The following is a 1153433-nucleotide window of genomic DNA, read 5'->3' on the forward strand; positions in this document are numbered from 1 at the left end:
ATTCCTCCAAGCCAGTGAGTAATTTATCACAAACATGTGTGTGCTCCAGTGTTACATTTAGATGGCAGAGTCAGCTCAATCTTTTAGCTTCTTTTTGAATTATTTTTCCTTCCTTCCTTCCTCCCTTCCTTTCTTTCTTTCTCTTTCTCCTTGTAAGCCTCTCGTCATCTCTCTAACTTTACTTTTGTTTGCATTTTTAACCAAACTATCAGCTGAACATATAATTGGTGGGCAAGCGATTATTGTGCATTGACGGTATAGATTCACTTGAAACCCAAGGCAGAGAAAAGCAGAAATAATATTAGGCAGAGCATGAAGTCGTTTACTTCTTGGATATTCTTCCCTACAACTGACTTTTTTTAAACCTTTTTGGTGTGGAGTGGGGCTTAATGGCCAGGCTTACACTCTACCTAACAATCACATCAATAGCAATTTCTTTTCTGTTAACACCTATTGAAATGAATAGCAGTATGGGATAGAGCGTGCGAAGAACCCCAGTCGATTAGAAATTACAGGAGCAATAAAGCAGTAAAAGCATAATTTATTCATATGCGTTGTGCCTTCTGTATTTTGGGCAGCTACCTAGACTGGGGGATACAAGGATGTGTGACACAGCATCCTGTGTACTCCAGGAGCTCACAGACCTCTGGTTTGTGTTCACCTCACAGACGAGAGGTGAGCACAAACACACCATTACAAAAGACATAAGTGGGAATGTGACCTCACCTAAGGAAATTAGAGAAGATTTCTAGGAAGAGGAGACCTTGGAGCTCAGATTGGAAGGAAGTATGATGAAGACTGAGAGGCACCAAGGGGTGAGTAAGAGAAAGTGTTCTTGGTAGAAGTGTAAAACACAATGAGAAGCTTTAAGTAGCTCAGTGTGGCAGGAGCATAGACTTTAAGAGGGACAAGGGAGAGACATAGCTAGAGATGTCTGCAAGGCCAGATGATACAGACCACAAGAGGGGCCTCTCTACGCTTACTTATGGAGAGCCACAACACCTTCAGAGGCTCATGGCAGTCAATACGGACTTTCCCACAGAGAGAATTATCAGCATATATATTATAAACAGCAATACCCATTGTCCACTTTTCTCAGCCAGCAAGTATGCAGAAAAGGAGGTGAGGGTTGCAAAGGTCAAGGCTGAAGCAAGGGTGTCTTTTAGCCAAAGCTGTGCAGTTTCAGAGCATGTAAATAAACAAAAACTAAGTAGAGAGTGGATCAAGTCTGGCAAGAGAGGAGAGTCTGTATGAGTCATCAAAGTCAGATGGAAGTTAGAAGTACATATCATAAAATGAAATTCCTAAGCAGGGAATCATATAGAAAGAAGTAGTAGACAGAATCAATAGTTTAGAGGACACATCTGGGCAATTCCTGACTCATGGGTTAATGCCTGTGGTTGATAGCCATGTGCCTTCTGCTTTGGAATGCTTGCTAATGTCAAAAGTTCAAGAGTGGAGGTGACAATTGAACCCCTTGATATTACTTAGTTACATTCTAGGCCAGATTCTTCAATACTGTTTCACTTTGGATCCAGCCTGCTTTATGACTTGCAGAATTCCAGGAGCTCCAGGATTGTAGCATATCACATATCAGCTGCAGAGGCTGGCAGGAGAGGCCATGTGGTCTATGCCTTGAGCTACCAGGGGGACAGAATTATATTCTTTAAAGGTTCTGGAAGCTGTAGACCCAGTGCACAATATTGTCCTTGTGGGGAGAAGAGGTGTTTAGGCACTCAGGCACCTTCCTAGGTAGCAAAGAGCGAAATGAAAGACCTGTTGTGGCAGAATTTGTTCAAGGGCCTGTGAGGTCCCTGCTGGGAATTTCAAGATACAAATGAATGAAACTTGGAGAGGAGCTGACATTTTTGTCTATGTCAATGAGTGGGGACGAGAGCCAATGAAATCCTACTGATTGCTGTGTTTATCTTATTTTTAACCCCATCCTGGTATGATCTGGAGAAACACAGTTTGGATCAAAACTACTGAATCCCTAAAATAATCACAGACATTAAAAAAAAAGAAAGAATCTCATACAAGATCTTCAGATAGAATTTAAATTAGAAAAATTGTTCTGTTTCTCTATATCTATTTTGAAAGGATAAACTTGCTTCTCCAAGTCACATTTTTCTAAGGCCCATATGTAAACATATTCATTCATAAAAACACAAAAAGTGAGTTATATATGAAAAGTTTTCTTAGGTGTGGGGTATGGTTTTGGTGTTAGTACCCCACTAACCCCTTGGCTTGGGGATCCCTTAATTTGTGAAAGAATCAAATGTTCCTCCCTAAATATCTAGTACCTCAAGCTGTGGTAAACTGTTCATTCAAAATCACAAATAATATCAAAGCCATCTTCAAATTCTAGAAAGACAAATATATTCTTAATGATTGAGAAGTATCTGCTATGACACAATCAGGCTTAAAAATGCTTCTCCTTTTGTTCTTCTTCCTCAAATTCCTCCTATATCATACATTTGATGGTGCCCCCAGAACTACTGTCTCTCAAAGGTTTCTTTATGGCTCCCTCTTGAATGTCAAGAGATCTCTATCATGTATTGCATTTTATGATGCATTCAGAATTGATTTATGGGTTTAAATTTCTGATAAGTCTGTCTGTGTCTAGAGACATGAAAGTGGGTAATACTATGAAATTATGAAGTTTGTTTATTCCTTTATTAAGAAAGTACTATTGAGGGCTAAGTAGGGCCCACGTACTATGGTAGATACAAGGGATACGTAGGAGAATAAGCATGGTTTACATTCTTAGTATCCTAAAATATAGGAGGATAAAGAGAGTTGTTACAATGGTGGTGGGGCATTGACCAAACTGTTATAATGTAGATTTAGTGACTTGATGGATTATAAATACAGCCAATTGTTTAGTGAACATAGTAATGCACTAAGTAGGGGAAATATCACAGTTTAGTGTAAAGAAAACCATTTGGGATACTGGATTTTTCCTATGCTTGGAGAATCTCATAGTATGTTAGGATTCAAAGGCATATAAAATGTTATCCAGCTTTACTCTAGCTTGTAATTTGTTCTGGGACACATTTAACAGTATTTTTAAATTTTTTTAGCTGTTATAGTTTCTGCTTGGGGAAGATTTCCATTTTTTTTGTTTCTTTAGATTAAGATTAATTTTTATCTGAGAAATAGAGTCCTATGATATTATTTAAATAGATTCAGGCATGCCTGACAAATCTACTTTCTGTCTAAGCATTGTAGATGAAAATTTGATCTGAAACAGAATGTCCGCATAGAATCAAAAATATCTTCCCACAAATTGTTTATTTTAAATAAAATGCAGGAAAATAAGACCTTTCAAATGGGAGAAAAAGTTGTGAAAACCATCTGAACCAATGTAATATCACCAAAAATCGTATCAGATACCTCCTGATATGGTGCACTGAAAAGGACAATCATTACCAACATGTTTTTTTTGTCAAAAATGCGTAATAGGGATCTATTTGAGTGGAACATCAAACTCAAGTTAACAGATATTCTACAAAATAACTACACTATTCTCTTCAAATAAAAGTCAAGTTTGGGACTTCCCTGGTGGCACAGTGGTTAAGAATCCGCCTGCCAATACAGGGACACGGGTTTGAGCCCGGTCCAGAAAGATTCCACATGCCACGGAGCAACTAAGCCCACGTGTGCCACACTACTGAGCCTGCACTCCAGAGCCCACGAGCAACAACTACTGAGACTGCATGCCACAACTACTGAAGCCCCCGCGCCTAGAGGCTATGCTCCGCAACCAAGAGTAGCCCCTGCTGCCGCAACTAGAGAAAGCCTGCGCGCAGCAACAAAGACCCAACACAGCCCCCCAAAAATAAGTCAAGTTTATGAAAGACAAGAGTAGAGTGAAGAATTTTGCAGAATGATGGAGACTGAAGAGCCATGTCAACTAAATGCTATTTGTGATCATGGCTTATATGCTGGACCAGGAAACAAGCATATAGACAAAGTTATAAAGAAAATATTGTAAAAGTTGAAGATATTTGAATATGGACTGAATTTGCATAATATAATATTATATAATAATACATTTCATTATTGTGCTAATTATGCTTTGGTTATGTGATAGAATGTCCCTCTTTTAAGAAATTGATATATTCTGATGCATTTAAAGGTAAAAGGAAATATCTCTGAATTCCTGTAAAGTACTTCAGAAAAAAAATTGTGCCTGTATGTGCATATGTGAGAGAGGGAAAGGGAGATTGAGAAAGACTGACAGACATTGCTCTCCTCTGATTTCTATGCCTTTGTTATGTTTATGATCCAAAAATAAGACTTGATAGTATGAAGAAACCCATATTTTGATGAGGATATGAAATTATAACTAAGCCACTGAGGGTCACGCCACTAGCAAGTATCAAAGTCAGGCTACAAATCCAGGTTATGTTATTCCCAAATCCACTCTCTTAATCACTAAACTATTTGATATTAAGATGTAGACCTTGATATTTTAACCTTAAAGACAGCTCCCAGCTTCTTTGGCCTGACAACGATGCCACATGGCAAACAGGGAAAAAGCACCAGTCTTTTGCATTGATTTTGGATATGAAATGATCCCACTGCCCTGCTCTTCCATGTTGGTAGTATCAAGGGCTTTGAACCTCACAAGATGTTGGCCATAGACTCACACCATTTTACCATACACAGAGATGACTGGCCGTCTTGAATGCCCAAGTCCTCAGGTCCCTCAGAGTTGTAAGAACTGGGATGTAACTTGATGCATCTCCCCTCCCAGGTCACCTGCCATGCACTTGAGTTAACAGGGAGGACACCTGCAATGTTATGGTCAGCTTTATTCTATGTCTTTTCCTAGGGATATGGTCTTTGTGTAGGTGGTTTCCTTTTCTAAACTCAAGAAATCTATTCTCATCTCTCTACCTTCTTGGTCTCACTTTTCATCAACTATTTAACTGACTATGTAGATCAGCTTCCTTCTTATGGTTGTTTGTGTTTGTGTTTTGTGACTAGAAGTGTTAGCTGCTGGCAAAATATGGTAAAGGGAAGCCAGGACACAGTAGAAGTGAGGTGAAACCCTGGTGAGGTGAGGACCTCCAGAACCTGATTGGTCCTGACTCTGGCACCGATAATCCAGGCATCCCCAGGCCTCAGACTGCACATTAGTAATAAAGCAGGAGACCATACTCCTTGTTGGCTCAGGACAGTCCTTTTTATGCCTGTTTTCCCAGAATAGTTATTCATAGTGCTCAGTTTCACTCTCAAAAACTGTCCCCATTTGACTGGCAAATTACACACTCAACCAAATATTAGAGAGAAAAAATGTGTTGATATGAGGCTCAAATGGAATAATGCAACATGGGGTGGAGATTACCAGCACAGACCCTGAACCCAGATTGTTGAGGTTTGAATACAGACTTGGCCACTTATTAGCTATGTGACCATGGACAAGTAACATGGTAAGTTTGGCCTCCCCATCCAGGAACTTCATGTGTATCATGAAGTGATACACATATATAAAGCAATGTACTTTCTGAGATGGTCCTTTTAATGAACATTCCTCTTGAACCTGTAGGAGTCAGGTATTAGGTTATCTTGACACTCATTAATACATAAACTCTTGGGATTAATATAGCTAAACCAATTCCTGGTATTGACTGAAAAAAAAAAAGTACAACGTGAGAGTTGCAAGTTAAGTTTTATTTAGCGCAAAATGAGGACTATAGCCAGGGAGACAGAACTTCGGATACCTCTGTGTAACTGCTCTGAAGAGGTAGGGGGAAAGGTCAGTATATATGTGATTTTGGTGAAGGGAGGTATGTGCAATTAAACACACATTTTGCAAAAGGTTACTGCTGGTCATGAGAAGAAGATGACTCCTTCTTCTAAGAATTGATTGTAGTGCTTTTCTAGATATGAGGAGATGCAAGAATCGGGCACATAAAATCCTCTCCTGAAAATATCTAGCTATCTGAAGACTTGTTCTGCCAGTTTTTCCCAGAGTACAGAGCACCTCATTCTTGATATCCACCCTGAATTCCTTTCAGGGTGTGTTGAAGGTCAGTAGCTGCAGTGGCTTAATCCTTGTAGAAGCAGATACAAGTGTCAATTTTTAGTTGGCATTGGAAAAGTTCATGTAACCACCATTTCTACTTTCAGGGCAGTACATATCAATACATACATAGTCTTGACGAGCTCTGGGGAAAATGCCTACCGACGTTTTGTTTATTAAAAAGAGGATGCTGGGCTTCCCTGGTGGCGCAGTGGTTGAGAGTCCACCTGCCGATGCAGGGGACACGGGTTCGTGCCCCTGTCCGGGAGGTTCCCACATGCCACGGAGCGGCCGGGCCCGTGAGCCATAGCCGCTGAGCCTGCGCATCTGGAACCTGTGCTCCGCAATGGGAGAGGCCACAACAGTGAGAGGCCTGCGTACCGTAAAAAAAAAAAAAAAAAAAAAAGAGGATGACAAGGTCCCACTGGCAGTAGAACTTTCCTTTGAAGATTTCTCCTAATAGTATGGATGGGATTTCTCTGAATAATCTGTACTGTCTAGACTATGTTTCTCTCTGTCGGAGAGCTGAGTAGGACACTAACTGTACAGACTGTGTTTATTCCCAAAACTGATTCCATTGCCCCAAGACTGACCCTGTTGATACCTCTTGTGGTCCTGAGAGATGTGGCATGTCCCCCTCTCTTGGAAACTGTGTGCAACAAACTTGCTTTCTTTTTTTTTTTTTTTGCGGTATGTGGGCCTCTCACTGTTGTGGCCCCTCCCATTGTGGAGCACAGGCTCCGGACCCGCAGGCTCAGTGGCCATGGCTCACGGGCCTAGCTGCTCCGCGGCATGTGGGATCTTCCCAGACCGGGGCACGAACCCGTGTCCCCTGCATTGGCAGGCGGACTCTCAACCACTGTGCCACCAGGGAAGCCCTAGGTTACTTTCTTAATCATTCATTTCCATTTGTGTTTTCTCTTTAAATCCTTGAGTATATTATAATAGATAGGGCAAATCCTTCTTTACATGTCCCATTCATATATCTTATTCTCAGTTGATTTCTAATGATTGGTTTTTCTCCTTGTTATGAGTAACATTTTTTATTTCTTCTCATGTCTAGTCATTTTTAAATTAATTTTCTTATTGAAGTATTGTTGATTTACAATATCGTGTTAGTTTCAGGTATACAGCACTGCCCAACAATTCAATTATATATCTATAACTTCTTCAGATTCTTCTTCAGATTCTTTTCCCCTATATGTTATTACAAAATAATGAGTATAGTTCCCTGTGCTATACAGTTGGTCCTTGTTGGTTATCTATTTTGTATATAGTAGTATATAAATGTTAATAGAACATTGGGATGTCTAGTCATTTTTGATTAGTTGTTGTGTAGCATGAGTTTTCTGAAATTTTGTGTTTGATTTTATTTTCTATCAATGTTTACATGTTTTTGGACTTTGACCTAGAAGCCAATTAAACTACTTGTGGTACAACAATATATTCAAGATTAATTTTTAAGTTTTATTAAGATAAGTTTAGGGTAACCTGTATTTTCGTGCTAGTTTGACACAATACACTTCTTGGGTTTCTATTATAATGTGCTAGATATTTAATAATGACTTCTCTCTCTGGCTGATTGGAACTGGAAAGCATCCAGCCCTGTGTGCAAGCTAGGAATTGTTCAGGTCGTGGCTGTTTAATAGTTCTTTGCCCAGTATTATGGAGTTTCACATATGTTTCTTAGCATTTAATCCAAAGCTCAAAGGGACTTGAATGTAGATTTCTGATATTATTTGTCTAGAACGAAATCTCTCAAGCATTCAGCTCCTCAAATTCTACTTGCCTCAACTACCCTGAATTCTAAACTCTATCTCACAGTTTAACACTGCAACGCTGCCATGTATCATGCTCAAACTGTGATCCACAGAATATTTCTGGCCAGGACAATTGTAGAACTGACATTGTTATTTTCCCTTCTATCAGAGATCATAGTTTTGCACTGCCTGTTGGTCAATATCTGAAAACAGCTATTTCACAGGTTTTGTTCTGCTTTTTCATTAGTAAAAGTAAGAGTGTAAGTGCAGTTCCAGCTACAGAATCAAGGTTGGAATCAGAAGGTCCCATCCCTTCTAGCTGATTTTTAATTCCTTGGTATTTTTTTCCAAAAATACTTCATGTAATTAGCAATTTTAAAATGCACTGAAAGATTTATTAACAGCAATAATAGCAAAAGCATCAGTATCTTGCTTAATCCTCCCCCCTCTCCTATCAAGCCTACCAAAAACAATTACTTTTCTCTCTTTTATCTGTTTCTTAAAACAGATTAGCTATCAGTTCCCTGGACTTTCCTTCCAGTGTAGACACTGATTTGTGACTTTCGGTTAAGAAAATTTCTTCTGTGCATTAATAAGCAAATCTTACTGTCTATACATTAATGCTATTATATTCAAGGAAAAAACATGAAACTAATTAATCACTTTAGCATGTATGACAGAAGCCCTCTGCATCAAAGATTTCAGAAATTCTTTCAGATAAGCAGTGGCATAGAATAATGGTTAAAGATCCAGGCTCTAGATTTAGAAAGACAGCTCCATCTCTGGCATTTGCCAACATTTTAGCCTTCTGCAAGTTGCAGAGCTCTGTAATTTTCATTTGTATAATGGCTATAGTAGGCTGTAGTAATGCTTACTTCATAGTAATTTTTCTGAGAAGTAAATGAGATAATATCAGTAAAGTGCTTAGCCTAGTATATGCTGTATCTAGTATATGATGCACGCTTACATTTTATCACTGTTAGAGAAGTAGAAGGAGGAGATGGGGGAAAGAGGAGTAGGAAGAGGAAGAGAAAGAATAACAAGGAAAAGAAGGGGAAAGGAAGAAGACATGAAGTACTAAAAACTATCAAGAAGTATTATATGAAGCCTTAAGTGGGATCTTGAAAACTTAATTTTTAAAAAATATTTATTTATTTATTTTTGGCTGCGTTGGGTCTTCACCGCTGCCCACGGGCTTTCTCTAGTTACAGCGAGTGGGAGCTACTCTTCGCTGCGGTGCATGGGCTTCTCATTGCGGTGGCTTCTCCCATTGCGGAGCACGGGATCTAGGCGCACGGGCTTCAGTAGTTGTGGCTCACGGGCTCTAGATTGCAGACTCAGTAGCTGTGGCACACAGGCCCAGCCACACCGTGGCATGTGGGATCTTCCCAGACCAGGGCTCAAACTCATGTCCCCTGAATTGGCAGCCAGATTCCTAACCACTGCACCACCAAGAAAATACCCTTAATTTTTAATAAGAGAGTTACCCTCTGCCATTGCAATGGACATTTATTCAGCCCAATACTATTGAGCTGTATAACTTCACTTCTCCACCAGAGGAAAAATTTAATCTGTTAATTACATTAGTTAAATACCTTGAAAGGTGGTACGAGTAACTCACTGGGGGTAGTATCAACCACACTATTCTGTCATATTTGTGTGGATAGAGTTAATAATAGCTTCCTTAAAACTTTAGTCACATGTAAATATATACTGTGGCCTCTGGGACTCCAACCAAAATTAAACCACAGGAAAATGACAGTACAAAAAATAAAGGAGATGAATGCTTTCAGTAGCTCCTTTAAAAGTAATCTTCCGGGAGTACAATCAGAAAGTTTTCCAAACCAGACTGATTATGAGGGTAGATACATATCATTAATTTTAGATGCACTAGTGATTTTCTTCCTCTATCTTCAGGCCCCTCTTCTTTCCTTAAGGGTGTTGTTACAGCCATAATGTATGACACAGAGTCACCTGCTCCCAGAGCTCAGATATTCTGTGGCCATGGTATGTGTACCGCACAACCCAGCTCACAGGTAAATTATAGCCAAAGATAGTTACACAGCTACACTATTTCTGGGGCTCCCAGAAAATTTCCAGATAATTCTTCAAACTTCTCCTGACAAAGAGTCAGATACAGAACCTCTCCTGTTCCCAAAGACACCTTGGCCCCTGAGTATATGCTGTATTTAGTATACAATATACATACCGAGTAATAGAATCAAGGCATCAAACTGGAGGACAACTATAAAATAACTATAAGCATAGCAATTGCTGGCAACTCAGAGAAGCGTTTCAGCTCTTAACACACAGTAGATATTCAACATATGAATGTTGAACTGAACTAAATAATCTGTAAAAAAATATAATGACCAGGCTTATTCCACCAACACCCAACATAGTCCTGGTCAAACACCATAGCACAATTTGATGTCCTAGAAATAGTGGTTCCTTTCACAATAGCTGGGATAAAATTTACTTAGGAAAACAACCTGCTATAAATAAAAATATAAAGCCATGTAGCGATGATATTAAAATTTACCTATTTCTTTGTATTTCCTTCTGAGCAAAATTGGGCTGCTGCATTACACCCGTCCAATTTAGAGTTAATTACTTACACAAAATCAGCATGATACCTTTGGGGCCATTATCATAACCAAATAATTTACTTTGGTTTTGAAATCACACACATATATATGCATATATGTGTGCATGTGTATATACGACTATGTGTATGTGTGTTTATATATGTATATATTGTATATATGTGTATATAAATATATAATATTTAAACACACATATATATATGTATACACACTTAGGCAAAGTAAAATACAGCATAAACAAAACACTAGACAGAAGCCCAATTTTATTTGGAACAAGTGTGTTATTAACCACATGTGTATAACTTCTACATGATATTCAGATAATAAGGCAATGCTTACTCCAGACAGTACATCTTTTTTTAAAAAAATAGATCCTTATTGGAGTATAATTGCTTCACAATACTGTGATAGTTTCTGTTGTACACCAAAGTGAATCAGCCATATGCATACATATGTCCCCATATCCCCTCCCTCTTAAGCCTCCCTCCCATCCTTCCTATCCCACCCCTCTAAGTGGTCACAAAGCACCGAGCTGATCTCCCCGTGTGATGCAGCTGCTTCCCACTAGCTAGCTATTTTACATTCAGTGGTGTATATATGTCGATGCTACTCTCACTTCGCCCCAGCCTCCCCCTCCTACCTCGTGTCCTCAAATCCATTCTCTAGGGCTACATCTTTATTCTGGCCCTACAACTAGGTTCATTAGTACCGTTTTTTTTTTGTTTTTTTGTTTGTTTTTAGATTCCATATATATGCATTAGCATACGGTATTTGTTTTTCTCTTTCTGACTTACTTCATTCTGTTTGACAGACTATAGGTCCATCCACCTCACTACAAGTAACTCAATTTCGTTTCCTTTTATGACTGAGTAATAGTCCATTGTATATATGTGCCACATCTTTATCCATTCATATGTCGATGGACATTTAGTTTGGTTCCATGTCCTGGCTATTGTAAATAGTGCTGCAGTGAACATTGGGGTGCATGTGTCTTTTGGAATTACGGTTTTCTCTAGGTATATGCCCAGTAGTGGGATTGCTGGGTCATATGGTAGCTCTATTTTTAGATTTTTAAGGAACCTCTATACTCTTCTCCATAATGCTGTATCAATTTACATTCCCACCAACAGTGCAGGAGGGTTCCCTTTTCACCACGCTCTTTCCAGCATTTATAGTTTCTAGATATTTTGATAATGGCCATTCTGACTGGCGTGAGGTGATACCTCATTGTAGTTTTGATTTGCATTTCTCTAATAATTAGTAATGTTGAGTATCTTTTCATGTGCCTCTTGGCCATCTCTATGTCTTTCTTGGTAAAATGCCTATTTGGGTCTTCTACCCATTTTTTAATTGGATTGTTTGTTTTTTTGATATTGAGCACCATGAGCTGTTTGTATATTTTGGAGATTAATTCTTTGTCTGTTGTTTCATTTGAAAATATTTTCTCGCATTCTGAGGGCTGTCTTTTTGTCTTGTTTATGGTTTCCTTTGCTGTGCAAAACCTTTTAAGTTTAATTAAGTCCCATTTGTTTATTTTTGTTTTTATTTCTGTTACTCTAGGAGGTGAGTCAAAAAAGATCTTGCTGTGGTTTATGTCAAAGAGTGTTTTTCCTATGTTCTCCTCTAAGAATTTTATAGTGTCTGGTCTTACATTTAGGTCTTTATTCCATTTTGAGTTTATTATTGTGTATGGTGTTAGGGAGTGTTCTAATTGCATTCTTTTACATGTAGCTGTCCAGTTTTCCCAGCACCACTTATTAAAGAGGCTGTCTTTTCTCCATTGCATGTTCTTGCCTCCTTTGTCATATATTAGGTGACCATGTGTGCGTGGGTTTATCTCTGGGCATTCTATCCTGTACCATTGATCTATATTTCTGTTTTTGTGCCAGTACCATACTGTCTTGATTACTGTAGCTTTGTGGTATAGTTTGAAGTCAGGGAGCCTCATTCCTCCAACTCCGTTTTTCTTAAGGTTGCTTTGGCTATTTGAGGTCTTTTGGGTTTCCATAAGGATTGTAATTTTTTTTGTTCTAATTCTGTGAAGAAAGCCACTGGTAGTTTGATAAGGATTGCATTGAATCTGTAGATTGCTTTGGGTAGTATAGTCATTTTCACAATGTTGGTTCTTCCAATCCAGGAACATGGTATATTTCTCCATCTCTTTATGTCATCTTTGATTTCTTTCATCAGTATCTTATAGTTTTCTGCATACAGGTCTTTTGCCTCCTTAGGTAGGTTTATTTCTTGGTATTTTATTCTTTTTTGTTGCAATGGTAAATGGAATTGTTTCCTTAATTTCTCTTTCTGATTTTTCATAGTTGGTGCATAGGACTGCCAGAGATTTCTATGCATTAATTTTGAATCCTGCAACCTTAACAAATTCATTGATTAGTTCTAGTAGTTTTCTGGTGGCATCTTTAGGATTTTTTTTTTTTTGTGGTACACGGGCCTCTCACTCTTTTGGCCTCTCCTGTTGAGGAGCAACAGGCTCTGGATGCGCAGGCTCAGCAGCCATAGCTCACGGGCCCAGCCGCTCCGCGGCATGTGGGATCCTCCCGGACCAGGGCACGAACCCGTGTCCCCTGCATTGGCAGGCGGACTCCCAACCACTGCGCCACCAGGGAAGCCCTAGGATTTTTTATGTATAGTATCATGTCATCTGCAAACAGTGACAGCTTTACTTCTTCTTTTCCAGTTTGTATTCCTTTTATTTCTTTTTCTTCTCTGATTGCTGTGGCTAGGACTTCCAAAACTATGTTGAATAAGAGTGGCAGGAGTGGACATCCTTGTCTTGTTCCTTGTCTAGTGGAAATGCTTTCAGTTTTTCACCATTGAGTATGATGCTTGCTGTGGGTTTGTTATATATGGCCTTTATTATGTTGAGGTATGTTCCCTCTATGCTCATTTTCTTGAGAGTTTTTATCATAAATGGGTGTTGAATTTTGTCAAAAGCTTTTTCTACATCTATTGAGATGATCATACTGTTTTTATTCCTTAACTTGTTAATGTGGTGTATCACATTGATTGATTTACATATATTGAAGAATTCTTGAATCCCTGGGATAAATCCCAGTTGATTATGGTGTATGATCCTTTTAACGTGTTGTTGGATTCTGTTTGCTAGTATTTTGTTCAGGATTTTTGCATCTATGTTCATCAGTGTTATAATTTTCTTTTTTTGTAGTATCTTTGTCTGGTTTTGGTATCAGGGTGATGGTGGCTTCACAGTATGAGTTTGGGAGTGTTTCTCCCTCTGCAACTGTTTTGAAGAGTTTGAGAAGGATCAGTGTTAACTCTTCTCTAAATGTTTGATAGAATTTGCTTGTGAAGACATCTGGTCCTGGACTTTTGTTTGTTGGAAGATTTTTAATTACAGTTTCAATTTCATTACTTGTGATAGGTCTGTTTATATTTTCTAATTCTTCCTTGTTCAATATTGGAAAATTGTACCTTTCCAAGAATTTGTCCATTTCTTCATGGTTGTCCATTTCATTGGCATATAGTTGTTTGTAGTAGACTCTTATAATATTTTGTATTTCTGTGGTGTCTGTTGTGAGTTCTCCTTTTTCATTTCTATTTTTATTGATTTGCATCCTCTCCCTTTTTTTCTTGATGGGTCTGGTTAAGGATTTATCAATTTTGTTTTTTTTCCTAAAGAACCATCTTTTAGTTTTATTGATCTTCGCTATTGTTTTCTTCATTTCTATTTCATTTATTTCTGTTCTGATGTTTATGATTTCTTTCTTTCTACTGACTTTGGGTTTTCTTTGTTCTTCTTTCTCTAGTTGTTTTAAGTGTAGGGTTAGATTGTTTATTTGCTATTTTTCTTGTTTCTTGAGGTGAGATTGAATTGCTATAAAATTCTGCTTAGAACTGCTTTTGCTGCGTCCCGTAGGTTTTGGGTCATCATGTTTTCATTGTCATTTGTTTCTATGTATTTTTTTTATTTCTTCTTTGATTTCTTTGGTGATCTCTTGGTTATTTAGTAGTGCACTGTTTAGCCTCCGTGTATTTGTGCTTTTTACTGTTGTTTTCCTGTAATTTATTTCCAGTCTCATAACATTGTGGTCAGAAAAGATGCTTGATACGATATCAATTTTAAAAAATTTTCCAAGGTTTGATTTGTGACTGAAGATGTGATCTCTCCTGGAGAATGTTCTGTGTGCACTTGAGAAGAAAGTGTATTCTGCCACTTTTGGGTGGAATGTTCTATAAATATCGATTAAATCTGTCTGGTCTATTGTGTCATTTAAAGCTTGTTTCCATATTTATTTTCTGTTTGGATTATCTGTCCATTGGTGTATGTGCAGTGTTAAAGTCCCCTACTATTATTGTGTTACTGTTGATTTTTCCTTTCATGGTTGTTAGGACTTGCCTTATGTATTGAGGTGCTCCTATGTTGGGTGCATAAACATTTATAGTTGTTATATCTTCTTCATGGATTGATCCTTTGATCATTATATAGTCTCCCTCCTTATCTCTTGTAACATTCTTTATCTTAAAGTCTATTTTATTTGATCTGAGTATTGCTACTCCAGCTTTCTTTTTATTTCCATTTGCATGGAATATCTTTTTCCATCCCCTCACTTTCAGTCTGTATGTGTCCCTGGGTCTGAAGTGGGTCTCATTTAGACAGCATATATATGGGTCTTGTTATTGTATCCATTCAGCCAGTCTTTGTCTTTTGGTTGGGGCATTTAATCCATTTAAATTCAAGGTTATTATTGATATATATATTCCTATTGCCATTTTATTAATTGTTTTGGGTTTGCTTTTTGTGGGTGTTTTTCTTCTCTTGTTTCCTGCCTAGAGAAGTTTCTTTAGCATCTGTGGTAAAGCTGGTTTGGTTGTGCTGAATTCTCTTAGTTTTTGCTTGTCTGAAAAGCTTTTGATTTCTCCATCAAATCTGTATGAGGGCTTCCCTGGTGGCGCAGTGGTTGAGAGTACGCCTGCCGATACAGGGGACACGGGTTCGTGCCCCGGTCCGGGAGATCCCACATGCCGCGGAGCGGCTAGGCCCGTGAGCCATGGCCGCTGAGCCTGCGCGTCCGGAGCCTGTGCTCTGCAACGGGAGAGGCCACAACAGTGAGAGGCCTGCGTACCACAAAAAAAATAAATAAATAAAAATAAACCGTATGAGATGCTTGCTGGGTAGAGTAATCTTGGTTGTAGGTTTTTCCTCTTTCATCACTTTAAGTATATCCTGACACTCCCTTCTGGCCTGCAGAGTTTCTGCTGAAAAATCATCTGATAACATTATGGGGATTCCTTTGTATATTATTTTTTGTTTTTCCCCTGCTGCTTTTAATATTTTTTCTTTGAATTTAATTTTTGTTAGCTTGATTAATATGTGTCATGGTGTGCTTTTCCTAGGGCTTATCCTGTATGGGACTGTCTGTGCTTCCTGGACTTGGGTGGCTATTTCCTTTCCCATGTTAGGGCAGTTTTCAACTATAATCTCTTCAAATATTTTCTCAGACCTTTCTTTTTCTCTTCTTCTTCTGGGACGCCTGTAATTTGAATGTTGGTATGTTTAGTGTTGTCCTATAAGTCTCTGAGTTTGTCTTCAATTCTTTTCATTCTTTTTTCTTTATTCTGCTCTTTGGCAGTTATTTCCACCATTTTGTCTTTGAGCTCATTTGTTCTTCTGCCTCAGTTATTGTTATTGATTCCTTCTGGTGCATTTTTAATTTCAGTCATTGTGTTGTTCATCTCTGTTTGTTCTTTAGTTCTTCTAGATATTTGTTAAACATTTCTTTTATTTTTCAATCCATGCCTCCAATCTATTTCCGAGATTCTGGATAACCTTTACTATCATTACTCTGAATTGTTTTTAAGGTAGATTGCCTATTTTCTCTTCATTTATTTGGTTTTGTAGGTTTTTACCTTGCTTCTTCATTTGTGACATAATTTTTGCCATCTCATTTTTTTTTTTTTTTTTTTTTTTATGAGTGGGGATTGTGTTCCTGTCTTGCTGGTTGTTTGGCCTGAGGCTTCCAACACTGGAGTTTGTAGGCCGTTGTGTAGATCTGGGTCTTTCTGCTGAGGTGAGGACCTCCATGAGACCTCACTCTGATGAACATTCCCTGGGGTCTGAGGTTCTCTGTTAGTCCAGTGGTTCAGACTTGGAGCTCCCACCGCAGGAGCTTTGGCCTGACCCCTGGCTCGTGAACCATGATCCTGCAAGCTGTGTGGGGTGGCAAAAAAAAAAAAAGAGAGAGAGAAAACAATAAAAAAGTAAAAAATAAAATTAGACTAGGATATTAACAGATATGTTAGAAAGAATATAAAAATAAAAATATAGATGAATCAACAACCAGAAGGTACAACAGTACCACAATAGTAAAAAGAGGAGGAGGGAAAAGAAAAAAAAAGGGGTGGGGGAAGGCCTTGCCTGAGGAGGGCGGGGCCTAAGCAAGGGCAAGGTTTGAATGGTGGGCGGGGCCTATGCTCAGGACTCACAGGGCTGGAAGAGGGGGTGGAACTTAGGCTTAACACAACAGAAGGGGCCTGCACGTGCCCCCACCCCTGGCCTCAGAGGGTGGGGTACCTCACCCGGGAGCCCAGCAGGCATCCTGGCCTCAGGTGGGTGGGGCAAATGCCTCCCTCTTATGCCCCCAGGACTCATGTGGCCTGGAGGGGGCTTCGGAGGGGGGGGTACTGGCCTGGGAGCTCAGCAGGCTCCCTGTGCCCAAGTGGGTTTGACAAACGCCCTTTGCTCCTCTCCTGCTCCTTCCAGAGGGCCCCCCCAACCTGCCTCTCCTGATCTCCCCAACCTCATGGGCGCCGATCCTGTCTAGCTTCCACTTATCCTCCCCCTTCAGTCCCCCTATTTCCTAACGGTTCACTTGGGGGTTTCTCCTGTCTCCTTGGGCATCAGGGTTCCCCACCAGCAGCCAGCAGGCACCCTAATTGTGGGGAGATGCTAACTCAGCATCTTCCCACACCACCATCTTTGTAGCTTGCTTCAGACAGTACATCTTAAAACTGCATCTATTCTATAATTTTCTTTTTTTGTAGTATCTTTGTCTGGTTTTGGTATCAGGGTGATGGTGGCCTCATAAATGAGTTTGGGAGTGTTCCTTCCTCTTTAATTTTTTGGAAGAGTTTGAGAAGGATGGGTGTTAGCTCTTCTCTAAATGTTTGATGGAATTCACCTGTGAAGCCATCTGGTCCTGGACTTTTGTTTGTTGGAAGATTTTTAATCACAGTTTCAATTTCATTACTTGTGATTGGGCTGTTTATATTTTTTATTTCTTCCTGGTTCAGTCTTGGAAGGTTATACCTTTCTAAAAATTTGTCCATTTCTTCCAGGTTATCCATTTTATTGGCATAGAGTTGCTTGTAGTAGTCTCTTACAATGCTTTGTATTTCTGCAGTGTCTGTTGTAACTTCTCATTTTCAATTTTATTGATTTGAGGCTTCTCCCTCTTTTTCTTGATGAGTCTTGCTAAAGGTTTATCAATTTTGTTTTTCTCAAAGAACCAGCTTTTAGTATTATTAATGTTTGCTATCATTTCCTTCATTTCTTTTTCATTTACTTATGATATGATCTTTATGATTTCTTTCCTTCTGCTAACTTTGGGTATTTTTTGTTCTTTTCTAGTTTCTTTAGGTATAAGGTTAGATTGTTTATTGAGATTTTTCTTGTTTCTTGAGGTAGGCTTGTATAGCTATAAACTTCCCTCTTACAACTGCTTTTGCTGCATCCCATAGGTTTTGGATCGTCTTGTTTTCATTGTCATTTGTCTGTAGGTATTTTTTGATTTCCTCTTTGATTTCTTCAGTGATCTCTTGGTTATTTAGTAACGTACTGTTTAGCCTCCATGTGTTTGTGTTTTTTAGGTTTTTTCCCTGTAATTCATTTCTAGTCTCATAGCGTTGTGTTCAGAAAAGATGCTTGATATGGTTTCAGTTTTCTTAAATTTACTGAGGCTTGATTTGTGATCCAAGATGTGATCTATCCTGGAGAATGTTCTGTGCACAATTGAGAAGAAAGTTTAATCTACTGTTTTTGGATGGAATGTCCTATAAATATCAAATAAATCTATCTGGTCTATTGTGTCATTTAAAGCTTCTGTTTCCTTATTTATTTTCATTTTGGATGATCTGTCTATTGGTGGGAGGTGTTAAAGTCCCCCACTATTATTGTGTTACTGTCGATTTCCTCTTTTATAGCTGTTAGCAGTTGCCCTATTGAGGTGCTCCTATGTTGGGTGCATATATATTTATGATTGTTATATCTTCTTCTTGGATTGATCCCTTGATCAGTATGTAGTGTCCTTCCTTGTCTCTTGTAACATTCTTTATTTTAAAGTCTATTTTACCTGATATGAGTATTGCTACTCCAGCTTTCTTTTGATTTCCATTTGTATGGAATTCTTTATCCATCCCCTCACTTTCAGTCTGTATGTGTCCCTAGGTCTGAAGTGGGTCTCTTGTAGACAGCATGTATATGGGTCTTGTTTTTGTATCCATTCAGCAAGCCTGTGTGTTTTGGTTGGAGCATTTAATCCATTCATGTTTAAGGTAATTATCAATATGTATGTTCCTCTGACCATTTTCTTAATTGTTATGGGTTTGTTTTTGTAGGTCCTTTACTTCTCTTGTGTTTCCCACTTGGAGAAGTTCCTTTAGCATTTGTTGTAGAGCTGGTTTGGTGGTGCTGAATTCTCTTAGCTTTTGCTTGTCTGTAAAGCTTTTGATTTCTCCATCGAATATAAATGAGATCCTTGCCAGGTAGAATAATCTTGGTTGTAGGTTCTTCCCTTTCATCACTTTAAGTATATCATGCCACTCCCTTCTGTCTTTAGAGTTTCTGCTGAGAAATCAGCTGTTAACCTTATGGGACTTCCCTTGTGTGTTATTTGTCATTTTTCCCTTGCTGCTTTCAATAATTTTTCTTTGTCTTTAATGTTTGCAATTTTATTACTATGTGTCTTATTACTATGTGTTTCTCCTTGGGTTTATCCTGCCTGGGACTCTCTGTGCTTCCTGGACTTGGATGGCTATTTCCTTTCCCATGTTAGGGAAGTTTTCAACTATAATCTCTTCAAATATTTTCTCTGGTCCTTTCTCTCTCTCTTCTTCTTCTGGGACCCCTATAATGTGAATGTTGTTGCATATAATGTTATCCCAGAGGTCTCTTAGGCTGTCTTCATTTCTTTTCATTCTTTTTTCTTTATTCTGTTCCACAGCAGTGAATTCCACCATTCTGTGTTCCAGGTCACTTATCCATTCTTCTGCCTCAGTTATTCTGCTATTGATTCCTTCTAGTGTAGTTTTCATTTCAATTATTGTATTGTTCATCTCTGTTTGTTTGTCCTTTAATTCTTCTAGATCTTTGTTAAACATTTCTTGCATTTTCTCGGTCTTTGCCTCCATTCTTTTTCCAAGGTCCTGGATCATCTTCACTCTCATTATTCTGAATTCTTTTTCTTGAAAGTTGCCTACTTCCACTACATTTAGGTTTTTTTCTGGGGTTTTATCTTGTTCCTTCATCTGCTACATAGCCCTCTGCCTTTTCATCTTGTCTCCTGCATATATTCTAATACCATAAAAGACAACATCCCTTGAGGAATGTATATATTTTCTTTCAGTAAATCTCTGTTGTCAGCATATGCCTCACTGACATCACCAACACTAAAAGATACTTATGAAGAATTACATTTAAAACATGTGCTTAGGCAGACTTCCCTGGTGGTCCAGTGGTATAAAGAATGTGCCTTCCAGTGCAGGGGATGTCAGTTCAATCTCTGGGCAGGGAACAAATATCCCACATGCCACAGGGCAACTAAGCCCGTGTACCACAACTACTGAGCTCGTGTGCCTCAACTAGAGAGCCCACGTGCTGCAAACTAAAGAGCCCATTTGCCCTGGAGCCCTCGAACCACAACACAGAGAGAAAACCCGCATGCCACAACTAGAGAGAAGCCCGAGTACCACAGCGAAGAGACCGTGCTCTGTAATGAAAGATCCCATGCCTCAACAAAGATCCTGTGTGCCGCAACTAAGACCTGACACAGCGAAAAAAATAAGGAAAATTTAAAAATAAATAAAAAGCTATGTGTATAAAAAAATATATGTGCTTGGAGCACAGTTGCTGAATTGAAAGAGAGCTGGGATCTGTTTATTGATTGTTTGTGCCTGGAATTTTACATTTATTCATTTTTTTTTTTTTTTTTTTTTTTTTTTTTTTTTGCCGTACGCGGGCCTCTCACTGTTGTGGCCTCTCCCATTGCAGAGCACAGGCTCCGGATGCGCAGGCTCAGCAGCCATGGCTCATGGGTCCAGCTGCTCCACGGCACGTGGGATCTTCCTGGACCAGGGCACGAACCCGTGTCCCCTGCATCGTCAGGCGGACTCTCAACCACTGCGCCACCAGGGAAGCCCTACATTTATTCTTATAAAAACACTGAAAGGTAGTTCATTTTATGAGTTAAGCGAGGAAATCTCAGACATCAGTCTAAGAATACACAGCTTATGTATTACACAACAGAGATTCCCAGCAGTTCAATATTCAATGTTCTTCCATTTTCTGTTGCATCAAGCTACAAATAGAAAGAAGAGAGGTATGCAGGCATATCTTTATTGTATAAATCAAAGCAAAACATGCACTTGACAATATTAAACAAGCAAGAAAGATTTTATTCAAGGCTATTGCAATAGAGAAAATGGCCAAAACTGAGTCAGAATTCAACTCCACTGAAACACAAAAACAGTGGGGCTTTAAGAGCTGAGCAGAGGAGGAGATCTCAGGTATCTGTGTTTGCTAGCTGCCTTTTACAAAGGAAAAGTAAGCTTTCTTATATTTTCATGACAAGAGGTGTTTACTACTTAGGGCAAGGAGCCCCCAGGGGAAGTTAGGCTCCTACTTTCCCACAGAAACTGGGAGATAGGGACACTCCCTTCCTTGATGATGACATTTCAAAGGGATGGCTCCCAGGTCCTTGAGAAAGACATTCATAGATTGTAAAATTGGCAAAATCATTTCTAAAATATTTACATCTCAAAGGGCCATAGAATGGATTTGTACTTACAGGTCTTCAGTAGGAAATGCTCTAAGGAAAGGGAAATTAACCTATAGGCAGGAAAAAAATCCTGTGCACAATACAGTCAGGCTGAGGGAAACTCTAAGGTACTCTTGGCCAATGTGAATATTTCTACACCTAGTTTCTTGCCTCTTCTACTTTGCCTATTGTACCTTTGACTTTCTCCTTAGTTTCTGTCTTTGCATACCTCTCTATCATCTCACCATTGGTAAAGGATACTATAAAAGATAAATATGACTCTCATGCACATATGAACACTTGTAAGAGCTCACTGTTTTTGCCTACCAATGATGGCACTAGTGCCCATGAAGGCTTTCTCTCCAGGCATCTCCTCCTGTCTTACACCTCCTATAACTGTTCCTTTCAGTGGCTTCTCATGTCCTCCAAGGCATGAGTTGTCTAAATAATATGTTGTTGTTGTCTTTGTTACTCTTCCTTTATCTTTAGATTTGCTGTTGGTACATTTCATTGTCTTTTATTCCAGTGTTCACAGAGTTAGATTTTAAAGCATGTATGCTGGGCCTGGATTTATTTTTAGGTATGCATCTTGTTTCCTTAACTGGACAGTTGTGGTAAAAATGAAACAGCAGCTTGGTAAAATGAAGGTCTTAAGAGTGTTCTACAGGCATTCGTTTTCACCAGGGGAGCTTCTCTCGTTTTCCTCATCTCTCGCTCTTTTTCTTTATAGCTCCAAACTCTGGTACAGCTTGTCTGAGTTCTTTGTCAGGTCATAGTGAACTCACAGAGAGATCTTACATGAAAGAAGGTAAAATAGAAGCTGACTAAGGTGAGCCGGCTGTAGCATTTGAAACACCACACTGTTTCCACTAATCACATAATTCCTCTGGGTAAATGCTATTCTCCTGGAAACATAATCTTAGAAGATGGATATTTGAAAAATGAGCATAGTCTAAGGATGTGATCAATGAAATGAACTTTAGATATAACAGAAAATTAGAAGGAAGAATAGACATGTCAGTAGCAGAGGACCCTAGGTTGCTATCTATCAAGGGATAGTGTTTCTATCCTAGTACATTAATCAGGAATGTAAATACTGAAATATTCATGAAAAGGATGGAAACAGGGAAGCTGACTTACAACCTAGAGCTCCAGTTTGATGAATGCTATGCTGCCAAGATAAAGCAAGAGGAAGAAATGGTCATGAACAAAGGCAGAGGTCCATCTTCATTTTTTTCCCTTTTACTTTGTATAGCACTAACAAAATGAGAATATCAGAAAATATAAATAAAAAACACATGCCGTGTATTGTTAAAAACAAAAATTCAACCATGGAAATTTTAAACATCTAATTGGCTTTATTGAACTATTCATGAATCAGGCAGCATCCCAGAAAGTAGAGAGGAGCTCCAAAGGGCTACAGAAAGGGTGTCTGATGACATTGATTCTTCGTGCATACCTGGCAGCCAGGGTTCAATGATCAAACTGCACTTAGACAGTATTTCCCCTGTGGAATGAAGGCAGATGAGACACTTAACTCACACAAGATTAGCCAACAAGACCAGGGCCAAAGACTGGTGCAGATTAGTTTATAGGGTCCACAGGAATGAGGCCTTTGCTTATCAATATCTCAGTGACCCTCTGCATTTTTACTACTGCTAACACTCAACTAAAAAGATTAACTCTTCTCCTTTCCCTTAAAATGCATTTCTAGAAAGCAAGCTGAGGAAATAGTGACTATATAGGAAATAATGAATACCCTGATTAAATTTCTGAGAAAACCAGCCAACAGTACTGTTGAATGCTTTATTATAAAGATATATGTAAAAGGCAACAAGTTCTGCTTGAGAATATAAATTGCCTGGAGTGCTAAAAATGCTAGTTGAGCACTTATTTAATAAATGTATAGAAAACAGGCAAGCTGTTTTCCATTAGATATATTTTGTTTTTGTATTCTAATACAGGAAAATTTGAATAACCTTCAACAACTTTTATTCAATAATAGATAATCCAGTTCATATATATTTTGATGATACAAAGTATTGAAGCTAAGATAAAACTCTGTCCAGTACTTATGGTCAAAAACAGTCAGTAAATAGATGAATTAGGGTAAAAAGGAACATTCAGCCAATTAATGAAGTAGGGGTCTGCTTATACTTCTAGTGTAAAAGGTAATTCATTTTTCATTTTCTCAGAGTTAATCATAAAAACAGAACTTAAGGGAAGTCCTAGAGTAAACTAGTAAAATATATGAAGTTAAAACAGAAGTGAGAAAAGAAAAACATCTTAATGTCCACTAATGACTTAATCAGGATAGACCATCACTCTGTTAACAAATTATTACCCTTGATGGATAGAAGTGTGCCTAATGGATTTGGCCATTATTTTTCTCAGTTCCATACTTGAGATAGTTATTGATCTCTGCCTATGACACATATTTATGATGCATTTGTCACCAGTCTTTATGTAGCTTAAGAGGCTGGTGGGTCTTGACTTACTCTTTCTATGCTATTCTTATGTAACTATCCTTCAGAAGTGCTATTTGGGAGTTTGTGGTTTTAGCTGACTTGATGTATGGGTTCCTGTTTGGCTGAAAGCACTTGCTCAGGATCAACTGCCCTTTATCTCTTAATTTCATATTAAACTTGTCTGCCTATTGCTACATTTTCTCACTTGTCTCTTGCTCTGTTTCTACTTTGTCATGCAGACATCAGGATGTATGTAAAGTGTTCCACTCTTTTTGCCCACACTGCAGCTCTTTGTCTCTAGATGGACTGAGACTTCAAAACATAGTACCTTATACTACTGGGAATTACGGAGATCACCAATTTTTCTCACTATACTTACTACAAGGAATATCAGAGAATAACTTGTATGCCACCACTTACAAGCATGCAGAACTTCAGTCCCTTCTGGGATAATATTTTTATTTAAGGAAAGCAAGAAAAGAAAAGAGATGAAGGATGAATGGAGGAAAGAGGAAGGAAAGGAGGAAGGAAGGAAAGAAGAGGTTTATGTTCTTCTATTCCTTATGCCTCCTAGCACAATTAATAAGCAATATGCCCTCCCCACATCACTCCCAACTCACCAACCAATCCAAAAAGGATAAAAAGGGTAAATATAACTCTTGTGATTTATTTACTCTGGAGAAAGTCCTTATTTTAAGGTTGAAATTAGAAAACAGATCATTTTAATGGTTGAGTACAGGTGTAATTGCTGCTTTTCAAGATTTCTGGGAAAGCTACTGATGTCCCAGCTGTGGCTGAGAAGCAAGAAATCTGCCCCTTCACTCTTTACCCACAATTCATAATAGCTGTGACTTCCCTTGATCATTTTCCTTGATTTTATGAGCTGTTGGTTTTCCGTGAGGACATGCATGATTCCCCTCAAGAGCTCTGTGTTCTGGCATTGTTTGCTGGCCTTGCTCCTAATAGTGTAGCCAAAAAAAGATTCAGCGTGAGAGGGTAGCATAGATAGAGTGACATATACAAAGGTAGCCGATATGATTTTTTATGGGGATTTAATGCTAATCACTATGGTATATCTGATTGCTGAACAAACTTTATAAAAGAGGTTCTCATCTATATTCTGTGCTTCTCATTGGTAGCCATAAGGAGCTATTATAAGCAAGGAAGTTACCTTCCCTTTGGAACAATAAAACAGTTGCCTCTGTTGATTAAAAACAAATAGAGTGCTAGATATTTCTCCAGAAAAATTGGGTTTACCTGGGATCAATAGAGAATTGCAATTCAGGGTCTGCAACCATGGTGAGCCATGTGCAAGTGTCCACACAGCAAGAGAAGGAGAATGCTTTTACAGAGGGGGAAAGAAAGTCAGGAGGGCTATAGTCAACAAAAAGTCCATGGCTTTTCACTGTCTGAGTCCTTGCCAGGAAAGAAGAGGTGTCTTTTTTCTCCCTGTTGGACTCTTCTATTGTCACAGGGTGTGAGAACTCCCCCTTCTTCTCTCTCAACTTTATTTTATTAGGATCCTTGTTATTAATTTGTTAATTTTCCCCCTTTTGATCAAGATCTTTCTCTGAAAACATCACTGATCAAGAGTCAGGTTTTCTAGTTTCAGGGGCTTTTTGTCCCTCAGTGCCAGAAAGGACCTTTCCCTGGTGTATGTCTCACTTCAAAGAGAAAGTGTACAGTTTAGAAATCTATTGAGGTCACATGCAAGGAAAAAGGAGAGGTAAGAGGGAGAACTCTCAGGCACCTTTTAATCTAAAGTCCATATGTTATCAAGATCACAGATATTGGATATCATCTGAAGCATTGTCATCATTAATGGTTTGGTAAAAATTTTCCAACAGGCCTGGTCCAGATACCTTGGGAAAGTTTTCTCATCTGGTATTAACTGCTTCAATGCAAGGAAATTTTTACTTTCAGGTCACCAGATAATGTGCGGGTCAAGTCAGGGTTCTGCACTTTATTTAGATGTGTCACATGAATCCAAGAGTCTCTTCCTTGGAGTTTAGTAGCACAAGAATTGGTTAGCAGTACCTGATAGGCACCTTTCCAGTGAGGTTGAAGAGAGCTCTTCTGGAGTAATCTTCCCCAATAGATGAAATCGCCATCTGATGTAAGTGAGAGAAACCAGGTTGATAAGTTTGAATGACTATATTAAATTCCTCAGCTAATCTGTGAGGATCTTCAGTTATTTTGGAAAAATCTTTGACTGTGGCTCACAGTTCAGCTTTAGTCCAGGGAGTATAAGATATTAAGGATTAAATCTTTGGATCCTAAGAAGGTTTAATTTTAAAGGGATAGATTCTGATAAGTTCAGTGGAAAAGGGAGTGGAGAGAGTTTCAGAGAAAAAAGGAAGTACCAAGAGAGAATTAGCATGGGGGAACTGTGGGTAAGTAGGAAGTGTAAGTATACAAAAGGGAAGGAGGAAGATGACACCAGAGGTAGAGTCTGACCACGAGGATCTGAAGGAGAAAAACAAGCTGATTCTAGAGGCAGTCTGAGACAGAGAAGCCAAGGAAGAAGAGCCTGAGACTCCCGGAGCCATTTTATCTATCTTTAATTTTTTATTTCTCTAGGTTAATCTTAAAATCTTACTTTGCAGAGAGGCGATTTTAGACTACTGGTAATGAAGAGAAGCCTCAAAATATCAATCAAAATAGGCATTCCATTCAGTTCTAGAATTTTTTGAGCTATTGTAATCCAATTTGGTTTTAAGAAAATTAAATTTGGGTATTTCAGGTTCCTCATAATGACCATTGATAATCTAAATTGCCTTTGGTCAGGTCAGTCCATTTAGTTAAAACTATAGGTGAGGAAGGACCACAGTTTTTAAACATAAAATAGGCTGGAGTCTCTATGCACAGGAAGGGGGCACCTTCAAAATATCTAGATAACTGGGATCTATTTCTCAAAGATTGTTTTTCTAGAGTAAAGGAACAATTTTTAAACAGCTTACAGCTCAAACAGCTCAATTCAAACAACTTGCTACAGAAACAGTCTGAAGGTCTAACACCAGCCAGTTCTAAGGAAGCAGCTTGGTCCCAGAGGGGCCAAGCCAAAGGCTTCTCACCTGGTTTCCATAGAACATCCCCTATTCCAAAGTAATGGGCTGACAGATGAATTGGCACAGTTTCAGTGAAGCAGCCCCTGCTCCTGAAGGAATAGGCTGAAAGCATCTCAGCCAGTTTTGTTTGAAACAATCTGTTCTCAAAATCAGACCAAAGTGCCAAATGAGTACTTGCACAGAGAACAAGGCCTTGACCAGAAAGAACAAAACCTTAAAATAGATCCCAAATAAAGCCTGGAGAGTTTCAAATGCAAAGGGGTGTGAGTGCAAATGCAGGAGAAACACTCAAATTCCAAAGTCAGTGAGAAAAGCAGTGAGTTCAGTGGGCTCAATTGTGGGCACCACATCTGTTTGCTCACCAGCCCTGGAGGCTTTGGGCAGTCTTCTCTGGTCCCTGTACAAGCCATCAAAATGTCGATCTAAAACAAATAGACTATAATATATTTCTCTGGCAAAGATGGGTTTATTCAGCAGAGAATTGCAATTCAGGCTCGGAAACCATGGCAAACTACGTGGAAGTCCATGTACAGTGAGAGAAAGAGAACACTTTTATAGAGAAGAAAAGGAAATTGGGAAGGTTACAGTAAACAAAGAATCCACGGTTTTTCACTGGCTGAGTTCTTGAAGGAAAGAAGAGGGAGGGGGTGTCTTTCTTCTTCCTTTTGGGCTCTGCTATCAATTCAGCTTCCCCTTCTGGTCTCCTGACTTTATGTAATTAAGGTTTCCGCTTATTAATTTTCTATAACCCAAACTCATTGTTCTCTTCTATAAATCATCATTAATCCAAAATCCAAGATTCTAAAGAAAGTGAGATTCCAATTAGAGGAGATTTCCTGATGTGAACAGGGCACTTATTAAAAATTGTTTTACAGCCTTCAAAACCTGATAGTTCAGAAAAATATAATTTCTTCATTTGTCTGTCATTTCTCCCATCTCTTCTCTGCACTGTGTCCCTCTTCTTCTTATTCTAAATCTCCTGTGATCTTTCCTAATTTCCTGTAATCAGCACCACCCCTCTCCATGCTTTATCTCTGCTGTGAAGTATATACCACTGCTATTAGGAGAAGTTGACTGCTTTGGGTCTTAAAAGAGCATCTCTACTTGGTATTTCTAACAATCTCCTTTTCCTCTTCAGCAGACAGTTCATTCACTTCTGGAATCAACATGCCCTATCCAGAACTCCTCTTCTTCAAACAGTCTCCTCCTTCAATATTCATCATCCCAGTAACTGGTATAACTATCTGATTTGCCATCCAAGCATAGATGTTTTTCCCATTTTTTTCCTTTCTCAAATCTCGCATCTAATTGTCACCAATAGTTGTTGACTTTGCATTCAGTGTTATTTCCCAAGCCTTCCAATGCCTTGCCAACAGAAGTTCCCCATATATTTTTTCCAACTGAATTACTGCAAGGTTCACAAAGCTGTTAACTCTAGTCTTGTCCCTTATCATCCATATCCGCACTGTCGCTAGTACAATTTTACTAATATGCAAATGAGATGTTTCTTCCTTGTTTAAAATCCCATGGTGCCTTCCTACATCTCAGAGTACAAAGCTCAAACTCCTTAGAATTACATACCAGGCTCTTCATGACCTGTCAGCTTTCTCTTATTATATGCTAGTCTTTCCCCCTCATACCCTTTTGTTCTATGTACATTTAAAGTGTCATGCTTCCAAATGACTCTGCATTAGTACACACACTCTGTCTTCTTAAAATACTTCACTCACCCTTCTTTCCCTAGAAAATCAATGCTGAGACCTCAAAACAAGGTTCAAATATCACCTTGTTCCCTTCCCAAGTTATGAACTAATATTTTAATTTTTACTCTTTAGTCTTACATTATTTTCTAATCCAGTATTTTCTGATATTTCTACAGAACTGTGACCTTAGAATGGCAGGGACTATATAGAATTGATGAAGTCAATTCAAAAATAAAAAGGCATACTTTCACTTCTAGCCAAGAAGATGTCACCAGGGCCAGATTTACCTTACTGCACAAAATAACTAAAAAACTGGAAAATAAAATATATGAAACAACTGTTTTCAAGACATTGGACACCAGAGGAGAGTGATCCCTGAAAATAAGAAAATGAACAAGGTTAACTATGATTGACAGCTTACTGCCTGGAGAGCACACCTGAGTCATGGCACGGTGAAGGGGACCCTCAGGGAGAGGCTGGTGGTCTCCTTGAGTTGAGGAGATAAGGGGGATTCAGGGGAGACTAAGGTAACTAGAGTTCATAGGGCAGAGCACAGAGAGGAGAAACTGGCACAGAGGAGAATGATCCATTAGGTTTGTTTTGTCTTTTAATGAGTTGTTATAAAATTGTTCTCTCTATCCCTGATAATATTATTTGTTCTGAAATTTAGTTTTATAATATTTATATAGCCTGTTCAGCTTCAGATTTTTTTAAAAAAATTGGTGTTAGGGTGATATATTGTTTTCCATCTTTCTGCTTTTAACCCATGTCCGGGTTAAACACTTTATATTTCAAGTGTTTTGTTTTTTTTTTCCAGCATTACTGAGATAACATTGACATATTACCTTGTGTAAGTTGAGTACAGAATAGGTTTTCAAGTTCCCATTCTTTTCTTTTCTTCTTCCCATGTTATTAATCATTATCAGCTCTTGGGAATTGCTATTGCTTCTAAATCCTAGAACATATAGGATGATTTTCTGACATGTTTCCTACTGCAATTAGGGACCCTCTAGAGGAAGTTTTGTCCCAAACTCTTGATGGAGTTACATTGATTGACATAAAGAGAAATGTGCTGAATGGCACCTAACAATTACTGAGCACTTACAGTGTGCAAGAACTGGTGTTTAGCGCTTCACGTATCATGTCACTCTGGATTCTCACAACAACTTTTGAAATTGTGATAGATAGATATACACACACACATATATATATACATATACATATATTTATATGCACACATATACACACATATATGCATATACATTTATGTGTACATATATACATATGCATACATATAAACCAATTATATAAAGATACATTCCTAAAATTCTAGGACTTTCATTAGGTATTTTGCTCTTTATTTCCCATATGTACCCCTTAAATTTTACCCCCTTCAAGAGAATTTATCATTCTGGCAGCCTTACACACTGGAGACATATAATACAAATTCATTAAATTCACAGTACCCCCAATGTCTAAGTCAAAAGCGAAAAACAGGCATCTTCAGGACTCACACCTTATCTTATATCTCACACCTTATATAATAGATTCTTAAGTCTATTTGCATCATGCTTACTAAAGCGTTTCTCAAAATGGGAGAGTGTATGTGTGGAGAGAGAGAGAGAGGAAGACTAATAATAAATAGATTACGGACTTTCATTACAAAATGAAAGGAGAGGGCCCATAAACTAAGTATTCAAGATATCCTCTAAAGTATGGACACATAGGCAGATACACATCATGTCATCGATTATACCTTCAATGTTAACAATTAATAATTATCATATTATTATCTATGTTTCCAGACTAAATGTATAACCGAAATGCTGGTGGGGAACTCAGCTTGCTCCCTTAATGAATTCCTATTATTTCTGCTTCTAAAGGTCACGTACAAGAGAATAATTTTTACAAGAATGTTTCATTGAGATTTTTTCTGGACACGCTTGACAACACTATATGTGCAACAATCAGTCAACAAAATGCAATCATTAGATCCAGAGTTTATGACTTTAAAAAACATCAACTAAGAGCCCTGGCCACTATGATTCATAAAATATGCAATAACATGTTTTGAGAAAAAATGAAAAACAGGAAAGAAACAATGTGTGCTCCCAGCAGGCAAAATATTGCTGGCATTGTAAAAAATAACAAAACCTGATAACTCAATCCATTTCACATGTCAAAGAATAGACAATTTGTTTAGGTTACTTGGTTAAGTTTTCTGTTTCTTATGGAGTAAGTTCAAGAGTATTAAGTAAAGTAAATGTCTAGTGATTGTGGAGAGGCAAGTGACTGATAGTTGACTTTTACAATCAGACTGAAAAGATATTTTTGCAACAAGTGACTTTTCCTTTGCTTCACCAATATAGTTTTGTTTTACTTTCAGAAGAAATAAAAGAAAATCAACTATTAGCCAACTTACATTAATACGATCTATGTCCCTATGGCTGGGGGAAAAAATATGATGATCCATAGCATCTGGTGGCAACAAAAAGTAAATTGGTGCTTTGGTTAAAAGAAAGGGTGGGTCTGTGTCAGAATGACAAAACTGCATCAATATGAATAAAATAAATTAAAGCAGTATTGGGATACAACACATGGATTAAATAAATACAAGTCCATGTTGATATAAATAAATGATTGAATATATAAATAATGGCAGAGAAGAGATAAATCTTCCTTATATAATAATTCCAAATAATAAATGTAGAAAAATGAGGGAAATAAAAAATCACCATTAGAGCACCTCAGTAATAACAGCTGCAGCTAAGATTCTCTGAAGAATGCTAAAATTAGTGGGCAAAAGTTTAAAAGAAATAGGACATTTGCATAGTCTGAAAGTGTCTCTGATTAAACATTTATTAATTAATGTGGTGGCTTTAACTTATGTCCATAAATTATTTGATATTCCTCTCTCAAGAAAGTGGAGCTTAATTCCTTTCCCCTTGAGTGTGGGCCAGACTTAGTGACTGACTTCTGTCAAATATAATATGGAAATGGGAAATATTATAAGGAAGTCTCTGAAGAAACTATGAAGAAATTGGGGGAATTCCCTGGTGGTTCAGTGGTTAGGACTTGGCGCTTTCACTGCCAAGGGCCCAGGGGTTCAATCCTGGTCAGGGAACTAAGCGGCCAAAAATAATAAAATAAAATAAAAAGAAATTGGCAGACATCACCTTAACCAAGCAATCAAATTTAATGGCACCAGTAATAAATCAGGCTCATATAATGTCAGGACACAGAAGCCAACCAGAAATAACTTTCAATGGCCATAGTTAGAACAATATAAACAACAAAATTAATTATCTATCTATCTATCTGTATGATGCAATATGAAGAGCACTTCATTTCTGTGGTATTTTTTCCAAATATCTATAACTCCAATCTAATTATGAGATCTATTCAGCCAAACCTACATTGAGACACTCCACAAAATACCTGACCATCACTCTTACAAAGTGTGAAGGTCATGAAAGACAAGGAAAGCCTTAGAAATCATCACAGATTGTAGGAGATTATGTAGACATGATAACTAAATGCAATGAGGAATCTTGGATTGGATTTTAAAATAAAGAAAGGACATTAGTAAAGAAACTCTAGAAATCCAAATAGTCTGAAGTTAAATTAATAGTGTTGCATCAATGTTAATTTCTTCATTTTGGTACGTGTACTGTGGTTACAGAGGATGTCAACGGTAAGGGAAGCTGGGTGAAAGATACGTAGAAATTTTGTGTGCTGTCTGTGAAATATTCTGTAAATCTAAAATGATTGAAATAAAGTTTAAAAATGAAAGCTAACCCCCCAAAAAACTCTTTCGTAAATGTTTAATCTTTCATGTGGGTCCTGGACTCTAAACACTCACTCTAAAGGAGTTTTATTTAACAAAAATGATCGACGTATATTTTTGAAAGTGTAGCACTACTTCTTATGAAGTTAATTGAGGGTTTCTTCTGAAGTCTAAAACTCTGAATAAGGGGTATATTGTGGCTCAAATAAACTTGCCTGTACTTCCCCTCTACTAACAACATATATATATGTGTGTGCATTCATGCAGTTGTGTTGTGGCTGTGTGTTCACACAAATGTTAAGAATTCTACAGAAACGCAGGCACCCAAACTCCAGATTGTCATATTTAAAACAGAATGTGTTTAGTAATTAAGAGGTTAAATCTATTAATTAATTAATTGAAAGTAATTGAGTTCATGTCTCCATAGTTGTCAGAAATAAATCAGAGCCTGAGACAAGACTATATAAGGTACAAGTGAATTCTGAGAGTGAGCAACTTACCTAGGTTGATTGATACTTCTTTCTGAGATAAGTAAATTTTAAAGCAAATATATGTCAACCTTAAGCATATCTTCAACTGATGTTGACTATCTGATGATTGGTGTCAGCTGGGAATGCCTTGGTAAACAAAACCACCAGAGCCTGGCCTGCCCTTATAGAGCATATATTCTAGCTGGGTGTAGGGTTGAATGGAAATGAAATAATAAATTAAACAGTATACATGTATAAATTCATGTACTTGCTGGTTTCTGTTGTGAAAGAGGTGCATTTAATGCCAGGTCTTATCCCACATAAGCCTGAGGATATCCCTAGAAGAACATGCTAGAATCATTCCCACTGTGCAGGTGGGGAGACAGACAGGCCTTGAGAGATACAATGTCTTACCCAGGATGGAGAACGAGAAACCCTAGAGTAAGAGGCTTCTCACATGCTGTAGACATTGGTTCAACCCTTAACTCAACACAACTGGTCATTTACCAGGAGGTTACTTAAGTAAAAACTGGTGTGAGGAAAATAAGACAAAATTATGTAAGAAAGAATTACCATGTATATCTTTTGAGATTAAGTGTCCAAAGAAGACCTCTCTGAGGAGGCTGCTGCTTTAAACTAGTGTCTTGCCGCTTTGAACCCACCCTTCCATACCCTTTTCATGATATTGAAGCTGGAACCCTGCCAAACATGTATTTACTTCGTCCACTGCTTCTTATCAAAATTTGCCAGTAAGGGGGACAAAAAGAAGTCTGAATATCTCCAGAATTGAAGAGACATACTTCTTTCTGTTGCTGTCAGCATAATCCCAGCCAAAGTTTTTGTTACCGCAGTAGTGGGAGTTCATCCTACCAGCAGCAGTTCATTCTAGAATACAACAATTTACCTTATTCCCAACTCTCCCTGATCACATCCCAATAAGAAGCCAGCACCAGCTGTCCAGAGCCCATTCTCCAGAGGATCATATTCTAGCTCCTCTGAACCCCACTTTTAAACCCTGAGACACTAGTACCAGCTAAGCAGCAAGCTCATCCCATATTTATAAATGCAAAATCTTCTAAGATCTTGCATTTTAATTATTCGAATTGATTTTCATTTCCCCCCAGCACCCCGAGTCGCTAGCTGCTTACTTCACTTAATGATATGAACTCTGCCCATTTGGCACCTTCAGTTCTCTGAGACCAGTTGACCAATTTTCTGTTAGACTACCCTGTGTGGTTTCATTGTCAACCAGAAGATTCCTAATCTCACACTCATCTAACTCCAACCCTGGTTTAAGAAACGGCAATGCGGAAACATTCAGGAAAGGAATAATGATGTACTTTAAAAAAATTATTACATGTTTTTTTAAAAAAAAAAAACAAACAGTAGCTGGACTACGATACTACAATACCCACTTGGAAATAATGAGACACCCCTCTTATCCAAGCTAAGATGGGGTCAAGGAGACATAGTGGAGAGTCAGGACTTTGACCACCGGCCAGTAGGAAGGCAGATGAGATGTAAGAGGAGGCCACGTGTGGAGCAGTAACAAGGCACTCTTACCCATCCCAGGGAAGGTAGTATCAGCAGATACTACTGGCGGAAGTCAAACCTCCCACCCCCACCAGGCAGTAATGGGGACTCCACCACACTCAGGAATCCATGGACGCAGAGTAGAGAATGTGGACTTCTACCCCCACCTGGCAGTAATAAAGCTGTACACTCCTGTTCCCTTGCTGAAACATTGTCAGAGGAAGCCAGCTCATATAGAGGATGTAAATAAGATCTAGGTTCTTATAAAATAGTAACAAAAGGCTAAGTTTCAATTGAAAATCACTGATCATGCCAGAACCAGGAAGATCTTAAACCGAATGGAAAAAGTCAGTCAATTAGTCGATTGATGCCAATATCAGAATGACAGAGAGAGAAAGAAGAGAACTAAGGCAGAATATTCCCCCTGCCCTCTGGGTGTATTTTCAAAGGTTTTTACAGTGTATGATACTCCGGGTAGAGAAGAGGCAGCAAAAATGCATTATGATTTTGGTTTCCTAACAGTTAGAGATGGAGACCTCTAAATCTAGGCTTGAATAACAAACCTGAGGTTCGGCCAGCATCAGAGAGGTGGGTAGGTAGCTTGATGAGGTCATTGTTGAGAGGGTTTTCCTCGTGCTTGCAAGCTTAATGTCTGCAATAGCATCTCAGGAAAATGAAGAGGTCTCGTACAGAATAAATTGCACCTTAACGCTTTATCTTCAAAAGAAGTAGGATAAAGAATAAAGTTCCAGGCTTCCCTGGTGGTGCAGTTGTTGAGAATCTGCCTGCTAATGCAGGGGATACGGGTTCGATCCCTGGTCTGGGAAGATCCCACATGCCGCGGAGCAACTAGGCCCGTGAGCCACAACTACTGAGCCTGCGTGTCTGGAACCTGTTCTCCGCAACAAGAGAGGCCGCGATAGTGAGAGGCCTGCGCACCGCAATGAAGAGTGGCTCCCGCATGCCACAACTAGAGAAAGCCCTCGCACAGAAACTAAGACCCAACACAGCCAAAAATAAATAAATAAATAAATTAATTAAGGAGCCAGATTAAAAAAAATAATAATAAAGTTCCATCAGTTTTTAGTAAAGTGGATAGGCTATATAAAGTGAGTGTTTGAAGGAAACATCCTTTTGACAGAGGCTACAGTAAATATTCATTATTGGACAAATGTGTTGCACCGTATTTTATCAATTAAACCTCATCACAAAGATGTTTTTCCGTATTTTCAGGTATTATATGTAGTTCTGGTAAAGGAAGATATATAAACCTGGTGTATTTTATATAACTCATTATCTTAGTAGGTTAATGACAAGTGGAATAGATAGACATATGATTCCATACCCAGAATATAAATTCCTCAAAGAAGAGCTTATGCTACATACCTTTTAATGTGAATCAGGGTTTCTTAACTTTAGCACTATTGACATCTTAGGACTGATAAGATGATAACTAATTCTTGGTTGTGGGATGCTGTCCTATGCATTATAGTATGTTTAGCAGCATTCTTGGTTTCCTAACAGTAGATGCTAGTAGCATCTCTCCTCCACCGCTATGACAACCAAAAATTGTCTCCAGACATTGCCAAATACCCTGCGGGGGGGCAAAATTGTCCCTAGGCTAAGAAACACTAATGTAAATAAACTTTTAATATAGTGCTGTGGTCAGTATTTCAAACAGAAAATGGAGAGATATTTGGATGAGTGTTCTTCCACCTAGAGCAATGGTATATGCAAGAATGGTTGGCAGGACAGCTTGAAGGAGGAAATTGTGTCTATGTTCTGATGGAGTTCAGGATATGACATCTTGCCGTATTGAATATTTTAAACTGTAGTAGTTAGAGAAAATGGCAGAAGCAAGGAGGTCTTTCTGACCTTTCTCTCTGCCATTCTCCCCTGAAGCAGGTCATAAGACCCTCATGTGACAGGTGCCCTCCCCATACTAGGAGGAAAAAAACATCCTTATCTCCAAGACTGATGGACACTGAGAAGAACCCACAGAACAGACCTTGTTAAGTTCCTCCCACTGTACAATACTTAGTTCATACTCTTTGTCCTATCATATTTCTCCACAACTGTCCACTCTTCATCAAACTGAGCATAAAACCACTCCACTTTAACCATTTCTTCAGGTCTTTATTTCCTTATGAAGGCTCCTTTGTCACAGAAAATTTATATTACATAAATGTATATGCTTTTTTCCTATTAGTCTGTCTTCTTCAGTTTAATTTTCAGACACAGCCAGAAACCTTAAGAGGGTCAAGGAATATTTTTCACTCCCCTACATTTCTTATCTGTTGTATCCCCAGGGTCCAAAATGCCCACACACTAAAGATCAGAAATTGACTTACGGATTAATGAATAAAGAAGTGAATGTCAATGAAAAATTTTAACTTACAAGTGGGACTTACTAGTTGTCTTCAATTCCTTACTTATATGCTCAATGGGGGAAAAATTGTGTTTATTGTGTTTGATGTTAAGAGTGTCATCCCAGAGCAGTGAGTGTAATTTGAGTCAGGAGAGTACAGTTCCAAATAAGGAAACATGCTGTGTTATCTCTCAATATATTCCTGCTTCTCTAGGGTAGGAATTACATATCCCTTGATCACTATTATGTTTCCCTTGCTAGCTGAGTGACTGCTAAATAGTAGACATTTGTTTTTAAAATTACACACACTCATAAGTGGAAGAGTTTAGCACTTTTAAAATATAAAATCAGAGAGTTCCCCAATCATTGGAGTTATTTGGCACTCCCCAAATGATTACACAATGTGGATCTTATAACAAGAAGGCAGGCATCAGGTAGGGGTGGAACTACATGATAGATAAGACTATTTGCCTATTCTGACCATGATATTGTAGAGTTCCATTAAATTTATGCACATAATTTGACTACTTTTTACATGACTATTAGGAAAATCTGTCCCACCATCTGTAAAGCATTCCTCAAAAGATGAAACTCCTTGTTCGTGTGAGATGAGAGAGCTGGACCTCTTAACATGGGGTCATGAGATGGTTTAAAAACACTTAAAAAGCCCTTCTTTTTCTTATTCTTCCAGATCATCTCACCCTGTTACATAAATTTCAGAATTTTTAGGTTTCCCAGAACTGTGGTAGGAGGCCCCCTTGCTAGAGGCTAACTAAATAAAATTTTCTTCCTAAACAGTGGCTGATTATGGGATTTCTGTCAGGGAATACACCATGGAAGCCAAGCTATAGTCAACAAAACTTATGTTGTTAAATGTTCTTGAAGTGCTGCTCCAAAGTGTCATACAAATATTACATATTGTGATGTGTATGCATTCCCTTCCTTGTGGATGCATTAACAGAGTTAAACAGAGAGCAGTAACTGCAGGGTCCTTACGGCCCCCTAGCTCCTGGAGTACCTTTTCTCTGGGGACAAAGTCACATTGGTTGAAATTCCTTTTCTGCTGGAAATATTCTTTATTGGAAGATATCCCCAGAGCAACACTGTCTGGTGCCACAGAAGAGCATCTTAGTTTTAAAAATAGCACCTGCTGAGGTTTTCTTAATCTGCCTGGAAATGACTGTGTGCCATTTGGGCATTTGCCTGCTTATTTCATCTCTTGTGCACATATTGCCCAACAAAAACATAATTTAATGTTTTCATTTTTCCTTAATTTAAAAATAGCTTCAGCATTTGAGAGCCAATAGAAATAATAATTAGTAATAAATAGTGGTTTCAAAATGCTGAAAAATCTGCAAAAGAGACTGTAGTAGATTATAAAATGGTCACAATACTTTGCAATACCTCTGAGTTAAAGATAGGGTTTGAATCCCCAACCCGGTCTGCTGTGCTGTGGTATTTTGACTTGCCTATGGCAAAGGTTACCTTGTGCAGGTTTCTGGCCAAGGCTTCAGGATGCCTTGCAGCTCCAGCTGTTGCTGCTTTTGGATTCCTGCACTCTTGTGTGAAGAAGCTGAATTCAACCCTACCTCCCAATTCAACCCTACCCCCCTTTTCCCTTTTGGTAGCCATAACTTTGTTTTCTATGTCCATGAATCTATTTCTGTATTGTAAATAGTTCATTAGTATCATTTTTCAAGATTCCACGTGTAAGTGATATCATATAATATTTGTCTTTCTCTGTCTGATTTACTTTACTTAGTATGATAACCTCTAGGTCTATCCATGTTGCTGCAAATGGCATTATTTCATTTTTTTTATGGTTGAGTAGTGTGCCATAGTGTGATATATATCACATCTTCTTTATCCATTCATCTGTCAATGGACATTTAGGTTGCTTCCATGTCTTGACTATTGTAAATAATGCTGCTGTGAACATTGGGGTGCCTGTATCTTTTTGAATTAGAGTTTTATCCAGATATATGCCCAAGAGTGGGATTGCTGGATCATATGGTAGCTCTGTTTTTAGTTTGTTAAGGACCCTCTATACTGTTATCCATAGTGGCTGTACCAATTTACATTCCCGCCAACAGTGTTGCAGGGTTCCCTTTTCTCCACACTCTCTCCAGCATTTGTTATTTGTAGACTTTTTGATGATGGCCATTCTAACCAGTATGAGGTGATACTTCATTGTAGTTTTGATTTGCATTTCTCTAATAATTAGTGATGTTGAGCATTTTTTCATGTGCCTGTTGGCCATTCGTATGTCATCTTTGAAGAAATGTCTATTTAGGTCTTCTGCCTATTTTTTGATTGAGTTTATGCTGAGTTGTATGGGCTGTTTGTATATTTTGTAAATTAATCCATTGTCAGTAGCATTGTTGCAAATATTTTCTCCCATTCCACAGGTTGTCTTCTCATTTTGTTTATGGGTTCCTTTGCTATGCAAAAGTTTTTAAGTTTAATTAGGTCAAATTTGTTTGTTTTTATTTACATTACTCTAGGAGACAGGTCCAAAAAGATCTTGCTGCAATTTATGTCAGAGTGTTCTGCCTATGTCTTCCTCTAGGAGTTTTATAGTATCCAGTCTTACATTTAGGTGTTTAATCCATTTTTAGTTTATTTTTGTATATAGTGTTAGAGAATGTCCTAATTTCATTTTTTTGCATATAGCTGCCCAGTTTTCCCAGCACTTATTGAGAAGACTGTCTTTTCTTCATTGTATATTCTTGCCTCCTTTGTAGTACTTTAATTAACCATAAGTGCATAGGTTTATTTCTGGGCTTTCTATCCTGTTCCATTGATCTTTGTGTCTGTTTTTGTGTCAGTACCATACTGCTTTGATTACTGTAGCTTTTTAGTATAATCTGAAGTCAGGGAGCCTCATTCCTCCAGCTCTGTTCTTCTTTCTCAATATTGTTTTGGCTATTTAGGGACTTTTGTGTTTCCACACAAATTTAAAAATTTTTTGTTCCACTTCTGTGAAAAATGCCATTGGTAGTTTGATGGGGATTTCATTGAATCTGTAGATTGCCTTGGGTAGTATGGCCATTTTAACAATATTGATTCTTCTAATCCAAGAACATGGTATATCTTTCCATCTGTTTGTGTCATCTTCGACTTCTTTCATCAGTGTCTTATAGTTTTCAGAGTACAGCTCTTTTGCCTCCTTGCATGGGTTTATTCCTAGGTATTTTATTCGTTTTGATGAAATGGTAAATGTGATTGTTTTCTTAGACTACAGACTTATAGTAAGTCCAGCTGAAATCAACCAGAGAACTCCCAACTGACTCCCATTATTGTGAGCTAAAAAAAGGTCGTTGTTTTAAGCTAGCAAATTTTAGTATAGTTGGTTACATAGCAAAAAATAACTGATTCAGAAATTGCTTCATAAAAATGAGGTAATGTGGTAACAAATTTAGATCATGTGCCTGTTTTTAATTCTTCTTCTAGAATGCAAACTTATCAAAGCAGTAAGCTCATCTTTCTTGCTTGTGTCTGTATGGTCAGTAACTAGAACAATACATGAGGAAGAGTTAATGAATTCAATTTAGTGGCAAATACTTTCAGTGTGACACTGTCTTAATTTTATAAGATTCTGTCCTCCCTTTAAATTCTAAGAAAACTTCTATCAAGGGGTAACCTCGGTCAAGATCAAACCAGAAGATCTCACTCATGGGTGTAGTTTGAATTTTCCTCTCATCCTGAAATACAACATCACACAAAGAATGGTAGCAAGCAGTCAGTCAGTCTCTCTCTCTCTCTCTCTCTCTCTCTCGCTCGCTCTCTCTCTCTTCCCATCCCTCCTCTTTGTCTATAAAGTAGAATTTAACATACAACATGCCTTGCCCCAGTAGTCCAATAGTTAATCAGCCACAGGCCACTGGTTACAGCTGGTTTTAGAGTTAGGTTGATGTCAACCATAATATCTAAAGATGCTTGTCTTTGGAGAAAATAGCTTTCCCTAAGACGAGACTGTGATAGTGATATAAGAGACACAGCTCTCAGGTGTGGTTTAAAATAACTCTGTTTGCAGACAAGAATAATATCATGCCCACTTCAGGGGATAAACTTCTCTTGACTGGACTGCGGTTTGGGAGAAGAGAAGAGCTAGGGATTATATTTCCCTAATTAGGTATGGAAGACAGCAAAATATTGTCCTGACACATTCACAGAAGGCAACAGCAATCTTATAAATTCTATAAACACAGACAAACCTGAAAAGTTGCAAGCTAACATCAGATGGCTAATGTCAATGTGTACTCAGGGCAAACAAATGAACAAACAAAATCGAAAACTACGTCTCAATCAGTAGGGGAAAGAGTCAAACGTTATAACTTAGATTGTAATAAAATGCTGAATTTCATATTTGATTGTTATTAATTGCAGGGCACAGTTCATTGCTTCATATTATAAATATGTTTATGTAAAAGAAATGAATACATATTTACATAAAAGAAAGGAACTATCATGTTTATGTTTTATTTAGTTAATAAATAAATTGATGTGGGGAAATAACTTGACGGGATTGATCAGTTAACTTCTATCAGTTTCCTACAAAACAATTTGAATTTCAAAATGTTACTAGTAATTGGTTAATATACTGATTAGTAAGTGCTACCCCTACACGCCACCCCCTGTAAAAGTGGATCCTTAGATCAGCAGCCACTAGGGAAGAAGGATTTAAAATCAAAACTTATTATTTTACTACTGCAGCAAAGGCATATATAGACAGGTTTAGAAACAGATAATCACTTTTTTAGCCTGTTCCTTTAGCACTCATTTAATGAGTGATGCCATTTAATCATGGTGAGGATGGCAGGAGTGAGGTAGAACAGCTAAGGAAGCAGAATAAGGAAGCTTAACTTAATTCTTCCTTCCCTTTTCTGTGTGTTGTTCAACCCTAGAAACACTAGCTGGCATTTAAGTATAGGTTTATATATATACACACACATATATATATAAATTCAGTTCTGTAGTTGCACTAGCCACATTTCAAGGGCTTGGTACCCACATGTGACTACTGCTTGCCATTTTAGACAAGAGAAGTGTAGAACATTTTCATCATCTCACAAAATTCTATTGACCAGCACTGTTCTAGAGTATGGTTTCATCCTTCTAAAATCCCACTCAAAAACTATATACCATAGCCAAGTATGGGTGCAATTTTGTTTTAGATGAAAAGTTTTATTCATATTATTTTTTAAGTTGAAGTATAGTTGATTTACAATATTGTGTTAGTTTCAGGTGTACAGCAAAGTGATTCAGTTTTATATACATTTTTTTCAGATTCTTCTCCATTATAGATTATTATAAGATACTGAATATAGTTCCCCGTGCTAGACAGAAAATCCTTTTTGTTTATCTATTTTATATATAATGGTGTGTATCTGCTAAGCCCATACTCCTAATTTATCCCCGCCACCACCCCCCCACCTTGGGGAATCATGAATTTGTTTTTCATGTCTGTGAGTCTGCTTCTGTTTTGTAAATAAGTTCATTTGTGTTATTAATAGTTTCCAGGTTCCCTCTAAGTTAAAAATGCATGTAGCAAGACTTCTCATTGAATTTAAAGTGTTTGTGCTCATGATGGCTCTTCAAGAAAAAAGTGTAATATATGCATTGATTCCTAAAGTTATTTAGCCTAAGAAACCTATTTTTAAAGTTTTTCACTGGGCTGTTCTTAATAAGAACTCATAGTTCTGTTGGCAACATTCAGTTTGCTTTATCAAAAAGTACCAGCTAGCAATACATAAATTCCAGCAACCCTCCTCAAAAGGCCACAGATTTTCTCTGCACCAAGGAAAGTTGCCCATCCAAGGAAAATTGTGTTTATATTAATGGCAGAGCCTGCATATTCTCTCAATTCTCTCTTATCCTATAGATTTAGTAGGTTATTAAAACTAAACTTCATAGCAATAGGCTAGATTTCTTCAGTCATTCTAAAATAAGTAAGGGTAAGGTGAGTCACTAAGATTCACTATTGTGATTTATCAATCACCAAAGCATTTACATTGGTCCTTAAGTCTCATGAGGTAGAGAAAAAGTGATGGAAATTCAAATAACAAGATAAGACTCATCATTCCCCTTTCAGTAAGCAACTAATGCTCAAGTATTTTAAATGTTTCTCTAACTTATAGAACTGGTAAGTGGTGGAGTTGAGATAGAAGAACAGGGCTTCTGATTCCAAAAAACCTTTTTCCCCTTCTTCAGCCACAGCTCTGACCAATGCAACTGGCCCTTCTTGATGGGAGGAAAAAGAATTTTAGACTCATTCAAATAATAAGAGCTGAAATAGAGCATCCTGTTAAAAAAGAGTGCAATAAGAGGCAAAGAGCAGTCATTGGACCATAGTCCCTGCCTGAGCTGAGAACATGATGTTTGTTCCTTGATTAGGGTTCACTTCTGCCACCTGAGAATCATTCTCTGCAACTCTTGGGTCTACCTTCACACCCCCAGTTCCATTCTCTGAATCATTTTTTTTCTTAATTGCAATTCTCTTAAAATCTTCATGGGGTTCTTCTTAATGTTTTGGTGTTCAGTTTATTAGAAGAAGTCACACCTGCAAATCTTTTCAAGACAGGTTCCTTTCTGCTTGGGCTGAGAGCCAGAATGTGGAAGACAACACTCTTAAGATGCTTACAAGCCTCTTTATCTTGTTAAGAGGTCTATGAAGCATGGTTTTAAGTTCTTTTGAAATTTTAACAAAAGGCTTTGGTTTTAAACCTTTTAAATGTTATTTATCCTTATGACATTTTTTACTTTGAGAGAGGAATTTGGCTTTTGGATAGGCTGGTAATGAAAAATAGTTTTATTTGTGAATCCAGAAAATCCTGGCTCATTTATATTTCATATAAATGTTGCCTGCAATCAGAATAGTTCTTTGTCTATATTCAAGATCAAAAGATAGATAGATAGATAGATAGATAGATAGATATACATATCTTATCATCGGTCACTGAAAGAGACCAGATGGCACTGTCAGTGATTTGCCTAGAGATCTTCTTAGCCAAACCACCAGTTCATTATGTACATTTTATATTTTCCATTTTACCCAGGTGACAATGTTTTTGCCAAACTTTCTGCCACCCCACCACATTACAGGGATGATTTTTATCCACACTCCAGTACTAATTTCTTCCCTGTCCTTCCAGCCTCCATCATCAGTCTGCCTGAGCTTTTTTCAACTTGTCTACCACCCAGTCCAGTATCATTGCCACATTACATAAAATTTTGTTACAGCAGCACCCCGATTCTAGGTACCAAATTCTATTCCAATAAGCTATTGCTGTGTAACAAACTACTCCAACACATAATTGCTTAAATTGTAAATATTGTAGTTCAGGGCTTTTGGCAAGGCTTGGGCTATGTAATACTTCTATTCTCATAGAATTAATGTAGTCAATGGATTGTATTCATCTGCAGAATGAGTTGTTCTGGAGGGTCGAAAATGGCTTCATTCACATCCTTTGTACCTGGATGTGGATGGCTGGAATTCTGGGCTCACATGGGAATCTCAAGCTAAGCATTTGTATGTTGCTTCCTCATTATGGAGGTTTCAGGTTTGAATTTCTTACTTGCTGGCTCAACACTCTTAGGAGTTTTTTAAGAGACATACATGGAAGGTACAAGGCTTCTAATGACCTAGCATCAGATACCTTAGACTATTACTTCTCCATATACATTTGGTCAAGCAAGTCACTAATACCAGATTCAACAGGATGGCATTAGATTATACCTTCTAGGTAGTAGGAAAAGTAGCAAATTCTTTTTCATCTATCTCTAATCATCAAAGAGTTTTCTTCTAGATGGTTTTTCATAGGAATGTGAAGTGTGGGCTCACACTAGATAAAAATATAAATTGCAGATACCTTTTTGTTCTCCAGAGATTTTTTTCTTCTCTAACCAGTTTTCACTGAAACCTCAGTGTTTTCCCAGCTTTATACATTTGTTCAATAATCAATTAGATCCTTTGTTATAAATGACTTAAAATCTGACTAAAACCAGATTTTCAGATACAAAAATTTTAAAAAAATCTTGGTCCAAAGAACAATTTTTCTGACCCAAGTAATGGAAGAGACTATTGTGGCTAGCTTCAGATGATGTTTAAACTAGGGGATCAAAGGATGCCATCAGGTCTCAATTTCTCCATTTTATGACTCTAGATTGAGTCAAGTCTCAGGTTTATGCATGGCAGAAATTCTGTAAGATTTTTTAGGCCTCTGTATTTCCATGTTCAAATCCAGTGGCAAAGAAGCATACATTTTCAGGATTAGTTCTGATTGGACCTGAGCCAACCATTATGGAGAGGATAATATAAACTATGGGCCTAGATCACATGCCTGGGTTTGCATACACTCCTGGAGCAAGGCTGTGTGTGAAGTCATATGGATTTAAAAAGCATGAAAGTAGGACAGGTGCTTCCACAGAAAAAATTGGGTTATTTTTACTAAGGAAATAAAGACCTAGATTGGTTCCAGATGGCAGAGTACAAGGACCTGCACTCACTCCCTCTTGCAAGAGGACTGGAATCACAACTAACTGCTGAAGAATCATTGACAGGAAGACACTGGAACTCACCAAAAAAGATACCCCACATCCAAAGAAAAAGGAGAAGCCTCAGTGAGACAGTAGGAGGGGCTCAATCACAATAAAATCAAATCCCATAACCACTGGGTGGGTGACTCACAAACTGGAGAAAAACTATACCACAGAAGTCCACCCTCTGGAGTACAGGTTCTGAGCCCCACGTCAGGCTTCCCAACCTGGGGGTCTGGCAATGGGAGGAGGAATTCCCAGAGAATCAGACTTGGAAGGCTAGAGGGATTTGATTGCAGAACTTCGACAGGACTGGGGGAAACAGAGACTCCACTCTTGGAGGGCATACACATAGTACTGTGTGCATTAGGACCCAGAGGGAAGGAGCAGTGACCCCATAGGAGACTGAACCAGACCTACCGGCTAGTGTTGCAGGGTCTCTTGCAGAGGCAGGGAGTGGCTGTGGCTCACCACAGGGACAAGGATACTGGCAGCAGAAGTTCTGGAAAGTACTCCTTGGCGTGAGCCCTCCCAGAGACTGTCATTAGCCCCACCAAGGAGCCTCTGGGCTCTGGTGCTGGGCTGCTTCAGGCCAAACAACCAAGAGGGAGGGAACTCAGCCCCACCCATCAGCAGACAAATGAATTAAAGTTTTACTGAGCTCTGCTCAACAGAGAAACACCCAACTCTACCCACAACCAGTCCCTCCCATCAGGAAGCTTGAAGAAGCCCCTTAGATAGCCTTATCCACCAGAGGACAGACAGCAGAAGCAAGAAGAACTACAATCCTGCAGACTCTGGAACGAAAACCACATTCAAAGAAAGATAGACAAAATGAAAAGGCAGAGGACTATGTGCCAGATGAAGGAACAAGATAAAACCCCAGAAAAAACAAGTAAATGAAGTGGACATAGGCAACCTTCCAGAAAAAGAATTCAGAATAATGATAGTGAAGATAACCCAGGACCTCGGAAAAAGAATGGAGGCAAAGATCAAGGAGATGCAAGAAGTGTTTAACAAAGACCTAAGAGAATTAAAGAACACCTAGAAGACTTACAGAACAAACAAACAGAGATGAACAATACAATAACTGAAATGAAAAATACACTAGAAGGATGCAGTAGCAGAATAACTGAGGCAGAAGAACGGATAAGTGACCTGGAAGACAGAATGGTGGAATTCACTACCTCAGAACACAATAAAGAAAAAAGAATGAAAAGAAATGAAGACAGACTAAGAGACTTCTGAGACAACATTAAACACAACAATATTCTCATTATAGGGGTCCCAGAAGAAGAGAGAGAGAAAGGACCAGAGAAAATATTTGAAAAGATTATAGTCAAAAAGTTCCCTAACATGTGAAAGGAAATAGCCACCCAAGTCCAGGAAGTGCAGAGAGTCCAGGCAGGATAAACCCAAGGAGAAAGACGCTGAGACACATAGTAATCAAATTGACAAAAATTAAACACAAAGAAAAATTATTAAAAGCAACAAGGGAGAAACGACAAATAACATACAAGGGAACTCCCATAAGGTTAACAGCTGATTTCTCAGCAGAAACTCTACAAGCCAGAAGGGAGTGGCACGATATATTTGAAGTGATGAAAGGGAAGAAACTACAACCAAGAGTACTCTACCCAGCAAGGATCTCATTCAGATTTGACAGAGACATCAAAAGCTTTACAGACAAGCAAAAGTTAACAGAACTTCTCTAAGTGGGAAACACAAGAGAAGAAAAGGACCTACAAAAACAAACCCAAAACAATTAAGAAAATGGTAATAGGAACATACATATTGATAATTACCTGAAATGTGAATGCATTAAATGCTCCAAACAAAAGACACGGGCTTGCTGAATGGATACAAAAACAAGACCCATATATATGCTGTCTGAACGAGACCCACTTCAGACCTAGGGACACATACAGACTGAAAGAGAGGGGATGGAAAAAGATATTCCATGCAAATGGAAATCAAAAGAAAGCTGGAGTAGCAATACTCATATCAGATAAAATGGACTTTAAAATAAAGAATGTTACAAGAGACAAGGAGGATACCACATAATGATCAAGGGATCAGTCCAAGAAGAAAATATAACAATTATAAATATATACACACCCAACATAGGAGCACCTCAATACATAAGGCAAATGATAACAGCCATAAAGAGGAAATCAACAGTAACACAATAATAGTTGGGGATTTTAACACCCCACTTTCACCAATGGACAGATCACTCAGACAGAAAATAAATAAGGAAAGAGAAGCTTTAAATGACACAATAGACCAGATAGATTTAATTGATATTTATAGGACATTCCATCCGAAAACAGCAGAATACACTTTCTTCTCAAGTGCACATGGATCATTCTACAGGACAGATCACATCTTGGGTCACAAATCAAGCCTCAGTAAATTTAAGAAAATTGAAATCATATCAAGCATCTTTTCCAACAACAACACTATGAAATTAGAAATAAATTACATGGAAAAAAACCATAAAATACACAAACACATGGAGGGTAAACAATACCTTACTAAATAACCAAGAGATCACTGAAGAAATCAAAGAGGAAATCAAAAAATACCTAGAGACAAATTACAACGAAAACACGATGATACAAAACCTATGGGATGCAGCAAAAGCAATTCTAAGAGGGAGGTTTATAACAACACAATCCAACCTCAAGAAACAAGAAAAATCTCAAATAAACAATCTAACCTTATACCTAAAGGAACTAGAGAAAGAAGAACAAACAAAACCCAAATTTAGTAGAAGGAGAGAAATCATAAATATCAGAGCATAAATAAATGAAATAGAAACAAAGAAAACAATAGCAAAGGTCAATAAGACTAAAATCTGGTTCTTTGAGAAGATAAACAAAATTGATAAGCCTTTAGGCAGACTCATCAAGAAGAAGAGGGAGAGGACTCAAATCAATAAAATTAGAATTGAAAAAGGAGAAGTAACAATGGACACCACAGAAATACAAAGCATCATAAGAGACTACTACAAGCAACTCTATGCCAATAAAATGGACAATCTGGAAGAAGTGGACAAATTCTTAGAAAGGTATAACTTTCCAAGACCAAACCAGGAAGAAATAGAAAATATGTACAGACCAATCACAAACACTGAATTTGAAACTGTGATTAAAAATCTTCCAACAAACAAAAATTCCAGGACCAGATGACTTCACAGGTGAATTCTATCAAACATTTAGAGAAGAGCTAACACCCATCCTTCTCAAACTCTTCCAAAAAATTGCAGAGGAAGGAACACCCCCAAACTCATTCTATGAGGCCCCCATCACCCTGATACCAAAAACAGACAAAGATGTCAAAAATAAGAAAACTACAGACTAACATAACTGATGAAACTAGGTGCAAAAATCCTCAACAAAATACTAGCAAACAGAATCCAACAACACATTAAAAGGATCATACAGCATTATCAAGTGGGGTTTATCCCAGGAATACAAGGATTCTTCAATATATGCAAATCAATCAATGTGATACACCATATTAACAAATTGAAGAAGAAAAACCACGTGATCCTCTCAATAGATGCAGATAAAGCTTTTGACAAAATTCAACACACATTTATGGTAAAAACTGTCCAAAAAGTAGGCATAGAGGGAACTTACCTCAACATAATAAAGGCCATATATGACAAACCCACAGTCAACATCGTTCTCAATGGTGAAAATCTGAAACCATTTCCTCTAAGATCAGAAACAAGACAAGGATGCCCACTCTCACCACTGTTATTCAATGTAGTTTGGGAGGTGTTAGCCACAGCAATCAGAGAAGAAAAAGAAATAAAAGGAACCCAAATTGGAAAAGAAGAAGTAAAGCTGTCACTGTTTGCAGATGACATGGTACTATACACAGAGAATCCTAAAGATGCTACCAGAAAACTACTAGAGCTAATCAATGAATTTGGTAAAGTAGCAGGATACAAAATTAATGCACAGAAATCTCTGGCATTCCTATACACTAATGATGAAAAATCTGAAAGAGAAATTAAGGAAACACTCCCATTTACCATTGCAAGAAAAAGAATAAAATACCTAAGAATAAACCTACCTAAGGAGATAAAAGACCTGTATGCAGAAAACTATAAGACACTGATGAAAGAAATTAAAGATGATACAAACAGATGGGGAGATATACCATGTTCTTGGATTGGAAGTATCAACATTGTGAAAATGACTATACTACCCAAGCAATCTACAGATTCAGTGGAATCCCTATGAAACTACTAGTGACATTATTCACAGACCTAGAACAAAAAATTTCACAATTTGTATGGAAACACAGAAGACCCCAAATAGCCAAAGCAATCTTAAGAAAGAAAAACAGAGCTGGAGGAATCTGGCTTCCTGACTTCAGGCTATACTACAGAGCTACAGTAATCAAGACAGTATGGTACTGGCACAAAAACAGAAATATAGATCAATGGAACAGGGTAGAAAGCCCAGAGATAAATCCACACATATATGGTCACCTTATCTTTGATAAAGGAGGCAAGAATATACAATGGAGAAAAGACAGCCTCTTCCTTAAGTGATGCTGGGAGAACTGCAGGTACATGTAAAAGAACGAAATTAGAACACCTCCTAACACCATACACAAAAATAAACTCAAAATGGATTAAAGACATAAATGTAAGGCCAGACATTATCAAACTCTTAGAGGAAAACATAGGCAGAACACTATGACATAAATCACAGCAAGATCCTTTTTGACCCACCTCCTAGTGAAATGGAAATAAAAACAAATGGGACCTAATGAAACTTAAAAGGTTTTCACAGCAAAGGACATCATAAACAAGACAAAAAGACAACCCTCAAAATGGGAGAAAATATTTGCAAACGAAGCAACTGACAATGGATTAATCTCCAAAATATATAAGCAGCCCATGCAGCTCAATATCAAAAAAAAAAAACAACCCAATCCAAAAATGGGCAGATCTAAATAGACATTTCTTCAAAGAAGATATACAGATTGTCAACTAACATATGGAAGGATGCTCAACATCACTAATCATTAGAGAAATGCAAATCAAAACTGCCATGTGGTATCACCTCACACCAGTCATAATGGCTACCATCAAAAAATCTACAAACAATAAATTCTGAAGAGGGTGTGGAGAAAAGGAAATCCTCTTGCACTGTTGGTGGGAATGTGAATTGATGCAACCACTATGAAGAACAGTATGGAGGTTCCTTAAAAAGTTAAAAATAGAACTTCCATATGACCCAGGAATCCCACTACTGGCCATATACCCTGAGAAAACCATAATTCAAAAAGAGTCATGTACCCCAATGTTCATTGCAGCACTATTTACAATAGCCAGGACATGGAAGCAACTAAGTGTCCAATCGACAGATGAATGGATAAAGAAGATGTGGCACATATATGTAATGGAATATTACTCAGCCATAAAAAGAAATGAAATTGAGTTATTTGTAGTGAGGTGGATGGACCTAGAATCTGTCATACACAGTGAAGTAAGTCACAAAGAGAAAAACAAATACCATATGCTAACACATATATAGAATCAAAAAAAAAAAGTTCAGGTGAACCTAGGGAAAGGACAGGAATAAAGACACAGACGTAGAGAATGGACTTTAGGATATGGGGAAGGGGAAGGTTAAACTGGGACGAAGTGAGAGAGTAGCATTTACATGTGTACACTACCAAATGTAAAATTTATAGCTAGTGGGAAGCAGCTACATCACACAGAGTGATCAGCTCAGTACTTTATGACCACCTAGAGGGGTGGGATAGGGAGGGTGGAAGGGAGACGCAAGAGGGAGGGGATACACGGATATATGTATACATATAGCTGATTCACTTTGTTATACAGCAGAAATTAACACAACATTGTAAAGCAATTATACTGCAATAAAGATGTTAAAAAAATTGTATATTACTGCATATATGTCGAATCTATAAAAATGGTACAGCTGAACCGGTTTGCAGTGCAGAAATACATACACAGATGTAGAGAACAAACGTGTGGGCACCAAGCAGGGAAAGCGGAGAGGGGGTGATGGAGGCGGGATGAATTGGGAGGTTGGGATTGACATATGTAAATTAATATGTATAAAACAGATAAGTAATAAGAACCTGATGTATAAAAAATAGATAAATAAAATTAAAAAGAAAATAAAGACCTGATGCCATGAGGCAGATGCAGTAACTTTATATCACACTTACGCTCTTCATTCACATGAAGAACTGGCCCTCATCATCTCCAGCTATTGAATCCTACCCAAGCTTGCAGGTCTGTCTACAATGCCAGTTCTTCTATGAAATCTGCCTTGACTCATTCAGACATTCTCTTACCTGCACTGGATATTCTCCACGATTTAGGTCAAATTAAATGTTAACTTTCTCATCTGGATTTATATAATGAACCTATCTTATAGCTGTTCTTGCACTTGTCTTAGATTCTCCACAATTGTGTACAATTCTTAGGATTAGAAACTGCATTTTAGTCATCTTTGATACTTTTGAAAATCTAGATCAATAACCTATACTTAGCAGATATATTGTACAGATTTGTTGAATTAGATGAGCTCAGTGACCCCATGATTGTAAGATAGAATTATGGTTTCATTATATATTTTTAAATTTTATAAAATACTTTTAATTTCTTTTTTCTCTTTTTTCTTTTATTTTCTCCTGTGATTAGTTTAAGGGTATCCTATTTTTATTTTGAAATATGATCAGGTCTAGTCTTAGAAATTGACATGACTTGAACTTAAGAGTTCAGAGTTTCCATGTGGATGAATGAGGAACATCTCATAAATTATAAAGCAGAAGCTGTTCCTTGTAACTCTTTCCAACTTGCCATCTTAGCATGGCGATTGTTTTGTGTGGGTATGCCCTGAACAGATATTTAAATCAGGAAACAGAGAAGAGAGTGGGGAGAGACACATCATTGGACAACAATAACGTTTCTTTGTGCAAATTTTGGCTCCTTAGAGCTGAGGTGTGTTTCATAAACATGGCACAGAAGCTATTGTCACATTTTCCTAGAGAGTTGTGGTACCATTAGAAGAAAACAAAATGAAAAACTAGTCAGTGTCTTCTCATCTGTCATGATTTATTTTTCCTGTTTTATAAATTAAGCACCACAGTAAAATCCACCCTGAACTCTAATTGATGGGCAGATGAAACTGAATTATAATTTAACTTCCACAGTTTTAAAATGTATTTTATTTCCTAGGGAGAAAATATAGCTCTGAAATTGGTATTTTCTTTTTTTCTTATGAACTGATTGATTAAGACCTTTTCAAATGACATGATTTAATAGATATCCTTTTATTGTTTGTGTTGTGTTTACAGTGAATTTATTCATTAAATATTTATTGAACACATATGATGTGCTAGTCATCCTACTGGATAGTGCATTAGTTTCCTATCACTACCGTAACAAATTGCCACAAACTTAAAACAGCACATTTTTTTTCTTACACTTCTGGAGGTCAAAAGTCTGAAATGAGTTTTACAGGACTAAAATCAAGGTGTCAACAGAGCTGGCTCTTCTGGAGGCTCCAAGAGAAAATCTGTGTCTTGCCTCTTCCCCTTCTAGAGGCTGCTGGCATTCCTTCATTCATTACTACATTACTCCAGTCTGTCATTTCTGTCATCAGTCTCCTATTACTCACTCTGACCTCCTGCATCCGATTTGTAAGGATTCTTGTGGTTAAATCAGACCCATATGGATAATCCAGTATAATCTCTGCATCTCAAGATCTTTAACTTAATTACATCTGCAAAATCCATTTTTCCATATAAGGTAACACCCATAGCTTTAGGAAGTCAAACTCTTTTTGGGGGGGGGGGGCGTGAGGGTACTTTTCAATAAGCCACAGATGGAAAAACGGAGATAGCTTGCTTCTTAAGAATGGTATAATCTAGCAAGGGAAAGTAATAATTTAATTACAATGCTCTATACAAATAAACACTAAGAGAAATCCTTGGGAAGTGTGAGGTCAGAAGAGAGAATATTTATATCCAGCTGAGGGCACAGGAAAGGTTTTCTAAAGGAGATGGGTAAGCTGGAATTTGAAGTATGGGGATATTTGGGGCTGGAATGATGATAACTGACATGTTTTGAATACTTTCTAAGAGAGAGGGCACTTTGGTAAGTGCTTTATGAATCCCTTCATTTGTTATAAGTGTCTCATAAGGTAGGGGCTACTATTATTCCATTATAACAAATGGCTAACAGGAGATAGGGAAAGGTTAAGCTATTTGCCCCAAGTCATACAGTTCATGAGTGGGAAAACTCTGCTGCAGGAGATCCAGGCTGAGGTTAAAGGAACTGTAAGGGCAAGGACATAGGGGCAAATGGAAAGTGGCTTTACTTCCTGCATCACCTACACCCACCACAATGGCCCCATGTCATAGACACACGTCTCAAGACCCTAGTTGGGCAGGGAAGTTGCCTTGTGCAACAACAAGAAATCTAGAGACTGGAGACATGGGAAAACTAATGTATCTCAAACTCTTAGAAAGAGCTCTGCTTTTAGGGTTTTTTTTTTTCAGTTTAAAAAAATAGTATCTTCTAGAAGATATTCATCTTGCATAACAGAATCTTTGTACTGCAGTGTGACTTTAGTTGACAATATTGTATTACATATTTGAAATTTGATTAAGAGGGTAATGTGTTCTCATAAGAAAGGAAAGAAGGAAGGAAGGAAGGAAGAGAAAAAGAAAGAAAGAAAGGGAGGAAGGGAGGGAGGAAGGAAGGAAAGAAAGAAAGAAAGAAGAAAGAAAGAGAAAAGAAAGAAAGAGAAAGGAAGAAAGAAGGAAAGAAAAAGAAAAAGGAAAATGGTGACTATGATGTGATGGATATCTTAATTAGCTTGATTATGGTGATTATTTCACAATGTATATATATATATCAAAATCTAATTATATACCTCAAACATATATAATTTTTATTTGTCAATTATAACTCAGTAAAGCTGGGAAAAAGTGTCTTCTAACATTGGGTAGGAGAATTCCTGTCTCTGAGCCATGAAGCCTCTAACACGTGGGTCAGAATTGTCCTCATTTTAGAGGGAAATCCCATACCAGTGCTCCCACTAGATGATGGGAGAACAATCAGAAGAAAACTGACCCAAACACACTGGCTATACCCACAGAGCTATACAGCAATGGAAAGATGGCAACATAACTTGTATCTATGCAACGATTAAAATTATGATGTGAATCTATAGACCTGGAAAGATGCACTATCTTGTTAATTGGAAAAAAATAGGTTATAGTCTCACAGAACTTCAATTCTGTTTTAAAATATCGGTACAATGCATTGGATAAATTCTGAGAGAACAAACAAGGTATTAGCTGTGATTGTATTTGCTTGTTGAGAGTGTAGATGATTTCTATTTTGTTTTCTTTTGGTTTCCTTTGGTTCTATCCTTACCACACTCTTTTATAACACTGAACACGAATTTTATTCGTAGTAAAAAAAGAAAATGTTGTCAATAAAGAACTTTTGAAAGAGAACTTCATATTCCTATTCCCCTCTGTGTCACCCCACATGTTGCAAAAATTTTATAGGATTATCTCTGGGATGTCCCTGAGGCCTCAAGAAAACAAAGGTTCCAGAGCAGAGAAACATGAATATGAAAATGCTTGAGAAAAAAAGTAGGTTTTGCTGCTTTTCCCCCAATGACTTTTTTCTCAGTGGGATGACTACAACAACAGTAGGAAGAAAAATAATACAATTATACTTAATTATTTCCAGTGGCTGTTGGTTATTTTAGCCCTCAGTTATGAATATTATTAGCAGGCATATCGAATCTTGTGTTGTAACCTATATAAAACAGGTTTTTTGTTCACTTGCTTATTTTGTTTTTATTCCTTGTTTGTTTACTTTCCTTTTCCTTGGCAAGTACTACCAGAGTAATAGATTAAATTACTGTTAAACCTATTATATGAGATACTATTTTAGCAGTGCCTATAAGACAATAATAAAGAGAAAATTCAATAGTATTGGCATGATAAAGTGAAAACTATTAATAAGGAGAAAGAGTTCATCATAGTCATTAGATTCGAGTGTTGGAAAGAAGCTCGGTATGTTAGAGGTTGGCAAAATTGCATTACAAAGTCATTTAATTTCTATATGGATTTTTTTTAGTGAGTAATTAGTATAAATAGTTCTGACTGGTTTTAAAAACCATGGATACTGACAAAAATAAAGGAGTAGATAATGGGAAGCAGATGGATCATTTAATTTATTTCTCAATTACAGTTGACACATCAGGCATAGAAATCTGCAAGTCATCTATTTCTTTATGGTCCATTTTGCAGCTGTGTTTACTGTCATAACAAATAAATACATTATCTCATTAATGGAACACTGAATATTTTTTATTCCAAAAAACACATTCACATACAATGCTTCTTCTCCAAAGACAGCACAAAATAGGGAGAATATTTGTGTGACTGAATGCAGCAGAAGAGTATGGCCCGTGTGGAGTGAAGGCTTTAGAAAATAAGATGTGGTCACAGCAGAGTGTAACCTGTTATCTTTCAGACATGATCTACTAGTCATTGGGACAGTTTCCTTCTCAGAGAGCCATACTATCAAGTAGAGTCACACTTGTAAATCTTTATGCTTTTCCTAGTTAATGTGTATTGCATCTGAGATGCAGATGGCTAATAAACTTTATTGCAGTCCATTTTAGGATCTCTTTTCAACTAGAAGTGCCAGAAAGACCAGAGGAAATATCAGAGCCTACCTCTGGTGCTGTATTTAAAGCTGTAAAAGCAACACACATTGGATTAGGAACAAATAGATGCTTTATTCTCAAGTGAACAGATGGATTGTTACATTCTAACAGCTTCTGCATTAGAGGAGTGCAGCTGGTGGTGGGGTTGTGTTTGGGGTGGTTGCTAAAGATTGGGTCTAAGGATCAAAAAGTATATAAATTTTGATTACTTACTATTTTTTCACTTTGGATTAGGAACTCTGGTCTATCTGGTCTATGAGTATTCAGTGTTGGTAAGGATTATAGAAATGGAAGTGCTATTATTGAAAACATACTCCTTGGCTTTATTTGAACCTATAATCCATTTATTGACCCCGTTCATTAATTCTCTTGATTATTATATCCTTTGTTATCTGACCAAATGGGCCACCTTTATTCAATAGTTGTATGCATTAAAAATCCATGCAAACCAAATCTTAGGAATATTACGTTTAGTGTACATATTCATAGAGATATGTATACAAATCTCAGTTTTTCACATTTTACCTTTTTAACCTTAGATTATTGATCTAATATCTCTGGACCTCAGTTTCTTAATCTGAAACATAGGGGTGATAAGAGTACCTATTTCGGGCTTCCCTGGTGGCGCAGTGGTTGACAGTCCACCTGCCGATGCAGGGGACACGGGTTCATGCCCTGGTCCGGGAAGATCCCACGTGCCCCAGAGCAGCTGGGCCGGTGAGCCGTGGCCACTGAGCCTGCGTGTCCGGAGCCTGTGCTCCGCAACGGGAAAGGCCACAACAGTGAGAGGCCCACGTACCAAAAAAAAAAAAAAGAGTACCTATTTCATTGGATTGTGACATTATATAATTCCTGTGAAAGATAAGAAAAATGCCTAGAACAGAGTAGGTGCTAAAATTACTGTTTTAATATAAGATTTATGACTACATTATTACATGTTCATATCACATATTGTTATAATCTTTAATATATAATGAAAAACATAAAATACTCCACTAAAGAGGAGAAATTTATTACATGTGTTATGTATCAGCTTCCTCAGGATGTAAGTTTGGAGACTTGAGTTGGATATATTCTTAAAGCAGTATAGCAGTTTAGGATATAGAAAAATGACTCATGTTCTAATAACGCATGCTAACCCAGTAAGACATAACTTCAAATACTTTGTATCTCCATATAATGCTAAGGTACAAGCATAATGTACAAACCCTTAAGCTTCAGAAGGATTGCTAGTGATTAGACTAGTGTTAAGACTTTGGTCTGATGATAGATTTGATGCCATTCAAGAGGTAAAAGTCAATCTAGGAAAAGTGGTTTGGATGACAGCATAATAGAATAGCTGGTGCCTTTTTTTACTGTATTTTCTAAGACTCACAGATTACCATGAATGGAAAGATCCTCACTAATACACCTATCATACACACACACACACACACACACACACACACACACACACACATATACACACATCCAGGATTTTGGGGTCTGTGCATTTCTGGAGATGCTTGGCTATAGTGTTCTCATCCCAAAATACTTCCTGGTGGCATATGTATCTCATGGTGAGTCTATAACAGAGAGAAAGGTTGATGAGAGAAGAGAAGGAGAAATTAGCAGAAGAGAGAGGGTTGGGTCTGACTCTGAGTTGCAGGGTGCTAAAAAGGACTTCAGGAGGAAAAATATCTCATGAACACTAACAGATTGGTTACTATATGGCTTGCAATGTGATTGATACCTTCTTCATGACCTCTAAGTCTTTTTTTTTCCTTAATAACCTCTAAGTCTTCAGTGAAGTAAAAGTTAGTGAATTAAGTGTGTGGTTATGGCACTGATGGGGAAAGCATTGAAAGATTAAGTGTTAAATCTGGATTAGGCTATACAAGAAGCAAATAAGTATACCAGCTCCAAGAAGCAGAAAAGGTCAAGGAAACTGAGGCCCAAATGAAATTCACAGAAATATTTTGGGGGGGTGTGGACTCCCACAAGCCATGGAATTGTGTGTATCCTATACTTCAAGCAATTTTGTCAAGATCTTTAGGGTCAGAAACTCCAGCAACCATCTGAATTACAGTTATAATCTACAAGGCATTTACCACTGAGAGCTTGTCCCCTAGATATGCCACGTGAGTAAAAGCATAGGCTCTCTAGACAGTGATGGGGAGGAAGGATGGCCACTGCAGCTACTGCCTTTAAGGAGTCATCTTCACAGAGGATGTTTTTATCTTTCACCAAATGATGAGCAAAGAGAATGCAGTTCATTCCAATTTTTCTCAGAAGTACAGTCTGTAAAACTCTGGGCTGTCTCTCTTTGTGAAGCTCAATTTTCCTGAGTTTACAGCTCAACTTACTCATGAGCAAGCTCAGATAATCACTTTCTTGATCCCTGCCTAGTGGGGGTGTTGCGCGAATAATGGTGACAGCTAAAGACAAGCAGTCCTGGGGAACAATTGTGAGAAAGCAGGGGTGGTTGGCAGTGGTTTTCCGGAGTGTGAAAGGATGTGTGGGTTCCTTTAAGATGCCAATTCCATGAGTCTCAGTAGGCAGAAGTTGGAAGGATAAATGGGGAAACAGAGTGGTTTTAATTTCAGACTTAGGTCACAATTGCAGTAGAAAATAAGTGACAGGTGGTGGCTGCTTCCATACAGTGATTTTAAACTCATTTAAAAATTATATAACTTGGCCATCAAGTGGCAAAAAATTAAGGCTGGAACAGACTACTTCCAGTTTTTAGTCCAGTGTTGCTTCTTCCACACATCACCTCTGTCTCAAGTTAGAGCAAGGATTAGACATGAATGTGTGCATATTTAAAAGCAAAAATCTTGGAGAGAGTATTAGAAGTATCTGGCAGAGTAGTGCATAGGCGTGCCTGCATTTTAGAACTTCACACAAATGATCGTTTCATCCCAGCAAAGTGCACACAAAATTTATAATTTCTTCCTAGAAATGGATCCTGAGTCCTGTGGTAATTAAGCTTTGGAACCAAAATAGAAAACTTCTGTTCAAAATAGAACTTTCGGGCTTCCCTGGTGGCTCAGTGGTTGAGAGTCCACCTGCCGATGCAGGGGACACGGCTTTGTGCCCCGGTCCGGGAAGATCCCACATGCCGCGGAGCGGCTGGGCCTGTGAGCTATGGCCGCTGAGCCTGCGCGTCCGGAGCCTGTGCTCCGCAATGGGAGAGGCCACAACAGTGAGAGGCCCGCGTACCGCAAAAATAAATAAATAAATAAATTAAAAATATAACTTTCTGTTCACTACCATGGTTATACACCTATTCATTTGTTCTGTCTAAATCAATTAGTTCAAGTAATCTTTTGGATACTGTTAGTTATGGATTTTATTAGACTGTACATAACAGAAATCCTATTATAATGGCTTAGCCAAATGGAGATTATTGATTCTCATCATGTAACAGGAATTCAGGGTTGGGCAATCCTGGGCTTCTGCAGCTGCTCTAGAAACCAGGGTCCTTCTATTTTCCTGTACTTTCGCCTGTCGCTTTCTCTCTCAACTTGCAAAAAGCCTTCTCCTCCTCTTGCCTCAGTCAGTGTTCCAGGTAGAAGAAAAGAAAGAAGTAACAAGAAATGGTAATGCTTGCATTAGAAAAACAAAATCTTTCCAGAAATTACCAGTAGATGTTTGCTTACACTTTCTTGGAAACTACTATATCATTTGCCCTCTCTTACATTCAAGAAAAACTGGGAAATTTAATATTTTAGTTAGGCACATCACTAACCAAAAAAGTTTATATAAAAGAATAAAAGTAGAAGGGATATCAGGAAGACAATGAGCCATGTCTGTTCCTATGATGGTCACATTCAGATGAGCTTCGGCTGTGGAGGAATCTAAGCCATGAAGCAAATGTTATTAATTCATTTATATACTCATTTAGTTGTTAAGCAAATGTTGAGTGTGTTATTATAATAATGGAGCTGATGGTACAAAGATTAGATACAATTCATCCTTTGAAGCATATAATGGTCCAGTGAGGGAAACAGACCCCTGAATGATCGCACTGCAATGCGGTCCCTGCTGTGAGAGGAGAACCACAGTGCAGCCAAGGAAGCACAAGGCAAGGGTAGCTGAGCCCCCAGGAAGACAGTGAGTGAACACTTTCCAGATGAGGTGCTCTCTAAAGAAACACTTAACTTTACATTTCAAAGGGACGGTGTTGAACATCATGTCAATTAAGAGGTAGAAAATTTCAGAGCAGATATGCTACATATTAACTATGTGATCTCGGTCAAATTGCTTAATCTTTCTGATCATCAGTTTTATGAAGATCATAGGGCTAATAGAAAGATTAGATGAGCTAATAGGAAATAAAATTAACTTGCACTGGTAACTACTAAATCAATGTTGATTGAACACAAGAGTGAGTGCAGATTCTACCACAATCTCCAATTCATAGCTAAGGACAATATGGTTCCGAAAAGTTGTGTACCTTTTTAACAGTCTCACAACAAACAGGCAAAAGAGCTGAGGCCCCTAACCCAAAAAATTTGACTCTAAAACTCACCTGCTCCACACCTTCCTCACCTTCACCTTGGCATTAAAAAACATCCAAAAGCATAATACAGATTATACTATGGATTGCATTTATGCAACGACCATGAAGAAAATGTGTTGGTTCTGTGAAGTCATCAAGTTAAGGCATTCTGGCCTTTCTCTCCCATCACTTCACATCTAAGCGGCCTGATTCAAACAACAGTAATAGAATATAGTTCCTTTGTTGAAAGCACTGTAAAAGACACAAAGAATGCATTACGTATGATAGCATATGTAACAGAACTCTTTAATGGAACTTTGATTTATATGTGAAAGTATTCTTGCTTTCTGTGAATGTCTAGTGTATTTATACATATTAGCTCTTCTTTCCTCAAGAGCTTTCAAAAAATGCTTGAAGTAGTGTTTAATGAAATGTACAGACCGGGGCACGAACCCGTGTCCCCTGCATCGGCAGGCAGACCCTCAACCACTGCGCCGCCAGGGAAACCCAGACAGGGAGCTTTTTGAGGAGCACATGTGTTCTGTTGCTCTGGACAAGTAGGGATCTGTGTAACTGGGTTAATTCTGTAACATCAACTAGGCTCTAACACTAGTTGAAACTTTGCAGACAGCTGTCTGCAGAGAATAAACCAATTACATCTCGGAGAAAGGGTCTGGACCCTTCAGCCTTGCTTTTAATTGGCATAATATTGTTTCCAAACATCTTTTCCCAATGTCCTCTAAGTATTTGAGAAATAAATCTTGTTTTATGCTAATTTCAGTGACATAAAGCAAGAAGAGAAATACAGATACCTCTGATATATAATCAGTTCAGAATTGTTTTCAAATGGTACTTAATTTTACTCTTTTCATCTGCACATTCCTATCATTTTAAAGTTCATTTTATTAATTTTATTCTAATCTGTACGTGAGTGACTGCCAAGTGCAATGTCTCCAAGGGAGAATTATTTTATAGGAAGAAAACCAGAGAATGCTGAGATGTGTTTGTAAGTATACAGCTTCTGTGTTTTCTTAATGAAGCATTGGAATATTATACCAATAAAACAGAAATGGAAATGGAATCCTTTTTTGTGTGCGTAATTGGAGAACTGGATATTGGAGAGACCTGGAAGGGATCACATTTGTCAATCAATGGCTGGGAGGAGTAGTTAAAGTCCATGCATTTGTTAAAATCACTGAACAAAAATCTCAGCTTCATATGAATAGACATAGTATTTTTCCTATTTCATTTTTAATATATTTATGAAGGAAAAATTTCACTTCATCACTGACAGTTCCATCAGAGCACTTTGACTTAAAATTGGCATGCAAGTGCCTGGTAAATTGTTCTGCAGATTCATCACTATTCAGAGCAGAGGGACATTCTCAAGGGAAACAGAGCAGAATCACTGACCTGTACCTTATTAAACCCACATAATCCAGAGCTAGAAACTGCCTTGAAATGAAAGATCAGGTGAGGAGGATGGGGAGAGGGTATATTCTTTGCCGTTGATGTGGAAGTTATGACCCAGGGGCAAACCTTGGCTCTGTTTTTGGTTTCTACTTGTCCAGATCTGCCCCTCAGCCTCTTGTCAGCTCTACATCTTACCCAAAAGTTTCTCTAACTCTATTTCAATTTTATAATAATGAATTATAGTCTCCTGAAGAATAAATTCTTGTTGTTTCATACCCATACCATTCCTTCTTTCACCACTGTACACATAGATCGGACAAGCAGATAGCTAGTCATACCAGTTACAGTGAATTCAGATTATACTACTCATATAAACTCAACTCATATAAACTCAGGCAATCTCCACTACATTTATTTGAATGTGGCTATACCATATTGCATCTCCATCAGTTTTTAACATCCTGAGTGGAACCAGAACTCTATATAATGCTCATAAGCTTATTCTATGAGATATTTAAGGTTTATACATGTAACAACCATTCAAATGTCGATCAAGAAATACTAATGGTCTCTTCTAAGAGAAAGACATAGTGTTAATCTCCAAAAGACTTAAAAATAGCATCTCTGTCATCATGGAGCTTGCAGAATACAAGGGGTAACAGGACAGTCATAACAAACTAGTTCAACTAGATGGGGCATTAGGAAGTAAGAGCTCACAGTACCTATTCAAATACTGATTCAATCAACATGAATGATTACCCTGACCTGGCCACTGTGCTAGGTTCTGCAACTACACTAATAAATAAAACCCACAAGTCTTTGCCGTCCTTAAACTGCCAGTGTAATGAAGGGACAAACATTAAATAAGCAATCAAAAATCATGCAGTATCAAATTATTTTGAAGGAATAGTCCAGACTACTATAAAAGAGAAAAACACGGAGACTTAATTTATACTGGACTCTCAAGACATCCTCTCTGAGAATGTGGATTTTATTCTGAACAGTGGAAATAAATGAAGCGAGGTGGAGAGAATGGAATTCAAGATACAGTTTGAACACAAGGAAGACGTGATCTTGTTCCATTTAAAAAACAGAAAGAAGACAGCTGTGGCTAGAGTATCCTCCAAAAGATGGTAAATATGGTTAGAATTAAGGAGGTAAGCAGGGGTGTTATGGAAGAGATGGAGCTTCAGTCTTGATGGACTACGATGGAAAATATTCTTCCTGTGATGGGGTGAACAAGCTTGAGCTGCTTTATCCAACAGTGCTCTGTGGTCCCAACAAATTTCAGCAGTTATCATCCACACTGAAGAAATTTCCAAAGCCCCTTGGAAAAGCACAATGTGAAATAGATTAAATCAAAATATGTCTTGGAGAAGATCAGCTATTTGCTTCCAAATCTTCCTTTGCTTCCCACAGGAAAGGATGTGGTTTCCGAGGATCCTTTAATGCACAGTTTTCCAGATGATGCACCAAATGACACATTTTGGCATTTGGCCCCTGGCTAATTCATGGATGTTCATTGATAAACTTGGGTTATGGGAAAAGCCTTTTTACAAAAATCCCTCCATGTCTTCCCCATACTGCATTTCTATCTCTCCCCCAACCCATGTTTCATCCACTTCAGTATATGTATACCATCTTCTAGAGAGACTGCAGGAATTTGAGTGGTTAAAGCTCAGAGATGGTACCATTTGAACTGAACTGAGTCATGGCTTTTGATTCCCTCTGTGTTCCCTTTATTGCTTATAAAGGCTGAAAATTCAGATAATATACTTGATTTCCTAGCTTACTTTGAGATTAACTGGTACCTAAAGTAGGTCAGTGGGACATAGAAGAGGTAAGGGAGTATACACCAAGAGAGATCAAGTGTGGCAAAGGTAAGATGGGAGAGGTAGGCGATGAATTTATGGAAGAGGTGCATGAGAATGTATTTCCCTTGCTCCCACCAATCATGGACATGTGGGAGCATGCCTGTAGCAGAGACAACCAGCTTAGGTTCTAGAGGGCACAGACCTGAGGGCTGAAACCAACAAGCTGAAGATGGCTAAGGAGAAAGATGGAAGCACTTGGGTTATTGATGATGCCAGTGTAACGCTTAATAAATAAACCCTAGGAGGACCCTCTATATCTTCTTAGTGACAAAATAAATATACATATTCTAAGCCGAGTTTAATTGGATTGTTCCGTTAATTACAGCCGAAATCTTTGAGTCAAGTCCGTTATATACTTTGTGGGTTTCTTCACCCCACTGCCTTTTGTACCATGCTTTAATTCCCTGCCATGCCAGAAGGAAGGCGATACATTCTCCTTAATTTCTAAGGGATAGAGGAAATTTTAGATGTAATAAATGAAGTTGAACTGTGAAAAGTACATGGAATGACTAAATTTTGAAGTGTGTAAGAATTATTTATTCTGAAATTGTATAAAACATGTAATTTTGATTAAGGTAGATATCAATGAAAATGTGAGCACTAGAAAGGGTTGGACAGGAAACTGCGTGCCCTCCAGGTTATAAGCATACTCTGTTACACAATAATAGTCTAGAACCAACCCAAGGCTCATTCAACTCTTGACATTTGAGAAAGGCAGGCTATAACACCTATAAAGTTGGTTCTCTGGGTGGGCTGAGGATAATATAAACATGGCTGAATCAGGAAGCACTATTCATTGTCTCCTGACTCTTGTCAGCCGCATTCAAAGGTCTAGGGAACATCATTAAAGCAATAATAACCACATATCTAAATTGTGGCTTTCGTCTTGGTTTAGTTACCTGTTTACCTCCAAGTCATCCCTTGCAAATAGTATTGAGATTCACTAAAAATGATAGTTGCTTTCCCCAGTATCCTGTAATAAACAGATGTCTTCCTCAGGGTGAATTCATGCGCAGCTCCAGTAATACTTGAGAATCTGGGGAATTTAAAGATGGCACATCTGCTATCACTTGTTGATGCTTTGTTTACTAGAGAACATTTTTAACTTGTTTAATTATTTTTAAAGCTGGCTTTTGCCTCACACTTACTGACCTCTGGGAATCTTACTGTGATCTATCTATTGGCTGTGGCTGACCATGTTGAATACTGCTTTAGATTATTAGTTTGATACTTTTAAAAGTAGAGACAGTTTCATTATTGAAATAAAATTTAAAAGTGCATTTTATTTCTGAAGACACAGGCTGGTTAAATGGAAATTAGGGGAGTATAGTTAGTGAGTTGGTCTCCGCAAGTGCCCTTTGTCCCCAGGGCTGGGCTGCTGTTCTTGGTGTCTGGCCTCATTGCTTAATTGCTTTCATCAGCATGTCAGGCTGAGGTGGAAAAACAAACAACATGTTTCACAGTGTCTTCTCTTTTAATTAATTATGACAGAGTAATTTGCTTCAATCTTAAACCAGCTCAGGGCTTGACAGTATTTTTTTCTTAAAATGTTAAGAACAAGTTAATAAAGGCATGGAATAAAAGTATGTGTCCCTGCAAATTTTTTTTAAATGAGATGGCCAAATGATTTTTGCAATTTTGCTGAACTCACTGTTATAAATACTAACTTTTTAAACTGACATAATCTTATACTCTCATTAGTGAACTAAAGAAAATGAGGTCTAGATGCTGAAATCATTTGGCAATTATTCAAATAGTTGGAGTGTCTTCTCCCAGGAAGAATTATGAAAAGTGAAGTGTCAGTGTTGGATGGGAACATATTTTATACTTTCATCAGTAATTGGGTAATCAGTGGAGTTACTTCTGATATTGGGACTGCTGAGAAATCTTTACATAGAATATCGACTAAGACTTCAACTCAACAAATGTTTATTAGAACTTTACTGTGTTTTGGGGAATCATCCCTCCTACCTCACACACACCCAGCCAATCAGTTACAAAACTGAGATTACAGATAGTTTCCTACTCAAGAATAAAAACACCTGCAATTTACAGAGGAGAAATAGGTTCAGTGCTTAACATCTGTGATACTCAATGCACACGCCTCTCCGCATGTGTGGGCACCCACACGCACACACACACGTGCATATATGTAGGGCTGATGCTAACTGCAGTGAAGGAATGGAGAAAGAATTTACTAATTGGGTAAATTAATAATAGTCAAAGCCAATGGATCCATTAACCTTCTCCTACAGTACTGTGAAAGGATTTGGTGACTGTCACAAAGAACAATTGTAGGACATGACTGTAGGCTCCAACTTGAAAGCATGAAAACAAAGTTTTGAAGGACTTCCTGTGCCCAGATCAAGATGCACTAGAAACTAACTGAAGAAATCCAGTACAGACAGGACCAGAGCATAATCCTATTAATATTTGTGTTGAAATACTTGCTTTGTAAATGTAGAAAATTATTTTAGATACAAACTTTATAGTATGCACTTATATACTTATATCCCAATGAATTTTTAGAATGAATATGGTTAGCAGGAAATACATCGTGCTTAACTTAAGAATTTTTAAAACTCAAACATCTAGAACAATACAATCATATTTTCATTTTTAAAATATTATTAAAAGATTCTATAAAACCAGTTTGGGAGAGGAGTAAATTGAAAAGGACAATTGTGAAAGTAAACATGACAGTAAAAATAAACATCACCTAGCACATAGTAGGTGCTAACTAAATATTTGACAGCTAAATAAACGGCAATAGCAATGTAATAAACTATTGCTTTTGTAGTATGTAAATAATTACTATGATGCAAAATTTCACTGAGCATTGGCAAAATGTCAATATCTTGAAATTTTATTAAATAATATCTGAAAAGATGTTTCTTTCAGGTTAAATCAGAAAGAAAAACATCCTGAATTTGGATCATATACAAAAATAATAATTATTGTAAATAAGATAAAAATATTCCCAGTGGCTTGTATCGTTTTAGATTAAGACTTTGAACAAATAATCAACATGAAATTCTTAAAAAATAGTGAGCATTGCCTGTACCTCAAGGAGGATATACATGAGTACAGAGAAATGCTTCCCTTTTTTTTCCAAAATGATTTTTAATTTTATAAAATTATTTTAGAAAAAATTCCTTTCTTTTACTTCTATATTCCAAACATTAAGGTATTTTTTTAGGAGTCTAACGCTCTCCTGGTGAAAAGTAATATTAAATTAAATTTGCAAGACTGTGGGGTTTTTTTTGTTTTTTTTTTCCGGTACACGGGCCTCTCACTGTTGTGGCCTCTCCCGTTGCGGAGCACAGGCTCCGGACGCGCAGGCTCAGCGGCCATGGCTCACGGGCCCAGCCGCTCCGCGGCATGTGGGATCCTCCCGGATCGGGGCACGAACCCGTGTCCCCTGCATCGGCAGGCGGACTCTCAACCACTGCGCCACCAGGGAAGACGCCTGTGTTTTTTTTTAACACTGATTTTCAAAATATAAAAACAAGGAGAGGTAGCTTGAGACAGATTCAGAATCAATCTTATTTTAGTGATGACTGATCAGTGACTTGCCTAAAATAATTAGTCTTGTTTAGAACAACAGGAAGCACATAACAGAAAGTACAGTTAAGATTGATTTTAAAGTAAGACAACATGATTGCCTATCTGGCAGAATAACAGAAGAAAATATTCAGCTCATCTTTGTTAAATTATTAATCTGGTGCCTTTTTGCAACACCATCAAAGTTTGAGGCAGAAAATGGAAATGGACATCCAAGTCTAACTTCTCTAGCCAGCAGCCTAGTCAAAGAATGAAATTACTTTGGTTTAAATGTATTATATATGCATTGGGCTTATTGTAGTCCAAATAAAAGATTTATTTCTCGCTGTTAAGAATAAAGTTTGGTATGAAATACATGACAAAAATTTACTTAACTTTTGCTTGATTTTGTACTATTCTCAAATCTGCAGGGTTTTGCTTTTTTTTTTTTGGATGATTCATAATAAGCTAATGAATCTAATCCATTCCATTTGCATCAATGTTAACAACAGATGTTTGATGGAGCACTGATTATATGCAAGGCACCATGTGTGTTAGGAATTGGAGCTAGGGGCTGCTGACCTACTGAACAAGAGTAATTTGAAAAGTACAGTTATTTTCCAAGTCAAGCAAAAACAAAACTCTTTGGCTTCTGCTCCAGGAAACTGGGGCTTGTTCACGGTGACAGAATTGGCACTCTTCTTAGACCCCCTTAGAAGCCTTTCACCCAAATTATTGTATTAGGGAAATTATTACACCCCTTGCCCTTGAGTGTTTATTTTTCAAATTATTCTCTGAAGGTCATTTTGGTATCATAGACTATTTTTCTGTAATAGAACCTTGATATTTTTTCCTGGCTTTTTCCCTCAGGAGCACATAAGGCAGGTTTAGTGCACACCCCATATAGTGCATGTCTGTGTTAGTGTATGCCCCATGTCAGCACACATCTGATAAGAGTCCATGTTCTCATATATCAGCCCACCTCAGGGTAAGTCATGTTCCATTTTAGTGCATGTCCCATGATAGCCCATGTTAATGCATACCTCAGATTTGCACATGTACCATGTTACTGCATATCCATGTCAGTGCATGCCCCATGTTAGCTTACATATCAAGTTAGCACACACCCCACATAAACACACATCCTATGTTAGCACACTTCCCATATTAGTGCATGCCCAATGTTAGCACATGTCCCATATCAGTGTACATTCTTGTTAGTACACAGCTACATTAGTGCAAATCTCATATTAGCACACATCCTGTATTTCCACACATTTAAGAGTTGAGGTACAGAGAATCCAGAACTGGTGTAACTTCTAAGTGATGACATTTGAGGTATAGATTTCTTCTTTCTTTTCTCCTGCTCTCCTTGGTGAATTTTTCTTTGTGACTCTCGCCTCATGATCTGTCAAAGGCTTCTGTGCTCCAGACCTCAGATCAGCATTCTGGCAGAAAGGGAGATGATGGCGAAGGTGTGGAAACAATAACCTTCTTTGTGTCTTTTTGACTAGCATTGTGTTTTATGGCCTATCTCTAACTACAGGAGAGCCAAGGAATCTAACATTTTACAGACTCTACAATAGGAAGAGATAAGGGAAAAAGTGGATGAAAATGGAAATAGTGTCACCAATGTAGTGTCTGGTAGCGATGAGAATGTGTAAATAGAGTTGACCCTTGAGCACCAGGCATGCGGCGGATGGTTAGGGGTGCCAGCACTCTGCAGAGTCTAAAATCCACGTTAAACAGGCAATCTGTATATGTACCCATTCCTCCCCATCCTCAGATCTGCATCTGGTTCAACCAGTCATGGATCATGTAGTCTGCATTATTTACTATTGAAAAAAATCCACATATAAATGGACCCATGTAGTTCTAACCCATGTTGTTCAAGAACCATCTGCACTCCCACATTTTATATGAACATTAGTAAGAGTTATCGCTAAAAGGTCTGTGAAAGTTCTTTACAAGTTGAGGATTTTTTTTTTTTTTTTTTTTTTGCGGTACGCGGGCCTCTCACTGTTGTGGCCTCTCCCGTTGCGGAGCACAGGCTCCGGACGCGCAGGCTCAGCGGCCATGGCTCACGGGCCCAGCCGCTCCGCGGCATGTGGGATCTTCCCGGACTGGGGCACGAACCCATGTCCCCTGTATCGGCAGGCGGACTCTAAACCACTGCGCCACCAGGGAAGCCCTCTCTCTCTCTTTTAATTTCTCTCTTTTAATTTCTCTCTTTACTTTGTTGTCGGAAAACTTCAGGTATATAAATTGCATAGTAACTAATGATGATAATGTTGATAATAATCATAATAGGTTAGAACTTTAGTTTTATAAAGAATCTAATATTGTTTCAATCACTTTCTCTTGATAGCTTCTTCTACCACTTCATCTCCCATTTCATCTCCCAAATAAACTATACAAGTTCTTTTCAATTTTCCCAAGGAAAAATGTTACACCATTGCAAATTACTAGGAGATTTCTTGGAGGAGAAGGCAAAAGTTTTTTGAATGCTTTAAAAAAATTAAATTTAGGGTGCTTCCCAGGTGCCGCAGTGGTTGAGAGTCCGCCTGCTGATGCAGGGGACACGGGTTCGTGCCCCGGTCCGGGAGGATCCCACATGCCACGGAGAGGCTGGGCCTGTGAGCCATGGCCGCTGAGCCTGCACGTCCGGAGCCTGTGCTCCACGACAGGAGAGGCCACAGCAGTGAGAGGCCCATGTACCGCAAAAAAAAAAAAAAAATTAAATTTAGAAAATTAAGCCTTTACTTTCTCATGGTGTCTGAAGTAAAAGCAGGATCCAATGAAAAGGAGCATAAATCAATTTCAGTGTTCTCACTGAGCTGCACACTTTGTTTTTGTCCCTCTAGCACAATATAGATGCTACAAACCATATCTAAGTAGGCAGAAGTAAAGCTACTTCCATTAGATATTTTCACTTGGATGAGACTTTTTACGTTTCTCTGTTCTACCTTATAGGTGCATTTTAATTTAAATGTATTCTTAATCTAGCTTAAGAAAACTCATCTCACAAAATAACCAAAGTGCATTAATTTATATGTAATGACATATTTTAAAAATTCATCCAAATTATTCTTAGTCTAGGTCTTAAATATTCTACTTGTATTATTTTTAAATGTATTCAGTTGCACTGTAATTATTTAGAGCATTTTAGTAGTGGAACACATGATGTGATTGCAAAATTTTCAGCTTCCATTTCCAAGCACATTATCAGAAGAATCCATGAAATAACAGAGACTTTGCAAAAACAGAGACTTTCAGGAAGCCACCAGATAAAGATCTAGGCGGTAAGGCAATCAAAGGCAAATTTAATCAGATACAAGGAAGTGGGGTTGTGAGATTGGGAATAAAAGAAATTCTAATTTACATACAGTGCTTTGGAGGATATATGATCTGCTAAGATAAAATGCCAACTTCTTTATTTTCAAATTCATGGAAAATGTTCACTTTCAATGCTTTCATTTCAAAGGAGTCTGCCAGGGATGAGGAAGGGGGTTAATTTTGGTATACGAGTGATAAAAATGAAATGTCAGATTTCTGGACATATCCTACTAAAGGCAAACTGATTGATTCCCCCAAGACAGTGTGCTCACACCGTTTCACTGAGATGCCCACTCTCCTTTGAATCTAAGTGAACAGATGACTTGTGTGTAATCAATAAAGTACAGCAGAAGGGACACTGTATGACTCTTAGGTCAAGTACAGCTTCTACCTGATTCACTGGAACACCTGTTTTGGTACCTTGAGCTACCATGTAAAAAGTTTACCTACCCTGAAGCATCCATGCTTTGAAGAAGCCAAGCCAAATAAAATTATCACATGTAAACTTTAAGGTTGGCAGTACTAGCCTTTGAGTCATTTCAGCCATGTGGATGCATGTGAATTATCCCTTTGATGATTCTAGCCTCCAGCTATAGGGTAACCTCCAGTCTCTGAGACTACCCACCTGAGGCCCCAGATATCAAGAAAAAGAGATAAGGTAGCCCACTGAACAGTAACCAAATTCCCAACTTGCAGAATCCACAAGAATAATAAAATGGGTATTTTAAGCAAATGAGTTGAGGGGGTGTTAATTTGCTGCACCACAATTTGAACCAGAAAAGAAATTTGTGATTTGCAATTTGGGACATATAAAAATATATATATGTACCACCAGTGGACAAAGAATACAATAATTTGAGTGAAACAGGTGTGGTTTCTTATTTGCTTTTTAACTAATGGGGGGGTTGGTTGGAGATAGAGAATATAAGTAATAAACCTGGAAATATTTGTTCAAACCAATATGTACTTTGAGCAGAATTTCACTTTATGTACTATTTCAAAAGAGGTTATGCAAATACTTTCCTTGATACCATTTCTCTTTATATTCATTCCTCTTAGCAGATTTTGCCATATTGAGCCTTAATTAAAAATCCAGTACTCAAGATTTTGTTCCACTTTCCAGAGTGTCACAAAGAATGCTAGGGTACAGAACTACTGTTAGACATTTTGAGCATCACAGGCTTACTACTAACAATGAATGCCACCCTTTGGAGATGTACTCAGAAGAATTAAGTTTCCAAATTGTGGTGTTTATGAGTTTTATATTGTCTTTTGTCAGGAGACAGGGGCTGTAATTAAACCTTGAACATTTACAGTAATGTGTTCTGTACAGCCTGAACCTTGATCTGCCACTGATCTGCTCTATTCCATTTTACTCCGTGTCAGTGAACAGGTTGCAGAGTTCTTTTCTACTTTTTTAGAAGCATGTTCCTTTTGAATTTGGAATGGATGCTTCAAAGTAAGTGTGACACTGGCATTTTTCTTATTTTTCTGAAGCATTTAGCCTTGGAAATATAGCTGCTTTTCCAAGGTTTAACAGCTAGTTAGTAACTCATTCAGGACTAGAACCCACACAGAAGAATTTAAGAGTTAATTTAACAAACTTATTATTTATTGAGAACCTCTCCAGCACCAAGTTTTGGGTTAATAAGACAAAACTCATAAGTCATTTTCCTTGTTCATGAGGACTGAAAGCTTGCTCCAGAAAAGAGACCTTGCAGTCAGCATGGTAAAAACTGAGGTCTGAACCAAGTACAATGAGATTACAGAGGAAGAAAATAATTTTGAGCCAAAAGGAAAAGCTGGTGTGTTTCAAGCTAAGTCATTGAGGAGGAAAATAATAGTATTGGCTATGAGCCAGAGGGGAGCAGAGGGGCATTTAAATGTGTTCCAGTCTCAGGGAAGAGAATAGGCAAGTCGAAGTGCTGGCCTGTTGACGGGGCAGGAGGACACTCAGTGTAACTGGAAAGGGGTCCAAAAAATGCAGGTAGGGATACGAGCAAGCCAATATCTAGCTGTCCCTTTAGACCATTATAAATAAATAGGTATCAGTATAAATACACACATACACACACACATACACTAGCAAATATTCATTTATTTTTAAAAGTGTGGCTTGCCTCCTTTGTCATATGACAAAGACCTAAATAGACATTTCACCAAAGAAGACATACAGATGGCCAACAAACACATGAAAAGATGCTCAACATCACTAATTATTAGAGAAATGCAAATCAAAACTACAATAAGGTATCACCTCACACAAGTCAGAATGGCCATCATCAAAAAATCTACAAACAATAAATGCTGGAGAGGGTGTAGAGAAAAGGGAATCTCCATGCACTGTTGGTGGGAATATAAATTACTCCCATAAATACAGCCACTATGGAAAATACAGTCACTATGGAAAACAGTATGGAGGTTCCTTAAAAAACTAAAAATAGAACTACCACATGACCCAGCAATCCCACAACTGGGCATATACGCTGAGAAAACCATAATTCAAAAAGATACATGCATCCCCAATGTTCATAGCGGCACTATTTATAATAGCCAGGACATGGAAACAACCTAAATGTCCATCAACAGAGGAATGGATAAAGAAGATGTGGTACATATATTCAATGGAATATTACTCAGCCATAAAAAGGAACGAAATTGGGTCATTTGGAAAGACGTGGATAAACCTAGAAACTGTCATACAGAGTGAAGTAAATCAGAAAGAGAAAAAAATATATCATATATTAACACATATATGTGGAAACTAGAAAAATGGTATAGATGATCCTATTTGCAAAGCAGAAATAGAGACACAGATGGAGAGAACAAATGTACGATACCACGGGGGAAAGGGGGGTGGTAGGAGGAATTGGGAGATTGGGATTGACACATATACACTATTGATACTATGTATAAAATAGATAACTAATGAGAACCTACTGTATAGCACAGGGAACTCTACTTACTGCACTGTGATGACCTGAATGGGAAGGAAGTCCATAAGGGAGGGGATATATGTATATGTATGGCTGATTCATTTTGCTGTACAGTCAAAACTAACACAACATTCCGAAGCAATACTCCGATAAAAATTAATTTTTAAAAAAAAGTGTGGCTTACTGTCAGCTGGGATAAAGACTAAGGAAAAGGACTATTGAGAAACTGTCTGGTTTCTAGTATAGTGAGAAGCTCACCTCTACCCTAACTTCACCTCTAGCCAAACTTTCCTTCACTAAATTATACTTGTCTTAGATGGAATTGTAGTGACCAGATGATGAAATTCAGGCTTGCATTTCGGATGTCTCACTATGAGCCCAAAATAACCCAGCAAAATATTACTTATAACCATTGTAAAGTTATCCCCAAATGAAATGTAGTCAGTGAAATGTTTTCCTTATTGTAACAATTTGAGCCCTATCTTAGTGCTGTTGATAGATTAGTGTTCTGGGCAACTGGTTTCCCAGCAGGTAGGTCCCTTTGTGCTGAAGCATAGGGGGAAAAACAGAAGTGACAGAGGACGAGGCTGATGGTGAATGATCTTGCATGTCTGGTTACAACATTGGGATTAAATTCTTCAGCCCATTGAAAGGGAGAGGGGAGCTCTGAGTGAGTGTGTGAGTGTGTGTGTGTGTGTACGTGTGTACGCGTGCGCACGCAGAGCTGGACCTCCTCTGGATCTGGAATTAGTTCTTAATGCCAGGTGAACGATCTCACTGGTTTTAGTTAGTCTTAACTTAAGAGATAGTTTTAGCCAGGAAATGGCTTTACAGCCTATTTAAAACGTTTATGCCATAAGTTAATTGGTTTCCATTTTCTTTCAGCTTCATTCTTAATTTTAGTTACACCTTAGTTCTTCCTTCCTAATTCTACCTCAAAAATCCTAGTCTCCCTATTCTAAACCCAGGACTCTTTTTATAATACTCCACAGATTCTAACTTTATTTTGTAATATGAAGACAAAAGAGTCTTTCCCTCATTAAGTGAATAAGCAAGCCAAATATTGTACCGTCTCAAAACACTTCTTGTGGCAGGAATGACCTGAGCGACCTCAAGTCATCATATCACAAGTTGTTGATGATCTCAGGAGATAAAATACACAGAGAACCTAGCAGAGTACACATGCAACGGATGTTCCATGATAGATGCTAATGATTAAGTCTCAGAGGATGAGGCCAGGCAAAGGTGCGTCTCAGTATAGTTCTGTTCCCATTGTGACTAAGGGGGCTTAAGTTCTTCATCAGCGGGAGACTTCAATGAACAATGTAGCCCTATTAGATTTATTGATTTGTTTTCTTCTGAAATTGTTTTCTCCTGTAAGAAAAATACGTAGTGTCATTTCATTCTAAAAAAAACAAAACAAAACAAAAATTGGGGCACACAATTTCAGGAGTCATCTGTAAATCTGAGGACAGAGAATAACTCATGGATTTTGACCTCAGTTACTTCCTGAGCCTAGACCCCAACATGGTGCCCACCAATGGCATGGTGCATTTGAGCGATATAACGTGCATATGTGAAGGCCATGATTAAGTGGAACTTGTTCCATGATTTTAACAAGGCCAGGTATTACCTTGGTGCCGAATATCATGTGTAGCCATTCCATTTAAGTCAGCTAAGAGAGTAATAAAGTTTCAGTGAACAAAACTATTGCTTTGGAGGATCAGAAAGTATTTTCTTCTCCCATGGTGCATTATTATGTAATTTTCTGAGATATTGTTCAGTCTGGGGACAAGATTGCAACATTACACAAGGCTGCTTTCAAATCCAAATAGGTCACACCTAAGACTTCAGGAAACCTGGGAAGTGTCTCTTTAGTCTCTCTAGTCGCTGTCTGGAAAAGAACTTTGAAATTACTTATTTTCGTGACTGCCAACCTTATTTTAGCTGCTGACATTTTTTTCTCTCTAAATCAATCTTGGACAATTAATTCAACACAAATAGGACATAAAAGCCAAGTGCTCTGAGTAGAGGTACAAACTTTCAGCTTAGCATCTCCAGTTCCTAAATATGTGAAATTTTTTAAATGTGAAAAATCACTTAACTTTTCTGTGCCTCACTTATTTTTAATCTCTGAATGGAAATAATAGTACCTGTGTTAGTTCACAGAGTGGTTGTAAAAATCAAAGAGGTAATTTGTGTGAAATACCTTTAAAATGTTATATGTATGTAAGATATTATTAGGGCATGAAAATGCAAACACACAAGTTAGCACACCTTAAAATTAATAAATTGTGTTATAAACCAGGAGTATTCTAAAAATGGAAAGAATGAAATATTCTAAGTAATTTATGTAATGACCCTTTTCTGGATGTTCCTTGCTAAATCCAGGAATTAGGATTTGTGTCTCTGGGGCTTGGAGACAAGAGTACGTACTTTTTGCCACGTGTGGGAGAGGGGAGTGCTGTGCATTTGCCACCTCTGTCTTAGATTTTATTCTTTCCTCTCACTTCTTTTTACTAAGTTCTCCATTCTTGTTTCTTGGTGTTAGGACCCATACTGTTTCTCAGAACACATAGGGCACATTGCTCACAATTGCCTGGTGCGGCTGAGAATCACACACTCAGGATTTCATTAGAACAATCTGTATCTCAGGAGTCATAGCCTTGCTCTTGTGAATTCTGACCCCTCTGGCTGCTGTTCAGTGTCTTTTCTCCATAGTACATTCTCTTTAAACTACACCACTGTAAATGATCACCTAAAGTGATGAAATTCCATTGGGATCCGTATCCCAGGAGACTGAAAATTTTACTAACATTGTACATACCTCTTCTCTCTTTCTTGCACGTTTTAAATGGAAACCGAGAGCTCTGTGTAGGGAGAGGGAGAGGATCCTGACTTTGTTCAGTGGACTGTGAAATAAGAACATAGGTGGGGCCTACCTGTGAACGGTGGCTGTAAATTCCTATGCTAAGACGTGTTTATCTTCTTGGCCATTGAGAGATGGAACAGGAGGATGAGATGCAAAACCCCACAGGCTTCTCGTAGATGTGATGAGAAAGCACATTCCTTGTGCTCCAGAAGCAGACCCGATGCCTCCTGATGCCTCATATCTATGTACTGCCTCAAAACTCCAGGGTCTCTTATATGTGTGCAAACATCCTGCTGCTCACAGCAATAATCCACATTATATGCCAAGAAAGAGGTGGTGACAACAGCATTTCTATATCTCGGTCTTGCCCCTCTAATTGTGATGGCTCATGAAGATACTGGCCTTCAGTCTACCTTTGGAATCAGCAGAAAACAACCGTTTTTCCATTCTGAAGCAGGCATGATGACTGACTGGAGTAGGTATAAAAATCACTTTCTACTTTATGTTGTGTAGATTAATGAAAGTATTAAACCATTATAATGATAGATAAGGAACTTATTTCCACTCTAGCTGAAAGAAATAAAACTGTTCCAACTTAAATTAAGGAGGTCTAAAACTTTGCAATCTCATCAAAAGTGCATGGGCAACAAAGAGGTACAAGTTTATAACCCATTCTGGAGTACCTTAATTTCTTAACATCCATCATTTTTCTGCTTCATTACTGTTGGTGTGCTTCTCAAAAGCTTCTGGGAAAACTAACGTTTGCAGAAAAAATAAATACATATGGGTCAAGGTAATATCTTTTTTTAATAGGGAATACAGGGATTCTTCCCCCTCCCATTTTATTAGCATGATGCACTGTTAATTTTATTTCATTGACACTGTTGCCTTTGTAACAACTGGTTCCTAAGCTTGAATGGCATAATCTACTTACTACTCAAAGAATAAATCTGAACTTGGACAAAATCCAAGCAGTTTCATTCTTGAGAATGTCACAGTTTGCCTGCATACCCCTTCACATTGGTGAGATTTGGTCAAGTTTTGTTTGTAGAGTCAGCATAGGCTTGTAGAAAATAGGGATATAAAAAGTAATGTCAGATATATGTATCAGGCATCTCCTGTGCAACACTTTTTCCTCCCAGTCCTTCATCAGATTTCAGGAAGAGTTTTGGTTCCCAGTTTACTACAGACTTTGACCTGCTTTGCTCAAATTCAGCTTCAGATCCTGGGCCACCTACACTTTGCTTAATGAGGTTGTGGCTTGGGAAACTGATAGGAAGTTATTTGACATTCATGCATGCACAGTGGGAAAATTCAGTCAATTAAGGACGATGGAGGTGGCTTAACCACTGGGCGAGGGGTTAGACATACATGCTTTCACCTTCTATTCCCTGGGCAAGAAATTTAGAGAGCCACTTCAGATCTTCTCAGAAGGCATCCTGGGATCAATCACCCTTAACTGTGGCCAAGTCAATAACTTGTCCTTGTACTGGCTTCACTTCATTCCCCCTGTACCTCATACCTGCTCTTTGAGTTTACATGAAAAAATAAACTACCTTCTCAGAAGCTTTTATCTCATGCTCAGCTTTAAGGGGAACCCATACTAAGGCAACATTTCTCTGACTTTTCTTCAAAGACGTTAATTATAGGTCACACGTGCTGTTCTCTGTCTCTTCCCTTTGCACCACTAGTGAATCATGGAATTCTTCTGCACTCAGCCAAGGAAGGGCCTTACAAACCCTTTCAGCCTAAAGTCCAGATTTACCACTTGTTTTAACATGGCACATAGTAACCTTCCTTACCTTATGTCCCCTTCCTTTATATCCCCTTCCGCCTATGTTCCCAGAGGCGATCCAGGGTCAACGTTGCCTCTGCCTCTCTTTCTGCAATCAGTTGTCTTCTGTAAGTTCATGAGAAACTAAGTCCTCCATCTCTCTCTCTCGTGGTTGCTGGGCAGCAATCTAGGCTACTCTTTAGCTCAGTTCCCTTTCTTACATGTCACTTAGTGGAACTTAGGATTCAATTTTCTGTCTCACAAAGTATCAATCACTGTTGGAATTCCAGAGCCATTGATCATAGTCAAAACTTCAAATGTCAACTCTGAAAATAACATGTTTCTACCATTTAAAACCATTGCCCAAGACCATTTGTTCCCTGACCTAGAATAAGGTCGACCTCTGCACTTACATTCTCCCAAAGAAACTGAATATTTTAGTTCAAGACTCTTTTTATCTTCGAGACTTATAATTTTTCGCCAACTTACTAACTTAATATCCCAAAGTTTTCCATCCCTGTTTTACCAAATTAGACCGCTGAGATGCTAAACCATGTCTTGATTTCTTGACTCCAATTTTTTTTCTTATTTCATCTCTGAAACCCTGAAATAGTATCCTTTGAACTAAAGGATGTAAAACTTGCTTCCAGAACTAAGAATGAGAAAACATTATGGAGGTTCTGATACCTATTTTTTCCCAATTATTTCAAAGCAATATGAAGGTGAAGTGTATCTCTGGATAATTACTATGTCCTCCTCAACATCATTACACATTGAAGGTTTACCATATGTAATTGTTGAAAGAAATTATTAATGGATAAATTGATATTGGCTGGAGAACAGCCAATAATCTTGAAGAATATCTCGACAAAGTGAAATGAAGAATTTCAGGCAATGGAAAAGAGAGTTGTTCCTTGATCTCGCATCCTGTAGGCAATTGTAAGTTTCTGAAACAGGCCCTGAAAGTTTCATTTAAAAAGAACTGAAAGGGAAAAGCCTTTGTCCCAATGCTCTACACATGATACGTGCATGGGTGGGAATGCTTTATGGCAGCGGTCCTTTGGCACCAGAGACCGGTTTCGTGGAAGACAGTTTTTCCACAGACGGAGTTGGGGGGATGGTTCACGCGGTAACGTGAGCGGTGGGGAGCGGCAGATGAAGCTTCACTCAGTCGTCTGCCGCTCACCTCTTGCTGTGCAGCCTAGGGGTTGGGGATCCCTGCATCGGATATTACTTTTATCCAAACTCACCACTTCTCAGTCCATATCTTATTCTAGTTATTGCTGCATCCACAGGTGCAGACAGGTGTAAGCTGAGCTGCTTGTTGCTATCCCAAACATTTCCACTGACTCTGAGTTGGATACCTGTAGAAACCCACTCAGCCATTTTGATGCATGTACGAACCCAGACATGGAAGATATTTAACACCCCAGTGAAAATCCTGCCATCAATGGGGAAGGAAACTAGTAGGTAATACATAGTTCCTCTCTGTCCCTTTGATGGAAAATCCTTATCTTTATTCTACATGGTACCTAAGGAGATGCACAGTGAGGTTCAGTCAGAGTTATGATAAAATCAGTAAGTTGTCCTCGAATTAGTGTTCTTTCCTTCCATTGTTAACTCTTGGAAGACCCAATCTACCATTCCTTAGGGTCACTTCCAAAGACAACTAGACAGCATGCAAGTCTTTATCTCAGGCTTTAAGTGGGATATAATTTAAGATGGTTTGAATGAGAAGTGGCCTGGAAAGCAGACCTTCAAGACAGGATTCTGAAACTGGACCACTTACAGTTCAGTGACAAAAAGTTCCCAGTGCTGACGATAAGTGGATTGGTGACAACACCTTGGCATTTGAAAACATCATGTCATTAGTGGTGGATTAGAATTAGATGACATAAGAAGGTAAAGTATTATCATATTGAAAGGTGATATTTAAACGATGTGTGAACCATTAAATTATAAATGTTTTAGAGTCCATTGGCAGCTTTAGAAACCTTGAAAAATGAATACAACACGCTCAGAGTTAACCAGCTGTCAACTCAAGACATACTATGAGAGTTAGAGTGACTCTGTGGTACTGTTTAAATAGATCCCTAACTATAGCAGTAGCTGGATGAGGGTGCTGGATATTAAGCTCAGGATTTAACTGTAAAACTAGAAGAGCTACAAAGTAGAGTGAGTGCAAAGCCTCAGTAAGTTTGATATGATACAAACAAGATTATGGGAGGAAACTGAGATCTGTGAAAAGGACATTTAGTAGATCAGCATAAGTAACGTGAATGCCTATATTCCCCTAAATACGTATGGACAGAAGAAGCAGCAATATTCTCTAGTTAAGAAGTGGACTTGAGATATGGCCAGTAGTTCCCCTGAGTCAACTGCATAAAAAAAAAATTGATGTCTGCTTTTCTTAATATAGGCCTCACTGTCCCCTACTGCATTCACACTAATAACTGTGATTACATTTCAACACAGTCCAAATAGAGAAATACAGTGCATATGGTAGGAAAACAATAGTTTATATCCCCCCCCCAATAATGCAATATCTGGCCATTGTTTACTGGAAGAAAACAAGAGGACCGTGTGTTAGGATGAACCTTGAGGATGTTGGACCAGTGAGGCTGAAGAAAATGCTGGGCAGAAGACCTGGTGAAAAGAAGGCTAACTGCAGGCACCGCAATGAAAACTTACACTGTCACTGAGCTTTCGAAAGAAAGACAGTTCCCACTGACTGAAAGGAATGCCGTGGCCCCTTTAGGAAGGACTGCAATGCCATTGCTTGTACATATGATATATAATAGTCTGTTATTTTCTCATAGGGACTTGTAGTCATCTACAGGAAACCTGTACTCTAAAGAAAGAGTCATGCCCATCATTACCAATGGCTGTTGGTAAAAGGTCTAAATTAATACTGAAATTAGTGCTCTGGTAAAACCACAGTAGAATCCAAGATAGAGTGTGGACTTGCAGAAGTCAGATCACAAATGTTACGATAGGTTTAGCGGATTTAACAACATGCCCTAGAACCTGCGCACATAACTGGGAAGTAGCCCTTGTCACGACCCTGCCATTGGTTTGTTAGTAGAATAAGTCCCAGTCCCCCACACCTACTCCATGGGATGACTTCCCAAAGTAAACTACCCACACGAAAGCTCTCCTTTTAGGCTATGCTTTTCGAGGGGAATCTAGTCTATGACCAATGCCTCAAGGCATAAGTCAGAACTCCTTTCTAGATCTTCTGTTGGAAACTGTGGGGACAGAGAACATCACTTACTGCTAAACTTGGCACTATTTGCTCTACCCCTGTAGCTGGAAAGGACCACCATGCAGGAGAACCTGCTCCAAAATGAAGCCATCACAGCATAAAAGCAGAGCAGAAATATGGAAATAAACCAATTACTGATACAACTACTTGACCATGGGTCCAGACTTGTTTAGATTTAACAGTTATTTTGGCCCATGTGTTATCTTGTGGTCTTAAGCCAATTTGAGTTATATTTCAGTCACTTACAAGCAACCCAGACATTTATTCCTGAGTGGTCTGGGCCCATGTTGACATGTACTTATCAAGCCATGGTTGCTGAAATTGCCTATTTACAGTTAAACCTGGGCATGGAAGTAACAGTAGATGTCCCAGGATATTAATGAGAGTGTCAAACACAGTCTTCCTGTCCGCTAATGAAGTAGCACTCTATCTTTTGATGATCAGGGTAAATTAATAATGCCTATAAGAAAATTTTTTCTCTTTTCCTGCTGAGGAGGCAGAAGTGACCAAGTGCAGCTTCAGCTTTTAACGTTAGTGGAACTCATATTATGTTACTTGGTTAGGGTGACCTACCACCCCACTCTGATGAGGATTTTGGGAGGTGGGACTTTCAGCTTGAAACCTGGATAGTCCCAGGCAAGCAAGAACAAGTTGGTCACCCTACCCTAGGTCAAGGTATTCCCTGATTAGGAAATAAGAGCCTCTATATCCATGGGGACATTATGCAAAAATGCCCCAAGTGGTTCACTAGGAGGGTTGGAAGCAGGCCACTCTTATCTTTACCCCATAAATCCCAGACCTGTATATTCTACTTATATGGGTAACACCATATAATGACTGTTGGTTTAAGTATAAAAGATATTGCCTAATGCAGAATGTCAGTGCAATCTGGTGCCTCAGCTGTGCCTTCAAGGGGCAACTATTAGTTTGTTCCACTAACCCTGGTGTATTAGGTCTTTTGAAGAGATTAATGATTTGTCATAGCTTAAGAGCCTTTTTATGAATTGGACCTAATGTAAATGCTAGCTGATCTGAGCAACCCAAGGGATGGACTATATCAGGAACTTTCTGTGCCCTGCTTCATGAAACACCTGCAGGACCGACTTAGCCATTTCTAATACTTGTGCAAGTCTGGAAATAGAAAGAAGTTAAAACCCCACGAGGCAATCTGCGATCCAGGAGGATAGAAGCCAAGGGTAAATATTCTCCTTTCTTATCCTTTCACATAAAATACTGAGGCTCAATCTACATGGAGTCTCACAAAATCCCCTGTGGGATCCAGCCCCATTTGTTCCTAGTGGTGACACGCTTGACCACACTCTGTTGGATTTGCCTCTCCTCCTTCGCTGTTTCACCTCTGTTCCTTGGGTATAATTAGCAGAATAAACTAGCTGCACACAGCCTTGTTTCAGACTGATCTATAGGGTTTAGGGATGAGGTTCAGGGATTATTAGCCTAAAACAAATACCTTAATATTTTGTGTAAGGCAGAATTCTTGCTTGCAAGTGACAGAACTCTAACCCAAACTGGTTTAAACACACAACGTGACTCATTAGCCAAATGATTTGTTAACTCTAGCAAGTCTGGATCCAGGGGCTCAGATCATTTAATTAGTAGTTGACCCTTTTGCATTTTTCTGCTCTGCTTGTTTTCTCTGGTAGCTTCATTTTGAACCAGGTTCCCATGCATAGTGGCCCTATGTAGCTACAGACATAGAGCAAAATAGATTCAAGGTCGGCAGAAAGAGATGTTTTCTTTCCCATCAGTTCCAACAAAAGCCTTGAAATTGAATCTCATATCATTGCCTTTGATAGGCTTGGGATTTATCATAACCTGAAATGATGTGATGCTCTGATTGACTGCTCTTGAGTTATATTTCAATCCTTGGGGCTTCAGGGAGTGAAGACACCGCATCTCTAGCTCAACAACATGGTTTGAGGATAGGAAAGGGGAGGTTTGCCAGAGACAATGAGGCAGCAATGACCACTAAAGGGGAAGTGGATGTTGGGCAGGCAAAGTCCACAAGGGTCCACTACACACTGCAACCCTCTCGTTCTGACTCCCCAGCTCCTTTTCACACGGGAAACTTGGGAGCTTGTGTTTTCCCCCCAACCGTAACCTCTATCCCTAGACAAAACACGCAGCCCCCCTGCTAGGACCCCCACTTCTCTTCCACTGCTCTTCCTGGTAAACATGCATCCCCTTATAAACCCTCCATTAGTTTTTATATTGGCCTCTGTGCTTGGGTGTGCTGAGCAGCTCCTCTAAGGTCTGCTGACACATCTCCAGTGCCCTCTGTGAGATTCTGCATTTCTTTACAGGACCATCACTCAGGGAAAGTCACTCACTCATCAATATCCTTTAACACTGTTTGCTTTTGTGAGTGTGAGAGCATTCAAGCAGCAAGGGAGGCCTACCGCAGTCATCAGAACTTCACTGATGCATTTTGTCAAGTACCAGGGAGTCTCCATAATAAACAGAGAAAGAATCTGAGACATTTTGACTGCTCAATCCATCATGGAACTAACAGGACATATGAGGTGGGCTGATGGAGAAAATACCGAGGGGATAAGAGAGAGACATATTGCTAAAAAATGTCTAGCAGAGCCTCTTATTTTTTTATGTTTACTGCACAAGGTTAGCACTTGAAAATGGGTCAGTTTTTCAAGAACTCATGCAACAGTTCTATCTTGAATCTCAAGGAAACGTGCTGCCTCTCCTCTCCCTGATACTTGTCAGCTGTATGGTGGGGAAAACAGATCTATCCTTGATTGGATCAGGTACTTCTCCACCTACTCATGTCAAAGGGACTAAAAATTATTGCCTATTGCAACTATTAAGTTATCCATGGTTGGTGTCCAGTGCAGTCTATAGTGAAGGATTCAGTTCCTGGATGTCCTAGTTAACTTTAATGCCGGTCCTTCAGTTGCAACTAAATCTTACTAGTCATTTCATAAAGTGGCATTATTTTGTCACAATATGAATGAAAGGAGAGAGTATGTTTAGATCAGGGCATGAAGCTTAACCCTACTGAAAAGGGGAATCAATGTGTATGACTTATTCATGATGAGTTCAGGAATGTCATCTTCAAGATAAAGAATACCTATAGCAATTAGAGCATGACTTGGGCTGGTGGATGAGGTGGTCTAGAGCCTTTGCCAGAACCCCCACCCCTTCTTAAAGCTACAGAAAGAAAATGGATTCCTAAAAGTCTTAAAATAGTATATCTTAGTTTTCTCTCTAGTTCGATTTAGGATCTTCATTAAGTGGCTCTATCAGAAGCATTATGCCACTATTTTTCAGAGTTCCAAAGAATTTCTGTATATCTGGGAACACTTACTCTTCCTAAACAAGATTATGTGCTCCCTGACATCACATTTAAATATCACACACGGTATCTCCACCATGATTCAACATTTAATCTTGGCTTTGCATTCCATATAAATTACATTCCAAATTCTTGGCACGTCATGTTAAAATTTTCAGCATTTTGTCCCAACCTGACATTCCAACCATAGCTACAATCACACTTTGGCCATTTCCTAAATATACCATGTTCATTGATGCCACACTGATGTTACAAATGTTTTTAGTTCAGTATGAAATAACTTTCTCTGACTGGTGATATCCTATATCCAACCAAGATGTTACCTTTCTGAGAAACCTTTCCTAATCCTTCAGCAGATGTTAGCCCCTCCATCCTTTGTGCCTCTCAAGAAATGGGGCCTCTTTTTGATTCATTATTATTTTTTTTTTTTGCTACCAGACCTAGCTTTTGTCACTGTGCTTCATATAAATGATTTTCAATAAATTTGTCCTTCCTTCCTGTTTGTTTTTTTCCCGTCCTTTCTTCCTCCCTTCTTAAGCAATTATTTTTGATCTCTAATTTAATAGAAGTACACTCTTACTCTATGTAAAACTAACTATATGTGCAATACTGAAAAAAATAATGAAATCCCTGACCTCAAAGTATTTTCCTTTTAGTGGCATGAGACCCTGTGCCTCATGGTGTACGCTGATATAGACCATGGTATTTATGACAGGAGGTAGTTTCACAACTTGGAGGAAGGCCCTCATGGCCGTTAGGCTCCTACCCCCAGAGACTGTGAGATGGAGGACTCTCTCTTCCTTAGTGATTACATTTCAAAGAAATGGCTCCCAGATCCTTGAGAAAGACATATAAAACTAGCAAGAGGCTTTTAAGAGGCTTTTAAAAAACCTTTGTGTCTCAAACAGACAGACTAGGAATTTGCAATTACAAATTTTCTAAAGAATATACTCTAAGAAAAGGGAGGTCAGGGGCCTTGAGTCAGGAAGAAGCCTGTCTAACGTTTAGGCTAGCTGAGGGTAATATTAAGGTCCTCTTGGTGTGGGACAGCTGGCTAGGATAGTCTTGGATGAGACAGCTTTGCTCTGCCCTAAGTAGTGCCTCATCCTCCAGCAAAGTAGCTCAGGCTTGTTCCCATGCCAGATTCAGAGGTCAGACAGTCAGAATAGAATCAAAAACGCCCACTTGGGGCTTAGGCTCAGACCTGACACACTGTCACATACTGCATTCTTTGACCAAATTACAAAGGGATTTTATAATAAGGCCTAAAACTGTGGCGATAAATTCCACCTTTAAAGGTGTGGAAATATGCAAGTCACTTTGCAAAATGCTATAGGTTGGAAAATTGGGGCATTTGGGCACTGAATTAATCAATCAAGTGATTCTCCTTGCAGGACTCTTATCATTACCAGCAAAAATACATATATTATTTTCAATCTTGTCTGAAAACCAAGACTTACTTCTCTATAATCAGGAAGATGGATTCTTTTAAAGGCACATTCTGAAATTTTCTCATAACTGCTAGTGTAGAAAACACTTAGTAATCCATGAAATATATTTCAGCAGTCACATACTTATTAACTTAGCTTAAATTTCCAAGAATGAATGTATTCCTTATGCTCAGAGCCAGCATGTGCAGCTGAGTATTCAACTCGGTTTGCACAGTGCAGAGAGACTTTCTCCCTGCGGTTTCTGTCTGTACTGTCTCCACCTGTGTTGTCACAGGTTCAACACTATTGAATAGATCTCTTAGAGGGTTTGGGCTGAAGGTGGAAACTTGTGGAGATTTGTAATGTGATGCAATTCACAGGACTGATTGTCTAGGGTCATGCATGCTGTTAACTAAGTTATTGATAATCAATTTGAAAACCTGCAAAGACGTTGGATTTGGCTTTTTCCAGTTTTAGCATTGTTTTACCCCCTTGGGATTTAGTACCTATATGCAATTTGTCATGAAACTTTTTTGATGGAAAGTTTCAGAGAATTTTTTAAGTTCTTTAAAAAAATCTTTGTGGTGTGTGATATTGTAAGTGCAATATCTGGAATTATCATTGTCATTATTGCTGTCTTTAACTGAATGCTTTTGATGTGTCAGGCATACATTGCCTTATTTACTCCTCTCTTCAGATAATCCAGTAAGAGATATACTATTATTCTCATTTTACAACTGACATTAAAACAAAACAAAATAAAGAAAAAGCTCTGAAACTTGAAGGGAGCTTGCCCAAGTTCCCATAACTAGGAAATTACAAAATCTTTGTTAGGTTTGGGTCTGTGTGATTCAAAGATCATGTTCTCTTCCAGTCAGCTCTCTGTTCCTCCTCACGTGCCAAGTAACAGCAAGCAATGATTGGACCTTTTCAGGTTTCTTTACAAGGTCCAGAAATATTAGAAGGACAGGTTTTCCCATTCTTGATCACTCCTACCCCAACCAATATACACCCACTGTGTTCTCTTTAAAACCAATCTTCTATATCTTACCCCATCCAATGAAAATAGTCTCAGGGACCTGATAATATTAAGTTTTCAATATTTATAGTTTTAAAATATTACCTTTACATGTTTTTCAGTTTTAAATCTTTTTCTCTAAGAAGCTATTGGCTGTGACCTTAATTTCTGTGCTAGAAATTTCCGTATATATGTATTCTGAATTCTGAACATACCATATATTTATTCCGATTCTGGATTTTCTAAATATGAATACATTTAGTCACAGTAATCCATAAATTAAAAGCCAAAATTCAGAGTGACCAGTGTACTGATATTCTCAACCTCCAAACAGACAGTGGAATAAGACCCACAAACATTTTTTCCCTTGCACTGAACCATTGAAAGTGGACATTAGTCATACTTACTTCTTAGTTGCATTTCTTTACAAAAAATTGGAGCTGGTCATTTCCTTAGAGGCACCACTAAAAGATGAGGAAAGCAAATAGTTCCACAGACAACTGCATAGTAATCTTAAATTACTCTCCAAAGACTGGAACCAGAGGGAGAACTGCTGGAAAGAATTTGCATATATTGCTTGCCTATGTTTATTTAATGTACACCAAAATGTTTTCCTATGACCTTGACTTCTATATTCAACAATCAAATAAAATTTGGATACTTCTGCTTGTTTTGAGGAATGAAATTCAGAAAAGCTATCATTATAGTGGCAATCATTCTGTATGTTATCACCGTGAGGGATATGGTAAAAGCAGCAGAACCTATGTGTCAGAATCAAGCAGTCATATACATATACTGAGTGCCCGATGGATGCCACCTCTTAAAAGCTGTTCTCGAGTAATTTGTCAAACAATTATGGATGCATATGTGTATGATTTATTAGTTGTATACATACTAAATAGTAAGTGTTTAGAGACATCATCACACCAGCCCTATCAGGTTAGTATTATTATCTCCATCTGGTGGGTAACTAAATGATTGATTCAAAATGTACAGCCTTTAAACATCTATGTATGCAGCGTGTTAGGTGCAGTGGATGATAAAGACAAAATTTTTGAGCTCTTTGGGAAACTAACTGTGACATGAAATGTCGGTAAATAACACAAAATATCCTGTTTTAAGCACAAAGTTGGGTATTCACAGCTATAAAAGAGTTTCTAAACAAAGGGAGTTCTTTTAGGGGAGGTCTAGTGGAAACAGGGTAAGGGAAGAGCTTTTCCAGCAGAAGCAACAGCAAAAGCAAAGACATTCAGGTGGAGAAATTAATAACGGCATTGTGAGTTCAATGTTTTACATTATCTATCACATACTAATATTAGGAAGGAGGGACTAGACTTAAGGGAAGGATGGTTAATCTGGAAGAATTCTCCAGAAAACAATGTGTCATGGACTGCTAGTCTTTTGTGACCTTTCCCCTCCCCTCCCTGTGATTCTTCTCTGGCTGCTAATCAAGGGGTGCTCCATATTTCTTCCCTAGGAAATGTTTGCCCCAGCTCAGCCAATCACATCCCTTTTGAAGAGTGAAGTGAATGGACCATCTCTGTGCTCATGAGCATTAAGGGCCACTTAGGAGTGCAGCTGCTGGACATCAGGGTGCTGCCACCATGGGACAGAATCTGCCTACGTGAGAACCCAAGCAGCGGCCTCAGCGCCAAGAGCCAGAGACAGAATTCTGATGATGTAATGGAACCACCAAACACAGTCCTCCCCACAGGTATAATTTCAATTCCTTTTTTTGTTTTTTGTGGGTTTTTTTTTAACCATGAAGGAGAATCTGATAGCTTTAAACACAAGGAGCAAAAAGACTTCGGGATCTGTAAACGAAAGGTAAGTCAGGAGAATGCTAATGTTTATTGCAAAACATCCACAATGAGTGTTGTTCCACTTTGTCTTATTTAGAAATATTCAAGTATGTTAGAAACTGGAAAGAGATGCATTTTTCAATCACCAAACATCATTTATTTAACTTGTGTGCTGGCTTCTCATTTCTCTTATGGGAGTAACTTCACATACTGCTGCTTCGAGAGAGCGCTACCTCCCCTTTCTCCACTCCTCCCATACTTCTGTTCCTTCAACCGTCCATCAGTCTGTATATATGACTGTTGTTCTTTATTACTTCACTTCCTCATCACTTTGTATCTCAGAAAGAGGATCTTCTAACTCCAAACAGGGTAAGTGATAAGAAACCTAGAAAATTATCTTCTTAATGGGATTGAATTATTTTTATTTATCCACTGAAGGACATTTTCTATTCCTTGTCCCACACCAAAACAAAAAGTGGTGACTTGCCTGCCTTCACATCTTAAATGGAAGTAAGCTTTATTCATTATCTCTGGTTTCTTATGGTCATAACTTATACTAATGAAAGTTGATGTAATGGGTAGGAAAGATGTAAATTTGAGTTTATAATGAGGATATACCTTTATTGTTCCCAACAGATCTTGTGCTCTGGGTAGGCAGTAATTAAGTAAGCATCTCAGGGTTCATAAAAACATAAATAAGTTATCTAGTAACAGATTGAAGTTAGGTTTGGATTGAGCTTAGAATAACTATGTAGGCTTTCTTGACAAGGAGCTGTCTCATAAATCATCCAGGTGGGGAAGAGATTGTGTCAAGTATGTTGAGGTTCCAGTTGATGGCCAGCTCTGTCTCAAGTGTCCTCAGAAATGTAGCTTATGGGGGCTATCACAGCTATTAAAAAGGGCAAAATAGATCTCTGAGAAAAGCTTCAGATTCAATGTGAATGGCTCTTATGTAGGATAAAATGTTCAGTCCCTAAACTTAAAAAATACTGATCTCTAAGCAAGAGGGGATGAGCTGGCCTTGCACTTAGAAGCAGTTAGGCTAGACAGTATTAAAATCTTCTGACCAGGGAGATGGAGAGAGCTTAGAATGGAGGCCAAAAGGTAGTGATTCAAGCTACATCTCTCCAGGTCTGGACAGGACATATTCTCACTTGTAGTAAAAAGCCCCACAATGTTCTCACAAGATTACTTCTTGTTACAGAAATAAATGTTTAGGCATGTGTTTGAGAAGAAGGCATAAGAAGAAATAAATTAGTTCCTCCTCTTCCTGTCTCTAATTCGTAGCACAGAGGAGAAAGAGAGAGCAGAGAAGAGAATGAGGGGGGTGGTGGAGAAAATGAGTGAAAATGAATGAACATGGAGGAGACATGACAAGAAGCAAAGAATAGGGAAGGCAGGAAGCAAGCTTGCACTACATGCATCAGTCATTCAGCAACTTGCAGGACAGGTGTAATCAGGTTGAAATGAATATCAACGGTATCCAAGGAATAAGAATAGGAAACTGTGCTACAAGTGGAAAGTTTCAGCTTGGGAGCTGGAGTGTATGACAGCCAGGAGAGGGATGTTACTGCAAAGTCAGCCACCCTAGTTCTTTCTTGGTATCAGGGCATGACTTAGACCTAGGAGTTTCTTGTTAACTGCATGAGTCCTTGATTCCTTTTGTAATCTGTTGATAGTAGCACCTTTCTCTTCCTCCCTCTCCCTCCATTCTCCTTTTTGTTTCTCTAAATTACTGCATTAAATCATCTGATCTTGAGACAAGCATGAGGTTGGTTCAAATGTCCCAGTTTGACACATGCTAATTATGGCTGAAAATAAAGAAAGGAGGAAAGATCTGAAGTAAATGATATAAATTTGGAGAGCAGGCAGACAGACCTGGATGGGATGTCTTATATTATACTCTATAAATGCTACAGCTTTACCAAGTTTTTTAATCTTTCTGAGACTCAGTTTCTTCATCTTTAAAATACGAATAAATGCAGTCATCTTGTGATTGTAATGAAGAATGAAATACAGAAGTGCTTAGCATAGTTCTTGGTGTTGAACACTACAAAATCCCATAGGAATGAGGTAGACAGTCCAAGATTAAATTCTTGATACTGAGGAAGAGCAAGAGGCTCCTAAGGTCCTAGAGGGTCCTAGAAAAAGCTTTGGCTTAGGACATAGCTCTTTGATGTACCAGCGCTTTTCATTAGATAGGCCATTTTAGTTTTCTGAGCTTCAGTTTGCACATCTGCAAATGGAAATGATCTACCTTGTGGCTTTCGTAAGGATTATTCATAATGCTCGGGAAATAACAACTCAATCATAAAAAGGGATAATTTAGGGGAAGAGGATATGGAAAGTGTATGTGTCCTTCTTAGGCTACCTCTTGAATTAGGCTACAAGGATTGGAGTGATAATGAGTAGTTCAGGTAAAGATTATCAATTCCTGAATAGAAGATGCAGAAATTGCTTTGCCATGTTTTTTGAAGCTTGAGGAACATCTCTCACTGGCAATGGAATTAGTGTCTAATGATTGGAAATGGTGAAAAAAAGCAGGGTCAACTGGTGAGCATCCAAAGCTGACAACTACTGACATGATTGTCCTGTAAAAAAAAAAAAGGCAAAGCAAACATAATAAATAAAGCTATCAAATAATCACCTTAAGAAGCAGTGTTTGCCTCTGTCAGATTCATTCTGACCTGTCTTCCTGACTAAACATGTAGCCAGATTTCCAGGAGTTTACAAATCCCAGAAAATTAACTTCTAGGAACCCAGGACATGGCTACTAACCTTCTCTATATTCCTCATAACCACTTCTCTCTGTTTCTTTCTCTCTCCTTCTCTCTCTCCTCTTTACAGAGCCCTTTTCTCTGCTCTGTAGAAGCCATATGCTGATAGAACATACCTTCCCTCAATTCTAAAATGTGCATATTGTAATTCCACACATGAGCAACAATTTGCTCTGTCCAAATCATCTCCAAGTCTGCATTTAAAACACCTATTAGAGAGAAGGTAATATTTACTCAACTTGTATCAAAGATCAATGGGGTTGTTCAGTCAACTGCTCCAGAGGGTCAAGGTCATTCTGTGGTCAAGGAAAACAGTATGAGTTGGTGCAAAATGTAAATAAGTAAGAGTTGCCTAAAGGGATAGGGCCACAGTTTCCCACTTTACAAAGAGCACTTAGTGAGGGGTTGCTTTTCTCACTCACTGGCTTTGTTCAAGTGAAATGATGGGAGGCAGACATCAGGAAGAGAGGAAACACTCAACTGGACCAAGTCAGAAGGGAGAAATTTGGTGTTGTTTTCCTCTGCCAGTCAGAAGAATAGAACAAGCCAGACTTCTCCACTACTCTTTCCATATTTCAGTTTCCCATTAGAAAACATTTATTGCTTACTTCAGGCTAAGGATTTTCTTGGGGAGTCAGAGTGAGGGAAGTTTCTCATCACATCCTGTTCAAATAACGGAACCTAGCTAGAGAAAATGCAGCAAATCCCATTCACTTAAAGTGAGGTGGATGGACCTAGAGTCTATCATACAGAGTGAAGTAAGTCAGAAAGAGAAAAACAAATACCGTATGCTGACACACACACACACACACACACACACACACACACATGGAATCTAAAATAAAAAATGGTTCTGATGAACCTAGGGGCAGGACAGGAATAAAGAGGCAGATGTAGAGAATGGACTTGAGGACATGGGGAGGGGGAAGGGTAAGCTGGGAAGAAGTGAGAGAGTGGCATTGACATATATACACCACCAGATGTAAAATAGGTAGCTAGTGGGAAGCAGCCACATAGCACAGGGAGATCAGCTCGGTGCTTTGTGACCGCCTTAGAGGGGTGGGATATGGAGGGTGGGAGGGAGACATAAGAGGGAGGGGACATGGGGATATACATATGCATATAGCTGATTCACTTTGTTATACAGCAGAAACTAACACAACATTGTAAAGCAGTTATACGCCAATAAAGATGTTAAAAAAAAAAGAATAAAAAAAGTAAACCCAGCATTTATCCAGTAATTATCTGCCTTGACGGTTAATCAACCTTCCAGTAAGTGAAAGAATAAATTTCATGGTATTTCCCCACTCATTAAGGATAACTGCCAGATGACATTATCTGCATTTTCCCTCCTCCACACCCCAACTTGCACAGATAAATTCTACTGTCATTTTTATGGAAGTCTCTGTATGAATCTGAAACTTTTATTATGTTAGTTTTTGCATTGATAAATTTCCCAAACTAGCTAATTTTAAGGTCTTGTAAATCACCATAGTGGGTTATTGAAGAATGACAAGGGAAGGAGTTGCGCAGAAGCTACAGGGGATATCAATCTTTGTCCTCTTTCTGACCACCTTAGCCAGTCCCCACTCCTTCCTCCAGCTCAACTCTCTATCTGAGCTGCAATTCAGAATGATTTCGGCATAAGATTGGAAAATTGGTTATATCTCAGGTACTGGGATGGATTGATAATGCTTTCTAGAATATATGTTGTAAAGGATTCTGTGGTTTTGTCTAGATATAATTTGGAGGGAAAGCAGGGATTGATGCTGTTGACTCTCTTAGAGTAGAAGAGACTACCTACAGGTGTGCATTCAATACACACTGCCGCGTTTATCAAGAGGAGCCTGGAGTCTGGGAAAGTGCTGTTGTTGCCGTACTGACATTAAATCATTTAGAATATAATTGACACTTAACATATGTAACTATGCTCAACACAATCTCTCTCTCTCTCTCTCTCTCTCTCTCACTCTTTCTCTCTCTCTCTCTTTACTAACTACCATTTCAAGTAGGTACTATTATCCTTACAGACCAGGAATCTGAGGGAGTGGTGGAATTGAGAGTCTACGCCACACAGTCTGAGCCCAGTTCTCTTAAGCCCTGTGCTTATATGGGCTCCAGAGTGTAGAGAATTAACACTGACTGAGTGTGGGACAGTCAGGTAGAGATTGTGAGCGCTCCCTAATGTGCTCCTTCACACCCCCCAGCCTCATGGCTCACTTGATTCAGATCCCTCCTTGTCTCTTTGACTTCCACAATATCCCTAGGGGATAGCTGTAATTACTCTTAAATATGCACCTTTAGAACGGTTTGCAAACACTCAAGACAGTGACCATTATAACCCTAAATAAGAAGGAGAGCTCCAAGTATATTTTGCTCACTAGTTAAGACATTGGGATTTGGAGAAGTGTTCAGTAGAACCATAAACGCAAACACATTTGCACGGCCCTATTAAGTCTCAACAATGATATATTTCAGTGAAAAAAAATTAAAGGGACAAGTTAAAAAAAGAATTCTAGTTGCAGTGGAGAGCTGTGTTTGTGTGTATTTATTGTCAAATGGTATCAGATCCACTTCACTGAAGGTAAATATTTTGTGAACTCATTTGTGTTCATAATTCATTGTGGATCTCATTTCTCATCTGTCAATTATTTATGCTTTATTTTAAAAGACAACAATTTCATGAAAATTACAGTATTAGCAAAACCTTCCATCAGCCACTTATCCTTCCTCTAAATAATTTGTGTCTAGAGAATGTGTTTCAGGTTGATTTATTTTTATCAAACCTTTGCTTGGAAAAGTCTCTTTTCTGCTTATGACCAGTGCCGATAAACCTTATTCTCCTCTTTCCCAGTCCATCGTCTAGGTAACACACAGAGATGGTCAATAGTTCACAAAACTAGGCAACAGACCACGTAAATGGTCTTCAGATTATTACCAGCACATCTTGGTAATAAAGCCAAAATTCTGCATAAGAGCTGATTGCATGTGCACACCTGCATATCAATCCCCTTGGGAAAGGCAACAGCTAGGCTTTCTAATACTATGTGATTTCAACCTATTATTAGCATGGCTGCTTCTCCACATAGTGAACATCAGAGAAAGAGCCTCAGTTGGTGAAAAGGCATTCATTTTCTGTACCATTGTTTTAGAGTCAGGAAGAAATAAGAAATGAAAGAAAAGGGGATCTGTCAGTGTGCCAAATGGAAAGCTGGAACTGTGCTCACCAACCACACAGAAGAAAGGGAACACGTCCCCCATGACACAGTGGAATAAGCAAGGGCTATTACACATACAGAGCCAGGATCAATCCTCTTTCGATCATTTACCCTCTGTGAGACCCTCAATCAGGTTACTTAGCATTGTGAAGACTATTTCTTCATTTGTGCAGCAGAGATAATGATAGCCCAGATTGTCGTGCTGATTAAATGAGGTAGTGTCCACAGCTCTCTGGCTAAATGTCTTCATCAATGTAGTTGTTCAGCAAAAGCTGGTTCCCTGACTAGTACTGTCCAGTGCCTCCCAACAGAAACTGAGATTTAATTTGAATCCCAAATCCATCATCTCAGCAAAGACCTTTGGTTAATTGCCAAATGAACACCTCTACAGGAGAAAGATGGCTTCTCTTTCGTTGAATTCTAATGATATCACGGCTGGTATTTCTCCTCCTTTTCGTGTGTGTGTGTGTGGTTGTGTGTGTGTGTGTTATGTTGTGTGTTTTGAGTAGGATTGTCCGATAATTTCAAGGTCATTCTGCCTTCAATCCATTTAGCTCCCTCTAATTGTTTAACTTGCCCTTTCCTCTGGGTAATGGTACCCTGCACTCCCCTCCGACATACATTTGAGAAATCATCTCTTTCTCATTCTCTGTTCATTCAGGTTGGGTAAATAATACATCCTGGTTCTAGGGGTAAGCACATAACTCAGGCCCTGGCCAGTTAATGCTTTCATTGATCTTTTTGTTATAGCAAGTTCAAAGGAGGCCATCTTTTCCTTCAGAGATTGTGGGCCAAGATCAAATGTACAAAGAACGTTTCTCCAGAATGTGTCTGGAGACATTCTGGAAAATGGGGGAAAAAAAAGATTTTGTTGGCATGATTTGAGACCTTAGATCCAGTTATGTATGAAGAATGAGGCTTCTGATATAAGCTCAAGGTGCTAAAGGGTGAGAGACTTCTTTTCCAGACTGAGTTCAGAAAGCCAGAGATGTCTTCCCTGAGAGGAGTGTTTGGTCAGGGTTAGCCAGGAAAAGAATATAGGTAACGTGAGCCTTGGAAAAGAACCACAAGTACACTGCTGTGTTAATATGGAAGAAGATAGAGGTCCTGGCAATGGGAAGAAATTAAGAAAGGCTAGAGGTGTGGTTTGATGGGGCAGGTATGTGGTGAAACATTTTTGTTGTTGGCTCTTTCACGTTTTTCTTCTTTTTTTTTTTAACATCTTTATTGGAGTATAATTGCTTTACAATGGTGTGTTAGTTTCTGCTTTATATCAAAGTGAATCAGCTATACATATACATACATCCCCATATCTCTTCCCTCTTGAGTCTCCCTCCATCCCACCCTCCCTATCCCACCCCTCTAGGTGGTCACAAAGCACCGAGCTGATCTCCCTGTGCTATGCGGCTGCTTCCCACTAGCTATCGGTTTTACACTTAACAGTGTAGAGAGTGGCATGTATATGTTTTTCTTTTTACCTCATCTCCCCTTAACTACAAAAGTGAATGATGGAAAAACTCCCAATAATTAGTGCAAATAATCAAAACTACATGTTTCTGAGGAAGGAACACTGAATTACCTGGATGATAAGGCAGTTCAAAGAAATAGGCAGAACCAAATATCAATGGGGAAACAAATGAGAATAGTATTTACTACCAGCAGAGTGGTTTGAAATTCCCAGTAGAGACAGAGAGGCATATTTTCCTTCATATAATCTGTGCTTAAACTGGATTTTCATGCGTTATGTAAAATATTTCCTCCTTCTATGCCATATCTGTTCTCCTTTTTTTTTTTTTTTTTTTTTTTTGTGGTACGTGGGCCTCTCACTGCTGTGGCCTCTCCTGCTGCGGAGCACAGGCTCTGGACGCGCAGGCTCAGCGGCCATGGCTCACAGACCCAGCCGCTCCGCGGCATGTGGGATCTTCCCAGACCGGGGCACGAACCCGTGTGCCCTGCATCAGCAGGCAGACTCTCAACCTCTGCGCCACCAGGGAAGCCCCTGTTCTCCTTTTAATCTGTTCCTTTCTACCTCTTCTGGAAAACCCCAGCAAATTCTTCCCATATAAGCCCAGACTGCAGCATAATCCTTGTCTTCAACAGTTATGATTTTGCCTTTATTTTTACCAAAGTTCAATAAATATTTGTTGAATGAATGAATAAATGAATATTAAATGAATGTGCTTTGAATGTTTTGATCATTTATTCAGTAAGCAATTATTGATCCTAGATTATTGGAAACTGAGGATATGGAAATAAAAGATTCATTCCTTGTCCTCAAAGAGCTCACATGATTGTTTACTGATGGAGAGTTTTCTGAGAGCAGGATTTGTTTCTTCTTTCTTCTTCTTTCTGCTTTCTGTGTGTGTGTTTAGAGCCACAAGATGAAATATTTAGAACATGAATAAATTTTAATTGACTTATTCTATTTCATGCCTTGTGGAAAAGGGGCCAAGTCATTTTCATTGCAGGAGAGGTAGAGTTTCCCAGGAGGTAGGGTGAAGCTATGTATTTAGTGGATTCCTCATATTTTCTATGAAAATGAGTCAAGAGCATCGTACGGACCCCAATACTCTGATTTGTTCAAAGCTGAACACTCTGTCTCTTTGCACCGTGGAGCTAGGGAAACTCTCAGACCTAAACTCCTGGGGTTTAGTGCCAACATGCGAAGGGGTGCCGAGGATTGAGTAATATCATCCATAGTGTGAGCAAATATTGATATTCTCATAAAAGAATTAATTGTCCCTTCTGATTGTAATGTGGGGTAATGTAAAACCTGGAAGGAGGGAAGGAGTTTTGCTTTCAGTGAAATAAGTCTTTAATGCTAAAGTTTTATCCCAGCATTAATAGATTTGCCTGAGTCATAAGTCACACTTGATCAACTTTGAATATTTTAACCAGATATGAGCTACCATTATATACTTATTGTTACATTATAAGATATTTGAACATTAGAATTTTTCTGTTTACGGTAGAATTTCTTGTTTCTATATTTTCTATTTTTTGAGAAAGAATATGTAGCAATAAACTGGAAGGCAGATGATGGATTTTTACTCCTTCTTTACCAGCTTTTGATTGGGAAAACGTTCTTAGTTGCTCTGTGACTCTATAACCTCATCTAGAAAATGGGGATACTATTCCTGGATGATTGAGCTGAAAGTTTATTCAGAATTTTGTGATGATACCATCTTGATCACTCCCTGCTCTTAACCTCCTTCTGAATCATTCTTTTCTTTATATGTTGTGTCCTGAGACAGTCCTTCACATTGTCTTTTCTCACTAGATTGTACAATCATTGAAGCCAAGGATAAGGTCTTATTTGTTATAGTCACAGCACAGCATAGGTACTAAGTTAACGTGCTTGAAAAGGGAGGGAGAGAAGGAGAGAAAATAATATTATTCATTTACTCATTCACTCATTCAACAAATATATATAGGATAAAGTGCCATAAGAATCCAGGTATCAGTAGGATTTACACCAGTAAGACAGTGTGGTTTCAACCTCAGCTCTCCTCATGCTTCTCTTCTGGGACAGCTGCTTATGGGTATTATATCCACTTTGTCATCTTACAAAACTCTTAGAGACCTAAAGCAGTGGAGCACAGCTAAACATCTACTGAATAGATTGGGGAAAGGGAGGACCAAACTGGGGAAAAAGTGACTGGTATAAACTTTTCCTAGCTCATTTCTCTGAATACTAGTTTTCTCGAGCAAATGTGAGCAGAATTCCTTGATGTCTGGGAAAGAACTTTCCCTCAGGCTCCAGTCTGTCTTTTGTTCTGTAGAACAAGTGTTTTATATAACACATGTATTTTATATATTAACAAGTAAATATTTATAAACATAGAGCTCAGTGGAAAGAACATATGTTTTGGAAACAGTAGATCCTAAGTTCAAATCAGATCTCTACCACTGATAATCTATGACTTTTACTTCTCTAAACCTCACAATTCTCCTCTTAAATATGGGATAACAATACGTACCTCATGGTGGGTATTGAAATAATGAATGCTGATAGCCTGTCTGTGTGTAAGTTAGGGGATAAGGAATAAAGACCTTAAAATGTTTAAGATTCTAAGACTCCAAGATTCAGAAATCAAATTTGAATAAAATTCACTGTTTAACAAAGATTAATCTGTTCTGTCATAATCCTAACTATGACTGTATCTGTCTTTATTTGGTTCTTTGTTAGTGAGAGAAGACTGTACTCATTTCAGAATCAAGACCAAGACCTGACAACCTCCCCACCACCTACAATCCAGTCCTTGGTCCAGGACCACCTGCTGCTTTGCACTGGATCACACAGTCATGATGGAACTGTTCTCTATGGATGGATGACAGGATGTCTTAGGTATGCCCCAAATCAGAGAGCTGTTTCTGGAGTTAGGATGTTTTGTCCTGAGATTCTTTAATCACTCAGCATCCTCTCTTCACAGATTTAACTTTCTTCCAAGTGACCTAATGTTGCACATATATGCTTCCTGTAGTCTGGGAATTCATAATGGGCAGTAATTCATTACAGATAAAGAAAAGAAAATAGGAAATAAGGTAGCAGTTTTAAAGTTCTGAACAACGAGAGTCAACGGTTGGACCTAAACTAATTGGCTTCCTGATGAAGTTTTCTTCCAGGGGCCCTGGAAGACCTTCTATTTTAATGAGTATTTGCCACGATTAGAGGCTTTTCTAAGCTACTGCCACCCAGTTATCATGAAAAAAAAAATGCTGAAGAGTCTAAACTCTGTAACAGAGTCCAAGATTTGCTGGATTCAAAAGGATATTATACCAAAAATTACACTGCAGTTTGGGATATTTAATTTGCCTTTCTCCAAGTTGCCACCCAGGGGATCTTATTTGAATGTTATGATTGTGTAGAGTTGTGACTTGGAGTGGATGGGATTTGCTCTGTCAAAAATTTCTAAATTAGGGGCTTCTCTGGTGGCGCAGTGGTTGAGAGTCCGCCTGCCGATGCAAGGGACACGGGTTCGTGCCCCGGTCTGGGAAGATCCCACATGCCGCGGAGCGGCTGGGCCCGTGAGCCATGGCCGCTGAGCCTGCACGTCCGGAGCCTGTGCTCCGCAACGGGAGAGGCCACACAGTGAGAGGCCCGCGTACCGCAAAAAAAAAAAAGTTTCTAAATTAAAGCTGAGGCTTCTGGATCCTCAAATCTGTTCCTCTACTACAGCCTGACTCAGCAAGGGAATTAAGAAATTTCTGTGTTTTTATCATTATGGAGAGACTTCTGTTTCTATTATTGGTATCATAAGTGACGCTTAGATATTCTGAATCACTGAATTAGCCATTCAAAGATGGTCTTCTCTGTTAAGGCCTCACTATATCTTTCTAGTTAAAGAGGAAAGACATGCATATGCAAGATGATACCTTGTACTGCATGCTGTATAAAGAATTGAAGAAAGTAGCTCTGATATCACCAGTGGCTACTGTGATAAGTGAAGATTTCCCAGAAGAAGTGGCAGTTAACCAATATTAAAATAAATAGAACTTAGATGGGTGGGAAAAAATTAGGTAGTCCTGGGAAATAATATCTCTATTAATACAGAATAAAACATTAATAGAATATTAATGTCCTAATATTCTATTAAATATTTTGAAAGCACAAAATATTTGTTTGGTGGTATAACACTTTTACATGTCTACAATTAGGAGTTAGTGTCTAATTCTATACCCCTGGAGTATATCCTGGCCTTGGTGACTTGCTTATAATAAATAGAATGTGGCAAAACAATGCCTCATGACTTCCTCCAAGGCTAGATCATAAAAGGTGTTAAAGCCTCAGCCTGGCTTTCTCTTTTGTAACCCCAAATTGCCATGTAAGAAATCTGGTTGCGCTGAAGCTGCCATGCTGGGGAGCCTGCATGGATAAACTACTAGAGAAAGATGGAGATGCCTGAGGAGATCCAGCTGATTCATCCCCCGGGTCTTTGAGTCTTCCCAGTTCACGTACCAGACTTGTGGAGAAAGAAGCCTTCGAGACAGCTTCAACCCCAGCTGCTGTCTGTCTTCAACTGCATGAGAAACCCAAGCAAAGAATGCCTAGCTTAGTTCAGACAACCCCAAGAGCCATGAGAGACAACAATAGTAAAGTCTTGTCGCTCTTATCTCTAAGTTTGGGGTTGATTATTACATAACAATAAATAACTGAAACAGGAAAATAGTGACAGGAGCAGTATGGCTGGAGAAAAACATATCACGCTGGGGATAAGAGTAAAATAAAACTGGAAAGCATGGTTAAACCAGACTAAGGGAACCTTGAATGTTGGACTGAAAAGTTCAACTTTTTCTCTTTAACAAAAGTAAAATATTTGGCATCTTCAGAAGATAATTTTGGCAGAAGGGTACAGACCATCACTTGGAAAGAGGTGATCGAGTCTGGGCAAGATAATTATTGGAAAGCTCTAAGTAGCACCATGAAAGCCCTAAAAGAGGGAGGTGGTGGAAATGGAGATAAAGAGACTTATTCTAAATTTATTTTCTAAAAACTCCTATTTTAACTGGTGGCAGATCAAATGTTCCTGCCTTATTCTTGTTTTATTGTCACTCTAGTGCCCTAAACATGCTGAGCACATAGGCCCACAACACATATTCATGGGCAAGAAAGCAATCAAAGCTTAATAAAAATACTTTTGGATTAATAGAGGAAGAATGGGCTTCCCTGGTGGTGCAGTGGTTGAGAATCCGCCTGCCAACGCAGGAAACATGGGTTCAATCCCTGATCCAGGAAGATCCCACATGCCGCGGAGCAACTAAGCCCATGTGCCACACTACTGAGCCCACGTACTACAACTCCTGAAACCCACGTGCCTAGAGCCCGTGCTCCACAGCAAGAGAAGCCACTGCAATGAGAAGCCTGCACACTGCAACGAAGAGTAGCCCCTGCTTGCCGCAACTAGAGAAAGCCCGCGTGCAGCAACGAAGACCCAACACAGCCAAAAATAAATAAATAAAATAAATAAATTTATTTTAAAAAATAGAGGAAGAACTTGGTTTGATTATTGGCTTCACAACTTACCTATCATGTAAAAATTAAGTAAACTCCATGGGCCTAGTTTTCTTCTATTGAAAATGCAATAATATTATCTGCCTCATAGGCTTACTGCAAGCAACTACTCTCCCTTTTAAACCTCCCCTTGCCAATTATATTAATAGCTATAGCTTCTTCTATCTTGTATATACAGACCCTTCCAAACATAAATGTCTAACCCCATTCTATCCCCCTAATCCAGGCCAATATATCCACCTGACATCTTCATCTAGGGGCCTACAGATAATTCAGAATAAACATCAAAAATAAAATTGATCATCTCCTTATTTCAAATCCCGCACTACCACCACGGTCTAAAATATGTTCTTTCAAAGAAGCCATGACTTAATCAAAAAGTAAATTTCAATGACAAAATCTGACCCGAGTAAGAGACTATTAGGAGAAAAATGTTTGATTTGGGAAACTCTCTGGCACTACTTACATTTCTTACCTCATAACCAGCTATCTCTTCTAATCAAATTTAGGTATACACAAGTTACTCTTGTGCTTGCACTTATTGTTTATTAAATATGAATGAATTAATGAATGGGAAGTGTGATGTACAGTGTATACACAGGTAACTGATAGATTTAAAAGTCATATGCCCACATTCACATACTTCAGTTCACATACAACTAACTCAGCTATGGCCCAAAACAAACAACAAAAAGTTAAATTAAATAAATAACCAGGAAGCCTAATGATGCCATAGACTGTGTAGGTATCTGTGATTATACACTCATTTCCTATTGTCTCCAGAATATCTCAGTTTCCTTTACTTAGAAAACTCAAAGCATCTACAGTGACTCTGAGGGTTCTCTGGAATCATAGGATGAAAACTCAAGTCATAGCTGACACATGGGATTCTGAACGATATTAATTTGGACTTCCAAATTTGAAAGGAATCAGGTGACACGGTTTAGTCCATATTTTGGAACCAAAGTGTATATGGATTCTAAGCAAAAATAAGGAAATAAAGCTATGATTATTTCCCCCTGCTGATGAAATTTGGAAAGGGATTCTGGACCCCACCAAGTCCTTGTACCTCTGGACCTTACTCTGTGATATCTCTTGTCAAGGAAAACTCTTAGCTAGATTTCAAGTCAACCTTAATTAAGATTACAGCTGAGATAAGAACTTTCTTTCTAGTCTGAATAATTGACCTTTTACTCAGTGCAGGCTTGATGCATTCTTTTATGTAATAAGGGAGGTGGAAGAAATTATAGTTCTTCATCCTAGAAGCTGCTTATAAGTCAGTGGGATGGAGAGTTTTGAAGAGTTTCTTCTGCTCATTTTCATAGTGGCTGTTATTTCTTTCTTTTCTTCCTTTTCTTTCTTTCTTTCTTCCTTTTCTTTCTTTCTTTCTTTCTTTCTTTCTTTCTCTGTCTCTTTCTTTCTTTCTCTCTCTCTCTTTCTTTCTCTTTCTCTCTCTCTCTCTTTCTTTCTCTCTTTCTCTCTTCCTCTCTTCCTCTCTCTCTCTGTTTTCTTTCTTTCTTTCTCTCCCTCTCTCTCTTTCTTTCTTTCTTTCTTTCTTTCTCTCTCTCTCTCTCTCTTTCTTTCTTTCTTTCTTTCCTTTCTTTCTTCAGCCTGAACCGACTTACATTTGGCAGGTTTGGAGGCAGCTGGGGCAGAGCCCAGGTTTACTGAGGGTGACTGAAGAAGCACAAGATGAACTCTAATCTGCATAAAAGGAGGCCAGGTTGACACTACCAAAGATGCCACCTGTTTTCTGGGCACCCAAGCTGGTTTCTGTCGTGCTTTTCAGATTATCATCTACATGCAGATTCAGCTGTCACTGATTCCGAGGAATAAGTCATGAATACAGGATAATGTCAGCTACTTCTGCACCCAGGATATACTACAAGTGAAGTCATTACTCCCCTCAAAATCCTTGAAGTCATTCTTCAGGAAATGGTTAAAAGGACCCTAGATCATAATAAAATATATGAATTTCTTTTTCTAGTGGTAGGTAGGAAAAACTGATACTTATATAAACTAAACTCATTATCACAAAAATATTTTAGTGCAATTAGAGGCAATGCTTACCAAAGAGCCATTTAATAACTATATTTGGAAAGTTTTATGCATCCAAAATACTAAGCATAAGCTATGGTCTCACGTACTCTAAATCACCAGAAATGCAAAAGATAATTTTTGGGTTTTTTTTCTGGTACGCGGGCCTCTCACTGTTGTGGCCTCTCCCGTTGTGGAGCACAGGCGCCGGACACACAGGCTCAGTGGCCATGGCTCACGGGCCCAGCCGCTCCGCGGCATGTGGGATCTTCCCGGACCGGGGCACAAACCTGTGTCCCCTGCATCAGCAGGCGAACTCTCAACCACTGCACCACCAGGGAAGCCCAAAAGATAATATTTTTAAAAGCATAATATTTCTTGAGTACAATAAAGAGAAAGCTCAGTAGATGAGAAACTTCCTAATAATGTTAGAAATTGAAAGGGAATGGGTTGATTCCAGTTTCAGTAACTCCAGAGTGTCTTGTATTATATTAACCCCCCTTAAATAAAAATTTAAAACTTTGGAAAAATATCGTAAAAATACTGTTTGCAAGTACTATAAAATGGCAAAAAAGCAGGCAAAGCCACGAGGCTAATTGAGCTTTGAATGAAGGAAAAGACTGACGTATTTGTTTTACAGATTTTATCCTTGGAGGGCACTCGACATTATTATGGTATACAACTGTTTTAGAAAACCGCAAGCTTGTAGGTGTGATGTGATAGAGGACAGAGACTGCAGCTGCCATAGGGGCTGGAAATTGAGACAAAAACTCAGAAAAAGAAAGAGCAGCCCCAGCATTTACATATGAACTACCCTCAAATCCATAGCTGCCCCCTGAATTTCACATTACAGGAGAACCTCCAGAAACCCAACAGAAAACAATCACTGCAAAACTGAAAGTGCTGAGTAGAAATTTTAGCTACTCACCACAACAGGGGAAAATGAATAAAGAGTTTGGAGTTTGAATCCTACAAAATTAAATAGGTGTGGTAAAAACCGTCAGGATTTCCATTGAAACACCAGAGGGGCTAAGCCTTAGAAATAAAGACTTGGTCCCAGGACTCAGAATTCACCAAAAGATTAAGGGCAAATCTAAAAAAAAAAAAAAAAAAAAAAAACTTACAAAGTATAAGCAATGTACAATTTCAGTGTGATTAACTAATAGTTTAATTGTTTACAAGAGTAAAAATGAACACTTTAGAGGAAGACAGCAGAAGCAAGAGTCTACAATGTACCATTTAAAATGTCCAATATACAGTCAAAACTTTCTAGAAATGTGAAGAAACAGAACAATTTTAGCTAGGACTGAGAGAAAAACCAGTCAATAGAAAAAGGTGTCACTATGACACAGATGTTAAGTTAGCAGAAAAGAAGAGATATCAAGGTGAAAATCAACACAGAAATTAATTACTTGAAAAAGAAGAAAATGGAAATTCTAGGATCTCAAAGTGAAATATATGAATTTGCAAATGCACTGATGGTCTTAATAGCCAATTGCAGCAGCAAAAGAAAATAGGGTCAGGGATAATGAAAACAGATCAATAGAAATTACTCAATCTGAAAAGAGTAAAAAATAGATGAACGAAGCCTCAGTAACCTATGAGACAATTACCAGTGACTTATATATAATAGGACCGCTAGAAGAAGAGGAGAGAAAAAGTAGTGGATTGCTTATTAAGAGTTATGATAATTATCATTTATTAAGCACTTACCATGTTCTAGGCATTATGCTAAGCCCTTTCATATAGAACATCACATTTAGTTCTCTTATCAACTCCATTATTAGGTATTAGTACATCCCAATTTTATAGATGTGTAAAATGAGACTCAGAGAAGTTAAGCGGCTTTCCCAAGTTCCTACAGTGACAGAGAAGCCTAAATGCTTAAGAGCTTAAGTCTCTCTGACCCCCATGCTTGTGCATCTAACATGTACTACCTTCCATTAATACAAGTTTTATGAAATATTTCAAGTATTCTAAATCTACTCCTACTACAGTTTTAGTGGGTATATTATTTTTCATCCTCTACTGACAAACGAAGGGGGAAGTGTTCCAGGAATCATCTTGTCATAGCAACATTTTACAGATTGAAAAAAGAGTGTAATATTTGAGAGCTGGTTCTTATGAGCTTGCAAGAGCCAATTATACATATCTCTTTCCAGGTCTATGTTCAGTCACATCAGGCTGGTAGCTTGAAATTGGCACGGTAGAACATTTACACTACAGAGATTGGCAAACATTATAAACTGGAGATTTATTTCCACCCCAACTCCACTTCCTCTCCCTCCCTGCAGAGCCAGCTATAAACATTTGCCAGCATACCACTGACACTTAGCAATATACCTTTGAGTCCTATCTTAATGGCTTGAAATAAAATCTGTTTTTTTCATAAACATACACATGCACACACACACAAAATCAAAGATAACATTTATCTTCATGTGTTGTATACATCGAGGCATATATTAGCAATTTATTTTCTCCCTATATGTGGGCCCCACTTTCTTCTTTGCATTGACCCCATTCTCAGACAGACTCTTACTTTGTGATGGGAGATGGCTAGAGAAATTCTAGGAGAAACAAACAAATATGTCCCTCTCTTGCTCATCCCAAATACATCCTAAGATTAGTTTTATCGGTTCTAAGTTGGTTCCCTAACTACCTGTGCATCAAATTTTGTGGCTAAGGGAGAGGTTTAATCCTAACTCACATGCCTCTCTCTGGAGCTGGAAGTGGGGTCAACTTCTCCCAAGCACAGCACTTGAGATAATAGGAGCTACAGTTCCTCAGAGGGGAGTGAGGGCATTTTTACAAAAGAAGGGGTATTTTAAGTTGCATGGCTAAAATAATAACAGACATCCACTACAGAACACAGCAAGTGCGTGAATATTCTATTTTAAACTGCAGTGTAGAATAGGAATCACCCTGTCATTCCTAGGCCAAGGCATGAAATAAGGCTGATAGTACCTTTCTAAGATTATGGAGACTTTTGGCCTTTCTATAACACGTGGGTCTTTTATGCCCACTGGAGTCTTCTCTAACACAGCATCTTCCTTGCCACTGAAGTATTTGAATCTCAACCAAATTTCTTAGCTGCTGAATTTTGTCCACGTCGTGCCTTATATGCTGTCTGGCCACCTAGCACAGTCGCAGAGCAGTGTGGATGAACGACACTGACCTGGGTAAAGGATGGGAAAAAAAAAAAAGGAAAGGCAAAAACTTTATTTTTCTAATGTTACAAGAGTATAAAAAAAGAACATGTGTTTAATCTTCTGTGGGTTTTTCAAGCGATCTGGGATTTAGCATAAGAAATATTAAATGCAATCTGAAACCTTGAAAAAGAATGTGAATCTATGTTTTAGTCTTATTTAAAATGAATGAGGCTGCCAGTTCCCATTTCAGCAACAATATTTTATAAATCTATTCTTTGTAGATTGATCCAGCTGTACACATGGATTACTAGAGAGGTACTGCTTGGGTTTGCAAAGCAAGGAGTGGTCCTTTGAGACACAGCTAAAGAGACAAGAAGAGGCAGGTAAATCTCTGGCTTTCAACTTATTTTTCCCTTTTTCACATCCCCTTGCTCTTTGAATAGGTCACGTTGCTGTCACAAATGCTTCCTTCTGCCTTGGATATGTTTACCAACTCCTTTTGCCCAAAATGAAGCTGGTCCACCTATTTCCAGACCAGAGTCTTGGGTGGGGACAAGGGACTCTACTGGTCAAATGTGTGGTCAGATTTCACTATTACAGAAAGGTGTATACATTCTCTATACTGGATCAAGAGACCACCTTTTCTCGAAAATACAGCAATGCCGTTTGAAATTGCTGGATCTCAGACCTTGTCATTATGACTTTTGGAAGCACTCACACAAATGTGTATAATTTTTATTGTCAATACATCCTCTCAACTTTCCATTAATCTAAACCTTATATTGATTACAACTTCACATTTATCCTTACCATTCCTTCCCTTGCTACAGTATCTATTTTCTCTGTCATCCATCCAATCAAAATCCTGATCACATTTTAAGACCTGCCTCACATTAAATCCCCTCCTTCCCAAACCATGAGCATCTATGATGACGATGACTGATACCCTATAGGACTTGTCATCAGTATAATTCATTTTAATACTTAACCATGAAATTTTTTCTTATGTATTTCTTATGCTTTTTTGTTTTGTTTTTTACAATTTTAGAGCCAAGGCCACCTCCACACACCTGAATAGCTTGACCCCCAACTTTGTATTCCTTATTATAATAACATTTGTTGCTGTAGCAAACCCAATTATTTCCTCATACATTATCACATTTCTCTAACTACCAGTTTCTTAATTCTCAAATTTGGTGTATATCAGTATTATCCAGGGGAATTGGAAAAAAAAGATAAAGACACATTCCTGAGATTTATTCCCGAGGTTTCAGTTCAGAAGATCTTGGATAGATTCAGGAACTGTGCTTTCCTTTTCATAAAATTAACTCAAATTATTCTGAGGCACATGAGGCAACACTGAACTCTGAAAAAATGTGTATGTGAAACTTTTAACTGATTCTTTCCAGAGCATCCCTGAGTCATTAGTAAATGTTGTCTTTAAAAAAAGAAAAGAAAAGAAAAAGGGAATATCCTGCTCTCTGCACAGCCACACAGCCGCCAGAATTCTAAGGCTTAAAAAAAAATCTAAGCCTGAAAGTAGAAAATCGCTGTTGTAAATGTGAAACTTATCTGGGCCTGGAGATGCTGAGTGGCCCAGGTTCCTCTCATGTGTGAATTTTCGTGATGGATGATTCCATAAACAAGAGCCATATACTTGGATGGCCAATCAGTTGCACAACACTATCAGAATTTACAAAGATTATCAGCTGGAATACCAGGCTATCATTTGCCTAAGTAATCATGTAATTTGATTCTCTCATTTTTGATTCCCTATGAGTTGTTACTAAATAGTCATAAGAGAACCCAACCCTATTCACAATCAATTTGTTTTATATGATGAGGGGAGTGTCATCTCACAGGTAGAGGTTTCTTTATATTTACCTTATAAGAAGTGTTGGGGGTCAAGTAGGAAGTTGAGATGTTTCAGTGGCTCATCTAGTGCCCACTAACAGCTCCAGTGAGGTTTTCACTTGTGAAGCTCCAGAGGGTGTGGACCAGGAAGGCACAGCAGAAAAGTAGCAGAATGGTACAATAGCAATAGCCCCATGCTCATTCCAGGAGACGTGGGTCCTAGTTCCCAGTCTGTATAAAATAACGATAGCTAACCGTATTAGACCCTTTGCTAAAAGTTTTCATTCATTTTCTCATTTGAGCTTCTCAACAAAATTACATGGTCCATTTTGCAGCTGAAGAAGCCATGTTACAGAAGATTAAATGATTTGCCTAATAGTGCAGAGCTTGTAAGTGGTAAAGTGGAGATTTGAAGCAGGCAGGCTGATTTGGAAACTACTCCAAACTACAAAAATACTGTATCACTACTTCACATGTTAGGTACCTCAGATAACTTAATCTATATATGTCTATTATATATATGTACCTATGTGCCAGGTCTAGGTATTGCATAGGATTAACCTACTGTTCAAGTCAAAATAAGTGCATGCAAGAGAGGCATGATAAAATTGAATGTCAGGGAGATCAGTTTGGTGCTTTGTGATCTTCTAGAGGGATGGGATAGGGAGGGTGGGAGGAAGATGCAAGAGGGAGGAGATATGGGGATATATGTATATGTATAGCTGATTCACTTTGTTATAAAGCAGAAACTAACTCACCATTGTAAAGCAATTATACTCCAATAAAGATATTAAAAAAAAAAAGTCTACAATGTCCTGACAGGTAAAGTGGAGGATATAATTCCAATTCAAATGGGTAAGAAGCACTTACCTCCAACACACTATGACTGTGTGGAAATGCTGATCTAAAATTGCAAGACGGCTCAACGTTTTTTTCTAGAGAAGTATGTGAAACATTTGACTTCAAAAAATTAGCTAAAAAGACTATGATAAGTTTTTTAAAAATTCCTCTAGAATGCTAGCCTGAGTTCTATGCATTATACAAATGCAGTCTTATTCATAGAAGTAGCTTTTTTACTAGAAGACAGGAGGAAATCTCTTAGCCTACCAGGATCTCTGCTGTCTTATCCCTGCAATGGATCTGAGTGTGGGAATTTGCACCATATATTTTCTTAATGCCTTCAACTATAACCCATTCTAAATCTTCAGATTCTGTTTGATAAATCATATTCTTGATCTTGAGCAACTTATATTATGATTGAGGTATGGAAATCACATAGATAAAAGCTGATCTGAAATTTCTTTTGCAAAAGGTTACAGAAAAACATACTCTCCATCTGTTAGAAGAAGTAACTGGAAATAAGATATTAAAAAATAAAACCTTCAAAGGGGTAAATTATAAGAGAACTTTAAGAATAAGGCCCCTGAAACTCTAGCAGTGGGAATATATTTGGCAAAATTTGGTAAAAAAGAAGCTAGGATTCTGGGAAACGGGTTTTGTCAGGATGCATAGCCATCTGGGAGAGAAGACTCAGGAAGTTAAATATTTTCAAATAACTATAGAGTATTTAAATGGGAGGGAAAGTGTTAAATTTTCCCTTCATAGATCTAAGGGTTAGAGTTAGTATCAATTCAAAAGCACCTTTTGTTTTGGTCAAGGATAGCACTTCTCAAAACAATCACAAGTAGACAAGTCTACGCCAAGAAATAGTGAGTTTCTTGTCACTGAAAACATCTAAAGCAAAGCAAGAGAAACAAATAGTGGGGCTTCTGAAAGAGGGATTTGAGCATTGAAAGGTGGAGTGAGGGCTTCCCTGGTGGCGCAGTGGTTGAGAGTCCGCCTGCCGATGCAGGGGACACGGGTTCGTGCCCTGGTCCGGGAAGATCACACATGCCGCGGAGCGGCTGGGCTCGTGAGCCATGGCCGCTGAGCCTGTGCGTCCGGAGCCTGTGCTCTGCAACGGGAGAGGCCACAACAGTGAGAGGCCGGCGTACCACAAAAAAAAAAAAAAGGTGGGGTGAATGTAGTACTGACTACTCAAACCTGACTGCTCATCAAAATCATCATGATTTTGAAACATGCAAACATAAGGGAATCTGATTTAACAGGTCTAGGGGGACCCGAGAACTTGTGTTTAGGGCAGGCAATGCTCAGTTAATCTGTTGTAACCACCTGCCATGGGAACCAATGGACTAAGTTCACCAAAAGACCTCCTTTAGGTTTAGAATTCTCTAAATAGCTTTAAAAATATTTACCTTTTGTGAGCCATGACTCCTGTAAAGTCTTCTACATCATACAGAGTAATTGTGATTGCCAGTCCCCCGACCCACCCTGGAGCACTAAGAGCCTTCTATACATTTCATTCTATGAATGAAAGTAATTCAAGGGACAAGAATCATGAAGAAGGAAGGTGCAAAAGGAGAATCTAGGGGGAAAAAAAGGATTTTCGAAATGCAATGATATTTATGTGACTAATGCCTTGGCTGCCTGCCCATATCTGCACTGAGAGGCACACAGAATTTTCTCAAAAGGAGCTGATTGAGCAGGAATGTGGTGAACAGGTAAAGCACACTCAATAACACAAAGACAGTCAGGGTGACCAGTTTCAGAGGAGGGGAAATGCCCATGGTATTACAAATTTCCATTTCTGATGCTCCTTAGCTGCAGAAAGGCAACAAGGAAGGGCACCTTATGTTGATCAGATGGCTCTGTGTACCTCTATTGTTTATTTTTCCCTCCATGATAGGACAATAGAAATAAAGTCAATTTTTTCAATCCAAAGCGAACAAATTTTGCTAAATTAAAATGATTCTGGATAAGTAGAGGTCAATCAGGTCTTGGGGATCTTTCTTCATTAGCAAAAATCAACATCCAGTGTTGTTGCTTTGAGCTCTTGTTTTATCAAATGGAGATGCTGGCAGATGGCATCAGCAGGGCCCAGTGAGGCATGCGTTATATTCCTGGAATCATAAGTGGCCAAGGCAAGAGCCAATTATATATATATATATATATATATATATATATATATATATATATATATGTTCATATAATAGCATTATAACTATATATTTCAATGTTTTAAATAATACTGTTTACACTAGAGATAATGACCTTTCTGGAAACAACAGTGTGGCAATTGTACTGTATAATTCTTCTTACTTAGGTTCTATGTTCTTCAGAAATAAGACTGCAACAACAAAGGAAGTCAGATGGCCTCTGAGACATGGTGACAGTTCTCTTTAGCCATGAATTGGACTATGTTGGCATAATCTTTGTAGCACAGAGTATCTGTGAGATATTAAGAGAAACTATCTTCAAATCTTGTCAATGAATACAATCTGGATGGTGTAGAAAAAGATTAGACAGAAGACCAAGTAGGAGGGTTTTTATAATGAGACAGTAACAGTATTGTTGAAAAACAAACTGAGGCATATTAAAATTTTTAAGAGTTTATTTGAGCAAAAATCAGTCTTGATTGGGCAGTCCCAAACCAGAAGTGGTTAGAGGTGCCCCATTGGCAGGAGCTAGGGGAAAGACCCTATACGTCCTAGAGAAGAGGCAGAAGCAAATCAAGGAAATTATTTGATTGGCTGTAGCTTAAGCAATTGCCTTATTTGGGAAAGCCTAGTTGGCTGTTTGTGATTGGTTGTCCTTAGATTTTCATTTCTTCACCTTGAGGCATTACAGACAGGTTTTGGTTTGCTTATGTAGGCTGCCTAAGGCATCAAACAACCTCAGTCTGATGGTCTCCTTGTTTAATTAATTTAACAGTATATAGTGGTAGGTACCTATGAAACTTGCTTCAGAGATAAGATTTGTGCCTTTTACCATGGCAGGTAAATAGCATGTATTCAATAAATGTTTGTTGGACTGATTTGAATTTGGAATTCGATTGGTCATAGACGTTAAAAATGATTATCAGATATAGTGCCTATATCAGGGGTAGGAAAACTACTTCCCAGGGGCCAGCTGCCTGTTTTTGTAAATTAAATTTTATTGGAACATAACCATGCCCCTTTGTTTAGACATTGTCCATAGCTGCTTTTGTGCTACAATGGCAGTTTGAGGAGTTGTAACAGAGACCACGTGGCCTTCAGGTCTACAAGTCTATTGAGTTTAATTTGATTAGTTGGCTTTGCAAGTAACTGCCATTGCTGCAAGAAAAAATATAGAAAGGAGAGCATAAAAGAATATCATTAGCTGTCAGTATTATATCAAAAGATTGTCTTTATATTTAAGAAATATGACATTTTTATATTGTTTAACATACTAGACTCTTTAGTAAAGTGTGATCTGTAATGTGGTCTGGAAATAAGGAATAAATAATATCCAGACATTAGGAAGGAAATGAATAATTATTATTATCACTTTTTCTCACATCTTGATACTGTTTTATGAAGAATAAAAAAGGGATCTATCAGAATTGTGTATTAGTCAGCATGCTATCAGGAAATTAAAACTCCACTACCTATTTCAACAGTGTGAATTTATTACAGTATGTTCAGACAGAGAAAGAGCAGGTTAGCCTCCTTTGATATTGGAAGGCAGGATGTTTATGAAGAGACTCAGAGACTAAGAAAGACTCAAAGTTTCAAAATTCTTAGCCTCACCCAAATCCATCCACTATTCCCACCAATTTTCAGAACCCCATTTCATCTGGATCAATGCCTTGATTATCACATAACGGACTCATCAAATCTGTGAATTCAACTCACATTGTAATTCTGCAACTCAAATAAATGTATTTTCAGTGTAATTATCAGTAGGGTCATCCTTGTGTATATAAGGAATTAGAAAATCTTTCAGGAGCAACAAAGATGCACCCTAATCCCTTGAGAATAATTTAAGCTAGAGGTTTAAAAGTCAGAACTTGTTATTTTCTGTTTGTGATCTCTCCAGTACAGTCACAAATAGCCACACTGCTCCTACAGTCCTTATAGCTACTATTACAACCATAGCAGTGAAGTATTTTGCTGACTAGGTCCTTCAAAGCACCTACTTGGTAAGCACATCATTGCATTCAAGCTTACCCTGAACCTCAGTAGACCCAACTACATTCTGCCACAATTATTTTACTGTATATACTTTACCATTTATCATGCCAAAAATCCATAACTTTATCCATCTTATTGTTAATTCCCTGTTAATTGCATACATTATTACACTTCACCTTAAATATTTACTAACCACAGTGTTAAGTGGAGATGTACTGAATTTTTACTCAAACCTGTGTAAATATTTTGTTTGTTTCATTGTTTACATGCATGCTATAAAATACTATTGATTTTTACATATTAGTATTACCTTGTGGTCTTGCTAAATGAATTGTCTTGTTCTAGGAGTTGTTTTGCAGGTTTCATAAAACTGTTCATGAAAATTATTTTTATTCATTTTATTTCCTTTATTTCGATGATTTTCTTTGTGTCAATGATTTTTATTTTTATTTCTTTGTGCCAATGATTAGGACTTCTAGTATAATGCTGAAAAGAAGAAGAGAGCAGGATCATATATGCTTGGTTCTCAATCTTAAAGAGAAAGTATTCAGTATTTCATAATTCAGTATATGATGTTACCTGTGGGTTTTTCATAGATGCTTTTTATTATGTTGAGGAAATTCCCTTCTATTCTCTAATAGTTTTTTATAATGGGTAAAAGTTGAGCCTTTCAAATGTACTTGTGCAAATATTGAAATGATCATATGGTTGAATAAATTCCTGCAGTATGTCTTATTGTTAAGCTATTCTGGCATTTAATTCTCTTATGTCTGTTTGTTTGAAAAAGTCTTCACTTGACTTATTTTTGAAAGATATTTTTTATAATTATAGAACTCCGACCGGGTAGTTTTTTGTTCTTTGCTTTATCCCCCCTTTCAGTATTTTAAAACTTTAAAGATGTTTGTTTTTTTACTAGTTTGCCCAGGCTCTGAAAAGAGATCTATGGCAATGCATATATTTTTTTCTTCTGTATTTTATGTTTCTTTTCTCTGGCTACATTCAACGTTATTCCTTTATCTTTATATTTCAGAAGTTTGACTATGATACGCCTATGTGTGTGTGTCTGTTTCTTTTAGTTTGGTCTGGTTTGTTTATTTCTTTTTCAAATTCTGAATAAGGATTTCTGAGCTTCATGGATCTATGGTTTGTTTTCATTTATTAATTTTGGAAAATTATTGACCATTAGCACATCAAATAGTTCTTGAGCAAACGTTTTTCCTTCCCCTCCATTTGGGACTCCAATTACATATATATTTGATGTAAAATATTGTCCCATGACTGTTTGCTACTTTCTTCACATTTTTTCTCCTTTTGTTTTATTTTAATAATTTATATTGACCTATTTTCAAATTTGCTGATTCTTCCTGTGTTATGATCATGTCATTGAAAAGATTTTTGAAAACACTATATGTGTATATAATAACTATATTCATACAAGCACCCCTTAATTTACAAAGCTTCAATCATTCATACACATATTAGTGGAATCCACAGTGTTCAAGTACCTTAAATATAATGTATCATACTGACCAAAGTAAAGCAAGTACAAAAAATATGCATATGAAGTTGTTCACATGTAGGTCCTAGATAACCAGCTTCTGTGCTAAAAAAGAAAATAAAGAAAATAGGTTTATTAACTAGCATTTGAAACTAATCTTGTGCTTGGGTTAAAACCCCCCTCACACCTAAATTTAGTGTGTATATATATCATATTATAATATATACCATATTTTATATATATGGGGTGTTTTTGTGTGTATGTGTATGTGTGTATGATTTCTAGCATTTTTATTTCAGTCTTCTTATGATTCCTTTTGTGGTAGGCGGAATAATAGCCCCCCCCCCCAAGTATGTAAACAATCAAGCTGTCAGAACTGGTGAAAATGTTATATTTCATGGTGAAAGGGACCCTTGAAGATGTGATTGAAGTTAGGGCCTCAAGATAGAAGTATTCTAGATTACCTAGATAGGCCTAATCTAATCACACTAGGCCTTAAAAATCAGATAACTGTCTGGAGGCAGAAGAGGTGCAGCAGAGGTGAAGTCAAACAGGCTGGAAGCAAGAGAAAAGGGCTCGACATATCAAGGTTTGTTTGAAAGTAAGAGCAGGTAATGTGATGATGAATTCTGCCAACAAAAATTGTGTAGCCCTCTATTTATTTAAGCCTTCCTCATTTATTTTATTAGTGTTTTGTTTTTCAGTATTCAGATTGCAGATATTTTACAAGATAATAATGAATCCTTTTTTAAACTATTTTAAATGGTATTTTTTAAATAATGAAGGTTCTTAAAAATGTATTTAGAGGTTGCTGTACAGTTTAATGCATTGAACACATTTAATTTATAAGATTTTCAAGTACTCTTATACCACTTCACTTGTAGAGGACTGCCAAAAATGAATTTTCTCAGTGGTTGTATGTGTATGTTTCATTTTTGAAACATACTTTCTTTAGGCATAGACTTCTGGATTGATATACTGTTGTTTGTGTTGTTTTTCAATTCATCACTTTAAAGATGACGTTTTCTTTCCTTCTACTTTGCATTGTTTCATACAAGAAGTCTTCTGTCATTCTTACATTTGTTACTCTGTATGCTATGTGTCTTTTTTTCCCTTGGCTGCTTTCAAGCTTTCCTATTTGACTTTTGTTTCTAGCAGTTTGAACATCATATGCCTAGATGTACTGTTCTTGGTATTTATTCTGCTTGGAGTTCTCTGAGGTTCTCAGATCTATAGTTTGAGGTCTGTCATTAGTTTGGGAATGTTTTCAGCTATCATTTCTTCAAATATTCCTTCACTCCTATTTTTTTTCACTTTTCTTTCTGTGATTCTAATTACACATATGTTAGACCATTTGATATTGTTCAATACATGTCATGATGTTTTGTTTTGTTCCCCTTTCTCTCTGCTTTTTTATTTCAGTTTGATCATTTCTATTGACAAATCTTCAAGTTTGTTGAATCTTTCCTCCTCTGTGTCCAGTCTACTGATGAGACAGCGAAAGGTACTGCTCATTTCTGTTTCTAGCACTGCCTTTTGATCACTTCTTATTAGTCCCCATCTCTCTGTTGAAACCTCCTATCTGATCTTATGTGTTTACAACATTTTCATCAGAATCTTTATAATATTAAGCATAGTTCTTATAAATTCTGTCAAATAATCATAACTTTTGTGCTATTCATGAGCCTGGTCCTGACGATTAGTTTGTTTCTTGATAGTGTTTCGTTTCTTCTTGCATTTTACATTCCTTAATATGTTGAGTTCTTAAAAGCTAGACATTTTGTGTAGGATAGTAAAGACTGAGATAAACAGCTTTTATAACTGGAAATGGGCACACCTTTCTTTTTTTCTATGTGGTCTTTAGTGATGAGTTTTGATTTAATGTAGTTAGAAATTCCACTGATATTGAGGGGGTTTTTTGTTGCTATGGTTACTGTCAGTGCATTACATTCTTCAGATCTCAATAGCTATACCTCTTATTTAAAGAGGTAGCTGATTTCCAGAGGTTTTGTTTTGTTTTGCCTTTTGCCTTCAGTTCTGTTCCACCTTTAGCTGCACTGGCACTGTGTCTTTGGGGCATATCCTGCACTATGGTCCTGCTTGTATCCTGGCTGTAGTTCTGAGCCTGGCACACATTTCTCCCTCCCTCCCCTCTAGGATAGGAACTCTTTTTTTCTGTTCTCTTTCCTCAGTTGCAATGGGTTTTCACAAATGCCCTAAGCACAACAGTGTTTTTTTCCCTTTCCCACAGATATTAAGACTTTTGTTCCCTAGAGGATAAAGAGGAAAGTGTTACTGAGTCCAAGCTCATACTGCTCACTGCACAACAGGCCAATAAATCAAGAGGAGGTGTTGGGGCAAGGAACAATGACTTTATTTGGAAAGCCAGCAGAACAAGATGGTGGACAAGTGTTCCAAAGAACCATCTTGCCCAGGTTTGGATGCTAGTTTCTTTTAGAGAGCAAAGTGTGGGAGGTAAGGAGGTAAAGTAAAAAAAGGCAAGAAGTTGTTGCAGATTTTTCCTGGTTCTGGCCAGACCCGAGGAGATGTGTTAATTTCTTCTTTCCTGCTGCCATTTACAGGTGGGCCTGGTCAGGGTGTTTCCTGTGAGATTAAACAAAGGTATTTTAGCTTAACACTCAGGCATGCGAGGCAGGGTTCCTGGAGATGGGCCATTATGTATACTTTAAGCTATAAGCAACACCCTTTTAGTGATTAACTTATAGCAAAATCAATAGAATGCAAAAATTAAAGTAAAAGAAACGGATCCAACATGGAGTCAGATTTGTTCTTCCCTATTACAAAAGGAGTCTCTCCACTGCTTGGAATCCTATTCTCCACACACAGTTCTGTATCATAAAGAACACTTTCTCCAACTTTTTTCCAGTCTTTTATATAAGCACCCTGTGGAGTTCAAGGAGAAAAAACAATTCAAGAAAACCCATAAAATTTCATTTTTTCTGGGTTATATTTTGTTGTAAGAATAAGGATTCTGCTCTTTCTCTCCCTAAGGATCTCAATTAATTTTGGAGTATCAAACCCACATCAAATTCCTGGGATACACTATTAATAAATTGTAACAAAAATGCCTGCGAAGAATTACTAGTATCCAGTTTAACATTTGTAAGGAATTCAATTCTTTGTTCAAGGGCAAGGTTATGACCAAAATCATCCAGGATCCCTAACTTTGAGTATCTGTTCTCTAGGACCACTACTGATTTTATATATATATATATATATATATATATATATATATATATATATATATATATATAAACTAATAAGAAAAGTGAGAGTCACACTAGATAACTCAACAGTGAGCATTTAACTTAGAGTATTGTCAAACAGGTATGGAATGATGAAAAAGCAGAAATGGGATTATGGTTACATAGAAGTAATAACTTCAAAAAGTAACTCTTACCCATAAGACTTGAAGGGAACAAATGGAAGAAGATAAAGTTATGAAAATCTAGAATTTCAGAGGAAGGGGTTTGCAGGGATGAAATCATACCAATGAGGAGGGTTGACCCTTGGTTGCTCCTGGTATTACAAGAGCTTAGAGAAGAGACCCCTTGAAAAGGGGGATGAGATTTCTGTGGAGTGAGTATTGCTCAGCTACTGCTCAAACACAAGCAATCATAAGAGGGGTCCTGTGGATCAGGGCTCAGATTCCCAGGAGAGAGGACTGCTGAGCGTAGCTAGTGCTAGTGCCCGTGAGGGGAGGTGAACTAGTTCTAAGACTGCTTAAAGAAGTTGGAAGCTAGAGTCATTTGCTGCTACTGGATTCAATTCCTTTGTCAGAGGGATACTGATAGGCGTAGCAAATAAAAGAGTAACCATGTACTTTCTTTCCTCTCCCTTTGGAGTCTCACTTCTATTGGTGGCACCTAAAAGGAAGCCATCTAACAGTGGTGAAATATGTTTTTCTTAATTTATTTCTAACATAACACAGAGTAAATAAAAGTATTTAAAAAAAATTAACAATAATAGCATGATAATTTCCAATATACATGGGCTTTAAAAAAAGACTTAATGTCACATTTGACCATATTTTGTATAAAATTTGGGGGAAATATATAAATTCAAAGAAAAGGAAAGAGTCAATGGGGTGTAGTTTGTGGGAGAGGAGAGAGAATAAATATACTCATATATTATGTTTATATACAGTATGGAGGTAAAATATGTGTCAGTGTGGTTTCAGTATTCTGTGATCTTAGTTAAGAAAAACTCGATACATATGTGTGAGGGGAAGAGTCCAGGTATATACATGTATATGTGTTTCCGTGTTTTCATCCATTTCATAGTATTTGAGCTTAAACAGCAAGTTTAATTTGTACAGATATTTACTCCAAATAAAGTCAGTTCTTATTCATTTTGTAATAAAATTATTATGTATAACAAAGCAATACAATAAATAATTACATAAGAAGATCAAATAAGCATAAAACATAAAACTATTAGGTAACAAGAGCTTTTTTAAATTACCTTATAAGACATCTTCTTTTTCTAAATGGTTTGTCTTTCATGAAGAAACAGTATATGGGAACACAAATGCAATACAATTTGTCTGTTCAGTCATGAAAGAGTAGAACCATTCAAAATTTCTCACTCTAGTTCGCATTATTCTTCCTGTATAGCCCTCAGAAATATACTTAAGATGGTGAAATATTACTCCCTCTAAAAGTGTTTTCACAGTAGTTAAGTATTAAATATAAATCATGTTCTTTGGAATAAAGACAAATAGAGGAAATGGGTTGGACTGGAAAGTTTTTAAGAGAGATAAATAAGAAGGAAAGCAAAGGGCTAGATTTAGAAAATCAAACTACAAATTGGCAGACAGAAATTCTGGACTTCTCTCAAGTTCCTTTGTCTACAAATAATTATATCATTAATTGCCAGATAACCCAGAGCAAACAGGAGGAAGAGTCACAGAAATAATTTGGACTCAAAAGCAAGGATTTATTTATGAAAATGAGACTTCTCAGGCTGAAAAATCCTGCTAGGAAATTTGGAGGTTGAACGTATTGTTAAAATTATGCCCCTCTAGTGCATTTCCTGATCGATGAGCAAGTTCAGGGGATTTGAATAAGAAATAAAAGATAGGGGGAAACAATCTCCTCTACAAATTGTAGATACTGTCTCAAGGTTAAAGAGCATATTGTTAACACCAAAAATAGTGATATTTCTAGAAAGAGCAAAGTAATCAAACTAATAAAGAGCTGCTTTGAAAGCCTGCATGATTAAAATGGGAAATGGACCTCATTCTCATGCTTATTTCTCTTGGAAATTTAGAAAAACTGGCAGATGCAACAAAATGTGTACATCACATTTCCATCAGATGTTGATGATGATTACTTCCCCAAATTTCAATTTCTCAATTTTGATATTTTTCATAATAAATCAACCTATACAGGATTCCTTGACTGACCCTGGGTTTGGAATCAACTGAATGGTTTAGAATCAAAGTCAGCTGTCTTTGTCTTGAGCCAAGGTTTTGCTGGTTCACAGTTGTTGTGATACAAAGTTCTTGAGGCATGCCTGAGTTACGAGCTGTTACGCTGGTCAGTACTCAGCTGCCAGAATATGACCTAGAAGCTGACTGAGTAAATAACTCCACTGAACTAAAAAAAATTCTGTCCCTTAACAATCTCTTCATCTATGACTACACATACTTATTGCCACTAAAGCTGGACCCTGATGTTCTTTAACTTCACAAGGAAAGTTCATATTCATTGCAGTGAACCAGTCATTGGTATGAGGGACTCAAAGCTAAATGAGGCACCGTCCCTTCCCTCAGGATGTTTACAGTTTTCTGAGGGGTTAGAAAGTTCTATGCTGTGTAATAAATATTGTAATAAAGGTATGCCCAGGGTTTGATGGAAACCCACTGGAGGAATGAGAATGGGTTATGATAGTGTAATTCCAGTCCAAAATGGGTCCACAAAGATGTATGGATTGAGTCTGAAAACATGAATAAAGCCTTCAGAGATAGAAAAATGAGGAGATAGAAATATTAGTATCAACACTTAACATTGTGGAATGCTTGTGCCTGTAACTATGTTAACCTATTCGCATGAATTATTACATTTAATACCCTAAACAACCCTATGAAGTATATGCCATTACTGTTTTCACTTCATAAATAAGAAAAGGGTAGTTCAATGAGATTAAATGGGAACTCAACGTCCAGAATCAGGGTATCTAACTCGAAATACTTGCTCTTAAGTACCATAAGCTCTGCCTTCCATATTACAATAGAGGGAAGAGCACTGCGGGCAGATAGAAGCACCCATGATAATAGGGAGCTGGGCAAGAACACAGAAAAGAGGGAAAATGACAATATACTGGAGGGACAGGAAAGCATAAAATCAGAAAAGACATTGATGCCATAGTAAGGAGCCTGAGTTTTCAAGTGGAAAGCAATTGAAGTCCATTGGTATCTAGCTAGAGGGATGCCATGGTCAGATTCGCATTTTAGTAAATGTATTCCAGGAGAATTGTGAATAATTGAATTAGAGACAGGTGAGACCAGGGCCAGGGAGACAAGTCCAAAAGTTGACATATAATTTAGATTAAAAATACATAGAACCTTAAATAAAGCAGGGACAATGGAAAGTAGAGGTTAAACAAGAATTAAAGTCATTTTAAGGTAGAGCTATAGGACTTGTGGAACAATTGTGTACAGAAGGTAAATGAGAGTATGAATCTTAGATGCTTTCATGGTATTAGGATTAGGCAACTGGTTAACTGTGTCATTCACTGAAATATGGAGCATAGGAAGAAGAGGGACAGCTTTAGGAGGAAATAATGTTTACATTTTATCCAGGTCAATTGGAATTACTAGGTCATCTATGTAGAGATATTTATACGAATATATGGGTCTAGGATTCAGTTGAAAAAGGATTCAGGATATATTGAGATTCTTACCTTTGGAGAGATTGCCTTAGTGGAGATGTAGAGAAGGCATTTAATCATCAGGTGGGTGTTTAGGTTTATTGCCACACATATTGACTGATTACATTCTAGAAGCTAAGTTGCAGTACTGGAATATTTAGTAATATATCTGCTTACATGTATACCTAATAATGATGATAATATGCACTTACCTAATAATGGTGATAACATACACAGGCTTTTAAAATATGGCTCCAACTGTCCCACTCCTCTCAGCATTCACATCTTTGATAGGTGTGAGTCCCTTTATATCTCCTCCCATCATCACAAACAGTAGGAGTATATTTCCCCAATCCTTAAGTCTGGGCTAACCTTTGACTTACTTTGGATAATAGAAGACATTAGAAGTTCTGAGCCAAAGTTTCAAGAGGTCTTGCATACTTCCACTCTCTGTCTCTTGGAACATGACCACTCTCTCTCATGATAAGAAGTCACAGTGAATCTGTTGGAGCATGAAAAGTGACATGAATTAAAGTCTCAATTGATCCAGCCAAGCCCATTCCAGAGCAACTAGCCAGCAGCTGACACACCAACTGCAGCACAACTGAGCCCTGTGGAACTTCCCACTGACCTGTAGACTCATCAGCAATAGCATATGTTTGTTGTTTCAATCCACTGATTTTTTAAATATTTTGCTGACTGCTAAAACGTCTTTGAATGTTTAAATCATCTATGGAGTTTTCTATAGGAATTCAGAAAAAAAATAATGAGAAAATAAACTCTAAAAAGATTTCAGTGATATTAGACATTCAATTATATGAAAAATCGGCTTTTGTGTTCTGTGATGCATATAGATATGTACGCATGACATAGTCCTTTATTTATGTGGTTTGACCCATGTAGAACACAAATACCACTAACCTAAAGGGAACTTTTTCCTGGTATCTGAATCACCTGTCATTCAGAAAGAGATAATCATTCAGACCTTTGAAAGAAGTAGGTCCAAGGCTAAATTCCATTCTACACACTCATTATTATCATGGCCCAGAGCAGGACCCCTTTGCTCTGTATTTCTTGTGTATTTTTTTTCCTATTTTTTGTAAGCTCATGTGATGATTTCTTCTTATATTAGTGGGCAACTTACTCCTTAAATAAAAACAAATATATTCAGATGAATTTATATCCAAATAGTCATAAAAGGATACTGCTCTGCCACCTCTATCTCCAATACCTTCAACATTTCTTTTTAAAAAAATGATTTTTAATTAAAAAGGGATTCTGATACAACTTGTTACATTGACCACATGTTAGTGACCAGGAGCCCATGAGAGTAGGACTATGGATTGTCCTTGTACAGCTTCCACATGCTCTGTTGTAGATCCATTTGAGCACATCTTGTTGACTGGATAGAAGATATTTTTCAGTAAAAGATTTTCAGGCCCAAATCAATCTACCAGCCCATTCTCTCTTGGCCCAGCCTTCTACTATGTGTTTGAACTGGACTGGGCCGTAAATATCACAACCCTCCTGCAAAACCTGCACTATTCTAAGGCACCAGGCAGCCGGAGGTTCAGAGAGTAGACCAGGTTCCTATAGCCACATAAGGCCTTCTCGCCTGAGGCCGGCTCTGATGGGCCCAGCTTGTAGTGTTGGTCAAGCCTCTTTACTGAGGACATAGAAATTTGCTTTGCTCTGACATGACTGTGTTTCTCTTGGGTTCCCAGATTCCACTGCCTCTTTTTGATTGTTTTGCTCTTTTTCCAAATCTTCCTTAACAGTCCCAGTTCTGTTCAACAGATGAATCCACAAAGATGAATGAAAATAGGCAGGGTCCCTAAAATGCATGGATCTTGTTCTTGTTTTTAAAGTGGGGTCAATTTTCAGTTGTGACTTCCTGTGTCCTGAAGGGGAGTGGAAGCCTTCCACAGATGCCAACCTAAAGGAGGGCATTTCTTCAAGCAAACGTGACCGCAAATTGAAACTATTACTTATTCCACCCCACCCTGTACATGAGCACGGCTGACCTGATAGAAAGTTCAGGAGGCACTCTGACTTCAATGTGAAAATCTAAACTTGCAGAAGCAAATCCACATATTTTTGATGTCATTCCTCATCAGAATACAAAAATATTAAAAAGACAGGTAGCAAGTGTTAGCAAGAATGTGGAGAAATTGGAAACCTCATACACTGCTGGTGGGAATGTAAAGTGGTGTAGCTGCTTTGGAAAATAGTCCATAACTTCCTCAAATAGTTAAACATAGAGTTATCATATAAATCAGCAATTTCTCTACAAGGTATATACCCAAGAGAATTAAGATCATATGTCCACCCAAAAACTTGTACATAAATGTTCATAGCATAATTTATAATAGCCAAAATCTTTTATACAGTTCAAATGTCCATCAGTTGATGAATGGATAAATAAAATGTGGTATAACCACTGATGGAATATTATTTGGTAATAAAAAATGTATGAAGTACTAATACATGCTACAACAAGGATGAACCTTGAAAACATGCTAAGTGAAAGAGGCCAGACACAGAAAAGCACATATTTTACAATCGCATTTATTTAAAATGTCCAGAACAGACAGATCTATAGGCACAGAAATAATGAGTAAGAAGGGCTGAGGAGATTTGATTGAAGGCTGAGCAGTGTAGCATTTCTTCTGGGGACAATGAAAATGTTCTAAAATTAATTGTGGTGATGGATGCTCATTTGTGTGAATATACTGAAAGCCATTGGATTATATACTTTAAAAGGGGAAGTATGGTATATGAAAAATATCTCAGTAAACTGTTTAAAAATAAACAAAACAAGGCTTTAAATGTTCAGAATATTCACTGCAGTTTTCCCTCAAATATTGAATTGTGCTAGTGAATTACCATGTTGGATAAAATGCGATTCAGTTTTTAAAGCCTATTACTGTGGTATAAAGTAAGGCCCTGAGGTGTGAGAATTGAGAGGATATTGCCGCCTGTGGCCAAGTAAAGTCTCTTTTCTAAGCGGAGGAGCCTCATAAATCTGTCAGCCTGATTTTTCCCCTACAGGACTTACTGGTGTGAATCAAATGTACAGCCCCAGAAATGTTTCTTACAATTACCTCCCTGAGAGTCAGCTTTTTAGCTGTGGATCCAACTTTAATTGCGCGTGACATAGGTGAAATTAGGGAACCCAACGAAAATAATCAAGGATGATTCCCCACTCTAGGAAGGCCCCACCATCAGCAAGATTTTACTGTCTGAGGATTTTACTGCTTTTTAAAAATATATGTATATTTGGTTGCTGTACCCTAAAGGATGGTGGCCCTCCCTTATCAAAAATTGTGCAACCTTAAAATCAAGCTATTACCCTCAGGAAAGACACTGTGTGATCCTCCTGGGGGAGCCAGAGTGAGACAAGAGGTTGGGGATAAGGGAGGTGTTATTACAATCCAGTCCACTCTGCTTATGGAGGGTTAAACCTGTACAACTGACAATCAATCATTTTTATCCCTATTACAGTGAATAGATCTTTTATTTTGTGTTTCCAAGGAAAGTTTGACTTCACTTAATATTGGGTTTAAAATAGCAAATCTTGGCTTTGGTGCTTTGTTGGAAATCTCTCCGATTTCTTTAATACCACCTTTATTTGGGGCTGCCATGTGCTGAGGATATAGAACCCTTGGTGTTCAGGAAACTGTCTTCATCCCAGCTACAGTTAAGTCTGTGGACCCAGATCTACCCGACCAGCTCTAAGTAGACCGTCTCTGCCCTAGAGTCGGAGCTAGGTAGAGGTTCTGTCTGTCCATGTCTCTTCTCTGATATTAGGCACTTGTCCCAGTTTTAAACCTGTCATTTACACTAGGCTAAGACCACCAGCCTTGTCCTAGAATCTGACCTGTTATGGAATCATTGGATACTATTCCTGTACCTTAGGAGGGTATATAGTCTGTGGAGAGAGAGAGGATATATTAGGGAGTTAGGAAAAACAAAGTTGTTTTAAAATGTAGTAATAAAACTCACTGGGTTTAGAATCAGAAACCTGACCTTATAATCGTCTTAGTCAGGGATGATACAGAATAAGCCACTGGCTTCTCTAAATCTCATTTTCCTAATCTGAAAAATGGGCAGAAACAGGGAACCAATTACAGCCTTGTCCTGAAGATAAAATGTGATAAGATACATGAAATCACTGTTAATATAGGGCAGTCTTTGACAACAATAATTTATGTGATCCCCTGGTTCACATGGTAAGTACTATTAAAGGTTCAGAAGAGGGAGATAGTAGTGTTTAATATTGTGTGGGTCCTAACCAGAGGTTTGCTTCCTTGCTCGTGAGTGTGGTGTCCTATCTTCTGATTATTTTCCTATGCGGAACTAAAGTCTCCCTTCCAGCTGTTTCAAATCATGGAGCAACCAGGGTAGGCTCTGAGCATCCCACAGTGTGAATTGGCCAAGCACTTTCTCTTCTTTCTGCATTCTCAATAGGATGCAGGCAGCTGACCCTCTCAGAACAGGCACCAGCTATAAAGCTCAGTTATGTAAAATATGCACCCTGGGGCACTTGTAGCTGCCAATTGAGGGAATTTGGGAAATTAGATTGAAGTAGTAAGGGCTGCCAATTTGCATTTTCCAAAGCTTCTAGAGACTAAGACTACCACTTAAAGGATTAATCGGTAAATGTGTTGGTTCCCTTGCAAGACTTGTGCTACTATTAAATAAATTACTTAACTAGGGACCAGTCCCTTTCATGAAAGTAGTATTGCACTGGCCTGAATGCATGTAAACAACCCATAGCCTTGCCCAAATATGACCCTAAATGAAGCAGAAGCAGAAACCCGTTACACATTGCTTTAAGGTTTTGCTACTTGAACAAAGTATCTACCTTTTGCCTGAGGCGAGAATATGCTACAAAGATGTGCCTTAGTCCAGGATCGTTATTGCTAAAGTGGATCTTAAGATGTGAATGGAGATTTCTACTATGGACACCCTGATATATTTTAAAACCAGCAGATGATTTGTTTGAGATCTTGAGGCACATTTTTCAGATTTCTTCTTCCTGACCATCAGTGATGGTCTTTCCATCAATCAAAAAACAATATCCTTCAACTGTTTTTCTTTTCTCACTTTAACTCTCCCATTCCCATCATCCTTACCCCTCCTCCTAATTGAAATAACACCACATATACATACAAGCCTACACACATATACATGTATACGAATATGCATACACAATCAAAACATCTATAACTATTTTTATCTATTTATATTAAAATTGTAAGTTCATACTGATAACACCAATTCCAATCAAATACTGAAGAGTTCATAAAGTCCTTCTACCTTTCAATGTTTATAACTTCCTTTTATGACAATGAGAAACCTGGCTCCCATGTGCTACAATATTGTTGCTTATTTGCTTAGACTCAGAATACACAGTTGTTTTCAGAATTCTTAATCCATCATTTGGTGAAGAAGAAATTTAACCAGAGTCCAACATATTTTAAGATTAATTTTGTCTTTAGCCTGAGGCATATAATCTAAATACTGAAAAGTTACCTGATTTAGTTTTTTTTTTCACTGTCCAGTGTGGTTGCATTATTTCTCCAGTATAGCTTATAAAATGTGCTTCTAGTTGTACTGTGTTTTAGTAATCCCCTCATACACTTTTATTTTTTTGTTGTTTTTGAGAATTTGAAACATTAACATTGCTGTAAAATTCAGTGTTCAAAATGGTATGCTCAGAGAAGCATCATTCCCCATCCTATACTTCTGTACTTTCCATCTTTCTCACCCCTGCCATATAAGTGACCGATTTCATTAATCTATTGTTTATATGTCCTGTGTTTTTGATATGCATAATTAAAAGATACAGGCACATTTTCTCACTTCCCCATCTTTTTTACACAAAAAACAGCATACTTTATACAACTGTCTGTATTTTAGCTTTTTCACTTAATTATACATCCTGAAAATTACTCCATATCATAGAGATCTTTCTCATCCCCATTCTTTTACTCTGGCTATATTTTACTCCATTATGTGAATATACCACCATTTACTGAACTTATTTTCTCTGTATTAGCATACAGGTTGTTGCCAATATTTTGCATTTTTAATCAACGTTGCAATGAATATCCCCTTACATATGAATCTTCCTATTTTGGGAGATATATCTTCAGGGTAAGTTCCTGGAAATTGGATTGTTAGGCTACAATGTGAACATACATGTATTTTTGTTGAAACTGAAAAATTCTCCTCCATAAGTTTATAATCAAAGTTTATTTCAAATAGCATCCCATGAGTAGTAGAGTGACTGTTTCTCTACATCTCCACCAACAAGGTATGGCACCATATTTTTTATTCTTGCCAATCTGATATATGAGAAAAAGTAACCCAGTATAGTTTTATTTTCTGTTTTGCCTTTATGAGAGATTAAATATATTTTCATATCTTTATCCATTTCCTGTGAATTATCTGTGACTGTCTTTTGCCCCTTTTCTGTCATACTTTCGGCAATTTTTCACTCATATTCAGAGTTCTTTGCATTTCAGAATATTAATTCTTCATTTATGATATATATTGCAAATATTGTGACTTTTCAGTTGAGTCTTGAATTTGGATATAGGAAAATTTTTGCCATGCAATTATTATCTTTCTGTCACATTTATTACTATTCTATGTACATCTAGACATGAAAAGACTTTAGATATTATGGCTAACCCTATTAAACAGATGAGAAAATTGAGCTTCAAATAGACTGAATTGTCCAAAGTCAATATATATATGTATATATACACATATTATATATTGAGTATATATTAGGTAAACTCAGCCATATATATAGCCATATATATATATATATTTTAGCCATATAGTTTTAAAGTTGCTTTTATTTTTAACCCGCGGCCCACGCCCAGGCTCTGCCTGCACCCTGCGATACAGTGACGGGGTCTGGGGAGCCGGACCCCCTTTCCCCCCGCTCCTCCAGGCCACGGCCCCCCAGCGACTTCTGCTTCCACTTGCTGAGGAGCTGCTGGCAGCGCGAGACACATCGTGGGTCACGTGGCCGGTCACGTGGTGGCGGCGGGGTCGCCCAGCGAGGGCCTGCCGACGCCCGGGCAGCGTGCGGCTGAACGTCGCCATATTCTCCTCCCTGGGGAGCTGCCAGGGGCCGGTAGGCCCACCTCCACACTGGTCTGCTTCAGGCTGCCCAGTGAGGTCTTGCCTTGGGCCACGGACCAGGGCACACCCTGCAGCCGCCTGGGCGGCCCAGCTCGTCCCTGGTCACGGGCTTGTTCTGCTGCTCCACAGGTCGTGGCCCCGCCGGTCGGTGCACGCAGCGTGTCCTTGGCAGGGCGGGGCCGCAGCTGTGTCTGCAGGCAGGGCCTGGAAGTCACCCACCCAGTGGCAGGCCAGGTTGGCAGCGATTAGATTATATATTAGATAATTGGAGCCATATATGTTCTTATTTAAACTTATGAAGCTGGTTGCTTCTGAGGCTACAGTGCTGAGAATAATCAGATATTTTAACTCTAATGAACTTGTGCTCTGGGAAATGCATTTTAAAGAGGATTACAAATACTAATAAAATATAGATAAATATAGTTAATTATAAATTCATTTGGGTAATATTACAGCATATAATAGAAATGATTGACCTTGTCAGGAAAGTTACTGTGACTATTTCTAATGGAGTAAGAAATGAGCAGTGACTTAAAGTATGTGTTAATTAGGAGGTGATTGAAGGGGAGTAGAATTGTGGACCAAAAAGAAGACACTGTCTGCAGGGAGGATGGTGATTGTGAGGAGCATAAAGCAAACTGGCGGTTGTCCCAGTGAGAAGAAGGGCAGAGTGGGGGTGTGTGATGGGCCTGCAGAGAGACAGAGTGGCTAACTGATGTGGTTCCTAAAGCAAAAACGTTTAAATCATTTCAAGTAAGGAAAGGGAGATGACATGATCTCATTTTGCTCTGTAAGCATCCAGATTATTGGTAAAATAAAGAATTGTTAGAGTGGGGCTGATTTTTTAAAACTTTATTGAAGTATAGTTGATTTACAGTGTTGTTTTAATTTCTGCTGTACAGCAAAGTGATTCAGTTATACATGTGTTTATATTCTTTTTCATATTCTTTTCAATCATGGTTTATCATAGAATATTGAATATAATTCCCTGTGCTCTACAGTAGGACCTTGTTGTTTATCCATTCTATATAAAATAGTTTGTATCTGCTAATCCCAAACTCCCAATCCATCCCTTTCCCATCCCTCCTCCCCCTTGGCAACCACAGGTCTGTTCTCCATGACTGTGAGCCTATTTTTGTTTCGTAGATAAGTTCATTTGTGTCATATTTTAGATTCTACATATAAGTGATATCATATGGAATTTGTCTTTCTCTTTCTGACCTACTTCACTTAGTATGATAATCTCTAGGTCCATCCATGTTACTGCAAATGGCATTACTTCATTCTTCTTTATGGCTGAGTAGTATTCCATTGTATATATGTACCACACCTTCTTTATCCATTCGTATTTCAATGGACATTTAGGTTGTTTCCATGTCTTGGCTATTGTCAGTAGTGCTGCTATGAGCATAGGGGTACATGTATCTTTTTGAATTACAGTTTTGTCCGATATATGTCCACGAGTGGAATTGCTGGATCACGTGGCAACTCTGTTTTTAGTATTTTGAGGAAACTCCATATTGTTTTCCACAGTGGCTGCACCACTTTACATTCATAGTGGGGCAGATTTGAATTGAGGCGACCAATTCAGAAGCTCTTGCCCAAGGCCAGGCTTTTACTGGTGTAAAAGGCCTGGAAGTATAGAAAGACGTAGATAGCTATGAACAATATTTAAGAGCTGTAATATACAGTACATCTTCATAGATTGAATATGAAGTGTAAGGAGGCTATTTTTAGGATGACACTCAAGTTTCTGGCTTGTGAAAAACAAAACATATAGTGGTTTTGAAGGAAACCTATATTTGGGGAGGAAATTCAGGCATTTGGACTAGGCATTTTGAGAATTTGCAAAGATATTGAGACAGCTTTTGGGAGATGTCAAACATTCACCTGGTCAAATGAATCCAGAGTACAGGGAGATATATGCGTCAGAGATGCAGGCCAGTTTGTGAGTTGCCTACAAATAGATAGCACTGAAAGGTGTCGGCGGAGATGAGATCCTCTAGGAAGAGTGAATAGAAGGAGGAAAAGAGCTGAGCTTGTACTGAGCCTTGAGAGGCAGCATCATGTAATGACTGGGTGGAGGGGAATTAACTTGGCAAGAGATACAAGAGGAAAGCTAGAATAGCATGGTGCCATGGAAACTAATTGGCTGTAGTTTTGAAAGAAGCAGGAATGTATTGATAGTGTCAAATACTTCTCATAAATCAAGTAAAAGAAAACCAAAACTATTCATTTGATTTAGTGACACAGATCCCATTCTTGACCTCAGTGAAAGCTGGGGAGTGAGGGAGAGGTGAGGGAGTGGAAGAGAATGGGGACGTTTTTGGCTGAAAAGAGAAAAAAGGGAGATTAAAAGCTGGATAACTTTTTCAATGAAACCATACAAGTTTTCTCTGGGTCTGAGATTCTAAATTTTTCTCTCCCTTTAGTTCCATACTTTATCAAACCAGCCAGATGCGGATCTTCGGTTTTCATAGGTGGTAACCCCAGAGATCATTTAAGAGAACCCATCCAGGTTCTGAAATACACATGAAGATACCACACTAAGCAAATCATCTCAGAGAATAAATGCCTAGGTTGCTGTTGGAAGGGTTCCCAGGATGGGAAGATAACATTTAACAACCAACGTAAGGGTTTTATCTTCATTAACCAAAGTGCAGCTCTGGGGAACATCTCAATTTGAATAAATGATGTGTTTGCTAATGCACCCAGCATTCAAAAGTAACAAATTTATAGCTTTGTATGGCAAGCAATAGTGACAGTTCTGTTTTCCTAAATAATCTATCTCGTTAACTGAAGTTGTGTATTTTCTTAGCATTAACTCACTCAGTGCTGCCACTTGTATAAACACAAACTGCTTGAAACTGATAGATATTCTTTATGATCCCCCAAACTCTGCATCTCTGTGACTCCTTTTGTTTTTATTGAGTGAGTTTTATTGTGGCAAAGATGTTGCTAACTAAGACTTGTCACTTTCTGGTGGCAGTAATTTAGCATCTAATGAGCAAAACTCATAAGCCCTAGAGAAGCGCAGTAGCTCAGGAGCTGATGCTGGGGACACCAATGGGTTTGACTTTAAAAGGCAGTGAATGTGACTCAGAAATGGAAATCAAACTGACAAAGCATTCTCCAGTGTGTATGTGAGAAGGAACAAAAAGGAAATGCTGAATTCTGATGATTGGGAGATGTTAAACCAGCTAAGGAAGGGCAGCTGATATCCTGGTAGTAATGTTAATAAAATAATAATCATAATATTTACAATAGCCCTCATTTATCAAGTGCTATAAACTAAGGTGTCGTACACTGCACCACAGGCTTTGCAAGCTCAACTTGTTTCATCATTCCCTTATGAATTGTGCAAATGTCTTAACTTCTTGAAAGTCCAGTTATAAATCTGAAAGACAAATAAACATAAGGACTGAAGTCACGAAGCAAGCTTCAGGTCATGGAGATAGATTTTAAATTTGGGTTCATTGTTCAAACTCTTAACCATCACGTCCATCATTAAACTTGTAATAAGGATCCTTCCACACACGGCTACAAATCAACTATGTGATTCAGTAAGGGAGAGGCTAAGTGAAAAGTTTACATATGAGTTTTGCCTGATATGTAAAATAAGGAGATTGAACTAGTAAATTATCTGATCTTATTCAGAGTGAACTATCATTCCTATTGCTAGAAATTTCTGCAGAAAGGCTGTGTCTTAAATCCCTACTATCACCACTAGAGAAAACAAAAAGAGTCCTTCACAGCCAAGGACCTGGATGCATAAATAAAAGCTTAAATAGGTGAATGAATGAATGATCAAAGATCTATGTTCATGGCACTATTTTAAGTGCTGTGGATATATAAAGCTATGTGAGGCTCAGAGTCAGCTCCAGCTCTCTCTAACATCCCTGGCATGAGATGTTTTCTTATGTAAGAACTCTTAGGCTGGGTGGAATACTCAGATGTCATCAACAGGATCTGTCCCTCATTCTTGGTGCAATGAATCTCTTTATTTTTTTTTTCCGTTTTGGTTTTCCAATATGCAGTGTCCGTGGAGTGTACAATGTACTTTCCTATAGATATGGCAATTACTAGTAAAATACTACTAAGTGACTATCCATAAATACAAGTGTGTTCATATGTCTACACTTATATTAATATCAGGCTCTCTGGGACCAAAGAGTGTGTTTGAGCATAAAACCCAACGTCATAATGCATTTCATATATTGGAAAACTTTATATTCAAATCAGTTTTCTCTGATGTCAATATTAATATACTGGATTATTCTTAATAGTCATTTGTCTTATTTTTTCTCCTATTTTTGTTAGGTATATCTCTTATGATTAGTATATGAAATAATTATTTTAAAATCTGGAACACATTTTTTAAACTTGAAAATGTACTCAATTTAAATTTATTAATTTACCATTGCATTTATATATCTATTTTATTATTATTAAATGATAACATTTATCTCACTTTTCCTCTCCTTCCCTTCTTCCTACATTGTTGTCTTTACTTTCTTCTTTTCTTCCTGAATTATACTGTTAAAGATTTCTTTACAATTCTTTCAAATACATTATTTTTTCTATAGATATTTGCCATTTTTTTCTTATTCATCTGACAACTTTAATAGTTATTTTGTTGTCTCTTTAATGTTGTTTTATTTACTTTTGATTTATTAAAAAGGATGATTGATTAATCCTATAAATTCTATTTAATACTTATATTTTAATCTTATTTCATTTTTTATCATATCTTTATTTAAAAAAAAAACAATAGGGTTGTGGAAGCAACCCAAGTGTCCATCGATGAATGAATGGATAAACAAAATTTGGTATATACACACAATGGAATATTATGCAGTGTTTAAAAAGAAGGAAATTCTGGGTGTGTGGACTCAAGATGGCGTACTAGGAGGATGCGGAATTCGCATCTCCTCACAACTAGGGCAACTACAAGGCACTGGCGGAGGACCACGGACACCTAAGGGGACGGGAGGAACCCCCAGCGACTGGTTGTTTCAATTATAGTTTTATTTTTCCTAATATATTTTTTATCTTTCTAATTTTATTTTGTTTTTATTCTTTGATATTTTACTTCTCCTTTTTTTCTTTCTTTCTTTCTTTTTTTTTTTCCTTTACCGCGCCACAAAGCTTGCGGGATTTGGTTCCCAGGCCAGATGTCGGGTCTGAGCTCCTGTGGTGCGAGCTCTGAGTCCAAACCGCTGGACTAACAGAGAACCTCTGACCCCAGGGAATATCAATCGGAGTGAGGCCCCCCGGAGGTCCTCATCTCAGCACCAACACCCAGCTCTATCCAACTGTCTGTAAGCTCCAGTGCTGGACATCTCAGGCCAAACAACCAGTAAGACAGGAAAACAGCATCACCCATCAAAAAAAAAAAAAAAAAAAAGAAACGACAAAAAAGTTTGTTACAGACGAAGGAGCAAAGTAAAAACTGACAAGAACAAATAAATGAAGACGAAATAGGCAACCTACCTGAAAAAGAATTCAGAGTAATGATAGTAAGGATGATCCAAAATCTCGGAAGCAGAATGGAGAAAATACAAGGAGCATTTAACAAAGATCTAGAAGAACTAAAGAGCAAACAAACAGTGATGAACAACACAATTATGGAAATTAAAAATACTCTAGAAGGAATCAATAACAGAATAACTGAAGCAGAAGAACAGGTAAGTGAGCTGGAAGATAAACTGGTGGAAATAACTGCCAGGGAGCAGAATAAAGAAAAAAGAATGAAAAGAATTGAGGACAGTCTCAGAAACCTGTGGGACAACATTAAAAGCACCAACATTCGAATTATAGGGGTTCCAGAAGAAGAAGAAAAAAAGAAAGGGTCTGAGAAAATATTTGAGGAGATTATAGTCAAAAACTTCCCTAATGTGGGAAAGGATATAGTCAATCAAGTCCAGGAAGCACAGAGACTACCATACAGGATAAACCCAAAGAGAAACACGTCAAGACACATATTAATCAAACAATCAAAAATTAAATACAAAGAAAATATATTAAAAGCATCAAGGGAAAAGCAACAAATAACATACAAGGGAATCCCCATAAGGTTAACAGCTGATTTTTCAGCAGAAACTCTGAAAGCCAGAAGGGAGTGGCATGACATATTTAAAGTGATGAAAGGGAAAAACCTACAACCAAGATTACACTACCCAGCAAGGATCTCATTCAGATTCAATGGAGAAATTAAAACCTTTACAGATAGGCAAAAGTTAAGAGAATTCAGCACCACCAAACCAGCTTTCCAACAAATGCTAAAGGAACTTCCTGCTAAAGGCAGGAAACACAAGAGAAGGAAAAGGCCTACAATAACAAGCCCAAAACAGTTAAGAAAATGGTAATAGGAACATGCATATCAATAATTACCTTAAATGTAACTGGGTTAAATGCTCCAACCAAAAGACATAGACTGGCCAAATGGATAAAAAACAAGACCCATATATATGCTGTCTACAAGAGACCCACTTCAGACCTAGGGACACATACACACTGAAAGTGAGGGGATGGAAAAACTATTCAATGCAAATGGAAATCAAAAGAAAGCTGGAGTAGCAATTTTCATATCAGACAAAATAGACTTTAAAATAAAGACTATTACAAGAGACAAAGAAGGACACTACATAATGATCAAGGGATCAATCTAAGAAGAAGATATAACAATTGTCAATATTTATGCACCCAACAAAGGAACACCTCAATACATAACACCGGTGCTAATAGCCATAAAAGGGGAAATCAACAGTAACACAATCATACTAGGGGACTTTAACATCCCACTTTCACCAATGGACAGATCATCCAAAATGAAAATAAATAAGGAAACACAAGCTTTGAATGAACATTAAACAAGATGGACTTAATTGGTATTGATAGGACACTCCATCCAAAAACAACAGAATACACATTCTTCTCAAGTACTCATGGAACATTCTCCAGGATAGATCATACCTTGGGTCACAAATCAAGCGTTTGTAAATTTAAGAAAATTTATATCGTATCTTTTCCGACCAAAACGCTATGAGACTAGATATCAGTTACAGGAAAAAAACTGTAAAAAATACAAACACATGGAGGCAAAACATTACGCTATTAAATAACCAAGAGATAACTGAAGAAATCAAAGAGGAAATCAAAAAATACCTAGAAATGAATGACAATGAAAACATGACGACCGAAAACCTATGGGATGCAGCAAAAGCCATTCTAAGAGGGAAGTTTATAGCAATACAATCCTACCTCAATAGACAAGAAACATCTCAAATAACAACTTAACCTTACACCTAAAGCAATTAGAGAAAGAAGAACAAAAAAACCCCCAAAGTTAGCAGAAGGAAAGAAATCATAAAGATCAGATCAGAAATAAATAAAAAAGAAATGAAGGAATGATAGCAAAAATCAATAAAATTAAAATGTGGTTCTTTGAGAAGATAAACAAAATTTATAAACCATTAGCCAGACTCATCAAGAAAAAAAGGGAGAAGACTCAAACAGCAGAATTAGAAATAGAAAAGGAGGAGTAACAACTGACACTGCAGAAATACAAAGGGTCATGAGATCAACCATATGCCAATAAAATGGACAACCTGGAAGAAATGGACAAATTCTTAGAAAAGCACAACCTGCCAAGACTGAACCAGGAAGAAATAGAAAATATAAACAGACGAGTCACAAGCACTGAAATGGAAACTGTGATTAAAAATCTTCCAACAAACAAAAGCCCAGGAACAGATGGCTTCACAGGTGAATTCTATCAAACATTTAGAGAAGAGCTAACACCTATCCTTCTCAAACTCTTCCAAAATATAGCAGAGGGAGGAACACTCCCAAACTCATTCTCTGAGGCCACCATCACCCTGATACCAAAACCAGACAAAGATGTCACACAAAAAAAGAAAACCGTAGGCCAATATCTCTTATGAACATAGATGCAAAAATACTCAACAAAATACTAGCAAACAGAATCCAACAACACATGAAAATGATCATACACCATGATCAAGTGGGGTTTATCCCAGGAATGCAAGGATTCTTCAGTATACACATATCAATCAATGTGATACACCATATTAACCAACTAAAAGATAAAAACATATGATAAACTCAATAGATGCAGAAAAAGCTTTTGACAAAATTCAACACCCATTTATAATAAAAACTCTCCAGAAAATAGGCATAGAGGGAACCTACCTCAACATAGTAAAGGCCATGTATGACAAACCCACAGCCAACATCATTCTCAATGGTGAAAAACTGGAACTGTTTCCTCTAAGATCAGGAACAAGAAAAGATTGCCCACTCTCACCACTATTATTCAACATAGTTTTGGAAGTTTTAGCCATGGCAATCAGAGAAGAAAAAGAAACAAAAGGAATCAAAATCAGAAAAGAAGAAGTAAAACTATCATTGTTTGAAGATGACATGATACTATATATAGAGAATCCTAAAGATGCTACCAGAAAACTACTAGAGCAAATCAATGAATTTGGTAGAGTAGCAGGGTAAAAAATTAATGCACAGAAATCTCTTGCATTCCTATACACTAATGATGGAAAATCTGAAAGAGAAATTAAGGAAACAATCCCATGTACTATTGCAACAAAAAGAATAAAATACCTAGGAATAAACCTACCTAAGGAGACAAAAGACCTGTATACAGAAAACTATAAGACACTGATGAAAGAAATTAAAGATAATACAAATAGATGGAGAGATATACCATGTTCTTGGATTGGAAGAATCAACATTGTGAAAATGAGTATACTACCCAAGCAATCTACAGGTTCAGTGCAATCCCTATCAAACTACCAATGACATTATTCACAGAACTAGAAGAAAAAAAATCACAATTTGTATGGAAACACAAAAGCCAAAACAATCTTGAGAAAGAAAAACGGAGCTGGTGGAATCAAGCTCCCTGACTTCAGACTATACTACAAAGCTACCGTAATCAGGACAGTATGGTACTGGCACAAAAACAGAAACATAGATCAATGCAACAGAATAGGAAGCCCAGAGATAAGCCCACACAGGTATGGTCACCTTATCTTTGATAACAGATGCAAAAATATACAATGGAGAAAAGACAGCCTCTTCTATAAGTGGTTCTGGAAAAACTGGACAGCTACATGTAAAAGAATGAAATTAGAACACTTCCTAACACCATACACAAAAATAAACTCAACATGGATTAAAGACATAAATGTAAGGCCAGACACTATCAAACTCTTAGAGGAAAACATAGGCAGAACACTCTATGACATAAATCACAGCAAGATCCTTTTTTACCCACCTCCTGGAGAAATGGAAATAAAACCAAAAATAAACAAATGGGACGTAATGAAACATAAAAGCTTTTGCAGAGCAAAGGAAACCATAAACAAGATGAAAAGACAACCCTCAGAATGGGAGAAAATATTTGCAAATGAAGCAACTGACAGAGGATTAATCTCCAAATTTTACAAGCAGCTTATGCAGCTCAATATCATAAAACAAACAACCCAATCCAAAAATGGGCAGAAGACCTAAATAGACATTTCTCCAAAGAAGATATACAGATTGCCAACAAACACATGAAAGGATGCTCAACATCACTAATCATTAGAGAAATGCAAATCGAAACTACAATGGGGTTTAATCTCACACGGATCAGAATGGCCATCATCAAAACATCTACAAACACTAAATGCTCTAGAGGGTGTGGAGAAAAGGGAACCCTCTTGCAGTGTTGGTGGGAATGTAAGTTGATACAGCCACTATGGAGAAAAGTATGGAGGTTCCTTAAAAAACTAAAAATAGAACTACCATATGACCCAGCAATCCCACTACTGGGCATATACCCTGAGAAAACCATAATTCCAAAAGAGTCATGTACCACAATGTCCATTGCAGCACTATTTACAATAACCAGGACATGGAAGCAACCTCAGTGTCCATCGACTAATGAATGGATAAAGAAGATGTGGTACATATATGCAATGGAATATTACTCAGCTGTAAAAAGAAATGAAATTGAGTTATTGTAGTGAAGTGGATGGACCTAGAGTCTGTCATACAGAGTGAAGTAAGTCAGAAAGAGAAAAACAAATACCGTGTGCTAACACATATATATGGAATCTAAAAAAAAAAAAAAATGGTTCTGATGAACCTAAGGGCAGGACAGGAATAAAGACCCAGATGTAGAGAATGGACTTGAGGACATGGCGAGGGGGAAGGGCAAACTGGGCCGAAGTAAGAGAGTAGCATTGACGTATATACAATATGTGATGTAAAATAGACAGCTAGTGGGAAGCAGCTGCATGGCACAGTGTGATTATCTCGGTGCTTTTCGACCACCTAGATGGGTGGGATAAGGATGGTTGGAAGAAGCCGCAAGAGTGAAGGTATATGGAGATATATGTATGCATATAGCTGATTCACTTCGTTACACAGCAGAAACTAACACTATACTGCAGAAACTAACACAGCATTGTAAAGCAATTATACTCCAATAAAGATGTTAAAAAAAAAGGAACTAAATTCTGACATATGATCCAACATGGATGAACCTTGAAGATATTATGCTAAGTGAAATAAGCCAGTCACAAAAAGTTAAGTATTGTATGATTCCACTTACCTGAGGTACTTAGAGTAGTCAAAATCATAGAGACAGGAAGCAGAATCGTGGTTGTCAGGGGCTGAGAGAAAGGGAAGACTGGGGTATTATTCTTTAATTAGTATAAAGTTGAAGTTTCACAAGGTGAAGTGAGTTGTGGAGATGGACCATGGTAATGTTAGCACATTTTGTATGTATTTAATATCACTGAACTATACACTTAAAGATGGTTAATGTGATAAATTTTATGTTTGTGCATTTTACCACAATAGAAAATTTGGGAAAAAATAACCCTGTGGTGGTGTGTTTTGTTTTGTTTTCCTGTGGCTAGTCCATGCACTTGTGAATTTCTATTGAGTTTGAAAATTTCTTTTGCTGGGAAGCTAGGTTTTTCATTGGTCCTAGATGAGTTTTGTCTTAATACCTCAAACAGAAATTTCAAACTCATGCAGCTCTTTAAAATGTGAGTCACAAGCCATCTGTGGTTCAGGCCTAGGTAGTGATTTCTCAAAGTTTTTTTTTTTAATTTTTTTTTTTTTTATTTTAAATCTCCTTATGTCTAAATACTATCCCAAGTACCGGTTGTTTCAGCAGCTAGTAGGGCAGGGATTATCTCATCAATTTAGCAAAGAGAGAGGAATGTCAGAAGTAATAACCAAGACTATTCATAATTTGAAAACAGAAATTAAAAGCTTAGTCTTATATTTATGGTTTTCAGTTACTTCATGTTTTTACGTATCTATGTATGAACTCATGCCATAAGTTAAAGCTCTAAAATTAGCATATGGTTAAAAAAGGAAATAAAAAAGTATTAATTAGCTGAAATTTTAATTAAAATGTATGTTTTGTACTTTCTGATCCAATAATTCTACCTAGGAATTTATCCTAAGAGTATAATTGGAGAAGTGTGTAAAGAAATATATGAATATGAATATATATGTATATGAATGTTCATCACAGCGTTGTTGTTTGTATTGGAAAATCTGCAGCAATGTACAGTCTAATTATAAGTAATTGGTTAAATTATGACATCAATACAATGGACTATGATCAAGCTATTAAAATGATGCAATTGAGGTAGAAATATGTTATTGAGGTAGAAATATGTTCATATTTGTTTGCTTTTAAAAGTTACAAGATATTAGAAGTCCATTTTTAAAAGAAAAATTAGAGAGAAAAATATGTAGAGACTTACATACCAAAATTTACAGGGATTAATTTTAGATGGTAGGTTTAAGAATAATTTTTGTTTTCTTCTTTATGCTTCAGTATTTTAAAATTTTCATTCAATGCATACATAATTTTTATGCAAAGTACATATCGATGAAGATTTTGATCACTTAAATTATTTTTCTTTAGTTAGGTTTTGCTGGAATTATTGCTTGCAATTGGCTAATAAACATGAAACCTAGGATCTTGCAGTTCTTTTTTTTCCAGCTGAGAGCCAATTAGTCAAGCTAATTTTAGAATTAAAATGTGATCATCTGAATAATTCGTGAATTGGTTTTTCATGCCTCCTGCTGGAGTCATGGTACCCACCCATGGGCTGTCCAAAATTAGAGAGAAAACAATGCATTCTCTTGAATGGAAGCTGCAATAGAGATGCCACGTTCATTTTCATCATGAGTCATTCTGCACCCTCTCACACCTCTTTCCTGATACAGTGCAAACACTTAAGGATTCCTTCTGTGACATTCTGACTTCAAAAATTATTCTCCTTTAAGTCTGTTCTTCTATCAAATAAGACCTGGTTACATGGAAGAAATATGACTCTCTAAGCATCTTATCTCCCAGAGAAAATTTCCTTGCCAGAATGGAGGCAGTGTGGCCTCAGGGCCCTGTGGATAGCTCTGCTTCACTTTTGTCACTATGAATAAAGACCTAAGTGGGAGTCATAGCTCAGCTTATACTAACTGACCTGAGAATGCTAACTGTGAAATGCTGAATAGGTGATATAAATTATGCATCATGACAGCATTAATAGAAAATTATTTCATTTGATCAAATTGTACTAAATTGTTTGTATTGGATTGTGTGGAATTGAACTGATCTGAAAATGCTCAATGCCATGAATGCCAGTAGATTAACTGTAAAGTGAATTATTCTATAATGATGAGAAGACTGGAACCTTAATATTCTTTCTCCTTACTCCCAGTCTCCCTTTATTACTTTTTGTTTTATAATTTTCCCACATTCAAATTAAACAATATGTGTGTTAGGGCATTTATTTTTCCCTGTGTCTGCACTTTTACTTATGCCATTTATTCTACTTTGAATGCCTTCTCTTTCCATATTGCTTATGTAGATCATATCCTATCAAATATTGCCTCCTAGAAAATTGATTACCTTGCCTTCAATATGTAAGCAAGAGTCTTTTTTATTTCAGATGAGTAGTATGTCTTAGTGCATATCATATATATCCAATGTAAGGTGGGACCTAATTGTTGCTAGTTGCATTAATGAGTCAATGGTCAGAGTCGGATATATAACGCATAAGATACATCATATATCTACACATAGATATATAGATACAGCACATTTTTTATGTCTGTGTTTATTGGGGGCACACATTTTCTTCCTTTTTGGATGCTAAGTCATTTTAGACCAGGGATTATATCATTGGTATTTCTGTACTTTGCTTCCTTTGTTGAAACCGTGACAGTCACATAGATTAGGAATTCAATACAAATTGATTAAATGCACGATTTTATATATAAATGAATAAACTTATTGCCATCATGCATGTTTTATACCATTCATAGTGCAATATTCTCATGTTACCGTGTATTATTTGTAAGTCTTTTCCTTTTTATTGAATGAATCAATTGAAGAAAGAACTTACATCTCATGAACATTTATATGTACTTTACCTTTTTCCACTTTCTGTGTCTGAAGCTGAAGAACTCACATCATCCACTCATTGTGTGTTTGTTGAATAAATGAATGTTTGCACAAAGGCACCTTCACATCCTTCCAGTCATTCCTTTATTCACTCCTTTATTCTTGTTATTTGAGGCACCTCATCTGTGCCAGACATTACCTTACACACTGCATGTTCCAAGTACTCAGCACAGCCTTGCTCACAATCAACTGTGTGTGTGTGTCTGTCTGTCTGTCCACTCATAGAAGAGCTCATTGTTTGGAGATGGGGTGGAAAAGGTAGGTGTCATGCTTAGATTTAAGAGGAAAGAGCACTAATAGTCTGCCTTCCTACAGTGATGACAATAATGATTGAATGTGTACAGAGGGCATGACTAGAAGTTGAGTTTATAGCAGGAAGGGCTAGGGTGCTCTGAACATAGACCTATATTTTGGATTCTGAGGACACACCCAGATGAAGGGATTGAGAGATCAGCCTTAAGGTCTCAAAAAAGCTAGAGAACTTGAAGACTATGGTCCAGGCAAGATGTCTATTTGGGAAGTTTTGTCAGCAGAATGGAATCAAGGATTGGCGCTACTCAGAAGTGAAAGGAGTCAGGCATTTGGCAAATGGAAAACTTTCTGGAACATGATTAATGCTTTCATTTTAAGGAGGTAGAGTAAAAGAATAGGAAATCACACTCAAAGAATATAAGAAGGAAATCATGGACCTATCATGTTATAAAACATTAACAATCAGTTGATAAAATAAATAATAAGAAGTAGATTCTTTGATAACAAGAATAATATAACAATCCACATCAACATCTAGACAAAAAAAATAGAAAAAAGCTATTAATATCAAGAATAAAAAATAGCAGATCATTTATATTTATCCAGATATTAAAAATAAGAGTAGATAATATGAGCAAAAATCATTATCAGTGGTGAAATATTAAATAATTTCCCACAGAGAAATGAAAAAATAAAAAATATGCCCTCAGGAATCATTTTGATTTAACATCGTACATAGTGAAGATTTTAACTATTTCAATAGGTAAGCAAAAATAAATAAGAGGCATAAGTTTGGAAAAGTTTTTTTGAAAAGTACCCTGTCAATTTTATCAAATGGTGAATATGCCTTTGGAATAGCTAAAAGAAATCTACAGAAAAAGATTCAATTAATAAATAAATTTAGCAAGACAGGTCTAGATGTAGAAGTCAATTTTATTCCCATATGTCAGCAATAGAGAAATATAAGAAGAAGTTTTCAAAATAAATCCCATTTTAACTAGCAACAAATAACATCAAGATACTTGGGAATAAGTCTTTTTAAAATGTCCAAAGCTCTACACAGAAAACCACAAATATTATTGATATAATATGTTTAAAGTTATATAAATGTACATATTTATCTTTTACATGAATTGGAAAAATTAATAATGTGAAGAAACCAGTTTTTCTCAAAATTTTCTGTAAATTCAATACAATCACATGATTAGTCCCATCAGGGTATTTTGAAATTATAACCTGATTCTATAATATATTTGGAAATTCAAAATGAAAGGAAAAAATAACAGCCAAGACAAACTTGAAGAAGAAACCTGAATAACTTACACTACCAGATCAAAATACTTGTCAATAAGCTACAATAATAGAGACAGTCTGGTTCTGGCACAAAGACTGACAAATCATCCATCGGAACACAGTAGAAAACTTAACAGACCCACAATTAAATGGGCTTTTTATTATGTAAAAGATAATGCTGTAGTGTAAATGTAAAAGGATAAATATTTCAATAAATGATACTAATGAATGGAATATTCATATTGAAAAAAATACATATATATAGTACTCTACCTTCCAGAATTAAAAAAATCATTTCCAGATAGATTGCAAATTTAAGTTTCAAATAAAAAATAATTTGTTTATATCATAGGAGAATATCTTTGTGACCTTGAGGTTGGCAAATACTTTTTCAAAAATAAAGAAACTATTGCTAAACTGAACTACATTAAAATTAATAATATTTTAACTTAAAGACATTTAACGAGTGAGTGAGAGTCTTTAATCAGTGTCACTGGGTCAATTTTCCATATCTATATCTACATAACTATATTGACAGATGTATAGATATGGATAGATATAGACATAACCTTGGCCACTCTTTTTACCATACATTAAAAAATTTATTTGAAATGGATCATAAATTAAATATTTAGAAAACATATCTTCTAAAATATAGAGAAATATGATCTTGGGGAAGGCAAAGATTCCCTAAATATAAAACAAGAAGGACAAACCACAAAATAAAATACTAATAATATAGGCATTGTAATTAAGAATTTTTATTCATTCAACAACATTATTAAGAGAATGTAAATGAAAACCACAGAGAGAAAAAAATTTTCAGTATATTTATTAAGAGACTCACTACCAGAATACACAAATAACTCCTTCAAAATAATGATTGAGAGGCTAATACCCAATAGAAAATGGATAAAATAATTGAAGCACCTCTTCACAGAATGAGATAAGGCAAATTACCACATAAAAGGGTGTTCAGATTCATAAGTCATTGTGACATGTAAATTAAAACTGTCATGAAATATCTGTACACGTACTAAACAAAATTACTAAAATGATAAGGACAGATGATAGTAAGCCTAGGTGATGATGAATCTTGAAATTCACTGCTGGTGTGAGTATAAATCAGTTAAAACACCATTTAAAACACTTTGTCTGCATCAAGCAAAGCTGGATATATGAATATTTTATAATGCAATGATCCTATTCCTAGGTATCTACCCATTAGAAATTCAGAATCTTCAAAAGGTCTGCTCAAGAATTTCCAATAATAGTTAAATAAATAGTGGTATATTTTTACCTTGAGATGCTAAACATCAATGAGAATGAGTGAACTATAACTGCACACAGCAATATGGGTGAATCTCACAGTCAATACTGAGCAAAAGAACCCAAAGTACATACTATGTGATTACAGACAACAGTAATCTATAATGCTAGAAGTTAATGTAATAATTACTCTTCTTGGCTGTAGGGATGGGGCAGGCAGTGGATATATAGACAAAGAACATAAGACTTTTGTTATTATGAAAATTTTATAAATTTGATTTTGGTACTGGATTCTTAGGTTTACTTTACAAAAATTCATTTTGCTCTATGTTATGATTTCCCTTTTTTTGTGTGAATATAAAAATTAACATCTGAAGCATCTAAAAGCTGATTTGTCATTTTCTTCATCCATGTCTTTTTCTTTTATTCTTTTTCCCCTCAATCTCTCTGTATTATTTTCTTATTCTCCTCTTCTATTTTTCTTTACTTTCATCTGTTCTCTCTGTTTTCTTGATCTGCTCCATCAAATACCTTTGTCAGTTGAAGCTCGTGGACTACACGGTTCCTGATTGAGCCCAGCCTTTAGGTGTCTCTATGCTTCTCTCCTTGCTGAGAGTGCCCTCTGCCCTTGTCTCTGTTTCTCTGGTGATACTCAGACTTCATGGATCAGCTGATCCCCATTTCCACCATGAATCCTTTCCTCAGATCTCCAGTTGACATAGACCCCTCCCTCTTCTGATAATCTGTCTTTACCCACTTGCCACTTACCCACCATTGCACAAATGGCATATGTACCTCAATTTGTGGAGACATATATGCCCAGCAAAGAGTAGGTGCTCGTACAATGCTTGCTGATCAACTCAATGATGGCTGGTGAGAAAGAGAAAATGGGAAAACAGAGACATGTACTTACACAGGCTTCTTATTTGATCCATCTCTTATTTCCTTCAATAATCTTTTCTCTGCACATTTTCTGTTATGACTTGTCCTTTATTGTTTCTTGGCTCTCTATTTTATTTTTTTACCTGTTTTATTCTCTCACTTCCCTTATCCTTTGACAGGAGGTCACATACTTTTTCTCCTATTCCTTCTTTGAAAGATTTCCAAGGCTGTGCAACTTCCCTTCCCCCATCCCCACTTCTTTCTCACCCTCGTCTTCTGTTCACCCATCCACAAACTCTAAGTAATTCAGGTTTTATTTAGAATGAGTAAAAATAAAATTGCTTCAGGGCTCAAACCATGTAGGCCAATATTTGTCTGGAGACAATATTTACAACTGAGTGATAAATTGGGATTGTTATCAAGGGGTTGACAGCCTGCTAACTAAAGCAAGGCTGGAAATATTGTCATAAGAATTGCTGAATATGAGAGAGTAAATACTTGGTGGCTCCTGCAATAAAAATAATTTCATAAACATCACCCAAGGCAATAAGAATTACCATAGTCATAGTCAGTTTGGGGATAGAGTTGTGATAAGGGTAGACCTGTCAGAACAGACTCATGTAGCCTGAAGACATGACCTCCAGGATAAGACAAGGGTTGGTTGGGAATCTAGGCTGACAGTTTGCAGTATGGGGGTCTAAGAGCTAGTCCCTGGACAAGTAGGAGCTGAGGGAATCTTTCTAAAACTACAGAGTTTTCTGTCTCAAAGTACTGGAACTATAATAAAGACTGTGACTCAGAAACAGAGAACAAGGCAAGAAGCTCTTTTTTCAGACTGGATCACAGTTGTTTTTTTTTTTCTGGGAACCCAGAAGAAATAACTTGTTAGATTCAGTGAATGAAATCCAAGTTCCTTCTGTGCTCAGGAAGAACTATGTTTATCAGTTCCCCTTGCAGTTAGATTTAGCTATGTTCCTAAGTTGTGACCAGTAAACTGTGGGGGGAAGTCATATATGACCCTCCAGGCTTGCCCCCTGATACTGTCCCATGCACACTCACATCCTTCCTACCTTGCTCTAGCTGTGGCTGGTTGGAGAAAACTGAAATGGTGAGTCTCAAGATAGAAGAAGCCTGGAACCTTGAGTTACTCCTGAAGGAGAGTCATTCAGAAAAAAAAGAAGAAGGTTAAGCACAAACAGACACATGTCCAGTCACAAGCACCAAGAAAACCTTGGTAAGCCTGTAGATTGCATAAGAAATCAGCATTCATTTCATGAAGAAATTAAAAACGGACAGAAATTAGTGTACCATGACAAATACAGGATCATAGAAAAGTTGGTAATAAGGCTGAACAGGATGAACATGGGTTGATTGTGATCTTCCAGTTTTTGCCATTCCCCATTGTTTTTTGTTTGTTTTTGTTTTGTTGTTTTGTTTGTTGATTGGTTTCAAGCAATTCCTAATCTCAGTCCATGTGGTTTGGATTGATTGACCCTCCACCCCACATCCTCCATATTCAGAGGTGGTATATGACTCAGGCCTGAATAGGCAGCGTATTCAATCTCTCAGCCTCCTAGTTATACACGGATTCATAAAAAAAACAAAAGGTCCAGTCAAAATGATTCTTGAGACTTGCAAGAGTCAACAGGAAAGAAGTCTCCCTTTCCGATGACTATGTAGTTACAAGAATGTCAGTCTGGATCTTCAGGGGGTCTCCATGAGGGAAAAGCCTCTTGAGAATGAAGCTAACATAGTAGAAAGAAAAACTGAGATATAGAGATGCTTCCTAATAACATTGTTTGAACACACGAAGCCAACTATTCCTGAAGTGAGGTGGCTTTGAACTTTTTATTTATGTAGGCAATAAATCCACTTTTCCTGCAGGAAAGTCTAAATGGACTTTCTGAGAATCAGAATAAAAATAATTGATTTGAACCCTTTTACCTGACTTCCTATCCAGGTTGGGTAAAGTAGTCCCAGATAAAGTTAAAAATGGGAAGAGAAAGTGTGTAGAGCAGGACATTTTCCTGTCGTTCAAAGGGACATATAATACTGAGCTTATTACATAGAGAACACTCCATAGATGTTTTTGATGAATCAGGTACATATCTCACACCATGTAAATAATATCTGACTGTAGTTATTTGATTTCTTCTACAATCTTAATGATAAACCTTCCTTGACTAGTATGACAATATGATTTATCATCAGAACTGAAATCCTTTTGAGAGTGAAAGAAAGTTATTAATAATCACACCGAGTAACATGCATAAACTGGGACTTTGCTGGACAAAGTTGGGCATATATTTTCCCTACATGTAAGTAAAGGTTTTTGATATAAACTTAGGCAGAAACCTATTTATTCAAATCCCAGTGATAATACCCAATTCTGATTTTGTCTCTTTAGAATATAGACAACAATAAAGCGAAGTATGAGTACGAAAATAATAACATATGTATTATCCAGTGTAAATACATGAGTATTTATCCTCCTATGATAAAAAAAATTTGTGAATATATATGTATATATAAAATGGTGAATTTTTATGAGGACAGCGACCATAAGAAGCTCTGCAGTCGCCGTGATCTTCTTCTAGGAAATAACTCTTGCTCAATTCACAAATTCTTAACAGGCTATTCTAAAACTCTTTCTTTCTTTTTTCTTTCTGTCTTTCTTTTTTTAATTCATCTATTGATTAAGGATATATTTATTAAATCTTAATGTTTCATTCACTGTGCTGAGACATAGACCAGTAATAGGCATTTAAAGAGAAAGGGGGGGAAACTGAGAAAACCAAGAAGGGGTTCATGTAAAGGAAACAAAAGGATGTGTCACATTTGAAGAAGAATTAAATGTTGCATGAAGGTAGAGAGGATTTAACAAAAAGAAGAATGAGTCCAGACATTGAAAGGCCAAAACTTTGGAATTTTGCCTTCATGTTTGTAGTCAAGTCAGCAGGAAGGCTTTTAAGTATGTGAGTGATGTGGTTCTGAAGATTGTATGTGGCTGGGATACCATAAGGCTGTAGTGCATGATGAAAATAATAATGATCTTGAACATTTACTGGGCTTCTACTATTGTCTGGGTACTGTTACAGGTGCTTCACATGTTTTAAGTCATATAATCATCATACAATCCTGTAAGTTAGTTATTCTTACTCCATTTTATATCAGAGGAAAACAAGACATTAAAATATCAAGACACTGTTCAAGGTCACAAAGATGGCAAGTGTTGCTGAGATTCAAATCCATACTCTTTTTCTTCAAACCCCACATGGAATCACTAAATTAGAAGACCTTCTGAAATGAATAGGCCTCAGCTGAGGAGAATAACCTTAGGAAAAATGTGAAGAAGCAAGATATAGGATATAACTTCGGAGTGGCAAGTTTTGATTTTTCTAATCATATGGCAAGATCCAGGAAGAGGAAAGAATTGGGGATCATTTTAAGTTTATAACTTGGACTATTGAATGGATTGTATCAGAGAAGAACCCCAACCTCATAAAGCAAGAAGGAGTAAGAACATGGATAAGCCAGCAAACAGGCTGGCCTGCAATAACTCCATGGGTACAAAAAAGTAGACAATGGGACTCAACGGATCAGAATATGACAGGTCTTTACTCACTGCACAGCACAGTAAATAGCTGGACTATGAGCATGGTAGCACCAGTCCCCTACCCTTAAGGCCCACAGAGTGATGTGATGGACCCAGATGACAGTTACATACTCAATGGGTTGCACTGCAGCTGGAGAACCCAGGGCCAAGGGCAAGCTGTAAATAGGACAGTCCCCAGTCTCCAGGGAGTAAGTGGTAGAACTGTAGTCATGCTGCCTCAGTCTTGGCCAACTTAATTGCCTACACGACTAGCAGGAGAAATGGCTCAGGGTCAGAGGACAATTAGGCCTTGAGGTTTGTCATACCCAGCAAGAATGGGCAAGGACATCAGGGACATGACAGGCAGCCTCTCCAAACAGGTAGTGATGAACTTAGTCAAGATAAGAACTATACATAGTGCCCATTTTTAAGAAAAGATAATAATCTCAGTATATATGAGAATGTGTTGAATTTGAGATACTGTTAGGATATCCAGAAAGAACTACTTTCCTAGAGCCAGTGAGAGGATTTCGGGGTGAAGGCAAACGTACAAGAATTATCAGTAAGTAGTTAAAGCCACAGCTAAGGAAAAATTAAATGAAATTATTTTTTTTCTCTTTACTTACTTAAAAACATGGAGAAATGAATCCCAATTTCTCTTCCTTCTCTGTATTTCCTATTTCTCCTTCAAAGTCCAACTCAAACATGACCTCTAGCACAGTTTTTAGGACAATATTGCCATTCACTAATATTAGGGATTGGCAGACTAACTGGCAGATTGATAGACTAAATAAAACAAAACATGATTTTTTGTGAAATGTTTTCCAAGATCATTCCTTTCCCTCATCCCTCATATGTAAGTTCCTATAGCACTTGCTATCTTGACCATTTATTAGGCCCCATGTGTATAAAACCTTTTGCAACTCATTTTTTCCTACTTTTGTTTCACTGGCTTGGAAGATATTTAAGGACAAGGGCTACTAAGTAAACATCTTTGTATTCCCCACAGCTTCCAGCAAACTGCCTTGTCCAAGATTAGCACTAAATAAAGGCCTTCATTTTGACCCAAGCAAGCAGAAGCACAACACATATTTTGTGTTTGTATCTGTGTTCCCCAAAGAGGAAAATGTCAAAGAAATAGCTTTCATACTTGAACATTAAGTATGTGTCCATCACAATACTCCTCTCGTTACCTACATTTTCTCATTTAATAACATTTAATCACAGCAGACCAGGAAGGCTAGCATTATTATCCCCTTTAAACAGATGATAAAATTGGGACTCAGAGACAATAAGTCATTTGTCTAGAAATATAAAGACAATGAATAAGAACTGGGTTTTATGCCCCATATATCCAATTCTAGACCCCATGTTAAACACAAGTGTAACCTGTTTACCTTTTATGCTGCTCTTCCTTTTAGAAAGGCATAGCTCTTACCATCATTATTTCTAGAATCTGGATTTTAGGAATAAGCCTATCCCTTTGTAGACCAGCAGGTTTCCAGACCACAACCAATGAGTAAGCCTGGGGTGCAGCCAAAAATCAAGGAACTAGGCACTGCAGGTGTTGGAGAAGTTCCACATTCTTGGTCTGCCCAGCTCACCCTACACAGCAAGACACTGCTTCCTCTGCTCTCCCAAGGGTGAAGGGGCTGAGGCTGATGAAGGCAGATCCACTGTGCTCCCTCCTCTGGACAGTAGGAACAGCAGGGACCTGCCCAACTCATACTCCTATCAAGACGACATTATTTGTAGTAGTCAGTGGTCTACTGTGCACCAAGTCTTCTTAAACCCCCATCATTCAATGGGAAGTTTTCATCTCAGGCAACTGACCTTTTTTTGTAGCCTGCTCAGACTGTGGAGCATAACCATTTAGGCCGGGTCACTCCATGTTTATACAGGCTTGTTTGGCAGCTTCCAAAAGGCGCCCAGTGGCCTGAAGTCCATTCAACAAATCTCACTCATCTCTAACCTTTGTGTATACTTACTTGCATTTTATACTTTATTTCCTACCAATAAGCAATTATGGTAAATATTAGAATGATTTATAAATAAGTTCTAAGGCAACACCCTAATTAACCTTCACAGAAATCCTGCGGGAAGCCCTTTGCCCCCATTTTTCAGATCAGAAAACTGAAGCTCAGGGACTTGAAATGACATGTGCAAACTCACTCTGACAGTAAGTGGCATCACTTAGGATGCGAATTCAGTTCCTGTTAATCTGATTGCTTCTCTGCAGCAAAGCTGCCTGTCAAATAACAGCACTTTCCATTTGCTTAGTGCTGTACAATTTAAAATTTCTCTCCATATAAATGATCTGACCTCATCTTCACAGTAGCCCTGATGAATAAGGAAGGCAGGCAATGTTCTCTTCTTTTATAGATGAAGAAACCGAGGCCCAAAGAGTTTAAGATATCTGTCTGAGGGAACTTAGCAAGTGAGTGCCTGACTCAAAATTGAAAGCTGCTCTCAAGAGAGTCCCATCATTGCTCCTTCCCGTGCCACACTACATGGCCATTTATTACAGAACGTTCCATTTTATAACGGTGTCTTTCCTGTCAATGGAAAGAGGACATGGTTAAGTTTTCAAAGGAACACGCAGTTGACTGAGAAGAGAGAGAAAAGAATATTTGGGTGGCACAAAGATAAAGTAGGTGGAAGGAAGATAGCCACGGTAGAGAGCCCTGGGCACCCTGAAGCCAGGTCTCAAGGAGCAGCATGTGGGCAGCAGGCCGCTGGCTGCAAGGTCTCTTGGTGCAGCCATAGCAGTCGTGTAGCAAAACTGTGTAGCCAGACTGGCATTCAACAGAGCTGGACTAGTTTCAAGGCCATCTCATCAAGGACTGAGACCTTGGGCTGTTTACATGCCTTACCTCAGTACCACTTTATTCATCTGGGAAATGAGGTAAAAATAATGCCTACTTCATCGAGAATTTGGGGGGCGGAGGAGGTAAATATACATGTCCTTTACTTACATAGCATTTTGCCACTAAAGAGAAGGAGAATGAAGTGAGGGCTCACATACAAATGGAGGTGACGATGTGTGTGAGCTGGAATGGAAAGGAAGTATCAGTATATGGGAGGTTGAAGTCTGGCTTTGTCTACTGCCTTGTTCCCAGAACTTACTGTGAGTTTAAAATATCAAATTTATTCTCCTTCTCTCAATCTTACACTGACACTCTCCATGACAATTTGGAAGGCAATGTCATAGAAATTAATTTCTAGAAGTTAATCTTCACAGCCATCGAAGTGCGAGAGATACTAGAGGGGGAAAACTTCCCCTACACTGCCCATGTTGTATGCTCTGTGTATGCCCCACTAGACACGGAGGGGAACATACCCATGCAACGAATGAGAGGGAGAGCTCAGAAATTAATTTCTTTTAGACCTATATACCCATTTTGGTGAGACTTACACAGCAAAGCCACAGAATCTGAGCCTGAGAAAAGTGTTGGAAGTCATCCATCCATCTTCCATGCAACTCAGGACTTCCCTGTTATGACTTTGGTGTTGTTGATCCCCCCATAATCTTAAGCAGCTCTTTCCTTTGATGAAATTCTTCTTTGCCTGTGCTCAAACATGCCTCCAGGCCCAAATTCCAGCATTTACCATAAGGCTGACTTATTCTCTCTTCTCTTCATCTAAGCAAGAGCAATCTCTACCCAATAGCATTTACTCGCTGACAGTTAAACAAACCTGCATTTCCAAATGCCATATCCTGCTTAATTCATTCCTGGGTGTGGAATGTCCTTTCCCTCCCTTTCATCCAGGCCAAATGTAGTCATCCTGTAAGGAGTAATTTACATTTTCCCCATATGTGATCCCTCCCTAGCTCACACCAATCTCTCCTTTGAATGTTAAGCCCAAATTTTTATGCAGTTTGTTTGGCGGTTGATCATAAATAGAGTTGCTTGTGATTCATTAACATATTCATGCCTTACTGTCCTAACCATATTGCCTCCTCCTTAAAATGAAGGTCATTTTTATTTTTTGTCACCCACATTGTATAGACTGCCACCTAGCACATATTAAGATTTTGATAAATATATGTTGAATAATATCTTTAAATTAAAAAGGAGAATAACCTTTCTTGGCACTGTGATTGACTTAGCACAGAATTAGTGTCTCATGTGCTTAATAATGATAGTGCCCATTTATTGGGCCTTCATTATGTGGCAATCACTGTTCTACATGTTCTGCAAGGATTATCTGGTCTTATAATTGCAATAACTCAACCTATGACAAAACAGAGGAAGAGAGAAGTTAAGGTGCCTGAAGTACTCATCTAGGAAGATGGCGGAATTGAGCGTTTCCCAGGCGGTCTGACTTCACAGCCCACATTTTTAACTACTTCTGTATATTTCTGCTTAGTCCTTGGTTGACCCTGGGATTCTTCTACATGCAGTAGGTACTTGTAAATGAATTTTGTTGCCGGTCATAGTGTTGACTGGCAAGATGCCATGGAGGAAAGCTATTCTTACCTCAGATCTCTGGAAAATAATTGTATCTGAATAGAGGATTTCTAATCCAGTTTGCTTCTGTCATACCTACAGTGAAAGGAAAAGTGAATCAGACACATCTACTTTTACATCTGCTCCCACCATTTCGCCCCAAATCCCCTTTCCATAATTATCCATATGTGTTCCTTGCAAAACGTGCAGTACCCAAATATCCTGAGTGGAATTTCATTTTCTATCATAGTTCCCTTCTAGCCATAATAGACCAACTGGCACATGTCTCCAGAACATGGTTAAAACATATATTGCTATCTGTACAGTTATAGAAATGTCACTTGTCCTATTATCCCCTTAAGCAGCAGGAGAGAAAAAGAGAAAGTGCACATGAGAGAGAGAAAGAGAGAGAGAGAGATCTGTTCAGTATGATTCTGCTTTTAAAATGCATGGTACTTCTCTCTCTTCAAATAAATGTTTCAATCTCTAAAAAGTTTTTGGGTTCTGTGCCCAAGATTTTTTTGTAATCACTTGCAAGTTTCTCTGTAGTCTTGGCTTATTTGGAATTCAGAGTCCTATTTTTAAAAATAAAGGAAAATAAAGAAATACACTTTTTTTAAAAAATGTTTTTCTCTGAAAGGTCAAAAGCCATTCCTCCCATTAATTAGCATAGGTCTGCAGGACCCCAGCGGAGCAGTCTCGTAATCCACCTCCTCAGTGGATGCAGCCCTGGAAAGGAGAGGTCCACACACTTACTCAGGGCCCCCACAGCCAGACTCTAGGAAGAGCTGTCTCATGTCCATGTCCTCTGTGTCAGCCCAGTGTGACAGCTCACAGCCTTGGAATCGAGAACTGAGGAAATCTTTTTGACTCTAACAGAGTGAGGGAAAAGGAAGGAGCAAAGAGAGCTGGACTTCTGTGCAGTCACTCTAGTACATGTCACTGCCTTGGCTGCTTTGTCCCCTGGTCTCTGAAACAGTCAATTTCCTGTGTCCTTCTCTTGGTCCTGATTCTCACTGAAAGTTGGTTTCAGAAAGGCTGCCTGTTACCATCCTTATTTCCTGGGAGACATCTCCTCACCCTCCATATCTCAGCCCATTCGTTCACTCATCCTAGCTTTTGCTACTTCTGAGTCAGTTACTATCCTAGACACGGTGGATAGAGCAGGGAACAGAACCAAGTGTCATCTCATGGAGCTTACATTGTATTCTAGGAGAAGGAAGTCAATATTCAAATATGCAAATGCATAGGTACTATTTCCAGGATTCAGAAGTGCCGCAGAAAAGAAGCAAGCACAAAAAGGCAACAGATAAGGACAGGAGAGGAGGGGTGCTCCTTTACTGAGGTTGCTCAGGAAACGTTTTTTTAATAAGGTGACATTAGAGCTGAGACCTGCAGAAAGTGAGGCATGAGACAGGCCAGTGTTTGAGAGAAAAGTGTTCTGGGCAGAGGGACAACAGCCTGTATGGTGGTCTTGAGACTACAGGGGGGAGAATGGAGCTGGTGGGGAGGGTGTGGTGAAGAGATGTGTGAAATCAGTCGTCGGGCCAGATTATAAAGAGACCTGTAGGTCGTGATAAGGATTTTGGATTTTATTCTGAGAAGGGATGCCATTGATAGTTTATGAGGAGAGATGTGCTATAATGTGACCAATGGTTGAATGGGATACTGTGTGGCAAATAGGCTGACCATGGAGTGGGTAGGCAGAAGGAAATCAGTGTGACAGTAGTGCAATACTGTAAGGTGAGAGAGGATAATTTAATCATGAGTAGTAGATGTTATGAAATAATTGCAATTTGTGATATATATTTTGAGACTGGTGTCTGTGATAATCATGATTTACACACGATGTGAGAAAAGGGGGAGCACTAAGAGTGACTTTAAAGTTTTGAGCCTGAGAAAATTAAAAATGGAAAACTGAAATTGCCATTCAGTGTATGAAAGAATATCAGCAGAGATGATTTGGGATAAAAAAATAAAATTTTTCCTTTTGAAAACTATTAAGTTTGAGATGCCTATAAAATACCAACTTGAGAATATCCCCTTGATTTCTCTACTATTAAGTATTTTCATGTAAAAACAAGTTTGGGGCAAATGATACCTCCTTGTGACTTTCAAACCCCATAGTCTTTTCTAGAGGTTTCCAAACCTGACTGCTCATAAGACACAGAAGGCATTTTTATATTTCTTTGTCAACAATTGTGTCACTCCTTGTGGAACCACTTCTGACACTTTCAGCAGCCTCATAACCAAAAATACTGTGCTTCTCTATAAGGACTCAAAGGACTCAGCATATAGTTTACTCATGGCCAAGATTTATTGCATGACAGAATACACAACCAGATCAATAAGGGAAAAAAGACATATCAGTGTCTAGTGTCTAAATCCATGTGTAGACTTCTTTTGCTCTCCCTAAAGAGGCCACATAAGCACCTCTCCCTCCAGCCCTGAAATGCAGTAACAAGTATGCACCAGCTCTTCTGCCCAGGGAAGCTCATTTGAAACTCAGAGCCCAGGATTTTTACTAGGGACTGGTCACGTAGACACAATAGCCAGCCGTAACTGTCAGACTCCAGACTCCTAGAAGAAAATTGGGTGATGGTGACTGGGGCACCTGGTAGGCAAAATAGTCTTATCACGTAGAGAACATTACAAAATCCAAGTAACCAGACAACTGTCAAAGGCCAGTCGTGCAAGCAGATCCTTCTAAAGATTAGGCTTGCTGTATTAACTCTTTCCTGCCTAATCACAGATTTCAGGACATGGACGCTAGCATAGATTGAGGTATCACAATGTATGGAATGGGATTTGGCAATCTGCAGGTTTGGTTTTTTTGAGCGTGTTTACATGCTGAGGGGAGATAGCCGGTATAGACGTAGAGTTTGTGAACACATGAGATAGTGACATAAGTGATAGTGGGGACCCATGAAAAAGCAGGAGAAGATGGGATCCAGAGCACAGGCAAGATTAGCCTTGGGCAGGAGGGTCTCCAGTTCCAACACTAGAGGGAAAGAGAATGGTAGCCAGAGTATGAGGAACAATTCTTTTCTCTGGGCAGGATGAGATGAACATTCAAGGCAAACAGATAAAGTTTAAAATCACCACCACGGAGAGAGGAGTGTGTTGAGAAAAGAAAACTTTAAATAGGAGGGGAGTGATGTTGAGAGCCCAGTTGTGTTTTATAACCCTGAAATTTATGAAAGTGCCACATTTTATGGTTTTGAGTAATTTCGTATTCCCAGAAGCATTCCAGGCACATGAGGAAGGCAGAGTCACATCAACTCTTCTGCCATATTTTCAACTTCCCTTTGTTTTTTAAAGGTTTATAACGAAGTCTGATGATCACCCAGGTTTGGGAACCATTAATTTATGCCACTTGAATTTCATCACAGCCCAGTCACCTGAAGCAATATTTCCAATGAATAAACAGCAAGGTATTGGGGAAAGGGTTGGGACCTTCTCTGTCAACAACTAGCTGAGGTTCTAGGCAAATCACCTCACCACTCTGTTTCTTCATCGGTAAAAGAATGGAGGGTGGATTAGATGATCCCCAAAGTCCTTTCCCCTCTAATATTCTTCGATCGAGCTCAGAGAAAGCAGTATGAGATGAAAAGATAGCAGTATCTTGGCCAATACCCTTCCTCACTCCCTCCCCCACTCTCTTTGAAATCCAGAAAACAAAGCCCATACTCTCCCCCTTTATCTCTGTTTGCACTTGAGGGATGCCTGAGCAGAGGCATGCTGCAAGATCAAGAGAAGCAAAGACTGCCTTTAACAGATTTCCTCTCTACATTAATGTCACAAGTGACAAGACAATTTTACAGGGGAAAGAGGAAATGTACTTGTTTTGTGAGAATGCAAGTAAGAGATTAAAACTTGAAGAGCCACAAGGGCCTTTTGGGGAATTTTAAAGACAATTCTACCCTAAGAAAACTCCACTGATAAATCTTAGATTTCCAGGAGAGCTCTTTAGCCTGTTTTCTGTCTGTAATCTTTTATGATCTTTATGAGAAAACTGGCTGTGTGTTACTCATAGTAACCAAGATGAAGAAAGAAACTAAAGTTGGTAGCTCTGTCATAGATTTAAGAGATCTTGATGCCAAGCCTCTTCCTTAATAGTTAGGAGTTATTGAGGGGTTGACTGGGTCTAAGTCCCCCAGCCACTAAGGTATACATCGAGACTAATAAAAATGATAACATGTATCAATATTACATGTATTAAAGCCCTGTTAATAGAACAGATAGCCAATACTAATATAATATAAAGGCAAGTTTCTCTTAAAATTCTAAAATTAAGAAAAACACCTCTCCATTTATCTTCCCTCTCTTTTGCTATCTCAAATTCTTGTCTCCTAAACCTTATCAGTATACAAGCATATGTTAGTATCCCCAATCTTTAAATACTCTCTCTTGGATTAAGTTTCATTACTAATTCATTTCTCTGTTATTCTTTTTTTTTTTTTTTTTTTTTTTTTGCGGTGTGCGGGCCTCTCACTGCTGTGGCCTCTCCCGTTGCAGAGCACAGGCTCCGGACGCGCAGGCTCAGCGGCCATGGCTCACGGGCCCAGCCGCTCCGCGGCATGTGGGATCTTCCCAGACCGGGGCACGAACCCGTGTCCCCTGCATCGGCAGGCGGACTCTCAACCACTGCACCACCAGGGAAGCCCTTCTCTGTTATTCTTAATAGACAAAGTTTTCCAAAGAGCCTTTTAAACATGATAGCATCTCAAATTTCTCACCTCTTATTCACCATTACATGTATTAGAAAATGGGAATTCTTGCTACTATTTCCAAAAAAACTTCAGGCTCTCATGAAGTATATCAATGACCTCCATATTGCTAGATCCAATATAAACTACAGTTTGCATGTTACTCAATCTTTTTACCACATTCAACACACATAGTAGACCATTATTACCTCTAGATTCTGTGCTACTGTACTTACCCAATTTTTTTATAACTCATGGACCATTCCCTCTTAGTGCACACGTGCACACAGACGTGTATAAGGAGTGAGAAAAACATGCATATGAGTAAATACTTAGGATTTCCACTCAGTGAATTTTTGCATATGCACACAGTTGTGTAATGACCATCCAAACAAAGATATAGAATACTTTCAGAAGTCTCTCTCATGCCACTTCCAAGTCAATACACTTCTACTCAAAGAAGTAAATACTATTCTGACTTCTGTAAACATATACTGCAGGGCTCCCAGTAGCAGCAAGAGATGGCAAGGCCCATTGGGAAGTAGTCTGCATGCCTCTGTGTGAGACACATTTTTCTGATATTTCACTGGCCAAATCAAGTAACATAGGCAAGCCTAGATTAACAGTGGAGTAAGAGACGCCACTTCTTATTGAGAGGAACTGCAAAGGTACATTACAAAGGGATGTTTCCACTTGTGCTAAATAGAGAGAGAAAGGAAGATAGATGCGTCTGTATATTGTCTCCTTGTTTACCAACACTTCTATTGTAACATTATACCATGACAGGGACCAAGCCTACTGTGTTTTCCAGTTGGTCTTTAGTGCCTAGTCCACTGACTCTAACATAGATAGTAATAAATATCTTGTTGAAGGAATAGATGATTAATGGTTGATATGTATTTAGGTTCAAATTTCATAACTGTCATTTATTTGATGCTTAGAGAATGGCCTTCGGACAGGGCTTTGTATATTTGCAGAAGAAAAAACCTAGGGTAGTGTGCAGGTTACAAATAAGGGTGAATATTACAAACAGATTAAGCTAAGGTGACAATCTTCTCCCAAATCTCTACATTCCAAACCAAGAAAAGATCTGTATTCCTTCTGTTCTATGTTCCAAGCCAAGAAAAGATCTGTATTCCTTTGTTTTCTTAAAGCACGTTGCTTCTGTTTTGTCTGCTTGGGTTTTTTTTTTTGTTTTGTTTTGTTTTCTTTTTGCTGGAGAAATTGTTTAGAGTTCCTTCTGCTTTTAATTACATTCAATAAAAATGGCAATGATAATAACAGCTGATATCTATTGAGTGCTTTCAGTGTGGTAGACACTGGGCTACGTACCTTTAATTATTACATTTAATACTCAAAACCTTTCTATGTAGTAATATTGTTGTCATTCCCATTTCATAGGCTAGGATACTGAGACTCAGAGAAATTAAGTAACTTTTTTAAGGTATTGAAGAAAATATGTGGTGGAACTGGGACCCAAACACAAGACTATCTGATTCAAAGCTTATTATCTTCAGTACTGTGCTATCCTGGGATCTCATGATTATATTTATTTGGAACTTTTCGAGTTAAAAATTTAGTGGAATTTAACTGCAAAAATAGGTTCTTGGGATTGTACACAACTTTAAATGTCCTCTAGTTCAACATCCAAAGTTTGAAACTTTTCTCCAGTGTACTTGACAAGCACTTACCTGGTTATTTTTGTAATTTCTTCAGTAATAAGGGAGCTAACAACTTTGCTAGAAATCCCATAACATTTCTAGTGTAGAAAATATATCTTATAATCATAATGAGGTTGAAACCCAACAGATCCTCTTGAGTTTTAGGTGTGCTAATCTTACAATCACCCATCTCAGTGACTGATTGGTAGCAAACAATCAAAAACAAGCATCTAATGGAGATTGAGATGCACTTATTTTATTACTGGAAAACCATTTATGGCTTCCCACTTCAGAACTTAATTTATATTTACCTGTCAGATCATAAGTGAATGAAGAGACTGGGGATGGGAGATTTACTACATTGTGGGGAGGAGGACAAAAGTTCAAAAGTATCTGGTCATAATGCTTTGTAATTTGGGGCAGGTGCTCAACACTCAAGACAGAGAAAGAAAAGAGTCAAGTAGGTGGACCCCTACTCCCAAGATTCCAGTTCAGTACACATTCCTTCCTGTTTGAAATAACCCTGTTGATTTTAGATTCTCCCTAATATCTCTTCTTAAATTAGGAAATTCTTTTTTTCAGGAGGATCAGAAAGTGAGAGAATTGGCAAATGAAATAAAAGTATTCTCTCAGAAATGCAAAATTTGGAGTGTATTGTGTTTTTGAGTGTGTACATGTGTGCACATGAGTGTGGATTGGGGAAGCTGAAACAAAAACCTCCTCAGGGAATCATGAAGCATGAGAAGTGCCCCACCCCTACCTTAACAGGAACTCACACATCATCATTTGCGAAGGAGTGAGACTCCTCTCGCAGCAAAATTGAAGTAAAGGATAGTAAATATAGGGGGAGAGGAGGCTGTTATTCCTTTAGATAAATGCTGTTCCAGATCCATTTCATAGAACATTTTACCTGGAATTGGTCCCTGAAGAAAATATTGTATCCTCCCCCTGCCACCTCATCCTTTGGACCTAGAAATCTGGGGAATGCAGTTATCCTCCTGTTTGGAAATCTATAAAACCCATTAGTTTATTAAAGGAGGATGGCAAGTATAACAACTGAAACAAAGCACACTAGTTAAACATAGCTATCTGTCACCCATTTCCCCATATAAAAGTTTTTAGTAGGCTATGGAAATAGTGTCTGAGAAAACACAAGCTACCACTTACTGTTGTTCAAGTTGTACACTGCACAAGGTCAGAGGATGACTTTCGCCTTTCTGTTCTTCTAGATTTGTGTAGCTATTATTCCAATTTTCTGGCAGATGACAATAAGGTTTCTTAAGGAAGGGATGCCTTTTTTTCCCTAATTCACCTAAATTCACCCTTTACAGATGCTATGAAAATGTTACCACTCATCTCAGAACCATGCTCTTCACTGGCACTGGAAGAAATTCTGCAAGCCAAGACATGGTTCTTTTAAGGTTAAGCTGAGTTGTATTCCTTGAGGGTTTTTTAAAGACATAAAATTGGTGTTCCCGGAAACATGAAATTCAGTTGCCTTCACATACACCAATACCTTCAACTGGAGACACATTTTTTTTTCTTTCTCTCCTTTAGAATCTTCATAAAGCCAGTTAGCAAACAAATGGGTTTCATCTCTGATCTGGGACAATGAGCCATGCCAAACATCAGAGTTCTTTGTCCCAAGGCAGTGGGATTCATAGACTTCGTTAATTTTAGGAGTCCATTTACCTGTAGATTTATAGAAGTCACCTGGTGCAGGGATTGGACAATGAGCTAGTAGATGAGCTAGTATCTTGGTTCTAATTCTGTCTTTGTGATGCATATGATTTTGGCATATCAATGACCTTCTATTTACCCCAATTTTCTCATGTGGAAAATTGAGATGATCATAGCTACCATTCCTGTCTTTCATAATTGTGGAGTTGAAATGCACTACATTGACAAAAAAAAAAACTGTGGAAGGACATTATAGACCATAATATACTACATAAAATATAAAGGTTTTGAAAATACCATTTCAATTTCATCTTTAAGGCAAAGGTCACAAGGTCTAGTCTTTGAAGGACCAGTTGTACCAGCTATTAAGCTATTGATTCTCAACTTCCAGCCCACCTTTCTTTATACTATTTTGTAACGGTAGGGTCTGAAAACCACATTTTGGCTTAGCAAACCACTGTAAATTCTGCCTACAGAAGCACTAGAGGAGGCTAGAGGAGGGTGAAAGACTTTACTCTCTTCAGTTTGCTTCCTTTTCCTCTTTTATTTAAATTCCTGTTTTCCTTCTGTTCCTACCTCTGCATTTCTGTTTTTATCACTGTCAGCATAACATTTCTCCACCTCAGTAACCTCAGCACATTCCAGAAGTAGCAGTTAATTCCGTTTTCAGATTGTCAAACCTTTGCAGATTGTCTCATCATACCTCCTCAAGACACCCACACAAGCCAGTGCCCTTTTCTGCAGAAGTCCAGGTTGCAGCCTCAGAGGGCTCCTTCGCAGAGGTTGATGTCATCTCTGCAGGGGCCCTCCCACAGACCTTCGAATTTAACAATACAATCTCTTCCCTGTTTTTCTCCCAGCCCCAGGGGTGGCAACTGCTTCCTATAGTTGTATAATTTCCAGTTCCTCACTGGCTCCTGATTAATACAGAAATATAAATTAGTGAAGTAGGCTTGGTATAATTGTTAATCTCACATATTTACACTTGATTTGCATAGTAAGCATGCAGTGGTCTTTATTTCCATAGATTTACTTGACCTTCCTCTTTTTATTGCCCACTCTTGCTTTCCGTTTTTAATTGAAGCATGTAACTCTCTCACACTAGCTCAATTTACCCACATCTGCTAAGCACGTGTCCAATGAATATATCACTTTTCTGTTAACATTAGTGGAAAAATTAAGCACAGCTGCAACAAAAAAAGACAACGATCACTGGAACTCAGTACTGAGGGGAAATAGGGAGAGACAGAGAGAGTGACAAACTGGAGAGTACACGCTAAAGGTAATGACTGACTCAGTTCCTGCTGATTGTTACCAGGGAGATGTGAGCTCAATGTCCCTGTATCCCCACATGTTTCATGAGAAGCCAGAAGTCCAGAGTTTTCTATCCCAATTTACAATGCGTATAAGTTACTGGAAAACAATTTAAAATATTGTGCTGGCTAACATTATGTAGATCAAACAATAGCCATCTGTGGTCAGATCTTGCCCAGTACTTGTCAGATTAGCTTTGTAACAGCATCCGATCCTGTTTCTATAAACCAAACTGTCATGCACATATCATACTTTCAGATAATCACATTACAGCAGAAGAACAAATACCCCGTAGCCAAGAAGAAAAGCCCAGTAATTAAGGGAAATCATTGATCACATAGCCATGGTTTCAGAAAGACCTATTAAGAAGTAAGTTATCCTTATCTTTATAACTGAACCAATTTAGGGAAAAGTTGCTGTTGAAAGATTCTGAGGAATAGAAGCTAGATTGGAAAGAAACTCCTCTAAATCACCTTTTTAAAATCACTTGACTATAATTGGCATTTCCTTCTAAAATATAAACCTCAGAATAGTAATAGCAAGTTCCAGACCCATGAATAGTATAGCAATTACTTGTACAGAGAAACTGCTGTTCACTAGGGGACTTCTGGTAAGTTTTGGAAGATGCTGATGGTGGGTTACCACTTTTCAGTAGTGTATGATTTTAGAACTTCTTAATGGTAGGGAATTGAAACAAATTTGGAGTAAGAGACATTCCTGCATATGATGGTGGGTTGTGAGCATAGTATTTACAATTGGAAGATTCCTGTTTTAGTTTAGAGTCAATTAATTTGTCAACAAATCACTCATCTAATAGGACTACCTGCTAGTTGGCTTAGAAACTGTGAGGAATGCTTTTCTCTTTCCTCTTCATTCTGCTCAACCTGTTTCAGTTACCTAGATTCTCTCCCTATCTTATTCCATTTCCGCCTTTCAGGACAATACTGAATTTTCACTGCTCACCTAGGTAGATAACCTTTTTTAAAAAGACTTTATTTTTTAAAGCAGTTTTAGGTTCACAGCAACATTGAAAAGGAGGTATAGAGATTTACCAGAAATTGATGAACTAACAGTAACACATCATAATCACCTGAAGTTCGGAATTTACATTATGGCTCACTCTTGGTGTTGTATATTTTGTGGGTTTATACTAATGTGAATGATATGTGTCCATCATTGTAGTATCATACAGAGTGTTTTCACAGCCTTAAAAGTCCTCTGGGCTCTCCCTATTAATATTTCCCCCCACCTCCAACCTGTACTTACCTTTCTTGCCTTTTCCAGAGTTCCATTTAGTTGGAATAGTACAGTAAATAGCCTTTTTAGATTGGCCTCTTTTAATTATTAATATGCATTTAAGTTTTCTCCATGTCTTTCATGGCTTGATAGTTTGTTTCTTTTTAGCACTGAGTAATATTTCATTGTTAGGATGTTTCACAGTTTATTTAGCCATTCATCTACTGAAGGACATGTTGGTTGCTTCCAAGTTTGCGCAATTATGAATAAAGCTGCTATAAACATCTATTTGTTGGTTTTTAAGTGGATATAAGTTTTCAGCTCCTTTAAGTAAATACCAAAGAGTGTAATTGCTGGATAATATGGTAAGAATATATTCCTGTTTCTTCATGTCCTTGTCAGCATTTGGTGTTGTCAGGGTTCTGGATTTGGGTCATTCTAATAGATATGTAGTGGTATCCCATTATTGTTTTAACTTGCATTTCCCTGATGACATATGATATGGAGCATCTTTAAATATGCTTATTTGCCATTTTCATATCTTCTTGGATAAAGTGTCTGTTGAGATTTTTAGTCCATATTTTATTCGATTGTTTTCTTCTTGTTGACTTAGGATTTTTTGTATAATTTGGATAACAGTCTTCATCACATGTGTCTTTTGCAAATATTTTCTCTTAGTGTGTGACTTGTCATCTCTTGATATTGTCTTCCACAGGGCAGACGTCCAGCTTATCAGTTATATCTTTCATAAATTTTGCCTTTGGCATTGTATTGAAAAGTCATCCTTAAACCCAAGATCACCTAGGTTTTCTTCAATGTATCTTCTAAAAGGTTTATAGTTTTATGTTTTACATTCATGTCTATGATTCATTTAGAGTTCATTTTTGTGAAGCCTATAAGATCTGTGTCTAAGTGTTTTTTTGTTTTTTTTGTTTGTTTGTTTTTGCATGGGGATATCCAGTTTTTCCAGCACCATTTGTTGTAAAGACTATATTTGCTGTGCTTTGCTTTGGCTTGTTTGTCAAAGGTCAGTTGACTATATTTTTGTGGGTTTGTTTCTGACCTCTGTTCCATTGATCTGTGTATTCTTTCACCAATACCACATAGTCTTGAATACCGTAGCTTTATAGTAATTCTTGATGTCAGGTAGTTTCAGTCCTCCAACGTGTTGTCCTTCAATATTGTGTTGGCTATTTTGCATTTTTATCTCTCTGTATAATATATAGCTTTTTAAATTACCTTCATTGATTTCTCTAACTTTTTTTGTTTTTCTTCTCCTCTCTTGGTAGGCTCTTTCTATAATTGGCTTCCATGATTCCATATTTTATCTTCCAATAATCCTAGAAGTGAGACTTTTCCATTGTATCTCCTTAAATATTTTATTTTTGAGGTTCAGTCTTCAGTTCATTTCCTTCTTTCTCAATACCCATATGCTGAGCAATTTTATTACATTTTTCACTTCAATTAAAGTCTATGTTCTGAGAGATCCTAAAGTTAGAGATTGAGTTCCATCCTCTTTCCTTGATTTCAGACAGATCACTCTGCCTGAGTGTTGGGCATCTCCAAATGGCTGTCAATTAGGCATCTCCACCTTGTAATCATCACAACAGCCCTTGCCTTTTTACAACAAACTTACCCTTTGTCCACTGATTTCTACCATCTCTCTTGGAGTTGAAGCCATTAAACCTGAGCACTTACCTTGACTTTTCCCTCTCTTTTATCTCTCACAGCTAATCAGTCACCAGACTCACTCTTTTCCTCCCTTTCAGTATTTATCAAGTCTCTCTGACCTATCCCCCTTCCCACAACTGCTATCATCTCAGTTGAGGCCTTAATTCCTCTCTTACCTATATTCCTGCTACAAACTGTGAACAAGTCTTGCAGGCTCGAATCCTGCCAATCCATTCTCCACATCATGGCCACAGAAATTTTACCAAAGCTCAATTACAAGCCACTTTCCAGCTTACAAAATATGCATTGACTTGTTTTATAAATATTTTGTCATCTAGCCTGTGATTAACTTTACAGCTTTCTGTATATTTCCCTTTGCACCCTTTACTCCTGTGTTCATGTAGGATCATTTCCATTTCACTGAACTTGCCTTGATCTTGAATTTCATATTGCAGCTGCTTGGAAAGCCATTTTCAACCTCTTCCTTCCTTCTACTATGTATTAAGTATTCTCTTCCATCCTTCCTTCCTTTTATTGTGTTGAATTTACATATTTGCTTGCTGGTTTCTCCAGTAAGACAAGGAACAATATAAAGATTATAACCTGCATATCAAATCCAATTAGTTGGTGGATATTGCATGAAGCTCTGTGCTGAAAAAATTTCTGAAGATTGACTGGACCCACTAAAGAAAAGAATAACATGATTGATTTTTTTTAACTTTTTGTTTTATTTTGGAGTATTGTTGATTAACAATGTTGTGTTAGTTTCAGGTGTACAGCAAAGTGATTCAGTTATACACATACATGTATTTATTATTTTTCAAATTCTTTTCCCATTTAGGTTGTTATATAATATTGAGCAGAGTTCCCTGTGCTATACAGTAGGTCCTTGTTGGTTATCCATCTTAAATACAGCAGTGTGTACATGTCAATCCCAAACTCCCTAACTATCCCTTCTCCCCACACTTCCCCCTGGTAACCGTTAGTTCATTCTCTAGGTCTGTGAGTCTGTTTCTGTTTTGAAAATAAGTTCATTTGTATCATTTTTTTAGATTCTGCATATAAGCAATATCATACGATATTTCACTTTCTCTGTCTGATTTACTTCACTCACCTAGAGATTATGACAATCTCTAGGTCCATCCATGTTGCTGCAAATGGCATTATTTCATTTTTTTTAATGGCTGAGTAATACTCCATTGTATATATGTACCACATCTTCTTTATCCACTCCTCTGTTGATGGACATTTAGGTTGCTTCCATGTCTTGGCTATTGTAAACAGTGCTGCAGTGAAAGTTGGGGTGCATGTATCCTTTCAGACCATGTTTTTCTCCAGAGGATATATGCCCAGGAGTGGGATTGCAGGATCATATGGTAGCTCTATTGTTAGTTTTTTAAGGAACCTCCATACTGTTCTCCATAGTGGCTGTACCAATTTACATTCCCACCAACAGTGTAGGAGGGTTCCCTTCTTTCCACATCCTCTCCAGTATTTATTGTTTGTGGATTTTTTTGATGATAGCCATCCTGACTGGTGTGAGGTGATATCTCAATGTAGTTTTGATTTGCATTTCTCTAATAATTAGCAATGTTGAACATCTTTTTCATGTGCCTCTTGGCCATCTGTATGTCTTCTTTGGAGAAATGTCTATTTAGGTCTTCTGCTCAATTTTTGATTGGTTTGTTTTTATGATATTAAGCTGCATGAACTGTTTGTAAATTTTGGAGACTAATCCCTTGTTGGTTACATCATTTGAAAATATCTCTCACATTCTGTGGGTTGTCTTTTCGTTTAACATGATTGATTATTAATGTCTGCTCCATACAAGAGAGTAACAGACACATTTTTGCATTCCTTGTACTAGAAGGCATGGCTGAATCATATATATCTGAGCACCTGCCATCTGTAAGGCGCTGTGTTAGAACCATTGTACCTATTATTTTACTCTTGCAGTCATTGTCTGTGAAGCATAATGCCATTTTTTCAAATGAGATTACTAAATTAGCTTCTTATATAAGAACACACAATAAATGGCAAAGGCAAGATTAACCTCATACTATACCCAATGTTTTTAGAATTAAATAGATTGATAGGAGTATATGATACCCATCCAGCCCTGCGCCAGGTACTGTAAGAAGGATATAAAAGAAGGCATCATCCTTGCCCTCAAGGAGCTCATGTGAATGTGACAGAAAATATGAAGTAATTGGCAAAAAAAAAAAAAACAAGAAGGGCTAGACCCTACCTACATCTTTGATTGTTTGAGAAAAGCAAATGAGAGAAATGAAGAGGAGGTGTTTTATAGTTGGGAGACTATAATGATGGTGGTATAAATTCAGATGCTGTGAAATCTTTCTTGGAGAGTTAATTTCCCCTTATTAAGACAGATCACATTCTCTTTTAGAAAAACAGACTACCTTATGTTCTAATTAGGCCTTGCTATTTTTGGCATGAGTTCGCCTTCTTGAGAAAAGTTAGAATGGACAATAACCTTGTTATTGAAGCTGCAGTTCGGCAGTGAGAATTATCTTTCCCATGCACAAAAGGCCATGTAAGATAATGGAAAGAACCTTGATTCAAAGTCATCCGAGGACAGATAGAAATTCTTATTCTACACTTAGTAACTTTATAATTTTGTGTAAGAGCATATTCTCTGCATCATCCATAAAATGAAGATGATGATACCTACTTCCCAGAATTTTTATGAAGATTAAGTGAAATAATGCATGCGGAGGTGCTTATGAAATGGAAAGGACCTTGATGGTGGAAGCAATGATAATGATGGTGCCGATGGCAACAATGACAAGAGAATAATGATGATGTTATCATTGACTTTGGTCAGGATGCAGACTTGGGACCTTCTAGTTCTATATTCCAAATATAGCACTGAAACCTGGCCAGTCTCTCCAGGCTTCTTTGGCCTCCACTCTCCCTAACCTCCTCAAGCAGGTAACATCTGCATCACAAAATTCATTTCAGAAACACATTCATCTTGAAGAGTTAACTTCTGCTTCATGTATTTTCATACTCAGAGGTAATAATCATGCTTTGAATTTTGCTATAATATTTGGTAGTTCACAGATATTTTTCTTATTGAGTCAATTAATATACACGCAACACACTTGAAATAAATCCTGCTACATAGTAAGTCCTATATAAATCTTAGCTGCTATTTGTATTAATGCTATTATCAATATTACATGTTAGTTCATTTAATTCTTAAAACAACACACTGTGAAATAAGTAGAGTGGATTTTTAAATTCCCAATGAACAGATTGAGATGGCAGACCTCACAAAAGTCTAGTGATTGTTAGCATTTAGCTCTTTGCTCAAGGACAGGGAACTTTTATGTTTAAGATGACTTCTCTCAGTACCTGGTGCTTGGCTGGCTGCTCACAGAGCAGGTGCTTGGTCAATATTGTTAAATGTTTATGTAACTGATTTATGAAGGCCGTAGGAAAACCTTGGTTTAGATACCCAGTTAGGTAGAAGGCAAGGATAACATCCATATTAAAGTAAAAAATAAGAATGAATAACTTGATTCAAACATTTATATACAGATAAAACAAGGACAAACCAAAAATAGATGCTGTATAAGCTGCATGAAAGCTTTGCTTGAAATCACAAGGTCATGAATGATTTTAATTTACTTGCTTTTGTTCCTTTTAAGGAAAGTCTGAAAAGGGCTAGTGATCAATACAGTACTTAGAGAGTTGGACAAAAGAAGTAAATGTCCAGGCTCTTGACTGGGGCAAGAATGATTGAGGTGATCTCAGTGATTATCTGTTGAGATAAGGTTCGCTTATGAGCAGACCTTGGTATTCCCCTTTGTAGGATGTGGTAAAAGAGGCAGAGACCTGGAAACTAGCAACTGCCATACTCACAACAACAACTTGTTATAGAAATATATTTAACTGAGGTCAAGAAAAACAAGTGCTCTAAAGTAACTTGATTCCAATGGCGAGGGAGCATTTGCATTTGCAAAAGTCCACCAACCTTAGACAGGCTTTGCACCAGTGTAGGTGGGGGAGAGGGTGTCTGTGCTACACAAGTAATTCAGAGAACTATTTTTTTACAACAACAATTGTTCATCACTCAATGTCTGGTATTATTCGGACAGATGTACCGTGATAAGTTAAGATGATAACTGGCAAAGGAGTATACAGGTTTCTCTTTGTATTATTTTGACAACTCTTATGTAAATCTAAAATTATTCAAAAATAAAATGTTTATTTTAAAGTGTCTGTTAAGCTTCCTGTTAGTGGAGCAAGGGTACAAAGATTGACTGGGATAGTCAGGGAATGTTTCAAGAGAAGGTGGTTGTTAAAGTTCTTTCCTTTAAATGAGTAGTGGTAAATAAGTTGGATCAGGGGTAGGGAAGTACTTTTTAATAACCTAATCTTTTTCTCAAATAATATTTCACAACATCTTGCTATGACAGTTACTGAACTACATCATTTTTATTGGATTCATAGTAGTTTCTGGAATAGATGTACACTAAATTAATTATTTCATTATGAATATTTAGGATATTAACATTTTTCTTTCTTTTATAACCAAATCTGTAGGAAACTTATTATTTCCACTTATATTTTAAGTACCTGCTTAATTTTCTCCCAGTAAACTGTAATCTTTCTGAGGACAGCAGCTGTGTTTATCTTGTTCACTCATTCATCCCCAAAATATGGTGTGATACTCAATAAAACTTTATTGAATAAATGAAGATGTAGTGTATGCAAAGCTATGAAGAGGAAAAAAACCCAGCAAGGCATGTAAGAAACTTGCAAGTAGTTTTGTATAGTTGGAGTGAAGGATGCTCATTGTGGAATTTGGGGAGGCAGGGTTGACATTCACTCTTTAATAAAGCCAACAAAATGTGTATTTTGGACTCAGACTGTGTCATGCATTGTAACTACAAAGATAAGGAAGACATATTTGCTCACCCATGGAGCTTATAGGATTGCAGGAACTACAATATGAAGGGCTTTTCTTTCTCTTTGTCATAAAAATTATAAGAAGCTTTTGAAGTATTTTAAATAGGAATCTTAGATCTTTGCATCAGCTGTAGTTCTGCAGAAGGAAACAGAGAGATTCAATATTAGGAAACAGAAGCTCAGTTAGAAGTTTGTTGCAATAGTCTGAGTAGAAATGATGAGTGCTTCCACTAAATTAGTTGTATAGAGACTGCAAAGGAGGGGCTGGAGGGGTAGCTGAGATTAGGAGGAAGTGACGTGGTGGCAACTCTGAGAGATTTAAGAGGAAGAAGCTGGATTAAGATCAACCAGGAGGCAGCATCAGCTGTCATCTATGACTTGATTTGTTGTGGAGAAAGAAGAGCAAACAAATGGAATATGAATCTCAATTTGATGGCTTGCATCACTGGATGGGTGGAAATAGCACATACTAAGGAAGGTAAGATCGAAGACAGTGCAGTCTGTTATGGGTATGGGATGGGCTTTTGCAACATGTTGAGTTAGATTTAACTGTGAAACTCCTAGGTGAAGATGCCCAGTAGGTAATTGAGTAACGTGGTTTCTAGGAAGAAAGCTCTGGGCTGAAGATATGGATGTGTGTACATATTGATTTGAAAGGCCATATCTCTAGTCCTTCCTTTATATAATCATTATAAATGAGTTTACTCATTTGTAAACTTATGAGTTTACTTGAGACTAAGTAGACAAGAAGGAAAAATAATCTAGAATGGACTCTGGAGAACACCAGTGTTTAAGATGAAAAAAGAGGAGCTTAAGAAAGAAACATATTTGGAAGTCATGGTCAGAGTGGTGGGAGGGGTAATAGGTGAGAATGATGTAGGAGAGTGCATTAAAATGTGGTTCAGGAAGTAGGGACAATTCCACACTACCAGGTGTGAATGAGGGGGTCAAATGATGATGCTCCTGTAAGTGATAGGACGTACAGTTAGGAAGCCATCCATAGTCTTAATTAGAGCAATGCCAGGCACCGTGCTGATTTCTTTACAGGGAAAATTGCATTTAATTTATACAACAGTTTATGAGGCAGGTAATATAATCCTAATTTTACAGATGGAGAAACGTTAGCTTAACTGCCTTACAGCCACACAGCTAGTTAGAGGTAAAACTCATAATCAGACCTAAGAAAGCTGATTCTGAAAACTGCACTTTTAAGCTCTACTGTGCCACCCACTGACACATCTAATTAATTTCAATTTAGCACTGGACAGTTTAGAGTTTTATCTTGTCCTTCACTTTTTCATAAACACATACTAATTCTCCAGTGCTATTCTGAAAGCATTCTTCCGAATGAGACATACCATATGCCTCCATGTGTTGCCCCAAGTTTTTAGCCCCAAGCAAGTTACCCATAGGTGTCCCGTAAATTCCATTCAACAAATTAGATTGAAAAGAAATGAGCATTTAAGGTGTCAGAGTAAAGACAGAGAAGCCAAAGTGTCCTCCAATGAAGCAAGTGGCAGATTGAAAGGGCAATGCAACTACTATTGACTATGATCCCTAGTTCTAAGCATTAAATCATTATACTTCTCTAATGATTTATGTGTGGAATTTCCAAGGTTATAAGACGAGGCTACACACAGACCTTTAATACAACTGTAATGGGTTAATAATGCATATTCTATACTTAATGCATGAGAAAGTAAACTGCAGGAATTGCACAAAAGAGGTCAAACTTCGCTGGTAGGCAGGTCCTTTGAGCTTAGAGTCTGGAACAAAGTATTGTAGAAGGAGAATACCTTTCCTCTTCCAGCTAATAAATAAATCACCAGTTGTTTTATATTTTAAAACAACTGAACAGCACCCCAGGGCTCTGTAACAGTTTTATTCTCTAGATCCGTTGGCACACAAGCCATTGTCTTAATTGTGTGCATAATCATCTGCTTAAGAGACACCATGTATTTTGCATCCTTCTGAAAAAGTGGGAACCATGTATATCTTTTGCATAAAACTGGCTGCCATGATGCAATAGGGGAGAAATATATCTTACCATCTTGATGACAGCCTGTGAAACCGAAACTGGGCAATACAGATGACTTTGAGCAAATGGAATCTTGTATTCTTTGACAGTGTAATTATTACTCTCTGTCAGCTTATTCTACTTTTTCATAAAAATCACTTAATAATTCACAAAGATATTACTTTTGCCATCAAATATCACTTTTGGAAACATTATTGATTTAGGAACTCCTATATTAAAAATGGCTGATTACTAAATGCACGAGGTGCCATAACCTGAGAGTCTTCCAATCTTGAAAGTTTTGTTTGAATAGTTCAGTCCCAATGTAGGACATTGGGGAGACCTAGAGGGCTGCATTAAGTATCTACTGTTGGGTATTGGGAACCCAGAGAGTCAACAACTCAATTGCAAAGAATTTAGGAAAGTAATGCTACTATTTTCACAAGAGAGAGTTTTTCTAATAACAGACATAGGTTATTATAAGCTCATTTTTTAAACTTATATTTAAAGCCTTGTCTTTAAAGACTTCTGTTTGAGCTAAAGTACACTGGAAATGGGTGATTTTTGCTTTTTTTTTTTTAGATTATTTTTAGAATTTATTTACATGAAGTAAAATTCACTGTTTTGGGTATAGACTAACATGAATTTTTACCAACATATTCATTCCTGTATCCACCACCACAATCAAAATACAGAGCAATTCTGTCACCCCTTCCAGATTCCTTTTTTTTGCCCTTTTATATTCAATCTGCTCCACCCTCCCTCAGTCCCTGGCAACCACTGAGCTGTTTTTTGTCCCTATAGTTTTGCTTTCCACTGTTGTATGAATAAAATTATACAGTAAGCAACATTTTGAGTCTGGATTCTTTCACTTAGAATAATGCATTTGAGATTCATTCATATTGTGTGTATCAATATTTTTTATTGATGAATCCTATTCCATTGTATAGAATACCATAAGTTGTTTAGCCTGAAAAAATGCATTTGTAATGCTATGATGGCAATGATAATGACACATGGCATTGTGCAAATGCATATTGTGTGTCAGACATTGTTTTAGCTCTGTCCACATACTACCTGTTGGGGAAGGTCATCGAGAAGACATGACCAATGGTTTGACCTGCCAGTTGGATCTGGAGAACTGGGGGCTCCTCACCCTCTTTCCTGTCCTTAGAATATGTCTTCCATTTGCCTTCCCCACTCCCAGAAGCTGCCCCAAGGATACAGCCTTGAGATAATAATGTGGTAATGAGACTCTCTGGACTACTCTGAAGCCAGTTAAGGCCTTTATATAAACTTTTAAAATTCTGGGGTAAGGGAGGTGCAGAAATCTACTCACCTTGAGGCCACCCAAGATAAGCCTTGTAGGTCAGTCCCCTTGCTTATTAAGCCGGCCACCTATCGACCTGAAGTGGTCTGCCCCTTTCTTTGGTCTCTCCCTGCCCTGTGCCTAACGGAGAGAGTCTGTTTCAGATTATACCCCGTAATTTCCTAAGGAGGTTCATGAATCAATAATGCCTCATTTAATTTCGTCATCATATGAGCCAAGCAAATCACTATTCAACTTCATAGAAAAGAACACGGAGGCAAGAATGTTAAGTAACCTCCCTAGGATCACACCATTTATAAATGCCATAGCCTGCATTTGAACCTGGGCAAGCTAACTTCAGAACCTATCATTGGAACCACCATCATAAACTGCTTCCCAGTAATAGCTAACAAGTATTGAGCTTTTGCCCTTGGACCATTGTAAGCATCTCCTCAATTCATTTCCACATGAATAAAGGTAGTTTGAGAAAAATGAGGCTTACAGAGATTATGCAACTTGCCCCAAATCACACTGATAATATGACCTAATTTTCAACCAAATTGTGAAAACTAGGTCTCAGTACCTTTAGAGGTATTTAGTTTTGATCACTTTCTGGGTTTCAATTTTTTTATTGTTTCCTCTTATGACATTGCATTTCCAATTCATCTCAGCATGCACAGAGCCTTTTGCAGTTGGAATAACTTGTTGGGCATTGATATAAATCATCTTCCAGCCTTTAAGATTAGATAATAAAATATATATGACACAAAAGAGACCTAGTCTCTGTCTTGATTTATCTCTGTCTGTGGGGAATTGAACAATTTTTTTTAAAATCTACTATCCTGATTCAAACTACATGGAGTTGACACATGAAAAAAAATGTTATATTCATTTTAACTTAGGTTGTTCCTAAAGAGGTTAAATCTTTATTCCAGAGTAAAGATAATAATAAAATTTGTTCCTAGAATGCATATGTTATCACCTTAGCATGAGCACTGCAGAATTGAAAGCAACCATCTTCAGTAGAAATGACTAAAGGGAGGATGTGATTTTATTTTTCAACTGTATTTACAGTAATTATAATGTAATTGGCTCACATCTTTAAGAAAAAAGGTCTTGAAGTACTTTACATATTTTAATTAATACTCACTGTACTAAGGACATAGATATTATGTCAATTTTATTGAGGCATAGGACATAGAAAGCAAATTTGAAGTCTTAGGGTTGAAGTCATGGCCTGCTGGTAATAATGTTTCCTGGTGGAAACAGATCTGTTAAATGAAAGACTAGGAAACAACAACCAGCAAACTCTGTGGTCTAACATTTCAGCAAAAAGGCACCCTGCACATCCCAGCAGTCCTTCAGATTATTAATTTCTCACTAACTTGCTATGTAAGAAACATATCCTGAATACTCTTTCCCACCCTTCTTTCTGGATTCATTTATAATATATTATTGTGGAAAAGGGAGGAATGTGGTAAGTACGGGCGGGGGTGTGTATCTCTTTTCTGAACAACCTTAAACATTCTGGTCAACTATCTCACCTATGATTTTGATTTCCACATACATTTGGGTTATTACAGGATCTTTGTCATGGAACAGAAGATGTGTTCTGATGTGAGATTAGGACAGGACCAACCTTGATATGGGGCAGGGATTATGGTACTGTTTCTCATTCTTCATATGAGTGGTAGTTATCAGCTTCTTGCAAATTTCAGCTCAATATAAGGTGATTATTTTTTTAGATAATTGGAGTTGTCCAGAATGGACTAGTTTGTCTTTGAAGGCAATGAATTAGAGAAAAGATTACTGCATTTAGTGGGTAGTTTGACTAGATGCAGAGCAAGGCTTCATCCAGTTCTAAGAAACTGACTGGAAAATTAGTTTAAGCTTTTAATAATAAATTTATTGAAGTATAATTTACATATAATATAAACTGTACCTGCTTAAATATATAATTTGATAAGTTTATTTTGCCATCTTAAATATTTTTAAGCATACAGTTCAGTAGTGTTGTCAATTCACACTGTTGTGCAACAGATCTACAGAACATTTTCATCCTGCAAAACTGAAACTCTATATCCAATAAGTAACAACTTTCCACCCCCTTCTTCTGCCCAGGTCCTGTAATCACCATTCTGTTTTTTGTTTCTATAAATTTGACAACTTTAAATGCCTCATGTAAGTGGAATCCTACATATTTGTCTTTCTGTAATTGGTTAATTTTACTTAGTGTAGTGTCTTCAAGGTTCTTCCATGTTGTAGCATGTGACAGGATTTCCTTGTTGAGACTGAGTAGTATTCCATTGTTTATATATACATTGTGTCTATCCATTCATTCATTGATGGGCATTTGGGTTGCTTCTAACTCTTGGCTATTGTCAATATGCTGCTGTGAACATGGGCATGCAAATATCTCTTTGAAATCCTGCTTTCAGTTATTTTGCATATATACTCAAGTGGGATTTCTGGATCATTTGGTAATTCTATTTTAATTTTTTTTGAGGAACTGCTACACTGTTTTCCATAGTGGCTGCACCATTTTACATTTCCACTAACAGAGCACATGGTTCCAGATCCTCCACATCCTCACCAACACTTGTTTTGTTTTTTATTAAAGTAGCCGTCCTAATGGGTGTGAGGTTTAGTTCAAACTTTTACAACTATAACATTCATGAATCAGGGCTTCCCTGGTGGCGCAGTGGTTGGGAGTCCGCCTGCCGATGCAGGGGACACGGGTTCATGCCCCGGTCCGGGAAGATCCCACATGCTGCAGAGCGGCTGGGCCCGTGAGCCATGGCCGCTGGGCCTGTGCGTCCAGAGCCTGTGCTCCACAGTGGGAGAGGCCACAGCGGTAAGAGGCCAGCGTACCGCAAAAAAAAAAAAAAAAAAAAAAAAAAAAAAATTCATGAATCAAAAACCACAAAATTTTCCTGGTTCAGATAATTTTAATTGTTATTAATTATAAATGACTTTGTATATGCCCCTTCACCTTTCCTTGCAATTTTTCTAAGACATTAGATGAGAATAAGAATAATAATAATACACATCCTAAAAATAGAGTTTTGGATATTATATGTGATATATACATACAGATATATAGATATATATCTATAAGCATAGTATGTAGAAAAATATAGATATAAATATAGTTGATTATATGTGATGGATCGTTATACATGATTGAATCCTTGTATACAATAAGATACAGTAAACAGAGATATGGTAAACTTCCTTGGCAAATTTCCTTATATAGCTGCCTTCCATTCTCTGTCTCACGCCCCACTTCCCTGGGATCACCTCCCAAATTAACTCCTTGCCTAGAGTCCTTGTTTCAGGGTTTGCTCCTAGGGAAACCAGACTAATACAAATACCTAATCCTTCTTAATCATGAAAATATAATATTTATTTAAAGTTTGAATTAGGAGGAGTATATTTAATGGACCTAGCACAGTTCCTGGCAATTATCTTTATTTCTGGTGTTCTGTTTTGATTGCTATACTCATCATATAGTGTGAAGAATGATTCATAATCCTTTAACACCCCCCCCCATCTCTTCCCCTAGAGGGAGAATGATAGCTCTGTATAGAGCACTACACAATCAGAGGTTGAGAATCTCAGACCTGAGCAAGACCAACAGCAGCACAAGGGCCATTTTCTCCATGTCTGTTAACAAATATAAGGGTTGTGTTTGACAGTGTCATTTGTCCCTCTGCATTTTCTCTTCTGATCATCGGAAGATAAGCAGTGATGAAAAATAAGAGGAGTAGAAGTAGGAGTTAATTCTGTGCAGATTTAAAGACTGTTTGACCAACTGAGGCTGATTCCTGGAAAGAAGTGTGTAGAGGGTGGATTTTTCTGTTCTGGTGAGGCCCACATGAAACGCTCCGCTCTTCTGAAATGGGTAGGTATGTAAATGAGTAGCAGTCAAAATGCACTATGGGCATGAGGATGCAGCCTCCAATTTTCTTATGAAATCCTTCCTCTTACTGATTTCTGCCTGCTCTAATCTATCTCAATAATCATCTGGATCCTCTGGAGGTAGGATCAAAAATGAAAAAAAAAAGTGTGTTCCATATTTGTCTGACAGCAACATCTGCACAACTCAAATTCTAAATCAAAGCATCTTCACTAAGCCCTTGCTACAATTCACGCATTCCCAGGTCAATATTTTTTCTTCTCTTCCCTGGTTTCCATTGTGTTCTATACTGTCTTCGTGACTGTCGTTTTGTATTAAACTCGGTTTACTCTCACCCTGGATTGAATGTGAGCTCCTAGGGGATAGGAACCAAACTTCTTTCTTCTCTCCTTCTCTGGGATCCAGCATAATGCTTGGCATATATTTATAGATAAAAATTTCAGTATCTAGCATTAAATCTATAAACTTTTATTTCAGTGACTCGGGAGCAGCGGGCATTACTGACCACCTACTCTGTGCTAGGCACTGTGCTAACTGCTTTATAAATTCATTTAATCTCACAAACACACTATCCTTTATATGTGGCTGCAAAACAAACCATCTTAAATTTAGTTGCTTGAAACAAAAGCCACTAAGCCTCTGAAGTTGATCTTCAGAGGGCACTGCCTTGGGCATGTGCAAGGTCACCCTGGGATGACAGTGGTTGTAGCAGATCTCTCTCTGTCTCTCTCCCTATTTTCTTTGTTAAATTCTCTCTCTTTTAGTATGACACCTACCTGTTAGTCTCTACTCTTTGCTGGATGCTTGCTCAATTGATATTGACAGTGCCACAATTGAAATTGCTCAACTGACATTGCCACACAGCCTGAGCTAATTAAATTTGCCGTCTTGTACTGAGATAGTTTTTGATGCCAATCTCTGAGGTTTGTTCTGACCTGGGGGCGAGCTTTTCTTAGTTGTCTCCTTCCTTGGTTCTCTCTGGTAAACTAGCTGGCCTGTGGTTTAGCTTATTGTTCTCATGAAGCTACATGCCTCCTCTTATTTGCCATCAAAATATCCATTTTGAGGAGGGAAGTAGAGTTCCCTTAGGTTTGAACTGCTTTATTTGAGGACAGCTTCAGGGCTCTCTGCTCTTATGGACTACCTGCACCCCTGCAGAAATTCTTAAAGTCACTGATCTGGAGCTGGAGGCTCAGGAACAGTGGTCTGCTTTTCTTGTAGACACACACGCTTTATGAGAAGGAAGCTGTGTGGGAGCAGTAGATTCTGGTCTTCTCTACTTGCCTCTCTCAGTATGGAACCCCTGTCCTATGGGTGAGCTGCAGGAGGGCAATTGGGGCCCTATTATTCTCAACCTCTATGCCTAGTGTAGAGCCTCTGCTCTGTTTGTGGGAGGAGAAAGGGACACACCCTTGGCCACATGCCAGGAATTTAGCTTCTGCAATTCATAGGTGGAGGAGGGGGTGGATGTGAAATATTTACCCCTCTTCCAGAGAAAAAATGGCCAAAGTCATGCCACATGTCCCGTGGTGATACCACGGTGCTCAGGAACTTCACAGTGAGCTGAACTGTCATCACTGCTGCCACTCCTGCTTCTGAACCCTGAATGTAGCGCTTCCTGCTGCTGTCCTCACCAAAATTGACTCTAAAATGTTCTTGTGTTCTTGATATTTTGCCTCACTAACATTAGAGTCAAAGTTGAGTGTGTAGGTACAATTGATTTGCAGAACCGATGGCACAACCCTGCATCCTAGCCGTAAGAGAAGTTGGGAGAGAGCATCTAGCATTTTCATTCTGATAGTGAGAAGTGAAACTTGTCTTCTATCAATAATTATGAAGTTGGAAATTCCTCATAGATAGAAAGGGAGTGCAGATGCTTGTTATACATGTCTTTAGAAAGCATATTGAATTAATGAATAACAGAACTGGGAATAATTACTCAAAGAGGTTATACTTAACTGTTAAAAGTGGATTTCCCTCAGGTCTCTTTTAAAGACCAAGAGGAGGATGACAATGAGCCAATCCTCATAAGAAGCCAGTGAGGGGACTAGCCTGAGTTTCGTTCTTTCCATAATTCTTTATTGAATGCCTTCTCTGTGCCTGTCATTGTGTTAGGTAAATGGGATTCAGTGGTGAGGACAAAAAGACATGTGCCTGCATTGATGGAGATTATAGTCTTTAAGAGGAGAAGCATGTTAATTTTTAAAAATGTACCCGCGTGAGTATAAGTATAAAGAGAGTGTGTAATCGGGATATGACCTAGGCAGAGGATTCAGCAAAAGCTTTACCTGGGAAAAGAATGAACAAAGATCTGAAGGATAAAAGAAAATGACTATAAAAAGGGAAAATGGAGATGGTAAATGAAGAGTATTCCTCATGACAGGAAAAACACTTGCAAAGGTCATGTGGAGGCTGGAGCAATGTCCCTCTGAGACACTGAAAAAGAGCAGTTTTTGGATGCAGAGGATTTTGTGCAATTTCAGGATGCAAATGGACACAGGGATAAAACAATATTGAGTTTTGGAGAGTTTATTAAGGATAAGGACATTTTTTTCATTTTTATTGGAGTATAGTTGCTTTACAATATTGTGTTAATTTATACTGTACAGCAAAGTGAATCAGCTATATGTGTATATATATCCCCTCTTTTTTGGATTTCCTTCTCATTTAGGTCACCACAGAGCACTGAGTAGAGTTCCCTGTGCTATACAGTAGGTTCGCATTAGTTATCTATTTTATACATAGTATCAATAGCATATATATGTCAATCCCAACCTCCCAATTCATCCCATCCCCCCACCCCCTTTGTATCCATACGTTTGTTCTCTACCTCTGTGTCGATATTTCTGCTTTGTAAATAAGATCGTCTGTACCAATTTTTTCAGATTCCACATATATCCGTTAATACATGATATTTGTTTTTCTCTTTTTGACTTACTTCGTTCTGTCTCTAGGTCTATCCATGTCTCTACAAATGACCCAGTTTTGTTCCTTTTTATGCCTGACTAATATTCCATTGCATATATTTACCACATCTTCTTTATCCATTCCTCTGTTGATGGACATTAAGGTTGCTTCCATGTCCTGACTATTGTAAATAGTGCTGCAATGAACACTGGTTTGCAGGTGTCTTTTTCTTTTCTTTCTTTTGTTATACAGCAGGTTCTTATTAGTCATCAATTTTATACACATCAGTGTATACATGTCAATCCCAATTGCCAAGTTCATCACAGCACCTCCACCACCACCCCGCCGCTTTCTGCCCTTGGTGTCCATACATTTGCTCTCTGCATCTGGCTCTCAATTTCTGCCCTGCAAACCAGTTCACCTGTACCATTTTTCTAGGTTCCACATATATGTGTTAATATACGATATTTATTTTTCTCTTTCTGACTTACTTCACTCTGTATGACAGTCTCTAGATCCATCCACGTCTCAATGAATGACCCAATTTCGTTCCTTTTTATGGCTGAGTAATATTCCATTGTATGTATGTACCACACCTTCTTTATCCATTCATAGGTTGATGGGCATTTAAGTTGCTTCCATGACCTGGCTATTGTAAATAGTGCTGCAATGAACATTGGGGTGCATGTGTCTTTTTGAATTATGGTTTTCTCTAGGTATATGCCTGGTAGTGGGATTGCTGGGTCATAAGGTAATTTTATTTTTAGTTTTTTAAGGAACTTCCATACTGTTCTCCATAGTGGCTGTACCAATTTACATTCCCACCAACAGTGCAAGAGGGTTCCCTTTACTCCACACCCTCTCTAGCATTTGTTGTTTGTAGATTTTCTGATGACACTCATTCTAACTGGTTTGAGATGGTTCCTCATTGTAGTTTTGATTTGCATTTCTCTAATAATTAGTGGTGTTGAGCAGCTTTTCACATGCTTCTTGGCCATCTGTATGTCTTCTTTGGAGAAATGTCTATTTAGATCTTCTGCCCATTTTTGGATTGGGTAGTTTTTTTTTTAATATTGAGCTGCATGGACTGTTTATATATTTTGGAGATTAATCCTTTGTCTTTTGATTCATTTGCAAATATTTTCTCCCATTCTGAGGGTTGTCTTTTTGTCTTGTTTATGGTTTCCTTTGCTGTGCAAAAGCTTTGAAGTTTCATTAGGTCCAATTTGCTTATTTTTGTTTTTATTTCCATTACTCTAGGAGGTGGATCAAAAAAGATCTTGCTGTGATTTATGTCATAGAGTGTTCTGCCTAGGTTTTCCTCTAAGAGTTTTATGGTATCTGGTCTTACATTTAGGTCTCTAATCCATTTTTAGTTTATTTTTGTGTATGGTGTTAGGGAGTGTTCTAATTTCATTCTTTTACATGTAGCTGTCCCAGTTTTCCCAGCACCACTTATTGAAGAGACTGCCTTTTCTCCATTATATATCCTTGCCTCCTTTGTTATAGATTAGTTGATCATAGGTGTGTGGGTTTACCTCTGGGCTTTCTATCTTGTTCCATTGATCTGTGTTTCTGTTTTTGTGCCACTACCATATTGTCTTGATTACTGTAGCTTTGTAGTATAGTCTGAAGACAGGGAGTCTGATTCCTCCAGCTCCGTATTTTTCCCTCAAGACTGCTTTGGATATTCAGGGTCTTTTGTGTCTCCATACAAATTTTAAGGTTTTTTGTTCTAGTTCTGTAAAAAATGCCATTGGTAATTTGATAGGGATTGCATTGAATCTGTAGATTGCTTTGGATAGTATAGTCATTTTCTCAATGTTGATTCTTCCAATCCAAGAACATGGTATATCTCTCCATCTCTTGGTATCATCTTTAATTTCTTTCATCAATGTCTTCTACTTTTCTGCATGCAGGTCTTTTGTCTCGCTAGGTAAGTTTAATCCTAGGTATTTTATTCTTTTTGTTGCAATGGTAAATGGGGGTGTTTCCTTAATTTCTCTTTCAGATTTTTCGTCATTAGTGTATAGGAATGCAAGAGATTTCTGTGCATTAATTTTGTATTCTGCAACTTTACCAAATTCATGATTAGCTCTAGTAGTTTTCTGGTGTCATCTTTAGGATTCTCTATGTATTGTATCATGTGATCTGCAAACAGTGACAGTTTTACTTCTTCTTTTCCAATTTGTATTCCTTGTTTTTCTTTTGCTTCTCTGATTGCCGTTGCTAGGACTTCCAAAACAATGTTGAATAATAGTGGTGAGAGTGGACATCCTTGTCTTGTTCCTGATCTTAGAGGAAATGCTTTCAGTTTTTCCCGATTGAGAATGATGTTTGCTGTGGGTTTGTCATATATGGCCTTTATTATGTTGAGGTAGGTTCCCTCTATGCCCACTTTCTGGAGAGATTTTTCATAAATGGGTGTTGAATTTTGTCAAAAGCTTTTTCTGCATCTATTGAAATGATCATATGGTTTTTATTCTTCAATTTGTTAATATGGTGTATCACATTGATTGATTTGTGTATATTGAAGAATCCTTGCATCCCTGACATAAACCCAATTGATCATGGTGTATGATCCTTTTAATGTGTTATTGGATTCTGTTTGCTAGTATTTTGTTGAGGATTTTCGCATCTATATTCATCACCGTTATTGGTCTGTAATTTTCTTTTTTTGTGGTATCTTTGTCTGGTTTTGGTATTAGGGTGATGGTAGCCTCATAGAATGAGTTTGGGAGTGTTCCTTCCTCTGCAATTTTTTGGAAGAGTTTGAGAAGGATGGGTGTTAGCTCTTCTCTAAATGTTTGATAGGATTCACCTGTGAAGCCGTCTGGTCCCGGACTTTTGTTTGTTGGAAGATTTTTAATCACAGTTTCAATTTCATTACTTGTGATTGGTCTGTTCATATTTTCTGTTTCTTCCTGGTTCAGTCTTGGAAGGTTATACCTTTCTAAGAATTTTTCCATTTCTTCCAGTCTGTCCATTTTATTGGCATAGAGTTGCTTGTAGTAGTCTCTTAGGATGCTTTTATTTCTGCAGTGTCTCTTGTAACTTCTCCTTTTTAATTTCTAATTTTATTGATTTGAGTCCTCTCCCTCTTTTTCTTGATGAGTCTGGCTAATGGTTTATCAATTTTATTTATCTTCTCAAAGAACCAGCTTTTAGTTTTATTGATGTTTGCTATTGTTTTCTTTGCTCCTATTTCATTTATTTCTGCTCTGATCTTTTTGATTTCTTTCCTTCTACGAACTTTGGGTTTTCTTTGTTCTTCTTTCTCTAGTTCATTTAGGTGTAAGGTTAGATTGTTTATTTGAGATGTTTCTTGTTTCTTGAGGTAGGCTTGTATTGCTATAAACTTCCCTCTTAGAACTGCTTTTGCTGCATCCCATAGGTTTTGGATCATTGTGTTTTCATTGTCATTTGTCTGTAGGTATTTTTTGATTTCCTCTTTGATTTCTTCAGTGATCTCTTGGCTATTTAGTAACGTATAGTTTAGCCTCCATGTGTTTGTGTTTTTTACGTTTTTTTCTCTGTAATTCATTTCTAATCTCATAGCGCTGTGGTCAGAAAAGATGCTTGATATGATTTCAATTTTCTTAAAGTTACTGAGGCTTGATTTGTGACCCAAGAAGTGATCTATCCTGGAGAATGTTTCGTGTGCACTTGAGAAGAAATTGTAATCTGCTGTTTTTGGATGGAATGTCCTATAAATATCAATTAAATCTATCTGGTCTATTGTGTCATTTAAAGCTTCTCTTTCCTTATTTATTTTCATTTTAGATGATCTGTCCATTGGTGTAAGTGAGGTGTTAAAGTTCCCCTCCATTATTGTGTTATTGTCGATTTCCTCTTTTATAGCTGTTAGCAGTTACCCTATGTATTGAGGTGCTCCTATGTTGGGTGCATATATATTTATAAATTATTATATCTTCTTGGATTGATCCATTGATCATTATGTAGTGTTCTTCCTTGCCTCTTGTAACCTTCTTTATTTTAAAGTCTATTTTATCTGATAAGAGTATTGCTACTCCAGCTTTCTTTTGATTTCCATTTGCATGGAATATCTTTTTCCATCCCCTCACTTTCAGTCTGTATGTGTCCCTAGGTCTGAAGTGGGTCTCCTGTAGACAGCATATAGATGGGTCTTGTTTTTGTATCCATTCAGCAGACCTGTGTCTTTTGGTTGGAGCATTTAATCCATTCATGTTTAAGGTAATAATCGATATGCATGTTCCTATGACCATTTTCTTAATTATTTTGGGTTTGTTTTTGTAGGTCCTTTTCTTCTCTTGTATTTCCCAGTTAGAGAAGTTCCTTTAGCATTTGTTGTAGAGCTGGTTTGGTGGTGCTGAATTCTCTTACCTTTTGCTTGTCTGTAAAGCTTTTGATTTCTCCATCGAATATGAATGAGATCCTTGCTGGGTAGAGTAATCTTGGTTGTAGGTTCTTACCTTTCATCACTGTAAGTATATCATGCCACTCCTTTCTGGCTTGTAGAGTTTCTGCTGAGAAATCCACTGTTAACCTCATGGGAGTTCCCTTGTATGTTATTTGTCATTTTTCCCTTGCTGCTTTCAATAATTTTTCTTTGTCTTTAATTTTTGCCAATTTGATTACTGTGTGTCTCGTCATGTTTCTCCTTGGCTTTACCCTGTATGGGACTCTCTGTGCTTCCTGGACTTGGGTGGCTATTTTCTTTCCCATGTTAGGGAAGTTTTTGACTATAATCTCTTCAAATATTTTGTCTGGTCCTTTCTCTCTCTCTTCTTCTTCTGGGACCCATATAATGTGAATGTTGTTGCCTTTAATGTTGTCCCAGAGGTCTCTTAGGCTGTCTTCATTTCATTTCTTTTTTCTTTGTTCTGTTCCACAGCAGTGAATTCCACCATTCTGTGTTCCAGGTCACTTATCCGTTCTTCTGCCTCAGTTATTCTGCTATTGATTCCTTCTAGTGTAGTTTTCATTTCAGTTATTGTATTTTTCATCTCTGCTTGTTTGTTCTTTAATTCTTCTAGGTCTTTGTTAAACATTTCTTGCATCTTCTCGATCTTTGCCTCCATTCTTTTTCTGAGGTCCAGGATCATCTTCACTATCATTTTTCTGAATTCTTTTTCTGGAAGGTTGCCTATCTCTACTTCATTCAGTTGTTCTTCTGGCGTTTTATCTTGTTCCCTCATCTGGTACATAAAGCTCTGCCTTTTCTTCTTGTCTATCTTTCTGTGAATGTGGTTTTTGTTCCACAGGCTGCAGGATTGTAGTTCTTCTTGCTTCTGCTGTCTGCCCTCTGGTGGATGTGGCTATCTAAGAGGCTTGTGCAAGTCTCCTGATGGTTGCATGTGTCTTTTTGAATTATGGTTTTCTCGGGGTATATGCCCAGTAGTGGGATTTTTAGGTTATATGCTAGTTCTATTTTTAGTTCGTTAAGGAGTCTCCACACTGTTCTTGATAGTGCCTCTATCAATTTGCATCCCCACCAACAATGCATGAGGATTCCTTTTTCTCCACACCCTCTCCAGTATTTATTGTTTGTAGGTTTTTTGATGATGGCCATTCTGACCAGTGTGAGGTGATACCTCATTGTAGTTTTGATTTGCATTTCTCTAATAATTAGTGTTGTTTAGTATCGTTTCATGTGTTTGTTGGCCATCTGTATGGGTTCTTTGAAGAAATGTCTGTTTAGGTCCTCTCCCCATTTTTTGATTGTGTTGTTTGTTTTTTTTAATATTGAGCTGCTTTAGCTGTTTGTATATTTTGGAGATTAATGCTTTGTCAGTTGCTTCATTTGCAAATATTTTTTTTCCCATTCGGAGGGTTCTTTTTGTCTTGTTTATGTTTTCCTTTGCTGTGCAAAAGCTTTTAAGTTTCATTAGGTCCCATTTGCTTATTTTTGTTTTTATTTCCATTTCTCTAGGAGGTGGGTCAAAAAGTGTCTTGCTGTGATTTATGTCATAGAGTGTTCTGCCTGTGTTTTCCTCTAAGAGTTTTATAGTGTCTAGCCTTACATTTAGGTCCTTACTCCATTTTGAGTTTATTTTTGTGCATGGTGTTAGGGAGTGTTCTAATATCATTCTTTTACATGTACCTGCCCAGTTTTCCCAGCACCACTTATTGAAGAGGCTGTCTTTTCTCCATTGTATATTCTTGCCTCCTTTATCAAAGATAAGGTGACCATATGTGTGTGGGTTTATCTCTGGGCTTTCTATCCTGTTCCGTTGATCTGTATTTCTGTTTTTGTGCCAGTACCATACTGTCTTGATTACTGTAGCTTTGTAGTATAGTCTGAAGTCAGGGAGCCTGATTCCTCCAGCTCTGTTTTTCTTTCTCAAGATTGCTTTGGCTGTTCAGGGTCTTTTTTGTTTCCATACAAATTGTGAATTTTTTTCTTCTAGTTCTGTGAAGAATGTCATTGGGAATTTGATAGGGATTGCACTGAATCTGTAGACTGCTTTGAGTAGTATAGTCATTTTCTCAATGTTGATTCTTCCAATCCAAGAACATGGTATATCTCTAAACCTTTAGCCAGACTCATTGAGGAAAAAAGGGAGAGGACTCAAATCAGTAAAATTAGAAATGTAAAAGGAGAAGTTACAACTGACACTGAAGAAATATGAAGAATCATAAAAGACTACCACAAGCAATTATATGCCAAGAGACAACCTGGAAGAAATGGACAATTTCTTAGAAAGGTACAACCTTCCAAGACTGAACCAGGAAGAAGTAGAAGATATGAACAGACCAATTGCAAGTAATGATATTGACACTGTTCTTAAAAATCTCCCAACAAACAAAAGTCGAGGACCAGATGGCTTCACAGGCAAATTCTATGAAATATTTAGAGAAGATCTAACACTTATCCTTCTCAAACTCTTCCAAAAAATTGCAGAGGTAGGATCACTCTCATACTCATTCTACATGGCCACCCCTGATACCAAAACCAGTGAAAGATACTACCAAAAAAAAAAAAGAAAGAAAGAAAGAAAACTATAGCCCAATATCACTGATGAACATAGACGCAAAAATCCTCAACAAAATACTAGCAAACAGAATCCAACAACACATTAAAAGGATCATACACCATGGAACTTCCATGGTGGCACAGTCATTAGGGACCTGCCTGCCGGTGCAGCAGACACGGGTTTGATCCCTTGTGCAGGAGGATCCCACATGCCACAGAGCAACTAAGTCTGTGTGCCACAGCTACTGAGCCTGCACTCTAGAGCCTGCAAGCCACAACTACTGAAGCCTGTGCACCTAGAACCCGTGCTCTGCAACAAGAGAATCCACCACAATGAGATGCCTGTGCACCGCAATGAAGAGTAGCCTCCACTTACCGCAACTAGAGAAAGCCCGCGTGCAGCAACAAAGACCCAATGCAGCCAAAAATAAATAAATTTATTTAAAATAAAGGGCTGTAAACCATGATCAACTGGGATTTATCCCAGGGATGCAAGGATTCTTCAATATACACAAATCAATCAATGTGATACACAATATTAACAAACTGGAGAGTAAAAACCATATGATCATCTCAATAGAGGCAGAAAAAGCTTTTGACAAAATTCAACACCCATTTATGATAAAAAAAAAAAAACTCTTCAGAAACTGGGCATAGAGGAAACCTACCACAACATAATAAAGGCCATATATGACAAACTCACAGCAAACATTATTCTCCATGGTGAAAAACTGACAGCATTTCCTCTAAGATCAGGAACAAGACAAGGGTGCCCACTCTTGCCAGTGTTATTCAACATAGTTTTGGAAGTCTTAGTGACATCAACCAGAGAAGAAAAATAAAAGGAATACAGATTTGAAAAGAAGTAAAACTGTCACTGTTTGCAGATGCCATTGTACTATACATAGAGAATCCTAAAGATGCCACCAGAAAACCACTAGAGCCAATCAATGAATTTAGCAAAGTTGCAGGATACAAAATTAATACACAGAAATCTCTTGCATTCCTATACCCTAACAATGAAAGACCAGAAAGAGAAATCAAGGAAACAATCCCATTTACCATTGCAACAAAAGAGTAAAATACCTAGAAATAAACCTTCCTAAGGAGGCAAAAGACCTGTATGCAGAAAACTATAAGATACTGATGAAAGAAATCAAAGATGACACAAACAGATGGAGAGGTATACCATGTTCTTGGATTGGAAAAATCAATATAGTGAAAATGACTGTACTTCCCAAAGCAATCTACAGATTCAATGCAATCCCTATCAAATTACCAATGACATTTTTACAGAACTAGAACAAAAAAATCTTAAAATTTTTATGGGCACACAAAAGACCCCGAATAGCCAAAGCAGTCTTGAGGGAAAAGAACGGAGTTGGAGGAATCATACTCCCTGACTTTAGACTATACTACAAAGCTACGTTAATCAAGACAGTATGGTACTGGCACAAAGACAGAAATATAGATCAATGAAACAGGATAGAAAGTCCAGAGATAAACCCACACACATATGGTCACCTTATCTTTGATAAAGGAGGCAAGAATATACAATGGAGAAAAGACAGCCTCTTCAATAAGTGGTGCTGGGAAAACTGGACAGCTACATGCAAAAGAATGAAATAAGAAAAGGGACTTTTATCCTAAGAACTGTGGGAAGTCATGGAGGAATTTTATAGAGAACTCTTCCTCTTATAATGATATTTGTGTTTGGAAAAGGTAACTCTAGTGCCAATGAGGAGAATGGATTGGAGAGTGCATGAGTGGTTACAGGACACCAGCTAGGAGGCTTCTGGACTAGCCTAGTTAAGAGGGGATGGTGGCTTTGCCTGGGAGGGCAGCAATTAAGATAGAAATAAAAATAACCATTCTGGGTTGAAGCTGAGAGGGATACTGAAGAAGCAGGGGGCAAAGGAAGACAGACATCAGCTTTGCATTCACTGAAACCCAAGTTAAAGCTGTACAAGGGATGGTGGTCAGAGTCCAGCCAGATCAGATTTTTCCCCAAATTCATTATTTGCTGCTATTTAAAATAAACTTTTGTCATATGAAACAAAATATACTTAGGTTTTCTTTATTCGTCTCTAGTAAAATTTGAAATATCAAGTTGATCCTGTAAAATTCCTAATAACTTATTTTATCTCTCTATTAAAAAGCCATCTTTTAAATATTTTAGGAAAAATATTTATTTACTAGAGATAGTATTTTCCTAATCCACAACTATTTCATTAAATACAATGGTTTTAAAATGCTCAAAAATCTAAGATCTGACAAATAATATACTTTATTTAATAAGTGTACTAATTTCCTTTCAAATTATTAAGGTTGGGGGAGAAATTTTAGTTAGGCTGAGAAGCTCTGGGTTTATTTTTCGATGTGATCTCCTCTGGCTCAAGTCAGACAGAATTGATCTGTCATCAAGATATGAGGCAGGATGGATTATGTGCCTCGTTTCCTGTGTAGTGTGAATGTGTGTGAACATTTCTGTATGTTTTAATTTGTGTGCGTGTGTGTGTTGTATATGTGAGCATATAGAGTGTGGCTTGTCATAAAAGAAAATTGTGTTTCACCAACAGGTAGCCTAATGTTGAGTACGCATGTAAGTCTCAGTGACCAGGAGTTGTAATAAGTGATTGTCTTTGTGGCATGAGTATTTTCCCACCCTGACCCCATGCCACCTAATATCCCTCTTCAGTCTCTATCTCAGTACCAGAAATGTCTTTGTGTTAAATAGAAATACAGCTGAGTCTTGAACAACATGGGTTTGAACTGTACTTTAACATGGTCCACTTATATGCAGATTTTTTTAAACACGTATTACCATGTTTACAGTCTGCAGTTGGTTGAATCCACGGACACAGAACAGCGGATAAGGAGAGCCTACTAGGAAGGTATAGGCAGATTTTTAATTGTGCGGGGTTGGTTCCCCTAACCCCTGCGTTGTTCAAGGGTCAACAGTACTCCTTAGAGTGGTGTCCCAGGAATTTTGGGAAAGCTCTTAAATGCTCAATGGGATCGTATTACAAGATCTTCTGTACTTGCCATTGGTGGGGACTAAATCACAGGAACCATGAAAGTTTTGAGGTTTTATGTCAAAATCATAAATTTGGGACCCATGGTACTTCTGAGAACTACATTGAATAAATACAAGGAAGTGGACGTTCCTGAGTGGATAATGATTGTGGGAATAGATAACCCAGAATAAACTTAGGTAATTTCACAAAATTGCTGGGGCCACCTTGCCACCTATCTTGATAGTCTTCCCACAACTTATCATGACTCACCCTTTTAGAAACAGATCTGTGATCCTTCAGAGGGTAGTGCTTCTCACAGTATGGTCTCCAGCAGCATAAGCATCACAAGGGAACAATATTCACCCCCCACATTTATAAGTAAAATATACTTTACTGGATATTTTAAGGAAATTAGAGGAAGAGGTCTGAGTGCACACTCAGTCTACCGTCTCTGGAAGTTCTATGCTACTATTGCTTTCCTTGTCTCCTCCCTCTAGGGCTGTCCTGGGAGTTTCAAGTCCTCTTCCTTTATGAGTTAAATGTTACCCTCACTTGGCATCAGGCACTCAGAGTTTCACTATCTACACTTAACCCCTAACAAAAATGATCCAGTAAATCAGTCTCCCACCAAGAGAGAAGCTGTGATTGTAGATGCCTGTGTCAGAAAATAGAAGGCAAAGGAATTTGGGTCCATACCTAGAAGTAATATGGAGCCACTATAGGCCCTTGAGCAGAAGAGTGACACGACATTAACTCTGGGTAATTCTTATGAATTACATCCTATATAGCAGACATTTTCATGTACACAGTTTGTACCCCCTGTGGGTGAGAGCTTAACTGTGTTTTGAAGATACGAGAACTGAGGCTCAGAGGGGCTGAGTCATGACTTTCCCAGGGTCATAAAGTAGTGAATGATAGAACTAAGATCCATGCCAGATCCCCACATCCAAGGCCAGTGTCCTTTAAGGAAAAATAAATTAGGCAGTCGTGTGTGAAGAGGCATCATTTTCAGAAAAGAAAGTTATTGGTCTTGAGGTGGCCCTCTCTTTCATGGAAGGTGGGAGAAAATTGTGAGGGGTTGGGGTAAAACTCTCAGTAGATGAAGACTCCACACAGCAAACACTCAGAAATACTCCAGGCTCCCATCTACTCTGAATCAACGGAGCACTGAGAGGTACCCAAAGCAGAGAGCAGTCTGTGAGTCTTTCTAAACTTTCACAGCATCACCCTTCTCTGGGCTGTGAATTGTGTCCCAGAGAAATCACAGCAGGGGAAGGCATAGTGGGAAATGGATATTTCCTGCCTGAATGTGAGCCAATGCTGCCTTGTCACTCCAGTCAGTTCCTATTGACTTTCTCGGCTGAGTTTGTGTCCACTTTGAGGTTTCTTGATTTCCTGCTGGGCCTCTAATGGACATGTGAACCCAGAGTGCAATTGTGAAGCCAGGGAAGGGTGAGACAAGGGAAACAAACTGAAAAAGAAAGACAAAAGGAAAGGAGTCCATACACAAACTCTGTAACTGTTCAGTAACCTGATCCAGGAGTTTATAGGGTCACACAGCAGGGAGCCATCTCTGGCAGGCAGACATTTCTGTGGGACTCTGCAGGCCCCACATCAATATGATTACAAGAAAGTGTTGGCAGCCCCATCAGGTCAGGCTGCCATTTTGATTCTATGAAGGTAGGAACTACTCAAAGAGGATGTTGGGCACCGTCTTTGTATGCTCTCTAGTCAAGCATTGGTTTTGTTGACAGTTCCATGAGGGTTCTTTTCTTCAGTGTTCGCAGAGGCACGGCACACTCATCATTCCTTGTTTACATGGAATAGATTACTTTTTCTGTCAGCTGAGTCTCTCTGCTGGAGATGAGAAATGGCCCTTGACGCTTATACTGTCTTATATGAGACAGGTGCTAAGAATGGAGAATATTAGATCCTATTTGAGTTTCAAGAATAGAATTAGGATATTCATAGAAGCAATACAAATAACTGTATTCACATGATTAGTTTTAGACATATTTCTCATTTACCAATGCATTTTTATGAGCCGGGCACTGGAATAAATTATTTTTATGTATTATCATTAATCCTAACCGTGTACTTTTAAGTAAATGTTATGTTCTCCAGTAAAAGAATTTGAGAATTAGAGAGCTGAGGTTACTTGTCTAAGATCATACAGTTCACACATTGTAAAATTGGGATTAGGATTCTAGTTTATCTGTCTCTGAAATGTTAACACTATCTACTGCACCACTGTACACTGAAATCTCAATCAACAAAATATTCAGAGGTTGGTGTCACAGTGAGGGCTTCACTTGGAGCCAGAAAAACTGAATGTATGCTATATGCTCCCAATAATAAATCGAAGGTTTGCTTTTGTTTTTGTTTTTCCATAATTGACATGTCTGATTCTTTGTCCTCAGAAAAGGCATACGTAACAAAACACTATATAGTATTCTTATAATATGAATTAATAAAAATTACAATCAGGTTTTATTTTTCCATATTTTACTCCTTATCCATAAAGTACAAAAAGCTCTATCAGTCCTTCTCAGAAGGATAGTTTCTTTCTAAGAGAGGTGCCAGGCAAGGAAGTAATACAACATGAGTGGAAATGGGATGGTCTTGACCTCCATAGTATAGAAGCAAAATGGCGTCATTTCAAGGATTAGAGCATTTCTTGTTACATTTCAGTGGAAGAGAAGGTCATAAGAGTGATATGGGACACAACAAATTGGAAACACACAGGGCATCAAGAGGCCAGCGATCTAGCCCTAAATCTTCTACTATCTCATGGAGGGACCCCGTGAGGAAGGTTTCTTCCCTTTGGGTCTCAGTGGAGTCACATGTAGAAGGAATAGTTTATTTTATTCACATTTACATCTACTTAAATTTCAGACAAATTACTAGCAAACTTAAAACCTTATTGGAAAAAGGATAAGTATAATTACATAGGAAAATAAATGTAAAACAAAAATTATTCAAACCCTCTATGAATTCTCATTTTGTTTGTAGGGATTACCAGTTGGTATAGGAATTCTGGGAACAAAATTAATAGTAAAGAAAGAAATAACATTAATACCATCAGCTCTGAAACGGAATGGGCTACTTCAGGCAGTAAATTCTTAAATGATCAGTTAACATATGTTTCCCTTTGAAATATAGCCTGATTACTACAGAGTTCAAATTGTTTTAATAAACTTTATTCTGAACACCAGAAGAGGCACTAAGTTGAAACCCAGTTAATTACAATGACCACAGAATTTTAACAGAAGTGTTATTGCTTGGGATGCTATGATCCCACAACATAATAAAACCAGATATTAAGGGTGTCAGACATCAGGAAAACCAGGAGAATATGAACTGGATCCCACAAAGTTCTGTTAAGACAGATAATATTTAGATAAATGCGACTATTTTTATCTTAAAGGCAAAAATCAATTATATTATAAGCTGTGTATAAAACAAAAACTCTTTGAATAGTTGAAGATTAAGAGAAACAAATTCTTACACCCCAGACACTCAGTAACCATGGTAGTCTCAGATCATGCAGCTCTAGTGGAAGAATAGGAATCGTTTTGGATTAAGTTAGGACAAAGCCTCTATTCTTGAACAGACACCAAAGTTTTATTAAGGGCATTGAGGCACAGCACTTGGGCAAGATTAGCAGCAAAATATATCCACTCATAGAAGTCAGTGCCCAAAGTTACAAGACGTGGTGTTAGAAAACTAAAATTTGTAATACGAGGATTGATAGATAGCAAATTGTGCAACACTTTTCAAGTGTTACCTCATAGTCCTTTGAAAAGTCGAGGATAAGAAAACCTGTGATGGGACTTCCATGGTGGCGCAGTGGTTAAGAATCTGCCTGCCAATGTAGGGGACACGGGTTGGAGCCCTGGTCCCACATGCCGCAGAGCAACTATGCCCATGCGTCGCAACTACTGACGCCTGCGCTCTAGGACCCGCATGCCACAACTACTGAGCCTGCGTGCTGCATCTACTGAAGCCCGCATGCCTAGAGACCGTGCTCTGCAACAAAAGAAGCCACCACAATGAGAAGCCCACGCACTGCAACAAAAAGTAGCCCCCACTCACTGCAACTAGAGAAAGCCTGTGTGCAGCAACAAAGACCCAACGCAGCCAAAAATAAATTTAAAAAAAAAAAAACTTGTGAACTGGCAGTTACATTTTGGGGGTATCCCTAGAGAAACTTCCTCACATTTGCACACAAAGACATCTATAAGAACGTTCAATATTTTTTTTAAAAAATGCAGCAATCTAGATTCTAATCAATGGTAGAATGGATAAATCAATTGTATTATGGTCGGACACTGGAACACTATTCAGAAGCAAAAACAAGTAAAGAAGTAGAGCACTGTCTAAGGTTGAATTCCCTAGAAAATAGACTCCAAGTCACACATTTCACACCGGAAGTTTAGTGGGGATTGCTCTCGGGAACAACATCCGTTAGAGAATAAATGAAGCAGAACTGAGCAGAAAATGTTTCTGCTGTGTTACAGTCATAACAAAGACTTCAGTTAATGACATGTGGAGCTCTGACATGGGGACAATTTTCAAAGTCATCCAAAATCCAGGTAAGGGGGCCAGACCTCTTTGTACCTTAATTGATTAATTATTGGGTAGTTGCTCCTGGGGAACTGTAACCCGGGGCAAGGCAGATATGTTTGGCTAAGGTCAATTCCTGGAGAAGGCAATCCCTGGAGAAGGTCTCTCAACTGAGAGCAACTGAAGGAATGAATGGCTCAATTCTGAGACTTCTGAAAGAAAATCTAAGAAGCATACCAGAGCATCCAGAATAGACATGCATCAACACGATTTTATCTCCTAACATAATGTTGAAGCAAAAAGCAAGTTGCATAAGAATACAGAAAAACACGATAACTGTATAACATTTTAAAGCATGAAAAAACAATGATGTATGTTATTAGACATCCATAAATGAGAAATAAACATATAAAAATATGAATAGTAATGAGAACATCAAGTTCAATATAATAGTTACTTCTGAGTACAAACGGAGTTGTATGTAGATTTTCACTATCTAGGTGTCAAGATGTATTTAGTAACATACTATTCTTTACAAATATTTATACCTTTGCCATATTGGGAAATATTAAAAGCTTAATCTGAAAAACTAAAATTATGATTTCTCATAAACTCATTTTTTCATCCACTCATTGTGTGTGTGTGTGTGTGTGTGTGTGTGTGTGTGTATAAAACACTTTTTTTAAACAGGGCTTAAAGTCTAAAATCAGCCTCTGAAATGCTAAGAGAAACAAGAGAAGTACAGGTATGGCCCTTGCTCTCAAAGGTCTTTCTCTAGTTGGGAATACAAGACCCACAGGAAAATTAAGATAATAATGTAAGATTTATGTAGGGGAACCTGTATATAAAGTGAAGATGTAGTTTTAAACAGTAGCACATAATATAGGCTGTCTCTCAAGTACCCGGATAAAGATAAAAGAAAGCATGAGTGAGAAGCTAGAACATAGGAAGAATAAAACCCTCACTGAGTCCTTCACTTTCCTTTCCAGGATGCAGAGGAATCTATTAACTTGACAAGTGCTGCTATTTGAGACTGTTATTTCAAATGTTTCTTACAAGAGCATAAAATCCTACCCCAAGAGTGATTTCTATTATAGTGTGTCCTTTGTGTAAGTATCACAACTCTTTTAGAGGCGTATCAGTGTTAGGAGCTGTATTAATCAGTCAGTATGATATCTTGTGTTAGGTAATACTCGTAGCTGTCTTTCTACCTTGAGAACTTTTTCTTTAAGAGCATATGGAGTATACCAGAAAACATCTTCCTTGCTAGAGGAGAACCAAGTGATTTACTATGGGAGGGTTCTGAGTCCTTGACAACCATTTCTGAATGATTGTATAGACAGGATTTACTTCCCACTTAAGGGAATGGCTAGAACACCAGGGAGGACCTATCAGTACTGATATCCCTTAGCATCAACTCTCAGAAGTGAGGGCTGCATTATAATGTCTCTGGCCGCCTTTAAAAATTGTTGTGTCATTGTCCTCCATGAGTCTTCCTAAGCCCTGTGATTCGTTGTAGTTATTGTTTCATTGTTTATGTAGGATATGCATTGGATAATTTTAGAGGTAACAGTCTCCAAAATGACTTCCATTCATGTGAAGGTAATGGGAGGGCTTATTTTTTCCTCTGTCTGCAAATAATGTAGTTTGAAATTCAAAGGAGAATTCAATGTTATGATATTTCAGCGTTCTAGTAATTCTCTGAAAAATGATGCCACTGAACACATCTGAAGTTATCTCATTAAGCCTTCCATATTTGTGATAGCTTCAAACCCAGCTATTCACTCTGTTTTCATTTTTACTTCATGAGAAGCTATTTAATTTTGAGTTATATTTCACATGTTTTTACATTTTTATTTTATGACATCCTCATAAATTAGTGATGTTTCTTAAGGAAACTGAGGTCTAGAGAGATTGCCTCAGGTCACATGGTGGCCATCGAAAACTAAATTCAGAACCAGAAAGCCTCATTTGAAACCCTCTTTACCAGCTTTTTAATCTACCTAGTGACCAATCATTCAGTATTACATTGAAATATGAACCAAGAGGTGATGTCAGCAAGATGGAGGAATGTGAGCTACCATCGTCTCCCCACAGAAGCCTCAATTTTGACAACAACCCGTGAACAAGAAGAGTACTTTTGTGGGAGTCTGGTAGTCCAGCAGGGAAGTTCCAGCACACCATTGGAGCAAAAAAAAAAAAAAAAAAAAAATTGAGAATACATGCATCAAAGAGGGTAAGAAGAACAGTTTTACTTTACCTGTCACTCCTTCTCCAAGGTGGCACAAAGAAGTGCCTAGAGAGGCCTTCTCAGCCTGTAACTTCTCCCACAAGGGAAAGAGAGAGCATAGGGTGAGTGAGTACCTGGCTGCCCCAGCCGTTCCAGACACTGTTCAAGATGCCACTTGTTTCTTACCTCACCCAGATTACTGAGGAGATCAGCACAGCTGAGTCATTGGGAGAGTCTGAGACCATGGAAGAGAAGATGCACAGCCTCCCAATCACACTATGGACTCCAGTGGGAAGCCTGCCCATGAGCTGCTTGGGATATCTCGATTGTGGACCCCTCCCAAATGATGCATGGGCATGTCAAATGCCTTGTTTGCCTCACCTTCTCTCTTCCCAAGGCTGGATCCCAAGCACACCCCTGCAGAGAGTGAGAACAGGTGTCTTAGACAGCTTGCCTCTGTGGGACTGGGAAAAGGTACACAAACTTAAGCATATCACAGCACCACCCTAGAAAAAGAAATAAGATATTCTAAGCACATATCCTTCTTGCTTTGCAGGATAGAGAGAAGGTATACAATCTTAAGAAAAAAATCCCTCGCGAGATGTGGAATGAGCACATTGATAGAAAGATTTATGAGAGCCTCAGATCCCTATCCAGTCTGCTGGTGAAGGTGTTTCTTTCCCAAAACTAATTCGTAGAGGCTGAAGGAGATGACTGCTTCTTCAACTGCAAAGGCAGCAATTCAAGACTTCAAGGAACATGAAAAGTCAAAGAACCATGACACAAAAGGAACAAAATGTTCCTGTAACCAATCTGAAAAAATGGAGATCTGCAATTTGCCTAACAAAGAATTCAAAATAATTGTTTTAAGGAAGCTCAGAGAGCTACAAGAGAACACAGATAGAAACTCAACAAAATCAAAGAAGCAATACATGAACAAAATGAGAAGTTCAATAAAAAGATAGAAATCATAAAAAAATCAGAAATTCTGGAGCTTAGAATACAATGAATAAAATTAAAAATGCAATAGAGAGAACATTAACAGTAGATTGGATCAAGAGAAAGAATCTGTGAACTCAAAGGTGAGTCATTTGAAATTATACACATGTAGGAGAAAAAAAAAGGAATGAAGAGATCCTAGGGGATTTATGAGACCCCTTCAACAGAGCTAACATTCTTTTTATGGTAGTCGCCAGAAGACGAGTGAGAGAAAGAGGCAGAAAGCCTGTTTAAAGAAATAATGGCTTACCCTTCCCGCTCCCTGTGCCCTCAAGTCCATTCTCTAGTAGCTAAGCTGGGACAAAGTGAGAGAGTGGCATGGACATATATACACCACCAAATGTAAAATAGATAGCTAGTGGGAAGCAGCCGCATAGCACAGGGAGATCAGCTCAGTGCTTTGTGACCACCTAGAGGGGTGGGATAGGGAGAGTGGGAGGGAGACACAAGAGGGAGGAGGTATGGGGATATATGTATACATATAGCTGATTCACTTTGTTATACAGCAGAAACTAACACACCATTATAAAGCAATTATACTCCAATAAAGATGTTAAAAAAAAAAAAAGAGAAATAACTGCTGGGAATTCCCTGGCAGTCCAGTGGTTAGGACTCCGACCTTTCACTGCTGAGGGCCTGGGTTCAATCTCTGGTTGGGAAACTAAGATCCCACAAGCCATGCGGTACAGCAAAAAAAAAAAAAAGGATAATTTCCCAAATCTGGTGAGATACATGTACAACCTGGTCCATGAAGATCAAAAGTCTACAAAGAGGTTCAACCCAAAAAAGACTTCACCTAGACGTATTAAAATCAAACTGTCGAAAATGGAAGACCAAAAAAAAAGATTTTTGAAAACAGCAAGAGAAACATTTCCAAACTGAGTTTATGAGGCAACCATTACCCAGATACTAAAGCTGGACAAGGGCACTACAAGAAAACTGCAGACAAATATCTCTGATGAACATAAATGCAAAAGAAATCAAACAAAGCACAGGCAACAAAGGCAAAAATAAACCATTAGGACTTCATCAAACTAAAAGAAATTACGGTAAGGGAAACAATAAAATGAAAAGGCAACCTACAAAATGGGAAAAATATGTGCAAACCATGTATTTGATAAAGTGTTAATATCCCAAATATATAAAGAACTCATACTACTCAATAGCAAAAACACACAAATAATTAAATGATCAGAAAAAGTTTAGCGTAAGAGATCCCTAAGGTCCCATTCTCCTTTCACAGCCTATGAACATGGGAAGCATAATTTATCAGCAACACACATATTGTTAAATAATGTATATGGGAGAGGGTAATCATGTTAGCAGTGCTAAGCTGTTCCTATGTATCCCAGATGTCTAACAGGTATTTAACAAAAAACTAGTGTTATTGTTGCCATAATCTCTTTTGATTTTCCTGTCTGCTGTTTAGTGAAGATGGACATCTTTAAAAATATGAAAAAAAGTCATATGTATTGCACATTACTCTCTATTTGGTTTTAATGCATGAGTATATTTTATCATTACCATTACACAGACTTAAAAAATGGCTGCATGCTTTTCAGATATATTTGGGTAAATGTTGTTCAATAAGTGCTCTCCTTCTTTCCCTGCTCTCTGGCGTCATTCACTAATCAACTGAATGACCTTGGATAAATCACTCCATTTCTCTATGCTTAAATTTCCCATTTTACATATTAATAGGGTTGGCTTAGGCAAGTGTTTTCCAATATATGTTTGTCAAGATACGCATCTATTAAAGAGTCTATGAGATCAGTTTATCTGAGGGCCGTTATTAATGGTTGTCAGCCAAAGATAAAGGATTCCCTAAACAAGCCTGGGATAAGCTCAGTGAAATAATGTGAAATACATGTCTGTTGAGCCAGAAAATAAGGACTGTGGCTTTCCTTACTGGGGGTAAGCTCCTTACTGCATGCAGGATTCATCAGCTACAAATTTCTGTTAAGAAATATTTCCATATAGATCTTGCTTACCCCCTTTCTAGGGAAATAATAGCCCTTTTTTCTCATCTCTAAATGTCATCTGTGCTGCATTTAGTCATTCTGATTTTTGACTAGAGGAGAAAGAGTGTTCCTCCTCAAGCACTTGAGCATTTATTTTGGGGCAGGTTTGTGTCATAATGAAAGCTCATACTGTAAGAGGAAGAACTACACTAACTACATTAGCTTCACGATAACAGATTGCAGCTGCTTTATGACTGTGCATTTTACACTTAGGGAAAACCAGGTAATACAGTCCAGCATGTATTGGATTTACCTTACAAAAGATTAACTCTTTCTCCTAGAGCTTAGAAAGTTAAATTTTATATATGTGTATATACTCTTATGACATATATCAATAATCAGACATGTAATGAAGATCCAGACACCTGCATGCACATGTAAGTGCAGAGCTCATGGATTTTTCCCAAACTGAACACACCCATGCAAGCAGCACCCAGGTTAAGAAACAGACCTTCACCAGCACCAGCATCCTTTCCCTTGTGTTATTTTCCACAGTGGTCCCTATTGGATAAATACTAACCTCATTGCTGACAACATGGATTAATTTTGACTGCTTTTGAAATTTACATGAGTACAGTTATGCAGTATGTGCTCTTTTGTGCGATTTCTTTTGTTCAACTGTTTGTTCGTGCAGTTCATCAATATTGTTGTGTGTATGTCTCTACTTACACATTCAACCATGGATTAGCAATTGGGGAGTTTCCATTTTGGGGCTATTACAAGTAATGCTGCTATGTACATTCTAGCATTCCATATATTACCTTAAATTGTAATTGGTCACATTTGTCATTTTCTCTTTCCAGTGTTTCAGTGGTGCTCAGCTGTAATCACCCAATTCTAAGACCCTTATAATTACTATTTTCCCCATACCTGTCAAATCCTGGAGGTACTGCACAACTCCTCCCATCAGTATCCTGCCCTAGTTCGGCAGAGATAAATTTTAATGCTACTGCATGCCAATGGTTACGAACATTCCACTTTCCACTAGTAAGGGGTTCCTTGTTTCCAGCTAGCCAATAAGTGCTCCAAATCCAGAATCCTTTTCTTAGAAGTACCAGCTGTCTTAGGTCAGACTTTCTAAAAGGAGCTTCCAAATTTAGAGTACATATTGAAGTGGTTTATTAAGTAAACATTCCCAGTCGAAACTAGTGAGTGGGGAAAGTACATTAATGAAAGAGAAGCCAGGCTAGAACTCAGTTTCAGTTGAAGCCCCATCCTCCATCTGATTTCATGAGAAGCATTAGAATCTAAACAACTCAGAATTTGTCCTACACTGGTAAAAGAAGGTTGAGCTTTTGTATTATTTACCAAGTATTTACTGGCTGTGAGCTGCTGTGGAACAGGGTGAGTGGTATGACTCACAGAAATCTCTAGAACTTCAGAAAAGCTAAGTGCCCCTGGTAGCCTAGAGGCATACTCTAGAGAAAGTTGTTGGTGGAAGCCCTTAACAGGAAAGCTAATAGAAGCTGGAATATGGTTGCAGAGGAGCAGTAAAGGGGATCGAAGTGAACCTGGGAAGAGAACCAACAGCATCTGCTATACTTCTGTAGTTTTTCTGGCGCCCAGAGAGCACTATAGTACCATAGTATCATGTTAATACTAATGCCTGGGAATTTGCCTGGCATTAAATATATTTTACATCCATTGTCTTCTACATTTACAATATCTAAGTAGGATAGGCAGAAGAGAGATTATCTCTTCTGATTGATGAAGAAACAGTTACAAGGTCATTAAATTAGTTAAATGCCACAGGTAGGGCAAAGCCAAATTGTCTGACTCCTTGCCCAAGTCTCTGGTTCTCCCATTAACAGATGCACCTTATTATATTGTTGAGCATCCCCCAAACTTATTGTTCACCTGTCCAAAGCAGCTTTCTTATGTGTGTCATTTTTGCCACCATAAGTCAAATTTTCAACAGAACCAATATTCTGTAGTGCATAAAATATCAAATATTAGTGCAATCAAAAATATAAGAAGACACAGGTGACACAGAAGAGGACGAGAGCAACTTCTTTGTCTATAATGGGATTATGATCTGTTATGTGTTAAATTGTGTCCCTAAAAATGATATGTTAAGATCTAACCCCCATTACCTGTGAATGTGACCTTATTTGGAAATAGGGTCTTTGTAGATTTAATCAAGTTAAGATAAGGTCATTAGGGAGGGTCTTCATCCAATATGACTGGTGTCCCTATAAGAAGACAGCTATGAAGAGACACAGACACAGGGAGAATTCCATGTGATGACACAGGCAGAGAGATTGAAGAGTCGCAGCTGTAAGTCAAGGAGCAACAAGACGGGTGTCCTCCACTAGAAGGCAGGAAGAAACAAGGAAGTATGCTCCCTCTACAGGACTGAGGGAGCATGGCCCTGCTGTCACCTTGATTTCAGACTCGTAGCCACCAGAAATTTGAGATGATAAATCCTATTGTTCTAAACCTCTCACATTGTGGCTTTTTGTTTTGGCAGCCGTAGGAAACTAACACATGATCTATGTGGAAAGACAAGAATACCAGGCATGATAAGACTCAGCATATGGCTGATAAATGTAAAGAGACAACATTGAAAGATTTACTTTAGAATCTTGAATCTGGGAGGTCTAGGTTTTAACTTTGTATAAAATCATTTGACCTCCCTGAATCTTAAGCTGTCTTGTTTCTTCCTCAGACCTAGCACCAAATCAAGTAAAGGAGCAGTGAGGCAATGAACAGTGAACAGTACTACCTGTCTAATTTCTGTTTTAACTTGAGGGGAGAGGTTTACATTATTACTTTTTAATGCTGGTGTAAGAGCAAGGGTCTCCCGCAACGGGAGAGGCCACAACAGTGAGAGGCCCACGTTCTGCAAAAAAAAAAAAAAAAAAAAAAAAAAAAAAATTTCAAAAGCAGTCAAAGATACAAAAAGCTCTCTGGAGTTGGGCTGTATTTAACTTCTCTTTGCAAATTTCCGGGGACTTACAGGCATTTGGTTTGTTTGGGTTCCTTGTTTAACTGACAAACATTCATATACCTGTGCCATATCGAAGAGAACACAGAGATAAAATGACAGGGGGATATTGTTATGTTGTTTGGACGATGGCAACTCCTCAGCAAAAAGCCACACCACGTAAGGAGATTAAAACCTCTGCAGAATTGTTGGAAATCACTTAACCTCACTGAAATACTGCCCCAAGTTACTGTGCATAAAAGAGAGATGTTTGGAACACAAGCCCTCCCAGAGAGTGAAAAGTTCTAAATATTTCACAGCTGTCTCCCCTGAGGGTTAGGTTTTGCTCTAGGGCCAGTTTGAGAGTCCTATTTCAAATAAAAGCTTTTACTCAGTCTGTAATTAATTGAGATTCCAGCAGGTAGAACTAATTGAGTGAAATTGCTTCCTGCGATAATATATGATTCATTCATTTATATCTCTGAGATATTTAGAGAAAATTATCCATGGGCTTGTATCATTAGTTTAAAAGCTGCTGCAGTTGTTTTTTGTTTGTTTTCATCAGTGTAACTTTAAATCATGTTAGAGTATTCGTGGGAAAATATTTTTTCAATGCATCTCTTTCCGTATTGCTGAAATTGGGACATCAGAGATTTGTTTTTCATTTGTAGCCAATTGCATGGATAAGCTTGAGAAGAGAGCATTCTCCTACAAATATAATAAGCTGTAATTCCCCCTTGTTAAGCCCTTTATTAGAAAGACTTCGTGTGATCTGTGTATAGTGAGAGTGAAAAAGGTACCAAGTTCCATTCTTGAAAGCTGATCTATAATTGGTCACTTGGTTTTATAAACTAAGGTTTGAGTTTCCTGTGGAATTTGATCTACCATTCTAAATTCCAGATGGAACTCAAATTATCCTCTGAGTTGCATATGAAATTGTTTTTGCTAATAGAACAAAAATAGAAAACCATATTCATGAAGGAAACATTAAAACACTGGGGAAATAAGAGATGGGGACTTTATGCCTTCATAGTACGTCATATGGATTTCCCTGTTGAGAGAATTTTAAATGTCTAAAAGAAGCAAGTAAATAAATGTCTAAATAAATAAATACCTCAAAGAAGTGAGTGGATGAACTTTGAAAGAAAACTTAGTTGGAGCTTATTAGGTAAGCTTTTGCTTCAGATAAACAAAAGCATTTTTAGTTTATATTGTTTGTTTGCTTTGTTTTGTTTTGCTTTTCCTTTAAGAGATGAATGATTGTTGGTCTGCATGGGGGAACGTGGAGTTTTTCTTCCATAGGTTATTGCTATAACATTAAACATACAACGTTTGTCTATGGTAAGCAGTATATAGTTGATTTTTGCTTTTAAGTAGTGTGAAAATCTAAAAACTTTCACCTGGAATAATTCACCCAATTACAATTAATGTTATTAATGATATAGTAGGTTTGTAGCTCTCATCTTTATTTTCCATTTGTCTTATGTTTTCTGGTCCTCTTTTTGTTACTTTCTTTTCTTCATTTGAGTTAATCTATTTGAATTAATCTGCTTTATTAATGTGTTAATTAAACTTTTATAAATTTTATTGGCTATATTAGAAATGACAGAATACATCCTAGCATCCTAGACTGATTACAACCTAATGAAAATCATTACTTTCACCATTTGTTCTTCCCATTAAACTTTAAAATTTTAAAACAGTATGTACCTCCTCCTCCTTTTTAAATTGTTTTTCACTCTGTTTCTAAGTTAGAAATTATTTTCTTTCACTACTATTTTTTTACTATTTTCTTATCCTGACTATATGTATTTGGAAATTAACTCAGTTGTATTTTTGTTCCTTTAAAGATAATGTCTGTTATTGATCTTGCATTGCTTTTAATATTATTTCTTTCTCTTTGGTTATCAGCATTGTTTGCATGATATGCCAAAGTGCGCACTGTGTGTGTGTGTGTGTGTGTGTGTGTGTCCTGCTTAATGCTTAGTGTTTGATGAGCTCCTTTTGTTTGTAGTTTATAGCTTTTAGCAGTTTTAATAATTTCTCTAACATTCTGTCTTCAAATATCATGTCCTATTCTCTCTTCTCCATCTGTGACTCCACTTACAAATTTTTGTTATAGCCCAAATCTGATCGACTTTCATTTCATATATTTTATTATTCACTATATTACTCTTTATGGGAACTTTTGTTGGAATTGGCTGATTTTGTGTCCATGAGTTCTTTATTCAGTTAGCTAATAATCTAGTGACTGAAGATTGTCCCTTCTTTTTTCCCACTTCACTTGAAGTATAACTTATGTACAATAATATTCAACAATCTAAAGTGTGTAATTCAGTGGTTTTTAATAAATATATACAGTTTTGTAACCACCACCTTAATTATTACATGTAACTTCCGTCACCCCAAAATATTTCCTGTGCATCTTTCAGTAATTGCCTTCCTCCCTCCAGTCTCTGACTACCACCAGTATGAATTCATTCATTATAGTTTTGCCTTTTCTAGAATTGTGGATTAACAGAATCTTCTATTTGTATTTTGTTTCTGGCTTCTTTCACTTAGTATTTTTAAATTTTATCAGTGATTTTTCTGAAAGTATCAGTCATTTCTTCTTTTTTATTGATGGATGGTAAGCCCTGTGTGGATATATAACAATTCGTTTATTCACATACAGATGGATATTTATGTTGCTTTCAAATTTGCCTATTATGAATAAAGATATTATGAACATTTATGCATGAGACCTTGCATGGACATATATTTTTATCCTGCTTAAGACAATAACTCGGTAGAATGTCTGGGTCATTTGGTAGAATATGTAACTCTTTTTTCAACTTTACTAAAGTGTGATTGACAAATAAAATTGTAATATATTTAAAGCGTGATGATTTGATACAGGTATACGTTGTGAAAGGATTCCCACGGTCAAGTTAATTGACATATTCATCACCTCACCTCACATATTTACTCAGTGTTTTTGGTGAGAATATTTAAGTTTTACTCTCTTAGCAAACTTCGGTTATATAATACAGTATTATGAATTATATCACCTTGTTATACATTAGATCCTCAGACCTTATTCATCTTAAAACTGAGAGTTTTTACCCTTTTACCATCCTCTCTCACTTACCCAACCCCCCCCCCCAGCCCCTGGCAACTACCATTCTACTCTTTGTTTCTATAAATTTGACTTTTTTTTTAGATTCCACATATATGCAATATCATGCAATAATTGTCTTTCTTTGTGTGACTTATTTTATTAGCATAATGCCCCATAGTTTCACCCCTGTTGTCACAAGTGGCAGAATTTCCTTCTTTTTAAGGCTGAATAATATTTAATTGTGTGTCTGTGTATGTATAATTTTTTAAAGAAATTGTCAAATGTTTCCAACATGGTTGTACTATTTGACATTTCATTTTCAATGTATGAGAGTTTCAGTTGTTCCACATTCTCATCAACACTTGGTATGGTGAGTCTTCTTAATTTAATGCATTCTTATGTTGTGTTATTCCATTATTATTTTGATTTATAATGAATAATTATGCTAACATATTTTCATATACTTATTCACCACCCATATATCTTCTATAGTCTTAAAACATTTGTAACTATTGTTAACTGAATTGTTTTATTATTATTGTATTTTTAGAGTTCTTTTTATATTCCGGATACAAGCCATTTACCAGATTTGCAAATATTTTATCCCAGTTTGTGGCTTATATTTTCATTTCCCTAATAGTATCTTTTGAGGTACAATTAATCAATATTTCCTTTTAATGGATCTTGCTTATTGGTACCATATCCAGGAAAACTTTGCCTGAAACAAATATTTGTTCATATGTTTTCCTCTAGAATTGTTATAGTTTTAGGTTTTACACTTAGGTCTTTCATCCATTTAGAGATAATTTTTATATAATATTAGTTATAGGTATAGTTTCTGTTTTTTGTTTTTTGCACATACATATGCAGTTGTTCTAGGACCATTTATTAAAGTGACTATTCTTTCCCTTCTGAATTGCTTTTGTCCATGTATCGAAAATCAGTTGAATCTGTGAGTGTGAATCAATTCCTAAGCTCTACTTTGTTTCTACTTTGTTTTATTTATCAATTTGTCTACATTTAGGCTAATATTTGGAGGGGGGAATCATGTTACAAATGGAAGAAGTGACATCAACATACTGAGGATGGAAAAGTAGACAGAACCTAGGTTCTTTATGATATTGTTGTGATACCATATCATGCCTATAAGTGTCTAACTTTAAAATTCCAAACTTAACTGTAAATGCCATTGTTATTTTTGTTAGTGTGTTTGTATTGTTGTTGCAGTCTAAAGTCCCCTAGATTTTTTAGGCACTGTATCTGTGGAGAACATATTATTTTATGGGATAGTAATGTGTTCAACTTTTCTGAAGCAGTGATATGTGATATTGAATGTCCCTGGGAAGGAAGTCCAATTGATCATAGATGCAAGAATCTTTAATTTGAAAATGCTATGAGTCATATAGGAAAAAATAAACTAGATGTTGAAACTCAAATTACTCTCAGAAAAGACATCTGAGCCTTTCCTATCCTTGAAACCTCTTGTAGCAATCTACAATGATAGTTCATACACTGAAAGACATCTAGAAAGTTTGGAGACATTTCTAGTAGTTCAGAATACTACTTAAGAGTGATTTCTGTAAGATATTTAAAGTAACAATGATTATAAAATATGACTATGTTATCAAACTTAGCAAAACTCCCAGAAGCCATTCTGAAGCTTCATTATTCTGTTTGTTGCTGACAGTGAGGAAATTTAGTTTTCTAAGTGTGGTGGCATTCTTAGAAATTTATGTCTGGCTTCTTATAGCTTCTTTGGTCATTAATCAGAAAACATCATCACTGTTTCTGCCTTTGCCCAAATTGATAATGCTGCCATTATAATTTAGGTTCAAGTCACCTGCCCATCTTTCTACATATGAGAATAGAGTTGAAAAGACAGTGTAATTCAGCATCTGTTTCTCTTCATACAAGATAAGTTTTTAGACTTCATTTTGATGGAAAACTAGGATGGCAAGGGATAGATACAAGTGCTCATTTTAAGACTCTAAAGTGAGAAGTAAATTCTAATAGAGAGTCAGAGAGTGGGATAAAGTGCAATGAGGGCCAGAAATCACTAAACAGCTGCATTTTTCAGAACAATGGTATAGGGATTGGGTAGGTCAAATTGGGGGCTTATAAAATCTGGTGAGAAGCATTAGGTTCTATTTCAACTCAACATTTGTTGATTAAATTTAAAATTAACCTTAATGGAAGGGAGAATTACACACTCTTTTGAATCAATGCATATTTTATTTTCTTTCCTAAAACAGTTTTTGTAAAGTTACACAAAGGAAAGAAAACAGGAGAGAAAGGCACATGTATACAGTGCAATGAGGAGCAGGCTCCTATTTCTACACGTCCCAGAGGAGGTGACCTCATGGGCTCTTCTGATCATTATAGGCCAGCCAGCGCGGCGTGATAAACCTGGACATATCGCTTCTGTTTTTTCTCACTTTACCATTGTGTGAGATACCATCAGAAGGGGTGTTTGATTTCATAGCTTATACACACAAATACAGAGCAAAGGGCCCTAATGATTTGAATATTAGGGACAGGAACTGGCACTCATTCCACAGAATTCCCCTGATTCACCTGTGAAAACAGACTTTCAAATCAACCATACAGACAACCAAATCTCAGTTTGGTGCCTACACCAGTAATTCTGTACAAATAAACTGATTTCTCACAGACATATAGTCACCATCTATAAATCTGAGTTAATACTAAAGTTTTGTGAACTAAGTATGATATGTATAAAATGACATGTGAAATATTTACACAGTATCGGGGCTGTATGATTAAATGTATGGGAAAAAATCTTTATAAGGAGGAGAAAAAGAAAGAGAGCATCCCATACTAGTTAGGTTTTTAATTCGCTTTTATTTACGTTTTTCAATTTAAGAGAAAAATGACTCCCAAGATTCTAATACAAATTGTTACATAATTAAACAACATATTTCCAGACTAAATTTTAAAAGGACAATTTAATGGGTTTACTTTTATAAATATGTGAGAATACAATGTAATTGTATGGTATCTGTTAGATCTGTTCAGGGATAATTACTGGCAAATATTTAAGACTGAAGGGCCAAGTATTATAGCAGTTTATATGACACAGCAGAGTGGCAGATTCTACCATTTTCTTGATGTTAGGAAAGAACATGACTGTGGCAGGAAGAAGGCAAATCAAACAGAAACAAAATGTTTGAAAGGAACTGGAAAGTCATTTTTCCACACCTGCTCAAAAGCATGCATGCGCGCCCGTGCGCGCGCGCGCGCACACACACACACACACACACACACTCTCACACACATACACAAAGCAGTTCTCTACAGCTTTTTTCTCTGGGCTCTGGACTTTTCTTCCGCCTCTAAGTCATCTTTCCTTTTCCATGAGGGATGGCCAGTGTTGCAGCTGGATAGCCTGTTCCTCCTTGCAGAAGATTGGGAATTCAGAAGACCCTTTTCTTTTTGAACTGTCTCTGTACCTTTAAGAGTTTCAGTAAAATATTGTGGGTTTTATAAGCATCAAATTTTAATCTCTTATATAAAAGTTACATTCAGTAATATCCTGGAGACTGGCCCCTCTCTAATTTGGGTTGTCAATGTGCGCGTTGTATTACTGGTAGCGCTCTAATTGTCTACCTGAGAGTGTGCACACAAGCAGCCGTATAAACCTTTCTGAAGTCTTAACAAGGGTTGTTACAACCACGCACTTGATATACCTCTACCCTAAGACTTGAGTTTTACATGCAATAATCAATATTTTATCTTCCCTCTAGGGCCATTTGTTACCTTGAGACCCTTTTCTGAGCTGGAAGTGTTAAAACTTCTAGTTCGATTCATCCCCACACAATTCTTCCTTGCTCTCCTCCATTCCATATTTGTATCCATTTTTATCCATAGTGCGAACTCGGGGTCTCACCAGTATCAGCACTTTTGCTCATTTGTACAATCTTACAGTACACTAAAATAATTTCAGAATTCCTTCATCCATACCACTTAAAGAAACAAACTCAAGACAAAGAGTTCAGTTAACTTTCTCCCATCCCAAATGAGCATGTATCGTTAAATTACTCAAATTCTGTACATAAAAATTCGCTTGAATTAGTTATTTTGTTTTATTTTGTTCATTTTTCCTTGAATGTGGCTATAATGTCTATTTGAGATTGAATTGGGTACACTTGTTTTGATATGATTTGTTTTAGTTCTTTCCCCTTAATGGATTTAGTGGGATTTGTTTATTTTGTTTTGTTCTAGAACATCAACATGTTTCCATAAATTAAAAAAGATACCATGGCATCTCTTTATATAAGTGTATCCCTTTTGGATTGTATAATGTCACTCATTTCTTTATTTCTCCCACACATCCCCTGAACTCCTTACAAGTATTAGCTTCAACATTTTCTGCTTTATCCTCCCTCTTTTTTTGTAAATAAAAAATTATAAATATATAATTATAAAATTATATATATATTACATTATATATAATTATATGTATATAATTATTTCCATTAATTTCTTACATACTATGTATAATCTTCTGTATTTTGCTTTCTTCATACCAAAAATCACACCTTTTTAGTTCATAATTTTCTTTATTCTCAATTACAACTGCATAGTACTTCATTAGGTAAATATACCGTAGTTTATTCAACTGGACTTCTCCGTCTAAATATTTAGGCCTGCAATATTTGGCAGTTACAAATAATGCTGAAATCTTCCCACATGATTTTTTTTATTGGTAAGGATCTTTCTTCAGAGTGCATTCCTAGAAGAGTCATTTCTGAGAGAAAATGTAAATGCATATATAGCTTTGTTAGATATTGCTGAATTTTCTTCCCCAAGCTGCACTAACATTCAGATGTTTTGCCAGGATGATAGATAGTTGAGAAATGGTATCTCAATTTAGCTTTAATTTGCATTTGTACATCTCATAAATTTAAACTCCACTTTATATATTTCTGGTAAATTAGCTGTTCACATCTGTTGCCAACTTTTTGAGTCTACTGTCCTTTTTCTACAAGATTTTTGGTATTTTTCCTCAATTTATAAAACTTCTTTTTATGTTAGGGATATTAACATTTATTTTTGACATATGTTGCAAATATTTTATTCTAATCTTTAATGTCTCTTTTATCTTTGGTTATAAAGATTTTCTCACGAAAAAGTTATTTTTATTTTCTATAGTCAAATTTATCCATGTTTACTTTTATTTAGTATAGATTTAGAGTTGTAGAGAGCTCTTCCTTACATTTAAATTGTAAAGAATTTGATTTTCTTATAGTATCGTATAGATTGATATTTTTATTTCTCTATAATGAAAGAACTGTAACTAATTTTGTGCATTTTAAAATAGTTATGCCATTTTTTATTTATAAGTCTATCCTTGATTCATTAATTTTAGATACAATCTTTATCACATACTAGATTTCCAAAGGCAATTGGGTCTACTTCTCAAATTTCTACTCTATTCCATTTTATACATTTCCCTGCCAGTTCATTTGCCAGTATCATAGTGTTTACACAGAGAGGCTTTGTACCATGCTTTAATAGCTCTTAGAGTAATTCTCTTTCCTGGTTCTTTTCCAGTATTTTCTTAACTATTCTTGTATGTTTATTTTTCTTTGCATCATTTAAAGTCAACTTTCTAGCTCCATAAAATCTTTGTTGATATTCCCTTTGGGATCACACAGAATTTATAAGTTGATCAGGGAAAACTAAACTTTTGATGGTTTTGAGTGCAGAACAAAACAAAATCAGTGCCTTTACACTTTTTTAATTTACCATTTTGTCTATAAGGGGCATATGCATAGTTTTCCAAACAGACATTTTCAACAGGATAGTGTTATCATAACAGCTGATACTTGAGATTCTCTTGAAGCAAAAATTGCCTTTTATTTGGAAAAGAGTATCTTGATAATTGTGTTGGATAGAAGGGAATAGTGGGTGACAAAGTGTTAAGGTATCAGATAGAGAAGAAATTGCACTAGAGACAGAGAATTCTGAATTTGGGGAATTATCCAGAACAAAGTGGAAAGAAAGATAAAAGTGGCAGAAGAGAGAAGAACCAAAAAAGTGGTGGAAAGTTGTACAATACAAAATGTCAACTGTGTCCCTTTCAAGTCCTCTCTGGAAATCAAAAAATCTTGCAAAAGTCACAAGAAGGCACTGAGTTTCCTGTCAAGTTTATAGTTCTTAGGGAGAGGGAGTTTACACAGAGAAGCAGAAATGTAACGATTCACAATGCACAACCAGCAGTAACTCAGAAACGAAGTCACATGGTGCTTGGTTGAAATCTTAGAAAAGAACACATATACCCAATTGGTTGGGGTTTAAATTAACTTAAATTACTTCTAAATTATCATTGCCTTGGATACTTAGTGACAGTGAGGCCCTCATTGACCATCTGAATTACAACAATAAATAAGAAATTAAGAACATCCTATATAAGTACTTTGACATACTAACTTAAAAAGGGGCTAAAGAATAGTATCATCCCATCATCCAGCAAGTATGAGGCCCTTAGGGATGTGTATGTCAAAATATGTAGGATAAAAGGGAGCTCTCTAAATTGAAGACAGCCAACTATGCAATACCATAATTGGCAATGGTATAATAATAGCTAATAATTTTTGAGTCATATGTGTATATATATATATATATATATAAACACACATATATGTATGTATATATGTGTGTGTGTATATATATATATTCACAATAATCATTTGAAATAACTACAATGGATCTGCCAATCTTACATATCAGGAAATTAAAGTTCAGAAGGACAAAGTTACTTCCCTGAGGTCACACACCTAGTAAACAGCAGTGTCAGTGTTTAAAATAATGAAGTTTGATTCCAGAGTGCAAGTGACTAACGACTATGATAGTGCATCTCAATCTGTTACTACATCTGGTTAGATGGAAGCTCACAAACTTCAGGAGAGAAAGCATGATAAATAGAGGGGATATTTGGAGAAGGACTATGCAGATCAAAAAGAAAGGTCAAGGGTGACCTGAAAAAGCCATTCAGTGCTTCTCTTGTTCTGCCAAAAAATATATATATATATATCAGCCAAGAAATAAATCACATGTGCAAGTGACATTTGGTGTAATAGCCCTTTGAACAACTTCTGTGTCCTAGAAGGCCATCGGTTCCTGACTTTTCTCTTGTCCAGGATGAGAGTTGCTCTCTTTAGAAGAACTGAAAGAAATGCATGAAAAAAAAAAAGAAAAAGAAAATTTGGAAAATATTTATAATATCTGTATCTGTTTTGGAGGAGGAAAAAGGCAGGTAATTTTTAATTTTTTTTTCAAATTTTGCCCCTGTTGGTCACTGTTAGCTCTAAAGGCACAGCCGCAGCCACAGGATCTTTTAATATTGTGGTAATTAATCCATGCTGTATAATGTCTCATTACTTCGATGTATGCTTATTGTGTATTGCCAAGATGCAATAAAAGAAAATTAAAATAACCAAGGAGGCATAATTTATGGCATTTTTTTCCTAAAGCATGATTTTAAATAGCATTCAGTCTGAGCAGCGTCATCCAAGGCATTTGGGGATTGCACATTGTACTATTAATAAATAGTTTGGGGAGGATGAATTGTGTTAGTAGTGACAATGCAAGTTAGATGTATATTTCATAGTGTGAAGAAATGGCTTCCTAGGGGAGGGTGTGAAACATCCTTCATTTGTCACTGCATGAACCCAAGTAGATTATGGGAAAGAGGTATTAGGAAAGAGGTATTGGGAAGGTGTCAGAAGATCTGGGAAGATAAGGATCAGGGGCCACCCTGCCCTCAAATTCAAGCATTTTTTTTAACATCTTTATTGGACTATAATTGCTTTACGATGGTCTGTTAGCTTCTGCTTTATAACAAAGTGAATCATCTATACATATACATATATCCCCATATCTCTTCCCTCTTTCGTCTCCCTCCCTCCCAGTCTCCCTCCCTCCCAGTTTCCCTCCCTCCCACCCTCCCTATCCCACCCCTCTAGGTGGCCACAAAGCACTGAGCTGAGCTGATCTCCCTGTGCTATGCGGCTGCTTCCCACTACCTATCTATTTTACATTTGGTAGTGTATATATGTCCATGCCACTCTCTCACTTTGTCCCAGCTTACCCTTCCCCCTCCCCGTGTCCTCAAGTCCATTCTCTAGTAGGTCTGTGTCTTTATTCCTGTCCTGCCCCTAGGTTCTTCATCACCATTTTTTTTTTTTTTTAGATTCCATATATATGTATTAGCATACGGTATTTGTTTTTCTCTTTCTGACTTACTTCACTCTGAAGACCTAAATAGACATTTCTGCAAAGAAGATATACAGATTGCCAACAAACACATGAAAGGATGCTCAACATCACTAATCATTAGAGAAATGCAAATCAAAGCTACAATGAGGTATCACCTCACACCAGTCAGAATGGCCATCATCAAAAAATCTACAAACAATAAATGCTGGAGAGGGTGTGGAGAAAAGGGAACCCTCTTGCACTGTTGGTGGGAATGTAAATTGATACAGCCACTATGGAGAACAGTATGGAGGTTCCTTAAAAAACTAAAAAAAAAAAAAAAAAATTCGAACGTTTTTTGACTGAAGAGGGAAGGATGACTGTACCAGACTGTGTGGGAGGGGGTGGTAAAGCCAACTTCCACTTCCCTCCTGCTCTCTGCAGAGTCATGGTCATGAAGTTCCTGTGGTGGATAAATTCATTTTCTGTCTCCAGCATGATTCTTATGGCTGGGGGGTCCCTTATAAACATAATGGCTTCATTTAAAGTCATGTCTGGATATCTGTTATGTGCAAACCGTATTTCCCCACATAGAGGGGAACAGTGCGGAGAACAGGAGAGTGGTGTGATATGTGGGTAAGAAAAAAATAACAGGAACCAGAGAGAATACATTTTCTTTCCAGAATTGCAAAGCTAAGAAAGATAAGGCACCTGAGACACAGGAAAGAAAACTCAGAAGACCAGTACTATGGAAAAGAAGGCACAAGCCCCTCAGAGGACAGACAGTAGTGCGGAATAGTGGCTGGCGGTGGGAGGGGAGCAGTCAATAGACTTAATGTAGCAGGAGCTGAGAGTAGCTGTAAACAGGGAGTGCACAACTGTGAGAAATATGCTCAGCTTGAGTAGATATTGCCAGTTTTCAAAGTAGTTATACTGATACCCTCCAAGTATAAGTATATGAGAATTTTGATCAAATATTCTAATAATAACTTGGTATTTTCCATCTTTAACATTTTGACATTTCTAATGATTCTTTAGTGCTAGTTTATTATTGTTTTAATTTGCATTTCTCTGGTGATAAATACAGCTGAGCACTTTTCATAGTTTCACTGGCCATTTGGATATCTTACTTTCTGATGTGTCTAATCATCTCTTCTATTTTTTCTACTGAACTATCTCTGTATTTTTCTTATTGAATTTTAGGAGTTAATAATAAACATGATTACTCTGTCCAAAATACCTCCCAAATCTTCTTACTCCATGCAGGGTGCATTTTCTCTCTTTTAATCTGAGTCTTTTAGTTAACCAACATTCTGAATTTTAGGATAGAAGAATTTATTATTTCCTTATTATTCTTTGTTTATCCTGTTTAAGAAAATCTAGTCAACCACAAAATAGTAAAGTTTCTCTCTGGTGCTTTCCTTTAAAGCTTCTATTTTTCCTTCTTAATGTAAGTTTGCAACTAACCTAGCAATTACTTTTTTATATGGTATGAGGTAGGAATCCAGATTCATTTTAGTCCAATATGAATATCTAATATTCATAGATTCATGCAGAGTTAGCATCAGTATGCAAAATACCATCCTTTCTCGCTTTTGTTATAAGTTAGGTTACAAGTAACTGTGGGTGAGTTTCCAGAAACTTTACTTCATTCCACTGTTTATTTTATCTATCCTGTACCAAGACCATGATGTATTACTATAGATTTTTAAAAGTCTTGATATCTGCAGTGTAAGTCCATCAGCTTTGTTCTTCTTCAGGACTATCTTGACAATACTTGGACTTTTACACTTCCATATAAATTTTTTAAAGAGCTTATTAATTTCTGGGAAAAGTACTAGAATTTTTATTGTAATTATATTGTATTTATAGGCTAATTTTGGAAGAACTGACATCTTTCCAATACGTAGTCTGCCTATCTATGAACAGGAACTATTTCTCGTTTTATTTTGGTCTTCTTTAATTTGTCTCATTTATGTTTCATAGTTTTCAGGGTAAATATCTTGCACAAGTATTAGGAGAGTTGTTCCTAAGTGACTGATTTTTAATACTAAAATAAAGTTGAAACTGGAATCAAACAAAATGACTGTCAATAGGAGAATAGATAAGCTTTGGTACATTCATACATAAAACCTAAACAGAAAAGTCTACATACTGTATGATAACAATTATATGACATCCTGAGAAAGGCAAAATTACAGCTATGCAAAAAGATCAGTGAGCTTTAGGGGCCTGTGCAACGGGGAGCAGGAGGAAAGGTTAAATAGATGAGTCACAGGGGCATTTTTAGGGTGGTGAAACTATTCTTTATAATTCTGTAATAGCAGATATATGACACCAGCAGATATATATTTGTCAATACCCATAGAATATTATAGCACAAAGATTAAACCTTAATGTATGCGAATATTAAATAGTCATTTCAGAAGTTGGGGATCCCATGACATAATAAAGAATGTGATATAAACTTCCCTCTTAAAATTGCTTTTGCTGCATCCCATAGGTTTTGGATCATCATGTTTTCATTTTCATTTGTCTCTAGGTGTGATAAAACAATGTAACTTTACTACACGTGTGAACACCTTCACTGAAGAGTTTGGGGGGAAAGATGCTGATCTAAGTAACTTTTGAAATTAGTGGTATCTGTAACACTAAAAGCAAAAGAAACAGTATATAAGCAACATACTCTGGTTGAAAAAGCTGTTTCCCATGGGAGTATGATTCACAATTTGATACCACTATATATGTTTACTGGAATTAAAAAATTAATGAAATGGGTCGTGCATTTCTCACCAACAGTGAGAACCAAATTTCTAACTGTTGGAGTGGAAGTTGAAAGATAAGCAAGGTGGAGAAGCTAGAATGATCCATGTGGTAATGGATTTGTGTTGGAGAGCTCAGTATAAAGTCATGTTTAGATTAACATCAATACAAATGGTTGCATACAGAAATATCTATAGATGTGGGGTATATGAATGGGTTAGGATATACATATATTTCCTTGCTCTGTCAGCTGGGCTTAGAAACAACAACAAGCCCACAAAGCACCCCTTATTTGATTTCTGCTGCCATTCTCCAGTAAAAATAACCAGAACTCTTAAGAGAAAAGGCTTATTCTGGGACTGGGTAGGAAATATAAAGATCGCCTGGAGCATCTTTATAGTATCAGAAAGTGTAAAACCTATCAAAAACACACAATGATAGTAGTATGTCAAAAGGACATAGAAGCCAACTGAAAAAACTGTTCAATGGCCAAAGCTGAAACAATTGGGCAACAAGATAAAGTAGTTCTGGATTATAAGATTATAACCCCAAGTATAAAATAAATATCATGAGTCCATCCTGACATAAATGATTGAATAAATAAATAAATAGAAGAGAAGCAAATCTCCCAAGCAGAAGAATTCCAAATAATTTATATACATACTCTGTCCTCTCAAGAGGTGAGATACCTTTCTACTCTTTAAGTGTGGGCTGCACATAGTGACCTTCTTCCAAAATGTCCAGTATGGAAAGGAGGGAGGAGGAGGGGAGAACAACTTTACAGTGGAGAAACTGAAAAGACCTCAGCTAGGTGATCAAGGTCAACATCAACCATGATAGTCACGTTAATCATTGATGTAATTTGATGAAAATGACCCGTTATTTCCGTGTTCTTCTTTCTGCCCCCAACCCATAATCCCAGTCTAATCATGAGAAAAATATCATGCAATTTCCATTTGAGAGACATTCTACCTGACCAGAACTCCTCAAAATTGCTCAGGTCATAAAAACAAGGAAAGTGCAAGAAGTCTCACAGTTCAGAGAAACCTAAGAAGAAATGATAATTAAATGTAATGCAATGTCGTGTCCTGGATGGGATTCTAAAACAGAAAAAACACATTAGGTTAAAAAGGAAAAAAAAAAAAAAGGAAACCTGAATAAGGTGTAGACTTTAGATAGCCATATCACTTAAGAATTGGCTCATTAATTGTAACAAATGTACTATACTAATGTAAGGTGTTAAAAATAATAAGGGAAACTGGGTGTGGGATTTAGGAGAACTCTCTGTGCTATCTTCATAGTTGTTCGTTTTTTTGTTTGTTTTTGGTCTATCCAAAACTATTCTAAATTAAAAGTTTTCTTAAGGGAAATTGAGGATTTTTTATTTTTCTCATTATTCTTTGTTTTTAGACTGTTGAATAAAATACATATTTTCTATAATGACCTTGAATCCATTGACCTCATTAATTCACTTATTAAACTTAATCTTTTTTTAGATTTGGATTTTCTTGGTACAAAAATCAAGTCATTTGAGAATAATGACAGTTTTATTTTCTCCATTTTTAAACCATGTGCTCTCCTTTCATTTGTTTGTCCTGTGACATTGGTTAGGACTTTCATTATAGTCTGCAATTTCCTGTCTTGTAATGTCCTTGTCAGATTTTGGAATCAAAGTTATCCTGGCCTCAGAAAAGGACAGTTAAGAATTTTCCCTGCATTTTTTTTCTTTTTGGAAATGTCTGTTCAAGATTGATGATATCCTTTTCTTAAGTATTTTTTTTTAATTACCAATGAATTCATATGAATTTATAGTGTCTTTTTCAGTGGAGGTGTATTTTTTAAATAACACTCTCAAATTCAGTAGATTTAAGAATCTTCAGTTCTATTCATTTTACTATAAGGTTTGGTCAATTTCATTTTTTGAGTATTTTTTGTATCAATTTATTAATATATTGCATAAATTTTTCATAATATAAAGGTTTTTATTTTCTTTTTAATGCCTGTAGGATTAGAAGTGATGTTCCCTTTGGGGGGGGCTGGAAAGATGAAAAGTTAGTAAAGAATGAACATTGGCAATATAATGATAAATATAAAATTTGATTGAATATCTAAAACAACAAAAATGGCAAAATCTTGAGGGGACTATAACAGCATAAGCATGAGTAGCATATACTCTGACCATTGTAAACAGCAGCTTCTGCTACATGAGCAAAAAACCGGAAGACTTTGGATACATCCACATATAATGCTAGGTGTTATGACCAAACGCAATGTAGAATAAATCTCAAGTATTTAATAATATTTATAATCGTAACATGTAATGGCAGCTAGGTGCTAGTCATAAAATTTTAGTAATAGTAGGAGCCTTAGTAATCAGTCTTATGCCTCTTATAGTTGTAGTCAAAACTAAAATCAGGAAAGGAAATAGAAAAACCTAAAGTCACATTTCAACACTTCATAATGTTGCTCTTGAATAGCCCAGCTAGTTTGACTTTATTCAGTTCCCAAGAGAAAATCTTGAACTACTGTTGTCTAGTAGCTAATTACTCCCTTTGGGAGCACATACATCTTCCTTATTTTGCCTGACTCCCAGCACTGATAGTGTATGCCCAGTGGGGGAGATTAAGAATGAAAGAACAGTCCAATTGTGATTTTCTTTTTCCTATAGATTCTTGCTTCTTTTCCATTTAGAGAAGACCTTTCAGATACACACTACTATATAAAAAATAGATAACAAGGTCCTACTGTATAGCACAGGGAACTATATTCAATATTCGGTAATAAACCATAATGGAAAAGAAAAAAAGAAAGATTGAAGAAACAAAGGGAAGGAGGAAGAAAGGATGGAAATAATGTTATTAGACAAATATAGAAAAATGTGAATAGTAAAATCTGAACGTGAGTGAGGTGATATTCACTGCAAAAATGTTTGATCATCACTGTGTGTTTCCAAATAATTAAAGTGTTGTAAATGTTATTAGAGTGACTGGAAGAGATGTTTATAGTCAAAATTCAAATTTTATAAAAGAAAAAAATTTGAATATCAAAGATCTCAGCTTCCAGTTGTGGAAGAGAGCTAAAAATTAGCAATTGAAATCAAAGAAAGTATAAAAATTGAAATGGAAATAAATAAAGTAGATACAACAGATATAATGAAATAGGGTATTTAAAAAAAAAAAACTCAGTAGATAAATCAACAAAGCCAAAAGTTGGTTATTAATAGATATTAAAGCAATAATAAAGCCCTAGAAACTCTGAGAAAGAGAGAGAAATGGAGAGAGTAACAGACAGAGACAGAGAAACAGAGACAGAGAAAATTAACAATAAATAGCAGATAACACAGAAGATTCTGCAGAAATTGCAAATAAAATGAAAAACTATGTGCAAATAACTTTTAAAACGCAGATTAAATGTACAGATTTATTTTGAAAAACACAAAAAGTGACAAGAAGAAATGGGAAATCTGAATAGTACTTTACTTGTTTAAAAATGTAAACCCATTGTATATTGTTGCCCCCTTTATCAAAGATAAGGTGACCATATGTGTGTGGGTTTATCTCTGGGCTTTTTATCCTGTTCCATTGATCTATACTTCTGTTTTTGTGCCAGTACCATACAGTCTTGATTACTGTAGCTTTGTAGTATAGTCTGAAGTCAGGGAACCTGATTCCTCCAGCTCCATTTTTCTTTCTCAAGATTGCTTTGGCTATTCGGGGTATTTTGTGTTTCCATACAAATTGTGGAATTTTTTGTTCTAGTTCTGTGAAAAATGCCATTGGTAGTTTGATAGGGATGGCACTGAATCTGTAAATTGCTTTAGGTAGTATAGTCATTTTCACAATGTTGATTCTTGCAATCCAAGAACATGGTATATCTCTCCATCTGTTTGTATCATCTTTAATTTCTTTCATCAGTGTCTTATAGTTTTCTGCATACAGGTCTTTTGTCTCCTTAGGTAAGTTTATTCCTAGGAATAAAATAGGAAAATTCCTATTTTATTCTTTTTGTTGAGTGGTAAATGGGAGTGTTTCCTTACTTTCTCTTTCAGATATTCCTCGTTAGTGTATAGGAATGCAACAGATTTCTGTGCATTAATTTTGTATCCTGCTACTTTACCAAATTCATTGATTAGCTCTAGTATTTTTGTAGTAGCATCTTTAGGATTTTGTATATACAGTTTCATGTCATCTGCAAACAGTGACAGTTTTACTTCTTCTTTACCGATATGGATTCCTTTTATAGATTTTTCTTCTCTAATTGCCATAGCTAAAACTTCAAAAACTATGTTGAATAATAATGGTGAGAGTGGGCAACCTTATCTTGTTCCTGATCTTAGAGAAAATGGTTTCAATTTTTCACCATTGAGAGCGATGCTGGCCATGGGTTTGTCACATACAGCCTTTATTATGTTGAGGTAGGCTCCCTCTATGCCTACTTTCTGGAGAGCTTTTATAAATGAATGTTGAATTTTGTTGAAAGCTTTTTCTGCATCTACTGAGATTATCATATGGTTTCTATCCTTCAGTTTGTTAGTATGGTGCATCACATGTACAATGGAGAAAAGACAGCCTCTTCAATAAGTGGTGCTGGGAAAACTGGACAGCTACATGTAGAAGGGTGAAATTGGAACACTTCCTAACACCGTACACAAAAATAAACTCAAAATGGATTAAAGACCTAAATGTAAGGCCAGACACTATAAAACTCTTAGAGGAAAACATAGGCAGAACACTCTATGACATAAATCACAGCAAGATCCTTTTTGACCCACCTCCTAGAGAAATGGAAATAAAAACAAAAATAACAAATGGGACCTAATGAAACTTAAAAGCTTTTGCACAGCAAAGGAAACCGTAATCAAGATTTAAAGGCAACCCTCAGAATGGGAGAAAATATTTGCAAATGAAGCAACTGACAAAGGATTAATCTCTAAAATATAAAAGCAGCTCATGCAGCTCAATATCAAAAAAACAAGCAACCCAATCCAAAAATGGGCAGAAGACCTAAATAGACATTTCTCCAAAGAAGATACACAAATGGCCAACAAACACATGAAAGGATGCTCAACATCACTAATCATTAGAGAAATACAAATCAAAACTACAGTGAGGAATCACCTCACACTGGTTAGAATGGCCATCATCAAAAAATCTAGAAACAGTAAATGCTAGAGAGGATGTGGAGAAAAGCAAGCCCTCTTGCACTGTTGGTGGGAATGTAAATTGATACAGCCACTATGGAGAACAGTATGGAGGAAATTTATTCATGAGTAACTGAGTAAATATGAACTATGTACATAAGATACTTTACTGTGCATCTTCACTTAAATGAATGAAAGAAGGAAGTAGGAATGTATAAACAAATGAATGAGTGAATGAAGCATGTGCTATGCTACCTCATCTTGTATATACTAAGCATTTGACCAGAACCTGTCAAGAATGCATGATAGGAGCTCTCCATAATGTGCTGAGTATCATGATGTCCATTTTACTGTGAAGGAGGTGAACAAAACGCAAATGACCACGGGATCCACTCATTCTACCATATACTACCTCTCAGACATCCCCTGCTAATGGAGTATTGAAATAACCTTATTAAAGTTTATCTAAGGCACCAGATGAGGATGACCCTCTGAGGGGTTGAGGTGTTGTTCTTTAAAATTTGTTTTATACTTTGAAACAACAGTCATTTTGTGGGGTAGTTCCCCAAATAGGTAAAAAATGTGAGTGAGAAAATCAGAAGGTGGATTTAGTAATGGATCCACCTACCATCACTCTCAAAGATACATCTGGGGACCCTGTTCTCCATTGTATTAGTTCGGCTTTCCAAGATGAGGATGCTTCTGCTAAGAAACAAAACAAAAGTTCTATTAAACCTGAGAATATAGATGCTCTTGGTCATTTGGTCTCTTACTGTGTTATATAAGCAGGAGAAGAAAGAAGTTGCTATTCTGGTAGTGGTAATCTTCTCAATTATGAGATCTGGTTGCTGCTAGATAATGGATAGGAAGAGATGTCTGTAATTTAGGGTAGTTACTGGGATATATTTTGGTACTTCTATCCCCAGTAATAGCCCAGAATGGGCAATTACAACCAGAGCTTAACAAGGGCATGATAAATAGATCAGACCTTGCAGGGATACACATCTGGTTTATGCCACAGGATACTAAATCTAGAGCAGCCAAAGTGCAGGACAAGTTTGAAGGGGATTTTAGAATGTTCGGTAGAGGAGGGAGTGTTGAATAGCAGTGGGTTCCCTAGCAACAAGTGCAGCAGCAGAAACTATATTCTCTGTCTCTGTTTCCATCTCTGTCTCTCTCTCTCAAATGTAATAGGCCATACATCATTAAAGTATCAATGACAAGATGAGCCAAATTGAATATGCTGCTGAGCGGATGCATGGTGCAGAAGAGCAGACACTGTGCTGCCCAGCATCTATGCTGCTTGAACCATGCTCTCCTCCAGCTACCCTCATACACAACTCTGTGCTTGAAAGTATTCTCTCGTCACTTCTGCCAGCTCTGCCTACATGTCAAGTATGCCGAACATTCCAGAGAGTCAGTACCACCTGGGAGCAACCTTCAACAAATGAGGAATGGATAGTAAGATACAAATGCTCTCTCATTCGTTGGGTGTGATAACTCTGAGACACATGTATTACACTGGCTTCAGGAGTTGTCCAGAAGTATTAAGACTTGTACACCCAATGGTACCTTGCTTGACATGGCCTCTTCTATTAACTGCCTCCACTTACCTATAGCTTATCCCCACTTACCTACCACTGTGTCTTAGGATCACCTCTCAAATAAAATCCCTACGTCAAAGTTGGCTTCTGGAAGGACACTAAACAGAGTTCTACATACAATATTGCCTGACATTTTTAAACACAAGAAAAGAGTATATGTCATTAAACATGTTTATCTTGCCTTTTGGGGCAACTGTTGATTAAAAAAAAAAAAAGGCGCAAAGCACTGAATTTAGAAGATAGGGAATATAGGGAATAAAGCCCCAGCTTTAGTTACAGAGTGATCTTGAAAAATTCATATAACATCTCTGGATATCATTTCCTTCCACTATGAAATGAACTCTTGATGCAAAACTGGTATTCTATAATTCAGTTCTTTTCATCATTCTACTGAAATCTTACGGTTTTTTGTTGTTGTTTCCGCACTCTTTCCTCTGTTTCTCTCAGGCATGGCCTCTGCACCACATCATTTTCAAATACATTATACAAATTGTATTTTTGTCTGGTTACTATGGTGATCAGTGCAACTCAAATCCTCAGATAGAAGTGCTGAATTTTGTTCTCATCAAAAATAATACTTATTGTTCCTGTTGTATCTTGTAGGGAGTGGAGAAACCTATGAACTGGCGGCTGCTGGTACTTGAGCATCTGAACATATGCTGAAACCCCCTGCAGTAAGAGGAGAGGCAGAGAAGAAAGAGTACAGGTTAGTAGTACCCTTAATAATTGGAAAATAAGGTTGTACAAAAGATCAGTGATTTTCTGTAACTCTGGGGGAATCTACCTCTTTACTTAATTTTAGCAATGGACCAATTAACTAGATGGTGAGTTTGGACTACTGGAAGATAAAAGGTCGTTTGAAAGCTGCAATTAAATTTCAGACTAGTCAATTTTTCATAGGCATAATACTTTAAGTGGCAAATGATAGGCACACATGAATTTTCCTCTATCAGTATCTCTGACTCCAACCTGAAATGCTTTCCCCTAATTTTTCACAATGTAAATGGAACCGCTATACTTCCTAAAAAAGAGAGGTGTTAGTCTTCTGAGGTTACAAAGTGGCTGCCCTCAGGCTGGATATAGGCCATATATGGGTTTTTTAATTAGGGTGACCAAGAGTTCCAGTTTTCCCTGGATGCAGGACTTTCAGTTTTAAAACTGGGACTGTCCCAGGCAAATCAGGATGAGTTGGTCACTCTATTTGTTTTTCTTTGAACTACACAGTATTTTAAAAAATATATCTTGAATCAATATCCCACATATAAAAACTGAGAAATTCTACATAGTTATTTAGAATTTGAATTTCTCTTGTAAAACCATACCTGGCAACATTGGGTCTTCAAAGCCTCGTATCAACGAGTATTTGAATAGCAGCTGTTGTTTTCATAGGTGAGGCTTAAGCTCTCCAGTTTGTCACTATCCCCACCTCTCCCTATTATCTCCCACCAATGTGGCCAGGACATTATCTTTTCTCTGCTGTTATTTTTCTTATCCTTGCCTAACTTTACCTATTTATATTACCTGCCTTGCCCCTAGGTGTTTTTAAGATCACAACCCATGTTTTTCAAAGTCTTTTTTCTTTTTTCTTTTTTTTTTTTTTGCCATAAAGGCCCATCCTCCAGCTGCATTCAAAGAACACATTCTTATCTTTAAAGACAATTCAACCATGCTTTGACGTACTCTAAAATTTGAATCAATTATTTCCTTTTCTACCTTTCCTCTCTGCACATCAATAGAGCATTCATCGCATGATTGTTCATTTATTTATAAGTGTTTCTATTCCTTAGGAGACCGTGACACAGAGAAAGAGACAGAGACAGAAAGACAAAGAGAGACAGAGATAGAGTGAGAAATAAACATTTACTGTATCATCAGTTTAAGTACAAAATTTGCAAACTGTGAGTTGAAGTAGGGAGGTTATGTGGAGTAAGCATTGAAGAATGAAAAGAACTCATTTAGAAAGGTTCTGCTGATGAGAATTTAAATTTGTAACAACACTTGGGAAAGCAGAGTAAGGAAGAAAAGTCTATGCTCCTAATGACCCATCAATTTCACTTCTCAACATCTACCTTAGAGAAACGCAACTGCGACTCAAAAGGCATGCACGGTGATGTTCCTTTTAGCATTTATTCAAATTGTGAAGATTTGGAATAGTTAAATAAATTGTGGTGTTTCTATTATGAAATATTATACAGAATTCAAAGAATAAGATAGATATTTACCTTCTTTTTAAAATCTTCAAAACTCAGCAATTTAAAAAAGCAGAACAAAATATGCAGCACCAAAATATTACATATACACAAATAAACCTGAAACCATATGTGTAAGTACGTTAGGACTTGTATTCAAAAAGAGTCTGGAAGGAAACACACCAAGCTGGTAACAATGAGTATGTCTGGGACGGGACAAAGGTTTTAATGTCATGAGGGGGCTTAGGCTATTATCTTTTTTTTAAGAGGGAGAATTCAAAATGTAGAAAATATAGAAAAAAAGGAAATAGCAAGCATTCATATTACTATCACTGATAATCACCCACAGTTAACTGTTGCTTTTTACTTCCACTTTATCGTTCGTAAAAATAATGCATGTTTATTATAAAGATCTCAAACAGTGTGGAACACCACAAATAAGTGAAAATAGCATCCCATAGCACACAACTCAGAAAATAAGTATATTTTATATTAGGTGGACATCATTCCAAAAAGTTTTCTTAAGAGGATAGAGACACCTAGATATATATACAGAATTATTTTCTAAGTATGTCCCCATAATGTAAATTGATGCTCTTTTTAATAAAAAGTGCTAATATCAATTTAATTTAAATTAACAGGGGAGAGTAAACTAAAACAGGTCTTGAATTTATAGCATGTGATGCATTACCACAGAGATATCATTTCCTAAATTGTAGCTTAAAGTCTAAGGAATAAAAGATTAAGAAAAAAATGAGGATAAAAACAAAATGTGTTTCTTTAACTTTGTGTTTGTTTAATGTAATATCCATTCACTCCTACTGTGAGAGATGAGGATAATAGACTACTCATCTTCCCTTTTTACCTTCCGATGTTTTAAGTTGCACTATTACTTTACACTGTCAATTTTGTCTGTTCTGTAAGTATAATTTGATATAGTTTTACATATAAATTTATTAACTACCCACCATCAGTCTTTTTGCACAGTTTATCCATTCCTGAGAGATTTTTAAAACATCTTAAATCATAAGATTTGATCATTAGAAATTTTTTAATTCAGGAAGGATTTATGGGTGTTTTATTCCCTGAGATATTTCATGTTTGAGAATACCTGCCTATTGACTTTGTATTTGAATGTCCTTGGATTACACTTTCTTATCTTCAGAACATTGTTGCTGTAGAGAAATCTGAAGCCCATCTGAATATATTTTTTTTTAACCTGTGAATGTTGTTGTTTTTTTTCTTCTTTTGATGCCTGAAGTGTCTTTCTTTATTCTTGATGCTCAATAGCTTACTGGTAGCTTGAATGTTTTGTATCAAATTTTCATGGACTGTTTCACAGTCTTTCAATATTTGGATACACCATATGCAATATTTGGATACAGTTTTCATTCAGCAGTGATATGTTTTATTAAATAGTTAAATGAATTTTCTGTTTTATATTTACTCAAATACTCCAGTTATTCTTGCACTGGAATGTGTTTATCAATTATCAGTTTATCAGTGATCAGTTCTTGTTTTAATGAGTTAAAATCATTTTTATGTAGTAACATAAAATGAAAAAAATATTAATAATTTTCCTTTGTTCCTTGAAATACATTTTTCTGTTTAGATCTGCATGTCCTTTTCTTCTTTCTTTTTCTTTCAGTTAGGTTGCTTGATATAGGGAATCCTTGGAAATTATATCAGTTCCGCATTTCACTGTATCACCCTGAAGTCTCACCATTTGTCAGAGACAGCCTATTTGTTCCCTTTTTCACCAGTTAGCAATTCTCTTAAGTCAAAAAAAGGTGAAACTTATAAATATTTAATTGTGCTTCTTTCCCAATTGGGTGTACTAGTAAGAATTCTCAGAATTTTGTTGACACACTAAGAATGTTTGTGATGGTGGGGATCCAAGTAAGAATCAAAGTCTTGCTGTAGTGCTCTGCTTTTTTTTTTTTTTTTCCCACATCTTTATTGGAGTATAATTGCTTTACAATGGTGTGTTAGTTTCTGCTTTATAACAAAGTGAATCAGTTATACATACACATATGTTCCCATATCTCTTCCCTCTTGCGTCTCCCTCCCTCCCACCCTCCCTATCCCACCCCTCAAGGCCGTCACAAAGCACCGAGCTGATCTCCCTGTGCTATGCAGCTGCTTCCCACTAGCTATCTACCTTACGTTTGGTAGTGTATGAAGACTGTCAATTTCAGTTCTAAAACCTAGATTCATGAGACTCATTTGGGACTTTATTTTTTTAATGCAAATACCTAGGTCTGAGCTCTCAGAAATTGGATCTGGGGTGAGATGTGAGCATCCTCATTTTTTTACTTAAGAAATTCTAATAAGCAGACAAGTTTTAGAACTACTACATCATTCTCTGCTTCTCTCTTTGTTTGACTGCTATTAATAATTACTTTTTAGGGAGTGGAGTTCATTTTTTCTCAGTTAATTAAGGGTAAGAATCTGAGAGACAGTATCAGTTCACTCTCTCAACATTGAAACAGACTGCATTTTGCAGAATAGGCTATCTCTGTATCAGTCGATCCCCAATCTCGGAGTCCTATGACCAATAGTTTTTTTTTGTTTTTTTTTTAACATCCTACATGAAACATCCAACACAGATGTTCCTGACTGTGTAACTCTCCTGAGCAGTCAGAGACCACAGCTAGCCAGGTTATGGTTCTCCCATGTTCACCACACGGTTTGGAAATTATGCCGTCATCATCCAGCTGGCAGATGGGGGAGCAAAGAGGTGACAGAGAAAGCAAACCGCTCCTCACTGCCACTGCCTGGAAGAGATCTTATGTGAAGTGAATAAGATGCACAGCAATGGCCCATGAAGACAACCAGCCGGTCCCGACCACATAGGCTCACTAATATTTGTGTAGTTTTCTGTAGCAAATATGCATGTATTATTTGCTACAACTATATTCAGTTTCCAAAATAAGGAGGAAATTAAATAACTTTGACAAAGAGATCTGGCAACGAAGAGATCAGGCTGCTTAGAGAAGAGAGAGTTTTCTGAATGGTGGATTCTTTCCAAAAGAATGGTGGATTGGGGAGAATAAACAAACCCCCCAAAAAGAGAATGCAGACTTCCAGGCAGAGGAGCTTAGACTGGGAAGGACTGGCAGCAACGGCCGCAGTTTCCTGGCCGGGGGCAGAGGCACTACACATGGAACCGACGCGAGTCAACGTGCAGGTGGTTAGACAAGATCCTTGCCAAATTCCCCAAAGATACCCGAAACTCGTATATAGTTAGATGCCGTAGCTCTTCTTGTCCCAGTTTGTTCATGACTTCCCATCAGAACAGATAAGTTGAAACTGTTTTCTGTGCTCCCAAATCATTTCTTTGACCTTCAGGTACAAAATTAGGGAGACAAGAATGTTTACAGGAAAATAAAAAAGCATCAAGAAAGCAAACCCCATATCCTGACAACAGTCTCCATTTTTTTTTTTTTTTTTTTGGTGGAAAAAGTGATAATAAAACTAGATAAATGGGGTCTACAGAATCTGGGAGGGAAGAATGGCTTTGCTTCCTGCAGATGTTTAGAATAAAACTGTCTGCTAAAACAGAGCGCCACTGACTTCTCTCCCCCACAAATTCCCAGAGCCCCCATCTAATAGGAAACTGGTGAGGTTGCAGTCTGCAGCTGAATAACCTCGCAATCCCTGTTCTCATTCCTCCCTGCCCTGTACTAATCTTTCAGAAACACTAGGTGGGATGGTTCCCTGAAGTGTGGTACTGTGTCTGTAGGCTGGGCTCCAGCTCTGAGCACAAATTCTAGCACCGTTCTTGGTACATAGTAGGGGTTAGTGATATGAATAAATGCATGTTCACCTACTTTGCCTTCTGGTAAATATTCTAAAAAGACTGTATAATAGAAATGCCTTGGAGTCCAGAGAACTGAGTCCTAATTTCTATTCTGCCTCTAACTTATAATGTGACCTGGAATTACTCTGAGAGTTTTGCAACGTGAAGAAACAGCTGGTCTCCAAGTTTCCTAAAAACCTAACATTTTGTTGTTGTTTGTTTGCCAGTCTTCTAATTAGTCTGTGTCGGGGTTTACAGATGAAAAAAAGAAGAAAATTAGAAAAAAAATAGTCAAATTTTACTAATGGAACTGATAAAAATAAAATGGTTTCAACCAGTGCCTTTATATTACATGAACTTCCAGTAGTCATGTAATGAAAAAACGAAAAATGTCCCATCCCACCTTCTCTATGAAATTGAGCATACAGAGCACACATTCCCATTAACTGGGATGCCAAGTGTGAAATTAATTCATGTTGCCCACATAAGTCAAGGAAAAGAGAAAGAAAAGCTAATGCCTCAATATTTGTTAGCTTGTAAACACCAGAAGACACTATTATAATTTCATGGAGTGGCCACATTAATTCGTCCATACATTGTCCTCCAAAATTATTATTCCTGCCAAAAGGTTCATCAAGATAGGAATACTGGGGCTTCCCTGGTGGCACAGTGGCTAAGAATCCTCCTGCCAAGGCAGGGGACACGGGTTCGAGCCCTGGTCTGGGAAGATCCCACATGCCGCGGAGCAACTAAGCCCGTGAGCCACAACTACTGAGCCTGCGCTCCAGAGCCCACGAGCCACAACTCCTGAAGCCCGGACGCCTAGAGCGTGTGCTCTGCAACAAGAGAAGCCACCGCAATGAGAAGCCTGCGCACTGCAATGAAGAGTAGCCCCCGCTCACTGCAACTAGAGAAAGCCCATGAGCATCAATGAAGACCCAACACAGCCAAAAATAAATAAATAAAATAATTTTTTTTAAAAAATAGGAATACTAATATTTTTCAGGAAATATGTGACAGTGTTAATCTGGAAAATAAAGTGCCAATTGGCCTTAATTGCATGTATAATCTCAAAATGATCAGTGCATATAAATTCCTAAAACAAAATGTCTGAGCAACACCTGATAGTCAAAAATATTTAGTGAAATGATTCACCACTTGAGATTACAAAATCTTCTCTGAAAAGGACAGCTCAATATGTTTCAATGAGGTAAATTGACCTTCCTACATTCATGGTAGTTTTCTTTTCCTATTTGAGTAATGTTTAATGTCTGCAATACTGACTTTAACTTATTTCCATTATCACTATTATAAACAACCTTGAAATATTCATGTTTTGTACTCAGTTGCAGTTAAATATCACAAATGGAATACTAGGGGGTGATGTGCTATCTCCTGGGTACCCTGCCACCAAAAGTAGCCAATATAGTAACAATATTATGATGAATACCTTGAGGATTATTAATAATCAGATTAGCTACTTGTTTGATTGTTATGACAGATGTGTTTAGTATCCATGTACAGAAGTAACTAAATGTGGGTTGCTGCTTAGAAAAATACAAAAATCATAGCAGCTGAAGTTGTTATTCTTAATATCATGTGATCCTTTCGGTCTACTTTTTATCCTAGAGTCAGATGCCAGTGAAATTAGGAAGGAGATAAGGTTATCAGCATTTCCCAAATTCTCCTTTCAAAGCTGCTCCATGTGCTATCACGTTCAGACATGTCACAGCCAAATCTTACCTTCATGTTGTGTTTTGGACAGCCAGAGAGGACCCACATACAGTCCAGGCCTCTGCAGTTGGTATCCACGTACAGGACATCACACATTCCTCCACATCTGCTCTTTCTGCCTTTGGTTCTGTGTACACTCATTGCCGTCTTCTCTTCGATGGAGGTCAATGGAAAAGAGCTGGTGGATTTCATGAAGAGTGTTAGTTATCCTGCTCTTTCATTTCCAGTGATGAGAAAAAAGGTAGTGAAAATGTCTTTCACTTCCTCCATGACTCCACACTTCACTCTGTTTTTCTACAAGAGAGTGACTTATCTGCCTGGGAAAATTCAATCACCTGACCTTTAATTCCCTGCCTGAAGGGAACAACACGCTTCTCTACAGCACCAAGGAAAACCGTCCTTTCCTGACTCTACACAGACTTTTGTCTTCTAAACTCCACATTGACACTACTTGGACCACAGACTGCTGGGGCTCCCATTAAAATAGCTTCCTCACCGTCTCTCTTAACCAGTCTCTCCTCAGGGACCAAAACTGACTGACTGGACAGGGTATGCATCCTCCTCTTTTTCTCCATCCCTCCTGTATCAGCTAACAATCAAGTATCTTCCTGCCCAAATCAAAACTTAATGAAACAAAATCTATGCATTTCCGTTTATGCAGTTGGGTACCCTCAGGAGTCATTTCTCCACAGTTCGTTTTTTTTCAAACAGCACAACTCTGGATCCCATTCCAGGTCACTCAGGAGTCCCTGCTAAATGAGAACTAACGGAGATAAAGCTGATGGAGTTTGCTGGCCCTGTCCAAAGTCCTCCCTGCTGTGACTTTAGCAAATAAACTTTTGCTTTTTAGGAAGTCATCACCTTGGCAGAGGGCAGCCCTGTATTTCTCTGTGACTTAAGCAATGCCATTACTGCCTAGAGAATGGAGGGAGAGGGGATTTACTGCTCAGAAGATTTCTTAATGAGTCATTGGCCTCAGCAGAGGTGCTTTTCCTTAATTTATAAGGGAAGTGATCAATCACAGGGAAATACATCCTGCTCATTCCAGTGAGCCATTGGCCTCCTGCCAGCTCATCCCACTGAACTACAGGGTCTGGGACAAGGGTGTGAGGGACAGTCTTTCTCTGCCAGTGGTTTTCAGGGCACAGTTAGGAGGTTTTTTTTGTTTGTTTTGTTTTGTTTTTGCGGTATGTGGGCCTCTCACTGTTGTGGCCTCTCCCGTTGTGGAGCACAGGCTCCGGACGCGCAGGCTCAGCGGCCATGGCTCACGGGCCCAGCCGCTCAGCGGCATGTGGGATCTTCCCGAACCTGGGCATGAACCCGTGTCCCCTGCATCGGCAGGCGGACTCTCAACCACTGCGCCACCAGGGAAGCCCAGTTAGGAGTTTTGTCATTGCATCAGAGGCCCCAAAGCGTGTAACGAAACTGAGACTTGGAAAACAGTTGTGTGGGATGATATATGAGGGGAGAAGAGGTTTATATTACGTGTGGTTACTGAAAGAAAGAAGCTTCTAGCTCTTCCTGGAAGCATAAATGACCTTTATGACAGGGATCATCTGTAAGACTTGGAAACCTGAGGCTGATGGTCAAACTAAGAGATGTACAACGATGTACAATGAGCATTGAGTTATCAAACACCTGAGCCTTTCCTTTTCAGAATAAGGGGAAAGGGCAGGAGGAAGGTTGGAGGAAACAGGAAAGCAAAAGGAAAGACAGGAGGAATGAAAGAAAAAAGAAATTGAACACTTCAAATCAGGGAACCCAAAGGGACAGAGGAAGTTGAAATCAAGAGTCATAATGTGTCTAAATTGCTCAGCAGTCTGGCAAACTTGGCTCAAATCTAATGTCATTCTTTTTTTTTTTTAATATTTATTTATTTTTTGGCTGCGTTGGGTCTTAGTTGTGGCACACGGGCTCCTCTCTAGCTGTGGCCGCATGGGTTTTCTCTCTGTAGTTGTGGTGCGCGGGCTCCAGGGCACGTGAACTCTGTAGTTTGCTGCACGCGCGATCTCTCGTTGAGATGCACAAGCTCAGTTGTTGTGGCACGTGGGCTTAGTTGCCCCGTAGCATGTGGGATCTTAGTTTCCCGACCAGGGATCGAACCCATGTCCGCTGCATTGGAAGGCGGATTCTTTACCACTGGACCACCAGGGAAGTCCCTCTAATGTCATTCTTATTTTCAAATGAGCAGTATCGTTAAGAGATAGCCGTTCCTCTCTCTGTCATTTGTAGAAATGAAAAAAATCCCAGACATCAGGGCAGCTCAGCAGACATTCCATATCACACTGGCCTGAGCTCCATCTGGTTCTTTGGACCACACAGAGGCAGCTTTTGGGTCGCTGCTTCCTGACCCACAGGTCCTATCAGTGAGCTCCTTGCCCTCTGGAGAGAAGGAAGGCTTTGGCCAGTAGGAGCAAATGAGAGCGATTTTGCTCTACTGCTTTTTACCAAGGCATTGGTATAAGGGCCTCTGTAGCTCAACTTATGAAATAACCCACCCTCCCCATGTAGTTTTGTTTCTTTCACTCAAGGCTCACATAGGTGAATCCATCTATCTCTCTCCCAATGCAGTCTGCACTCAGTGACATCATTTACACTGAGATGTCAGTGGATTATCCCTTCATCTGTGTTTAAACCCTAAGTCTGAAAGCATTAATTGCTAAAAGTGGAATTTAGTTTCAATCTAGCCTTTTGAGGAGTCTGTAGTCATCTGGAATCCAGGGAAATCACCCTTGGTGTGGTCTCTAAGATCCTAATTGATCTTGCCTCTTCCCAGGTCTCTGACCTATATTCTACTACTATGATGTTTCTTTCTCCTCTCTAAACATCATTCCATCAGCACAGGGTCTTTTTACATGTTCTTCTTTCATCTGGAACTCTCTTCTGCTGCTCTTCACATAGTAAAATCCAGCGTAGCCTTTACGTCTCAGCTCAAATGTCACTCCTTCATGGAAGACTTCCTTGCCTCCCCAGACTGGGTCATGCCTCCCTACTATTGGTGCTCAAATCACCGTGCACCACTCCCCTATAGCATTTATCATTTGTTTCTTATTGGTATCGTTCCATCAATGGACATCTTTTCCCCTGCACTGTAAATAAAAAGTCTGGAAGTTTGTATGCATTTTTTAGTATTGTTTTCTCAGTACTAAATGAAAATCTAAGGGGATGATATTCAAGACAGAAAGGAAAGCTAGTCTGAAGGCCCTAAGGTATGAACAAGGTTGGCATGTCCCCAGCTAACAGAAGATGGAGAAATAGCAGAAGATGAGATCAAGGAGGAAGACAGGGACAGATCATGTAGAAACTTCAAAATCTAGTTCCAGTTTTCCTGCTAAACAGATGAGAAAACAGTGGAGAAGAATTTTTATATATATATATATATATATATATATATATATATATATATTTGTTTTGTTTTACTTTTAATTTGCAAAAATACTATCGATTTCCTGTATACCTTTAAAGCAGCTTTCCATAATGAAAACAGCTTTACAAGTACATTATTAAAATCAAGAAATCAACATTGATATAGTACCACTAACTAAACTACTGACTGGATTTCATCAGTTTTTACATGCAGTGTGTGTGCATGTCTGTCTGTCTGTATAGTACTATGAAATCACATCACATGTATAGATTTATATAACTAGCACCACAGTTAGGATATAGAACAATTCCATCACCACAAAGAAACTACCTCATGTTACCCTTTTATAGTCCCAATTACTGATCTTATATCTATCACTATAATTTTGTCATGTCTGGAGTGTTATATAAATGGAGTCATATACCATGTCACTTGTGCAATTGGCTATTTTTGTTCAGCATAATGCCTTTGTTTATAGTCGTCTGGCAGAGATGAAACAGGCACCCAATGCAACATTTGGTTTGAATGTCAAACTTTGATTTGGATGCTACACATTCACCAAGAGTGTATGGAAGTGTTTATTACTTGCATAATGAGGCTTTCTGGTGAGAGCAGAATATTCTCCCAATCAGGTACCAAAATGTCTACAGAAAAAAGGGGAGGGGCAACTATCTTTGTCTTTTGTTGTGATCAGGGAGTGGCACTGTGGTGAGGGTTTTACATGCCTAACTGTGTTCTGTCTGGATGCAGAATTGTATCGATATGATAGTCCCAAAAAACACAGATATCTGGACATCTACTGTGTGCCAAGGACTGTCCTTGATGTTGGAGACTAGAGATGATGGAGATGCTAAACTTGCTCTTAGTGAGCAGACAGATTTGTATGCTCAAATTTGGGCATTATAAGCAGCTTAAATGAAATAACTAACTAGACATATGTTATAAAATAGTTTTCTCTGTGCTGTGAGGATATTTGACTGAGTCCCAATCAACTCTGCACCCCCCAAAGTGCCTGAAACTTAATCTGTTTTTTGTTAAAATAAACATTTTGTTGGGAGGACAAAGCAAAAATACTTGAAAAACTTGAACAATATTATGAAGATACAATAAAAATGCAGTCCTTAATTCAGAACTGATAACAAATATTCATTTACCTGAATTCCATTTTTGAAGGCAATATAAGAAATAGAATTCCTATTTCCCTTTTTTTCTTTTTACAGACCTTGCAACTTTATGGGAAGGCACCAAAAACAAGTACTGAAAACATTCTAGAACATTTAGAAAGAACATACGAATACACAGGAAGACAAAGTGCATGTGGTGGGAAGGTTAGGGGATGTAGAATGCTCTTTCTTCAGTATTTTGCAGTAGTTTAACTTATTCTTTGGGAAGCAAGCAACCCTGGATTATGGCTGGTGAGGGGAAACGGTGTGGTTGTGGTTAGGCTACAGACAGTGAGATCCAAAAAGCAACAGGTGTTTGCTTTGAATGTATTTATGTTATTAAACAGCCATGATTTTTGGCCTACTGGAACGTTTTGAAAAGATTCTGCTCCGGCCATTAATAATCATAACATCTCACTGGCCATCAGAAAGCCATTCCTCTCTTGCTTCAACCCTTCAGTTAAAATGGATAGTTTTTGCCTTCAGATTTCTATCTTGGAATACTTAATGGTTTTAAACATTTCGTTAGCTATCCTCTATAAAATATATTTTTCTTTTAAATCTTAAAAAAATGTTTTCTATTTTATTTCATGACAACTGCTAGGAGGGACAATTGGAGTCATTTGGATAGTGTGTTCTGCTCTACTGTCCACTTTAAAATGTCCCTAGTGTCCCTAGATAGTGTTCCTAGATAGTAAATTATCAGTTTTCTCTTCTATGGATTTTAGCGTTTCTCCATCAAGTAATTTATTACTAATTCCAACCACATGTTTAGGGTCTAATGGCCCTATTTTGTTTCCTGCTAGTTCCCAAATAATCCCCTTGGCTTACAATTCTATCTTCTGTGCCTCTAACCATCTCTCATATCCAACAAGCAAAGCTATAGTCCAACCTGTGAGACTCTGGGATGCAGACGATAGTCATCTAGCTTTCTTTTTCTGTGAAACTGCCCACCTTACCTTGGGGAAAGTTTGGGCAGCCTGGCAGTAGAGAAAGGAAAGCAGGGGTACATCCTCGCTGCATTTTCAGATTCCTGTCAGTCATTATAGGACGGAATATATATAAATAGAAGGAGGGAAGGGTTGAATTCAGGTTTTAGGGAGCCTGAGCCAACAAACTTTCATAAACTCTTTTAAGAAAAGATATCCAAAATTACCGATAACAATTAGATACAAAAGTAATTGTTTATTAGAATGAGAACATAGAGAGCTTTGTCTTATTGCCGGTTTGGCAAGGTCTTCAGTTCTGGGTGTTTTACAGACATACAATGTATGGGGATGGGGAATGTAATGTAGTGGATTGAGAGAAATGTTATTCACCAAAAATTTTCTTACGGGTGTGACGTCTGGCTCAAGTACATACATATAGTTGCTTGACTTTTTATCAAGGAAGAACATGTGTGGCTCCTGACAGAGATGGTAGATGAGAATGAACAGAAAAACAAGAAATGAAGGGGCACACTAGAATATTCTAGTGTTCCCCTGGTGGTGCAGTGGTCAAAAATATCTTCAGGAGAATATTTCTAATAGGTGGGTTTTAGCTTGGCTTGCTGGAAATGTACAATATGAAATACCCTCACTGCTCTCAGCCCATCCTTATAACCCCCACGAGGTCTTCAGTATAGGCTTTTTTGTTCACCCATATACTAGAGAAGAACTAGAGGCAGTACCTTGTTTGGCATCCAGAAAGTTAACATCAATAGACACAGACCAAACATAGCTACATCTGATGCTTTACAACCAGAGTAAATGTGAGGGTCCTGGTGGAAATGAAGCAGTCAAAGGGAAAAAATCTTTTTTTTTTATGTTTGCTAAATGCAAAGGCATTTTTGTTTCACCTCTCATTATTCCCCACTTTACAGCTGAAGAAGCAAAATGAAAACCTAAGATACTGTGTGCTTCTTATGGGTTAGATTATGTTTATCCAAGAGTACAAGTTCTTTGACTCCAAGTCTAGCTTTCTACATGAGGACCAAACCACTCTACTTTGACTGACTTAGATAATCCTTTTTCTTTCCTCTTGGAGATAAAAGCTGTATCCATAACCTGCACTAAGATCTGAGCATTAACATCTGCTAGGTGTCATAGAGAGAGCCAGCAAAAGCTCCTATTGACCTAAAATAAATAGACGGCCAGTTATTTCTACAGCAAAAAAAAAAAAAAAAGTTTATTCAGGATCAGCAGATAATTGCAATTTGGGGTCTGCAACCACAGCGAGCCACTTGAAAGTCCCTGCACAGCAAGGAAAGGAGAACTCTTTTATAGAGAGGAAAAGGAAGTTGGGACGGCTATACTAAACAAAGAGTATGTGTCTTTGCATTGGCTGAGCTGCCAGGAAAGAAGAGGAATGCTTCTTTTCCTGGTGGCTCTGCTAATCACTGGGTGTGAGAGCTCCCCCTCCTGGTTTTCCGACTCTACGTAATTGAAGTTTCTGTTTAAGTTTTTACTTCCCAGATCATTGTACTTCAAAGTTTGCATGTCACATCAGTGGAGCCTTGGTATGAAGACACAGAAGCATCCTGTTTGCCTGTTATTTGTACTCAAATTTTTGTGTTCTCCAAGGCAGGCTTTTATCAAGTGGGGAATTGACTTGGAAGCATTACTCATTGATGAGACCCTTCTCAATAATGCTTTGTTTTGCATTTTGTTGGCCAGAACTCATTATTATTTAAACATCTCTCTAGATATTCTGATGATTTTTATGAACACAATAAAATGCTGAGATTTTGTCTCCTCTGTCTTAGAGCCATCTCCTTCTTAGAAGCTTGTGGGTAGCTCGCCCCAGCTGTTCTCTTTCTCAGTCTTCTAATATATTTAGGCGTAAGAGAAAGACACTTCAGGAAAGATGTGGATTCTGACTGGATATTGTGGCCCAGGACAAGAACTTCAGCTGTGCCTGTCAGTTTCCCGGGTCAGAAAAACTCAAGTCAAACTTGGAGATGGAAGCAGGGCTGGGAAAAATTGGTGGGCAAATACTCAATAGATCTCACATGAAATGCTTTGGCCAATTGCAATTTTGAGATGCCAGGTTTTTTTATCTGTATATAAAGAATTTAAAGTCTACAATTACTCTAAATGTGTACTGTTGAGTTCCAGGGTACATGAAATGCCAAAAAGCCACATTCACAATTCACTTCTGACATGTCTCACTCTGTCTTTAGAATCTAGACTTAAGGAAACTTTGAGTTTATCAGGCTTCCATGAGGTCATGCCCTTAAGACTTCTGAGAATCCATTTGCCCTGCTGAAAAAATAGAGTTGTATCACCTTAATCCTTTCAGAGGTTCTTAACAAAGAAGGTGACAACCACATTCTACATTTCTTTGCACTTAGGTGTGTCTTAATGGCAGTGTCCAGAATTTGGGCTTTGTCCTAAAGTTTTATTTGAATGGACAACATTTGAAATGATTGAAAAAGTTTACTGTTTTCCTGCAAATCTTGGAATGTGTGGGCTGTATATATTCCCTCTCAATTATATTTGCAAATCTTTTTTCTGAACTCATCAAAATCACCTAGTAGCCACCAGCTCACAGTTTCAGTATTATGACTCAAAACCATTTAGCTGAAGGTTCAAGTTTATTAATAACATCCTGTCTTCCAAGTTACCACAGGTGATAGCTATGCCAAATATGTTGCCACTACATAACATGGGTTGCCACTTTTCCAGCATCCTCTGGTTTCTCACTGCTCATTACCAGTCCCAAAGACAATATTTTAAACTTCTGTTATGGTAATGTACCACTTTCAATACCAATTTCTGTATCAGTCAGCTAATGCACAATAATATTGCATAATAAATCTTCCCAAGTATCCACAGCTTACAACAACCAGTACTTGTTCTTACTTTATGAGTCTGTGCATTGCCTAGAGTTTGACTTATCTAGACTGGCTTAGCTCCACGCTGTAGGTTCGGTTTATGTCTGCTCCATATATGTTTATTCTGAGGTCCAAACTGAAGGAACCTAACAGAACCAAACTGAAGCTATTCAGAGCACGCTCTTCTAATAGATCACTGAAGCATAGAAGGACAAGCTTCTGAGAACAAAGCTTCTGCTTCTATCATATCAATTTAAATCCCATCGGCCAAAGCATATTACATGCCAAAGCCCAAGGAATAGCCTCTGCTCACCATGAAGCCATCACAAGGGTGTGAACGTTATTATTCTTCTCTAGACAAATAACAAATTAGGAACAACAGTCTAATCTACCATAGAATCCAACACATGCTAGGCCAATCAGATAACTTTTATTGACATTGAACAGTTACTTTTGATCTAAAGAACCAAAGGACAGTCCTTTCTACCATGTAATTGAATTTGGGGGTAGAGGAAAGCTAGTCTAAGGAGAAAGAGCAGAAGGAAGCAGAATGACCGCTGCATAAAGCAAAATGTGAACGGCACAGAGGACTCCCGTGGTTCCTGACACCTTTCCCTTTCCTGCTTTTAGTTCCTTCCTGAGACTCAGAAGTTTTCTTCTGCTTCTTTAAGACCCTTTCCTTAACCTTAAAATATATTTCAATTTTATTCTTAAACTACATATGTGCATTTGGTCTTCATCCCCATTTCTGGCAGAGTTCCTAAAACATTTGGAATTTCCTAAGTGAGGAGAGCAAGAAAGGTATCTTATTCTGTTAATGAGGTGACTTTTGGAAAGTCCTAGGCAACCACAGAGGGCTGATAGAGGGCTGATTGCCAGAGAAGTTAACCATTTGATTAAGAGTCGGAACTTTCAGTCCCACCCCCAACCTCCAAGGAGGGAAGAAGAGCTGGAAATTGAGTTCAGTCGCCAATGGCCAATGATTTATCAAGCATGCCTTGTAATGAAGCCTCCATAAAACCCCAAAAGGCCAGGGTTTTGCAAGCTTCAAATGGGTGAACAGCATGGAAGTTCAGAGAGAGCAGCATGCAAGGAGAGGGCATGGAAGCTCTGAAGCCTTTCCCACGCACCTTGCCCTGTGCATCTCTTCCGTAGGGCTGTTCCTGAGCTATTTCCTTTTATCATAAACTGGTGATCTAGTAAGTAAAATGTTTCTCTGAGTTCTTGAGCCACTCTAACAAATTAAACAAACCCAAGGAGGGGGTCATTGAAACCTCCAGTCTGTAGCTAGTCGGTCAGAAGCACTGGTGATGACCTGGGTTTGCAACTGGCCTCTGAAGTGGGGGTTGGGGGGAGTCTTGTAGGACTGAGCCCTTAACTTGTGAGATCTGATGCAGGTAGCAGTGTCAAAATTCAGCTGAATTACAGGACACGCAGCTGATGTCAGAGACTTGCTTGGTGGTATGGGAAAACTCTCCTTCTGTGTTGAAAATTGGTCCCAGAACTTTTACTATACCAAGATATTTTCCTGTATTTTGAAATTAAGCATTACCAAAGAATACAGAAGGATGCTAATGAGGGCAAAGTTCTGTATTAGGTCCCCACTGGGTTCAACATCCTAGCCCTGACCAGTATGAAATTAGACTAGATGGCTGGTCCCTCGGGTCACTTCTTGCTTAGAAGCTCTAGAGGAGGTTCTTTTGAGCGACATGGCTGTCCTGAAGAATCCATGCTTTTGTCACACTAGCAAGAGTTGCCAGTATCAGTGAAGACCACCCAAAAGTGAGAGGAGAACTCAGCATACGTCCATGCCACACAAACAAGTCAAAGTGTGTGTACCCTTCTGGCAGAGCATAATGATTAGCTAGGCATCATTACCTTCTTTTAGGGTCCAGAATAAGCACATTAACTCCAGATTTATTGTCTTTTTTTTTTTAATGTGAGAAAAACAAAAGGAATGATAAGCCAAAGAATGAACAGGAAGCAAAATGAGTTTATTTTATACATGTTATCTGCGAAGACTGAACTATGTGTACAAGCTGCTTGAGGGTAAAATTACTTTTTTTCTGGACATAGGCCTATTTATCCTATCACTTTAACCTGCTCTCCACTTCCTCAGAAAACTGGATGGCACGTTGAAGAATCGTGTCCTTGGGGGTAGTGTTGGCAGAGATGCTGTCTCGGGAAGGGACGAGCAGAGCAGTTCTCCATCTTGCATATACTTGACATGAATCAGATTTCTTTTCTTATTTAGTTGAAGCTGCACTGTTGACAGGAACATGTGAATTCCGGATTTCTTCACTCACTGAAGAACAAAACCTCCTACAGTCTTTCCTGAGATGGTTGGCCTGTGTAGTTCCCCAGTGTATATCCGCGTATTAAACCCAGCAACTTGGTAAAGAATATGGTTTGGTACCAGGATTCTTCCCTTTTGGGTTGGCAGTGTTATTTACTTCAAGAAGATTTGGATCGTAATACAATATACATAATTTGTTAGTGATCCGACATTAAACAAATTGCCTAACTTCTCTAAGGCTCATCTGTAAGGTAGAGATAATAGTGCCTACTTCATAGAGCCATTGTATTATAAGAAGACAGTATGTACAAAGGGGTCAGTATAGTGTCTGGCAAACAGTCAGATTTGTTTTTATCTCCCTGCTATTTTCTCTTACCTTATCTTGCCTTATTGCACTCACATTATATACGGATGGATACACTATGGATGATACACCTTTTTTAGGGGAAAATGAAGGCATTACCTCCTGACATTTTAGTATCTATTGATCTTGTCTTATCCAGGTATTCACTGGACTAAAACAGTTCTGTGCCTCTCCAGGACTTTCTGGTTTCTGTGCTATGTCTTCATAGAATATTAGAACCAGAAAAAACCTTAGAGTTATTCGTTTTCCAGATGAAGAAACAGACAACTGGGAAGATGAGGCGGCTTGCTCAAGGTCATTCAGCTAGTAGCAGCAGGGCCGAGGTTACACTCTATTCTACCCCACGTTTCATGTTGCCATCCAAACTAGCGTCTGAAAATGAAGAACTGACAAGTTTCTCTGGTTAGTTTCCTGATAATTTCTTAGTGAAAACCACAACAAAGATAATAACAAAATGGAAAATGGTCTATTTTTCCAGCTTCTCTTATCTCCAGATGATGTGCTTATATATTAAATCTAAAGTTTCATAATCAGGAGACAGAAATACAAATGACTGTGGGCAGATTTTAGAAATCAGTATGAACTAAACAAGTTCACAGAGCCCAAATATCTCTAAAATCCAGTAATCTTTGAAGGGTCCACCACAGGATCCAATAAGAGAGTAGAAGGGCCCTCCCAGAACCCCTGCAAAGCTTAGGACCCAGGAATACTCAGCAGGACACCAACAGTATGATCCAGAAACAAGCTTAATTAAAGCACACAGCAGTGTACAATGGTAGACCCCTTGCATTGCTGAGACCTGGCATTTGTTCAAAGCAGATAGAATAGAAGAGAAAAACTTCAGTGCTTTGGTTAGCTCCAAGAGAGATATGTTGTGTTTGCTTTAATATCACATGAGAGGGTGTATGCATGAAGTAGCCAGGCCTGAAAATGTACAGAGTTCAGATTTAAGAACAAAACATGTAGTGAGTTGGAGGATGTGCCTGGTGATTGCTAGCACTGTAGGTGGGAATGATGCTTGTGACTTAGACACAGAGAATGGCTGTTTTCAAACCTGAGACATCTGTAGGCACCATGTTTTGTGTCATGCACAGAGGTAGCAAAGAGAATGGCTGGAGATGCTGCATTTGAAGGTTCTTATTACCAGAAGCATCAAAACCTCAATGGTTTGTGAGAAAAATAAGCAGTGAGTGCATCAGAGTTTCAGCCCAAAGAGACCACTAGGACCGAGGAGTTGAAGGAGGGCTTCCCAGGCCCTACAAATCTGGGCTGAGCTCTGCACTCCCTTTCTGGTCATCTTTTATTGGGTCTTTGTGTCCTGACCTTGGAAGTTCACCAAGGTTGTTCTGGTATCATCCTTGCTAAACTCTTAATTCCAATTCAGAAGTTTTCTAAAAATTGTGACTCTAAGACCCTATTTCTGAGATTGCCTCATTATATTTTCAACTGTCAGCATTAGTCTATGTGGAATACTCTTTACCAACTCAGACTTAGCGCATTGGTTGTTTTTATGCTTCTACTGACATAATTTTCAAGCTCCTGTGTCTTCCTAACAAAGACCATCAAACATTATTATTTATTCCTATTTTTACAAATATCCATGTTTTTTTTACCCCAGCAATAACTCTGAAATAGATTTCTTTCTCCCAGATTATAGCATCACTCCTTTTTTACACTGACACCTGCAAATGCTGGATTTTAAACCTACCCGTTATTCATATCATTGAGTGATTCAGCTTCTGAATGAGTGAGGAATTGTTCCTACCTATAATAGGAAATCTCTTCATTCTTCTAAGCCAGTCGTTATATCTACATGAATCTGAATATCACAGTTAGCCATATCACAGTTAGTGATCCACTAACTGGAAACTGCTCTGAGAGCCTCTTAATTTTTTCAAAATATAGTCAATTGTTGTTATATTTAACTAGTAAATAGTATTATAACCAGTTTTTTGCTGGTAAATATTTAACAATCAACTCTCCAGGGAAAACAGTGGTGATTTCTACTACTTACTGATTTCCGTGGTGTAAATACTCCTACCATGTCTGACTTAAAGCTACATATTTTACATGACTGAACACAGAATTGGGAAGAGAAGCTCACAATCAGCTCTTTCGAGCCAATATGAGCTGGCTTCAACAACACCAGTGGAAAAGTGTTATTTAACAACGTGCTTCTTGCTGTAACAGAATAAAGATGTCATTACTTTTCAGTGGGTTTACAGTTTGAATGAGGAAAAAAGAGCATGCATACGCAAACGTGCATATACTCATATATAATGTAATAAGTTGCAAAGCATAAGGGGAATTTTTTCAGAGTCCACAGTGGAAAGGTAATTATTAGTATGGATATTTTAGTATATGGAAAGTAGTGTTTATAAAAAAAACAGAAATCTATTACAAGCTATTTGCACATTCTTAGAATATTGCTTTGATGAGTTAAAAAGGCAGCAATTAAATTTCCATGTTGAAAATACTTCTTTTATTCAGTTCAACTATTTTGAACAGCCATCCACAGGTCTCTGAATTTGGATGGTTACTCTCTGTTCATCCTCAGGGTTGTAATGTACAAAGTCATTTATCCAACAAAAATCTGTATACTATGTACCAGGTACTGCACAAAAAACCAGTGGTAAAATAGAGAATGAAATAGGCTAGGTCCCTGTCCTTGAGGAGCTTGCTGTCAGTGGGGAAAAAAGATATATCTGCATATTTACCTATTCACTTGTGTGATTATATCTGCTATGAAAGGAATGTGCAGGATATTATGAGAGCTCATAACAGGGAAATTTGATGTAGTATGGAAGTAGGAGTGGTCAGAAAACTTTTCTCTGAAGATGTGATAATTAAACAATAATACAAAAAGTGAACAGAGTTTAATTAGAGAAAGAGGAAAGTATTGGAAGGTGTAATAAAAGCCAAGGTAACTGTAGCATGCAGAAACCTCCAAGGCATTGAGGGGTGACGCATTTTAGAAAGTTGATCGTTGTGGACAGGTTGCAGGGAAGATGGCCAGAGATGAAGCTGGAGAGACAAGGAAAAGCCAGATCAGGCAGCATCTGGGGGATGGTGTTCAGGAATTTGAATTTTATGCCAAGAAGTAGGATAGTCATTGGGATGGGGATTGGAAGGGAGGTGAACAGGAGACTGTTATGATTAGAGGTCTCCTGAGGACCTAGAAAATATGGCATTAAATGTATATAACATGAAGCAGGTCTTGATTCCATTTAGAGCATTTCTGCTTTGGGGTGATATAAAGAAATACTTCTTTGAGCATCACTCCTATTTCTGGGCATCTTTTTACCAAAAAAAAAAAACAAACCCCAAGAATATCATCAGATGCATTTATCTTTATGGTACCCATCTGGAAACAACTCTAGACTACCCTGACAGATGGGTGGGGGGAAATCTGATGCTTTTTGTCTCTGGGGACAGTGGAGACTTTCTGAGTGCTACCTGCCAGCCTCTTGTTGTTAGTTGCAGAAATTCAGTACTTTGGGAATGCAGAGTTCCAAAATTGATGGACGGGAAGATGTTTTGGGAGTGGGGAATGGGAAGGGAGTTGTCGGTGGACAAAACAGCAGATATGTTCCAGTTTTAGAATTTGAGGAGAGTTAAGCTAGCTCCTCACCGGGATTTCCTAAACCCTCCAGCACAGATGTTCAGACTTTTGTTGTGTGGGTTAACCTGGATAGGAATGGATTTTTAAGTGGTTAAATATCAATTTTAAGTTAACAACCTGAGACTTGACCAAGTCCATAGAAATGATCTAAATCAGTAACTTGAGGTTCATTTCACACAGAGAGTGAGAGGAATTAGAAGATTTGCTATTGATTCGTGGCTGCTGCTGCCTCCTCAGATCCATTATGAGGGACATGTTTTATTTTTGTCTCCTCTCAACTCCTTTCTTACAATGTGTCCTGGTACTACCTGCCTCCTCTCTGCCCCCTCCCATCAAAACACAAAGCAAGCAAAGACACTTCCTCACCTCACTAGAAGCCACTACTGCTTTTTCTCTTGCTTTTTTATCTTTAGTCTTATTGATTTCTTTATGGTGGTAAAATTGAGTAAAGGGAAATTTCTCCAGAATTAAACACAAGAATATCATATCATGAACTCCTTAACAGTCCGCTCCATTATATCGTAGAATAAGATCCCAGGAGGTAGAGTAAGAGGGCAGTCATCTGCGTTACTTAACACTCAACTGGACAAAGTCATGGAAAATGTGCTGCCAGGAATGTCAGAGCTTCAGCCAAATGAGAATGAAGAAAATGAACATAAAAGATTTAGCTTCTATCCTCAGTTCAGTTTTTCTCTAGGCTGAATTCTGGAGCTCCTGCTAAAATCGGCTATATCTGCAGACAGAAAATTCCTTGTTTCTCTGCTACCACATTCCTTACAGTATGGGAAAAGAAAAACAAAAGATTCCTCCTTCAATGATCAAGAAGGAGCATGCAGACATAGAGAATGAACTTGAGGACATGGGGAGGGGGAAGGGTAAGCTGGGAAGAAGTGAGAGAGTGGCATGGACATATATACACTACCAAACGTAAAATAGATAGCTAGTGGGAAGCAGCCGCATAGCACAGGGAGATCAGCTCTGTGCTTTGTGATCACCTAGGGGGGTGGGATAGGGAGGGTGGGAGGGAGATGCAAGAGGGAGGAGATATGGGGATATATGTATATGTATAGCTGATTCACTTTGTTATACAGCAGAAATTAACACACCATTCTAAAGCAATTATACTCCAATAAAGATGTTTAAAAAAGAAGCAGCACAGACGCTCAGGTAAAAATTTTCAGATCCAAGTTGTAATTCCATGCCTGTTCCCAATTCTATAGCAATTCTATCGAAATTATATGGGAAAAGCTCAGTAGGTAACGCTTCTACAAATGTGCCTACTTATATTACACATCACTTCCTGCAATTTCTAAGTGTCATTTTTATCCACAAATGAGTAATGCTTTCATCCCACAAGAAAGCACCTATTTTCTGATCGCCAGGTATTACAGCAATTATTCTGAGTCTATTTATATAGTTCTTTCTTTGTTTTTTAATATATCCCAGCTGAGGAGTCTGGCTCCAGACCAAAATCTTATGTGATCTTTCAGCCTGGCCGTTGGCAATTCCAGGGCTTTGCTTGGCAGGTCCTGCGGGGGACAGCTGTCCTCCCCACCCCACACTCAGTGCTCTGTCAGGGCATTGCCATCAAGGACTGGAGCAGGCTGCGGTCAAGGACTCGGGCTCAGGCACCTGCATTCAGAGGACTCCTTGTTGGAAGTCTCTGCTGAGGCACCTCCCAGGAGCTTTTGCCGACACCTCCTCATCGGGGGCATTAGCTTAAGTACTTTTCCTCACTCTGACTCAGTTTTTCTTCACTCCTAGCTCTTCCCTTCCTCTGATCCCAGGGCTCATAAAAAGGCAGGAACCTCTTCTGCAGAGCTCCTCAGCAGTAAGATGACTCCCTCCTCTGTGCTACATATCATCTGACCCAAACCGAAGCCTGTTTTGTGGGGTAAATGGAGCCCTGTGGAGCTGGTACCTTTTACTTTTGCCTCTTACCTCTACTGTCTTAGAAGGGAAGAAAGGCTTGATTGTTGATTTCCGGTTTGACTTACTGTCTCCTCACCTGGCAGTTCCACACCAGTATAACATGATGGTACAGAAAACTTTTTGACCCCAATTATGTTAACTACACGCATCAACGTGTGGAGGTAAATCAATGTCCCTATTGCCTAGCGCTCTAGGTCCAAGGAAAGGTGAAGTGGTTTTCTGTGACAACAATGAAAGCCAGGTAAATATAGCCCTCATCCCTCCCAAAAATTTCAATAAAAAATCACCATGTTCTGATAAGCGAACGGTACCGTATGCATAGCTCTCATAGTTTATGGAGCTCTGTGGAAGACAGAATAATGTTTCCTCCAGAGATGTCCACATCTTAATCCTGAATCCTGTGGCTATGTTATTATACTACATGGCAAAAAGGACTCTGCAGGTGTGATTAAACTAAGGACACTGGGATAGGAAGATTATTCTGGATTATCCAGGTGGGCCCAATGTAATCACAAGAGTTCTTAAACATGGAAGAGAGAGACAGAAGAGGAAGTCAAAACTATGCAACAAAGGCTTTGACCCACCATTCCTGGCTCTGAAGGTGGAGGAAGGGGCCATGAACTAAGGAATGCCGAGGGCCTCTAGGAGCTGAAAAGGGCAAGGAAATGCATTTTTCCCTAGAACATTTAGAAAGTAATGCAGCCTTGCTAACACCTTGATTTTAGTCCATTGAGACCTGTGTTGGACATCTGCTCTACAGAATTGTGAGATAATAAATATGTGCTGTTTTAACTCACCAAGTATACAGTAATTTTTTTTTTACAGCAGCAATGGTAAACTAATACAGGCTCTTTCACAGGCATCCTTTCACTTGGATAACAAAACAGCTTCATGATGTAGATAGTATTATTATTATTATTATTATCTCTACCTGAAAAATTATTTCCTATTTATAAGCTTTAGGTTGTCCATTTGGGGAAAATAATTTGCTTAATCTTGCACATCTGGTAAGAGGCAGAGCTAGAACTCAAATATAGACATATGAATCAAATCCATGCTCTTCCCAAGTTTCTTTGGGACCTCAGGCTCCAGAAATATTCAGATGAGATTTATTGCTAATACTCACTGCCTCGTACCCTAATCCTCTATCTATGCCTGGCCAAATAACCACACACATAAATACAATGTTTTAACCAGTACCCCAGAAGTCATTACTGCTTGTCTACTTGCAATCAATTTTAATGCACAGGAAAACTCTCTTGCAAATTCTTTTGAGTTTTATGCCACTGGGATGAAGAAATTAAGTCTGTACTTGATCATCATCATGATCACTTTGCAGGACTCTCTGTCCCTGTCTCCTTGATCAAATCAAGCTCCACTACCACCATATCACAGCACTTGAAGGCTTTCCCATGTGCTCTGAGAAAGCAACATGTGTGGGTAGGAACAACTTACCGCTGATTAGAGTTAACAGAAAGTCCAAGCAATGTCTGCCATCCCACTGTCATAAGCAAGAGCATGCTGTCTCCTCAGCTGATTGGTTCCTTCTGCCAAGTATAGATAACCATCAAAAACCGCATAGCCCTGGCCTAGAGGATGACAAGTGTAAAAGTAGCAAACTGGTGGACATGGAATTAATACTCTGAATACCGTGAATACTGCTTAGGAAGAGTGTGCCTCAATAAAGAAGTTAATCAGACCTCCACTCAGTCATCCTTCAAGGTTGACCTGCTCTACATTCACTCTTCAGGACTCCCCAACAGGAGGGTTCTGCCATGGTCACCTGCCCACATAGCTTTGTGTCTTTAACCTACTGTATGTCTCTTTTTTCCATTCAGCAATTTCTGTATTATTGGCCCAGCCTTTTGATTTTTAACAAAGATTCATCTCAGAAAAAAAAATAATAATTACTTCTCTCAATTTCTCTCTGTGGTTCCATGCTCTCATGGTTCCCTGAGAAAAGCCTTGCCTTGCTAGGAATAATAAGAATATTAATTCACATTCTCACTTAATCATCACATCAACCCCAGCAGACATGTATGAATATTCACAACTTTTTCAGATGAAAAAAACTGAGCTTAAAGAAGTTAAGTATATTTCTGAGATTATATGCACACAGACCTGGGTCTAATTCATAAGCAAGTACTTTCTACTGCTGCTGGGCAGGGTGAGAAGTCAAAACTGGCTTTCACAGTTGGTGACTTCTTTGAGCCATATATGTCCGATTCCTCCCATCTCATAACCACTTTATGATGAGTGGGGACTGGGCTCAGGGAAAATGGATGGAGATCCATGGTCAAAATGAGAAGGAGCCCAGTGAAAAGGCCAGGCAGACTGCTAAACTGAAAGCAGTCTAAATGGTTTAGACAGAAGGAATCTGGATTCAAAGCTAATGATATAAAAATTAGCCTACAGAGGTAAAAGCCAAGGTTGGGGCAGAAGTTTAGGGGTAAAGCCTGGATTAATTCCCCAAGCTGACTGGCACCAGGATGGTATCTATTATAGTGAAACCATGTCTCTAGCACTTAAGAAGACAGATTAAAATCGATAAATAAAATAAAATAAAAAATTAACTAACACTGGCTTATGCTCCGTATGGACAGTGTAGGTTGGTGACTTGCAGGAGAATTCAGGTAATACAGAGAAAGATTTTTTTAAATAATTTTTTCATGAATACCAGGAAAAAGTCAAGCTTAAATAGTGTGTTTAACTCATAATTTCATATTTTCAATGAGGCTAAGTTTGGGGATAGAGAGAGAGAGAAAGAAAGAATTTAAAGCCAGTATCAGGAAGTACCACTAAGTAAATAAAGTGTAGGATAAAGTTATAACAAATTGGATAAAGCAAAAATTATTAAGCTCTTATGAGATTATTATTTTAAAAAAGGAAAATCCTTTATTAATCAATATAATTACAGCATTTCCAACTAAAAGAGACTGATGACTCAATACTGCTATAATTGAGCAGTATTTCTTGTGATTCTCTTATAAGCTCACCAATGTGCTGGTTCCTTTAGTGTTTGACAACACAGGGGAAAGATAAAGTACCTACTACCTGTCCTCATGAAACAGATAGTCTATTGTGAAGGCAAGATAAAACCTATAGAAAATTTGGCCAAAACAAATTGAGTGTGAATCTGAGAAGACCAGGTGGTAAATCAGAGACAGGAGGAAAAAGGCAGCATGGAGTGGCCAGAGAGGTTTCATGGAATGGAGGAAGTATAGTCTGGCCCTTGAAGGATATGTTGAATTTGCCTAAGAGTGGAGGAAAGGAACAATATATGAGGCTAAACAGTGTTATTCAAGGTAGAATGAGTAGGTTGCATTTTTTAGAGATGTACTGGTGAGGTGGGTAAAAAGTAGGTGTTAAAGAGGTACACTGATATTGGGAAAAGTAATCTAACCAAAATTAGTGTGTCCAAGTAATTCAACCAACATAAAGGCTTGGGATTAGTGTCAGCTGGGAGATTCTCTAGATTGATAGTGACAGAGATTTCCCCTCTCACCAGCTTATCCCTTCATGAATAATATGGCTCAAAAACTCACCTCTTTCGAACAGTCTCTCTGAATATGAAGTCTATAGTGATGGAGGCAAAAATATTTATTCATAAAACCACTGAGACATAGTATAGCATATGCTATATGTCAGGCACTATACTAGCAGAGCCTGAGGATATTGAAATGTACAAAATTCCCTCTGAACCAAAAACTCATAATCTAGGAAGGAAAACAGACAAATAAATGTCTGATTATAATGTATGATGAAAATGGTATGGGGACAGTTAAGGACAACATTTCAAGGTATCATATGCAAGAATTAACCAATTCACCATGGTGGGGAAAAAAGAGACAGTTAAAGATGTGTGAGTAGTAACTGGAAAGACAAGTGAACATTGACAAAGTCAATTAAGTAGAGAAAGGCATCAAGGAAAAAGGGAATACCATATGTAAAAACAGGGAAATAAGAAAGAGCAATGTTCAGAGACTAGTAAATATTTAAGTATACTGATGTATAGGCTGCATTAAAGTAGAAATTAAAAAATGAAGTTATCAAGAGAGGCAGAGATACAGCTAAACAAAGTGTGATTGGATTAACCTTCCCATAGATACACATAAACACACACACAAATATATACAGATATAATATGTATGGTTAGACATTTGTATTGAAGAGCAACCAACTTAAGTAGTACCTGAGGGGCCATGGTACTTGAGATAAGAGTAATACACAAGGTGAAGGACACTTTAACCTTGAGTTTTTTCCGAGTACATTTTCTGGTTGGCAGTGCAGGGAATAGAGCTCCAAGCAGTAAGTGTCAGTTTTAGTGAACTAAACAGTCTGAAGAGTCAGAGACCAAACCTCAGGCCAACAACAGCATAAATGTGAGGGTCAAGGATTTGGAGCAGAGGGAATCACAGAGAAACAAGTCTCAAAATCTGCATACAAATATCCTCAAGTCATTGAATAACCCCCAGATTCTTCACGCAACAGGAAAACTTCATGAAACCCAGCAGAAAACTTTAGTAAGTGAAAGACCAGAGCACAGATTTATGCTGTCACTCAGAGCCGGGAGGTGAGGGGTGGAGTTCAAACACTGAGGCCTTGGCAAGCTCCCAGGGATTTCTGCTGCGACCCCAGAAGGACTTGGCCTTAGAAATAAGGACCATTCCCTAGGATTGAAGATAAAACTAAAATAAATCAATAAAGCCTAAAACCATCCTTGAAAGGATAAAGCTTATTTACTGTAATACTACCTGCCTGACAAGAAAATGTAAGCATCTTCACAGAAAGAAAGTATCATCAAGCTTCCCTGGGCTTCCCTGGTGACGCAGTGGTTGAGAGTCCGCCTGCCAATGCAGGGGACACGGGTTTGTGCCCCAGTCTGGGAAGATACCACATGCCGCAGAGTGACTGGGCCTGTGAGCCATGGCTGCTGAACCTGTGTGTCCGGAGCCTGTGCTCTGCAACGGGAGAGCCCACAACAGTGAGAGGCCCGCCGCGTACCGAAAAAAAAAAAAAAAAAGATTCCCTATTTTTTTCACTCATAAGTCCAGGATCCAATCAATAAATTATGATACATGGCAAAAATAAAGATGAAGTGACATCAAATCAATAGGAAAAAAAAAGATAAAAAAACAAAAGAAATCAGAATTTTCAGAAAAGAACTTTAAAATAATTTTAATTAATACATTAAAAATGAAGAAAGGAGAGAGTTGTGAGCAAAGACTTAAAGCATGAAAATTTATCAAACTAAAAATTATAGAAATGAAAAATTCAATCACTAAAATTAAGTATTGAGTATAATATCAGATTAGAAACATCAGAAAACATGTAGAAAATATCCAAATTAAAGGCAGAGACCAAACATAATAGAAAATACAAAAAGAAGACTGTGAAAAAACACAGGATATATGTTAAAAAGATATATAAAACATGGAATCAGAGCATCAGGTGAAGAAAAATGTGGAGAAATACTAGCCATTTTTTTACCTGACAAAATTCAGGAAACTCCAAGAATTCTAAGGAGAAAAAAATACAAAAAAAGCTCCATCTAAAAAAATGATACACAAACAATTAAAAACCAAAGGCAAGGAGCAAGTTAAAAGCATTCAGACGGGAGGGAAAAAGATGGATTACCTTCAAGAAAACAATAATAAACTGATGGCTGCTTTGATCATGACTGATTAAAAACAGAAGCCAATTAAATGATGTATCTAGTATTGAAAGGAAAGAAAAATAGAATGTGCCACCTTAGAATTCTATCCCAGGGAGAACATGTCCCATAATAGCGGCAATATAGAGACACTTTCAGATTAACGAATCTGGAAGACTCTTGTTGCCCATATACTTGCCTGTAAAATATACCAAAAGCTGAAAAATAATTATCACAGATATTATAAATATGGAACTACAGAAAAAAAGAGAAAATGAAGCGCATAGGAAAGGTAAAAATGAGGATGTTACAGGTTAGTTCTTTTAGAAAGTTTGCTGTTTTGTGCTCTCCCCAACACTTCTGGGGAGTAAAAGAAGCAAGACTGGGTAGAGGGATTTGGCTGCCATACGTAAGTAACAGCAAAGTTCTCAGCTAATCCTCCAGTCCCTTCTACTCTCTTATCTTCCATTCATGGGATGAAGTCTGTCCCAGGAAGTGGGGGGTGATCTTGGACAAGATGGCCCTGTTCAACCAAGGGCAAAGGGTGTTGAAATGGAGCAGGACCCTATGGTCCTTCCCTGCCATGTTCTCTGCCTGCCTTTTGTCTGTAGAAAAACTTCAGCCAAACAATAAGTTAATCAGAGAAGTGAGAAAATGCAGAAGCAAAGGAAAGCAGTTAAACAGGACAAAATAATAATAGTTTATTCATTAAGCAAAGTCAAGGACCTTAGGTTCCTCCTCAAGGGGTATAGATAATATTCTGAGCCGTATCCTTTGAGCTGTATTGTAGATACTAAAAAGCCCACCAGGTGGAAGAAGTTCACTACACGATGACCAGGCTATAGCCATGACATAAGCTGCCAAAATTCTGAGAATTGGCCTCAAGGAAATGGGAACAAACTGACCCTGGAACTGAAGATTAACTGTACTTAGGACAGTCAAGGTGACGCTGATCAGACCACCTCATGACCAATTTCAAGATGACTGTTAGAGCTGACTGTGCTGTTTCTGCATGTAGCCCCTTCCCTCCGCCTATACACCCCTGAAACTACCCTTTAAAAGCTCTTACCCACTAGTTGTCAGCCAAGAGGGAGTCTGCCTTTGGACATGAGTCTGCCGTCCTTCCTGGTTGCCGGTCTTCGAAATAAAGCAAACTTTCCTTTCCACCGACCTTGCTGATTATTGGCTTTTGAGTGGTGAGCAGCCGGACCCCACTTTCGGAAACAGTATGAAGAGAAACTGAGTTTTGTGCTGTTGGCTATTAATACTACCAGCAGTTTGAGTGGATGAGTGTTTCAGTCCTAAAGAGGTTAGATCTAGTCAGTGCAACACCACGTCTATTACAGTCCGCCTCTTGGGCACTTGGATCTATAGGCATACCCTGGAGGTATGTGGGTTCAGTACCAGACCACCTCAATAAAGCGAATACTGCAATAAAGCAACTCACATGAACTCTTTGGTTTCCCAGTGCATAGAAGGTTATGTTTACACTGTACTGTAGTCTGTTAAGTGTGAAATAGCATTATGTCTAAAAAACCAATGTAAATATCTTAATTAAAAAATACTCTATTGCTAAAAAGTGCTAATCTTCATCTGAACCTTCAGGGAGTCATAATCTTCTTAGAATAGTAACATCAAAGGTCACTGATCACAAATCACCAGAACAATTATAATAATAATGAAAAAGCTCAAAATATTGCTAGAATTACCAAAATGTGACACAGAGATACAAAGTGAGCAAATGCTATTGGAAAAATGGCACCAATAGACTAGCTCTATGCAGGGTTGCCACAAACCTTCAATTTGTAAAAACACAGTATCTTTGAAGTGCAGTAAAGCAATGCACCATAAAATGAGGTATGCCTGTACTTGCATTTTATAAGTTCTGGGACCAGCTTCTGAAGGATTCTGGTAGGCATTTTTTTTTTTCCTGGATGAATTGTATAAGGAGAGTATTTATGGTATTAATTAGAGTTTAACTATTCAGCTGCTTTCTAGGCCAAAATTTATCATCTTCTTTATCTACCATTGATTCCAGATTCCCCTCATCCTAGGGTCTCTCCGGGTATAGGTGAATTGCCTGGTGGGGTGACAGCCCCTCATTCCTGGCTGAGTCACCAAGGCTTTCGTCTCTGGATCAGGTTGCTATGTTTGTTCATTTGCCATCAAAGCCAGCCAACAAATTCCCATGTGGATTATTTAAATGTCAAACATGTTTCCCTGCCCCATTTTATAACAGTAGTCTGAGCTCCTCCTGAAGGTCAGAGCCAGGACACATGTCATGACAGTGACTCCTTTCCTTGCCTGATAGTCTGAGAAGCTCAGAAAGAATGGGTGACTGTTGCTGAGTGCAATTCAGTAGTACTGTTTCTGTCTGGAAGTCAGGACCTCTGAACTTACAGATTCCAGGATTGGTTGTTCTTGGCAGGCACTGGGCTTCTGGGGCTGAGATCATGACAAAGGGGTACCTGAGGATTCATACTCTCCAGAATCATCCTCCATCTGCCACATAGTAATGAAAGTACCTGCTCCAGGCTCCTGACAGGAAGAGGATGAACAAGCTTCCTTACTCCTCTCATCTAACTGTGACTATTAGAACTATAGAACTACAGGTAGGAAGCTGTGGTACCTAGCAGTACTTGAAAGAATGCCAGAATACGTTACCTTCTCTGACCTAAAGAGCTGCCATGAGGGAACTATGGATGTAAGATGTTTGCCACACTAACAGCCTCCTCTTCAGGGCTTTAGTTTTCCTCAGTGTTGCCAGGTTCCAGCTTGGCTCTCAGGACATGATTTGCTATTTACTGATGTGCATCATGACTGAAGTGAAAAGAAAAATCAATAAGCTGTCCATCCAACATCTGATGCTAATGATACTTGCCTTTGGGTTCACCCACCTTCTCCATTCTGCAGGCTCCTGCTGCCTTGCTGCCAACTCCTATTACATCCTTGATGCTCTTCTCGGTATGCGGTGAGGAAAGTCAGGGATGCCACCGGGATTGCTTGTTTTCTCTGATTCACTGTGCATTCTCATCCTCCCTAGATTTTGTATCTAGCATAATCCTGGAATTATGGAATTATGGAATGTGAATTGCCTTTCTCCCCTTTGAAGTCCCAAAGCACTATCCCCAACATCCTATTTTGTCTTTAGCTAAAGATGGTATTTAAGGTGGGGGTTTCAGTCATTTTGGAGAGCTACTCAATTTTCCTGGGTCTTTCCCCTGTATACATGCTATTAAACTTTTGTTTGATTTTATCCTGTTAATCTGTCTCATACCAACTTATTTCTTAGACCAGCCAGAAGAACCTAAAAGCGTAGGAAAAATTTCTTCCTCCCTGACAATATATTTAAGTATGTATGTATGTATATATACATACATTTACATGTATTATATATATGTGTGTATATATATAGCTATAGTTATTTTTAATATGATCCCAGCTTGTAATTGGAAGCAAATAACTCCAATTTTGGTTATACTCTTCACATGTTTATCATAAAAGAATTAATTTCTGATTCAAATTCATAAATAAAGTTTAAATTTCTAGTTTTAAATATAACCAAGAAGTTGTCATCACCCTCCTTCAGTTCAATTTTAGACATAGTGCTCTAGATTTATAGAAGTCCAGGAATAATTGGTGCCCGTCTCATGATTTTACTTACTTTCAGTCAGCTCAAGCAAAAAATGTTGATTCTAAGAAGTCATTTCATTCAGCAAAGGAGAGTCTATTCATGTAGCTGGAAATACTGGCTCAGTAATGATTCATAAATATGGATTACTGCTTGCTATAGACTGAATGTTTGTGTCCCTCCCAAAATTCATATGTTGAAAACTAAACCTTGAAGATGGGGGCCTTGGGAGGTGATTTGGTCATGACGAGAGAGACATCATGGTGGGAGTAGTGCTCTTACAAAAGAGATCACAAAAAACTCTCTTGCCCTTCCTACCATGTGAGGACACAGCACAAAGATAGCTATCTGTGAACCAGGAAGCAGATCTTCACCAGACACCAAATCTGCCAGCACCTGGACTAAATTTCCCGGCCTCCAGAACTATGAGAAATAAATTTCTGTTGTTTATAAGCCACCCAATCTATGGTATTTTGATATAGCCGTGGTTATTATTGCAGTAAGATACTATTACTTGAGAAATAAGTAGGCTTTGGGGGATTGTTTCCATATGGGTAATTATGGCATGTAAATGTGAATGCAAAGGATAGCACTACGTTTTCCCCTTGAGATTAATTCCCATTTCTCATGTGGAAATGTTTCTCGCAGCAGACAACATACTGATGATTTGTTTTTCTAGAGCTGAAAAATTATTTTCTGTGGCATACATTTGTCACCTGTGATAACTAAGAGATGTGTCCTTGAGATGGTCCTTCAAACAGAATTGTGTTCTTGCTTTTAACAATTTTTAAGCAAATTCACACAGGTGCCTGGGAGTAGCACTCCTCCCTTCTTGTCCCAAGTGGTAGATTTAGCTTTCTGATTTAAGATAGCATTTAAGACAGCACTCTGATTTAAGGCTTCTGGAGTATCTTTGTCCTCGTTTTGGAAGTGTTCTTCCAAGAAGTGCAACCTAGGGAGAATTTCTTTTTGGTCGCTAGTAGGTTTTTGCTGAGTGTGAGAGGACAGAAGGAGGGAAGTTGGCAAAGTGTTCCCAGCAACTTTAGAAGTAGAAGGCATTATTTTGCTACACAATCCTGGCACTCGTTATCATTTATTAATCTCAGGCATTCTTCTTAAGTGGAAAACACAGTCGTTTGCCAGTGTTGGAGCAAGTCTTGCAATTATGAATCTAATTACTAAGATTAAAAAAACACGAAATAATTAAGAAGTTGTCATCACCCTCCTTCAGTTCAATTTTAGACATAGTGCTCTAGATATATAGAAGTCCAGGAATAATTGGTACCCATCTCATGATTTTACTTACTTTCAGTCAGCTCAAGCAAAAAATGTTGATTCTAAGAGGTCATTCCATTGAAATAATAAATAAAAGTTTTAAATGAGATTTTTAACAGCTCATTGTCAGCAAGCAAGCGACCTAATTGTCATGAACACAAAGGAATGATCATAGCATCATTTTTTTTTTTTTTAACTGGAGAAGCGTCTTACTGAATGATGTCTACCTAATTTAATCACAGATTTTGAGATGCAGGATGACCAGAAAGGTATGATATCATTAATCAGTAAAGAAACTTATTAAGTATTGACTGAAGAAACATATGTTAAGTTTGCTGGTCCATAAGTTACTAATCAAAGAACAATTTCCAGGCCAAAAAGTCATGGGACAGAAGAGAACTAATCGCTGGTCTGTGTTTTGTGTGGGGGGGAAGGGGGGTGGGGACAATGGAAAGAGTCATCTACTCCAGCTTGAGACCTTGGAGATGTTCGGACTCTGAGCTCACCAACATCCAGTTTATGTGGTGACAATGCAGGGGACGTGACAAGGTTAAACATAGCTCAGCTTCCAGGGTGCTTTCTATGCCCATAGAAGCCTTTGTAAATAAACATTTTATATTAAAACATAAAGAAGTGCTATAAATTCAAATGAGCAATTTGCATGAGTTTGAAAAATATGTCAAAATTGCAAGAAATTTTACTGATTGTTGTTAAGTTGCTTGGGTTGTGCCCCATGCTTCACTTCCTTCTGCCATCAGGAAATGGAAGGAAAGCAGAGTTAAGCTGCCTTTTTACCAATTTTGAGATTATGAAAAAGGGGATTAAGAAAACTAAAGTGAGTTATCCAGACCACACAGTGTCTGTGGTCAGAGCTGGAGCTAGGTCCCCCTTTCTCCTCCTCCAGGACCCTTTCCCTGACCCATGCAGGAATAGAGAGGCAGCACAAATGTCTGCTGGGCAGATCCAGGCTGGCTGACTCCACTTGATCCCTCTTGCTCCAGTCTGGATCTCTGGATAAAGGCAGATTCAGTGGATGTTCTTTCAGAGGAGAAATCAGTCCCTAGGCTATTGGTACCCTGTCCTCTGTAGGAGCAACATCTCATTCCTTCCATACCGTCTCCACTCTCCTGCAATACCTTCCTGCTAAACAGAGCTAAGTTCCCTTCTCTCTACATGAATTGTTTGAAAGATAATTTATCCATTCATTTCCTCACTTATTCATTTTTATATAACAGTTATAAACTATTGTATGCCACATGCCACTCCACCCCTAAATAAATAACCACGAAAGATTGGTACATATGACCACATTTTTTAAAAGACATGTGAATAATGTTTATAACAGCTCTATTAATAATAGCACAGGGCTTCCGTGGTGGCGCAGTGGTTGAGAGTCCGCCTGCCGATGCAGGGGACGCGGGTTCGTGCCCCGGTCCGGGAAGATCCCACGTGCCGCGGAGCGGCTGGGCCCGTGAGCCATGGCCGCTGAGCCTGTGTGTCCGGAGCCTGTGCTCCGTTACGGGAGAGGCCACGACAGTGAGAGGCCCGCGTACCGCAAAAATAATAATAATAATAATAGCACAAATTGAAAACAGGCAAAAATGGCTCCCATGAAAAGAACGTGCATGTTAATAGCGACACAGAGCGAAGTGAGCCAGCCATCATCTCTTCTCTCTGTGGGCACACAGTCTACCAGAGCAGGAAAGTAGAATGAATCTGTCTACTTCACACACACATCCTTTATGAGCCCCATCCCCCAACAGGAGTTTTACTTTCCTTGGCTTTGTTACACTTTTCATTGAGGAATTACATACATGGCAGAAGGTGCCCAAATCTTAAATGGGCAGCTGAATAATTTTTCATATCTGTGTAGAACATTTCCAGTATCCTTAAGGCTTTCCCATGCCCTTTCCCAACTCAAAACACACCATGAATTAACCACTATTTTGACTTCCAACACCACATATTACTTTTGCCTATTCTTTTTTAAAAATTTTATTATAGTTGATTTACAATGTTGCATTAGTTTCTGTGGTACAGCAAAGTGTATCAGTTATACATATACATATATCCACTCTTTTTTGGATTCTTTTCCCATATAGGTTATTACAGAGTATTGAGAAGAGTTCCCTGTGCTATATGGATGGACCTAGAGATTGTCTTACCGAGTGAAGTAAGTCAGACAGAGACAGACAATGTCATATGATATCGGTTATATGAGGAATCTATAAAAGTACAAATGAACTTATTTATAAAACAGAAATAGAGTCACAGAAGTAGAAAACAAACTTATGGTTACCAGGGGGAAAAGTGGGGGTAGGGGTGGGGAAGGATAAACTGGGAGACTGGGATTGGCAAATACACACAACTATATATAAAATAAGTAACTAATAAGGACCTGTTTTATAGTACTTTGCCTATTCTTTAACTTCATTTAGGTAGAATCATAAAGTGTATTTTCTTTTAAGGCAGTGGCTGCTTTGCTTAATATCACATCCGTGTGAGTCACTCAAGTTATCATGTTAGTTTATTTTGTTGTGTAGCATGTCATTGCATATAGAGATCGTAATTTACTTTCTCATTCATTTCGGGTAGACATTGAGGCTGATGCACATTCTCAGACATCATGGTGAAGGAGCAAGTCCTTGTAGTCATTCTCTCTTCTATTGAGTCCTTCAGAGTCAGGAAAAGACCCTGAATTTCAGAGTCAAACCTGTTCGGCAAAGTGCAAGTTGCAGAAAAAACATATGTAAATAAATATGTAATGAAAAATTTTATTCAGAATATCTCATCATCTTGCCACATCCCACATCTCTCCACACTCTGCATCTTCCTTATAAAAACCGTATATGGACACATTTTCCACCTTTTAACTCAGGATACGTTAGATTTTTATATACTTGTTGAGCAGTTGAAGTAATGGGCATGGCTTCCCATCATACCTAGATCCCAGTTGTATTAATGAGCATCTTTGCAATTTCTCATATGGATTATATTGGCCTAGTTGGGAGATCATCGTAACTTCTGATATGTGTAGAGTATATTTTAACTGACACTGAATTTTTATACAGATCATTTCATTTGATTCTTGCAACAACTCTCTAAGATGGAAAGCAGAGACACCATTATCCTCATTTTACAGAGATAGAAGCTTTTCAATTAATATTTATTAAATGTCTACTCTATGGCATCACTGTTCTGAATGCTGCAAATATAAAGTCGAGCAAAGCACATTTCCCCCCTTAAGAAATTAATATTCTGTTGCGGAAGATAGATAAACTAAATTAAAATACAAAATGGCATAGGAACGCTAAAACACCATAGCATTTTATATGCATGAAAATAATAAATGTTATATTGTTATTATTATTCAAGAATTTTTTTGTTTGTTTGTTTTGTTTTGTTTTTGTTTTTGTTTTTTTTGCGGTATGCAGGCCTCTCACTGTTATGGCCTCTCCCATTGAGGAGCACAGGCTCCAGACGCGCAGGCTCAGCGGCCATGGCTCACGGGCCCAACCGCTCCGCGGCATGTGGGATCTTCCCAGGCCGGGGCACGAACCCGTGTCCTCTGCATCGGCAGGCAGACTCTCAACTGCTGCGCCACCAGGGAAGCCCCAAGAATTTTTGATAATCAACTCCACATGGGGAAATCAGATGTAATGCATATTAGATATGAAACGTGAAGAAAGAGAAAGAATTCATCAAGAAGACCTTGGGGAAAAGGAAGGGAGGCATTCTGAATAGAGATAACACCTGTGCAAAGGCCTGGTGGCATTATATAGTTGGCAGCATCAGCCCAAGGTCATGCAAATATTTAAAGACAAAGCTTAGGTTCAAATTCAGTGCTATTTCTACAGGATCTTTCCCCCCAGTTATAAGTGTTTAAACTCTGACCAACACTGCCTTGAGCTTTCTGAATGAAATACTGTTTGACCAATGGCCTCTAAAATGAGTGCACACAGCAAATCATCAGCATTTTTTATTTCGAGTCATATTACATCTGGGAAGAAATTGCTCTGTACTGACAAATCGCAACAGTTATGAACATAGTAATAACATAACAAGAATAATCAAATGCAATTGAAATGAAAATGCATCAGTTCAAGCTGGGTTTCAGCTCTTGTAATGTTCATTCAAGTTTAATGTTCTTTATGATTTTCTGGAAGCTATGGTAAACTGCTTCTGCAATTTGATTTTGTTTGGGAATTTGTGTTCCCAACCACAGCCTCAAATTTTTATGAGGAAAACTAACCCACATTCTGTCATCTGGTCATAGGAATATACAAACTAAGCTAGGGCTAGGGTAATTAAGGTTGGGTAATATATATTCATGCTCAATCTATTATCATCATCAGGCTCAAATTGAACTAGTGTAAGAAGATGTATAAATAACCTTTGAGAATCAATTTGCTCAAAATTTGGTTATTTTATTACTTCTTTTATTACTTCTCTGAGGCTGATCAGAGATGGTAGAGTCTTGTCCAGTGTTGATGGTCGCATTCTGGCTGCCCTGGCCGTTATTCTTGGTTGGTTACAGTTTTTGTCATTGATTTTCTATTTTTTAAAAAGGTAGGTGGTATCTGCTAGGAAGTGAGTGGGTGCTACCGGACTTGTTTTGAAGCTGCATTTTTTAACTGAGATTAAAAGGCTGGAGGAAAAGATGAGGGTGTTTGGTGGCACAGCTAGAGATCTCGACCCATATCGCTCCTCAGTGCCACTAATTTTAGAGTTCAGGTTTCCCTTTTCTCCCTTGTAAATGGGCTGAGCCTCTCCCACTGGTTGATTGTATGTTGTAGTTAAATCTGCTGTGGACACATTCTGTAAATAACAATGAAAGAAGACATTTTGGATATGTGACAACTCATATCAGCAAAGATTTTAGCATTATCCTCCCTGGCTTCTCTTTCATTATTTTTCTGTGCAGAGAAAACAGCAAAACCTTTCTACTCTCTCTGATAGACTAAAATTGTAAGCCCACTGCAGTAACTGATTTTCTAACCAACCATCTTCTCAACAAAGAAACACAACGTGAAAGCACTAGGTTGATAAGCTGCTAAAAGTTTGTTATCAAATCCATTTAGTTTGACTACATGTCCTAGGAATGTACTTCTCGTTAGCCTCTGTGCCAAGCATGTAGTCCAGATATAACTAGGTGATTCTGTGAGGAGATAGGATGGTCTCTAGAGCCTCCCTCCCCCCGCCCCACCCCCGCCCCCGCCCCCCCCCATCTGGTTCTTAGTGGAAATAATGATGAATCCACTCTGATTCACTTATACTACTGTGACATCAGATACTCTTCGCAAACTATAGCCTGGGACCAAATCCAGCCAAGTGGCTCTTCTATTTTGTGTGTGTGTGTGTGTGTGTGTGTGTGTGTGTGTGTGTATTGTTTATTTTTTTAAGTGCACATATAGCATTTATTACAAAGATACAGTGGTGTCTCATGAATGCTGGATAGAAGACAAGCCTTTAAAAGGCACTCAAATTATCACTCAATGGTAAACTTCACTAACTCAATGTTTTCCTCCGGTTTTGCTTCCTTCAGGTCACTGCCTGTTTTTGGAAATAAAGTTTTATTGGAACACAGTCACACCCATTCATTTTTATGGCCCAATGGCAGAGTTGAATGAATAGTTATGACAGAGCCCATAGTTTGCCTGCAAAACCTAAAATATTTACCATTAGCCCTTTACAGGAAAAATTTGCCAACTCCTCTATTCTAAGGAGCTTCAGGCATAATGATCTTACTCCCTTACATTATTTACAGAAATAAAATATTCATTTCTGGGAGTTTAAATATTATATTTTTTTTCTTGCAGTTCAAACCTACCAAAGAATAGGTGAAAGTTAGCCCACTAAATTAACCAGAAGTCCACAGTCATAAGAAATAGAAACGGATTATTTGTTTTACTCTTACTATTACTGTTATTATTATTAGCATGCATTAGCTATGTGAATGTCACTATGCAGAACACCTTTAAAACATCTCCTGTAGTCCCCCCATCAACCTTATGAGACAGGTAATGCTATCAGGCCCATTTTATAGATGAGGAAATTGAAACTCAGCAATGCCACATAATTTGCCCACAAAACACACTTCCCCAAGTACATGATAGCCAAAAACCAGAGTCTAAGCCTTTTTGACCCCAAAGCTTATGATTTTAACTACAAAGCTAAGCAGCCAAATGAAGTGTGTTCCATAGAGTTTCATTCAGTAACTTTAAGTTCATTTGATCGCAGTGAATCCAACATTTATTTGAACTCTCCACTTACTCAAGGCACTATGGTAAATACCAAACGATACAGAACCATTAATATGACACAGGTATGTTTTTAGGGAGCTCAGTTTTGGTTAACATGTGTTCCCCTTTAAACAGTAAATACTCCATAAATAATAAAACTTCATTCTTACCTCCAGCTGAGTCTGTTTTATTAGTTTGCTCTCTTCTAACCCTTAGCTAAATAAACTGGTTTCAGTGGAGTTGTTCCTGATGTATAGCTGTAGCACTTTTTGAACATCCTTTCTTACAGAATGTAAATTTGGCTATTAGGAGAGTAAAGGGTTATATTTTTGAATTATAAGGCATCACAATATTAGAGTGCTAGGTAGGAAGAAATTTTACTCTACCCTTCCAGGTTCTTCTGGCTGGTCTAAGAATTAAATTGATGAGACAGATTAACAGGAGAAAATTTTTTTTTAAAGTTTGATAACATGTATGTATGGGAGAAACTCAGGAAAACTAAGTAACTCACCAAAATGACCTGAACCCTCACCTTAAATACCACCTTCAGCTAAAGATAAAAGAGGATGTTGGGGGTAGTGGTTTGGGACTTCAAAGGGGAGAAAGGCAATTCACATGGAGATGGAAAAGGAGATGTTTGGTCAGATGTTTGCTGGGCTTTGCAGAGACAATGGGACAAAGTCAATTCTGATATCTCTGTGTTTCCCTCACCACACCTAAGCCATATTCTTTGCAGATATCTCTGGTGATAACTCTTCTCCAGGAAGAGGCCTTTTATCTAAATTATTTGAGGCAATTAAGGGGGAGGTGGCAAGAAACACCTCCTGAGGCTTCTGTTTCTTAAAAATAATCAGCCTAAATTAATCTTCATGTCAATTTTGAGATAGTGGAATTTTGCTCTCCTACAAGAGGGAAAACTGAATATGGGTCGGGGTGGCCTTATAGAAAGTGGCATGAGTGCCCTGAGTGTCTGGATAACTAAAAAGATGAGAGGTAAGAGAAAAACCAAGAAATGGAACCAGGTGGCCCTCAAGAGCAAACTTGCTTATTGAGTGATTTAATCAAAATCAAGCTGAATGGGATATTTGGTGAGAAGTTGAGTGAGTGCAGTGGCAGTTTCAAATATTTCTAGTCTGTGTTGCTGTTTGTGGAAGGTCCAGTTGATTAGAAGGCTACGTCAGGTCCTGAATCCATGAAGCACACTGTGTGATGTAACTCAGGAAGCTGAAACAATAAGAAGGGTGACACAATGTCACCTCCAGGGTTGCCCCTGGTAGAACACTTCAGGGAGGTGACCACGTGGGTGATTGGTCTTATTTTGCCAGCCCCTCTGCCACTCTGGTATGATGATCCGTCATCTCTAGTCTATTCGATATTATCTTGGGGCCCAGTCACCCCTATTCCACATCCCATCTCAGCAACAACGAGGCCATTTTTGGGCCTGGGACTCTCTCAAATTTCTTAATGAGAGAATGTCAAGTCAGTAAAGGGGAAAAATGCTTTCTTCTGCTTTTATGCTACCAACCTTCATTTGTCCTGATGTCATTGTCTTCAGTATTCTGGATCTCATCTGAAGATGCCAAACTGAAAATAAGGGCTTTGAATCCACCAAGACTCTCTTTAAAGTTAATGTTTAAAAAAATATATAGCCTCTTAGTCAGAAATGGGTACAGTACTAAAGCCATCAGGAGAAATGAAGACTGACAGTTTAATTTCACTAAATACTGTAAGAGAAAGGATGTCAGCCACAGTGACTGGTGGGCCTGCCCTGGGTGATAGTGATGGACTGTGCAGGAGAAAATTGATGGTTACTTTTTAAAAATCTTTTCAAGACTTTCCATGGAAAAACCTGGAGTGACTCCTCTGGGTGAGGACTTCAGGCTATATTTTGCTTCTTTCCCCCTGATTTCATTTTACCTCGTAGGCTAAATTGGACTTATTTATTTATAAATGCACAAAACAAAATTCCAAAATGCCTTTTTGTGTTCATCTTGCCTGGGCAGCATGCCCTCTGTGCATGCTCAGCTCATACCATCTTTGAGGATGATGCCTCGGCAGTGACAAGTTCATTTACAAGGCTCAGGTCTTCTCCATTCAGATGCTTCTCAATTTAGAATCCATCAAACACATCAGGTGCAAGAGGTTTGACATTACTGAAATAGGCAAATAACACATACCGTGTTCTGACTTTTGCATGGAGACAGGGACTGCAACCTTGGAATTAATCGCGCAGGGCAAGTTTACTCAACTGAAAAAGCATGACCAGTACCACATATGGAAAACAAAGACTCCACACTGTGGGAAGGCAATAATAAAAATAGGAATTTCAGACAATTTAGCCGGCATGTAAGTAAATTAGAGCATAATTAGAAGAGTGAGTTTTAAGGTGGGGATTGTATGTGGAGAGAATCTGTCAAAGGACAGGGCGTCCAGGAAGCAGACTCTACAGGAAATGTATAAAGGAACACTATTAGTCAACAGCTGTGGAATAAGTGAAGGAAGCCGAATTTTCAAGGAAATATGGGGTTGCGATGCAACCATAATAGAGGACTCAGCTGATCTTATGGGAAACCCTGGACTGAGATGACCCTGCAGAGTTCTTCCAGTTTGGGATAAGAACGTGCTGGGCTTTTATACCCCCATCTCTACTCTCAGGGTAAAGGATGTGACATTAGGAATGGTGTTTCTATCCAGCCTATGGTGTGATCTTGTGGATACTCAGCTGTAAAATCTTAGTCTCCAAAACTGCTGGCAGCTGGAGCAATGAGGGCTTCGGTCCTGAAGTGGGGGAATTAGAAGGTGCAATGCAGCATCTGTGGCAGCTTTCCCCATGAGTCACCCAGATTCACTTTCTTCATTTAAGTACTAGAAGCTACTCCTTCAAGACTCTGGTGGCTGCTTTCCCCAAGGTAAGCTCACAAGAAGGATAGTAGGACCAATGACCCCTACCACTGCAGCTTTTCTTCAGGTCACAAATACACTTGTCACCTCCCTCTTCTGTTATCCATTCTAGATTTCCCTTTGCTTGTCCAGGTGACTTACTTAGTAGGGTAACCCAGATCCTTATTCCTTAGAGCTTGAGACACTTCTCTCAGGCTGTGGCTATGGTGCTTGTCTATTAATTACCAACATTGGTATCAAAAGACAACTATGTGGATCAGTAGGGTGAATACATCATACCTCTGCCTGCCTCCAAGATAGAAAACTACCTCTACTTCCTCCCAGTGAACAGGGTCATTACCACTGTCATGGCGGTGACTCTTTCCCTTGCTTGCTGGCCTCTCAAGGGGCCCAGAGTGACTGGGTATCAGCCAAGGGCTATTGTTTTTAAAGATTAATACATTACTGCAAATTATAAAGTCTAGCTCCAGAACCCAAGGGTGATACATTGTGAATCTTCTATTTATGCTTACCAGAATATCCTGAGCATCTTCCCTTACCACAATCACTTCTAAGACATAGGGTCTGGCATGTCCTATAGACCAGGCAGCAGGGCTGCCTGCACCAAAGCCTGGTCCTGCTACAGGGCCCTTTCCTGATGCCTTTGATGTGATCTGATGTGACTGTGGGTCAGTGCAGTATTCCCAGAGGCAGAAGATGCTGCCTCCAAAACCCAAAGAAGTCTATCAGACATTGCGCTTCCTTCTTCGTGATTAGCACTGTGAGATGCGATAGCTTCTCCTTTACTTTGGAGGCGATGTCCTGGCATGCCTCACTGGATCCCAAAATAATTCACTGATATGGCAAGTTCCAGAATATTCATGGCCTTTATCTCTTGCTCTTTGAAGTGTATGTCTTTTACCAAGTCCCCAAGTGAACTTGTCACTTCTTCCTTATCTGGTCTGATTAGCCTGATGTCATGAATAAACTCATCCTTGTGATGCTCTGTGGGGTGTCCAGATGGCCTGGGTCTCCTCAGACTATGTAATAACATGGGGTAGGAGAGAGTAATGACCTTTGAGCTTCTCAGTGGGGCTAGCTCCCAGCTCAACAGTACATTCTTTATTGCTTTGGTAAATGAATTGTCTTTCAAGTCTTTCCAAGCAATAATATTCATCTGGTGGATTTTCAGGACTTATATGGCATAGAACTCTAACAAATCTACTTCTCTGAGTCTTTTGAGTCCTTCATCTACCTTCTCCCACAAAAATTCTGGCATTCTACACACAGACAGGGATCATTGCTAACTCCACCTTCTCAGAGAGTACTCCCATATCAATAAACTCTCCAAAATCCAACCCCGTATTCTGCCACCCGTGATCCAGCACCTCAGAATTTTGTTCCATTATGTACTGTCCCAATTTCTGCCTATATATGTTTAGTAGATCATGCAGCTCTTTTTAAAATAGTTTCTTTCCTCCCTTAATAATCTCAGCATTCCCTGGCTGGTTTATGTCATGCACTAACCCTAGTTATTGATCTAGTAGCCAAGTGTGGAGATTCTGTTTAGCACAGCAAAGTCTTCTACATAATCTTCAAGTAAGAGTTGGGGCGGGGATAACAGTGAGAAGTGATACACTTCTTGTAGGCACAGATAATTTGAATGAATCTAAGGAATCAACATTTTTTTTTTTTTTAGTTCATTAATCCAATCCCATTTCTCAGGATCCTATTCCTTTCCAAATAAGATCCTGACCTTGGCTTAGCCAAACTGTCAGGTCTGAGACCCCACCCTTTATGAAGCTACTGGTCTTATGAGTAAGTCCTGGGAATTGTCCTCATCTTTTTCAGCCCTCCAGCAGCAGGAGATATGAATCTGTTTAAATGCTATCTAGAAGGTCCTCTGGCTTTCATTCTTAGCTTTTAATTGCTGGTCACTTGGCCCTTAGCCTTTCATTATCTTTCTTCAAAGCATCTATTGCATTGAGGAACAGTGTCCTTCTAGCTCCCATTTCCCAGTATTTCTCAAATGATTTATATATTGTACCTGCTAGCGCATTTATTTTTACAGTAGCATCTCAGTTCATCACAAGTAAAGTTTTAAAGTTGTGCTGCTACCTTGCTCCAGGGCCTGTCGATGCTCCATATCACACCAGGGATGTGGTCCTCATTGTCACCCTGCTAATGGGCACTTCAGCTCCAAAAACTCTCGTTGGAGGACCTGCTCTCTCAGACCACTCCTAGACACAACTGCCACAGGTTTTGTTCCTGGGAGTCAGATTCTGAGATGGAGATTGAGGTGCAGGAAATGTATAGGGGAGTACTCTTGGAACCATCTTCCGTGGGGGACGTGAAGGAAGTAAGACTGGAGAGAGGGAGAATTTGGGCTGTGAGGCAGTCACAGAAAAAGGCCTGAGAAAATCCTCCAGGAAACTCTGATGGTCATTTAGAGTTTTCCCAAATTGGGGGAAGGGGACTGGGCCTTTATATCACACATCTACCAGTCATTATATGTGGATGCCCCTGGTAAGGCCAATGTGATCTACCATTAGTGAAGGATAGTCTCTGGAGAGGTCCCAGCGATAAGCTGCTAGTAGCTCTCAGCCTCTGAGAAAATGGTTGCTCCAGCCCTTATGAGGAGAATATACACACAGCACAACATCCAACATCAGAACAGAAACAACTATATGCTAATGAGAATGTGTTCAGCACCGGGACCAGGGTGAGGCCAGTGAGGACTCATGAGCGAAACTTAAGGGGGCACCAAAAAAGTGAATAACCAAAAGAAATAATTTTCTAATCCAATAATGTTTTAATCCAAATTAATGAAAAAACATTAATGAACAAGTTATCAAATTTTTGTTTGTTTGTTTTTTTGTTTTGTTTTTTTAGTTTTTTTGGTGATACGCGGGCCTCTCACTGTTGTGGGCTCTCCCGTTGCGGAGCACAGGCTCCGGACGCACAGGCTCACCGGCCACGGCTCATGGGCCCAGCCGCTCCGCGGCATGTGGGATCTTCCTGGACTGGGGCACGAACCCGTGTCCCCTGCATCGGCAGGCAGACTCTCAACCACTGCGCCACCAGGGAAGCCCGAGATATCAAATTTTTATCAAAAGACAGGACGAGTATCACTGGTTTGTCTTTTGTCTCAGTTCTCATATGGCTCGGCACTGCACTGATGTGCATGATTGGCTTGTTTTATTTGTTGATAATAACTCCTTCAAATATAATTAACTGTTCATTAACTCTGGAAATGGTGAACATAATAATGAAATCACAGCAAAAATTTGCTGAGGATCATTTATACAAGGGATTGATCTAGAGACTTCAGTAAAGCACAAGCTCCAGTATTTGCAAGACAGGTCTTATATTCCCTGTTTTACAGAGAAAGCAGAGATGATCCAAGAGATTAACAATTTTTATGAACAGGAAATATCCATTTTTACACAATCATGGTTGATGTTTTAAAATAAATCAATGTCATTATTTTACAGTCAGACTGCAAATTCAGGAAATGACTCAGAAACTTTGATAAAACTTCACACCAGCTACTACAAAATATCAGATGTAAATGAGAAAACGTTTTTACTTGACCTGTGATGTGTGACAACCAGAGCTCTGGAGGCCCTTACCAGCCCTGCTCTTGGGAAAAAAAATACTTTGGGATTCCAGGTCCATATTAAATTCCATATTCTTAAGAATTCCCTAGGCAGCCCACACTGACTACCATTTCTCCATCGTTACAGTCACCATGAAACTTTTCACGTTCTTCAGAACACTTTTCACAGAGTGCTGGGAGTTAGAATTACCTCAGATTATGTATCTTTTCTCCACTACATCATGAACTCTCAGAAGGTAGCCTGATTCATTTATCTTTGTGTCACGTACAAGGTAAAGGGTCAATGAATATATGTTGAAAATCATTGAAATAATAGATGTACTATGTTTGCCCCTCTCTGACTGTCTCTCTCCAGTCTTCCTCTCCTTCTATGTCTCTCTCTATCTCTGTATGTATGTAGACACACATCCACACTTTTGGTCTGTGTTCTCTTTAGAGAAAATTAAATTAATTCTGAACGTTCTATCTGTATTAACTTTCTAGTTGTGATCTATTCAAAAAGAATACTAGAAAGAGACAGAAAAAGAGGAACTGTCTTTAAGTCTTTTTTTAACTAAATTGGATTTTTAAAACACATAATAGACACACTGTACACATCTCACTGACAACATTAATTAAAGAGGTGTGAAAAATGAAAATAGATTGTGTGTGTGTGTTTCTTAGATTGGATTCCCCAGAAACAGTTCCTGAGAGGAAGAGTTGTGTGCAAGTGATTTATTAAGGACATGATCCCTGGAGAAATTAGGCAGAGAGTGGAGGGTAATAGCAAGACAGAGTAGGAGAGAAAGCCAGAAAAATCATGATTATCGGCCATGACGTGGCATCAGCCTGATTGCATAGGGCCCTCTGGAACACAGATTTACAACTCAGTTTGCCCCATTTCCAGGTAAGGAAGTTATGATTCCTAGTCCTGTCAGTCAACAAGGGCTACTAGTGAGCTATCAGCTTCCAAGCGTTTCTGGTTTTCTGCACCTACAGATGAAGAGACTCCGGTAGCCCAAAGTCTGTAGAAAATCACAGGGTAAGCCATTAGAAGCAAAGCACATAGAAGCTGGGGGAGGGCACACAAAACAGTAAAATAAATACAAGAGAACAGAAACAAGACACCACCAGCACCCAGTTTAGTCTACCACCTAACACCATTAAAATCCACCCCTTTCTTACATTACATTAACTCTGTCCTGTGATACATCTTCAAGATTGTGGTTGGTCACCATTTTTGAAGGAAAATTTCAAAAGGAAGTTTAGCAAGATGAAATTCAGCCCCCGACGCTGCAGTTAATCTCCAGGATGTAACTGGAATTCATACTCTCTGGCCCCCCAAGTTAGCTGACCTATTCCACATTCCATTTACCCTTTGCTTGTACTTCTGTTGGTCTAGGTAACTGATCACATGGCACCATACAGACCTTAACTACTGAGGCATCTAAACCCCAGGTTACTGTTTGCTTTTAGACTATGTCCACTGTAATTACCCATTCAGGAAGAAACCTGGTTAAGAAATCATCAGGAGACCCTAGATGGATCATCTGAATAACTTATTCCTCCTACCACCTTCTTGTAGCAGCAACTTTATCTCCTCATGAGAATGAGGGTCCATTACTCCCATTAGGATGGTACCTCCCTTCTGTGCCTTCTCTGGTCTGTGGTCATGAGGAGACCAAACTGATCAGGTAGCCGTGATTGCTTTAAATTTAGTGAGACGCATGATGTGTCTCCTGCTGTTAAGTTCCCTACTCATGGAATCAGGACCTCTCCTACACTGTCCAATATGGTAACCCCTAGCCACACGTGGCTACTGAGCCTTTGAAATGTGGTTAGTGCAACTGAGAAATACAATTTAAACTTTACTTAATTTCATTAAGTTTAAAATTAAATTTAAAAACAGTGTAAATTTTTTTGGGTGTGAAACACAAATGGGGTGGTAGCATTTCACTTTAGGAGTGAAACACGTAAGATATTATTGCTTTGTTATAGTGCTCATTTAAGCTTTGTGTGTAATTTCCAGCATTATACATAAACGCATTAACAATCTAGGTGGTATCAACAGATTAATTTAATTAGAAGTATTTTTTCCTACACATTGATGGAACATTTTGATGTGCTTATTTGAATATGTCATGCAGAAGGCATGAATTAAGAGATACCTATGTGAATTATAACTGGTAATTAAATTCAAGTACCTATTATTTTATTGCAATATAGTTAAATTATCTGTTATGTTTAAAAATAAATATGAAGGAAATTTTGCATTTAAAATGTAGGTATATGAGAATACAGTGGGGGGCAGAACTACAATGGCAGTTGGTTGATTCTGCAGATGCAGAACTTGCAGATAACAAGGGCCACTGTATATTTATTGGGGGAAAAAAAAATCCATGTATAAGTGGACCCATGCAGTTTAAATACATGTGGTTCAAGGGTCAACTGTACTTCTTCAACTTTAAATTTTATAAAATTTAAATCCAGATCAGATATCTCTGATGAAAATTTAGTATCCAAATTGAGATGTGCTTTAGAAATAAAATACATACCAGATTTTGAAGGTTTAGTGTGGAAAAAAGGAGTGTAAAATATGTTGTTAGGAACTCAATATATAATTATAAAATGTTTAAGTAATATTTTGAATATGTTTGTTTAAGTAAAATTTACTACTAAGCTTAATTTCACAGATTTCTTTTTATTTTTAAAATATGGTTACTGGATAATTTTAAATTCTTTATAAATACTGCATTATATTTCTGTTGGAAAGTACTACTCAGATATGGGAAGCACAAATGCATTGAATAGTGCACTAGAAGTGATGGTGAATAGGTCCATTTCTACTTTCACCCTTGGTTCCCATTCCCATGTATTCTAATTATTGAGGAGACACTGTTTAAAATATATAGTTCATCCTAAAAGACACAACCCTACCTTATAAGACATCATCTACAAGTTGTTGCTTTAGCTGCTACTTTAAAAGTTCATTCCAAACCTCTGTTAAGCCAAGAGTATATTATAGGACCATGGATTTCATGGTTGGTGCCTACGTCTATTTGTTCTTGCCTACTTCTGTTCTTTCCTTGATTTGAGGTGGTACTATCCACTGTCTGATATTGTTGATTCAAACAATGCATTGTGGTCAGGGAACATACTTTGAGTGCTCTCAGTCTCGTTAAGTTCATTGAGGCTTATTTTATGGCCCAGAATATAGTCTATCTTGGTGAATGTTCTGTGAGCACATGAAAGTAGTATGTCTTTTGTTGTTTGTGGCTTGAATGTTCTCTTAATCACGCAGGTTGACTTTCCTATTGAAGATATCTATAAACTTGCTGATTTTCTTTCTACTTGTTCTACCATTAACTGAGATAAAAGTATTTAAATCTCCAGCAATAATTTTGTATTTGTCTATTGCAATTTTTAGTTTGTTAGCACTGGTTTTGTGTTTTATGAAGCTCTGTTATTGCATATATGCACATTTAGACTTGTTATATCTTTTTGTTGAATTGACTCATTTATTATTATACCATATTTATTCCCAATAATATCTCTTGTCCCGAAGTATACTTATCTGATAATAATATAACTACAGTACATAAGAAAGGTACTGTGTTTTCAAATTATATTATTTTAGAGCCTTTTTTTATTTAAGCCTCCTATCAGTGTCTTCATATATAAAAAGAGTACTGTGCATAGTTGGTTCTTGTTTTTGTTATCAGGATAATACTATCTATCTTGTAATTAATGTGTTTAGAACATTTATATTTAATGTAATTATCAATATAGCTGGATTTCAATCTACTCTCTTGCTATTTGTTTAACTACATCTAGATTTTTTTCTTTCCCTAGTTTCTTTTGGATTGATTATATTGTTCAGTATTTCACTTTAACTTCAATATTGGTTTATCAGCTGTACAGCTTTTGTCTTTTTAATTTTAATAGCTGTTGCACTGTGTTTTCTAATACGCACAATTAACAATCTTCACACGATATTATACTATTTCATGTATATTTTGAGAACCGTCAAATGTTCGATTCCATGACTTCATTTTGGGGTTATTGATATAAATTTTACTTTTACATATTTTGTAAATCATAAATAGTAATCGTTTTTGCTCTCAGTAGTCAATATTTTTAAAATTTTTTAAAAGGGAATACAGTGTTTTTTTTACACTTACCCACATATTAATCATTTTTATTGCCCTCCCATTCATTTGTGTAAATCCACTTTTCCATCTGGTATCATTTTCCTTCCTCTAGAAAAATTCTTTTAATTATTTATTTTAATTTAAGTCTACTGGTGACAAATTATATCATTTATTTTCAAATTCAAAATAATTACTACTTTGCCTTCGTTACTGAGGAATACTTTTGCTGCATAAAATTCTGTATTATATAGAATTTTTTTCTTTCAGGGTTTCTGGCTTGCTGTGTATCTGACAAGTAGTTGGCAGTAATTCTTATCTATTTTCTTCTACACCTAATATACCTTTTAAAAAAATTTTTTCCTTGAAATGTTCTGTTTATCACTGCCTTTCAGAAGTGTGATTATAATTTAGCCTGCAGTGGGTTTCTTTGTGTTCATCTTACTTAGAATTTGTTGAGTTTCTTAAATTTGTGCCTTTATGATTTTCATCAAATTTAAATTTTTTTCTGACATTTCCTCACATTTTTTTCTGTACCATATCCAACTTCTGGGATGCTCCAAAATCACATGCAAGGGCATGCTCATTGGGTTACATCAGGAGTGGACACCTGAGTCAACAGGGTCCAATAAGCATTTCTCTCCTCAAAACTGTAATTCCTATGAGTTTCCTTTAAGCACTTGAACTGGAGAGACATAAGAAATGAGAGGGTCCTGACTGGGATATGTGCATGGAATAGCTCAGAAAACCTGTCTGTATATAGCATAAGGACAGTATGCATAGGAAAATAAGACAGGAAAAGCAAGAGGAAAAAGGAGAGCGACAGAGTAGCAGCTTTGGTTCCTAAGGCTTCCAGATCTGATTGAAGACCTTCACTAAGCCCAGGTACAACATCAACTTTTGGGTTCAAAAAGATATCCTTGAGACCTTCCAATACGTTCCCCTCATTTGCTAAGCTAGAGGAGCTATAGAGTTGGAAAGTCATTGTTTTGCAACCATCATAGTAAAGATTGGATCAGGCAAGAATCATCAATGAATGCTAAACCTATGCGAAAATTTTGATGAGAACCAAGATATTTGCATCAACTTACAGAGGCTCCCCACCGAATGTTTATTACTTGCAATGAGGAAAAGAAATAGACACACATAGTGCAAATATCAGACAATACTATGACTGAGTAATCAAAACTTATATTATCAGCGAGGGAGATATGGACATGATGTGCCTCAGGAGGTGATACCCTGAGAAAAACACCTCACCTATATAGTTTTCCAGTATCCTAATCAAATCATGAGCAAACCTCAGGCAAAGACAAAAGGAGCAATAGTTTATTTAATAAAGGGAGATGATGACTGCATTTTTTCCAAAATGTTAATGTTATTTAAGAAAACAGGCTGTGGAAATGTTCCAGATTAAAAGAGGCTAAAAAAATATATAACAGCTTGATGCGATACTTGACTATAGACTGGATTCTAGTTTGCAGGGGAAATAATGCTCTAAAGCACATATTGGGTCAACTGATGATCTTGGAATACAAACAGTATTTGATGAAAATATGGTACTAATGTTAAATTTACTGATGCTGATAATTGTATTACAGTTATGTTAAAAATTATAATAATCATTAGTAGCAGAATAGTTATTCTTATTGTGATCATTACTATTTATTGAACATACACTGTACTAAAAGCTTTATGTACATTGTCCTTTTCAATCTTCACAAAACCCAGAGAGGAAGACAATTGAGTAAAGGTTTGTCCTTGTAAAGATTTTCCAATGTGGGTATCTCTGGGATTACAGCCAGCTGATTATTGAATCTGGACAAGTGAAAACATCTCTGTTATGAAATGTAGTTTAATTCTGCTGGAAAACAAATTCTGTCCCTCAAACCTAAGCACATCAGGATGGAATTAATGTAACCAGGATGAGAGGTTTAGGAGGGTGTACTTGCTGTCATGTGAAGTGGGGATTTGGGAGGGGGTTCAGAAAGCATTAACTTGTTACTTGGTAAAAAGAGGAAAAAGGCAGTACAAGTTGGTCATGTTCAGAAGGGCAATATAAACCCTGAGATGTGCCTGCTTCCAGAGCCAACTCTGGCACTAATCAGATTTGTTGTATGTCCCCTTGAGTAGGTTGCTTGACTCTCAAGGACTGACTTTCTTTACTTGTAATTGATAGTGTGAGAAGGTTTCATCAGATGTGTGGTTCTTAACACTGGCTGCAGAGTCAAATCACCAGGGAAGCTTGACAAAGTAAAACAGCACTAGGCCCAATGCAAGGCAGCCCAATTAAATCATTCTCTGGAGGGTGGAGTCTGGAGATATTTATATCCCCAAGTGATTTTTGTTCCTGTTGTTGAGGTATTACTTACATGCAATAAAGTGAACAAATCTTAAGTGTACAGTTCAATGAAGTTTTACCATGTATACGCCTGCGTAATTACCTCCTGGATCAAAAATAGAGTAGAACAATTCCACCACTCTGAAAGACTCAAGTTCTCTCCTAGTCAATACTCCCCACCAAGGTAACCACCATGCTGATTTCCAACTCCATAGATCAGTTTTACTAGTTTTTAAACTTAATATAACTGGAGTTAAACAGTATGTCTTTTTTTTCCTTCTGGTTTCTTTCACTCAGTATTAAGCATGTACAGTGTATCCATAATGTTCTGTGTAATTTGTTCATTTATTATTGCTCCACAGCATTCCACTATATAAATATCCCACAAGGTTTTAATCCATATTATGGTTGATAGATATTTGAGTTGTTTCCAAAATCTTACATATTATAAATAGTACTGCTGTGAACCTTCTTGTGCAAGTCATTTGGAAGATAATGGGTATGTACCTAGTAGGGGAACTGTTGGAGCACAGGTAGCTCTATATCTACCTTTAGTAGGTGCCGCCAAAACATTTTTCCAAGTAGCTGAGCCAGTGCACTCCCATCAGCAATGTATGACTTAACCAGTTTTCCCATCTCTTTATAAATATTTGGTATTGTCTGTCTTTGTCATCTTAGGCCTTCAGGTGAGTGTGTCGTTGTATTACATTGTTTTGTTATTTGGGGTTTTTGGTTTGTTTGTAATCTCACTAGTGACTGGAGAATTGAGCACCTTTAAGCTTATTACACTATATGTATATCCTATTTGTAAAGGACTTTGTCGAGTTCTTTCTCCATTTTTAATATAATTGTCATCTTCTTATGGATTTGTAGTTCTTCATCTATTCTGGATGAAAGACAGTTTTCAGATATGTGTTGCAAATATCTTCACCAGGCAGTGGCTTGCCATTTTACCCTCTTAACAGCATCTTTTGATAAATGGAAGTTCTTAATTTGAATGACTGCTAACACTGTTTGGGCTCTCCAGACAGCAGGCTCTGAGAAAGTCTAGTTGTTTATATACTATCTTTAGACCAACACCATGGGAAGGAGGGGAGAATGAGAGATGTCGATTGATAATGCATACCCTATGGTCTCCACCAACCACGGGGAGCTCTGGAGCATATATTACCTCTTAGAGTTGTCCGGTGTTGGGCCAAAATGGCAGAAGTTTTATACCTCTGTTTGGATCAGTCATTGATTGTTAGTGCACCCTGGAAGAGCATGACCTTGGGCAAGGTGGCTCTCTATACTTGAGGCTGTCCCTAAAGTGAATTGCAGCTGAACAGTGTCCATTGACAACCCTCCCAGTAACTGGTGCAACAAGTCCTTCCATGAAGGGGAATCTGGATGTCACATCCCTATGTCCACTTCAATGTCCACATCATAACTCTTTTATTTTATAGTTAGTACCTTTTGGGTTATATTTAAGAAATTTTTGCCTATTTCAATATTATGAAGGTTTTCTGCTATGTTTTCTTCTTGAAGCTTTTAAATTGATTTTGCATATTTAGGCCTCATGATATGTCTGATTTTTGTATATGGTATGGGTTGAGTCAAAGTTGCTTTCTTTTGACGTAGATATCTAATTGGACCAGCACATATAAAAGACCGTTGTTTTACCACTGCATTTCAGTAGTGTCTTTTTTATTTTAACCTGCATCCAGAGTTGTGAATTGATTCTAGAGATGAATTTTAAGCTCTTTTTCAGGTCTAAAGTTCTAGGTACTTGATAATGGGTATTAGGGTATGAATGAAAGGAAGTTATACCTTTAGTTAACCTGAAAATGGTTAATAACAAGGTATGTAACAAATAGAAGTTGTGGCAACTAATAAATTTAGAGAAATGTTTTTGAGGCCAAACCAAACCTGATGAAATCATATGTGAGTTTGGAGAAAGAAAATTGAATTGGTAATGGAAGATTTGTTGGTTATGCGCAAGTTATGAAATAACAGCTGAAACACATATAAAATAGGTTAATACTGGCAAAGTCCTTCGAGATTTATTTAGAGACAATTAGATGCACAATAGGGACATTAATAAATTTTTCCTGTGGGCATCAGAAAATGCTTCTTAGAATGAGTAGCATTTTAATTAGGTATTTTAATAAAGAGTGAAAAATGGAGAATATGTACAAGAGGAACTCAGGATTGAAGTTTCAAGACTGTTTGAGACAGGAGGAATTCTGTAAGCAAAGCTTTTAATTCCACCCAGCAGCACTGAAGTCTGAGTGGTGCTCCGTCTCCTCCTGGTTATTTCAACTCTATCATTAATCTTTTAAGAGTCATCTGAACGTAAGGTCTTCTAGGAAGTCATCTCTTATTAGTCGGCCTTCCTAACCCATCACTGCTTGCCCCCATTATTTTACCGTATCAAACCCTCACCTAGGCTGTGAGCTTTACAAAGGAAAAGGCCATGAGTTATACATTCCTTTATTGTCTTGTTCCCAGTGCCTGTCACATGGCCTGGATCAAAATAGGCTAACACTACATTTTGTTATTTTGGACTATAATTTAATAAAGATACATCAAATGGAGTCATTTCCCAGCTCAAAAGCCTAAAATAGGGCTTGTCACACAGTAGGCTCACAATATTTCTCTAGTTAAGAAAAGTGAATCCTGCTCACGACATTTTTGTTTTAACACCATGGCGGTAATCGTTTTGCATTATATAAGTGTATAAAGTCATACATTGTATACCTTAAACTTACACAGTGGTATATGTCAATTACATGTCATTAAAGTTGGAAAAACTAAAATAAGTATTTTTTTTAAGTTTTAGAACAATTTAAAAAGAAAAGTGAAAGTGTGTAGGAATGATAATTTAATTCATCATGTTTGTGAATCAGAGAAGTGAGAGAAAAAGTCAAGTTTGAGTGGTACCAAATCATAGGGGTGCAGGGGGGTTACCTTAAAATATCAGATCCCTACATTTGCTATTTGTCTCTGTGAGCAAAAATAATGGCCCAACAGATGAAGTGAGATAGAGTCCTATATAGTTGTGTAACTGACTTACTTTCCAAAAGCCCATATTTCACAAAAATTATGTCTTTCTGACAAAATCCCTCCTGATTTTGAGGAATGGGTTATCTGTGGCTATGCATTTTAGCTTTCCAAGTCTCCAGTGCATAAACAAGCTAGGTGATTTTAAAACAACACCTTGACATTTAAGCCACATACTCAGAAGCTTTCATTCTCTTTAAAAAAGAGAAAATATACTTGTAACCTAGAGAAAGTAGTAAGTGTATCCTTCCTTGTCACATAATCAATAAAGAAATTAAGACCATAACAAAAATGGTTGCTCTTGGGAGATATTTTCAATTGTTATTTTTATTTTTGCCCTCATAATTACTAATTATTGAATATAACATTTTTCAGTAGTCACCAAGTAAAATTTCCTAGAATTGAAGGTAACAAGATATAGAAAAGATATTGCCTTTGCCTGAGTCTTATGAAGCTGATATCAATCTTTTGTTTCATAAACTTCAGGCTGGTTACTACCCTGAATGCAGACCTTGGTGCATTAAAAGTGACATTGACAGGAATACAAATGAGAGCATTCCCAATGACACTAACCAGTGGGACTGCAGAATGATAGACTTCCCTCCCATGCCTGGAGAATGGAATTCAGGAAAGGTCACAGAGTAGCCAGACTTTGGAGATAAAGTTGACTTCAACTGACTCAATGAATGACTCAGAGGGACAGTTTTCACTGTTGTTTGTTTTCCAGTAAGAGGAGAAAGGACAAAGATTTCATTGAGCCTCAGGACATAAACTGAGGGCAGTGCAGTTGAAAGTGCCCAGGCCCAAAGTCGGAAGATCTGGAGGGTTTTGGACTCAGACCTTATCTAAGAGTCATGTGACCTTGAACAAATCAATCATTCAGCTCCTCAGGCCTCAGAGATTTTTTGGTTTGGTTGTGTTCCATTCAGTTGTGTGGTTTTTTTCCCCTAATATGTGAAATGACAGCTCTGAATAAACAGTTTATAAAAGCCATTAAAAATGTTCTTATATCTGTAATTCTTAATACTTGTGAAATACCTAACCACACCACTTGACCACTCACAACCTTGAGAAGAATTAAAAGTAGATATCATTATCCTAAGTTTACAGTTGAGTAAACTGAAGCTAGCCCAGGAAAAAGACCCAACTGGTTGAAAGTTGATGGATCTGGTTCTATACTTCATAACTTCTCATCATGTGCCTTTTCTACTCTCCCAAACTTGTTTTAATTGAACATTCAAATAAAACTGAGAAATAGTTCACTTAGTCTCCTGGCAATACCCAAGTACAAGGGAGACAGGGAAACAAAGTCTTTAGTGAAATGGCCCTGTGTTGGACTAAAACTATTTTTATCCAAGAGGGGGAGGATGGATAATTAGGGGTCAACAAAAAAAAAGTCAGTGGAAAATGGATAATTAGGGGTCAACAACAAATCAGCCACAGGGTACTATCAAAGACTTCTAAGCAAAGATTAAATTATGGGAGGAAGGAATGTATATTATGTATATTTATATAATCATCTAAGACATTTCAAAATACATTATATTAACTACTTAAACTTTACCTTCTTCAAAATGAGTTGAAGCTAGAAATAGTATATATAAAAAGTAAATGTTACTAAGTAAAATATATAATTCAAGCAATAAATGCTTTGGGCAGTCAGGAAGCAGGGAAATCTGTAAGAAGACGATCACCTAAGGCTTCTTGGAGCAGGTGGGACTGGAGCATGATGGGAAGGATTGGGCGGGTAGATCAGAATGGTGAGAGCTTCTTCACTAACAAGTGGCTTGATTGCTTCCTTTAAAAAAAGAGGGCAAGCTTAGAAGTATCCAGGTAGCAGATTTCAAATATAATGTAGTCTGAGTTAGTCTTAAAAAAGAGTAATTGGTTGCATTGTGACGGGCGATGAAAAGTGGATACTGCACAATAATGTGGAACAGAAGAGATCGTGGGGCAAGCAAAATGAGCCACCACCAACCACACCAAAGGCCAGGTGATGTTGTGCATATGGTGGGATTGGAAGGGAGTCCTCTATTTTGAGCTCCTTCTGAAACAGGCAGGGCACAACCTTTGAAAGAATGACATAGCCCGAGGACATGACATAACCGGATTAGAACCAAATGGGTCCAAGATGGTGGACAAGTCAACTTCCACTACACCTTGAGCCTCAGTATACGCTCCCTGTAACACATCAGCAAGCTAAATGACACACCTGCAGCCGCCATGACAGTTCCAAGACTGACCATAAGGATCAAAAAGTGGGCGGTGGCCCAATTCCTAGAAATCCCCGCCCCTTCCTGAAATAGCTGGAATACTCCTCCCACTCATTAGCCTATAAAATTACCCACCCGTATAAAAACTGACAACCCCATACCCTGGTGCCTTTCTCACTTTCTGAGATGACCCACACTCTGTCTGTGGAGTGTGTTTATCCCAAGGCCCTTTCTCACCTTCTGAGACGGCCCACACTCTGTCTGTGGAGTGTGTTTCTCTCTAAATAAATCCACTTCTTACCTATCACTTTGTCTTTCACTGAATTCTTTCTGCAATGAGACATCAAGAACCTGAGCTTCATTAAGTCCTGAAACCAGGTGTGTGACCTCAGTTGGAAGACTGTGGGTTTTGGCTGGGTTTGAGTCCCAGCCACGTGGGTTCAGTCCAGTCAGGGTTTTGGCCAGGCTTGAGTCCTGGCACATGAGTTCAAGTCCCAATCTGAGGTGCATGGTTTCACTTCCGTGAAATTAAATTCCAATAAGTAGTGTTCCCAGTTAGACCAACTGAAAGCAGCACTCGACGAAAAGCATCCAGAATTAGTCAACAGAAAACACATAATCCTCCATCAGGATAACACAAGACCACATGTTTCTTGGATGACCAGGCAAAAACTGTTACAGATTGGCTGGGAAGATCTGATTCATCTGCTGTATTCACCAGACATTGAATCTTCGGATTTCCATTTATTTAGGTCTTTACAAAATTCTCTTAATGGAAAAAATTTCAATTCCCTGGAAGACTGTAAAAGGCACCTGGAATAGTTCTTTGCTCAAAGAGATGAAAAGTTTTGGGAAGATGGAATTGTGAAGTTGCCTGAAAAACAGCAGAAGGTAGTGGAACAAAATGGTGAATATGTTGTTCAATAAAGTTCTTGGTGAAAATGAAAAATGTGTCATTTATTTTTACTTAAAAACTGAAGGCACTTTTTGGCTAACTCAATACTATGTATGAGACATCATGCTAGATGCTTCAATTCCACAATTTTGTTCTGTTGGCATAATGTCAGTCCTATATTATAGATGAAGACATACTAGTTGATAAAAGTGAAATTAATTGTCTTAGGGTACCCACTAGTAAGTGATTTAACCCCAGACCTCTGAGACCTCAAATGCCTTGTTCAGCAGAAGATACAAGGAAGTTCTAGTTTGAAATGACAACCATTACCTTATTCTCTGTATCATAGACGCCCAGGTGATTACCAAATACAAGTCCACATCTCCTTCTTGGGAAGCTCTGCCATATTCAGCATGTAGCTTTCCAGGTTGTTGTGGTTTTGTGGGTCTCATCCAGCCAGAGGGAAAATAAAGCTGATGTAGGAATAGGCATGTGAATTTCTTCTTTGGGCTCTTTCTGGAAATAGTTTGATCACTTTGTTTACATTCCATGACTAAAACTCAGTCTCTTGGCTACATCTAATGGCAAACTGTGTGTCACACTCACACCAGCCCACACTCTTCTTCACCATGGTCTTCTACTTTCTGTCAAGGGTGGAGTAAGACATGAAGCACTGAAGAATTATCTTTATCTCTTTAGGTCTTCATTTTTACAAGGAAGTCAATTCATTTCTCACAACCCCAAGCATGCATGTAACTTCTCAGTTACAGAGCTGACAATTCTCTGCTGCCATAGGTTCTTCCAAATTGTGAGATGTTGGGAAGATCACTTGGAAACAGGTTTGTTTTCTCTCCTTTACAGCTTCCTCAAGGAAACAGAAGTGCTTATTTGAGCATTAGTGTAAGAGGACAAGGAAAAGATTTGTATGTGACATGACTTTGGGGAATTTCTCCATTGCCCACAGAATAAAAAGTAAAATCCTGAACTTGTCTTTTCAGGGTCTTCAATTTTTTTTCCCCAGTCTTGTGCTCAAAACTACAATTTTTCTCTGTTTTTGCTCCATGATTTCCTAATGTCACATTTTTACTCAAACTATTTCCTTTGTCTCTAGTTGTCTTCAACTTTACAACTGCTATCTTTCCAAGAATCAGTTCCTGGTTTTCCTAATTGGGCACTAGTGCTCTCTCTCTGTCTTTCTCTCTCTCTCTGAATCACCTACATATTTGTATCCATATTACTTCTTTCCTGCATTATAATCTTTTCTGAACCTGCCTTATCACCCCTATTAAATACTATATTTGTTCATCCCAGAGGGTATTGGACTTCTATAGCACATGGAATTAGGTGTACAAGGCAAATTTACCTATATTTACACAGTCCCAGAAGGCCAAGTGACTACTGATTAAACATGTATGTTTGACTACTAAGAAGACTGTAAGCTAATCTGTTCAAAAATATTTATTGAGTTTTTTTTTGTTTGAATGATTGATTTTGAAGCTACTTTAACATTAAAATTATTTCACTCATTATTAATGGACTAATAAAAACACTGATTACCAAATATATACCATTTATTACTGTATCAGTGTCCTATTACTGTTGTCACTAATTACTACAAACAGTAGCTTAACACAAAACAAACTTAATATCCTATGATTCTGGTGGTCAAGTGTCTCAAATAATTCTCCATGGACTAAAATCAAGGTGCTGGCAGGACTGGATTCCTTCTACAGGCTCTCAAGGAGAATCCCTTTCATGACTTCTCTGGTTTCTGGAGGCTGCCTGCATTTGTTATCTTGTGTCTTCTCCCTCCATTTTCAGGCCAGCATCATATCATCTTCCAACTTCTCTCTCTGATTATGACCCCTGTTTCCATCATCAAATGCCATCTCGAGATTCCTTTTTTTTTTTTGAAGAATAATTATTTAGTGCTAAAATATACAGAACATAAAATTCACCCTCTTAACCAATTTTAAGTGTCCAGTTCAGTGGCATTAAGTACATTCACATTATTATTCAGCCATCCCCACCTTCCAATGCCAGAACATTTTCGTCTTCCAAAACTGCATCTCTATACCCACTGCATCTCGAGATTCTTAATTTAATCACATCTGCGAAGACTTTTTGGCATGTCAGGTAATATAACCACAGGTCCAGGGATTGGGATGTGGACCTCTCTGGGGGACCTTATTCTGTCTACCATAGGTATCAAAACAAATGTGTGACCTCGTTGAGAATTTGTAATCAGAATTTTTACAGCATTGCCTCCTAAAATAGGGGAGAACTGTGGATCATGACTCCAGGACTATTTCCCTTTCTGGTATCATCAGGAGAACTTTAGGTTTGGTCCTAATACATAAAAAATAAAATAAATTTTGTGTAATATATTTTCAAAGCTCCAGATAAAGACAAAACAATAAACTTTTTTATTTTGATTCTGTAAAACATTTTCAGTTGACCACTAAAACACACTTAATCATCATACATTTATAAAACCACGAAATATTTACAATCCCATGCCTAAGGCAGACGTCCTGTAGTATAGTTGTTCCACAGTTCAGCAAATTATGAATACAAACACTCAAATTGATGCTTTCAAGCATGTAAGTGAAAACAAACCTTTCCTTAAAAGGTTTTACTTGGAATTTTAAAATTTTTTGTTCTAAATCATACTGTTTTCTAGACACTTCCAAAATGACATATTGATAAATAAGCCTAGCTTGTAAGGTTCTTTTTAAGCTAACATTCAGTCTTTTGGCTCTATTATTTCTCTATAGATAAGATGATATAGCTGTTCTTTACCAGCTATGGTATGGCTATAACATGGCACATAATTTAAGTAGACACCTTTCAAATATGTATATCTATTGCTCTATAGTTCTATATAGAGAGATACAGATATAATTATTTTCCCTAAGCTGATTTTCCTAGAATGCTAAACAACTCCCCACTACTGTTTTGGTGTCTCAATAGTAGTTCTGGCTACATAACTGGGTTTGTAGTCCCTGGGAAACTAGAATTTTATAACAATAGGCCAAAAAGTGAGTCATACAGGGAAACTTTCCTTTGTAGAAGACTGAAACTTTTATTAACTTTTATCTTGCATACACTTACCTTTTCCTATTATACTGATTATTATTATTTCTTTTCTCTTTTTCATTTAAGCAGTTGTCACAAATTTAGTTACATGGTGCTCAATAAATATTTATGTAATGGATAGAACGTTATTTATGAAACCTACCACATACCAAGTACTGTACCAGGTTCTGGGGTATAATATTGAGAAAAATGGCAGTGCCCTTGCCCTCATGGAGCTTATAACCTAGTAGGGAAGACAGGTATCAGTCAAATTATCACAGAAGTAGAGACTTACAATTTTGATGAGTTCTAAGGAGAGGCAGGTGATGATATGAGGGTTTATGATAGCTGGTAAGGAAGGTCAGGCAGAGCTTCCCTGAGAAAATGTACTTTAGCTGAGACCTGAAGGCTAAATGGGGGTAGCCAGTTGGGGAAGAGAGGAGCTAAGTGGTCCAAGGGTAGAGAAGGCCACACTCTCAGGCCTGTGTGGAAAGCTGCCAGTGGCTGAGAGAACGGCTGTGGAACTGGTTCAATATGACGACCATATATAGAGGAAGGGTGACATCAGATTATAGAGGCCCTAACTCCATGTTACAGGATCTTTATTTTAAGAGCTATGGGAAGCCACTAAAGGATACTAAGGAGAGGGATATATGATCAGTTCAGATTTCAAAATCAATGTGGAAAGTTTTGAAGACCATGGTATACAAGAAGATAGAAGGAACTTCATGGTCGTAAGAGGGAAATATTAAGTAAAGGAGGATAATAATATTCATACAGTCTCATTTATTTCTCTTTTACTGTGTGCCAGCCATTTCATTAAATTGTCATATCTGATCCTAAAAGAAAAATCCAGTTCAGATCAAGTCCAAGTTATCCTTGGCAGCCTAACCTTGTACTGGCCTTTTGGCCTTCAGAGGCATTATCTTTTCAGTGAAAATAACAAAGAAAAACATAATGGAGGAAAGGCCATCATTATTTGACCAGATATTTAAAAGTATGAGGCTTATGTCAGCAGCCATTAATTATTCCATTCAGCATGAGCTGGATACTAGAGGTCAGAGGCCAGCTGGTGGGCAATCCCATGGCCTCACGGGTTAACCAGTTTCTGTTAAGTTCCAGACTCCCTCCTATGATGACCATGATGTGAATGTGGGTCTTTGTTATAAGAGGACCAGCTGGCAAAGTGCCACAAGTCCTGAAGACTCTCAGACCATATGACTTATTGAGCATAGGTCAATGGAATTATTTTTATAAAGAATGAATTGTTCATTTGCTTACCATCTAGGACATTACTGCCAATGACACCCAATGGAATTCTGAGCTTCTAGTTCATACCACAGAACTATCTATTACGTTATACAACTTAATAAGTAAAAAGCTTACCTCCTCGTGATTTTAATCACTTTTTCATGCTTTATGAGGTGTATGTTTGGATTATAATTAGTTATGAGTACTCTCTGTGTACCAAAGGCATTCTAATTAAGTATTTGAGTCTATTACTCTTAATCTCTGTCTTTCTAATTAAACTGAACAGACTGTCTCCTGAGGATGGAGTCTCATTATTTGCCAGCTCTACCATATTCGTGAATCCAAACACAACTCATTATCTTTTCTTTGTCCGTTTTTTTCTTAATTAATTTATTTATTTTTGGCCATTTTGGGTCTTGGTTGCTGCGCGAGGGCTTTCTCTAGTTGTGGCGAGCAGGGGCTACTCTTTGTTGCAGTGTGTGGGCCTCTCACCGCGGTTGCTTCTCTTGTTGCAGAGCATGGGCTCTAGGTGTACGGGCTCAGCAGTTGTGGCATGTGGGCTCAGTAGTTGCGGCTTGCAGGCTCAGTAGTGGTGGTGCACGGGCTTAGTTGCTCCGAGGCATGTGGGATCTTCCCAGACCAGGGCTTGAACCCATGTCCCCTGCATTGGCAGGTTGATTCTTAACCACTGTGCCACCTGGGGAGTCCTGTCCTTTTTTTCAGTTGAAATTCGACCCAAACTTCAAGGTCATGCCAGTAACAATACCATATCCATTGAGTGTTTGTTGAATATTGGTCTTAAGGTGGCTCTGATGGCTGTCTCCTCTGAATTCTCAAATCTTTCTCTGTCTCATTTGAATTATGTCACATGTTACCTTCTATATTACCTTCTGTAAAACCATTCATACATTTTCATTGTTAAGTTAGTTAAAAGCAGAGATTTTCCCCCCAAATTACTTAGTGCAGCACATTGTAGATGCTCAGTATATTGAGTTTAACAGATTTCAGGAGAGTCCCTGACATCCCTAACTTGAGGCAATGTCCTCCCACATTGCCTTGACTCTGCGTGAAAATATGCTTCTCATGTTAAAGCTGGGCCAGGTCTCATTGCTGCCAAGCTAATAATAAACATGAATCTAGGCTTCTCAACTGAAAGAAGCTTTTTAGCTGAAATGATTCCAATCCCAAGTGTTAAAATGTGTGAAATTAGCCCAAAATAACAAGGAATGTAAATCACTGTGTATAAGGGATTTTTTTTTTTCATTTCTACTTTTTAAGAGGTTAGTTTTTTGTTCTTCTTATAGAAACACACTATGAGAAGAGCAAGGCTCGCTTTTGTTGGTTGATTGGTTGGTTGTTGGTTGGTTGTTGGTTGGTTTGTTTCATTACCTACATAAGAAAATCTTTTTCTGTAGTAGTTGATATAAAGAGCTTTTCATATGATGTGATATGTGTTAGTTTTGATCAGTAGAAGTGTGAGTTTTATCAGGAGACACAAAATGCCAGGAGATTACAGGAGAGGTTTAACACAAAGAATTATTAACTGTGGTAAAGGAGTAACTATAAGATGTAAGGAAAATCTGTCTGGTACTCTAGAGCTGAGGGAGAGTACTTATGAAAGTATAAACTTAGAAGGAGTTCAGATTTCATTGAAGATGTGTTTCAACCCAATGGATAGCAGAGAAGGTTCCTGGTTTGGCTAGGCTGAGATGGTTTAGATTTGCAGGGTAAATAGACCAGAGAGCTGTCAGAGATAGGAGGTCATCAAAGCATTCAGGCTGAATGGGTGCTTGCAGATCTGTGGGGTCACGTAGGTCACAGGTAGGCAGCTTGAAGATGGCACCATGGATGGTTTGGCTTCCATTTCTAGAAGTCTGTAGAATAGTTGTCACAAAGCTTAGGCTGCAGTGTTTCAGAGGGATTACATTCTGGCTAATGCTGGGGCAGATTCTACTAGATATCTGTGTGTGTGTGTGTGTGTGCATGCACAGACACACATATGTGTATATCTATGTGTATATACATATATTTATACAAACATATCTATTATATTAATATGTATATATATATATATTCATATTGATGTTTCAAATTCCAATCCAAAATAATATAGTACATTGACGTATTTTCTTCCATGTTTGTAACTCCCTTCTCCAACAGTGAGAACCATGGCTCCCCATTACATTCTATATATTTACTTGTGAAATCCTAGAATACATGAAGGAGTCTCATAATAGCAAACACATCATCGATAAAAATAAACCTACTAGAGTTCTCTACTTGTGATTCTTTTTTCCCCCTTTTTGGTAAAACATAGTTATACAATGAAATTCACACATATTAAGTGTGAAATTCAATAAGTTTTTAAAATGCTTACATTTTTATCATGCCAGAAAATTCGCTTGTGCCCCTTATCACCCAATCATGCCCCCACCCACACAAAATATTTCTTTATATATTTTTTGCCTGTTTTAGGATGCCATGTAAATAAAATAATATTGCATGTACTTTCTTGTGTCTGGATTCTTTTGCTTAATATGATGTTTTAAGATTTATCATGTTGTTGTGCAGACAGTATGAATACTTTTTTATTGCTGAGTATCATTCCATTATTTGAATGCACCAGAATTTGTTTATATATTCTTTTGTTGATGTGCACCTGGGTTGTTCCCAAGTCCCTAGTTGAATAAGACCACTATAAATATCCTTGCACAACCTTTTTGTGTATATTAATTTTCATTTATCTTGGCCAAGTACGTTTACCTTTATAAAAAAACTTTCAAATATGTCTCCATTTTCACTACTACAACCAATGAGCAAGGATGCCAGTTGCACCACCTCAAAGCTAATACCTAGTGTTGTCAGACACTTTTTGTTTGTTTTTGCCATCCCAGTCAGTATGACATGCTATATCTTTGAGGGTTCTGTTTGCATTTACCTACAAATGTGATATTCAGTATTGTTTCATGAGTTTACTGTTCACTGGGATACTGTCATGGACTGAATGTGTCACCCCAAAATTCATATTCATAACCCTCATATGACTGTATTTGGAGAGGGGCCTCTAAGGAAGTAATTAAGGTTAAATGAGGGCATAAAAGTGAAGCCCTGATAAGGTAAGATTAGTGTCCTTATAAGAAAAGACACCAAAGAGCTGTCCTGTGATCTCTCTCACTCTCTCTCTCCCTCACTCACTGCATAGGCAGGTACTGAGGAAAGATCATGTGAGCACACAGCGAGATGATGTCTAACTGCAACCCAAGGGGAGAGCCCTCATCAGACACCAACCCTGCTGGCACCTTGGTCTCAAACTTCCTGGCTCTTCAGCAGTGTGAGAAACATTTCTGTTGTTTCAGCCATCTAATCTGTGGGGGTTTTTTGTTTGTTTTTGTTTGTTTGTTTGTGTTTGCTTTTGTTTTGTTTGACAGATAACTTTTTGTGTAAAATATCTGTTCAGTTTGTTTCTTCGTTGTGTTTTGTTTGGGTTGTTTGCCTTCTTATTATTGATTTATAGAAATGTCATCATATTTATATCTCAGGTAAGTGATATGGGATCAGTAATGGCTGCTGTACTTGAGTATTTAACACAGGCTGGATACTGAACTATGTGCTTTCTGTACTTTACCTCATTTAAGCATCAGAACAATCCTATGAGGGAAAGTGATGTTATAATGTCATAAGATCTTACACAATGTTCTACGGTACCCAGCTGGATTAATCCCTTCCCTGAATTTTGCTAACCAAAGTTATACTGATTAGTAAAGAGACCATTTTATCTTTCTATATTTTTAAAAATTTTTGGAACTTTTCATAATTTGCCTCTTATTACATATTAACTGGTCAGTATGTAGAAATGCGTGTGTGCATTTGTGTGGATGTGTGTTCAAGGCATTTAATAACACATATAATTTCCATCACGTTTCTTTTGTGTTTCACTTCTCTATGGCTGTATAACAAACCACCCCATAACTTAGTTAATTAAAACAACAATGATTTCTTTTTATTCCCTATTCTGTTGACCTCACTTGTAGATCACTGAGCTCACTGCGGCAGTTGAAGTCAGACATGGCCTGAAAGGCTGGATAGTCTAAACTGACCTCCCTCACTCACTCATCTGTCACAGTGTTGCCTCTCGGCTGGGATGCCTCAGTTCTTCTCTACCAAGTGTCTCATTGTTCTAGGATAGATCAGCTTCCATTTAGCATCTCAGGGCAGCCTAACAACGGGGAAAGAGCCAACAAGGCCAAGCCTGAGTACTTATCTAAAAGGACTTGAGTGCACCTATTAATGAAACATGTGGGTGTCTCAAAGTGGACCTGTGAGATTTTAATTGATAGAGGTGACTGAATGATGAGTTGGAGAGGCCAGTGCCATTGAAAGACAAATGTAATGTGACTCACAGTTCCGCTAGAAATCAGAGGCAAGGCACACTACAAAGGGTACAGAAGGAAAAACCAGTCAGTCAGGGGGCACAAAGTTTCAAGAAAAAGGTATAGGCCACAACCTTATTGAGGTTTCTGTGAGTAAGGCAAGGCAGGCAGGGTAAACGCTTTAGGACTGGCTAGTTTGAATAATTCAGGTGGGCTTTGGGGTGTAGGGCCAGTCCCTAATTCCTTGTATCTGTCCCTGTGTTGATTTAGGGCAGGGAAAAATATTGGCTTTGAGTGTGAATGTGAGATAAAAGAGGTGGTTGGGGGTGTGGACTCAGGAATGCTTGGTTTGTATATGAAAAATAGGCTGATCTGTAAGCTGTTTACCATCTCTAAGAATTAGCTAGAGGGGCAATCTCTCCCCAGCCAGCAAGGGAACCCCCCACTAAAGGTCAAAAGATATAGTAATCATAAGATATAGAAAAATTAAAAATATGATTAATCCAGTGGTTAAGATTTTGTGCCCACTATTAGTCTGGGGACCCCAAGCATCAGTGCTCTCTGTGGCCCATGTCAGACAAGGGTTAGGCAAATCTCTTTCTCTACAAATAATAATAGTGATAGTTGATGTTTATTGACCTCTTACTATGTGCCAGGCATGACACTATTAGTACATCATGAATTAAAAAATGATCACCATAATTCTCACATAAATCTTGTAACATCAGCACTAGTACAATCTCCACTTTCCAGATAAGTAAACCAGAGTTATAACAATAGGATTTGTTTCTTTTTGGATCTCAGGAGCAGAAAGTTGACTTAACCATTCTCACATCATCAGAGTTGACCTGTTCAATAAAAATAAGTTTGTATGTAAGGGGAATCCCCTAATCTTGGGGCAGGACAGGGTTTCCTCTAACATCTTCTTATCAGCATCTTAACAGTCATCATAACAAAATATAACATTGATGAAAGTATTGAATAGGCACCATGCTTGGAGCATTTGTACTGAAATTCTGGCCTTTGTCTGTCTGAATCTAAAGCTTAAATATTTAACCACTGAATTCCATTTTCCTCAATAATAAGCTGTGGAGAACATTCCCCATCATTGCCCACTCTTGTGTATTATCTCCTGTATTAGAGAAGGTGCATATTTCCATAGTTTAAGTAACTCCAATTTAACTTCAAACTTAACTCCCTTTGCTTTTCTTTATTGTGCTAAATCAGCCAAAGCATCTCAGTCACAGACACTTCCAACAAATTGAATGAAAAAATAAGTGTGCGTGAAAAGTACATAAAATGATTCTACTAGACCATTTAGTTATCTGTCTCCCTGTCTCCATCTGGATTCCTCTGTAACTCTTTCCTTTTTTTTTTTTTTTTTGGAAAGTAACATTTCCACACTTTACAAAATCATTTTCCTTATTCTTTTAAGTGCAAATAATCTGGGGGGTATTTCTGAGTATTTGAGACTTATTTTTAAGGAAACTATGTGTCTCATTTCACACTTTTCCCTTTAAAATGTTAATTCCATGAAGCAGGTGATCCCCAGTGTCATAATTATAGTTCCTGGATTTTCTGGGTGCACTTCTAGGAATTACTGCCAGCAATTTTATTTTAGTGAAGGGAAAGAGAAATGAACAGAATTGTGTCCTCATCATAGAGGCCCGGGTCTGCAAGAAAAATTTGGGAAATGCTACATCTCTGCTGATTTCATACCTTTCAATAGGCAGTATCATCTTTCCATGAGAACAAGGCAAGAGAATCTTGGTGGAAAAAAAAGAAAGTTGAAAGCTAGGAAATTAGGTGTATCCTCATATTTTTTTGATCGTAGTATTGAGAGCACTAAACAAACAATAATTCTAAAATATTATACTACACAGATATGCCAAATCCAATCTGGAATGAATTACGTTTTTGTTGTTTTTACCAATGAAAAATCACCATCATTAACTCCCAAAATCTGAAACATCTTGAGATTAGATCAAGCCTAAGACCTTCTGAGAGATGGTCTAATCCATAAAAGAAAATGCATTCACTATTATACTTTATTTTTGTAGCCTGGAAGCTACAAGGGGACAATTAAAATGATGAAAGTATTATTGTTTATTGGCTCAAAGAATTTAAATCACAGATACAAGGGAGAAAGGACCCAGTTGTGCCAAAATTCTGGAGAAGAAGTATTTAGATTTTTAAACTTAGGGATGGTTTAAAGGGACTTTATAGCGAAAGATAGGCTCAAGAAAAATGTAAATGAATTAGCTGAGCCATTGTGGGGTTATGAAATTTTACATATACATCATTGAAGATGTTAGGTGAGAACATTTTATACATACAATATCATTATTAGTTGGTCTGGGTTTTTTAACACTTCTCCCACTTTGCTCTTTGCAAACATTTTCCTACTTTGGTTTCTGAGTAGGAAAAGGTCAAGAAACCATTTAGCAAAGTTAAGTTGACAAACATATCTATTTAAAAATCAGTCAAGTTCTAGTAAGAAGGAGTAAGAAGGCAGGAACATGACCTATTTTACCAGAACAAATTTAATTTAATATAATTTTAGAGAACTGAATAAAGCAAAGAGAAATCTGAGGTATGAAAGGCTGTGACTGAGGAAACAACTACCACCCCTAGTATTGGGTGAACAAACGGAAGAAGCTGGGATTATTAAATGTGCGGGTTTGGAGAAGTGGCTGCCGGAAGCTGGATCTCAGGTCTTTGAAGAGGACCTACTGTTTGGCTACTACTTGTACCTTAAAGCTCAAATCAGGTCCCTGTAGAGGTGGAACTGAGACCATTGATGAGTGGTTGTGTTACCCAGAAAACTGGTCACTTCTTGGTGTGTGTCTAGTCAAGAGAGGGAAGTATTTATTACTTGGAGCAAGTAATGGGAACACTGGGCATCTTTCCCAAAGCAGTATCTCCCAGAACAGCAAAATGGGACAAGTTTTAAGCTAAGGGTACGTGCATACTCATGAAGGGACTTGGGCAGTCGACAGAGTCCAGGCTGTATTTGATTGAAACCACAAGAGTCAGAAAAGGTCATCATCATCCATTAGGTTCCAGTTGATCTGGTGGTTGAGCCCTTTCGGCTAATCTTTACCATTGAAATAGAACCAGGAGTGTTTACAACTGATATCTTTGCTATTGTTAACTTCTTTTGCCTGATAACAGTTGTTTGTTTCTGCATTATTTTGTCCCCTTAAGATCATTAATTACTGAGACTTGTTCAAGGGCAAGAATTATGGCCAGGCTTAGATCACAAAATGGCTTTAGGCCAAAATGACTTCTCTTATGTCAAGAAAGCCATGCCTGGTTTTCTTTCTCTGGAGACTCTCTACCTTATCTGCTTACAGTTGCTTCTAGACTAGTCATAGCAAAAGAACTTGGAAGTCAACTCCCCTGGAGCTGAAACTCAAACCACCAAGGAGTAGGCGCTGGACAGCTGATGTCTCTCTGCCTCACTGTATTACAGAGAACAAACCTGACTCCATATTGGATCTATTCCTTTAGCGCTAACCTTTGTTTTCAGTTGCCTGTGCTTAGTCATGCTGGCTCTGCACCTTTGTAAAGAAATGTTGCCTATAGCCTGAAATATATACAATAGCCCTTTCTCAAGACACTGCCTCCCAGGCTTGACCTTTAAAGGTATAACAACTTTTCATTCATGCAGAGATAAAAAGTTGCAGAAGAGAAAATAGCATTTGTCTTATTGAAGGTTTACAGGAACATTGTGACTAGACCAGACAGCTGCAAGAACAAAGGACTGTCACATCCCCTCCCAGGTCTGGCCAGTACCAAGAGGTCTGCAACAACCAGCCACATCCCCTAATCTTTTTTTTTTTTTTTTTTTTTTTGTGGTACGCGGGCCTCTCACTGTTGTGGCCTCTCCCGTTGTGGAGCACAGGCTCTGGACATGCAGGCTCAGCGGCCATGGCTCACGGGCCCAGCTGCTCCACGGCATGTGGGATCCTCCCGGACCGGGACACGAACCCGTGTCCCCTGCATGGGCAGGCGGACTCTCAACCACTGTGCCACCAGGGAAGTGCCCTCCCCCCAGTCTTTTAGTATAAAAGGAGCCTGAATTCTAACTCAGGTAAGATGGTTCTCTGGGACACTAGTCTGCCATCTTCTCAGTCGGCTGGCTTTCCAAATAAAGTCACTATTACTTGCCCCAGCACCTCCTCTCTTGATTTATTGGCCTGTCCTGCAGTGAGCAGTATGAGCTTAGACTTGGTAGCAGTAGGCTTCTCAGTGAAAGACTCAGAGTGGCACACTAAAATATGTGTACGTTGCCTGCAAGACACAAAGGCTCTCACTGTGCCTCCTATTTAATATCAATTCATGATGAAGCAACATGCCTCTTACCTTGGATATCTCAACATGCTTCAGACCATCGGAAATTAAGATATTCCACAAAGATGTCCCTGAACATTCATAAAGTTAATCTCCCAACATCTGGCTTACATGTGTCCTATCAAAGCAAATGAAGTAATTGCTATTTCCTGTTCCTCTGGTCTGATTGACACAATGTCATCAGTGTAGTGGACATTGTTAAGACATTCAGGAGACCTGCAGAATATGAGTGACAGTAAGAGAACTGACGTTGCAATGAGGCAAGTTTATGAAATAAATTGTGGGGTAAAATCAAGCTGCCTTTGATGGAAGAATTTTGCAAACTGGTATAGAGGGGGGAAAAAGCATTTGCTAGGTACATGGCTGCATTCTAGGTACCAGAAGATGTGTTGATTTGCTCCTAAATTTATCTTTTCACATCTGAAATAACAGCACCATTTGGAGTTCTCACCTAATTAAGTTTATGATAATCACAGTTGTTCTTGGAGTTCCTTCTCCCTTAGCATACATAGGCTAATTAGAAAAACAATGGGATATGATAGGTATCAGCACTCATGAACATTTCGAGTTCGGGATGGTGCTATTGAACTATGCAGTTTTCCTGGGGATGTGGTATGGTTTTTCTTTTATTAATCTAGTAAAGGAAAAGAAATTCCTGGTACTTCCATTTAGTTCTTACTTTCACAATAGCCTTCAGTCAATAGGTCAGAGGGATAGTATGTGGATTCTGACATTTGCTATATCTGTCTATTACAATTATACATTCAAAAAGTGAGGAAAGGGACTTCCCTGGAGGTGCAGTGGTTGGGAAGCTGCCTGCCAATGCAGGGGACACAGGTTCAAGCCATGGTCCAGGAAGATCCCACATGCCGCGGAGCAACTAAGCCCATGCACCATAAGTACTGAGCCTGCGCTCTAGAGCCTGCAAGCCACAACTACTGAGCCCACGTACCACAACCACTGAAGCCCAAGCACCTAGAGCCAGTGCTCCGCAACAAGAGAAGCCACCGCAATGAGAAGCCCGCACACGACAACGAGGAGTAGTCCCCACTCGCCACAACTAGAGAAAGCCCACGCGCAGCAAGACCCAACGCAGCCAAAAATAAATTAATTAATTTTTTTAAAGTCTGCATTTTTAAAAGAAGTGAGGAAATATTCATTGAATTTATTGATAAAACGATTGAGCCTGCTTTGATTCAAACATGGGCCAAGACTCCATTTATTGCCTAAATTCCACTGGCCCCTAATTAACTGATAGACCACTGTCACATTCAGGATTCCCAGAAATTATTGTCAGATCAAATACAATGTCTACTGATTTTGGTAAGTGCTAAGTATTTCCATTTCCCTTTATTAAAGTGTCTCCTGTCCATCTGGAGAAGGTGTGCAGTCATATTTACACATATACTTGTGGCAGTATGGCAGGACCCATTCTTGAGGAGAAGAGATTTCCCCATTCATCAGTGAAGGTTTGTGAACTGGCTGTGATCTGAAAACTAGGTGAATGGCTGTGATTCTCCATGATGGTGCATTGAAAAATCACCAGAACTGGAGTTTAAACTTTTTAAAAAATGTGGCTCAATTAATAATTAGGCCAACCACCTATTTTATTACTAGAAGCATAATAATTTGTTAGAAACCTCAAAAGATCACTACAGGTCCAAATAGTCCAATTTCTACTGCATCCTTGCTGTTTGTTATGGTAAATATCCTCATGTTGTCCATGGTGATAATATGCTGTCCATTATCCTTTGTTCTTCTTGGATCTTGTCATCTCCTTTGAAATCAGGGAGTTATTTCCCATCCTTATATACAACCTAGATAATGAAGCTACTACAGAGCCTACCGAGGATACTGACACTCTCATCATTAATGTATTTCTCAGTGCCTTAGTGAAACTCTTGTCTTCTGAGCACTCTTGACGATGTAGTGGGGAAATGATGAAATGCAAGCCTTGAATGTTAACTCCATTTCACAGTTCTATCTCCCTGAACCTTTGTATTCCTTCCTTTACATTATTCCATGGAAGTTCTGGCATCTCAATCACATTAACTGAGGGAGAACATTAAGTTCAAGTTTTAGTCAACCATTAGAACTGTTATAAACTCTTTTAGATTGGTATACGTTTAATCCGGAATTTCTGGTAAATGCATGCATATCAACATATTTAGCCTAATCAGGATATATATATATATAGATAGATATAGATATAGATATAGATACAGATATAGAGATAGATATATGCTGCTTTATCTTTAAGAGACTACCATAGGGCTTCCCTGGTGGCGCAGTGGTTGAGAGTCCGCCTGCCGATGCAGGGGACGTGGGTTCGTGCCCCGGTTCGGGAGGATCCCACATGCCACGGAGTGGCTGGGCCCGTGAGCCATGGCCGCTGAGCCTGCGCGTCTGGAGCCTGTGCTCCGCAACGGGAGAGGCCACAACAGTGAGAGGCCCACGTACCTCAAAAAAAAAAAGAGACTACCATAGAAGCTATTAGAATCCATTCTCATATATATTCCCTGGGTTTCTACTTGTAGAAAAATCTTTTTAAAAATTTAAAGCATTAACTATTTTCTGCTGGGTCTGATGTTGAGCTTGTTCTAGAAGATTCTAAGATATGACCCTAGGATTCTAATTCGTGACTACAGTGTCAATAATAGGTAAGTATATGGTAGAACTTCAAGATAATAGGCATCCCCCAATATGGCAACTCTCCAGATGAAATTATAGGGTCTTCACGTAAGAGGCAGCTTGACTCCTCAGACACAAGAGGGTAGGCTGTTTCCGTTGGAAAAAGAGACTCAAAATAACTTGAGAATCAAGTTACTTAACCTCACCTGAGTTCACTCAAATATTCCCATTCCAGATGTTAGGGCTTCAAAGCAGATAGTCTCTGACTTAGGAGGCTTCAACTTTACCATGGTGTGATAGCAACACACATTCAATAAAAACCACACTTTGAACTTTAAATGTTGATCTTTTCCCAGGCTAGCCACATGCAGTACAAAACTTTCTCATGATTCTGTATGGCAGCAGCAGTGAGCCATAGCTCCTTGTCAGCCTCTCGATCACGAAGGTAACAACCACGACACTTACAATCACTCTGTACCCATACAAACCTTCTGTTTTTCACTTTCAGTATAGTATTCAATAAATTCCATGAACTATTCAACATTATAAAATAGGCTTTGTGTTAGATGATTTTGCCCAACTGGAGGCTAATGTAAGTATTCTGAGTATGTTTAAAGTAGGCTAGGTTAAGCTATGATTTTGTTAGGTTAGGTGTATTAAATGCATTTTTGACTTACAATATTTTCAAATTACAATGGGTTTATCAAGGCATAAGTTCCATCATAAGTGGAGGAAGATCTATACTTATCAATAAATATCCTAACTTTCGCATATCTCGTTTGGCAACCAAATGAATCCAACTTAAGTTGTGAATCCAACCTAAGTTGTAATTCTGCAACTTGCACAATTAATGTTTGTGTCTGGATTTATGGAGCTTAATCCTGTGACTACAAGAATAAGACATTCTTCCATCAATGGATCAATGGATAAAGAGGATGTGAGACATATATAATGGAATACTACTCAGCCACTTTTTTCATCAAAAAAGATGAAATCTTGCCATTTGTGACAACATGGATGGACCTCCAGGGTATTATGCTAAGTGAAATAAGTCAGATGGAGAAAGACAAGTACTGTATAATTTCACTCACATGTGGAATATAAAAAAACATATAAATAAAAAAAGTAAACAACCAAACCAAACCAAACAAAAATAAACATGCAGATACAGAGAACAGAGCAGTGATTACCAGAGGGGAAGGAGTAAGGGAAGGGCAAAATGGGTAAAAGGGGATCGACTGCATAGTGATGGATGGAAACTACATTTTTAGTGGTGAGCACACTCTAGTGTGTACAGAAGTTGGAATATAAGGTTGTACACATGAAACTTATATAATGTTATAAACCAATGTTATCCCAATTTTAAAAAAATATTTTAAAAAGAATAAGGGACAACAAGAGATGTCCTTTGGTTCTTCAATTGTGTTCTCAACTTGTCCTTTCTTTTTTTAAATGCTCTACAAAACTCAGAAGCAGTTATACCACACCAAAACCCATGTTATCATCACCATCACAATCAAGTGAAACAGCATTTCATCTCTCAGAGCCCTTACTTCAGAGGTCATTTTATCACAAACAACCATCGGTGATGATTCAATGAATTACCATGTCACTAAGTGCCACGGATTACTGACATCCCATTCCCATCTTAAGGAGTACAACGGTACATTCAAGCCCAAAGAGATAGACAAACCAATCCCAAATTACCATCTTCCAGGATTTGTTTCCTGAGGCCACTCATGACCAATTTCTGTATCATTCAGGTTCCAGTCAGGATATAGAACAACTCAGATAACTGAAAAGGCAAAAGGAGATCTCTGAAGTATCACTGAAGTAGTAGCTTCAGTAAGCAGATACCGCCCCTAGGACCTGGGAAAGCAAAACTAAGAAGATGGCGGAAAAGGGACCCCACAGAGCTGAGACTCAGCCCTCTGAGGAGGGGGTAGACCAGACCAGAATTGGTGTCAGAATCTCACCGAAGCACTCCCTTCAAGGTGAAACTCAAACCTCCAAGGGAGGTGTCCTGTGATATTTTTGAAGGGGCTCTTGGGGCATAATTTTGTAGTGTGGGGAAAGAAGCAGCAAACTGGAAGTAACTAACCACTGATATCAAAACCAGCTACCACAGTGAGGATGAACAATTTCTGTGGTGACACAAATAGCAAGTAGCAAGTTCATCTGTCATTCTCCTCTCACAGACTCCATTAGCTCCCCATGTTGGTCGAGCCTAACAGCCAGCAGGCAAAAGAGAAATGTAATTTGCACAGCCCCAGATTCAGCATCACAGAATATAAAAGGGAAGGTTTTAAAGGGAGAAGTACTACCTTGATAATCACGAATTATTTTTATAATGATGTCATATATCATAACTGTCAACATTTAAAATTACCAAGCCCAGTCCTCTATAACACAGATGAGGAAATGGAAGCCTAAAGAATTAGTGCCTTATTCTATATCACATGGTAAGGAGTGATAGACCAAGTACTTCAGGAAAGTACCAGAAACAAAAGCAAAAGTTCTATATTTATTACACCACTTTGCCTCTACAAAATTGCTTCATATCTTTATAAACTATTTTAAACATAAAATTCACAGTCAACATTCATTTGGGCATCTCGGCATGCGTCCACATGTGGACTTGCTGTAGAATAGGCTTCACATGCACAGAACTGGCTCAGTCCTGGTTTTTTAGAATTTTTGGACTTGAACCAAATTGCTTAAGGCTCAATCTGTGTGTAACCAGTATGTTGAGCAAGCACGACTCCTGACATAATCAAAACACAACTTTATTTTTGTCTCTCACCATCCTTCTAAAATGTGTTCAGTTGTGATAATGTTTTTCTGCCTTTGGGTGAAAACTTCAAGTCCATGATATTTTTGCTTGTTTCTTTCAGTTAAAATATCCTGGAGCCACTTTAAGAAACAAACTGACCCTATTTCAGAAATCAGAATGTCCAGTTCAAGATATTAATGCAAACTTTGGATCTGACTTATCATTAAAATGCTCTCACCTTCCCAGCCTGCAGAAGCTGGCATCTCCTGGAAGCCTGCAGTGGAAAAGAAGGGCAAGGTTGATTTCTCTTGCATTTCCTTACCCTGTGCTTTCGCTGCCCTCACCCCACCTTGCTAGATAGTTTCTGACTCCTACACAGTTGGAGCAGAGTGAGGGTGGAGTGAAAAAGAAAAGTGAAATCTTTTGTTTAAATGGTAGTTTCATAAGCTGGTTTTCTGCTCTCTGGGCTTGACAGCTGTTTAGAGCTGATCCTTTCTCTTTGGATGCTGTTAGAGACTTGTTAGAGTTTCTTTACTGGGTCCCTCTGTCTATAGATCTCTTACCCTGGGCATCATATTGTGGGTGGGGGCTTGCCCTAATTTCAGCAACCCCTAGATATCCAGGGTTACCCCTTAGTTTTTTGCTACTGGGATTTCAAACTCTTATTTCTGAACTGTCTTGGTGGCACTACTAAACTGGACCCAAGATGACTCCAGGCTGGATAATATTCTCCCATATGACCCACCTCTGGCCCAAAAGAAAGACCTTTGTACTGACCTATTCTTGGGGTGCAGGTTAACTGAAAGAAAACCACAAAACAGTTCTTCCAGGACCATCTAGATTTCACTGATGAGAGTTATACTGTAATCTTTGATCACAGAAGTCATGTATTAGGCTTCCTATATTCTCAAGAATACATACACACACATATGTATATATTATCTAGTTGAAAGTTTCAAGAGTTGCAGAACTAGTTTAAAGACTTTCTTTTAAACATTTGCATATATCAATTTGGAAAGGCACTTTGGAATTTTCCATCTGTTTACCTTGGTGCTTAGTTGAAATATCACCTTTAATTAGCTCTTCCGTGTGATTCATTGCCAACTTATTAAAATCCATATCCTAGAGCAGTGGTTCTCAAAGTTTTGTGTGCATTGGAATCCTCTGTAAATTTTGTAAACTTTCTGTTTCTGTTTCAGTGAGTCTCAGGTGGGAACAAATAATTTACACTTATAAAAGTTCCCAGGTGATGCTGATGCTGCTGTTTCTGGGGACCACACACTGAGAACCACTCTCTGCTGTAGGACAACAGGATGCCAAGGTATCTCTGCTCTGGTACTGTTTTGGAGTTAACATTTGAGAGATATAGAAAATTCACAAGCGTGAAATTTCTGTATAAGATTTAATAAGCGTAACCCTTCCTACCATCCTTTCTGATCCTAGTGTTATATTTGAAGTTGGGAAATTTGTTTCCAAATTGCAAGTGAATCTATACAGCAGCAAGATTGATTTTGTTCATCAATCTGCTATTTATTCAACTATGCAGTAAGTATCTATTGATCATCTATATGTGCCAGGTATTATGTCTCTGGAACAGTGTTTATCAAAGTGTGGCCTTTGGGCCACCAGCATGAGCAATGGTTCTTTTGCATGAATCAGAATCACCTGGAGAGTTTGTTAAAGGCAGATGGCTAAGCACCACCCCCAGAGTTTCTAATCTAGTAGGTCAAGGGTGAGGCCTGAAAATTTACATCTCCAACAAATTCCCAGTTGTTGCTGAACAAATGTCAGTAGACATTTCTAAATTGTCTTGAAATGTTAGGCATTTCTGTTTGCTCTTTTCCAGTTTTTAAAAATAAGGAAAAACAATATCCCTTTTAAAAAGTGAAAGTCTCCATGTAAATCATTTTGAAATTATTTGCCAACTAAAGAAAAAAGCTTATTTTAGCAGCACAGAACATACCATCTTTAATGATGAAAAGCTACAAATATAGTTCCCAGGTCATTATACTTGCAGTGTTTGCTTTTTTCTCATTATTCTCTTTCTTCCAATTAGCTCTTTGAAAATCAAGTTAAGGGCTATAGCTGACAGTGATGGGCAAGAATTTCTCTTATCTGGTCAATAAAAATAAATCCCCCACATAAAAATGTCATACTCATGTTGGCAATGACTAAAATCCAGTGGTGTATTTAAAAGGGTCCAGTGGACACACAGAAACACACAGATCACTATGGTATCTTAGACTTCTGACTGTAGCCAAGGTATAAGCGCTTGAATCAGAATAATCCCCCTGTTGAAAACAACTGTAAAACTTAGGCAATAACATAAAATTACTATTTTAAAAAGCCTTAGAAATAAACTATGGCTAGAAGACCAAGAGGCTGTAACTCACACAATGAGTTGAGCTCCATATTCCCAAGATTTTATTCTGGAGTCCATTTGCCAATTCATGCTTGGGGAATACTTTCCTAAAACAAGTCACATTGAACCAAGGAGACAGATGCTTGAGTTTAGGGTGGACAAAGAAACTGGGACATTAAAGGAAGATACTACACATAAAGGATACACATAAAGTGAGTAAAAAATATGCATGTAATCTCCTCTTGAGCAATTCATGATTTGCACATTGCAGGGTAAAACTTCAGGAAAATCAGCAGAAGGATGCAGCAGCTTAGAGATTAAAAAGCTGAGCTGCACAGTGATTTCAGCCATCATAGAGTTCTGGGGAAACAAAAGTTAAAGTTCAAGGGCCATCAAGGTGGAGTGGTCCTTTCCACAGCTTTGTTTGAGATCCCAGGACTACCTCTCCTAGTAAGTAAAAATTAAGTAGAAAAAAAAAATCAAAGATCATGGAATATTTGAAAAACATGGTTAATAAATTTGACGTAATGAACATATATAAAACACCAAATGTAAATATTGTAGAACACATCCCTTCAAGTGTGCTTGGAACATTTATCATTGTTGATCATAGGATAGGCCAGTAAGCAATTTGTGACAAATTTTAAATAATTGAAATTACATACAATATTTTTTCTGATCACAATGGAAGCAAACTAAGAATAAAGACAAAATAGTAATTAGAAAAACATGAATACTTTAAAATTAAAAATAATAATTGTTAAAAGCTCATTAATCAAAAAAGAAAATGAAAATCAGAACATATTAAACTGAATAATAATGAATGGGTCATATTAAAACTTGTGGGAACCAGTTTGCCGAGCAGAAATTGAGACACAGAAGTAGAGAAAAAATGTATGGGCACCAAGGGGGGAAAGTGGCAGGGAGTGGTGGTGGTGATGTGATGAATTGGGAGATTGGGATTGACGTGTATTCACTGATGTGTATAAAATGGATGACTAATAAGAAAAAAAAAAAAAAACTTGTGGGATGCAGCTAAAGCAGTGATTAGAGGGGAAATATTTTTAAGTGTGTGTGTGTGTGTATGTGCACATGAACACACGTGTATGAAAAAGTTTGGAAAAATAATATAAACTTCTCCATCAAAAGAAGAGAAAAATAATAGGAAATTAAGCCCAAGGTGAGAAAAGGAGGAAAATAATTAGATAAAAGTAGCAATAAAGTAAAATATACAAAATTGGTGTAGCAAAAAGCTGTTTTTAACAATTCATAAAATTGATAAACGTAAGATGGATCAATAAAAATGAAAGAATACAAAAATCACCAATATCAGGAATCAAAAGGAGGATATTAATATAAATCTAATATATAAAACAATAAGAGTAGTGTAGTTGGTAATAGAAACAAATTTATGCAGATAGACTGAAAATTCAGATTCACTGTATAAATTATTTGAAAAACACAATGTACCAAAATGAATGCAAAAATAAATTATATATATACACATATATGTGTATATGTGGTGTGTGTATATATATATATATATATATATACACATACATACATACATACAAGAAATTGTGTATGTAAATAAAATTTTCCCATGAAGTAAACTCCAGGCCCAGATTACTTCAAAGGTTATTTCACCTAAATACATAAGGAAAAAATAAAACCAATCTTGTTCAAATTCCCCCAGAATATAGAGAAAGTGGGAACACTTACCAATTTATTTTCTGAAACCAACATATTTTTGATTCCAAAATCTGGCACAGACATTACACAAAATGAAAATTAAAGAACAAGAAATCTCATGAATATAATTGTAAAAATCCTAAACAAAATATAAACTGATGAGAATCACCAATAAAATACAATAATAGATTATGTTAAAGTGGAGTTTGTTCCAGGCATGCCAGATTAGTTAAACATTCTATAATCAACTTACATCATCAGAACAAAGGAGGAAAATATGTAACCATTTCATACAGATACAAATGTTTTGATATATGTAGATGTTAAGTCTCTTGACTTTATTCAAGGTACTGAATAGCATTAAATTCACTATTTTACTTTCCTGTTTTACTTGTGAAAAGAATATTGCACTAAGGGGCTTCCCCGGTGGCACAGTGGTTGAGAGTCCGCCTGCCGTTGCAGGGGACACGAGTTCGTGCCCTGGTCCGGGAAGATCCCACATGCCGCGGAGCGGCTGGGGCCGTGAGCCATGGCCGCTGAGCCTGCGCGTCCGGAGCCTGTGCTCCGCAGCGGAGAGGCCACGGCAGTAACAGGCCCGCGTACCGCAAAAAAATTAATTAATTAATTAATTTAAAAAAAGAATAATGCACTAAGGATAGATGGAAGGTCTATTTGCATTTGCCAATTGTGATAGAAGGCTTTTGTAAGTATGTATTGTAAAATCGATGCATATTTATTTTTAGCATTGTGTTATTGCCTCTGCTGCTAATAAACAAACAAATGACTACCTGGAGGAGCAGCTAAAACACTTGCTTATTTTCAGAATACTAGAGCTATATTTTTATTTATAATTGCATAGACTATATTAATTAACTTTACAGACCAGTGTGATTGTATAACTTATAGCCTTTGTATTTTTATAATTTACATCATTTGCAAATGTTAAGTGTAGTTAAGAGGTATTTTATTGATTGCACTCCATAATTCTTTACTTTCTAAAAAATACATGAAAAATTTTGAATTGACTAAGCAATAATATACCAAGTGCATTATAACTGGAAAATGTAAATATATGCATTATTCACCATGTTAAAGAAAAGATGCATAAAAAGCATGTAATAAAATTCAAAACCCATTCATGATTTTTAAAAACTCAGCCAATTGAGAATAAAAAACATTTATTTAATGTGATAATGTCATCTGCAAAACAATCCCCAGTAAATAATGTACTTCATAGTGATTTCTGAGCCCACTTATTTTCTGACCCACTGCCACCATTTCTAGTCATCATCATAATTCTCTTCCTACCAAAGCAATAAGCAATACATAAATTGATAAGCATATGGTAGAAATATTTGAAGGAAAGGAATGAAGTTTAATTTACACATGATATCATTAGGCACACAGAAATTCTAAAAGAATCAAAAAATTATTAGAATTAATAAGAAAAATTAACAAGGCCACTAGATAGAAAATTAATGTAAGAATTAATTCTGTTTCAATATACTAGAAATAATTAGTTGAAAATTAAGACAAAGAATTAATATTCACAATGCCACCAAATACCTCCAATACCTGGGAATAAATTTATTGAAAGATGTTCAGGATTCTACCCTGAAAACTAATAAATATTGCTGAGAGGACTCAAAGAATATCTAAATAAATGAAGAGAAATAATATATTCATGGATTGGAAGACTTAATATTTTTAAGATGTTAATTTTTCCCGAATTGATCTATAGACACAATGCAGTCCCATTAAAAAGTCCAGCATTTTTTTTAATTGACAAGGCCATTCTAATACAATATGGAAGAACTAAGTAGGGGACTTCATACCCAATATCAAAATTTATTATAAAAAGTTATAGTAATTAAGAAATGTTTTTATTAGCACAGAGTTTGATGAACTGATCAATTAAGCAGAATAGAAAATTCAGAAACACAAATACAGTCACCTGATGTACAATAAATGTCACAACAGTGAAGTGGGAAAAGGATGGTCTTTTAAATTAATGTCAGTGGGTTAATTGGTATCCATATAAAACAATATGAACTTTCAGCCTTACCTCATAGCATACACACAAAATTAATCACACGTGGATTATAGAAATAAATGTGATAAAGAAAACAATACCGCTTATAGAAAAAAATAGGAGAACACATTCATGAACATGGGGTAAGAAAAGATTTATTAAACAGAAAATAAAAAGCATTAGCCATAAAGAAAAGTTTTGAAATAATTGATAAATTGTATTACATAAATATTAAGCACTTCTATTTATCAAAAATTATCATATTAAAACCCCAAAATTTGGAACGTTAATGTAAAGTTATTACTATTGTCTATAAAAATATATGTGGAAAAGGATTTGTATTTAGTCTGCATAAAAACTCCTACAAATCAATAGGAAAAAGACTGACCACCCAGTATTTTTAAAACTGACCAAAAGCCTGGGACAAGTGCTTCAGAAAATAGAATATTCAAAGGCCAGTAAATATTTTAAAAAGTACTCAGCATCCTTATTCTTCAGGAAAATACAAATTAAATGACTATGAGATACCTCTATACTCTCACCAGAATGGATAAAATTTTTTAAAAAAAAGGGTTGGTGAAGATGTGAAATAACTGAAAGTCTCATACATTGCTGTTTGGAACAAACACTGAAAAACTAGCATCGTATAGCAAAAGTAAACATGTCCCTTCCTTAGAACTCATTGATTCCAGGCCCCAGAATATATCCTAGAGCAAGTCTAGCTTACGTCTACCAAATGACATTCACAATGATGCAGCTGTATTCCTAATAGCCAAAAATAGACACTACCTATATGTCTATCAACAGTATAATGAAGAAGTAAATGGTTGTATGTTCACGTTGTGGAATACTACGTGGGAATAAAATGGACCGATTGCTAGTACCCTCTACATGGTTAATGAATCTCACAAATATAATACTGAATGATAACAGCTAGACAGGGTACATACTGATTGATTTTGCTAAATATATTCAAAAAGAGCAAAATTAATCTATGGTTATAGATGTCAGAATAGGCATTCTTTGTCAGAGTGTACCTGCCTTGGTGCTACTGACTGACAGGGTACAGGGAGCCTTTGGGAGGCTGGAGAAGATTTCTCTCTTCATCAGTGTGGTTGTGTGTGTGTGTATAAAAATAAAATCACTAAGCAATTTAGTTACGACTTGGACACTCTCATGGATATAGGTTAAATTTCAAAATAATTTTAAAAAAGTATTTTAAATGCTAAAAAGCATTGTTATTGAGCAGTGTTCTCTTCAAACAAGCTGCAACTAATAGCAATAGGTTGAAAAACATGAACTTTTTCAGTTCATGTTTTGTTTTAAATTGCTTTATTCATTGATTCAGCTTTTGTTGTTGGTGTCAGTGTGGCTTTATGTGACACTGCTGGTGGGTGTCTATGATTCATGCTAGTGATGATTATCTGATGATATTAAGAAATGCTATCAAACAAATGAGAACACCAGCTTTGTCATTCATTCATTCAACAAACATTTACCGACTGTCTATTCTGTGCCTGCATTGGTTTAGATACTAAGGCAAAGAGATAAATATATAAGACACACAGGACCTGTAACCTACAGGAGTTTGCAGTCTAATGGGGGAGATAAAAGGGTAAGACAGATGATCATAATAATGAAAGTACAATGTCAGAATAGATCCCAGTGGCCAAGAGAATATAGAAAAGAGGTAGTGGTTACCTACTTAGCACTAAAACAACAGCGCTGAAAATTTTATTATAGGATAATTTCCATAATAAGAACGCTTAAAAGGCTATGGATACATTTCAAATGTTCTCTAATGAAATGACAAGATCTAGGATGCGATGACATAGGATATGCATGCAGGGATCAAGAATTAGGCTACAAAGGATGGCTGGTAGGCACCATGAGGTCATCAATTCAGGGAACCAAAATCTAGAAACAGCAAGGAGCTGGACTAGGAGATGGAGGAATGGAATAACCGATTTTGGCGTAGGGCCTCTGCAGAAATCCAGCATTTGGAGAGCAGGCATAAAGCAGCTTAACAATGTACCCAATGCCTTCTTAGATAGGGGCTCATTAGACTGCCACTGCTGGGACCACAGCTGGCTTTAGAAAATGGACAGACCTCATCCCACAATGTGACTCACATAATCATACCTGGTGATACTGAGCAGGTAAAGGTAGCTGAGCTTCCTAATAACAGTTTTTCATGGCAAACACTCATGAATCTTCATTTGGGCATTTATCTAAGCTTGTTCATGAGTTCAGACTTTGTAGTATCTCTTCATGATAAATGGCATGCATTTACTCGATGACGTACTCAATAAGGGATTCCTTTGACCTTTTCTTTTTTTTTTTTTACATCTTTATTGGAGTATAATTGCTTTACAATGTTGTGTTAGTTTCTTCTTTATAACAAAGTGAATCAGTCATACATATACATATGTCCCCATATCTCTTCCCTCTTGAGTCTCCCTCCCTCCCACCCTCCCTATCCCACCCCTCTAGCTGGTCACAAACCACCGAGCTGATCTCCCTGTGCCATGCGGCTGCTTCCCACTCTAAAGTTAAATTTTCACGTTGCAAAGAATAATTCAAGTACACGGCCAAAAGTTCAGTCTACCACCCAATTTACTGCTGACCTCCTAGAAGCTTGTGAAACTCAGGTGCAGATTCCTTATACCACGATTCACATGGAAGATAGGTTTGGCAAGAACCAACAAGGCAGTAGTTTATTCCATCCATTCAATTTGCCTCCAAAGCAACACTTCTGAGTTTCAATCTCTGTTGTCTACCCCTCTTATTATATCTTATAGGGTATGGTGGTCTTTAATTTTTGTTTTATATTCAGCAGGAAATAGATTTATTTTTTTCAGTAGACTGGATTTTAACTTTCTTCCACCTAGGGAGCAGTGTCAAGTGGAAGTTGGTATTTGAAATGTGAAATAACTTTAAAAACAGCTAACAGGTATTGAGCATCTGCTCTGTGCCATATAGAACAGCCTCGCATGAGGGAAGTGGTATAACTTCCATTTTACAGATTAGGCAACAGAGATTCAGAAATTCAAATGATAGTACACAGCTACGGCGTGGCATACATGGGATTTACGACTAGGATCTTGACTTCAAAGTATAGGATTTTAAGCCTCACACTGTCCTGTCTCCAAGCACCAGAGGCAGATAGACACAATAACTTCTGCTTTGATCACTGCTCTTGCCTTCCTCTTCAGTGTACTTCCGTGCTGCTACCAGAGAGTAGCATACTGTCAGGATGTCTGGACTCCTGAGGGCTGGAGTATGTCTATACTTTGTCCAGATCAAACAAAGAAATGGGAAGCAGCACAAAGTAGTTAGTGTCTGCCCAATTGTGCTTATTCTTTGATTTGTTCCCTCCTTTTCTTTGCAAGCTATGCTTGTTCTCTGAGAGAAAAGTCCCAAAGATCTTATTTTTCAACGGCTACTGTACATTTTATAGAGTTGTATTCTGCTGGAATATTTTGCCCTAGAAATCTACTGAATTTGGCTTCAGTGATAACCTCATTCATCTTTGGATCAGTTCTTTGGAAAAGAGACAAAAATAACTGAAGACTTCTTCTTGTGATATAGGAAGCTTTTGGTTATCATCTCAGTGGCGCTTAAAGAATTTGAGGGACAGCTTTCCATTTCTCTCGTCTTCTCTTCTCTAGTTAGTACTCCCAAAGAAACAGAAGTGAAATGTAGCTCCAACTGAGTTCATATCTGTACTTTCTTTTTTTTAAAATTTAATTTAATTTGTTGTTTATAAAGCAGGCTCTTATTACATATTTCTACTTTCAAGGCGACTGGAATAGAAAAAGTATTATGAAGTTGGTTTTGTGATTTACTATGTCAAAGCCTTTTTATGTTGCACTAACAGGCTAGAGGACAGAAGAGAGAGAGAAATGATAGAAGTTACAATTTCTAGATCATTTTAAGACTATAATGAATTTTTAAAATACATTCTAAGACTTTTTGGTAAAGGTATATTTTTATCTTATTATTTTTTTAATTAATTTATTTCATTTTTGGCTGTGTTGGGTCTTCGTTGCTGCGCATGGGCTTTCTCTAGTTGCAGCGAGCGGGGGCTACTCTTTGTTGTGGTGCACGGGCTTCTCATTGTGATGGCTTCTCCTGTTGCAGAGCACAGACTCTAGGCGTGTGGGCTTCAGTAGCTGTGGTGTGCGGGCTCAGTAGTTGTGGCACATGGGCTTAGTTGCTCCGCGGCATGTGGGATCTTCCTGGACCAGGGCTCAAACCCGTGTCCCCTGCATTGGCAGGTGGATTCTTAACCACTGCACTACCAGGGAAGCCCCAAAGGTATACTTTTAAAAGTCTAATAATACCTCTCTAAATAAACTTACTTAGTCATAGTGCACATTTTCTCTATTTCACATTAAGTTTGACTATTTAAATGGGAAAAATATATATGCATATGAGTTTACACAATGACAGTGATATTATTTCATGCTTCTCTCTTCCTGTTTAACTATACAAGCTATCTTTTGAAACCTGAAATGATTGTGTAAGAAATGCACATAACCTCTAAACAAAAACAGTATGGAATTTTAATTCATGTATATACAAACTGGGGGAGGATTTGGACTAAAGGGAGAGAAAAAGGATAACAAAATTTAGTTCTAAATTTTTTCTCTAACTCTGTGACCTTGGATAAATTTCTTTATATTCTGTGAGATGCAGGCAAAACCTGCCCCCTACCTAACTTTTGGAGCTGCTGCAAGATTTATTAAACTAGGAGAAAAAAACCCAAAAACTGTTTAGAGGTCTGATGAGATAAGAGTTATATAAATACAAGGCAGTATTGTTATCTCTAAGAGGTGTATGAAGTTGAATTAAATTTTACAACACCTTATGAGTCAAGTAGATAATCTCAGACCCATTTTTACAGATAAGAGGGCTTAAGTTCTCCTGTTCAGGCCACTTAGACTGGGTGTATGTGAAGAGATACCATTACTGAATTCAGAGCTAGGCCAGTATTTGTTGATACCTGAATATATTTTAAAGGGCAGTTTAAAACATCCCATCATCCCCTTGGCAAGCAATGAGGAGAGTCTGCATATTATTCTCCCCAGTTTTCTTTCTGTGGTTCTTCGTGAAATTGATCTGAAATGCAAGACACCTTGTGTCAATGGTATCCAAGGGGAGCCAAGTATTTTGAGAGCTATTAAAAGACATTGTTCTAATGATGAGACATAAAATGTGATTTAGCGCAGCTGAAGCCAAGATATCCATCAGACACAGAGACCTAGGAAAAGGGGAAGAAGAAAAACCAATGTGACAGTTAATGCAGTCGGTGCAGTAAGGTTCTGTTAGTAGTGAACACACCACTATATTCATATAAGGTGTATGTGGCTATAACCACATATAACATTATCCCCAATGCTTAAATGAATAAAAGCCAATATAAATTGGAGAATACACATCTTCCCTTCAGCCTAAATAAACTCGCTCACTTGTTTCCAAAAGTAATTGTTCCACATTACTAAAAAATGATTCAAAGAGCTAATTAGAGTGCCTGGCACATAGCAAATTGTCAATAAAGTTACCTGCAATTATTTGGATTTGGAGTAGCAACAGTATTGCAAAAAGTCAAGAACATATTAGGAATAAGATGCCTGGGTTCAAGCCTTGCCTCTTGCACAAAATTGCCATGTGACTCTGCATAGCTGTTTAACGTAATCTTTAAAATGGGGACAATGATAGTACTCAGCTGAGATAAATTTTGTAAAAAACCAAATGATCGGGCACATGTATAATCCTTAGCGTGGTTTCCAGCACACGGACACATCTGACCTACAGAATGTTAACTTCTAGCAGCTGTGCAGCTAGGGCTGGTACACTAGTGTTGCTCTGCTAGCCAGTTACTTACTGAGCACTTCCATGAGCCAGGCACTGAAGGAGATGCTGGGGAAAGGAAAGATGAACAGGGGAGACATGGTCCTTATCCACATGTTGCTTGGGGGCGGGTATTAAAAAAATTCAAATAAAATAATTGAAGCCTGTAACATGCTAAGAAGGAACTAAGAAAGGACTGATGCAAAAAATGTGGAAGATATTTCTTCTTAGTTAGGGAGTCAGGGAAAGTCTGTCTAAGGAAGTACATTTAAAGTGAAGGTTTCAAAGGAAAGGAGTCCACCATGTGAATGGGGATGATGGTGGGCGTTCCACGTAGGTGGAACAGCATATGCAAAGGTCACGAGTTGGACAAAACTTGGCACATGGGAGGAAGGGATCGTCCAGAGTGACTGAAGCATATGGGTGAGGAGGGTGAGTGCTGCCAAATGTGACTGAGGAATGGACAGGACCCAGCGCACACAGGCCTGGTGGGTCGTGGTAAGGAGTGTAGGTATTCTGTTTTGTTTTTGTTTTTGTTTTTGCGGTACGCGGGCCTCTCACTGTTGTGGCCTCTCCCGTTGCGGAGCACAGACTCCGGTCGCGCAGGCTCAGCGGCCATGGCTCACGGGCCCAGCCGCTCCGTGGCATGTGGGATCTTCCTGGACTGGGGCACGAACCCCTGTCCCCTGCATCGGCAGGCGGACTCTCAACCACTGCGCCACCAGGGAAGCCCTAGGTATTCTGTTTGCAAAGGTAAGTTACTTAAGTTTTAAACAGTGGCAAGGAATCGTATTTTTTATACTTTTGAAAGACCACTTTTGCTGCCTTGTAGGGCAAGGCATCTAAACCGTTTTGATCATATACACCCATCAGCATGTGACTCCAAAATGTTTATATGTTCATATTCTCTCTCTCTCTCCCTCGATAGATACATAGATATGTATAGATAGATATAGATATATAAATAGCATATATATGTTCATCAGTAATTGAATATTAGCTAGTCTATTTCCTGCACACAAATGTATCACCTTGTGATACCATTTTGGCACTTGTACCCCACTTTGGAGATGACTATTGTAGAGAAAGGATGGAGCAAAGCAATCTTGGAGTAGGGAGAGTAGTATGGAGACTGTTGAGCTAGTCCAGGTAAGAAATGATGGTGACTTACATTAGGTGGTGGCATATTTTTCATGTGCATAATGAAAAAGACTCCTAATTGGAATTATAGATCTACGCTCTCTAGTGGCCTTTTATGTCAACTATTTTGCTAACAAATGACCCGTTCCTAATGGATCATATTAATAAAACCCATTGGGTTGCTTATTGGATCGTTGGGTTGCAAACACCATGAAATAGACTAGCCCACTTTCCCCCATGATTAGCCTATTTCTTGAAGTCCTCTGGAAAAAGATGATGGTTTAGGGAATTACTGGTACTTTCTGCTTGTTGACAAAAGTTCATGGGGACCAGAGCCATAAGAAATAAAATGAATTTATTTTAAAAAAATAGTTGGAGTCAATTTCTTCTACATCTGTGTAAACTTTTTCACAAATGGATAATTAAAATCAGGCATTAAAAAAGTGCCTGCCTCTACGAATTCTCAGCAAATGGACTGAAAATGCTTTCCCTAAACTCCTTGAGGAGGAAATGTCAGCTCTACTTTCCCAAATCTTCAGGAAGAACTTCCTTTTGAAACCAAAGCAATCTAAATTTTGGTAGGGTAATGATAGACTAAGACCAGAAAATGTGAATTTACTAATTTCTTTTCCATTTTGCTTTTTCCAGTCCTATATTTGGATGGGAGTTCATTTGGGTTCTGAGTCTTTAATCTAATCTGGTTTTCCTCTCTTGGAGGAAATCTTACAGAGTGGAAAGGAGGTTAGCAGGGCATAGAAAGAAGGCATTAAGCAAAGGATCCTGCAAAGCTTTGAAAACTTTTCTGAGGAGAGGAAAACAGCTCTCCTGGGCTTTGACAAAGAGCACTTGCAATTTGGGAGGAAGGAGGTGATAACCTCTGGCTCACCTCTCCTCCATCTAGAAGCAGGAGGATTCAGGCTTGGGTAGTAATGGTACTTTTGGAAGAACAGTCTGTGTCTCCTTTAATGACGAACAGGACACACTTTTGTCCTTTTAAGTATCCAAGTTTTATGGCTGAGAAGCCTGTGCTCTTTGCATTGGCACATTTCTTGGATCGATCATGAGAACAATCATTTTAAATTTTTTTGTAACACACCTCTGGCTTGGAATAAGAGAAACTCCTCTTGCACAGCAGTAAAAAGAGTATTATTCATTAAAGAATAATGATCACGCTGTTACTTGCAAGTTGGTCCCATCACAAACTCAGGATTCAGATTTTTCAGTGAGGTTACCTTTGCAAGTGTGAGAATGAACAAACGTGTAATTAGAAACTGGGAATTGTACTATTCTGTGGTGGGATTCATTTATTCGATCAATAAAAATTCACAGAATAATTTAACAGCTACCATGTGATAAGAAAGTGTTATCTGGCTCATGAAGACTACAAAGACATGTGAAGGTATTTCAGCCCTTAGAAGCAACTTTCTATTTGAAAAAGGCTTGGATTTTGAGAAATGCTTTGTACTTTTCAAAGCCCATTCACCTACTATAAATCTTAATCTGAACTTTTGAATAGTAGCAGGGGAGCTAGGCTGGGCAGACATTATAATCATACAATTATAGAATTTTAGGAGTGAAAGGGATTTTAAAGGTCATCTAATGCAACAACTTAGTTTTAAACCTAGGAAGCTGATAGATTGCTACTTGTCATAGATTCCACAGCAAACTAATGGCAGAGCGTCCAGCACCCACATGAAGTTTCCTATTGAGTCTTAAGGCATGTGTTAGTAGCTCTGGGCTAGGCACGAATGCCACAGGATAGATGGAGCACCATGCCTCCTTTCCTGTATGTATTTGCACACAGAAATATAATAATAGGCTTACAATAAATATTTATGAATTAATGACTGACAGATTTCCTACCATGTAGGGCACTGTGTCCAAGTACTAAGGATAAAATGACAAACAGAATGAACTGGTTACTTCTTCCAAGTTGCTCACAACGTAGCCTTCCCGTCCTCAATGAGTGTGCAGTCCCTTAGGGAAGCCAAGACACGCCCACAAAATGCAGTAAGATTGGGTTCAAACACAGTGAGTGCTTTATTTAGGAGGTCAAGGAAGAAATCTAAGCGTCATAATTGATGGGAAAATCCCCCAGAACACACACACACACACACACACACACACACACCTGCGATCTTTTAATTACATCATTCTCTGCTGATGTTGGGACACACAGACTCTTCCCAAGGTAAGGTCAAGGTGCCAACTCACTGAGACTAAGAATGGAAAGAGCAGAAGCCCATTCATCCCTATTTTCTAAACTGAAAATGACCAGGGAGGAAGAAAAAGAAAAGAAAAAAGAAACAGCTACAGAGACTGATAGAAACAAACAGGAATAGGAAGTCCCCAGCACAGTAACCACTCCGCCAGGTCCGGGCTGGCCGCCCCCACGGGAGGGGCACTCGGGCTCTGCGCGGAGGCCGGCGGCCGCGGGGGCGCACAGCGCGGCGGCGAGGAGCGGGCGGCGGCGGCGCAGGCGAGCCCAGGGGGAGGGTCGGCGGCGCCTCCAGTCCCCGCAGCCAACCGCGCGCAGCGCAGCTCGGGAGCGGGACGCAGCGCTCGAAGCCCCGGCAGCGCCCGCCCTCTCTTCCGTGTTGCCTGCCCGCGCGCCAGCGCCCGCTCCGCCCGTGACTTCACTTCGGCTCCACCCCCGCGTGGCGGCGGCTCGCTCCGTCCGAACCCGCGCTCGGCACCAGCCCAGCCCGGGCAAGCGGCCGCCACCTGCCCCGAACCGCCTCTGCCCGCCCCCACCGCGGCCCAACTTGGATGGAGTTGGAGTCCTGAGCTCCTGCTCCTCGTAGCCGGCCAGCGGAGAGCCCCGCGCCGCCACCTCCGGTCCGGGACCCCCTCTCAGCTCCTCTCCGCTCCCGCAATGGGAAAAGTTGGCGCCGGCGGCGGCTCCCCAGCCGGGCTGAGCGCGCTCCTCGCCGGCGCGGGGCTCTTAGTCCTCTGCGCCCCGGGCGCCTGCGGCGGCGGCTCCTGCGGTCCCCCGCTGCACCCCAGCTCGGCCCCACGCTGGGCTCCGACCCGAGGGGGGCTTAGTCACCTGCGGCCGCGAGGCAGGGCTTTTGCCACGCCCCTGCTCGGACGCCCCCTGTTTGCAGTGGCCGCCGGAGACCGAGCGCTGTCCCTGGAGCGGGCCCCGGGCACTGGGGCGTCGGTGGCGATTGCTCCACGCTCTGACCGGAGGAGACGGAGTGGAGAGGATCAAGAGAAGGCAGAACGGGGAGAGGGCACGAGAAGACGCCCCCGGGGAGTGCTAAGGGACAGAGGGCAGCAGGAGCCTGGGACTCTGGAGCGGGACCCGGACAAAGCCACTCGCTTCCGGCTGGAGGAGCTGAAACTGACCAGCACTACGTTCGCGCTGACAGGAGACTCAGCACACAACCAAGCCATGGTCCACTGGTCTGGCCACAACAGCAGCGTGAGTATAATGGGACTGAGGGCAAAGGGGTGGAAAATGGAAAGGGTTAAAGTCGGCTGTGTGATTTGATTGAGAATTTGGGGAAATAGGGTTTCTGGACTTGAAACATTGTGCAAACTAAAGTCTTCCCTGCCCGCCTCCCCAAGGATTTAATGTCACCAACTAGGAGACCACCCCTTTCCCACCAACACCGGAGTCCTCTCCAAACCTCTAACAAAGCTTTATACAGGGCAGGCAGATCCCTCTTTCCCGTTTCTTTGGTCTCCTTTGTGTAGGATGGATCCGAAGACCAGGCAAACAGAGCGGGTTAAAGTATTCTGAATGCAGAGGTGAAAGGGTTAAAATTCCAGGCAGTCTGGTGTTCCCTCAAGTGACTTTCTCTTTAACTTGCTAGACTTATGGATGAGAGCACGTAAGATCAAAAAGTCTTTATTCGTAGCCTTTTAATTTTATTTTTATACGAAGCTCCTAACCCCCTCTTCCCGGCACGGAAGAGAAATTCAGTGGATGGTAAGGAGCCCTTAATGTATTCTGTTTCTGGGGACCAAGTGGATGCAAGTTTCAGGACGGGAACTCTCCAGCATCTTCTAACAGCACCAGCCAGTGTGTTTTGAGAGCTGGGGCTTTCCAGCCTGTGAATGAGTGGTTGTTCTCTGGCTTGATCTGTCCCAGGAAGATCAGATATGTCCCTGTGACAACAACTCCGTGTTCTCCCCCATTGCCTGACCTCCTCTAGTGAAGAGTACAGATAAAGACGTAGCTCTCCCTTTATTAAGGGGGGAGAGGGATTGCTGGATTTCCAGGAGGCTGTCACTGGGGAGCGTGGGTGCAAGTCCATGAGCTGTGTCCAAGATCAGGGAAGGTTTTAGATGTTTGGAAAAGCCTGCATGTCTGGAATTTGAGGGAGCTATTCCAGTTTAAACTGCACCTGGAAACTTCAAAGAGCTGAAATAGTAAAGAAAGAGCTTTGGTGGTGATAACTGCAGGTGATTTAGAAGTATGGAAACTTCACCAGGCTGCATTGAAGCAGACAAGAAAATGAAAACCAACGATGGGTAAACTGAAAAAAAAAAATCAAAGTTTCAGCTTCTATCAGGTTACTGAGATTGTAGTATTTGTATGCACAGTCTGTGCATCCTGGTACATTTCAAAATGTTTTCAATTGTGATGTTATTGCCAGAAACCTTCCCAGGGAAGTGCCACTTTAGTGAATTGTGCTCACTGTCAGCTTTTTTAATGAAAGTTGTGAACATTTTAAAATAAGAGGCTGTCATTATGGATTCCTTGGGTACATAGATATAAAGTGCATTAAGGCAAATTGTGATAAGTAGTATTTTGTATCGTGTCTCTGTCCTGAGAGCCTCAGCACGGTTTTCCCTACAATTCAGCCTTCATGACCAAGGCTATGGTTTTATATGGTTCTCCGGACTGGTTTAATCAAATAATTGAAGCTGAAATTCTTTTCATTCAAGTTCCGGAGACCCTTGCCCTCATTCCTTACCTTAACTGTCCTATCTTTCATATCATAACCACTGAAATTAATCCCCCAATTTGAACCTGAATCTTCTTAAACTGATCAGATAACTTTCGCACTGCTTTAGATGATTAACTCAAAGCTTCTAGCTTTAAGGGGCAATTTTAAACACATCAAACATATTAAATCTTGTATCAAGAAGTAAAGGACTTTGGACTCAAAATATTTCTGGCTTTTAATGTAATTCAAGCCGTAAAATATCACTCACCCATTAGACCTCTAGTTCACCTATTGAAAGATCTTGGAAAGAGCAAGAAAGGGAGAGTACATCTTTGGCAAGTTTTAAACTTCATTTAAGAAATGGTGCCAAGCACTGCCAGCCTTTTTTTTTTTTTAAATGGTGCTTATAAACCCAGTCAGGCTTCTTAGGGTCAGGGCTTGAAGGGGTGACATGTAAGGAAGTCTGAGATAATGTAGGAAATAATCAAGGTGTTAAAAGTTGGAGCACTCAAATCGTGTAAACGAATGAGATTTCTATCCTATTAAGTCTCTCATTCTATAAGGACATACCCTCCATCCGCGCCCACTTACATACAAATTGTTGTTGTTTTTCTTCAGTGTATATAAGTAGTAGATGAAGAGAAATAGTCTTGTATCAGTATCCTCCACAAAGTAGTCCCAGATTCCTAGAAGAGATAAAGTTTAAAATATATTTTGAAGGTAAGGGAGGCAGAAAGAAACTTTTCTAGACAACTTTGTGATGTGAAAAGCAGAGCGGAGACCTGAGTTCTGGTTCTGCCTATTTGTGATTTGATCTTGGCAAGCTGATTGCCTGAGTGTGAATTTCCTCATCTCTAAAACAGGAGGGGAGGATGCCTGTCAGATTCATCACTGAGAATTACAGGCCAGGATATAGTTAAGAGAGTGTTGTGACTGGAAAGTACTGTATACCTCTTTGTAACTCTCATCTCATTGCACTTCACATTCCCCCCAGAGCAAGAAATCCACTATCCTAACACTGAGGACAGCAGTGGGTGGGAGCTCTCATTTTCTTCTCATTTAGCTGCTGTCCCCCATAAATCCACCCCCAGCCCATTCAGGGCCACTGGCAGTACACCTCCTCTGGACCTATCTCACCTTTAGCTAAAAGCCTTTGCTAAGTAGGGCTTCTGATGACAATAACACCTGCATTAAAGGTGTAAATGTATGGTAATTATAGGCTGCCTATCAAACTTGTGAAGAACTCTGGATCCTTCTCTCACCTCCTTCCCTTCTCCTTCCTGCCCCCTCCGCTGTTGGACTTGTGCAGTTGTGTAAGGATATGACTGTTTTGCCTTGTCCGTGGGTGTGATGTGATTCCTCTGTACTGCAGTCTAGCTTGATGGAAAGTGTTGATGGAGTTGGTGGAACACCTGGGGGGATCTTTTGGCATGAAAAGCGCTGGGTATGAATCATTTGTCATGAGCTTGGTATCGTAAGCAAGAACATATTGTTCCTACCCTACTCATCCACGGCATGCTGTGCCCTGATCTAAATTTATAGAGTAATTCTTAGTTTGTTAAAATATATATTTGTCTATACCTATGTATGATGGGGATGCGTTTATTCCTTATTTCCAAGGAATTTCAAAGTGCTACACTCGTTAATCCTTACAATATCCCTGTTAGGTAATAGACAGGTGTCAAGTGTTAATATCTCTTTTTCATATTTTTATGCTGGAGTCAATTTGAATATTTCAGTTCACTGTCTTGTCCCTTTCTCACTAGAAATAGTGTTACAAATTGTTAACAGAGGCTTTTACTTGACATATTTTGCTGTTATGACATCTTTAATACTGCATTTATTGTAGTGAATGACGATCTGGTTGGTTTTCATGTAATTCTTTGCCTTTTGTTATTCTGGGACTTGACATTTACCATCCACCCTTAGTGAGTAAACTGAGTCCCAGTGAGTCAGGTTTTTGAGTAGATGTCTTACATTCATCGTTTCACTTAATTTTCACAAAAATGTTATGAGTAGTTATTATTATCCCCATTATATTAATGAGGAAACTGAGGCTCCAGAAGGCTAAATGACTTGCCAAGAAGATATAACGGTTCAGTGGCAAAGCAGAGGCTGGCACCCAGGGTGATCTGACTTCAAAACCCCACAGAAGGGCTTGTCTTAGAGACTTTAAGGTAGGACAGAAAAACTCAGACCTTTGGGGATCTGTATTTTAAATAATCCTGTTTCGGGTAGATTTTAGATGGTGGTGAAGGAAGACATAGTCTTAGCTGGAAGCTCTATCTCTTTGTAGAAAAGCAAGGACTATATAACATGTGCCTGTCACATTGCACCCTTTACCTTAAAGTAGTGATTTGGCTGTTCTCTTATCCACCCACATCTTCATCTTTACTGAGACATGGAATCTGTACCTGATGATTCATTGAGCACGAGGTAATGTGCCATCATTCAGCTTTCAGATCTGGCGTTCTTCAGGAATAGACTCCTCTTCTAAGTTAATTACAAATATGATTTTATAAAGAGTTGCCTATGAACACTTGATTTGGCTATACATTTTGACATAAGTTTTTTTACCTTTTTTTCCAAAGTAAACTGATGAAGGATTTTAGATTTCTCTAGCAAGCCACATAATAACCTTCTCTGATCAGTGTTTTATGCTGTTAATGGGTGTTAACATGGTATGACATGGAAGGCAGTGGGTTTGGAAGCAGATTTGAGTTTGAATGTTAGCTCTCCTGCTTCCCAGCATTTTGCTTTGAGCAAGACACTTAAATTCTTTGAGTTTCTGTTTTCTCAACTAAAATATGGGGAGGGCACGTCTTTTTCTGTTTGTTTGTTTTTTTTTTTTTCCCCAGAAGATTTGACATCACATATACAAACTGGCTGGTACATAGTAAGTGCTCAATAAATGCTACTTCTTATTTTTGTAGAAGAAGTACTTCTCTACTGGGTTTTTAAGACTCCTGGGTTATAGTCCTGGCTGTACACAAAAATTAGATATGTAGTGACAGCCTGTAAAAATTTTGTGGCCTCAATTTTATCCTCTGTAAAATGACACAAATAGGCCAGAGCATCACTGAAATCCCTTACAGGTTGAAATTCATTAAAAATTTTTGTCAACCTGTAGGTATTGTGCACCTACTACATCTAAATAAAGTCCACTGGGAGTGTTCAGGATGCAGAAATGACACAATGACCTATACCCTTGACCTGTAAGTGAGCAAGCCTTTCATTTCACAAGATTCTTCCTCTTTCCATGGTTTATATGCACATCTATTAATAGGAAATTAAGGCATTTGAGACCCAAGCAGGCATTCATTTCAATGTAGATTTGCAGCAAAATATAGTTTATTAGGTTTATTGTATCATATCTTCAGGTTAAGGCACTTGGTATCTTTGAACAAAAAAAGTGCTTAATGTGAAATTGGAAAGTAAAGATCTCTTCAGATATTTTAATGGGATTTTCTAGACTCATCAGTGTTGACTCTGGGAACTATGTCCACATCCTTCTTTTTTTTTTTGCGGTACGCGGGCCTCTCAGTGTTGTGGCCTCCCCCGTTGCGGAGCACAGGTTCCGGACGCTCAGACTCAGCGGCCATGGCTCACGGGCCCAGCCACTCTGCGGCATGTGGGATCTTCCCAGACCGGTGCACGAACCCGCGTCCCCTGCATCGGCAGGCGGACTCTCAATCACTGTGCCACCAGGGAAGCCCCTGTCCACATCCTTTTAAAGAAGGACCCCAGAAACTCATAAACTAGGGTAGAGAAGCTGGTGCAATTGTCTAATTTATTTAAGAGAATAATAATTGCTCACATTTAAGGTGAGATTGTCATATGGCAGCATTATGCTAAGAAGCTTACACAAATTATCATATTTACTTTTAATTCTATGAATGGGTATTGAGTCCTAATATTTGTCAGGCATTGATAGTAGGGACATATGTGGAGTGATGCGCAAAGATGAAAAGAAATGATACGTGCCCTCAGAGAGCTTTCAGTTTGCTGCCCAAACAATGCTCTGAAGAGGTAGCAGAAGGTAAGTGTCCTCTGAGGGTGTCACATGCTATAGGAGTTCAGAGGAGGGATGGGCAGGCATCTTCTGGCTGGGGTGGTCTCCAAACTTCATTGCAAAGCAGGTGTTTCAACTGAAACTTGAAATGTAGAGAAATTTTTAATTAAAAGATGGAGATTATTACAAGGATATTTTGAGCTGAGTGGATGGTGTGAGTAAAGGTCGAGCGTAGAGATGTAAAGGTTCCTATCTATATCAAGGAAGTTAACCTACATTAAATGTAAACTATGTTTAACTAAGGTCTTAACCTTAGAAATAGTTTTTAAAATATGATTTAAGCAAAAACATATACACACCCATCTCCTAGTGAGCTTGGCTGTATTCCAGGCCCCCAAAGAAAATAAAAACCTCTATGGTCACTTGAAGGCATAACTGCCCTTATTTGCACATTAAATTTCAGCTGGAGTCATCATTGTTTCATTTTTACCTTGACATTTTTCACACGCAGTTTTCACAGACGGACTTTCTTTTGTTTAAGTTCTTGATTAGAAATATCAGTAGCTGGGCTGCCCGGAGGGTAGATTAATTTGGCTCCCTGACAACTTCTGTTAACTAAACGTATGTAATCTGTTTGTCCTGTCTTTATGTATGTCTCAGTTACTGTCCTTTATCTCTGGCCGGAAAGGGTGGAGAATACATCTGTGTGTCGTAGAGGGGAAACTAGCCAGTGTCCCTACAGTGGCCAACAGGATGGCAGAGAAGAGGCATGGTCAACGTGATGTGGAGCCAGGCTCCAGGAAAGGGCAGTGGTTACTCCTGAGGGGTGCGCCTCCTTCTCCCTTGCGATGGATGGAACAATCAAATGGTTGGCAAGAAACAAAGCTGGACTCTTACTGTGCACAGTTTATAAGGAAGAAGAGAGCCTATTCTAAAATGTAGGTAGGGGGATAAAAAGGACGTGAATGCTCTGCAGGAAATCCTACAGGAAATTTTACACGTGTATAAAAGATATTGTGTCTATTTCTAGAGCACTCCTGAATGTCCTTATACCACTTTAGATCGGTTATAGCCCTTTTCTTTTGCAAAATGCTTCAGTTTTCAAAGATGGGAACATTACTTCCATGACTTCAGTTTTATTTTCACCACAGTCCTAGGAGATAGGAAAGACAGATATCATCCACGTTTCTCAAAGAGGGAAAGCAGGGCGTTGGTATTAAGCAAGTCCGTTAGTGGAAGGACAGGGTCAAACACGTTTTTTCACACTGTACGACTGATTCTCGGTTTGGAACACCGCTGGCTTTCCACAGCCAGGAGATGGGACGCAGCTGCATCCTAGCCTCACAGTTTGCCTCAAGCCTATGCACCTGTGTGTCCATAATGGTTGCCATTGAGGGATGAAGTATGGAGGTTGGCCATGGACCTCCTGAGTTCCAGGCTCAGCTATTCAAGTTATTTATCCTGGGCTTCAGCGCAAGGGCAAAAGTCATGTACTTGGCATTGTTTAAATCTTTAAAAAGGGACCCTGAGGAGAGGAGATGGGACTTTTTACAGGTGAGGGGTCTCCGGCAGTAAATAACCCATCTGTCATGTATGTTCCACTGCTAATGGTCTTTGGAGATGAGATTGCTTATCACTGGGCTTATTGCAGCAGGGGGTTGGGGAGAAGAGGGGGAGAGTCACGTCCTCCCCTCTTCAATTGTCTTATGCCTATGAAATCTAGTTGAAAATAATATTAAGTATGGTCTTCGTCAAAGGAAACTAGAGCTTCAACTTTGGGGAGCAGCATTAGTCAAACTGAAGGAGTGCCTTGTTGACGCTAATGGATTTTATTTGCTCAAGGATTATAATAGAGATCCCAGCTGTTGCCTTCTCTACTTCCTCTAACTTTTGGGTGCGGGGTGGGGTAGGTGGGGGAAGGGAGCAAAGGAGAGTTTGCTGCACACTAGGGATAGCTCTCTGCAGCCAGATGAGCTACATTGATTATGAGAGAAATCGCTCTTAATGATAATATAAATAGCCATCAATTTAGTGACCAGATTCCCTGGAAGTACATTCTAGGGCATCACCACGTTATTCACTTCATCCTCACACCACCTTTACAAACTAGATGTCATTATCCTCATTCGAAAGCCGAGGAAGTCAAGGCTTAAAGATCTTGCAAAGGAAACCATAAACAAGACCAAAAGACAACCCTCACAATGGGAGAAAATACTTGCAAATGAAGCAACTGACAAAGGATTAATCTCCAAAATTTATAAGCAGCTCATGCAGCTCAATAACAAAAAAACAAACAACCCAATCCAAAAATGGGCAGAAGACCTAAATAGACATTTCTCCAAAGAAGATATACAGATTGCCAACAAACACATGGAAGGATGCTCAACATCACTAATCATTAGAGAAATGCAAATCAAAACTGCAATGAGATATCATCTCACACCAGTCAGAATGGCCATCATCAAAAAATCTAGAAACAATAAATGCTGGAGAGGGTGTGGAGAAAAGGGAACACTCTTGCACTGCTGGTGGGAATGTGAATTGGTACAGCCACTATGGAGAACAGCATAGAGGTTCCTTAAAAAACTACAAATAGAACTACTATATGACCCAGCAATTCCACTACTGGGCATATACCCTGAGAAAACCATAATTCAAAAAGAGTCATGTACCAAAATGTTCATTGCAGCTCTATTTACAATAGCCTGGAGATGGAAACAACCTAAGTGTCCATCATCGGATGAATGGATAAAGAAGATGTGGCACATATATACAATGGAATATTACTCAGCCATAAAAAGAAACAAAATGGAGCTATTTGTAATGAGGTGGATGGACCTAGAGTCTGTCATACAGAGTGAAGTAAGTCAGAAAGAGAAAGACAAATACCGTATGCTAACACATATATATGGAATTGAAGAAAAAAAAAAGTCATGAAGAACCTAGGGGTGAAGGAATAAAGACACAGACCTACTAGATAATGGACTTGAGGTTATGGAGAGGAAGAAGGGTAAGCTGTGACAAAGTGAGAGAGTGGCATGGACATATATACACTACCAAACGTAAAATAGATAGCTAGTGGGAAGCAGCCGCATCGCACGGGGAGATCAGCTCAGCTCAGTGCTTTGTGGCCACCTAGAGGGGTGGGATAGGGAAGGTGGGAGGGAGGGAGACACAAGAGGGAAGAGACATGGGAACATATTTATATGTATAACTGATTCACTTTGTTTTAAAGCAGAAACTAACACACCATTGTAAAGCAATTATACTCCAATAAAGATGTAAAAAAAAAAAAAAAAAAAGCAAAGATCTTGCCTGAGGTCACCGAGCTCGAAGGTGGTGGGGGCAGACATAGAATTTGATTTTTCCCCTTTCTGGGTCCAGAGCTTTTTCTATTTGATCATGCTCTCCCTTCGTCGGCGTTTATCTCTGAATTTCTTTAGAGAGAACTTGACAAGTCAGTGCGCAGGGGTGGTGGGAGAACTCTTGGCAAGAGCACCCCATCTCGGGGCGCTCCCTTTCACAACACCCCCATCTCAGGTCCCTGACCTGATACACTTTACGAGGTAATAAGCTGCTATGTGATGGAGCTTGATCAAAGTCCTCACCTCCCCCGTCCTCTCCCCAAGAGTGGATCATCTAGGGTTATGAGTGTGTGTCATCTTGTTATCCTGGGAGGATGTGTAGGATGTGCCGATTGGTTTCTCCCTGCTGGCTAATGACCCTAGAATGACAGTGTGGACAACTTGTTCACTCTGTAAAGGAGGTACTAATAAGAATCATGTTATCAGGCAACTTATCATGTTGTGCCCCGAAGCCAAAGGATTGATGCCTCTAGTGGTCTTCCTCTAATCAGAGTTGCAGGGGCTATTGAGACACAAAACTGTGGGCCGTGGATCCAGGGCCTATGGAGGGAGGTTAAAAGTAAAAGGTCTTTCCCTATCTCAATACTTCCCAAAGTGCACTCTTGATTAGAATCATTAAAGGGGAAAAAAAGCTCTTTTAGGCATGGTTGTGACCCTGCTTAGAAACCTGTCTGCAGCACGCTTTACCCTGCCTTGCATTTTTCTGAGTTGGTGGAGGAATTCTTACCTGAGCAGGCGTGGGCTCTCTCCTTGGGCACTTAGGGCAGCGTTTCCCAGAGTTTGTCATCATGGAACCTGCTTTTGAATCTGCTGATGGGGAGTGGGAATCTTTATGTTTTTCAAACTCCCTTAGGAACACTAAAGGTTGAAAATAATTTTCCTAAAATCTATGTGTGAGTTTTGGGGTCCCTGAACCCCTTCCATTGTCTGTACAATCTTATGTCAATATGCTTTACTTTTCCCCAAGGAGAGCTGAAGCCCAAAGCTTTTATCAGCTTCTCAATGAAAATTATGACCCCAATGGTGACGACCCGGTAGAAGGTTCTCTAAGAGAAGGAGAGATGATTACATGGCACAGCACTGGTGCCCCAGGCAGAGGAAGATGGTACCTTTCTGCAAGATGGTGCTGTTTCTACACTGAATATATTTTATGCAGTTATCTTTCCTGGATGTCCATATGACCATGGGCAGAACAAGTGGCTAAAAGAGTACATTATTTTAAATATAACATAATGTTTAGTGATTGGTTTGAATTCCCACTCCTAGGTATGCTAACTTGAGCAATAAGCTTTGTAATTCTGTACCTTAGTTGCCTCATCTGTTTAATGGAAATAATAGTGGTATACTTTCTATATGGTTTCTTGATGGTTGAAAGAGACAATAGATATAAAAACGCTGAAAGTGGCATCTGCCATAGAGTAAGCAATCAGTAAACATTAGCTATTATAATTACTGTGTTAGTACTAGTACTAATAGTACTAGTGTTAGTACTAGTACTAATAATGCTCGAGTGTGATGTACTAAAAGATGTTTGTAGTATGTTGCTCATTGCTTCTGTTTCTGTATTTATGTTTTTTCATTCCAGTTCCATTTTCTTATAAGGAGGCCAGGACTCTCTTCTGCTCTTTTTTTGGGCATGCCTTTCAGCATCTCCAGCTATTTGCACATGATGGTTGTAATAGGGTTCTGGACCCAATTTCCAGTGTGTGGGTTGGGGGCTGATAGGTTCCACAGCGACAATCAATTCTCTGACACCAGCTGGGTGTCCAACAATTTAACTCAATTCTGACACTGTCTACACAGAGGTCACATCAGATTTCACAGGTTAAGGACTCAGTCCCACAAGACTGTCCCCCCCACCTCCCATTTCCAAGGCCAGCCCCAAGTCCAGGTTATCACCTGTGCTTCTGAGCGACAGGCTATAGATTGGAAGGTTCAACGACTCCCTTCTTGGGTTTGATTAATTGGCTAGAGTTGCTGGCTCACAGAACTCAGAGAAACGTTTCACCTACTAGATTACCAGTTTATTTTTAAGGATGTAACTCAGAGACAGCAGATGGAAGAGATGCCTAGGGCAAGGTATGGAGAAAGAGCGTGGAGCCTCCCTTTGCTCTCTGAGTGCACCATTCTTCCTGAATCTCCACCTGTTCACCAACCTGGAAGCTCTTGGAACCCTGTCTTTTTGGGTTTTTATGGAGGTTTCATTACATCAGCACAGTTGAATAAATCATTGGCCGTTGGCCTTTGATTCAAACTCCAGCACCTATCGCCTCCCCAGAGGTCAAGGGGGCTGGACTCAAAGTTTCAACCCTCTGATCACATGGTTGTTTTTTTGGCAACTGGCCCACATCCATAACTGTGGTCCGAAGTCAGGTAATTAAACTCTCATCACAGGAAAACCCAGGGGTTTGAGGGGCTCTGTGCCAGAAATGGGCACTAAGACAAAACGTATATTTCTTATTATAAATCACAATATCACAACTAGCTTACTAAATATTTTGCCGTTTTATTTGCTGTATCCTTGGGGAAAACTGGCTTTCATGTAAAATAAATGACCCATGACCTTCCATATGAGTGTTGTAGAATATTCAGCCATTAAAAGATTGCTTATATGTTTATATATATATATAAATTATATTATATTTATAAATTATTTACATTTATAAATATATCTATATATATTTATTTTGGGAAAGCTTCCACAAAATACCAGAAAGAGGAAATAAAATAATACATAAATAATAAAATATAAAATAGTACAGATGTAAGCCCCACAAAGTAAGGGTTTCTTTTTTTTTTTTTTTAACTGGGTTGTTGCCTTGTATATCCCAAGTCCCTAGACTTAGAAGTGGCTCAATATATGTATATATATTTTGGGAATTTTTGAATTTTATTTTTTTATACAGCAGGTTCTTATTAGTTATCCATTTTATACATATTAGTGTCTACATGTCAATCCCAATCTCCCAGTTCAGTGCCCCCCCGCACCCCCCCAAACTTTACCCCCTTGGTGTCCATACGTTTGTTCTCTACATCTGTGTCTCAATTTCTGCCCTGCAAACTGGTTCATCTCTACCATTTTTCTAGGTTCCACATATGCGTTAATATACGATATTTGTTTTTCTCTTTCTGACTTACTTCACTCTGTATGACAGTGTCTAGATCCATCCGCATCTCTACAAGTGACCCAATTTTGTTCCTTTTTATGGCTGAGTAATATTCCATTGTATATATTTACCACATCTTCTTTATCCATTCGTCTGTAGATGGGCATTTAGGTTGCTTCCATGACCTGGCTATTGTAAATAGTGCTGCAATGAACATTGGGGTACATGTGTCTTTTAGAATTATGGTTTTCTCTGGGTATATGCCCAGTAGTGGGATTGCTGGGTCATTTGGTAATTCTACTTTTAGTTTTTTAAGGAACCTCCGAACTCTTCTCCATAGTGGCTGTATCAATTTACATTCCCACCAACAGTGCAAGAGGGTTCCCTTTCTTCCACACCCTCTCCAGCATTTGTTGTTTGTAGATTTTCTGATGACGCCCATTCTAACTGGTGTGAGGTGATACCTCATTGTAGTTTTGATTTGCATTTCTCTAATAATTAGTGATGTTGAGTAGCTTTTCATGTGCTTCTTGGCCCCGTATGTCTTCTTTGGAGAAATGTCTATTTAGGTCTTCTGCCCATTTTTGGATTGGGTTGTTTGCTTTTTTAATATTGAGCTGCATGGACTGTTTATATATTTTGGAGATTAATCCTTTGCCTGTTGATTCGTTTGCAAATATCTTCTCCCATTCTGAGGGTTGTCTTTTCATCTTGTTTGTAGTTTCCTTTGCTTTGCAAAAGCTTTTAAGTTTCATTAGGTCCCATTTGTTTATTTCTGTTTTTATTTCCATTACTCTAGCAGTCCCTCAAGACTGCTTTGGCTATTAGGGGTCTTTTGTGTCTCCATACAAATTGTAAGATTTTTTGTTCTAGTTCTGTAAAAAATGTAACTGGTAATTTGATAGGGATTGCATTGAATCTGTAGATTGCTTTGGGTAGTATAGTCATTTTCACAATATTGATTCTTCCAATCCAAGAACACAGTATATACCTCTCCATCTGTTTGTGTCATCTTTAATTTCTTTCATCAGCGTCTTATAGTTTTCTGAGTACAGGTCTTTTACCTCCTTAGGTAGGTTTATTCCTGGTATTTTATTCTTTTTGTTGCAATGGTGAATGGGATTGTTTCCTTAATTTCTCTTTCTGATCTTTCATTGTTAGTGTATAGGAATGCAAGAGATTTCTGTGCATTAATTTTGTATCCTGCAACTTTACCAGATTCATTGAGTAGCTCTAGTAGTTTTCTGGTAGCATCTTTAGGATTCTCTATGTATAGTATCATGTCATCTGCAGTGACAACTTTACTTCTTCTTTTCTGATTTGGATTCCTTTTATTTCTTATTCTTCTTTGATTGCCCTGGCTAGGACTTCCAAAACTCTGTGGAATAATAGTGTTGAGAGTGGATATCCTTGTCTTATTCCTGATCTTAGAGGAAATGCTTTCAGTTTTTCAACATTGAGAATGATGTTTGCTGTGGGTTTGTTGTATATGGACTTTATTATGTTGAGGTAGGTTCCTTCTATGTCCACTTTCGGTGTTGAATTTTGTTGAAAGCTTTTGCTGCATCTATTGAGATGATCACATAGATTTTATTCTTCAATTTGTTAATATGGTGTATCACATTGATTGATTTGCATATATTGAAGAATCCTTGCATCCCTGAGATAAATCCCACTTGATCATGGTGTATGATCCTTATACTGTGTTGTTGGATTCTGTTTGCTAGTATTTTGTTGAGGATTTTTGCATCTATATTCATCAGTGTTATTGGTCTGTAGTTTTCTTTTTTTGTAGTATCTTTGTCTGGTTTTGGTATCAGGGTGATGGTGGCCTCATAGAATGAGTTTGGGAGTGTTCTTTCCACTGCAATTTTTTGGAAGAGTTTGAGGAAGATGGGTGTTAGCTCTTCTCTAAATGTTTGATAGAATTCACCTGTGAAGCCATCTGGTCCTGAACTTTTGTTTGTAGGAAGATTTTTAATCACAGTTTCAATTTCATTAGCTGTGATTGGCATGTTCATATTTTCTATTTCTTCTTGGTTCAGTCTTGGAAGTTTGTACCTTTCTAAGAATTTGTCCATTTATTCCAGGCTGTCCATTTTATTGGCATAGAGTTGCTTGTAGTATTCTCTTATGACGCTTTATATTTCTGTTGTGTCCGTTGTAAGTTCTCCTTTTTCATTTCTAATTTTATTGATTTGAGTCTTCTCCCTCTTTTTCTTGATGAGTCTGGCTAAAATTTTATCAATTTTGTTTATCTTCTCAAAGAACCAGCTTTTAGTTTTATAGACCTTTACTATTGTTTTCTTTGTTTCTATTTCATTTATTTCTGCTCTGATCTTTATGATTTCTTTCCTTCTACTAACTATGGGTTTTGTTTGTTATTCTTTCTAAATTCCTTTAGGTGTATGGTTAGATTGTTTATTTGAGATTTTTCTTGTTTCTTGAGGTAGGATTGTATTGCTATAAAATTCCCTCTTAGAACTGCTTTTGCTGCACCCCATAGATTTTGGATCGTTGTGTTTTCATTGTCATTTTTCTCTAGTATTTTTTGATTTCCCCTTTGATTTCTTCAGTGATCTCTTGGTTATTTAGTAGCGTATTGTTTAGCCTCCATGTGTTTGTGTTTTTGCTTTTTTTTCCCTGTAATTGATTTCTAATCTCATAGCGTCGTGGTTGGAAAAGATGCTTGATATGATTTCAATTTTCTTAAATTTACCAAGGCTTGATTTGTGACCCAAGATGTGATCTATCCTGGAGAATGTTCTGTGCGCACTTGAGAAGAAAGTGTAATCTGTTTTTGGATGGAATGTCCTATAAATATCAATTAAATCTATCTGGTCTGTTGTGTCATTTAAAGCTTCTGTTTCTGTATTAATTTTCTGTCTGGATGATCTGTCCATTGGTGTAAGTGAGGTGTTAAAGTCCCCCATTATTATTGTTTTACTGTCGATTTCTTCTCTTATAGTTATTAGCAGTTGCCTTATGTATTGAGGTGCTCCTCAGATAGATGCATATCTATTTAGAATTGTTATATCTTCTTCTTGGATTGATCCCTTGATCATTATGTAGTGTCCTTCCTTGTCTCTTGTAACATTCTTTATCTTAAAGTCTATTTTATCTGATATGAGTATTGCTACTCCAGCTTTCTTTTGATTTCCATTTGTATGGAATATCTTTTTCCATCCCCTCACTTTCAGTCTGTATGTGTCCCTAGGTCTGAAGTGTGTTTCTTGTAGACAGCATATATATGGGTCTTGTTTTCATATCCATTCAGTGAACCTGTGTCTTTTGGTTGGAGCATTTAATCCATTCACACTTAAGGTAATTATTGGTATGTTTGTTCCTATTACCACTTTCTTAATTATTATGGGTTTGTTTTTGTAGGTCCTTTTCTTCTCTTGTGTTTCCCACTTAGAGAAGTTTCTGTAGCATTTGTTGTAGAGCTGGTTTGGTGGTGCTGAATTCTCTTAGCTTTTGCTTGTCTGTAAAGCTTTTGATTTCTCTGTCAAATTTGAATGAGATCCTTGCCGGATAGAATAACCTTGGTTGTAGGTTCTTCCCTTTCATCACTTTAAATATATCGTGCCACTTCCTCTGGCTTGTAGAGTTTCTGCTGAGAAATCAGCTGTTAACCTTATGGGAGTTCCCTTGTACGTTATTTGTCGTTTTTCCCTTGTTGCTTTTAATAATTTTTCTTTGTCTTTAATTTTTGTCAGTTTGATTACTACATGCCTCGGCGTGTTTCTCTTTGGGTTTATCCTCCCTGTGCTTGGGTTTATCCTGCCTTTGCTTCCTGGACTTGGGTGGCTATTTCCTTTCCCATATTAGGGAAGTTTTTGACTACAATCTCTTCAAATATTTTCTCAGGTCCTTTCTCTCTTTCTTCTCCTTTTGGGACCCCTATAATGCGAATGTTGTTGAATTTAATATTGTCCCGGAAGTCTCTTAGGCTGTCTTCATTTCTTTTCATTCTTTTTTCTTTATTCTCTTCTGTGGCAGTGAATTCCACCATTCTGTCTTCCAGGTCACTTATCTGTTCTTCTGCCTCAGTAATTCTGCTATTGATTCCTTCTAGTGTATTTTTCATTTCAGTTATTGTATTGTTCAACTCTGTTTGTTTGTTCTTCTAGGTCTTTGTTAAACATTTCTTGCATCTTCTTGATATTTGCCTCCATTCTTTTTCCTAGGTGCTGGATCATCTTCACTATCATTATTTTGAATTATTTTTCAGATCTCTACTCATGTAGTTGTTTTTCTACTCTCTACTTCATGTAGTTGTTTTTCTGGGGTTTAATCTTGTTCCTTCATCTGATAGAATGTCCTCTGCCTTTTCATTTTGTCTGTCTTTCTGTGAATGTGGTTTTCCACAGGCTGCAGAATTGTAGTCCTTCTTGCTTCTGCTGTCTGCCCTCTAGTGGATGAAGCTATATAAGAGGCTTGCGCAAGCTTCTTGATGGGAGGGACTGGTGGTGGGTAGAGCTGGGTGTTGCTCTGCTGGGCAGAGCTCAGTAAAACTTTAATCTGCTTGACTGCTGATGGGTGGGGTTGGGTTCCCTCCCTGTTGGTTGTTTGGCCTGAGGTGACCCAACACTGGAGCCTACCCGGCTCTTTGGTGGGGCTAATGGCAGACTCTGGGAGGGCTCACACCACGGAGTACTTCCCAGAACTTTTGCTGCCAGTGACCTTGTCCCCCCGGTGAGCCACAGCCACCCCCCACCTCTGCAGGAGACCCTCCAACACTAGCAGGTAGGTCTGGTTCAGTCTCCTATGGCATCACTGCTCCTTCCCCGGGTCCTGATGCGCACACTACTTTGTGTGTGCCCTCCAAGTGTAGAGTCTCTGTTTCCCCTAGTCCTGTCAAAATCTTGCAGTCAAATCCCTCTAGCTTCAAAGTCTGATTCTCTAGGAATTCCTCCTCCCATTGCCAGACCCCCAGGCTGGGAAGCCTGATGTGGGGCTCAGAACCTTCACTCCAGTGGGTGGACTTCTGTGTTATAAGTGTTCTCCAGTTTGTGAGTCACCCACCCAGCAGTTATGGGATTTGATTTTATTGTGATTGCGCCCCTCCCAATGTCTCACTGTGGCTTCTCCTTTGTCTTTGGATGTGGGCTGTCTTTTTTGGTGAGTTCCAGTGTCTTCCTGTTGACGATTGTTCAGCAGTTAGTTGTGATTCCAGTGCTCTCCCAAGAGGGAGTCTAAATGGCTTCTTAAGTTTACTTCCACCTTTGAAATTCTCTCAGTTTGTCCATAGTTTTGGTGGTGTTGTTCTTCCATAAGTGTGCATTGCTTGATTTATTTTTTAAAGTTATTTGAAAAGTGGGGGGGGGGAAGAAACAAACAAAACGGGAGAGAGTAAGCAAGTTTGTGAACTTGGACACATTAGAATTACATTCCAGACAACTGAACTTGACAAAGAGCCCAAGTTTAAGTTTCCTGACTTGCTTTCAGTCCCTATTATTGGGAAGGAGCCGGTGCCCAGGGTTTTTGTGAAGCGGCAAGATCACTCTGTATCTCTCTTCCTTCTTTTTGTGGTGTGCAGCAGCAGGGGCTTCCAGGCCTTTTGTTTATTGTCCTCTTTGTTGATTACAGAGAGAGAGATCTGGAGGTAAATTCACCCACCTGACTACACCTGCTGAAAACTCTAGTAGCTTCCAGTCCCCGATAAAGAAGCATGCATTTTAATTTAAATCTCAGTCTCTTTCTTGATCTTGGACTCCATCTCTCCATCATATATGTGTATTTAAGTGAATACATCATAGATGTGGGCATCCCAGGCATCTCTGTACATTCAGAGCAACTTAACGCACTGATGTCTTTAAGTATCTGCTCTTAAAAGTGAAATACTAAATTTTGTTATATGTCCACAGTGAGGATGTTTACTGACTGTGAGAGCTGAATGGAAGATGATCTCCAGAATGAGGAGAGAGATAAAGAAACCAAGAGGAAGAGACTGAGAGACAATGGAAGCCAAGAGATGGAAAAAGAGAATGAATAAGGGGAGAAGAAGAGAGAGAGTATAGGATCATGACAGAGGCAGAGAGAGACAGAGCAATTCAGAGACAGGAGAAGTGGACTAAGAAAGAGGAGGATAAAGAGAAGGCGAGGGGCAATGAGCCAGTGATACTGTGGACTGGGAAGGGCAGATGGAGAGACAAAGGCAGCCTTGTAACAAACACGTGGAGACAGAGTAAGTCACAGAAAGAGAGTTTGAGAGGAAAACAAGAAAGGAAAAGTGTCAGTGAGTAGAGAGAACTTGTTATCAATTCATAAAATGTGCAGAGTAGAGCAAATTTCAACTTAGTCTGACCGTATTCTTTCCACTGTAGCAACAGCACATCTCTGGCCTTTGGCCCTGGGGGGTTTCACATCCAGCCAGTCTTGTTGCTGGCATCAGCCAGTCTTGCATGTGGGACAGCTCTGAGAGCCATATATGTTGGTGAGCTGGGTGTAGGGTGGAAGGGGTGCATGCAGTATTTATGCATTTTAAAGAATCCCTTAAATCCCTTCGGGAAGTAGGATTGATGGTCTGGAAGGTGGAAGGGCAACTTTTAACATTTCCTTTTATACTAGTCCATGCTATTTTGAATTTTTAATGGGAATGCATTTCTTTAATAATAAAAATCCTAAGATGTTTTAAGTGGCTGTTGAGTCAGCACAGTGCTGAGTGCTGGGAATACAAAGATAAATAACACCTGATCTTTACCCTTGACGGTGCATATTCTGGTGGAAATAGACACATAAACAGATAAATAGCAATTTAGTGTGATAAACACATAATAGCTGTAACAGAGTTTTGTGCAAAGTGCTATGGGAGCAAAGATGAGTGGGGGACAACTAATTTTTTTTTTTTTTTTTCCTGAGAGTAGGAGGCAAGGCTTTAAAGGGAAGTGACATTTAAGACAGGTCTTTATACAAGGTTAGGAGTTTTGCAGACAGGATAGGGTTGGGCAGGAGGAAAGGCCACTCCTGCCCATTTTAAACTCCCCAGATCTTGGGTCAACAAGTGGTGACTGAAATGGTACTTTCTTTCTTCATCATCTCAGTGTCCAAGATATTTGGAATCAAGGCTCATAGTGTGTTTAAATATCAGATTAGACTCCCCAGTTTAAAATGTCCTGTTAAGTACTTGGCCTCAAACTGGCCAAAAAATCTGATTTTTCCAAAGGGAAAAGTTGTTCCCTTGAATCTTTACACACCCATGTGTGCTTGCACATGCATGCACCCAGATGCACAAACAATTTTAAAGTATTTCTATCTTCTCTATCCACAGTAGAATTTGATTAACTAAGCAATCATGGGATTTTTGTTGGCCATTCTGTATGTTTTAAAGAGTTAAAAGTGGGTGTTTATATCATTTTCTTGATCATGCTTCCCTAGTCAATATGGGAAACTGGGTGCATTAGGATGAGTTGGATTGTCACCACTTAGGATTGGAGTATGATTATTCAAGGCAGTAAGAGAATGCACTAGAGTCCACATCAGTGTTACCCAGACTTAAGTGGTTATGCCTTACAAGTAGAAGACAAAGCATACATAAAGTAAATACATAGGAAATTACCAAAGAATAAATTTGGCTTTTAACTGGTTGTCCCCTTTACCTCCTTCTTGTCTACAAAGAAGAAAAAAGATAAAGAAAAAAGAACAGAAGGGGGTAGCTGGTGAGGAAAGGCATGGCCAGAGTTAGGGGGAGCATGTGCTCTTAGAACCCACTCACCAGCTCATGAGTGGGTGAAAAGATACTTCCCTGGCCTTTGAGTTCTTCCCTTTCCATCCTTATAACTTTCAAACAGACTGTGGCTTGAGATGATGTTACAATGTCCAGATCTACCTTTGAGGTATCCTGATTTAGGAATTTTTGCCTAGCATTTTGTGCTACTGTAGTAGATTAAATGACTCAGGAATGTTATCATTTTGAGACAGAAATGACTTGGGAATGACTTTTTCAGCTGTTAACAAATATGTCCTTAGATATATAAATGACTATCCCCAAAGAGTAGGATGAGGTCTACTATGATCTGAATGTTTGTGTCCTTCCCACAAGCCATATGTTGAAATCTAACCCCCAACCTGATGGTATTAGGAGGTAAGGCTTTCAGGAGGTAATTAGGTCATGAGGATGGAGCCCTTATGAATGAGATTAGTGCCCTTGTAAAAGTGACCTATGGAACTCCCTTGTCCTTTTTACCATGTAAGAACACGGCAAGAAGACACCATCTATGAACCAGGAAGTGGGCCCTCACCAGATACTGGATCTTATGACATTTTGACCTTAGGCTTCCTAGGCTAAAGAACTGTGAGAAATAAATGTCTGTTGTTTATAAACCACCTAGTCTATGGTATCTTCTTATAGCAGCCCAAACTGACTAAGACAAGCTCTCTTTCAGTCACCTAATTTGGTTTAATTTCCTATACAAGACTCTCCTTGATATTCATTTAACTTAAAGTCTTAGAGAAAGGAGAAGGAAAAAATTATATTTGCCTTAAAGCTTACCAACTTTAGAAGTACCTGAGTACCTCATATCAACCTAAATGTAGGTCTTGAAAATATTTGTGAAGAAGTAACAATGACATTTCCCATTAAAGGCATAGAAATTAACTTATCTTTCTTTTGCAGGTGGGATTTGAGGTAGTTTAAGGCAAGGGCTGGCAAACTACAGCCCATGGGCCAAATCTGTCCTACCACTGTTTTTGTATGACCCACAAGCTACGAATGTTTTATATATATATATATATATATATATATATATATATATATATATATATATATATATATATACACACACATACACACACATATATATGTGTATATATATATGTGTATATATATATACACACATATATATATATGTATATATATATTAACATCTTTACTGGAGTGTAATTGTTTTACATTGTTGTGTTAGTTTCTGCTATATAACAAAATGAATCAGCTATACGTATACTTATATCCCCATATCCCCTCCCTCTTGCATCTCTCTCCCACCCTCCCTATCCCACTCCTCTAGGTGATCACAAAGCACTGAGCTGATCTCCCTGTGCTATGTGGCTGCTTCCCACTAGGTATCTGTTTTACATTTCGTAGTGTATATATGTCAGTGCCACTCTCTCACTTCATCCCAGCTTACCCTTCCCCCTCCCCATGTCCTCAAATGCATTCTCTACGTCTGTGTCTTTATTCTTGTCCTGCCCCTCAGTTCTTCTTGACCATTTTTTTTTTTTAGATTCCATATATATGTGTTAGCATATGGAATTTGCTTCTCTGTTTCTGACTTACTTCACTCTGTATGACAGATTCTAGGTCCATCCACCTCATTAAAAATAACTCAATTTCATTTCTTTTTATGGCTAATATTCCATTGTATATATGTGCCACATCTTCTTTATCCATTCATCTGATGATGGACACTTAGGTTGCTTCCATGTCCTGGCTATTGTAAATAGTGCTGCAATGAACATTGGGGTACATGTGTCTTTTAGAATTATGGTTTTCTCAGGGTATATGCCCAGTAGTGGGATTGCTGGGTCATATGGTAGTTCTATTTTTAGTTTTTTAAGGAACCTCCGTACTCTTCTCCATAGTGGCTGTATCAATTTACATTCCCACCAACAGTGCAAGAGGGTTCCCTTTCTTCCACACCCTCTCCAGCATTTGTTGTTTGTATATTTTCTGATGACGCCCATTCTAACTGGTGTGAGGTGATTCCTCATTGTAGTTTTGATTTGCATTTCTCTAATGACTAGTGATGTTGAGCATCTATTCATGTGTTTGTTGGCAACCTGTATATCTTCTTTGGAGAAATGTCTATTTAGGTCTTCTGCCCATTTTTGGATTGGGTTGTTTGTTTTTTGATATTGAGCTGCATTAACTGCTTGTATATTTTGGAGATCAATCCTGTGTTGTTGCTTCATTTGCACATATTTTCTCTCATTCTGTCTTTACTCTCACTGTTGTCTTTTTGTCTTGTTAATGATTTCCTTTGCTGTGAAAAAGCTTTTAAGTTTCATTAGGTCCCATTTGTTTATTTTTGTCTTTATTTCCATTTCTCTAGGAGGTGGGTCAAAAAGGATCTTGCTGTGATTTATGTCATAGAGTGTTCTGCTTATGTTTTCCTCTATGAGTTCGATAGTGTCTGGCCTTACATTTAAGTCTTTAATCCATTTTGAGTTTATTTTTGTGTTTGGTGTTAGGGAGTGTTCTAATTTCACTCTTTTACATGTAGCTGTCCAGTTTTCCCAGCAGCACTTATTGAAGAGGCTGTCTTTTCTCCATTGTATATTCTTGCCTCCTTTATCAAAGATAAGGTGAGCATATGTGCGTGTGTTTATCTCTGGGCTTTCTATCCTGTTCCATTGATCTATATTTCTGTTTTTGTGCCAGTACCATACTGTCTTGATTACTGTAGCTTTGTAGTATAGTCTGAAGTCAGGGAGCCTGATTCCTTCAGCTCTGTGTTTCTTTCTCAAAATTTCTTTGGCTATTTGGGATCTTTTGTGCTTTCATACAAATTGTGAAATTTTTTGTTCTAGTTCTGTGAAAACTGCCATTGGTAGTTTGATAGGGATTTCACTGAATCTGTAGATCGCTTTGGGTAGTATAGTCATTTTCACAGTGTTGATTCTTCCAATCCAAGAACATGGTATATCTCTCCATCTGTTTTTATCATCTTTAATTTCTTTCATCAGTGTCTTATAGTTCTCTGCATACAGGTCTTTAATGACTTAGAAAAATAAAAAGAAGAAAGATATGTTGTGATATCCTCAAATTTTTTGATGTAATTTTTTTTTGGAACACGGTCATTTTTTGTCTACGGCGACTTTTACTCAAAACTGATAAAATTGAGTAGTTGTGACAGAGACTGTGTAGCTCATAAAATCGCAAATATCTATCCTCTGATCCTTTAGGGGAAAAGTTTGCGGACTCCTGATTTGGGGGGTTGGAGAGAATGCAAGCAGCGAGGCACAATGAAGATACTGCAGTTGTCATCTGCATGCTAACTTGAGGGTGGTCTTTTGACCTTGGTTTTCTTACTTCAAAGGTATACATATTCATATCCATTGCAAATTCCCATCGTGACGTGGACCTTTCATTCTCTCTTCCTGTCCCGTTGCTCATACTACTTCTTGCCCAGTTAACTCTATTTCATGTTTTAAGTCCTCGCTTAGACGTTACCTCCTTTCTGAGAATTTATCCATTAATTCCAAAAAGAAGAGATACCTGATTCTTATGAACAGAGATCTTATGTGCCAGGACACTGTCTTTATGCCCTGTTCAAGCAGTAAGCATCATCTGGTTTGTATTCCAACTAATGGTGAGCTCCTTGAGGGCAAGACTCCATTTCATTCATTTTTATATACCAATATTTGACACATAGGAGGTACTTAATAAGAATACTTTAAAAGATCAGAGCACTAAAGCAATTTAGGATTGTTTTATTGGCCTTTTCTTGGTCTGGAAGATACATGGTCAGCATATAGACGCCATGATGATGGTCTACCTGGATATTTCTCACTGTCCTGATTCATGAAGTATAAACTATATGGATTACTTCATTCAAATAGTTCTAGTAAAAAGGCCCCAAAGTAGAGAGAGAGACTGAGATTGAGATAGAGATAGATAGAGATAGAGAGAGAGAGAGAGAGAGAGAGAGGTGCAGAGTCACAGCTTTCTCGTAGCAGAAGGGGTAGGGATACTTCGTAATGAAGTCTGATGATCCAGCTTTAAAAATGAGCTGGTGACAATAGCCAGGACATGGAAACAACCTAAGTGTCCATCATCGGATGAATGGATAAAGAAGATGTGGCACATATATACAATGGGATATTACTCAGCCATAAAAAGAAACGAAACTGAGATATTTGTAGTGAGGTGGATGGACCTAGAGTCTGTCATACAGAGTGAAGTAAGTCAGAAAGAGAAAAACAAATACCGTATGCTAACACATATATATGGAATTTAAGAAAAAAAAAAAAAAGGTCATGAAGAACCTAGGGGTAAGATGGGAATAAAGACACAGACCTACTAGAGAATGGACTTGAGGATATGGGGAGGGGGAAGGGTAAGCTGTGACAAAGCGAGAGAGAGGCATGGACATACATACACTACCAAACGTAAAATAGATAGCTAGTGGGAAGCAGCCTCATAGCACAGGGAGATCAGCTCGGTGCTTTGTGACCGCCTAGAGGGGTGGGATAGGGAGGGTGGGAGGGAGGGAGACGCAAGAGGGAAGAGATATGGGAACATATGTATATGTATAACTGATTCACTTGGTTGTAAAGCAGAAACTAACACACCATTGTAAAGCAATTATACACCAATAAAGATGTTTTAAAAAATGAGCTGGTGGCTGGTAGGGGCTTGCATTGCCTCAGGCCTGAGGGAGAAAACACCTTCATGTTCCTCATTTAAGGAGCTGCATTGAGAACCAGCCCCCACTATACAAAAGTCTCAGCAGGGCCAGAACATTTAAGAAAAGATGAGGGACTATTGCATGTGAGAAATAAAATTGCATTTGTGGTAATGGACTGAACGAGAGCACAGTGACAATGAGAAAATAATTATGGGTTTAATCTGCATGTTCTTTTAGGCACATTTACCTGAAAGGGCAGCTTGAGAGTTGCTTTCTTTTCCAAGTGAGTTTGGACGTAGTAGGATTTACATTAAAGGTGGGTAAGGACTGCTGTTTATCGAAGGCTCAGGCGATAGTCAATATGATTATAACCAACACTTACGGGTGTTTGCAATGTGCCAGGCACTGTTCCTGGTAATACATGTATTAGCAACAGTAGGAAGTAGGTATTGCCATTATCCCCATTTTAGAAATAAAGGAACTGAAAAATGAGAGGTTAAGTAACTCACCCAACCTCACAGGGATAGCAGGATATAGAATTGGGATTTAAATCCAGACAGTTGTGATCTAAAAAAAATCTCAGCTCTTGGACATTATATTCTACTGCATTTAGAACACTGTGGCATTTCATCTTCAAGTAGCTTCCAGTTTTTCATGTATACAACCATTAGTTATTGAATGCCTAATACCTGTCAAGCATGCCAGGCCCTAGGAGTTTATTGATGATCAAACCCAGTAATAGTCCATGAGCTTAGAGCTTGGTGGTCCATCCACTGACTCTCTGTAGGGTTTGAAAGGTTATGATCCAGGAGTCCTTTTGAGAAGTAGACTTTTCAGAACTCCCAAAGCTTACTCATTCCTTAGGGGTTAATTGAAAAAATGTGAAGGAAACATTTTTCTAAATAAGATGAACATTGTTAGGCAACAGGTAGCCTGCTGGTTGTCATGGTTAAAATAATGCAAAAATGTATTCACATAAATCTATATCTAAAGACATATAAACACGTAGGCCTCTCTTTATCATGGACATTGGCAAATTAGTATTTGTGCGTGTGTGTGTGTGTGTGTGTGTGTGTGTGTGTGAAGGGTGTTTAAATATGCACACACATCTCTGCTTCTGCCTCTATATCTATATCATCAGGCTTATGATACTTACACCTATAGCTGGATAATCTCTTTCAATGCCTCTGCTGTGTTTTCAAATTTTGAGACAGGTTCTATTCAATAAGTATATAATAAAACTACGGGACTGCTTTTCTATGAAAACCAAAAGTTTGCCCTAATCATATGATTAAGCAAACATTTTATGGGTAGATTAAAAAAATAGAGCTCGAGTGAAGTTATTTAGCAAATAATTTGGGGTCCTTTCTTCTTGCTATAGTTTCTTCTCTCACTTGGAAAATACCCCTTTCTATTTAAGAAGGAGCCCTTGGTTTATTTCTTCAAATCAACGATTGTTTAAGCTAGATTGTGTTGTGTGCAACCTGCTGTTTCAGCCTAATAGCTAAGTTGCCTTAATTCAATCAGAATAAATTTGAATGGTCTGACCTTGATTTATTATTTTATTATTAACTATAGCCAAGTTGTTCATGTTTTTAATGGACTTTCTTAGTTTTAGGTCCGCTTGCATTTTATTTATGCTAAATTGCTTGCAAAAGCATGGGCTTCTATTTAAGACCTATTATCTTTCTTTGTTAAAACATTTGCTGCATACTGGTTAATTTTCCTGCACAGTAATCTAGTGTTGGACAGAGTTTCTTAAAATGCAATATCGGTACTTCAATAGAGACAGAAATCCAGAATAGTAAATGGGTTTTTGCATCCTTTTGACAAGACCATTTCTGCAATCAGGGATGACTGACAAAATGTTTCCTTCCCAGAAGTTCTTGGTCTCCAGCCTTCCTCCCGTCTACTGATTTTTTTCTTTAGGTGATTATTCAGTTCAGTCACTTTCTGGTAATTCAAATAACTTGTACCATCAGGAAATGCCTGATGTGTTTGCCCAAGATTTTCCTACCAAACAATCTGCTTTATTCATTGCTTGCCCATGTTTTAACACCACCTACCACCCACATCAGTATTTATCACATTGTTTGCTGATGGATATGAGCAGAGAATTTGGAATGCTTTTCACACCTCCCCCTTCATCCACAGGGAGACAGAGATTATCGCCACTTTGCAGAAGAGGGAGATAGATTAAATAATAGCACCATGTACCCCGATGGCTTAATTCTTTAAAAAAAAGCACTGCAGAAAGCCTTGGCATGTTGACAGAGCCATTCCTTTCTTTCCTTTTCAAGAGGTGGTGTGGATATTTGTCACAATACATTCTTATAATCCTGCACAAAATGCAGGCAAGTAACCGAACGCGAAATTCCTCTCTGTCTCCTCTGTGATACTATTATTTCTCAAAAATTGTGACCACTGCTACACAGGTCAGAAGAAAACTGTGCTAAAGGGGGAGAGGGATGTCGAGGAATTCGGCAGGTGGAGCTGTTCCCTGTGAGTCGGTGCTGAACCTGGCTGCTGCTTTGGGCTTCAGCCACTCACTGCTGAGAGCAAACTGGGCCAAGGCCATGGGCTCTTGCTTGTTTGGCAGAGACAAACTAGCTGCAGGAGTTCGCTCTGTCTTTAAACTGAGGCAGTGTTCCACTGCCTGAGTATGTCCTCTTATGCGATGAGATGGGGACGTTTGCCTAGCTCTGTGGGTGACCATTCTGGTACTCATCTAAAGTCAGTGAAGTCTTATTTGGAAGAAGGAGAGGGTAGTAGTTAAAGGTATGGATTGCAGGGCCCCATATTTGTTTTCTAGTTACTAACTCTGTGCCTTTTGTTGTCGCATGTAAATCTTACCATGTGCTTAACTTTCTGGTAGGGTTGAGAATACAGAACTAGGCCTCCTCTCAAGTGGCTTTCAGTCTAAGGGGAGAATACATAGTTAAAGTACAACTTGGTCAGGTGTTTACAGAGGAGAAGAATTTAGCCAGATGGGAGTGGGGTGAGGTGATGGATGATATTAGTAAAGACTTCCGAGAAGAGGTAACATATTATGTCCTTGGTAAATAAAAAGGATAAATAAGAATTTTCAGGTGAAAAGATGTAGAAAACATGCTCCCTATGGAAGGATTGATACATGTGACAACTTACAAGCATGAGAAGGAACAGCCCATGAAAGGCATAGGATGGAAGTCTGGGGAGGGAGATGAGGCCAGATAGCATAACATCATGAAAGGCTTTGCAAACCAGACTGAAAGGACGAGGGAGTGACATCAGCATTTCAGTTTGGAAGAATTGGATGAATTGGATGGACAAAATATTAGAGAAAGAGAGACTGGTTAGAAAGCCATTTGGAGCGTTCATTCCTTCACTGGTCCCATTTGTGAGGCATTGTGTGAGCAGCTGAGTGCCTCACCGTGGACGCTGGTGGTGCTTTGTGATTTTCACATATACTTTTTCAAGATAACACTACAGAATGTGGGACCAACACACACAGTGTGTCACAAGATGTGTGTCATCAATAGTGATGTCTTTCGTCTGTTATACATTTCATCCTTTGCCTTTGGAATGCCAGAAGCTAGCTAGAGGGAGGCCTGTGCTGGAAGTCAGGATGCCTGGGTGTGGGCCCTGTCCCACCACAAGTTTCCTGTGTGCCTAACGAGAGTCATTTTAGTTCTCTGGGGTCATTTCCTCCATGATCCAGAGAATGAAAATGCCAGACTGGACAATAGCATAGGTCTCATCCATGTTATAAAACTTTAAATGTGATCCTACCTATGATCTGGTGATGAGAAGGATTTGAGCTGGCATTTAAGAAGAGCTTGGAGAAGAACCACAGGTGCAACTGGAATTTAGACTCAAGTACTAATGATTGAGAGGACTTTGTAGGGATAGAGTATGGATTTGAACCACACAAAGACATTTTCCTATAGATCACTATGCAAATAGCATATAAATATAGGCTATGGGTAAATCTACTGAGTATACAATCAGTGTTTAATAAATATTCAAATTTTAAGCAGCTTTAAGGAACAGATGACATATATTTTTCCCTGGTCTCCATGCTTAACGCAGTGCCCTTCTCACACTAGCACTTGAGAAATGTCAGGTAACGAAGGTGCTTTAAAATGTCTTCTTCTGAGCATAGCTGAACATTTATGCAAGACCAGCACTTGTGGTTTCAGCTGCTTCTTGCAGTGCAGCTCTCTTTGCCACAAAATCTAAGTTCTCATCACAGTCTCCAGCGGGATTCATAAAGCCAGTCCACAATAGGAACTCTCCTAGAATTCTTGTCTCCCGGGCTCACATTTTAATATCTTTCCTCTTCCCAAACCTCTGCTGCATTTGGACACAAGAAAATGGAGAATGGCTCCTGGGAGGCAGCCAATGAGAGGGCTCACCCTGGTTGAATTGAGAGGGAAAGCTTTGGAAGACTAAAACAACTGAATGGGTTGGAAGCATACTACATGGTGCCCAATTCCTGGACCACCATTCTTTCCCACTCTTTACAATGAAGGAGCTTTAAATGTTCCGAGTCTTCAAGAACTGTTTTCCCCATGGTGTTCCAAGTCAGGGGGAAAGAATGGGGCTATTTTATAGGAAGGTGTGAACACTGGTGATTTTTGATTGTGTGGTATTCAGGGAAGGCAAGGGCTGGTGATGAAGACGGAAAAAGACACTGCTGCCTCAGCAGAGTTTCCTGAGTGCAGGACACACCACTGGGACTGTGCTGGGGGAAGTGTCTGTGTTCAGCAGGAAGCCTGGTATCTAGGGAGTCATGATCAAAGGCGACAAATCCTCTTTGCTACAGCCAGCCTTTAAAATAGACCCAATTAGGCCCTTAACTCGGAACCCAAGGGATTCCTCTGCCCCGTGCCGGCTTCCATTCCCACTCTGCCATGGGACCTGTGCATGCACACAGGCAAGACACAGTGATAATAACTTTTATTGTATTACGTGATGAAGGGCCAGGAACAATTTTGAGTCAATGATCTGAGCACTACCCCAAAGCAAGTTGTCATTACATAACTACCACCTTCTTGAAAACTAGTCTAATAATCCCCGTTGGGCACACTGCATACTTTCTCAGCTTCTTCTGGCTTGGAGAATTGTAACAGTGCTAACAATTGGCCTGGGGAGGAAATGGTGAAGTTTGTGTTTTTACCTAGAAGAGAGAGTCATAATTTTCATTTGTTCTAATGTTAAATAATATGTGTGCCCCTCCCCTGCATGATGTCCATCTCTGCAAAAGTGACCAAGATAAAAAGGCATCCCTCTTGCCCATGGGCTGCTCAGTGCAGATTCTTATGGACTCAATTTGAGTTCACATGGGGATTTTGCTGGACACTTTCATTGCTTCTTTTCCCACCAGTCTGATCTTGGTAATTGAGTGTCGTTAACTGTTGGGTCCCTTACAAAGCAGAAAGATCTCTGAGGTCAATCCCTCCAGTGCTCTCATTTTACAGAGGAGGAATCTGAGGATTATGGAGACTGAACTAAATATGCTGTAAAAGACTTCAGAGTATAGATGCCCTTGACTTTTATAAAGGGTTCAAAACACTGGTGGTGTGTTGTGGTGGTGAAAGACTGGGTTTGGATTCTCGGTTCTTTCATGTACTAGTTGGGCAATATTGGACAGGTCATTTAATTTCTCCAAGATGGTTCATTCACATATAAAATGAAACTAATGTTGCATCCACCTAACAGGGTTACACTGAGTATTACTAGAGATCATATATGTCAAGCATTTTGCACAATGCCAAGTGCAAATTAAGTACTATGCATGATAGATGTTGAGATAATGAAAGCCCTTCGGAGAAGATGTAATTATATATAACTTGAAAACAGTGAAATATGTATATACATATATATTTTTTTCCTTATCACAAAGGTTGATTAGTCAGCAAGCCTTCATAATACAAGAATTTTCTGCTAAAAGCAGACCATAGAATTCATTTCACTTAAAAAGCAATGTTATAGGCACTCACTGAGAACATTCAGAGTTTTCACTCAGTCTGTGACAACATGGTCCAGTAAGAAGAAGTATGTGTTCATTTATTTGAAAACTCAACACTTAAAAGTCAACCACAGGGCTTCCCTGGTGGCACAGTGGATGGGAACCCGCCTGCCAGTGCAGGGGACAAGGGTTCGAGTCCTGGTCTGGAAAGATCCCACATGCCACGGGGCAACTAAGCCCGTTCACCACAGCTGCTGAGCCTGCGCTCTACAGTCTGCAAGCCACAGCTGCTGGGCCCGCGTGCCACAGCTACTGAGGCCCACGCACTTAGAGCCAATGCTCCACAACGAGAGAGGCCACTGCAGTGAGAAGAAGCCCACGCACCGCAGCGAAGTGTAGCCCCCACTCGCCGCAACTAGAGAAGGCCTGCGCACAGCAACAAAGACCCAATGCAACCAAAAGTGAATTTAAAAAAAAAAAAAGTGAACCACAAAGAAACAAACCATAAAAATGATAGCGTGAAATTATTGCTGAGAGTAAAACTGCATGTGTCATGAAATTAGAAGCTTGAATTTTAACAGTTTCTAACAAAGCACACTTTTTCAAGGCTTCTTTGAAACCTGTGTTGCTGGAATCTATATGCCTGAAGGAATTGTGGTGGTAGTGATAGACTTAACTTCACAGATTTTGCAAGGAAATTTCGGTTGCCAAAGCTTGAGATACTTAGTGTGTGTTCAGATAAACACAGTTTTGCACTTATTTTCTTTTTCAGTGGTAGGCAAATGCAACTTATGAATGACTGTGGGATCAAGATTGGGATGGTTTTCTTACGGGATTTAATTTGAATGCTGCTTCAGCATTACCTTTGTTCAAATGGCGGAGGGGAATGGAATGGTTAAGAGGATCACTAGAGGCCCGCAAACCTGGGTGTGCATCTTGTCTCCACTTTTCGCCAGCCAGGTGTCTTTGCACGAATCCCTTAAATGCTCCAAATGTTTCTTCATTCTCCATTTCTTCCAATTCAAGGTGGTATTGATAGTGGCAGCTCCACAGGAGTGTTGTGAGAGACAAATGAGAGAAGTTTTATGAAGCACTTGGTGTTTGGTTAGGTGCATGGAGGTTCTGAATACCTGCTGGTTAGCAGCTTTATGTCTGGGCTGTTATTATTATGTCTTGGTGACTCCAGGTTTCTCAGAAAGAGCTGTGTGATCACTAGAAATAGTTCAAGGAAGAGCCTGACAAAGACTAATTTACATGGGCTGGTCGTCTTTTGTCTTCAGGAATATGGATTATGTCAAAGCAGTCAGTTAGTGATGGAGCTGCCTAGAGGGTACATGCTTCACTAAGCTCTACATCTTGGTGTATGTGTAAGGACCTGACTGTACCGTTAAGGATCCACTTTCTCAGGACTTCCCTGGTGGCGCAGTGGTTAAGAATCCGCCTGCCAATGCGGGGGACACGGGTTCAAGCCATGGTCCAGGAAGATCCCACATGCCTCAGAGCAGCTAAGCCTGTGCGCCATAACTACTGAGCCTGCGCTCTAGAGCCCACGAGCCACAACTACTGAGCCCTCATGCCACAACTACTGAAGCCTGCACACCTAGAGCCCAAGGTCTGAGACAAGAGAGGCCACCACAATGAGAAGCCCGCGCACCGCAACAAAGAGTAGCCCCCGCTCGCCGCAACTAGAGAAAGCCTGCGTGCAGCAACGAAGACCCAATGCAGCCAAAAATAAATAAATTAAATTTAAAAATAAATAAATTAAAAAGAAAGGATCCACTTTCCCCTTTTTCCTCTGTCTTTCCATTTCTCTTTCCCTCTCTCTCTTTCTTGTCCCCCTCCTTTGGGTTCCCTAGGATTTGCTAGGAGTTCACTGCTACGTCACCAATTGATTGCAGGGCCAGACCAAAGGGTCTAGGTGGCAGTGTCTTTATTTCATTTGGAAAGATCTTAGAAGGATAAACAAATAATGGAAATTGTGTTTTGTTTTGGCTTTTTTCCTCCCAGACTTTCCAAATTAGCTAGTCTTCCATCAGTAAGGCTAAGTGTACACCTCTGCCTGTTACCAGCTTAGTTTCTCATTTAAAAAAATTTTTTTCATATATATCTTTTCAAAGCCAGTGATTTCAATGCCCTCTTTTATACCTGGAATTTCTTTCTAAAGAAAGAAAGAAAATATCCAGATGATTTAAGCAAATGAGGATTTAATTCATCAGATATAATCTTATTTCTGCGCTTAGATTCATAGCTTTAATCTGTAAACAAGCACATCATTAGGGAGATAGGTAATTACACAAATTAGATTGGAGAAACTTTGCCAGAGGAGATGGATATTGTTTACCCTCATTTGTTTGGCACCAGAGGAATTTCTCCCACAAAGAGAACATCTTGCGTGCCTCGAGAAGGGGAAAATAGTGGAAAGTCTAGGAAAGGAATGCTTTTGTCCCTGGGACTGAATCTTGTAGCAATGGGCTCTTGTCCGGCCACTTCATGGGGGTCAGTCTGAGGTGAAGGACAGCAGAGAGCGTGGAGCAAATAGAGGCATTGAGGTGTCCATTTCCCAGGAGCCTGACACATTTGTTGCTCAAAATATGTTCTTTGGCTTAAATGGAAAGTCTTTTAAATTTTAAGATGTGCTCTGCACATGTTGAAGTACACCCATGAAAAAATCAATCAAATTGCCTTGGGGATCTTTATTCTGACCAAGAATTTCTACGATTTCAAGGGGAGATGTCGATCTCAAAGCGAGAATAGTCTACATGAGAAGTAAAATATAAATATGAATTGATGTCTCTGTCTATCCGCTCATCTTAAAAGGAGGGACTGGTAAGACTTGATGAGTGGTGTAGACCATCACCTTTGGAAGGACTTTACAGGCAGATATGATTGCTGAGTGTTGAGAAGGCAGGGAAGGAGAGGAGGGAGGAAACACATTCTCTTTGGAAAGATGGATCCTTATAGAGAATAATAATAAATTTGCAAAGACAGTTTGGCTCCTGGAATCCAAGTGTTGTCTTTCTCTTATTGGCATTAGGAAGCCAGTAAATACTGAAAGTAAAAAGTGACTTAAAGAAAATCACACTAAAATAAGAATGGTCTGGCATGAAGTTCAGAAAGGATTGGAGGGGTGGAGAGATCATTTAAAAAGTAAAGTGAAACAAAAAAAAGTAAAGTGTTCATTCATTCATTTATTTTTTTTTAAATTTTAAATTGAGTACCTACTACATGCTAGGCACCATACCAGGAACAGGAGATTCATCAGTAACAAATCGAATATGAATTTTGCTCTGAAAAATTTTAGAAATTGAGACCTGAGAGAGATTATTATATCTTTGATTATTTTGGTAATAATGAGATTAGAAAGGCAAAAAAATTAATGTTGCCTATTTTTGAACTTTATATAAATGGAACCATACTGTATATACTGTCTTGTCACTGACTTCTTTTGTGACATTTATATCAATCACTCTGAATAGTGGTCATAGTTTGTTCATTCTTGTTGCTGTATGATATCCCATCCTATGAGTGTACCACAGTTTATCTATCCATTCTCCCGAAGATGTGTACCTGAGTACTTTCCAGTTTTTGGCCAAATACTACTGCTTTGAACATTCTTGTAAATAACAGTATTTACATTTGTAAATAACAGCAGTTGTGATACATTCTGTGAAAGTACTATCAGAGGGGTTTAACCTAACTGGGCAAGGCAGAAGAAACTTTTTGAGGAAGTGAAATTTGAATTAGGGGCAATGGAGTCCAGCCAGAAGGAATGGTGTTTGCTGACATCCAGGATAGGAAGGAGATTCAATCAAATAACTCTTCTAGAGCAAGAACGTCTAGAAATACGTGGCATCAATGCGGTGGGCCTCATTCAGAGTGTCCCCAGCACCTGTTGTCCATACAACTCCATCCTCTCTGCCATTCCCGCCTTCCAGCCTCCTCCTCCTGTGCCTGGCTGCCAGCTGGAGGATGGATGCCTGAGGCTCCAGGATGGTAACTACAGAATGCAGGGATTCCCTGTGGGAGACCACAGAGGAGGGGGACTCCGGAGAGCCCTGTGACCGGAAAGCCACAGATTCTTCCGTTGGTGAAATAATTATTTTCCAAAATGGACCCCTGGGCATGTTTGGTTTTGTTTTTAATTAGGAAAGGTGGCTAGACTATGGTCTTAGACCTGTCTGGTGGAGTGATCCGAAGGGAATTTGTTCCCAAATAGAGTCGGATAGAACTGATTTATTCTCCCAAATTTGTTTGGCAAATGGAAAAGGGAAGTAGGGGAGCCTCGGTGGTGTGTAGGGAAGCAGTTGGTGTGCACTGGGCCAAGGGAAGTGTGCAAAGGCCAAGAGAATAACAGTATTTTATTAGAAACTTCACCTGGCATCTTCTTCTACTTGGGCATGGGATGAGGACAAATGGCTGAATGGCTTACAAGGCAGATTTCTGTTCCTGGGGAGAGGCAGTATTTCAAAGAGGCCAAGAAAATGAACCCTGAGATCAGATGGCCTGGACTTGAACCCTGACACCCCTGTTTACTAGCTGGGTAATCTCAAGTATGCTGTTCAACCTACCCATATCTCTATTACTTCATATTTAACATGGACATAATAATAAAGGTGGTTCTAAGGATTAAATGATTACATACGAGGCATTTAGAACAGCGCCTGTTGCATTTTGGCATCCTTGTAATTGTTAGATATTACTATTAATTGGGCCCCATCACTTTCCAGCTGTGACTTCAGATAAGACACAGTCCCTCTTTGAACCTCGATTTCTTCGCCTTCACCCACAATCTGAGGTCTCCAGGGCTCCTCCTGACATTTTACATTTGTGTACGTGTCCCATTTATGATTCTCCAAAGCTAAGGTGGTATAATCACATGGCCTGGTGCTGCAGGATGTTTTGTACGCCCCCGATGTTGACAATTACAGCCCCAAGTTTGTCTGGCAAAACCCCCTACTGTCAAGATGTGATGGAATGCAATCTGAACTTGATGCATTCTGTTTTCTTTGCAGGCTGTGTGGAACCCTAGTTTGGATCAGGAAATGAAGATTTATTGTTTGTGTTCTATTCTCTCATTCCCTTTGGTTGTTAAGATTTCAGTAGGTCCCTTGCATGAAGAGAAGCCACAATTCTTTGCCCTCCCCCTTGCATATGGGTTCACAAGCCACTCCTTGAAAAGTCTTAGCTGATGTCCCCATAAGTTTTGCATAAACATATTTCCAGCTTCCACCTTCTTGATTTCAAGTTATCTTTTCCTTTCAGCCCTTTTTTGTGTTCTTTTAAAATTTCCCCCTAGGACTTCAGGGTCTTCACTATTAAACAGTGACTACAGTTTACTATCATCTTGATGAACAACTTAAAAGAAAAACCAGAGGTTATTTGTATGAAAACAGGATCATGGTGAAGGGTGGGAAAAAATGAGAGAGAGCTCAGGAGACACCTTCAGTTGCTATAACAACCATATGTAATATCTGTATTTTCTTCCCTCTTTGCTTTCAGTAGCTATCTAATCTATCTTCTGATTTCTGATTCTAAAAATCACCTGGTATCATTTTACAAAAGGACATGTGAGTTTTTAACAATGCTTGAAAAAGAAGCACAAATGCAACAATGATTATCAAGTATTGTGGGTCTCCTACCTGCCAGGCACTTTATTGAATGTTTAATACATGTCATTTCATTGTAATTTTCTCTTTCTTCTAGAACACTGTGGAGAATATATTGTTTTCTGGAAATACAGTGGGGTTTTTTTGGTTTGTTTTTAACATCTTTACTGGAGTATAATTGCTTTGCAATGGTGTGTTAGTTTCTGCTTTATAACAAAGAGAATCATCTATACATATACATACATCTCCATATCTCTTCCCTTTTGCATCTCCCTCCCTCCCATCCTCCCTGTCCCAAAGTGAGAGAGTGGCATGGACATATATACACTACCAAATGTAAAACCGATAGCTAGTGGGAAGCAGCCACATAGCACAGGGAGATCAGCTCGGTGCTTTGTGACCGCCTAGAGGTGTGGAAATACAGTGTTAATCTGATACATTTATAGCTGGAGCCATTAGGAAACTCCCAGTGCATGTTCTGGGTCTGAGCTTTAGAAGGAACAGCCTTATAGGACGGCAGGTTGTAGGTGGGAAGGGTAGTTTGATCAGTGCCCTTTCATGATTCATCCAGTGACTTCTGTTCATCATACAGTTAAAGTTGTGCTTGGTCATATAATTGTCTGGTTATCTTTCTTTGTTGAAGGGAATCCTTCTGCGTGTATGGGTCTGTGTGTATGACGCTGTTACCTCTTGCATACTTAATTGGAAGAGAATATTGACCAATGTTACAGTTCAGTGCATCCATTTTGCACCTACTGTGTGCAAAGCACTGTGCTCAGTGCCAAGGGGGGTGAGTAGATACAGTCTTCAGCATTCTGGAATTTGTATTCCAATTGGAGAGAGAGTCACAAATACAAATAATGCAAAGAATCGTACAATTGTGATAAATCCTAGAACAGATATGCAATGATTAAAGGAAGCCAAAGACCTTACTTTCTTCAGAATAACTTTACCGTCACGAAGACTTACCTGTCATTGTATAATAGTTCTTTCTGACAGCACCCTTTTACTCAATTTGAATTCAGTTTACAAATATTCAGGGAGCACCTGTATGTGTGAGGCTCTCTGTTCCGCACAGAGGTTACAGGTAAATAGGATAGGGCCTTTCATCAAAGATACGTTGTACATATGTGCATGTGAATTAGCATGAGCATGACTTCCAAAGCAACTTCTCCTTTCTAAATTTCCATGGTGTTTTGTGTTCCTTATGTTAGGCAAAGCCATAGACATTCAACTAGTGGCCCAAGACATACAGCTGATCAGCCAGAGTTAGGTTTTTAAATATAAGTTGGATTTTGTTACTCCCCTTAAAACCTTACAGGCCTCCTTTTTTGTATATCTGGGCACCATAACAATCAGTCCTGTGCTGAGCTTTCCGTGGGCCACTGCACCCCACCCTTCACATTGTGGTCTAGCTACATCAATCTGCTGTGGAGTGATGGGATGTAAAGCCTAAATAAGCCATTCTAGAAAGAGGCGGAGGGAAGGAAGGCTGGTTAGTAGGAATTAATAGTATAAAGTTTAAAAGTTATAAGGAATTTTTAGCTAAATGATAGTTATTTCTCTATGCAGTGAACTGTACCTCCGTAATTTCCTTTCTTCCTTCCTTTCATCTATATCCCACCCCCACCCCCCAGCCCTCATTCCCTTAGAGTGAAAGTATGCCAGTTACTTTGCCCACGGCCAGTAAGACCCTCTGACCCCTTTATTATTTTTAGTAGTAGTAGTTGAAGCAGCAGTATGTAGGGAGAAGAATCTCAATGACTCACACAGAAATTTCAGCAATTGGTGGCAAAGGTATTGGAATCTATAGCTCTGAATACATTTCCTTCTTTCAGCGGCCCTTTCTCATTTAGTGTGAAAAAGCACTGGAGTAAGCCGGTTGTGTTTGTTAGCGAGATGGAAACAGACAGGAGAAGAACATGATTTAACTGGAATTGAAACCTGGGCATCCGTTTAGGATTTCTATTCCTTTTGAGATGTGGCTAGACCCTATTTTGGTTTGCAGATTCCTGGGGTTCTGATTATTAAAGATTTTCAAAAGTTGTGGTTGTATTCAAGTGCCAGTAGTTGTGAAAGAGACACAAAGGGAAGGATGTAAGAAAAGCATCAGAGCTGAGCTGAAGGGCTCTTCCCACAAAGTCCTTCCTGCCGCCTAGATTTCTAACTCCTTCAAAGACATCTTCTATTCCCAACAAGGGAAAATGAAAACAAACTGCTCTAAGACTCTTCCACAAGTGTGGCTGTTTTTTCAAAGCCAAGAAAAAGCCTTTGTGTCTGCTGAGGTAAGCTGTTCACGGGCTCATTTTCCTAGATTCTATTCTTAAGATATAGGGGACAGAGGAAATAATAGGAAACATGGTTATACACATGGAGTGCCAGCAGGGCTGGGGAAGATGGTAATCTTTGTGAATCTTGTTAATGCTTTAACAGACAGACAATACTCACAATCAGCACATTGATTCTTTGAATGGAAGCAGGCACGGAAGTGCTGCTTAAAATAGTGTGTTGATTTTCACATTAAAGTAGGCCAAACTCTCTCTGTTTACAGTATTAATTTGCTTAGCAAGCCCTTTATTTCATTGACAGTAAGGAGATAAGCTTCAGCCCAGCTGTGACTGAATTATCCATCAAGCAACAAGTGTTTGTTGTCTGCTGTCTGTGTGCTAGCGATTGCTGGGCACCGTGGTGTATGCATAAGATAAATGATATATCTCTCTAGGTTTTCAGGAGATTTAGTCTTGAACTAAGGAGACTAGGGTAGCTCATTTTAAAATGAAATGCTACCTCGTAGAAATAAACACATAGTCTAGGAAACAAAAAGGGGAGAGATTGGCACAGTGCTTTGTAGAACAAGGCGGGGTTCTCACTGGATGTTTAAGGCTAGGTAGGTTTGGGTAGGAAACATGTGAAGTTTTCCATAAAAAGGGAAAGGCTTGGATATAGGGATAAAAAAATGGGATTTCCTGGAGTTTACAGAAACTTGACTTTGTGGTGAGGAGGTGTGGATGGAGGGTGGGGATGGCGAAAGGGAGGAGGTGGGTAGAGGGACAAAGGGAGAGGAAAAGGGGGCGGGGCGGTGTGTGTGAAGAGGTGGCGATGGAGCCTGAGGAGTGTGGAAGTCTTTAAATGCTAGGCAAAAGAGGATTCTCATCAATTCCAACTCATCTGAGTCTGAGAGGATTAATTGTCGAGGTTTTATTTTACTACTTCTTCTCATAGGAGAGAAAGAAACACTGAGGGAAGACAGATTTCCTGTTTTTTGGTCAACAGCTGTCGTTCATGCTGGAAGGAGGCCGGGGAGGGAGCAGACAAGGAAGATGAGGGATGTTCTCATCTTTGGTTGTGCCTCAGCTGCCCAGTCAGTAAAATGGATGGGAAATAACTCGGTCACAAATAATTGTCCTGGGAGTGTCCTTTGTGTAGTATAGCCTCTGACTAGAAATAGTCTGAATGGTGAAAGGGTGAAGTACCTTTTCCAAGGTACCACATCAGCCACGAGAAGGGCTGAAGCACAGCCTTGTGGGTCAGTTTGAAGGAGTCTCTGCAGTTGGTAGATTAATTTTAGGAGAGGGAGGTGAGACTTGGAGGGGCTGGAATTGGTCAGAGCGTAAAGCAGAAATGTGATTTGAAAGATCTTGGTAAGAGACCCAGGGGAGGAGGACATGCCAGTAATAATGACCTTGCCAGCTGGTAGCCAGGCATTAAAAAAAAGCGCCCAAATGCAAGATATCTCAGAATTAGGAGGGGTAGTGTAAGGGGCAGGGGAGGGCACAGAGGACCTGGCGACCCATGTGTGGTGTCGGCAACAAGGAAGCGTTGGGAAGTGAGTTCAGCTTCTAGCCCTTTCCACTTATATGAGGTTCCTAGAATAGGCAGATGCATGGAGACAAAAGAAAATCAGGGGTTACCAGTGTTTGGGAGAGGGGGCATCGGGGGTTATTGTTTTAGGGGCCAGAGTTTCTGTCCGGGATGACATTACCATTCTGGACATAATAGTGGTGACGGATAGACAACATTATGAATGTACGTAATGCCACCGAATTGCACACTTAAAAATGGTTCAGGGGCTTCCCTGGTGGCGCAGTGGTTGAGAGTCCGCCTGCCGATGCAGGGGACACGGGTTTGTGCCCCGGTCCGGGAAGATCCCACATGCCGCGGAGCGGCTGGGCCCGTGAGCCATGGCCGCTGAGCCTGCGCGTCCAGAGCCTGTGCTCTGTGGCGGGAGAGGCCACAACAGTGAGAGGACCACGCACTGTTAAAAAAAAAAAAAAAAAAAAGGTTCAAATGGTAAATTTTATGTTATGTATATTTTGCCATAATAAAAAAAATATTTCTTTCAAGATTAACAAAATAGCTACCTGTTTGGGAGGAACTCTGGTGTTCAAAGTCCACGAGGAAAACTGCTCAACTTTAACTTGTGTTAAGAACCAAAAGTAGGAGCAGCAGTTGATATCAGACAGGTCCTGAGTCTTCAGATCTTTGTACTTTAGTTCTCCTGTTGTTGCCTGTGTGCTGCACAAAAGCTCCTCTCTGCCATGAGAGGCCACCATTATGATGTTGAATTATTCTTGCAACTATAAGTAAATTGTTCCCAGCCTCTGCTCCTCTGGGTAGATTTTGGAAGGTTTTTGGTTAATTATTTAAAATACGATTTGCCTCTTAAAACTGTTTATCTTCTGTCACTGCTTGGAGAATATTTCCCATTTTCCATTTTAAAGATATTTGAGATACTGAGCTTCATCATAAGGAATGCTGCTTATTTGTTGCTAGGCAGTCTGTAACTCTATAGCAGAGTCAACTTCTTCCTTCTGCAAATAAAAGCGGCCGGAAGACAAAGAATCCCACTTCTTTGGAAAATTTTACTTTGCCCCTAAATGCCCTTGAGTGGCTAGGTTTTCCAGATTTTCTCCCCATTGATGGTTCTGTTGAGAGGGTTTGGGTTCTCTTAACTCACAGTGAAGTCTCCCCTGCAGGACTGGAAAACAGTGATTCCTTCCTGTCGGACAGTCCTTTATTGCATGTGAAACTCATCCCTTCTTCTCTGATAGTTTGGTCTTTTTTCTCTAAAATATATAGAAAACTTGGCTATATCTGAAGACATTATTACGTCTGTTGTAGTTATAGGGGATGGAATCTCCTCTGTAATGCAGAACAACATAATTGCATCTCCACTAAATACACTGACACTGAGACCCCCAGGAACTCCCGCTTCAGCAGAGTAGCGCTTTTGTGAACTTCAGAGCGTGATCAATGGTCTCTCGTGTAGAACCCAACAATAGCAATAGTGCCAGTGACAGGGAAACTAAAATCAATAAAGAAAAGAGATTTCAGCCAAGGCATCAAAGAGGTTATTAGGGGACAGTGAGAAAGGAGAATTAAAAGAGCAGTTGGAAAAGGTCTTAAAAAATCTTCCTTTGAAGGGGTTTGTTCAGAGAAGTCTCTTGAATGTAAGATGACAAGTCCACACTCCCATATTCAAATTAAATGGCAAGTTGGGAAAAGAGGATAAAATATAAAAACTTAAATCGTGCTCACGTGAAACATTTTCCTAATTAACGAGTTAATCCATCTCTACCTGGTTTCTCCCTAATGAACAAAGGCAATTGCGTTATTGTTCAGGCTCCTGTGGAGCCATTGATAACAACAGAGTTATTTGTATATCCCTCTTCCTCCCTCCTTTTTATGCCAGCGTGCAATCGAACCCAATCATTGTATTTCTCCAAAAGTTGAAGGAACGGCAGCTCTTGCCTGAGCCTGACTGATTTATTCCATGTTCTTTCGTCCCACGGCAACTAAATTCTAGGTACATTTATTTTTGAACAAAGGTAGTCAGCCTCCGAGAGAGATTCTCTTTTAAATGAATGACAGCAGACAGTTCCAAGACCATTCATTTGCTTATATCTATTTGCTGTATGTAGACGGCTATTATAATGCATGTGGTGCTTCAGAACAATTCTCCCCAGTCTGCTGTCAGTAGCAACCAGCTGAAGGAGCCTGCTTCAGCCAGACTTGTGCTTGGCATCTTGAATCTGAACCGCGACTTTCCATATCGCTTTGATATTTGGATTAGTTCGTGCTCAGAAACCGGTGCTGGGAAAGAGCCTCCTTACTAAAAATAATTGATTGGCTTAAAGGGACTATAAATGTATACTTGGTATGTTTCGCTAACCATCTTATAAACAAGTTTGCAGAAATGAAATGTGTTCCTCCCCAGAGCCTTGTCACTAGACCTAGTGACATCACCTAGGAGTAAAACCCAGGAAACCTTCTCAGGTACTGGGATAATAATAACTAAAGGGCAGGGAGGAGAAATGCCAGAGAACTAATGTTAACCAACATCATGGATCAGCATAATGAAGCAGGGAGAAGACTAGGGGAAATACTCCATCTCCCAGGTAAAGGGGTATTAGAATTCAGGAAGTCCCAGGTAGGAACAGGTGTCCTGGAAAAATAATGTTGGCAGTGATTCAGTAATCCCCCGTGTGATGGTGAGGGTTTCTGTATGTTTCCTTGTTTGTCTTTGTAAGCACATCACATAGATTTCTTCCTCACAAGGTTCTCTTCTTACTTCCATTTTACAGAAGAGAAAACTGAGGTTCCATGAGGCTCGGCAGCTTCTCCAAAGCCAAAGGGCTGGTAGATGGCAGAGATGGTGTCAAACGCTCACAGGCCTGATGATTCCAAAATCTTAATTACAAAGCCCATTTTGCCTTTCCCCCTTGCCCCTGCCAGCAAAAGTTCACGCTTGCATTTTTCAGGCTTCCCTAACTGTGAAAGGAGAATGGTACATACTGTCAGCCCTGTATCCTTTTCTCCCAAAGGACACTTTGGTCCTCTGGTTGCTTTTGTGTAAATTCTTTCTCATACAGGGCATGATCTAGGTTAATTTTATATTTATCTGGAAGAAGGGCTTAATACTCCAGAGCAGAAAAGTAAGTGCTGTGGAATTTGTTTCACGCCTACAGAGCTTTGTAAGGCCTTACGTTTACCTTGAAGAGCTTACAATCTAGTAGAAACTTTGGAAGGAAAGGAAAGTAACGTGTTGAGAATCTCCCGAGTTCCAGTCACTTTGACTGTTTTTGAGAACTACTTGTATTCAGTCCTTGAAACAGCTGAAGACACTATTAGTGTCTCCATTTCACATGAGACAAAGTTCCAAGATGATACGTTATGGCCCAAGATTACACAGCTGGTAGATGAGGCAAGGTTTAAACCCAGGTATGCCTGACTCCAAGCCATAGTCACCCAACTCCCTATTGTATAAGACAGGGTGCCGGGCTTCCCTGGTGGCGCAGTGGTTGAGAGTCCGCCTGCCAATGCAGGGGACACGGGTTCGAGCCCTGGTCTGGGAAGATCCCACATGCCGCGGAGCAACTAGGCCCGTGAGCCACAACTACTGAGCCTGCGCGTCTGGAGCCTGTGCTCCGCAACAAGAGAGGCCGCGACAGTGAGAGGCCCGCGCACCACGATGAAGAGTGGCCCCCGCTCGCCCCAACTAGAGAAAGCCCTCGCACAGAAACGAAGAACCAATACAGCCAAAAATAAATAAATTTATTAAAAAAAAAAAGACAGGGTGCCATCAGATTCAGAGATGAGGGTGAGCATGAGGGGAAGGGGGTGTGTGCTCCATGCAGGAAGGAAGCGTGAGTGAGGTGACACAGAATCAGAAGGGCATGGGGTGCGTACAGAAGACGTGATTAGAGCTTGTTCTATTGTTTAAGATCCTTTCTGGAAAATGATTCCATCTTCCTACTATCTTGGAACTTAATCAGACAGTAGGAAAGATTATGCCATGTGGGAAAGATACACAAAAAGGACATAGGAACACTTAAGAAAATGAACTAAAAGAAATGTCAGTTACATAGGAAGCCCGACAAACAGCATGTCTGCTAAGAAAATCAGAGTAATGGTGGAGTCAAAGCTCTGTGGATCAAGCAGATATATCCCGGAGAATTAGAATTAGAAGCACAGCACGAAAAGCAAAGAGAGCTGTGTGTAAGTGAAAATGCATCATTGGTCCAAGCAACATAAAAAGAAATGTCCTAAATGACAGCCTAAAATCCTGGACTAGTTAATTTCTCTTACCTGGCAAGATCGGGCTCATTATGCACAAGCTTCCTTGAAGAGCCAGTGTACCATGGGCATTTTTTGCAATTACTCGTCTCCTCTGAATAATCAGCCTGTCATTAACAGGATTTAGGTTGGCATCTCATTTGCTGCCGAAGTCACCAAAGATCTGTAAATCATGTTAACCACTGCTGGGCTCAAACGAGCGGGTTGGGGGGGTGGGGGGAAGAAAGGCTACTTGCCCATGGCGCTAAGTTGTACAGTCTTCCCTTGCTGTTGCTATTTATGGTAACTAGACTGCTTACAAGTATTCTCCCAATTTGCTCATTAGTTCCTAACTCATCTTTTAGAGTCTTCTTTCTGTCATGGACAGACTGTGTCCCTTGTGCTTGGAACTGATTCATTAATACAATTATGTTGAGGTCACAGATCCTCCTTCGTAACTGGGATACAGGGAAATGCCCACAATTAAAGGAGGTAAGATCCACATCCATCAGAAGTGCAGAACTATTGTGTCCCCTCTCCTTGGCGTTTCATAATGAACCTAGAGATGTGGAGACAGTCTCTCTGCAGACACGCAGGGAGAGGGTCCTAAGGAAGATTTCTGAGTTCATCCCAGATGCTGAAGATGGTTTACGTCATATTACTGGAATGCAGAAGATACTGGGGCTTCTTCTCTTCAAGGTCAATAGGAAGTCACATTATGTTTGTTTCTCATTAAAATTTGATTCCAGTCTAGATTCTAAGAATTTTAAGGAAGTAGATACCTGTCTAAGATTTTTCTTGTGAACCATGGTATTCTGAGTGGTACAGGGAAATCTTCAAAGATGCTGACGATATGTCCTAGAAGTCCTCAGAATTTAGCTGTGTCTGGGCTGATAATCTAAGTGTTTAATTGCAGTTTTGAAACTTAGGAGCATACATTAGAGGGAGTTTTTGTTGTTCATTCGTTTGTTTTAGAAGGGATGAAGTAATTGTTGGCTTCCTTGGAAGAGGTCGGGCTGAGAGCAAAGCTAAAAGTGCAAAGGAATATTGTGACTCAAGGGACTCTTCTAAAGCAAAGACATATACCGGAAGGAAAGAAAAGGGACAAGTAGGTCGAAGAGGAGGTAATAAAGTCAAGCAGAGATAAATGTGACCTTAAATAGGTATTTAATCACATCAAATCATGTTTAATCATGTATTATAGACAGTTACTGACATGTTAGTTTATTGGCAAGTCACCTTAGGGACGAAGGAAGGAAGAGCATTCCAATTTAGAAGCATTTGTAGCATTTCTTCTGGGACCCGAAGCATTCCCATAATGATGGTTTAATACAGTCTTGGTCAATTACCTTTCTGTGAGAGCTGGGGATGTGTGCCACCTTGCTGGTAATGTTAAAATCTCATTAAACTTCAGTTATTAGTAGCAGAGGAAAAAAAACAAACAAAAACCTGAATGATTCAATTAAGACACAAGCAACCAGATATCTGTGGCACTGAATGAGTTTTCCTGTTATGACCAAGAAATACTGATTTTCAAGTTGGCTAAAAGCCTATTTCCCCCCATATTCATCATTAATATTGGCTTCCCAGCCTTCTAATGCTGCCCCAATTGCCAGATTTTCAGAGATTTAACCCATATCCGAACACATTAAGCAACTTATTCTGTGTACAAGGACGATATAGCCACTACCAGGAGGACAGGTGAGCAGTGACTAAGTATTCACAGCCCCTCCTTTGCTTTGTGTCTAGAGTATAGATGAGGAGATGTTGCTGGGGTTTGAGATATTGCTTCTTGGGACCAGGAAACTGGATGGAATTACCAGACTTATGTGTAGTAGCTACACTTTGTGTGTAGCTCACTAGCAATTTCTAAGAAACAAACAAATCATGTGTATCTTTAATCCTCTTGCAAAAGAAGCCACACAATGCAGGTTTATTGGGGAAGGGAGTAAATCACCTCCAAAGGATGCCGTTAGGTCCAGCGTTGCTGATATTCACTGGTGGGTAAAGTGCTTAATTCTTGAGAACACCTGTTGTTGTTTTCTTCCATAAATTAAGGAGAGGGTTCTACGTGATTTCTAAGGATCCTTCTAGCAACCATGCTGCATAATTTTGTGAAATGGTTCTACAAACACCAGGAAAGGCCGACACAAACCAATAAACAAACAAAAAATACACAAAACCCCTAGAATCTGCATATTAGATTCCACTGGATTTTCCCATAATGTTAATTTTTACATTGACTCTTGTGTCCTTGTGTGTGTGTGTGGGGGGGGTGGTCCCTTAACTATTGATTCTGGAGGAAATCTAGCTTGATTTTAATCACGTTGTGATTCTCAGGGGCGTTGTGTGAATGGCTTTATTTTGGTTAGCTGCTAGTTTATAACTGATTAATATTGCATTGGTAACATAAAATCCGGCTGATCTAGCAAGCTTGAATGAAGCTCAATATCCATTGTCTGTGTTATTAATAAGAAGGATCCGGAGAGGCCCTTCTGAACTGACATTGCTAAGAAAGCCCTTCTAGTGAGAACAGCCGCAGACAGGTGGGATGCTTTAAGTTGGTCCTGACTTCCAATGGCACGGCCAAAGCAATTTTCCTGTTGAACTTGCCAAATATCACTATCATCCTTGTAAATTTTGGGTTGAACAAATGGGCAAAGCTTCCAGGCCTTTCTGGAAAAAAAGAAAATGGGCGTTTTTGTTTTGAGAAAGCTGGGAGGAGTGAGCATTGAGGGACAATTCAGCTCTCAACAGTTGCATTCTGCTGACCAAAAGACTGACAGTTCCCTTGATCAGGTGGGAGAAATGCTGTATGCTTTGTGAGTTTTGTAAAGAGAAAATTACACATTTCCTACACAGCCTGGCTGGTTATTTACCAGGTTTGGATGTTTTTGTTCTTTCTTTCTTTTTTTTTTTTTTGGGTATATTGCCCACCACTAGTAACTACACCACTGCTCAGGTCAAACTGGCTACCAATTCCCAGGAAAAGATAGAAAGGAAGGAGGTGACGCTATTCACGATATATTTACCTTCATTTTCAACTTTCTGTGCTCAGTTATGAACACTTTGGAGCTAGTTTCAAGTCACTGGTTTGGGAGACCTAAATTTCAAAACTGACCAGTGTTGATTCTGTTTTACATCAGTTCTCTGACAGGTTTCCCATGACATACCTGGTCCAAACATTGGAATCAGACCTGCGGAGTGAGTAAGACTTAAATACGTTTAATGGAGGCTTGTCTCCACCGCTGTGGTCAAAATTGGGAACTCTAGTGCCGCATCATGCCATGCTGTTGAGGCCAGATGCTGCATCTCTCTTTCTGAGGCTCCTGCGCTCGAGAACAATAACAACGCGTTCTATAAGCACACAAACACTAAAGCATGATGCAAAGGAGTTTTCATGCATTTTATTATTTAATCCTCCTTCTAATCTCCACAGGTAGGTTTTAGTTTTGTTTCCATTTTGCAGACGAGGAAACTGAGTCTTAGAAAATGTAATGTGTTCAAGTCATCTCACTAATAAATGGTAGAGCACAGATTTAAACCCTTACTTGCTGTCTCCAGGACCTCCATATTTAAACACTAAGCTATATCCTGTAGGTAAAAGATGTTCACACTTTGAGTTAAATTAAACATTAAAAAATTAACCAGTGAAAATATGATCTTCAACACTGGATCAAAGTCAGAGTCTTTTTATAATCTTGACATTAATTTGTGGTACATTATATTTATTGAGTCTATCTCATGTGCTAGATTCTGGGCTAATTGTTGGAGCACAGAAATGAGTTCAGACTAACTTCATATTCCCTGCTTCGAAAGTGTTCTGCCTTTTCACTTTCCATCTATTCACGTCAAGGTTCTGTAGTTGAACTGCTTTCAAGAATTAACATTCACATAGAGCTAGTCCATTTTAGTTTCTGTTTTCCTGTTTATTGAATGGTATAGTTATCTGGCATATTGCTTCATTACCGTATGCACCTTATTTCATCCATTTTAAGCATTCAACATCATGTGTGGGCAAAACTGTGAATGCAAGGACCAATTATTTCATTTTTTTAGTGGGGAGATGCAACTTCATTTAGAATCTTTTCTCATGTACCCACTTCCAAGTTGGGAATTGCCGTGTCTCTTTAAACACTTCGACTTCCTTCAGTTTGCTTATTGCAGGGTTTTTGGGGTTTTTTTCTTTGTTTTGTTTTTGCCAGTTTGTCTCTGCTGCATAATATTTAGAAGTTAGAAAAAAACTGAAAAAGAGGGAGGGGAAATCGTGGATGTAAAGGAATATATTTTTGCATCTTGAATGTGAGTGAAATCATCACTGGGAAAGCAGTGACAATGAACAGAAGGGCCTTGTCAAAGTGACTGAGATTGTCTCTGCATCTCTAACAATGTCTAGAATGACACCAGCAACACTGAGGATTCTCTTATCATCATGCCAACTTGAGCATTCTTTCCCATTCCTGTTTGTGCCCAATCCATAGCTGATCTCCAGCTGCAAACTCAGGCTGTTAAGACAAGTACTAAATTGGTGCCTCACTTTGGACCATGAAACAAGATTTCTCCCATTTTTGTTTTTAGCTCGTAAAGCGATGATAGCCATTTTATAATGACACTGAGGTTTCCCTGAAGCTGCCATCGTGCTATTGTGCCGCCAATATCAAAGCTAAAGACAATGAACTTGAAAGCTTTTTTATTCAATTAAAAATGACTAAATATCACACCTCTTCATTTATGAATCATTTAAATTGGGTGTCTTGTGTTCTTTCCTTCTTCAGATTCACACACACGTGCACACACAAAACACACAGTTCTATTTTTATGTGTAATTAATTTGAGTAGCTTCTTCCCCACCTTTCCTGGTTTAAGCGATCAGAGAGGCAGAACCCTGACATTAGAGCAGAACTCCTGCTACTTTCTGCTCAGCAGTTCTCTTTCTGAATGGAAAAAAAAGGAAGGAAATGAAAAACAGACTTCTGATGGTTTTACTTGAGGAAAACAAATGGAAGAAATAGCAAGGTTGACAAGGTCAGGAAAGGCAGGCACTCGGTTGTATTTGGCTTAGGGGTGAGAAGAGAGATGGAAATAAGGATGTAATTTGAAAGAATATCTCTTCTTATGAGGTGACCTCTTTGTGCCCCCTGGAATCGAGACCAGAACCAGGTTCCCTAGCATTTCTCAAGCCTGGCACTAAGTGCAGACCAGCCCATCTACATACATGGAGGCATCTAGTTGCTAATCTCCTCCCCCAGGACCGGCCCTATCCACCAGCCAATTTCTGCATGGAGATATGCTTGCCTTTGTTTCTTTTTCTCCTTTTTGTTTTTTGTTTGTTATACAATTAATGCATGAGAAGATGATTGCTGTAGAAGATAAAAACAATTGATAAAATAGTGGTTTCCTTGGGTCCCTTCTCCCTGTGCCCAAGCCACGTTTCTCTGGCCAGAGTGAACTACTGTGCATCTTTTTCAGATAGTTTATATTTGTTATGCATGGAGATACATATACAAGGAAATAAAAAAAATGCTTGTTTTTTTGTTTTTAAAAGTAACTAGTTTCATACTGTCTATGCTATTATGCAAATTTTGTCTTTTCTCTAAATGATATTTCTTGGGCACTTGCCATGATATTACTTAAAGAATACCATGTGATTTTTACCATAGAATAGTGTTTTCTAATGTGGTTAAATCACACTGAGCCACTTTACTATTAATGTGTTTAACAATAAGGTGATAATAGGCACCATCTAAGCCTTCTCTGTTGGGTTTTCTTGAAACAACTAAAAAGCTAGGTGGGATCTTCCCAAACCCACCATTGTATGAATTTTGCACTGGGAAAGCCTAATTCATGGAGAGCAGGGAGAATGCTTAGGTGCTATGGTCAGCTCAGCTCTGAACTCCTGCTCTACTTACATCTGTTCATGTTATGGTTCTTCTCAACATTCCACACAGTTTTGTCTAATCAAAAATGTCTCTGAGGAGAGCCAGCAAGGAATTATATTTTTCTGAGCTCCTATGATATGCCAGGCACACTTGTGAATGACCTCATGTCATCCTATGGCAATTGAGAAACAGGTGATACTGTCCTTAGTTTATAAGGGAAAATGAAGCTCAGGGAAATGAAGTAACCTGCCTGAGATTACACACACTCAGTCAGTGGTGCGTTGTAAATTTAAATACTCTGGCTCCAAAGACATTTGTGATTTCCACTATGCCTTGTTACTGTCCAACTTGAACTTCATTTTCAAAGTGCTGGCTCTTTTGCTGTTTATCCTCTTCATTTCTCCCTGCAGACCCTAAGCAAAGCTATCGCATCCCCATCTTTCTCTGCTCCTCTGCATAGATCAGTACCTGCTGCCGTTTGCACCTGAGACTTGAAATACAGAACCTAGGGATTTTCTCACTGTGGTCTCCCCTACAAGGAGTATGTAAAAAGAAGGGATGTTCAGTGGAAATTAAATGGGTTTTCTTGAATGTGGTTAGCCTGCTTACCACATTCTCAGTTGTAGCAATTTGGTGCCACTGATGCATGGCTGGTTTAAGCAAGCGTGCTTTGCCTCTCAAGTTAGTCATCTCTGGTTTCATGGAAAGAATCCTCCCTTAGAGAAATAACAGGTGGGAAAGATCTATTAGGTTATCCTGTGCCTTATGAGATTGCTTACTGCTGTGAATTTGCCAGGTCTTCGCTTTATTCCTATTTCAAGTGACCCATGTGATAAGGCTTATGTCTCTTTCTATAAGCTAATACCGATTACTGTTGGGATTTGCTTGGTCTGAGTGTCCTCTTACTTATTTTGAATCTGCCAGTCTAAATCAAACTTGTACCATCAGAGAAAACAATAATATAGCACTATACAGTCATCTCTCCCAGGCACTTGGCTATAGGCAGGTAATTTTTTTATTAGTTTATTTCCTTATTCACGAATTTATTTATTCATTCAGCAAATACAAATTAAATGCCTGATCTGTGTATCTCTGTAAGAGATACCTTATGACCCGTCAATGGATTTTTTGATGTATGATGGATTCGATGATGTAGGATGTTGCAAGGTAGTTAACATCCAATACCTACCCTCCAAGAGTTTGGCTTCTCATTTTTTCCTGACACTAAATGTACTCACTTGCGAAGGTAATGCCAATGTGAAGTAGAATTAATAACAGTGATAATAGCATTGGAGATGTGTTCCAAAGCAGTCCATGATTAAAAGCCCAGTATTCATCCTTGATGGCATGTGCTTTGTGCTCTGAACAGGTGGATATCAGAATGAATTGGAAAAGGCCATGAAAGCCTCTACTAAGTGGGTGACAGGTTTTGGAGGGCTGTGATCAGTTTGGCTCTAAATGAACAGTTCCATGCACAAAGACTCTCCAGCCTCCTTCATTTTCTACCATTGCATTGTCTTGATCAATACACATATTATTATATCTATCTGAAGATTATTTTGAGTTAATTTGTTATAGATCTGCTTGTTTGGTCTTCAGGAAATGTGAAAAATGCCCAGCACCTATGGGAATCATAAGACTTTTTTCTTAGCTTTACTGACCAGCTCTGGGATGTGTTAACCTCTCTGGGGATTAAAGTTTCTCTTGCAAAAGAAAAAGTTTAAAGAGGATTCTAACAATTATTGAGCTTTTTTCCTTGGCCAAGGATTAGGGGATTATTTAATTTGATTGTCTCAACAATAACATAAGACAGTCATGATACTCTCCATTTTACTAATAAAACAAAAATCAAGGCCAAGCAAGGCAATATAAAATTTTCAAGTCCTCAGACATAGTAAGGTATTTCTGATTCCAAATCCCATGCTTTATAATTCCTTTGAGGGGTTAAATTGTATTACGCTAGGGACCTGTGAAATGCAAACCTTATATAAACCATATCCCTTCTTTAAAATCAAATGTATACCTCAGCTAAGTGCATGAAATATACAAAGCAGCAAAATTCTGTAGATAAGCAATAACAGCACCTCGAATATTTCTTTACTGTATCTGAGTCCATCCTACTAACTTCTGTCATTCATCTCTGAACCCTTCCTAATTCTTTTGCACAATTGGGAAAGTATACTTCAAAATCCACAATGAAATTTTGATATTTTGCCTTCTTCTCTTGCTTCCTGTACTAGTGGATTTGGTTACTTTAGAGGTCTGTGTACTACCTTCATTCTACTGGCTCTATGCTGCATTTAATTAGGGTATATAGCAGTCAGGGTAGGTTACTTGATGCTGCAGTAGCAAACAACCCTAAGTTATCTTAGGATTGAAACAGGAAAAGTTTGTTTCTTATTTGTATGACCAGTGGGAGTCATTTATGGGGACTCTGATCTGCATAGTTTCACTCAGGGACCCAGGCATTAGAGTCCACTCTCTGTAACTTTGCTAATTGTTGGCACTGGAGGAGAGAGCCATGAAGGATCTCACATTATAATTAAATGTTCTGATCTGGAAGTTACACATGTCACTTCTTATAACTGCCCATTGCCCATGTCTAGTCACATGTCCCGATGGTGCCTAGAAATAGATAGAACAATCAAGATGATGGTGTACTCAGTATATGGTTATTTTCACAAGAGAAAAATGTGGTTAATGTTGCAAGTATTCTCAAAAGCTAAAAGGAAGTAGAAGTAGACAAGAGCATAAAACCAGAATAGGTATTATTTACCTAGATATCAATTCATCTGTGTAGTCACCCATTGATCTGTTTATCCTTTTGTGTCATATAAATTTGTATAAAGTTTCTAACAACCTTATGGAATAGGAGAGGAATACTTTTTATTATTTTTAATTATTATTTTTTTTGTGTGGTAAGAGGGCCTCTCACTGTTGTGCCTTCTCCCATTGAGGAGCACAGACTCCGGACACGCAGGCTCAGCGGCCATGGCTCACGGGCCCGGCCGCAGAGCGGCATGTGGGATCTTCCCGGACCGGGGGATGAACCCGTGTCCCCTGCATCGGCAGGCGGACTCTCAACCACTGCGCCACCTGGGAAGCCCAGGAATACTTTTTAAATCAAAGGACCTTGGATGTTAAGTAAGTCACTGGTGGAACGTAATAAAGTGCCAGGATAAATCTGTCATGGCCATATGCATATGCTATGATCCTATTCAGTTCATGGATTAGTCCCTAAATTCACTATCGACTTTCTTAGCTTAATCAAAAAATATATACACGTGCTTTATAAGATTAATAGTGTTTTTGATTAAAAAAAAATTGTGGTTAAGGAGAAGAATCTTTATTCCTGGTACTGAGAGCTGACTGCATTTTTTTTCTTCAGAACTCTGCAGAAGCCATACCCTCAAGAGGTACAATAGCTTTTTCTTATCATGCCAATATTTAGACGGATGGCTTGTGGAAGAGTGCACTTCTTTGGGAGCTAAATAAATGCATAATAAATAGGTAGTTCTCAGGCATGTCTGGTATTTTCTCCCTGAGCGTCTTTGCAGCAAACATCTTTGCCACAAGCATTTTTGCTGCATTTTCTGCCACATAACTAATTGGCCGTAGGGCAATTTTGCCATGAAAGGTGAAATAACTCGTTGGCAGTTTGGTTAGACAGTTTGGGTTCAACTGGTTGGCAGTTTGGTTTAATTTCTCCATTGATGCAGTATTCCCATTTTTATATTACACAAATCTGAAAGAGGCCTAGGGCCTGGAAGGCTCCTAATTGAACCCACATTTCCCGTAGAACTTTGGAATGTTTATCAACAGGCATGTGACAATATGCCAAGAAGAAACAACAGTGCAGAAGGCTTTCACAATGTGATACAAAACTCAATTACAAATATGCATTCTAGTGTTTGGAAACTAATACCTCTCTTAATGAAGGAAGAAATTTTAGCAGGAAAAAAAAAGTTCCTAACAAGGAAATGAATCAACAGGCAAAAAAAAAAAAAAAAATATATATATATATATATATAATACTTCAATTAAAAAATACTATGAATGAAAAACTTCGAAGATAAATGCTTAGATACCACCCATAAAATAGAATCAGTCATTTGCACAGTATTGCCGTGAATCTACACACATTTTAAATGTATTCAAATATTTGGTGTTTGCAATAGTCTTTTTAATTTTGTTACAAAAAGTGAATTTCATTGAATGTCCCTCTTTTGTTTTTGGTTATTGTATCTTTTATGGCAAAATTGCCCTATGGGCAATTAATTATGTGGTGAAAATATTTGCGGTGAAAATGCTTGTGGTAGAGATGTTTATGGCAAAGAAACTTCAGGCAAAAAAAAACCTAGAACCCTTCTCAGGTCTGGTTTCAGTTCAATAAAATACATTTAATACTTATCTGTCCATAACATCCTTTCAACTAACATTTTTTTGAGCTTGTGGTATGCTGGGCATTGTGCTGGATTTGGGGAATACCAAGATTAGGTGCTCAGTGTGTAGCTGGATTAACTGACCTATTGCATGATTATTATGGGCAGGGGAGCACCTTGTTCCTGTCAAATGGGGAGTGATGGTCCAGTATAAAATTATCTTAAGAGTGAGTCTCGGGCTTCCCTGGTGGCGCAGTGGTTGAGAGTCCACCTGCCGATGCAGGGGACACGGGTTCGTGCCCCGGTCCGGGAAGATCCCACATGCCGCGGAGCAGCTGGGCCCGTGAGCCATGGCCGCTGAGCCTGCGCGTAAGAGTGAGTCTCGTTTATGTCAACTGATTGTACACAGTAATAGGAGAGAAGATTTAGTGAGGAGATCCTAATCCTAATTTCCCATCATCTGCACCCAACAGCTGAGGCATAACCATCTCTTGCTTTCTTAGCCCTGGGGGTCTAAGGATGTCCAAATGTAGCACGGCTTGCTAATATTGTTTTTTTCTGCCCTTCTAACCCCTGGACCTTTTTTACTTTTCCCTCCTTTCTTTCTGTCCTTCTCATGTTGGTGCTTCAGCCATCAAGAAGTACTCTTTCCTTCCTGATCTCTACATCCTGAGCTACCACAAAGCCTTTGTCTACACTGTGTTTGCTTTCTAGACCAACTTCCCTCTACATTTTGCCTTTCCCATGTCCTGCAAATCTTAACTGAGGTGTCACCTCCTGTCCTAGAGCTTCCTTGACTCTCCAAATAGTTAATTCGAGCCCCTCCTGTGTTCAGCCCCAGAACTCAATTCCTCACTTAAGCGAGATATGCTAATCACAGCGATTGAGCCATAGTATTCACTCAGTACACGTTAACTGCTATTATTAGTATTATGATTATACTTCCAAAATATATGTTGATAATTGAGAAATAAAATTGGGCTTTCTGTCCAGCGTTTCTTTTCCTTATTGCTTCCTCTGGATACACCACTGGCATTCGGTTGTTTGCCGCTCTTATAGTGACTCTTTAAAAGGTAAGTCATATCTGTGTATACAAATGGAACTTTCCTGCACCCCTTAGAGAATTTGGTGAAGGAGGGCTGAGCAAAGGAAAGGACTCTCTCATACTAGGATCAGATAAGGTTAAGTACTTTTCCAAAATGCTGAATCCTGGAAAGTCTTCCGGGTTTCCCTTTTTGGAGTGGACGTCTTTGGTTTCGGTCTATTAAAAACGCTTTTCTTCTGGGAACATATGCTGATGTAAAACCCTTCCCCACTCTCAGTCCACGTGGTTACAGCAGAGTGGATCCCGCGCTCCAGGTCCTGAGAGACACATGACTCTGGGCTGTCAGTGAAGAGATAGCATCCCCCTTGGCCAGAAACCTTGGCTCAAGAGAAGGAAGGTGACTAAAGCCAGTCTGTCCAAGCCACGGAGACTCAATTTCTAGACTGTTGTTGGAACTAATGGATAATAGGGACTTTTTTCAAATTAGGGTGGCTAAGCAGATGAGACATAAACCAAGTACAAGGTGATGACAACCGGGTGCTTAAGTATAATCCAGCAGCAAGGAAAGCCGAGCCAGGAGGTGAGGAGGGGCTGATTCCTGCCAACATCCGAGCACCTGGAGGCAGTCATTCCTGAGGAGTTTACTCCTTGAACTTCTCAGATGCATGGACAGTGTATCTTCTGTTATTTAAGCTTGATAGAGTTAGGTTTCTGTTATCTGTGCCTAAAAGTGTTCTGACTAACCCACCATCCATTAAAGCAGAGGAAAAACTACGTCTGCCATACTTTTTCCAAATAGAGGAGTGGATGGTGACTCAACTCACAATGAAATGATGGCCTGTTTAGAACTTGAGTTTGCTGTGCCCATGGTGGTGGCCACAGGTGGTCCGGAGGATTTGGTCTCTGAGTCATGCGGGAAGGAGCACAAAGGGGGGGCATTATAGGGCTAATGGATGCCTCTTTGGGATTCCCTCCTCTGCTTCCTCCTGGAATGTAAAAGCCCACACAATGCAGATGGCATGTTTCATTAATACAAACAGAGGTCCAGGCAACAGATGCTTCGGGGACTGAGGGGAAAGAAGATCTCTGTATTTCTCCAACAGCAACAACTTGGATGACAAATTTCTCCCACTGAGCATATTGAACCATGAGCAAAGAAACATGTTCAAGCCTTAGGCACTCTATGATACTTAAAGGTAGGAAGATCAAATTTAGTATTTTTGGACAAAGAGTGCTTATGTGGAGGAAGCTGTGGTGAAAAGGAATGAGCAGGAAAAGTGAGGCATCTTTGTTAATTTCTCAGGGCTTCAGGTTGGGCAGGACTTCTAGTGTTCTGTGTCTGTCTAGAGAGCATATATTAATAAACCTTCACCACTTCCCTCCACAATGGCAAAAGTCAAGCCAGGCCAATTATTTGCACATCAAGGGCTGGGTTAGGATGGCTCCTGTTCCTTTGTTTCTTATGTTGTTTTGTGAAAAATGTAATGCAGAAATGATTAATTGCAGAGAAGATCCAGTCCTCTTTCTGATTGTGATCAGGTTAAATCAAAATGCCCAAGTTTAAATTATGGAATTATGTCTAGGTATAGTGATTAAAGAATTATAACAATTACACAGTACTTTCTGCCCATACTCTCCTGAGTTCACTGTGACTTTGGACAACTGCCCAGGAAGGAGCGTGGAAAAGAGAGAGGTATGGGGATAGAAAGAATAAAATAGGCAGCAAATGCTTCTGCACCATTTCCACTGAAGGGGGAAGATTGATACCAAGCATTTGACGGCACTATTATTTCAATTTTTACGGCTTCTCCGTAGGGTAGGCTTAATGCTAATAAAACATTGTGAATAGTGATCATAAGACATTTTCTGCTCACAAAATGTAAAGATTTCACATTTCACATTATATGTATGTGTGTGTGTGTGTGTGTGTGTGTGTACATTTCTTTAAAATCTTGCCTCTCCAATTGTGTGTGCATTTTTAGCCTATTCAGTTGTCAGAGTAGAAAGGGCTGAGTTAGGCTGAAGAATTATAATTCATAGCTTTGCATCTAATAGTTATGTTCTGACTCCTCTGGTTTTGCAAGGCTTTTTCTTTCTTTCTTTTTTTTTGTTAGTGCTGAAGTAAAACCTTGGTGAAATAACCACTGCGATATAGGAAGCAAAATAAACACCTTTAACAAATCCCAGTTGGATTCTCTTTTCAGGTGTAACTCAAAAGAGGTGACACCATTAAAAGTATGAGCCACTTAACGATTCAATACTACCCTGCTGCTGGAAACCAGTCTTCACTTGGTAGGACTTGTTTGTTCCTACTGTCCTGGCTTAGATCCCTAACACCTTACCTTTTTGACTGTTTTCCCTGAATTCTGAGGTCTCCTCAAATCTAGTTCAGGAAGGTGAGACATGCAGCTTGCTTTACATGAGAAGAGCCACAAGCTTTTCTTTCTGTACTTTAAACATCATATACACAGTGCTTGAATGAATAGTAAAATAAAATAATGAGAAGTGCCTAAAATGCAATGATTATTATTAACCATTCATTCGTTCATGCTTTACTTATTGAGGCAACAAATACAAATTATGTGATGCATTATACTAGTCATTAGGAGAAAATGGTGAACAAGATAAATATAGTCTCTTAAGATATAGAAAGGAAAGCTCTCTTTCTGTTTTGTCTAATCCATGCTGAAAACGTACATTGAATATTCTATAGCAAGGAAAAAAAGGTAGCAAGTAGAGTCACTGTAAATCAAGAGTTTCATACTCAAAAGACTAAAGGGACAAGGTAGACTACATATATGTACAAACTGGGTCAGCTGAGAATTGATAGGGCATAATGGAACTTGTAGATAACTGAAGACTGTCATGCTTAAAGGCATTCAAGTTATTTTTATTTTAAAGATTATTGAGTCAACTTTCTCCAAACATACACACATATTTAGTCCCTGGAAAACTTGTTTCTGGAAACATGTTATATAACATTCTCAAATTTGAGGTTATTGCTTTTCATTCAAGAACATATGTCCATTTTTTTCTCAGCAGAAAGAATTAGTATTTTCTTAAGGAGGGAGAATTTTGAAGTAACATTAAGAAAGTTGGCAGATAAACATTTACTGTTAAATGAGCATTTTCTTGTTCTTTTTCCTGACTCCTCTGTAGGAGTGAGATTTTAAAACAATGTCCGGAGAGAATAATCAAGATCCAGCCCACTAACTACCAAAGCTGTGGGTTAGAACTGGTGCTGGCTCCTGTAGGTAATGTTCAGCTTGAATAACTAAAGAGAACTGTTACCCCACCAACAAGGATGACTTAAACCAACCCAATCAGAGGCTGATTTTCAAGCTTTTTATGAGATTCTCACTAAATGCTGTTTTTAGTGTTCCTAGACAACAGGATAGCTTTGACTCTACTGTAAAGCCTCCCTAAGAGACTATTGACTTAACTATTACAGTGTACAGAATGCACCCATGCTTGAAAAACTCTCATTTGAATCATATGAGGCAAAACCACTGAAATGCTTATTAATAAACTCACACCTCAAAAGCTTACAGAAGTTTCTCAAAGAAATTTTTCTTCAATTAGCAGAAATGGTTATGTGACTCTGAAAGAGTAAAATGTATCAGGGGACAAAAATGTCTGCTTCTTTTTGCATGTGCAAATGTAAGAGAGCTGTCATTGGTTGTTATGATTGCAACAAAATTAGAGGTAGGAGTAAATAATTACATTCTATTGCAATTACATATTTTATTGTATTTCATCTAGGTTTTAAGATGAATGAGGTCAGGAATCATGTCTGTTTTACTCATTATATCTCCTACTACAAGTACAATGCCTGGCACATAGTATACAGTTAATATATATTTACTAGATCCATACAGAACAAATAAATGAATGAATCTGAGTTACTTTCAGCTGTAATGGCATTTTGAAATTCTATTTTATGGTTTTATTGTATTAACCCATGCTTCTTTGGTTCAACAATTTCAAGGAAAATGTATATTAAATATAAACGAACACTGTTCAATAGAACATTCTGTAATGATGGAAATCTTTTATACCTGCTCTGTTCAATATGGTAGCCACCAGCCACATGAGGCTATTAGCAGTTTAAATGCGACTGGCATCATTGAGAAACTGAATTTTTAATTTAATTTTAGTTTTATTTAATTTAAATTTAATTAGACACGTGGCTAGTGGCTGCCATATTGCATAGTGCATAGACCATTCATTGATTTTAGGGAATAATTTTTTTCTATTGAATAGGGGCTCAGTGTTTAGATATGCTTATAGAAAGGATCACATTTTAGGAGATGGGCACGTAAAAATCTTGTGTTTTTCAAAAACTTTCTTAATCAGATAGACATATAGATCAATGGAATGGAATTGAGTTTCTAGAAATAAACTCATGCATTTTTGGCCAACTGAAAAAAAAAAACTTTCTTAATCAAGAGTAGATAGGTCTTTATTCCTGCCCTGCCATATAGATTCATCAGTACCATTTTATTTTTCTAGATTCCACGGGGTGGGGAGAAGGGGGAAGCTGGGGTGAAGTGAGAGTAGCATCGACATATATTCACTACCGAATGTAAAATAGTTAGCTAGTGGGAAGCAGCAGCATAGAACAAGGAGATCAGCTCTGGTGCTTTGCAATGACCTAGAGACGTGGGATAGAGAGGGTGGGAGGGAGGCTCAAGAGGGAGGGGATATGGGGATATATGTGTGCATATGGCTGATTTCACTTCGTTGTACAACAGAAACTAACACAGTCTTGTGAAGCAATTATACTCCAATAAAGATCTATTAAAAAAAAAAGAGTAGATAGGATTTGAGTCTGAGTTAAAATACAGAGAGACATCTTATGTAGCATGCAGTTAGTAGAGGAAGAAAACATCTTGTGCCAAGTTGCCTCTGAAGAACTGATATCTGCCAATCAAGACTGAACCCAACGGTTGCTCCTCTATGAGGTCTTCCTTCTCTGCTTCCTTTGGAGCTCCATGGAACTTCGTCAAGACCTCTAACCCTGTAGATGGCTCTACTATAGATCATTCTCAAGGCAACTAAAACTTCCTTAATGAAATGGGCACTATATCTTTTTAAAAAATTTTTGTATAGAAGTGCATACCAGGCCTGATTCAGTACGTCACACATGGTTGGTCTTTCATGAATAGTTACTGAGTGAAAAAGAATGAAATTTGGGGTCAGGAAATTTGAGTTCTTGTCCAGTTCTGAGTCTCTGCCATTTATCAATACTTAGTGACCTGGGGTCTAACACTTAATACCTCTAAGTTTCAGTTTTCTTATTTTTAAAACAGGAATACTAATACATGTTTCCCAAGGGTAACGCATAAGGCTCACATGGAAGAAAGCATACCCTCGTAAAGATCATTAAAAGTAAATCCAACTGTTGTCAGTATGGCCTCAGATTGATATCTCCAAGGAACTGATTTCAATTCCAGGAAGAAGTGATACCAAAAGTGTTAGGAGTTATGACACAAGGCATTAGTTAAATTCCCTCATTCCTGGGCTTCCCTGGTGGCGCAGTGGTTGAGAGTCCACCTGCCGATGCAGGGGACACAGGTTCGTGCCCCGGTCCGGGAAGATCCCACATGCCGCCGAGTGGCTAGGCCCATGAGCCATGGCCACTGAGCCTGCGCATCTGGAGCCTGTGCCCCTCAACGGGAGAGGCCACAACAGTGAAAGGCCCATGTACCGCCAAAAAAAAAAAAAAAAAAAAATTCCCTCATTCCTTATAAAATGGTGTCATCTCCAAGAGCAAGGTATTAGGTGAGCCCAAGCAGAGAACATTAAATTTTCTAATTTGACATAACTTCCTGCCATATGATACACACTCATATGCCAGGTCCTTTAATTTTACAGTCGGTGAAGATAGCCTAAATCTTTCTCCCCATGGGGGAGCAAACCGAAACGTACAGTTATTGCTCTAGACCATAGCATCAGCTTACCAGACTGCCTTAGGAAAACTGACTAGCTCTTTTTTTTTTTTTAACATCTTTATTGGAGTATAATTCCTTTACAATGATGTGTTACTTTCTTCTGTATAACAAAGTGAATCAGCTATATGTATACATATATCCCTTCCCTCTTATGTCTCCCTGCCACTCTTCCCATCCCACCCCTCTAGGTGGTCACAGAGCAAGGAGCTGATCTCCCTGTGCTATGCGGCTGTGACTAGTTCTTTAGTATGGCAAGCAGCTCCTGGAAAAGAGTGATTGCTTCCGGGTCCCTTATTTTCTGCTGAGTAACACTCTAGGTGTTCAGAGAAGAGCCCCAGGGTTAAGGGGCTGGGATGGATTGACTTGGGAGGAAAGATGAAAGAACTAAATATAGATGAGTTGGCAAAGAAAGGTCTAATGATAACTATCATAGCTGCCTGCCAATAGTTGTCTAACATAAGAACAACCTGGATGGTACGCCAGAAAAAGAAAGGCACGTTACAAAACTCGGCCACTTTGCAGCTTACTTAAGGATTGTTTGCATTCAACCAAGAGATGACTGCACAGGAAAGAATCCTATCACAGTGGTGCTTTGCAGAAAATGCTTGTTCATATGGAGGACGTAACAGATATTCATTGATCATCTTACTGTGTAACAGGGACAGAATGGGGCATTTTCACGTATTTTGTCTCATAGCATTTTTACACTGTCTCAGTGATGGAGACTTTTGTATGAGTCTGTCCTGGCAGCAAAGAGACGGCACCCCCAAGTGGAAATAAAGGAGAGTTTAATGAAGGGCCTCTTCAAGGGCTCTTGTTGGAGTTAAAGGAAACCAGTGAGTGATGAGGAAGCACATAGACACTAGCAACAGTGTGTAGCCATCACCTCTAGTCCTGAAGAGACAAAGAGAGAACAGCATGGTGGGAGGGAGGGAGTAGGCGTGTTGCAGGCACAGACAGAGGAAGGTGGCCACTGCTAATCAGTAGAGAGGCAGATGGTAAAGGGTGATGGAGAACAGCTCTGGTCTCTCCCTCCAGTCTCGGAACTCTTGCCAGGTCCTCCTATTGACCCAACCAGAAGCCACAGGGCAAGGGGGCCCTGTTAATACAGCCCCAAATGTCAGCACCCTGTGGCCCATAGCGTGAGGAAGGAGGACAGGAAAGGATCTGGAAGGGCAAATGGGCAGTATCTAACCATTTATTTGCCTTTATTTTACGAAAAGGGAAAATGTGACCCAGAATAATAAATGATTTACTTAATGGCATGCAGCAGAGGACTCAAGCACAGATTTCTGATTCCAGAGTGTTTGTTTCTTAAGTTCTCCATTTCTGATTCACTTGTTTAAATAAAGTGCAAATTGGACTAAGTTCCTAGGTTCCATCACCTGAGTACAGTTCCTTGACTGAAGACTGTGTCCTAACACTGACCATCATTTTCCAGAACTTTACATTCATCACAAGTGGGTATGGTGAGAGTGAACGTGAGTTTCTCTGTGTTGCAGTGAAGATCTCAATACTGAGGGAGGTTATTCTCTTTAAAGTACATTAATTTTTTTGATACAGAATGAGGGTTTGAGGAAAATTAGTGTTGGGATAGCATAGAAAAGTGAATGGGGAAAGTGAGATGGGAGATTTAACTAGGAATTGGGATTGGGGGTGTGTGAGTTTCTGATTGGTTATGTTAGGAATTTGCCCTTTAAAAATATTGATAATGTTAGCAAACCTTTACTAAGTCTACATAATATGGTAAGCTGTGTGCTAAAGCTCCGTCTTTATGTACATAATCTGTGTTCCCAATAGTTAGCTATTTAACTACTTACAGGTGAGAAAATGGAGGCATTAAAGTTGAAAGTCATACCAACACTATGTAATGAGGATTTGACCCTCGTCATCCAGCTTACCTCATAGCCAGTCTTTTCAATCTTTTAATACCTATTAAAGCAAAGCACAAAGCCTTCAAGATCTTATTCCTCATTAATGTGGGTGAAAAATAACTTCATCTGTCTCTTCCGCAGTACAACAATAACTGAGCCATATATTATCTGCCTTTAGGTTACTGCAACTACTGGATAAGATATAATTTGTCTATCAGCAAATATGAGTGATTGTGTCATTTTAGTATATTTTATAATGGAGACATAATTGTTTCTAGTTGAATGAAAATGGGGAATAGGCAGTGAGGGTTTCATAAATACAAAAGGAAAATTCTTGGGCAAGTTGTGAAGTGTATCTTTAATCTTGGGCTTTAATGCAAATTGAATCCGACACACCATTTGTAAATACTTGTGTTGGGGTTATATAGTTTATTGCCAGCAGGGCACATACTATTTTCATATTTGGCTTTATAATATTTTTATCTGAATCACTTTTACCATGCTCCTTGGAAGAGAGGTAACTTTTTTTTTTTTATTCCTCATGATTTCTGCCCTATACTTAGCCATTTGGTAACTTTCTAAAATTTTATTTTATTGTAAAACTCAGCACTGATAAATCACTGAGCTTCCACATAGAGTGGATTTAAAATTTATATGCTCTGACTCAGGTAGGTAGAAATATAGCTTTATTTCTCCATAACTGAATATTGCTTGCTCACCTGCAATATTCCTTCTGCTTAAGGAAGGAATACTTATATGCCACTTGAATTTATCTCACTTCCCATTTAAGTCTATCACTTTTAGGTGAAATCCAACTCTCTAGAGAAGATACTTACTCTTTCAGAGTTTTCTCCTCACCCCTTCTCTTTCTCTTTCACCTGGGCCCAGTGGAACTATGAGTTCAGGGTTACATGTAACATGATGAAGTGGAGGAGAGGCAGGAGGTCACTCTGGTTCTTGCAGACTCCACTGAAGAATGTCACTCCTTGGTCTTTCATGTTGACTCTGATGCAGTTGTAGATGAGATCGGTTACCTTCTGTTTCCTTTTGTGTGTTATGCATTGAGATCACTCCCCTGGTGACTAGGCTCCCATCTTAATGCTTACATGTGCAATTTTTTTTTTCCCCCAAGTCCAGCTTTGGCTGCCATTTAATCTCTAACTTGGACCATCTACCCTAACTCCTTCTCTGTAGTTACCACCTCTTGCCTAATGACCAGCCGGTGCCTTTAGGAAAGATCTGTGTCTTATACTAGGCCAGGTGGAATTTCCACATCTTTACACCTTGGGTCTGCCCTATGTTGATGTGAGACACTCTGAAAGTCTTCTCCCATGTTCCAGAAAGAACGCACGTGAGCCTTTCCTTCCCACAGATCACCAAACCTATCTATGAGACTTCTGTTGTCCCCTCAACTGAAGATTTTCTCTCTAAACACTGTAGGGATGGCTGTGTCAGGGACCATGCTGAGATCTAACCGCGTTGTTCCCTGAATTCTCAGGGTTCCTCCCTCCAGGTCAGATGCTTCTCTCTCTCTCTCTCTCTCTCTCTCTCTCTCTCTCTCTCTCTCTCTTTGGTCTGGCAAACTGCTCCTGTATCCTTCCCTGAGTCAATGCTTATCCTACTGTCCAGTTCTACCAACCACTGATATATGGAAAGAGCGACGACAGAAAAATCAAAACAAAAGCCCCTTCTCTATTTCTTGTATCTAATTGCTGCCAATCAAAAGGTCTTGGGCTCTAAATCTCTTATTTGGGCTATGGCTTTGAAAAAAACCACTACTTTTGGAAGTTGCAGTTGAATGATGAATTTATTTCTCTAGGCTACATCTCCTGTTCCCTCCTTTGAACTCATATTGCCTCACCGTCCTGGTGTATTCTTAATGAAAAAGGACTGCTTAAGGGAAAAAATTACCAAGAAGGAGTAGAACTTGGGTAATATTTATAAATATTAACCAACTTTAGTAATAGATTAGAGCTGCTTTCATGTCATTTTGGAAGAATACTTAACAGATAGGATTTCCCAGTGAGTTAAGATTCTCTACATGATTGAGAGATGTCCCAACAGCAGTCCCCAACCGTTTTGGTACCAGGAACCGGTTTTGTGGAAGACAATTTTTCCACGGGGGTGGCGGGGGCGGGATGGGTCAGCGGCAGATGAAGCTTTGCTCACTAGCCTGCCTGTCACCTCCTGCTGTGCAGCCGGGGGGGTTGGAGACCCCTGCCTTCGAATGCTGAGATTATGTATCAAGCATTCTGCAACAAATATTTATCACGCACCCCTGTTTGAGGGCTGGGGACATAGCAGAGAATAAAAGAAACAAAATATCTGCCCTCATAGAGTTGCTATTCTAGAAAAGAAATAGAAAATATACAGGTAAGCAAAATACAAAGGACATTATATAGTCATCAGTGTTGTGAAGAAAATATAGTGAGGAAGAATGGTAGGAAGTCTGGAAGAAGCAAGGCTTTTTGCAGTTTTAAACAGTGTGATGAAAGTTGAAAAATCTCGAGGAGGTGAGGGAGTGAGCCATGTGGACGGATGGTGGTCCAGGCAGCGGGAACAGCAAGTGGAAAGTTTTTGAGGCAGGAATGACTTTGCTGTGTTCAAGAAAGAACAAGGAGACACAGTAGCTGAAGCAGAGTGAGGGAGGGAGAGAATAGACAGGGGTGAAGTCACAGGGGTCATGGAGGAAGAGATAGTGACAGGCAGGTCATGTAAGACCTTGCAGGCCATCATAGGGAATGTGGCTTTGATTCTGAGGGAGATGGGGATCCAATGGAAGGGATGCAATGATCCGACCAATGGGTCAGATCAGGGCTGTAGCACTGTTGGTTATGGAAAGTGTGCACATGTTGTATATATATGTGGAAATCACCCAGACATTTTGGGAGCCAGTCGTGCATTGTGGTTAAAACACATGGGCTGTCTGTGGTCAGGCTGCTTGGGTACAAGTTGTAGTTCAAGAACTTACTAGGAAATCTTAGAGAATTCCACTAAAGCCTAAAGTACATGGGGCTTTTATAAGGATTAAATGAGAAAATACATGAAAAGCAACAAAAACAGTGCCTAGCTCATAAAATTCAAACCGTTATCTGGCATTATTACTGTTAGGGTTTCTTTTATTGTTGAACTTGAAAAAAGCAAAGTTGGGATCATGAAGAACTTTGGGTTTTTTTGGTTTGTTCGTTTGGTTGGTTTTTTTTGCGGTACGCGGGCCTCTCACTGTTGTGGCCTCTCCCATTGCGGAGCACAGGCTCCGGACGTGCAGGCTTAGCGGCCATGGCTCATGGGCCCAGCCGCTCCACGGCATGTGGGATCTTCCCGGACCGGGGCACGAACCCGTGTCCCCTGCATCGGCAGGCGGACTCTCAACCACTGCGCCACCAGGGAAGCCCCGAACTTAGGGTTTTTTTGTTATGTTTTGCTTTTCTCCCCATGGTTTGCTTTTGGCCTGTGAATTTGGGAATTTTTTCCAAAAAAAACAAACAAAAAACTTTCATTGCTTTCAGGATTTGTCTGGCATAGGTGCTTAGACGTAAAATACAGAACCACCTGTTTCTTGAGTACTGAACTTGGTTCTCAAGTTGAAAGCCACACAAAGATACAGTTGGCACTTTATGGCTACCAAGAAAAGAGAGTATAAAAATAAAATGGTGATAGATCTCTCATATCAAGTTACTAAGTTGCCAAATCAGCTCTTTGCCGATAGGTACTACACGTGTGGCTCCTGAGCGGGAACTCAGTAGGAAGAGGAAAGGCTCCTAAGAGCTGTTTGACTGGCAGGTGTATTGGACTGCATCCTTATCATGCCTGAGGCAGGGAGAGTGGTAACATTGAGAGTCAACACTAATAGCTGCCGTGCATTTAGCACTTAGTACGTGCCAAGCCCTGTGCTACGTCCATTAACTCTCATGCTGCGATACAGATGATAGTATTCCTGCTATCTAGGTAAGTGAGGCTCCACACGACACAGTTTCCATAGACCTAAGTAGCAGTCTGCAGAAGAATTCTTGTCGCACATCCTTGTTTTTCATTGCAGAAGTAGCTCACCTCAATCTTGGGCAAAATTCACTCCTGGAGTGTCCTCGGCATCTTACAGTCTAACAGAGGATGCATCTAACAGTCAGTGAGGCTCTCTCTTTTCTGAGCTCACATTTTTCAGTTGCACTTAGCATGGCTTCCAATCCTCCTACCTAGGAGAGTGTCCGAAGCTCAGGTGTACGCATGTGCTCTCTTTACCACATTTCCATAGTTGGCTTAAGTGAGACATCTTCTTGTCTTGCTTTGTAAATCAACTTTCAATACTGTTAAATCACGTTTGCAGCTCTTCTTGGAATTCTCTTGGAGTTTCTGGCATCTTCTGGTCCTGTAGGTAGCCACATGTGCTCTGAGGTGCAGTGTTGTGCACTCCGATGGCGTTCCTGGGGGACTCATTTGTGCACAAAGACGGGATCATCAGAAAGTGAGTGATGGGTCATGAACACATGTGGCAGCTACTTGGCTGTTGGGAGATACTAAGATGTTTCCATTTTACCACTCCATCTTCACCATGGAGCGAGTTGAAGAAAATGTATTGAAGCCGTGTGGACCATTTAGGCTTTGAGGGAGCAGGTTCCAGCTGTTAGAGGCAGGTGGGGGTCTCCAGTGGTTAGATATCCTCAGCATTCAAAAGCTTTTAGGCCAGGAGCTCAGAGGTAAGCATTACTGTAGAAGGTGATTGAGTCTCAGTGACTTAATTTCCACCTGGTACCTTAATGTAGCAGCAGATGAACTCAGTCTCTGGAATTTCAAACCCATGCTTAAACTGTTAAAGATGACTTTAAATGAGACACTCCATTCATCTTCCTGAGTTTGGAGGACTGCCCGAAGACCGGAGGCACAGGTGAGAAACGTCAGAAGAATTGTCCTCCCAGAAATGGAAATGAATACCCCATTCTAACTTGACGCCCGCCTCCTGTCTATATGAACCCATTAAGTGATGAAACGGTGGCTTGTCATCAGAAGACTGATTCCATTTAAAGGGAGAGGAGCAGAGTTGACTTCAGATCTTAAGCCATCAGTCATCATTGATGTTGGGGACCCATAAACAAGTGGTGAGGATTAAGGGATTTATCAGAGAAGGCTCAAAAGGGGCCACTGGCCAGCTCCACTGCACAGACAAGAAGGGATTAGTAGAGGAGTTATGTCAGCAGCAGCTGCGGGACGAGGTTTGTGAAAAATGTGGTAAAGGACTGCTGTATTAACTACTTTCGTTGATGTTTTCCCCGAGTTGCACCATAACAGAGGGCTTGAGTCTCTCTTGCTTTTTCCTCCAGAAACCCCATGGAAGGGGTAGTTATTTTCCATATGATGGCTCTCCTTTAGGTCACTGACTATCTCTCCTTTCATCATTTTACTCAACAAATTGTGCACGCACGCATGTGTGTGTGTGTGTGTGTGTCTGTACATTAGAATAGATTTCTGGCCGTGATGTTTTGGCCCATCAGTCCTAGATCCAGAATGTCTCTCCATATCATTTCAGCTGTGAGATATTGGTGTGGTGAAGGGCAAGAGAGTACAGAGTGGAAAGCCTGGCTTGTATGCCAGGCAGACTTGGGTTTTGTATCCCAGTTTTGCATCTTACTGGCCAACTTGCTGGAACCCTGCTCCATAAAAATAAAGGCTTTGGTCCAAATTAAGTGTGCAGTCGATGAGGCTATTATTATTTATCAATTTAGCATCTCTCCCAGGCCCAGCATCTCCCAGCTCCAACTAAGCACCCAGGTTTAGTGTTGCTCCAACACAGTTGGAAAAGAATAATAGCTACCTACGGTTTTGAATTTTGTAATTTCATGTTCTCATTTAATATCTAAAAATACTGGAAGATATAAATTATTATAATTGTTATCAGTCATCATCATCATTACTACTAAACATCATTTTACATATGAAAAAGGGAAGGTCAGCAAAGCAGTGATCCAGCCCAAATTACAAATTCAGACCACTCTGTGCTCTTGTCCTCTGGGGATGATGCTAAAAAAAGAGACTAGTCACACCAGGAAACACTTAATTTGTCCCCCGCTGACGTGTTAACCGGAGGTTGCTGCCTTCCATTCCACTGTCTTCCCCTACTTTACTCCCTACCTTATGAACCCATTAGGCTCACGCTTCTGTAGGGTTCTCTCTAGGGATGGGTAGATTGTGACAGGTCACTGGTGGGAAGAGTACTCTTGGTGCTACTTATCTCCTTCCAAGGAATTGTGAACTAGAGGAAAGGAGATCAAGGAGCCTTACTCATCCCAGAGAGAGGACTGAGCCCCTCTGTGTGGAAGCCACCCAGCCTCCCCTCCTCTTTTCACTCTGTAATGCCAGTCTGTCATTGTTGCCTGAGTTATGAAGTGAAATAAACACAGACTTAAGGGATTTGGTGGGTCAATGGATAATTCTTTTTTCCTAGTGTTCTGTTCAGGATTTTATGTCTGAAAAGAGCTTCAGCGATTTTAGAGTCCTTTTAAACATTGTAAAGATGGATGGAATAAGTACTGCTAGACTTTGGGGGGTTTGTTCTAAGACTATAAGAACTAACAGTGACTTGAATCTAGCTTCATGCCATTTTTCTGAGTTCAGTGCTTTGGGGGATAGAGATGGGGTTTGGGAAGGTATAGAGGTGACAGAGAGCACTGTATCCATTTTACACTTGGGAGAACTGATTTGCCTTTGCTCTACAGCATTAAACTTGAATCTTGTCTTTTTGTTGCATTATTTTACCTTGTTACTTCATTCATTTGCTCTTTCATTAATCATTTATAAATAACCAGTTTGGGGCTTCCCTCGTGGTGCAGTGTTTGAGAGTCCGCCTGCCGATGCAGAGGACGCGGGTTCGTGCCGCATGCCGCGGAGCGGCTGGGCCTGTGAGCCATGGCCACTGGGCCTGCACGTCCAGAGCCTGTGCTCCGTAAGGGGAGAGGCCACAACGGTAAGAGGCCCGCGTACCGCAAAAAAAAAAAAACAGTTTGAGTGCCTGCTCGAGGTTTGATTCTGTGCTTAGTGATGGGGACACAGCAGTGAGAATGACTACATTTTCCTACTCCTCAGAGACAGAGAGGCAGTACCTGTTAGATGATACTAAAGCACATGAGGAAGTTTTCGTTTCTCCAGATTTTTCAAGATTTTCAAAAATCTGCAGGTTTTTTTTTCCAGATTTTAGATTTTCATCTGCCTGGTTTAATTTAGACTGGTCTTTCCTGAAGCTCAGAGGAGTAGACTATGGACAGTACTAGTAGTAATTGGATGAAAATCACGTAAAGACTAGAAAATCTATGCCATTTTTTGTTTACTCCAAAAGCATTCTTAGTTCATGTCAAGTAACATCAGCTTTACTATTTACTAGTTTATTCTGTGAAAACATTGGTTTTAGCTTTTATTTTATTTCAACAAAGATGCCAACAAAATAAAATTAACAATTAAAATGCTCAAAAAAGTTTTGTATGCTTTCATGAAAAATATAGGAATTTGATTTGGGGTGATTACTTATGTTTTAGAGGTTGGTCGTTGGTTAGTACATACTGTTTTTCAGGAGTGACTCATGTATCATGAGATTCTGAGTCAGATTCTTATTGCAGTTGAGTTCGGAGGATAGCAGCAATTAAAATTAGTAATAGTGATAAATTATAGTCACATTAATAGTAATTTTTCAAAAAGCTTAGGTAAAGGGGACACTGATTGGAAAGGATGCGGGTCTCTCTCCTATAATCCAAGGAAAAGCTGAACGTGAAGGTTCCAGGAAACCAGGGGTTATTGTACAAGTTGTTTATGAACTTCTATTCTAAGGCCCTGACATGGGTATAACTGAAACTCTGCGTCTAAGTTACAAGTGACCAGAAGAGAAACTCTTAATTGTTCTGGTTTGGTTCAACTGCCTATGAGCTGTGTCCAAAGAGATAGAGGCAAAAAGCTGCTGGTCACCAAGTAGTGACTGTGTGAGCTGACTTTCTGATAAAAGTTGAGTCAGACAGTTGACCAATATATCTGCTTCATTACACCTTCGAGCCTGCCCTGCTTATTTACACTGCTTCTCTCATATGTCAAAGACACGCTAGCTTACCAGTTCAGCTGTCACACAGGCAGCAAAGTGCCAGTCATCCCCTACCCAACCGGGAAAGAAAACCAAGTCCCAGCCAGAGGCTATATCCAGAGGTAGTGCAACAAGCTGCTGTAAGAGCTGCTTGTCAGCCATTGGGTTTCCTAGGTGATGTGCTTGCCTCCCTAATGTTTAACTTGTCTCACGTTTCTGAGATCTACAGATAAAATGGTAACTTTAACTATCACCAGTGCAATGTGTATACAGTCTTTGGGAAAAAGGGTGGGAACAAAAAAATTCAAACCATTTAAAAAATTTTAAAACAAAAGCTTCAGTGAGATAATTTCTCAACCCACAGCAACTAAGAGACTCGAGGAACCAAAAGAAAAACAAGCAGAGGCTATAAGGAAGGTTTCTGGAGACAGGAGTCCTTTGCAAATATTTATCTTTTGCCTCTTCTACTCTTTATTCTAGCTTTTTTATGTCTCTGTGATGAATGCAATGTTTACTCCTCAAATGTTTGACCCTTGGTGGCCCTGCCTATATAAGGCTCTTATAATCTTCCAGTTAATCCTTGTTACTTGTCATCACCTTCATCATCACTACTACATAGTACTGAGCACATATCAGGTGCTAGGAGTTAGGCTTGGTGAGACCTACATATATGTTTATGTGTGTGTATGTATGTGTGTGTGTATATATATATATATATATATATAATTTATTCAGTCTTTCACACAATTCAAGAGATTATTACTGTAGAGAGAGGAGTTCTTGGCTATTCAGCTACATTAAAATTTTGCCTAATATTACAGCTAGGAAGTCATAGAAGCTATCTACATCAGTCTTTCAGGATCTTTCCATTGTACTATGTTGCCTTTTCATTTATGAAATGAAAACCTTTTTCTCCAGGAAAACTGAACATATGGACCAAGGATAAAGCTGCTTAATAAAAACAGATTGGCTAGTGCCACTATGGAATGCCATGTTTTCCAGAAAAAAAATGAATTACCCTAAGCTGCTGATAATGCTTTAAATTTTAGGGGCCAGCCAGTCACATGGTGGCGGGTTAAATGCAGTGGGTTTCTTGAGTTTTATAGAGGACAATTATTTATCCTTAGCAATACCAAGACTGACTAAAGTAAAAGACAGCAATCACAGAGGAGAAAAATTAAATCCAGATTTTGTAACTCTCAGTCTAGTGCTCTTTCTATCACTGGTAATATTTCTAGGTGGAATTAAATCATGTGACTTAACAGAGCTTTCTGTTCCCAAACCATTCTGTTAAGTCACTTAATCCACCAAAGAACAATAATATATTGATACACGTTATTTCTGTAGCTTTTTTTTTTTTTAACAGTGAGAAAGGAAAAAACCCAAGAGATTGGTTAGTTTACCTAAAGTCACACAGCTATAAGTGACAAAGTCAAAATGTTGAATCTAGACCTACCTGACTCCTAATTCATGGTCTTTTCACTCTGACATATTATTTATAGTTGGATAAATTTATTATTTGAAGAGATAAAAAATCTAGGATAAAAACTTCAGACTATCTTAACATTTTAAGCTGTTATATATTAACTTCTCTTATTTATTAAAAACTCTGGTCTCTTAATGAGTTTAGACATCCCCACTCACTCCCCCCAAAATAATCCATCAGTGTCATTAAATGCATCATTTACTCACATTGGAGGTTTGAGAGTGGATTAATTTTGCATCTGTATATTCACATCTTGGACTTTTTGTGGTCTTGGCTGGGTTTTACTATAATATACAGTGGATTAGGACTTCCATGTGAATTGTGAAACTATTAAATGATTATATGTCTCTAGAAAGCAATGAGCCCTCTAGGTATTGAGATTCCTCAGATGCTTCTCCAGTGCCTGAATTCTCTACACTGTGAAAGCAAGGTTTGAAAATCCCTATTTTGACAGCATCTGTGGAAGTGCTTTAAACTCCAAGTCACTTCCAGGCTTTGGAGCTCTTTATTCAGTCACATTCTCCTTTTGAACAATACAGCTTAGAAATTTGTTTGGTAATGGGGGAAAGGCCTCGGTTTGTTTTATTGTCAGATTCCAATTGCTTTGTGAGCGATTGTAAAATGTCGAGCTAGTGTCTGTAATGCAATTGCCTCCGCATAATACAAAATGCTCATTGTCGACTTCTTCTGAGAAAAACAGTGTATAGCTGTTGAAAAGGATTCTGCTTCTACTCCAGTGTTCAGCTGAGTAGGATCCATCTTCAAAATGTGACATACGTTTGGGTGTCACCAAACTTCTGTATTTTCTGAGCCGGGAAATGGAGCAGATGCTCTTGGGAACTTGATTTACTTGCCCTATTTCTCTTCAAAAGAGCCCCTGGCATTTTTTTCTCCCACATTTCCCCATGGTTACAGTGTGCTTCTCTTATTGTGGTCTCTAATTAGGATACTACTTGGTAGTAAATACATTATTTAAGAGTTTAATAAAACAGTGTGTGAGTTGTCCATAAAGGACAAACTATAAAGTGAGCTTTGATCATGTTTCTGTGTTTTGGAAGTATATTTCACATTTATTTGCAGAAGACCAACCATTAACCTCTACATAATACTTATTATTAAGTTGAGTCAGTTCAGTTATATGTTGATGTTCCAGCCAGCTTTTGTTTGTTGTTGTGTTTAAATGCGATTACCCAAGGACGAATCGGTATTTCCTAAAAATCACACAATGTAGTTTTCAGAGTTTTTGAGATATGATGATTTAGAAAAGCCTAGTCAGAAGCCATGTGGAATGACATCTCTGTCTCTGTCTCTATCTCTCTCTGTCTCCCTATCTCTCTCCCTCTCTTCAAATGTGAATGGCTAAAGGACTTGCCTTTTGTGTCCCTAAGATTTTATGTACCTGGAACTTGAGTTCTCTTCAATAAAACAGGCTTTGGGGGTTTCATGCTGCTCTAACCTCTCATCAAGACTCAATATTGTTATTGAGGTATGAGCACACAGTTTTAGAAGCTGAGTTTTAGAAATTTTGCATGCCCTTGAGTTTATGTCAGGTGGAGCATTAATGTTTTAATAAATTTGTAATCAGGGTCTCATGAACCATGATCCCAATCTTTTTCAGGAAATGGAATAGATTATAGCCCCAAATAATTTGGAAGGTGTATTCTTTTTAGATAAATTCATAATATCTTTTGAATAGTTTGTATTTGCGGTTTTGTAGCATTTACTTTTAGTCTCATTATGGGGCAGGAAGTTAGTTGAGAAATACATCAAAGAATACATGACTGCACTACTATTTATCTTTCAAATGAAGAGGCCAAAGAGTGTATTTGATCAGCTTGCATTTGTAATTCTGTTGTGGACTATTTTTGACCATTAATAGAGGAAATTACATTTCCATTTTCCAAGTTCTATTTTTTATACCAGAAAGTTTCATTCAGTATTTTCATTCTCCCCACTCCTGTTTTTCTCTCTTCTCTCTCTGTCTCTCCCCGCTCTCTCTCACTAACACACACACGCACACTAACGTCTGTAGTCATTATGCAAACTGTGGCTTAAATAAACATTTGACTTCTAACAATAAGAAATAGTATAGTTCTTGTTCATTTGCAACCTTTTTTTCCCCTACTGTAGACATTCACATTAGCTTTAAGTATTATTCTTTACAGTGTTAGATGTGTACATTTTAAAAAGTTCTCTTAGCTACAGCGTGAGAGGGTATATCATATTCATCCAATCCTGGATGACTGTCTAACACCTTTCCTTGTATTATGCACTTAAGAGCAGGGCAAAAGACCGCAAACTGGAGCTCTAGTATTGTGTCAAACCTAACATGATCCTTCACAGTCAGAATCTAAATAGAATGCCATGGGTTGCCCCATCCCCCACAAACGATTCATGTTTGAGTGCCCATATGCAACTCTGTTCAACCTCTTTCTTTTAAAGATGTGGATTCCTTGTGAAAAAGACAAGCTTCTACTGAGGATCATTCTGACTCATTTTGAAGCCTAGGGGAAGGCTAGGAATCTTCTGAAGATATGTCCCACTTCCTAGAATTGGGGAGGTAATTGATTTGGAGGATTACTTGAATTCACAAAATGGTTATAAACACTGCTAAGCGTTCTGAAGGTAAGGACACAAAAAGGATGACCTGTGACACTTATGCTTTAAATGGTGTGTCTTAGGCATGAAGGGTATTAACTAAGAAGCATATGAAGTGGGGTTGGAAGAATAGTATGAGAAAAAATACAAACTGGCAATTGAAATAAAATCATTTAAAAGATGAATGACAAAACAAAACCAGAGTTCGTTTTGAAGTATATGAGTTATAAGGTTACCTGTCCTCCAGGATCTTACATCATAGGATGTTGCTTTAGACTTAAATATTCTCCTCTTCAAATGTGCTCACCAAAATTTCAAGTTCCCCTCAGTGATGGTGGGGATGAGCCTTTCCTGTAATAATACTAGACCCTTTCAAATATGCAAGCATCTGACTCTCACGGATCCCTTCTCATATCAGGAAACTCAGCTCTTGGATTTTGAAGATCTTATTTAATAAAAAGTAACAAACAAAAACTCTGTGTAGTAAAAAAATATAAAATAAATTATTCACCTTTGAATAAAACTGTATCTAAAATTTAAAAAAATTAAAGGAATATCTAAAAAATGTTTAAAAAGTAAAATAAATTTAAAAATTAAAATAAGCTCCTCTTAAAGAGAAGTGTGAAAGTAAAGTTCCAAAAATTTGAGGCTATTTCATTTCCACCTCAGAGCCCTTGAGGGCAGACAAGGCCCTGTTCTGACAGCTGGGAAACGATACTTTGATGACAGGCAAATCTTTGCACTGAGAGTCTGTGGAAGTGCAGGTGTAATTAAAAAACAAACAAACCCTGAAATTAAAATGAGGGAAAACTGTGCAATTCCACAACAAATTGTACAATTTAGAAGTGGCACTGTTGCTTCAAACATGCCAAATGGGAAAGTGCTGCTGTGTCTTTGGGGGAATCTCTTTTTATCAGTTTTAAACAGATTATTTCCTTCACAAGCATAAAGACACAACCAGGCATGTTATATTTGTGTGAGTTGAAAGATGACAAGAGGATTTTTCTAGCACTTCCCCATTGGCTCAGGTAGCTCACAGCAATGGTTTGTTTTGTGAATTCTTCTCTATGGTAGCCACAGATGGGACCATTGATCACAGAGTAGCTCTTGCTTTTTTGTTTGTTGTTGTTATTCATGTTACTCCTTTTTATTGTTTCTCTCCATCATACATTGTAGTTTTTTCTCTTTGTGCCTTTGTATATTTACCAGCTCTAAAAATCTGCTACATTACGAAAAAGACTGTGATAACCATAAACAGGCAATATATAAAATATAATTAGCTTTTCTGAATATGACAGGATGCAGCTGTTATAGAACGCACCGAGGAGAAAGCAGTGCTGAAAGGAACTAGGTTCTCAAGTCTTTCACCCACAGGAGGCCGACTTGGGGTGCGATAGTTGAGAATAGTTCTCAAAACGGCAGATCTCGTGGGTCGGTGACAGAATGGTTCAGTACAGTGGTCGGCATGTCCGGAATTCACACTTTGTTCACGTCGTATATAAAAGGCAATCAACTCAAATCTCTGTATTTCAATGAATTATAGAAAATTCCCTGTGAAGAAATGCATGATGATTTCCTCTTAGACAGTCTTATTTGGTGTCGGCCTGTGACTTGGTGACCTGAGACTTGTTTCAGGAGATGTTTTCTTACTTTAGCGTGATCCACTGAGTGGTCAAGTTATGATGAGTTTGGCCTCCTGGAACAAAACTATGATTCAAAAAGATACCTGCACCCCTGTGTTCATAGCAGCGCTATTCATAATAGCCAAGACATGGAAACAAGCTAAATCTAAATGCTCATCCACAGATGAATGGATAAAGAAGATGTGGTACATATGTACAATGGAATTGTACTCAGCCATAAAAAAGAACGAAATGATGCCGTTTGCAGCAACATGGGTGGACCTAGAGATTATCATACTGAGTGAAGTAAGTCAGACAGAGAAAGACAAGTATCATATGGTATCACTTATATGTGGAATCTAAAACATGACACAAATGAACTTATCTACGAAATGGAAACAGACTTACAGACATAGAGAACAGACTTGTGGTTGCCAAGGGGGAGGGGAGGTGGGGGTGGGATGGACTGAGAGTTTGGGATTAGCAGAGGCAAACTATTATACTGTATATAGAATGGATAAACAACAAGGTTCTACTGTATAGCACAGGGAACTATATTCAATATCCTGTGACAAACCATAATGGGAAAAAACATAAAAAAAGAATATATATATATATGTATGTATAACTGAATCACTTTGTTGTACAGCAGAAATTAACACAACATTGTAAATCAGCTACATTTCAATTATATATATATAAAAAAAGATTGATCTCCTGTAGAACAGAGAGGAAAAGATAAAAGAGGTAGTTTAGGGGTGGTTAGGGCTGCAGGTTCTGGAATCAGGCAGACTTGAGCTTGAACTGTGTCTACAGTACTGACTAGCTTTGTGACCAAGTTGACCAACCTCTCTGAATCTCTGTGGATTCACTTATAAAATGAGAATATCAATAATACTTCTTAATATTGTTGTGATACTTAAGTGAGGTGATAGGTGTAATGCACTTGACACCCTATCTCTTAAGGAGTGTATTAGCTATAATCATGAAAGACAGATGGGGGAATAAAGAGAAGATTCTAGTGTGGAATAGCACCCTGGGGATCAATAGTGCCTTTTGAAGTTTCTATAACATTTTATTTGAAATATGATTTTTGAAGCCATTCAAATAGGTTACAATTAATTTAGGAGATTGCGTATTACTTTTATTGTTTTAACAATTGAGTTTTAAAGGTGAACAAAGGGCAAAACTCGTTAAAATTTTCTTTTCTAATTATCAGTAGCAGTGGGGCAACTTTTAGCTCTTGCGTGCAAAGCGCTTCTGTTGGAAGTACAATACTCTTAAATGTTTTGATTTCAGAAGGTCCTTCACATGCAAAGCTCTTTATAACATGATGCACTGCTTGACTACCAAGGAGTAGATCTTATCAACAAGTATGTTTTTACCAGACCACACAGGGACTTGGAGATGGGATTGCAATTGTCAAAGAGTACATGATTTTTTTTTTTTTTTTTAATTTAAGGAAGTAAGTTGCCTTTAAATTGGAGGCATGAGTGACACAGGTTCAATGGAGGTCATCTCATTTCGCTGGTTGCCTGCAGATTGCAGAAGGTATCTCAGGGAGAGATTTAGTGCCGAGGAACTTAGCAGAAAGCTCTCGTTTGGCAGTGGGATGACTACGCACTGAAAACAACATTATTGTTTCGTGTCAGCCACTCAGAAAAGGCACTGGGGGTTTTGTCATTCGTTGGAAGACATGGAGGGTGCTAATAAAATACATTAGAGGCAGGTTGTTCAAAACGTTCTGAAAATGGAAAAGAATCCAAATGTTTATTGCAGCAATTTTATTGCCGGGAAACACAGGCTTTACGGTGACCAGAGTGTTTGTAGTATATTCAGTGGGGTCTCTGAGGAATTTCAGGCTGGTGAGAATTATTTGGATTGCATGAGCATAATTATGTTACAATTTGAGAGCTAAATCTCTCTTTGTTTTTATCATACATATTATTTTATTAATCTTTTAGATGGGAGCAGCTCATGAGGAAAACTGTACACCAGCCAGAGGCAGGATCTGGGGTCCATCCAAGACCCTCATTATTAGCCAGTAAATCCAGGTTTTGTGTCAGCTCAGAGTTCTCCCTTTGGCGATGTTTGAGTGGCATCTGTGCTGACTCCCACTGAGATGTCACTCTACCAAGGATGCTAGTCAGAGGCAATGAGTTTCTCACACAAGACCTTCCTGGTTTGCTTCTGGAGAATCTCTTGCCTCAAATTTTTGTTATCCACTTTACAGAATTTGGGGGAAAAGTTTTTTTAGAGGGTTAATTAGTTGACATCCCAGCATCCAGCACACTTTCTCTTTCCTCGTTCTTGCCTTACACTGAAAGATGTAGCAACAAATCTTTGGTAATGGTGGTTACTGGAGCACGTGGGGATTGTTCACGCTCTTGGTATCCTCTGCAGGAGCAAGTCTAAGATCAGGTGAAGCATCAAACAAAGCCAACCCCCCACTCTAGCCAACAATATAGAATATGGCCATTTAACAGAAATATAGTTCTTAGTTGCTTAACGTCAGTGACCCAGTTCCTAACAGGATCTGTGCTGGCACACCTGTGGAACGCTTCCAAAGAATGGTGACAATTCTATATTTAGCCAGAGGTGTTATCACCTTCAGAGCATTCCCTTATGATCTCACCACCATTTTTAATCAATTAAATTCTTCAGTGCCGTTTATGTATTTCCTGAGAGATAACAGTATCGTAAAATGTGGCAACTGGATTCAGTGAATTTAAGACTAGTTTCAGAGAGGACCTTACATAAAAAAAAACAATAAATGACTTTACAATTGCTCAGTGCTAGATTATGAGATATGGGATATCGTTGCTTTGGAAGTTCAGAAGAGAGGGATGCTGGTTAGACCGCGGTGGTCCTAGAATGATCAGGTACAAAGGTTTCGGAAATTCAAAATGTGAAGTTTCTTAAACACAGATGGTGGAGAAAACTGCAAAGAGCAGCTTGTGCGAGAAAATTGGGTGCTGAGGGAGTGCTAGGGAACTGCGTTGAATGGGAGACGTGTGTCCAGACCAGGGGCATTCATTATTGTCAGAATTGTTTTCATCGCCAGAGAACACTTCAGGCTGGGACCTGGGCGAGACTGTTATGCAGGAAGAATTGACATGCAAAGTCCCTACTCCATAATTCAGTGTCAGAGACAGGCTCCTCTCCCGTGGGTGATAAATTACCTTCTCCTTTCTAATCTTGGTTTTGTTTTGTTTTGTTTTGTTGCTGTACGCGGGCCTCTCACTGTTGGGGCCTCTCCCGCTGCGGAGCACAGGCTCTGGACGCGCAGGCTCAGCGGCCATGGCTCACGGGCCCAGCCGCTCCGCGGCATGTGGGATCGTCCCGGACCAGGGCACGAACCCGTGTCCCCTGCATCGGCAGGCGGACTCAACCACTGCGCCACCAGGGAAGCTCTCCTTTCTAATCTTGTTTTGAATTCTCTGCAAGCTGAGCTAGAACTCAGGTGAATTGAATTAGTATTTTTATCCCAAACACTTCTGCTATTCCAGGGTGGAACCCCCATTTTTCTGGTTCTAAGTTATTTAACACTGTGACCTTCTTCTCAGAAAAGGTAACATTCTACAGTGGAAGGTTTTGTTGCTGAATTAATGAAAATAGAACCACCTTCCAAAAGCATTTTATGGTAGTATTTAATGTACATCACATAGGAAAGACTAATATATTGGGCTTCCTCTAAAATTTTTGAATCCCTTTTAACTCACATAACACTTTATATTGATTGTAAGTGATCAAAAAATATCAGTTCCATTTAACAGAAGGGAACCATGAGTTTCCCAGGCATTAAATGCTGATTTGGAATTGCAAAAATTAGTGAAAAGGGCTTATATGTTTTCCCAAATTCTCACCCCAATTCTCTTCCTAAATTCTCACCTAACTCTCTTCCTAAATATTCCCTTCTCCCCTAATTGCCATATTCTCATATAAGTCTCTTCTTTTCCCCTTGATACATGTAGTATGTGTAGAATAGATTGTCATTTTCTGGAATCAGCAAAGGGAAGCATAGTGTTTAAGAAGTGGGAAAGCTCTGGAGTCAGATCAGTTTGAGACCTGGCGCTGTGTTTCACATCTATGTGGCCTTGTTCCAGTTATTCAGCTCTTCTGTGTTTCATTTCTCTTAACTATAAAACAGATATAATGATGTTGCCTGCATAATACATTGCTGTGAGGATTTAATGAGATATGGTATGTGAAATGCTTAATACAAGGCTTGTTTTATAACAGTGAGCATCAGCAGTGACTAATGATGGTACGTTATGCTGGGTACAGCTAGTCTGTTCTTTATTGTATGATGATCTTTGCTTTATGTTTTCCTAACTTCATCTTGCACTTCTTTTCGTGTAAGCATCTAGAAAATACCACAGTAGAATCATGCCTGTTAATTTATGCTTGACAGTAACTAGTGGTGGGCTAAGTAATAAGTTTATAAGAATGGTATAATTTTATAGTATGTATTTTTTAAACATTTTGAGATTGAGTTTAGAATTCATACAGCAGGTAACATTCATTATGTCACCTAATTGGAACTAAAAATGGTATTCAAAACAAGACGAAAAGACAACCCTCAGAATGGGAGAAAATATTTGCAAATGGAGCAACTGACAAAGGATTAATCTCCAAAATATACAAGCAGCTCATGCAGCTCAATATCAAAAAAACAAACAACCCAATCCAAAAATGGGCAGAAGACCTAAATAGACATTTCTCCAAAGAAGATATACAGATTGCCAACAAACACATGGAAGGATGCTCAACATCACTAATCATTAGAGAAATGCAAATGAAAACTACGATGAGGTATCACCTTACACCAGTCAGAATGGCCATCATCAAAAAATCTACAAACAATAAATGCTGGAGAGAATGTGGAGAAAAGGGAACCCTCTTGCAGTGTTGGTGAGAATGTAAATTGATACAGCCACTATGGAGAACAGTATAGAGGTTCCTTAAAAAACTAAAAATAGAATTACCATATGACCCAGCAATCCCACTACTGGGCATATACCCTGAGAAAACCATAATTCAAAAAGAGTCATGTACCACAATGTTCATTGCAGCTCTATTTACAGTAGCCAGGACATGGAAGCAACTTAAGTGTCCATCAACAGATGAATGGATAAAGAAGATGTGGCACATATATACGATGGAATATTACTCAGCCATAGAAAGAAATGAAATTGAGTTATTTATAGTGAGGTGGATGGACCTAGAATCTGTCATACAGAGTGAAAAATGTCAGAAAGAGAAATACAAATACCGTATGCTAACACATATATATGGAATCTAAAAAAAAAAAATTGTTCTGAAAATCCTAGGGGCAGGACACAACTAAAGATGCAGACGTAGAGAATGGACTTGAGGACATGGGGAGGGGGAAGGGTAAGATGGCACAAAGTGAGAGACTGGCATGGACATATATACACCACCAAATGTAAAATAGATAGCTAGTGGGAAGCAGCCGCATAGCACAGGGAGATCAGCTCAGTGCTTTGTGACCACCTAGAGGGGTGGGATAGGGAGGGTGGGAGGGAGACGCAAGAGGGAGGAGATATGGGGATATATGTATATGTATAGCTGATTCATTTTGTTATAAAGCAGAAACTAACACACCATTGTAAAGCAATTATAGTCCAATAAAGATGTTTAAAAAAAAGGCAAAAAAAACGGTATTCAATTTTGGGAATTTGATTACCTAATTAAATGTTTAAGTATGTTCAAGACAGGAAACATGGCTGTACTACATACAAGACCTCAGAGACACATCACAGGACAAAAACTAACAAAACATCAGAAGGGAAAAATGAAAAAAAAAATCATGAAACTCTATGTCAGTGGAGACAAAATATGAAGGAAGAGAAGAATGATTGGGAATGAAAAATAGGGCAGATCCCTCTGAGGTAGTCATTAGAAGTAACAGATGCACATAATGAACAAGCCGCTTTCATCTTGAAAAAGCATAACAGATAAAGGATGCATGTCAGATTTGAGTGGCGCAACAGAAGATTTTTCACAAAGGAGTTAAATATATTGAACAAACACAACTATTCTCATGATGAAAATGTTTCATTCTTTCCGAAGTCCCAGACCCCTCCAGTATTGTGAGAAATGGCTTTGGGGATATGAATGGAATAACAGCTACCACTAGAACAGTCAGAAAAATAGACTCCAGGGAACACCTAGAAGGGTCCACCTCACCATGATGTTTACCTAACTGGGAGCCAGAAAAAAATATGTACCTCTGTTTCCTCACAGAAAGTTGTATGTTGCTTTCTCAAAAGCTCCATCACTGGACTCATTAAGTGTTGACTCTGAGAACAGGAGAGTGAATTATGCTTAGACTGAACCACGTGAATAAACAGCATTTCTTTATATATTATTAATTGTCAGTAACTATTGGTTGGAAGAAGGAATTAAACTTTTTTCAAACGTTGCATGTTATGCTGGGCAGACAGTTTTGTGATCGTTGGGGTGAAGGCGATATGTTTATTGTTTAGATGAGATGCTACAAGAAACATAATATCCTATGCTACAGGATATTAATATGTGTTAAGAAGAATATTTAAAAAGCCTTCCATAGTCAAATATGTTTGAGATATTCTGGCTAATGCAATATTAAATAAATTTCTTGACTGGGGGATTTCAGAGAGTTTAATATGCCAGTGTGCCCTGTGAATCGTCAAGAATGCTGTATTGCTAAGCTTATTTCACGACAGGCAAGTTTTTCAGAGTATCTCACAGTCCTGATGTTTTGCTAAACAAGGTCAAAAAACCTAGCAAGAGACTTTGATATTCACAACATCATTAACTGGTGGGCGGCCCTCAGAAGCTGAGGATCTGAGATAATGTGTGGTTTTGTCTAGCTTAGCATTTGGATTCCAGCTCCTGTACAGAAAGTCACTTCGTTCTTCGTTAGTGAGCCCAGCTGTTTCCCACCCCCTCAGTTTTCCTTCCTGGTGGTGTCACCTGTTTAAAGTTATAAAGCTTTGTTTCTTTATGAAAAAAGGACATCAGAAGAAGGTCAGCTGATATGACTGGTGACAATAATAAAGTGAATGTGAAGCCCTCTAAGAAAGTTTTAACCAGAAAATGGAAATTATAGAGATGTTAAGAAAGGAGCAATTGAATTCAGCTGTGGCTTTTTAAGTGGAAACACGCCCACCATGTGATTTGTATAAAAACAAGAGTGGTTCCAGAACAGACTTTACTAGTGCTCCACTTGTGTAAAAGTTGTTCAACGTGTAACAAATAGAACTTTACTGAAGGGTGGAGAGAGAGACCATTTGTGTGTGAAACTATGCCTGAGAAGTGCTTAGCTTTAGAGACATGAATAGAGAAATTCCAGACTCTGAAGAAGTGTTCTGTATTTGTGAATTTGGGGATTTCTGACCATCATCATGATTTATCCCGTGAGGGTATTAATCTAGCTTCTGCTGGCTGGGAGTTTATCCAGTTCTCTGTGCCATCTTCAGTGCCAAGAACATTTACTCTAAAGAAGGCATTGAGTCCACTTTGCAGATGAGGAAACTGAGGTCCAGAGAGATGAAGGCACTTACATCCCATCATACAGGACTGGGGATTCAAAGCAAAGCCTGCCTACTTCCAAACTCTCTCCACTGCACCATGCCCCTTTCTAATAAAAAAGTGACTTTCTTAAATTAAAATTAATTGAGGAGTCACCATTTCTGGCTGGTGATATCAGAACCTCAAACCCTCTATTCTAATGTATAAAATTCAGTACTGTATGATTAGTTATAAAATTTAACTGCCCAGTTTATAAAGTCCCCAGTAATTATTTTGAAGATTTCTTACCAGGGAATGTACTTAATAAGGCTGACTTCTGTAGATATATACCACCCCATTTTTAGATAGTTATGCCTTGAATAGCTACTGCCTAACAAACAGTAAACATTTAATAAATGTGACCTACCATTATCAATGGTAACAGATAGTGACAGCAATTCTGTCATAGAACGCATCTTATTTAAAAGATATCCAAGCCCACGTTGTGTTATCTTCTCCATGTAACCGTCTCTGGTCTCCCAAGTTAGAACATCTCTCTAGTCCTTAAGTGTACATAGTGCGATGTGATATTTAGCATTTCTTTATTGTTATAACAAGAGTCAGCAAGGCCTAGGTAAGCACAGAGGATTTGGAGTCAGAATGCCTGGAATTAAATGCTGCCTCCACCATTTATTAGCTGTGTGACTTGGGCAGCGTAGCTTAAATGTTCTGTGCTTCAGTTTCCTTATCTGTAAGCTGGAGATGCGTACTAAGAATATCTGCCGTATAAACTGTTGTGAGTATTTAGTGAGTTAGTATATGTTAGGCACACTGAAGAGCGACTGGCAGGTGTTAATACTCAACAAATGGTTGTTGTTATTGAATTCAAGGCCCTACCCTCAATTGGATTGTAAGCTCTTTAAGGAGAGTAGCCAAACCTGATTCATCTCTGCCTGGCAAATTATAGTCTCTGGATAAGTATGTTCATTTGGTATATGCATTGAATGAATGCCCATGGAGATTTTCCCCACAATTTTGCTGTATTTTTCATTGCATTTTTAAGGAACTGTAAACGTCAGGTGAATGCTCCTTAGAAAATTAGTTGCTCCTCTTTACCCTTTTATTCATGGCCTTTCCACCTTGGCTGATCTCATCTCTCCAAATCTTCCTCTCTGTTTAAAGTGGTATCCTTAGGGAAGAATTATATAAGAATATCTGTGCTACATGTAATTGAAGCAGTAGCTCATTGTAATTAAAAGTAATTGAGACCTTCCAGTGAATGGGTTTTAGCAGGAGCACAGCAGGCATCAACTAGAAAGAATGTCCTGGTGCCCTGGTGCTTTCCCAGCCCGCTGAACCCCAGTAACCCTGCAGCGCTGGGGGACAATGAGCCTTTGTGTCAGTGTCACTGAACATCACTGAGCACCCTACTGGGGAAGTGGGCTTTTAGACAGAGACCTGGCGTGTCCCTTGCTGGCTTTGGATAGTAGTGTAGATAGAATGCTTAAGAGACCCGGGTTGAGGGTCAGATCTTCATGTGGCTTCTGCAGCAATTATTTAAACTTCCCCAGGCTTGCTACTTCCCTTTTTTATTGTTATTTTGTTTTGTGTTATTTTGTTTAGAAGTATTATACTCATCTCTAGAGTTGATCCAAATAATGCATGCACTTTCATTTCTTTCTTTATGCAATATTGTGCTCACTTTTTTCTCTCTTTCTCTCTCTATACATTTATCTATATATGTATCCATATGTATATGTGTGTCTCTCTCTACACGCACACACACACACACACACACGCACACACAGAGGGAGACAGCAAGGGAGAGAAAGGGAGGGAAATCGTGTTACGGAGCTTAAATGAAGTAGTACAGATTAACTAAATCACCACACTCTCTAGCACGCAGCAAGTGTTCCACGCGTGTTCTTGGTTCGTTAGGTGTTCTAAGGCATCTGTGTGGGTTAGGTAGACAGAAACTTGTTTAATTGCTGACTTGGCTTTTTTTTTTTTTTAATCTGGGGTCTCTTATTGAGAGTATTTGGCTTGCCGGTTATTAGAGCTCCAAACTCACTCCTCTGTACTTGGCTTTGCGAAGCTGAAGCTGGGCCTCCCTTAACTTGGGGCCTCCATGGTAGGCTCTGCCCATAGAGGACGCTAGAGAAAACCAGCAAGGTTGGAGGGGGAAGTAAGGACTCCTTCTTTGCTTGCTTTGGGCCCCCTGTCTTCCTGTTACTGTGAGCGTTACCCGAGCAAAGCTTCTTCACCTGGGCAGCAGGAGTGCTTTCCTGCAGCAGCCAGTTGAATCCAGTTTGCAGTCTTTCCAACTCAAGAAACCAATCTCATCGTGCACTTCAGAGACGCCACAGAGGCCAAGGGCACCGCCTCAACACAGGTCTGCTTCTAAGCTTTGATAATTCCAACCTCTTCTCATTTTTTCCCCTCAGCTTTCTGCAGTTATTACTTCCGTGATACCTTTAAGTTCTTTTTATACGCTCTCAGTTACCTAGTTAACAGGTTTCTACTTAGCTAACAATTCTTCATTTTAAACTCTGTCTGTCATAAGTGATGTGGTTTCTGTCTGGTGACTGGCCTGAGTGATACGTGTGTTGGGATCCGTCTCTGTTAATAGTGCCAAAGTGAGTTACCAGTTGGCAAAATGCTAATTGGGTGATGGCTTGCTAAGTACAGTTCTTAGAGCCAAGGAAGTGGATTAATCTGGAGGGACAATTTTCCCAGGGATATGGTGCCCTTAATGCTACTTTAAAAAATTATCACATTTATCATGTGAACCTTAACAACTGTAGAGGACGTTCTCTTCCAGGTAGCAAGTTTCATAGAGGTGAAATGACTCTCCCTAAGGCAGATGTCCCTGAGCAAGTTCATTGGCTGCTTCCAGGTGGTTCACATAATCTCTCACACTTGTGTGCAAAAGTTGAGTGCCGGGAAATTTTTTGAAGGAGAGGCTTTTCAGTAGTTTTTTTTTTTTTTCTCCCATGGAACCTTGACCCATAAAGACTTAAGAAACGCTGTTGCAGTGGGGTTATTTGGGAAGAAAATATAGACGGATTTTAAAAAAAAAAAGCTCGAGAATTATTTTGGGAGTGAGCATAAATAAAAATAACTACATGAAAATCTACCAGGATATTTCCTGCCCTTGAGGCTGCTGTTAGGGAGAGCAACGCGTTTTCCCTGCCAAGGTCCGTGCTCCCTCTCTTGACAGCGTGGGTCTGAGCCAGATGGGCTGTGAATCTACTCCTGCTGGTCATTCCAGTGCGCCCGACCTCAGACTGGATAGAGCCAAAGCAAATGTTTACATTTTGCTTCTTTGCGTTTTTAGTGTTAATGCTTAGTAAGTGCCAGATGAAAACTTCCTGGTCACTTGACTCAGGTCAGTAGCAAGCCTCATTTATGGAACATTTATTTTTTTTTTGAGATCTCTTGCCTTCTCTTGAAATGATCATTGGGAGATGTATATCACTCTCCTTATATAGCACATATATTCACAGTATAAATATATGTTTTAATAAAATATATATTTAACTATAAACATATATGAATTAGATTCTCTAATATTCAGTAATATAATCATGAAATAAGAATGATCATTTTTGTTTTGAGAATTTTCTGGCAATCCATACAGTCATACAAATCATGTATGATTTTTCTGTATTACTTATGCCCTATTAGAGTTGGTAGATTGAAAGAAAAAGACATTTTAAAAAAATGATGAGAGGAAAGTAAAGTATTTGTCTTTCTGGAACTTTGATTTTGCAGCTGCTGAATCTGAACACAGTAGGAAGCCTAGTAAAAGATGCTTTAAATGGAGGATAAGAGTTCGAAACGGAGGTTTTAAATTCTGCAATTCTGCTCTGTTATTTTTCATTAACTCTTACTCTCTCAGTGTGAGGAAGGAGGCAGTTATGTGGGGATGTAAAATGGTGCCGCCGCTGTGGAAAAGTTCAGCAGTTCCTCAAAAGGTTAAGCATAGAGTTGCCATATGACCCAGCAATTCTATTCCTAGGCATAGACTCAAAAGAATTGAAAACATATATCCACACACAAATAATTCTCCATGAATGTTCATAACAACATTATCCCTATTAGCCAAAATATGGAAACAACCAGCAAGTGTCAACCAACTGGTAAATGAATCAATAAAATGTAGTCTCTCCGTATTATGGAATTTTATTCAGCCATGAAAAAGAATGAAGTACTGATACATGCTGCAGCATGGATACATTTTAAAACATTATGCTAAGTGAAAGAAACCAGACAAAAAAGGTTACATACTATGCAAATTAATTCACATGAAATCTCCAGAACAGGCAATTCCATAGCGAATAGAGACAGAAAATAAGTTAGTGGCTTGAGGATGGGGAGAATGGAGAGTGACTGATAAGTAGTATGGGATTCCTTTTGCAGAGAAGAAAACAGATAGCGATCATGGCTGCACAAGTCTGTGACTATATGTGAATTACATGCTTTAAAATGGTGAATTTTCGAGTGTGTGAACTATATCCCATTTTTTAAAAATTTGAAGAGTCAGTTGATAAAAATTAGTCCTTTGCATTGAAGGAGAGAATCATTGCCTAAGACATGGTTTGAATTCTGTATTCCTCTTTCAAACAAAGACTATCCAATTCAAAAGAGATTTTCAGGGATAGACATGTGATTTTAAAAATTGAATCTGCAACAGAATGCTGGAAAATGAAAATGTTAGAGATGCAGGTGGGGTCAGCATGGGGTCTTACAGTTTTGTGAACACATCCCCTTCCCCAGGTCAGATCCCTCCATGCTCACACTGGAGGATCCCCTCAGCTGGGGAAAGCTGAGCTCATCCTGAGGTGCTTATACATTCAGTAGCTGTACTTAACAACGTCAAACCAAATTCAAGACTCTCTTTAGATTGAGAACTTAGTTTCTAGTCAGAAAGGCATGACATGGACAATAACAAAATAGCAGGTATGTGCCTTAGGGACTACTGGGATCTGCTAGCGTTGTGTTTTCTCGCCAGCTAGGTTTCATCTATAATTAATTGTTGTTATACTTGGATGATACACCACCCCCCAAAGCTCATAGTGAGCTTTCTAAGGGGAAGAAAAAGAGCCAAGCTTTAGAATCAGACTGACTTATGCCTAAAGTAATGTTTGTTCAAATACATACTTGTTACATAACCTTTAGAAAAATACTAACCCCTTTTGTACCCAAATCTTGGTGATTTGTCATCAAATTGAACAGGTATAACTCTTGAGAGGTTAATCTGTTGTTCCTCTTCATTACCTTCTACTGCTTCACCTTCTGCTGCCTTGTTACCTTCAAGCAGGTGGTGTGCTTCTTTGCTCAGTTGTCTCAGTGAGGAAATCGGTAGGAACAGTGTTAGATGTGGTTTACAAATCTTCCAGGCCTTTCTTTCTAAAAGCCCAATCCCAGAGTAGACCCAGGATTTGTGGTAATAAGCTTCCCTAGAACATATTAGAAAGAGATTCCTCCAAGCTAGGGAGGGGAGGATGACAGCAAAACCTAGGCAGCTCTTGCCTTGTTTCCCAGCAAAGTAGTGAAAGTAGTAAGACTTTGAAGAGGGAAAGAGAGGGGGGGTCTTAAGAGGGCTAGCAAAGTTATTCTGTTCCAAGCTTGCCGTGGAGGCAGCAGAGAGCTAGCTTTTCTCCTTTATTCTTCCTTCTTCCCTCTCTTGATGGCTTTGTGGGATAGGGGCTTAGAACTACAACCATCATGATCCTTCTCATCGTCCTTGTCATCATAGCCAATGCTTAAGATAGTGCTCTTAATGCACTGGGCATTTTCTAAGCACTTTACACATGTTGCTTATTTAATTCTCACACCTATATGAAGTAGGTACTCTTTATTATCTCCATTTTACGAAGGAGGAAAATGAGTGAGGATCACAGAAGTGGAATGAGTTGTCCAGGGTAACACAGTGAATAATGGAGGCATTTGAACCCAGGCGGTCTGATTCCAGTTCCTTTTAGGCATCATGTTACAATGCCTTTCTTAATGATAAATTAAATCTTGTATAAAATAAGGAAACGGATAGTTCCTAAAAAACTGTATTTATGAACCAAATTTCACACCTGCTCTGCCTGAAATACCCACATTTCAAAAATCTTCTTAATATAGGTATATGCATACAAAAATTATACTAAGATGTTTTGGAGTGCTAGACTAATTGATACCCCATTCCAAAGGAAATGTTCGGGACCAGTGCCTTGCAGAAGGGACAAGTCTAGGAGGCCAATATGACCTTCTCCCAGACTACTGGGCAAGGATCAGAAGATGGTCATCCAAATGGGCATCCAGAGACTAGCCAACAACTTGTTGCCTGGGAAAAAAGTTGAACCAAGTAGCCACTTTTCTTCCTAGGTCTTGGATTTGGACCCAGTTAGTAGTAGGAGAGAAGACAGGCTACATTTAGAGAACAGATGAGTCCATGAATGGCAGAACCCAGGGAGAATGACCTCAGAATTCCACAGCTGAAATCCCTACAACGGTCTCATCTCCAGAATGATTTTAAGTACGAGTCCAGCCCCGAAGAAACCTTGCTACCCTATTATCTCTAGTTTTACCATAATACCACCTATATTACCCATCTTAAAATTCTTGGATTGTTTGAAATTCTCAGCCTAGCAAAGAGGTGTGTATAATGCAGTAAGTGTTAGAACTTTTCTGTATTAACCCCACATTTTCAGTATTAAGGTTGGCTAATTAAGCAAGATTATGTCATAGAGGGCCCACCTATGGCAAGTAACAGTGTTTTTCATATCCCAACGGTGACAAATCAACATCTGTCATTTCTCCATTCCCTCCACTTATATGGTTGGGAGCACACTATTCTCCCTCCTTTTCTCTCTCTTAATGTTTAATAGAAGACCCAGTCTTGTTTTGGGCTTCTTACCTAGAAACATTTCAGCAGTATTGAGAAAATAATAATCAAAATGATTAAATTATGATAACAAAGTAGGTATTTTGCATCATATGAGGTAGGAGTCAAGGCTTAATCAGCATTAACTAAATGACTTTTGATCCTTGAACTTCATTTTTCCCTAGCCTTGGGTCTCCAGGCATCTAGGGCAGTAGATTCATTTGTGGAGCCTTGCAGCAGATGGCTGGCTTTTCACTTTCAGGTAGCTATTATCTTTGAAAAGGAAGACTGAAGATACTAAGTAATATTTACAGGTTTCCTTATGGTTTGCATAACATATTCTCATTTCAATCAAAAACGTTTTTGTTTGGTAAAGTGATTAAAGGATAATGAACATGGTAGGAACTCACAGAGTAGTTTTCTACCTGAAGGAATTTGAGGCTCTTTGGAACACAGGGTCCAGAGAGAACTCCAGAGTGAAATGTAGGAGCTATTTCATGGCTAAATGGCAATAGCAAATGCTTATGATGCTTGGAACCCCAGGGGTGGACAAATGCCCTCTCAGTTTCAGACAGAATGAGAAAAGGAATCATCTAGGTTGATTTGATGCAGTCTTAAGACTTGGGGAAAAAATCATTAAAATATTAATAACCGTTAACATTTCTACTTCTCTTCAAAGAAGCAGTTTCCGTAGGGGCTGATAACATCCTTTTTAAAGGTTGAGAAATATATTTTTATTATAATGAGAAAGTGGTGGCTAAGTTGTCCTAGAATCAAACAGGTTAGATTTGGATCCTGTCTCTGCAACTTATCAGGCTTGGGAGCTTTAAAAATGAGGGAAATTTATAAAATGAGGGAAATAATAGTACCCACACTTAGAATTTCTGTCAAAAATAAGATTAGGTATGAGAATATTCGGTGTGGTATTAAAAGCCTGAAGCACTCACAAAATGTTAACACTGATCTTTTTGTTACTGTCTTTTGCCACATTCTCATGGCTGAATCAAAACATACTAGTGAGGGATGCTGAATGTATGTAGAGCCCGTTAGGATTTGTGTATTGGTAGGGGGAGAGAATGCTCATTCAAATTAGAGGTATTTCTGGGATTTCAAAAGAAAGTGATGTTGCCTTTTTTTGGGTTCTATAGTCTGCTCCGACACTGTTTAGATGGTGTCCTTATGCAAGAAACCTGAGACTCACTTTCTTCTGTTAGTTGGGAATCATAGTAAATGACACTTACTGGTTGTTCTGAAGATGGATGGAGATCATTGGAATGGAAGCTATTTGCAAAAATAGCACTATAGAAATGCTATTTCCTTTAATCTGTACCCACACCACTGGGGCTTTATAATAGAGTCTGTGGCACGAATTTCCAGAGATGATGTAATTACACAAAAATATAACAGTGCATCGACAACCAAACATACTGCTGCTGACAAGAGGAAAGAATTCATGTCTGCTGAGGGATGGGTAGGATCCGATCAGGAAGGTCCACTTCTGGAGAGATTGTTGATAAATACACACCTTCAAAGGGAGTAAGCCTGAATGAAATTCCAGCATATGAAGTGCAGATCAGTGTGCAGCAAGCTGTTTACATAAAGTGCGCTTAATGGGAGGCAGGCTGGAGGGAAAGTTTCAGCGGGGAGTCACTTTACTGGCTATGGCTTCTTGTCCAAAGTACTGTTTCCTTGGGAGCAGCTGGTGACTGAGCCCGAGTGGATCTGCTGCTCCTTGCCCGTTCTCTCCCTCCGGTAGAAAATGGGTAACTTTGAGTGACAGGCTGTTGAAGACCTAGAATTAATCAAGCCAAATGTATTGACGGGGGGCTGGGGAGACAGGGGTAGGACAGATAAGTCTATATAATGTCTCACGTCCCTTTCAGTTCAGAGTTTAGGATTCTAAGATGGTGGGCCCAGCTGCTGGTACCTTATTTAATCTTTTCTATTCTTAGCCAAGGTAATTGCATAAATGTTAAAATAGAAATGAGTTGAACTCCTGGGGAAAGCCACAGGTAGCTGCCTAAAAGAATTTTAAACATTGTGAACAAAAACTCCTAATTAGTGGAAGGAGTGGGGCAATGGAGTGGGGGGGGCAGTGAAGAGAGTTCTTACTGTTTTTCAATTCAGTGAAGTTTAGCAAGTATTGAATTTCCACTGAATATTTTAAGCCTATTCTTCAGTTATTTAAAGTCTTTTAAAATTCACCCTGATTTCATTGTGACTAAAGAGTTACTGCTATGAACTTGTATGAGACCCCAGTGAGTTTCCATTTTTAATTGGGAATGTCGGAACTGAGGGAGCAGCTGCAAATTTATTCAGGTCCTTAACTGTGGTGTGAGAAAGCTAAGGATTTATCAGAATCTAACCGTCCATATTCATATGTTTATAATATGTGACTTGATAAACATACAGAGCTAAGTTCCTGTCATTAAGAATGCAAACATGGGGCTTCCCTGGTGGCGCAGTGGTTGAGAGTCCGCCTGCCGATGCAGGGGACACGGGCTTGTGCCCGGATCCGGGAGGATCCCACATGCCGCGGAGCGGCTGGGCCCCGTGAGCCATGGCTGCTGAGCCTGCGCGTCCGGAGCCTGTGCTCCGCAACGGGAGAGGCACAACAGTGAGAGGCCCGCGTACCTAAAAAAAAAAAAAGAATGCAAACATGAAAACTCAAATAACCAGGCTTACTTAAGACACATGGTCAATGAGAATTTGTTATTATGACCACGAGGGACCATGAGATTTTGGATTGCCTTTCAAATCACCAAAAGGATATTACATCATGTTAAACATCTTTGAGGGTCACACATCCTAGTGTCTGAGAATTGATTTTCTGTATATGATACACATGGCTACTTTTTATTAACCAGAATTGAATAAGCCACAGCTTTTAAATGGTCTTAAATAGTTTGTTCTTGCAAAACTTTGTTGGCTGATCATAATGTTGGAGTGTTCCCCTCTCATAGAATTGCTAATATAAAAATGTTTAATATCCGGACTTCCTCCCGAAGTTTTTTATACAGTTTTATTATAAAACTACTACCTCCTTATTTTAGAAAACATGAAATAGAGAATCATATAAAGAACACAGAAGCTTCCATTTTTCCACTAATAAGAAATACGTCCAGATATGTTGGTGCATTTCTTTATATAACCATACGCATCTACATACATACATATGTACATAAGCATATGTGAGAATAAACACACACATTCTATCCAAGTTTCTAGTGTCTAGCAGTCATTTCTTTGGTTCAAGGAAACATCATCTGCTTCCACTATCTGATTTTCTGGTTTTATGGAAGCATATTTATTCATGTACAGTTTGAAATAAGCAGTGTGGAATTTTTCCCTTCACAGAGAGAATTATTTGGGAAAAAAAAAATAGAGATCAAAAATGAAACACTACACTGAACCACAGTAAAACTCTTATGTCATCACCCATACTTATCACTGACTTCACATTTCAAGATGCAGTATCTCTGACCTTGTTGAATTTATGAGGACTGGAGGGAGAAGAGGTATTAACATAGGAGAAAGGAAGTGATAAAAGCATGACATAAATCCAGATGATTTGCAAATCAGTTCCCATGTACCTATGGAGTGGTTGCAATTCCTTTGGTGGCAGTCTCTCTGGGGTGTTTGAACATCTAACTTCCATTTTCTTGACCCTGAAATTCAGACCTTATGTCTCAGGCAAGGCTGTATTAGTTATTCTGAGTTAGGACAGGTAGGTTAGCAATAGTTTTAGCTCCCTAAGGTGTTCTAATCTTCCATCTCCTTATGTTTTCATGAGTATTTCAATTAAAAAAAAGTGCCTTTTGTTCATTGTAATTATAACCTAAACGTGCCCCACCCTGAATTAATTTCAACTGCCTCACTCATCTGTAATATTGTGACTGAAATAATAGAGAACAATACTATTGAGGTAGTAATAAATTTAAACATGTTAATATTAATAAAAAATGATGAAGGTGAGAGGAATGACATGATTTTCCTTCAACTTTGGAAATTAAATTCAATTTTCATTCATTTTATGAATATTATTATGAATATGAGCTCTTTTAAGTAAATAAAACTGCATTTAAATTTATATAGATGGAGCCTGCAAACTGTGTGGTTTTGGACAGATTACTTAGCATCTCTGGGCCTCAGTTCCTCATTGATAGATTAGGAAATGGAGACTGCTGATACTTATTTTAGAGAGTTGTTGTGGTCATTCATTGATATAATAAAATGTGAAGTACATTTAACAATGTCTGATACAGAGTAAAAACTGAATAAAGGTTAGCTACTAATATTATTACCCATTCAGATTAGCTTCTAATATTTGTTTCACATTTATTATTCACTTAACTTTATTCTGTTAATGTTTCTATATTGTAATGTAATCAACATATATGCAATTTTTAATTCATTCATACATTTATTATGTCCTACTTATTGCCAAAATAACTGTAAGATATTTTACATTATATGATACAGATAAAATGAAACCATAAGTTATATGAGTGAAATAAAACAATCAAGTTATTAAAGGAATGAAAGAATAATTATATCAGAACGTAGATTTGGACAGCTATTATATTGGAGCCCTGAATTTGGTACTAAACTGCCCACAAAAAGGCAAAAAGGAGAAGAGCAAATTATGGAGCTTTTACTGTCTTATACAGGGAAACATGTTGCTTCTCTAAGCATAGTTTTTTCTCTTGTACTGCTGTCTAAATGGAATGTATTGCATTGGCCTTTATGTAAGGGATGTTGAAAAACCTAATGGATGGTGTCTTTGTTAGCAGTTTTACTACAGAAAAAGATCACGAATGGCCTTAAAGACATGTTCTTTTCTTTGATTTTTATAAGCTGGAAATAAGGATTTTAATTAGATATGTAGAATTTTGTTATGATGTCAGAGTGATACTTGCTCGGGAATTTATTTACTCCCTTTGTTTTTCATGTGCTAAGCGTCCATTATGGATGTTTGTGAAAACATTATTATTTTTCTTTTATCCTTTGATTATTTGTATCCATTCTTCTCTAACATAGATTATAATAGCTAAGAATTGGAATTCGTAAGAACTCTTGTTGAGTACCATTAGATTACTTGGTAGAGAGTCTGAACTGGTTCATTTTTATGTCTAATTTTCCTTCAAGTTGTCTTTTGTTGATGAAATGCATCACTAGCGTAGCTCTGATATTTGCCAGGCAAGATTATTGTTAGTTTTTACTCATAGATGTATCTGGGTGGAATAGAGACAGATGGTAAATTTTCTTGAGTCAATCTGAAAAGAGAAAGAGAAGATATATTTGAAAATGTGAGTACTTGAGCATTTTTTAAAATAAATTTATTTATCTATTTATTTTGGCTGCTTTGGGTTTTTTTTTTAACATTTTTACTGGAGTATAATTGCTTTACAATGGTGTGTTAGTTTCTGCTTTATAACGAAGTGAATCAGTTATACATATACATATATCCCAATATCTCTTCCCTATTGTGTCTCCCTCCCTCCCACCCTCCCTATCCCACCCTTCTAGCTGGTCACAAAGCACTGAGCTGATCTCCCTGTGCCATGCAACTGCTTCCCACTAGCTATCTGTTTTACATTTGGTAGTGTATATATGTCCATATATACACTACCACTCTCTCACTTTGTCCCAGCTTACCCTTCCCCCTCCCCGTGTCCTCAAGTCCATTCTCTAGTAGGTCTATGTTGTTATTCCCGTCTTGCCACTAGGTTCTTCATGACCATTTTTTTGTTTGTTGTTTTTTAAGATTCCATATATATGTGTTAGCATACGGTATTTGTCTTTCTCTTTCTGACTTACTTCACTCTGTATGACAGACTCTAGGTAGGTCCATCCACCTCAGTACAAATAACTCAATTTCGTTTCTTTTTATGGCTGAGTAATATTCCATTGTATATATGTGCCACATCTTCTTTATCCATTCATCTGTCGATGGACACTTAGGTTGCTTCCAAGTCCTGGCTATTGTAAATAGAGCTGCAATGAACATTGTGGTACGTGACTCTTATTGAATTATGGTTTTCTCAGGGTATATGCCCAGTAGTGGGATTTCTGGGTTATATGGTAGTTCTATTTTTAGTTTTTTAAGGAACCTCCGTACGGTTCTCCATAGTGGCTGTATCAATTTACATTTACACCAACAGTGTATGAGGGTTCCCTCTTCTCCACACCCTCTCCAGCATTTATTGTTTGTAGACTTTTTGATGATGGCCATTCTGACTGGTGTGAGGTGATACCTCATTGTAGTTTTGATTTGCATTTCTCTAATGATTAATGATGTTGAGCATCCTTTCATGTGTTTGTTGGCAATCTGTATATCTTCTTTGGAGAAATGTCTATTTAGGTCTTCTGCCAATTTTTTGATTGGGTTGTTTGTTTTTTGATATTGAACTGCATGAGCTGCTTGTAACTTTTTCTACAGTATCAATGCAATCCCTATCAAACTACCACTGGCATTTTTTATAGAACTAGAACAAAAAATTTCACAATTTGTATGGAAACACAAAAGACCCCAAATAGCCAAAGCAATCTTGAGAAAGAAAACTGGAGCTGGAGGAATCAGGCTCCCTGATTTCAGACTATACTACAAAGCTACAGTAATCAAGACAGTATGGTACTGGCACAAAAACAGAAAGATAGATCAATGGAACAGGATAGAAAGCCCAGAGGTAAACCCATGCACATATGGTCCCTTATCTTTGATAAAGGAGGCAAGAATATACAATGGAGAAAAGACAGACTCTTCCATAAGTGCTGCTGGGAAAACTGGCCAGCTACATCTAAAAGAATGAAATTAGAATACTCCTTAACACCATACACAAAAATAAACTCAGAATGGATTAAAGATCTAAATATAAGGCCAGACACTATCAAACTCCTAGAGGAAAACATAGGCAGAACACTCTATGACATAAATCACAGCAAGATCCCTTTTGACCCACCTCCTAGAGAAATGGAAATAAAAACAAAAATAAATAAATGGGACCTAATGAAACTTCAAAGCTTTTGCACAACAAAGGAAACCATAAACAAGATGAAAAGACAACCCTCAGAATGGGAGAAAATATTTATTTGAGCATTTTTAGGTCATTGGTTTACGTGCTGGTAATGAAATAAAATTAACTGAAATATGATTATTTAAAAGCTCCTTAAAAATCTGGAGGAAAGGAAGGTAACCAAAACATGATAAGAGGCAATAAAGAGAATGAAAAAATGAGTTGGGTTCAATTTTTTTTTTTTTCTCATGTAAAAAGATATTGCCTAGGAAAAAACAACCAAGAAAAGGACCTGGACATGTTTCTTGCAAGATTCCTACAGCCCAAGATGTGGAATTCTTTCAAATGTACTAAATGCTCTTTAAAAATATTGTTTATAGAATTTATTTTACAGATTTGTTCCCCTGGTGTACAAAATGTCCCCTAAGTTATCTCTGAAAACTTAAATACATCTAATATTTTTTATGGTCCGTAGTTGAACTTGTGAGATTTTTTTTTTTTAAGTGTGACTGCAAAGTAAGGGGATGGATTTTCCTCCTGAGACTGTAAACTGGCTCTGTAGACAATTTCAAAAGGATAATTTATCAAAAGATTCTATCAGTGTCATCAGAATCAGAGAAAAGTTTTTTAAGGTCATTTCATTAAGGGCTAACAATCATTTGCATGTATTAAGAGAAAAAGATATTGCCTAATATAGAGTGAACTTTGTGACCTGGGGGCATGTAGTCACAATCACCACAAAGTAGAGGAAAAGGGTTGTTGGCAAGGATATTGAATAGGGTGGCTCCCTTTCATGATCACAGGGGGTGCCCTTGATCAAAAGGAGGTGCTCAAGGGCTGAGGGCATGTTGGGGAAAATAATGACAGAACAATCCTGTGTGAGCAGAGAGCAGAGTAGGTCTGGCAGGGTCCATTTGCAGGTTTGGGACACTTACTAAGTACAGGACAATAAAAATTGTAGCCAAGAAAGTCACTTGGGTGTATACTTTGTTATCTTCATGTCTGTTAATTAATTTTAACCTCGTAAGAACTCTCCTCAATCCCTTTATCCCAGTTTTGCAGATGAAAAAAAAAGAGCTTGGATAGATGATAAATTATTGAGAATCAGGTAGATAAAAAACCCTGAAGATAGCAGTAGAATCCAGATTTTCTGAATCCCTATTGCCATTTCCATCTTCCTCTCTGCATTTTAACACTGGGTGTACATATATGATTGGGTGTCTGTGTATGTGTGTGTACGACATGATCTGGCAGGGGATTTGTTAGCTAAGGTAGAACTGTGTGCTGTCACCGATAAGGATTCTGTGTATGAGGACAAATGATAAATTAAGATCACTTTGTCTGTCAGAAGCATTCTTTGACCCTCATGATAATCAAATTTGATGTACTTTGGCATTCTGATGTACTTTGTAATTGAATGAGTAGAGTACTGAGGTTTTTTTCAATTTACTCTTTTTCGACGTCCCCAAAACATGAAGTAAAGTAGGATCTCCTCTGTCTGGGCTTGCAGAGCATAAGCCCGCTTGATGGCGGGAGGATGGGCCAGATCGACTTCTGAGGTCCCTTTCATTTTACAGAATTCGTTATTGTCTCATCTCCTATTGCTCCAAATGTCCTTTCATCATAAAGCTCATAGGCAAAGCACTAAACAGGCGCATCCTTTGTACAGCATCCCCTGGATTCTTTACAGCAGCAGGACTGCAGGTCCTTGAATCTGACATCCACAGTGTTTCTGCGACGTTTTCTTTCGTTGTCAGTTATGACCTCACGTGAAATCCAGGCTTCTTGTTTTACTGGGATTTTGAACATCTCTTCTGCCATCTGAGCAGTTCCCAGAGCACCTTTGTCTCAACCAGAGATAATATGCCTTTAAACAGTGTGAAACGTAGCAAAGTAATTACTTTTGTTTTAAGGTCCTTATCTTGGCATAGAAAACATTGAAAAATAAGATTGGGTGGGAAACTATAGCCACTTCATGTCACAGTTTCAGCAAAACTAGACTGTTTGCATTTGTCACTTTTACTGAAAGAGTGTCTTTATAATGTGTGCGTGGGATTTGCTTTCGGCCTCATGGTAGGAGCCAACTCCATGGAGTGAAGTCCCTTGTTCTGAGCTGCTTGGCTGGCCTTCCTGTAACCCTAGGCTCCGATAAGAAAACAACAAAGACAGGTTTTATGTTCTGTGTTAGAGATGATTTAGATTATTCAAAGGAATTTTTATACAGACAGTAGTCATAGGAAACATATTCAGATCAATGAAAACATAAAGATGGCTTATTGGTTTCCTGTCACAAGATGCATTACAGGGAAGAGTTTCAGCACATGAAAAAAACCCAGGGCAGTACTATTAGCAATGTGCTTTTATAGTTAGTGATTTCCCTAGTTTTCTCTGAAAAGTTGAAAAATTCATATCGGACAGATTCAGATTGGCAATGCTTTCAGTCATAGTACTTGAAAATAAAATCTTAAACAATTGGAATCATAAATCATAATTCTCTGTTGCTCAGTACTTTAGTGATAGTTAATAGTTGCAATATTTGTGAATGTTAACTTTTATTTTCTAGTTCCTACGTGCCAGACACGGTTCTACATATACTGATTCATCACCCTGTGTGGTCGTAGTATTATCATCCCCCATGTATTATCATTTCCATTTTAACCCATAAGGATCCTGAAGCATGGAGATGGTGAGCAGCTTACTTATTAGACCAAACAGATGAGGAAGAGGGCTGGGATTCAAACTCAGACATTCTGAGTTGGGAGTCTCTGCTCCCTGAGACAGTACAGCATATACCCTGGAACACTTTGTGAATCACTGAAGAAAATTATAGTCAAGGTAATTTTATTGTTAATAATGTAACACAGTCTATATTTTTGAATGACAATCTTTGTTGACTATTTAAATACATATATACACTGGAATATTACTCAGCCATAAAAAGGAACAAATTGGGTCATTTGTAGAGACGTGGATGGATCTAGAGACTGTCATACAGAGTGAAGTAAGTCAGAAAGAGAAAAACAAATATCATATATTAATGCATATATGTGGAACCCAGAAAAATGGTACAGATGAACAGCTTTGCAAGGCAGAAATAGAGACACAGATGTAGAGAACAAACGTATGGACACCAAGGGGGGAAAGTGGTGGGGTGGTGGTGGTGGGATGAATTGGGGGATTGGGAATGACATATATACACTAATATGTATAAAATAGATAACTAATAAGAACCTGCTGTATAAAAAATAAATAAAATTCAAAAAAAAAACCTGTTAGCCATCATATTTATTAACGAGAAATGCCTGTTTATCTGTCATATTGGATAGAAGTTGATTTTAAGTGTCTCAAATATCTTCAAAATAGGACTGATGGACACATTTCTGTTATAGGAAGGTTGTTAGTCTTGTTCTATAAGAGCTACATTGTAGGACTTCCCTGGTGGCGCAGTGGTTGAGAGTCCACCTGCCGATGCAGGGGACACGGGTTCGTGCCCTGGTCTGGGAAGATCCCACATGCTGCAGAGCGGCTGGGCCTGTGAGCCACGGCCGCTGAGCCTGAGCGTCCAGAGCCTGTGCTTCACAATGGGAGAGGCCACAACAGTGAGAGGCCCGTGTACCGCAAAAAAAAAAAAAAAAAAAAAAAAAAGCTACATTGTAAAGTTCTATGTACTCTTTCTCTTATCAACAGCAAAAATATTCTGCCAGTCAAATGTGTTTCCTTTCATTTGAGGTGCTATAAACTGAATGTTTGTGTTTCCCCAAAAATCATACATTGAAACCTAATCCCCAAGGTGATGGTATTTGGAGGTGAGGCTTTTGAGAGGTGATTAGGTCATGAGGGTAGTAGATCCCTCATGGATAGGATTAATGAAAGCAGCTCCAGAGAGTTCCTTGCCCCTTCTGACATGGCTAGAAGATGGCTCTCTATGAACAAGGAAGTGGGCAGAAGAATTAGTACCAATGTGTTGATTGCAATATGCTTCTATTTCCATGTATCATTTAAGAATGTAATTTTAAAGTGAACTGACTATATAGAATTTGGAATTTCCAAGTTGAAAACAAGTCTTGTCTAAACTTTAATAGTTTTTCTATTATTGCCCTTTGTTAAATGGTGGAATCTTTGGGTAAAATAAGATAGTGAGGCTCAGTTCTATTAGACATTTTGAGAACCTGGATTCAGAGAGGGAAGGAAGAAGAGAGGGAGGAAAGACTAGGAGAGACAGCCACAGGTAATGGGTAGAAACTCTATACCTGAGTCTAGTTTAACATGAGAAAGAATTACTTTGTTCAGGTTCAGGAGTTGAATGCACTTGGGTCCTCGGAGGATGCAAATTGGGAAAGGTGAGCCCATGACTTGGGGCTATGACTCCTAAGAGAGAGACTGATAATGTTTTAAAATGCCTGTTACATAAAGTACAGGCCATTACCCTAATTGATTCCTTTTTCTAACAAACTTATTTATTGGGTTGTGTTTGTGTGTGTAGAAGAAAGAATACATTTACTGGCTTTATAATAATGATCACTGGAAACTGGTATTTGTGTTCAAGATACTCATTTTATGGGCAATTTTTTTTTTCTGGGGGAAGCCTCTATTCCATAAAGTGGTTATGCACTGATTATTTGAGAATAAACAATGCTGATTTTATCCTTTCCTTGTCTTTTGAGCTCTGACGGTGTATTTTTCACTTCTCTGTGTGACCCAGTCACATTCTTTGGCGTTTTAATGATGACATTTAGAACAGAGAGAGCTCAGTGATAAAGCTGAGGATTTGGGACAGGGGAGGTTGGATGCTAGAGCTGATAAGGAAAGTTTCTGGGTATATGATGACAAGAAAACCACCCAGGGCATGGTGAAAGAGGGATAGACAGAAAAGACAAACAGGAAATAAAAATTAACTCAACTAAAAATGTTTCATTTGTGAGCATATCAGTTAACTGTGGCCTTAGTGACGTGAGCCTCCCATATATGACTGGGCTGTAGATATTCACTATAAAACTATAGTAAGAGCTGAGACAGAACCCCAGCTTTCTCTCTCGCCCTAGAAGAAGTTAGGGTGAACAGAGAGTAAATTTCATCATTGCATCAGCCAATTGGATCAACTTATTTCCCTTTTTGCTCTTTGCCACTAATAAATGAGTTGAATGAAACAGACAAACATTATTTTGCTTCCTATAAAACTTTGAATTAGCTACAAGTGGGTGTGTGCTGATGACATGATGAGAGATGGTTTTCTCCCGTCCTCACGAGCAATCGCATTCTGCAAACGACAGCTTCTGTGCCACCAGAATACAGGGCACATTGTTCTATTTCCCAGTAATTGGCAGAGAACAATTAAAATTCAAAGAAAAGCTCAGTGGTAGAGGAAGGACATTGTGTCTCGCAGACTGATGGCCCATAGCTCTCCCATTCTTCCCTGCACGATGGGGCGGTGGCCGTGCCCCCTGCTCTCCCTATGTGGCGAGAGGGTGAGCAGGGGGTGGTAAGTGACTTGTTCTTCCAGTACATGGCTCTTGAGAATCCTAATAAGAATAAGTGACAATTATTAGGCATGTCCCAGTGACGGCTCAAGAATCGTGATCTCAATTAATCTTTACCTAGTATGCCTTAGAAGTAGACTCCACTATTCATTGCATTTTATAGATAAAAGAAAGAGATGCTAAATAATTTGCTCAAGTCAGAGAAGAAATTAGTGTCAGGACTGAGTTGGACAACACAGAACCCAGTGTGGTCCGTGCATAGCCCCTGCCCTGTGGTTGCTGCTTGGCTACTGATTAATGAATGTCCAAAGGAGTAGAGTTCTCTGCACTTAGCCCGGCCATTTCACTCCCTGCCCCAGGCTGTCATGTTAGTCTTTCAGCAAGGCTCTAAATGTGACATTTCCCTGGTTACCCGTGACTCCCAGTTAAAATCTCCCCTTCTGCGCTCAGTTCCAGCCAGACTTTCCTTCTTTCTGCCATGGAACATACCAAGCTGTCTTCTGTCGCACGGGTAACTTACATGCGCTGATCTCTGCCTGCAGTCCTGCCCTCTTCACCTGGTTCATTTCTTCTCCACCTTCCGATCTCAGCTGAAACTTCCTCATGAGATTTGCCTACAAAAACCCCTAATTGCATGCTCTCAGAGTACCATACAACTTTTCTTTTACAAAAGTTATTACAGTAAGAATTCTACGTTGTCTCAGGCTGGTTTTGTTCATCACTGGGTCCCCAAGATTTATCACAGTGAAAATATTGAAGTTAAAAATATTTAAGATGCTGTTATCTTTCTACTTGCATCTTACCTGTTGTGAAGGTTTCTACTTCCTGTTTCCCCTTTCTGCACCACAGCCCTTATCTTTATCCAACCATTTGTTGTGGAGGCATTTCAAAATAAGTATCACCCAAATCAGAGGTCCTCAACACTTGATGAATATCAAAGTCATCTAGGGATCTCTTAAAAATTTGATAGCTGTTGAGCATTCTTTCATGTGTTTGTTGGCAGTCTGTATATCTTCTTTGGTGAAATGTCTATTTAGGTCTTCTGCCCATTTTTGGATTGGGTTGTTTGTTTTTTTGTTATTGAGCTGCATGAGCTGCTTGTAAATTTTGGAGATTAATCTTTGTCAGTTGCTTCATTTGCAAATATTTTCTCCCATTCTGAGGGTTGTCTTTTGGTCTTGTTTATGGTTTCCTTTGCTGTGCAAAAGCTTTGAAGTTTCATTAGGTCCCATTTGTTTTTTTTTTGTTTGTTTTTATTTCCATTTCTCTAGGAGGTGGGTCAAAAAGGATCTTGCTGTGATTTATGTCATAGAGTGTTCTGCCTATGTTTTCCTCTAAGAGTTTGATAGTTTCTGGCATTACATTTAGGTCTTTAATCCATTTTGAACTTATTTTTGTGTATGGTGTTAGAGAGTGATCTAATCTCATACTTTTACATGTAGCTGTCCAGTTTTCCCAGCACCACTTATTGAAGTGGCTGTCCTTTCTCCACTGTACATTCCTGCCTCCTTTATCAAAGATAAGGTGACCATATGTGTGTGGGTTTATCTCTGGGCTTTCTATCCTGTTCCATTGATCTATCTTTCCGTTTTTGTGCCAGTACCATACTGTCTTGATTACTGTAGCTTTGTAGTATAGTCTGAAGTCAGGGAGCCTGATTCCTCCAGCTCCGTTTTTCGTTCTTAAGATTGCTTTGGCTGTTCAGGGTCTTTTGTGTTTCCATACAAATTGTGAAATTTTTTTGTTCTAGTTCTGTGAAAAATGCCAGTGGTAGTTTGATAGGGATTGCATTGAATCTGTAGATTGCTTTGGGTAGTAGAGTCATTTTCACAATATTGATTCTTCCAATCTAAGAACATGGTATATCTCTCCATCTATTTGTATCATCTTTAATTTCTTTCCTCAGTGTCTTATAATTTTCTGCATACAGGTCTTTTGTCTCCTTAGGTAGGTTTATTCCTATATATTTTATTCTTTTTGTTGCATTGTTAAATGGGAGTGTTTTCTTGATTTCACTTTCAGATTTTTCATCATTAGTGTATAGGAATGCCAGAGATTTCTGTGCATTAATTTTGTATGCTGCTACTTTACCAAATTCATTGATTAGCTCTAGTAGTTTTCTGGTAGCATCTTTAGGATTCTCTATGTATAGTATCATGTCATCTGCAAACAGTGACAGCTTTACTTCTTCTTTTATGCAAATCAAAACTACAATGAGATATCATCTCACACCAGTCAGAATGGCCATCATCAAAAAATCTAGAAACAATAAATGCTGGAGAGCATGTGGAGAAAAGGGAACACTCTTGCACTGCTGGTGGGAATGTGAATTGGTACAGCCACTATGGAGAACAGTATGGAGATTCCTTAAAAATTACAAATAGAACTACCATATGACCCAGCCATCCCCCTACTGGGCATATACCCTGAGAAAACCATAATTCAAAAAGAGTCATGTACCACAATGTTCATTGCAGCTCTATTTACAATAACCAGGCGACGGAAACAACCTAAGTGTCCATCATCATATGAATGGATAAAGAAGATTTGGCCCATATATACAATGGAATATTACTCAGCCATAAAAAGAAACGAAATTGAGCTATTTGTAATGAGGTGGATGGACCTAGAGTCTGTTATACAGAGTGAAGTAAGTCAGAAAGAGAAGGACAAATACCGTATGCTAACACACATATATGGAATTTAAGAAAAAAAAAATGTCGTGAAGAACCTAGGGGTAAGACAGGAATAAAGACACAGACCTACTAGAGAATGGACTTGAGGATATGGGGAGGGGGAAGGGTAAGCTGTGACGAAGCGAGAGAGAGGCATGGACATATATACACTACCAAACATAAAATAGATAGGTAGTGGGAAGCAGCCGCATAGCACAGGGAGATCAGCTCGGTGCTTTGTGACCACCTAGAGAGGGTTGGGATAGGGAGGGTGGGAGGGAGGGAGACGCAAGAGGGAAGAGATATGGGAACATATGTATATGTATACCTGATTCACTTTGTTATAAAGCAGAAACTAACACACCATTGTAAAGCAATTATACTCCAATAAAGATGTAAAAAAAAAAATTTGATAGCTGTGCCCACTCCTGGTCAGTTACATCGGAATGCCAAACAGGTATGTGCATTTCATAAATGTAGACAAGTTAACTGCAGCAGGAGGTGAACTTGTGTGATTGAAGGGACTCTTGCAAATTCCCAGCAGTGATGGGAAGAAACCAAAATCTTTATGAGAGACGAGGGTTTTTGCTTACTTGTGTTTTTAATGAAACCTTTTTGACTTTTGAATCATTTGATTTGCCTCTTCTTTTGCCCTAGGAAGATTTTTGCAAGCATTTTCAGTGAACTTGGCAGGAGGACTGTACTGTTGTTGATATGTATGTTTCAAATAATATATATATAATTCTTCAGAGTTGCAAACCAGCCTTCTTTTCCAGTTGGAGTCACTTTTTCAGTTGACTAAATAAGTTTTTCTGATTCAAGAAAAAAAATACACAAATGCTAAAGAAAACATTTTCATATTTTTTCAAATTTTCATATCTGCAGTTCATATTCAACTATCTACTTAACCTTGGCCTGTCTGATTTCATTTACTGGTGGCAAAATATGACTTGTAATTTTTTTTTTTTGAAATAAAGATTTTAAGTACTTCGAGTAATGTCAGAAAGTCTTCTAAAAGCTGTTCTTATTTCAGTATAATAAATCATAAATGTATAAATTGGATTTCCCTGGAAGTATGCATTTTAAAGCTTAAGGGAGGGGTGCATGTTTGGAGAGACTAATGCATTAGAACTCTACTAGTGGAAATCACAATTAAAGATTTTAAATAGAATTTGGCTTCAGACAGGGTTTCTTAAGCATTTGAGTGAATGATTGAGTGGCTTTTAAGTGAGGGAAAAGCAATGGGTTTTGCCTGTAGACTTTTAATTTACCCATAAAAAATGTATTCCCAAGTGAGATATGTTACTGCCTCATGATTTTGCCACACCTAGAAAGTAGTTGATTCCTGCTTTGTCCTGTCCTTGAAGTAATAGTGAGCCACCTGGCTTTCAGTAAAAATGCTGAGATCAGAGAGAGGAGAGGCGCTTCCCTGGTGGTGCAGTGGTTGAGAGTCCGCCTGCCGATGCAGGGGACACGGGTTCGTGCCCCGGTCCAGGAAGATCCCACATGCCGCGGAGCGGCTGGGCCCGTGAGCCATGGCCGCTGGGCCTGCGTGTCTGGAGCCTGTGCTCCGCAACGGGAGAGGCCACAACAGTGAGAGGCCCGCGTACCGCAAAAAAAAAAAAAAACAGAGAGAGGAGAGTTCCTTTGCTACGAGTTTTCTGTAGAATTCAATGGGGAAAAAAAGCATTTTCCGCAACTATTGATTTCAAGCCTTTTCCTATCACTAATGTTCTAAAAAGGGCCTATTCTGCTAGGATATAATCCATAAAATTTGATGAAAAAAATTCCCATTGTAGAATAAAAGTTGACAAGTAGCAGAAAAAGAATTCATGGGGACATGTGAAAAGAAGACAAACATTCATGGGAGACTCGGAACGGATATGGGATTTCTGTGATACTGTTGTTCTGAAAAGTGCTTCTGTGACTTTGGAGGCTGGAATTCAATTTATGTCTTTGCATTATCTTTTAAGGAGGTGGTATATAAAGATATATATACACATATATTTATGTGTGTATATATATATGTGTGTGTATATATGTATATATTTATTTATATACATTTATATCTGCCACATACTTGGTGCTCAGTAAATCTTACTTGAATCTGAAGATGCAGAAATCTAAGGTGACCATACATCCTGCCTTGCCCTGGATGGATTTCAGTGTATATCTGTTATCATGGGTAATTATTCATAGTGCCCATCTCACAAACATCTTGGTAAACTGATAATATATATGGTCGCTTTCCTTAGAAGCAATGTGTCCAACCTCTTGGGCTTGGTTAACTGAGGTGCAATCTTGGACAAATCTTGAAATTTGAAAATGATCTTTGATTTGGGCTGAAATGTCATCCTCATGTCTGAGGTTGTCCTTCGATTCCCAGTGGCTGAGAAGTGATAAATGAGTCTCTCTGTAAGCAGCAGGCCTCCTCAGAGGTGGGTGAGGACCCGAGATATTTAACAGCTCCATTAACGACCCGGAAGAGCTTGATAAGCAGCTTGCTAATGAAACCTGCAGATGACACTAAATTGTTGTAGGTGTTGGAAGTAACCGCCGAAGCATGAATAAAAAAGGCTCCAAGTCCAGGCAGGGGCTAGAACACAAATGTCCATTTAAGCTAACTTTGTAAAGCAGTTCTGCGTCTCTGGGATTCTCAGTTCCTCTGTAAATATTAAATTAGTGACGTCTCTGAAAATGCTTGGCGCACACGTGCAACTCAGTATGAATCGGTTAAATCAGATTTTAAGAGCAGCATCGTAACACCCATTCTTTCTTCTACTATATCAAGAGTCCATCAGTGTCCAGTAAATATGCTGATGGGTGTCAAGGGATCCATGACCCCCTTGAGGCAGCTTACCCAGCATTTGGTGTGTGCCTGTGATCACTGTGAGTGCATGGCTGTGGGTTTTTCTGGGGAGAGTGTCTATAGCTTTCATCATGCATTCAATGCTGTTGACAATGAGAAGTACATTAAGAATCTCTGTAGTGGTCTGTGAGTTTCCTTTAAGGTTTTTTGTTTGTTTGTTTGTTTGTTTCCCACTGCTCTGCCCAAACACTGAACTTTCTGTACCTTCAGCATGCCAAAACGGCTGTCTCAGCTCAGGGCCTAGGCGGTTGCTGTTACTTTGCCATCCCCCGGATATTTTCACAGCTATTAAAATTTCAGCTCTTTGGAAAGGTCTAAACTATTACCCCAACTTCAGGCACTCCCTATCACTATGCCTTCTTTTGTTATCCTCATAAGACAAGAGTAGCTAAAGTATGACGTTTTCTTGTTTATTATTTCTATTCACTTGTGTGCTGCCATCCAGTGAACTGCCAGCTCCTTGAGAAGAGAGTCCTTGACTTTCTTGCTCACGGATCCATGATAGGTCCTCAGTGGTTATTTGTGGCAGGGAGGGAGGGAGGGAGGGAGGAAGGAAGGAAGGAAGTTTTATGCCACATACAATCTGTCACATAGTGTATATTAAGTAGTTTAATGAATGAAGAACTGAAAGGATGTATGAATGAATAAGCACGTCTTCCTGAGCTTGTTGTAAGGATGTGGAGGGAAGGATGAGGCCTGAGCAGTGGAAAAATTCACCCTGCTCTTCTTTGGCACAATAGAGATTTTTTTACTCTCCAACCCGCAAAACCTTTTACATTAGCTGGTCCTTAAGTAGTTCTGGGTGGTGCTTTTGGTTCTGAAACGAAACTCCCCCGTCATATTTCCTGTGTCGTAAGGATGGACTGATCTATTTCTTGGATATACACAGGAGCTTTGGTTCAACTGCTGACAAGATGAAGCGCTGGCATATTGAATTCTATCCAGAATTCAGTTTTGAGGAGAGGTCCACTAAAAGTGTTTTGCGTCTACTTTCATTCAGTGGGACTAGAATTTTCCAGGAATAAAGGCTAAATGGGGTGGCATTTTTATCACTGGGGCTTCTGCTCTACAATCAAAATACATCCTTCAAAATCAGAAAGCAATGTCATAAATTCTCCTCCTCACAGGAATGAACCTCTTCTGATTGTGGAAAAGGAATTTGTTTCCTTTTGGCTGAAGCCTATCGTCCTGTTCTTATTTGATTGATTCATATCTCACATCTGATTTTCCCTGTCAGGTGTTTAAAAGTGACCGTTTTCTCTGAAAGCCTGTCAGCCCTGGATACTAAGTTGCAGAATAAAATAAAATATCTGATCTTTATATGTAAGCATCAGCTATTAAGTCATATCTAGCAACATCTACGATTCAGAATGATTAACTAACAAATGTATTTGTTTTGGCTAAATCTCTCCCTTAGGCTAGTTTTTAAAAGTTAAGAATTTTGGTTGATGAGACCTCTTCCCACAGGAGCCTGTGCTAGTGGGCTCGGTTCCTTGGAACTCTTGGGAGAAGATGGTGAACTTGTGGAACAACAAACCCAATTTCATACACTATTATCCTTTATTAAATGGGCTTGAAGCCAGAATTTGAAACTGAGGCACATTGCATTTGTTTACTGTTAATTCTCTCTTCATACAAGCCGTTAGCCAGAGCTAGCATTCTAACAGCATCATGTATATGCCAAAAGTACTGGAAAAATTTTTCCCCCTAAAATTCCAGATTCATTTCTAGACTCTTGTAATTTTTACTGCATAATTAACAGTAATGTTTGACACTGTCATCCTCTTGACAGACTCTAACATGGAACATCTGGTGTTATTTAGCCAAGGGCCTGGTTCTATTCTCCCAGTACAAAAAGGTTCTGATTAATTAATCATTGCCCAACCTGAATAATACATTAAAGATAAACTTCAATGCTTAGGAAGAAACAAAGGGGAAAGTTTTCTTATGTTATAGAAGATGGAGTTTCCTATGAATAGAAATGTAAAAATGAGTAAGTTTCAGCACTTACCCCAGGTCCTTAGCTAGAAGTGAAAGAGACAGAGTGTCTTCTTAGATGGACATGGTTTGGGGTTCAACCAACAGAACTTACTGCCTGCCCTGGGGTGTTTATCTCCTGCTCCTGTCTAGGCAGCCCCTCTTGACTTTAATGCCTTTGTCTCACACCTAATGCATTCTGTTGTCTGTGTGCCAAGAAGGACTCAAAGAGAAGACAGTTCACTGAGCGCCTATGTGGTGAATTTTGCATGGACTTTATCGGTTTCTTTCTTTATTGTGTACCCAGTGCCTGTCGGAGCTGCTGACACCAGCAGACACTCAGTAGGTGTTTGTTCAGTTTACAAATGGGAATCCTTTTGCTGTGCCAACTAGGTTCCCAAGTTATCATTGCTCTCTTCTTACCAAAGGCTAGAAGTTGGTGTAGTTGATCTTTCCATCTGTTTTTCTCTGTATGAATGTCGCTCTGTGACTCACAGACTTTATATCCAGAAACTTATAAAATGCCTAAAGTGTGTGATCTTCATTGCGTTAAATAAGATAATAACCTGTTTATGATTTTTGCTGCTTTTTCTCTCTTTTTAAGAGTCCTTTACAAGGGTTTTTCAAACACAAAATCTCTGTTACTGGCTTTAAACATGGCCCTGCTGTGTGGCTTTGTCAAAGTACCTCCTCCATAAAAGCCATCCTTTGGTTTGCTAGTTGTGTGCCTTCCGTGGCCTTTCCTTTAGGCCTAATACAGATTATTTTCTATTCCATCCCCAAAGTTATCTCACCTACAATCTGAATGGGTGTGAAAAGTTGCACGTAACTAAACATATTTAGCTGTAAGACATCAGTTGAGTTAGCTCAACTCTAAAGGTCAAGGGATGTTTTCCATCTTCACATGCCCCATAATGTATTTATTTATAAGTAGTTATCAGTTCAAATATATTTACTTTGCAAATACTATATCCAAGGCAAGGTCCTAGGCACTGGAGATACAGCAGTGAATAAAAGGGCAGGTTCCTGCTTTCATGGAGTTTACATCCTAATTGGAAGACGAACTCACAAATTAATGTAGGGTATGCTATTTCAAGTGGTGTTAAGTGCTATGAAGAAAAGTAAGGCAGAGTAAGTAGAAAGACAGTGAGGTGCTATTCTAAGCTTCTTTGTGTTCTTTCCAAGGAGCTCACTGGGCATTACTGAGCACCAATTACGTGCAACGCTTTGTGCTGAAAGCCCATTCCCTGTAATGTACTTTCAGTCTAATGATGGAGATAGGAAATGCATAAAAATAGCTAAAACATAGTGTTGAAAATAATCGAGCCAGTAAGAGAGGTACATAATAGTATCAAGGAGCTTGAAAAACTGAAAGAGCCCCCCTGAGTAGCCATAAGTGTAAAGGCTTCTCAGAAGAGGGGTGTGGGAGATGGGCCCAGGTGAGGACGGGACTCCATTCACAGGAACAACTTGAGCAAGGACATGACATTAGGAAAATACTGGCAATACCCTGAGGTAACACATGGTCCATTTTGGCTAGAGTGCAGGGAGAGAGCCGGATCCTATGGAGAGAGCAGTGTCAAGTTCCCTTGTCGCCAAATTTTGAAGGGCTTCAAATGCCAAAGTGAGAAATTTGAATATAAGAGCCACTTCAAAAAATACGTATTTACATGTTTCCTGATTATCAGAGTAATTCACTTTCATCATGTAAAACTTAGGCAATTCCTAATAATAACATTTCAGGCAGAAAGGTGAGGTAAACAGAGCTATGGTAACAAAATAATAACCCATCAGTGGTGTATAGACAGTTTCTGAGTGGAAAGAGTTGCAGAATAATCATCTACGTTTATTGACGTCACCAACAGTAGTTTTGTTTTTAACTACTTGTTCTGCTGACATCTGGGTTCTGTCTAAAATAAAATTGAATGCCAGATGGGCCTTTTCCAGAAACCTTATGAAATTCAAATACACAGCCACCGTCATGGTTAAGGGGCCGTTTGAGAGGCATCAAGTTTTCTTTGCTCACTGCTCTTGCTTGCCCCCCTTTACGCTGAACGGTTGTTCGGAGTGTTGTGCCTCAAAGGATATTGATCCTAATTAAAGATTGAATTTTCAGGGCTTCCCTGGTGGCACAGTGGTTGAGAGTCCGCCTGCCAATGCAGGGGACACGGGTTCGTGCCCTGGTCCGGGAAGATCCCACATGCCGCGGAGTGGCTAGGCCCGTGAGACATGGCCGCTGAGCCTGTGTGTCCAGAGCCTGTGCTCCGCAACGGGAGAGGCCACAGCAGTGAGAGGCCCGTGTACCGCAAAAAAAAAAAAAAAAAAAATGAATTCTCTGGAAGGATTTTTAAATCCCAGCAATTAATACATGGATGTAGAAAGCCAAATGATCTCTTCCCTGGAATCAAAGTCCTTTCTCTTTTTCAGATTCTTTGCTAGAAAAATAAATTTCTTCTTTCACACACTCTGATATGCAAGAGACTCATGTCAGTGCCCAATGTAAAGAGTTTTGAATCCTTTTGCATTTTCTCACCCTCTGTTTCTTGGCTGCATGTTGACTTTTATGAGCTCTAGTTACTTTGCTTTTGGGGCCTCTTTCTCTATAAAAATATATTATGATTATATTTCATGACTGCATTGGTATAAAAACAAATATTGACATCTAATGTTATTTACTTAAACATTGTCTTTGAGCTAAAAATTATATTTTTTTCTTTTGATTTTAAAATAAATTAAAACATTGCTCTGGTCCCCTAACACTGGTGTGAGCCTTAGGAGCTCTGCATGATACGCCTAAAGGGGACGTTGGTCCTTCTTCCTAACTGTGGAGAACTGATGATAAGCTGAATAAAGAACCAGTATGCATGGTGGGGCCCAAAGGTGTCCCCATAAGACTCTGCAGATACGGACTTTAGGGCAGATACTGGATACTTTGAAAATACCTCCCACTTGTACATGAGGAACATGGGGAAAGGTCAGATTCATTTTACTGACCTTTTCTTTCCCATCAGCAGTGGCAGCTGCAATCTTTTATTTGCAGTGAATTTAGGAAAAATAGGGGCCTCAGTACTTACATGAGAGCCACCGGAGTCCGTTAGCAAGGTCCCTTTGAATGAATTTCAGTTTTCTAGGCCCCATTTAATGGAATCAGAATCTCAACTGTTTGAGGCATATACATCTCATGCACGCTTAAGCTCGTAGCCACTGTTCACTAAACATCTCTGTGGGTTTCTCTCCTCCAGTCGTTCTCCATTGCGGAATAAAGCCTGGCTCCTTAACCTGGCATTGACTGTCCTTCATAGTATATTCCAACACCTCTCAGAGCCCGGTATCTCCTTCTCCGGCCCTGCTAAAGTACCAGAAGTTACTCAAATGTACAGTCTTCTCTTTGGGCCTAAAATCCACTTCTTTCACAGGCTCTCAGTTTCGTATTCATTCCTAAGGACTCATAGTAAATGCTCTCCCCTCTCCAAAGCTCCTGCGGATCCTTTAGTATTTTTAAAATTGACCCCTCCTTTCTTTGTGCCATGCCCACATAGCTGATATACCACCTGGGGCACATTATTGCATTTCTTTAGTTGTGACTGTCAACTTGAAAAAAAACACACGATGTGAGAGCTGTGAGTTTCAGTTTCATCTGGGGACTTACTGAGGACTGCAGCCCAGGAGACAGCCTCTCAGGTACTGTGAGGTTCCTCTGAGGAACTGTGTCAAAAGAGGTAGAGGGAGAAGCAGGTATATATATATATAATTTTGGCAAAGGGGTACGTGCAAATCAAGCATACATCTCAGTAGAAGGTTGCTGCTAGTCACGAGGAACAGATACCTAATTGAATGGTTTTAGTGCTTTTCTAAGTCTGGGAAGATGCAAGAATCCGGGTTCGTAAAAATTTCTCCTTAAAATATCTGACTGTCTGAAGGCCTTTTCTGCCAGTTTTCCCAGAGCACGGAGTTCCTTATTCTCAGTCTTCACCCTGAATTCTTTTCAGGGTACGCTGTAGGTCAGCAGTTGCAGTGACTAATGACTCAATTCTTGTAGAACTGGGTGGCAAGTGGCACTCCTTACTTGGCATGACTTTTCCCCTACAAGTTAGAATGCTCATTTCTTAAAAGCAGGGCTAATTTCTCATTTGTTTGTTCATTTTACGAATTACAATGCTTGTTTCTTACAGGCAGAGTACTTTTCTTAACTATATTTCCCTTTTGTGTATATGTGTATGTATATTTGCTTGTTTATATATTTATTAATTCTTAAGGCTAAACACAGGCAAGGGAGAAGGTGAACCTTTCAAATGGCAGTGTCTTTCAATATAAAACCCTCAGGATGAATAAAAACTTGTGACAGAAAAGACCTATTAAACTACCCATTACTAATACTAAGTCTTCCTCCCTGAGGACATGAATAAAGGCTTATTCCTTCTCCTTAGATATTTTCTAGCTCTTTGCCTGGATTAGATTTTAATGACCGAGGATCCGGAGGTCTCAGTAGTTCCCTGGAAGTATTTTGTGGCTATCAAATTGACTTGTAGAATTTTTATTTTTTTCTCCTGGGAAAGATTGCTATGCTTAATTGAATTGTCTGTTTGAAGGGTGACAGAAGATGAAGAGGAATTCATTAGATGCCTGGGGTTTTTGGAATAATATAATTTGGAATATCTAGCTCAAGTACTTGAACAAATAAATTTTATGTTGGAATAGCCTCAGAATCTCCAACATGGAGTTCATGCCCATCAGGGCAGCACCAGTGTTCGTGGTCAGTCATCACTTCCCCACTGGCAAAGTGGAAGTTGGAGCTAAACTGGGGACTTCCTATACACAGCATGAGAGCTCCAACCCTACGTTCTCATGCCAAGGGCAGATATCGCTGTTCTTTCGAAACACATTCACACTGTGCTAGGATGGCCTCGGAAAAACATTCACTAAAACAAATTTGAGTTAGCATGAGAGAGAAAACGTATCCGCCAGCCTGGTTCTAGATGATCTCTATGGCTCTTTATAACTCTAGATGAGACTCTATTTGCTTAAGAGTTTGCTGTACTTCGGGGTTGATATCATGGTAAGTTTTGAAGACTATCATCTCTTCGCTTGAGATGCTCCATTTTAAGGTTAATGAATCTTTATTATGGACTCAGATTTGATACTGGAACAAGGATTTAAATTTTATAAAGTTTTACATTTTCCCAAAGTGCCCTAAGAGCTGTTCTTTTCTTCTTTGAAAACCTAAAGTAGATAGGAAACATATTATTCCCATTTGTGGTGAAGAAATCGAGGTGGTAAATGTTTAATTGGTTTATCTAAGGGAACACAGATATATCCTCTGAAATTCCTGTTTGAAACGTAGTGAGTGCCCCAGCCAAGCTGGCTCAGTCTTCTGAGGGCTGTGATCTCACTCTTCACTGCATAGTTGGATTTACATGCCAGCCTTTTACGTAAAGTTCTATCTGAATATAGGGCTAAAAATATTTTAAAAAAACATTGGTGGAGGGGAAGGAGAAATGAGCTGGAAGTTTGAGTGTATTTCATTTGCAAATAAAAAACACAAATGGGACGCAAACTGACTCCACGACAGAGGGAAATGACGGCTCCTGGAACTGTAATGTCAAGGGGTAGCCCTACCTTCAAGCCCCCTCAGATCCCAGGGCTTTGGTCATCAGAGATCTCCCTTCCCAGCTTTCATCTCCACACTTCTCTAAATGCATTTCATCCTTGGCCAGAATCTTTCAGAAGGTGTCAGAGATAGCCAACAGTTGTGAAATGCTTAACGGCAGAAGGAGAGAGCCTCTTTCCCAATGGCATTAACCAGAGTCCTGGGTCTGCCTCTCATTGCTTTCAGTAGGGCCATGTGCTTTCCTGGATAAATAACCACGTAGGAATATATGAGTAAAACATATTGTATTTTCATGGGTTCCCCCCCAAATACAAATTATATCATACTACACATCTGTTCTGAACTTGCATTTTTCCTCCCACCTAACAGCACATCTTAGAGATATTTTTGTGGGTATCGATACATGTAGATCAGTCTTTTCAACTGTTGCATGACATTACAATGAACAAATATAATATTGATTATTTAATAATTTTACCAATAATGAGCATTTAAATAATTTGAGTTATCTTTGTTACAGCAAATTTGGCATTATATTAACAGCATTTTACATACCCCTTGGGCTGCATATGAGATTATTTCTCTAGCATAGATGCCAGGAGGTAGATCTGCTGGGTTAAAAGCTATAAGCTTTGTGGATGAGTGCCAATTGACTTGCAAAAAGTTTCACCAGCCTCATGAGTTTTTCAGGTTGTTGCTGCTACTGCTGCTGCTGCTGCTAGCAACTCCTTACTGAATACTCACTCTTGGCCGGGTACTGTGCTAAGTGTTTTCTCTTACTACAGCCCTAATAGGGTTACCCTGTGAGATACCTGCTAATATCATCATTAGTTATCGTTTTACAGAAGAGTGTGTCAAGGCTTAGAGAATTCTAGTCACTAGTCTAAATTTAGAAAGGTGTTTGTCTTGTTTTAATAAACTAAAGATGAACTTTATATTCTAAAGTTAGAGGGTATATTACTTGGACTATCCCATGTGCTCAGGGAGGAAATTTATCCCTGAGTCTTGGGCCAAATACATTAAGGAGAAAATCCACAGACGTTCCATCCCTGTGTCCAGTGTATGTGATTTGGATTCCATACAGTATTTCTGCAGTTATTATCTGGCATTATTAAATGTGGAGTGAAACAAAGTCAATAAAACAAAATTGCTGCTGACTTTCTTACTGATCTGAGCATTAGCCAGCCAGAGAAAATTAACATGGCAAGGAGAAAACTGGAAAAAAAAAGCAAAAAACCCAAAACGGACCATTAGATAAAAGCAACACACACATTGCATAGAGTAGGGCACGTTTCTCCGTGGAGTCATTGGCTGTTGTGTAACGTGGTTCATGTGGTGATGACAGTGGCTTAGAATCCTTGCAAGATGTGTTATCACTGTGCCTGGCTTCCTGGACTCAGGTGGTATTAAGAAGCGTTACTTTACTTAATCCTGTGAGGAAATGTGTTTATTTAACCTTCAGTTGTGGTGATCAGATGTTTAGCTCTATTTAACGCAGATTGCACTGGTGGAAGGTTGTCTGGTCTCTTTAAAAAAATAGATCAGCTGCTGAGCTCTTAGAAGGTGGTTAATTGGTAGCTGCTGAGTGGAAAAGGCACCCCCCCCACCCCCCCACCCCCCGCCGCCCATGCCTCCCAGCTAAACCCAGAGGAGAGCCGGAGAGGAAAAAAGGCCACTTCCAATGACTCTGGAAAGAATGGGCTGAGCTCAGTTATTCTGAGAACCAGGAAATAATCAGACCAGATAAATTTAAGATACTTTGGCTCATGCTAGAGAACGTTAAATATTCTCGGCACATTTCAATTTTAGAAATTTCTAGAGAACAAATGAGAAAGCAGCATTATATAGGGCCAGAATTTGCAGTCAGTTTATAAAGAGGTTTGATATACGTTTTATTCCATACTTTTTGGATTACATCCATCCATATTGCTTAGCTTAATCGAGTTTGATAGTTTATGTTTTGCTCTTGTAAACGAGTCCTCTTTATTTTGCCATAAACTCTTGTGGCAGCTTCTTTACCATATGTTAACATTCTGGACCTAAAGTCTATCATGTTTTTGACTTTGGTATTTTTTTCCTGCTGTGTTCAAAAGATGAACCAATCGCCGCTGACCTGTTGGCAGGATTAGAAGGTAGAGTGCATAATATTGAATATTAAAGATGTTAACTGATTCAGCCAGTGGGAGGCCATCTCCCCTTCTGTAGATGGTGAATATTTAGAGTATATTAGTATCCACGTCATGCAAGTTTCTGTCCTGTTTCTGACGGAAGTATTAACGTTTACAGCCTTTGTTGCACTTGGAATGTGTAGCATGCACTGGGCCATATTAAATGTGTGTTATTTCATTTAATTCATGCCACCCCACCGGGAGGGTCTACATTCACCCTCATCCCCATGTTACCAGTTAAAAGCAAATAGGATTTAATCTGCTCACCTAGAACCATAGTTATCAAGCAGCTGATTCAGAGCTACACCTCCCACCTGTCTGATTTCAGGCTTCATTATACTACCTTGCTGAGTGCTTGCTTTCCCCTCCCTGCCGTTTTCTTTCCCCCCCACACACATGTCCTACAACTTTAGGAGAAGTTTCTTTTGCTTTTTTCTGCTTTATTTTTCCATTGAGAAAAGCTTACAAAGTCTCAATTTAGTACCTTTAACGAATCTTTTTTCCCTCTATAGCTGTGTTTGGCGACCCCTGGCCATAAATAAGTGGAGAAATGAACAAATAAAGTGTCCTTCAAACAAAGCACATAGAAAGTTCCTTCTTTTAAAATTTTGTTTGGGACTCGGTTTCTCCTATTAGCCTCTCCAGCAGAAGCAGCTGGGACTAATGATCCTTTTCCGGTGTTCACCTCAAAGTGATGTCAAAAGAATTGGATGAGTTGTTTTGCAGGAATAACAACATAATATTCAGTATTTTGAGGATTGCACCAAGTCTCCCCATGATTTTTGCCTGGAAATGATTTCATCTGAGAAAAACACTGGGTTTCCCTACTCCCACAGCTCATTTATAAAATATGCCAATAGTTATTCAAGCTTCTTTGGATCCAGAAGCCAGATAGAAATGCAAACAGATGATGGTTGTTTAATTCTTATAGAGCTGCCACCAGGGCTGGCTGCCTGTAGACCTCTCCCCTCTCTCTAGGAGCTTGGATACAGTGTATGCCCCGAAGTTAGTTCTGTAACTTGTGTCTCCATGGGAGCACATTTCCATCACTGAATCTATTGGAAGGCGAGGTTCATTTCTTTAGTTCTAACTGAAAACGTAAATGAACAGATAGAATACTAGCAAAAATAGAACCTTCTTTAGAAATGGAACCCTGAGCAATAAGACAGGATGATGACAGTACTACTTAAATATTTTAGAACTTGAGATTTTTTTTCACCATAATGAGAGTTGGGTGGTCTGAGTCTAGATATCTTACCAGGGGATATTCAGGAGATGCAGAAAAGGAGGAGGCATTACGTAAGGAGGTCCCTAAAGTCTTAGAGCTAAAGCTCTAATTCTAACCAATTCTTACATCTGTAGTTCTCACTTGTGTTGAAATCACCACTGTGAACATTTCCTGTGGAACCAGCTCAGAGAGAAACAATGACTGTCTGGGCCAAGCTACCTAAATAGCTTGATGAGGTCACCTACAGCCTTGCGGGACCAGAGAATTAAAGTTCACTTATGTAACCATCTGTAACTCCCTCCTCAACATATTATGTGCGTGTGTGTCTGTATGTATGAATGTTAAGTATACTTCAATGTGAGATATGCTTCAATGAGGCAATGGTTCCTCATTTCTACCTCTTAAATACTCCCTGTAATTGGTATCTAGAATGAAAGGACTTAAAATTTAGCTTTTTTTTTTTTTTTTTTACTAAAATATCAAACACGTTCTCCTTCATACTGGCTAAACTAAACAAAAAAGATTGGCGTCCAGGACAGGCTATTAATGTCACTCTATCACTAGCAGGTATAACATCATGGCACAGTACAAACATGGAGGCTTAGGAATCACACTGTCTGGGTTCTAAGCCTGATTCTGCCATTTACAATAAATATGACTCTGAGATATAAAATGGGATAGTAACGATAATGTCAATTTCATAGGAAGTTTGTGAGGATTAAGTGAAGCCATCCAGGTATAGCACTTAAGAGTGTCAGAATTTTAGAACTGTTAGCCCTTTAACTACTAGTCAATTCTAAAACACATTGGAGTTTTAATGATCTTCAGATGTGAAATAACTTAATTGAGATGAGATTTACCATTGACAGGCAAAAACAATTTAGAGAAAAAGCCTAAATTATAGGTGACATTTGCAGTCAATCAATGAACCCTGAACCTCATCTCTGGAAACCCTCATTGGCAGTGGAGCTCCAGATGATTAAATACTACATGTAGCTTCATGATTAACTTTTAATGTGCAACTAATGATAAGTATGGTTTTCACTCCATTCTTCTACCAAAGCATGGTTCTGCTGGTATGGGGTTGGCTGAAGGGTGGGACTCTAGGTCACTGCATTAAGTTGAAGAGTTGAAGATTTTTTTTTTTTTTAACTCATTGGGAAGAGACATTCTTAGCGGGAAGCAAAGCACCTGATACACTGTGCTCCTCCCCCACCCCCACCCCCAAGAAAGTAATCCTGCATAACGTTATGTGTGAAGGTTTTTTTCTGGAAGAAGTCACTGAAGCAAGATGCCCTAAGACACCTTACAGTAACACTGGAGCAAAATCTACGTCTCCACATCTACAAAGATGTAGGGAGCCTGGAGATGAGCTGCAGCAGTGTCTTCCATCCCTTGTGGAGATTGGTAATCAATATCCAAAGCTCTTTTCTAAAATATTACAAATGTCCAATTGTAACTGTACATACATTTGTGTTCTTCATTATACAGAAGAGCTAAATCATTTAGCTTTTAGCTGATACTCCTCTTTTAACGTGATGAGTATTACATCGGTTATCTCAAAGGGTCAGGTTAGCATTTTTGTGTATTTCATTAATAAAAACAGGTAAAAGGATAACTCACCATATATTTATTAAAAAGAAAAGCGAATAAAACATGGTGTTTATCGGGAAACATTGTGAAAGGATTTCTGGTAGAAAAAAGGATAGGAGTCAATGTCCTAGTAACCCATCCCCATCAGAGAGACAGGTATTTCTTCTATTCTTCAGGTTCTAGATGAAAACTGAGAGAGGCTGTTTTCTCTGTTGGAATTGTTAGTGTTGTTTGAAGTTGAAGTATGAAGGAAGGACAACTAGCAAGCTCCCACTTTCACCCACACTTCTTCAAGGAGCCCCTGGCCTCCTCCCTTCTGGCTCTTTTCTGATACTGGGAGCGTGGCCAACCGTATTGACTCAACATCCTTGAGCTCCCTCCCAACCCCACCTCACCATTTCTGTTTATGAGATCTTCTTTACTACACAATCTAATTAAGACTTAACCAGGGTGCTTCCAGATGTGACAAATAAGGGATTTTCCTGTTGAATTGGTCTGCCTGTCTCTGTCCTTCCCAAGCTGTCCTGTGCAAATCTCTTTCCAAATGTGTTCATGATGCTGATTAGTTTCCCCAACCAACTACCAATGAACTAGGGGATTAACTGGCTTATAATTGTATCTCACGTCCCCCAAAGCATCAGGAGTGATTAATGGACCACATGCAGCTGCCTTCCCTAACTCTGTATTTCATTATCCGGGAGGCCCACCAGCTCCAGGCTCCTTCACTCCACATGACGGAAAAGTTTTCCTGGAAGCAGAAAACCCACTTGTACTGTAAACAACAGAACTTGGAAAATAAGGGAATGGGGGCGAGGATTTAAGAAAAGCAGCAAAAACTTAATAAACTTCAAGGAAGTTAAAACAAACAACCAGCTAAAACTCTAGAAGCTTTCTTTGTACTGTTAATGGGAGTATTTAATCTTTCTCATCTGTAATTTCTTTTTCTGTATGTAAAATGGATTTCCTACCTTATTGAATTGTTATGTGATCCTTTACTGATTAATTGAAGAGCTTAGCGTAGTTCTTGGCACATAGAACTTAGTGTTTACTGTTAGATGTCAGTGCCTTTATACAAGGTCTTCATTATTGCCTGTTGGCTGTAGAGACCACACTTTGCACAGCCTGTGCTATGCTCCAGTCGGGAATCAAACCATTGCCATTTTGTAGCTGTGAGACTGAAGCCCAATAGGAAATAAGAATCAGGAAGGGTATAGTGCATGCTATTGGTTCTTGGAATTGTGCCTCCCTTTCAAAATGAAGATGAGTTTTTTCTACTGGCAGGTTGTGGGGTGGACAGGTGTGGTAGTGACTGGCAAAAAATCCTTCCAGTGGTCAAGTTTTGCTTCTAGATTGCTGGCTGCAGCAGTGAGTTTGAGGGTGCGATGCCATCTGAAGTGTGCTGAGTGAGGAGGCGACGGGAGGGAGCTTAAGTGTGTTGTTCCAGCCTCGTCTGATTGCCTCTGTCAGTGAACAGCTTCAGGTGACATCAGCTCCGTTGTCATTTTTCTTTGACATTAGACACTGTGGAGAGGCACCCAATTCACAAGACCCCTCTCTTCTGGATACATCTCTGCATATCTGGGGCAATGAGGGGAGGTTCCCAGTAGGTTTGTTTATAGTGACTTACTTCAAACTTACAGCTGATTGGAATAAATTAGGTTTCCCATCCCAGGGATGGAATTCAGACTGAGGGAAAGTAATCGTTCATGTAGCTGCTGGAAACCCTATTTGTTTCGAGGAGGACATGTTCCACCCAGCATTTGGACTCAGAAGCAGGAGAGGGGAAAAGAAATGCAGATGAGCAAAGAGAAATCAAGAAAAGATACGGCTCAGGAGTACCCTTGGCATCTTCATGGTTTTCATACCTGATTTCAGCCCGAGGCTCTCAATCCATGCCAGGCCCCTTGTGCGTGTAGTAACTCTTTCTTGCTTAATCTAGTTCCAGCTGGTGTCTGTTAATTGTTGCAACCACAAGAGTCCTTACTGTCAGACGTATATCTGTGTGTCTTGTGTATATTTATGTATCTGCAGTGGAGCCCTGGGGAACAGATCCACAGAGAGCAGTGAGGCTGTGCTCTTGGGTCTGTCAAAAGGTCACAGATGCTGCTGCCGCGTCCGATGTGCTCTCCTTTCTGCCGTTGGCACCACCAGATTGTGCATATGTCTGAGATTCTGAACATGATAGAATAACATATGGGGAACAGCAACATAGCAGAGTCGGTCCAGATTTCTGACATGGGAAAACAGAAACACAGGGTCCTCGTGCAGAAAAGTTGGGAAAGGGAACCAAGGGGAAGCAGAGAGGTACCGAGTTTAGTGTGGAGCACAAATAGGCTTTCAAGTGTCAGAGGGAAGCCCAGAGAGGATGGCCTGTGAGCAGTTCAAACTAATGGCCAGAAAGCCAGGACTCAGTGAAGCTTGGGTATCATTCGCATTTTGAGGCTGTTCATGCAAAGTTCTTCTTTTCTACCAATGTCGTGGAAACCTTCCCAAAAAGTCAGTCATTTTTCAAAAGAATGGAACTCAAGTCTTTCAGGGCAGTTTGCCAAATGATGTTACTCTGTGTCTCCAAGCCCTAGACATTGATTCCTTAAAGGACTGTGGACATGATCAATTGCTTTCAGATCGCTAATTTGATGAGTATTATGGGCGCTGGCTAGGAAAAAACAAAAAACCCTTTAGAAATGGAAAACAAATCTGGCAGCGGTTGGAAAGGATCACTGCAAAGTTACTTTTTAATGGAACCCAATGAGGTAACTTAGCCATAAATGAAAGAAGAAACTATTGACATGCCTAATAGTTCTCATGATCTCCAGTTATTTCAAGGGTTAGGAGAGAAGAGGTTGTTGTATCAATATTTTCACATAGAGGTGGGAAACGTCTGACTTTTGGTATGATTTCATCTTTCTAGACATCTGCTTCAGGCTAGATGATAATGCCTTCCAGGTGGGCTAAGCTAGCCCATTCAGACACTTGCCAGTTTCTGGGAAAAGAACAGTTTGAGAACTGTGAGCCCTAGTTTTCCCTCCCGTTGTTTCTCTAAGGGCAGCGATGAGAGTGCCAAGGTTCTGAGATTCAGGTGAATTGCACACATGTTCTTAGAAGACTCAGGACCCCCTGTGTATCCATGCTGTATCACTTCTCACTCCTTGATGTCTCTCCTGTTCCCTTTGTGTGTTTGTGGTTTTGTGTCTTATTCCCTTAGTTCTTATTTTTATTATTTAATTTATTTATTTTTGGCTGCGTTGGGTGTTCCTTGCTGCACGCGGGCTTTCTCTGGTTGCGTAGAGCGGGGACTACTCTTTGTTGCGGTGCACCGGCTTTCCATTGCGGTGGCTTCTCTTTGCAGAGCACGGGTTCTAGGCACGGTGGCTTCAGTAGTTGTGGCTTGTGGGCTCTAGAGCACAGGCTCAGTCGTTGTGGTGCACGGGCTTAGTTGCTTCACGGCACGTTGGATCTTCCCAGACCAGGGCTCGAACCCGTGTCGCCTGCATTGGCAGGTGGATTCTTAACCACTGTGCCGCCAGGGAAGCCCTATTCCCTTCGTTCTTTACCAGCTGATCTACTTTCTACTCTCTTGTATCATCTTTCCCCCCGTCCATTTCCCTTTCCCCATATTTTTGAAATCTTTTCAGTTTTAAACTCAGTATAATGCAAAAATGAGTTTTGCTCTTAAAAATATTGTATTCATTGAGCAAAGGCTTGTTGCTTTTCAAAATCAAGTGAGTTTGGCCACGAATAAGCTTTTTTTTTTTTTTTTTTGTGGTATGCGGGCCTCTCACTGTTGTGGCCTCTCCCGTTGCAGAGCACAGGCTCCGGACGCGCAGGCTCAGCGGCCATGGCTAACGGGCCCAGCCGCTCCACGGCATGTGGGATCTTCCCGGACCGGGGCACGAACCCGTGTCCCCTGCATCGGCAGGCAGACTCTCAACCACTGCGCCACCAGGGAAGCCCACGAATAAGCTTTTACTCCAGCCTTTCACTCCCTCCAAACAAACCAACAAAAACCCACCAGTGAAATTTGCTCTTTCACTTTTGTGAAATTAGATTTAAATGTGTCTTATTAATATATGTCTACACCTGTTATATTTGTGATTTTCCTTTGCATAGCAGAGCTGTGGGTGTGGAAAACTTAGACATGTAAAGTAGGGCATAGGTAACTTTTGAATTGTACAGATTTTGGATTTAGATATGGTTCAGTTACTTAGTAACAGCTGTATGACCTCAAGCAAGATATTTAACCCCATTTTCTTACCTGTCACTTAGGGATCAATATAATGCCTACCTCATGGTGTAGATAGGAGGATGAAGTACGATGTGATATTGGTAGAGTACTTAGCCCAGGTCTTTAAGCAGTCTCAATAAATGATTGCCATTATTATTAATGCCAGTATTAGAGTTGTCTGAAATCACCTGGTACTAAGTATTGAATGTGGGAACTGGCACTGGACCAACAAAAGAGGTGTTCTTATTACTAAAAGAAGTAGCATAGAGTAAACCACTTTTGATGTCTTTCATTTTCTCAGGTGGAAAATGGTTAAAATAATTTCAGAATCTGTGAGTTCTTGTATGACATGGCAATCTTCTCTGGACCTGCATAGCCCTCCAAAGCTCATCTTTGGCACCTCTACTTTCCTCTAACCTCACTCCAAATGCAAATCTATCAGCTCTTTATTGCCTATGATGTTCCTTTTTGCCTCAGAGATGTTCTCTCTGCCTTGAAGGCAGTTGACGTTTTTACACAGTTTCTGATACAAGAATAAAGAGCCTACCTACCAACCTAGAGTTTGGATAAGAGTGGGATGGAGACAAAATGAATTTGTATGTATGTGTATACATACAACTGTGTGTGCTTATATTTGATTAACGTCTATTCCACACCCTTAATTGTAGTGTCTGTGAAATCAGGAACCGAATTTCTTTACTTCCTCCCATATCTGGAATACCTAGTTCTGGCCTGAACAAAATAAGAGTTCACCGCATATTCATTGGGTTAACTGAATGCTCTGTTGAGAATTTAGGCAACATGCTTACAATGGAGGGGGTCTCCTTTCAACCTTGGGGTTGTGTTGGGAATGAGCAAGCTAACATTTACTGCGTATTGACTACATACTGTGGTTTGCGGGAATTGCAGGAAGAGGGACGTGAAGACTGATTTTTGCAGTAGAATGTTTGAATAAGTAGCTTATGGTCAGGCTGTGAGTAAGTAGATTTAGTGGGACTTTTCCTGACTCATGTGTTCCCAAACAAGTGAACCCATGCTCTTGACTAGTGGAAGGGAAGATTAACCAGAATACAAATGCTTTATAGTATTCACCCAGTGTTACAGAAAGATGCCAGTTTGCCAGTGAATGACCCAAACATCCCCTTAAGAAAACTAACATGAACTCAGCTTTGCCTTAGGGAACTGGCTTTTTGTTGAGGTTTAGCTATTGATTGAAATCCTGTAGGAGAGCATCTAGCAGAGTGTCTGTACAACCTGTGGGCTTCATGTATATTAGTCTTCCCATAAGAGCCAAGACCTCTTGATTTGTTATCTAGGAACTACGTGTGTTCATTTCCTAGAATCACAGATCGTTGAGCCAGAAGGACTTTAGAGATTATGTCGTCCAACTGATTCATTTAAATAATGAGCAAAGAGAAGCCATGAGAGGTTAAGTGACTTGACACAGGTCACACAGCTGCTTCTTTGATTTAGAAGCAAATATTTGTCATCTGTTATGCCCTTGCAGTGAAAAGAAGGAGAGAGAGAAAATGAGAGTTCCTTGGCGATGAGAACCTTGGGGGTATACATAACTAGAGTTCACAGTCCTGTTTCCCATAGTTGATTGGTTGGTTGGTTGTTTTCTATAATGGTGCTTAGTTGAGTTGTAAAGGGTTTCCTGAGGATTTAGTTAACATAGCCAACCACTCACACAAATGGGGTATTGCTAATCTCTCTCAAGAAAATGAATGAACAGTGTTACCTTCCACTGAGTGAGCACCTGCCAAGTCCCAGGCAATATGTTAGAACCTTTACCCTCAGTATTTCAGTTGCATGTGGTCTCGAACAGTTTTACAGATAAGGAAACCGAGACTCCAAGGAAATGAACACGTTGTCAAAATTACCGAAATAGGAAGCGGTGCAGATGGGAGTCTAACACGGATCTGTCTGAATAGGAACCTTTTCCTGTTCCCTGTCTGCCAATTCGCGTGAAGAAAGGATGGGGAGTTCAACGTTTAAGGGTAGTCAGATGAGAAGTGTTTAGTGCTGCCTTCCGAGGTAAAGTTGGCCCTCTGTGTCTGTGGATGTGGAGCCCATGGATACAGAGGGCCGACTGTAAGGGACTTGAGCATCCGAGGATTTTGTTACCCTCAGGACGCCCTGGAACCAGTCCCCTGCAGGTACCGAGGTGTAGCTGAATGTTAGCCTAAACCCTGAAAGTTCTTTGGAACTAGGTGAGTAGTTTTACCAGGTGAAAATACAGTGACCCTCGCTCTACCTGGCAGGAGTCAGTTGCTTTAGAAAGCACCCTCCTCCCCATCAATAACTGGTGAATTAGTTCAACTTGGGAGGGATAAAATTTTAAAGAGAAACAAATTCAACCCCAGTGTCTTGTTTTCTTTGGAAAAGTAACCATTATTTCAGTCACCAAAACTCATTTATTTATTCTTTTGTTCACTTACCAAGCATAGTTTGAGAACTTCTTTTGTATTAGACACCAGGTGGAGAACTGAGGTTTCAAATGAATAGATCTCTGTTCTTTCCATCAAAGCGTTCACATTCTCACTGGGGCATGACAGGCGGGCCAACAAATAATTGTGATGCAGTGAGCTGGATACCTTGACAGAAATCCTTTTGCCACCGAGCCAGCAGGTTGTGTTTGGGTCTCAGGTAATTCTGTATATGAGGACCTGCCAGGGGAGTTGAGGATGGGTACCTTTCCCTGCAGCAGTGGGTGATTGAAACTTCTGTGGTGCCCTTGCTGATCCTGCTGATAAATCAGGCTGGGTCCACCTTGTGGCTTTCCATGGCTGTCCTTGAGGAGAGGGGTCATACAGCTGCTCAGGGATGAGTGTAATGGTTTATGACTTCAGCACCTGAAGTCCTGTCACACAGCAAGTGCCCTGGAGATGGTGATCATACAGAACGAATATTGCGTAGCTGGTGATAATGTCACGCTGCCACGCTGAGTTACACAGATTGCCTGATCCCTGCGGCTAAAAAACTCCTGGCTGATTAATCCTGATGCCATGTAAATAGAGTCGGTGTCAAGGAGATCGTCAATGAGAAAATGCATGCTCAGATGGGGACACTAGTGAGGGATAGAGAGCCGCCACCACCCCTCTCATCCCGCAGGCAACCCCTGACAACATCATTATCCAGGTGAGAGGAGGCGCATCACTCAGTCAGGTCCTGGAAGGCTTCCAAGTCTTCCTGCCCCAACCCCACCCCCAGCCCTATTTTAAACAGTTAATATTTTACAAATCATGTAACCAGGCTTTCTCTTGCTTGCCATGCCTCCAGGGAGGAGTAATGGGACCGCCCCTGTATAAGAAAACCTGATCGTCAGGCATCTTAATTACTAACCAGATAAATTGGAGCATAAGTTATTCATACTGTTAAAGGACTCATTAGAGAGTTCCTCTACCAAATGTAAAATAGAGAGCTAGTGGGAAGCCTCCGCATAGCACAGGGAGATCAGCTCCCTGCTTTGCGACCACCTAGAGGGGTGGGATAGGAAGGGTTGGAGGGAGGGAGACACAGGAGGGAGGAGATATGGGGATATATGTATATGTATAGCTGATTCACTTCGTTATAAAGCAGGAACTAACACACCATTGTAAAGCAATTATACACCAATAAAGATGTTAAAAAAAAAAAAAGATGCTCTCACATTTGACTTACAGAAATTTAATTGCTCATATAAGCTAGGTTTCAGGTCTGCTGACACTTTAATTGGTTTATACCTGAGACATGCATGTCCACCCACATCAATTATCTTGTGCTTGGTAACTTAACTGCCAATGTGAAGGGTCATGGGGAGGTGTCACATCACACTGGGCACTGTCTCCAGCTGTCATGCTTGTGCTTGTCTTTCTTCCTTTTTCCTGGTCCTTCCCTTCCCTTCCCTTCCCTTCCTTTCCCTTCTCTTCCCCCTTCCCCCTTCCCCCTTCCCCCTTCCAAATAAATCCATCACTCTGTTCACCTGAAGAAATTCATATTGGTAAAGAAATTCAGATGAATAACATTTTTCTCCATCTCATTAAACTTTTCAGAAACATTCCAGTATGTAAATGAAGATAAACTCACTGTAGAGATTTGGAGTCATGTATCCCTTACCACAAACGATGCTTAAGATTTCCTTCTAAGGTGGGAGGTCACATTCCTGTGGATGGTGGATTTTTAGGTTGGCTCCCATGGGGTCCTGGATGGGAGAGTGGAGAGCTTTTATGTTGTATGGAGAGAGGCTGATAGCACTCTCAAGGTTGACATTCAGTTGACCTACATCAGCCATTCCAGGGCTTATCTCTTCATGCCAGGATTATTTCCACAATCCCTTCACTGGTCCTCCCACTTCCAGGCTCTTGCTCTTGCTGCTGCTGTTGTCAGATGCACCTTCCTGAGGGGCTGTTTTTATCCCATCAAAGACTTTCCTGGCTTCCTGCTGCCTGGAATTAAGTTCCATCTCCTCATTCTGACACCTAGGGTCCTCCAGAAATTAACCTGCCCCTGACTGAATTTATCTTCCTGAAATGGGTCATGGTTTTCAGATTCCCCTTGGAGTACCCTTGAGACACAGAAATTAGCTATTTTGTTATACTCTATAATTGGTTTTGTTTGGGGTCTAGTTTCCAGTGTATCTGATTTTCTTTACCTTCTCTACATGCAAATATACTAAGCATTATGAAACTTAATACCATCACACCTCTCTCTCTCACCTTAACCCCCCAAATAGCTTCTGATAGTTTATTTCATCTTTAAGCGTCCACTGTAACTTCAGTAATCAATAGAGGGGCGTTATCCTTGAAAGCTTCCGAAGGTTACGAGTCTCCCAGGTCTTAGCCACGTATCTGGGGTCTGCTTGAGCCTCAAGAACTATTCATATCCATGCTGACATTTTAAGGGTTTGATCCCTTCTTTTTAGACAGACTTTGCCATGATGGTACTTTTAAATCTCTGTGTTTTAACTAGAATTTTCAAGTAGTGTGTTATACATTTAGTTTTCTTTATAGCCTAACTATTCACAGAGGTTTTTTTTTTTTTTTAAAGTTTTAACGTTTTCAGTCTCTTTTTCTCCCTTGGCAAGCCATTTGTAGCAATGCACCTCTCACTTTTTCGGTTTCAGTTTTGTGACCCCTTATACAGTATCTGACAAAAGTCATTTGACATAATTAATATTATTAGTAACATACTGTGCTTTACATCAGGTAATTTTGTGGGCATTGTTCAGCTTCAAAACTCTTCAATACTGAGAAGACTAACCCTCAGCTCCAAGCAGGCTAGTTAAATCTCCACAGATTCTTCTAAAATAGAATATCCTTCTTCTTCCTATTCAAATCCTTCCAGAATATTTAATGATACTCAGGATTTATTATATTTTAAATGTGGTAAGTATCTTGCAGTTATTATTCTTTCTAAGAGACCATGTCTTTTAAAGATACACCCTGTGAAACAATTAGCAATGAAATGCTATGACGTAGTGGATTTCCTTCAAAATCATCCAAAATTCAGGTGAGAAAGTGGGCAGAGGTACAGATAAAACAAGATGGACCATGCATTTGTCAACCTAAATAAACAGGTAAATGGAGGCAAGCCCACTTACCAGAAATTTAGTTTACTTAGGAAAAGCAGAGGAGTTACAATTCAGGAATCGCATGCTATAGCAAGCTACAGGTGAGTCCATGGAGGGTTTGGGGAGGCTGCACTCATAGGCCAGTGGTGCAAAGAGGAGGGAGTCCAGCTAGAGTCCAAGCAGTGAACTCATTGGCTTGAGGATGGCAAGGGATTCCTGGTGGATATTCATTGGTCAGGAGATAAGTCTTGGTCTTCTGTAAGGCAGGCATTTATGGAAATCAGTTTTAGAGTGAAATCCTTTCACAGTTGGTAATTGCTGAGACTGGGTGATAGTACTATGTGCTAATAAGCACTAGTATAATACTACTACTACCTCTCAAACCTTCATGCACATCAGTCACTTGAAGATCTTTTTAAAATGCAGATTCTGATTAGAGAAATCTGGGGCTGGGCATGGACTCCTGTACAGTTGGCCCTTCTCCATATCTGTGGATTTTATATCCTCAGGATTCAACTAACTAAAGATCAAAAATATTCGGAAAAAAAATTCTAGGAACTTCCAAATTGCAGAGCTTGAACTTGGCATGTGCTGGTCATTACTTCCATAGCACTTACATTCTATTAGGTGTTACAAGTAACCTAGAGATGATTTAAAATATATGGAAGGCACTGCATAGGCTGTGTGCAAATACTACTCCATTTTATAAGGGACTTGAGAATCTGCAGATTTTGGTATCTGTAGGGGGAGGGGGGTCCTGGAACCAACCCCTACCCATCCCCCCTAGATACCAAGGGACAACTGTATTTCTAAGAAACCTCCAGGTGACAGTGATGTGACTGATCCTCTGACCATACTTCTGAAAGCTTTGAGAAGCAAGGTATTATAATATTCTCTTTTCACTAGTAACTATTCAGTACTTTCCAAAACAACAACAAATTCCGTCTGTCCTTCTTTGCCTCACTCAGGTTCCATGACTTCCTTCAGGTATTTTCCCCTAATTTCAAGACAAATTGATTTCTCCCTGTTTTAAGCTTCACTAGACCTTCTGGTCTCTACAGTATATTAATATATAACCAAATACTATCTTGAATTGTTAGTTTAAATTTGTGTGTGATTATTTTTCTGAGACTACAAAAATTCTCATGTCACAAGCTCTGCCTTATGTCTTTTGTACCCCCAGCACATTTTTATGTAGGGTTTGATTTGACTCAAGGGAAGAAAAAAAAAAGAAGTACATATTGCCTAACTTCTGAAATGCTAAAATGAATCCAACCAATTAAAAACTCTAGAAAGATAGTTTGGGGACAGAGAGTGGCAAAAAATGAAAGAAAAGTTCTTGTTAGCCTGAGAGGGAGAGCCCTTGATCATTGCAGTTTGAAGTAAGAATGTCAGCGTTTCCTGGAAACTGTGGCATGGGGGTGAAAGAGCCTTGTACTGGCAATCAGGAGACCTGGGGGTCATCCTGACTGCAGTAATGAGCTGTGAGGCTTCAGCTAATGGTAAAGCTCAGTAGATGGTGGCTAGAATTATATGCATACAACTCTCCGTAACACTCTAGGCAGTTATTATTACCTTTGTTTTCCCAAATGCATATTTCCCTATGAACCGGACAGCCCGCTTAACCTCTCTGCCACATCAGGGTTCAAAATCAGACCTCTGACTCTGGAACCCAAGCCCTTCATTACTAGGGTCTCACTCTAGGGAAAAGTATCTCAAGTGTGGTCTGCTGAACTCAAGAGGGGACCACCTGGAGTGTTTCTGTTCTTCTCTCCCCACCCCCTAAGTCAAAACATTAGGGGCAGGACCTAGAAATGGGCATTTTATGAAGTTATTCAGGTGGGTTTGGGCACCCTTAAGTCTGAACCCCTGCTGTGTTGTTCTGACTGGTTGTTACAGGCGCACCTCGTATTAATCTAGACTGAAATTCTCTTGACTTTAGGCATGCCCTCTGGGTCTGTTTTCTATCTCTACGCTTCAATCACTATGAGTTTTATGAGATTTTGTATACAAAATATCAGGTATACAATAGGTAGTCAATAAATATCAGGACTTTCTTTTAAAAATTGTTTCACTTTCCTTTTTAAATGGAGAAAGAAGAACGCTTAGTTACCCAAGTGAAATGTCTGCATCTTGTATGTACGTAGTATGTGTGTAGAGGGAGTTGAGTGGAGAGAGGTAAGGCGGATTTGGTTGAGAATTTAATTCCCCAGAAAAAAATTATCTTTTGCACAGGAAGTTTAGTCATTACTGCCCTGTGTTATTCAAAATTTCATAAACTCTTCGCTAAATCAACCACCTAATCAAAAGTGTGAGATTTTTCATAGCTTCCAAAATCCATTAGAAAGGGCTCTTTCTAAATGTGTGGGGAGGAGAACCATGACACACAAATTGAGAACGTTTGTTTCCACACGGTCTGATGGTTTAGCTACAAACATAAGTCCTGGAACTTATTTTAGTAAGAGTTCCCTTAAAGTGCCTTTTGAGGAACATCGATTCCATCAGAGTTAATAGATGACATTAATCACAAAAACATTTAGGAATGCCAGGTTTAAACAGGTTTCCTCACTGAAGAATTATTTTGGGTCTTTAATATGCTAACATCTATAGAGCAAAAGTTAAATTTCTCAAACGTATGGATATCAGATATTTTCCCTCTCTCATCCCTTTTCTCTCCCCCAGGCACTGTAGAGAATAGATAATCCAGGGAAGATATCCAGGCATCAGTTTTGAACAAAATCGTCCAGGCCAAGTCATTTTGGGATTGTTTTCATTTCATACTACAGTTCAGTTACTGCGTGTAATTCTAACTAAAGGAGCTTTTTTTTTTTTTTTTTTTAAGCCCATTAGTGAAATCCTGAGATTAGAGGCTGTGTATTAGTTAGAGTAAAACGTAATGTCATTTGTCCTATTCGTATCTCCTTTTAGTCATTCTTATCTGGGCAGAGTGACTTGGATAATTTGAGGTAAAAGCACTCATCCCAAATTGACTTCAACTCCGTGGTCATCACTGTAGGGGACATCTCCCTAGGAAGAGGAAGCAGAATGGGCTTGGCTCATTGAATTTTAGGTCCATATTCTCAATGACTTCATTGCTTCTAAAAGGCCTTCTCGGATTTTCTGTAGTTTTCAGTGATTGCTTCTTCTTGGAACCCCAGAGTACTCACTGTTTGCAGCTCTTGTTCTGCATTCACTTTACTTGTCAGACCAACAGATTCCTGTGTTGGAGCTGCCTCCCCGAGTAGATCATAAGTTACAAAAGGGCAGAGTCATGCCCCAGTGGGCTCAGCACAGAGAACCACACGCAGTGCAAGTCTGACAGATACCTGCTGCTGGAATGGAATGCATAGCCCATCTGTACTTGCCCTTGGCATTTGAGAAATTCCAGGGTTATATTTTGATTGAATGGTACTCTCCCCCCTTGAATTGTTAGTACTTTAAAAAGGGATGGCTTCTAGAAGGAGCTTGCAGAGACTGAAGTACGTAGCACAGGGAAAGTAGAGTGAATGGGCTCCCTTTCCAGCAGACCCTGACCCCTTTGGTTCAGTCTAGAACTTTTCAATGTAATTGCCTTTTCTGATTTAGGCAACTGTGAAAAAGTCTCAATAATAACATTTTTTTTTGTGGATCCCAAATTTATATTCCTATAGTAACCAGTCTAGCAGTAAAAATGGATGGGGAGACGGTGGTGAGCCTGAGAATATATGGTCCATTGACAGAGGAGCAGTTACTTCTAAACTTAGTTGTTGCCATCAGGAACTTAAGCCAAGGATTGTAAGATCTTCAAATGTTAAAAAAAATAATAATAATACAATTTTTTAAAAATAATCTGAAATCATTGTTCATCATGACAGATCTCCTGATTTTTAAAAAGTTTGTTTATTGAAAGAAAGTTTACAATCTAAATCTACATTCCAAATGTACAATTTACCCACTAGTCAGCATCATATATATATATATGTATTTTTTTTTTTTTTTTTTGCGGTATGCGGGCCTCTCACTGTTGTGGCCTCTCCCGTTGCGGAGCACAGGCTCCGGACGCGCAGGCTCAGCAGCCATGGCTCACGGGCCCAGCCGCTCCGCGGCATGTGGGATCTTCCTGGACCGGGGCACGAACCCGTGTCCCCTGCATCGGCAGACGGACTCTCAACACTGAGCCACCAGGGAAGCCCAGCATCATATATTTTTACGTTGCCTAAGAGTTTACAAAACAGTTTATAATTATCTCATTAAGTATTTACAATACCTTATGAGGTGGGCAGGAATCCCCTTCACATATGTAAAACCTGAGCTTCAGATTAGTGAAGCCTATATTTATTTTTTCTTTCAGTTTTTAAAATATATTTTCTTATAAAGTATAGCATATGCCCATAAAAATGCACAAATCATGAATTCCCTGCTCAATGAACAAAGGGAATGTGCTTATAAAATCATCACCCCTTGAAGAGGCAGCACATTCCCAGCCTCCTCGGAACCCCTGTCACATCCCTGCCTTTCTCTTCAAGGCTAAACACTCTTCTGAATTCTAACTCAATAAACTTGAGTGTGTTAGATTTTGCCTGTTTTTGTCCTTTGTGTAAATAGAATTATACATTCTGTATTATTTCACATCTGGTTTCTTTTGCCCAGAATTGTAATTCTGCAATTTATTTATGTTTGCTCTTTCATGCAGCAGTAGTTTGCTCATTTCACTGCTTTGTAATATTTCATTGTATAAATATTCCACCGTTTATCAGTTTCACTGTTTATGGACATACTCATCGTTCCTAGTTTTTGATTGCTACAAATAATGCTGAAATGAATATTCTTGCACTTTTAGCGCCCAAACATATATATTTTTGTTGGATATATATATAGAAGTGGAATTTCTGGGTTCTAGAGTAAGCACTATTTATTTTTAATAAACACTGCCGAAGAGTTTTTCAAAGTAATTAAACCAATAATCATATTCCCACCAGCAGTATAGGAGAGTTCCAGGGGCTCCACATTTCATCAACACAGTGTTTTCATGTCTTTCTGATTTTAACTATTCTAGTGGGTATGTCCAGCTATATCATTATGGCTTTCATTTGCATTTTCCCGAAGACTAATTAAGTTAAGCATTTATTCAGTTGTTTATTGGCCACCTGCCTGTCCTCTTTTGTTAACTCCGTGTTCATGTCCTCTCTTTTTTTTCTGTTAGATAATCTTTTCTTTTGATCGAGGGGTTCTTTATATATTCTAGACATGAGTCCTTTATCAGTTATATGTATTGCAAATATCTTTTCACACTTGATGCCTTCTTTTTTCTCTCTATTAATTGTTTCTTTCCATGAGTAGAGCTTTCTCGTTTTGAAATAGTCTGTTTACCAGTCCTTGCATTTCTGGTTAGTACTTTGTGTGTCCTGTTTAATAAATTCCCTTGTTTACCCTAAGGTCACAAAGATATTCTTTTGTATTATCTTCCAGAAATTTTATCGTGTTGCCTTTCACATTTAGATCTATGATTCACCTAGAATTGATTTCTGCGTATGATACAAGTTAAGGGTCAGGATTTTTTTTCCCCCTATGGATATATCCAGTTGACCCAGCACCATTAATTGAAAAGACCAGCTTTTCCCCACTGTTCTGCAGCACAACCTTGTTGTAAATCATATGTCTATCTCTATGAACCTTTTTCTGAATTATCTGTTCTTTCCAATGAATTTATCCTTTCATACTATCTTAATTATTGTAGATTTCTGGGAAATCCTAATATCTGATAGTGTAAGACCTCAAAATTTCCCTTCCTATTTATGATACCCTTGGATCTTAGCCAATTTTGTTTCCGTCCATATTAGTTTATAATCAACTGCTAATAGTATATTTTTGACTTAGGTATTTATTTTTTATTTTTTTTCTTTGTGGTATGCGGGCCTCTCATTGCTGTGGCCTCTCCCGTTGCGGAGCACAGGCTCCGGACGCGCAGGCTCAGCGGCCATGGCTCACGGGCCCAGCCGCTCCACGGCATGTGGGATCTTCCCGGACCGGGGCATGAACCCGTGTCCCCTGCATCGGCAGGCACACTCTCAAACACTGTGCCACCAGGGAAGCCCTGACTTAGGTATTTTTTAGTTCAAAGTTGCTCCCTTGAGATCTTTACAAATGTGTTACCTGCAATCAGAAATGATAGAAATGAAACTCTCACTCCTAATTCATGCATATGCTCACAGGGAGATAATAGGGAAGATTTCATGCTAAACATACATCTTCATTAAGACTATAGTTCAGACAGCCAGGGAGCCCCGTGTTAAATGTTACTATATTATTTTAGTTATTATTTTGAAATTATTTCAAAGTCCATATATTATATTCAAATATAGCATATCAGTTCTCAACATTTTGATTCCAGGAGAGCTGTCTTTGTCCAAGCCAGGGGTGCTTCTGCCTTCAACCCTTTGCATTGTCTGCACTCTAGGCCTAGAATGCCTTTCTTTCAGTTACTGGCATGCCCAAATCCCTCACCTTTCTCCAGACCATGCTTAAACATCACTTTCTCAATGAAACCTAATTCTGGTTAAAATTATAACTTCTAATCCCCTTGCCCTGGTCTATTTTTGTGTGTGTGATTACAGTAACTCACTTTCTAACACGCTATCTAATGCACTTCCTGATAAGGTTCCATTTAGTGTCTGTCTGTCTCTCCAAAGCTGTCTTGGCTTTGTTGGCTAATACATCCCAAGGGAAAAATAGCACCCTGCGTGTAGCACATGCTCAACAAATATTTGCAGAATGAATTGAATGAATGAAAGGTTTCCTTCTTAAGCCTAGTGTGTCTCTACCTGTGATTATATGGGGCAGTCTGGTGATAGGGTGTGGCCTGGGGAAGTCAATCGGTGTGCCTGAGGGTCTGTGAGGCTTACTGGAAAGAACTCATTCTAATCCTAAGTGTGGCATTTCAATCCAATAATATGCGATTTGAGTGTTTCAGGGGAAGGGTGACTCTGCCCACACTCTAACATTGGCTATTCCCTCCTTTAGGAATTCATGTCTGCATCCTAGAGTGAGGGAAGATGCAGGTTAGAAATAAAACAGGACTTATTTTTTCCTACAGAAATTCTGTATAATAGAGGTTCTCAAACTTGAGTGTCCATCAGAATCATTTGGAGCGCTATTAAAACATGGACTGCTAGACTCTAACCCCAGTATTTCTTACTTTTTTAACATTTTGGCATGGGGTCAGATAGTTCATATTTCTACCAAGTCCCTAGGTCATGCAGATGCTGGGGATCCAGGCCCCACACTTTGAGAACCATTGCTCTAAGATATCAGAAAGCAAGGGAGGTGGCTTCAGTACCCCCTTGCGTGTGTGACCTTAAGGAGGAAAGGAAACGTTTTGGTATGCCTCAGTCTCCCACTTTGCTATAGAAAACTTTCCAAACTTTGACACTTTGAAGCTCTTAACAGCTCTGAAATATCCACTAAAATGGACAGTGATGCCTGTAAGAGGCTGGTGCCCTGGAGCACCAAGCAAAGACCAAAGAAATGGTAGAAAAACATGGTGGATGCCCCATGATGGAAGCTGTTTCTTTTCGCCTCACTCCCTCGTTTTTTTTCTTTCCTCCCTTCCTCCTTCCCTCCAGTCCTCCTTTCTTTCCTTTCTTTTTTTAATGAGCGCATTTGAGCCACCTCCAAGTATGCCCAGTTATGACTGAGTAGACCTTGTTCGCGGGGATCTAGAGATTCTGGATGAGCAGGAGTCAAGAGTTACAGGGGTTACACATTTTACAGACTTTTCAGTCCTGATAAGCTTGTTAGAAATGAAATCTTCAGCAACCTGGACCTACATCCTTGTAGCATAAGGAGGTCAGGCACACTGGCAGGAGGAGGCCCGGAGGGAATTTATAGTGTCATTGCAGAGTCAATGTTTTATTTCATCCTGTCTTCTAACCACTGGCCAGAGGTAGCCTACGAGCTGAGGTGATTCTGCATTCTAATAAATATCCCTAAAGAGCTCTTCACCTAGGCTTAATTACAGTGTGTAAATACGCAGACAGCCCATTATTGGGCTAGTGTGGAAGGGAGAGGATGGCTATGGAATAAAGTATAGGTGGGTAATGGCCTCTTACTAGCTCATCCACAGTAAGAGTGAGTCTCCTGCTGGCTATCTGTGATTCGAGGTTACCTCAGAACTAATTACCTTCCTCTTGGTGTCAGGTTCTATCTCAGTGCTCTGTGGAGTTCCTGGCTAGATCTGAAACCTTTTCATGCCATTTACTTTAACTTCTGCCAGGCTTCTTGTTGAATTTCAATGAGGCCTGGGCTCTGGGTTAAATGCCATCTAAGTTACCCAACTTTTCCTAGAGTGTTGATTCCTCATGCTTCTCCGAACCTACTTAAGGCAGATGCAGTTTAGTTTTGTGAAGGGAACCTACCAGGTGCTACAGGGTAGTAACTAGACTTTGTTTTGTTCATTAATTCATCATTAATTAGCTATCTGCTGTGTATCAGGTGCTCCTGTCAGGCCCTGGGGATACGGAAGTGGATGCTATTCTCCTGCTCTTCAGGAGCTCAGTCAAAGGAGGAAATTGGATACATTGACGTAATGGCAGTGACATGGACAGGTATTAAGGGATTACAGAAGAGCAACAAGCAACTCAGCCCAGAAGCGGCAGGTGCAAGCTTATTAGTGGAGGTCATGACTTGAGATGCATCCTTAATATTTTGTAGGAGTTAGGGAAATGAGAGAGAGGGACATGCAGAATACAGGCAAAAATGTTATAAATAAAAACATAAACATGATGAGTCATATGGTATCTGTGGGGAATTATAGTATTAAAGTGACAGAGGAGAAAGGATCACAGTGAGTTAACAGTCATTCTGTTAACAGTCATTCAGTTTTATGTGTATAATTATAGTATAATATAGTACAAAATAGTAATAGAGTATTGCCTGGGTTCAAATTCTGATTCTTCCACCAGCTAGCTCTGTGACCCTGGGCAAGTAACTTAACCTCTCTGTGCAGGTTGCTTACCCTCTTTGTGTCTTAGTCATTGCATGTAAAGTAGGGATACTGATACTGTCTTTCTCACAGAGTTATTGTGAAAGCAAAATAAGTTAATACATGGAAAGTGCTTAGTATAGTAAGAGATAAATAACTATTAGTAGCTATTATTATTATTTATTAATGTTACTGAACCAAACGTGGATCTGCTCACCTGCTGCACAGCAAAGCCAACCTACTGACACTGGGTTGTGGTGAAGGAAAATACAGCATTTATTTGCAGGGCACCAAGCAAGGAGAATGGGCAGCTCGTGTTCAAAACACCCAAACTCCTTGATGGCTTTCAGGGAAGGGTTTCTAAAGGCAACATCTGGGGTGAAGGTTGCAGTTCGTGGACTTTCTTCTGATTGGTTGGTGGTGAGATAACAGGGTGATGTTTTGGGAATCTTAACCATCAACCTTCTGGTTCCAACCAGTCTGGGGTCTACCTGTTTGTGCTCAGCATGTAGTCACCATCCTCTACCTGGGCAGGGGTCTTCATTTCTACGGAACAACTCAAAGGTATGCGTCAGATTGTTATGCAAATCCCTTGAGGAGGAAGTAGAACTCTGTTTTACCACTGAACTATTATTTAAGCTATCATTACTTTTCTTGCTTGCCTGCTTTTCCTTTGTTTCTGCATTCGCTCACTTCCCTAATTAGTAACTGATTGAGTCTGCTCTTAGGAGCTCAGGGAAGGTCCCTAGGAGGCTAAAGCCTTTTTCTACAAAAAAGAAATGGGGGACAGGGAGGGACTTTTGTACCCAGGAGGGCCCTGTAGATCCTGCTCAGTTTTAATCCCCCCTTTATTTGATGCTCCTCAATCCTGAGGGGAACAGGGATGGGACAAGAAAGGGAATAAAGTTTTGGATAAAGAGGTTAATCATAAACTCAGAAGAGGAACTTGGTTTTAGGGGCACTTGGTTTCATTATTATTAAATACTTATTACCAGTCATCTCCCGACAAACCAATGAGCTGTAAGTACCTCTGCTTGGACTTTTTTTTGCCCAAGCCTGTCCAGCTGCAGGACTTTGGCTTTTAATCATTATACTGCACTGCAGTTCCACAAATCTCTGTGGCATGCCTCATCTGTTTTGCCAAAAACTCAGGAAGGGAGTGTGTGAGATGAAGCTAGGTTGAAACTCAAGGCTGTTCTTTGAGGCCAAACCACAACTTGGATATGGAAGGCAGGTGTGAAACTGAAGCCAAGCAAATGTCTCCATTTCAGTTTTAGACAAAGTCGCATAGAAACTCCTGAGATCCAAACCCATTTCAGTAATGGGTCACTCTGCCTGTTTCCTGGACAGATTCACATGGCGGTCATGTCATCCTTGGACACTTGCTTCTGATGTTAAAAATTTCCACGAAAGAGGACGAAAGCATAAACATCTTTTATGATTTATTTTACCATTTAGAAATGAGAATCTCGTTATCTGACACTGGTGATTGTAAAGATAAAATAGTGAAATCTCAAAGTTTGAACAGTTTCACCTTTTCAATCCAGTGTCTTCTAACCAAAAATACTGAATACACACACTGAAGGAGGCTGGAGAGAGAGAACCTCTCACACAAGCAATGACTTTTAGTGTTTAGGGAAGTCAAAACTAAGTGGGAGTTATGTAGGGAGAAGTGGGAACATTCTGTTGCGTTCTCTGTAGTATTCTGTTGTATTGTCTAAAAAATCTCTAACACCTCCTTGCATCAGGTTTACAGGAGGTGGGCACGTATCAGGATCTCCAGAGAGCTGGAATTCTGCAATAGGTCGTGGATAGCTACAGGGTAAATCTTCTGGCTATAAAGAATGAATGAGGGCTTCCCTGGTGGCGCAGTGGTTGAGAGTCCGCCTGCTGTTACAGGGGACGCGGGTTCGTACCCTGGTCCGAGAGGGTCCCACATGCCGCTGAGCGGCTGGGCCCGTGAGCCATGGCCGCTGGACCTGCACGTCCGGAGCCTGTGCTCCGCAACGGGAGAGGCCACAGCAGTGAGAGGCCCGCGTACCGCAAAAACAAAAAAACAGGGAAAGAATGAATGAGAGTCCAGGTAGCATCTAAAGGAGTGATCAGCAGGCGGCTTGCAGGACAGAAGCAAAGACACAGCCTTTGTCAGAGAGAGAGAGCAATTGTTTGAGATTTGCATGGATTTCTATTGAGGAGACCAGGACGTGCTTTTCTCTTTTATGGGGGATGGTCTTGTTCCTTGTAATCTGCTCTTGGTTAGTTCGACCGCTTTATTTCCTCTCAGAGTTTCCAGGTAGCACATTCTTCCTGCAGGAGGTGGCATTTGAATAAGGAGTGAAAGTGGTTTGAGAAACATGAACTGGCACATTTTTCCCGCTGTGGCTGATGCTCTGTGAAAGTGAGAGTGGAACAGACCCAAAAGGGGACTTCATTTCGTCCATGGCCAAAAGGTGGAGAGGCTGATCAAAGGAGCTGCTATTCATGGGGCACCCATCAGCATGACCCGGTGATTAGGGCAGAAGTATGTTTTCCTTTCCTCCTGAGGTTCCTCTGCTCAGCCCAGCACATGGAAATTGCCCCTGTCAGTGGAGGCAGATCTTACAGTGTGTCCAGAATAATAAGGCTTGGCTCCAGATGGTCCAGATGACTTGGGCATTTTTCTGGTGGGGCATGTGAAAAATCATTGTGTTCCTGCCTCTGTTGGGGATATCTGATTTGAAAGCTCCAGTGTGAGAGAAGCTAAAATTATCTGCAGGATGTGTTCCATATAGTGGGAAAAAAAAGTGCAGGACAGCTCTGCCAATAGATGCTGCCATTGCCCACGATGGGCATTAGAGCTTTGAGCTCTGCCTTAGAAAAGCGTTGCCAATGTATTTAGAGATGTGAGCCCACCCCAAAGGACCACAGCCCTAAGGTGAACTTTGTTATTCCCTCCATTCCTACTCAACTTTCTTGAGCTGGGCTGATTTCCCAAGTTTTGGGATTGGTGGCTGAGGGAAGCGCCTAACAGAAGCTGATGCCACAGTCCTTGACATCACAGAGCTGTGGATAAACACATCTGCAGGAGAGATGAGCTGAGTGATGAATGTTCCCCGACGCAGGATGTTTAACTGAATGCCAGTTTCTTTTCAGGAGTCATTCAGAGAAAACTGGAAAAGAAAATCCTCTGCCTTGTTAGCAAGTAACTAGGCTTCAGATCAGTGGAGCATGATCAAGTGGGGCTGGAGTTTCCTTTCATACCCTGTCCTGCAGAGCAACTGTTTGAAAATGTTTCTGGCTCAGTGGGTTTTCAAACTTACTTGTCTGAGAACCCATATTATAAATGAAACCTTTTATGAAATCTCCTTCGCTCCACCCTCCCCAAAAGGTTTAAACAGCATTTCCTTGAACTAATTTATAAGTTCAGATTTCCATGTGCTTATCAAATCTCTAAGTTCAAACACTGACGTTATTTTGATGACCACAAATTTGAAAATAGGTTGCGATGGCTGACTGTTTCTGATTTTAGCTGTATGTTTGGTGCCATGGTTGTTGATGCTAGTTTAGTTTTTCAGGAATGAGAATATACTGGCTCACATAGTTAAGTAGTAACCCATCGTAACAATTTTTTAACAACTTAAAGCTCAATCTCAAGTTTTCCTACCAGTCTTCTTTCCAAATTGAATCATTCCCATCATTTAATAATTATTTGCATTTTTCAATATGTGAAATCCCAATTTAAAGGAAGTTGAAAAACCGATTCCTCAGCAAGTTAAAAAATATTTTGGTTGTTAGAAAATACTTTTGTATATATTATGAGATTGTGATTTTTTTCAAGCTTTTTTTTTTTTAATGTGTGTATTTTGGTGTGTTTTTCAGTGACTCAATTAACATTTCAAAACAGGAAATTTTATTTTGCTTTGCATGCCAAGTGCAAACTTCAAATTTACATTTCATTCCAGTCACGCTGTCCATAGTTGTAAACATTATGCCCTGGATTGCCAGATTGAGCGGGTTCTGCTTACTAAAAACTTCAAGATTCATAAGAATCTTGTTACAATTATATTCTATTTTAGAGGGAAACAAACAAAATGTAGTGATTTCTTGTGTCATTTAAAATACTCATACTTGTACCTTGCATAGATCAGAATTGCTGAAGGGCTTCAGTGAAAAAATAAAAATTGTAACTCACTGCCCAAATAATTTTTAAATGTCTGATTTAGTGAACAGTATACCATGCATTATCCAATGCAGTTTTGATAGAAGACAGCATCTTAAGAAGTGTTGCTAGTCCAGAAAATATGCAAAGACTGCTTGAACCTATGTGGGGAATAACTTTTATACGGGCCGTGACATTTTACAGTTTTTCCTGTTGTTTTTGCAACATCAATACAGACGTAAGTACACTTTTGCCATACTGGATCACGTGTTAAAAAAACTTATCCAGATCCTTAAGGGTTTCTATTGTATAAATACAGAATAATTTAACCAAATAACAAATCCTCCTGAAAACTCCTTGAATGATCACAACTTACCAAAACAATCAGATGAGGAGAGCCACAGTAACCCTTTTAATGTACAGTTGCATTCTCATGATCCCATATAACCCAGACTTAAAGCAAATTCATGCAGCATGTGGAATTCACTTTCTTAGCTCCATCTCTGCACTGCATTATCAAATAATGTTTCTAATTGTACCATGACCTACTTATCAAACTACTTATTGCAATGCAATGTCAGAGGCATTCATAAACTTTTTGTCTATTGTGGGCACATCTCCCTTACACATGATGAAATAATTTATATTGAGCAATGCTGCTACTGAATTTTCATCAACATGTTTGAATTTTCTTTGTATACATTTCTTCAATAACATTTACATGTTTGATTTTCCCTGAGAGAAACTGGGATGTATGTTTGTATTTTGTATAAAAATGACCTTGTGACTTGGCTGGAACACTATTTTGCAAAACTGCACTATATAAATTACATTGACTTGGACTTATGTCATCTTAAAAAGTGAAAGCAATGATAAATGCTTATTGTGCTATATTTTCATGAGTGACTATGGAAAATATTGGGGACACTGCTATTTTAGGTATTATTGAAATTGCCATTGGCACTCGTTAGAGAATCATATAATGTCAGTATAGGATAAATTGCTATCTCATTTTGAAGCTGATCAATGTCATTACAGTCATCCTAATTTTAAAAATCCATAAATGTAAAGATACATTTCATAATTACTTAACCTGCAATAAATAAAAAAAGATATCAAAATTTGGATGGCGTACAAAAATCGTGTAATCATTATTATGGCAAGACCTACAACTTAAACATGCGCTGAAATGCTATAAGAACGTGTCACGTATTCATTTGTTAATACACATTTATCAAGCAGTCATGACAAGGGCCTGAGCCTTGCGTGGCACTCAGTTGGGTGTGGCTCAGGCGCGCTGACATGGTATATTCACTGCTAGCATACTCACGTGAAATGGACAAGCACAGGTCTGATTTTTAAAATCTTTTTTAAAGACTCATGCAGAATGTTCCATTTATTTATTTCTGAGTTACCAACCACTCTAAAACATTACGACCTAAAACCCCAACGTTTAGTTATTTTGGTCAGGAACTGAAATTTCGGCAGGGTTTGGAGTGGCATTGCCGTGCAGTGTCAACGGTGAGGCTTACGTGGAGCTGCAGGTTCCATTTTCAAGGTGGCTCGTTCATGTGTCTGGCAAGATGGTGCTGGCTGTTGCGTGGGAGCTCAGCCAGGGCTGTCAGCCAGGGGTCTTCCTTATTCTCCACCTGGGCTTCTCTGTAAGGTTTCTTGGGCTTCCTCACAGCATGGAGGCTGGGCTTCAAGAGAGAATGTTTTAAGAGACAGGAAGTGGAAGCTGAAAATTTGTTAAGGCCTGGTCTGGAAGATGGCACAGTATCACTTCTGCTGTCTTCTATTGTCGAAGCATTGATTCCCAGGAATGAGACAAAGACCCTCTTTCTTCTTGGGAGTGGTGTCAAAGAATTTGTGACCATTTTTAATCACAGAGTTACCACCTTGATAGCCAATAACTCTTCACGAGGAATTTCAAATAATTACACAGGGATTGCTGTTGAAGTTGTAGACTGAGGGTAACACCAGAAAATGACTTAAACTGGAAGAAAAATGAACACTCTGTCTCTGGAATGTTCATATTTGCTGTAGAACACATTTGAGAACATAATTTTGTTTTTTTTTTAAATTACAACCATTAAAAATAATGAAATATAATTTTAAAAGGAATGAGAGTATTAGAAGAATTTAGGGTTCTGTGGAACATAATTTGAAATTTACTATATTTATGCACTCTTCTTTCAAAGCCCAATGTCTTTTCTTTCCTCAAAGATATACTTTGGGGTTCCTACGGGTCCCCCTCCTGGGTTTCTTTAATTTCTCCATTATATTATATGGTGTATTCCTGTACTACATGTTCTTTTATTGCTCTGATTTAATATATCATCATTTATTCATTTACTTAACAAATGTTTATTGATACTTACTATGTGCTAATCACAGGGAAAACTGGGATACAGAGACACAAGAACATAGGTTGGAGTTTTCTATCTCTTTCCCCCCACTATTCTATCATCAGGACCTAGAGCAGGGCCTATATAATACGTTGTCAGTTGGTATGTGTTGAGTGAAGGAATGAAAGTTCCTGGTCTTCAATGAGCTGAACCCCTAATACGAGAGACAAAAGTAAATCAGTTATTAAAACTTGCTGTGATATGTATTGTAATAGATATGTAGGATGTTATGGACATATAAAAAGGGGCTTCAAAATTACACATCCCAGCCAAAAACAAATTGCCACAAAATGAAGAACAGACGATTGATAATTTTTAATCGTAATAGTGTACCAGTGGATTATTGATTGACTCTAAGTAATTCTAGTTCAGATGGTTATCATTAGGTATCAACAGATGGGTAAAAAGGAGAACTATAGTCTCATTTAATTTTGATGCCAGAAGATATCTCAAGGTCTTATGCCTATTTTTGCTATTCATCTTTATTTTTATGATCCCACCTCTTTAAAAGAAATAAAATTTCCCCGTGATTACAACAGTGAAATATTCTTATTGTAGAAACCAGGTAAAGTACCAAAAAGTACAAAAAGGAAAATGAAATTGCCTATAATTCCACCAAGAGAGAACTATGTTAACATACACACACACACACACACACACACACATATATATATATGTATATATGTATGTGTATCGTATGTATATTTATATGGAAAAAACAGAAAATGCAATTTTGGGATCATAAGATCATAATGCTTATGCAGCTTTTAAAATTCCTATGTGTTCCAGTTAAATTCTGTGTTTATCCTTTATTTTATGAAATACTTTTCAAAAAGTTATAATTTCTGCTATCTATATCATTCTATTATATAAAATTTCTGTAATTTAATCAACCTCTATTTTTAAAGTTTACAAGGTGTTCAGCTTCTTTTCCTATTACAAATAATGCTGTCATGAACTTTCGTATGCACGTATCTTTGACAGTGTCTCAATTATTTGTTTAGAATTGTTTGCTGTATCTGGGTTTTTTGGTAATGGCCATGAACATTCCAGGACTCTTTCTTTGTGCAGGTGTATTCTTTTTTAGAAGTTTGCATTAAAGTATCTGTGTAGGTAGTTATTTGATTGGTTGGCAACTGGAGAAAGTTTCTTCAGGACCAGGTGACTTGTTGTTTTTGTTTTGTTAGGTTAGTGCTTTGGCTGTCTTTAGAAACTCACTTTCACACACACACACACACACACACACACACACACACACACACACACGCTGGCATACATATGGAGATTTATCTTTTTCTTTTACAAACATTTCCACGACTATGGAGGTGACATGCTCCACATTTTTACAGATATTCAGCTCACAACCCAAAGTATGGGCCTGTAGAAGAGAAGTCCAAGAGGGACTTCTCAGAGGAGCAGAGATTTGAACTAAGTCGGGAAGAATAACTAGGAATTAAGCAAAGAAGGGAACTGAAGAATTGTTGTAGAAACCTGTTCAACAATCCAGATTTGTGTGTGGGGAGTTAGGACACACAGTGACAATAGGATTCTCTGCTTTAAAAAATGGATATGCCATGGATTGCTTTTTATTTGTTCATTTATTTTTTGGAGGAAGTTTAAGAAACTCTTAACTTTTACTTTTTGTGCAGTGCTCTATAAAACGCACTTTTGATGGTATCACCAGATAAGTCATTCAGTGGCATTTTTTTTTTTTTGAGTATTTAAAGACATTAAAGTTTATTCATACAGTAAAACACACTATGGGGATTATTATGGTGAAATACCTCTGTATGTATTTATAATGGACACTTATTGGAAAATTATACATTAAAATTAGAAAATAGAAGGCATAATTAAATCACATGTATTTTTTGACAATTATAATTGTATATATTTAAAATGTAAAATGTGATGACTTGATACCCATATGTATCATGGAATGATTGCCAAGATCAAGATAATTAACATATCCATCACCTCATAGTTAACTCTGTGTGTGTGTGTGTGTGTGTGTGTGTGTGTGTGTGTGTGGTAAGAATGCTTAAGATCTACTCTGAGCAACTTTCAAGTATACAAAACTGAATTATTATAGTCACGTGGATTGCTTTTTAATGGTGAAGTTCTATAGTCAATATCTCCCTTCTTTTCCTCCCTCCCTCTCTCATTTCCCCCTTCCTTCCTCCCAAATATTTAAGGCTGTATTAATTATATAATGAGACCACAGTGGTCCTGAGTGGGAGACAGGATCTTCCCTGGGACATGGGCTCCATCCCACACAGCTGCCCTCACAGCAGGCCAGAGACTCCTTCCAGAATTACACAGATCCTGCAGATAATGTCATCACCGTGAGGATTGCGGTGCAGTGTGCTGGCGCATTTTTACGCCTAGAATTTTAGATCTGGAAGAGATACCAGGAAAATATCAGACCTATTTTCCTCCCTTAGGCATTTATCTGAACGATTAATATGCTTGTTTTATGAGACAGCTAAAGCAGGAAGTGAGTTTTCAAGATAGATGTAGATATATAATAAAAGATATATACTTTATACCTAAACATATAAACTTATAAGTTCTAATATTGTTACTCCATTGGAAGAATGCAAGGTGCAAATTATTTATGCAGCTGGGCACCTTTTGTAGAACAACTTTTTATCAATAGGAGTGAGCTTGAGTGATACAACCCTAAGCTGACTTTTGTCAGAATGTCAGTCCCCTCAGGGAGCCTCGGTAACAGCTGCCGGACTGACTGAGGCATGTCAGCAAATAGTGGGACAAAGGCATGGGGCACCTTTACACTTTTGTGTAAAAATAACCTATGCTATTTCTTCTAGGATTTAAATTCAGAGGTAAGTTACGAAGAGACATAGCTGTTCATCGTGGAACCTCGTGGTTGAGTTCTCGGTAGATACGTGAGATTCTCTGTGCTGAATGCAGCCTGGATTTGCTAGACATGATTATCTTAGTTCATTTGGAGGCAAGTCCAACATCCATACAATTCATGTGAGATAACATATTCAGGAAAGTTATGCACTGTTTTCTTAAATTCTCCCAGGTTTTTGCAGCTGTAGAAATGAGGACTCATTAGCCAGTTTCTGCTTCAGTATGTGCTATGTGGGCTGGAAGAAGTTGCACACAGCGAGAGAGACAGGGCAGCTAACAGCCCCCAAAAGTGACTGTTTCTCGAGGCTTCCTAAATTAGTCCTCAGGTAGGAGCTTTCCCAGTGCCTGGTTCTGACAGAATAATTAAAGGAGAATAGGAAGATTCATTCACTCCATAATTATTTTTTAGTTTCCATATATTCTGACCTTACAAATTCAGAATTATTGAGAGAGATATTAGTTTGGCTTAATGAGAAGCATGAAAAATGTAACATTTTAAATTGAAGCCGGGCTTTATTACTTGGGGCCATATTCAAAATCACAAACTAATAGCTTAACACCTTTTGTGGTGATGCTCGTGGGCCTGCTTTAATGATGAGATTAAGCTGATTTTTAATTCACTTAGGGCCATTCTTTTCCCTGATTCAGCTTACAAAGCCAGTGGTCTCTGCCGCCTTCATTCACCATTTAACACTTTTTCTTGTTTAATTTATATATTCTTGGAAGTTTTTTTTCAAAATCATGAAAGTGACACATCACCAAAGGAAGATTAATTCTATGAGGGAAAAGAGTTAATAAATTCCTTCCCTTCCAACTCAAATCTCAGGTATAACCACTAATAACAGTTTGGCATGAATCCTTGCAGAGCCAAGTTTAACTGCCTTGGCCAGAGCACACAGGAGATACTCAATGAATCGTTGTTCAACTGTCTTGAAGCAATCTCCTGTTTCTAAACAGCCTAATTCTATCACTAACAGTGTCCCACTACTTTTCATCCCTGTTACCCCAACCGCAGCTTGAACCTCCACGGCTTTGCTTTTAACTCAACCTCTGAACTGTCCTCTGCTGGGCTTCCCACTGACAGATTTGTCCCCATTCTGTTCTTCATATGACAGTGGAGTAATGGGTCTGAAGTGTGCCTTGTGCTGGCTTTCGCTGACCAAGAACCCTCCGACCACACTTCTCAATGAATAAAGAAAACAGTGCAATTCCAGTGTCTAACATAACCACAGTTTTCATGTAGTTTTCTACCTTACATCTTAAATTCCAGACAACTAGACTTTTGACATTTCTTGTCCACACCTTGCTCCTTCCTGCATCTCTGCTTACGTTCATGCTAATCCTCAGCCTGGGATTCAATTAAATATTAATTTTAAGGAACTACTATGTTTAAGACATTGTGAAGATAAGAGAGTCTTACCATCCTTTAATTTAATATGGAAGATGTTGAGATAATTATACAAAAAGCTCTAATAAAATAATCTTTCCCCACCTCCCATTATTTGTGTCCATACCAGTAGCATCTTCTTCTAATGTTCTCTCAAAATAATCACTGACATCTTTCTTTGCTACTGTCTCTGAAACTGGCATTGATCCTTCTCCCCAATCCATGTTCCTACACTTCATATTCTGCCTCATATTATAATTATTTGTGTCTATATCTTATTTCCCCCACTAGACTGCAAACTCCTTGAGGACAGGGACTGTGCCATTCATTCACAGGTCCTTTGAAGCAAGCAAAGTACTGAGAATAATGTGTTAAAATATGAGTACTATTTATTAATTTGTATTGTTCAATGTTGCCTGTACCACCTAATTCAAACACTTACTTAGGATAAGCCAGGTGTTAGCTGGAGGCTTACTGAAATTCAAGTTTAAGGTAAAATTGACTTTATAGTTAGTGACCTACCCAAGGTTTCTGTCAGTTCTTGGGGGCGGGGGATGGAGTACGTTCTCAGGACCACTTGGCATCCAGTTCCTGGGTGAGCACCACACACTGTGAAATACAAATCATTCTCTGGTTGCTATAGTAACAACTTTTGAAAAAGCCACTCATTTCCGATCTTTGTTACTTTTGTAGATTTAATTGAAGATTTGGCAGGGAGTGGGGAGAAAAGGAGTGACACAGGAGCACAGGTTTCTACCATGACTCTTGTTGGATTTTTCTCTTTCCTCTCTACCACCCCTCTCTCTTTCTCACCTGCTCCTTTCTAGTTTGTTCCAGAAACTCCAAACTTTCTCTCCTGTGGCCCAGCAGGCATCTGCTGAGACATTTTTAAAAAAGGAAACAAATAGGACAAAACAAAACAAATAGGAACAAGCAAAACAAAACACACAAAAATAAAAACCCAAGATCCAGATCAATTTCCAAAGACAGTTTTTCTCCTGAGAGGAATTCTGGTGGCAATTTTTAGATAATACAATTTTCCCTCTCTTGTTACACTTGAGAAATTCATCTTCAACATGCATAAGTAAAATTCCAAGCTCAGCCCTTGGTTGAATTTGTAAGGCCTGAATTAAGCAGGTGTAATCTTGAGGCTACTGCCTGATCTGGAAATGAGAATGGCTCAGGAGTCCCTGAAGCTAAGTTATTGTTTGAAAGAACTGAGCTTCTGCTGGTGCAAATGGCAACAGTTTGTCTTCGAAGTCAACTCGAAGTGATTTCTCTTCTGACAAAGTGAAGAGATGGGAGAATAAATATGAACCCTGAACTCTGGAATCCTGTTTGTGCTGTGTAATTTAAGGCCAGGGACTAAGCCCGTTTCCTTAAATGAAACAAACGGTGCTATAAATGGTAATAAAAACGATGCATCTTCACTGTTTTATGTGACTCTGATAAGCTCCTGGTAATGAAACAGGACACAGCAGATGCAAAACAATCAGAGTCAAAGACAGGAGGTAGGATTTCATATAAAAAACAGACTCGAGTGTCTGGAGATCTGTTCTTAGAAAAGAAAAATGATCTTTGTCTGTTTGTGTGTATGTGGTGTTGTGTGTGTATGTGACAGTGTATATGTGTATGATGTGTGTGTGTCTGTCTGTCAAGGTGTGTGTGTATGCTGGGACGTGTGTATGTTTGATGGGATGTGCGTGTACAGGCATATTTAGTGGTCTGAAGGTGCTGGACATTACTTTTGGGTTTCCATTAAACCTGACTTGTGTGAATCCATAGGTGTGGTTTGACTCAGGCTTTTAGGTAGGTATTTGAGGAACTGCCTTTATTTGGCCAAATATAATACTTTAAAATTTTTGTTGCTAGTTATTTCTTAAGATTTTACTTTGGGTCATTCTTTGCCAACCTCAGTTCTCAAGAATTACTCAGCACCGAAGTGCTATAGTCAGTGACAAATGGGAGAACTGAAAAATAGTACAGGGAGCTGCTTTTTAATTGCTCGTTTATTGTCTTCACCGTCTGATTCTACTCTAGAGGCTGTTAGCTTTACTAACCACAGAAATTAATTTTTGCAAAGTCCAAAACTGTAGGAGCTCAATGTACCAGAGGGGTTATTTTTAGAAGAGATAAGGCCCTTCCATTCGTTGTTTAAAATGAGGTAATGGTATGTGTATGTGGAGGGAGAGGGAGTTTGGAAACATTTAGTGCTAATGAATAATTCAATTTGATTTACTGGAGAAATGAAAGGGGACGGCATTCTGCCCTTCTCTTAATGTAAAAAAGATAATGGCCGTTTCGCTTTAAAGGTATATCAGAAAGTATCTAATACAGCTTATTTTTATTCCAGGTCAAATCATCAGCCTTTAAAAGTAGTTTAAGACTGGCTGTCAGATGAAAGTACACTCTTAAAAAGAAAAGGAGTCTGAGATGAAATTGTGCTCATTGCTCCTTTACCACACCCCTACCTAGGTCTCCTTATACAAAACAAAATGTGTCTGGTTATTTTTCAGTTTTGTTTCTGCTCTATATTAAAAAAAAAATTTTATTGAAGTATAGTTGATTTACAATATTGTGTAAGTTTCAGGTGTACAGCACATTGATTCAGTTATACACACACACTCACACACACACACACACACATACACATATATATTCTTTTTCAGATTCTTTTCCCTTATAGGTTATTATAGTCTCCTGTGCTATATAGTTGGTCCCTCTTGGTTATCAAAATGTGTTTCTTAATTGAACATTAAAGACATGAAAATAGCCAGAGGTTGGGAATCCTGATGAGAAGAAAGGCAACACGAATGACGCCAGTAGCTCGGGAACCCCAGCAGCTTTATTCGTGCTGTTATGCCGACACTACAGAGGCATGGGTTTTCAGCAGCTGCGCTTCTTCCTGTAGCTGTTGTTTGGCACATAAAGTTCTATACCCCTTGACTCAGGCACATTTTAATAGAAGACTAATAAGTCACATAAAGGCAATGGATATGACCATAAACATGTCTATTAGAAGGTGCTTATCAAATTTTGGGGCCTGACATCATCAATACCAGGAGGTCTTACAGGTTAGGCTTCTGTTTTTTCTTCTGTTTGCAAAGTGGCTCATCTGTTGCATTCAGTTGAAGTCTTGTAAATTAAAAGCAGGCAGTGAAGTTATCTGCTGAATCCCTGAGAAATAACCAGAATAAATGGTCTCCAATACAAAGTCCGTCCTTTCTCTCTCCTCTCCCCACCCATGGAGCTGTGGACAGGGGAGGTGGGCGTCGTCGGGGAAGGGGGGTCTTGGGAGGCAGTGGAGAAAGAGTGCTGTTTAGTGTGATGCAGACAGGTAGTTCACCAAACAGAAGCATGGTTTTGAATTTACTGACAGTTATTTTTACTGAAAAAATGGTCAAATCATATTGTCACACTTTAAACCACATCACATATGCAGACTTTTAGGAAAAGCTTTTCAGAGAGCAGCACACATTTCTCTGACTTTTGATGCCCTTTGGGAGGTTTCCTGAATTAGGGAAATCTCTCTGTCATGGTTATAGTTTTTCTTCAGATGACTTGGAACATGCTCCCGATTTGCGTGAGTATAAAGTGCTTGGAAATGACATGAAGTGGGATAGTTATTTTGCTGCGGGCTGAGTTGGGGGATATTGTTCTGTGGCAGTATGTCCACGATAGGATAGTCTAGCCGTGGTCAAAGAGAAAAACAGTGGGTCACATTCAGAGACTTTGTGCCAGCAGTGAGGTCCTAGGAGCCCGGAGAAGCTGCAGGCATGGGAAAGTGAGTCAGCAGTTCAGAAGCCGTGGCCATCGGGACCAGCGCTGGGAAGCAGGGCTGGCGGTGGGCGCACAGTGAGCGGCTCAGGATGAAAACTGAGACCAAGGGGAAGGCTGAGATCACCAGCCACTGATAACATACCTGCTGTGTACCAGGCACTGTGCTGAGGATAAAGACAAGTAACGTGTAGTTCTTGCTCTCATGGTAGTTAAAATTACTGGGAAAGAGAATATCAGAGGACTGTTTTATGTGGTTCCAGCTTTGTGGTCACAACACTACCTGACAACTTAAAGACAGCTTTATAAAGGAAAAAAAAGGATGTAAAAATAATTTTATGGGGCTTCCCTGGTGGCGCAGTGGTTGAGAGTCCGCCTGCCGATGCAGGGGACGCGGGTTTGTGCCCCAGTACGGGAAGATCCCACGTGTCGCGGAGCGGCTGGGCCCGTGAGCCATGGCCGCTGAGCTTGCGCGTCCGGAGCCTGTGCTCCGCAGCGGGAGAGGCCACAACAGTGAGAGGCCCGCGTACCGCAAAAAAAAAAAAAAAATAATAATAATAATTTTATGCATTCCTCTTCCTCTTTCCTTTTCCCTAAATGAAGACCCCCCCCCCAAAAAAAAAGCAATGGGAATGGAGTTCCATATGCTTATTTTGTGATTTTTAAACATATTTCCTTTCATTTTTAGAAAACATGATAGATATTCCTTTATAACTACCCTGTGGGCCCTGGGCAAGGTTCCCTGAGTGGTAGAGACAATGAGTTTAAGTTCTTTACAAACTGGACTTTGTAATTTCCCCAAAGAATATCCACACTAATCACATTATGTAGGTGACACACTCTGGTCAGATCCTCCAGAATGATCACCACGTTGCCTGTCTGCTACTATATCATTGAGATGCCTCATTTACAAATGGAAAAATTGCAGATCTGAAAACAACATGCTTCTGATTTCTTTGTAGAAAGAGAGGTGGGTGGGGGTGGGGAGAAGTGCCTGAGAGAGGTTATGCTTGTGACGTTAATGTGGAATTCAACCTGATTTCTAAGGATCCTGGGTTTCCAGTTTTAGCTCAAATATTTTCCTATTGTAGGGGAAAAAAATCTGTGCCTCAGTAGAAAACTATCTTTAGCACATGCTTCTGGTAGCTCTCTGATTCTGATTTCGTGAGAGCTAGTTTATAAGTCTAAATTGTATGTAGATAAATGATAACAATGCAAAATAATTTTTATTTACGGACAAATTCTGTCCTGACCTGTAGAGTCTCCACCAACTCTCCCAAGCCTCTGAAAGTAGTTTTGCCTCCTTTTGCTTGTTCATTTCAGCACTCTTTTAATCTATATAAATTTGTGCTATTTTGGACTTCTTCTTTGACTGGTTGTAACATCTTACAGGTTCCCTCATTATGAGTAAAGAAAAAAAATATATATATATGCACACACACACACACACATATATATATATGTTTTACTGGTTGACTCACTTGGGCCTTATATGTAAATTGTGTTGTGAAAATTCTAGTGTTTATATTCAAATTCAAGCTTAAGATGTGTTAAACATATTTTTCTAAGGGTGGTGAAAAAAAAGCCCAAATAAATGCCATTGTTATTTTTTAAAAAAACCCGGGTTCTTTTTATATCTATATGAGAGTCCTGATTTTACCAGTTTTTGACAATTACCTTTCAGCGCTATATTATTATCGTTGTTGCTACTGTTGTGACTATTACTGTTGCTACAACTACTGCTTGTACCATGACTGATATTCTGGGGACAATGTTTTAGTGCCCAACTTCCCATGTAGCCCTAACTTTGGAAGAAAAGACCAATATAATGCTCCAGAAAAGCAATACCTTTATTAACTTTTATTTAACTTTTAGTAACTTTTATTGGCCTACCTCTGCTGGCAAAGTGAAGCTAAAAATTCCCCATGACCACACAGACTTTCCCCCCATCCCTTCCCAATTTATAGGGTAACCTGGTGTTAGCTTCATCTGTAGTAATCCTCACCAGAATTTAGCCGAAAATATACAACTTGATGAATGGATCCCCTTAGTTTTTCTGCCCACCCAGACAGATGTGTAGCTCCAAGATTCAGTATGTTTGTTTCAAATTTCTAATTCATTCCTAAAGCTGTTCTTTTTTTTCCCTCTTATTCTAATCTCACCTTTTAACCCCTAATATCCACATGTGTTTTATCCCTCCTTTCATTTATTACTAATAGTCTTTCTATTGACAAGGTTTCCATTTGATTTTAATGGGATAGACTGGTAAGGTTTACTTTGCCTTCTTTGCACAAAGGGTAGAAAGGAGGCCGAACATACTTTGGTGCCTGCCTCTAGGGTATGTGTCAATGCTTGGCCAGGTTGCTATCAATGAATTATTGCCTCTTCATCTTACCCTTCTCCTCAAAAATATTCAGCACCATTTCAGAGTGTTACATCCTGAGTTGTTAAACCTTCACCAGTATTTTCACACTCAATTAATGCTAAATAGCATGTTTGCCAGCAAGATTTAAATTTAAGAATTATCTATTACTTTTACTTCAGGCCAAAAACAGCTCAGTGGCATATACTTCGGTCCAAAATAGTTTTAATCAGCTGTTAACGAAATCATCATTTAAATTGATAGCATTTTCAAGAATAATGGCTTAGAATCAATCCTTTCCGAAAGTGTCTGTTGACTTAAATGTGGGTCATAGGGGTCAATTGCTATAACTGTATCTTTACAATCTTTATCTGATATTTATGCAATATAATCCTATTTTTTAATTCCCTGATTACTTAGAACTGAATTATATGCTGAAGAGTAACATACTAGTAGAGAAACAGATACCTGATTATATTCTTTTTCTCTGGCTCCTATTTTTAAGACATTCAGCTTATTTCCTAAGGATTTTGTCATGCTGTGGTCATTTTACATAAAGAGCTGACCTCAAAAGAGTCAGTTCTGTAGGTAGGAGAATTTCAGCATCACGCAGGTTCCCTGAGCTCATTAGAGTTTTAATGAGCCTATGCTAATAGCAAAGTGGATTTATTTTTCTTATCAGGATCATCAATTAAGAATATGTTTGTTCCTGATTTTCCCTTTCATATATCTATTTCTCCTCCTTCATGTCACATCCTTGGATGACTGAAACTTACTTGGTTGATTATTAACTTCCAAAAGATCATATATTCAAATATATATTCAAATATATATATATTCATATATATATATATATTCATATATATTCAAATAAAGTGCTAGTGGTTTCAACCATGAGCACTGGGGCATGACACCGTGTCAGATGGGCAGTGATACTTGTTACAGAATGAACAAAAATATTATCTTTTTAGCTTTAAGAAATTATTTGTTTGAAAAGGGAACTCCTGGGCACTCCTCTAGAATCAAACATTCTGATTCAATGTTCAGCCTCCATCATGTCCCCTATGTCCTTGATAGTCAAATCTTTTATTTCTTTGAGCTTTAATTTTCTCATCTGTGAAACGGAAATGATAAATAGTAACAGGGATGCTTTGAGGGTTATATTGAGTGCAGTTCGCATTCAAGTATAATCAAAACTACCAGTACAGCTTCATATAAAGTTGGTTTCACAAACTGAAGCAAGAGAGCACAGGCATGAAGACCATCCGAAAAGAGATGCACAGGAAGTTTCCAGCTCCACTTGGGGAACTGAAGAGGTGCTTATGACCTTGGCCCTGGAAATAGTATCTAGACCTGACATGAAAGCCCTATAAGAAATTAGCTGGATCTTAGAATTGACAAGAAATCCTAGTATTGGGGTCTGCAATATACATCATGAAAGCACTTTATAGTTTTCCCATTGCGGAAAAAGCTACAGGAAGTGCATGATATGTTTCACTCTATTATAATCCATTGCTATTAAGTCCAAAATCGGCCTCTATATTCCTGGCTTGAACCTATACAGAAGATCACTCCAGTTTCTCATTGTCATGACTAGGAGAGGAGGTCTGAGTACCGTAAATGTTGGGGAAGCATCTATAAAGCCAGGGGCTCCTTTGTCAATGCCAGTGCTTTTAAGCCCATACGGACTCTAGCTCTCAAGAGATGTACTAAGAAGCAAATTACAAACAAGCATCCAACAGCCTATCCATTGTGATCCTGTGTTGATTGCTTAGGCCTCGCCTTTTTATTTCCTGTACCTCTCTTCATTCTAAGTTATTGAGACAGTATTCACACTGAGTCACATAGTATAACATGGGCTATTTAATTGCGTAAACTATTTCATCTCTTTCAGATCTGTCACCGGTAGAAGTGGAGGTAAAAAGACTGAAAAGAATAATTTACTTTTACCATCAGAATCAGATTCTAAATGTAGAAGTTAATGAGATGTTTGCATAGTTTTAAGATGAAGCTACAAGAGGAAAATGCAAAAATGATTTTGTACCGCCTCAACTTCATGCTTTTTCTTCTTCTTCTTCCTCTTCTTATCTCTCTTCTTTTTCTCCTTCCGTTCCCTTTCTCCCTATGTAGGTTTTCCTTTTCCCCCTTCTAGTGTTTTCTGTAACATACCTTGAAGTTAAAATCCAGCTCTGCTGCAGGGGTAATCGTTTAATCGAAAACAGATAATTATTAGTGATGTTCAAGGCTGAAAATCAAGTACTCATCTTTCTCTGGTTGTCTTTGTTCCAAAGGCATAACTACTTTTGTCAGTACAGCTGGCAGGCATAAGTTGAGGACTCAAACATAGAAGATCTGTTCAGAAAAAAAATCAAATTCCAAGTTAGAACTGCCCACTACGATTAAGATTTGTGTACTTTCAAACATTTCAGCCCAGCTCACCAGTTAAATCTGGCTAAACATGTGTTCTCCTTCTTTTAGGTTTTTGTTCCATATAGTTGAGGAATGGAAAAGCCAGGATGAGGGTGTTATCTCCCATCCAGCTTGTCAAACACATCACTGTGGGGAAAATTATTGAGCTATTTGACTTCTGCAACCAGGACACCGGGAAGCTACAATAACACTCTCACTTCTGGACCACATGCTGAGTAGGCATTGGTTTGGGTGGAAAGCTCTCTTGTATCCCAAGGGCCTTACATGTCAAATATAAAGTGTAAGTCAAAGGCAACGGAACATAGAATTCTGTGCTGTGCCTGGTATTTGACAAATGGCTGAACAGAAGCATAAATCAGATTAGTTAGGCTCATAGAATACTGAACAGGTGAAAAAGTAACAGCTTTCATTCTGACATGATGTAGAACAACTGTGTTCCAGTAATCCATGGCTGTGGATGAGTCTTCCTCTAAGCAAACCTATTTTGTCAATGATTATAACTATGAAAAGCACAAAAGATCATCAGTCATTTCGCAAGAGGATAATCTGCCTCGATTAAAAGAAGTATCTATAAATCTCTTTAAATTATAAACTCTTTTAATGGAATTGCAATCTTTTTTGCATTTTCTATTGGTCATGTTTGTTTGCCTATTTTATTTTAGGAATCAATTTGCTCAGTGTCTTAAAAGTAGACCTTTTCGGGCTTCCCTGGTGGCGCAGTTGTTGAGAGTCCGTCTGCTGTTGCAGGGGACACGGGTTCGTGCCCCGGTCCGGGAAAATCCCACATGCTGATGAGCGGCTGGGCCCGTGAGCCATGGCCGCTGAGCCTGCGCGTCCGGAGTCTGTGCTCTGCAGCGGGAGAGGCCACAACAGTGAGCAGCCCACGTACCGCAAAAAAAAAAAAAAAAAAAAAGTAGACCTTTTGGGCTTCCCTGGTGGCGCAGTGGTTGAGAGTCCACCTGCCGATGCAGGGGAAGCGGGTTCGTGCCCCGGTCTGGGAGGATCCCACATGCCGCGGAGCGGCTGGACCCGTGAGCCATGGACGCTGAGCCTGTGCGTCCGGAGCCTGTTGCTCTGCGGCGGGAGAGGCCACAACAGTGAGAGGCCCGCGTACCGCAAAAAAAACAAAAACCCCAAAAAACGGTAAAAGTAGACCTTTTGCATTAGCTATATGTGTGCGTGCAAAATGAAGAGGATATAGGTAGAAATAGAAAGTGGAAGATGAAGGCTTAGATGCTCTCCAAGCTTCTTAAATCCTGTTATTCTTAATTGCAACCATTTGGTCTCCGTTTGCCCTTGTGATCTGTGCAGTCATACACCATGACATCAGTAGCAGCATTCTTTCAGATGAAAGAATAATTTACAACATGCAGTAGACTTCCAAAGCTGTGTAGACTGTGAGAAGAACTTGAGTTTTCAGAGTAGGATGAAAGTTTGGTTCATTCAGACCTGGACTGGATAAGATACGTTGGTTTGAAGGGACCTAAAGAGACTATTTCCTCTTCCTACTTGCCTCTGAGCAGATGATCTTAAAAAGAAAGCTGTGTACTATTTCAGAGGCATCTTCATTACAAGACTATTTTTTGCAATGTGACCGTTTCTGTACCTGTTCAGTAAATGACCTTTAATATTAACAGCAACATGGATGGAGCTGAATTAACGTAGTATGAGCACATAAAGAGAAATTCTGCTTTAGAATGGACAATGTCGATGAAGGCATACCCGGGACCAGTTGCTTCAACTTGGAAATCCTATGTGATAAGGGAGGGAGGATGGTGGTGGTGGATAATGAGAAGAGGCTCTGGTGGGGAAATCGCATTATGGGTCAGATTTATAAAGTGTCAGCAATGTCCTGATGAATGCAGACAAGGAATAGACCAGGCTTGCAGATGGATGGTAAAGCAAAGGAGTGAGAGAGAGTTAACTCCCCCATACATCAAGGTTACTGCTTACTATTAGTGAACTTGACAGAATGGGGATACTGAAGGGGTATCCCCATTCTGAAGGGGTGGGGGGTGAGAGTTTAGGGAAGGCACTTGCAATATTCTAACATCATTTAAGTTAGAGGAAAAAAGCCCCTCCTAGGGACATTTGATCCTTGTCTCGTCAGTACAAGATTGTGTTTCATAGAATAGTCTCCTCCACTTCTCTTAGTATACTCTAGGTTTACATGATGGGACTTTTGGCTGTTTCCCCTGGGAGATTATTACAAAGTCTAAAGATATTTCTCTGTTACGATTGTGTTAAAAAGGCACATTTTGAGACCTGATTTTATTTACTGTAAAGCATTGCATGCATTTATACTGCTATATGAGTGCTAAATATTAATGAATTTTTTTTTTTTTACTCATACCCAGGCATCAGTTAGTGCATAATTCTGGAAAAGCAGTAAAACGCTTCCTAGGAAATGCCCTACTTTACTTTTAAAAGGCTGCCCTCTTGCAGAGAATTCTAAATAAAAAAAATAAATAAATATCTACCCATTTTTCAACCCAGTGGCTCCCTAGAAATGGTGAGTTTCTCTCTAGAAGTAGACAGATTTTCTTGGATACTGAGAAATCGAGCTCAGCACTGGCATAATTCTCAGCCCTCTGGCTCCAGGTTTTACTAAGCAGCCTCACCTTAGCCAGCGACAAGCAGAGAGAATGTATTTTTCATCCACCACCTGTGTCAGCTGAGATGTGGATGCTGCCCTTCCGCTGGTACCTCTCTGAGAAAACAGTAGTTTTAAACCCACCTCTGTGTTAGATCTTGGGAGTTAGTAAATAGATCCCTTTTCCCTGTGTGAATGTGGGCATGGTGTAACTCACATTTTATAGAATAAAGGTGCTTTTCAAAGTTGACGTGTGAGGTAGAGTTCACTTCTGTCTTTCCTATTGCTTCTTTTGATGACTTAATTGGACCCGTTACAGGAAGTGCACCAGGCATGGGAAGAAAGGGCAGATTGATGGCTCCCCGTATTCTTCTGTAGTACAGTGAAAGGAAAGGAGGGCGAGTCTGGTGAAGTGGCCTTCCTCTAACAGTGTCAGTATATTTCTGTTTTTATCACTTTTTGTTAAAGTTGGTACTGAAGGAATCCACCTTGAACAAAATCAGAAAAGAATGAAAAGCATCCTAGATCAGTAAAAAAAAAAGTGATTTTGGGCTTCCCTAGTGGCGCAGTGGTTGAGAGTCCGCCTGCCGATGCAGGGGACATGGGTTCGTGCCCCGGTCCGGGAAGAACCCACATGCCGCGGAGCGGCTGGGCCCATGAGCCGTGGCCGCTGAGCCTGTGTCCGGAGCCTGTGCTCCACAACAGGAGAGGCCACAACAGTGAGAGCCCCACCTACCGCAAAAAAAAAAAAAACAACACTATTCATGTTTGAAAATTCATTTTAGACAAAGCTATTATCTAATATGGAGTTGATTCTTAAGAAAGTTTTAATTGTTACCTCATGATCACCAGTAGAGCATAAGGATGTGGAAGGAATATGCTGGATCTATGAGCAAAGAGACCAGGGTTTGAATTCTGACTCTGATGCTGAATGACTGAACCCTTGGAGAACGGGGCATTCTGTGTCACACTTCATTGTCTGTAAGGTTGCTGGTAAGGTTGCTGGTAAGCAACAGCTCCGCCTCATAGAGCTGTTGTGAAGCTTGACTGAGATTATAGTATATGCACAGACTTAACGGAATGCCACATAAGACACGCTCTGTAAATGCTCACTTCTTTTCTTTCTTCTTCCTAGGCATTTGGAGTGTCTTTGAATATAAATGATTCTGGTTCTTCTATGTGGTCTAAGACATAAGGGTGTATTTATGAAAAAGAAAAATCCACTTTCTAATTCTAAGTCAAAGGTCTGGTAATTTCAACCTGATTTTTAAAAGATTTCATGTTTCCACTTGTAAGGCTTTGGAAGACATGCATGGAAAACATAGAACTCTGAAAATTTGCATATTTTTAAGCAACTCAGTGAGAAGGTAGTTCATGTTTGCTAGTGTTTTCATTGTATTTATGTGTCTGTGAGGTTTCAGGATTAAAAGCATCTCTGAAATATGTTCATAAGTATGTGCTTATAAAGACAAAAGTCACTTCCATATCTTTTAGTACTTCATGAACAATAGTCAGAATGGTAATTTTTATTATTAAGAATAGTGATCACTATTTCATTTCTGAAAAATTAAGTTGGTTTAGCTGTACCTACAGATTTGCAGGGAAATCTGAGAAATACTTGAGACATTGGTTAGGCAATTTACATGTTAGTAAATAGGCATGTGTCACTGGAAATATTTCCAAGTTGGTTTAAAAGATAAACTAATCACTCTCACTTATAAATTAGTAGTCTATCCTATTGAAAACTCACCTTTTGATTATTGAAATAATACTTCAATGGGACTTCTTAGTTTTATGATTCTCTTTTATAATTGATTAAAATATATAGGCCTGTTTAAATATGTGGTCCCTTATTACACTCCAGTTCCTCTGTTATATAAAGTGCGTTGGTAATTTCCATTAACCCAGAAATTGGTAAAAGTCATTAGATCTTGCATTAAAATTACTTAACAATTGGCCTTTAAAAAACTTTGTCAGTTTTCTTATTAACTTTTACCCTACGTATAAACACTAAGTGAGAGGTGACCTTTACAAATTGCCATTAGGGCCCTAGACAAGTTGGAGGTCACAAGAATTATGCCATTGGTTCCCCTACTGGAAAATTCATCACAGTTGCTGCTGTTTGGTGATTTTGCTCTTGCTGTTTTGCATTAAGTTCTTCAATTCAGAATTTTGTGGTAAAGGCCGAGATGGCAGTGCACATTGTATAGATTTAAAGAAATGTTTATCAGCAGTTATTTATAAGAATGGCTACTAATATGGGCACAGTCTGGTTTCAAAGATCATGGGCGTAGGGGAACTCTAGTAGTGATAAAAATGCAAATAAGTCCTTGGAAAGCAGGACACACTTTTTACTTGAATGGCTGACTGCGTTCAATTATTATGTCACAGAAAAAAAGCAATGCTGTTTTTGGTGGGGGGGTCCCCATTGGCTTATAGAAAAAGAAGCACTAATTACTTATTTTAACTTACTATAGATTTTCTATAGTAAGTAGATATACAAATTTCTATGTACTATAGATTTTTGGAATTCTATACACTGGGTTGTCTCCTGCCTATGTGATAGATTATATAAGAAAATAATATCAGAATGCGACTGTACATATAATTATTCTGATTAGTGAGGCAATACACTGTATATTATTGCCAAAGTAAACATTTAAAAGCTAACACTAGTTTGAATGTCCTTTTTTTTTTTTTAGCACCTTTGGTATTTTATTCATTTGACCAACAGTTATAAATACCCCTGTGCCAGGAAGCTAAGCACTGGTGATATAAGATGAATATAATAAGGTCTCTGGTATCTAAGAGTTCTCCATAGGCTGTTTTCAGGACTAACAAAACATTCTTTGTTTTTTTCCTGTCCTTAAAAAAATAAACACTGTGGTAAACAACATATTAATGGGTGAATTTTAACCAAACTATGGTAATATTCCAATAATATTAAAATGCATTAAAATGTGGTTCCAGTAAACTTATAACCAGCAAGCCAGACCTTTGTATTTTCTAGAATATTCAGCTGCCCTGGTTTTACCTTTTACCTGTGATATTGATTCCTTTATGGAACTGAGAGCAAAAGAAACAGAAACAGAAGGCAACAGAGATCTTATCTTAATAGCTGAGTGCCTTGAAAAGATATTTTTCTTAACTGTTGAGTTCAGATAGATTTCTGGAAATGGTAATAGCTTAATAGAAGGGTGCCCACCCTCCACCCCACCTTAAAATCTAAATTAGTTTTCTTATCTTTGAAACTGGGCACAGTTCTCTGTTTATATTTCCACATTCCACGGGCTAACATACTGTGAAAGCCTAGCTGTCTTGGTTAATGAATATCCGGTACATGGAAAAAGCATGATCCTTACCTTGGAAGGCAGAAACACAACTTTGTTAACAATCCTTCCTATCAATATTTATTTAGCTCTAGTTATGTATATTCCCCCTGTGTTTAATATATAGTAAGATGTACTAATCTGTATTCATATTATTCTTATTAGTCAGTACAGTGAGAATTATAGGCATTAAGTGTGGTTGAGTCTAAAGATTGTATTTTCTTTGATCAGATTTCAGTAATGGCCTTTCTTGCGGTTAAAGAATCCAATTCAGTCTCTTACATACAGTCTAATCCAAGACTGTGTTCTAACTCTTTTAATTATACCCGACCACTTCCAGGTACCAAAATCCTTACATAAATAATTACCATGGTTTGGCTAATGTAGTGATGTCTGATTCTTGGTGACCTGGGATCTGGAACTCTACAACAATGATGGAAGCCTATAGGTTTGATTGGGTTTGGGGGTCAGAAACTCAGGAACACTCAGTGAATGTTTGGTGCTTATAGGCTTTTCTGAGCTTCTCACAGGAGATCCCTGAGAGTTTCACATCCTAGGGAACACAGAAGAATCAAATAGCTTGGGGGGCATTTTCAGGGAAGGAGGTGATGGGAAGAACAAACAAACAACAAAGCAAATAGTCTGTTAAATGCCCCCTGGTACCGTGATGTGGAGCCCTGTCCTACCTGTCTTCTCTTTGGATAACTGGTTATTTTCCTGAGCACTGCCATTTTTTTATGTGCCTCAGCCTGAAGTTGGAGACGGGGAAAAACATTCTCAAAGATGAAAAATCAGTTATTCTTTTGAATCCTCTGTGATTATAAGTACCTAGGAGAAGTGATTACATCGTCTGCCTCTATCTTCCATCTGATCTGAAAGCACATTGGTTGTAGGAGGAAGATCAGCTGCATCTCTATAACCAAAGTTCTTTACCCAGAGTTAAATAAATGAGCTTCTGAAGGTTGCCCCAGAATTTTGTTTACAGCCATTGTTCATGAGAAGTGGTATGTGTAGTGTCCATAGCTGTCATCAGATACTTGAAGAAGTTTATAACCTCCCCAAAACCCAGGTGCAACAAGTTCAGCACTTACAATCTCACTAGAATTTAATTATTTTCCCAGAAAAAGCATTTGGACAGACTCCGGGCAGTGCACAGTTACAGCAAATGCATTCTTTCAAATAGGCTGGAACTCCTTTAGCTTCCGGTATGTGGTGCATTTCAGCATCTTTTGACTCCTCTATTTATTTATTTGTTTGCTTGTTTTGGGGTGTGTGTGTGCAGGAATGGGTGTTAAGCCTCATGGATACAGACAACATAAACACATTTCCTGCATTATTGGGTACCTGGAAAATAATCTTTATGAATCGCTCCTATCTGAACTGTGGTCTTGATTGGTTCAAATGCCTTGAAACTTGTTAAGGAATTAGCTATGGTGTACCACCCTGTTTTTTTTCCTTCCTCATAAACAAATGAAACCTTTAGTTCAAAGTTCAAGGAGTCATGCTTCAATGAAATATATTAAAGCTCTTAGGGAAATGAGTGTTGAAGGAAAAGAATGAAGAATTGATGACCTATTAACAGTCATTAATTCTCTACCTAGAGTTATTGACAGCATGTAACATTATAACCTTACAAATTGCAATGTGTAAACAGCTTAGCAAATTGTAATGCAAATGACCTTTGCATTACAGTTGGTCTCACAAAGCCTTCAGCTTATTACAAACAGCTGCCACCAGCATATTTTCTTATAGGCTGCAGAAAAGAGGGGATGCATATAACCAGAGAACTGGGTGCTATTTAGACAGAGCTCAGCGAGGCCACTTACAGGCAGACGTGATGGATGGTGAGTGGCAGCAAACTTCTCAGCCAGGGTGAAAGTATTAGAAGTTTGCTTGTCATTGATTTACAGTCACCAAATAGAAAGAACTAATTAGCTGAAGTTGGTTGACTTAGCACTTTTTCTCCTCCACTTTTGAAACAGACAGGGACTTAGAATTCATAAACAGGAGAAAATCGCTCCAGGGTATTTTTGCCAGTCTTTCTACCTACACTTGTTCCCCAGGATAGGAGGCAAGTCACCAAGCTTTGATTTGAGATATGGCTTGGTTTTTACTCTATGTCACAAATGGTAGAATAAATGTTTAGAATTCGTTTACATGGCTTTGGCAGAGATGTAAGTTGCAGGCACATTATTATATGTTGGTTCTAATACGCTACATTTGGGTGTAACACCTGGAAATGGTCCAGCATATTGGCCCATCATTATATCTGACTTGTTCTTTTTTCCTTTTCTTCTTTGTTCAGTGCATACTTTTGTTAGATTTTTCCAAACATCCCCATTGCATTTGTGTTAGAACACTCTCAGAGTATTTGAAATCACACTGGCGTCATGAGAAATGAATTCTATTACTGGTTCTGCCACCAACTGACTGTTTGGACTTGGGCAATTCATGTAACTTCTCTGGGCTTCAGTTTCTCATAATGATAATAATCATGGTATCTAATATTTGAATGACTACTGTGTGCCAGTGCTTTACATGCAGTATTTCAGTTAATCCTCATAATAATCCTATGAGGTAGGCGCTAACATTATTCCACACCTCATGATGGTGAAACTTACAGAAGTTAAGTTACCACTCAGGAAAGTGACAGCTAGGACACAATCCTGGTGGTCTGATTCCAAGGCCCAGACACTGAAATCAGGGCTCACAAACTCAGAAGCCCACCAGGACCACAGAAGGGCAGTCCGTAAGTGATGGCATGTTTTTTGCTCCAGCGGTTGGAGAGCCCATATCCTGTAAGCAGAAGCTAATGCCCCATCCTTCCAGCTAATTTTGCTGTGTGGCAATGTCACCTTAGTATTGATGGGTCTTCTAACTTTTTTTTTTTTTCAAGAGAAGCAAGAATTCCAGCTTAGTATTTAAACTCCTGATTTTGAAATGCTTGTTTTTAAAACATATTGAAGACCAATATTGTGTAGGGCCAAAAAAACGTGATTTGGGGCTACTGTGGTTTGACAGTCATCTGCTGATCTGTGATTTAAGCATCACCCACCCTGCTATATTATAAAATGACAGATTTGGACTAAATAATCTTAAGTCCTCCCCAGCACCAAAATTCTCTAGAATTCTTTGATTACCTCAAGTTTCTGGTTTCCAAATGTGCATGTTTTCAAATTGCTTCCTTCCAGCCTTTTTAGGAGAGTTTTTTACATCTAACAAAGAAGACCCTGTCCCGTTAATGATGCTTCTATTCTTCTCGTCCTCATTTTTTCAAAACCTTAACAAGTTATCTTAGATTCTTCCTCATTCTCCCTATAGTATCCAGTTAGTTCCGTTTTCTTTCTTCCCCTGTTATCTCTCTTCTTTTTGTTCTTTTCTTTCCATTTGTACTCTGCCACCCTGGTACAAGCCTCCAAAATTTTACACCAGTACATTTAAATAGACTCTTAAATGTTGTCTTAACTTCCAGCCACTTGTTACTCTAATCCAGAAGTTGGCAAACTACAGCCTGAGGGTCAGATTTGGCCCATGGACTGCTTTTGTAAGTAAAGGGTTTTGGAACCCCATCTGCCGACTTATAGTCATAGTGTCTATGGCTGCTTTCATGATCCAACTGTGGAAATGAGTAGTTGCAACAAATACTTTGTCGTCCACAAGCCTGAAATATTTACTATCTTGTGCTTTAAGAAAAAGCTTGATGATACCTGCTAATCCATTTCTTACATAGCTGTCAGATTCAAGTCTAACTCTGTATCTTCAGTATTGTGTGTATCACCTCTGTGTTCAAAATCGTTACTCACTGTCCTATTTCACCACATACACACAGCAAACTTCTCAAGATTTCTCAGCCTGGCATTAGAGATGGTTTAGAAATGACCCTAGTCTATCTTTCCAGCCATATTTTTAAACATCACAGTGATCTCTGATTAGGCTGGTTTAAATGATGAACAACAGACACACCATACTCACCCTAATTCTGAACTTTTGAGAATGTGCTACAACCCAGTGTGCAGTATAATTTGCCCATCATTCTTTGAACTATGATTTCAGTGGGCATTTATGATTATAATTAAGCTAATTATTATTGAGAACCTACTATGTATCAAGATGGCAGTAGGCTTGCACAATAAATAATTTCATTTGCCCTGAATTGACGTTATTTTTTTAAACATACATGTCTGTACATCAAGTAGTTACTCATTGACCATGTACTTGGGGTTCGTTTATGTCAGGCCCTATCCTAGCACAAGAAATTATATTAAAAATTTTTTTTAACAACTCGATCACAATCTAATGAAAGAGACAGGTATACAAATAATAAAAATTATGTGCTTAGCCATAGTAGAAACATACAATACTAAAGAAACACAGACGAAGCAACAAGCTCTATCCAGAGAGGTGGGCATGGCTTCATGGAGGGAAGTGGCATTGGAGCTGCGCGTTGGAAATTGAGGAAGCCCCAGAGACCTGAATATTTATGGTGGTTCAAACAATAGCAAGGAGGTCAGGGTTGTAGCAGATTGCAAGGATAAATGGCAACAGATAAAACTAGAAAAGAGACGTGTGCTGTATAGAACAGTCCTTGGATGTCTTGTTGAAGAATAAGGAGTTAATCCTTTTGAGACAAGGGAACCCTGAGTGTTTCTGAGCAGGAGAGTGACAGTCAGATTCTACCTAGATTGTAAATTCCTGGGTGGCAGAAATTACATTTAACATGTCTCTTTGTCTCCTGTGGATTCTACCGACTCTGCCTTGAACACAGTGAACATTTAATAGAGAGTTGTCCATTGATTAATTTCTTCCTGAGAGTGAAGTGTTTCTGGCTGACTGGTAGCCCACAACATTTTGAGTTATCTCTGAACTTGATAAAATGCTGACACCTAGTTGCTTTTTTTGTTTTTTTTTTTTTTTAAGCAGCAAATATCATTAAGGTGATAAGAAGCATCAAATTCATGACATTTCCCTGCCTGTCACCTTCACTGCAGTAGCCAGAAGTGTTGTTTGCCGTGTTCAGCAAATTTTGGGCAAAGTTGAAACTATCCAAAAGAAGTTGCAAGTTCGTTCTTTCTTAAACCACGTAAAGTAGGGATGGGAAATACTGGTTCTCTAAACTCCTTGAGGATGACGTGCTTTTAAATACTATTATTTAAGCCAGAGGGAAATGAGATAATTCAGAAGCTTTTGATGCCATTGATAGAATGGAAAGATTTTGCTCTTCCTACAGTTGTATAAACACCAAGCCCTCAGCCTTCTGCGCTATAGGTGAGAGAAATGATCATCCTGTACTAATTGTCACAAGTTGCCAGGAGTAATGGAGGTCTGCAGGCATGGCAGCTTAGAATGTCAGACCTCAGGTTTTATGATACTGACTTTTTTTTTTTTTAATTTAATTTTTATTTTTTTGCGGTACGCGGGCCTCTAACTGCTGTGGCCTCTCCCGTTGCGGAGCAGAGGCTCCGGACGCGCAGGCTCAGCGGCCATGGCTCACGGGCCCAGCCGCTCCGCGGCATGTGGGATCTTCCCGGACCGGGGCACGAACCCGCGTCCCCTGCATTGGCAGGCGGACTCTCAACCACTGCACCACCAGGGAAGCCCGATACTGACTTTTAAGAAAGACAAAAAGACATTTCAGAATTTGTAATCTGAGATAGTTTAGCCCTGTGGGAACTGTTTTGTTTAGTTTGCCGGGAAAAACTAGGAATATGGTTTCGCTCTGAGAACTTCATAAAGCTGGGACTATAGTGCAGTTCCACCTCTGATTTGACTGTGAGAAGAGTAGCAGGGTCATTCTGTCATTGACCTGAACCAGTTTCCCTTGCTGTGTTAGGTCTGGTGATCAGCAAGCCTGGTAAAGGGTAGCACCAGCGTCCTTGCCTTGCAGGCTGAAACTGGTTCCAGTTTCTGATCCCTAGAGCCAACTCACTAGGAGGCACAGTGTCTAGGGCCCACAGAGGCCATCCTGCATCCCTGCTGACCCCCCCTGAAGCCTGTTCCCCTGCCTCCCTCCTCTCGTTTCCTTCTCCACCCTCACTCTCTACCCAACGTCCACATACGCCTTTCCCCCCAAGTATCCCATGAGCTTCACACTTGCTGCCCTCTGGTCCCTTGCAGACTTCTGTAGTGAATGTTCTTCCCCTTTCTCTAGGCCCCTTGGCTAAACCGAGGTCTGGATACACTGACACCACCTCTGTGAAATCTTTCCAGATTCCCATCCTCCTACTAGGCAAGTCCTCATAGCATTTTGTATGATACGTATCACATTGTGTAACGTGGTCTGAAGCCCGTAGGATAGTGATCAATTCAAGGGCATAGAACTCACTGTTTTCTTTCAATAGTGTATCCAGGATGCTTAGCTGTGCTTGGCGCATAGTCATTGCAATAATAAAACAGTAATAATATAATATATATTGTATTTATTTGTATTTGTGTGGTATTTTATTGTATGTATTTATATATACAATACAAATAAATACAATGCATATAATACAATAATGAAATAGTAATAGTTATGATACAATCCGAAGTTACACTGTATTAGTCATAACATCAGATGCATTAGCTCAAGTAGGTGCTCATTTAAACCTTGTGCATACGGAAGAGGGTATGTTTCCTGAAACTCACTCAATCCTAGCCTCCTCCACATCCAGACAAAGTCCCTTTGTGCAGGAATATTGCCTTTATCTGTATCATGGCTACCTCCCGCCAAGCACTGCCATTCAATAATTCTGGCACATGGTACCTTTTCCTCACGACAGAGTGCTGAACGGTGATTTATTGCTTGAATACACATTGCTTTCATGGAAGTGATTTGTTTAAAACAAACAGTAAAGCGCTAAATAAATTATTCATTCCATGCTAATTCTTCACTTTTATGTGCTGTAGTAAACGTCAAAATAAGCAGCCTGTCAGACATTTTATTTTTGCCACATTAATCTTGGACAGTTTAAAGGGAAAAAAAAAAAGGGAAATCTAAAGAAGAGGTTCCATTTTCAAGAAAATAGATTTCTTTTTCTTCCTACCACCTCGTGCAGCAGCAGGCAGGGAGCTTTGGCTGAGGCGTCTCCTCCCCTCGGGGGCTCTGAGTCACTTGCTGAACTGGTCCCAGTGACCCCCTCGCATTCTGTTGCCTACTGGGAACAGCGTTGCTCCTTTTCTCTGCAGAGAGCCGTTCGCAATGGCCCAGTCACACGGCAAGGAATCAGTCTTTCCTGGGAGGTTTGCATTTCCTAGGGCACACTGGGTGTTGGGTTTCTAAATTTCACTGTGTGTCTTGATTTAGGATTAAAGGATTAAAAAGTAAGGGAGGTAACAGTGGCTTACTTAACCATTTTTGCAACTGATTTCCCACGTGGAATAGAGAGATCATTTGTTCCTAGCCTTTTTTATCCTTCTTGACTGAAACCTCATTTCCTGTGTCGGAGTGAGGGACATTTGAGTGACTCAGTTTATGGAGTCCTTCATCAGCAGAGTAGCAGATGGATGGTCTTGTTGTAGATTTGGGGGAAGTCATTCTCCTCTTTTCTGAGCATGAGGACTCCATGTTTTATACCTGCTGGTGGGTAAGGAGAGCTGTGGCTCTCTGGCCTGTGGCATCCACAGAGGTCTCAGTGAGTGAGACGTAAAGATGACCCCTATGCTCAGGATGGTGGAAGAGTTAACTCAGCCCACCCTCAAGGCCCTGGCTGCAGATCGGAAGCCAAGAAGATTGAGGCTAGATTGAGTCCTGGCCCATCACATGTCCTGTGTGAGAATAACTAAAACCATCTCCCTACGATTATAAAGTGAGTTAAATGACATACTGTGTGTAAAGCACCTGGCTTGCTGTAAGAGCTTGGAAATGTCCCATTTACTTCTAATTAGAGATTGCTCCGTTTAGTTTCCAAAGCATTCAGTTCTGACCTGGAGGCTCTGTGAGTCTCTCCCCAGCTGTAATGTATAATGTGGGTGGGTATCTTTTCCCTCTTTTTGCATCCTGGATAGCACTTAGAACAAATATACATTGTGGCCAGTGTCCAGAAAAACAGTTGGATAAATGATATATATCTATAGATATAGATATATATATAGATAAGATGAGGTGAGGTAAGATAAGATAGATAGGATAGATAAGACAGGAAGGCAGACAGACTGAGCTTAGCCTCAGGTTGATTGAAAGCAAGAAGTATAATCTTTGAAACTCTTTCAAGTTCTTTCTTTCCCTCTCTTTAAAGAGTTCTTTTTTTCCCTCAGGTAAAGCACCTGAGCTCTGGTTTCAGTTTATTTGGGTTTAAATCCCAGCTTTCCTAGCTGATGGTAGGCAAATTCCTCAAACTCTCTACTCTGCCATCTGAAAATAGACCATCAAAAGAAAAGAAAAAAGAAAAAAAAAGGAAGCAGCCAGCAGCATTGGTTTCATAAGATAAAGATGTATATAGATTATATTATTCAAAATGCTTAGCAGACTGACAAAAAAAAAATTTAAGTACTCAATAAAGTAAACTGGTGATAATAATTCAGTTAGAAAAGGGAATTGTAATTTTATTGATCCTGTTTAATAGGAAAAAGGAAAAAAGTTAAACTAACTGGCTAAAATCACATAAGGAATTACAATTGGCTCTATAACCAGAATCGAGTCTTCTCAACTTCTAACTTTAGGTCTCCACCCTGCCACCCTTACAGACTTTATTTGGCTTTGTCCCCACTGTACAGAGGAGGCAGTTTTGAGGGGCCCATAGGAATTTATTGAAAGAGCTGGCATTCAGACTTTGAAAGACTTACACCTATCCAGGGCTGTCCATTCCTAGATAGGAGAAACTCACAGAATGGGAAGTGGGCCTCTGCAGTGTCCTGGCCAACCTTCAGGTGTCTCACAGGTCTATGCATGAAAGCTAACACTTTTGGATGAAAGGACAGAAAAATCAATAAACCATTGGATTGGATCACAGACATGTTTTACAACTACTCAGCCCTCCCAAAAGAGACACACAGCATTGGATTGTCTGTAGGTTTAATCCTTTAATCAGCCAGGACTTCTAAGAGGAAATCCAAAGTGTTTGGAATGTCATTCTTAAAATTGGAATTTCATTAAGTGGCAGTGCTCTTGTGTTGCAATTACTCGGGTTTTTTGAGCCCACTGTGTTCCAGATGCTTGCTACAATAATTGCTCATGTAACTGGAACATGCTGTTCATGCCTGGAAAAGTCCATCACCAGTATAACTACAGTCAGTCAGTCACACCATCAACAGATATTGAAGTCCTTTAGGTTAGCAGGAGAACACTGTCTGAGTTCAAGGGAGCATTGGTATGACATTGATTTGAATGTGAATGTAGGAGCCATATCATACTTGGCCTGTAGGTCATACGATATTTAAACTTTAAGTTCAGTGCGAGGCCACAGAAAGGCTTTAAAGAGTGGGAAAAGATGACCAGATTGCTATTTTTTTTTCTTTTTTAAAATAAATTTATTTATTTATTTTTGGCTGTGTTGGGTCTTCGTTTCTGTGCGAGGGCTTTCTCTAGTTGCGGTGAGCAGGGGCCACTCTTCGTCGCGGTGCGCGGGCCTCTCACTGTCGCGGCCTCTTGTTGCAGAGCACAGGCTCCAGACGCGCAGGCTCAGTAGTTGTGACTCACAGGCTTAGTTGCTCTGCGGCGTGTGGGATCTTCCCAGACCAAGGCTCAAACCCGTGTCCCCTGCATTGGCAGGCAGATTCTTAACCACTGCGCCACCAGGGAAGCCCCAGATTGCTATTTTTAAAAAGATTATAATGGTAGCAGCACAGAGCGTGGCTTGAGGGAAGCAAGATGAGATGGTGACAGAGATGTCAGAGGCACTGCCCTAGGCCAGACCAGGTTGATGTGAGGTTAGATGGGAGAGGTTTATAGGACTTAGCGATTGATTCGGTTTGGGGAGAAAAGAGAGGAATGGCATCAAGGAAGACTCAGAGCTCAAGCAATGGCAATAGCACTTACTAAGCCTGGTGACATTGAAGATCAGGGTATTGGGCATTGAATGATATTATAATGGGAAGAGATCTTACAAGTGTGTAGCATAACCATGGAGGAAACTGAAGCCCAAAGAGGTACGTTGGCTTCCTCAGTGTCACAGTGTGTCAGCAGCCGAGCTCAGACTTAAGTCCGTATCTCCTGATTCATAGCCCAGGACTGCTGAAATGGATAGCTCCATTGAAAAGTTTTAATGAGCAGCATCTAATGTGGAATCCTACTGAAAGGTGGATTTACAGTGAAGTTAATGAGGCTTAAGATTCAGAGCCTTCGTAGGCATGGGCTCCTGTGAGTGCTAAGAGTTTTGGGGAGTTGTAGATTGTGTCAGGTGGACGGGGAACCTAGGTTGCAATCAGAAAACATTTGTATTTCCTCATTTCTGCCAAACTGCCTAAAGGTGTCTCAGGAGAAAAATACGCAAATCTTTAAGGCACTGGTAATTCGTTGTGATCTAATTTGTCATTCTAATAAATTTTGACTGTTAAATCTCATTTTATTAATAATTTTGTATTATTTTTCTTAATGTGAGGCCCGCAAATTGTATGGCTTTCATTCCCACAAGACCTGGGCCTATGCCTGGTCCTTCTGTTACCTCTTTAACTCTCCGGGCTCAGAACTGGCCCAATCCAGTCCTTCCTCCTGTACCTAGGAACTCCTGCTTCATACCCCAAATCAGCATGTGGTTTGTTAAGGTTGTTCTTTATTCTCAAAACTCCTTATTCAAAAATTGATTCTTCTGAAAGTGTAACCTACAGCATTTGTCAAATGAAGTGGTTGAAGTTAGATAATCTTTCCAGTCCCTTCCAATTTTGTCCTAAGTTCCCTTTCAAAGAGTGGCAAAATGCTGATTTTGTTTATAACCACTCACCAGCCATCTAGATGCAATTGTAGAGGATTAGAATTAGAATCATGTAGAAGCATTTTCGTTCCATGACTGAATGACAAGGAACATACAAAAATCACTTAACTTCTATAGGGTTTTTCCTCCAACACAAACCTTTATTATTTATTATTATATTTGACTTGGGATTTCGAGATGTTATTTGAATTTCACTTTTAAGCCAGCTTGTTTTAAGCTTTGAATTTCCTTTCAGGCAAATTGTGTCTCACCGCACTTTAGCACTCAGACAAGGCAAATATTAATAAAAGATCTGCTCCTAGAGATGTCAGTGGCTATCGTTTATTTATTTCTCTTCTTTCTGGTCCACATTAAGACTTTCCCAGAGTAAAGGAAAATATTTGAACTTAGCTTATTTGAACTATGTCTAGTGTTTCAGTGTGTTATTCTTGTTGCTTTCGTTAGTTGCACTGGTTGGTAAATGAGAAGAGAAAATGAAAAAATATAGAACGCTTACATTCTTTTCATATTTTATTCAGGTGTCTTACTGAGGTTCATGTTCTGATGCTTGGATCACCATTATATGCATATCTTTATTTAGCTTTCTGTGTGTTGTGTTAACCTTGAAAACTAATATTTTAAAAAAAATGACTTGGGGCTTCCCTGGTGGCGCAGTGGTTGAGAGTCCGCCTGCCGATGCAGGGGACATGGGTTCGAGCCCCGGTCCGGGAAGATCCCACGTGCCGCGGAGCGGCTGGGCCCGTGAGCCATGGCCGCTGAGCCTGCGCGTCCAGAGCCTGTGCTCCGCAACGGGAGAGACCACAACAGTGAGAGGCCCCCGTACCGCAAAAAAAAAAAAAATTGACTTAACCTCTTCAGACCCATGAATAACTGCATAAAGCCCAATATGGAGAAGTGGAAAGGGAAAGTCTTGCTTCATTTCTTTCTTTTGAAGCAAAATATAAGGAGACATATGAACAGAAGGGCCCCTCATCATTAACATGCTGTTTGCTGTTTAACGGTACGTTCACCTTGTGTGTGGGCTCCTGCCTAGGAAGAGTCTTAATACTTAGATAGCGTCTATACTTCAGACAGTGATTAGACAGCTTGCAGAGCTATTTCTCAGATCAGCGCCTCAAAGAAGTTGAAAGGAAGGGAATTTCTCCATTATTCACATGCCCTCTGTCTCCCTCCTGCCAAATTCAGTTTTGTACCCCTTTTACTTCAGCATATGGAAGGTTTCCTCTGTTTTGTTTTCCAGATTTCCAGAGAGAAGATACTGCAAGAAATATTTTTTTTATTGTTTTGCAGCTCTGAATTAACAATTCTCTGCATTATTTGTGTTTCTTTCAGTAAGTACCAGGTGACCTAATTTGAATAGGGACTACCTCAAAGGAGGATGGTTGGGATATCATGCCCATTCCCTTCGAAGCACTAGGAGGGGAATGAGGACAACGTGGTGTAGAGTTTGTTTCTTTAATTATGAAATGATGGACTTGCAGAGGACACTTCCAATAGGTTCCTTGCACTGTAGCACTCCAGTCCACCCACTGAGCTGCTAGCCTCTCTCCCGCCATGCCCTAGCCTCAGTTGCTTTCATATCTTGAAGCTTTGACTTTGGATCTCCAGTTCTTTTTAATATTTCTATTTTACTATTGTTTTCATATTTTCTGTTTCCCTATATAATGAGATTTCATCTTGAATATGCATTTTCCTCATCTTTTGTGCAATCATTTTATCTTGATACTCTTCTGGGATGACACTGGTGCCGATATCTTGCTCTTTTCTAGAAAAAAAATATATCGTTTAATTTCGCGTCTCCCTACTTCCTTTGCTGTAACACAGAAGATTGAAATGGAGTATAATTTAGGGCAGAGTAATTTACTTAAAGGAAGAAGCGTATGAAATGGTCAACATTATCCACTAGATATGGATCTATGTTTGGAAAATTATCCTCTTTTTTATTATTCAGAAAAGAAGAGGAGGAGGAGAAGGAAAGAAAAAATACAGGAATGAAGTGTCGTCAGTCAGTCTGTCTGGCTTGACATTGTAAGATAACTAGATTTTGGAGAGAGTACTTGTTATTTTTTTCTGAGTTGGTAGCATCCCTCACCTTGGGGAACTGAAGAGCAAGCTGATGATGAAAGGTTCTATATTCAGGATTTGCATCCAAAAGCAACTTAGGTCTGGTGGGTTTGACAAGCTTGGATTTGTTTGCTAGATATAATGACTTGGCTCTAGGATTAGAGCATAATAGCTTTTTATTTAAAGCATTTCTTTACTTGTTACTAACAAGAAAGAACTTGACTTTCAGCAGACAGGTGGCAAGAGATGTGCGTTGCTTCCAGTGAGAGCTACAGTTTTCCTCATGTGCAAACTGCTGGGACAGTGTCCCACAGCTCCTGGGCCAGCCTTATATATTAGCTGCAAATGACCTCTACAGGGAAACAGACTCAGAGGAAGGGCATAGCAAATTTTACTAAAAAACCTTCCACTTCCATAAAGGCTCTTCTGTATGCTGCAGTTTGCCCTGTGTCTAGTGTTGATTAGGTCATCTGCATGCCCTGTTTGTGTCTCCGTCTCTGTTGACTGTCTTGTCTTTTAAGTTCCCTGGTGGTGGTGGTGGGGGGGGGGGGCGTCCAGTGGCTGTTTAACTCACACCATTTCAGTGTCATGCAGAGGATATCATATGAATAAACATTACATTAAATTATGTGCGGGCTTCTACAAAACATGAAGGTCATTTGGGGATTAAGGACTTTCCAGAGGCAAAAATCTACTAACTGCTTTCTAGCTGGCCCTGTACCCCAAATTCATCCCACTCTTTCTACTGTTTTGTTTTTTTTTTGCGGTACGCGGGCCTCTCAGTGTTGTGGCCTCTCCCGTTGCGGAGCGCAGGCTCAGCGGCCATGGCTCACGGGCCCAGCCGCTCCGTGGCATGTGAGATCTTCCCGGACCGGGGCACGAACCCGTGTCCCCTGCATCGGCAGGCGGACTCTGAACCACTGAGCCTCCAGGGAAGCCCTCTACTGGTTTTTCATTTCAACTTGTGTTTGTATGTGCTGGATTACTTCCGTCTGATGACTTCAAGCGCACGTGTGGCTGCATCATATCAACCTTTCAATTTCCCTCTGGGGCTTCTTAATCTAGTTTAGCAATTATTGATTTCTCTGCCCTTTGATAACTCAAATGGAGCACAATTATACATTCACGTAAATCTCCTGAAAATGTTGATATAATAAAACAGTCTGTTGAAATTTGCAGTTAGATGTGTGCACATTCATTGTCAGGAACTCCTAATCCCGGGACAGCCAAATTCTGTTGTGAGTTAAGTAGAAGGATCAGCTCCTCAAAAAAGGATTTCACCAGGGTTCAACAATTTAAAAAAAAAAGTTTTTTAAATGACAAATAAAAATGTCATTGATCTGAGGTCAGTATAAAGAGAAAACTCAAGTTTGTCCATTATAAGGAAAAAATATTCCAGGAATTTCTGGAAGAAGGCAGAAAAAGGGACGAGTTTGTGATCAGTACCTTGTCTGATAGGTAACAGGACTTCAATACTATTGAACTGAACGTAAAGTGAGGCTCCTTCAGTGGTTCTGCCTTGCCTCTAGCAACAATCGTACCCATATTACGCAGTATACCATGGGGAGAGTTAAGCACAGTGAATAAGAGTCTGTATCTAATGTGAGTTAAACTTGTCCCCCACTTACTAGCTGAGTACTTTAAGTTACTTAGCTTTGATTTTCTCATCAGGAGAAAAAAGAAAATCATGTAAGTACTTGAAATGCCCTTAATAATGAAATTTGTCTGGCATACAAAATAGGTATCCACGAAATGCTAGATGTTATTAATAATAGCAACTGCTTACATTTGCACAGTATTTTAACATTTACAGAGAGTTTTCCCACTTCCTACTGTGTTTGCTTCCCAAAACTCTACAAGATAAAAGAGAAAGATAACGTTATCTTCTCATTTTACTGATATTTATTTATTTATTTAAATGAGAGAAGTCAATTCCGTATTTAAGGGCTTTATTCAAGGTGAAGCAGTGGCAGATACTAACTGTAGTGGCCACTCCCCAGTTTTTCTGTGCTAGCAGAGCCCACCTTGTTTTCTCAGTTTTTATTGCACATGCTATGTGGGCATGTGGCTGAATCCTGGTCATTGAAATTGCAGAGATTTTGTAGGTAGGGCTTTTGGGAAAGGGTTTCCTTTCTAATTTTAAACAAAACAAAACAAAAGCATACATATACACTAGAGGCTCTTTTTTTCTTTGCTGGAAGTAGCTGTGTCTGCACGTGCTGCAAAGAAGTGTCACAGCCTCCTTGCTAACACGAGGGCAGGTAGCACCCTGTGCTGACATTGTCAGAGAGGATATATGTGTATCCCTTGGGTCCTTGATGACATTGTTAGGCTAACTTAGTCGTGGAACCCCATCAACTCTGGACCTCTTGTTACATGATAACACATCTGTTATTATTTGAGTCATTTTTAATACTCCATTTCTCATGCTAAAGACAAACGAACAGATATGGTGGCTAAACCGAGAGTCAAAATCTGGTCTCCTGCTGATTGCAAAGCCTTTGTTCTTTTCAGCAAAGCACACTGCCATCCTAATATTAAGGCCCTTCACAGTAGAGCCAAATGTAATCTCTCTATTCTGATATTTGTGTGTTTCTGCTGTTGCCGAAAACCCAGCCTCTGTTCACCGGTGCCGAACAGAAACGTGGAGACAGCTTTGGAGGAGCAGAAGGGAGTAGCTCTATTGCTTTGCCAGGCAAAGGGGGCCACAGCAGGCTAACGCCCTCAAGACTGTGTCCCTCTTCCTGGGAAATAAGAAGGGGTCTTATAGTTTCAGGGTGGAAAATAGGGCTCCAGATAAGGCTCAGGGCTGATGCCTTGCATTCCTCTTTTCTCCTGGAGACATTGAGATCATTAGGGCTGGAGTCAGGTGGTTCCGGAACAGGTTCCAGTAGTCCTCGAGGTTATCGTTCTGTGACCTTCTTTCTGGAATGAAGAATTCTCACAAAGGAAAGGAATGTTAGGGAGTTTTGTCTTGGAGAAGTAAACGTCAGGTGTATAGTACAGCTTTAACTAGGGGGCAATCATTTTCAGAGTTCAATTAAGCAAGAAAGAGGAGGAAAAAACATCTGTAGGAGACCGGTTGAATGGGTGGAAAGAATAAGGGCTAACATAATGGGGGGGCCTCGACTAGTTCCTACTACAGCACTGCCCATAATCTAAGCTTGAGCTCGATCTGGGGACCTGCTCTCTTTGTTGCTCTGTGAGCTTTCACATCTCTGGATGCCTGTCCTCATTCTCCCTTCCCTTAGAGTATCATCTCTATAGCCTCTCAAGTCCATCAGAGTCACACACATCCTTCGGGATTTATCTTGAACACCTCCTTTTGTAAGAAGCTCTTGCTGAGGATGTTTTTCTTTCTTGCTCTCTACAAGATTATAAACACTTTTCTCCTGCCACATACCTTTTTCTTCCTTATTTTGTCACCATCTTTGTACAGCTCTGCCTCTCCACTAGACTGTGAGTGTCCAGGAACTGGTACTGAGTCTCGTTTTCCCTTTGTGTCCTGATAGCACATATTTTTTTATTCCTGCTTCTTAAGAAGACACAATAAATGTTGATTGAATTAAATGTGTGGAATTTTAGAGCTGAAAGTTCTTTCTTCTTAACAAAGCTCCCGTTTTCTGGGAATTACAGAAGGTTCTTATCCTTGGATTCATGACCCCCGTAGGATTCAGGAGATCAGTGAAATCATTAACATTATATTCATTGTTTTATGCTCACAACTTTTATTAGATCAGATTCTTAAAGAATTCATGGCTCCTTAAAAGAATGAGAACCTCTGTTTAAGTTGGAAAGTTGAATAAGGCTTTCTGAACCAAAGACCCAATCTGGAACATGCATATTATAGGGAAACCACTGTTGTGAGTTTTCTTCATTTCCCTAAAACTGGAGTGCAAAGAAAACAACTAAAAACAAAACAACTTTCTGGCTGTTGAATACCCCTCTTCTATCTTATCCAACCCTTTGATCCCCATGAAAGATTGTTCCACATCTCTTCAGGGCCCTTATTATTCTGTCTCCATATTCACTTCCATCCACATCTTTATAAACACCCAACCTAATGTCTCTGGCAAGCTGGTGCAGTGAGCAGAGAGGGGACACTCAAGACTGGGCAATGAGGGGACACCAGGGCCTTCAGGAAGCTGGTGGGGGGAGGATGTGGGTGGCCAGCTGCAGCCCTGAACCTAACATCTTCCATGTGGTTATGCTAATGCTCGTGCAAGCTTGACTATGGCCCACTTCAGGAGAGAGGGCTTATGAGCACTGGCAGGGTTGAGTTCTGTGGAGCCACCCTGAGCTTTACGAGGATGGAACCACCTGCCCACGCCCCCCCTGAATCACTGATGACTGAGAGGATTACAAAAAAAAATGGCGTTTCATAGACTGGGACCCGTGTCACCCTCTTCATTATTCAGGATTTGGAGCTATAGACCCTTAGGAATGAAAAGACTTTAGGATCTTGTAGCCAAAGTGATCACTGTTAAGAAGCCCAGGGCCACGCTTTTGTTTCCCCTGAGATTAGATTCTACCTCCACATTTGGACACAGTGAGAAAGAAAAGAATGAAAATCGTTAATAATTGAAAAATGAGGAGACATGTCCTACTTTTCTAAGATTTCCCTGAGATGAAGGAGAGATGAGTTGAAGGCCAGTGGCCAGGCCAGATGTCCCAGTGGAACTCAGATCACCCTGAATGTCCACTAGTTCTCCCAGAGCTACCCAAAATTCATAGTTCAAGAAGAATAGGAAGCTTGCTCTGCAAACTCCTCCTTCAGAAAAGATTCTCATTAGTCTGCTGCTACCAACCAGGTTGCTACTCACAAGCAAAGTAATTAGGAGAGGCCACTCCAGGGAGGATATGCACATTCCTTCTTAGGGGATGAAGGAAGGGGAACTGCATTGACTCCCCCACCCCACCTTCCATCCTCCTTCCTCTGGGGCGCATGCTTTAAGTTAGCAAAGGATGAAAACACTATGTTCTTTCCTTAGGAAAATAAATGGAGGATTCCTGTGCTACTACTTGGGAAGGATAGAGTAAACTTTGGTTTGTTGCAGTCTAGTAATCAATTTAGAGACATTTTTAAAGGTATACTGTGTAGAATCAGGTTTCTAGGAAGGTGTTTTAGGCGTTCCTTATGTGTTTGGAGTTTCATTTCTAAATTATATTTTTATGTTAAAAAACCACCTGCTGTCACATTCTAAGGTGTAACCTGTCCCAATACTTGGCATAATGGCGACTTCTGATACGTGAACTTAGCCTGCTGCCTGCTGTATTCATTCATTCTAATCCAGACCCGGATATAAGGCTTGCCCTGCCATTTTGATACTCATTTTTACTGGTTTTTGCTATTTTACACTAAAATGACTGGTAGTCATCCATGTACAGTATCCCCTCCGTATCCATAGGTTCTGCATCCCTGAATTCAATCATCCACTGATCAAAAATATTTGGAAAAAAATCTAGAATTTTCTAAAAACAAATCTTGAATTTGCCACGCGGTGATGACTATTTACATAGCGCTTACATTGTGTTAGGTATCGTAAGTAATTTAGAGATGATTTAAAGTATATGAGAGGATGTTCATAGTTTATATACAAATACTATGCCATTTTGTATAAGGGACTTGAGCATCTATGGATTTTGGTATCCACAGGGGGTCCTGACCAATCCCCCGTGGATACCAAGGACAGCTGTACTAGTGTCTCTGTCTCTATGCTTTTGCTTTGTAACTGAGAGCAGAAAGAAGTTGGGGTTAGCAGAGGGGAGGAGTGAATTGGCATCTTCCTTTCCCAGGGTCCATTGTGATTTTTTTCCCCCAACTTTGTTGAGGAATATTTGGCAAATCAAACTGAATGTATTTAGAGTGCACAACGAGATGCTTTAATATAGATATACGTTGTGTAATGACTGCTAGGATCAAGATCTCTCTCTCTCTCTTTTTTGGTGAGAATGCTTAAGATCTACTCTCAGAAAGTTTTGAATATATAATATTGTACTATTAACTATGGTCACCATGCCGTACAATAGATCCTCAGAACTTATAACTGAAGGTTTGTGCCCTCTGACCTACATCTCACTTCCCCCCTCCTTGCAGCCCCTAACCACCACCATTCTATTCTGTTTCTATGAGATCATTTTTGTTTGTTTTAGATTCTGCATATAAATGATACAGTATTTATATTTCTTTATCTGGCTTATTTTGCCAACAAAATGCCCTCCAGGTTCATCTGTGTTGGCACAAATGGCAGGATTTCGTTTTTTATGGCTGAATAATATTCCATTGTGTGGACCACTATACTACATTTTCCTTCTTTAGAAATTTATTTTATTGAAGGATAGTTGATTTACAATGTTGTTTTAATTTCTACTGTACAGCAAAGTGATTCAGTTATACACACACACACACACACACACACACACACTGTATTTCTTTTTGATACTCTTTTCCCTTATGGTTTATCACAGGATATTGAATGTAGTTCCCTGTGCTATGCAGTAGGACCTTATTTATTCATTCTATATATAATAGTTTTCATATACTACTCCTAAACTCCCAATCCATCTCTCCCCACCCCTGCCTCCCCCTTGGCAGCCACAAGTTTGTTCTCTATGTCTGTGAGACTGTTTCTGTTTCATAGATAAGTTCATTTGTGTCATATGCTAGATTCCGGTTGTAAGTGATATCATAGGGTACTTGTCTTTCTGACTTACTTCACTTAGTATGATAATCTCTAGGCCATCCATGTTGCTGCAGATGGCATTAGGAATACTACATTTTCTTTACGTGATGGTTTCTTAATACCTATATACAGAGGGGCAGGTGAGAGGCTGGAATTGGTGGAATTATTCAGTGGGAGCTTTCAGAGACTCTGGAAAAAGAGGTAATAGTTTGTTGAGCTCATTGCTGAGGAGGAAGCCACAAAGGAAGCTTCATTCCCTTGAAGACCCTCATTTATCCCTGCACAGAGCCTGGCACAGTTTCTGGTGCCTTCTCATCCTCCAAGGAATGAGCGATTTGAAAACAGCAGCTTGGTGGATAGGCTTCAACATCCTCTTTATAAGTATGGAGAAAATGAAGTTCCTCCTCGCCCTCCCCCCCACCCGCCCAGAAGCTTTATGAGCAGTGGATATGGCAGGAAGGAGCCCCAGCAGAAGAACAGGACTGATGACTTGCGGTGACAGCAGCTCCTAGACTGGTTGGGGGATCCTTAGACATGTCACTGTGGAAAGTCCCAGAAATAAGTGGGCACTGAGGTACTGACACAATGTAGGTAGAGGTTGTCTAGTCATAGATATTTAGATTATAGCTATTTAAAGAAAGTATCCTAAGATTTAAAGAGGAACCTAAAAAAGGTATTACCATATGGTCACCACTTATTGTTTTGAATCAAGGATATTTTGGTACTATATCATGAGAACAAGATATAGGAAAAAAACAAGATGTTCACAGATATTCCATTTTGTGTGAAAGTATCAGAACAGCCTTGTTCTCATTGATTGGATTTACAATTAAATGCTGTACACTTGGACTCGGAATTAAATCTATACGTGAAAATTGTTTACCAAATGAATAAAAATAAATGATGATTTATATATTTTTTAGTACTTATAGCATTTCACTTGATCAATAAGTTCCAGTGATTTTTTGTTTGTTTGTTTGAAAAATACACAAAAATGGTAGACAGCAGAACCAGCCTAGGCAGACAATTGCGTTGACCTCTTTTTCTCATCTAATGGTGGTCGTTTTGGCTGTGGCCCTTTAACAGATGCTAATTCTGTAGAACAGTATTGCTAATTAACCAGAGCAGAAAAACAAACAACAGCAAATCCGACCTAATATAATGACTGTCACCATCCCGAAGTAAGGTGGTAAATAACGCATATAGACAGGAAAGGGAAAAAAAGGGGAAAAGCTTCAAATAATCGATTGAAAACATAACTAAAGGTCAGCAGTTCTCCCTTCTTTCTTGCTCTCTTTCTGAAAACAAAGATTAGATTGATCCAAACAGATATGCCTTGAAATGCCATAAATGACACCTCATCTGGTGCAGTATTGACAAACTGCCTGAGGGTATCACTGGCATTTTCGTTTTACTAGCCCAGCAGGAAGAGTCAGGGAGTGGATTTGTACCTCCCTGCCCGCCTGCCTGTGAATTGCGTAAACACCTTCTGTGTGTGTGTGAGGGGTTCCACACCATTACATGCTGGGTTAAAAAGTTTCCTTCTCTGGGGCTCCAGTGAATTCCCTCGTCAGATGGATGGGAGGGGCAGTTTGTGACCAGCTGAACTTCATTATTTAGTTTACTTGCAGCAGGAGAGCAACCACCTAGAAATGCTTTATGCCCACACACCCATTTTCTTGGTGGGGGATTTATAGACCTGCTTGGCAAAATCGTATGGAGGTGGAGCAGTGACATCACTCTGTCTTCAAACAGCCACCCCGCTGCCGCTGATCAGCATTCCTGGGATGGCGGTGATTGAAATTTAGCACTTCAAGCGACTTAGTTGGCACACGGATCTGTTAAGCATATGCCCCCACCGCAGGCCTGCCATCTGACGTGCCCATGCGGTGCCCAGAGCCTCACACGTGCTTACGTTTTGCTAAAGAAGTAAGTTTTGAACAGATCCTTGCAGGAGGCCTGTGCAGCGGTTAAGGAGATGGGTGGCCTTAGAGCACAGGTCCTCAGATTTCTGCCTGTCTCGGGGTGACCGTGGTCCTTCGTTCCCTTGAACTTGGAGCAAACCTAAGGTCATGGAGCTCCAGTTTGCTTGCTGTGAAAGAAGGGATCAGAATCTGCTCTTCAGTAAAGCAAGCCCGGTGCTAGCAGGGTAGAACTTGGAAGGATTCAGCACTTCTTGGCATCTTACTGCCTTGGAATTCGAGGTTAGACTGTTCTGTGCTCACTGTGGCTAGAACTGAGCCCTTGGCCTTCAGAGAAAATCCAGGAAGTTGATGTCACCATTTTTCTGCTGAGTTGGAAACAGCAGGACTGGGCCAAATGTTCTAGGTTATGAGTATGAGGAGAGAAATAGGAACCTCAGCAGAAAACAAAGCAGAGCTATTAGGTTCTTTTCATTATGTGAGGAGAGCAAATAAGGGCGGAGACCATCCATGGTTAGAAACACACTGCTCTGTTGTATTTTCCCAAGCGTCATGGCACTCTTGTGCTTCAGTTAACGCGGCGGAGCCAGGTCATGAGTTTCAGTGGATCCCAGACCACCAGGCCTCATCTGTAGGTATGTTCCCTTTGGGCATCAGGCAAAATCCTGGGCTCCTAGTAAATGGTTCATAGGAGTTGAATTCTAGAAGAATGAGCTAAATAGTTTAGCTTCCTCTGAGTGAGGTTGAAAAGAGCAACAGGTTAGACTTAGGGAAGATTTGCCGAGAAGTGAATGAAGCTTAGGTTTCCAAGTCCCTTAATTGCGTAGCCCCCTTCCCAGGGTGTGGAGATTGGAACTCATACTTTGATATCTTGTTTCTTATGAAGGGCTCCCTAAATCCTGTAAGCTTCAGGACCCCATAAGACAGAGATCTGTGCCTGTTAAAATGCTGTTGCTTTAGTCCTTGTTGCTTCAGTCCAGTGGCTTTCCCAGAAATTGGGAGATCAGAAGAAATAAAGCCAAACCCACAGAGAAGAAGAAAGAGAAAGAGCTAGCATTGAAGAACCCCATGCTAATTGAAGCGTAATTTGCATTTATGACCTAATTTAAGACCTCACGGCCACGCTTTTTGAGAGAAAGCATGTTGAGGCTCAGAGAGGCTGTTACCTGCCCCGTCTGGTACAGCAAGCAGGGCTGGGACCTGTGTCATTGACCTTCCTCTCTCCCAGCCACCTGCTCAGTGGCTGCCTTGCAGGACACATATCTGACAGCTCTGCTAGCTTTCCTGAAAGTGTTAAGCCCACCAGGATAAGAAATGCCTGGATGGGCAGGTAAGTCTTGCTGCCGGCTGAGAGGGAGAAGGTTAGGGAGGGCATCAGGCTTGAGCCGTTTAAGGGAAGGCACAGGCAAACCCTTCCCCAATCTGTGTAAGGGGATGCTGCAACAACTCATTCAATTACGTGAAGTGCCCATTAAAGGAATTCTAAGCCCTCGCTTGGGCCATTTCAGTTCTATGAGATTGTCATTGTTTGAAACTAACCAGGATTTCTTCTTTTGCCTTCAGGTGATTCTCATTTTGACAAAGCTCTATGACTATAACCTGGGGAGCATCACGGAGAGCTCGCTTTGGAGGTAGGGAAGCTGAGCTAATAATTACTGTGTTATTTAAACATGATGTCCTCGGCTGGCTGCTCACCCCCACCCCCGTTTCCTGGTGGGAAGGTTTCTGGTTCCTTGTACTCTTTCTTCCTCTGTTTGCTCTTCGTTTCCCTTAGCCATGGGTTGGGGTTTATTTCCAGGAAGGCTGGACCCTTCCTTTTTATAGACCTCTTCTTTTGGTCACATCCTTTTGCTAAACTGCTTATTAGGTTGTCTTTATGCGTTTTGGTTCCCATAGTTCTCACTGATCTGTGAGCTTACTGGGGAAGAAACTAAAGAATGAGGATATCTTTGCAGAGGGGATCAGTGTAACCTCTAGGTCTGCAGAACCCAGGCAGGCTACCAGGGCAACATTCTTTCACAGCTTCCCTTCTGTGGTTCTGCAGCACAAAGGGGCACACACACACTTACACGCTTGCCTTTATTTCTGGGATTCACACTACTGCGTCACACATATAGAGTGGGCAATTAGTACTTTTTCAAATGAATGAACAAATTCTTCAAGGGCAGACTAACTTATTGGATTTAGCACAAAAGAAGGTCCTCAAATGCCCAGGCAGTTATTCTCTCCTCCTTTTTCCTTGGAAACGATACATTCTGTTGTTTCGTTTTGTTTCTTAAAAAAATATTGATTTATCTCACTCCTGATTGGCTCTTCTCCACCAGCCTGTGTCATGGGCCCATGCCCGAACCAATCCCTGAAGTCCAGGAGAGCACGTCCTCTAATTGGTCAGGCCTGGATCACATGATGATCCCTGACCTGGGAGAGGGTGGAGACAAACTCTGGAGATGATATTCACACACGCACAGACAGACTAAGTGAGAGTCGTTATACAGAAAGGTGGGAGTGGTCTGTGGGCAGACCAAAGCTAGTGAGTGTCGACCACATAAGATCAGTGGGGGGGGGGGTTCCATTACCTGTCAGTTCACATGACTGGGAGAGGCTGCCTCTTGGCTTTCAGTGTCACTGCTGAGGTCTAGGGAGAAAGACTGCAGTCACCCTGTTTGTGTCAGGTGTCCCCCCCCCACCCCCCCCCGGTGCAGTCAACAGTGGCTTGGGAGGGAAGGTTGATTTACATGGAAGCAATTTGGTTTCGGGGCCTGCTCCTTACTGGGGATTGCAGTGGTCATACAAGAGGAGGCTCATGTCTATCCAGACACCCCAGAGGAATCTACCAGGCCTCACAAGAAGATTGTTCATTAAATTTCATTTTCACCTGATGTCTATTTTCTATTAGGCTTGACATTGTGTACAAGAAGCCCCAAATAAATTGTCCTGTGCCTTAGGAGAACCCTAGTAGACCAAAGAAAAGGCTAGATTCTGTTCTTTTGTTTGTTGTCAGGCATTTCAATTATTGAGCTCTTTCCCCAAGTAGGAGGTCAATTATGCAGAGTTTCTGTCCCAAGGAAATTTATGTAACTGATTTCAAGTGTGGGAAGTTTGGTAGGAGCCTCAAAAAGTACAGTTCTTTAATACATTAAGGGCCTGACTCCTGCTGTATTGTTTAAATTCAGTACCTATTCATCAGCATCTCTGAGTAAGCTTATGCTTCCTTGGAAAGTTTCTCTAATGTATGTGCATAAATGAAAGTAAAAGCCAGCTTTTACTGTAGTGCATCTGCCATGTAAAGTGTCGTTGGCATATTAGAAAATTAAAAGATGTGCAGTTCTGTCTCAGTGGGACAGAGGCAGAGCAGCCGTAACTCCCAGCCTGAGTAGTCCTGGGAAGCGCATATTGGAGGGATGTGAGGAACAGCTTGTCCTGGATTGCTGGAGCTCACGCTCAGCGTGCTTCTTTCTCTCTGATGGGGCACTATTACTGATGCCTCAGTCCAGGAAGAATATTCTTTTCTTATCTTAAGGGAGGGGCTTAGTGAAATAAAAACAGCATCACGTTCCAATAGTACCAGACCTCTCTTCTGAGGGAGCAAACTCCGTGGGCTTAAGCCTGGGAAAGCGTGACAAGAATGACCTGCTGACTTTTCCATCTTAGAATCAATCTCACTGGAAGATATATACATACGTATACATATACACACATGCGCATATATACACATAATATACACATATGTACAAGTAATATGTGTGTGTATATACCCATTTCTATTTGCTTTTCTAACATACCCACAATAGTCACTTGCCATATGTGTGATGTTCTACATGTCATATGTGGCAAATGATTCCTGCAGGTGTTCTATGTTATTGCAACTGCTCGTTTTAATACTTTGATGGAAGAGTACATGCCTGAAAAGACAATTTAGAAAAGAGGAAAGGAGAAAAGGGAATATTTAGAATACTTCACAATTGCTTTTCAGGGCTGCATTTTTTGAGTGGCTCATGGTGCCCATATTTGGTCTTTAGGGGACATTTTGGGGGTGTTAACGTAGAGGTGGAGAGGGACAGGCCTGGGTGGGTCAAGGATGGGACCAGGAAGAGAGGTCCTCATGATTCCACGTCATCTGGAAGGAGACTAGAGTGCTAAGTGTTGACTCATTTTCTCCTGTACCAGCTTGTGCAATCTTCTCAGAAAACCTGCCTATGCCAGCCGTCGGGGGCTTCTTAGGGGCACAGGCCAGGTTTTAGAGATACTCAGGACACTCACAGCACTGAATGCAGGACTTAGCACGTAGATAGTGCTCAGTAAGTATCTGGTTTTGCATAGACCAGTGAATACTACAATTTTGTCTCTACTGCATAGTCACTAACATATAACTCTCTTTCTCACTCATTTATTCAACAAACATGAATTGATTAACTCCTCTAGGTCTTATATTGTTCTTATCTAGGGAAGGAAAGTTGGGTGAGTACCTAGATCCATAGCGTGTAGGTTCTGCCTTCCAGGACTTCATTGTTTAGAGAGACAAAGATCTTTGGACAGTTAAAGTGAGAGAGAACTGTACTTGCCTGTAACCCGCCTCATGTAATTGTATTGAAGGAGATACTTACGCAGCACCCAGAGCTGCCAGATCCCAGGAGTGTTGCTTCTTTACTTTGCTCATGTGTATATTTTCTCTTCTCAAGTAGACTTTACGTCCTTAAACCCAACACCTTGCTGGTTTCATGGTAACGGCAGCGATGCTGTTGCTCATGAAAATAATGACGACAATAACAAAAATTAACTTTGATGGAGCACTCATGATGTGTCAGGCACGATGCTCAGTGCTTGACTTGCGTTATTGCATCCTCCCAAAACATTTTTACAGTGTGCCGAGGTCACACGATTTGTCAATAATAGTCCACACACTTACAGGCATGTTAGTTATGAACTTCAGTCATTTCACTGCTTATTGATCATCCAGAATCCCATCTGTCTTCTGGGGGATCTTGCTGTACATAAGTAAACAACATTTTAATCATATATATATGTATACATGTATGTATATATATATAATATGATTGTTATATACATATATGTATATTAAAAATAGGGTTTTCAAAGTGCTGTGACATTTCGAGCAGCATTTGCCCTATTCCAGAAAAATACTGGGCCACAGGGAAATGGCTTCTTGCCCAACAACTAGATACACGCGCTTTTGGATTGAGCGCACATTCTTTACAACTTTGACCGGCTGAATAGTCCAAAGGGGGCAAGTGGCAAACGTCTCTGGGGTCTTAGAATAGGAGAGAGGCCAAGAAGCAGCTGACCTTGCAGTGATGTTCTAGGGCTTTCAACCTCACGGAGTCCACAAACCCTGGCTGACAGAGCGAGATGCCGCTGTACCAAATGAATGAGCTTTGGTTCCCAGTTGGTCTTGCCATTGATTACACCTTAATCCTGGAGCAAGTTGTTGATTTTGTTTTTGTTTTGTGTTGTTGTTCACTCAGGGAGTCAAACTGAGAGGAAAGGGGGATGATCTGACACAGGACAATTAACTACACCTCAGTATCTTCTCTACTTTCCAGTGGATTAAGCTGTGAGGTTTGGTAGAGCTGGCGATTTTACCATACTGAAGCAAGATAAGCTTAAAGGTTGAGATAAATAAAATGTCAAAATCTAGATACAGTATCTCTGAGAAGAAATTATCATCTTTTTTCCCTCTGTGCCAGGGTAATCAGCATTCTGCTGAGAGAGGCTTAGCGGGTGAGGAAGCCCTAGGCAATTCTGGAAGGACTAAAGGTGTACTGTCTTAAAGGGATACACAACCTGCAGTGTGTCTGTTGTAGAGCTTGCCTGGCCTGACTGACTTCTCGAACTCCCTAGTGTCCTATTTTCTGATCCACATGAAACACAGGTTTCCGAACACATCTCCACAGTTATGTACTTCTCAAGCTGCAATACCTGCTTTTGTGGGATGAAGGAGCATATAGTTAAGGCGGAGAGAATGGGTTAGGCCATTTGATTCTGCACTGGGAGCCAGCCCTGTTTCCTTGTCACGGGAGTCACTTTGCTTCTCCTTGGATGTTACACACTGCGATTATCAAGAGATGTTTCCCAGTAGAGTCTTTGTGGAGAGAATGGCTGTAGAGTGCCTTGAAGCAGCATCTCTGTGGGGTTGGCTTCAGCCAGTACTTTCTGGAGAGCTCAAGGGATTCAGGCTGACAGAAGCTGACCTGAAGACGGTGATCTCTGCCAACGCTGTGGGTGATTCCCATTAGCCGGAAGCTTCTCTCCCTTTCTACTCCTCATCCAGGGGAAAAGCATAGAGCGTCTTGGATAGATCATTAGTCTCAGCTTTGAAGGACGTTGTGCTACACAATCCAGCTTTCAGTCAGCCACAAATACAAGAATAGAGAATGGGGGTAGTCATCCTAAAAGAGAAAAAGAATAAAGCTAGAGTGTGAAATTTCCCTGCAGAAGGGCTCTTTGTGTTACACAGATCCAGTGATGCTACTCATTCATCCCTGTGTTTGCAAATGTTTAATGCCTTCCCAGTCTCCCCCAGGAGAGAGCCAAGCTCCCCAGCAGGATCAGGGGGTGCTTAGGATTCTGGATTCCTTTGAGCTTTGTAACTCCCACTCCCATCCCCATATTTGTGTCATGCAGAGCTGCTTGGGGGTCCTGGACTTTTATAAATTCATTTGATTAAATCTTATCATTTTCAAAAAATCAAGAAGAAAAGTATGTTCATTATAATGAACCAAACAGTGCAGAGGCAAACAAAAAGTGTTAGTAGTCTTTTACTGTCCACACTGATCCAGCTTCCCTGAGGTCGGTGATGGTAAGAGTTTTGTGTGATTCTGTCCGTATCGTTATGACCCAACTCAAAGATACCAACACATACATACGTATGTGGACCACTTTTTTGTTTGTTTGAGAAAGTAGGAGTAACTGTTCATAGGACTCTGACAACCTGTTATTTTCACTTAACAATGAGTTATGGGTGTCTTTCCAGATGAATACACTAAGAAAAATGGGTCAGGTTTATAAGCATTAAATAGTATGGATGTTGTATACTGAATTTAACAACTGCATCCTTAATTAAGTTATGTAGTGCTTATTTTGAGCCAGGAAGTATTTTCAGTGCTTTTTATCCTCATAACAACCCTATAAAATAGGCACTACTAGTATCCCAGGTTTACATATGAGAGAAGTGAGGCTTAGAATTAAGGCTTAAAAATTAATGTGCCCGATGTTCATGTAGTCAGTAAGTGTCAGAGATGGATCCTGAGTGTGTTCTGTTAACTCCAAGCTACACTATTTCTCCGTGACCTTTTTACTGGATTGTTATCTGATTTCTACAATATTTGCTATTACCTATAGTGCTTCAATAAACATGTTTGTAAACATGTTGTTACATTTTGGGTAATTTTCTCTTTGTAAAGTACTCTAGAGTCCTAAAGGGGATATTGCTGTATCAAAACCAAATGCATTTATAATGTTAATAGATACCTGAGATTACTTTCCAAGATGGTTAGGGTGATTCATATGCCCACAAGCAATAACAGACTGTGCATTTCCCAGTGATTTCACTAGCACTGGGTATTTTCTTTTTTTTTTTTTTTTAACATCTTTATTGGAGTATAATTGCTTTACATTGTTGTGTTAGTTTCTGCTTTATAACAAGGTGAATCAGCTATACATATACATATATCCCCATATCTCCTCCCTCTTGCATCTCCCTCCCACCCTCCCTATCCCACCCCTCTGGGTGGTCACAAAGCACTGAGCTGATCTCCCTGTGCTATGCGGCTGCTTCCCACTAGCTAGCTATTTTACATTTGGTAGTGTATATATGTCCATGCCACTCTCTCACTTCATCTCAGCTTACCCTTCCCCCTCGCCGTGTCCTCAAGTCCATTCTCTATGTCTTTATTCCTGTCCTGTCACTAGGTTCTTCAGAACCTTTTTTTTTTTTAGATTCCATATATATGTGTTAGCATATGGTATTTGTTTTTCTCTTTCTGACTTACTTCACTCTATATGACAGTCTCTAGGTCCATCCACCTCACTAAAAATAGCTCAATTTCATTTCTTTTTATGACTGAGTAATGTGGCAATGTATATATATGCCACATCTTCTTTATCCATTCATCTTTCGATGGACACCTAGGTTGCTTCCATGTCCTGGCTATTGTAAATAGAGCTTCAGTGAACATGGTGGTACATGGCTCTTTTTGGTTTTCTCAGGGTATATGCCCAGTAGTGGGATTGCTGGGTCGTATGGTAGTTTTATTTTTAATTTTTTTAACAAACATCGAAACTGTTCTCCATAGTGGCTGTATCAACTTGCATTCCCACCAACAGTGCAAGAGGGTTCCCTTTTCTCCACGCCCTCTCCAGCATTTACTGTTTGTAGATTTTTTGATGATGGCCATTCTGACCGGTGTGAGGTGATACCGCATTGTAGTTTTGATTTGCATTTCTCTAATGATTAGTAATGTTGAGTATCCTTTCATGTGTTTGTTGGCAATCTGTATATCTTCTTCGGAGAAATGTCTATTTAAGTCTTCAGCCCATTTTTGGATTGGGTTGTTTGTGTTTTTGATACGGAGCTGCATGAGATGCTTGTAAATTTTGGAGATTAATCCTTTGTCAGTTGCTTCATTTGCAAATATTATCTCCTATTCCGAGGGTTGGCTTTTCGTCTTGTTTATGCTTTCCTTTGCTGTGCAAAAGCTTTTAAGTTTCAATAAGTCCCATTTGTTTATTTTTGTTTTTATTTCCATTTCTCTAGGAGGTGGGTCATAAAGGATCTTGCTGTGATTTATGTCATAGAGTGCTCTGCATATGTTTTCCGCTAAGAGTTTTATAGTGTCTGGCCTTACATTTAGGTCTTTAATCCATTTTGAGTTTGTTTTTGTGTATGGTGTTAGGGAGTGTTCTCATTTCATTCTTTTACATGTAGCTGTCCAGTTTTCCCAGCACCACTTATTGAAGAGGCTGTCCTTTCTCCATTGTATATTCTTGCCTCCTTTATCAAAGACAAGGTGACCATATGTGCGTGGGCTTAATCTCTGGGCTTTCTGTCCTGTTCCATTGATCTATAGTTCTCTTTTTGTGCCAGTACCATACTGTCTTGATTACTATAGCTTTGTAGTATAGTGTGAAGCCGGGAGCCTGTTTCCTCCAGCTCCGTTTTTCTCAAGATTGCTTTAGCTATTTGGGGTCTTTTGTGTTTCCATACAAATTGTGAAGTTTTTTTGTTCTAGTTCTGTGAAAAATGCCAGTGGTAGTTTGATAGGGGTTGCATTGAATCTGTAGATTGCTTTGGGTAGTAGAGTCATTTTCACAATGTTGATTCTTCCAATCTAAGAACATGGTATATCTCTCCATCTATTTGTATCATCTTTAATTTCTTTCATCAGTGTCTTATAGTTTTCTGCATACAGGTCTTTTGTCTCCTTAGGTAGGTTTATTCCTAGATATTTTATTCTTTTTGTTGCAATGGTAAATGGGAGTGTTTTCTTAAGTTCACTTTCAGATTTTTCATCATTAGTGTATAGGAATGCAAGAGATTTCTGTGCATTAATTTTGTATGCTGCTACTTTACCAAATTCATTGATTAGCTCTAGTAGTTTTCTGGTAGCATCTTTAGGATTCTGTATGTATAGTATCATGTCATCTGCAAAGAGTAACAGCTTTACTTCTTCTTTTCCAATTTGGATTCTTTTTCTTTTTCTTCTCTGATTGCTATGGCTAAAACTTCCAAAACTATGTTGAATAATGGTGGTGAGAGTGGGCAACCTTGTCTTGTTCCTGATCTTAGTGGAAATGGTTTCAGTTTTTCACCATTGAGGATGATGTTGGCTGTGGGTTTGCCTTATATAGCCTTTATTATGTTGAGGAAAGTTCGCTCTTTGCCTATTTTCTGGAGGGTTTTTATCATAAATGTGTGTTGAACTTTGTCGAAAACTTTCTCTGCATCTGTTGAGATGATCATATGGTTTTTCTCTTTCAGTTTGTTAATATGGTGTATCACGTTGATTGATTTGCATATATTGAAGAATCCTTGCATTCCTGGGATAAACCCCACTTGATCATAGTGTATGATCCTTTTAATGTGTTGTTGGATTCTGTTTGCTAGTATTTTGTTGAGGATTTTTGCATCTGTGTTCATCAGTGATATTGGCCTGTAGTTTTCTTTCTTTGTGACATCTTAGTCTGGTTTTGGTATCAGAGTGATGGTGGCCTCGTAGAATGAGTTTGGGAGTGTTCCTCCCTCTGCTATATTTTGGAAGAGTTTGAGAAGGATAGGCGTTAGCTCTTCTCTAAATGTTTGATAGAATTCGCCTGTGAAGCCATCTGGTCCTGGGCTTTTGTTTGTTGGAAGATTTTTAATCACAGTTTCAATTTCAGTGTTTGTGATTGGTCTGTTTATATTTTCTATTTCTTCCTGATTTAGTCTCAGAAGGTTGAGCTTTTCTAAGAATTTGTCCATTTCTTCCAGGTTGTCCATTTTATTGGCATATAGTTGCTTGTAGTAATCTCTCATGATCCTTTGTATTTCTACAGTGTTAGTTGTTATTTCTCCTTTTCCATTTCTAATTCTGTTGATTTGAGTCTTCTCCTTTTTTCTTGATGAGTCTGGCTAGTGGTTTATCAATTTTGTTTATCTTCTCAAAGAACCAGCCTTTAGTTGTGTCCATCTTTGCTGTTGTTTCCTTCATTTCTTTTTCATTTATTTCTGATCTGATCTTTATGATTTCTTTCCTTCTGCTAACTTTGGGGTTTTTTTTTTTTGTTCTTCTTTCTCTAATTGCTTAAGGTGTAAGGTTAGGTTGTGTAAGTTTTTTCTTGTTTCTTGAGGTAGGATTGTATTGCTATAAACTTCCCTCTTAGAAGCTGCTTCTCAAAGATTTTGGGTCATCGTGTTTTCGTTGTCATTTGTTTGTAGGTATTTTTTTATTTCCTCTTTGATTTCTTCAGTGATCTCTTCGTTATTTAGTAGTGTATTGTTTAACCTCCGTGTGTTTGTATTTTTAACAGTTTTTTTTCCCTGTAATGGATATCTAGTCTCATAGCATTGTGGTCAGAAAAGATACTTGATATGATTTCAATTTTCTTAACTTTACCAAAGCTTGCTTTGTGACCCAAGATATGTTCTATCCTGGAGAATGATCCATGAGAAAGAAAAAAATAAAGTAAAATAAAATAACGTTATTAAAATAAAAAATAATTATTAAAAATAAAATATTAAAAAGTAATATAAAAAGGAAAGGAAGAAGATAGCAACCAAACCAAAAAAAAAAATCCACCAATGATAACAAGCACTAAAAGCTATACTAAGAAAAAAAAAAAAAGACAGATGGAACCTAGGACAAATGGTAAAAGCAAAGCTGTACAGACAAAATCACACAATGAAGCATACACATACACACTCACAAAAAGAGAAAAAGGAAAAAAAAATATCTATATATAAAAAAAAGGAAGAGAGTGACCAAATCAATAAACAAATTTACCAATGATAATAAACTCTAAATACTAAACTATGATCAAACATAAAACCAGAAACAAATTAGATGCAGAAAGCAAACTCCAACTCTACAGTTGCTCCCAAAGTCCACTGCCTCAATTTTGGGATGACTCGTTGTCTATTCAGGTATTCCACAGATGCAGGGTACATCAGGTTGATTGTGGAGCTTTAATCTGCTGCTCCTGATGCTGCTGGGAGAAATTTCCCTTTCTCTTTGTTCGCACAGCTCCCGGGGTTCAGCTTTGGATTTGGCCCCGCCTCTGCATGTAGGTCTCCTGAGAGTGTCTGTTCTTCTGAGGGCATCTGTTCTTCGCTCGGACAGGATGGGGTTAAAGTAGCAGCTGATTAGGGGGCTCTGGCTCACTCAAGCTCGAGGGGAGGGAGTGGTACGGAATACGCGGTGAGCCTGCGGTGGCAGAGGCTGAAATGACGTTGCAACAGCCAGAGGTGCGCCGTGTGTTCTCCCGGGGAAGTTGTCCCTGGATCATGGGACACTGGCCGTGGCGGGCTGCACAGGCTCCTGTCAGGGGAGGTGTGGATAGTGACCTGTGCTTGCACACAAGCTTTTTGGTGGCTGCAGCAACAGCCTTAGCGTTTCTTGCCCGTCTCTGGGGTCCGTGCTGATAGCCATGGCTCGTGCCTGTCTCTGGAGCTCGTTTAGGCGGTGCCCTGAATCCCCTTTCCTCGCACACCCCGAAACAATGGTCTCTTGCCTATTTGGCAGCTCCAGACTTTTTCCTGGACTCCCTCCTGGCTAGCTGTGGCTCACTAGCCCCCTTCAGGCTGTCTTCACGCAGCCAACCCCAGTCCTCTCTCTGGGGTCTGACCTCCGAAGCCCGAGCCTCAGCTCCCAGCCCCCACCTGCCCCGGCGGGCGAGCAGATCAGCACCGATCCTCTGTGTGGGAATCTCTCCGATTTGCCCTCCACATTCCTGTTGCTGTGCTGTCCTCCGGGGCTCCGAAGCTGCACCCCTCCGCCACCCACAGTCTCCGCCCGCAAAGGGGCTTCCTAGTGTGTGGAAACCTTTCCTCCCTCACAGCTCCCTCCCACTGGTGCAGGTCCCGTCCCTGTTCTTTTGTCTCTGTTTTTTCTTTTTTCTTTTGCCCTACCCGGGTACGTGGGGAATTTCTTTCCTTTTGGGAGGTCTGAGGTCTTCTGCCAGCATTCAGTAGGTGTTCTGTAGGAGTTGTTCCACATTTAGATGTATTTCTGATGTATTTGTGGGAAGGAAGGTGATCTCCACGTGTTACTCCTTCGCCATCTTGGAGGTCTCTGGTATTTTCAATGCTTAAAATTTTGCTAGTCTGTTGAGTGAAAATGATGTCTTGATCACAGTGTTTTAGGGGATATTTCCCTGACTACCAGTGATACTGAGCATCTTTTTATATGTTTATTGGTCCGTGGCAATGTTTCACCATTTTCTCCATCTCCCCTTTCCCACTAAGCAAAGGTAGTTGTTCCTTCCTCAGTAATCCTGTAGTGTATTATGTATCTTCGTCTTATAATAGTTGTCAGGTGTATATTTATTTGGTTCAGTTTAACAAATAACTACTTGTCCCCATCTCTGTGGTAGGCACTGTGCTAGGTAGACACTGGAAATATAGGTATAAGTAAGTAATTGCTCCTTCCCTACAAAAACCCAAAACCTAGTGAAGGGCAGACACTCAGTGGGTGACTATACAAGTGTGGCAAATGCAGTGTAAAAGTTATGCACAAGTTCTTGTCCATGTTCATCTATTTCCATACCAGCTTGGGAACTCAAAGACTGTGATCTTCTCTTAGTAATTTTTGTTTGCTTGGCACCTGAAATAGAACTTGGCACATATATTAAGTATCTTTTTTTTTTCTTTTTTTCTTAGAAACAGTATATTAAGTAATGGTTTAGGGTTTCTGAAAGCCAGGTCTGTTTCTTGTACTTTTTTAATCCTAAGTTTTAACCTCATGCCTTCCATATAGGAAATACTGTTTTGGATAATGTGCTACATGACCTTGTGAAATACCATTGTATTGCACTCAAGAGTAGGAACACAGCCAGCACCAGGTGTGAAAAGCCCAGATTCAAGTCGAGGAACCCATTTATGTCCATAGGGTACTTGGCATGCATGTTGGGCCCCTTGATTTTGTCAAAATCTTCCTGCACACCACCACCACCATGAAGGCTGTTTCTACTAGAATCTGGCTGAGCTCTGCCTAAAGATGCTGCAAGCCTTCCTGAGATTTCTGTGAGGCTCTGGCCTCAGATTGCATCTTTACACTCCTCATTTGCCTCAGTGATTGGCTCCGTTGAGTTCTCCACTTCTCCTTTTAGCAAATAATGGATGAGATATACACAAAAGCTATCATTGCCCTGACAGTATAGTAAATTTATCAGTATGACCTCAGGAAACAATAAAGAAAATTTTACTAGAGAAAAAGCAGAACAACTGGCATTCCAACATCAAATCTGGTTATAGATTCAGTAAGAGTTTAGGATGTCAGTTTTGGTATTGCTGCTTTGCCATTGAACACTACATGGTGGAATCTTACATCCCTGGGGTCCCTTGAGATTTAGGTCACCACCATCCAATTCCAGTAGGAGCTCAATGCTTCCATATCCTTATAACCCCTCAAAGGGATTTCCTCCTCACCTGATGCTTTGGTCCATCCTTTGAAGCCAAAACTTTAGCTTATTACTAATAAGTAATTAAACCGTGGAGAGTAAATGCTCTTTGAGTATAGAGCTTTGTACCGGGCACAAAGAAGGTCAAAAGATACCCAGGACACAATTTAATTCTTACCTTCTACCAATATAGCGTCTCATTTTTCAGTCAACATGACTATCTCCTCCTCATTTTTTTAGGTCTCAGCCTGAATATCAGCTTATTTTTAAAAAAAACATTTATGTCCACCTTATTAAGAAGAGATCTCTTGTTTCTTTCTACCATAGGTCTTTGTTTATTTCATTCATTGCACATGTCATGATCCATAATGATTCTATTTATTACTTGTTTATTGACTGATGCCACCACTAGAATATAAGCTCCCTGAAGGTAGAGATATCATCTTATTTTCCACTGTATTTTGAATGCCCAATAAAGTGCCTGGCACATAGACCTTCAAGTGAGATATATCAGATTAATTGCATGTGTAAATAAATACATGCCTGGAATCATGATACATGGTGTGACTCCAGATATGAATAAGATTTGATTATTGCCCTTAAGGAATTCACAGTCTAGCGGGAGAGAGATAGATAAATGAGAAATTATATAGGTGCGTCAAGTGTCATAATAGAGGTACTGTAATATGCCCTGGGTTGAAGAAGGGAAAGCTTCCTGGTTGAAAGGATGTCTGATTTGAATCTTGAGGAACAAGTAGGAATCAGACAAGTAAAGGAGGCTAATTGTTTATTTACTGAGTAGCTACTGTATTCTAGGCACCTTTAGGTGCTGATAGTGTGGCATATTGAGGAAACTGTAAAAGACGGCAGTACACCCTGTGTATGGACAGGGTATTTGGAGATGATTTTGGAAAAATAGAAATAGGACAGTTCATATTCTTCTGGGCTAAGTATTCTGATATTTATCCCAGGTGAAGTAATACACTTGGGGCAAGGGGGTACTTTATGAAATATGAATTTTAGGAAAATAAATGGATCTTGGTGTCGTGTTGAGTATTCACGTGGAATAGAGCAGAACTCGTGACCATGAGAACAGTAGTCAGTGAAATAAGAGCTGAGAAGGGGCTGACTTATCTTAGGGCGTGAAGGAGTGGAGTATGGGATATGGGATGGGTGGTGGTGGTGATTTCAATAAACCTTATAAAGTAAAAATGAATAGGACCATTTGGATAAGGGAGAAGGTGAGAGGAAGAGACATTTCTTCAGTGATGTTCCTGCCTTTGTCTTGGATAATCCAGTGAGTGGCAAGGTTATTTACTGCATACATCTGCTCTGTCGACATCTACCAAGCACTTGCCCCTAGTGAATGAGAAAAAGGATATAGAGACAACTCTTTCAAGGAAGAAGTTGTGAAGAGACCTAAAGGAAGAAAGATGCTTTTGCATAAAAGAGGTCATTGGGGCTTCCCTGGTGGCGCAGTGGTTGAGAGTCCGCCTGCCGATGCAGGGGACACGGGTTCGTGCCCCGGTCCAGGAGGATCCCACATGCTGTGGAGCGGCTGGGCCCGTGAGCCATGGCCGCTGAGCCTGCGCGTCCGGAGCCTGTGCTCCGCAATGGGAGAGGCCGCAACAGTGAGAGGCCCGCGTACCGCAAAAAAAAAAAAAAAAAAAAAAAAAAAAACTAAAAAAGAAAGAGGTCATAGACTAAAGGAATATTTTCCTTTCCTTAAGTGAGGACAACCCTGTTTTATGGGTGTTGAATCCATGGAAAGAGAATGAAAATGTAGAACTTAGGAGGGAATAAAACTGGTCAAGGATTGAGTGGCAGAGTGTGTATGGACTTGGAGCTTATATGGGGGGTGATCCAGCTATGGTCAATCAAGGTGGGTGAGGGGTGGCCAAAAGGAGGAGTGTTGCATCTCTTTCACCAAGAAGGGAAGTCAGATGGTTTGGAGGAGCTGCTGAGGAGACACAAGGTGGGACTACTCAGGGAAGGCAGTGCTGGGCAATGAGGAGACACAAGGTGGGACTACTCAGGGAAGGCAGTGCTGGGCAGTGCTGAGACCCCAGCCCAGGTTACAGCCTGGAATCAGCATGGCTGTGCTTTCACTCCAGTGAGCCGTGGGTCATCCTCAAGAAAGCAGTTGGTTGTATAGTTGCGGAGAGGTGTTGGAGAAGGATAAGAAAGCAAGGGGGGCTGGGGGGGGGGCGGTGAGTAGTAGATGAAGGGAACTGTGCCAAACAGAGAAGAAAGTGAAGCTGGGGGTTGGGGGAGGACGGAGAGTGAACCGCAGGATGCCCAATCCAAGCATGTGTAAAAGCCTGAAGAACACTGACGAAGTAATATCCGGAGGAGTGCGACTTTTTAAAATATTAAACTTAGACCATATCTAGCCCCCAGGGGACTCTGTGAAAAGGAACCGGTCAGAGCAGGTGGGGCTAACCAGAAACGCCTCTTCTGAAAGCTGCTGCTAAGGAATCCACTCAGCTCTGTAGGAGAAGGAGCTGCTCCCTTTCTGCACGTGTGTGGGGCATCTGGCTCTGCTTGTCAGGCCCCCACGTTTCTGAGCTATTCGAGTGAGAACTCACCTCCACATCTTGGGGGGACACTAAGCAGCCTTCTCTGAAGGGGTTGTGGTAGATTTTCTCCAGGTGGCTACTAACTCCAAGGCTAAGACTTGTGGACCACCTCTGGTAGTCACTGATAGCTTTGTCAAGAGAGAGCGGCCAGCCCAGATGTCACATTGAAGTGATGTTGATTTCCTTTCTGGTCCCTGTTTTCTTCTTATCACAATTGCTCTGGAGCCCATGCCAAAGATGTGCTTCTTTCATATTTAAAATTCTGTTTTTGGAATTTAATTTTCTGGACTCTCAATAGACCTTGCCTTTGGCTTCTCCTGTCTTTCTCCTGTTGGGTATTTATAGTACTTGACTTTGATCACTCCCCTTAGTATATTTCTCAATAAAGGAAGATCATTGTGTGTTCCAGCCATGGCGAACTACTTGTAGGTTCTGCCAAACAGCATGTGCCCTTGGAAGGCCGTTCCATAAACAGGTCAGCACTTGGGCTTGGGCACTGGATGCCCGGGCATAAATCCAGACTGTCCACTTACTAGCTCTGAGATGGCAAGGAGGTTTCCTAATCTCTCTGCTTCATTTCCTCATCAGAAATGGGGCTGTAATAGTATTTATGTCATAGGATTATAGTGACACATCTTAAACGTGCAACACTTCCTAAACACACAGTAAATAATACAAAACAAACAAAACCCTTAGAGCTTGTACTTCTTTTCTTCTTTGCTTGAAATGCCTTTTCCGTTCCACGCTATTTGTCTAATAAATGATAGCCATTTATGCTGATGTTTTACTATGTGCTAGACACTTCTCTAACAGCTTTATATGTATCAACCATAAAGTAATCTTCTCAGTACCCTCTGAGTTTGGTCCTACCATTATACCCTTTTTATAGATGAGGGTTCTTGTGCCCAGAGTCGTAGGATACTAGGCAGTAGAGAAGAGATCTGAGTGCAGACGGTCTTGATCCAGAGCCCAGGCTTTGAACGCCACAGAGATCATCTCTTGTGTGATCCCCTTCCTGACCACGACCTTCCACATAGAGTAAATCACTGCTCACGTGCTCTTTCTGTTGTACATATTTTTCTTTTTGATGTACTACTTTGAATCATTAGCACTTCCTGCGTATTTATCCCCCTTACAGGGACCATCTCGAAGGTTGCCTATTATCTTATTTACCTTTGTATCCCAGCACCAAGTACAGTTCTTGGCCCATAGTAGGTGTTCAGTAAAAGGAGTGTCAGGACAATAGATTGGGGAGAGAAGATTTAAAAAAACAAATTACCTGTGTCATCTGTGGATTTAATTGATGCAAAGCTTGCCCCATACTATATATCACAGGTGGTCTCAGGGTAACAGGAGGTAGTTTACTCAAATGTCAGGTCTTGCTCTCATTCGTTGTTGTTGCACATGAAGGAGGTGAGAGATGTTTAATTTGATTTCAGCATGCAGATTGACACTGCCGTGCTGCACATCTGCAATGATGCTTCTGTGAGTGTTGGAAGCTGGTATGGTGGTAAAGGGGAGATGAATTTATTCCTATTAGTATCCCCGAGTTTTTCCTTTGGCTAGCATTGGAAGGCTGTTTAAAAACAAATGTAATGTTGGACCCTTTTGAATTCCTAATCCTGAGCAATGCACACTGTGCTGTCACCAGAAAATTACCTTTACGTAGGAGGATAGGGGCCCCCATCATAGACCAGGCTCATCTCTGAGCAAAGGCCAGGGGAGCCATGCGTGTCAATGAAGCTGGCGCCTAGGGATGGGGGCTTTGCTCTGTGCGTCATAGGACACAGTGGATGAAAGCAGCAGTACCTGGAGAGTTTTAGAGAACACTTTTTCTTATTTCAGGTGAAGTTTCCGAAATACCGTTCATCCATAAGTCAAGCTGGGGCATTTTTGGCTCTGTTCTCCTCTTTCCAAAGGGAAATGGTGTGCGTAAGACTTATTCCTCAGCACGGCTTGCTTTCTTTCTCCTGCTGGGATGTATTAGCAAGGTCATCACCTTTGGTTTATTGGCTTCAAACAATCTGTGATTGCAGAGGATTATGACTTCTTAGCTTGCAGACGCAGGAGGTGCAATCGATTCATGAAAGGCACAGGACTTTTCTTTTTTTTTTTTTTTTCTTTTAAAAAATGTATATTTCTGCCCGCTTTTCTGGGGACCAAGACTTAAAAGAGCTTTTTGAAAAGAATTTGTCATTGAATGTCCTGCTTCATTGTTTTTTTCAAATAAGGACATTGAATCAGGCCAGTGTGAACTTAGCTTGAACTCTTTGAGTTTGAAAGAAATAAGATGACTTTACAAAAGTCTGTCTTCTTCCCCTTCCCCAACTCTAAACCCAATTAATTGGGAAATGTATACCCATTGCAGTATTACAAACAGATACCCTTTGAAATAACTGGGGATTTGGATTAGCCATACCTACTGGTTGATGAGTAAGTTCTCTTTGATAGGGCAATAATTTTTTTCTCTGAAAACTCTTAGAATTTGATTAGTATTTATTGCAGTATCAGTTTTCTGACTTATATTGACTGCATTTCCCAGCTTCCTGAATCACCCTTTCTCAACTTGTTGTTGCCTTCTTCCTAGCTGGGAATCCATTGCTTCTGACCTCAAAGAAGTGTCAGCATTTAAACTCCCCTCTCCCTTCTACATTGCATGGGATAGTTCCTCTTTGGGGGTTACAGAAAACAATTACAAAGACCTGTCTCTTGAGAACTGAACAAACAAATGTTTTGCCATGGAGACTGTACTTGTACCAGGCTGCAGGGGGTTCTGGTCTGCAGTAGCCTTGGCAAATAGAGCTTTGCCGACACCAAGTGCTTTGAGTTACTGCTGCACTCTTGGTAGAGGTCTGGCCTCTGAGTTCTCCTTCTTGGCATCTCTGCAGAGGTCAGAGGCTGATGCTCTGAGGCTGAGATGACACATGAATCTGTGGACTCTGCCTATACCCACCACTATTTTTGTTTGGGTCACTTTGACAGTATCTGCAAAGCTGGAAGACTCTTACTCAACAAAGACCCTACTTACTTATTCATTGGGCAGTCTAAGCTCATGATACAATGACTCCTCCAATCACCGGGAAGCACGTGGGACCAGGGAGGTGGGGGGACAGTGAAGTCAGCTACTACCTGAACTCCAGGCCTTTGATCCATCTGTGTTCCTCATCTTCTCCAGATATAACTCTGAAAGATATATTCAAAATGAAAATTAGGGCCATTTCTCTTATTCCAAAGACTCACTGTCGTAGGGCAAAGGTCAAGGTGCAGGTAGCATTCTAGTTTATAATGGTAAACGTCAAACTGATGGGTATGTGCTGTGTAAGCCCCTGAAACAGGACTTGCAGTCTAGATCAGAGCAAGACTGTGGATTTGGGTCCCTCTTCCCTCCACTTCCTAGGCCTGCTTTTGTCATTGATTTGACACTCTCTACTACCTGATAGTTCCCTACGCCCACTGGAAATAATGCTGCCCTTCCTTTTCATATGGATTCTTTATCTTTATGGAAAAAATAGTTGAGATGGTTACTTAATCTATTCAAGCCTTAGTTAATACTACCCTTTCTGGTTTTTCTTTTCCTCATCTGATCAGTTGGGCTTTTAATAGTTCAGCATTTTAGATTCAAGAGAATATACATGCGCTATTTTAAGATTAGAGTAGGTTTCCGTTGCATTTAACCAAGGGCAGAAATTTATCAAAAACAGCGTGGACACAAAGAACTACTAGTGACTTTGTCTGTGTAGGACCATGCCCTGCCATGTCTGAGAAGTCTACTCTTTCCACACTGCTTTTGAAGCTGAGCCTTGCATTATATTCAAGAACAATCTTTGCATTTGATGCTTCCTTTTGAGGGAATGCAGATAACATTTTCTTCTGGGGCTTATGTCAAACCTGTCATCATAAAGGCCACGTCTGATCTATGGAGGAAATCAGAGTTCAGTAAATCCCTGAACAGTACCTCTGCTTCCAGCTTCCCAGAGTCCATGAAAACCTAATCCCCCCCACAAGTACATCTCGTGTAGGTTTACTGTGAGGAAAAATGTATTTGAAGCTCCAGATGCATAGTAGGGTCTCATTACATGTAAGCTCCCTCTATTAATAGCATTTTCCATACATTCTTCTTTTCCTGATGCCTGCTGTTATTAGTATAGATCCCTGGAATGATGTCCTGGGTCTGAGAGAGAGCTGGCTGTAAGATCCGTTAACCAAATGGAAGGTTCTGTCTTGGATTTGAGTGTCTCTTCACTACATTTCTTCTAAGATGTGTGCTGTTTGCTGGGCATAGGATCTGGGGAAGTGAGTTACTTGCCGTCCTGTTGTTTTGCCTAAGACAGTCATGTAACTAGTACCCACGAGATGCTGATCAGGTCCCATGTGAAAAGGAGAAGAAAAAAGCTCACTGAAGTGCCTGTGTCTCAACTCATGGCTTGGGGCCCAGGCAAAATTTAGAAAAGAAGGGAGTTGGCTGTTATGTATAAAATAGATAAGCTACAACACAGGGAATATAGCCAATAGTTTAGAATAACTCTAGCTGGAGTATAACCTTTAAAAGTTGCAAATCACTGTGTTGTACACCTGTAACTTGTATAATATTGTACATCAACTGTATTCTAATCTAAAAAAATAAAGTCCCTATAAACAGGGATACCGAGGCCCAAAGCTTAATGACTTATACAAAGTCACACAGCTAGTAAGTGACAGAGCCAGCACCCTAACTCAGATCTCCTACATTCTCTCTCTCTCTCTCTCTCTCTCTCTCTCTCTCTCTCACACACACACACACACACACACAAAGGAATTGAGATTTTTCAACAATGAATCAGTTTTTAAGAATAGTTGGCTTCTTGCACCATCCTGCAAAGATCACTTTTGCAGATTTTCAGAAGGTAGTAAAAATGTGCTCCAATCAGATGGTGATAGGGATGTGTATTCAAAAGAACAGAGCATATGGGCTGCCGGTTCTTAAGTTTAATTCTGAGGTTTCAAAGTTTCTAATGTTAGAAATTCTAAATGAAAATTGAATGCGCTTCATCTCCTTGAATTTTCCTCAGACTTTTGCGAATATAATCAAAATTGTAAATCCATTAGAGAGATAACTACTTTGGTCCATCCTATGAAAAGTAAATAACATATCCTGCCCATGTTTGCAATTTGGTGTGAACACGCCCTGTGTGATCTTAGCACTGCCACTAATTGTGTGATCTTAGGCAATTTTTTTTTAATTTCATAGAGTCTTGGGCTCCTCGTTTATAAGAAGAAAAGTTTGTACTACATGGACTCTGATTTTAACCTAGCTTTAACATTCATATCTCTAAGAATTGTCGCCCCAAATATTTGCCTTGTTCAAAGCCGATGTCCTCATATATTTTAGGCTGCTAATGAGAAAACGTTAGTACCCCTGTTTCTTCTAGGATTTGTTTTTTCCTTAAATGTGTCCATCGCAACTCATTACTAGCTGATCAGAGGCAGACAGACCAGTCAGCTCTCCAGGTTTTGCAGGTTGGAAGCCTCATATTTCATAGCTATTAAATTAGAGAACCCATACGCCAGGTAAAATGATAGAAAAGAGAATTAATGACCTTAACTAAATTACCTTATGTCTTTGAACCTTAATTTCCATATCATATATTGAGGATAATAATGACTCCATCAGTCAGGTTACTGTAAAGAGTAAATATCTTTTTTAAAGAACTTGCCTGGCATGTTTTAAGTTATAAGTGGTAGAAACACCACTGAAACTTAGGTCTTCTGATTGTAAAGGAAAAGAGGAAAAAGAGTTAGTGATCATTTTCTGAAAAGCCTATGTGAGCCTCAGTTCCTTCAATGTAAAATGGGTATTTCAAAAATTCTTTCCTTAGCTAAGGTTGCTAGAAATATCTGGTAACTAGATATCATGATGGTCCACAGGCTCTGCAATTTAAAAAGTGCTCTGTGGATGTTAGTTATCCCTAGTCAGGAGTGGGAGCAGGGAAAACTTGAACCTGTGCTTTCCTCCACTAGGGCAGAGGGCACCCTAGACGCAACTGTCCAAGTACCATTGTAATTCACTAGATATTGGGCTCCTGGAAAGTAAGTATTTAGTTTGCAATTTTTTTGCCTTGTAGCACTGAAGCAGAGAACAATGCTTGTCACATAGTGAGTCCTCAATAAGTATCTGGTTAATGAGTCTGTGAATTAATAAATCAGTGATTTATTTTAGTTTCTATCCTATTGATCATATGCCTGGCAATATGCTGAGTACATTTCATACTCAGCAGCTCTTAATCCTGGGTACATTAGAATCTCCTGGGGAGCTTTTAAAAATATTATATATGTGGTCCCACCCAGGACTAATTGAATAAGAATCTCTGGGAATGAGCCTGGAACATAAGTAGTTTCAAAGCTACCCAAGTGATTTTAATGAGAGAGAGACACATAGGATCAATGAACTCTTTGATCCATTGTTTTCCTGGGGTTTGCTTGACTGGGCTGCTTGCTAATGTTTCCAGTTACTTACTTCTGGGCATCTGAATTTCAGGGACCATGTTCTCCCATCTTGCCATTTGTCATGGCTAAAGTTTTCTACATTAACAAGGATGCAAATTTATTATCCACATTAAGCTTGTGATCTCCTTTGCATCTAGTTCTGAAACACAGTTGTGCTGTCCATGCAAATCATAAACTTTAGATCCTTTTGTAGTGTGAAAGAAAACATGTCAATCAGGATGGAGAAAATTAATGTTGACTAAGATCACTGACATGTTGCGAATTGCAGAGGCCTGGGTCTCAGACTGGTTTCAGAATAAAGCTATTGGTAACCTCTCTATAACATTATGAGATAAGGCAGTGCCTGGGAGGTGGTTTGATTTAGAGGCTAACACTTATTTAAGTGTTAATTTGCAACTGTATTGGCACAAACCCGCTAAATATTGCCATTGCCACTAGGGGGAGTACTTATCTTGAAGGTATTTTGGATTCTACAGAGGGCCGAGCAGACAGGCTCATTCTGCACTTTTGTTGAAGATGTCCTTAGAGTAAACCTTTGTCTGGCTTTATCATAATTATGTTACTTTGTTTTTCATGGATGGTTAACATAATCACACTTTTTTCACTCTTAGTTCCACTAAAGTGTCATTTTGCCCAAGAAGCAAATAGTAAGTCACGCCATAGACAGGTGTACACACACATGATGAAGACTAGTAGGAAAGATCGCTATCACTCTGGGGCAACAACACATACCTTTGCTTTGTCGCCCAGTGACAAAATTAAGTAACAACTCAAGATTCCAGTAATAACACAGGGCGACAGGAGTGCTGTGAGGTGCTTCAGGGAAGAAGGATGATTAGATGCCAAATGGATGGTATCAGGGGAGCTATCTGCAGCCAAATGTGAAGTTATTTTTACTCAAGGCAGTGATTTCTACTCTGTTTTTTTAAAAACCTCAGGGTATCTCCAGGTATTTCAAAAAAATGTCATACAATTCTCAAAAATAATAATATACTTGTAGGGCATATTAATATCATAGTATGCTTTTAGCAGTAGGTGTTGAGGTGGGTGAAATTCACATAATGTCACTGCTCCAAAAATGAGGGATGGACAGCTGATCAGCTCAACACATCATTTATGCATAGGAACACCCCCAGAGTATAACTGTCAGTGTCCCCAAGTTCTGTGTGTCTTGAGCCTTCTGGAAGCATGCAAGTCTGTGATTATTCCTGCTGTTCTGAAAGAATCTGCATATTTTTCCCCAGACATTTTTCCTATTTCATTGGCATGCATGACCTGGATTTGCAGTGCATTTATCTCCTGTCACCCTTCGGTTTCTCTTTTTGCTCTTACCTTTGATTACAGAAATGTTTTTAAAATAATGGATGGTAGTTAATACACAGCATGGCAGGCAGGAAAAAAATGAACAATGGTGGGCTCATAGACTATGAGATAGACTATGCTGTCTGCGGATCAGTACTGACATATACGGCCCCATAAAAAGGACGTATCCCTGACCTTAAACCAAAATCATTCTTGAAAGTTTCCATTATTCATAAGGTACGATCCATGAAAACTGCAGGAGGCTGTCCCATGATGACGCCTCTGAGCTGATGGCTCTCCAGTTCAGGAGTTAGAAACAAGTAAACATCTGTATTTGTGCCCTTGGGGAGGTTGCCAACTTACAGAGAAAGAACCTTACACTGGAGTCCAGCATGGTGAAACTGAGTTTTCTGCCCTTATTAGCAAGTATTTCCCCTACCCCCTTCCACTCTCTCCCCACGGAATTTTGAGACCCTTCTCTTGAAGCTGCTTTTCACTCCATCCCATTGGATGTATTTCATCACTTTTCTGTCTTGCTTCTATTCTAAACCCTTTGATGATAGGACAACGTTTCTTTGTATGTCCCTTGCCTACTAGAGTGCCTGGCACATTCAGTAGGCTCATTAAAATTAATTAAATGAATGAATGAATAAAGATCCAAAAGAATATTTCTGGAATTCTCTAGGTAGGATCTAAGTGCAGTCTCTTCCCAAGTATTATTGAACCCTCAGAGTCTGCCAGGAGGGGAAGGGCAAGACAAGGATTTCCAAATCTTCTCAAAATTAGGAAAGAAATCAGACAGTCAGTATTTACTTTCCCAGGATTCTACTCCACAACATGTGGCTTTTCCAGAATCACACACCACAGTTTGGGGGAATCCCAAGGCCAATCCATCTGCATTAATGCACCTCACAGCCAGTTATACTGCAGTTTGACTCTAGGAAATCTTATTGCAAAGCTCCACTGGAATCTACTGAGACTGTCCTGTCTTTGAAAGGCAGATTCCGTCACATCTGTTCTTGGTTTACTAAGGCTTTTGATCAGATATGACATGTGGAGGAGGTCATAGAAGCATTAGGCCACTAGGGTTCCTGGACTTTTGATAGAAATTTACCTGACTCACAGTGAGATTAAAACAAACAAAACGAAGAGTCCTGACTCCTGAGGACCACTATGTTTTCCCAGATTCTATTAAGAAAAAATAAAAAAATCACAAAACAAGATGCACCTGATACAGGCACTTGGCGCCTAGGGACAGCTCTCCTGTATTGATGCCGTGCCTGTGAGCTGACTGTTTTCTTCAATAAGACAATAGTTTATAATGAGATGAACAAATGCACACGTGCGTGCGTAAACCTACACATGCTATAGCTTCTGCATATTCGCAGCGGCAGCACGAGGCAAGACTAGCGGAGTGTTCTACAAATAATTTGTATTCAGATATACAGCAGCCAGGCCACTTACTTTGCTGGGTAAGCTGATGGCTGTTTATTGTAAGTATAATGACTCTGTTAGGAGTGACCTTTCCTGGTGATTTTCTAACCAATCAGCCTTAACCCTTTAATTGATTATTTTTCGTAAGCAAAAGGGGCCCTCGTGTCCCTTCTCTCTTAGCAATCATTCATTTTACACCATACTCAATTAGTTTCGGAATTTTAATGACCCCTCACCATTTATATTCATCTTTCTGGCAGGGATCTCAGCAAATGAGTGTTCTGATATATACTGTGTGTGTGTGTGTGTGTGTGTGTGTGTGTGTGTGTGTGTGTGGTCATTTGTTTGTTATAGAACTTTGCTGACTACTCTAAAATTCTGCCAAGAATAGCAACTTAAGTGACAGAGTTTGATTTTCTATACATTCAGGACACTAAAACAATGGAGGGAAAATGAACCAGAAAGCCTGCAAAACAGCCTTTCTTGAGTGATCTTCTGTTCCAGAAGCTGATTAGGACTCTGATCTGTCTCGGTGTGGCTTCATTAGTAGAGAGAGGGAAAGAGGAAGGAAAAAGCCTTCTCTTTTATTTATTTATTTTTTAAATTTAATATAATTTATTTTTTATACAGCAGGTTCTTATTAGTTATCTGTTTTATACATATTAGTGTATATTTGTCAATCCCAATCTCCCAGTTCATCCCACCACCACCACCCCCCCCAGCTTTCCCCCCTTGGTGTCCATACATTTGTTTTCTACATCTGTGTCTCTATTTCTGCCTTGCAAACCAGTTCACCTGTACCATTTTTCTAGATTCCACATAATATGCGTTAATATACAATATTTGTTTTTCTCTTTCTGACTTACTTCACTCTGTATGACAGTCTCTAGATCCATCCACGTCTCTACAAATGACCCAGTTTTGTTGCTTTTTGTGGCTGAGTAATATTCCATTCTATATATGTACCATATCTTCTTTATCCATTTGTCTGTCAATGGGCATTTAGGTTGCTTCCATGTCCTGGCTATTGTAAATAGTGCTGCAGTGAATATTGGGGTGCATGTGTCTTTTTGAATTATGGTTTTCTGTGAGTATATGCCCAGTAGTGGGATTGCTGGGTCATATGGTAATTCTATTTTTAGTTTTTTAAGGAACCTCCATACTGTTCTCCATAGTGGCTATATTGATTTACATTCCCACCAACAGTGTAGGAGGGTTCCCTTTTCTCCACACCCTCTCCAGCATTTGTTGTTTGTAGATTTTCTGATGATGCCACCATTTTGACTGGTGTGAGGTGATACCTCATTGTAGTTTTGATTTGCATTTCTCTAATCATTAGTGATATTGAGCAGCTTTTCATGTGCTTCCTGGCCATCTGTATGTCTTCTTTGGAGAAATGTCTATTTACATCTTCTGCCCATTTTTTGATTGGGTTGTTTGTTTTTTTAATATTGAGCTGCATGAGCTGTTTATATATTTTGGAGATTAATCCTTTGATTGTTGATTCATTTGCAAATATTTTCTCCCATTCTGAGGGTTGTCTTAGTCTTATTTATGTTTTCTTTGCTGTGCAAAAGCTTTGAAGTTTCATTAGGTCCCATTTGTTTATTTTTGTTTTTATTTTCATTACTCTACGACGTGGGTCAAAAAAGATCATGCTGTGATTTATGTCAAACAGTGCTCTTCCTAGGTTTTCCTCTAAGAGTTTTATAGTGTGCAGTCTTACATTTAGGTCTTTAATCCATTTTGAGTTTATTTTTCTGTATGGTGTTAGGGAATATTCTAATTTCATTCTTTTACATGTAGCTGTCCCGTTTTCCCAGCACCACTTATTGAAGAGACTGTCTTTTCTCCATTGTATAGCCTTGCCTCTTTTGTCATAGATTAGTTGACCATAGGTGTGTGGGTTTATCTCTGGGCTTTCTATCCTGTTCCATTGATCTATATTTCTGTTTTTGTGCCAGTACCATATTATCTTGATGACTGTAGCTTTGTAGTATAGTCTGACATCAGGGAGTCTCATTCCTCCAGCTCCATTTTTTTCCATCAAGATTGCTTTGACTATTTGGTGTCTTTTGTGTCTCCATAAAATTTTTAAGATTTTTTGTTCCAGTTCTGTAAAAAATGCCTTTGGTAATTTGATAGGGGTTGCATTGAATCTGTAGATTGCTTTGGATAGTATAGTAATTTTCACCATATTGATTCTTCCAATCCAAGAACATGATATATCTCTCTGTCTGTTTGTGTAATCTTTGATTTCTTTCATTAATGTCTTGTAGTTGTCTGAGCACAAGTCTTCTACCACCTTAGGTAGGTTTATTCCTAGGTATTTTATTCTTTTTGTTGCAGTGGTAAATGGGATTGTTTCCTTAATTTCTCTTTCTGATCGTTTGTTGTGAGTGTACAGGAATGCAAGAGATTTCTGTGCATTAATTTTGTATCCTGCAAGTTTACCAAATTCATTGATTACCTCTAGTAGTTTTCTAGTGGCATCTTTAGGATTATCTGTGTATAGTATCATGTCATCTGCAAACAGTGTCAGTTTTACTTTTTCTTTTCCAATTTGGATCCCTTTTATTTCTTTTTCTTCTCTGGTTACCGTGGCTAGGACTTCTAAAACTATGTTGAATAATAGTGGTGAGAGTGGGCATACTTGTCTTGTTCCTGATTTTAGAGGAAATGGCTTCAGTTTTTCAACATTGAGAACGATGTTGACAGTGGGTTTGTCATATATGTCCGTTTTTATGTTGAGGTGAGTTCCCTCTATGCTCACTTTCTGGAGAGTTTTTTTATCATAAATGGGTGTTGGATTTTGTCAAAAGCTTTTTCTGCCTCTATTGAGATGATCATATGGTTTTTACTCTCCAGTTTGTTAATATGGTGTATCACATTGATTGCTTTGCATATATTGAAGAATCCTCGCATTCCTGGGATAAATCCCACTTGATCATAGTGTATGATCCTTCTAACGTGTTGTTGAATTCTGTTTGCTAGTATTTTGTTGGGGATTTTTGCATCTATATTCATCAGTGATATTGGTCTGTTATTTTCTTTATTTGTAGTATCTTTGTCTGATTTTGGTATCAGGGTGATAGTGGCCTTGTAGAATGAGTTTGGGAGTGTTCCTTCCTCTGAAATGTTTTGGAAGAGCTTGAGAAGGATGGGTTGTTAGCTTTTCTCTACATGTTTGATAGAATTCACCTGCCATCTGGTCCTGTGCTTTTTGTTGGAAGATTTTTAATCACAGTTTAAATTTCATTAGTTGTGATTGGTATGTTCATATTTTCTATTTCTTCCTGGTTCAGTCTTGGAAGATTATACCTTTCTAAGAATTTGTCCATTTCTTCCAGGTTGTCCATTTTATTGGCATATAGTTGCTTGTAGTAGTCTCTTATGATGCTTTGCATTTCTGCTGTGTCCATTGTAACTTCTCCTTTTTCCTTTCTCATTTTATTGATTTGCGGCCTTTCCCTCTTTTTCTTGATGAGTCTGGCTAGTGGTTTATCACTTTTGTTTATCTTCTCAAAGAACCAGTTTATAGTTTTATTGATCTTTGCTATTGTTTTCTTTGTTTCTATTTCATTTATTTCTGCTCTGATCTTTATGATTTCTTTCCTTCTACTAACTGGGTTTTGTTTGTTCTTTCTGTAGTTCCTTTAGGTGTAAGGTTACATTGATTATTTGAGATTTTTCTTTTTTCTTGAGGTAGGATTGTATTACTATAAACTTCCCTTTTAGACTGCTTTTGCTGCATCCTATAGGTTTTGCATCATTGTGTTTTTGTTGTCATGTGTCTCTAGGTATTTTTTGATTTCCTCTTTGATTTCTTCAGTGATCTCTTGGTTATTTAGTAGCGTATTGTTTAGCCTCCATGTGTTTGTGTTTTTTACTTTTTTTTTTCCTGTAAATTACTTCTAATCTCATAGTGTTGTGGTCGCAAAAGACACCTGATATGATTTTAATTTTCTTAAATTTACCAAGGCTTGATTTGTGACCCAAGATGTGATCTATCCTGGAGAATGTTCTATGTGCACTTGAGAAGAAAGTGTAATCTGCAGTTTTCTGGTAGAATGTCCTATAAATATCAATTAAATCTATCTGGTCTATTGTGCCATTTAAAGCTTGTGTTTCATTATGAATTTTCTGTCTGTACATTGGTGTAAGTGAGGTGTTAAGGTCCCCCACTATTATTGTGTTACTGTCAGTTTCCTCTTTTATAGCTGTTAGCATTTTCCTTATGTCTTGGGGTGCTTCTATGTTGGGTGCATATATATTTATAATTGTTATATCTTCTTGGATTGATCCAGTGTTCATTATGTAGTGTCTTTCCTTGTCTCTTGTAACATCCTTTATTTTAAAGTCTGTTTTATCTGATACAAGTGTTGCTATTCCAGCTTTCTTTTGATTTCCACTTGCATGGAATATCTTTTTCCATCCCCTCACTTTCAGTCTGTATGTTTCCTTAGGTCTGAAGTGGGTCTCTTGTAGGCAGCATATATATGTGTCTTGTTTTTGTATGCATTTAGTGAGTCTGAATCTTTTGGTTGGAGGATTTAATCCATTCACATTTAAGGTAATTATTGATATGTATATTCCTATTACCATTTCTTAATTGTTTTGTGTTTGTTTTTGTAGGTCCTTTTCTTCCCTTGTATTCCCCATTTAGAGAAGTTCTTTTAGTATTTGTTATAGAGCTGGTTTAGTGGTGCTAAATTCTCTTAGCTTTTGTTTGTCTGTAAAGCTTTTGATTTCTCTGTCAAATCTGAATGAGATCCTGGCCGGGTAGAGTAATCTTTGTTGTAGGTTCTTCCTTTTCATCGCTTTAAATATATTGTGCCACTCCCTTCTGGCTTGTAGAGTTTTTGCTGAGAAATCAGCTGTTAACCTCATGGGAGTTCTCTTGTATGTTATTTGTCGTTTTTCCCTTGTTGCTTTTTTTTTTTTTTTTTTGCGGTATGTGGGCCTCTCACTGTTGTGGCCTCTCCCGTTTGCGGAGCACAGGCTCCGGACGCGCAGGCCCAACGGCCATGGCTCATGGGCCCAGCTGCTCTGTGGCACATGGGATCCTCCCAGACCGGGGCACGAACCCGTGTCCCCTACATTGGCAGGCGGACCCCCAACCACTGCGCCACCAGGGAAGCCCCCCTTGTTGCTTTTAATAATTTTTCTTTGTCTTTACTTTTTGTCAATTTGATTACTGTGTGTCTCCGTGTGTTTCTTCTTGGGTTTATCCTGCCTGGGACTCTCTGCACTTCCTGCACTTGGGTGGCTATTTGCTTTTCCATGTTAGGGAAGTTTTTGACTGTAATCTCTTCAAATATTTTCTCGGTTCCTTTCTTTTTCTCTTCTCCTTCTGCGACCCCTATGATGCAAATGTTGGTGCATTTAATGTTGTCCCAGAGGTCTCTTAGGTTGTCTTCATTTCTTTTAATTCTTTTTTCTTTATTCTGTTCCATGGCAGTGAATTCCACCATTCTGTCCTCCAGGTCTCTTATCTGTTCTTCTGCCTCAGTTATTCTAGTATTGATTCCTTCTTGTATTTTTTTTTAACATCTTTATTGGAGTATAATTGCTTTACAATGCTGTGTTAGTTTCTGCTGTATAACAAAGTGAATCAGCTATACGTACACATATATCCCCATATCTCTTCCCTCTTGCATCTCCCTCCCTCCCACCCTCCCTATCCCACCCCTCTAAGTGGACACAAAGCACTGAGCTGATCTCCCTGTGCTATGCAGCTGCTTCCCACTAGCTATCTACTTTACATTTGGTAGTGTATATGTTAGTATATTTTTCATTTCAGTTATTGTATTGTTCATCTGTGTTTCTTCTCTAATTCTTCTAGGTGTTTGTTCTTTAATTCTTCTAGGTCTTTGTTGAACATTTCTTGCATCTTCTCGAACTTTGCCTCCATTCTTTTTCTGAGGTCCTGGATCATCTTCACTATCATTTTTCTGATTTCTTTTTCTGGAAGGTTGCCTATCTCCACTTCATTTAGTTGTTTCTCTGGGGTTTTATCTTGTTCCTTCATCTGGTACATAGTCCTCTGCCTTTTCAATTTGTTTATCTTTCTGTGAATGTGGTTTTCGTTCCACAGGCTGCAGGATTATAGTTCTTCTTGCTTCTGCTGAAAAAGCCTTTTCTTTTAGAAAAGCCCATTTCAATACAGGGGGAAAGTAAACACAAGTCATATCTCGGTGGAACTCAGTTATCTCTAATGGGCCAATTCACATCTTTTTATATTCTCATATCTCAGATCTTTTTTCTTTTTTTTTTAATATGATTTGAGTTTTTCTGTTAACTGCTACAGAGAGGCCTACATGTAATGCATGGTGGAAAGGAGATGGAAAATGGATGAACAATTTTAGAAGAATTTAGAAATCTTTTGTTCTGGAAAAATTCATTATCTTCTGAACTTCAATATAATCCTCTTCTAGTTCCCTCCTCTAAGGCTAAGCCACCCTTGAACATGAAGCAGCTCTTAACCATTTGAAGCATATTCAGGTAGACAGAGTGACACAGAAGAAGCCATTGATTTCTCACTTGTGAGAGTCATGTCTTTCCTGTGGATGTTTCAATGTGTCTGATTATCAGTATACTTCAACAGTATTCTTTAATTCGATATAACTGCAAGTAAAGAAAACATTTTTTCCTGTAAAATCACCTGCACGCATATACCCAATTTAGAAAAACATTTAAAATATGGAAAGTTTATTTGCTAAGAAAAAAGGCAAAAGTGAGAAAAAGTAGACATAGGGGGTAGGTGGGTGGAAGCTGTCATCCCCTTCCCCCCCTTTGTGGGGCAGCCTTCCTCGCCCTTACTGCTCTTTGCCTCCTCCCAGGAGAACGGAATAGCCCTGCCCATCGTCCCTCGAAATGCCAGATCAATTGCTCAGATGCGGCTCCTGCTTTGGTGGGCCCAGACCAGGCCAGGACAGGATGCTGTACTCTCCTCTCCTCATTCCTCTCCCTTCCAACTACATACTTAGCTTGGAAGAACCATGGCTATAACCTTGTACTGCACATTATTTTTCATTTTTGTTCTACTCCTAGTAACTGGATAGATAAACTCTGTTACAACAGACCCAGGCACTAGTCATTGTCTCTTGGGTATATATATATCTCCCTTAGAAATATTTTGCGAAGAATGGTTATGGTTTAAGACCCTTGATCTAATATCATAATACTACTAAATTATTTAATAATTCTCTTACATCAGAATTAACTGTTAGAGTCGTGTCTATTTATTCTTCTGGATGAGATTTCATAGTGTATTTTTGTATCCTACCTTCCTTCCTAATATTATATTAGTTTTAGCCATGTGAGATTCCCAATTTTAACCATTTTTTAAAATTGAAGTACAGTTGATTGACAATATTGTGTTAGTTTCAAATGTACAGCAAAGTGATTCAGTTATACACATATACATATAGCTACTCTTTCAGATTCTATTCCGTTATAGGTTTATACGGTGTTGAATTTAGTTCCCTGTATTACAAAGTAAATCCATGTTGCTTATCTATTTTATGTATAGTAGTTTGTATCTGTTAATCCCATACTCCTAATTTATCCCTCCCCTCCTCACTTTCCCCTTTTTGAGCTACAAGATGGCTCTGTTACCAACCCTCTCATGTCGGGTAGACGCCAGCTGGGTCCTTCCCTTGTCTGGCAGCATTCGTGCCAATTAAAAGAGTACAGGTTCCATAAAGCAGTGCAGAAACTTTATTCATTGATCAAGGAATGGAGAAGAGAGAGCTCATGCTCTAAAGACAGCTTCTCCCTAAAAGGAGGAAAGTGGGGGACTTTTCAGGGGTAAAAGGCATTTGGGTCTTCAAATTGGGGAAAAGGGTGGAGATTTCTAGGAGCAGCTAGGCCATGTGCAGTCCCTGAGGCTCCCTTGCACATGGTACTAATTGTGCCCAGTAAAGTACAAGTCGCCCCCTCTGGGCGGAGACCTTAGCATAGTAACAAAGCAAAGGCAACTTGTGGACACTTCTAAGTTTCCTCTGCTTGGGCTGAACTGGTTCAGGGCAGTTGACTGTCATGTTTCCTTTGAAGTGTAACTGATAAACATCTTTGACAAACATCAGGTGTTTGGAACAAGAATAGAAATAGATGAAAACAGAGATCTTCCAGATCCCTGGGCTATGTATGGGTGACAGTTGAATCTGACGATTATAGTGAGTGCTTGATAAAAGGTAACTTTATCGTTTGCTAAGCATTTCACACAGATCATCTCATTTAGTTCTCTGAACAGTCCTCTCAGGTAATCACAGTTGACCCTTAACACGGGCATTAAGAGTGACCCTGTACACACTCAGAAATCCACAATAACTTATATTCAGCCCTTTGTATACAGAGTTCCTCTGTGTCTGTGGTTTCTCTGTACCTGCAATTCTGTATCCGAGAATTCAGCCAACCATGGATCATACTGTAATTTTTGCTATTGAAAAAAAAATCTGCATATAAGTGGACGAGCACAGTTCACACCTGTGTTGCTCAGGGGCCAGCTGTACATTTTTATTCTCCACTTTTCAGATGAGACCATTGAGGCTCAGAAAGGCACAATGACTAATTCAGTATTAAATGACTGGTAAGGAGGCAAGCCAGTATTAAAACTCAGTTCTCTTTGACGATAGTGGGTTTTTTTGTGTGTGTGTGGTACATGGGCATCTCACTGTTGTGGCCTCTCCTGTTGCGGAGCACAGGCTCCGGACACGCAGGCTCAGTGGCCATGGCTCACGGGCCTAGCCGCTCCACGGCACGTGGGATCTTCCCGGACCGGGGCACGAACCCATGTCCCCTGCATTGGCAGGCGGACTCTCATCCACTGCGCCACCAGGGAAGCCCAATAGTGGCTTGTTTTAAAGGCACACATTATTTTAAACATGCATATTCTTAATGGCTGCATCATAGCTCTTGTATGGATCTAGTTCAGTATTTTTATCTTAAAGATATTAAGTCTCTTGATTAACATTTACATTGTTTCTATTTTCCATTACTATAAAGAATGCTTTGACAACATAACTCCTCGTACATATATAACTATATGCTTTAGCTGGGATTAAATGAATTTTCTGTCTCTAGGCCTACTCCTGTGTTCTCCAAAGATGGATAATATCCAATATGAGCCTCAAGATTTACCAGTAATGAAGTTATTATCTTTTTTTTTTAAGGAGTCTTGTTTTATTTTCAAGGTGTCTTATTTTAGAATCTTTTTTAATAATAGCAGAGCCCTGGTAATGTGTTTATGTAAAACACTGGTTTTGTGCACAGACTTCCAGGCGCACCACTGTTTCAGAAAGTCTGACATAATTGTCACGGCAACAGCCGCTCCTTTCCATCAAGGAAATCTTAACAAAATCATTGGTTTCACTTTGCCACCAAAGGTACTGTCCCTTGGGCTCTAGTATTACCCCCAAAGATATGGACAGTTGTTTTCTATTGTGTTGTTTTGCTGGGAAGGAAAAATTTCATGATAAAAACACAGATATAGACTTGAAGCAATTATACACAAAATGATGCATGAACAAATTTCAGGTTATCTACACATAAAAGGAAAAACTAATTGTCTGGGCTGAAACATTCTTATTTCTTCTCTCAAGCAGTTGTTCAGTGGAGGGGACAGCGAGGGGAGGAATTGCTATTCAGGGTTGGAGAGACTCTGGCTCTTGACCTGGACGTTTCAAGGGGTTACATACCAGTGAGCAAGCTCTAGGCGATCAAGAGAGGCCGCTTAAGAGCATGTGTATTTCAAGCCAATTTCATGCTAAGTAGGGAGCTGGTGTAATTTGGGTGTTAAGCTTCCGATGCAGGGACAGCCAGTTAAGTGTTGTAGTGGGTCCCATCCTGGAGTCCAAAGGCATAAGGTGAATGCCTTGCCTTGTGGAAACTAATCATGCAGAGGGCACAGCAAGAACCACCGCTGGCCAGCAATCAGCCTGGGGCTGAATCTGAGGCTGCGCTGGCTGCAGAGGAAGATGGAATAGGGGAAGTGGCCTTTGTGCTACACTACAGAAAACAATATAGAAGACAATCATTTATCCAGGATCTTGACGCTTTGCCTACTCCAAATTAGCAATACTGCCAGAGTTTTGCTATATTAATTTGCAAGGACTTACTGATTAAAAAAGGATATTTTTAGTGTGTACTGTGTGATGCACACTGTAGGATCCAAGAGTAAAAGGATAATTTTAAAAATAATATTTTAGGTAGATATGTTTTAGAAAGTATGTGTATGTTTGTTTAGTATAAATATGTCTTGAAAGTGAGCAAAAAGAATTATCGTTTTGCATAAATCAGAACATCTGAAATTTGTTGAAAGCAGAACAAAGATTAATAAAACCCTAGATATATATGAAAGTTACACAAGGAATACATTTTGCTTGTCCTTGCAGAATAAAAAAGAGAATTCACACTACAGTCGTGTTACTTTAAAATGCAAAAACAAAACACACCAAAATGTAGTTAAGTGTGAAACATTTTTTAAATGAGTAGGGAATTCCTATTTATCTCTCTCAGGGGATATCCAGCAGCAGCATTAACACTTCCAGAAATAGAAAGAGAGGATGATGGGCAACTCTTTTTACAAGGTCCTTATAAAATAATGTATATACAATAGTGAGATTTGTGGGATTTTCATAATATTAACAAATGTCATAATTTTGTTAATTTTTTATTTTGTTTGGCTTTGTTTTATTTTTTCCCAGGTTGGGGAGTTTTATCACATTCCATAGGCTAAAAGATTCCTTTAAATAATTGAGCAGTTTATCAGACACCATCATCATGCATTTCTCACTAGAACAAATTGTTTTTAATCAAATGTAGATCATCATTTAAAAAGCCTTTGTCAAAAGAATGAGAAGCCACAGACTGAGAGAAAATAGTTGCAAAAAAATCTGACAGAGAAGTGTTATCCAAAATATACGAAGCAAATATAAAACTCAACAGTAAGAAACCAACCCACTTTAAAAAATGGGCAAAAAGTATGAACAGACACCTCACTAAAGTAGGTGTGCAGAGGGCAAATAAGCCTATGAAAAAATGTCCGTAATCAGGTTATAAGGGAATTGCAAATTAAAACAATATTTCACTACATGGTTTTTTTACAATGGCTAAAATCCAAAACGCTGACAAAACCAAATGCTTAGGGAAGATGTGGGGTAATAGGGGCTCTCATTCATTGCTGTTGGGGATACAAAATGGCACAGCACTTTGGAAGACAGTTTGGCAGTTTTGTTTACAAAACTAAACATAATTTTATCATATGACTCAGTAATCTTGCTCCTTGGTATTTACCCAAATAACTTGACAATTTATGTCCATACAAAACCCTGCACATGAATATTTATAGCAGCTTCATATATAATTGCCAAAACTTGGATGCAACCAGGATGTCCTTGGTGGGTGAATGGATGAATAAACTGTGGTGCATCCAGACAATGAGTTATGAATCACTGCTGAAAAAAGATGAGCTGTCACACCATGAAAAGATACGGAGGAACCTTACGTGCACATTACAAAGTGAAAGCAGCCAATCTGAAAAGGCTACGTGATTCCAACTATATGACATTCTGGAAGGTATTGATACTATAGAGACTATAAAAGGATCAGTGGTTGCCAGGATCTTGGGAGGGAGAGAGAGGTGAATAGGTGGAATATAGGGTAGGGGGTATATTCAGGTCAGTGAAACTATTCTGTAAGATACTACAATGGTGGATACATGCCATTATATACATTTGTCAAAACCTGTACAATAAACACCAAGGGTGAATGCTAATGTAAGCTATGGGCTTTGAGTGATGATGCTGTGTTAGTGTAGGTTCTTCCATGACAACCAGCTTACCACTCTGGTGCAGATGTTGATAATGAAGAAGACTGTGGGTGTTTGAAAGCCAAGGACATTTGGGAACTGTCTGTACTTTCCACTTAATTTTGCAATGTATCTAAAACTCATCTAATTGAACCCGTTTGCAGGGCAGAAGTTGAGAGACAGGTGTAGAGAACAAATGTATGGGCACCAAGGGGCGGAAACCGCGGTGGGATGGGGATGGTGGTGTGCTGAATTGGGCGATTGGGATTGACATGTATACACTGATGTGTATAAAATTGATGACTAATAAGAACCTCCAGTATAAACAAACAAACAAACAAAAACAACTAATACTAAACTTTCTTTGGGTTATTTGTATGGAAATATGTTAATATAAATGTTTCAGACATTACATGAAATTTCTAAAAATCTTATATGTTCTGGTATCATGTTATAAGTCGTAATTCTAGTTATTACTTTAAAGTGTATATCTCAGAAATAACTAAATTTCCTTGTCAATTGCATCATTATGAACTTTCATCAAACCTTTAACCGTGGTCATTTTGGGCCTCTCACTGTTGTGGCCTCTCCCATTGCGGAGCACAGGCTCCGGACGCGCAGGCTCAGCGGCCATGGCTCACGTGCCCAGCCGCTCCACGGCACGTGGGATCTTCCCGGACTGGGGCACGAACCCATGTCCCCTGCATCGGCAGGCGGACTCTCAACCACTGTGCCACCAGGGAAGCCCAACCGTGGTCATTTTTAAGTCTTTTGTCATTTACAGACAGTTTTGGGTGTACTCTGATGCTTTTGCAAAAATGTTCCTATGAAAGGGTTTCATCTTCAAGGAATTCATGCAAAAGACTCTGACAAGTACAGGTTTCTGGTAACTGACTATACTGCTGAACTGAATGCATAAGCATTTCCAGAACTCTAATGGAAAACTGATGAATTCATAAAAGTGCTAACAAAAGATCAAGATGAAAAAAAATTAATTACATGGGACTGAGTGAACTGATGAGGATGATTATAATTTTTGTGACTTTCTGTTTGAATAAAAAAAAATCCCACAAGGAGATCCTATATTAAAACCGATCTAATTTATATTAAACATTTGATTCATCTAAAACAAAAAACTCATCTAAGAAAGCCTGTTAAAAAAAGAACTTAAAAAGCCTTTGAACAGTTCTAGTATTTGATGGTCTCGATGCTTTGACTTTCTGATCAACAGTTTTTTCTGTTTTTGTTGTGTATTTACTCTTATGAGCCCTTCAAAGGGGAACTGGGGATTTGTGCAGGTGTCAGAACCTGCTGGAGTCTTCATGTTGAACTGAAGCTAAGTAGTCTTACCCCCCGTGTCTCTCATGAGGCAGCCCCATAATTTATTCCTCTGTTAAGGTTCTACATTAGTGCTCAGTGATGGTTGTATGTTGAGTACATGACCCGTGAAACCTGCCCCAAGGAAATCAAAACTTCGTTCTTGGTGCAAAATGAAAGAGCCCTAAGTAGCTTATCCCTCTCATTCTTTCTTTTTTAAAATTTTTTTTTAAAAATGTATTTATTTTTGGCTGTGTTCGGTCTTTGTTGCTGCATGCGGGCTTTTTCTAGTTGTGGCGAGTGGGGGGCTACTCTTGGTTACGGTGCATGGGCTTCTCACTGCGGTGGCTTCTCTGTTGCGGAGCATGAGCTCTAAGCGTGTGGGCTTCAGTAGTTGCAGCACGCGGGCTCAGTAGTTGTGGCGCATGGGCTTTGTTCCTCCGTGGCATGTGAGATCTTCCTGGACCAGAGCCCGAACCTGTGTCCCCTGATTTGGCAGGTGGATTCTTAACCACTGTGTCACCAGGAAAGTCCCCTTCTCATTCTTTCTCAAGTCTTAATGTTCACCAACTGAAGACACCTGTCTACTCAGTAAAACTGGCCATTCACAAGTGGCATTTTCAGATTCTGGACCTTTTTATATATTTCTTAGTGTTTTCCACTTCTGGGACTTCAAAAGTTCAGCAGATCAGAGGGGATTTCTCAACTTGGTATAAGATACAGCACACAGAAAGCAATTTCTTAGATTTCCCTGGTGGCAGTAAGGTGCTTGGACTGTAGAAAGTAGGACCCTAGGGAGAGCTTTTCTGGAAACCCAGGCAACATGGAAAGAAATAAGCACTGTTCAGGTTGAATTTGTAATGGGCAGAGGAGGGCTGTTAGCTTGCTTAGCTGGTTTTGCCTTCCTGGGCACCAGTCCCTTGATGTTAATACTCACAGAGGGTTATAGATACTTATAGCTTCTACTGAGTCCCTATAGTTTCTACTGAGGTGCCAACACGATAGATTCCAAGGTTAAGTGTGAGATGGACACTCCTCTCCCTCCTCAACCCCTGCCTCCTGTGTACTGATTTACTAGGCGAATTATTGTTGTAACCTGTCTTGTGACATTCACACCCTTTAGTCAAATAGAGGATATACAAACAGGTCAGGAGGGTGAGAGAATTTTGTAAGGTGGGTATCCTTACAAAGAGATTCAGAGAAAGTTATGCTCTGAACCCCATCTTTCTTGTTTCAGGAGGTTGGTGCCTATCATCCAGTTGAGCCTGGTAAAGGTCAGGGAGGCAGAAACATCCAGTAGGGCTTGCATGTGACAAGTTGGATGAAGAGGATTTCTTGAGAAAGAGTTGTTAGAGTACTGGGCTATTTCCTGTCCTCATCATGTTGTGGTGAAGGAGTGGACTTCAAGAGACCTTCACCTGTACCTCCTCACCCCAAATTTGGTGATACAAAAACTGGCACCTGACTCGTGACTGATGCAATTTAAGTGGTTTGAGGATTGGGGTCTGACTCCTGCCTGGGAAATCTAGAGGGAGAGGCAAGAGCTGACCACCTGCTAGATGGTGGGTCAAAGAGTGTGGGGTGCTTTGGTGCATTGGGTCTGGGGAAGCAGGAGTGTTTAGAGAGGACCCTGAAGGAGACAGAGTCTCTGGGGTCCTCTCAAGTCTTTTTCAGCAGGACTGTCTGAAGGGACCAGGAAACCTCACAGTGGAAAGCATTGGAGTTGGGCTTCCAGGTGACCACCAGCTGGGGAGAGGGTCTCCAGTCATTACTAGGGTTACTAGCATTGGGGACTCAGGGGAAGGGACCCAGCTGGGAGCTCTGAAGACCTCACCAAAGAAGAAGTTATTTTTCACCATCTGCTATGCCCAGAGTGCTAGAAACCACCCAGCGGTAAGAATGGCCCTTACTCCTTGCCCTTCCTCCCTGTCCTACTCTCCTGGAGTAAGGCAGCAGATAGAGAGTTGGGGAAGCTTGACTAGATTGCTCAGAGTTCCACAGTGCAGGCGGTAGCCTGAAAGGGGTCAGGGAGTTCAGGGTGGGAGGTGTGAGAAGGGGGAGAGAAAAGGAAGAGGATTTAACACCGTCAAATGCAGCTTTTTGATTACTGTCTTCAACTGGACATTTTATTTATGGAATTAAGACCGTGCATGTGACGTAAAGTGACTTTGGGGTTATTACGTATTACATTAAAATAAACACAGAATCCAGGGACCTGCCAGAGATTTTATCCATGAGTAGGGGAAGTTTGATCCCAAAGAAAAAAATTTAAGAGAAGACAGAAACAAAACTGTGTTTTAAGTCACCAGTCATATTTGTTTAGCACCTGCTTATAGATGTAAGTGTGAGCTTGGATGTTGGCCCTGGGTCCCAGCAGGTGGGCTGTGGCCCCCTGCACCTCATGCTCAGGGTATGCTTTACTATCTGCAGTGGCCTTTGTTCCCTAGCACTCTGTGGTGATGGGTGTCACAGTGGTGGGAGTATAAAGCTCCTTTTTTGAGAAACCATAGTGTGACCTCCAACGAGGGGGGAGGATTTCGTCGCCCACCCCTTAAAACCTGTCTAGTATTATGAACAACCTCTGGGAGGAAACATAACCATTTTCAATGTGATTATACCTTAAACATGACAATACACTAAACCAGTCAGGCACAATGTGAACTGTGCTAAACTGTATTTAGCGTGACTGTATTACTTAGCTTCCAAATTGAGACCCTTTAGAGAAGGGGACACTAGGACTAATCATGTTGAAACAACAGGAGTAATTTGGGATTGTCTTGAGCAAACCAGGACATATATGGTCATTCTACCCATAATCTGCTCCTCCTAATCTACAGAAAAAAGAGTTTTTTCCTTTGTCTTTTTGTTTGTTTGTTAGTTTTTTGCTGGAGGTGAGAGCCAAAATTATATCCTGCTTTTGTGCGGCTCCATGCCAATTACTATGTAATACCATTAAGCATCCCCTGAACCGAGTAGCTCAGGGAATTTACTGTTTATTCACTTCATGCATGATGGTATTGTGGGTCACACACAGCCCTGTCAGAAACCAGACAAGGCACTTGAATCGAGGTATCAGATTATGAAGCAATGCATATCTCCTAGGAATCCTTACATGCTCCTGGTCTGAGGTCCCAGCAGATATTCTTTTCCCAGGGAGAGACCATGCTCAAGGGTAAGAAAGAAAATGACCACAACTGGCAGGAGAAAAGATGGGGAGCCAGTAAAATTAGGTGTGTTCCTTATGAGAGTCAGTGGGGTCAGGGGGGAAAGTATATAAGATTTAAAATCAGGAGACTGGAATTTAAGTAAGTCACCCTAGTATTTAATGGGTGAGATTTAGCAAATATTTAATTTTCCCAATGAAAAGGGCATTGCTATCAAACCATTCCCTCTTTATAAAGAGATGTTTAAGTGATCAGTATTATAGAGGACATGAAAATAAATCTATTCTATATTATACAACTTTCAAGGCAGTCATTTTGAAAATTCCTGTTCTTCTCATTTACCACTAAAAATGAGTATTGAAGTTTTTCAGCCTTGCCTCTTCCTCTCTCTGCCTCTGAGCCCAGATGTTGAAACTTCTGGTAAGGAGATAACTACTTGTTTTTCAGTCCTTGTCACAGATTTTAGACCACTGAATACGCTACTCAATCCATCTTCCATTTCTCTCTCTCTCCCCCCGCCGCCCCCCCCTTTCACTGTTTGATGAAATAATGTATGTGCACAGCAAATGGCAAAGTTCAGCCAGTTATTCCTTATTAAGAAGCAACTATGCTCAGGTCCTCTTGTGTATGGCAGAAGGTACTGCAATGAAACAGGTACAGATTCTCACCCCTCAGGAGGATGTGGCAGAGGGAAAAATTAAAAAAAAAAAAAAAAGTTACAATGATGAAAACTTAATTGGTGAGTTCAAGGAATAGTAAACAAGGTATAATTCACTTAGTGTCCCAAGGATGTTCCAATGAGTTGCAGCTATTGAGAAAACAATTACTAAGGCAGAAGTCATTTAGGCTCCTGGCCAGTTTGGCTCCAGTTTCCAGCACTTGAAGTGTGCACCACTCATAGGAGCTGTCAGGTATTTTTAGATATTTATTCTATTCCTTGGCTCTACTGGAGCAATTCCAGCAAGAGTTGGAGGTATTCCATGGAACCCAGAGATTGCCAAGCCGGTTTGCAATCCATTAATCAATATCGATTAAATTAAGCATTTAACCCAGTGGTTCTCAGCAGATTGCTGGGGGTGGATTTTGCTCTCAGAGGGTATTTGGCAATGCCTGGGCATGTTTTTGGTTGTTATGACTGAGGGTGGGTGTTTGCCACTGGTACCTAGTGGGCAGAGGCCAGGGATGCAGCTGAGCATCCTACAGTACATAGGGCAGCCCCATACAGCAAACAGTTATTGGACCCAAAAGTCAGTAGTGCCAGAGCTGACAAACCCTGACCTAACCTAACTGTGGGTGTAGCACTATGGGGGATACAAAGCAAGCAAGACACATGATCTCAGCCCTCGAGTAATCTAGAGCCCTAATCCAGAGGACGGCCAATACACCCATCCGTTAGTTGAAATAATTCCACATCCAGAAATATTTACTGAGCACTTACTGTATGCCAGGGACTCTGCAAGATTTTAGGATGATTTGTAGTTTCGGTAGGACCTTTTTTCAAGGGGTTTAGAATTTACTGAGGAGGACACATATTGAAAAGAAGACACAAGAAATTCACTGTGTAGTGGGAGAAATCATATTTGGAAGGGAAAAATCAGTGTTGCCCTGAGAAGGAATGACAGGAAGCATTTCTTTAGGTTTGGTGGTCAGGGGAAACCTCTCTGAGAACATGATAGTTAAGCTGTGAAAGCAACGGAAGAGAAAGGCAAGCAGAGGCAGCCACGTGCCCCAGGACCTGAGGCAGGAAAAAGCTTTTGATTTAGAGTGATCTGTGTGTGTGGGCAGGGGGCGGGCAGTGTGCCTGTATACGTAGACGGGGTATAGTCAAGCCAATAAGCCTGGTACGAATTCACAGAAGGGAGAAATAAATAGGAATAAGAGTCACCAGGGAAAATCTAGAGGAGGACATAGGGGATTGGCTGAGCTGGGGGTGCACAGGCAACAATTTGGTGAGAGAAGTAAGCATGCCTTGTTTATAAAGGGAAATAGAAGAATCTGGACTGGCTGGGTTAAAACAGGACAAGAGAGTCATAAACTTTGATTTTCACCAGAGCGCTTTTAAAATTGGCCCTTTCTATGGTGACACTGTATGTGAGTGACCAAAGAAAAGGAAATTTTTGGAAAAGTAGACCCTTCTTCTTTGTAAAGGGATTGGTGTGGGCAACTTTGTGTTAGGCAGGGAAAAATCATACACTTAGAAGCAAAGACTTGGACTCAGAATGGCCGATGGTGCTATGGAAAAAAATAAAGCTTACTGCTATCAGCAACTGTCCACTTCATTCACTCAATAAATATGTTTGAGTGTCTTTGATGTTCTAGACCTTGGAAACGTATGGGTGAGCAAAGTCAAATGGTTTCAGCTCTCAGGAAGGTTACAGTTTAGTGGGAGAGACACCACTGAAATAAAAAACAAAAGTAAGTATTCATATAGAGTTAAGTACTGAGAAGAATGCATATTTGTCCTTATAAAAGCCTATGATTAGGGCTTCCCTGGTGGCGCAGTGGTTGAGAGTCCGCCTGTCGATGCAGGGGACACGGGTTCGTGCCCCGGTCCGGGAAGATCCTACATGCCGTGGAGCGGCTGGGCCCGTGAGCCATGGCTGCTGAGCCTGCACGTCCGGAGCCTGTGCTCCGCAACGGGAGAGGCCACAACAGTGAGAGGCCCGCGTACCGCAAAAGAAAAAAAAAAGGGGGGGGGAGCACCTATGATTAGAGGATTCTAGCTTGATAGTAGTGACAGGAAAGACTTTTCAGAGAAAGTGTTGAGCAAGAGGCATGTAGAAATTGCCGTGAAGCGGGGTGAAAAGGAAGGATGCAAAGACTTCTGCAGAGGTATTGGCATGTGGAGGATAGAACCATGGCAAGAAAGAAGGGAAGGAACTCCAGTGTGACTGGAATGGAGAGGGGTCATGGGAAGTACGGTGTGAAACGAAAACGCACTGGTAGGAAAGAGTAGGAAGGAGGAAGGTAGGATGGCGAGTGGAGTTGGGGGGAGGCACAGAGAGAAGGGGGCAAGTATGCATTTTGGAAGATCCAAGAGAAAATACTGCCAAATCATGTAGGAAAACACTGCAAAAAATCAGGAGAGGGATAGTCCATAGGTTAAGGTCATATTGATGGGAATGCATTAGTTTGTTCATATTCAAGAAATGCTCGGGAGGGGGGTAAAAAAATAAACTTGGGGCTAAACCAGTAAAAGAGGATGGTGGCATCAAGGATAAAAGCTAGATGCCTGGCGCCCCAACGGGATAGATAATCATACCATTCACCGAGAGAGGGAACTCTGCAACGGGACCCATTTTGGGGAAGAAGATCACAAGTTCAGTTTCAGGAAAGTTGACTTTGACGTGTGTTTGAGACGTCCAAGGGGAGCTTTCAAATGCGGGTCTGGAACTCAGAGAAGTGTCTGGGCCGCTGATAAGCAGCCACCATGCTCCTGCTGAATTAAATGCTGACACTCTTCCCTCTGCAGAGGCTAATGCCTTGCCTCCATCACGGTTCTATCTCTGTTAATCTGCAGGGCTGAAAATGGGTGCAGCCCAGCCCTGCCAGCTCACAGCGCTGCTGATCTGAACTAAGCAAGGAGGCAAGAGAGTTTAAATCCAAGATCAATGTTGAGCGTGTCTTGAGGGGAGAAAGAAAGTGAAGGGTGAGAAATCGGATTTGCCAGTGTGAGGGCGGAGACACTTCCAGGGCACCTAATGTGGAGGGAAGAGCATTGTGGGCAAGGGGGTCTCACATTAGCCATTCACATAAGCCCTGAAGTAGCTGATTAACGCTATGCTGTCAGTGAGCTAATTGGATGATAGGATTATATTTTGGAAAGGGATCTTCAAAGTTATCTAGATCAATCCATGCCTGTTACTGTGGAAGAAACTGAGGTCTGGAGGGGATAAAGGACTTACCTAAGTTTGCCCCACTTACTAGTGGCTACCGTCTATCCCAGTTTACTTCACTGTTCAGCTTGGCTCTGTCCCCCAGAATTTTGGTTGTGAAGGGAGTGACCTGCAGCATTATTTCACTACCTTGCACGTTGAGTATAGATGTTGATCTAACAAACAGCCCTGGGCCCCTTTAGTAACGGAGAACGTGTTTTGTGGCTTTTTGCCAGCACACGCTTATAATCACCCACTGAAATGCACAATGGCTTGGATAACGATATGAACCTTAACTATGAATTTAGCAGTCCGTTAGGACATCCAACAATTATACTTTATCACTGTCCTACGGGGAGAAAAGGGGGGAAATCCAGTACAAGAAACAAGCTAATAAATTTGTTTTTAAAACCCAGCCTCCTCTTCTCTCCCCCCCAGCAAGTGTTGTAAATTCTGGGTTTATACTTTGCTGGAGGAAGCAAGCTCAATGTCAAAAGTATTTTAATAGCCTTTGATATACTTTTCAAGTACCTATTAGGATGATTGATGACAGTGCTTTTGAAGCCGATCGCAGATTTGGGAGAGACAGGAATTCATTGCTGTCTTCCCCCTGACTGGCTGTGTGTGAGGGTTGGTTTGGTTTGGGCCGGACTTAGAAGCAGCACAAGGGCTCAACCTGCATTTCCTTTTCTCTTTGAGTGGCAGGTGGCTCTTATTTTTCCCTTTTGTCACCTAAAAGAATGTGGGGTTTGCCACAAGGACATTTCTTAGGCTTCTGTCCCTCAAATATCCAGTTCCATAGCCACCCTGCCGAATGGGAATAGCGCGGCTTGCTCTGGGGGCTTCACTCTGCCTTCAGGATTTACAGGAAAAATTATCCTTCTATGTTAAGTCATGAACTCACACCGGAACTGGCACTCCACCTCACATGCCTCAAAGCCCAAAAGCAGACCAGGCGGTTGAAGCAGTAATTGGCTTGGGTTTCCATTTGTTCAGGCCATAATAACTGCTGCACCACGCATAGCACCCAGCAGGTGAGCTGTGAAACCCGTCTCTCCTTAACGGACAGAATTAAATTTATTTCACCCTGTGCTCATTCTCCGAATCCCCAATGGCCAGCATCACTGACAAGGCAGAAGTGGGCTTTTGAGATGTAAATACTGTCACCAGCTACATGAAAATCCATGAAGTCAGTTCCTGAGTCTTTACAAGACATTTAGATGAAGAAACATTGTATTTCAGTTCCAGCCGCATTTTTCTTCCCTCTGAATCCAGCCACAGTGTTCATCAATTTGTTTAATAATGCCTGGGGCGCCTTTGGCTCAGGCACTGAATAATGAACATTTGGAGTGCCCACTGCTTTAAATACTTTCTAAATCTGTGTTCCCTTCTGTGCAAAAGGCAAATTGACAGGAAGGAGACTTTCTTGTTCTCATTCTAAAGAACAGTGGCATAGAGGAGCTTGTTTTGGTAATGACACCTGACCAAAGAAAAGTTACTTTAGAAATACAGCTCCTGCATATTTTTTTTCTTTTTTACCACACAGTGGCATTGCCTTTATAGTGGAGGCTCACAATCTGACTATCAAAATCCTACATGAACCTTTAAAAGAATTCAGCAATGCAGGTCCTGCACCTGGATGCCGGGGTGGAATCCAGGTGTGTATTTTTAAATCTCATATAGTTCAGTTCTTAAGCAACCAGAGTGGAGAACCCCAAAAAGGATTACACTGTCAAAAAAAAGGAGTATGCAGCTCTCTAATTAATGTAATCACGTGAAGAACAGTGGTCCTAAACTTTTGTGGACTTCGATGCTCTGGGGAGCCTGTTAAAATGCAGATTCAAATCAGAGACTCTGATTCTTGTAAGTCAGGGTGAGGACGGGAATCTACAATTTAACAAGATCTTGTACAAGAAATAAAAAGATCATCTAATGAGAAAAAGGGACACAGGCCGACTGTCAGTAGTTGTTACTGTGTTTTGCTTGGTTTTCTTTAGTTTCTTATTTAATTATTGTGCCTTATAGGATTTGGTCAAATTAAGCACATTAAGTGGATTTTATCCCTACTTCTTTCCAGATTAAGTAGGGGTTACTGTCTGGCCATGGTTAGCCTTAAGTGGTAGTTCCCACGCAGGCTTCGTATCTGAGGAGCTTTTAATGTAACCTGATGTCTGAGTGCCTGCCTCCACCAATGATTCTAATTAAATTGGTTTGGGATGGGGCTCAGACTGACATTTTAAAAACTATCCCCATCCGACTCTAATGTGCAACCAGGATTGAGGACCACTGGCCTAGAGAAAGGTGTGAAGCCACAGAATTTCTCGAACTGGCACAGAAATGCAAAATGCTGTGCTGTCTGCAGCACTGGCAGTGCTAGAGGGGTCAGGTCTTCGGTCTGGAGGGACTGCACTACCCGGTACTGAGTTCAGGATCCTACTCTGATACTGACAGCACGAAGCTCATCTGTTGATTGAATAGGCCTGAGCCTGTGTGACTGAAAGAAAAAGAAAGTCAAGGGAAGGAAAAAAGACATCTGCAGGTCTTGTTCTCATTACTGGGCTCTCAGGGTGTTGTGGAGAATCTGTGCCACTACAGTGGGACATCCTAGTATGGTGCTGGCTGGGGTGTGCTCCCTTGTGGAGTCCTGAGTGACACATCAGCCGGGGACCTTGTGGATGAAGGAAACTCTCCTCCTTTTGAAAAGTCAGCTGTTCAGTTGTTGAAGCTAAATCTACAGATATCTTCAACTGCAACAAATAGTTCTTGGACATCTATTGAAAACTGGTGCCGTCCGCTTTCACAGTTCTTTACAGCTTATGAAACACTTTCACATACATTTCCTTCCTTAACCTTTACGAGACTGTGAACTGGACCAAACGAGACAAATGGGGCTTAGAGAGTTTAAATGGCTTTCCAAGGGCAGACATCAGTAATATGTTGGCTGATATTGCGGGGCAATAATTCAAGTCTTATTATTCCTCATCCAAATGCAGGAGCTATTATCATAGTTGGAACATGGACAAACATATTAAAATGTTAGTTTTCACCACTTATTTTATGCATACTATGCAATGATTAACAGCACATGAGACCTATAATTTATTGTTATTATCTTAGATCAGGCCTAAGAAAAATACTTGCGTTGATTTAAAGAAGGAAAAAAAAAGCAAAGTAAGTAACAGCATATGTTGTGGTCCAGAGATCAGGTAGAATCCTGGTAGTGGCACACAAATGACCACAGTTGTAGCAGTACGGCTCCAGTCATGCCATCATTGTGTGTGTACGTATATGTTCAATAGATAATAATCATTTGATAGGTTAAATGGAGAAAAACTGTGCAGTGTAAAAACAACTTACTAGAGCTTTGTTTACCTTCCATGGGAGACATTTGTATTGACTGACGTCATTGGTAATAATATATCCGCATACTACACACTTCTTGTAGTGACTGATGGGAAAGAAAGATGGGATAAGAACTCGTGTGTGATTCTCTGAGCTGAACACCAAAGAGGGTTTACCCTGTGCCAGGTAACTGACGATCACCTTTCCTGGTCTTCTCATTTACCCCTCATACAACCCCTTGATTCAATATTGTCATCAGCTGCATTTTATACATGAAGAGTCTAAGGCACGGGGTTGTGAAGTAGCTTACCCCAAATGTCACACTTGTAGAAAATCAAGCGCCTCATATCGAGATCCCAGTTTCAACTACTTTCCTCCACTTCTGCCATATTAGAGACCTTTTCCAAATGCAGAGAGGAGCAGAATCAGATTTCAGTTTGGAGGTAGGGGCTATGGAGAACAGAATTGTTCAGCATAATCAATTTAGAGAAGTTGTTTTGCTTTGCTAGAGTGGAGTGGTGTGGCTAAAAAAAAAAAAATTCCACTCAGTAGGTGGGAGTGAGTGGAAATTGCTAGAGAACTTTTAAAGTCATTTTCCCTTCTGTGATATAAACATGGAGTCCTTCCCGCGGTGCCAAGCTCTGGACACTTGAAGAGCACGGTGCCAAGCTCTCCCCACAAATCAGCAACTACATCACAGCAATACCTGCAAATCCACTGTGTGGCTAGGTATTTTGGGGTATCTGTGTGTGGATGTGTGTGTGTATGCGGAGATATCAAGGGAAGGAGACTGAATTTCATGGATTAGAGGGAAAGAAATAGCCACTGGATGTAATAAGACAGATGGGGAAACCAGCTTAGAGCTGGATTAATTTTGAAAATTAATTATTCTGAGAGGGACTTCCCTGGTGGCCAGTGGTTAAGAATCCACCTGCCAATGCAGGCAACACTGGTTCGAGCCCTGGTCCGGGAAGATCCCACATGCCGCGGAGCAACTAAGCCCGTGCGCCACAACTACTGAGCCTGCGCTCTAGAGCCCGCACTCCACAACAAGAGAAGCCACCGCCGTGAGAAGCCCGCGCACCACAACGAAGAGTAGTCCCCGCTCGCTGAAACTAGAAAAAGCCCACACATAGCAACGAAGACCAGCACAGCCAAAAATAAATAAATTTATTTTAAAAATAAAAAAAATAAACATTCTGAGAATGCATAAAAGTCTCAGGAAGGATGTGGGCTAGAGAAGGGAAACTGTTAACTGGGGTAGATAAGCAACCCCTCCCCCCTCTTGTACGGTACCGCGCAGTAACCAGAAAAGGCATATCTCTGTGCTGTTTGGCAGAGGTGAAATGGGGAATGTGTATGTGGATCTCAGAGTGGCTATGATGCCATGGTCGGGGGGTAAAGGATCCCTCTCTGTGACTATGTGTGTGTGAGAGTCTGCATTTCTCTGTCTCGTTTTCTATTCCTGAGTATATTGTCTCTCCTCTCCTCTGGCTATCATTTTGTATTCTCCTGCTCTATACCTATAGCCACTTTGCAAGGAAAAAATGGTGACTTCTGACAAAAGCAACTGCATTCTTTTCACCCCAGTGAAATCAGCAAGGGTCCTCAGCATGAGAGCGACGGGTTGAGGGCAAGCAAGGCAGCCAGACAGCCAGCATATATATATATATGTTTTAAGTTACAACATTAATATAATACAAATTATTTTGAATTGGTCATCTAGAGGTTGTTTCCTTTTTCCTCGAAGGCTATCCCTCTGAGCCAGCATAAAATTGAATACAGTCCTCAAAGACCATGTGTTGTGTGAATTTTCAAAAGGCTGTGTCAGAGCCTCTCTCCCAAACACCACGGGAGCTAGGATCCTACACCCAGGGAAGGAAGTGGGTGGTGAGGGCAAGCTACTGCATGCTTAGTGGCTGTTGTGTGGTTAGCCCAGGTGCACATCTCAAGGAAAAGCTGATTCTGGAAGACAGGCATACTTTTCTCTCAAAGCATCTGGAGGAGCAAGGAAGACAGGGAGGATACAAGTACCATGAAGAAGTCATCAGTGAACCACCTGGGAGCTGATGGGGAAGCAGAGCCTTGCAGCCTGCCTACCTAGGATGGCCTCAAAGGGAACAGTTCTGTTGTGAGGTCCCTCCAGTGTTCAGGGTGTGCTGTGTGTAAGGGCCCTTGGAAAAGAGTGGACAGTGCATCCCACTGAAGATGCATCTGGCTCTGCCTTGCAGGGGACAAGCTCACCCCACACAGTGCAGCTGATGCACTCCCCACGTCATCCACGCCAGCTTGGAGAAGGGGGAAGATTGGTCATTGGAATAAAAGAGGATCAATGCTAAGGGCTCCTGGAAGCCCTCAGTATTGATGGGCAAGTTCCATTAGCTTCAGATTTTTTTTTTTAACATCTTTGAGTAAAATTGCTTTACAACGTCGTGTTAGTTTCTGCTGTAGAACAAAGTGAATCAGCTACATGTATACATATATCCCCATGTCCCCTCCCTCTTGCATCTCCCTCCCACCCTCCCTATCCTACCCCTAGGTGGTCACACAGCGCCGAGCTGATCTCCCTGTTCAGCTTTGGATTTGACACTTAAATTCTCCATAATTCATGAAATGAAATGTCTTAGTACAACTCAGTGGTTAAAAATGCCTATCCTATCTATTAGACATTTCCGAGACTGTTGGGAAGTTAGGACAAGGGGCCCTGGTGTATGCCCACAAGTCATAACCCAGGGAACTGTTAGATGACAATACTGGGAAAAATGCAAAAATTTGGGTGTGACTATATGTATATATATATATATATATATATATATATATATATATATATGTATGTATATATGTATATATATATATTTATATACACACATTATATATACACATATATATGTGTATATATATATAAAAGCAGTATATATATATATAAGCAGTATATATATAAATAAGCTATATATAAAAGTATATATATAAATGCTGGGGGTGGGGGAGGAAGGGTAGAGGTACAAATATATAAGAGACATATAAATATATGCTTATAAATCATGGATTTCTGACCACTAAAGGGAGACCTACACGCAGAGAAAGTGGTTGAGTAAGAACTCAAGGCAGCGTAGGCTGAGAGTCAAATGATGGATACATTCAAGACTTCAGAGGAATGACAGTGGTCTGTGGCTAATTCAGCTTTTCTGGGAAATTTGGAACCAGGACAGTCCTTACAGTATGGGTAGCGTTTCTATATACGTGGCATAATCTTTTTTGACTTTATTCATAGATACTCTTATTTTATTTTTAGCAAACTAGGAATACCTTTATCACTGCAGATTATCAGAGTAACATTTACTTTTTAAATATTAGAAAAATGAAAGCATATAAAATCCACTGTAATCCCAGTACCCTAAGATAAGAACTTTTAACATTTATATATATATTCTTCTTTATTTCTATATGTGTAGACACTAATAGTTTAATCATAATATATTTGATCTATATCCTTTGTTTTTTTCTCAGATCAGTGTATACTAATCACATTTCCATGTCAAGAAAAATCAATCTACGTCATTATTTTAATATGTGATGATATTTATTTAATGGGTATAGCAAACAATATTTACCAATATTGGATGTTAGGTTCCTCCTGATGTGTTACTATTGTATGTAATACTGAGATAAAATCCTTTGACCTGGCAGTTACACCACTAGGGAATAATGAGGAAATCTTGTAAAGTTTCCCTCAAAATGGTGTGAACTGTTGCTCTCTGGAATAGTTGCACTGAATATACACTTACAGCAAGTTATTCAGGTGCCTGTTTCCCCGCACACCTGGCAGAAATGGGTATTACCATTCTTCTCCAATCTTTGTCAGTCCGCTGGCTTGGAAATAAGGCATGGGGGGTCTATATGACCTTTGTAGTGTCAGGAGGCTGATTCTTTTCTAGTATGGCAAGTGGGTCACGTGGCATATCCCTTAGTCACATTCAGCCCCTTCCCCAGGGGTTACAGTGGAACATTGTGCACTCTGTTAATTAGAGATCCTTTGGGACCCAAGCAGAACATTGAATTTCTGTGCTCTGGCCTCTCAGGTATGTATTTAAACCAGACTCACCTGTTATTATAACTTAAAGTTATTGAACCTAAATATTTCCCCAAAGGAGGGAAAGGTGCTGATGCGAGATAGTTGAGATTGGGGCTATAAGAGGATAGAAATTGACTTAGGGATAACCTCAGTTAGTGCAACGAGTTTGCAGTAGATTATGGGAGGGACTGATAATAAATTGTGAGATTGTCTTAAAGCATTCTAGAGCTTCTTAACTCTAAAACTCAGTGTTTTCAGAGTTGTTGTAGACTTGGCTGACATTTGATATAATTCAGTCTTTTGACACACACATTCATGCACACATGCACTGATGCTTATATTACAGAGGGAGAAACTGAGAATCATAGAAGTGGAGTAATTTGACCAAAGTTACAGAATGAATTAGAATGAATTCAGAGCCCTGAAACCCTAGGCTTATTTGCTCTTTGTTCTGTTTTCCTTGATACCTGACCATTTTAATTGTAAAATTACTTGGAGTGAAAATAATATACATATTTTTAAATCACCTGCAAATTAGCCTTAAACTATTGTAATAACTTTTGGGGAGAGAGGGAGATCAGGAAGAAGGACTAATAGTTTGTTAACTTTTAATAATCTTGCCCCATAATACTGGTAAGGTTTTAAGATTTATCTTTATTATATTTTGCTAGTATCTATTTTCTTAGAAATATTTGTCCTGGACTTTCAAATATTTCCCTGTCAAATTGAATAGAAGGATTTATATATATTGTTTAAACACTATGTATTTATCTTTCCCTTCTCTAATTTTATTTATTTTTCTATTAATAAATTCACCAGATTCATATACTAATGCTTAATATTAATATGTTTCCCTAAGAAGCAACTCCCGGATATATTGAACAATTTTAATCTTTTTCTTTTTTTCTCTTCTCTAAGTCTTCTTTTGTTTTTATTGTTTTGTTTCCTCCTGCTTTTGTAAGGATTATGTTTATTTTTCTGCTTTCTTAGATTTAATACTTATTTTTTTACTTTCATTTTAACTAATTGTTAAAGCAGTTTTAAGGTAAACATTTATTTTATCTGCTCAGTAGAGCTGTGTTATATCCCATGTTTTGATAGTATTTGCATTTTCATATTAGTCTCTAATTGTCATTTTTATTTCCTCTTTCACTCAGTTCTTTTTGGAGAGTGTTCTTGATTTCTTAGTGTAACATTGCTCTAATTTAAAAATTTGCTTAATTTTACTTCTTGAAGTTAGCAAATAATGTGGCTCAGTACAGAAGTCATGGGTCCCAGCTTTCTGCCCTATTTAGAACAGACGGCTGTATATCATTACAAGTTGGCCTCCAGGGGTCTATCAAGTGGACCCATCTCCCATCTATGGGAAGCTTAGGAAGGATTTCTCGAAACTTGTCATTGTTTAGCAGTAATCTTTCCTACCTCTGAGGCTTTTCATCTTTCTTTGATTTTGTGGGTTTGTCCAAGGGAGGGGAGGAAGATTTGGATGCCATTAAAACCCTAAAGTTGTATCAAGAACAGTTAATGATATATATTTCAAGCCTCAGTGTAAGTACCCAGGGTACATGCCCTCCCCTTTCCTCACCAGCCCAGGGGTGTTTGTCTCCCCATTAATCCCATGGTCCTTCGATGCATTCTTCTCTTGGCACTTTGTACTTATCTTCTTCCTGGGACTGAGATTTTAGTATGTGGATCCCCTCTCCTCCATTAGAAGGTAAGCTTCTAGAAGGCTGTCTGAGTTCTTGTATATCTTGATATCGACCTGAACATATGCCATGCACACAAAAAGCACTGAATAAAAGTTTTTCTTAAATTGAAGTATAGTTGATTTACAATATTGTGTTAGTTTCAGGTATCCAGCAAAGTGATTCAGTTACATATTTTTTTTTCAGATTATTTTCCATTATAGGTTATTACAAGATATTTGAGTAAATGATGAGACAAAGTTTAAATTTTAAACTTGATGCAAATCTGCTTGATTTGGAGAATTTCATGACCGCCTATGATACAGGTGGGAATAGGCAGAGATATATCTCTACTCTATGGAAGATTTCCCTGGTGTCAACTATTGGAACTATTGCAGAATTTTAAAGGAGTTGGTTGATATCCATGATTCCAGTAGCAAATATGTGAAGTTAGGCAATGTCAATTCTCTCTAAACCAAAAGAAACCATGTTTTCCTAGAGCTAAGTGTCCTGATTTCTAGACTCTGAGTCAGGGCTGGGGGAAGAAGGGTGATTTTTCTAAGTTATTACAAGGCAAATAATGGGAACGATGCAAAGCCCATCACTTGTCTCAGACCACAGTAAACAGGCAAATGAAACTATCTAGCCCTATGTGTATAACCATGGACATAAATTATTAGAATTGCAAATATCTCCAGTCCGGTCCCTAAAACAAAATCGAATAAAGGAAGCCTTTACCCAAGCTAATGAGAAATCTCATAGTAAGTAGGATTTGATTTCTTTGTCCCACTGAGAATGTTATTATTGATGTAATTTAAAGGTAATTAAAAATGCATTTGGTTTACTTGTTATTTTCCCTTCAAAGTCTTTACTCTTTCTTGTCTCCGGGAGAGTTCTGCTGAGTCAGTTTGATCTTCCAAAATAAACAGTGTTCATTAATTTACAGAATTTTAGGCAAAATTGTTAAGAGACAATGGTGTGAGAAGTCAACACAGAGGCAAGTCACGACAGGATTGTCTTAGATAGTATTTTTTTTTTTATGAAACACTTTGCCTTTTCTTTTTTTTTTTTACATCTTTATTGGAGTATAATTGCTTTACAATGGTGTGTTAGTTTCTGCTTTATAACAAAGTGAATCAGCTATACATATACATATGTCCCCATATGTCCTCTCTCTTGCGTCTCCCTCCCACCCTCCTTATCCCACCCCTCTAGGTGGTCACAAAGCACCGAGCTGATCTCCCTGTGCTGTGCGGCTGCTTCCCACTAGCTATCTGTTTTACGTTTGGTAGTGTATATATGTCCATGCCATTCTCTCACTTTGTCACAGCTTACCCTTCCCCCTCCCCATATCCTCAAGTCCATTCTCTAGTAGGTCTGTGTCTTTATTCCTGTCTTACCCCTAAGTTCTTCATAACATTTTTTTCCTTAAATTCCATATATATGTGTTAGCATACGGTATTTGATAGTATTTTTTATTTTCTAACAGTTATTCTGTTGCAACTCCTAGAGATGACAAGGAGCAGCTGGGGCTCATAGTGGACCTAGTTTTTCTCAATGCAGTAAAGCAGTTCATTACCAGACGTACGGCCTTGGCTTTGCTGCTTCTTATTTTTGTCAATTGCCACCCTAACTGAAATTGCAGAAACAATGAGCCCTTAGAATTAGCACATGCCCAGTAACCACAAGACTCTCCAATGGTGGACGTTATGACTGAAAACATTAACATGGAAGAGGAAAGGGGCACGCATCACCCAGATCTGGAGGATAAATTAGTATTTTTATTTCACCTACTAGTATTTATTCTTGATTCAATGCTTGGTATTCCATTAGGCAGGAATAGCCACCCGTAGATTCACTTCCCAGGCATAACCAATCTATATTTTTAAATAACTTCATATAAATATAAAAATTATGTGTATGTATTGCAGAAAGTTTGGAAATTTCATAAATGTAAATAATAAAATAAGTCACTCATAATCCCATTACAAATTATGAATCACTTGATATTTTCTTCCTGTCTTTTCTGTAGGTTTATTAACATTAAAAAATAAGTTCATACCATATATAAAATTATAAAGCCTACATCTTTTTAACTTTTATATATATTTTTTGCATGTCATTTTTGTAGTTTTCAAAACCTCAAATTTTAATGTTTATTTTAAGTATTCAAACATATGGTTGAATAACAATTTTTTTTCTTTTTCTTTTCTTGGTTGGCATTTAGGTGATTTTTTTTAATTGGCTATTATAAATAATATTGTGATTTTCAGGACATATTTTTGTTGTATGTCCATATATGTGGGTGTTATATGCTTAAGGTAAATCTGTAAGGGAAGAAAAATACTGGATTAACAGTTAGGGACTATTTTAAATATTACCACATCAAATTGTAGGGTCTATGTTAAGGCTTCTATTATAAAATGACAAATGAATTTTCAAATATGTTCTACCAATTTATTCTCCCACTGACATTATACCAAGTGCCTATTTAACTAGAGTTACACAAGCATTGCACATTGTCTTTTTTCAGTCTGCTTATTTTGTAATAGAACAGTAAAGTCTCATTTTTAAAACTTTGTGTATCTGTGATTGCTGAGGAAGTTGAACATTTTAATGTCTTCTCCTTGTTGTGGATACATTTCTGTCTCTTACATACCTTTCTACTTTGATTTTCGTTAAACAATCTATAGAAACGTATTCTGCCTTGTGTGTTGCATTGGGCCGCTCTCTAGTTATTGTGGATGAATCCCTTGTGTACTGGGTGATCACTGTTATGGCAACACTGTTCCTGAGAGTCTCTCAGGTGATCTCGCTGTTTGGCCCTATTGTTCTCTTAAGGAGAATTTAGCTTTCAACTTACTGAGTTGCTAGCTCAGCCATTTTAGGTGCTGGGCTATAAACCTCTCCATGGGTCAGCCTTTTGGATGGAGGGCACCCTCAGCAACTGATGTGTGAGCTTTTTAATTAAAGATGCTCAAGGGACCAGCAAAATAACTGAGCAGGTGGGGAGAAACCCCAGGCAGCGCTACTCAAAGTAGACCATCCCTTCGATGGCATGCACCGAGCGTAATGGAAGCTTAACCTCTCTGTACTTGTTTCCTCATGTGTATAATAAGGGCAATATTAACTTCCACTTCATAGAGTTATAAAACTGTTTTTAAACTTAAAAAAAAATAGTGTAAGATACTGTCTTAGTTGAGTTCCCCCGGAAACAGATACTGACAGTAGAATTCTAGCACAACTCATTTATTTGCAGATGATTCCTGGAAACAAAATTTGCAGAGTAGGGAAGTGAGTCAGGTATAGAAAGTCATCCAATAAAGGGTACATTACAAAGCCAGTCAGCACTGTGGGTGAATGAAGCTTAATCTCATCGGGGAAGCCTAGGCGTCAGTGTAGAACTGACACCCCTGAGTTGTTCTATATAAGGTGTGAGGGAATTAGATTATTTATATACCAAGTCTTATCAGTCATTGATTGAAGGCTGCTGCAGGGAGTGTTCATCCTCTGGCACCTCCTGCCTGCCTCTGCAATCACTGGTGGTGGGGTAGGGTCCTGCCACCAGAGCAAAGCCACAGGCAGCTGGAGCTAGGGCCATTAATACATTATAGTGCTGAGACCAAGGAGACATGGGGAGAGGACTGGCAGCTTTGCTACTGTTCCAGTCCCAGAGAGACTAAAGAGCTCTAGGAAGTCTATAATCTGAACGTTGCTGTGATCATCATGCCCTACCTCAAAAACAAGCAGTGTAACTTCTGATTTCAGCTCTAGCATTCAACATTGTTGCCAGACACAGTGAAAGCCACTGAGAATATAATGACTAAGACATGTTTCTGAGCTCAAGTCACTCACAGTCTTGTCATTAGAAACAAAGGAGTAAGCCAACAAACAGTATGATGTATGCACACTGTTTCAAATGGAAAAACAAGGTGCAGTGAAAACTCATAGGCAGGTCAACCGTGAGAACTCATGAGGGCAAGCCGTGACTCTTGACTGTGTGGTTTGGGGGAGTGTGGAGTCCTTCCAGTAGAGGTGATTTTTAAGTTTCTTTTTGAGATATGAGTAGGTTATAGCCTTGCAAAGAGGGAAGGGATGGACAACCCAGGGAGAAAAATCTATATAATATAATGAGCCAGAACATGGAATAGTGAATTAAGATGGCTTAACCTGGGATTTAAAGTAGGCCTGTATACCTGGAAGGAAGGATTCACTTGGTCAAGAGGTAATTGTTGGGTCTAGAGAGCCATGCTGGTGCCAGCTCGTGGAAGACCTTGTGAAGGAAGCTGTGGGAACCTTGTGAAAGCCCTGGGAAAGGCTTTATTACACAGAGGGCTCTTTGGAAGGTACTTCCGATGTAGAAATGTGACCTTGGAAACAAGGAGACCAATTCAGGGCAACTGTAGAAAGTTTAGCAAAAAAAGGTAGTAAACCCTGGTGGCAGAATGGATTTAAATAACAGTAGAGAGGTAGAATCAAAAGGGTGTGAGGTAGGCCTTGAAAGTTGGCAGTGAGATGAGTGGAATGGAGCAGCCCTGGACGATTTTCAGAATTGTAGCCTAGGCAACTGACTGCATGGCTATGCCACTCATCGTGTGGATCTTGGAAAAAGAGATTGACAGTCTAGGGGTGGGAGAACTGGATGATGTAATAGGGCAGGATGTTACTTGTCTTTCTTTGGCCTCCACCATTCCTTCCCTCCCTCTTTGCCCATTAGTGCCTAGTTGAATCCTCACTCCCAATAGAGAATATTTCACTTTTCTTACCAAACCCTTAGTGTTAAATACCAGGGGCTCAGTGTGAAATCCATACAGGAAACTTCATGGCTGCCTCTTGGGTGTCGACTGAGAAGAAGAGCAAACGGGTTGGGATAGGGTTGGTTTTTAACTACGACAGAAAAACAGACAAGCAAACAAACATGGTTAGGTCCTGGATTCTCATCCCAGCAGTACCACTACCTACCAGTAGGACTTTGGACTGGGCCCTTCACCACCCAGAAAGATTGTTGTGAGAATTGAATGACAAGGAGTAAAGAGCTGTCTGGTGAACACTTAAGGACTGTGCAGTTATAAAGGCAAGTAATTCATAAATTAAGGCAAAGAAATTAAGTAAAAAGCCAGCATTGTTCTGACAAGAGGAGTCAAGACCATACAGTGGGTCCCTTACTTATGAACTAGGGACAGAGTAGAAATAATTGTGCTTTAAGATTTGTGGGAAAAATAATAATAAAAATAAAGTTAGAAATGGGTGGCTTAGAATAGAGCAAAAAGCCATCAGCATGATAAATAAAATCAGAAGCCATTTCATAGGGAGAAAATGAGGAAGGGAAAACAGAAGAAGAAGAATGATGTAATCAGGCTAGCAGCCTCCTGTGTCTTTCACTCCCCCACAAGTCTGCCTGTGGCTCTTGTCAACCACACCACCGACATCGCAGCAGTGTAACCTAGATCTGCACCCTGAGAACCCACTCCCCAAACACATGCAGAGAATTTTATCTTCTGATCAGTGAGAGTGGCCACTTGCTTGACAGTGGGACAGCAGCTTTTTGTGCCAAAGGGATTTTGGAATGGTTGGTCTCTCCTGAATAAACAGAGCGAGAAGATCGTGGATGTGGGCAGTTAACTAGTTTCTAATCTACCTGTGAAATGCCTGCATAGAAAGCCCAGCAGAAGGACAGAAATCCTGCTGAAGGAATTGGCTGTCAGACATCTAATTAGGTGGGAGGATGATTAGCAGGCTCAGTGCTGTAGCTGGGCTTATTTTAATAGCGTTTGGGACGTCGTTGGGCAGAATAGCACCTGCTCAGCATGGATTAAAAGAAATCTGAAGAGCAGAATGACAACGCTAGAAGCAGAAACATGGAGACACTTTCAGAATCTTTCCATTAAAGAACCTAGGGGAAGAGAGGCTTTCACAGTGCTCTAGGAACTTGAGATGGCAGCCACAGCATTGCTCTTTTAAAGTCACCTGTGTGTGTGGTCAGGCTACCCAAGATGGCTATTCTCTTGCTCTCTGTACATCCCCTGCTCTACCAGTGCCTGGTGCACCTACACCCTACTCACATGACTGACCTCCATACATACTTTTCCCAGGCCCCAGCTAGTGATTATTCCTGTCAAAGGGATGTTGAGGGGGCATGCCCTCTGCTAGTTTCCCTGGTAAACGATGAGCCATCCTGACGTCAACTCCCCCCATAACTGGCAATCCCCGCCCCCCCACACCCCTGGAGCAACGACTGCCACCATGTCCTGCCTGCTGTCCACTGAACACAGTGGGGTGTTGCTCTAGGACCTTGCGTTTGACGTGTAAGATTCCCCCATGCATTAAACCATTGATTCTCTGTTGCTGACTGGGCTTTCTTCGATGTTGAAGCTGGGCAAGTACAGACCTTGCAGGCCTGTGGGCTGCAGCCCAACAGTGTTCAAATAAACATTGTCAGCTAGTGTTTTCTATTTGCAAACAACAGGAACTAACTTGGGCTAATTTCATTGAAGGAGAGTTAATATTATTCTATCATAGAATCAGTAGGGTTGAAGTCCCAGCCTAGGAAAAGGTGGTGGCCAAGCCAGTACCAGAGAGCTGGAAGCAGGAAATCTAGTGACCAAAAGGTCAGGATACTGATAGCAAATGAACAAACTGCAAATGTTTCTTCTATTCTTATGTTTCTTACTTAAAGTTCAAAATTCTGGGCTAGTGTGTCCCATTGTCTGAGCTTTGGGTACTAGGTTCCTTCTGTGGCTCTACAGAGTGGAGGGAAAAGGATCCTGAGCCCTTTGAATTCTACAAAGAGAAGTAGACACCTGTTTTAAGCACCCAACCCAGGACTCTTCTCAGTTGTGGAGAGGTAATTCCCTATAAGGGGATTAGCATGTTGGGAAGGAGGTGTGGCTTTTGACTCACATACACACACACACGCACACACACACACACACACACACGTACGCACGTGCACACACACACACACACACACACACACACACACACACGTGAACCAAATTTCCTGTGTGGAAGTGGTACGGAGATGGTAGAAAAGTCCAAGCACAAAATTTATTTTTGTATGATGGGATTGTCAAATATTAAGATTTCAGGCCAGGGGTAAATGAATAGAAAAGGTGCATCCCTTTTTTTGCAGGACATAGCTTAAGGGTAAAGTGAAAGAAGGTCGAGAAAAGCAACAGCAGATCATTTATGAGCAATCCAATATCCTCGGAACCTTCTGACATTTCTGGGCTCAGGCATATAAATAAAACAGTATTTGGGGGCTTCCCTGGTGGCACAGTGTTTAAGAATCCGCCTGCCAAGGCAAGGGACACGGGTTCAAGCCCTGGTCCGGGAAGATCCCATATGCCGCGGAGCAACTAAGCCTGTGTGCCACAACTACTGAGCCTGTGCTCTAGAGCCCGTGAGCCACAACTACTGAAATCCGCGCACCTAGAGCCGATACTCCAGAACAAGAGAAGCCACCACAATGAGAAGCCCGCGCACCACAATGAAGGGTAGCCCCCGCTCGCTGCAACTAGGGGATGCCCGCGCGCAGAAAGAAGACCCAACGCAGCCAAAAAAAAAATAAAACAAAAGAAAACAGTATTTGGGCATGAACGATGGAAATGGAGTGGATAGGGTCTAAGCTTGTGACCTTGAGTCATTTCACCTCTTTCCATGAACTCAGAACACAGGTGCAGCTCTAGGATCTATTACGGGTGGGTCCTTTGGTTGGGAAAGTTTCCAGATAATGTAGCTATAATATGTCTTCAAAGTTCATTTTTATCTTTCTTTAAACACTGTGGTAAAAAAAATACATAATATAAAATTTACCACCTTAACCATTCCTAAGTGTGTAGTTTATTAGTGTTAGATATATTCACATTGCTATAAAGCAGATTTCTAGAACTTTTTCATCTTGCATATCTGAAACTCTATACCCATTAAACGACGACAACTCTTTTCTCCTCACAACCTCTGGTAACCACCCACCCCACTTTCTGTTTCTATGAATTTGACTACTTCAGATTCCTCAAATAAATGGAATCATATAGTAGCTGTAGTTTTCTGACTAGCTTATTTCACTTAGGGAAATGTCCTCAAGATCCATGTTGTCACATATGACAGAATTTCCTTCTGTTTTCACTGAATATGTGTCTCACATTTGTTTATGCATTTATCCATTGATGGACATTTGGGTTGCTTTCCCCTCTTAGCTGCTGTGAATAGTGCTGTTACAGACATGGGTGTGCAAATATCTCTTTGAGACTCTGCTTTCAATTATGTTGGATATATACCCAGAAGTGGGAGTGCAAGATCATTGTAGTCATCAATCATGACAGTTTATATAATTCTCTTTAAATCATCATGGTGATTCTATTTTTAATATTTTGAGGAACCACCATACTGTTTTCCATAGTGGTTGTACCATTTTATAACCCCACCAACCGTGCACGAGAGTTGCAATTTGTTCACTTCTTTGCCAGCTTCATTTTTATCTTTTAAAGAAAAACTACTGCCTAACAGTCACAGACAGTGTTTGGAAGAATTAATATCTGGAGTAGGTGGGATCCCTAAAATGCTGTTTTCAGTCATTTCTTGGGAGCTCCCAGAGGTTTCAAAACCCCTGCTGCGAAGGGAAGGGACAGAGAAAGCCCAAGAGGGACTTGAGGGAGGTAAGCAAGAAACCATCTAACTTTGGGGTCTTAACTGAACTGAACTGACAATGAATTAAGGTGGGTACAGTCTAAAAGCTTGACTAGACCAAGTTTACCTGGGTATCCCTGTCAGGAATGCTCCCCCTTGACATCTGGGAGCATCTATTATGAGAAAAGCTAATATGTTGGAGTACTTACAAAACAAGACTCATATAGTCCTGCTCGTAGCCATATGAAACACATACTCTGATTATCCCATTCTGTGGGGTGAGAGAGCTGAGGTTTGTGGGAAAACAACTTGCCCAAAATGACACTAAGTGTTTCTGAATCCAGCCAGAGCTCTTGGCTCTTCTTCCAGAGTCTGGGATTCTTTATAATGTCAGTAATGTGATACAATAATGAGTCACTATGTGTTCTATCTGTTTAGAAAGCTTTGTTTTGCTGGTATTGCACATATCAAAACTCGGTATAGCTATGTTTGAAACTGATGAACAGCTCTTTTTCTTGGTGGAAAAGGTCGAATTGACAGCTCCCTCAATTCCTATCCTTCCTTCATAGGCTGCAGAGGTTTAGTCCACACGATCTTTGTAATCTCACCTTGGAGATCTCATCAGCAGTGCTGCTGTGAGTCATGGGTTGTTTTTTTTTTCTATTGAAGTATCGTTGATTTACAATGTTGTGTTAATTTCTGTTGTACAGCAAAGCTATTCAGATATATAGATATATTATTCTTTTTTATGTCCTTTTCCATTGTGGTTTATCACAGGATATTGAATATAGTTCCCTGTGCTATGCAGTAGTTTATCAGTCGTGGGTTTTGTTTTTTTTTTTTTTTTTTCCGTACGCGGACCTCTCACTGTTGTGGCCTCTCCCGTAGCGGAGCACAGGCTCCGGACGCACAGGCTCAGCGGCCATGGCTCACGGGCCCAGATGCTCCACGGCATGTGGGATCTTCCCGGACCGGGGCACGAACCTGTGTCCCCTGCATTGGCAGGTGGACTCTCAACCACTGCGCCACCAGGGAAGCCCCGTGGGGTTATTTTTGGAAGTCCATTCCTTTAAGGACGTGGTTGAAGATAACCACATCTTATATAATGAAGGTGGTCTCTCCCTCCCATATGATGGCTTTACAGTTCTCAACACGGATTGGAACTAGTGACTTAAAAGAAAGGTCTCCTGCACAGGACATAGAACAGCAACCTTCTTCTTTCCCCACCTTCACCACATAAGCCTTCTCAATCTCTCTACACACACACACTGCACATGTACACATACACACGCTCCCCTAACTCCCCACATGCTGGCAGATTTTCCCAATTTTCTATTCATTAAGTTATATTAACTGTGAAAATAAAATATGTCACATGATCAAATTTTGTTAGATAAAAATGAATTTACCACCTGCTGCTTCACACCTGCCTTTCTGGAAAATAAAAGGAATTGAATTTGCTGAGAAATTCCTCTGACTTGTATTTTTTCCCTTTTAAAAGCGCCATATGGCAGGGAGCCACAGCTGCAGTATGTAGTTGAAAGTCCATCTCTGTTATTAATGAAGAATTTCTATGCAAATAAAAGCTCCATTTTATAAGATAAACTTGCTGTGTACTTGCAAACTCATGTTTTATAGCAGAACTGATGATGTATTCAGCCTCATGCTACTGGCCTGAAGAGCTGGGGAGATCATTATGCATTTTTGAAGACTGTGAAGTGTTGAATAAAAATGTTTAGTCTGTCACTTGAGTTAAACTCTCCCTTCACTCTTCCTTTTCTTATTCTTTTCCACTCACAGTTTTTTCTCGGTAAATCTTCTAGGGACAAAAAAAGCCCTGGCCCTTTGAAATTATCTGCAGTCATTTTCTACTTATTTTTCACCAGACTAGATGTAGCATGTGATAACCAGCACCTTTTAATTTTAAGGTTGTTTGGGGATGTTTGCAACTTTGAATGTGAAAGATTATATTGTATTAATTTATTTCATTCATTAATTTATTTCATTCATTCTATAAATAATTTTTGAGTGTAGTATGTGCTAGGTGCAGACAATAAATTAATGATCAGAAGTATACATATTCTTTGCCCTCATGGAGCTTTTAGGCAAATAGAGGAGAAAAAAATATAGATAAGTAGCTTAAAATGAATGTTTTTCATTCATTCTGTTGACTTTATATGTTATAATTTTTTAAAGTATTTATTGCATATGACCAAATTTGGTATCTGATGACAAAAGCTTTATCCTTTGAACTAGACTCTGGGGAAAAGGAATAAAAAGCTCCCTCCTTAGGTGAGGGGAGGGGAATGGACGTTGATAAAGTTTTAAAATGTGGTTGTTTTTTTTCCCCTGTGATTCTGTTGAGAGAGTTTTAGAAATAATTTTTTATTATTTTTAAGACACCCAAAATATTCATTTAAAACATGGAGTTTGTATATATGGGGTTTAATTTATCTAAAGACCTTTAGAATGTTAATACTATACACTATGAACTCTAGAAGGGTATGAAGTATCCTTGTTTATATCTGCATCGTGCCTGAAGGAGTCTCTGTGAAAGACTGTGGAATAATTGGAATGGATGTACGTATAAATGAATGAGTAAATGGATGGATGAATCATGGGCTTTGATAAAGTTCCAGCATATGTGCCTACATCCTTTCTTATTCAAGTTTAAAGGCTTTGAACCATGAGAACACTTTGGTAAATGCTGGCACAGAATAGTGGAATGTGCTAGGTGTTCTATAGAACATAGGAATGATAGGGTCCCTGAGCTCTCCCAGTTAATACGGAGAAACCTTTGTGTCAAGCATGTTCAGGGTCACATGAAAATGTCCTCTGGCATAGAATGCTAGATTTGGAGTGAATTGGTCAGAATTAAGGCAGCGTTGATGCTTACCAAACTGGGAACACAGCAGTGGAAGGAATAGTTTATCTACTGCCTGAAAGGAAGTGAAAGAATAATATATCTCTTAAGAAAGTTAAGCATGGAAGCAGACTGTCAAATAAAGCTAGAGGTCTTTTAATTCTTCTTTATGTCTTTGAAAAAGGATGGATGGATGGATGGGTATGTTTAGGTGAAGCCCTAAATTAAGACAAAAGCCTGTGATGTTGATTCTTTTTTCATCTGTTTTAATCTGTTATCCTGTGTAATTGTCAAAGAGGAAATCGTTATATACAATTTAAAGAAGATCCAAATTGAATCTTCTGATTATTTCAGTGTAATGATATAGGCAAAGGAAACTCTAAACTCACATCTGTTCACTCATTCATATATTTGGCACCTACTGCACACAGGCATTATTGTTCATTCTGATCCATCTATCAGCTTTATGCTAGCTTGTTTATTTCTCATCCAAAAATATGTTTTCCTTAAATTTCAAAGGGACCACTGGTTAATTGCACAGTTTACCAGGTGCACTGTAAAAACAGCTACCTACCCCCTCCAGACCAATCATCAGCTTGATTAATTAATTTAATCAAACACTCCAGTGTGATAGTTCATCCTAATTAGCTAATAATATCCTATTTCTCAGCACTCTTGGGACCCAGATATTTTTGTTGTATAAAATAACATAGTCACCATATTGCATTTCTGTTCTTGACGGCCTGGGGACTGCCCAAGTGTGGGATAAATTCAGAAGACGTGTTCCACTGAGAGTGAGTCAGAGAAGGAAGTGGATCATAAATAATACTAAAAGAATAATCCTTGAATCTGGAATACATGCTAAGTGCTGGCCTTTTATGCTAGAGCAGTTGTGGTTGCTAGGATGTGGCATTGATGCTCTGAATTCTGTTCCATAGGACAATTTATTCAGTCCCCATTGAGATCTGGACCCAAAATTCTATTTTAAGCATAGTTATCCAGAAAAGAAAAGAAAAAAAAAAATCACTCATATAACCACAGATGGTGCCAGTAACTGGCATTCTATTTGGGTTCATAGTGCCACATATGGGGCCAGGAACTGTGTTCCCACCTCAAACCAAGAGTGGATTTTGTTAATGTCAAAGCTACTGGTGAGGGAGGGGGACCTTCAAGATGGTGGAGTAGTAAGACATGGAGATCACCTTCCTCCCCACAAATACATCAAAAATACATCTACATGTGGAACAACTCCTACAAAATACCTACTGAACGCTGGCAGAAGACCTCAGACTTCCCAAAAGGCAAGAAAATTCCCACATACCTGGGTAGGGCAAAGAAAAGAAAAAAACAGAGACAAAAGAATAGGGACAGGACCTACACCTCTGGGAGGGAGCTGTGAAGGAGGAAAAGTTTCCTCACACTAGGAAGCCCCTTCCCTGGCAGAGACAGGGGGTGGTGGTGGTGGGGAGCTTCGGAACCACGGAGGAGAGTGCAGCAGCAGGGGTGCGGAGGGCAAAAAGGAGAGATTCCCGCACAGAGGATTGGTGCCGACCAGCACTCACCAGCCTGAGAGGCTCATCTGCTCACCGGCCAGGGCAGGGAGTGCTGAGAGCTGAGGCTCAGGCTTCAGAGGTCAGATCCCAGGGAGAGGAGGCAAGGGAGGCAAGGAGGCAAGGGACCTAAGAGGCAAGGGACCATTGTTTCAGGGTGCGCAAGGAGAGGGGCTTCCTTCCCCATGTGCCCACAGAAGGCAGAGCACTGCCTAAGCGAGCTGCAGAGACGGGCCTGAGCCATGGCTATCAGCTCAGACCCCAGAGATGGGCATGAAACGCTAGCACTGCTGCTGCTGCTGCAGCCACCAAGAATCCCGTGTGCAAGCACAGGTCACTATCCACACCCCCCTGGGAGCCTGTGCATCCCGCCACTGCCAGGGTCCCGTGATCCAGGGACAATTTCCCTGGGAGAACACATGGCGCACCTCAGGCTGTTGCAATGTATGGCGGCCATTGCCGCCACAGGCTTGCTCCACATTCCAATTATGACTACTGTAACCCTCCCTCCCTCCAGCCTGAGTGAGCAAGAGAGCCCTAATCAGCCGCTGCTTTAACCCCCTCCTGTCTGGGCGGGGAACAGATAACTGAGGGCAACCTACATGCAGAGGAGGGTCCAAAACCAAAGCTGAACCCCAGGAGCTGTGCAAAGAAGAGAAAGGGAAATTTCTTCATGCAGCCTCCAGAGCAGTGGATGAAGTCCCCACAGTCAACCTGATGTACGCTGCATCTGTGGAATACCTGAATAGACAATGAATTGTCCCAAAATTGAGGTGGTCGACTTTGGGAGCAAATGTAGACTTGGGGTTTGCTGTCTGCAACTGATTTATTTCTGATTTTAATGTTTATCTTAGTTTAGTTTTTAGTGCTTGTTATCATTGGTGGATTTCTTTACTGGTTTAGTTGCTCTCTTCTTTTTTTAAATTATTTTTTATTTTAATAATTAGTTTATTTTTCTTTCTTTCTTATTTTCTCCCTTTTCTTCTGAGCTGTGGGGCTGACAGGGGCTTGGTGCTCCGGCCTTGTGTCAGGCCTGAGTCTCTGAGGTGGGAGAGCCGAGTTCAGGACACTGGACAACCACAGACCTCCTGGCCCCAAATAATATCAATTGGTGAGAGCTCTCCCAGAGATCACCATCTCAACACCAAAACCCAGCTCTACCCAATGGCCAGCAAGTTCCAGTGCTGGACGCCCCATACCAAACAATAAGCAGGACAGGAACACAACGCCACCCATTAGCAGAGAGGCTGCCTAAAATCATACTAAGTTCACAGAAACCCCAGAACACAAACTGGATGTGGCCCTGCCCACCAGAAAGACAAGATCCAGCCCCACTCACCAGGACACAAGCATCAGTCCCCTCCCCTAGGAAGCTTAAACAAGCTACTGAACCAACCTCCCCCACTGGGTGCAGACACCTAAAGCATTGGAAACTATGAACCTGCAGCCTGCGAAAAGGAGAACCCAAACACAATAAGTTAAACAAAATGAGAAGACAGAGATATATGCAGCAAATGAAGGAGCAAAGTAAAAATGCACCAGACCAAACAAATGAAGAGGAAATAGGCAGTCTACCTGAAAAAGAATTCAGAGTAATGAGGGTAAACATGATCTAACATATTGGAAACAGAATGGAGAAAATAAAAGAAACGTTTAACAAGAACCTAGAAGAACTAAAGAACAAACAATGATGAACAACACAATAAATGAAATTGAAAATTGTCAAGAAGGAATCAATAGCAAAATAGCTGAGGCAGAAGAACAGATAAGTGACCTGGAAGATAAAATAGTAAAAATAACTACCACAGAGCAGAATAAAGAAAAAAGAATGAAAAGAACTGAGGACAGTCTCAGAGACCTCTGCAACAACATTAAAGGCACCAACATTCCAATTATAGGGGTCCCAGAAGAAGAAGAGAAAAAGAAGGGGACTGAGAAAATAGTTGAAGAGATTATAGTTGAAAACTTCCCTAACATGGGAAAGGAAATAGTCAAGTCCAGGGAGCGCAGAGAGTCGCATACAGAATAAATCCAAGGACAAATATGCCAAGACACATTATTAATCAAACTATCAAAAATTAAATAGAAAGCAAAAATATTAAAAATAGCAACGGAAAAGCAACAAATAACATACAAGGGAATCCCCATAAGGTTAACAGCTGATCTTTCAGCAGAAACTCTGCAAGCCATAAGGGAGTGGCACAATATATTTAAAGTGATGAAAGGGAAGAACGTACAACCAAGATTACTCTACCTGGAAAGGATCTCATTCAGATTCGATGGAGAAATTAAAAGCTTTACAGACAATCAAAAGTTAAGAGATTTCAGCACCACCAAACGAGCTTTACAACAAATGCTAAAGGAACCTCTCTAGACAGGAAACACAAGAGAAGGAAAAGACCTACAATAACAAACCCAAAACAATTAAGAAAATGGTAATAGGAACATACATATTAATAATTACCTTAAATGGAAATGGATTAAATGCTCCAACCAAAAGACATAGACTGGCTGCATGGATACAAAAACAAGACCCGTATGTATGCTATCTACAAGAGAACCACTTCAGACCTAGGGACACATACAAACAGAAAGTGAGAGGATGGAAAAAGATATTCCATGCAAACGGAAATCAAAAGAAAGCTGGAGTAGCAAATCTCATATGAGACACAATAGACTTTAAAATAAAGACTATTACAAGAGACAAAGAAGGACACTACATAATGATCAAGGGATCAACCAAGAAGAAGATACAACAATTGTAAATATTTATGTACCCAACATAGGAGCACATCAATACCTAAGGAAAATTCTAACAGCCATAAAAGGGAAGATCAACAGTAACACAGTAATAGTAGGGGACTTTAATACCCCACTTTCACCAGTGGACAGATAATCCAAAATGAAAATAAATAAGAAAACACAAGCTTTAAATGACAGGTTAATCAACATAGACTTAATTGATATTTATAGGACATTCCATCCAAAAACAGCAGGATACACTTTCTTCTCAACTGCTCATGGAACATTCTCCAGGATAGATCATATTTTGGATCACAAAACAAACCTTGGTAAATTTAAGAAAATTGAAATCGTATCAAGGATCTTTTCTGACCACAACACTATGAGAATAGATATCAATTACAGGAAAAAAAACTGTAAAAAATACAAACACATGGAGGCTAAACAATATGCTACTAAATAACCAAGAGATCACTGAATAAATCAAAGAGGAAATTAAAAAATACCTAGAAACAAATGACAATGAAATCACAATGACCCAAAACCTCTGGGATGCAGCAAAAGCAGTTCTAAGAGGGAAGTTTATAGCAATACAATCCTACCTCAAGAAACAAGAAACATAACTTTACACCTAACCTAACCTTACACCTAAAGCAATTAGAGAAAGAAGAAGAACAACAACAACAAAAAACCAAGGTTAGCAGAAGAAATGGAGGAAACAATAGCAAAGATCAATAAAACTAAAAGCTGCTTCTTTGAGAAGATAAACAAAATTGATAAACCACTAGCCAGACTCATCAAGGAAAAAAAGGGAGAAGACTGAACTCAACAGAATTAGAAATGAAAAAGGAGTAGTAACAACTGACACTTCACAAATACAAAGAATCATGAGAGATTACTACAAGCAACTATGTACCGATAAAATGGATAACCTGGAAGAAATGGACTAATTCTTAGAAAAGCACAACCTTCTGAGACTGAACCAGGAAGAAATAGAAAATATGAACAGACAAATTGCAAGCCCTGATATTGAAACTGTGATTAAAAATCGTCCAACAAACAAAAGCCCAGGACCAGATGGCTTCACAGGTGAATTCTATCAAACATTTAGAGAAGTGCTAACACCTATCCTTCTCAAACTCTTCCAAAATATAGCAGAGGGAGGAACACTCCCAAACTCATTCTGCAAGGCCACCATCACCCTGATACTAAAACCAGACAAAGATGTCACAAAGAAAGAAAACTACAGGCCAATATCACTGATGAACATAGATGCAAAAATCCTCAACAAAATACTAGCAAACAGAATCCAACAACACATTAAAAGGATCATACACCATGATCAAGGGGGATTTATCCCAGGGATGCAAGGATTCTTCAATATACACAAATCAATCAATGTGATACTCCATATTAAAAAATTGAAGTACAAAAACCATATGATAATCTCAATAGATGCAGGAAAAGCTTTTGACAAAATTCAACACCCATTTATGATAAAAAAAAAAAAAAAAAACTCTCCAGAAAGTAGGCATAGAGGGAACTTACCTCAATATAATAAAGGCCACATATGACAAACCCACAGCCAACATCATTCTCAATAGTGACAAACTCTGAGATCAAGAGTTTCCTCTGAGATCAAGAAAGAGACAAGGCTGCCCACTCTCACCACTATTATTCAACATAGTTTTGGAAGTTTTAGCCACAGCAGTCAGAGAAGAGAAAGAAATAAAAGGAATCTAGATCAAAAAAGAAGAACTAAAGCATCACTGTTTGCAGATGATATGATACTATACATAGAGAATCCTAAAGGTAGTACCAGAAAACTGCTAGAGCTAATCAATGAATTTAGTAAAGTAGCAGGATACAAAATTAATGCACAGGAATCTCTTGCATTCCTATACACTAATGAGGAAGAATCTGAAAGAGAAATGGAGGAAACACTCCCACTTACCATTGCAACAAAAGAAATAAAATACCTAGGAATAAACCTACCTAAGGAGACAAAAGACCTGTATGCAGAAAATTATAAGACACAGATGAAAGAAATTAAAGATGATACAAACAGATGGAGAGATATACCATGTTCTTGTGTTGGAAGAATCAATATTATGAAAATGACTATACTACCAAAGCAATCTACAGATTCAGTGCAATTTCTATCAAACTACCAATGGCATTTTTCACAGAACTAGAACAAAAAATTTCACAATTTGTATGGAAACACAAAAGACCCTGAATAGCAATCTTGAGAACGAAAAACGGAGCTGGAGGAATCAGGCTTCCTGACTTCAGACTATACTGCAAAGCTACAGTAATCAAGACAGTATGGTACTGGCACAAAAACAGAAATATAGATCAATGGAACAGGATAAAAAGCCCAGACATAAACTCATGCACGTGTGGTCACCTTACCTTTGATAAAGGAGGCAAGTGTATATAATGGAGAAAAGGCAGCGCCTTCAATAAGCGGTGTTGGGAAAACTGCACAGTTACATGTAAATGAGAGAAATTATAACATTCCCTAACACCATACACAAAAATAAACTCAAAATGGATTAAAGACCTAAATGTAAGGCCAGACACTATAAAACTCTTAGAGGAAAACATACGAAAAACACTCTATGACAGAAATCACAGCAAGATCCTTTTTGACCCATCTCCTAGAGAAACGGAAATAAAAACAAAAGTAAACAAATGGGACCTAATGAAACTTTAAAGCTTTTTCGCAAGACAGGAAACCATAAACAAGACAAAAAGACAACCCTAGGAATGGGAGAAGATATTTGCAAATGAAGCAACTGACACAGGATTAATCTCCAAAATATACAAGCAGCTCATGTAGCTAAATATCAAATAAACAAACAATCCAATCCAAAAATGGGCAGAAGACCTAAAAAGATATTTCAAAAAGAAGATATACCGATTGCCAACAAACACATGAAAGGATGTTCAGCATCACCAGTCATTAGAGAAATGCAAATCACAACTACAATGAGGTAGAATGGCCATCATCAAAAAATCTACAAACAATAAATGCTGCAGAGGGTGTGGAGAAAAGGGAACCCTCTTGCACTGTTGGTGGGAATGTAAATTGATACAGCCACTATGGAGAGTAGTATGGAGGTTCCTTAAAAAACTAAAAATAGAACTACCATATGACCCAGCAATTCCACTACTGGGCACATACCCTGAGAAAACCATAATTCAAAAAGTGACATGGGGCTTCCCTGGTGGCGCAGTGGTTGAGAATCTGCCTGCTAATGCAGGGGACACGGATTTGAGTCCTGGTCTGGGAGGATCCCACATGCCGTGGAGCAACTAGGCCCGTGAGCCACAACTACTGAGCCTGCGCATCTGGAGCCTGTGCTCTGCAACAAGAGAGGCCGTGATAGTGAGAGGCCCGTGCACTGCGATGAAGAGTGGCCCCCGCTTGCCACAACTAGAGAAAGCCCTCATACAGAAACAAAGATACCACACAGCAAAAATAAATAAATTAATTAATAAACTCCTACCCCCAACATCTTAAAAAAAAAAAGAGAGAGACATGTACCACAATGTTTATTGCAGCACTATTTACAATAGCCAGGACATGAAAGCAACCTAAGTGTCTATCAACAGATGAATGGATAAAGAATATGTGGCACAAATATACAATAGAATATTACTCAGCCATAAAAAGAAACGAAATTGAGTTATTTGTGGTGAAGCGGGTGGACCTAGAGTCTGTCATACAGAGTGAAGTAAGTCAGAAAGAGAAAAACAAATACCTTATACTAACACATATATATGGAATATAAAAAATAATAATAATAAGGTTCTGATGAACCTAGGGGCAGGACAGAAATAAAGATGCAGACGTAGATTATGGACTTGAGGTCATGGACAGGGGGAAGGGTAAGCTGGGATGAAGTGAGAGAGTGGCATGGACATATATACACTACCAAATGTAAAATAGATAGCTAGTGGGAAGCAGTCACATAGCACAGGTATGTCAGTTCGGTGCTTTGTGACCACCTAGAGGGGTGGGATAGGGAGGGTGGGAGGGAGATGCCAGAGGAGGGGCGATATGGGGATATATGTATAACTGATTCACTTCGTTATACAGCAGAAACTAACACAACATTGTTAAGCAATTATACCCCAATAAAGATGTTAAAAAAAAATTTAAAAAGCTACTGGTGAGTACAATTGAGAAAAGTCTCTTCCATTTCTGTTCAGCATTCTCCCCTAGTAGCTCACTGATTTATTTGACCATCTTGTGTTCCTATCCTTCCTAAAATGCCATTTAGAAAAGTTTTCCCATCACTAATGTGTCTCGGGGTTCATTTTAGTACTCATCACCAGCGATCACATTTTAATTACATGGGCCTTTGTTTTGTTTTCTCTTTTTTAATAAAGCCCCACTGAGGAAATCTTCCCCTCTCTGGGCCTAATCAGGTTGTCAGATCAGTTAAGGTAATTGACAGCAGCTTTCTCACTTTTCCTTAATCAAGAGTGTAGCCATTTTATTAAAGCAATCCCCAGGTGATTTCGGGATAGGAAAAATAGGTTCAATCTGTATAAATAGAGGGAAAAAGAAGTCAACCTTAAATGTCAGAGTTCTGAATCAGAGAGGGAGATGGAAGGGAAAGAGAGCCAAGGGTCTTCAGAGCTAGCCTCCATCAAAGAATAGTGCAGTGGTCCCCAGAATTGAGTGTGCATCAGAATCACCTGGAGGGATTATTTAAAAATTCACATTGTGGCTCCCCACACCAATAACTTCAGTAGGCATTTGGTAGAGCTCGGAAGTCTGTATTTTTACAAAGACCCCAGGTGATTCACCCCAGAAGGTAGTTCTTTGCACAGTGTACATTGAGAAGAAGCATTAGTGCAGAGCCACACAGTTTGTGGCTTTTTCTACTAGCCACTCCTTCTTCAGGTGTGGTGTATCTGTATGTGAGAGAAATAACACAGAAACACCGGGTGTTCAATAAATTGCCAACACTTTAGGAAACAATACATTCGTAATGAAAATTATAGTCATTTAAACATTACAGAGTGTAGCTTAAGAAAGTAAATCTCTGAAGTGTTCAACCCTAGATCCTATGTCTCTTTTAGAGCAATTCTGTAACTCACATAGGAGAGTATTTTGTAAGCCAATTATTTGTCCTACTACTAATAATTACCACTTATTGAAAGCCTACTCTGTGCTAAGAACTTGGTATCTGCTTCTTTATTGGGAGGTTATATTTTAATCTAGAGTATCATGACTGTGCCACAGTAATGACATTTTTCACTTTCCTGTAACCCTTTAATCCATCTAAGATTATTGAATGTCTGGTGTGATTTTGCCATATTAATCTCTATTCTTTTTAGCCCAAAATACTGTAAAGGCATAGTGTGAATTATTGCTGAAATGAAATAATGTTACCGCAAAATAGTGTAAATCAACACATTCTGATTTAATTTTCATCTTATCACCAGTTCTATAGTTTTAACAATATATTTAATTTTCTTGAATTTATTGAAATACTTCAATCATAATCAATTCTTAATATTAATTTATATCAATATTATAGGCATTAATACATTAATGGTCTCATGTGACTGATATGTGTATCCATTGGTAATCTGTCTGTAAGTTGTGGTAACTGATCTTTCTGTTTCATTTCAGAAGCCTTTGACCTTTTGATCTATGCAGATCTCTATGTTTTCAAGGTCATAGGCCTTTCCTATGTCCCTGGTCATCTCTTTCTAAACATTCTCTGTTTTGTGCCTAGCATAGCCCTGGACACATGATAGCTTAATAAATAACTACAGGGTACTGAAGCCAACCACCCCAGTCCTGACTTTGCTCAGTTTGTATCGTCTAATGAAGTTGAGCTTCCATATCCCACTTTGACAGCAGGTGCTCCCACTTAAACCTGTCTGTACTTCTGCACATTAGAGGTCCTGAGTTCTGGCAAGGGAATGGATCTGCTACATAATCTCTCTATATGCTTGGAAGTCAGTACATTTAGTTTACTTCTAATGAATGATACCTCCAGAGCAGCTCCTCAGCCTCTTTAATAACATCCATCCTTCTTTCATGACCAGCCTGGTAAGGTTGGGTTGCAACGAGCTGAACAGATTGATAGTAATCACAGGGTGCTTGGAAAAGACAGCCTCCTCTATAATCTTGGGACAACTTAGTTAGTGTTGCTGCTCAGCCCAAGGTGAGTGTGTTGTATTTGATTTTGATGATTTCTAAGAAAATAATCCCCCACAGCTCCCACTGCCTCATCTTCCTTATTAGAAGATAAGCGTGTAAATGAGGCAATGAGCATCTCTGCTTCTCCTCCTCTGAGGCTGCCCTTCCCTTCTTTCCCCTGGCAGTGCTCAGAGATAGCTGTATTAGTTGCTCAGGTGTGCTAGACAATGAATGCCATGCAATCTTTCTGTAAGACCTGCCAAATCTCGATCCTTTGCTGCTGACCTCATGGTCAAAAAACATCTTTAGATGTTTGGCCATGAGTCTTTTTCTTTGGAGTAAATTATGAACCATTTAATAATTGAAGGCCAAAAAGCAGAACATCCAGTCCTGTTGGATCTGAAACTGACCTGAGGAAATTTAAAAATATACTTTTTTCTCTCTTTTCTCTTAGCTGGCTCTCAAAAATTTTTATTATCTTTTTAAACAAAATAATTCATGTATGATGTACAAAATCAGTAGACATAGAGAAGCAAAAGGAAAAACACCCATAATGTGATCACTGTCTAAATTGACTATTTACGATATTCATTCTGTTTCATAAAGCTTTCCCCAAAAATCCAAAACAACATAGATTTTCTCCTACCCAAAATGTAAATTGTCTTCAGGATAACTTGGGGATCGTGATTTTATCAAATGCTATCCTTGATGATGATTACTTGTTAATTTCCAATTGTTCAAACGTGTTTTGTATCCCCAGAAAGATTTATAAGCTTCCGTATGGGCTTAAAATCTCCCTCTACTACTTTCCTCAATAATACATGTTCAACTGCTTGTGGCATTGAACTGATTTTAATTATCCAGTAAGATAATGTTTTATTTTGTTTTCCATTACTGTCTTGAGATAGCTTTTTTTTAATTTAAATTATTTTTTTATACAGCAGATTCTTATTAGTTATCCATTTTATACATATTAGTGTATACATGTCAATCCCAGTCTCCCAATTCATCACACTACCACCACCCCCACCACTTTCCCTCCTTGGTGACCATACGTTTGTTCTCTACATCTGTGTCTCAATTTCTTCCCTGCAAACCGGTTCATCTGTACCATTTTTCTAGGTTCCACATGTATGCGTTAATATACGATATTTGTTTTTCTGTTTCTGACTTACTTCACTCAGTATGACAGTCTCTGGACCCAACCACATCTCTACAAATGACCCAATTTCGTTCCTTTTTATGGCTGAGTAATGTTCCATTGTATATGTACCACATCTTCTTATCCATATGTCTGTCGATGGGCATTTAGGTTGCTTCCATGACCTGGCTATTGTAAATAGTGCTGCAATGAACATTGGAGTGCATGTGTCTTTTTGAATTATGGTTTTTTGTGGGTATATGCCCAGTAGTGGGATTGCTGGGTCATATGGTAATTCTATTTTTAGTTTTTTAAGGAACCTCTATACTGTTCTCCATAGTGGCTGTATCAATTTACATTCCCACCAACAGTGCAAGAGGGTTCCCTTTTCTCCACACCCTCTCCAGCATTTGTTGTTTGTAGATTTTCTGATGATGCCCATTCTAACTGGTGTGAGGTGATACCTCATTGTAGTTTTGACTTGCATTTCTCTAATAATTGGTGATGTTGAGCAGCTTTTCATGCTTCTTGGCCATCTGTATGGCTTCTTTGGAGAAATGTCTATTTAGGTCTTCTGCCCATTTTTTAATTAGGTTGTTTGTTTTTTTTAATATTGAGCTGCTTGTGCTGTTTATATATTTTGGAGGTTAATCCTTTGTCTGTTGATTTGTTTGCAAATATTTTCTCCCATTCTGAGGGTTGTCTTTTCATCTTGTTTATCGTTTCCTTTGCTGTGCAAAAGCTTTGAAGTTTCATTAGGTCCCATTTGTTTATTTTTGTTTTTATTTCCATTACTCTACGATGTGGGTCAAAAAAGATCTTGCTGTGATTTATGTCAAAAAGTGCTCTTCCTATGTTTTCCTCTAAGAGTTTGATAGTGTCTGGTCTTACATTTAGGTCTCTAATCCATTCTGAATTTATTTTTGTGTATGGTGTTAGGGAGTGTTCTAATTTGATTCTTTTACATGCAGCTGTACAGTTTTTCCAGCACCACTTATTGAAGAGACTGTGTTTTCTCCATTGTATATCCTTGCCTCCTTTGTCATAGATTAGTTGACCATAGGTGTGTGGGTTTATGTCTGGGCTTTCTATCCTGTTCCATTGATCTATATTTCTGTTTTTGTGCTACTGCCATTACTGCCCTGATGACTGTAGCTTAGTAGTATAGTCTGAAGTCAGGGAGTTTGATTCTTCCAGCTCTGTTTTTTTTTTTTTTTTTTTTTCTGTCAAGACTGCTTTGGCTATTCGGGGGTCTTTTGTGTCTCCATAGAAATTTTAAGATTTTTTGTTCTAGTTCAGTAAAAAATGCCATTGTTAATATGATAGGGATTGCATTGAATGTGTAGATTGCTTTGGGTAGTATAGTCATTTTCACAATGTTGATTCTTCCAATCCAAGAACATGGTATATCTCTCCATCTGTTTGTATCATCTTTAATTTCTTTCATCAGTGTCTTATAGTTTTCTGCATACAGGTCTTTTGTCTCCGTAGGTAGGTTTACTCCTTGGTAGTTTATTCTTTTTGTTGCAGTGGTCAATGGGAGTGTTTCCTTAATTCCTCTTTCAGATTTTTTATCATTAGTGTATAGGAATACAAGAGATTCTGTGCATTAATTTTGTATCCTGAAACTTTACCAAATTCATTGATTAGCTCTTGTAGTTTTCTGGTGGCATCTTTAGGATTCTGTATGTATAGGATCATGTCAACTGCAAACAGTGAGTTTTACTTCTTCTTTTCCAATTTGTATTCCTTTTATTTCTTTTTCTTCTCTGATTGCCATGGCTAGGAATTCCAAAACTATGTTGAATAATAATGATGAGAGTGGACATCCTTGTCTTGTTCCTGATCTTAGAGGAAATGCTTTCAGTTTTTCACCATTGAGAATGATGTTTGCTGTGGATTTGTTATATATGGCCTTTATTATGTTGAGGTAGATTCCCTCTATGCCCACGTTCTGGGGAGTTTTTTATCATAAATGGGTGTTGGATTTTGTCAGAAGCTTTTTCTGCATCTATTGAGATGATCATATGTTTTTTCTTCTTCAATTTGTTAATATGGTGTATCACATTGATTGATTTGTGTATATTGAAGAATCCTTTCATCCCTGGGATATATCCCACTTGATCATGGTGTATGATCCTTTTAAAGTGTTGTTGTATTCTGTTTGCTAGTATTATGTTGAGGATTTTTGTGTCTATATTCATCAGTGATATTGTTCTGTAATTTTTTTTTTTTAATTTGTAGTATCTTTGTCTGGTTTTGGTTTCAGGGTGATGGTGGCCTCATAGAATGAGTTTGGAAGTGTTCTTTCCTCTGAAATTTTTTGGAAGAGTTTGAGAAGGATGGGTGTTAGCTCTTCTCTAAGTGTTTGATAGAATTCACCTGTGAAGCCATCTGGTCCTGGAATTTTGTTTGTAGGAAGATTTTTAATCACAGTTTCAATTTTATTACTTGTGATTGGTCTGTTCATATTTCCTATTTCTTCCTGGTTCAGTCTTGTAAGGTTATACCTTTCTAAGAATTTGTCCATTTCTTCCACGTTGTCCATTTTATTGGCATAGCGTTGCTTGTAGTAGTCTCTCAGGATGCTTTGTATTTATGCAGTGTCTGTTATAATTTCTCCTTGTTCATTTCTAATTTTATTGATTTGAATCCTCTCCCTCTCTTTCTTGATGAGTCTGGCTAATGGTTTATCAATTTTGTTTATCTTCTCAAATAACCAGCTTTTAGTTTCATTGATCTTTGCTATTGTTTTCTTTGTTTCTATTTCATTTATTTCTGCTCTGATCTTTATGATTTCTTTCCTTCTACTAACTTTGGATTTTGTTTTTTCTTCTTTCTCTAGTTCCTTTAGGTGTAAGGTTAGATTGTTTGAGATTTTTCTTCTTTCTTGAGGTAGGCTTGTATGGCTATACACTTCCCTCTTAGAACTGCTTTTGCTGCATCCCATAGGCTTTGGATCATCGTGTTTTCATTGTCATTTATCTCTAGATATTTTTTGATTTCCTCTTTGATTCCTTCAGTGATCTCTTGGTTATTTAGTAACGTATTGCTTAGGCTCCATGTGTTTGTGTTTTTCACGTTTGTTTCCCTGTAATTGATTTCTAATCTCATAGCATTGTGGTCAGAAGAGATGCTTGATATGATTTCAATTTTCTTAAATTTACTGAGGCTTGATTTGTGACCCAGGATATGATCTATTCTGGAGAATGTTCTGTGTGCACTTGAGAAGAAAGTGTAATCTGCTGTTTTTGGATGGAATGTCCTATAAATATCAATTAAATCTATCTGGTCTATTGTATCATTTAAAGCTTGTGTTTCCTTATTAATTTTCTCTTTGGTGATCTGTCCATAGGTGTAAGTGAGGTTTTAAAGTCTCCCACTATTATTGTGTTACTGTTCATTTCCTCTTTTATAGCTGTTAGCAGTTGCCTTATGTATTGATGTGCTCTTATGTTGGGTGTATATATATTTAGGATTGTTATATCTTCTTCTTGGATTAATCCCTTGATCATTCTGTAGTGTCTTTCCTTGTCTCTTGTAACGTTCTTTATTTTAAAGTCTATTTTATGTGATATGAGTATTGCTACTCCAGCTTTCTTTTGATTTCCATTTGCATGGAATATCTGTTTCCATCCCCTCACTTTCTGTCTGTATGTGTCCCTAGGTCTGAAGTGTGTCTCATGTAGACAGCATATATATGGGTCTTGTTTTTGTATCCATTCAGCACGCCTGTGTCTTTTGATTGGAGCATTTAATCCATTCACGTTTAAGGTAATTATCAATATGTATGTTCCTATTATCATTTTCTTAATTGTCTTGGGTTTGTTTTTGTAGGTTCTTCTCTTGTGTTTCCCACTTGGAGAAGTTCCTTTAGCATTTGTTGTAGAGCTGGTTTGGTGTTGCTGAATTCTCTTAGCTTTTGCTTGTCTGTAAAGCTTTTGATTTCTCCACTGAATCTGAATGAGATCCTTGCTGGGTAGAGTAATCTTGGTTGTGGGTTCTTCCCTTTCATCACTTTAAAGATGTCATGCCCCTCTCTTCTGGCTTGTAGAGTTTCTGCTGAGAAATCAGCTGTTAATCTTATGGAAGTTACCTTGTATGTTATTTGTCTTCTTCCCTTGCTGCTTTCAATAATTTTTCTTTGTCTTTAATTTTTGTCAATTTGATTACTATGTGTCTCGGTGTGTTTCTCCTTGGGTTTATCCTGCCTGGGACTCTCCGCTGCCTGGACTTGGGTGGCTATTTCCTTTCCCGTGTTTAGGGAAATTTTCAACTATAATTCCTCCAAATATTTTCTCAGGTCCTTTCTGTCTCTCTTCTCCTTCTGGGACCCCTATAATCTGGTAATAGCCCTCTGCCTTTTCATCTTGTCTATCTTTCTGTGAATGTGGTTTTTGTTTCACAGGCTGCAAGATTGTAGTTCTTCTTGCTTCTGCTGTCTGCCCTCTGGTGGATGAGGCTATCTAAGAGGCTTGTGCAAGTTTCTTGATGGGAGGGACTAGTTGTGGGTAGAGCTGGCTGTTGATCTGGTGGACAGAGCTCAGTAAAACTTCCATCTGCTTGTCTGCTGATGCGTGGGGCTGGGTTCCCTCCCTGTTGGTTGTTTGGCCTGAGGCGACCCAGCACTTGCGCCTCCCCAGGCTCTTTGGTGGGGCTAATGGTGTACTGTAGGAAGGCTCTCGCCAAGGAGTACTTCCCAGAATTTCTGCTGCCAGTGTACTTGTCCCCATGGTGAGGCACAGCCACCCACCGCCTCTGTAGGAGACCCTCCAACAGTAGCAGGTAGGTCTGGTTCAGTCTCCTACAGGGTCAGTGCTCCTTCCCCTGGGTCCTGATGCACACACTACTTTGTGTGTGCCCTCCAAGAGTGTAGTCTCTGCTTACCCCAGTCCTGTCAAAGTCCTGAAATCAAATCCTGCTAGCCTTCAAAGTCTGATTCTCTAGGCATTCCTCCTCCCGTTGCCAGACCCCCAGGTTGGGAAGCGTGACGTGGGGCTCAGAACCTTCACTCCAGTGGGTGGACTTCTGTGGTTTAAGTGTTCTCCAGTTTGTGAGTCACCCACCCAGCAGTTATGGGATTTGATTCTATTGTGATTGCTCCCCTCCTACCGTCTCAGTGTGGCTTCTCCTCTGTCTCTGGTTGTGGGGTATCTTTTTTGGTGAGTTCCAGCGTCTTCCTGTCAATGACTGTTCAGCATTTAGGTGTGATTCCAGTGGTCTCGCAAGAGGGAGTGAGAGCACGTCCTTCTACTCTGCCATCTTGAACCATTCTCCTCTTGAGATAGCTTTTTAGTGTGAAAAAAAATCCTAACTCTTAAAAAAAATCCAGGTCTTCTTAAAAAAATATTCTCAGTCTCTTGTTGTTGTTTTGGGTTGTTTTCCTAATTGATAGCCAGTGGTGATATTCAGCATTGAAAGTGTTTGTGCTCCAGACAAGAGGAGGAAAATTTAATTTGTCTGGTATGGGCTTTAACTGACAAATGTCAGAAATTGACCTTTTCAACAGAAATTTACTCAGAAGTCCTAAGTGAAGCTCCACTTTAAGCTAAATTTGTCACCAGGCCATGATTAAATTCTCTTAAATGTAGGTCAATTGCGCATATCATTAATGGGAATTGAAATCTCCCTAAATGGTAGCCGTAAATTTAAAAGAGGGGTAGAAAAAGAATGTGAAGGTTAAGCTGCCTCATTCGCCAAGTGGATCATCTTATATTATCATGGAACTCTATTTGAGGCAATGAAAGTTGTTCATTCCACAGTAGGCTGTGGCTAGACTCTTCAGAATCTGGTATAAGGAGATGGAATGTTAAGGTTTTCATATCACTGGAATCCAAGAGCCCCATATCTCATAGCACACAGTAGGAAAGCCATAAATGTGTATAGAATGAGAGAAAGAAAGAAGAGGGAGATAAAGCATGAGGAAGCTAAGATCCCGCAAGCTGCGCTGTGTGGCCAAAAAAAACCCGCAAGCAACAGATGTAGAAAACAAACTTATGGGTACCAGGGGGGAAATAGTTGAGGGATAAATTGGGAGATTGCATTGACATATAAAGGCTAGTATCTATAAAATAGATAAGTAATAAGGACCTACTGTATAGCACAGGGAACTCTTCTCAGTAGTCTGGAATTACCTATATGGGAAAAGTAGCTAAAAAAGAATGGATATATGTATATGTATAGCTGATTCACTTTGGTGTACACCTGAAAGTAACACAACATTTTAAATCAACTATACTCCAACAAAAATTTTAAAAAAAGAATAATTTCACTGGAAAAAGAAAAGAATGAGGAAGGAAGAAGTTACGTTTTGGTAGCTTCCCTACATGCTAAGTAGCTACAGAATTAAGGAGAGGAAGAAACAATATAGCGATGTGGTCTGAGAAATGACTGATGTTCTCAGTGGGGAAAATAACAATGTATTGGCTCAGAACTCCAGCTACACGTGTATTATAAAGTTGAGTGAGGCTTTTTGCCTTGATTAAAGATGCCAACGTATAAAAACAGTGAACAAACCAGGTTCTTCCTGCCGTGACACTGTATAAAGGGTCAACTTACCTGTGCAAGTTCTGAAACATCATAATTTTCTTTACCCTGGTGAGTCAAAGACGCTTAAGTCAAAGACATGAATAGAGCTGGCAACCAGGATGCGACCAGCACCATTGATTACTAATTATTTTTTATGCACATTCGCCTCTATGTTCCCCATTTAATCTTTGAACATGACATAGAATCTGCAAGACAAAAGAGAAACGAAAACTTGAAGGGAAAAGAAAGAAATGTGAAGGTGTTATAGAATCTGCAAGACAAAAGAGAAATGAAAACTTGAAGGGAAAAGAAAAAAATGTGAAGGTGTTATTGACAATGCTGATAATATATTCTAAACTCGTGAATCTCACCTATCATTCAGAGGTACTCTTAGGGCTTATAACATGCTTATGGAGGTCAGGTACATATCTTCGGTTGCTGGCAAGTGGCTCTTCTAAAATCGAGTCAGATTGAAAGACATCTGCTTACTCTGAAATGTCAGTGACTTTCTACAAATGGCAAGGGAAGCAGGCTGGGTGCATAGCTCCCAAGTATGCTTGGGACACCTTATGTCAAATCTCTTTTGAGCCTTTCAGCAATTATTTTTGCAGATCATCTGGCTTTTGTAGGCAGTGATATAAATTCTAATGTATATGTGGTAACAGTTGTCCAGTATAGTCAGATTGGGACTTGAGTCCATGAAGGTTTTGCTGTGTTTTTGTTTTTAAATTTAGTTATTCAACCTCAACAGCCATCAAAGGGTCATTTAGTACAGAGCTTCAAATCCAGCCCTGGGCTACAATCTCCGGACAACATAATTTCATGTTTATCGCATTCTTACTAAAATTCTTTAGGAAAACCCTCTGTCAGGAAAACTACTGCTTATTTGTTTTTTGTTTGTTTGTTTTGCTATCCACCCCCTCCCCCCCCAATTTAGGCTCTGTGTGTGTGTGTGTGTGTGTGTGTGTGTGTGTAATCTCAGGATAAAAAGCAAAGGGTCAGCAACTAGGAATTCTGGTCTAAAGAATCTAGAATCTAGAACAGTGTCAGCAAGCTATGGCCAGAATCTGCTTACCACCTGTTTTCATGAATAAAGATCTATTGGAACACGGCCACACCCATCTGTTCTACGTACTGTCTGTGACTGCTTTTCTGCTACAACTACAGAGTTGAATAATTGCACGAGAGACCCTTTATTTAGTGCCTCATATTTAGTGTCTAGCCACTTACAGAAAAAAAGTTGTCAAACTCTGATCTAGACTATATTCCCAGTCGTTCCTCCAGGTTGGTAAAACCAGGTGAATTACAAGCCATTCTCCAGGTATCTTGTTAAAGATGAGAATTATACACAGACAACCCAGGAGCAACCACAGTAAATCCAGAGGCAGAGAATTTAAGAATTTACTGCCTTCATGGTGCATCTGAAAGAGATAGTAACTTAGATTTTACTTGAAATGAACTTGCCCTAGTGATCCCAGATGAAGTGGACCAATTCGTATTCATTTATGTGTTCAAGGAATGTTTAGGACCTATGGCATACAATTAAATGTTCAGTACATGTTGGTTGAATGAATACAGGCATATCAAAGGGCAATTGGTACCATAAGCATTACCAATCCACGGGGGATTAATAGGATACCAGGTAAGAAATCTGTTCTAAGAATGGTGAGTTAGAGTGGCAACAAATTTTCATCTTCTCAGCTCTTGCTGTTAAGCCTGTTGATCTTTAACTAACTCAGCTGTCTTGCTTTAAGTTTTGTTCTTCTCCATAAGTACATGTTGGGTTAGATAATAGGCCTGAGTTTTTTTAGGTGGGATTTGAGGAATGCATTCTTGGTATAAATCATATTACTGGAACAAATGACTAAGAGATGTTAATGAATTTCCTTTTCTGGCCTTGAAAAAATGATGGGATGCCAGCTAGCTCTTCTCTCTGAAAAGGTTAAAGACCAGGGGAGGGGATTATTCAAGTTAGAATCTATTTATCACCCTTGGAATTTTTGTTTCTAATAGGGAACAGACAGAAGAATAGATAGTTATTAAATAGCTACAGTATCCCAAAATCATAATAGTTCTTTTAATCTTCACCACAACCCTAAGCATTAGGTACTATTGATGTTCTTTTGCAGAGAAAGAAACTCAAACTTAGAGAAAATGGAAAAATTACCTGTAGTCACCTTGTGAGTGAACCAGTCAGGACATGAATGAAGGTCTAGCTGTCTTCTCCAAGCCCAGGTTCTTTCTATTGGACCATTGTAGCCTTTCTATTCAAAAGTACTTTTGTCCTTTTTGAAGGAATTTACTCTGCTTTTGAAAGTGGGGCTACTGACTAGTTCTGAAGGTGGTAGCTGATTCTGGCTACAAAGAGAAATTCTAATATGTTTTCCACTTTCTTCTACTTTTTTGTTTTTGTTTGTTAGCCTACTCTTTGTTCATCTCATATAGTTTCAAACACTATAAACCTTTTCTCAAAATAGGTTGTTCTAATTCTAGGAAGGTTATTAAGTTGTAGATTCCTGAGCACTTCTAGGACCTGTTGGATTAGAAGGTCTGGGGAAGAGACCCAGGAATCTGAATTTTTACGGGTTCCCTTCCTCCACCCTCCATCATAAATGTGAAGCAGACTGTCCTAGAGAGTTGGTTTTTTAATGGCCTTCAAAGATATAAGATTTAGGAAAGCCTCAATTTAGAAATACTTTCCTAATTATGTTTTTAGATATATTTTTTTCTTTCTTTTTAAACACAAAAAGATTATTTTGTAGCTCTTTAGTTCCAAGGCTAGTCTTTGGCTCATGATATTTTTAACAATATAGCTGAGGTGCAATAACTCTTTTCATGGCTCACTGTCAGGAAGAACAAAGCACTCTTGTATAACAAGTGAAATGAAGCTTTTGTACACAAAGACTTCACTTTAGACTATCATTAGAGCCTGATCAATATGTGTCCTAGGTTCCAAATAAGGACAGTGACTACACTTTGCATTCTAACCACCTTAGCTCCCAAATACCTAGTGCTGTCATTATCAGTCTTATCAGAACTAACCTCTCACATGAAGCTGTATTATATCTGTATTGCTGTCTAGCAACTTACTATAAATTTAGCTGCCAAAAAAGCATATGTATATAAAACCTCACAGTTCTGTAGATCAGAAGTTCAGATGAGTTCTGCTGGTTTGCTGCTCAGGGTTTCACCTGGATCAAATTCAGGTATCCACTGGCTGGGCTCCCATCTGGGGACTTGGGAGAAGCATTCTCTTCCATGCTTCTGAGGCTGTAGGCCTGAGGTCACTGTTTCTTTGCTGACTGTCATCTGGGCCTGTTCTCTGCTCCTGGAGACCACCCGCATCAGTTCTCACATGGCCTCTCCATCTTCAACGCAGCAATGGCACCTGGAGTCAGTCTTTCTCACGCTTACTCTCTGACTTACTCTTCTGTTTATTTTTTTCTGTCTTTAAGAGCACATATGGGGCTTCCCTGGTGGCGCAGTGGTTGAGAGTCCGCCTGCCGATGCAGGGGACACGGGTTCGTGCCCCGGTCTGGGAAGATCCCACATGCCGCGGAGCGGCTGGGCCCGTGAGCCATGGCCGCTGGGCCTGCGTGTCCAGAGCCTGTGCTCTGCAACAGGAGAGGCCACGGCAGTGAGAGGCCCACGTACAGCACAAAAAAAAAAAAAAAAAAAGAAGAGAACATATGATGTTGGGTCTACCCAGATAATTCGGGATAATCTCCCTATTTGACTGGTTAGTAATCTCAATTATAAATGCAGAGTCCCTTTTGTCATGTAATCTAATATATCCATTAGGAGAGGGCATCTTTGAAGGGGGAGGCAATATTCTGCCTACTACAGACATCATTACACCTACACATATCATTACAAATAAATAAATTTCCTAACTGTAATATAGAGATACAGGAAGTATAATGAATGCATTTTTAAAATTTATTTTATTCAAGTTTAGTTGATTTGCAATGTTGTGTTCATTTCTGCTGTACAGCAAAGTGATTCAGTTATACATATATATATACATTCTTTCTCATATTCTTTTCCATTATGGTTTATCACAGGATATTGAATACAGTTCCCTGTGGTATACAGTAGGACCTTGTTGTTTATCCATTCTGTATATGATAGTTTGTCTCTGCTAATCCCAAACTCCCAATCCATCCCTTCCCTAACCCTCTCCTCTTTGGCAACCACAAGTCTGTTCTCTATGTCTGTGAGTCTATTTCATAGATAAGTTTATTTGTGTCATATTTTAGATTCCACATATAAGTGATATCATACGGTATTTGTCTTTGTCTTCCTGACTTACTTCACTTAATGTGATTATCTCTAGGTCCATCCATGTTGCCACAAACAGCATTATTTTATTCTTTTTTATGGCTGAGTGGTATTCTATTGTATATATGTACCACATCTTCCTTAACCATTCATCTGTCAGTAGACATTTAGGTTGTTTCCATGTCTTGGCTATTGTGAATAGTGCTGCTATGAACATAAGGGTGCATGTATCTTTTCGAATTATAGTTTTGTCTGGATATATGCCTAGGAGTGGGATTGCTGGGTCATGTGGCAACTCTATTTTTAATTTTTTGAGGAACCTCCATACTGTTCTCCATAGTGGGTGCACCAATTTACGTTCTCACCAACAGTGTAGGAGAGTTCCCTTTGATCCACACCCTCTTCAGCATGTGTTATTTATAGACTTTTTAATGATGGCCATTCTGACTGTCATGAGGTGATACCTCAGTGTAGATTTGATTTGCAATGAATGCATTTTCAAATGTATTTTATTTTATATTTTTAAGTACAAGATCTTTTATTAATTATGAAAAGCTATGGAATAAAAATAAAATGGTTTCAGAATCACTCTTAAAAATAATTATTTTTAAACAAGTAATTCACAAACATGAAATTAAAAAACAAAACTCAATACAGTATTTTAACGGGTTGATATAAAATTTGTATAAAAAGCATAATACACAGGTTGATGGAAGAAACACCAAATGTTGGTTTTTAAATTTTGAGGTTTGTTATTTGTAGTTATTCTATAATAAAAATAGATTACTTCTTAGTTGTATTATCTCTATTTAAAATAATTGTGTAACTCTAAAATGTATTTTAATATGTTAGTGTTTAGACCATACACCGTTAGAAGTAAAATTGTCAGAAAGAAGAGCTGCTATGAAGGCGTATACAAGTGAGTAGGGTTGGCAGCCCAAATTCCCCGAACAGCATGGCCACTAGTTACGTGATTTTCAGAAATGGTAAACATCTCTTGGTAAAGTTATCAGTTTAAAAAAAAAAAAGAATGCACTCTTCCCTCCAGTTACAGTGGAGTCAGATTTTGTAAAATTTAATATGTTATTAATGGGAAAAGTTATATTCATTTGTAAAATGGAGTTTGGTTCTAGAGATATTTTTCTAGCTATATGAAAACCTAGTGGGACATTTGAAAATTATGTGTGATGACATCTAGCATCTCCAGGCCCCCTGCCCTCAATCATTATGACAGTATTAAAACATCCCACACATTTACAGAGGGTTTCCTAGGGGATGATAGCACCCCGGGTGAAAAGCACTGGGATAGTGAGAAGGGAATTTTTTCAGCTCAGACATATTGATTAGTTGTATCTGGACCTTTAAAGAAGCCGTGATTGTTCTTGGGCTGCTCATAAAGGTTTAATAACTCCCCAAAGCAAATTCCTTCCTTAGGTCACATATGATCTGGCCATGTCTACCATAGGGCCATGCATAGGTAAGGAGTGAGAATTGGGGAGACCTAAAATCTTCAGTTCATTCTTGGGCAGTGTGTTGGGAAGATAGTCTAAGATAGAAGTTATGAGTATGGGCATAGGAGTCAGAAGGACTGACATTTGAAACCAGGTTTTGCCTGTTACAGGTTGCATGAGCATGGCCAAGTTCCCGAGGTTCTTGGATCCTTGCTTTCACCATCTATTATAAAGTACCAAAGTCTGTCTGTAAGAATACCTTGCCAGGGACTGTAGAAGAAATCCCTGCCTTTTTCAGTCACGCCCCTCCCATCACATCTCTTCTCTGCACCACTGTGTCAGAGCAAGGTTCTGTGTAGGGTAGTTGATTCATCTTCGGTGCCAATGCTTGTTGAATCTGCATGGCAACGTTGGTTTCCCAGACTAGACTGTCCCAGAATCTGCCAATTCCCAGGTCCTTCTCCAGAATTCTAATCCAGCAGGTCCTAGAAGTCTGTCATAATGAGTAGATCAAATATTTATTTTATTTTCCACTGTTCACAAAACTTTTTTGCCAAGGGTTGTGCCCATTTTTTTGAATAGAATTCTACCTCTTCAAAAGTAAACTGACACTTGAATTTTCTCTTAAAGCCCATGAAGCAGGCTGAGTTTTTGTTCCCTGAATTTTAGGAAGATTGGTTATTATTAATAATTTGTATAAAAACCCAGCTGTGGGGACTTCCCTGGTGGTGCAGCGGTTAAGAATCCTCCTGCCAATGCAGGGGACACGGGTTCGATCCCTGGTCCGGGAAGATCCCACATGGCCGCGGAGCAAGTAAGCCTGTGCACCACAACTACTGAAGCCCGCGCGCCTAAAGGCCGTGCTCAAAAAGAGAACAAGAGAAGCCACCACAATGAGAAGCTCGCACACCGCAATGAAGAGAAGAGTAGCCCCTGCTATCTGCAACTAGAGAAAGCCCGTGTGCAGCAATGAAGACCCAATGCAGCCAAAAATAAATAAATAGAATACATAAATTAAAAAAAAAAAAACCCAGCTGCGGCAAAAAGAAAAGTTCTCTCTCAGGATTTTCAAGCACATTTTAAAGCAAACAAGGGTTGAAATACCTTTGGAGATATGAAAATAGTAACTGATTCTCATTAGCCTCATAACTGTCAAAAACATTTGGTACATGCCTAATTACTTAAGGCCTTATGCTAGGCACTGTACAAAGGAAACTGTCTCTACCCACGGAAAGCTTCTTCTAGAAAAGCCTCTTAACAATACGAAAATACCACATCTTCAGGTACCAGGATGGAAAGACTGATTAGGTTGCTGTTCACAGTGGTGGTTATTTGCAAGAGACACAAGACGTTACATGGTGATGTGGGAGGGACGTTTAGCTCCCAGCTAACCACATAAATGATGCTCGATACATAGCTGAGGATTGAGTGACCTAAGTAAGGCGTCCTGGAGACTCCTTTCCTAAGGCAATCTCTGAACAGGATTTTGGGTGATCATACTTCATTTTGAGAAAATTAGGCTCATGCATCCTGATGTGGAAATGCCAGGGCATGCTGCCTGTCATTCCTCTGCCACCCCTCAGTGTAGCTGTGACACACAATCTACATTACTGACCACTTTCCTTCTGGGAAGCAGCTAGAGAGCGTGTTCTCTTGAGCACTTGTGCTGGCATTAATCTCCAGCTGTGTGCTTTCATCTCACTTCCTGTAAAAATCCGTCTAGAGATCCTGTGCTTCACCTAAGGTTAGATGTCAGGGGACCAAAATACTGATTCTTATTTTGAATCACAATTGTTACTATAAACAGGAAACTTGATAACCTGGTAGATTCCTTGGATGCAAAGTGTTGGATGAGCTTCTGGTGATTAAAAAACAAAGTCCATAAGTCTCAAACTATAGCTCAAGTTGAAGTGAACAATAATCATAAAGCATAACTAATAAATACACTACTGAATTATTCATGTTGATTATAAAAGAAAAACACCTTTATGTCAAAGAAGCCACACTCCTTACAGTGTATCTGTAACCAGAATGTCTCAGGAACTGTCTGGGCCTAAGTGAAAAGGAAGGATCAGGCACTGAATCCGAACTGTGCTGAGGAAGAGTGTGAGTTGAAGAAATTATGATGTTATACCCAGAAAACATTATGCATAATGAATAGAAATTATTACAAAATGTTCATAGAAGTAATTATAGATTTACTGTGTTTTGGTGCAAATGATAACTTGACTATAGCCTACAGGTGTTTCTCACTGAAAAGTCAAGCCCAGGAATGACTCCTGGCCTGAGTCCCTCATCTGGGCCATCCTTCTCACTGAACTAGACTCTTTGCTTTCTCTACTTCTTCCATTTTCTTGTTCATTCTTCACACAGTAGCCAAAATGATCCCTTAAAAATGCTGTCAATTTCTGACTTAGGTTTGACCAAACCTCCCCTATGCCTTAGTGATCTCACACAGGAGAAAATCTAAACTCCTTACCCTATACTCCAAGGCAGGCCTTACGTGATCTAGCCCTTGTCTGTTTCTCTGTATTCATCACCCTCTAAGCTATCAGCACGCAGTGTTCTTGTGGTTTCTTGAAAACATCTTAAAACCTTTGCTTTTGTAGCTTCTTCTGCTTCCAGTGCACACTTAGGTCATCTGCTCAGAGAGGTCTTCCAAGGCTGTCTAATCTACAGTACCATGCTGTGGCTTCTTACAGCAAGACCCTCTTTTGTTTTCTTCTGAGTACTTATGTAAACAAGAAAATATCAAATAGTTTTATTGGTGGGATTGATTGTCTCTTAAGCTAAAATGCAGGGTCCTTGAGAATAGGATCCTTGCTTGTTTTGTTGAATATTTTATGTCCAGTATCCAGAACAGTGTCTGTAATATCAATATATCGTCCTCTATTCACCTGGTTTGTTGAGTGACAAACTCAGTTGTACAGTCACTTTATTATAAAAATGTTATATATACTTTTTTTTCCCTGCCTAGTAGGTGACTAAAACTTCACTGATCTGATTCATTCCCCTGTCTTAGGATACAAAACTTAAACCACCCCAGAATGCTGGTAACCTTAAATTTTAAGAGAAAAGAACCATTTCAGGCACCATGTTGACTGTTATTCTGGGGTCCAGAAAGGGTTTTCTGTGATGATGCAAATCTTTTGGCTCTCAAATGTGGTGAGCTCATTTTATATTAGTAAATATTTATAAAGCTCTCTATATTGACTGTTTCCCAATCAGTTTGATTAGTGATTCCTCCCAGCAACCTTGTAAGGTCAGTCAGCATTATTAAAGAACAGCCCAGAGAGGTTGGGCAACTTGCCCAAGGTCACTCAGCAGGTCATTGGCAAAGCCTGCATTGGCAACGTCAGAGCCCATTACTGTGACAAGTCCTGGCGTTGACCCCTCTTAGAAGGGTGACCCCTAATCGCTTTTCTTGTAAGGTAGGCATATAAACACTAAATGTTCTGAAGTGAGAGAAGTGTGAAGGCCTGGAGTTGAAGCAGTTATTGGTACAATTAGAAACGGGAGCCAGATATTGAAAATTGAAAATGCTGCTTAATGGAGGTGAATCGGAGGACGTATTATTTTTGAGAGAATGAGAGAAATGTAGTTTGAAAAATAGGACTGTAAAAATCAGGGAAGTATGTAGAAAATCAATTTGGGTGGCTTTGGGAGATGAAAAATAATAAGTTATAGGGCCAAAACCTTTTAGAAGAGTCTGGGTCATGGTATTGGAAATAAGTTCCATTCAGACATAAGTTTAGTTTTGTAAAATAATATGCCACCGGCTCACCTCCATCAAGCAATGTTTCCTGATGTTTTTGTGAGGATGAAATCTAGTTTTCAAGTACATAGTATTTCAGCCCTTCAAGCCCAACATACAAATTCCACGGGTGCCACAGTTATCAACATATCCTACTAAATATCCTGTAGGAATACCTAATCAAGGAAAATTATCTCAGTTTTAAGAAATCATGCTGCATCTCCCTTTCCATTATTTATCCATGTTTTTTTTCTTCCTTTAGGATTTAAGATAAGTAGTTCTTAAATAAATGGAGCTACGTACTAAAACTTAAAAAAAAAAGATAAGTAGTTCTAAATTGGTGATCTGTTTCATCGTATATAATTTTGGTCCTTTGAGCCCTCAGCTTATATCTCCTAACTCTGTTCATTGTAAGCCACTTCTCTTGAACTAATCATCAACCACAGTAATAATTGCTTACACTGATACATGCTTACTACTTGCCAAGAATTTTCTAGGGAGCATCTCATTTAACCCTTCTAACAATCCTATGAGACCGATACCATTTTTTTCTCCCATTTTACAGACAGGGAAACTAAGCTCCCATGTGTAAATCCTAGAACCTTCACTATTAAAACCTTAGTGAGATAAAGCTCACCCCCTTCTCAGAAACTTCCAAAGGCTTAGCATGGCCTGCAGAGCTCAATGTGGTCGAGGTGCTTTTATCTTGGTGAGAGACCAAGTTTGATCCTCCTTGTTAGCAGCCTTTGCTCCAGGCATGCTCACCTCCTGGCCATAAGTCAGACACCCTGAGCTTGGACCTGACTCAGTGTCCTTGCACTTGCTTTTCCCTCTGCCTGTAACACTCTTTGTCAACATGTGCACCTCCCCACTTACATCACTCAGATTTATCCTCAAATGCCTTATCGGCGAGGCCCTGTCTGATTATGCTGTGTAATGTAACATGCCCCATTCTTAGTCTCCATCCTCCTTACTCTGTTTCCCTTTACTTTTGTAGTATTTACTGTCACCTGAAAAATTATCTATACATTTGTTTATGTGTTTATAATGTCTTCCCACTAGAATGTAAGCTCCAAAGGAACAGCAATTTTGTATTTATTTCTTCTTTCTCTGTTTTATTTCCAGTGCCAGGAACAAGGCCTGGAACATAGGAGACAGAACAAATAATTGTTGAATGAATGAATGAATGGACCATTACACTATCAATACACTGTATTTCTAACAATTAGATTAACCTCACATTGTGCCTGATCACGAAGAATCAAAGTCTTAGACTTCTGGTGGACATTGTACAGCACCTGTTACCAAGTATTCTGGTTCCACCAGTGCCAAAAAAAGATGCAGGCCAAGAAGGGTCTGAGTGTTTTAGTTTATATTGTTTTCATCTCGATGCATTTAAGAATGCAGGGGGGGCTTCCCTGGTGGTGCAGTGGTTGAGAGTCTGCCTGCCGATGCAGGGGACACGGGTTCGTGCCCCAGTCCGGGAAGATCCCACACGCCGCGGAGCGGCTGCGCCCGTGAGCCATGGCCGCTGAGCCTGCTCGTCCGGAGCCTGGGCTCCGCAACGGGAGAGGCCACAACAGTGAGAGGCCCGCGTACCGCGAAAAAAAAAAAAAAAAGAATGCAGGGAAGGGACGACGATAGGATTATGGATGGAACTGCCAGTTTTTCCTGGATTACTTTGCTTTTTGAATAAAATTGGAAGAGCTGAGGGTAGTAGGACCTGGCATTTCTCCTGGGGACTTGTGGACAAGTGTCAGTGTGGCCTAGAGTGATGGTGTCGGTTAGAGCTCCAGCTCCAGGTGGCTGGACCATCAGATTTTGTGAAAGGGATATTTCCTGTGGGTAGGTTAGATATCACTGCATGCAGACTGGCTGGAATAAAGATCAATGACAAGTATTTTGGGGCTTTTCTTTTAAATCTCATTCCATGAGGGATGCTGGAATACGTTCTCTGTAAGCATTATATATCATTTGTGATTTTTACTATCCTCTTTGATTGACTATCATCCCTCATCCTGGTCCCTTTCCTGAATGTAAACACTATTTTCAGTTTGATGTGCTTCCAAAGTGTGATTACACATAGGTTCTTATACATCTATGCCTCTGATTTTTTTTATTTGCTTACTTTGTTTTTAGTTTTGGAGGAGAATTAACTTTCATATATGGAATCATGTTTCTTTCTTACAGCATGAATTAATTCTAAGTTGGCTAAGCTTTATAATTTTGTTCTCTGACGAGATGAAGGTACTTTTGCATATTTGATATCCTGTAATTCTGAGAAATGCCTTAGCACACGAATCAGAAAACCTGGGTTTTCTTCATGACTTGGGTCTCAACTAAATGCTTATCTGCAGAATCATAAGGTCAGAGTTATTCTGTTGTGTGGAAACTGTACTTTATTGATTTCAAGAGGTCATGTGAAAGTGTTAAAGAGTTACTAAAAGAGGTTAACTAGGGTGTCTGGAGGGTCTGTTGGGGTGGATGACAGGGGTTTCAATGCATCTAACTCCTTATGCGTCTACTACGTAATTAGAGGAGGGCTTAAACGCCCCACTGCTTTAATAAAAGAATGTAAACCATTGAACAGAGATAATGAGATTATCTCTCAGACCCTACTGAAGAGCTAACATTTTAGAATTTTTAGCTTTTCTCACAGTAATAGGTAGGGATCCCCCCACAATAAATGGTGATTATTTAAGACATTGCAGTGCTGCGCAATAGCGAACAAACCATGTTTCCCAACCAGACACAATCATTTCATCCGTAAAGAAGCTAAATAGAAAACTGACAACATACAACAGACAAAGAGGATGTACCCCTATCTTGACACTCCAACCCCGGGTTGTCTCCTGCAATTCTGGGATGATATTTATCTCCAAGCCTAACTCTAGGCTTCACTATGGATGTAGAGTTCCCCAAAACTCCTGCTATAGGAATTCTTGCATGTTACAGTCATGGCTAGAGATCAGATGGTCCAGTCCTCTCCAGTTGCCACTTCACGTAACTTTTAGAAAACTAAAGGTAGCAAAAGCTCAGTTACACACCATCATGTGAGTTTGAGGTTCCTACCATTTATAGAAAAAAAAAAAAACCTAACAAGATAACCTGATATCGGACTTCCCTGGTGGCGCAGTGATTAAGAATCCACCTGCCAGTGCAGGGTACACGGGTTTGATCCCTGGTCCGGGAAGATCCCTCATGCCACGGAGCAACTAAGCCCGTGTGCCACAACTACTGAGCCTGTGCTCTAGAGCCCTCCTAGATCCCGTACTCTGCAACAAGAGAAGCCACCGCAATGAGAAGCCCGTGCACCACAACGAAGAGTAGCCCCCGCTCACTGCAGCTAGAGAAAGCCCGCATGCAGCAACGAAGACCCAACGCAGCCAAAAATAAGTAAATAAAATAAATTTTTTTAAAAAAGAGAGACACTGGAGCCAGACAGTCCTGTGTATGCGTGTGTGTGTGTGTCAGAAGGAACTCATGGGCATCACTTCGTTAGGAAAATTACTCTTCTCTGTACCTGTTCCCCAAAAAGCTGAACAGGAGACCGCTGCCTAAATTAATTTGTCCTCCCTTTCTTAAGCAACATAGTCAGAGATCTGGGTATCAGTGCCAATTCTGGTTATTTTTATACTCAAAAAATGAATTGGAAGATAGTTCAGAGGTAAGGGTAACCCCTTTCTTTAACGTTAACTGTAATATAGATCAGTTTACTTACTGCAGAAATGTCTGTGGGTGGCAACGTCTTGTATTCTCTATCGCCGCTTTCCCACGGAGCAATATCCATACACTTACAATCAAATATATTCAAGTTTCTTATCTCAGCTGCCCTGCGTGACTAGAAGCATCAAGAACACAGTGTGATGCAGGGAACTACATTCAATATCCTGTGATAAACCATAATGGAAAAGAATATGAAAAATATATATCTATGTATAACTGAATCACTTTGCTGTATAGCAGAAATTAACACAACATTGTAAATCGACTATACTTCAATTAAAGAAAAGCACAGTATGAGGATACAAGGAAAGGAAGAATGATAGCAAAGAAAGACCAGAAAGATGAGAGAGGACTTTCACAGCTTATTAACACATAGGTACTGTCCCTTACATTTAGCAAATAAACAGTTTTGTTTTTTTTTTTTTTTGCGGTACGCGGGCCTCTCACTGTTGTGGCCTCTCCCGTTGCGGAGCACAGGCTCCGGACGCGCAGGCTCAACGGCCATGGCTCACGGGCCCAGCCGCTCCGCGGCATGTGGGATCTTCCCGGACAGGGGCACAAACGCATGTCCCCTGAATCAGCAGGCGGACTCTCAACCACTGCACCACCAGGGAAGCCCAAACAGTTTTTTATTACAAATTAAATTACATTGCAAGTACTGTGGCACATGGCAGAGTGGAAGCATCTGTATAGCACGTTGACATGCCTCCCCCGGATCCTGCTCTTGAACCCCCTTTGCTCTGATTCTGCAGGTTGATCTGAAAAGCTCAGTGTATCCAAGCAATGGAGGGAAGCTTGTTCAGCTCTGGATTCACCATAATGTCTCAGCAGCACATTTAAATTATATGTTTAGGCTGACAGGCAAACGTATTTCAGGGCAGAATCCTTAGGAAGCAGGAGACAGTTTCCTTCAGCCCCACGTCATCATTTGATGTAGACTGCCTATTCTCGAGGTATTATGAAAAATGGATTGGGACATATTTTCTTGACAGTGGGTAGACTAATGGAATCTGGTGACTGTGCTTTAATTTGCAGAGGTTTGTTATAACATGGTAATAGAAATATCAGTTGCACTGACAAGTTAAAAAAATCCGTCAGTGAATGATAATGAAGTTATTTAAATGTCGACTCACTCGCAAACATTTTCCAAACCCTAAATTATTCTCACTGCTTTAACCTCATGCATCCTGAGTTACGCAGGAGCGGAGTCTGCGATGCAGCCAGTGAACCTTTGCCTTTGGAAGCAATTTTTATGCCTCCAAATGCACCAGGAACAATGGAGGTGGCTGCTCTTAATGATTTTAGGAAAGAAACAAAACACAGAAGCCGCAGCCGCTTGATTTAGAGGTAAACGCTGTTCTGCTTTCAGGACATCTCATTTGAGCTGATTTCAGTGATGCCTTGATGCTTCCTGTCTCCCCGCTTCCCTCTACAGCCTGAGTCTTGGTTTTGTGACCTTGGCAATATGGCACGGTGTCTGGGAGAGAGTATCTCCCCTCTCTGGGGCCTGGAGGTGGAGAAGGAGGGGGTCAGGTTATTTGGATACTTTCTAAAGCCTTTTTGAAGAAGTAGCCTGGCTCATCCTTGGTTCAGAGAGTGTGTCCATCAGGCTTCATGTATTCATTCAGCCTCGGTATGCAGAAGGCGCCTGTTATGTGCCAGCCTCATCCTGGAGACTAGGGACTTGGGGATGAGCAAAGATGTGCGCCGTCCTTATGGTACTTAGAGTAGTAAGGAAAGAGACGCCAGGCAGAGGTTTCTCCATTAAAAAGTAGAGGAGCATAGAACACGCTCACTGCCCTAGTCCGGCTTCATCCTGCACAGCTGATTGTATCTGCACACGGCAGGGACTGCAGTGGTTTTTGCCAGACTAAGTGAGCCTCTTAATTTTGCATTAGTAGAAATCCAGTGGGCCACACAAGAAGAGCAAACATCTGTGAAGTCAGCCACTCAGCCAAAAACAATTGGGTTTTACAAGTGTCTGGGGGACACTGAGAGCTAGGAAGACAGCTGTGCACAAAACAGACATCTTTCCTACTCTCATGGAGCTTACATTCTGGTGGAAGATGACAGACAATAAAAAAAAAAAACTAAAAATCTATCAGAGGGGGGTAAATACTATGAAAATAAAAGAGGCTAAGGAGGTGCCGTGTGCTGGGAGAGTGAGGGGGGGTCACTATTTCATACAGCACGAATGGTGTCCAGAAAGAACAGAGGGGCCATCTGTCAGGGTATCTGGGGAAAGAGCTTTCTAGATACAGAGAATAACAAGGCTGGAGTTGGCAGGGGTAGGAGGAGAGGGGAAAAGGAGAGGGATTAAGGAATGCACATCTCAGAATTATATTGCAAACCTATTAGATATAAAAGTAAATGTGACTTTTCTATAGCAAGTCTGGAGTTTGTTATGGAGACCAGTACACTGACTGCTTGGTTACTCAGGTAGTGAGCTCCTGAGCCCAGTTCTGTTCGACTTCAAGTCGTTGCTTGTGCTGTTAGGCTGTGGCGTCCTGGTAATCTTCATGAGCCATCATCTAATCATGAACAGTTTGACCCACTCACTCTGTGCATATTTCTTGGCTCCCAGGAGCCAAGGTGGACCAGATCAAAGACATACTTTCTTTTCCTCGTACATCATTGTGAGAGTTTCTGGTTATGCTTTTCTGTTTTTTTTTTAAATTTATTTATTTTATTTATTTTTGGCTGTGTTGGGTCTTCGTTGCTGCACGCGGGCTTTCTCTAGTTGCGGCGAGCGGGGGCTACTCTTTGTTGCGGTGCACGGGCTTCTCATTGCTGTGGCTTCTCTTGCTGCAGAGCACTGGCCCTAGGCGCACGGGCTTCAGTAGTTGTGGCACGTGGGTCAGTAGTTGTGGCTCATGGGCTCTAGAGCACAGGCTCAGTAGTTGTGGCGCACGGGCTTAGTTGCTCTGTGGCATGTGGGATCTTCCCAGACCAGGGCTTGAACCCTGGTCCCCTGCATTGGCAGGCAGATTCTCAACCACTGCGCCACTGGGGAAGCCCTGGTTATGCTTTTCTTAATATCGAGTCTCCCTGGCAGGGCCTCTGTATTTTTACTAAGTATGAAGAGAAGCGAAGTTTTGGCCTATACCACAAGGGACTTCTAATGATTTCAGTTCATATTCCTTTTACTAAGAAATACAAAGCTAGATTTTGTAAGTGTGTTTCCTTTTCCTCTTGTAACTTTGGAGAGAGCCAGTGCAGCATGGGGTTAAGGATACAGCCCAGAATGAGGGCTGTACCTCCAAGTTCTGTGGCCTTAGTTAAGCAGCTTACTTATACATCTGAGCCTTCCTTATCTGTAGCATGTGACCATCAGTGTGCATCTCATGGGATTCTGTATGCGCTGAAGAGCTTAGATCACATTGTAAGCACCCAATAAATGTTCATTTTTATTTTCTGTTAGGTTTCTTAAGCATAGCAGTCTATTCAGCAATGGGATCCTGGCACAATTATTACAGAAGCAGAGTGCAAAATCTTTAGCTATCAAATTCCAGTTCTTACCCTTATCTTTCTGATCCAAGACCCACACAAAGGTACTAGCACATATCCTTTAAAATATGATAGGTTAAATGTGGTTACATTTTAAAATGGTAATAGCTTGATGAAATAGTCTTATCTTCTAAGCAAACTAACTCTAACTCATTTTCAGTGATTCAGATTTTCCTTGAGGGTTCATGTGATGGGTTTTAGTTAAGTGTTGGGCAAAGTATATGAAAAATCAAGAAAAAAAGATGAGTGATAAAATGTACAACAAAAGCTATCATTTGTAGATTGTTTATTACAGACCAGCTATTGTGCTCGGCACTTTTTATGGATTAATTTAGTTTACAAATGATTCTGTGCTTATTTATTATCTCATTTGAGGTTATAAAATTATAGTAGAGGAAATCCAATCACACATTTTATTTCTGCCACTCCTTGTGGAAACTAGCCATGCCGTGTATTCATCCCTTCAACTGGGGGACTTTTTGTCTTTTCAAAGAGATCGTAAGTTCTTGGAAGGCAGGTGCCATGCCTTGAATATGGTTTCTCTGCCCCTTAGAGAAGCTCATCTTAGTTCTATGCATATAGTAAATACTTAAATAAAGACATCTTTGAAATGTTCTAAAAGTCACTATTTAAGATACCTTCATAGAAAGGGTAGAATAAGGATTAAGGATCAAAAGGAAGAACCTGCAATCCTTGATTTAATCATTTGCTATTTATCAAGGCTGCTTATATTGTGTCTTAAATATGTCTGTGTATGATACATATTTTTTAAGATTACTTCCCTTTATTGCCTTTACAACAGCAGTCACTGTGGTTAGCATAACTGGCATTTCTCTTTGCCGATTTGATTTGTTTTAAATATTTTTATTCTCCTTTTCTTATGAAACCAAGATCCATAATCTTTTTTTGGCTTTTTTGTTGTTATTGTTCTTCATATTGTTTCCCAAAGTATGTTGTTCAGAACACTAATCTCATTAGATATCTCTCAAGAATGGATCCTATAATCTAATGTGCTTTGAAAATGCTGCATGCAGTAGGCATGTAAGAGGTTCACAGTGTACATTAGAATAATAAAATTTAGGCATGTATGTAAGAATAATAAAATTTCTAAGTTCTGAAGTGAAGAAACATTACATTTTGCCTTAACAAGTGTTTCCTAACATTTTTTGATCTTAGGTCACACTCCTCTCCCCCATATCTAGAAATGATACTTAAAATATTTAACAGCTAGTGCACTGGCTCAGCAGCCAGCCTGCTGCTCAACTGTCTGTCTTTCTCCTGCTCTTTTGGAGCCCACATACCTAGGAGACTGAATTTCCCGCATTTGACCATGCAGGCATAACTAGAAGCATGTGTTAGCTGTGCAGGGGAGTTTGCAGACGGGCACTGGGAATTGCCTCCCAGGGTGCAGTGCCTCCTCCAAGGTCACTGTCTCCTCCACTGGGGCTCAGGCTGACTGGAGTAGGCAGTGGCCATTCAGAACAGGTGCTGGAGCAAGTTTCTTGGGGACCTCTGCTGTGCCAGCCCTCAATCTTTCGGTTGCTGGGACTGTGAGTTCTCCCAGAAGAGACCATGGTGGTGAAGCTGGTGGAAGTAGCTATTCTGTGAACTTGGTGCAGTAACTGTTTGCCAACTGGTTTGCCAATATTGAGTATTTTCACTCCTGTGTCATTGTACCAGTGTATCCCAGCTGTCTGTTAGTTTTACCTATGATACTTGTCAACACTCTAATTCTAGTTCTGTGGGACAACCATGGAGAATTGCCAGTCTATGCCATTTGGGGTGTGTCGAAATACATCATTTTTTTTTCTTCTTTCTATCTATCAATTATTATAATACCATAATGCTTAAACATTTAGTTCTGCTGGAATTGAGAATTAACAAATTTCGATTCACTTTTTGAGCTTTGGAAAATCAAAGGGCAAAAAATGGCACAGAAAGTAATGGAAGATACCTGAAGTATCTGGATTGGTGACGTTATAACAAGAGAAAAATGCCCAATAACATATTGTAAGCTATCTGAAAAAGTTGTTAATGTAAATCTGAAATAGTCACTCCATTATCATCTTGTCACATTGGGATTTCAGTTAAATACACACACACACACACACACACACACACACACACACACACACAGGGTTTGCCCTTGTAGTATGTTTTTTGTTTGTTTGTTTGTTTGTTTGTGGTACGCGGGCCTCTCACTGTTGTGGCCTTTCCCGTTCCCTCTCACTGTTGTGGCCTTTCCCGTTTTTTGTGGTACGCGGGCCTCTCACTGTTGTGGCCTTTCTCACTGTTGTGGCACAGGCTCCGGAAGCCAGGCTCAGCGGCCATGGCTCACGGGCCCAGCCGCTCCGCGGCACGTGGGATCTTCCCGGACCAGGGCACGAACCCGTGTCCCCCACATCGGCAGGCGGACTCTCAACCACTGCGCCACCAGGGAAGCCCTGTAGTATGTTTTTTGAATGTAAAAATATTCATTGAGTAGCTCAGAGATCAAGTTGATAGAAATTATAAGAAACTAATTATCATGCTTTTATAGACTGATTCCTACCTCTCTGGCCTCCTTTCCATTATCCCACTAGAAAAATTGAACCGTTCTCTCATCTCCAACATAGTCCTATTGATTTCCACCTATCACTAGGCAAAATTTATTAATGTAGAGGTATTTGTACATTTCATCCTCCTCTCATCACTGCCCCCCATAAATTTTGAATCTGGGTTTTTTGTCCTTGAACTTGTGAGTATTGTTCAGAATACTAAATAGAAAAAGTTATCCAATAAAAGGAGTTAGAGAAAGACTAGTGAAATTTTGGAGACAAGCAAGTCTTAATAAGAAGAGAAAGTAGACCCAGTAAGGCCAGGGTAAGAGTGGGGAAAAAATAGTCAAACACCAAGATTAGACTGAGTAAGGGAAGAAGTCTCAGATATTTCTTAGAAAGTAGAAGGGATTTTCACATCAAGATGAGTTTGAGGAGAAAAAAGTAAATATGGAAGGAGAATTTAAAGAAGTTTGTTGTGGTTCATGGATAAGATCTTCTGTGAAGAGTTTGGGATTATTCTTCAAATATTCTTGGCTATCAAGCCAGCGTTTGTTCAGTTCGGCTAGAGCACAGACTGGTCCTGAGGAAATCCAGTTATGTATTCGGATTACACAAGGTACTTCTAGTTTTTGATGCCCTGACTACAGCTGGCCCTTGAACAGCACAGGTTTGAACTGTGTGCATCCACTAATACATGGATATCTTTCAGTAGTAAATACTATAGTACTACACAATCTGTGGTTGTTTGAATCCTTGAATGCAGAACCACAGATGTGGAGAAACCACATATATATATATATATATATATATATATATATATAGGGCTGACTGTAAGTTATAGGCTGATTTTTGACTACAGGAATATTTAGTTGGTGCCCCTAACTCCCCTGTTGTTCAAGGGTCAACTCTACATCCCTTTTCTAAAGCCCTACCGATTTTCCATTTTCAAGGTCCATAGTCCTTCCAAGAAACTTTTCATACCACTCCAATCTTCAGTGATTTGGAGTATAATCTAAATTTTATAACGTACTGACTATTTATATTTATTTACTTATAATTTATATATATAATATATATTATAATAATATAATGTCATTTATAATATTTATGTATTATATATATATGTATATATAAATTTTTAGGGTAAAGAGATCCCTGGGTCCCCAGCCACAATAATTCTTAATTCCTTAATTCCAGGAACTTATATTTTATAGCTTTCTGTCTCCAGTGCCTGGTCCAGAGTAGGCTCTTAATATATGGTGTTGAGGTTGTTAACAGAAAATTCTTCTATTTAGTCTTTATGGTCTATGGGAATATGCAACTTCTATCAATATCAGAAATAAATTAAAATAATTACATTTTTGTGGTTTTCTAATTAAACCAACTTTATATTCTGAGTCTTGTTAATTTTTATCTCTTTCATTACACATAACACATTACAACTTTTTTTCTGCCTCTCAAAGCTGTTAGATTCTTGGGACTTCCCTGGTGGCACAATGGTTAAGAATCCACCTGTCAACGCAGGGGACACGAGTTTGAGCCCTGGTCTGGGAAGATCCCACATGCCGCAGAGCAACTAAGCCCATGCACCACAACTGCTGAGCCTGTGCTCTAGAGCCCGTGAGCCACAACTTCTGAAGCCCATGCGCCTAGAGCGCACGCTCTGCAACAAGAGAAGCCACTGCAATGAGAAGCCCGCGTACCACAACGAAGAGTAGCCCCTGCTCGCTGCAACTAGAGAAAGCCCACGTGCAGCAACAAAGACCCATGCAGCCAAATATAAATAAATAAATAAATAAATAAAATAAAATAAAAAGCTGTTAGATTCTTGAGAGTAGGGGCATGTGTTGTATCCTGCTACATAGCACAGGTCCTGGTCCATTTTAGAGGCTCTACAAATGTAAAGGAATGAATAAATGAATTTTCATTGGGAATCTCCTATATGTATAAAGAAGGCTGACAAGAGATTTTATATGTTTCCTTTAAATTAAAAAAACAAAAAACAAACAGAGCTATGGTATAACGTACACAACACAGGGCTTAGGGCCATGATACCTAGAGTCAAATTCTAACTGGCTTTGAATAGGTCACTTAAGTTCTCTGAACCACTTTCTTCAAATACAGATAATATTTCCTACTGTACATGGTTGCAGTGTTGATCTAATAAGATGTACAATTCTGAAATATGTAATAGACTTACATAGAAGAGGTGATTAAGGCCTATTTATTCAGTCTGAATTAATAAGTTACTGACCAGCATCAAGAAGAGAGGAGAGAATCTCCAAAAAAGATAGAGTCAGTACCAAGAAGTGATATTCTCCCAACTCCAGGTGGCTTAACGCTGGAAAAGGCCACCAACTAGAATTGTGAAATTTCACTTATTATCAAGACATTTTCTTATTCTTAAATAATAGGAAAAGACTGAATGACCTTTGGAGGGACTGACCCACCATATATTCTATGGCTCATGAGAGAAAACACAGCTTGTAGATAAATCAGGAGAACCTGCTTTTCCACTTGCCAAAGATTAAGCAGAAGTTTGGAAATGTCAAATCTAAGTAAAAGGTCTTTATTTCTTTGGTTAATTCAAGGGACACCCTCATTCTCAATCTTTGAAAATTAAACACTTTCCTTATGCAATGCACGTACCTTAAGGAGCAGTGAGAGATGGAGTTTTAATTTTTACCAATTCAATTTAAATGCAAATGTTAACCACTCACATGATGCTACTGTGTACGTAATTAAGCATCATTATGTACTACATGAATCATTTAGAAACCTCTGGAGAGCCATTCTACTATGTAAAACATACATTATACTGACAAGCAGACAAATGACGTATATACTTCTGTCCTCATGAATGCTCCTTTTGAATTATAGGTCAACCGATTACGGGACAACCTATGAGAAGCTGAATGATAAAGTTGGGTTGAAAACAATTTTAAGCTATCTCTACGTGTGTCCTACCAACAAGCGTAAGGTAAGAGATGTATATTCAGAATGCTATTTATTCATGATGTGACTTCTGTCTTGGCTGGCTAACCTCTCTAAACCACCTAAAAATCCAATACAGTTAAGCTTTAAGAGATATAAAGATGAGCTGATGGATGTTAAGGTGGTAAAATGTCTGACACATCATCATTTTCAGATCAGCAGCTGTGAATGTAGGAGGGAGATGGGGTAGGTATATCATTACCATTTCCAAGAGACAGCTACAGGGAATGTCTTGTTGAGTGGATGTTCAGACTCTTGTTAAGAGCTCTGACCAATCAGTGACGAGAATCAGAATGAGCCTTGACAAAACAGAAGAAGAGATGGGATTTTCATGTGATGTCCCCCTGTTTTCCCTTGACATGGAGTAAATAGATTGGCTAGAGTTGAAGTAAATGCATTGTCCTACAGCAGGTTGGAAGTTTCATTTCAAAAGTTTATTCAGCCTGCACACAAATGTCAGAATGGAGGCAATGCTGGGAAACCTTGGTGATCATCATACACCACATGCTAATTTTACAGATGAGAAAACTAAGGTTCAAAGAAAGGAAATGACCTGCCCCCATCACAGAGTTATGGGCACAGTTGGGACAAGATTCAGGTTTCTTGCTTGGCAGTCATACCGTTTCCACTGTATAATACTACTCTTATGAAGAGGGTTTATTTACTCTTCAGAGAAAGATGTTATTTTCTTAGGAAGAAAATGTCTGCTTTTAAAAGAGAAAGACCTATTTGTCTCAAGAGGAGAGTGGTGTTACATTCATTGTTTGGTTTTAAAAATTTGCACTATCCAATTCTGAATTCTGACATGTAATTTCTAAGTATTATGTGAGTTATATGAATAGAGATGAGTATCCCTCAGGAAGCAGAAAAAGGTTTTTCATTCATGTGTCCTAAGCCATATTCTGTTATGATGGCAGCCCTGATACCTAGGTTCTCATTTCAGATCTGTCAGTGGGTACTGTTAGTGACCTTGGGTAGGTAGGTGCCGCATTTTGTCATCTGGACTGTGGAAGGTAGATTAGTACATCTCTAAACAGTCATCCTCAACTCTGGCTGTACATTCAGAGCACTAGGCTTCCCCACATACGCAAGCCTTAGCCCCACTCCTGTTGCTCTGGGTTAGGCCTCAGGGAACTGTATCTCGTGCAAGCTCCCCAGGTGCTTCTGGTACATATCTGGGATTAAGAACCACCTAGGTAGGGAGTAATGTTTCTTCTGGCTGTAAACATTTCAAGTTTTTATTTTGGAGCAGCATAATTTCCCATCGTGCATAGACTCTGGAGTCAGATGGCTTGAGTAAAAACCCAGCTAAGCCAATTAACAAGTATATACCTATGGTGATTTACTTAATCTCTCCAAGCACAGTGTCATCAAATTGAAAATGGGGATAATTATAGTACCTACCTCATGGGGAAAGTTGTAAGAATTATATGAACTAAGTCACGTCAGGTGTTTAGCACAGAATAGTTAAGGCTTAATCATGTTTTCTCTTCACTTTATTCTCCTTTTCTCATTTTCCTTCTCCTTCTTCATATAATTATTGGAAGTGAAAGTAGTGATCATCCTCTATAAGTAGCTGTGCTCAGTAGAACTTTCTACAATGATAGAAATGTTCCTCTAAGCTATCCAGTACTATAGACACTAACCACTTGGGGCTATTATTTGAAGTATGGCTAGTGTGACTGAGGAACCAGATTTTACATTTCATTTCGTTTTAATTAATTTGAATGCAAGTAGCCACATGTGGCTGATGGCCACAGTATTGGACAGCACAGTTCAATAATGTCAACCTCACAAATTTAGAGATTTCCCTTGAACACTCCTATTTTCCCCTTCCTGGTTGATGACCGGTCCATCATCACCAATTACATCTAAACAATTTTGATCTGCTGTATACAGTCCTAAATTAAGGAGCCAAATTTATATCCTTTCTTTTTTATAATGAGATTGAGTTATGTTTGTTGGCTTTGAATTGATTCTTGTAACCCCTATTGATTTTTCCTCTAGTTCACATTTTTAGTACATTTCATTTAGCAATCAACAATCTGTAGGCAGTATAGGATACAAAAAGAAATAAGCCAGCTTTCTACCCTCAAAGATCCCGTATTCTAGTAGTAAATGCACTATGACTTTCTGTAGTTGAGAAGTCTCTGGCTCTGCTTCCACCTAGCAGGTTACTTTGGGTGAGTCAGTTACATTTTCCTGTTTGTAAAGTGATACAGGCGAAAACAAAGGAATTTACAGCTGGAAGAGACTTAGAATTGTTCTCATCTAGTGACAGTCTCTGTTTTATTAATGCCATTAGAAAGGAATATGATTTTTAAAAATAGGATGTCAAATATTGAAGGTAGGCATAGGCCTTTCTGTAGCAGCAGAGTATGTGCTAGTGACCTGAAGACTACAACACTGTTAACAGGAGCAGCACCTGAAGAGTGGGATCTCAAGTCCCGATGTAGCTCCTAAGACTAGAAGGAAAGCTTAGATGTGATACAGAATGGAGCCCTGCCACTGAATCTATTTATGTTAATACATCAATATCAATCAAGCTGCATACTTAATCTGTAGTTACCTGCAGGGCTTTCAAAAAAGATATTTGGGGTTTCCCTGGTGGCGCAGTGGTTGAGAGTCCGCCTGCCGATGCAGGGGACACGGGTTCGTGCCCTGGTCCGGGAAGATTCCACATGCCGCGGAGCGGCTGGGCCCGTGAGCCATGGCCGCTGCGCCTGCGCGTCCGGAGCCTGTGCTCCGCAACGGGAGAGGCCACAACAATGAGAGGCCCTTGTACCGCAAAAAAAAAAAGACATTTGGCCATGGGCATTTAGCTAAAATTAAGACTTGGCTGATCCTTTTTCCAGAGAAGAAGTAGCCATTGCCCGTGACTCTGAGAACAGCTTTCTCTCTGCAGGTCAACTTCCAGAAGCAGAGGCAGGCCTGAGCTGTTTAAATCACAATGTTTATGGGTGAACCTAGGAGGAGGGATCTTTTCCTCTACAGATAAATGAGGCCTTCAGGGTGACTTTCTGAGATGCTGATAGATTTAAGAAATATTGGAGGACAATGAAGGTCTTTACAATGGTGCAAAAATCAATAAAGTTGACATAGCAGTATATTTGTGTTCAGTTTTTCTACTTATGAGGTGAATTTATCACCATGAAATATGGACTTTCCCCCACAAAGGGACATACTTGAACCAAAGAGATGGTACCTGCCCAACATTTTAAAGTGTGAATATATTTCTCCCAATCAATGAGAGTTTATGTTATAAAAAAAGAAGAAGAAGAAGAAAAGAAATATCAGGCTGTATTAATTATGCAGGACAAAGGCATTGAGGTTTGCTCTAGTTCTCCTAGGACTTCTGCGTCCTCCAGTGAAAAGGCAGGCTCCTTTAAAGGGTTGTATTAATTCTTTTAGGTCTCTGGGGTGCTGTCTAACAAGTTAACATCTTTTGTACCAGACACTTTTCTCTCCTCTTCACATCAGTGAGAGCAACTGGAATAAAACTGACAGCGGAGTAACTGTCTTCCATTCCCAGAAACCTGTTTTGCCTTTGCGTTCTTCTGGCTATTTTTAGCTGCTTATGCGGACAAGCACAGTTCTTCAATCAATATATCTTCAACAGCAGGCATCAGGCCCTGGCTTTGCAGGCAGCTTGTTAGGGGTATTACTGGGATCAGCAGCCGGGACGAAACAGGCCCTTATTTGCAGTTTAAATTGATGCTTATTCATTGGCTATTTCTTTGCAAGCCTGCTGTAAATTACTGCAGCTTCCCTTGGATGTGTCTGTTACACTAAAAACTGTAATCTCATCATAGGTCAGTCTAGGAAATCTTGACTAAGAGACATAGAAATCTGGCTCCCAGGTATTATCCTAGCTCAAGCATCCTCTCTTTTGAAAGAACTCAGCACCTGGCCTCTGATAGATGAGGTAAGCTCAAAAGTACAAGGATGAGTGGGTCCTAGTGCCAGAGGAGAGGCAGGCTACCTATTCGTCACCATGCCTCCGAGGGAAAGTACTCCCCCACCCCCAGTTCATGATAAATCCCAAGTCTTGTTGGTTTCAGCAGTAGTTTATTGGCTTCCTACATATAATATTCTATGAGAAAAGATGACTTAACCTGCTGCAGAAATGAACATCTGGGTTGTAGATGGTGATGGGGAGAGCTAATACAAATGTATCAAAGAGAAAAAAAATCAATGCTGAAATTTCAGTCTTACTCTTAAATTCTCACTGAATTTATTTGTTTTCTGCCTAAAAAAGAAAACTTCTTTATACTCAATGTGCGCCTATCCACAGTACCTTTCCTATCGCCCCCAACCGACCTTACCTATGCTCCCTTCATGCGGTATTGTATAACATCTTTAAGGATTACAGAATACAGAATCCCAAGTGGAATTCATTGGGGGAGAAAAGAAGAAAAAAAGTGGGTTTTTTTTTAAACTCAGAACAGCCAATTCATTTAGTTGTTATAACCTTGTACTGTCTGTACAGTGTGTTCCCAGCAAAGAAAAAACCTAGAGACTATTTGTTCTTTATATTTCCTGTGCCCCACCCACCCCCACATATCCCAGTTCTTTCTCCTTTCTCTGTCATCACCACTTAATTAATATCTTTCCTGCTGAGAGAGCCTCCCAAGACTTGTATCCTATAAATAGGACCCTGGTTCCTCAGAGCACATTGACCATTCTTGCCGGGTCTCTTGGTACATGCCAACATTAGACACTGTTTACATTTTCTCCAGATGTTTAGGTTTTAATTACCGTACTGTATGTGGCACTTTCTAAATAAGTGTATGATTATTGACTTCTTGCCTCTTCTCTTTATATCCTGGGCATGCTTAATTCCTCTTGTCATTTGCTTGGGTGGTCTATATCATATACGTGACCTTTGGGGACAGGAAAGAGGTGTGGTTGATAGTGTCCTCCAACTTCTCTTAGGAAAAATGATGGAATCGTTGAATCAGAGCCTAAAAGATTTTGGAAATTTTAAGATTCTGCTTTTGCACTTAACAGATATGGAAACTGAGTCCCAAGAGTTTAGTGTCTTGCCTGAGGCAGCATGCAACTGGTGAATAGAAGAGCAAAGATCATTAGACCTTTAAAGCAGCGGTCCCCAACCTTTTTGGTACCAGGGACCGGTTTCTTGCAACACAATTTTTCCACGGAGCGGTGGGGGGTTGGGGGGGGATGGGTCAGGTGGTAATGCGAGCGATGGGGCGCTATGGGGAGTGGCAGATGAAGCTTCGCTTGCTCGACCGCCGCTCACCTCCTGCTGTGCGGCCTGGTTCCTGACAGGCCGCGGACCGGCACCGGTCCACCTGTTCCTGCCACCTATTCCATAAAATCAAATCAATTCCACTGATGAGATTTTCTCACTCCCCCTGACCTCCCAGGCATCTGCTTCTGTTTTCCTGCACTTCTCTCTTCTGATTATAGTTGTTTTTGACCCTGTATACTTGCCCCTTTAGAACGCAGGGTCCTGGATGGGTTAAGTGCCTTGACTAACTTTGTTGTCTCTAACATGCGGAGCACAGGGTCTTGGGGTTCAGTCATGTCCAACACATGGCTGAGGATTTGTATTGAACTTAGGTTGGGTTTTGGACTCCTAGGCTGGAACTTGAAAAGAAAAATACAGTGTGAAACCAGCTGTGACATATTTATTTTCTCTAATGATAAAATTAATTATTTCAAGTGAATAAACAAGAACAGTTAAAAAAGAAAAGAAAAAAATCCCTGTAGGTTTTAGTAATTTCTAAGCCATATTGTATAATTTTATGTTTTCTAGCCAAGAAGAGCATGATTAATATTTAAAATGCCAGGACTCTGCATAGCACTCACTCAACATTATCCGGCGAGGCCGAGGGGAACGAGTGTATTGTATAATACATCAAAGGGGGTGCATGACATTTCCCTTAGCAGACAGGCAACACTTGCTCATTCTACCTTGACTCTTTTATCTGTCCCTTTGTATACAAGATCATGCGTTTGCCTCTAATCTTTTAAAAAATCATGTATGTTTCATTCATAAACACGTGCAATGCATGAACTTAGGGACAGAGTGGAAGTGGCATTTTCCAAACTTCAGTAGAAGTGACTTTTTTTGGCAACAAATGCTTGCTCGCCTGCACTTAACCTGAACAATGATGGCTAAAGGGAGAGATAATCTCCTTTGATCCTTCCTGGGTACAGCTTACTGTTTGTACTGCTTTAGTCCATCACGCATTGTTCCGTTCTTTTTTTGAGTGTTCAAAAATCAGATCAAGGGCTTCCCTGGTGGCGCAGTGGTTGAGAGTCCGCCTGCCGATGCAGGGGATGCGAGTTCGTGCCCCGGTCCGGGAAGGTCCCACATGCCGCGGAGCAGCTAGGCCTGTGAGCCATGGCCGCTGAGCCTCTGCGTCTGGAGCCTGTGCTCCGCAACGAGAGGGGCCACAGCGGTGAGAGGCCCGCGTACCGCAAAAAAAAAAAAAAATCAGATCCAAGAAGGCATGCCACATCTACATTTTTTTTTTCCTCTGGGTGATGCTCCAACAGTGATCCAAGCCCCGGAGTTTCAAACAAGCTACAGAATAATAAGTGCAAAGTTCTCTGTTTGAAACAGGGGCAGAGTGCCAGGAGCAGTCCCCACGAACGAACTCCCTCATCACCCCAAGTTGGCCCCAGGGAGCCCTCTGGTACTCCTGGGCTCCACAGAACACAGTTGTAAAAAAACAAAAATGAAAACACTGATCTAAGCCATTCTCCCTCTGTACATGGAACTACACTTGAAACAGCCATGTCCTTCGTACTATTTTATATAAATCAAAGCACCTATGATAACATTCATAGATTTAAAAAGCTAATCAACCACGGTCTTTTCAATTTTAACACAGTATATTACAGAGTAGGTACACAGTTGAGTTTTATTGACTCTTATCTGTGCCTCTCTAACACTAATGTTAAAAAAAGAAAAGAAAGGCAGATTCAGAATGTGCCTGGTTTCTCAGAACTTATCAGGTTAACTAGTGATTCACTGTTGTATTTCATGCAGCTTTAAGTAGCACTAAGTATCATTTTATTGTTGTTAGAAAGAAGCTTCTTGCATAATTAACATCACATATTTGCTATTCCTCATTTTTAAGATGTTGTATCTATCACATATAATAAGCAACTGATACGTTAAATATTAATCATGAATTGCTGAACTAAAAACTAAGTTATATCTGTATAAGGATCAAGTTTATATGATGTTGATGTTATAATTCAGAGTTTTATTAGCCACATTTATGTTAAAAAACATACAGGTAGCTAGCTAGATTTTAAACAGGTAGAATGGTGATATGATAAATATATCCACAGATCAACCTTTTCTAAGTTTAGATAATGCCTTCTAGTTGACTTCAGGTGATATTTCTTTCCCAAAGGGGGAAAATAGAACTCTGTCTTTTGGTGTTACTCCTTTTTAACAAATGTAATTAATCAGGGTAGAGGTAGCCTGAATTAGTCTAGAAATATTATGAAGTAAGATTAATCTGGAAACTGCATGTTTCTTACACCACTGAGTGGGTCTCAGAAGGTAGGTTGCCTCTGTGGCCAGAAGTTCTCAAAAATGAAAGGAAACCTGTATCAGAGGCTGATCATTCTTCAAATATGCATAATAGACTATCTGCTTAACCTTCTTTGGAGAGATCTTTTATATTTAGTTATCTACCTCCTTATTCATTTATTTTTGTCTCATCATCTGTCCTTATTAGAATTTGTTCTCTGAAGTTCTGGCTGACCTAATGTTAAATGCCCATCCATTACCCTTTTATGAAGGTCAGATGCATTATTTCAGGTTGGTTCCAAGTTATGCTCTGCTGTGGAAAGTGGTCAGAGGTCTTTTCAGCATTCTGGTCTGTTTGCTTCCAGCATACTCCCTGTGGCTTCTCAGAGGTTTCCATCATTCGGTGTTTGACACACTGTATCTAGAACATTTGTTTCTAGTGAATAGCCGTGCCTGTCTCATGATGGATGGAGATGAATGCCCGCTGCTACAGGAAATGTGCCGTATTTACTAGGGCGGGAACGTTTCACTCCAATATATCAGATCTGCCCCAAGCTTTCTCCCGGTGCTGTCAGGAAAAACAGAGTTGATGTCGATGAATCTTTAATAAAATCACTTTTTTCTTCCCTGGAGAAATTAAGAGAATACCTCAGGAGAATAGCTGAATAGAAATTAAGAGGATAGCTCAGCCTCAGGCGCTAAATTGTTTCCATTTAAACATTCCTTTTTCTGACCTGACCTTCCCCTTGACCAAATCTTCTTTTGATGGTTTTTCCCTCTGTTCCTCTAGGCATCCACCTCCCATTGTACTGGGTTCCCAACTGATAACATGTTTCTCATTCCATAACCCTCCAAGTCAACTGCTTAAAATAAGTTTCCCAGGACAAAATACCATAGCTTGTAGGTACAAGATGGGCTTAGATCTTCATAGGTAAAAAGGCCTGTAGTATGGGATGTACAATTTGATGCCTGGGACAGAGCAGTTTCTTCTTCTTTGCCTGCTTGGGGCTGTGTGTGCTTGTTTGGGGACTAGAATACTAAGTGTCTCCACGATTGACGGCATCTGCCAACCAGGAAATGAGCACACCTGTAGTGGAAAAAAGCACTATGCGGATGAATCCAAAAAATACAGAATGGGGAAAAGTAAAACAGCCTGAGTACACAGTCTCTCACAGATAAGAGGAGAAAGGGTACAGGAGGAAAGACACAGATGTTAAGCTAAGAGGGATGATGGCAGAGATTAGTACAAAGCATTTGAAGTAACAAAATGGTGATGAGAGAAAGCTAGTATAAAGCACAGTGAAGACATAAAGTTGAAGAAAAAGAAACAATAAAATCATAAATATTTTCAGCAGTAGATTAAGGATCTCTTGAGATCTCTCAGAGAGAGGAGGGCTGGCTAACTCACCAGGAACTTAGTAAGGCTTTCAGATGGAGTACCATTTACCTTTATCTCTCTGTTCTTCCTGAGTGCTTTCAAAGAGGGAAAAGATGTCGATGGTTGTGGCCGAAACTGGTTTTGCCAGGAAGGAAGACACAATTATGACTCAGGTGTGGAGGAGTGGCAGGCCTCGATCCAGGCTCCCCAGTGGCAGGTTCAAATATCACTGCCGCTGCCTGTGCTTAATGAACTTCTGTCCTTTTAAAGCTGTCTCCCTTGGCTGCTCTCTGTGCCTCTGTGGAATGGCCTCTTCTATTTATGTGTACATCCGGTAGTTTCTGCACTTGTCAGATGCACCAGCTCAGCCTCTGTTTGCAGTCATGGTAGAGCTACACTTTGTCATTTGAAGGCGGTCATTGTGAATTTTTGCCTGGTGGGGTCATTAGTCGTGTCATGGTTAATCTGATGGACCCTGGAGCCAGTCTGCCTGGCTTTCAATTCCAGCTAAGCCACATACTAGGCGTGTACGCTTAGACAAGGTTTTATTTGTTGGTTTGTTATTAACCTCTCCGCGATACAGTTTCCTCATCTCTAAAATAAAATATAACGATTGTGTCCATATCAAGAAGTTGTGAAAAGAGTTACAACAAGCAAAGAGGAACGGTGCGTGACACACAGCAAGTATCCGATAAATGTTAGTCTCATTGTTACCATTTTTATCTGTTTCAAATTATATGGCCATGCCTTATGCTATCATTTGTCAACTCAACTGAAATTGTTAAATGCCTATGTTGTGCCAGGTCTTTTTTAAGGACTAGGAAGCAGAATAGAAATAGAAGACATTGTCTGCTCTTAAGGATCATACAATCTGGCAGAGGAGATGAATATATAAACAGTCAACTGCAAGTATAGAAGTTATGTATCATAATAGCTATGTACATAGAACACTATTTTGGGGGACTCAAGGAAGCCTTCACAGAGAAGCAGATATTTGTCAAAGGAGAAGGGAAAAAGCAGATGAAGAGTGTCTTTCAGTGTATGTGTTGTGAGAAACCAGTGTTCACAGATCACAGTGCATACACAGCATTGATTGATTTGCAAATATTAAATAAATAAGCCGTGCCTATTTTGACTATTTGTGGCTACGTTCACATGCTAATTTCCATTTATACCTGACTATACTGACTAATCAAACCAAAATAAAAGTCCCCATGACCCCACTGAATTATAATTCTAACACAGTAACATACATTTTTTCAATTATTATAAATTTTCCCTGTCTTTATAAAATGAATAAATAGGCAATGATGACATTATTAAAATTGAATTAATAAAACTAAATTTTACCTTATTATAAATTAGATACATTCAGCATTTATCTTACGTAACTATTGGTCCGACAGAACTATTGATGAGATTTGGAGGCGCGATTTTAAGCAATCAATCGACATATTTTATTGAACACCTGGCTCGTACCCAGTTCTTTGCAAGCATATTGGTGAACATTAAAAAAAAAAAAAAGTGCGAACCTTGCATTGCCCTTATGGAGTTTACATCCCCTCTGTGAGGATGCAATTAAAGAACAGTGCAAGACAGAAGATGATGGATTTCATGGGACAGATGACAAAGACTCTAAGAGTTTGGAGAGGACTGTAGTCTGGGATAGGCAGGAAAACGGCCTTAGAAGGCTTAGACTGATCAATGAAGCGGACCAGTACAACACAGGGTCATGACATTCACAACAAAAAATATATAATTTAGTTGAACCAACATTTATTGAGTGCTAGGCAGGAGAGATACAAGCATTCATATACCAGGGGGCCCTGTGTGCAGAGACAGGGAGACTGAAGGGGGAGGATGCAAGTAGAGATGAGCATGGGATTAACATTGGTACAGATACTGTACCTTTCATTTCCTGAAATCCCAGTAATCTGAGAATATATATTCTATGTCCTACTCTTTTGCATCTTAAAAGTGCTCTCCACAACGCTCCTGTGACACACTGTTTAATCTAATAGTTGATTTAGAAAATATGGACCCACTTATGGAACACTTAGGAGAGCACCCAGATCAGGGCAGTATTACTGAATGTTGAGGATGATGGGGAAGTGAGAATGGAGTGAAACATGGCCATAAGAGAAGCAGTCCAAGCAGTCAGGGGGTCTCTGTCAGGTCCTCCTGATTTGGGGGATCAGTGGGCACTTCTGGTGTTCCAATGACTAGTCGTTCACCTTTGCCCCACTATTTTCTAAAAGGGGCCCAAATTCTCTTGAAAGGACAGCTACGACTTAATAAACGCTGACGCTTTCCCCTTCAGTAAAATTTCACGAGGAGGACAGTAGCTTTAGGAGCCAAACCACGCATCCAGTTTGACTCCAATAATTATAGCGTTTGAATTCCAGAGGGATCCAGAGCTGAACTTCTGCTGGGGAAAAAGACGTTGGCTCTCAGGAAGGCACTTGTGTGATATTGGAAGCAGTCCGATTCCTTTTGAATTTAAGTTATGTGGTGTGTTTGTGTGTGCCCACCTCTTATGCTTTATGAATGTGTTATTTAACCAACAGATTTACATATTTTCTCCACTGGCTAAAGCTGTTTTTGTTTTGTGGGCCCAAGCCCTTTGTGCTTCTGTTTGGAAGTGCATTACTGACATTTACAAACTCCCACAGAGGACTCAGTCAGTTACCACCATAGACGCCCATTGTTCCAAGAGAGCTGACCTTTACCCCTAGGCATCAATTAAAATCTATTGCTTCTTACCGCTGCCTGTGCTTGCTGTAATTCTGGCTCAGTGCCTGGTATGACTGGTGGGACGCATTCTTCTTAGTCCTTAGTTGTGATATTGTTTTTCTTCCATAAGAGAGTGACCTGCGAATGGAAACTGTATGTTTTCTCTGGAAGAAAAAGAGGCAGACCACAAGAGTTGACAAGTTTTCAGTTCAATCACCTTTTGTGTCAACACAAATGAAGACCCTAAATAAATAATTAGGCAAAAATGCGGACATTGCCTGTAGGTTTATCCCAGATCCACGTATCAGCAGTGCTGCCAGTCACTTCAGGATGGTGATCTGTTGCTAACTGCAGGGCCGTTCTGCCCTAGGTATAGCTGGCCTGCTCCATGGCAGGCTGACAGAGAGACTGAAGCCCCAGAGAGCAGAAGTCAGGCACGGAGCCCTCTGCATGTCAAATTAAGTGTTACTAGCACACTGCTAGGATGGTAGCATTTTAGGTAACGTTAAATTCCTTTCTTTAATGGAGTGTGAGATCAGGGCATTCAGAGCCAGTAGTAGTTTGTCTGAGATCACAGATGTTCATCATAAGAAGATTGGTAACTCTGGCCGACCAGTAGCCTTAAAACATTCTTATTTGGGGAAATAAACTTGATGATGTGTTCAGAGGTGTAACATCTCTTTTGTAATTCTTTCCACTCTTTTTTTTTTTAATCTTTGTATCTAACGTGACTTTTTTAAAATAAATTTTATTAGAGTGCAGTTGATTTACAATGTTGTGTTAGTCTCAGGTGTACAACAAAGTGAATCAGTTATACATATACAGGTATCCACTCTTTCAGATTCTTTTCACTCTTGACTTCTATTTCCCCCATCTTCTATTGTGACAGAGGTACGATGCTGCTGACATTTTAATGAGGTTTGAAGCCAAATTCTACCAACCCAGTTATTTTGGTAGAAATGGCCGTCCGTAAACACAGTGACCCAGGAACAAGTCTCTCTATACTCACATAGAGACAAGAAGTCCCCATTTGCTAAAAGTGAATGGAGCTTGAAATTTGCCTTTCCCTGCTTAGTTTAAAATTCCAGATCTAAGCAGGTTGAAGTTGGACAGAAAGCACCATCGTCTTCCTGTAGAAATAGCCTCTTCCTCCCACCTTCTCCCTGCACCATTAGTGAGAACAACCAGACTGAGATAATGCAATTAGTTCTTTGATCTTCAGAGAGAACGGTTCCTGCAGTTTTATTAGCCTCCCCCATTTTCCCGTCTTTACTAGTTGAAATTTTATAGACGCATGAAGATTATACTTGTATGAGGGCTTAAAATTTCCCAGGAGCCACAACGCTTCGTTCTTCCCCACCCCACAGGTCTTTGTAGAGCCTGAGAGTGTAGCGCGGTGAGTGGGAATCATCTGGTTACCTGGAGGTCCATGTCAGCATCCCATTTCCCAGCAACCAATGGGAACTGGTTAAGCTCATATGATAAAGCCCAGAAGATTATCCAACCCAAACCATTTGGCTTCATTTATTACAAATACAAAGATTCGCCCGTGGTTCGTTATGTTCCTCCCATACAAACCCAACTCAGGGGAATTACAAAGAACTCGGAAATAAATATGTGGGAGAGAGCAGTGTGGAAACTGGGTATTACCTGGCTACAACTGCTTAGTTTGTTTCTTCTTCTTCCCATCCCTTCTTCTCTCCCTCCTTCCTTTCTTCCCTTCTTTCCTTCCATCTTTCTTTCCTTCCTTCCCTCCCAAAGCTCATTTATATGAAAGAGGGAGTAACGAGACCACCTTATATATTTAAAACAGAACATGTTTTCAAAATGTTTACATAAATGTGTGTGTGTGTGTGTGTGTGTGTGTGTGTGTGTGTGTGTGTAATCATCTCATCCTTACAAAACTCTGTAAAGTGGGTAGGAGAGTTTGTGGTATTTTCTACCTGAGACCTAGTTAGTGGCTAGTGGTCTTTAACTAGAAGCCAGTCTTTGCATATCGGGTCTATGTTTCTTATCTCTTAGTTTACCGTTTTTCAGACATTGCTCCAATTTTCTTGTCTGGGAGGGTTACTTTTTACTAGTGTTCTTGAGGCTAAGTGCTGATTCCTCTATAGACCTTAAATAAATTTCATGTTTTAAATATGAATTATATAATCTCAGATAAAAGGTAAAGCACAGAGAAAATGTAAAGGCAAACCACATGTCACATTTTAAGTCAGCTTGTATAGAATCATCCAGCCTCCTGCTTATCATTTCTTGATAACAGCCTTGACAACTTTACAGGATAAGCCTGGTGTCTTTAAAAATCTGAAAAAGATTCCATATAGAGAGTCCCAAGGAAACCTCATTTTATTTAATTTATTTATTTATTTATTTTTGCGGTACGCGGGCCTCTCACTGTTGTGGCCTCTCCCATTGTGGAGCACAGGCTCTGGACACGCTGGCTCAGCGGCCATGGCTCACGGGCCCAGCTGCTCTGCGGCATGTGGGATCTTCCTGGACCAGGGCACGAACCCGCGTCCCCTGCATCGGCAGGCGGACCCCCAAACACTGCGCCACCGGGGAAGCCCAGAAACCTCATTTTAACTCCAGGTTCCAGTACTGGATCCCAGGAAGAACTCAGTCAATACTTGCTAAAAAAATAATAATAATAATAAATTAATTAATGGGTAAATGAATAAGTAAAAGGAAGTTCAGGAATATTTTTCTTCCTCAATATTTCTAAGATTAGAGCTGCCAACAATAATTAGGATAGATTTGCTGTGGCAGGAGGATGGGCAGTGACCCTCATAGTACTTTCCACCTTTGTCATCACATTCCTATAACGGACACTATCCCTCACCCGGGCTCTGAGCTTCCCTGGGGACCCAGTAGGCCATCTGTATTTACTCACAGTATGTATTTGAATACTCTGGGTTGTTATTTTCCACTAAAGGGAACGCAGATCAGAAATACATCTATCCCTGGGATTTCCCTGGTGGCACAGTGGTTAAGAATCCGCCTGCCAATGCAGGGGACACGGGTTCAAGCCCTGGTCCGGGAAGATCCCACATGCCACGGAGCAACTAAGCCCGTGCGCCACAACTACTGAGCCTGCGCACCACAAGGAAGAGTAGCCCGCACTCACTGCAACTAGAGAGAGCCCACACGCAGCAACGAAGACCCAACGCAGCTAAAAATAAATAAATAAATGTATATAAAAAAAAGAAATACACCCTATCCCACCATCACACCTGTGACCAGTGACAGGGAGAACAAGATAATCGTCCAGTGTTTGGTACAGGACCTGCTTAGAGGTAGATTCCGTTGTCCTGAGCGATGCTCCTTGGAAAAATCACCACTGAGAAATTGTCCTCCTGTCACTGCATGTACACGCTGTCATGGGTGTGTTCTTCCCCCTGCACAGCTTTATTCATGAGCTCTGATTAGACCTTGTGACTCCGTCATTGCCTTTCATCTCTGAGGTACTGTACCGTCATTGAATCTCTAGACACCCACTTTTTCTGCAGGAGCCACTGCTTCCTCTCAATTTCTTAGAAAAGAGATCCTTTTCTTCCAAGCAATTTCCTCTGTAGCATCAGTGGAAAAATATTATTTATTCTTCTAAGACTGGACACATGGGCCCTCATGAATAAACTTCTTGCACCCCTCCCCAGTTTTTTCTTTCTACATCAAATGTGTAAAGGAAATAATTTAAACTATGAGAGAGATTTAGAAGGATGTATTAGAAAGGACATTGTTTAAATTAGACCTAAATTAGAATGAGAAACCTCCCTTAAGCCTCTTAAGTGGTGTCTGAAGTAACCCAGACTCACACTTTTCAAAGAAGTAGTAGAACAACAATGGTTCATGCTTCTCAAGTCAATGATTGTAATAAACTGTAAGCTGTAAGATATACATATGTGAAATGTACTAAGAACATTTTCATGCATAATGATAGCTGATGCAGAAAGGAAACAAAACAAAAGTCTGAAATCAGGGTAAGTACCATAAGTGCCATCTTAATGTTGAGAAAACTAAGGCTCAGAGAGGGGGTTGTCCAGTTAATATAGCTGGTACATGCACGAGGACTCGGCAACATGGAAGTTTTCCTAAGCTTCTTGGTTAACATTCACCTTCCCTACCTATTAACTAAAGAGTATAATCTCCCTACGGCCACAGTTATTTCTTCTAATGGTGCATGTGAGATACTCACTTCTGCTCAATGAAGCAAGCAGTAAGAGTGACTCTGTTTTTTAGCCATTTATAGAAGAGTGCTGTAACTTGAATGTTCTGATATATTTGGATTTCTCTCTATATATGAAAATACTTAAGGATATATCTACCTGCCTTTCAGAGATTCGTGGAATGAAGTGACCAAATTAGTACTGAGGCTCCTAAACCTTGGCATATGTAAGAATCATCTAGAGAGTTTGTAAAAATGTAGATTCTGAGGGCCTGTTTCTCAGAAAATCTGGGTCAGAAGCTCTGAGAATCTGCATTTTAACAAGCAGGTACCACCTCCCCATCCTCCCATAATTCTGTTGCATATGGACCTAGGGCCACACTTGACTGAACAAGAGATGAGCTGTCCTAATAGTAAGGTATCATTTTTCCAGGAATCTCTTGGTTTCATTTTTCTTTATAAAAATAAGTAGGTAAAACTCTTAGTGTTGGTGACAGAGTATAAAATACGTGTTACGTGTTTGGAGCCAGCTGCCCTCTACTGGACAATGGAAAATTTGATGTGAAATTAGACTGTTTCTCTCCATTTGTACCTTTGACATTAAAACTGTGTTCATTTTTCCCCTCTCAGAAAGACAACAGTGTTATGCATTTGACCACTGGATGGGATAAAGTTCCGGAACACGCAGACACATTCAGGGCATCTTTGAGATTTAAGGAAGTGGTGAAGCCCAGTCTTTAGGAGTGGATTAGGAAAGCATGAGGTGCAGGCTGCATGGTGTCCTCTACTCTTCCGCCTGGGAATGAAGGAGGGGCTAGAACAAGTAATTCCGAGAGCTGCTTCCTAGCCATGTAACTTTGCAGAGGTGTGGGAGGCTGCTTTTACAGTGTTTTCAAAGATATTTGATCAACTCAGGGAGGGGGGCTTCTTGAAATTTTATTTTTTGAGAGTTCTACTCCGTTATTCCAGGGTTCTAGTTTCATTCCTTTGCACAGCAAGTAGCTCTGTCTGGCATGAAACGCAGGCCGCCCACACAGCCCTATTAGATACAAATTGCTATTCAAAGATCCCATGAGAGAGGAACATGAAAAAAAATACAGGTGTTTTTTGAAAAACAGATTTGGAAATAAGTTCTAATGTGTCAGGGTCTGTAAGATGAGCGAAGAGAGGAGTTATCACTGCTTTGAGGCTGGACCAAAGAAAGGGTAATTTTAAGGAAGCATGTATGTGTGAACTTTCATCTATCACTGAATTTGAACCTTCGCCACCTTCCAAAAGAAAGAAGGATGGTAGTGAACATTGGTACTTTTTATTTCATGTCTATGAGACCTCCCCTTCCACACCCACAAACTCTAGATAAGTGAAATTTTAAAAAAACAAGAGGAGAAAATGACTCCTGTTTGGAAAGAGACAGACATGAATGCACAGAGAGGGTTCTTTCACTTTCATCCAGGGCCAGGTGCTCAGATCTACCTACCAGATCCTGGAGATTTTGTGTACAGTGAAGGAGAGTTTATGAACGCTATAAAATGAGTGGCAGAATAAATGGATTGGATACCACCAGCTGCTCCTTTTCTAGCCCCTTCCTTTGTACTCAACGACTCAGCCTTCTTCTGTCCCAGCATCGCCAAAGTGTGGCTGTCACTCATCTCCATTTTGTGGTTTGGCTGTCATGTCTTTCAAATTCCTGCAGTGACAAGTGGAACTGAACAGGGCTGGCCGGGGGATCCTGGCAAGAGAAGAGAGCCTTCCTGAGAGACCAGTGCAGAGCCAATCCCGCTGTATTCTCAAAAGGGCACCCTGGCTGCAGAGCCTGTCAGCCGAGAGAAGAGTGAGTTCTTCCATCCCTGGCACCTTCTGTCCCCGCGCCAAGGCCAAAGTCAGGCTTCATTTCTGATGTCCAGGAACTTGCCTTTTAGTCTGGGACGTTTTTTCTTTTGTTTTTATGGGGGGGGGTTGTTTTTGACTAAATAGCCCCTCCCTCAAAAAAAAAAAAAAAGAAAGAAAGAAAGGAAGGAAGGAAGAAAGTGTGCCTCGGCTAGAAGAAAAGCATGTAAAGAAGGAATCTGAGTCTGATGACTTGGCTCGAATCCCACATCTTGTTTTTGTTACAACTGGCAGTAAAATGGACGACTGCTTCAGAACCTCTCAGCTTTTCTCTGAACAAGTTCAATATCCTTTTTATTTCCTTTTGCTCTTGTGGCTTAGCTCTAAAGTTTTGTAAGGAAACAAGAAGAAGCAGTGTGACTACTGTATGTGGCAGCAGGAAAGGGGCTGAAAACATCAGGGAGTGTTGTAGCTTTATCCTCCCTGCATTTAGGTGAATGCTGAAGAGTGCTTGGTTAAGAGTGAGGCTCCAGGAGCAGCCAAACTTCACCCAGATCCCAGCCTCAGTGGCACTGGTGTGTGTGCTTGAGGATGTCTTCCTCTGTGCAGTGGGGAAGATAACATGGATGGGGGTGTGGTGAACACGAAATGAACACTGTACACCTGAAACTAATATAATATTATAAATCAACTATACTTCAATAAAAAGGAAACAACACACACAAAGCACATGGTGAATAGCCTTGAGTACTATGTGTTAGACACAAATTTTCTTTCGAGGTACCAGGTTTTTGCCTTTTGTGAACTCAGAATCCATTGGACATTTCGATTCTGATGTGCCCTTTGTGGGCAAACTCAAAGAACAATTGCAAAATAAGAGATTCTTTTTCCCCCTATGGGAGATCATCTATACCTGCTGTTGCAGGGAGCTTTTGCTGCAAGGGGCAGATGGTCCTATTTTAGGCAAGTATGAGTAGCGGGACCAGTCTTGGAGAGAGTGAAGCCCAGAGGGGTTTGAGCCATTTGTTCTGAGATGCATAGCAGGTGGTTTTATTTCAGAACCAGTAGTAGAATCCCAAACATTTTATTCCATCTGGAAAATGGAGAAAGTATTCATTCTCCTGCCTCCTAGGATTATTAAGAGAAAAATGATTACATTCATCGAAATATCGAAAAGATATTTCGATTTGAAAAATCAGGTTCAGGTATACAAGGTCAATGTTTTTATAGTTATTTCCAAGACAACTTTTTGGAAAAATGTGACCATGGGGAAGGAGGGTGTGCTTTATATGGAAGAGGCATTAGTTGAGGTATGGACAAACGAATGTGTATGGGGGAAAAAAAGAAGTAGGAAGCAGATTTCTGAAGGATTACACCTTTCAGTCATTTTGGGGGGGAGGTGGGGGCTTGGTTTTTGCAAAATTATAAAAGGGAAGTGCCACCTACAGTGCAGAGGGAATTTCAGAAAGAAAACAAAGATCCCTAACTAGGATGAAGATGGCAGTCTCCTGATTTTAATTACCACCCTCTTTATCAAAAGGCATCATTCATCACTTGGCCTTAAATATATACTCTTCTCTGATGTACACATAAAGCCACACAGTTTTAGGTACCAGTATTTCTTCATCTGTGAGTATGGATAATGACACGTGTCCTGTTAGCTCCTTGTATGGTGGCAAGGACCAGGAAATCACAAACACAAAGGGATGCCTATTTATGGAGCTGAATTACATATTCTAAAGCTGCATTAACACCATGATGAGGAAACTTGAGAGAGTGTGTGATTAATTCCTACAGGACAGGCTTTTGAAGGACTCTTTGAAAGAGAAAAGTTTGGAGCTGGATGTTGGAAAATGGGAAGGCTTCAAGAATGCTTTGACATTGTAAGCTAATGGGGGAATCATTGCCGACGGCAAAGGGGGCTGTGGTGACTGGGCTCGCTTGTGCATGTTCTGCAAATGACTTAGCTCCAGAAACTCTGTTTTAACCCCAAAGTAGTTGGAGCTCAGCAGCCTGTATCTTCCCGGCAAAAGAACCCAAGAAGACGGCATGGGAAAAAGGCTTTTGTCACAGACTGCCTGGTGGAATTCAGTTGCTTGGAATGGAATCTGGCCAGGGCAATTGCTGCTAATACCACTACCCTGGCAGAAGGTTTCCAGGGAAGCTTTATGCCTTTGCAGGGTCAGGACCTCCTTTTACGTCTCAGTGAAAAGCCTGGAAAACCACAGCCAGAAGTCAGCAGTCGAGAGAAACCACTCTTCTTGTTGAGATCTGCAAACTCAACATCTGAGCCCAGAAGGGAAGGGCAGGCAATAGGACCTTAGGGCTTTTGAGGTAGAGATGGCAACCAGAGTCTCAGTGCTTAGTCAGTGAAACAGTTTAGTATATCATCATGCCTTAAGTGCCATTCAAACAAGTTTACATTTTCAAAAGGGCCAGCTCCTTATTCAGTGTTGTGGTTTGGTCTCTATCCAGACGCAAACATTAGGAGGAGAAAGTTTTTTTTTTATATATATATATCCAGCCCTGCGTCCTCGTAACTGATGGAATCCCTGTCTCCCTTGCCTTTTTCTTTCCTTCCTTCTTTTTCCAAAGCAGATGGTCATGTTAGCAAAAAACCTCTGATAGTGTCATTGACCTACATTACAGTACAAGCTAAGCAGCTACAGAAGTAATCTAAAGATGAGAAAAAAAGGGAAAGCTTGTTGGGTTCCCCTGAGTTAATCTCATTGTGTTCAATTTCCAAGAGAAGGATGGTAAACATATGTGCTTTTCTCCCATGCCTTTATTGATATTCTGTTCAGGACTGTGAAAATTAAAATACAGTGCCTCAGTTCCACTTATAGCATGATACTAAGTGAGTGGGACAGGATGTTGAAAACAGCCAAGCAATTATGCATTTGTCATGGGTAATAGGGAAGGTAGAGTTTCCTTCTTTATTTAAAAGGCTTCCTCTCCCATCATATGGGTTCTTGTCCCACAGGACTTTGCTTGTGGTATAATTTGTAGTTTCACTATTGTTCTGAATACCTTGTTTTCTCTATTTCCTGTAGATTATTGTGCTATGCAAAATATATATTGTACTAATAAAATAAAATGAAAACTAATAAATGCCATACCCAAATGCCACATGGGCACATAAATCAGTTCTCTGATGGCACGATTCACTGTTGGGAACTCTGAATGACAAACCAGTCAGCAGGCTGGATGGCCTTGGGCAACTTGTCTAATCTTCCTGGCATGTGGGAATAAAATAGCTCATAGGATTTTTTTTTCTTTTAATGAGTTAAATGGATAGTAACCTTAAGATCTCATGTAAATGCCATGGAGTCTTTACTAATTAACATACTCTAGTTTCTTTGATGCCTACTGCAATCTGCTCTCTTTACCTGACCTTTACTTTGTAACACTAAGTAGTAATTTGCAGCTGCTGGCTTTCTGCATGGAGGCCCTGAAGGTAATAGATTGCAAGATCTATAACCTCTTCAAGGAGTAAATTAATCCTTTAAAATCTCCACAGTTAGTTTCTTAGCATCCTTATCAGGCTTTCTGAGACTTGTTGGATAACATACTTTAATCTAACCAATTGATTTGTTATCTCTAAACACCATTTTCATCTAATTTGCAGCTCTGATGTCCATTAGCAAGTGATTACAGTGAATGAACTTAAAAGCTGTATGTTGAGATAAAATGCCTTTTCGGGTCCTTTGGAAGTCCTGGGAGTGATAAATCTATAGTGTGTAGGAAGGCTTAAAAGGTCATGACAATTGGATCCTAAGGTTGATACAAATGGTTCTGCAGTTCGATTTCTCATATTTATAGTTTGCACGTAATCTTAGGGCATCAGTGAAAGGTCATTCTGGAAATACGAAATAACCAGGAACTAGTTTGCAAAAGTAGATATAAATGAATACCCTTTTCTTAGAGCACTTATATCCCATATAATGGGTTATCTATCTTTAGAAATAGTGGTATTTTTTCCCAGAATATCTGCTTTAATTCTGAGTATACTTCTGTGTTGTGGGGTTGCTGCAATATAATGTATTCATTAAGAGATCCACATATTTCAGTGTTGTTTTGTAGGTGCACCATGCTAGGAGATTTTAGTGCTCTATTTAAGTGAATTTTCTAGATAACCGAAGCTTATCTTTGGCAGACAATAGTGTCTTCCCTCCTTTTATTTTACTTCAAAAGATTTCAAAATGATATCTTCACCTTCCTTAAACAAAGTATTCTATATTTGTTATTTCCTTTATTATGTGAAGTTTAAATGTTATTATTCTTTGCCATGGTTGTGGTATATAAGTGATATCTGTCTTCTTTACTTTATTGATTGAATTAATTTAAAAAAATGTATTGTCGGTAACCTGCTTTTCTTGCTTCTGCTTATCACATAGAAGAATTTGTCCTTGGGTAAATACTTTCTCAAAGCTATATTCTTAAGGTTTTCATTTTGCTGCTTTAAAAGGAATTTCAAATCTGAAACAGGAAAAAAATGAAAGTTTTATAAAGACTTAAATTGAAATAATTATATTTTGATTAGGCATTATTAAAGTGAAGAACTCTCTGAACTAGTGCATTTCATACTAACCTGTAGCATCTCTCTGAGAAAGAGGCTCATTCTTTCTAACTGTTATTAATTTTCCCTGCCTGGCTTCCAATTCCCATCCTGTAATACTTTCAGATGGTGGCATTTGCTTATCACTAACGCGTCACCGTGAAACTCCAGCTTGATTCTCTCACACTTCTAGGGTGCAGCTTTGCTGGAGTGATAGCTGTATTTGAAGTTCTGTATAGGCTCTTCAGAGTACAGTCACCCAGTGTATCTGAAGCAGAGAAGAAATGGGAACCTTCTGAGTGAAAAACAAAAAGAACCAGGAACCATCTTCTGCACCTGCTTCCATCCTCCCTTTCACCTCCAGAATGGATGACAGAGCTGTACAGAAATGGGCCCAGTTTCTATCAGTATGACATTCCTAGGTTGAGTAAGAGCCTTCTGTTTAAGAAGGAACACGGCCCAGAGTCCCACCATATGCCTCCATTAATGACACTGGGCTGGATGACTTGACATGGTTCCCACTCTGGGATGGGGTTGTTAATGCCGGGCTTGGAAGAGCAATGTAAAATATAGCTGAAGAAGGGAGACACATCCTATCACGAGTTTTCAAATTGCTTACAGGCCACTCAACTTGTTTGTCAAGGTTTTATGGTCCGTGCCAAGCTTCTGGCTGTGTCACAGACAAGGCCATGCTCTTTAATTGATTCAGCCATCACTTATCAACCATCTACTATATGTGAGGTAGTAATCTAGGTATGGAATAAGATGGGCAGGATACACCTTCTCCATAGTTGGCAATCTAGTAAAAAATGCATATTATATCATATAGTAAAAACTTAATTTCTAATTATGTCACACTGAAGGCAGGGTTCCTGAAATAAAAGCTCACGGAAAGAGAACTTGACCCAGATGTAAGGTAGGCAGAGGGTTAGGAAAGGCATTCCAAGGGCGGTGATATCTAAGCAGGATTAGGAAAATAAAGAGGGATCAGTTAACTCTTAGTGGAGGGGATAAGAAAATACATCTGCCTGAACAAACAGTGGTGACAGAGAGTATTCACGGGCTCGCAGACAGTTCCTGAGAGTCACTTAGAGTGTGGATGGGGAAATGGAGTTATGTGAGCCAGGAGTCAGATCATGAAAGGTTTTGTGTACCATGGTAAAGAAGTTAAATAATGTGCTGAAAGGTACGGGATTACATTGGAAATTGTAGACAGAAGATGGGTATTGTCAGATATCCATTTTGGAGAGTCAGAGAGGGGCAGGAGTGCAGACAGGGCAAGAATTTAGCAGCATGAGACCAACCTCTGAAAGAGATGATACATTTCTATCCTCCAGGCAACTGACTTTGAGAGAAACCACATAGCAAATGGAAACACCGAGTCTGTATTATCGACCGTGGACGAGACAGGAAGAAGCACCTGTAATAGACTGGAATCAGGGAGTTGATTAAAGAATAGAAATCCAAGCATACTGAGATACGAAAATTTGAGATTTGGAGAAGCCAGGAATAAAATTACCATTATATCCGCAAAGTCCTGGTGTAAAAGGCTCAGAGGCAGGTGGAGTGTTCACCCAGAAGAATTTCAAGAATTCCCTCATTCATCCATTGCCCTTCAGAGATACTGAGATGAAAACCCCTTTCCCACTGCTAAAAACTCTTTATACTTACTTAACATTTACTCAGAGACTTCTGTGGAAGGATTTGATTTTGGTGATTTAAACACAAAAGTCCTCTGAATCTGGGAATAGTGTTACCTGACCTTAGATTTCAGAAGGATTTCAGGGATATCTGAAGATGTTTTGCTTTCCTAGAATAGGGTTTTTAGGTCTGTGTGTGTAGCTAGTGTACTTTCCTTCATGTCTTGTCTCAGGTGACATCCAAGAAGCATGCAGGCTGGATCCATGACATCACTGAACTAGACGGTTCTCCTTCTCAAGCATTGTTTCCAGATGTCCAAATTCCTAACCATAATCCCCTTGTCTGTTCTAAAAAACAACATTTCACTATACATTTTCCCCCAGAGCATGAGATTATTTCCATAAACACAGCTGTTAATTATGTACCCAAACGGCGACCAATGTGGCAACTTGCTGAATGAGTCCCTGGGCACACTGTCTCCTTTTTGGAATAAGAAGAGATTTTCTTTGATGCGGCAATTATAACAAGTACTTTTCCACCCTCTCTCTCCCATCAATTTGTTTGAATAACCTGCGCCTTGCCCAACCTTCTCTTTCTAACGAAACCCCTTGTTCCTAAATGCCCTCATTTTTTGACACTATTCCCCACAAATTGGCCCCATATCCTCCTCAAATTTAACCTGTAAGGTACGCGGATTGTTAAATGGTTGCATGTCAGTTTCACTCACAGGAATCTTTCGTACAGTAGATGTTTGGAGATTTTGATATGAAAAATGTCCTTGTAGAAATCAACTGTAATAGGAAACTTTCTCCAGTAATTCTCTGCTGCAAGCCTAGATTGGTAGCCAGGGAGAAGATGCACAGTAATCTATCTCATTGTATCCCTCAACTGTTACAATTCCAACAGATACCGCATTCAGAACCTCTTTTATCAGTGCTTCATAACTTTCAGAGAATGTTCTACTCTTCCTACCTTATTCGCATCAATCAATAAACAATATACTACCTGAAGAGAAGCCAAGATGTGTCATTGCGATAATGAGGCCTAAAGAGCTGATAGATGTTGGGGAAGAGATACTGAGCATTACCAGTACCCAGAATAGCTTGGATTCTAACAACCTTCAGCCATTGCTATCAAGAAGGCAGAATCTGGGCTTCCCTGGTGGCGCAGTGGTTGAGAGTCCGCCTGCCGATGCAGGGGACACGGGTTCGTGCCCCGGTCCGGGAAGATCCCACATGCCGCGGAGCGGCTGGGCCCGTGAGCCATGGCCTCTGAGCCTGCGCGTCCGGAGCCTGTGCTCCTCAACGCGAGAGGCCACAACAGTGAGAGGCCCGCGTACCGCAAAAAAAAAAAAAAAAAAAAGAAGGCAGAATCTAATCGCTCAAACACACAAAGTATTGTGAGAGTGAAAGTCTGGCGGAAGACTGTGTTTCTGCATGTGCATGCGCAGGTGAATGCTTCTAGCCTGTTGTAATAAATACATTAAGAAGTGTAGATAGGTGCCCCAGTTTTGCATAGTTCCCCACTACTCAATATTTTCCAAATAAATACGTGCTCCTTTTATAATATAAAATATACTTCTTTGTAAAGGCATGGTGTTTACAGGAATGATAGTGTCTTCATAAATCTGTTTCATCAAGAATATGACTCTTATTCTAGACCCATGAGTTTTACCTCTTGGCATGTTGGTTAATTGTCTCCTTTTAAATCTGCAAGCAAGGTGATGTCACTTTGGTGAGCAGAGGTCTGGGCCTGAGGTCTGTATACAGGCCATCACGTGTGATCAGGTGAAAAGAGAGATGACCCAGTCTTCCTAATCAGAAGGGACAAGATCATCCCTGAGTGAAGGATAGTTCTTTCCTTCCTGTGCCATCTGCTTTTACACCAGCATTTCCTGCATTTTTTTTTAAATTGTATAAAGTCAAGTTTTGCCGAGCACCTATTTCATTGCCTGCTTTTCTCTACAGACAAATCCTCCCTGAAGCCAGCTTACCTTATCTCCTCATACTTTATATGACTGCCCAATCTGAAAAATGTTTTCTAACCCTGAACTTCAGTTTCTACTTCTACTTCTATCCTGTCTGGAATTTGTCTTTACTCTCAGGATGCTTACTTTCTATTTTAGAAGTTACAACCTGTACTTAGTAAAGGAACTGACAATATAAGGCATTACGAGTCAGTGGCTTAGACATATATATCCCTCATGTGCCTGAGTGACTTGGAATTTGAATGTCCTCAATAAATGCTTATAAATTCAGCATAAGGCTGTATAGCATAAGGAGTGAAAGTGTTGACACTGGCCACTTATTATCTGTGTGATCTTGGGCTGGTCACTTAATCTCTCTGTGTCTCAGTATAATAATCTGTAAAATGGTAATACTAATAGTAGCTGACGGATAGAATTATAGCCTTACATGAGTTAATATGTGTAAAGTCCTTAGAACGGGTCCTAGCATATGGTAAGCACTCTTAAATATGATGTTATGTGAATTAGTAAAAAATCAAAATTATAGTTTAATTATAAAGAACATACAGGAATTTAATTTAATGCCCCAAACAGTACTCTTTAGAGACTTTCTCCCTCCCTTCTTCTTTCCTTTCTTCCCTACTCTCTTTCCTTCCTTATTTTTCTCTTTCCTTTTCTTTCTTTGTCCTGACTGCTCTCCTTAGAATTATGAACTGTGACACATATGTAATATAATCATATTTGGATATTTAGTGTTCATCTAAATACTTGATGAGTTAATTGATGGGTAAATTGTCCTAAAATTTTAAAAAGTTATGTTTCTATCCATTTTACTACCAAATATTGATTAACAACTTACTATGTAGAAGACAGTAGAGGAAGATGAAAGATTCCATATCTGGTATCGATACTCCAATCTGGTAGAGGAGACAAACAAATAAACAATAAGAACAGCAGCAACAACACTGAGTAATTGGTTTGGGGAGATAGCATTTCACCCAATGTGCTTTGGAAGGACAGAGGAAAGTCACCCTACCCAGCCTGCTGGGGCAGGGGAGACTTCCTGTTTCTTCACAGGATGGACCCATAACCTATTTACTTTTTGGCCCCTCAGTCTGTGGTGTTGGTGGTTAATTGGTGAACTACAACATGTAGACACAGTAACCCCTCATTTATGGTTTTGTTTACAATCCTAGAAATGTTCTAGAAGACAAGATATCAATACCAACCTTTAGGAAGTCTTGCATTCATATGCTGGCTTTATGTAAGTATTGTTTAGGGAATACTTATTTTCAAAATGATTCATGGAGGTGAACAGTTACTTCAATGGCATGTAAGTCCCACTTGTGCATTTAATTATTTAGTAATAGGCTGTCATTTCTTGCTTGAGAGATTGACGCCATAGCTTAGAGCTGAAGTGCTAGAAGATACTACTCACTATAGGTCGATTACAGATGAGACAGCATATCTAGTTGCAATAGTGCATCAAAATCAGAAGCTCAGGGCTTCCCTGGTGGCACAGTGGTTGAGAATCTGCCTGCTGATGCAGGGGACACGGGTTCGTGCCCCGGTCCGGGAAGATCCCACATGCCACGGAGCGGCTGGGCCCGTGAGCCTTGGCCGCTGAGCCTGCGCTCCGCAACGAGAGAGGCCACAACAGTGAGAGGCCCGCGTACCGCAAAAAAAAAAAAAAAAAAATCAGAAGCTCAGTCTGTCTAAGTTGCAGCAAAATAAGGCAGGCAGACAATTTTGATTCCTTGTAATAGGGCCTGATTTATTCCTTAGGCCAAATGCTGTGTTTGTGGAAGTGCATGTAATAGTTCTGCCTTCAGTCATAGAGCTCTTTGCCTGAATCTAAGGCTCCTAGGCTTCCTTGCAGGACGTGGAAGAATAAAGTGACAGAAGGCAGTTCCCCTTTCAGGACCTTTAAGAAATGGTACCTCATATTTCAAAGAAAGTTAAACTTTTTGTGTCAGATAGGTTTATTTCTTGGCCAGTCTTTGCCTACTGTTCAATTATATACATAGTTTGTCTTTTGTTTTTGGAGTATTGTGTGCTTCATTTTAGTTTCTACATCCTTGTGCCACTCAGGGGATGTGCCGTTCCCTTCGTGTCCAGACTGCTCTCTCAGAGCCCCAGCCTGCAAAAGCCATCAACTAGGAGTGGCTGGCTGCATGGCCTTGAAGGTGGGAAAAGCACATTGGCCATCTGTCTGGGGTTGGTACAGAAGCTTAACAGAGATGAGTCTGGATAATAGATTGATGTTTTACCCCAAGGGTGCTTAGGGGGGCTTTGTTTTGCATGTTTTTCAGTAGACCTGGTTTAAAAATTCATGGCTGCACCTGGCTGGTTGTTCCTGTCCTCTGTTTTTCCAATATTCTGGCACAGCCAAAAACCCTCCTCAGCAAGAGACGAAATTGGAAAAGGGTTATGTTCAGAGCTTAGAAGAAAAACTGTGCAGTTTTCAGGAAACTCGCCTAAGTATAGGTGCCATGAACTGAAAAGATGGGGTGTTTTTCAGGTCAAGATTTCTGAAAGTTAGCAGCATCGTGTAGCTTGCTTTTTCAATTAGTCTTAAAGCAAAACACCCTTTAGCTCAGTGATATATTTGAAAAATGGAAATTTGGGTTGGATCCTATCGCCTACGAATTCCAAAATGCTCAGAGGTGTTTGATGGACTAGATGCAGACAAAAAGAGCCAGAGAAACGTGGCACTGTTTTTCTCAGTAGATAATCTTACCGAATGTCTTAAAGATGATAGATCAGTGAGAAAAACAGTTGTTATTTGATCAGAGAAAGGTGCTATCTCTTTTATGTGAGATTTATTCTTGTTTGGAAGTGAAAACTCTGGTTCAGCTATGGATGAGCCAAATTCAATTTGGTGAGGATCCAGGGAACTCCGCTTCAGATCAATTAATCTGTAATAGTTTCTATTTCCCAGACTTCTCTTTCTCTCTACCCTTTTCTCCAGGAAAAAGTGATGAAAGATATTTGCTCAAGGCTGAACTTTAATATATAAAGTGACCTTTACATTCTAGCTCAAAAAAGTAAATATCATCTCATAGGTTTCATTGGCAACTGAGCCTGGATGGGGTGGGACTTACGCTTATAATGCAGCACTAGAAGAATTTACCTTCAGGGAAAAAGCAGATTTGATAAAGGGACTGGTGAGAAACACTGTATGTCAAGAAGATCTACATCTTCTTAAAAATTGGCAGTCTTAGATTGAGAAGCATGATGAAGTTTCTGTGATTTAAAGCTTCCACTTAGCACAAGCTTACTTTCAGCTGTCCTTACCATAGGTTTACCTACGGTAAATTTCTGATTTCAGAAAACCTGAACTGCCAATATGTAAATTAAGAAATTATTCCCTTGACACAAAGAAACAGCACAGACTTCTTTTAAACAGGTATTCCTTGCACATTCTGCTAAATAAGAACAAAACTTAAGACTCACATGCCAAGAAAAGATCAATTGAAGATGAAATCTTTGGAAAAGGTAATATTATTTATAGGTATAAAGGATTTGATCCAATAAAATTTGATTTGCCTACCTCATTAGAATATATCTTTCACCCCAGAATAGTTGTAAAATGTTTGAACCAAAAGAGACACTAGAAACTAACTTTCTCTTCCAACCCAGTATTTTAAGATGATGACATTTGGGCTCACAGAGGTTTAAGTGACTTTCCTAATGTCCCAGAACCAGCCAGCAGCAGAAGTGAACCATACTTCCTATTTCACTACACACTTCCTTCCCCCTTGACTGTCAAGTGGTTCACCCACTTTACAGACCATTCCCCTTTGGAACACTGGACTTCTCTCATAGTCCTGTAATTGTGGCACGTTTTTTAACTTAATCATGTTGGATAACTTGAGTACATGAAGCAAGCGTCTTGTTCCCCCATAAACGCCAAAGATAACAGAAAAGACCATTATTCTAAAGGTTCAGAATCGATGTGGTTTTGGTCATCTTTCCCAGCAAGAAGGGTTCTCAGAGCCAGAGCTTCTTTCCAGCCCTATAATCAGCGCAACATCACCTATCTCTTCCTCAGTGCTCCCATCCTTATTCTTTTGTATCTTGTTCTCACAGATAAATTTCAGAGTAATGAGATTCATCTAAAGCCACAGAAAGCCTAGAGCCAGTTATAAGAGTGAACTAACAACTGTTACATGTCTTCTGTGAGCCAGCAAAGTAGACAGTTGATTGGTAGTCCCTAAAGTCTGTTCCTCAGAGCTCTAGTTCTCTAGAAGCTCCATGAACAAAAACAGATTTTGTCTTCAAATACATTCAGCAAATGTTAAAAAGTATCTCCCTTTTTGCCTCCAAATGTGCTTTTCGGAGACATTAGTAAATCAAATAAACCTTAAAAATTTTTTCTTTATTCTACTATTCCTCAAATTTGCATGACTGTTGAATCATTATGATATTGCAACTGTGAATTTTGCTTAGAAAATTCTGTGCTTTGGTTCCATTTAATCGTAGTAAACACCTACTCTGTGAAATGGACATTTTTAGCTCCATTTCATAGCCATGACAATAAAGAATCAGATAATAAGTGATTTCTTAAGGTCACATAACTAGTAATAAGAACTGAGAATCGAGTTCAAGTCTGTGCTCTTAGCTCCTGGAGGAGTCTCAATTCAAATACCTATCGCTTGAACAGGCAACTGGAGATGTGACTAAGGATTCATTGGGCACGGGTGTTTTATTTCAAAGAAAAAAAGTGAGATAGCCTATGAATTGGGGGAAGTGAGGAATATCCCCAGTGTCTAATGTAATCTCCACCCTCTCAGTTTGTTGTTTGATGTCCCGTTTTGAATATCAACAAGGACGCAGTACTTATTTTTTATTTAAGGTCTGAAGTTATGCTGCATTTTTTTTCTCTTATTAATGACAAGAGCGAACAGATCCAGCTTTTAGTACTGAGAAGGCAGCAGAGGATAATGCGGATTGTGATAAACTAGAGATCATATGACCTGACCTCTTTCTATAGGAGATAGCAGCTCTAAAGCTCTTGTTGGTTATGACCCTATGGGAATATGGTCCTGATCAATCTGGACCTTGTTGGAAAATTGGCTGATCAACAGTGCTCTTTGGGCCAACATTATTTACATCAAACAGAACTTGGAGACGGGTCAGAGTCAGCCTGTGCACCATGGAGTTTTAAACTCTGTATTTCACTGTGCTACTTGCCAAGGAAAAAAGTCTTTCACGGAAATGATTCCTTGTAGCCTTATGGTTTTCTTTGTGGCAGTTCCACATTCTGTGGCTTGGAAAATTTGTTGAACATTAAATAGGCACATGTGCTCATTTACATTGGCAAGTGTGAAATTGGGGAGACATGTTTTCTTTGTTCTTCTCTCCTGTTAGATCCTTGAAGAGCGTTGGTTGTCAGACTCAACTGTCTTTTCCCAAGGGGTGTGCTTCTGAAAAATCTTTTTTGGAATCTCCAGTACTTATAAATTTGGCTGGAAATAACTATAAAGTATGATTGGCATTCTGGTGGATTGGATTCCTCATGGTAAAGGCTTAACTGCCCAGCTTCAGGGATACTGGTATTTGGTCTAAGATTGCGTGTGTTCCTGACACTTCTTTTTTTTTTTTTTTTTTTTTTGCGGTACGCGGGCCTCTCACTGCTGTGGCCTCTCCCGTTGCGGAGCACAGGCTCCGGACGCGCAGGCTCAGCGGCCATGGCTCACGGGCCCAGCCGCTCCGTGGCATGTGGGATCTTCCCGGACCGGGGCACGAACCCGTGTCCCCTGCATCGGCAGGTGGACTCTCAACCACTGCGCCACCAGGGAAGACCCCTGACACTTCTCTTAGCTGAACTATTGCAACAACCTCTTAAGTGAGCTTCCTGCCTCCAACTTCTCTTCTCTTTAATCCAACTTCTGTATCACCTCCAAAGTGGTCCTTCCACGTGAGCTGTAGTCTTTTTATTTCCCGCTTTAAAATCTTGAATTGGTGTGTATGGCTCAGAATAAATAAACTCCCTTTGGCTATTTAAGTCAAGACCCCTTTGCATGGCTAGTAAAGCTCTTTTAACTTGGCTGTAGACTGCTTTACCTAACTTCTGGCATACTGCGGAACTTGCTATTGTTACCCAGTCCAAGCTGCACTGCTCGCTGCACGACAGACAGGCCAATAAATCGGAGACGAGGTGTTGAGGCAAGGAAGACGACTTTATTTGGAAAGGCGGCAGACTGAGAAGATGGCAGACTAAAGTCTCAAAATAACCATCTTATCGGGGTTTGGATGCCAGTTTCTTTTATAGAACAGAGAGGGGGAGGAGATGAGGAAGTAAAGTAAAAAGCCCATAAGATTTGCAAATGTCCCCTGGAATGGCCAGCCTCGGGGAAGGGATGTGTTAATTTCTTCTTTCTTGCAGTCATCCACAGGTGGACAGGGTCTGCATGTTTCCTGGAACAAAGGCACTTTGGTTTAACATTCAGGAAGAGGGACAGGGTTCCCGGAGGCAGGCCATTATGTAAAGGCAGTATCCTTTTAGTGAACAAAAGCAGCGGAAAGCAAAGGTTAAAGTAAAAGAAGCAGATCCAACATGTAGTCAGATCTGGCTCTTCCCTGTTACACTATTACCTGAGCATGCAGTGTGTGTTCACACTTCTCTGTCTTTGCAGAGGTTGACTCCTCTGCCGTGAAATCCTTCCCGCCCCTTCTATCAAATACCTACACATTCCTTCAAAACCCATTGTAGAATCCAGTGCACAGTGGCTCCTTCCCTCATTCCAACAACAGGAAAAAAATTACTTTTTTGTGTTCTCACAATACTTCGTATGTGTTACTACCTGTACGACTGCATTTCCCCCTGAATTTTACCTCTTATTTCTGTGGCAGAGCCAGTTGTAGAAGAATTCACAGTGTAGTGAGGCATTTCAGTGTCTCATTTATAATTTAATCCCCAGTCTTAAGTACAATAGCTATCACTTGGTGCCTAAAACTTACTTAAATAAATGAGAAGAAAAAAAGAGAGAAAGAGAGAAGAAAGAAATGGTTGAATGGTGAACATCTGGCCTAGAGTGGAGTGAAAACATTTTTCTCAAAAAATCCTTTATATTTCAAAAGTCATGGTTTTCTATTCGTTCTTGAAATACCTGAAGGCCGAATCTAAGAATTTTGTTGAGGGTATTTCTGTATTTTTGTTAAAATATCCTGTAGATAAGACAGATTATAAGGTTCCATTTAGTGCCTCAATTATGAATTCAATGTAAATTGTATCAAAGAGGGAATATTCAGTTTAGTTGACAGTTTCTCATGTGTTGCAGACACATTTGCACATGTTGGTTAATAACCACTCTGAGCTCATACTCACTGGTTAGAAGACCTGCTTATTTGGTGGTCTCATGTTTAGAAGGCAGTACCTGGGAACCAGGTTCTTGGGTGTTAGCCATACAAATGCCAAAAATGCTCTGAAATTGTCTTGGAGAAGTTATCATGTCCCTCACTGCCTAATTTCACTCCCTTGTGGTTTGCTTCAATTTCCAGTTGGAATATCTTAATTAGCATTCGTAAAGGGCTGTGTAAAGTTTAAATGAAAATGTCATGTATGTATAAAATCTTCTTAAATAGTAGCTTAACTTGCAGGGTTTTTTTGTGAAGTGAAGTATTTTTTTAACATCTTACAATTTATGATAAATGGGTTACAGGAAAGGTTTGCCTATGAATTGATGATAGAGTCAAGATGGAGAAATCATGTTTTCTGTGGCTCCTTTATTCAGGGAACACAATTACTGAAGTGCCTGTGTGATTTAGAGTTTTTAATCTCTTAATTGCCTTCAAACTTGAAATGCTTATCAGGGGTCTTCTATGTCTACTCCTGTATAATATGTGCAGAATGATACTTTCTTGCTTTTTTCTAGAAACTTAGATGAAGATTGAAAATGTGCATAGATAGACTGTTACAAATAGACTATGAAGTAAGAATGGCAATATATATATAAATCAATAAGAAAAAGAGTAACAATCATGATTTAAAATGGAGAAAAACAGTGAACTGGCAGTCTACCAAATGAGGATATTCAAATGACTAAACACACATGGCAAAAGGAAGAAAAGGAGCGGGGGAGGGAAGAAAAATTCACTATCATTAGTAATGTGTCTTGACACAAAATATACCTTTTTCCCTGGTCAGCTTAGAAAACATTATAAAGAGAGAGGAGGAAAAAAAAAAAAAAAAAGGTAGTGTTGGTGATAGGTACTTCCTATGTCCCTGATAGGGAACCATGAATTAGTATTCTCTTTTTCTGAGAGACATTTGGTAATATGTATCCAAAGAGGTAACAAACTTTCTATTCTTTGAAACATAAATTCTACTTTAAGGAAATTACTTGAAGAAATAATAGTTGATGTACAGAAGTGTTAATGTACATTAGGTCATAAGAGTATATCAGTGAAATTTAAAAACCTTCTAATAAGGGATTAATTGCATAGTGGTGTTTCCATCAATCAAATTCAATAGAATTTGAATTGGCTATAATAGTAGCCAATAAAAAATGATAATACTAAAGAATATTTAATAGCCTGGAAAATGTTTGCAATGTAGTTTTAAGGTGGAAAAAGCAGGTTAAAAAGCAGAAAGTATCACTTGGAACTCTCTCTTGCTATGTAAACCAATCTTTCTCTCTTTTCCCTCCTCCCCGTGTGTGTGTGTGTGTGTGTGTGTGTGTGTGTGTGTGTGTGTGTGTGTATGTATGTGTGTGTGTGTCTGTCTGTCTGTCTTTCTCTGTCTCCCTCCCATTTATGTATGTGTGTGTATCTATATATGCATGGAAACAAATATTGTAAAAGCAAACTTCAAAATGTTAGTGACAATTATGTCTTCTGCATAGTGATGTTTGAGTGATTTTTCTTTTCTTATTTCTGAGTACTTTTGAGGTGGCATTTTTCAAACTTTTCTGCAATGAACACGTTAATTCTTACTCAAACTTGAAAAAAATACTAAATTTTAAAGCAAATAAAATGAATAATTTAAAAGAAACAAAGTTATTGTATCATTGGTACATTGATATTTATCAAACACTGGACACCTGCCAGCTAACTTAAAGCCTACACCCCTATCATTAGGAGCACTCTTTTCTTCTTCCTTTTACTCTGAATTGAAGGAATTAGATTCAGTACCAGCTGTTTGTGAACTGAGGAGGGGCCAGGTTTGAGAGGCTCCCCAGTGACAAGACTAAGCTGCAGCCTGACACAGTTCACATGTGACCTTCAGAGGAAAACATGATGATTAATGTGGGCTCCAAAGAAGAGCCTGCCAGGTTTATAGGCTGGTCCACACAACTGAAATTCTAGAATGTCTAAGAACAGGCAAGTGGCCATCAGTGTTATACAGGCAAGGCTTCATTTGGTGATCAAGATATTTGAGTGAGGGTTCTAGAAAAAACATAAATTGATTTTAGAACAGGGTTTCCTTTGAGAATGTGTTCTTAATTTAATAAAATATGTCATCAGAAGAATTATTTAGATTGAAGGTGGAAAAGAGGTTTCTATTATATTAGTAGGAGCCTGTCTGACAGTGGAAAAGTATGGAATTAATGGGTGGAGTATGGGGAATTATTTGAACCTAGAAAACTATTTCATGTTCAGCGGAGAGCTCAGCACACTTCAGTAGTTCCAGAAAGCATTGCTATATTGTAGTCAAATGAATTAACTGAGTTGTATTTTCACGACCCTGGATTTCAGGGAATGGTAAATGATATATGGTATATTCTGTCAAGGAAGGTGTGGTCTATCCATGAGTTTGTAGGACCTCATGTATATAACATACATGTCATTTTCATTTAAACGTTACATAGCACTTTCTTCTTTAATTAGACATGGTCACTGTTTTTTAAAAGTTGCTCAGTTACTGGGAAAATTCACTTTTGGGAAGAATTCTCTGAGGGTTTCAGATAAAGAAATCTTCCACTCTGTAGGATGACCATATAATTTATAGTCCAAACCATATATTTCTGAGTGTCAGTAATAATATTTATGATGGTACAGTAGGAGGAAACCAGGACTCTACAGGACAAAATATGACATATATTCACCTCATCTCTGATCCAGTCGGAGAAAACCAAACTGCCTGTGAACAGTCTCTCGTATGGTCAAAGCAGCTCTTAAATCAAGATCAGTCAACTTTGTAAATGATGGTATCTTTATGGGCACATTCAACCCATCACAAACATGAATCTCAATAGGAAAATGCTTTTACATAGTCACAAAATAGAATGGAACTTCTATAATTAGATTGTATGATAGCACCTTGATTAGGTATCATTCTGATTATTAAGGATGCTAACTTCTGAGCAACTGTGGTGACTAGATCCATAAAAGATATTAGCCCAGATACATAAAGATCATGTGTTTGCAAAGGTTCTATGAAGGCAAAATTTTTGTTCTTTTTGAACCCTTTTTGGGGATCCTTTTTATTCCTTTTGAATCGTGGGGCTGAAAAATGCCACTGAAGTCAAGAGGGCTGGTTTTGTAGATATTTTCTTAAAGTGTGGATTCCCCGTTGGTAGTAACTTGGAGCAGATGAGTGTTTTGTAGGGTTGGCCTAGTAGCCATAGGAATTGAGCTACACAGCAGGATGCATATAAAATAAAAAACATAAAATGAAAATTGTAGACGGTTTTATACCAGCCTGGGCACAATGAAAGTTAAACTTGCTGTAGGTTTCTGGGACACATTTACCATTCAACCATTCACAAATGACCTTTTGTTGTTTTGGTCCAAGGCTACCTAAAAAGTCAGTCGGTTTATTTTAAGACCCAAGACAACAGTAAATATTCCGTTTTTTTGCTAGATTGTGTCGTAATTGATATTGGTGGTTCTGTTGTGAACATAAAGGGACAAGAACTGGTTTTGCTCTTAAGAAACTCATTTTTTATAGCATGAGATCCTTAATTAAATGATGGGATTGAAATGCCTAGATATGGGCTCTCTTACTGAACAGTTAATTATGCACATTTTAATGAATATTTAGTGGATATATTCTTCTATAATTTAATCTGGGCAGTTTATGTATCCTGAAAATCCACAGACTAGAATTTCTTTTTTTTTTTTTTAAGTAAATGGTGTTTTTCTTTTTTTTAATTTATTTATTTTATTTTTGGCTGCATTGGGTCTTCATTGCTGCGCACGGGCTTTCCCCCAGTTGCGGCGAGCGGGGGCTCCTCTTTGTTGCCGTGCGCAGGCTTCTCATTGCGGTGGCTTCTCTTGTTGCGGAGCACAGGCCCTAGGTGTGCGGGCTTCAGTAGTAGTGGCACGTGGGCTCAGTAGTTGTGGCTTGCGGACTCTAGAGCTTAGGCTCAGTAGTTGTGACGTGCGGGCTTTATTGATCCGTGGCATGTGGGATCTTCCCGGACTGGGGCACAAACCCGTGTCCACTGCATTAACAGGCAGACTCTCAACCACTGCACCACCAGGGAAGGTCCACAGCATAAACTTTTTTGAGAACAAGCTTGTATGGAAATGTTTGTTTCCTTACCTGTACTGTCATTAGGTCAGAGCTTTTTTGACCATTTCTATCATTTTTTTCTCACCCCTACTTATGATAAAGAATAAAACCAGTTTTATGGAGGAGCGAAGGTAGAAGAATAAGGAAGAGGAGGCCAACACCGTTGTGAAAAATCTGAGTGTGAACCAGGACTGGGTACTTTGCTTCCATAGATTTATATTTAAAGCCCCCTCCCCAAATTATCTATATTTCTTCAAGAATATCTTACCAATCATCTTGTTATTGAATCTCCATTATTTAACTCCTAGTCCCTGATTGCCTCCCCACTTCTTCCCATCTAGGCAATACTTTTATGAGATATTTGTAAAACAAGATTTATCTCTTTCTTTTTTAGAACTCAACTATCGCATTTTATCAGAACGTACAGTACTAATGTGACATTCTTTGTGAAGTAATAATGGTATCATTGGCACAAAGCTTAACGTTGCTTTCACACAGATGATCTTATTTGATCCCATAGATATCTTTACCCCTGATCAGCAGTGTGACCTTAAGCAAATCACCTCATTCCTCAAAGCCTCATTTCCTCTTCTGTCAAATGGACGTAATATCGATCTGAAGTATTTTAACAGTTTAATGAGGTAATATATTTTAAAGGTTTAGTGGAGTGCCTGGTACATAGCAGATGCTCAATACATATGAACTTTTTTATAGTATCACTACCCTCAATGATGAAACGGAGGCTCAAAAAAAGATTAAGTGAGCTGTGAGATCTTCAAATTGGCATCAGAGACATGGCAGAAATGAAACCCAAATCCATCTTTGGAGTTAGGCCCCATGGGATACTGTGATTATAGTATATATTTATGGTTTGTTTTTCCTTCTTCTCATGGCATGAGTGGGATTCACTAAACTCACTTTCTTCCTCTTTTCTGAGGAAGTACACACACCCACAACATTGACAAAGGTCAGGTTTAGGATTCGGTCATGGCTCTTCTTGTGGAAAACAAGGATGTGGTTCAGTATCCCCACACTCAGCCCAGCATATCAACCTGTCCACATGCATGCAGAGGACCACAGTAATGGGAACAGAGTCTCACAGCGAAATGGTGTTTTTTAGTTTGAGATTCTCTAAGTTAACTCGAAAGAGAGGGTTGTGTTCCATAGTCCCAAATCGGAAGCAATCTTCCATAAACTTTCTTTCTTGAACTGTCTTCCAAGGAGTGTAACCGATATGTAACCCATATGTTATCATTTCTGGTGAGTGTTACTATTCTGTACCTTACAGGGTTTGGCAAAAGGAGTATTGACTGAATTATCATTATTATTACATAATAGGTAATAGGTTGGGTCTTCTAAGGCTATTAAGAGAAGTATGAAGGACTGAAATTGTTTGATACACTTCTTGAAAACTCTTTTTTTCCCCCTGAAAATTCAAAAGCTTTGAGTCCTCATAAAAAAAAAAAAGTTCAGAAGTAAACTTACAGAATACAGTGCAAAAGTTTCTCTCCAATTTCATTGAATCAATATTCAGGTCACAAGAAGATGGTCTATTGTTTCTCTCCAATTTCATTGAATCAATATTCAGGTCACAAGAAGATGATCTCTTAGTATTGAATGACCCTCCTTCGTGTTAATGAACATGGGTGGGTTACTTAACATTAGGTGAGCTTCACTGAGTTTGGGGGAGAGGGTGAGAGTGGGACTTAGGACAAGTGATTGCTCACTGGGTACGTCTTTCTACAGACTCTTTTCTATCCGTGTTTACTTGATTGAACCTTTTTCTTTTTAATAACTTTCCTCTCCTTTTCTCACTGTTGTTCATACTTCAGTGACTTCCTTTTCATGGGTCATTCTGGGATCCTGTGTAACTTTCCCTAATACTGTCCTCCAAACAGTTGCCCATTGCTAAGCACTTGTTGCTTTCACCCTCAGCTCATCTGGGAAGGGTAAATGCCCACCTCACATTCGGAATAGGCAGCTCTTCCATCCACATGGGTCAGCCAATTATTTACTTGCTCTGATTATATTTTGCTTAATTTGTTTTTTATATTGGAGCCAGAGTTTTGCAGATAGCCTCTTATACTATTTATAGATAGATTTTTGTTTGAATGGAGTGGCTAGATAACTAGAGTGCCCAATTGCTGCTACTGTTATTTCCTTTGTCATTGTCATTATCACTATGGAAATTACTTATTATGCACCTGTGATATGGGCATCTGGGTCTGAGTTAAGCCTTGAGCAAAGCAAGAGAGATATCCCTAGTATATTACCTCTTCTTGATTCCAGTCCGTGAATGACAAGGAGTAGACAAATGAGCAAACAAATAATAAACAACACATAAAGTAAATACTCTTTGCTCTAGGACCAAAGAAATGGTGGGAAAAAAATGTATGCCTTGGGGTGGTGAAGCTGCCTCTTATTAATGACTCCACCCTGCCTAAATAGGTAGATAATGGAATACCAAGAACAACACACCTAGGAAAAGAATCTGGAAGACTAAATGGTAAGAACGCTCTTCTGGGAGGAATGTTCTGAGTAGACACCTGGAAGGATCAGGAAGCTGTCAAGCAGCGTTTTGTAGAATTACATCATTTAACCCTATTTTGAACCTGGAGCAAGTCAAAGAGAGTGGAGATGCATTTGATGTTTGATGACGCTGAGCTTTCAGAAGGACTAATATCCAAAAAAAAGGTAGAAGTGACATATTTGAAATCTATAAATTGCATTTCACGTTCATTTATCACCTCTAGGAAGAGCAAATAAAGTTTTTCCCTTCCCCTGAAGTGGATGATGAACGATTGCTTAGAATTGGGTGGTGGGAGCCGGTGTCACCATTATTGACTTTCTATGGAAAACAGTTCACCTGTAGGTGCAGTGAGTGCAGCACACCCTGCAGGACAGGAGTAAACTGGTTCTAATCACTCATGGGCTGATCTGAACAGAGAATAATTACTTTCCCGTTAAGGGCAGACTCTTCCCATTGTCTCTACCCACCCCACTTACTTCCAAGTAGCACAGCAGAGATTTGTTTCAGAGGACTCAGAACTCTCAGTGTCCCAGGGATCCATGAACTGCATTTAGCAGAAGCAGGGACGAGGAGGACTCATTGCTTTATTCCTTCATTTGTTCATTTACAAAGATGGATGGACCTACTGTGGAACAAGCTTTATGCTAGGAAAACAAGCCCTCTTTTTAGAGAGCTCACTTCAGGAATCCTGCAGAGTTTGGAGTCATGCCTTTTATAAAGGTCTTTTAAAGTTCTGTCATTCAGATTGTATTCCAGAATGCAGAGGATTAAACACAGCAAAACACCATTTATTCAGAGTCACATGAAAAGCCAAAAGAAGGGAGCTTCCCTGGTGGAGCAGTGGTTAAGAATCTGCCTATGCAGGGGACATGGGTTCGAGCCCTGGTCTGGGAAGATCCCACATGCCATTTAGCAACTAGGCCCATGTGCCACAACTACTGAGCCTGTGCTCTAGAGCCTGTGGGCCACAACTACTGAGTCCGCATGCCACAGCTACTGAAGCCCACACGCCTATAGCCCATGCTCCACAACAAGAGAAGCCACCACAATGAGAAGCCCGTGCACCACAACGAAGAGTAACCCCTGCTCGCCACAGCTAGAGAAAGCCCATGTGCAACAACGAAGACCCAATACAGCCAAAAATAAATTAATTAATTAAAAAAGGAGAAAAAAGAAAGCCAAAAGAAGATAGCCAATGTAAATCAACAAAAACAGGGATCACTGAATATATTTAAGGAATGTAATCTATTATTTTTTGAGGAATATTCACTAATTTGAAGTTTCTATTTTGATAATATTTCCTAGTAGAATACCATCTTGAGAAGATAGAACTTTATTATTATTTTTTTTAAATAAATTTATTTATTTATTTTTGGCTGTGTTGGGTCTTCGTTTCTGTGCGAGGGCTTTCTCCAGTTGCAGCAAGCGGGGGCCACTCTTCATCATGGTACGCGGGCCTCTCACTATCGCGGCCTCTCTTGTTGCGGAGCACAGGCTCCAGACGCGCAGGCTCAGTAGTTGTGGCTCACGGGCCCAGTTTCTCCACGGCATGTGGGATCCTCCCAGGCCAGGGCTCGAACCCATGTCCCCTGCATTGGCAGGCAGATTCTCAACCACTGCGCCACCAAGGAAGCCCATACTGATGGCTTAGAACTTTATTTATAAAGGGCATCATTTTCGTCTAAAGATTGGATCACACTTATTATTTACACTGTATCTTTTTTCTCAAATGGGTTAAACATTTTCTATTTAGGTCTTAAATTCTTTATTTGCTTACTAACATATTTACTTTTCATAAACTACAACATGACAGAACAAACTTTAACTCATTTGAAATATAATTACTAAAGGATTCTAATTTGAAGACTGAAATAATAAGATTCCACTAATCCAGTTAATAGTTCATTAAGCACTTACTATGGTTCAACCACTGAACCAGTTGTAACCTAACTGTGTTGGAGCTTGTGATTAAGCAATTGAAATACATTGTATACAGTGGTGTGTATTAATGTGTGTGTATTAATGTGTGTGTATGCATTTGTGTGTTTACAGTTCAGGTGGAAATGAATATAGGCCATAATATTAAATGAAAAAAAAAAACAAGCAAAAACTCAATCCATGATATGATATGTAGCTGCGGATAAAGGAGTAGAAGGGGGCACAAACATGGTTTCACTTGTTGATGGGATAGGGTCAATTTATTTTTCTTTGTAAGTTTGTTTATTTATGGCTGCGTTGGGTCTTCATTGCTGCGCACAGGCTTTCTCTAGTTGCGGTGAGCAGGGCAACTCTTCATTGTGGTGCGTGGGCTTCTCATTGCGGTGGCCTCTCTTGTTGTGGAGCACGAGCTCTAAGTGCGTGGGCTTCAGTAGTTGTGGCTTGTGGGCTCAGTAGTTGTGGCGCGCAGGCTCAGAAGTTGTGGCGCACAGGCTTAGTTGCTCCGCAGCATGTGGGATCTTCCCGGACCAGGGGTCATGGCATGTCCCCTGCATTGGCAGGCGGATTCTTAACCACTGTGCCACCAGGGAAGTCCCTATTTTTCTTTTATTTTGAATTCTACTGGCAGTCTTACAAAGTTGTTTTTGCAATAAAAAATGGCTAAACAAAAATGGATCCAGACTGACCTGTTTGTTTTGAGTGGATTGGAGCAGAGATTTGAAAGAGGAACCACTGGAAGGTTTGTCTAATACAGATACATCTGTAAATCTTACAGGGGGGAATATCCTGACATCTTCTATAATTTCCAAAATGTCAAATTCCCAAATAGAAGGTTTTAGGTGAAGACTGTAAAGAAATGGTGAGATTTTGGTCTACATATTTTTAGTACCCAGAAGAAAAGACTGAGGAAGCCAGGAGTTATATTTACTTAATGTTAAATAACCATATGTTTGAAAATATTTGTATTATTCTACCTCCCCCATCCAATAGTACTTAGATGCAGAATATCTCATACAGTTTGTTGACTCAGAGTATAAATGAGTATCAGAAGTATTTTAAATAAATGATAAATAATCAACTTGATTTGATGATATTCTGTAGGCCCAGGGTTTTTATTTTGATGAAGTAGTCTGCCAGGAGAAGCAGGTGGTGAGATCCGCACTTGTGGGAAGAGAGTAAACATATTCTGGTTTACAGGGAAATAGAAAAGCAGGGGAGTGGGGAAAATCACCTTGCCTGAGATAATAGATGCTTTATAAAATTGAGCCTGTTCATATTATCATAGAAATTACTTGCTGGCAGTAGTGCAAAAGGCTGTTATATATTATTGTTAATTGTGGTTGGAGACATAAAGCAATATGATCATTTGATGACTTATTTGTTTTTGGAAAATGACAGCTTTTGTGTGCCAGTAAATATGAAATCCCCTGGAAATATTCTTGTGAATTTAGGAGCCATCTGATCATCCTTAGTACCTACAATAGACTTTACTGATGACACGGAAGTTTGTACTCAGCAGATTACCTGATGGTTCTGCATCAGTTATCCGGAAAGGGAACACTGTCTGCTTGGTGACTACAAGACAGAGAGACCTATTACTTTGTCCGAATTTATGGTCGATGGACAGTGGCTTCACCAGAACATGGGAGGGGAGGCAATTAGTCTCCAGTATTGTGTGTGCTCTTCGTCTTGTCCGGAACAGAGCTGACAGCCACAGCGTTCCACTCACTCCACTTCATCCGTCCCTTTCTCCTCTTCGAGAAGGGCAGGGTGAAAGAACACCGAGGAACCTGAAATTCATCCTGGGTAACATAAACAGAGTTCAGGCTGAGCGTGTCTGGTGTGAGATCGTTGTGTGCCATTTGCCGTGATCGGACACCACTTTGGAATATGACACTAACTGTCCTGAGGTTTTAATATGATTGCCTCCAAATGCCTGAGAAAGCCCTGTGCGTTTGCCTGGCACTCTGTTCTCTTACGACAGGGCTCTAGTTTTTTTTTTTTTTTTTTTTCTTCCTTTCTCTCTCTCTCTCCTTTTCCTGGAACCGCCACATCCTTAGCTGGTAATCTTTAAACCCTGGGCTGCAGTGATCTCTCTTCATACGGCCACACATTAAGCACATCTTTCATGCTTCTCCAAACCAAACTCAGAAAGTGCCAATGAATAAGCTGTTGGGGAAGAAGTCAGTGGGCAGCATTAAGGCCACCTGACTGGAGGCATAAGGTGTGCACTTTGACTGAGTGAAAGGCAACCTGCAGAGTCGGGAATGAGGTGCTTTATCACATATGCCTAGAGGCGTGAAACAAGAAAGTAAAAAGCTGTTTTCAGAGCAGCTCCTCTGTCTTGCTCCTGTTGTGGATTGTTCACACTGCTATGGCCAAGGTTAACCCTCAAAAGGAGAAAGTCCCAAGCCTCTGGAGCTGTGAATTTTTACATGAGTATAGCATATTCTTTTGTCAATAGGCCAAAGATGGAGAAGGGCATCCAATGACTTTTTCCATGGAACTTACATTCATATCTGCTCAAATTACTCTGGGCATCTTTCTAGATCTATGTGACTACTCTGAAAAACTTTCCATTCATTCCTTTAACTTTCGTTCATTCATGTCAAATATTTATTGAATATATAATATATGCTGGACCCCATTCTAGCTGCTGGGAAGGCACTTGTGGGGATAAAAATAGAGAAATATCACTATTCTCATGGGTTTGTGTTCTAGAGAGAATATATAGACAATAAAGAAAATAAATAAGTAAACTATTAATATGTTAGCAGGTGGTAAAGGAGCCTTTGGACAATACCCAGAGCAGGCTTTCGAATGCACAGTCTTTGACTCAAGACTCAGAAAATCAGACGAAAGGCAGGATGACATGGGATATCGTTGATGTGAACGGGAGGGTTTGCGATGGAGAGAAAAACCGTGGACTCCATCCTCTTTCTACTTCATTCCACCTTTCTCGCAAAAGACTGTGACAAGTTTCATCCCCCCAAAAGGGAGACTAGACAAGGCTCAGCAGGAAGGAGGGCTGGGGTTAGGGGAACAATGGGAAATATTTCAGATTAAGGAAATAACCTTGGGGGAAAAAACCAAGGAGCCCTACAGGAGGGAAGAAAATGCACTCCTACATTTCCTCCTCCTTCCTTTCAGTCTGTCCCGCCTCTTTCATTTCTTGGTGAAAACAGTTTCACGGCCTTGGTCCAAGGTAGGAGAGCAAACCTGACAGTCAAGGTCCTTGTTTGGCCAAGCGTTCTTTGCCTGTTCCTTTTCCCTCCCTTGTCAAACATTTAGCTCATTTTTAAGCCTCGTAAATTGGCACACTTAACTTTCTGTTGTTTTCTTCCCTGAACAATTCTCTGCCGCAGATTATGTTGCTCACAGACCCGGAGATTGAGAGCAGTTTACTGATCAGCTCGGACGAAGGGGCAACCTATCAAAAGTACCGGCTGAACTTCTACATCCAGAGCTTACTTTTCCACCCCAAGCAAGAGGACTGGATTCTGGCTTACAGCCAAGACCAAAAGGTGAGCGTGATCCCCTTGTTCGAGACTGTGGTGCACGGTTGTCCTAGGGAAAGACAACTACTTAGTCATCGCTACGTTTCTTCTCAGCTGTCAGGTTGTTCTGTGCAGCAGCTTGAACCCTGTGCCGGTGGGGCGAGGGGCAGCAATGTGGATCTCAGGTTGCTTGTTTGAGCTTTGTAAGCATCTGAAACAGCACACAAAGGAAAAGCTAGACCCTAAGGAAGACATTGTGGAGGAGCAGTTCTTACCTGGAAGCTTCAGGCCATCAGGAAACCCCCATGGAATTTGAGACAGTGCTTTGTGTATGTGAGATGTGATCATTTTTTTTTTTTGGAATTAAGAACCCATAGCTTTTCTCAGAGGCTTCAAGGGAAGGATGACCCTGAAAGAGTGAAGAACATTAGCTAGTGATATGCTAAAATAGTGAGAGAAATGTACATAGATAACATTCAGAATCAGGCCATCTCAGGACTTTTCTTCTCTTGGTGGCTAGGCTGAAGGATAGGTCTACGTTTTAGGAAGGCATTGAATGAAGTTATGCTATCATATGTTTATGTGTGTGTACATATGTGTGTGCGTGCACACGCAATATGTATATGTATTTTATGGGATAAATGCTATAAAATATATCATGTACTCTGTACTGCAGATACATTATAAAATACATGTAGCTCCAGCTTTTAAGGAACTTACATTTCAGGTAGAGTATAAGGCTAGCAACAGTAAATACAATCGGATTAGAATTAGAGGCAAAAAGTATACAAAGGCAAATGTGAGAGAGGCTGTAGCCATAAAAGGCAAAAGGGAAACAGGTAAAATGTTAGCATGCTCTTTGTGAAATGCATGGGTCAGTGCGGTCATCCTGAGAATTACCCTCAGAGGAATTGTATGTTACAAATTACATACATTTGAAGAACTGCTAGACTTTCCTGAGTGAGGAGAATATTCTAGGGTTAAAACCGTCTGAGCTGCTATAGACGTATGGGGTTCTTCCTGAAGGGAGGAGAATAGTATAAACAACTTTTCAGGGTCTCTACTGACATGAGCATTTTTGAGGAAGCAAATTAAAATTCTCAGGATTGGAGTTTTATTCGCACCTGCCCTTACTGCCAAATAAAATGCACATTAGCCTAAAAATAGGAAAGACTTACAATTAGTATTTTTTTTCCTCTCGAGCAGCCTGGCTCCCCTTTCAGCAGAATGTACAATTTCATTCCTGGAGTCAAGCCACAGTGCATCTAGTCCAGGATGGTGCAGTTACCAGAGGCAAAGCTGAGCAGCTCAGGACACAAGAATATTAGTCATTTAATCCACTGGGTTTTTGTATTTTATTTGACAGTTGGTTAATTTTCCCCCTGATGCCAGAGGCACACTGAGGGCCAAATTTACTTGGCTAAATGAAAACTATGCACCTTTGCAGTTGTGTCAGAGGAGATGACCCAAAATTTAACCCTTCATGTGCCAGTACTTCAGACAGTGATGCCATGAGCACTGTGGCAAAGTGGATAACTCTGGAGGAGTTGGGACATGTGGCTCCGACTCAGCCACGTATGGGAATTGGTACTTGGGGTTGGCTTTCTTTGCCTTCAAATGTGTTTGTGTGGATAGTTATAATTGCAGGTGCACTTCCAATGAGATTGAAAAGAACAAAAAAACCCCACAAATATTAGACTCCATGTCTGTTTATGTGCTCAGCATGAGGCACTGTTGGTATAAAATAACTATATCGAGGAGTATTCATTCCATCTAGGGAAAGAATATAAATGCATGTGAGTTCAGTAGTCTAAGAGGGACTAAAAAGGCAGATAGATTCTTCATTCACACATGGTAGATACCCAGTCAGAGTAGCTGGATGGATTATATGAAATTGGCAGCCCAAGTTTAGGAGGTGGAGATCTTATAAAATGATTTCACCTGGACTTTAATGACTGTCGTATTTCTGTGGGGGGTGGAGGGGGCGCGTTTTGCACTAGAGGGATGTCATAAACAATAATATAAATTTGTAAAGTTAGAAAACTCATGTAAACAGGATTGTGAATGTGTCTATTTGGCTGAAACTGAAATTTGGGCAAGTTAATTATACATGTACTCCTGGAACCTAATCTTAATTTTTTTTGGACCACTTTGACTGTTGGGCAAAATAATTTTTGTTTTCCCAATTAGGAGCCTTTTGAACATTTTGGTCAGTGGAATTATGTGTTCAGAGCTATAGATTACAAAGATTAATCTGGTAGTAATATTAGAATGAACTATGGTGCTGTGAGGTCAAAACCAAGAAGACCAGTTAGGATGGTATCACAGTAGGCTTGGTCAGGACCAAAAAGTATCTTTTGTGACCATAGACCAAATGAATTCTATCATTTTAGAGGTAGAAGAAGCCTTAACAGTCTTTGCTCTGTATGTAGCTAACAAACCAAAAATCTTAGACGTTAATGAATTTTCCCAAAGGGGAAAACCACTCATTGGTGTCACATGTCTAAGTTCAGCAATTGGAATTTGAATATGATATTTAGTAGGGTTCACTGCTAAATGGATGGGGATATCGGGAGATGAGCAAAGGGGCAGAAGCCAGCCTTTCTGCTAAGCTCTCTGTTTCTCCAGAAGAGAATGAAGGAGAAATCTTCCTGGGAAAAAAGAATTATAGATCACCTGCTAATATGAGTAGGGGTTGGGGAAGGGCTCCATGTATCAGGGCTTGAATCACAGCATGAGGAGTGGGGCATTAGCGGGGAGTGGAGTGGGCTGCAGCCATCCAATGAGCCATTAGCTGGTGGTGTTGGCCCGAAGTCAAGTGGAGAAGGTCTGTGGCCACTCAAGCAGGTCAGTGATATGGAAATAATAGCTGGCAATCACCCATGAATCACGGAGCTTTGAACCCTGATGAGATGCGGCAGTGGGCCCTAAGGAGGGCCCTGTGCTAGTGTTGGCAGGCCAGTGACTTTTGGAAGTGGGAACACTTATTTTTTCATGTAAGTGTCGTTCATCAATATGTCTGTGACAGTTGCTACTGTTGCAGAACTCTCAGCAAAGATGGTAGGTAGCTTTGGTGCTAGGATTCCCTTTGCCAGATGCTGTTTTCAACCAGCCTGTGGTGAACAGAATCCTCAGGTAGACAGCGCCGTCTGTTAGAAGTTATTGCGTTGAGGTGGCAGCTCCGTCAGCACTCACCTGTGCACGGTCCTCCTCTCCTCTCTTCCCTTGTTTGCTGTCAGTCTTTTGAGGCATACACTCCCCTTTTGAATACATAGCCACCTTTACTTTTCCCTTATTTCCCTGCCACTGCTTTCTCTCACCTTTAGTGAATGAGACTCTGAGAGCCCTGAAGACAAAGTCTGGATCCCTGGCTTGCAGGAAAGAGCCCATGTGGTCCATGGCGTTCTGCTCCAGCTGCGTTTCATTTCGAGTGTCTGGACTCTCAGTAGAGGCTTTTTGATGTGAGCATTTTAAGGGACTCAAAAGAGTTTGGTTGAACAGATTGTGCTTTCTGGCCCAAGACAGAGTTTTACTGGCCATCGTTCCATAGGAAGCCAGATTTAAAAAAAAAAAAAAAAAAAATGATTTTAATCAGGGAGAAATGTGTATGACCAAATGCTCTCAAAATTCATAAGATTAGGTTATTTTGATATTTTAGCCTTTTTTCTTATTTTTTCTTAGAGAATTCTACCTGTGATATTAAAGATGTAGGTGATTGCCAAGAGGGAAAATTTTTTTGAATGAGCATGTGACTCTCCAGCCACCACTAGAATGACTGAAGAGATTTGGGACCTTTTTCCCTTTGAAGCTCTAAAAGAAGTAGCTTGACTTCTTAAAAAGCCCTGTTGGGGGACTTCCATGGTATAGACACAGGCGATAGACTCCTTGGCCTCTGAAGGGTCTATGTGAGGATGTGCCTTTGGAAAGCCCTGGAATTTTCAGAAAAATAAGCATTATAGACATTATGGAAACTTCATGCCAAATGGGCAGAGGGATACCTGTTATGTACAGTCACACCTTTTAAGCTTCTTACAAAACAGCAGTGAATCACTGTGGATGCCGTGAAGAATTCCACAGCATTTATACCAGGACCCCCAACATCTCACTCTCCATTATTTAGTTCTGTTATTTCTGTAATTAAGCAGTTGGCAAACCAAACATTCTGCTCCTTCCTTTTGTTTCTTGGCATTTGGAAACCAAGCAGCCAGGAGAACAGAGGTACAGAGCTTCCACTTCCTTCCTTGTTTTTCCCCCACATTGTTGCCTCAGTACAGGAAACCACCCAAGGAAGGCTTAGCAGCAGGCCAAGTGTGCCAGATTACATCTTTATTTTAATTTGGCAATAAACTAGTGTACAAACTGTGCTATGAAACATTGCCTCCAGTGGCATCTCTCAGTCTGTCTCAAACACGTCACTAAACATGGTGTGTTGGGAGACAGTGGAAATGAGTGAAAACAAAACACAGATGTGACTGAAAGAAAAACACAGGAGAAATGTGTAAGAATAAGCATCTACCTCAGCTCTGCTGACCATCCTGGGGCTCTGGGCTCGGGGCCTCTCTGTTAGGGGTTACACTGCGGAGCGAATTGTATAGGGGCGAGTCTGCAATGTTGTGAAGCCAACGTGAACGCTCCTGGGACTCAGAGTGCCTCACAGCTGGGGAGGAGAGACCCCCTTGCTCGGCTTATCCAGGCGACAAGGCCTCTCCTACAGATGTACCTGCTGGCCCTGACCATAAGCAGGAGGGTCCACGTTCTCCAGTCCTCCACAGTGAGCTTTTTCTCCCCACTCTGGGTGCCCAAGTCCTTCTAGACCGTGGACTCGGTTCCTACACAGATAAGCAAGCAACTAACTGAACACGGCGGCTGGGTCTGGGTTGTGGGAAACTGGAGAGGAGGTGTTCATTCAGGAGGGTGGGGTGTGGTGGGGGGTCTTCGTGAGCTCCAGCCTGCTGTTCTTGCCACCGAGGATGGCTCATTCAATGTCACCAGACTTTTCAGAGTTTTTCGAGAGAAGTAATCCTGCTTTGTTTGAGATATGACATTTTAAAAACTTAAAACAGAAAGCCGTGCAGGGCAAGTCAACCTCATCTGCTGCCTTGTCTTAGTACCCAGATCACCTTTTTGCTGATTTCTCTGTCTTTCCCATTATCTTTGTTTTTCTCCTGTTCATGGATCTTCCTGTCAGTTTTATTTCAGGAAAAGTTCCATTGTTTTGTGAAGTAAAAAAAAAAATGCATGCAAATGAGTGATTAATTCTGTGGAGGGAGGACAAAACCCTTAGGACAGTTTGGTGGGTCACCCTTCATTTTGCGGCAGTTCTAGAATATTCATGAGTTTGTGTTGTCTCACTTGTTCTGGAGCACTATGAGTCAGCAGTCCAAGTAATACCATGTGGGAGCTTGTAGGAGCTCTGTTCTCCTCTATATTCCAAAGTATCAAAGTTTATGAAAGAAAGAAGAAATCCTAAGGCTTGCACGGTGGCCTCACCTTCAGTATTTTGGTAAATATGTGTAAGATACACTTAAAACCAAAACATGGCTTTAAAGGAGGAAAGCACGTTTTCATAAGGAAACCCTATTCACAAATAATTGAAACCCTAAATATTAACAGCGGCATTCTCTGTATAAATGAAGGCAGAGTTTGAGTTAAAATCATATATTGATAGAAAAGGAAAATTATACTGCCAGTGTGTTTGAGAGCATACAATAGAATTTTAGTAACTTGCATAAAAGTAAATTTTTAAAAGAAGAACTGCTTTTAGCTTTCTCCCTTCTTTCTTTCTACCAGTCCTGCAATTTTACTTAAACAGTTTCATATACATTTCTTTAACAAAATAGAAAAAAAGAACACAACTTTCTTTTTAATCTTTCCTACTTTTCCTGACTGAGCACTAAAAGATGGCCATTGTTTATCACGACAGCTCTGAATGCCAGGAATTCTCTGGGAAATAATGACTGCTTGATATAAGGGAAGAGATGTCAGCATTTTCCCAAACTCAGTCATATTGGTTTCTCACCAGCAATAGACAGCGCAGCAAGTGAGGCAGGAACATCAGCTCTCTGTCAGGCCCTCCAAATGGCCATGTGACCTTCAGCAGGTCATTTAACTTTTAGAGTTTCGCCAGCTGTGAAGTGGAAGCAATAACGGTACCTGGCTCACAGGACTGTTTGAGGGTGCTGTGATAATGTATGTAAAACACTCAACACAGAACCTGGCACATGGCTAGCACCACGTGAATGCCAGCCAATGTATTATTCAAAGACCTAGGAGAGAGCCACCTGGTGTGGCATAACTAGGTTTAGACGCAAGGCTTCCTTAGCCGTAATCCGGTGTCTTCCCCATACGTGACGTTATACGTATTTAGCCAATGTTGAATATCCTCTTAGACAATCACTAAAAGGTACCACTGAACCAGAATGAACAGAGCAAGCAAGAACCAATATATGGTACTCAGAAATATTATTGATTATAATAACAATAAGCCATTACATATTAAAGTATTTGCCTTTACAGCAACTCTGTTTGTTTTTGAGTAGACCTAGCATCCCCTTAATGTCAAAAGGGCAAGATTGAAATAAAAGATAAATGGATCCTTCAAATTCAACCCCCTGGGGATATTCAAATGATTTCTGCACAAGCACAAACACTTAGGAAGCCGATACCTACCTAATGCCATCACGTTTCCCAAGGCACTACATTAAAAGGCACTCAGTTATTCATAAGAAATATGTGGAACGGTATATACCATGCTTTGGCAAGATTTCCATGTGCTTGAAATTTCCCAATGTCAGAGCTGATTTCTAATCTCATGAATATGTAAATAATTTAAGTATTCAAGTACAAAACTGGCAATTAGAGTGGAAACCAGGGAGCTTGCTGAACGTCAACCCCAATGCTTGTTTATAAAACAAATTCTCCAGCTGAAATGCCATCTTATGCAAACGAGGAAGGCCTGTGTTCACTTTAGCTAACTTGTTTAACCAGGTTGTATCATTATTTTTCAATTGCTACCTGAAGCAGTTTGATCTACCTGTTCCCAAATTTGAACGAAATGAGCTACAAGAATAAGGAGAAATGGACATTTTTGAATGAGTGATTGGGGTTAAGGTTTGGACAGATAGAATTATGCTTTTTGGTAGCTATTTAAACTTTGAAGTAAATTACATTTTTGCTTGTGCAATTTTTTAGCCAGTTATTTTGATGTATTCTACCCACCGACACTTGTCTAAATGGATTAAGATGCCTCCTTAATCCAGGCGCCAGTCTGGGAAGGTTTGAAGGACACTTGACATCCTAAGAGGGCATGGACCTTTTTCTTAACTGAGCTCGAGGGATATCCAGAAAAAAACTATCTCTGAGTGTGGCCCTTTAGAATCTAGTAATGGTAACATTTTCTTGTATCCTGCTTTGTCAAGCATGGCTGCTGCCAGCAGTGTTGCCAAGGAGGGGAGTGGTTTGAGAAGGAGGGAGTCTTGGCCTTGTAAGTAGACATATTTTGTGAAGTTATGACTCTGTAGGTTTCATACTAAAAATTTTTTTTAAATGTTATCTTTTCCAACTTCCTCCCTTCAGTACAATAGGATATTGTAAGTTCAAATTACACATGGCACATGAGGTATTCCAAGAGATCCAGAGGCCCAGCCAGGATCTCATAGCTGGCAAGAGGAAGAGAAACCAGAAGTCAGCTACCCTTCTAAAATGACCAGGTCCCTTTACTGAGCTAGACCCTTAATATAAAATACTATGAGATGGCTTTCCCAGGACTTCCAGATGGGAGAATTACCCTCCTCACCTCCCTTTCCCACACCCATCCTCGCTTGCTCTTTGGCCCCTTTCTACACCTCCTTTTCCCTTCAAGTGAGAAAAGCCTAGTTCCCGAGCCGGTGGAATGGGTTCCCTCGCCCCTGCTGCTCCCACCTGGGTCCCCCCTCCAGCCATCGCTACTGCCACCACCTCGGTTCCGTTCAATCGATTTTTGCTGCATGTCAACACTTATTACCAAAGAAGTGATACATTTCCTCACCGCCCTCCTGTTCTCTTTGTGAACAACAACATGCATTTTCCAAGAAGTTAAGTGAAACTAAGGATCCAGTTGGTGGCCACTGAACAGAGCGAAGGGTTGGGTCCTCTAATCTTCACGAGCAACAAGGACATTTAAATCATAATGAATGGTTCAAGTACTAATATCCCACTACTCCAGGTAAATAGTTAAGAAGAACATAGGCCTCAATTCAGTATTTATCGATATAAAGGATTCTTGCCAGAATGGTGAGTTCAGTCAGTGTATTAACATTTTTGGATTACAAAGTATAATCTGACTATGAATAGCAGGTGATTAATATACCAGAATAATACTATCAGAATCAGAGTGGATAAGAATGGTTTTTTGGGCCTGCATGCCTGCCCTCTTGCTGTGCTCCTGATTAAAGAAATTAGTCCTTCCTTTCCAACTTAGTCCCTGGAAAGAAGTTTCAGCCTGAGAGCTTGTGGGATCTTAGTTCCCAGGGCGGAGGTTGGGCCCAAGCTTCTGCAGTGGGAGCTCTGAGTCCAAACCACTGGACTAACAGAGAACCTCACACACCAGGGAATATCAATCGGAGTGAGGTCTCCCAGAGGTCTTCATCTCATCACCAAGACCCAGCTCTATCCAACTGCCTACAAGCTCCAGTGCTGGACATCTCAGGCCAAACAACCAGTAAGACAGGAAAGCAGCACCAACCATCAGAAAAAAAAAAAAAAAAAAGAAATGACAAAAAAAAATGTTGCAGAGGAAGGAGCAAGGTAAAAACCTACAAGACCAAATAAATGAAGATGAAATAGGCAACCTACCTGAAAAAGAATTCAGAATAATGATAGTAGGGGTGATCAAAACTCTCAGAAACAATGGGGAAAATACAAGAAACATTTAACAAGGATCTAGAAGAACTAAAGAGTAAACAAACAGTGATGAACAACACAATTACTGAAATTAAAAATACTCTACAAGGAATCAATAACAGAATAACTGAGGTAGAAGAAGGGATAAGTGAGCTGGAAGATAAAATGGTGGAAATAACTGCCAGGGAGCAGAATAAAGAAAAAAGAACCAGAGGAAATGAGGACAGCCACAGAGACCTCTGGGACAACATTAAATGCACCAACATTCAAATTATAGGCATCCTAGAAGAAGAAGAAAAAAAGAAAGGATCTGAGAAAATATTTGAAGAGATTATAGTCGAAAACTTCCCTAACATGGGAAAGGAAATAGTCAGTCAAGTCCAGGAAGCGCAGAGAGTCCCAACAGGATAAACCCAAAGAGAAACACGCCGAGACACATATTAATCAAACTATCAAAAATTAAATACAAAGAAAAAATATTGAAAGCGTCAAGGGAAAAGCAACAAACAACATACAAGGAAATCCCCATAAGGTTAACAGCTGATCTTTCAGCAGACACTCTGCAAGCCAGAATGGAGTGGCAAGATGTATTGAAAGTGATGAAAGGGAAAAACCTACACCAAGATTACTCTACCCAGCAAGGATCTCATTCAGATTTGACAGAGAAATTAAAACCTTTACAGATAAGCAAAAGTTAAGAGAATTCAGCACCACCAAACCAGCTTTACAACAAGTGCTAAAGGAACTTCTCTAGGCAGGAAACACAGGAGAAGGAAAAGACCCACAATAAAAAATCCAAAACAATTAAGAAAACGGTAATAGGAACATACATATCGATAATTACCTTAAATGTAAATGGATTAAATGCTCCAACCAAAAGACATAGACTGGCTGCATGGATACAAAAACAAGACCCATATATATGCTGTCTACAGCAGACCCACTTCAGACCTACGGACACAAACAGACAGAAAGTGAGGGGATGGAAAAAGATATTCCATGCAAACGGAAATCAAAAGAAAGCTGGAGTAGCAATTCTCACATGAGACAAAATAGACTTTAAAGACTATTACAAGAGACAAAGAAGGACACTACATAATGATCAAGGGATCAACCAAGAAGAAGATATAACAATAGTAAATATTTATGCCCCCAACATAGGTGCACCTCAATACATAAGGCACATGCTAGCAGCCATAAAAGGGAAAATCAACAGTAACACAGTAATAGTAGGGGAATTTAATACCCCACTTTCACCAGTGGACAGATCATCCAAAATGAAAATAAATAAGGAAACACAAGCTTTAAATCATACATTAAACAAGATGGAAATAATTGATATTTATAGGACATTCCATCCAAAAACAACAGGATACACTTTATTCTCAAGTGCTCATGGAACATTCTCCAGGATAGATCATATCTTGGATCACAAATCAAACCTTGGTATATTTAAGAAATTGAAATCATATCAAGTACCTTTTCTGACCACAACGCTATGAGAATAGATATCAGTTACAGGAAAAAAACTAAAAAATACAAACACATGAAGGCTAAACAATATGCTACTAAATAACCAAGAGATCACTGAAGAAATCAAAGAGGAAATCAAAAAATGCCTAGAAACAAATGACAATGAAAACACGATGACCCAAAACCTGTGGGATGCAGCAAAAGCAGTTCTAAGAGGGAAGTTTATAGCAATACAATCCTACCTCAAGAAACAAGAAACATCTCAAATAAACAACCTAACCTTACACATAAAGCAATTAGAGAAAGAAGAACAAAAAACCCCAAAGTTAGCAGAAGGAAAGAAATCATAAAGATCAGATCAGAAATAAATGAAAAAGAAACAAAAGAAATAATAGCAAAGATCAATAAAATTAAAAGCTGGTTCTTTGAGAAGATAAACAAGATTGATAAACCATTAGCCAGACTTATCAAGAAAAAAAAGGGAGAAGACTCAAATCAACAGAATTAGAAATGAAACAGGAGAAGTAACAACTGACACTGCAGAAAAACAAAGGATCATGAGTGATTACTACAAGCAGCTGTATGCCAATAAAATGGACAACCTGGAAGAAATGGACAAATTCTTAGAAAAGCACAACCTTCCGTGACTGAACCAGGAAGAAATACAAAATATAAACAGATGAGTCACAAGCACTGATATTGAAACTGTGATTAAAAATCTTCCAACAAACAAAGGCCCAGGACCAGGCGGCTTCACAGGCGAATTCTACCAAACATTTAGAGAAGAACTGACACCTATCCTTCTCAAACTCTTCCAAAATAGAGCAGAGGGAGGAATACTCCCAAACTCATTCTATGAGGCCACCATCACCCTGATACCAAAACCAGACAAAGATGTCACAAAAAAAACTACAGGCCAATATCACTGATGAACATAGATGCAAAAATTCTCAACAAAATACTAGCAAACAGAATACAACAGCACATTAAAAGGTTCATACACCATGATCAAGTGGAGTTTATCCCAGGATGCAAGGACTCTTCGGTATATGCAAATCAATCAATGTGATACCCCATATTAACAAATTGAAGGATAAAAACCATATGATAATCTCAATAGATGCAGAAAAAGCTTTTGACAAAATTCAACACTATTTATGATAAAAACTCTCCAGAAGGTGGGCATAGAGGGAAATCACCTCAGTATAATAAAGGCCATATATGACAAACCCACAGCCAACATCATTCTCAATGGTGAAAAACTGAAACCATTTCCACTAAGATCAGGAAAAAGACAAGGTTGCCCACTCTCACCACTATTATTCAACATAGTTTTGGAAGTTTTAGCCATGGCAGTCAGAGAAGAAAAAGAAATAAAAGGAATCCAAATCAGAAAAGAAGTAAAGCTGTCACTGTTTGCAGATGACATGATACTATACATAGAGAATCCTAAAGAAAACTACTAGAGGTAATCAATGAATTTGGTAAAGTAGCAGGGTACAAAATGAATGCACAGAAATCTCTTGCATTCCTATACACTAATGATGAAAAATCTGAAAGAGAAATTAAGGAAACACTCCCGTTTACCACTGCAATAAAACAAATAAAATACCTAGGAATAAAGCTACCTAAGGAGACAAAAGACCTGTATGCAGAAAACTATAAGACACTGATGAAAGAAATTAAAGATGACAGAAACAGATGGAGAGATGTTCCATGTTCTTGGATAGGAAGAATCAACATTGTGAAAATTACTATACTACTTAGAGCGATCTACAGATTCAATGCAATTCCTATCAAACTACCAATGGCATTTTTTCCAGAACTAAAACAAAAAGTTGCACAATTTGTATGGAAACACAAAAGACCCTGAATAGCCAAAACACTCTCGAGAAAGAAAAACAGAGCTGGAGGAATCAGGCTCCTGGACTTCAGACTATACTACAAAGCTGCAGTAATCAAGACAGTGTGGTTCTGGCAGCAGAACAGAAATATAGATCAATGGAACAGGATAGAAAGACCAGAGATAAACCCACACACAATATGGTCACCTTATCTTTGATAAAGGAGACGAGAGTATACAATGGAGAAAAGACAGCTTCTTCAATAAGTGGTGCTGGGAAAACTGGATAGCTACATGTAAAAGAATGAAATTAGACCACTCCCTAAAACCATACACAAAAATAAACCCAAAATGGATTAAAGACCTAAATGTAAGGCCAGACACTATCAAACTCTGAGGAAAACATATGCAGAGCACTCTATGACATAAATCACAGCAAGATCCTTTTTGACCCACCTCCTAGAGAAATGGAAATAAAAACAAAAATAAACAAATGGGACCTAATGAAACTTCAAAGCTTTTGCACAGCAAAGGAAACCATAAACAAGACGAAAAGACAACCCTCAGAATGGGAGAAAATATTTGCAAATGAAGCAACTGACAAATGATTAATCTCCAAAATATACTAGCCTGTCATGCAGCTCCATACCAAAAAAAAAAAAAACAACCAAATCCAAAAATGGGCAGAAGACCTAAATAGTCGTTTCTCCAAAGAAGATATACAGATTGCCAACAAACACATGAAAAGATGCTCAACATCACTAATCATTAGAAAGATGCAAATCAAAACTACAATGATGTGTCACTTCACACCAGTCATAATGGCCATCATCAAAAAATCTACAAAGAATAAATTCTGGAGAGGGTGTGGAGAAAAGGGAACCCTTTTGCACTGTTGGTGGGAATGTAAATTGATGCAGCCACTATAGAGAACAGTATGGAAGTTCCTTAAAAAACTAAAAATAGAACTACCATACGACCGAGCAATCCCACTACTGGGCATATACCCAGAGAAAATCGTAATTCAAAAAGAATCATGTACCACAACGTTCATTGCAGCACTATTTACAATAGCCAGGACATGGAAGCAACCTAAGTGTCCAGCAACAGATGAATGGATAAAGATGTGGCACATATATACAATGGAGTACTAGCCATAAAAAGAAACGAAATTGAGTTATTTGTAGTGAGTTGGATGGACCTAGAATCTGTCATACAGAGTGAAGTAAGTCAGAAAGAGAAAAACAAATACCATATGTTAACAAATATATATGGAATCTAAAAAGAAAAATTGGTTCTAAATGAACCTTGGGGCAGGACAGGAATAAAGGCACAGATGTAGAGAATGGACTTGAGGACATGGGGAGGGGCAAGGGTAAGCTGGGACGAAGGGAGAGAGTAGCATTGATGTATATACACTAGCAGATGTAAAATAGCTAGCTAGTGGGAAGCAGCTGCATGGCACAGGGAGATTAGCTTGGTGCTTTGTGACCACCTAGAGGGGTGGGATAAGGAGGGTGGGAGGAAGCCGCAAGAGGGAAGGGATATAGGGATATACGTATGCATATAGCTGATTCACTTTGTTATACAGTAGAAACTAACGCAACACTGTAAAGCAATTATACTCCAATAAAGATGTTAAGAAAAAATTCTATGAGATAGAGTCACAAATTCTGATCTGAAAGGCTCTCACTCTCTTGACTTGCTTAATTGCAATGCCCGCCTGGCTGATCTAAGTATAGTCATGATGAGAAAATGTCCCAGAACAAGAAGACTTGTGATCCAAAGCCAGACAGCCTCAGCTACTCCAGGAAAGGCCATGCTAAGCAGTATCCAACCTCAGAGGCTGGGTACGTGGATGCATTGTTTAGGGTCCTTCTTTGGCTTCCTGAAAGTCAGGAGGAAAGAAGCAATAACAAGTTCTTCTCCTTGCCATTCCTCCTTTCCTCAGGGCCTGTGGACAGCTCAGGCTAGAGGCAATAATCAGCAGAAAGGGGAGAGTGTGAGAACTAGTATTGACCTTTTACTCTGTGGGAAGCTTTATGCCAGACTTTTCACATTGACACCTCAACTCTATTCTTACATGAAACATCAGATGTATCGTTATGCCAGTTAGAATTGGGGGAATCTGAGGCTCTGAAAGGTTAAGAAAAGTCCCAAGGTGGTTGGTAGAGCCAGGAGTCTTATCCAGGTTTGACCCTCTTCACTCAGTCCTCGCTGCACCAAAACGCTTGCCTCCCTACAAAAGCCATTGCGATCCTTTTCTTTTTTTCCTTTTCTTTAATTGCCAATTTTTTTTTCTATTTTTATGTAACCATCTTTCCACTCTCCAACCTACCGTGAGACCTATTCCCTCTGACAGATGCACTAGTACACATTTCAAGAGCTGAGTTTCACAGCAGAGAGAAAACTGTTGTTTGAAGATCACACAGCAGAGGAAGGGAGAGGGAGGGACCGGCAAGTCAGAGGGTCATTGCCCCTGGCTGCTTCCCAGGCAGCCAGCAGTCCCTTGTGAACCCTCAGACCAGCTTGTGACTGAAACACTGTGACCCCTGCTCATCTCTTCCAACCTTGCACCAGCTCTGGCCCCAGGGGTCTGTATGTAGAATCTCACCCTGCCCAGGTAAAATGACTGGAGCTTTCAGAAGTGACCCTCTCTGTAAGCTGGTGCAGTCACTATGGAAAACAGTCTGGAGATTCATTAAAAAACTAAAAATAGAGCTACCATATGATCCAGCAATCCCACTCCTGAGCATTTATCCAGAAAAGATGAAAACTCTCATTCAAAAAGATAAATGTGCCCCAGTGTGCATAGCAGCACTACTTAAGACAGCCAAGACATGGAAGCAACCTAAATGTCCATTGACGAATGGATGAAGAAGATGTGGTATACACACACATGCACACACAATGGACTATTTATTACTCAGCCATGAGAAAGAATGAAATAATGTCATTTGCAGCAACATGGGTGGACCTAGAGGTTATCATACTAAGAGAAGTAAGTCTGACCGAGAAAGACAAATATCATATGATATTACTTATATGTGGAATCTAAAAAAATGATACAAATGAAGTTATTTACAAAACAGAAACAAACAGACATAGAAAACAAACTTATGGTTACCAAAGGGGAAAAGGGGAGTGGGGGGAAGGATAAATTAGGAGTTTGGGATTAACAGATACACACTACCATATATATAAAATTGATAAGCAACAAGGTCCTACTATACATCACAGGGAACTATATTCAATGTCTTGTAATAACCTATAATGGAAAAGAATATGAAAAGGAATACATATATGTAAAAAGAATATGTATATGAAAAAGAATATATATATGCATATATATAACTGAACCACTTTGCTGTACACCAAAAACTAACACAACATTGTAAATCAACTATACTTCAATAATAAGTTAATTAAAAAGCAAAGATAAATAAAAAGAAATAAATCAGTAGTCCTTGGAATGATTAGATTAAATATCTGGATATTCCAGAAAAGCATCTAAAGCCCATCATTCAAATTTAAGACAAAATTTATAGTTCCCTGTGTGTATATAGCACAGGCAACTGTATTCAGCATCTTGCAAAAACCTATAATAGAAAAGAATCTGAAAAAGAGTATATATATATACACATTCACATATATATATATATATATATAGCTGAATCACTTTGCTGTACACCTGAAACTAACACAGCATTGTAAATCAACTATATTTCAATTTTAAAAAAATGTGACCCTCTCTTACGCTCTACTTCTAGTCAGATTTTTTTCCTTTTAAAATTTTGTTTATTATTGTTGTTGTTATTGTTGTTGTTATTGCCTTTCCTCCTTCCCACACCCAGGGGCCCTGACTCACCCAGGCACCCATCTCTTCCCTGCCCTGATACAGTCACCTTCTAACTGATCTCTCTCCTCTGTTCCATCTTCACATGGCTAATGGATCCATCTTAACAGAGGCACACTTCCAGTTATGTCCCAAGTGACAGTTTTCTCCTCCTGCTTATTTTTGTCTCTCAAAACCTGCTGAGCTTCATCATATATTCATTTAAATAATGGGATGATTACATGGTTATTGAGGGCTATTCATTTTTTCCCATCAGTGTCTTGATATTGGGGATCTGTGATACAGATCCTTACTAGCTTCTAATTATTTTACTTATCTTCCATTTATTTCCATATCTATATTATAGGAGCTTTAAGGCCGAGAGTCCATTTGACATTTCCCTAAGTACCTCCAGACGTGGGAGCACAGGAAGAGTCCGTGAACTGAACTGGTCCACAGCCACATGTTGACCCTTGTGGCCCAGCCAGCCCCAGTTCCATATGTCGAATCCCCCAAGCCTGCCTCAAAGTGCCAAACACAACTATGGGGTATGTGACAGACTTCGGTGACAGCTGGGGAATGGCCAGTGACAGATTTGATAAATCCAGGCTTCAGAGAGATTGATGGAGCCGGTGACATGTCATCATTCCTGCTCTCTCTTCATCAGCAAAGCCTGAGCGCTCAGCCTTGGTGCCCTTGTATTTTGACCTTTGGGAACAGTCTCCATTAGCTCCCCGCAAGTTATGGTAGGATTGCATTCATCCAGTCTGCTCCCAGGCCATGTTTATAGCCTCTACTCCCACTTCACTTCCCTTTACGCACCTCCACCAAACTGGGTCTCTTGCAGTTGACAAAAGAAGAACAAAGATACCGCCCTAACCTTGGCTGCTCTGTTTATTTGCTCAGACTGACCCACTTGCCCTGGAACACTCTTTTCTCACATCTTCAAATTAAGAACTTTTTACTGTATTCCTAGTCCCACCTTGAAAGCTTTGGCAGATCCCCAGCTTCTTCCTGTCTTACATAAGCCACCATAACACTCTGAACAAAATATAACAACACTTACGATACTTTGTGTGTGATATCCCCTGAGAAGCTAGCTTTTTCTCTGGGGAACTTACATCTCTCGGGGTTTGGGGGAGCTGGTCTGGGATGGGTCATCATGGTTCTCTATCTCTCCCTGTACCCACCGGCCAAGGAGAAGGCTTGTGTCAGTGCTGGGTGGAGTTTTAGGTCCTTTATAATGTGATTTCCCCTAAGAGTGGGTGCTGGCTTCCTGTGCTGTGCAACTAGAGCAGCAGAGCTCATCTCTGAAGACCATGGATTTCTCTGGACTGATTTTCTTCCTATTAAGGCTGGGGGAGGAAGGGCTTGATATTTGCAATGCCTTGGGGGCTGGCATTAGAAATGTATTTGAAGTCCTCAAGGTCCCATCTCTTTCTTGCTAAAGAATGCAGTAACAGCAGTGAGAACTGGAGAGGCATGAGGTGGAAGAGTGCTTTGCACCCAGGCCATCCGCAGGGCGATATTAGGATGAAGCAAATCAAATAGAACTGGCAGGGTTTTCTGTCAGCCTTTTCAGGAAGCGCAGTTTGCAAGCCTCCTGCCTCTAAAATGTTAAGGGCAGAGAAGGAAAGGGGAGGGAGCAGGCAACCTTGAAAAGAACCAACTGCAAGAAGTGTTCCTCCAACAAGGAAACTTCTGCAGGAGCCCACGTGGGGGAGACCTAGGGACCTGCCTCCTGATGGGAAAGTCACCGTGGGGACCTTTGTGGTGAAAGCATCCAATCCCATCAACCAAAGACTGAAACATGCTGTCACTCTTACCTTCTATCAAATGGTGTCCTTGCACCAATTTCCTAGCTGCAAAAGAAAATTCCTAATGTGTACCTATCTAACAATCTAAAATGAGGGGCTGCACTGATCTGATTCAGAACTGTTGAGAAGACTTTTTGGAGACAGTGGTGCTTGCAAGCTTTTGCATTAACACAAGGAAGTGGAATTTCTATTCAAAGAAAGATGCCACTCTGCTAGGGATTCAACCAAAATGTGAATGGTAAGAAGATGGAAAATGAAAGTTGGAAACAGCTGCTCTCATACCCCACTTCTTTCAGCCCATCTTAATCTGCTATAGTTTAGGTATCCTGAGCAAAGTCAATGAATCTCACTTTTGCCCACCTCCAAGCTATTTGTCCTGCTGTGGCCTCTCTCTTTATTCTCCCTTGGAACCTGTGCCCCTCAGCCAACTTGCAGCCCTCTGGAGCATGACAACAGAGATGATTGTACAATTGGTTAAAAGCTCCTAATAAAACAAACCCTTGAAATTGAATCCTTTGCAATTAACTGTATTTTTATCTGCACTCTTCTTATAGCAGACAAAGGCAGATGGCAAGAAAACAAGTCAATGTAAGTGATGTCAAAAAAAAAAAAAATAGGAGAAGGAAGGAAGAAAGGAAGGAAGGAAAAAAGAAAGGGACGGAGGAAGGGAGGAAGGATGGGCTAAATCTTCAGAGGAGGAGCATGGCAAGAAGTGTTGACAGCCCCAGACCAGCATAATAAGGAAGTAGAGGGTTGGGCCCTGAGGCTGCTAATAGGTCTTGAGCATAGATGAACAATGGGTTTGTGCCCATTAAGTTGTATCTACTGAGATGGGGAAGTGGTCTCAGCTAGTTTAGAGTGATTCTAAACAGGAAGGATTGTCTGCCCTGCATTCTTAGTTAACCAGAATCCTTCCTCCCTCCTTTTCTAAAATGTCTACTTCGTTTTTTCCCAATATTTTGTACCAGTGTTAGGAAAACAAAACAAAACTAAACCCCTCCAAGAATGGCCTTTGGGGGTTCATGACAGAGGGTTAGTAGATGAGCAGCGCTCTCCTAAAACTAGTAGAAATATTCTCTTCCTCCCCCTGATCTTTCTACCTCATTCGTTCTCTAGGCTTGGCACTGCTGGAGAAAGCGGCCGATGTCTTCTCTGATGTGACAGATAGTAATGATATTTCTTAGTTCTGTGTTCTGACAGAACTGAGAAACCTTGGCGCTGGAGAGAGACAGGGAGGGAAATAAATCTTACTTAGGTGCTGCCAACACTATGAATTTTATTAAAGGACATTGACTCGTTCTACACGGAAAGCCTTCCACTGGTGGCTGAGACAGTCATTGGGTAAAAAAGGCTTTGATCGCAGTTTTTAGTGGAGCAAAACTTTGCTGCCAGACTCTGCAGGTTTAATTAGCCCATTATCTTGGATGGCTGTGAGTTGTTTTCTTCTTTTCTTGGTATAACATCAGGCTGGACAATTAACTTCTTAGGGAGAAAAGGTTTGAAATAGTAGGTGAAGTGTATAGAGCAGCTCTGTCTAGGGGTGAATATTCAAGACCCTGCCTGCAAGTCTTTGCAAGTTTCAAATGTACTGATATTTATAGTTTTGTTTGTTGGTTTTAGGTACAGACCTCTAGCTATGGATCCATGGAAGTAAAACATATTCCTCTGCTAAATTACCTCTGTCTGTCCTTTGGGAAACCTGAGTGTTTTACTAGGTAGATCCATTGCTAGGTAATTTGCATGATGTAAAGTCAATAGTTTTTTTTTCTACCTGCATCATCTGCTATGTGCTAGGCGCTCTATAGACACAGAAGGATGGGATTCCAGACGCCTAAAAACTTTGTGATCTCATCAAAGAGGCAGTGAGTGATCTCAGCTATTTTAGAGTGATTTTAGATAGGAAGGAATTTCTGCCTTGCATTAATAAAAGGCTCTCTTGAAAGGCCACTAAGAAAGTTAACTATAAATATGTGGGCTACAGTTTGATAGCATTCCTTGTGCCGTAATGCTTTGGAAATGAGGCCACTGGGAAATCTCGGTGTGTAGGAGAGGGTTCATAGAGAAGATGTCCTCTGATCTGGACTGAAAAAGAAGACTGGCATTGAGGTAGGCAAGTCTTGAAGCCACCTCTGCCAGAGTGCGTAGCACCAGTGAAGGCATGGCAGGGGGCATGTGCCCATGCGTGAATGGAAAGGTGAGAAAGGGAGTCCGCTGACACTAAAGGGTACCTTTTGCGATAGGAAACTATAAAAGATGTCACTGAGCTAATAAGAGAGGCTTGGTTTATTGGATTGTTTGTACCCGCTGCTTGCGGGGCCTCTGGACGCTCACAAATAACAAAGCATCCCCTTGAAGAGGATAAAAACAAATATCATGGGACATGCCTGACTGCTCCACAGGTTCTGAATCCAAGCCTAGGGGGATCAATTAAAAAAGACATAGAAGAAAAACAATATATACACACAGATGCTGGAACCCAACAGTTCCTCACAGAGATGAATTCTGTGTAAAGGCAGAGATGGCAGTCCCTTGGTGTAGCCTTAGGAGAGCTCAGAGTTTATATATGATTTTCAGAATATATGTGGCGAGTCTAGCCTTCACAGAGAATTATTATTATTTCAAACCACCCTGATTCTCTTACATTTGCATAAATCTTTGTATATAAATATAGGTATTAACATACATTTATAAATAGATATAGGCACACACAGTGGTGTGATCTCTGTTTCCTTTAAACTTGTAGAAAGCAGTGCAGCTCTGGGTTTCAATTAAAAAAGATGGTGCAAGGGGAGAGGAAGTATCAGACACTCCGGATCAAGTGCTTGCTGTTGTAATCCAAGTCTGAATATTAAAATGCAAGTGTTCAGGACATGCTGGGAAACAAGAAGCAGGACGTGCACCCTCTGGCTGCTTGGGTTCTGAATCAAGAGGGAGGATGTTGTCTTATCTTCTGTCGTCTCTAGGAGGGGAGCTGTCTCCGCATTTCTCCTTGGTGCTCTTAAAATGAATCAAGCATGAAATGTACCCAGGAAACCTTTCTCCCTCAAGCATGATGGGGCAGAGAAAAATAATAAGGCTTGAAAGAAGAAGCCGCAGATTCTTCTTGGCCGGATGCCCAAATACTCTGTAGTTGGGGCCAAGGGAGCTGCTCGCTTTGGTAGCCAAATATTTCAGCCTGTTTTTGACTTCAGGATGTGTTCTGATCCAGTGGATACAATGTCGTAGTAGCAAGCTCTTCCAAGGGTCAGTAAGTACCCACTTGAGCTGACGTATTTCTTGGACGTGGCTGGTCCATCTGCAGCCTTGGTGAGTCACTTGGTGACTCATTTGACCCTTCACTGAGTGCTGGGGATGGAGAGGGAGGAAAGTCATAGTACTCAGTGCAGAGTGACTCACCATCCATTCACTGTGGGATTTGGCAAATGCAGTGGTGGACGACTGCGATGTGAGTGGGTTACAGACCAGGCACATAGGAAGGAGATGTTCCAAATGATACTTTTCGAATCAGCAGCCAAACGTCCATGGGAACCAGAATACCTGGAGTAATAGGAATCTCTGGGCTGCCATCAGAGGACACTTCTAGAGGCAGAAAAGGTTCCATGGTGCTCTAAAAATTACTGGAGAGGAGCAGGGGTATGGAGCAAGCCAGCAATGAAGAACGAGATGTAGGAGAAGAAAGACCTTTGGAGGGGAAGTATTTGGAGGGTTAGACCCTGTCTCTTGAGAAGTGTTTCCTTGCAGTTGCCCTTGGAAAGCACTGAAGCAGTGTAGCTACTGGACTTGGAATCTTCAATAACCATCAGTAACATGGCCATAATACTGGGAGTGATGGTGTGCGGATTAAATGAGGGAATGCAGGAGAAGCACTTGGATCATAGTAAGGCCTTAGTCCATGTGAGCTGCTGTTAGAGCCTGCTTCCTTTTTAAAAAACCAACACTGGCTCCTCTTCCCTGCAGGATTGATTCTGGTCTCCCTAACTTGGCCTTCAAAGCCTTTTTCAAGTTGCCCTCAACATTTTCATCTAAATTTATTTAGATAAGCCAGGCTTATTCATATACCGTCCCTGCATTTCTCACCTTTGACCCACGTTGTTCCCTTTGTGAGTAATGCCCGTCCCATTTTTGTCAGTTTGAATTCTGCCATTCATTCAGATCCCAGTTGACTCCCCACATATCTCGGAAGCATCCCTCATTGACTTCTGAGTCTCCTTCCTTTGCATTCCTTTATCACTGGTGCCATGCTCATTATTTCAGTCAGGTTTTGGCTATACTGTTGGCTTTCTGAGAGCCAGGTCTAGATTTCGGACTTCTTTGTATTCCAGACAACAGTCTGCCTATGCTGGGGCCAGCGGTACAGCTCACCAGGCAAAACGGGGTATGAATCCCAGTTCACTCTAATATTTAGTGGCATGTGATTTCCAACAAATCACTTAATCTTTGTGAGCTTCAGTTTGCTCAACTGTAAAATGGGCATATTAATGTCTGCCTTGCAGAATGTACATGGGGAGTAGAACTGATATGCAGGGCACTCATCTGGCATAGAATGGGTGCTAAATAAATGGTAGATATTATTATTGTTAATAATAATAATCCAGTGAACTGATGTTTGTGCATTCAGTGTACCGTAAAGTCGTGGTGTTGAATACTTTCTGTTGTCCACAGTTATACAGTTCTGCTGAATTTGGGAGAAGGTGGCAGCTTATCCAGGAAGGGGTCATACCGAACAGGTTCTACTGGTAAGTCTCACTCTATTTTCTAGCACATTTAGGATATCACCTGTGAAAATGAGCATTGGAATCTTTTCCTCACCCAGAACTCTCACGTGAATTCTGTTCTTATTGGGTTAGGCACACATCCCCTAGGGCAGAAGGTGACATTGGGGTGGTAAACATCTTAAGGGAATGTTAAAGCAGTGTCATAAATCACTTCACAAACCCAACATAGATAACTGAGATTAATGGACAACAGGGGCTTTGTAACTCTTGTTTTGTTATATTTTGATGAGACTTTGAGACAGACACTTAAGAACATTTTAATAGTGACTTTTATTACTAAAAGCATGATATACACATATACGGCATGTTCATATAAAGGTTTTCAGTATAAATAAGTAGATCTTATTTAGTCTAAAAGCAGATCCTCTTCCCATTCCTGCTTTCAAGTCTTCTAGACATTCTCATCATCATATGGGATGCAACCATTGTTTTTACTTCTTCTTCCATAAATGTTCTCTGAATTACTAAATACGTGTAAATATAAATATTAGTAATTGTTTTTTCTTAGTCAGCTTTGACTGCTATAACAACATACCATAGACTGGGTGGCTTGAACAACACAGAAAAGAAGGAGGGAAAGAAAGTAATATTCTCTTTTTTTTTTTTTTTTTTAACCTTCTGAGCCCATCCCCCTGGTTAAATTAGAGGTGGCCTCCCTCCCTGGGTTACTACAATTGAAAAGAAGGGATAATACAAGTTCCTTTTAGCTTCTGAGTTTCCAAGGGCCTAGATCCCAGCAAAATAAGAACAAAGTACAAAGTATTCTAGTGTAATGTTGACATTACTTATCAATCCCTTTTGAATTTACAACCTAAACCCTATGAAAGACGTGATTCTGCCTTATCCTAATTTATCTAATCTGCCTATGGAAAAGGCATCTAGGTTGTTTCCAGACTTCTGCTAGTATAAACAGTGCCCTGCAGAACTAGCTCAGAAAAGAGTTTAAATATCCCTTGTTCACATCACTGAGAATCATTGGCACAATGACCTTTTAGGAGCCAATGAGCTTCCTGCAGCCAGGACAGTAAAAGTTGTCTCCCCTTTACTCCTCCTGAAATCACACTGCCTCTCACCATGCCTTGGGACTTCCACGTACCTAATAGCTTCCCCCACCACTCCAATTCTCTCACTTCTAAGAGGAATGCATTTTTATCTTTCTTATTTTCAAACACTGCCCTAAGACCCTGTGGGATTTGAAAGCCAGAGAACAGATAAATCTCTTGAAACACTAGTGAAACTGCCTGAAAAAGTAAAAGACAAGTCATTTGCAAACAAACTGGCTCAAAGCTAACACACAGAGACTTCTATATGGAAAGATACTTTCTCTTCCCGCATCACAGAGACATTGATAACTAAATAGGGTTTCTGTTGCTCAGAACTTATTCACCTCTTCCCTGCTGCTCCCACTCAGGAATGGCTGAAGCTTTGTTTTTGGCATCTAAGTTGGATGCCCTTCTCCAGGAATTCAGTTGTAGCTGTCACTGCATCTCCCTTCTCTGATCAGCATTTCTTCTCTTCCTCACTTCCTCATTCTGTCCCTTATTCATGAGATACCTTGCATCTCCATGTGTTTTGCCTGTAAATTATAAAGTCACTTTTTGGAAAGCAGGTCCATATTTTTTTTCTCTTTTACTGGGTGTTATACGTTCATAGAAAGGCCTCAGAGAATAAATAAATAAAAGACCAAACTAAATTAATGTGGTTCCCCTGGTTTAACCTGGAAATGAAGTTGATGCTTTGCCAGTGAGAAGGTATGAGGGACCAATCATTCCTTAAGTCCTGCTTTCAAGTGACTGAATATATCTGCATGTGGACCCAGCAATTGAAGGCAGAAAGTTGCAGTTCTCAAATGACTGGAGAGAAGTTTGTTCCAACCAATAGAAACAAAGAAAAACATTGACCAAAAGAACCAAAAAAAAAAAAAACCGGATGAGAGAATTTCCCATGTTAAGCGGTACATGGTACACAGTATCTTCTAGCTCACTGAAGGGCTTATTTACACACAGCTTTGGGAGGTGAACAAATCCATCATTGCTTTGGCTGGTAGTAATTGAACCCATTCTTATCCGTTCTTGGAATGGGGTCCTTCTATCTGTAAGCCTGATTAGCAAAGCCCTTGTAACCAAATGTTATATCATTATCTTTATAAGAACTATACACATGATCATATATAAATTCTAATTAATCTGTCTGTTGAGTGAAATGAATGATACCCCTTCTCTGCTTCTGGGAATGGAGTCTTTCCATTCAAGTCCTGATATTGTGATAGTCGTTATTCAAACTTAAGCAATTTAATCCTCAGAACGATTCCATGAAGTAAGCGTTGCATTCTCATCCCTAACAGATCGGGAACTTTTGGCATGGAGAGGTCAAGTAATTTAGCCAAGGTCACACAGCCAAAAAGTGGCAGAGCCAGGATTCAAATGCAGGCAGAATGGCTTCAAAGCCCATGAGCTACTGAATTAGTGGACTCTACTGCCTAGGCCTCTTGGAATGTTTTTTCTGGGCTGCAGCTGTGAGCCCTAGAAATCTAGCCCATTCAGGCAGATGAGCAGAGGAAATTCAAAGCTCTTTTGGCCGCCATGCCTGTGTGTGTCTCTCTCCAGCTGGGCTTGGCAAATGGCCTCCTTGCGTTCTTTAAGCTAGGTTGTTTTTTCCAGAGAAAGCATGAGACCTTGTAAATTGCACAGTGAACACTGGCTGTTGATGAAATCTCTTGGTCTCTGGCCACATGGTCTGTATTTTCTGACTCTGAGCAACTTCCTAAGGCTGGCAGAAAAGGTGTCATTCAAAGCAGTATTTATTAGACTCCTGGAAATCGGTTGCTTCAAATTACATAAGAACTATAGGGCTATCTAGGATTATTCAGCGAGCTTAATTGAAAGAAGCTCTCATTAATCATTTCTGCTTGAAGCCTGGCTGTGGGAGTGTGGAGGTGACTAAGGGGAACTTTTCTAGTGCTAAATTGAATTGACGAGTGACCCTGGGTAATAATATAGCATTTCCCATGGAGAAAAATGAAGGTGAATTCATATCTTTTCCTCATCACCTAGTACACTTAAGAAATATCTTTATTTTGGGTGGCAGTAGTAATGCCACCCCTGGAAGTAATCAACGGCAATTGTGAAACAATTATGGAGTTTAACAGTTTATCCTTATATTCACGGTGGTTGTTGGTAGTACTATCATACTGACATACATATGAACTTTCTTCCAAGGAGTTTAAATTGCTTCCAAAACTGATTTACATGTTTAGGGCATCTTATAAAACATATTTGAGCACAATATTGCCCTTAATAGAATAGGTGTCTTTTTATTCAACTAACTGGTATAGCAGTCTTGTTCTTTACTATGTCAGAAATCAATTATACTGGGAGGCAGTACAGCCTGGAGGTTAAGGGGCTCAGAGATACTGAGATGTGAGTTCTAGCTTTGCCATTTACTAAGTAAGGGGGTCATGGGGAAGTTAAGTTCTGTGTGCCTCAGTTTTTTTCCCCTGTAAAGTGAAGATAATTAATACCTACTTAATCAAATGAGATGTTTCTTGTGAATTGGTTATATGCCTGGCATCTAAGAGTTGTATTAAGTTCCCACTGGCTAATAGTAGTATTATTAATAGTAGCTGACTTTTTTTTTTTTTTTTTTGCGGTACGCGGGCCTCTCACTGTTGTGGCCTCTCCCGTTGCGGAGCACAGGCTCCGGACGCGCAGGCTCAGCGGCCATGGCTCACGGGCCCAGCCGCTCCACGGCATGTGGGATCTTCCCAGACCGGGGCACGAACCCGTGTCCCCTGCATCGGCAGGTGGACTCTCAACCACTGCGCCACCAGGGAAGCCCAGTAGCTGACTTTTTATGTCTCTTAGTTTTGTTTCTCCCCCATGCTGGCTTCATCCTCAGGTCGCTTTCCCCATTCATAGCAATGATGGACATCATCAGCTTTGGTCTTACAACCTAACAGTTTGGAAGCTCCATCAAACCAGTCTGCCTCTTGCCTCATGTTTCCAGGGATTGAATCCCAGTAGTCTGCATTACTCTTGTAGGTCAGACACATAACTGAAATAAGAGATGGTGTTGAGTCCCAGTTAAACTGCATGGTTCAAGGTTGGAGGAGAGAGGATTTCTAAAAAGGAAAAAAAGAGAAAAAGGTTCTGTTATCATAAAATAGATGGACAGATTTTCATTACGGAAAAAATACAGATGGGAGAACTGAGTGCCAGCAAGATACTGTTCCATAAAAGGGATTCGTATTTGTTAATTAACTATATACAGTGGTCTGGGCACATGATAAATCGTGCCCTTTGATCCTCATAACAGGACTGTGAGGTAGGGATTTTTACTCTCGTTTTGATGAAATAGAAAAGTGATGTAGTTTACCCAACATAAAATGTAATACAGCCGGGTTTTGAAACTTGGTCTCTCTGGGTCCATGGCTCTTGCTTGCGATAGTAAAGATCAGCTCAAAACTCAAGACTTATTTTCCACCTGTATCCCCCATAATAACTGTTAGTTTAACAGTTGGATAGATAAGAGCCAACGTGCTGCATTTGACACTGAAGAAGAACAAGAAATGGAGGACCAATGTTAGCCAAATGCCCTGAATAAGTGAAGCTTTTGCCAGAAGCCAAGTTTACTGTTAGAGGTTGATGAACGTGGTTTGTTGGCATCTGATTCGAGTTTAGGACAAAGCAATGGAAGGCAGTTTTCGTTAGAAACCACTCAGTGATCTTCATCTATGCAAAAGACAAAGCAATCTTAGAACTGTTTCACTTAATTAAAAATACATTCAGATGTACCTTATTGATTATGTCGTTCTGACGTATAGGGGGCTGGCTGGAAACAGGGACAGCTGAATGGCGATAACATGTTTTCTGTGACAAATTCACACATGGAAAATTAAGAGTCGGCTCGACAATGAACCTGTTGTTATTCTGGAATGCCATCTTGTTTCAGTGGTATCCCTCAGGGGGCATAAGACAGCTGTATTATATAGCAGAGGGATATAGGGATACTTCCAGCTCCATCCTCAGTGTGTTTGAGCAAGTTTCCACATTCTCATTCATCCCCATTGTTCAATGCCAGTCAGTATGAATGACTTCCCATTGCACATCTTTGGCAACAAGTCCCATTTCTTGAGCACTTACTGTGTGCCAAGCTCTGTGCTGAGTGCTTTGCATATGTTGTTTTAAACAATCCTCAAATCAATGATGTGAAATGATTTATTGATCAAAACTCCGTCAAGACCTGTGATAGAAAAATGCAACCTCTTTTAAGAAAAAAAAAATTTAAAGCAGTATTGGCTCATGGATCTGATAAATCAGGTCTAACTTTTTCTAGACTCTACTTGATCCAGAGGCTCATTGAAGTCATCAGCTCTTTTTTCTTTCTTTCCTTTTGTTTCCAAAGGCATTTTTTTTTTTTTTTGCGGTACGGGGGCCTCTCACTGTTGTGGCCTCTCCCGTTAGCGGAGCACAGGCTCCGGACGCTCAGGCTCAGTGGCCATGGCTCACGGGCCCAGCCGCTCCGCGGCATGTGGGATCCTCCCGGACCGGGGCACGAACCCATGTCCCCTGCATCGGCAGGCAGACTCTCAACCACTGTGCCACCAGGGAAGCCCGGCATTTGTTTTTTTATTGAAGTATAATTGATTTACAGTGTTGTGTTGGTTTCAGGTGTACAGCAAAGTTATACATGAAGTCATCACTTCCTACCCAAGGTCCTCTCATCTAACCTCAGTCATAAGAGGCCGATCCATACACTTTGTTAATATATCCGGGTATAGTCAGAAAACACTCTGGGACTTAAAAAAGTTTCTCTCTGTGCTGATTCATGGCACTACTGCTCATCATCTAGTCCTTGTTGAATATTGCTGCCAAGCCAATTTCAGTATTTTATTTACCTTGTTGTTTGATAGCTTGTTTTATATTCACCAGGTCACCATGACCCTTCCTCTTCTTCCTTCAGATATGCTGGCATTCAACACAGCATCTTCAAGACTTCTAAGCCACTCACACCAAAGGGGCTTGGAGGGGATATGGCATGAGATGACTCTTGTCTCTTTCCCCAGATGGGTTTAATGGATTCAGTAACAAGAGAATTCTCTCGACTTTTCCTTTCTCAGATTTTGCAAACTGGAAATGGGGTGAAGTCTAATGATGTTACAAAAAAAAAAAACAAATATATATATGTATATATACATATATATGTAAAATGTAATGTATAAAGTAAAACTCTGTGCTATCAAAATAACTAGAAAATGTGATACTGTATTTGATAGTATTGGATTAGATAGGGTGTAAGGCTATTTTTTAAAGATACTCTGTCTCATCCTTCACCCACATCTATAAAACTAGTCATTTTCTGCAGAGAACTTCTTAAAAAACACCATCACTCGCTTTCAATTTTATGTGAGCTGGCAGTGGAACATCCCGCCACTCAAAATCAACTTTTTCTAGAGCTTCCGTATTTCTGTATTCCCTATATCCAGCCTCAGTGCCTTAGAGTCATATTCAACTCTGTTCTCTTACTCACTCTTTTTTTTTTTTAATAAATTTATTTATTTATTTTTGGCTGTGTTGGGTCTTTGTTGCTGCTTGCGGGCTTTCTCTAGTTGTGGTGAGCGGGGACTACTCTTCGTTGTGGTGTGCGGGCTTCTCATTGCAGTGGCTTGTCTTGTTGCAGAGCACGAGCTCTAGGCATGTGGGCTTCGGTAGTTGTGGTGCACAGGCTTAGTTGCTCTGTGGCATGTGGGATCTTCCCGGACCAGGGCTCGAACCTGCGTGCCCTGAATTGGCAGGCGGATTCTTAACCACTGTGCCACCAGGGAAGCCCTCTTACTCACTCTTAAATCTTTGGGTTTCCAAGTCCCATTGGTTCTACTTCAGGGAGGTTATATCTGTCCACCTCCTCTTCCACCCTCCCTAGCATTACACTGGTTCAGCATCCCCCCCACTAGGAATAGTGAAAAGGCCCCTCCATCCATCCCCTCATATCGTAACTACTGCCAAAGGAATCGTGTAAGCATTTCCCTGATCGAGTGTTTGCCCCATTCCTCATTGCCTACAACATAAAATTAAAAAGAGTAAGAATGTAACCAGGTTCTTGCAAACCTGGGTTCAGATATATATTTTCTGAGCCAACCGCCATGCTCCTAGTTCTTTGTGCTAAATTCCAGGAGGCCAGATAAAAAGTCTAAGCACTGGTTGGTCTATGGAGCAGTCTATATCTCTTATCTCTATGGTTTTATACAACTCTTACCTGGGGATAAACTGTCCTTTTTTGTTTTTGCAGTGATTAATTTTAGCACCTACTGTGTATCAGGACAGTGTTGGTCTTTGAATGCAAAGATAATGTATGAGGGTATTTGTCATTATTAGGATCACAGTATCAGACCTTTATGGCCTTATGCTGATGGCTGCGTCTACCATGTAGCCTTCTTCGGTTCTTGCTTCTTGTTTTTCTAGGCAAGAAGAATCTCTTTCTTTGAATTTCAATGTGATTATGTCATAAATAAAACATAATGTGTCATAGCATGCGTTGTATTACAGGTGTGCGTGTGGGATTGGTTGAAAGAGTACAGGCTTAGAGCCAGCATATGAAGCTTCCAATCTTAGCTTCACTATCTACTTACTACCTGGGTGATCTTGAGAAACTCCTTCACCTGCCCGAGCTTCAGTTTCCTTATTCGAAGGCTTATTTTGAGAATCAAAAATGGCATATTATCATAATTATTATTAAGTAACTTAGCCCTTAGTATGTGCTCTATCTTTTTATTTCCTCATTTCCATCTCCTGATGGAGGGTAAGTTCCTTAAGGACCAAGACTGTCATTAACGTATTTCTATCTTGTGTACAACAATAAAAGGAATAGCAGAAACTATAGTGCACGCACACACACACACACACAAATTCATCAAGTACACATATATATATGTATATGCACAAACGTAAACCTCCAGTTGAAACTCATCTTGAATGGACTTGATCAGGGAACCATAATAGATGACCTGTTTTTCCTTCCAGCCTGAACAGGTTAGACTTCTAAGCCACTGACGCCATCAAAGTGTATACTGAAAAGTGGGGAGGATTCTAGATCAGTAAAAGGAACAGTTTTCTATGCAGTAGGTTGTTTATTAACTCAACAGGCTGTCCTAAGGAGTCATGAGATCCATGTTAGCAGAGGAATTTAAACAAAAACAGAGTGGCTGCCTCCTAGACTGCTCTCACAGGGAGCTGTGCCCTAGAATATTGACAGATCCTCTACACACTTCAGAATATGGAATTCAGGTGAGGAACTCAGAACCCTCCGTCCTTTGGAGCATGGACTTTATTCTCTCTTCTCTGGAAGTCTCTTCTGGTTCTGAGACTCTGAGCTGAACCATGTGCGTGGCTTGGGTAAGGAGCAGAGAGAAGTAGCAGGAAATCATTCCTGAGATCACATACCAAGAGCTCCAATGGGGCATTTCTGGCACCTATACTAGGCGTGCTGGATAAGAGGATTTTCATTATCCTCGAGAGGACTGGTGTTTTATCTTTTTTTTTTTTTTTTCCTGTTAATGAGCTCTACTTGAGTGCTATTTCCCTATCCACTTGCACCTTCCTCCACTTCTTAAATCTCTTCCTGTGATTAGCAAGTTTTCCCTACAAATTAAGTTAAATTTCCCCTGCTACACTGTGAGCCCATCACTTTTCTCGTGACCTGCATTCACTAATGGCCATTATTGATTCCTGTCCTCCTTGATGACTTCTTGGCTCCATGGACTGTAATTCCTCTATCTCTGAGCAGCTGAGATTCAGTCATTTCTCTAGATTTCCACTAAGAACTCTTATGATGGCAGAGTACAAGAGATGGCAGTGAAAGAGTGAAAGAGGGGGAAATCCTCATAATTATGGCTTCCTAATTTATACTAATATTAAAAAAATTTGACTTATGCCCTAGTGATCAGACTTCATTTAGCCTTCGAGTTCAAGACCCTGTGGGTGTGTCCAGTGTCTGTGTCTGTGGTTTCCCTTTTGCTCAGTTAATCATTCTCCACCTTTGTGTGTTCCATTTAGCCAATGAGAGATGCTGTTTGGTATTTCAGAGTGAGGGATCTGGAGTCAGAACGCTTGTGGTATCAACAGAATCCTGTTTTCAAGGGGTGTGACGATGAGCTATTTAGTTACCGTGTCTTCATTTGTATCATAGTCATCATAATAGTGTCTTCCTCATGTATTTGTTGTCAGGATGAAAATGAGATTCCAGGTTACACTCTAAACACATAATACATGGTGAATAAATATAAACTATTACTTAAAAGAGGGATAGGACAAGGTGGGTATTAATGAGTTTCTGCAATGTGGCCATCTCACTCTGATACTGATTTAATAATTTATATTTCCAGTGAGCATTTTTAAACTGTGTATGAGTTTTGTTTTTGTTGCCCCAGAATTAAGAACAATGGATAGAAAATCAGCTTACTGTTTTATTTTGTAGCTTCTCAGATAGGTGAAAACTCCTATCATACAATTCATTTAATTTACATCAGTTGAGGCATTTTCAGAGCTAACTCCTGGCTATAAAGATAGAGGAAACAGCCCCTGCCCTCAAGGGGGCCTTCAGCTGCTGAGGTGGGGTTGCAAAGGGAGCCCCTAGAGAAGTCTGTGGAAGGATATGGCCCCTGCATAGCTGCCCCTCTGAGTTTGCAGCCAAGCATTTGGCTTGACGCCTAAGGTCATAAGACTGGAAGTTTGGGAGAAAAGCTGGACTTGTAATTGTGAAGGGAAGAGCAAGGACAAACTAGATAGAAACTACCAGTCCTTCTGCAGTGCCTCCCACCACCTCTAGCCAAAGGGACCTTCAGAGTGAAATAGCCACTACTTCCTTCCTGCCTTGCAGATGTCACACATATTTCCTTTCAGTCTATTATAACTGGAAACCATACAGAGACTCTGGAAAACACAGTCGCATCTTCGCCAGGTTGATCCAGTGCAAAATCACCAGAGTCCACCCCTTGGAAACTTGGCACCTGTGCACATCATTTTAAATCATGTATGACTTCCAAATGAAAACAAAAACAAAATTATGCATCTACCTAGCATGAGAGAACCCCCCATACAACTTAAAACATGATAAATATCTTCCTAAAAAGATGAAAAAACAAGTGCCCGTGTTGGGAGTATCCTTGGGTGATACTCTTCTTCTAGGGAGTCATACTTCCCCTTTCTGTATTCCATAAGTGAAATACCAACATGTAAGCTCAGCCACCTTAACACATTTTATGTCAAAACAGAGGAATGGGAAAGAGGAAAAAGAAAGGAAAAGATTTACACACACACACACACACACACAAATATATTTATATTAAATTAGATGAGGATGGGTCTCTAAGGAATGGCTCCTAAGGAAAGGAATTTTTCTGTTAATAGGCCAAAGAAGAGAAGAAATTGACCCAAAATCTAGGATAGGGCTTCCCTGGTGGCGCAGTGGTTGAGAGTCCGCCTGCCGATGCAGGGGACACGGGTTCGTGCCCCGGTATGGGAAGATCCCACATGCCGCGGAGTGGCTGGGCCCCTGAGCCATGGCCACTGAGCTTGCGCATCCGGAGCCGGTGCTCCGCAACAGGAGAGCCCACAACAGTGAGAGGCCCGCGTGCAGGAAAAAAAAAAAAAAAAAAAAAAAAATCTAGGATAGTAGAGTGCCCAGAACGGTACCTGGTATACACCGTGTAGCTTCAAATCTAAAATTTCATTAAATGAGGATGCACCCTTATTTTGTGTATCTGTCAAAATAATTCTGCCTATTAAACTTTATCATTTCAATGATTTTAAGACACCTACTAATTTAAGAGATGTTAAAATTAAAAAAATAAAAATGAGTGTGGGCTTTCCTGGTGGTGCAGTGGTTGAGAGTCCGCCTGCCTATGCAGGGGACACGGGTTCGTGCCCCCTGATGTGTTTGTGCATCAGAATATCAGGATTCTTAAAAAACTTAGGGCTCGTCATATCTGGCTTCTGACTTGCAGGAATCCCTTCTACAAAATTCTGAGTAAGTGGCTGAAAACAGCCCTTTGGATTAAGAATGGAATTTTGTCTGTCTGTCAGGATCTGTCTTCCTCTGAAGACAATAACTAGAGGAAATACACTAGTCCCACTGTTTTTTCATTGTTGGCTCTCTGGCACTTAAAACATGAACACCTCTAAGCAGAGCAATTCTATAATTTAGAGAAAGCTGTCAAGGTTTTCACAGGCATGGCAAGATGTGCCCTGGGGTGGGGTGGGGGGAATGGAATTTGCTGCAGCATTTATGAGATTTATGGTAAAGGTTTTTACACAAGTGTTGAAGTTTGAGGCAGATAAGTCCCAGAAGACAAATGCTACCAGTAATTGAATTTCAAAGCCATTATCATGTGCTGAGCAGAGCAACTTTATGACTCTGTTGTGACAAGATGAAACTTGTTAGAATGTTTATGTGCCTGGGATAGCTTGTGCATCACCAACCCCAACCCAGAGAACAAACTAGCTCTTCCGTGTGCCTCCTATGAGCAGTTAGCCTTCCTGAGTAATTCAGTAGCCAAGGAAAACGAGATGCTTGAGAGGAATCTGAAACAGCCACAGCGTACAGCCAAACCTCACATCTGACTTCGAATTTCAACAGCTCCTGGGCCCAACATATTTATGTTGTCAGCTGAAATCAGGCTTTTCCCATGGAAACCAGGGCAGCCCTAAAATAAATAGACTCTCGCTCTCCACACTGTTTTCTATTTCTAAACAAATGGAGAGTAAAAACATCCCAGTAATAAGAGCCATTTCTCTGATCTTAACATTTCTTTAAAAAATCAAATAACTTCATCTTTTGTGATTGTTGAAATCTATGAATCATACACTCTTGACAGTCGAAATGAAACAGTTATTTTACCTGCTTTACAGGATGAAATGACAACAGGACCAATCCACTCCTCGTGATAACAATGATTTAGTTACAACAGACTGTGTTCCAGCTTATAGTAGCTTTGCTATAATAGAGTCTATCCTTGTGAGATGTGGGTAGTTTTCTCTCCCTAATTTTTAATTTTGAAATAATTTTAGAATTGCAGAAGAATTTCAAAGAATAAGAGAGTTCCCATAAACTTACCTCATGCTAACATCTTATATGACCCTGGTGTGATATTCATAACTGGGAAATTAACCTTGATTTAATAGTGTCAGTTAAACTGGAGACTTTATTTGGATCTCTCCAGGTTTTCTACTAATGTCCTTTTTTTTTTCCCATCTAGGATCCAAATAAGAATCCTACATTGCATTTATTTGTCATGTCTTTTTTTCGTCTCCTCAAATCTCCCACTTTCCTTGTCTTTGATGACCTGGACAGTTTTGAGGCGTGCTAGTCAGGTGTTTTGTAGAATGTTCCTCAGATTGGGTTAGTCTGATATTTTTTCATGATTACAGTGTTATATATGGTTGGAAAGAAAATCACAGAAATGGTGTGACCTTCTCATGACATCACATCAAAGAGTGCAAGATATCAATATGTCCTACTACTGATGATGGTAACCTTGATCACTTGATTGAGGTGGTATCTGCCAGGTTTCTCCATTGCAGAGGTACTGTTTTCTCTGCTCCAACCTCTATTTGTTGGAAGCAAGTCCCTGAGTCCAGTTCCCATGCCAGAGAAGGAGAATCAAGCTCCAACTCTTGGTAGAAGGAGTATTAAAAACTGTGTGAATATATGTCAAAATCACCATGATCTGGGGCTTCCCTGGTGACGCAGTGGTTGGGAGTCCGCCTGCTGATGCAGGGGACACGGGTTCGTGCCCCGGTCCGGGAGGATCCCACGTGCCGCGGAGCGGCTGGGCCCGTGAGCCGTGGCCGCTGAGCCTGCACGTCCGGAGCCTGTGCTCCGCAACTGGAGAGGCCACAGCAGTGAGAGGCCCGCATACCGCAAAAAAAAAAAAAAAAAAAAAAAAAAAAAATCACCATGATCATTAAATATGTTGAGAGAGATATTTTGAGGCTGTGAGTTTTGCTTGCTAATTTTAGGACTCTTCAGTCAGTCCTGCCTGCAACAGTTATGACCGTGGTATTCTAATGGAAATTTGCCATATTGATAATCTCATATATGTATTCATTGGAATTCTTCTGAAGGAGTAATTGCTGCATTTGACAATTTATTTATTTATAGCATTATTTAATTGCTCAGCCAATGAGGTGACCAGAAAAGACAGTGAATAAGCCCATTTCTGGATTACGTTTTGTTATTTCTTCTTCACCTCAGGAATCTCTGTTCTTTGGTGCTGAGCCTATGGTCAGATAATCCCCGTTAGGCATTAAGGTGCCATTAATGTGCCACCTGCTAATTCAGGGCAAGACCTCTCCGCCTAATAAAGTCCTTCTTAAAGGAACATTTTAAAGTCTGACCTGGGATGAAGAGCTCAGAAGGGATACCTTTTCCCAGTGACACTTTTGCCTTAGTGGCTGTGGAGGTGGGGATTCCCCTAGGAGTTCTGGGCTCTCCCCTCTGTTCAGTTGGGCATCTCACAACATCTTCACCCTAAGGAGGGTGACTTGGGGGCACGTGTGAACGCACGCACGCACACACACACATGCACACTTTTTCCCCTTTCCCCATCTCTCTTCTTTCCTAGGCATGGAAAAATGCAGGCTCCAGGCTTCTCTCCAAAACAAAACAAACCTCTATAAAGTATACTGACCTCTGTTGCTCAACCATGATTTTAATTCCCAAGACAAAGAATGCAGGTTCCAAATTGACCAATTGAAAAATATATGAAAAATGCAGTATAGGAAATGGGTAGGTATTCTGAACAGTTAAGCACTCTTATAAATGAAAAACCTCAATGAAAAAAAACATGTATATAGATGTAAGGACCAAGAACAGGAAGAGACAATTGATGAAAGGAAAGAAAATGGCAGTTAACATAAAAATATTGCATCTCACATGCAGATATTTACCTACAGAGATAATCAGTACAGTGTCATGTACAGACCTAACAGTACCCCATGGTCAGAATGTTAGTTAAGGAAACAGACTATTGTACAGTTGGCAGAACAGTGCATTCCAATATTCTGTTACGTTATGTCAGTGCTATGATGCAGAAGTCATTTTAAAAAAAGGAATGCCTACACAAACATAGAAAAAGCACTAAAGGATCAACAACAAAAGGTTAAGGTGGTTCTTTCTAAGTGTTTAATTTTCCTTTATATATTTTGGTGTACTTTTCAGTATACTTTAACTGAACACATATTACTTCTACAATTAGATTTTTTAAAGCAGTGTTATTTAAATAAATTATACCAATAATAATAACAATAAAGCAGTCAAGCATATTTCCCAAGGGTTGGGGACGGTGGGAGACAACCAACAGAGAGACGCTGTGAGCATGGCAGGATAGTCCCAGAGAATGCAATCTCTTCTCTCCTCCTCATGCGTCCACCTCTTTCATATACTCTTCTTTTTCTCCCCATCTTCTCTCCCCCACCTCCTCTTTCACTCCCTTTTCTGCCTGTTCTCCCTTCCTCCTCCCCCACCTCCCCTCCTTTCTGATTTCCTTTCCCCTTCTCTCCTTCTCTCCTCTCCCTTTCTCCTCTCTTCTTTTTCTATCACTCTGAAATGTTTCCATCCATAGTGGGGTACTCATTTTTTTAAGGCAAATTAAAAGGTGTATATCATTTTCCACCATCATGTTGGTTTCCTTGGCCAAGCAATTAATAAGAGTTCAAAGGCCAGCTGACACAGCGTTCAAAGTATTTTCACAGGATATCATCTCTGTATTTGCCCAGTTTCAAATCTCTTCATACCTTGTATTCAAAACTCCAGAAATGCTTTGTGAATAAACAAAATACTAAGGAGAATAGCTGCCATTTGACACCCCAGGAATTTGTCTCTGTGGTGAAGATAAATCTAATTTCCTCCTGTATCTAACCCTCTTTTACCCTTGTTCCCCACCCAAGTTCTACTGACCAGATCACTTTCCCTTTTCCACTGAGGGCCTTGTAAGCAGTAGCCTCTCGGGGTACTTTTTCAGAAGTACCAATACCCAGCAACAAAGCAAGAGCATGTTTTTGTGTAATCATAAGCTGAAAAAGTATAGAGAAGCTACTCAAGGACGGTTAAATCAACCTTATGTGTGGACCAGGGACGTGGCAGCCCAGTGTGGAGACTGATACTGTATTTCTCAGAAAGGTCAAAATTTATTAGTCATTTTGCAAGTAACTACAGAGAAGACACCTTCAAGCTGAAGCCCTGATACTTGAGTGTCTAAACTAAATTTTTTTTTCTGTTTTTTTTTTTTATTGGGGTTTAGTTACTTTACAATATTTTTTTAGTTTATACTGTACAGCAAAGTGAATCAGCTATGCGTATACATATATCCCCTCTTTTTTGGAGTTCCTTCTCATTCAGGTCACCACAGAGCATTGAGTAGAGTTCCCTGTGCTATACAGTAGGCTCTCATTAGTTATCTATTTTATACATAGAATCAATAGTGTATTTATGTCAATCCCAATCTCCCAATTCACCCCAGCCCCCTTTTCCCCCTTGGTATCCATACATTTATTCTCTACGTCTGTGTCTCTATTTCTGCTTTGTAAATAAGATTGTCTATACCAGTTTTTTTAGATTCCACATATATGCGTTAATATACGATATTTTTCTCTTTCTTACTTCACTCTGTATGACAGTCTCTAGGTCCATCCATGTCTCTGCAAATGACCCAGTTTCGTTCCTTTTTATGGCTGAGTAATATTCCATTGTAGATATGGACCACATCTTCTTTATCCATTCCTCTGTCGATGGGCATTTAGGTTGCTCCCATGTCCTGGCTATTGTCAATAGTGCTGCAATGAACAATGGAGTGCATTAAACTAAACTTAATATCCATTCTGTTTCCAATCTCTAGAACATGGAACCCTCTCGAATATGCCTTGGCCCATGCAACCGTACTCCCCAGTACGTTTGTCTTAGTCCATTTGGACTGCTCTAACAAAATACTACATACTGGATGGTTTATGAACAACAGAAATTATCTCTCACAGGTTTGAAGTCTGGGATTAGGGTACTGGCATGGTACGGTTTTGATGAAAGCCCTCTTCCAGATTGTAGGCAGCTACCTTCTCACTGTGTCCACATATGGTGGAAGCTGCAAGGGAGCTTCTCTGTCCTCTTTTATAAAGGAACTGATCCCATTCATGAGGGCTCCACCCTCGTGACCTCATCACCCCTAAAGGCCCCACCTTCTAATACCATCACCTTGGAGTTTAGGTTTAAACATGGGAATTTTGGAGAGACACATTCAGACCATAGGAACACTTAATCCTTGCAGGATTTCAGAATGTCTGAAGTTTTCCCATTATTTCTCTTTATCTTTTTAGTGTAAGACACACACATTGCCTTCTGAGTTAATCCTGACTTTTCTGAGACACAAAGGGGTGAAAAGAAAAGGGATTTTTTTTTTTTTTTCAAGAGAAGGATCACGAGTTAGTCAAGAGCCTGGGTTAGTAGTTCCAACCTGACACTCTCTGAGTGGTGTGACCTTGGGCAAGGTATTTACTCTCTTGAAGCCTTGGTTTCCTTAATTGTGACATGCGGTGTTTGGACTAGTTCCTCTCTAACAGTCTTTTCATCTCTAAAGGATCCCTTAATTCATACTATTGGCAATAGTGGTAGCTGTGTGTACTCTTTCTTTTACTCTTTAAAACACTATTATTATTAAGTAGTATTATTGTCAACCTTTCTACAGGTGGTACATGGAGTTGTAGAGAAATTAGAAAGCCTAGGTTCCAATCTGATTGTATCATTTATTAGCCCTGTGACTTTAGGCAAGCAAATTGCTTTCAGGGCTGACGTACCCTTTCTCTTATCTCATCATTATTTTTCTGAATTTGTGTCATATGTGAATTTTCTAGGCACACGATATGTATTCTCATCCAAGTTGTTGACTCTTGTTGAGCAGGACACTAACAAGGGCACAGCCTTGGAGGCCCTATGTGACATCCATCCCACAGTTAACAGATGGGCACCAGCCATTGATCAACACCATCTGACAATAGTTTTTTTTGATATAGTTTAAGTCCCTTATATATATATTTTTTCCTACATAGCTTTCAAGAAATGATACATTGTATATAATATACACCTGATATGCATTTATAGTTACACACTCCCTGTCTTCTCTATTGACATGTAAACTTCATGAGGGGCAGGGATTTTCCTCTCTGTTATTCACGGCTAAACCCTCAGCACCTAGAACTACCACTGGCACATTGTTGGTATTCAGTAACTATTTGTTGAACTCATTCATTCATTCATTAAAAAATTTAATTGAGGATCTGCTGTCTGCCCTGCTGGGTGTTAAGGATGTCCCAGGAATCCTCAGTCTAGAGCAACGGTCTCCATGGTGAGTTACCTGCAACAGCACCCCAGGGTGCTGGGAGGTTTGATGATTCATGGAGACGTGGGGAGAAAATATTAGAATTTCTGACTTTTTGCGTGCTTATATTTTGATTTCTATTGTGTGTATACTTTTTAAAGTTAATATATAAATACTCCAGTGCATTTCCAGAGCCTATTACTAACAACTCATATATGGGTGTGTGCTCATTTTTTTCTCTTGCTTGTTGTGTTCAAACAAAAATTTTGGAGATTGCTGCCCCTGGAATTCTCTTATGGAATATAATTTCTCTGGGTCAGGTTGTCTCTAGCAGTAAAATACTCAGGTTTCCATTCCTTTACGCTCCTATGTGTTCTACCTGCTAGTCTGAAGTTCTTTGTCCTTAACAGATATGGAAAGAAAGGGGAATTGAAGTTGTCTCCTCTCCTTGTCTTCTGTTAATATGGCCCCTCCAGTCCCAAGCAAGACCTTCAGACCTTCCTCCTCTCACTCTGAATTTAAGATCAGCACAAACACATACCTCCTGGTATCCCTGGCATTTTTTTTTCCTGTCACAGCCTAAGCCTTGCAAGCACTCTCTACTAAGGTGGTACCCGAGTTGTCAGTATTCTGAAGTTTAAGGAAATTCCGTATCTCCTCCTCATACAAACATCACTCATCTCTCCTCTCTATCCCTTTGTCATTTGCACACATCGATTACACCTACCTTAGTCTTTGTTTTCCTGACTGTAGAAATTTTCCTGTTTATATTAATAGTACAGGTTTATTAATATTAAAAGTAATGCATAAATACATCCTCTTGGTATTAAAAGATTACTGACAAGTATAATGATCCCATTGACTATTATCCCACCGTTCTAAACCCTCCCAGAGGTGACTACCATTATGAATTTTGAATGTGCATTTCCAGTAGCATTTTTTTCCTTTTATATACATTTTTGCTTTGGGTTAATCAATAGACAATAGTTAGCTAAATTGGGTATTTTCGTGTAGTAGATTGCAATAAAGTAGAGATCTCTCTCATTAATGTTATGTTCTGGCATGGAACAGTCTCCAAGATATATTATTGAGTAAAATTAACAAGTTGCTAAAAATACATAAGGTATGATACCACTACAGTTTTAAAAGATAACAAGAAACCTTCTTAAAAAAACATTGTGAGCTCCTCTTTTACCTCAATTCCACACTCTTTGATCATTTAAAGTATATTTCTCTATATCTCATTGGCACCGTTGTTTCTGTCTGGGGATCAGGCTCGTGATCTGGTCAGGTTCCCTGGTGTCTCTCTAGAATTCCTCATCTGTATTCAGGAAACAACAAAGACAAAGATGGGGAGGGGCTATAAAAGTGGGGAAATAAGAGGGAAACAGGAAATGCAGCCAGTGGTATATGAAGCAAAATCATTACATTAGAACAAGGGAAAATGGGAAAGGATAGGGAAGCACTGCGGAAGAATGGTTTGCCTCGAGCGATTTAGAAGAATGGTTGATAACTGGAGAGACATGCTGCTTACTTCTAAGCACTTTCATTTCTCTTTCAACTTTCAGCTTTATTTCTACGCAGCACGTCATGCAACAAACCTCACCTCCCATAACCATCCTGAGCTTTATGTATTCCTTCACTCTAGGTCAGACACCCCATTCCTTGCTTTGCTCTCCTACACACACTTTCTCTTTGTCTGTCTTTCTGTCTGTCTCTCTGTCTCTGCTCTGCCTTTTGTTGTAAATGTCATAACTTAACAGTCAGGCTTCTGGTTTGGGGAGTAAAAATGACAAAATGCAGAATTTAAGGAGCTTAAGGACGTTGGCCATGCTGATTCTCTGTAGCCATTATGCATTAAAAAAAAACTAAGCATCATTTTTATTTGTCCGTCTATTTGTTATTTGTAGTAGCCTCCTTTATTTCTGGGAAACCAGTGTAACCGTGTAGAGACCAGAAGAAAGCAAGCAAGCATGTTTCTTAGGCTTACAGGGGAGGTTAAAATGCCACCTTTAGGCTGCTTTTTATTTTTATTTTTCTAGCTCATTTCCCCCACATGGGCAGGAGATGAGACCTCAGGCTAAGCTGCTTTGTTCAGGAGTAAAAGTTGCAGCATCAGCCAGGACCTTCCTGACGATGTTTGTCTTGGGAGCCTAACTGTAGCGTTAGGTGAAGAGGAAACCCTTGACTACAGAAGAGGAAATCAGGGTATCCAGCCGCTAATACAGGCGGGCACTTTGCTGCTTCTCTCTGTAGCAGACAGAACCACTTGCTTCTATGGGCTTTATTTACGAAGAGCCTGCAGGAACATGAATGCTCCATCTAAAACAAAAAAGGAAGAGTGCAGGTGTCTCCAACTCCCCAGCCTCTGCTCCTCTGCAGATCTCTCCGCATTCCTCCCTTGGTCATTAGCTGCAAATCTAAATCTGAATAAATAGGTGCTGTCCCGTCACGGTGTTTACTTTCTAATACTTGCTCTGCGGTTATCTGTATCAGGACATTTTGTGGCTCCTCAGCATTTATTGAGCAGTATATTAAGTTGGTATAAACTCAGACAAAATGCCAGGAGAATGATAAACTAGTGACATTTTTGAGTTTCTCTGTGGAAAGCGTCTACAAAGGCTGCATTTGGCTGATTGTATTTCAGAAGGCCGATGTGGCACTCCTCATTTCACGGTGCGCTATATCAGAGTGAGTGTTTATTTGCATTCTTGACTATGATAATCCTTAGATTTTATTCCCAAACAGCTCCTAAATGTGAGCACCAACTTAAGATGCTGGAAGCGGAGATGCACGAGGCTGGCTTTGTCTTGTTTGTATCAACAGAGCTGAGTCAAGTATGTCCTAGAGGACCTTCACCTTACGCTTTCCTTGGGCAGGGAGACCTACACACAGATACATAGGGGCACAAGTTCTTCTTTTCAGCCATTTGTAAACTTATGTGCATAACTTTCTTCAGTGACATCATGTGGCTTTTAGGATCACATACAACACCTTAGCATGAGGTACACAGGGCCTAAATTTTCATTTTATCTCTTACTGCTCTACTGTGAAAACATTTGATCCACCATGTTGACTTACTAGTAGACACCTCTATGGATCAACCTGTCTCTGACCTGGGACCTTGTTACTTGATCCTTATCTCTAAGGAGAATGTTCTTCCACTCCCACTATCCATTGATCATATCAGTCCATATCCTTGAAGATTCAATCCATTTACTGTAAAGACTTACAGGACATTCATTCTCCTCCGGACATTTCTCCTATGTCTTCAAATACCAATTTGAATATCAGAACTCTTGTTTCATTGGATTACTGTCTCTCCCATAGCTCTAAAGCTTGTAAAGCCAGGGAATCTGTAGCCCTTGTTCTTACCACATAATAGAGCATTAGAGTGTTTCACTAAATAAATAAATGATTTTATTTATTCATATAGTTGATCTCTGGGCTATTGACTCTTTTATTTTGTCTGTTGATTTACGATGATACATCATTTTTGCTAACGGGCTACCCCTGATATCCCAAGAAGCTTTTATTACCAACACAAATTTTAATTTTCATATGAGGATTAATTTTCACATCAGGATTAATATTCCCCATCTGTCTACACACCCTTGCTGTGTGCCAGGAATCTGGTTGGTGCTTTAAGATGTATATTCTAGGAGAACTTATTTTAGTCTCATTTTATCATTAAAAAATAAAAGCACAGAGATTGTTAAGTAACTGACCAAATGTCACACACACAGAAAAACTGATGAACGCTGATATGGCTGGTTATGTACTTCTCCTTTGTCCAAAAGCATTCAGTAAACATTGATTGAATATCTCTATATAGCATGCATGGTACCTGGCATAGAACAACAGAAAGGTTTGAGCTTGTCTGTCAATAAGGACAGACAAATGAGCCACCACCTGAAACATGGCCTAATTTGTGCTGTGCAGAAGTCTGTGCACAGTTCTGGAAGTCTGAGAAGGGATAACCAACTTAGCTTAAGTGGCACCCCCACTGGGGAGACTGTTTTCAACTTCACTCATCTGCAGCTGAACCACAGACCACAGGAGTTAAGAAGGCAGAAGAAGCGTAAGAAGTTATTCCAGGCAGAGGCACCAGCACGTGAAAGCATGGTGTTCCTTCCCTTCCATGAAATTCAGCTCAAGAAGGGAATTCATTTTCCCAGTTAGACATAAAGGCAATATAAAGATATACAAGATACAGCCACCTATTGTCTTTTTATATAATTAAAGGATCCTGAACCGAATTTTTTCATCTCATTTTTACAGAGAGATTCTTTCTGAGTCCCAGACTTGAACAGCCCAATATATCAGATATTATAGTAAATATTGACCAGTGTAAACATGTCTATATGTCTCTTGAGGAAACATTCTTTCCTGTGCTCCGGTAAACACAGAGAACACAGTGACAAAAAACAGAGCACCTGCCTTGTGGGAGCTCAGTGAAGTAAGAGAAGCATTTATGCAAAGAGATCCGGCACATCATTATGAACCATGACAGGGATGTGTACAGGGCAGTCTAGAAGCATAAAGCAAAGGTGTCCAAGCCTTTGTGCTTAATACCTGAAGTCAGAGTTACTTACGTGATTGGATAGAGATTCTTGAAGCCATTCTTGAGATCTCCCTCCAAAAATGAGATCGTCAAGAGAATATTTTGCATTAAATTTTATGTTTAAGCTGGTTTTCTTTGATTTCTTACTTTTTGGCTTTGTTGAAGCATACCTGACAAATAGGAGCGTGATATACTTCGTGTACAGCGTGATGATTTGATGTCCATACACATTGTGAAAGGATTTCCATAATCGAGTTAGCACATTCATTACCTCACAAATACCTTTCTACTGTCTCAGCAAACTGCAATTATTTGATACAGCATTTTCAATTATAGTCACCATGTTATACATTAGATCCTCAGACCTTATTCATCTTATAGCTGAAAGTTTGTGCACTCTTACCATTCTCTCCCCATTTCTCCATCCCCACCCCACAAGCCTCTGGCACCTACTCATCATCATCATCATCATCATTAATCACAACAATTGGTCTTCAAAACATGCAGAAAACCGTTAAACTCTACGGTCCCAACTAAAATGCATAAATGGGCTAGAAAATGATACGTTGCAGGTCATCTGCAGTGGTGTGTTTCCACAAGGTGTCTGATCAATGACAGCACCATTAAAACCAGCACATCTGTGAACATTTAACATTGTTTGGCTTCACCTCTTGAGAACTCACCAGTGCCACAAAGTAAAAGCAGCCGTAATTCTTTATAATGCGTGACTGCAGATCTAGAGGCACCCTTAGGCCTTCAGGAAAAAGGGCGAGCACATCTGCAAATAAAAATTGTTGGAAACACCATGGCCTGACTTTAAAGTTTTATTTTGTTGTTGCAGTTGTTTTACTAGACATGGAAAAACATTTAGGCGGGGTAAGGGAGTTGCCACAGTAGACTTTGGAAAGACAAAGGATTCTGTTTTGTCCCTGTCTCTTTACATTAGTTGGTAAGAGGGACATGTCACTTGAAACAACAGCTCCTGCCTTTAGAGATAATAAAAGATCTTAAGAGATTACTGCTATTATTGATTTGTCGTCATATGCACATGGAAAGATGCAACTGGATGCAGGAGGATCATTTTGCCTCACGTTGACCCGAAGCACAAGCCAAGTAGGTTAGGTTTGCGTGATAGTTGCAACCCTGTGTTTCTGGGATGCCAGCATCATAGGTACTGGTCGTTTCAAGGAAGCAACTTGCATCAGGTAAGGTGGGAGGTGAAGAACATGTTACTACCCAATAATAATTGACAAAAAACAGTTACCTGCTGAGCTTTCTAGTTTGAGGGTTGTCAGAAGAGGAGCTTGTTTTTTTTTTTTTTTATTGTTCATGACTTTGGCCTTGTCAGTAGAGGTCACCTATGGATGCAATCAATGCTTCACTATGGGAAGTGCAGAGCTACCATCTCTGTCTGAACAAGCAGTCACTCGAGTACGTGACTGAAATGATGGTGAAAGCATCACCGTCCACCTCTGTACGGATTCTAACCAGGGGAAGTGTCCAAGGGCACACTCCCTGTCTCTTTGGGGAAAATTATAAAACCCTTGTTAGGACATTTCTGCTTCCTGGGAGAAGAAGAAAGCAGAGTTCAGTGTTTCAAACATAGGCTCTGAATTTCAGGCCATGTATCAATCAAAGAAAAGTTACTGGCAGTGATAGTAGGGCCTTAAGGAGACTTCTTAAGATAAAGAAAGACTAAGCTAGCTAGGCTTCAGACTCTGAGTTGGGAAATGAGTTCAAATAAGAAGAGTTCTGGGAATGCCCTTAGGACTATAATTCATTTACTTATTTCAAAGAGCTCATAGACCATTAAACACTCTCCCTCCCTTTCTCCCTCTCCCCTCCTTCCTCCCTCCCTTACTTCCTCCCTTCCTCCCTTCTTTCTTTCAACATTTGACTGTCTGTTACAGCTCAGGCATTATTTTATTCATATATACATGTGAATATAAAGTGTTTAAAACAAAGCTACTCCAGGGGCTCTCAGTTTGGTGTGCGTGTGTGCAGGCTGGTGGGATGCTGCTTTTATATAGGGAAAGACATAAAATAATTATTTGTAGCAAACTTTTCAAAATTTGTATTAAAAAAGAAATACTTAGGAAGAGAGCAGTTTTCCTGGTATAACTGGGAAATAGTTAATGGAGGAAGTGACCTTTCAGATGTGTCTCAAAATGAGTCAAAGAAGACATGGTGAAACTGGAGAAGGGCCTTTCAAGCTGGAGAGGCTCCCAGAGGGCAGAGGAAAGGAATGAGGCACTTTGAGGAGTGGCAGATCGTCCTGTGTGGTAGGACATGGGGCAGAAAAAGTGAAATGGGTTTTGGCGGCCACACTGAGTCCTGAATGTAATGAGCATTTTTAACATCTTCATATTCTCGTATGGATTTGATGGTGGGGCTGATGGCCTCCGGTGAGGCAGAGGAAGACCAGTTTTAAGGCATGTTACTATTCTACACATGGAAATGGAACAGATTAAATGGATGTCTGCAAATCCTGATGAAAAAAATTATAGATAGTCCCAAGTTTAGTTAATCTTGCTGAATGAAAGTCTTAAAGTATGATGGCCCATATTGCTTATATAACAGAATACTTATTTTCGATTTAATTTGGCTCACTGCAAGACAAGACTAAATAATATGTGCCTCCGGGCATTTTATTTTGTATTATTTTTTAAAACATTTATTGGAGTATAATTGCTTTACATTGTTGTGTTACTTTCTGCTGTATAACAAAATGAATCAGCTATACATATACTTATATCCCTATATCCCCTCCCTCTTGCGTCTCCCTCCCACCCTCCCTATCCCACCCCTCTAGGTGGTCACAAAGCACCCAGCTGATCTCCATGTGCTATTAGGCTGCTTCCCACTAGCTAGCTATTTTACATTCGGTAGTGTATATATGTCCATGCCACTCTCTCACTCCGTCCTGGCTTACCCTTCCCCCTCCCCAAGTCCTCAAGTCCATTCTCTACGTCTGCCTCTTTATTCCTGTCCTGCCCCTAGGTTCATGAGAACCATTTTTTTTTTTTTTTTTTAGATTCCATATATATGTGTTAGCATATGGTATTTTTCTCTTTCTGACTTACTTCACTCTGTTTGACAGATTCTAGGTCCATCCACCTCACTAAAAATAACTCAATTTTGTTTACTTTTATGGCTGAGTAATATTCCATTGTATATATGTGTCACATCTTCTTTATCCATTCATCTGTTGATGGACGTTTAGGTTGCTTCCATGTCCTGGCTATTGTAAATAGTGCTGCAATGAACCTTGTGGTACATGACTCTTTTTGAATTATGATTTTCTCAGGGTATATGCCCAGTAGTGGGATAGCTGGGTTGTATGGTAGTTCTATTTTTAGTTCTTTAAGGAACCTCCATACTGTTCTCTATAGTGGCTGTATGAATTTACATTCCCATCAATAGTGCAAGAGGTTTCCCTTTTCTCCACACCCTCTCCAGTATTTATTGTTTGTAGATTTTTTGATGATGACCATTCTGCCTGGTGTGAGGTGATATCTCATTGTAGTTTTGATTTGCATTTCTCTAATGATTAGTGATGTTGAGCATCCTTTCATGTGTTTGTTGGCAATCTGTATATCTTCTTTGGAGAAATGTCTATTTAGGTCTTTTGCCCATTTTTGGATTGGGTTGTTTGTGTTTTTGATACGGAGCTGCATGAGATGCTTGTTTATTTTGGAGATTAATCCTGTGAGTGTTGCTTTTTAGCAAATATTTTCTCCCATTCTGAGGGTTGTCTTTTCATCTGTTTATGGTTTCCTTTGCTGTGCAAAAGCTTTTAAGTTTCATTAGGTCCCATTTTTTATTTTTATTTCCATTTCTCTAGGAGGTAGGTCAAAAAGGATCTTGTTGTGATTTATGTCATAGAGTGTTCTGCCTATGTTTTCCTCAGAGTTTGATAGTGTCTGGCCTTACATTTAGGTCTTTAATCCATTTTGAGTTTGTTTTTGTGTATGGTGTTAGGGAGTGTTCTAATTTCATTCTTTTACATGTAGCTGTCCAGTTTTCCCAGCACCACTTATTGAAGAGGCTGTCTTTTCTCCATTGTATATTCTTGCCTCCTTTATCAAAGATAAGGTGACCATATGTGTGTGGGTTTAATCTCTGGGCTTTCTATCCTGTTCCATTGATCTATATTTCTGTTTTTGTGCCACTACCATACTGTCTTGATTGCTGTAGCCTTGTAGTATAGTCTGAAGTCAGGGAGCCTGGTTCCTCCAGCTCCATTTTTCTTTCTCAAGATTGCTTTGGCTATTCGGAGTCTTTTGTGTTTCCATACAAACTGTGAAATTTTTTGTTCTAGTTCTTTGAAAAATGCCATTGGTAGTTTGATAGGGATTGCATTGAATCTGTATATTGCTTTAGGTAGTATGGTCATTTTCACAATGTGGATTCTTCCAATCCAAGAACATGGTACATCTCTCCATCTGTTTGTATCATCTTTAATTTCTTTCATCAGTGTCTTATAGTTTTTTGCATACAGGTCTTTTGTCTCCTTAGGTAGGTTTATTCCTAGGTATTTTATTCTTTTTGTTGCAGTGGTAAACAGGAGTGTTTCCTTAATTTCTATTTCGGATTTCTCATCATTAGTGTACAGGAATGCAGGAGATTTCTGTGCATTCATTTTGTGTCCTGCTACTCTACCAAACTCATTGGTAGCTCTAGTAGTTTTTTGGTAGAATCTTTTGGATTCTCTAAGTGTAGTATCATGTCAGTTGAAAACAGTGACAGCTTTACTTCTTCTTTTCCAAGTTGGATTCCTTTTTATTTGACTTTCTTCTCTGATTTCTGTGGCTAAAATTTCCAAAATATGTTGAATAGTGGTGAGAGTGGGCAACCTTGTCTTGTTCCTGATCTTAGTGGAAATGGTTTCAGTTTTTCACCATTGAGAACGATGTTGGCTGTGGGTTTGTCATATATGGCCTTTATTATGTTGAGGTAAGTTCCCTCTATGCCCACTTTCTGGAGAGTTTTTATCATAAATGGGTATTTAATTTTGTCGAAAGCTTTTTCTGCATCTATTGAGATTTTCTTATGGCTTTTGTACTTCAATTTGTTAATATGGTGTATCACATTGATTGATTTGCGTATATTGAAGAATCCTTGCATTCCTGGGATAAACCCCACTTGATCATGGTGTATGATCCTTTTAATGTGTTGTTGGATTCTGTTTGCTAGTATTTTGCTGTGGATTTTTGCATCTATGTTCATCAGTGACATTGGCCTGTAGTTTTCTTTTTCTGTGACATCTTTGTCTGGTTTTGGCATCAGGGTGATGGTGGCCTTGTAGAATGAGTTGGGGAGTGTTCCTCCCTCTGCTATATTTTGGAAGAGTTTGAGAAGGATAGGTGTTAGTTCTCTCTAAAAGTTTGATAGAATTCACCTGTGAAGCCATCTGGTCCTGGGCTTTTGTTTCTTGGAAGATTTTTAATCACAGTTTCAATTTCAGTGCTTGTGACTCATCTGTTTATATTTTCTGTTTCTTCCTGGTTCAGTCTCAGAAGGTTGTGCTTTTCTAAGAATTTGACCATTTCTTCCAGGCTGTCCATTTTATTGGCATATAGTTGCTTGTAGTAATCTCTTATGATCCTTTGTTTTTCTGCAGTGTCAGTTGTTACTTCTCCTTTTTCATTTCTAATTCTATTGATTTGCGTCTTCTCCCTTTTTTCTTGTTGAATGTGGCTAATGGTTTATCAATCTTGTTTATCTTCTCGAACACAATTTTAGTTTTATTGATCTTTGCTATTGTTTCTTTCATTTCTTTTTCATTTATTTCTGATCTGATCTTTATGATTTCTTTCCTTCTGCTAACTTTGGGGTTTATTTGTTCTTCTTTCTCTAATTGCTTTAGGTGTAAGGTTAGGTTGTTTATTTGAGATGTTTCTTGTTTCTTGAGGTAGGATTGTATTGCTATAAACTTCCCTCTGAGAACAACTGCTGCTGCTGTATCCCATAGGTTTTGGGCCATCGTGTTTTCATTGTCATTTGTTTCTAGGTATTTTTGATTTCCTCTTTGATTTCTTCAGTGATCACTTCGTTATTAAGTAGTGTATGGTTTAGCCTCCATGTGTTTGTATTTTTACAGATCTTTTACTGTAATTGATATCTAGTCTCATAGCGTTGTGGTCAGAAAAGATACTTGAAACAATTTTAATTTTCTTAAATTTACCAAGGCTTGACTTGTGACCCAAGATATGATCTATCCTGGAGAATGTTCCATGAGCACTTGAGAAAAATGTGCATTCTGTTGTTTTGTCATGGAATGTCCTATAAATATCAATTAAGTCTATCTTGTTTAATGTATCATTTAAAGCCTGTGTTTCCTTATTTATTTTCATTTTGGATGATCTGTCCATTGGTGAAAGTGGAGTGTTAAAGTTCTCTACTATGAATGTGTTATTGTCGATTTCCCCTTTTATGGCTGTTAGTATTTGCCTTATGTATTGAGGTGCTCTTATGTTGGGTGCATAAATATTTACAATTTTTATATCTTCTTCTTTGATCGATCCCTTGTTCATTATGTAGTGTCCTTCTTTGTCTCTTCTAATAGTCTTTATTTTAAAGTCTATTTTGTCTGATATGAGAATTGCTACTCCAGCTTTCTTTTGGTTTCCATTTGCATGAAATATCTTTTTCCATCCCCTTACTTTCAGTCTGTATGTGTCTCTAGGTCTGAAGTGGGTCTCTTGTAGACAGCAAATATATGGGTCTTGTTTTTGTATCCCTTCAGCCAATCTGTGTCTTTTGGTGGGAGCATTTAGTCCATTTACATTTAAGGTAATTATCGATATGTATGTTCCTATTCACGTTTTGTTAATTGTTTTGGGTTCGTTATTGTAGGTCTTTTCCTTCTCTTGTGTTTCTTGCCTAGAGAAGTTCCTTTACCAGTTGTTGTAAAGCTGCTATGGTGGTGCTGAACTCTCTCAGCTTTTGCTTGTCTGTAAAGGTTTTAATTTCTCCATCAAATCTGAATGAGATCCTGGCTGAGTAGAGTAATCTTTGTTGCAGGTTTTTCTCCTTCATCACTTTAAATATGTCCTGCCAGTCCCTTCTGGCTTGCAGAGTTTCTGCTGAAAGATCAGCTGTTAACCTTATGGGGATTCCCTTGTGTGTTATTTGTTGTTTTTCCCTTGCTGCTTTTAATATGTTTTCTTTGTATTTAATTTTTTGACAGTTTGATTAATATGTGTCTTGGCGTATTTCTCCTTGGATTTATCCTGTATGGGACTCTCTGTGCTTCCCTGACTTGATTAACTATTTCCTTTCCCATATTAGGGAAGTTTTCAACTAAAATCTCTTCAAATATTTTCTCACTCACTTTCTTCTTCTCTTCTTTTTCTGGAACTCCTATAATTCGAATGTTGGGTCATTTAATGTTGTCCCATAGGTCTCTGAGACTGTCCTCAGTTCTTTTCATTCTTTTTTCTTTATTCTGCTCTGCAGTAGTTATTTCCACTATTTTATCTTCCAGGTCACTTATCCATTCTTCTGCCACAGTTATTCTGCTATTGATCCCATCTAGAGTATTTTTAATTTCATTTATTGTGTTGTTCATCGTTGTTTGTTTCATCTTTAGTTCTTCTAGGTCCTTGTTAAATGTTTCTTGCATTTTGTCCATTCTATTTCCAAGATTTTGGATTATCTTTACTATCATTACTCTGAATTCTTTTTCAGGTAGACTGCCTATTTCCTCTTCATTTGTTAGGTCTGGTGGGTTTTTATCTTGCTCCTTCATCTGCTGTGTGTTTTTCTGTCTTCTCATTTTGCTTATCTTACTATGTTTGGGGTCTCCTTTTTGCAGGCTGCAGGTTCGTAGTTCCCGTTGTGTTTGGTGTCTGTCCCCAGTGGCTAAGGTTGGTTCAGTGGGTTGTATAGGCTTCCTGGTGGAGGGGACTAGTGCCTTTGTTCTGGTGGATGAGGCTGGATCTTGTCTTTCTGGTGGGCAGGTCCACGTCTGGTGGTGTGTTTTGGGGTGTCTGTGGACTTATGATTTTAGGCAGGCTCTCTGCTAATGGGTGGGGTTGTGTTCCTGTTTTTATAGTTGTTTGGCACAGGATGTCCAGCACTGTAGCTTGCTGGTCGTTGGGTGAAGCTGGGTGTTTGTGTTGAGATGGAGGTCTATGGGAGATTTTCGGCATTTGATATTATGTGGAGCTGGGAGGTCTCTTGTGGACCAGTGTCCTGAAGTTGGCTCTCCCACCTCAGAGGCACAGCCCTGACTCCTGGCTGCAGCACCAAGAGCCTTTCATCCACACGGCTCAGAATAAAAGGGAGAAAAAGTAGAAAGAAAGAATTAGTACAAGTAGAAAGAAAGAAAGAAAGGAGGGAGGGAGGGAGGAAGGGAGGAAGGAATGAGGGAAGGAAGGAAAGAAAGAAAGAAGATAAATTAAAATAAAATAAGATAAAATATAATAAAGTTATTAAAATAAAAAAAAAATAAAAAATATTAAAAAAAAACCAAAACAGACGGATAGAACCCTAGGACAAATGGTGGAAGCAAAGCTATACAGACAAAATCTCACACAGAAGCATACACATACACACTCACAAAAAGAGGAAAAGGGGAAAAAATCATAAATCTTGCTCTCGAAGTCCACCTCCTCAAGTTGGGATGATTCGTTGTCTAAAGGAGGGAGGGAAGGAAGGAAGGAAGGAAGGAAGGAAGGAAAGAAAGAAAGAAAGAAGGAAAGAAAGAAAGAAAGAAAGAAGGAAAGAAAGAAAGAAAGAAGATAAAGTAAAATAAAATAATGTTATTAAAATAAAAAATAATTATTAAGAAAAAAATTAAAAAATAAAAGGAAGGATAGAACCCTAGGACAAATGGTGGAAGCAAAGCTATACAGACAAAATCTCACACAGAAGCATACACATACACACTCAAAAAAACAGGAAAAGGGTTAAAAATCATAAATCTTGCTCTCAAAGTCCACCTCCTCAATTTGGGATGATTCGTTGTCTATTCATGTATTCCACAGATGCAGGGTACGTCGAGTTGATTGTGGAGCTTTAATTCGCTGCTACTGAGGCTGCTGGGAGAGATTTCCCTTTCTCTTCTTTGTTCTCACAGCTCACAGGGGCTCAGCTTTGGATTTGGCCCCGCCTCTGCGTGTAGGTCGCCGGAGGGCGTCTGTTCTTCGCTCAGACAGAACGGGGTTAAAGGAGCCGCTGATTCGGGGGCTCTGGCTCACTCAGGCCGGGGGGGTGGGGGGGGGGAGGGGCATGGTGTGCGGGGCGAGCCTGTGGCGTCTGAGGCGGCGTGACGTTGCACCAGCCTGAGGCACGCTGTGCGTTCTCCTGGGGGAGTTGTCCCTGGATCCCGGGACCCTGGCAGTGGTGGGCTGCACAGGCTCCCCGGAAGGGGGCTGTGGGTAGTGACCTGTGCTCGCACACAGGCTTCTTGGTGGCGGCAGCAGCAGCCTTAGCGTCTCATGCCCGTCTCTGGGGTCCGCGCTTTTAGCCGCGGCTCGCGCCCGTCTCTGGAGCTCCTCTAAGCAGCACTCTTAATCCCCTCTCCTCGAGCACCAGGAAACAAAGAGGGAAGAAAAAGTCTCTTGCCTCTTAGGCAGGTCCAGACTTTTCCCCAGACTCCTTCCCGGCTAGCGTGGCACACTAACCCCCTGCAGGCTGTTTTCACGCCGCCAACCCCAGTCCTCTCCCGGTGCTCTGACCGAAGCCCGAGCCTCAGCTCGCAGCCCCCACCTGCCCCAGAGGGTGAGCAGACAAGCCTCTAGGGCTCGTGAGTGTTGGTCGGCACCGATCCTCTGTGCGGGAAGCTCTCCGCTTTGCCCTCCGCACCCCTGTTGCTGAGCTCTCCTCTGTGGCTCCGAAGCTTCCCCCCTCTGCCACCCGCAGTCTCCGTCCGCGAAGGGGCTTCCCAGTGTGTGGAAACCTTTCCTCCTTCACAGCTCCCTCCCCCGGTGCAGGTGCCATCCCTATTATTTTGTCTCTGTTTTTTCTTTTTTTCTTTTACCCTATACAGGCACGTGGGGAGTTTCTTGCCTTTGGGGAAGTCTGAGGTCTTCTGCCAGCGTTCAGTAGGCATTCTGTAGGAGTTGTTCCACATGTAGATGTATTTCTGATGTATTTGTAGGGAGGAAGGTGATCTCCACGTCTTACTTCTCCGCCATCTTGAGGGTCCTCTCCAAGGCATTTTATTTGTTTGTTTGTTTATTTATTTATTTATTTATTTATTTATTTTTGCGATACGCGGGCCTCTCACTGTTGTGGTCTCTCCCGTTGAGGAGCACAGGCTCCGGACGCACAGGCTCAGCGGCCATGGCTCATGGGCCAGCCGCTCCGTGGCACGTGGGATATTCCTGGACCGGGACACGAACCTGTGTCCCCTGCATCGGCAGGCAGACTCTCAACCACTGCGCCACCAGGGAAGCCCTCCAAGGCATTTTAAATAGACTTGTATTTTACTTACACTTGTGATTTCTGGCACATATCATAATATGGGTGCATCTGTGTTTCCCACTCACACAGGTTCAACAATACAGAGAATGGTCACTCTAGGCTGTTCTGGCCACTACGTTGGTTGGGTCATGTGGTCTGTTCATAGGATAGTAGTAGGTAGTTCTGCAAATTTCAAATGAAAACATTAACTAGATCAGTTTGCTGTGTGTAAATCACTGCTCAAGTCACCCAGGTAAAGCAGCTTGCCTGTCATCTGCCTGACAACTCTTGAAAGTTTAATATACTGTCAGTGAGACTGTTACATATGACATGCATGGGACTCATTTGCAAGTCGGAGTTAACAACACACAGTATCCTTGCCACAGTCAAGCCTGGCCTTCATCAAATAAAGGATTTTTTATAGGTTTTATTTGAAGTGAAAATTGTACTGTCAGGCTATATCAATAAATACAGTAGATGTATCCTAAGGATTGTGGCTTTAGAATCCCGTGAACATTAGTAGTTTATGGGCTCAGCTGAGTTTCCCTGAGGCACATGGGAATTCATTAATGTTGATGTTTCTCCATCATTTAGGTCTGTGATGGGGTCGAACAAGGAACCAGATCTTGTGCATCTCGAGGCCAGAACTGTGGATGGTCGTAAGTAAAGCAACTTTTCCACGAAGTTAATAGTAATTAATTTTATCGATCTGCCATGAATCGCATCTGTGTTAAAGGAAATCACAGTGGTGATAATCAATAATCTGAGTTGTTTGGACCTGAGGACTTTTTTTTTGGCCTTAGTTACCTAGAGTTGTCTTAATAATTCTCTGCAACTCTCATCCAATCAAGGGGTTTTTCTTTGCAAGAGATGATAAAATTCCAAACTTTCTTATTTTTTAAGTAAACACTTGTTATTATTGCATTATTGCTGCTCTTTTGATTTGTTTTGCCAGTTTCCTTATTTTATCAGATATCATCCAGGCAATGCCTCACTGTCTAGTGGGAGATTGACAGAACACTTGGAAAGGGCTTGTAGAAGAGCATCATCCTGTCTGTCCCCCATCGTAAGCAGCAGGAGGCAAACGTCAGTTGGTGGTTCTGAACATCCCTAGTTAGGTTGGCTACAGTGAAAGACTGTGTTTCCTATGGACGTTTTGGCTTTAGCACACGATGGAGAGCAAAGCTGAAGGTCCACAATCCAAAGCCATGTCTGCCTGACTCACAAGTTCACTCACTCACTGTGTGACCTTGAAAAAGTTCCTTAAACTCTTTATGCCTCCATTTCTTCACTGTAAGTTAAAGAAGTTAATAATAATGATTCCTATAGTGGCTAATATTTACTAAGCACTTGCCCTGTACCCAGAATCATGCTAAGGGCTTTCTATACTTTATCACAATTAATCTTCACTACAGTTCATAGGTGGTGGTTCCCATTTTACAGATGAAGAAACCAAGGCCTAGAGAGTTTAACGACAACAACGTGGATTTCCTTCCCCTTCTTTGTTCCTGAGGTTCTCCAGGAGGGCTAAGCATTGCAGGGGGTACTACTAGGGAACTACAGGTGAAAGGGAAAAAGGAAAAAGAGAAAAGGGGGAAATGCATAGAAGGAAAATAGATGAGGGGAGAAAACCCAGGTGAAAAGAAAGAGGTCTCAAGTGCAGAGAAAAGGAAGAGAACGGACTCTCCAGTTACCACAGTGCCAAGAGCCTGGTCGAAGTTGTTCAGCACTGAGCCAGAGGGTGATCATCTAATTTTTGAGACCTTCTCTGTTTTAAAAATATCCCTCACAATTCACACACTTCATCATCACTGACACTGAGCCTGTCTGCTTGCCCTCCACTTTTCTGATGCAAAGGCAAGTGATACCCATGGTTTACCAGCTCACAGCTCAAAGAAGCTGGTCATCCCTGCCATCCAGACTCTCCAGAAACCACACCTACTCCATTACTATGTGCTCACAGGGAGATATTTTTATCTCCAGAGGTTTCTTTCCCCCTTTGGGGAATGAATATATTCTTTGGCAGAATCAGTGTGGGGATAGATCAGGGTCCAAGCTGACCATCTCCTTTCTCCTTTATAAACTCAGGCAGAGCTCTGATATGTAATGTGCCCAGATTGTACATGACACAGAATAATCTCAACAGTTTAGAGCTGCTTTCCCACCTCTTTTTGTTTGTTTGTTTGTTTGTTTGCGGTACGCGGGACTCTCACTGCTGTGGCCTCTTCCGCTGCGGAGCACAGGCTCCGGACGCGCAGGCTCAGCGGCCATGGCTCACGGGCCCAGCCGCTCCGCGGCATGTGGGATCCTCCCGGACCGGGGCATGAACCCGTGTCCCCTGCATCGGCAGGCGGACCGTCAACCACTGCGCCACCAGGGAAGCCCCCCACTTCTTTATAAAGTGGGCTCTCTCTGGTGGTGACCAGAGCTGATAATGTTATCTTGGATTCCATGGTTCAGTTCTCAGTACCCAGTAGCCAGAGCTGTCTTAAGTCAAAAGTTGCCATGCCGTCTGTTTAGAGCTTTGTTTTAGTTCCCATTGCTCTAGTAATAAAGAACACAGTTCTCACCTTTACCTGTAGCTGCAGCATAATCTCCCGCCTGCCCATTTCCTCAGCCTCATCTCACTCTGTGCCCTCCTCGGTCATCACCTGCAGGCCTTTGGGTTTGCTTTCAATTCTTAGAAACTACAAAGTTCTGTGTCTCCATAACAAGACTCTAATACCTACTCTTTCCTCTGCTTGGAATACCTTTCTTTATCCCCCTTCCCTGACCAATTCAGTGTAATGTATTACTGAAGATGGTTCAGATTAAGATTAAGCATCATTTCTAATTTTTTTAACTTTTTGAAATAATTTTAGGTTCACAAAGAAGTTGCAAAATAATAGTATGGAGTTCCCCTGAACCCTTCACCCAGCTTCCCCCAATGATAACATCCAGAATAACCGTAGAACTATATCAAATCCAGGGAGAGCATCCATTTCTTAAGGAAGTCTTTCTTGAAGTCCTAATCTAAACCAGTTTATTTTGTTTGCTTTCATCCACTCTATTATTTTTCTTTATTGTATTCTTCTTAGTTTGAAATTACACATTCCATTTGATCACAAGTTTTCCTCTCCACCAGCCTATTAAGTTCTATGTGTGCAGGAGCCAAGTATACCTTTGCTCAGTATTGCATCTCCAGCACATTCTACAGTGTCTACATGTAGGTGGGGCTTAATAAATATGTATTGAATGAATGAACACAGAGTTGACCAATTGTCAGGATTACCAGCTGGCTACCTAACCTCACTTACCAGGTTGTCTGATAAATTTACAGCATTGCATCTCAAACTTGAACATGCGTACGACCCACCCAGGGATCTTGTTAAAATGTGGATTCTGATTCAGTTAGGGCCCAAGAGTCTGCAGGTGAAGCCGATGCCTCTGGTCTGTGGGACACACTTATAGTAACAAAGTCCCACAACGAAAGACTAATGAAAGAGCTTTAGGGTCTGTCTCCCATGACTACACCCCTTGTTTAGAAAGCTCTGGGTGGAATTGGTAGCATCCCAGGTTGATTTTATTTTCAAGCTTTGGGGGATAATGGTGCTTTCTGGCTTGTGGCATTTAATGCACATTACCCCGTATCCTGAAAACAACACGGCTGTCGCTTTCCCTGATCGGCACGTTTTCTCTCACCCAACATTATTCCTGTGCTCCCTGCAGGCATGGAGGTTGATAATGCCAAACTGTCATCTCAGGCTCAGCTTTCACAAGGCATGAAATATATCCGTTCTAATTTTATTTATTTTATTTTACTTTTCTGCAAAGACAGCATCTTCAGAAACTATCCAAGAGTGAAAATTCAATAAAGGGATTTAATTTGAAAAGTTATCCCTGTCAAAACAAAACAAAACAAAACCTACCAATTGAAATAAAGGATCTAAGCATAACTCCTGACCTGACTAAATATAAAAATCAATGAGATTTTCTCAGTATCGTATTCCCTCTGTGTATCTGTCTGTCTGTCTGTCGTTCTCCAAGAGAGTCAGTAAACATGGCTTCAGGTCAAAGAAACAGGAGGAGGAAGGAAAGAACATGGAGAGGTCAGAGTAGCAAGCTATTAGCAAGTATAACTGAGAGTGTATTTATCAAAATCAGACTCCAGGGCTTCCCTGGTGGCACAGTGGTTGAGAGTCCGCCTGCCGATGAAGGTGACACGGGTTCGTGCCCCGGTCCGGGAAGATCCCACATGCTGCGGAGCGGCTGGTCCCGTGAGCCATGGCTGCTGAGCCTGCGCATCCGGAGCCTGTGTTCCGCAGCGGGAGAGGCCACAACAGTGAGAGGCCCGCATACCGCAAAACAAAAAAAAAAAATCAGACTCCAGGCTGGTCATTTGCTCCAAGAAATCCAGTATCTCTATGTTATCTCTCTCCCCATTCCAGAATTGGGATCCCTCTTTTTTCTCCATCCTTTCATTACTGTTTAGTATATGAAACCCATTGTTTATATTCTAGGTCATACATCTGGTAGGGTGTATGCCAAAATAATATGATTTTTTTTTTACTTTGTAACAAGTAATTTTTTTCTGATTTTAATGGGTTTAGGGATTTTGTAGACAATGCACTGAGACACGTGACACAGAAAAAAATCCCTCCTTGCTTATTTTGCTTATCGCCATGGGGTGGGTGGCAAATGCTTATGTGGGCTCGTTACTCGAAGTTTAGTTTTAGTGTCGTTTCAAATCTCCCTAGATTACATTTTATAATTAATTTCTGTTTCAGTTGAAGTCTCCATATTTGAGGGGAGGTGAACTCTGGAAAGCTTTTGCTCTACGAAGGTCTGTGACCTACACAAACATTTCTTGCCAACTGTGCTCTGAAATCTGGATGTTTCATAGTTAACAACCACGAAAAGGATGCTATTCTTTCTTGTACTACCTCTCTGCCTTGGGAAGCAAGCTGAAGAGAGTAACCTAAATTACAGTCAGTCACAGGAAGTATTATTGGAATATTTTTAACGTGTTTATTGGATATGGCATTTGTTATTGGCCCCTGTGTTCAACCGAGGACAAATTGACAGGTCGTCATCCAGTAAACAAAGATTTTACTGTTTAAATACCCTGTGTGTGTGTGTGTATGTGTGCATGTGCACACGCGTTGTGTGCACCTAATACATTAAAACTGCTACCCAGTACATTATAATAATGAAAAGGAAACCTACATTCTATTGATTTACCTAATATAGGTACAGGGGTGTGTGTGTGTGTATGTATGTATGTATGTAATCTATGTAGTTAGAGAGAAAACGTTGACCCAACTCTTGGATTGAAATCTTTGTGAAAAACTGTATCTTATTTAATCTTGGTTCCATTCACAAAACATAGATCAGAGCCTGGCACGTTGATGTGTGTTGACTTAATAAATATCTGTGTGTGTCACCATTGGGCACGTCTTCTTACAGAAGGGCCTTTAACCATAGGATGTGTAGAGTCCCTTAGGGCTAATGGATAAGCATGAGAAACTCATGACTCCCTGAAATTGTATGCCAGTATGTATATGTAATTTGGAGGAAAAGAATATAACTTTTTTTTGTGTGGTACGCGGGCCTCTCGCTGTTGTGGCCTCTCCCATTGCGGAGCACAGGCTCTGGACGCGCAGGCTCAGCGGCCATGGCTCACGGGCCTAGCCGCTCCGCAGCATGTGGGATCTTCCCGGACCGGGGCACGAACCAGTGTCCCCTTCATCGGCAGGCGGACTCTGAACCACTGCGCCACCAGGGAAGCCCCAAGAATATAAATTTTATCAGAATTCTTTGCGTGGTAATTACACATGGGTCTATAGTTTTATATTTATGCTCATCTATATACATCATCTTGTAAGGGAACCTGCAGTACCAAGTTTGAGCTTTATTGCTTCTCCCTTTTACTTCTGAAATGAAAGACCTGGCCAGTGACCTGAATTTTTTCTGTACTTGTAGTGATCCGTGCCAGCAGGGACAGGGGACAATTACTGGTCTCCATGTCTATATGCTTGAGTGACTAACCTTGTAACAACTTGCCATAAGACTAATCTCTTTTCACTGGGGAAAAACAACCTTGGCCCTTTAACCAGCTATGAAAAAGACTTCCCCCCAAACTCTTTCTGAAACGAAACTCAAGCCAGCATTTTATAAGCTGAGGTAAAAATCAAAGGAAAATCACAACTTTGTATAGCCACCATCTCACTAATTCTTGTTGTGGGTAAGAACTGGACATCTCATTTCTGCTTTTCACTTTCCACCCCTCCAATCGAATTTCCATATTGAATGGCATGCATATCAATATCTGGATAAGGTGAGCACTGCTGAGATACTGCGGGAAGGCGATAGAGACCTCAGTTCTCACCAGTCCCCAGTATATTAGCAATGAAATGGTTGAGTTTACACTATAAGCATTAATTACTTTTATACCACCAGAAGTAGCAACGATGACAATAAAAAGATAAGTAGTATTCCAGTGTATCAAGGGAAAAGTAGATCCACTTCCTGATCTTCATTCTCATTCCCCAAAGCTGGTAATTTTATTTATTTTTTTAAAAATATTTATTTATTTATTTAGGCTGCACCGGGTCTTAGTTGCGGCATGTGGGATCTTTACTTGCAGCGTGCGGACTCTTAGTTGTGGCGCGCATGCAGGATCTAGTTCCCTGACCAGGGATCGAACCCAGGCCCCCTGCATTGGGAGCACGGAGTCTTACCCCCGAACCACCAGGGAAGTCCCCAAAGTTGGTATTTTTTAAAAAATATGTCTTCTATATTATTCCAGAAATTGTTTAGGCTTATACTGATAAATATGTATGTGTGTAGACATACATACACACTCACAAATATTCATGTTGTAAAACTGGTATGCCAGATTCAGTGTGGGTGAATGCAATAGCAAGTTAAAAATCTTTCTATGTCAGTATATATAAATTGAGCCACTTCATGGCTAATAACTACATAGGAACCCCGTTATACAGCCAACTATAATTTTGTTAATCACATCTCATTAATAGATATATAGATGTTTGGCTATTTCAAAGAGTGTTGATACATACATGTACGCACATATTACCTGTTTGGTTAATAGGCATTCAAACGTGTTTAGGGAGCAAGCACTGCTCAAAGAAAAATACTGACGGGAAATCCCTGGGATTTCCCTGGGAAATCCAAGAATGTGTACTTTTTTAATTTTTATAGGCATTGTCACATTTCCCTCTGAAATAGATACATCATTGCATACTCTCTAAATATGAGAATGCCTGTGTTTACGTACCCTCAATAGTCCAGGTTGTTATGAGAATTTTTTTAAACATAGCCTGTCTGATGAGCAAAAATGTGGCATATCCTTATTGTTTTAATTTGTATTTATTTACTTAGGAGTGAGGTTAAGAATTTGTATTTATTTTTCTTGGTTATTTGTATTTCCTCTTCAATGACCCTTCAAAAGCTATCAAATCTCTTTAATGTTCTAGAGAAGAATGTTATGCATTATTTGCATTTTTATGCAAATCTAAAACATATCAAACTTGCCACTCCAGCTCTAGTACACCAATTGGCATTATTAGACCCCATGTTTCATAGCCTTCTTTTACCTTCTTTTTCAATCAGTTAATATATTAATCACTTCTAGGGTGGGGCCCGGGAAGAGGTTAGAAGTTTCCACTTCTGGTCAGTTTCAGATTCTGATAGCTCCCTGCCACTGAAGCCGAATCTGGCCTCTGTACCCCAACACCGAATTAAATCTTGGAGACAGAGTTTTGGGTGAAGTAGAAAAGAATAGTTTTATTGCTTTGCCAGGCAAAAGGGGCCACAGCAGGCTAATGCCCTCAGAACTGTGTGTCCCGACCTGTAGTGGGTAGTGAGGAGTTTATAGCAATGGTTCAAAGAGGAGGGTGTGATCAGCTCATGGACATTCTTCTGACTGGTTGGTAGGAAGGTAAGTGGGAATTAGCATCATCAACCTTCTGGTTCCAGCAGGTCTGGGGTCTGAGTGCTTGTGGGCAGCATATCATTAACTTCTCCCACCTGGTGGGGATTTCAGTATCTGAAAAACAGCTCAAAGATACTGTTATGTATATCTCTTGAGGGGGGAACCAGGACCCTGCCCCAAGGCTGCACTATTGTTTCTTGACTGGTCCTCCCTTGTCTCTGCATCCCCTCCCTTCCCTAATGAGCAACCATTTGAACCTGCCTGTTGGAACTCAGGGAAGGTCTTGGAGGCTGAATGAAGCCTATTTCCTGTAATCAAGAAATGGGGCCACAGAAAGGCTTTTGCGTCCAGGAGCCCCACAGGGTCCTGCTTGTTTTTTTCACTTCCCAACACGTTTACCAAATGCCTTCTCACCTCTCCTCCCCTATGCCTAAATCAAGCTTCCAGACTTAGAGAGTCCAGTGGCACCTACTGATCTTGGAGAGGCAGCAGTGAGTGGTGGTGTGAAGCAGTATCTTAATTCCCTGCCCAGGAATTGAACCTGGGTAGCTTGGATGAAAACCAGGAATCCTAACCACCACACCCCCTGGCTCTTGCCCCCAGTGAAAAATGCATTTCTCACAGAGGCAAAAAACTGTAAAAACACGTACAAAGTTTATTATTAGAGACATAGCACAACAAATGGGAGAGCACACAGAGAAACAGTTTGTTAAGACAGAAGTAAGGCAGAGATGCACACCCAGAGAGAAAGGGTTTAGGCGTCCTCCCTTAGTGAGGAGTGCAGTTAGTCAGAAACTAGGCAGAGATACACACCCAGAGAAGAGTGTGGGCTCACGGGCCCAGCCACACCGTGGCATGTGGGATCTTCCCAGACCGGGGCACGAACCCGTGTCCCCTGCATTGGCAGGCGGACTCTCAACCATTGCGCCACCAGGGAAGCCCTGAAGCGGTGATTTAAATCACTTATTAGGACAGTCCTTCTGGGTCTTTGTTTATCTTTGGCCAATTATCTTGTTTCTTTTTTCACATCTGAGTGGTCCTAGGAGGCTCCCCAACATGCATGTGCAACTATTTGCTAAGATGGATCCCACCACAGAGGCCTGTGGGTACATGTCCACACATATTATGGGGTGATGCCCCCTCCCTTTTTGACCCCCAAGGAGCCTTCCTGCACATGTGCAGATAAGGAAGTTTTCCTTGATCTTAGGAGTGGTCATCTTATCTCTTTACTTCAGCAGAGCTCAGCTTCTGCCACTAGCTTTGTCCTTGGAGTGTCTGGGTGAGAACAAAGCTTCAGTTTTACTCCACTTGACAAACACCAGCTGTCCAGCGCAGGGGCCCATCTATCTCCTACCTCACCTTCCCCCTGAGAGACATGAACCCCAAGAAATCTTTGCTGGGAGCATGAGGGACGATGGGCTGGCTTCTGTTGCTTCTTCAGGCTGGCAAGGGACTCATAGACGGTATCTAGTTGGGGTCATGGAGCTCTCGCCCTGTCTCATTAAGGGACCCCAGGGTGACTTACGCTGGTGTTCTGGCAGGATCTGTTCTGAGGAGTGGCTGAAATCTCTGCATCACCGTTTTCCTGATGTGAAACTGTTGCAGTCTGAAAGAGACAAACTTACCAAGTTTGCAAATATTGTAAATATCAGTAAAAGAATGATTGTAACCGGCGGCCAGAGCAGGAGTAAGAACCAAGTTATATGTGGTAACAATTTTTGATCCTGGTCCAGATAGAGTCAGCGCTTGGGTTACCCTGTCCAAAGGAATGGAGCCTTTTGGTGTGGTCGTATATTTTTTTTGATGTCTTTTTTTAATTAGCCTAGTGTTATTGATATAGATATAACAGATTCAGAAGTAGTTGAAGGAGTGACAACCTGAACATTAATAGACAAAATAGATCTTTTTTTTTTTTTCAGGAAGATAAGCCTGAATCCTAGTCTAGACCTGGCACTTTGAGGAGACCTGTAGTCAGGTAGCCAGTTGTCTAGTTTTATCCAAGTAGGTTTTAACCTTTGATGTGCTATTAACACATAAACCAAAGCAGTTGTCACTGTTAATGATTTTAGTGTTTTTCTAGATATGAGAAAGGTGAGAATTTGGGCTCATAAAAATCCTTACCTGAAAATATCTAACTATCTGAAGGCCTGTTTGGTCAGTTTTTTCCCAGAGCACACAACGCCTCATTCCTGATCTCCACCCTGAACTCCTTTCAGGGGGTATTGAAGGTCAGCAGCTGCAGCAGCTTCAGATTTAATCTTTGTAGAGGCAGACAGCACGTGCCAGTTTCCTGTTGGCAGGGCCCCTTCATGGTCATAAACTTGACCATGGTTGGGGGGCATTTTATGACTATTTTGTCCCACAGGGCTAGGAATGCTCAGTGTGCCATTACTGGACTAGGCCTTGTGAGTAGCCAAACGTCTTTGGACCTCCTGCTTTACTAGTCTCTTACGGTCTAGGAAAATATTCCCTCTTGGTGCGTCTTCCTGTATCTACAGTTTCACTCTTCCAGTCATTGATCTCATATGGGACTATATACCATCATTTTATCGGAGGCCCAGTCACACATTTGGTAATGTAAGGAACAACAATTTTGTAAAACAGGCAAAAATAGAAATAATACAGCTAGCAGTATTAGTAAGGTCATAAGTAAGAATTTAAGTTAAGAAATTTTCATTAGGTACAGCCTAGTACATCCCCAGCTTGTCTGGCCTAGTCTGTTTTTCACCAGGCCTTATCTTTAAGGGAAGTTGTATACATTGGCATTGTCCATAAGGCATTTAGCCCAATTTCCTAGTGTTACCAGGCTCCTTATCCTTAGCATAGTCTAATTGTTTCTTTAAACTTGAATGACTGTAGCCTGCTGTTAATCTCCTGGTTGTAGATCATGGAGCATCTGATCTTTATCCAAAGATTGATTACAAAGTTAGGCTTCAGAAACAAACTTAGAGTGTCCCTTTAATAACTCAATTAAAACTCGTAACTATAACATAACAGCAAGGAACTATCTGGGAAGTGAGTCTTAGTAAACACAGAACTTAACTAATGAAACTACGATAATATTTAGTGAAACATAATTTTTTCTAATTACCCCCATTTTTATTAAACACACCCAAGGGCTTCCCTGGTGGTGTGGTGGTTAAGAATCTGCCTGCCAATGCAGGGGACACGGGTTCGAGCCCTGGTCTGGGAACAGCACATGTCTTCCCATAGTGCTGACTGTTTAATCTACAGCTATTGTTGATCCATTTTAAATTCCCTGATTTAGGAGTAGACCATTGCCATGCTACAGGGCATCAGGGTGGCAGAAGTCTGACAATGGGGGGGTTAATCTCGTAGAAGCAGAATGAACTTTCTCTACGTGTGCTATAATCTTCATAGATCATTGTGAAATAATACTTAACCAAAGTAACAAAAGATTTCAAAAGCAAATATAAATCACTTAAAGGCAAAGAAATTTACACAGTCTGTTATCAAAAGCAGCATTTCTCTTAATATAGAGACAGAACCAAATTTCAGTCTGGTACCAGCTTACTGTTAATAGCAAAATTTATTTACCTAATTAATTTCAATTTAGTCTTAATCAGTCTTAACAACGTACCAATTTTTTTTTCATAGTTCCTTTTCCACAAAACTTTTATCACTTCCTGGATCCATATCATCAATAACTTGCCCATTTTTTTTCATCTATAAACAACTAACTGTAGGACAAATTTATTATCATCACTTTCCCCAACAAAAATATCTCCAGTCTTTATATCTTCTCTGGCCAACAACATATATCCTACTTGCTTTACGCACTGAAATGCTTCTCTTGTCACTTCGGTAGCTTTGATTACATATAATAATTTTTAACCCTTAAAAACCCATGACCTCTAGTGAAAACCAAGAAGAAACCAGGTGTAACTGTTTGTCATACTGGCATTTTCTGATTAGCAAACTCAAGATCACATTCCATAACCTCTAAAAACATGTATTTTTCCAAAGCACATTTTTTTTTCTCAATGTGGTACAAGGCATGTGTCAAATAAACCCAAACATCTTTAGTTTCTGTCTTGTATTTAGAATGGTTTGATTTGTGAGCACTTACTTTTCTTTTCTAAGCCAGTTAAATAGAGCTCATTTACAAATTAACTTCAGCAATATTATGCGAAGACAAAGACACATACTGAGACATACATATATCCAGACAGAGATCTCACAGTTTCCCTCTTGAGGCTTAAATTGTCTCTTTGCCTTTTTTTTTTTTTTTTTTTTTTTGATTTGAAGTTTCACTAAGCAACCCAAGGCGGAAGTCTCAGGCAAAGTGGGCTGTGTTTGTTTCCCCAGGACATGATAAGAGTTAACCTCAAGCTTTCTCCTAGGCATATTTTTATTCTCTCAGGGTCAGAATTTTGAAAATAAACCAAAAAGCATTTTAACAAGCTAGATTTCTCTAATTGCACATGCAAAAAGAACCGGTTTTACAATTTCTAAAAAAGCTTTATTTTAACCAGTTTTCTCCAGAGTCTAAAGAATATCGTGGCCATATTGTCAAAAAAAAAATCATCTTTCCTTTCTGTAGTCATAGTTTCATAGCTAAAATATGACCGAATAGTGCTAAAACTGGCCCTAATAACAGGGGCAGACTGGCTGATAAGATGTTGTCCAAGCAGGGATTGTTTCTCTGGGGAGGTGGGATCTCAGTTTGATCAGAAGAATCTCTGGAGGAGTGAGGGAGCTTGCAAGAGTGGGGGAAACTTGGTTCCCTGCTGAGAGTTGGGAGAAGTCAGAGGGGACCATTTCGAATGTTAGGAGGGATCTTCTGTTTCCTCAGCCTTTTGATGATGGAGCCACATAGAGCAGGATGATGATAAAAGGCCATGAAAACTTGAACATAGGGAACCTTAGTCCATTTTCCCATCCTGTGGCAATAAAGATCCAATTGCAAGATACCCATTTTCAGGCCATTTTCCATCCCCCAATTTATATAAAGGCCAGGCACTCTTACCGTAAAATTTAAGTTTCCAGTTCTTAAGGATATACTCCAGAGGTGTTTCTTCTGGCTTAGAAAGGGATCCTCCCATGTTGAGTAACCTGCAACTGAGAATAGAAAGTGATCCTAGAAATGTAACCCAATGTCCTAGATACATTTAGGAGGCACCTGAAGGGACTTCAGAGCATCCCCTGAATTCCCTTCGACCTTATTGCTTGACGGGGTTTTGAGTGTCCTTTACGCCCCCACCGATTTCTAACCAGACGTCTCCAGTTGTTCTTGGTACCGTGCGCACAGTGTCCTCCTTTCATACCTGGAGAGGACATTCAGACCAGCGTAGAACGGTTGCCAGGTTTCTCCTTGAGCTTTATAGGCAACAGATAAAGCCTGGGATGCCGGCTGCTTGGAAGTGGCCAGCCCAATAAGTAGTCCTTGGGCTGCCAAGGCCTGGAGGGAAGGGGGAACTCCTGGAGGAATTGGAGTTGGCCACAATGGAAAATGCCCCGGGGGTCAGGACCTGAGGATTTTACTTGACACTGAAAACAATGGGCTGGGCAGCAGAGAGGGTACACTTAGTCCTTCCGCCAGAGGGTGTTAAAGTATCAGGTAAAAAGAAGCCTTGCTGTGCAAGTAAGGTGGGAAAGAAAATCACAGAAGCGTGGGAGAGAGAGTGTAAGTCAGGAGTCTCCAGCCAGCAGTTTGGGCGCGACCTCTACTTTACCTTGAGCTCCCAGGCTTTGGCACCACTACCACTTTGTCTTCCTAGCAGTGTCCTTCTGACCCCATTTTTCATATTGCAAAAGTCTCTTAATTTCAAAGACTATTGATTTCAATTTGGCCTCTGAGTTAGCAGCCTAAAGACGACCCTGAAAACCAACCAGAAAAGCATAAAATAAGATAACACGAGCCTCCCCACACAGCAATGAAAAACCTGACAGTGACAGTGCAGTAACAGGCTCAACTGGGCAGCTTTCAAATTAGGTCCTTTGTATCCATTATGTGCTACTACTTACCCTGCCTCCTGTGTGCTCACCCATCTGTGAGGAGGTCTGTGTCCTTACCTCCCATCCCGAGGGGGAGAACACAGAGGTGCAGGAGAGAAATTTGTCTTCTCCAGATCTTTCCTGTGTGTGTATGTGTGTGTGTTCTGAGAAAACTTTACTAATGGACCCTGAAGTTTGAATTTCACGTAATTTTCACAGGTTGTGAAATGTTACGCTTCTTAGGACTTTTTTCAACCATTAAAAAATGTGAAAGTCATTCATAGTTCATGGGTCACACAAAAACAGATGACAGGCTGGGTTTGGATGGACCAGAGTCTGTGTCAACCTCTTAATTACATTGTTGCAAACACAGTTGAAGCCCACAGTACCTTTTCCCAAATTGCATCTTCCGATTACCGCCACTAACCATTCTTCTGAAATGGGTGTCAATCATTCCTATTCATACCATTACCTTCTGTTGTTTGTGTCTGTATCCCTAAACAGTGTATAATATTGATTTGCATACTTTGAACTTCATAGAAATGGTATCATACTTTGGGTTCCCTTCTGCCTTGTCGCCCAGTACTTTGCGTGGCACTCTGTCCATGGTGCTGAGTGGAGCTCCAGTGCAGCCTTTTTCACTGCTGTATCGTTTTACACTGTGTGACGACTCTGCCTACGTCATTCGTTCCTGTGCTAGTGAATGGGCACTTAGGTTGCTGCCTGCTAAAGTCCTTTCTTGACATGTCTCATCTCTTTTCACCTTCACCATGACCTTGTTAGATGTCCAGATCTTAACTCTAGGACAAAGGACTGGGTTTCTCCTGGGTCTTCAGGCTCCCCCAGGACTCAGCAGCAACAGTCCATGTAACATGCATGTGTGGCAATTTCTAAGGGTTGGAAAAATTCCTGTTTCTAACTCCTGCTTTAAAACAAGAACAAAAGGTAGCGTAAAGATCTTGCCACTTACTCATACCTCCCCCTCCTTTGCCCCATGTGTTCTCAAGCAACACAGATGCTAGGACCGTGCATTATATTCCTATTATTTGGCTGGCGCTGCTGCACTGCTTGCAACAACTCTTGGAGGTAGGACCTGTGATTATTTTCCTCACGTTAATTATGAGGAAAATGAGGCTTACAGTGGCTAAATATTTTTGCCATTGCCGCAGGCTAAAATTTGAAGCCAGGTCTGGTTCACTGCAGACCTATTTATTATCCATTCATTTGAAAAGCATTGTTGGACATCTGTGCTAGGCCAGCTGCCCTTCTAGGCATGAACGAAGGATAGTAAGGGATGTTGCAAAGGCCTGACTCTCATAGAGCTTAACCTTCTGGTTAGGGGAGACAGGTTATAAACAGATGCATAGTGCCAGGTGATGGTATGTTCTAGGAAGCAAAACAAAGCAGAGTCTAGATGAAAAGTGACGGGGCGGGGCAGGGGCTGCTGTCACAGAATCTCTGATAAGGTGGCATTTGGTGTTTCAGCCAAGTCCTTATGGAAGTAAGGGAAAGAGCTGGGTCTGCTGGGTGGAAGAGCATTGCAGACAGATGGAACATCACGTGTGAAGGATACGGAGTATGGGCATGTTTGGCATGGCTGAGGTGTAGCTGGAATATAGAGAAGACAGACAGGTGTGTCATCTCCTTCTGTTTATTTCACTATGGAAGGCAAGGATCATGTCTTATTGATCTTTATTATTTATCATGTTCCAAATATGATATTCAGTATCGAGTGTGATGAAAATAGAAAGTTAGTAAGTGAAGAAATAGTGGTTTGGATATACCCACGTGTCTCAGAGGCTGTCCCTTGAACTGACCCTCTGTCCTGGCGTTCATCATATAACACATGAACACATCTAAGTAAATAGCGTACGTCCCTCTCCCACAGAAAGCCCTGGAGAATACATGCTGTGTATTTTCTCCCCCATGCACAAAACTGCTTTCATTTCTTCCTCCCTTCCTTCCCTCCCTCCCTCCTTTCCACTTGGATTCCTATTTTCTTTCTTTCCTACTATTTGTCCGTTTCCCTGTCTCTGTCTCTCCGTCTCCCACTCCTTTCTTTGTAAACTCAATTTGGAAAGTTACTGGAACAAACATGCTTCTCGGTTTTTCATGGCTGGGTGTGACCTTGCAGATAACTTCGTGTCTTTTCTTGGCATAAACTGGAGTTCTAGTGTGACTTTCTCACAGAAGAGGTGACTGACATTCCCCAAGTCCGTCTCCCATCCTCTCTCGTGCCCCCGTGCTCTGGCCCAGTGCTCTTGCTTTCTGGAATGATGTGTCCCGCTTGTCACTGCTCCAAGCAGCTTCCAGGCTTTTCTCAGCTCTTCCACGCAGCCTTCCCTGGGTGTCCCCACCCTCAGCCCTGCACAGGTAACTGTCCCTCTGTGAGTGAGAGTCAATAGTAAAATAGTCTCTATATTCAGGTGTTCTATAGGCCACGAGGGCACAACGGGTCTACACCTCCCTTTGATGCAAAGTAAAATAAATGCAGAGTCGCAGGATAAGTCCTGACACAGAGTAAACCATCCGTGGAGAGGTTTGAAGGTCAGATGCCCCTCACCTGGGGACCCACAGAACCTGCACTCCTCCTAGGATACACTCACCCCACCGCATCGTCCTTGGTGAAGGACTTTCTGTATTTCTACTAAATTATTTTGCCCTCCTGTCCTCTCTCATGTCCCCAATTCCTAGCCCCATGCTTGGCAAAAAATGTGTAATTCCAGAACTTTCCCTGTAGTAATCGTGGCCTCCTGAGTGTCCAAAGGCTATCAATACAAGACAACACTTAGAAAGTTATACTGGGCCAAAATCAAGAGATTGCCTAGAAGAAAGCAATGCCACAAGCTTATCATGCCAAAGGAGAACATTTGATCTAAGTTTATAATTTTCACAGAAACTTCTTGTCCTCAATATAGTCTTTCAGGGGTCAAGGCTGGAGTCTCACTTTTGAAGATCTCAGTTTCTAACTGGTACGTGCCACAGAGTGCTCTAGACCCCTGACGGCAATGAAGTTTCTATGAGCACAAGCTTGTTGATACATGTGTACACACACGTGTGTGTGTGTGTGTGTGTGTGTGTGAGAGTGAGTGTGTGTTGGGTGCAAATATGTAATAGGAATGTTCCAAACCAAATAATAGGACAGTAGAAAGAACAAGATAAAAATTTATATACAGATTATGGGCTTTAGAAACTGTTCTGCTTCAAAGTTGAAAATTAACGGGGGATGGGAGAGAGCTTTAAAGTGCTCATGCTTGCCAGCGTAGTTTATGGTTTTATTTAAAATTCAGCTTTTTCAATGTTCAAGTATCATCCCTAAGTCTGGAGTTCTTTACCTGTAAAAAGTACCTTATTCTGGATTGTCTCCGAAGTTTAGAAGAGAAAAAGCATGGGGTCCATTCAGCACAGTTCCTGACTCAGAGGAGAGGTTGCTCTGGTTGTTTTGGAGGTTAATGCTGCTGTCGCTATCAATGGAGCCATTGTGGGAAGGGAGAGGTCTGCCCAAGCCTCAGGAAAAACTCCACAGAAGGGCCCAGGAAGTATTTGGATAGGATCACAGGAAAGGAAAAGGCAGTTCAAACCAGGGGAGCTCTCTGAATGAACACAGGGTGTCAGCCAGGAATGCACGTGCTGTTTAAAAAGAGCGGAAGCCCCAGAGACACAGACTTCCCAGCAACATCACAGAGCTTTGTTCCCTTGGGCGAGAGTGAGAAGGGAAGAGGTTTCAGTGGGTAAAGGATGGTAAAGACCTTCAGATCTGAAAGTCAGTATTCTGATTTTAACATCCTCCTTTGATCCTAAAATTCTAATAACCCACGTTTTATAGAGAAAAAGTCTGAAGCCTAGTTTGGTAAATGACCTTCTCAGAGTCACATAACACAAGAGAGAAAGAGCTCGGACCCAGCCCTTCACTCCAACGGGAGGGAGACCCTGCACAACAATCTGGCTGCAGGCGGGCTGCCCTGTGTGCTGGGCACCAAGGTGACTTCTGTGTCATCTCACAGCCCGAGTTAGTTTCCAGTTCTGCCCCAACCACTACCTCACACTGCCTGCATAGAATATTTATTAGCTATTAATTACACCGGGAGAATACTTTTCATGGTGTTTTAAAAAATTACTTAAAAAAATTAACCCAAACCAAAGCATGAATATAAAGGAAGCCTATTGTCTCAGGTGGAAATGTCTGTAGTGCTTCCCAGTTGGTTCCCTTGAGACACAGTGAGCAGTACTGGTGATGAAAGAGGGGGTGCTTCGATCACAGCCACAGCTCCCACTACGTGAGCACAGTCCAGCCAGACACAGGACTGAACACATTTCCCGACCGAGGTTTTAAGTCCTTATAACCGCTGGCAGGATGGCTCCTGTTTATTCCCATTTTACAGATTTGAGAAGTAAAGTGACTTGCTTAGGTTTACCAAGCTAAGCCTGCATTTAAACCCTTGTTCCCCTGCTCCAAGCCTGGCCTTTAAAAAGCAGCTTCCCTTCCTTAGAGCAGCGCAGGGGGCATGGGAATTGCATTGTTCCAAGCAGCAGCTGTTGCAGAGAGCGAGATGCTTAAAAAGAGCCGCACAGTGTCCTAATTACCTGTGGCAAGGAAAACATCTGTGTGGGAAAAGTAATGAAATTAATTCTAAAGTCTAGCAGCTGCCTACATTAATTGATGTTAATTAATGCCAAATTACAAGACACTTCCTATGAAATTGCATCATAAACTCACCCGAATTGAATATGGAAAGAGTTCATCATGCTTAATGTTGTTACAGCAAGCCCCAAGGGGAATAAGAATGATTGGTCCCTCAATGTGAAGTGCTGGCGCCAGTTTCTTTCTGTTTCCATTAGGAGGGGAAGGAGAACAAACCAGGAGCAGTTTACCACAGGCAGGCCACTGGGAATTGATCAGTTCCCCTTCAGCTTGCAAATGTCACTTTGAACCTCTGCAGGAAAGACGTGGTTTCAAGACCTCTTCCTGGGGCTTTTCTTGGGTCCATCGGTTGTACATTTTGTAATTCTCAGCTCAAGAACGGCTCATTGCACAGCTCTGCCTCAGTATGTGGCACGGGGAGTGAAGAGAGAGAGAACAAGCAAAGGAATTAGAGACAGTTCTCTAATTCTTGCAAGCAGGATCCCACAAGCCCACCATGACCCCTGGCCCCTTTCCCGGGCTGAGAGGTGCTGACCAAAGATTTGACACAGGTTGTCTGCCTCTCACATCACTGCCTCTACGCAAGTGTTGACATCACATATATAACTTTTATTCATTTTCCCCATGTAAACATACATATGTAGACATCTATATATATACCACTTGCACAAAATCGTGTCCATATGCACCTATTTTGGTAACCTACTTTTTAAAAACTTTTATTTTGGAATAAATTTAGATAAACAGAGAAGTTACCAAGATAGTGCAGCTTTACCCGGCTTCTCCTAATGTTAACGTCTTATACAACCATGTTCTCTTTCTCAAAGCTAAGATATTAACATTGATACAGCATTATTAATTGGTAAGCTATTTTTATATAAAATGCATTAAGCATTTCTGTAATTCCTCACATATAGTCTAAAGGCAGAATTTTAATAGCAAACTATGCATGTGCCACAGTCTATTTAGTTGTTCCTCAATTGTTGGCCTTTTTGTTTTCTCTTATTTTTTTAAATTATAAACAACACTATGATGAATATCAAAGTAGATAAATCTTGGCATAGATCATTAATTATTTCTTCAAGTCGAATTCTCAGAAATGAACCCGAAAAGATGTTGATCCATATTGCCAGATGACCCTGCACAAAAATACAAACGGACAGGCTTTTTTTTTTTTTTTTAATCTAGGTATATCCATTTATACTTGGAAGCCAAAACACATGCTTAACAAAAATTGGCCCCAACCAATTGGTTGCATTATTTCCACTATGCAGCATAGCGGAAATAAACCAGACTTGGAGGCCAACCAACCCCGTTTGAAACCACGTACTATACGGTTATACGGTACTATATGTACTAACCGCCATTTCTATAATCTCTTGGAGTTTCATTCTCTTTATCTGCAAAGTCAGTTGATAAATTATACTCTATAGTATTGTGAAGATTAAATGTACCAAATAAGTGTGAACATGCTTTAGAGTACTTGGCACATAGATGTTCAACAAATATTAGTTTCCCTGTTCTTTTAATTTCTCCCCAGATCCCTCAGATTCATAATTTTTGTATTGTTGAGTTATAAATGTGAAAAGTTTATATTTTCCATCTTATTCTTGCTCAGGGACCTTTGAAGGGGAAGTTGAGGTCTTAAGAAAGAAACTATTAGACACCATTATAGATAAAACAAGCACTGTGTATTCATCAAGAAGTCCTCATGGGGTGGCAGTCTGAGAAATTCTAACTGGAAGTTGTATTAGTAAATTGAAGCCTGAGACTTCCTAATTCTGAACCCTTGATTCAAATTGTTTTCATTCATTATCTCACATAACAAGAAGCACAGAGACAGGGCAACCCTGGGTTCAGTATAATCAGTACCTCTATGATGTCATCAGGGAACAGGTCTCTTCCACCTCTTCATCATACTCATTGTGTAAGTTTAACTCTAAGACTCCTCCATGCACAAGAAGGCTAGAGCAGTCCCACGCATCATGTTGACTCAGTGTTGTATGCTAGCAGAAGAAGGTCTTCTGTGCTGTGCCTCCCTGTAGCCCCTTAAAAGATCTCTTTCACTTCTTATTTACTAGAACTGGTTTAAATGGCTTTCCCTAAAGCAAATGATGGCAAGTAGAGTGGGCATAGACTCAAGAGGATTATTCCCTGCACATCAGAGCTTCTGATTCATGTGGAAGAAAGATGAGCCACCAGGTCCAGGACTGGCTTTTCTGGCAAAGAGGCAGGGAGGAATGAGCATTGGATAGGTCACTGATAGTACCTGATAGTGAAATATAACTGTAATACTCAAATTCAGTTTCCTTAAGGACAAACTGTGTGCCCCAAACTGATCTAATCACTGTGAAAAGAAGCAAAAGAGAAAATAGGAACATTATAGTTGATAGTAACAACTGACATTTGTACAACTTTGAGTTTCAAAGCATTTATCATATATGTTATTTCAGTAAATCCTTAGAGCCAAACTACAAGATAGTTGACATTGGCATCCTCATTTAATAGATGAAGGTAGCAAGACGCGGGAAGATAATTTCCTTTGAATTATGCAGCTATGACCACACCAGAACTCAAGCCCAGGTCTCACAGATGCCAGTCTCCATTTCTATGACCCTGAGTTGCCTTTTGAAAAACAGAAGTCAACTAAAGCTGTAGAAGGGTCTGATGGAGTGTGACATTGTGAGGTGCAGATTTTGTGTGGCACGGGGAGAACTGTTCTGGGAAGGGATGAGTCCCAGAAATTCTCTTCAGGGAGAAAGATCATGAGTTATGCCCTAAAATGAAACTATAAGAATGTCTAAGAAAGGAGATAGGGAAGGGAGTATAAAAGGCTTTTCTTTTTCTTTTTTTTTTTTTTTTCCGGTACGCTGGCCTCTCACCGTTGCGGCCTCTCCCGTTGCGGAGCGCAGGCTCAGCGGCCATGGCTTACTGGCCCAGCCGCTCCGCGGCATGCGGGATCCTCCCAGACCGGGGCACGAACCCGTGTCCCCTGCATTGGCAGGCGGACTCCCAACCACTGCGCCACCAGGGAAGCCTGAAAGGCTTTTCTTTAGTTTCTCTTTGGAGGACTAGATGGGTTAAAATACTTGAGCGCTATACCCATCACCACACATGGCAGCGGGATAAAGGAAGATTGTGGATAAAGGAAGATTGTAGATAAAGCTCTCCTTCCCTCTCCTTAGAGCTTATCAGCAGCTACGTCAGCCATTGGTCAGTTGGAGCAAATATGCATGCCGCCCCCTAGCGGCACTCCTTGTAGAATACAGGTTTACCCAAGTTCTTCAGTAAAAGTAGTGCTAGAAATTTCCTTCAGGGAAGTCAATTAGTGAATCCTAATATCCAACTCAACATGCAATTGCCTACCCCCCATTTCATGTAAATAATCATGTCCTGAGTTCTTCATTTGGAAGAGTGGATTTCTTCATACATCTTTGATGTCCTAAAATTAAACCTACCCACTCATTAAGCACCAAAAAAAAGGTAAAATAACTTCCTTTTTCATTCAAAAAGATATATTCCAGTAAAGTGGTATGTTCCAAGGAATATTTATTTATTACGTACTATGTGCCTGGAACAGTATTAGAATCTGGAGGTCTAGGAGGGAACAACAAAGACAAAAGAGGTCTCTGTCTTCATGGAGCTTGTATTCTAACAGGGAGAGGGGCAGAAATAAATCATGAGCAAGGCGACTTTAGATTGTGATAAATTCCATGAAGGGAATTAACAGGATGGAGTGTTATCGAAAGTAATCATGGAAAACGCTCAGAAGTAACAGTAAGCTGAAATCTAGACCTTCTTTGGGGAACATCCTGGGGAGAAGCAGTTTAGGCAGAGAGAATACAAATGTAGTGGTAGAAAGTTTGGCCAAATTCCTGAACATATTGCAGTTTAGAATAGAAGAGTCACAGGGAGAGAAGAGACTAGCATGAGGGGCAGTTGAAGCAGTGGTGGTAGAGGGTTTGAATTTATTCTAAGTGCAAGGAGGCAAAGGGACTTTTAAGTGACATCTGATTCATAGAGAGGGCAGAATAGTTGTGGTTGAAAAACAGTGACAGCCTCCCTCATACAATATACTTCCAGCAACAGGGATCAAATCTATTGTTATTACTGATATGTTTATCACCTGCTATAGTCTCAGGTGAGATGCAGGGTCTTAGTTTACTCACCTATAAAATGAGGGCAAAGTTTTTGAGTTGGGAATCTCCTCTCAATTCTGTTTTATTTCCAATTAGTAATAGAAGAAAAACCTTCATCTTCACATAGCACCTTATTGTTTATAACAACAGCACTTCTAGCGTGAGGTGATTGATGATTGCACATATGTGTGTGTTTCCCAGTTTACCAAAGGTCGAAGTGTGGAGGTGAAGCCTATAAATGAGAAAAAATAACTAAGAAGGCACAAGTATTATTGCCAGCTTTTGAAAATATTTTCATTTGGGTTTGGAAGGAAAAAATTTAATTAACAGGAATTTAATATTCTAGGATGACAAGAGTTGGTGGAGGCACTGGGAAATAGTGATGGTGATGTTGACAGCAAGTGAGTAAAATAATACTGATAATACTTTTAACGACAATAGTAACAGTAATGTAGTGAATAGAGAATGTGAGGTTTGTGGAAAGGCTTGAAGACAGCAAGAAAGGTAGAAGATGTCCACTCTGACTCTAACATGCTGTGTGTATATCACCCCACCCTCGTTTATTTCAGATTCACAATACCTAACCTGCGGAATGCAGAACTGCACAGAGGCCAGCAGAAACAAACCTTTCCCAGGCTACATTGACCCAGACTCTTTGATTGTCCAGGATGATTATGTGTTTGTTCAGGTATGAAAGATCCACTTCCATTGATTGTGTCAAAGACATTTCCCTTCCCTGCTTCTGTCCCTAATGCAGCCCCTTTGCCTGCTTACACTCCCTGAAAAGCAATAAAGAAGGAAAAAAAAGCATTATTATTATTATTTTTTAACATCTTTATTGGAGTATAATTGCTTTACAATGGTGTGTTAGTTTCTGCTGTATAACAAAGTGAATCAGCTGTATGTGTACATATATCCCCATATCTCCTCCCTCTTGCGTCTCCCTCCCACCCTCCCTATCCCACCCCTCTAGGTGGTCACAAAGCACCGAGCAGATCTCCCTGTGCTATGCGGCTGCTTCCCACTAGCTCTCGATTTTACATTTGGTAGTGTATATATGTCCATGCCACTCTCTCACTGCGTCCCAGCTTACCCTGCCCCCCCCCACCAAGGCATTATTTTTTTAACAAAAGGAACATTACCATTTTGAAGCTTCTATACTAACAGAATAGTAATTCCTTCCTTGGGGTGGTGTCTGGAGGACTTGTCAATGTGGGGTGCCTGGAGGTGGTGAGAGGCAGAGCCGATAGAGCACGATCAGCCTCTGTTGTTTACAGGCACGACTGAGATCAGGGTCAAGAGAATTTAGATGAGATGCATTCAGACAGGTTTCTCACCTCTGCAAGAGTGAGAAACAGCTTGAGAAGCTGAGGGTTCAGGAGTGGTTAGAAGAGAGAAGGAACAAGAATGCTTTGTTTCTTTTCACATTTAAGGACAAATTTAGGCTTGTTTGGACAAAACATTTAAAAATTCCTTCACTGCTTTCCATGTTAAAATTGACAAAGGTACAATAGCTAAATAGTTTATATATATAAATAAATCTACAATTTCACTGTGATTGAGACATTCTAGATACTAGTATGTTTACTTGGACAAGAAATCATAATTTAGAATATTTAATCCCATGTATTGGGAAGTAAGTGTTCAAATTCCTTACTATCAGCCTATGTACTTTTAAAGTAGTTCACAGTTACACACACACACACACACACACACACACACACTTCCTTTTCCTCTAGGAAAATGAATAATGAGCACTCTGATAACTTCAGCATCAAATTATCAAGTGACATTAAAATGGGAAATGGTTACCCATATTGGTTCTATGTATAAATCGTTTCTCTATCAGTGTTGCTTCCAGGGACCTTTCCTGTTTTCTAGTAACAGTTTATAATCCACATATATGACTCACAAATGAAAATCAATTGTGCATTTAGAGTTTTATATATTTTCTACCCAGGCCACTATGAACATATAACCCGACACTAGGACCAAGAGGTGGTCTGGCCACGTCATGGTGAATATAACTTTCTAGTCACATTTTTACGTGTCTGGTGAAAATTCACCCAGAGCATTTGTTGACATTCTGAGTATGCAAATTCCAGATGACTTCAAAGTCCAGATGTTTACATGGGTTAAGAGTAGCAACAGGAATTCATAGAAACTGAGAGTAAAAAGGTGGTTTTCAGGGACTGGGGGCTAGGGATATGGGGAGATGCCAGTCAAAGGGGGTACATGTCCAGCTATATGATGTATAAGTAATAAACAGCATAGTGGCTATACTGTATTATATACTTGAAAGTTGTTATGAGAATAGATCTGAAATTTTATCACACAGACACAAAATCTTAATTAAGTAAAAGGATGGAGGTGTTAACTAACCTTATATGAGGTAATCATTTCACAATATATGCATATCAAATCATCATATTGTACACTTTAAACTTGCATGTGCTATATGTCAATAATATCTCAATAAAGCTGGGGAAAAAAGAGTGGCTCCAAAGGAGAAAGAGAGTGGCAGTGCACTGCTCACAGCCTGCACCTCGTGGTGCTCAGCTGAATTGGAGACCACAGCACTTTTCACCCTCCCTCAGACTCACAGGGTTCTTTGGGCTGTACATTCTGGGCAGACCTGGGGGAGGTAGCTCACCATTTGTTCTCTTCTGGGAGGTTGAGGTCTAGAATGATTTTGAACCACGATCCTGGCTTGGATTTTCGTCTAACACATCAGCAGCACTGCTGTGTGTGGGACATGCTCACAGCCAGCAGTGTGACTGCACAGAACTGGAATTCAGTGCCGAGATGGGCGCTCCTGTTCTGCCACCTTGTGACCTGGACCATTCCCTTCTCATCTGGCACAGGGACCTGTTTGTGTGGTCAAAGTCTTGGGGCTAGATGGCTGGGCTGCTGAGGGACACAGATCCAATATACCCTAAGGCTTGTATTATTAAAAAAAAAAAATTGCTAAAAATGTCTCCTGACTTCTGCACCGCAGGGCAAATTGAAGAATTGTATTTTTGTGCAGTGGGTTCACTTTGGGCCTCTGAAATCACATACACTGTCTAAGTTGTTTTTGAACTGAATGCCAATTCTTTACACTGGCCCACAATACTCACTTACGCTGTTGTGTTGGCAGCTACCCCCTTGCATTCAGGGGCTGTCCTTCTGTGACCTGTAACTGTCGTAGTAGCTCTTCTTACACCCTTTATGTTTACGCTCCAGCTGACATCAGGAGGACGGCCACACTACTACGTTTCCTACCGAAGGAATGCGTTTGCCCAAATGAAGCTGCCCAAATATGCTTTGCCCAAGGTATGGCCTGAATCAATTTCTCTATTTCAGTGTCTACTCTTTTTCCCAAGGACTCTTTCAGTCTCTCGTAGTTATTTATTTCTTTTCATCCCCCATCTCTGTTTCTCAAGTTCACTTCTTTACTTTCCTTTTTGCCAACCTCCTTATCCTTCTTTCTCTCTCAGTGGTCCATCCCTCCCTCCCCCACCTCTCTCTCTCTCTCTTTCTAATTCTTTGGAATTCTTGCTGTAGGAGCATCTGAGTAAATTGATAACTGACGTGCTTTTGCTTTTCAAGTGGGATGTATTGGTTTTCTAGTAGGACAGAAACTATGCTTTGGATACACAGTGTATCAGTGCAACAGGTATGATACATATCTATATACCATTTTGTTGTTATTAATCATGGAGAGGTGATGCGGCGATGTAGCGTCCGACATTTGCTTTCTTTCCCAGTGGAACTTACGAGACTGGTTTTCTTTAGGGTTCGGAGACACAGCTAATTTTTTAGACTTTCCCAAAGACATAGTCCTTTAAAAAGAGTGGCAGAAAAAAGTTAAAGACTCCCAACCGCTAACATCCCCAGACTCTCTCTCCACAAACACTGAAGAACTGCGTTAATATGGAGCGCCACCTAGTGGAAGTGAAACTGACTTGGGAGCTCAAAGCTGTGGATTTGAGGTCTTGCTGCCACTGTGATGTATTTTAAGTAGCCAGAAATTGTTAACGTATTGTGCCTTTTTTTTTTCTAGCAACAACCACTGACATGTGAGTGTTTTTATTTTTAAATTTTTTATTGAAGTATAGTTGATTTACAGTATTATATTAGCTTCAGGTATACAACATAGTGAGTCAATATTTTTATAGATTACAAAATAGTGGTTATATTTTCCTGTGCTGTGCAATATATCCTTGTTGCTTATTTATTTTATACATAATAGTTTATATCTCTTAATCCCATACCTCTATCTAGCTGCTCCACCCTTCCCTTTGCCCACGGGTAACCACTAGTTTGTTCTCTATATCTGTGAGTCTGGTTTTTTTTTTAATATACATTCATTTGTTTTACTTTTTAGATTCCACATATAAGCTATAACATAGAGGATTTGTCTTTCTCTTTCTGACTTATTTCACTAAGCATAATACTCCCTAGGTCCATCCATGTTGTCACAAAAGGCAAGATTTCATTCATTTTTATGGCTAATATTCCATCACACACACACACACACATACACACACACACATCTTCTTTATCCATTCATCTGCTAAAGGCACTTTGGTTGCCTCCATATCTTGGCAATTGTAAATAATACTGCTATGAACATTCAGATGCATTTATCTTTTTGAATTAGTGTTTTTGTTTTCTTTGGCTATATACCCAGCAGTGGAATTGCTGGATCATATAGTAGTTCTATGTTTAGTTATTTGAGGAAATGCCATACTGTTTTCAACAGTGACTGCACCAATTTACATTCCCACCAACAGTGTAGGAGGCTTCTCTTTTCTCTATATCCTCCCGAACATTTGTTATTTGTAGACTTTTTGATGATGGCCATTCTGACAGGTGTGTCTTGATCAACAGAACAAGGGAGATGTGTGTGGCTGTAAGAAGGGGACTGTGTAGGTTTAAACATAGCTCAGCTTTGAAACCTTTGGTTGAACAAAGAACATAAATAACTGCTTTTTCAATTGTGTTTTCATGACTCTTCGTCTTGTATTTTTATCCATGACTTTGTAGTTTGCTATCTTGGACCAACATCAGCTACCTGCCCAGGGAATCAGTGATAGATATAGCACAAGGGCGCTGCAGGTCTCCTCTCCCAGGAGAGACAGTGGCTTCTCCAGGCAGAATTCTCGTCCTTGGCCATCACTCTGCCCCTAACCCTAGCATAGTGAAAAGTGAGCTGTAAACGTCAGCCCATTAGAGATAATAACACACATTAAATTACACTATTAACTGCAAAGAACTATTTCCATATTAGTAGTTATTTTTTTCAGCTGCTAAGAGATTGATGACAGTGGTAATTGCCCAGAACTATATGCCTATGCCTGTGTATGTTTAACTGCTCCTTGCTCTTGATTTGGCCTAAAACATTTTCCAAAAAGACAAACACAGCATTGGAGTTGTGCCTTAGATGAGAATTGGGTAAAGTCAGTATGTAAAAGAAAAATGGAGTGTTGTTAAAATTACCCTTGATAATCTTTTAGGGAGGTCCATGAGGGAGATGATCATGTTACCTTGGTAAGTCTAACAGAGCTGGTGGTTGTTTTGCTTTGTTTTGTTGTTTTGTTTTTTTTCACTTGAGCACTGAAATAAATTGCTGTCTTTGACCAATAAATGAAGGAGTTGGCTTGCAAGATTTTCACCTTTAAAAACAAGAACATACTCAATGCAGTGAGACGCTCCTGTTCAAGAGACATGTGGGAATTGGGACCACATCAGGAAACAGCAGTTTCGAGCCACTCATCTCATGCTTACTTACTCTTGGGAATATACTTTTTGAGTGGAATAAGTTTCAGCCAAACCAGATGCTTCTTGCTGCAGATTTGAGGCTAGAACTTGAGTCTCCTGACTCCCAAACTGGCATTCCTTGTATTACACTTTTCTACTCTCTAAATAAATTAATAGATTCTATTACTAAAAGGGAGCAGCACCCACCCCAAATTTTTCGTTGTAGTACACTTTTCTACTCTCTAAATAAATTAATAGATTCTATTACTAAAAGGGAGCAGCACGCAAATTTTTATATACTGAGGAGCATCCAGAGAAAAAGTCCCATTGATCTGTGCAGCCTCAGAATGGTATTTTAGAACAAAGAAACCACTTGGCCCCTTGGCTGGAGTGTTGGGAAACACATACTGTGCGTTGCTTGTTCATAGCCATCACGCCAATCACTGTTGACAGCTGCCCCCAGTGGCATCTTGCCAATCTGGAAGGAAGAGTTTTAGTCTGAGCCTGAATTGGCTGTCTGGCCCCTCCCACACTCTCCCAGATGAGCAGGTTCCATTAGTCAGCCTCATCTGAGGTCCAAGGGTAGAATGGGGTGATTAATTTAGCTTGTCCCCAGAAAAATCGGAACCACTACAGCGAATGAATGTACTATTTGGTCCAAGTGGGTGTTTATTATTTAAGGCAATGAGATGCCTCATTACAATCCCATTACACCTTCAAAGAGAAGCCCCAGCCTGGGTGGAGTGATCCATGGCAAAGATGCATTATTTCAGGACCCTCTATCAAAGCAGGGCTGCTGCAGCTGGAAAGGAACAAAGCTTCGTGCTCACCAAAGGAACTGAGACAAACCTGCACTTACATGCTCAAATTTTCTTTAATCATCCCCTGCCATTGTTTCAACTCTTGAAAGACTGAGGTTACCCTGAGCTGTATTAAAAAAAATTAATATAATGGTAAAGATGACCAGAGAGGGAGGTGGGGAGATTTTAGTATTGCTGTTACCATTAAGAGTGTGAGGCCCTCCAGACAGGGAGACCTAGTGACAGTTTTCCTCCCTTACCGTACTTGGAACTCATTCTGAGCTACTCAAGTGAGATAAATGAGGCAACACATATGAAAGTGCTTTGAGCATTTTGGAGGACAGATACACTATAAAAGTAAGGTAATATTAGTATGGATCTAGTTGTCTGTGTTGGAGAAGATCGATGTGAACTGGGGTGGGTGATGAAAAGGCTGCTTGATTCACAGCGAGAGACCCTAATTCCAGACCTAGATCTGTCATTCCCCTGCTTTGAACGTTGGGCTGGTTTGTCAATTTCTCTCTTTTTTTTTTTTTAAATTTTTAAAATACAGAGCTTAGATTCACAATAATATTTTCTCAAACTCATTACTCAATAAAATGCCCTTAGAGATGCTTCGCGAAAATTTGGTTCTATGATTGTGAGTTTAAAAAAAGAAAGAAACTCCATTCCATGCTCCTTGCCTAGAGACTAACAGAAGCTCGCTGATACGTTAAAGGCTCTAGGATGTCCTGTGAGCAAGAAAGCTGTATAGTTAGCATGAATCAAAACGTTTTACAAAAGGATCCATGCAAAAAAAAAATCTATTAAAATCGAACAATAGTGGTGTCCTATGGAACAGATGTTGGGAAGTGCTGTAGAACATCTCAGAGTTCACTTCTTGGTCTAAAATTTTGTATCTCAGTATAAGCTTTCTACATAAAGTGCCATTTTGGGTGAAATAACATATTTTTCTGATACAGGCGCGTGTAGGCACGAAGAGAAAGGAAAGATGGCATTTAAATATGTCAGACGTTTCAGTTACAGTATTTAAGACCAACCTAGTTTTTAAATTTTTTTTTTATTTTTACATCTTTATTGGAGTATAATTGCTTTACAATGGTGTGTTAGTTTCTGCTTTATAACAAAGTGAATCAGTTATACATATGTTTCCATGTCTCTTCCCTCTTGCGTCTCCCTCCCTCCCACCCTCCCTATCCCACCCCTCCAGGCGGTCACAAAGCACGGAGCTGATCTCCCTGTGCTATGAGGCTGCTTCCCACTAGCGATCTACCTTACGTTTGGTAGTGTATATATGTCCATGCCTCTCTCTTACTTTGTCACAGCTTACCCTTCCCCCTCCCCATATCCTCAAGGTTTGTAAACAGTCTCTTCAGTGTAATTAGATTATATATATAGAGAGATCTGCCCTTGGCCCTTATCTAGCCATGACCATTTAATCTGTTTTTGCTCTGTTACTTGTTCTCTAAGTGACGTAAGTACTTGATGCATTTGTGTTTTGCATTCTACACCAACCAAGGAGAAGTGTGAGTGGGCCGCGGTAGTATGGATGGTTTACTCTGGCCCCTAGGATTATTTAATGGGTCCAAAGGCACAGTTATGCAGGGACCAGGTTACTGAAATATTTAAACTTGAATTCAGGGATGAAGCTACATCCTGCTAACAAGGAAGGAAACATGAATTGGGAGTAGTTGTTTAAGGGTTCTGAATGGTAGGGTAAGGACTTTGATCTTTGTCCTATAGGAAATGGGGGGCCATAGAAGGTTTGGCCCTCAGTGGATGAATGGCCTTTGGACTAGTTTCCACAGTTAATTCCCTCGATTAGAAAGAAACAAAACACTTGGATGAACCACTTTTTGTTAAGTGTATTAGTTAGCACCCTAATATTTGCAATGAACAGAAAGGCCAAATCAACCTTGCTTAATCAAAGGGGATTTAGGGTTTGCTTAACAGAAAATAGCTAGCATGTATGGAGCAGATGCTAACACCAGGCACTGTGGTTAAATGCTTAACACTTACTAACTGATTGAATCCTCACAACTCCACGAAGGGCATACTGTTATCTCTGGTTTGCAGGTGGAAATCCTGAGGCACAAAGTTCCGTTCGCACAGCTGAATGACAGAGCTGGGATTTGAACTCAAGTAGTTTTCTTTCAAAGACCATTCTTTTCATCACTTTGCTCTACTGTCCTCTCTAACTAAACAAGTTTACGGGTGGGCAGGCTCCTTAGATATCCACATTCAGAGACCCAAAGACTATCATAGAATTTGGACCATCTCTCTCCACCTTTTGAGCCTATTTTTCCGAGATTGGCTTATCCTCTGCCTCCAAGCTATGTCTCCATCAGATCTAGACTTTATTTTTATTCCAACTGCTTACAAACGAACAGTAGAAAATAACTTTTTTCTCTCTAATAATTCCAGTCATTCTCGCATCATGTCTTATTGCCATCACTGATCCAATCGCTGTCATCAGGAAAACGGAATTTTCTGAATGCTAGGCCTACAAGATCACTTCTGGTGCCGAGGGTGGGAGAAAGTAGCAAAGACTGAGCACAGGGGGGAAATTTGTCTGAGAAGCATGAGGATGTTTTTTCAAAGAACATCAAGCTACAGTTGCCAGAAGAAATGTACGTAGGCGTTGGGCTGATATAAGATGTGACCAACTTTTATACCAAACCTTAGTTTGCGTTATCAACCAAATTGAATTCACGGGCAGGATTCATTTTTGGCCTCCCCACTTTTTTTATAAAAACGTTATCAAACTCTAGAGTATGGCAGTAAGGCCTGAGAAGGTGTCAGGAATACAAAACCCTTTGGATAAGGACTTCTTCCTTCCGGAATCATATGAGTTCACTGTGGTCAGTTTTCAACAGGAATGAGAGACTTGCTCCTCTAAGTCTAAAGCAGAGTTGAAGTTGAATTGCTGATTGATTGAGAGAACGTGGGCATATATTACAATGGGAAACTTTGAAATTAGGTAGAATTTTCCGGCCCTGGAGTTGTTGCCAAGGAAGATTGACAGACATCCTGAACCTTTTCAAGGAGAGTGGATGATCCCTCTGGGAGGATCTGAGCCCTGAGCTACACAAAGGCCAAGAATCTTTCCAGGTTGTTCTTTTACCTTTAGCCGTATACATAATTCTGTTTTTGTTTTGCTTTTTGGTTTTTGAATGTGATACCAATGTGTACCACCTTGGGCGAAGGGGGGAAGGCTGCCGAGAGCAATGAGTGGGATCTCCTGAAGGAGACAGCAGGCCTTGGTCTGAGACATCAAGCCTTGGTCTATGTCAGCCTCTCCCTGAACACCCACTCCTCTGGAGTTCTGAATGGGGAGAGAAGGGATTTGGAATCCCCACCCCAGGGACATCTGCTCACTGCCTCCACATTATGTCTGCCTTGTTTCTATCTTCCAGGACAACCGGAGTCTGAAAACGTCATCATTTACGCAGACTGTTTTTCCCTGTTTTATTTCAGGTTTCCTGGGGAACTTCTCAGGGTACAGGTTTTGATAAGCTAAGTCCTTGGACACTCATTAACCTGAAGATTAGTGCTCTGGGGGTCTCACGTGAACATTTTTCCTCCGGAACCTCTAGGGGTTGCTGAGCCTTAGGGAAGTGCTTCTTAAACATTAATGTGCATATTAATCATCCATGGATCTTATTAAAATACAGATTTCTATTTGATAGGTGAGGCCTGAGGTTCTAACAAACTTCCAGGTGATGTCCATGCTGCTGGTCCCTGGACCACAGTGAGAGATGCAAAGCTTGTCTGTTTTCTCTCTGCCCCTCGTATTTGCCCCAAATATGCCTTCTGAACATGTACTGTGTTTGTGCTTGGCAAATTTATCAGGATGCCTGATTCTCCAAACTCATACATATTTGAGAAATTATCCTTCAAATTATCTAATGAGGTAATTAAATTGTAACTGAGCTACCAGGCATCTCCCTGTCCTATTTTCTGATGACCTTACTGCCTAACCTCATGAATGACAAAGGAAATATGTGACCAACACTTAACTATTACGTCACAAATATGCTATAGGAAAATCTCTGTCCTCCCTCACAGTACCTATGAGCCTATTCTGGTATTCTTCATCAGACTCCACTCTGTGGACGCGTGCCAGGTGCACTTATAAAACTCTTTTTCCTGTTTCCTTCCCTGCGTCTTTCCTCAGGACATGCATGTCATCAGCACTGATGAGAACCAAGTGTTCGCAGCGGTCCAAGAATGGAACCAAAACGACACATACAACCTTTACATCTCAGACACCCGTGGTGTCTACTTCACTCTGGCCTTGGAGAATGTCCAGAGCAGCAGAGGTCCTGAGGGCAACGTCATGATCGACCTCTATGAGGTATGTCACGAGGCACGTGTGGTCCTGAGCCACTGCAGCGCTGGGACTGGCAGTTGAAGTCCGCAAGTCGGCCGTTTCCTCGATCATTTTAATAACTAGTTCCTTATGTGGCCTCATTCCATGGGGGAGAGGGAGGCGGGGTTGCAGAACATTTTTATTGGTTAATTTGCAATCCACAAAACAGCTCTGGGAGGGATTCTTTTTTTTTTAATTTTTAAAAATTTTTTTAAATTTTTTATTTTTTAACATCTTTATTGGAGTATAATTGCTTTACAGTGGTGTGTTAGTTTCTGCTGTATAACAAAGTGAATCAGTTATACATATACATATGTTCCTATATCTCTTCCCTCTTGCGTCTCCCTCCCTCCCACCCTCCCTATCCCACCCCTCTAGGTGGTCACAAGGCACTGAGCTGAGCTGATCTCCCTGTGCTATGCGGCTGCTTCCCACTAGCTATCAGTTTTACATTCGGTAGTGTATATACGTCCATGCCACTCTCTCACTTTGTCCCAGCTTACCTTTCCCCATCCCCATAAAACAAATACCGCATGCTAACACATATATATGGAATCTAAGAAAAAAAAAAAAGGTCATGAAGAACCTAGGGGTAAGATGGGAATAAAGACACAGACCTACTAGAGAATGGGAGGGATTCTTTGTTGACCAAGTCCACAGGCCATGAAGCCCCAGAGGGCTTGGAAAGTATCTAGGGAAGCAGTCAAACAATTAAAGGGTTTGAATAAGAGTGAGCCTAGTGTGAAATTTGAAAATACTCTTGAGGGGCTAATAGGGTGTCAGGGGTGGAGCAAAGAGGCGATGGCAGTACTCCCTTACATCTCTCTGAAGAAAGAAGTAAGAGGATGTCTTTGCATTGCATCAGAAGACACTCCCTTGTCAAATTCTTTTCCCATTTAGGTCATTACAGAATACTGAGAGAGTTCCCTGTGCTATACAGTAGGTCCTCGTTGGTTATCCATTTTAAAGATAGCCGTTTGCACATGTCAATCCCAAACTCCCAATCTATCCCTCTTATATGTATAACTGAATCACTTTGCTGTACAGCTGAAATTAACATAACATTGTTAATCAACTATACTACAATATAAAATAAAATTTAAAAAAATGATTACAGCCAAATACTGGAAAAAAAAAAAAAAAAGACACTCCCTTGTACTTGACGACCTTTCTGACGTGTGAGCTAAGATCAATACGTCTTTCTTTTCCTAAAGAGGGGTGAAGAGGAGAAACAAAAAGCAGAGTTTACTAGATTTCCCTAAGGGAACTCTGACCCTTTGTTTCTCAGAATGACCAGCTTCAAAATAAAATCATATGTTGGATCAGTTAGCTTTTATGACAAACACCAACACTTTAACGGCCATTTAAAGCACAGTCAGGTGAAAAGAAAGCTGCTATCTGGGGATGGATTTTAGCCATTTGTCAGTCTTGTGCTATGAAGGATTTATAATAGGATATAATGAGCCATTATGAAACATATTCAGAATTTGGGAAGTGCAATCATACACATATTCGATCTGAAAAAGAATTATAAAACTTATTCAAATACGTTCAGTCATAATGATGTCATCATTTGGTGAAGGATAAGTTCAGAGAGTAGAGGTTGTTTGTGTAATGAGAAGTAAGGGAATCATATCCAGTATGTCAAAGAAAGAAACCAATTTCACTTAAGAAATTTAAACCTATTATTAGAATTCCTTTTAATGCTATCTATATACCTTCATCTTTAGGAGTTCTTGGGAATTTTCTTCTAGTATCTAAACTTCTCTGTGTGTATAAAGGCATGTTAACAAACTATATGCCCATTTCGGAGCTCAAGTATTTGTGATGGAAATTATGGTAGACTAGCATAGGACGTACTTTTTGTGTATATATTTAGAAAAATACCCTGCAAATTTTTTATACATTCACAAGTTTCTTCCACTTCATTTCCTGCCCATGTTCCAGATAAATATAGTATCATATATCTCAGCCTCAAACTGAACATATATTCTGGAAAACATTTACATATTCTGGTGATTTACCTTCAAATTCATGTAGGGTAAAATTCTGATTTAGGGTGTAAATTTTAGAGTCAGGCTGGCTGGGTTTAAATCCTGGCCATGCCACGTGTATATATTCTTGAGATAAATCCAACAACTTCTGAGCCTCAGTTTTCTTGTTTAAAACAAGAGAATAAACATGGTACCTCCTTGATAGGATTTCTCTGAAGATGAAATAAGCTAATCTTCTTAAAGTACCATGAGCAGTGCCTGAAATACAATACTCAACAAATTATAGATAGTATAATTGATATTATGTTCCAGTGAGTTTAAGCCCCAGAACAATGTTCTGGTCTTAAAATCTACCCACATTGTTTAAATGTCCAAAGTATTTCCACCATTTTGGATCTCTGCTTCTTTCCATATTGTAATTAGCAGGGCCATATGACATCCTTTATCACCAAAGCTGTCTTCTTATAAACAAATGTAAATTGCAACATTTCTTTCCTCTTTTGTAAATGTGTTATAAACATTTAAACTTTACGCGTGTTTTTTTGAAATACCATATGTTTTCTTGCCTTGTTCCAGCATTTACAGTGGAAATATCTTGCTCTGAGAGTATGAAGTCTAATCAGCTGTCCCACATTAATCATCCAGTTTGCTTCCCTGGTCTCGGCTCTGTCCCTGCTCTCCTGAAAACATTTGATTTTCAGGTTGCATTTTTCCTTCCTGATTATCTTCTCCCCTCTTTTCAAGTCAGTGTGGAATAATTTCTCTGGATAATTTTTTTTTCTGCCAAAATAGAGACCATTTAAATTAGTCCCTTGATTATGGAAAAGATGACAAATTTGAACAAGAATGACTTTGTCATTTCCTGTTATTTGCAACTGTTTTCATGAATGGTTTTCTGAAATCAAAAATAGCTAACAGGTAGGGAGTGAGAAGAGGACATAGAATGACCTCTGGACACGACAAACCATTTTTTGGTAATCTTTATGTTTTCCCTTTGTGTGTCTCTTGAGGTTGACTATCTGTTGGGAAACTGCTGGCTCTTACTATCATCACTTTGAACAGCGGTGTAACTACATTATGTAAAGGTGTCCTGCATCCTGGGGCCGGGGAAGAAGAGTCTTTGTTTTATTAGCCTGGCAGTTCACAGCAACTTGAATTGAAATTGATGTGATCAGAATGGCAGTGCCATATCTGCTGATTACCTAGGTAGAAAGAATATTGGCTGACACAGAACCTGGCACAAATGTTCCTTAAATCTGATTGTTCTGCTTAGCAGGAAGCTGAAAGCCATCCAGCCTGAATTTCCCAGTAGAATTGCAATGAATGATGAGTGGTTAGAGATAAATGAAAAGTAAGAAAATCTATAGATGAATTAATAAGGAGGAGAGATGAGCAATACGCAAGGTGAGGGTGACAGAGTATACACAGAGTTCACATCTGCTCACATGTGGGGGTGACTGAGAAGGATGGCATTTATCCTTTGCTTCTACATGCCAACTGCCTGCTGTTCTTATGTGCTCTTTGTACTGTGTTAGCAGAGGCGAACCGTGTAATGTGTGACTGTATGAGTCTGTGTATCGAGCATGTGTATTGTTGGTGAGTCTTTGTGGGAAATGCAGAGGGAGACACAGTTCTCATTAAAATCAATCATCTCATTCACTCACTCCTTGCAACCTTACGACAAATGTGGTTCTCTCTACGTTAGAACTGTATGTGTCTATGTGATGAGGTAGGGAAATGTTGGGGACAAAGTGTTGGAGGCCCATCTTACATGATTTAGTTATCGAAATACCAGAATTTCCCCTCAGTGTGAGTTGACCATTGGCCATGGACCCCATTCAAAAGAGTCGAGACACATGAGCCAGGAAAGTAGGCTGCAGAGAAAAAAATGCTAGAGAGTGATTTTTGTTGCTGCAAGATCATACTAAGTAGATGATATTTGGGGTACCATTATGTGCCAGGCACTTTATAAAGAACCTTTCATAATTATCTCATTCAGTCTGTATGTTCACTTTATGACACAGGGACTATAATCACACCCATTTATAGGAAAATGGAGTCAGAGAGAATGCGATCATTTTTATAAGATTACAGAGCTAGTAAGTGGCAGAATTAGGATCTGAACCCTAATATGCAAACTCTTAGGTAGAAACCATTATGTGTGTCCAGAAAGATCAGTATTTAGGCTTGTATTTGATTGTGGCTGAGTAATAACCCTAAGATAGAAGCACACTAAAGAGCGGGATAAATAGTATTAGACTTGACCTAGCTATAGAGGAAACCAGACCGGAAGAAGAAAATGGTCTGAGGAAAAGCCGGCATAAACAGGATCAGCAGATGATCGCTGTGGACCTCTTCGCCATCTTCTGAACCAAGTCCTGAGCCTGCAGTTATAGGTGAATTCAGGCCGTGTTATCCTGTGGCTCCCAATTTTGTCTGGTGGATATATTTGCGCAAGAGAATCCTAGAAATGAGTGTCCCCAAATTCTGTCATTCCTGAATAGCATAAATTCTCCAGTGGTACCACGTGGGATGGGTCACAGAAGACAGCGTGCCTGATGGTGGCCGGAGCAAAAGAGATGTGCTGAGAGTGTCTGAGATGTGTGATTCCTAGTGTATTCCTCTGGTGTGGTGATGAGAGTGGATCTGACAGCTTTGGACAATATCCTCCCTCCTCTTGGAAGGAGGTATCAATTAATGATGATGAAGAGCCCTTTGGCTTAATGGACAATGACAGTTCACCCCAGCCAAGCGAAAGGGTTGTGTTGGGAATGAAGTCACCTGGCTGACAAATTCAGAAGGCACAGAATGTATGAGTGAGGCACAGTGAGCTGCATGAAAGACGCCACCAATGACTGATGCATGTTCTGTTACACACATAATGTCTTCTGTGCATTATGAATACCTTCTCTTTAAGAGAGAAGGCTCCATAGTTCTGATGACATAGCTTACACCTTGATTCCTGGGAAAAGACTACCTCTTACAGTCCAGCTTAAGAGATAGGGAGGAAAAATGCTCTCCCACCCAGGACATAGTTATTACAGGACATAGAATATACCATCTAATTATTCAAGGCTGCTCTTTCCCTGGGTAGGTGAGGCTGCCTGACCAAGGCCACAGGGAAGGAAAGAACACTTAGACCTTTTTGGCAATGGGTTCCCTGATGTCAGAGGCACTCCTGACCCCTGATGAGTATGTATCTCTCCTGGCTGGGATCCTCTCTTTAGAACAGAAAAATATCCTATCTCCAAAGCCCAAAGAAATCATCGTGGTGAATATGTTCTCTTTCTTGCCATTGTTGTTGATTCATATTTTTATTCTCTTCAAATTTTGACACTTCAGATTTGTAATTAAAGTCTGAGACAGAGAGGGTGGGAGGCATCAGCTCCCAATCAGCATCGGAGGCAGAAATAGGCAAAAACCCCTGTGTAAGATCTTCCCAGCTTAACCTCCGTGCAGAACATATGGAAGATCAGGACTGGAGAGTGCCCTCTAGAGGTGAATATTAAAAAACAAAGAAGATATCTGGGGTTCATTCTTTAAATCACCAAAGAAATCCAAGTCTCAGCACCTAGCACATTCTGACTCTTAACAAAAAACCCTGCTGCATGACTGTAAAGTTACTTAGACATTCTAGGTGCTGTATTTCCAGTGCTTAGAACGCATGATAAGTGATAGATATTCAAAAAATATTAATTGAACAACTATTGAGTACATGTACTAAAGAATGAATGAAAGGCAGCTTCCTATAATGTCCATATATGATATTTGTCTCAGGAAGCTCTAGGATGAGAAAGAAGTTTGAAGAACTAGTACTGCCAAAGGGTTAAGTGCTTGGGCTCTGAGACAGACAGACTGGTGTGGAGTCCATTGCTAAGGTTCTCCAGGGAATGACCTTAGGCAAGGGACTGACGCCATCCAGACTTTGGTTCTTGCATGTGTGAAATGAGGATGTATCGAGTCTACCACTTAGATTGATGTGCTTAGGCTTGCAAAGCCTTTCATGTAGTGTCTGACATTTCTTAAATACTCAATAAGTTTGGGGCACTATTGTTGTTCGGTCTTCTAATGCAGAATTCTACCTATTTCATTAAAAACGAAGAAAAAGGACTTCTTGTACAAAGTGACTTTTCAGTTATTAATTTTAATGAGGGAATATGGTGGATTGAATGATAAATCAAAAGTTATACTCAAGTGGGAGACAGTGATGTGAGAGATGACAAGAGAATCTATGAAGAATTAACATGTGGTAAGGAGTGTTAGGAGTGCAAGAGACATTTCCAGGAAGACTGATGCCCTCGAGAAGCTTACCTGGTTGTTGAGAGCAAAGATGTAGGTACCATCTATACAAATTGGAGGACAGAGAAGAAGAGCTGGGGACAGTCAGGATGAAAAAGAGGTCCTGGTTTCTGGAGAAAGGCTTACTGAGCTGGGCCTTGAAGGATAGATAGGGAGAGGCATGTTGGGATGCTGTCTAAGAGAGTGGGAAACATGATCAAAGAAAGTAAGAGGAGAGAAGGGAAGGTAGCATTTTGAGGCTGTTACCCTGGGGAATGGTCAGTGTACTGTTGTACTTTATGTTGGCTTGAGGTTTGAGCTGTAACACTTCATATTTTAAAATCTAATCAAAATGTTATTTTGGCTTATATGATATTAGAGAATAAGAAATAATTACTAATACCTTTGAAACTTCTGGTATCAAATTCCCCTGTATGAGAGGCAAAGAAAGAAAAGTGGCTTCTTAACACACTCGGCATCTTTGTGCAGAATTCAGAAAGGTAGAAAAGCTAATAACAGCTCTTTCCCTGAAGGGAGACAAACTCCCAACAGTGAGATGTATCATCCTCATAGGAATATGTTCCTTAGAACTCTGTGTCTATGTGAAGGCATGTCTTCCAGTAGGAATAGTAGTTTTCCTCCCACCCCCCACCCCATCCCACCATGGTCCCACCGGAGTCTACATGCTGTGGATGCAGAAGGAGGTTGTCTGGCAACAGAAACATGTCCCTCATCCTCAGCAGAAGCCCAGACCTTACACACACACACACACACACACACACACACACACACACACATTAATATACATATGCATACATGTACACACAAGTACACACACATTCCACATTTTGGGCACTAATACTGCTCCCTTGGTATGCAAAGTTCTACAGTAAGAGGGTAGAGGTTCTAGAGACATATGATGAGACCTCACAATAGGCAAGCACCGAGACACATAGATAGACTTTTCAGGCTCAGGGAGAAGGAACCTTGAATGGCACAAAGCCCTAAGAGCAAGCAGGGGTGACCATCTTTGCAGACCAGGCCAAAGAAGCCAAAACAAATAAGTAATAGATAGATAGATAGATAGATAGATAGGTAGACAGACACCTCAAGTGGGATTTTCACAGGTTAAGTGCCTTGACAACAAGAGGAAAATAAGAAGACACTCTCTAGGTCTGTACCCTATTGTGACACATTCCCTCAGCTTTGCCAAGTTTCTATTCCTCAAGATAAACCTGAAGCCCAGGCTGCCAGCGATGAATTACAAAGCACAGGCTGTCTGCTCAAGTTGCATTTGATAATGCCATGCAGTCGGGGGCCAATAAATTCACCGCTTCTGCAGATCAAATGCACCAGCTTCCTTTTTTTAAAAAAAAATAAATTTATTTATTTATTTTTGGTTGAGTTGGGTCTTCATTGCTGCGTGTGGGCTTTCTCTAGTTGCGGCGAGCGGGGGCTACTCTTCGTTGCAGTGCACAGTTTTCTCACTGCGGTGGCTTCTCTTGTTGTGGAGCACAGACTGTAGGCACGCCGGCTTCAGTAGTTGTGGCACGTGGGCTTCACTAGTTGTGGCATGAGGGCTCAGTAGTTGTGGCTCGTGGGCTCTAGAGCGCAGGCTCAGTAGTTGTGGCACATGGGCTTAGTTGCTTCGCAGCTTGTGGGATCTTCCCGGACCAGGGATCGAACCCGTGTTCCCTGCATTGGCAGGTGGATTCTTAACCACTGTGCCACCAGGGAAGTCCCAAATGCACCAGCTCCTAAACATGCACAGCCCTGCTCTGACACCCGTGCCAAAAGAGAGACAGGGCAGGGAGGGAAATGGGGAAGGGAACTACCGGGATGGGTAATATTTTTATCCATTCTCTACGTCTTGTAAACTTCTAGAGTGTTGCATGGTTATGACAGTGTCATTTCTCTTGTTTGGGACTGCTGTGGAGGGAAGACAGGTATGACTGCAGGAAAATTCTGATTTATGAAATTGAATCTTTAAAGAATTGGCAGTTTAGTCATTTAAATATGTAACAGCCTCTCGAACATATGCGAAACCAGCATGAGCTTCCCTGGTACGTAGTCCTTATGGAGCTGAAATAGTGAATAACTATCAATAAATATTATTTGTAATTAACATATCGTTATTGGGAGGTAGAGTACTTCTGGAAATTTACATCTTCCACATTCACGGGGGATCCGCAATGCATAAGAAAGTGTTCTGGCTACTGTTACTGGCCCCAAATGAGGCTTGTTTTCCTAAGTAGTTCACAGTATTCCGCCCAGAAACTCGTTTATACCATTTATTTGCTTAACAGATTTGTTGTTCCAAAGGAGTACAAAGTTGGCTCAACTCTAAATGATCCCAGATGCCAAAACAGCAGGTACAAACTAATGAGGTTTGTGTCAAAAGCAAAGGCAAAATGTGCATGTTCTGTTGATCGAAGCCCAGCCTCTTTGAATTGACAGTCAGAGCTGTATTTGTTGAAAGAATGTTGGAAGTCCAACAGATTTGGGTGTGAACTCCAACTCTCTGTTATCTTAAGCAATTAAAATTTCCTTATGCCTTGGTTTCCTCATCTATAGAATCGGGATAATAGCTGTTATGCAGGTTTATAGTGAATATTGGAGGTTTTGCATATAAAGTACTAGGTATAGTGGTTCATATGTGACAAGGACTGATACCATGGTTTCATCCTTCTGCTTAAAAATTTTCATATTATAATATAAAGGGGCTGAGTTAAGTTAAATGGGTTCAAATATGCTTGCTAGCTTATTCACTTACTCCGTCTGTGCTCCAGAAAGACACTTAATCTAAGTTTCCGTTCCCTCATCCTCAAATGAGGCTGATGGTAAGTATATCTCCTGGCTTTTGTGAGCATTAAATAGGATAACCTTTGCATAGTGTTGAAATGCACTTGTCAACACATTTCAGACCCTTTTTTCACTGCCCTCAAGTTTTCCTGGGTTGTCATAATTTCAGGCAGAGACAAATATATTTAAATGTGTTTCTTAAGTTCTAAAATGCATGAAAAACATGACACAATTAATGATTTGCTACTGCACAGTTTGGCAACTTCTCAATTGTTACCTCTTTCCTAAGGTATAAACAAGAGAGAAGGCAATCATATTTTCAGAGCCAAATAATTAATAAGGACTGTTTATAGTAGGAACAATAGTGTTACAGAAGTGGAGGAGGGATTATTTGACAATTCAGGGAAACCACTGCTTCTTTAAGTTTAAAAGCTGTTCTCTTTTGCTCAATGTATTTTGGTAGCTTAATAGAGAGATCTTTTACAGAAAAAGAAGAGTAACAGTAATTGGATCCTGAGTTTTAACTGACCTCTTTTAATTGCCCAAGGCTGTAGATAGTGCAGTGATTTAGTCATTAAGGGCAGGGGCTGTGAAGCCACAGAGCTCTGGGTTAAAATCTCTGATGCACCACTTACTATCTGTATAACATTAGGCATTGTGACCTTGGGCAAGTCACTTTACCTGAGTGAGCCTTAGTTTCCTCATTTGTGAAACAGAGTAAGTGAGACTTGTCCAGAAGGACCATTATAAGAATTAAGTGAGATAGAGTATTTAAGACTATGAGTGCTATGCCTAAAATAAAAGTAACCCCTATTTATTTATCATTTGTCAAACACAGAACCAACAGCATTAGAGTTTATCTGTAGGCAACAGTAAGCTACTACCAACCTACCTTAGGGGAGATAAGAAGCCTCTATCAAATTTGCATTAAGACCCTCATACCACAAGGGGCACGGGTCTGTTGTCTTCTGTCCCAGGGGGTCATTATACACAAGCATGACCCTCACCCTCTTTCCTCCAAGACAAGTGCTCACAGCTGAATTTGACAGTCTTTTTTTTTTTTTAAGTAAAACAAATAGATTTCTTCTTAAATTGATGTATTTTTCAGCCATGTCGATTTTTCCCAGGTAGCAGGGATAAAGGGAATGTTCTTGGCTAACAAGAAGATTGACAACCAAGTGAAGACTTTCATCACGTACAACAAAGGCAGAGACTGGCATTTGCTGCAGGCCCCGGACACGGACCTAAGGGGGGACCCTGTGCACTGCTTGCTGGTGAGTCTCCGTATTGGGGCAAAATGTCCCACACGGTGAGGGCTGGAGATGGAGGTTCAACAAGCAGAGGAACATATTTCCAGGGCTTCTTGCTCAGCTGATGAACAGAAGGGGACAGGGAAGGGTGTGAAGGCAGTGTGTAGAAAAGAAGCATAGCTCTGCCTCTTGTGATTGGACCAAAGTGATAAGAGAACATGAGTAAGTTTCTTGCTCATTTTAAGGATGTTCAGTTGATGCCCAATTTCTGATGAGAACCTCATATTGTAGTTTAAGGGAGAGTAGGATAGTTTCCATCTATGGTGGGGAAACGTACCCTTACTTTCCTGGGAATAACCTGTTTTGGATCTAATGATACATAAATTTAGCTGTAGAATTGATGAACTGAATGCAGAATTGTGTAGGTGTATTTTCCAGTGGAGATGTTTATTCATATTTTCAGAGGAATTTATGCCTCAAACCAAGGTAAGAACCACTGATTTAAATCCTTAATCAGTACTCTTTATAATATGTTCCATTCATTTATGTCATTGTATCAAGTTGGTGTTAGTAAATAATGGCCTGTGGGGCAAATCTGGCCTACTGCTTGTTTCTTTAAATAAAGTTTTATTGGAATGTAGTCATGCTTATTCATTTATATATTGTCTATGGCTGCTTTTGCTCTACAATGGCAGACTTGAGTAGTCATGACAGAAACTGTACGGTCCACCAATAAGATATTTATTATCTGGCCCTTAAAAACAAAAGTTTGTTGACCCCTGCTTTGAAGTATGGCTTTTTAAAAATTGTCTAACATTTGGGCAATAGGTAGATCAGATCAATGTATTTGTGTATTTGATTATATGATGGTATCCAAGAGAGGGATCAAAAATGGGTCTTGCCTTCAAGGAGTTTGCTGTCTACCTGAGGGGGAATAGATTAATGAGTGAAAGATTATAAGGTCACATCTCACTCCTCTTAGTAGTTCTGGGGCCTGCCCTGTACTTGACACATGAATAGTTACGAGTGAATGAAGAAGGAGGGGAAGAAGAGATTACTTGTAAAACAAAGCATCATTAAATGCTAATTTCTAGAAAACAATTCCAAAGTTGTATTTAAATGCCTGAAAAGGAGAGACCAGTCTGTAAAGCTAAAGGAGACACCTCTTAGTTTTAGTAAGAAGGGCTTGATTTATATCAATATTCCCACCCGTCATACAATCTCAACTTTAATGTTTTGCACACTCAGCGTGCTTCCTTCTGTCCCATGAAATCTGAGCAGTCACTCTGCAGGTGCATCTCCTACAGCTGTAGGCGGGTCACCCTCCCAGTCGAGAAGATGCCAGCAGCCATAGCTTGACCTTATTAGTTGCAGAGGATATCGCAGTTGTCACCACGCATCAGGGGAAGCAGTTTGAAATTCAGCCTCCCACTCAGCTTCTATCCTTATTACTGGCAACTTACGGAGGTGGAGTGTGGGGGAAAGCCATTTGTTAGAGTAAGTACACAAATCCAGTTGCAGAGTAAGTAAATGTAACAGTCACTTACTGAATGCCTACTCTATACACGACATGCTTCAGTAGCCTTTTAAAGACATGCCCACCTTCCTCCTTCAGCAGTTCCACACTGGAGCAATGTGGTATTTGAGCCAAAGATGCACGAGATGCACCAGTGTCTTAACGTGGTCCTCCATCCCATCACGTGTTTTGGTGATTGAACGTCCATGAGCGAGAATTGACCATATCACCTGAAGAGGCTTTCCTGGGTGCTCTGGCATCATAAATGGACCATTAGAAATGCCTCTTACACAGAGCACTTTGGGAGGTGTTCTTGGCTCCACCCCCAGCCCAGCGTTAGGAAGTCTTGCTGCTGTGCCTCTGAATTATAAGTGCAGTATCAGCTCACATCCCCATCTCGGCTGGGACCATCCTAATATAAGCCACCATCATTCTTCCCGTCCCCTTTCCTTCATGGGAACAGTGACAGGCTGTTCCTCCTGTCTCTACCTGGCAATCTCGTCTCTCGATAGCAGCCAATGCAACCTTTTTTTTTAATCCAACTTTACTGAGTTGAAACATGCATACCTAAAAAGTACGCATTTTTAAGAGTTCAGTGATAAATCTTGACAAATGTATAGACCCGTTACCACAGTCAAGACAGAACATTTTCATCACCTAAAACATTGCTTTGTGCCTCTCCACAGGCACTATCCACACCCTTGGCCCCTAGACAGCCTCTGATCTGCTTTCTTTCCTGAGAGATTAGATTGCTCTTTTCTAAAATTTTATGTAAATGGTATCAACCTGAGCTTTAGAAATCAGAGCATGTCCCTCCTACACTTAACCTTCTAATGACTTTCTAATTCAGGTGGAATGAAATTCAGATACTTAACATGGCCTGCAAGATTCCACAAGGTCTGGCCCCTGTCCGTTTCTCCTGCCTGGTCTCCAGACTTTCCTTCCTTCCTTCCGTATAGGCCACAGTGGGGGAGAAGGGCGCACCTTTCCATACCATTAGCTCACCGCCCTCCTTTGTGTCCCAGGCTCTGCATTTGCTGTTATATCTCTTAAAATGCCCCTCTCCTAGTGTGTTTTTTTCTTGGCATTCAGACCTTTGCTTGATTACCTTCATCTCGGAGAGCTTCCTCAAGCATTCTCTGAAGTTGCACTTGGTCCAGTCTTTTTTATTCGTGACCTTCCTCACTCTCTTAAATCAGCACATGCATTTGGTGACTTGCTTGTCCACCTTCCCCCACGCACTGTGAGCTCCATGAGCATAGGGACTGTGGCTGTCTTTTTGGTCATTCCAAAGAACTAGCTCAAGAATCATACTTGACACATGGTAGGTGCTCAACACATCTATTGTTGAGGGTGTTGTCTTTGAAGCAGACACGCCAGGGATAATAGACGTTTGAGTTTCATATTTGGACTTTAGTGGGAGCCTTTCCTTGCCATTCATAGTCACACTGAAAGATTTGTCATAATATCCACCTTCTGAAGCTCATGGGCATCAGTTGACCCCAAAGTTAACCAGATTAGTAGGTTCGTTAAGATTGAAGAAAGATGAATTAATGAGACATGGATGTATGGTACCCAAGAGTCTTTTGACCTTCCTCCCCCATTAACCCTGTTGTTTAATGTAGTTTTAATCTGAGCTTTAGAAAACAGCAGTAGGGTGAGGAGAGGAAAAATGAAAGAAGGAAGGGGAAACCACAATAATTTTATAAAACTCTGCCAAGGCACACAACAGGAAAGAAAATCTTTGAGCTCCAGGAGACCCAGACTCTTAAAACCTTCCTCAGGCTTGGGAGCTGGTAGCAGAGAGGAGACAAAAAGTGATTTTTAGATTGTGAATACTTGGAAAGTGACAGTGTCACCGAAAGCACAGCCTAGTGATTAGAAAAGAGATTTTTTTTCCAGCAGGGCTATTACAAATGTGGAACAAGTTCAGAATTGCAGCCCCAAATGGAATGTTCCTGGTAAAATGTATTCTATAAAAATAAGACATCCAGGGTAATTTGAGGCTGTATTTTTAGGACTTTTAGAGTGATTGCCTGGAGGGTTCAGCAGGGATTTCTTTCCTCTGAAGACTGCATTGTACAATTAGATGGGGTGTTACAGGCCATGGTCCACCTGACTCCAGAACCTCAGGCTTGGGCTCCCAAGAGGCGAGATGTGAGCTGAGCCTGTGACAAATCCTCAGACCCTGAGGGGAAGCATATTGTTTCATGGAGAGAGGCCGTGACTTCTTCGTGGGTTCATTTAGTAGTTTCCTACTGGAGCTAAGCAGCCAGCTACCCCAGGAGACTCTCGATTCTGCTTCCCCCGCCTTTGTACTGGCTGTGACTCTCCACGTTCTGCTGAATTGGAGCAGTGCTGAATGCCCCATACCCAGCCAACTGGCCCAGAGACCTCCCTCTACTTTGCCATTGACTCCTTACTAAAAATCAAATGGATTCCATGCTCCAACTCAGGATCAGAAACTGCACAAATGTGTGTGTAGGATGTGGATTTGAGGAATACTTTTTGGGAGCCTACCTGCTGCCTTATTTGTGAAAACTCTAAGCTGGCTTTTCAGTACAGTATTCAGATGAGGAGCCTTCGGGTTAAAGGTACCATGAAGATGAGATGTAAAGGCTATTAATTCAGAGACTAGGGGTAAAGAGGAAGTGAAATGAGAAGCTGGTTGACTCAGATACGGAACGGTGTTTTAGGTTGATTGATTTCATGGCGGGGGAATGTCTTGCATCATTTAGTGCTTCTCCACTGGCCACTCACAGTGCTAGGAAGACAGCAGCTCAGCTCGTTCATGGATCAGTTGAATTCAACAGGCATTTACTGAACACTTGCAAGGGCCAGAAGATTTTGTTGGTTAAAATAAGAAATAAAAGGATAAGGCAGAAGAAAGGTCATTGGAGCCTAGAGGTCCACCATGGGCTTTGAGAGTTTGTGAACTCCCTGAATTTGAATGCAAAGCTCTGTGTGTGTGCTTCCTTTGTGTGCTTTTTCTTGGGAGAGAGTTCTCAATTTGCATCAGATTCTCAAACTCTGTACTTGACCCCGAAAAGATTAAAGACTAAGGATCTAGTTGCTCCGAGTATTGACCAGCTGATGATAATCCCATGCCCCTTGACTATGCGTGAGTCAGGACAGCAGGCAGCTTCCAAACATGTACGCTGGTCCCTCCATTCTTGGGAGGTCAGCTATTAGGTCATGGTGGTTTCAGTGTACAGTTCTGTATGTTTTTAATATGAAAAGTCAAGGGAAATAGAGAAAGGTCTTTGGGATAAGCTGTGTTTTAACTCATACTGAATTGGAGATAACTCTGGAAAGATGTTCGGATATTCAGTATATGTTCGCTAATGGGAGAGAAGGCGGCAGGAAGGCAGAGGTGGACAGAGTGCCTCCTGCCTGGGGAAGATGTGCCTAAGAATTGGAGAACCTTGTCTTGTGTTTTCCAGGAGTTTGCTATGGCCTGATAGTCATTATAACAACCCCTGTATTAATCTTCGGTGACTTAATTTTGATAAATGTCTCAAGCTGTTCAAGTATAAAAGTTTAAGTTAAAAAAAGGGAATGTGAATCACTTAACATTGTTTTTCTGTAAACACTGATGTGGACTGTATAACTTCCTTGAAAAAAATGGAAGAAAGGAGAAAAAAAAGCCACAGAATATTTTGCTTGTACCAGTTGGGGGCAATCCAGTACTACAAATGTGAGAGTGGAGAGAAAAGTCCACGAAAAAGATCATTTCTGATGTTGTTGCTACTGCATGAACTGGTGTCTTTTCTTCCCAAATTAATTCATCTCAGGCCTCTTAAAGCCAGAGCAACAGAGCAGCATTGAAATGGCTAATTGAAAATGCCCTCTTTCTCTTGTAATGGCAAGTGGCCTTTATCAAATAGTCCTTGGGTCAGGTGGCAACTTAGGTTCACAGTCTTCCAGACTGCAGGGTGATGAAGTACGTGGCCAGTGGCTGGCTCAAGACTGCAGCCTGGGTGCTCCCTGGGCCAGGGATGTCCTGCTCTGTTGGGGGGTACAGAAGGCCCTCCACTAAGCCCGTATGTCTAGGTATAATCCCCAAGTAGTGATCACTGCTTTGAATGCCATGGAGATCCTCACATTATTCTGGTGATGTGGTTTATACGTGAGCCCATGTACTTCTGGCATTGTTCTGAGTAAAACGGTAAAGTAAGGTCTTTCGTGTCCTAACTTGAAAGTGTTGCTTGATATTTCAAGTGTTCATTGACTGTCTTTTTTAGATTCTATGTGAGGTTTTACAGAAGATGCAAAGTAGTACTTGATGTTTCCTCTTTATTTGTAGAGTATCTCTCTTAGAGGGATAAAACTGCATACCTCAGATAGATGATCCAGGATTGTATGGTAAAATCAACTGTGGTACATCCGAGAACGAGATCCTGACAGGCCGCAGTTGTCAGGAAAATTTTCATGGAACAATGGTTTGACACCTCTGCTTTATCCTTTCTCAGCATCTGCCTGAGTGTTGGTCAGCACTGCCCTGGGGCCTCTACAACATACAGTACCCGCTCTGGTCTTCCTCTTGGACAAAAGGAAGCCAAGTTTTTGGGTCTGATTGTTTCTTCTTATGGGGGTGGTCTTCTTACTCTTACGGAACATTGTAGAGTAAAAATTCCTTTTTTGAAAGCTTTACATGAAATTTTCATGCAAAACCAATAATTTATTACGATCATCATTCCTTTATTTATTTATTTTTTTTGCGGTATGTGGGCCTCTCACTCTCGTGGCCTCTCCCGTTGCGGACGTGCAGGCTCAGCGGCCATGGCTCACGGGCCCAGCCGCTCCATGGCATATGGGATCTTCCCGGACTGGGACACGAACCCGTGTCCCCTGCATCGGCAGGCGGACTCTCAACCACTGCGCCACCAGGGAAGCCCCGATCATCATTCCTTGAGAGTTTACTCTCTGTGTTGGCAGTGAGGAAAAGACCCTATTATGAGCCACTGTTTTATTTCAGCGGTGTTTTGACTGCTTTTATTCCTGAGTTTCATTTTTAGTTTGTCATTTACTGTGTCCCATATACGTGTAATCGTTGTATCTCTGTAGCGCTCTGAAGACCTGCTGGCTGCGACTTACAGAGCCGAATGAAAGTAATAACAGAGATACATTGGTGATTCCAAAAACTCAAGTCTATAAGATTAGAAAATAATCTTCCTGAGAGTTGAAGAGAGATGTGGGTTCAGACCCAAACTTGTAGTTTTTGACAACTCAGTACAAGAACTATTTTAAATGAAATTTGTATAAGATTTATTATCCCGTTTTGAAAAACTGTTGCATGTCTTAATCTGAGAAGTTGATTGAGATTTTTACACACAAACAAGTCCCTTAAATTTTTATTTAAGTTGTTATTACTAGTGCATTTTGTCTATAAGAATGACATTTATATCGAATAACACTGGGTCGGTTAATACCCTGACACAGACGCTATGTCGGTTGTCTGGTGGATGTCAGGACAGTTTCACACGTCATACGGCTTCTTCTGTAGAAGTGAGACCAAGGTTTCAAATGTCTAAGAGATGCCAAGTGACTTCTTCAAAGCCCTCCCAGCCTGGCCAAACTTTCTTTCCAATGTCATATATCATTTCTCCTCATTGGTCTTACCTGACTATCTGTTGTATTACAGCTCAATTCTTCTGTTTCTTTTCCTTGTTATTGATCTTCCTTAGGCCTGAAATGTCCTTTATCCTCCTGAACATCTCATGTGCAGTTCATATCCTACCCACCTTTGCCTCAGGCGCCATTTTTTCCTGGAAATTCCCTTCATCCAAAGTTGGACATAGGCTCGTCATCCTCTAGAATTTCATATTTTGTCTGTGCTGATCTCATGGCTATTAAAATATTCTCTTTTGATAATCAATAGAAGGATCTTAAATTATATACTCCTTAGGTGGCAGAGACCAAACTTCAGTCAATGTAACTCTTTCATAAGCTACACCGCGTGTGTTACAGATAAAGTGCTAAAATGTTTGTTGAATGGCCAAATGACAATTCTATCAGTAGATTAGACTTCAAATGAAGGTGCTCTCTCCTTCAGCAGCTTGGCAGCTCTTTTATACTTAGTGGCACCAGATATTTGTGGAATGAAAGATGGGTGGATGGATGGGTTCATAGATAGATGGATAGATGGGATGGTTGGATGAATGGCGGGTGCTCTGAATCTGAGCTTTAAACGAACATTTAAATGATGTGCTTTTATGACCCTCATTTCTCCTCTTCTCAGCCCTATTGCTCACTACACCTTCACCTTAAGGTCTCTGAGAATCCCTACACATCAGGGATCATTGCCAGCCGAGACACAGCTCCCAGCATCATAGTGGCTTCAGGTAAGAAGCTTGCCCGGTTTGCTCACTGCTGTAAATTGTATTTATTTTAACAAGTTAGATATCTGAGCTTGGAACTTAATGAGCAAGTTAAAATTTTTTTGAAAGGCACCTAAGCCATTGACCCTGAGGCAAGTATGGTGAAAAACCCTGCTCAGATATAATGTTTGCAGTCTAAATCCATCTCGGGCAAAGCACACTGCCAGCATAGTCCATTGTTAGCTTTTGCAAAAAGTTCCCTTCACTGATGGTGATGTGCTCTCTCCAGGTAACATAGGTTCTGAGCTGTCAGACAGCGACATCAGCATGTTTGTCTCTTCAGATGCAGGGAACACTTGGAGGCAGGTAAGAAAGTATCCTGGGTCTGGTTACTGAAGTTTAAATGTTATAAAAATTCTCCAGCTTGGTTCAATTCTGGGAACTTATTCAGCCACACATAAATCCTAAATCTTATCAATGTGTTTCTTTTCCTTTTTGTTTTATGAATGTCTTTCAAAATGTTTTGAGCTTAAGCAAACATTTATGAAATTTGATTTCTTTGTTTGATAAAAATGACCCTTTATCCCACCGTATATGTGAGAAAGTTTATAAGTGACAATGAAACCAAATTAGATATGACTGAATTTTTCCCATGAAAGGAAAACTAAAATTCTGGGGAGTTTATTATGTAGGGAACGTGAAGCCTGGAAGAGAGATTATATACCTAACACCAGGTTACCTCCATAAATTCCCCTTGCCTTGAAGTCAGAAACGAGGGGAATGCAGTGATATAGAAATAACCATTACCCAGGTGGTGTTCTGAGATGTTTAAAGCTCATGGGCAAAAGACAGAATAATAACCATCAGGGTGCATATGTTAGGGAAAGTAGAAATGGAATTACTTTCAACCAATGTGTTTAGCTTAAATGCTTCCGCTTTCTTCTGAATGAAAATTAGATACTCCCAGGTTATAAAACAGGCACTTAATGAGGTTTAGGATCATAAAAAGATATGTGCCTAATGCATGGTTGTTACACTTCAATAAATATGTGTTAATAAGCCACTGACCTTTAATTATCATACGGTAACTAGCACCTTAAATTGAAATCTAATGCACAGGTAATCACACAGCAACAAGAACACTCTGCTTTAAATTTTAGATAGAGATATCCATGTTATGGTCTCGTTACCATTTCCTAGCTTCATAGATCTGCGCTGCAATTCACGTGCTTTGAGAAGAGTGGGGCAGGAAAGAAACTTGCTTAAAAAACTCCGGGACTTTTGATCTTGGAGGTATATAGGAGCTATATAATGGACTATTAAGCTTCCTATGGACAATAGTTAGAGAGCCAGGGTGTCTTTTTTTTTTTTTTCCTTATAACATCCCAAACAAAGCAAAGAAGCCTCTCCTATAGGCCTGGGAAACATCTTGGGTATAAGAAGTAAACAAAGGGGAAACAATGATGTCTATAGTGTAACTAAAGACAAGGCTATACTAACAGTGTGACTGTGAGAACACAGTATGCATCTTGTATGGAGAGGACTTAGAAATTGTTTTCAGCCGGTCTCCATTTGACCTCAGATTGATCTCTCCACATATGGGGAGAGACCCAATGACACATGTACCCAAAGATAGATTTCATTTTGATCAGACTTTATGACTACAACTACTTTATGACTACTGTTGAGTTGAACAAGAACATCTGCCCCCTGTAATACCTGGAAACTTTGAAATAATTACATCTGGAAAGGGCACTGTTACGCTGCAAGTCCCAGCGCCGTCAATTACCATCTACAGGGTCTTAGGGAAGTCACCACTTCTCTCTAAACCTTACTTTTCTCGTCTGTAAAAATGATAATGTTGGAATAAAGTATGTCTTATGTTTCTTCCGTCTAAAGATGTTATCCAATATGACAATTACCCAATATTTCAACATCATCATAAATGGGACTCAATAGAACTTACCACAAAAAGATGGGATTATAAATATGAATACATAACTCTTAGTTATTTAAGTTTCTCTTGTGGAGCACAAAAAATCATTTTATGTAACACCAGTGGTACATGGAGCCCACCTTGGGAAACATTGTTCGTAACTTGCATTTTCCCACAGCTTTGGGGGAACCCAGTTCTGTCATGGAGAGAATTTTTTTCCTCAAATGAAGACTAATTCTCTGAACCCTGGGTGTGTGTGGCTGTGGGTGTGTGTCCCTGTTTGTGTGTTTTTCCTCTTCCAGATCTTTGAAGAAGAGCACAGTGTTTTGTATCTGGATCAAGGTGGAGTCCTGGTTGCTATGAAGCATACGTCTCTCCCGATTCGACATCTCTGGTAATGAGTCATGCACCTTGATGGTTCTGCACAGCTAAGACCAGTCTAAGTCAGGCTGTCAGACTGTGATCTTGGTTGTAGTAAATTGTCAAGGTCTGCTAGAATGTAACTTATACCTTTGCTTTACTGCAATAAGAAGGTGGAGGAAAGGAGAGAGAGGGAGAGGGGAAGAGAAAGGGAGCTTGATTCTGCCTTTTAGAGCGGAACCGTATTATGGTTTTCAAATGTGACAGCCCCCTGCCCCCGCCAGTACCTCCAGTACCTTATTCTTTCAGTACAGTCATGGGTAGAATGGTTAGCAAGGATAATCTCTGAATAGCTTAATTTCTTGCAACCAGCTTTCCCAAATAAGGTCTCCTGGAGTTTAATATTTGCATTCACTATGTGCATTCTGCACAGAGATCAGCAGTTCATGACACTTCTGCTCTGATCTCATTTCTCCTGATCCTACTTCCTTAGCTTCCTTTTGGGGGCAGTGATATTCTGCAACTCTCCCTGTAGGTCTTCCACAGATGGATGGACATTCAAGGCTTAACTTCCAGAGGGGTTTCCAATAAACTCTTTCCTCTGTGTTTTTGAAAATGGCTTTCTCCACAGGCGGGCTTGTTCAAAGTCAAAGGCTTGATTTTTCCCTCCACTGTTGGTTACTTTGCTGACGAAAGGGAAAGTTGCAGAAATAAGAGAAATAGAGGCTTAGCTTGGGGGAAGACATCCTAGAGAAAGGCAGAGCAAAGGAAACATTCTGTGTGACCATCTGAGTTGCAGAGTTCTCTCTTACTTTCAAGAGTCTGTCCTTCTGCATCAGTTTACTCAGTGAGTCAACCAGGATTTGTAACAATGTAAGAAGGATACCACTAAGGGTTTGATCACATAGAGGTGGCTGGTTCAAGTCCGTCTCAGTGGGTCTCATAACGGCCATTGTTCTCAGAATCACCTGTAAGACTTGCTGCTAAATTGTAACGAGGTTTTGGAGAGGGTCACATTGAGGTCTAAGGCCTAATAAAATATCCAAATTAAAAAAAATCCTATCAAAGACTTATTATCATTCCCGTTTCATGCAGCTCTCCCCTTATTGATGTTATAATACATCTGGGTCCCAAATCACTTGGCTAACTGTATATCTACCTTCTGATGTAATTAAGAACACTTATTCATATAAAAGCCTCACTTTGACAATGCCCCAGGTACTTCTAAAACGTATTCTCCCTGGTTGGTAGTATCCTTTCTTGGAAAGGATTTTTCTTTTGAGATCCGATGACTTATTTTTTCTGTCATTAGGTTAAGTTTTGATGAAGGGAGATCTTGGAGCAAATACAGTTTCACATCTATTCCACTTTTTGTGGATGGAGTTCTGGGTGAGCCTGGGGAAGAGACTCTAATCATGACGTAAGTGGAAACTATGATGTCTTCTAGTCTAAGTATAGAGCCGGAAACATGTTGTTTTTTAGATAAGCCTGTTCACATTGCTACTGTCAGGTTTGAAATTGCTAGCAAAGGCACTACATCTGACTTCATGATTCCACAGCAAAGAGAAAAGAATAATGTGGGCTTCCATTCTCTCGGCTCTTTGCTAGCAATTAGGAGACCCACACTGAGGGCTGGCAGCAAAATGGTACAGCCTATTTCTTCCTCTACTGAGCGAGCTTAGGGAAATTAGAAGTGATTATTTCAAGAGAAAATAAAGCTATCAATTAAAAACTTTAATAATAAACATGCTTGATATACGGAAAATGACAGGCATGTCAGAGTGATTTTCACTTTAAGGCAGAACGCAGAGCTTGGTGAAAACCCCACAAAGCGTGTTATTTTTCCCTGGCTCTTTACCTAACCCAATGGTGAGGCATATTAGGGAAACCACGAGAACAGTCTGTTCTTGGGGAAATTGCATTTATACTCATTCTTGTCTGGAAAGTGATGATCATTAATCTGTGAAAGACTTGATTAATGGCTTGCCTGCCTCTGGGTTTCAAAACATGAGCTTTGAATTTGAAATATGAAACTGTGATTTTTCCTTCTCCTGGAAAATTGGACATGAAAAACAGAGAGGGAAAATTTCAAAGCAGTTGATCCTGTCGGCAGTGAAAAATTTTAAATCAAAGTGAATAGCTGGTACATTTTCTAATTTTTTCTCCCTACTCCTTTTTTTTTAACAATAGAAAAGAGCAACAAAAATTTCATATGCCTAATAGCTACATTTTGCCCACGGTAAACATAGCTGGATTAGCAATTTATTCCATAATTTGTCTTCATTCAGTTTTCATGTTTGCAAGACACAGATGAAAAAAAGTTGATTGAAAAGGCTACTTTGTGGCTTTTATTTATATCGGCAATAGGTGATTAAAACACTTCATTAAATAGCTGAGTCTCTCTGAGTAAGGAGAATAGAATGCACAGAGTAGGAAGTAGTTATAACTCCTCAGCCTTGCTGCCCACTTTCCCTTGGGACTGGTGGGAAGGTAAAATAGCATGGAATCCGTGGGAATGATGTACTCTAGCAAGAGAACCTAGAGGTATAATCTTGGACCGCAAAGAAGGCAGTGTCTATGGTTTTCTCAATTTTTTTTGGTTGTTTTTTATTTTTGGTCAACCATTCTTGTTGTACAATATATAAAAGTGGGCTTTTAAGTCAAACACCCTGGGTTCTGACTCTACCAGTTCTTAGTGATTTGACTTTGGTTTTTGCATGTTAACAAAATTCGTTGAGCCTCAGGTTACCGACAAGTGATGTGGAGCCAATAATAGCAACCCTCCTCAGAAATGTGTGTGGGGATCAAGTGATGTGTAATATCAATATTACAATATCAATATTACAGTATTGATATCAATATCAGCGGAGCGGCTGGGCCCGTGAGCCATGGCCGCTGGGCCTGCGCGTCTGGAGCCTGTGCTCCGCAACGGGAGAGACCACAACAGTGAGAGGCCCGCTTACCGCAAAAAAAAAAAAAAAAAAAAAATGTAATATGCTTAGCGTTGTGCTAACCTCATAGCAAGCATTCAGTAAATGACGTATAACTGTCAGCATTGCTGTTATTGTGATTATTTTTATCGTCATGAACTCTGCAGAGTGTTTGGACACTTCAGCCACCGCTCTGAATGGCAGCTGGTCAAAGTGGACTACAAGTCCATTTTCGATAGACGCTGTGCTGAGGAAGACTACAGACCCTGGCAGCTGCACAGCCAGGTAGGAGGGAGGGAGCTGAGGTTGAGTCCTGGGTGGGAGGCGTGGAGAGTACTGGGGGGAAGCAAGTCATTAAAGTGTAGGAATTGGGGTTCTCTGGGCAAAAATTGTCCATCTGGTGCTTTCTTAATGTGTTTTGTGTGCCACAGCAGTGAACAAACTCAACATTTATAGCTTGTTGTGAAGTGACTTCTGTTTTTATTGTACTAGGATATAATGAGATAAAATTCAAATGTGCTTGGCTAAGACTTACAACTCAAAATGAAATACCAACTCAGCACGGAGATCCAGGCATAATTTATCTGAGCGTGTCATCTGGCTGCAGGGTATGGGGGCAAGGGTGAGGAAAGGCTGTTCAGTTTTATCTGGCAATGCAAACAGTAACATGAAATAACAAAGTTATGCTGCGTGAGTGGTGCCAGTAAAATTCTTCCTCCCCACTGCTATGCTTCCCTGGGATTAGGTAGCACTTCTTGCCTCCTTCCAAGGTACTTGTGATATAAGGATGCAGAATTATTAACAGGAAAACTTCCTTCATCCTGACCCCTCTGCTACCCTGCTCATATCAGAATGCTTGACTGAAAGCATCTCTCCTTCGACTTCCCAAGGCAGAACTCATTCTGCCGGCCTCTCAAAGCACACGATAGAGGCCCTTGCTTGCAAAGCCATCACCATATTCAGAGCGTGACACATCATATACCGCAAACCTAGACTAAATCATATAATTACATGTAGATGTGTAATGCAGCTGGTTAAAGTGAGTTTGCTCAAGAAAGACAGTGTAGATTAGCTTAGACAGAACTCCGTCTGGTCCTTCAGACACACACACAGAGCTGGGTTTGACGGTGGGAGCTACATCAGCTGGAATCCCCCACTCTCCTCGGAGGCTCAACAATCAAAGGGTCTCTCCTTTACGTGACTGATGTTTCCCCCTCTGGAGTGCACACGCATTGGGATATTCAAAGCTTTTATTTATCTTGTGGAGAAACACCGCATTTAGCGCTCTTGCTTATCTGGTAGATGGATATAAAATCAGTGCTATAAAGTTGTGTGGGCAGAGGCATAATAAATCAAGGCACAATGGACCTCTGTGTTTCTTAGCGATATTCTTCTTTCATGTGCTCATACATGACCAGATGTATACATTTTTTATTACAGAAGAATTGAACTTAATTACTACAAAATCTTTTGGCCATACACTGTTGCAGGTTGTCTTAGTTGTCTGTGTGTCCCTCATAGCACTGTACTTAATACCTTGCCAAGTAAAGGTTTGCTGGATACATACAGTTCCGGACTTTCGGACACACCCTCAGTGCTTCTTAGGATTGCTTTATCATCATGTTCTGTGATAGGGCTCTAGAATCGGAAAGGAAATGCTGTTAGCACAAAGCAGACTGCATATGTCTACATTACACTAAGGTTTGAGACCATCTCCCGGAACTGTCCTGATGTGGAGTAGGGAAGGTCCAAGCTATGTGCCCGACTGCATGAGATTCTTGTCTCCTTACAGGGGGAAGCATGCATCATGGGAGCGAAAAGGATATATAAGAAGAGAAAATCAGAGCGGAAATGTATGCAAGGAAAATATGCAGGGGCTATGGAGTCTGAACCCTGTGTCTGCACAGAGGCTGATTTTGACTGGTGAGCTTGTACTGTTATCCCATAGAGTCGTCTAGTATTTCAAACCCACGTGGGCCTTAATGAAAGCTTAGATATCAAATAATAGTAACATGCGTAGATCCAAGTGACAAGCCTACATTCATGTGAAATTACCACTTGGGGACATCATGGCTTACTAGCTATGTGCGTGTGTATATGGAAAAACCAGGGGTTTCTTTAGACTTAAGGAGGACTCAGAAGATGGCTGGTAATTATCTTCATATATTTGACAGATCTCAGGACAAAAAGAGAGACTAGATAGACCCTGAGTTTCTTCATACAGCAACACTGAAAACAATAAGTGGATGTTTCAGGGAGCAAACATATTTGTGCTCAAGATAAAAGTCTTTCTAGAATCTAGGGTTCCTGGTAGTGGAACAGTGATCGTGTAGGGCAGTAAATTGTCTATACCTGGATGTTTTCAATCAGTGGTTAGCTGACTATTGCTTGTGACACCCATGGAAGACTTTTCTGAATTCAGCGCAAGAATAGAATCACTAGTATTGCCGTCTGTGGCTTTGTGAACCCAGCGGTAAGAGAGACTTCTTCCTTTACCAGGATTAAGCTAGTTTAAACTGGAAAAGGACTAAGACATTGAGAAGTCAAATATACTCAGAGTGCCACAGTGTTCTTTCTGGAGCATTAGTTAAGCAGAAAGCTAGCTTGTGGGTCCAGTGATGCCCTTGCTTTGTTCTGGTTTTGACATTCAGATGAGGTTGAAATATGAGTGAGGATGAGTAGGTGGTAACTCCCTCGATCATGTCCATCTCACTTTCTGTTCCTTTTTTTCCTTCTTCTTTATAAAATTTATTTATATGCTTTTGGTTTAGAGAAAGCATTTGCTAAATGTGTATATCAGTGTTAAATAATTGGAAGTTGGCCAACGTAAGAACCAAAGACATTCATGTAACAATATTAGCCGCGTAACGATCATCGGTCACGTATCTGATCATCAAAATATCAGTGATTGGGCTGAAATACTGTGTACGTACACATCACGTATCTTAGAAAAAGGAAGTCATCTGTCATGCTACCATGACAGGAGTGTTCTCTAAATCAATAGTACTGGTAGTCCCGGCAAACTGGCTGCCGGAACTCAGACCGATAACCCAAGGCTGTTCCTCTCCTGTTGGTAAAGAAGGCAAGCCAAGAGTCAGTTATTTATCTCTCCGGGCTCAGCCAGAGGGAAGGCAGAGCTTCAGTTACATGGGGGCTCACAAGGAATTCTGGGAGGACCTCCCCAGCCCTGACTTCTGTTTCAGTCAGTGTAACATTGTTACAATGACAAAAATATTTTATCTCTGTCCTACCTTTCAGGATTGACATCCTGAAATACATTCACAGGGGAAAGTTCCATGGAGAGTGTGTCATTCATCACATCCCTCTTTCTGAAACCTGACTGCTTCTCCTTCAGTCACTCTATTCAAGGAGGAACCGTATGGGGAGTTAACTTTTTATCTTAGTGGTTTGACTTTGGCCTTACCAAACAGTCATTCTTTGGCAGAGAGCAAATTTATTTTCACATAGAAAACCAAAGAGAAAAAGTAAGTCCCAATTCCCTGATTTCTTCTGGAAACCTTTGTTCCTTTGGGAATCTTTTCTGCAAGGTGCCAACATAAGCTAGTCTTTTGCTGTTGGCATTGTCCTGTGTTGTTTTCTTCTCAATTTTAAGCTTGACTAGGGTGAAAAGAACACAGGGTAAGAAAATCAGTTAAGTTTCCCCCTTTCCCCATCTCTCACTCCCCTTAGTCTTGGCCCAATTCCTGCATTCGTGATTGGAATCTGCTGCTCATCCCACTAACTAAAATGTAATTGGAGAAGTGGGAAAGGCATCATGAACGAGGCCATCGTAAGGTTACCTGGTCAAATGGGATTTTTGTAACTGCATGATTTCTGAAAATATTTTGGAAGGATCGCCATGCTCTTATTGGTTTCTACTAGTAGCTAGAGCTTCAGTGATACTTCTTGACTATAGCATAATGAAAGGTGGTTGTCACTGAATGTTCTCTCTTGGCTTGGCTCTCCCCTGGACAGCCCTCTACCAGATGACCTTGCCTGTTATTCTTCAGCGTTTGTAAAATAATTTCCTTAAATGAACACTGGGTGTCCTGTAGGCAGCGTTCCTGAAGTCTTCCTACCCGTGCTGTGTTGCATCAGCACCAAATCCAGCTGGGATGGGCAGAATTCTAGGTGCCAGCTGCCTGGTGACAGGCCCCTGAGCAAACCTAATTCTCCTTCCCCAACCGTCATGTGCCAGTATCTCTCTTCCATTACACAGATGGGCCAATTCATACTAATGCTCACTGATGGCCACCTGCGAGTTATCTGTGCGTGTGAAGGTGCAGTTTGTTGCCATACTCTGCGCCCGGTTTCATCTTTCAGAAGCCAAGAATATCAGGCCACTCAGAGGCTCCTGGAGATAAGAATGCGAGGAGGCTGAGAAAAGTCTTTGACTATTTTCAAACTAGAGAGCAGATTTAAAGCAACTGGCAGCATTAACGGCATAGGACGGAGCTTTTCCTTGGGGGAATGCTTGCAGCAGTCCTGAAGGACGTTTCCTTTCCTGCTATGACTTTGAAGCATATGGCTTGTGCACAGAGAGACCTGGCTCAGCTCTCCTTGGTAGATCCAGATGTCTTGGAAGAGCACCCCAAAGACATCACTAGTAATGAGGATTATGCCACGTGTGAATGCCTTAAACTCTTCAGTGAAACTTGACACTGAGGACGACTTCCACCATTATAGCTTTCTCTGGGCCCAACCACAATCAGTACTGTGTCTCCCCCTAATGAGAACATCTACTCTCCCAGCTTAAAGGTGTTTAATGGGAATTATTGGGCATTGAGCTTTCTTCTCTACACATGCACCCCTGTGGCCTCCAAGCTAACATTTCTCAAAATGGCTTCTGTAGAATGTTTTCATGGGTAATTGATAGATATTCCATGGAAAAAAAAAGATTCCATTTTTGGAAAGGCTTTGATTCAGTGAATGCCTGTTTTTTGACTAATTGACCAGGGTAGAAGCTGGCTGTGGACTGACGTGCAATTGTTGTCAGTAATGTTGCCATCTACTGAAAGGTTTCTCTTGGCTCTTTCCCCAACAGTGACTATGGTTATGAGCGACACAGCAATGGTCAGTGCCTGCCAGCCTTTTGGTTCAATCCATCTTCTCTGTCGAAGGACTGCAGCTTGGGACAGAGTTACCTCAATAGTACTGGGTGAGTGTCTGAAGCAGTGGCCTTTGGAGGTCAACTTCTGCTGCTTTTCAGCCTGTGTTAAACTTACCGACTTACTTCTGATCAAACGCCAGGCCTATTTCATTACAGCACTGATTTACTTGCTTTTGTTCATTTTAATAATGCAGCACAAATTTGCATTAATAGTGCAAATTTCGTCTGAGAATAAGACCCCAGTTGCAAACAAAGAAACAAAACAGGTTCCTTGGATGAAGGTGGCGATGATGATAATATATACATATCTTCATTTTTTGATACTTTATTTCAGAACTAGTTAATCACACGAGGCTACCTTTTACCTTCACAACATCCCTGTGTGGAAGGCCAAACAAATATTTCCCATGTGCATTTCCTGTTTTATAGATGTGGAAACTTGAGGCAGAAAAGAAGCTCATTGACTTTTCAAGAGTATCCTAGTGTTAGTAGGAATGTGTTTCATTTTCTCTCTGTCCAGTCTTGACACATTGAAGGCGTGCATTCTGATCTTTATAAATCTGGAAACAGAGTCTAAATTTTGTGTTCAGTGATCTGTGTTGTGGGGTTTATCCAATATTATTTAAGAAATACCATAAAAGGGAAACCATTCTGTGACTTTCCCACAACTGTAACTGATATTTATGGACTTAGAAAATAGTGTGTGGAACTTGTTTGGATTCTAATTCAAAAAAACTATTAAAAGACATTTTTGAGCCATATGGGAAAATGGACTGTGGTCTGGTGATTAGTGATGTATTAATCAGGGTTTTCCAGAGATATGCTTTTCTATCTCCAATTGCAGATTATATATATATATATATATATATATATATATATATATATATATTTATATTTAAAGAGATTTGTTATAAGGAATGGGAGCATCCAGCTATGGAGGTGGGCAAGTCCAAATCCTGACATCCGCAGGGTGAGAGTTGGCAAGCTGGGGACCCAGGAGAACAGATGGTTTGTTTCCATCCCAGTCTGAACTGTGATGCTGAGCCAGGAAAGCTGATGGTGTAGTTCCTGTCTGAAGGTCAGCAGGGTCAAAACCCAGGAAGAGCTGATGTTTCCATCTGAGTATGAAGGCAGGAAGAAAGCCACTGTCCAGTTTGAAGGCAGTCAGGCAGGACAAATTTTCTCTTATTCAGAAGAGGGTTAGCATTTTTGTTTCATTTAGGCCTTCAGCTGATTGGAAGAGGCCCACCCACATTAGGGAGGGCAATCTGTTTTACTCAGTCTACTGATTTAAATGTTAATCTCATCCAAAAACACCCTCAGAGAAACACCCAGAATAATGTTTGACCAAATATCTGGCCATCCTGAGGCCCATGCAAGTTGACACATAAAATTGACCACCACAGGTGATATCAGGTTATATCTAAATCTAAATATTTCTATTATATTAACTAAATATATTATATATTTAGGTGTCATAATGATATTTTGGTTAGGCTCAAAAAAGAAACCTTATCTTTTAGAGATACATGATGTATGGCATTTGTTTTAAAATATGAGAAAAAGGGATGGGTTTAGTAAATTTTGAAGATAAATTAATGAGGGCATGGGTATTTATGATACTATTTTCTCTCATTTGTGCATATTTAAGAATTCTGATATTGAAAAGTTAAAAAGAGAGGAAAGGAAGGAAGGAAGGGAAGGAGGGAGGGAGGGAGAGAGTAGGTACCTCACCAATAGACCAACATTACTTGACAATTGCCCTTCTCATTTCTCATGCGAGCTGCAATACAGAGGAGAGGATGTTCATGTTTCCATTTATGTACTTTTGTATTTGAAATTTTAAAAGTTTTTTTAATTTTAAGAAATTACCAAAATAATATATACTACTCTCAGAGCATCTCACCCTAAGGGATTTTTGTTGAGTTATCACATCTGCTGGTTTCATCCGTTCCATTCAAACTGTTTGCAGAAGGAGGGAAAAAACATAGACACATACGTCAGATATTCTTATCTCTGATTGAATAAAGAAATAAGCTGTGATTTATTTGAAGAGAAACACAAAATCTGAGAAAAATACAAATAACATTTTTACAGCAATGGGTCGGTGAGGTCTTCAGCATCTAGCATCATGGGAGAAATTGAAAAGGGCTGGTGAAATAACTAAACTTAATGGTGAAGAAATGCCAAAGACAGGACTTTTATCACTTGCATGTACTGGCATGTTTAGACATTGTAAAGGGCATTAGGAGCCCCTGAAGCTAATTTCAGAATTGATTTTTATTCACTGTCAGTCAGGGGAGTTATACTATTGTCTCTTTGGTATTAGTGAGAGGGGGCTGAAGTACAGAGGGGTCTAATTGTTCCAGATGCGACTCACATCACTGTAATAAGGCGGAATGAAGGCTGATGACCCCTCACTTTTCAGTTTATTGAGAATATATATGTATTTTAATTTTATAATTATATACATATATTTACACACACACACACACACACACACACATTTTTCAGCTACCCCTAAATAGGTTTCACCATTCCTTTGGTGAACTCAGTATGTGAAACCCAAATAAATCCTAACCTATATAAAATGAAACATCAGAGATGAATAATTTATAATATTCTATTCAATGGGATTTTTCATCTAGCCCTATAAAACTAACATTTCCATTAAAAAAGTGGTTCGGCATTATGTGTCCAGGTATATAAATGTTTGTCAATGCAGTTATGTTTATTCATCACACAATCACAGATATTACTTCCTAGGGCTCCACCTCCGCTCTCAGAAGGTTGTTCCTCTCGGTGGCCATTACCTGAGAGCGTCTGACCCTAAGGGATTTTTCTTGAGTTACCACATCTGCTGGTTTCATCCATGCCATTTAAACTTTCTGCAGAAAAGCATCAGCATCAGTGAGCAAGTTTGTGTAAAAGGAACATATGATTAATACCAGTTATCAGCAGATAGGATGAACGCCCTGCTCTCAAAAGTAAGGGGCTCGCAGGTGGAAGAGTGACCACCTGCATAGCGCCGTATGGGCTAAGGTCGGGGACAGGGGTATAAATCGTAACCCCGCAGATCAACATACTGTCTAAACTACACATTTGCATCAGAAATAGGAAGACCATTAGCTGGGACAGGGGCCTGGAATCACCCTCACGGAAGGCCCCAGTATCATCAAATTCCCATTTGCGGTGTCTGTAGCCAGCTCAAGAGTTGGCAAGAGAGAAAGTGTAGATGAAATTGAAAAAGGACTTTCTGCCCTTCTGAATACCACTCCAGTCCCTGACCCCAGATGTCCCTTGGCTCTATGTTGATTCAGTGGCATTTCATAAGCACAGATTCAGTCATCTGTTGTAGCTGCTACGATGCTGCCATTAAATATTTAGCTTTTCACTTACAGATGTTTAATTACAAAAAAATATACATGTTTTCTCTGTTTAAAAAGCCAGTTTAGATTATCACCCCAGTCCTGGCCCCCTTTCCCACACAAGTGTGATCTAACACTTGTGCATGTTTGATATGCATGTTTCTAAACACTTTCCTTTGCATTTGTCAGTGAATAATTATGCCAAGAAAAAAATATACAAAATTAATTACGTTGTTTTTATGTGCAGTTTCCTACTAGATATGTTGTTCTACTAGTTCCCTTTTTCATTCAAAAACATAACTTAAACATCTTTCCAAGTCAGAGTATATAAGGCTACTCTCCATCTAATTTCTTTTTTTTTTTTTGCGGTACGCGGGCCTCTCACTGCTGTGGCCTCTCCCGCTGCGGAGCACAGGCTCCGGACGCGCAGGCTCAGCGGCCATGGCTCACGGGCCCAGCCGCTCCGCGGCATGTGGGATCTTCCCGGACCGGGGCACGAACCCGTGTCCCCTGCATCGGCAGGTGGACTCCCAACCACTGCCACCAGGGAAGCCCCATCTAATTTCTTTTAACTCCCTAGGATTCAAGCACATGGGATTATGTAGTCATCCCTTTCATGGACATTTTGGTCATTTCCTGTTTTGTGCCGCTATAAACAATGCTGCAGTTAGCGTTCTCGTAACATAATAATTGTTATTAAAACCCTACAACAATAATTAGAGTCTCTTTGGCAATTGAAGGTCTTTCTGATAGCTCCTAAAGCAAATTCCACCCAGTCAGCTGATTGCTTCTTAGAGTTGAGTATCCAGGCATTGCCAAATACCTCCCCCATTAAGGGTTGAAACACCAGCTTCCTGCCCACGCACTGCCTGTGAGTCCCACACATGAGAGATTCAGTTATATTAACTGCCACCCTCCTGTAAAACACGGACACCAATGGATTCTGTAAGGAAACACCGAGAGGAAGGGCAAGCAGGACTTCCCAAGTTAAGAAGGTGTGAAGCAGGTTATTGTAGGCAAAGGAACAAGAGATGATCCAGGTGAAAAGGCCATGTCGGTAGTTTTCTCAAGGACAAGCCCTGACGTTTGTGCCTGGAAGTCTATAGAATTAAGGAGCCATTGGGCCCCGTTTTGAGTCCCTGCAATGCCTGTTTTAAGCCATCCACGACCATCTCGGGTTGTCAGCACAGAATCTGTATTAGCTTCAGGCTGGGATGAAGTGCAGAGGAATCACAAGGGCAGGGTTGGTTTGCGAGTTCTTGCCTCCGTAGATTTCACTCTCCAGGCACCTCACTTGCCTCACCCAGTCTCTTACGGCAGGGCACAGACTGCAGCCATGCAATCAGAGCTTGAGCTGAACAGGTCTACTAAACGATCGTCCCTTGTCAATCAAGCTTAACAAGCAAATCTGCCAGTAGCACCTTTCTGCGAGTTTACTTGAAAGCATGTAGGTAAACCTTCCTTTTTTTTTTTTTTTTAAGGCCTCACTTTGTAAATGGTTATGGTTGCTCTCACAGTTAGTTTATTACCCTGGATATATAAAGTGTTCTCAGGTTCACTCACTTCACTGTGATGGAAACATTCTAGCATTGGTTATTATTATTCCCAATAGAAATGCTATTTCAAGGAGATGCCAAAATTGTTACCAGCTTCACTGTGTAGAAGTGAACAGGTGTGCAGTTTTTGTTTCAGTTCTTAGCAAAGTCTTAGAAAAGAGAGTTGGAATAAGTATTGAAATAGGTACAGAATGTCCCTCTAGGTGGCTGTAGCCACCAGTCCTTAGGGCTTGGTCCAGTGGTCTCAAGTGTCCAATGTCCACACCACAGGACAGCGTGTGAGCATGCTTCTAACCACGTTCTCCCTGCCTCTTTTCACCCTTTCCTTCATGCCTTCCACAAGCCATTCCATGGAAAGCAAGGAGACTGGTAATGGGGCCTCAGCCTGTTGTGGGTACAGAGTGAACTCAAAGGGGGAATGTATTGTTTGGTGAAAAACAGAGTTATTTTAGAATGAAACAAATTAAGAGTCTTAATCCAATCTCTGCCATTTACCTTTAGCAAGTGACTTCCTTTCTTTGAGATTTAGTTTCGTAACCTATAACATTTTGCTGTTTGCTTTTGGAGGTTGATTAAATATGATACTGTATATGAAGCATAGTGCCTAGCAGATAGTAGTCACTTTACAAAATGCAGATGCCATCACCAGCCTCTGGACTTTTGGGGTGAAGGGGTCCTCTGGAGTGAAGGTAAAAAGGACGGGGAACCTTCCTTTTATTGTGTATCTATAGTCCAGACATTTACTTCATACTTAATAGTCATGACAGTACTGAGATCTAGGACACATTTAACCTAAGCCCTTGTTTGGTCATCGGTAAAACTGAAATAACAGCTTGTGTAGGCTCATAACGTCACATGATTAGTATCCACTGTACATCGAAACACACGTCGGCCCCCAGCACCACTCAAGGCAGATAACACGTGTACCTGATTAGTGAACGAGTCCCTTTTCTTCAAATAACTTGAAATCAGTATTCATTTGTATATCCTCTGGCATTTAGTGCTGAAATAACCTCAAATTCATTCCTCTGTTTCTCCATCGATGACTATAAATATCTCAGTTTGCACATACAGAAGCCCAAGCTTATTTAGTTGTACTTATATATGGTTAAATCTTGTTGATGGTGTTTTGGATCCAGGGAACATGATACAAATTTAAGTTGCCAAATTAACTAGGATGTTGCTTGTTTCATGCCAACCGTAAAAGATTCTGTAAATATAAAATAAAGTAGACATTGGGCTGGTTTATTCTAAGAAGCCAAGATAACCTTCTCAAGGGACAGATTTCTTTTTGCTGTTAAGCCAGAGAGATTTCTAGATGTGTTTATAAAAAAGTGGGTATAGAAATTTTTGTCTGTGGAGTTTCTTTAGAGGAGCCATTAATCCCTCCCGAAAGAATGTAAATGTGCAGTGACAGTTCTTATTGATCCTCAGGGTTAGTTTCTCAATATTCAATGGGAATATTTACTCAGGAAGTTAAAAAAAAGATTTTAAAATAGTATTAATTCAGTATCTATATAAAAATACTTAGTAGGTCCAGGAAAAAATATATACACATAGAGTATAGCAAAATAGCAATCCCCATACTGTCAACACACATTTAGAATGTTTTAAAAATGCTTTCTATATAAAGCAGAAACTAACACACCATTGTAAAGCAATTATACTCTAATAAAGGTGTTAAAAAAACAAATAAATAAAAATGCTTTCTAGAAACATATTCCTTTCTACATCAGCTATGAAAACATTTAGACCTTGGTTATCCTGCCACTGTGCTCTGGGGTTGCTATTTCCAGGGTCTCTTGGGGGCTGTGGTCATTTCCCAAGTGATCCCATTTCTGATCCTGATAGGAATCTTGCTGTTCAGTCTGATTTATTCAGCAAGATTTGTCGCTGTGCATCACAGAGAATAACTGGTCCTAAAAGTGGTGCATGTGTTTCAAGTCCACAGGAAGGAAATCACTTGCATTGTTTATAGACCCAGCACTGCAAGGACCCAAGTAACTGTTTTCTTGGAACTCACCCGTGCAGTCTCACAGCAAACGCTCCATAACTGTGGCTACAAAGTTGATTTTTCAGACTATCTTTCTTAGATGCATTTTCCCATATTGTTATGGGATGGCATTAGGGTTGTAATGAAGAAGGTGTATGTGGAGATCTGGTTCCTCACATCGCTGTCCTTGCCCACATCAATGGTATTGACAACAACAGTCCTCATCCGCGTGGTATGGCATTATGGCAGGAGAGTTCCAAACTCAGTCCCAAGGCCCATAACCACTACTTGCCCCCTGTGTGAGCTTGGCAAGCCCTCTAAACTGCATCTCTTTTTTTTCTTATGTGCAAACAGAGGGATTCTGTTGGATGGTCTTTGAGACCCCTTCAGGTTCTGACACGTTCATGACCAATTTGAAATGATTCAGTATTAGGATTCCTCGGACTGCAGATGCTTAAAAGTAGGGAAATTTTCCTTCTGTAAATTTGTTGTACAACTAGTTGACTCTAGCAGTGGATTCCATGAGCCATTCTCGTGATTTTTGATGCTGTCATTTAGTTTAACGTGGCCATATGTCTCACTTCATCAAGTTGGCATTCAGAATGAAGTTACATTCTATTTACTGTTCAAATTAAATGACTTGTGCTTCCATCCTGCTTAATGCAAGAGAAGTTTTCTCCCCTCAACCTAGTCTTCTGTCTGAGTAGAGTCCCCTAATCCCAAGGCCTGCTTACTCAGTTTAAGGGGAACGTCCTGAGAGCTATTGCCTTGAAGAGAGAAACTTGGAGAACCTGCTTAGTCAGCCATGGAACCCTATTCTTTCTGAATGTTGGGGTTATGGCTGCTACGTAAGATTATTGTTGAAACATGAGCACATTGGATCTAGAAAGATTTTAAGTGCTAGCCATACACCGTCCCCAGAACCAGCTCCCTTCTCTGTCCCCAGGGCTTGCCCCATGTCTCGTTTCAAGTTAAGTGTCATTGTAACAAGGTGGTTTTCCCTTGAAAACAAAGACAGATAGTACAAGCCAAGAAATTAAACTATTTAATTTTTTCTCGTGTGCACAAATGAGGGTTAACAGAGCTCAGTGACAACAAGACCTACCTTGACTATAAGAAAACCTAGAGTTCTAGCTCTTTCTTGGTCATTACGTGTAACAACTACTGTGAAAAAAGAGGAGACATCATAGGAAAACATAATTTCTACACTGATTTTTGTTGTTGTTGTTGTTTTTGGCGGTACGCGGGCCTCTCACTGTTGCGGCCTCTCCCGTTGCGGAGCACAGGCTCCGGACACGCAGGCTCAGCGGCCATGGCTCACGGGCCCAGCCGCTCCGCGGCATGTGGGATCTTCCCAGACCGGGGCACGAACCCGTGTCCCCTGCATCGGCAGGCGGACTCTCAACCACTGCGCCACCAGGGAAGCCCTCTACACTGATTTTTAATGAATGAATAGAAGCTTGACAGAGTAAAGACCATCCCAGGCAGAATGAACAACACAGGCAGAAGAAGACATGTAGACTTCAGCCTGGCCTGAGCTCAGGAAGCATGTCAGGAAGTGGAAAGAGCTAAAGCTGAAAAAAAAATGCATTGAGGACAGATCATGGAGCTCTCCTTTAAACCTGAACTTTACCCTTTATGGGTAAGCCATAGGCAGTTTTGAATGATTTTAAGGAAGGAATTGATGTGGTCTGATTTGATCTTAAGATAATCTTGGCAGTAAGAGCATGGCTTCTATTTTCAGGGAACTTGCTGTATAAGAGCAAGCTAATATTTAAAACCTTAAATACTGACTTTTTACTACCTTTTGATATTTTAACATTTATTAAGATCTTGCAATGTGCCAGATTCGATGCTAAGTCCTTTTGAATGCATTATCTCATTTAATCCTCCCAAGAATTTTAGGGAAAGATTCTGTAATTATCCCTATTTTACATGCAGAGAACCCAAACATTAGAGTCTGGGTAAATTGCCCAAGTGTATCTAATGAGTAAGAGCCTGCATTTAAACTCAGACTATTTGGTTCCACAACACTAGTTTGAACCACCAGGGCAGTGATCTTTAATCCTGGCTGCACACTAGAATCACCAGGGGAACTTAAAAACAAAACACACTGATGCCCAGAATTCTCAAGTAAACCATAATTTCTGGGGTCAGGGTCTTGACATCACATACAGGGTTGTGATTGACTAAACTAGACTATACTGTCAACTTAGCATACACTGAATAGTCATAAACATCTATATCAAACATCTGTACCATAAACATCTGTACAAAATCATAAATTAAAAAAAGAACTGCTGAATAGCAAAATCACAGGATATGAAGACTTCCAATGTTTTTTACAGTTTTACTCTGACAAAGAAAAACTATGGCCTCCCTCTTTTTTTTAAGACTGGCAGGCAGCCAGAAGGAAGATCAAAGAGAGTAGGGGTAAAAAGGAAAAGATGACAGAGGAGTATCAAGAAAGGAAGGAAGAGAGAAGCTGAAACTGGGGTTGTTGAAGTAACAAGACACTATCTACAGATGAACGGTCGGTAATATCAAAGGTATATTTGCAGAATGTTTCCTTTCAGTAATTGTACAAAGACTTCCTTGCCATTACAAAACATTTTTATTCTTGGCAGATTGAAGAATGTTTTACTAACTAAATGCATCCCAGTAATATTCAGAGCTTAGGTCCAACATAATCATAAGTTGCCTTGTTATTACAGAGGTAAGCAGCCCCATTTAATAACATACTAAATGTATTATTCATTTATGTAACTCAGACCCAGGGATTGCTGCTGGGATGAAAATTGAACCATTCTGTAATGCAGGTGTGTGCTTACTTGAGTAAATGAACTCTGTATTTCTGCACAATTTTCTTCTAAATTTCGGGGACTGGTCTGGTAGGGCTAATGTGATGCCATTTTCATCCAGGAAATAAAATGGTTTCAGAATGGTTTTTAATGAGCATTTTTTTTAAATTACCAACAGTCTTCTCTGTGGCAGAATCCCAGAGGGATGGATTTGTGCTTTGGGTTTAAGCAGGACTCCTACTGCTGCAGGATTCAGAAAAGCCTGTGGCGATGATTGGTCAGAACAGCGACAAACAAAAGGAATGTTCTCTATCTGATGATTCCACTGGTGATGGTGGGCCCATGCCTTCATAGCTGCTCACCAAGATAGAATCACAGGTGTGCTTGGATGCTAAGTGATTAAAAATTATAAGCTGCCTTTAATTTGCGTAGTGCCTTGCCTCTGAAACACGCAGGGAGTTTCTGATGCATGTTTCTGATACACGCAGTGAGTTTAACTCACTGGGATGCCATAATTACCGTGTGACATTGCTGGTCATTTTCTGCTACCATTGCTGGTAACAGAATGTCACCATTCTCCAGTGTCTGTACGGTATTTTTCTTCTTTCCTATCTGCGCTTATTTTCTTTCACATCAGCGTACAGTCATAAGCATCTACAATGGACTTTTCAAAATACCAGATGGGGTGATGTTCAAGATGGTCAGATAGGACAATGACCTATCAGAATGAGTAGGGATCTTAGTGTGGGAGCAGGGTTTGGGAGGTTTCCTGGTGTTCTAGGTATTAACGCATTTGCTTCTGGATTGCCAGGAGAAGCAGGGACTCCAAGGATAGGGGTCAGCATAGTTGGGTTGGTGGGTGAGATGCTTGAAGGGTTTCAGGCAGTGGTAAGACCCAACTGTTAGGCAGATATTTCCACATTTAACCTCGTACAGTCATCCCAGTGTGAACCTCCTGATTATCAGCCTTGCATGTCTGGGGCACAAGGATGCTCTCTAGGAGCTTAAAGTTCACAGTCACACAGGAAGAAAATCATAAAAGGCATAAATGACTCCTATCAAGTAAATCATAAGGATTCCTGTAAGAGCTTAGAGGACATATCTCACTCCAGTTAAAGAGGAAGTAGAGTGCAGTGGTAAAGAGTACATATATTCTAGAGACAAATTATCTAGGGTCCTAACTGTGTGGTCTTGAGAAAACTAGTTAAGTTCTATGAATCTTAATTTCATCTGTATATTGGGAATAATAATACCTTCGTTATTAAGGATATTCTGAAGGCAAATCATGTTAAGAACTTAGTACAATGACTAGAACATATTAAGCACTCTCTAAATATGAACTTCTTATGATTTTACTATCATAGTCAGGACAAGACAGGAGGTAAGCTGCCACTTAAAGTGTGGATAAGGGAGATTGGTTCAAGATGGCAGAGTAGAAGGACATGCTCTCACTCCCTCTGGTGAGAGCACCAGAATCACAACTAACTGCTGACCAATCGTTGAAAGGAAGAGACTGGAACTCACCAAAAAAGATACCCCACATCCAAAGACAAAGGAGAAGCCACAATGAGATGGTAGGAGGGGTACAATCACAATAAAATCAAATCCCATAACTGCTGAGTGGGTGACTCACAAACTGGAGAACACTTATACCACAGAAGTCCACCCACTGGAGTGAAGGTTCTGAGCCCGAAGTCAGGCTTCTCAACCTGCACATCCGGCAATGGGAGGAGGAATTCCTAGAGAATCAGACTTTGAAGGCTAGCAGGATTTGATTGCAGGACTTCGACAGGACTGGGGGAAACAAAGACTCCACTCTTGGAGGGCACACACAAAGTATTGTTCACATCGGGACCCAGGGGAAGGAGCAGTGACCCTATAGGAGAGTGAACTAGACCTACCTGCTAGTGTTGGAGAGTCTCCTGCAGAGGTGGGGGGTGGCTGTGTCTCACCGTGATGACAAGGGCACTGACAGCAGAAGTTCTGGGAAGTACGCCTTGGCTTGAGCCCTCCCAGAGTCCGCCATTAGCCCCATCAAAGAGCCCAGGTAGGCTCCAGTGTTGGGTCGCCTCAGGCCAAACAACCAACAGGGAGTGAACCCAGCCCCAACCATCAGCAGACAAGTGGATTAAAGTTTTACTGAGCTCTGCCCACCAGAGCAACAGCCAGCTCTACCCAATACCAGTCCCTCCCATCAGGAAACTTGCTCAAGCATCTTAGATAGCCTCATCCACCAGAGGACAGACAGCAGAAGCAAGAAAAACTACAATCCTGCAGCCTGTGGAACAAAAACCACATTCACAGAGGGATAGACAAGATGAAAAGGCAGAGGGCTATGTACCAGATAAAGGAACAAGATAAAGCCCCAGAAGAACAACTAAAAGAAGTGGAGATAGGCAACCTTCCAGAAAAAGAATTCAGAATAATGATACTGACGATGATCCAGGACCTCAGAAAAAAGAATGGAGGCAAAGACAGAGAAGATGCAAGAAATGTTTAACAACACCTAGAAGAATTAAAGAACAAACAAACAGATGAACAATACAATAACTGAAATGAAAAATACACTAGAAGGAATCAATGGCAGAATAACAGAGGCAGAAGAACGGATAAGTGACCTGGAAGACAGAATGGTGGAATTCGCTGCTGCGGAACAGAATAAAGAAAAAAGAATGAAAAGAAATGAAGACAGCCTAGTAGACCTCTGGGACAACGTTAAAGGCAACAGCATTCACATTATAGGGGGTCCCAGAAGGAGAAGAGAGAGAGAAAGGACCTGAAAAAATATTTGAAGAGATTATAGTCGAAAACTTCCCTAACATGGGAAAGGAAATAGCCACCCAAATCCAGGAAATGCACAGAGTCCCATACTGGATAAACCCAAGGAAAACACACCAAGACACTTAGTAATCAAATTGGAAAAAATTAAAGACAAAGAAAAATTATTGAAAGCAGCAAGGGAAAAACGACAAATAACATACAAGGGAACTCCCATAAGGTTAACAGCTGATTTCTCAGCAGAAACTCTACGAGCCAGAAGGGAGTGGCATAACATATTTAAAGTGATAAAAGGGAAGAACCTACAACAACGATTACTCTACCTGGCAAGGATCTCATTCAGATTCAATAGAGAAAACCGTTACAGACAAGCAAAAGCAAGAGAATTCAGCACCACCAAACCAGCTCTACAACAAATGCTAAAGGAACTTCTCTAAGTAGGAAACACAAGAGAAGAACAGGACCTACAAAAACAAATCCAAAACAGTTAAGAAAATGATAATAGGGACATACATATCAATAATTATCTTAAACATGAATGGATTAAATGCTCCAACCAAAAGACACAGGCTCGCTGAATGGATACAAAAAAAAAAACCCATATGTATGCTGTCTACAACAGACCCACTTCAGACCTATGGACACATACAGACTGAAAGTGAGGGGATAGAGAAAGATATTCCATGCAAATGGGAATCAAAAGAAAGCTGGAGGAGTGATACTCATATCAGATAAAATAGACTCTAAGATAAAGAATGTTGCAAAAGACAAGGAAGGACACTACATAATGATCAAGGGATCAATCCAAGATGATATAACAATTCTAAATATATATGCACCCAACTTTGGAGCACCTCAATACATAAGGCAGCTGCTAACACCTATAAAAGAGGAAATTGACAGTAACACAATAATAGTGGGGAACTTTAACACCTCACTTACACCAATGGACAGATGATCCAAACAGAAAATTAATAAGGAAACACAAGCTTTAAATAACACAATAGACCAGATAGATTTAATTGATATTTATAGGACATTCGATCCGAAAAAAAGCAGATTACACTTTCTTCTCAAGTGCACATGGAACATTCTCCAGGATAGATCACATCTTGGGTCACAAATCAAGCCTAAGTAAATTTAAGAAAATTGAAATCATATCAGGCATCTCTTCTGACTACAACACTATGAGATTAGAAATCAGTTACAGGGAAAAAAACGTAAAAAACACAGACACATGGAGGCTAAACTATACATTACTAAATAGCCAAGAGATCACTGAAGAAATCAGAGAGGAAATCAAAAAATCCCTAGAGACAAATGACAATGAAGACACCATGATCCAAAACCTATGAGATGCAGCAAAAGCAGCTCTAAGAGGGCAGTTTATAGCAATACAAGCCTACCTCAAGAAACAAGAAAAATCTCAAATAAACGATCTAACCTTACATCTAAAAAACTAGAGAAAGAAGAACAAACAAAACCCAAAGTTAGCAGAAGGAAAGAAATCATAAAGATCAGAGCAGAAATAAATGAAAAAGAAACAAAGAAAACAATAGCAAAGATCAATAAAACTAAAAGCTAGTTCTTTGAGAAGATAAACAAGGTAGATAAACCATTAGCCAGACTCATCAAGAAAAAAAGGGAGAAGACTCAAATCAATAGAATTAGAAATGAAAAAGGAGAAGTAACAACTGACACTGCAGAAATACAAAGGGTCATGAGAGATAACTACAAGCAACTATATGCCAATAAAATGGGCAACCTGGAAGAAATGGACAAATTCTTAGAAAAGCGCAACCTTCCGAGACTGAACCAGGAAGAAATAGAAACTATGAACAGACCAATCGCAAGCACTGAAATTGAGATGATTAAAAATCTTCCAACAGACAAAAGCCCAGGACCAGATGGCTTCACAGGTGAATTCTCTCAAACATTTAGAGAAGAATTAACACCTCTCCTTCTCAAACTCTTCCAAAATATAGCAGAGGGAGGAACACTCCCAGACTCATTCTACGAGGCCACCATCACCCTGATACCAAAGCCAGACAAAGAGGTCACAAAGAAAGAAAACTACAGACCAATATCACTGATGAACATAGTTGCAAAAATCCTCAACGAAATGCTAGCAAACAGAATCCAACAACACATTAAAAGGATCATACCGCATGATCAAGTGAGATTTATCCCAGGGATGCAAGGATTCTTCAATATACGCAAATCAATCAATGTGATACACCATATTAACAAACTGAAGAATAAAAACCATATGATCATCTCAATAGATGCAGAAAAAGCTTTCAACAAAATTCAACACCCACTTATGATACAAACTCTCCAGAAAATGGGCATAGAGGGAACCTACCTCAACATAATAAAGGCCATATGTGACAAACCCACAGCAAACATCATTCTCAATGGTGAAAAACTGAAAGCATTTCCTCTAAGATCAGGAACAAGACAAGGATGTCCACTCTCACCACTATTATTCAACGTAGTTCTGGAAGTCCTAGCCATGGTAATCAGAGAAGAAAAAGAAATTTAAAAATACAAATTGTAAAAGAAGAAGTAAACCTGTCACTGTTTGCAGATGACATGATACTATACATAGAGAATCCTAAAGATGCCACCAGAAAACTACTAGAGCTAACCAATGAATTCAATAAAGTTGCAGGATACAAAATTATTGCACAGAAGTCTCTTGCATTTCTATACACTAATGATGATAAATCTGAAAGAAAAATTAAGGAAACACTCCCATTTACCATTGTAACCAAAAGAATAAAATACCTAAGAATAAACCTACCTAGGGAGACTAAAGAACCGTATGCAGAAAACTATAAGACACTGATGAAAGAAATTAAAGATGATACAAATAGATGGAGAGATATACCATGTTATTGGATTGGAAGAATCAATATTGTGAAAATGACTCTACTACCCAAAGCAATCTACAGATTCATTGCAATCCCTATCAAATTATCAATAGCATTTTTTACAGAACTAGAACAAAAAATCTTAAAATTTGTATGGAGACACAGAAGACACCAAATAGCCAAAGCAGTCTTGAGGGAAAAAAATAGAGCTGGAAGAATCAGACTCCCTGACTTCAGACTATACTACAAAGCTACAGTAATCAAGACAGTATGTTACTGGCATAAAAACAAATATAGCTCAATGGAACATGATAGAAAGCCCAGAGATAAACCCACGCACCTATGGTCAACTCGTCTATGACAAAGGAGGCAAGGGTATACAATGGAGAAGAGACAGTCTCTTCAATAAGTGGTGCTGGGAAAACTGGATAGCTACATGTAAAAGAATGAAATTAGAACACTCCCTAACACCATACACAAAAATAAGCTCAGAATGGATTAGAGACCTAAATGTAAGACCGGACACTATAAAACTGTTAGAGGAAAACATAGGAAGAACACTCTTTGACATAAATCACAGCAAGATCTTTTTTGACCCACCTCCTAGAGTAATGATAATGAGAACAAAAATAAACAAATAGGACCTAATGAAACTTAAAAGCTTTTACACAGCAAAGGAAACTGCAAACAATATGAAAAGACAATCCTCAGAATGGGAGAAAATATTTGCAAATGAATCAGCAGACAAAGGATTAATCTCCCAAGTATATAAACAGCTCATGCAGCTCAATATTAAAAAAACAAGCAACCCAATCCAAAAATAGGCAGAAGACCTAAACAGACATTTCTCCAAAGAAGACATACAGATGACCAAGAAGCACATGAAAAGCTGCTCAACATCACTAATTATTAGAGAAATGCAAATCAAAACTACAATGAGGTATCACCTTACACCAGTTAGAATGGCCATCATCAGAAAATCTACAAACAACAAATGCTGGAGAGGGTGTGGGGAAAAGGGAACCCTCTTGCACTGTTGGTGGGAATGTAAATTGATACAGCCGCTATGGAGAACAGTATGGAGGTTCCTTAAAAAACTAAAAATTGGGGCTTCCCTGGTGGCGCAGTGGTTGAGAGTCCACCTGCCGATGCAGGGGACGCGGGTTCGTGCCCCTGCCTGGGAAGATCCCACATGCCGTGGAGCGGCTAGGCCTGTGAGACATGGCCGCTGAGCCTGCGCGTCCCTAGCCTGTGGTCCGCAACGGGAGACGCCACAACAGTGAGAGACCCGTGTACCCAAAAAAAAAAAAAAAAAAAAAACTAAAAATTGAATTACCATATGACCCAGCAATCCCACTACTGGGCATATACCCAGAGAAAACCATAATTCAAAAAGAGACATGCACCCCAATGTTCCTTGCAGCACTATTTACAATAGCCAGGTCATGGAAGCAACCTAAATGCCAATTGAAGGACGAATGGATAAAGAAGATGTGGTACATATATACAATGGAATATTACTCAGCCATAAAAAGGAACGAAATTGTGTCATTTGTAGAGACATGGATGAATCTAGAGACTGTCATACAGAGTGAAGTAAGTCAGAAAGAGAAAAACAAATATCGTACATTAACGCATATATGTGGAACCTAGAAAAATGGTACAGATGAACCGGTTTTCAGGGCAGAAATTGAGACACAGATGTAGAGAGCAAACGTATGGACACCAAGGGGGAAAGCAGCAGGGGGAGTGAGTAGTGGTGTGATGAATTGGGAGATTGAGATTGACATATATACACTAATATATGTAAAATGGATAACTAATAAGAACCTGCTGTATAAAAAAATAAATAAAATAAAATTCAAAAAATAAAATAAAGTGTGGGTAAGTTTTAGGCAGCTGATAAGGCATACAGGAGGACATGGAAGCAGAAAGAACAAAAGAAAGGAAGTACTTTCAAGAGGGTGGAAAAGAGAAGTTTGGCAGAATGAGCTAGTTGGGAAGAAAGAGTCCAGAAAAGTAAAACAAAGGCTTCTTTCGCAAGATCAGAGGATTTTTGACGTGTCCTAAAGAAAGTGGAATCCATGAAGGTTGTGAACAGGTAGGATAAATAATAATGTTAAATAAAAATAATTGACAGCATTTCATAAGCACTTGCTAATTGTCAGGGGCGTTTTAAGTGTTCTGTGTACATGAATCCATTTCATCCTTAGAACTGCCCTGTGAGGTGAGCTTAATATTAATAACTGGCCTCGCAGTGATCCACAGTGTTCAAAGCACTTTCCCAGACAGTATTTAATTTTATTTTCTCAACCTTGCTTTTAGGTGGTCATTCTTGAGATTTAGGGACAGAGAAAGGACTTTGGCTAGATTTGAAGGGGTTGGAAAATAATAGTCTGCAGGCCTGCACACTACCAGATTTTGTAAATAAAGTTTTATTAGAATCCAGATGCAATCATTCTTTCGTGCACTATGTCCACTTTTGTTTTACAACCAAAGAGCTAAATACTTGTGATAAAAACTATATAACCTACAAAGCTAAAACATTTACTCCCTTTTATGTAAAAAGTTTTGTCAACTCCTGGTCTAGAAGAATGGAAAGACCTTGGACTTTGATTGCTTCCATTGTGAGCTCTACCAATAACTTCAAGCAGGTAGACTTGAGAAATCAAATATATGAATACACAAAGCTGTTGCTGTGGACTCCACACACAAAAAAGATCATGAATAGATAACACTGAACCTCAGAAGTCTTAAAGGTTAGTTGTTTAAAACCCACAGATTCTAATTTACTCTGAATCTGATCAATTGTATAGGATAAATTTGTAGGATAATTCTTTTTCTTTTTTCTTCTTATTAAAGCTAAAACAAGAAGAGAAAAGCAAAACAGTTGGAAGGATTTACTTATCTGTAGACTGAAGTCTCCTTAATGTGAGGTTTCAACTGTTTCGGCAGTATAACCCCTCATGAGACATTGACTAAAAACTATCAAATTTAGCCAACTTTCTGCACTGTACCATTAGTACAGCATCTTGTATGGTATCTACTGTTGAGGCATATAATGCGTAAGAATCTATTCTTTCTCCGAACTACACATTCCTTTGCAATATCTATTACTCATTCTAACCCTTAATTATATAGCCTTTGAAGTATCTCCTAGATTATCCATGTATATCTTTTCAGCTAGATTATAAATTTATTGAGGGCAAGGAAGGACCATGTCTTCTACTGCTGCTATGCATTTCCCACAGCTCCAAAGTGAATTGATTTGATTCATCGATTAACTAAATAAATAAAAGCAGAAAATTAAAATGTTAATAATAGATACAGTGTGTTCGTATGACGATTTGGCTCTCTGTTGGGTACTTTCTATGAATAAACTGTAATCTTCAGAGCAACAGGAAAGGTAGTTATTGATAGCCCTCAAGGCTAAGCAGAAGGTTCAGCTTCAAAAGTTGGGAGTGGGGCTTCCCTGGTGGTGCAGTGGTTGAGAATCTGCCTGCCAATGCAGAGGACACAGGTTCGAACCCTGGTCTGGGAAGATCCCACATGCCGCGGAGCACCTGGGCCCGTGAGCCACAACTGCCGAGCCTGCGCGTCTGGAGCCTGTGCTCCGCAACAAGAGAGGCCACGACAGTGAGAGGCCCGCGCACCGCAATGAAGAGTGGCCCCCGCTCGCCGCAACTAGAGAAAGTCCTCGCACAGAAACGAAGACCCAACACAGCCAAAAATAAATAAATAAAAATTTATTTAAAAAGTTGGGAGTGATCCAAATTATCATGAGCGGGATTACAATTTGACCTTCTTTTTTTCCATTTAGGTATAGAAAGGTGGTTTCCAATAACTGCACTGATGGGGTGAGAGAACAGTACACGGCCAAACCACAGAAGTGCCCAGGGAAGGCCCCGCGGGGGCTCCGGATCGTCACCGCTGATGGAAAGCTGACAGCGGAACAAGGGCACAATGTTACTCTCGTGGTGCAGCTGGAAGAGGTAGGACTGAGGCCCGTCTCCCCTCTACCTTCTAGAGGCAGTGATTTTTCCTAAGGAGTCATGGCTCCCTTTACATGTCTTTTTGTCTTGGTTTACATATATATATATTTTTTTTTTAATTTTAAATCTTGTTTAAAATTTTTATTCTACTTTTAGTTCCTTGGTTTATGTTGTTGTTATCATTTCACTTTCTCTGACACATTTCTTCAATTATTTTAATTTCATTGTAAGTTGTTCTCTCTCTTACTGAATCTCTCACTTGCTGGGGATTCTCTTTGGATTTAACCTTGCCTTGTTGGCACTTTTAGCAAAATGTTTTCTCAGAATACATCAATGATATTCCTGTAATAACTTAACACACATACATACTGAACTAACCTAGAAGCTGCTAATGCTGTCTTCTTCTCTTAACCTGAAGTCTTGGCTTTTCTTTCTAAAGGCAACATGCTGGTCATACACATAGCATCAAGGCCAATCTAACATAATTGAGTATAATTTCTTTGACAATTAATAGGTTTATTTTTTAATAACACCTCAGGGATATTATAAGCATCAATTATTATTTGCCAAATTATGATTGTCTGAAATTTGTGAGTATTTAGATGGTAGGATAAGATGACATTTATGTTATATATTTTAGAATGTACACAGGTGTGTTTGTCATCTTGTAAATGAGGAAGATGATCTCTAAAGGATAAACACTTTCATAAAATTATCTCAATTATTAAATCAGATATGCTACCTTCAACCATGTTTTCTGAATACCTAAAATATGGCCAACACTGTGCTAGGCCTTGTGAATACAATGGGATTTTAAAAGTTCATAATGACACCAGGATGAAGATATACAACAGTGACTTACCCCATCCTCTTCTGATAGCCCAGTGGCTCTCAGCCTTTAATATGCATAGGAATTACCTGGTGGGCATGTTAAAACAGTTTCCTGGGCTCCATCGCCAAAGATTCTGATGCAGTAGGTTGAGGCAGGACCCAGGAGTATGCATTTCTAACAAGGTGGTAGGTTATGTATCATGCTTCAAGAAAAGAAAAAAAAAGAAGGAAACAAGGGCAACATCAAGAGGGATAGACCAGTCTGAGAGGTTCTAGAGTGTGACTTGAAGGGGAAAAGATGAAGCAGTTAGGATTACATTGTCAGGTTTACTCAAAATACTTAGTGTTTTAATTCCTGTAGAAAAAACTGTGAGCTAAATGAGTTTGCAACCCTGGCTCTGATGATGCTGTTGCTTTTAGTTCAAGGACCACTTAGAAAACCACTACTCTAACCTAATACTCTTTTCTACTATCCCCTTAATAAGTGCCTTTTAACCATACTCAGTTTTCTAAATACTAATGTTCCCCAAAGTTCTTCAGTTGGAACTAGAAAGAGATGGGCCAATTTAGACCAATTGGAGTTGCTTGCATTTCACAGAAATAAATCTGTGGGGACTTCTGCCTGAGGCTATGACAGACTAGCTTGCTGCAAACCAGATATACATGTATTATTTAGAGCAAGAGTGAGAGAGAGAGTGGGAAAGAGAGAGGCAGACATACACACAGAAGGAGAAAGAGGATTTGAGAAGCTACAGTTATTTTCTTGAGAGATGGAAAATTCATTGTCATGAGTCTAACATTTTATGCTGTATCTCCCCTCAAGAACCTTGCCAATTCATACATCATACTGCATAAGAGGTCAGATTTTCAGATTCCAGATTTCAGATTTCAGATTCTCACCTTTCTTTCAGAAGGTGAGGTGAAAAGTGTTGGCTGAACATCTGTTGGTGGACCTACAAGCCTGGGAAGATAGAGGTTGGACTTCAGGGTTACCAAGTCAGCTGGGACTGATGATGTCAAAACACAGAGAGAAGGAAAGCATAGAGAAGTCATAGAATATTCTGTGTCTTTTGTTCCCTTGAGTTATTTGACAATATCTGAGGGATACAGACAAAATAGAAAGTAGTCAGTTAAGAGGATGTGAAGTCAAACATAGGTTTTAGAAGTATTACATTTTGGGGGAGATAAAAAGTTTGAGGTTAGGGACTATCAAGAGGAAAGCCCTGGTGAACGATCCCAGACTAGGTTCTGGAGACTTCTGGAGAGCTCTATGCTAGGAGTAAGGACAAAACAGAAGTAGACCAGACTCTACACCCTGAAATCACAACTGACATTTGAAGGGCTAGAGTGATTTCCCCCCATTTTAAATGTCTGTCAGAAGCTATAACAAATCCTCTTCAGGAAAATAACACATCAGAGGCCTTCCTTGTTTTTTGCATATAAAAGTTGGGGTGTTTAAATAATTACAGATATATCAAGAAACAGGACCAAGAACAGGAAAAAAGCAACAGAGGAAAGAACAGTTGCCTGGATATGATTAATATGTTTATGAATATGGGATAAGATATAAAATTTAACCCCACAGCAGTCATCAATAGGAGGCAGTAAGCATTTGGAAGTTATAGAAAATAAAGATATCATTACTGATGTTGATCAACATCAGCATGAAGAAGTGCCAGTACACATAGAAAATGGAATACCGTCCAACGATAAGCTACTGCTACACACAGAAATGTGAATGAATCTCACAGCTGATATTGAGCTAAAGAAATCAGACTGAAAAACATGCATATTATGTGAGCCTACTTAATTAATCTGCAAAAAATAGGCAAAACTGATTGATGGTGATAGAAATGAGAATAATTATCACCTTTGAAGGGGGAGTGGAAGGGAGCATTTTGGGGGTATTAGCAATTTTCAATTTCTTGGTGATTAATAAATACATTCACTTTGTAAAATTCAAGTTGTGTATTTAACAATATGCATATTTTTATGTGTACTATGTTCCACAAAAAGCTTACTTAAAAATCACTTTAGAAATTCAAATAAAACACTTAGTATTTAGGTCATTAAACAAGAAGGAAAAAGAAAACTGTTAGGGAGGGATTCATTTTCCAGGCCAATCCTGTATCCTATGATGAAGGTGAAGGTACCTTTCCCAGAGACATGAGGAACCTCATTATGATACTCAGAAGAACATCATCTTTTGAAGCAGCAGATGTCAGTGCTGGAGCAGGATTCAGAATTTAGATTTTTATTTCATTTTGAAGAATACAGTAGAGCAAGATCTGAAACAAGCAATCAGGCCTGGTCAACTCCAACCTCTGTACAGCCTCCAGGGACAGAGGCCAGGCTCTCATCTGTTCAATGTTGCTTTCCATGTAACCAAGATGATCAGGCGTCTCAAACTTGGCTGGGTGATGTGGGAACAGATTGGGGAATCTGGTTCTAAGATGTGTAAATTCATGCCTTCTGGGCACAAAAAGGGGGAAAAAATAACGAGTGAGTTCATTCCACGCGAATGGGCAAAGCTACAGCAGCAGGGATGAGTCTGCTGCCTGCACCTGTCAGAACTGGCCCCTTGATGCTCTTGCCTCCTAGTATAAAGCACCAAGCCCTAAGGACTGTCCCCATGTCAAGAGGCCCTGGAGACGTCACATCTGATTGTGAGATCCTGTGCTAATGAGTCACAAGCTCGCCTTACAGAAACAACCTCAGTTTCTCTATTAATCTCTGGATTATATACGTAGGCATGGCTGAGGTGTGTGATAAACAGTGCAGAATACAGGACAACAGAGTGTCTCAGAGAAGCTGAGGAGCACTGAAACTTGACATGATAATGGTTCAGATGTCCAACATTGACTGAGCACTAACTATGGTCCAGTCTATGAGTGGTTCATGGATTGTCTCATTTAGATCCCACTGCAGCCCTATGCGAGTAAGTATTGATATTATCATTATCATTTTATAGATGGCTCACCTGAGATCACACAGCTACTAAGTCATGGAGCCAGGAGTCAAATCCAGGATCTATGTTCTCCTGCCTTTCTACTGCTTCTCTATGGCGGAAACAACCATTTTCTGGCAAAGAACTTCATGTATTTCCTAAGGCTCTCTAGAGACGCTTGGCAGGAGTAACAAAGATCAAGGGGTAGAAAGAACAGGCAAAATTACCTACACCCAAGCCAGTCGGCGCTGTGGCTGCTGCTGTATTCTTAGACACTCGTCAACATGTAAATCAAGAGTTTCCTCCTGGATTTTCTGAGAATATTCATGGCTTGAGATCAGCTTGTTGAAAACCATTTCAGCAAAGAGAGAAGCCAAATCCTCCTCTTTGCAATTTATTGAATGGCTACAGTGTATCTAGTGCTGTTTTATCCACTCTAAAGAATGTTGGAAAACATAGGATATGAACGCAGTACTCAAGGACTTTAACATCCATGTATACCAAACTTCTCCTGAGTCTTAGGTTATGAATTAGGTTATAATATTGCTAAATTCAATTTAAAACCCAAACAAACAAAAACTCCTGACATGTGCTACTGGTAATACATGGGTTCTCTACATCCTCCTTAAAATTTCTATGAGTTCACTTCTCATTTGAATTTGTTGCTCCTGAATTTACTTTGAATAGAGTATCTGATTTACCCCCATACCTAGTGCCAGTTCCTTATAACTATAGGGATATTAATACCATGCTTCTGATTCCCCTAAAGCAGCAAGTCCTCCAGGTGCCAAAGGGACCAAGAAGTCCCTGCTACATTTTGATATGACACCGTAGTGTGATTAATGAGATGTGGGCAGAAGACTCTCCAAGCCAGTATAATATGTTATCGTCCTGTGTCTCATGGTTTATTCCTCGTTCAAGTTTCTCCTCTAGACTTATCTTCTGTCTGCGAGGCTAGGTTGGACTGGGGACTGATGCAACCCCCCCGCCTTTCTTTGTCCCCAGTTACTTACATAAAAACCCCTCCAGGTAGGCTCCATCTCCTATGCGTATCAACTAAAGCATTAGAGACCTGAGGACTGAACCGTTCCACCAACTAGTTAGATATGTGTGTTTATTTGTTCTTCAACAAATATTTTACTGAGTTCCAATTTTATGTCATGTACTTTTCATTTATGAGTGGACATATTTCAGCTTGTGGAACTACATGTTTTTGGGTTAACTAGGACCTCTGCTGTATCAAGTTTTAAGTAAAAATCTAAACACACAAAATGGAAAATACTAAATATTTTGTATTCATTCAAAACAAAAAGAAAATTAATTTACTTAATTAAATTATAATAATGATCTACATTAGATTATCATAGATATCTATATTACTGATCTATAATAGCAGTCATCCTTTTTTGGCATCTCAATAAATGATCAATATTATTAAGATAGGAATCATATCCTGCCTGGTTGCAGCTCTAGCATCTCTGCTTACCATGCCTACAATAGTGATAGGAACTCAATAAATGTGTGTGGATTTGGATAGGCTTCCCCAAGGAGTGTAGAGATAAAGTCTAAACTTAAAAGGAAAAAGGCTCTTAAAATTTGAATAACATCCCAAACATGTTAAAGTCTTCATCTGAAATCCAGATCCCTTCCTTTAGTCTGTTCTAGTGCATGTCCTAATTCTGACATAAGAATATCAATGAAAACCTTGCTAAAACCAGAGCAAAGAAGAGAACTTCTTATTGACTGAAGATAATCAAAGGCTAAGTACACTGACGCCAACTTGTAACTCCATGTACGATAGGATGTGCGTGAGCCAAAATTTTGCAGATTTGACAAATGCAGGAAATGGAATCCCTTTTTGTAAATAGCATGTGAGCCCACCCCCACATCTAGGTGACACAATGACATCATAACACAAGTCCTTCAAAATCCTACAGCTTGGTTACTCAGAGAACCGCATAATTCTTTTGAAGCTGATGAAAAGCTCCCGTGTCGGGAACCCCATCCCTACTGCTTTGAGGATTCTCTCCAAATTTACCATAATAAAAGAATCTTCATGAGAAGCAACAAGGCAAAGGAGCCAGTCTTGCTTCCATCCCAGACTCACTCATTATGGCAGATCCAAGAACACACACACATGCACACACACACTCACACTCACACTATGCATTTATGCATCACTGTTTTCTTAAGGACAAAGAACATTGATCCAGGAACCAACCGAGAAGGGAGAGGAGGAATCCATGAAGTTGTGTTTAGGAAGCCGAACATTTTACATTTACGACACCTGAATTTTAGGAAACCAGTCGACGGTGTTTTGCAGTGAGACCCCAGAAATGAGAGGTAGCATCTCTGTCTGAAGATTTGCTTAAGATGGATGTCCTCTGGACCACTAATGAGCACCTAGTGAGTCTGACTTTCAATGTGATAACTCGGCTTTCTAGAGAAATCCAACGCGAGAACCTGAAGGCACAGGATGGATGGCAAAGGGCCTAATCAGTCTTAAGAACTCAACAAAACTGATTTGGAAGGCATTCATTTGAGAGGACTGCTAGGCAGAAGTAGTGTCTGCATGTTATGGGAAATAATTAAATCTGTTTTAAATAGCTGTAAGAATAAAGAGATGCAATTCGCTGCATAATTTAAGACTTTTAAATTAAATCTGAAGCAAGGGACTAAAATTAAAAACTTTGATCCGTATGTCATTGTTTTAATACTTCAATTTACATACAAAGACTGGAACTTAATAAGGAAAATTTATGATTATAACTTCTTCTGTGAGATTTAACTCTGAAATGTGAAGGCTGTGTCCTCATTAAATGGATTTCAATGAGCTGTAATTTCACATACATTGAAAGACTTATGGCCACATAAAAGTAACCACAATGTAATAGCACTTCATAAATACTGCAGGATGCTGCCAGCCATCGGATGATAGAGAAGTTGACTTTTGATAATTTTTTTGTGTCTGCGAGAGACACTTATCTGTTGAATTGATAAAGGAATCTGATCTACTTTTTCATCTGCAGAAAGAGTTGGTATAAAGAGTTAGCAGGAAGTGTTAAGTCCAGGCAGGTGTCACTTTCCAGCCCAGATCCAACTCAGAAGGTTCAGCTGTTTTCTTCTTCCACGCAAAGGAATGGGAGCTGATTTCAGTGAGCCATGGAGATTTAAGAGCCTTTCTCATGCATATATAATTCCTTACTCTGTTCAGCTTTATTCTCTTTGACTCTAGCAAGGTAATTGAGCCCTTCATTTCTTCCCCCTTGTTGATCCGGATTAAAAAGGAAAGAAGGAAATGAGGCAGGCAATGTAGGTTGTCTTTAAGAGGGCTGATGCCTGAAGTTCAGGTTGTATTCAGGTTAGCAGCTCTCTCTAAGGCTCTACTGTTCTCTCTCCTCAATACTGGTCCACATGCGTTGGTGTATTTCTATTCTTTAGGGTTTCAGAGAATAGATGTTTGCAAAGAACTTCAGTCTGCCTTGACAAGCAAAGAGAGATACTTGGCTCGTTACTGAGAGATCCAGTACAGTGAATATCCCAAGGGCAGGAGTCATGAAATGGTCTTCAGTTTGTATTTTCAATCTTTCAACCTGTCTGCTTCAGGCCCTCCAACACTGGTGTCCACCACCCCTTGAATCAGGGCTTCACCAAACCACACAGTTCTTGCCCAAGTGTGTAACTTCCTCAGGTTTCTGGCTTTGCACTTTGCCATTCATTATTCCATAGCTCTCTGTCTTACCAGCTCATTCCACTGTGTAACCCACCTTTCACGTGCAATGGGAAGTCTCCATCACGTGACAACAGCACTTGGATAAGTTCTGCATCTCCGCCAAAGAGCGGAGATTATTTCAGCAGCCTGGAGGAATGTTGGAATATGTGTGGATGTCCAATAATGCCAATTACAGGAATAATAGAATTATGAAAACGACAGTTTACCTGGCCTAGAAATGACAACTAGGATCATCATCATCTGCGCATCTTTTTAGCTAAAGAAATTGAGGTCCAATTGTAAAATGCATTTCAAGGGGCATTCAACCAGGTCTTCTAACTCTCAGGTCACCACCTGCCTTCTTTAGGGCACCTCTTCCACATATAGAGATGTGGATTTCTATAGATCTCTGTGAAGTCACTTACATCTCATAACAACTTAATAACTTGGAAAAGTGATGAAGTGACATCCAGGGCAAGAAATCAAATATCCATTTCATAGACAGGATCTCATGACTCAATTAAGTCCACCAAGTGATGCTGGGTATAAAAATTCTGAAAGCTATTTAAAATGTTGACAGCAGAGCATAAAACAGTGTAATAATTTCAGTATTGCCGTTGTTATTGTGTGTGTGTGTGTGTGTGTGTGTGCACGCGTGTGCACACGCACACACATTATCATTGGTTAATATGGTATTCACCAGTGTAGCAATGGGATCTCTGGTTGGTACGATTATGAGCAATTTGAATTTTCTTCTCCAAATTTTATGCATGTTCTACAGTTTTCTCGAAGAATTCATCATGGCTTTTCTCTCTTTGTTTTTCTTTCTTCTAATAAGGTCAACATATTTCTTTTTTTTTTTTTTTTTTTCTTTTTGCTGTACTTGGGCCTCTCACTGTTGTGGCCTCTCCCGTTGCGGAGCACAAGCTCCGGACGCGCAGGCTCAGCGGCTATGGCTCACGGGCCCAGCCGCTCCGCGGCATGTGGGATCCTCCCGGACCGGGGCACGAACCCATGTCCCCTGCATCGGCAGGCGGACTCTCAACCACTGCACCACCAGGGAAGCCCCATGGTCAACATATTTCTATTACATATTTTAGTAATAGGAGAAACTCATTGTAGGTTTATTCCTAAAGGAATCTTCCTACTACTCTTTCTTTCAAAATGTAACTTGTTCTTATGACATACCTGAATGTTTACTTTGAGAGTGATTTTTTTTTAAGTCATTCAAAAACATTTATACAATTTAGGTCATTGGGCAGCCCCATAGTTTTCCCGCCAAAGGCTGCTGGGGTGATTCCTGAAGACACCATATAGCGGTAACAGTATAGCAACGCCCTTTACCACCTAAAAAAGGTTTTGAAAGCACAGTGGATCAAGGTTCTGACCTCTCAGTACCACAACGTCCAGATGGAGTAAGGAGGCCTTTGCTTATGGTCATTTGTCTACTTACACAAGCCAAGTGTTCCTCCTGACTCGTGGTGTTCTGTTCCATGCTAAGCCAGACAAGTACAGAAGACATAAAAATGAAATTTGGAAATTTGCTGTTCATTTAAACACATGGTGCTACAGCTTATTTGTAAGTGAAGGATTAAACCATTTTGTGATGTTCTAATAGGAAATTCTTGGTCTAAGCATTAGATCCAGAAGTATTTGGATATTTAGTTAGGCAAGTTCCAAGGATCATAATCCTCAAAGAAGGGTCAAGCCATCTGTATTTCATCAGAGCGAAGGCGAAATACGTATCCAATCAAATTATTTGGTGGGTCCATAGCCTGGTCTTCCTGGCATCACTGGCCTTGTCAGACCTGAGTTTTCTGGTGAAATCATAAAACCCCATTGATTACCCTCCTTACTGTTGTAAATGTTCTCCCTTCAGGTCAAAGCATCCAAGTTTACTGTTGCCTTTGCTCCCAGAGAAGCCCGAGGTCTGCATATCTGGAGAGATGCCTGTGCTATTGAAAAGCATCTCTGAATAGGCAAGGGAAAGAGGTTGAGTCTATATTTTGCAATTGTGCCGATATCTAGATATCTTGGGATTATGTCCAGAGCACAGTTTTGAAACTGAATAGAAGCACATAGGGAATGCTTCAAACCAGACAGCCAGGAAACACTCCCAGCTGATCTGGTGCAGCAGCCTCAGCATTCAGCAATAGTAGTACCTCTTGGAAAGGATGCTAGGAGAGCTAGGAGCAGAAGATGGGGCATGTGCAACTGCCTTTTATCATAGACTGGTGTTGTCCTGTGCTGGAAGGACTCGGTTGACCACTATAAAATGGCAGTTCCAACATAGTGTCAGCAGTGGATTCCTGTTTACAGCCATCTCACTCTTTGTCAAACACTCATATCATCAGAGGTCTTCATAAATGCACTTTGTAGCTTCCATGGTGTTTTCTAGAGTGTGGAGTATTACACCGGGCTCCTCTCACATCACTGTTTAATGAAGAATTTGATCTGTGCTGGCATTCCTCTAATGGGTTTTAGTTACTGAGGCTTACAAACGCTCTCTGGTTTTACATATCAGTCAATCCATTCTTCAGCATCCATCTGGGCATGAGCACATGGAATACTTTGAGTGTCCTCTGAACAAGAGGTAGTAGTGATGAACGTGGAGTTAAGAAGAGCTTGGTTCAAACTAATCTTGTGACTCTAGGCAAATTTTAACAGTCTTTTAGGTCTGAGTCTTTTAGGGATGAAGATTCAATGAGGGAGAGACCTTCAAGATGGTGGAGGAGTAAGACGTGGAGATCACCTTCCTCCCCACAAATACATCAGAAATACATCTACATGTGGAACAACTCCTACAGAACACCTACTGAATCCTGGAAGAAGACCTCAGACTTCCCAAAAGTCAAGAAACTCCCCATATACCTGGCCATGTGACTGACAGGGTCTTGGTGCTCAGGCCAGGTGTCAGGTCTGTGCCTCTGAGATGGGAGAGCCGAGTTCAGGACATTAGTCCACCAGAGACCTCCCGGCTCCACGTAGTATCAAACAGTGAAAGTTCTCCCAAAGATCTCTATCTCAACGCTAAGACCCAGCTCCACTCAATGACCAGCAAGCTACAGTGCTGGACACCCTATGCCAAACAACTAGCAAGACAGGAACACAACCCCATCCATTAGCAGAGAGGCTGTCCAAAATCATACTAAGTTCACAGACACGCCAAAACACCACCAGATGTGGTCCTGCCCACCAGAAAGACAAGATCCAGCCTCATCCACCAGAACACAGGCACCAGTCTCCTCCACCAGGAAGCCTACACAACCCACTGAACCAACCTGAGCCACTGGGGACAGACATGAAAAACAACAGGAACTACAAAAATGCAGGCTGTGAAAAGGAGACCCCCAAAACAGTAAGTTAAGCAAAATGAGAAGACAGAGAAACACACAGCAGATGAAGGAGCAAAGTAAAAGCCCACCAGACCAAACAAATGAAGAGGAAATAGGCAGTCTACCTGAAAACGAAGTCAGAGTAATGATAGTAAAGATGATCCAAAGTCTTGGAAATGGAATGGAGAAAATACAAGAAACGTTTAAAAAGGACCTAGAAGAACTAAAGAGCAAACAAACAGTGATGAACAACACAATAAATGAAATTAAAAATTGTCTAGAAGGAATCAATAGCAGAATAACTGAGGCAGAAGAATGGATAAGTGACCCGGAAGATAAAATCGTGCAAATAACTACCACAGAGCAGAATAAAGAGAAAACAATGAAAAGAATTGAGGACAGTCTCAGAGACCTCTGGGACAACATTAAACGCACCAACATTCGAATTATAGGGGTCCCAGAAAAAGAAGAGAAAAAAAAAGGGAATGAGAAAATAGTTGAAGACATTATAGTTGAAAACTTCCCTAATATGGGACAGGGAACAGTCATTCAAGTTCAGGAAGCACAGAGAGTCTCATACAGGATAAATCCAAGGAGAAACACGCCAAGACACATATTGATCAAACTATCAAAAATTAAATACAAAGAAAAAATATTAAAAGCAGCAAAGGAAAAACAACAAATAACATACAAGGGAATCCTCATAAAGTTATCAGCTGATCTTTCAGCACACTCTGCAAGCCAGAACGGAGTGGCAGGATATATTGAAAGTGATGAAAGGGAAAAACCTACAAACAAGATTACTCTACCCAGCAAGGATCTCGTTCAGACAAGCAAAAGCTAAGAGAGCAAAAGCTAAGAGAATTCAGCACCACCAAACCAGCTTTACAAAAAATGCTGAAGGAACTTCCTAGGCAGGAAACACAAGAGAAGGAGAAGACCTACAATAAGAAACCCAAAACAGGGCTTCCCTGGTGGTGTGGTGGTTGAGAGTCTGCCTGCCGATGCAGGGGACACGGGTTCGTGCCCTGGTCCAGGAGGATCCCACATGCCGTGGAGCGGCTGGGCCCATGAGCCATGGCTGCTGAGCCTGTGCATCTGGGGTCTGTGCTATGCAACAGGAGAGGCCACAACAGTGAGAGGCCCACATACCGCAAAAAAAAAAAAAAAAAAAGGACACCCAAAACAATTAAGAAAATGATAATAGGAACATACATATCAATAACTACCTTAAATGTAAATGGATTAAATGCTGCAACCAAAAGACATAGACTGGCTGAATGGATACAAAAACAAAACCCATATATATGCTGTCTACAGCAGACCCACTTCAGGCCTAGGGACACATACAGACTGAAAGTGAGGGGATGGAAAAGATATTCTATGCAAATGGAAATCAAAAAAAGCTGCAGTAGCAATTCTCATAAGAGACAGAATAGACTTTAAAATAAAGACTATTACAAGAGACAAAGAAGGACACTACATAATGATCAAGGGAACAATCCAAGAAGAAGATTTAACAATTGTAAATATTTATGCATCCAACATAGGAGCACCTCAATACATACGGCAACTGCTAGAAGCCATAAAAGGGGAAATCGACAGTAACACAATCATAGTAGCAGACTTTAACAACACACTTTCACCAATGGGCAGATCGTCTGAAATGAAAATAAATAAGGAAACACAAGCTTTAAATCATACATTAAACAAGATGGACTTAATTGATATTTATAGGACAATTCCATCCAAAAACAACAGAATACACTTTCTTCACAAGTGCTCATGGAACATTCTCCAGGATAGATCATATCTCGGGTCACAACTCAAGCCTTGGTAAATTTAAGAAAATTGAAATTGCATCAAGTATCTTTTCCGACCACAACATTATGAGACTAGATATCACTTACAGGAATATATCTGTAAAAAATACAAACACATGGAGGCTAAACAATACACTACTAAATGACCAAGAGATCACTGAAGAAATCAAAGAGGAAATAAAAAATACCGAGAAACAAATGACAATGAAAACACGACGACCCAAAACCTATGGGATGCAGCAAAAGCAGTTCTAAGAGGGAAGTTTGTAGCAGTACAATCCTACCTCAAGAAACAAGAAACATCTCTAAAAAACAACCTAACCTTACACCTAAAGCAATTAGAGAAAGAAGAACAAAAAAACCCCAAAGTTAGCAGAAGGAAAGAAATCATAAAGATCAGATCAGAAATAAATGAAAAAGAAATGAAAGAAACAATAGCAAAGATCAATAAAACTAAAAGCGGGTTCTTTGAGAAGATAAACAAGGTAGATAAACCATTAGCCAGACTCATCAAGAAAAAAAGGGTGAAGACTCAAATCAATAGAATTAGAAATGAAAACGGAGAAGTAACAACTGACACTGCAGAAATACAAAGGATCATGAGAGATTACTACAAGCAACTATATGCCAATAAAACGGACAACCTGGAAGAAGTGGACAAATTCTAGGTAAAGCACAACCTTCCGAGACTGAACTAGGAAAAAATAGAAAATATAAACAGACCAATCACAAGCACTGAAATTGAGACTGTGATTAAAAATCTTCCAACAGACAAAAGCCCAGGACCAGATGGCTTAACAGGTGAATTCTATTGAACTTTTAGAGAAGAGCTAACACCTCTCCTTCTCAAACTCTTCCAAAATATAGCAGAGGGAGGAACACTCCCAAACTCATTCTACGAGGTCACCATCACCCTGATACCAAAACCAGACAAAGATGTCACAAAGAAAGAAAACTACAGACCAATATCAGTGATGAACATAGATGCAAAAATCCTCAACAGAACACTAGCAAACAGAACCTAACAGTACATTAAAAGGATCATACACCATGACCAAGTGGGATTTATGCCAGGAATGCAAGGATTCTTCAGTATATGCAAATCAATCAATGTGATACACCATATCAACAAACTGAAGGAGAAAAAACATATGATCATCTCAATAGATGCAGAAAAAGCTTTTGACAAAATTCAACACCCATTTATGATAAAAACCCTCTAGAAAGTAGGCATACAGGGAACTTACCTGAACATAATAAAGGCCATATATGACAAACCCACAGCCAATATCGTTCTCAATCGTGAAAAACTGAAGCCATTACCTCTAAGATCAGGAACAAGACAAGATTGTCCACAGTCACCACTATTATTGGAAGTTTTGGAAGTTTTAGCCACAGCAGTCAGAGAATAAAAAGAAATAAAAGGAATCCAAATCAGAAAAGAAGAAGTAAAGCTGTCACTGTTTGAAGATGATATGATACTATACATAGAGAATCCTAAAGATGTTACCAGAAAACTACAAGAGCTAATCAATGAATTTGGTAAAGTAGCAGGATACAAAATGAATGCACAGAAATCTCTTGCATCCCTATACATTAATGATGAAAAATCTGAAAGAGAAATTAAGGAAACACCCCCATTTACCATTGCAACAAAAAGAATAAAATACCTGGGAATAAGCCTACCCAGGAAACAAAAGACCTGTATGCAGAAAACCATAAGAAACTGATGAAAGAAATTAAAGATGATACAAACAGATAGAGATACGATGTTCTTGGATTAGAAGAATCAACATTGTGAAAATGACTCTACTACCCAAAGCAAACTACAGATTCAGTGCAGTCCCTATCAAACTATCAATGGCATTTTTCACAGAACTAGAACAAAAAATTTTTACAATTTGTATGGAAACACAAAAGACCCCGAATAGCCAAAGCAATCTTGAGAAAGAAAAACAGAGCTGGAGGAATCAGGCTCCCTGACTTTGGACTGTACTACAAAGCTACAGTAATCAAGACAGTACGGTACTGGCACAAAAACAGAAATATAGATCAATGGAACAGGATACAAAGCTCAGAGATAAATCCACACACATATGGTCATCTTATCTTTGATAAATGAGGCAAGAATATACAATGGAGGAAAGACAGCCTCTTCAATAAGTGGTGCTGGGAAAACTAGACAGCTACATGTAAAACAATGAAATTAGAACATTCCCTAACACCATACACAAAAATAAACTCAAAATGGATTAAAGACCTAAATGTAAGGCCAGGTGCTATAAAACTCTTAGGGGAAAACACAGGCAGGACAGTCTATGACATAAATCACAGCAAGATCCTTCTTGACCCACCTCCTAGAGAAATGGAAATTTAAAAAAAATAAACAAATGAGACCTAATGTAACTTAAAAGCTTTTGCACAGCAAAGGAAACCATAAACAAGACGAAAAGACAGCCCTCACAATGGGAGAAAATATTTGCAAATGAAGCAGCTGACAAAGGATTAATCTCCAAAATTTGTAAGCAACTCATGCAGCTCAATATCAAAAAAACAAACAACCCAATCCAAAAATGGGTAGAAGACCTAAATAGTCGTTTCTCCAAAGAAGATATACCCAACAAACACATGAAAGGATGCTCAACATCACTAATCATTAGAGAAATGAAAAACTACAATGAGGTATCACCTCACACTAGTCAGAATGGCCATCATCAAAAAATCTAGAAACAATAAATGCTGGAGAGGGTGTAGAGAAAAGGGAACCCTCTTGCACTGTTGGTGGGAATGTAAATTAATACAGCCACTAGGGAGAACAGTATGGAGGTTCCTTATAAAACTACAAATAGAACTACCATATGACCCAGCGATCCCACTGCTGGGCATATACCCTGAGAAAACCATAATTCAAAAAGAGACATGTACCACAGTTTTCACTGCAGCTCTATTTACAATAGCAAGGACATGGAAGCAACCGAAGTGTCTATCGACAGATGAATGGATAAAGAAGATGTGGCACATATATACAATGGAATATTACTCAGCCATAAAATGAAACGAAATTGAGCTATTTGTAATGAGGTGGATGGACCTAGAGACTGTCATACAGAGTGAAGTAAGTCAGAAAGAGGAAAACAAATACCGTATGCTTACACGTATATATGGAATCTAAAAAGCAAAAAATTTAAAAAAAATGGTTCTGAAGAACCTAGGGGCAGGAAAGGAATAAAGACACAGATGTAGAGAATGGAGTTGAGGACATGGGGAGGGGTAAAGGTAAGCTGAGATGAAGTGAGAGAGTGGCATGTTCATATATACACTACCAAATGTAAAATATCTAGTCCGAAGCAGTCACATACCACAGGGCAATCAGATTGGTGCTTTGTGACCACCTAGAGGGGCAGGATAGGGAGGGTGGGAGGGAGACGCAAGAGGGAGGATATATGGGGATATGTGTATATGTATAGCTGATTCACTTTGTTATAAAGCAGAAACTAACACACCATTGTAAAGCAATTATACTCCAATAAAGACGTTAAAAAAATAAAAAGCTATATATAACAAAAATATTAAAAAAATTTTAGAAAAGATTCAATGAGAAACTATAGAGAGAAATGCTGTTATGATTTCTGGGACAGAAAACTTTTGAGAAATGTTCTCTTTCTTTTCCCTTAGTGACCATCAGGGGATGTTCTAGAACAATCTTAGCTAGCACAGTTCACGTAATAAGTCACATGCCAGAGGTCAGTCTTATTGAATAGCACAAGGGGGATAGCGCTTCTTTCCATGAACTCCTTTCCACCTGCTGACAAAATCTCTTCTTTGGAGGCCAGAGCAACTTTATACCATAGTTATCTCCTTTTCTGTTTCTTCTTGAGACTCAGCCATAAAAAACCGTGCCAGTCTAAGTCTAAAGTTGCTAACCTGAGTCGCATACCCTGGAATAGGACATGCAAGGCAAAGGTGGATTATTTTTTGTTTTTCTAATTTATTTTATTGAAGTATAGTTGATTTACAGTTATGTTAATTTCTGATGTACAGCAAAATGATTCAGTTATACATGTATATACATTCTTTTTCATATTCTCTTTCATTATGGTTTATCACAGGATGTTAAATATAGTTCCCCATACTATACAGTAGGACCTTATTGTTTATCCATTCAATATAATAGCTTGCATCTGCTATTCCCAAACTCCCCCAGCCCCCACCCCCTTGGCAACCATAAGTCTGTTCTCTATGTCTGTGAATCTGTTTCTGTTTCATAGATAAGTTCATCTGTGTTATATTTTAGATTCTACATATAACTGATACATGGAATTTGTCTTTCTCTTTCTGACCTACTTCACTTAGTATGATAATCTCTAGGTCCATCCATGTGGCTGCAAATGGTATTATTTCATTCTTTTTTATGGCTGAGTAGTATTCCATTGCATATATGTACCACATCTGCTTTATCCATTCCTCTGTCGATGGACATTTGTTGTTTCCATGTCTTGGCTATTGTGAATAGTGCTGCTCTGAACATAGGGGTGCATGTGTCTTGAATTATAGCTTTGTCCACATGTATGCCCAGGAGTAGGATTGCTGCATCATATGGCAGCTCTATTTTTAGTTTGTTGAACCTCTATACTGTTTTCCATAGTGGCTGCACCGATTTACCTTCCCAAAATGTGGATTATTTTGATTTCACACTCCCCATCCTGCCCAAGTACCTTTAGCCATAAGAAGAAAGACTGAAATGTCTGATTTTTGTTTCTGGCATTTAATGCCCCTAGTGATACCTTTGTTCAAATACTGTGGTCAAAAAACATTAAAATAATAATAGAAATCCAAGACCAAAGTCGGCTGTATCTCATGATCAATCTAACCAATGTCTGTGTTACCTCCTGGTTATTTCCTATATACTTAATATTTAAATAGTAACAGTAGGAATAGTAACAGTTTATAGTAACAGTAGGGATAAAGTGTTGTGTTTTGTGATGTTTCTTATGTTATCCCCTACTCCACCGCTTCTTTTAAATTTGGTGAAATCTTTATTACCCCTCCTTTACTCCTCTCTTTTAACCCTGCTGATCTTCCTCTGCCCCTCACTTCACTTCACCCCTGGGGTAATCAGTGTTAACAGGCTGGGTTGTTTTAACCAGCACATTTATGCTCATGCAAACACGTACAGACTTACAGTACTTGCGTTATTTTATGCATTTAAAACTAGTATACTATAGGTGTTTCACTTCAATGTAGTTTTCGCTGCATAAACTGTAAGGCACCTTCCAGGACTGAACTTCAGTAAAACCTGAGTCAGGCTCACCCTCGAGCTTTGCAAGGACCAGCCTCTGACAAACGAGTCCAGTTTCTATCTGCATTGGGTCCCTAATGCCTTCAGGTGGGTCGTGGAGTCTCATTTCTGGACTGAGGCTGTCAGTGTTGAGTTACTGTAGCATTTGTTTCCCCATTTTTCTCTGAAGCCCTGTTACAGGACCTGATAGGTTAGGTTCACACACCTTTCATTTTTCAGGCTACATTTCTTGGCTTCATTGTGGCCATTTGATATATTTGTTTCTCTATTACAGAAGCCAGTGCTGCCCTTGGAGAATCCCTGTGTAGATTTCACGTGGCTTTTGTGCCTTTCTTGGGCACTTCTTCTGAGCTAGTACTCTCGGTTCTGTGTCTATATGAGGGCATGTGGCTAAATGGCATTAGGTCTAAAGAATTGTATGCGACAGTCTAGATATTTCCCAGCGTAGGTTGTGTTTCGGGAATGACTTGTCATTAGGTTGAAGTACCTCTTGATACACAAGATTTTCCTGATTACTGAGTATGAGTGCCTATCATTTCCCATATTCTCTAACTTATGTATGGCTTGAACATGACACTGCTTCACCAGAGGGAAGACATTAGGGTAGTGTATGGAGTTCACAACAACCCATCTTTCCACTTACAAGCAAAAATATTGTCAGGGGCGGGGAAACGGTCAAAGCCAGGAATAGAAAGAAAAGAAAGAAAAGAAAGTGAGGCTTGCCTTTGTTATCACCTTTCTCTCACTCTAAAAGGCATTGCAAGTGAATTCCAATGAAAGGAACTCAACAAGGACTGAGCTGCAGGGATAAAGTGAAACCACAAATCATCTTAGACTGTTTTTAAGCCTCTCACCCGCTATGGGACTTTTGGCATCTTGTTTAACCTGTTTGGGCTCCAGTTCTCCTGGTATAGCAAATAGAAATAACATCTTCCCTTGGTGTCTCCCAAAGGTTCTAACAGCCAGATGAGATAATATATAAGAAAGCACTTTAATGAACAAGCATGGTAGAAATGCACAATATTCAAAATTTATTTTTTCTTTCTTAAATTTTCAAAATGTATTGAACAGAAAAGAATCATCTGCAAGCACTGTGTTAGGTACTGAAGATGCAGGCCTTAAGGGTACATCTCAGCCCTGTATACAAACTACCTTCATATTATCCAGCAACTCGTTTTCCTAGAGAACTGACCTTGACCGAGTGTGTCGTGGAACTTTTGTGATTGTGCACCAGCCACTAACAGTGAGCTTAGTTCTTCCATTCCTGGCTCTATTCATACATCCTTAGCACTTAGAATCCTAAAGCATCCTGGGAAAACTTTCACCATTGTGCCAAGGTGGAATAGGAATGGCATCAGCTTGTGTTGTACTGTATTCATCTTTAGATGAGTTCGGTCACAAGAAAACCTAACGTTCGACAGTCTGAACCAGTGGGCCTCAACCTTTGGTGCAGCCCAGCATCAGCTGTGGACCTTCTTCAGGCCACAGCAGGACCAAGCATCCTCCCCAGAGGTCCCGAACCAGGAGGTGGGTCTTGGATGATAACTGGACATCAGCTTCTTTTTTTCGTTTAGTTTCTATAAGAGATTTTGATATCAAAGGCTGAGATTCATTGATTTCAAAACCAATAAACTATGGGAATTAATTTAGCAGGAAGGTGAATGTAATTTCCTGTTGCAACTCATATATCAATCTACCTATCATCTATCCTGAACTATTGCCTAATTGGCTTCCCAGAATATTTGGGCCTCCTTCCAGTGCATCCTCCATATTGTAGCCAGAGTGATCTTTTTGAATTAAAAATATTATCATGCCATCTTCCCCCACACCCCTGCTTCAAACACCGATGTCTTCCCATAGCTCTTAGGAGAAAGATCGAAGTCAGAAACTTGGCCGCCAAATCCTAAAATGTCATCGTCTCCCCTCCAGTCTAATTTCACATGTTCCTACTGTGCCTGTATTGTTAGCTTCCTTTAACTGTATCACCCCCTTCTGCCACAGGGCCCTTGCACGCCTGGTTCCTGTTGTCCTCATTGCCTGAACTCCTCACCTCCATCTCTTTTGCTCATGTCCTTTGTTTGGTTAAATTCTTTCCTTCAGGCCTTCTCAGCTCAGATATCACGTCTTCCTGAAGCCTTTCTTTCTTTTTTTTTTTTTAAAAAATTTGTTTTATTTATTTATTTTTGGCTGCGTTGGGTCTTCGTTGCTGTGTGCAGGCTTTCTCTAGTTGCGGCGAGCTACTCTTCATTGCAGTGCACGGGCTTCTCACTGTGGTGGCTTCTCTTGTTGCAGAGCATGGTCTCTAGGTGCACTGGCTCAGTAGTTGTGGCTCACGGCCACAGCAGTTGTGGTGCACGGGCTTAGTTGCTCCGTCGCATGTGGGATCTTCCCGGACTAGGGCTTGAACCCATCCGTGTCCCCTGCATTGGCAGGTGGATTCTTAACCACTGCACCACCAGGGAAGCCCCTTGAAGCCTTTCTTGAAGTTCTCAATCGGGTTAGATTTTCAGCACTCTACTTCTCCCTGCTGTGCAAGCTTACAATGCCATGGACCTCTGACATCATCCCCTAGAATAGATTTTTATTTATTTTTGTGATTATTAAAGTCCATCTGTCTCATCAGTAGTTTTTTTGCTCAAGAAAGCACAGACCACATCTGTTTTGTTTGGTTGGTTATAATTTACTGAACAGCATTTTCTCCATTTAGTACCTGACAGAAGATAGACACCTAATAAATATCTGTCATTGGTCGAATTAATGAATGACCAGAAGAAAGAAAGAATGACCCCATTAAAGCGGGGCAGGCATACCTAATCAAATGGTGACCTAGGACTTAGGAATTCTTCCCTTTGTCCTGTTTCTTATTCCGTAAAACAGTTGGTATCCCTGCCTGAGATGGTAATTGCAGCCCAAGGAAGTCAGAGGTTGATGTAGGTGAGCCCCAAAGTGATGCAGCTACAACTGTGTTAGGTTTTTCAAGCACCTGAGAGCCCCTGACGGCAAACGCACGAGATCCAGTGTGTTCCACTTGAGTGGGCAAAGCTGCAACAAGCAGGGGTGAATCTGCCACCTTCAGCTGTCAGATACTTGGCCCCTGGTGCTCTCTTCTCCTGTGCAGAACACCAAGCCCAGAGGCCTGTGCCCACATCAGGAGGCCTTGGGGATCTCACATTTGATTGGGGGATTCCATGTCTTTACCCACTGGGGCTCTCAGATGTGTGGTAAACCTGATATCCATATATCTGTATATCTATATCTCCATCCCTGTACCTGACCTAATATTGTAAAAGCCTGACTCCTCCACTCTATTGGCAGCCCTACTGATGCACTAGTCCAAATGCCGTGAGGCTCCCTCCTTTCACCTGTGATGTACACAGAGAACATTGTCCACCGTGGAGAATTAGGAATGCTATCAGGCCAACAGACAGGGGACATCCAGACAGAACTTGGGAGGAGTTTCAAGTAACTGACAAGAGGTCTAAGTCCAGGGCCACACAAGGAGAGTGGTGAATACCAGACAGAAAGAGCAACGCAAGGTAGACTCAAGCAGTGGCAGCCAAAGCTGTACTTTCCCCAGTCACGGGGGTAGTAGCTGCCCTCTCTCTGTGGAGGCCGGAGTAGAATCAGCTGAGAGGCTAGTCTCCCTTCTTTCTTCTTGCAAATGGTGACCCTACCTGATGTCCACTCTGTCTCCACAAAGAACCCTATACCTCTCTTTCCCTCTCTGTCTGTCTCTCAACCTGTTTCTCAGAAACTATGGTGCTTGTTTCATTCCATAGATAACCTGGTTGAGCCTAGCTACCCCTGGTATTTCCCTGAGACACTTGTCCCAAATAACGTGAATAGATTTTAAGATGGGTTCTTCCTCCATGCCCAAAGCCAGGATTCTCTGGCAGCAACTCTGTTGAAAATACAGAAAACATGGCAGGAAACTGACCAAAAACAGAAGGAGAAATTGATCAGTCCAGTTTGGTTGTCCAGATGAAGGACAAGTCAGCAAGAATGGCTGACATGTATATTTACTAGTAAAGGGAATTCAAGTAATTGCACAATGTCTGGGCTTGTGGATGTTTGTTTCATAATTTTGAATGGAGTTTCTTTTTCCCACCCTAGGGGAGAATTTTTGCCCAAGTCCTTACTGAAGGTTAGCTGCTGTGTACCCCCTCACACAATGCTTGGCTGGGCACAGATCAGAAGAGTAGGTCACATAGATTCATAAGATTTGAATTGCTTTTCCTTTCCCTATGAATTAATCTTTTAAATGTCAGCATTTTGAACTTGCCCTTTTCACAAAATATGATACCATATGAACCTTACTTAATTGAAAATACATTTCTATTTCAAAGTTTTTTTTGTTTTCTTTCCCACCCCCAAAATGGGAAAAACTAACAAAACAAGCAAAGAAACTTGTTAAAGGATGGGCTGTCTGTGCGGGATGCTGGGTTTTGTCAGTTTTTCTAAGAAACTTTATTCCTTAAGAATCTCAACTAATTCCACAGGCTATTTTTTTTTTTTTTACAGGTTTGGGATTTTATAAAGCAGACTTTATCTTCTCCTGCTCACTAGTGGGAAATTTAGAATCATATGATTCCAGTCAAGCTTTAAAAGGAATATAGCAAGTCCTTTACAGCTGCATTGTTTTTACAGTCATTCATTTTGGTATCGAATTTTACTGATTACTCACATGTCTTCTATAACAACCTTTGAGTTAAGATGGTAAGATATTAATATGCCCATTTCACAGATTAGGTAACTGAGACCAAAGGAGACTGAATGACTTGCATGAAGTCATCCAGCCGGTTAATGGGACAACAGGATTAGAGCTGGGAGGAGCTGTCAATGCTTTACCCACCTATAATGAATGAAACCCAAGTCTAGAGCGATGAGTTCAAATCCCAAGACTGCTGCTAACTAGCTGTGGTAACCCTGAGCAAATGGTTAAAACTTTCTTCACTTCAGCTTCCTCATCTGTAAAATGAACAAACGTTGCCCACTTTTCTCTAGACCGAGATCCTGTGAAGAAGAAAATGAGATCATTTTGATAGTACAAAATGCTGAAATGTAAACAAAATAATCATCATTGTCTTAAACAATAATAGGGCTGAGTCCAGTGTCATATCATGTGTAAGGCAAGGTGTCTCCTGTCCTTTCTCTAGCACAGTTAGGGAACCAGATATAAAGAAGGGGATTTGGGGGTCCAGGACACATGGGAAGTGGTCCTTGATTATGTCAGGGAGGCTGAAGGTTTTAAACTGTGTGTGTAAGTCTTTTATTCATGTGTATGATCAGACTGTCAACAAAGCCTTCAGAGAAACTGAATATCAAATTGGAGCTGATAATCAAACACTTAATTTTCCAAATCTTGAAACTTTGGGGAGTTGGTGCCCTTCAGATTTGGAGAGCATCCATCTTAGTAAACTCCTGTCTGCCAAGGAATGTCACAGGGATCCTGTCACACAGACAGATGCTCCCAGCTATAGGAGGGAACCAGGGCTGCCTTTTGAGCCCGGGCCTCAGACAAGCCCCAACCCCTGGAGAAGCAGCAGCGAAGCACCTCCGACTCCCCTTCCTCTGATGTTGTCTTTCAGGGTGACGTCCAGAGGACATTCATCCAAGTGGACTTCGGGGATGGCATCGCAGTGTCTTATGTCAACCTCAGCTCCATGGAAGATGGGATCAAACACGTCTATCACAATGTGGGCATTTTCCGAGTGACCGTGCAGGTGGACAACAGTCTGGGGTCTGACAGCGCCGTCCTGTACTTACATGTAACTTGTATGTTATTACTGTTGTTGGTTTATGACATATTTTAGATATTGTGTCCTTTTAAAGATATAATCCAAAATTCCTTATCTAGAAGAAGCTCGCTAGTCACCTTTTAGCAGGAGGGGAAAGGAGCGTGAGAGAACCAAGTGAGGAGAAAGCAAGAAGAAACCAGGGTTTAGTTTTGAGTGACCTGGACTCTGGTTTGCTTCACATTGTTCTCTTGCACTGACTCCGCCTCTTCCAAATGCTTCTGAGAGAGGATACCTGTGTCTGTGCTGGGCCTGAGCAGCTTGCTGGGCTGGTTGATTGAATATGAATTTGTTGGTGGTGGTGGTGGGGGGGGTTCTTCTTTTTTTTGGTCGGAAATGTTTGAGAACAATCCCCATTAGCACAAGTAGTGGAATTTCTCCCCATCTGATTTTTTTTCTCTTCCCATGTTATATCTCATTATTAATAATTCTTTTAGACTTTTGTTCCTTTTTTAAAAAAAGAATATGTTTCCTGGACTTTGTGATGATTTGGTCCCAGAAGGTGGCATAGAGGGAAAGAGGGTAAACAATGTTAAGGAAGCTCCATTTAGAAATAGTTTCAAAAAGTATTAAAGCTTTTCCCCCATTGAGGAGTTCAAAGGTGTCCTAATGAGACAATGCTATTTCCTAAGCTGTGTTTGGTAAAAATGTTTGCCATGAATGCCTCTTATGCTTGGTGTATGGGTGTCCCCAGACAGGCATATGACTTGTTTAGATTGCTGGATAAATGGCTTACTTTTCAATGAAAGTTAGCCCCTTTATAGGAATGGTCACGTTCAGATTCCAAGTTCTAGGCCAGGAGTATTAAGGCTAGGCAGTATTCCATGCCTCTCACCTGACTTTTATGCATTGAACCAAACTGAGCACAGAAAGTACCAAGTAGAATCTCTTTTGTTAAGCTGCTGTGATCCAGTGGGTGGATAAGACTATTTAGGGGTCCCCAAGAGATTGTTCCTTACTGAGGTTTCCTGCCCTGTCAGTCATTCTTGATCCTTATCTCCTGTACACTCAGGACCCAAGTGCTTCAAAGAAACACACCCATCCTTCTTTGAGTTTAAACAGAGTTCTGCAAGATTCCCACTATGCCAACCCCACATCCCCCTTTTCAGCTAACGTTTGTTAAGCTCTTACTGTGTGCCAGGCTTTGTGCTAAACATGTTCTTTATGTATATGATCTTCCTTTTCAAAACAACCCTATGAAGTAGGCACTATTAGAAACACTACCTTACAAAGAACAGTGAGGTTCAGAAAGCTTAAATCACCCATTTGAAGTTGCAGACCTGGCAGAGCCAGGCTTCAGACTCAGGTCTCCCTGCCTCCAGAATCCCAGCACTTGGCCACTAGGTTATTATCGGTGCCTGTGCTGGCTTGGGGTTAGAGGATCCAAGTCTCCATCAGCCCTTACTCACCTCCACATCTTTGCACATCATCCCAAAGGAATGTGAACATTTAGGTTAGAGGCAGTGTACTGGCTGTACAGCTACATGGGTTCCAGACGCATTTCCCAGGCTCTCTTCCGGCTGACTGCCGCTTTTCGGCTGTCCTAGATAGACTTCCTGGAGTTGCCTCTTACTAAAAGATAATCCCTCCCTATATATCACTATGTACAAGGACAAAAGTGATAATATCCTAAGACTAATCCTAAAATATTTAAAAGCTACATCACAAACCTTGGGTATTAGTAACAGAAATAAATGCCAACATAAATGGCAGTACATTTGCTGAGAATGGCTGGCGGCTTATCATTCTGCACAGCTTATTCTATAAGGCGGATTTCTGTTAAAGATCTACTCTCCTGAAGAATTACAGTTATTATATTCCACATCCCATATATGTGTTAAACATCCCTGGACTCTAAGCATGTGTCAATACTGATTTAAAATTCAGCAGCAGCTTTTCGTCTCCATTTCTCAGGGTTTCCCATAGAGTCATCCGTAGTTCCCCCTCCTGGTTGCCCTGTGGACTCTTCTTCACCTTACATATAATCATATCCCATGAGGGAAACTTGCGTATCCTGGTTCTCTCGTGGGCTTACTGAATCCTGGGAAGGAAAACAGCACAGAGTTTGCCCCTGCTTCAGATTAAGGGTCACTGAAGCCATGACTTCTGAAAGAAATGAGCTGCTTTGTACACTTGCAATTTTTTTCATCTCATTAGCCTGATTGAATGGCTTAAGTGATTTGACCTTGACCTCAGTAGCAGGTGATTTGTAATGGAAAGTTTTGTGTTCTGATTTTAATTTTGTCAGACTCCTCTTGGGTTAAGCGGTTGGATAAGCAGGCCTCATATCATGGGACCCCTTGCTAAGCCTGGTCTTGGGGACGAGAATTAGCTTTTTATACTAACTATATGAAAGCAGGATTATTTTTAAAGTTTTCATTAATTCACATACATATAAAGGCCTTGGCATGGGCAGTGCCAGCAGGTTCTGACATGTTTGCTAGGGCTTCTCTCCTGCAGGGCCCATCGTGCTTTACCGTGCATATGAACTTCTTTGCTTATTCTCACACCTCTACCATGATGGGCAACATTTGGCCTTCCTTTCATATGGGGAAAGCAAGGATTAGAGAAGTACTATGATTTGACACTATTTTACACTAAGAGGAAGTCATGGTAAAATCATAACTGACTTCCGTTCCCCCTGCTCTCAAATACGGAGAGTAACATGGCAGTTTTTAGTGCCATGGTGGCAGGATAGTGAAGGGATATATGGCTTTGTAGGAAAAACAAAAACGAGCACTGGACTGAGTTGGGAGTTGTTAGGTCCAGATGCTGGCCTGAACTCCTAGGTGAGTTACTGCATGTTTCTGAAACTAGTTTTTCTCCTCCATCATGTGAGGCATGCATGTCTTGTTTCTCAAAGGTTCTATCAAGCAACTCATGCTGTGCCCTGTCAACTGGCCAAGCGTGATTTTCCATCATCACGATGCAGCCTGTGCATTTGTATTTAGTGGGTTCTGAGTAGCAACTCAGCTCAAGCTCAACTTACCAAAGCCTGCCCTCTGCCCCTCTCATCCAACCCCCCTCCCCCTACCCAGGGCTCTTCCAGAAAACCCCACGGCCTGTCTTGAACACATACTTCCTCCACTTTCCAGTTCAAAAAGGTGCTTTGATTCTAAATCAGAAGTTCTTAAATACTGGTTCGCAAAGGTCATCAGAAGCAAATGGAGATGATGTTCCTGCTGTAATGTTTCCAGGATGGGGAGGCTCTCTCGGGGCAGCTGAGTAATCTCTTGTAGCCTGACAGTTGAGAATTCCTTGAGGAATATTCACTGTGCTCTGCTAGTTTGCAAACTAATTAGACACGGGGTGCAGCCAGGGTTGCCTTCAAGTGGATGGAGCAGAGAATTTAAAGGACATGTAGATTTCTGCTCAGAAATCTGCCCTATCTCAGCCAGTCTTGCAGGAAGAAGAAGAAAAAAAATCACTGAAGATTGTGCAAACTTGCAGAATAGGAGGTGATAAAAAAGATGAGGTGGATTTTCCGATACTTCCTGAACCTCTCTTCTCAACTACCCCATTACATAGGAGCCCTTTGCAGATGTCTTTCTGTCCCCATCTTAGGGTAAGGTGATCAGTGTCTTGAAAACCTGTGTAGCTTTGTAACTATTCACACGATGATTATATTGGCCAGTGAATGTCAGACCTGGGTTTTGTAAAATGTGGTTAATGAGCCACCTGCCCCAGAATTACATGGTAAAAATACAGTGTCCTGGGCCCCTTTCCAGACCTATTGAATTAGAATTTCTGGCAGTGTGACATCATAATCTACCTTGAACAGATGAGTGTGATTCTCATGCCCACTGAAGTTTGAGGGACTCTGTTGTAGGATCTCATCTTCACACTTTGAATTTCTTTTATTTCTTCTGGTAGATTTTTTTTTAACCTTTCAGACAAACAGCAATATGGTACATGCACAATATTTAATTAGATGGTCAGAGGAGGTCTTCAGAGCAAATGGCAGAGGCAGGTGACTGATCAGCACGCACAGACACACACACACACACACACACACACACACACACACACACACACACACACACACACACACACACACACACACACACACACACACACACACACACACACACACACACACAGTGTTCAGTCACACAAACAGCACTTGTTCCCTGCAGCCCAGGAAGACCAAGCAAGAGAAGGGGAACAATTCACACAAGTAATTTCTCCCCTTCTCTCAGCCGCCTTGTGAAGATTCATAAAGAGTAATGCAGCGCCACCTGCTGTCCGTTTTGCTCATTAAAGGCACCTGTCCGAAGAAGCAGTACCTGCAAGCTTGTTCCACTCTCAGCTGAGTGCGGCCAGCCAGCTAGGGGCCTCCAGGGTCTGGAGTTTCACTTCGAAGGCTCTATTAGGGCAGATCACACCCTCTGTGCAGAAAAGCAAGGCTTGAAAGATAGGCTTTGGGGCAACAGGAACCAGGTATATTGAACACATAAAAAGTAAATGAGCCCAAGAGGACTTGGCAATCTGAAAGCGAAATTCCACACGTTTGTATGAGTGGATGGTATATATGCATGCAAGAAGGAACTTATATAAACACACACGGACATTCTTCAGGGCCTAAAGTGATCTGCTGAGTGTCCTGAACAATATATATTGTCCTGAACAATATATATATATTGGCTATATATATATATATATATATATATATTGGCTTCGGCTCCTTCCCTCCATCTCTTTACTGCTGCTATTCCCTGCCATCCTGGCACCTGACAAGGCACCTCCTCCTCAAGGTCTTTGCCCCACACTCACCCTGGAGCTTGCCCAGTAGATACACGGTGCACTTCTGCACGTTATTCAGGTCGCTGCTCAAATGTCCTTGCTTCCAAGAGCCTTTGCTTGACCACCCTATCAAAAAGAGCAGGCTCTCACCCACCCCCTCTCCTTGCAGGGCTGCCTCTCAATGATACCTAAGCTCCACCAAGGGCCAGGTGTCCCAGCACCGAGAATCATGCCCAACACGTAATAGCACTCAAAACCCACTGGGTGAAGGAGCGGCCATACTTCAGGAGCAAGACTCAACTTTTGTCATTAACAGGACACACAGACATCATCCTTTGACCTCTGGACTTTAAAAGAAAGATTGTTGGATGCTCGTATGTGAGAGACCAAGATGAACCCTTTTAGGATGGAACTGGCATGTCTTCCAGAGCTTATCTAGTTCTTGCATCCTAGCTGATCCATGTAACTCTAACTGCGGAGTCAGGAGGAGTGTCACAGAGGAGGGGGCCCTGGAACTGAGATTTGGAGATGACAGGTGCCATAAGAAAGGTGTGTAAGCAGAGTCCTCGGGTGGGACAGGGCACCTGCTGGAGCACATCATGTGATGGGGGAGGGACAGCAAGAGCCACGCAGTAAACAAGAGCCTGTGTAGCGAGCGTTGCCCAATGCCTGCAACATGTCTGAGTCATCAGGAAGTAGTGACTCTTAATAGCTGTTTTGTTAACATGAGTCTTCTCGAGCATTTGTCAGCTGGCCCAGGCTCTGAACTTGAACTGCTTTGGTTCACACCCTGGAATTGAGGATGGTCACCTTCCTCTGTTCATCTCTGCATGGAGCTAACAGTAGTGCCTACTTCACAAGGTTGTTGTGAAGATTAAATGAGAATAAGAAGTCATTCACAGAATATGTGGCACACGGTCATTGGTCCATAAATGATTCCCTTTTATTATCTCATTGAACCATTCTGACTTAAGATCAACTACTTCTTATCATATGGCTTATAAACCAGAAAATCAATTCTACTCTGTTTGCTGGTCACCAAGCCTCTAATCTATAAAGAAAGAAAAACATGGACAAAAGCAGAAATAGGAAAGTATATGTTTCTGTTCACTTACACAGCCAATGTTCCAGTACCTGCTACGTCTCAAGAACTGTGCACATCCTTACACGTAAAGATAAATATGAAGGACTCTCGCCCTCCAAAAGTTTGCAGCCTGTGTTCTCTGTATCACAAATTTTAGATCTGTACATGTTAGCTCTCATTATTATTATAATTAGGTAATGGGAATTTTCATCTTGATCAAGTGAGTAGCATGGCTTTCTAGAAAAATCACCCTCACAACAATTTGAAGGGTAAGAAGGTACATAGTCATCGCTATACATTGTATGAATGTATATATATATATATATATACACGTTATACAGAATGAAGTTATGCAAACACACATATACATATTTCAGGGCCAACAAGGCCAACATGCTCTATGTCCTGAATACCCCTGAGATCGCATCTGCTTCCACTCTTTTTCTCCATTTATTTCTCTATTTCTTGCTATTCTTTAAACATGGAGAGCCACCTCCTCCTCAAGGTCTTTGTACTTGCTCTGCCCTCGCCCTGGAGCATATCTAAGCGATGGGGCCACCTGGCACTTGGTCCAACTTATGTATTATGGAGGGAGGCAGGCGTTGAATGCATAGAGCAGGAGGACAGATTAGAGTGGGGAAAGGTTAGAGGCTGGAAAACCTGTAGGAGAGTTTGTACCAGTCCACGTGAGACAGGTGTTTAGTGTATGAACCAGGGCAGGGTGAGAAGAGCTCTACCTGAGAGAGAATTTATGAAACCAAATCAATGGTTTCCTCAATGGATATGGATGGCAGAGAAATAAGGAATTGGGATTGACTGTCTGCTTCTGGGTTCCCCTGGATAAACATTGGTCATTGATCAAGATTGGAGAATACAGATTGGGGGGAAACAGTGGATTTCTAGGGAACCTTTGGCTGCTAATTGAGTCTGGCGTCAAGAAGGTGGTTTTGGAGCCCTAAGCATATAGTTCACAGTTTAAGGTCAGGGTGTGGATGGTATTACTCAGCAGAAGAGTAGATGGAGGGAGAGAAAGGCCGAAGACAGTACCCTAGACGACACATTAAATGGTCAAGCAGAAGAGGAGGAAGTAATTAAACCAGGTGCAAAGGCCTGAGGTACCACATCCTTCTCCACCTCATGGGATACAGATGGGGATGATGGATTTTTGTCATGTTCACCTCAAAAGAAAATGCATTTTGTCTGGTAAAAGTAACTCAAAGAGAAGGTCAGGGGTCATAGAATAGGTCTCTAGGGAGGGGATATTTGTATCTTTGTGGGTTTGTACATCTGATGAAGGTTTCTGGTCTAATGGGCCTCCATAGGTAGAATCATCCTCTTTTTCAGCTGAGCGCATCCTGAGAACCTGAGGACCACAGAACTCTCTCTGCCCCCTCATGCCTGCCTTTGTCCTGGACAAGCTCAACTCAACACCACGCTTACCTAACCGGGTGGCTTTACACACACTCACACAAACACACACTCACAGTTACATACAAACATGCACATTTACAGACACTCACACACACATGTAAAATCCAGGAAAGAATAAAGAATAATTACATGTAGAATGGTTTGGGGATTCGTATAAGAACCACCAACAACCCCTAACCCCCATCCCACGTGGATTCTCGGAGGTTTTCACAATCCTGGTTTACCACCAAGAATATAACTTCCTGGAAACACTTTGCATCTCCCTGTGAAATCTCATGTTACGCCTGTTCCTTTAAGGACTTCTTCAATTACTTGTAAGTTTTTAAACTTTTACACGTAAATAACTCAAGTTTTAGGCCTGGAAGAAAGATTGGTAAATGGAAAATGTTGAGACACAACTGTTCACAACATATCCTTTTCCCCAGAGTAGGGACAGCACCCGAGCACTTCCTCCAGGGAACCCTACTGATGGTTGGGAGGCTTCCAGAAGGAATGCGTATTCTCTTCATATCAGGGAAGGCAGGTGAAGCAGAGAGAGCTCTTCCCTCTCCAAGCCTCCCCTCTCTTCTTGTGCCTCAGGTCCCCTGGAGCATGTACACCTGTCTCTTCCCTTCGTCACCACGAAGAACAAAGAGGTCAACGCGACTGCGGTGTTGTGGCCCAGCCAAGTGGGCACGCTCACTTACGTGTGGTGGTACGGAAATAACACCGAGGTGGGTCGGCCTTCCACGAGGGCTTTGTGCGGCTCCACGCAAACTGGCCAAAGTGCAAAAGGGAAAGAAAGTCATGGCTTATGTGACTCAAGAGACTAGAGGTTGTCGCAGCTCCGGGGACGGTGGGCTCCGAGTGCCCCAGTCATCTCGTCAGTCTCTGTCTCTCTCACCACTGTGCCCCTACCTCTTTTTTTTTTTTTTTAATTTCTATCAGAGTATAGTGGATTTACAATGTTGTATTAGTTTCAGGTGTACAGCAAAGTGAGTCAGTTATACGTACGTCCACTCTTTTTTAGATTCTTTTCCCATATAGGCCATTACAGAGTATCGAATAGAATTCCCTGTGCTATACAGTAGGTCCTTACTAGTTATCTGTTTTATATATAGTACTGTGCATGCGTTATCTCTGCCTTCCTCTGAGTTAGCCTTCTCCTCTAGCTGGGCTTTGCTCTGCGGTGACCCTTAGCAGGAGCCTGAGCTTTCAGAGAAAACAAGCCGTCTTTCCCCAAAGTTCTAACAGAAGTCCCAGAATGGAGTAATGTCGGCCAGGCCTTGACCACGGTGCTGGGGACAGAAACAGAGCTGCTGAAGTCAGCCTCCCTAGATCCATCTAGACCAAGAGAAGGGAGGGAATGGCCCTCGAAAGGAAAAGAGGCCAGTGGACACCAGACAGGCAAGAGCCACAGATGTCTGTGCAACCCAGCTCCCCGCCGTGACCCCCTCACCCTGGATCAGACACAGCCCCTTCTTTAGCTCAGCTTTCTGTTTCCCCCAAATATTCCCTGTGATCCAAAGTGGGCAGCAGTTTCAACACCAGTAGAAACCTTAGACCTCATTTACTCTGTCCTTCATTTTACAGATGAGAAAGTGAGGACAGGTGAAGTGGCTTCCTCCAATTTCATTCAGCTGCTTCACGCAGATCCAAGACCTTCTCGGGCCTGCCTGGGTTTTTCTTCCCCTCACACCAGGCTTCATGCTCTGTTTCAGTTTGGAATTCACTCCATTCTCAGAAATTAAAATTTGCTTGCAAATGTTAGTTAAAGGCAGTAGAACTCAGGCCCCGAAGCCTCCCTTCCCAGAGGGCCCTGGGACCAACTACTCTGGACTGGAAAGCGTCATCTCCTTCCAGCAGAGTTGCTTTCGCTTGTGACTTTGCTCTTCAAACGCAATGCATCTTATGTGAATACAAATCTTCTACTTCAGAGCTGAGTGTTGGCTTTAACTGGAGCCATACTTTTGCACAAGCCTAGGGAGGAAACCTCTCCTGACACCCGACCTGCTGCATGCCTGACAGTCAAAGGAATCTCTCACCTCTACTGCTGACATAAATCAACTGAAAAGAAACCCTTTTTTATTTCTTATGAAACCATGCATATAAATTGGGCCCAATAGAAGAGAAATCTATTTATTTGCCTGAAAGCTAGTACTAGAAGCTGACAGTACTAAACAACTTCTTTTTTTTTTTGTTTTTTCTTAAGCTTTTAGAAGAAAACCAAATTCTCAACAGATTATGTTCAGTAGGCTTCTTTTTTTCAATTTTTTAAACATCTTTATTGGAGTATAATTGCTTTTCATTGTTGTGATACTTGCTGCTGTATTTACAAAGTGAATCAGCTATACATATACATATATCCCCATATCCCCTCCCTCTCGCGTCTCCCTCCCACCCTCCCTATCCCACCCCTCTAGGTGGTCACAAAGCACCGAGCTGATCTCCCTGTGCTATGCAGCTGCTTCCCACTAGCTATTTTACATTTGATGATGTATATATGTCAATGTCACTCTCTCACTTCGTCTCCGCTTACCCTTCCCCCTCCCTGTGTCCTCAGATCCATTCTCTATGTCTGCGTCTTCATTCCTGTCCTGCCTCTAGGTTCTTCAGAACCACTTTGTTTTTTTTGTTTAGATTCCATGTATATGTGTTAGCATACGGTATTTGTTTTTCTCTTTCTGACTTACTTCACACTGTATGACAGTCTCTAGGTCCATCCACCTCACTACAGATAACTCAATTTCGTTTCTTTTTATGGCTGAGTAATATTCCATTGTATATATGTGCCACTTCTTCTTTATCCATTCATCTGTTGATGGACACTTAGGTTGCGTCCATGTCCTGGATATTGTAAATAGAGCTGCAATGAACACTGTGGTACATGACTCTTTTCGAATTATGGTTTTCTCAGGGTATATGCCCAGTAGTGGGATTGCTGGGTCATATGGTAGTTCTATTTGTAGTTTTTTAAGGAACCTCCATACTGTTCTCCATAGTGGCTGTATCAATTTACATTCCCCCCAACAGTGCAAGAGGGTTCCCTTTTCTCCACACCCTCTTCAGCATTTATTGTTTCTAGATTTTTTGATGATGGCCATTCTGACCGGTGTGAGATGATATCTCATTGCAGTTTTGATTTGCATTTCTCTAATGATTAGTGATGTTGAGCATCCTTTCATGTGTTTGTTGGCAATCTGTATATCTTCTTTGGAGAAATGTCTATTTAGGTCTTCTGCCCATTCTTAGATTGTTTTTTTTTTTTTGCGGTACATGGGCCTCTCACTGTTGTGGCCTCTCCCGTTGCGGAGCACAGGCTCCGGACGCGCAGGCTCAGCGGCCATGGCTCATGGGCCCAGCTGCTCCGTGGCATGTGGGATCCTCCTGGACCGGGGCACGAACCCGTGTCCCCTGCATCGGCAGGCGGACTCTCAACCACTGCGCCACCAGGGAAGCCCTGGGTTTGTTTTTTTGAGCTGCATGAGCTGCTTGTAAATTTTGGAGATTAATCCTTTGTCAGTTGCTTCATTTGCAAATATTTTCTCCCATTCTGAGAGCTGTCTTTTCATCTTGTTTATGGTTTCCTTTGCTGTGCAAAAGCTTTCAAATTTCATTAGGTCCCATTTGTTTATTTTTGTTTTTATTTCCATTTCTCTAGGAGGTGGGTCTAAAAGTATCTTGCTGTGATTTATGTCATAGAGCGTTCTGCCTATGTTTTCCTCTGAGAGTTTTATAGTGTCTGGCCTTACATTTAGGTCTTTAATCCATTTTGAGTTTATTTTTGTGTATGGTGTTAGGGAATGTTCTAATTTCATTCTTTAACATGTAGCTGTCCGGTTTTCCCAGCACCACTTATTTGAAGAGGCTGTCTTTTCTTCATTGTATATTCTTGCCTCCTTTATCAAAGATAAGGTGACCATATGTGTGTGCGTTTATCTTTGAGCTTTCTATCCTGTTCCATTGATCTATCTTTCTGTTTTTGTGCCAATACCATACTGTCTTGATTACTATACTGTAGTATAGTCTGAAGTCAGGGAGTCTGATTCCTCCAGCTTCATTTTTTAAAATTTTTTATTTATTTATTTTTATTTTTGTCTGTGTTGGGTCTTCATTTCTGTGCGAGGGCTTTCTCTAGTTGCGGCAAGCGGGGCCACTCTTCATCATGGTGTGCGGACCTCTCACTATCGTGGCCTCTCTTGTTGTGGAGCATAGGCTCCAGACGCACAGGCTCAGTAGTTGTGGCTCACGGGCCTAGTTGATCCGCGGCATGTGGGATCTTCCCAGGCCAGGGTTCGCACCCGTGTCCCCTGCATTGGCAGGCAGATTCTCAACCACTGCACCACTAGGGAAGACCCTCCAGCTTCATTTTTCTTTCTCAAGATTGCTTTGATTATTCGGGCTCTTTTGTGTTTCCATACAAATTGTGAAATTTTTTGCTCTAGTTCTGTGAAAAATGCCATTGGCAGTTTGATAGGGATTGCATTGAACCTATAGATTGCTTTGGGAAGTATAGTCATTTTCACAATGTTGATTCTTCCAATCCAAGAACATGGTACATCTCTCCATCTGTTCTGTCATCTGTAATTTCTTTCATCAGTGTCTTATAGTTTTCTGCATACAGGTCTTCGTCTCCTTAGGTAGGTTTATTCCTAGGTATTTTATTCTTTTTGTTGCAGTGGTAAATGGGAGTGTTTCCTTAATTTGTCTTTCAGATTTCTCATCATTAGTGTACAGGAATGCAAGAGATTTCTGTGCATTCATTTTGTATCCTGCTACTTTACCAAATTCATTGATTAGCTCTAGTAGTTTTCTGGTAGCATCTTTAGGATTCTCTATGTATAGTACCATGTCATCTGCAAACAGTGACAGTTTTATGTCTTCTTTTCTGATTTGGATTCCTTTTATTTATTTTTCTTCTCTGATTGCTGTTGAATGATAGTGGTGAGAGTGGGCAGCCTTGTCTTGTTCCTCGTCTTAGTGGAAATGGTTTCAGCTTTTCACCATTGAGAATGATGTTGGCTGTGGGTTTGTAATATATGGCCTCTATTATGTTGAGATAAGTTCCCTCTATGCTTACTTTCTGGAGAGTTTTTATCATAAATTGGTGATGAATTTTGTCAAAAGCTTTTTCTGCATCTGTTGAGATTATCATATGGTTTTTATCCTTCAATTTGTTAATATAGGGTATCATATTGATTGATTTCCATATATCAAAGATTCCTTGCATTCCTGAGATAAACCCCACTTGATCATGGTGTATGATCCTTTTAATGTGCTCTTGGATTCTGTTTGCTAGTATTTTGTTGAGGATTTTTACATCTACGTTCATCAGTGATATTGGCCTCTATTTTTCTTTTTTTGTAACATCTTTGTTTGTTTTGGCATCAGGGTGATGGTGGCCTTGTACAATGAGTTTGGGAGTGTTCCTCCCTCTACTATATTTTGGAAGATTTTGAGAAGGATAGATGTTAGCTCTTCTCTAAATGTTAGATAGAATTTGCCTGTGAATCCATCTGGTCCCTGGCTTTTGTTTTTTGGGCGATTTTTAATCACAGTTTCAATTTCAGTGCTTGTGATTGGTCTGTTTATATTTTCTATTTCTTCCTGGTTCAGTCTCAGAAGATTATACTTTTCTAAGAATTTGTCCGTTTCTTCCAGGTTGTCCATTTTATTGGCATATAGTTGCCTGTAGTAATCTCTCATGATCCTTCGTATTTCTGCAGTGTCAGTTGTTACTTCTCCTTTTTCATTTCTAATTCTATTGACTTGAGTCTTGTCCCTTTTTTTCTTGATGAGTCTGGCTAATGGTTTATTGATTTTGTTTATCTTCTCAAAGAACCAGCTTTTAGTTTAATTGATCCTTGCTATCATTTCCTTCATTTCTTTTTCATTTATTTCTGATCTGATATTTATGACTTCTTTCCTTCTGCTAACTTTGGGGTATTTTTGTTCTCCTTTCTCTAATTGCTTTAGGTGTAAGGTTAGGTTGCTTATTAGAAATGTTTCTTGTTTCTTGAGGTAGGATTGTACTGCTACAAACTTCCCTCTTAGAACTGCTTTTGCTGCATGCCATAGGTTTTGGGCCGTCATGTTTTCATTGTCATTTGTTTCTAGGTATTTTTTGATTTCCTCTTTGATTTCTTCAGTGATCTCTTGGTTATTTAGTAGTTTATTGTTTAGCCTACATGTGTTTGTATTTTTTACAGATATATTCCTGTAATTGATATCTAGTCTCATAATGTTGTGGTCGGAAAAGATACTTGATGCAATTTTAGTTTTCTTAATTTATCAAGACTTGATTTGTGACCCGAGATATGATATATCCTGGAGAATTTTCCATGAGCATTTGAGAAGAAAGTGTATTCTGTTGTTTTTGGATGGAATTGTCCTATAAATATCAATTAAGTCCATCTTGTTTAATGTATGATTTAAAGCTTGTGTTTCCTTATTTATTTTCATTTGGATGATCTGTCCATTGGTGAAAGTGGGGTGTTAAAGTCCCCTACTATTATTGTGTTACTCGATTTCCCCTTTTATGGCTCTTAGCATTTGCCTTATATACTGAGGTGCTCATGTTGCGTGCATAAATATTTACAATTGTTATATCTTCTTCTTGGATTGATCCCTTGATCATTATGTAGTGTCCTTCTTTGTCTCTTGTAATAGTCTTTATTTTAAAGTCTATTTTGTCTGATATGAGAATTGCTACTCCAGCTTTCTTTTGATTTCCATTTACATAGAATATCTTTTTCCATCCCCTCACTTTCAGTCTGTATGTGTCCCTAGGTCTGAAGTGGGTCTGTTGTGGACAGCATATATATGGGTTTTGTTTTTGTATCCATTCAGCCAGTCTGTGTCTTTTGGTTGGAGCATTTAAACCATTTACATGTTAGGTAATTATCGATATGTATGTTCCTATTATCATTTTCTTAATTGTTTTGGGTTTGTTATTATAGGTCTTTTCCTTCTCTTGTGTTTCCTTCCCAGAGAAGTTCCTTTAGCATTTGTTGTAAAGCTGGTTTGTTGGTGCTGAATTCTCTTAGCTTTTGCTTGTCTGTAAAGGTTTTAATTTCTCTCTCGAATCTGAATGACATCCTTACTGGGTAGAGTAATGTTGTTTGTAGGTTTTTACCTTTCATCACTTTAAATATGTCCTGCCACTCCCTTCTGGCTTGCAGAGTTTCTGCTGAAAGGTCAGCTGTTAACCTTATGGTGATTCCCTTGTATGTTTTATGTTGCTCTTCCCTTGCTGCTTTCAGTATTTTTTCTTTGTATTTAATTTTTGATAGTTTGATTAATATGTGTCTTGGCGTGTTTCTCCTTGGATTTATTCTATATAGGACTCTCTGTACTTCTGGAGTTCATCGACTATTTTCTTTCCCATATTAGGGACGTTTTCGACTATAATCTCTTCAAATACTTTCTCATACCCTTTTTTTTCTCTTCTTCTTCTGGAACCCCTATAATTCGAATGTTGGTGCATTTAGTGTTGTCCCAGAGGTCTCTGAGACTGTCCTCAATCTTTTCATTCTTTTTCTTTATTCTGCTCCGCAGTAGTTATTTCCACGATTTTATCCTCCAGGTCACTTATCTGTTCTGCCTCAGTTATTCTGCTATTGATTCCTTCTAGACAATTTTTAATTTCATTTATTGTGTTATTCATCATTGTTCGTTTGCTCTTTAGTTCTTCTTGGTCCTTGTTAAACGTTTCTTTTATTTTCTCCATTCTTTTCCAAGATTTTGGATCATGTTTACTATCATTACTCTGACTTCTTTTTCAGGTAGACTGCCTATTTCCTCTTCATTTGTTTGTTCTAGTGGGTTTTTACTTTGCTCCTTTATCTGCTGCGTTTTTCTGTTTATTCATTTTGCGTAACTTACTGTGTTTGGGGTCTCCTTTTATCAGGCTTCAGGTTCATATTTCCCGTTGTTTTTGGTGTCTGCCCCCAGTGGCTAAGCTTGGTTCAGTGGGTTGTGTAGGCTTCCTGGTGGAGGGGACTGGTGCCTGTGTTCTGGTGGATGAGGCTGTATCTTGTCTTTCTGGTGGGCAGGACTGCATCTGGTGGTGTGTTTTGCGGTGTCTGTGAACTTAGTATGATTTTAGACAGCCTCTCTGCTAATGGATGGGGTTGTGTTCCTGTCTAGCTAGTTGTTTAGTATGGGATGTCCAGCACTGGAGCTTGCTGGTCATTGAGTGGAGCTGGGTCTTAGCAGTGAGACAGAGATCTCTTGGAGAGCTCTCACCAACTGATGTTACGTGGAGCCAGGAGGTCTCTGGTGGTCCAGTGTCCTGAGCTCGGCTCTCCCACCTCCGAGGCTCAGGCCTGACACCCGGCCAGAGCCCCAAGACCCTGTCAGCCACATGGCTCAGATTTCTAAGGGTTTTCCTTTCCTCAGACAGAAGTTTCCAACTTCTTTCAGCCATATACACGGCCCCTTGAGTCACTGCTTTTTCACTGCCTCTGAAGGTGGTGGGTAAGTTCACTCCAATCTTCCATGCATAGCTTGTATGTTAAGAACTTTCAGACTTTGAGCATGTGTTTTCCCCCTTGCCTGGGTTCTGAAACTGCCTGTAGTTGGGTTGCATTGGATATAGAGCCCAGACTCAAGTAGAATTTTTATGCTGGGCTTTAGTCTACCCTCTGCTACACAGGGAGTTAAATGAATTTTGATTTGTAAATTAATTAAGGAAAGACAGGAATGAAATGTTTGTGGGGAGTTAGTCGAGGGAGGTCAGTAGGCTAATAATCTTTTTCCTCTAGGACCCCGGTATCTAATTGCATTACAGGCACTGCTCCAAGTCTTTCTTTTTCTTTTTTGAGTCCGCAAACCACTGTCCAATTAGTACATGTTTCCATAGCAGCTCCTTCCAGGAAACTGCTGATACGGCTTCTCAGAGGAAGCCGAGCCGCACAAGGCCACATCTGTCTAACTAGTGTAGTTTGGTGTCTGTAGTTGCTGTGTTCCACTGTAATTTTATATACATAGTACACCCTTTAGAGGAGCACTGGCACCTTGTAGACTTTCAGTGACTACTGCTTAAATCTGGATTAATATGAACCCCCTCTTTAATATTGCCTCAGATTAAGGGATTTGCTTGATACAAGTAGGTTATCAACAAAGAGAGATATGTCCCACCAGCAAGTAAGACCTATGGATCTCCCCAGCCCTGAATCAGGATGATAGCAGAAAGGAGGTGTCAAATTCACAAAGAATGAGTAGAGTTTCTTGGCATCATGTCTCTAATAGTCCCTTTCTGGCCTGAACTTGAGGTGATGGGGAGGCATAGGTGGAGTTAGTCACATGGAATGCCCCAGAAAGAGCTTCCGCTAATTTAAAGAGCTTGTCAGTGGCTCAGAGCTGGTGCCTATCTCATCTGTAATTGAACAGCTGTCCCTTCACTCTGTGGCCTCATTTGTTTTAGCCCCTGATCACCTTGGAGGGAAGCATATCATTCAAGTTTACTTCTGAAGGGATGAACACCATCACAGTGCAAGTCTCAGCTGGGAATGCCATCCTGCAGGACACGAAGACCATCGCAGTGTACGGTGAGTGGTCTGTCTGCTGATCCATCACTGCCCTCATCCATCCCTCTGATGAGGTGCTTTGGTACCTTGGTGCCGGAAGCCATCCTCGCTATGAATCTTCCCAGGGAACAGAGGGTAGTGGTTGAGAAAGAGCTGAGTCAAGGCTCATCTCCTCCTCTGGGGAAGATACGGTTCACCAGCAACATAGTGGTCACAAAACCGCAAGAGGGTTTATTGCTTTTTTTTTCAAACTGGCTTTGGTGCCCATAGAACGACTGTACGCCCACCTCCCTTAGGTAGAGAAGAGTGAGTTTCATTATGTGTAAGGCTGATTCATTCCATTTGGTATTTTGGTGGTATTCAAAGAGCTAAAACCTATTATAAAAAAAAGAGGTTAATATTGAGGCTTTTATTTTTAAAGTTCAACTTCAAGAGTCTTGATCATTAAGAAGAACCTGCCAATGTCTAAATGCTCTGAAAAGCTCTTCTGCAAATATGTATCCTTTATAAAACACTCTGCTAGTCTAAAAGTGAAGAAAGGGTCATAACAAGCACATGTGCATCATTGTAGACTAGATATTAGTTTGAACAAACAGCTGTACAGAACAATGTGGTAACCAATTGGGGAAATTGAATGTGGTCAAGATGTTACATGGAGTGAAAATTTACTGAAATGGAAAAGGTGGAAACCTTGGTGGAAAACAGTTTATACAAATTGATCTCATTTTGCTAATTTTTTTCTGCATAGAAAGATAGTCAGATGGATCTGCACTAGGTGCTTTAGTAGATGGTAAAAATATGAACTTTTGTTGTTAACATGAAAGCGGTACTAATGCATCCCGGAAAATTAAAATTTAAAAAGCAGGAATTTAAAAGGAGATAGATGGGGAAATAAATGCTGTGCAGAGAGAGGGCAAGAGAGAGGCTCAGGGGAGGGAGGGAGGGAAGGTGAGACAGAGGTTGAGAGGGATGGAGAGACAGAGACAGAGACACACACTAGCTCGTGGTCCAAACAATATCAATTGTTCCAGTTCCAGAGTTAATTGATTCTGATGCAGGTTCTGTTTTTCGTTTCTCATCTTGCTAACTTGACCTTCAAATTCAGAAAGTAATTTGTAAGCAACTTTGAATGTGTCTGAGGACACTCTTCCTCTTGCATGGCTGCCTGTTAGATTACGTAATGTTTCCTCCCTCTCCCCTTCCTGAAGAGACTTGATAAGCCCCAACAGTAAGTGAAAGTAAACCAGGGCTGTGGTTTTCCTACAAGGTCCCATCAGTGAGGCGACCTCTTAGCCAGGTGGCCCTAATGGAGGAGAGCTTTTGTTTCTCTTTCCTCTCCATCTCCTTTCTACGCTCTGGAAATGCATTTAATTCTCATAACAATCGTAGTGCAAGGTAGCCAATATTATTACTCTCATTTTTTTCAGAGAGGTAAATAACTTGCCCCAGCTAGTAAGTGGTGGAGCTGAGCTTCCAGCCCACCCCTTCTAGACCCAGGGCCCATGCTCCGAAATTACCCTACATGTTTGGCTCTCATGTCTTTTCCATCGGATGCTCTCTTTCGTCTCTCCCTCCTGGATTTCACCAGTGTCACTAATGGACACTGACCCATTAGTCCAACAGCTATCTCCTCATTCGAACCACAGACAGAACTTTAAATCTAGAAGGTCTTTGGACTTACCTAGTCCAATCCATTATTTCACAGTTAGGAAATTGTGGCCCCAAAATGGGAAACTACTGGCTTAAAGTCATTCTGCTATTCAGTAACAGATCTAATGATAATAATAATGATGATGATGGTAGTGGTAGAAATTAATGTTGATGGATCCTTTATCAGCATCTGTTCTAAGCATTTGATATATATGATCTGTTTTATTGAATCCTCTGAACAGACTTATGAGAAATATGCTATGATTACCCCTGTTATACAAGTGACAAAATATGGGGATAAATATAATCTGAATAATCTGGTAAGTATAACTCTGAATCTAGTTTCATGGAAACCTTCTATCCCTTGCTGTGCTTAGTTCTTCCTCTTCCTAAAATCCTTCTAAAGGCATCATCGAGAGTGGGTCATTCTCCATCATATGGGTTCTCTTCATTAAAAAGCATTTCTTAACTAAAAGTTTGAGCAGGGAGAGTGGTCTCTCCCTCCTCTAACCAAATTCCTGAGCCATCCAACATCCTTCATTCATCTTCAGTCAGGTGGATTGTCCAGAGTTTCATATATATAACTAGAAAATTCTAAGGACAGGCATGACCTATTAAAGGAAAATTGCATCACAGGGTGTTAAACAGGCAAGATTGAATTCAACAGAAACAAATGGCAGGAATAGTTTTAAACTCTGGGATAAGCTAAAGGACTCTGCGGGGAGGGGATTATCAGTGTGGTTAAGCCACAGGTGTTTGCTAATTGGTGCTTAGGGAACTTAGGCTCCTACCCTCCCAGAGGCAGGGGTGCTATCTTTCCTTTCTTTATATATATATATATATATATATATATATATATATATATATATATCTTTATTGGAATATAATTACTTTACAATGTTGTGTTAGTTTCTGTAGTACAACAAAGTGAATCAGCTATATGTATACATAGATCCCCATATCCCCTCCCTCTTATGTGTCCCTCCCACCCTCCCTATCCCACCCCTCTAGGTGGTCACAAAGCATCGAGCTGATCTCCCTGTGCTATGCAGCAGCTTCCCACTGGCCATCCATTTTGTATTTGGTAGTGTATATAGATGTCAATGCTACTCTCTCACTTCGTCCCAGCTTCCCCTTCCCACCCTGTGTCCTCAAGTCCATTCTCTACATCTGCATCTTTATTCCTGCCCTGTAGGAATAAAGGTTCATTAGTACCGTATTTATAGATTCCACATATGTGCGGTAGCATCTGGTATTTGTTTTTCTCTTTCTGACTCTTCACTCGGTATGACAGACTCTAGGTCCATCCACCTCATTACAAATAACTGAATTTCATTCCTTTTTATGGCTGAGTAATATTCCACATCTTCTTTGTTGGTTCATCTGTCGATGGACATTTAGGTTTCTTCCACGTCCTGGCGATTGTAAATAGTGCTGCAATGAACATTGTGGTACATGTATCTCTTTTTTTTTTTTTTTGCGGTACGCGGGCCTGTCACTGTTGTGGCCTCTCCCGTTGCGGAGCACAGGCTCCGGACGCGCACGCTCAGCCTCCATGGCTCACAGGCCCAGCCGCTCCACAGCATGTGGGATCTTCCTGGACCGGGCACGAACCCATGTCCCCTGCATCGGCAGACGGACTCTCAACCACTGCGCCACCAGGGAAGCCCCTATCTTTTAGAGTTATAGTTTTCTCAGGGTATATACCCAGTAGTGGGATTGCTGGCTTGTATGGTAGTTCTATTTTTAGTTTTTTAAGGAACCTCCTTACTGTTCTCCATAGTGGCTGTATTAATTTACATTCCCACCAACAGTGCAGGAGGGCTCCCTTTTCTCCGTACCCTCTGCAGCATTTATTGTTTGTAGATTTTTTGATGGTGGTCATTCTGACCAGTGTGAGGTGATACCTCATTGTGGTTTTGATTTGCATTTCTCTGTTAATTAGTGATGTTGAGCATCTTTTCATGTGTTTGTTGGCCATCTGTATGTCATTTCAGAGAGGGCTTCCAGGTCCTTGAGAAAGGCATTCCTGGATTGCAGAAGATTTACATCTCAAAGGTGCAGAGGAAGAATTTACAATTGCAAGTTTCTAAAGTAGATGCCCTAAGAAAAGGGAGGTCAGAGCCTGAATTCCCGAAGAAACCTGTCTAAAGTTTAATTAAGCTGAGGGGAAAGTTAAGACCATTATGGTCAGACTGAAGGAGGTATCATATTTGGGAAGTTGACAGAGGAAAGATTGTCTGCCCAAAGCCACACAAGAGACTGGAGACAAGAAAATTTAGTTTGCATGGTTTTCCTTAATTTGCTTCAGGGCTCAGGTTTGCCTTTCAATACAAAAAATAAAATGTAAATGTACAGACTTCATCTCTCAGCAGCTGCAAAAAATACATATATTACTGGTGTTTACCCTTTTCAGTCCTCCCATACGCATCCCCTATTTGTTGAATAAACTTAGGCATAACATTTCTCTGCACTGCTGTTTAGCATGCTAAGGGATTACAAAGGGAGCTGCACCATTTTTCTCATTTGTGTCTTTTTATTAAGATAAATATCTTCTTTTGAGGTGAAGTCTCCACAGTTTGGTTAAGAGGCTTGGGGAAAGTGAAAACGACATACACATACATCTTCAAAGTGAAAAGTTAGGACTCAGTGGGTGATTCCTTGGGCTGCCATTTACCGTACTACTAATTAGTATGCGTTTCATTCTTCTCCATCAGAACTGAAATGGGGATATTCACCTAGGTGGCCAGTGACTCATAAAATAGTCAAACTTTGAAAAATACATGTTTGGAGTAAGCTGACTGCCATAAGTACAGGCCTGATCATGTAAGAGTCTTCAGTGCCTGCGCCTAATAAATCTTTAGCAGTGTTAGGAAACGCACGAGTGGGTTTTTGTGTTTCCTGAACGTGTCATCGGCATTGCCGATGTTGCTAAACCCCTCGTGAAACACCATAACATGCCTAAAACAAGAAAGAAATGTTAGTTGAATAGTAAAATGCATAAATTACAGAGAGCCTCCACTGATATTTATGCATTTATTTATTCAACAAACTTATTAATTAAATGACTCCTAGTCATTGAAGATCTAACATGAACTGGGCACTGTCCCAAAGGGCCAGGAACACAGTGCCCTCGTCCTCATTGAACTAATATTCTTTTGTGGGAGACAGACAGTAAAAAAAACAAATTATTTATTTATTTATATTTTTATTGGAGTATAGTTGATTTACAGTGTTGTGTTAGTTTCAGGTGTACAGCAAAGTGAATCAATTTTATATATATATATATATATCTCCACTCTTTTTTAGATTCTTTTCCCATATCGGTCATTACAGAATATTGAGTAAAGTTCCCTGTGCCAGACAGTAGGTCCTTATTAATTATCTGTTGTATATATAGTAGTTTGTGTAGGTCAATCCCAATCTCCCAATTTGTCCCTCCCCCACTTACCCCCCAAAACAAAATAATTTTAAAGGCAAGAAGAATAAAGAAGACAAATAGGGTCATATGGTGAAAGGTGTTAGAGTTGGTGAAAGGGAGGATACCTGAGATTGCTGGTGGGAGGGGTTTCTCCCAGGAGAGACTGAAGGCTGAAAAGGAGTCGAGAAGGCTGTCATCTGGGACTTGGAGGTGTGCTAACATGGGAAGGAACACGGCATATTGAGGAACACAGGGAAGGACGGGGTCGTGGAGTGCAGGGCAGCCTAAGGGACATAAGACAGGAGGGAAGGTTGGCAGTGGATTGTGTGAGACTATGAAGGCCATGATATGAATCGGAATCTTATTCAAAATGCAATGTGGAGCCTCCAGCAGATTTCAGGGGAGCGATGTGATCTGAGTATACCCTGTGCTAAGACCCCCCAGGGCTGTGCTCTGAAACTCATCATCATGCTAGGGCCAAGGCCATGCCAGCCAGCCAGTGACTGAGTGCGGCAGGAATACTAGGGCGAACCCATTCCTGGGACGTGGGGCTCCTCTGGCTGACCTTGGCTCGTGGACTTCCCATCAGCCTCGCTGAACCTTCCTCCCGCTCTTGCACTAAGTGTTATGTATGCATCACGGTCTGGCGGTGCTTCAAGCTCCTCTGACTTCCTCCCCATATTCTCTTACAGACAAGAGAATTCTTTTATTTCTGCACAAAATCCTTGCTTTTATAATTCCATCTACTTCCTGGATGCCCAAGGTTAACTCAGGGGCTACTGTGCCAACTAACAAAACTCTTGAATTAAAGACCTGAAAATTCCTTTAAATGAAACTTCCATACAAACAGAATTTAGCAGTAGAATGACTACAATGATGACTATAATTATATAATCATATAATAATTATTATGATGTAATGATAATGAAGGTATGTGCCCAACACAGTTGTACCAGAAGAAAGAAAATCAAAATATGGTGGGGGAGATTATTCAGTCAGTAAATGCTTGAACTAGAGCTTGAATGTTGTGTGCATAGAAGGTGAGAAGGATGGGGCATTCTAGGCAAGGGGCAGCGTGTGCAAAAAGGCCCAGAGACATAAACCTGCGATGCTGTCAGGGCACTTCAGGTGTGCACAATTAGTGTCCAGGAGTGCAGGGGCTAGAACTGGGAACAATGCACAAGGCTGTGGAGCTAAGCATGGGCCACAGACCAGGGCTCTGGTCTGGAAGAGGAGCTGAGAGGTAAGAGGGATGGGATATTGAACTTGCCTTGTAGTAAGGTCTCTCTGTTGAGTATGAAGGAAAAGGACCCTCCATTAGGGCTTTGCATAAAATATGAAGTACAACAGACTTCTTGAGAGACCTATCTGACTTATAGTAATCCCCCTACTGTTGTATTTCCAGAGGAATTCCGATCTCTTCGCCTGTCCTTTTCTCCAAACCTGGACGACTACAACCCGGACATCCCTGAGTGGAGGAGAGACATCAGCCGAGTCATCAAAAAGTCCCTGGTGGAGGTGAGTGCAAACAACACCTCTGGCCCAGACCCTTTTCCTCTCTGTCTTTACCGAGCTTCATGGAGAGGGGACCCTTGCTCAAATAAATGGCAGGAAAGAGCCGGAGGCCAGGGGAAGTGGGTATCATCTGTCTGATACCTGCAAAACTGAGCCCCATGTGTGCAGACACGTCACAGGTGCTATGGGGGGAAATTAAATTGAGTAATCAGGGGGTCCTTACCCCTTGTGAAACGCTTGTTCTGCTTAGAGACGACGACCCTGGAAATATGTGACAGTCACGTGGCAGAGTTCATGATTAGCCATTGGCACATGTAAAAACAGCTCCCGTGCACCGTACTGGCACAGCACGGATACAGCTGGTAAGAGCAGCCTGGGTTCCAGCTTCACGAATGTCCAGCACAACAGCACAGTGAACCCTCAGCACAGGAGGGTAGTCATCTTACTATGTCCCAGTTCTTTTAATGGCATTTCTCTCCCACGACAGCCCCAAGAGGAAAGTATTATTGGGAGTTCCCTGGTGGTCTAATGGTTAGGATTCAGCTCTTTCACTTACATGGCCCAGGTTCGTTTCCTGGTTGGGGAACTGAGATCCTGCAAGCCATGTAGCATGGCCAAAAAAAAAAAAGTGGGGGAGACCTAAAAGATGCTTAAAAAAAGAGAAAGTATTATTGTCTTCATTTGCAGATTAGGCAGTTGAGGTTCAGAGAAGTTAAATAACTTGTCTAAAGCCTCACAGCTAATAAGTGTCAGAGCTACAAAACTGAAGTGAAGGATCTGAATCCCGTGTCTGGGTTTTCACATGTGAAGCGTAGCCTCATCCGGTTCCTGGGAGAGTAACAAGGTGGTGTGGTTCATCCCTCTCTGAGCAAAGGTCACCTACAATTTGACCAGACACCCTCCTAGGCACATTGCCCCCTGCATACTCCACTTCCACGAACAGTCAGAGGAATGGGATATCTGCTCGCGGAGCTGCTTCGATTTATTGCACAAACCCAGAAAATCAGAGATGACTTTTCCCTAAAGTCTATTCTTAGCACGAAAGAAAAGTCAATTTAGGATTAGTTATACATTCTTTCCTGCACCCAACACATGGTGTCTCCTGACCCAAAGGGATAAGGAGAGACAAAGGCATTCAGGTAACCCCTGCTCAGAAAACAGATCTCGCATCCAGCCTTTTGGCAAAGAGCTGGCCTTCTCCGTATTCATACCATTATCTTTGTTGATATTTATTTAGCACTTACAATATTCCAGAAACTCTCCTCAGTGTTTTGCATTTTTAAACACATTTAATCACAAAACCCCTAGCTTATGATGTAGATAGAATAATTATTCCCACTTTACAAGTGAGAAAACTGAATTTAGAGGCAGATAACTTGCCCGATGCTGTATAGTTTAAAATCAGGCTCTGGAGTCAGACCATCAAGGTTTGAATCTTGATTACCGCTCCACTCTGCTGCTATCCTTTGTCTTTTTACTTAGAGAGACAGGAATAAGTGGAATAGTGGGGTGGAGAAGAGTTGTCTTCTGTGCCTCTGGGTAAATGCCATCTCACCTTTATCTTTCTTAATGACTCAGCATCCATGACGTTATTGGTGGCTAAACATTATGGCCACCAGGGGCTGCAGCTACCAGACCACAGGCCCAACTGGAACAGGCCCTTTTTCCTTTGGAGCTGTTTGTCCCTGGTGTGACAACTGGTTTCTCTCCTCTGCTGGCCGAGAGAGATGACTTACACCCTTCAGTGAACCCACAGCTCACCTCCTTCAGTCTACGGCATTCTAGAGATCCGTGTCCCTGTAGGTCTCCGAGGCAGCTATCCAACACCCCCAGGTGGTTTATCAACCAGGCATTAGCTCAGCAGTGATGTTTTCCAGGCTGATTTCTCTTCCTATTAATTGTCTAGGGATCAGATGCCCTGGGCCTCCACCTTTCCACCAGCTGTCCAGTAGGCTAGAAATGACTGCTCATTAATATTTCTAGGCCACTGCATAGCATAATCAGCTAAATGGAGAACAGACAGGTTGGCTCAACATCCCTCAGGATAAGGGGTGATGGGGTGGAGGGAGCTTTAAAGGCTCCTTTGTTACCCACTCCTAAGAGGCAGCTGAGCCAGCCCTGGTTCCCAGCGCTCCACCCTATCTTTGAGATCAGTAATTACACTTGGCCACTTCTTTAAGTTCTGAAGTACCCTATTGCCAAGTGTCCCCTAATAAGCTCTATAAGAGGTACAGCCGGCAGTCAACTTATTTATAGTTTTCTTCCTATTCATTCTGTAACAGAATTTGATATAAAATCGACTGCATTTTCCTCATCGGTTGGGATTTTTCTTTTGACATTTTGCAATGGAATCTTTAATTGAATGTCATTCAGTAAACAGTTTTGTTGATAACGAGGATGGTTTAGACATAAGCTTTGAGTTTAAAATCTAGGATGGGGCTTCCCTGGTGGCGCAGTGGTTGAGAGTCCGCTTGCCGATGCAGGAGACACGGGTTCGTGCCCCGGTCCGGGAAGATCCCACATGCCGCGGAGTGGCTGGACCCGTGAGCCATGGCCACTGAGCCTGTGCTCCACAACGGGAGAGGCCACAACAGTGAGAGGCCCGCGTAACACACACACACACAAAAAAAAAATCTAGGACGGCCGTAAAACAGTATGGTATCAGCCGGGATAGGAGTTGCTTTGTGATAAGTGTCAGGAGAAGGAAGGCAGGAGAGCGCTGGTTCAGGACAGAGGCATTATGGTCCGACCAAGGTTTCAAACTAAGTGTCACCACTCACTACCTAGATGACCCTGAGCCAGTGTTGAACTTTCCTCCATCTACTGTCTGTCCTGTAGCAGAAATAGGGATGCCCCTCCCAGATCCCCATTCAGGGAAAGACTGTTATCTTAGCTGCTGGGAGTGCTGTGGGCAGAGGCTTCAGCGGCCTTCCCCATGTCATGTCCCTTTTGGAGTGGCTCATGTCCAATGACGCGGTTGTATAAAGGCCTGGCCACTCAGCTCAACCTCAGACAAATCTGAAGGGCCATTCTCACTCCTTACAGGATCTTCTGAGGCTGTTGTTGGCCTTTTTCACAGCTCAGCTTCTCCCTCTGTCCATTCCTGCTTCCTGGCCTTCACTCCCATAGATGTTGATTCCAAGAATGTCCCCTAATAAACACCCTACGCACTAAACTCAGAGCCAGCTTCCTGAAGACTCCCAACCCGTGATCTGTCTTCACCTGTACAGAGAGGCATAATAACACTTGCTCCAAAGAGTCGCTGTGGGGTGTCGCATTACATTATATTAAGAAGTTGCTTAGCACAATGCCAGACACATGGTAAGGACCCAATAAATGGAATTTCCTGCTACTTTGAAAAAAATATAAATGTAGATTTCAGAAACCAACAATCATCTAATTGGGAAATCATGAAAAATACTCTGAAATAAGTGAACTTTACGAGGGCTCATGAAGGAGAAGTAATGTTCTAGCAGCAAATGTATAGAAAAGACATTCTGGGGGAGATGGCATGCACAAAAACATTTGCAAGAAAAGGCTGGAATACTGAGAAATTGTACGTGAGTCTATTTGGCTAAGCGTAAGATGACATTATGAGTTGTGGGTAATTAGTGTAGGAAGGAAAGGTGGGACCATATTGCAGGCTTTGAATAGATATTTAACCCAGTTGGCAGTGGAAATTTGTGCATGAATTTGGACATGGAAACACAATCTGCTTTGGACTGTAGGAAGATAAATCTGGAAGTAGTAGCCTGTCTCCTGGAGATGCGAAGGCTGTTGTAAAACTTGAAGGGAGAAAGTGTAAAGGCTGAATTATATTAACGGGGGGGCATTTAAACAGGAAGGAACCAGTAGGATCGTTCGTGTGGAGGGTGACTTGTCAAGGTCTCATAGACTGATTAGATAGGACATGGAAAGGAGAGTGTGGTGCTGGACACGAGATAAGGCTCCCAGCTAGGGTATCTGGGAAAGGAGTGGCTCTGGTCATCCACGTGCAGAATGAAGATTTCCGGGGTGAATATGAGAAGTTCTCATAAAACAACCAAATGACGTTCTGACTTGGCCCCTGGAGAGAGAAGCCGGGATTTTAGCCGTGGATTCTAGAACCATCTAGAGAGTGGGCTCAGGAAAGAGGAAGTTCTTGAGTGAGTGATATCTATGATTTTAATAGAAGATTCCGTGCAGCAGAGTGAAGGGCTGAGAGTGCTTCCTGGAACGGGATGGTCATCAGGGTCTGACGCTGTGGAGAACTCAGCAGACGCCTGGGGGCTGTGGTCTGGGGTTAGGTTAGGTGTTGGAGGTATGCCTGGTCAGTCTGGAGAATAGCTCTAATGCTTTGCGGAAGAAGGAAGCTAGGTTAGAAAGTGTTAAGGCATGAGGGGCAGAAGATAAAGCTCAGTAAGTGACGGCCTTCTCACTGGCAAGGTCCACTTACTTATACAAGACAGGTACTGCTATTATTCCCACTTTTTAACTTGAGGAGATGCAAAGTGTTTCAGGTCTCACGGGGATGGAGCTAGGACCAGACCTCAGAGTCTGACTTGTACCCAGTGGTGTCTCTCACATCCCTCCCCAACTGGTGCACCCGGGACCCTACTTTCCCACCCTACCTCCACACCTTTGTGTCTTCTTCCCCCCCCCCAACTCTCTGCTGAACACTTGGTCCCTTCTCATCAGCTTTCCTGCAGGACTCACATGCGCCTCTGTGTCTCTCCCTCAGGCCACCGCGGTTCCGGGCCAGCACATCTTGGTGGCGGTGCTCCCTGGCTTACCCACCGCTGCCGAGCTCTTTGTCTTGCCCTATCAGGATCCCACAGGAGAAAACAAAAGGTCAGCCGAGGACCTGGAGCAGGTGAGTCCTCAGGTGACATTTCAGCTTCTCCCAGCAGTCTGAGCCACAACCCTGCTAGTGTCTGACCACGACAGCAGTTCTGGGGAATCTCCACGTGGGAGCGAGGGTGCCAGCTGTTTGTGGAGTCTTCCACTTTCCTGTCCTCTGCTGAGGAACATAATCTGGTGATTTAACTACAGCTTCACCAAAAAATATGTGGAAGAGTGTGTATTGTCATCAGTGGCTAAATCACTCAGAGTCTATCCCACGCTGTGGGATACTCTACAGTGTCTACGATGAATGAGATAAATCTTTGTGTACTGATGTGACAAACTGGCCAAGATATTAGGTGGGGGGAAAAAGCAAGAGGCTACACAAGACATAGAAGTCAAATCCATTTATATCTTACCTCACACACTTACATCATAGGAGTACCATCAGAATCAAATGATGTATCTTTTTAAAAAGGTACAACTTTCATACAAATCATGAATCCCCACCATACTAAGATGACCTGATTTGAGCTTATAATAAATGAGTGATATTGGCTCCAAGCACCTCTCCTGGCTACGTGGGGTCTACTCTCTCCTCATCTCCACCACCTCTGAAGTATTAGGGTGTCTGTGTGTGTGTGTGTGTTTGTGTGTGTGTGTGTGTCTGTTTCTCTCTCTTCTGCTCCCTTAGGTCTTTTTTCCTCCCTTCCTTCCTTTTAACTTCAAAAGATTATCCAATGTCTATAGTGAAGATTATTACTATGATGATGTTATTGTTGTTCTTATTCTTCACCCATTCAGTTAAAATGATCAGTCTTGGTCTGGTTCTCCTGTTAAAAACTACATGATTTTGGTTTCTCAATTCTTTCTGGCAGATAGATTAAAAATAGGATTCCTGGGGCTTCCCTGGTGGCACAGTGGTTAAGAGTCCACCTGCCTATGCAGGGGACACGGGTTCGTGCCCCGGTCCGGGAAAATCCCACATGCCGTGGAGCGGCTGGATCCGTGAGCCATGGCCGCCGAGCCTGCGCGTCCGGAGCCTGTGCTCCGCAACGGGAGAGGCCACAACAGTGCGAGGCCTGCGTACTGCCACAAAAAAAAAAAAAAAAAAAAAAAAAATAGGATTCCTCTCAGACACTAAGTAAATATTGGCTTTCTCCCTTCCAGTACTTGGAGCTTTTCAATTTACTTAGAATAAATCTATAATCTAGTCCCATGATCTCTAGTCTCCAAGATGGTTTGAGAACCTCCTATAATAGCCTTATTAACAACCCCAAATTATAGGCTGGCCTACCTGTGGGCACACCCGCCTTTTAACTGCCGCTTTTTCACTTGGCAAAAGACTCACCTCTTTATTGTTTTCCATGTGCAAGTAATTGAATAACTGGGCTGTCAAGGAAAGCCCCACTGAACCCCATCTCCTAGTGAACTGTAGTTAGGGGTCGGGCAGCAGGGAACCCATCAGACCTACATCTGACTTTGCTCAGCCCTAGCTCTAGACTTCCCACTGTATTTGACAAATTATTCTCTGCACCTGCAATTCAGTGGGAGGAAGAATGGATTATTTCTTATCACCACACTGCTCATGAGACCTAGAGGGGAGGTAGATCGCTATCCAAGGCATGTACGTAGGGATGCTTATAATTATTCCTCCCCTGGAAATCTTACGGATTGTGCATGAAATCCAGAATATAGTCTTCTCGATATGGAAGAGTCCAGTTTTAAAGCAGCTAATTTCCCAGTTACCACATCATCTGTGCATCCCTATTTCTCATACTTTTCATTTTTTCTCTAAAATACATTTTCTAGATGTTTCCTTGAGAGGAAATGTGGGAAGAAGAGGAGTGTGTTCTCTGAAACTTGGTTTACTTGTGTATCTTGCTTTGACTGTCTATTTTCCCTAGAGTTCTTCTTTCTCTTTATTCGGTCTTGTCTGAGTGGCTCCTCCAGGAACACTCTCGGAGACCTGAGTAATTGTCCCTGAGGCAGCCTGGTATCAGGTATTGATGAGCCATTTAATTGGAGATCTAAAGGCAGCTGGCTTGGCTTGTGTGAAAGCTGTGGGACTTAACATTTGGTACACATGTAGGGAGTGCAGACATTTTATTAGAAAGACCACAGGTTTGGAGAAACATAAACCAGGTTTCTAGCTTCATCTCTTGTATTCATTGTGTATATCCTATAGAGGACAAATATTCAGAAAAGTTAAGTAATTCAGCCCAAATCACATAATCTATAATACCCATCTCAGAAGGTGTTTGAGAGGTCATTAAAGAAATGATACAGCAAAGCCCTTGACCTATAGTAGATACTCAGTAAGTGGTAAATAGATGTTGGTTACATTTATGGACATTTTGTGATAGGAGGAGAGTATATGAGAAATGCAAAAAAAAAAAAAAGAAAGAAAGAAAAGTAAGAGTATTAAAGACTAGTATTGTCCAGGACATGTATTGGAAGAAAGAGGATGGTGACAATAAGGAGAAAAAGATTAATGAATGAAATTGCACAAGAGAACAAGGACAACAGGAAACAGAAAGAACATGCATGAATGAGTAAACTCGAGGGAGGATGACTCATCTAAGTTATCATGCCGATGGATGGCATTAAGGGAAAACAGAGTACCAAGTGAGAGATTGTAACTCTGGTTAAGGGAATTGCCAGTGTAGCAGCCTTACCCAGAACTCAAACTAAATACAGTGACCAAACAAATGCCAAACCAAGTACATAAGAAATCAGTGTCTTGTGGAGAGTATCACTACCCCGATTAATAAGTGCAGTTATGAAATCAACATACAAATTAAGCCTTGTGTCGAGAACCAACAAAATAGGGGCTGCCCACAGGAATCCTACAGGTTTTGTCCTAAGAGGGGTCCTTTAATCTTTCTCTCTGACTCAGTCACTCTAAAATGAAGAACTTCAGGCCCCAACAGGGAGCTGTGAATTGCCTGAGGAGACACAACTCTTCAAGGAAAATGAGTTTCTGGTTCTGTTTCTGCAACTAACTCTCAAGCCTAGCAGTCCCCTTGCTCTGCCACGCTGCAGATGTGTCTTTGGGTACCACTTGACTTCTGCGGGCCCCCCAAGATACCAAGCCTATTGTACCCGGAAATGAACAAGAGATGTTTTGCTTTGGGTTTTTGCAGGGTTTTTTTCCTGATGCAGTGAACATATATTCTATTCAAACAAATTTAAGGGGAAAAGGCGAAGTCATGAGCTTCTTTAGTTGGGAAGTCCAAGGATACAGTTCAGGCGTGGATGAACTCAGAGAGGAAGCGTCACCAGATTACTCCCCTGTCTTCCTCTCTCCCTCTTTCTCCATCTCTTTTCGTTGCTACCACATGGGAAGTCTGCCTGAGAATGAAGCCAACACATAGGAAGACAAGAATGGCCACAGGAAGCCCCAGTCTTTTATTTAGTCATCTTATCAGTCCCATTCAAAAGACATTGCCTCTCCCCTGAGTGCACCCCAAGAGCCCAGGGTGATAATTCTCACTGACTCAACTTGGCTGAAGTGAGCATGTCTTAACTAGCCTGGTAATCAGAAGACTAGAGCTCCATTAGTGACAACTCAATGTTTTATACCCTCCCTGGATCAGGAGTTTAGGGAGCCCTTCCTAAACCAAATGGGCAAAGAATAAATAAGGATATGGTTCCTTAAAGAAAAATGTGGGGGAAGGAGAAGGAACGGGAGGCAGGCAAAAGCAACGGACTTCCTCTGTCATAAATTACATAGAAATTTCAACTGAATGCAAAATAAAACCAAACAACAGAAAGGACCCCACTCCTTTAAAGGCTGCACTCTGAATCCCAGATGGAACTTGGGAAGAGCTGACTTTATCCCCCCTGTTAATACTCTGGCCCCTTTCTTGTAAAGATACTGCACAGAACTCCCAGCAGGGGAATGAGTGGCACCCTGACCAGATGGACCCTGAAGACTGTGAGGGCAGGGCCCCAGCAAAGGGCTCTGGGCTCTCCTCCCTCAGCTTCCTCTAATAATGTTCCCAGGCGAGGAGAGATGCTGGCTTAGTTGGAGCCAGCTTGTCTGTGAAATAAATTGAAAATTCCTCACAGTGAGAAGTACTTGACCTTGTTATCCGGATAACATTGGGCTGGGTTAATCAAGTGACCTGTCTGGGAGGGTTCCATCACTCTTTACTTCACATCTCCAGAGAGTGAGAAAAGTCTCACTTGCCCTTAGCTGGCCTCATCAGGGATAGGGCTACCCTGAAGCCAGCTGCTCAGGTGTGGAGCAAACCATACCCCCTCCACCACTGTACTCCCAGGCATCTCTCTGAGTCCTCAGATTTGTATCTGCCTCTCCTGGAAGGAGGAAGGACCATCATGCTCTGGGTGTGATGCTGTGCTGAGGAGATAGGGAGCCTACATGGTGTTGTCTTGCTGAATCCTTAAAGGGCGTGAGCGCATTTAAAAGGAACAAAAAGACTAAGGACAAAATGTCAACCACCAACAAGGAATTTCCTCTTCGGTTGTTTGTGTTACCATGTACATTTGACAGATGCAGAATCCAAAAGACAGGGAAAGGAAAGGTGCCTCTGGAAATGGAGCAGTCTATTGGCAACATTTTTAGAAATTAAAGATTCATTATGAAATGTAATAAATCATCTCAGACTATTTTCTTTATACTCAGTCTGCCCTGTTCAGATTTTTTAAAGCGAGGAATTGAAGAAATATTTTGGAGTTCACAAGGTCACTAAAACAGGAAACTGTAATTGAAAGAGTAGGTAAGAGTTGAGCCAAAGGAATATGGCAAAAGGACAAAAAGAGAAGCTTAGAGCTGGTGTTGGAGAGTCCAAGGGAAAGGAGTGAATATGGACGAATTATTTCTTCATTATGTCATCCAGGAAAAACTTCTTAGGCACTTTAATCAAACTGATTCTGTCGTGCTAACAAAACAGAGAATTTTTAAATAGAATTCATGTTTGGCTCCATTGCTTACTCCAAGTTTTATTCCAGAAGTCATGCTATATGAATTGAGAAAGATCTTTCTCTGTTGATTCCAAAAGTAATATCATTCAACTACTCTTTGAGGGGGCCTTCATAACTTAACATGATCAGGATTGACTGACTGGGTCAGTTGCAAGGTCATCCCAAGCAAGTCTCCCTCTAAACATGGCACCAGAATGCTACTTATGTTCAGTAGGGTTTGCATCCCTCCTCCCAGCTTCAGAGATAAGCATTCGTTGTTTGGCCCAATGTAGCTTTGCCATGGATAAATCTGGCAAAGCCCATTTTGAATCTGTAGTTTCACTTTGTACCACTTCTTTGGGTTTCCTGTTTCATAAATTACCAACTGCTGTGTTGTCCTTAAACTTCTCTTTCTTTGTGTTTCAATGTTTGACACTCCATTCTAATGATCTGAGAGTCTGTTTTCCTCTACTGGTCTCATTAAACATTGTTTAGATGTTGAATGTGTTCTTTGCATGGTAACCATCCCTTCTGTTGACTAAACATCTCTAGCTCACCACTTCTGGGTACCAGTAGGGTTGTACCCATGAGTCTCTTCTGTAGACAGAACCATGTGACTAATTCTGGCCAATGAGGTGGGAGCAGAAGTGACAAGTGTCACTTCCAAGCTGAAGTATTCAAATGCCAGTTACAGAACCTTAAGAATGCTTTTTCCCTCCTACGGTGTTGTGTACAGTTGAGGGGGCTGATCTACCAGCCTTTGTCTCTGTGTGACTATAATGAGCCCAGCATCATTGCCTACCTGCAGTGGATATGGAGTGTAAGCAAGAAATATACTTCCTTTGTTTCAAGTCCCCAAAATTTTAGCATTGTTACCTCAGCCTGACCTAACCTATTTTGATTACCACACTTAAACATCATACTTCGTGAAGAAGATGAGGAAGAGAATTGGTATTTTCCCTCTACCAGGTCCCTTCCACTACACCCTTTTGATGGTGTCTTTCCAAGTATTTTTATTGAGTTCCCACTGTCTTTTTAAGTGGTAGTTTAAACGAAGAGTGGGTTGCATTTGAATCATAGGCATATTCCACCAAATAGGCAGATACTAAGAATAATATGTTGTTTCTTTGGTCATGATTAGAGAACAGAAAATGGAGAGCAGCAGAAGAGGGATGCTAGCACAAAGGATAAATGAAATTTGCTAAGACTACACACTTTGGACAGAAAAAGAAAAATGAATAGATTCAACTTGCTTTAGGAGGACCGATCTCCCAGCAATTACACATTATTTCACTTGAGTCTTTATCATGCAAACTTGCGTGCTTTCCATTTAGGCTGTCACCACACTGTTCTATAGTCGCAGTTTATTCTGCTCCTTTCATAGCCAAAGACTCTCCTAAACATTATAAATTGTATTAACTGGTGAACAGAGTGTGGCATTCCTGAGGCTGAGGTTAGGAATTGCCTGTAGCTCATATTGGTCAACTGACACGGGACTGGTGTTTTAAGTTGTGCGCTTCACAGTTGGATGAGAGATAGAAGCATAATTAATGAAATGCTGCAATTTTTTATCTCCTAAATCTGCTCAGCTGGACCTCCTTCCAAATATCTTTTGCGTCTTTGTCAGCTGGCTCAAGGAAAATGTTTTTCATGGAAATGTCCTAAGATTAGGAATCGAGCAAAACTGAATTCTCATCTCAATTCTTCAAATATTAACTGGGTAAACTTAGCAATGTCCTCTAAGCTCCATGTTCCTTTCAATGGAGATAGCAACACTAACACCTGAGATGTGTTGTGTTAGAAAAAAATAGTAAGAAATATGCAACTTTGCCCATACAAAGTGTTCAATGCATAGATGATATATGTACAAACGTATATAACAACTCATGAACTGATGAAAACAATACAGAATAAACATTTCTGCAGATGGGGTGGAAAACATTTAAAGTAATGTCAAAATCTGTCAACAGTTTCGTACTCATTTGAGTAGAGAAATCTATGGTCCTAACTGAGATTATTCTTGTAAGCAGTGTACATTTTATTTAGTTTTGTTTCTGTGCATAAGTTCTTTCCCACAAAGTATTGAAGAAACATCCTCAGGGAGAAGAAAAATATCACTTCAGCTGGTTGAAAGAAAGAAGCCTTTCTCATGCAAATACATAGTCCCCTTCTGTCTACGTGATGGACTCTGCAAACCAGGATAGTTCCTTAATTACTTCTGCTAAGTTTTTCCTATTTGAGTTAAAATATTTTTTTCTCCAAATATAAGTATGTATGTATGTGCACACATGTATGCGTATGTATATAAACATATGAATTTCATGCATACTTAATTATATATATTTCACACATATATACACACATTTCTGTGTGTATATGTTTATTTCATAGCCAAAACCTTTCTGATAACCTCTACTAAAAAATCCACTGTCAGGCTTCCCTGGTGGCGCAGTGGTTGAGAGTCCGCCTGCCGATGCAGGGGACGCGGGTTCGTGTCCCGGTCCGGGAAGATCCCACATGCTGCGGAGCGGCTGGGCCCGTGAGCCATGGCCGCTGGGCCTGCGTGTCCGGAGCCTGTGCTCCACAACGGGAGAGGCCACAGCAGTGAGAGGCCCGCGTACCGCAAAAAAAAAAAAAAAAAAAATCCACTGTCAGATTCTTAGAAAGGCCTTGCCAATTGAATGATAAGAATAAGATAGAATAGGAACTTGTACATTGTAATACTTTACAGGACACAAAGGAAAACCATTCTACACAGTCCGTGTTAGAAATCCACTCTTCCTGTAAACCTGGAACATTTTGGAAGCTTCTCAGTACCCAGGAGAAAGAGTAGCTTATAGAGAGAGAATAAAGTTGTTTTCAAAATAAGTTTATCACAACCTTGTTCTTCTGCGTGGTTTGCCAAGTGGAAACATTTGAGAGGCTGAACTTGAACTGGATCCCAGGTGCTCATCCACGGGTCACTGACAGACATCCCAAGTTCCTGTTAAGCAAAGAAGTTCATCTGCAGGGCAGTTCGGTTCCATTACTGGACAGGGGCCTCTGCAGGAGACTCTGTGCTTGAAAACAAAGCCATCAGGCCCTGCTTAATTGATTAAAGGACCAAAGCTGTCATTTTGGCAACTCAGTAGACTAAGTGAAACTTAATAAATATAAAAGGAAAAATAATTTAAGAATTTAACTAGATGTTCAGAAAGCATCTAACCAGACTTAAATTGCATATGAATAAAATACTACACTGTGATTAGAATGTTAAAAATGAGGCAAGGAGACCAGATAATAGGAGTGTGGTTTTGTCTGATAGCTTTCCACAAATGACTCGAAAGGGTGAATGAAACAGAGCAAATTGAGCTGGTTTTCTACTTTAAACACGTGAACAGCATTTTACCTTGTCTAGAAAACCTTACCTTATGCTGTTACTACCCAAAACAAGGTCCTTTGTCCCTTGTTGGGGTTATTTCATGGCCCAGAATTCCATCCGTCTACCCAGTACACGTGTGTCAGCCTAAGGAGTGGTTTTAGGTTCATAAGCACGAAACAGGAGTCAGCCAATGCATTAAGTTGTGACTTACACTTTGTTGCAAATATATAATTTACTATTTTAGCAGAACAATATTTATCATCTATAAATATCCATGAAATAGCCATTCTGGGAAAGCCACATGGTATGTTTTGTGGGAGAGAAGGGAAGCAAAGAAAGGAATAAGGTAGAGGCCACTATCAAGGAGGAAATAAAGGGATATGAATCTCACCAGAATTTGTAAATTGTATATATTTACTTCTTTTAAATCCTTGTGTCTAACAAATGCCCTCTCAGAAAACCAGGGGTGATTTCTCCAAGCTGGTAACAGGATAATTTTATAAGAGTAGAAATATCTGATTTACGAATAGTTTGTCCTATTTTGTAACAATTCGGATGTAAAGTCAAGTCATGCTTAGAAAATAATTCTGTCAGCAAATTGTGGACTAAAAACTCAAAATCATATAAACTCATATCATTCACATATCATATTGGGATGCCTTGGCCAGTGCAGTGAATATTGCTCAGCACGCTTGTATATAGTTGGTGTGACAGTTTGGGTAGCACTCACTCTGACACTTCTTCTTTCAGATATCAGAGCTGCTGATTCACAAGCTCAACCTGAACTCCGTGCACTTTGAGCTGAAGCCTGGAGTCCAAGTCCTTGTCCACGCGGCTCACTTAACAGCAGGTCAGTGTTCCTGTCCCTGGGTTCTGGCTAGTGGCTCTAGCAGAGGGGATCCCAATTTGTTGTTTCAGCAAAACAAGTCTAAATGGTGCCACTGCTAATCAGAAATAGGGCATCAGTCTTTGGAGGTTCCCTTGCCGGGCATTTTTGCCTTAATGGGGACCCAAAAGGCAACAGAATAAGGGGATTTTCCCACTTAGTCCCTGGCAAAAACCATCAGTGAATCACTAAAAGACCCCTCAAATGATAGCATACTTCATCTTACAGAAATCTTGAAAATAAAGTTAACCTTACAAATAACTTTTTTCTGGTCTTTCTGCAAAACTTTATTTTTAAATCATTCATGTTACAAAGAATTTTCTTGCTTTCAGTCTTGGGATAAAATCATACAATAGAAATAGCTGGGACTTAGGAGCTGTCCAGGGTCATAGCCAGAAGCTGAACCCCACGTTGGTCAGGATCTTACAAATGAATTAATATCATTGAACTTCTGTCTCTTCACCTGTAAAAGATGATGGAGAAAACCTAAACCTAAACCTAAAACCTAAAGCTATATAGAAGTGTCAATAATAATTCAGGTTATCCCAAGTATATAGAAATAGATGTTATTGTTTTATATTAATAATAAATTAACACTATTTATTGAGTACTTATTTTTTCAGAGTACTGTATTGACGCTGCATAAAGGCCAGTAGGAGATGGTCTTTGCCCTCAAAAAACATATCATCTGGTTGTAGTGTTTCAAAGTTTGGTGGTAGCAGTGGTGGCAGTACTGTGGGGTGGGGGAAGTGGGCAATGCTGGGATCTCTGAACAAGTAAAATGCATAAATGCCTTTATAGAGAGACAATAGAACGTTTCTAAGCTCTTGGACTTTGCAGTTGTGTAGCCAGACTATTGGTTTCAGTCTTGCTCCATCACTTGCTTACTATATGGACTTTGAGAGGAGACTTAACTAACTTCTCTGTCGCATCTATGACAATGGGATTGCGTGAGGATTGAGTTAATTTAGGTAATGCACTTAGAGAAGTGCCTGGTGCATAGTAAGGTATTATTTTTCTTTTTATTCCTAACAATCAGAGTTTTATAAGAAATTTAAAGCAGGGATAAATTGTACCCAGTCAAAATGACCCAGGGAAGCTTCATGGAGGAGGTAGGTAATCTTTGGGAAGGACCTTGAAAGATGGAAAGGACTGAACTCAGGAGATTATTGCAAGTACTGAAGCACCAAGGAAGGAACACGAAAGCCTTGAGGGCTTTGGGATGCTGAATAAGTGGGAACAAAGATCAGGTGTTTCCAAGTCCATTCTCTGGTTTCCTGGAGGTGTGCCTAGGTCTAGAGGATGGCCAAACAGGTTGGCCATTGGCCTCTTTTCTGCTTGGATTCCATCTTTTTTCTTTATTAGGGTTTCATAAAATGTTTTTTCTTAAAAAAAAAATAAGCACTGCTTAAAAAAAAACAGATATTTGAAAGTCAGTGTCCGGAGCATAGGACACGGAGGTGGGAGGGTGGATATGCCAGGCTGAGCCGTTTGTACTTCCTTTGGTGGGCTCTGGGAAGCCGTGGAGACCTAGGCGCAGAGGTATGATGGATTCAGCGTCACTTGAGAAAGGTGACTCTTAAGAGAAAGGATTGAGTAGGGCCGATTAGCTATTCTGCAGCTTGTCCTCCTAATTCATCTGTCGAACAGACATTTACCGAGTTCCTGGCTACTCTGAGCCAAGAAGTGTTCTCAGCATGGGATAAAGTCTCTGCCTTCATGAAGCTTCCATCATTGGGGAAAGCCAGGGAGGAAGTGCGTTAACAAATGCCACCTTCCGAATGATGAAAAGGTCCTGAAGAAAATAAGAAAGTGTAAGAGAAAAGCAAACTATGAAGCATCTAGCATCCCTTCAGCCTGAGACCTGAACGAAGGCTGCCAACTTATCTCAGAGCATTTGATGATCAAGACTGGCTCTTTCCTACCAAGAAGGTTGGCCTTTGGTCTTCGGTGAATGGTGGTGACACGTGGCAGTTACACATTAGCTGGTTGAACTGGAAAACAAAGTCCAGAAACATCCCTTGTAGTCATGCTGATGGCCAAGCCACTGACAGATGTTGTCAAATGAGCAGAAAGTAACTACTTGAAATTGGTTGAAATAAGTTTACTGATTATTTCATCGAACTACACGGTCCAGCCTGTTAGTTGGCATCCTGAACTTCATCATCTTCTCCTACGACAGCTAAAGTGACTTGTTCCCTTTGAATTTAGAGGTTAAAAACAGCTATGCCTGATACTCCATACTGAACTCTGGGTTTGAAGGGATGTGGCCAACTAGTTCATCCCTTTACAGTATACTCTGCTTCTAAAGGAATGCTATCTTCAGGCAGCATATTTTGCTGTAGTGTAGCCTGATTTATTAGAAAACACTCCCCAGGGACTTTGTTAGAAAGGGGAGCATCATAGACCAAGATAGCCAGAGAACTAACCCCACTCTCAAATTCTGGAGGCAACTTGCATTTCATACCTTTTCTTCCCCATACCTCTCTCTCTTCCAACAGTTATTTAATATGCCTGTTTTTTATTTAACTGATTGTCACATCACACGCCAAAGGTGGTTCAGATTAGCTTCCTGAATTTGAATCTTATTTTAAGTGGTACTTAAGGATGCCTTCCTGTGATGACATCTGGTTTAGAGCTGGGATCCAGCTGAAAAATAAGGATAAAAAAAGTGGCTAATTAGCTGAAACTGATTTGGCCAGAGGCTTGGTCAGGGAAACTTATATAGCAAAGGCATCCATGAATCCGTAGTTCCATGTGGGAAAGAAAGGCCATTCCTGATAACCACAAAAAATTAATCCCACCAGTGTAAGTTCCAGGTGGCAAGGACAAATGCAAGGTTGGGAAGATCTGGAAAATTTATCCAATTAATGTTCATACTTCATTTCACAGCTGGGAATTTGGGGAGCAGTACGCAGATCCCTGGGAGGAAGGGCTGGCAAAAGGGAGTGTGTTACTGGGAACACACTGAGATTTGAAGGAGAGACCTCTGCAGCATAGATAGATACTATGCAAAGTTACCAAGGGAACAAAACAAAACTGCAGTTTGAGGCAAAAGCCCAGACTTAGACTGGGCCAATTTGGAGAGAGTGAGAAAATTCTTTGGCTCCCAACCATTCGGGCTGTCCCTGATTCTTCCCTGTTAGATCTGATAGTATCTCTCCTACATCTTTTGGCAGTGTAATTCGAAACCTGATCACCTGGCATTATTGAGCTTCCTAGGATGCCTGGCTAGGTGACTGGAGTAAATGTAGACTTATATGTGGATAATCAACTCCAGTTGGAAGAGTAAAGGAAGAGAATGCCAAGGGCTGACACAATAACTGAGCCTTGGAAACTTTCTCTGTATTGATTTTAGCCATATTTGTCATAATAGTGTTAGGACTGGCAGAATCTAAGGGTACAAAGTCACTGTCAGCCAGACTTTCATATGCAAGAGGCAAGGCTTGTGTTAAGGCTGGCACTCTTCAATGACTGTGATGAGGAGTAAAATATAGGAGGGATCAGTTTCCCATTGGCGATTGTTCCTAGGTTATAGCTCTAACTGCCCAATTTTTTTTTTTTTAACTATTAGGACAGGGTGGTAGACTATGAGGGAATTCTCCTTTCACTCATAGAAAACTTGGCACATTGGGTAGGGGATCAGTTGGACTGAGACAATTGCTGCAGTTTCTTTGATTAAGTTGAAATTAACACATTCATATTGGGATGGCTAGAAGAGAAGGAGAAAGATACCTGGGGGAAAAAAGACACAGTGAGGAAGAGAATTTGATGCAGAACTTCCACCTCAGCTTCCTTTCCCTTCCTCTCAACCCCCCTGGCAGAAAATAAAAATAAACTACAATTTAAAAAAGGAAAAAAGGACCACTGCTTGCAACATTTCATGTCTCATAAGCAGGATTGCTAATACCTTTCCAGGGACCATTCCAGCACACTGCTGCATTCCATTAATTGCTTAGCAGATGTTCAGCAGCCTTCTTTTAAAAATATTTGAGCCAGAGTATGTTGCTGCTGGGAGAGGCAATGCATAATTTGGTTCATCTCCAAGGAAAAAGAACTGTCTCCTTTCAGGAATTTACTAGCCTTCTTTTGTTTTTCAAACTCAGTTCCCTGTTTGCTTTTATGGGAACACAAGGTAAGCATTTCCAGGTACCTGGATGGCATTAGAGACTGGATTTCATTTGTTTCCCCCACATGTTCTATTAGGGAATTCATTAACTTGGTGCCTAAGTGGAGCTAAACATTGAACGCAGTCCTTGTTTTGTTTTTAGCTATTCCTTTGCTTCTCAGTTTCTGTGCAATTCGTCTTGAGGGCCTAATCACTCGTGACAGCTAGGTTTCTAAAACTCTCTTGTAGAAAGGAAAGATTTCAGACTGTATGGGAATAAGGAGAGGACGAAGAGCTGTTATCAAGAAATTTGAGGGAGGGCCATACCCTGAGTGGCTCTCTTTGGCTTTTAGGACCTCGTGGCAGCTGGCGCTATGTTGAGCAGACAAAGGGAGAAGCGCTCAATCAAGCTGGGGGCTGGACTGGAAATGCTGGTGTTTTGACTGAAGTGTACCTTTGCTCGTGGTATTCCCAATTGGAATATTTCTCCCCCTTCTCTACTTTTCTCCATCTCTTGTGTCTCTGTATTTAAGGCTCAGCTCAGTGCCAACATTTGCATATAGCATCTTTCTGGAGATCTTTACCTGGATACCATCTATCCCTTGTCAGAACTCACGTGGACTTTTTTAAGCTGTATCTGTCTGATCATCATCATCACCTCTCCTATTTAATTTCCCGAGGATACAGTTCACCATATCTTTATAGCGTCTCCGTCATTGTACCTAGAAGAGAACTTGCCCATAGCATGTGCTCAATAAATACTGCTTTCATAAATAATTAGATATATAATTAATTTATAACCTGTAGAGATGCATTAAAAATTCCATCCCCCCCCCCCCGCCGGTTAACCTTTGGAGTCAGTGTGTTCAACTGTGAACCTGTCTCCATGTCATGTTACTTCTTACCATGAGTGAGTGGAGCCTTGCACTCATTTATCCAGTAAGCATACAAGGAAAACCCATCTCTGTGCTTTCTTTATGTCAGGTATCCTCTTAAGATGTAGGATAGTCGTTAATATACACATTGTGGGAAATGGGTGGGTGGAAGGAAAATTAGAACTCTGTGTCCCAGAACGAGAGGTCTTAAGGACAATGGGAGACGGACTGGCAAGAGGAATGTTCCTGAAAGAGAGGGAAGCAAGTTTAACTTATTGGCCCTTATTTCACTTCTCTGATCTCTGATACCGTTTCCAGAGCAGCCTCACTTCATAACAGAGCTCAGGGTCTCACGCCTTAGATTACACTATGCTTTACCCGATCAAACAAACCAGACCTTCTTCACATCATTTGTAACGTCTCCCTTGAGTTCTGTCTTATGCATGCTTTTACCCTGGCCTGCCTTTATTTATTTATTTATTTTCTCCTGTATTTTAAGAGCTGTGATATAGGGATGACTTAGGGAGAGTTTTTCCTGCAAGGCTCACAGGAAGGTTCAGAATCTCTTTGCAGAGCATTTGATCTGTGTAGGTACTTACAGCAGAACAAACCTGAGCCCTTAAGAAAATATCCCTAAAATGCCACTAGTTTTCTCATTGCCCCGGTAACCTGGAATTTACTCAAGGGCACAGTCCATTTCACATGTATCATCTTACTTCTCACGTGACTCTGTGCCTCATTTTGCAGTGATTCCTTTAAAGCTATGGTTTGTCCAGGGATATGAAATGAACTAGGACCCTCATTCAGTGCACACTGGCTAGACCTGAGGCCCCTAGTGGCCCCAATTCTAAATGAAGAGGATGAAAAACATTCCATGCAGAAAGTTCAATAAATGAACTATTCATATTGAATAGGAATTCACCCAAATGAGAGGAAATAAGGCTGCCAGGTTGAGGGGCGGTGCTGAGCAGAAGCACAGCAAAGTGACATCGTATGGTTTATACTTGGTTTGGGCATCTAGACACATACCCTAAAATATTCCTAATTGGTATATTAACTGAAAGTAAAATTATGAGCAGAGGAAAGAGAGAAGGATAAAATTCAGGGAAATCAAATATGCCATTACTTGATATGTCATTTATATCACACACTTTGTTCCTCATCCATGCATGATGTGAGAAAACTCTCATTAATGCATGTTTAATATTGCAAAGTAGGATACACATGGAAAAGGAAAGAAGGGGCAGATGAAAGGATTTTCAAAGACAATAGGTTTGGACAACAGTCAGTAATCCTTTCTCTTTTCACAAAGTATTTACTCATTTTATAAGAATTTTTCAACCCAGGTAACAAGAGATGGTAATTTATTTGATAGAGTTGGAATCCCAGGAGGTGGAATCTCTTTTTTAGTTGCCAAAGAAGCTAAGTTTCATGGCCATGTTGGGTTGGGTGCCGTAAAACATACAAGTGAAAAACCATAAGAGGAAGCTGGGAATAGGGGATTGACACTCAGGTGAGGAGACCAGGACGCCAGACTGCTTTAAACTGCGAGCTTTATTTTATCATCTTTTAGTAGATTGCCAGGTGAAGGGAATCTGCTGACAGGTAATAAATTAAAGACCTAATTGCTGAAACAAATCTTTCAAGCTACATCAAACTCTGTATCTTTGTTCCTATGAGCACGCATGATCAGGAGTAAATTCAGTGATTATACTTTGGAGTGGGGGTGTGGGGACAGGGGGAAGGGGGCTGGGGAGGAAGCAGCTTAAAAAATGTGTTGGTTCAGGCTCCCCTGGTGGCGCAGTGGTTGCAGGTCTGCCTGCCGATGCAGGGGACACGGGTTCGTTCCCCGGTCCGGGAAGATCCCAGATGCCGCGGAGCGGCCGGGCCCGTGAGCCATGGCCACTGAGCCTGCGTGTCCTGAGCCTGTGCTCCGCAACGGGAGAGGCCGCAACAGTGAGAGGCCCGCGTACCACACACACACACACAAATGTGTTGATTCTTCTTTGGTAGAATAGATGATGGCAATAAGAATAGAAATTAAAGACTGAGCAAGCAAGGGACAACACTACATCTTATTTGAGGACACAGACGCTACCTAGATGGATTCATACTAAATGACAAACAACAGCACTTCGAGATTTTTTGCATTTCTCAGGGCTTATTTATTGGGTAAATCAACCAAAACTTGGCTGCTGAGACTTCTACACAGAGACTGGAAGAGCTGGTGCTGACTGGTTCCCTCAAAATATTTGGGATAAATGTCAGCCTGTTCTGTGGTTGGAAAATCTCTTTATAACCCAGGGTAGGCAATCCCTGCTATAAAGCAGTTGTTCTTAAATTTGACTGTACATCAAATTACCGAGGAAACTTCATAAAAGTAGAGATTCTTCAGGCCTCACTGCACATCCCTGGAATCAGAATCCCAGGGAGAGATATCCACGAATCTGTGTTTGTAACAAGTTCCCCAAGGGATGCTTATGCAGCCAGGGCTTTCACCAGTCTCAACCACTGCTCTTAAAGAGCATTCCACAGACAGAAATCCATCTGCATAACAAGGAAAGGTGCTGAGCTATCTCCAGCAATAAATCTGATTTACAACTCAGGGCATCCGCTAAAACAGAGACATGCACTAAAAGGGAAGAACCCTTGATACTTGGTGTAGGAGGAAATTAGTAATAAACATTAAAATCTAATTCCTCCGATATTTGGAGCTTACTTAATTGGCAGAATGGGTGGATGACAGTGGGAGTAGGGAAAAAATGAAGCCTGTCTCTGAATGTGGGATATACTGTATCCATAATCGAGATGAATGGCAAAGGCCAGCCAAGAGCTGTGGCCGTGAAGCAGTTGAAAAATGATTAAAGTGTGAACCAGAATGTTAGTGGCAGATGTAATTGAATAGCCATGAGTTCTATGGAAGTTAAACAAATGATATTATCTCGATGTTATTAATGTGCTACAGTGAGCAGAAAATGATACATCCGCATCTCACTGTTATTTCTGCACATATTAGAGAATCGGGGTCACTGCTCTTCTGGAGTTTTGGATACTGATGATAAAAAATTTGAAAGGTTAATACTTCTCAAAGGAAGAGCCTCAAATCTCAGGTTGAATTTAAAAAATTTTTAACACCCAGTAACTGCTCTCAACCCCTCGTGTGTGTCTAGCAGTTGCCTTGTTGAAGCTATTATGTTTAGGAAAACTGTCCTTTGTCAAGGGTATGTGTGGGTTTTTAATAAAATCGTTATCTTGTATTATCTTGGCCTCCGTGGTTGCTGCTGGCTGGTTCAATTTCTTTTTCAGGTGTAATAAAAAGATATTATCACAGACATATTAGAGAATTAATATTCCCCAGCTTCAGTTGCTGCCTCTGGATATGTTACGAGTCAACGTGAGAGGGGATAAGGTACTCAGAATTTCAGTCTAGGTCAAGATACGTCATGAATTCTGCCCGACAGTTTACATTGAGAAACCCCTTCCACTTGAAGGCAGAATTAGCACGAGTCCAGAAGCTTTAGAAAATTCACTATAATCTAAGCCACATCGTTATAGATGCAGATGCCAAATCATAGAGTTGTGGAGCTCGGAACTGTAAAGTAAAATAAATTGTTGCAATAACATTTGCCATTTAGGGATGAAATTAGTACTAGTGGAATTCTTCCACAGCCAAATACATTTTTCTGTCTCTTTAGTCTCTGGTTGCCTTATTACCTACACAGTTGTCACTTACAAGTCTTTTGCGAGTAAAGTCATGCTAATAATATTTTTCCTTCCTTCTGTTTTTCCCCCCAAATCATTTTTTTTCCTCTACAAATAATTAAGCTGTTTCACAGACACGTGTACCCGGTGTTTCTTTTTTTTTTTTATGGGGTTTTTTTGTTTTTTTTCGGTACGCAGGCCTCTTGCTGCTGTGGCCTCTCCCATTGCGGAGCACAGGCTCCAGACGTGCAGGCTCAGCGGCCATGGCTCACGGGCCCAGCCGCTCCGCGGCACGTGGGATCTTCCCAGCCCGGGGCACGAATCCGTGTCCCTTGCATCGACAGGTGGACTGTCAACCACTGCGCCACCAGGGAAGCCCTACCCAGTGGTTTTTAACAGTTATTAAGCTTTTATGGTATTATGATAACTAATAACAGGTGCTGAGATGTTAAACGTGACATCCAATGTGACTAAACAAATGTGATACTTTCATAAATATATCAGCAATGAAGTTGCTCTTTAGATTCTAAAGATTCTTTCTTCACCATTTTTTTCTAAGATTTCCTGGGCCCATAAAAAGGCATGAAATGACTATAGGGTAATTGGCCTGAGGATGCACCTAGAATCTCTTTGGCAGAGAATGGTCAGGAAAGAGTGATCAGATGAACAGTTCAGAAACGGGGTACAAGCTTGCATCAAATTGGAAAGAAGCAGTAGTTAGGATGCAGGAGGTACCGTTCCCCATGGGAAAGGCAAGGCAGATAGTCCAGAGAAATTGGCAGGAGAAAATGAAGGCAGGAGAACACACACATAATACAGAGAAGATACCAGAATCTAGGACAATCTACCTTTTAGACACCAAGTTTCTTACACCTACAGTGACCAAGACGGTCAGGCCATATCTGTTGTGTCTACATCAGTTTTCATAGCATTTCCTTTCATTCTTAAAGTGTCCTGGTTTGGAAAAGAACATTTATGGTCATGTTACTTACGCCCTGGCACCCTGCCAGTGGGGACAGACGTCCATATCAAGAATTTGATAATATAGAGCCCAATAGTAAGAATTATTAATTGGATGTTTAATCAGTTGGAAGAGAAGAGTTTTGAAGAGAGAAGATGTTAATAAGCTATTGCTATATAACAAACCACCCCGAAATTCAGTGGCTTCACAGTAAGCATTTATTATTGTGTATGAGTCTGTGGATCAGCTCGGTGTTTCTTCTGGATTTATCTGTGCTCCTTGTGTGTCTGCAGTCAGCCTTGGATTCTGGGGTAGGGAGCTCTGCTGATCTCGACTGAGCTGTCCCCGTGTTGGGGGTCAGCTGGCTGTAGGCTGGCTCTAGAACAGCCTCCGCTAGGATAATTAAGCTCTGCTCCACATGGTCTCTCATCTCCTTCAGTGGTCTTCCCTGGGCTTGCTCACACGTGGCCATGATAGGATTCCGAGAGAGAGCAAAGGCGCACAAGGCCTTGAAGCTCACAACTGGAGCACGTCGCTTGTGTTGCCATCGCCAAATGAAGTCACAGTGCTAGCCCAGATTCAGGGGGGTGAGGAAACAGATTTCACCTCTTGGTAGGAGAAGCTTCAAATTCAAGGTGCTCAAGGCATGGGCACAGAAAGAAGTAGAGAATTGATCCAGTAACACAATTAATCTAGATGGGGCTGAGCAGTCTCTTAGGGGAGATTTGAGATGCCTTTTAGGTAGTTTCGAAAATTCTCCTGAAGTCATAATGGGATTGAAGTACTATTAGCAATCAAGGGATGTGTTTTTTTGTTTTGTTTTGTTTTGTTTTGTTTTAGTGACCCAGGGTGTATAAAGGTCAGGCACACTCTAAAGATAAGAACTGGGTGTTTTATGAGTGACAGTAGGAGGGGCTTACCACACAGTACTCTCAAGCTGGTATGCATAATAATGACCTGTGTAGCTTGTTCCACACGTAGATTTCTGGGACTCACTCTCAGAGACTGATATATTTTTTCTCAAGTGAAGCCTAGGAAACTGCATTTTCACAAGTTCTCCAGGTGATTCTGATTCACGTGGTCGGGAAATTATACTTTGAGAAACGCTTTACATAGTAAACAGGATACCTCACTGACTTGCCACCCTTGGAAACCAAAAGGCATCCTTCTCTTCCTGTCTGTCAATTACAGTGATAAGTTTGGTCTTTGAGGTATCCACAGTTGTCATTATTTGGCCAAGTGACCTCAACCTGAGGTGACTAGGTGTTCCTGAAGACTCAACTTCCGTTTAAAACTAGTAGCCATGCTTCACTAGTCATTAGAGCCTTCCCTGGGAATTCCCATCCAATCTGACCTGCAAGATCATGGCTTTATGATCAAGAGGCTATAGCAATCCTTAAGACTGTTATGATTGGGTTTGGACTTGAACTGGAAGGAAGGGCTATTAGACAAGTGAGGGTGCTCTGTCATAAAGGCCTGTCAGCCCTTTCTGTGATCTAGATAAACGTTCTCCGTGCCATTCCCATATAACCTTAATTTCTGAAAAAGAGATTTCAGCCACATGGATTTTATGATATTCAAGGCATGTAAGTAAAGGCTGGCTTGGGTCTGCTTTGGAGACAGGAGAGGAAAAATAAAAGCAAGTTATGACAAAGTTGAACTTGCTTTTGTAACTTCTTGACAGCACTGACTTCTGGAATAGAAATGCAGTACGAGTTCAAAGTTCCAAGGTCATAGAGCAGGTAGAAGTCCTCCAAGAAAGTCCCTTTGATAGAATGAGAGTCAATACAGACAGCAGTAAGGGTATTTGTGGGGCTTCACCAGGTGATGCTCCCATATTGTTGACTTTAAAACTTAGAAATAACCCAAAGGGGCAAGGCTGCAGCAAAAGGGCTTAGTGATGCTCCAGGTGAGGCATTTCCTTAAGTGTGTCGTGTGGGACCTAAGTCTGTGAAGGGTCTGTACTCCAATGACTTTGTGAAACGCTATGGTGGAGTCTTACCATAGAGTTTCTTTCCTGAAGGACTGCTATCAGCTTTCATATACTGAATCTTCAAGATGGGGAATGCCACATATACCATTTCCCAAAATTATCTGACCATGGACTCTAGACATTTTTCAGGGCTTGTTCTCTATAGAATACACTTTCAGAAATATGATAGCAATGATACGACAGTTTATAAACTATTGGGCGTGTGCCAGACACCCTGTCACTGCTTTATAAATTTCATCTTATTTTATCCTCACAACTTGCTAAAACAGGCACTAGTTTTATCCCCATTCTGCAGACGAGAAAACTGAGGTTCAGTTTAAGTCATTTAGCTTGTCAGCAAGCGGCCAGGTAAGAATCTGATTTCAAAAAGGGACCATATCAGTTACCTCACCCCAAACATGGCGTTTTAAGTTCACTCTTCTCTCATACACGTTAGCTGTGCCCTTGTATTTAGCACTCACTGTGTATCGATCACTTTTCACAAGAAGACTTGTTATTCCTGTAAGCAGCACTATTATTATAATCAATCTGGGTCCTCTTGAATAGAATATAATAACGCAGTGCATTTCTGCAGGATTGTAGAAACGACGTGTGCCAGCCCCAGACTTAGAATCGTTAAGTCACGTGCTGTACCCCATGACCGTGCTTTACTGTGTTTGTGAACAGTGGCAAATAAACCACTCAGCACTTGCCCCTTCTACCTTGTTTAGGCTGCAGTTGGAGAGGGATTAATTTATGCTTATTGCACACAGCAAGCTAAAACCCATTTATCACAAGTTTTCATTCCCCAGCAAAACACACACAAACCCACCTACTAGTGCTGGGCAAATTAAGCCATGCATCTGAGGCTGTGTGGAGCAATGGCAGTCCGGTTTATACTCAGGCACAGATCAGCCAGCAGAAGCCACCCCCCGGGACCCAGAGGCCAGTGCTACTCAACTTCTCACCGCTGCTGCCTGCTTGCCTGCTTCTTGCCGCTAAGCAGTGACTAAGTGATGCAGAGATAGGGGTGGGGCTGGGAGCGGAGAGCACACATGTTAGAACTCAGGATACAGAAGCTCATTTTCCCAAAGTAATATGCTAATTATTTAACACTGTTAACGCCACCTGTTTATGAATGATGATTTGAGTGGGAGTGGTTTAGAATTGAAAGAGCTCAGCTTGTGATGGGTAGAGACAGGAGGGGGAAGGGAAGAGAAGGGAAATAGTGTCCATTTGCGTGTTTGCTTTCTGTGTCAGTGAGAGCCTGGCTAGAGCAATTTCTTCCCTTTAGTTTTCCGTTCATTTCAAATACCAACCCTTTCAAGCAGCCTCGGTATTCTTCCTGGTTGCTCCGTAACACTGATATTCTTCTGCGTCTTCTGCAAGAGTGTTTGGCTGGGAATCAGAAGCTCAGCTAATCAAGCTAACCTGCCTCTAACCGTCCTTACAGTCTGGAGCTCCTCCCTGAGCCTCCCTTTGTTCCCTGTCACATTAGGGGTTTGCATTAGAAGATGACCTTTAAAATAGCTTTCCAGTATTATTTCCATAAGTATGATGACGGTATTGTGATAATGTCCAGAGAAAGAGAGTGAGAGAGACCTTATCTTTTAGACTTACAGGTGAAATTGTACGATCACTGAGATTTGCTTCAACATAATCCAGTGTTGGGGTTTGTGGGCACTGGACGCGGGTAGAAATAACATTATCTGTGGGTTGATGGTTGTTGAAGGGTGGTGGGTGCATGAGGCTCCATTTCTCTATGCACAACTACCACCCATAAATACACACATATGCATATAGATGTGCGTATTCATGTCATCCATGTTGAAAAGTGAATGACCTAGGATTCTAATTGGTCCTTTGAAAACTTAATAATATTTTGACTTTGTCACTTGTTAAGTTGCTTCTTGTGCTCTACTTTTGCCCTTCATCCCCATTCTCAGAAATATCTTTTTAAATTTCAGTTATCTCCTGCTGAAATTAGCCCAGGATTGAAGTATATAGAAAATTGTGTGTATGTGTGTGTGTGTGTGTGTGTGTGTATGTGTGTGTGTGTGTGTGTGAGAGAGAGAGAGAGAGAGAGACTTGGTTTAAGTCATAGTTCTTCCATTCACTATTTCTGAGTCCTTTGGAATGACACTAACCAGTGAGGCCCTCACTGTTCGTGTCTGCTCAGTGACGATCACCGCCCCACCTTCCATTGGTGAAAGTCAGTTGCAATAATGTCTGATAAATGGAAGGTGTTCTTTCCCTCCTGACTTCCTGCCAATAGTGGTATGAGTTCTGAAGCATTTCTGGACTCCTTTGCACTGTGTTTGCCTAAGTAAATGAAAGAGACCTTAATTTTTCGATTTCGAGCTGGAAGCACATTTGCCTTGGGTGTTCCATTCAGTGAACCACTCCTGTGTCGTCACACACTCATACCTCACAGCTTAAGCTCTGCTTGACTCACAGAGGAGAGAGAATCACAGAGGTTGCTTCATTTTAGTGCTTCCTAAAAGCTGATTCGACTATAATAACTAAGCCCGTGTTCTGAGAAAAAGGGCTTCACTTGTGTTTTTCACCCAAACTGGTACATGGGATAGGCTTCCCAGTAGTGGTTACTGCATGGCTGGGAAGTAAGTCTTCAACAACCAGACAGAGCAGAAGCAGTCTCGGGTCTTGTCTGAAATCATCAACATTACAGTCACCTATTCTTGAATTTTTTACCTGGGTGACCAGAATGTTGCGCTCTTGGCTTTCAACAGAGAAAAGCCACGGAAAATGGTGCTTAAAGGTCACCTGAATTTCTGGGTATCAGGCTTTGCTTAGATTGATGGAAGGTAAAGGTCCGCATCCAGGCTTCTAAGGGGTACGTGTGGCTTTGCCTTTTATGCTGGAGCTATGCTATGTTTGCAAAATATCACTTTTCTAGAGGGTAAAAATTAATTGCAAACAAAGTCATTAAAGGAGAGCAGGCTTGACCCTGAGATAGAGGAGCGGGGTTTGGAGGCAGAGAGACGTGTTCCCCAGAGCTGCATGCTACAAGCAGAGTTAAGGAGGGAGAATCTTTTATGGCTGCCAAGGCATCTGTTTGGCCCAAGTGGAGAACTCACTGCCTCTGAGAGGCTGCCACCTCCTGGCGCGAGCTGTCAGGACTTGGGCAAGTTATGGAGACGACCCTGGACTGCACATTCCTCCTCCAGCATCAGAGCAGCTGCCCTTGTAAAATAGTCACTTAGCCATCAGTTTCCAAGTGCAAAAAATGTAAGCGACCAGTCCTTTCTCTCATATGGCAGTTGCCGGGATAGGCGTTAGAGGGGTTGGATCATTCATAAAAATATGCCTGTTGATGTTTTTTTCTGGTTTTCTGCATTGCTTAGTGGGAAAAGCTTTCATTCAGAGTGTAGGAAAATTTAATACTTATATTATTATAAATATTGATTCAAAGTAATAATAGCAGTAGCAATAAAAGCTAAGATTTATATAAAGGTCTTACTATGTGCCTGGCACTGTGGCCAGTGCTTTACATACATCAATTCATTTGATCCTCACAAACACCTAATGAGATATGCACTTTTATTCTCATGTCACCCTATCAGCCACATGAAGGTGAAGTAATTTGCCCAGGAGCTCACAGCCAGCACATGATAGAGCAGGCCTTGAATCCAAGCAGTCTGGCTCCAGAGTCTGTGCTTTAAATTTTCCACTGCGTTTCTTGAACAGGCCTGCTGGAGCCTTCTGGGGGCTGGGACAGGCTCAGATGCATCTGCATGTCAAGCCGTGTGACATGCGTCTTGTGTGTACGTCCCACGTGGTTTTCCGGGACTCACCGTACCTCTGTGTGAACAGTGCAAGCCTGTCGCAGAGTCACGCCCACCCACCTGCCTGCTCGTGACCATGACCATGCCTTGCTTTCTCCCCTAGCCCCGCTGGTGGACCTCACTCCAACCCATAGTGGCTCCGCCATGCTGATGCTGCTGTCCGTGGTGTTTGTGGGGCTGGCGGTGTTCGTCATCTACAAGTTCAAAAGGTGCGTGTCCCTCCGTCCGTGTCTCCCCCCTTCCCCCTTCTCCCATGACAGGTTCAGAAGCATTTGTCGCAGCGATGTCCGTGTCCCGTGCACAGCAGTGATGGTTTCTGTTAATGTTTTAGGAAGATCCCGGGGATTAATGTTTATGCCCAGATGCAGAATGAGAAAGAACAAGAGATGGTCAGTCAAGTCAGTCACCCTGAAAGCAGGCCCTGTATCCCTCAGACCGAGCTCAGGCGGCCTGGCCAGCTGATAGATGAGAAGGTGGAGTCCCAGCTCATAGGTAAATGATTCCTGGCAGCCCTCAGCTGTTCGGCCTGAGTAGTCAATGGCTGGCTCTCTCTCTAACCCCTTCCTGGCTTGACGTAACCACTTTTTCTGCTCTAACACCCCTGAGAGAAACAGCTAAGATGCCTCTTTCCCTGCTTCTTTCCATTAGAAAGAGAAAAAAAAAAACCTTTCTTGCTCCTATGTTTTTTTTTTTTTCTCTTATGAGTTTATTCCTCTTTTTTTCAAAAACCCTTGCTGAAACATTGGGCTTCAAGTGTTCATGGTCAAAGAGCAAAGTGTTTGTTCTAACAATATACAAGAAGGGCAGGCCTCAGAGGCTGGACCTGCTGGTCTGGAGGGCTGGGCATGGTCTGAGGGTGTCTAACGACCAGAGCGAGCTGTGGCAGCCCCACCTGGAGACAGCTCTAAGGAGGGCACACGGCTCCAGAACATGCGTGGAAGAAAGACAGACCGATCACCCTGGGATTGTTTTAAATCTAGCAGTAATCAAAAACTGCCCCCCGGGAAACACGGAACCTGAGAATTCAAGAGCCATGAAGTTGGCAGAACTTATCTCAGGAGTGGGGTTTCCTGAGAGAGAGTGCTGGAGGGTTAGACTGTCACAGAGCAGATGGGCAGATTTCTTCCTCCTTTTCACCTGTGCCCTACCAGGAGTCTTAAAACTGGATTTCAGCGTAATTCAGTAGGGCTCACTCTCTGTCTGGGGAGGAAGCATGGGAAGCCAACAGCTAGGTATAGAGAGTCTCAGGGTCATTGCTAAGTTCTGCTGTTTATTGTGGAGGGCATTTCCCAGGAACTTAGATAAACCCATGGGACCACCATTATGATCCATTTCTCTCCTTGTCTCCTCCTGTCTGATGACCCTAGGACTTGAAGCTGTAAATGTTCCCATCTAGACCCTGCATTGCTGACTCTGATGGATAAATTATTATATAAGCATTCATGCTTCACTCTGATGTGATAATGCCAAATCACCTAGAACGTCCTATGACTGTTAATCTGGTACCTGGGGGAAAAATGAGTTCTTAAAGGGAGACAGAGCCCTCTCTTTAAATGAACATGGGAACGTTCTGTGGCTGTATTAAGGCGAAATTTAAATGTGCTGCCAGGCTCATATCAGAGGCAATAATAACAATAGCCCCGCATCTGGTGTCCAGTTTTCACAGTGTGCTTCCTCTTATTTGGGGAGACGGTGAGAAATGCGTAATTGCTTTGGGTTAAAAAGAAAAAGGCTTTTCCGTCTCCAAGTCCAGAGAAGCGTTTGCCCTATTTACTTCTAAAGTTTCTAAGGGCATTTTTGTGGGTCATTCGGTTTTCAGTCCCATTTCCATGGGGTATGAAGTGCGGCTGCTGTTTGCTTGATTAAAGTAGCAATCCGTCCTTCGCCAGGAAGAGCTCCCAGCACGTTACACCGTCTCTGACACCTTTCCATTGCCAGTGTCATTAAATGAGTAAGTGTTACACGTTTTCTCTTAGGAGAGTAGCTTTACCCTCCCCTTCCTCCCCTTCTACTCAACCTGGTGACTCATCTCTCCGATTGCAAAGAGCAAGACACGCCACTCCACCTTCAACGCCAAAGCGGGGATCTGCTGGGGCTCAATTTGCCATTTAAGGAAAACCCCCAAAGGCTACAGGCGACCTGCTGATCAGGAAAGAATTTCGCTCTTGTCAAGTGCATCCTTCTCCATGACCACTAACTTTGTGTTTTTTTTCTTTGTTGTTCTGTTTCCTATTTTGCCAGGAAGTATTTCCATAGTTGCTGAGAATCAAAGCACAAAAGAAATCCCTACCTATGTAAATGTTTGACTGGAGGACGCCAGTAAAAACAAAAACAAACAAATAAAATAAAAACAATCAAAATCTAAACAAACAAACAAACAAACACTCACTGCATCGGGACTTTTTAATTCTTCAGACACAGACAACAAGGGTTTTTAGCTTTAAGCCTGTGCATGTGGACAGTACCTTGAGAACATGCTTGGAGGGGCAGTGTACAGGTGCTCTATTTTAATGGAAAAAACACTCCCCTCCCCCTTTCTTCTCCTCTCTCCTTTTTCTGATTGGTTGTGTTTGTAGAAAATTCCTAACATATATAGGCCAAGGAAATCTGCATGTATTTTTGGAAATATTCTTGGCTCTAGACTTAACAGCTATTTTAGCTCTACAGGCTGATGGGTAGATTAGCTACCCCAGCCCTTTTCACAAGACACAAAGACATGCACAGGAGTTTGAAACCCTGGGCTGTTTCTCTGTTCCACTTTACTTGTTGCCATTTTCCCCTTCTAAGTTATCTTCGGGAGCTCTGTTGGCCGGCAGGGGCCACAGGTTGCCTTCTCCATTCTGTACGGCCACAGGGACAAAGAAGCAAGTTCAAGTTCCATGGATGCAGGCAGAATAGGGAAAGAAGGAAGGCAGTCGGGCAGGAGTGTCAAAAGTGGACCTGTGTTTCCTGTTCCCCCCTTCCCATCACGACAGCTTCCCCTTGTAGCTTTTCCTACTCCTGCCCTGTGTAGAAAACAGAATCCCAGTTACCCGCATTCTTACCTTCCCATTTGTTTGCTCTCCACGTGTGGTCGTGATCTGTCAATGTCTTTGTGTCTCTTCCTTCCAGTCCCCAAGTTATCCTTCAACTGCTCCTGCCTTTTCTTCCCAAACATGTTGCCAGATTCTGGGCATTCATCCTGATGTTCTTTAAGTACTAGCCTCGCCTCTGGCAACCCTGCCTCCACCACCCAAAGCTAATGATCTCTCTGTCAACTTTGCACACGCCCATGCATGCAGCCTACATACACACTGACCAAGCAGCATCCTGCCCTGCAGGGTTTAGCTTCATGTATTTTTTTTTTTTTTTGTATCCTCCTGTAGACCTGCCTCTTCCAAATATCCTTGCCTTTCCCCCCTGGAAACATATAATGTGTGTGAAAGAGTTGAGATATGCAAAGCAATTCAAACCTGGCCCATGTACCTTAGAAAAGAAAACATACAGATGAATAGTGGTTTTGTCACACCTTAACAAAAATCTCCTGCAGTCAGATTCCAGAAGATTCTTGTGAGAGATGTTCTGAACGTGCTACTATGTGGCAGGGCAATTTCCTCCTGTGATGGTTGCTATTACCCAGTATCTCCCCTCTCACAGTAGAGTGAAAATATTTGTAAAATGAAACCAATGTTAAGCAGAAGAAGAAGCAGGTTAATGGATTTGATGTTTGAGTGTCAAAAAGTCTTGAGATTATACGGAGGTCTTGTCTTATATTAGGATGGGATTGTGATTATTGTAAGATGACCCTAGACTTCTTACATGTGTGCTTTCTGATCTCTGAGCATAGTATCAGCAAAGGAAAATTTAATAAGCATAAAGGGGAGGAGTTATCAGACTCAAGCAGGTGGGCTCAAAGCATGAAGAAATCCCAGTTCTCCCAGGGCCATCATGAAAGAAGGTCCAGAGAAAGAGGGAAACAAAAGTATGTGAAGCAGGAGCCCTTGGAGTATTATGGATTGGATAAAGCCCACTCTAAAATGTAGGAGAAAGTGGTTTCAAAAGACCTCTCAGAGTGTAGCCTCCTACTTGGCCATGTCCCCAGGCCAGCGTCAGGGTATCGCAGGGCCCTGGGGACAATGGGGGTGCCCTAAAGATCCTGACAACCACTGCCCTTGTGTAGCTCAAGTAGGGGAAGAGTGGCAACACTTCAGTGAGAAGTTAATCAAGCAGAAGATTTTATGGCTGGAGATGCTCGGTATGAATCTGGGAGACGGATTCTGCCTAAGGCAGCCGTCTCTTTGTAGAACTCAAATGATCCTCAACCTGCCAGGCTTCCTATCCCATGGGAAACATCCTCATTGAATCTCTTCAGTTGGAGCCTCCCAAATTTTATCTGGAAAACAGAGTGTTTGGAAACCAAAAGAGGCTCATTCACGACAGTACAGGGAGTCCTCAGAGTTGCAGTTCAATCATTTTCATTGTTAAACTATGAAGAAGGGAATAACACTCAATCTAACACAGTGCCTTGCCTAGAGTAGGTGTTAAGAAAGTTGTTTGTTGAAAGAAGAAATGAATGAATACATGAGAAGACATAGCGAAGAAGGGCTTGTAAGTCCTAACCTAAAATAGAGGTGGACATGAGATGCCTGGCGTTTGGGAAGGTGATCAGAGATGGCTGGTTCTACATTCAGCATCTCCAGGGTCCTCATGTGCCTCTCCTCAGAGCTCCCTCCCACCTGCAGGAGACTAGTGAGGCCAAGTACTGCTCAGAGGGGACCTTATTATTCTTATGATCTAGCTCGTTTCTCAAAGCGTGGTACCCAGACCAGCAGTATCAGCATCACCTCGGACTTGTTAGGAACACAGATTTTGGGTCCCACTGACCCCAGACCTACTGAATTAGAAACTCCAGGGTTGGGGCCCAGCAATCTGTTTTTACAAGCTCTTTGGGTGATTGTGAAATACACTAAAGTTTGAGAACCACTGTACTAGGCCATGCCAGCTCAATCCTGAAGAGAAGGTAGTAATGAGGAGCTGCCAGTGGGAGGGACCCAAGTGCCTACCTACTCAACAACAGCAGGTGCAGACACAATGAGGAGTTTGGTAGGCTTGAGGCCAGAGGAATGGGTGGGGAGGGATGGATGGGGAAGGTAAGATTCAGGGCAAGCTACAAATCTGATATTGCAATGTTTTCCAAAATCCCAGAAGGCAAACTGTGTGCTCTACCCTGAACGACCCAACCAACGTTTTCTCCTTTGCCTTATTTTTGATTGGATTCACTGTCCAAAATGCAGAGGTTTGCTTTGCTTTTTTTCAGAAGTTCCAAACAGCAACTTTGAGAGGAATGGGGTGCTTGGCAGCTGTGTTTTCCAGGATTCCAACTGAGCATTGAAATTCCCCCATTTGCCAACTTATTTTTATAGGAAGCCAATTTAAAAAAAAAGGAAAGTTTTCTTATAGTATTGAACTACTTCTAATTTTAAAATGACTTTTTTGATGTATTTTTTGTTAAATACTATGTAGTGTAATGTATAATTGCTCTTGTTTATTGCTTTTACAGTCATATTTATTAAACAGATAATGTCTCTGAAGTCTATGCCTCAAGGTGTTTATTTTATTCCAAACTTCGGTGTTCAGTCCAGATATAGAAGCGATGCATCTATAGGGTTTCATAAAGACTAATTGCATGAGAATTTAGTAAACGCTACAGGTTTGAGGGGTTTGGTTTTTGGGGAGTTTTGGGTTTTTTGTTATCAACGTAGGATATATATTCTACTACCTAAATTCTAACCTGCATTTCAGGTGACTGTATAATATCTGTTGCTTTACTGTTACTTTATTCTATAATATTTAAAAAAATCACTCCAAGCTGTTTACATTGGAATGAGTAACATTCTCACTATTGTTCCTTCAAAATGAGAAATTATTGATATGGAACAAACACATTCAAATTTGTTCAGAAGCTTGTAGTTACTGAAGGACCAAACCTGCATGTAATGAACTGAAACTTGGGGAGTGGAAAGAGCTCAAGTGCTAGAGTGATAATGGCTTTGATACTGGAATCAGGACACCGGAGTTCTCCTTCCAGCTCTACCAGCTGTGTGACCTTGAGCAAAGCTTTAGTGTCCTCATGCATACAATTATAAGGAAAAGGACACCTTCCAGCTCTGGTATTCTGAGTGGGTGAGTCATTCCCAAGAGTCCCAAATAGCTGATTTAAACTTGGTGGAAAATAAAGAGGTGGACTGGATCCAAATCCTTTTGGCCTTGTGGTATCTTTTCTTGGTCAACATTTTGTCCTTGTATTTGGCTGAAACGTTCGTGCAGGCACAAAACCCTCCTTAACCTTTTCAAAGACCTGCCAGGCTTGGAATGGCATTGCCTCATTAGGACGGTCTCAGCACGCAATTGGAATTTCTGTTGTTTTTTAGGTGGCCTTTCACCTTTCCTTTCCCACAGACTAAGTCTTCCTTCCAACGCATCATTATTTTCCAGGCCAGAGCCTATATTGCTTTTCTCCATCAAGAGCAGCTTATCTCCTGTGTCACTGACGGTACAGGCAGTCAAACAAAAGTCATTCCTAGGGATTTCAGACAGAGGGGATTTAATTCAGGCAATTTGTTGCTTGAGTAACTGAAGAGCCAAGATGCCAAATAGGGGAAGGTGAAGTGACTCCAAGATGAGCATCAAGAGGAAGGCTCTATCTTCCCTGGGCTGGAAGGACAAAGGGATCCCTAGAGCCCAGGACTCAGGACCACCAGATGGAAGCTGAAGACAGGGAGGATGTTTCTGGCAGAAGCTGGAGTCACAGAGGAGACATGGCCATTGCCAGCAGTGCTGCCCAAGCAGAGAAGAGGGGGAAGGGGAGCTTGCTCCAGGCCTCCCATCTCCAGCCAATGTTTCCCAGCCCAAGCCAGTGGGCAGTGGAGCCTGGGAAATGTAGTTTTCTGAATTACTAAGTAGAACAAGGAGGAGTGGGAGAGGAGTGGGAAGTGGACTTGAGAACACAGACGGGTGACTGGCACAGCACCTCTCTCAAGGTCTGCCCACGTCAAGCCCAACAAATCTCCTTCAACCCAAAGGCACTTATTAAATAGTCGGCGTTCCTTTCTTGGTGCCATTCTTTCACGTATCCCCCTTTAAACAACGCATATTTAAAATGGGGCATTAACTGTAAAATAGCTAGCTAGTGGGAAGCAGCCGCATAGCACAGGGAGATCAGCTCGGTGCTTTGTGACCACCCAGAGGGGTGGGATAGGGAGGGTGGGAGGGAGACGCAAGAGGGAAGAGATATGGGGACATATGTATATGTATAGCTGATTCACTTTGTTATAAAGCAGAAACTAACACAGCATTGTAAAGCAATTATACTCCAATAAAGATGTTAAAAAATAAATAAAATGTGGCATTACGTTTACGTATGTCCTTTTACACCTTTCTCACCGAATTCTATGCTCTTCTGTTTTTCATTTCACTCCTTCAGCCTCCAGCTGACAGCACTGGACATCACCATTAGGAGGCACTAGATAAATGTTTGCTGAAACTCAGCCCTTTTCAGTTTAGTGTGATTTTCAATTTAGTGTGGTGAGCAAGTCCACTTCATTTAGCAAAGACCTCTGAGGTGGCCTCTTGGTCCGACTCCCCTTACCTAGCTAGCACCTCTAATTACATGTTCAGTTGGTCGTTTGTCAAGAATCAGCATGTCCTTGCCCTTCCTCTCTGTTGCCACTCAAGCTGCTGTATTCAGGGAGCTATTCTTAGATATTAATTTAAGTGAAATAATTGCAGTTTAGAAAAAAAAATAAAACTGGCTAGCAAGTAGCATGAAAAACAAAGGCCTAAGTTTGGTTTCTGAATCATGATGTAATTTGTTTTCCTATTTCTTAGAGGTTAAGAGTATTTTGAAAATGCATGTTAGGCTCACACTTTCAGAATGGGGGAATCCCAAATTAATTCCAGATGGACATATATAAAGAAATAACTGTTATAGTTTCCATGTTAAATACATGAGAAGGGATCTTTGGTTTATAAAATACAAATAAGTATTAATCCATATGTGGTACAAACATTTTAGGTGATGATAATACAACGGTGAACAAGGCTGATATCTGCCTTCATGGGCATATATTCTAATAGGGGCAAATAATAAAATTTAAGATAACATATACAATGGTATCCTACTTAAATAAATATTTTAGGATATTTACAGGTTAAAAAAAAAAAAAGACATAATAGGGAGCAGAGTAACTGGGGATGGGACAGGGGAGAGTTGGTCCCTGGCTTCTCTGAGATCTGAAAATGTTACCGAACCAAACTTGGGTCCACTTGCCCGCGTGCAGTAAAGCTAATCTACTGACACCAGCTTGTGAAGGAAGGTGCAGTGTTTATTGCAGGGCTCTAAGCAAGGAGTCCAGGCAGCTAGTGCCTAAAAGGCCTGAACTCCCTGAAGTCTTTCAGGTAAATGTTTTTAAAAACAGGGTGAGGGAGGGTGGTTGTGGGGTATGTGATCAGCTCGTGGACATTCTTCTGATTGGTTGATGGTGAGGTAATCGGGAGTCAACATCATCAACTTTCTGGTTGATGGGTCTGGGGTCTACGTGCTTGTGGGCAGCATACAGTTAAATTCTTCCACCTGGTGGAGGTTTCATTATCTGCGAAACAGCTCTAAGGACGTGGCTCAGAATATCTATAGCCCTTGAGAAGGCACTAAAAGTCCTTGACTTTGTTTAATGGCTGAACGGTTACTATTTTGTCTTGCTTCACAGTTTCCCTTTCTTTCTGCATTTTCTCACGTCTCTGACGTGAGAAATTAAACTTATTCTTTGACTAAAGTTTTTCTACACACAAAGGCAAGTAGAAGACATGGGAAGAGGGGGTCTATTCTGGGAAAGCCCCATAGGGTCCTGCTGGGTTGCAAAAGCTGAAAAGGAACCAGCCATTCAGAGACATATACACTGTTCATTGGTTAAGAAATACACAAATAAAATACTTATCTTGAAGAGGACCTGACATTTTCTTGTGAAAGTGAGCCCTGACTACTTACAGCTTGTGGTTATTTTAAAGGGGTAGAAGGAGTGATCTGAAATCTGGCAGAAGGTTGTGCTACTAACTGGATGGTGTGGCTCTTAACACAGAGGCAAATGGAGATCACTGGTGGATGTTTGCGTGGGGTGTGTGTGTGTGTGTGTGTGTGTGTGTGTGTGTGTGTGCGTGCGTGTTCTGTGTATTTTTACACAGCTAAATTCATTTGGGTATAGTTTTCTGTGTTCACCTAATGTTTCTCATTGGCAAAATCACACATAAGCAAACACAAAATTTGCATTATCCTGAAATCTTTTCCTAATATATCAATCACATTAGAAAAAATATTTACATCTTCAAAAAAAGTTTTATAGCAGAACTGACAGTAATTCAAATGTTAGTTTAAAAGTACTTTGAGGGCTTCCCTGCTGGCGCAGTGGTTGAGAGTCCGCCTGCCGATGCAGGGGACATGGGTTCGTGCCCCGGTCCGGGAGGATCCCACATGCCGCGGAGCAGCTGGGCCCGTGAGCCCAAGTAGTTTGGATATACTGGTAGAAGAAAGAAGTCTCACTTGATAGCAGAGATAAAAGATAAGAAAATAGTACCAATCCTCCCCTTCCTCACCATCATGATTAGCCTGAGGACTTCTGCAGCAGAGACTGGCAGCCGCCTCACTCTACAAACCTTAGAGCATCATTCAATTTCCATCAACCACACCAATGACATTTAGAAATACGACTTTGGCCCAAAGAATGTTCAACTGTGGCCAAAACTCTTTGTTAAAGAAGATGACAGTATGAAAAGGTATGAAAGGTATTTATAAGGTATTCCATGAAAAGTGAACCAGTAAAGAAAGCTTTAAAATATTTAAAATAAGCTTAAGTTATCTATATAATGAAGCCACTCTATGAACAATACTAAGATATTTCAATAGATGCATGTATAGATATCTTGATAAAAGCTTCTTGCCAATGTAAACATTGAAAAGAATTCAGTAAACAGTATTTATAAATTTATTAATAAATCATAATATATCTATATTTATCTATGTGATAAAGTAGAATGCTTCCAGTAAAACTATTTTTCTAAGGAATATTTAATGGCCTGAGAAAAGTCTCATGTGATGCCAAGAGAAAGCAGAATTTAAGACTTCACATGGTATGAAAATAACTCGTACAGAAAATAAATAGGGACAGACTGAGAGATTAAAATATAGTAACACTGGTTATTTCTAGCTTGTAAAATGTCAGGTTTTTAAAAATTCTCATATCTTTGGATATTTTCTATATTTTTTCTAAAATGAACATATATGGTCAGAAAAAATGCTATTTTAAATAAAACTTACAAGAAATATGGAGTAAATCTAAAATATATTTGTTTATTATGCTAATTATATAATTATGAATAGTTCTATGTTTAATATAATATGTAAAGTTCATGGAAAAGTTCAAAATTGTTGATGGTATATACTTAAATATCTTTAGTAAATTAAAGATAGCTTTTCTAGAGCAAGACAATTTTCATCTCATTTTTATCAATTTATATTTATATTGAGATGAAAACATTTTGCTATTATGGTACCTGCAATTTAATTCACGAAATTTCAAATGTTTAAAATTTTTAAACTGTATAACTTTGCTAACTGTGTTTATATGTATTGTACAAGTATATACACATACACATACACATGAACATGATTAATAAAATTTTACAGTATAAATATAATATAAATATGTTCATTATTCAGATGTGTGCACATAGGTAACTACTGAAATCTTTTTTTTTTTTTTTTTTTTAATATGGCAGAGAAACAATCAGAACGTAATTTGGTCTACCTACTATAGCATTCCCAATTGCTAGATGTATTTTCAAATGTATTGTAAGTATTGTTTCTTCTTTTTAGCCTCTTAATTGTATGCAACATGTTACAAGGGAGTTTGGGCTGTAGGATAAGAGGATGGGAAGCATTTGATACAAGTAGGGGACAGTGAGCTACAAAAGGAGAGGAGACACAGGTGGTGATGGATGGTACATTTGCTGTGTTATAAGGAATAAATGATTTAAAACATGTAAATACTTCAAGGTAGCATGTTCATTTAAATCATGCAGAAACCTTGGTCTGGGAAGGTTAAGTCCCATGTCCGAGGTCACATAGCCAGTAGGGTAGTAAAGTCAGAATTCCAACCCAGGACTCCTAATGGATATGACCACTCCTCTTTCCACTCTACCACCCTCCCCTCCAGCCCTCCTCCAGGTAAGCCACAAATAGGAGATGGTTTAAAACAGAAAAATTGCACGTTCCTGCAGTTCCCTACTGCAAATATAGTTGTGGGAAAGAGTTTACACAAGGAAAAGAGTTATTCTTTTGAAAGCACACAACAAATCCTGCCTCAGCCCTTACTACTGAGTTACACAAATAGTGTAACCTACTATTTTCACCGTACTTGACGTGGTACATGGGGAAGTTAGGCCACCTAAGCCCTCCCAGAGGAAAGAACTGATATTTGCTACTAACTTTGTTAAACAAGTGGATATAGAGGAAGTGTTTTCCAAATACCAGCACGGAGTAATCTGAAACCCAGCAGCTCATACAGCACCCAGAGGGCTGCAGGAAAACTGTAGATACAGACATGGCTCAGTCCATTGGAGATTAGCTTCCTTACTGATTCTCATGCCTCTGAATGAAGTTTCTTCCCAGTGCCCTCATTGCAGGGCAAGATCTTCCATCCTCACTTTGGCCCATGGTGTGAAAAGTAATAACACAGAATGAAGCCTTGTGGTTCTGTTATATACAAGCACACTTGACCAAGCGTGTTTTTGTTTTTGTTTTTAACTGATGAGAGTCCACAGTATTATTGCAAATAGGAAAAAAAACTGCTTGGTTTGGGATGTCCCGCTCAGTCATGATGCATCATGAGACTTAAGTGGGAAGGAAGAAGAAAGCAAGCCTGGAAAGGACTGGTGAGGCAGGACTGACACAGGTGAGTGGCTGCTTCTTGAATTTAATGTAGTATCTAAAGAGGCATAAAAAATCTAGATTGTGTTTGTCCAATCCCATAGGTGAAATGTGTAACCTGAAGATTCCAATCAGTGATTATATCACAAGTCAGTCTTTTTATTGTTTTTAATTATAAATGCTTTATTTATTTATTTTTTCACAGAGGAAGCTTGGTGGTGGATATGTAGCTATTTGATGCTTTTATGACTAAGAGTTAAAGTTCAGGCTCTCTTTCTTATAGAATGTAAATGTGTACCAACACATGTATATGTAATTGTTATAAAAATTAAGCTTAGTCACTAAAAGAAGATTCGCTGTCTGAACTTTCTTCTGTATTTTTTTCACCTTCTACATCAGGCGCTGGGGCATCTGGCCTCTCAGGAAGATCTGGGTCTAGTCCTTCCAATATCATTTTGTCTCTTATTGCCATCACTGGAACACCCACTTGAACCATTTTGAGATATCTGGTGTATCTTATGTCCTTGGCTACAGTTAAGATATTTTTCTGGTGTTACTTCACTTTCCCGTGGTCCAGAGTCTTGTAAACTGTTCTGTGATTGCTCTGAAGTGGTTTCAGAATGTGTTTCATTTGTGATCCTAGTGACACTTATAGGCGATACTTCAAATATGACATCATCTAGCCCAGGGATAGATGACAACTTTGCATCTAAAATATTGAGAGTTGTTTCAATTTGCTGGATACGAAGAGAAAGGTCTGCAGTTTCTCCTCACAAACTGTAGAAAAGGGGTTGAGGAACTGTACAGTGTACACCAATAATTGGTTTAGAAATGCCACCGTTCTTTTCTGTTGAATAGTTGGCCACTTAGTCAGGTCTATGTCTGACCCCGTGAGAGGAAGCCCATCCTCATCCATCTCCTCAGCGGGCGGGGGACCCAAGGCTCACCCAAAAACCTCTCCCCGACCGGGCCCGCCCAACCCGGTAATAGCATCCTAGTGCTTTTTTTTTTTTTTTTTTTTAAACATCTTTATTGGAGTATAATTACTTTACAATGGTGTGTTAGTTTCTGCTTTATAACAAAGTGAATCAGTTATACATTTACGTATGTTCCCAAATCTCTTCCCTCTTGTGTCTCCCTCTCTCTCACCCTCCCTATCCCACCCCGCTAGGTGGTCAAAAACCACCGAGCTGATCTCCCTGTGCTATGCGGCTGCTTCCCACTACCTATCTGTTTTACGTTAGGTAGTGTACATATGTCCATGCCACTCTCTCACTTTGTCCCAGCTTACCCTTCCCCCTCCGCATATCCTCAAGTCCATTCTCTAGTAAGTCTGTGTCTTTATTCCCATCTTACCCATAGATTCTTCATGATCTTTTTTTTTCTTCTTAGATTCCATATATATGTGTTGGCATACAGTATTTGTTTTTCTCTTTCTGACTTACTTCACTCTGTATGACAGACTCTAGGTCCATCCACCTCACTACAAATATCTCAATTTTGTTTCTTTTTATGGCTGAGTAATATTCCATTTTATATATGTGCCACATCTTCTTTATCCATTCATCCGATGATGGACACTTAGGTTGCTTCCATGTCCGGGCTATTGTAAATAGAGCTGCAATGAACATTTTGGTACATGACTCTTTTTGAATTATGGTTTTCTCAGGGTATATGCCCAGTAGTGGGATTGCTGGGTTGTATGGTAGTTCTATTTGTAGTTTTTTAAGGAACCTCCATACTGTTCTCCATAGTGGCTGTATCAATTTACATTCCCACCAACAGTACAAGAGGGTTCCCTTTTCTCCACACCCTCTCCAGCATTTATTGTTTCAAGATTTTTTGATGATGGCCATTCTGACTGGTGTGAGATGATACCTCATTGTAGTTTTGATTTGCATTTCTCTAATGATTAATGATGTTGAGCATTCTTTCATGTGTTTGTTGGCAATCTGTATATCTTCTTTGGAGAAATGTCTATTCAGGTCTTCTGCCCATTTTTGGATTAGGTTGTTTGTTTTTTTTTGTTATTGAGCTGCATGAGCTGCTTGTAAATCTTGGAGATTAATCCTTTGTCAGTTGCTTCATTTGCAAATATTTTCTCCCATTCTGAGGGTTGTCTTTTGGTCTTGTTTATGGTTTTCTTTGCTGTGCAAAAGCTTTTACGTTTCATTAGGTCCTATTTGTTTATTTTTGTTTTTATTTCCCTTTCTCTGGCAGGTGGGTCAAAAATCTTGCTGTGATTTATGTCATAGAGGGTTCTGCCTATGTTTTCCTCCACTTATTGAAGAGGCTGTTTTTTCTCCATTGTATATTCTTTCCTCCTTTATCAAAGATAAGGTGACCATATGTGCATGAGATTATCTCTGGGCTTTCTATCCTGTTCCATTGATCTATATTTCTGTTTTTGTGCCAGTACCATACTGTCGTGATTACTGTAGCTTTGTAGTATAGTCTGAAGTCAGGGAGCCTGATTCCTCCAGCTCCATTTTTCGTTCTCAAGATTGCTTTGGCTGTTCGGGATATTTTGTGTTTCCATACAAATTGTGAAATTTTTTGTTCTAGTTCTGTGAAATATGCCAGTAGTAGTTTGATAGGGATTGCATTGAATCTGTAGATTGCTTTGGATAGTAGAGTCATTTTCACAATCTTGATTCTTCCAATCCAAGAACATGGTATATCTCTCCATCTATTTGTATCATCTTTAATTTCTTTCATCAGTGTCTTATAATTTTCTGCATACAGGTCTTTTGTCTCCTTAGGTAGGTTTATTCCTAGATATTTTATTCTTTTTGTTGCAGTGGTAAATGGGAGTGTTCGCTTAATTTCATTTTCAGATTTTTCATCATTAGTGTATAGGAATGCCAGAGATTGCTGTGCATTAATTTTGTATCCTGCTACTTTACCAAATTCATTGATTAGCTCTAGTAGTTTTCTGGTAGCATCTTTAGGATTCTCTATGTATAGTATCATGTCATCTGCAAACAGTGACAGCTTTACTTCTTTTCTGATTTCGATTCCTTTTATTTCTTTTTCTTCTCTGATTGCTGTGGCTAAAACTTCCAAAACTATGTTTAATAGTGGTGAGAGAGAGCAACCTTGTCTTGTTCCTGATCTTAGTGGAAATGGTTTCAGTTTTTCACCATTGAGTATGATGTTGGCTTTGGGTTTGTCATATATGGCCTTTATTATGTTGAGGAAAGTTCCCTCTATGCCTACTTTCTGCAGGGTTTTTATCATAAATGGGTGTTGAATTTTGTCGAAAGCTTTCTCTGCATCTATTGAGATGATCATATGGTTTTTCTCCTTCAATTTGTTAATATAGTGTATCACACTGATTGATTTGCGTATATCGAAGAATCCTTGCATTCCTGGGATAAACCCCACTTGATCATGGTGTATGATCCTTGTAATGTGCTGTTGGATTCTGTTTGCTAGTATTTTGTTGAGGATTTTTGCATCTATGTTCATCAGTGATATTGGCCTGTAGTTTTCTTTCTTTGTGACATCTTTGTCTGGTTTTGGTATCAGGGTGATGGTGACCTCGTAGAATGAGTTTGGAAGTGTTCCTCCCTCTGCTATATTTTGGAAGAGTTTGAGAAGGATAGGTGTTAGCTCTTCTCTAAATGTTTGATAGAATTCACCTGTGAAACCATCTGGTCCTGGGCTTTTGTTTGTTGGAAGATTTTTAATCACAGTTTCAATTTCAGTGCTTGTGATTGGTCTGTTCATATTTTCTATTTCTTCCTGGTTCAGTCTCGGTAGGTGGTGCATTTCTAAGAATTTGTCCATTTCTTCCAGGTTGTCCATTTTATTGGCATAGAGTTGCTTGTAGTAATCTCTCATGATCCTTTGTATTTCTGCAGTGTCAGTTGTTACTTCTCCTTTTTCATTTCTAATTCTATTGATTTGAGTCTTCTCCCTTTTTTCTTGATGAGTCTGGCTAATGGTTTATCAATTTTATCTTCTCAAGGAACCAGCTTTTAGTTTTATTGATCTTTGCTATTGTTTCCTTCATTTCTTTTTCATTTATTTCTGATCTGATCTTTATGATTTATTTCCTTCTGCTAACTTAGGGGTTTTTTTTTGTTCTTCTTTCTCTAATTGCTTTAGGTGCAAGGTTAGGTTATTTATTTGAGATGTTTCCTGTTTCTTAAGGTAGGATTGTATTGCTATAATTTTCCCTCTTAGAACTGTTTTTGCTGCATCCCATAGGTTTTGGGTTGTCGTGTCTCCATTGTCATCGTTTCTCAGTATTTTTTGATTTCCTCTTTGATTTCTTCAGTGATCACTTCGTAATTAAGTAGTGTATTGTTTAGCCTCCATGTGTTTGTATTTTTTACAGATCTTTTCCTGTAATTGATATCTAGTCTCATGGCATTGTGGTCAGAAAAGATACTTGATACGATTTCAATTTTCTTAAATTTACCAAGGCCTGATTTGTGACCCAAGATATGATCTATCCTGGAGAATGTTCCATGAACACTTGAGAAAAATGTGTATTCTGTTGTTTTTGGATAGAATGTCCTATAAATGTCAATTAAGTCCATCTTACTTAATGTAACATTTAAAGCTTGTGTTTCCTTATTTATTTTCATTTTGGATGATCTGTCCATTGGTGAAAGTGGGGTGTTAAAGTCCCCTACTATGATTGTGCTACTGTCGATTTCCCCTTTTATGGTTGTTAGTATTTGCCTTATGTATTTAGGTGCTCCTATGTTGCGTGCATAAATATTTACTATTGTTATATCTTCTTCTTGGATTGATCCCTTGATCATTATGTAGTGTCCTTTTTGTCTCTTGCTATTCCAGCTTTCTTTTGATTTCCATTTGCATGGAATATCTTTTTCCATCCCCTCACTTTCAATCTGTATGTGTCCCAAGGTCTGAAGTGGGTCTCTTGTAGACAGCATGTATATGGGTCTTCTTTTTGTATTCATTGAGCCAGTCTGTGTCTTTTGGTGGGAGCATTTAATCCATTTACATTTAAGGTAATTATCAATATGTATGTTCCTATTCCCATTTTCTTAATTGTTTTGGGTTTGTTATTGTAGGTCTTTTCCTTCTTTTGTGTTTCTTGCCTAGAGAAGTTCCTTTACCAGTTGTTGTAAAGCTGGTTTGGTGGTGCTGAACTCTCTCAGCTTTTGGTTGTCTGTAAACGTTTTAATTTCTCCATCAAATCTGAATGAGATCCTTGCTGGGTAGAGTAATCTTGGTTGTAGGTTTTTCTCCTTCATCACTTTAAATATGTCCTGCCACCCCCTTCTGGCTTGCAGAGTTTCTGTTGAAAGATCAGCTGTTAACCTTATCGGGATTCCCTTGTGTGTTATTTGTTGTTTTTCCCTTGCTGCTTTTAATATGTTTTCTTTGTATTTAATTTTTGATAGTTTGATTAATATGTGTCTTGCCGTGTTTCTCCTTGGATTTACCCTGTATGGGACTCTCTGTGCTTCCTGGACTTGATTAACTATTTCCTTTCCCATATTAGGGAAGTTTTCAACTATAATCTCTTCAAATATTTTCTCAGTCCCTTTCTTTATCTCTTCTTCTTCTGGGACCCCTATAATTCGAATGTTGTTGCATTTAATGTTCTCACAGAGGTCTCTGAGACTGTCCTCAGTTCTTTTCATTTTTTTTTTCTTTATTCTGCTCTGCAGTAGTTATTTCCACTATTTTATCTTCCATGTCACTTATCCATTCTTCGGCCTCAGTTATTCTGGTATTGATCCCTTGTAGAGTGTTTTTAATTTAATTTATTGTGTTGTTCATCGTTTCTTGTTTCCTCTTTAGTTCTTCTAGGTCCTTGTTAAATGTTTCTTGCATTTTGTCTATTCTATTTTCAAGATTTTGGATCATCTTTACTATCATTATTCTGAATTCTTTTTCAGGTAGACTGCCTCTTTCCTCTTCATTTGTTAGGTCTGGTGGGTTTTTACCTTGCTCCTTCATCTGCTGTGTTTTTCTGTCTTCTCATTTTGCTTATCTTACTGTGTTTGGGGTCTCCTTTCTGCAGGCTGCAGGTTCGTAGTTCCCGTTGTTTTTGGTGTCTGTCCGCAGTGGCTAAGGTTGGTTCAGTGGGTTGTGTAGGCTTCCTGGTCGATGGGACTAGTGCCTGTGTTCTGGTGGATGAGGCTGTATCTTGTCTTTCTGGTGGGCAGGTCCACGTCTGGTGGTGTGTTTTGGGGTGTCTGTGGCCTTATTATGATTTTAGGCAGCCTCTCTGCTAATGGATGTGTTGTGTTCCTGTCTTGCTAGTTGTTTGGCATAGGGTGTCCAGCACTGTAACTTGCTGGTCGTTGAGTGAAGCTGGATCTTGGTGTTGAGATGGAGATCTCTGGGAGATTTTCGCCATTTGATATTACATGGAGCTGGGAGGTCTCTTGTGGACCAGTGTCCTGAACTTAGCTCTCCCACCTCAGAGGCACAGCACTGACTCCTGGCTGGAGCACCAAGAGCCTTTCATCCACACGGCTCAGAATAAAAGGGAGAAAAAATAGAAAGAACGAAAGAGGATAAAAGAAAATAAAATAAAGTAAGATAAAATAAAGTTATTCAAATAAAAGATAAAAAATAATTAAGAAAAAAAAATTTTTTAAGTTAAAAAAAAAATACGGACGGACAGAACCCTAGGACAAATGGTGAAAGCAAAGCTATACAGACGAAATCTCACACAGAAGCATACACACTCACAAAAACAGGAAAAGGGGAAAAAATAATCTATCTTGCTCCCAAAGTCCACGTCCTCAATTTGGGATGATTCGTTGTCTATTCAGGTGTTCCACAGATGCAGGTACATCAAGTTGATTGTGGAGATTTAATCCGCTGCTCCTGAGGCTGCTGAGAGAAATTTCCTTTTTTCTTCTTTGTTCGCACAGCTCCGGGGGTTCAGCTTTGGATTTTGACCCGCCTCTGCGTGTAGGTCGCCTGAGGGCGTCTGTTCTTCGCTCAGACAGGACGGGGTTAAAGGAGCTGCTGCTTCGGAGGCTCTGGCTCAGTCAGGCAGGGGGGGAGGGAGGGGCACGGAGTGCGGGGCGGGCCTGCGTCAGAGGCGGCGTGACGTTGCACCAGCCTGAGGCGCGCTGTACGTTCTTCCGGTGGAGTTGTCTCTGGATCCCAGGACCCTGGAAGTGGCGGGCTGCACAGGCTCCCAGGAGGGGAGGTGTGGATAGTGACCTGTGCTCGCACACAGGCTTCTTGGTGGCGGCAGCAGCAGCCTTAGCGCCTTATGCCTGTCTCTGGGGTCCGCGCTTTTAGCCGCGGCTCGCGCCCGTCTCTGGAGCTCCTTTAAGCAGCGTTCTTAATCTCCTTTCCTCGTGCACCAGGAAACAAAGAGGAAAGAAAAAGTCTCTTGCCTCTTCGGCAGCTCCAGACTTTTTTCCGGACTCCCTCCCGGCCAGCCGTGGTGCACTAACCCTTTCAGGCTGTGTTCATGCCGCCAGTCCTCTCCCTGCGCTCCGACCGACCGAAGCCCAAGCCTCAGCTCGCAGCCCCGCCCGCCCCGGCGGGTGAGCAGACAAGCCTCTCGGGCCGGTGAGTGCTGGTCGGCACCGACCCTCTGTGCGGGAATCTCTCCGCTTTGCCCTCTGCACCCCTGTTGCTGTGCTCTCCTCCGCGTCTCCGAAGCTTTCCCCCTCCGCCACCCGCAGTCTCCGCCCGCGAAGGGGCTTCCTAGTGTGTGGAAACGTTTCCTCCTGTGCAGCTCCCTGGTGTACAGGTGCAGGTCCCGTCCCTATTCTTTTGTCTCTGTTTTTTCTTTTTTCTTTTGCCCTACCCAGGTAGGTGGGGAGTTTCTTGCCTTTTGGAAGGTCTGAGGTCTTCTGCCAATGTTCAGTGGGTGCTCCATAGGAGCAGTTCCACGTGTTAGATGTATTTCTGATGTATCTGTGGGGAGGAAGATGATCTCCGCATCTTACTCTTCCGCCATCTTCCTCAACTCCCCCAGAAGTCAGTCTTGTGTCCATAATCCAGGCAGCCCCTGGATGTCCTCAATCATCAGTATCAGTTTCTTATGAATAAGACTCTCGTGAGGCTCCTGGGGTTGGGAGGTCAGCAAGGGCGGACCCTGCAGGACAGGGGATGGCGGAAACAAATCAGGGCATCTGGCTTCAGTTTAAGTGTATTGTTAGCAGAACAGAGTAGCGGTCTGGAATCCATGCAAAAAACTGAAGAAAAGGCCAAACACCTAGGTCTGAGCCATATGATGGAGAGAAGAGAATAACTGGGACTTAGTACAATACTCCCAAGCACATTGGACCCACAATTAAAAGCATCCCAACTTCTCCCAGACTGAGGAAGTGAGCTGGTGACTCCTAATACAGTCTTCAATCCTGGAAACACTGGTTCTAGGACAATGTGGGTTCCACATCCCATTCCTCTGGGAATGGATTATCTGATCATCTCAGAGCTTCTTGGACAGTCTCTTAGAAAGTGACAGGAAGAAAGAACCAATTGAGAGTAACTGCCCATTAGTTATCGGACTCAAATAGATTTTGTCTGCACTTTCTTTCACCCCACTTTCTCCACACTATTTCTGTTCCTTTGGCATCAGCACTGATACAGGTCCCAGCTCTGTATAGTTTTAGGAGGCAACAAATAAAGCCAGTGTACATGTAACCAACTCACCTTGACCTCTTTTGCAGGGAAAACTTTTCAGTGAACAAGCAGGTTTGTGTGCTCTGTATATATGCAGACGCACTCTTTTTGGTATAATGTGTGGTAGGCAGTTTCTGGGAAAAACAAAAGCAATGCCAGATGGTTTATTAGGTATATTATAGTGGTCCACTCTGCATGATTTTATAGGCATTACAAATGGGACTGCCACCCATCCTCTCGAGGGAAGCAGAGGCAGAAAGTATCTCGGCCTGAGTCCAAATTTTCTGTGCTCAGGGGATGTCTCTATTAAGAATCAAATCTGCCAAAACTGCTTTCCTAGAATTATAGACTCAGAATTTTAAAACTGAGGGTGTTTGGGGGGGGGAATAAGAAATCATTCTGAGTATTTCTTAAGTGCTGATTAGGTACTGGGCCTCATTCTAGAGTGTTGACTTAGCCAATCACCTCCTTTGACTGAGGTTTTTCTCATGGACACCTAGTAAGTTAGAGCAGAGCAAAGACTTCTGCATCCAGATTAAATCCTCTTTTCTGTACCACATTGTTAGCCTCTGTTCTTTTATCTGTGATAACTTCCCTCATCCGCACCCTTGAAGAACACAGACAAGACCCTTGAAATGAATAAAAAAGAATGTAGGAGAAGTGAGAAAAATGACTGCCACAAACCCAAGATTTGAGGGTATAGAATGGACCTCAATCCATGAAAAAGCATGTGTTTAGTCATTTACTCAGTCATTTATTCAACAAACACAATCTGAATAGCTACCACGTCACAGGACAGTCTCTGAGGTGGGTAACTTTGAAGAAGCAGTCTAGTCATCAACTAGTAATTAAAAAAAAAAAAGAAATTCTAGCCTTTATTTTCATTTTTCAAAGAATATTATTGGGCATGTGAATCGTAACCCTAGCCACCCTTCTTACATGTCCCAATTTTTCTTACAGCCACTAGCAACTCTTTTACTTTTTCTTTATTCTCCATTCCTGCAGGTACCCAACACCCAGGGGTTTTTATTATGAAAATCAGCTTAGATTGAAGCTTAAATCCAATCTCTGACCACATCTCTGTCCCTTCACTTGATTCTGCATTCCACAATATCTCATTTAAAAGACAGTTTAGAGAAAGGGAGGAGAACACTTACACTTGAATAAATCTTGTCTGAGAATTATGTGTATTAGTAAGTCACCTAAGAATTCATAGGAGGAAGTAGATTCAATCTAATTCTGCAATACGTTAAACATGAGAAACAAGAGATAAAGAGAAGTTAAACATTAATATGAAATTTAGGGCCTGAATGCTATTTGAAAAAGAGGGTCTTGGCAAAGATAATGATTTCAGATCTAGATACCTTGCATACAAGAGGCAATAAAGACCCACTGAAGGCAGTGGTGAGGGGTACCAGCAGATGGTATAAGGAAATTGAAACATTATAAGAAGTAGACAAGAACATAAAATCCCAGACATCCAGTTCTCTTTAGTGCAGGAAAAAAAAAAATGCTTCATCCATCACTAGGTCTGGAAGGTGTTTCTATGAACAAAAAGGTATGGTAGTAATGGTCATCCTATGTCAGAAGATGCCTTTGAGTTACGTTCAGTTTCTTTTTTGAGGGAAGGGGGTGACAAATGTAGTATATTTTAGAAAAATTCATTGATAATTATTTTAAAAGAATTTGGCATTTAAAGAGGCATGATTCTCTTACTTTAAAATGAAAATAAGAAAACCTCACTTATGTGTATTCCTAATGCCCAGTGATGCCATGTAAATAAACTAAATGGAGTGTAAACCTTCTATATTTCAATTATTCTAAAGAAACCAGCAAATCAGGAGGTTTATTTATAGATTGTCTTTTGATAATGACTGATCATCCTTAGTTTTTAAGTTCAGGTTTAACCCATTTCTCATCAGGGTCAGCTACTTAGAAACTGCCCTAGTAATGCTGGTGAATAGGATTACTAAACTGTATTTCTGTTGGTGAACTTGGAGCCCCTAATACCAGAGCCTCAATTCACAAGTTACTAGTGGATTTTCCTGTACTTAAGATCAGTGTACTGGTATGAATGTGACTTTTGGAGCTAGATCTGGGTCAATGTCCTGGATTTTCCTCTTACTGATTGTGTGGGCATGGACAAGTGTTAACCTTTCTTTCCTTGCTTTCCCACTCCTCTATTTTCTTTACCCTTTTTCTCCTTAAATCCAGCTGCATAAAATAAAATATACAGCAACATCACATGGTTAATGTATAGCTTAAAACCATGATCTATGGAAAATACTTAGTGCAGAGTCTGATGTGTACTAAGAACTCAGCAAATGCTAGCCAGGAATTCTAGCAGCAGTTAGAAATACTAGTACAGTACAATGGTACAAATGTTCCTGTATCTGGTTATTTAAGGTATCAGCTGATAAGCATGGCTTAATTGCAGTATCATCACATATTAGTTAAGGTTCCAGAGAAACAGAACAAATAGGATAGATTCATAGATTTATTTTAAATGACTCGTGGTAATGGCAGCTGGCAAGTCTGAAATCCACAGAACAGACCAGCAGGCTGGAAATTCTCATGAGTAGATGTTACAATCTTGATTCATAAGGCAATCTGGAGGCACAATTCCTTCCTTCACTGGGAAGCTCAATCTCTTTTCTAAATGCTTTCGATTTATCAGATGAAGAGCACCCACATTATGGCATTATAATCTGCTGTACTCACAGTCTACCGATTTAAATATTCATCACATCTAAAAAATATTTTCACAGAGACTTTGAGACTGTGTTTGGCCAAACAACTGGGCACTATAGCCAAACGGACAGTCATTAATTACTACTTGGCATCAGTGTAACTCCCCAGAATATGCGGTAGTCTGACTGTTAGCTTACTGTCCTGTCCCTTTGATTCTTCTTTCTCTCTTAGTGTCCTGGTGACAGTTAGGTTACTGACCTGTCCCTTTGATTCTTCTTTCTCTCTTAGTGTCCTGGTCAAGTCATTTATTTCTTTGAGACTCAGATTTATCCTGTAGAAGATATTGTCCTTCCAATTTCTCATATCCCTTTCTAGATGGCCAGTGGGACATCTCCATGTAAGAATGTTGGTAGATGGTCACTGTCTGTCTAAGAAATATATGACAAATATATGACAGTCTTGAAGAAGCAAATGTGACCTTTTTTTTCGTTCTTCCAGATATAAAACTAGTGCAATTTAGCACCTAAGGAGGTTAGAAGTATTTACAAGTCACTGCCCACTTTAAGGGCATATCAGATGGCTGACTCATGCCTGACAACTCTGTTCTCATGGGACAGTTGAGCAAAAATAGACTTTAATTCATTCATATAAATAAATTAAGATAATTTAGATGGACAGTGTGCATCAGGACTTGAGATACCCCCATTGTGAACTCAGAGGCATCAGGCAGGAGAAATCAAAAGTCTGCCCTTCCTATAGCAGCTGCTGATACATGAGGACTGAACTAGAGTTTGTTTGTTTTTTTTCACTAAAATTTAAAAGATTGACCATTTTCACACAAGCACATTATCCACAGGGTGAAAGCATGAAGAATAGCACTTAAGTGTAGAGAAAAGGAAAAGACAGAGAATAAAGATGACAAAATTGAAAGGAAGAACAAGGAAAAAGAGAAGAAAAGAGAAAGAAAAGGAGTAGAGAGAAATTTTTCTGGGCACATGATGCATGAAATCATCCTGTCATCAACTCCACAAAGGTATAGCTCCACATATGGTAAGAAACATTCAGAGGGCTGGAGCACCTACTACTGCTTCATGGACCTCCAGACAGGGTGGAGATGGCTGGGAGACCCTCTGAGAAGGAGGGGGGTGTGTGTTTGGTATTTTGCTTTCTAAGAAACCAAGATGCTGAAATGAATTTAATTATAAGGCTAAGTGGAGGAACCATAGAATTAGAAAATGGCTAACTGAAGACAAAAGATACTCATATCTATGATCAAACTGGGAATAGAGCAATTCTCTAATATTAAGGAGATTGGAATAAATGTCATGAGCTAGCAGGAGGCAGAGGGGTAAAAATTCAGACAGGGAGCTCCAGAAAGCAGCAATCCTGCAGGGACTGGGCCCAAGCCAAAGGCAACAGAGGCTAAGAGCAGAGAAAAGAGGACAGAGTCACACCCCTGACCAAACAAAACCGTCTTTAACTGCAGAAAAACCAGGTGACCTGAAGTATATTCTAATCCTCATCTTCCTTCTGCTATACTTAAGAGAAGCATTAATGTCTGGATTTCTTTAAGGAAGAGGGTTTGAAAAGATGGCGAAGCTAAAAGTCTCTGTGCTCACCATAACAAAGCCACAACATTCCTTTCTAAGAATAGGAATGGGATAGAAAGCACAGCATATTATACAGAGAATGGATAACATTCTCAACTGGCTCAACATAAACTACACATAAACTGTAATAGATAGTGTTCTGGGGTATAAAGCTGAAGTGATGCCTGGTGATATATTGTAGAGTGCCTTGAATACCAGACTAAAAAGACAGGACTTTATCTAGTGGAGAGTTTATTTCCAAAGCCTTTGGAAATTTTTAGCACTGACATGGCATCATCAGAACTCTCCCTTTAAAGCTGACCTTGGAGCAAGGTGAAAGATGGTATATTGGTTATCTGTTGCTGCCTAAGACATGACCCCAAAACTTACCAGTTTAAAACAATGAACATTTTAAATTTTATTTATTTATTTATTTATTTATTTATTTTGCGGTATGCAGGCCTCTCACTGTTGTGGCCTCTCCCACCGCGGAGCACAGGCTCCGGACGCACAGGCCCAGCGGCCATGGCTCACGGGCCCAGCTGCTCCGCGGCATGTGGGATCTTCCTGGACCGGGGCACGAACCCGTGTCCCCTGCATCAGCAGGCGGACTCTCAACCACTGCGCCACCAGGGAAGCCCTGAACATTTTTTATCACACAGTTTCCAAGGGGCAAGTATCCAGGAGTAAGTTAGCGAGATGATTCTGATTCAGGGTTCCGTAGCGGGTGGCGGTCAAGCCGTTGACCAGGACTGTAATCACAGGAGTGGGCTGGAGGACCCACGAAGATAGCTCGGTCTCGTGGCACTCGCAGAAATCCTTAGATTCTCAGCACATATTCGTCTCTACAGGGCTGCCTGACATCCTCATGGCATCGTGGCTGGCTTCCCCTGGAGTGAATGATCCAAAGGCAAGGGAGAGAGGAGGAAGCCTGGTGCTTTTAATGACGTAGCTTCTGAAGGCTCACACTGTCACTTCTGCTCTATTCTATTTATTAGAATTGGGTCAGCTAAGTCCAGCCTACACTCAAGGGGAGGGTAATTAGTCTCCACTTCTTGAAGGGAGAGATGGCAAAGAATTTAAGTAAAACCAACCTAGATTAGCATCTGAACGTTTTTGGGATTTTCTGCTTTTCACCTGGTACCTCCCATATCAATAGGTATTCGGGACAACAAATTAGAAGTCTAGTGCAATGGTGAAGAGGATCAAACAAGCAGATTTTAGCTAAAGCGGTGTGATGAAAAGATGGCTCTTAGGGGCAACATATGTGAGATACATTAGGAAGAAGTATTTTAGGAAGATGTGCTGTAAACTAGAAGTAAACAATAAGGAAGGAAAAACAAAGATTCTTTTAAAATTTCTTATTTATAAATTCCCTGTGATCATCAGACAGGGTAGAGAGAACTGTTCTAATGATGTCACTGGCAAACATAAGGAAGTCAGAGCAAGAGCTGAGGAAAGATGGAGAGATAATGAGTTTGCTTTTGGAAAGGATGAGTTTATGATACTATGGGGCCTACCACGTGCTAACACTAGCAGGCTGGTAAAATACTAACCTGGAACTGAACCGTGAGTCTGGGAAGTAGGGGTTGGCATGGCCCTCGTCTGCACTGCACAGTATGATAAAGCAGACAGTGAATGGGTTGGCCGAGGGAGAAAGAGTGAAGAAGGCTCAGTTCCAACTCAGGAGAAATAGTGACATTGAGGGAAGGAGGGAAGAAACAGAACTGTTGAAACTGACCTAGAAGAGAGTTTGAAATCTCCTGGGACCCATGAGATAGCAGTATTGTGGGAGGAAAGGGAAGGTGGACTCCACTGACACTGTCAAATGCTGAGAGGTCAGGAAGAATGTGGATTGTGGGGATAACTGTATTTGGAAAGGATGCCATCTGTGACCTCTAATGGTAATAAGTGGGATGGAAAGTGAAGCACAAATCACATGCTATGGTGTTGAGTAGTGAGTAGAAAACTTCAGTGGTGTGCTGAAAAAGGTTTAAAACCTGGCTGTCTGGGGTGGGGACTGATTTGTAGCATTGCTGCATTTCGTGGTGTAAATACTTTCATCATAGCCATTTACAAACTATCAGTGATTTAACAGTTGCCCCCAACATTCCTAAAAATTTAATAATTTGTTCTCATGAGTCTGTATGCGCTGGTTGCAGGACATCACTGGAGGGACTGAAAGATGAATAGGTATATAAGGCATTTTTTGGAACATTTTTGGAAACAGGCATGGTAACTTACACTTATGCTCCACAAACGTAGGAAGGGAAGACATCCTCTCAGAAAGCTTTCAGAAATCCTCATCGTATCCAGAGGCCAGAGGAAATCTTCTTTGGCTTCACCCTTTGTGCCACATTCCGTGAGTGTTCCATGGGCACCTGGAGTGCACAGGGCCACCTGGAGTGCACTTTCCCTTAGTCTTCTCCCTCCTTCCTCATCCTCTAGGACCTCACAGCAGCTACATTTTTCCATTACAAATCTTTTGCCTTTAACACTCACATCTTCATGGATGAAGTACATAAAAATATAAGCAAACTTCTTATTTTCTAACATCTGTCACCTCTTGTAGTAGAATTTTGGTATGTCCTGCTTAAAGCCATCTTCCACACCAGGGATAAGCCCAGTGAGGAATAAAGGGACAAAGGAAGGAGGAGAATCAGGTCCTCCCACACTTAGCATATGTAAAATGAGACTTCAGAGTAAAATACTAGCTAACCACTACCTCCCTCTGCCAGAACCCTCGTATCTCTCACTATCATTGTGATTTGGGTCAGCAGTGCCCTTGATCCTGAGCTGCCACCCCTCCAGCGAAAAACACCAACAAAGACAATACAAGGTCTCTCTTCTAATCTGTAAGCATTTCTTCTGTGCCAGAGGATAATGTGCTTACTGGAGAGTTTTGAAGAAACTCAGTGCCAACATTTATTCACAATGTATGTTCTTCCGAGCCTAAAGTTACCAGATTTGAAAGCTGTGTGATTTTAAAGCAAATTGATCAAGACCACAAATGTTAATAAGATGCATGACTACAGTCTGTATATTAACTATGATCTTGGAGGAAATACTCTTGGGAATCCTATACCAGTGTTTTGCATTTGAGCTTAGAATTCTCATTTTTAAATGAAACTTTATTGTGATTATTAACCTGCAGAAATTTTAATTACCCTTTCAATGCTTGAAGGTTCGTAATGGAGAGGTGCCAGAAAAATCCCACTGCTAATTAAATCCAACTGAATATTTCCTTCACCTGACGATACAGAAGTACTTCTTGTTTGTCAAATCCCTTTCAGCCAAATAACCACTTAACTAATCTCAAATTGAATATCTTGTTTAAGATCCTTTCTCTCCAGGGAGCTGCTGTTGAATATTATAAAAGCATCATGCAGGGAAATATCTCTTAGCTTCCTGACTGGAGGAAAGGGAAAAAAAACATGTTTCCTTATATCACTGAGTAGATTGAAATCTGGGAGAATGAATAAGCTGACATTCTGAAGCAAAAGCATTAGTAGAAGGTGGGAATGGCTTCTGTCACTGCAGGACAAATCCTAGTCCTGAGTTCACAAGAAAGACAAGAGGAATTGGATCTTTTCATCTTTGGATTAATGTGACTCTTCTTTCTGAGAAGGCTAAATTGTGGCTTCAATAATCATGACTCTAAATCACCAAATAGTGACCTGGAGACCCTGTAGGCCATAGGAAGGGCAGAGTGACCTGGAGGTCAGCATATCACATGAGGGAAAAGAGAATCAGATCTGGCTCTGTCACTTGCCAGCTTTGTGACTTTCATTCATTCACTTAAATGCTTTGAACTCCAGTTCAAATGACATCTGAGACATGTCTGAAATAGTGCCTGCCTTTCTACCATTTAGGCCTATTGAATCGAAATAGTATCAATAAAAGCATATTCTAAAATTAGCTCATGTTATTCCTCTGCTCGTACCATGGAATGGCTGCTGTGTCATCCAGCTTAAAACCCCACGTGCCTTCAATGGTCTGCATCTGACTTCGCGTTGCTGCTCTGGCCTCAGCTCCTGCTCCTCTCTCCTCTGCCCTTGCTGCCCCAGCCACGCTGGTCTCCCCTGTTCCTTAGAGAAATACTCTCCTAACCATAGCCCTTTGTACTCACCGCTTTCTCTTCTTGGAATGTTCTTCCCCTAGTTTTCTACAGGACTTGTCCTTTCACTTAAATCTCAATGGAGTCTTTTGAAGTTTTGACACTTCACTACTGCTAGCCCTTGCTGTGTCTCTGGTAAACATCTGTGATGATTAATTTTATGTGTTAATTTGGAGGGTGTTTTGGGAGGAGATTAACATTGAAATTGCTGAATTCTGAATAAGCAGATTACCCTCCATAATATGGGTGGGCCACTTCCAATAAGCTGAAGGCCTGAGTAGAATAAAAAGATTGATGAAAAGACAACCTACTGAATGGGAGAAAATATTTGCAAATGATATGACCAATAAGGGATTAATATCCAACATATATAAAGAGCTCATGCAACTCAACATCAAAAAACACAGAACCCAATTTAAAAATGGGCAGAAGAACTGAATAGATATTTTTCCAAAGAGGACATGCAGATAGCCAATAGGCATATGAAAAGATGCTCAACATCGCTAATCATCAGGGAAATGCAAATCAAAACCACAATGAGATATCACGTCCCACCTGTCAGAATGGCTATAATCGAAAAGAATACAAATAGCAAATGTTGGTGAGGATGTGGAGAAAAGGGAACCCTCCTACACTGTTGGTGGGAATGTAAATTGATGCTGCCACTGTGGAAAACAATATGGAGATTTCTCAGAAAACTAAAAGTAGAACTACCATATAACCCACCAAGTCCACTCCTGGGTAAATATCTGAAAAAAAACCCCAAAACACTAATTCAAAAAGATACACGTACTCCAATGTTCATAGCAGCATTATTTACAATTGCCAAGATGTGGAAACCACCTAAGTGTCCATCAACAGATGAATGGATAAAGAATGGTGTGTATATATATATATATATATATATATATATATATATATATATGTAAAATGGAAAACTACTCATCCATAAAAAAGAATAAAATTTTGCCATTTGCTGCAACATGGATGGACTTGGAGGGCACTATGCTAAGTGAAAAAAGTCAGACAGAGAAAGAAAAATACCATATGATATCACTTACATGTGGAATCTAAAAAATACAACAAACTAGTGAGTAAAACAAAAAAGAAGCAGACTCACAGATATAGAGAACAGACTAGTAGTTACCGGTTTGGGGTTGGGGGACAATATGTGGGGGGAATGGGAGGTACAAACTATTGGGTATAAGATAGGCTCAAGGGTGTATTATACAACACAGGGAATTTAGCCAATATTTTGTAATAACTATAAATGTAAAGTAACCTTTAATAATTGTATAAACACACACACACACACACACACACACACACACACACACACACACACACACACACACACACACACACACACACACAAAGGCAAAAATACAATTAAGCAAGAGAGACTTCTCCAGAAGACTGCCTTTGGAGAGAAATTGCATCACCAACTTTCCTGGGTCTCCAAGCTGCCTTTGTTCAGACTGGAATTGAACCATCAGCTCTCCTTAGATCTCCAGCCAGCTGGCCCACACTTCAGATTTTACACTTACAAGTTCAAGTCAAGGTGTTTTTAATCCAATGTAAAAACCTCTAAATCCCTGGCCACTATAGTAGCAACAGTAGGGTTTGCATTTTTGGTTCTGCAGACCTTGTTCTCTCAGACTGATGACTAAACTATAACTTCATTCTTGGAGCCCCTACTATAGTCCAAATTCCTTTTCTTCCCCCAGTATCCCACTCAACAGAGCTCTGAAACAAGGTTGGATTTGATGTATTCATTGATGAGAAGATCTAACAATGAAGCCAAAAGAATGAAAACATTGTTATAAGATCAGGAAGAGACCTCCATTTTTGCTTACTATTTCAACTGCCTTTATTACATGCATCTATTGTCATTTAAAAACATTTTTGTGAAAAACATATAATGTTTACATCTTAACTATTTTTAAGGGAACAGTATAGCAGTATAACTGTTCTCAAAAACTTTTTCATCTTGCAAAAGTGAAACTCTATAAACATTGAACAACAACTCCCCTTTTCCCCCTTCCCCCAGGCTCAGGAAACCACCATTCTACTTTCTTGTGTCTTTTCTTATAAGGGAACTAATCCCTAATCATATGAGAAATAATTGAGGGACCAGGAATGCTTAATTTAGAATAGGGTATGCCTAGGGGACTTGAGAGATGTTCTTATGCATCAAACATTTGACATGCATGTCTTCTGAATAGACTGCCTCAAATCTGATTTGGAAGCAGGTGGGATATGAATGATTTAAAAAAAATAAATAAATTCTGGATTATTCCTCCTCTCAGTGGCTGGCATACGAATCAGATATTGGAAAGTACAAGAAGAAAGAATTTAGGCCAACATAAGAAGGTTTTTTGTAACAGAACTGTCTTATCATGGGATAAGATTCCTTTGGGAGGACAGAGTTCCACATTGCTATAGACGTTCAAATATAAGCTGTTAATAAAACAAAAGAATTTCATAAAAGGTCGTCAGGCACCATACAAGGATTAACTGAAATGTCCCCTTTATTCTCTTCTAAGGATGAAATTTCTGTGTGGCTTTGGGAAAGATAAAGACTATAGGTTATTAGCTATCTGACATGACATAAATGCAAAATTCAGTGTTTTATATGAAATCTAGAAAGTTGAAAATTCAAACTGTCTCGTGAACATATTCAACCATAGTATACTTTACCAAAATTTAAAATACAGGGAATTCTCCGGCAGTCCTGTGGTTAGAACTCAGTGCTTTCACGCCAGGGCCCAGGTTCAACCCCTGGTCAGGAAACTAAGATCCTGCAAAGCCACGTGGCATGGCCAAAAAAAAAGGGTGGGGGGAGCTAAGGGGCTTTATTCCATTCCTGGCCATAACACAGTATAAAGAACCACCATAAACAACTATACAGCTAGGCAAAAATATTAACAGACTGTATTCATACATTGAACACTAGGAAATCCTGGAATGTGATACATGAGAGAAGGGAAATAAATGAAATAAGTGCTACAACTTCCTTGGCTAAATGCATAGGGACAGTTTTTGAACTATGGGTGCACGGAAGGGCAAATAAACAGGGCCTAGTGATCTTGCTGAATGGAGGAGATAGAGACCAAAATTCAAGGAGACAGAGGCATCTGGAAGTGCATGTAGAACTCCGGAAAAGAGAGCAATGTAGAGAAATAAAAATCTAGAAATCTGCATAAGTACGCTCTGGAGTTATCACTGAGTAATAAGCAACCCTTATATAGGGTGAAACTACAAGGATGAACAAATAAGAATCACAGGTGAAGTAGACTCAAATCTCACAGTGGGTAAAGAGACGTTCAAGCTTCAACCAGCCAGAATGGATACTTCATTTTGATGCCCCAAATTTCATACTGTAGAAGCAAGGCTGAACAATCCTAGAAAGAAGGCTATTCTAGCTCTGTACTCTCTTAAAAAAATGTTTAAATCACACCATGAAGGGATCATATGAATCCACAAACAATCTAACTGCCTGACAGAACAAAGCTCTTTAATGGAAGACAAGCCAATCTAGACACTCTTCAATGTAACATTCACAAAATCAAATTATAACTAGACATGCCAAAGACAGATAAATGCATTCCATAACTAGGAGAAAGATCAGTCACTAAAAACAGATCCATCAACAAAGAAGTAAATAAATGGAGAGATATTCCATGTTCATGGATAAGAAGACTCATTATTGTCAAGATGTCAGTTCTTCTCAACTTGATCTATAGATTCAAAGCAATCCCAATAAAAATCTCATCAAGTTATTTAGTGGATACTGACAAAATTATTCTAAAGTTTGTATATACAGGCAAAAGACCCAAAATAGCCAACATAATATTGAAGGAGAAGGAAAAAGTTGGAGCACTGACACTACCTGACTTCAAGACTTACTGTAAAGCTATAATAATCAAGCCAGTGTGATATTGGTAAAAGAACTGGCAAATAGATCAATGGAACAGAATAGAGAGCTAAAAAGAACATTGCCTCAGTGACCTATGGAATAATACCAATGTACAAGATACATATAGTTTGTGTCATAGAAGAAAAAGGCAAGGGGCAGAAAACTATTTGAAGAAATAATGGCCAAATTTTTCCAAATGTGATGAAAACTATAAATCCACGGATTATAGAAAACCACATCAAGGGACATCATAATTAAATGGATTAAAAATAACAGGGACAAAGGAAAAATAATGTAAAAGGACCAGGAGATTAAAAGATACGAAATACTGAGGAAGAAAGATTAGAATTACCACAGAGAAAAAGGACACATCAAACGCAAAACAAGAATAAGAATTATTGAAGACGTCTTATCGTAAATTATGCAAGTCAGAAGATAATGGAGCATAATTGTAAAGTAGTTGTGAGGAAAATCTGATAACCTAGAATTCTATATCCAGCAAAAAAATTCTTCAAAAATTAAGGTGAGATGAAAAATTTTCAGACAACAAATGCTGAAAGAATTTTATGCCAGCAGATTAATACTATGGGGAATGTTTAAAAAGTTCTTCAAGTTAACACAGAGGGACACCTAGATTTACATAAATAAATGAAGATCATCACGAATGATAAATTTTCCCACAATTTTAAGTGTCTTTAAAAGAAACGTAACTGTTTAAAACAATATCAATTTATTATGGGGTTTATTAATACATAGAGAATAATATACAACAAAAATAGCATGAAGGACAAATGAAAGGAGGAAAATGAAAGAACACTATTGTCAGGCTTATACATTTTTACATTGAGGAGGCATATTGCAAACACTAAGCAACCACTAAACCCATAGATGAGATCAAATAGAATAAATTAATCCAATAAAATTCACGTTAAAAGGGGGAAAAAAGCAAACACAGATATGGTAAGTAGGAAAAAACAAAACTGTAGCTTTAAACCTATTCATATTTGAAGATCATGAATTTCAATGATGTAGATATCCCAGTTAAAAGTCAGAGATTTTTCCAGACTGGAAGAAAGGCAATACCAACTGTATACTGTCTACAAGAAAAACATTTAAAATAGAAATACACAGGTAAGTTTTCATAGCGAGAGGAACCTGGTGTGAATGATACATTTTTGATCCTGATTGTGATGTTAGTTTCACAAGTATATACCTTGTGAAAGTATAAATGGGTGCAAGTACAAAATGGGTGCATTTCATTGCATGTAATTTATGTTACATTATGTATATTACATTATAATATATATGATATATTTCATTAAATTTTAAATAGTAAAGTTGATTTTAAAAATCAAAACAAAACAAAATCCAGATTAAAAAAAAAAGTTATGTTCAAAGATATTCTGCTTCCATGCAGCCAAAGCTCATCCAAGTCTTTGCAGTAAAATTGGGGTCATATGGCTTAGTGGTCTCTAGTACTTTAAAGAATAAGATTTTTCTGTTTCCTCTCTGATCCTAGAGAAAGAGTACTGACTTTTCCCAGGCGTAAAGCTAAATTGAACTGAACCATCTATTCCCCCTCTGCTCTGCTTACGGCATAGAGTTCCCATTTGCATAGGGCTAGTCATGACATGGGCTGATGGAGCCTGATCTCTGCTCTGCTTATGGCATAGAGTTCCCATTTGCATAGGGCTAGTCATGACATGGGCTGATGGAGCCTGATCTCTGCTCTGCTTATGGCATAGAGTTCCCATTTGCATAGGGCTAGTCATGACATGGGCTGATGGAGCCTGATCTCTGCTCTGCTTATGGCATAGAGTTCCCATTTGCATAGGGCTAGTCATGACATGGGCTGATGGAGCCTGATCTCTGCTCTGCTTATGGCATAGAGTTCCCATTTGCATAGGGCTAGTCTTGACATGGGCTGATGGAGCCTGATCAAGCTACTCACCTGCCTGTCCAGGACTTTGGTCTCCCTCCAAGGTCAGTACAATTAGCAGGGTAAATGGCTAGAGTTCAGGAGCTCCTAGAGACCTAGAGAGCCAGAGTACCCAAAGCATGATACCCAAGTATAAGGTCAGGCCTTGATCCTTTCCACTGAACCTTTAACTCTGAACAAGATCTGTACCAGTAAGCCAAGCCTTTTCCACCGTGAAAAATAGAAGAAAGTGATGCAGTTAATGAAATGAAGTCAATATCGTGTGGTTTAGAAAGTCCATCACAGCCCAATTTTGGTCCAAGACTTGTTTGCAACACTGTTGTTAACTTTCAGTCTCTCTCTCCCAAAGGGAAAAGAACTTCCACTGAGCTAAATTCTCTTAATATTCTAAAACCATTCATTGATAACATTGCTCTGTGTTGGTATATTGCCTTTGCGATTGTAAAGTATTTTCTTTCCAATTAACTAATGTACACTAGTTATGTTGCCGAAATCTGGCCTCGGTACATCAGCGCCGGATTAAATCTGGGAGATAGAGTTTGGGGTGAAGTAGAAAGAAAGAGCTTTATTGCTTTGCTAGGCAAACAGGGCCACAGCAGGCTAATGCCCTCAAGACTGTGTGTCTGGCCCTGGAGGGGGTAGTGAGGAGTCTTATAGTGTTCAAGGAGCAGGGTGTGGTCATGCACATTCTTCTGACTGGGTGGTAGGGTAATCAGGAGTCAGCATCATCAACCTTCTGGTTCCAACCAGTCTGGAGTCTACGCGCTGGTGAGCAGCATACAGTTACCTTCTTCCACCTGGTGGGGATTTCAGTATCTGCAAAACAGCTCAAAGGACATGGCTTAGAATATTATCTATAGTCCTTGAGGAAGAATGAAAGATCCTTGACTTCGTTTAATGGCTAAATTATTATTATTTCGTCTTGCTTGACTCTTTTCCTTTCTTTCTGCATTTTCTCACTTCTCTGATTAAATTTATTCTTTGACTAAAGTTTTTCTACACACAAAAGGCAGGTGGAAGACATGGGTGGGAGCCTATTCTGGGAAGGGTCCTGCTCCGTTACAGTTGTCTCATGTATTAATGTATTTCCCAGCTGGATTTTAAGTTCCCGGAGGCCCCTTGCAAGTCTGAATTCTGCAGCATATCCCCCAGCAGAGCTCCATTCGGTCTTAGAAGCATAATAGGCAAAAACTTTCTCATCAAGAACTTAGCTTTTTCATACTAGTTCTCTGACCTTTAATATCGCTGATGGTGAATCTTCCACAGCAATTTTCCAAGGTGTATACAGCGTATTTACCAATGATGAATGCACAGTATCAGATGTTACATAGATCACTTTTTAAAACCTTCATAGTTCTGTATTTATTTTAGTAGGCATTATAATATATATAAGCAGAACATAAATCTTATATTTTCACAGGTGATATTTGTAAAGACAAGGCTTGAGATGGATACCGGTTGAAAATAGAGGTGTAAGTAAAATTTTTAATTAATATATGGGGAATACAGATATAGCAAAAGTCATCAAGGTGATATGGAAATGCTTGGATTTTGTGGGGGGAGATAGTACTTTCAGACACACACTGGGATGATTGATTACCCTGACTTAAGCACTCTGATTTTTAGTGTTATATTACTTAGCCATCCTCTGTACCTCCATCCACCCCTCCCCCTTACAAACACAAACAACCCCCAGCGCATTGGCTACGACCACAGACACGCACACACATCCATTTCTAATGGTAGATCTTCCAGCTAGCCAGTGTTTTAATGACTGAAACGACTTACACCTGAACCTAATGGGCTCCACTCCTGGAGCCCAGATCTCGCAGCTGATCCCCTGACCTCTTCTAGGTACCAAACTCTGCGGCCTATCAAGAGGAGGCCCCAGGAAATGGGTTTCAGGGTGTTTGGGGTGATTTATGAGCTTACAAACTAGGTCATGAGTAGGAAATAAGTGCAATTTATCAGCTCTTTGGAGTCAGTGGCAGAGCTGGAGGAAGAGCGGGCTCCGAGGCCTATTAAGGAAATAGCTCTCACCTACCTAGGAGGGACGGGGATCGCAGCTCACCTATGGCCAGAAGCGGGGGGCTTCATCTTATTTCGCACCAAGTACTCCTCTTGCCAGGTAATGTTTCAGTTCCAGTTGGAAATCTTAACAGAAAAAGAACATGTCAAAATTAATGTTGAGAATTGATGTTCTGAATAAAAAAATTGTACCAAATTAGCATTTCAGATTTAGTTTGATGCGTAGCACGCTGCCCAGGAACTTGGACCATTTGCAGGTTGTTGGGAAATAGTTCCAAGTGGCAAACAGCTTCCTTCGCCACCCTCTCCTCCTCTCCTCCCCCCTCCCCTCTACCATCTCCTCTGGGAGGTATGGGTCCTGATCTGTGTGTGGGTTGGAGGAGGCGGGGATGATGATAGATACCAAAAGGACCTGGGGTGACTGTAGGAAATTGTTCGATTGTTTGTAATTTGCATGTCACATGAAGCATTCTTGGGTCCCAGATTTTAAACAATAGGAGCTGCTTAAACTCGGATCCCTATGTTTGAATTCACATTCCTTGGGACAGAAACAATTTTAAAAAAATCAGCCTGTCTTCATAACCTCCTGTATCCAAGAACATGTAAGAACAACATGGCACAGTGTTTCTCTCAGTTAAAATTTTTTTTTAACTCTTTAAACTTAAAAATCAAGAAATAAGTTAACTTTTGCTTTTCGTTTATGTTGAGCACTATTCTGAAATCGGCTGATTTGTGTCACTTCTTTTCCTCTGTCCCCCACATTCTGACGCCAAATCAAATGTTTGTTTGATGTCAAATCTGGACTGAATTGTATAAACTTGATCCATCAAAATGAGGCTTTTATTTTTCTACAGTGGGTGTCAAAATACTTCTATTTTTAACCATCCCCTTCTTCATGCAGAGCTGGTTCATTTTGCTCTGCACTATTATATGTATTGTTCATTTTCTGTTCACATAAGTGTACATTTTGGAAGAATCTGAGGGGGCATCGGTCTACCCCCTTTTGTCTGAGGTTCACAGAGAAGTCGTTTCCCCAAATTCACATACACAGTGACTGTTAGGAATTCTGGTTCTTCCTGGTTTCGCTCTCAGGCCGGGCTATTTTCCATGACACTCCTATCTCCTATAGCAGGGGTGGGGTCTGCATTCCAGAGAAGACTCTGGTCTGTTCCCTCTAGAAAGAATTTCTTGAGTGTTTGGTGAGTGCATTTGGCTTCAGAGCTACTCTTGAAATTTTAATGCGTTTTCTTGTCAATCAACCAAATTTCCAGACTCCTGTTCTGCTTCTGTGCCCTGAGCCTAACTGCCTTCAGCACTGCCAGTGTGAGATTGTCCCGTCTTAATGGGCCACAGTGGAGTGAGAGCTGAATCCTGGCTGCCTAGTGCATGCAGCAGAATATAAAAAGGGAAGGAGCTGTCCACAGGCTGGGAGATGATGCAAATATCAGACTCTCGTGGGGGCAGAAGTTCTAACAAGTGAAATATTCAGAGGAAGCTTAGCCAGAGGCCACACCGCAGGAGCCAAGTAAGTCACCTATTCATTCATTTATTTTTCCAACACATATTATTGACCACCTTTTTATGAATGCACTCTACTAGATGCTATGGAGAATGTAAAAATAAGTAGCCCCTATATTCTTATCCTATAAATTGAATTAGAAAGCCTCACCTAAGAAATTCCAGAAGAGGAGCTGTCACAAATAGAAAAAGTTAATGCTAAGAACCAAATGAGAGGCCCAGGTAAAAAATGTTGTATGATTTCCACATCGTGAAAGAGTTTATTAGGACTTTGGTTATGACAAGTTGCAACACTAATTGACATTTCTTGTTCACTTTATTGTGTGTCAAGCACGTGTATGTGCTTATTTAAATCCTTACAGTGGACTCTATATTGCCCCTTTTAAGGATGAGGGTACTAAGCCTTGGTAAGTTTTTACTAACCAGCCCAAACTCACACAACTGTGAATTATTGGAGCCAGGCATCAACTCCAGGGATTTTAATGAACAACCAAAGTCTGATAAAGGAAGGCTGCATGGAAGGCGTAACAGTGAAACAAAGATTGTTTGAGATTTGAGTCGATGAGGATGAGAGAGAAGGGCAAATCACTGAAGGGAGTAAGAAGGGGCAGAGAACTCCATGGTTGAGGAAGCTTGGGATTTATGCCCAGATCACATCTATTGGGATCATATAATTGGCATGCTGATCGTATACTGCAGCAGGGCCCAACAAGGTGGTTGTTTCGAATAGTATGAACTGGACTGGATGCACGGAAATAGATTGTGTCCCACATCAAGACAGATGACTTACAGAGTTACTCTCTATTGCTATTTCAATTAGAACAAAAGAGAGACAAGCCTGTTGAATCGTTATGTTATTTGTTTTTTATTCCTCTGCCCTGGATTCTGGGTAATATCACTGATCAGACCCTGTCCACCTAAGGAAAATCAGCGTGAAAAGAAAAAAAGGAAAAAAATTAGATCTTTCCTCCAAAAAGATACTCTTCATCAAAAAGCAACACAAAGCAAATCAGTGTTGCAGGTTTTTAAGAGTAATTCTTGCGCTGTACAGTGGAAGACAGAGATGAAGTGAGTCACATAGCTGAAAATAGAGAAAATATCATCTTACAAGTGAATAGTGCTCTCTTCTTTTTCTAAGTGGTGTTGGAGATGTTTTATTTTAAAATTTGATCTAGTAATCTAGCCCCCTCTACAAAGATGAGGAATCTGGGTCAAGAGAGTCAAAGATTTTGCCAAGGTGATGAGGATGTTAGTGTCAAAAATAAGCTGGACTAGGGGTTTTCTGGATTCTGTCTGATCAAACTAGATGGTGTGGGCTCTTGCTATTAATTTTCTTCCCTTTACATTATTGGGTGTCTCTTATCTTAAAGAAAAAGAAGTTTTCTTCAAAATTACCACTTCCATTCTTTACAATCAAAATGTATATTTGTTAAGTATTTCTGTCTTCTTACGTTAGGCGTTTCTTGAGCATTGGGACCATGTCTTAACCATCTTAATATTTTTCACAGCCTCCAGCACACACCAGGGTCCTATGCAAGGATGTGTCCTGCTTTAGGAGTTGAATGAATAACTAAATGTTATGTGTGCCACTGAAGCAAAGAGGTAGCAGGATATAGTCAATCATATTTAGGGTTGAAAGGCACACAGACCTAAGTCTGTTATTTACCATTTATAGAATTTAGGGCAAATGGCTTCACTTTTCAAATTTTTAGAATTTTTTTAAAATTTGTAAAATGGAGGTACTAAAAGAACCTAATCTCACAAGATTCTCTGAGAATTGAAATGGATTAATGCATGTGAAATACTTAACACCATTTGTGGCATCGGTAGGTTTTTAATTAATTGATATTATTATCTAACCCTTCTCATGTTTAAGAAAATAAGAGTCAAAAAGTCTTGTATTGCCCTAGTTGGTTACTAACAAGTTTGAATATTTAATGTTTCCATTGAGTCAAAAGGCTACTTCCCTTGAACACAGCCAGCTGAATTCAGCAAAATAGCTAAAAGGTGAGTGTTAACTTATACAACAATGCACTGTGTTCATTAAATACACAACCTTGAGTTTTCTGTAGTGTGTATGAGGTCATTTAATGATTGACTGTCCCGTTATTAATGAAGGAGAGATGATTCTTGTAACTTTGCGTCCTTTTCCCCTGATAGCTCAGCTTCAAGGGGATGGGAGGTCGGGATGGTGATACTGAAATGATGACACCTACCAACTTCTCTCTTTGTAGCTCTGAGTGTCTGTTTTGTGTTCAGATCAGTGAGAAGAAGGCCTCGCTGCCCTTCAGAATGACATATACATTGCTAGTAATTACTTTCCTAAAAAGCCTGAGTGTAGAAGAGGGTGGCAGGTTATTGGAAAAGTGTATCTGCAATTTGAAGCATGAATTATTAATTTTGTCTTGGGATTAAGTTCAGTCTGTGTTTATGATCTGTTGAAAAAAAACTCTGATGGGTTCTAAATAAATTCAGTATCGATTTAAACTATTAGAGGAAGTTAAATCAAAATAATTAGGATATTAAAATACTTTATGCATTTCCTTATTTAGGCTCTGGATCTTTTCCAAGGAACAATAGTAGCATGAATATACTTGGATATTTGTTTCTCTTAGAATGGGACTGTTTGCTCATTTAAGGTTGATTGAGAACTTGCCTGAGACAGAAAGCGAGACGGATGTGTTGACATTGTTTTCTCCCTGTTGTAACTACGAATTCATGCCCTAATCACACACACACACACACACACACACACACACACACACACACACAAACACACACACACACAAAACAAAACAAAACAAAGCAATAACAACAAGAAACTAACATGAAGTTTCCAGAAGGGCCAAAGTACCTCAAATAATTCAGCAGGGTCAGTTTTTAAAATGATTCACCACTAATGCCTCATAGCAGAATTATGACAAAGACATCAAAGACAAGAGCCATAAAAAATCTCCTTTCCTTGCTTCATTTATAAATATATATCATAGGAGATGGGGCTATTTCAGATTGAGACCATTGAAGGAAAGATATATTTTAGCAAAAGGGAAGGAGATTATAAATGGCATGAGTGTGAGCTGAGAATTCCTGGACCACTACTGAGACTGAATTATAATTCTCTCACCACTGCAAAAGTGACACAAGCTCAGTGCAATGTATTGCGAGCACAGCACTGCTGTTAGGTGGCCATGGTAACTTCAAAACTTCTTATCAGTAAGTGTTAACTTCTCACATTAAGTGTTCATGCCTAATGATTACCACTAAGTAGATAGAGGTAGTTCTTTTCCTTTTTCTTATGTTTAAAAAATTATTATTTTTAAAATATAAAGGCAATTTCAAGTCTGACGTGAAGCTATTATGACCCAATAAACAATACTTAACAGAAATAAACCAAGACTGTGAGGCAAGTTTCTCTTTCATTTTGGCTCTTAAATCTCCTTGCTAACTCATCTCTTAAAGTAAGCATGTTTTATGTATACGGAGTGTTCAGCACAGTGCACGGCAGAGAAAATGGCTCTGTGCGTTTGGCTATGGTAAGAATGTTACTTGTTATTATTTCTGTCAGCAGCAGCAGCAGACCTCCTTCCAGGCTGCATTGGAAAACCCATACTGTAAATTTATCTTGGTCATTAACCTTTCCCAAGATGGTTCTGGATTCATGACGTCTGACAGGGCAGCATTTAGGCAATACCCTGTGGAAGGCCATTGAATTTCAGCACCAATCACTGTGACTCTATTGATTTGCTGCCAAAGCCTTTAATCTGCTGTGTTAAATCACAACTGTAAAAATTGTCAACCCAAATTTTCCCCGTCAAATATAAAGCATTACAACACAAATTACATTTTTAAAACACACATTTCTTATTCTTTCTTATTTCTTTTTTTACTTTGTTATTTTCCCTGGGGGGTGGGAAAAGTGTTTCAAGAGGGACCTGTCTTTAAAGTTATTTTAATCCTTATTCTATCTAATCCTGTCCTGGACTCATTTAAATCTGCTTGATTTTTAAGTCATGATTATTCCTCCAGATACCTATTCATGACATCCTTCCAAGGAATTGTTCATTAATATCTAATTTTTACCTTCTAATGCTGGCTTTTTAACTAATGAAATCTGTAGTAATTATAAATATCCATCTTATAAAACCTCAGAATTATTGGCATTTGTATATAAAGTCAAGCAATGAGAGAATGATATTAACATTGAAGTTAGCTCTTTCCTTTTCATTTCAATGAAGTGAAGTTAGTACATATATAGTTATGCATATTTAAATAAAAGAATCTCGTTTACCTCCTTTCAATATTTTTATGCTGTCATTAGACTCTTGAATGGCACCCAGGGGAGACCACATCTAATTTAAACTTCATGATGGGAAAGATCAGGAAACTTCAGATTCAATATTTAGCTTGATGATCTGAAAAGACTGGGGCAAGTTTCTGTGATATTGGGCTCTGATCTACCCAGGGTGCCCTGGAGTGATAGCTTTCCCTCATCTTTTATGAATTATCAGATGAAATTTTATCAAAAAGACAAGTCTTTTTGAAAAGTTGGAACACTTCCCTAGCTCATGAGTTTAAGCTTTGCATAAGCAGAATAAGCTCTAAATTCCCTTGGCACTAACCATGTAGGAACAACAGTGTGCCTCCTGATGTGACAGCAGTAAATCTGCAGAGAGCTCAGTGCTGATCTGTGTCCGTGCTGTACAGTGCAAAGTAAAGATCAGGTGATAGATGTGGAAGGTCCACGAAATAGGAGTTCCATTGCAGCTGGCTGGCTCTTGGAGAGGAAAATGGATATATTAGGGTGTAGTGGAAAGAGGACAGAGTTTGCCCAAGGGTACAGGGTTAGAAAGTGGCAAAGCCATGATTCAAATCCAGATTTGTTGGATGCCAAATTTATATAATGTATCTGATACTCCATTTCATTATCTGCAAAATGAGAATAATAAAGTCTACTTCAATATTACTGATCCAAAGGTTAGATAAACGTTATCCCCCATTTATTGAATGCTTTCAAAATACCAGTTTACTGTTTTCATTTAATACCAATTGTGCCCTGGGGACTAGAATGGAGAATTAGCTACTGTTCTTCAGTGATTGAATAGAGTCCATTGCCCCCTAGAACAAAGCATGAAATGAAGCCCATTGCTCACAAGCAGATAGGCTTCAGTTTCTTTCCCTTAGGCTGGTGCTTCAGACTAATGCAAATACATACTTCATATATATTCCTTGGAGATAATTGAATGGGAAATAAAAACTTCTGGGCTCTGCACTGAACTTCTGCTTTGGGAGAGCAATTGAACTGGCATCAGCATCAAAGGATACTTTTGATAAAAATACTTTTTATTCTTCTAGCATAAAATGAGAGAAGACTTATCTAGATTACTTCCTCATGTCCACACCAGACTTAATTTCAAATACCTTGACTAAATCTGATAGTTTTCTATCCAATATTTCATGAGAGGTTATACTGACTAACCTCCTTGACTCTCACCTCAAGAAGTCCTTAGTCTTTGCAGGTTGAGCAAATCCTTCATATTGTTTTGCTTATTTATTCCTGTTTTAGCTTTAATGGAAAAAAATGAATTATTTTCTTAGGGCTTTCTATACAAGTTGTCATAGTAATAGTAAGTCAAAATCTATTGTTTTAGGGCCACCAACTCATACGATTTTTGAGGCTCAGTGTTACCTATTCATCATTTCTTTATGCAGAGTTCACAGCAAACTCTGTGTGTGTATATATATATATACACACACACAAAAGTATGCATGTATAGTATATATATAGTCATTAACTTAACATATATTTAGTATTAATTCGTGTACATTCAGAAATCTGCAGAGCAAAAATCATAAAGAAATAATTTGTTCTTTTTCTTGTTCTCCAGTCTCTTAGAGATGATTCAGGAAGACATGATTAACAAGAAAAACTAAGTTACTAGAGAATAAAAAAAATTACAGATGTAAAAAGTACAATGTAGTATTAAAAACAATAGTTTTTGCTTAATAAATGTTCACTATGTGCCACGCACTATGCATGTGTTACCACATAGAAAAATCACATATGATTTTCACCAAATTCAACAAGATAGATATAATGAGTCTCTTTCTAAAGGGAAGAAATAGAGATTGTGAATGATCACATGGCTTGTTAAGACTACTTGCAAAGTTTATGGTAGAGGTAAGGCTGGAACCAAATGAAGCCCCAGGTCTATCCACAGTTCTAGGTCATCTTCTACACACAGAGAAAGTCAAACCAAAAGCCAAGGGGAAATCAGTATGGAATGAGATTAGATAGAAGAAATATATATTCTTTCCTTATATCAATCTATGAGCCTGTTCTAGGGTGCAAGCTCCTATAATGCTATATCTCTTTGAAAAATAAGTTTTTAATGACTTTTTATACTTATAGTAAAATGATGCATTTTTCATAAATATTAAGGTCCTTGGAGATCTACGGATTAGGAACATGAATTCATTTACTGGGTAAAGTGAGACTACATGTGCAGTTAGGGGACACATAAAGCTGAAAGGCCATTGAACTCATAAGATTTAACCCGTTGTTTTACAATCAACTGAAATTTAGCACTGTGTTCAGTTCTGTGGGCACGTTTTAAGTTGAAAAACTAGAATGTATTTAAACAAACAAACACATGATGCTTAACATTCTGGAGAAGCATTATAGTGTTTCTATTTATTCTATTCATTCACCCATTTCTTCCACACACATTTATTCTATGACTGTGTTAGAGGTATGCGGCTATATTGTAAAACAAAACAGCAGGGAGCTTACTGTCTGCTCAGTACTAAAAAAGCCCTAAGCATTCAGTCAAAAGACTTGGATTCTCTGCATTGTTAATTATTTGTTTACTTGTTGATCTTTCCATTAGAATATAATAATTTTAGAAGTTGGACCTTCATTTTACTAATATTTGCATCCCTGGCAGCTGGTAACTTTGTATCTCAGCCCAGAGTAAGTTATCAGTGAATGAACGAGAAATCAATGAGAGATCAATCGTTTGAAAAGACTTCACAGAGGACCTGAGTCTAAGTATTGAAGGCTGAATGGTATTTGGAAAGACAGAAGGGAGCAAAGAGTATCTGTAGCATGGAGAACTGGATGACATAAATCACAGAGATAGGAATGATTGTTGAATGGTTATGGATCAGTAAGGCATGAGCACCAAAGCAAGGAAAGGATAAAGTCATGGGAAAGAGAATGATGGACAGTGAGGCTCATGGGCCACAGATCATGGGAATCCTTGAAAGTCAGGATAAGAAGTTGAAATTCACAGGTATTGCAGTAGGGAATGAAGAGCTTTGGGCAGCGGAGAGAGATGGTGGAGACAACGACCAACCATGAGAGTTGGACAGAGAGTCACAGAATGAACAGGAAAACCGACTGGACCGATCCCATGAGACTGGTTCAGCAACAGAGCAGTGACACAACGACTTCCAGTAATCTGATTCCGCTATCCATGGTCCATCCTACAAAGACTAGTGAGTGTGATGAAAGTAGATATTTGCAACTCTACTGCATTCTCAAAACTGGAGGATCCATTCATTCATTTATTCAATTTCTTGAATAAATGTGAAATTTGTGAAATTGAATAAATTTATTCAAGAAATTGAAATTTCACATTTCTCGAACCTCTGTCATATGTCAGAGGATATGCAATTTCTGGGGATTCAAAAGTTCAGAAACTGACTAAGGATATGGAGCTGAAGCACTCTGCCTCAAAAAAGGTTCAACTCAAATCTCTAATTAATTTTATCTATGAAACATTTGAACAAAGGACACTTCCTTTTATGATGTCTTACAATTGATTATGCCTTTTAACCATGGCACCAAACTCAGTTGTGTTATACTGTCATGGCACAATTTTGGGGGTTCTGTCTGATGGCATTGTAGACATGAATGTTTACTAAAGCCATAAAAAATGGAGCCCGTATCATCCTAGACGTTCAATTTTCTGAGGAAAATGACACAACTTCTGTTGTAATTGCATATTAAAAACTGCAGAAATAGGGCTGAGCAGAGAAGCTTAAAATATGCATCATTTTGCTACTGCTGTTGGTTTCACTCTGCTAATGACATGAAACTATATCCCAAAGGTCAGTATTAATCACTAGGTTGATTTCTTTTGGAGGAGGCAGACTGCTATAGTATACATTAAAGAAATTCAAGGAAAAAGAAAGTAAGCCTAGAGTCATGAGCACACAAGCAAGAGAAGAACAAATACATCTGAGGTATTTTGTTGGCCTTTTGACTCCGTGCTTCTAGGGATGCCGTTGCCTAGGTTTGCAAATGTAAACGTAACAGGAAAAGCTGACTATTTAAGGAATAAATCATAAGATGTAGGGTATCTATGGCATGCTGTTGTGGACATATAAAATTAACAAGACTATCCCAGTTAGGAGTAAACAAGGGATGACAATAGATGTGATAGAATTTTGCAGTGGTTATTGTTGTTTGTTGTGTTTACCTACAACAACTCCACTTTCCGCTAACTCTTCCTGATTTTGATGAGGTCACGAGTAAATTATATTTGCCTTAATTTGTGCCTTTTCTATTTTTTTTCCTATACAGTTTATATATTACTTATAAAATCAGGAAAAATATTATAAAAATGTCATTCAATTTAAATAGTTGTCAGAGTCTCAGGGGGCATCCTACATGCTCCTGAATTCATGCATATGTTTTTGTTTGTTTGTTCTGTTTTTGTTTCTACTCTGTTTCAGCTGAGGCCACCAAACACTTGTTGATAGGCTCTGTCCTCTCCTTTCTTTGGTCCATGTTTTTGCTCACACTAACTTCCATAGTCCACGTTCTCCAATACTTAAGACCAGGAGAGATGATATTTTACCTCGCTACTTGTGGTTTATTCCGTTACCCAGGTTACAAAGTAGAACTGCCTCATTTCCTCAGTGCTTTCACAAAGTTCAGTAACACAGCTCTTTGATTTTTTACTGATTTTAAGAATTCTAACCAATCTACTCGGCTGTCAGATATAAATTCATGAAGACTGGGCTATAAACTGTAAGTGATCAATATTTTTCTCTACTCAAGATGTCTCTTCCTCTTTAGTATCATTCTATTTTTCTTGGACCAACCTAGTTCTCCTCAGCTCTCTTTTCTGTTGAGATAAGTTATTTCTCAAAAGGCTTCTGGAGGACCTGCCTCACCCATCTTCAGACATGATCAGATATGTCTGAAACCTTGAAAAGATGTAATTTAGCTTCCAACTTGGAAGCACCCACTGTTAGAGGTGCACTATTATTAGTTCATGTATTTTACATTCAAAATGTTTTTTCACTGTGTACAAGTATCCGCATATAGAATAAATTTCCATTGCAATTTTGTCACAGAGGCCCTGAATAACATTTTTTAACACAGTATGCATTTAATGAGTAATTTGAAACAGAATGAAGATCAAATTTGGATCAGTGTTATTTTCTATTTTAATATTTTAATAATTTAAATATTTAATGATGAGTGTTTTTATGACTTGAGTCTAATTATCTTGGTATATACTTCCACTGAGGAAACTAGAGTCAATATCTTATTACCTAAACAGGGAATAGAGAGAACACAGAGTGATATAACCAGAGACCTTTCAGAGACTGTGAGAGAACTTTGTATCTATAATATCCTAATATAGTGTTGAATCTCAAAATAGGTGTATCAGCCATTCCATAGTAGGTCAAACCCCAAACTCCCTAATTGATAGAATTATTTGCTTTGGCATCACATAGCTGCAATGTTCATATTAAAATAGTCCACATATTCTTGAATATTTGCAACTTCAAAATTGTGAAACTTTGTATCCCTTTAAAATGATTTTAATTTGAAAATTGAGAGTGAGGTTAAAGGCACAATTTGTTAGATGCCGTAGCTAGCACTCAATGACCCACAGCGTAGGCCTGATTTATTATGCAAATACAGAGCCGGAATAATATATTCTGTTTAATCATGCAAGATTTTTTTTTTGTTTGATGGAGTGTCCAAGCACATAAATGAATATTCTATGAATCCAAAATCTACTTCAAAAAGGGAGGTATTTATATGGGGTTGTAAGAACAAGGTGCCAGAACTGTGATTTACAGAATATGCTTGGCCGATGGTAGAAAACAGTTTGTCTTTAAACAACTGAATTTTATAATGAGAAAATTACCAGAAGCTTTTAGCTACTCAGGTTATTTAAGTGAAAGATGAATTCATCCGTTATAAGCTGTATAAAATCCATTGATTACTTGACTTGATTACTTAAACCTCAGGGCCTGAGAATCTTTTCTGACTGATATATCCTCCCTTCACCCAGAATTTGTTATTGAAGAATGATTTTATGATACTGCAGCATTTCAGGTAAGCACTGTTTTCTGAACAAACATGAGGAGATAATTCACAGAGGCAAATGAGAGTCTATTTAGGGGCCAGCAGCGCTTTTTGACAGCTATTAACTCTTCCCACACCAGTCACATCTCAAGTCTAAAACCTGAACTCAGCGGGAGAACCATGACAAATTTTGCTTCTATCATTTTTCTCGGGGTCCAAATACCTTTCAGCAAAACTACTTTTTTAACATAAGGACTGATACACATATCAGAGAAGAGCAATTGGGAAAATGATGAATATGTGAATCATTGCTAGGATTTTGTTGATGTGGGTTGCTTGCAGAGATGAAAACAAATATTGTAAAATTAATGTATTCCTTTCTGTTAACCTTTAAGGTAAGCAGTATCATCTGTATTTTATAGATGAGAACTCTTCTGAGATGTTAAGTAACTTTTCCAGTGACATTCAACTGAGAAATAGCAAGGTTAGGATTTCAACTGGATTCTCTTTCCTTTTTACCTGTTCTTAAGGGAAGGAGCATCAGTGATTTCAGACCTTGATTTTTAAAAACTATAGGAAACTCTTTGACATAAATCACAGCAAGATCCTTTTGACCCACCTCCTAGAGAAATGGAAATAAAAACACAAATAAACAAATGGGACCTAATGAAACTTAAAAGCTTTTGCACAGCAAAGAAACCATCAGCAAGATGAAAAGACAACCCTCAGAATGGGAGAACATATTTGCAAACAAAGCAGCTGACAAATGATTAATCTCCAAAATATACAAGCAGCTCAATATCAAAAAAACAAACAACCCAATCCAAAAATGGGCAGAGACCTAAATAGACATTTCTCCAAAGAAGATATACAGATGGCCAACAAACATATGAAAGAATGCTCAACATCACTAATCATTAGAGAAATACAAATCAAAAGTACAACGAGGTATCATCTCACACCGGTTAGAATGGCCATCACCAAAATATCTACAAACAGTAAATGTTGGAGAGGGTGTGGAGAAAAGGGAAACCTCTTGCCCTGTCGGTGGGAATGTAAATTGTTACAGCCACTATGGAGAACAGTATGGAGGTTACTTAAAAAACTAAAACTAGAACTACCATATGACCCAGCAATCCCACTACTGGGCGTATACCCAGAGAAAACCATAATTCAAAAAGAGTCATGTACCACAGTGTTCATTGCATCACTATTTACAATAGCCAGGTGATGGAAGCAACCTAAGTGCCCATCATTGGTTGAATGGATAAAGAAGATGTGGCACATATATAAAATGGAATATTACTCAGCCATAAAAAGAAATGAAATTGAGTTATTTGTAGTGAAGTGGATGAACCTAGAGTCTGTCATAAAGAGTGAAGTAAGTCAGAAAGAGAAAAACCAATACTGTATGCTAACACATATATATGGAATCTTAAAAAAAAAAAAAAGGTTCTGATGAACCTAGGGGCAGGACAGGAATAAAGACACAGACATAGAGAATGGACTTGAGGACACAGGAAGGGGGAAGGGTAAACTGGGATGAAGTGAGAGAGTAGCATTGACATGTATACACTACCAGATGTAAAATAGATAGCTAGTGGGAAGCAGCCGCATAGCACAGGGAGATCAGCTCGGTGCTTTGTGACCACCTAGAGGGATAGGATAGGAAGGGAGGGAGGGAGATATAAGAGGGAGGGGATATGGGGATTTAAGTATACATATAGCTGATTCACTTTGTTATACAGCAGAAACTAACACAACACTGTAAAGCAATTATACTCCAATAAAAATTCCAAAAATTTAGGAAGAGTATCATAATAAAAGTTATAGACAGGAAAAAAACACACAGAATATAAAAATTGTAGTAACATATTGTTAAAATGCCAACATAATGTAAACCTACATAGCATGATGGTTTTCTTCCAGTTCATTTCAAAAATCAGATCAGTGATTATGACTAAGTTAGTAAAGATTGCAATATTCATTGCAATTATCTAAAATACAAACTGAGCAGACTTCCAGATTCCCTGCTATCTCTCCAAACCATAAGAGATTGATGAATCCTTTTAAGAAGAAAATTGGGGGGCTTTTTTTTTAATTGAAAAAAGAACATAAAAGTTACAGTTTTCACTCAAACTGGCAGGTTTTTTTCTTAATTAATTTATTTAATTTATTTATTTTTGGCTGCGTTGGGTCTCTGTTGCTGCGCGCAGGCTTTCTGTAGTTGCGGCAAGCGGGGGCTACTCCTCGCAGCAGTATGCAGGCCTCTCACTGCAGTGGCTTTTCCTGTTGCGGAGCACGGGCTCTAGGCACGCGGGCTTCAGTAACTGTGGTTCACGTGGGCTGTAGAGCGCAGGCTCAGTAGTAGTGGCGCACAGGCTTAGTTGCTCTGTGGCATGTGGGATCTTCCCGGACCAGGGCTTGAACCCGTGTCCCCTGAGTTGGCAGCCGGATTCTCAACCACTGCACCACCAGGGAAGCCCAAACTGGCAGGTTTTAAAGTTGTGTGATTTGTAACTTCTGAAGAATGCCAAGGCCAATATTAACTTGTGATGTTCTTAAAATTAGGATGACCATCTGCCTTCCAGTATGTTAATATAGAACCAATCTCTGAAGAGTGCTTCTCATTACTGAAATAATAATAATGCAGAATGTTGTGCAAAGTGTGTTTATATGATTGCTGCATTTAAAAGAGACTTTGGTGCTTCAGGCCCATCCATAAAAAAGAATATTCAGTAGTATTTTGAACCAATTCTGGCTATCTACTGCATCCATTCTTGTCATATCCTTTATTCTTTATTTTTTGTAATTTTTCCATAAGACAGTTAAATGCAGACACAATTTTTGCTTTTAAAAGTTTATTTCTACTACTCTATTCCTACTTGAAGTTATACATTTTTCTGTTTTTATCATTAGTTGCCATGAAGACAAATGAGCTACTTTGTTCTATAGGATGTGAGTAGTTTTCTGTTCTGTGGTTTGGGAAAGAAGAGGATCAGATTTCACAAAATCCTTTTCATCTTCTTGTTTAAAATAAGGCCAAGAAGAATAGGAGTGAGAAATAGATCCTCTGATGATCATTGCCCACATGGCTTTTGCTCTTGCATTTCTTTTCTGTAGCTGTACTGTTATGAGCATGTCCTTCTTCCCATAGTACCCCATGTGCCATTCTGCGGTAGCACCAGATGTTGGGAGAAAAAAGCACACAAATGGGGCTTGTACAGGATCCAGTGGTTGGTCAAACTAATGTACCACTGAACTTTAGCCATTAGACTGTGATGTCTCTGCAAGTAGAGACCATTGATGTTTTGCTTTTGTATCTCTGGTGCCTAGCACACGGTAGGATGTACAACAAAATGCATTTATGTTGGAATGAGACTGGCAGTCCCACCTCTTCCACTCTCTACCCTCTAGGTGTGCTCATACGACCAGTGTGTGCCTCCTCATGCTTAGTTAAGGGACTGGAAACTTCTTAGGAGTGATAACCATACTGCTTGGTGGAACTTGTTGGAGACAGAACACCAAAGTTTGGGGTAGTTCTGTGCATTGTCAAAGAGACACATTTGGTGGAGGTATGGTGGAAGGATGGACAGCAGAAGAAATAAATTGCAGTAGATTCTTTAACAGACATATGAGCACAATAGGAAGGCATAGCCAGAGGCTTGAAATAAATACTTATTTCAGTGACTTCACAGGGTTACTATGAAGGGCCCATGCTGAGAATCATAGAAAGAATGGTAATTAAGACAAAAACAGTATTGTTGGGGGTTTGAAGCTGCTAGTTAATCCCATTCATTTCCCCTCCAAATTCCAAATCAATGGAGCCAGCTTCACTTCTGCCTGCCTTGATTTAAGAACATAGCAGGCATGTAACTTAGACTAGGTTTCCTAACACGTGCAAGGCCTACATTCCAAGATTCAAGTGGTACATTCAGCCTTTAACATATCAGTTTTGCCTACAAGAGAAATAATGACCAATGGCTGTAGAACTTGAGTGGTTTGGCCAATTAAATAAATTATTCCACCCAGTGGGGAGCAGCAACTAAGAGAAGAAAGAAGGGGTAGATTCTTTCTCCCCGTTGCCTCTGAGCAACAAAATTTCCTCATATACAGGTTGGCAGGAATTGGGGGAAGGACATGATTTCTTTAACATGACTTTCTCCATTGTCTTTGTGGTCTCCCCTCTCTTTTCAATGACACAGGATTCAACTCTCTGTTAGCTTTTAGCATGTTTTCTCTCTGGCTACCATAACCCATTCTAATGACACCGGACAATGAACGCTAGACCCTGGTTGTTCCATACTCTGGACATTCCTTCTAGTAGTCTGTCTCCTCAGGTACTCCTGAAACCCTGTAGGAAGGATTGGGTGAAAGTAAGTTTGATGAGCTGGGTGAGTATGAAAACTCTAGAGGAGTCCTCTTCACAGATCAATCTCTCTTTGGATCTCTTTTCATAATTCACATATACCATCACATTGCTACACAATTAGAAGAATACAAGCTACAGAATTTTATCTTAGTAGTGTTTCGGTAGTCTCTCTCTCTCTCTTTTTTATACACACACACACAGCCAAATGATTGTGAGTGCACGATTTATACACCTTTCTCCATAACTGTGGACTAGAGGTTGTGTGTGCATGGAAGGGGGCTATGCAAGAATCATTCTTTGCTATGAGATACATGTGACAACAGCAGCTACAATTGTAAGCCGATTAGGTAGATAATTGACAACACAAGTGCACTAAAGTTGTTTTCCATTTGCTTCAGTTGTGTTTAATGGAAGTGGCATTCTGTATTTCTCACAAAGAGGCTTCTAATCAAGGCACAAATGATCTTCTAATTAACCATCTTTGTCTGATCCTCTGGAATAAAATGTAGTTTTGTTTAGGGAAGTCAAGTAAGTGTTAGAATCGTCCTAGCCTTTACCATGAGGCTTCTGTCTCCTCTTTCCAATGGTTTTGTCATCAGAGCCAGAAAACTAGTGCTTATACACTGTGAGCTTCATGCAATCACTGAGTAAATCATGCCAGTATCTTTACCAACCAGGCATATTATAAAATTCTGAATTGCGACTTGGTCGTGTTTTCTAATTTTGTATTATCCAGTGGTTTTGACGGTCATCACAGTTTGTAAAAGCATTCCCCAGCCAGTGATTCTTAAGCCTGACTGCATATTAGAATCACCTGCGAGGCTTTTAAAACCCACAAAGGCCCAAGTTTCTATTCCAGAACAACATGATGAGAATCTCTAGATGAAGGACCCCATGGTAGGTGGTTCTGATATGCACCAGAGTTGGGAATCACTGACAGAGAGCAAAGGTCAGCAATATTTTTCTGTAGAGGGCCAGGTGGGAAATGGCATAGGCTGTGTCACAACTGCTGGACTCTGTTAGAAGTATGCAGCTCTGCTATGAAAGCAGCCATAGACAATATGTAAACAAATAGTGCTCTATCCCAGTAAAATTCTATTTATAACTATGACATTGTGATTTATAATAAGAGATATATATTTAGTCTTGGTTTTGTTTCTGACTAAGAGCTCCTAAAACCCTTGTAATTGCTTAAGTGTGGAGAGTGCAAAGGTGTCTTTTGTTATGTTAATGAAGTTAGATCACATCCAAGGATCAGGCTGGTTTCCAGGAGAACCAACCAAGGCATTAGAGGGTAGGAACTTTCAGTCCCACCCCCCTGATTTCCGGGGAGGGGAGAAGGGCTGGAGGTTGAATCAATCTCCAATGGCCGATGATTTAATCAATCATGCCTAAGTAATGAACCCTCCATTGAAATCACAAGGACGGGCCTGGGAGAGTTTCTGGGTTGGTAAAACATGGAGATTTGGGGAAAGTGCCACACTTAGAGAGTGTGTGGGAGTTGTGTCCCCTTTTCCCACACCTCAGCCTATGCATCTCTTCCAATCTGACTGTTCCTGAGTCATATCCTTTCATAATAAACTGGTAATCTAGTAACTAAAACGTTTCTCTGAGTTCTGTGAACTGGTGTAGCAAAATAATCGAATCCAGGGAGGATATCCTTGGAACCTCCCATCTGTAGCCAGTTGGTTAGAAGCACAGGTAACAACTGTCTTCTGTCTTGTGGAGCGGTGGTTAGAAGCACAGGTAACAACCTGGGATTTTGGCTCTGTCTTATGGGGGTGGGGGGGACAGTCTTCTGGGACTGAGCTCTTAACCTGTAGAATCTGATGCTACCTCCAGGCAGATAGTGTCAGGATTAAGTTGTAGGACCCCCAGTGGGCATTGCTGAAAATTGCTTGGATCAGGTGCCTCCCCTCAACATACATGCACGTTGTAATAGGGTCCCATAACCCTTACAGTAACCAGAAGCAGCAAGCCAAATTTGGCCTGACCTTAAAGATTTGGATTAGCAACTATTAATCCTGATTTTAGCCTCAGAATCCAGTAATTAATTTAATAAATGAGCACCCAGAACTGTGTGTTGACTGACAGGGAAATAAAGCGAGCATTAGCTTTAGAGTAAAAAAATCTGGGTTCCCAACCTTGCTCGCACCACCACTACTTGCTCTATAAAAATATGGGAATGTCATTTAGCCTGTTGAGCTGCAGCTTCTTCATTTAGAAAATAGGAATAGCAATACTTAACTCAAGGCACTATGGCGCTGCTGGATTTCTCATGAAAATTCAGTAGTTTTCCTAGCTAATAATACCTCACATTTATTGAGCATTTACCATATAGCAGGCACTGTTCTAATCATTTTATATTCATCAACTTATTCCCCTCGGAAAAAGAAAGATGAAAATGGCACAGACGTGTCGTCAGTGAATTTTCGCCACAATGGAGAAAAAAATATATTCATAAGTTGCTACATTTCAAGAGGGAGTGTTGTAGAGTAGTACCTGTTAAAAGATTTGCAGCAGCATGTTAGGTACTGAGGATGGAGAGACCACATGTAGCTGGGTTAATTAAACTCTTCAGAAAAGCGACTGGTAACAAATCCTGGTAGCTGAAGGCTGGGTGTAATTTCTTTTTGCAGATCTGGGAGAGCAGAAGGAAGAGTGTGGGCAAAAAAAAAAAAAAGGTGTGGAAGTGGGAAAGCGTGGGGTGTGTTTAGGGATGGAGGCCTATGGCTGGAATTGTACTAATGGAGTAAAAGTTTCTAAGGTAGGAAAGTTAGATTAGATTCAGAACATGCAGGGCTATCATTCCCAGGTTAGGTAGTGGAACTTAATGTAAATCAATAGAGAGATAGTTAAGGTTTTCAGAGGTGAGAGCTATACTTTGGGCTTTGATTTAGAGAGATTAATCTCACAATGGAGGGAGGGAACTGTGTTATTATTCCTTTATTACACTCATTACATAGAGCTGTAATGATTAAATGAGTTAATATAAGTAAAGCTCTTGGAGTGTTATCTGGCAAAGAGTAAGTACTGTAATTGGTAGGAATTATTATTGTCCCATAAATAATATGGAAGGATTATCCAGCCTTTTTCTTATTTATTTATTTATTTGTTTGTTTATTTTCGATGTGTCTAGTTTAACATAGCTCTAGAAGGGAATTCTAGATGTACATGCATCTTAAACATTCTTTACTGATTTTAAGAAAACGATGTCAAAACTTGGACAGAAGGCAAAGAAGGTGGTGAGAAGCCTGTCAATGTCATACTGGTGCACTAACCAGCCTTTCCCCAGATTATTTATTCTAGACCTAATACCTTTGCAAATGGAGCCACAGGAGGCTTTGAGCAAGGGCAGTACACATGTGCCCAGAAGTGCAGCAGTGGAACGTTCAATGGATTGGAAAAAGAGAGAGGAAATCAGCTCACTTAAGCTTTCTAGCTATGAAATTCTGAGAATCTTAATTATCGTGGTGGGAGCAGAAGTGTAAAGGAGAATACAGATTCAGCACTTTTGGTGAGTCTACTTCACTGTTAAGAAACAGAGGTTGATTGAATGGGAAGGAATAAGAAAGTCTAGATTCATGTTTCCTAAATAGGGGGGTCATGAGGAACACTAGGGAGGTCTCATGGAGGAGATGATTTGTGGTGAAATTGTGCTTGATGTGTGGTGGATTCAATCTGACCATGCTCTGTTGGAGGTATTCAGAGCAGAGCTGTCTTGCAGGCAGTTGGAAATGTGGGAATTAATCAAAACCAAAACCAAATAGGAACTCTGTAATTCCATAAATAGGACAACTCTGACAATGATGAGCAGAGAATAACTACTACCTCTTCCTTTACTGTTGGCTCAAGATTTGGTCAGGAAAAGGCAGACGATAAAGGATACACTTGATTGTGCATGAGGCCTAATTCATTCCAGCAAAGCACAGGCTTTGCTCCCTTCTCAAAATACCTGTAAGGGTCAACCCTCTGCATTTTCCTTTCCTGTTTCATTGAAAAATGTGTTTTTGTTGTTGTTGTTTGGAAAGCTGCATTTTTTTTTGGTTAAGCTTTGTCGTACAGCCACAAGTAGCCTAGCAATTGTAATGGTTATTGACAATAGATTATGGTTATATTAATTGTAAAATTGTGCTCCTTATCATGACCTTTATTTTTGGCGTGACTAAATTCTCCATTGTCTGTGGCTGCAATGCCACAACGCTTCCCTTCCAAAAAGAGACCAAAACAAAGCAAACACACACAAAAGAAGCAGTTGAACTCATGAATTCCTATGCAACCAGTTTTACACAACTAGTTAGTAATCAGTGGGAATAAATCCAATGGGTATTGTTACTTAGCGTTTTTGACCTCTAATTTATTTTGTAGCCCTGTTTACAGTGAGCACATTCCCGGATTATGATAATGAAGCTGGTGCTGGTATAATCAGTTTTTTATACAGTTATACTCAATTGGGCTTCATTCTCTAGCCCTCTTGAAAAATCATCCTTCAAGTGAATAATGTCAGAATCTTTCTCCCCACAACCTACTACAACCAGTTTATACCAGTGTGCCTTTAATAGCAGCTGTTGATCTAGTTACTCTTAAAATAACCAATTGTTTAATTGAACTAACCAGATGGTGTTGGTAGCTTAAGGCACTTTTACGCTTCCCAAGCAGGATTTATTATCAGGGTAAAAAACCTTTCTAGGGCTTCCCTGGTGGCGCAGTGGTTGGGAGTCCGCCTGCCGATGCAGGGACCATGGCTTCGTGTCCCTGTCCGGGAAGATCCCACATGCCACGGAGCAGCTGGGCCCGTGAGCCATGGCCGCTGGGCCTGCGCGTCCGGAGCCTGTGCTCTGCAACGGGAGAGGCCTGCGTACCGCAAAAAACAAAAACAAAAACAACCCTTTCTGTTTGATAGTAACAAATACTTTCTATTATCTTCACTCATTTTTTTTTTTAACCAGTATTATTAGTACTTGGTAGGTTTCTGGTTCAGTAACAATTTTCAGTTCTACTATCACGTAAAACATGCAGATCCTTTCTTAGTTATATATTTATCCTGTCCCCTTAAAAAAAAAAAAAGTAGCTTCCACCTTCTGTGATGAAACTAACAGCCTCCTGAAGAGGGAGATTAAGTAAAACCCATCTCTATTTTGCTGCAACTAGCAATTCCACAAGCAGGCACCTTCTCACCAGTAATTATTAGGTGGCAGCTTTCATTTCAGAAGGTACCACACCAATCCATCTCTAACACTGCTGGCGTGTTAATGAAAATAAGGGAAATTACAGGCGCAAAAACAAATCCTGTGCCTGAAACAAATGAAGCACACAGGGTCCCTAAGAGTGTTTTTATCAGCATAAACAATATCAGCTTAGCGATGATGACTCACAGAATTAGAAATGAAAAGGGTCTTGTTCTTTGTAGGTGTGCTATAAAAGCAGAATATACTGCCACGTGCCAGGTGTTGCTGATCACAGTCTGTTAAAAATATAGGTTCTCTCTTAGAAAACGTCTTTCTTTGTTCACTTGGGGCTAATGTTATCTCATCGAGAATAACACAAACGTCAATTCCTTATAACAAAGCATTTCCTACTCTTAATTGAATGCAACCCAACTCAAAGGGGCTTAAACAAAAGGGAATTTCTTGCACACCTTTCCTTTTCAAAATCATGTCACTGAAAAGCCCAGGATTGGGGTTTTCTTTATTCACAGCTACATTCAAGACCTCAAGGAATCATTGAGGTTAGTCTATTTCTCTCCACGTATCAGTTCTGTCCTCCTCTTATCCTGTTTTCTTAGGCAGGCTCCCACTCTGCCAGGGTGCATGCAGCCAGCCCCAGGATTTTATCTTATCAGCTGAGCATTGCCAGTAATTCCCACACCTTCATTTCATCAAAAGATGTCAGGCCCATAACTGAATCAGTTACTCCAACTGAATGACATGGAGTGTGTCTAATTGACCAGGCACAGGTCGTTGTCAAACTTGGGATGAAAGTACAAGAAGGATGGTTTTCTATTAGAAAATCAGGGTGCGGGTATTGGTCTGTGGATGAATGGACGCCAAACCCACACAAAGAAGTAATGCTACCAGCTTTTGAAATGTTTTAACTAGTGGCTTTCCTTGACCTCCTTTGTGAAGAAAGCCCCTTTCATTCCTTGGGCAGAGCAAGTCCCTCACCTCCTGGCATTTTCATAGCACTCAAAGATGTTTTGACCATAGCCTTTCTTACACTGTCACATAATTTTTTTATATAAATTTATTTAATTTTGGCTGCATTGGGTCTTCATTGCTGCACGTGGGCTTTCTCTAGTTGCGGTGAGCGGGGACTACTCTTCGTTGCAGTACGCGGGCTTCTCACTGCGGTGGCTTCTCTTGTTGCAGAGCACGTGTTCTAGGCATGCGGGCTTCAGTAGTTGTGGCAGGCAGGCTTGGTAGCTGTGGCTCGTGGGCTTTAGAGCGCAGGCTCAGTAGTTGTGGTGCAAGGGCTTAGGTGCTCCGCGGCATGTGAGATCGTCACAGACCAGGGCTCGAACCCATGTCCCCTGCGTTGGCAGGCGGATTCTTAACCATTGCACCACCAAGGAAGCCCATTGTCACATAATTATCATTGGCATTACTATTTCCTTAGGCGTCTTTCTCTCCCATAGAGACGTAAGATTTTTGAAGGCAGAGAAAATTAGCTTTTAGCCACCTTACATAAACTTCACCAGTGCCTCCACAGTAGAGGCTCAATAAACATTCACAAATGCTTTCATAGTTGGTTCTTATGTATTCAAACCATTGCCCTTTCTTATCTTTTAGCAAGTCCAAGTTTTCTTTCTCTGAGAAGACTGTTCCAGTGGTTTTTAATTTTACTCTTTATTTTCTAAAGATATTTTCTAAAATTTTATTAATTCAGTCAATAAGGGAAACAATTTCATCTCCTCCATGAAGTCTTTCTTAAGCACCCTGGTCTTTATAGATGCCTGTCTATGAAATGTGTTAATTAATAACATCCTTTATGCCATTTTAATGCCAGTTTATGAGTTTCTATATCATGTCTAGTTGACTGTACTGAAATGCCATATCTTACCTAATATTCTTCTGTACTCTTCAGAGCCGTTATATGAATGCTTGGTTAATATATGGCACATTGAAAAGTGTGAAACACAAGAAGTCAAAGGGAAAAATATATTGTGAAGTTTGAGATGGCTGAAAAGACCTCAGCTGAATAGGTAGGTAGTGATATAAGCTAAAATACCTATAGTCAAATCTGTCTGAAGGTGAATATAGGTGAGATTTCTTCATCTCCTATTTTTCTAGCACAGATATGTTTTCTTTATGTGAATAGGAAAAAAGCAGAAAAATTCCAGAGGGGGCACTTGCCCACAGATGGTGATCAGATTTATCAGCAATAAAAATATTTATGGCCTCTATATGATTGTTTCTCTTATAACAACAATTGCTTTCAGAACTTTTTTTAAAATAAATTTATTTATTTATTTATTTTTGGCAGCGTTGGGTCTTCGTTGCTGCGCACAGGCTTTCTATTGTTGCAGCAAGTGGGAGCTACGCTTTGTTGTGGTGCGCAGGCTTCTCACTGCAGTGGCCTCTCTCGTTGCAGAGCATGGGCTGTAGGTACGCGGGCTTCAGTAGTTGTGGCACATGGGCCCAGTAGTTGTAGCTCGCAGGCTCTAGAGCGCAGGCTCGGTAGTTGTGGCGCACGGGCTTAGTTGCTCTGCCGCATGGGGGATCTTCCCAGACCAGAGCTTGAACCTGTGCCCCCTGCCTTGGTAGGCGGATTCTTAAGCCCTGTACCACGAGGGAAGTCCTTTTTTTTTTTTTTTATAGGGTGGAATTCATTTAATCTTTATTTACAGGATGCTGCAAGATATGAAATTCCACAAAGAAATAAGAAACCCATTGAGAGGAGAAGCAGAAATGGAGGAGATTTTATTTGGTATCCTTAAACTCCACCAATGGAGCTGGTTCAAAGGATCTATCTTATTCTGTAGTCTCACAGAGGCAGAGCCTGAAACAAAGATTAGTGAGCAATTAGTTTAGCAGGTAAATGAGGGAAGTGAGAAGGAAAAGGGAAGGAAGTGAGTAAAGGACATATAATTAATTGTTTTCCAAGATTGAGTTTTCTCCTTCTGGGGAACTCTGGAAACAGTGAAGACCATGGCCTCAGAGTTATCCCAACCTAGAGGTGGGGAAATTAGACTATTTCTACACCAACTTCCACCAGTCATTATTTGGGAACTGTTCTTTTCTTTTTAATTGAAATATAGTTGATTTACAACATTGTGTTAGTTTCAGGTGTACAGCAAATATATATATTCTTTTTCAGATTCTTTTCCTATATAGCTTATTACAAAATATTGAGTATAATTCCCTGTGCTATACAGTAGGTACTTGTTATTTATGTATTTTATATGTAGTAGTGTGTATATGTTACTCCCCAATTCCTAATTTATCCCTCCCTGGCAAGCTTTCTCCTTTGGTAACCATAGGTTTGTTTTCTACGTCTGTGAGTCTGTTTTACAAATAAGTTCATTTGTATCCTTTTTTTTTTTTTTAGGTTCCACATATAAGTGATATTACATGATATTTGTCTTTTTATAACTTACTTCACCTAGTATGATAATCTCTAGGTCATCCATGTTGCTGCAAATGGCACTATTTCATTCTTTTTAGTAGCTGAGTAATATTCCACTTATATATATATATATATATATGTATGTAGAACATAACTGTAGTTCTAGAGTTTGGGGCATTTTATATCTTTGTATCTATAGTGTGATTTAAATGACAGGTATTTGAACCTTGATAAGTCGTCAGTTATTATTTAACCACCATCACATGGTAAACTCAAGAACAGCCACACACCCACAGAGTAACGAACACCATGTGGAAAAGGAAAAACCATGTTTAGAAAGGAAAAACTCTATTCCACTGATTTGCTTCTCTGTAAGGGTAAGGGTAAGGGCTCTGGGCAGTCTATGGGGCCATCATATTCATGCACAAACTTTAAGGGCAGAGGATTTAAGCCCTGAACATGCTCTTTTGTGGTTTTAATGAAGTGATCAAGAATAGAAACTATTTTGGATGAAGTCCAAGTGGATTCAGTAAAATGAAAACAGGGATGTATCTGTGATACAGTGATACTAACATGATTACTTCTGAATGGGTATAATCAACAGAAATACAGTCAAAGCTGTGGTAATTAGGGAAAGGAACAAAGTGTATTTTCTCTCTTATGTGTCAATCATTTTCCATCATGTTTGTCCTGGAGCTGAGGCACCAAGGAGGCCCGCACCATCCAGAGTCAGCTGTGTTTGGGAAAATCATTCTGTCAGGATCAGTGTAGCCGGAAGATGCATAACCGGTGCCTTCGAGTGCAGAAGGATTCAGGACCCAATTTACACGCTGTTTTTGTTCCAAAATGTGGTTGTAACTTGGGTATTGCTAATTCTTAATACATTTTCTTCAGAATGATAGTTTCTTCCTCAGGCCAGGACCCAGAACTGGGTTACAATGTTACAGTGCAACTGAGTTGATAGAGTACTGGTTGGGTGGTTGAGTCTTTGAGTCTTTGAATCAAGTTTCTTCCTCAGGCCAGGACCCAGAACTGGGTTACTCAGTTACAATGCAACTGAGTTGATAGAGTACTGGTTGGGTGGTTGAGTCTTTGAATCAAGGAATCGAGGCAGTGAAAAGAAGAGAAAGAGTAAGAGGAGAGGCCAAGGTGAAAGTGAAGGAGAAGGAAGATGCAAAGCAAATAAAGAGAAAACACCTAAAGGCAGAGAGTACGGTTTCTCCCCACTTCCAGAGCAGATAACCGACTCCAGGCAAACTGAACAAGAAGTGTTGTCCCGGAAGCATCCGGTGTCTCTATGGGTCTCTCACCTTCTACTGTTCTCCCCAGGCTTGATATGTCCCTAAACCTTCCACTGTGACTCCCACCCTTGCCTCCCTTCCATCCTAACATACTTTCTGCTCCAGGAATTTATACCCCTCCCACATTCTATCTCCTTGGTACTTCTGGTCTAACCTATTTATTAAAGAAAAATAAACTGATGCTAAATTCAGCACTATTGATAAAATGAGAACTCTTCCAAGGCATTTCTGGTTTTTAAAAAATTTTTATTGAAGTATAGTTAATTTACAATGCTGTGTTTAATTTCTGCTGTACAGCAAAGTGACTCAGTTATACAAATATATACTTTTCCATTGTGGTTTATCACAGAATATTGACTACAGTTCCTTGTGCTGTACAGTAGGACCTTGTTGTTTTTCCACCCTATATATGATCGTTTGCATCTGCTAATCCCAAATTCCCAATTCTTCCCTCCCCAATCCCTCCCTCCCCCTTGGCAACCACAAGTCTGATCTCTATATTTCTGAGCCCATTTCTGTTTTGTAGATAAGTTCATCTGTGGCATATTTTAGATTTCACATATAAGTGATATATGGTATTTGTTTTTCTCTTTCTGACTTCACTTAGTATGATAATCTCTATGTTTATCGATGTTGCTGCAAATGGCATTATTTCATTCTTTTTAATGGCCGAGTAGTATTCCATTGTGTGTGTGTGTGTGTGTGTGTGTATATATATATATATATATATATATATAAATGTATATATGCCACATCTTCATTATCCATTCATCTGTTGATGGACATTTAGGTTGTTTCCATGCTGTGGCTATTGTAAATAGTGCTGCTACAAAGGCACTTCTGTTTTTCAAAAACTAATCCAAAGTATATTTAATTAATGGAATTTCAGATGGTTTCAAGATAAGTGAGGAGGGAAGATATTTTAAGACTTGGAGACCTAGAAAATATACAGACAAACGTTTCTCAGGAGACCTTGTCCTTGTCTTTCTTTACTTCACCCAAAGAGTCTCTAAAAATTTTAAGAATTTTCAAGAGAACCTCTATTTTACTTCTAAAATTTTCTTTATTTTCTCCTACTGGAATGTTACTGCCATTGAAGTTGAGACTTTTAAGTCACCTTTGTGTTTCTTTACCCTTCCCTCCATTTTCTAGTCTCTCCCTGACAATAAGTATTCAACACCCAATAATCTTCAAATGTGTAATGCATTTTCCCTACTTCCCTTCTAAGGGTCAACACATTAAAAAATGTTTTTTTCTACTGTCTTTCAAACAAAAGAAAGCACGGCTTTTCTTTTCCTCCTCGTAAAAATAGAAAGTCATGGTTGCATTTATCCATGATACAACATGGAATCCTCCAATGAAAGTATATACAAACATAGGGATCTGCTTTTATAACCTGGGCCATTTTCCCTAGATGTGGAGTTGAGACAACTTGAAATCCATCCCCAAATTGAAACCAAATTTATCTCCTCTTCATAATAATAGGAACTTTTTGAACAGGTCTCTTAAATAATGAAAGACATCAAATTTTCAGAGCTCACCGTCATTCTGACGACATTTTATATCGGAGAGGCTGGAATGAGAGGGGAGACTTCCAGTCATAGGAAAGATCTGTGTCTTGAAGTGACATTGGAGGGATTCAGTAAAGAAGAAGATAAAAAGACTCTGACACTGAAACATGGAGGGGTTTTGATTATTTCAGCATGTGGTCCAATAGGCAACAAATTCAGCAAGGTGAGAATTTGCATAATGTAACAGAGATCAGAATTAAGGAAACAGAAAACTGAAAAGAGAGTAGTGAAAAGATCCTTTACCTAGGCAAGACAGATCAGGGTAGAATGTGAAAGAAAAGAGAGAGAATTCCTGTCAATCAGACATCACATTCTCTTAGAATTGGCCCCCATCCTCATTACAGAATGCCTCTGGCAGGAGTTTCATAAGAGCCAAGATATTTCATAGATTTTTCTGAGTGTCAGGGTATTTTTTTTTTTCTTATATAACTCAAACAACTTAGGAAAAATGTGACTTTTTAAAAAGACAAATTAAATTCCATTTGCGAATGGATCAGTAACAATGCCAAGTTGTCAGAATTTTAAAACCTGTGAGGAAAGATGGAAGACATTTGCTTCACAATTACCGGAATTTGGGTGACATCACTGAGTGCTAACTGCTTCTTCACAATTGAAGATGGGGCTTGTTAAAATTGATTTAGTTGGATTTAACACATGGTCCAAGAGCAGGTGAATGGAAGTGATGTGCTCTGTAAAGAAGGTACTATTAAGAGAAGTAGATTGTTGTTCATGATGGGACTCCCTAAAACAGACATAAAGATGTTAAAATAGGCATAAAGAGGTGATGAACAATTATAAGCCTGTAACAACCGAGTCATGTCCTAGGGGAAAAGTGGGAATTTATAATGTACTTTCAAGATCTTAATGAGGAATTCTTAGGTATTTCAAGCCAAGTGTGATTATTTTCCTTTCCTTTAAAAACATATTAACTTTATGTGGTTCTTTGAATACTCTTTCCAAATTTTCTTTGCTGATTAATTTCTGTAATAAAGATATCCAAAGTGATGGTCAAAGTGAAGGGGATGAGATTTTTATATTCTTGTCTTTTTCAACGAAGGTATTGAACTGTGTTATACTTTATTTCAAGGAAGGAAATGTGTTCAATGGTCTTAATTTTGTTCCTAGAGTGATTATGGACCTTTTTTCAGTGGGTCCATCAGGTTTTCTTAGGGGTTATCTTAGCACACAATCATATTTGGAATGATACCTAGAAGTTTCCAGTAGCCTCTGTGCAAGGCTTAGCAGCAGAAACTAGGAAATGAAGTCAAGAGAGAAGCTCTTTTTATTATCAATGTAGCTCACACTTCATGTACTTTCTTTTCTTATTTTGGAGGATGAGGCATTTGGGAAAATTCATTATATCCTGTGTGTGCAGTTCTTGCAGCAGAATGAATGTGCAAGGCAGACTTCTGGCAGCTCTCTCTGAGATGCACTGAAGAGATAGGTGGTCAGAATGTCCCCAAAGGTTTCACAGGCTGGATAAAACATGTAAATAGTAATATGAGTCTCTGTTTGCCTTTGCAGGTTTAAATATTTATAGGTTGTGAGTAGTACACCCTTTTCTCATATGAGCCCAGGGTGGAATCATCATTCTCTCCAGCTTTCATCACATGGTTAGGGTAAACATTCTTGTCTTCCTCCCTCCCTCCCTTCTTTTCTGCCTTCCATCGTCCTTCCTTCCTCTCTCCCTTTCTCTTTTTTTCCTTCCTTCTTTCCTTCCTTCCTTCCTGCCTGCCTGCATCAGGCATCAGATGACATAAGAAATTAAAGGCACTCTAGATCAAATAGTCTGGGAATTGAAGTAGTACATGATTTTGAATTCTTTTGTTACAGGCAATAGAAACTAACAATGTTCAACTTTACTGGAGCCCTGGGATTCTGGAAAAGGCTGAAGTTTAAGAAACCCTCTAACTCTTTTATGTCCTGGGAAACAGCTTACTACAAAGAACTATCCTTCCCCATATGACTTAAATAGACTCATGGATGCCCTTCTAGTTTACTTATGACAAGACCAGATACAGACCCTCCAAATTCCCACTCTTTTTGCCTCCTAAATGATTCACTCAAATGCTTGTCCCCAGTGATCAATTGGAACAACATGCTCTTTAATCAAATTTGGTTAAATTTCTTTCCTTCCCCCAGGCCCCTGAACTTTGACTCACCCTCAGCTGGAGCCTACAAACAACTTCTCCTTAACAGCTCTCAGGGAACAGGCTGGTCTCAGAGTAAAACATTCTCTGATCTACAATCCATCAAACCACACTTTCATCCCACTTTTCTACAACAGTTTTTTTTCTAAACTTGTTTATTCCTCTCCCTACAGAAGAACTCTGTCCAACCTTTGAGAACACTTGCATATCTTAAGGCCTGAGCACTCTCCTTATTGTAATAGTACCTCTCTATCCGTTGCAATAATCGTTTTGAATAAAGCCCCTCCTTAGTAAGTCTGAATTTTTTTTTAAACTTGGCACAAACAATGTAAATAAAGTCAAAAGAAGACTCAAAGCAGCTCAAGGACATAAAGTAGTTAACTGAGTAAATGGCTCTTAGAATGGACAAAATCTCAGTAGAGATAATTAATCTTGGAGGAGAGTTGTTTAGATATCCATAGTTGGGACTGATCACCTCTGTACATGTCTTGCCCTTGTATTCCTCTCAAGAGACAAATTCCAGGGACAGGGAGTTAGTCTTGCCTGACTTGGGTCCCCAAAGGGCACACAGGGCTCTCTGATTGAAAGTCCCACCAATACCATATACAGTGGAGGAAAAGGTGATTCCTCATATAAAAGCTGTGATCTTGTTCCAAAAAAGGATGAAAACTTTGGCTAGGTAAAGACAACAGAAATTCACTACAGGTATGGGCCTTACCTGGGAAGCTTGGCACATTTAGATTTTCGACAAAAACACAAATACGGTGTATGAAGGAATTAACAGCTTGGGGTATCCACATACGTGTGACTCTATGCCAAAATGTCACGGCTAATCTGAAAAGTAGCCACTTGGTGCCACTTTGATATCTACATTTCCATTCTTTGTCAAGCACATAAAATTATAACAATTATATAATGTTCTCTGTATGCTTATCTCTCAGAAGCCTAGCCTATGCTGCAGTAGTAGCAGGGGAGGTTATAACTATGCATTTGACTTTTTGTAACCAATGTGTAATCCATGTGTCTGCATAAAAGAGATAGAGATACAATGTCCTGAAAGATTTCCTGACAATCTTCAGCTTCATAAGCAAAAGCGCAGAACTATTTCTCTCTGGCCTTATATTTTCACTCATTTATTTTAGCAATGTACAGGCATGGGCTAAATGATGAGAGCTTTTCCCCCACCAAAAGGCAGGTTATATTGCAAATATATTTCAGACGAAGTTAGAGTTCATCTGAAGGATGAAGCCTAGTTCTGTTAGTCCAAAAGCAAGACACTTCAAGAAATTTCCTCTGTATGTATGAGAGTTAGGGAGAGGAAGTTAGAAAGAGCACACACGAGAAAGTTCTTCATTTTAAAAAGACTAACAGTGATTTTTTACCAGGGGCAGATCGTCACTAAGACTTACTTAGAAATCACATACATATTTGTAATGTAGGGCAGTTGCTAGAGCTGTTACTGAGCTGAACCTGCTAGTTAATTTCATGTCAGGACTCAAATGAAAGTGGCAAGGTAAGTGTCCTTCATTTCTAAGGTGCCTTATGGCAGGAGAAGTCAGGGTTCAGTTTGAATGGTTCACAGGCTATATGAATCAGCTCAGATTCAGCTGATAGAAGGCCGCTGGGTCATGAATCAGCTGGATTCATTGTTCAGATATAATACTCATCAAACGGATAGAGTCGTGAGGAAAACAAAACAAAACAACAAAACGAACTAGTCCCTCCACCAAATCTCTATGGGAAGATCTAAAAGAGAAAGAACAATTAGGGCTTCTAGAAAGTGGAAAGGACTACTTTAACATTCATAATAGAGACTCAGTAAACTCTTGCAAATTGATTAAAGCAGATATGGCATATCTGCAAAAGCAATATTACTTTGAAACTAGACTTCTTGGTTAAAATACTGGCTCTACCATTTGCTAATTGTATTACCTCAAATTACTGAAATTCTCTGAGATTTATACCTGGAAAATGGGGACCGCAGTAGCTACCTCATAGTTTGTTTCTGAGGAAATTAGATATATTAATATGTCATAGAATGCTTAAGAATATGTGTTGGGCTTCCCTGGTGGCGCAGTGGTTGAGAGTCCGCTTGCCGATGCAGGGGACATGGGTTCGTGCCCCAGTCCGGGAGGATCCCACATGCCGCGGAGTGGCTGGGCCCGTGAGCCATGGCCGCTGGGCCTGCGCGTCCGGAGCCTGTGCTCCTCAACACGAGAGGTCACAGCAGTGAGAGGCCTGTGTACTGCAAAAAAAAAAAAAAAAAAAAAAAAAGAATATGTATGTGTCACATAGTAAATTTCAACTAAGTGTTAGATATTTTTAGTACAGTTATTCCATAAGGACCTACAGATAACAATAATTGTTTGCTTTGGGAAAATCAGTTTCTCTGAACCTGAGTTGCCTCTCCTATAAAATGTAGCATTTTAACCATTGGTCTCTATGTGATTATTTCTAGTTTGCAGGATCACTTCAAAATATGACATCATGTAACCCTCACAACAACACTAGGAGGAAGCAGGTGAGATTATTTTCCATTTAATGGATGAGATAATAGAGGCCCAGAGAGATTAATTGTCTTGCCCCAGTATCACCATGACTTAAACACAAAGTTTGTGGCACAAAGTCCTGTATAGTTTCTACCATGATTTCTAGAATCCCCCTAAACGTAAAGATGCTTATAGAGTTTGTCCTGTTGAAGCTTTGAAGATAGTGAGCAGAAACTCATTCATTAAATCTCTCTCTCTCTCTGATTCCATGGTAATCATAGGATTATATAACATTATTGTATTATAGTCTACTTAAGTCACTTTGGGCAGGAGACCTTGATTTATTGCTGAGAGCATTGCACCATCTGATTCTTTTCCTCTGGCTTACGGCGTGCCACGTATTTTCATATACATGCCAAAGTGATGATTTTGGCAATACGTTTGGGGTCACCTGATCTGATGATGAAGCCAGAGCATGACTCAGTCACCTGCTATGGGATGAAACCAGCAGGAGATCTTTAAGAAACCTGTTCAGAGTAATTTCTAGTGTCATGCTTCTTAATTGCGTGAACTACAATGCCAAAGCTGTTTGCAATGTTTATTAACCTGTCAGAGGCATATCTATAAGTAATAATGAAGTCAAGGAGATGATAGTACCTTGCAGCTGAGTGTGTTGGAGAGCTTTTTCTGCCCTCAATTTCACCCTATAGAATGTAACCAAGTGCAGTGGTAGCACACTTCCCACCCCCAAGCTTCCTTGCTGCCTTGCATCCACTCAACAACTCAATACCAGTGTCCAACAACCAAAAAAATGGTAGCATTAGATTATCACCAATGGCTTGTTACAAGAAAGGAGGGACTCCTTTAATTCCCCAACAGCACAGGTATGCTTTCTATCAGCAGGAATTTCAAGAACAGTGTCAGTTACTCTGACAGAACAAGCTCAGATTGACAGGAAATGTCACCCATCAGCTTCTCAAGGCACTGTGGAAGGTTTTATGTATCGTTATTCACCTTTAAATAAAATACAGCTAAAGCTGACACTCAGGCTTGTAATGAGATGAGCACTATTGATGTTTTCTGTATAGTAAGACAGGAAACACATTCAGAAAATTCCCAGAGAAGAAGAGCCATGCTTTTTAATGGGAAATAGCAGTCATTGGGTACTTATTGGGTATCCACTTTATTCAGCCCTCAGCTAGACACTACGTGGGAGTCTTGGAACAAGTAAATGAAGCAGAGTGTTCTTTTAGGAATTCATGACTTCTCTGGGGGGAGTAAAATGTATATGCTGGAGATAACTTTTAAAAATCACAGATGAACTGAAAGCTAAATTGAAGCATAGGTAAGTGTGTGTATGTGGATGATAAAGGGAATATGTGTTTTGAATAATCAGGATGTGGACAACTATCCCGGGGAAGGAAGTATGGTGAAGAAGAGAGATTAAGTCAATTCTCTCCTGACCACCTAATACACAGAAGGCTATGTGCTAACCATTTTTCTTATACTGGATGGGGGAAGGATAAGGATATCATCAGGAGGAATACCTAGGACAGTTGAATGAAAGCTTCCAATTTTTCACTCTCCTATAATAGACTTATACATCTATATTGGTATAATGGTATGCGGTGGGTGGATGTACCTTCCCTTCACTTTGGTCTTGGCCATGTGACTTGGCAGATGAGTTGTTAATAGATGCAATGGGAGCAGAAGCTTGACATGTGATCTCTGGAGTTCTCCTGTGTCTTTTGATCTGCTATGTAAAGCAGGTCGCTTAAGTATTTCCCCTTCTCCCCAGACCAGAGACGGAACATGCACGGAGCCAGATCCAAGCCCAACACTAGGGTGCCTCTGAGTACAGCTGAATCCCGCTAACCTGAAGCACAACTCCCTAGCAGAGCTCCGACTAGATGCGCTAATTTGTTTTTAACCGGCAGATAAGAGCAGGAGAATAAATGCTTCTTGTTATAAGCCACTAAGATATCGGAGTCTTTTGCCACACAGCGAATGCGGACTGATAAAGAAATTAAGGTTGCCCTCATATAAAGTTTATCCTAGAGGGGAAATTACGGTTTGTGTTTAAGTATACTCTTCAGTTACTAGAATAAGTGTCTTGAAAGAAGTACACAGTATTCTGGGGGACAGGGGTCACAGTGGAGGTGAGAGGCCTCAGGTTTACAAAGACTTTCTGAAAGTGACAGCAATATCCTTAAAGGAAAGGTAGGCTTTGAGCAGATCATGGAGAGGCGAGGGAAGGATCCAGAAAGGATCGTAGTTTCAGCACCTGTAGTTGTTTTTCACGGTAACTCAAGTGCCTGACATTAAGCTTCTGATTGCTGCGCCATCCTCTTCAAAGACAGCTGTTTCAAATCAACACGTTGCCAGACGCAGGGCTATATAAGGAGCCAAGCCGCCCCACCCCGGAAGTTCCTTTTTTTTTTTTTTTTTTTTTTTTTTTTTAGTGCTCTCTGGTTGACTTAGTAGCTGACTGTTCGCTAGTTTTTCCTTTCTCGCTCTTAAGTTTTAAATTCTGAAGAAAGAGTGATCCTATGAAACCCTAGACACCCTACCCTGGACCCCGATAAAGACAGAACCCCAGGCCTGCGCACTAACTTCGTCTCCCCGGACCTTGCCGTGTGGCCCCAGGCGTGCCGTGTACCCTCCAGGGCTGTGAGTAATACATTTTTTTTTTGTTGTTTTTTTCAGTTTCTTGATGGTTTTGTGGCTGAGGTATGTCTTGACATTATAATAAGAACCACAAGGGCTGGTCAAGCTAGAACATGAGCTCCAAAAAGGGAAATGTTTGCGGGGGCTCACTTGCCTTGGGCCCAGGTGAGTGGCCCCAGGCATCGCTAACCAGTGGCATCACTATGGAAAGACTAAGACCGGGAACAAAACGGTATCCCAGTTCAGAAAGTGGAAAATGCTGGGAAGAGAAGGCGGTGTGTAAATGGGGTGGTGTCTTTAATTTCTGTTGCTGTTGGTGAACCAGGTTCCTTTGCGTAAGTGAACTGAATGCTCCGTTGAAGTGTAGGCAAGTGTGTGCTGAGACTCGGGTTGGCAGCAGAGAAAAAGTTTATTCACAACAGCAGCCAATCGAGGGGATGGGAGAACAAATCTCAAATCTGCCTCCACAAAGACAGGGTTTAGGGATATTATTGGGATGAAGAGGCAGGGTGGTCTGGGGCATGGGGAAAAGTCATTGGAGTTAAGAAAATTGAGATAATTGGCATTCTGCTCAGGTGCAACTAAGCTACATGCTTCTTCAAGGGTTGCATGTTCAAAAAATGATGGAGTTAGCATGTTCTGAGGGTGGAGTTATTGGCCCTGTGATGTCAAAAGGTCACCGACTTGACGCTCTCATTCACAGTTGGAGGGTCAGTGGTCCCAATCATAGAGGAGATGTAAGGAAATTCTGCTGCCACCAAATGTGAATGTTAGAGAATTTCAGGAAGGAAGTGATGGACAGTGATGTAACCTGAAGAAAGATTAGTTAATTCATATCTCTGGCAGACATTAGGAGTTTACCAGAAACCAGTTTCTTCTAACAGATGGAGAAAAATCTCATCTGCATTATGACCTCAAGACTCTGAAAAACATACGCAGCTGTGTTTTGTGCTCCGGATGCGCAGGCCCAGCGGCCATGGCTCACGGGCGCAGCCGCTCCGCGGCATGCGGGATCCTCCCGGACCGGGGCACAAACCCGTGTCCCCTGCATCGGCAGGTGGACTCTCAACCACTGTGCCACCAGGGAAGCCCCGTAGCTGTGTTTTTAATTGTGCCCTTCATTTGCAGAAAACTACTAAATATTTCCATCTGAGAGTTGCTAATAAGGAAATGTCTTTTGGTTTCAAAAATACCTAGGTAATTCAGGCAACGGTGAGGAAACAGAAATTAAAGATTGCTTTTCCTTGGATTTTTAGGGGACAGAGGTTTTCCTAAAAAGCCTTGTCTTAGCTGTCTGAGAGAACTAGTAATCCTTCCCAGAAAAGAACATTTTCAAAATGGAGTGTCATGTTTCTGACATGTCACAGGTTAATGTTTGTCAAATGTTTCTGATGTAAAGAGAAGAAAAAAACAAAGTGATTCTTAATTGATTACTACTGACCAATGAGAAAGCACTCAAGTCCCCTTCCCAATTGTACAAAGCTCTGAAGTACCACCCACCCACCCACCCTCAAACATGTTCCTGAACAAAATGCTTCTGAACAGAAGTAAAAATTGAAGAGCTTTGGTACTGAATGTAGTGGGGAAAATATCCAGATTCTTATTTGTGCCTAATGTGAACATATATTTTTATCATAGAATTGTCTATATGAATCTCTGGTGTTGTTTTTCACTGGGGTTTGCAATCAAACATGAATTCTGTGCTGTTGAGTGAAAGCACAGTACCCAACTTTATTCCCCCAGACTGCAGCAGACATACAGACATGGCCAGTTGCCTATCTAGTAGATTCTAACAAAACCGTGCTTCTGTTTGTGTTACCCACTCTCTAAAGCATGGCCATATGTCTCAGGAAGCCAGTCCCAGGAATCTCATTCTTCTCTCCCTGTGAGTGGTTTGGGAATAGGTGTGTGATACAATTCTGGCCAAAGACACTTCTGGGAAAGCTTGTACTACTTGTAATAAGAGACAAAAGGAAGAAATTGTCTCTCTTCTTCTGTTGGAAATTTTTATATCTGAAAATTAGCTTTAGAATTGTGGAAGCCATTTGGTGGCCCTCAGGGCAAAACCATCAAGTGGAAAATGGCTAAGGGAAAAGAGGAATGGTACATGTGTCCTTGAGGTTCTTGAGCTGATGAATGAACCATTTTGGAGTTGCTCTACCTTGGAATTTCTTAGGACTTATTTTGCTTAATTGTTAAGGACATTCTGAGTTGGATTTTGTCTTATCAAAAATGTATGAACTGATCATCTGCCTTCCCAGTCTCTCCAAGAAGACCATAGAATGTGCTTAAAGAGTCAGTAGGATGGAAGAGGCAGAAAATCTGAAAGCCTAGGCCATGGGACCATTTCAGCACAGGTCCAGAGAATAACATTCTGCATTTGTAGAGAACTAAAAGCAGAGGAAAAAAGTCCTGTCACTTCTTAATGACATACTTCTCAGGTCCAATTTGAAAATGAGGAAGTATAGAGAAAAACTCTTTGATAACTAAAGCACAGTAGGACCATAATTGGTATTATTCAAATCACATGTCAGGGATTGAATCAAGCAGGATCTTGATCACTGTCGTTGTTTCAAAGAGAAAGGCTCTGGGTATGGAGTTCTCAGCAAAGGGGCCAGAGTAGAATGAGTGTGCGTAACTCAAAACAGCGAATAATAAAACTTTTAGGTTTGTGCAGTTTCAACCAATTCATTGAATTGTACTTTGACCAGAAACAAGAGCTCTTAGCATGAGCTTCTCACATGCTTAATTGGAGTAGAATGTAGTTTAGCACACACTTAGAGAAGTAATTAATCTTTCTGAAGATCGCTTTCACCTGAACGAATAGTGTAAATTGGAAATTGTCATAAAAAGATGTGCCATTTATTGATGCAAAGCTGAACCAGATGATTTGATATAAATACTGGTTAAAATATAATTGCAAAGCAGCTATACTTCCGCTAAACTTCTAAGGCTTCACTGAGGAGTCAGGAGATAATGTGTTCTTGGACATAAAGTCAGTAGAGAATGCATATGTAAAGCACTTGCATCCACCAGATTTATGTTGAAACACCACAAAAAGAAACCACATATTACAGATGAAGGGAAAAGAAAGGACAACCAGATTACAGTATAGCATTGATCTCAAGGTGTAAGTTAAGAGAACTAATAACCAATCCTTTTATCAGCCTAACACATGTTTGGGGAAATATTTACATTTCTTCAACTTATTTATTCTTTTTAAATTTGGCAGGCCTTATATTGAGGTTTAGAACTCAGATGATAGGCTCTTTCCCTTTATAAGTTTACCTAATTCTTTGTTGAAGGCAAGGAGTAAGGGGGTCGAATTTGTGATGTGTGTGTGTGTGTGTGTGTAGACACGCCTACACGTGCATGTGTTTGGTTGTGCTGCTGCACGTCAGGGAAAAGTGAAGCTCTTGGTTTAGGGTAAAGTAGGTCTTCAGCTTTGGCCAATACATTTTATTCACATCTAGGTGTTGTGGCTACCATAATGGACAGTGTAGGTTTAGAGAGAATATTAATTAAGATGCTTTTGATGGGATCACAGAAGACACAATTCAAAATGGACAAGAAATGCAGAGATAGGATGGTCCTAGGGCAGGTTCCAAGACATCATTAAAGATTCAGGTTCTTCCCATAATTTTATTCTGCATTCCTTGGGAAGTTGGCTTTGTACTTGAGGCCACTCCACAAAAACCAGAATCCCACTGATACAGGTTTGGAAACCTCTGAACCGAATGTTTTCCTGTTTCTTTAAGCTTTAAAATTCTGATTTGCTCTACCCAAATATATTGTAGGGAAAGGTTCATATGCCTTTAAATCTGGAATCTCCCTCAGAACACCTAAACCAAGATGCAATGCTGAAGTTTTTAATTCTGAGAAAATCTGGTAGGTAGGAAGAAATGTTTGCTACAAATAGTAGGCTAAACGTGAATTTAATAGCACTTTAATGTTAGTGAGCAAGGAATTCACGAAAGGACTACAATGGAAAAAAGTTAAGTTCATTCAAATAATTATAAAATAGTCACATGAATTTAAGATATCTTAAGATGATAATTTGAAAAACTGTTGCGGTATCAGTAAGCTTGGGATTTCATCTACCCACTATCAGAATGGCCAGAAAAACCTTTCAACTCTATAGTTAAAGCGCCCATACTAGATTTTCAAAGGAGACAGTTACAGTTTTATAAATGCAGCCATCGGTGAAGATCTGAAAAATAGAGTGTGGGTACTCTTGGCTCACAGGATGATTATGACACATAGTCACTATTTTTTGTGTGTTGTATTTATTGTATTAAAAATTCACTAGCTACTCTTTGTATTTGGGATGGCCTCTGGGTGAATTTTAATTCAGGGAAACAAATTTAAAAGCCTAGAAAAATGTCGTCCACATGTATCACGCTGCTATATTCTAACAAACTCACTGATTTTAAACAACCAACAGCCTCCATTTTCACCACTTATGAATAGGGTGTGTTCAGCGTCTCACGGATTGAGTCGCTTTAGAAATGCCTCGAGACCAGCTGCTCCAACAGGATTTCGGCTCATTGGGTTTCTGTCAAAACTCAGAACTACAAATACTGCTCTGAAGATAGGAGGCGAGGGAAAGCTTCAAGAACGAAAATGATTTGAAAGCTCAAAATAGCTCGCGTTGACTTTGGCACAGGAGGGTGTGTGTGTGTGTGATTTTTTTATTCCTAACTCAATTCATTCAGCGTCCTTTAAATTTAGAGTCTGCAACTTCTATCAGAACTCTTATTATAAAGCCTGTTTTTTCATTATTATTATTATTTACTGTGAAGGAGATGGAGAGAGGGGGCACCCATCAGAGGTAGGTAGAGGCAGTAAACACAGAAGTTAGGTATTTGGACTTTAAAGCCAGGCTACCCAGGGTTGAATTCCAGTAGTGCTGCTACTGGTAGTATGAACCCCTCTCCATTTTGGAGCAAAAGGAGACTTCTGATAATGCCACTTCCTAGAGTAGTTACGAGGGCTAAGAGTTAATACATACAAAGAATAGTCCCTGGAACATAATAAATACTCAGTATCATTAAACAGCTCTTTCAATTTAGTTTATTACTAAGAAGTCCCTTTGCTTGCTATATTCAGCTAAGTCATATTTTTCTCTTTGATTTCTTTGTATAGGTAACATTCACTTTAGAACTACTTAAATCATCAAGATATAAGTTTTAGCAGTCTTGATGACATTTCAGTCTTAAGTGGGTAGGAGTCCACAAGTCCACCCTGGAGGGTTCTCCAGCATTCTCTATCAAGAGATAAATATACCTCTTGAGAGTGAGAAGAGCCAGCTTGCTGCATAGAGTTGGCAAAAGTTCTTGAAGTAGTTGTGAAGCCTTTGGGTGTGGAGCCAGCGTGTTCTTGGATAGACTTTCATCTTTCATCAGGGTTATATTTATTCCTAAAGACATTTTCAGTTCCTGAAAGATTACTCATTTTACTTTGGACATCTAGCTAGAGAGGTTGCTATAGCTCCTTAATTCTCTTCAATTCTCTGGATGTGAAATTCCTTCCAGATAATATCACTGATCTGGAATAAGTACTAAGTGATTTGTTAACATGATAAAACTAGTAAACCACGGGAGACGGGATAGCCCTTTGGGGCCTGTGAGTTTTCACAGCACTTTCTTTTTATGGCAGTATCTTTCATCCAGGGAATAGATTTGATTATTTTAGTACATTTTCAAGATAGAGAATTTGTAGGGTAGTTGAGGTATGAAAACTTGGGTAGTTTGGCCAACAGAAGGTCAGATTTCTTTTTTTGAGATGGTACTATTTGAACAAATGCTCTTATATTTTTACTTCCAGTTCTTTTCTATTGAGGCCAAGAGTAAATTTACGTAAAAACAATTCTGACTATAGTCATCATCAAGAAAGCTACTTTTACACAGCTATTTAGAAATGGGAGGTATCAGCTGACATCAATTACCTGATTTTTCACAAACTTCATGTCTTCAGCTGCAGCTCTTCTTTATCTCAAGAAGACTTAATAAATGTCTTTGAATTTCTCAATCAGAGCCCTCATGACATGTAATTAAGTAACGAAACTTAGATTTTTAGGAAGGGTTTTGTATCGAATTAGAGGTAGGAGAAATGACTTAACCAAGCTTTGCACGAAGAAAAGTGAAGATGTGTAACAAGGAGCAAATCATGCAGATAGAATGACTAAGAAATTTACTCTTGTTTTAAATTATAATATTATGCTTTGAAAAGGGGTAAAAAAAAATGGCTTGTAGTTGTATAGCTTTTTTCTGAAAAATGTTGCTGATTCTATTGTAAGACCTACAGAAATTCCCAGATTTTGGTGTTCGTAAGAATCACTCCTGATGCTGATTGAAATGGCAAGTTTCTTTGTCCCATGTAAGAGCTACTAAATGAATCTGAATTTTATGCACAATGAAGTTTGAGATAAGCTGGCATAAAGTATCCCCCCTGGCATATCTCCCATTTTTTCTTGTTACTGAGTTTGCCTTTACAAAATCTCTAACTGGAGCCAGGTCACCTCCCATTTCTGTCTTTTTTATCCCTCAAACTTTATTGAGATAAAATTGACGAATAAAATTTTATATATTTAAGGCGTACAAAGTGAGGGATGACTTAATATACATATACATGGTGAAAGGATTACTACAATCAGGTTAATTAAATCATTCATCACCTCACACAGTTGTGTGTGTGTGTGTGTGGTGAGAATGCTTAAGTTCTACTGTTTTAGAAAATGTAAAGTATTCAGTACGACATTGACTACAGTCACCATGTTGTACAGTTGCGCCCCAGAAATTCTTCATGTTAAAACTGAAGGCTTGTACCCTTTGACCAGCGTCTCTCCATTTCTTCCACTCCTCAGCTCCTGGTAACCACCATTCTATTGTTTCTACAAGTTGGATTCTTTTCCCCCTTTTTTAGATTCCACGTATAAGTGAGATCATACAGTATTATTCTCTGTCTGGCTTATTTCACTTAGTACAGTGTCTTACAGATTCATCCATGTTGTTGCAAAGGGCAGGATTTCTTTCTACTGACTGAAAAATACTCCATTATATGTATACCACATCTTCTTTATGCATTCATCTATTGGACATGTAGATTGTTTCCACATCTTGGCTGTTGTGAATAATGTTGCAGTGGACGTGAGAGTACAGATATCTCTTCAAGTTTCCCCTCCCTCCCCCTTCTTGTTCCCTTTTTCCCCATGGTTAGATTTTCTCCAGGCCTGTCCACATTCTCTGCCTGAGGTCGCTGCCCACCCCAGCCTCTTGCTAAACCTGTGCCACATACTGGGTGGCCCTGGGAGAGGCAGAAGGGGGGGTTCCCCCTTCCTTCCATGTATCCAGCGCTCCCCCTTGATTTTTAATTACCAGGGTTGCGGGAACTATTGATCTCATTGGTTATTTGTTTTCAAATAAATTTTGAAATTTATTTTAATAAATTCCTTAGATACATACCCAGAAGTGAAATGACTGGATCACATATTAGTTTTATTTTTAATTTCTTTGAGGAATCTCCATACTGTTTTCCCTAATGGCTGTACCAATTTCCATTCCCATCAAACAGTGCACAAGGGTTCCCTTTTCTCCACATCCTCACCAACACTTTCTACCAGTTGTCTTTTTTTTTTAATAAATGCCATCTTAAAAAGTTTGAGGTGATATCTTGCTATAGTTTTGCATTTCCCTGATGGTTAGTCATATTGAACACCTTTTAATGTACCTCTTGATCATTTGTATATCATCTTTGGAAAAGTTTAATTCAAGTCCTTGGTCCATTTTAAAAATTGTACTATTTGTGTTTTTGTTTGAGTTGTATGAGTTTTTAATATATTTTGGATATTTATCAAATATTTTGTTTGCAAATACTTTCTCCTATTCCGTAGGTTGTCTTTCATTTTGTTAATTGTTTCCTTTGCTGTACAGAAGCTTTTTAGTTTGATGTAGTCCCACTTATTTATTTTGATTTTTTTCTCTTGTGGTATCATATCCAAAAAAAATCATCTCTAAGATCAATGCCAATGAGTTTTTCCCTGTGTTTTCTTTTAAGAGTTTTAGTTTCAAGTCTTATATTTAAGTATTTAATCTATTTCAAATTAATTTTTGTAAGTGGTATAAGGTAGGGGTCCACTTTTATTTTTTTGCATATGGATTTCCAGTTTTCCCAGCACCATTTATTGAAGAGACTCTCCTTTCCTAATTGTATATTTCTGGCACCTTTGTCAAAGATTAGTTGACTGTGTATGTGTGGGTCTATTTCTGGGCCCTCTATTCTGTTCCATTGGTCTGTGTGTCTGTTTTTATTCAAATACCATACTGTTTTGATTACTGTCACTTTCTTGCACAGTTTGAAATTAAGAGATGTGATGCCTCCAGTTTTGTTCTTCTGCCTCAAGAGTGCTTTGGCTACCAAGGGTCTTTTGTGGTTCCATACAAATTTTAGGATTGTCTTTTTCTGTGAAAAATATCATTGGAATTTCAATAGGGAGTGCATTGAATCTGTAGATCGCATTAGGTAGTATGGACATTTTAACAACATTATTTTTTCCAGTCCATGCACAGGTGTTATCTTTCCATTTATCTTGTGTTGTTCAATTTCTTTAATCAATGTCTTACAGTTTTCTACATACAGATCTCTCACTACTTGCAATATTATTTACCCTTTTGAAAATAAATTCTTAAATATTTAGAGCTGCTGAGGTCAATAGGAACTTAAGGCCAGTCTAGTCATTATAACATTTATTTAGTAGTGACCTTCTGCCAGCTATAGAATGTCTGGTCCCAAGGTCCAGGACACGGAAGCTGCCCTCAGTATGCTCTCGGTCAAGTAAAAGACACAGACATGCAACAGATACCTGAGACTGATCAGTAAACTGTGAGAAGTGCTTATAGGAGGCCTTGAGGAAGGACATGTAGCCTAACTTTAGGGATGTGGGGAGGGTCAGGAATTACATTCTAAAGGAGATAACATTGGGGTGCATGCATTTTTTGGAAGCACTATTTATAATAGCCAAGAAAGGGAAGCAGTCCAAGTGCCTATCAACGTATGGTTGGATTAAGAAGATGTGGTATATATATACTGTGGAATATTACTCAGCCATAACACTGAAGTACTGCTACTTGCAGCAACATGGATGGGCCTAGAGAATACTATGCTTAGTGAAATAAGTCAGACAGAGAAAGACAAATACTGTATGATACAAATTATGTGGAATCTAAAAAAAAAAAAAAAAGTATATGCAGAACAGAAACAGACTCACAGATAGAGAAAACAAACTTGTGGTTACCAAAGGGGAGAAGGACTGAGGGGAGGGGCAAATTCGGGGTATGAAGATTAACAGATACAAGCTACTCTATATAAAATAGATATGTGATGAGGATACATTGCACAGGGAATTATACCCATTATCTTGTAATAACCTATAATGGAGAATAATCTGCAAAAATACTGAATCACTATGCTGTACACCTAAAACTAACACAATTCTGTAAATCAACTACAATTACAAAAAAAATAAAGGAGATAATGTTACAGGTGATACTGAAATGATGAGCAGCCTTTATCTAGAACAGGGGGAAAACAGTATAGGGGAAAGTCATTTCTGACAAAGTGATATTTTTGGAGATAATAAATATTAAGTGATGCTGGAAATGAGTCTAGAGAAAGAAGCAAAACTTTGGGTGTTATGTTTAGGACCTTGGCCTGTAGAAGTTTGACAAGAGGCTTTTTATTAGACACACTCATATCAGAGATGGCACATAATTACCATGTAATGGTATCAAGTGGTTGAGCATTTTGCCCTTCAACTCAGTTTGCTGTTGAGGGAACAAGACGTAATTTTTCCTCCTGTTGCAGTAGATAAGAGCTAACCTGCTTTTTGCAGTAATCACTCACAATCTCATCTCGGAAACAAAAGGATAATATTAATGGGTGGTATTTACCTTAGCTGAAGCTTCATGCAATTGGTGTAGAGACATCATAGTATGCACTAATGATGTCTACCAGCACAGCCCAGTCTATAGCTTAAAGGAACCTGTTCTATATAAAGACAGTAGAGCATGATGGTTAGGGACTTTAGAATATGGAGTCAGATGCCCAGGGTTAAATCTGAGCCCTGCCATGTTCTGTGTGACCTTTTGTAAATGACTTGATGTCTCTAAGCCTTGATTTGTTTTAAAAGTGTGGATGAGAATACACCTGCTTCTCTAATAGTACTGAGAATTAAATGACATAATATGCTATGATGAGTTGAATTGTGCCACCCACCCTCCCCCCAAAAGATATATTGAAGCCTTAACCTTCTCAGAATGTATCACCTTAGAATATGACCTTATTTGGAAATAGAGTTTTTACGGAGGTAATCAAGTCCAAATGAGTTCATTAGGGTGGCCCTTAATCTACTATGACTAGTGTCCTATAGAAAGGGGGAGATTTGGACACAGAGACAGACACACAAGGGAGAACAACCTATGAATGTAGGCAGAGATTGGGGTGAAGTGTCTTCAAGCCAAGGAACACTGAAGGTTTCTCTCAAACCACTAGAAGCTAAGGGAGAGGAAAGAAACATTCTCCCTCAGAGGGAACAAACCTTGCTGACACCTTGACCTTAGACTTGATCTTAGACTTGATCTTACTCTCCAGAACTGTGAGATAGTATGTTTATGTTGTTTAACCATCTAGTTTGTGGCATTTTGTTACAACAACCCTAGCAAACTGACCCATACACATAAACTCCCTGGTACATAGTAAATTCTCTACAGTTACTAGGTTTTCTTGTTGTTGTTAACACTGTTTTGTCACAGTCCTGGCTTTCGACTCAGATTCTGCCCTGTCCAACATTGTTTATTTGAGTGGGCCTTGTTCTATGAGTCAAGGGCTGGAAAACCAGAAGTTCTGTGCAGTATGTGATGGCAGATACCTCATAACTAAAAGTATAGGCAGAGCAATTCTGGAAGAATGGAACCACTATTGACCAGTCCAATGTAGGGTTGGAACGGTGACATGGCAGGCCAGCAGAGAAGAGCAGGGGCTTCAGAGATGAACACACTAGGCATGGCATCTTCAGAAAATGCAAACTAATCAACAAGTAAAACTCAAATACGAAAACCAAAACAACTTAATGATTTGATTATGGAGGAAGGGGAAATTGAGCATATAACGTTAAGAAAAATGTCTACTTACATGGTGGGTGTATATTTTTATTTCTCCTGAATTAAAAGTATCTACTAATTATATAGGAGTGACCATAACTAAAGAGAGTTACAACAAGAAGAAAAAGAGAATAGGAAAAAGGGGAGAAGAGGAGGAGAAAGAAAGAGGAGTGAGTTCGGAGACCAGCCCTGTATAAGTGGTGACTCTTTCTTCTACTGTGAATAAGGCATTTGAGCAGAATTTCTCAGAAAGGTGTGATGGAACCTTTATCAGTGCAGTTACTTCTCAAGGAGGGGCTCTTGCTTTGAGGTTTGTGAGCCCACTCACTCTGGACTTAACAGGGCTCTGTCCGTGCACCTGACCAATTGTAAAAGGGAGAAGGAAGAGAAAATAAGTAGGATATGTGTGTGTAGAGGGGGCAGTGGGGAGAAGTGATGAAAAGAGAAAGTAAGAAGGGGACAGACAGAGAAAATAAATAGAAAAATGAAAGACTAGACAGGCATTGGGATTCAGGACCCAGTTTCTATACACTAGCTCTATGACTTTGGACAAATTATTAACCTCTCTTAAGACTCTGCTTCCTCATCTACACAATGAAATTAATAATAGCACCTATCTCCTTGAGTTCTTATGGAGGTTAAATTAGCTAATATGCAAAACACATTGTTTTTATTACTGTATTACTGTGCTGTCATCCATTGAGATGAGACGATTAAATAAATTGTGGTACATCTAACCTATGATGTTGTTAAAAAGAATCTAGTAGAGCTTCATGTGCCAATAAGGCAGGAGGTCCAATATCAACAGGTAAGTATAAAAAACTGTAGAAGATAGTTCACAGTATCTGTTCATTTGCATGAAAAATAATGCATTTTATTGCATATTTTTATCTATGTAGATTATTTCTGCAAGAATGATGAAGAAATTGGTTATAATGCTTCCTCTATGGAAGTCATCTGAGATACCATAAACCGGAAGGGTCACATTTTACCATAGTCCTCTTTATTCTATTTGAAATTTTATCATTTTCATATATTTTAAAATTAAAAACAAAATTAAAAGAAAAAAATGAGGGTGAGAATAGCTCCTGTCCTGTAGGTAGAGAATATTAAATGAGATATACACATATGCATATGTTAATGTTGCACCTGGCCCTCCAGAGCATCATGGTTATTATCACAGTTGCCCTTCAATATCCACAGAGGATTGGTCTCAGGACCCCCTGTGGATGCCAAAATCCAGGTGTGCTCAAGTCCCATACATAAAATGGCATAGTATTGGCACATAACCTCTGCACATCTTTGCACATACTTTAATACCGTCTAGATCACTTAGAATACCTAATACAATGTAAATGCTATGTAAATAGTTTTGTTTGGGGGAATTTTCTGGAAAATTAAAAAATATATAGTTTTGATCCATGGTGGGTTGAATCCAGTTCTACAAGAGCACCCATTTTCATGCTATGAGGTTAGAAAGATATTAGAGAATTGGGTCTCTAGGTGCTCCTGAGATTCTCCACTAACAAGAGGTTTCCTGTCTCCATGGTTGACAGAAGTCTCCTATGTGGAGCTGTGATCCCAATCCATGTTTGGGTAGAAGTTTTCAATTTAAGGGGGAAATCCCAGAAGAGGAACGCGTGCGTTGGAGCTAGAAGTTTACAAGTGATTTTTTTTGTCCTCTAAACTAGAATGTTAAGGCAGATTCTCTAAAGACTTGGTTTGTTGCCATTAAGAAACCATCTAGCAAAACCAGAATCATTATGGATAGTTTGAAAGTGTTTAATTTATGCACTGGATAAAGTTCTGCTTTTTTTTCTAGTGTCAAATTAGAGCAGAAAAATGAGTCTTAAAAGGGCAATCCGCCACCAGGTGGCTACCTTAGGCTGTTCTCATCTTGACCCTTTTTTTTTTTTTTTTGCGGTACGCGGGCCTCTCACTGTTGTGGCCTCTTCCGTCGCGGAGCACAGGCTCTGTGGCCATGGCTTACGGGCCCAGCCGCTCCGCGGCATGTGGGATCTTCCCAGACTGGGGCACAAACCCGTGTCCCCTGCATCGGCAGGTGGACTCTCAACCACTGCACCATCAGGGAAGCCCAGACACCCTTTATATATGGATTTATTCAAGGAGCGACTATGAGTCAATCTATATCCCACTTAGTTTCAGCAGACTGGTGCTAGGAAACCTGTTTTGTTTTCTTCTGCTGTACCTAGACCAACACAAGGCTACCCTTAATTGGTGATTTTTGGGAAAGCAACTAGATAGAGCTCATCATTGGTTGAGCTGGTGATTCTGAGGCCATCTATTGGAAACGAGTTGAGAAAGTTGCCCTCCATAGAAAACTTGCTCTCATAGTACCATCGAACACCATGACCTGTAAAAGCAAACAAAACTCCTTAACACTGGGGAAAATACTTTTTTTTCTTAAATTTCTATGCTGTGTAGAGTTAAATGTGCTGCTGCAGTAGATATGGGTGTGGCTATGACATCTGCTTCACTTTGATGGGAAAATTCTCTCTATCTTGGCAAGACACCATACTCTAAGAGCACAGGAATCCTGTGGAAGAATGATAATTCTCTTTCCCTGGTTCCTTGGGTTCTTCTTTTATTGTGCTCTAGTTTTTAGTTGGTTAATTGTATTTTCCAACCTGCACATTGCATAGCAAATAGGAAGCCCATTTTAGTGTAAAAACATCTATCAGTTGTTGGTGAAACACTCAAGGCATTAGTTACCTTCGAACCAGAGCAAAGAATAATGGGTTTGATTTCTCCCTTTAGTTGCTTTGGGAAATAGATGCTGTGGCAAGATAACTATTAGATTTTTTATTTTCTCAAGGTTGTACAACTCAGATAACCTGAACTGTTTACCAGATGAGTCTATGTCTTTAAGTGTCAACTACAAAGTGAAACTAGTTGCTGAAATTGCAGCTTCAGGCTTGCTTAGTTCAATGCGCCTCTCAGAACCATATTTCCATGCATTTATTCATGCATGAATGTTTGTTTTCAACCAACATTTGTTGTTTTTTTTTTTTGTTTTTTTTTTTTTGCGGTACGTGGGCCTCTCACTGTTGTGGCCTCTCCCATTGCGGAGCACAGGCTCTGGACGCACAGACTCAGCGGCCATGGCTCACGGGCCCAGCCGCTCTGCGGCATGTGGGATCTTCCCGGACCGGGACACGAACCCGCGTCCCCTGCATCGGCAGGTGGACTCTCAACCACTGCACAACGAGGGAAGCCCCTTGCGCCACCAGAGAAGCCCACTCTTGAGTTTTAACTTCCACTTGGGCATAAGGATTAAGCTTTGTTGACCGAACAATCACTTGGGACACTTTAAAAGTAATGATTTCTGGGTTCTCTCCTCCATGAATTCTGATGTAGTAGGTGGAGGGAGGTCCAGGAATATGAATTTGTAACAAGCCACCCAGGCAGGTACAGGGTTTTCCTCCCCTGAATTTTTATTCCCCATCACTATACCCTTTGCTATCCTTCTACTAGCACACCCACGAGAGGCTGGAATTTTCAAAAAGAATTCTTTTAAATACCAAGCAACAACAGAAAAGGCATAAAAAAAAAAAAGACTCCTACAATTAGTTAAGCTTATGCAGCAAAAGGGCCTGTTGCTACTATAAGTACATACAATCTAGGCTTCAGACTTAGAACAGTTTTACGAGGTCATTCTTGGAATTCTTTCCCTCCGAGTAAATTTCCCTGGGAGACAGCTCACAGCTTATTTCCTGCACCTAAAAGTCTGTCAGTTGTTCATTATACCTCTAACTCATTTGAGCATAAACATTTATTTACTTTCAACTTTATTGTGCACTTGGAGTCCTTCAGCTCCATTTCAGTTTCCTAGTCAAAGGGATGCCCTCGTTCTTAGCTGAGTATAAAAGATGTATTAATAACTGAGATCAGCTGACACTCTATCCCCTGTACACAGTGAGGGACCTCTGCTGCACACTTTCTAATCATAGTGCCACAGGTTAGAGAGACCTTCAGTGTGAAATAATAATGCCTGTGACAGAGCCCTTGCACAGATACCATCCCAAGCATGAACATGCTGCATAATTGATTTTGTTGAAGAATCAATGAAGAAATACAGTCATTTTGAGTGATTCAGAGGTACTCGTGTCTTGGGATGCTGACATTGATATCTAGAAAGCCGAATGTGATCTCTTAACCCAGATCTTCCATCTGCCATCAGGAAAAGTGACTTTGTCAAGGTGCTATTTCATGAACTCATTGAAATAAGTTATCTCAAATTGTTAGCTTCTTGTGATCTCTTCAGAGAACGATTGATTAAATAGAACGTATTGGCATGGTAACCAGGCTACTCTCTCTCTTTGAGAAATCAGAAGTGTCAAAGTGATACTATGACATGGGCAGTTTGAGAATACATCGATTCCACAAACATTTTAGGAGGATTGTGATGTAAGACTTAGAGATAGAAGTGTTCAGTAAGAGCTTATAAGTGAGCCTTCACATAATACAGCAATAACTACACACGACTGAAAAAGCTGCATTGCTACTGCCATATATAAACGAGTAGACCTTTCGACTAAGTTTCAGGCACTGAGTGAGGACCTTTCTTCAAAGCGAGTGGGTCTGGAGAAGTAATTCAGTGATGTCAGATCTGAATGGAAAATGCAGTTATTAGATGAAAGTCTGCATTGTGTTGAAAAGTCCCCAGCTGCCCAACCAAGGCAGAGACCCGGGCAGGAAGATTTATAATCTCATTTTGGTTCAAAATCTTCAAGACAACACACACTTTTATGTTTGAAAATTTAGATCTCTGATATGGACAATGCAGTAGGGAAAACAGAGCCATGTGCCGCCTTTGTCTCTTTTAGTTTTCATTTTGTTGTCTCTGAGACTGTATTGTAAAGATGAATCAGATGGGCTCATTCTCCTGAGAAGGCTGCTCAATTAGGAGGATATGATAACCTTTGAAAAAGAAATATGAAATGCTGATGAGCCAACACAGAATTTAAGTATTGCCTCTGTACCAGCTCACAATATTGGTAACAAAAACAGTAATTATCATGGTATTTCAGAAAGCTGTTAGTCTCTGTGTGGGTGTGGAAAGTCAAACAGGAGAATGAACTTCCTCTTTTTGATTGACGTTTTGGAGGCAATTCTTACCCTTATCAGCCTAGATTTACACAAAAATATCTCTCTGAAAAATCATAAGCGAGATCCAAAAAATATGAACTCTGTTAAAATAAAAAAGCAAAACTAATTCAATGTATTTAGCTACTGCAAAATTATTCTTTCTGGCTCCATAGACACATACTAAAGACATATTAAAAATTGTTTGAAAAAGCAAAATAAAGTACATCTTTTCATCAGTATAAAAATATTAATATATTCTCAAAAATAATTCAACATTATTTACTGAGGATATTTTGGAGTAGGCACTGAAAATGGTGATAGGTTAATAAGGGTCAACAAGAGAGATATGATCCCTGCACCCTTGAAACTTACATCCACTAACATCAAATCTCTTCACATCTCCCCTTCTAGTTACTCCCTAGTCAGTCTCATCAGTCTCAAGGCTTTAATATCAAGTATAAAGTATTGACTCCCAAAATGTCTTTAGTCTGGACCTGTCCCTTGGACTTCAGATTCGTGTGTCTAACACCCTGATTGACAGCTTTACTGGAATGATTATTTGGTACCTCAAACTCTCTAAAATGGAACTTTTGTTCTTCTCTTACCACCAATGTCTCTGTCAATCAATTCTTCCTCTTTTCTTCAGCCACAAAATGCTAACTTCATTCTTCTGGTTGATCTTGCTAAAAAGCTTGTAGTCATCTGTAACTATTTATTCTCTCTCTTTCGCTCTCTCGAATTTACTTATATCCACTCTACAACGTATTCTATAAAGATAACCCTGAAATATATTCCTGGTTCCATGGCTTCTAAGTATCATCTCTATTATTATACTATACTAAGCCAGCAAGTTTCCTTTTCCGGAATATTGTAATCACTACCAATCGGTCTCAGCTTCCAATGTTGATCTTTATATTTTCCATAGAGCAGCCAGATGGGACATTTAAAAAATGTTAGATCTTGATACTGTCCTGCTCAAAACCCTTTAGTGATTATCTGTCTCATTCTAGGTTAAAAATCAAAGCCCTAATAATGACCTACATGGCCTGCCCATATCCCCACCCCCCAACTCTATCATAACATTTTGTTTGCTGTCCACATCCTTCCATTCTTTTCTCCCCCAGATTTTGCATTTGGTCTTCATTTGATTGGTATGTTCTTCCCCCACAGACACTTGCATAACTCTTCTTTCATTTTATTTAACTCTTTAAATTTCACTTTGTCAGAGTGGCCTTCCCTGACCCAGCTCTCAAGAACAACACATTCCCCCTCCGTACTCTGCTTTTAAATCTTTTTTTAATTTTTTTTTTTTTAAGCATTTCTCATACTTCTAATCATCTGTAATTACAGTTGATCCTCCATTATTCCAGCATTCAGTATTTGTAAATTCTCCTACTTGCTAAAATGTATTTGTGACCCCAGAATCAATGCTTGGAGCACTTTCACGGCCATTCACAGACTTGTGCAAAGTGGTGAAAAAGCCCGATGCAGACATTCCTCCCTGAGGTCGAACAAGGTGATGCTCTGCCCTCTTTGTTCAGCTCTCATGTGATGTACACGTCCTTTTTGCAGTCTGTTAGGGCCATGTATTTTCTCATTTTCTTTTTGTTACTCATTTTACTGTGTAAACCAGCTTAAGTGGGTCTTAGGGTTCCTAAGTGCGAGAAGGCTGTGATATGCTTTACAGAGGAAATACCTGTATTAGGTAAACTTTGTTCAGGTGTAAGTTAAAGTGTTGGCCCTGAGTTCAATGTTAATGAATTAGCAATATATGTTAAATAAGGTGCCTTTAAATAGAAACACACATAAAGCAACGCTGCGTATTACTTGTTTGATGAAAATGTTGTGACCAGAGGCTTGCAGGTACCTAACCTCTATTTCCTTCAGGATCAGTGGTTCTGGATTCACTAATTCAGTGTTTGTAAAGTGGTGACTTTATAAAACATAACTACTGTGATAATGAGAATTGATTGCATTTTGTTTTTCTATTTTTTTTATTTCTCCAATAAAACATAAACTTATGAGAACAAGAACTTAATGTTCACTATTATATAGCCAGTGCTTAGAGCAGTGCCGGACACATAATAGGTGCTCAATAAATATTTAATGACTTAATTAAAGGAAGAAAGATAATTCTATTGTGAGAGAAACACAATATGTTGGTAGTGTGAGAAATACAATAAGCTAGTTTAAAAAAACCCACAAAAGGTATGTTATGATACAGTCTCTGAAGGTGCTAAGCAGGGTGATGAGAGTAATTGACAGGCGGGGCTGCTGTCGTTTGATCTGAGACCTAAAAGGGAAGAATAAGACAGCAATGAGAAGCACTGATGAAACAGTATTCTAGGCAGAGAGAATAAGTGAAGACACATAGTGAATGGGATGGCAGCAGAGATTTAATAATAAAATGAGGATGGTGTGAGCAATAGGGATAGTGGTGCAGATAAGATAGAAGAAGTCGGCTGAGGCTAGACCAGGAAAGCATTCTGTATTTTAGATATTCTAAGAGAACTAGGAATCCATTGAAAGATTTTAAGCAATGTGAATTGATAAATCTGATTTACGTGCCAAAGAACAGAAAGATCAAGGAGAGACTGATTAGGCAAGTAATGGGCTCAATTTTTAGTTGCCGTATATTCTGTAGTTGCCAAACAACTATTCTGGGATGGCGTCATAGTTGCTTCCAGGACCTGTACAGGCTGTCATGGGCTGCTAGTTTGAGTTCTTACAAATGGACTTAAAGAACCTATATGGGAATTTCCAGTGGACAGCATGCAGCTTTGACCAAAGAACTGTTCTCCTTTGGGGAAGGTCCTCTTCTTCAACCAATTGTACAGATTTGGAAGAAAACAAAGAGACAAACTGGAGAGAAGGGAAATGCTTTTGAGGTCAGAATGGTCTGTCAAAGGAACTTTGGTGATCTGGAAATTAGGGAGTGGCAAACATTGTAATCAGACTTTTTCAATTTTGTTAGGGACAGTATGTTTTAAAATTCTGGACAGGGCTCAGTACTTAGAGTGTGCTGAATTTTTGATAGTTTTGAAGTGTGTATGTAAGGAAAAAAAACCTTTGCTTCTAATACTATATATCTCTAGATGTCTCTATTAAAGATTGACATTTAGGAATTAAAGAGTTTGAATTTTTGTTTGGTTAGCTCATTGTTGTTACTGTTGACAGAATCTCTAAGCCAGAAAGAGTCTCAGAGGTCATACTGCTCACTTCATTATTGCTAGAAAAGTTGCCAGTATTAGTAAGGTCTAAAAAGTTTAACTTATATGAAGGAAATCTGATTTCTAGTGGCCTCTCAGATCACTGTGTTGAGAAGGATGCTGATGCAGAATCTGCACTCAAAGAGTACTATGATCAACTACTCTAGGATTAGGAGGGGGTAACTATGTAATGTGTGAAATTTTGGTCATGCCTAAAGTAAGCTACTGTGGGAAAATAACCTCTGCTGGAAGAATATGATGTAATAAAATGAGTACAGGAATAATATCAAACAGATCTGGCTTCAAATCCTTGTTACATCCTTTTTATAACTACATGTGTTTTTAGAAGTACATAAACTTCACTGATTGTCTCTATCCAAGGAGGGTGGTGATATCTATCTTCCATGGGGCTCAAAAAAATACTGAATGTAAGTGCATAACTCATGGTGAAACTTGGTAAACATTAGCTCTCTTTAAATTTCCATTTCCTACTATCACTGGGGAAGATGATTTGTTTCAAGGGCTCAATGGTATTTTTAACATGATGCTCCCTTTATGGACCATCCTTAGAATTTTTTTTTTTTTTTTTTTTTTTTTGGCGGTACACGGACCTCTCACTGCTGTGGCCTCTCCCGTTGCGGAGCACAGGCTCCGGACGCACAGGCTCAGTGGCCATGGCTCACGGGCCCAGCCGCTCCATGACACATGGGATCTTCCTGGACCGGGGCACAAACCTGTGTCCCCTGCATCGGCAGGTGGACTCTCAACCACTGCGTCACCAGGGAAGCCCCCATCCTTAGAATTTAAGGCTTACTTCCGCTACTACCGTCATAGATTAATCAACAGACATTACATAAACTGAGTGGGGACAACAAGGGAGGGATGGAATGTTACTGTTCACCACACCTCTCATTAGTATCGAAGTCAGGAGACATTCAGGGACTGCCCTTCACTTTGTGTCAATTCTGGTCACACACCTCTAGAGTGCTCTAGCTCTCAATTTTTATCAAAAAGAGAGGCGTCTTATGAGTATAAAATAACAAACTTAATTCTCTCAGAGATATCTACTTTGAAATGGGTTTTCTGTGAGAAAATTTGTTAAAACAAAGATATAATTATTAAATGTAAGTATTTTAGGTGTTATAGGAAAGAAATCATATGTGCTTTTAATCTGGGTTAATATAAGGTCATGGCTGACCTTATATTCCATCATTCAGCATGTTTTTAATAAATATTTTCTGTGTACCAGGTATGGACTAAGCACTCTATAATTCTAGAAAGAAGACTGTGCCCTTTGTAATTACTAAGGGATAGAGAAAATCGGCAAGACTCAGATTCTGTTTGGTATTTGGCCAGTGGTTATCACAAAACTTAAATGGTGAGAATTATGGAAGTACTAAGACTTAGAAGATCCCCTTTAGCTGCAAAAATGATGGGAAAAGGCTTCAAGGCAAAGGCTGCGTTTGGAATTTGCCTTAATGACGGGAAGGATCTAAGTAGATAGGGGTTAAAGGAGAAGGGAAAGAATTTTATAGATAAGTAGAAATTTATGAAAATGTGCCCTGTATGTTCAGGAAGTGATACTGTGGCTGGATTTAGAGTATACGTGTGTATAGGATAGGCATGGACCAGATTACAGAAGGATTTAAATGCTGATGTTGGTGTTCATGATGGATTAAAAAAAATAATAGAGAATCATTAATTGATTTTGAAGAAGGAAGACTGCTAATAGAACAGGGTTTTAAGAGGAAAAAAACTAAAAAAAGAAGAATCTGGTATTTGTATATAAATTGCCCTGGAGTTGGGAAAAATAGACTAGGAATACCCCTTAAGGGGCTAGTATTAGGATAAGAAAGGAGCATGAAGGGCCTGAGTTAAGATACTGAGGGTTGGAATGTAAATGTGAGTTATATTGGGAAGGGAGACTAAATAAGATTTGTAAATTGTATTTATTTACATAAATAATTTAGATCTCTACTTGCATGTTAAATTAAGTCTTGGAGTGAATGTGCATGGATGTGCATGGACATTTTACTTGGGTGTGGAGCTACCACACTGGAAATGCACTACTGTTAACAAATTAAAACAACAACAAAACTTGTTGACATTTAAGATTTTCAATGTGGTTGAATTGTGAATAAGAAAAAATCTGCTTCCCATGTCTGAAACAGTACATTAAATAGATGTTACAGAGAAGGAATGAAAAAAGCTATCAGTCATCCATGTAAAATATGCCTGTCAAGAAAGTGTGCATTGGATGCCATTTTATCACATCTTCTCTACGTGTTTTTAGGTCAAGTGAAAGGATTTATCAGCTTGCGCTAAATTGCCAATTTTCAGATAATATATACCTCCAACTCAGATCATTTGAAAGGATTTATCTCCTGTAGAACACTACACACAAAGTGGTGTTGTTTTTCTTATGTGACTTTGCTTGCAGAGGAGCCATTAAATACACAAAACTATCGATTTTCTTGTTTCACAATTGCTTCCAAAGCTCTTAACTTGACCTTCTCCAGCCAAGGCCGACCATTTCACATTTGTCAGTAATCACATGCAGTTTAGAATATTTCACTCCAGCTGACTCTGTTTTCTCTTGCCTTCTTTGGATGACCAGGACTTGAGTTTGGACTAAAGGCAGAAAGAGTATGAGAAATAGTATCATACATCTGATACTGTTTACAGGACTATTATTTAAAGAATTTGGCGAGATTTTGTACTATGTTGAATCTTCAAATCCATGAGCACAGTATATGCTTTTATTTTGATCATCTTTGATTTTTTTATTTTATCAAAATTTTATAGTTTTTAGCATACTAGTTCTGTATATGTTTTCTTAGATATATAACAAAATATTTTAAAGCTATTTTAACTGATATCGTTTATTAAATATAAGTATATAATCATGCAGTGATAGTATGTAGAGATGTGATTGATTTTGTATGTTGACCTTGCAACTTCTGACCTTGCTAATCTTACTTATTAGTTTGAGGAATTTCTTTTTGGTAGATTTATTGGGATTTTCTAGGTAGGGAATAATGTCATCTGTGAATAGAGACACATTTCTTCCTTTTCAATTTGTATTTTTTTGTTAATTTACATTAAACAATACTATATTGTATATAGTTTTATTTATTTTTCTTGACTTATTGTTAAGCTAGAATTTCTAATATGAAGTTGATTAGGAATAGTGAGAGGAGACATTCTTGCCTTGATATTGATCCTAAAGAAAAAGCATTAAGAGTCAAGTATGATGTTAGCTATAAGTTTCATTTTTGCACAGATGCCCTTTTTCATTTTTTTAGGAATTTGATTTATAGTTTGCTGAAAATTTTTATCGCAGATATTGAATTTTGTTGAATGCTTTTTATGAATCAGTTGACATGGTCATGTGGTTTTTCTCCTTTAACTCATTAATATGGATTACATTGATTTTTCAAATGTTGAATAAGTCTTGCATTTTTGGATAAAACCTCCTTGGTTGTCATGTATTATTATTTTTATACGTTGCTAAATTTGATTCACTTATGTTTGATTGAGGACTTTGGCATCTATTTTCATTAAATATATTTTCCTGTATTTTTATTTTCTTGTCCTGTTTTGTCTGGTTTTAGTATCATTAATTATGGCCTCATTATACGAGTAGGGAATTGTTCCTTTTAGATTTTCTGGAAGAGTTTATGTAGATGTAATTTCTTATTTAGTGATTGGTAGAATTCACCAGTTAAACAATCTGGGCCTGAAGATTTCTATTTCAGAAGGATTTTAACTGTGAATTCAGTATATTTAATAATTAAAGGACTATTCAGGTTATTTTATTGTGTTTGAGAGGGCAATTTGTGATTTTCAAGGCATTGGATCTAAATTGTCAACTATATGTACATAGAGTTATTGTAGTATTCCCTCATTATGGTTTTAATACTTACAGGGTCTGTAGTAATAGTCACCCTTTCAATCCAGAGTAATTTTTATATATTTTTTCCCCTTGGTCAGTCTTGCTTGAGGTTTACCAATTTTGTTGGCTTTTTCAAGAATCTCTATTATTTTTCAATTTTCAATTTGATTAGTTTCTACTCTTTATCATTTATTTTCTTCTGCTTGTTTTGGGTTTATTTTGCTCTTTTGTTTTTCTTATTTCTTAAAGTGGAATCTGAGGCTTTTCTTTCAAAACAGTTTTTGGGGGCTTCCCTGGTGGCCCAGTGGTTGAGAGTCTGCCTGCCGATGCAGGGGCCACGGGTTTGTGCCCCGGTCCGGGAAGAGGCCACATGCTGCGGAGCGGCTAGGTCCGTGAGCCATGGCCACTGAGCCTGCGCGTCCAGAGCCTGTGCTCCGCAGCGGGAGAGGCCACAACAGTGAGAGGCCCGCGTACCACAAAAACAAAAACAGTTTTTGGTTCCCCTAGCTTTACTGGGGTATAATTAACAAATAGAAATTGTATTTATTCAAGTTGCACAACCTGATGTTTTGATATATGTATACATTGTGAAATAGTCACCATAATTAAACTAGTTAACATATCCATCACCTCAAATAGTTGCCTTTTTTGTGTGTGTTGAGAACACTTAAGATTTACACTCTTGTCAAATTTCAATTATACAATACATTATTAACTATAGTCACCATGCTGCACATTAGTACCCTATAATTCCTTCATCTTGTGTAACCAAAACTTTGTACGCTTTGGCCTACACCTCCCCATTTCCCCCACCTCTATTTAAATATAAACTTTATTGCTATAAATTTCTCCAGTGCACTGCTTTAGCAGCATCCCACAAAATTTTATGTGTTGTGCTTTCCTATTTGTTCAGTTAAAACTATTTTCTAATATTCCTTGATTTTCTCATTGACCTATGGGTTTTTGAGATGTATGTTGCTTAATTTCCAAATGTTTTCAGATTTTCCTTTTATTTTCTGATGACTAGATGAATTCTGTTATAGTCAGAAAATGTATTTTGTATAATTTCAAGTTTTTTACACTTGTTAAGTTTTATTTTATGGACCAGAATATAGTCCATTTTGGTGAATGTTTCATGTGCACTTGGAAACAATGTATATTCTACCATCATTGGTTGGAGTGTTCCATAAATACCGATTTGATCCAGTTGTTTGATGTTGCTCAGTTCTATGTTTGCTGACTTTTGTTTTTTTAATTTTTGGCTGCATTAGGTCTTTGTTGCTGCACACGGGCTTTCTCTAGTTGCTGTGAGTGGGGGTTTCTAATTGCAGTGGCTTATCTTGCGGTTGTGGACTCTAGGTGCGTGGGCTTCAGTAGTTGTGGCACGCAGGCTCAGTAGTTGTGGCTCACGGGCTTAGTTGCTCCACGGCATGTGGGATCTTCCTGGACCAGGGATCGAACCTGCGTCCCCTGCACTGGTGGCAGATTCTTAACCACTGCACCACCAGGGAAGTCCCATATGTGTGCTGACTTTCTATTTATTAGTTCTATTGATTATTGGGAGAGAAGTGTTGAAGTCTCCCAACTATAATTATAGATTTGTCTATTTTTCCCTTCAGTTCTTTCTATTTTTGAAACTCTTATTAGGTGACGTTGTCTTTTTGGAGAACCAACATTTTTATTATTATGCAGTGTTTCTCTTTGTCCCATTTAATTTCCTTTGTTCTAAAACCTACCTTGTCTGATATTAATATAGCCACTCTAGCTGTCTCCTTTAAATTTTACCGTTTATTTTTCTCATTTACTATTTATAATGTAAATATTTAAGGCTGTGTTTCTTTCATTGATTTCTGCTTTAACTGTTCAGAGACATTGTGTTTTCATTATTGCAATTAGTTTTTATTTATTAAAATTAGAAATTTTGTTTTTCTGTCATTCAATATTCAGTTTTAATTATATTGAATATTATTTTGAGAATGCCATTTCTATTTCTATTTTAGAAAATCTGTTAATGTTTTATTTTTTGAAAACTGTGTGGTCAATTTTAGTACATGTTTCACAGATATTTGAAACAATATTTTCTTATCAGTATTTATATATTTAGCAGAAGCTACTATTTGTCCATTTTCCCCCTTTTTTTTTTTTTTTTTGCCCTACGCGGGCCTCTCACTGTTGCGTCCTCTCTCATTGAGGAGCACAGGCTCCGGATGCACAGGCTCAGCAGCCATAGCTCATGGGCCCAGCCGCTCCGCAGCATGTGGGATCTTCCCGGACCGGGGCATGAACCCGTGTCCCCTGCATCGGCAGGCAGACTCTCAACCACTGTGCCACCAGGGAAGTCCCCCATTTTCCCCTGTTTTTATAATAGAACTTTTTGACAGGCCCAGGGCTTCTTAGAAAAAAGAAAATATGTTTAGCCTCCATGCAGCTATATGATGAAGTTCTGGCCAATATGATGTAAGCAGGTTATCTACCAACTAATAGGAACTTTCTACAGAGAGAGAGATGTCAGTCATTGCTGATCTGTTTTCCTCAGTTTTTCCATTTTACAGCTTGGAATATACATAAGATTGCTGGAATCCCATCTTGGATTGTGAGAATTAAAGTCACTCTTTTATGATAGTGGAGTAGAAAACCAGAGGAAATGTGGGTCCCTGAAAACTTTTTGAAACAAAATCACATACCAGGCTTGGATTGACAAACTATAAGTTTTTAAACGTAATAGACTTATTTTACTTAAAGTACGATGGTTTTAGGTTTTTTTAATCTACCTGACCTAATTCCAATTATATACTTATACTCATTTGTTTTTCTATGTCTTAATTTTAGTATATTTGATATGTGGTGATAGGCATCACTACCGTTAACTTCATGAATTTGTCTGCAATTTTTGTAGGTATCTGTTATCGCTTCCCTCTGTTTCCTTCACTTATTTATGAATGGTGGTATTATGTCTTATCATCCATAACAATTAGCTCTTCGTCACAAATCATTTAAAATATATTCCTTGTTCTCTCATTTAGCTTTGGCAGCTCCCTTTTCATCTCCTCCATTCTCTACTTGGGCCTTTGCCTTTGTCATAGACTACTGTAATTTTGGCTTATTTGATAGTCTATACTAGTTTAACATGGTTTCCCAGATTCCTCACTCATAAGTGAGAAGAGGAAGAGTTTGCTCAGAGGAAGTGCCTTGACTTTGAAGCCAGTTAGATGACTTTCCCTGTCACAGCGCTACAAATGAACTGTGATAAATCAAGGACACAGCTTAGAAGGAATTGTATCCCTCGTGTTGTGAAGACCTAGAAGAGTAGTTTTGCATGAGTTACTTTATTACTTTGCAGTAAAACACGTGCAACGTGTGACCTACGAATATTTTAGCCTTCTTCATAGGGCAATTACATTCAACTGAGGCCTTTATTTTTTTCCCCCATCAACTTACTTTTTAAGTTTTACAAGTATTTTTTTCATCTGTACTCAAACCCTATTAAAGTCTATGGGCTAGGGATCAGAATTGTACCAGTATTTAGCCAGGGGAACAAATAGCTAAACTCATAAATCCCAGAAACTTTCCAATGGTTAACATAATTGACTCTGAACACCAATAAGGTTACCCTATTTCAGGGAAAGATCCACCTTTCCAACTCACCCTCTAGGTGAATCTGTTGGACTGTAAATATAAGACTGTGAAAGAAAGAAATTAGAAATGAAAACCTATCATCACACAGAATACCAGCTTTGTAAAGATCCTAGTTAAACAGTCTCACACTTTTATTTTACTTGAATACAAATGGATAAAAAATAGAGAATTAGTGTATTTAAATATTATTGACCACAGTTTTACCATTTCTCCTCAAAGTGTCTGTATTGGTTTCCTATGGCTGCTGGAAGAATTTACCACAAAATGGAGAGCTTAAAAACAACAGAAATTTATTATCTCAAAGTTTTTGAGGCCAGAAGTCCAGACACAATGTATCAGAAGGATTGGTTCTTTCTGGAGTCTCTGAAGGACTGTCTGTTACATGCCTGTATCCTATGCTGGTGGCCAGCAATCCTTGGTATTCCTTGTGGTGTAACAGCATAACTTCTGCCTCTATCTTCACATGACCTTGCCCTTGGTATATCCCTGTCTCAAGTTTCCCTCTGCCTTTCTTTTTTTTATTATTTTTTTACTTTAAAAAGTATTATTTACTTTTGGCTGCATTGGGTCTTTGTTGCTGCTCGTAGGCTTTCTCTAGTTGCGGCGGGGGGCTACTCTTTGTTGGGGTGCATGGGTTTCTCATTGCAGTCGCTTCTCTTGTTGCAGAGCATAGGCTCTAGGTGTGCGGGCTTCAGTAGTTGTGTCAGGCGGGCTTCAGTAGTTGTGGCATGCGGGCTTCAGTAGTTGTGGCATGTGGGCTCAGTAGTTGTGGCTCACGGGTTTGGTGGCACCGCGGCATGTGGGATCTTCCTGGACAAGGGGTCGAACCCATGTCCCCTGCATTGGCAGGCGATTCTTAACCACTGTGCCACCAAGGAAGCCCTGCCTTTCTTTTATAAAGACATGTAAATGAGGATGATCTCAACCCAAGATCCTTAACATAATAACGTCTGCAAAGATACTTTTTCCAAACAAAATTGCATTTGTAGATTTTGGAGGTTAGGATGTGGGCATAACTTTCAGGGGGGTCACTGTTCAACTCATTCAATGTGCATCATACATTTGGTTATTTACATCTAGGTTATTAATATTTAGGTGATTCATTTTCACATTAAGAAGCTATAGGAAAAGTCCTGGGACGAGAACAGGATGTCTTCCATACAACCAAGGGGGAAAGGTACAAGATGGAGCATTCATAGTAGGGAAGATATGCTCTCTAAACACAGACCTCACACTGTGTGTTATCAGCTCCTATGTGTATTTCCTCAGAATATTGCCACTCTTATGGTACAGAGAGAATATGGGAATTATATTTCATGCAAAGAAATTACTTTACACAAAATCATTATTTTCACTCTAGGATTTCAGTGTAACATAATACTTTCAAAAATAGCTGTTGATTAAAAACAGGTAAGGGTACACGGGTAAAATAAGTGTTCAAAGTCTGAATGATCTACTGTCTAAGGTGTTAATGGAGTTCGTTGAAAAACTTATTGAACCACTGCTGATGGTTATTTATGAAAATTTACTGAGACCTGGGAAATGACAGAATTGAATGCCAACGTTGCATCAATTTTCCAGGACAGAAAGAATCACTATCATGGTAATTATGGTTCAGTGAATGTAACTTAAATCCTTTAATAATGGGACAACTATTAAAAAATAACCTGTAAAAAACCTCTCAAAGGTAACAAAATCATGAACAATAAATAGAATTGGTTTATAAGGGAAAAAACTGTGACAGATGGGATTTAACAGCTGTTTGATAGGATTACCAAATTAATAGACTATGGAAAGGAAGTGATGGTAATGTTTTAATTTTATTATATGTGATAGTCTCTAGTGAAATTTACATCAATTCATATTTTCTGGAAAATGAGTAGCGCCTTGTGGGTTGAAAACTACTTAAAGTCTCAAACAGTAAAAAATCAACAACAAAGTCTCTAGTTTGGGAATGAGTAGAATATTCTGATCCATTTGGGTTTAAAGTGAAGCTGAATTTTAATAACTCATTTGAAATCTCCAAGAGACATGTAACACATGTATGCATACCAATGAGACCAGCAAACAATGGCCATTTTTCCTTTTATTATTTTTTTTTAATTTAAAGAAAAGTAGGAAGGTGATAGAATTTGAAAGTAAAGTGATCTAGTATCTAAAGGTAATAAGACACATGATTTGAACTTGGGCTTCAATTCAGCTCTGACTACTGTATTCAGTCTAAGAGGCTCTCTGATGTTTGTTTTCCTTCCTTTCAAAAAAGAGATATTTTTAAAAGGTATTTCCTTATTTTAGGGTGTTTGATTCTTAAGAGTGGTTCCCTTGGGACTATTTTATCCAACAGAGAGGAAAGAGGTTTTTAAGTTTGAAAAGATATGAAATATACTGTTGCGAATTAAGGATTTGGATAGAAGAAAAATGAAATAGGATCAAAGACCTGTTGAATTAGAATTGAGAAAGAATTGTGTCAAAAGTATTGCATAAAAGATAGTATAGCATTAAGAATAATATTTACCATGTATTTTAAAAGACATTATAAAATTATAAGATAAATTAACTAAAAATGGAAATGAAAGTTTTGTATATAGCATGTACTTAGCTATGTAAACAGTATGCAGAAAAATGTTCAGGAAGTAACTTAAAATTATCATCATTGTGTGTTAGAACTATTAATGATCTCATTTTGTGTGTGTGCTGACTTTTTCAAATTTTCCACAATAAAAATGCAATATGGCATTAATCAACCTTCTGAAGAAACATAATTTTATGTGTACCAATAAAGTTTCCTTGGAATAGGACATAAAACTGGGGGAGTTAAGAGCATGCCATTTTTAAGTAGTATGTGATAGGAGCTTTATATACATTATTTCCTTTAATCTTTAAAACAATCTTTTGAGATAGTTGTCAGTTCTAATTGTCCCTTTGCAATATGGCTTTGGGTCTTGGATAACACATTGATTGAAAGACGCCAAATGAATAAATCAAAGACAGTTTAGAAAAGAGGAGAATGATTAACGAGCTTCAGGTACTGATTTATGATGTGAGACAGAGTTTATAGAGAGTTCTGTCAGGCATAAATGTGGTCAAGAAGAGATAAAGTAAGGACAGAAAATGACACAATTATTTAAAGTGTATAGAGCAGGTAAAATTGGTGGAAGGTACTGAATTATAACAGGATAGTGAAACATAAAAAAAATTCCACTGTGGACTCATATCTGATTCTAATGAGGGCCAAAAATAACAAATATTTGGTATTTTAAAATTAATACTTGTCAGCAAAGCTTTCGTTTTGTAATAGCAAGAGAAACTGGAGAAATCCTAAGAACAGGTGTGAAAATACAGAAATCAGAGTAATTTTCATTGGGGCACAAATTAAAAATGGGAGATGGTTCTTAATAATGGATCAAAGCAATGGATGCTAAATTCATTAGAAGATAACCTGATAGGGACCATTATAAATGATGCCTCAGACTGATTATAATGCCTCATTATAAATGATGCCTCAGTATACTTAAGGCTATTTATCAGGCTTAAGGGCACAAAAAACGAGTCAATCAGAAATTATGTGTCACTGGTTGAAATGTAATAGGTAACATACTTAACCACCTATGAAGTGTTCTTGCCAAAAAAATCAAACTTGAATCTGATCATGCTTCTAGATTTAACGTTCAGTTCCAAGCAATATAGGAAACAAAGGAACATGGTGATGCAAATAAGAAAAATCCACAAAATAACAGAGAACAAAATTCCAGCTTCTTTAATATATCAATTGCAAGGAAATAAAAAGCAGGAAGAGAAACATGTTGATTAAAAGACAAGTTAGAGGGAAAATGCTAATTGCTGTTTAGAATGTGAAGCAACAGGAACTCTTCATTAATTGCTGGTGGAATTCAAAATGTTAGGTCCATTTTGGAAGACAGCTTGTCATTTTCTTACAAAGCTAAGTAAAGTCTTACTATATTATGCAGTAATTGTGCTAACAGGTATTTACCCAACTGATTTGAAAATACCTGCACACATAAAACTGCATGCAATGTTAATAATAGCTTTAGTTGTGATTGCCAAAAACTGAAGTTAATTAAGATGCCTTTCAGTAGTTGAATGCATAAACAAACTTTGGTACATTGATACAATGAAGTTTTCAGTGATATAACTTAATAGCTCATTTATTTTTGTAGTGACATGGATGAATATTAGATGCATATTTCTAAATGAAAGAAGGCAGTGTAAAATTACATACCATATGATTATAATTATCTGACATCCTGGAAAAGACAAAACTGTGTATACAGTTTAAAAACAATCAGTGGTTGTCAGGAATTTGGGAGGAGGAAGGAAGACAATAGGTGAAAAGCTGAGGACTTTTTAGGTTGGTTAAATGTTCTGTATGATACCATATACAGACCTATGACAGTATGCATTTGTCAAATCTCATTGAACTCTGTGTCACAAAGAATAAATTTTAATGTACACAAATTAAGCAAATCATTTAAGGAGTGGGAGAATTCCATGATGAAATGCAAGATGTGACAGACCAATCTAACTTTATTACAAATGTATGAACAACTCACTGAAGAGGGTAGGGAAAAAAAGATGCTAACATAAGTAACTTTTGAAATTAATGGAGTTTGTAAAAACAAAGCAAGAAAAGCCCATACTGTAGAACTATATGCCAGTTGATAAAGTTGTTTCCCATAGGGATACAGGTTAACAAATCTTATACTCCAATACGTGTACACTGGAAATGAATAATTAAATAAATGGCTGGCAGATAAAGTGAGCCAGGTTTCTCGCTGCTGGAGTGAGTTTACAGATAAGGGAGATGGCTAGAATGATTCATGTGGTAATGAATTAGAGTTGGAGACATCAATATGAAATTATATTTAGCTTAGTATAGATAAAAATGTTTACAGAGAAAATATGATAGATAAATAGATATGTGAATGTACGTGAGTAATACACACAAGTATGTTTTCTTTGCTCTGTCAGCTGAGAAGGCTTAAAACAAGACCAAAAGACAACCCTCAGAATGGGAGAAAATATTTGCAAATGAAGTAACTGACAAAGGATTAATCTCAAAAATTTACAAGCAGCTCATGCAGCTGAATATCAAAAAAGTAAACAACCCAATCCAAAAATTGGCAGAAGACCTAAATAGACATTTCTCCAAAGAAGATATACAGACTGCCAACAAACACACTAAAGAATGCTCAACATCATTAAGCATTAGAGAAATGCAAATCAAAACTACAATGAGATATCATCTCACACCAGTCAGAATGGCCATCATCAAAAAATCTTGAAACAATAAATGCTGGAGAGGGTGTGGAGAAAAGGGAACACTCTTGCACTGCTGGTGGGAATGTGAATTGGTACAGCCACTATGGACAACAGTATGGAGGTTCCTTAAAAAACTAAAAATTGAGCTACCATATGACCCAGCAATCCCACTACTAGACATATACCCTGAGAAAACCATAATTCAAAGAGAGTCATGTACCAAAATGTTCATTGCAGCTCTATTTACAATAGCCAGGAGATGGACGCAACCTAAGTGTCCGTCATCGGATGAATGGATAAAGAAGATGTGGCACATATATACAATGGAATATTACTCAGCCATAAAATGAAACGAAATTGAGCTATTTGTAATGAGGTGGATGGACCTAGAGTCTGTCATACAGAGTGAAGTAAGTCAGAAAGAGAAAGACAAATACTGTATGCTAACACATATATATGGAATTTAAGGGAAAAAAATGTCATGAAGAACCTAGGGGTAAGACGGGAATAAAGACACAGACCTACTAGAGAATGGACTTGAGGATATGGGGAGGGGAAAGGGTAAGCTGTGACAAAGTGAGAGAGTGGCATGGACATACATACACTACCAAACGTAAAATAGATAGCCAGTGGGAAGCAGCCGCATAGCACAGGGAGATCAGCTCGGTGCTTTGTGACCACCTAGAGGGGTGGTATAGGGAGGGTGGGAGGGAGGGAGACGCAAGAGAGAAGAGATATGGGAACATGTATTTTTATAACTGATTCACTTTGTTATAAAGCAGAAACTAACATACCATTGTAAAGCAATTATACTCCAATAAAGATGTGAAAAAAAAATGATATCCCAGTTACAGTGAGCACACCTAGTACCCAGATTTTGGTTTCTAATAACATTCTCCAATAAAAGGAACCAAGATCCTTAAAGAATTGCTGATTTTAGGACTGCAGTAAGAAATATACATGATAAGGCTAGAGAACTTACATTGCCTGAAAGTAAGTACTTAAAAATCTTATAAATAATTTACACTAATGAGGGCATGTCACAGGAACACAGAAGGCTGTTGAAAGAGCTACGCCAAGGGCTATACCTAAAAAACTTTGAGCAACAAAATGAAGTTGTATTGAATTATAAACACAAAACAAAACGTTCATGAGTTCATACTTGTATAAATAAACAATTGAATGCATACATAAATGGAGGAGAAATGAAACCTGTACCATGCAAAAGAATTCCAAATAGTTATGTGGATATTCTGCCCTCAAGAAGATGGAGAATAATTGCCCAGTCCTTAAGTGTGGGCTGCACGTAAGTGCTTCCCTTCCAAATAGTGCTGTATGGAAAAAGCTGGGGGCAAGGGGAGAATAACTTCATAGTGGAGAAACCTGACAAACACTACCTCAGCAAGGTGATAAAAGTCAACATTAACAGTGATAAGCCATGGAGATAGTATAAACCTTTGGTATGATGGGATGAGAATGGCACCTTATCTCTGTGATCTTCTCCCCCAAACTCATAACCACATTTAATCAAGAGAAACTATCAGATAAGTCCCAGTAGAGGGACATTCTACAAAATGCCTGACTAGTACTCCTCAAAACTGTCAAGGTCATCAATAACAAGGGAAGTGAAGGACTGTCATAGCCAAGAAGAGTCAAAGAAGACCTGATGACTAAATGTAATGTGGTATTTCACATGGGATCCTGGGACAGAAAGAGACATTAGGAACAAACAAACGAAATCTAAGTAAAGTATGCACTCTAGCTAATAATAATATATCAATATTGGTTTATTAATTATAGCAAATGTACCATAGCAATGCAGAATGTTAATGATAGTGGAAACTGGGTGTGACATACATGGGAATATTTGTACTATTTCCTCAAATTTTCTATACATCTAAAACTGTTCAAAAATAAAGTTTCCTAAAAAATTTTTAAAGGCAGTCAAAGATATTTATACTAAATATGTGGTACCTCTCTGGACTGTGATGTAAAGAAACCAACTGTATGAAAAAAATAAAAATAAAAGGGAAATTTAAATAGTGACTGGATATTTGATATTGCAGAGTTATTTTGAATTTTATTAGTAAAAATCAAATTCCACTTTTAAGAACTTTATGCAGAAGTGGTCACAGAAGAAATGATATGATAACCCAGTTTGGAGGGAGGAAGGGGGAGATAGGAAGTTTGCATAAACCAGGACTGACCACGTGTTAATAATTGTAAAAGTAGGTGATGGATTTGGGGAGTTTATTACACTGTCGTCTCTAATTCTGTATATATTTTACACGTTTTAGAAGAAAAGTTTTTTTTTTTTTAAGCTTAAGAAACATATGAAAGAAAATGGAAGAATTAGGGGAACTTGAAAAGTCACTGCCATGGATTTCAGGGAGTGTTGTGCAAATATACTCTGAGCTTCATTCTTAACTCTGATGTTATGGAAGTTTATGTCCTAAATGGTTTTAGATGTGTAGAAAGAAATACACTGCTCACATTTAAGATGATTTCTGAGGGCAAAGGGAAGGTTAGTCTCTGGTAAATGTTTGATTTGATTAGTTTTGAACCATTTCATCAGAAGCATTTTTGTCTCAAACATCCATAGCACTGGTCTACCAACTGACTCATAATCCATTGAAAAAGTTCATGAAAATGGATGTAATAAAAGATTTTGTCTTATGAGCCTTAAGTTATGTTTTGAAAATCAGACATCAGTTTGGTTGGGGAAGGGTGGATCTTTTAACTTTCTTCCTTATTCATCTGTGTTTAACTATATTTGTGTATATACATGTCTGTATATGGAATAAAAGCCCTTTTCTCTGAGAATTTCCTCTGTGGTAGACAATTATTTAAAAATTGCTCTATGCAATTTTTGAAAGAGAGTAGTGACAGCTGCTTAAACCCAGGGTAAATTTATAGAAAAGATATATTTATATATAAAAGCCCTTAATGTTATGACAGTGGCTTTGTCTTAATTTGGAAATAGGGTGTGACTGCCGTAGGGAATGTGCTATGACAAATTATGACTAGTTGGTATTTTTTTCTTTTTGTCTCTTTTTTTTGCAACTGAGATGCTTTGCAGAGTGTTAGGGAGGATATGACCATGGTGAGAGGAAAGGCTGAATTTTTGGCAAACTGCAAGTTGTCATTGATGTTAGCCGATTGATGTCAGATATATTCTAATAACTCACTTGAAAATAAATACTTTACTACTTACTGTTGGCAGAAGGTAAGGTTTATTCATTGAAAAATGTCCAACTACATCTAATGTATAAAAACATGACTTGTGCTATATAATTCTGCAAATATTAAGGACCTAATTAATTCTCTCTGTATGTATGTATGTATGTGTATAATATCTCTATCTCTATCACCTCTATCTCTATCTCTGTAGAAATTTGCTCCTTGGGTTGGAAGCAATTTTACCAAGGTCACATTGCTAATTAGTAGCAAAAAGAAACTAAAATCCCAGTCATCTTTCCCCTAAATCTCAATGTCTCTATTGAGCTTTGAATATCTTTGTTGTACCCTCTTAGCATGATCCTCTGTAGAGAACAAGCAACATATAGAAAGACGGTTTTTTCACTTCACAATGAGCATGTGTGTTCCTGTATATGCGTGTTCACATTTATGTGTGTGTGTATTTGCTTTGCAAAAATATGACAGTAGAGGAGGACGGGAAATGCTAACAAATAGACAAAACCTGGCCACTGGATAAATGTCAAGTTTACTCACACTGAATCTATAGATATCATTTCACCTTTGGCTAATAGCCCCATCAGCAATTGGTCATAAAATACACCTATTTGTGTTGAGAGTTATTGCTGTTGTATACCTTAATAAACGTGAAAATGTCTTCATAAATTTGTGATCTAACACCACGATCTGTTGCCTCTAGGATGAAACACTAAATGCTGGCATTCAATTCTCTCGGCCTCCATTTTCAGTATCAGTTAATACCATTCCTCAGCATAAAGTTTGTTCAGTATCTTTCAAATATGTCTTAACCTTTTATTCCTTTGTTTATGTCAGTTCTATAAATACCTCCCTCCATACTCCCTTCTTTCATTAGTAGTTCTGATCCTAGCTACCCCTTTGGGGTACCCCTTAGAGCTACTCCTTATGTGGGTACACCTTAGGAAAGATTTTTCTGCCTTCACAAACTTCCCGTGACTAATTCTTTCTGAATCCCTCATGTATCTCATACCAATAAATATGAGGCTTTTCAGACTGCTGGCAATATGTGGACAAGAACCGAGTATAATGTATCTTTGTATACAGAAGCCCAAAGTAGATCAGATATAAATGTTTGTGAGTCTAGTAAACAATAGACATTTTTTCCCCCAAGACACAATGTTGCATCTTAAACCCCAACTGGTTTGTTAGCAACAAGAAAAAAAGAAGCAAAATCATCAGCCTAGAGCAGTTGTTTCTAAAAGCCAATGAATCATGGATCAGCCGAGAGGGTTGCATCAGAATCATTTTGAGAGTTTAAAATATTCAGAGCACCACCCCAGAGGGTCTGATTCTGATTTATGGTTGTGTCCCAGAATTCACAAGTATAGCCCAAGAGGGTTAGAATTGAGGAAGGCATTTGTGTTCATATAAAATGGCTCTTTTCTGGCTTTAGACAGAGGATTTCTACCATAGCTACACATGGCAATCACCTGGGATGTTTTCAAATTAAGCCCATGCTGGGGCGTCACCTCTAGAGATGTGGGTGTAATTGGATTAGGCCCTGGTATTAGCATCTTCAGAAGCTCCCTGGGGAGATCTAATGTGTAGCCAGTATTGGAAACCACTGAACGGACATCCTTTTTAAATTCCATTCATCAAAACCACTTGAAATGTACCACTCTGCCCTCTAATTTCATTTCCCATGCGTTTTCCTTCCTTTCTCTTATCCCACTCCACCTCCCACCCAAACCATCAGATTCTTCTTAGATGGAGTTATCTTTTCCCCCAGTTAGTTTTTAAGAATTTGCATTTGATGAAAATGCCTAGTAGAATGAGTTACCTCTGAAAGCTGCCTGCGGGGGGGAGGGAAGTGGATTGTGAGGTTTTTACAGCACCTTCTCTGTCTTCATAATGAGCAAAGGTGCTTAATAAAAAGCATTTTAAAAAGATTTTTATTACTAAGATAACTAACTGTGCTTAAATAGTAGTAAGAACTATTTCTTTGTTCACGTCTCAAGTAGATCAGCGTAGAAAGTAGTTTTGAGAATCAAAACAGGAAACAAATACTTATGGGTCATGTTGCCTGTTTATTGGCAACCCAAGGTGTCTTGCCCCCTCAGTCTATTTATACAAATGCCTTTTTTTCCACCTGAGATCTTCATGCTTTCTTTCCTAAGAATTTATCACTTTTGCCAGAATTGAGATTTGGCTTTAGAAATGTTTCAATGCTAGGTCAAAAGCAGCAACAACTATTTGCTTTTGAATCATTTTGCCATCAATTTGAGACATAAGAGTTATGCATAATTTAACCTTTCAAGATGAAAGAGAATAAAGTATACTAGTATATCTATTATTTTTTAAGTGATCCAGGTACCTAGGGGCATTTCTGGACCTTTGCCTCCTTACAGATATGTACGGTTGACAGGTATGATTCCACTCATCCCCAGTAAAGCACAGGTACTTGTGTTTTCAGCCTCAGATAACTGCAGTTGAAAAAAAAGAAAGGGAGACAGAATGTTCTACGTTGGCCTTCAATTAATTGGGTCTTCAAGGTTCCAAGGGCTGAGCCTCCTCGTTTTAGAAGCAGTAGAAAGTTATGCCCAGAATACAAAAGCATAAGGATGCATACAGCATCCATCCATGTGAGATTACAGTGCAGCTTGTGGTTGCTCTAGCAAATTGTGGGTCACATTTGTATTCCTGTTGCAGGGGCTTTTGGTGCAAAGGTCATGGATATGACCAATGGGATGCTGGTAAGGAAATTAGTTTCAGCATGTTGGCACCAGCTAACTGGTTGTTATTGCAGTGATATTCCTGAAGGAGAAATACATATTAGTTATTGCAGCACAAAACGTGTCCCAGAAAATGTCTCCCTTATTTTGAGGTTTATTTTGATATCTCCTTCTTATATACGTTTTTAAACTTTCAGACATTTAGAATGAATTTTTGAATTTGTAAATAGCCGAAGAGTGGTGTGGTGGACAGACCCTAGGGTCACACCCAACCATCCCCGCCTTCTGGTGTACACGCCCTTGTGTGATCCCCTCCCCCTGAGTGTAGGCAGGAACTCTGGCTTTCTTCTAACCAATAGACTATGGCAAAAATGATGGGATGTTACTCGCCTTTCACATTGTTATGTGAGACTTCATTTCAGCATATTGAGCTCTAGGTTTCATGAAGTAAGTGGCTGTGTTGGAAAAGCCCAGGTGGCAAGGAACTTCAGGGGGCCTTTAGGAACTGTGAGTGGCCTCCGGAACTTGAGGGTGGCTTCCAGCTGACAATCAGCAAAAAGCTTAGACCCATCAGGCATACAACTATAATGAAATGAATTTTCCAACAGACTAAATGAGTTTGAAGTTGATTCTTCCCCAAGCAAGCCTTGAATGCAGCCCGTCTGACCTGTTGATTGTAGCCTTGTGAGACCCAAAGCAGAGGCCTGAGCTAAGCCATGTCCAGACTTCTGACCTATAGAAACTGTGAAAAAGAATAAATGTGTAGTAATAAATTACTACAAATTACTAAAACTGTAGTAATTGATTAGGCAGCAATTGAAGAGTAATATACAAAGTGTCCCCTCGGGGCTTTTAAGCTAATAAAATATCCTAGCTGGCATTTACTTACCTGAACCATGTAATGAAGAAATGACATTTTTAATCCACAACATCATTATCTTCTGAATTGAAAGTGACCATCATTAAAGTGGAGAACTTTCACTCATTTCTATCAGACACCAAGCTTTCAGTAAAAACAGTTTTTCTGTTATGTTCTTACCTGTTCTCACTGTAACACATTGGTATTATGTGATTCCTTTTTGCTATTCTCATAAATTTTAATCATAGGGAACAGAGAATAATCTTTATTTCTCCCCAATGAAAGTATTTTTTCCCATTTGGCATTTCCCAAGGGTCATTTTTGAAAAGTAACAAAGGACATTTTTTTTTTTTTTTTTAAAGTAGCTTGGCTTCTGGGGCTTGATAATTTGCCTTGTTAGTCACTGTTCAATTGTTATACTAGTTCAAGACAGGTGACTTGATCTTTAAAAGAGGACAATGATATAATACATTTCCAATCAGTGGCTAGAGGGAAGTTTGCAGCCCACATAATGTATAATTCAGTTAGGCACGTTGGTTGGGAAAGAAGAAGGTCTGCATTATTGCATTTAGAAGTAAATTGCCCAGTTGTTAGAAAGACATTACATCATTACTTTCTCTGCCCAATCGTATTTTTCTGTTTTGCCATTCTTAAAAATGTAATTTACTCTTTCTCTATATATTTACCAGGATAGTACTAATTTTATTTTTTATAATCATCTGGTATATAATTGCAGAAAAGTTAATAAAACATTTAAAACTGTCAGATTATACTAAAAAAAAATGTAGTTTCACAAACCATTCTAGTTGGACCAACATCTAGGTTGCTTTTTACCAAGTGCATAGAAGCACTTATATCCTTTTGTAGGGCTGCTTCCCTTTTATATAAAATGACTAATATTGAAATTTAGCTATTCTTCCATCAGGTGACCATTGTTCTTCAGTCATAGCCTAAATCTATTTTCAGAAGTAAAAATATCGTAAAAAACTGACCATGCTACATATTACTAGCATATATAGACACAGATATATACATATATGTATGAGATAATGGATCTGTGTATATCTATCAAACTATGTATCTGTGTGTGTATGTATGCATCTATCTATCTAAACTCTCAGTTATATTCTGTTGATCTATACATCTCTCCTTATGCTGGTACTACTGCTTTATAAATTACTATAGTTTTATATCAGTAGTAACTTTTGAAATTGGGAAGAGATTCCTCTAGCTTTGCTCTTTATAAAGTTCTGGCTATTCCTTTGTACTTCCAAATGAATTTTAGAACCAGCTAGTCAGTTTCTGCAAAAAAGGCAGTTGGAATTTTAATAATCAATTTAGGGAGTACTGCCCTTTTTGTAACATTGTCGTCTTTTTTTTTTTTTTATTTCTGAGACATACATTTTAAAATAATAACTAGAATTATGACTTACAACATTATACCAGAACATATAAGATTTTTAGAAATTTCATGTAGTGTCTGAAACATTTATATTAACATATTTCCATACAAATAACCCAAAGAAAGTTTAGTACTAGTTGTTTTTTTGTTGCTTTGTTTTTTCTTTGTACTGCAGGTTCTTATCCGTCATCAATTTTATACACATCAGTGTATACATGTCAAGCCCAATCGCCCAATTCAGCACACCACCATCCCCACCCCACCACGGTTTTCCTCTCTTGGTGTCCATACATTTGTTCTCTACTTCTGTGTCTCAACTTCTGCCCTCAACTTCATCTACAGATGAAATGGTTCATCTGTACCATTTTTCTAGGTTCCACACACATGCGTTAATATACGATATTTGTTTTTCTCTTTTTGACTTACTTCACACTGTGTGACAGTCTCTAGATCCATCCACGTCTCAACAAATGACTCAATTTCGTTCCTTTTTATGGCTGAGTAATATTCCATTGTATATATGTACCACATCTCCTTTATCCATTTGTCTGTAGATGGACATTTAGGTGGCTTCCATGACCTGGGCTATTGTAAATAGTGCTGCAATGAACATTGGGGTGCATGTGTCTTTTTGATTTATGGTTTTCTCTAGGTATATACCCAGTAGTGGGATTGCTAGGTCATATGGTAATTCTATTTTTAGTTTTTTAAGGAAACTCCATACTGTTCTTCATAGTGGCTGTATCAATTTACATTCCCACCAACAGTGCAAGAGGGTTCCCTTTTCTCCACACCCTCTCCAGAATTTATTGTTTGTAGATTTTCTGATGATGCCCATTCTAACCGGTGTGAGGTGATACCTCATTGTAGTTTTGATTTGCATTTCTCTAATAATTAGTGATGTTGAGCAGTTTTTCATGTGCTTCTTGGCCATCTGTATGTCTTCTTTGGAGAAATGTCTATTAAGGTCTTCTGACCATTTTTGGATTGGGTTGTTTGTTTCTTTAATATTGAGCTGCATGAGCTGTTTATATATTTTGGAGATTAATCCTTTGTCTGTTGATTTGTTTGCAAATATTTTCTCCCATTCTTAAGATTGTCTTTTCGTCTTGTTTATGGTTTCCTTTGCTGTGCAAAAGCTGTGAAGTTTCATTAGGTCCCATTTGTTTATTTTTGTATTTATTTCCATTACTCTAGGAAGTGGATCAGAAAAGATCTTGCTGTGATTTATGTCAGAGTGTTCTTCCTATGTTTTCCTCTAAGAGTTTTATAGTATCTTGTCTTACATTTAGGTCTCTAATCCATTTTGAGTTTATTTTTGTGTATGGTGTTAGGGAGTGTTCTAATTTCATTCATTTACATGTAGCTGTCCAGTTTTCCCAGCACCATTTATTGAAGAGACTGTCTTTTCTCCATTGTATATCTTTGCTTCCTTTGTCATAGATTAGTTGACCATAGGTGTGTGGGTTTATCTCTGGGCTTTCTATCTTGTTCCATTGATCTATGTTTCTGTTTTTGTGCCAGTACCATACTGCCTTGATTACTGTACCTTTGTAATATAGTCTGAAGTCAGGGAGTCTGATTCCTCCAGCTTCATTTTTTCCCCTCAAGACTGCTTTGGCTATTCGGGGTCTTGTGTCTCCATACAAATTTTAAGATGATTTGTTCTAGTTCTGTAAAAAATGCTATTGGTAATTTGATAGTGATTGCATTGAATCTGTAGATTGCTTTGGGTACTATAGTCATTTTCACAGTATTGAGTCTTCCAATCCAAGAACATGGTATAGCTCTCCATCTGTTGGTATCATCTTTAATTTCTTTTATCAGTGTCGTATAGTTTTCTGCATACAGGTCTTTTGTCTCACTAGGTAGGTTTATTCCTAGGTATTTTATTCTTTTTGTTGCAGTGGTAAATGGGAGTGTTTCCATAATATCGGTTTCAGATTTTTCATCATTAGTGTATAGGAATGCAAGAGATTTCTGTGCATTAATTTTGTATCCTGCAACATTACCAAATTCATTGATTAGCTCTAGTAGTTTTCTGGTAGCATCTTTAGGATTCTCTGTGTATAGTATCATGTCATCTGCAAACAGTGACAGTTTTACTTCTTCTTTTCCAATGTGTATTCCTTTTATTTCTTTTTCTTCTATGATTGCTGTGGCTAGGACTTTCAAAACTATGTTGAATAATAGTGGTGAGAGTGGACATCCTTGTCTTGTTCCTGATCTTAGAGGAAATGCTTTCAGTTTTTCACCATTGAGAATGATGTTTGCTGTGGGTTTGTCATATATGGCCTTTATTATGTTGAGGTAGGTTCCCTCTGTGCCCACTTTCTGCAGGGTTTTTATCATAAATTGGTGTTGAACTTTGTCAGAAGCTTTTTATGCATCTATTGAGAGTATCATATGGTTTTTATTATTCAATTTGTTAATATGGTGTATCACATTGATTTGCATATATTGAAGAATCCTTGCATCGTGGGATAAATCCCACTTGATCGTGGTGTGTGATCCTTTAATGTTGTTGGATTCTGTTTGCTAGTATTTTGTTGAGGATTTTTGCATCTATATTCATCAGTGATATTGGTCTGTAATTTTCTTTTTTTGTGGTATCTTCGTCTGGTTTTGGTATCAGGGTGATGGTGGCCTCATAGAATGAGTTTTGGAGGGTTCCATCTGCAATTTTTTGGAAGAGTTTGAGAAAGATGGGTGTTAGCTCTTCTCTAAATGTTTGATAGGATTCACCTGTGAAGTCATCTGGTCCTGGACTTTTGTTTGTTGGGAGATTTTTAATCACGGTTTCAGTTTCATTACTTGTGATTCGGCTGTTCATATTTTCTGTTTCTTCCTGGTTCATTCTTGGGAGGTTATAACTTTCTAAGAATTTGTCCATTTCTTCCAGATTGTCCATTTTATTGGCATAGAGTTGCTTGTAGTAATCTCTCATGATCCTTTGTATTTCTGCAGTGTCTGTTGTAACTTTTCCTTTTTCATTTCTAATTTTTTTGATTTGAGTCCTCTCCCTCTTGATGAGTCTGGCTAATGGTTTATCAATTTTGTTTATCTTCTCAAAGAACCAGCTTTTAGTTTTATTGATCTTTGCTATCATCTTCTTTGTTTCTATTTCATTTATTTCAGCTCTGATCTTTATGATTTCTTTCCTTCTGCTAACTTTGGATATTGTTTGTTCTTCTTTCTCTAGTTCCTTTAAGTGTAAGGTTAGGTTGTTTACTTGAGATTTTTCTTGTTTCTTGAGGTAGGCTTGTATAGCTATAAATGTCCCTCTTAGAACTGCTTTTGCTGCATCCCATAGGTTTTGGATCGTCGTGTTTTCATTGTTGTTTGTCTGTAGGTATTTTTGATTTCCTCTTTGATTTCTTCAGTGATCTCTTGGTTATTTAGTAACGTATTGTTTAGCCTCCATGTGTTTGTGTTTTTTACAGTTTTTTTTCCCTGTAATGCATTTCTAATCACATAGTGTTGTGGTCAGAAAAGATGCTTGAAATGATTTCAATTTTCTTAACATTACTGTGGCTTGATTTGTGACCCAAGATGTGATCTATTCTGGAGAATGTTCTGTGTGCACTTGAGAAGAAAGTGTAATCTGCTGTTTCTGGATGGAATGTCCTATAAATATCAATTAAAGCTATCTGGTCTATTGTGTTATTTAAAGCTTCTGTTTCCTTATTTATTTTCATTTTGGATGATCTGTCCATTGGTGTAAGTGAGGTGTTAAAGTCCCCCACTATTATTGTGTTACTGTTCATTTCCTCTTATATAGCTGTTAGAAGTTGCCTTATGTATTGAGGTGTTCCTATGTGTGTGCATATATAATTGTTATATCTTCTTCTTGGATTGATCCCTTGATCATGATGTAATGTCCTTCCTTGTCTCTTGTAACATTCTTTATTTTAAAGTCTATTTTATCTGATATGAGTATAGCTACTCCAGCTTTCTCTTGATTTCCATTGGCATGGAATATCTTTTTCCATCCCCTCAATTTCAGTGTGTATATGTACCTAAGTCTGAAGTGGGTCTCTTGTAGACAGTATATATATGGGTCTTGTGTTTGTATCCGTTCAGCAAGCCTGTGTCTTTTGGTTGGAGTATTTAGTCCATTCACATTTTAGGTAATTATAGATATGTGTGTATCTCTGACCATTTTCTTAATTGTTTTGGGTTTGTTTTTGTAGGTCCTTTTCTTCTCTTGTGTTTCCCACTTAGAGCAGTTCCTTTAGCATTTGTGGTAGAGCTGGTTTGGTGGTGCTGAATTCTCTTAGCTTTTGCTTGTCTGTAGAGCTTTTGATTTCTCCATCGAATCTGAATGAGATCCTTGCCCGGTAGAGTAATCTTGGTTGTAGGTTCTTCCCTTTCATCACTTTAAGTATATCATGCCACTCCCTTCTGTCTTGTACAGTTTCTGCTGAGAAATCAGCTGTTAACCTTATGGGGGTTCCCTTGTATGCTATTTGTCATTTTTCCCTTTCTGCTTTCAATAATCTTTCTTTGTCTTTCATTTTTGAAAATTGGTTACTGTGTGTCTCAGCATGTTTCTCCTTGGGTTTATCCTGTATGGGACTTGCTGCCCTTCCTGGACTTGGGTGGCTCTTTCCTTTCCCATGTTAAGGAAGTTTTTGACTATAATCTCTTCAAGTATTTTCTCAGGTCCTTTCTCTCTCTCTTCTTCTGGGATCCCCTATATTGTGAATGTTGTTGCGTTTAATGTTGTCCCAGAGGTCTCTTAGGCTGTCTTCATTTCTTTTCATTCTTTTTTTCTTTATTCTGTTCCACAGCAGTGAATTCCACTGTCCTGTCTTCCAGGTCACTTATCCGTTCTTCTGCCTCAGTTATTCTGCTAATGATTCCTTCTAGTGTAGTTTTCATTTCAATTATTGCATTGTTCATCTCTGTTTGTTTGTTCTTTAATTCTTCTAGGTCTTTGTTAAACATTTCTTGCATGTTCTCCATCTTTGCCTCCATTCTTTTTCTCAGGTCCTGGATCATCTTCACTATCATTATTCTGAATTCTTTTTCTGGATTTTGCCTGTCTCCACTTCATTTAGTTTTTCTGGAGTTTTATCTTTTTCCTTCAACTGGTATATAGCCCTCTGCCTTTTTATCTTGTCTATCTTTCTGTGAATGTGGTTTTTGTTCCACAGGCTGCATGATTGTAGTTCTTCTGCTGTCTGCTCTCTGGTGGATGAGGCTATCTAAGCTGTAACATTGTCTTGTGATTCATGCAGACAGGATGTCTCTGTTTATCAAGGCCTTCATTATTTTCTTTCAACAATGTTTTGTGGTTTTCAGTGTGCAAGTCTTACACTTCTCTTGCAAGAATTTATTCCTAAGTATTTTATTATTGCTGATACTATTTCAGTTGAGGTTGTTTTGTTAATTTTATTGGCAGATTGTTCACTGGTGCTTAGAAATGCAACTGAATTTTGTGTATGCATCTTTTATCCTTCAACTTGCTAAACTCATTTAATATGTTTTTTTAATGGATATCTTAGGATTTTCTATGTCCAAGTTCACATCATTTGCAAATAGAGATAATTTCCATTTTACGTTTTTTTTTTGCAGTACGCGGGCCTCTCACTGCTGTGGCCTCTCCCGTTCCGGAGCACAGGCTCCAGACACACAGGCTCAGCGGTCATGGCTCACGGGCCCAGCCGCTCCGCGGCATGTGGAATCTTCCTTGACCAGGGCACGAATCCGTGTCCCCTGCATCGGCAGGCAGACTCTCAACCACTGCACCACCAGGGAAGCCCTCCATTTTACTTTTAAAATGGATACGTTTCTTTTTTTTTTTTCTTGCCTAATTTCCTGGCCTGCAGTACAGTGCTGAGCACAAGTTATGAACATGGATGTCCATGGCTTGTTCTTGATCTTAGAGGGAAAGATTTCAGTCTGTCATTCTTTAGTATGAAGTTCCTGTGCATTTTCATAGATAACTATCATTTTGAGGAAGTTCTTTTCTATTCCTAGTTTGTTGAGTGATTTTCTGATGAAAGTATGTTGGACTTTGTAAAGTGATTTTTCTGTATCTACTGAGATTAGATTTTGTTCTTTATTCTGTTAAATGTGTAGTTTTTCCTAGTCTATTAATATAGTGTATTATACTGATATTCATATGTTGAATCAACCTGGGATTCCTAAAGTAAGTTCCACATGGTCATGGTGTATGATAGTTTTCATACGTTTCTGGATTTAGCATCTTATTTTGTTGAGGATTTTGTGGAAGTATTCATGAGAAATATTGGTCTTTAGTTTTACAGTTTTGTTTTCCTTTTAATGTTTTGCCTAGTGTTGTTATCAGGGTAATACTGGCACCATAGCATGAGCTGGGAAGTATTTTCTCCTTGTCTAATTTTTGGCAGTGTTTGTGAGGGATTGGTGTTAATTCATTTTTAAATGCATGATAGAATTCACCAATTTGGCTACCTGGTACTAGACTTTTCCTGTGAGAATAAATGTATCTTATACACATATATTTATATATATATATATATATTTTTAATTATAAACTATATTATATGTCTCACTAGAAGTTTGATTTTTAAAAATCAGTTTTAATAGTTTTGTGTATTTCTAGAAATTTTGTTTTATCTAAGTTATTTATTGATATGTAATTGTTCATAGTAATTACATAAAATCCTTTTTTATTTCTTACTGTCCCCTTTTTATGCCTGATTTTAGTAAGTTAAGTCTTTCTCTTTGCCTGGATAATATAGCCAGAAGTTTTTCAATTCTGTTAATATTTTTTAAAAAGTCTTTGATTTGTTGATTTTTCTCTAGAATTTATTTCCTTTGTAATATCAATTCCTACCTCTGCTTGCTTTGGCGTTAGTCTGCTCTTTTGCTAGTTCCCTTAGGTGGAGAACTAGGTATGATTTAAGATTTTTCTTTTTTTCTGATGTGGTATTTATAATTTTTCCTTGAAGACTGCTTTTGTTGCATCCAATAAGTTTGAGTATTTTGTGTTTTTGTTTTCATTCATCTCAAAGTATTTTTTAATTTCATGGTGATTTCTTTTTTAGCCATTAGTTATGAGTATATTGTTTAATTTCCATATTTTTGCAACTATCCCACATTTCCTTTTGTTATTCATTTTATTTCATTCCATTGTCAGAGAACATACTTTGTATAATTTCAGATCTTTTAAATATATTGAGACTTGCTTTATGGACAAATATCTACTCTATCCTGTAAAATGCTATATATACACTTGGGAACAATTTGTATTCTGCTTTTGAGTGGCCTATTCTATAGATATCCGTTAGGTCTAGTTGGTTTATATTCTTAAAGTCCTCTCTTTCCTTGCCAATCTTCTGCCTTACTGTTCAATATATTATTGAATTGTAGTACTCAAGTCTTCAACTATTGTTATTGAATCACTCAATTCTCACTTCAGTTCTGTATTTCTACCTGTTTTTGCTTCATGTATTTTGGGACTCTATTGTTAGAGGCTTATATGTTTATATTTGTTATATCTTCTTAACAGATTGCTAGATTTATCATTATAAAATGCTGTTCTTTGTCTCTGGTAAACAGTATTTTCTTAAACTCTATTTGTCTAATATTAGAATGCCCACTCTGGGTTTTCTTTTGTTACTGTTTCATGGTATATGTAGTTTTCATGCTCTAACTTTCAAGCTATTTGTGTGTGTCTTTGAATCAGTATATAGTTAAATCATCAAAATTGTTTCTATTTATCTTTTAATTTTAATTATGATATTTAATTCATTTAAGTGTAATAAATACCTATAAGGTAAGAGTTACATATGCCATTGGTTGTTTTCTACTTGTCATAAATATTTTATTAGCCTTTTTCTCCATTAATGCCTTATTTTGTATTAAAGAAATATGTTCTAGTGTACCATTTTAATTCCTTTTTCATTTCTTTTACTATATTTTAAAAATTAATTTTTAGTGGTTGTTCTAGGATTTATAATCAACATCATAATTTTAACAATCTACTTTGGATTAATACCAACATAATTACAATAATATGTCAAAACTTTATTCGTCTATAGCCTTATTCCCCCTTCCCTCCTTTCTGCTGTTATTGCCTTACAAATTGCATATTTATACATTGCATGTGCATCAGTCCAGATTCATAATTAGTACTTTATGCAGCTGTCTTTAATAGGAGAAGAAATTGTTACAATCAAAAATATATTTATTATTGGTCTTTTATATTTACCCATATAATTATTTTTAATGGTGCTCTTTAATTCTTTATGTGAGCTTATTTTAATGTCTCGTATTTCAGCCTTAAGAGGTCCCTTAGACATTTTGTTGTGGCAGATCTATTATGGACAAGTCTTCTTAGATTTGTTTATTTGAGAATATCTTTTTTTTTTTTTTTTTGCGGTACACGGGCCTCTCACTGTTGTGGCCTCTCCTGTTGCAGAGCACAGCCTCCGGACACGCAGGCTCAGCGGCCGTGGCTCACGGGCCCAGCTGCCCCGCGGCATGTGGGATCTTCCTGGACCGGGGCACGAACCCGTGTCCCCTGCAACGGCACATGGACTCTCAACCACTGCGCCACCAGGGAAGCCCGAGAATATCTTAATTTGACTTTCATATTTAAAGGATAGTTATGCTTGATACAGAATTCTTGGTTAACAATCTTCCTTTCAATTTTTATTTTTTAGCAGTTTGACTATGTCAACTCACTGGTCTCCATGACTTCCAATACTAAATCAGTTGTTAATCTTACTGACAAGCCCTTATAAACGAGAAGATGCCTGTCTTTTGCTGCCTTCAAGATTATTTCTTTCTCTTTGACAGTTTGATTATGATGTGTCTAGGTGTGGATATCTTTGAGTTACCCTACTTGGAATTTGTTGAACTTTTTGGCTTGTAGATTAATGTTATTCATCTGATATTTTAACTCCATAATTTACATTTGGTTCTTTTAAAAATAATTTCTGACTATTTTCACATTCTGTATTTGGTTAGATGTTATTTTCATATTTCCCTTTAGTTCTTTAGACGTGGTTTCATTTAGGGCTTTCAACATGTTTGATATACCTGATATAAAGTTTTTGTTTAGTGAATCCAGTGTCTGGGCTTCTGCAAGTTCAGTTTCTATTGATTGCTTTATTTTTTTCTTTATGGATCATACATTTTTATTTCTGTACATGATGTACAGTTTTTGAAAAATGGACATTTTAAATAATGTGACAACTGTAGAAATAAGATTCTTCCCATTTTCCAGTGTTTGTTGTTGTTTGTTGTTATTGTTTGTTTAGTGAGTTTTCTGAATTAATTATGTAAATTCTGGACTCTTTCCCATGTGGCCACTAATTCTATGCTCAGTTAGCTTAGCAGTCAGTTAAGAATTGGACAGACATTTCTTTTGATCCGTGGACTCTGTAAGTCTCCCAATCTTTGTTGAAGGCTTCGTGCGGGTGTTTGGTATTTTCACCACTCAGCCAGGCGGTCTACAACTCCATGTTAGCCTTCAATTTCTGCTTGCACAGAGACTCAAGGTTAGCCAGAAGTTAAGAGGTTAGGGCCTTTGCAGGTCTTTCCTGAGCATATGCACTGCCCTATGCATGAACTTCTAGTTTCCCAGAAATGTTTTTGAACTTTTCAAATCCACTTATGAATATCTCATTCCCCAGTTTTCTTATTAAGCTTTTTGGTTAGCCTATTATTTGACCTGTTATACAACACTTCAGGCAGCTACAGTGTTTGGCAGTCATCTCTGGTTTTCAATAAATGCCTTGGGGAAGAGACTTTTTGTACTGTGTGTGCTGAGTCAAGTCAAATCACATCAGCCTTGTTAACGGGGACTTTTAGAGAGCTGACAGACAGGTCAAATAGTGAGAATTCCCTGGAGGTTGGGCTTTGAGGGAGCTCTAACCCAGTTCTGCCTCTTCTAGGTGTTTTTTTGTTTTTTTGTTTTAACTGACTGTGGACTATCAGTTTTCAAGGATACTGCAGATCCAAGGAGGGGGGAACCTGGGAATAGTGCGCAAGTTAAATTGTCACAAATCTTGGAGTCCTTACTGATAATCAGCTGTTTTTCCTGAATAAACATTCCCCAGATTGCTGCAAACCTTTGGTTAATTTCCACAGTCCTAAGAGTTTTGATTCTGACTATTTTTGCCAACGTTCTTTTTGCTTTTATGGAGGAGATAATTTGGTTTGAATTTGGTCCTTACTCTACCAGTTTTGCTGACATTTGCACCATTAAATGGAGCTTTTCATTTAAGCTTTCACAAGCTGATTATGATTTTTCCGCAAACTGTATTAAATAATGATAGTTTAGTCTAGAGATGATAATTTTGAGATAGAGAATGAGAGAAGTTTGTGTGGGTATATTACCTTCCCGTAAACTCTTGAATGACATTTGTGAACTCTTTATTTTTAGTCTGTGACAATGTCAAAACATCTCTTAGGCTGTCTCTATCTCAGTATTTGGTTAAATGATCTTAGAAAGAGAGAAACCAACCTAGCCAAGAGGTCTGAACTGAAAATGGAACTTCAATTGCTCTCCTTTTATTTACACACTGAGGGAGGTAAAGTGCTAACTACAAATGGCATCTTATTTCAGAGAGCCTCATTAGGGTTCTTTTCTGCCTCTACTCCTGAAGCAGGTAACTTCCACTTTACTCCCATAATCCCTCTCCATTGTTTATTTATTAACAATTTACTTAACCTAGCTAACCAACCAAACAACATTACCTTTCTTATGCAAGAACTTTTTAAAAAAGTTGTTGTTACAGGTTAACCTATTTTTGGAAATTTAAAATATACAAGTCATAAATAATAAATGGATAGATAGAAAGAAAAAAATAGATATATAAAGGGAAAAAATTAAACTAACTTAGATTTTACCATGAAGAAATAATCACTTCTAAAACTTTGTTATATATTTCCAGATTTCCTCATGTAAATACACATGCAGATATGTTAAATATATTAATATGTATAAAGAAATATTTGTCAAAATACATTATACTGTACTTTATTATTACTGCTTAAAATTTAAAGTATATTCTATATGGGATGTATGTTTCCATTTTTAATGGTTCTCTCTTACTCATTTAGACTGCCAACTATAATTTAAAGAATAAATATTTGGATTTATCCAAGCTATTTGATATTAGACTGCTTAAATTAAACCCTGCCATTAACATCATGACAATAAATGAGCTAAATATATATTTTCTTATTTGATCATTTATTTTTAGTGACAAATTCACAGAGCTGGAATTAATGGATCCAAGTGCCTTTTGTTAGACTTTTGATACATATAACTAAATTTCTAAGATATAACTTAACAATTTGCATTTCAAGCAGTAGGTTACTGGGTCTTAGCATTACCTTTGATCTTTGCCAGTCTTTTTATTCTCATTTAAAGAGCTTCTCTTTAAAAACCAGAGCACATGAACTTGTTTTTACTTTTTTTAATGTTTGTTTCTCCCCATTATTTTTGTGTTTGTTAGTGGGTGTTTTTTTCTATTGATTTGCAAGAACTTTTTATATATTTAGGATATTTAACCTTTTTGCTTTATATGTTGTAGTTTGTTTGGCTATTAAAATTGTGTATTAGTTTGGGGTTCTCCAGAGAAATAGAACCAATAGAATATGTGTAGATATATAGTAAGATATTTATTTTAAGGAATTGGCTCATGTGACTATGGAGGCTTATGTGACTATGGAAAATCTGCAGGGTGGGCTGGCAAGCTGGACACCCAGGAATATCTGATGTTGAAGTTCAAGTCTGAAGGCCATCTGCTGGCAGAATTCCCTGTATCTCAAGGGGTGTCAGTCTTTTGTTCTGTTCAAACTTTCAACTATTGGGATGAGACTCATCCACCATGATGAAGGGCAATCTGCTTTACTCAAAGTCCACTGATTTAAATGGTAATCTCATCCAAAAAACACCATCCCAGAAACATCCAGCGTGTCTGAGCACTCATCTGGACACTATGGCCCAAGCAAGTTAGCTTTCATTGATGTCTGTATTGTTCCTGACTTTTCTGTCATGCATAGTAAGATCCCTTCTCTGAACCAAGATTTTTTAAGTACTGCTCTCATGATTAACATTTATATTTTTAATCTGTGTGTAATTTACTAAGGTGGATAATGTTAGGCTTAGATATAATTTTATATTTTTAAATGGTTAGGCAATTTCTCTAGTAAACAGAATAAATGCCACCCAATGATGTTCATATACTAATCTCCTGAACTAGTGAATATGGTATCTTACATGGCAAAAAGAATGTTTCACATACGATGTTGTTAAGGATCTTGAAATGGGGATTATAAAGATGGGTCCAAGGTAATCACGAAAGACCAGATAAAAGGGAGGCAAAAGGGTCAAAGTCAGAGATGGTGATACGATGACAGAAGCACAGGTTGGAGAAATACACTTAAAAGATGGAAGTATGGGCCATGAGCTAAGTAGTGCAGGAACAATCTAGAAACTGTAAAAGGATAACAAACGGATTCCTAGAGCCTTCAGGAGGCATGTTACCCTGCAGACAGCTTGATTTTAGCCTACTGAGCCTGATTGTGGGCTTCTAACCTCCAGAACTGTAAGAAAATAAATTTGTGTTCTTTTAAGCCATGAATTTTATGGTTATTTGTTTAAAAAGCAGTAGGAAACTAATATACACTATTTATTGAATAATTCATCATTTTACTTATTTGATATTTGGCATTTATCATGACTCTTCCAGGGGTAATATTTAGCAAGTGGCAAACTAGTATATTTTAATCATAAATCATGATCTCTTGTAGCTTTCCATCTTAGAGGCCTAACTATCATGTCTTTTACCCCAAATAAGGAGAAAGTAGGTATTTGCCTTCTTTAGCAAAACAATCGGTGTCCTTGGTAAGACAACCAGACAGACATTTCCAAATTACTTTTGTCAGTAAAGAACAAAGCCCAGACTCAGTTTTCACATTTCTCTTATCTTAGAAAAGACTTATCCCTTTACCTAGGATAGCTAGGCAAAATCTTCTTACTAAATACTAGATAATATGCCACAAGGGCATTAAAGAAAAGTTAATCCTTTTTATCCCAGAAGGGATTAAAATGAGGGAGGGGAGAAGAAAGCATTAGGAAGAGAGATGCTCCCACATGAATCCTGTCTGCCTCTTTAGGTATGAGTGGAGGGAAACACAGGTGCTTTCTTCCACACTCAGGGAGAAACCATTCTGCATAGCTTCTCCACCTAATAATGTGAGACCCAAGCAGAGCTAAGGTGGGGAGGGGTATTGCATAGTGAGAAGACTGGATTTAATAGTTGGCACTCATGAGCCTCCCTAGGCCTCCATATATTTGAATACAGATTTGAGAGCCAGTAGATCTGCTTTGATGTTCATCACACTCATCACAGTAGTGGTGACAGCCTAGGCTAGAGGGTAGGAAGAGAATATGGCAGGCTCCAGACATTCTTGATTCAGCAGAGGGAAGGTTTCTGAGCAGGTAGGGTCTACTAGGTTAGGGAAGGCCCATTAAATATGCCCAGGAACTGAGAAAGAAGAAACCACATGTTCATCAGCTATTACGTGGTCTGAGCTGTCATATTTCTCATAGGGATCATTACAGTAGACTCCTGACTGGTTTTCCCTGTTTCCACTTTTATCCCCTTATTGTCTCTTCTCCATATATCAGGCAATGTTTATTAACTATGTGCTCAAAACCTTCCAAAACCAGTGAGATGTTTTTCTATCTCATAAAGAGTAAAAGCCAAAGTCCGTTATGACCTAACCCCCACCACCTTTCCTACCTCATCCACTATAGCTTGCCCTCTCAATCGTTCCTCTCCTCTTCTGGCCTCCTTTGTTTTTTCTCTAGCATGCTAAGTACAGTCCCGCCTCAGGGCCTTTGCACTTGCCTTTCCCTTTCCTAGAATGCTCTTCTTCCAGGCATACCCATGACTCATGCCTCATTTCCTTCCAGTCTCGACCCAAATATCACCTTATTAGAGACTTTTCTCCCCATGACTTTATATAAAATAGCAACCATGTGATGCCTTACTCTCCATGTCCATTTCCCTCCTTCACTTTGCTTCCCATGTACCATGATCTGACATGATTTATTTGTTCCATTTTTTTTTGTCTTTTCCCACTAGAATATGGGAAGAACAATGCCTGGGCCATGGTGGAGACTCAGTACATATTTGTTGACTTTAATGAATGAATCAGCCAGAGCCAACAGATCTGTAGTAGAGTGGTGAGGATATGTCTGTTTTTTAAGATTGAAGAATAAAGTGCAGCCGTTTGGGATACCTCTGTTTTTGAATTAAATTTCTTCCTGTTAAAGTGAGAGCCACATCTACATATTTCCAAATTGTGGCCTTGGACTCAATATTTAGACAGTAGTCTTCTATTAATGACAAAGGGAAGAAGAAATTATACATTCTACTTTAGTTTCAGAGAGGTCAAAGAGAACTTTGTTGCTTTTACAGAGCAGGAATGTTCATGCCATCTCATTGTTATTATAATAAAAATCTTCCATAAGTTTCATTCTCTCAAGAGTACTGCATGGATGATGCCTTCCTCTCACATTATACTTTCTTCTGTCTCTGGTATAATTAAACATTGCGTGAAAATGAATAAGAATGGTAAAGTACATTTTTTCCAAGAATATCACTTAGGTTTGTGAACATTTAAATGTCATGGTATGACGTATTTGATTCCATCCCAATACCCCCCAAGATATGTTGACAAGTAACACAGAGTGAGTAGCTATTCTTCAGTATATTGGAAAATTCATAATTATCCTTTTTTTTCCAAAGTATGATGCTCTGAGGGATGAGGCTACCTGAAATGAATTATTCCTCCTGAGTCTTCAGAATCCCAGTTCATTGACTGGACCCAGATGATCTGCAAACAAGTAATTTCTGAAAATTATTTCTGAGCTGTATTTGAATCTAATGGTGATATAAAGAACAATCTTTAGGAGAAATGCCATGTATGACAGTAAGGCAGAGCTAGTTAATCTGTTTCTATCTTTTTTGCCCATGAATATCTCTCTAAACAGCATAGTTTCTCAAGACCAGATCAAATTTGAGGATGGGCAATGTGTAAAAGGAGGCTTAGCATGGGATTTTTTTTTACCTGGTCTAGCTCAAGCTGGAAAGACGTGTGCTGGGTTGGAGAGAGTCTTGGTCCAAGAGGGGAACCAAGTGTTCCATTCCAGTTAGATCACGAACTGTGTGACTTTTCAAATACCCGTGGGCTTCAAGTTTTTTATGAGCAAAACAGTGGGGTTGGATAAATGACACTGAGGGCCCATTTGGGATGCTAGCTCATCACGAGCCTGATGAAATTATGAAAGAGTTGACCCTCTGATTAACTCGTATTTCAAAAGAATAGTGCTGTTTGGATTAACTTTCATTTGAGGAGGAAGTGTTGAGGGAAGGAGCTCCACCTGTCGGGGGTTACTAGCTTATCCTTAGTAATAGTAGAGAAGGTGGCAATTTGTCAGAGTGGACGTGGTAGAAAAATCCCTGGTTCTACCGCATATGACCTCTGATGTCCCCCTAAAATCCTCTCCTTTCTGGATGACTTCTCCAGATTAAGGAGAAAGTAAAATTTCTGCATGAATCCAACTAGATTCTAGCCTTCAAAATAAACTCTCCAACTAAAAAATCCACCCCAAACAGCATTTTTAAATTATTGCCAATATTTTCTTTTTCTTATTAGAAAAGTAAATATGTGAACAAAGAGAAAGATATAATTTTTTTCTTTATAGTTTCATCAAATGCCTAGTTTTGAGGTGAAATTCAGTGTTTGAGTATTGAATAATTCAGGTTTTTTTAACAGTGAATAACGTACCTTGTAAAATCAGGTTCCTGCTGCTCTTGTTCTGTTAACAACAGATTCCTGAAGTTCCATGAATTAAATTCAACTATATTTCTGGGAATATAATGATAAAAGGAAAGAATAATGACCATTGACTGATGAATTTATTGAAGGTGGTTTGTTCCACTTAGTTATTACATTGGCAGCATCTACTCTGTTAAAAGCGCTGGATTTCAATTTGTAAAATATTAGATGTATCTTTAAAACCAATGAGCATTGGAGACTATCAATGTCTTAGATAAGCCCCTGAGTACTAACTTCTGTACCATGTTTTGCCCTCAGTTTATTTCTCCTCTGAAATGTTTAAACAACTAACTCCAGGTGATTCAGATCATGACTTTCCTGAGCGTTGAAAGTGTTGGCCCTAGCACATAAGGTACCCCTGCAACCCAAGAGAGCCAGGAATGTTCTGCAGTGTTCCATATCTAATTCCGGGAAAGAGTCTTTTCAGTTTTCCAGAGTGTCATATGGGCTAAGAGAATTCGATGAGGATTATTTTATGCTTACACAATATTGCTTCAGAACAAGGACAGAAGATATATCTGTGTATAAAAGTGACTTTTCCAAAGGCACCCTTAATTCTAATACCCAATTTAAAATGGCCTGTGAGAAGCCCCTTGAAACTAGAAAAATAATAAATCCAAGACCCTCAAGTATAGAAAGTTTAGCTAGCTGCTCTGCAGAAATTTTGCCAACTCACGTCATGATACTCAAGAAGTAGTATTTCAAAGGCGAGCTCTGCAAGCATAGGGAGGATATAAGTCAAGGAAGTCAGGTACAGACTAGGATCTAGCTGGCTAAAATATGAGTGAGGGTTATGCATTTTCAACTTTATATAAAAAAGTTTTTTTGAGGAGGTATTGACTGAGGAAAGGAGTTCTGTATCCTGGCAACTTAGGGATGGCAGAACAAATTAAGAGAGAGAGCAGGTCATTGGTAGTAACAAATGAATTTTCTGTGTCTGCAATACCATCCACACCTGGACTCATCAGGTTCAATGTGAATAGCATTTAGTTAGACTTGAACTTCTTCTGTGGCAGGTGCCAGACAGAATAACATACCATCTTAATGTTAAGGAAAAAAGAGAATTATGTTTTGGTGGGTTGTGAGGAAGAGGTAAGGACTCTACTCATCAGAGGCAGAAAGTTTGATTAGTTAGGATGGGAACTTACAGAAACAGAAAGGCCGAGTAACTTTATGTATTAGTTTGCTGGGGCTGCCATTTTTACCGAACCAAACGTGGGTCCACTTGCCAGCGCACAGTAAAGCCAATATACTGACACCAGGATGTGATGAAAGAAAGTGCAGGGTTTATTATAAGGTGCCAGAGAAGGAATCAGGGATAGCTAGTGTTCAAAAAGCCCTAACTATCATGGGTTTCAGGAAGACATTTTTATTTAGTTTTTGTTTGTTTTGTTTTAACATCTTTATTAGAGTATAATTACCTTACAACGGTATGTCAGTTTCTGCTTTATAACAAAGTAAATCAGTTATACATATACATATGTTCCCATATCTCTTCCCTCTTGCATCTCCCTCCCTCCCACCCTCCCTATCCCACCCCTCTAGGTGGTCACAAAGCACTGAGCTGATCTCCCTGTGCTATGCGGCTGCTTCCCACTAGCTCTCTATTTTGGTAGTGTATATATGTCCTTGCCACTCTCTCACTTTGTCCCAGCTTACCCTTCCCCCTCCCCGTATCCTCAAATCCATTCTTTAGTAGGTCTGCATCTTTATTCCTGTCTTGTCCCTAGGTTCTTCTCACCATTTTCTTTAGATACCATATCTATGTGTTAGCATATGGTATTTGTTTTTCTTTTTCTGACTTACTTCACTCTGTATGACAGTCTCTAGGTCCATCCACCTCACTACAAATAACTTAATTTCATTCCTTTTTATGGCTGAGTAATATTCCATTGTATATATGTGCCACATCTTCTTTATCCATTCATCTGTTGATGGACACTTAGGTTGCTTCCATGTCCTGGCTATTGTAAATAGAGCTGCAGTGAACATTTTGGTACATGACTCTTTTTGAATTATGGTTTTCTCAGGGTAAATGCCCAGTAGTGGGATTGCTGGGTCTCAGGAAGGCATTTTTTTTCTTGCAGTATGTGGGCCTCTCACTCTTGTGGCCTCTCCCATTGCGGAGCACAGGCTCCGGACGCACAGGCTCAGCGGCCATGGCTTATGGGCCCAGCCGCTCTGCGGCATGTGGGATCTTCCCGGACCGGGGCACGAACCCGTGTCCCCTGCATCGGCAGGCGGACTCTCAACCACTGTGCCACCAGGGAAGCCCAGGAAGGCATTTTTAAAGGCAAGGTGAGGGGGGGGAAGTGCATGGTCTGTGATCAACTTGTGTATAGTTCTGATTGGTTGATGGTGAGGTAACAGGGCAGTGTCACGGGGGTTAACATTATCAGTCCTCAGGCTCTAGTAGGCCTATGTGCTCAAGGTCATCAAGTAGTTAACCAAAGCCTTCCATTTGGTTGGGGTTTTAGCATCTGTAAAACAGCTCAGGAAATGTGCTGATCCTGTTACCTAGGTTTTTCAGAGACTCGCTAAAGCAGAGGATATGGGGAGGAGTCTGTCTCCAGAATGCCCCATACGGAATACCACTGACTTGGTGATTTAAACAAGAGACATTTATTTTCTTACAGTTCTGGAGATCACAAATCCGAGATCAAGGTGTTGGCAGGTTGGTTTCTTCTGAGGTCTCTATCCTCGGCTTGCAGATGGCCACCTTCTTGCTGTATCTTCACATGACCTTTCCTCTGTCAGGTGCCTCCCTGGTGTCTCTACCTCTTCTTATGAGAACATTCATATTGGATCAGGCCCCAGCATAATGGCCTCATTTTAATTTAACATAATCAGGTCTTTAAAGACCCTACTTCCAAATACAGTCACATTCTGAGGTACTGGGGGTTAGGGCCTCAACAGATTAATTTTGTGTAAGTGGCACATTTGAGCCCATAACACTGCACAAGAGGTGAAAAATGATGATTTGTTACAAACACTCAAAAGGAGATAACTACCTAAACTTGACATTCAATTAAGAATGCTGAAAAGACTTTTTCAGAATGCCTGCAATAGGCTACTTATACCAGGGAACTGCTAGGGTATGAATCCATGGTAGGTACCAGCCCTGTTTAGTTTGTGGTCTTCAACGAACTGTGATCCCTGGATAGTTGCCATTCTCTGGGACAGTCTCGTCCCACAACCAGTTAGAATAGTCCCACTTGCCAAATTCCATAAGAGCAGACTACTCTTTATCTCCTAGTCTCCTAACTTGCTTCATAGACTACACTCCAATATCTCTGCCCCTAGGAAGCTTAAGTATTAACCAGGGAGGACTAGAATGGCTTCTCCAGGTATAGCTCTTCATACAGTCTCATTTCTTCTTCCTAATACACATGGTAATTGTAAATACAATTTTGCAAATAATTTTTAATTTAATGTTTTCTTTTTCTACCATATTATGAGAGTCTTGTTGACAGCTGTACACTTGGTACATCTATGATATAATAGATGCTCAGTGATTATTTTCTGAATGAATAAAAATCCAGTTACTATCCTTTCGTCTCTTGCTATGTGCTCAGCATCATGGTTTTCCTGTGCGTACCATGCTGTGTGATTCCCAGCCTCAAGGAACAGGAAAAATGATTGGAAGACAAAGCAAAATGAGTGAAATGAAACTGGGTGTTTGAATGAATGTATGGTGCTGATGAGATGATCATAGGGGAGAAAATGTAAAACAATAAAAGTTTCTTGAGGTAGATGGAGTATGAACTGGACTTGGAAGGACAAGATAACATCTAGAGAAGGAGCAGAGGGGGGTTGTAGCATAGATGCAGGCATAAGAGTTAAGACAATCCATGGGACTTAGCCGGGCAAATGTTTTTGCTATCATTTTAGGAGATAAAGCCCTCTCTGTATTTCTGAAATGAATATCCTTCAAAAAAAAAAAAAAAAGTGTCACTGCTTGCTACTTCTTACCCACCATCATTATTACTAAGCAGATGACAGACACTGTTTTTGACTAAATGAACGAATTCTACACACACACACACACACACACACACACACACACACACACTTTCTAAAAGTAGGATTGGAGGGAAAGAAATCTGATCCTTGATGGTGAGGAATGGTGAACTTCTAGATTAAGTAGCACCAGATGGATAAAACTTTAAAGTCTGTTTCACACTGAAAGCCAGTTGGCAAGGTTTCACCAAATTAGCTATTATGTTGTTTTGTTTTTCTTTCTTTACTGTGCAAATCAATCAGTACATAAAAATGAAAGAAAATTAACCTAAAACCAATGTCAATTAAAACAGGTAAAAAGCTCCAGAGAGATTTTTGCTAGAAAAACATCAGAGAAGTTTTTGCTTGGAAAAGAGGAAAGAGGAGAGAGCAGATAAGAGTACCAATGTCACTACCAACTTGACAAGGCGTTTGCACTGATAAGAGTCTCTAATCCACTGGCTTTTTTTTTTTAGTGGCTTCACATTTTCTCCCTCTGTGCAACTCTCCATAATTTTAAGTGATCCAAAATGTCATATAGCTGAATCAGACAGTATGTAGCCTTTTCAGATTGCCTTCTTCCACTTAGTAAAATGCATTTAAGTCTTTTAATGGTTTACGGTTCATTTGTTTTTAGTACTGAATAATATTCCATTGTCTGGATGTACCACAATTTATCCATTTACCTACTGGAGGACATCTTGGTTGCTTCCAAGTTTTGACAACTATAGATAAAGCTGCTATATACTTCAGTGTGCAGGTTTTTGTGGAGACATAAGTTATCAGTTCCTTTGGGTAAACACCAAGGAGCATGACTGCTGATTCATATAGTAAGAGTATGTTTAGTTTTGTAGGAAACTGCCAAACTGTCTTCCAAAGTGTCTGTACCATGTTTATATTCCCACCAATGACGAGTGAGAATTCCTGTTGCTCCAAATCCTCGCCAGCATTTGGTATTGTCAGGGTTGCAGATTTTGGCCAATCTAACAGGTGTGTAGTGGTATCTCATTGTTATTTGAATTTGCATTTCCCTGATGACATAGGATTTGGAGCATCTTTACATATACTTGTCATCTGTATATCTTTGGCAAGGTGTCAGTTAATATCTTTGACCCATTTTTTACTCTGGCTGTTTGCTTCCTTACTATTGAATTTTAAGGGTTCATTGTCTATTTTAGATAACCGTCCTTTCTCAGATGTGTCTCTTGCAAATATTTTCTCCCATTCAGTGGTTGTGTTGTTGTTCTTTTGACATTGTCTTTCACAGAGAGAATTTTTTCATTGGAATGAAATCCGATTATTCAATTATTTCTTTCATGGATTGTACCTTTGGTGTTGTATTTAAAAAATCTTTGCCATACCCAAGGTCATGTAGGTTTTCTCCATTGTTATCTCCTGTAAGTTTCATAGTTTTGCATTTTACATTTAGTGCTGTGCTTTTGAGGAGGAATTACAGAGAGACTAAGGGTATTGTAGTGTGAGGCAAAAAGGGAGAAGATAAAAGCAAAAGAAAGAATGAGAGAAAGAGAAGGGTGAGAAAGAAAAATGAAGGTGTTAAATCTACACGTATGTAAGAATTGTCTTAAAATGAATGGTTGCTACCTCAGGCTGATGGGATTTTAGGTCATTTTTACTTTATCTGCTATACTTTATTCTTCCATGTGTCATTTAAAAATGAGCATGTGGTGTTTATATAAACAGGAAGCATAATAAATCTGATTTTAATGGACTGGAAAAAGTTTTCAAAAGAATTTCGTGGTTGAAAATCTAAAAATGTCCTTGTCTAAATTGAAGCAAAAATCTTGCACCTGAAGGAACTATGAAGAATTTCAAAAGTTGATCAGCTTGAAAACAAAATTTACATAATTTTTTTTTATTGCTGGTTGACCATAGCCTACTTTAGGAGATATTTATTCAGGAAAATAACTTGGGGGATAAAAGGTATAACTATGAAAGCACTTTTATCTAAAGCTTTCTACTTTGAATATATACATTATCTGTCCAAAGAGCCACTCCAGTGTTAAGTACAGGATGCCTTCACCATTCGTCTTCCTCTGAGCAATAAAGCTGTTAGGAGCCACTATGCATAATGCCTGGTGAAATGGTCAGCTAGGAATTAAAGAACAATCATAATTTGCTAAGTTTTCTAAAATGCATTAAAAAAATTCCTTTCACATTACTCTCTTTGATTCATAAAGAAGGGAGGCAGGCTGTCAGTGGCCTTCTGCAAAATCTGATTACAGCTTTGATGATTAATACCTTGCCATTAGCACAGAAAGGGAAAAAGCCTAGAAATTGAACAAAGTAAATCAGCAAAATCTTTCTAGTTTATAGTGAACACTTACACATGATTCAAAAACGTTTTAACCAAGATTTCATTTTCTGTAAATATGTGTTGCCTTCGAATATGAAAGTATTCATTTCAGTGACTTTTGCCTGAGGTGTACTTTAATCTTGTCTTCAAGAAAGTCCAAGTTGGCCTGCCACCTTCCCCAGGCTTCAAGGCTGGTGTGATTTACTTAAGTGACAGTGTACCACTCTATCTGTATTTCTGTTTTCATTTGGCAACTCCTAAGGAATGCACGTTGCTGTTGTGGGAGATGGGGGCATTGGAAAAATTCAGGAGTCTTTTTTCTTGGAAACTTCCTTGCATTTGCTAAATGTCCTGTGTCAGTTTGACATATAAGACACGCTGTCACAGCTCATTAGAGCATTAGTGCATTGATTATACATTCCTACCTCTCCATAACATCATGGACCAGAAAAGACAATTCATAGTATACCACAACTACAAAGGAGTTCTTCCACAGGGGTTTAAGCACAGAATAACTATAATGGTAGGATTTACTATCAACTAACGCATGACACAGGCCATCTTGTAGCAAATTTCCAATAATCAGTTGGATGAATTGTGTATAGTTATGGAAAAATTTTTGTGTATTTACATATCATCCTTGCATGTGTATGAGATACTTAGCACTGTTCAGAAGTATTGAATGGCCCACTATGTCTTTATAGATAAACATATTGACAAACTGACATTTACTGTATGCCAACATCATAACAACTAAATGTCATCATTATGAGCACTTACTATATATGCCAACAGGGTAGAGTCAATACTTATAGAGTGCCTGCAGTATATAAGACTGTAAGCTCCTTGAAGGTAGAAGCTATGTTTGTAGAGTTTAATAAAATGCCTAGTACAGAGTCGTTACGCTTCCTGCAAACAGATTTTCTTAAATGAGTGAACATACTAAGCTATACAATTCTTGTTTAATTTTCAGTCCCCCTTCCCTTCCCCCAAATTTATGATTAGGTGCTTTCATTGATCTTGTTTTAAATAGATTGAAACTGAGACGTAAAGAGGATTATTAACATTCCATGAATACCCAACTGATTAGTGACTTAGAGTATTGTTTTCAAGACGATTTGAAACCTTGAGGGCCTAGATAATCGCTAGGAAATTTTAAGGAAAAGCAAAGTGGCCAGAAAAAAGATGTTCTAAGAATTAACTCTAGGAATGGGTCAATGAATCTCTTTGACCTTCAGAATACTCTGTATAGTTCTCTATCTTTCAAGTTATTGAGACTGTTTTGTATCAGTTTCCTGTTGCTGCTATAACAAACTCATACTCTTGGTGACTTAAAACAACACAAATGTATTACCTTACAGTTCTGAAGGTCAGAAGAACAAAATGGGTTTCACTAGGCTAAAATTTAAGTGTTGACAGGGCTGTGTTCCTTCTGGAGACTCTAGAAGAGAATCTGTTGCCTTGTCTTTTCCAGCTTCTAGAGGTCACCCACATTCTTTGGCTCTTGACCTCCTTTCCGTCTTCAAAAACAGCAATAGCCAGTTGATCTCAATGTAGCTCTGACTCTAGCTTCCTTCATAACATCTCTTCCTCTGACTCTTCTTCCCTCTTTAACTTAGAAGGACTCTTCTGATTGCACTGGGCCCACTCAGATAATCCAGAATAATCTCCCACCTCAAGATTTTTGGCTAAACAACAACTAAACAATCCCTTTTGCTCTGTAAGTTCACATAGTCACGGGTTCCAGGGATTAAAACATGGGTATCTTTGGGGAGGATCATTGTTCTACTTACTACATGGTCCATATAAAGAATAGAAAGAGGTTAGGGAAACATCTTAGATGCTTTGTTTGACATCCCTCAAGAAGTAAGTCCACGAGCACCCTTAATCCAAAGTAACATAATGTTAAATTTGTTCAATGAGACGTGTTTTGAGTAAAGATCAAATGCTAATTTGCTGAGTGCAATTTTGCCCTTGTTTGGGATTCTGGATTATAGATAAAAATGTAAGCTACTGATGCAGATTCACATTGTCATGGATCTACATGGAGGAAATCACTGTGGAAGTGATATAATCCTCTTGTATTGTTTTCAAGATGATTTGAAACCTTGAGGGCCTAGATAATCGCTAGGAAATTTTAAGGAAAAGCCAAGTGGCCAGAAAGAGATGTTCTAAGAATTAACTCTAGGAATGGATCAATGAATCTCTTTGACCTTCAAAATATTCTGTATAGTTCTCTATCTTTCAAGTTATTGAGACTGTTTTGTATTAGTTTCCTGTTGCTGCTGTAACAAACTACCACACTCTTGGCGACTTAAAACAACACAAATGTATTACCTTACAGTTCTGAAGGTCAGAAGAATATTTATGCATTTTATTTCATACACAAAAGTGTTTACACTTCTAAAAATAGTGGGGTTCCGCTTCCTTCTTTTTTAAAGGAGATACTCAGAGTTATATGTAAATGTGCGGTTAGATCCTTATTACAACTCAGACCATATTGATTTCTCTACAAGAATCTTGGGAGTGCATTAAAATTAAACTGTAGTAATACCCATTTAATCACCTTGCAGGTATTATTTTAGTCTTCCAAATCAGACTATTTATCTAAGATGATTTTTCCTCAGCATACTTTCCTTATATCATTTTCCTGATCAAATTCTTCATTCAATTTCTTTAGATATAGGCTTACTCAGACTTGTACTCAATATTCTCCTTAGGCTGTTCCCAGATCAATGTTTAAACTTTCACGACTCTCTGAAGAGAGATTTTGTGGGGTTTTTTTTTGCTTTACGTTTCATTCCAGAAGTTCTGTGGGATCTCCGTAGATGCCCTGGAGCAAAAGGCATGTTCCTGGAAAGTCTCTGGACTTCTTTTCCCAGCTTCAGTCAGGATACTTCAGTGTTTTCTGGTTTATACATTGGGTTTCATTGCAAGGTTATTATTAAGGAAAAGTTTCCAAAGGGGAGTTGGGGAAATTAATTATAATGGCTGTTGTCTATGATTAGTTTATTTAGCCAAATGATACCCGTTACTGATGAGCAAAGATCTCACACATTAGGACTTCTTACATTTTGCTTCTATCCCTTCCCTGCTCTTAGATGATTGCTCCCTGTCCAGGTTCTCTGCCCTTAAGGGCTAACTTCAGTTTTATCTTATGCGCAAGACTGTCTCTGGTCACTTCATTACAGAGTGATCGCTCTGGAACACCAAGGATGGCACTTGATCATATATTTACTGTCTGGTTTTGTTGTATCCCTAGTGCTATGCATATGGCCTGGCATGCAGTAGACATACAGTACATGGTGCATGTTGGAAGGAAGGAACGTAGGAAGGAAGGAAGATGCACAGAGGGAAAGACAGAAGGGAGAAAGGAATTTGATACTACACGCATTGTGTTAGGTGTCGCTGAACTTTCATTTTTGGGTTTAACTTTTCATATGTAAATGAAAATCTACCCAAGTAGTTTAAAGCAAAGAGAGACGACAGGTTTAGTTGACATTTATCAAATGCTCTATGATATGCTAGGTGCGTTATATGATTATTCTCTTTAATTTCATCTTCATAGCAGTCACGTGAAGTTTCACCAAAGAGGAAATTGAAGCTGGGCGAGTTAAGTAGCAGTCCCCACGTCACCCAGCACCAGCAGGGCTTGAATTCAAATCCCAGAGTGTGTGTGTTACATGCATTTCTTCAGGCTCCCATGAAGCTAGTCACTGCTTTCTAAATCTCACAGAACATCTGACAGGAAGCAAATACTCATTTCTTTTTTATGAATAAATAAATGAATTATGCCTTATTAAAGATGGATGACATTAGTGCCTTTCAGTAAACTACTGCATTTCTACAATTTTGCTACTACCACCACCATCCCCACTGCCCTGTTAAGGGCCTCAACTTTAGAGCCATCCTGCCTTGGTTTCAGTTTTCGCTATCTCGCGAATCAGCTGTATGGCGTAGTCAAGTTCCTTAGTCTTCTATGCCTCAGTCTTTTCATTTGTTACAGGAGGAAAATAACTGCACTCACTTCATTGGGTTATTAGGAGGATTAAGTGCAGTTAGCCAAGTTCCTAGACTGTAGTAACGAGCATTTATTGAGCACTGAATGCTACCACCACTTCCACCAACATTTATTGGGTTTTTAATAAATGTCAGGAATTGTGCTACATTCTCACTGTAAACCTTCTAACAGGCCCATAAACTAGGTACTGTTACTGTTCCCCTTTTAGATGAGCAAACAGAAGCTTAGAATAGAAATTGGTTGCCCAAGGTCACTCAGCTAGTACATGACAGAGCTGGGCTCACACCCAAGTCTGTCTGATGCCCCTGATCTAAACTACTAAGTCTCTGCTGAAAATTTGGCCTCTACCCGCTTGCTCTTTGGGGACTTTTTGTGTCCTCTCCTCTGTGTATAGCACCTCTCCCACTATATGTTATGTTTGGCATGTCTCTTTCATTATGTTCCCTGTTGTCGTGATTCATTGTGCATTTAGCTATGCTCACTGGGTGTCCCTAGGACTCCCTTATTTTGCTGTCAGACCTGAGGTTCCACCAAACTGGGAAGGTAGTTGGGTCTTGTTATTGCTGTGTTTGATTCTCATTCTTTTGGTTTGTGTCAGCTGTTTTACACACACACACACACACACACACACACACACACACACACACACACGAGTCTTTCTACTCTGGGTTACCTGAGAAAATGATCTGTTATCAAAATGGAATGACATCAGCACTATGGATTTCTCTGTGTCCTCATGGCTCAGGGGACGTCCTTGTCTAAAATAGTGCCCCCAGGAGAGCCCTATTTAATTTTCTCTAGTAAAAGCAACTTACCGGAAGCAATGTCAGTGAGGCTGTGTGCTGAGTATGTTAATCTATTACCTGGAAAATGTTTCAGCCTAAAATGGGCTGATCTCCACTACTCTGGGACACTTGTGATCTCTGTAGATGGCACCCAGTGATACAGGTTCAAAGAAAAATATCTGAAATAGGAGGCTGTTCTTTCAGAGTTTACGTAGTAAACTCTTACCTTTCTTAATTCCCTCTTTTATCCAAAGTAAAGAGACAATCCATGGACTGTTCTGAGGATGCCCGAGGCAAATGAGGCAGCTAGATATTTCATAGGTTGCCTACTATGTGCAATTCATTCAACATTTGTGCATTTAGTTTTTTTCCACAGATACCGGGCTAGAAGCTTGGAATAAAAATAAAGACAGATTTTCAAGGGAATTGGAGTCCAGTAATACCAAATATAATACTATGTGACTTAGCATAGATTTTCTCACTTAATCCTCATAACAGTCTTGAAAAAAACAAATTATTATCTCAGTTTTTACACATGAGCAATGAGAGGCTGAGAGAGGTTTAATATGTGGTATTTCAATTAAGGAGCATTTAATTCTGCAATTCATGCATCTTACACTATATCACTCTGTCTCCCAGGGGCCACTGTGGGAAACCTCTGGGATCTTCTTTGTAGCATAGTGCTGAAGATTGCAACTTTGGCATCAGACAGACTGTAGTTCAAGTACCAGCTCTGTTACCTATAACTTTTATGACTTCGGGTGTGTGTATATAAGCACGCATATGCCTACACACACACATGTTATATATTACATATAAATCTATATTATAGAATTGCCATGAGGATTACATGGGACACTATATTAAGCCTGCTATAAACCTAGCATGTAGATCTTTGTTAAATGGCATCTACCATTATGTTATTAGTATTGAAGGGAGTTTCTGTTGGGTTGTCCAGTTATAGTAAGAAAAACCCTAGTGTGAAGTGTAGCTCTATTTTTCCACAGAGATAAGAAAAACGGAATTAGCTGGTGGGTAAACTACCATTAACATGAATGAGTAAGCCCCATCCTTTCCCCTTCAGTCCCTCCAGTTTATTATTTTTTAATAGAAAGATGCTTTTGAAAATAACAATGAAACAAAACCCATTCTCATCATTTATGGCTAGTTGACACTGGAACTAATTTTTGAATATTAAGTGTAAAGCCTTAAAATATTGGTGAAGTTCCATTACAGTGCTATGCTATTATTGAAATGAAGTGGGTCATGGGAACCTAGTAGGAAAATGCACAGCCTTCCTGCCCTTGTATGACTCTGTGGCACATTCTCTCCAAAAAAAGAGGAAATACCATCCCAATAATACTCCTAAGGAGCTTGAATAAATGTAGGGGCAATTCTGACCTCTTTTGCCTTAGTGATCCATAAATATAGTAATTTCTGACTCACAGACTGGGCATGGAAGATATCTATTCATTCACTATTTCAGTCTTGAGTATTTTAGTCTTGAGTGATCCCCTTCTTGTATCCTTCATTCAATATAGGTCACATTTACAGTTGCCTATAATGTGCTTATGATATATACTTGAGTAATACAAGGTCATATAAAGTATCATTATAATTCTGCAAAAAATAAAGACAAATGTACAAAGAACAAAAGACAATATAAAAATAGTTAATATTAACTATTTTGTACTGGTGAGGTTACAGGGAATTTTTGGTGTGTATATCTGTATGTGTGTGTGCGTGTATCTTCCATCATTTATAATGTTATTAAAACTTGTAGGTCATAACTTTTTCTATGCCAACATTCCTAAAGTCATCTTTGAGCTTTTACTAGCTCTGCTTTATACATATGTCATTTAATCTGCATTACTCATTATTTTTTATTTTCATTCTACACTCATTCCCAAGGTGATTCATTCAGTCTCATGGCTTTAAATACCATCTATGTGCTGATGACTTCCCAGTTGAATTTCTAGCTCTGACCTCTCCCTTGAACTCCATATGTGAAAATCCAAGTTGCATACTTGACGTCTTGTATTCAGTGTTTAATATCCATCGTGACAGTAACATGTCTCAAACAGAACTGATACAATCCTGACAAACATATCTCACCATTTTTTTTTTTTTTTACAAACTTCCTCTTTCTGTAAAATTTCAAGCACCACTTTTCAATGATTCATTCAAATAAAAAACCAGTATGTCCTTGATTCTTCACATTTCCAATCACCAAGTTCTACAAGCTTTATTTTTAAAACATATCCCTAGTCTGCCCACTTCTACTGTTAACCAGCCTAATCCAAGCTGACATTCTCCCTGACCTGGATGACCATGTTGGTCTCTAAGCTGGTCTCTGTTTCTTCCTTGGCCTTCCACATGTCAGTTTTCCATGTAGCCATCAGGATAACATTTAAAAAATAAATCAGATCATGTCACTTACCTGCTCAAAACTGTTTAATGGTTTCCATCACATTTAGAATAGAATTCTTTCCATGACTGGACAAGACTCTTAGCGGTCATGGATTCCTTCCTTGAACACATCTCCCTTCCTCTCCCCCATTCATGTTGCTTCAGACACACTGGCCATCTCATGGTTTCCTGAGCAAGCCAATCTTGTCTTCACCTGAGCTATTTTCCTGCCTTGAACACTATTCCACTCCATCTTCATGTGGCTCACCCCCTCCCTTCATTTACAACTTTTTAAAATGTTAGCTCCTCAGAGAATCCTTATCTGACTAACATAGGCAGAATAGCCACCTCTTCTGCTCGTTACCCATCTGCTTGTTACCCATCTGCTTGTTACCGTTCTTTATCTTCACCTGAAGCTTTACATGCATATACCATATACCCATGTAAACACACACATATTCAGATACTAATTTATTATTTGAATTACTCAGTATATTTTCTGTGTATGTTTTTCTTATAAAAACTCTCCTTTCAAGATTGTAAATACTTCAAGATCTGGGACCATGTCCCATTCTGTACCTATTGAAGGGATCAGCATATAATAATTCTTCAATAAATGTTTGTCAGATTGAATTGAATCAATATAGAGCCCTTCACATTTATTACTCATTTGCTTGTATTGATTTTTAAACTGATTAAAAGATTAAATAATCCATCTTTGCAGGTACATACAAAGAGTTAAAATAGTTTAAAAAAGAAATACAGCTTTTGGTTTAATTCAAATCCTTGCTGGGAAGAGTCACCCTGGTAGCTTACATACGTAGCAACACTTTGAGGTCAGTACCAAGGAACTATTTTTATTGCCAATTTTGAGTTATGGAAATTGAAAATCTACATTGAGTTTAATATCATAAACTGTAAAAGCAGTGAATACTAGAGATTAGCTAAATCCAATTAGAGATAAATTGCAGCTACGAAAAGCTAACAGAATTCCCAAAGTCCTTACAGACTCTTAGTGGACTAAGGCCAAAAAGATGAAGTGTTGGCAATGTTGAAATAAAAAATTGTTTCATTCGTACATGTTTTGAAGTTTTTCCATGAGTCTGTCTTGTCTCTTGTTCCTGGAAAGGCAGCATGCTGGGGGGGAGGGGAGCCTGGTAATGAGGATACTGTGTATCCTTATGCATTCCTCAAGGCATCCACCCTGACATCACAGGGCAAGTTTCAATTAACAGTAGATCTTGGCAGCAATACAACTTGAGTCCTTTTTTCCCCGTGTCTCTTCCAAGGTGCCAGGGTTCATCATAATATTTAATTATAATGTAATTGTAATGCACCTACTACATTGGTGCTGTTAAAGCAACATTTTTTTCTTATATATATATCAGTTACACACACACATATATATTGCTTACCTTGTTTTACCTGCTCTGACCACAAGAACTATGTCTAAAAATAGCCAGGTAGGGTGTACCAGTGTCATTGAGTTATTTATCTTTAACCCTATCTGGAAGGGATCTGAGGTTTAGAACTTCATGAAAATAACAGAAAGATTGAATTGAATGAATCCACACTATTGAATAAATATACTGTGCTACATAATTTATGTTAGCGTGATTAAATATGGCAACTCTGCGTGTTTTACAGAGGGATACTACTTTTTTATTCCTCCAAATTCAGTAGCTGATGAAATTTCTTAGCTGGGAATAGCTGAGGAAAGAGTCCCTGTTTTGATAGAACCTGAATTTCTGCTTCATTTCTTCCTCATGGCCTATGACTAAGCACATGGCAGTCCACACTGAGCATTTACTTCCTCATGTTATCTTATGATTTTCAGAAGATTCTTGCCATTACTTAATCATATACTTAAGTTCACTGTTAGCCTTGGGAATGTCTTTATTTACAAACTACAAAAATTTGCGCAAAATGCTTAGGCCACAGAACAGACTTTGCTTTCTTCAAGAGGCCTGTTTAGGGAGTGGAATCAAGTCTCGGGGAGATCTAATATCTGAGGCTGTAAAGCTCTCAAGAATCAAAGCAGATTTAAAGAAAGGTCTGTCTTTCTAGACAAACAATTATATCACAGCTTTTTTTCAGCATTTCTCCTTCATTCTTCAACTCCTGATTTTACTGATTTAGCTCAAATGACCAGCAGAGACAAATTGGCAGCAATCGATCCTGATTTAAATAAACAAGGCAAAGTGGATCAAACCACTTGGATGAGATAGCCATCTCTGCATGAATCAGCAACGACCACGGGGAGAAGACCATAGAGCAAATGGCCTATAGCCCATTGCTTAGGCTGAGCAGAGGAAAGGTTCACAGGAGGGAATTTGGAGGCCAGGCAGACACTGCAGAAAGTGCCCCTGCTGGTAAAAGTATCAGTAGATTTGCAAGGAGGCTTTGCTGTCCTGCAATATATTAATATTTAGTCCTGCATGTCGCTGTGTACTTATGCGGAAAGGCTTTGCTTTGTGTGTACAATCCAGCTTCCTACCTTTCTCTCTGCTCTGAATGTTCAGTGTTCCCTTATCTGTATCTTCGGGTTCTGCATGGTCAATATTTACATCACTTGTGTCTTTTGTTGAACAAATGTTCTTTGGTTGTTCGTGGACAGTATCTCTCTGTTACACAAATAATGGACTTACTTCACATGAATATTTTTCCCCCCCTGCTTACAGGCAAATGCCAAGGATTGATGGAGAATAAACAAACACAGTGAGGTTGTTTACTATGTTTATTTCCTATCTCAAAAGGAGATATAGCTCTCTCCAGCAATCCTACTACACATGTTAATTATGTATATTTTCCCATTCTCCAAAGACTACATACAGCCTAGTTGACTCTCCTCAAGCCTTCTCCATTCCAGCAGCCCCTTACCTTCAGCTGATAACTCACCTCGTAAGTTATTGAGCTAATAGAAATAATCAGTAGGTACTTCCTCATCTTTCCAATATCATAGTTATCAACCCATCCACATTTCTACTCATTCTGAATGGCCTTATCTTAAAACGTCTGGATGTGGTATTGATCTTGGATAAGTTTTGCACTTCCATTTGGACTCCTGAATCTCTCCCTTCTGCTCAAAAGCCTCTCTCCTGCTTTATACACACTCTCTCCATCATCATCAGTTTCTCCCTCTCTGTTGGATAATTCCCCTATCACAGTAAAAGTCTGTCCAAATTTTTCCTATCTTTTTCTGTTTGTTTATTTTTTAAATTAATTTTTATTGGAGTATAGTTGCCTTACAATGTTGTCTTAGTTTCTACTGTATAGCAAAGTGAATCAGCTATACATATACATATATCCCCTCTTTTTTGGATTTCCTTCCCATTTAGGTCACCACAGAGCATCGAGTAGCAAATTTTTCCTATCTTAAAATGCTTTCTGTGGACTCTGCCGAACTTCCTCTTGCCAATAACATATTTTTCTATTTCCTTTGTTAAGAGATTCTTAAAAGTGTGGTGTATAGTTGCTGTTCCCACTTACTACCTTGCATTTTTTTAATCAACCCACAATTGTGTTTCTGTCCCTCCCACTCCACCGAGACCATTTTGTCAAAGTTATCAATGACATCCATATTGCTAATTGAATGATTATTTCTCTGTTCTTAAGCTCTCAAAAGCACTAAATATGGCTGATTATTCCATGGTTATTTGAACATTCTTATTTTGGCTTCTGTGACAGAAAACTCTCCTGTCTTTTCTCTTACTTTGATGGTTCCTTGTTCCTGCCCTCCTTAGCTAACTGATCCTCCTCTGCTCAACTTTTCAATGTTGCATTGATCCCTGGCTCAGTCCTGGACCCCCTTCTCTTCCCTAACTACTCATTCTTTCTGGGTGAACTTTTTGCCTATGAACCATCTATATGCCCTTCACCTTCAAATTCATTACTTACAGAGTGAGCTCTTCCCACTGCCCTACACCGGTGTATGTAACTACTTACTTACTGTACTACTGAGATTTCTAAAAGACATCTCAAACAGAAGAGATAGGAACTAGAATTCCTGATTGCTGCCCATCTTCCCTCTCCTCATCCTGTAGTCTAGCCCACACAAATAAATATTAAAAACACCCACTTGGTGGCTTATGCCAATAGTCTAAGAGCAATGTTTAGCCTTGCATTTCACTCGTCTTACCATAGCCACTCCCCAATTGTTTTGACTATACTTTTGAAACAGTTAATCAAGTATGCACCCACTTCCCTGTCTATTGCTATAGTTCTCATCCACGTCACCATCCTATCTTGCCTGGACATCTTTAGTAAGTACTTGTCTTTCAATTTTTGTTTTCAGTACAAATCTTTTGTGTATGTACTTTCCATGTTGTCTTTTTAAAAAACTTACACATAACTTGACTCCCTCTTCTGAAAATAAAACCCTCCAGTGGAAATTTGAAGTTTAACCTAACCCATTACTCTGATTTACAAAGTTCTGCATGACTAAGCCTCTGACCAAATCTCTGAAATTATTTCCTACCAGTCTTCCCCAAGTTTATTGTACAGTCAAGAAAAACAAAACACACACACACACACACACAATGTTTTCTTTCTGTTTTCAACACATCAACCTTGCTCACATTTCTGGTCTTAGTCAGTTACACCTTCTATAAAAAAAAATACAGACTGGGTAGCTTAAACAATAATGATTTCTTACAGTTCTGGAGGCAGGAAAGTCCAGGCTCAAGGTGACAGTAGGCATGGTGTCTGGTGAGAGCCCACTTCCTGGCTTGAGCATAGCTGACTTCTTATCGCATCCTCACATCCTCTTTGGCCTCTTCTTACAAGGGCACTCATTTCATTCATGAGAGCCCACCCTCATGACCTAATTACCTTCCAAAGGTCTCACCTCTAAATATCATCACTTTGGGGACTAGGGCTTCAACATGTGAATTTTGGGAGGACACAAACATTCAGGCCATAGCAGGGTCTTTGCACTAGGTGTTCTGGAATGCTCTTCCCCTTTATACATGCTTAGATACCTTTCTTGTCATTTAGATTTCTACATTACTATTGCCTTCTGAAAAAAGCCTCCTTTGACCATCCAGTCCCTTTCTAACATGTTGCTCTATTTTCATCACCTGCACATCACTTATCTTTTGAGACTGAAACAGCATTTGTTTTATGGTATATGCTCAATAAATATTTGTTGTTGCTATTTTTGCACAACGCTACTGACTTTTTGTAGGCCATGGATTTGTTTAGTTTGTTTTTTAAAGAAATAAAGAGCAACATCCAATTTGATTTAAATTATAGTAATTAAGACACAATAGAGAAGTGCAACTGAAAATAAAGCAAACAGAAGACAATGCTAAACTGAGTATTTTCAGAGACAGCATGTACTTAACCAAAGTGGAATAAATGTGTTTTTGAGAAAATGGGGTAGGGATGAGACTCCATAATGATTGTAGTTCTCAGGGTCCTGTTTTTACATCTTATTGAAAATAACATTTTTTTATATTGGAAGATTATTGTTTTACACTCCACCAACTTCCAAAGCTCTGTGCTATGTTCTTTGTGGGAAGATTGAAACCAGACTGGTATTTTGTTCTTTTGTCTCATGTCTGGCCCTAATAGTAGCCCAGACAGGTGGACTTTGGGAGTTCCAGTCATAACACCAAATGATCTAGGGAAGTCAGCAGGCCACATGGGAAACTCAGACCGTGAACTATGGTCCTCCAAAGAGCTGTTCGTTCTTTTACACAATGTGCTCATGGCTGCTTCTTTCAAGAATTAAAAAATATGTGTATAATGTGGGAGAATTAGATTATTTCCATATCTATAGATTTAAATATCAACCAACTAGTTATTTCCAGCTGTAGCAGAGACATGTTGTTTATGTTGCCCAGAAACTATTCACTTTTCTTCCGATAATATTTCAGCTCTCTCCCGGGCAACCACCCTGTTATCCCACTTTCAGGTTACAGGTGTTCTGTGGAGTCAGCTAAGTTGCCAGCTAGAGAGTTAGTGGGTTTCTTTTTGTGGCCAGTCAGAATATCACACACTCATGACTATAGTAGTAGGTTCGATGCTATGCAGATAATCAGAGTCAAATTGAAATGAGACTTTTGTTGGGATTGCTGAGAGAGAAGCACTCTTTCTGTTTTTCTCGTCTTTGTCATGACAGAATGGGGGCTGGATCTGCCACCCCAAAGAGTGAGTGTGCAGTTGAACAGGCTCAGTGGATAGAGAGAGATCATGTCGTGATATCCAACTGGCCCCATTCCTGGCCCTGTTCATTACAGAGATTGGTAAGTTTCCATTTTGATTCTGGTATCGAAAGTGCTTCTCTTGAAATATTCAACTTAGGGTTCATTTTCCTGTTTCCTGATATTTTTGTTGTCATCTTCTCTGCCTTCCCTTGTACTTTGGACTCAAGGAAAACATTTAATGTCCTGCTCTTTTTTTTTTTGCGGTACGCGGGCCTCTCACTGTTGTGGCCTCTCCCGTTGCGGAGCACAGGCTCCGGATGCGCAGGCTCAGTGGCCATGGCTCATGGGCCCAGCCGCTCCACGGCATGTGGAATCCTCCCGGACCAGGGCACGAACCTGTGTCCCCTGCATCTGCAGGTGGACTCTCAACTAGTGCACCACCAGAGAAGCCCCTGTCCTGCTCATTTTGATGTCACAATATATATGAACTTGTATTGATTTCCAATTGTATTTGTAGTTGTGTTTATGGTAATGTGGCTGTGTCACACTATACTTTTGAGAGTACTGAGTAGAGAGAAAATACTTATTGAGTATGGATACATTATTGTGAATTATCTTTTTATACTACTTTGTGGATATCATGACATTAGATCTTGAAGAACATAACAAAGAAGTTTAAAAACCAGGTCTCGTCATCCTAGGCTTTCATTTCTGGTTGGGAAGATAGGATTGCTTATGGGAAGCAGTTGACTGGGGGTAACAGCTTTGTTGTCAAAATGAGAGGTACCACTGAATTTGATGGTTCAAAAAAGAGATAGATGAATATGGTTTGGGGTGTGCAGAGAAGAATTTGTGGAGGATTGGAGACTTGAAAGATCTTAAAGGTTAGGTAAGCTAGGTATAGTTGGAGAAGTTTCAAGAGACTTTTTGGTGAGGGGCAAACAGCAAAACCTTGGTGCCTTTGGAGAACAATGAAGCCAATGTGATTGGAGCAGAAGGTGCCCCTTAATAATATGAGCTATTCTTATCAGAAAGCACCAAGTTAGTCATTTGAAGAATGTAGTTTTGTCAAATATCAAAACCAACCTACATTAGGCCTTATTTCCAGTTTATGGTGCAGAAAATTAATGATTTGTTTAGCTGTGTAACTTGCCCAACTTATAGGTGGCAGAGTAATAAGTGACATGTCTTACTGCAGAGCATGTGCTTTTGAAGGTTGCACAGGCAGAGTGGAGCCAGCTCAGAGAGAGTCTCCAATACCAGTCTGAGGAGCCTGGTGAGAATTCTCTGGAGGGATCTTGGGTCTTTAAGGAATGTTCTAGTTGCTCATATAGTGAGGTTTTAAAGTCGAATCAGGATTTTAGTGCAATTTGTAATAAGGCATCTTCATTTGGGTCCATGATGCCACTCCGATAAGGAAGTATCTTCTAGTTGGAAGAAGGCTTTCCTTGCTTTATTTCATCCCAGTTTCCCCCAGAGCATCCCTGGATCTGTTCCCTAGCTTGTTTCCACAGGTTAGAGTAAAACTAGAATTGAAACAGGAAGATTAACGGCTGTTTTTCATTAGATGTATTTAAAGTCTATTTGTAAATTTTTCTAACAGCTGCAAAGTGGCTTTTTAATGTGTCCAGTAATTGAAATCATTTTGTAATGCAAGTCTTGTCATACCTCATTAAGATCATCCTCCTACCTCTAGGCCAATTTAGGAGTGGCTCAGACATTCGGACTGCCCCTCTGAATAAATTTAATTTGTTTATAGCTATCAGAAATACAACATTAGTTTTGGTGATTCCAGGGTGACTGCTACATTCAGATGTTCAGCGTCCTACCAGCTTTAGCGTTATTTTGCAGAATCTGTCCTTGGTTTGGTTACCAGGGTGTGAGAATGCCAGCCTCTTGTTATTTATTGTAGGAGTTAATTTTTTCCCCTGAGATATATGTCTCTGTCTCCCACCATTAAATTTAGAAATGGAGAATTGCCCACATTGCTGTCCGATTATGGTACCAGTGCCTTTGCCTTTAAAACTCCCTTTCGGCCTTGCTTTGATTGTTCTGATTATTTCCATTATCTGTTGCTGCTGTTGTAACAGCACTTTTGCTCTTTTACATTCATAGTGGTGCCAAGGAATCAGTAAGCTGCAAACACAATGTTTCATTTTAGTTCATTTTTATTAGGAATACTGATTACATAAACCCTTATCAGGATAAACTTACTCGCATTAAAGCAGAAACAGAATTCGGGGATAGAGCGACCATGTCATACACCAGAAGCTGACATCAAAATACTCATTTGAAGGAGTCCAAATCTGGAAAGAGTAGAGTAGAGCCGGGTGATAGCCATTTCAGGCAAGCAGGAATAAAGCCAAGGTCAAGCCAGAGCTGAAGAATAAAAATGATTCAGGGCAAAGCTAGAAAGCAGTTGTGGATCAAAACCCAGCATGCATCAGACATTTTATCAGGAGGAAAGAAAGAGCCCTGAGACAGAATTCTGCTGGGCCAGGCCCTGATGCTGCGGGATTATATTTTCACTTGCTATTTTCATCTGTTCCACATTCAAAAGCTTCTACTTCCAGTAATTCTTTAAGATACCAAGTGATTTCTACCACCCTTGATTGAGAACTGATGCATGGTTCTTTGCATATATCATCTCTAATCTCATAAGAACTCTCAAGGTAAGGATTTTTACTTCAATATTACTGATGAGGAATTTACAACTCAGAGTCATTTAGTAAATCTGTCTGGGGTTATACAGTTACTTTGTGGCAGAGCCAGGATTCATAGCCAATTGTGTCTGAATCCAAAGTTGATTTGGATTTTTTCCTGAGCTCTTACCCTGCTTGCCTTTTATGTAATGGAATTCCAAGTCAGAATGTCACCTCCCCAGTTGGAATGTCACCTCCCCGGTTGGAATACATGAGCATACCTATTTTATGTATAGTAGTTTATATCTGTTAATCCCATATACCTAATTTGTCCTTCCCCCACTTTGTCTCCCTTTTGGTAACCATACATTTGTTTCCTATGTCTGTGAGTCTATTTTTGTTTCACAGGGAATTATACCCAAAATCTTGTAATAGCCTATAATGGAATATAATCTGCATTAAAAACAAATTGAATCACTATGTTATACACCTGAAACTAACACAATGTTGTAAATCAACTATACTTCAATAAAAAAATTTTAATTTAAAAAACTATACATGAGCAGAAGACAAAAAGATAAAATCAAATGTAGAATTCAAGTAGTTAAATTTATTATCTTTTCAGATTAGCTAAATAACTTTCCAAGGTAATTCATCCCCGTGTTGCCAAAACCATTATTGAAACCTAGGCTAGTATTATGCCCCTAGACCTTAGTCTCTTGAGGTCATGCCACTGAGTATTAGAGCTATTTGAATTTGGAGTCTCTGCCATTTACATTCTGTCCTGTCTTCCCTGACAGCCTGAACACTTTGAATTTGGAAATGCATTCAGTTATTGACCAAACACTTGGACCTTATTCAGGTTCAAGGGAGGTTGCCATCCAAATGAATACCCCTGTAGGAATTATTTCACATTAGGGAGGTCATAGGTGAGTGCCTGGCGTCAAAACTGATCCATCATACATGAACAGGCAGCATGTGACTACATTTTTTTTGGTCCTTGTTGATGCTAGGTAATAATAAATCCCTTTAGCCTCAAGGGATTTGTTGTGGCTTGAGTTATGCCATGGAAAATTTCATCAGTCTAGTAGCGATGAAGTACTACTCTAAAAGAGGTGTGCAAATGATTTCTGATATTGAGAAAACAACCCACAGATCTAGTCATTTGCATGAAAATTAGATGAAGCCCTAGAGCTTGGGACTTGGTTTTGTTTTGGACGTCATCTAAAAAGAGAAGTGCTTATAAGATGCCAGATGTCAACTAACATTTTCATTGAATCAATTGTAATTTTAAAACTGATAAGAACAGTGAAAGTATTTTACTTCTCAGTTCTGCTGTATTATTCCATCACCAAGCTGCCACCTAAATAATCTCTCTAAAACAGTACTTCTCAAAGTGTAGTTCTCAGAGCATCAGCATCGAATGCTTTCGTGTCACCTGTGAACTTGATAGGAATGAAATTCTCAAGATTGACCCTAAATCTATTGAATTAGAAATTCTGATGGCCAGGACTTAGTGTTTTATCAAGGCTTCCGGGTGATTCTGATGCAACTAAGGTTTGAAAACCAGTGCCCTAAATCTAGACTTATTTGTGTTTACTGGGTGTATATATCAGGACTATGTTGTTTGCATGTGTCAGGAACTCAAGTTTAAACCAAGAGGATTTGTATTGGCTCCCATGCCTGTAAAGTCAAAAGGTACAGCTCACTAAACTAGAATTCAAATGTTACCAACATAGTGTAGTTTCCAGATTTTGGGTCTGTTCTCCTCAAGGTTGTTTCCTTTATAGGCAGGTTCTTTACATGTAAAGAGGGGCACTGACAGCTCTAGGCTTACATAATTCCCATGGACCTTATTTCTGACAGCTTCAGTTAAAGTACCTGGGGATTACAGTCATTGGCCTCTCCTGGGCCACTTGCCCATCCCTGAACTAATGATCAATGTGGCCCGTTAGGTGGAGTATTCTTTTTTGTGTGGAAGGAAATTTTTTTTTTAATTTAAAAATATTTTTAAATTTTATGTATTTTTTTATACAGCAGGTCCTTATTAGTCATCAATTTTATATGCATCAGTGTATACATGTCAATCCCAATCTCCCAGTTTGTCACCCCCACCCCCCCACCGCTTTCCCCCCTTGGTGTCCATATGTTTCTTCTCTACATCTGTGTCTCAATCTCTGCCCTGCAAATCGGTTCATCTGTACCATTTTTATAGGTTCCACATATATGCGCTAACATATGGTATTTGTTTTTCTTTTTCTGGCTTACTTCACTCTGTATGAAAGTCTCTAGATCCATCCACGTCTCTACAAATGAACCAATTTCATTCCTTTTTAATAGCTGAGTAATATTCCACTGTATATATGTACCACATCTCCTTTATCCGTTTGTTTGTAGTTGGACATTTAGGTGGCTTCCATGAACTGGCTTTTGTAAATAGCGGTGCAATGAACACTGGGGTGCATGTGTCTTTTTGAATTATGTTTTTCTCTGGGTATATGCCCAGTAGCGGGATTGCTGGATCATATGCTAATTCAATTTTTAGTTTTTGAGGGAACCTCCATACTGTTCTCCATAGTGGCTGTATCAATTTACATTCCCACCAACAGTGCAAGAGGGTTCCCTTTTCCCCACACCCTGTCCAGCATTTATTGTTTCTAGATTTTCAGATGATGCCCATTCTAACTGGTGTGAGGTGATACCTCATTGTAGTTTTGATTTGCATTTCTCTAATAATTAGTGATGTTGAGCAGTTTGTCATGTGCTTCTTGGCCATCTGTACGTCTTATTTGGAGAAATGTCTATTTACGTCTTCTGCCCATTTTTGGATTGAGTTTGTTTCTTTAATATTGAGCTGCATGAGCTGTTTATATATTTTGGAGATTAATCCTTTGATTCGTTTGCAAATATTTTCTCCCATTCTGAGGGTTTTCTTTTTGTCTTGTTTATGGTTTCCTTTGCTGTGCAAAAGCTTTGAAGTTTCATTAAGTCCCATTTGTTTATTTTTGTTATTATTTCCATTACTCTAGGAGGTGGATCAGAAAAGATCTTGCTGTGATTTATGTCAAAGAGTGTTCTTCCTATGTTTTCCTCTAACAGTTTTATAGTATCTGGTCTTACATTTAGGTCTCTAATCCATTTTGAGTTTATTTTTGTGTATGGTGTTAGGGAGTGTTCTAATTTCATTCTTTTACATGTAGATGCCCACTTTTCCCAGCACCACTTATTGAAGAGACTATCTTTTCTCCATTGCATATCCTTGCCTCCTTTGTCATAGATTAGTTGACCATAGGTGCGTGGGTTTATCTCTGGGCTTTCTATCTTGTTCCATTGATCTATGTTTCTGTTTTCATGCCAGTACCATATTGTCTTGATTACTGTAGCTTTGTAGTATAGTCTGAAGTCAGGGAGTCTGATTCCTCCAGCTTCATTTTTTCCCCTCAAGACTGCTTTGGCTATATGGGGTCTTTTGTGTCTCCAAACAAATTTTAAGATTGTTTTGTTATAGTTCTGTAAAAAATGCCATTGGTAATTTGATAGTGATTGCATTGAATCTGTAGATTGCTTTGGGTAGTATAGTCATTTTCACAATATTGCTTCTTCCAATCCAAGAACATGGTATATTTCTCCATCTGTTGGTATCATCTTTAATTTCCTTCATCTGTGTCTTACAGCTTTCTGCATACAGGTCTTTTGTCTCCCTAGGTAGGTTTATTCCTGGTATTTTATTCTTTTTGTTGCAGTGGTAAATGGGAGTGTTTCCTTAATTTCTCTTTCAGATTTTTCATCATTAGTGTATAGGAATGCAAGAGATTTCTGTGCATTCATTTTGTATCCTGCAACTTTATCAAATTCATTGATTAGCTCTAGAAGTCTTCTGGTGGCATCTTTAGGATTCTCTATGTATAGTATCATGTCATCTGCAAAGAGTAACAGTTTTACTTCTTTTCCAAATTGTATTCCTTTTATTTCTTTTTCTTTGATTGCTGTGGCTAGGACTTGCAAAACTATGTTGAATAATAGTGGTGAGAGTGGACATCCTTGTCTTGTTCCTGATCTTAGAGGAAATGCTTTCAGTTTTTCACGATTGAGAATGATGTTTGCTGTGGGTTTGTCATATATGGCCTTTATTATTTTGAGGTAGTTTCCCTCCATGCCCACTTTCTGGAGAGTTTTTATCATAAATAGTTGTTGCATTTTGTCAAAAGCTTTTTCTGTATCTATGAAGATGATCTTATGGTTTTTATTCAATTTGTTAATATGGTTTATCACATTGATTTACATATATTGAAGAATCCTTGCATCTCTGGGATAAATCCCACTTGATCATTGTGTATGATCCTTTTAATGTGTTGTTGGATTCTGTTTGCTAGTATTTTGTTGAGGATTTTTGCGTCTATATTCATCAGTGATATTGGTCTGTAATTTTCTTTTTTTGTGGTATCTTTGGGTGGTTTTGGTATCAGGGTGATGGTGGCTTCATAGAATGAGTTTGAGAGTGTTCCTGTCTCCACAATTTTTTGGAAGAGTTTGAGAAGGATGAGTGTTAGCTCTTCTCAAAATGTTTGATAGAATTCACCTGTGAAGCCATCTGGTCCTGGACTTTTGTTTGTTGGAAGATTTTTAATCACAGTTTCAATATCATTACTTGTGATTGGTCTGTTCATATTTTCTATTTTTTCCTGGTTCAGTCTTGGAAGGTTATATCTTTCTAAGAATCTGTCCATTTCTTCCAGGTTGTCCATTTTATTGGCATTGGCATAGAGTTGCTTGTAGTAGTCTCTTAGGATGCTTTCTATTTCTGCAGTGTCTGTTGTAACTTCTCCTTTTTCATTTCTAATTTTATTGATTTGAGTCCTCTCCCTCTCTTTCTTGATAAGTCTGGCTAATGGTTTATCAATTTTGTTTATCTTCTCAAAGAACCAGACTTTAGTTTTATTGATCCTTGCTATTGTTTTCTTTTTTCTATTTCATTTATTTCTGCTCTGATCTTTATGATTTCTTCTGCTAACTTTGGGTTTTGTTTGTTCTTCTTTCTGTAGTTCCTTTAGGTGTAAAGTTAGATTGTTTATTTGAGATTTTTCTTGTTTCTTGAGGTAGGCTTGTATAGCTATAAATTACCTCTCTCTTAGAACTGCTTTTGCTGCATCCCATAGGTTTTGTATCATTGTGTTTTCATTGTCATTTGTCTCTAGGTATTTTTGATTTCCACTTTGATTTATTCAGTGATCTCCTGGTTATTTAGTAACATATTGTTTAGCCTCCATGTGTTTGTGTATTTTACGGTTTTTTTCCCTGTAATTCATTTCTAATCTCATAGTGTTGTGGTCAGAAAAGATACTTGGAATGATTTCAATTTTCTTAACTTTACTGTAGCTTGATTTGTGACCCAAGATGTGATCTATCCTGGAGAATGTTCCCTGTGCACTTGAGAAGAAAGTGTAATCTGCTGTTTCTGGATGGAATGTCCTGTAAATATCAATTAAATGTATCTGGTCTATTGTGTCATTTAAAGCTTCTGTTTCCGTATTTATTTTCATTTTGGGTGATCTGTCCATTGGTGTAAGTGAGGTGTTAAACTCTCCCACTATTATTGTGGTACTGTCGATTTCCTCTTTTATAGCTGTTAGCATTTGCCTTATGTATTGAGGTGCTCCTATGTTGCGTGCATAAATATTTACAATTGTTATATCTTCTTCTTGGATTGATCCCTTGATCATTATGTAGTGTCCTTTTTGTCTCTTCTAATAGTCTTTATTTTAAAGTCTGTTGTTTCTGATATAAGAATTGCTATTCCAGCTTTCTTTTGATTTCCATTGGCATGGAATATCTTTTTCCATCCCCTCACTTGCAGTCTGTATGTGACCCTGGGTCTGAAGTAGGTCTCTTGTAGACAGCATATAGATGGGTCTTGTTTTTGTATCCATTCAGCAGACCTGTGTCTTTTGGTTTGGGCATTTAATCCATTCACGTTTAAGGTAATTATTGATATATATGTTCCTATGAACATTTTCTTGTTTTGGGGTTGTTTTTGTAGGTCCTTTTCTTCTCTTGTGTTTCCCACTTAGAGCAGTTCGTTTAGCATTTGTTGTAGAACTGGTTTGGTGGTGCTGAATTCTCTTAGCTTTTGCTTGTCCGTAAAGCTTTTGATTTCTCCATTGAATCTGAATGAGATCCTTGCCAGGTAGAGTAATCTTGGTTGTAGGTTCTTCGCTTTCATCACTTTAAGTATATCATACTGACATGATATACTTAAAGTGATGAAAGGGGAGAACCCGTATATCACTCCCTTCTGGCTTGTAGAGTTGCTGCTGAGAAATCAGCTGTTAACCTTATGGGAGTTCCCTTGTATGTTATTTGTCGTTTTTCCCTTGCTGCTTTCAGTAATTTTTCTTTGTCTTTGATTTTTGCCAGTTTGATTACTCTATGTCTTGGTGTGTTTCTCCTTGGGTTTATCCTGTATGGGACTCACTGTGCTTCCTGGACTTGGGTGGCTATTTCCTTTCCCATGTTAGGGAAGTTTTCGACTATAATCTCGTCAAGTATTTTCTCTGGTCCTTTCTCTCTCTCTTCTCCTTCTGGGACCCCTCTAATGTGAATGCTGTTACATTTAATGTTGTCCCAGAGGTCTCTTAGACTGTCTTTGTTTCTTTTCACCCTTTTTTCTTTATTCTGTTCCACAGCAGTGAATTCCACCATTGTGTCTTCCAGGTCACTTATCCGTTCTTCTGCCTCATTTATTCTGCTCTTGATTCCTTCTAGTGTAGTTTTCATTTCAGTTATTGTATTGTTTATCTATTTGTTTGTTCTTTAATTCTTCTAGGTCTTTGTTAAACATTTCTTGCATCTTCTCGATCTTTGCCTCCATTCTTATTCCGAGGTCCTGGATCATCGTCGCTATCATTATTCTGAATTCTTTTTCTGGAAGGTTGCCTATCTCCACTTAATTTAGTTGTTTTTTCTGGAGTTTTATCTTGTTCCTTCATCTGGTACATAGCCCTCTGCCTTTTCATCTTGTCTATCTTTCTGTGAATGTGGTTTTTGTTCCACAGTCTGCAGGATTGTAGTTTTGCTTGCTTCTGCTCTCTCAGGAGTATTCTGACTAACCAGATTTGGGCTATAGGTTCCACCTGGAGCCCATGAGGGACAACAGTACCATGTGAACCACATCTGCTAAGTTCATTTTCCCAAAGGAAGAAATGTAAAATAACAACAAAAACAAAAAAGGAACAAAAGTTTATTATGAAATCATTCCTCTACAAGGTTGTGTGTTGAATTTCACCTCCCCCCAAATTCATTTGTTGAAGTTCTCACCCTCTACTCTCTGCTGCTGTCCTGCATAACTCAGAACGTGACCTTACCTGGAAACAGTGTCATTGCAGATATAATTAGTTTAGTTGAGGCCATATTGGGAGTAGGACGAGCCTCTCATCCCATATGACTGGTATCCTTATAAAACGGAAAGTTTGAACACAGACACAGGCACAGTGAGACATGATGTGAAAATTGGAGTTATACTGCCACCCGGCAAGGAGTTATCAGAAGGTAGGAGAGAGGCCTGCGTTAGATCCTTCTCTAGCACCATCAGAGGGAGCATGACTCTGCCAGCATCTTGATTGTGGACTTCTAGCTTTCAGAAATGTGACACAGAAGATGTATGTTGCTGAAGCCACCCATTTTGTGGCACTTTGTTATGTCAGACTTGCGAAACTAATACGAAGATCAAGGGCTTATTCGGTCTAATACCACACAATGTTTATATCAGATTGTTCAACCCTGCCTGCATATTAGAACCATGCAGGGTGTGCATCGTTCAGCTTCTTAGGACACATGGCATACTCACTGAAAATAACTAAAGAGAATTTGATAAAGTTACTCTTTAGAGAGGCACGGGCAAGGTGAAGGAAACCACCAAGGGGTGGTGAAGCATCAGCTCTACCTGCAGCAGGACACTCTCACGATCTGGGAGAGGGAGTGCTGAGCTGCCAGGTGTTGGAGTAGCCAAGTAAAGCAACAGGCCAAAAATGAGAGTCAAGACTTCAATCACTTACTGCAAGGTGAAAGTAAGAGAGTGTAAAGCTGGAGAAGGTGCAGACTCCTGCTGTTCTGTTTGTCCCCTTGGTATGGGAGCTGGTCAAGGGTCAGTGCAGCAGCACAGGTTCGGGGGAGGGTGTCCCACTGCTGAGAGAGTCCAGACCTAAGGCTCTGGCAGTTGAATGGATCTAGGTTGGGATGTTAGGGGGAAAGGATGGTGAGGGGGAAGGGCTAGCGGTGAAAAAGTGTTGGGTATTGAGATAGAGCTGAGGAAGTGTCTTCAAGGTTTTCCTGTCCTTCCTTTGTAAAGAGGTCTTCACAGATACAACTGAAGAAGACATCTGCCCAAGGCCTCGGATAGAGAGAGACCTAGGAATAAAGGTGCCAGGGCTAGAAATGCAAATGTACAAGAGTGAGACTGCCCAGAGGGACCTGAGTCCTTGACTGCAACTCCCTTCAGAGACTGCAATGCATTGTGTGTGCACTGAGTCTAGTGGAGGGAGGGTTGCTTCCCCCTGCGAGGCCTGTCAGGTAAAGCCTCTGTAATTGTCTATGGTCAGGCCTGAAATATTGCACGTGGATTTTTAACCAGGACCCAGACTCTTCAGGCACCATTAGTACTCCAGAGCAAAAGAGGCAAAAAGGAGAATGATGCAATTTGAGGTCAGTGAAAGTCATTGCCATGGCCACCGTGGGAAACACTGCCATACTTACAACCACAGTTGTGCAGGGAGAGAGCATGGCGGGAGGAGCAAACCCTCCAGTATCCTTTCCCTTCTTCTACTAATTCCCCCACCCCCACTGGCTCAACCCGGTGGGAGGGCACAGGGTCAGGGAGCTGGGGGGATGTAGTTTTTAGTTGTCAGCCTCCCAGAGTATAAATCAGAGAAGGGCAGGGGGTGGGGAAGCAAAAGATGCATAGTCGACACTCTGATCTTTGGGAAAAAATACCAATGCTTGGGCTACAGCTCTACAGATTGTGATTTAATTGGTTAGAAGTGGGTGTAGGCACTTGTGTATATTTTCTAAAGCTTTTACATGAAACCTAACCTGCACAAAAATAAATTCACAAATTATAATCTCAATGAATTATCATAAAATGGACACAGCCCTGTAACCACCATGCAGATCAAGAGACAGAACGTTACTGGTATTCTAGGGTCCTCTGTCAATCATAATTTTCTAGCTCCCCCCCAGAGGCACCCACCATCTTGATTTCTGGTACCACAAATCAGTTTACTTATTTTTTAACTTTATGTCCATGTAATCATATACTTTATATTCTTTTGTGTCATTCTTGTTTCATGCAAGTAGAATTTATTACATCTAGGTGTCTATTCCTGTTCTGATAGAACTGAACTTGGAGCACTGCTGCCATGTGGCCTCTACCAATGATGCCAGTATTTACCAATGGGAGAATTTCCTTCTGGACTATTTCAAGGGAAGAGTCAGTTCATGTTTGGGATTTTGACTAAAACAGAGTTCCCATTTTGCAATTTTCCAGCAGTTAGCTGTTACTTGTGTAACACCATTAAATAGATACATCTTGGCAGAATTGTTATTGTTCTTTACTCCTTCAAGCCCAGTATGGTATAGTCTGCATCAGGGATTCAAAGAAGTCTATGCTGATGTCTCTAAAATAGGATGGATTGGAATGATGCAGGAAAAACAGCTCATTCTATCAGACTATATAGGACGCATGTGAAAGGAGCAGTACTGATCATAGAGGCATTATATATGCTTGAAAAGACCTTACTTTCAGAAAAGAAGTATGGGGTCTTCACTTCAGGGTCAGAGGTTCAAAGGAATTTTCTGTTTTATGGTGAGGACAAGTTTTTAATTGATTTGCGTACGAGATGTGGGTTTAATGATGACTAGTTAATGACTCTAGCAGATGGCAATGAAGTAATAATGAGAGTTTTGAGGGAAATAAAAGGTGCCACATAAATGCAGAATTGGGATAACAATTCATAGTCATGCAAGGTAGCTATTTAGACCTTAACAGATTGTAGAATACACCTGTATATTAAAAAAGTGGCAAATGATACAGAAGTTATATTATAAAGAAAGATGGCTTATTAATAGACACATACTGAGCATAAAAAATGGGACAATAATGTATAATTCAATAAAGCCTTATTGAATTTCAAGTGATGGACAGTAATTTCAAGTTTTAAATCCAAATAAGCTAAGCCTTAGTTGACTTTTTTTTTTTTTTTAGCCAAGTTGGTGTTGTGTAACTAGGGCCGTAATGTCCAGCTCAGTGGCTAAAATCCTATTGGTCCCTTTTTGCAGATAGCAAGTGTATTTAGAACTTAGCTTGAAGAGAATGATGTATGACAATAACTTCTCCGGGGAGACTCCTCTATTTTTTAAAAATTAATTAATTAATTATTTTGGCTGTGTTGGGTCTTTCTTGCTGCACGCGGGCTTTCTCTAGTTGCGGGAGCAGGGGCTACTCCTCGTCGCCGTGCATGGGCCTCTCATTGTAGTGGCTTCTCTTGTTGCAGAGCACAGGCTCTAGGGCATGCGGGCATCAGTAGCTGTGGCGTGTAGGCTCAGTAGTTGTGGCGCATGTGCTTAGTTGCTCCGTGGAATGTGGGATCTTCCCGGACCAGGGATTGAATCCATGTCCCCTGCACTGGCAGGTGGATTCTTAACCACTGCACCACCAGGGAAGCCCATCTTTTTTTTTTTTTTTTTATGCGGTATGCGGGCCTCACACTGTTGTGGCCTCTCCCGTTGCGGAGCACAGGCTCCGGACGCGCAGGCTCAGCGGCCATGGCTCACGGGCCCAGCCGCTTCGTGGCATGTGGGATCTTCCCGGACCAGGGCACAAACCCGTGTCCCCTGCATCGGCAGGTGGACTCTCAACCACTGCGCCACCAGGGAAGCCCCCATCTGTTTCTTAAGAGGGGAATATTTAGGAAATCTTCTCTGCAGAATTCTGCCTGAATACCAGCTTTGCAATGGCTTCAAGATCTAATGAACATAGGCAGTTCCTTCCGGGTAGAGGCCCTTAATGTAGCAAAGGATTGTCAGTCCCTTTCTTTAAGTGGTTGCTCATAAGCTCTTTTGTTTTAATTACACATAAAGTCATCCTGATGAAGTGAATTCCCCACTGTTGCTCTGACTAGAACCCTTAAAAGCTAATACTTTCATTGGGAACAGTGGATCTTGAGAGCCTTGTTTTGAATGATGAAATTTGCTATAAATCTTTCTTAAAACAACTTTGTTTTTTCAGGAATTATTCTTAAAACAGCTCTTTGCCATATACTTATAATACTTCCTTCTTCTGACTTTAAAACAGTTTCGAGGTTCATTATTCTGGGCAAGCCCCCTAATTTTGTAGCTAATGTGGCACTCACCATTCTCTTACCATGGAAGATATTTTGACGTTGACAAAAGCAAAATAATCTCTAATGGTTGAAATGGTTCTAAGGGGTTTTGAAGGCAGGCACACTCTTACAAGTCTCCTCAGACACTAAGTCATTGTCCTTGCCTGCCAACCACGTCACCCAGGTTGAGGCCTGAGAAGGTAAGGTTTGAAGAGATTTGGAAGATTTGTATGAAGGGATGTAAATCTATCGATTCAAGAATTGTCTCCAATATACACAATTTGAGTGACAGTAGTGAGTTTTAATGAACAGTTCCCTCTGTCAAAGTAAAAATGGGGTGCTATAGTTTCCTGTGTTTAAGCATTAGGATATGACAACTTCCAAAATTCTTAAGATACTTGTTCGAGACAGTATGTTTAAGAGTAAGAAAGTATGAAGCTTACAGAGCAGTTTTCCCCAGATACACATCTTCAGGCCATAAGTCTGTGGTGCTGCTTTCACTGGTCTGTAAACAAAATGAGGATGTTGTCAATCCTTCTTAATGCTATTATCATTCATTTGAAACATTGTTCTTTAAGATTTTCCTTTCCTACTTTTTTGGTTTTAAAATTATTATTTTTGTGGCATATCATGTTGGTACTTCGTAGGGGATGTTGTTGCTGCTTGTTTGTTTGTTTATTTATTAATGCCCCTAGCTGAAAACTATTTAAAAGCAGATGACTTCATTTGGGCACCATTCAAATTATTTTAAAAGTGTGTTCTATAAATAGCAGAAGACCAAAAAAGTGCTGTTTTACAGGATGCTGTCCTAGATTATCAGAAATATAAAAATGAATGGGGAATTCTTTATATTTCCACTCTAGACTAAAACATGCAAGTATCAATACATTGTAGGACAAAGGGTTTGGGGAATGTGCTTCCAAGTTGCATTGTCAATTGACAACTTAGATAGAGTGCCATCCTTCTGTTGGTCAACGTTCTCCTTGAGGGAAGGGATTCCAAAAATACCTCGGATAGGTTCACGCTTATCCTCATTCTCGCATAGGCTATACAAGGAGGGCTTGCTGTGAATTGGTCTGATTTTTGCATGGCTGTGATTGTTGTGCGTAGATGTAGCTAGCTCTCTCAGGCTCTGTATTCCTGAGTGCTGAGAGGATCCAGCCCCGGTGAGGATCTGACCATCATTCCATTGTCTCACTCCAAGTGTTTGGCTGGAGTATAGCAGTACCTGAGATGCATGTTTTAGCTCAATGGGGGAAGGAGCCCTCTTACACAGGGTTGGAGATAGACTTGGAATTTGGTTATTATAATACATTGCTCTTCTACTTTGTGATACCACTGTTTCTTGTTTCTTGTATATAGATATACATAGAAGATACTGCTGTTTCTTCTTGTATTTAGCTGTCTTTAGAAAGCTGAGAGTGGAGATGCGTGTTGGGACAGGACTTGGGTATTTCTAGATTTTATGGTCATGGTTCTACCTAATAAAACTCAGGTAAGATTAACAAGTAATACCCCAGTATCATGACAAATGTCAACTTAGCTCTTTTGTTCTAAGCAAACATTTCTATAAAACTCCAGAACAGGTTTCTGAGATTATTAATGGCTGGTTTTGCTCTGGCTCTCCCTTAGGAAACCCTTTCCTTACTCCATTAATCTGTTTATAATCTCCATTTATCTCGTAGATTCGATTCTGATAGGATATATTATACTTCGTTGCAAAATATTTTTGGAGATTTATATGTCTCCTAAAAGACAGTAAATCCTTGGGTGTGAGAGCTGAACTTCATTTATCTTTGTATCTCTAGCACATATCACTGTGCCTCTCATGTGGTAAACATGCACTGAAATGTATTGAATGAGGACGGAAACATCTAAATGAGTTATTTAATTTCATCAAGACTTATAACCGTGAAATTGAAATAAATATTTAATTATATCAGCAGATATAACCACTGTTGTCCTTAATGTTCAGTTCCTTCCAGTCCTAGTCCTGTGAGCTGGTGATAGGAGCTTTCCTTTTCCATTCTTGTGGGTTCACAGATTGAGTTTCCTTTAGTTTGAGATTCTCCGAAATAGCCATAAAAGTGTAAGTCATTTCCTTTGAGTCAGGCTATCACCAATACTTTCTCTTGTTCTTGTGATGACAATATATGCCTTTTTTTGTTTTCATTTAAGAGCAGACTGACACTCGTTGACTTAAATAAATTTACACCCTCATCTGATCTGACTTCATTTGGTACTAACAGCAAGTTCTTATGCCACTGCATAGGTTGATTGACATTACCCAGGAACCTAGAATTTCACAGTGTATTTTCATTTTTATAATAAACATTGCTAAAAGTAAAGTTTATTTATTTTTCTTTTATTTTTTTAACCTAGCACATCTGTTTACCTTATAAAGGCATTCTTTATATCTTGAATCAGTCCCATATGGGTCATTTTTCAGAGACAAAACCTCAGCATACAGAGAAACTGATTTCTCTTTTCAGTGTCTATAATTAGCTGTATTATACCTTTAAAATGCACTGCAAGTAAGGCAAAGAAATCTGGAACTGGTTAATTTTTTGTCATCACTAACTACAGCTTTATTCATGCAGAATGGAATGGCAGGATGTTTTTTGATATTTGATAATCATTTTTATTTCTGCTATATTTACTAGTGCTACAACTTACTGAAGTTTAAATAGCTGCTTGAGACAATCAACCCTGTTTCTTTCTCTTTTTTTTGATGAATCAACCCTTCATATTTATCTTCCTACAAACCCATAGGTTTTCTATCTTCTTGTAAATGCATATATGAACTATTGAACCATAAAGTTACCTTTCTGTGCCCTAGTGTCCTTGCCTATAAAATGGAGATTTCGACTAAAATTTTCTCAAACTTTGATACATTATAGATCTATGAATATTTGTTATGTTTTTTTCTGTAATCCTAACTAGTTAATTTAAGACCTTGATTTTTTTTTTTTTTTTTTTGCTGCACTGCACAGCTTGTGGGATCTTAGTTCGCCAGCCAGGGATTGAACCCTTACCACTGCAGTGAAAGCACCTAATCTTAACCACTGGACTGCCAGTGAATTCCCAGATCTTGATTCTTTTATGTGTTGTATTCACAACACTCTCAGGTTTATGTCAATGCAAATTTGATAAAAATGGCCTCTAACACCTTAGCAAAGTCATTGAAAAAAATGTCGTTTGGGATAGGCTGGGAACCAAGCCCTGTAGGGAATTGATTCGTTAGTTGCTACTCTTTGGGTATGCTACTTCAATCAATTGTGAATCTACTAAGTTTTACCAATTTCAAACATTTTTATACTTTACATACAGATAGAAAGAGAGGACTTTCAAATGCTTTACTGCAATCCAGCTATACCATGTATACATTGATGTCTGACTTAGCCATCTTTTAACTCTATAAAAAGTGGAATGTGATTAGTTTGATATTGCTCACTTTCAATTAGTCATGCCTTTAACAAACCCAGTCATTTCTGCTTCTTAATAGCCACAAACTACTCTATTATAATATCACTCTAGAAGTCTTCCTGGAAATTACATAGGGCTTGGCAGTTGGAAGGTTGTAAAATCTGCCCAGTTCATTTTGAGTCTTAAAAAAGATATTGCCCATCTCCAGTTTCTTTGCATCATTCCCATTCTATCTGTTTCTTCCAAGAATCTGGATGTAGCTCAGGTAACACATATTTCCCTCAGTACCTCAGGATGCACTTCTTCTAAAGCTGAGCCTGGACTTGTTACAGTCTCTTTCAGTCTCTTCACCTACGTTAGACTTCTGTAACCATTTACCATAATTACTTGCATATAGTTTTCTTCAACAGAGAAAAGAGAAAATGTAAGAGTTGTATAGTTCAAGTTTACCTTGTCAACAACCAGCATTAAAATAATTGATTTTTTTCTGAAGCTCTCATTTTCTCAGTACTGTTTACAATTAGCTTTAGTTTTGCTTAACAATGATCATTATGGTTTATCATGATTTCCTTCTTTATATCATTCATTTGAGCTCATCAAAGATCATGTTACACAACCACCCTGGTTTCTCTTTTCTACCTCACTGAGGTACTTTACAATGGCATGCTCAGAATAATATTTCTTAGAGCCCTGCTATCTTCTCAAGCCATCTTCCTTCCAGAGTGAAATGCCATGGAATCATTCCTATGACCTAAATATTTTAAAAATTGCCTACTTAAAAATTCATGCTGGTCATTTGATAACAGACTTTATATCCTTATGTACTAGAGCATCATAAGTAAAATTGTTAATTTTATTCACAATTAACTGTCATTTCAAAATCCATTAAAAATTCTGTCACTTTTATTTCAGCCATCCCTATCTATCTATCTATCTATCTATCTATCTATCTATCTATCTATCTTAGGCTGAAGTCACAGTTTTCATACATTAAAGTTCCTCAACTTCAACATCATCAAATTTGGGGCAGGATAATTCTTTGCTGTGAGGTGCTGTCCTGTGCATTGTAGGATGGTGATCAGCATCCTTGGTTTCTATCTACTGTAAGCTAGTAGCACCTTCCCCAATTATGATAATGTCTCCAGATATTGTCAACTGTCTTGTTAGTAGTTAAGTTACCCTGATTGAGAACCACTGCCCTACTAGATTCCTTTGCTGTCTAGGAGATGAAATATCCAGTCAAGATCTTGTATTTCCTCTGTCATTTCTCAAGCAAATCTTCTAACCACTATTCTTCTCCTCTCTGATTAGAGCATGAGGTACAGTGGAAATTCATCATCGTTTCCCCCTTCTGGACAAATAACTGTCATAAAATGTTATTTTCCTCTCATTTTTTATCTTTAAATATCTTTTTAAATTAGACTTCTGCCCTCTGGTGAATAGGCTTTATAGCACATGTACATGTTATTTAAATGCACAGCCACTCTATCTCCCTTCAGGGCATAATTAGAATTTTAAAGTGTTATAAGATGGTATTTGCCTTTTAAAAATGTGTTTTATGAAGCGTTATATACTGAAAAACAATATTAACAATATGGGTTTATAAGTAAAGGTTAAATGAATGGTAAATACAGTGTTATGAAGGTCTGAATAACACACATATATTCTTTGTGTGATATGAACAAAGTTAATAAAGAAGGTAGGACTTTGGACCCTAAATGAAGGATCAAATGGAAAGGCAGAGAGAGCAGGAAAGTCACAAATGCTAAAACCATGAGAAAAAGCACAAAACTCCGGAAAGAAAAATATTTGGTTGGAGGTGTGCATAGTCTGTTTACCAGCAGCTGGAGAAAAATTTTCAAGGGAAATAATAAACATTTTATTGGGTGGTGTTTTAGTTTTCTTTAGCAGCTATAACAAATTACCACAAACTTAGAGGATTAAAATGATACAAATTTATGTTTTGAACAATTCTGTAGCTTAGAAGTTCTCACTAGGTTAAAATCAAGCCTTTGGTAGGTCTGAGTTCTTCCTTGCAGCTCTAGGGGAGGATCTGTTTCATTGCCTTTTCCAGCTTCCAGCGGCCAGTTGCATCCCTTGACTTATGACCCCTTGCTTCATTTTCAAAGCCAACAACAATAGGTGATGTCCTTTTTATTCTGCCATCTCTCTGGTTCTGTGTTTCCAGCAAAAATACTCCATTTTTAAGGACCCATGTGATTATATTGGACATACTCAAATAACTGAGGACAATCTATCCCAGGGTCCTTAACCTAGTCACATCTACAAAGTCCTTTTTGCCATATTAAGTAATGTATGTACAGGTTCTAGAATTATGATGAGAGCATCTTTGTAGGAGGGGTATTATTCTACCTACCACAGATAAACTGGCTAAATGCAGAGAGCCTTGAATGATTGCTCAAAGGGATTGCCTTAAGTCTGTAGAGAAGGAGGAGCCATTGAAGTGGATCAAGTTTCATAAAGAAACTCAGATCCTCATCACACACAAGAAGGTGTGTTTTCATCAGTTTAGTAGACTTCAGGTTTATTTCTATTTGTCCATTTGTTCTAATATTTCTGTGTCATCTACTTGATCCTTCAGTACCTAAGGCTACCATTCAGCACCTAGGCTGCTAGTTCCAATGCAACTAGGATCCAAGTGCCAAATTATGTAATGGGAGTTTTGGCATCCTCTTTATTGATGTGCTGTGAATCAAGGTGGAAGGCAAATAAAGCAGGCCTGGTGCAAAACTGTTAGCTTTAAGTCACAAGGAATGTGTAGCCATGGAATAAAGCAAGAAGATCAGATGAAACATTCCACCATAAAAATGATGATGACTGACTAGAGGTTAGGGCAGTGAAGTGGTTTGTCTTAGTTCTTTAAGGCTGCTAAAATAGAAAACCATAGACTGGTGACTTATTACATAACAGAAATTTCTCATAGTTCTGAAGGCTTTGATGTCCAAGATCATGGCACCAGCAGATTGGTGTCTGGTGAGTACCCACTTCCTAGTTCATAGACAGCCATCTTTTTTGCTGTGTCCTCGCATGGAGGAAGCAGTGAGGGAGCTCGCTGGCCTCTCTTTTATAAATGTACTAATCGAATCCATTCATAAGGGTTCTAACCTTCTGACCTAAGCACTTCCCAAAGACCACACCTCCAAATAACATTACATTGGGGATTAGCTTTCAACATACGAGTTTTGGGAAATGCATTCAGTCTGTGGCATGGGTACAGAAAGTAGAACAATCCCAACACATAGTAATTAACAAAGTTGAAAATTGAGGCAGTGTTTGCCTCAGCCGGAAATCCTCTCATATTCTGCCTCTTGCAGAAGAGCCAACAATTTACTTTTCCAAATCAAGTTAATCTAAGGCTCAAGCTCTCATGACTAGCGTTTCCCTCCAAGACCTGGCACTCTGCTGATAGGAGAATCATAGAGCATTGAATACAAAGTATACTTGACGATCAGAAGTTTTCAAACCTGCATTGTAATCCCCTAGGGAAAAAATTAAATATGTGTTCTCAGACCAGTGCAACCTCTATAGCAGAATCTCCAAGGAGAACAATCAGGAAATCTGTACTTTCAGACAAGATCCCCAAACAGTGTCTTTAAAGAGCCTGACCCAGATCAGTGGGCTGACTGTGGAAATGACAGACATGGACCCTCATTTCACTGAGTGAAACTGGGGTCTAAAAGAGTTAAGACATTTTCCCCAAAGTCCCATTTAATGGCCTAGAAGTCCTCAGCCTAAGTATCTGCAGTCTAATCACTGGGGTATGACAGTTGGGAGTCTAGGAGGACCCTTGGCACATAACTTCTGGACAATGAAAGTTTCATGCACGAAAGGTCTCCTTTGCCCCAGATAATTTTGGGCTTGGCATTACAAATAGCAATAACTAAAACTTGTCACTCGAAGAGTTGGTATTATATGCCTAGCTAGATGTGTGCTTACATTTGCTCCATAGCGTATGACCATTTCCTGCCTTCATCATGAGGAATGTGTAAAGCTACCTGATCTAAAACTCTTCACCTTCAGGTCTCCTCCTTACCTGTGTTTGCAAGTGGGTCTATTGTGCTTAGAATATTAGGCCTTCAAGACTTTCCTTAGGCCTTTAATGAATTCTCTGAAATCATCCTGGAGAATGGGGAGTTGATTAGGGTGATGCATTTGAAATGTCAGAGGTCTTTCTACCTCATCTGAAAGGAATCAGGAACTTTGATAGATGTGCTCAGAGATAATGGAAACTGAAGCAGATCTTCAGAAATCCCTAAAAACTACCTCAGTTATTCAGCTTTCCATTTCCCATTTTTTCCCACTTCGGATGAGACAATATAACTAATGTAGATAAATCCATGAGGAAATATAATTTTAGAAAAATCCATCAAACCTAAGTCTCATTACATGTTTTTTAATCCCTCTATCTTCTGCCCCTCCCCTAACTTTGCTTGTAATGGCTAGAATACTTCTTACCCCATTTGGTTTTGCATTTGAGGAGTACTTGGTAATGGCAGAGTTCTTTAGGGAACCACTGACGCTCCTTATTCAACAAATATATACTCTGCCCCTGTGTGGCAGACAGATATTAACATGGCCCCTGTGATATTCACTGGCTGGTGTTCATGACATTATATGATCCCTTTGGCTTGAATGTGGGCAGAACCTGTTGTTACTGAACTCAAGTTCGGCTGCTCACTGCTCAAAAGCCAATACTAAAGAGACATGTGTAGCTAGAAAAGGAAAGATTGCTTTATTCAGGAGGCTGGCAACCTGGGGAGAAAGTGGACTCGTGTCCAAGAACCAATTCCAATGATTCTGCCCGACCATGAAAGTTTTTAAAGGGAGGAAAGGGATGCTAATTGCAGTTAATCATTTGAGAAGGGGGTTAGAATCTCCATCATTTTCCACTGTGTGCAGACTGGCCAGCTCCATTGTTCTCCTCTTCTGATGCTATCTTGGTCACAGCATCTAATTAACAAAATGGTGGGGAAAGTTCTGGTTATCCTTTTAATCACCTGTTCACCATTTTCCCTTCCTTCAATCTAAGAAAAGAATCAACATGTTAAGAAGAACAAGAACAAAGGCTTTGGAAACTATGCAGAAGACTGAGGGTCCTGGAATTTAGTTAATGTAGAGATTAGAGTTTAAAGTGTAACTAGATTCTAAGGCCAGGAGGCTGCTTACACTGTAACTTGCTTCTAACTATAGAATATTGCAAAGGTGATGGGATGCAGATGATTGTGTATGTGATTATGTCTCATAAAATACTAGTGTCCATCTTGCTGGGATTTCTTTCACCCTGACTGTGAGAAAGCAAGTGGCCATTTTTGGGAAACCTTACGTGGCAAGGACCAGTGAGCAGTCCTTAGAACTGAGAGCTGTCTGTTCTTGCTGAACAGCTAGCAAGAACCTGAAGCCCTCTTTCTAAAGCTGCAAGGCACTAAATTCTGCCAACCACATGAGTGTTGCCTCACACACTGGCGGTACTCTAGGTGCCAGCAATGCCCGGTTAGTCCTTCCTGAAGAAATGGATGGACACTATAAACAACAGTCTTCCCCCCAGGAGCAAGGAATGATTGTTTCTATCATCTATAACATGCAATCTGTTGACCTCAATGGCATTGCTTTACAGATCATTCTGGAATTTTATAAAGACAGATTGGACACCTGAATATCACTAGTGCAAAATGAGCCTGGCTAACAATACTGTATTGTACACTCAAAATTTAAGATGGTAGATCTTCTAAGTGTTCTCTCCCTCCCTGCCTCCTTCTCTTTCTCGCTCTCTCTCGCTCTCTCTCTCTCTCTCTCACACACACACACACACACACACACACACACACTTAACAAAGTGGGGAAGAAAATTTGGGAAGTGATGGATATGTCTATGGCCTTGATGATGGTGATGGTTTCAGTTATATACTTACCTTAAACTCATTGAGTTGCATACATTAAATATGTATAGCTTTCTGCCTGTCATATTTCAATAAGGTAGTATAAAAAAGAAAGAATTATCAATCATGCATTCCATATCCATTGAAACTACCAGGAATAAAAAGAAATAAAGGTATTCTCACACAAAGGACAGCTAAGAAAATTTGTTACCAGAAAATCTATCCTTACTGAGTAGCTAAAGGAGTGGAAGTGAAGAATCTCCTTGATGACATTAATGAGAACTAGTAGTGTACCTCAACTAGATGCTAACGTTCTGGGAAACGTAGTTTACCTGTGTAACCAAAAAAGAGAAAAAACATTGGAAAGCTGTTTTCCCTTCTCTGTTACCACATGTAAGTGTTCTTCAAAAAACAATAACGTCCTTTAGCTTCTTCTGTTACAAATACATTCTCCAGCTAGTAATTAGTCTTTTGATATTACCTTTTTGTTGTTGTTGTTGTTAAGTAGAAAAATGTGCTACACTTTTATGTAGCTAGATTTTTGTCTTTTTCAGTTTTGTCTTTAGAGCACCTGTATCCATTGGAAAATGAGATAGATGAATGTACATCGATGTGTTCTCCAATCATTTCTGTTTTATTGATTTCATTTACTATTTTTAATTGATCTTTGTTTCTGTATGGTGTGAAGTAGAGAAATTGATTTTATTTTTCTCAACTTAACAAACTGTCCTAGGAAAACTTAATACAAACAACCTTCCTTTCCATACATTTAAAAATACCATTTTTTAATATGCTTTATTCCTCTCTGAGAAATTTCAATTATCTTTCACTGATCTGTTTAACACTATCTATTTTTTCTTTAGTATTAGAAAGCATAATAAACTTTTCACAACTCTTCTATTTCAAAACAGCCTTCTTTAGCCTAAATACTTAGTTTTCCATATGGATTTTGATAAATACACTATTTCAAAGGCCCTGTACATTTATTTTTAAAATTTGTTCCCAGTTATTTTATATAGGTGATTTAGTATTGATAAATGACATTTTTCCTGTGTGTGTGTGTATATACATTTTAAACAAATTACTGAAATCAGATATGAAAACTATTACCATATAATTATCATATAAAATCACCTTAAAGCATTCTCATTGACTCTAATATAACTTTTTTTCTTAATTGTTTTTTGATTCTTGTGATACATCTTTATTTCAAAGTGCCTCTTCCCTTGGATTCTAAGTGCCTCGTTTTTGTTTTTATGTTGCAGAATGCTCCATACACTGGTATCACATGTTTCCTGCTGATGATTCATCAGTTTGAGTAGAGGTTTATGAGGTCTTTTAATTTGCCCAAAGTCAAGTTTTTTATATTTTCATTGATTTAGCTTATTGTCCAAATTTGTGCTGGTGGGGATAAATGGAGAATTGATGGTTTACTATTTACTCAGTCATTTAGAGGTGCAGGTGGTTAGAGAGGAGGAGCAAGCTGCAGTTATGGCCCCTTATATCAAGAGACCACACTAAACCCTGGGTTAGTGAACTCAATATATCTGATGCCCATTCTTTGCATATTATGTGACTCTGTCTCATCTCTTCTACCATATATTCTAGACTAGATTCCTGCTTGATCAGGATACATCTAGACCCCTGCTGGCTTTTTAGTTTATGCAACCTTGGTAGCCCTCCATAATTCCACAAGATTCTTATAAGGGATGTTTAGTAATCAGTCACACTAAGTGCGCTTCTACGTGTGTGTCTGCTGTCTCAGCCATGGCTACCCTCCACTTTTGCTTCTCCCTTCTAAATTAGAGTGTATTTGTGGGTGTTGTCTGATCCTTTTCCATATATTTTACCAACTTTGGATTTCTTTCCAGAAAGACTACATGTGAATGCACTCTTGATATCTTCCTTTGGTCTTGTTCCAACACTATTTGAAGAAATTCTCCAATTTCTTCTAAGTTGATTACACAGGGAATGGTCATGTAGAGGCCTGCTAAAAGGCCTATGCATCTAATCTTTACTTTCTTGGAGGAAATCTTCTCTATTCCTTTTACTTTTCTCCTATATTAAATAACCAAACATGTCGTATCTTCAACACTTTGTCTTAATACATCCACAAGCTCACTAGCATTTAGCGTATTCCATTTACTTGGAGAATGTTTGATGTGCTCTTTCTCTTCATCTAGCTGTCCAATGATTGCTTTACCTATTCTTATAGCCATCATCACCATCACAATGACCACCACCACAATTGCTCTGTGTTGGAGATAATCCAGTGTTTCTCAACCTTATTTTTCACTATTGTTCCCTTCTAAGGAAAATTTTTAGATATATTTTTCTAATTGGCATCCCAGCATGAAATTTTAATACCACAGATATACTGTGCATCTGATAATGTATTCCGACAGTTTGCAGGGCCACAATCCATTGTAAGTTCTACATTTGCTTTACCCCTCAAGAAGCAATTTTCACCCTCTTGATCACAATGTTGCCCACATTGAAAACATGGTGTAATTTTTGTGCCAGATAATTTATTACATATTTCGTATTTATACTTAAAATATCTTGTGTTTGATTATTTTTGAATGTATGACTGGTCATTTCTCTGATGATGGATTAACATAAAACTCTTTCTTTTTATACAAATCAGCTTATAAATTTGGCCTTCCAATGCCTAGAGGACAAATATTGTCCTTTTGGCTCTTCTCATGCTTGATCTTCCCTGCTGATTCATTCACCACGCACACTTCTGCAGAGCTGGAACCATGAGAAATGAGTAGTGTCAGAATACTGCAGGGCTGTGACTGTATCCTGCCACATGGCAAAAGCAGTGTCTGCAAATGTCATGAGATTTTCAAATGCTAATCACTTTTTCTTTTCTCTACTAACTCATAAAACCTCTGGGACCAGGCTTAAAGAGATATGAAGCTACCTCCTTTGTGGGAGTGGTGGGGGTGAGGCTTCTTTCTGTCCTAATGATTTCTACAGTTTTATTTATTTACAAAGCAGTGATCATTATATCCATACTGATTTGCATTCTAAACATGTATTGTTTTTGTCACTTGCTTTAAAAAAATGTAATCGCATACAGGAGACATGTTTGCAACGTGTGATCCTATTCTCAGTGGTCACTGTTGACTGGAATGTGGATGGACAGCTGACTTGGGGTTGACATCCATTCATAGGTCAGTTAATTGAATTACTTATTAAGAATTTGACCTGAGAATAAAGACCAGAGTCAGGCAGCAGTGCAGTAGGAGGAGGAGGGGAAGTGGGAAAAGGGGGGGGGAAAAAAAGAAGGAAGAAAAAAGATGGAGAAGATGAAAGAAGAAAGACTTGCTATCAACATTATTTCAGAAGGGGAAAATGGTGTTAACAGAAGTGGAAAGAACATATCTCACAATAAAAAACACACTAAAATGAACATTCTTGATATAATGAAAAACAGTGCATTGTTTAATTTTCCTTATTTCACAGTGATCTGTTAATAACTTCAACTCTTACAGCAGTAAGCCCTTCCTAATATGTGGCCCAAGATTGACAAGGGTTGACAGACTTACATATTTCAAATCCTTAGACGCAGATAACTGAAAAAGCAATTCTTTTGCTTTTGCTCTGCCTTGACATAGATTAACTTACTCCAGTAACCAGTGATGATTTCACACAAATGAATCATGTTGATTGGCAATTACATATCTTTATAATAAACAATAGTCATGTTAAGAATTAGTAGATGCCATTTAGTCGGTTGACTTATCTTTCAAGACATAAGGCTCATGAGGGAAATTACTGTCAATTTTTATCCTATTATTTAAAAAAAAACTGTTCAGCAAACTGAATTGGCAGTTACGTCAGTGTTGACAGGACTAAAGTGGAAAGTTCAGCCTCATCTGACTTTATCTTCTTGACCATTGTTGTACTTTAGGTGTGACCCAGGCGTATTATAGGATGCTCCTGGAAAAAAATAAAGGGTCGAGGCCAAGGAGAGTTTATAACTGTAACATCCTCCACACACATCCATGCTACCATGGCCTTATATCAAATATACTTTGAGTATCTAAGGTTTCAGGCATGATTATGCATATACTAAGCAAAACCCATGGCAAATTATGACACATATACTTCCCAAGGTACTTAAATTATAACTTACAAAAAGTCTAACCTTTACAAATGCATTTTGCTATTTGTTTTTTTATCCCTTTTAGAAACGCTTTTTTCAATAAAATTTCACTTTTAATGTGCTTCTTGTTTATCCAAATTTGTTACAATATTCATGTGGTTTTGATCAATTATGTACTTCTAATATTTGAAGAATAACTCAACCAGGAAGAATATTTCAAGTGTGCAGCAAAGTGATTCAGTTATGCATTTACACATCTCTATCCTTTTTCAGATTCCTTTCCATTATAGGTTATTATAAGATACCGAATATAGTTCCCTATCCTTGTTGTTCATCTGATTTATATATTATAGTATGTATGTATTAATCACAAACTCCTAATTTATCTCTCTCCCCCACCCTCGCTATCCCCTTTGGTAAACGTAAGTTTGATTTCTACGTCCATGAGTTTATTTCTGTTTTGTAAAAAAGTTCACTTGTATCATTTTTTAAGATTACACATATAAGTGCTATCATATGATATTTGTCTTTCTCTGTCTTAATTACTTCACTTAATAGGGTAATTTCTAGGTCCATCAACGTTGCTACAAATGGCATCATTTCATTCTTTTTTTATGGTTGAGCAATATTCCATCTTCTTTATCTATGCCTCTGTCCATGGACATTTAGGTTGCTTCCATGTCTTGGCTATTGTAAATACTGCTGCTATGAATTTTGAGGCTATTAATGTTAAATGAGTTCTTTCCCAGATTTTTTTTCCTGTTAGGGTTCAAATGTGGTGGAAGTTAAGGCTTGAGTGAACAGCTTTTAAAAAAAATTTCTATTGAAGTATAATCGACATATATTAGTTTCAGGTGTACAACATAATAATTTGATATTTGTACACATTGCAGTTGGATCACCACAATAAATCTAGTTGCTATCTGTCACTGTACAAAGTTACAAAATTTTTTCTTGTGATAAGAGCTTTTAATATTTATTCTATTAGCACATTCAAATATGCAATGCAATATTATAGACTATAGTCAGCTTTCCGTAAATTATATCCCCATAACTTATTTATTTTATAATTGAAAGTTTGTAGCTCCTGATGGGTTCCCTTCACCCATTTTTTCCATCCCTCCATCAGTCTGTTCTCTGTATCTATAAGTTTTCTTTTTTTTTTTGATTTCACATATAAATGAAATCATGTGGTATTTGTCTTTCTCTGATTTATATCACTTAGCATAATATCCTCTAGGTCCATTCATGTTGTCATAAATGGCAAGATTTCATTCTTTTTTTTTCTATGGCTGAAGAGTATTCCAAGGTGTGTATATACTATGTCTTCTATCAGTTCATCCATTGATAGACATTTAGGTTGTTTCTGTATGTTGGCTATTGTAAATAATACAATAAACATAAGGGTGCATATATCTCTCAAATTAATGTTTTCATTTTCTTCAGTTAATTAAATAGCTGAAAGTGGAATTGCTGGATCATATGGAAGTTCTATTTTTGATTTTTTGAGGAACCTCCAAACTGCTCTAATTTACATTCCATCAAAAGTGCTTGAGGATTCTGCTTCTCCACATCCTTGCCAACACTCCTTATTTGTTGCCATTTTGAGAACAGCAGCTCTGACAGGTGTGAGGTGATATCTCATTGTGGTTTTGATATGCATCTCTCTGATTATTAGTGATATTGAGCATATTTTCATGTGCCTGTTGACCACGTGTCTGTCATCTTTGGAAAAATGTTTATTCTGATCCTCTGGCCATTTAAAACATTTTTGTTATTGAGTTGTATGAGTTCTTTAGATATGTTTTGGATATTAACCCCTTATCAGAGATATAATTTGCAAATATCTTCTCTCATTCAGGAGGTTACCTTTTCATTGTGTTAATAATTTGCTTCAATGTACAGAAGCTTTTTAGTTTAATGTAGTCCTATTTGTTTATGCTTTTGTTGACTTGCCTTTGGATTCAGATCCAAAAAAATCATCTTTAGGACTAATGTCAAGTTTATCACCTATGTTTTCTTCTAGGATTTTTATGGTTTCATGTATTACATTCAAGTCTTTAATCCATTTTGAATTAATTTTTGTGTATAATTTAAGATTATATATATTTTTTGGTGGAGTCTGTAGGGTTTTCTACATATAAAATCATATCCACAAATAGTGACAGTTTTACATATTCCTTTTCAGTTTGGATGCTTTTATTTATTTTTCTTACCTAATTACTCTGGACTTCCAATTTATTTTTCCTACCTAATTACTATGGACTTCCAATACTGTGTTAAATAAAAGTGGTGAAAGTGGGCATCCTTGTCTTCTTCCTGATCTTGAAAGAAAAGCTTTCAACTTTTCACCATTAGATATAATGTTAGCTATGGGCTTGTCATTTATGGGTCTTATTATGGTGAGGTGCATTCTTTTATTGCCTACTTGGTTGGGAGATTTTAATGGTGTTGAATTTTGTCAAATGCTTTTTCTGCATTTATTGAGATAATCGTATGATTTTTATCCTTCATTTTATTAATGTGGTGTACCATGTTGATTGATTTGCCTATGTCAAACCATCCTTGAATCCCAAGAATAAATTCTACTTCATCATTATGTATGAATCTTTTAATATATTGTTAAACTTGGTTTGCTAATATTTTGTTGAATTTCTTTTATCTATATTCATCACAGATATTGGCTTGTAATTTCCCATTTTTAGTGATGTCCTTGTCTGGTTTGGTTATCAGGGTTATCCTGGCCTTGAAAAATCAGTTTGGAAGCATTCCATTGTCTTCAAGTTTCTGAAGAGTTTGAGAAGGATAGGTGTTAAATCTTTGAACATTCGGTAGAATTGACCAGGGAAGCCATCTGGTTCTAGATTTTTGTTTTTGATTATTCAATCTTCTTTCTAATAATCAGTCTATTCAGATTTTCTATTTCCTCACGATTCACTCTCAGAAGATTGAATGTAGCAATTTATTCATTTTTCTCTAGGTTGCCCAATTTGTTCAGGTATAATTTTTCATAGTAATTTTTTTAGAATCCTTTGTATTTCTTTGGTATCGGTTATAATTTCTCCTCTTTCATTTCTGATTTTATTATTTGAGCCCCCTCTTTTTTTTTTTTTTTTTTTTTCAGTACGCGGGCCTCTAACTGTTGTGGCCTCTCCCATTGCGGAGCACAGGCTCCGGACGCACAGGCTCAGTGGCCATGGCTCACGGGCCCAGCCACTCTGTGGCATGTGGGATCTTCCTGGACTGGGGCATGAACCCGTGTCCCCTGCATCAGCAGGCAGACTCTCAACCACTGTGCCACCAGGGAAGCCCCCCTTCTTTTTTTATTAGTGAGTCTAGCTAAAGTTTGTCAGTTTTGTTTATATTTTCAAAGAACCAACTCTTAGTTTAATTGATCTTTTACATTGTTTCTTTTGTCTCTATTTCATTTATTTCTGCTCTAAGCTTTATTATTTCCTCCTTCTACTAACTTTGCACTTCCTTTGTTTTTCTTTTTTAGTTTCTTTAGGAGTAAATTTAACTTGTTTATTTGAGATTTTTCTTATTTGTGAGGTAGGCCTGTATCACTATAAACTTCCCTCTTAGAACTGCTTTTGCTGCATCTCATAGATTATGGTATTTTTAAAAATAAATTTATTTTATTTTTGGCTGCATTGGGTCTTCATTGCTATGTGTCGGCTTTCTCTAGTTGCAGTGAGTGGAGGCTACTCTTTGTTGTGGCACATGGGCTTCTCACTGTGGTGGCTTCTCGTTGCAGAGCATGGACTCTAGGCATGTGAGCTTCAATAGTTGTGGCACACGGGCTCAGTAGCTGTGGCTTGTGAGCTCTAGAGCACAGGCTCAGTAGATGTGGCGCATGGGCTTAGTTGCTCTGCGGCATGTGGGGTCTTCCCAGACCAGGGCTTGAACCCATGTCTCCTGCATTGGCAGGCGGATTCTTAACCACTGCGCCATCAGGGGAGCCCTGTGGTATGTTTTTATTTTCATTTTTTTCAAGGTATTTCTTAATTTCTCCTTCGATTTCTTTGTTGACCCATTGGTTCTTCAGTAGCAAGTTGTTTATTCTCTACTCATTTGTGATTTTTTTTCCAGTTTCCTCCCTGTAATAGAGTTCTAGTTTCATACCATTTTGGTGAAAAAAATTCTTGATATGATCAATCTTCTTAAATTTATTGAGATTTGTTTTGTAGCCTAATGCATGATATATCCGGAGAATGTTTCATTTCCCCTTAGAAGAATGTATACTCAGCTGCTTTTGTATACAATGTTCTATATATACCTATTAACTCCATCTGATCTAACATGTCCTTTGAAGCTAAGATTTTCTTAACGATGTTCTGTCTGGATGATCTATCCATTGATGTAAGTGGAATATAAATGTCCCCTACTATTATTGTATTACAGTCAATTTCTCCATTTAGGTCTTTTAGTATTTGCTTTATGTATTTAGGTGCTCCTATTTTGAGTGCATAAATATTTACAAACATTACATCTTTTTGCTGGATTGACCCCTTTATCATTATGTAATGCCTGTAGTTTTATTTTATTAGTCTTTTTTTAAAAAGTATTTTATCTAGTATAAGTATAGCTACCCTAGCTTTCTTTTGGCCTTTATTTGCATGAAACAGATTTTTCTATTCCTTCATTTTCAGTATGGCTGCATACTTACAACTGAAGTGAGTCTCTTGTAGGCAGCACATAGATGGGACTTTTTTTTTCTGTTTTTAATCTATTTAGCCACTCCAAGTCTTTGATTGGAAAATTTAGTCCATTTACATTTAAAGTAATTATAAATAGGTATGTATTTATTGCCATTTTGTTAATTGTTTTTTGGTGGTTTTTGTAGTTCTTTGTTCCTTTTTTTGCTTTCTTGATTGTGGTTTAATGACTTTCTACATTGTTATGCATAAATTTGTATTATCTTGTGTGTATCTACTTAGGTTTTTGTGTTTACCATGGATCATATATACTATATGTGATATATAATACATAGTATGTATATATCATAATATGTATATATCATGATTTGTATTATATATCATATACAGTGTTTATGACACACACACACACACACACACACACACACACACACACTGATAGCAAGTTAAGCTTGAATGTATTCTAACACTCTCCATTTTTTTCTCTCCCCTCTAGGTTTTATGTTTTTGATGTCACATTTCAGATCTTTTATTTTGTGTATTCCTTAACTAATTGTTTTAGCTATAGTTAATTTTACTACTTTTGTCTATTAACCTTTATACCTGCTTTAAAGTGGTTGATCCACTGATTTCACTGTATATTTGCCTTTACCAGAGAGATTTTACATGTTTTCTTGTCACTAATTAGTGCTCTTTCTTTTCAGCTTAACAAAGTCCCTTTAATATTTCTTATAAGGCCAGTTTAGTGGTTTTGAACTCCTTTAGTTTTGCTTGTCTGGAAAACTATTTCTCTTTTGATTATGAATTATAACCTTGCTGGGTAGAGTATTCTTTGTTGGAAGTTTTTATTCTTTTCAGAATTTGTATATCATGCCACTCTCTGACAGCTTGCAATGTTTCTTCTTAGAAATATGCTGAGAGTTTTATTGGGGTTTTCTTAAACATAAGTTACTTTTCTCTTGCTGCTCTTAAGATTGTCTCTTTAACGTTTGACGTTTTAAGTGCATTGTGTCTTGATGTGAGACTCTTTGGGTTTATCTTTTTAGAAATTCTCTGTGCTTCCTGGATCAGGATGTCTGTTTCCTTCTCTAGGCTAGGAAACTTTTCAGCCATTATTTCTTCAACTAAGTTTTCTACCCCTTTCTCTCTCTCTTATCCTTCTGGGATCCCTATAATGCAAATGTTACTATTTTGTTGTTGTTCCATTGGTTCCTTAAGTTATCTTCACTTTATAAAATTCTTTTTTCTTTTTGCTGCTCTGTGTGAGTTCCACTTCCCTGCCTTCCAGATCAGTGATCATTTATTTTACTTTATCTACATTGCTGTTGGCCCCTCTAGTGTATTTTTCAGATCAATTATTCTTCAGCTTTGTGACTTCTCTTTGGTCCTTTTTTATAATTTCTCTCTTTAATGAAGTCCTCACTGGGTCCATCCATTCTCCTCTTGATTTTGGTGAGCATCTTTATGACCATTAATTTGAACTCATCATAGTTATTTTAAAGCAACTCAGGTAAATTATGTATCTCTGTTTCATTAATTTTTCACCCTTGGGACTTTATTTGTTTTTTTATTTGGAACATATTCCTCTGTTTCCTTATTTTGCTTGACTCTGTGTTTTTTCTATGTATGAGGTGAAACGGCTATCTTTCCCAGTCTTGGAGGAATGGCTTTGTATAGGAGATAAAACTTATTATTTAATCTTGCCCTAGCTCTTGGTTGTCTCTCAAACTTTTGTGGTTGTTTAAGCAATCTCATTTTTGTTTTTTGATAGGTCCTTCCTGTTGAGGGTAGGCCAAGATCTGTGAGTGTTCCAGAGGAAATGATCTCAGTCAACCCCTAGTTTCAGGCTGATTAGAAGCTAGAACCTCAGCCAGCAGCTTTTAAGATATGCAAATATATATAATCCTGTGGGACTGCAATTACATTCTGAATGTTTCAGATCCATAAGCCTCAAAGGCAAGCCTGCCACGCACCAGAGCCAGGTGCTTAAGGGGCATCGCCTGTGTGTGCCCCAAGCCACAGGAGAGACAGGGTGGCACTGTGTGCTCACTGGTGTTAGCAGGTTAGAGGGAGAGTGCAAAGATGATGCCCACCAGTGCTGGTGCTAGCAAGGTAGAGTAAGAATGCAACAATGGTGCCTGCCAGAGCCTCCATTTCCAGAGAGAGTCCCAGCAGACTCCTGCCCCAACTGCAGATGCTTTAAGATTAGCCAGTGTATCTTCTTTACATATTACCTAAGCTTTTGTCAACCTGCTGCTTTTGTGCTGGGTCCTGGGATGAGTGAGTCTCCATGTGAGCTCTTTAAGGGTGGAATCTCTGTTACCTGTAGGCCTATAGTTTGCCTAGGCATAAACCCCATTCGTTTTCAAAGCCAGATATTTTGGGAGCTTGTCTCTCTGGTGCTGGTCCCAAGGGTTGGGGTGCCTGATGTGTGGCACAAATCTGTTGCTCCTCAGGGATAAGCTCCATGTTGGTATTTGACTCCACCCGATTGTGGATCACCCTGCCAGGTTTGGGTTATTCGGTGAGACCTTGTCTCAGCCTCTCCTACCCGACTCCATGTGGTGCTTTTATCCTTTGCTCTAGAGTAGCTGTTCAGCTAGTTTTTAGGTCTTTTTCAGAGTGAGTTGTTCCATACGAAGCTGTAGTTTTATTGTGCTCATGGGAGGATGTGCGTTTTCACAGTCTTCCTACGCTAACATCTTGAACCGCCCTTCCCTGACTGAAATGCTTTTTTAAAAAAATGAATCAGCAACAGATGGAGGAAAAGACATTTGATGTCAGATCAGTAGCAATGTGCCCAACACACAATATGAAGCACAGATGTTTATCTGGAATGGCCATGGAGTTGGGAAATGAAAACTTGGAAGAAAGCTGTTGAGTTTTAAACCCTTGCTAATACCATATTGTAAACAGGCAGGACACCCTCCAGTGGGTAAAATGAATACCTGATTCCCTTATGATTTTCTAGTAATGGAGAATGCATAAAAGTGCTTGTGCTCAGCACTAACACCTCAAGTCAGAGATGTCTTTTTTTAAAATCTCTGAACAATATTTCCAATTAATGTGCTTTTGTGAGAATTTTTTTCCTTTTCTTTCTCCTGTGTCTTTTTTGAGTTTTACATTCAACATTTTATTGTATCTCTCATACCTTATGTGAGTGTCCAAACTGAGTATCACAATCCTTTGATTCCCTTTAAAAATGTATAGTTTGAAACATTTAAGTGTCTCAGGTATCTTAGGTTACAATTACCCTACAGAGAACCATTTTATTCCCCCTGAATGGTTGTAAGATGTTTTTATTTGCTTGCTTTTTATTGATGAGGTAGCATTTTCTATTCCAACTTCCTTAGAGAATGTTCTTCACTCAGCAAAGAGAAAAAAATATTTCAGTGGGTTGTCACTTAACCCCATGGGCATGAATGAAATTATCTGCTCAGAATGGGATTTCTATTTTCTATATGTAAACAGACCTACCTCTAACATTTGTAAGGCCTGGGGAAAAGGACAGTTGGGGAGTATTCCATCTAATGTCCACCTCTTCAGTTCCCTTCCCTGGTTCCAATCTGTGCTGTGGAGAACCAAGAAAATGTTTGTGGACATCTCAGAACATAAGTCCCAGTTCTGCCAGACAATGACTTCTTGAAAAGAACAACCCCTTGAATAACTCCTAGGACTTAAAGTTCTGTACTACATGAGTAGCATGGTTTGCCTTTAGGAGGACAGACTGAAGGAAAGGAAGGAAACAGGCTTGGACTATTTGGGCAGGGAGTTCTGAAGACTTAAGTATCCAGAGTACAGCAGGAAAGAGGAGGTATGTGGGCTCCAGTTGGGATTATTCCTTTGGCCCCCACAGACCCCTCTTCCTGTATGGAGGGACACAGCTAGAAGAGTGCCATAGTAGGAACCTCTACAGTATAAGGCCCAGGACAGTGACTCAGTTGCCTAAGTCTAAGGTTGTACTGTATGTAAATGTTAATCCTTTGTAAACATAAGAAAAAGGGAAAGAATTGTGATAATTCATACTTGGACAAAGACAAGTGCCCAATTTGTACTTGTTGATCAATATCATACCAGTCCCATCGCTGTATTTAATTGTTTCCATTTGTGGGAGGGATGCCCTAAGGTGACCCGAATGACCACACTTTTGTATAATTCCCTCTCCTTGAATATGGATGAGATCTGTAATTTACTTCTCACCAATAGAATATTTCAAAGGTGATTATATGTCACTGGTTCTGTTATATGGCTAAGATGATGGAATGCTTACATAAGACAGTCTTGGGAGGCTGAAGAGAGAGACTCTTCTGCCAACCTTGAGGAAGCAAGCTGCTGTGCTGTGAATTGCCTAAAGAGAGGGCCACACGGCAAGGAACTGGGTAAGCCCTTGTGAGGGTCTCATTCTTACAACTGCAAGGAAATAAATTTTGCCATTAACTACATAAGCTTGGAAGATGACCTCCAGCTCCAAAAAAGATCACAGATTATCTGACACCTTGACTGCAGCCTTGTAAGACCCTGAGTAGAGATCCCATTTACACTGAACCCAGAATCCTGACACTGAGAAGATAATTGTGTTGGTTGAAACTACTAGATTTGTAACAACTTCTTATACAGCATATGGAAACTAGTACTCCAGTTCTTGGGAGTTTGGGCATTAGTTTTTTCTTATCTTTCTTGTACTTAGTCTGCCTCCATCTTTTATGGTCTGTTAGTCACTCTCTTCTTGTGCATAGACCCTTGTTTTGTTGACATTGGATAGCATCCTTTAGGAATGCCAAATGCCCTGTATTGCTTGAGAAAATCTTTTTTTTAAAAAAATTATTTGGTTTACTTTAACTTAACAGAGATCATCATGTTCAAAGGCACTGCAAGATTTTTGAAGACCTTGCTCATGATTTGTCCCATTTCCTTTCCTTTCTAATTTGTTCTTCAAGTGCATGCTCTTTCCCCAATAGCCTCCTGATTTCTTACTTTGCCCCATGACGGGCAGAAATAGTTTCTCCTCTTCCTTTGAAATATACACCACTCTCTTTGACCTCATTTTAAGATTTCTTTTTACTTAATCCTTTACTTAGCAATTGTATATGAGCCCTTTCTTTCCTAATTAAATTGTATATTCCTAGGGTGGAGGGAGAGGCAAGGGCAAAAATAAAAAAATTTTTGTCTCTATAGCCTGTCCTTAAATCCAACAGTGCCTTGCTCTATGCCTTGTATAGAGTAGTCTCTCCTTAGCTACTTGAATGTATATGTGAAAGTGATGTTGTTGAACTGTGTAGTTTTCAGCCCAATATTCCTCAGGAAGGTAACTCACTTTTTTTGGGGGGGGGGATCTAGCAAAACCTATCAGATGATGCATGTCAAGTTAAGGCTTTGGTGATATTTTACCTTATGGATAAAACTGACAACACCTTATGGATAGACTTGGGAACTTTGATTCAGCAAATCCTCATTTACTTGCAAATTTGGGTGCAATTAAAAATAGCACCCTTAGAGGGCAGTTGAAGTGTATGATATGATTTGATCTATGATGCACATATGAAAAATACCTACAGATATTTTTAGAAGGACAGATAAAGGCTGAAATCAACCGGGAGTCTAAGGAGTAGTTTGTATTTCTGCTCCAGTTCTCTGCTGGGCTAGCAAGAGCCATGGGGAGCCTCCTGTGGGTTCTTGTCATTCTTGGTTGAGGCCCTAAATGTTGGCAGACTGTCCCCACAGGCAAGGTAAAAGGAAGAATTGAGACAATAATTGGGGTCATTCAGGCAATGTGTGCACTCGTAGAGAAAACAGGTGCTTGGGGCTTGGTTGACCCAGAATGAATGCTCTGGTTAAATGGCCTCACACTGCTTTCTGTTTTATAAATAGAGGCAGCATAAAATCTCTGCCATATTGATATCTCTGAAAGTAAAGCCTATGTCTCCTTATGAAAAGTGTCCAGATTGCTATGAAGTTCAGCCTACTTACAACGATATTATGAACCTCAACCATAATTGTAATATTTCCCATTAAAGTTAAGACATTCGCTGCAAGTAATACTGATAATTTAATATTTGAACAGCTATACAAGAAACGGTTTGGGGACTCAAATGTCTTGTCACAATGGGGAAAAATTACCAGAGATGCTATGTGTAGAGGAAATAATGTTTTAATCAATGTGACTTGAAATTTTAAGAGCTTTCTTTCTTTGGATTAAGAGTGCCATTAATGCTTTGTAGGAAAGTGTGTCTTGCTCTAGTTTTCTGTGCAGAAGAAGTAGAGAAAGTGTGACTAATTCTAGATGCCACTGCCTCCTTTTATATAGCAGATTACTCTTTGTGATGATTGTGACATCCACCCTGGGGCTAATGGAGATATTTTAACCAAGTTTTCTCTGCAGCAGGTCCTGAGACCTTAGACGTTAAAGGGGATATTCAAAAAGACCTATTGTGATATCCCCATTTGATTTTAATAGACATTTGCTTAAGACTGGTCAATAAAACAACTTGCAATGGCAGAGTCCTTGGAGTTCACTTATAGAGCCAGCAAATGGGAAACCTCTTAGCTGAAATTGTTGTAGAATGTAGGAGGGAAAGAGAGGTCACCCAAGATCTGTTTACAACTGGCATTTATTAATTTGAACAGAATTCCAGGAGATTAACTCTATGTCTAGACTGGCAACAAATAACAATAAATACATCAGGCAGACCCTTCTCAGAATCACTGTGAATTTCTTCTTGCTGACTTTGAATGTAATTGTTGATTAAATCTGAGACCACAGTACAAAATTTTTAGTTTTCTTTTAGCTTTCCACTTTTAACGTAAGAATGGATTCTCTTTGGTTATCTAACTTCCATGAGGACTGCTTCCTACAGTTAGTTTTCAGAAAATTTCTCTTATTTTTAAAAAAATATTTTACTACTTCATTGCAAATCAAAACATTTAAAAGAGGGCTTCCCTGGTGGCGCAGTGGTTGGGAGCCCGCCTGCCGATGCGGGGGACGCGGGTTCGGGCCCTGGTCCGGGAAGATCCCACATGCGCGGAGCGACTGGGCCCGTGTGCCACAACTGCTGAGCCTGCGCTCTGGAGCCCGTGAGCCGCAACTGCTGAGCCCACGTGCCACAGCTGCTGAGGCCTGCATGTCTGGAGGCCGTGCTCTGTGGTGGGAGAGGCCACCACAATGAGAAGCCTACAAAACGCAACGAGGAGTGGCCCCCCGCTCGCTGCAACTGGAGAGAGCCCGCGTGCAGAGGGGAAGACCAAACACAGCCAATAAATAGATCAATAAATTAAAAAAAAACATTTAAAAGAATATAAAGACTTTAACAGTAATCATCCCCTTATTCCAACCATTCTCTTTGTTTCAATTTACGGACGATTGGGCCCCACTTGCCTATGATAAAATCAATACTAAAAGTCTTCACTCCTTCTAGAAGCTTAAGGCCATTATCTTCATGAAAAATACAGCAAAAAAACCTTTCTAACATTTAAAATTCTGTTTCAATTATTTCCTTTGTCCTCCAAATTATAGAAAAAAGACATCCCATTTAACTCTGTTAAAAATGGATGATGGAGCCTGTGCTCCGCAACAGGAGAGGCCACAAGTATATAGAGCAGTCAATAAATTAAACAGGGCAAAAAAGAAAAATTGAATTAAGTGGTGGGAGGTTGAGGTTCCTGTGTGAAAATATTGGTAATCATTGATTGATTGGTCAATTGGTTGATTGATTCATCTAGGAATATATTTTTTGAACACCTGTCACAAGCAAGATGCCAAGCCCTTAGGATACACTAGTGCACATTATTAGACTTGTTCAGTCCTTGCCTTTACCAACTTCTGGTCTGATGGATTAGAAAGACAGTCATTAAACAATAATTTATTTTCAAATGCATAGATAATTATGAACTGAGATAAATTCTACAAAGGAAGGAAACACCACTTTTCAAAAAGGTACTTACAAAAGAACTTGGCTTTCCAGAGAAAAGTATACTTGAGATATTAGTAAGTGATAAATAAATAAGGAAGAGAGTGATGAAATAACATTGGTTGCTCCCAGAATAGTATGTACAAAAGAGTATATGGGTTGTAGGAAAAGTTAGCAGTGGCTGAGATGAGAGTGTGGGGAGACTGATGAGAAGAATGAGCAGAAATCAGATTACATTGCTTTGCAGGCCATGTTGAGGATTTTGACTTTATGTGCAGTAGAAAGCCTTTGGACAATTTTAAGCAGACGTTACCATAATTAGATCTAAGCTTTGCTCTTTAAACTTTGAGATAAAAACTCTAAGTATTACAGAATCTACTTTTGAGTTCTTGGCCACTTATTAACTATAGACAAGTCTTACTTTCATACGCAGTGAATGTATGTGTTGTTGTGTGAAATTTGTGCAAAATCTGAACTGTGCCCTTACAGGTTATAACAAGAGTTCTGAGATAGAATAAATTATAAATTTCCCAATTTTATTTTTGATACTGTCTATGCCAATATGTTTGTAATTTTGTACCTGTTATTTCATTTCCTTTTTTCTTCATTTCAATTTTAATTTTAATAGCATTTGACAGAGACTAAATATTCATGTAACAATGTCTAGCTTTGTATTGAATTGATAAACCTAAAGTTATTATAAGTAACATCAGCACATTCATTTTATTTTTTGACCTTTTCATAGGAAGGACAAAGTACAGTGAATTATTCATATCGTTGCATACATTGATAGTGGCAAATAGACTCATAAGGTAGCCCTAAAAATCCCTGTTTCCTGGTATTCATGCTATTATGTGATCCCCGATGCCAGAGTGTGGATAACACCTCTGATTTCCTTCTAACAAAAAAAGTATGGCAAAAATGATAGGATGGGTATGATTATGTGTGATTATATGATTCAGTTACATAAGATTGTAGTGCTCCTCTTGCTAGAGTCTCTCCCTCCCTTGCTCACTTTGAGGAAGCAAGTGGCCATGTTGGAGAATCCTACATTGCAAGGAACTGTGGGTGACCTCTAGGAGCTGACACTGGCCTCCACTCAATAGTCAGCAAAAAACAGAAGCCCTCAGTTCTGCAACTGCAAGAGACTCAATTCTGCCAACAGCATGAGTGAGCTTGGAAAGCAAAAACTTCCTCAGTCGAGCCTCAGATAAGACTGCAACCCCATTTCAATTAGCCTTTATCGCACCTTTGCAAAGCCCTAATGAGAAGATTCAGTTTAGCCACGTTTAGATTCTTGACCTACAGACACTGTGAGAATGTGTGTTGTTTTAAGCTGCTAAGTTTGTGGTAATATTGTTATGCAGCAGTGGATAACTAATACGACGATGAGGACAAAACCATACTGTATATGGCAGAAAGGATGGCCATTCAGCAGATAAAGTGTTACTGGCCAGTAGATGTATGGAAGACTGAATTCAACCTGAGAAACTTGATTTAGGAATATCTATGCATTTCTCTGAAAGAGTTCTAAAAAAAAAAAAAATCAGTTGTATGAATGCAAAAGAGTAGCTGCCTATTAACTTGGGCAAATCACAATTTCCCTGGTTTAGTTTTCTCATCTCTAGAAAGAGAATATGTGTCCTACTTACGTGAAGGATTATTGTAAGATTATACTGAGATCATTTAAATTAAATAATTATTAGGTTTGTTATTGTATAATACTTTCACATATAGTACATGAAAGAAATGACAACTGTAAAATGTTAGCTATTTAAGTGGAAGTATTAATATAGAGTTCTCCTCTATTCTCTGTGACCTACCATTAATTATATATCCAACTTAGACAGATTCTTCAGTTACAGTTCTTGATTTTCTCTCTTTAAGAAGAGACTGGTTGTTAATGTCTTTAGTAACACATTTGTGGCCCTTCATTTTAGCTGCTTACTCTTAAACTCTGTTCTTGGGGGCAGTACCAGCGGAAATTTTCTTTTGTGAAAATTCAGTATGTTCCATTTGTTCACATCTTGCCATTAATATTCAGCTTCACATTTGCAAGCTTGTCAGAAAAAATGAATTTATTTTCAATTCTTTACTATTTGTGCAAATGCTGCTGTCACCGAAGGGTGAAGATATAGACAGAATTTAAATGCATAATATCACAAATGTTTCTTAAACTCTATTAATGCAGTTCACAGCACAATTAACATAAATAATATTGTTCTTAGTCCACTGGTTCCCAAAAGCATTAAGATGCAAAAGCAGATCATGGGGAGAAAGTATTCTCAATATGATTAGGGAAAAAAATGTCAGCAACTGGGTGCAAAATGTGGTTAAGCTGCTCCTGTTTGAAAAAGAAAATGTGAATTATGAGAGACCTTTTTATTGTTGTTGTGTGTTTTCCCTACTGGCTGATTTTTCAGCTCATAAAGTATCCTTGCTGTCTGGGTGAACCATCTGTGATTATCGCCATTTTGGCGGATTTTCTCTTTGTGTCAGTGACCAACCCACATGGGGAAGGACTTAGCATTATAAACAAAAGTTCAACTTTTATGAAAGCAAAGAGAATTGGAAAGCACTTTATTTAAATTAAGAATTATCCCTTAAAATTATGGGACTTAGAAAATTGGTTATTTTAGATTTCACATTCACTGAATACAAAGTGCATCACTTGTATAGCCGGTCAGGAGCAGAAAACAACATTATCACACAATTACTGGGTTAAACATCTTAACTATATTTTCAAGACTTAGCTGCCCCAATAAATGGGAACTAATCACAAAAGAAATACATCTCTATTTAATGTAAATTTCTTATTCCCTTAGTGGTAGAAAGCTTCTACAAAACAAGATTCAGATACGGAGAAAGAAAAATGTAACCTCGGCTAACACTTATTGGGTACTTACTATGTGCAAGTCTCTATTCTGTTGTTTCTACGCAGGTTATAGAGTTTATTCCTTGCAACTAACCCTATCAGGCATGTACGAGTATTATCTCGATTTTACAGATGAGGAATGTGAGGTAATGAGAGATTAAGCAATTTAACCAAGGGTCAGAGAATTGGGATTAAATCTAGGTAGTGGGAATCAAACATAGGCAGGTACATTGCAAGCTGAGCTGACCATGAATCTTTAATGTAGTGAGAAGTGAAAATTATTGGTTCTGCCAACCCCTAAAGGTCTACTTCACCCCTTCTCGGCGAGGCAATGCATTTTGAAAATCAAACATTTTAGAAACCAAGGATAACATGAACATGACTCACATTCTTTCCTTGGATTTTGGAATACTGCAAGGGAAAATGTGTACGTTGCAACAGTAATTTCCTAAAGCCCCTCCTGGGAGTCTCCTGTCTTCCTTTTTACCCCAGTCCTTGAAATGTAAGAGACTGGGTGAGGGAGAAGGATATTGAGAGAGCCACGCCCAAGTTCTTCTTCCTGGGCAAAGGGAGAGAGATAGCTTGTGGCACTCGTACGTTACTAGTTTTGTCTGGTTACAACATCATTGTTACATCTTTAAAGACGTTGATGATCATGTATGTTTTGGAGACTCCCAAGTTTTAAAATGTTAGAGCTCGGCCAGCTGGCATTAGCAACAGAAGTACACAGACTTAAAATGGCTTTTTGGCTTTTTTTCATATTATACAAGTCTTTCAAATTGAACTAATGCTATTCTGATTACCTGTGTGGGTAGGCAGGGTGAAGGTAAATGACAAAATTTCTCACAGATTAATTGAAACTTGTCTGCTCAAATATCAAAATGGGCTGGCTGGTTTAACCAATAAAGCCTACTCTATTGCACTGATGTTATTTATGAAGGATTTGTAAGAGGTTCTGTGTAAGAAATATTGATTACTAATACCATTTTACTCGGTAACAGCACTTCAGTAAGTTTTGAAATGAAGTACAATTCCATCTTTACTAGTAACTAATTGGAATGTATTTCTCACGAGCGGGCATTTTCATTTCATCTGTAGTCCTCACGATATCATCATGTTAATCCGCAGATCTTGAGAAGGGGGATTCAGTAGCCACAGTGTATGAGGCAGCTTGACTTTGTGCTTTATCCAAGAAAAATTCAACTTCCAACCAATCTCTCACTTTCACCAATAAGAAATTTATATTTTGTTACATCCACATCAAACTGAAATACAGTTTGAGAAGCCCGGCATTCAAATAATTGCTCACTGTTTTTATATTATCCTCTTATCCTATTAATTGGCTTCTATAGATCTGAAAATGTATTCACAAGGACAGAAGAAAACCAACATTTAGTAAGTTCCAGAGTCTCCAGGGCATTACGTTAGAATCTAGCATGTAGACCCTTTATATGTCATTTTATTTAATCCTCACAGTGGTTCTTCTGGACAAAGGATCATCCCCACTTTAAAGTTAAGAAACTGAACTCTTGCCAATCACACATAAAGAAGGAATGGCATAAGGTTCAAACGCAGACAGGCTTAAACATTTGGTTTATTTTTTCAGTATACCTTTTATTTTATAATATATAATAGATTTCCATATTCCCCCACACCCAGATTTCCCTATTTTTAACATCTTACATTGGTATGTTGCATTTGTCACGTTGCATTTGTCACTATTAATAATAATGTTTCAGTACTGGTTTATTAATTCAGTACTTCTTTTCAGATTTCCTAAGGCTTTCTTTAATATCTCTATGACAGCCCACACTTACGGAGTGGGGAGGTATGCCCCACCTCCTTAAGGACTGATACATTACTTGGATACATTATTTATCCATATTTGAATAATTATTATCTAGATAACGTTTTTGGAATTCTCCTGCATAGGAGATTTACTTATTTAAACCATTTACTTATTTATATCAGTATTACTTATGGATATTTATTTTACACTTTGGGTTATATCCAATACTAGTTTATTTTTGTTGTGGTTGTTGCTGTAAATCTGACATCCATGTGTTGATAAGATCATGCTCTCTCCAAAGTCTCTAGGGGAACATTCTTCCTTGCCCTTCCAGCTTTTGATAACCTCAGGTATTCATTAGTCTGTGGCAGTGTAACTCCAATCAAACTGCAAGTTTTTGCCACTTGATCCCTTTCACCTATTTCTCCCACCCCTCCAACCTGCCTCCTCTCTGGCGACCACCAGCTTGTTCTCTGTATCGATGAATCTGTTTCTGTCTTGGTTTTATACATTTTTAATAGAGTAAGATTATTTTTTCATGTTCTGCATTCCGTAGTCAGATACCCTAACCTCTTACGTAATTGTTTAGATTTTGCATACATACATTAAGGTCCATTCTTTGTGACGTAGAGTTCTATGGGTCTTGTTGAAAGCATAATGTTACGTGTCTACCATTATGGTGTCATCCAGAATAGTTTCACTGCCTCAAATAGTAAACTGTGCCTCACCTTTTCAAACTTTTCTCTCCCAACTTCTGTCCACCACTTATCTGTTTATCATCTCTATAGTTTTACCTTTTCCAAAATGTCATCTAAATGGAATCAAACAGTATGTAGTCCTTTGAAGCCAGCTTCTTCTACTAAGCAATATGCATTGGGAATTCATCCATGTGTTTGGTGGCTTGAGAGCTTAATCCTTTTTATCACTGAATAATATTCTGTTGGATGGATTGTACCATCATTTGTTTATCCATTCACCTGTTGACACATTGGTTGCTTCCTGTTTTGGGTGATTTTAAATAAAGCTGCTGTATATATTCATGTTCAGGCTTTTGTGTAGACACAAGTTTTCAGATTAACTATGTAAATAACTAGAAGTACAATTTCTGGATGATACGGTAAGACTATGTTTAGCTTTGTAAGGAACTGGTAAGCTGTCCTCTAAAGTGGATGTACCATGTTGCATTCTCAACAGTTAATGAGGGAGCATGTCACTCTGCATCCTCATTAGCAGTTGGTGTTGTCAGGTTTTTGGACTTGAGCCATTCTAATAGGTGTACAGTGATGTCTCATGGTTTTAATTTTTATTTCCCTAATGACAAGTGATGTTGAGCATCGTCTCATACGCGTATTTCCTATTTGTGTATCTTTTTTGGGAAGGTGCATGATTTGATCTCTTGCTCATTTAAGAAATTGGGTTGTTTGTGTTCTTATTTTGGAGTGAACATCTGTTTCGAATGTATAATTTCAAATTATGTTGTAGGAAGGATGATCTATATGGGCCAGGCATTCTGACATGAATTATTTAATTTCAGCCTAAATCTGTTCCTAAGAGGCAGGTATTATGCTTCTGTTTTTACACAGGAAAGATCTAAGGGTAAGAGATCAAACATAATATTCAGAAGCAACACAGCCAGTAAGAGGTAAGATGGTCTTTTCTAACGGAGTCTAAAAAGTGTTTTCAGACCTATCAGACCTAAGAGCTCCCTTTTCCTGTTGTAAGTATTTTTATATCTCATTTACTATCGCAAAATGATAGTTATAAATAATATGACCTACTTAAAAACATCATAAAACTATACAAAACTCTGTAGTATAAAGGAAAACTAAAAGGAAAGAGGAATAACAGTAAAACAATAAAATACCGTGTGTATATATGTAAATACTTATACAGGATTATACTAGGTTATAATACTAAATATTGATGGTAGCACCCACTTATAATTAATGAATTTAGTTGTAAAAGATCAGAAGCCTTTCCATACCAGAAACTCAGGAAATTAAAAGATATTTTAGATGAGGAGATGCCACAATAAAAAAATGTCAGAAATTAAGTACTAGCCAGCTAGATTTATTTGAATACAGTACAAGAAGAAAGATAATGCTTATGTGAAATAGGGAAAACATGCTAGGATAAACTGTAAAATCTAGAGGTGGAGAAATTAGGAAGCATAAAGTCTTTGCAAACAAGATGTATCCCAAAGTCATATAGGATGTGGCAAAGTTATTTATTGGATGAAACTGTCATGCATTGCAATTTACCATCTCTGGTGCCCGATTACTAGATCCCAGTCCTAACTCCCATTCATTGTGATAACCCAAGACAATAAGACATTTTCTTAATTTCCAAATTTCCCTAATACCCCTTTATTCTAAATCCATACATTAATTGTTCTAACTTGTAATTTTGTAATTTGAGGGTTATTGTCACTCAAGTCAAGCTGCAAAATTTTAGAATATTTCAGAATATTTTGGAAATTTTAATTAATGATAAGAGAAGTGTTGAAAATCAATAAAATACAGAGCTTAAATTTTCCAAACTCATGGCCTTGAATCAAATGGATCTTACCTTGGATAGCACATGAGCTTTGTAAAAATTAAAATACATTATAGGTCTTCCCCGGTGGTGCAATGGTTAAGAATCCATCTGCCAATGCAGGGGACACGGGTTCAAGCCCTGGTCTGGGAAGATCCCACATGCTGCAGAGCAACTAAGCCCATGTGCCACAACTACTGAGCCTGTGCTCTAGAGCCCGTGAGCCACAACTACTGAGCCCACGTGCCACAACTACTGAAGCCCGCATGCCTAGAGCCCGTGCTCTGCAGCAAGAGAAGCCACAGCAATGAGAAGCCCGCGCACCGCAACAAAGAGTAGCCCCCGCTCGCCTCAACTAGTGAAAGCCCATGCACAGCAATGAAGACCCAATGCAGCCAAAAACAAAATAAAATTAATTAATTAATAAAAAAAACACATTATATAGAATAGAGTCAAATACTTTAGATTTAGGCCGAAACTGCTCCCCCCAATCTTAAAATCACCCCCACCCCGATTCCGCCTTGTGTACCTAACAGCCTCAAAATCTTTCTCTGGTATAATACTGAGAGACAAACTATGAAAAAATCACTGCTTTCCTTTTAATGAGTATCCATTAGGTATTTCTCTTGTACTAAGAATTGTGTGAGGTAGAAATGGAGGATGTCTATACAATTGGAACACACACACACACACACACACACACACACACACACACACACACACACACACACACACACACACACACACACACACACACACACACACACACACACACACACACACACACACACACACCAGCCCCTCCTTTCAACTTCTTAACTTCCTTTACCCTCATCTTACAGATTAAGGGCCTATGACAATCATAGTCCTGATAAGCCAGTGTGGCCTTGTCATCTTTGAATTTATCTGAATTTTCTGGCATGAATTGGTATGTTCAACCTGGGCCACCTCTTGTGGTAATACATACCTCAGAGATATCCAGGAGTACCTCGGAAATATTGCAGGTTCAGTTCCAGACCACCACACAAGGCGAATATCACAATAAAGTGAGTCCCACACATTTTTTTTAACAGGACATATAAAAGTTATGTTTACATAACTATACTATACTATAGTCTGTTAATAATGCGATTGCATATGTCTAAAAACCAATGTATATACCTTAATTAAAAATACTTTATTGCTAAAAATTGCTAACCGTCATCTGAGCCTTTAGTGAGTCCTAATCTTCTTGCTGGTGGAGGGTCTAGCCCGGATGTTGGCGGCTGCTGCCTGATTAGAATGATGGTCACTGAAGGCTGGGGTGGCCGTGGCCGTTCTTAAGATAAGGCAGTAATGAATTTTGCTGCATGGATTGACTCTTCTTTCACAAATGATTTATCTGTACCGTGCAATGGTGTTTGAGTGTTACACCCACAGTAGAACTTCTTTCAAAACTGGAGTCAATCCTCTCAAACCCTGCCACTGCTTTATCATCTAAGTGTATATAATATTCTAAATTCTGTGTTGTCATTTCAATAACCTTCACAGTCCTTTCACCAGGAGTAGATTCCAATTTAATAAACCACTTTCTTTGCTCAGCAATAAGAAACAACTCATTATTCATTAAAAGTTTTATCCTAAGTTTGCAACGATTCAATTCAGCAATTCAGGCTCCATTCCCCTAATTCTAGTTCTCTTGCTATTTCTGCTACATTTTCAATTACTTCCTCCACTGAAGTCTTGAACACCCTCCAAGTCATCCATGAGGGTTGGAATCAACTTCTTCCAAACTCCTGTTAATGTAGACACTTTGACCTCTTCCCATGAATCAAAAATGTTCTCAGTGGCATCTAGAATGGTGAATCCTCTACAGAAGGTTTTCAATTGACTTTGCTCAGATGCATCAGAGGAATCACTATCTATGGCAGCTATAGCCGTATAAAGTGTATTTCTTAAATAATAGGACTTGAAAGTTGAAATTATTCCTTGATCCATGGGCTGCAGAATGGATGTTGTGTTGGCAGGCATGTAAACAATGTGAATCTCATTGTACATCTCCATCCGAGGGCTTGGGTGACCAGATGCATTGTCAATGAGCAGTCATGGTGGGTTTTTTTGTTTTTTTTTTTTTTTGGTGCGCAGGCCTCTCACTGTTGTGGCCTCTCCCGTTGTGGAGCACAGGCTCTGGACGTGCAGGCTCAGCGGCCATGGCTCACGGGCTCAGCTGCTCTGCAGCCTGTGGGATCTTCCTCAACCGGGGCACGAACCCGTGTCCCCTGCATTGGCAGGCGGACTCTCAACCACTGCGCCACCAGGGAGGCCCGAGCAGTCATGTTTTGAAAGGAATCTTTTTCTCTGAACTGTAGTTCTTGAGAGGGCATAAAATATTCAGTAAACCATGTTGTAAACAGATGTGCTGTCCAGGCTTTGTTGTTCCATCCATAGAGCAGAGGCTGAGTAATTTCGGTATAATTCTTAAGGGACTTAGGGTTTTCAGAATGGTAAATGGACATTGGCTTCAACTGAAAGTCACCAGCTGCATTAGCCCCTAATAAGAGAGTCAGCCTATCCTTTGAAGCTTTGAAGCCAGGCACTGACTTCTCCTCTCTAGCTATGAAAGTCCTAGATGGCATCTTCTTCCAATATAAAGTTGTTTCCCCTACATTAAGAGTCTGTTGTTCAGTGTAGCCACCTTCACTGATTATCATAGCTGGATCTTCTGGATAACTTGCTGTGGTTTCTACATCAGCACTTGCTGCTTCACCTTACACTTTTATGTTATAGAGACAGTTTCTTTCCTTAAGCCTCATTCTAGCTTCAGACTTCTCTTCTGCAGCTTCCTCACCTCTTTCAGCCTTCAAAGAATTGAAGAGAGTTAGGGTCTTGCTCTGGAATAGGCTTCAGCTTAAGGGAATGTTGTGGCTGGTTTGATCTTCTATCCGGATCACTAAACATTTTTCCTACCAGCAGTAAGGCTGTTTCACTTTCTCATCATGTGTGTATTCACTGGAGTAGCTCTTTTGATATCCTTCAAAGACTTTTCCTTTGCATTCACAACTTGACTAACTGGCACAAGAAGCCTAGCTTTTGGCCCATCTTGGCTTTTGACATGCCTTCCTCACTAAGCTTCATCATTTCTAGCTTTTAATTTAAAGTGAGAGATGTGCAACTCTTCCTTTCACTTGAACACTTAGGGTTGTTTATTGGCCTAATTTCAATATTGTTGTGTCTCAGGGAATAGGGAAGTCCAAGAAGAGGGAGAGAGGTGGGGGGGGGGGTAGGGATGGCTGGTAGGTAGAGTGGTCAGAACACACACAACATTTACTGATTAAGTTCACCGTCTGATATGGGCACAGTTTGTGGCACCCCAAGGCAATTACAATAGTAACATCAAAGATTACTGATTACAGATCACCATAGCAAATACAATAATAATAAAAAAGTTTCTAAAAATGGCGAGAATTACCAAAATGTGACACAGAGACATAAAGTGAGCAAATGCTTTTGAAAAAATGGCACCAATAGACTTGCTTATTATGGAGTTGTCATAAACCTTCAGTTTGTAAAAAAAACAAAAAAACAAAGCAAACAAACAAAAAAAACCCCACAATCTGCACAGCTCCATAAAGTGAAGCCCAATAAAACGAGGCATGCCTGTGTAGATTTATTGCTTGTTCTCTCAGACAAGTCTTGCTGTCATTAGTCCACAATTTTACTCTTCACTTTTTTTTTTTTTTTGCGGTACGTGGGCCTCTCACTGTTGTGGCCTCTCCAGTTGTGGAGCACAGGCTCTGGACATGCAGACTCAGCGGCCACGGCTCACGGGCCCAGCCGCTCCGCGGCATGTGGGATCTTCCCGGACCGGGGCATGAACCTGTGTCCCCTGCATCAGCAGGCGGACTCTCAACCACTGCGCCACCGGGGAAGCCCTACTCTTCACTTTTAAGGGAAATTTTTGTCATACTACCCAGACAAACTAGAAGAGTAGTAAGGCTAGAGCAGGAGTGTAGAGGGTTGGAGGGATTCGGAGACCCATCAAGGGAAAGGAAATGCCCACTAGGTGGCAGTAGTACACAGAAGTTTTATTTGGGAGACCCTCTGAATGCCTCACAACAGGAGGCTAGAGGTTACAGGAACTGGGGTACCATACAGAAGGGAAGGAGGGCAAAGAACTCCCAGGGGAAGATGGAGCAGAGAGGAGGATTAACGTCTAGGTGATGCCGCTCAGCAGCATGGTGGGAAGTCTGGGTCAGAGAGCTCCGAAGGACAGCAGAGATTTGGGATGTGCATGGCCCCAGGGCATATCTTATCTATGGCTAGAATACGTAGGGCAACTTTTCATGGGGTATGCAAAGCAGGCAGGCTCTAAATGACTAAAAAAATCGCTTATTTGGGTTATGTTTGTTTAAAACAACTGGATGTGCTTAAATTTGAGTTTGGTGCCAGCTGGCTTTTGAACTATTGAGTCTCAGCTTGCAGTGAAGAAACAAACAACTTAGGAGTGAATATATGGGGGCTGACCTTGGCTCATTTATATAACAGGAAGACTTTGTTGTATGGTGAAAAAAGGTGAGTTTGGAATCAGAGAGATCAGGATTTAAGCCTTTATTTTATCTCTGATTAACTATATGACCTTTGTAAATTTCATTAAGAATCTCAGCTATCTCATGTAGAACAGGGATGTCTTAATAGCCAATCAATAAGACTGAGAGAAAGATTAAGTGAGGTAACACACACTAAACGCCAGGTATGTAGTATATATTCGATAAATATTAGGTGCCTTCATGATCCTTTCCTGTACTCTGGGGTTTGTCTTAATTTGCATGTTCTTGGATAACAGCACTTCATCCACAAGCTCGCATCCAGGTAGTTTATTTTGGGAATTGATCTCAGGTAACAGGAGTGGGGTCTGAAGAGGGAAAGCTTATGTAAGGATGTGCTCTAGGGTCTGCTTTTACAGTGACCAGCTATGAACGTTGTCTGAGGAGCATATTGAACGTGCCTCAGGGTTACTCACAAGAGGAAAAGAAGTGAGGAGAATTTATCTACGGGCACTTTCCTCCACCTCGTCCAACTGGCATGTTAACTCTTTCTCACTTCTGGTTTGCAAGCCTGTGAGTGCTGGTTTCCAGAAGCTCTCATAATACCACCACTTCAAAGCCAGAGGTGAAGGGGCAGAAAGCCAGAGCAGTGGTGCCCCTGGGGTGAGACGCTTTGCAGTTACATCTCTGCGAAGCTGGTTGCTGCAGCAATGGTTGGAATACAAGGTGGGCCAAAATGATGGTGATTGGGGTGTGTTCAGTAGAGAATGCTAACTGAAACAGGAGATAATTATCCAATGATGGGCAAATCCTTCTTGGAAAGAAGGGGTTATTTTTAATAAAATCATGAGGCAGCTTATTGATTTTTCAACTCAGGAGTAGAAAAATTTTGTAGGCTACATGCACTACAATTCTCCTTGATAATTTTTAAAAATTCATTTATTTTTTGGCTGCGTTGGGTCTCGTTGCTGCACGTGGGCTTTCTCTAGTTGCAGCGAGCGGGGGCTACTCTTCATTGTGGTACGTGGACTTCTCATTGTGGTGGCTTCTCTTGTTGCAGAGCATGGGGTCTAGGTGTGTGGGCTTCACTGGTTGTGGCACATGGACTCAGTAGTTGTGGCTCGCGAGCTCTAAAGCGCAGGCTCAGTAGTTGTGGCGTACGGGCTTAGTTGCTCTGTGGCATGTGGGATCTTCTCAGACCAGGGCTCAAACCTGTGTCCCCTGCATGGCAGGAGGATTCTTAACGACTGCAACACCAGGGAAGTCCCTCTTCTTGATAATTTTTGAACAGGGCTAATTTTAAATTTTTGATTGTCTATTTCTCTGTATGAAGATAAAGTGATAAAACACGTGATTTCCTCATTCTGTTAGGTTCTTCTGGTTGCAAGGGACTGAGGCTTTCTTACTTTATTTAAAGCATCAGTGATTATTTAGGAGAATACACGGGTACAATATTCCAGGGCACATGTTGAGATAGGCAAAGTTAATTCATGCAAATTCCATTTTACTGGCTTTTCTGAGAGAGGAGAGGAATGGGACATTCCTGTGACAATTACATTTAATAAACATGTACCCAGGAGTGAGCGTAAACTGGAAGGTGGGCATTTTCTGTTTCTCTGGTCATTTTCTTTTGTGGTGAGAAGATCACATGAAACCTTGGGTAATACCAGTGTTTAAAGAAGCATACTTTTCACACAAAATTTCTTCCAAAAACAAGACATCTGCTTCATCTAGTACTCAATGAAAGAAACCATGATTTGCTCCAAAGCTAGAAGAAAAAAAAAATATTTCAGTCTCTATAGTGGTACTCTCTCAAAGGATTTTCAAGGAAATTATAACTGTCTTGAATTTTTGTCTTATGTCTGAGGAATCTAAATTCTTTGAATTTAAATTAGATTCTCTGAATCTAAATTCACTGTAGAATCTAAATTCTGAGTAAATATGTGATGTAAGTGGCAAGCCGGACCAACAGAAGGGAAGGAAAACTAGTAATGCCACTGCCTCTGAAATGTTTTAGTTTTCTTCTTTTTTTGATATGTTTCCCTTTCTATACTATTGATCTTTTACTTTATGCTTCTTCTTTCCCATAATTTTAATTTACTCATAGCTTTGACATGCAGGACCTGTCGTGGATCAAATTCTGTTTCAAGGCACCCTTTGACCATCCTCCTGCCAGTGACCTAAATTGATATGGGGTGAGTGTGTGTGTGTGTGTGTGTGTGTGTGTGTGTGTGTGTTTGGCTTGAATTCCTGAAACTATATTTGACCCAACTCCCACTTTTAGGCTTTAATATCTCACCTATGGCTGACACACCTGAAAGTGTACCATTTGGGGTATCATTGTCCTAGAATTCCATCTGGGGATAAGACAGGGTCACAGAGTCTTCACAGAGCTTTATGAAAAACAAACAGGCTACGGGTAAGACAGTTTACACAGAAGGGGGCTGTGGCTCTGGCAGGTAATCTGAGAATTGGTCTATTTACCATCAGTTATCCAGTACAAAGAAAGGGTGTTCTCCACTTAGTAGTCAACAGTCAGCTAATATCCTGTGTATCATCCAGATAAAACATAGCCGGGATGGAATATTCTTTAGCAAGAATTCTGAATCCAAGGTTCGTTGCATTTGGCTTCTCCTCTTGCTTTTGAACTTTTCCAGTTGTCCTCAACCTAATAGACCTATTATTTTTATTCTCTGACATTCTTACTTAACTCTCTCTTGATTAATAATACATGAACAAACAACAACAGGCTCTTATTCTGAACTTCCTCAGTGGAAGTCAATGGAGTCAGAATAACTTAAAAGTTGTGGGTATCACAATTAAATTTCCTTCTGACATTTGAGACTGTCCCAAGGTGATAAGGACAAGGGCTTAACCTCAGTCAGGGTAAGGAGGAAATATTATGTGGTGATGTAGCCATTGAAATCTGAACCTAGCCAGTGTGGACAGTATTTGGTTGGCTTTAATAAAAGTCCATTATTTGATCTATTAGGTCAAAGTTTGAAGTATTCTCTCTTTAGAACGTTGTTCCTAAATAGCGAGAGAAGCAGTATCACTTATTATTAAAAAATTAGCCAATTTCTCGAGGACAGTGTATTTTATAAAAAAAAAAAGGGATAAATGAGATGGTATGTTGCATGAAAGAAGAGAGATAAAATTCATCAAAATTTAATTTCTATGAATTTTTACTCATTAGGTGTGACTGAGCATGTTTTTACAGACTAGAAAATATACCTTAGGATTAAGTTAGAAGGTTTTGGAATATGTATAAATTCTTTCATTATGCAGGTGCTTCAGGACATAACTCATTCTCTGAGAGAGGTGGTCTCATTTTGTTCTCAAATGACACAGTTCAAGCATTTAAAAAACTATATCTTAATTAAATTTCACATCTCTTTCCAACATGTAGTATACCAACAGGTAGTATACTATATAGGCTCTATTAAAGTGTTCTCAATGTCATTACAAAGTTTAATGATGCAAAATTTGAATCACTGCAACAAAATTTATAATATATTCACCCAACTATCCTCTCATCCTTAAAAAATTAGTAAATGTCCACAATGGACATTTGTGTTTGATTAAGATGTAGAAGTGAGTAAAACAAACAAAAAAAAGGAAAGTCATGTATAAACAATTATAATACAAAATAGTATACATTAAATGTCATACCAAAGGTCACAGTAACATAATTGGGAGAAATTAGATGGATGTGTCAAATGAGCTGGATGAATCAACAGAGTCTTCATGATAAAACAGGTACTTGGATGATCCTCAAGGAAGGGGTAGAAGTTTATGGGTATTGGGTAAGAAGGAAGAGAATGAAAGGCAAGAAAAATGAGGCATTGAAGGGTGAGTCATAAAAAACTGTTTGGGGAAAGTTTATGATGAATGTAGATTTGATAAAGGAAAATTCTCGACAATAAGGCCAAAAAAGAAGACTGAGGTAAGCATGTTTGGTACCTTCAGTGACATGCTAAAGAGTTTTGGTCCTTTCTTGTCTTCAACAGATGGGGCATAAATAGGTTATAAGAAGTAACAGCAATTAATCTGCTGACATGTAAGTTCTCTTTGGCTCCTGAGACTGCATAATACAATTCAGCTACTTATTCAATTACATCTTATTTAAAGACAAACAAAATCTTCCTCTATGCATCCCAAACTGCCTTTGAGAGAGCGAATATACCCCAATAATGGAAAAGATGGGCTATTCTAAGTTCCACATTATTTTATGTCTATTATTCTTCACAAATTAGCTGCAATATAAATATTTCCTTATTATTTGATACAATGAATCACTAAAGAGCAAACCCACACTTCATCCCCAATACTGTCTGGTTTATCTGAGAGGAGCACCTCAGTGAACCTGGAAGTTGTTGTGTTTCCAGCTCTTGATTCTCAGGAGAACAGGTGTAGGTCAGAGAAAAAGACGGTTGTTCCACGGGCAGTGCCTACATCTCTACCTGAAAGATGCTCAGACAGAGATTTTTGATGCTTGATAAGAGTAGAAAATTCTTGACTGCCATTAACTAGGAGATACACCATCATTAATAGGCTACAGTCATTAGTCCTCTGGGTCTCCTAATAAAGAAGTATAGAGGAAGAGGCATAAAGAATATTTAGAAAATTCAGTAAAAGCAAATTAAACACTTTCAAACTTGGGTACTGAAAGCTCACAAAGCTAGAGGATTTGAATAGCTTTGGCAAGAAAAAAGACAAAACAGTGCAAGATTATAGTTGAAAACTTCCCTAACATGGAAAAGGAAATAGCCAACCAAATCCAGGAAATGCAGAGAGTCCCAGCCAGGATAAACCCAAGGAGAAACATGCTGAGACACATAGCAATCAAACTGACAAAACTTAAAGACAAAGAAAAGTTATTAAAAGCAACAAGGGGAAAATGACAAATAACATACAAGGGAATTACCATAAGGTTAACAGCTGATTTCTCAGCAGAAACTGCAAGGCAGAAGGGAGTGGTATGATATACTTAAAGTGAAGAACCTACAATCAAGAATACCTTGCCCAGCAAAGATCTCATTCAGATTTGACAGAGAAATCAAAAGCTTTACAGACAAACAAAAGCTAAGAGAATTGAGCACCACCAAACCAGCTCTACAAAAAATGCTAAAGGAACTTCTCTAAGCAGGAAACACAAGAGAAGAAAAGGACCTACAAAAACAAACCCAAAACAATTAAGAAAATAGTAATAGGAGCATACATACCAATAATTACCGTAAATGTGAATGGATTAAATGCTCCAACCAAGAGACACAGACTGGCTGAATGGATACAAAAACAATACCTGTATATATGCTGTCTATAAGAGATGCACTTCAGACCTAAGGACACATACAGAATGGAAGTGAGGGGATGGGAAAAGGTATTCCATGCAAATGGAAATCAAAAGAAAGCTGGAATAACAATTCTCATATCAGACAAAACTGACTTTAAAATAAAGACTATTACAAGAGACAAAGAAGGGCACTACATAATGATCAAGAGATCAATCCAAAAAGAAGATATAACAATTGTAAATATTTATGCACCCAACATAGGAGCACCTCAATACATAAGGCAAATGCTAACAGCCGTAAAAGGGGAAATCGACAGTAGCACAATCATAGTAGGGGACTTTAACACCCCACTTTCACCAATGGACAGATCATCCAAAATGAAAATAAATAAGGAAACACAAGCTTTAAATGATACATTAAACAATATGGACTTAATTGATATTTATAGGACATTCCATCCAAAAACAACAGATACACTTTCTTAAGTGCTCATGGAACATTCTCCAGAATAGATCCTATCTTGCGTCAGAAATCAAGCTTGGAAAATTAAGAAAATTGAAATCATATCAAGCATCTTTTCTGACCATAACAATATGAGATTAGAAATAAATTACAGGAAAAAAAAGTAAAGAAACACAAACACATGGAGGCTAAACAATACACTAGTAAATAACCAAGAGATCACTGAAGAAGTCAAAGAGGAAATCAAAAAAATACCTAGAGACAAATGACAACGAAAACATTATGACCCAAAACCATGGGATGAAGCAAAGCAGTTTTAAGAGGGAAGTTTATAGCAATACAATCCTACCTCAAGAAACAAGAAAAATCTCAAATAAACAATCTAACTTTACACCTAAAGGAACTAGAGGAAGAACAAAACCCAAAGTTAGTATAAGGAAAGAAATCATAAAGATCAGAGCAGAAATAAATGAAATAGGAACAAAGAAAACAATAACAAAGATCAATAAAACTAAAAGCTGGTTCTTTGAGAAGATAAACAAAATTGATAAACCTTTAGCCAGACCACTCAAGAAAAAGAGGGAGAGGACTCAAATTAATAAAACTAGAAATGAAAAAGGAGGAATCACAGCTGACACCACAGAAATGCAAAGAAGCAACTCTATGCCAATAAAATGGACAACCTGGAAGAAATGGACAAATTCTTAGAAAGCTGTAACCTTCTAAGACTGAACCAGGAAGAAATAGAAAATATGAACAGACCAGCCATAGGCACTGAAATTGAAACTGTGATTAAACATCTTCCAACAAACAAAAGTCCAGGACAAGATGGCTTCACAGGTGAATTCTATCAAACATTTAGAGAAGAGCTAACACCCATCCTTCTCAAACTCTTCCAAAAAATTGCAGAGGAAGGAACACTCCCAAACTCATTCTATGAGGCCACCATCACCCTGATACCAAAACCAGACAAAGGTACTACAAAAAAAAATTACAGACCAATAACGTTGATGAATATGGATGCGAAAATCCTCAACAAAATACTAGCAAACAGAATCCAATAACACATTAAAAGGATCATACACCATGATCAATTGGGTTTATGTCAGAGATGCAAGGATTCTTCAATATACACAAATCAATCAACGTGATACACCATATTTACAAATTGAAGAATAAAAACCATATGATCATCTCAGTAGATGCAGAAAAGGTTTTTGACAGAATCCAACACTGATTTATGATAAAAGTTCTGCAGAAAGTGGGCACTGAGGGAACCTACCTCAACATAATAAAGGCCATATATGACAAACCCACAACAAACACCATTCTCAATGGTGAAAAACTGAAAGCAATTCCTCTAAGATCAGGAACAAGACAAGGATGTCCACTCTTGCCACTGTTATTCAGCATTGTTTTGGAAGTCCTAGCCATGGCAATCAGAGAAGAAAAAGAAATACAAATTGGAAAGGAAGAAGTAAAACTGTCCTTATTTGCAGATGACACGATACTATACATAGAAAATCCTAAAGAGGCCACCAGAAAATTACTAGAGCTAATCAGTGAATTTGGCAGAGTTGCAGGGTATAAAAGTAATGCACAGAAATTTCTTTCATTCCTATACACAAACAACTAAAAATGAGAAAGAGAAATTAAGGAAACAATCCCATTCACCAGTGCAACGAAAAGAATAAAATACCTAGGAATAAACCTACCTAAGGAGGTCAAAGACCTGTACTCAGAAAACTGTAAGACACTGTTGAAAGAAATCAAAGATAACACAAACAGATGGAGAGATATACCATGTTCTTGGATTGGAAGAATCAATATTGTGAAAATGACTATACTACCCAATGCAATCTACAGATTCAGTGCAATCTTTACCAAATTACCAATGACATTTTTTACAGAGCTAGAATAAAAAATTTTAAAAGTTTTAAAAAAAATTAATTTATTTTTATTTTTGGCTCTGTTGGGTCTTCTTTTCTTTGTGCAGGCTTTCTCTAGTTGAGGCAAGCAGAAGCTACTCTTCGTTGCAGTGTGCAGACTTCTCATTGTTGTGGCTCCTCTTGTTGCAGAGCATGGGCTCTAGGCATGCGGGCTTCAGGAGTTGTGGCACATGGGCTCAGTAGTTGTGGCTCACAGGCTCTGGAGCGCAGGCTCAGTAGTTGTGGCACATGGGCTTAGTTGCTCCGCGGCATGTGGGATCTTCCAGGCCAGGGCTTGAACCCGTGTCCCCTGCATTGGCAGGCAGATTCTTAACCACTGCACCACCAGGGAAGACCAAAAATCTTAAAATTTTTATGAAGACACAAAAGACCCCAAATGGCCAAAGCAGTCTTGACAGAAAAAAAACAGAGCTGGAGGAATCAGACTCCCTGACTTCAGACTATACTATTAAGCTACAGTAATCAGGACAGTATGGTACTAGCACAAAAACAGAAATAAGATCAATGGAACAGGATAGAAAGCCCAGAGATAAACCCATGCACCTTTGGTCAGCTAATCTATGACAAAGGAGGCAAGGCTATACAATGGAGAAAAGACAGTCTCTTCAATAAGTGGTGCTGGGAAAACTGGACAGCTACATGTAAAAGAATGAAGTTAGAACACTCCCTAACACCATACACAAAAATAAACTCAAAATGGATTAAAGATCTAAATGTAAGATGAGACACTACAAAACTCTTAGAGGAAAACATAGGAAGAACACTCTTTGACATAAATCACAGCAAGATCTTTTTTGACCCACCTCCTAGAGTAATGGAAATGAGAACAAAAATAAACAAATGGGACCTAATGAAACTTAAAAGCTTTTGCAAAGCAAAGAACACTACAAACAAGATGAAAAGACAACTCTCAGAATGGGACAAAATATTTGCAAATGAATTAACAGACAAAGGATTAATCTCCAAAATATATAAACAGCTCATGCAGCTCAATATTAAAAAAGCAAACAACCCAATCCAAAAATGGTCAGAAGATCTAAGTAGGCATTTCTCCAAAGAAGATATACAGATGGGCAAGAGGCACATGAAAAGCTGCTCAACATCACTAATTATTAGAGAAATGCAAATCAAAACTACAATGAGGTATCACTTCACACCGGTTAGAATGGGCATCATCAGAAAATCTACAAACAAATTCTGGAGAGGGTGTGGAGAAAAGGGAACCCTTTTGCACTGTTGGTGGGAATGTAAATTGATACAGCTACCTTGGAGAACAGTATGGAGGTTCCTTAAAAAAATTAAAAATAGAATTACCATATGACCCAGCAATACCACTACTGGGCGTATACCCAGAAGAAAACATAATTTAAAAAGACACATGCACCCCAATGTTCATTGCAGTACTATTTACAATAGCTAGGTCATGGAAATACCTAAATGCCCATCAACAGACAAATGGATAAAGACGATGTGGTACATATATACAGTGGAATATTAGCCATAAAAAAGAATGAAACTGGGTCATTTGTAGAGACGTGGATGGACCTAGAGACTGTCATACAGAGTGAAGTGAGTCAGAAAGAGAAAAACAGATATCATATATTAACGCATATATGTGGAATCTAGAAAAATGGTACAGATGAACCGGTTTGCAAGGCAGAAATATAGACGCAGATGTAGAGAACAAATGTATGAACACCAAGGTGGGAAAGAGCGGGTAGAGGGTGGGATGAATTGGGAGATTGGGATTGACATATATACACTAATATGTATAAAATAGATAACTAATAAGAACCAGATATATAGCACAGGGAGCTCCACGTCGTTGTACAGTGGAAACTAACACAACATTGTAAAAAACTATACCCCAATTAAAAAAAAAATCTAGACAGTTTCATCCATTGTTTTGGTGTTCTCAAGGAAAAGTATACTGTACTATTTACCGGGTCTCAGTTTTCTCACTTGTAAAATGAAAGGTTTGGACAGGGGTCAGAAAACTATAGTCCAGGGAATGAATTTAGCTTGTTGAAAGTGTTTGTAGATAAAGTGTTACTACATACAGTCGTGCCTGTTTGTTTCAGTATGTCTATAGCTGCTTTTGTGTTACCACAGTAGGGTAATGTAGTAGCAACAGAGATTGAAAATATTTACTGTCCATCCCTTAGAGAAAAAATGTACCTACTCTGGACTGGATTTCTCAAGTGAGTTAAAACAACCCAGAAGTCTAAGAGTATATTCTCGTATTAATTAGAGCCGTTGTCTACCATGCAATTCATCAGTGAAAGTCTTGCGAAATATGACACATTTGTATTCCTGACAAGAAACACTGGATTGAGAGGTTTGCCCGTGCACAGTCACTTAGCAAATTGAAAGCCATAGTCTCTTCTTCCAAAGCAAAACACAGTCTAAACAACCCTTGTTCTTTCTCTCCCTGGGGCTGCACAATTATTGACTTGATTAGTTCAGACTTCATTAAGTTTATTTGTTATAATTCAGGCAGACTGAGCTGCAATATACCATTATTGCCTTTTTTCTTCCTTTAAGGGTTTGTTGGTGATGTACATAATGAAAGAAAAGTTATAGGGAAATATTTTGCCTTACAAACTGAACCCTCTTGAATTACAAATTAAGCAGTTGATCACCATGTTCTCCCCCAACACACCCACTTTTTCTGTTCATTGTTGAAACAGATCGCAAAGAATCTCTATAAAAGCCTTAGTTTGCCGTTTGAATTAGAGACAGAATGACTGGTGGTTTGGATTCAAAAGAGCCAGGTTCCAATTCCAGGTCTGAAACTTTGTCAAGCTCTCGATCTCTTGAAGTCTCACAGCCCCCCAGTTCTTTGACCCTCCTCCCATCAAATAGTGGGGACTGTGCGCCTTCCCTTTGACTCTGGGTGGCTTGTGACTCCTCAACCCAAAGAGATGGTCTGTGTAACTCATGAAGCTCCGTCATAAAAGACGATGCAGCTTCTGACCTGGGGTCTGCAACACTTGCACTTGAGCCCTGAGCCACCAGGTAAGAAGTCTGCCAACTCCGAGGTCAACATACTGTGAGGAAGCCACACCACTTGGCACTTTTGGTTTTCAAGTCATCTTGGGGCCTGACAAGTGAAGGAAGAAGATCCCAGGTCATTCCATCCTCCAGTCCTTGAGTCATCCCAGCCATCAGACCTTCCCAGAAGAGATCCCAGACATGGTGGAACCAAGAAAATCCCCATAAATAACAAAATATAAAATGAATCATAAAGTGGTTACAGTTTTAAGTCACTCAATTTGGGGGTAGTTTGTTTAGCAACAACAATAACAAAACTGGAACAGCATCTGCAGTATGGAAATCATCATAGTAAATGTGATCCAGCTGTGTTGGAAGGACTAAATGAAATAAGAATATATAAAATACCAGAAGGCCTAATCTGTAATAAGCAATAACTTGTAGCTGTTAATGCTATAATTCCTGAAAATATGTCTTTAATTCTGATTTTTTTTCATTGTGACTGGGTTCTGTCACAATGAAACAGAACCTTTTACCCCTTCTCTGTAGCACACACACACCTAGCCTCACTGCCACCCAAATAGAAACTATCGGTTCAAAAAAAAATTTATCTCTTTCATCTTAAGAAACAAAAACAAAAAAACCCGTTGGGTTTAAAAATAGCAAGCTTGAACATTCAATAAAGCAGACTGCTGGTGATACTTAGGAACACTATTTAAGAAACTAAAATACAAAGGACAAGTTAATATTAATTATATGTTTGTTTAACATTTATTCAAATTAATATTTATTAAGTGTCTACTATGCGTCAGAACCTCTGACATAGCCCATGATAGCCAGCCTTGGGGAAAAAAATGCCTGCTTTGCCTTTGGCCAAGCAAAATAATTACTGCAGTTCCTGATTGAATAATACTATCTAGCAAGCAGTTTGTGATCCAACTTGCATCTTCTCAGATCAGACAGACATACCTTTGCATACATGATGAGATGGTAAACAATCACCAAATCTCAGGATTTCCTCATTGAGGAGTTAGGTCCAAGCATCTCCTCCAAGTTTTATCCCACTCTTTTGATTTGTCAGTAAACAAGGAGTTGTACCATTTGTGTGGCAGAGACTTTGAACATCATGAGATTCAAATGCATAGTGAATAGAAGTGACATTTATCCAAAGCAATTCCATTCACAGCCGCATCATTGGAGAAGGGTGCCAGTCTTGATGAGATCAACTGTGCCTTGAGACCACTCTGTGTAGCCAAATTGTCCTGCACTTAAACCTGAAAACAAGCACTCTGGTAAATAATTCTTTGCTTCAGGATCATAATTCAACTCACTGTTTATTCCTTTGGAAGACAGTCACTCCAGCTTTGTTAAATAAGGCAGTAATTCTTCCCTTATGTGGTGTCATCCCAATGGTTATGATAGTTTGCAGAACTCTTAACAGATTATAGTGGGATGGGGATGCAGATATGTGCTGGAGACTTGAGGGAAGGTTGAGTTCTGCAGGAATTTGTTTCCTAGGAAGCCACCTTCATCGTTCTGCAGACATTAGCAGGGAGAAGAGAGAATGTTGGATTTGGACTGATGGTGATTTGGGTTAAGTGCCATGTACATTTTCCTACTTAATCCTCGTGATAACCCTACAAGAGAAATATTTATCTTACATTATCTAGAAGGGGAAAGTGAGGTATAAGTTAAGTAACTTGCTTAATGTCAAGAAATTTGAGACCTTCTGAAGTGTGAGGATGTATCCGTCTCTCAGGGGAAGCTGTTTAAGTCCATAAATCGAATGGTTGAATAGTGGGTGGAAAGCTCTCTACCATATTCTTCTAAGAGTATTTATATGTGGTTTCAAACACTTTAAAAATAATTTTAAAACAATGCATGCTCAACTAGAAACTATGGAGAACACTAGCTGATAAAGAGTAAAATGAACACCACCTTTAATCCCATCGCCTAGAAATAACCATTGTTAAGTTTCTGAAGGACTATGATTCCTTACAGTCTTTTTGCTATGACTTTTATTGACTTAAGAGTCTCCCTCTTAAACTAGAAATAGAGCACATTTATTTCTAAAAGGCAGAAATTTATGAAGAGAAAAGTTAAAATCACCAATAATTCCACAGTCCAGATATGTTAACATTTGGGGAGATTTTCATACAAACACATGCATATATACTCATTTGTATAGATTTATATATTCATGTATATAGGTATAAGCATATAATTTACATATATTATATATTTTCTAACAATTTGACATCATACCCAATGCAGAATTTTATATCTTAAATCCATTATTGTCTTGTCAGAGAAATCATTCATTTAAATCAGATTTATTAAGGCAATAAAGAAGAGAGGGATGTAGAAAAGAGAAGGGACATGGAGGGAAAAGTAAAGGGTGGAAAGGATATAGGAGAAAAAATGAGAGTAGGGGAAAGCAAGAGAGCAAGCCTAGTCATATTAATCATATGACTTCTGGCTTTATCAGCCCTAATTATAACTTCAGTCATTCATCTTCATCTCTCTCTGTATATATGTTTTTCCTATTTAAATCTTTGTGAAGCATCATTATCAAAGATTATATCCACAATGGGAATACATTTATGTTGTACTTAACATCTCCGAAACAGACTTATAAGCCTTGTAATCATAGGACGTATCCCAATATTGTGACCACCATCATGATCGACGTCGTATGCCACTTGTTGAGTGCTTCACCCTGCCAAGTCTTCAGAATTTATGTGAGGCGTCTCATTTAACCTTTACCAGTTAGGGTAGGGACACTTTTTAATTTCATTTTACAAATGAGACATCGGAGATTCAGAACTATGAAGTACATTCCCGGAGTTCTTATAACTAGGAAATGATGCTGGGTTTTGAACCTAGGTTTTCTAACTCTTTAGACCATGATGACAGTGCTGGAAATGAGACTATATTGACCCTCTTGATCAAAAGGTAGGATTGTAACTTAGGTGTTTGCTAAATAGATTGACAACAGCATCACAGGCCGCAAGAATATAGAAGTGTCACATTTTAGAAATGGAAAAAGTCTTGGTTCAGAGTGTAACATCCTCATATTAAACATGATATAAAGGGAACACAGAAAGATGCAGTGACTTACCACCTGCCAGGTGGTAGACTTATGCCACATGAGTTTCAGGCCAGTATCCTTTAAACTAAAAATAACTCATACAGATTGGCAGGAAGGACAGTGCTCTGAACTAATAGCATCGAGACTAATTTGCAGGTTCAGCTCTCATGAATGTGTCATATGACTTTAGTCAAGTTACTTAATCTTTCAAACCCTTAGTTTTTTGGGGAAAAAAAAAAGTAACTTTTCCTTTTTTTTCTTTTTCCCTTGTGGAAAGAATGGGGGTTAGAATAAGTGATACCTAAAGGCAAAGGCTAAAATGCAGGCTTTCCAGCCTAAATGTGGAGTTCAACTCCACCAGTTAGATAGGTCTTCCCGTGAGTAAGCCATGTGACCTCGCTAAGCCTCATTTATCTTGTACTTAAAATAGAGATAATAATAGTCTGTACTTGGGGGTTGATGTGAAGATAAAATGATAATCTAAATAAAATCTCTGGCTCATCCTATGTGCTCAATAAATGATAATTATCTAAAGCCGCTTCAGGTTCTGAAATTAAGCATTACAAATCAGGAAATAGTGAATATCTACCGTATCCCCAAGGTCACCTACCAAAATCAACTCTAAAATGCATACTTCTTACAGAAACTCTTCATTTCAACTTCCCAGAGTGTTAGCCTTTAATTTGAGAAAGTAATTTTTAGTTCATGTTTTTGTAGAATCCTAGGGAGGGAGAGGAAGCATACACAGAGATCATTTTGGTATATGCCCTTCACAAGGTTAAATCCCTTAATTAAGTCTGTACTAGCTCGTCTCTCTCCTCAGAATTTCTATTTGAAACCTCTTCATTTTAAGTGCTGATCTAAATTTATGGATTGCTTTACTTTCCTGGATCTTTTCTAGTTCACCTCTCACTTTTTCAAGGGAAGAACAAACCAGATATACTGCTGTCGTCATCACTGTTATCAGAGGCAAGAATTATAATGTGGTGCTCTTATCTGATACTTTGATGACATTCTGCAGTTTGGATATATTTTACAATATGGTACTGCCTTCAAATGGCATTGTCCACAGCTTTTCTCAACTACAGAAACTATTGGCGTAGTTGATGTGTTGATATAACTAATAATTGCTTTCAGCTTTGTCCACAAATAGTGAAAGAAAAGAGGAACAATGCAGCAGTCATTACCAAGTACATCCTTAAAAGACCCGTCAATTGAGTTTTGAGTTTTTGTAAGTCTATCTCAGGTTTTTAGTTTTCTCTCAAGATATTCCTTGGTGATTCAGACACATGGGAAGAGTCTCAGGTGCATGAGGTTATTTAGTCTCCTTAAATAAGGGAGCCTGTGTATTATAAATTTATGAAGAGAAATCTATTTGTTTCTGTTCTATCAAAGTGAATAACATATTCACAACAGGTTAAGGGACAGAAAGTGTAATGGTATAAGACTATTCCCTCTGCCAAGAATATTAAATATCTTTTATTACATATGATAAGATACTCAAAGTGCCTAATTTGTAGCCAGTTCTATAGAGTTAGGCTCTTTCAGGTGGTGAGGACAGAGACTGACTTAGGGGATGTGGTTAATTTTGAGGAAACAAAAGGAAGTCAGGATGCTTGGAAGCTACCTCAGTAACTCACTAGTGATTTCTTATTGAGAAACAACATTTACCCAGAATACCCCTGTAACTTGAAAGCCATTCTAACAACATGTCATTATCGTGACTCAGCTTGTCTTTTTGCACATGGACTGCTTCTACAGCAACACCTAATACTAGTTTTATTTACTAGTACTCACTTTGTACCAGGTACTATGTGATGCATGTTGTGTGCAATGTGCAATCTTGCCGTCATATACCCTAAAACAGAACATCTGATGAGGTTGAGTTAAATGTTCGGTATGCGATGTTGAATGCCTTGTGGACTGAGTTCTTATCCCAGGAAATCTCATAAGTTAATGTCTTATCTATAGATGACTTCTTTTGGATCAGGATTTGAATCAGTAGGTAACTGTATAATTGTGGGAAAAGTATAAACCGTTTCATCCTTTAAGTCAAGGAACCTCTTTAGTTGCTTCATTGTGCAGGAGCCATATAACAAGTAGGTATAGCGAAGCTTCTTTCTATTTAGGGCAAAATGGAAAAATTGAAGCTACTATTGCCGATAGTACTAATGTTATTATTACCACAATTGCTAACAGCAGGGATTATATCAATCACCTCCACTTATGTTAAAGACTTCTTCCTTTATGTAGATGAAACTTGCTAAATTACATTTATGTCACTGTATGCCTTTAAAAGAAAATAATGCTCTTCGTTCACAGTCCAAGGGGGGTGGTTTTTGCTTGCTTTATGTATGTAAACAAAGAGATATGGGCTTTCAGAACTACCTTGATGGTTTACTCTAAATACCTGTCTTAATTTCAGGAGACCAGAAGGCAGGGATGGCTAAAACTGCACTTTAAGATAAAATATTACTTGGAGCAAATAGTCCCAGGGCTTTTATTTTGGAATTTGTTTACTCTGGTTCAGCACAAAAATCTTACCTTCTGAAAAAATATGTGATTTTTCTTTAAATATGTATAATTATTTGTCTTTTTTATAAAATTTCTTGAAAGCTTCTATTCCATTGGGTGTAAATACTACTGGGTGTAAATTGGCTATAAGGATGTATTGTATAACACAGGGAATATAGCCAGTATTTTGTAATAACTGTAAATGGAGTATAACCTTTTAAAATTATACATAAAAAAGAAACACACTTTAAAGATACAAATAGGTTAGAAGGAAAAAAGGAAGAAATAACATTCTCCCCTAGAAATCCTATCCTGAATTCATTTATGACTTTTCTCCAGTTCTCCAGTTTCCCTGTACTTACACAACTTACAAACATATAGGAGGTTTTGTAGCAACACTGAATGCTGAAGATCAGCTCTCACAGTGCAAAGTTTTCAAACGTTTTGCAAATTTCATCCAGAAGGCAACAAATGAAAACTTTAGCAATTGCTGTAATCCCTTAGAGCTAAACATGACAGCTGTTTTAACATCTGGGAAGTCATGTCTTTCATCAGCTCAGCAAAAGATCTGTAGACTGCTGAACATACCAGAAAAAAAGTGTGTGCAAGACACTGTCTTAGAACTTCTATAAGACAAACTGATCTAACAGCTTTGCTGCTCTGAATAGTTTATAACCATGAACTGTCAGCAGGTTGAATCTAAAACCTGGGAATGTTTTCAGCTCTCCATTATTCTGAAATCCCTGCTAGGGTCTTAGATTAGGAGTGTTTAAGGCTAATAAAAGTCCTAATTGGTAGTTAGTATTAGTGATCTGAAAAAAATGTTACCTAATCAATTGGATTCAATGAGAGTTGATTGAAATACTACATGGGCAGGAAGAGCGAAAAGGGCTCTTAGAGGTTTTATAGAAAAAGTTATAGACTAAGAAACAATAATATACATACAGTTAAGTCTTAATAAAGCAATATGAATGGTTTTACCCCGTTTCCATCACTGGATCACATGTGTAAATATACCTTGTAAGAGCTCATTAATTAATTAAGTCTTTCATGTGTCATGTATACTTATTGATCACTTATTATATCAATCATCTACTGTATGTCAACTTCGGATTAAGTGCTGAAATACACTTTTCCTCCTCCCTTCATTGAACCTGATGGGGAGACAATTATTAAGCACAGAATCCCAAGCAAAGTAAACCGTATGTGCAAATGTCCTTAAGCGAAAGGAACGTGATGACTTAAAAGAGAGGAGAGTAGTGGTACCAAAGTGGACAGGCAAAATCAAGCTAAGACTTTGCAGGAGGCCTTAACTTTGATTTTATCCTAAGCATATCTGGAAGCTTTGGAAGCTTTAAACAGGAGAGAAAAGAAAATATGATTAGATGTTCATTTATCACAGATGATTCTGGCAACCGAATGGAGGTTGGGATGGGGGCTTGTGGGATGAGGTGGAGGATTGACTTAGAGATACAAGTGAGGAAGCTATTGCTCTGGTCAAGAAAGGAGATGATGCTGGCGGCATGACCAGGTGTGGGGATAGAGAGGAATGAATAGAAAGACTGAGGAAGTAGAATGTATGGGACTTGGCTGTCCATTTGTGTTGTTGTGCATAAGAAACAATCTAAATTATTAAATTTCTCAAATCTGGAATACTTTGAAAGCAATACTTTTGCTGACGGTTACTGTAAATGGCTACACTATGTTACTAATTCCCTTGACACCTATTTTCATGTATGTGTGTATACTATATGAAATCTTGCTATGGAATATCATTTAATATCTGGCTTTCTAAAGCTTGAATAAAAGCTGATGGTTTCAATATGATAAAAATTGTATTTAAAACGCATTTAATATGAACTTCTTATTTCTGTATAGCAGAAGTAAGCAAAACATAGCCCATGGGCCAAAGTCAGCTCATGTCATGTTTTTGTAGATAAATTTTTACTGGAGCACAGACACACCCCTTTACTTTACATACTATCTATAGCTGCTTTTGAACTGTAACAGCAGTGTTGAATAGTTATGATGGAGACCGTATGGCCCACAGAGACAAAAGTATTTACTATCTAACCCTTTACAGAAAATGTTTTCTGACTCATGCTCCATCAGTACATGAACTGATCTTATAACCTTTGTTTACTTAGTTGATTACTCCTTACTGGATATTTTACAACATAGGAAATGAATCACATTGTAGAATTGTGAATTTTTTTTTTTAGTATACATCAAAATTCTTATTGCATTAAAGGATTTAAAAAGATGTGTTTTCTATTGAGAAATAGTTACTGCAAAAGAGAGAAGAATTACATTCTCCAGATCAGTTTTAAAAAATACAATTCCATTTAAGGGTCTCAAGAAGTGGTGAATTTGTATAAAATTTGATGTTACTTTGGATGCAAAATTTTGTCAAGGTCCATCTATCTCACATTTAAAAATTTCAAAGACCGTCTTAAATGTGGCAAATTGAAATGTTAAAATACATGTTACATACATAAGTTTACAGGTGTTTTGCTTATGAAACAGTGTATATGGTTAAATGTGCAGGTTTCTTTTTCACACACCCACCACATAGCAGAGATTAGTTATATATATTTTAATATATATCTATAGCTGCTAAAGTGTTTCTGATGCTACCATCACTTAGCAAAAAAGAGGGAATTAAAAAATTTGCCTTAAAGGCTCTCATCTTGATTGCTTCTTATAAAACCATTAGCCAATGTCAAATCAATTTTACTTGTTTCCTACAAAAATAAAGTTTAGATTTGAATTAACTTTTCACCAAATGATTTTCACAAAGCCTGAAATTATCTCAGTGCTGAAGAATCTCCAATAGAAATTATACCCTTGTCAAAATTTTCCTAATTAGTCATTACTCATGGTAACTGGCTCGTTTTTCCTTTGAACAACTGGAGTTATCTGTATTGAGAGAGGATGGTGCTTCTGCTCACCGATTATTACTGGAAACTGGCCCTATGACAAGTCCTCTTGTAGCCGAGAAATTCCTTGTGGAGTGTGTTAAGCATATCCTTGACAATGCCAGCAGCAATAGCCGCTTTCCCATTGGTAACAAGTGCCGTGACTTAGAAGTATACCATTAGATGGTAACATGCATCCTGTACATTACACTCTATATATCAGTGACCCCATTAATTAAAAAACAGTCATCTTCACAAAGGAGAGAGGGACTGAGTGTTCACTATAATTTTATCTTCATCAGTAGTGTCCTTCAATGTCTTAATGCAAAATTGGTCATTTGTTTCATACTATGAAACTAAAAAAGATATTTTACCAAAGGGATGGGGTAAAGCAAGACAAAAATAGAATTGATTTAAAAATACTGAGTGCAAAAAGTAATGAATTAGACTTTGGTAATTCTAAAGGAGACAGGTAGGTTCCTTCCTCAAACTTGAGTTCATTCTCTCGGATTGCATCAGATCCTATTATAATTTGCTATGTTCTCATTGAAATTTAGAAGAAATGATTGCACAGTGTATCAAAAGTCTTATTAAGCAAAAGGATGTTCTCTATGTTTCTATTCTTTTTTTTCGATCCTCAAAAGCCATCCCTGAGGATGCAAAAGTGAATTCAGACTTGGTCTCTGATATCAGTGACTAACACTTATCCAGAAGAAGGCAGATGGATGGGTCAGGCAGAGAGGGCCACGTGTGCAAAAGCTTTCTGTGAGAAAGAGAGTACGGTGTATATTGTGCGTTGAATAAAATCCATGCTCTCCTACAAAGCTCTGTCTCATTGAGCCCCTCCCTCCCTCCTGACATTATTATTTTTCTGGATACAATAAATTTCCATCTCATAACCTTTGCATCAAAAGTTCCCTAAGCCTGGAAAGACTTTTCTCGGGTCTTAGGAAGGCAAGTGCCTTCGTAAACTTCAGGTGTTTGCTTAAATATTGCTTCCTCAGTGAGCTATATCTTCATCCCTATACTAACACCTGCTTCATTATTTTGTTACCACACCTTCTTTCTTTATTTCATAATGCCTACTAAATGCCATAATTTTATTTGGTTATTAGTTCACTTATTATCTTTCTCCCCCACTAGACTTTAAATGCCATGATGGTAGTGAGTATGGCTCTTTGATTCACAGTTGTGCTCCTAGGGCCTAACACAATGCTTGGTTCATGGTGGAAGCATAATAAATCCTTATTAAGTGCATATTCTAAAAATCTAGTGGATAAAATTCAGTGATGGTGCTGGATAGTTCATTTGATGTCAAATAATACACACCATGAAGACCTTATTAATAAAGAATTTAAAGTTTATCTTAATCGCAGTAGGGAGCCATGGATGGCTGTAAGCTGCAGAGTTAAATTATTAGGCTTCTTGGACCCTCCTCTCATCTCTTCTTCAACTTGTACATACTTGCAATTTTTTTTTCCCGTTTGTAGTCCCAGAGAAGCTTCCTGCTGTTGAAGTCTTCCATGGATTTCCAGCCAAGAATTGACTACTCCCTAATATGTGCTTCTATTATGACAGTTTTCTATTACCACAGTTATTAATTTTTCTTAGGTGTGTTACCAGGAGGTTCTGAGCAACTAAAAAGTAAAGAGCATTTCATTCTCTGTGTTTCACATAGTGTCTGCTATAGAGTAGGTGCTCAATAAATATTTATAAAATGAGGATTGAATATAGTAGAGAGAACTTTGATACATTATTCTACAGGAGTGTATGGGCAGGACTACAAATTTTGGCTAAGTGGCCTTGGGCAATAGATTTTAGAACCTTTACTACTGGCATGGCATTTGTAATACCTTGTATACTACTGACTTGATGAAGATCAGCTCAGGGGGCAAGTTCATTGCCAAGGAAATCAAAGTTTTGTACTAAAGGAAAATATTACCTTATTAGCTGCCTACACAGGTAGATATAATAAAACAAAAACAAAAACTCCATTTCCTTTTCTTACTGTGCCAATAATTCTGCCCTCTTACCAACATGTGATGATATTTCCAAGATCTTTGGGTGAAGTGGATCTAGTACATCCTAATCCACTGCTGGTATTGTGGACTCTGGTTTCTTATTTCTTTATTGAAGGGGACAAGGGCCTCTTTATTTCCATAGGTATCTGTGGTGTAGCCTACTTATGTGTTACAGTAGTGTGACCAGAAAGTATAACCAGAAACCAGCCCAATTTTGAGTGTGCCAGGGTTACTCAGACTCATGAAAATGGTCTCTTAAGGCAGAGATTAGGAATTGGTAGGCTATTTGGCTAACTCAGAAAAATATGTGGTTTCTATCATATAGTCTGTAGCACAAAGACAAGCTTTATTGTTGATGGTTTATGGTACATATATACCTGCATAAAGCCTTAACCAAAGGAAGTCATTTTGATGTGGGTTAAATCTTTAATATCACAGAGAACACATTAGAAACTAGATATTTCAATTCTCCTTCTCCTTCAGTGGATTAAAAAAATCCACTGAACTATTTTCAGTTTTTTAATTTAATTAGGAAGCCATCAGAATATGCCATATTTCTTTTTAGGAGAAGTCCTTCCAGTGAGCTGTTCTGTTTAGTAACCTAAAGAGGAAATGATTTTTTAAAATGATGCCTCCCCCCTATAGTCAGAAGGCACAATCATTTAAGGGGGGCGTTATTTTATTTCCTTTTATGTTTTACAGACTACATCGAAAACATTCAGCCACAGGGTAATTACGGTCATACAAACCTTAAAAACAATTTCAGCTTGACTTTTTAGGACAAATTCTATCCATTTTCATTATTGAAGCTGAACAGTATTCTTCCTCCTTTAAATTGGCCTTAGGAAAAAGAAAATATGTTTCTATGGTGAGTTTTGGGACACAATTTGCAAAATGTTGGCATTTGCGGTTGAGGAAACATTATTTCTTTTGTTTAATTATGTTAAAGTCATCTCTGTGTAGCTCTAGTCTCAGATCCATGATGATTAGAATGGCAAAATAACTTATATTTTATCTAAAGATTTTAAGTCATTAAAGCCCTATTTCCCCTAAATAAACACACTATTTCTGGTCTTAGAGATAAACAATAATCAAGTAAATTAAAAACAAATATTGAATGCCTCTGGGCACAAAGCAAAAGGCTTTGATAATGTCGGTGATACAAAGATAAAGGAAAGGTGGTTTCTGCCACCCAGGAGATTAGTATCAGGTTGGAAAACAGAAAAGACACAACTAATTCTGAAATAAGGTCTCCCCTGATCAGTTCTTTACTAGAGGTAGAAAAATTCATCTGTCTATTGGAATATGAGTCAGAAAGCATAAGGCTACCTATATGAACTCGTGGTACTAGTTCACAAAGAATTTTAAAATGTGAAGCCAATTTCTTCCTTTTGTCAGAAATACCTTAAGTAGGAACAGTTGCCATGGAAAATAGGGCTTCACTTCCTTCTCACAAAAGGCACCAAGTGTACTTGAAATACTTCTCATTACATAGGACATCATGAGATGTCTCTGGCCACCAAAATGATAGAACGTGTCATGCATTCATTTGGTTAAGCAGCACAGAAGCTTGACAGACTGCCTGACTTCCTCTTTTTCCCTTAACAGGGTAGGTAGAATCTCAGATAATATCTGGGAAGTTTGTGGGTAAAGACAGTTTTCTTCTTGACCTTTACAACTTTATTATTCATGTAGCTCTGTAATGAGAAGGAAGAAAAATACATAAAAGATACCTATTTTTGTGTGAATTAAGTTATTTCATGGTCAGTGGTAATTATGTGGACATATTTTCCTCTCACCCATAACTGACAGGGATGTTGAAGTTTGCATATTGCACCTCTAGTTAGCAAATTAAGCAATGTTACCAAAAGCTAAAATGTACTATGAAATGTTTAAAAGACCATCATCTTAATAGAATGATTCAAACCAAGCTTTCTTTTCTGCAACTTGGTTTTCTTTATGGGAATATTCACTGCAAATGGGAAAATGTCTGTGTTTATACAAAGTAAAAATCAAGAATTGTTTAAAAATACTTTCCTTAGCCAAGCCCTAAAAAATGATCCAGCAGAAGGATAAAACATCATTGACGATCATCAGAGCACCTGAGAACTCATCAGTAATGTTCATGGGTGATGAGAAATAGAAGATATTTTGAGCTGCCTTGGAGGACTTCATGTTATCATGAGACTCTAAAAAGCTCCTTTCTTGCACTATACCAAGCATAGGGTGCTGGATACCAGTCCCAAAAAAACATATCCTATCTTATCCCAGTCCAATTGGGTTAACCAACTCAATTGTTAACCTAATCCATGTGGGATTAAGCAAGATTGTACACAGCAATAAAGATACTTTTTAAGAGTATAAAATTTCTTATCCAATATTTAAAACCCTTAGTGGAATAGGAGTAAGACAAGAATAAAAATAACTAACACTTAAACATTTACTCTGTGACAGGCAATTTTGTACATTCTTCACACATGTTAACGTCTAATACATGTAACAATCTTCTGAGATGAGTATTACACTCCCATTTTATGGATGAATGAAGAAGAGTGGTGCTGTATAATTGCTCAGAGTCCTAGAGCTAGTAAGTGGCCAGGATTCAAACGGTTTGTCTCCATTGCTTATGCTCATAAACCACTATCATATATTACTTATGACAAAATTAGGAAAATAGTCCCTGATTGCAATTATGGGAACTATTATGTAGGATATTTAAACAATTATGTGAGAAACAATTATGTAGGCTATTTAAATGGTCTCTTCTGTGGTTTACCTAAAATACACATTCTACCTTTCTTATTCTTTCTAGCAAGGTTGTTTGTGAGTTTTGTGGTTAAGGAGGGCTTGCCTTTATGAAAGAAAAAATTATTCTGATACTTGTTCAAACAAGAAGGCAGACTTTCTTCAAAACTATTGCAATAGGGTCAAGAGATCATACTCACTCCAAACACAGCAAAGGCATCTGGGGATTTATAGCTGAGGAGCAGTGTGAGAGGGTCCATGGATGGAAAACTACTAAGAGGAGACAAGGTTAAGGGATTTTTGCTAAACCAAACTAACAGGGTTCTTACTAAAAGTAGGCCAAGAACTTAGACATCAAAGGTAAGGAATAAGGAGCTTGATCTGTTATTAAGGATGGAGTGGGATCTTGTTAAACTGACTTAGTAGGATTCTTGCTATGACTGAGCTAGGCAGGCCAAGGATAAGGCCGAGTGGAGAAGAGTGCTCAGAGGATCCCAAGGAAAGTTTTGGTCAAAGAGAGAGTCTTCGTGAGTCCCTCCTTTTGTTTAATAAAAGAAGAGATATTTTTCTTTCCTCTGAAATGTCCATATCATGTCGAGTCGTCTTTTGTTTACTACGGATCAGCTGAAACATCTGTTGAGACTTGGTTCTGGAGGATATTTGCTGGATGGTGTGACCCATTAGGCATTTAATTAGGATTTCTATGAAAACAAAATAAAAACAAAGATTAATGACTGGAAAAGACTATAAACCCAGTTTCTGAGTCTGTAGGGCAGCCAGTTGAGAAGATTTCTAGATGTTGGGTTGGAAGTGTCTTTAGATGGTGGAATGAGGACAAAAGCATCAATAAGATTGATTTCCTGGTTTGCAGTTTGAATGTCTTTGGTGACGGCATAGACATCATTGTCACAGTCATGTTTTCTTCCCTGGAGCAGAGCGTGGAAGATGCAGGTGTTCCAGTGGATTTCTTTAGTGATCCATCCAGTACAGTAGCAAGCAGGAAGTTTGCCCATACTTGATCGTTGTGGTAATGAGTTCTTTGAAGTTTCCAGCTAGTTGTTCAGCTTTAGCTCGCAGGGCTTATTTAGATCTTGGGAGGAATATCAGCTACAAGTGAGAGTCCCAGTAAGGATATGGGAAGTTAGGTTTTAGTTCTCATTGATGCCAAGTCAGGAAAGTGGGAGAAAAATTGAAAATGTTAATTTGAAGAGTTGTAACCAGATATTAAAGGAAACTAGAAGAATTGAGAATTTATTAATGACTGACAAAGTATGCAAGATGCTAGGACCAGCCCAATTTACAGGTAGATAACCAGTAAAAAGGACAATGTAGTTTACCAAGAGGTGAAAATAGCTCAAAGACAATTATGAGGAGTAAAAACTAATAACCTGCAAAAATGTGCTGTAGTTTTCTATTGAAACATGAAATACATCTCTACAGACACCCCCTTTTTGACCAAAGGTAATCAAACAAAGATGATTTTTATTTACAAGATAAGTCTGGTCTCATGTGATGTGGTCTGATCATACAGACCTCGTTAGATATGGATTAATACATAAGTGCAGTTAAGAATGATAATTGACCTTGACCACATAGATTAAGTTTGCTTTGTTGGAACTTTTCATAAAGAATCTCAGATTAAACTTAAAAGCCTCTGGAGTCTAGGAAGAAAAAGGCAGATTTCCCCTGCAGTAGCTATGGATTTTGGTGAGTTTCTCTCTTCTAGAGGTCCCTAAAATATCCTAAGTTTCCTGGGTCTAATCAGAAAGTGATTTTCTTTGCTCACTTGTAAAGCTGGGAACCCTATAAGCCGGACTCTAACCAGTTTTGCTAAGAGGGTTTGTAGCTCTGACCACAAAATCAGCCTTAATTCCTTAGAAGTGGCTGGTCATATTTGGTTGTGAATCATCATTCTCAAATATGACATTCCAGTCAAAGCCTTGGTTATATAACCAATCTTTCCAATTATGTTCTGTTACAAGGAGGACATACTCTTATTGAACTTATGCAAATCATTATATTGCCATGAAAATGAGAACACTCAATAAGAATTTCTGGATTCTGAAGGATCAAGCAGGGGAAAAAAGTTTAATTTCTTTCTACGAAAAATATAATCTCATTTTTGTGAACTATAGGTAGTTAAGAGAAATGAGAAAGGGATTACTTATATAGAGAAAATAAAACAGTAAAGAACCAGTAATGTTCCAACCAAGAGCCATAAAGAAATCATAGCCATTTTTAGCAGTTTATTAAGTCTCAGATAATTAATTTTTTTCTGGTTGATATTGGTTTAGCAGTTTCATGAACCCATCAGCTTCCCTACTAGAGTTTTGAAAATTCTTAGTCAATGATATGGTCTCAAAGTTAGTAAGCAATTCCATCAGAAGCTTGTACCCTGAGAACCTGTCATAGTTTTATTAAACCAACAATATTAAACTAGTCTTATTTGCCAAAGATTTATTCAAATTACATAAACTTGAAAAGCATTTGGGTTAGTTTCTATATTTCTTGTGGTCTTAAGAATATATAATTTATGTAAGTGCCTATTTATCTCCAAGCCAATCAGAATAGTACTCATTTACAGGATTTTATAAATTAATGTAGTATTACCATCCAAAGGTAGACAAATGTCACATATACACAACATATAAACATACATACACAAATATACATACAGATACAAATAGAGATATAATAGCTTATTTTTTTTATTTTTTTTAAATTTATTTTTGGCTGCATTGGGTCTTCGTTGCTGCAAGCGGGCTTTCTCTAGTTGCAGTGAGCGGGGGCCACTCTTCGTTGAGGTGCGTGGACTTCTCATTGTTGCGGCTTCTGTTGTTGCAGAGCACGGGCTCTAGGCGCGCAGGCTTCAGTAGTTGTGGCACGTAGGCTCAGTAGTTGTGGCTTGCAGGCTCTAGAGCACAGGCTCAGAAATTGTGGTGCACGGGCTTAATTGCTCCATGGCATGTGGGATCTTCCCGGGCCAGGGCTCGAACCCATGTCCCCTGCATTGGCAGGCGGATTCCTAACCACTGAACCACCAGGGAAGGCCAAGATCTAATAGCTTTTATTGTAAAATTTTAGCCATGAGTCAGGTAAGCACAATAATATAAAACTCACTGGTAAAATAATAAAATACAAATAAAGTAAAAAACAATTGTTGGCTCTCATCTTTGCCCCAAGTCCTGTTTTCATCAAAATTGTGTTTCTGAGAGGTGGAACAAGTTAAGGTTGCCTGCTCAATGTTAGAGCTAAAGGTTTTTACCAATATTTGTGGAGGGGAGTTCATATTTTTCTTTTCTCTGATATGTAGTCACTTTAGGTATTCCTGAGTCTCCTGAGGGCTCCTGGTAGGGACAGGCACCTAAAATTCAAGTGACGGTAGGGAGTTGAGGGCCAGAGTGGGAAGGGAAAGGCCTGGCAGGGTGGACAGAAGCATGCAGGAGGTAGAAGTTTGAAGCGGGACATATCAAAGCGTTCATGGCAGCTGAAGGGATGGTCAAAGGTAATAAAAGGAGGAGGGAGAAACAGAAGCAATGAACAAGAAGAGGTCTTAGAGAAGCCAGTTTGGGGAACACATTCAAGTTTCAAATTACCCTTAGTAAAATCATACCAACAAGAAAGGAAGTGGACAGAGTTAGTGCCTTAGTGGCAGAGCATAGCGTTGTCAGAAGTTTGTGAAGTGGATCGTTTCAGTCTACCGAGAAGCTCCCATGTTCTTAACTAACTGTACCTTGCGAATAGAGAAGTCTGGGACCCACTCTAACCCAGCCTCCACAGTATACTCAGAATCTTAAGAATCAAAATTTGACTTTACTGTGCTTCAACAGGCTGTCATCCAGAGCACTGGCTAGGGGTTGGACTTAACAGTGGATCCCTTATTAATCAGTCATGAGCAAAGACACAGGCTTCAAAGATGCACACCTGGAGTTTTGGGTGGGAGGTCCAGGGGTCCACTGATGAACTGGATCCTGTCTGAATCACAGCACTGTAACTGAACACTTGTCAAAATGGTAAGGACATCTTCAAGACTACTGAAATAGTGGTATTGCAATACAGAAGAGAAACCAGGCTCAACTTTGACTGTAGCAAAGACAGGTAGTGATTGATAGCCAAGGAACAGGGTGAGAGATCAGTGGATGGAAAATTACTAAGAGGCATCAAAGGCAGGGGGATTCTTGCTAAACTGACCCAATAAGATTTTGCTACAGGCAGGCCAAGGGCTTAACATCAAATGTTGAGGATGAAGAACTCGATCATATACTAAGGGTATCAGATATCAAAGGTAGGGGGATTCTCACTAAATTGACTTAGCAGGATTCTTGTTAATACTCTGAATTGGGAGATAGGGATTGACATATATACACTAATATGTATAAAATGGATAACTAATAGGAACCTGATGTAAAAAAAAATAAAATTCAAAAAAGACTAGGTCTTAGTTTCTTCATCTGTTCAGTGGGGCTAAAATTTATAAAGACTTCAGAGGAATGTTGTGGGGATTAAACAAGATAATACATAAAAATAATTTAGCACAGTACCTCACATATAGTGAGCATTCCATAACCCTTAACCATTGTTATTAACATCCTCCTCATGACCTGTGAGCATTATAATATTAGCGGGGCTTGGTAGGTGTTCCTCCGATGGTTGTCAGTCTGCAAACTATTACTAGCCCATGATGAAATAAGTACCGAAATTGAGAAAAAGCATTTAAGTAATTTTATAGCAATTTGCTAGTGTAATTTTATGCCAATTGAATGTGATAATAAAAAGGGCTTTTGTTTTATATGCTTTTGGGTTTTTTTTTTATTTTCATTTTTTGGAAATCCATCCTTACTGTATTTTATAAAAATAACTATCTGTAGTGGATTTGAAAGGGAAAACAAAGAACAATTTTTCTTTACTATAAGTAGTTTGAGGAATGCTGGTCTAGACTTGAGATAGAAATCAGGGACCTGTTGGCATACTAATTTTCTAATTGGCCAAGAATGTGGTGGTCTGTGTTTAAAAACCACAATAACACAGCTAAAATCTGGCCTTTCCTTGTTCAACATAGGTTTCTCTTCTCTCTTTACCGTGTTTGTTCTATCTTTACACAGAATGTCTCTGTATACCCAGGGTAGACTGTAAGCAGTGTTCCTTAATTTTTTAAACCAATTAATTCACTTATTCAAAAACTTAAGCATTTGCTGTACATGCATACGATCCTAATTATAACCATAATAATCACAGACTATTGGGTGAGGTACTTGGTATCTTTTTCAGCCTGGCTCATGCTGTAGAGTATTGTATTTTGCAAACTTAAACTCACCTGGTGAAGTGTCTTTGTGGCAAAGAAATTGTAGCTTTCCTTTCTTAAGCAGATGAGTGAATGTAATTGAGAAATGACTTGAACACTACCTACACGATCATTAAAAATGAAGTTTAGTCAATCCACTGTTATTTCTTCTCTAGAGCACTAACTCTGAGTCTGTCTTATTTTTTTTCCTCTTTACTTAATCAACTGGCAGGTATGGCATCGTGTACGCACCCTCTTAATAACTTGTTCATGGAGATATGCAATCAGAACTGCATATTGGTTAAATTTCAATTATTGTAAAACAAGATTTTAAGAAATCTAAGGAGAGGGTACTCTGAATTATGCCAATTAAGGACTTTATTAAATTTACAGTATTTAAAATATTCTGTCCTTCGCCTGAGTGATTGATATTACTTGTATCTTAGAAGGGAAACAAAGGGAAAATGATTTTTCAACGTACAATGAACTACAATTATACTAAATTATCTCCTTTCAAGAGAGGCTTTTTTTTTTTTTCTACCTATCAGGAGCTCATGTTTTTTCCTAGGTGGTACTTTAATGTTTTTGTTTGTTTTTGTTTTTTTTTTGTGGTTGTGGCCTCTCCCGTTGCGGAGCACAGGCTCCGGACGCGCGCGCAGGCTCACGGGCCCAGCTGCTCCGCGGCATGTGGGATCCTCCGGGACCGGGGCACGAACCCGTGTTCCCTGCATCGGCAGGCGGACTCTCAACCACTGAGTCACCAGGGAAGCCCTAATGTTTTTACAGTTTGTATTTTCTTAACAAATCTTTTCTGACACCCACTTGAAAACATCTTTTGATCTCAGATTCATAATTATCCATGGAATTTTCTTAGTCCCCTTTTCACAGCACAGCAGTTTCTTACAGGAAACAGTAGAAAGCGGTATGTTTCTTAGAAAGATTCAAAGTCCTTGATGAATTTAGTGTGATTGCAGGCATTTAACAAAGCTTTTGTGTTTGTCCTTTTCATGCCATATGAGAGTAAGGCTGGTCGTATTGATTTCACTAGTGGCTTTGTGTATCTCATTATCACATGAGATGATGGCTATGAAATCAGTTTAGATATGCATTAAATGTATTCAAAATGCAGAATATTAATATGTCATCAAAGAAACTCTGGGTGGTACTTTTTTGTATTTCTTACTTGTAAGAAATATATAAATCAGTGCTGAGCCAGCAATATAAGTTTGGATGACTTTGTGATCTATAAACAATACATTAGTAAGGAGATTCTGTTCAAAGGTTGGATTTTTGCTTGATTTACACTTTTATAACCTCGAAACTTCTGTCCCCAAGGCTGTAATCTGGAACTTCTTTCAAAATCAACCCTACCCCTACCCCGGCCCCCCCCCCCAAATCTGGGGAAGTAAGTGTAGTATTCTTATTTATTATAAACATTCAGCTTAACTAAACAGAAAATGCCATTTAGGGATCTATGATTACTGAAAATTTACTTCCATTTGCCCAGGTGGGTGCCAATTCTTACCTTCTCAGGAGTATTAGTGGTTCAACTTGGGGTAAGGATATTACTGCAGAGAGCCACTTACTTGAGGACAGAAGGAAACATTTGGGGGTAGGAAATAGAATCCCATAGAAGTTTCTTTGAATGCAAATTGTTCTCTCTAATTCTGTCTTGAATGCACTTTCATTGTCTCAAGTCATGTTCTAGGCCCATGGACTTGAGGACACGGGGAAGGGGAAGGGGAAGCTGGGATGAAGTGAAAGAGTAGCATTGACATGTATATACTACCACGTTTAAAATAGATAGCTAGTGGGAAGCAGCTGCATTGCACAGGGAGATCAGCGTGGTGCTTTGTGACCACCTAGAGGGGTGGGATAGGGAGGGCGGGAGGGAGGCTCAAGAGGGAGGGGATATGGGGATATATGTATACATATGGCTGACTCACTTTGTTGTACAGCAGAAACTAACAGAACATTGTAAAGCAATTATACTCCAATAAACATGTTAAAAAGGCCCATGTGCTCTTGAAGTTCATGTTCTAGTTGGAGAATATAGTCATTAAATAAAATAAGATATATTGGTATAAGATGGTGATGATACAATATGGGAAAAGAAATCAAGCAAACTTGAGGGCACAGAATATGGGAGTCGGGCAGTGGAATGAGGGTCACTATTTTAAATTAGGTATTTAGAAAAGGGTAGGCTTTGAATATGGAGAGCTGAGAAATGTGAGGAAGGAGTAGTCTATCTCTGAAATATTCCTGGTCAGGGTAGAAGGAAATGCTCTGAGGTGGAAGTGTGCCTGGTCTCTCCCGTAAACAGACAGGAGCCCAGTGATGTGGAACAGGGGAAGTGAGGGGAGAGTAAAAAGTATAATTGGGCAGAAGGAAATCAAATTTTGTAGGGAATTACAGGCAGAGATTTGGAGGAGGTTGATCTGGGAGGGATCTCAGTAACAAAACCTGTAAGGAAGTGAAGGAAATGGAATTTACCAAAGGGAAAAGTTGAACCAAGATGGAATTGCAACAGAAATTCAGAAAATCATATGAGAGCTAAGTTGATCCTTTAGAGTTGTTCCAACTGAGGCAAGGACCCCGGACCCTTGCACTTCTGCATTAGCCAGTCGTTGGATGAGAGCTGTCTCTGGGAAGGGAGTCCAACTTTGGATGAGCCTACTTCTTTTTGCCAAGGGTAATTGCTGCAAAGAGACTCACCTGTACATTATTAGCAGCCCATACTCCCAGCAGCTGGGGAAATAAGAGTCCTTTTCCTGAAGATAGATCTTCTGAATGACACGCCATAACATTCACTTCAGTGAGGTATTGGGAATTTTCAAGCAGTGTTGAAATTATCTTACTTGTCTCATAAACATCATTCTAGGCAGTATAAAGAATAAAAATAGAGTGATCCCTTTAGAGGTTATTTCAATAATCAAGGCAAGAGAGATGATGGATTGGATGATATACTAGTAATAGAAATGATAAGAAATATTAAGAACCTGGACGGATTTTGATGTAGAGCAGGATTTGGAGACAGGGCAAATGAACAAAACTATCATGCATGATTCCAAAGTTTTTAAAGCAACTCGGAGGATGGAGTTGCCATTATCTGAGAATGCAAAGGCAACAGGAGCAGCACACTTTAGACGGAAGTTCGGGAATCCTATTTGGTACATTTAGAATAAAACATTTAAGTGGAGATGTAAAGACAGCCATATATGTGAGTTTGAAAAATAGGTTGGCGCCCATCATATTTATTTACAACAAATGAAGCCTTTTTTCTGCTAACCTGAGGAAAGTGAGGTCTTTATTTGTCTATGATTTAAAACCCTTCAAGGACTTCCCATTAAGTTGTTGAAGCTCCAACAGTTTAGCTTAGACATTCTTAATAATTTGAGTCATCAAATTAAATAATTTCAGTGAATTATTTCAAAAATACAAGGAAAAGTATGCAGAATATTATGGACACCCATGTCTACCACCTAATTATAACAAATCTTTTATTTTGCCATTTTAAGTTTAAATTGCACTTTGGTTCTTATCCTTGCTCTCCGTTCCCAGCTACAGCTGGTTCTGCCTTTGTATGTTCGTCCGGTATCATTTTCCTTTTTACTTTAAAGGTAATCACTATTTTGGATTTGTTTACCATCCTCATAAACATTTTTTATCACTTATCAATAATATATATGCAACTACAAACTATATGTATTCATTTTACATGTGCATTGTACAAAATATATAGTAGAGTAATATGTTCTCTATGTTGTTACATTTCATATGAATAGTATCACAATATATTTTCAATCTGCAGCTTTATTTATTTAACATAACTTTTTTGAGATTTATCTAGGCCAATAGGTAATGATACAGGTGTAGATATAGATGTAGCTCTAGGTTATTGGCATTGATGCTTATGGTAATCTGTTATATGGCTTTACCACAATGTATTTATTCATTCTTCTGTGGTGGACATTTGGGCTGTTTCTAATTTTTCACTATAGCACACAATGATATAAAAAATATTCTTTGCTATGTCTCCCTGAATATTCCTTAAAGTTTTTCAGGAGTATGTACTTAAGAGGGGAATTACTTGATAAATGGAAGTTATACATCTTCTACTGTACATAATATTGCCATAATACTTTTAATAATAGACCAAATTACATTCCCCTCCATAGGGTATGAGAATTCTAGTTCCTCTGCATTTTTGTCAACACTTGGCATATTTAAACTTAAAAGACTTATGGTCATGATGTATTATATATTACTGTTTATATTTTTATTTCTCAGACTTCTAGTGAAATGGATCCCATGTTAATTTTTCATGGGCTATTTGTCTTTTTTCTTCTGTGGATTGTCTATTCAGATCTTGGTCTATTCATTATATTTATTTATTATTGATTCATGGGATATGAGGGAGAGAGAGATTTGTGTATTCTGAACACCAAACATTGTCATTTTAGTGCATTGTTAATATCACCTCTTTTAACATGGTTTGAGGTCTTTTGTTTATTATATAAAAGTTTCAGCTTTACGTAATCATCTGTAATGCGTCACTCTGCTCTTACAGTTCATACTTTGTCTATCTTGCTAATACATTCTCAATATTCTGGTTATTAAATATGTTCTTATTTTCTTTTGAAATTTTTTTTAAAGTTTGCTTTTTACATTTAGATGTTTAATATCTGGAAATAGTCTGGAAATTATTTTTGTGAACTATTTAAAGTACTGATCCATATGAGTAATTATTTCAATATTATTTATTGAATAATGCCACCTCTAAATAATAAATAATGTAATATTATTTATTAAATAATATCAAGTTTTAATATATTCGTGAGTCTTTTTTTCTGTGATTGCAAGTCTGGTTACTGGTCAATTTGTCTATCTCTGTGCTAACAATTTTAATTACAATTATGTTGTAAATTTTGATATATAAATAGGGTAAGTTTTCTCCCTCCAATTTTATTCTTCAAAATAGTCTTATTATTCTTGGTCTTGTGGTACTAGATAGCTAGCCAGATAGATAAATAGATAGCAAAATAGATAAGTTAATTAAATTCCACAAAATGCCCTATTTGGATTTTAATATAATTCACATTGATTTAATTCAATAATTCAATTAGGAAATCATTGGTAACTTTGATATTTTCCTATTTTCTCTGTAAAGGCTTATGCATTTCTGGTTAGATTTATTTCTAGGTACCTTATTTTTTGCTGTTTCTGGTTTTAATTTGAATGTGATTTTTTTCTTATTAAAAGCTGTAACCATAGCCCTAGGCAACAATCAATCACCATACTTTAAAAGTGTTTATTATATTATGATTAGACGTATACAAGCCTGTCCTTTAGTAGATTATAAACTGTGGGTGCCATACATGTCGTATCTTCAATAAACATCAGATGGTTTGGAGGAATGACTGAATGACTGTATTTCAATTACTCTTGCTGCATATTATTAAGAAGTCCTTTGTGGTTCATCTCTCTCTGCTGTTACCTAATCTATTAAATGAAGTTGGTGAGAAATTAAGGCTCTCAGGGTCTGTGATGGGCTACAGATTCTTTTGCCTCTCAGTGTGGACTTGACTGGCTGAACTAAAGGGTGGTAATGTAGGGGTCTCTTCCACAACACTCAGGATGTACTGCTACAACCTGATGCAGGCCTCCAGTTCTGTGGCATTAATAGTAACTGCAGTTTTGGTGGATTCCTCATGGTGACTTATCCTTTCCTGAAATGAAAATGTTTAGATGTGGCCACACTGCCCATGAGGTGCAAGCTGTGATATGGAAGTGGTCTGAATTCGATCATGCAGACACTAAATCTTTAGATGTTTCTTCAGATCTTTTCCATGAATGGATCGTTTCCAGATTTATTCTGTGCTGTGTAGCAAGTAACCTCTGGGGAGGTCTGTCTTCCTGGCAGGTGGGGCATTTTCATTCATGAATTCTCCTTTTAGAACAAGAATAACGTTAACAAATAGAAGAAAAACACAATAGTGAAGAGAGATTTGAATTTGCAATTTAAATAAAATTGCAACAAGAGGCATTGATTGATTCTGAACGTCCTTTCAAGGTTGTACAAGAAACCTCAAGCTTGAGGACTTTTGATTTCTGTGGTATTTTTGCATTAAAAATAAAATATTCTTTGGAGTACTTGCAATAATGCACCAAATTTCTAAAGAAACTACTTAACGAGGCCTCACAGCACTTTTTTTTTTTTAAAGAACGTTTTGGGTTTTTTTCCCTCAATGTTCCTCATCTCAGGAAGGTCAAGTTGCCACCCCCATGTTTGTAGTCTATATCATTTGGTCTGACTGTTTTTCACTAATCCTGTCTCTGATGAATTTGATTTGTATATTCCTCATTTTATTCTTCCATTTCACTGCAAGAGATAATTAAAAGTGCTCTGATGCAGATAAGGAAAGGCAGTCATAGTACAGAAATTCTCTCCCCCAATATGAATGTTCTCTTTTCTCACTAAGATGGAAGGGAAACATATTAAGGTAGTTGTAGCATGTAAGCCTGAAGCTGAGAATGTCTCTATTTTCTTTCTTTCTTTTTTTTTTTTTAAAGATCTGTTTATTTATTTATTTTTATTTTGGGCTGTGTTTGGTCTCCGTTGCTGCACACGGGGTTTCTCTAGTTGCAGTTAGCGGGGGCTACTCTTCGTTGTGGTGCGCGGGCTTCTCATTGCGGTGGCTTCTCTTGTTGCGGAGCATGGGCTCTAGGCACGCGGGCTTCAGTAGTTGTGGCACGTGGGCTCAGTAGTTGTGGCTCACGGGCTCTAGAGAGCAGGCTCAGTAGTTGTGGCACACGGGCTTTGTTGCTCCGTGGCGTATGGGATCTTCCCAGACCAGCACTCAAACCCGTGTCCCCTGCATTGGCAGGCGGATTCTTAACTACTGCACCACCAGGGAAATCCCTCTATTTTCTTTAAATAGTTCCATATTCTTACTCAAGGGAGAAGAATCAGCTTCTTGTGGGTAATGCAAACAATTTTCAACAACAGTGATAAAGATCCTACTATCAACACTATAATAATAAGAATTATGAGTAATATTGGACACATCCATTTCAGGAACTATCTACGTTATCTCACTAAATACAACTCTTTTTTAGATAAATATTATCATTTTACAGATGAGAAGACTAAGATATAAAAAAGCCAGATTTGCTCCCTAAGATCACACAGCTAGAAATAGGTAATTTGAGCATCTAACTGATGCTCTTCTGACTTTCAAGCCAATACTTCTAATTACTGCACTTTCCTTCCTTATTAAAATAGTGGTAAGACTATGTAGAAAAGGAACAAAGGATATGACTATATATTTGACCTTATAGATGACACAAAATATCATAGAAATGATACTTTTTTCTATAAAATACTTAGAACAATTTGGACTCATTTTTTTTTAATCGGGGTATATTTGCTTTACAATGGAGTGTTAGTTTCTGCTTTATAACAAAGTGAATCAGTTATATATATACATATGTTCCCATATCTCTTCGCTCTTGCGTCTCCCTCCCTCCCACCCCTCCAGGTGGTCACAAAGCACCGAGCCGATATCCCTGTGCCATGCGGCTGCTTCCCACTAGCTATCTACCTTACGTTTGTTAGTGTGTATGTGTCCATGACTCTCTCTCGCCCTGTCACAGCTCACCCTTCCCCCTCCCCATATCCTCAAGTCCGTTCTCCAGTAGGTCTGTGTCTTTATTCCTGTCTTACCCCTAGGTTCTTCATGACATTTTTTCCCCTTAAATTCCATATATATGTGTTAGCATACGGTATTTGTCTTTTTCTTTCTGACTTACTTCACTCTGTATGACAGACTCTAGGTCTATCCACCTCATTACAAATAGCTCAATTTCATTTCTTTTTATGGCTGAGTAATATTCCATTGTATATATGTGCCACATCTTCTTTATCCATTCATCCGATGATGGGCACTTAGGTTGTTTCCATCTCCAGGCTATTGTAAATAGAGCTGCAATGAACATTTTGGTACATGACTCTTTTTGAATTTTGGTTTTCTCAGGGTATATGCCCAGTAGTGGGATTGCTGTGTCATATGGTAGTTCTATTTGTAGTTTTTTAAGGAACCTCCATACTGTTCTCCATAGTGGCTGAACCAATTCACATTCCCACCAGCAGTGCAAGAGTGTTCCCTTTTCTCCACACCCTCTGCAGCATTTATTGTTTCTAGATTTTTTGATGATGGCCATTCTGACTGGTGTGAGATATCTCATTGTAGTTTTGATTTGCATTTCTCTAATGATTAATGATGTTGAGCATTCTTTCATGTGTTTGTTGGCAGTCTGTATATCTTCTTTGGAGAAATGTCTATTTAGGTCTTCTGCCCATTTTTGGATTGGGTTGTTTGTTTTTTTGTTATTGAGCTAATGAGCTGCTTGTAAATTTTGGAGATTAATCCTTTGTCAGTTGTTTCATTTGCAAATATTTTCTCCCATTCTGAGGGTTGTCTTTTGGTCTTGTTTATGGTTTCCTTTGCTGTGCAAAAGCTTTGAAGTTTTATTACGTCCCATTTGTTTATTTTTGTTTTTATTTCCATTACTCTAGGAGGTGGGTCAGAAAGGATCTTGCTGTGATTTATGTCACAGAGTGTTCTGCCTAGGTTTTCCTCTAAGAGTTTGATAGTTTCTGGCCTTACATTTAGGTCTTTAATCCATTTTGAGTTTATTTTTGTGTATGGTGTTAGGGAGTGATCTAATCTCATACTTTTGCATGTATCTGTCCAGTTTTCCCAGAACCACTTATTGAAGAGGCTGTCCTTTCTCCACTGTACATTCCTGCCACCTTTATCAAAGATAAATTGTCCATATGTGCGTGGGTTTATCTCTGGGCTTTCTATCCTGTTCCATTGATCTGTCTTTCTGTTTTTGTGCCAGTACCATACTGTCTTGATTATTGTAGCTTTGTAGTACAGTCTGAAGTCAGGGAGCCTGATTCCTCCAGCTCCTTTTTTCGTTCTCAAGATTGCTTTGGCTCTTCAGGGTCTTTTGTGTTTCCATACAAATTGTGAAATTTTTTGTTCTGTTTCTGTGAAAAATGCCAGTGGTAGTTTGATAGGGATTGCATTGAATCTGTAGATTGCTTTGGGTAGTAGAGTCATTTTCACAATGTTGATTCTTCCAATCCAAGAACATGGTATATCTCTCCATCTATTTGTATCATCTTTAATTTCTTTCATCAGTGTCTTATAATTTTCTGCATACAGGTCTTTTGTCTCCTTAGGTAGGTTTATTCCTAGATATTTTATTCTTTTTGTCACAGTGGTAAATGGGAGTGTTTTCTTGATTTTAATTTCAGATTTTTCATCATTAGTATGTAGGAATGCCAGAGATTTCTGTGCATTAATTTTGTATCCTGCTACTTTACCAAATTCATTGATTAGCTCCAGTAGTTTTCTGGTAGCATCTTTAGGATTCTCTATGTATAATATCATGTCATCTGCAAACAGTGACAGCTTTACTTCTTCTTTTCCGATATGGATTCCTTTTATTTCCTTTTCTTTTCTGATTGCTGTGGATAAAACTTTCAAAACTATGTTGAATAAGAGTGGTGAGAGTGGGCAACCTTGTCTTGTTCCTGATCTTAGTGGAAATGCTTTCAGTTTTTCACCATTGAGGATGATGTTTGCTGTGGGCTTGTCATATATGGCCTTTATTATGTTGAGGAAAGTTCCCTCTATGCCTACTTTCTGCAGGGTTTTTATCATAATTGGGTGTTGAATTTTGTCAAAAGCTTTCTCTGCATCTATTGAGTTGATCATATGGTTTTTCTCCTTCAATTTGTTAATATGGTTTATCACATTGATAGATTTGTGTATATTGAAGAATCCTTGCATTCCTGGAATAAACCCCACTTGATCATGGTGTATGATCCTTGTAATGTGCTGTTGGATTCTGTTTGCTAGTATTTTGTTGAGGATTTTTGCATCTATGTTCATCAGTGATATTGGCCTGTAATTTTCTTTCTTTGTGACATCCTTGTCTGGTTTTGGTATCAAGGTGATGGTGGCCTTGTAGAAGGAATTTGGGAGTGTTCCTCCCTCTGCTATATTTTGGAAGATTTTGAGAAGGATAGGTGTTAGCTCTTCTCTAAATGTTTGATAGAATTCACCTGTGAAGCCATCTGGTCCTGGGCTTTTGTCTGTTGGAAGATTTTTAATCACAGTTTCAATTTCAGTGCTTGTGATTGGTCTGTTCATATTTTATATTTCTTCCTGATTCAGTCTTGGCAGGTTGTGCATTTCGAAGAATTTGTCCATTTCTTCCAGACTGTCCGTTTTATTGGCATAGAGTTGCTTGTAGTAATCTCTCATGATCTTTTTTATTTCTGCGGTGTCAGTTGTTACTTCTCCTTTTTCATTTCTAATTCTATTGATTTGAGTCTTCTTCCTTTTTTTCTTGATGAGTCTGGCTAATGGTTTATCTATTTTGTTTATCTTCTCAAAGAACCAGCTTTTAGTTTTATTGATCTTTGCTATTGTTTCCTTCATTTCTTTTTCATTTATTTCTGATCTGATTTTTATGATTTCTTTCCTTCTGCTAGCTTTGGGGTTTTTTTGTTCTTCTTTCTCTAATTGCTTGAGGTGCAAGGTTAGGTTGTTTATTCGAGATGTTTCCTACTTCTTAAGGTGGGCTTGTATTGCTATAAACTTCCCCCTTAGAACTGCTTTTGCTGCATCCCATAGGTTTTGGGTCGTTGTGTCTCCATTGTCATTTGTTTCTAGGTATTTTTTGATTTCCTGTTTGATTTCTTCAGTGATCACTTCATTATTAATTAGTGTATTGTTTAGCCTCCATGTGTTTGTATTTTTTACAGATATTTTCCTGTAATTGATATCTAGTCTCATGGCGTTGTGATCAGAAAAGATACTTGATACAATTTCAATTTTCTTAAATTTACCAAGGCTTGATTTGTGACCCAAGATATGATCTATCCTGGAGAATGTTCCATGAGCACTTGAGAAAAATGTGTATTCTGTTGTTTTTGGATGGAGTGACCTATAAATATCTGGACTCATTTTAACTTTTGTTTCTTTGCAGAACTTGAGTTTCAATTACATGTTGAGCACCAGATGAAACATATTTGGAAGTCATAATGGGCAGATTGGAACTTTCCATTGAGAGTGTCCTAAAGCCCACTGGAAAAAAAAAAAAAAAGAAAGATATTCTGTGTGTTAATCAGTTGCAATTTTTTTGACCAGTGTACCTTCTTTAGAATCCCCTCCCTCTTTCCCTTCCTTCCTCCCTCTTTTCCTTCCTTTCTTCTTTCCTTCGTTCCATCCATCCATCCATCCTTCATGACTAGGGCTGCTGGACATGTACCTACCAAACGATGGTTATTCTTGTTATAAATCCTGTTCCCTAAAGGGGCACGATTCTACACTTAATCTACTACAGGCAAATTCTTCATGGTGTCTGAAGTTCAGAATTTATCATCTTCCTGCTTGTCTCCTTCTATGTTTGCTACTTATAAAGTTTTCATGTTTACTATTTACAAAGCGTTTAATTTACTGAGCTGGATTGGTTGTGTACTGAGCTAGACGCTTGCATCATGGCTCCTCCAGAGGGCTTAAAGTGCACAGCCAAAGCAGCCATGGAAGAAGGGATCAGGGTGGCAGGAGTGCAGGAACCATCCGCTAAGATCTTCCTCTTTCTATCTCTGCCCTCCCTCTCCCTGGGATTATTGTTTACTGTAGCTGAGAAGGATGTTCTAGGCAGAAAAGCTTGATTTAATGTAAAAGTTTAGCACAGATCTTCCCTTTGGTAGGATTAGTTACACTTGTAACATTGGCAGAAAAGTCACTCTGAAATAACTATACTATTGGTAGAAGGGCTCAGACAAGGGATGGGAAATTCAGTATTTCAACCAAGTACCTGAAAAGGACATCTCCAGTTTTAATTCATGCTTAGAGGCATTTTCAAGGCAAGCAAATAATTTTAGTTAGTGTTTCAAGGTAGGAACTTGTTGTTAACTCCAGTTACAACCTTAATCACTGGGACATTGATAACTCAGAGCCATCTTTCTCTATTTGGTTGGCTTCAGTTGCTTTGCTAAGTGCCATTATCAGGAATTAATACAATCAACACATCCAGTGTTCAATATTAAGGAGAATGAATACTGGAATGTATGTATATGCTACTTTGTGGTTAGAATGTCTGTCACTTACTAATAATTTAATGTACGTTCTTAATTTCTAAAGTCAAATTACAGTGCTCTGGGAGACCAGACTGTCTTTTTAAATCAAACAAGAATTTACAATGTTGGCTAATACTCCCAAGGTTATACCACATTTGCATTCTGTAACTTTGTTTGCTCAAGGACCTGTTCTTGATATCAAGCTCTCTATTTATTAGAAATATTTCACGAATGATGAAGAATCACTATTCCATTTTCAGGGTCCTACTTTATTCAGTATATGATTAAAAAGAAAAGATTTTTTTAAAGCCCCAGTAATTAAATAAAATCATTGTCTTCAAAAAATTGCTTGTCAGAATTTTAAAGAAATTGAAGACTGGGAAACTGATTTACACAATGCCAGGGACAAAAATATTACATGATATAAAGGGCTATAGCAATCTCTACAAACATTCCTTTCAACATCTCATTTAAAAAATATCCTTGCCTGATTGAAAATGAATTCTAAAAGTGATGTTTCTATAACTATTATTGATTCCGCCCCCCCCCCCCAAATCTACCATTCATTTTCAAATATCCTGATTTCTCCTGGGTTTGAGTTATAACGGTGTGGCCTCAGGATCCTAGGTCAGGAAGGATGTGCCACTCTGGGGCCCTTTCAGTTGAGAAAGGAAGGCAAAGATTTCCTTACCTTGCCTCTCCTTCCTTTTCAAGTCCTTGGGTGAGAAAGAGTTTTCATGACCACCAAAGTCTATTATTTTCCCTTTCACTTAGTTCTTGGCCTTCTTAGGCTTATAGATTGCAAATTCCTAATTCAGTAGCGAAAGAATTTCTGTGGGCATTGTTGGTAACTTTTTTTTTTTTAACATCTAATATTCCTTCTTCTGCAAGAGCTTCCTGATATTTACCTTGATCTTTTCCCCTTTGTATACTCAGGGATCTCTCATTTTATTTTCTTACGGAATATTTAACAGAACCCATACATACTTAAAACTCATTAATGCAATACTCAATTGACAAGAACAGTAAGAAAGCCTTGGAGATTTAGATGACGTTAGTTTTTATCAAGATTCTTTCTTTGCTTTATAAAAATCATCATTTATTTCATCTTTGCAGTATTTGCAGTGTTCAACTATAAAACAATCCTCTTTTATGTACTGCAAACAATTCTCTTTAGAAGACCAGTGGGTTTTTAATTATATATCTATATTGCAATACAGACACACATGCCACAAAACAAATATAGACATTTGTACTATGGCTCCAGTTAACCTTTAATATACTTCTTACAACAGAAATAATAACCCAAATGAATTTCTTTTTACAGTTAATGTCACTGAGCATTAAAGTATTCAATTATTTACAGTTTTGTAGACTGTTAAGGTGATCAGCAAGTGTTCATTTTTGAATTATTCTGCAAAAGGTTTATTAAATTTGAAAGAAGTGACCAGCTTGGCATGCATCATGCAGTCTATTTCAGCCTCATTACCTGGACTATTAGATTGCAAGCAAAGAACATTTAAATACCTATTTATTATCTAATTGCTAAAGAAGTCTGATAAATTTAAATTACTTGCACACTGAAAAAAGATAAATTGAGAAGTGACTGAATGATTGATTCATCTCCAGGGCCAAAAAAATAAAACATAAATGTGTCAAGTCCAATTACAGAGAATTGATGTTTTATGTAATTCCTTTTGAAGTAGAAATTAAATTTCCTTAAAAGGTTATATTAAGAAGGAGAGGGGATGGAACCATGAACCAAGACACCATTACTCTAATAAATCTGGGGGAAAATACGTTTTGAAAACTTTTCTGAAGTGTGGTATTAAATTGATTTATTCAGTCCTAAGCAGTAATTATGGAATGTGCTTATCTAGAAACCCTCTGCTTCTATTGATCCTGATGTCTTCTGATGAAGAGCTCATAATTTATTACATTCTTGAAGTTTAGAATTGGTAGAATTATTTATGATCTATGGTCCTAGGTACTGGGAACTCAGGCAGTTGGAGTGATAATTTTACATCACAATGCACTGGCTGTTTCCCTGAGCCAAATAGGTGGCTGATGGAGCCAGCCAGCAAATACATAGAAAATGCAGATTTCTTGGAGTGTGAGTAGCTATTTTCCTGTTTGTAATCTAAGGAATCTGTAAAAGTGTTAGACTTTTATGATCTACTTTTCCCCTGAGGTGCTTTTTCACTTAAGGAAGGATAGCCCTCATTGTAACATGCCCTGAAAGTATAAAATTGTAACATGCCCTGAAAGTATAGTACTGTAGACTTCTGTTCCAACAGGTCCTAGGCAGGCATATCTCTAAGCATTAAAATGAAGAGGTCATGCCAGTATTACATTTGCTTAGTCAAATTCATATTTTCAGTGACCATCCCCTTAAATCTAGATTAGCTGTTGCTCTTCACTGTAAAGTTAATATCGCACTTGCAACCATCCCAAATCTGTTTCTCCTTTAACATTTGCTGTTGCTCATGATGGCACCCAAGTCTATCCAGTTGCCTAGCACTAAGCCGTGGTATCGTCTTTGACTCTGTTCTTTCATCCCTTATATCCAGTTAGTCACAAGGTCCTGTCAAGTCTGCCTCCACATGTGTCCCCCATCTGTTCTTTCCTTTCTATTCCCATGATCACTATCAGTTTCAGGACATCTCATTTGGACAATAGCAGTCTTGTCTGGAACAGTCTCCCTGCTTCCAGTCTCTTCCTCAGCCAATCCTTCCTGCTGCCAAATTAATCTTCCTGAAGCACAGCTCTAAATATGTCATCCTCTAGCTCAAAAACTTTTAATGGCTCCCCTTTGACTCATAAATTAAATTTGAAGTTTTCCACTTGGCCATCATGATTCTGAATAATTTGAACACACCAACCTCACATGGACTCTATGTTTTGTCAACCAGACCAGTAGTTTCCAGATTTTGGGACTTCATGGATTTTTGTATTATTATTATTTTGATTTGGGACTGTGGAAATATCCTTAACATATAAGATTTAACAGATAAGATTTAAAAGTAACAATAGTTAAGAATGCCATCTACTATAATTCTGTCATCATTTTTCGTAAAGACTTTTAACTAAAACAAAAAATCATAAAGATGACAAATTTGGAACAAATAATTGATTTTAAACTGAACCAGTTTGTCTTTATAAAACACTAACAATCGTGTGCTTATTTCCCTCATTTTACCAACAGCCTCTAAAGAGCTCCCATACCGGCATAGAAACCATAGAACAAATTTATTCCCCAAACACATACGGTGATTTCCCACCTTAGCTGGTGTTCTTCTATATGTTGAAAGTGTTTTGAGGGTAGAGACTGTATCTCATTCTTTTTTGGATTCCCAAAGCCCTGCACTTGAAGAACCTGTGTAACTTCCCAAGTATAGCTGCTGGCTCATACCAGGTAAATTATTGAATAAATTGACTCGCATGTCATCCATAAGGGTGTTTTGCTCTAAATGATCTTCTGGTTATTCACTGTTAAGTAAGTGGGGGTCAAAACTGGATTCGTCACTGGGTTGTGAATGAGAAACCAGGACTCAGTGAATAACGAATTCCTATTCCGAGTGCCCGTTGAATGCCAAGAACTTGATTATTTTGAGAAGTAAGTCATTGTATACTATTCAGATGGAGGTTTGTAGTTAACACATGTTTTGCCAAGCAATTAGGATACATATTCACAGTAGAAAATAATATTTGAAATGAACTCTGTCCCAGAAAATCAGTTGTTATCAAGGGGCTGCAAACTTTTCTGTAAGGGTCAGCTAGTAAATATTCCAGGTTTCTTGGGCCTTACATTCTTTCTTATAACTGCTCAGCTTGGCTGTCACAGGGTGAGTGCACTCATGAATGATATGTGAATGAATAAGCATGGCTGTGTTCCAACATACTTTATTTAGGTACACTGACATTTGAATTTCCCATCATGTTTACATGTTGTGAAATATTACTCTTCTTTTGAAAGTTTTTCAACTATATAAAAATGTATAAAAACCATTCTTAGTTCATGGGTCATGCAGAAGTAGTCCTCATGTCAGATACGGCCCATGGGTCATAGTTTGCCCAGGTCATTTACAAATGTAGCACTAGCTTAGATAGCTTAAACACACTGATGTCAATGAAAAGAGCTTAAATAAGAGTTATGTTAGTTTCAGTACAATCAATTTTACATGAGGGAGTTATCCTTAGATACCGTGGTTCTAACTGGATCTTTCTCTATCTGAAGCTATTTCTGAAATGGTTCTTAAATATTAGAACACCATTCAGGAACCAGATGTCTACAGGGTGGAGTTGGGGAGGAGGACTGATTTCCCCCTTATGAATCGGTATTTAGATTTCTGATTTGTTTTTGGTGGACTGGGGAATTAGGTTGAGTTGGAGATCTGGGAAGACTAACGGCTGCAGGGGAAGAATGCCTTTTAAATTATTCTTTGGGTTTGTTTGGTTCTGTGTTTTATATTCAAAGACTCCCAAGTGATTTGACAGTCTATCTCCAAAAGGGATACACTGTATCTAGATTTTAAATATTCATTTCAGGCAGAAGGACCTAGACAGGAATCTCTATTACACTTTCTTAGGAAAACGTTGGTAGCATTTTTTTTTTTCCTAGTGGAAGCTTTCCACACTTCTTTTAAGGTACATTTTTAGGCAGTATCTTGTCTTTTTTATACCCTTCTCTTAACAATGTTTTCCTTGGGATCTTCTGTTCCATCTTTGGTGAAAACATCTAATTCTACTGTAAAATATTAATTATAATCTCTGGTGAAAGGATAAATTCTTATACCTTAAGGATATGTGTAAAAATGCAGGCACAAAAGGTGAACTTCATTACTTTCTTGTAGGGTTCAGCTCTCACTGATTCCAAATCCTTAGAAGTGAAAGGAACCATTCTCTTTGGTTTTAGATTATTGCTTAAGTTAACAAATCTCTATCATTAAACGTTTGAATCTTTGGGCTACTTAAAACCTTTTGTGAGCTACTTCATATTGTAGAACACGCGTTTAATGTAACAAGCAGTAGGAAAAGCAGCCACCTCCTTCGTATTTTCTAAAGTGTCATTTATTTTCCGTGATACTTTCCCTTCCATCACAATCCTCCTCTAAATCTTTCTCTCTGTCTAAACTCCTGCATATGGAGCAGCCATTCTTGGATTTCTGTCCTTTTAATTATTATTTAAATTCAATCTCTTAAAGTACTCCCTAATGTGATACAGAAAGGGAAAGATTCAGATATAGCCTGACTCAGAAGCATCACTTTACCCATGTGTTCTAGCTTCAACTAATTGCGTATACTTAAATAGAACTTTACCCTTTTGAAAGTATACTTTAAAACCTGTGTTTTAGGAGGTGTGTGATATGGAAAACAAACATTTATTAAGCATATGATATGGCCCAGTCATCTTGCAGGCTCTGAATAATACAGAATAAATGGCAGGAGAGCTTTGCTTTTAAAGAACATGTAATGCAGTGGTCGGAGAGGACAAAAGAAGAGGATGTGCTCTGGACTAAAATTGTTGGAGTATGAATTCCAAATTCAGACAGTTACTAGTTTTGTAGTCTCGGGTATATTATTTAACTTCTCAGCTCCTTAGCTTCCTCATCTGTAAATTGATTAAAAAACACAACTTTTATAGTGTGCTCTGAGGAATAAATAAAATGCTGGATGAAATGTGCTCATTATAGATCTCATCATAGAGTAAGTCCTGAAAGATGAACTCTTTTCTTTTCCATTATAATAATTTTATTACTATTATTGTTGTTAGAAAAAAGCAGGTGACAGTAGAAGCACCTAACCTAGTTTGAAGCCTGTGGGTATAAAGTATTTGGGAAAGCTTTTTGGAGGAGATGATGTCTAGTCCGGGTCATAATTTGCAGGGCTGCAAACAAGTCACTTAAATGACTGAACAAGCCTTCATCTGTTTAAATGGAGTTAATGAGTTCCACCTGGACATATACTGTACAGAGCAGTGCTCATTTCCTTCTCTCCTCTTCATCCTCATAGCAATTTTTTTTATTTTAAAGAAGATGTTGGGGGTAGGAGTTTATTAATTAATTAATTAATATTTGCTGTGTTGGGTCTTCGTTTCTGTGCGACGGCTTTCTCTAGTTGCGGCGAGCGGGGGCCTCTCACTATCGCGGCCTCTCTTGTTGCGGAGCACCGGCTCCAGACGCGCAGGCTCAGTAGTTGTGGCTCATGGGCCCAGTTGCTCCGTGGCATGTGAGACCTTCCCAGACCCAGGACTCGAACCCGTGTCCCTTGCATTAGCAGGCAGATTCTCAACCACTGCGCCACCAGGGCAGCCCTCTCACAGCAATTTTATATATATGGCCCATATCTGTACATGTCTGTCCAACTGTTCTGGCTAGATGCTAAAAGTGTTTTCCTTAAGCTTCCTGCTTAGACATTTAGAATACAGGATTGAAATGGAAATGTCAAAATAAACTGGAAATGAAATGTCTTATAAAACTAATAGTCTGTTTTCAAGTCTGAATACTGTTCAGAATTTCTGAGGTCTCATGAAGATTAATTGCCTGGGGAGGTGAATGTATAGCTTCTGATAACAGACAGAATGCAGGTTATCACAGGTCTTGATAACTATTAGCGTGCAGATCACCCAAAAGGACATTATGGAAATTAAACATTCACAATGCATTTTTTCCAAATCAGGACAAAATTCTGGACAAGGCAGATAGGGTTCTCAGATATCCATGGATGACAGAGATCAGCTATGTAATTGAGCATCTTTGATTCCTCATTCATATTGGCAAATGTTATTTTTCTCTAGTGAAAATGACAGAATACTTCCCACTGGGTGAGGTGAGATGAGTCTAAATGAAACCTGTAATTCATATGATTATAGCCACTGCAAATGAAAGAATCTGATTTGCCAGGAAGTCTAATAATAGGCAAGACCGTGGGGGCAAAATAGCACAGATTAGTCAAACATTTTCTACATTTATGGAGAAAAATGTGTCTTTTATTTCTGCTCAGAGCCATGCAGAGAAGCTAATGTTTCCACTCAATCTATAATGCCCATCACCCCTACTTAGACACATATTTGCATAGATATGGTTCTCTCTTCTAAAGGCTGTTTGTGTTAATAATGCTGACAAAGTTTCCTTCTATTCTTAGCTTTGTCTTTGATTCAAATTTGTTTTCTTGAACCTGATTAACGATTATTTTGCTACTCTCTTTTTTCCTGAGCACCCATACTGGAAGACAGTTTCTCTCTTTGGGCCTCCGTGACCTCATCTGGAAAACATAGGTGACCAAGATTCCTTTTAAACTAACATCCCATGTTTCTCTTCTGTAATTCTCAAGGCAGCATTAGACACTGGTTTTCTTTTTATACTCAAAGCACCTAGTTCCAAAATAACAAAAACCCCAAATAAACTTTATACCATAAATTTAAATACTTTTTTCTATAACAATAGTCAGTACAAGGGCATACGTAGCTTTTCAAAATAATAACTGTCAGTTTGTTTAATGTGAGGCAGTTGAACCTATTTTTGGAGAACTAATTCTAAATGATTCGTTTTGAGATTTAAAAATAATATTATTTTCATTACTAATGACTTATTAAAACACTGTAATGAGCATAATTCCACAAATGCTGAATTTTAGAGACGCTTGAAAAGACTCCCAGAAATTTAGATGAATGTTTGTTATTGTTTCAACTCATAGGTAATCCTTTAATATTTGATAAAAGCTATTTTTTAACTATGCCATATATTGTTATTCTGTTGTTCTTCTCCCTCTACCCCTTTTTAAAAGTGAAATTGTTCAGTTTCTATTTTTCTGATTCTTCCTTCTTCTAATTTCTATTGCAGCTCCCCTGGCCATTCCCCAAATGAATTCTCTTTCTCCAAAACTTACCACAAATAGAATCTTTTCCAAGTTTATTGTCATTGTCATAAAAACGCAAGAAAGCTTTTATTTTGTTCTTTTTCCTGGGAGCTTAAAAAAGTCAACAGAAAATAATAAAAAACCGCAATCATTGGTTTTCCCAGGTAAAGATTTTTCCTATATCTTCAATTGTTAGTGTCTCTAGTCTATATAGGTATTCTTAAAACCAATTAAAATATTTTTAGGTTACAAGAGCTGTCTAAAACGCAATACTAGGGAGCACATCACTGAGTTGCTAGAATGTGTCAGGTGATTTTCTGGATGGACGACGTTACAGTTGTTATCATGTGTGTGATTATATTTTTCTGAAGAAGGTGTTATCTTCATTTCATAGGAAAATGATAAGGTAATAGAAGTCTGAGCACAGTTTCCAGGTTAAAGTCTTTAGTTATCTGGTAATCATTGGAATAGTGGAGAGGTATAATTTAAAGCCAGGTATAAGAGACTCCAAAGTGCATGCATGGTCCATCAAGATCTTTGATCCTAAGAAGCCCAAGTGTATCAGTGCAGTGAATTTAAGGAGCTTTCAAATGCTAAAGCTAAATATCTGTGGTGACTAAAACTTACTGTTTGGCCATCTAAAAATTTACCTCCAGCTCTTTTCTTAATAGGGGTGATTTATTTATGGGACAAAGAACTGTCAACCAATTATGTAAAGCATCACAAGAATAGTGGTACAGGTGATGCCCTGAGTATGGTTTTAATGCAATGGTAGGGCCCAGAGACTATATCTTCACAAGACAAATATTTGTGCTTTTCTGAGGCTTGCAGGTTTCCCACGGCATTACTAAACTGCAAGCAAACCTTCTTCTCTTGCTCTTTACCTTCTAACAGGATTCTTTGATTAATCCAGTTTATCTCAACCATAGGAAGAACTCTCCTTTCCTCCAGATTACGATATGATCATCTACCATCTACTAGGGAAAAACAGCAACTCTGCCTCTCCCTCTAGCTACACAGATTTTGTTAAGTTTTACTTTCTGTAATTTGTAAAATGAGCACCACTGTCTTGTTGCAGACATAAAACTATACTTTGATGATTTGCTTTCTAAAACTCTCTCCCTTAAGCCCTCCAGAAGCAAGAGGAATAATTGCTACAGTTGAGTCTATGTAGACACAAAGTGTTTGAGAAAATACATAAGACTTTTTTTATTGCAGAGATTATTATGAAAAGATAGTAGAGGAAGCAGTTTGAGACATTTCAAGAAGGTACTCATAAGGTTGTTTCTGGGTAAACCAGGATTGAAGATCTGATTGACATATCTTTTGCTGACTTTAAGATTATGCCCTGGAATGATCTGAGGCATCCCTATTACGTGTCCTACAACTGAGCTACATCATCTGTCATCTTTACCCAAAAGATGTAGGAAACCTATTTTAACTGAGTCATATGAAAGAAGATTCAGTAGCTGAACTACATTTTTGCACCCTATGTTTTGAAGAGAGATGGTTTTATTATAATCTCAGTAGAAGTGTGGTATGGCTTCTTCAAAACAGTTAATGGTTTCCCTTCAAACATTGATAAGATGGTTGTAAAAGTGGCTTTGCTAAGAGCAGAGATCTGTAGCTATGTGCATTGAGTAGACCCTGAAATAATGCTTGGGTGAGTATCATGAAGAGCTGGGAGGGGCCCTTTGGCAGACTTTCCATGATATTGAAGCTAACCCAGCTTCTGTACCCTAAAACCAAATGAAATCTCAGAGACAGAGTTTTGGGTGAAGAAGAAAAGAATAGCTTTATTGCTTTGCCAGGAAAAGGGGGGCACAGCAGGCTAATGCCCTCAAAACTGTGTGTCCTGGGGCTTCCCTGGTGGCGCAGTGGTTGAGAGTCCGCCTGCCGATGCAGGACACACGGGTTCGTGTCCCAGTCCGGGAAGATCCCACATGCCGCGGAGCGGCTGGGCCCGTGAGCCGTGGCCGCTGAGCCTGCGCGTCCGGAGCCTGTGCCCCGCAACGGGAGAGGACACGGCAGTGAGAGGCCCGCGTACTGCAAAAAAACAAAAAAAACCCTGTGTGTCCTGACCTGAAGAGGGTGATGAGGAGTTTTATAGTAATGGTTAAAGAGGGTGTGATTAACTTGTGGACATTCTTCTGATTGGTCAGTGGTGAGGTAATTGGGAGTTAGCATCATCAACCTTCTGGTTCCAACAGGTCTGGGGTCTACGTGCTTGTGGGCAGCATACCATTAACTTCTCCCACCTGGTGGGGATTTCAGTATCTGCAAAATAGCTCAAAGATATTGTTACATATATCCCTTGAGGGGGAACCAGGACCCTGCCCCAAGGCTGCACTATTGTTTCTTGACTGTTCTCTGCCCTTCCCTAATTAGCAACTGTTTGAACCTGCCTGTTGGAATTCAGGGAAGGTCATGGAAGCTGAACAAAGCCTATTTACAGCTAACAGGAAAGCAGAGGACACAGAAAGACTTTTGTGCCCAGAAGTCCCACAGGGTCCTGCACGGTTTCAATATATGTATGAACAGTGAAGGTTCTTTAAATTTTCCCACAAGGTTCACTCCAAAATTATAGACATCTATGAACTAAAAGCCATTGTAAATATGCGACCGTTTGCTTCAGGAAGTTTATTCAATTCTCCATTTCTTCCAGCCCTTGCTTGTCACTGTTATTTACCTTATAACATATCATCGGTTACCTTCATTTTCTTACCCTCGTGGCTGAACTCTTGGCTTGCTCCTTCTACCCCATTCGAACTTGGGTGATTGGTTACTCAGACCCAGATTAGTACAGACTAGAAACCCCTACGTTGTATGAAAAGGGGAAACAGACATTTGTATCCTCATCTCATTTACTGACCCTGGTACGTGTAGGCTGTGAATCAGTTAGGCAACACAATTATAAAATGTCCCATGGGAAGATTAAGCATATGCTCAGAGCCTCAAGTGCATACAGTTAGTGAATATATATTTTTATTTTGCTATGGAAAGTGGCCCCACAAAACTGTAGGCAACTTCAACTCTAGCTAAGTAAAAATAAAACGTAGCTCAGCCAGTAATTCAGAATAGAGGATTTTGGCCAACATAAAGCACAGGATTATCAGACATCTGTGTGATCTCCATTTTGGGAGAAGAATGATTTTTTTTTTTTTTTTTTTTTAAGCAAAAGGGAAAATAATCCTCCCAAAGTCTTAACTGAGAGAAAAATGTTATCCAAATTCTAAAGGAGATGATTTCACTATAGTCATACTGTCAAAAAATCAGATAAAGACCAAATCAACATTTTATTTTCTGTAAACAGAAAGAAGTACTTGGAATTTTAAAAATTTGATCTTAGAAGCAAAAACACTATATATATGTATGTATTCTTGAGATATATCTCTATTGACATGTATATCTACTAAATACTCCTAAAAATTGTTTTTAGATAAGGAAAGTAGGACTCAGAGAAATTAAGCAACATACCTTGATTCTCATAGTTAAAAAGGTAGTTAGACATATTTTAAAATTCAACTCAAAACTTGAACTCAAGTCTACAAAGTTCCAAAAGCCACTTTCCAGTCCACTGTATCATGTCTTCCTAATACAAAAGTTTTGATGGAGAGTCTGTCAGAATTTTCCAGACCGTTTTAAGACATTTGATGAAAAGGACAATATAGCCAGTCACTTCCAAAAATAATCAAAAATCCATTTTTAGTGAACCAGCTAAATCACTGCCAAAAATAATGGTGTCCTTAACAGAGAAGGAAAGTCCAAAATGGCAAAGTGGTGAAGTATCTTTGGGATCCTCTGAACAGGTTGAATAACATCAGGTGCTTAAGCTATTTTGCCAAAATTGAAATGCAGTTGGATTTGCTTTCCCTTGAAATTAAATGTCCTTAATTTGTATTCTTTCATACTATTTAATTTCATGCTATTAAAATTAATAATAAAAGTAATACTAACAAGAAGAAGAAGAAGGAAATACTCCATGTATCCAAATAATAAACACTCCAAAACCCTCCACAGACTGGGGTAAAGAGAAGGACGTAAGTTGGGCAGGAATGATTTGAAATCACTGGATTTGGGGCACAGAAGCAATCTCCAATACACGCCAGGAACAGATGGTAATGATAAAATCAGTCTTCCAAACTGGTTGCATATAATTTCAGATTAGAAATCATTACTGTTCTGAGGGCAATAGGAAAGATATTTTGTAAGTTTTGTGTATTAGACTTAAAAGTCAGTACTGCAATTTCCACTTCATTGTTCCACCTCACCAATGTTACCGGGTAATCTAAGTAAAACTGGCTCATTTTGCTCTCACCGTAGAAATGACCTGGTCTCCAGCACAGCGATACAAACAAATGGCCACATAATAATTCCAAAATTTTGAAAAAATCATGTACATCTTTACTGAAGTTTTCCTTAAGGGGACTTCAAAGGGAAACTACACAACACAGCACACAGCAAACTGTCCTGAAAATTCTTTCTACTCAGTAACGTCCCCAAAGTTATGTCCATCATGAAACAGCTGCCTTGTAAGGCACAACTCTGCTAACTAAAGTCCCTAATCTCATATCAGGCTCCACTTATCACACTCTTTAGAGATGGCAGGTCCCTTAATACTGTCAACATTGCACGAAAATAGCACCATTAACTATGAATCAGGCATGGGAAGATGTTTGTCATTGCATTTCTTTTTAAATTTCATGATTGTGTACTTATTATAGTTTCTTTTTAATGGAAGCAGATGACATGACCACACAATATTTCCCTTATTTGGGGGGGATTCTATCCCCTAAATCTCCACTTTGCTCAGTGTCCTGACATCTCAGACCATTAACTTGATCCATTGAGATATGTGTCTATGACCATGAACATTAACACTGCAACACAGGCAATCTCTGTTAATTATGTCCTCAGAAAAGAAGAAATTCATTTAATGACCTGTGTGGAACCTATACTTTCGATCATATCTACATTCTGAGCAATACAAATTGAAGTTTGTATCTGTGTGTGTGGTAAAAAGATACATAGTTTTAGTTATTTCTGTGTGGACTTGAAGCCATTGTACACAGGAAGGTTAAACAAAAGTAATACCATGGTAAGTGGTCCCATACCCAAATAGCACTGGCCATTTTCCTAGCCAGGCACCAAATAGCATATGGTACTTTCCTGTCATCTTTGTCTTATTTTCCTCCTCCTCCTCTCCTTCTGCTTTTTTTAACTTGACCCAGTAATGTCTAGGATTTCAAGAAAAGGTTGTAAAAACATTTATGAGGTTATTAAGAGAAATGTGACTACCATTGCTGCATTTATTCCTAGAGATGAGAGAGGACTCTTGCAGGGCACACAGCAGTGCTGAAAACTTCTCAGTTGTCCACATTCCTCTTCTCCTGCTCTTTTCTTCAAAATGTTATTTGTTTATTTTAGGGTGGGAGGCGCACAGGCATAGTCTTCTGTTTCTGAGTTAATGGAGAGAAAAGAAGCTGTGAATCCACAGCATGTAGTGCTAAAGAGGACATTTGGGAACCTCCCACCCCTTTTAGATAACAGAAGAGAGTGTTAAAGTTGAGAGAAATGAAATGGCTTATCCAGTGTCAAACAACAGGGCAGAGACTGTCTTTCCCTCTTACCACCATCCGACAGGTACCTAGCATATGCCTGGTACGTAATATGCACTTCATATATGTTCACCTAGTGAATAAACTGATGAATGAATTTGTTAATGGCATAGCTGGTACCAGCACTCAGACTCTCTAATTCCTTCTATTTTTCCTTGTTTCAGTTCACTGTCGACAAAATTTCACTTGGGTTGTGATCCTCTTTCAATCCTCCTCGCAAATTAAGGAAGTGGTCATGAGAGTAAGATGAAGGACAATAGAAAGTCAGACAGCTTACACTTTGGGGGGGAATGATTGAGTGTGAGGCACAACTGTAGGAAAACTGCTCAAGACAAATGAAACTATTTGAAATTCAGAGACTTGCTAGACTTGAAACTTGGGTGAAGAGTTCAAAAAATGGTGAAACTGTGATACAGCAGAACCAATGATAGACGTTTATACTTCAGCAGTATACTCAAATCAAAGGCCATGTATGTGAGCTTCACTTAGCTTTACTGAGCACTAAGCTTATTATCTTTGAAATCAGATCTTAAGTGAAATGCACAGTATCAGATGATCTAAATTCCTAGTATTTGGTATGTAATCAAAATATCAAATTGTAAAATATATGCATTATTTTATGTTTTATTACATATGCAAAATATATTAAATTTTTATAAATGAGTACACTTAAAATGCATGAACGTATTTTTAAAAAAACACTAGAAATGTCACCCTCTAGATAAAACTACTGTTAACATTTTCATTTATATACATCTACATTTTTCCCATGTCATTATATGCATCTGTGTTTTTACTTTTGAAAAATTAAAATGATAAAATATTAAATTTCTTTTTACCCTCCCTTGCTTAGGGCCCTTTCTCTCTTCTAATTTCACTGGTACATGAACTTGTTTTGTTAACGGTCAACTGGTGTGGGAATACTAATGAACTAATTGTTCTTGTCCTGAAAAAGGCACAGATATTCTGAACTGTCATGCCTTCATAAAAATATATATTCTGCATGTAAATGTGTGTGTGTGTAGCTGCTCCATTTTTATTTCCAATTAAGCATTTCTAATGAAGTAGATATTAAAATGTTTTTGCAAGTTCAACATATAAAAAAGGGAGGTTAGGATTAAGAGTGAAAAGAGCTTAGAATTAAACATCTCCCCCTAGATCATAAAGTGAAAAATTTAGAGCTGAATGTGGTAGAATATTTATGACAAAGTAAGACTCCTTATTCCTAAATTGCTCAGTGATTTGGTCACAAAGCATCTTTCAAGGAAGGAAATGAATTCACTGATAAGTGATAGCAGAGTTTCAATCAGGGGCTATTGAGACATGGGGGTAACTGGAAGAATCTATTTTGTCTTTGGAGCAAAAGAGGAAAAATGAACATTTACTATATTTAGGAGACTATGTCAAATATTTTAGAGCTGGGCTGTCTAATATGATAGCTACTAGGCACATGAACCTATTTACATTTAAGTTATTTAATAATAAATATAATAAAAGCTCAATTGCACTAGTGGTTTTTCAAGTGCTCAATAAGCCACCTGCAGCCGGTGGTCGCCATGTAGGAAAGTGTAGAGTTAAAATATTTCCTCACTGCAGAAAGTTCTACTGGACAGAAAGTTCTCTATTGAACATAAAACTCATATCCTCCATGGTATAGTTGGAGGAAGAAGGCATAAATACTTAAGGTTAAATGATAGTAGAAGAGCTTTCATAAGGTCATGAATGTTTAACTGCCAAAGGAATGCGAATGATGATTTTAGCTAAGGTGATGTCAATCCATGGAAGTCTGTAATCGAAGTTCAGTCATCACGGACCAGATGGCACTTGAAGTAGGCATCAGAGAAAATTTCGATTTGGAATATAGAGAATAAGGTGAATTTTTTCAGACTTTAGATCCAAGGACAAAAAGGAAGGACTCACACTAAATATAAGATATTTGCCATTTTCTTGTCTGCTTGTGCTTATATTATGAATTTTTTTGAATCTATGATGTCTTTCTACAATTTTTTTAAGCCACAGACATTTTCTGAGGGTTAGTAAAATTAGCTAAATTTTCTATTTTCTTAACTGGACAAACAGATTCATTACGTTGCAAAATACCGAAAGTAAAAATTTTACGTTGCCTTTATTAAACCCAATGACTTTTAAAGTCACCTCTTCTATCAGGACATTTCTCATTGCATATGATGAGTATCCACAACAACAATATCCAAAGCAGCAGCCACAAAAGCAATGTAAGGATGAGTAAAGCTTACTTTTTAATTTTTTGATAAAAATAAATACAAATAAATTAATCCTAATATTTTCTTTCTTTATCCCAGTGAATTATCTTGTGCAACCCACGTTGAAGACTGCTAGAGAGATAAAATTGGAGTCATTGTCTCCACGCATAACTCAGGTAATCATTTGCTTCCGTAAAATGGTGCATGTCATCTATACCATAGGAAGATTTAATTACCTTTCATGATAGCAAGGAAACCTGACATTGAATTGGCTTTCCTAAGAGCTCAGAGAAGCAAATGAAACATTGGATGAAATGATTGCATGTGAAACCTTTCTTTCAAGAGAACCAATTGCTATAATTGAAACATCTCACAATATTTGATTTTGCTCTTGCCCTATAACCAAATGTTTCAATTAAACTGATTTGTCTTAGCGTGGCTGAGATCATTTCCAACACTTTGTCTAAATTATCACAGGCTTCAGCCCGCAATCTCAAACTCAGACTTCAGAGGACACAGCCGAAGCTCTGGGTAGCTTGTGGACTGAATATAACAGGAATCTTTATCATTCCCATATGGGAGTTCTCATTAGTAACTATAAGCATTTTGTTTTCCTTACATTATACTTGAAACAGAAATTCTTCCACAGAGCGCTAATCAGCAACCGCAACCCCAAACAGAATTCCAAAGCAGTTTTTCTATTTAAAGAGGTGTCTGCTTTCACACATAGTAATAGAAGATAAAAACACTCTTCCTGCTTGCATTTTGAGGCTATTCAAAATATTGAAATGCTGTATCTGCAGAGATGAAGTTCAGCTCTCTCTTTGGGACTCCTTATCTATGCTTCCCCTGAAGAATTAATGAGGACTAAGTTCAGATATAGTTGTCCAGTTACTCTGAGCTCTGGAATTTTATCTATTAGCTTAAATTAAAATTTAATCACCTGAGAATATTATGGAATACAGGGGATCCTAAACTGCATCTGGATTGTGAAGGAATAGTCCACTTCCCACGAGCAGTCCTAATTTGGGTTTGTAGCACATCAATGACATGAAAGGACCTTAATGGAATGTGGTAGTCTGCATATTGCCTGATACTCATTGTGGTCTGGCACCATGAATCACAGACTTTTAGAATTCAAAGAATGTAAAAGCGAAATCTATGTTCCCCTAGGTGACAATCTTAATCCAGGGGAGGAGAAATGCCTTGGTTCAAGGTTACAAAGCTTTTTTAAAAGGGTGCCAAGACTAGAATCAAGACCCTAGGGACCTCAATCTTGTCAATATATCTCAAAGCCAGTTTGCATCCCAAATTTGGCATTAGCACCTATTATAGCTGGTGACTCAGTTGGCTGAAAAAGTAGAGATTTCCCCCGCCTTCACCACAATTTAATAAACATAATTTAAATACAGTAAGGCTGCTTTTTCTGCGGGTTCTGCATCAGGATTGAATTCGATCCAGTTGGTTGAATCCGAGGATGTTGAATCCATGGACGTGGAAGGCCAACGACCATGGCATTTTGTATGAGGAACTTGAGCATCTGTGAATTTTGGTATCTTCTGGGGGTCCTGGAACCAAATCCCCTGCTGTTGCTGGAGGGATGACTGTGTAAAGCAGCTTGTCTGTGAATTGATTTTTGCCTTTAGCATAGTAGAGGTTTAAAAATGTCTGAAATGTGTATACATGCATTCTCCAAATGTTTATATGGGTTATGAGGCTAGGGACTGAGTCTTTCATTTTGGATGAGTCTGCCCAGATTGTGCAAGTCTTTGTTCAGTGTAAGCGCTCAGACATTGCTCTTCAGGGAGGAAGGGCCTCAGTTCCTGAAGCCCAGAGTATCTACCACCCACCCCTACCCCTGCTCGTAAGATAATATCAAAGAAATTATAGTGGTTGGTATAAAATATCTGAGTGGTGGAGATTAAATCTGCTTTCGAATGGATGGCTTTGAAATCGTTCCTGTCTCTTTCTTTTCGTCTCTCCATCTCTGCTGTGAAATGTCAGAAAGGATTTTGGAGCTTGTACACATTTCGGTTCTCTGAGTTTGTGAGCCTAACCCTCATCTCCCGTGCTGCAAATCCAACCAAGCAAAGGTTGATGTTGTCATTGAAGTTTATAAAGATTCTTTGTCTGAGCTAGAACCTTTTGTCTTTAGTGAGTAAAGGTTCTGTGGAACAGCAGCCCTTAGATCTTCAGAGCTATTTACCTAATGGTCAATACACTCAGGACAACTTTGTCATCCTTTTTTAAGGCTATACAGGATCTCCAACCTGGTCTCTTTCCTGATAAATAATAATTTTGCTCTACTATGTGTATTTGACCAATTTTTCCCTGATTCCAGAGAGTGTTTGATAATTACCATCACCACAGCAGGGTGATCATTTGAAAGAGGAAAAACATAGGGGTAGAAGATTGTTGAGGCATAATTTTCAGCTGGCCAAACAAGATAAAAAGGTGGTTAGTTCCTAAATGTGAAGAGTGGTTAAAATCTAAGCAAACAGGAAAAGTTATTTTTGAAATAACCGAAATAAACTAATACCATAGAAGGCATATTTTCTTGTTTTATTCTATGGTTTCTGTGTCATCATTAGTTGACTCATAGAATGTGATTTCCTGACTGGTCATCTAAATAATTTAATTACCAAGGATAAGCAAAGGATCTGTAACTGAAGGTTGTCAAATATAATAGGAAAAACTATTAGCTAAAATAATCTTAGGTCATGCCAAAAAATCAAATGAGGTTATTTTAAAAGGTAACTCTAATTTCTGTATTGCTGTTATTCTTCACATGAATATACCTTCTTTTTTCTTTTTTTTTTTTCTGTCCCATTTGGAATAGCTTTAACATTAAAACTACTTTCATCAAGTCCATCGAATTCAAGCTGCATCAGGGTTTTATGGATCTCGTTATAGCCCCAAACAAACATGAACAAAATATTTTTCTCCAAAAGCAAAAATAACTAGTTGCCTTGATAAGGGACCCTTGTTTCTTAAAGTCTGACAATGCAGCAGGGATTAGCATGGTTAGTCTTCCTTGCAAACCAAATACTTTATTTGTGAAGAAAAACCCTATGCAAAATTCTGGTGAGACAAAGAAGTAATGATTATTAGTTTGTAGTTTTGGTTGAACAGATGTTGATGGAAGGAAAGCTCAGCTGCTGGAGTTTTTAGCATTAATATTTTCCGAAGTTGTAAGAAAATCGAAGGTATTCTGACCATGTTAACAAAGTACAAAATTGGTAGGGGGCTGAAAGACAAAATTAAAAAAATAATTTTCTCCAGGCTTCTCTGATTTTTTTAAATGAAAATTTTAAATTGAAGTACAGTTGATTTACAATATTACATTGGTTTCTGATGTACAGCATAGTGATTCAGTATTTTTTACAGATTATGCTCCATTAAAAATTATTACAAAGGGCTTCCCTGGTGGCGCAGTGGTTGAGAGTCCGCCTGCCGATGCAGGGGACACGGGTTCGTGCCCCGGTCCGGGAAGATCCCACATGCCGCGGAGCGGCTGGGCCCGTGAGCCATGGCCACTGAGCCTGTGCACCCAGAGCCTGTGCTCCGCAACGGGTTAGGCCATGGCAGTGAGAGGCCCGTGTACAGGGGAAAAAAAAAAAAAAATTTACAAAATAAGGACTTTAATTCCCTGTTCTGTACAATATATCCTTGTTGCTTATCTATTTTATACATAGTAGTTTGTATCTCTTAATCCCATACCACTAATTTTCCTCTCCCCGCTTCCCTCTCCCCTTTGGTTACTACTAGTTTGTTTTCTATGTCTGTGAGTTTGTTTCTCTTTTGCATATATATTCATTTGCATTATTTTTTAGACTCCATGTATAAGTGGTATCATACAGTATTTATCCTTCTGTGTCTGAATTATTTCACTTAGATTGCTTCCATATCTTAGCTATTATAAATAGTGCTGTTGTGAGTATTGGGGTGCATGTATCTTTTTGAGTTAGTGTTTTGGTTGTTTCTGGATATATACCCAGGAGTGGAATTGCTGGATCCTATGGTAGTTCTATTTTTTAGTTTTTTGATGACCCTCCATACTGTTCTCCATAGTGGCTGCACTAATTTACATTCCCACCAACAGTCAGTGTACAGGAGTTCCCTTTTTATCATATCCTCTCCAACATTTGTTACTGGTAGAGTTTTTGATGATAGCTATTCTGACAGGTGTGAGGTAATATCTCATGGTTGTTTTGATTCACACTTCTTTAATAACTAATAATGTTGAGCATCGTTTAATGTGCCTGTTGGCCATCTGTCTTCTTTGGGAAAATGTCTGTTCAGATTTTCTGCCCATTTTTTGATTGAGTTGTTTTTTGATTCTGATTTTAATATTTGTAAGTCATTACTACATTTGTGAAAATTGCTATGGAGAATAAAACAAGGAAACAAAGTTCTAGAAACATAGTGGATGGAAAAACTAATTAACCCTCATATATATATTCTTTCATTTGTTGTCTCATCTGATTTCTGTGTAATATAGAAAGTCAGTAATACCTATTACCATTTTACAGACTGGAAACTAAGGTCTCAGAGAAGCTAAGGTCATTTATTGAATGGATGTTGTAGCCAAAAGCAAGAATGAAAATATACTAACATGAAAAATTATCTTTCAGTCTGGTATAATCCAACATCAACCCTTCTAATTATTAGCATTGAATTCCAATTCATTTGTTATCAAATTCAATCAAGAAATTTATTGGGAGCCTCCTATTGGCTGGTGCAATGTTAGGGGTTAGAAGTAAAGTGAAAGACAGCTGTGTCTTTAGTGACCACAGAGTTTAGTGAGGGAGGAAGACAAGAAAAGCAACGAGTGCAAAACATGGGAATATAGAGCAGTAAGCAAACAGTGCCACTGGAGCAAAAATTCATTCCTTAATTCCTTAATGGGTAATGATTGAGTAAGTACCATGTAGCAGACACTGTACAAAGTGACTCTTTGTGCTCTGGTTGTAAATGTAGCCATCAATATTGGTTCACTAGTGTACTTCTCAGCATTCTAATTAGAGACTCCCAGAAGTAGAAAGATCTCAGTTAGGAAAGGGGGTGGAGACTAACTTTTATTGAGCATCTACTCTATGCCCTCCTTATTTCACACAGAAGAAAACCAAGGATAAGGTCACAGAAAATATCAGTGACAGAACCAACATGATTCTGAATGCACTCAGGCATGACCCTGGTCCTAGAGGACACTGGGTTCAGTTAACTTGCTGGGAAAACAATAGTAGGAACAGCTTCACTGGCTACTGTAAAGCACCCACTGACCACCAGCTGGCTATGCAAATATCCCCACAGTCTCTAGCACCGATGGGATTTTAGTGAATGCCAGAAAGAAATCAAAGAATCAAGATGTTAAAAACAAACAAAAAACCCTGATAAATTCACACACAGACTTCAAACACAGTAAATTTGCAATGATCAGTCACCTTTCCCCCATAGAGGAATTCATGGCATTAGGTTCTATACATTCCTGGGGTTATTATGTACCAACAAGTAGAATTTGAGAATTCTGGGAAGAGGGGCTCTGGTATTAAAGAAGTATACACTCTAGGAGATTTTTTTTCTGGCTGACAGCCCTGGGAGATTTACTGGGACTTTGGTGAGGAACGGGGGATTAAGTTAAAACTTTTTCAAGGAGCCTCAGATGTTACAATAGAGATTTCTAGATCTCTGCAGGCTAATTCCATGTGAAATATAACAATAGAATAAGTCCAGAGGCTTTTCTAAGTACTAACCCTGTAAGACACCAGTCTGGGCTTTAGGAGAATCTTGCATTCTTCCTGGTGTTAGTTTAAGCGTTAATCTTTCTTTCTTAAAAGGTGCATTGCCAATCACAGCTAATCCCATGTGGTGTTTTTGCATTTCATCCTTCCATAGGAATTTGGGGAATAGAGAAGATCATATATGTCTGCCTAAGACAAGACATAGCAAGGTAGATATTTATTCTCTCCCATAATGAGCTTGTCAGAGAATTTTGTAATTGTGCAAGGGCAAAAAAAGAATAGAAATATGTGAACATATTTTGTATATTTATATCAAAATGTCTAAAAGAATGTAAGGAAGACAATTTATAGAAGAATGTACATAAAAATAATATATTTATTCTTTTGTATATATTTATATGAGAGACAGATTTAGAATGTTACAGAAAGTTTTGATTTTTTTCTTTTTAATTGTTTACTTTCTAACTACGATGCATAGAATCTGGGGTTATGGAAAATATACTAACATTGTATCCTGCCATGAACGGTAATTCTAAAGCAACAAAGCCCCAGCAAAGAGCTCTGCTAGGGAGGAAAAGCTTTTAAATAAATCAGCTATCATGTTTAAATGAAGAGGCTATTTTGAATGCTTCAGGAGTTCATCAGCTATCATTGTCCCGACAGCTATATCCAGTAGTCTGAGCTACTTTGGGAACTCATCTCCTTACCACTAAGGTCAAGAAATAACTTGTACGATATGAAGGGAAAGTACATCTGAGATAGGTGGTTCTTTCTAGTTGGAGTTCATGCCTCAACAGGCCCATGACATGTAGATACATGCTGATATGCTTTGAGTTGTGTTCATTGGTAATTATTGCACAAAACTGGGAACATTTCAAGGGGCACATGGTGCCTAGTGCAGCAAGCAGTTATTTTACTTATTCACAAATTTACAAGGGCATGTTTCATGCTTTATTTATGGTACCACATGTATGGTACCATCTTGTGAACTTAAATAGTCATGTCTGTTAATCTCCATAACTGGTCTGCACAATGACTCCCTAACTCTGACAAGCCAAAAATACTTAGCACAGCATTACTGTGGTCTCCTAGACCTTATGTATTTTTGCCTCTCCCAATTTTATTTCACTGTCCCTCCAACTTCCTCTGCCATATTGGTTTCTTTTCAACTCCTTGAACATACCTGCCTTTTCTCTGACTCAGGGCCTTTTATATCTGACCTTCTTTCTACCTAGAGTACCCATCCTCCAGATTTTTAATGTATGGCCTTCTTAATATCCAAATTTCAGCTCATATATCACCACCTCAGAGAGATTTATTAAAACAGACACCTCTGTGTCTTCTTTATCGTCATATCCCCAGAACTCAAAACAGTGCCTGGTGTATAGTAGGTGATTAAAGTTTGAATGATTATGAGTCTAATAAAATAAGCTACAGCATTATTGCCATGAGTGGCGTAAATTAGGAATTTCTGCCAAATACCCTGGGGATAGTTAGTGCCATCAACCAGGCACTATGCTTTCTCAGGGCTCTTCCTTTATTCCATACCTTTTGGATCCAATAATTGAATATATCCAGGTTTTGAAAAGAGCAGAACTTAGTAGAGTGCAGTTATGAAAGCAATGTTTTTTCTCACCTTTTCCCACTAATCTTGCCTATGAATCCCCTTTTCTGGATTAATCTCAGTCAGGCCCCTTGGCTTCCTCAGTCATTTTTAGGCAGTAAAAAGGAACTTTGTTCTTGTTCAAGCATTCGTTATGTGACGTAACAACTCTTAAAATCTTTCAAAGTTAACATTTTTTCCCTTCCTACGATCCAGTGTGCTTCAAGGTTGGGAGACTGCAGTAGAAAAAGGGGTCTTGGCTGGCTTCTTTCCTCTTTTTATGCTCCACCTCTTCCATTAGCTAGCTGCTTATTCTTACCCTTCCAGGGTTGGACCCTGGGGAGAAAAGTTTAGGAGGAAAAGGGCAAAGCTTCACATGGCTAATACAGATGCACTGGCATCAGTGCCCTCTAGGCATCACTTGACCAAAGATGACTCTTCTTCAGGGACCTTTTGCAGGTCCTGCAGATATCTTCTAGGCTTCAGTTCTCTCGTCCTGGGTAAAGCCTCTCCTTTGCTGTCCAATTGTGATTCACTTTCCACTTTTTATATTGGAGACACTTCATCCCTCTCTGTGGTCTTCTTCCGCAGGACTTTGAAATAAGACCTCAGTCCACTTCACTTTCTGAGGATCCACATCAAATTTCCAGAAAATAATGCAAAAAATTTTTTCCTGTAAAAGGTGAAGGAAAATGCAACTTCACTCTCCACATAGCCCTTCATACTCCAAGGTTCAGAAAGGGGCAACTGCAGCTATAGATTCTCACCTTGGATACTCAAGGTTGAGTTAAACACTAGTCACTGTGGCCCTTCTATTCCAGAGGATACCTTTCAGGCTCCCTGAATGGTCCCCTGAAATTCTTCTCCCTTGATTTGAATTGAGGAGGAAGCCTGCCTCTACCTTTGCCCATGATTGGGAATATAAGTAGCACAGGGACTGCTCTCTCCAAATAAATCCTCTGTCTCTTTGTTCTGTCAGTCTTGGCCAGGCTTTTCTTTACAGATTTCTCAGGAGTGCATCAGAAACCAAGCCACCGCTCCTCAAAATCCAGCGGAAATGTAGCTTACTCTCTGAAGAGTACCTTTGAAGCCTGTCTTGTCCGACATGGGCTGATTGAAAAGCCCACCAATTCTTTCCGCTATAGAAAGAGAGAACACACAGCAAATTAACAGCTTTCTTCAAAACTATCCTCTTCCTTCTCGCCTTCTCACCTGAAGTCTTTTATACTCCTGAGGTGGATGTTAGGTTAAGGCAGTCTGGACAGTTTTCCAATCTCTTTGCAAGTCCTGACTAGCAGGTCTGGCACCTTATTTCTCGACATGAGGATGATTAACACTTATTGCATTAGTCTTGGCCTTCGGGGAATCAGCCAAAGATGAGACAAAGTCTTATTTTAAATTTCTGCTGCATTAAAAAGTACATTATTTAATAATATAAAATCAGTAATTCTCTCCCCTGTACTGTCATATTTCTGCTCTTATGTGAGTTTACAACATTAAATAATGACTAAAGAGTCTTTCTGGAATGAGCAGTGCCTAATCAGAAATGGAATCTATTATTGGAGGAGAGATTGAAGCATTGTTAATTACTAGATATCATATAAAGATATAGATTCAGGGAGCATATACAGGTAAACAAGACCTTGTAGCAAATGAGACAGAATAGGAAGGAACTCTTGAATGTTTTACATATTTTGATCACAGGAATTGTGCTCAGGGTGAGTTGGAGTTTGACCAGGTAGAGCAGAAGTTCCAAGCAAAAACTGAACCTCAGACTTACTACCCTGTCAGTGGAGCTCCTTGACTTTGGGGGATGTAATTTGAAAGAAAACAGCAGCAACTTATCACTCTAGTGCTTTGGAAACCTCTTCATCTGAACTCATGGTACCTATTATCTGTGCCTCTCATTGGATACTGATCTTTCAGTTCAATAAGACATCATCTTTTATATAATCCATGTATGCATGTCTCGTTTCCACAGTTATTTTCCGCTCAGAGCGGCAAGGAATATGTCTTTGTATTCTCCTTAAATTCAAGCTTACAAGTAGTAAGTCCTTAATGTCCTTAAATTCAAGCTTACAAGTAGTAGGTGCTCAGTCAGTGACTATTGACTGATGACTAGTTTTCCTTTCTTTGTTTATTCATTAGGTTTCTATTATGTGAAAAATACTTGCTACTTAGTTCTCAGACTAAATAGCAAGAGTCAAGTCACAATCCGCCGAGTGTCACCTTAAAGAGGCTCCCACTGTCGAATGATGTGCACATTTAATCATCTATAAATACAATAACAGGAATCAGTTATAGCACATCAAATATGGTTACACCTGAGATTTTAATAAGAAAAAAATATTATTAAAAGGATAGTAGCAACCAGTTCATTATTTGGAAACTGCTAAATAAAGAGAAGGAGCTAGTATTTATCCTGCTTTATATATACCAATTATATCATTAAGTAACCAAATAGATGAGGAGAAGTAATGAATAAAAAGAAATGTTAATGTTAAAATGCCACCATTTTCAATCTCTAATCAAGAACCAAGTCTAGGCATTTAACATCAAAGACTGCCTACATCAAAAAAACCCAGAAACAACCGGATATTTTCTACCACCTGATGGAAAAACACATCACTTATGAAATAGTCTTTAAAAAGAGTTAAAATATGATCTGAATCTGATCAAGCTTCTAGAACCAATTTCCAATTTACAGGAAATACAGAGGGCAGAGGAGGATGTTAAACTATTTCATGGGAGTTCAGTCAAAAAAATCTTAATTTTCTAATACTCCACAAGAAAAAGGATCCAATTTATTTGAATAATAAACTTTAGGAGAGAGCTAGAGGAAAGAGGGAAAGAGAGAACATATGGAGTAAAGAAGACTTAAGACACATACCAACCCATCCCAGTGTATGGGCATTATTTGAATCCTGATTCCAATAAATGGTAAATATAAGCAAGACTTCTGTAAGACAACTGGAAATTTGAACACTAGTTGTAAACTTGGTTATACTAAGAAATAATTGTTAGACTATTTTTGGTGTGACAGTGGTCTTTTCCTTTGTCTAAAGGTCCTTATCTTTTAGAGATGTGTGCTGAAATACTTATGAATGAAATTATAAGGTAGATGAGATTTGCTCCAAAATAAGGAAGAGATAGTAGATGGGGCATAGATTCAACATGATTCACCATGAGTTCATAATTGTTGAAGCTGGCTGATCGGTATATGAGAGTACATGGATACTATATCTATTTATTTATCTGTTTCACATTCTTCATTAAAAAAAATTGAAAAATACTGGAAGAAAAATAATAATTACTGTGTATCTTCCTTCATAAAACCTAATGTGTTAATTCCCAGAGAGGTAATTTTGTGCATTTCATTGTGCATATCTGTTTTTTTATTTTTATGAAAAACATGCACTACAAAGCAGCAATATAGGAACTTTTAACCCGTGTATAGGTCCAAGAGTGAGTTAGGAAGTCCATAACTACCTGGAATTGTATGCAAAATTAATTTTGGATGTGTGTTTTTGCATTTTAGAGGTCAAAGAACTCTAAAAGCAAAACGACTTTAACAACAAAAAATTCATAGGTATTATTACTTTTTTAAAAAGGGAAGACTACAGAGAAATTTCAGTTCTCTTAGTATGATCTGGCAACTGAAATGGAAAAAAAAATGCATTTTCAAAATGACTTACTAAATCAATGAGAAAATGTTTCCATTTTGTCAAATCCAGGCATACCAATGTGTAATTTGAGACACACCTGGTGTTCAAGCAAAAACAGTGATACTTCCTGTGTACTTGAGGTTTTCATTGTCTGGTTCTGATTTGTCCAAATTCTTACCCTCAAAACTTACCTCTTTAGATCATGTGTTTCACTCATTTAAGGCAACCTCCCTTCTGCACTGTAGCCTCCTCCAATGTACCCTGGGCAGTGTTGATCTACAAGTACTCTCATGAACAACTTTTAGATTTCTGTATGTACCATTTTATATATATATATATATTTTTTTTTTTTTTTTTTTTTTCCTCTGCAAGTACAGGGTAAGTTCTCTGCTGGCAGAGACCATGTTTTGGCTGCCTGTGTATTCTTATACTTGTGTGAATCTGTTGAGTAAGAAAGCATCACTATTCGTTTGCTTCTGCTCTTCATTCCACTTTACCCTTGATCTGGAAGTAAAAGAGCCCAAATCAGATATTGCAGAGGAAACTAAGCAAACACCATGTTTGAAGCAACTACCTGTAATAATCATTACTTGCTTGATTCTCTAAGTATACTCATCTACTTTTATTCTAGCTCAAGTTGAAAAATCAGACACACATGGAAATATTCAGTGCCATGTCCGTAGGCAACATTCTTTTTGCAATAGTTTATTTTTTTCTTGTCTTTATGATTCTAATAATTGGACATCGTTAAGCCCAAAGGGTAAATTCTAAGGTAAAATGACAAGAAAACCTTCCTCCCTTACGTACATTTTCTTGTAAGGTCTTTTGGAATATGATCTTTTTTCCCTTTTCACAGATTCACTTAAAATTTTTTTTTAAAGTATATACATTCACAGCTTTACTAGGTTATCACTACCTCTGATTCTCACATTAAAACTGATAATATCTAGGAAGATCCTCATGAGTGTTCCCATCAGCAGGGTTACTTATTTTTTTGCAATGTAACCACTTTGGAACACAAAGGCATTTGAAATAGGCATCCTTGATACAAATTGCAGATTACTTTCTCAGTATTCCTGGCTATGTACTCCCAAATCAATAGAAATTCATGGGATTTGAAAATTAAATGTTGCTGTGCATTGTTTTCTTTCTGACTTTATGAATAGGGCTATAATCCTTCTGCACCATTTTAGCAAGTTCAGGTGGAAAAGTATTAATACTGACATTTGAAAACGAATGTGTTAGGTAGAAGAGGTGGGGAGATGTTAGGACTTCACAGCTCAATTACCTAGGTCCTGTTAAATTTCGTAGACTGCATTAAGCACATCAGAGATATTTTGCTCCAAAGCCCTGCTTATGCCCAGTTTGTTCCTTTTGCATTACCCAAATGCAAGGGCATAGACTCTTAAAAAAATGGCGAAGTAAAGCTCAGTCTTTTCCAATGAAGGAACTGCTGACCAGGATCATCAATACTCAGACTCTCCTACAAAATCCAAGGCAGTTTTGTAACTATGATGGCCCCAGATGCATTTCTTAAGGCCCAATATAGTGTGCTTTATTAAAAATCAATAGGTTCTGCATTTAAACATAATCTTTGGAACTCTATATGTTCTTTTGGCTATAGTATACCATGTAGTAAGAAGCAAGGTGTTTCCATAGCTCTCTCCTTGATAAATCACTCATCCATGCAATGTCATAGGCACTGTGATTTGTTATTTCAACCAGTCTCAGGAAGAGGGTATCATTAGAACATACCCATCTTTCTTTGGTAAATTATTTGGAAAGAACCAATTTTCATATCCTTGTTTGCTTCAGTCATGATTAGAGGTTTAAGATGCTCTGTTTCTACACCTAGATGGATTTTTAAGTGTATCTTTTTTTAAATATATCTTCGCCAACATTTTCTACTTTGAGAGATTTTTTTTCTTATTGTTTATAGCTATCTTAGTGGTATCTTATTGTGGTTCTTATTTGCATTCCCCTAATGACTAATTATGTTAAGCATTTTTTTTTTTTTTTTTTTTTTTTTTTTGCGGTACGCGGGCCTCTCACTGTTGTGGCCTCTCCCGTTGCGGAGCACAGGCTCCAGACGCGCAGGCTCAGCAGCCATGGCTCACGGGCCCAGCCGCTCCGCGGCACGTGGGATCTTCCCGGACCGGGGCATGAACCCGCGTCCCCTGCATCGGCAGGCGGACTCTCAACCACTGCGCCACCAGGGAGGCCCAATGTTAAGCATTTTTTACATGTGCTTATTGATCATTTGTTTATCTTCTTTGGAGAAGGTCTGCTTAAATGCTTTGACCGTTTTTTAATTGGGATAGTTTAAAAATATTGGGATTTTTAAAAATTGAATTGTTACCTTTATTTTTTATTGTTGTGTTGTAACATTATATATTCTGGATACTGATACTTTTCAGGTGTATTATTTGAAAAAACTTTCTCCCATTTATAGATTATCTTTTCATGTTCTTGATAGTGTTCTTAGAAAACACACATTTTTTTTCCCTTTTAGTGACGTCTAATTTATCTGTTTTTCCTTTTGTTGTTTGTGCTTTATATGTCATATCTAGGAAACTATTGTCTAATGTAAGATCATAAAATTTTTCTTCTAACAGTTGTGTAATTTTTAGCTCATGAGTTTAGGTCTTTGATCCATTTAGAATTATTTTTTTTAAATTTGGTATGAAGTAGATGTCCAAGTTTATTCCTTTGCAAATGGATATCCACTTACCCCAGGACCATTTGTTGAAAGGAATCTTCTTTCTGTATTAGATGGTCTTGGCACCCTTGTTAAAAATCAGTTGACCATCAACATGTGGGTTAAGTTGTAGACTCTAATTTCCATGTCATTGATTGGTGTGTCTGTCCTTATGCCAGGATCATGCCCTCTTGTTTACTGTAGCTTCGTAATAAGCTGCAGTTGGGAAGTGTGAGTCCACCAACTTTGTTCTTTTACGGAATTATTTTTGCTATTTTGGGTCTCCTGCATCTCTATGTGAATTTCAGGATCATCTTGTCCATTTCGACAAAAAAAAAAAAGGGTAATTGAGATTTTGATAGAGATTGCCTTCAGTTGGAGGTCAATTTGGGGAGTACTACACCTTAGCAATATTGTCTTCCAATCTATAAACATGAGATACTTCAATTTATTTAGGTCTTTTAATTTTCCTCTGACAGTATTTTGTAGCTATCAGTGTACAAGTCCTACACTTATTTTATTGAATTTATTCCTAAGGATTTTACTTTCTAATGCTACAGGTATATCTCAGAGATATTGCAGGTTCAAGTCCAGACAACTGCAATGAAGTAAATATCACAAAAAATTGAGTCACACAATTAAAAAAAAATTTCTCAGGGCATATGAAATTATGTTTGCACTATACTGTAGTCTATTAAGTGTGCAATTAAAAATGCATTAATGCTAAAAATTGCTAACCATCATCTGAGTCTTTAGCAAGTCATAATATTTTTTGGTGTTGGAGGGTCTTGCCTCGATGTTGATGGCTACTGACTAGGATGGTGACTACTGAAGGCTGGGAAGGCTGTGGCAATTTCCTAAAATAAGATAACAACATCACTGGCTGCGTCAATTGACTCTTCCTTTCGTGAACAATTTCGCTGTAGCTTGCAGTGCTATTCTGTAGCATTTTACCCAGAGTAGAACTTCTAAGTTGGAGTTAGTCTTCTCAAACCCTGATGCTTTATCAACTAAGTTTATGTACTGTTCTAAATTTTTCGTGGTCATTTCAACAATTTCATAACACCTTCACCAGGAGGAGTAGTTTCCATCTCAAGAAACTATTCTTTTTGGCTCATCCATAAGCAGCAGCTCCTCATTCTTCAAAATTTTATCATGAGATTGCAGCAATTCCGTCCCATATTCAGTCTCCAATTCTAGTTCTCTTGCTATTTCCATCAAATGTGTAGTTACTTCCTCCACTGAAGTTTTTGAACCCCTCCAAGTCATCCATGAGGGCTGGAATCAACTTCTTCCAAACTTCTGTTAATGTTGATATTTTGACCTCTTCCCATGAATCACAAATGTTCCTACTGGCATCTAGAGTGGTGAGTCATTTCCTAATGGTTTTCAATTGACTTTTCCCAAATTCATCTGAGGAATCACTATCTATGGTGGCTATAGCCCTACAAAATATTTCTTAAAACTGAGACTTGAAAACCGAAATTGCTCCTTGGTTCATGGGCTGCAGAATGGATGTTGTGTTAGCAGACATGTAAAACAACACTGATCTTGTTGTACAGTTCCATCCTAGCTCTTAGGTGACCAGGTGCATTGTTAATGAGCGGTACTATTTTGAAAGAAGTATTTTTTTTCTGAGTAGTACTTCTCAACAATGGGTTTAAAATATTCAATAAACAGATAAATTCATATCTGTTGTAAACAGATATGCTGTCATCCAGGCTTTGTTATTCAATTTATAGAGCACAGGACAAGTCAATTTAGCATAATTCTTAAGGGCCCTAGGATTTTCAGAATGGTAAGTGAGCATCGGCTTCAAATGAAAGTCACCAAATATATTAGTCCCTATCTCTCTAGAGCCAGCCTGTTCTTTGAAGCTCTGAAGGCAGACATTGACTTCTCTCTAGCTATGAAAGTCCTACATGGCATCTTCTTCCAACAGAAGGCTGTTTCATCTACATTAAGAATCTGTTGTTTAACGCAGCCACTTTCATTAATTCTCTTAGCTAGATCTTCCAGGTAGCTTGCTGCAGCTTCTACATCAGCACCTGCTGCTTCACCTTGTACTTTTATGTTATGGAGATGACTTCTTTTCTTAAACCTCATGAACTGGATATCCCTGGCAGTCCAGTGGTTGGGACTCTGTGCTTCCATTTCGGAGGGTACAGGTTTGATCCCTGGTTGGGGAACTAGGATCCCGTGGGTGGTGTGGCCAAAGAACAAACAAACAAACAAACAAAAACACTTCAGGAACCAACCTCTGCTAGCTTCAAACTGTTTTTCTGTGCTTCCTCACCTCTCTCAGCCTTCACTGAATTGAAGAGAGCTAAGGCCTTGCTCTGGATTAGGCTTTGGCATAAGGGGATGTTGTGGTTGGTTTGATCATCTCTTCAGACCACTAAATCTTTCTTCATATTAGCAATAAGCCTGTTTCACTTTCTTACTTGTGTGTTCACTGGAGTAGCACCTTTTAATTTCCTTCGAGAATTTTTCTTGCATTTATAACTTGGCTAAGTGGCACAAGAGGCCTAGATTTCAGCCTACCTCTGCTTTCAACATGCCTTCTTCACTAGGCTTAATTATTTCTACCTTATCATTTTCAGTGAGAGACTTGTGACTCTTCACTTGAACACTTTGAGGCCATTGTTGGGTTATTAGTTGGCGTAATTTCAATATTTGTGTTTCAGGCAATAAGGAGTCCCAAGGAAAGGGAGAAAGATGAGGGAACTGCCAGTTAGTGGAATAGTTAGAACATATACAACATTAATTGATTAAGTTCACCATCTTATATGGGCACCTTCTGTGGTGCCTTAAAACACTTGAAATAGTAACATCAAAGATCACTCATCACAGATCATCATAACAAATATAATAATAAAAAAGTTTGAAATGTGAGAATTAGCAAAATGTGACAAAGGTACACAAAGTGAGCAAATGCTGTCAGAAACATGACAATAGACTTGCTTGATGCAGGGTTGCCACAAACCTTCAATTTGTAAAAAAAACACAGTATTTGTGAGTTGCAGTAAAGCAAAGCAGAATATAATGTGGTATGCCTGTATTGTAAATAGAATAAGGTATTATGAAATTTCTTAGTTTTATGTTCAGATTTTTAATTGCTAGTGTATTGATTTTATTTTTATATCTATCTTCTATCCTGTAACCTAGCTAATCTTATTAACTATAATAGTTTCTTTTGTGTGTGGATTCTTGAGAATTTTTTATATGAAATATTATGTCCTCTATGAATAGTTTTAGTTCTTTCTTTTCTATCTGGATGCCACTAGCATTCCACTAAAATGTTGAATATAAATGGTGAGGGCTGACATTCTTGTCTTGTCCCCAATCTTAGAGGAAGAGCTTTGTCTTTTACCACTAAATATGATGTTAGCTATGGATTTTTTCATAGCTGTTCTTTATCATGCTGAGGAAGTTCTCTCCTATTCCTAATCTATTGAGTATAGTTATAATGAAAGTGTTGATTTTTGTGAAATGATTTTTTCTACATTATTGAGAGGACTGTCAGTTTTTCTCCTTTATTATATTAACATGGTATATTACATTGCTTTATTTCCATATATTGAACCAGCCTTACATTCCTAAGATAAATCCTACTTGGTCATGCTATATAATCATGTTATGTACAGCTGTATCTATTTCACTAGTACCTGCGGAGTTTTGCATCCATATACATAAGGAATTGTATTAAAGTTCTCCAGAAAAAGAGAAACAATAGGATAAATACACACAGTACACACATATGTATCTACCCTGTTTTTATATATATATATATACACACACACACATATAGTGTGTGTATATACGTATATATATCTCCTATTCTATATCTTTATATATATCCTATTGTGCGTGTGTGTGTGTATATATATATATATATATATATATATATAAAATATATATATCCTATTGTGATATTGCATGTATGAGAGAGAGAAAAAGAGATTGACTTAAGGATTTGGCTCACATGACCGTGGAGGTTGGCAAGTCCAAACTCTGCAGGGTAGGCCAGAGGCTGGAGACACAGGGAAGGGTTGATATTCCAGTTTAAGTCGGAAGGTAGTCAGCTGGCAGTATTTCTTCTTCTTCAGAGTACAACTTCAACTGATTAAATAGGCCCATACACATTATGGAGGGCAATTTGCTTTATTCAAAGTCTGCTGATTTAAATCTTGTCTAAATACTTTCACAAAAACACCGAGAATAATATTTGACCAGATATCTAGGTAACATAGCTTGGCCAAGTTGACACATGAGATTAATCATTACAGGGATATTGGTTTGCTTTATTTTCTTGTGATATCTTTGCCTGGATTTTATATCAGAGTAATACTTGGCCTAAGAGAATGAGTTAGGAAGGATTCATATTATGCTTTATGGAAGAGTTTGTGAATTATTGGCATTAATTCTTTCATACACATTTGGTAAGATTTGCCAGTGACGCTGTCTGGGTTTTTGTCTGTAGGAAAGTTTTGTTTACTAACTCAGGCACTTAATTTGTTAAAAGTCTGTCCAGATTTTCTATTTCCTTCAGTGCCACTCATTTTAGTGGTTTGGATCTTTCTAAGAATGTGTCCATTTCATCTAGATTATTTGTATGTTTATAATTTGTATGTTTATTGTATGTTTATTTACAGAGAGTTTATTTTTAGTGAAATTATATCATTGTACAACCATCATTTCAGTCTAGTTTTTGAACATTTTTATCATACAAGAGCTCCCTTTGGTATATTACAAGTCAGTTCCTCACCCACTCTTAACCCTAAAAAACAACTAATGTGCTTTATCCTTCTATAATTTTGCTTTTTTCAAAAAAGAAATTTCATATAAATAGAATCTTGCACCAGGTAGTCTATTGTGTCTGGCTTCTTTCATGTAACATACCATTTTTGAAGATACATTCTTGTTTCTTGTAAAAATAGTTCTTCATTGTTAAGTATTTTCCATTGAATTGCCACACTAAATTTTAGTTATTTATCCATTAATTGAAAACCATTTCCGTTTTTTAAGGTTTTTGGCTATTATGAATAATGCTGCCATGAACATTTGTGTAGACATATGTCTTTATTTCTTTGGAAAGAGACATAGGCGTGGGATTGCTGGGTCATATGGTATTGGAAGTCCATGTTAATTTGTTTTCAAGAACTGCCAAAGTGTTTTTCCAAAATAGCTGTACATTTCCACTAGCAATGTAAGAGTTTTTTTGTTTTTTTTTTTTTTTTCCGGTACGCGGGCGTCTCACCGCTGTGGCCTCTCCCGCTGCGGAGCAGAGGCTCCGGACGCGCAGGCTCAGCGGCCATGGCTCACGGGCCCAGCCGCTCCGCAGCATGTGGGATCTGCATCACTCTCAACCACTGTGCCACCAGGGAAGCCCAATGTAAGAGTTTTGCTTTAACATGCTCTCACAGACAGTACTGTCAGTCCCTTTGAAATGCAAATTAAAACCACAATGAGCTACCATTACTCAGCCACCAGGCTAGTAGTATCTCATTATCATTTTAATTTGTATTTTCCTAATGACTATTGATGTTGAGCTTTTCTTCATGTGCTTATTAGCCATTTGTATTTCATCTTTGGTGAAATGTCTTATGTGGTGAAATTAAATCTTACGTAAATATTTTTTAAACTGGGTTTTAGTTTTATCATAGAGTTATGTGCTTTTGATATAATCTAGATATGAGGCTAATAATCAATATATGATCTGCAAAACTGTTCTCCTAGTCTATGGCTTATCTTCTCATTTCAAATAGTTTTTAAAGAGCATATTTTAAAAATCTTAATTAACTCCAGTTTACCTTTTCCTCTTTTTTTCTTTTATGGGCCATGCTGTAAGGTCGGATCTTAACAAACCGCGAAACAGAGGAAAGCTTCAAGTGAGCTTTATTAGGGAGCGCTCCCGGGCGAGGTTCACTGGTCCGAGTGAAAGGGGCCAGAGAAGTCGCGTCCATTACTGGATGAGGGGGATTTTTATTGGGGTAAAAGCAGAAGGCGGCTTGCAAGGGGAGGGGGTGGTTTGCTATACAGGGTAATTCCTTATTTGGTGAGGATACAGCAGGGCCAGGTGTTGGTTGGTCTGTTGTGGGGCGTAAGCCCATTTTCCCTTCCCGTCAGCCCCATTGTTTTCTGGGCAGGAAGTTAGAGTCTCTTGTTGATTCCCAGAACAGGTGAGGTCGTTATGTCCTGATGCCTCTCCTACCTCATACTGGTCGATGTTTTCTCTTACCCCCCCGGGCCTCCTTTCACCCGGGCCAACGGACCTTACACAAGCTTTTGGTGTTGTATATAAAAACTTACTTCTAAACCCAAGGTCATGAAAATTTGTTCTCTGTTTTCTTGTATAACTTTTATGTTTTGGATTAAAGTATCCAATCAAAAGACATAGAGGGGCTGAATGGAAAACAAAAAACAAAAAAACAGGATTCAACTATTTGCTGCCTGCAAAAGACAGTATGCTACAAGTAAAGACAATTATAGGTCAGTATCCCTAATGAACATGGAAGAAAAATCCTCAACCAAATTTTAGCAAACTAAATTTAACAAAACATTAAAGGGATCATGCACCATGATCTAATGGGATTTATCCTTGGAATACAAAGATGTTTCAACATATGCCAATTGGTCAATGCAGTTCACCACATTAACAGAATGAAGTATAAAAATCATATGATCAATAGATGCAGAAAAATATTTGATTAAAAATCAAGATCTGTTTATGATAAAAAAAACTCTCAAAGAATTAGGTATACAAGAAATGTACTTCAACATAATGTAGTTCATAAATGACAAGCGCACAACTAACATCATACTAAATGGTGAAAAGCTGGAAGCTTGTTTTCTAAGATCAGGGGCAAGATAAATATGCCCACTCTTGCAACTTCTACTCAACAGAGTAGTAGAATTCCTAGCCAGAGCAGTTAGGTGAGAAAAATAAATTAAAGCATCCAGATCGGAAAGGAAGAGGTAAAATTGACTCTATTTGCAGATGACGTAATCTTATGTATAAAAAACCCTAAAGACTACATCCAAAACTCATAGAACTCATAAAAAAATACAATAAAGTTGCAGGTTATAAAGTCAATGTACAAAAATCAATTACATTCCTATCCTCTAACAATAGATTATATGCAAAATAAAAGGCAAAATCAAGGTAAAATCAATGTACAAAAATCAATTCCATTCCTATCCTCTAACAATAGATTATATGCAAAATAAAACATTGCTATTTCTGATAGCATCAAATAAAAAATGCTTAGGCATAATTTTAAATAAGCAGATAAAAGAACTGTACATTGCAAACATACTGTTGAAATGTTGATAAAAATTGAAGAGGACACAAAGAGAAAGATACATCATGTTCACAGATTGGAAGAACAAATATTGTAAAAATATCCATGCTACCCAAAGTGATCTACAGATTCAATGCAATCCCTATCAAAATTTCAATGGTTCTTTTAGAGAAATAGAAAAAAAATTCTGAAATTTATATAGAACCCCCAAAGACTCTGAATAGCCAAAGCAATCTTGAACCAGAAGAACAAAGCTGAAGACATCACACTTCCTGAGTTCAAGTTATATTACAAAGCGATAGTAATCTAAACAGTATAGTACTAACATAAAAACAGACACATAGACCAATAGAACAAAACAAGGAGCCCAGAAATATACCATACACCAAAACCAACTCAAAATGATGAAAGACTTAAATAAAAGGCCTGAAACTTGTAAAAGTACTAGAAGAAAACCTAGAGAAAACTCCATGACATACTTTTGGCATAGGTTTTTTTTGTTTTTATTTTTTTTGTTTTGCATATGACACCAAAAGCACAGGCAACAAAATTAAAAAAGAAGAGTGATTACATCAACCTGAAAAGCTTCTGCACAGTAAGGAAACAATCAACAAAGTGAAAAGACAACCTATGAATGGGAGAAAATATTTGCAAACCAAATATCTGTTGAGGGATTAATATTTTAAATATATAAGAAATACATGCTACTCAATAGAAAACAACAACAAATAAACCAACTAGAAAATAGAAAAGGGACTTGAATAGACATTTCTGCAAAGGTATACAAATGGTCAACAGGTGTATGAAAACATGCTCCGCATCACCAATCACCAGAGAAATGCAAATAAAACCACGCAATATCACCTCACACCTATTAGGATGGCTACTATCAAAAAGACGAGGGATGAAAAGTATTGGCAAGGATGTGAAGAAAAGGAAACCCCAGTATACTGTTGGTGAGAATGTAAATAGGTACAGCCGTTATGGAAAAGAGTATGGAGTTTCTACAAAAAATTAAAAATAGAACTACTGTATGGTCTAGAAACTTCACTTCTGGGTATTTATCCAAAGAAATTAAAATCAGAATCTCAAAAAAGGAACTGCACTCCCATGGTCATTGCAGCATTATTCACAATATCCAAGATATATGAATGACCTAAATGTCCACCAACCTATAAATAAATAAGGAAAATATGGTTTGTACATGTAATGGTATATTATTCAGCCTTAAAATGAAGGAAATTCTTCCATTTGCATTAACTTTGATGGATCTGTAGAACATTATGTTAAGTGAAATAAGCTACACACAGAAAGACAAATACTGCATGGAATCTAAGATAGTCATACTCATAGAAACAGAAAGTAGAATGGTAGTAGCCAAAGGCTGGGAAGACAAGTCAATGGGGAAGTGATTGTCAAACAGTACAAAGTTTCAGTTATCCAAGATAAAAAACGTTTGGTGATCCACTATACAGCATAGTGCCTGTAGTTAACAATACTGTATTGTATACTTAAAATTAGCTGAGTGGATAGATCTTATGTTAAATGTTCTTACCACAAATAATGATGATGTTGATGGATATGGAAGGAAATATTGGGAGGTGATGGATATGGTTTTGATGGTGGTCATGGTTTCACAGGGGTGTACTTATCCCCAAACTCATCAAATTGAGTACATTAAATATATACAGCTTTTTACATGCCAATTATACTTTTATATATAAAGTGGTTTAAAAAATGAAAAACTTATATCAAGACAATGTGATTTTGGGTATGAGTGCAGACAAATAAATCAACGGAACTGAATAGAACATACCCGGAAGTAAACTGTGACTTTTATAGTGAACTGATACTCGACAAAGAGTGTTGAGGGAATTCAATGAATGGTCTTTTCAATAAAAGATGGTAGAACAATTGCATAGCCACATCCAAAAACAATGAAAAAACAATACCTTAGGCTGCCATGACAAAGAATTAAATGTAATTTCATTTCAACTAATCTTTGAGTTTGCTGATTCTTTCTTCTGCTTGATCAAGTTTGCTGTTGAATCTCTCTTTTGAATTTGTTAGTTCAGT

At 39.3% G+C, this 1153433-nt stretch overlaps 1 protein-coding gene and 2 pseudogenes across 9 annotated transcripts; 1 reads left to right on the plus strand and 2 right to left on the minus strand.

The window, feature by feature from the left end:
* Nucleotides 1-88992: 88992 nt before the first annotated feature.
* On the plus strand, nt 88993-879256 carry LOC115844941 (VPS10 domain-containing receptor SorCS1). Of its 9 annotated transcripts, XM_060285969.1 has the most exons (32): nt 88993-89093; nt 99366-99524; nt 107659-107760; nt 226551-226653; nt 262892-262962; nt 293680-293808; nt 510053-510120; nt 615430-615529; nt 660628-660786; nt 683270-683343; nt 716313-716377; nt 738963-739081; nt 741619-741708; nt 749116-749295; nt 759512-759658; nt 767392-767494; nt 767760-767836; nt 769709-769800; nt 771079-771186; nt 772864-772981; nt 774489-774619; nt 777741-777854; nt 796999-797170; nt 820706-820892; nt 828750-828883; nt 837577-837700; nt 844156-844268; nt 848986-849117; nt 858127-858226; nt 873790-873895; nt 874018-874178; nt 878983-879256. In XM_060285969.1, exons 9-32 carry the CDS (start codon nt 660631-660633, stop codon nt 879048-879050), a joined length of 2871 nt encoding a protein of 956 aa, XP_060141952.1. In that variant the 5' UTR covers nt 88993-89093; nt 99366-99524; nt 107659-107760; nt 226551-226653; nt 262892-262962; nt 293680-293808; nt 510053-510120; nt 615430-615529; nt 660628-660630; the 3' UTR covers nt 879051-879256. The 9 variants fall into 9 exon arrangements, with proteins under 9 accessions (XP_060141952.1, XP_060141951.1, XP_060141949.1 ...); XM_060285968.1 differs by lacking the exon at nt 262892-262962; XM_060285966.1 differs by lacking the exons at nt 88993-89093; nt 99366-99524; nt 107659-107760; ... (1 more) ...; nt 262892-262962; nt 293680-293808 and adding an exon at nt 320303-321116.
* Nucleotides 879257-885876: 6620 nt separating this feature from the next.
* Nucleotides 885877-886558, minus strand: LOC115850211 (WASH complex subunit 3 pseudogene; annotated as a pseudogene).
* Nucleotides 886559-1069881: 183323 nt separating this feature from the next.
* Nucleotides 1069882-1131995, minus strand: LOC138842362 (tigger transposable element-derived protein 1-like; annotated as a pseudogene).
* Between the last annotated feature and the right edge of the window lie 21438 nt (nt 1131996-1153433).

This window comes from Globicephala melas, chromosome 16 (assembly GCF_963455315.2).
Source record: "Globicephala melas chromosome 16, mGloMel1.2, whole genome shotgun sequence".
In the NCBI taxonomy this organism is placed as follows: domain Eukaryota; kingdom Metazoa; phylum Chordata; class Mammalia; order Artiodactyla; family Delphinidae; genus Globicephala; species Globicephala melas.

Bases quoted from the DNA above. Each gene is read 5' to 3' on its own strand.
- LOC115844941 (XM_060285966.1), top strand. From the start codon at position 320,565: ATGGGAAAAGTTGGCGCCGGCGGCGGCTCCCCAGCCGGGCTGAGCGCG. The intron at 716,378-738,962 runs GTAAGTAAAGCA...CGTTTATTTCAG, and splicing joins GGCCAGAACTGTGGATGGTC to ATTCACAATACCTAACCTGC. The intron at 774,620-777,740 runs GTGAGCTTGTAC...TTTCCCCAACAG, and splicing joins ACAGAGGCTGATTTTGACTG to TGACTATGGTTATGAGCGAC.